This window comes from Pseudorca crassidens, chromosome 18 (genome assembly GCF_039906515.1).
Source record: "Pseudorca crassidens isolate mPseCra1 chromosome 18, mPseCra1.hap1, whole genome shotgun sequence".
Lineage (NCBI taxonomy): Eukaryota > Metazoa > Chordata > Mammalia > Artiodactyla > Delphinidae > Pseudorca > Pseudorca crassidens.
The window spans coordinates 76,063,957-77,132,428 of record NC_090313.1 but is presented as its reverse complement, the minus strand read 5'-3'; the positions used below and the strand labels follow the sequence as shown (position 1 = coordinate 77,132,428).

At 44.5% G+C, this 1,068,472-nt stretch overlaps 8 protein-coding genes and 2 long non-coding RNA genes across 36 annotated transcripts; 3 read left to right on the top strand and 7 right to left on the bottom strand.

The window, feature by feature from the left end:
• Window positions 1-60,938: 60,938 nt before the first annotated feature.
• On the bottom strand, window positions 60,939-64,636 carry LOC137211130 (uncharacterized). The gene is made up of 3 exons (XR_010936918.1): window positions 64,482-64,636; window positions 62,364-62,538; window positions 60,939-61,003 (listed from the first exon to the last, which is right to left on the bottom strand). It is a non-coding gene; the product is annotated as an uncharacterized lncRNA (long non-coding RNA).
• Window positions 64,637-115,153: 50,517 nt separating this feature from the next.
• AMER2 (APC membrane recruitment protein 2) lies at window positions 115,154-124,419 on the bottom strand. The gene has a single exon (XM_067713714.1). The coding sequence runs from the start codon at window positions 124,360-124,362 to the stop codon at window positions 122,548-122,550; it is 1,815 nt and encodes a 604-aa protein (XP_067569815.1). The 5' UTR covers window positions 124,363-124,419; the 3' UTR covers window positions 115,154-122,547.
• Window positions 124,420-187,034: 62,615 nt separating this feature from the next.
• MTMR6 (myotubularin related protein 6) lies at window positions 187,035-213,994 on the bottom strand. Of its 3 annotated transcripts, none has more exons than XM_067713711.1 (15): window positions 213,838-213,994; window positions 203,981-204,097; window positions 202,093-202,255; window positions 200,668-200,825; window positions 200,326-200,454; window positions 198,928-199,062; window positions 198,157-198,270; window positions 196,658-196,790; window positions 195,576-195,685; window positions 195,040-195,165; window positions 192,452-192,501; window positions 191,801-192,001; window positions 191,288-191,419; window positions 191,074-191,200; window positions 187,035-189,234 (listed from the first exon to the last, which is right to left on the bottom strand). In XM_067713711.1, exons 1-15 carry the CDS (start codon window positions 213,859-213,861, stop codon window positions 188,974-188,976), a joined length of 1,980 nt encoding a protein of 659 aa, XP_067569812.1. In that variant the 5' UTR covers window positions 213,862-213,994; the 3' UTR covers window positions 187,035-188,973. The 3 variants fall into 3 exon arrangements, with proteins under 3 accessions (XP_067569812.1, XP_067569813.1, XP_067569814.1); XM_067713712.1 differs by having other exon boundaries at window positions 198,220-198,270; XM_067713713.1 differs by lacking the exon at window positions 198,157-198,270.
• Window positions 213,995-228,619: 14,625 nt separating this feature from the next.
• Window positions 228,620-263,661, top strand: NUP58 (nucleoporin 58). Of its 5 annotated transcripts, none has more exons than XM_067713704.1 (15): window positions 228,620-228,912; window positions 233,014-233,153; window positions 237,600-237,749; window positions 238,375-238,512; window positions 239,970-240,080; window positions 241,770-241,794; window positions 243,106-243,171; window positions 243,490-243,664; window positions 247,035-247,114; window positions 249,119-249,237; window positions 249,665-249,747; window positions 252,908-253,109; window positions 258,486-258,584; window positions 260,175-260,270; window positions 261,505-263,661. In XM_067713704.1, exons 1-15 carry the CDS (start codon window positions 228,806-228,808, stop codon window positions 261,672-261,674), a joined length of 1,761 nt encoding a protein of 586 aa, XP_067569805.1. In that variant the 5' UTR covers window positions 228,620-228,805; the 3' UTR covers window positions 261,675-263,661. The 5 variants fall into 5 exon arrangements, with proteins under 5 accessions (XP_067569805.1, XP_067569806.1, XP_067569804.1 ...); XM_067713705.1 differs by having other exon boundaries at window positions 233,011-233,153; window positions 238,384-238,512; XM_067713703.1 differs by having other exon boundaries at window positions 233,011-233,153.
• Window positions 263,662-284,801: 21,140 nt separating this feature from the next.
• Window positions 284,802-811,714, top strand: ATP8A2 (ATPase phospholipid transporting 8A2). 2 transcript variants are annotated; one of them, XM_067713702.1, is made up of 37 exons: window positions 284,802-284,951; window positions 372,779-372,923; window positions 402,198-402,297; window positions 402,768-402,866; window positions 403,776-403,821; window positions 404,862-404,902; window positions 409,307-409,380; window positions 411,262-411,331; window positions 411,993-412,120; window positions 413,328-413,439; window positions 419,581-419,746; window positions 422,779-422,906; window positions 423,727-423,804; window positions 426,262-426,350; window positions 431,306-431,350; window positions 433,737-433,812; window positions 436,219-436,324; window positions 436,681-436,763; window positions 439,664-439,713; window positions 440,668-440,737; window positions 442,578-442,662; window positions 443,912-444,051; window positions 445,266-445,404; window positions 452,827-452,891; window positions 531,642-531,814; window positions 602,022-602,205; window positions 606,397-606,507; window positions 657,282-657,356; window positions 664,128-664,250; window positions 666,213-666,291; window positions 683,154-683,215; window positions 683,871-683,927; window positions 685,516-685,623; window positions 757,816-757,904; window positions 764,282-764,386; window positions 799,653-799,744; window positions 807,668-811,714. In XM_067713702.1, exons 1-37 carry the CDS (start codon window positions 284,924-284,926, stop codon window positions 807,763-807,765), a joined length of 3,519 nt encoding a protein of 1,172 aa, XP_067569803.1. In that variant the 5' UTR covers window positions 284,802-284,923; the 3' UTR covers window positions 807,766-811,714. The 2 variants fall into 2 exon arrangements, with proteins under 2 accessions (XP_067569803.1, XP_067569802.1); XM_067713701.1 differs by lacking the exon at window positions 284,802-284,951 and adding an exon at window positions 297,855-298,021.
• LOC137211339 (uncharacterized) lies at window positions 799,215-823,777 on the bottom strand. The gene is made up of 3 exons (XR_010937035.1): window positions 823,560-823,777; window positions 820,356-820,536; window positions 799,215-799,491 (listed from the first exon to the last, which is right to left on the bottom strand). It is a non-coding gene; the product is annotated as an uncharacterized lncRNA (long non-coding RNA).
• Window positions 823,778-829,636: 5,859 nt separating this feature from the next.
• Window positions 829,637-836,044, bottom strand: SHISA2 (shisa family member 2). The gene is made up of 2 exons (XM_067713698.1): window positions 834,770-836,044; window positions 829,637-831,831 (listed from the first exon to the last, which is right to left on the bottom strand). The coding sequence occupies exons 1-2, from the start codon at window positions 835,098-835,100 to the stop codon at window positions 831,278-831,280; spliced, it is 885 nt and encodes a 294-aa protein (XP_067569799.1). The 5' UTR covers window positions 835,101-836,044; the 3' UTR covers window positions 829,637-831,277.
• Window positions 836,045-873,817: 37,773 nt separating this feature from the next.
• Window positions 873,818-904,568, bottom strand: LOC137211082 (uncharacterized). The gene is made up of 6 exons (XM_067713196.1): window positions 904,499-904,568; window positions 903,161-903,651; window positions 891,755-891,804; window positions 888,272-888,335; window positions 885,238-885,322; window positions 873,818-877,869 (listed from the first exon to the last, which is right to left on the bottom strand). The coding sequence occupies exons 1-6, from the start codon at window positions 904,566-904,568 to the stop codon at window positions 877,850-877,852; spliced, it is 780 nt and encodes a 259-aa protein (XP_067569297.1). The 3' UTR covers window positions 873,818-877,849.
• A 13,969-nt stretch (window positions 904,569-918,537) lies between these two features.
• On the bottom strand, window positions 918,538-931,770 carry RNF6 (ring finger protein 6). Of its 16 annotated transcripts, XM_067713694.1 has the most exons (7): window positions 931,139-931,497; window positions 930,744-930,821; window positions 928,958-929,164; window positions 927,964-928,059; window positions 924,382-924,500; window positions 920,636-920,753; window positions 919,453-919,472 (listed from the first exon to the last, which is right to left on the bottom strand). In XM_067713694.1, the coding sequence occupies exons 3-7, from the start codon at window positions 929,148-929,150 to the stop codon at window positions 919,468-919,470; spliced, it is 531 nt and encodes a 176-aa protein (XP_067569795.1). In that variant the 5' UTR covers window positions 929,151-929,164; window positions 930,744-930,821; window positions 931,139-931,497; the 3' UTR covers window positions 919,453-919,467. The 16 variants fall into 16 exon arrangements, with proteins under 16 accessions (XP_067569798.1, XP_067569795.1, XP_067569794.1 ...); XM_067713697.1 differs by lacking the exon at window positions 920,636-920,753 and having other exon boundaries at window positions 918,538-919,472; window positions 931,139-931,492; XM_067713693.1 differs by lacking the exon at window positions 919,453-919,472 and having other exon boundaries at window positions 919,492-920,753; window positions 931,139-931,498.
• A 14,262-nt stretch (window positions 931,771-946,032) lies between these two features.
• On the top strand, window positions 946,033-1,068,002 carry CDK8 (cyclin dependent kinase 8). 5 transcript variants are annotated; one of them, XM_067713677.1, is made up of 14 exons: window positions 946,033-946,825; window positions 998,705-998,780; window positions 1,010,112-1,010,222; window positions 1,013,509-1,013,649; window positions 1,031,846-1,031,903; window positions 1,034,235-1,034,366; window positions 1,041,011-1,041,139; window positions 1,043,564-1,043,633; window positions 1,044,437-1,044,509; window positions 1,047,095-1,047,192; window positions 1,047,794-1,047,872; window positions 1,047,996-1,048,154; window positions 1,065,922-1,066,016; window positions 1,066,832-1,068,002. In XM_067713677.1, the coding sequence occupies exons 1-14, from the start codon at window positions 946,698-946,700 to the stop codon at window positions 1,066,893-1,066,895; spliced, it is 1,413 nt and encodes a 470-aa protein (XP_067569778.1). In that variant the 5' UTR covers window positions 946,033-946,697; the 3' UTR covers window positions 1,066,896-1,068,002. The 5 variants fall into 5 exon arrangements, with proteins under 5 accessions (XP_067569778.1, XP_067569777.1, XP_067569776.1 ...); XM_067713676.1 differs by having other exon boundaries at window positions 946,043-946,825; window positions 1,040,996-1,041,139; window positions 1,047,999-1,048,154; window positions 1,066,832-1,068,000; XM_067713675.1 differs by having other exon boundaries at window positions 946,047-946,825; window positions 1,040,996-1,041,139; window positions 1,066,832-1,067,998.
• The last annotated feature ends 470 nt before the right edge of the window (window positions 1,068,003-1,068,472 follow it).

Sequence of the window (1,068,472 nt, the reverse complement as noted above, 5' to 3'; positions counted from 1 at the left end):
GAGGGAGAGGGAGGGAGGAAGCAGGGAGGGAGAGGGAGGGACGGAGAGAGGGAAGGAGGAAAGAAAGAACATATAAAAAGATAAACAACAAGGACCTACTATATAGTACAGGGAAGTATATTCAATATCTTATAATAACCTATAATGGAAAAGATTCTATACATATATATATAGCTAAAACACTTTGCTGTACACCTGAAACATTGTAAATCAACTACAATTAGAAAGAAAGAAGGGAGGGAGGAAGCAAAACCAAAAACCCTTTCTATCGAAAATTCAGGTTGAAAACCCCTTTAAAAATCCAAGTAACCTGTATAACGTTGAAATTGCCAGGAGGTTATATTGATACAAAGAGAACGTGTCACCTTGATTATGAGAGTCAAGCTTTCCCAATTTTCCTGTGTTTCCAGCACACTGAGGGTTGAACCAAGAGAAGTGGATCTGTTGGAACCACCTGGGCTCCAGCCTAGCCCCATCCCACAACGTGCCTACAGATAACAGCACAGGTTGCTCTGTTTGCTGCTTCAGGAAGTAAAACCGCTTCCGTTGCTCTCGTCTAAACGGAGCTTTGCAGGGTCTGCGGGCACCTTACCCCACGCCGCCCTCTCTCTGCTGCCATCACCACTCTGGGGTCCCCTGCTGGAGCCACGACTACAGTGCTTTAGTTCACGTGGTGGTCTAACCTGAGCAAGTTTGTGATTGGCCAACCACAGTCTCTGATCTCGAAAAAGCTTTATAAAGGAATTATAATCAACGATTAGCCAGAGCCAGAGAGGAGAGATTTAAACTATTAAAGGATTTAAAACTGAAGTGCCTGAAGTCCTTATTTTCTCCCTTTCAATTGGCAAGATTTTCATCCATAACAAAGAAACCCTACCTGGATTCTCTTCGGGTAATTTCCCATCATCCAAGCTGAGCTTTGTTCGCCGCCTTCCCTGGACCGATGGGACGGCTGGGTCCACATCTGCGGCGTCAGCAAGTGGTGGCGATTTTCCCTCTCCAACCCCATCCTGCCCAAGGACACAGAAGCGGAGTCTGCCGGCTTCCCTGCACGGGGGTGTCATGAGTTTCCACCCCAAACTTTAATTACTACCTGTGTCCTCTTAAAAAGAGCTCGGACAGACTTTGCTTCCTATCCTGGCTCGGCCGCCTACCGGCCCGTGAGGCCTCGGAACCTCTCCACTCAAAGCCCCAGGTGCCTGGTGTGGAAGTACGGTTTGTGCAGGTAGATGCCCCGTGCCCCGTCCCAGCCGGACGAGTCGTGAGGACGGTGTTCCCCTCCGCCGCCCCTCCAGGACCAGAGCCCTGCCCTGCGCCGGCTCAGCGGCCGCAGAAGCGCCGGTCGTTTGGTCCGCCGCCCAGCATCTGCGCCGGGCCTCCGTTCGGGGAATCTCCGCCGAATGGGCTTTAGTGGAAGTTTAGGAGAGTCGTGGCTGAAGGTGCCAATCGGACCAAATGGTGCTTGGGCGGGGCCGGGGGGGGGGGGGTCTGAACGCAGCCTCCTCGCAAGCTGCCCGGCTTCTGGGGCACAGCTGGCCCCCGCCGGCCTCAGGGACCCCCCGCGCACCTTGACGCAGGAGAGCAACGCCAGGCGAGGGCAGTGGAGCCAGCACTGGGGGTGACGGGAAGGGGGCTTTCTCGGGGCAAATCCAGGAGGGCAGCATTAACAGTTGCCGGGAAACCAAGTTCAGGCAGAGAAGACACAGGATCAGAGCCAGCTTCGGTATCTCCTCCCCACAGTCCCGGTCCCGCGCAACTTACTAGAGGCAAACGAGAAATGCACAACTGATGGATCCCGCGAGGGGACAGAGCAGCGAGTTACAAGACCAGTGAAATCCAAGGCTTCCTGCTGAGAATAAACCAGAAATGTTGCCTTTGGTGAAACTGTAAGAAAAGGGAATCTAAGGAAGTCTGAGCACTTGCCGAGTTTTTAGATGCAGATTTGCAAGTTGAACTTTCAAATCTGTGTTTTCAGATCATTAGGAGTTGTGAATCAGCTTCCACATTTATGAGTTTCCACCTCCGATCCCTGCTCCCACCTGGGCCTTGCTTCCGCCAGGAAGGTCGGTGAGGGGCACTGAAGAAGCCCGGCGAGCGCGAGTGAGTAGCTGATGGAGAGCTGGCCAGGGGTCCAGTGACAGCGGGCGCAAAGGCAGAATTTAAACAATTGAGAGACTGTTTTCAGAGCCCTGGTGACATCACACACCGTGAACTTTTTATTCATCCTCTGCCCAGGACAGAGAAAGAAAGGGTCAGTAATTACAGAGGAGGCTGATGAGGGAGTGATCCGGGTTTTACACCAGGACCTGCCCTCTCCTTGTTTGTGATGGTGTAAACAATAACCTTTTTCATTGTCTCTGATAAAGGGTGCATGAGAACTGGCAGGGTGATAAGAAAATCGCCCCTATTTCCCTGCAGACGTCACTGGGCTGCCTGTCTGGGCCGTTACCTGAGACAAGGAGGATTCTCTGTCTGTGCGCTCACGTTTGCGGCCAAGGTTACAATGAAATGCACAGATTGGAAAGACCTGCCCGGCCTCTCAGTGTTATGCTCTCTGATTATAACTGGGACTTCCTAGGTCCCAGGGAGCCATGAATTAGATCAGAGGTCGGCAAACTCTGGCCTAGGGGCCAAATGCAGCCACTGCCTGCTTTTGTAAATAGAGCTGAGCTTGGACATAGCCACACCTACTGTTTACCCAAGTCTGTCTTCTCTGGCTGCGTTCCTGCAACAGTGGTAGATTGAGTAGCTGCCACTGAGACCATATGACCTGCAAAAAGCCTAAAATATTTACCGTTTACAGGAAAAGTTTGCTGACCTCTTGCCTGTTTCCCAGCAGAAAGGAGGTGCCCGGCTCAGCACATGTCCTGCTTCCCTGGAACTAAGCACATGTTTGCGTGAGACAGGACAGAAGCAGGAGGTAAACCAAGGCTTCTTCTCTTCCAAACGTAGACGCCCCCCCCTTGGAATTTCAAAGGTGACCAGATGACAGGAATTCCCACATAAACACACAGCAGAGAAAACAACGCCCACTGGCACAATCAAGGAAGGAATTGCTTCTAGAGTTGAGGGTCTGAAGGATGGGCTGCCTGTGTGACCCTTCCTGACCACATGAGAGCAGATCTTGGGTTTAAAATGCCCCAATGACCAATCTGTTGAGGATCTAGCTTAGTTGTTATTAACCTTTTTATGGGGAAAAGAGAGGGTCATTCTTCTGAAAAAGTGACATATACGTAGCCATTCACAATTTTACTCATAATTTCTGGGGGCACTTGTACCCCCAGAAGCTAATCCACGAGAATAAGAAACACTGATCAAATTTTTTTTTGCTAGTTGTGAGGAAAACAAATTTTTTAAAAAAGGGACTTCCCTGGCGGTCCAGTGGTTAAGACTCTGCACTTCCAATGCAGGGGGCACGGGTTCAATCCCTCGTCGGGGAACTAAGATCCCACAGGACGCTCCGCCAGAAAAAAAAAAAAAATTTTTTTTAAAGCACTAGTCAAAGAATCTGTTTCCAATTAGCTTAATTAGCAAGCTCTTACTTGGCAATTAATTTAAAATTAACAGCATCTACTAAGTGCCTAATAAGTGGTACAGACAACAACATTATTGGAATTGGGAGAAGAAAGATTATCGTTGTTAAGCAAGGTGAGGAGGCCTCACAGAAATAACGTGATTTGTCTGAGATCTGAAAGAACAGCTAGGTTTCAGGCAAGCAGAAAGGGGCAGGGAGGATTGGACTACAAATGTCTTCAAGGTTCAGAGAGTTCTGAGTCTTGGGTTCTTATGTGTGGGCCCCTAGCAGAGAAGCACCTAAAACACACCTAAAAGGCAGTCACCTTAAAAGTCACCAGAATTTGAGGCTTCAGAGATCTTTACAAACTGTCCCCACGTCTCACACCTTGACTATCAGCACTACTGTGACTTGTGTTTGGGCCAACAGCATATCTTGGGCAGAGGAGGCTTCATGGGTGTCTGGCTTGATACTCTGCTGTCACTTTCTTTAAATTTTTCTCTTTTTTTGGCCGTGCCACTCGGCTTGCGGGATCTTAGTTCCCTGACCAGGGATGGAACCCGTGCTTCCTGCAGTGGAAGCTCAGAGTCCTAACCACTGGACCTCCAGAGAAGTCCCTACTTTCTTAAAATTTCCAATAATTTTTTAATAAAGGGACAGCATTTTCACTTTGCAATGGGCCCCACAAATTATCTTTTTCTGTTTCTCCTTATTCTTCAACTAAGACAACATATTGTGACAGATTCAGGTTTAATGCAAAAGCAGATTTGAGGATCCAGCTGTCTTCTGTTAAGACGGACATTAAAGAGGTTTGCAAAGTTCAAAACAGTGACACTCTCCTTACTCCTTTTTTTTCTAGCTTGAAAAAATATACTTAATTCTCATAAAAATATGTTATTTATGTGGGATTATTACTGTGCTTTTTAAATAAATTAATAAGCATTTTGAAAGCATCTCAATTTTATTTTTGTTTAGTATTGTCAATATTAGTAATCTAGCCCATTATAAACAAAAACTCTTTGAAATCCTCAGTTTTTAAGAGCAAAAGGAAGTCCTGAGAACAGCAGGTTGGAGAACCCCTGGCTCGTATGAACGAGGTACACTCAGGAACTGCATCCCATTAGTCTTGTTTCTCTGGCATGTGTTTGCTCATGTCTGCTTCTTATTTCTTCTAAGTTAGGCTGTGTGTCCAGGAATTCCTGCCCCTAAGGTTCCCACCACTCCGTTCCAAGTCTCCATGGCCAAAGCTAAACCAGGTGCCTTAAGAATATCACATAGGGAGAGAGCACTTGAATTGATGGAGAAGTGACCAGCATCCCAAACCACTTTGTCAGGACCTGTTAGAATTCACTGGCTCGTAACCAACAATGAGAACTATAGTCTCTAAAGTAAGCATTTAGCATGAAATGACTGACTCCATTTCATGGAGAATTTGGTCTCCCTTGTTATACGTGATCCAGAGAAGAAAGGATAGTAACTTTTTTTTTTCCATTAAACTCTGCTACTTGGCAGTAACTTTATTAAGAGGAGCAGACTAGTAGTTTTTGTAAAGAAGGTTCCCCTGGGTCTGAATTGAGATTATTACTGTGCTTGATTTCTCACTGTTCGATTTCTCACTCTTGAGTTCCCTTCTTGCCCAAGACCACAAATCCAAGAATTTCCCAGCATCATTCCAGGAGTCTAAACAGTCTTTTAAACAGCTGCTGAGCGTTGATGGTCTCATGATTCCTTAAAGGAATTTGTCTGTGGGTGGGGGAAGCCACCGCCCACGAGTCTGTTACATGTTGAAGGCTGACTGCGGGGATGAAAGAAATAGGATGGAATTCTCAGAATCTCGGTGTCAATAAACAGCCTTCTCTTCCATAAATAAGGACTTGCTACAGCAAACCTAAAGCCTCCATCCTTCTGTTTAGGGCAAAGCCCCATTCTTGATAAATGAGGAAAGCCAACGAGTGGTTCCCATAACTGCAGTTACCCAGGCCTCCTGACCTCACTTTATCACGTCTCTCCTGTCACTCACCTCCCAAGGCTGTCATGCGGTCGAACCATAGGACTCACCTGCCGAAACAGGTGGATGGCAAGGCAGCCGGGGCAAAGGTGATTTTCCCCAGCAACACACCAAGCAATACCCTAAGTGGAGCTGCCCCTCACTTGGTATGAGACCCGGGGATGCCGGGCAGCCCCTCAGCAGCTGGAGCCGGGGACCCAGAGCCTCGGCAGCCCCTGAAACTGAGGCGAAGTCAGCTGCTTTGTGTCCATTTTCTACTAAGCCCTCCTTCATGTCAGGTCAAGTACAAAGTCAGTTTACCAGCCTGAGCGGGAACCAGGAGGGTAACAACATTGGGGCTGGGGAAGGCGCCAGAGTCTTGTGCACGCAGGTCCCATTAGCATTCTCCCTAGTGGAAAAGAGTTTCCCTCTGATTCCCAAGGGTCTGGCCCTCGATAACCCTGGTGCCCTTCTGGCCCCATCAAAAAACAAGTACGGGGCTTCCCTGGTGGCGCAGTGGTTGAGAGTCCGCCTGCCGATGCGGGGGACACGGGTTCGTGCCCCGGTCCGGGAAGATCCCACATGCCGTGGAGCGGCTGGGCCCGTGAGCCATGGCCGGTGCGCCTGCGCGTCCGGAGCCTGTGCTCCACAACGGGAGAGGCCACGACAGTGAGAGGCCCGCGTACCGCAAAAAAAAAAAATAAAAAACAAGTACGAAGCAGCACCTTTCCACGTGCCTCTCAACTCAACTGGTATTGACTTTCATTTTTATTCGATTTTGGAAACACTATTTTCTGAGCAGCTTTTGCTCGATGTGGTGGGTTCACACACCGTGCAGAGGCTGGGTGAGGGGTCCTGCTCCCAGGTGGACCAGTCAAACCCCGCACATCCCGGGTGCATCCATCCCTTACCTAACTCCGGGGGAACTGCTGTGGGCCCCCAAGAGTTAAAGGCCTTAACAAAGTTAAATTGGTGCCTCATTTAGCTAAATGAAAAATGTGAATTTCTTCCTTCTCTCCATTAAAAGTATTTTATGAAGTGCACATTTCTAACCACCCAAATTGAGCCAAAACCCTCCCTGGCCAGAACTATATCAAAAGCCCAGTGTTCCTAGTTTTGGTGACCAGAAGACAAAGACCAAGCCTCAGACCTACTGACTCAACTGAACTGTAAGGACGAGAACCAGCCAGAACTCCAGCGACCCTCCAGGGCAGGGCCACCCGATGGACCGAGTGCACTCAGGTTTCCTCCTATTTGGGGCAAACTGAGCTGTCAAGTGTCAAGTTATTCTGAAGTTATTCTGCTCATGAACTAGACGTTCCCATGTTCCCCAAAACTCTAATGTCTTACTTGTAACCCAAAGCCTCCGTGTTTTCCATCACTACAGGAATACGCCAGCAGGCTTTCCTGTGTCGGCCACCCTGTGAACAAACACATGAGGAAACCCAGGATGTCTGTCGTCGCTCCTGGGGACGCTCTGGCAGGAGCAAAAGGGGACTAACTCAGGAGGTGTCTCCCCCCTTCCTGCCGGTGCCACGTGAGTCATTGCTGAGAAGCAACGCCCTGTGCACTCAGCACACAGAGAACGACGATGGGTGAAGGGTTACCTAAAAACGGAGGAGAAGGGCCCAGAGAAGCAGCTTGCCTACAGAGAAGCTTGTACACACAGTGCTGAGAACACCCTGGAGACCCGGCATACGGTTTCCCAGGCCTGGAATTAACTGAAGCATGCCACACACAGACATAAGAGAATTTTCTAGAGTTGACTGAGGGAGAGAGCGGATCCGAGATGCTCAGCTCCCCAGGGGCAGGTCACCATCTTACTCTCTTTCGCACCCACAGTGCGTGGCGTGGTGATCCCACAGGCGCTCAGTGTACACACCTCACTATCCCCGTCTGCGGCGGGAATCTCCGCTGTTACGAATGTTAACTTTTGTCAGATGTTCCACAGCCTGAAGGTCATGTCATTTTCTTAGGTCACTGAATTTTCCTTTTTCTGATTCCAAGTTCACCAAGCTGGTCACCGACCTGTTTCCCTCACTGCCTTGCCACCTGGAAAGGCCCTGGAGAGTGGACGCGAGGATTCTGGTCACTGAAAAAAGACCACCCCCCAGGGTAAGTTAATACCCTTGAATTGGAATTCTGGCCTCTGAGGTCTGTCCACATGAATCAGTTCACTAGAGTCAGATTAGCTCCAGGTAAACTGACACGGTCCAGTTTCCGAACCAGTAAAGTCGAGGACACGATCTTGGTCTGTGCTAAACCCCTCAGGCGACCCTCGAAGCAGAGGGGAGGTCCTGCCTAAACCACAGGCCAGGCCCGGCCCTAGCACGAAGGCCAGCCACGGGAGGGCTTTGCCCACAGGCAGCGGGTCGACCGAGGCATAAATAAATCAAGAAATCATAACTAAGTAAACAAACATAAGCTTTAACACTTTGGGCTGCTTTGAATAGTAAAAGGGATTGAGAAATGGAAGAGAATGCAGCCAACTGGGTGAAAATGCAGGCTTTGGAGATCAGAAGAGCTAGGGTTGAATTGGGGGTGCTGCTTTGTGGATTTGAGCAAATTATTGAACGTTTCCAAATCTCGAGTTTCTCTGTGAAACTGACATAAAAATACCGTCTATTTCCTTAGGTTGTGAGGATTGAAAGAGATAATCTACATTATACCTTCCATTGCTGGCAACAGAATGGACAAGAGATCCTAAAAAGCCTCCTGATACAGAACAGATAAGAATGCGAGAGTCAGCGTTTTTTAAATTGTCTTTTAAAATGTGTACAGAGTGAAGTAAGTCAGAAAGAGAAAGACAAATACCGTATGCTAACACATATATATGTAATTTAAGGAAAAAAAATGTCATGAAGAACCTAGGGGTAAGACAGGAATAAAGACACAGACCTACTAGAGAATGGACTTGAGGATATGGGGAGGGTGGAGGGTAAGCTGTGACAAAGTGAGAGAGTGGCATGGACATATATACACTACCAAACGTAAGGTAGACAGCTAGTGGGAAGCAGCCGCATAGCACAGAGAGATCAGCTCGGTGCTTTGTGACCACCTAGAGGGGTGGGATAGGGAGAGTGGGAGGGAGGGAGACGCAAGAGGGAGGGGATATGGGAACATATGTATATGTATAACTGATTCACTTTGTTATAAAGCAGAAACTAACACACCATTGTAAAGCAATTATACTCCAATAAAGATGTAAAAATAAATAAATAAAATAAAATAAAATGTATGGATGAGTAGCAAGAGCATAAAGCATTCCTGAGGAATCAGGAATGAAGCTGTAAGACAGACCAAAGGAAGTGAGAGATTACTGACCATTCTTCTAGCTGGGAGGCATCTTCCAGCCCCTGAGGGCTGAGAGCTTTAATCTCAATGGAAACCTGGGTGGTGGGTGGTTAGGTGGGGGGACAACCAGAGAGACCAAGAAAGGCAAGACACATAAAAGGCTCTGCCCTTAAAGAAATAGTAATGGGGAAACATAAACACCCTACGAGCAGCAGACAAGGAAAGTGATCTGTCGTGGTCTGGCTTTCAGTGGAAGGAAAACAATCGCCAGTCGGGTTGTCGGACATAGCAAATAAAAACACAGGGTGCTGGGGATTTCCAGGGCAGTGAAACGATTTCATATGATACTATAATGGTGGATACAGAGTATTACACATTTGCCAAAATCCATAAGATGTGCAACGCCAAGAATAAACCCTACTGTAAACGATGGACTTTGGGTGACAACGATGTGTCAACGTAAGGTCATTAATCGTCATAAACGCACCGTCTGCTGGGGTATGCTGATGCTGGGGGGAGCTGTGTGTATCTCTGAGGAGGCAGGGAATGTGAGAGCCCTATACTTAGCATTCAATTTTGCTGCGAACCCAAAGCTGCTCTAAAAATAAAGTCTATATACGTGAAGAAATGCGAGGTGCCCGGTTAAATTTCCATTTTATATAAACAACATACCTTTCCTAAAAAAGTATTCATTGTTTATTGGAAAATCCAATTTAACTGAGCATCAGTATTTTCTATGGCAACCCTACTTCCTGAGAATCCACGGCTCTTAGTCAGCCCCAACACGTATCTGGGTCTCGAATTCACATTCTCTGCCAAAACACTGTAGGGCAAACGTTTACATTAAATAGATCAAAATGTTAATGTTCCTACAGTCCTGGTAAAAGAAAAAAAAATTCTTCCTCTAAAAATGCATCTTTTCCCCAGGACTCAAAGAATTCCCACAAATAGATTTACAACAAACATACCAGGAAACAAAAGAGCCACAGAAAAAAATAAATAATGAACCAGACTCACCAGGACTTTAGATGTTAGAACTGTCAGATATAAAAAATAAAATGTTTACAGGTTTAAAGAAATAAAAGAGGAAACTGAAACCATTAGCAAGGAGAGTTTTAAAAATGACCAGAAACATGAACAAACAAACCTCTGAAATAAAGAAATATAATTATTGAGATGAAAAATTCAAAGAAACTGTTAAATCACAGATCATACATGATTGAATAAAAAATCAATGATCTAGAAGCCACAGTCCGACACAGAGAAACAGACAGAAAAATATGGAGGAAAGGTAAACATACTGAAGCTTCAATGAGAACCGACAAACATTTAATTGAAATTCCATAAAGAAATAGTAAAATGAATAAAGGACAGGAAATTAGAATTTTCCAAAAGTGACAGTGGGTATCAATCCTCAGAATTAAAAAGCATAAAGAATACTAAGCAAGATCACTTAAAAACAAAACAAAACCCACTCCTAGACATATTACTGAAACACTGAAGGATGCCAAAGAAAAGATTTAAAAGCAGTCAAAGAAAAAAAGAGATAGTACCTTGGATCTAATTAGACTCTCAGCTGACTTCACCACGGCAACCATGGAAGTCAGAAGAATATGATCTGTAAACTACGGATACTAGGAGAAACATAACTGTCAATCTAGGATTCCGCACTCAGCAAAGCTATCTCTCAAGAATGATGGCAAAATATAGACATTTTCAGATACACAGACACATTCAGATAAATTGGGAGCAGTATATAAACAAGAGACTCCCTCTAAAAGGCTTTTGGAAGAATTTACTACAGGAGGAAAGAAAATGAGCCCATTTGCAAAAGGGAATGATGAGCAAAGAAAGTGCTAGTCTACCTTGTGGGGATAAAACCAAACCAAAACAAACCAAAGCTTACAAAACGATGTATTACACCACAGATCAGGTCTCACAAATTTTGAAAAACTGGTATCAAATAGACCATGTTTTCTGACCACAATATAATTAATCAATCAATTTTGAAAATAACTAAAAAACCCTTCTTATATGTTTGGAAATTATAAAAACATCTAAATAATTCATGGATCAAAGAAAAAATATAATAAGAATTAAAACAAAAATCCTTTTCTTTCCCAAAGTTTATGGTGGAAGTCAAAAGTTGATGCTTTGAAAAGATTAATAAAATTAATAAACCTCTAGGAAGATTAACCAAAAAAAAAGACAAAACCAAAAATATCAGGAATGAAGTGATATGACAGTAACATAACACAGATCTAAAAGATAAGACTAACCTATAATCATTTTTTGACCTACATATTTGAAAACACAAACAAAATGCACACATTCCTAGAAAAAATAGTAGAAAATTGACTTACAAAGAAACAATACCCAGAAGAATTAAAGAAAGTAAATCATTTGTTTTAAATCTTCCTATAGAAGAAACAGTAGTTTTGTAACCAATTTCTATACAAAGTTTTATAACCAATCTTACCAAACAGTAAAGGATCAGATAATTCTATCTCACCCAGACTCGATCAGAGAACAGAAAAAGAATCAATAACTAATACTGAAAGCAGACCTGGGAGATGGGAGAGAAACTACCTCCCTGCCCACATCAGAAACAAATAATAGTTCACATGCCCAGAACGTGAAGGGCACACAACAAACTTCTGGAAGAATATATATAGGAGACCCCGACTTTGGGATAGGAAAGGACTTCTTAACTCCCAAGAAGCGTTGATCATAAAAGGAAAAAGACTGAATACATTAAGAACTTCTGTTCCTCAAGATACTGTATAAACAGCTGAAATGTCAAGCCACTCATTGGGGAGAAGATATTTGGGACTTACATAATGGACAAAGAATTAGTATCCAAAATATATGACTAACAAGCAAGCCAGTATTTTTAAAAAGGGACAAGATCTATGATCACATATTTTCTTAAAAAGAAATGTGAATGGCTAATAATTATAAAAAAAATATGCTCAACTTCCTTAGAAGTCACAAAAAGGAAACTTCAAATCATAATGAGATACCATTTTTTATCCACCAAACTGCAGAAATTTGAAAACCAAGAATACTGAATTTCAGTTGTATCTACTACTGGTTTTAAGTATGAATTAGTACAAACACTTTGGGAAAGAGTTTAGGATTATTTTTTATAGCTGAACATCAACTCCAGTATAATCCAGTAACTCCTAAATGGGTGCCCTAAAAAACTCGTACACGGATTCTGGGAGACATGAACAGAATGTCCACAGAAGCGTGTCCATGATAGTTAAGACTGGAAATAAATCTTCATCCATAGGAGAAAAAAGATGCATATAAGCACTTTCTGGGATTAAGTACAACGAGATACTTTAGTGAAAATGTACACACAGTCTGGTTACTAAAAAGCAATGAGAAGGAGGATGTCCCTTTGCTCTGAAGAGCAGCCTTTGCAAAGGACCCAAGCATGTTTGAACCACCGCTATGTGTGTTTTACAAACAATAATGGAAGTTATTGTACTGTTCCTTTTATATAAGAACCTACACTGTACATTTTTGCTTGAGTTTAATTCCAGGGAAGCTTCTGGTTCTGCATGTGATCACCAAATGAAAAAACATACTGGCCACAGATTTTTAAAGCTACTTCAAGGACCCTAGGGAGTCGCCATTGTCTTAATAAAGATAAAGCACCTATCAATCATTTTTAAAAGAAGATCACTTTCAACTACTTTTTTTTTTTTTTTTTTTTTTTTTTTTTTGCGGTACGCGGGCCTCTCACTGTCGCGGCGTCTCCCGTTGCGGAGCACAGGCTGCGGACGCGCAGGCTCAGCGGCCATGGCTCACGGGCCCAGCCGCTCCGCGGCACGTGGGATCTTCCCGGACCGGGGCACGAACCCGCGTCCCCTGCATTGGCCGGCAGATTCTTAACCACTGCGCCACCAGGGAAGCCCCTCAACTACTTTTTTAGATTCTAAAAATGCTTCATCAGATTTATAATACTATAATTAAGAAATATGAAGATTTTCTAAGAACCTATGTGCTCAGTAGATGCTTGGTGAATAATGCCCTTGAACAGGGAATACTGGCATTTTATCTAGATCTAGCCCCGCTGACCTTTAAACACTACCGGCATGTTCTGTGGGTTTGAGACCCACCCCGATCAGAGATGACAGGGGAAGCCACAGGTAGTAGAGGACATGCTTCCACCCAGGGGTCTGCACCCGCCAGCCAAGGATTCACCTGGCCACACTTCGACATTCACGAGCGAAAAGGGACAAACAAGCCCTCCGGCATCTATGGGCGATCCCAGTGCAGCCCCAGGGACCTTTTCTGCCTGGTATCCCTGTAATCACCTTTCTGCGACCTCTGCTTCAGGCAAACCGGATTCTTCAGGGTTCTCTACACTTACCTGGTTCTGTGCTTAGACTATTTCCCCATTCCATCTGTCACACCCCAGAAGCCCCTCTCTCCTGACTGTGGCCATTACTAAATGACACCTCGTCCACACTGCCTTTTCTGGGGCCATCTCTCTGTTCTGAAACCCCGTAGTACTTTGCTTCTTTTTTACGTTCTTATAGATCACGTTCTACTTTGTAATGCAAATGTACACACACAGACATACACATTGTAAACGTTTATCAAACATTAGAATTCTTTATATACCTTTTAAAAATAAAGTGCCTTGTAACTAAGGGCTCAAAAGTATTCACTGAGACCTACTAGAGAATGGACTTGAGGACACGGGGAGGGGGAAGGGTAAGCTGGGACGAAGTGAGAGAGTGGCATGGACATATACACACTACCAAATGTAAAAGAGATAGCTAGTGGGAAGCAGCCGCATAGCACAGGGAGATCAGCTCGGTGCTTTGTGACCACCTAGAGGGGTAGGATAGGGAGGGTGTGTGAGAGGGAGGGAGACACAAGAGGGAAGAGATATGGGAACATACGTATATGTATAGCTGATTCACTTTGTTATAAAGCAGAAACTAACACACCATTGTAAAGCAATTATACTCCAATAAAGATGTTAAAAAAAAAGTATTCACTGAATTTAACTGCAGTGTCTCTTAATTATAAGCATAATTTTTTTTTTTTTTTTTTTTTTTTGGTACGCGGGCCTCTCACTGTTGTGACCTCTCCCGTTGCGGCGCACAGGCCCCGGACGCGCAGGCTCAGCGGCCATGGCTCACGGGCCCAGCCGCTCCGCGGCATGTGGCATCTTCCCGGATCGGGGCACGAACCCGCGTTCCCTGCATCGGCAGGCGGACTCCCAACCACTGCACCACCAGGGAAGCCCATATGCATAAATTTTGTTTTAATAGGAATTAAACACTATGCTACTGCTTACTACATCACATTACATTTTATAGGCCGATTATCTGGCCTAGTTTACCTGTTTTTTTAAATGAAACAAACTTTTCATTTAAAATTCAACAGCTCCCTCTGGTGGCCTCTGAGGGAAACTGGGTTTGCTGGCCGCGAGAGGTTAACAGTCAAGCCAGAGTTTCAATTTGTTTTTCGAAGTTGAATTTGAAGTGATTCTCAATCAATTTCAGTTTTGAGGTTATCAAAAAACTTCACTTTTCAGATTACCACTGATGGTAAATTTTATTTGGCAGAAAGTGTCGTTTCTAGGCCGAGAATAAACACAAGCAGTTATTTGAAACTTAGGTCAGTGGTTTCCATCTCAAATGACTGTAAACCTACTTTAAAAAATATTCGTATAGGGGCTTCCGTCCCTGGTGGCGCAGTGGTTGAGAGTCCGCCTGCCGATACAGGGGACATGGGTTCGAGCCCCGGTCCGGGAAGATCCCACATGCCGTGGAGCGGCTGGGCCCGTGAGCCACGGCCGCTGAGCCTGCGCGTCTGGAGCCTGTGCTCCGCCAACGGGAGAGGTCACAACAGTGAGAGGCCCGCGTACCGCAAAGGTTAAACAGCAAACTTTTTCAGAAAGTCACATATTCTTTTTCAGTGCGTGGGAGTGAATAAATCCGGGAATTCAGTGAGAATATATATAGCATTCTACTTTTGCTTTTTCCTAATTTGGAACAATATCAATTGCAGATAAGTTAAAAGTTCAAGCATGCTAACTGGACAAGCAAATGCTCAAGTTGGAAACGCAACAACTTAAAACAAGAAACTAAGTAACATTCTAAAATCTTCAACCCCAAGTACAGCTCCCGCTGAGGTCCAAGTCCCTCAAGTCACCCGTGTCTGTGGTAGAGGCTTCATGCCAGCAGTTCTGGCTCCTGGTGGGTCTGCGTTCTGAGGCGGGCTTCCTAGTGGGGCAGCTGGAGTCCCTCTTGCACGGTGAGGGCAGAAGTTCAATAAAGGTAGAGAGTCTGAATCCCGTGAACAAAGAGATCCAGCTGACCAGAGGACTCCAAAGAAGGGCTTCAGGGAGAAACAGGTGGCCACCCTGACCCCCCCCAGGCCTCGCGGGCTCCAGAGAGGACAGAAAAAAGGGAGGTAGCACAGGAATCTGCCATGATTGCCAATGCGGCCTCGTCTGGAAGATTAGAATCTATTTAATAGAAGCTGTTCTGTTCCCAGAATGTCCCTTTCCCCCTGGATTCCCATGGTTGCACAGAACCTCTGAACTGCCCGGGAGTCCAACAATTATTCCCAAACATCACACTTTTAGAAATATTTCTATAGTGTTTTCCCCTTACGGTTTTATTTTTAAATAAAATCTAACCTCAGAGAAGCATCTTCCTTCGTGATATTTATCCTATTTGCGAAGGCTGCACAGAGGAAAAAAAGGAAACCCCACTGTCTGATACGTGTGATAACCGTTTAGCACATGACATTAAAAATGTTTTAAAATATACATAAAAATATGGCTGAATAATAGATTTCTTTAATGGTGAGTTTACCAAAAAACAAAACAGCACAAAACATCTAGAAATGATAACTAGTTTTACTAGTTATCAAACTTGTACTGATTATACTGTTACAAAAATACTATGTTTCTCTTTCATAAAAAAAGTCATAAACCTTCAGCCTCCCTCTTCTTCTCTAGAAACACACTGACTTTCCCTCAGTACCACCCAAGCTGTGACCATATGTCCTCTGAAGTCAGGGGGTGGATGGGGGCTAAGTACTCACCTTCATCCTAAATATTGAAAACATCCTTATAAAACAGACCGAGTCCATGTTTAATAGTGTTTCATAATTTCTTTTCACCTGAGTGTACACCAAAGGCTTTTGAAGTAAGCTGTGATGATCCATTCATATAACATGCAAAACTTTGGAATCCAAATGCCATAATGTCATTTTTCCACAAACACAAATAGCTAAAATTTCAAAAAGAATGCATTACATCGGCAAAATATAGGAAAAAACTGCCTCTTTATTTCAGGTCAGCGGTAAACAGCAAATGAATGTCAACTTCAGGGAAGGCGGCCGGTGCACCAAGTAACAATCCTGTTTGAACTTCAAACGAGCCCAGCAGGTCGCCAAGCTGATGAGCTGTAACTTAGTTGTCATCAGTGGCTATTAACGGTAGACCTCTTTGGGTTTCTGACGTATAAATGTGATCTCAAGCTAAATTTTCTAAACTTTGCATGGTTGAGCTCAGTTAAAGCTTTTCACACTCTGCCATCTACTTTACTTGGAGAATAAGGAATACGAAAGGATATTTCATTCAATACCTAAATGGCCTTCCTTAGATACCTTACTTGTTAGTCCCTAGTTACCCAATAGGTAAATCACAGTTATAAATAATGCTAAGATGAAAAACATGATCTTTTGCAACATTTCCACCCATCCATCAGAAAAGACATTTTGACCTTACAACCGTGAAGTTGTAAAACTTCAAAGAGGTCATCATTTGGAAATATTTTCTCGACAGAAAATATTTTCTGTCGAGAAAATATCGCTATTACCATAAAAACCCAGAAAGTGCCCAGAAAGGTAGATCTTCCAGAACTACACCAATCCCACAGAAACTATAACCAGAAAGAGAAGACAGCATGAGGATAAATACTGTGTGAATTACAGCTTTCCTTAACAATTAAAGCAATTACTTCCTCAGTCCCAGCTACACCACACAATCGTGCTTTTAAAGGAGACTATGAAATAACAGTAATAAACTTTGGCGGAAGACACACACGATTTTGTTACAAACGAAGAAACTACGGAAACAGGTAAACAGACTTCCAAATAGTCTGACCAAAATAACTGAGAAGAAGTATCGGTCAAGAGAACACCTGAGGGGAAATTAGTTAATTTTTTAATACTTTATATGACTGTATTTTCAAACTTTTTTATCGTAAAAATTTCCAAATATACTCAAAAGTAGACTTCAAGGAAACTTTGTAAACTCCTCGCCCAGCTTCAACAACCATCTCCATTTTGTTACACCCGTTTCATTTACTTTTATTTTGCTGTATTCTTTAAAAAGTAAATCCAGTTTCTCATGCCATTTCACTGCTAAATCACTCAATATCCTCTCAAAAAGGACATTTTCTTACATAGTCACAATGCCATTAACACATTAACCAAAATCATTATTCTTTAGTTCACTCTTTTGTCCAGTGATTTATTTGCTGTAATACCCAAATTTACAAATAGATGTTGTGTGGTGGTGGGATGAACTGGGAGACTGGGATGGACTTATATACACTAATATGTATAAATAGATAACTAATAAGAACCTGCTGTATAAAAAAATTAAATTTTTTAAAAAACCAAATAGATGTTGTTCCAGAAATTTGTTTATAAGTCCATTGTTTAGATTTCAGAAACCATTGCTCACATACGCATCTTTAACTTACATGTCACCAGAAATAGTACAATTTTCCAGCTAAAAAATAGTAGAAAGTAACACTTACTGCACAGAAATGTTTTATTTCTATGGCGTGACCTGGAATAAACATCTTTGTATGCATTGCTTTGTCCGTATTTAAAATGATTTCTATCCTAAGTGAAATTCAAGAATCATGACCATCCTGAGAATCTTACTTCATGCTGCCACACTTCTTTCTGACCAGCACTGCCCACACCTTAATGTGCGTTGGAATTGCCTGGGCATCTTGTTAAAATGCAAATTCTGGTCCAGTACATCTGGGGAGGGGCTCCCGGGTGACACCTGGGCTGCCCGCTTATGGGTGATCCATGGACCCCTGGTATTGGTTGAACTGTGTCCTCCCCAAATTCACGTGTTGGCATGCATAGTAAATGGAACCTTATTTGGAAATAGGGTTGGTACAGATGTAATTAGTTAAGATGAGGTCATTGACTGGGCCCTAATCCAATCTAAATTATATCCTTATAAAAAGGTGGAATCTGACACAGACAAGCACACACAGAGGAAGCCACTGAAGACGGGGGTTATACACCAGCAGAAGCCGGGAGACAGCCCGGAGCAGGTCCCTCCCGAGAGCCTGCAGAGGGAGCGGGGCCCTGAGGACACCTTGATCGTGGACTTCCAGCCTCCAGAGCTGTGAGGAAGGCAACCGAGTCTGCTGTCAGGCCCTCTGTCCCACACTCTTCCTGGCAGCCCGAGCAGACTCACGCACTGCCCTTCCCGTGGCCAGAAGTGGAGGGGTCTCACTCCAGTGCCGCAGTCAGGGTTAGGAAAATGGTCCCAAACAGACCCTGCAATCAGACAGGCCTACCTGCCGCTACCTGCCCTGAGCAACTTCATAAACTCCTTAAGCAGCCCGAGGTTTGATCCCCTCATTTGTAAGACGGCCACGACAATCTTCGGACCCATCTCATAGGGGGTTTGCGAGGATTAAATAAAAGCATGCACGTGACCTTCCTAACTCTGCCCGCTTTTGAGAGAGTAGTTTTCAGGGCAAAACGGTAGAGAAAAACTCAGCTTGCGGGGAAGCAGGGAGAAAGTGGGTGTCGATTACGCTTTCAAAGCTTTTTTTTGGGAAAAGGAAAGTCAGAGAGAAATGAGACCTTGATGGATTCACAAGGTCAAGAAAAAAGTACTTTTTTAGGCTAAGTGGGACTGAAGATTGTCTGTAGCTATCTCGTCCCCATTTTCAGAATAGGTGGAACCCAGGACACGGTCCCCAAACTCTGTCCCAGGTGCCGGGTGGAGGTACAGGGCGAGGCGTGGCTGCCTGGGGGCTCCCCAGCCCAGAGCTGGGATGGCAGAGGGAGAAATGGAGTAGGGTGTGGACACGGTCAGCTTGAAGGAGTCAGGAAGAGGAGGGACAGCCAGGCAGCTGGATCGGTTGCCGTGGAGATCAGGGAACCCACGTCCAGGTGAGAGAGGCCTGCTCCAGGAGCGGGAAGTGGGGCCCAAGGGAAAGGGCCCAGGAACTGCACAGCCTGAAAGGGGAGTGCGCGCTCCAGCCTCACACGGATCGCGCTGAGGTTTCCCCCGTTGGCAAAGGTTTGCCACGTAACCTTGGCCGGCCTCTGCCCCGGCTCTGGGTTCAGATGTGGGGTGGGCATCGGCAGACAGGGCACAGCAGAGGCTCGGAACGTTCCTGCACGGTTTGGACCTGCCGGCCTTCCCTCTGCCGTCCCACTCAGAGCGCGTCCAGGAGGGGCAGCTGGAGGAGGGGGCACCTGCCCAGCTGCAGCCCCAGAGCTAGCTGGCTGCCAGCCTGGGGGTGAGCCCAGTCAGGCCCAGAAGAACCAACCCGGCAAGCCCAGCTGAGGCCCAGCCTGTAGGCACATGGGCTAAATGAATGCTACTGCTTTAGCCCCTGGACTTGGGTGGTTTGTTCGGTGGCGTTTTTGTGGGAACAGGAGATGGGCAGTGCCCACGGCTGCCCTGAGGCCTGCAGCCCCTCCTTGCTCGTGGGGCTGGGTTTTTAAATTTTTTTTTAACATTTGACTTTTTTTTCATCATTTTATTCATTTGGGGGGCCGCACCACGCGGCATGAGGGATCTTAGTTCCCGGACCAGGGATTGAACCTGCATCCCCTGCAGTGGAAGTGCGGAGTCTTAACTGCTGGACCGCCAGGGAAGTCCCTCATGGGGCTGGTTTTGGAGACAGTAGGGCACAGCTCGTCCGAGCAGAGGCAGGTGAGCCCTGGGAGCCACGGAGATTGGAGGGCCACGACCTTGGTCACCTTGGCCAACTCGAAGAGTCCTGACCCACCGCCAATGGGCGGCCAGTAGGTGTAAACTCTGTACCCATCGCAGTGACACTGGGGCACGCCCTAACAGGGTCCCCCAGATACTGACCAGCAGGGACCACCTGAGGCCGGCGTCCTCCTTCCCAGGGACAACCTTGGACAAGACAGATGAGAGCTTTGTCCTCGAGCTGCCTGTGCCCCCAAGTCTAAAAGTGTTTCATTTGGGAAGTGGAAGGAAGCTCCCTGCTCTGGAGGGTCCCGAGACCCCCCTGCTCGCGATGCGGGATGGAGGGTCTGGCCGTGATGCGAGGTGGAGGCAGCAGGTGACCGAATCCCGCAGCAACCTTTCATCGTAGGTCAGCTACACCCTTGGCTTCTTGGCCACGTTTGCCGGTGCCTGGGCCCCTCACCCCCTGCTGGGCCCCGTGGTGACAGGCAACGGCCAGAGGCAACGCCCGCAGGACGCCCAAGGCCCCACCCTCTCCGTGAGTCCCTCGCCAAGCTTTACTTACAGATGCGGCGTGGGCGAGGCCAGGTCCTGTACCTGTGGGTCCCTGGAGAGCGACAGCGGGAGCCCAGGTGGGAAGGACGCTTTGTGGGAAGGACACAAAGCGGGAGGCTTTGTGAAGAAGACCTGAGAGGAGGGGCTTCGGGTGTGTAAGGATGGTGGGCGGGGGCCCAGGAGGGAGTGGGCACACCTGCGGCCTCCAGGAGGAAGGCGCCTTCTGTGCCTCGCACAGCAAGAGCCTCCTCTCCCGTTCACGGGGAGCATCGCCCCTTCCCACTCAGAGTGTCGCCCACACCCTGCCTGGGAGCTGGTGACGCAGGGGAGAAGGCGTGAGGAGCCGGGCTGGCGTCAGGTGGGCCCCTGGGGCCACCTCGCAGCCCTGTGAGTGAGCTGCTCGGGGTGAGATGGGACCATAGCCCCCCACGCCCCGGGGTTCCTGCCAGCAGTCGATGAGCTGGGCCGGGCGGGGGCTCAGATCGGCAGCTCAGGGCCTTAGTGCTCGGGACCCCACAGGGGCTGTGGCGATGTCTGTTATTATCAGGAGCCGACACAGCTGCCACGAGGACGGGCCGGGCCTGGCGCTGGCCCCAGAGGGCCCCTACCCCCTCCGCTTGCTCCCTCTGGCCTTTCCCTCCTCTGTGTGTCACAGTAGGTGAAATGGGGACAGGCTGGGACAATCCTGCCACGCCCTTATCTGAAACTGTTGCTCATTAAGACCATTTACAGATTTTTTTTTTCTATCACATTTTCAATCCAAGGAAGCCTGACATTGTAAGATGCTCAAGGATGCTAGGAAGGCCTGGATGTTTCCCTGCCAATCAATTGGTGAGTCTCCTAAGATTCAAGGGTGACAGCTCACAGAGACACGGGGGTGGGGAGACAAGGCTGATATGTAACTTACCCTCCACACAGCCTCTCAGATACACTTTACTACGTCCATCATCAGCCTCCCACTTAATAATAGAATCACGGGTAGTCACTCACAAATTGTTGTATTTTCCCTGCGTTTCAACTGAAGCCCCACAGAATGCTGCAGACCTACGGCCGTTCCCGTAGCCAACTGCTCTGAACAGGGCCTTACGTGTATTGGTTCTTTTTTATGGGTACTGTGTACACAGATGTGTGTTGTGTTTTTTCATACATTTTTGAATGTCTCTTCTATCCAGAAGTGAGTCTGGGCGTGGTGACTTCGTATTGGAACAGGTGATAATTATGCGAGAAATACTGCACTGTGGTTTAGAAGGTCAACTCGCAAGGTCGAGGGAGTGGAAGTCTTTACTAAGGAGGAAGAAAATGTCAGTTATGCCGCTGTGTGCAGAGCAAGGAATCCTCTCCTCCACCGACAAAAATGCCGAGGCTGTTCCTTCTTGCGTCCTGTATGAACTTTGATGGTTTGTTGACAAATCTGAAAGAATGTGCAGCCCTTGGGAAATGCCCTTCTAAGCGCTGTGTCCTCAGAGCCTTTTCGTGACATTTAGCAGCTGTTCTTCTTCACAGTGACTACTTGAAAGACAGTTTCATGAACTCAAAGCTTTCTCGCCCCTGTGTCCCTGATCTTTGCCCCGTCCCTGCTCCAAGAGTGATCAAAACACACGAATTCGTTCCTTCACAGGCAAGAAAGCTATGTAGCTGTACCTCATCACCAACCATTCCATATTCCCCAAGCATCCTTAAACTTGTTTCCATTTTATAACTGCAAATACTCTCTCTCTCCTGCTTCAGTGTGAGCCCCTGCCCAGGACCCCGGCCCCCCCGCCAGGCACTCGGCGGGCATTCGGTTGGTCTAAGACACCAGGCAACTCTCACTCCATCCAAATGGATCCCTGACTCTTGCCTCCAAGCAGATGCATTTCTTTTAGGACCACGCTTTCATATGTCCATCCAGACTGGTTAAACATTACGAAAACGTAAGATTGAAAACAATTTTGAAATGTGAGCACCGCATACAGGCTGCCCAAGAGCAGAATTTCTTTACCATTAAATGCTGGTGTCTTCTTCCAGCGTTTAACTCCTTCCCTAGAGAGGCAGAAAGAGTAGAGCCCTCTTAAAATCCGGATGCTAAAATATTACTTACTTTGAGGAACTCTTACAGCTTTTAAAATTGAAAGCAAGTCGGCAAAGATAATTTATAGGTTAGAAAAAGGTAGTAACATAAAAGGGAATGTGGACGCATTTTTCAAATGCGTACCAATTAAGTCCTTGGGCTTATTCGAACACACAGTAGGTTGTAATAATAACAGAGACGCTAAAGGCAGGAGACGAGCTTTAGGTTTTCGCTGGGAATCGGGTGGCGGGAAGGGGCTTATAGTCCAACTGGGGCTCTCCAGGTGGGTGGCGCCTTGCTATCTGAGGGCCCTGTTGTGGCTTTCTCTCCCTGTAGAACCTCTGGCAGTTCACCTTGGATAACGTGACTGAACGTAATTTGGGATGATAAATAGGATGGAAAGCGTATTTTCAGGCCTGTGTAATGGAGTCGTCTTGGAATTGATTAAATTGATGCAATGTTCTGGCCCGTTCCAAGTCTTCCTGGTAATACCTGTACTGCCTACTGCCAGTTCTGGGAGGAGACCTCAAGGAACATTCATGAAAGGGGAGGTCCCGTTGTCTTTACTTTTTTAAAATATTATTATTATTTTTTAAATTGAAGTATAGTTAATTTACAATGTTGCATTAGTGTCAAGTGTACAGCAAAGCGATTCAGTTATACATCCATCCATATATATATATATATATATATATATATATATATATTCATTCTTTTTCAGATTCTTTTCCAATACCCGTCTTCTTTCGTGACTGTGCATCTTCTCCCCTGAGGGAAGCACCACAGTCCTGGATGGCCAATGAGTTAAGACAACAAAACCTTGAGAAGTGCACAGCCTGAAAACAGAGGAGCCATGGTACAGCTTCCATACTGCATGAACCTCACACACACGGATGCCAACCCAACCTACGCTGATCAACTCGGCAAGCAACAAGCAAGCATTATCTACCAGGTTAAACCCTTTGGAACATTGGTAGACAGGGTATCTGTCCAAAGTGCGCGTATAGGCTGCGGGTACATGGAGGCACTATTTCACTAACTCTTCATTTCGTTATGGCCAAGGAGCAGTATTTTGTGTATCTGGTTTTTTCTTTTCTTTTCTTTTCTTTTTTGTGGTACGCGGGCCTCTCGCTGTTATGGCCTCTCCCGTTGCGGAGCACAGGCTCCGGATGCGCAGGCTCAGCGGCCATGGCTCACGGGCCCAGCCACTCCGCGGCATGTGGGATCTTCCCGGACCGGGGCACGAACCCGTGTCCCCTGCATCGTCAGGCGGACTCTCAACCACTGCGCCACCCAGGAAGCCCGAGTCTGCCTTTTTAAAGAAGGAACCAATGGCCTCGGGAACCTAGATCTGCACACACAGCCCTGGCCTGAGTTCACACGGAGAATCAACAGAAGAAATAACAGTGATTTTCTTTGTTTGCCCACAGGGTCCGAAAAAGAAAAATATTTAACTGCACCGCTTCTGGGAACGTGAGAAGCAAATGTCCTGATAGGGGCAGGCCTGTGACTTTAATGCTTTACCAATAACGCATGTAATTACCTACTGGGGAGACTGGGAGGTGTGGCTTCTTAAGGATGTGGCTGAGGAATAAGGGAAGCAGAGCAGCATGGGGGGGGGGGTACCTCATCAGAGAGCACAACCCACATCTCCCTGTGGGACGGCCTCCCGGTGCCCTGAGATACCGGCTCCCTCCCTGGAGAAGCCAGACTAGACGAGGCAGTCTTCTTTCCAAGAGGCTCTCAGAGGGAATTGGGGAACTTCACTGGCCTCCTGGTAGTCAGGCTGGTCCAACAGGGAGGGGTTGAGGGACCCCAAAGTCCAGTGCAACTCCCATTTCTGTCCACATCTCAAGCCACTTAGGACAATCGTGTTTGCCCAAGTCCCAGGTGTTGTCTTACAAAACCGTCGCCAGCATCCCTGCTTCACCCAGCCAAATGCCTGAACTCTCTCTTGTCTCTGGAATACAGATCAGCAGACATTATCTGCCTCCGGAATTCATGTGCTGATGTGCCAGTCTTGCTTACGACTGTGAATAGCTCCAGAAGAGACTTTTCTTTTTCTTTCTTTTCTTTCCGTTTTTTCTTTACCCCTGTGATTGCAAGCCTAACTCCCGTCATTCAATTTATTTTCACTCAAAAAATAAATAAATTTCACCCACAAATAAAGAAAATTTTGAAAGCCTTTTGCACCACGGCCCTGGCGCGAGGGCGAGCTATTGAAGGGATGTATGGGTGAGTCCCTCACATGAATCTTAACCCTCTTCTGGTACCGCTACCTCTTGCGTCAGAGGAAGAGAATTCTAACGCTGCTTCTCTGAAGCTCACGCCTCAACCGTGCTCCTGAGCCTGTCTCTGCCATTGTCCTCTCCTGCCCCTGGCTCCTGGCTCAGCCCCCCTCTCCATCCCTGGTCCCACCATCGCTCAGGTGAGGTCAGGGTCCACGCGGATGCCTCCTGGTCTCTTGGCCCCCTCGACTCCCCAGCTCCCATGATCTTTCCCTGGGTGCCCCCATCCTCCCCAGGCACACGCGGGGTCTTGTCCTCCCGACATTCACGCCCAAGTCTGTAGAGTACACATCCCGCAGCCTCTTCAGGCATCCCCACTGCTCCCCCCAGAGGAGCTCAGGCACCAACTCCTTTACTTTCTCCAAACCATCAGTCCTCTGCTTTCTTATGCAGACAAACTGCTGTTTGAACAGCATCCGTACCCCGGCCTGCACACACACCCCCAACTCCCCCCATGCTCGCCTGGACCAGCTCAGCTCCCTGCTTTATCTGCTGCAGGGCTCTCCCTCCCAGAGTGCAGCCCAGCAGCTCAGAAAAGGTGACTCAGGATCCCCCGGCCTGCTGGTGGTCCTGCCCCATTTCTCGGGTCAACTCCTTCTCCCACTTGCTTTGTGGACCACTTCATCCTTTCTGCACTTTCCTCAAACTTCCAACCACTCCGCCCTCAACTTCCCCCTGCTCAGCAGACCTCAGCCCCTAATCCTCAGAGAAAACAGATGTCATCAGACAGAAACCCCATCAAATCCCCTCACCATCCCTATAACTATTTATACCTTCCCCAGCATCCCACTGTGGGGAGGGAGGGGCCTGCCCTCCATCCCCACAATAACCCTACACTAGTATTTCTCTCTCTGTTCTTGTGTGTTTGACTACTTCCTTGAAATGTGAACCTTTCCATCTTAACAGACTAAAATCCCCCCATTTTGAAAGGGCTCTGCCCCCTCTGAACCCCATGTGTGTCTCTAGCTTCCGCCTCCCCCCTCCACTGAACACAAACCTGCCCCTACGTCCCCCCCGGCTCCGTCCTCGGCTGGCTTCCTCCATCACCCCCAAAACAGCTCGGGCAAAGGGCGCTGTGAAACCCAATCGTCATATTTAATCCCTGAGTTACTTCCAAACAGTTGCCCTTTCTGCTGTTTCTAAAATATGTGGAAGGGCAAAGTACCTAGAATGGCTAAAACAACCTTGAAAAGAAAAAGATGGAGGGCCCACAGGACCTGAGATTTTGAGACTTAGAAAGTTACAGTTATCAAGACAGCCTGCTATTGATGGAAAGATGGAAAACTGATCATGGAACAAAATGGAGAGTCTAGAAATAGACTCATGCCTATATGGTCAATTGATTTTCAACAAAAACGCAAAAGCAACTCAGTGGGAAAAGTATAGCTTTTTCAACAAATGGTCCTGAAACAAATGGTCCAGTACATATTTTTTTTAAAACCCTTGATTCATATCTCACACTCTATACAAAAATTAATTCAAATTGGATCACTGACCTAAATGTAAAATATGAATATATAAAACTTAAGTAGATAGATAAAACGTCCATAAGAACACACAGGAGAAAAGCACTGCCACCTTGCATTGGGCAAATCTCATAGATACAACAACAACAAGCACAATTGACAAAAGAAAAAATTGATAAATTGGATTTCATCAAGATTCAGTTCTTCTCTTTGAAAGACACTGTTAAGAGAATGAAAAGATAAGCCCACTGGCTGGGAGAAAATGTTTGCAAATCACATACTTGATAAAGGACTTTTGTCTAGAATATATAAAGAACTCTCAAATGCTATAATATGAAAACAAACAGTCCAATAAAAAATGGCAAAATATTTGTATAGATACTTCACGAAAGAAGATATACAGATGGCAAATATGCACATGAAAAAACACCCCACATCCTTAGGCATTAAGGAAATGCAAATGCAAACTTCTCTAAGATACCACCACACACATGTCAGAATTGCAAGAATTGAAAAACTGGCCACACCAAGGGTTCTTTAGAAGGGCAGAGCAACCGGAACTTTCATTCATGGCTGGCGGGGGTGTAAGATGGTTGAGCGACGGCAGAAGATAGTCGGGCAGTTTCTTGAAAAGTTAAACAATCTGCCACGTGGCCCAACATTCAGGTAGGAGGTGTGACCACAGGGGAAAAGAAAGCACAGGCCCACACCCAGACTCGTGCGTGAACGCTTGTACGTGTCATAGCCCCAAACTGGACACAAGCTAAATGGCCATTCACAGGTGACCGGACCAACGAGGGACTGCCACCAGGCAACACAAAGGCACGAACCAGTGACACACACGAAGACTAGGATGAATCCCAACACGGCTGTGGGCGCAAAAAGAGTTCACGCCGTGTGATTCCTTTTATATAAAGTCCTTGAAAATGCAGTGTAATCTACAGTGATAGGAAGCAGATCCACGCACGGATCAAACTGTGCACTTTCAATTCATGTGCAATGTACTGTATGGCCATTATACCTCAGTAGACAAAAAAGCAAAGGAAAAACAAAAATGGAGACCATCTCACTCACAGTATTGTTAGTTTAAGGTAAGTAAGTACTAGGGAGGGAATGCACAACACCTACAACAGCAAACATAATCAACACTGCTGTATGCTGTATACGAGAGTTGTTAAGAGAATAAATCCTGAGCTCCCATCACAAGGAAAAAATGTTTTCTTTTTCCTTTATTTCGTATCTATACGAGATGATGGATGTTCACGGAACTTATTGTGGTCACCATGTCATGATGTCTGTAAGTTAAATCGTTATGCTGTGCACCTTAAACTTCTGTAGTGCTGTATGTCAATGACACCTCAATAAAACTGGAAGGAAAGAGTAGAAAAATAATCATTTTAAAAGCTCAGAGTTTTCTTTTAATCACAATGGATCCTTACAAGAGTGATGAGAAACCCAGAACGAGTACGGGCTATTCCATCATCCACGGCTCTCAAGAGGAATGGGGCACCAGGAACAGCAAGGACCCTCTGAGCCATGTTTTCCGACCCATAACATGAGAATAGCAACACCTACCTACCGGATTACCCAGATAGGCCCAATGTCATCAGCAAGGTCCTTATAAGGAAAAGAGGGAGGCAGGAGAGTCAGAGAAGGAGAAGTGAGGATGAAAGAAGAGGTCGGAGTGAGGTGATGGCTGGCTTTGAAGATGCAGGAAGGGGCCACCAGCCAAGGAATGCAGGCAGCACCTTGAAGCTGGAAGAAGCAAAGAAATGGATTCTCTCCAAGGGCCTCCAGAAGGAAGGAAGTGCTGCTGTAAATTCCTTTACTGGGCTAAATTCAATGTGCTGACAAGACAATATGCCTGATTCCGTGCACACCCCACTTAAAAATAACAGCATATTAACACCACTTACACGGGTCACAGCCTAGCTGGTATCAGATCTACTAAAACCATCAGTAAAAATGTAGTCGTCCATATAAAGCTGCCGCATTGGACGGCAAATGTCACTGAACCAGCCCCAGGATGCTCTGTCCCCCTGTGCGGGGCCATAAGCTGTGACCCCGCAGGTACACAGCGTCAGGCGTGGGATCCTGAGGGGCCATGCGGGCCACAGAGCTAGCTCGTTTTGCCCTCCGTGTGGCAACTCAGGTTGTTGACGTTTTTAAACCCCATCTTTTCTGGTGCTTCCAGTCTTTCCTGAAAGCACAGGTGACAGCACCATCATGGGTTGTCAGTACACGACATGAGTCAAAGTGAAACATCCCTCCTAGAAATACAACCAGATGAAGACGCCCTTGAAAACTGCACTTTGAAAATGAGCACAGACCGGTCCAGAGCAGAGACATCCAAAGTCGCCTTACATATGTGATGGACCCCTAGGCCTGGAGAACTCGAGTACAGCCAGACAAGGACCTCAGCTAACATGAACAATAAGGAACCAGCCAAAGCGTTTTGGCCAGCAAGGCGAATGTGGCAAGAATGCAAACCTGGGGGCAGGTGCACGTGTACGTGGAGGGGGACGCGTGTCTCAGTGACAGTAACCAACACCTGTGCAGGTGACAACTAATTATCACTCTAAGCACTTTTTCTGTGTCAGCTGAATCTTCCCAACAACTCCAGGAGGTGGTTCTGTCTTTAACCGTGTCCATTCGACAGAAGGGTAAACTGAGGATTGGTGGATGCAGGCGGCAGAGTCAGGAGGCCGGGCCCTTGACCATGGCCCTGCCCAGCCTCTCAGCCCCTCCCTCCTGCCCACAGGCTCACAGAGCCATCCTTCCAGTTCAGAACCAGTTCTAAACCACCTCGGTCAGCGTCAGGCAGGAGGGTGTGTAACCAGGTGGCGGGTGTCCTCCTCCGTCCTGTATGCTTGGCCAGCCTGAGGCCACACCTGAGATGGGGGGCAGTGTCTCCGAGCCGACAGATCAGGTTTCCAGCAACTGCGACGCTAGAATTTGCATCACTTGTTCTCCACCCGGACGCTGGGGGAGCTTTTGAAAACTACCAATTCAATCAGAGTCTCTGGCCAAGGAAGCTTCTAGAGAAGCTTTAAACAGGACTAACCAGTCTAACAATGGCCGGTCACGTGAATGATACCTTTGTAGACTATCCAGCCTTGGCCAAGCCAACACAGACCAAGAGAACTCTATCCAAACAACTCAGAGAATCACGGAAAATAATAAATGTTTAGCGTTGTAAACTCAATCAATCCGTCAATCAATCAGACTCTCTGAGAAACCCAAGCACTAGCATTTCTTAAAGCTCCCCGCGTGGTTCTGCAGGGATCCGGGGCTCAGGAACGTGGGCCAGCCTGAGATTACAGGGGGCCCGGCAGCTGCTGGCCAGGGTCCTCCAGAGACGCAGAAACAACAGACGACGGATAGGGATCTATTACAAGGGATTGGTCCGCACGATCACAGAGGCTGACAAGTCCACGAGCTGCAGCGTGAGTCTGGAGGCTGGAGACCCAGGAGGCCTGAAGGTCTCGTTCTAGTCCGAGTCCGAAGGCGAGAGCAGACCGCTGTCCGGCTGGAGGACAGGCAGGCAGAGGGGACAAATTCTCCTCGCTCTGCCTTGCTGTCTATTCAGGCCTTGGCGGACTGGATGAGGCCGCCACGTCGGGAAGGATCATCTGCGTTACTGAGTCCACCAACTCAAACGTTCATCTCATCCAGGAACACCCTCCCGGAAACACCCAGAAAAGTGTTTCACCAAGTACCTGGGCACCTCGTGGCCCAGACTAGTGGACACATAGAGTTCACCACCGCACAGCCCTGCCTGCATGGTGTCTTCCCTCCCTGGGTCTCAAATGTCTGCACATACAACCCTAAAGGGCTACATCATCAGTTCCGCTTCTAGGGCAGTGTCAGTCAAGATGAATGGTCTCCGTGCCTTTCCAATGACACATCCCAATAAGCAAAGAGTGTTAAAACTCTGAACATCCCTATACACATTTATTTATTAATTTATAAATAGTATTAAGGTTCTATCAGATGTGGAGATATATACATACATTCTGACACACATACATGTGTGCATATGTGTACATACGTGTACATATATGTACGTTTATATATATGTGTGTATACACACACACACACACACACACACACACACTCTGATACCGTCTACCCACCCCAAGAGGAGTACCCACCACTCCCGCTCTGGAGATGACAGGTATAGACGCTGCAAAGTCTCTTTGATGTCAGGCTTCTGTATGTTCGCTCTCTTCAGCTAGACTTACCACTGACCTTAAGCTTCTCTGTGGTACCAGCATGATGCGGGGTGCGCGGAGCACGTCGGTGACACGGTACTGAGAAGTCACCGAGGGCAGGCAGGTGACATGGACATCCCCATCACTAAAGGGGCCATCTCACCCTCGCCCCCTGTGGACGCTGTTGGAAGCACGTTGGTGCTTGCACTGAGACCTCTAGCTGTCACTGGCCTCGCTGGACGTGCTCCCAGGACCCTGCGGGCAGCGTGGCTGTGACCCCGAGACCCAGCTGGTGCGGCCTGCACTCCAGAGTCCCACGTGCCAAGAGGCCACGGAATCTGGGGCTGCAGGGCCCCTCCCCAGGCCTGCGAGGGGAGCTAGCAACCTGGTCACTTGGGATTCTTTTTCTTAAAGAGCTTCCTCCTAACCGTATTCTGTTCAGGCCTCATCATACCCGAAACCACCCCCTGCCAACACCCTGCCCTGGTCCATGGGTGGGTGTGAAAGCCTGCTATCTTTCGGTTATTTTTTCAGTACATCTCACGTTATGTATTGTCTTGTGTTTACGCATCCACCTTTTGAAAGATGAATAAGTCCTTTAAACACAGTGAGAGTAGATAAACTTTCTTCTGAATATGAAGCCCCCTACAGCTCCTGCCTCCTAAAGTCTGTCCCCTTAACAAAACTATTGTCACTGAGCCAGTATTTGGCCAATGGTGTTGAAAAGCAGGTTTCACTATTCTTAGACAAAATTCCCGTTTCACGGCACGGTTCCAAAAGCTTCCCACAGGCTGTGGTAAGGATGCCAAAGGAAAGCAAATTTTTCAGCAACAGCCAATATAGAGAAGAGGGAGGAAAAAACTCAACAACCCACCTGAGACATGAACAAAAGACATGAAGATAGTCCCAGTGAAAGACAACACAATGGCCCTGAAACACTCAGCGTTCACTCCAGAGAAATGTCAATTGCAACTGCGCTGAGACAGCGTTTTCCACCACGAGGTGAGCAAAGGAGTTTGGCGACACTGTGTTAGTGAGGGGTCGGGAAGCAGGCAGTCTCTAGGGGGGTGCAAATGGGGACAAGGTCCATGGAGGACAAGTTGGCAAGAGCCCAAAATTTGTGATGCCCATAACATTTCGTTTTAGCCAATCCATTTCAAGAAATTTGTTTACTAGATACACGCATGTGTCAAAGAGTGTAGGTTCACTGTTATTCACTGAAACATAGAAATAACCTGCTGCTCATCACTAGGGAACCGGTTTATATAATATGCTACAACCACAGAACAGAATACTACACAGCCATCAAAAAGAATGGAAAAGGGTGGAAACAACACAAATGTCCATTGACAGATGAATGGATAAACCCAGTGCGGTATATGCATACAATGGTATTCAGCCATTAAAAGGAAATGAAATCCTGATATATGCTATAACATGGATAAACCTCGAGGATATTATGCTAAGTGAAATAAGCCAGACACAAAAGGATAACATTTATATGATTCTACTCATTCTGAGATAGTTAAAATAGTCAAATTCTTAGAGAGAGAAAGTAGAATGGTGGTTACTGGGGGCTGGGGGTAGAGGGAGTTATTGTTTAATGGGTACAGAGTTTCAGCTGGGATGATGAAAAAGTTCTAGAAATAAATGGTGGTATGGTCGCACAACAATGTGAATGTATGTAATGCCACAGGACCATACACTTAAAAACGGAAAATTTCATGTTATGTATGTTTCACCACAATAGAAATAAAAGAATGAAGAAGCGTTTTATGTACTGATATGAAATATATCATTAATACATCATATATCACAATATGTCAAACATACCATAATATATCGTCTCTGAAATATATCATTAAGTAAAAATAAAGGATCCAATATACTATGTATACTATGTCAATACTTGTGTAAAAAATAGAGGGGGATAGAAGAAAACGTATTTCCTTATAAAAGCGCAGACCTTCTCTGAAGCATACGGAAAAACTGGTAATACCAGCCCCTCCCAGAGGGGCAGCTGGGTGACCTGGAAGGGTCAGTGGGGTGAAAGGCTGGAGGAGAGAGGAGATTACTTTTCAGCAGATGCTGTTTCATAACCCTCTCATTTTATAGCATGTAAATAAATTATATATTTTAAAAAATAAAAATAATTAAAAATTTTAAATTAATATAATTTTTAAAATTTTTAATAGAGTTTTTCTTGCTTTCTTAAAAGCTGTCATTTTTCCCACTATGAAAATCCATGTTTTAAATAATCAGTTTATTAAAAATAGATTTTTAGTAAACTAGTGGGGTATATCTTTACGTTCAATTAGCAATTAAACTATCAGGAACACTAAATTTTTAATATAAAACCACTTGAATAAAAATATTAACAAAAGATGTTGTTTTCTATCATGTGTCCAATTCATACATTGCTTTCAGCCCAACTACTTGGGCTAAGTCTTTCTCGCCCCTCATCATCTGTCCTCATATATCAGATACCAATGGAAATTCCAGAAGCACCTTTTCCAAAGAAATAATCAAGGATGAACTATTTGAAAGTGAAGGCCCCGCCCTCCTTCCGGTCCACGCTGGCATCCCCTGGTCCCACTGTGGCTCCACTGGTGCCCATGACCCTGCTGGCTGGCATCTTCCCTCCAGCAGCCGTGGATGCCCACTTTACTAAGCCCGTCACTCCACAACTAAAACAAAGTGCCGCTGACTAGATTACGGCAGATATCATACTCATAAAATCCTGATAATACTATCTCTTGTTGCCTTTAGAAGAGGCTACTGACTCCTAAACTTCTGATTAGAGTTCCACTAAAAAGTATAGTTTTTACAAGAAACTCTATCATCGGTCGACATTCTTTGAAAATTCTTTCACTTTTCTCATTTTTTAACAGGAAAAAAAAGTCTTAGGTCATTTTCTAAAGGAATTTTCCCTTCTTTTCCTTTTCTTTTTTAAAAAACAGGTTCTCACTGCTGATGGCATTTTGACTTTTCTTAATTATTATCCTCATATCTTAACTTATAGCTTGCAGTGTAGCTTGGAAGATTGGCCGATGTGAAATTAAAATTTGTACAGCTGTTATTTACTGCAGGGGGAAAAACTGTTTATACTTTAGATCATCAAAATACCAAGATTTCCAAGTCCAGAGTTTTTACCTCCCAATTTCTCAGCACTTAATTGCATAACCAAATTCTTACTGGTCAAATCGTGTCTTTTAGGGGGAAAAATGTCTCATTCAGTGGCCGATTGCCTAAGTTGGCTGAAGACAAACATTGTTGGAAGAATGACTTGTTTGGGCAGATTCCCAGAGCTAATAGTGATTAATATAATATTTAATGTTAGAAGTGCTTAAACTTTACTCCAGAGAATATATTCCCACAATCAGGGGAACCGCTGATTTTCACATTATTCCAGCTGTCTTTCATCCCACAAAAAACATGGGTGGGTATCTTAGAGATAATGTGGTTCCTCATTTTCAAGTGACATACATATTCAACAGCTAGACAGTAAAAATTCTTCTTTTCTTTTTTTTTTTCTGAGGTTGGACACCAGCTTTGCCACTTATTCAGTGTGTCCTCTGACAGGTGACGTAACTTCTCCATGTCTTACTTTACTAACTTCCAACATAAAAGCAACAACAGCTCCAAATACCGTAAATACATCAATGTCCGGTTCACAGCACTCATTCATGTTATTTCCCTTTCTTTAAAAAAAAAATCAATGACATGTTTTTATGCTAAGAATTAAGTGTATCCCACTACAGTTCTCAAAACTGTAACCAACAGAGTCAGAAATTTTGTTAGTTGCTCCACTCCTTAGCTTGTGAAACACTATCAAATGCTTCTACCCGGTTGTAACACAGGTGAGACGGAATTAGTTATCTCTGATGGGAAAGTAAGCAAAGTACCGAGCTAGAATTCCTTTTAATGATCTCTCTGATCCAGAGAAAAGAAATAAAGGTCCATCGCCTGGATTCTGGACAGAAATGTTTTCAAAGGGAAAACTCTATATACATCTCATGCTGATGGTATGGGTACACTCAGCTTATAAACCAAAACATGCTTATTTAACTACAGATCATAATATGCATTTCAGATCGTAATATGCATTTTTCCTAAGATTTGCCTAATTGGAAGCTTCTGAGAAATGTTTGTGTGGATTTCTCTTTTTCCTTTCAAAATAAATAAATAAATATATAATTAGAAAGGAAAAATGTTTCTAAAACACCACATTTACTACCTACCTAAATAGAGACACTACAAGGAAACCTGATATATAAGATCCCAAGATGATAAATTCTATAAACTAAGAGATCTATTTTCACTAGCCAGATTCAGTGTAGGTTCCATTTAGTTTGATCCCCTTGTTCATTTAAAGTATAAATCCAAAATACCAAAATTCCAAACTTTTCAAAATTCCCTGCTCCGTGTAAAGTGACCAAGAATTGTCCTTCACTTTGTATTTGCTGTAATTCACTGCACAAGGAGATCCTTCCATGTTTCCAATCAAAGGAAATTACAGGCATTTGATCTGGGGATGCATCCTGGGAGGCTCTCCTTGAGATGTGATGTAATAACAATAAAAACAGCTTACCTGGCCTGATGGTTTCTCAAGGCTGAGATCTCACAGCCAAGACATGGAAGCCAAGAGCATGTGGAGACAATTTTATTTTTACAAAGGCATGAAACAAAAGAATCAGTTAAGGAAAACTGAGAAATTCTCACCTCTAAACCTTTTCCTGGAGAGACGTTCCCAACCTTGTGTACAGACACCGGGAGGAAACAGCATCGCTGACTATGACAGACTCATGGGGACACCAGGAGACTCACAAATAAAAGGCAAAGGGATGGATACCTGACCGGCATTTGCGATTCTTAGCGGTGACACATCCCATTTTAGGCTGCCTTTCAGAAAGAGCAGAATTCCAGAACACAACGGGACCTCAGAAATCATCTAATCAAGTCCCTCCTCTTACAGATAACAACTCTCGGGGAATTTCGCTTTTTGCTAAAATCTGTGAATTTGTATCAGAGATGATATTTGTACCCAGGTCTCTGCACCTTCCTCTAACGCTCATTCCTCTATGCCTTGGCGGTCCAGATAAAATTCCCAGTTGCTCTGATCTTCATTTCACAAAGGCTTGCTGCTCAAACATACATTTCACTTGCTTCAAGTTCAGCATATATTTTCCTTACAAATAGGATATACAGAACTGGTCCCTGGGCCAGCCCCCAATACCTAACACAAGCACAAGAAACAGTGGTGTGCTAAAAATCACCTGCACACCTAACCCCCTACAACAGAATTGACTGCCAGCTCCACGTGCCAGGACCAATGGAATCAGAGACTCTGTTCTCCCTGCAGCAGACTCTCCAGCTCCAAATCACTGCTGCTCATCATGGGGGAGGGGGGTCTGGGCCCCAGTGGGTGAGGAGTACAGAGCTCAGGAGTGGGGAGCACAGAGCTTCCAGGGGTATAACCCCAGGGGACACGTCTGTATCCCAGAGCTGGCTTCCTAGCCGCCATGTTTATTTTCTTCCCGTGGTCTCAGGGTAAGGACCAGTTGCAGGTGCCCTATCCTATCACCATCTAGGGTTTGGACCGCTTTTTTTCTCCTCTCTGCCCTGCTGTGGCCATGCACACAGTCTCCTGTTCTTATGTTGCCTACATATCATTCTGTCCTTGAAATGAATACTCAGGCAGTCTTTTTACGGCTTTCCAAGGATTTATGAACTCTATCCATGATGAGACAGTAGAAATGGCTCTCTCTTCTGCTCCTTCAGCCCAGTCCCTCCTTTATTTCCATCAAATCCTGAGGGAGCTCCCAGGAGTATAAAGGCTTCGAATCCTGTGGCCAGATTCACCCTGGTTTAAACTCATCTGAGATAGGATTTCTTGAGCAGTCTCACTGGAAAAGCAGGAAAGGGCCAGGTTAAGGGGCTGGGGTGACGGGAACTTGAAGGAGATCCGCATCTGAGAAGCCACAGTGAGGAAAGAGGATGCATCGCACCCCAATGTTCATAGCAGCACTATTGACAACAGTCAAGACACGGAAGCAACTGAAATGTCCATCAGCAGAGGAATGGGTAAGGAAGATGTGATACAATACACAATGGAATACCACTCAGCCGTAAAAAGAATGAAATAATGCCATTTGCAGCTACATGGATGGGCCTAGAGATTATCAGACTAAGTGAAGGAAGTCAGACAAAGACAGATACCATACCATATCACTTATATGTGGAATCTAAAAAGTGATACAAATGAACTTATTTACAAAACAGAAACAGACTCACAGACTTAGAAAACAAACTTACAGTTACCAAAGGGGAAACATGGAGGGGAGGGATAAATTAGGAGTTTGGGGTTAACACATACACACTACTATATATAAAATAGATAATCAACAAGGACCTACTGTAGAGCACAGGGAACTCTACCTATATGGGACAAGAACCTGAAAGATAATATATATCTCTGAATCACTTTGCTGTACACCTGAAACTAACACAACATTATAACTCAACTAGACTCCAATATAAAATAAAAATTTTTTAAACATAAAGAAAATAAAGAAAAAAAAAAGAGGATGCAATTCTCTGGCTGCCGAGCCCACCTCGAGCAGCTGTTCGTAGTGTCTGGAGCACACCTACCAGCGTGTACACGACACAGTCCTGAATTGTGCTTTCTTATTTTCACATCTGTTTACCCTGAACTAGAGTATCAGCTGCTTGAGGAGAAAGTCCATGACATGTCTTCTCAGGCCCTGCAGCCTGAGAAGATCGTGAATGACTGATAAATGCTCCCTGAAAGCCTGGGAACTTCCAGGCCACTTCAAGGTCATGACCCTCTCCAGTAGTATAGAGGAAGGAAGGGGACTTCACTGGGCCAAACCTGGGGCAGTCACGAACAGCCATGAACAGCAGCTCCTCCTCACTCTTCATACATCAGTGTTGCCTTCTTTTCTCCTAAGTTGAGGGGAGTGCCTCTGAGGGGAGATCTTAATTAAAGGTGTTCTAGAAGCAGCCGTTGAACAGACCAACCCACCTCCTGGACCTGTGCCGGCCGATATGCACAACCGACCAGGGAGACAAGTGTCTGGCTCGAATCAGAAGGGGAAACGTACAGTTCTGCCCTTCAGGAACTTGCACTAACTTTCAAGGCTGACTTTTCAAACTTCAGGCACCAGTACCCAGCCCCTCACTGATTAAGCACACACTGCTCTGAGGAGGACACATTCCTTTTGGGCTGGGATAATGATAGCTGGCTCACACATGAACCTGTTCCTGAAAGCACCCATTGTGGAAAGCTACTGGATCTAGCCAGGACATGGAAGCAACCTAAGCGCCCATCGACAGATGACTGGATAAAGAAGATGTGGCACATATATACAATGGAATATTACTCAGCCATAAAAAGAAACGAAATTGAGTTATTTGTAGTGAGGTGGATGGACCCAGAGTCTGTCATACAGAGTGAAGTAAGTCAGAAAGAGAAAAACAAATACCGTATGTTAACACATATATACGGAACCTAAAAAAAAAAAAAGGTTCTGAAGAACCTAGGGGCAGGACAGGAATAAAGACTCAGATGTAGAGAATGGACTTGAGGACACGGGGAGGGGGAAGGGTAAGCTGGGATGAAGTGAGAGAGTGGCATGGACATATATACACTACCAAACGTAAAATAGCTAGCTAGTGGGAAGCAGCTGCATAGCACAGGGAGATCAGCTCGGGGCTTTGTGTCCACCTAGAGGGGTGGGATAGGGAGGGTGGGAGGGAGATGCAAGAGGGAGGAGAATATGGGGATGTATGGATATGTATAGCTGATTCACTGTGTTATACAGCAGAAACTAACACACCATTGTAAGATGTTAAAAAAAAAAAAAAAAAGCTGCTGGATCCCATCCAAAGAGCACATTTTGAAAGCTTTTGGTATTCCTGGAAAAAGCTTCCCCAAGTGTACGGGATACACATTCTTCCGTAAGGATATTTCAGAATAGAGTCCAGGGCCTCACGATTAGAGAAGTAAATAGGACAGCCCTCAAAAGTCACAACTCAAGCGAGTGCGGTGAAGACAGAAAAAGCAACCCACAACTCAGGATGGTGAGGGGCGGCTTCCCTGGGACTGTGATAGAAACAGATGCGTCACAATGGACAGAGTTTCCATTCAACTTACCAAAAAGAGCCAAGAAATGACATATGAAGACTCTTTTAGCAAATGACAAGCTATTCCATGCAAAAAAGTGGACACCTGCGCTCTACCATATGAAGTAATGAAGGAAATCGAGGAAACAAACAAAAGTCCTTTGAGACCCTGATGTTCGGTGAATACTGAAACCTTTATTGCAGGAAACTCTGGAACCTTCTCGGGCTACCTTGAAACCTAGGCTGGATTCCTGCCTTCACAAAGCAGGTTCTGTGGAGTCCAGACAAGGGCCAGGCACTGCCTACAAGACCTGCAGGCTTCCCTTGGTCCCTGATATCCTATGACCACAGCATTTTCATAATTTGAGTCTTTGCAATACATTCCAATTATAACCTTGTAAGTTGTTCAGTGCCTCAGAGAACACCTTCAAATTCTTCTGGCTACCTTCCACGGTCTGAAACACGACGCTGAGCATACTTTGTTAGAAATAAGCATGGAGAATGCCATTCAGATGGAAGGGTGCCCTAGCTTTTATCTTCGTGGCTCTGAGGGCTGCAAAACCTGCGCTCCCCTGTCCTTGCAGTATTGTGATTTCATTTTCAGTGCATTCATCACGCTTCCCAGGCAGCGCACGTGACTCCAATCACTCCACGGCACTAACAAAGGCAGAGAGACAGGTCATACCTAGCTGGAAACGGAGGTCATCGCCAGCTTTGCCTGCCCCCGTCAAAATGTGACAAGGTTGGAAGCTGGCCCTGCAGAGGTGAGAGTGAAAATGAAGTATAAAGCAAGCTAAATACAGAAGAGTTCAGCTCTGAATCTCTTTGTTTTCTTTTTACGTCCGGTGGAATATACTGTTGTAAAAGACTGCCACAACTCACCCAAACGTTGATCGGTGCCAGGAGAGAAAACTAATGGGAACCGTAAAGCAATTGCAATGTCTTGTCTTCTGGGTCATGGACCAAGTTCACTTTCCTTAGTCTCTATTATGGGCTGAAATGAGTTCCCTCAAAATTCATCTGCTGGAATCCTAACCCCCAGGACCTCCCAACGTAACTGTATTTGGCAGCTGGGGCCTTTAAAGAGGCAATTATGGTAAAATGAGGCCAGATGGGTGGGCCCTAATCCAATATGACAGGTGTCATAACAAGAAGGGATTAGGACAGAGACACACACGGAGGGAGGACCAAATGAGGGTACCGCAAAGAGGGGGCATCAGCCAGCCTAGGAGAGAGTTCTCGGAAGAAACCCACCCTGCTGACTTCCAGCCTCCAGAGCTGTGACACAGTAAAGGCCTGTGGTTTAAGCCTGCCAGGCTGGGACGCTTTGTTACAGAAGCCCTAGTAGACTAGCACACCCCTCCCCCGGGTCTCCCCACTACCAATTTGGAACACCGGCTCCCCCTTCTTTCTGCCCCGCTTCTTTCTTTACTTGCCTTTTAAAAGAGGTTCCCTCGCCTTCTCCCCAGACAGAGGGGGGGCCTGGGGGAGGTGAGAGGGAGAGGAGGCAGTTTGCACCCTGACCCCCCGAGTCTGTCAAGAGGCTCAGGCCCCCAGAGCTCACAGGCGTGCCTCTTGACTTTGCAAGGGTATCACTTGACTTCATCAGAAGATGTGACTCTCCCTTGCTGGGTGACTCTGACCAAGTCGCTCAACTTCTCTGAGCTTCTGTTTTCTCATACATTAAAAAAAACTGGTGGTGTGAGTCCCTTTGAAGGGGTTCAGAACAAACCTCCCCAAAATGTGCCACTTTGGCTCGTGGATTGTTTTGAGCTAAAGAGAATCAGGGCCCAAGAGACCCAGGAGGGGCTTTTTACCTCCCCCTCAGTTTCCTGAAGGAATTGAGACTGGGGCCAGACTCAGAGAGAGAGAGCTATTACCAGAGATTCCTTTTATCTGAATGACCTATCTATATGGCAGGGCAACCATCAACTCACCAAACATCTGTCTTCTTACCGTCCTGTGCATCACCCTCCTCCCCTTGGAAGCCTCAGGCCCCCATCCCATTCCTCAGCTCAGGATAGTATAGAAGCCTCAGCTGCCCGACATGCCCTTGGGTCTCATATCTTTGGGACCCACCCCTACGTACATAACTAATTTGGTTTTCTCCTGTTAATCTGTCTTATGTCAATTAAATTATTAGACCAGCCAAAAAACCCAGAGGGTAGAGGAAAAAGATTTCCTCCCCTATGCTTTCAGGGTTGTTGTGAGGTTCAATTAAGATAACACACTGGGGCTTCCCTGGTGGCGCAGTGGTTGAGAGTCCGCCTGCTGATGCAGGGGACGCGGGTTCGTGCCCCGGTCCGGGAGGATCCCACATGCCGCGGAGCGGCTGGGCCCGTGAGCCATGGCCGCTGAGCCTGCGCGTCCGGAGCCTGTGCTCCACAACGGGAGAGGCCACAACAGTGAGAGGCCCGCGTACCGCAAAAAAAAAAAAAAAAAGATAACACACTGGAAAATACTTAAATACTAGTCACCGTAAGTCTTGTTAATTCTTTTCTTACCTTCTGTGATCATCTATGGATAATTAATTGCGGTAAAAATTTCTATCTGCAAAATAGGTACTACCTGGAATTTTATAGTGAGGTATCACGGAAAAAAAATAATCAGCAGGGTTCCCCGGGTGGCGCAGTGGTTGAGAGTCCGTCTGCCGATGCAGGGGACGCGGGTTCGTGCCCCGGTCCGGGAAGATCCCACGTGCCGCGGAGCGGCTGGGCCCGTGAGCCATGGCCGCTGAGCCTGCACGTCCGGAGCCTGTGCTCCGCAACGGGAGAGGCCACAGCAGTGAGAGGCCCGCGTACCGCAAAAACAAAAAACAAACAAACAAACAAAAAATCAACAAATAATTTGAACTTCTGTGACTCTGAATATTATATATTTTAAAGGGTTATTTCTTCTACTCTATATTTTGTTGGCCTGATAAAGTTTTTTTTTTGTTTCTCCTGCCAGTTAAGATTTATGAAGAGTGTTGTAGCTGATGTTAAGAGAAAGATTCTAAAGACACGAAAGATCTGGTTCCTGCCTTCATCGATCCTGCAATCTATTCAGGAAAATAACATTTTAACTGGAAAAACACTTATGAAATTAGTTCAACGTGGTTTTCGGGGCTGTGACGGGGTGTGTGGAGCCAAATCTCACTGCAGGTCAAGCCAGGTACATACTTGAACTTTTTTTTTTTTTTTGCGGTACGCGGGCCTCTCACTGCTGTGGCTTCTCCCGTTGCGGAGCACAGGCTCCGGACGCGCAGGCTCAGCGGCCATGGCTCACAGGCCCAGCCGCTCCGCGGCACGTGGGATCTTCCCGGACCGGGGCACGAACCCGCGTCCCCTGCATCGGCAGGCGGACTCTCAACCACTGTGCCACCAGGGAAGCCCCATACCTGAACTTTTTAGGACAACTTTCCACACAGCAATTTCCAATTATCACCTGTCTACAGACAATGCCAGAAGAAGCTAACCAATCTGATTGAAAACATCTAAAATCAGGAAAGGTAATAAAAACCTGAATGCTAACGAAGTAATGTATTTTGCTTTAAAGAAATCTAATTGTGTAACAATTTGTACAACAGAACCCTTTAATACACAAGTACCGGGACTTCCCTGGTGGCACAGTGGTTAAGAATCCACCTGCCAACGCAGGGGACATGGCTTCGAGTCCTGGTCCGGGAAGATCCCACATGCCTTGGAGCAACTAAGCCCGTGAGCTACAACTACCGAGTCCGCGTGCTGCAACTACTGAAGCCCATATGCCTAGAGCCCGTGCTCCGCAACAAGAGAAGCCACCGCAATGAGAAGCCCGCACACCGCAACGAAGAGTAGCCGCCGCTCGCCGCAACTAGAGAAAGCCCACGTGCAGCAACAAAGACCCAATGCAGCCAAAAATAAATAAATAAGTAAATTAAAAAAAAAATACACAAGTACCTCCAATATTCTTAAAACACGATTTGAATAACCAAATCTTAATTTTCTCATTAACTACTTGGGAACCCCTGAAAACAAGATTACTGACGATAGCAACATTTCAGTAGGAAAACCATACATTCTTGAGAAATGCAATTCATATCTGACTTTTGAAATACCTGACTTTAAAAACAGCTCAACCAAAAAAGAAACTGCATAGTTGTTTTTTTTTTTTTTTGGTGGAAATTCACAAAATTCAAAATATGGTAATTTCGTTAGTAGGGACATAGGGTCAAATGGCTCAATGCTTCAGAAGCCATATGTCTTAGGAGCCATATTTGAATTTGGATCCTGACTGACCACTTACTGACTGTAAGTCCTGGGCCATATTACTGTACTTTTATGAGTGTCATCTTCCTCATATTTTAAATGGCTACCTTTGCCTTGAAAGGGCAAGAATAATCAGTGCACCTCTCCTGGCCAGTAGCAGCGGTCATCCTGGGTGGAATTTCTAGATGAGAAAGTATCATAGTGGATTCTGATGACTTCCCAGCCTTTGCCTCTCCCTAAACGGTGAATTTTTCTGACGCAACTTTGTGTGTCCCTCCCACCACTTACTTCTCTTCTCTGGAGTCTAGCAAGGTACACAGCACGTATCAGAACCTCAATCCGTGTCTGATGAATGAATACACAAATAAATAAATAATACGTAGATAATTTTAAAATGGAGGAAGAGGAAGAAATAAACTAGTGCGTGGAACACATCTTAAGTCCTGGTAACAGACCTGTGTCTTTGGCAATTTAAATCTGGAGAAAGAGATGAAAAACACCAAAAGATACTTTTAGCTATAGGAGGATAAAAGGAAAAAAGAGTAGGGGGAAGTACTACGGTCGCTGTCAGTCACTGCTCTGGAAAAGGTCATGCAAAGTCCTTGTCAACTTTATTCTGTACTGTAGAGCTAAAACAACCTTTAAAATAAGAAGCCAAAATTATCAGGCACATTTACATGCAAGAAAATACCCAGTGAAATAAAATGAAATTAATTCTCTCACATGCATTGTGAGAGTCGTGTCTTTCTAAGACATTTTAAGATGCGACAGTGAATTTTTAATAGTGCTGTCTGTTGCATGCGCTTTTCTTTAGCAAAGATTTTGGTTAATATGTCGGAAGGGCCAAAGGTCAATTCGTTTTCATGGATCCAAACCACGTACTCTATTTTAGTTTTTAAACATGATAATAATTAAGGAATATCCTTGAAAACGAGTAAACAGTACACGTTTTTGTTGTTGCTTTAGAAAGGAATATCTTCCTACTTTTTCACGTCTTCCATCAGACCACAATCCGAGTATTTTCAAGAGTATTATGGCATTGAGTAGGCGGTAGCCGAGAAGGCTGATTCCTTAACCAAAGGCCAGCGCTGCCAATAGGCTTAAGTTAACGGCCAGGAAACGAGCGTCAAAGAAACCCCAGACTTGGTGGCTGGTCCTCGGAGAATCTCCCGGGGACACCGCGAGCCCCTCCCCGCGCCCTTCCGTCGCCAGGCAACCCGGGCACGCCGCGGCTCGGCCCCGCCCCCGCTGCCATGGCGACGCATGCTGCGGCTAGGCCCCGCCCCCGCTGCCATGGCGACGCGGGCCGCCGGCGGGTGCTCGCGCCTCCCGGGCGCAGCGTGGCGCTTGCGCTGCACCTGTTGGGGCCGCGGCAACTTCTCAAACCTTCAGCTCACGCAGCGCTCCGCTCCCCTTCGCCTCCTCTCACCCTCGCTTCAGAAAGCGTGCCACGGACGCAGAAGTTCAGCCACCTGCTGCTGGGTGGTCCCCTCCCCAAAAGTGAGGGAGGGGTGACCAGCGGCACAGAAAACCTGCCTACCTTTCTCAGCATTCCTGCACGTTAGCGGGGCTCCCTTGAGGGACTGCCTACCCCGCGCCGAGCTCCGGTGGGCAGGAAGTCACGGGGAAGCAGGCGGGGAACTCGGCCCCGGCGGGCGCCGCCGCGAGGGCCCCTGCGCCCCCCTCATTTGCAGGGCAAAAGGCGGGACCTTCGGGCCCCTCGGGCCGGAGACGGTGAACCCGTCCGGTTGCTACCTTCCCGGCCGGAGTTCAGACTGGCTCTGAAGAGCTGTTCAGACTCCACGTTTCCCGGGCGACGAACATCCAGCAGCTCCTCTGCAGCGGCGCGCGCCTCCGCGCCCCGGGGCTGTGCTATTGTTCGCCGGCCGGTGCAGGGCGTGGTAGAGGCTGGGAGCGGCCCGGAGCCGATTCAGGCAGGGTGAATTTCTTGCAGGGTTTTCCTCTCCGGCTTCCTCCCAGCCCCTTACTGTTGCATATTCATAAGAAGGCGGGGCCGCTTGCCGTCTCTTTTGAATCCTCGGGGTTGAGGAAGCCGAGGCGAAGAAGAGGGGACGGTTCGATTTGGAAACAAACACTAAGAGGAGGACAGGGTGGGGAGGAAGTGGTAACATAAATAAGCAAACATAGGAGTCCTGTTTCACAGTTTCTTTCCCCACCTTCAGGCTTCGAGGGCGCGCGCACACACACACACACACACACACACACACACACACACACGACCTTCCTCAATTCCTGAAGTGAGCAAAGGAAACTTCAAGGAAGACCTCACTAAATCCCTTGGCCCTAATTATAGTAGTAGACTAATTGGAGAACTTGGGGGGAGGCAAGGATTTTTAACACATGATTTGACCTATGTGCTCCTCATGGCTGTTAAAAATTATATATGCAGACCTTACTAATTACAGTGATTTTATTGAATTTCATCATAATTGATTGTCTGCTTTTAATGTGGTGCAGCCCTCCACCATGCTCAAAAAAAAAGATTTTCTGATTTATAAACAATTACGTTGCTAATGGGAACCCATTTTCAGAAAATAAAACTAGCACAAGGAAAAGGACAGGCTTAGGAAACTTCACATGAGGACAGGGACAGTCGGATTGAGAAGCGCTAAAAGCCATTGGTGGGGAGTTTTTCCCCCCGAGACATGACAAGTGGTCTTCCAGAATGGCTTCTCTTTCCTCCCTGAAATGTCCATCATAGGAATCATCACTAAATTACATCATGGACTTCAGATCCAGCTGCCCCTCACAGTACAGGTTGTTCCCTGAGGAGGTGACTTACAGGGATGCAAAATTCTTCTGCTTAACACTCGACCCCCAAATGACCTGCCATGATGCTTTCACCATAGAATCTACTCCTCTGTGTTAAAGTCCTATGGAAAAATCCCTGTTAAGATGTAAATCTGTTAACCCAAAAAGGTGGCCCATGCTCCTTTCCCCTCACTATTTACAGGTGCTTAGACTCTCGGACGTTAGAAATCCACTTCTGCAGGTTCTCACTGGTGCCCATCTACTAGTGGATGGTGGGTTCTGGGGAGATAAATGATAATGAAACAGCCCAGGGCACTGCCCTGGGGGCCAGCCTTCTAGTGCCAGACAGAATTCAAGCAAACAAAAAATCAGGGAGTTATCATCGCTATAAAGTAAAATAAAGCCATTTAGAAAGGCAGGTGCTGGAAGTCCAGAGGGTATAGAGGTGCCGTGACTTCCTGGATGGAACCAACTGAGACTAAGTCCAGGTGTTCTGTCAGGGTTTCAGGTCAATTCTGTGGTCACCAGCTGTGTAACCTTAGGTATACAGGTACCCTTCTGAGTTTGTTTCCTCTTCAACCAAACAAACAAAAGGCTAGGCTATGTTTTCAGTAGTTTTTAGCGGGCAGGGAAGGTTGCCACGCTGATGGCGTGCACACACAGGGGCAGAGGGTTTGTCCATGTGGCCGGATGGTCATGGCATGGATGCTGCGGTCAGACTGCTGGGCAAATCCTTCACCTCCAAGTCAGGTTGCCCCCATTGTAAACATGGGTAATAATACCCACCTCAGAGGTTGCTGAGAATAAACGAGGGGTACAAAAATAATAGGGCTAGCCTAGCTATTGTAATAATTTCTCACCTTCCGGAGGGTGGCCCAGTGGCACATCCTTGGAAAGTGGTGGCTATCTGATTGTGAGAACTAACCTCGCTTTCTAACTTTGACCCTTATCTCTAGTCCTCTCCCTGCAGAGGGAAATAGGATGTGAGGGGACAGGCTAACGCCAACAGAGGCCCCCGCTGGCCCTCTACGTGCATTATCTCTTGGCCGCAGCCACCACTAACCACTGTACAGATTCAAAAGAGGATCCGAGAGGTCGATTTCCTCACCGACAACACACAGCACGGTTTTCCCTAGTGCTCTAGTCACTTCTGAAGACTTAATAAAATCACTGTGGGACATGGGACAAACAAGCACCCCTGCTCTAGTCTAATGTGATGCTCTGCACTCTGTGTGTGCGGTAAGTACTTGGTAACTGTCCTGTCGACCTGCCTTTCTCCTAATGTGGATTCCCGTAAATGACTTTGAAACACGTTTCCCCATCTTTTCTCAGGGCCCACTTTGACAGCGTCTGGTGAGAAACGTTTCTGGCACTGGCCGTCGATCTGTCTGTGAAAGCGTGCAGACAGTGCTTCTGGATTTCAGATCGCCCTTCCCACAAAGGATGAGTTAGAGACCAAAGAGGCCACAGAGAGAGGGTGGGGAGGCCCAGTTGTGAGGAGCTGGCCACCCTGAAACACAGTTCCATGAATCACGAGCACTGGGACCCGGGAAAGACAGAAGTTGGTGTCACAACCGGAGATGCCAACTAGACCTCAAGGAAGTAGCCGAACACAAACGACGCCTGTCACTAGCATATGCTAACACAGTGAAATGTTCGTCCACTTGTCTGGAGACCCTGAATCTTGTCATGGACCCAGTACTTTGCAGGATACTGTCATCTATGAGATTTGGCTCAATTACCACTCTTGTTAATTCTTTTCTCAGCTTCTGTGATCATCTATGGTTAACTAATTTGGATAAACATTTCTTCTGCACTTGAAATACACAGAAATGCATTGTATCCCCTCCCTGGACTCCCAAGTTAATCCACAAGTAATGTTAGGCTAATTATGTGGGAAGACCCTTATCTAAGCCCTATGCAGGCAGAAATACACAAGCTAGAATCTCCCCAAATTTCCAAATGTAATATTATTCCCATGAATTGCTCTAGTGCATTATTGGGACTTGAATTAAATGAGAGGAAATCAAAAGTGGGTAAGACAGACTCATGGCGACTGCCCTAAATTATTCTCAGCATCAAACAATCATGTCACCTTGGCATCCTAAAGTCACTTTTTATCATTTTCATTGCATACCCCGAGAAATAGGCACATAAACAAAACCGACAAGCTCTGACAGTGTTATTAACCACCAACGCCAAATTGGATCATTGTAGCACGGAATCCCCTTGTGGTTATGCTGCCCCGTACAAGCACCTGCTGCCCTCAGTGTACCAGGCAGACATGAAGGGGAGAGAAGAGAGATTGAAATTGAGGTTTCCTAGTAAATTCGCCCCAGAGTAAGCCCTTAAGAATTGTTAGTCAGATTTCTCTCAAAGCATTAATTGCGCACATGGCTCTGTTGCTATTGAAGACACAATAACAAGCTCTTACTCTCCACTTTGACTTTTGTTCACTGATTCATTCAGCAACTGTTTATCCAGTAACTATGTTTGAGGAGGATGCCAGGCACCTGGGGAGTTTTTTCAAAGAAGCAGTTGTCCATAAGGACATAAAAATGTAGTGAGGAGATAACATATATGTGTAAATCTAATTCCTGTAAATTAAATAGTTTCAGTGTGGCTTTAAAACACACGCTTTGCATTACAAGAAATTGTAACTGTGTGGTGATGAATGTTAACTAGACTTGGAATTATTTTGCAATATATACCTATATCAAATCATTATGTTGTACACCTGAAACTAATATGATGTTACATGTCAATTGTATCTCAATTAAAAACTATAAAGGGCAATTTCTGATCAAAAGAAGACACAATTTGAAGAATTCTGTAAAACACGGTTTTATAAAGCTAAGAATTCAATTATAATATGAATAACGGCTTTTTCTTGATTTGTAAGTTGGAATTTGGGGATAAAATGCATTTGTAAGTTTGAGAGGAGGCTGAGGAATAGATTTCTTCCTGAAAGATCTCCTGGATGACCCAAGGGCGGAAAGGCATTGGAGACAGCGAGGGATTGGACAAGAGCACGGCAGAGGCAGGTGGGGAGATGGCCAGGGTGGGAATGGGGACCCCCCAGAGTGAGGAGAGGTGAGGGCACCAGATTCAAAGGGGCCTCTAATCAAGGCAGAGAGGTTCTGGCTAATACGATTCAGTGACCAGCATCCCCCAAGAGGGGCTGGTGGTGTGGTCGGTGGTCTTAGGTCAGAACTCCCATCTTGGCAGCAAAACAAGCACTGCTGTTGGTTGCACAGGAATTGATGTCACAGGGCTCAGCCCGGGCAAGCGAGGGTCAGGCAGGTTCAAGGAACTTGGGGAGAGAGTAAGTCAGAGGAGATGGTTGGGGACGGCCTCCAACTGACGCAGGCTGTTTGCCCTCGGCCACAAAGGAAGGTGGCAAGGCTCTTACTGAGCTCCTTCAGCATACCCGGCACCATCACCTTTGTTCACCTCCCTGGATACACATATCCGAGTGACATGTATTATCTTTTCTGTTCCTAGCTTCCTTCAAATAATCCATCATCCATTAGCTTATTTAAACGCTTTCTGAACGGTGTCTAATTTTAGCCTGCGTACGTTCTTGGGAAGAACGAGTTACATCTACTGTACAGTCACCGTCTACACGGGCACTGTTTTTGGCTGACCTTGATAGGATGTTAGCTTGCACCAGAGCACACCCTCAGTCAGCACTGTTGGCCCCCCATCCAGCCTTCATTCATTTGCTCAATACGCACTGTTTCCGCACAAACCCTGTGCTAGGCTCTGGGCCCTGCGCAGTGGAAGCAGAGCAATGTGCTCCCACTCTCCAGGAATTCACAGACTGCTGGCAGAGAGACTGGGAAACCGACCCTACCGCTGGAAGGCAGGTGTGAACATCTGAGCCGGTACCATGAGCGCAGCGAGGAGAAATGCCTCCCTCATCAAACACGAGCCCCTGCAGGAGCTCGCCTGTCCCTGCACCCCAGGTTTTTGGTTTTGATAGTCTGTCTTTTCGGTCTTCCCCTTTTCCATGTAAATAACCTTTATCTTTTTATCCGGCTCCTTTATGGAAGTCTCTTTAGACACTTGACTTTTTAAATTTAAGGTTTATTATTTCTTTCTTGGCCTTGGACCTGAAATGGAAGAATCTTTCAATTGTGGACACGTGACAAAAAAGTTCAGATTATGCCCTCAAGTTACTTCACTCTTCATGCCAACCTAACAAACGGTTTAGTGACATGCACTGCAGAACTGATCTTATTTTCTTTCGAAATCCACTTAAATTGTAAATGTTGAGAACCCAGCACTCTAGGTCTGCTGTCACGATCTGATCGTCTGCGTGTGTGTGTATGTGTCTGTCCGTCCATCTGTTTTTTCGGTTTGCTGAGACTGAAGTCACTTAGATCCTTTCATAAATACTAAACCCCTCGCCCAGAACCTGTAAGGCAAGGATGTCATCCCTGGCAGCTAAGTGATCCTAAAAGGACACAGGTATTTTCTTTTAAGAGATTTGAGTGGAGATAAAACGTATCAGTGACAAGCCAGAGAGGAAAACCCCAGGGTCATCTCCAGCCGACTTGACATCGACTGATTTCACATTTGAAAAACGAATAACTGCTCTGAAGTCTGTGATTTCAGCTCACAGACGCTGAAGGCTCCTGGGCTGTCCTGACAGGAGAAAGCTCTGGAAGGCTTTCCCCACATGCTTTTACAGTTACCTTTAGACCCTTACTCAGCAGGCGTGCTGCTGAAGAGGATATTCCTGCTGGGCCCGTGGACACATCACCAGCTTCCTTTTGGAAACTGACAAATCGCGTTAGAAGTCTGTCACATCTTTCTATTTCATGAGCGCAGAAGGAGGCATGTTGAGTTAAGAAGTGTTTATGGCCTGAATAAAGACAAAGCAATGAAAATACAAAGTTGAATACATGGATTTATGCCATTTAACCAGAAATGTTAATGCTTTCGGTCCATTAAACTGTGCATCTCTGGCCTCACACACTTGCTGGCTCTCCTCTGGACCTCTCCCCACAGAGCAGCCCGGCTCATCTCACTTCCTTCACGTCTCCTGGCCACTGACACCCTTTCAGGAAGGAGCCTCTGATTAGCCGGTGTAAACTAACAACACACACACACACACACACACACACACACACACACACACAGGCAACAGGGAAGCCAAATCATATTTCTTTGAAGAACAAATTTGTACACGGGATGAACAAACTAATTGAATTTTTTAAAATACCACTTGTCTGTTATTTTTTTTTCTGTAAAATTCCTCTTAAGATAAGCCCCATTTGCACTTACATGGCCATAAAAATCGCAGGATAAAAAATACGCTAACCTGAACGACGTGAAAATACAAGATCACAAGACAGAAGAGACGTCTACATTTCCCTTAATGCCTTCAGTTAAACCCCTGTTAGTCCAGCTGCCTTGTTTTTCAGTCACTCATATGTCAATGTCTTATCCCTTTCTGCAGGTTTTTTGTTTTCTTTTTTGTTTTGTTTTTTTTGCAGTACGCGGGCCTCTCACTGCTGTGGCCTCTCCCGTTGCGGAGCACAGGCTCCGGACGCGCAGGCTCAGCGGCCATGGCTCACGGGCCCAGCCGCTCCGCGGCATGTGGGATCTTCCCAGACCGGGGCACAGAACCCGTATCCCCTGCATCGGCAGGCGGACTCTCAACCACTGCGCCACCAGGGAAGCCCTCCTTTCTCTTCTTTATCGCCCCAAGTTGTCTAACTTAAATGATGTCGTTTCTTTACTTATCAGAGCCCTTACTGATACAGAGCCCAATCGCAACAGCAACAAAAAAGGAAAAATACATCAAAATTAACAAACCGGAAATTGCAGGAATTATGTAAAGAACATTTCAAAATCTACAGAAGAAGACTTAAATGGAAAGACATCCATGTACTTGAACGGGAAGCCTCAACATCACAAAGACGTCAGTTCCTCCTTGGTTAATTTCTAAGTTAAATGCCAACAGGTACTTTTATTGTTGTGTTGCTATTACTGTTGTTGTTTCATTTTTTAATTAAACCAGTTTTACCATTCATGTTGGAAAACAAACAAGAATCGCTAGGGAAACTCTGAAAAAGAAGGGTAAATATTAAAACATAAAATCGTTATCACTATTTTTTTTTAAAAAACCTATGGTACCGGGCTTCCCTGGTGGGGCAGTGGTTAAGAATCCGCCTGCCAAGGCAGGGGACACGGGTTCGAGCCCTGGTCCGGGAAGATCCCACATGCCACGGAGCAACTAAGCCCGCGAGCCACAACTACTGAGCCCGCGTGCTGCAACTACTGAAGCCCGCACGCCTAGAGCCCGTGCCACGCAACAAGAGAAGCCACTGCAATGAGAAGCCTGCGCATCGCAACGAAGAGTAGCCCCGGCTCGCCGCAACTAGAGAAAGCCCGCGCGCGGCAACGAAGACCCAACGCAGACATTAATTAATTAATTAATTAATTAAATTAAAGAAACCTATCGTACTGACACGTCAATAGAGAGACCTATGTAATTAAACAAAAGCCCAGAAATATACACAAATACCTACGAAAAGTTACAATAAACATTGCATCTCAAATCAGTGGGGAAAAGAACTATTTAATAAATGGTTTGGGGACAACAGGCAGCATTCTGGAAAACAAATGCAGCTGAACATTTTAACATATATCAGGAAAAAAATCCAAATGAATCACAGATTTAAATGTAAAAATGGAGTCATAAAAGTATTAGAAATAAATGTGAGAGAATTTGCTATAACTGTGGCGTGGTAGAAGTCTTTCTAATTGTAACTTAAAACCCAGAAGTCATGACAAATATTGTTTAATACTATATTACAAAAAAAATTTTTTTTAACTAGAAGTAATGTTTAAAGAGGAAGTGGGAATAAAATAACATGTTCCCAGAGATCCATAAGAAAAAGACCAACAACCCAGTAGAAAAATGACCAGAAAAACAGTTAGCAGGAAAATAAAAACAAAAGAGTTTTACACATGAGAAAATGCTCAACTTTTCTCATGATAAAAGAAATGCAAATTAAAACAATGTTGAGAAATTACTGTCCACTTATCAGGAAGGAAAACTTAGAAACATGATAAAGGATTCCTGGTGAGCCTGTGAACAGACAGGTTCCTCTATACAAGGCTCTTAGGAGTAAACTGGTGGCGCTCTACAGAGGACTGTTGACAACGGCTATTAGAATTCCAAATGCATTTACTCTCTGATCCAGCTATGCAATCCCTGGGTATTTATTCTGCGACATATTTGCACAAGTGCAAAATTATAAACATTCCATCTCAGCATGTTGTTAATAGCAAAAAACAAAAACAAAACCCCAAAACAATGCAAATATCTAACAATGAAGAAATGATGGCATAAATTAACATGTTTCTACAGAATGCAATACTTTGCAGCCTGAACAAACACGGAGAATGCCCTCCGTGTACTGATATGGCAGGATGTTCATTGGCAATGTTAATTGAAAAAAGCAAGGTTCTCAGGAGGGCACGTAGTGCATTACTATTTGTAGGAACAAAAAAGGCGAGGAAAGTAAGAATATATAGATTTGCTTGTACGTAAACAAGAATACTCTGAATGACAGGTCCTACTGAATGGAACAGGGAACTATATTCAATATCCTGTAATAAACCATAATGGAAAAGAGTATGAGAAAGAATGTATACATATATATATATGAATCACCTTGCTGTACACCTGAAACTAACACAACATTGTAAATCAACTATACTTCAATAAACTAAATTTAAAAAAAAAGAATACTCTGAAAGGACAGGCAAGAAACTAGTCACACTGGTTATCTGAGGGACAAAGGTAGGGCTGGGTGGATGAGGAACAGAGATGGGAGGGTGGCTTGCATCATTTATCTTTTTATGTTTAGAGAGGTTGAACACTGTAACTATATCCTCTATGCAAAATTTTCAAAATGTAAAGACATATTAATCTTAAAAACAGAACCCCAGAATGATGGAGGTTAGTATGTTACCTAAGAATTACTCCTTAACTTAGAATGGGTTCTTCACACCCCCTGGGGCCCATGCTGTACCGTGAACATTTTCTGTCCTCATCCAGAGAGAACGAACAAGAGCAGGTCTGTAGCCCTTGTTTCCAGTTTGGCTAATGAGATGAGATTAGGACGTTTATTCCTCAGCTCTGACCCAGACTCAGGACTCAGAGGCAGGAGAACCGCCCTAGGTATGATCCCCTCTCCATTCTTGTCATGGGGTCCCCACGTGCACTGATTTTCGTAGCACTGTTGTACTTCTCTCTTTGAACAGCTTAATATACGCAGCTGCGATATTTTCAACCCCACCATACGATTCAACACCATTGCAAAAATGATAGGTCTTTAGTTTAGCCTGACAGCCCATGAGTGATACTTCTCCTTTTTTCCTTTTTTTTCTTTTTTTGCGTAAGAACCTACTTCATTCAGCCTTATTTGTACATAAGACTACCATAAGTTTTATCTATAAAAACATCTAGGAGGAGATGTTTTCTACAGATCGTGGGCTTTCCAGCAGAGGAGCATTCAAATCTGTCACTGGTGAAAATAATGAAATGAACAGAAAACTCCACAAAAGGGAGAAGGAAAGTGTAGGAATTAGACGTGCGAATCTATTTTTCCTTTTATTTTGGAAACCATGGTGACTGAGAGCTCTGATGAAGCCATACAATACACCAGCAACGACTCAGGAGCATGTTGGAAGGAATATATCGCTTTGATATATTCAGTTCCTTTTCCTACCAGACAAAAATTTTCCTCAGAAATCAACATTTGCCAACCATTTGTCAGGTTTTCTATAAACCAAAATACAATGGACCGACTAGTTGCCCAGCAGAAATGACCTTCTGATGCCTAGTCTAGCCTTGTTTCAAATGCCTTAGTGTCCCTGGGCATGGGATTACAATCCTCCAAACGTCTGGAAAATCTGAAAACGAAGTTAACAGATTGAATCATAGGTCTCCACTCACGTGAATAGTCCGTGAGCAGCATGTCTAGGGAATAAAAGCCAGTCTGTATTCACATCTTTGTGAATCTGCTTTCCTATCCATTTACACATTGAAATGGCTTTACTATGCAGCCTTTCTTTGAAAGAAAAGAGCATTTTGCATTTGTTAATGAGGCAGAAAATTCATCACACATCTTAATCACACCCTGCTTAGCACTTGCTTCTTCCAAGACTACATTCTTCAAATGATGTGTTCCTAAAAAGCTGTGTATAAATCTAATTTTTAAAACTTTAATTGAACTTTATATTCGTGAAGACCATTATTTAAAGAAGCTCTGTAATGGATTCTTTGTAACAAGAACAGATCCTCCTAATTGATCCTCTTGCAGGACTGGACCTTTTTAAAAGGGTTTTCTTAACAGATTTATTTCAGATTGTCAGTTACTTAGATAGCTAGCAACATTAAGTCCCAAGATCAAGGTTGTGTATTTTGGAGTATAAAACTCATACTTAACATGTGAATTCCCAGTCTGACTCCAAGAGAACACATATATATTCTATTATTAACATTATATATTTGTCATATATTTACTATACATTTATATTATATATAAAGCAGAATGCATTATATATATACAAATTAAAACATTTAAAAACTCACATAATGTGTATATTAATAAAGCAGGAAGGAAAAAGAAAATTTTTCATTTGATCTGTTTTTTCCGAGATATATTAAATTTGGGGTCTGAAAGCTATCCTCAGAAAATTACTAATTTTACTGGCCTTTCTCTACTTTTTCTGAACTATGATTTTTGTATCCCCCAATATCTTTCCAAAATGAAAATCACTTTTTTCAACCAAAATTTCAGATCTTTACATGATAGAGTTTATTTTTAATATTCATAAATGAAGAGAATACATAACTATGTAATGAAAAATAGCTATTATAAATTCAGGAACATTTTTAAAAATCGTAAGAATTAATTTTAAATTTTATGTTTTTTTAAAGATAACTAATTAAAGATAAATACACACGTAATTTTTAAAGTCTAGTTGAATAGGGAGCATGCCTTGTCCTGATAACAAAGGGAATCACTTTATTTTATTTTTTTAAAGATTTTTTTGGTGTGGACCATTTTTAAAGTCTTTATTGAATTTGTTACAATATTGCTTCTATTTTATGTTTTGGTTTTTTGGCCACGAGGCTTGTGGGATCTTAGCTTCCCGATCAGGGATCAAACCCTCACCGCCTGCACTGGAAGGCAAAGTCTTAACCACTGGACCCCCAGGGAAGTCCCAAGGTAATCACGTTAAACCACTTTTTTTCAAGACCACTTTACTGAGGTGCGATGGACACACAAAAAGCTGTACACATTCAATGTATGCAACTTGATGAGTTGGGGGATAAGTATTACATCCCTGAAACGATCACAACCAAGGCCATGACTTATCCATCACCTCCTGAAGTTTCCTTCTGCCTCCTTTATTCACTTACTTTCATTAAAAGTTTTTCTTCCTTTTGCAGTAAGAGCACTTAACATAACGTCTGCCTCGTACCAAATTAAGTGCACAGTGAGTGTTGTAACCAGGGGCTCTAGTTGTACAGAGATCTCCAAGTTACCCCTCTTGTACAAATGAAACTTTGTAACCTGTCACGGACATGTCCCCCACCCCCACCGCTGGTGCCAACGATTCTACTCTCTGGTTCCATCAGTTTGACTATTACAGGTTCCTCATAAAAGTGGGATCACGCAGTATTTGTCCTTCCCTGTCTGGCTTATTTCACTTAGTGTGATGCCCTCTGGGTCCATCCACGTTGTCTCAGATGGCAGCATTGCCTTCTTGTTTAAGGTTGAATAATGTTCCGTGTATGTGTATACCACATTTGCTTTATCCATTCATCCAGTGACGGACATTTAGTTTGCTTCTACCTCTTGGCTACTGTGAATATTGCTGCAGTGAACACAGGAATGTGGTATATCTTTGAGATCCTGACTTCAATTCCTTTGGATAAATACCCAGGAGTGGAGTTGCTGGGTCAAGTGGTAATTCTTTTCTTTTTTTTTTTTAATTAATTAATTTATTATTTATTTATTTATGGCTGCATTGGGTCTTCGTTGCTCTGCGTGGGCTTTCTCTAGTTGCAGCGAGCGGGGGCTACTCTTCGTTGTGGTGACTGGGCTTCTCATTGCGGTGGCATCTCTTGTTGCGGAGCACGGGCTCTAGGCGCGCAGGCTTCAGTAGTTGTGGTGCACGGGCTCAGTAGTTGTGGCTCACAGGCTCAGTAGTTGTGGCGCACAGGCTTAGTTGCTCTGCGGCATGTGGGATCTTCCCGGACCGGGGCACAAACCCGTGTCCCCTGCATCGGCAGGTGGACTCTCAACCACTGCGCCACCAGGGAAGCCCTCGTTCTCGTTTTTCTTTCTTTCTTTTTTTTTTTGCGGTACGCTGGCCTCTCACCGCTGTGGCCTCTCCCGTTGTGGAGCACAGGCTCCAGACCCGCAGGCTCAGCAGCCATGGCTCAAGGGCCCAGCTGCTCCGCAGCATGTGGGATCCTCCCAGACCGGGGCACGAACCCGTGTCCCCTGCATCGGCAGGCGGACTCTCAACCACTGCGCCACCAGGGAAGCCCTCTTGTTCTCGTCTTTTTGATGACAGCTATTCTGACAGGTGTGAGGTGATATTTCACTGTGGTTTTGATTTACGTTTCCCTAGTGATTAGTGATGTGGAGCATCTTTTCATATACATGTTAGCCATTTGTACATCTTCTTTGGTGAAATGTCTATTCAGGTCCTTTGCCCACTTTTTAATCATCTTATTTGGTTTTTTGCACTGATTTGTAGGAGCTGCTCATACATTTTGGATATTGACTTCTTATCAGATGTTTAACCTTTTGATTTTAGTGTTTCTAGCAGTTGGTTTTCTCTAATAATAATTATACACGGTTATTTATTGTTTTATCAGCCTTACAATGGAACTATTGATTTCCTGCTACGATAGATGAGAATGTTTTATTTACCACTTCCTACCATTCCTGCCGCTCTTCCCAGTATAAGTTATCACATCTCTAGTTACTTTATTGGTTATATTAATTAACAGAGACATTTACCTTATATTAACTAATGTTCCATCACTAATGGTGAAATGTATAAAAGGACAGCTCATATGAGCGTTTTCCTTTGAGATGAACAAAGGTTATAATGTTGCATTATATGTAATCATATATTACTTTGCAATAAGATATATATAGAGAACCACCATGTAAATACAATGTGTGCATATGTACACAAACATTTACATATAGCATATATATATATATATATCATAATGATATAAATGCTGTTTATAGATTTCAACTTTTGGATTCAATATATAGGTAAGTTATAGAGAACTTCATTATGGTTACATATACTTTATATATGGTGCAGTTATACTTAAAGGATTTTTAAAACTCATGAAATCAGAACATTTATATTGCAAAAAACATAAAAAAGGATTTGGGTTGTGTTATTTATTCACTGACAGATACTGTTTGATGTACATACCGTGTACACAGCAGTGCTTCAACCCTGAGACCTCCCCAGTTTCCAGGTTGTTAAATACCAGTCTGCTGATGGTTTTGAAAGCAGTACCTCAAGAGTTTAAATATTTTCTTCTTTTTTTTAAAAAATGGGCTTATAGTTTACATCTCTTTTAGGTTATAAGCACCCTAAACACAGAAACTGGGTTTGGCGTAGTCAGTAGTTAACAAGTGCCTATCGATTGGCTGGTATCATACTTCCTGAGGAAGGTTATATACTTAAAGCTCAAGTGCGTCAGTTCTAATATTATTTCTCAGGATAACTGAGGAAACGTTGATTTGAGCTTGCAGTGCAATTTTAGGTGACATGGGTGGCACAGGAAGAGATAGCTTCTGGTCCTTGGTCTTAAGGACCCACCCTCTACAGTTGGGAAGGCAGACAGGGAAACAAGAAGCTTCCTGGACCGTAACGGGGCACGAGCCAAGTATACGGGAGAAGGACAATAAATTCCAACAGTGAGAGCTTTGGAGGACCTGGTGAATGAGATGGCACTGAAGCCGAGCCTTTAAGGTGAGCAGGATTTTGCTAGATGCTAAAGAGGAGACTAGATGTTACAGGCTGAGGGAATGTGTCCAAAGGCAGATGGCTCTTCGCCAAACCTCACCATCCTCTCCCTTCCGTGGAGTAGAGTTATCTCTGGAAAGTAGCTGCCCTTCCCAAGGCTGTCCTTCACAGCTCCTTGTTACATCTAGAAATGGCCATGTCATTAGTTCTCTCCCAAGGGGTGATGGGCAGCTAGGAAACAGGTGTATTTCCATTCTCTCTCCCCCCATCTCCTGGAGCATTCCAATCCCCTAAGAGAAAGAGGAGTCAGAGACAGAATCTTTGGCCCCAGAGTCACTCCAAGAACAAAGCTGCTCGGCAACTAGGAACACGTTCCTTGAACTGGAGAGAAAAGAAAGCACGAAGTGAGCGATACGGGCTGCGGTCACGTCATCACAGCACGCTACATTTATCACTCAAAGGGGCAGAGACATCAAGAGACCCTTAAACCAACAAGCTTCTAATCTGTTAAAATGTTGAAAGAAAAAATACTCATCTTCTCCACTACAATCTTCCCATAAAATATGTCCTTTGGGATGTGGGAGGTGTTTGGAAACGGCATGGCCTGAAAGTTGAGGGCAAGGGGAGAAAAGGCAGCCCCGAAAGGATAATTTCATTTCTTCCCCCACGGCCGGAGGCTGCACCTGACAAACTTCAGTTTTAGTTTTTAGTTTCCCCTGGGCTGTCCGTGGCTGCTACTACCGCTGGGAAAACTGGGTCACTGAATGGTAAGCAAAACTGTCCTCTTTCCCAAGAGCTCGCTGGGGAATCCCTGCCTGGGGCATCACACCTAACGGCAAAAGGCAAAGCTACCAGGGCCTTCTGGGCAATGCAATTGATGGGAGATGGGAAGTAATTAGGCTGCTCCAAGGAGACCAAAGTCCACGGAGGGGACAGGCCTGCCTTGGGAAAGATAGGCCTGCAATTCGATCAGAAACTTACAGTCAAGTCTGATTTTATCATTAGACTTAAGTTGACACTAGCCAGTTAACATTTAACATTAGCCTTTAGAATACGTCAAGTCTAAGACATTCGAAAAGAAGAAGCTTCTAAATAAACAGGGACTCCTTTCCGAGATCACACGCCCATTCAGACATACACAGAACTGCACACAAACCTCTATAATGAGCCACTCTTCTCGGGCCCATACATGTATGTATGTTGACACAAAACACCCGGGGCTAGATGAAAATCCAGACACATTTGGGATCTACCACTGGGCTAATGGCCATTATAATAACATATCATTTTTATTGTAAATAATTTGGGAGGAGTCACGTGGTTAAGCACCTTGGATAAAAAAGTGATGAGCTACCTGTCCTGTCCCTTGGCTTTTATTTCCAACCAAAGGGAAGTGGTGACCAAATACCACCTAACAGTCAACCTAAAGGAGACAGACCCTGAGAAAAAGGCTCAGAACATACTTTGCTAAGGACCTGTCAGTGCTTCTGCTTCACCAGGATTTGCCATGAGACAGAATATTTTCAAGACTTATTGCTTAGCCTTTTAAACGTATGTACATATAAATACGATGGCTGTCACTTCAAGGAGAAGGTTACACAGCTTTTGAGACAAGCATTCTCCTGCAAAAGGCAAGAAACTGTGTATATCAGAAAGGGATTGTATCTGTTGGGTGATGAGCTCTCCTGGCCGAAGGAACGAGAAATCTGGGGCTTCGATCGAGGGCAATTCAGAAGGTCCAGCCATGACTCCCCAGAATACGCCTGCCTGAATAGACAGAGTGCTCCTAGATTAGTGCATTTAGACCAAAGAAAGATGGAGGTACTTCTACAGCATCAATACAGGTATCATGGGCTTTCTACCTCATGCAGTATTCACAGCATTTGAGGAGTGGACACAGATGTGCTTTCAAGGGGCAGGAAGTCAGTAAGCAGGAGAAACCATTAAGCAGCTTCCAATGGAATTTATTAAAAACAGAATCCGTAGGCATGGGACTTCCCTGGTGGCGCAGTGGTTAAGAATCCGCCTGCCGATGCAGGGGATACGGGTTCGAGCCCTGGTCCGGGAAGATCCCACATGCCGCGGAGCAACTGAGCCCGTGTGCCACAACTACTGAGCCTGCACTCTAGAGCCCACGTGCCACAACTGCTGAGCCCTTGTGCCACAACTACTGAAGGCCGCGCGCCTAGAGCCCGTGCTCCACAACAAGAGAAGCCACGACGATGAGAAGCCCACGCACTGCAACGAAGAGTAACCCTGCTCGCCGCAACTAGAGAAAGCCTGCGTGCAGCAACAAAGACCCAACGCGGCCAAAAATAAATAAATGAATAAATTTATTTAAAAAAAAAAAGAATCCGTAGGCACTATGCATTCTTAGAAATATACCATGATATAACTAACATGACACCAGGATACACATGAGAGCATGGTCCAGGAGGCTGCAGTGATCAGGCACTTGCATCTACGTAGGAAGCTGGGGAGAAACACACACATCCTCCAAGGAAATGTCACAGCAGTTTAAAAGGAACTATTTCCTTCTAATGCATTTTATAAAATAGCTTATGGAACAAACTTCAAAAATCAGTAATGCCACCAAAAGCCCATCTAGCCTCCCAGACTGGCATTTCCTGGTATTTACAGGTCTGCAGTTAGGGAACAGAGGCTCACCTACTATCTGTCCAAGTATTTAAAAGTTATAAATATTAAAAGTTATAACTCAACCAACAGTTAAATAAAATGGTCTATCCATTGCCTTGTCAAATAGAGCTTCATAACAGGAGAACAGAAAAGATGTGTAGAGTTATGATTTTTATATTTTGAACTCAAGTCCAAAAATCACTATTTAGGTTTTCATCAGCAAGCCATTTACAGAATTTGTGTTCTTCGACAATTATTGTCTAAGGGATTAAAAATAAAATGTAAGTGTAGTTGAAGTATGAAAATTTTAAATATATATGATGAAGAGTACATGAAGAAATTAAATTATTTTAATATACATTTTCCCAAAAAGTTAGCTTTATTATATTAAAATTGACTATTAAAATGTAAAGGCAAGATATAAGTTATAGTTAATTAAGATCAAAATTTTAATCCAAAATAAATTAAGTAAAGCTGAAAATCATGTTCCCTCCAAAATTTCATTAAATATTATCACAAAGGATAATATATATACATATATATAAAACATATACCATATTTATACAAATAAAGCTATCGCAGGTCTAGTGTTTCATGCCCATCTAGCTGCTAATGTAAAGAGTTGATAAATACTCACACGTATGTATACAGCGAAACACATATATACACATACGTGTTAATATTGTAGAATACTCCTGCATTAGGGACGGCAAGTCTAGCCTTGACCACATCTATGGGGGCTCCGGAACCTCCCAGGATCCCGAGGACAGGTGTCTGGGATGGTCACAGGTGTGAGTACCTGTCAGAGCCCCCAGCGAGGGGTAGGGTGTGCGGTTGGGAAGAGGATCTGGGGCCCCGCGTGTCCACTGGGTTCCTCCGCCCAGCGTGCACCTGTGCATTCGCAATGCGTCAGGATCGTGGCGGGGAACGAAGGATGTGCGCACCCTTGGCAAGTGATGCTCTGTTACACAAAACCCATCGCACGCTCGCTGAGAGGACGCCTTTGTTAAGTTAGGTGTCTTTTATCAAAATACTTCATCCACCCCCAACCCCTGGCCCTCGATCCCTCCTGTTAATCTGGAGCAAGGTCCATCTCCAAAGTCAGCGGCAGTGCCCCCAGCATGCATGCATTAGAATGTAAAAAGTGGATTCCCTGGGGCTTGAACCATGTCGGCGCAAGAACACGTCATACTTACGCCAGAGCTGAGCACGGGTCCGACTCAGTAGTGCGGGGTGAACTTTCACGCGTTCACGGGTGCGCAGGAGGGACGCGTAGCCTCCACTGCTCAGGTCTGCGTGGACACCGCCTAAGCCAGCTCTGGCGCCAGAACTGTAAAGCGGCCCCGTGTTTCATTTTGAATTTTCTAGTAGCTGCATTAAAAAATAAAAAGAAAGAGGTAAAATTAATTTCAATAGCTTGTTTTCTTTAAGCCAATACATCCAAGATATTGTTTTAACGTGTGCTCAATATAAAAATTATTCATGAGATGTTTTACGTTCTTTTTTTAAAAATCAAACTAAGACTTCAAAATCCGGCGGTAATTTTACACTGACAGTACATCTCGATTCAGATGTCCGTATCTCAAAAGCCCGGTAGTCACAAGCGGCTAGTGTCACATATTGGACAGCACGGCTGAGGCTTCTACTTCCCACACCCATTTTACTAGAACAAAGGAGCACAAAAATCTTTGAGCAGATAATGACGGCTGTCATTCATTAAGCATTTACTTTACCAGATACCATAATAAGCATGTTATACTAATTCTCTCATCTAGTTCACCCCCAGATACTATTTCTTTGCATATTTTAAAGATCAGGAAACAGACAAGACTTGAGTAGTGGTTCCTTGATCAAGGAAGAAGATCTCAAGTCCGAGAGCCCTCGCTCCAGAGCCATGGACGCCACCAGGATAGGACAGCCCCAGAGCTCTCTGCTGCACCCAGATTCCCCAGACGCATTCCACAGAAAGGGAATCAGGAGGCACGGAGTTCATTTCAATGTCTTTGCCCAATACTGACTCATTTGCATGAGCTCCATTTAGGATTTTCCCTCTTGGGCTGCGCCCACCAAACACAAATGCCACTGCTCGCCTCCAGTGCAGGGGCCAAGAGAAATTCCACGTGAGGGCTCATTTGTTCCTAGGGAAGACAGCCAAGCAGGTTGAGAAATTACCTCCTGTTTAAATGCAGGAATAATGAACTTGGCATAAGGACAGAGCTAGTTGTTAAGCTTGTCTTAATCAGACATCTTGGACGTGCAGCAGAATTTCTGTCAGGTCTAGGTATCATGCCAATGTTGAAAAATTGGGCAAACTTTGCAGGTTAGATCACTGTCCGGGTAGCATCCGTCAGCGCGGAGTCCTCTAGATAGGTAGTGCAAATCGACAAGGTTCACAAAGGAGAAGGATTTCAACTCTCCTGCTCCCTCAAGATATTGGGAAGTGAGGTGGGCTAGGTGTCTGTTAATAACACTGAACAAAAAACCTGTAGAGTCAGGATTTTTTTTCATGTAAAGAATGCATTTAATTCCTATAGTTTTACAATATAGTTGGAAATCAGGAAGACATGCCTCCAGCTTTGTTCTTTTTTCTCAAGATTGCTTTGGCTATTGGGGGTCTTTTGTGGTTCATACAAATTTTAGGATTGTCGGTGGGCAAAAATTTCTTAAACAGGGCACAAAAAGAAGTAGCCATGATAGAAAAGATTAATAAGTTCATCTTCATTAAAATTAAGAACTTCTGGGAGTTCCCTGGCAGTCCAGTGGTTAGGACTCGGTGCTCTCACAGCTGCGGCTTGGGTTCAACCCCTGGTCAGGGAAGTAAGATCCCACAAGCTGCACAGTGTGGCAAAAAAAAAAAAAAAAAAATTAAGAACTTCTGTTCAAATAAGACAACATTGAAAGCAAAAAGGCAAGTCACAGATGGGGAGGAGATATTTGCAGTCCATATGTCTGATGAAGTACTCATTTCAGACTCTTCAAAGAACTACAAAATAATAGTAAAACTCAATCCAATTTTATTTCATTTTTACTTGATCAAATGAGGAAAAGACTCAAACAGGAAGTTAACAAATATCCAAACAGACAGAAAGTACTAAAAAGATGTTGAACATCATGTATAGTCATCACGACAGCACAAATTAAAGCCACAGTGAGATCACTACGTCCCTACCTGAATGGCTAAAATTAAAACGACTGACAGAACCAAGTGAGAGGGTGTGAAGCAAATAAAATGTGGTTATATTGCTAGTGGAGTATTAATGGAGGCAACCACTCTGGAGAGCTGCTTGCCGTTCTACGAAAACAGATGTATGTACCATGATCCAGCATCTCCATCTGTATGCGTCTACCCAACATAAATGAGTTCCTAGATCCAAAAGACACGGGCAAGAATGTTCGTAGCAGCTTTACTCATAACACCCTGGAACGGGAAAATCCAAATGCCTATCAGAAGAAGAACGGATAAATTCAAAAATAAATAAATTAATTAAAGGGATATTAAAGAATGGAGCAGCACACAGCAGCGAGGCGAAAAGACAAACTATGATGAACGCATCCACATGGATGACGTCCACAGATATTGTGTTAAACCGAAGGAATCATAACTGAAAATGTCTATGCTCTGTTATCCATTTCTATGAAGGTCAAGGACAGGCCACAGTCAACTATGGTGAAAGAAAAGGAATAGCAGCTAAACTTTGCAGCGGTGGGAGCACTGACTAACAGAGACAAGAGAGAACTTTCTGGAACGCTGATAACTTTCTATATCTTCATCTGGGTCGTCGATGAATGAGTATATACATGTTTAAAAATTACACCTGAAACTAACACAACATTGTAAACCAACTATACTCCAATTAAAATTTTTAAAAAATACAATAAAACTAAAAATTCACCAAGATGTACGCTTAGGATGTGTGCACCATATTGTTTGTAAGTTATGCATTGACTTTTAAAAATTAAAGGAGGAGGAGAAGTGAGAGCAACACATTCCCCTCAGAACTGCGAAACCAAGCTCCTGCCCTAGCGACAGAGTGGTACTAATCTAAAACCAAGAAACCTACTTAGTAAGGGGAACATCACGCTCAGTAGCAAGCACCCCTAATTGCCTGCAAGTGTGAGAATACACTGCTAGTTAGGTTCGTAGTGTGAGATGGAAGAACGAACAGCTTTGAGTTTTGATCCCCCCCATCCTGTAAGTGATGGTTTTGCCCGTCATATCTGTTTGGCTTCTGACTCAGTTAGTTTGCTTTTGATTGAAAACATCAGAAAATCCAACTCCAACTGGCCTCCCTAAAGGAAAGCCCTAAGGTCTTCTGGGTTGTTTGACCCGTTGCACCGAGGTATCCCACCGTTCCATCTCACCTCTGTACCACCAGAGGGATGCATGGGGTGAGACAGTTGCAGGGGAGGCTACTTTCTTCCTCATCCTTGTGGGCAGAATTGCTACTGGAAGATCTCCCAGAATAGTAAGGAAGAATTTCCCCAGAACCTCCAGCAAATCACTTCTCGTGAGAAGTGAGACTTGGCCCAAGTTTTGTCCTAGTTCCATCTAAACCAAGTGCTGGCTGGAGGAGGGAAGGATCAGTGAGATTGCAAAGATGGGTTTGGTCTAAGGAGTACCAACCCTAGGACTGAGGATGAGCTGGATAGTGGGGAAAAAAATCAGGGTGCTGCTTAGAAAGAGAAAGGGGGCCTAGAAAAGGGATGTTGGGTTGACCACCAGTGATATTCAATACCGTTCCCTCAACAAGATTTTAAGCACCTAGGTATCAGGGAATGTGTTTATCCCCACAATATTGTACTGTCTGGGGACCATGAAAGACAGATGAGACAGGGGTGTGTAGGACCTCAGAGTTTCACACGTCAGAGGAATAGCAGCTGATGCCATCAGCTAATAGTCCAGAGATGTGGCTAGGGCTCCCAAGAGCACCCCAAAGTTTAGAAGAGTTTGGAAGACAACAGCTCCCACTGGACAGAGCCTTGTCCATATCAAGCCTGTAGACAATGAGCTAGAAGAGAAGTCACAGCCAATCAAGGAGAACCGCATAACCTGCAACAGACAGTCAACTAAGAAGACTGCATCTTTTTCTCTCCCTTCTCCCTGCCCTCCCAGTAAGGGATCTGGAATGGGGTAGAAGGAGAGAACAAAAGTCTAGCTTGGAGTTGGAGTAGGGGTATGAATTGAACATGAGCTTGAAGCTTAAAAATGAACAAGTCAGTGATTACATAGGTGTATACATTTTTTATAACATATTTTAATCAGGTTGTCTTTTTACTGTTGAGTTGTAAGAGTTCTTTATATATTCTGGATACAAGCCCCTTGTCAGATATGACTTGCAAATATTTCCTCCCATTCTATGGGTTTTCTTTTCATTCTTTTGATGGTGTGCTTTGAAAATACAATAGTTTTTGATTTTGATGAAGTTCAATTTATCTATTTTTTTTCTTTTGTTGCTTGTGTTTTGGGTGTCATATCTAAGCAACCAACGCCTAACTCATGGTAATGAATATTTACTCCTGAGTTTGCTTCAGGGTGTTTCAGTTCTTACATGTAAGTCTGCGATATGGTTTGAGTTAACTTTTGTATATGGTATAAGGTAAAAGTCAAATTTTATTTTAATGTGGATATCCAATTGTCCCAACACCATTTGTTGGAAAGAGTATTCTTTTCTCATTAAATGGTCTTGGCACCCTTGTAAAAAATCGATCGACAAAAATGGCAGTGTGGGAAGACAGGGAGTTAGCATCTCCCCACAACTAGGGCGCCTGCCAGCTGCTGGTGGGGGACCCTGACGCCCAAGGAGACGGGAGGAACCCCCAAGTGAACCAGTAGGACTAGGGGAACTGAGGGGGGAGGAGAAGTAGAGGCCAGTCAGGGTCAGTGCCCCTGAGGCCGGGGAGATCAGGAGAGGCAGGACGGGGGGCCCTCCCGGACGGAGGAGCAAGAGAGGAGAGGAGGGCATCTGCCCCTCCCACTCGAGCCCAGGAAGCCTGCTGGGCTCCCAGGTGAGGTCCCCTGCCCTCTGGGACCAGGGGTGGGGGGCACACCTGGGCCCCTTCTGTTCCTTGAGCCTAAGCCCCACCCCCCATGGCCCCCAGGGCCTTTTCCAGCCCCGTGGGTCCTGAGCATTGGCCCCGCCCACTGCCCAAACCTCACCCGTGCTTAGGCCCCGCCCTCCACAGCCAAGGGCTTTCCCCCCCTTTTTTTTTTTTTCTCTTTTTCCTCCTCCCCTTTTTTTAGTATTGTGGTAGTGTTGTACCTTCTGGTTGTTGATTCATGTGTATTTTTATTTTTATATTCTTTCTAAGACATCTGTTAGTTTCCTAGTCTAATTTTATTTTTTACCTTGTTATTGTTCTCTTTTTTTTTTTTTTTTTTTTGCCACCCCACGTGGCTTGTGGGATCTGGGTTCATACACCAGGGGCTGGGCCAAAGCTCCTGTGGTGTGAGTTCAATGTTGGAATCACTGGACTAACAGAGAACCTCAGACCCCAGGGAATATTCATCAGAGTGAGATCTCCAGGAGGTCCTCATCTCAGCACCAAGACCCAGCTCTACCCAACAGCCTACAAACTCCAGTGTTGGAAGCCTCAGGCCAAACAACCAGTAAGACAGGAACACAATCCCACTCATAAAAAAAAAAAAAAAAGAGACGGCAAAAAAATATGTCACAGGTGGAGGAGCAAGGTAAAAACCTATAAGACCAAATAAATGAAGAGGAAATAGGCAATCTACCTGAAAAAGAATTCAGAATAATGATAATAAAGATGATCCAGGGGGCTTCCCTGGTGGCTCAGTGGTTGAGAGTCCGCCTGCCGATGCAGGGGACGCAGGTTCCTGCCCTGGTCTGGGAAGATCCCACATGCCCACGGAGTGGCTGGGCCCGTGAGCCATGGCCACTGAGCCTGCGCGTCTGGAGCCTGTGATCCGCAACGGGATAGGCCACAACAGTGAGAGGCCCGCGTACCGCAAAAAAAAAAAAAAAAAAAAAAGATGATCCAGAATCTCAGAAATAGAATGGAGGCACGGACTGAGAAAATACAAGAAATGTTTAACAAAGATCTAGAAGAACTAAAGAACAAAGAAACAGAGATAAACAACACAATAAGTGAAATGAAAATTACACTAGAAGGAATGAATAACAGAATAAGAGAGGCAGAAGAATGAATAAGTGAGCTGGAAGACAAAATGGTGGAAGTAACTGCCAAGGAACAGAATAAAGAAAAAAGAATGAAAAGAATTGAAGACAATCTCAGAGACCTCTGGGACAACACTAAATGCACCAACATTTGAATTATAGGCGTCCCAGAGGAAGAAGAGAAAAAGAAAGGGTCTGAGAAAATATTTGAAGAGATTATAGTCAAAAACTTCCCTAACATGGGAAAGGAAATAGTCACCCAAGTCCAGGAAGCACAGAGAGTTCCATAAAGGATAAACCCTAGGAAAAACACACCAAGACACATATTAATCAAACTAACAAAAATTAAAGTCAAAGAAAAAATATTAAAAGAAGCAAGGGAAAAACAAAAAATAATATACAAAGGAATCCCCATAAGGTTATCAGCTGATTTTTCAGCAGAAACTCTAAAGGCCAGAAGGGAGTGGGAGGAAATATTGAAAGTGATGAAAGAGAAAAACCTACAACCAAGATTACTCTACCCAGCAAGGATCTCATTCAGATTCAACAGAGAAATCAAAAGCTTTTCAGACAAGCAAAAGCTAAGAGAATTCAGCACTACCAAACCAGTTTTACAAATGCTAAAGAAACTTCTCTAGGCAGGAAACACAAGAGATGAAAAAGACCCACAAAAACAAACCCAAAACAATTAAGAAAATGGTAATAGGAACATATATATCTATAATAACCTTGAATGTAAATGGATTAAATGCCCCAACCAAAAGACACAGACTGGCTGAATGGATACAAAAACAAGACCCATATATACGCCATCTACAAGAGACCCATTTCAGACCTAGGGACACATACAGACTGAAGGTGAACAGATGGAAAAAGGTATTCCATGCAAATGGAAATCAAAAGAAAGCTGGAGTAGCAATACTCATATCTGATAAAATAGACTTTAAAATAAAGACTGTTACAAGAAATAAGGAGGGACACTATATAATGATCAAAGGATCAATCCAAGAAGATATAACAATTATAAGTGTTTATGCACCCAACATGGGAGCACCTCAATGCATAAGGCAAACGCTAACAATCATGAAAGGAGAAATCGACAGTAACACAATAATTATAGGGGACTTTCACACGCCATTTACACCAATGAACAGATCATCCAAACAGAAAATAAATAAGGAAACACAAGCTTTAAATGACACAATAGACCAGACAGATTTAATTTATATTTATAGAACATTCCACACAAAAGTGGCAGAATACACTTTCTTCTTAAGTGCACATGGAACATTCTCGAGAAAAGATCACATCTTGGGTCACAAATCAAGCCTCAGAAAATTTAAGAAAATTGAAATCACATCAAGCATCTTTACTGACCATGATGCTGTGAGATTGGAAATCAATTACAGGAAAAAAACTGTAAAAAAAAGCAAATACATGGAGGCTAAACAGTGCACTACTAAATAACCAAGAGATCACTGAAGAAATCAAAGAACAAATTAAAAAATACATAGAAACAAATGACAACAAAAACACAACGACCCAAAAGGTATGGGATGCAGCAAAAGCAGTTCTAAGAGGGACGTTTATAGCAATTCAATCTCACCTCAAGAAACAAGAAACATCTCAAATAAATAATCTAACCTTACACTTAAAACAACTGAGAAAGCAGAACAAAGAAAACCCAAAGTCAGTAGAAGGAAAGAAATCATAAAGATCAGAGCAGAAATAAATGAAACAGAAACAAAGAAAACAACAGCAAAGATCAATAAAACTAAAACCTGGTTCTTTGAGAAGATAAACAAAATTGATAAACCTGTAGCCAGACTCATCAAGAAAAAATGGGAGAGGATGCAAATCAATAAAATTAGAAATGAAAAAGGAGAAATCGGGGCTTCCCTGGTGGTGCAGTGGTTGAGAGTCCACCTGCCGATGCAGGGGACGCGGGTTCGTGCCCCGGTCCAGGAAGATCCCACATGCCGCGGAGCAGCTGCACCCATGAGCCATGGCCACTGAGCCTGCACGTCCAGAGCCTGTGCTCCGCAACGGGAGAGGCCACAACAGTGAAAGGCCCACGTACTGCAAAAAAAAAAAAAAAAAAGAAAAAGGAGAAATCACAACTGACACTGCAGAAATACAAAGGATTATAAGAGACTACTACAAACAACTATATGCCAATAAAATGGACAACCATGAAGAAATGGACAAATTCTTGGAAAGGTACAATTTTCCAAGACTGAACCAGGAAGAATTAGAAAATATAAACAGACCTATCACAGGTAATGAAATTGAAACTGTAATTAAAAATCTTCCAACAAACAAAAGTCCAGGACCAGATGGCTTCACAGGCGAATTCTATCAAACATTTACAGAAGAGCTAATACCGAGCCTCCTCAAACTCTTCCAAAAAATTGCAGAGGGAGAAACACTCCCAAATTCCTTCTACAAAACCACCATCGCCCTGATACCAAAACCAGGAAAAGATATCACAAAAAAAGAAAATTATAGACCAATAATATCACTGATGAACATAGATGCAAAAATCCTGAACAAAATACTAGCAAACAGAATCCAACAACACATTAAAAGGATCATATACCATGATCAACATCAAGTGGGATTTATCCCAGGGATGCAAGGATTCTTCAATATATGCAAATCAATCAATGTGATACACCACATTAACAAATTAAGGAATAAAAACCATATGATCATCTCAATAGATGCAGAAAAAGCTTTTGACAAAATTCAACACCCATTTATGATAAAAACTCTCCAGAAAATGGGCATAGAGGGAACTACCTCAACATAATAAAGGCCATATATGACAAACCCACAGCAAGCATCACACTCAATGGTGAAAAACTGAAAGCATTTCCACTAGGATCAGGAACAAGACAAGGATGTCCACTCTCGCCACTCTTATTCAACATAGTTTTGGAATTCCTAGCCATGGCAATCAGAAAAGAAAAAGAAATAAAAGGAATACAAATTGGAAAAGAAAAAGTAAAACTGTCACTGTTTGAGGATGACATGATACTGTACATAGAAAATCCTAAAGATGCCACCTGAAAACTACTAGAACTAATCAATGAATTTGGTAAGGTTGCAGGATACAAAATTAATGCACAGAAATCTCTGGCATTCCTATACACCAACAACAAAAAATCAGAAGAAGAAATTAAGGAAACACTCCCATTTACCATTGCAACAAAAGGAATAAAACACCTCGGAATAAACCCGCCTAAGGAGGCAAAAGACTTGTACTCAGAAAACTGTAAAACAATGATGGAAGAAATCAAAGATGACATAAACAGATGGAGAAATATACCATGTTCTTGGATTGGAAGAAACAATATTGTGAAAATGGCTATACTACCAAAGCAATCTACAGATTCAATGCAATCCCCATCAAACTACCAATGGCATTCTTCACAGAATTAGAACAGAACATTTTACAATTCGTATGGAAACACAAAATACCCCAAATAGCCAAAGCAATCTTGAGAAATAAAAATGGAGTTGGAGGAATCAGGCTCCCTGACTTCAAACTATACCATAAAGCTACAGTAATCAAGACAGTATGGTACTGTCACAAAAACAGAAATATAGATCAATGGTACAGGATAGAATGCCCAGAGATACACGCATGCACATACGGGCACCTAATTTATGACAAAGGAGGCAAGAACATATAATGGAGAAAAGGCAGCCTCTTCAATAAGTGGTGCTGGGAAAACTGGATAGCTACATGTAAAAGAATGAAATTAGAGAACTCCCTAACACCATACACAAAAATACACAAAAAAATAAACTCCAAATGGATTAAAGACCTAAATGTAAGACCAGACACTATAAAACTCTTAGAGGAAAACATAGGAAAAACACTCTTTGACATAAAGCACAGCAAGATCTTTTTTGACCCACCTCTTAGAGTAACGGAAATAAAAATAAACAAATGGGACTTAAACTTAAAAGCTTTTGCACAGCAAAGGAAACCATAAACCAGATAAAAAGACAACACTCAGAATGGGAGAAAATATTTGCGAATGAAACAGCAGACAAAGGATTAACCTCCAAAATATACAAACAGCTCATGGAGCTCAATATCAAAAAAACAAACAATCCAATTAAAAAAATGGGTGAAAGACCTAAATAGATATTTCACCAAGGAAGACATACAGATGGCCAAGAGGCCCATGAAAAGATGCTCAACATCACTAATTATTAGAAAAATGCAAATCAAAACTACAATGAGGTATCACCTCATGCCGGTCAGAATGGCCATCATCAAAAAATCTAGAAACAATAAATGCTGGAAAGGGTGTGGTGAAAAGGGAACCCAACTACACTGTTGGTGGGAATGTGAACTGATACGACCACTATGGAAAACAGTATGGAGGTTCCTTAGAAAACTAAAAATACAACTACCATATGACCCAGCAATCCCACTACTGGGCATATACCCTGAGAAAACCATAGTTCAAAAAGAGACATGTACCACAGTGTTCATTGCAGCACTATTTACTATAGCCAGGACATGGAACCAACCTAAATGTCCATTGACAGATGAATGGATAAAGAAAATGTGGCACATGGGGCTTCCCTGGTGGCACAGTGGTTGAGTCTGCCTGCCGATGCAGGGGACACGGGTTCGTGGCCCGGTCCAGGAGGATCCCACATGCCGCGGAGCGGCTGGGCCCATGAGCCATGGCCGCTGAGCCTGCATGTCCGGAGCCGGTGCGCCGCAGCGGGAGAGGCCACAACAGTGAGAGGCCCACGTACTGCAAAAAAAAAAAAAAAAAAAAAAAATGTGGCATATATATACAATGGAATATTACTTAGCCATAAAAAGAAACGAAACTGAGTTATTTGTAGTGAGGTGGATGGACCTAGAGTCTGTCATACAGAGTGAAGTAAGTCAGAAAGAGAAAAATAAATACCATATGCTAATCCATATATATGGAATCTAAAAAAAAAAAAAAAAGGTACTGATGATCCTAGTTACAGGGCAGGAATAAAGACATAGACATAGAGAATGGACTTGAGGACATGGGGTGGGAGGAGGAAGCTGGGGCGAAGTGAGAGTAGCATGGACATATATACACTACCAAATGTAAATAGTTGGCTGGTGGGAAGCAGCAGCATAGCACAGGGAGATCAGCTCGGTGCTTTGCGATGACCTAGAGGGGTGGGATAGGGAGGGTGGGAGGGAGGCTCAAGAGGGAGGGGATATGGGGACATAGGTATGCATATGGCTGATTCACTTTGGTGTACAACAGAAACTAACACAGTATTGTGAAGCACTTATGCTCCAATAAAGATCTATTTAAAAAATCGTTTGACAATAGATGTTAGGGTTTACGTCTGGACTCTGGATTCAATCTCGTTGATCTATGTGTCTATCCTATGCCAGTTTTATACTGTCTTGATTACTGGGTCTTTAAAGTAAGTTTTGAAATTGGGAAGTGTGAGTTCTCCAACTTTGTTCTTCTTTTTCAAGATTATTTTGGTCATTCTGGGTCCCTTGCATTTCCATTTTAGAATCATCTTGTCAATGTCTGCCCCCCAAAAAAGGTAGCTGGGATTTTTATAGGAGTCATGTTTAATCTGTAGATCAATTCGTGGAATATTGCCATGTTGACAGTATTAAGTCATCCCATCCATTAACATGGGATGTCTTCTCTTTTATTTAGGTCTTCTTTAAATTCTTTCAGCAATGTACTGTATATTTCAGGGTACAAATCTTACACTATTTTGTAAATTTATTCTTACATATTTTATTCTTTTTATGCAACTGTAGCGAAATTGTTTTCTTAATTTCACTTGCAGATTTTTAAGAGCTCGTACACAGAAATACAATTTATTTTTGCATATTCATCTTGTATCCAACATAGGTATATACATTTGTTGAAAGTAATCGAATCTTGCATATAAGATACATGCACTTCACTTCATAAAGTTTACCTCAGTAAAAAAATATTAACATATGGTTTTAAGGCAGATAAAAAGTACTGGTTATTTTTAGAATGAGATTGTTTTAATAACTGGAAATACTAAAGTTTTATGTAATCGGATTGGCTCCTCACAGAAAGGAGGGGGTGATGTTCAACAGAGCACAGCTAAGGGCTGTTAATGGAAAAATCAAGCCGTTCAATACTGATTCTCCAAAGAGTTAAGATGACTCACTACATCAGTAACCATGGTGATAGAAGATAGCATAGGCTATTACTTGCATTACCCTGACATTTACTTTGTCAGAGGAATCTCACAATCAAAAAGGCATTTATTTCCCTTTAGAAAAATACATACCGTCTCTCTGTCAAATGTTCACTGAATTTGCCTCTGTCATAACCAGTGAGCCCCCAAGTCCCAGCATCTTTGTGCCCAGTACTCCTCTCTCTACTGCTCACATCTCGAGGCACCTTGGGGATGAGTAGAGAACCTGCTGTCCCTCCACCCATGTCACAAATGCTGAGACTCTGCCATCTGGTACTTATTGAGAGAAGTTTCAGCTGTCCATCAAGAATAAGGCTTTTTTTAACACAGCGTTGTAGATCAACTATACATCAATAAACTTTTTAAAGAAAGAGGGCTCTTTGGGGGCAGATCTTGTGGAAATATAACAACTACTCACAAGGTTTCCTAACTATTGAGATAGGCGGGTCCGTTTCTTACTGTAGGAAAATATACATTCTATTTCTTCTAGAGATCTCGTGACACTAGAAAATCTGATGAACCCTTAGTACCTATGGGACGCTTCCTGTACCTTCCAGAGTTTACAAGGAAAGCTTCAAGAACAGAACCTCCTGGAGACATTGGTCTTTGTGCTTTTGTAGCCGAAATTAAAGGAAAGCAGACCAGATGGGATAAAATGGGCTCCACAGACCATGAACACTTTCTCACTGCCAGGATGATTCATCTTCAAAGTTCTTAGGCCTCAGCAGACCTTAGTCTAAGAAAATCCTTTGCGAAACCAGCCAACGTTGATTTAAGACAATCTGTTGATCTTTAGTCTCCTAATGTGAGCTGCTATCACGTAAATAATCTGGGTATTCCTGAGATGATTACAAATAATCACCCTTCGAGTACATTCTACAAAAAAATGGCATTAACATTTGTTGAGTGACTACATTCCATGCATTGTTCTGGTGCTTTTATACATAATCCTCAGCTGAGTGAAATTCGATAATAATGAAAGAAAATATTCACTTTACCTGCCAAGTCAATTCAATAAATTTGTGTTCATTAAACAGACTACTAAAACATTGTTCATATACACCTATTCCAATATTTTTTCTTAATATTATTTTAAGCTTTCCAAAAATTACCATCAAGACATAAAACCCAATTGCAGTTCATCCTTCTCGTTCTCCCACTGAAGGACGAGAGAAGAAAATTCCGTATCTGTCATCTAAAATCTATTAGTAACTACTTTGGCTAAGCCTTGAAACTAAGATGCCGCAGATCAATTACACAGGAGTGAGCTGACATTGGCTTCCTGCCAGTGGTAATGTGCCCTGATAGGAAGCATTGCTTTTCTGAATGTAGTTATGGAAAATACAACATTCACCTTTGCAGGGATCTGAGACATGAATCTAAAAGTAAAAGCTGTATGTTCCAAACGAGAACGTAGGTTTGGGAAGTCAGTGGAAGTCCTATATTTCCTTGGTGTGGTGTCTCTTCAGCTGGCTTGTCTGGATGTGCTGAAGCAGAAAGAGTGTGCTCTCTTTCTTCTGGTAGAGCTGGGCAGAAGTCAGGGGAGGAAGTAAATCCTTAATCCTCTCACAATGCCTCCAGAAAAAGAAATACTGAAATGTTAAACCTGAAAGAGCCCTCGGAAGCCATGTCACCCACGGCCCTTATTTTTACAGACAAGGAAATGAAATGGACGCAAAGGCTGCAGGGGACTTTGGCTGAAGCTTCTGGATCCTTCGTCATCCCTGCTTTTCTGTCTGTCATTTAGAAACGAAGCCCGGAAGTTTTGCTGGTGGGACTGGAACTTGGGTCCTTTGCAATTGAGACAAAACAAATGCAGAAATGATTTTCTCATGTGTGTGTATGTTTTGGGTTGGTATGTTTTTATGTGTGTATATGTTCCTATGCATACGAATGATAACAAAATAGCACGGAACACACAGAGGGTCGCTGACAGTAAGAGTTAGCGGAGTCCGTTCCAAAGAACAACTGATCATCCCCACTGTGGCCCTCTAAGGAGTTTCAGGTACATCCAGACTAATGGGCATTGTCCCTACTGCAATTTCCATCACTCAGGACCATGTACTAAGGTAAGGTGCCCTCTGCTTCACAATGAGCTTCAGGATTTGCCAGCTACAAACAGCTGGATGGAGACCAGCTGCTTTAAAAATACCACTGAGCTAAGGTACAGACCTCCAAGGCAGCAGCCATCTGCAATCTTTTATTTTATTTATTTATTTGTTTGTTTCTTTATTTAGGCTGCATTGGCTCTTCGTTGCTGTGCGCAGGCTTTCTCTAGTTGCGGCGAGCGGGGGCTACTCTTCGTTGCGGTGCGCGGGCTTCTCATTGCGGTGGCTTCTCTTGTTGCGGAGCATGGGCTCTAGGCGTGCGGGCTTCAGTAGTTGTGGCACACGGGCTCAGTAGTTGTGGCTCATGGGCTCTAGAGCACAGGCTCAGTAGTTGTGGCACATGGGCGTAGTTGCTCCGCGGCATGTGGGATCTTCCCGGCCCGGGGCTCAAACCCATGTCCCCTGCATTGGCAGGTGGATTCTTAACCACTGCGCCACCAGGGAAGCCCCTGCAATCTTAATATAAAATGAAATTGGGCTTAAAAGAACTTTCCTGTTAGGTGAATTATGATCTATATCTGTATACCAGATATTTATGGTGGATATATATCTCTTAAATATTCTTAAAGTAGAAAAGTGTGTTCAACTATAAATATATGTATTTACATATATACATGCTTATATAGGCAAATTTCTTGAAGACACCTTGCATTTCTTTTTGAATAATAATTAGTTTATACTTCAGCCTATTTACATTAACAAGAAGAGCATATACAATCCCACATAATGATGTCTTTCTGGGAATAAAATTAACTCTTATACTGGCAATAAAACAACTAAGTTCAGTCTTTCCTTGTGTAAGAAAAAGACTGGTGTCCTTTCTGAGACGCACCAAAATACAGAAAACCCCTCTCCCCAAAAGTTTACATTTGATAGGATATTTCCAAAATTCCAGTTTTCCAGCTGTTGTAGCAAAAGCAGATTTCTAAGCAGTAGATCTCATTCACTATTGAAGCCATGAATTTCGACAGCATATGCAATATTTCCTTTCTGGAAATTGGGAAATCACAGGAAATGTGTTTTTCCCTATTTCTCACATTTTGTGATTCAGTAATATTGAGTGAAAGGCTTATCTGTTATTATTATTCTATATCTAGTGATTGTTTTCATTGGCGTTGAGTAGTCATGCAGGTTCCAAGACTATGGGCCGAGAGTGTCTCACTGCTGCCATCATCTGGACACTCCATTCTCTGCAATATTGACCAGACGGTTTTAAAACTCAAATTACCTCTGAATAATTAATCTCACTTATTGGAAAAGCCAACAGGGCTACATTTGTGGCTTCAGGGTGTTTATGGGGGAAAGGCTTGGCTTGCTGAAATATGGAAGGAAAATCACACAGGATTGATCATAGAATAGAAGGCACCATTCCTGCTCTGTCCTATAAATGACTACTGTAGCTCATGGGAGAACCCATCTTGATATAAAAGCACCTTCCTATCTTCTCCCTTCCCTACGGCCACTTAAATCAGAAATGGGATCAGAGTTCTCCAAATCATTTCCCATGCTGCCTCTGCTTCTGTTTCCAAGTACAGGAGCTGAAACAGCCCTGTGTCCGGCAGCCACAAGGGGGAATGTGCTCTTTGCCTGAAGGCTGCTTCAACTCCTGGTGACACTGATGGGGCTGGAGAACTGGTCTCCCACCTGATTCTCAGGATGTCAGGCTGCCTGATAGGGTTCTGTTGTTGAAATCATCATCATCTCCGTCTCTGTCAGCACCTTCGTCATCAGCGGTGCTTCTTCCTCCTCCCTCTGTGCAGGTTAGAGCCCACGTCGGGAGAGCTCACTAGGTAAGCGCTCTGTGCCCTACTTCAGTGGTCAGCTCTGACCGTCCCCTCCTCCACACGGCCTGCCTAACTCAGTGACAGCACAGGAGACGTTCTCAGAGGCTCAGTCCATAGTCACCAATCCACCTGGTAAAGCCTCAGCCTTTACTGAAGGCAGATCCTTCAAAGGTAAGTCCTGGATGTAAATCCCATATTAGAAGGTTGCACAAGAGAGAACTTGCCGTGGAAATAAACAGAGAACTGCTTCTTGACCAATCAAGTCATCATTTCCAAAGCTCAGAACCTCAGTGATTGAATTCCAAGGGGGTGGAAATGTGTGAGATGGGCAGTTTGCTTTCTGTCCTCACTCCATCTCCTCATACAGCCTAGTCTCAACGTCTTTCTAACCACACACACTCACGCTCACACACGCTCACACACTCACTCCTCTCTCCTCTGCCTTGAGCCGAATGCACGAGTTCTCAAAAGACACCCAAAGATTTTTAAGAGAAAACTGAAATTTTTGAAGAAGGAGAAAACCTGAAAATAAAAAATATTTATGGGGCTTCCCTGGTGGTGCAGTGGTTGAGAGTCCGCCTGCCGATGCAGGGGACACGGGTTCGTGCCCCGGTCCGGGAGGATCCCACATGCCGCGGAGCGACTGGGCCCGTGAGCCATGGCCGCTGAGCCTGCGCGTTCGGAGCCTGTGCTCCGCAGCGGGAGAGGCCACAACAGTGAGAGGCCCACGTACCGCAAAAAAAACAAACAAACAAACAAAAAAAACTATTTCTGGAAGTTCCATAGGTGGATTAGCAGGGGTAGAGACCGTAACAGGGAGAAGCCTACTACAAGTTCATCACTAAAGGGATGTTGCCTAGAAGCTTAAATTACACGTAACGGCCTGTCTCTGGGACCCCTGCCCCCCCCCCACCCCCAGGTAATGAGGATTAAGCCAAAACACCTTTGTTTAGCTCACAGGGAACATCCTGACTAGGTCCGGGTAGGAATGACCTCAGGAAGGAAGGAAGAAATAACACATCCCCTCCGGAGTCTGGCCCGAGCCAGGACTTTACTCCCTCCTCTTTTAGTATAAAAGAAGCCTGAATTCTAACTCGGGGAAGATGGTTCTTTGAGACACAAGCCCACCGTCCTCTTGGTCTGCTGGATTTCCGAATGAAGTCACTATTCCTTGTCCCAGCACCTTGTCTCTCAATTTACTGGCCTGTGTGTGGCAAGCAGCATCAGCTTGGACTCGGTAACAGGACCAGGCAGATGTGTCTTTTCCTTCTAACCAGCATCCAGTTCAGAAGGGTTACTCTGTGCTGTCACATTGTCATACACTGGGGATGAGACACTGCCCCTGACATCCGGTCACTCACCGTCTAATGAGGGCTTGCAAACTAGCAGACTCTCTCTTCATCATTTCTGCCAACAAATATTTACCAATTGATAACTGATCCTTGCCAAACATGAACTCATGCGAGGGCCGGGATCCTTGCAGCAATTTTGTTTCCAGAAAGGAAAATGCAGATGTGATGAGACATTGGAAGGAAGGATTTACAGCACAAAAATGCTAAGATAAAATCAAAAATGATGTACGGTTATAACGCTAGGTGGCTAGGAGATGGGGTGCCTGGGACGGAAACAGAGAAGCCAGCAGAGCTAGGAGGATGACAGTTCACCTGGAAACACAATGATTTAAAAAGACAGGGAGACACGGTGTAACTGACCTTTAGACACAAGGGACTGGGTTTGGGTCAAGCGGGCAGGGTCAGACTAGAGAGGGTATTTGGGAAAATCTGTACGAAGGTGAATTAAAGTGGTGGGAGATGAGATAGGAAGAGACACACCATGATTTTAACGGTGGCAAAGTCATTTCCTCCAGACACCCCTGGTCAGTGGGCAACAAGCCGGGAAAAGCATGTCAGACACCAAAGCTCGGGGCCAAACCTTCCTTCTGAGCCAGGGGACGAGTGTGAGTCTGGAGAAGGGCGTGGGTATGGAAGGCAGGGAGAGTGAGTTGAATCCTGGCAAAACTGGGGCATCTCACATCCTAACCCAGCTCAGGCTGGGGCGGGAGGGGGGAGGGGAGGGGAGGGGAGGCTGGTGGGGGCCGGATTCCAGCACCTGCTGTCCTGAGCCCCCCGCCCGAAGCGGCTTTGCTTCGTCTTCCCTTTGCAGCCCTTAACTCGTGACGGCCTCATCCGCAGCCGCAAGTCGAGGCCTTGGAGCCCCTAAGACTGAAAGCATCGCGGTGCCACATAAATGCACAAGTGCTCAGCCACACAAGACGCAGAGGCAGGTACGTGGGAATCAAAATGGCCCTTTTCTATATTTCTACTGCCCGGTCAGGCCTTTGGTGAATGCTTTGCACTTCTGGGCCTCGGTTTTGCTGGTGCCGAGTCCCATCTGCCTCCTGGAAACCCCAACATCTCTCCTCTCCTGCCTGGCGCCATCCCTCTCGTTTGCCTTGTGCATCTGCAGGTCTCGATTGGTCCAGCCCACTGCCCCAGGCTGGCTGCCGAGCTTTCTCAGTGGGTCGAGGATGTGGGAGGTGGTATCTGTTTCCATCCAGGGCCATCAGTGCTGGCTGAACGCCCTGCAGCGTCCCCAGGTGCCCTCTGCCGGGAAGAGCTGCCCCCCTCCCCCTGCCGTAGCTGGCTTGGCCTCCGGGGCCCACACAGTCTGGAGCCCGCTTGCTGGGGCTGCAGAGCCCCCCGCTCGGTGGACCGCAATGTCCTCGCCCCTCCCTCATCTCTGAAGCAGGCCCAGCACCGCCCCTGCCCGGCGGGCCTTTGTCCCTCCGCTACCTGATGCACCTTCTTGGTCTGGACTCCTCAGAAAAGTCCCATATTCTCAGTGAAATGCCCCAGAAGAGCCGCCAGTCGACAAGTTCTATGTCAGGTTGAGTCCTTTCAGGAAGACTCTGTTCCTACAAAGGCTGATGATCTCATTTCAGCAAAATTTATGAAGTGCAACTTGTCAGCGGAACTTAGAAGGCCACAGGTCTATGGGCATGTCTAGATGTACGTTTAGAAATCACAAAGCAGACAGTTTGACCCCATCTTAGCGAGGGGAAGCAACAGCAGAGCAGACAGAGCCCCACATTAGGGATTCGAACCCCAATCCTGAAATTAGGGGGCTCTGCACCTGCCGAGGGCCTTCCCATGCCTCTGCACCTTCAGCCAAAAGTACGGCGTTGGGCCAGATGTTTCCCTCAGGTTCCTTTAGGTTCTGCCACACTGGGATTTTTAAAAAATCACTCCCTTCTGCTGTGAAGTGATTAAGCAGTCCAGAACCCCCAAGTTCCTGTGGCCATCGGTATTTGAGGTGTTAGCAGTGGAAACACTGGTTCTCCCCTCTGACCGTCTTTGCAGATAACCCTGTATTTTATAGAGCTGTCAAAGCAGCAAGAGGCTTTGCTGGAACTGGGGCAGCTGCTGCTTCCCTTTGTGCCAGGTCACAATGCTCTAGGTGCCCCCGCGGCCCCTGACTTCACACAGTCAGAACTGTATTTTTGTTTATCAGCCAGAGGTGATGGAGATTCCGCAGTGGCGCGCCCTCACTTCGGAGGAAGCGTTTTTCTATTCTATCCAGGCTCTTTCCCCAGCAAACTCCCCAGGCAGATTTCGAAAGGAGACGTTGAGAGGAATAGCAGTCCTGCAATGAATCCCAGGCCCAGGTGAGGGCGTCTGCTGTAGCTCACACAGGGCCCAGTCCCCAGAACCACGGGGAGGGCGCCTCAGGCACCGATGGGCAACAACCTCTAGTCCAAGTACAGCCGAGGGCACGACCACTTGCTTCCCCTCCACGCGGTCCACCCGGTTCCCACGCAGGGCCAGCTTCGGGGCCAAACTCTGACACCAAGACTCCCTCAGAACTGGCTCATCCCCACCCACTTCTCTGGGGACACCACCCACCCTCTAGAGGCTCTCTCCCTCAGGGCCTGCAGAAGGCACACCTTTCTCTAGGTGAGAAATAAACCCCACAGGGCTAAGTTCCGCTTCTCTAAAAGTGACCTACATACTCAGGATTTTGGTACCAGTGATTCGACATCTGAATAAGATTTGAAAAGCTCATTGACAAAGCGCAACAAAATACATCACAGGTCCTGTTTAAGGTCCTGCTGTACTTCATCTATTCCTTTCTCTCCCTCTTCTTAAGATCATTTATTCACTCAACAAACATTTACTGAGCCCTTCCTTTGTGTCAGACACTGAGGTTTCAAAGACAGAGTTATTTATGCGGGAGAGACAGGTGTGCAAATAAATGACACCACGAAGGTCTGGCTGTGTCCCTGGCACCACTGGGCAGAATGGTGCCGAGGACTGCCTGCCTTTGGGTGCCCGGCTCCCGCACTGCAATTCTGGAGAGATTACTATTCCATTTTACAGAGGACAAAACTGAGGCCCAAAGAGGTGTATCCACTCAGTACACATCCTCAAGGTAGAGACGGGTAAAGTCAGGTTTGCCCTTTGGACCACATCTGACACTGCCTCTGGACGCTCTCCAGGCAGGCTGCTGAGGACCACAAGGCAGCTGGACCCCCTCCACCTGCCCAGGAATCAAAGCAGAGCAAGGAGAGGAACCCAGTGTATCTGGGCTGGAACTCAGGGGCCGTGGCTCCTGCACTAAGAAACACCACTTGGGCAACGAGTTCCTTAGAAACTCTGTCCAGTTCTTATATTATACAAAAAGCAAAGGAAACAAAGAAAACCCCCCAAGTTCTTGCAGTAAATGACCCATTCGTTCATTCGTTCAGGGATAGTCAGTTATTGAGCCCTGGTGTTGGGAAAAGAGGGATTAATAAAATGTGGCCGCGGTCACGCAGAAGATGATGCAGATCACCTGTGCGGACATGGCAGCCCGGCTTGTCCACAGGCATCGTTCTGCACCTCAAGGCGGGGCCTGGTCCACCACCACCCCAACCCGTGCCCCAGCCCTCAGGTGGCCCCAGGGCTCTGGCTAGGACCCCAGCCCTCTGACGACAATCCCTCATGCCCCCCAACCCCTGGCTCTCCAGGCCCTGGTCCCAGCATTCCTAGCAGATAAAGGAAACAGCCCCTAGAACTCAGCATCGTCACCTCCAATCTGAGGTGGCACTTAGGGGACAGGGCGGGAAGGAGGGAGGCCTCTGGAGGGACCGGCCGTCCCGCTGTTATCAACTCCCCCAGTGCAAACCAGGAGCATCACGTGGCAGACGGCGTCCCAGGGGACATCAAGGTGAGCGGGGGAGGGCATGGGATGTGTGCTCCCTGGGGGCTGGGTCATCTCTGCCCGTCTCCTGAGCTGAAAAGGTGAAGGTGATGGTCGGGTGGGAGCTGGCAGGGAAAAAGGACGGGGAAGCAAGACCAGTGGGGCTGGCGACCTGCATGGCAGCCCCTCCTCACTCCAGGCCTCAGTTCATCCCCTCTGCAGGGCCGTGGCCCCTAGACCCTCCCTCCAGTCTACAGGACCCCTTCTCCCACACCTGCCGTGTTCATTGGCGTAACTGTCACCAGCCTCTCGCTGCTGGCCGGGCACCCTCTGCTCCCCTGTTGCTCTCACCATGGCACAGCTCCAACTCTCCAGCTGGGATACAGGCCTGTCCACTCAGCATCCAGATGTGCACAGGTGTCAACTCTGATCTGTGTCTGTAGGAATGATTTCCCCGCACATTTGCACAGCCGGAAGCCTCTAGGAGTTTTCCTCTGGAAGAGGGCAGGGGCCAGGCAGACTTCAGAGTCAGACAACACATTCAGCATATTCATGAGCCTTAGACAACACAGCCTAGAGTCTCTGACCTCCCAGTGGAGTCTCAGGCTGGAAGTGACAAACCCCAGGCCAGGAAAGCAGGTCATGGGCGTCCTGTGCTCGGGACATTAGAATATGGCGCTTAAGGGGCCATGCTTGACTCATCCTGCATCTGTAACAGTCTAGTCGGTACTCAGAAGTCCTGATGTGTTAGTGAGAGCGGGAGATGACATCACTTTTAAGGTGAGACCATGTGAAAAAAGTCAAAGAGTGCAGGCTCTCAGGGAGACCATTGCCAGACCAGGGACTCACAGCCCCTCTTAGGAACATACCTGTCTTCACGGCCTGAACTCTGGGACTTGTTTTTTGCAAGAGCTGTTGGGGGATGTTTGCCACGGGCTCGGGGCTGCCATGGTTCTGTGGCTTCAGTAACAGCAGGCCACGTGGGAGAACAGCCTTGCCCACTAAACAAATCCGTGTTTCCCTGTCCATCAGAACACCTGGGGTCCTTTCACACAACTCATGGTGGCAAGCTTCTGTCTCATCTTAGCTCCAGAAAGAAACAAACTCAATCAAATGCAGGTAATTCAGTTCAAACAGAGAGAGTAAGGCTGACGGGACACCAAAATGTCACGTTTATCACAGACAAGGCCATTACTGGAGGATGGGGCTTATGGCCGTGGAAGAGTGGGCATCCTCGTGTCGGACCCCGGAATGAGGGCGCTGTGCCCACCCTGTCCAGGTAGGGCCACCCCGGGAAACCTGAAGCCTGCAGGGGCCCTGCAGGACATGTCCCACCTGGGAGCCAGCCCTGAGAGGAGAGGGGGTGGAGCTGCGTCACCCACGTCACCATCAGGACCAGAGTGGGGGCCGAGGCTCAAACTAAGGCGCTTCCTTCACCAAGAACAAGGCATCCCACGTGAGGAAAACCTTCATCCCAGCATGTGGTGTGCAGGCTTCACAAGTAAGGCAAGTCTCACCACGAAACACAGAACTTAACTTCTCGGTCCAACCAACCTCTTTCCCTTGGTGCTAAAGAAGGATGGAGGGGCAGGTTCTCAGACGTCAACTGACCAAGACGGCAGGGGCCACTCTGAACAAAGGAGTTTCTCTTTATTTTTTAATTTTATTGGAGCATAGTTGATTTACAATGTTGTGTTAATTTCTACTGTACGGCAAAGTGACTCAGTTATACATATATATATATACACATATCCTTTTTCGTATTCTCTTCCATTATGGCTCATTCCAGGATATTGAATATAGTTTCCTGTGCTCTACAGTAGGACCTTGTTTATCCATTCTGTATATACCAGTTTGCATCTGCAAATCCCAAACTCCCAATCCTTCCCTGCTCCATTCCCTGCCTTGGCAACCACGGGTCTGTTCTCTAGGTCTGTGAGTCTGTTTTGTTTCATAGGTAGGTTCATTTGTGTTGTATTTTACATTGCACATATGAGTGATATCATACGGTATTTGTCTTTTTCTTTCTGACTTACTTCACTTAGTATGATAATCTCTAGGTCCATCCATGTTGCTGCAAATGGCATTATTTCATACTTTTTATGGCTGAGTAATATCCCATTGTATATATGTACCACATCTTCTTTATCTGTTCCTCCATCTATGGACATTCAGGTTAGTTCCATGTCTTGACTATTGTGAATAGTGCTGCTATGAACATTGGGGTGCTTGTATCTTTTTGAATTAGAGTTTTGTCCAGATATATGCCCAGGAGTGGGATTGCTGGATCATCTGGTGGTTCTATTTTTAGTTTTCTGAGGAACATCCATACTGTTCCCCATAGTGGCTGCACCCGTTTACCAAACCCATTCCCTTTGGGTTTCTCTTTGGAGATACTTTTCTTTTACTCATATGCCCTACAAGCCATCATCTGAACCCTGCTCCCTAAAGAAAAAGAGAGAACTTGAATTTTGACAAGTACCTTAGAAACACCAGTGTCAAGGGATGGCGCTGGGCACCCCGGTTTAGTGAGTGATGGAAGGGTTTAGTGGGAAGCCCACCAGACCAGAAGGGCTGAGTCCTGGTCTTGGCTGTGTCTGTGTGTCTGTGTCTGTATGTGTGTGTGTGTCTGTGTCTGTGTGTGTGTATGTGTGTGTGTGTCTGTTTGTGTGTGTGTGTGTGTGTGTGTGTGTGTGTGTGTGTGTGTGGCGGGCCAGTTCCTCCACCTCTGGAGCCAGTGGTTCTCAAACTTGAATGTGTTGACATATCACCTGGAGAGTTTATTAAAAATGCAAATTCCGGAGCCCCACCCCAGAGCTTCTGACTGAGATCAGGAAGCCGATTTTTAAACAAATGCTCCCATGTGATTCCAAGGCGGATGGTCTCTGGGCCATAATTTGAGGAAAACTGAGATTGGTTTCTCATGGGTTAACTTAGAATCAGACCTTCCCTGTGTCTCTCCTGGGGCCTCAGTGGGGACGAAGGAGCCAGTCTCTGTAACATCACATGGGAAACGTGCTCCTGCACCTGCAGGATCGTTGTGTAATTAAAACCCCATTTTTCCCCACGAAACCTTTTGTATCCTCCACCAGAATGGTCTAGAATCTTCCCTGGGTGTGTAGAGCACGCTTCCCAAGGGGCTGGCTGGGGGGCAGGATCCACACCAGACCTCATTTCTGCTCTTCCCAAACTTCCCATCACACGACACCCACATCATCTGTGTTTTCCTTTCCTTTAGTTCCACCTCGAATCTACTCTCTCGTCTACACTCCCGCACGTCAGCCAGTGAACAGGCTGAAATAAATGTTTGCAGAATGGACAGGTCCACGATCAAACAAGATACTGACCAGGAGGGTCACTGATGTGATAGCTAATTCCTGAAGCTGTGTGGGGTCCGGGTGGGGATGGAGACCAACCGTAAAACGCCCCTAAGAGACCTTGACCCTGACAAAGTATCGGTGGCACTGGGGCTACCTACACTGGAACTTTGGAATACAATGTCATGTTATTGTGCTTTGAGAATTGCCATTTTCCCATTAAAAAAATACATTCAAAGAGTCTTCTTTCTGTTAATAACACTCTTTTCTGCTACTTTGTGGCTGGGATGCTGGTTAGTTAGTACCAGCACACAGAGAGGCCTTATGGTCCCACATTCCTGGATATGGGGGGGGAGTTTTAGCCTAGAGAACTGTGATATTCGCATAAATTCATGGGATATCTGCGGCTTGGGCATCTTGGGGCAAAACTGAGGTGTGACTTGTGTCCAAGTCGCTCACATGGGGTGGGGATGCTTTCACACTCTCCTCACACGTTTGCCGAACGCAGACTGCACGCGGCGGGTGTAACAGAGCCAGGAAGGTGGGCGTCCCGGGGGAGCAAGCCTACGGCATAAGGCTCCGTTGTGTTGTGTCTATTCTGGGAAAAAAATGACTCTCTTCACAGTGGCTTGAGATCGGAGGATGGCTCTGAAACTCTATTCGCACGAGATGCTCCCACGGCAGGATGTGTGGCCTGAGTCACGGGGAGCCGGGGAGGCGGATGGAGCGATGCCCCGAGCTGGGATGCTCTGTGGGTGCAGGGTCCACCTTCCCGGCTGCCGCGTAGGACAGCTGTGCAAAGGGAGGGGAAGGATGCCGCACGCGGGCTGCACCTCGGGGGCTGAAGGAGACTTGAAACTAAAAGGCCAGAGCGGACACAAAATTTTGTTGAGAAGAGGATGTGGGGGTGGCGTGTCCTCCAGTTCCTCGCGTCTCAGAGTTGCCAAAACCTGGGTGCTTGTTACACGTGCGGAATCCCAGGTCTGAGCCGGATCCATAAAACTCAAATATGCGTTTCAGCAAGAGCTCCAGGTGGCTCCTATGCACATAACAGCTCCAGCGGTGCTGGTTCAAATCTGGGAAGAAGGCACGGCCAGGGATGGAGACAAGGATGGGAGGGGAGGGACCACGCAAGCCAGCCGAGGAGATGCTGGTGGAGAGGATGCCTGGAGACTGAGGGCATCTGGAGCTGAGTCGCCTCTTCCTGCTTTTTCTGGGATCCCCCCCTGTCTGAAACCATCTGTCTCCATAACTCTGACAACAGCTAACACTTCTATGGTGCCAGACACACTTCCGGGACCTTCACGTGTATCAACTCATTTGATCCTCGTGACAGCTGTAAGGTGGTGATTACTATTACCTCCATCTCGCAGGATGAGAAAACCAAGAGGCTGAGGTGACGTGGCTCTCCATGTGCACACAGCCAGCCAGCCCCAGACCAGGATTCAAACCGACATCCCGATGCTGTAGCCTTCACCACCGTGTGCTGAGGCTGCGTAGGAGCTTAACCTGTTCATATTTGCTTTTTGTTCTCCTTGGAGTGTTTTGTTTGTTAATATTAACATCCTAAGTCTACTGCTCTGAGGGGGAAGGGGACAGGACAGGTGTGTCCTGGACCGGTTCTTCCTCCAGCCTCTTGGCCTCCCACATCTCATGGTGATGTGAGAGCTGGCCAGCCAGGGGGTCGATTCAGCCCCCCGTGTGTTTTGCTTCACCAGAGGTGTTTTAAAAGCCAGACATCTGCACACAAAAATCTCCCTGCTCACATCTGCTGCCGCAGCCCTCCACAGTCCTCCCCCCTCCCGGCTCCCTGACGTCCTACGCCTGGGAGGCCGCTTCGCGTGCTCACATCTGCTGTCTCCACCTCCACAGGGCATCTCCCCCACCCCCTAGTCTCCTCTGACCTACAAGCTCACAGAGCCGTGTCTCCTAGTCACCCATGTTCCCCTCCAAGCCCAGCGCGGGGCCCAGAGCGGGGGAGAAGCCAGATCAATGCTTCCTGCTCTGGGCACCTGCTCTGGGCATCCATGGGAGGGGCAGGGCCCCGGAGGAGTGGCCTGGAAGTGAGGGCCAAGGAATCGACGCGAGAATCCCAGACTCACAGAGGAGGCTTGCAGAAAATGACTGTAAATTATGGTGATCCAAAGACAAATCCTGACTTCAGAGCGAGCAGCTGGGAAATCCCTCTCCTCTTTGAATCACATCCCATGCATCTTCCGTGGAACCTTGCCATGGTATCTCAAGCAGCTGATTTCTTAATAAGCAAATTCATGTGCTACGGTATCGGTCTCTCTCCTTCACGCACCATCTGTCCTTTTGCGTCTCTACCAATGGATCCCTTCTGAGAAATGCAAAGGTTTTGAAGTGGGATGAATGTGCTCAAAAGTGCTCCACCGCCAAGAGGACTGTTCTGTTCCCACCCTCACCAGTGCCAGAAAAGACCTTGTTACCTGTTCTCTGCTTTTCCAAATTGTGAGCACTCATGACTCAGGCACTCAATGCTAAAATTGACTTTTCAAGGGAATGTAGTCATGATCTCTGAAAGGATAACACCAGTAAAGCTGGTTCCACTGTGATTCACTGCTAGAAAGACCAAAGTCTCCACATTTTCCACCTGTCAATTGGATTCTGGAATACAGCTATGATAGTAAAAGATTTAATACTATTGGCCGCTAGTAGCTAAGTTCAAAAAACAAATCTCCATTTAAGTAAGTGATTGTTAGAAAAGGGAACCCTCATACACTGTTGGTGGCAAGGTAAATTAGTGCAGCCACTGTGGAAAACAGTATGGAGGTTCCTCGAAAAACTAAAAATAGAACTATCATATGATCCAGCAATACCACTCCTGGGTATATATCTGGAAAAAATGAAAATGCTAATTCAAAAAGATAGATTCACCCCACTGTTCACGGCAGCATTATTTACAATTCCCAAGATACGGAAGCAACCGAAGTGTCCATAGATGAATGGATAAAGATGTGGTCTGTGTGTATGTGTGTGTATATATATATATATATATATATGGCCATTTGCAGCAACATGGATGGACTAAGTGGAATAAGTCAGAGAAAGACATATATTGTATGATATCACTTATATATGGAATCTAAAAACTACTACAAACTAGTAAATATAACAAAAAATAAGCAGACTGACACATATGGAGAAAAAACTAGTGGTTACCAGTGGGGAGAGGGAAAGGAAGGGCGATATAGGGGTAGGGGGTTAAGAGGTACAAACTATTAGGTATAAATAAATAAGCTACAAGGATGTATTATACAACACAGGGAATATAGCCAATATTCTATAATAACTATAAAAGGAATATAACTTTTAAAAATTGTGAATCACTATATTGTACACCTGTAACATATAATATTGTACGCCCACTATACTTCAATAAAATAATAAAATAAAAAAATAATAAAGCAAGTGAAGATTTGAGTTCACTTAAGAGAAATGCGTAAGGATATTAAATATTCTTGCAGCTCTTTCTTCTACTGGGAATACATCCGAAGGGGAAATCAGAGTCGGGTTACCATTTCTGGAAGGAAGAAAAATGAGCCCCCTGCTGTGGAATGTGAGATCTTTACTGAGCCTGAAACTCGAAATTCTCTCATTTCTGTCTCTCTTTGCCCTTCCCTCACCCTCTCTTAACTCCTCCCTCCCCTCCCAAACACATCCTGCTAACTAAGCCTTAAACCGTGTACTCGGCCCCATTTATGCCACTTCATGTTGTCCTTCCCCGAGTCCCCGAGCTGCAGCCGAGCTGTAACCCCTCCCTGCATCAGCCGAAGCGCTAACCACTGAGTCGCACTGTTCTGGTTCCACCAGCTCCCATCAAGGGCCTCACTTCGCTGGCCAGTTGTTTCTCGTTCCTACACTAAGTTGCCTCAAAGCATATAGAAAAGGACCTGTGGCTTGTTTTCTTAAGTGACATATGAATCCCTCTGAAAAGGATGGACATTTTCCGACAATAACCATGACAGGGCAAGACCCTACTTTTTTTTTTTTTTTTTTTTTTGGCCGATCCGCACGGGATCTCAGTTCTCCGACCTGGAATCGAACCTGCGCCCCCAGCAGTGGAAGTGCAGAAGCCTAACCACTGGACCTCCAGGGAAATCCCAAGACCCTACTTTTATTTTATATATATATTTTTTCTTGCGGTATGCGGGCCTCTCACTGTTGTGGCCTCTCCCGTTGCGGAGCACAGGCTCCGGACGCGCAGGCTCAGCGGCCATGGCTCACGGGCCCAGCCGCTCCGCGGCATGTGGGATCTTCCCGGACCGGGGCACGAACCCGTGTCCCCTGCATCGGCAGACGTACTCTCAACCACTGCGCCACCAGGGAAGCCCAAGACCCTACTTTTAATGTGTCTGACTCAGACTTGTCCTGGAACGATGCATTTTGAACTTACGAACTAATTCAATAGGAACAATGTTTTGAAATAAGTGAGTTCTTAATCACCTAATTCTGAGAAACTTGAATCCTTATCACTTATTTTAATATCCTTTAGGGATGTATTTTTTATGATTCTCGTTTCCAGCAATCATCATTATAGTCATCATCTTCACCTGTACATCACCCATCTGCACAGCACATTAGATTTTCTAAAAGGCTTTATGTGCCTAATCTCATCTCTTTAATTTTTTTTTTTTTTTTTGCGGTACGCGGGCCTCTCACTGTTGTGGCCTCTCCCGTTGCGGAGCACAGGCTCCGGACGCGCAGGCTCAGCGGCCGTGGCTCACGGGCCCAGCCGCTCCGCGGCATGTGGGATCTTCCCGGACCGGGGCACAAACCCGTGGCCCCCGCATCGGCAGGCGGACTCTCAACCACTGCGCCACCAGGGAAGACCTAAAAATATTTATTTATTTATTATTTATTTTGGCTGCGCTGGGTCTTAGTTGCAGCATGTCGGATATTTAGTTGCAGCATGTGGGCTTCTTAGTTGCGGCATGCATTGAGCGATCTAGTTCCCCGACCAGGAATCGAACCCGGGCTCCCTGTATTGGGAGAGTGGAGTCTTAACCACTGGACCACCAGGGAAGACGCTGTCTAATCTCATCTGATGCTTCCAAGGACCCTGTGAAGCCGGGCCTAGGATTTCCATTTCATGGGGAAGGGAGCCTAGATGCAGTAAGATAAAGGAATTTATACGGGACAAACGGCAAGTCGCAGCACTGAGGTTTGAAATCGAGCCTGCCTGGGTGCCTCCTTACACAGTACAGTGTTGAGACAGAGAGACAGAGAGACAGAGAGATGGATAATATCAAGAGCTCTGCACTCAGGCTTCCTGCCTGCGTGCCTCCTTACACAGTACAGTGTTGAGACAGAGAGACAGAGAGACAGAGAGATGGATAATATCAAGAGCTCTGCACTCAGGTTTCCTGGACATGAACCCTGATGCTGCCATTTACCAGCCAGGGGACCTTGGACCAGTTACTTAATCTGCGTACCTGCCTTCTCATCTGTAAAATGGAAATAATGATGTCCCCATCAAAGAGTGACCTGAAGGAGAAAACAAGTGGGCATGTGTAAAGCACACAGGACGGCATGGAAAGCGCCACAGGTTAGCCTTATATACACACGTGCTGCGTCTCACACGCTGCTCTGCTGATGAGCACTCAGCATAAAGACCAGGGTCCACACCAGGACCATATGACCCCGTGTCCGTGTCTAAATGACTAGGAAAAAAGGATACTCAGCGGGTATTCTGGATATCAGTTTTCCTCAGTTCTGTGCAAAAAAGCCACTGGGCTGAAGCAGCTGTGGTTAGGGATTCAAGTGTTGAAAAAGCTGGTAAGGGTCTCCTGTCTGTTCATGGATGCAAAGGGCATCCGTTCCTGCAGGCTCTGATCTCTGCCAAGGTCAGGAAGCTCTCAGTCTCTCCTGGCCCTTCATTAGTCAGTGGCATCGAGGAAAACAATGGCTTACATTTCCACTTCAATCTTCCCACAGAAAAGAGTTCAATCTGATAAGGCAAAATGCTACCATATTTCAAAGCTCTCATTACGTACTTCAAAGAGAGTTTAGGAGCTTTTTTCTGTATTGCTCTTCAATTATTCATAACAGCAATCTTTGAAATATTTACACTCCTTTCTCCAGTGGCCAGAGGAGAATGTTGATGGAAAGCTCTCGGCACGCCTGCAACAGACTCCATGCGATGCCGGGGGCTAGAGACAAGGCCCGGGGGGAGTGCGGGCGGGTCGGCCTCCCCCCCGCAACCTTCAAGGGCTTTTCGTTCTACAAAAGGCTTGCTCTACTTTCTGAAACTAGGGATGTTTTCCTCTTAAGATCCAGGTTTTAGCAAATGGGATTTATTTTATCTAATGTTGTTCTCAAGGAAGAACCCTTAACCAAACCCAAGCAAACGTGAAAAAGTGGGAATGTCCTCCCTCCAGCAAATGGGAAGTGGCTCGTTAGCAGACGCAGGGGATGCTGCCATCCAGACGCTGGTGCAGCTGGTAGCCATTCTGACAGATGATTCATTCCCATGGTTACTGATACCAGAAATATTACCTCTGCAATCAGCACACACAAAGATCCTTTAAAGAGAGTGTAAAAATTAGAGCGCTGTCAACAATTAGTGAACACTGCCAACGGGCACGGAGGCTGCACTTATACAATGCTGCTTTCAGGGCATCAAAAGGGGTGGGGGGCATGCACCATGGCTGCACCAGCCAATCTTGCAGAAAGCAAAAAGGACGCTCGTGTTCGGGGGGGAGCAGAAGGCCCTACCCACAAACATCTCTGTACAGATTTATCAGTCACACGGGCAAAGTGAGAAAAACGCCCGTCTGATTGGTCATCTTTGAATGGTCAACTTCATTAAACCCACAGTCAGTTTTTGTTAAGTTCTTTTTTTAAATGAATAAACTTTATATTTTAGACCAGTTTTAAGGTCACAGAAAAATTGAGCAAAAGTACAGAGAGTTCTGATACAGCCCCTGTGCCCCCTCCAGTGAACTCCCCCAGCATCAGCATCCCCCAGCAGATGGTGCACTGGTAACAACTGATGACCCTGCATGGACGCATCTTCATCACCCAGAGTCCATCGTTTACCACACGGTTCACTCTCGGTGTCGTACATTCTATGGCTCTGGGCAAATGCATAAAGACATGTATCCGCCATGACAGTATCTTACAGAGTACTTTCAATGCCTTAAGATCTCTGTGCTCCTCCGATTCATCCCTCCCTCCCCACTAAGTCCTGCCAACCACTGGCCTTCATACTGTCTCCATAGCCTTTTCCAGAATGTCATAGCATTGGAATCACACAGTAGGTAGCTTTTTCACATTGGCTTCTGTCACTTAGCAATATGCACTTAAGCTTCCTCCGTGTCTTTTCATGGCCTGATAGCTTTTTTTTTTTTTTTTTTTTTTTTTTTTTTAGTGCTGAATAATATTCCATTGTCTGGATGGACCACCGTTTAATTTATCTGTTCACCTACTGAGGGACATCTAGGTGGTTTCCGAGTTTTGGCAGTTGTGAACAAAGCTGCTATTAACATCCACATGGATGGATGTAGAGATTATTATATTAAGTGAAGTAAGTCAGAGAAAGACAAATATCATATGATATCACTTATTTGTGGAATCTAAAAACATGATGCAAATGAACTTATTTACAAAACAAAAATAGACTCACAGACATAGAAAACAAACTTATGGCCAAGTGCATAGGGGGAAGGCGGGGGAGGAATAAATTAGGAGTTTGGGATTAGCAGAGACATACTACTATATATTAAGTAGGTAAGCAACAAGGACCTACTGTATAGCACAGGGAACTATACTCAATATCTTGTAATAACCTATAATGGAAAAGAACCTGAAAAAAGAATATATATACATAAGAATTTATACATACATATATATGTATAACTGAATCACTTTGCTGCACACTCGAAACTAACACAACACTGTAAATTAACTATACCTCAAAAAAACTTAAAAATTTAAAAAGGAGAAAAGAATGAAAAAAAAATCTGCACACAATTTTTTGTGTGGACAGACGTTTTCAACTCCTTCGGGTAAGTACCAAGGAGCACGATTGCTGGATCGTACGGCAAAAGGGGATTCTTAGTTCTGTAAGAAACTGTCAGCTGTCTCCCAAAGAGGCTGCTCCATCGTGCCTGCCCACTAGCATGAATAAGAGTTCCCCACAGCTTCTGCAAAGGGCTTTGGAAAACGCAGTGTATTACAGCCGTATATTATTACAGTCAAACGCTGTTACGTCTTAGTAACAAAATAAGGATAAAGAACTTCAAGGAAAGGAAGTATGGTTGTTAAATGACAACGGTTGCATTTTCAACGGCAGTGGATTATTTTCCAAGTCTTGAAATAGGAAGTCAGATGGATTCCCATAAGAAAGCTTTGACTGAGTGGATGAGTCATTCGCTGTACATATTTTATTCTGTCTAAAGAACGTCAACACCTTGAGGCAACCCAGGCTTTCAAAAACTCTAGTCCAAACCCAGTACCTCCCAAAGCCCTACGCTGTTGTGCTGAAATGCCTACGGTAGAGCCTGGATCATGCAAAACTCTAATTCCTGTCACAATCGCTCAAGTGTTCAATGGACAGAAGTTTACTTCCTACAGCATCATTTCTCATTAAAAGTTGTTAAATCACTTTGTAGTATCAATAAGATAATAATCTAACTATAGGAACAAAGTGCTTTTGCATTTTGCAATATAATCTGCAAAGTCAGTGAAAAGGCTCTTTATTTCATGTTTATCATCTATTATTTAAAGAAAGAATAGCAGTTTATCAATACTTTATTAGCTGCTAGGATGGTCTCAAGTGGATGTGATTTGATAAATACAGACACAGATACATTCTGCACATATATACATAAAAAAGTAGATAGATATACATATAATGTTGAAACAGGAGAGAAAGGGGCAGGGCACAACCTTTAAAAGAATGACATAGCCATAGGACATGACAGAAACTGGTTTGAACCAACTAGGTCCAAGATGGTGGAAGATTTGACTTCCAGTGGACCTTGAGCCTTATCATACACTCATTGTAATATATCAGCTAAATGACACACCCATAGGTGCCATGAGAGTTCCAAGGCTGACCATCAAAGACCAAAAAGTGGGGGTGGTGGCCCAATTCTTGGAAATCTCTGCCCCTTCCCCAAAATAGTTGGAATAATCTTCCCCCTCATTAGCCTATGAAATTACCCAGACCATAAAAACTAACCATGCCTGGGCTTCCCTGGTGGCGCAGTGGTTGAGAGTCCACCTGCCGATGCAGGGGACATGGGTTCGTGCCCCGGTCCGGGAAGATCCCACATGCCGCGGAGCGGCTGGGCCCGTGAGCCATGGCCGCTGAGCCTGCGCGTCCGGAGCCTGTGCTCCGCAACGGGAGAGGCCACAGCAGTGAGAGGCCCGCGTACCGCAAAAAAAAAAAAAAAAAAAAAACAAAACTTACCATGCCATATTTCAGGGCCTCTTGCCTTCTGAGATGGCCCATGCTCTCTCTGTGGACTGTGTTTCTGTCTAAATAAATCCACTTCTTACCTATCACTTTGTCTCTCACTGAATTCTTTCTGCAATGAGACATCAAGAACCTAAGCTTCATTAAGTCTTGAGACCAGATGTGTGATTTCCATTAAAAGACCGTGGATTCAAGTCCCAATCTGAGGTGTGCGGTTTCAATGTGATCTCCACGTGAGCAAGGGTTTTTGGTTTATGTTGTCCGTTTATCCCAAGCACCTAGAAAAGCACCAGCACATCGAAGGTATAACCGCACAGTTTCCTAACATCTGCACACGCACACACACACACACGCGCACATACACACACACGCGCACATACACACGCACGCACACACATATACACACACGCACACACACATGCACGCATGCACACATACACATGCACGCACATACACACACACGCACACGCACACATACACACGCGCGCACACACACACACACACACACACAAATGAATGTGAAGGCTCCCTCCTTCTACCCCCAATTCAAAATGCTGTTGACGGGTCTTCGTGTGTCTTCTTCTGGGGAGGACCGGAGCTCTCCCTCCCTCAAGGCTGTAATGGCGCTTCACAGTTCTGGGCATCCCTCGCCTCCCCAGCGGCCAGCGAGGGCTTATCTGATTCTTGCTGTTGGCGTCTCGGATTTGATTCTGGTCCACTGGGTCCTGGCTTGGCCCTGTGGGTTACTTCTGCTTCACCTCCGCACTCGGGTCCCCAGACCCAGCTTGCAAAGGGCCCTTGCTTCTGCTTTGCTTCACTTTGATGTACTTCTTTGAAGCGCCAAACAGTAACTAAACATGACATATCTGGCTTCTGGTGTCTTCAAGCATTACAGCATCCTTTTTAGCTGTTCCTTGGTGCTAATGGTTGGTATTTGATGATATGCAACTAAGAGCTCTCAGGGAACAAAGCCAGCTGCTGGGTAACGCCCTTTGCACACCATCATATGGTCAACCAGAACGAGACTGGCCAAAAGGCTGCAGACTGGCTAAACTGCTGGGCTGGCTAACATGATAACTTCCAAACAGGCTTCACCTGAAGGCGCCGATACAGCAATCATTAAACTCTGCTTTTTTCTCTTTTAAGGAGTTACGTACATTCTGAGATTAACCAGGCCTGAGTACAATCATGTGTTTGTCTGGCCTCTGGGGCAGAGAGGCCGGGGGGCGATACAGAACAGGATGATGGGGGTGTTCGTCTCTCCAGGGGGCCTGCCCTGTCTCCCGTGAAGTTGGGCTGATAGAGCTTGGCTGGTGCAGAGCCCCTGTAAGGGCCCTCATTTCTCTGCCTCAAAAGAATATCAACGCACCTCTGCCCATGAAGACACCTGAGAACTGACAAACGCCTCGGTCCTGTCTTCCTTCTCAGTAGACAGCACCACGGAGCAGGTAAGAGCCTGGCTGGCAGCCCGTCACAGGGGGATTCCAATCCCTGCTACTTACGACCTGCATCGTTTTAGGAAAGTTGCATAAGTTCCCTAGCCTTCGGTTCCTGTCACTGTAAAACGGCAAAAGTTATCACCAACCACACAAGGCTGTGACAAGGTGGTGTCAGTGAGCATAGAGTGTGGAGGGCACAGAGACCCTGGGGGTTCTGTCCTGACTGTTCCCCCATGGTCATCGTAACACCTGGATGGACCAGCCCCGCCTGGCCGCCTCTGCGCATGCCCCGGGCCCCACTGGGCGGCATCAGACCCATCTCCCATCGCTGACCCAACTGCATGGGGCAATCACGTGAAACGTGGATTTTATTCGAGATTTTATGAGGATTCAGTAAAGAGGACTCAGCGCCCAGTGCACACCCGTTTAACACCTCAGAAGTTTCCCTCGACTGCCATCAGCCTCAAACCAGCTGGTGTGGACCTGAAACCCCACGGCTTTGGCCCAGACATCTCGCTGGGGCTCTCCGGCCCTCAGGGAAGAAAGACACAGGCAACCCCGACGTGAGAAGCGACCAGCTTCTCTGACAGCTTCTCTGGGGCTGCTGAGTCCGCACCGCAAGGTGGGCTCAGGGCTGCCCATCCAGGCCCGCGACTGCAAGGCCCTACCTGTCCTGCCCTCCTCCTGTGTGCCCCTGGGCTTTAAGGGGACAACTGCCTTTCTGCGCCGCCCTGCCCCGGGGCAGGCGCAGTTTAATGAGAACACTGGACAGGCCCAGATCAACTCCGTCAGCCACGACGTAAAGCGAACCAGAGCAAGAGGCCGGGAGCGCCTGTGAGTAATCCAGCCACAGGTGTGGTTTCTGGCAGGACACAAGGTGCCCGCCCCCCCCCTCCTTCCCTCCGGCGGGTGCAGCTTACCTCCCGCTGCACCTGCCTGCAGGTCTGGATCTGTCCAGTGGTGGCAAGTGGAGCACGCGCTTTATGTCCTCCTGAATCTTGGGTCCCCCGCTTACTAGTGGGCGGGTTCCTTAACCTCTCTGAGCCTCAGTTTCCCCATCTGTAAACCACGGATGCTATCACCTCTCAGAGAACTATGGTTGAGATCCAGCACCTGGTACAACGCACATTTCCAACAGAGAGTGACTATTTGTTCCTGATCTGGGCAGAGCTGGGTTTGGGGTTCCCATGTCCACCTGGCGGGCTTTCCCGTGGGGCTCAGCCCCGCAGGCCTGCGTGCCGCCCTCAGGGGCTGCCACCACAGCCCCGGGCCGCAGGATTTCACTCTCATCACCCTTGCTTTCCCTCGTATAATTTTGCCGAGTCCCCCACCTCCAGGGGACATTGGGCCATGTCTGGAGACATTTGGGGCTGTCACAACCGGGGGGCCTGGGGTGCTACCAGCACCTGGTGGGTGAGAGCAGGTCTGCTGCTAAGCAACAGACAACGGACAGGACAGGCCCTGCCACAAAGAACCATCAGCCCCAAACGCTTGTGAGCTGAGGTCAAAGATTCTGAAACAGACCTGTATCCAGAAGGTATGTGCTCTCAGATCAAACGGCATTTCTTACTCAGGGGGGATGGGAAGACCGTTGGAGACAACTATGTACAAAGTGCACTTGTGGACAAGTCTCTGAAAACAAAACCGAGAATTGTTATCGGGAGAATAAGATCTCAGTTGATTTTTCTTGCTTTTTTTTTTTTTTTTTTTTTTTTGTGGTACGTGGGCCTCTCACTGCTGTGGCCTCTCCCGTTGTGGAGCACAGGCTCCGGACGCACAGGCCCAGCGGCCATGGCTCACGGGCCCAGCCGCTCCACTGCATGTGGGATCCTCCCGGACCGGGGCACGAACCCGCGTCCCCTGCATCGGCAGGTGGACTGCCAACCACTGCGCCACCAGGGAAGCCCTTTTCTTGCATTTTAAGTCTTCCTGTTGGGTTGTTCGGGCAACAGATAAAGAAGAAGAAATGAATTATTCTAGAGTGTGGCACAAGATTCAGCTGGTAATTGAAACAAGATAACCAGACTCGGAGATTCAATGACCTTTCAACTCTCCCCATTCACCCGATGGGTCAATTTGTCCGCATCCCCTCCCCGCTAAGAGACACCACCATTGGGGGAGGGGTGAGAAAGTCCATCCAGATGAAAATAACTTAAGTAGAGTTTTTATATGCATTTCATTTTTACTTCATTGTTCATTAAACCAGAAAATGACAGTGGCTGCCATGACCAGTTAGGTCCGTTGGGAAAAAAATTTCTGGTTTGACTGGTTTTTCCTTTAAAACAATTTTTTTTCCCCAGAAAATGCTTTGCCCTGCCAAGTCATTCAAAACTGCCAAACTGATCTCTGTGTGAAACAGAACCGAAGCAGAACAGTAGCTCAGAGGGGGAAAAGTAAGCACTTAAAATCCCTTCCACATTACGGACAGACAGCTTCCATCATCAGAAAAGGAAAAAACAGGACCTTGATAATGAAATGAAGTGGCTGAACATCAGAAGTTGTTATTAAGTTGAGTGGAAAAACACAAAAGTTTAATCAGGGCAAGACATTGAAAAGTCCTATTCATTTGAGGCCGACGAACAGCCTAGATCCCCAACTACTATTAAAGAACTAGTTACACCCCACGTTTCTTGTTAGCTGAATGTGGGAGACATGATAACTGCTTTCAGTCACTTTCAGCAAAGTGTGCTAATTTGCATATGATTTACATACACCCTTCTGCAGGCAGATTATGTTAGTCACAAGCCTGAACTTTTTATTATTCTTTTTCTTCAAAGGGAAGGATCCACTGACTAACGGTGTGGGTTAGTTATAACAGCTTCTGTCGTTCCTGCCTCTAACCTCTGGATATTAGCAAGCTCATGAATTGTCCTTCTGATATTTTTACTAACACTGATAAAGCAAGGAAACATGACACTCCAACCTTTAATCTTGGAGACAGTTATATAGGATGGCGTTGAGCTTAGTTCCCCAGTAGAAAACACCGAAGTTAAGAAATTATAAACTATAGGGTTTCCCTGGTTGCGCAGTGGTTAGGAGTCCGCCTGCCGATGCAGGGGACACGGGTTCGAGCCCTGGTCTGGGAAGGTTCCACATGCCCCGGAGCGGCTGGACCCGTGCACCACAACTGCTGAGCCTGCGCTCTAGAGCCTGCAAGTCACAACTACTGAGCCCGCAAGCCTAGAGCCGGTGCTCCGCAACAAGAGAAGCCACCGCAATGAGAAGCCCACGCACCGCAAGAAGAGTAGCCCCCACTCGCTGCAACTAGAGAAAGCCTGCGCGCAGCAACGAAGACCCGACACAGCCAAAAATAAATAAATTTAAAAAAAAAAGAATTTGGATTTATTTCAAGTCCCATTTCTGGGATTAAAGTATCAGTATTTAAAAAAAAAGAAATTATAAACTATATTAATTTTGAAAGGGGAATTTTGTCTTGACAAAAATAAGCTTTTAGGCAGTATTCTGTAATGGGTACAGTTAATGTGATCTGCTCATTCTACCCTCTCTAGTCTTGCAGTCTTGCTGAAATAATCTGTTTATTTATTCACTGATTCATTTATGCTGCACTCCACAAATGCTTCTGGGAAGCACACACACATACAATACACGCACAGTACTTGAGGTGATAAAGTGGAGGGAAAAGACCAGGGAGAGATTAGAACACAGAATCCCTGCCATGCAGTGCTATGGAGTTCCCAGTGTGGGCTACAAATCTGGTGCCAAGCTTCTTAGCAGCCAAAGCAAAAAGCACGCTCCAATTACTATAAGGGTCACGGAAAAAAAAAAAGTTGTTCAGAAGTAGAGCGTTTCTTGATTGTGGAAACTGAAAGAACATTCTCTGCTCTGCCTCGTAATGGCAATTTCTTGAGGGATTTGGTAAATAATAGTAACATTTGTGTTTTCTGTTTCATTACTTTCTGCACTTATCTGTATTGTTTTCAGAATAGGTTAATAGAACACAATTTTGAAAAACCACTGCCCTAGAGAAACCCACATATATGCATGAGAGCGTTGCTGCATAGAAACAAAATAAATGTTCATCATTAGAAGAATGCATAAATACATTTTGATATTTCCATACATGGGAATATAATACAGCAGTTGAAATAAATTAGATCTACATTATTAACGTGGATAAATCTCAAAAATATGGACTCTTAAAAAGCAAGTTGGAATATGATACATACAGCATGATTTAATTGATCTAAAAATGTGTCTCCTTGAATAATACTAGATAGTGTCTATAGACACATATAATTAACAAAAACACATAAACTTGGGTGGGAAGGATACAGAACAACTTCAGGATAGTGATTCCCTCAAGGGAGCAGAGAGGGATGCTGGGGCAGTGACACTGAACGCCACCTGGGCATGCAGGGCCTCAGGGGACTTCCGCTGGACCTGTAGGCTCTCTTTAAACAAAGATATGAAATAAACAAGGCAAACTAATTAACAGTCTCATCTTGGTTGTGAGCGCTTGGATGTCTGTTATATTCTTCTCTGAACTTTTCTGTGTATTGAAATCTTTAATATTTAAACATAAAAAATTAAAACAATGAGAGGGAAGTTTGAGGACAGAGTTTGAAGGATCTAGACTGTCACGCCTAGGATTCTGAACTTCATCCTCTAGGCATTAAAAGTATCTGAGCAGAGGGCAGCCTTGGCAGAGCTGTGCTCTGGAAAGATTATTCTACCAGCCACAGAGTCGATGCGAAGGAAGGGGTCTGGAGGCAAAGGGACTCGCTTGGAAGGTGCCGCAAAATGCCCATTATAGGAGATAGGGTGCCGCCTACCACACTAGCTCGGGAACATGCACGTATTTGCTTACAGTACCAACAGATAAAACATTACTCTCTCGCTCTTCCTCTGACACATACCTAACTCCATCCCTATACTCTGATATCTTAGTCTCAGAGTTATTCCACGGGAATTATTGGAACCCTCACTGTCCCATTTCACCACCGGGGTCAATGTTTCTTGACTCAGCTGTAGATCTTTGAGAGAGAAGACTTAGTTATTGTAGAGAGTGAATGAGAAAAATTCAGACTGAGGGTAGGGAGGGGATCAGGAATCCAGAAACATTATTGCTGCTATTAAAAATACCCTAAGGGGAGCAACATAAAATTAAAACTGAAAGCAGAGTTTATGTGAATTACATACCAATTCACTGGTGGCCCAGCTATTTTAAGTACCGGCTTAGCTACATGTGATTAACACGAACACATCAAATCTAAGAAGGGCACATCTCATCATTCCTTGTTCCTCCTTGTTTGGGGACCATTCCAAAGCATGTTGTTACACTCTTCCCAAGCATAAATGAGGAAGCCACGGGCCACACCCGCCCTTGTCTTTGGTCTGTGTGTGCCCCAAACGAGGGCCTCCAAGGGCAGGTTGGGAATCTCTCATGAGTCAGTGCACTGTCGATGAGACAGAACACTTTACATCCTGGCTAGAAGTGTCTGCAGTGGGTCTATTTCTACCAACATTTTGGCTTTCTCCCCTCAAACTCCAAGTGCTGCTAAAAAAAAGTCTCACAACTGTGCCGATGGACTCAACTGTGTATTTGTGCTCTCTAACCTCAGGGCCGGGCGCACAATCCTTTAATTCATATTTCAGTCTCTTCTTCTGGGTCCTCACGGGTTGTTTCTGACTGTAGGTCATCTGAAGCTCCTCCCACACTCTGTTCCTGGCAGCAGGAGGCTTCCCGTTCCCTTTACTAAGAACATATGAGCCCTGTTTGTACTAAAGCAACGCCTGTAGTTCACATCGATTGTCTCCCTCCCCTCCATCAACCTCATCTTCCTCCCTCTTTGGTGATTTGGTTTGACCACGGGTCCCAGCAGTCTTTAGGGCTAGAATGTGGGACCCAGATTTGGCTTTTCCTCCCTCTGAAACCTCCCAGCGATGTGATTGGATCAGAGGCAGTCACATGTTCTGGGGGCCAGCCAATCAGAGCCATTCAAATCCCTGGCCACGGTGATGGGCTCAAGGATGAACTTAAGATCCAAAGTGGTCTAGTCCAGGCCAATGCAGGACTGAGGCAGGATCTCCAGGAGGAAACCTCTCCTTTTTCACTGTACTTGATCCCAAGGAAAGGATCAAGTTGCCAGGGACCGGTCAGTGGCACTGAGAACTGAAGCCAACATAAAGGAGGGAGGGAATGAAGCCAGTTCTGATGGCCTTGTCTGAACTGCTGGGTGCAGCCCTGCCCTGGACTTTCCACTGCATGACCAGTAGCTTTCCCTTCTGTTCAGGTCAGGCTGAGCAGGGTTTTCTGTCACTGTTGTTGGACAAGCCTGACTGATCCCGAATCCTCTCCACGCCCCAAGGCAGCCCCCGCCGTTCCTTGCCAGGCCCCACACACACACCCCATCACCCTCCTGCTTACCACAGAGAAGAGAAGCCATTAGGCACGAGGAGGGGCGGAAGGGGGGAGGGAAGGAAAGAAAGGAAAACAATTTCCCTTCTTTCTGAAAATCAATCTATCATCCTTTTTCTTTTCTTTACTTCGCGTGTTTGCTTCAAAAACATTCTATACCCCCCTGCACTTTCTCATCCTCATTCACTCCTCAGAATGCTGCAATTAGGATTCTGCTTCCACTTTCCCGAAACGGCCAAGTGCAGTGACCTAATTCCGATATCTCTCTCCTCTAGAACAGTCGATTCTGCTGATTTATCCTCCTCAGAATGGCCAGCACCCTGCCCCCAGAGATCTCACTGCTCCTTCCCAGGGCTCCTTCCTCCACCCTCCATCCCTCAAGCCAACAGGGCATAGCCTTTTGGGGATTACAAGCCTATTGAAAATTTGACAAAGGCTGTGGTTTGTTTCCCTAGAAACATGTGCTTTGCACAGTATTGGTCAAGGTTGTTAGCGGCACACTGCAGACTCTACTCCAGCTAGTTTAATCAGAAAGGACTATCCTAAGAGGATAGAGTTCCCACGAGGGTCGGGAGGGTAAAACTTCAGGAACCCTAACCCACGCACTGGAACCGCTCTGCCTCTGCCCAGGGAGAAGGCTTCCAAACAAAAAGCTACCACTGGGCTGCTGGCACAAAATTTCTACCAGCCCCGGCAGGAACGGCGCGGGCAGGGGATGCCTGCACCCCGCTCTGCTCTCAGTCTGTCCCAGATCAATCTCACGTGAGGCTCACGGGGTCGCAGGAGGCAGCCCAGTTTCTCATCAAGGTCTGTCACGGCTCATCTTACTGGCAGGATCTCAATCCCACCCAGAAGCCGAGCTTCAATGCGGAACGGGAAATGTCATTTCCATCTTCCCAGTTCTGCACTGTAGGAAGGGAGCGTTACCTCACCAAGCCCCCGGAGCCGCCGCGCATGTACACGCAACGTCCAAAGACAAGTTTGAGAACCACATTTTAAATGTTAATGTTTCCTAGTGCCCTACTCAGGAGCCTTTTTTTGGTCACAGGTGTCAGATGGCTACTGAAATCACCTTGACTACAAGAGGGGACTGATCAGCTCAGTCACAGAGCGAGCTTGGTCACACCACGGCCATGAGCCCGGGCACCAGGAGGCCTGGTCATCAAGTAGAGTTACTATCTCCTCAACTCCTCTCATCTCTGGGTCTCTCCCTCCTCCTCTGCACTTGCCTGCATTAATAAGGCCCTTTTCAGGAATTGCCAACATCTCATTTGAATTTATAGCAAAAGCCTGAAAACGGGTTTCACATCGCCAGCCTTGCCCTTCTCCATCCCATCCATCCCTGGAAAAGACCCAGACAAAGCTCTGCCTTCAGCTCTGCCTGTGGACCTGTCCCCTCACTCACTGTGGGATCCCGAGGAGATCGTTTCCCCTCCTTGGACCTCACTTTCCTCATTTGTAAGTGAGGGGGCTGGCGTTCATCATCTCCAAGGACCCCTCAGCCCAACAGTTCTGGGATTCTGGTTCTAACCATCCTGCCCCATTTAGCTCACAGGGTTGTTGTGAAAATACGAGAATGTCCTTGAACCCCCTGCCTTATTAGTTTCCAGATCTCCGGGCAGGTGGTTAATTACTATTCATTCGTCGCGTCACAACAGATAACCGCTAATATTTACCGAGCGCTTACTGTGTACCAGACGTTTGCTCAGCTGCCTACATTCGTTAGCACTTTTGTGCGCTCATATAAAAGGGAAAGTCTCCCGACGCTCACCAGTTCTCAGAAGGCGCTCTGCCTTCTGTCAGAGGCTCCGCTTTTGCTGCCCCGGAGGTGAGCAGAGGCAGGAAGACAGAGCAGGTGAAGCGAAAGCTGCCTGGAAGCGTTCCCGCGCAGCAGGACCGCGGACAAACGAGGCCCCCGGGCCCCGCTGGGGCGCAGCTTTCCGTAACCGCGTCCTCAGGGGGCAAAATTGCAGCCCCGCCTGCTAAGGCCAAGGACACGCGCTGCAAACCTCCCCAGGTGCCTTCGAGAATGTTCCTACGGCCTCCACAGGCGGGGACCACGAACCCCAGTGCAGCTCGCCCCCAAAAGGCAGGACGTGGCCCCCTTTTCACTTTTGCTCGCCTTTCTCCCCTCACAGCTGTTACTTTCAAATCAGACGGTCTCTGATGCTCCCATGTATCCACCTAGCCTCGTGACCCTCCTCCTCTGAACCTCGGCCTCAGGCTGGGCGCCCTGGAATCAGGGACCCCGGGCAGGTGGCCCCAGGAGCATCCTGTAAGGAAGAGGAGACCAAGCCTGGATATGGTTTCTGGGGGTCTCCCCGCTGCCTGACCCCACGGGGGCCCGGGCACATGCTTCACCGCGCGGTCTGTCCTGACTTCAGCCTGGGGACAGGGCTTTGTCGCGCTCCCGAGTCACGGCAGGCAGGCCCGGGACGCAGCTCCAGCCAAGCACGCTCGGAGGCTTCCTGGGCAGCAGCAGGGAGCTGTCTGTGCACACCCCTGGGCCCGGCAGGGCTCAGAGCACCTGCGACGCCTCCTCTCCTCCCCGTTTTCTCTACTTAACGACCTAGATGGCAAGGGTGGGGTCACTGGCCGCACGGATTTCTACTCAGGAAACACCTGTGTACGAGAGGCCCTGACTCGGCCTGTCTGGGGCTGGGCAACAGCGTGGTCCCTCGGAAGTCGGGGAAACCCAGGGGGAAGCCCGGGCAGGGGCGCAAAGAGAAAGAAACCCAAGTGGCCGAGAAACCTAGACAGAGATGCTGGCCTCACACCCACGGCTGATGGTGGGGAGGGTGCAAAGCCCTGCCCCTGGGCTCAGGGAGGGGTGACTTTCTGGTGAATTACACATTCCAGAGCCCCCAAGGGGCACATGGAGGGGGCTTCCCCTGAAACCACATCCTGGCTTAATTGGGTTTCCCACCATTTGAAGGATGGCATTTAAAGGCAGAGGCCCAGGCCACTCCAGCTGTCACTTATGTTAGTAACATAACACAATGGCATTGCTCTCTGATCTCCTTTAATTAAAAATGTATTAAGGGACTTCTCTGGTGGCACAGTGGTTAAGAATCCACCTGCCGATGCAGGACACACGGGTTTGAGCCCCGGCCCGGGAAGATCCCACATGCCGCGGAGCAACTGAGTCCGTGCACCACAACTCCTGAGCCTGCACTCTAGAGCCTGCGTGCCACAACTACTGAGCCCGAGAGCCACAACTACCGAAGCCTGCGCTCTAGAGCCCGTGCTCCGCAACAAGAGAAGCCACCACAATGAGAAGCCCGCGCACTGCAACAAAGAGTAGCCCCCACTTGCCGCAACTAGAGAAAGCCTGGGCACAGCAATGAAGACCCAACGCAGCCAAAAATAAATAAATGAGTAAAAAAAAGTATTAAACCTGTGTATTTGCCCATGTTCGCTATTACACGTCACACGAGAATCCACTGAGATTTATGGTGTTGGTACTGTTATTATGTAACAGCTGTCGGGGGAGGGGGGTGGAACAATATAAATGGGTTTTTCTGATGTGAGCCAGGGAGGGTAGCTGCAGACCACATCCTGAGTTTCCCTAAAATGTTAGTGAATCTCACCTGAGCCTGGGCACCTCCTGACTGAAGAAAGCCGGGCCCCAAGCTTTTCTCTTTACAACCGGCCGGAAGAGAATGACAATTGGAACACAGCACTGGGGGGCAAGGCAGAGGGGGCCTGGGAACAACCACGTGGGACTGGGTAAAAACATTACATCTTCTTCATATTATATAATTATGTCAAGAAAAATAAGATAGGACGTATCAGGGGAAATATGTAACACTGACCTTCTATAAAACTTTTCAATAAAATCTCTTCGAGAACTGGCCTGAGAAATTCCAGCTTGCTCTCCTGTACGTAGCTCATGTCTCTTGGGGTTTCAGCCTACCTGGCTCTATGTTTCTTTTCCAGCTCGTGACAGTCACCATCTAGGAGAAAACGTGTTCACACAGATGGGTAATAAAAAATTGAAAACCACTTTGCAAACCTCTCAAACATTTGTAACAGTTGAGATTAGCTTTCAACGGTCTAGGAGCTCTGCCTTTTCTTTCGTGATGGAAGTTCTTGGAAGAGGAGCGAGCGGATTTTGAACCCCGTGGGACTTTTTGACACCAGCGACTCCGCAGTGTGGAAGCTCTCCTTTGCTTGTCTCGTGAGTGTGAGAACAGCCACGCTGGGGGCAGTCACTCTGCTGAAAGTCCCCTCAGCCAGAAACAGACAGAAGCACGCAAGGTGGGTGGGCCGATGGCGGCCTGGCCTCCTGACCCCAAGCCTGGCTGTACCCTGGACTGTGGAGCCCTGCTCCCTGCCCTGTCCAGCCCAAACTCCACTCACAGCCCTACCCTTCGCCCATCAAATGGGCAGCAGATGCTGGGTCACCTTGCCTGCCCTTTCTAGCACTGCAGGGGGTCCCAGGTTTGTGGGTACCATGTGCTCAGGCCTGTGGGTACCATAGGATGATGTCAGGACCCCCATCCTCTGCCCCAGCCATACTCTAAGGACCCCCAAACCGGGGTGCTGGCGAGCCACTCCAGGCCCTGCCAGGCTGCCCAAAGGGCTGAGGAGATCAGGTCCTCCCAGTAGACCTCTGAGTAATATCCAGTTAAAGCCATAAGCAGTGAGTGGAAAAGTAAGTCTTTAAAAGCTCAGAGAAACAGCCTCCTAAAATGACTCAGATTCAAGTGTAGCTGGTCGATCAGTTAGATATATAAGCTATGAGAATGGAGTATCAATTTTTATTTCTTTCATTATAGATAATAGAATAAAAATAATTTTTAAAAAGGTTTTATTTGGGCCTGTTGGAATCAAGCCTTCCTTTTCACCGTGTCCCTGCAACACTGCAATCCGCTTCTGATGCTAGCCACGCAAAGTGAGCATCGTTTCGTGCCCCCTCTCTGCTCACCCACCAGGAGGCTACCCTGAGAAGCCTCAGTGCCCAGGGATTTGACTGGGGTTTCATTTCATAGGCATAAGTGATTCAAGCATTGGCCATGTGGTTGAACTCAATGTCCAGCCCCTTCCCCTCCCAGGAAGTCAGGAGGTCAGCTGATATCACATGGCTCAGAGCCGCACCCCTCCAGTCACACAGCCGGTCTTTCTGGGTGACCATCCTAGTCACCTCACTAGCGTAAATTCGGGTGTGGCTGAGAGACCCACCGTGAACAGCAAAGACACTCCTATAACTCAGGAAATTCCAAGGATTTCGAGGTTAATTCCCAGGAAGCAGGAACAAAGACCAAGCAAATTCTTTATTATACAACAATCCCTGACAACACTAGTTTATCAGTACAAAACTCTCAGGGCAAGCCTCCCAGAAAAAGCAGATGTTATATGGATTTTCCCCTAAACGAGAACAAATGAATTGCTGGAAAGGTAATTCTGGGCTAAAGGTCAGTAGGAAAGAAGGTTGTTAAGAGAACAAAGAGCAAAGATGGTAAGAAGAAAGATTTCGACCAAAATACATAGTCTGAAAAGAAGTGATCAAGTAAAAGATGCAAGTCCTTGGAATGGGAGCACTTAGACCACAGGGAAAAGGGTGGAACCAGCTAGGGTTTCGCCTCTTATTGCTGTTTAAAGACCTACAGGTGGAGGGTTATCACAGTCGGGAGACAAACACCCTGGAGCAAAATGCTGGGCTTGGAGCAGCCAGTGGACAGGCTCCCCACTCAGAAGAAATTCCCTGACACCCACTGACCAGGCACGTCCTGGTGAGTGTGGTCATGCATCAGGCCAAGAATGAGAAAACAAGATGTGACAGGAGGCTTCTGAAATGCAGTCCCGTGGGCAGAAGAAAGATTTAGATGCTTGTTAAGAAGCACATTACCATCTGGAAATAAGTATGAGACATACACCTATGAGAAATTGGTGTCTTCTGGGAAACACTAAGGTGCTAGCCACCGACAAAGATCTTTTTAGATTATCATTCTGCTCTTGCCTGCCAACGTGGAGGGCCTGGTAGACAGAGAAAGACAAGAAGCAAAGATGTCAAATGTGCAGGCCTTCGTTTTCTTCAAAGTGAGAAGCTTGAGAAATAACTTTACATATGTGTGAATTTTTTTCAGCGTATAATTCTGCACAAAAAGGAACAGACCATTTCCCTAAAGTTTGAGACCTTGATTGTGTGTCTGTTTGGTATCTTCTTCACTAAATATTCATTGCTTCCAAACATCTGGACATTTGGTAGCTGTAGACCCAACATTTAGAGAACTGTTTTTTTCACGTAAATCTTTATTTCCCTAAGTGAGGAGGAAGAATATGATTATTAAAACTCTTAACAAACACATCACTATTTCATCCATTCTAAGATGTGCATTTTAACAACTTACATCTCTAAAATTGGGCGCTTCTCTCAATCAGTGGTTTCTTACAATGATAACTGCCAGCACTTTTTTCTTCCTTCACGATATAGAAGAGAATGGTGTACCTATAGCATCTTAGATTGGATGAAATATGGTCAACTGCTTAAAAGAATGTTACGAGACAAAATGTTTTAAGAAACCCAGTGTCCACAACATCGCAAATCAACTATACTTCAATAAAATTTAAAAAAGAAAGAAACCCATTGTCCTAAGACCTTGAATGTTTCAAGAACATGACAGGATTTAGTGTTCGGATTCTGGATTTGTTAAGGAACCTTAAAAACTGCCTTAGGCATGTGAATCCACAGCTTTGAGATGTCACATGCTTCTCCTTAATCTCTTAATGTGGTGAATTATTTTAATAGACTTTTTTTAAGGTGAACCATATTTGCATTCCTGGAATGAGGATCGGTCTTACAGACGACTAGATTTCGGTTTTCCAACAGCTTATACAGAAATGCTAATTCCATGATGGAGAGATGTCTGTAGTTTTCCTCTCTTGCTGATGGCAGACAATGCACTGAGGGTTTCCCTCCTTCTAGGAAAGAGGTTGGGTTGGACTGAAGTTATCTGATGACTAGAAGTTTGGTGGCGCACCCATTCTGCCATCTGGTTTTATGGTGTTGCTTTGTTTGGAAAGGCAGGAAGAGGTTTACCTGCCAATTCAATGCCTCTCACAGTTTTAGGACTCCTTAGGTTATTTCTTCTCAAGTCACTTTTGGCAATTTTTTTGGGGGGGGGAATTTGTATATTTTGTCTAAATTTTAAAACCCATTGGCATAACTTCTATAGCATTCTTTATCTTTTTATCTCTGCTGCAGCTATAGTTACGTCCATCTTCTCATTCCATACCTTTCTTGTATCTTCTCTATTTCTTTCTTAATAAATATTATTAGATATTTTTCCCCCCAAAATCAATGTTTGTCTTTGTTCACCCACTTTAGAGTATTTTTGTTTTCTGTTTCACTACTTTCTGTTGTTGTCTATATTACTTCTTACTTATACTTTCTATAGATTTATTCTTTTTCTAATTTTTCTTACAGTTGATTAAAATGGGTTCTTAACTCATTAATCCCCAGCTTACTTTTTCCTAATCTAAGCATTTTAGGCTATAAAATTCCTTCTAAGTAACCTTTAGCTACATTTCAGATTTTAACATACAATGTTTTCATAATGATTACTCCTAATTGTTTTCTAATATTTATACTCATTTCTTTGATCCATAAGTTGTTGAAAGGTGTATTTTCTAAACATTTGCAAATGTATGGGGTGGCTTTAGTCATCTGTTTACTGATAATTTCTAGCATAGTTGTATCGTAGTCAGAGAAGATGTTCTGTATGGAGCTGATGTTTTTGAAACGTGTTAAGACTTAGTTCGTGCCTTAGGATGTGGTCAGTTTTCGTGTTTCATTTGTACTTGAAAAGAGTGTGGATTCTCTAACTGTTTGGTCCAGGGTTATATACGTGCTTTAAGGATTTTGTGCCTGCTCGATCTTTCAATTACCAAAAGAAGGTCTACAAAATAGCCCTTCTGCTTTGACTGTGGATTTAAAGTCTCCCATGTGGCCCCAGCTCATTCTTCCATGTTCTAGGCCTCCAGGCATCAGTAGTTACAGCTGGGGATTGCTGGCCTCCCTTCCTGGAGAGCTCAACTGTGCATTTAAAGAAATAAAAATTAATTTTGTCAGGCATTGGTAAGTATTCTGTACAAGAAAAAAATTTAACTCTATCCAACCTTCTGTTGCCAAAAACACTTAAGATCTCTAAGCTTCACTTTTTCACCGGAAAATGGAAATCAGAATAGGTTGGAGTTCCCTGGGAGATGACTCTGAGACACAGATTTGCACGGGCAGTTAACTGGGAAGTTACAGCAACCTTAGCAGCGGGGCCAGTGTTATGTCTCACCCGCACCCACCACGCCTAGCACACAGCCCAACACATTAAGTTCTAGATATTTGTTGAGCTGAACCAAAGCTGTGAATCCATTTACTGCCACACGTGATGGATATGACGTGTTGTCAGATGGACAAAGCTCGAAGAAGCATGTGACCTCGGGCCCGGGACCACGTGAACACCTGCCAGGGTCATGCCTGAGCTGCCCACGAGGACCAGAGACATCTAAGAAGTGGCTCGCTCCACCAAACAACTAACCCAAAACAGAGGCGGCTTCTGGCATGAGAATAACCACCAAGGACTCTGAATTAACTTCTAAAGGCCACCTTCACCCAGGGTGCAGGGCTAGAAAGACCTCAGAAGCTGAGAAGGAAACTAACCTCTCAAATCCTAGGACTAGAAGCCAGAAAAACATAGAAAAGCTGATCTGAAATGGGGAACCATCTCTGATGGAGCCCAAACACTCTTTGGGGCTTCTCCCCGGATTAACAAGGACAACGGGCTCTGTCGGCAGCCCTGAACCCTGGTCTTCGCCCAGGCGCCTTCTTTCTTGGGGACACCTCTCTCCCCACCCCACCACGTGTCACCCAACACCCCTGCTGGTCATGAGCACCAACATGCCCTCTGCAAGTGCAGGGCCTAGGTGGAGGGAAAGGTTCCAGGACACTTTTCCACTGCTCTGTTCTCTTGGGTTAGATTCCTGACACAGTTGCTTTCACGGGACTCTGAACTTGCAGCCTAAAGTTCTCCCTACAGTGAAAACAGCATAAAAGGTAAGGATTGTGGACACCCTGAAAATCCGCTGAGAAGCCCACACCGGAGGCTGACACCCGTCCAGCCTGTCCAGAGCGGCCACCAACCCCCTCGGTGTAGGAATAGATGGTGTGTCTCTGGCCTGGCGAGAGATGAGATGCTCTGAGTTTGAGAGCCATGTTGTATGAAAACGGTGTTATCCTTAAGCCCCAGAATCCCACATCCCAGGGCAGGGCGATGCTCACTGGGGGGGTGGGGAGCATTCAGGAACTGAGGCCAATTCAGAGCACAGGCCTTGCTCAGCCGTTGCTTGAAACGGCAGAAGAAATTGCCCTTGAGCTTAAATTATTTCCTATCTCTCAAGCCCATACAGTTACTTTTTTTTCAGATGGAATGCACCACTGATTTCTCTCCACTGTACTGAGCCCCCCGGCTCTCTGCCTGAGGTTCTGCGTGCACCAAGTCTTACAGCCCGTTGTTTGGAGTCTAGGGCAGGAAGCCGCCTTCTGACTTGACTACCATGGTGTCTGATCATTGCTCTCGAGGCTGCCAAGACCCCACATACTCAGCTGGTATCCGTGACGTCGTCCCCTCGTCTCCCCTAAGCACATGCAGGCTTTTCATTTCAGAGTAACGAGTCTCAGAGTAACACACTTCAGAGCCCTCTACTCCTCAGCACACTTCTCTCTTCACCAATCCGAGAAGTTTGATTTACCTCTACCTACATCAAAGCAAGTTCTCTGTCCAAGAGTATTTCAACTCTAACCCATGAAGTTTTAATGTTTATAAATACCCCCTTCTTAAAAAGCAAAAGGAGCTCAACTAACATATACAAAAAATACACTATGTCTTCAACTCCTATCTTTCTGAAAGTTAATCATGGTACGAATACCCTGTAAATTAAATCTCCTTATCCTCCTTGTATAGAGCAGGAAACTGTGGCTCAGAGAAGTTTGGGAAACTGCCTGGATTCACAGAGCTGGTAAGTGTCCAAACCAGAATTCAAACCCAGATTCTGTTTGGTTGCCAAACTCGGTCTCTTTTTACCAACTTCGCCACCTCAGAGGCTTCAGGAAAGTCATGGCATCCCTGGGCTTTAGTTTCCTCGTGGCCTCATGAGTGTGTTATTGTGAGGTGCCTTCTGTGTGAATTCTAGGAAAAGCGGGGAAGAGGAGGGACGACATGGGCTGGGAAAAGGGGGAGCCAGCAAAGGCGTCCAGGTTTTGTGAATCTCTTGTCTCACTATTTGTGGTTCTATGTCCGTTTACTCTACCTCTTCTCTGTACAAATCAGATCTCCCTTTGGAAGTTTATGCTAATCAGGTTCTAAAGATAAGTATGAGTTTTTTCTTGTTATTGAAGAGAAATGTAAGTAACTGCAGTGTGGACAAGCCCATTCTCGGGGAAGTGACTTCCAGACAATCTAGGCAGACTCCAATTCTTACTTTTCAAACAAGATGGCGCAATCTCATTATTCTTCACATTAGGTTTCAAAAGTACTATGGATTTGAATTATTAGACAGATGAAGTGAAAACAAGCCCCCCCAAACAAAACAAAACAGAAAACAGCTCTTCAGAAAGACTCCAATTCACTGCTCGCTGCAGTCACACACAGCAGGCGAGTCCAACTCAAGGAGAGTTATAAGGAACAGAGATTTTCTGAGTAAACGGCTGAGAAATCAGATCAGAGTCAGAACGAACAAGCTTTTCCAAAGGCACCTGCTCAAAGCAAACAGTAACTTTTCACCTGTTCACAAAGTGTGGAAAGAAATACGGGCCTCCTGTTGGTCAAACACACACACACACACACACACACACACACACCCCACACCACACACACACACACACACACACACAGTCATTATCATCATTAGTATAAATTCTAAAAATTGAAGAGGCTGGAAATAAAATTTATCCTGGAAGAATAACCACCGACAGAATTCACAATCAATGTAAAGGAGCAACAAAATTTATTGACTGAATTAAACACAACATTTCAAATGGCAGTGCTGTAGTTTCATTTTAAGATGTTTGAAAGAAGAAAAGTGCTAATTAGTCCAAGCTTCTTACATTCATTAAAAGAGTGACTATCAAAACCAGCAACATGCACGGTGATACATATGCACGAAATGGAATTATATCAACAAATATACAAAATACCCAAAATAAAATATTTACAGGTTTAAAAATATAAACATTGGTTCATCTATCCCATTAAACCACTGGAGAGGAGAAAAGAGAAAAGACCCTATTGCTATTTAGAACCCTTTTTGAAAACAAGTCTTAAAAACATAGAGTAATTTTAGGAGACAATTTTTGATGTTTGGGGGGACTTTAACATTCTATTATAAAAATAATATCTATAAACCTACTAACAACTTTCCTCCTGTGCACAAAAATAATACAGCCAAAAGTTTGTCCTCAGAGACATGCCTGACTTTCAGGAAAACTAATTCTAGAAATGGAGTTTCTCATTTGGGTTTTCTTTGTCTTTGTTTTCAAATAACCTGCAATTCCCTATATTACACTGAGATATTTCCGATAAATAACTTGGGCAAAACGTGAAGTTAGCAATGAGCCTGGTCCGTAGCTGGAGTCCATTAAAAAATGACAGGAATTTACTTTGTCTATAACATCTAAACCATTTTCCCCGATATTCTTGGTAAAAAGATCAGATCTTCCATGTTCAGTTAAATGTATCCTGGAAGCAATGAACATGCTAGATATTATTTTGTTAGAGTTTCTCCTCCTTTATTTAGAAATAACTGTGCAGTGGGGGATTTGTGGTTTGTAAGGTAGTTATTTGAGGAAGTTTATGAATTCCTCCAGGCTCCCTGGGTCCATTTCATCTTATGACATGATAACAAGTACTTCCCGTGTGTCACTTCAAGACCCTTGTATAATCTGACCAGATATTTTTAGTATTTTCTTTTTTAGTGTATTAGTCATCCAGATAGGGATCTGAGAAAGTTTATTACGCCTCTAATAACCAATGACCTAGGCTGTATTTTATTAAAAATCTATCTTCTCACATAGAGCAGAAAGTTACTCTACCCAATTACTGAATAATTTCCAAAAATAACCCCAGTTTACAATTCAACACAATGATCATCTGTGACTGAATTCTTTCACTGCTTCTCATTAAAAAAGCATTTCATCAAGCGTGGGTAGCCCGTATATGAATAAAACGCTTTTGTAGGTTTTTATTATTGACAAAGCAGTCATCAGATTATAAAATCTGTATGCAGACCTGCTAGCATGTAATAATGGGTGACTATGGCCCAAATTTTTGACTGGTCAGGTGTGGAAAAAAAAAAAAAACCCTGCTAGCTCTGAGATCTACCTTTCAGGCTTGCAGGTACAAAAGGCATCAAATAATTTTTTTAAAAAACCAAGTTCACTTTTAACTGAAATAGTTGTCACTTTAATGGTATCCACCATCATAAAAATCTGGTTTGGTTCTTGCGGTTCAGAATTTTGATCAGTTTCTTACTAAATCATACAAAAATTGAATCACATGGCTAAAAAAAAGGTTTATAATTAAAGCACAAGCAGGAGAGTTAGATTTCTGGTTCATATTCCGTCCACTGCTTGCTAAATGGGTGGCTTCGGACAAGGTATTCTACCTTTTCGTTATTTTCTTCCTCTGTAGAACAAAGCCGAGCCCCACCTTGCCTGGTTCTCGTGGACAGACTGTCAAAGAAAACAGGGCATCATCCCAGCTCGCAGTAAACACACAGCATAGGTTAGGCTAGTTCACTTAAATATAAAGTACTCAAATTCACAGTGACTGACTTATAGGTGTGCAAAAAATATTAGCTGAATGAATGAATGAATCAGAAAATCTAGGCCAGGATTCAATGGTCGGAGACAGAACATGGGATGCACTACTTTCCAAAGAGCCAGGAGCTTGTCTCTGCAGTTCAGAACTGTGTCAAGGCGAGGCGTCACGGAGCCAGCTACTATCTCAACAAACAACCCGGGACACCCAGAACCAGCTTGGGCTGGGCTTAAGGTAGACAAACAAGTGAAACGTGCTCGGCGTGACTGAAATCCTATCAGGGCAGAGGTATCATCATGACAACAGAAGAGATGTCTGTCTACACTTTTGAAGTTAATCCTCAAAAGGCAGGCTCCCTCCAAAGCAAGGCAGACTGTTTGCCTCTGGAACCCAGCAGCAGCCTCCCCCGGGATGATGTGAGTACCAGCGTCTCAGACACAAAACCAATTCTCAGCTGCGGGACAGGGGGTGGCTTTTTTCTATTGAAAGTGAGCTGGCGATGAGATTTAGCAGCTCTTAGCTCCTGTGTGACTGTAAGTCACTAAAGAGTGTCTATCCCTGTCCTAGGCGAAGAGAGAGAGGGATGGATGGATGCATGGATGGAATGAATGGGGGAGAAACAAACCAAAAGGATGAATTAAATATGCTCTGTGAGGGAGACAGTATTACCTAACCCACATGGCTGTGAGAGGGCTAGGTAAACATTTGTTAAACTCCTGGAAGGGGCTGACACGTAGTAAGTACTCAACACACGTTAATCCTTGTTGTAATTACTATTCCTACTCTTAGAGGAATTTGTGTGACTTAATCTACACCACCCTTGTTCAATCTCACCCCACCCTGCTCCACCCCACAGACTATCAGCAAAAAATACAAAATAAAAGTAGGTAAAATAAAATAAAGGTGTTTTTAATGAATATTAGGAATGTCTGATTACAGTACAGCTACTTGTAAGCTCCAAACTGAACGGGTTTTTATTAAGCATGAGATCCAGTATATGCCCTGTGAATATGTGTTGCGCTGAATTAAAGTAAGTATCAGTCATGAAATGTGCCCAGTTGCAGTTCTGGAGGCTTAGTGGCTATTTTAACCTTTTGTTTTGCAGCTTGAGAAGGAGCTGCTTTCCATAATCATGAAACAACCATTCTGAATCAGTCCTTAGAAGCATTATCTGCAGGGAGATAACATCTTTCCTTGTAAGTGGCTATTGTTACAACGGAAGAACTGTCTCATCTCCGTGGTCATCACAGTGAAAAGGCTGTAAGAAGCCATCCAGCACGGCCATCAGAGAACCTTCAGAGCAGCATGGGGTCGCGGAACGGGCGCCTGCCCCGAGGAGGGACCACATGGCCACGGCACCTGACACTGTTACAGCCTCCTCTCTTCACCAAGTGAATGCCAGCCTCTGGCTTTCCCACCTGAGAAACCAAGCTGCCATGCTAAGCCTTCGGCTCCTGAACTGCTTTATAAACGTTCGTGCGTGGAGAATTGAAAATTCCTAAATAAGAACTGTGTTGTTCATCCCTCGGTCTGCCTGGCCAGGGAGAGGGAAATGGGCTTGGGCCGGGTATTTGGGTTTCTCCTCTTATTTCATTCAGGTACTTCTAATGGGCCGTCCTCAGTGGTGGAAAATAAGAGGCAACTGTGGTTCTTTTTCCGTATGTTTAAGGGCATAAACTTCTTGGATTAATTCCTTAACAGTGATAGGGGAGCTAAGTGCGAGCGAATGTAGAAGCCAAGCACAGGGGGCCGCGTCCAGATAGTCCTAATTCAGGAGAGAAATCAGGAACGACTATAAACGGGGACTGAGTTCCACTGTACGAATGTCAAAACAGGCAAACGTCCTGAGCAGCGTCCCAGTACTGCTACCTGAGGGCACCAGGCAAACGTGATGGACACCGAGGGAGAAGACAGCATACGCTCACTAAAAGATCTCTTCATACACAGTTAACAGTAAAAGGTTGCTGAAAATCCCTCTGACAAAGACGTAAATAACGAAAACTTGGAAAGTCCAGCCAAAGGCGTCTTGGTCCCTAACGCCACCTTTTTACCTTGACAACTGTGTAGGCAAAGGGTTATATGAATATTCATGGGAGTGCCAATACCTGAACACTGCTTCTGAGATTAATGAATAAACCCTTAGACTCCTAAGTCATCACTTCCATAGATCTCACACACTTTGTATTTAAACAGGCAGATGATTTGTGGGAAATGGAGCTAAAGGAAGTCCTTAACAGTCTACATTCCATTGTTGTTATTAGGTGAAATAACACAAATCTATTTCCTCTTGCGATTACTCAAAATGCTATAGGGCTAATGGAAGCATGAAAGCATTAGTACTGAAGCACAGTGGCCCAAGTAACACTGCCCAGGTAACGCAGACACTGAAGCCAGGCTGTCTCTGCGCAGGGCTATTGAGCTGACTGACAAATTCAGGGCCAACAGTCGATGTGACTTTTTCCTATAGAATTTGGCCAACTCTGACTAAAGGGACTTAATCAACCAAGTATCTCAGAAACACAGATACACAGGAAAGGTGTCACCAGCACCACATCCAATCCTTTCCTTAAAAAATCAGTAAATATGGCCAAATTAGACAATGCATTAATATTGGGTTGGCCAAAAAGTAACATCTTACGGAAAAACCTGAACAAACTTTTTGGCCAACCCATAACAATTGGAATGTAAATCCATTAAAATCCTAGGAAACAATCTCCAGGAACATGAATGAGAGAAAGTAGCCCTTGGTACAAAAAGGCAACTACCATCCCCTGTCTGCGGTTGGAAAAGGTTAAGACACACCTCCCTGTACTGGTCTTGATTTCCCATCAAGTGATTGAGGCCATTTAATTCATTGCCTGAATCCTTCATTTGACTGGTGTGGGTGGAATTCTTAGAGATAGAGTTAAAAAAACAAAACAAACAAACAAAAAAAAACCATGGAAAATACATGGAAAAAAGAACAAAAAAGAAAATAGTTTAAATCTTGCATAAGTGGTTCACTGACAGGCAGGGGGAAAATAAAGCAAATGCTGCTGACATTTTCCTTTACTTATAAAAACAAGACACAGCACAGTGGGGTAAATGCAGAAGTAAGTCCCAAAACTGTGAGTGAAAGCAAAAATACTTTGTTCCAGTGCTTACAAAATAGATAAGTAGGTTGCCTTTACTATTACAATATCCTCATGAGTCCTTCAGGGCCTCCTACCGTCCCTATGCGATTGAACAAGTGAACAGATACAACTCTGTCATGGATTCATGCAGGGGAGACCCTCCTAACCCCTGCAAGAAGATGTACAGGAAGAAAATAAAGATCCTTTGTCTTACAGCTAGGAATAAAATGTATGTTCTTCCCATTCACCGGGGGGAAATGAATGTATCTGGAGTCTAAGTAGTACTACCAGCGTTGAATCATATTCAAATCCCTTTCTCAAGACAGAACTAATTTCTAAAACATCTCCAAGCGTACGGTGAACGCCTTTGTCTGTTAGTTGCACACAGCTGAGTGCATGAGCACGTGTGAGTGTGAGCCGCTTTATGAATTCTTGGTGGTGTATTCAGAGTGCTTCAGGCTATGTCTGCCTATCAGACCTCATCTACAGACATAAGGAAATTAAATATTAAAACACTACTTTAAAATCACATTAAGGATCTGACATGACACAATAAAAGCCAGTAATCTGAATAATAAAGAGATTTAGCCAATCTCTACCACCTCTTCTAATTGAATCACTGCATATTTAAAACGGGGAACAACCTGCTTTGTGCTACTGGCCCGGATCTGTATTCCTCTGACATCTGTTTATTTTGTTACTCCTTTCATATTATTAAAATAAGCTTTCATATACTTAACTTGCCTTTTTCTTTCCTTTATAAAACAGAAAACGAACTTAAAAAACGGGTACTACCAGTTCATTACTCAGGGAATCTCCCTGGAAAATGACAGTTAGAGAGAAGTGTGCGTGTCTCTTACGTGTGTGTATTTTCACTTGAATATGTGTAATCTTCCCGATACTGTGAATCACCTCCTAGTAGAAGCTCTGGTCTTTTGATTAAATACACTCAAATACATTTCAAAGAGGATATTCTATAATCATTAGCCCCTAAGAGCATTCTAGGAACGGCTTCAGTTTATCATTCAAACTATCGAGGCATATGGTAATGCTTTCTGAAATAAATATTTCATCTAAAATAATAGAAAACACACATATAAGTCAACCACTTTTCAAAAATAATCTTGGCACACAATGTTTATGATACATAAGCTTCCCAGTGTCATATTCTGAACATATGTGGCTCAGTCCTAAGTCTATATAGCAGACGTCAAATGACAGGAGAAACTACATTTTCTATTGTTTTTCTTTATGTGTTCCTCGTTTTGGACTCCCCATACTGAGAAACGGTTGAATCCAAAATTGTTATAACCAAGGTAAAATCTCTGAAAACCAGGGTCTGGGGTGAGAAACAGACTCTTAACCCAAGACAACGCAGAACCATTCCTTTGGGACATCAACACAATAGAGTTTTTTTTCCTGCACTGAAAGCCAGAGAACCCACATAAAACAAAAACAGAATTGCTTCCGCTTAGAGTACATAAAAGACCACCAATGGTTTGGGAACGGTTATCGTGTCTAGCTATGAAACCAGATTTTAAACTCGAGGTTAGTGACAGATTATAAAAGGTTGACAGCTGGATAATCTGTAAAATATGCATCATGTACACATGAAAAGGTTACAGTTTATAAACGCTAAAACACTCTGTCTGTTGGCGTTTAGTGCAATCTTTTCCTGATCTTGATCTCTGCACTGGGTGGAAAAAAAAAAAGGGAGGGAAACCTGCTCTGCTGAGCTTTTTTTTTTTCTCTCCAAACAAATGATCTAAATAAACCCACCAAATCCAAACTCTCCTTGATCGTCCTAGTGGTAGATAAATACCTATTTGCATACCTAGCAACTGAAAGTACCGGGGGTTTCTGCCAATCAGCGATGCTTCCGCTCATCAGGTAAATTATCTGACTCAGCTTTGTAGATGTCTTCCACACAGTGATACAGCAAAGGGTCCTTTTTTTTTTTTTTTTTCCTGGAAAGGAAAAGGAAAAGAAGGAAGGAAAGTGTCAGGAAGAGGAGGGCTCCTCTGATTCTCCCCATGGTTCCTGCAGGCCTGCTGGACACCGGCACAGCCAAACATCATGGCATGACGCTTCCTTAGATTGGGTTAAGTTCTGTTTTCTGCAAAGGCAAGTAAAGGTGACTTCTTAGCGTTCAGTGCATTAAAGAAAAAAGAAAGAAAGAAAAAAAAGATTTTTAAAAAGGTAAAAAAGAAAAAAAAAGTGCTTGAAAATAATTCTCAGGGACTTATCTGGAGGGGAAATCCCGCGTGTGGCATCCCCTGCCTGGTGTATCCTGCCCCTGCTGGCGACACAAAGACCTCCTTGGTCCAGGCTCGGAGCAGGGACGGTCCGAAAGGCCTTTCTTTGAGGGGTGCAAAACTTGCTGCAGTGGTTTCCGAGGAGAGTTGTGTTCCTCGACAAGCGGCCCCTCCACCTCGGCCTCGGAGACCTCACAACTTTTTGGCACTGTCGTGGCACGCCGCGGCCCGGAGGGTGGTCCCGGCCAAGCCCCGGCTGCTGACCCGGCGGACCAGCACCTTGGACACCGGGATTTTGGTTCTGGGTAGCTCGCTCCTGGTTGGTTGCTGGTGCACCACCGCGTGGCTGGGTGGAAGGTTCGCGAGGTGCTTGATGCTGATCGGGATCTTGGAGTCCTTCAGCAAGCTCCCCGGCGTTCGCAGGGCACAGGTGACGGTGACCGGAGACACGGGCTTTAACCGGGACGAGCAGGACGTGTCCTCGGCGGCGGCGGGCAGGGCCGCGGGGCTTCCATCGGGCTCGGCGTAGAGGTCGTAGAGCGCGTCACCGCTGTCGCTGTCCCGGGGGAGGCCCGCCTTCCTCACGCCGCCGCCCGAGCCGTCCTCCCGCGGCCCGGGGGTGGGGGAGTCCCAGTAGCCCTCGTCGCTGTTGGGGACGCCTTCCTGCGGCTCCTCGTCCGGGTGCTTGGGCTCCTCCTTCGGCTGGAGCTCCGTGGGGAGCCGGTGCAGCCTCCGGCGCTTGACCGAGGACGCGTCCTTGGCCCCCTCGGCCCGTCTGGCGTCCTTGGGGGTCTCGGGGGCCACCTGCGCTTCGGGCGCCGCCGCCGCCGCCGGGGCCGCCCCCTGCTGGGGCCCCGGGCCCTGGTCCTCGGTCTGGGAGAGCATGTCCCAGAACTCCTGCAGGTACGAGTCGTCCGCCTCGGCCGGGCTCGCCATCTCCTCCCCGCCTCCCTGGTAGGCCACCACGCCGGGGGGCTTTTGGGCGGGGCCCGGCTGGCCCGGCGCGGGGGCATGCCTGGCACAGCTGGGCCCTGCCTCGTCCTCGGGGTCTGCGATAATATCTCCGCAGCCTGTAAGAGAGTCAAAGCTTTTCAGTGAAGTCACGTCAGAGAACATCAGACAAATACGATCGGCCGATGGGTCGGAGGGTGGATCGGCCGAAGAAGGGTCGGGGGCGGCGGGCGCGCGTCCGCCTTCGGAGTCGGGCCGGGGCGCAGTCTCGGCCGGCGCGGCCCCGGGCCCCGCGGCGTCCTCGGCCGGCCGGCCCTCCCCGGCGCGCGGCTCGGGCTCGGGCTCGGGGGGCGCGCGGGGCCGCTCGGCGCGCCCGGGTCCCGCGGCGCCCTCTCCCGGGGCGCAGGCCGGCTCCGGCTCCCCCGCCGCGGGCTCACCTGCTGGCTCCGGCTCGCGCGCGGCCGCGGGCGCCTCCTCCTTGACGCACTCCAGGCTGGCGGTGAGCGAGCCCGGCCGCGCCAGGCTGCCCTGGGCCCCCGCGCGCCCGGCCGGCGCCGCATCCTTGGGCCGCCGGTCCTTCCTGCGCCAGCGCACGCCGCCCAGAAGCCCCCGCAGCCCCCGCTTTTGTCTGCCGCCGGCCTTGCCCGCGTCGGCCTGCTCCGCCCCGCCGCTCTCGGGCCGCCCGTTCTTCCGCAGGAGCGAGAAGAAGCTGTGCGACTTGGCCACCGAGCCGCCGGCCGCCGGGCCCGCGCCGCCCGGGGCCGCCCGGGGGGCCGCAGGGCCCGGCCGCGCCCCGTCCCCGCCGCCCGCGCGCGGCTCCTCGCGGCGGCCGCCCTCCAGCGCCAGAGCCTCGGCCAGCCCGTCGTGCGTCCGGCTGCGCACCAGCCCCGCGGGCCCCGCGCCCTTCCCGTCCCCTTTGTTTTTGACCCCGAAGATGCTAGGCATCGCGCCGCCCGGCTTCCTCTTCTTGAACAGTTTGAAGGCGGCTCTGTTAATCTTGCCCGACGGCGGCTCGGCGGCCGGCGGCTCGGCGGCGCGATCACAATGCAAGTCCATGTCTGCCGCGAGGGTCCCGGCCGCGGCCCGCGCCTTCCTCCGGCGGCCCCCCGCGGCCGCGCGCCCGCCGCTGACAGCCGCGCCGCGCCCGCCCGTCTCCATGGCGACGCAGCAGCCTGGCGTCAGCGCGGCCGCGCCAGCCCTCTGTCAGCCGCGCTCTAAATCAACCCGAGCCGCGCCGCCGCCGCCGCCGCGGGAGGAGCGCGCAGAAAAGACCATCTCCCCTCCCGCCGGGGCTTATATAACGCCCTAACCCACTTCGCGTCCGGCTCGGCTTTGTGCTGCAGCTCTTCTGCGGCGAGAGCGGGCGGCGGAGCCTCCTCGAGCTGATTGCAGAAATTAGAGCCGTAATCTTGCAATACAAATTCCATCCAGTCTCACCCACCTTCAGATTCCTCCTCCTGATCGCTCTTTTCAGAAGCCCAATCGTGGATCGCAAAATGCCCCCGACTGGACAAAGAAATCCAACCCAACACAAAACACTGATTTCTCTAACCACCGGCCCCGGACTTCATGACTCCTCATGACTTTCCCACGCCCTGCATGTCCGTTTTTATCATTTGGGTACCAATCCCGGCGGGCACGGAGGATGTCTGTTTACATCTGTCTTGTCCAGGGCTGAGCACAGCCTCCGGGTCGATGGGGAACCTGGATCACTGAGGTTCAGATTCTTGCTACAAAAGCATCGGCCATCAGTCAGATACCAGTCAGCAACTCTGCAATGAAAGTGCAAGTTCCCTGGGGTGGAAGTTGACTGGTCCTTTGGGACAACCTTGGCTTTTATCCCAGACTCCAGCTACTGGGGCTGAGGTCACAGAAGACACCACCCAGTCTGACCGAGCTGAGGACGGAGGGCCCGGTTTGAGGTCCACTCCACAGGTGGTCCTTGGAGTCCAGGGTCTACCCTCTCCTTTTCCATCCAGCGGGACACATGCGTTACTCCTGCCCCTGCTGCTGCAAGCCCCGTTCACCACCTCCCAGGACTGTCCTGCAGTCCTCTCCCCTGTGGGGCAAGGAGAAGCCTGGCAGTGTCCCTGAGTGCCACTTGGTCTGGCTGCTCGGTCTGGGAAAAAGGAAATCTTGTCCCAGGGAACAGCCCCATGCGGGGATCTCTGCTATGTTTTGACTTTGAAAGTGGCTGCCAATTTGGAGAAGCTGTGCCTACATATAATCTATGTTTCATATTATTTAATAATACGTAATAAATACGTAATAATAGTAGTTATTACACAGTATTTATTGTTATTCATTAAATATTACTTAATAACACGTGGTATTTACATATACACAAATATCCATCTTTCCCCTAATCATCTTGAGCTTTGTTTTTTGTGCACTACTCAGAAGCCTCAGAAACCCCAACCCCATGGACTGAACTTGGAGTGTTCATAATAATGGTCCATAATAACATATGGACCATTGCAGCTTCTGTAGCGTGGAACACGGTGTGAATTTAGGCCTTGGGGTTACTAGTTGTGTAGTTGCCCTCTTCTGTTGATTTCGATCAAAGACACTCTTTTAAAATTGAGAAATCAGAGTTTGGATTCAGGAAAGGGTTTTCTTCCCAGCTCTCTCCCACTATTTGCATGCATCTCTGCCAGGACAGACTGCAAAGCTGAGACCAGACAGACTTTTCCCAGTTCGAACTGACCACTTGCCCTGATGAGCCAGAGTCCTCATTGCCATAGGGAGAAAATAGGTATGAAGCACCATAAAGAGAAACCCATTTGTTATTTCTTCACAGCCTCTTGGGAGACATTGAAAACCTCTCAATTCTTTTACACACACCATGCAATTGCTTAGCTACGTGGGTTACTACAGAACTGTAGTAACCCTGGGGTGGAAGGCTAAATGAACTCTTTCATAAACTCTTGCAGGGTCTGAAAGAGCTGATGACTGGAATCAGAAGGAAATGAAGTGGTCTATAGAAACTCTCCCCTTCCCCATCCCTGAGCCTGAGATTTGGGAGAAGGTGGACCTGCTTTTCCACTGGAGACCTCTGATCTCACAGGACAGACCGAATGAGTCTCATTTACGTGAGAATCCTTGGGACCCCAGGAAGAAGTCTGGCCAGGACTTTGGGATGGACATCATTCCTTTAGGACACAGAACCTAACTCAAAGAGAAAGGGACAAAGCAGTCTTCAGCCTAGGGCAGGTGCCCTGGTGGTCCTGAGGGAGCCCGCATGCAGGAAGCCCGCATGCAGGAAGCCCGCATCACAGGGAGCCCGCATGCAGGAAGCATCTAAGGGCCCCGGGGAAGGTGAGCTTTAGAAGCTGTGGTGTGGGTGGGGACCTGCAGATGTCCTCCAGCCCAAGGGCCTGGTTACGGGGACCAAGAGAGAAAAGAGGGAGGCCAGCTTACAAGGACTTCACCAAAAGGACCGACAGATGGGGAGACCCTCCGGCCACTCGGGAGGGTGATGGTTAGGGTCCAATCATGCTGGTGGGTGGCAGACTGAAGTCAAGGCCATTGTCATGAATCCCTGCAAAGGCTTCTCACACCTTACATTGCTCTTCACAGGCAAGCGTGGGGACGCAAAGATTGCACAGAATGGTGACTGCTTCTCTGAAAGACAGATCGTGACCGTGAAGATCATTTACCAGAAGCACCTCTGTTTAGGTTATGCTTTCTTCTCTCATTCTTTCTCCTCCAGCTTGCCACTGCCCCAAATTTAGAGAGTGAACAGAAAATTAGAGGAGAAGGGAATAGAGGAAGCGTCTCTGGGGCTTCAGGGTAAAGCTATTCCAAAATGGCGGGATGCCTCACAAATGTACACAGCGCATGCCTTCTGCTGGAGATGTGTGCACGCTCGTCTTTTCTGCACAAGGCAGTGCGTGCCATTGGAGGAGGATAATCAAAACAAGAAAACTGGAGAAATGCATGAGGAATCACTTGCGAGCCCACCATCACCACCACCATCACCACTACCACCAGCATCATCACCACCACCACCATCATCATCACCATCACCATCACCATCAACTGCTTTCTCAGGTGTCTTCCAACCAGCCTGTCCCTTGCCTTTGTCCTAAGATTCCTGAGGGGAATTTTCCATTTCAAGGGAACCACCCAGAACATAACGTGGAGAAGGCGGGGCTCCAAGCTGCCCTTCAAGCCACGGTGTGGCTGCCAGAGGAGCTGCCCCTGCCCCTCCCCATTAAGGAGACCACGGGCTCTACTTTAAATTTGCTTCAGGTCTTTAAAGGGATAATGTTTAATCAATGAAGTCTGGAAATGATGCTTGACTTGGGACCAATACCTCCCATCCTCAGACCACTTAGCTGCTCTGGACCCCAGCCCCACTGGAAATGCCAGCTCCCCACTCCTGTCCATCTGTACTCCCACCCCCACGATTATTCTCCAGGGCAAGCGTCAGAAGCCCTGTGATGTAAGTGAAGACCTCAACTGTGCTCCAAACCAAAGTCCTTGTTATGGGGACTGTTAGGAACAGCCCCAGCTTTGCGAGCCTTGACCCTCAGCCAGCGTCTACTCTGTCCACAAATCCCAGGCCTGGCCCTGCCCTCTGAGGAATGCTGTGGGCCTCGTACAAGCTGAGACCACAAGAAGAAGTGCACAGTTGCCAGGAGAGACCCGAGTGGGTGCCCCTTGCAGGGAGCCTGGCCAGGGGTTACCGTGCCCTCCTTCCTGGGGAAGGGGTGCCGTGGACCAGGGCCGGGAGAATGGGGACTAGAAGGACCTCAGCACAGCAGGCCCCAAGCTAGATTGAAGGTCTTATGTTTTCTTTTTCATACTTTGATTCCTGACTTTCCCGAACATCAGCTTTCACTGTGGGTTAATAGCTGTTCCGGGTATATGTGTATTCAGAGGAGGAACTCATTTCTAACGAGTCGCATGCAGGTGTAAAAAGCCCAGCACGACGCGTAATTTCCCACATTAACCCGGTGCACACTGGGGCTGCTGAGGAGAGAGAGCTTGTCCCATGAGGAGCGAGAACCCACGTGGGTTCTGCAATGACTGGGAAGCTCAGTGCGTGAGGTGGTCTGGGCTCAGCAGGTCATCACTCAGAAGATGTCACTCGGCCTGGGCCCCATGGGTTTGTACCTGGATTCTGGGGCACGGGGGTGTGCAACAGGAGACCAAATAAGAGCAAAATGAGCGCTTCTCTGCAATGCCGGGGATCCGGGCGCAGGGGCCATGCAGCAGCTGGCAGTGCTGCAACTGGGCAGAGGCCATGCCTCTCTGGTGGCTTCTGGTGATGGCTGCAATCCTGGCGTCCCTCGGCTTCTAGACACGTCATCCTAAACTCTGCCTTCACCTCCATGCAATGTTGAACTTACACCTTAGTCACACCTACAAAGACCCTGCTTCCAAATAAGGTCGCATCCACAGGTGCCAGGGGTTAGGACTTCAACAGATCTTTGTGGGGACACGATTCCACCCACAACAAGCATCCTTGTCAGCATGGTGATGGTACCCCTCCCCTCCGTCCCTCAGCGTAGTCACCAGTGCCCTCGACACAGACACCCACGTTGGTGGGCTCAGACTGGGCGTGGGTGCTCCAGCAAGTGGGGGCCCTTGGCAGATTTCAAGGTCATGGGAAGCACTTCTGGAGTTGCCAGCAATGAGGGGACAGTACCACCGCCAGCCAGAGTGAACAAGAAAGAAAATGGGGGCTTCCCTGGTGGCGCAGTGGTTAAGAATCCGCCTGCCAATTCAGGGGACACGGGTTCGAGCCCTGGTCTGGGAAGATCCCACATGCCACGGAGCAACTAAGCCCGTGCACCACAAGTACTGAGCCCATAAGCCACAACTACTGAGCCCACGAGCCACAACTACTGAGCCTGCGAGCCACAACTACTGAAGCACATGCACCTAGAGCCCGTGCTCTGCAACAAGAGAAGCCACCGCAATGAGAAGCCCGTGCACCATAACAAGAGTAGCCCCTGCTCGCCGCAACTAGAGAGAGCCCGTGCACAGCAACGAAGACCCAATGCAGACAATAAATAAATAAATAAATAAATAAATAAATAAATAAATAAGAAAATGGGGGTGGCTGCGAGGACTAGGTCCTGACATCCATCTGTGAGATCCTGGGGTCTCTCGGAATTATCCAGAGGGGACGTAACTCAACGGTTCCCTTTTCTCCTGGTCTGCTACCTGGGTGGAGCTACTCAGAAAATATTCCATCCCCAAACTAACACAACATTGTTAATCAACTATACTCCAATATAAAATAAAATGTTAAAAGAAAAAAATATTCCATCCCAGATTGCAGAGTAGGGCGGTGTCTCTCCAAGCTGTCGGCACCAAGGTGGCCGCAGGGAAGCCAAAAACAGGCAGAATGAGGTCAGGTAGCAGAGGGCGTGTGGATGGACACCAGGCCCCGGTCACGGATGAATGCACATTCGGGAAGGCCAGACTCAGCCGCGGGAATCATGTCATCTTAGCAGGGACGCTAAGCAGAACCAGAACCCAAGATGTGGGCCCACAGGTGTTAACAGGAGGCCAGGCACCGGAACTCTCCAGCGTGAGCCGGAGAGGCTGCAAACAGCCACAGAAGCCCAAGCACCCGGCCGCTCGGTGTGCCTCTGTCCTCTCAAAGGAGCTCCACTCCATATCAACTTCTCCACAGGAAGCAGCACCACACACAGGGCTGGTCCAGCCCTCTCAGCAGGCAGACAGTGCGCAGGAACTGCCTGCACGGCTCAGGGAAGTCAGGGAGGCGCTCTGCCCAGGCACCGCCTCATCACGGCCACGCAGATGCCTGAGGGGTTGCTGGCTGCCTTTCTCAGCTACTTCCCTTCAGACTCAGAGATTCGAGAAGGTTGCCCTGCTTCCCTGCCCCGCCCCATGTCATAGCACCTCCCCCCCCACCCCCGCTGCTGCAATGGCCCAGGGACACACACAAGGGCGCTCACCTTCCTAAGCCCGTGGGGTGTCTCAGCCCCACTCCTTTGGGGCTGACCTGGAGGCAGTGTTAGCCATGGGCTACAAAGTTTACTTTGGACTTCAATAGGTGAGTCTTCTCTTTTTTCCTGCATCTCTGCCTACCTATGCTAGTCTAATTTCCTGGCCCTGTCCCATCCGTAACCCCCTACACACAACACACAAACACACTCGCTCTCATGTCTGTGTGTTCCAACAAGTCTGAACGTAATCCCTGATGCGTATTGTCCTGCTTTGAACCACTGGAGCTCGGATACTAACCATCTGGGACAGTACTGTCCTCCCCCATACAGCTAACGAAACATATGCACCCCATGATGGCTGGGACCCCAGCTCCTCTGTGTCTCTCTGAGCTGCAGCAAATTGCCATGGTACATCACAAATGGTCAGGCAGTTTTCTATGTAGTGTCAGTCCTTGTGGCGCCCCAGGGCCCACCTCCCAGAAGTGGACCCTGACTTTTGGGAAACGAAGGTGGTGATGAGAGTGAAGAGTGTGGTTCTTCCCCTGCAGGTGAGTAGCTCCATCACCTCAATCAGAGGCTGATGCCTCGCTTTCTGGGGCCACCATCTCCCCCTTCTGAGTCTCGTGGGCTGCTGGGTTACTTCCCTCGGTTATTCTAAGGTGTTAACTTGGAATTGTGCTGGCTTCTAAAACAAACAGATCCCCCAGTATAATGACTCAACCCAGCGGAGGACTGTTTCTTGCTCAACCCCCAGTCCGGGGTGAGTGTCCAGGTCAGTGGAGTGGGTCGCATCCACGTGATCAAGCACGCAGGGTCCCAGGCGCCACGGCCCCGTGTCTCCCCGGGGTCCTGTTGCCATCTGCATCCAGCTGACGGAAGGGAGAAGAAACCCTGGGAGAAGCTTTGGCTCAGATGTGGGGCATTTCACTTCCTTTCACGTTCTGTTGGTGACACCTAGTCATATGGCCGCATCTAGCGACAGAGAGAGTGGGAAATTCCGTCGGATCCGTGCCTGGCCGCATTCCTACGACTGGGGAAGGAGAGAAGAGATTCGAGCTGACAGCTGCCACAGATCCACCCACCCTGCAGCCACGCGGGGAAGGGAGTTCCCCCCCGGAGTTCACCTTCCTTCCCACCTCCTCTTGCACAAGCCGGCGTCTTAGATCCCAAGACCTCTGGGTCCCCAACTCCATCACCCACGTCCAGCTCTCTCATACCCTGCAGCCTTCTCCTTCAAAGAGAATATTTTCTGTTTAAGGCAATTACATTACATACATGTAATGCTTGTAATTACAAACATTACATTCCAATGTTTGAAAGAGACCGAATTAACCACCTGCCCATGGTTACTGCCACCTCCAGTACCTTAGGAAGGGCCTCCAGGTCACCTTAGCTGTGTCCATTTGCATTTAACGGAGCGTCTACCATGTGCTGGGGGCTGGCATGAAGCAAGCACGATGCCAGCCCTGGATGCTGACCAGAAGACGCGTCACTGTGACACTTAGTTCAATGTGAAACGCTACCACCTGGTCAGACTGACAGGACCTTGTTCCCTCCCAGGTGCTGGGCCGGTATGACGGGGACATGGCAGCTTACACGTTAGATTTTTCTCCTTTGGAAAAAAAAAACCAAACCCTATGTTTACCTCCACGATGGGTTAATCCCCAAACGGCAGGCTTAGCTTGTGCCCAGATGCTGGCCACCTCCTGGGCCTCCTTGCTTTGGGCTCAGCCCCTGATCCGGCTTCACGCGGCTCCCATTTGTGTTTCCTTTGCCATCCACCACTACAAGGGTACTTTTTTTTCAAAAGACAGACATCTCAGCAGATGAATTCATTCTGGGATGTTTCCCAGACACACACCAGTGAGCTCATTAGCCCAAGCTAATACCAGGAGGCTTTCTTTCCCCCCTCCCTTTTTTCTTTTTTTCTTTTTTTCCAGTTTGCAGCAAAGCACAGAATCATGTGATCTCCTCGCGGCTCTCATTCCTGTCTGTTCAGGGAGCGGGGACTAAAATCACCCTCGGGGAGGGAGGGCTGTGCATTCTAAACACGCCTGCTTCTTCGGAGTGTCTGCTTTTGTTTAGGGGAAGACAGAAGCTCACACAGGAGATTTCTAGGTCACCTACTCTCTGCTCTAATGAAAGAAAAGTCATTACAACAAGCAAAAACCGTGGCCTGGGCTTCTTGGAGTGCCTTGTCTGATTAGCCAATGATTACAGCTCAGACGAGGCAGGGATGAACCCCCAAGGTGGCACAGATGGGGCACACTCTGAAAGTACCCCCTGGGGGCCTTCAGACTGAGTGGCAAAGTGACCACCTGTCCCTGTCTCTTGGGTCAGTCTGTCCTCGTTTAGGGCGCCAGGACTGCTGCCCTTGAGGCCCATGTGTGGAGAGAGTGAACCGCCCCAGGCTCACCCAGGGCCCCTGTCCCCCTGCTTCTCTCTCCCTATCTTGTGCCCTGCCCTAGAATGACCTGGTAAGAAGTGTTCAGCTGAATTGCAAGCGACTTTGGGGTTGTTATCTCTCGGGGCCCTTGGGACCAGGGCTGGGACACTTTATCAGATCGGAACGGACAGGAAGTTTTCCCTGCCTTTTCCCATCACACTGGCCCCAGCTCACCCAGGCCTCCCTTTCTCTGTGAACTTCTGTGTGGGCAGCTCCTTTCTTGGCCTCCGTGATTCAGGAGCTACCTGGGCTATTTCTTTGTCTCAGAAGCTGGAGAGAAGTGAAGAGAGCTATGTTCTGTGTCTTTGTGCCTTTTCGGCCCTGCATTTGGGGAGGTCGGGACAGTCTGGACAAGGTCTGGGCAAGGAAACCCAGAGGTGAGGGCCTCGTGGTCCAGCTGTGACTTCACAGGCAGGAATGGGCTGCAAGCAACCCCTTCAGTAGTGAATACGCCACGTGGCTCTTCAAGGCCTTCATCTTACAGAAGTGGTGATGCCGGCCTCACGAGGAGCGGCCCAGGAACACTCGTGGCTGATGGGAAGGCATTACGGTGGATCAGATGCGTTGGCTGATCTCAAAATTGTAACGACTGAGCGGGATGAGGCCTCTTTCTTATCTCTCGACTCAAGAGCAGCGCATGGAGCACACTGGGCACCTCCTCCAGCAAGGTACAGCCCCCGCACGGCGGGACCGAGGACCTCGAGCTCCACGCCCGGCCAGCAGCTGCCTATGCGTGACTGGAAGGCTCCCAGGGGAGGTGTCTCAGCACCTCCCGAGGCAGCTCACTCTGCATCTGCATGATTCCATTGGAGGCGTTTTTAATAGAGTTGGATTATTTTGTACCTTCACAGCTCCCATCCCTCCCTCCTCGTTCTACCCCAGGCTTTACGGAACAGTGATTGTTCCAAGTGATTCTCATGCACTAAATTATTTAATCCCCACAGTCACCACGTGAGGTGGGCCCTCCCTGATTTACAGAAGAAACTGGGACAAAGAAATTAAGTGATTTGCTCCAGATCAAATAGCCAGTAAGTGGCCACGCAGCTGGCTCCAAGCCTACGTTCCCAATCACCGTCTGGTATACTTATTGCTGAACAACATTCCTCTCCAAAATGTCAGTGGCTTAAAACAAGGACCATTTGATTTGCTCGGAATCCTGTGTGTCAGATGTTTCGGCAGGGCTCAGCTGGGCAGATCTTCTGTCCCACTGGCACCAACTGAGGTCCCTCGAGGACCGAGGTGTGATGGCAGCTAGAACTGGGATGTGCAGGTGGCTTCACACACCTGGCACATGACAAGGACAGCTGACGTTCCACATGGCTGTTGCCAAATGACCAGTGTGTGCTTCTTTTCATGACAACTGGACCCCAAAAGCAAGTGTTTCAGCCTGCAAAGGCAAAAGCTGCACACCTGCCAAGACCCAGAAGTCACCTAACACATCCACCAGATTCTGTCGGTCAAAACAAGGCTCAGGGCGACCCAGCCTCAAGCAGAGGATGACCAAACTCCACTTAGTTATCAAAGGGTGGCAAGATCATAACACAAAAGAACATGTGAGATGAGAGACACTGTCTTGGCCACCTGGGGACACACCATCTACCAAAACCACACCACCACACCACCTCTCCAGAAGAGAAGTCCATGAACCTTCCAAATGACACCTCTCCAGATAGTCAAAGCTCTACCTCCCACGTCTCTCCGAGTCTCTGTTTGTGAAGTTAGCCTTCTTGCTCCTTCAAGTGTCCTTTATGAGACAGGGACTCACGCCATCCTTCTCCTCTGATGTGCTCAGCACTGAGTGTCATGGTCCAGGCGGTACCTAGGCGGGTGCAGGGCAGAAGGACCATCGTCTCCTGTGCTCAGCACTGAGTGTCATGGTCCAGGCGGTACCTAGGCGGGTGCAGGGCAGAAGGACCATCGTCTCCTGTGCTCAGCACTGAGTGTCACGGTCCAGGCGGTACCTAGGCAGGTGCAGGGCAGAAGGACCATCGTCTCCTGTGCTCAGCACTGAGTGTCATGGTCCAGGCGGTACCTAGGCGGGTGCAGGGCAGAAGGACCATCATCTCCTGTCTTGCAGCTGTGGATACTGGACCAGATGGGAATCGCTGACTGCCACACAGCCGCACGTGGCAATTCTGTCACCTGAAATCCCGTCCCCCACACTGCACTTGTGCCGTTGTTTCCAGGGACCCACGTTAAATTCCATCTTATGAAATCCAGCCTGGCTCTCTGATCCACTGAGCCTTTCTGGATCCTCATCTTGTCTGCCACTGTATTCACGCCCTTCCCAGCTTTCAGCCAAACCTACATTTGACTCACGACTTAGCTCCTCCTTCTACATCTCCTGCCACATGACCAATAACACTACTGGCCTGTTTGGAGACAAGAACAAAGCTCTGAGAACCACCACCAGAGCCTGTTTCCACATCACAACCTAGACATGGATCGGCAGCTTTGCAAATGATGGGGCGGTTGCTAGGCAGCTTTGGCTTCACTAACTTGTCCTTTCATCCAACCCACCTCTTTACGTTTTTGCATAAGAACCACCGCTGGCACTTTGCTCAAGTTCCAGAAACTTCCCGCTGTGTGCCTTCCCCAGGTGTGCCGCAACCGTGATCCTGGCAGAACGAGGAATTCAGTCAGTTTGACTTTCTCATGGAGCCCCTGTTGACTCCCAGTGATGGCAAGTTCCCCCCCTGCCCCAACCGTCCCTTTAGCATCCGACGGTGGACTCCTGCCCCCATCTCGTCCATCTACTGCCCTGTCTGGACACCACTGCACCGTCCACCCATCTGAAGCCCTCCAGAACTCCTCCTGGGCTCCAGAGCCCCCAGAGAGAACCTCAGGGATGCGCTCATGGAATTAACCACAACACTGCTTACAGTCTGATCCTCTTATGAATCTGGGTCAGCAGATGTAAAGTTAGAGCACAAGCACTGCCAACTCCTTCCAAGAAAAGTGGGTCTCTTCTCCCCTCAACGTTTATTGCACGGCAAGCACGAGAAAGGCGCAGATGCTCCCTTCAAGCTGCTTACAGTCTAGTTCAAGGTGCATGCTAGTAACAATAAGATAAAAGAGACTATAATCGCCACCTTTACAAGGCTGGAAGTGAGCCATTACAGGGTTTGTAAGACAAATTACTTCTCCTTGGGCAGAGAGAAAGCTTCTTGGAGGCATATGGATTAGATCCTAAACAGCAGCTAAGTGCTGGCGAGGATGCAGAGAGATGGCTCCGGCACCGCTGCCTGCAGGCCTATACGTTCACGGACATTCCTGAGAACAGCCAAGTGACAATGCAACAGATCTCTTTAAAGCGCTTATACCATTTGACCTAGTGCTTTCAAAGTCAGAGGAAGTCATCCAAACACAAAGTTGTTCAAGCTGCTATTTAAATGATACCACCGTTGAATGGAATACTAGGCAACCAGCAAAAGACCATGGTGGACGCAAACCTGATCTCAGCTCAGGGACCTAAGAGGGTGTCCCTTGCTGTCTCAGATAATCACGGATTAACGTGCCCCGATTTTCCTTTCCACACGTTATGAAAATGCAATGCTTTCCCGCTCGTTGTGTGGATGATCAAGAACTTCCTTCCTCCCAAATGCATTTTTTCTGTCTAAGCCCCTTGTCCAGGGCTGCCCAAACTCAGCTTCCACAGCCCCCAAGCATTTCATGGTTTGGGTGACTTTAGTGTCATTATGGGGATGTGCAGAGGGGCTTAGATGAGGCCGCTGGGTGCCAGCCCACTCTCCATTCCCTGGAGAAACGGACAAATCAGTCTCCACGCTTCTCCAGAGCTTTTTCCTCAAAAAAGGGGGCAGATTTTTCCCTAAAAGGAATTCTTGTATCAGTTGCTAATAATATACATTTCCCCCCCCCTTACGTTATTGTATGAGGAATTTCTCGTGACATGGGAAAATGCTTATGATAACATGAGCTAAGCAGGAAAAAAGCAAGATCCATCTTAACATCATGCCCAGGGTAGTCTCAACTATGCAAAACGACGTGCATCCAGGAGGGACTTTAATCAGACAGTAGTGGTGGCCATCTCTGGTCACTGGACTCTGGGTGATTTCTATTCTCCTGTATGTCCATGGCTTTATTTTCCAAGTTTTCAGAGGTAATGAAAATATTTGGAAGTACCTGAGAGAATGGTATTACCATTTGGAAAAATTAAAAAGTCAAAAAGCCAGGAAAAGCCAGTGTGGGGCAGGAAAATGCGGTTCCTTCCCACCCAGGGCGCAGACAGGCTGATGCTCCGGCCCCGCTTGCTGATAACCACCGACCCCACGTGACCTCATGTGAAAGCTTGAGGGTCCCGATGTTTTTAAAGGCAGATCTATTTATATGAGTCCTCCTCATCCTGTTGCCAGACTGTCCCCGGGCCACCTGATGCCTCGAGGACGTGGCTCCTGCCGGAATGGTGGGCCCGAGTCCCTGCAGCGCCGAAGGCGCACCTGCTAGTTCCCAGGCGCACAGAGCATCCTTTCTCCCTAGCGCTGGAGCCGCCCAATGAGGTTCTCACGCCCACGCATTCCCTTCTTTCCTCAGAGCAGCAAAGCCAGGGCATTCACCAGGGCGGCTCTGGGCTTATTACCTCTGCCAAACGTGTAGCTTCCGATTAATCGACAGCCAAGGCCGGGATGCAGACGCAGCCTTGCGCAGCTGGCAGGCGTGTTTCCAGAGGAAACGCAAGCATCCGCGAGGATACGGAAGGACCGCTACGATCTCAGTCCGAAGCGGTTTCCCTGACTTTTCGCAGGGCATACCGTGGAAGCACACACACATCTTACTGTCCTGGACGTCTCGGAGGCAGCTGTTCACAGCTCGTCTGAGGCCAGACACGGCTCGTAGGTGGTGATTCCTGAGTAAGCTTCTCTCCTCCCTTCCGACCTCCAACAGGAAGCACGAGGGGAAAGAAAATGCTTTTCCTTGTTCAGAATGTGCACATTTCTCGTAGGTGGTGTGCGCTCTTCTTTTATTTCTTTAAATCATTACGAGAGGCTGGTTCTCTGGGCAGCCCAGAAGCGATTCTTCCTGCACCTGGGAAAGTGATGCTGTTCTGTCACTCGGGGTGAACAGCACTGCCCGTTCACCTGTGCGAATCCTCCAGGGGCCCCGCTCCACACCAGCACTCCCGCCACGTCTCCTGCCAACCGCCGCTCGCCCTCAGGCAGGACCAAGGCCGAAGGAAGCCAGGCAAGAATCCCCTGTCCTTGCGGAGACCCAGGGAAATACTCCGAAAGAAAGGGGCCCCACTTAGACATGCGGCTCCCGCCCCCTCGCCCCCCGGGGGAGACGGAGGCAGCGCAGGGGCTGGCGGATCTGAGAGTCAGCGCGGAAGGAACACAAAAGAGGAAGAGGGAGGGGCTTGGAGAGAGGACCCTCTGGTAGATCGCGGACCAGGGCAGGGCCCCGACGGGCAGGGGTCTCCGCCTCCTTTCCGGTTCTTCCCACGTAAACACACTCCAGGTGTGAATCGGGTACCAGCAGCCCGTGTGGTTTGGGGAATACCTCAGCTTTCTCCATCAGCCGTCCCGTAGCAACCTCAACTCTGATGAAAAGGCAGTGCTCTGGGTCCTGGGAGATTTCTTTTTTTAAAAAAAAAAATTATTTATTTATAGCTGTGTTGGGTCTTCATTTCTGCGCGAGGGCTTTCTCTAGTTGCAGCGAGCGGGAACCACTCTTCATCACGGTGCGCGGGCCTCTCACTATCGCGGAGCACAGGCTCCAGATGCGCAGGCTCAGTAGTTGTGGCACACGGGCCTAGCCACTCCGCGGCATGTGGGATCTCCCCAGACCAGGGCTCGAACCCGTGTCCCCTGCATTGGCAGGCAGATTCTCAACCACTGCGCCACCAGGGAAGCCCCCTGGGTGCTTTCTTTCGTCAGAGAGGAGGGACAGAAAAAACCCACAGCTAAGGAGCTGGAAGGAGAGAGGGTCAGCATAGAAGCTATCCAGAGAGCTGGGTTGATATCTTTGCTCTGGAGACCTTTAACTTGATGTCGCCCTCCCACACAGCTGGCTTACAGTGTTCCTCCTGGTTTGCTTGGCTGGGTTTTCTGTCTCTACTTCGTTGGACACTATGATTCCCAAGTAATAGAATGTACTGTTGCTGAGAAAGATCTTTGACAAAATTTGCATCACAGAATTTGGTTCCATGACCTTGCTGATCTTCATTTTTCAAATCATACAATAGTTCTGCATTTTTAGGCCTCCAGAATTCTATATATTTATGTCTTCCTGGCTATCTCAAAGTCATTCAGTGCTCCTCAAACCCTAGGTTAGTGTATCTGTTGGTATTTTTGGTTGGTGACAGTGCATTGCCGTTCATGAATACTACTTCTAGGGATGATATCTTGTTTTAAAAAATTTTATATTGGATTGATTTACAGTGTTGTGTTTGTTTCAGGTGTATAGCAAAGTGATTCAGTTATACATATACATATATCTCTTCTTTCTGAGATTCTTTTCCCATATAGGTTATTACAGAATACTGAGTAGAGTTCCCTGTGCTATACAGTAGGTCCTTGTTGGTTATCTATTTTATATACGATAGTGTGTATATATTAATCCCAAACTCCTAGTTTATCCCTCCCCCAAATCTTGCCATGTTTATGTGTTATCAAGATCAAAATAAAGGTGCTCACCCAGTAAATAGTCCAATCCTGCATGCATTATGTACAAAACACACTTACTATAGACCTCAGCATCCTTCCTGAGTAGAAGGGTGAGGTGGGACCTGGGAGGAGAGAGAGAGAAGCAACCACAGCTCAGATGGTAAGTATGTGCCTGGTTCAGACCACAAAGCAGGGCCGGCTTCGTGGCATGGCCAGTGTCACAGGGCCCCCGCTGGGCTAATGGCCCACTGTCACGTCTTGAAATTGCTAATGTATTTTGAACAGGGAGCCCTGCATTTGTATCTTGTGCTGGGCCCTGCAGATTCTGGAGCCAGCCCCTGCTGCAGAGCTCAAGGTACCAGGAATAACAGAAAAGGTCATTGGGGTCGCTCCTGCAAACAGTGTTGGCAGTGGCTCTTTGGGTCAAAGTGAGCCAGGACCAGGGGGTGTGGCGCCCTGGGCTGCCCGCACAGTGGTCCTCTGAGATTAGCTTGGGGAGGGCCAGGGGCTGGCCAGACGGCCGGGCGAGCTCTCCCTTTGAGGCTGCGCCTGGCAACAGCTGCTCACCCTGCCCGGCTGAAGAATTTAGCTGCAAAAATCTAATTTGGAACTCCCTAATTAAGCTAATGAAGTCAAGCCATTTTAATCTGTTCTTGGTCCAGTCCTGTGTCTAGTCCCAGAGTAAATAGATGATGGTGACTTTGTGGCATATGTGTTTTGTTTTGTTTTTTTGATATATGAGCCAGGCAACATCTTTGTATGATTCTTTTTTAAACTTTATGAAAGGAACTGATTTTCCTTAGCCTTGAATGTTTGAGATGAGGTGAAACCATACTGCCTTTAAAATAAGTCAATCATGTTCTCATTTTTTATTTACTGACAACTGCAAACCAGTTGTGCTGAAATAGTCCCTTAGTCCCGAAAGACCCTTGTGAACCTCAGGGTTTTCTTGTTTAAGGAACATTTATGAACCATAAATGTCACTATACACAAATGTCTCCTGAAACGGGCTGAGGTTAGTGGAAGAGAGACCAAGCCCTTTTTGTCCTTTGTCCTCACAATTCTATAAATGAGGAAAATTCACTCATTAACCTTTAAACTATATAAATTATTTCCCTGAGACACATACATCTCAATAACATTGGGCAAGCCTATGAAATGCAGAGATGCTCGGTTTCATCCACCCGTCTTCCTGCCAATCATGATCGTCCTTTATGAGATATTTCCACCTTCTCTTCAAATAACTGAGATGAAGTCATTCTCTCCCCTTTGGAGTTGATTGATTCATTTTCTGTATCTTTTAAACATGAATCCAAACAGTAGGCTAGTTCCAGCATCATCTGTTTCTCTCTTTAGAGGGCTTTGTTTTCCACCCATGTAATTTAATTCCTAAACATTATTAGAAAATACAGGAACCATTTACAAAGCGCCCAGTTGGTTAACAATAATAAGAATAATGACAACAGCAGTAAGAGGTAATGTTGGCCGAGTGCCTACCCTATGCGTCAGGCACCAGGCAGAGGGCTTTGTATATATTATTACTTAATTCTCCCGATCACAAGAGGCAGGGACCCCCACTGCTGGAAATGAGGAAATCGGGGCCAGACCAGCTCTGCCCTTAGCCAGCGCCCAGCTGGCAAGCGGAGGGAGGATCTGGCCCAGGCAGTGCCAGGGCTCCAGGCATCGCTTGGGTTCTTTTCTGTAGGAAGATCTCTGTCCCCCGACTTAGCTCCAGAACAGCCAAGTGCTACCTGTGAGTTCTCCACATGCAGAGCGACGGCTGAGACAGTGTGAGCGCTCAGCGCCCTTGGTCCACACCACCAGGAAGAAAAAGCTCTCACGTCACGGTTGAGCACTCTTTGCTACGTGTGAGGCTGGCAGTTCACTCGGGGACACAAAGATCAGAAAAACACAGACCCTACCTTCAGAAATCATATGCAAATCTTCCAGATTTCCTTTAGAGAGACAGAGCCCAACCATCCTGGTTTGCCTGGAACTGAGGGGTTTCCTGAGATGTGTCTTTTAATTTTAAAATCCCTGCCAGGGCTTCCCTGGTGGCGTAGTGGTTAAAAATCCGCCTGCCAATGCAGGGGGCACGGGTTCGGTCCCTGGTCCGGAAAGATCCCACATGCCATGGAGCAACTAAGCCCGTGCACCACAACTACTGAGGCTGCGCTCTAGAGCCTGCGAGCCACAAGTACTGAGTCCACGTGCCACAACTACTGAAGTCCGCATGCCTAGAGCCCGTGCTCCGCAACAAGAGAAGCCACGGCAATGAGAAGCCCGTGCACCGCAACGAAGAGCAGCCCCCACTTGCCGCAACTAGAGAAAGCCCGTACGCAGCAACGAAGACCCAATGCAGCCAAAAAAATAAAAATCCCTGCCAGACCAGGGTGAGTTGGTCATTCCATGGGTAGAAAAGCAAGCAGCATCACTGTGTATGTTGAAAAGAAAATACATGCACCCCTGTGTGTGGACGCTCTGAACAAACACCAGCTCCTGTGCAGCCTTCTGTGTCTGCCCCACGCCCACAGAGGCCGAGGGGTCCCCGAGGTAAGCAGTGTGCTCAAGACTCACATCTCAGTACTGTGAGTCCCTAAGGACCCAAGGTGAATAGGGGCCAACCTGGGGGAAGACAGGCCCAGAGGAGGACCTTCCAAAGCCCCGAGGATGGAGAGAGGAGATGGGAGTGAGGGCGGGGCTGCCTGCAGGTGGGAGCGCCCTGGGAGGGACGGGTACCCCTCTCCCTCACTCCCCCCACCATCCCATGACTCCCCCCAACGACACTGGACCCTTTCAACAGCGGGAAGCAGGGACCACTGCTCTGGTTGACCACTCCAGGACACCCCCTCTTCTCCTGCTGTTGACCCCAGCAGGACTGTTATAAGAGTCCTGGACTACCTCCTGTGCTTTGCGGTCCCTCGCGGGCATTTGGACAAAGTTCACGAGGGCTGACGTCCTGGAGGGGCACACTGACCCCAGGACAGATGCCGCCCTGCCATCTGTCTCCAGAGAAGCCTTTGAGCTTCCATTTAGGTGGAAACCAGTATGGTAGACAGAGCCAGAGCGTTCTCATGAAGCCTTGAGAAGGAATCCTGGGGAACCAAAAATAACAGGGAAAGACAAATAGCTTTTCTTTTCTTTTCATTTTAATATTTGTTGCTGAAGAGCCCCTTGTTTATAACCTTTGGGCATGTGCTCAGTTCCCATGACAATGCCACGGCGGAGCCAAAATGTGAAATCAGACTCATTGTCAACCACAGATGTGCAGCAGGGTCTGGGCGGGGCTGCAAAAAGGAGGGATCGGCGTCAGCTGAGCACGAAACAGTGGTACATTCTGTGCTGTGGACCCCGGTAGCCACTACAGTCCAGATGCGGGCGTTTCACACAAGGTTGGAAAACCCTCAACAGAGGAGATTCTAGGGAGCGAAGAGGAGAATGCAGCTGAATTTGGGTGATGAACTGGGTCTGATTTCAGAGAGAGACAGGGTACTTCCCTGTGGTCAAGGCATTTGCTGAGCCAAGAACTAGTTCTTACTGTTGGGCAGTGGAAACATAACAGGGTCCTCTGGGAGGTAACAGATGCCCAAATCATATTAATACTTAAGCTGATTAAAGATTTATAGTAGCTCGGTTTAACCATGTCACTAGACTAACATCTTTTACTTCTATTTTTATTTTGAGGTTAAAATGGGAACCACTGTGAAAACAAGCATGGAATTAATTTCCTGTCATCTTTTAGGAGGAATGTGACATCAGTACTATTGCTTGCACTGGAGGGCTCTCTGACTCAATAAAAATCGAATGTCGGGCACTACATTAGTCCTGCAGAAGGGTGACTCTCCTGGTAAACATCTATGATATGTTCATAGATAGAAGGTACAATATTGTCATCAGGCCAGTTCTTCCCAACTTCATCTGTAGATTCAGTGCAATCTGAATCAACATCCTAGCAATTCATTTTGTGGATATTAACAAACTGATTCTAATGTTTATAGAATTAAAAGACCCAGAAGAGCCAACACAATATTAAAGGACAAGAACAAAGTCAGAGGACTGACACTCTCCAAATTTGAGACTTACTATAGAGCTATGGTAATCAAGACAATATGGTATTTGAGGGGAAAAAAGACAAACAGATCAATAGAAGAGAATACAGAATCTAGAAATATAACCACATGAATATAGTCAACTGATCTTTAACAAAGGCACAAGAGCAATACAATGAAGCAAAGATCACTTTTCAACAAACGATGCCAGAACCACCAACAACAATGAATCTAGACGCATACCTTACACCCTTCCCACAAAATAACTCAAAATGGACTGTACAATGCGAAACTATAAACTCCTAGGAGACAACATAGGAGACCGTTTAGGTGACCCTGGGTATGGCAATGACATTTTAAAGAACACCAAAGTAGCAATCCATGAAATAAATTATTAATAATCTGGACTTTACTGAAATTAAAAACTTGTACTCTGCAAAAGACAACATCAAGAGAATGAGAAGACAAGGCACAGACTGAGAAAAAAGTATTTGCAAAAGACATCTGATTAACAACCGCTATACAAGATGTACAAAGAACTCTTTAAACTCGACAACAAGGAAATGAACAACTGGATTAATAAATGGGCAAAAGACCCGAAAAGATACCTCACCAAAAAAGATGTACTGATGGCAAATAAGCATAGGAAGAGATGTCATGAGGGAAGTACATACCTTTAGAATGGCCATAACCCAACGGAGACAACACCAAATGCTGGCGAGGCTGTGGAGCAACGGGAACTCTCATTCACTGCTGGGGGGAACGCACAATGGTGCAGCCACGCTGGAAGATGGTTTGGAAGTTTCTCACAAAACTGAACATATTCTTACCATGCAATCCAGCAATCACGCTCCTTGACATTGACCCAAATGAACTGAAAATTTATATCCACACAAAAACCTACCCACATATGTTCACAACAGCTTTATTCATAATTGCCAAAACTTGGAAGCAACCAAGAAATCCTTCAACAGGTGAATGGATAAATAAACTGTAGTCCAACCAGACGGTGGAATATTATTCAGCAGTAACAAGAAATGAGCTGTCACCCATGAAAAGATGGGGAGGAACCGTAAATGAATACGACTAAGTGAAAGAAGCCAATGTGAAAAGCCTACCTACTGTATGGTTCCAACTCTACAACATTCTGCAAAAGGCAAAACCATGGAGACCATAAACAGATCAGTGGTTGCCAGGGGGTGAATGGGAAGGAAGGATTTTTTAAAGCAGTGAAACTACTCTGTATGGCACTATAATGGTGGATATATGTGATTACACATTATGCATTTGTCAAAATCCATAGAATTTACAATGCCAGGAGTGAATCCTAGCGTAAACTCTGGTCTTTGGATGACACTGGGTCGATGCAGGTTCATCGACTGTAAGAAATATGCCACTCTGGTGCAGGGTTTTGATACTGGGGAGGCTGTGCATACGTTGGGGCAGGAAGTATACGGGAAATCTCTGCACTTTCCACTCAATTCTGTCAACCTAAAACTCCTCATAAAAAAACAGTCTATTAAAAAAATATATATAGTGAGGAAAGGAAATGATTAAAAGATGTGACTATATAAAAGTTAATAATATGAAATGAAAATTATAACCTTTCAAAATAAAATAACATCCTAAACATTAAGTCACTGGCAAACATAACATTGTAACATTGTAACACTTATGCTCAGGGTTCCAAGTATAATCTCCCCCAGCTGAACTGCTTCCACTCCCACATTTGCTGGGACACAAAGCACCTCTCCCCCCCACCACCACCATCAGCTGGTCCTCGTGTCTCCATGGAGAGGGCAGCTGAGGAGAATCAGGAGGACGCAGACCGCATCTACGTCATGCTCTCCATCCTGAAGGAAGGACACCCCTCCACTCCCAGAGCCAGAGTGCCTGCCAGCTTTCCCTTCCTCCCTGGAAGGCCTTTTACAAAGGACTTCCCTTGGCTGTGGCGTCTAGAAGCTTCTGTCTGGCGAGAAACAGCCTCTGATGTGGAGAAACAGCCGATGCCCTGCCTGCCTGGGGCAAGAGGGGGAGGGTCTGTGCTGGGGTGTCTCTATTTCTGCTTTGCAAATAAGATCATCTATACCATTTTTTGCGTTTTTTTTTTTTTAAAGAGAAATGATTTCTGACATGAATGTCAAAGGATAAAAATTATGTGAGTAGGGACTTCCCTGGTGGTCCAGCGGTAAAGGATCCGCCTTCCATTGCAGGAGATGCAGGTACAATCCCTGGTCGGGCAACTAAGCCTGCGTGCCACAACTACTGAGCTCGTGCGCCCTGGAGCCCGGGCGCCACAACTAGAGAGAAGCCCACATGCCGCAGAAAAAAAATTTATGTGAGTAGAGAAAGCATAGCTTCTTTGGCATCCGTGCTCTTTTTTTTTTTTTTTCCCCAAAACAATGCACTAGAGAAACACAACTGAGAGATCAAAGATATGTCAATAGATACAGATATAAAACTAGATATAGATAAGAGGAGATTTATTACAGGAATTGGCTCCCACGGTTATGGGGGCTGAGAAGTCTCAGGATCTGCCATCTCCAAGCTGGAGGCCCAGGAAAGCAGGTGATGCAGTTTAGTCTGAGTCAAAGGCCCAAGAAGGGGAGGGGGAGGCCAGTGGTGTGAGTGCCAGTCTGAAGACCAGAAGCGCTCATGTCGAGGGCAGGGTCAACTGAAGCAGCACGGGCAGACTCCCCCTCCTTCCCCCTGCTGTTCTACTCAGGCTTCCCATGGGTTGGATGTCGCCCACCACATTGGTGAGGCTGGTCTTTTTTTTTTTTTTTTTTTTTTTTGTGGTACGCGGGCCTCTCACTGCTGTGGTCTCTCCCGTTGCGGAGCACAGGCTCCGGACGCGCAGGCTCAGCGGCCATGGCTCACGGGCCCAGCCGCTCCGCAGCATGTGGGATCTTCCCGGACCGGGGCACGAACTCGTGTCCCCTGCATCGGCAGGCGGACTCCCAACCACTGCGCCACCAGGGAAGCCCGAGGCTGGTCTTCTTGACTCCACCCGTTCAAATGCTAATCTCTTCTGGAAACACCCTACAGACACACTCGGAACTCCTCTTTTACTGGCTCTCTGGGCATCCCTTAGGCCCGTGGGGTTGGCACATAAACGTTTGTTTCTTCACCACTAAGTTGCAGGCAACTTTCTGCAACAACGCCACACGAGTGAGCTTTTGCTGCCATAGTGCGGAGTAACAAACCAGCCCAAATCGCAGGAGACACCAACCAAAAACATCTGTTTCTCATGGCCAAATGCCCTTCCTCGCGGCCTTGCTCTTTCGATCCTGTCTCCCCAGCACTCGTAACTCCACAGCATACCTGGTGGGCCTGCTTGGTAAAGCTGGGGAGCGGGGCTCATCTGCTGCCTGAAGCCCTGTGTCCCAGCAGGGCTGCAGGGCATCGGCGCCACATACTCAGCAAGAAGCTCGACATGAAGCAGTGGGTAAAATCAACCAGCTCTCTGAACGGCCAGATGCGGGGTTTCTTCCTTTTTGTCCACTGCTCCACGTAGTTCTATGTCCATTATTTCAATTCTCAGGGCGACGGTTGCATCTCAGATGCTGAGTTTGTGTGTGATTAGTGCAGTTCCTATTAGTAACAGCCCGTAGATCAGAATGCCCAACATGCTGTCTCATGGGGACCTTCCATCCTGCTGCAGAGCTGGTGTCTGTCATCCACAGGGTACACAGTCAGCCTCTGGTCAACCGTGAGAAGGCTCCTGCCTACCCAGCTGAACCCTCCATCCTCTGGGTGACTTTCCTGTCTCCAAGAAGGGCGAGTCTCTCCTCTGTGTTTCAGAGACAACAATAATTATCACGACGTCCACCATTTGAGGAGCATTCATTAGCATAAGAATGATACGCGCACTCTTACTTCATCCTCATCAGAACCCACTGGTAGGTACTGGCTATTCCCATTTTACAAATGAGAAAACCTGAGGCTAGAAATGTTCATTCAATTTCGCAGAGCTTGGCCTGAGTTAGAGCAGCTCCTGTGACTCTCATCAGCCTTGGAAAATAGAAGTCTTCTCATCAATTTTAGCATGGTCTTACTTCTCTGTAATTAAAAATGTCCAGTTCCATGTGCTATCTGAGGCTCCAAATTCATTTAAAGTGAAATGCTTCTCCATCTAGATTTGGTTTCTAAGTATCACTTTCCACTGAAAGGAACCAGGGCTCCTTGAAGAAATTACTTTGGTCAGATTTGGGGCAGGAAATGTACAAGATAAAACTGACATCCTGAGTGTGAACATAGGAAACCATCTAAGAGCCCAGAGTATTTTTAAAACGACCACAAGACCCAATCTGAAGGCTCATCAGTTCACGAAAAATTGGATAATTTGAGCGCCCAGAAGAAGGATGATGACAACCAAATATATACCAACTCATGGGTTCATAATAATATGAAAACAAACAAAATCAAACATACAAAGAACAAAAATCCCAAACCTACTGGTTACCTTTGGAGGCAGCTAGGACACCCACACATTATTCTGAAGACGGAATGTAAAGAAGACTCCTTTCCCAGCAGTTGATGGGGAAATTTCTTAATAGAAGAACCCAGATAATTAATATGCAACTAATTACATTCTTAGAAAATCACAATCTTGCAAAGAAACGGTGGAGCTTGGGAACGAGCATCAGTGGCTGTTAAAAGCCATCAGGAGGACGTGAAGACCTATCCCATGAATGCAAGGCAACAGGGAGTCTCGTTTGGTTCCTGATTTGAATAAATGAACCGAAGCACTCATTTTTGAGTCAAGGGGAAAATCTAACATGTGCTGCCTCTCAAATATTAGATATTATGGGAATACTGCTAAGTGTGGTTGGGTGTGATAATAACATTGTGGTGATTTTCTTTTTAATGTCCTTATGTATTAGAGACACATACTGAAGTGCTGATCAGTATTGTGATGCCATGTCTGGGATTTGCTTTAAAATCCTCCAAGAGAAATCACATTGGGGAAGAAGAGGTAAAACATAAAAGGCAGAATATTGATAACTGTTGATATTAGCGGATGAGTAAATGGGGGTTTATTACTCTACCCTTTCTACCTTTGTGTATATGTGAGACCCATTTCCATAATAATTAAAAGAATTTTTTATTAACAAGCCAATGCTTCTCTCTAGCCCAGTTCTATTCTAGCCTGAGGACCCGAGTGAAAGGGCTCTTCTCCCCTCCTTCCGCCCACGCCTGATGTCTGGCTGGGAGCAGGACCAGAGGGGAAACAAGGGCAGGAAGCGTTTCACCTGACAGGTGCACTTGCATCTAATGCTGGTGTCTTGTGAACCTGGCAGGTGTACGAAGCTCACTCTCCTTCCAGGTAGGGGTGGATTTTACGTAATTATTGTTTAGAGACTCTCCTTTGTTGAGTCTTTTCACCCACTGGCCCCTTAATGTGGGCAATGCCCCAGGCTGGCCCTCATCTTCCCCGCCACAGCCACAGCCCCAGTCCCACAGGGTCCATGTTTCCAGCAGTGCACCCCCTGCCCACATACACAGACCCTCTGTCATTGTCCCAGTGTTCCTGCCTGGGACCTTGTCGGATGAAGGCCCTTTTAAGATGGCTCCAGGCTGGTTCTCTTCCATGTAGGCACAGCTCATCCTAGCCCAATGTCCCAGAAGCAAGATACAGGGTATTCCTTGACTTTGGGGTCTCTTCATTCGTTTCCTTTCCAAATTCTCCCAAGAGAGACAAATAGGTCCCCTTGACTGGGATACCATCTGGGAAGGGGTGGGGACAACAGAGGATCCTGACATTTTCTGGGAGCTACTGCTGTTTCTCAGCTAGGGGTTATCAAAAAAAAAAGAACCTGTTCAACTTATGGACATAGAGAACAGACTTGTGGTTGCCAAGGGGGAGGGGTTTCAGGGAGGGAAGGATTGGGAGTTTGGGATTAGCAAATGTAAACTATTATATACAGGATGGATAAACAACAAGGTCCTACTGTATAACACAGGGAACTATATTCAATATCCTATGATAAACCATATGGGAAAAGAATATTTTAAAAAAGAATGTATATATACGTAAAACTGAATCACTTTGCTGTACAGCATAAATTAAAAGAACACTGTATGTCAACTGTACTTCAATAAAAAAATTTTTTAAATAAAAGAACCTGTTCCGTCTTCTCCTGTCATTCTTGCTTTCTGCCATGTATGCAACAAGCCTCACCAGACTACATCACCACTGTGGGCCTCTCAAGAAAGTCCCAAGGCATGTTGTGCCTGATGTATCAGTCAACCAGCTCTTGATAGCAAGTAACAGGACACCTGACTAAGAGCACATAAGCAATAGTGACCTAGTATTATATATAATAAGTATAGAGGTAGAAAATTCCACATTGATCCAGTGGTTTGATGATATCAGGGTTCTAGGTCAGCCTCTCTGCATTGTCTTGTTTTGTTTGTTTGTTTTTTCTCCTCGTGGTCCCAAGATGGCTGCCACAGTTCCAAACATCCCATCATCCACAATAATATACAAAGGCTGGAAGGAAAGGGTAAATTCACTTCAAGTACATCTGTTCTCATCAAAAAGGAAAATATTTCCCCCAATTCTCCAAGACTTTCCTTTACATCTCACTGGCCAGAACAGGGTTGCACACCCTCACTCCACTGCTGCCCAAACCCAATCACTAACGCAGGGGAATAGGATTCTCAGGATTGTCTTAGACCAGACCCATCATGATTCATCCTCTGGAGCTGGTTCCATCTCCCCTCAGTCAGCCAATCCCAGAATGGAAATGAGATTTCATTACCCAAGGAAAAAGTGGGACTGGCTGTCAGTGGACCACGGGCACCAGAGACAAATACCACCCTTCGCCCAGGGCAAATCATAGCAACGTCAGGCCTTCTTCTTCGAAATGAAACAGTCACACTCAAGCGTGGTTTGGGTGATGGGACCGGAGCTGAGTCCTCCAGCCTTAAGAGGCTTGTTTCTGCACTGTACATCCTCTGAACAGGCTGTCACAGAGCGGGCCCCATGTCAGGGGGCCACACCAGGACACGTGCCCCGGCTGCAGGGTCCTCCGTCTCACCTGGGGATTGGCTACCCCGGCCCCTCCTCTGGGCAACACTGCCAGCCCGGCTTCCTCTCCCCTCCCACGTCCCCGGCTGGGAGGCTGGGTTTGCTCAGCCAGGGAGGGGGTCATGCTAAGGACTGACATAGCCACCAAGTGTGGTTTGGGGTATGTACAGGAGAGAGAGGGAGGTGGAGGGGGGTGGGAGGATGAAGGAGGAAAGAGAAAGGGCCGTTCCCTCTGGATTCATAGGGTCGCGTTTACAGATTTTACTTCTACTTCTGTTTTCTGCTGGTTTATGATGAACACTTAAGCAGGTTAGAGCGTGGCTTATTTTATTATTTTTTTAAATTAATTAATTAATTTTTATGTTTGGCTGCGTTGGGTCTTCAATGCTGCACGCGGGTTTTCTCTAGTTGCGACGAGGGGGGCTACTCTTCGTTGCAGTGCGCAGGCTTCTCATTGCAGTGGCTTCTCTTGTTGTGGAGCACGGGCTCTAGGCGTGTGGGCTTCAGTAGTTGTGGCTCGCGGCCTCAGTAGTTGTGGCTCGCGGGCTCTAGAGCGCAGGCTCAGTAGTTGTGGCGCATGGCTTAGTTTCTCCACGGCATGTGGGATCTTCCCGGACCAGGGCTCGAATCCGTGTCCCCTGCTTTGGCAGGCGGATTCTCAACCACTGCGCCACGAGGGAAGCCCAGAGCATGGTTTAATTAGTTTGAATATCCCTGCTCTGGATTGGGGGTTAATTTAATTTTCACCACTGGAATAGACTAATCGGATTCTCCGCTTGGGGAGTTTGAATGTGAAATACAGAGACAGAGTTAGCAGAAAATAGTGGAAGCAAAGTGAAAGACAGAAGGCGTTGGGCAGTCCTGCCCTGAGAGCTGAGGTCCATTCAGACTGAGAGAGACAGGCTTCTGCTCTGTCCTCCTGAGGCCACAGGACCCAGCCTCACGTCTTCATCTCCCCACATATCCGTTAATGAGTCCTCCTTACACAAAGGAACCAGGTGGGGACCTTTTTTAGCACTAAAAAGCTCGTTAAGATCTTAATCGGTACTTACTGTTTTCTAACCTTCTTCAGTGTCTTCTCAATTTCGATCCCAAATCAGCAAGTGAAATATGTCCCAGTTCTCTGTTCGTGAACGACATTGTCGCCTGGGATTCGGCCTGGCTGGTGCGGCTTGTGTGGCCAAAAATGAAGTTCACTCCTTCGTCCCGTTAGGGAACCGGTGACCGAAACAGCCGGCCTTGGCCACAGAACGCTAACCACTTCCGCGAGTCGTCTCACCTCAGGAGGTCCGCAAAGAGAACGCAGCGCTGCAGCTGACAACTAATCGCGAGAATTCGGGCGGGGCCGCGAGGAGGAGGGAAGAGACGATTGGTCCTGCCAGCCTCCCAGAAACCCTCGCGCTGAACTCCATCTTGGCCGAGAGATGCGCGCGCCACCAGGAAGGACCGAGTCAGACCAAATATGGGCCGAGGGAGTTGATTGGCCAGAGACAATCCGTTAAGTAACCCCGTCACCGTAAACCCCGAGAATGTGAACCACGCGGAGAGCAGTTCTCCTGGGTTCCCTTACTCTCCTGCTCTCCGCCCGGGCCCCCGTTCCCAGTAAAGCCTTTTGTTTTGTCAGCACGTGTGTCTCCTCGGACAGTTCATTTCTGAGTGTTAGACAAGAGCCCGCCCTCGGGCCCTGGAAGGGGTCTCCCTTCCTGCAACAGGTCATTCGTTTGTTCAGCGTGTATTTAATCTGCCCTGGGTGTCACATTAGGGGATGTCCAGGGTGAGCAAAGTGGCATCAAAATGCCACAGGTCCATCCGGAATATTTGACGCTTTAGAGAAGAGCGTGGAAAGACTGAAACCAAAAACAAGTGAGCTCTGGAGGAAGAAAGATGACAAAAGATGCTCACTGGTTCCTGGGAAGAAGAAGCAAGGAGAGAGGGCCGCGAGGCATCCGTGTCACGGTGGCGGTGGGAGGGACGTGGGGTCAGCCAGGCGTGCACCTCAGGCCCCAGGTAGGCGGTCCTCTCCAGACAGGCAGCCCGTCCTGGGGACAACCTGGAACTGATCCCGCCAGCACCCCCAGTGCAGAAAGGCCCCTCGGACCCTGGGGCTTCCGGCGGAGACCAGCCCAGCCGCCGGCTCTGCGTGCCCTCGGGGATGGGGCGTCCGAGGACCAGGTGGCGAGAACAAGGCCTGCGCTCTGCACAGAGATGGCTGTGTGTTTGGCTTTTGAACCTGAAAAATGGTAGAGGTATTTTATAATAGCAAAGTGTTGTAAATGGCGTGTCCACTTTCTGGAGGAGTGAGGGTGTGTGTACCGGGGTTCCAGATGTGTTCCCAGGGAAGGACACGTGACTTTGGTGTCAGATGCCAGGTGTTCCTATATCGAGTGGTTGGCCAAGGCTTCCCAGTTACAGTTTGGACAATTAAGAAGGATCTGCTGCAGCTAACTGGCTGCCTGATTCAAGGCCAAGATCACAGCCTGAACGCCGGGCTCGGCTGCTTCACTGACGTGATCCTTTGAGGACGTGGCATCACTCAGAAGTCCGCTCATTCATGTGCCCGCTCAGAATCCTTCTGACCCGGACATGAGAAATGGACTCTAAGCACACTTTCAAAAAGGAGACAAGAACGATTGGAATGATTTTTCTTACTTTTTGCAACAGTTGGACATTACACTCAAAGAATCGCCTGCAATCGAAAAAAAAAAATGGTACTGAAGAACCCAGGGGCAGGACAGGAATAAAGACGCAGCTGCAGAGAATGGACCTGAGGACACCGGCAGGGGGAAGGGTAAGCTGGGACGAAGTGAGAGCATGGCATGGACATATATACACTACCAAATGTAAAATAGATAGCTAGTGGGAAGCAGCCGCATAGCACAGGGAGATCAGCTTGGTGCTTTGTGACCACCTAGAGGGGTGGGATAGGGAGGGTGGGAGGGAGACGCAAGAGGGAGGGGATATGGGGATATATGTATATGTATAGCTGATTCACTTTGTTATGAAGCAGAAGCTAACACACCATTGTAAAGCAATTATACTCCAATAAAGATGTTAAAAAAAAATAAAATGTGAAACAAAAAAGAATCTCCTGGTTCCACGTAGGTGGTCAGGGCTACGGACACAGTGGGTCCCACCATCCCTGCACGGTCCCCACCTGCCGGGCACCCTGAGGCAGGACTGGGGGGCAAAAGCTCTGCTGACCCCAGGTGGGGACCCCGTGCCCCAGCCTCCTCCTTCACAAACTGGGGATCACGGTCACCCTACTTCAGGGCCCCTGCAAGGATGCGGTGACTGAGGCTTGTTGCGTGTTCAGCCTGAGAAAAGTCTTGCAAGTGTCATTGTTGTTCGCCAGCAAACAGGGTGGGTGTGCATGTGGGCCCGCGTGTGCGTTTACTGATTTACACGCATCCTCGTTGGACAAAGGAGGAAACTGGGGCTTGGCGGGTGAGGGTAACAAACAATGTCCAGGAAGTCGGCCTGGCGGTGTCAGGTTGTCCGAGTGTGGTTGGGATGCTCTCGGCCTTTCTGTCCACCAGGCCTGTCCCCCGGCACTGCCATGACCTGAAGGAGGAGAGAACAGCCCCCTTTAGAGAGCCAGTGGGAAACGTCAGAAGCAGCTGCCCTCGGCCAGCTTCACCCACTCTTGGGAAATGGGCACCACACAGTGGAGCCAGAAGGAGGCTTAGCCCAGCTGTAAGCTGGGAAACTGGTCCCTCTGAGCTTCTGATCCTTACATCAGATGAGAACAAGACTTCTTGCTATACATCATCTATAGGGTTGTAGTGAAGACTAAAGGAGATGCTAAGCAGTACAGTTCCTGGTAAAGCTACACAGATGAAGTGTCGGGGGTTTGTTCTGGTTTTGCCCAGAGGTTGCTCTGAGCCCTGGTTCCCACAGAGCAGCCCTGGGACCCCGGTCCAAATCCCCGGCACCTCCCTGACTCTGCTTCCTCATTGGTGGCATTGGCGTGAGCACACCCCCTCCCGGCAAACCCCAGCGCTCACATCCTATGCCATGATCCCCCATTTTTCTCCCTTCCGAGGTGCTGAAAATTGCATCTGTGTGCCCCGAGCACAGGGAGGATTGGACCTCTCCAAAGCTCGCATAGCTGTTTAAATTCCATTGCAGACTTCAGCCCTTCCCCGCAGCACTGGTGCTGATGAAACAGAGCAGAGCCTGGTGTTTCCTTCCCGGGGCAGCTCTCAGCTGAACAGCCCAGGCTGGGAGTCGGCCTCCCCACTGCACGTGTGTGTCCTGTGTAGCTACACACATGGCTCTGATCTCACAAGTGCCTTTCCAGAGAGGAAATATCTGACTGAGCAAATGCTCCTGGGATAGTGATTCTGCAAGCTTTGATATAAAATAATATTTATGAAATATCCTAGGCTTTGGGTTGGAAGTGAAACATGAGGGTCATAAATGTTTCATCTCCCTCATTAGGCAAAGCGTCCTCGTGTCCCATAAAGTAGGTCTGCAGCTCCATCTGTCACATTGTTCTGTGATTATCTGGAAACCCGTAGTGAGTCCCTTTTGCAGGAGTGATGACTCAAGATGAAATTTATAACTAGGAAATGCAGAAGCCCATCTATCCTCCGATACTTACAGAAGTGCTGGGGACATGAAACAGAGGATGCTCTGGGGTTCTGCCCCAGCAGCTGCAGCCCACGATGAACCTGACTGGGGCATGTACGGCCCGTGCAGTGCCCCCCCCCCACACCCCTTCCTCTGCCCCTCTCCATCCCTGAGCTGCCTGTCCCCAGGAGCCCCGGGCACTGCAGTGAGGCGGTGGGGACGGAATTTCCCAGGATTCAGTCAATCCAGTCTGATGGGATTATTGAAGCATTACCCTCAGGGACCTGCTCATTCCCTTCGGCAAAAGGCTCAGTCCTCATATATTATCCCCTCTTCCCGCTTTCCTCCCAGATGGCTGGGCAACCTCGTCTCCCCTGTGGCCTCCAGAGACCCTCTGGTCCTGACCTCAGAGCAGCTGATGGGGCCAACCCCAGAGCAGCTGAGGACTTACAGGGCCTGTCCAGAGTGGGGGCATTGTGCCTCTATAGGGTCCTTGCTCTGATCCCTCATACCACACAGGCTTCCACCCATCGGTGAGCCCTACCAGGGGTATGAGGACATGGCCGGGTCCCAGCTTCACGCTGTAGTGGAAGGGGCCACACGGGGGACCAGCGACAGTTACAAACTGCACTGGGGACCAGGCTCCACAGAAGAGGCATCCGTTTCTTAGCAGCAGAAGAGAGAAGATTGACATCAACACTGGTGACATCTCCCTTTATCACGGGTGGTGGTGCTGACTGGGACAAGCAAAGGGTTGGGGTCCTTTTCACTCTCAGAGAAGTGAGTGATCAGTTTGCCATCAAAAGGATGCTGTAAAGCAAAGATCCTGGATGTGACCTCTCCCGTGAAGCCCTCCAGGGTTCCTGGTCAGTGGGCAGCACAAGGGGAGGGAAGCTTGACAAACTGTCACAGACCAGAGGAGGTTAGAGACATGACACCTAAATGTAATCTAGGAACCTAGACAGGATCCTGGAACAGAGAAGAGCATTGCGGGAAACTGATGAAATTTGAGTACAGAATGCAGGTTACTGGTAACGTACCACTGTTGGTTCCTGGAGCAGACCCAGCTGTAGTAAGATGTCGGCAACGGGGGAAATGGGAACGGTGTGTCTGAACTCTCTGCATCTCTGTAAACTCTGACCTAAACCTAAGGCTATCCAAATATTAGCTGCTTTCTAAAAAATTAGATGAGTCACAACTAAAACAGTATTAACCCATTTATATAAATAAGACTAACAAAGAGACGAAAAAAAAAGTCTAGGGCTCTCCTGGTGGCGCAGTGGCAGAGAGTCCGCCTGCCGATGTAGGAGACACGGGTTCGTGCCCCGGTCCGGGAAGATCCCACATGCCGCAGAGCGGCTGGGCCCGTGAGCCATGGCCGCTGAGCCTGCGCGTCCGGAGCCTATGCTCCGCAACGGGAGAGGCCACAACAGTGAGAGGTCCGCGTATCGCAAAAAAAAAAAAAAGTCTAACCTGCACAACACCTGGACCCTGTAATTTCAAAGAGCAGTTAAGACAGCACAGATGGAATCAAAAGCAGATAACGACTTCGCCAAACGTCAGTTACCTCAGATTTGGGACTAAGGATGCTGAAATGATCAGTGGCTGTACATGGAGTAATTAATTATAAAAGATTAACTAGACTATGATTCAATTTAAAATTAGAGTTTCGAGGTATGCTTCAAGATGGCAGAAGAGTAAGACGTGGAGATCACCTTCCTCCCCACAAATACATCAGAAATACATGTACACGTGCAACAGCTCCTACAGAACACCTACTGAAGGCTGGCAGAAGACCTCAGACCTCCCAAAAGGCAAGAAACTCCCCACGTACCTGGGTAGGGCTAAAGAAAAACAAGAGAAAACAGAGACAAAAGAATAGGGACGGGACCTGCACCAGTGGGAGGGAGCTGTGAAGGAGGAAAGGTTTCCACACACTAGGAGCCCCTTCACTGGTGGAGATGGGGGTGGTGGGGGGAAGCTTCGGGCCGCGGAGGAGAGCACAGCCACAGGGGTGCGGAAGGCAAAGCGGAGAGATTCCCGCACAGAGGGTCAGCACCGACCAGCACTCACCAGCCCGAGAGGCTCGTCTGCTCACCCGCTGGGGTGGGCGGGGCTGCAAGCTGAGGCTCGGGCTTCGGTCGGACCGCCGGGAGAGGCCTGGGGTTGGCGGCGTGAACACAGCCTGAAGGGGGTTAGTGCACCACGGCTAGCCGGGAGGGAGTCCGGGGAAAAGTCTGGACCTGCCGAAGAGGCAAGAGACTTTTTCTTCCCTCTTTGTTTCCTGGTGCGCGAGGAGAGGGGATTACGAGCGCTGCTTAAAGGAGCTCCAGAGACGGGCGCGAGCCGCGGCTAAAAGCGCGGACCCCAGGGACGGGCATGAGACGCTAAGGCTGCTGCTGCCGCCACCAAGAAGCCTGTGTGCGAGCACAGGTCACTATCCACATCCCCCTTCCGGGGAGCCTGTGCAGCGCGCCACTGCCAGGGTCCCGGGACCCAGGGACAACTTCCCCTGGGAGAACGCACGGCGCGCCTCAGGCTGGTGCAACGTCACGCCAGCCTCTGCCGCCGCAGGCCCGTCCCTCACGCAGTGCCCCCCCCCACCCCCCCCCCCACCCCCCCCCCCCGGCCTGAGTGAGCCAGAGCCCCCGAATCAGCGGCTCCTTTAACCCCGTCCTATCCGAGCGAAGAACAGACACCCTCCGGCGACCTACACGCAGAGGCGGGGCCAAATCCAAAGCTGAGCCCCTGGGAGCTGTGAGAACAAAGAAGAGAAAGGGAAATCTCTCCCAGCAGCCTCAGAAGCAGCGGATTAAAGCTCCACAAACAACTTGATGTACCTGCATCTGTGGAATACCTGAATAGACAACGAATCATCCCAAATTGAGGAGGTGGATATTGGGAGCTACTGTAGACTTGGGGTCTGCTTTCTGCATCTAACTTGTTTCTGGTTTTATGTTTATCTTAGTTTAGTATTTAGAGTTTATCATCATTGGTAGATTTGTTTATTGAATTGGTTGCTCTCTTCCTTTTCATATAGATATATATACTTTTTTCCTTTTTCTCTTTTTGTGAGTGTGCATGTGTATGCTTCTTTGTGTGATTTTGTCTGTATAGCTTTGCTTTTACCATTTGTCCTAGAGTTCTGTCTGCCCATTTTTTGTTTTTTTCTTTAGTATAGTTTTTAGCACTTGTTATCATTGGTGGATTTGTTTTCTGCTTTGGTTGCTCTCTTTTTTCTTTTTTTTAAATTACTTAAAAATTTTTTTATTCTAATAATTTTAAAAAATTTTAATTTGGATAACTTTTATTTTTTAAATAACTTTATTTTATTTTATTTTTTTCTTTCTTTCTTCCTTTTTTTCTCCCTTTTCTTCTGACCCATGTGGCTGACTGGGTCTCGGTGCTCCAGCCGGGTGTGAGGCCTGTGCCTCTGACATGGGAAAGCCGAGTACAGGACATTGGTCCACCATAGACCTCCCAGCTCCACGCAATATCAAATGGCAAAAGCTCTCCCAGAGCTCTCCATCTCAACACTAAGACCCAGATCCACTCAATGACCAGCAAGCCACAGTGCTGCACACCCTATGCCAAACCACTAGCAAGACAGGAACACAACACCACCCATTAGCAGAGAGGCTGCCTAAAATCATAATAAGGTCACAGACACCCCAAAACACATGACTGGATGCAGTCTTGCCTACCAGAAAGACAAGATCCAGCCTCATCCACCAGAACACAGGCACCAGTCCCCTCCACCAGGAAGCCTACACAACTCACTGAACCAACCTTAGCCACTGGGGGCAGACACCAAAAACAGTGGGAAGTATGAACCTGCAGCCTGCGAAAAGGAGACCCCAAACACAGTTAACCAAAGTGAGAAAACAGAGAAACACACAGCAGATGAAGGAGCAAGGCAAAAACCCACCAGACCTAACAAATGAAGAGGAAATAGGCAGTCTACCTGAAAAAGAACTGAGAATAATGATAGTAAAGATAATCCAAAATCTTGGAAATAGAATAGACAAAATACAGGAAATGTTTAACAAGGACCTAGAAGAACTAAACAGCAAACAAACAGTGATGAACAACACAATAAATGAAATTAAAAATTCTCTTGAAATAATCAATAGCAGAATAACTGAGGCAGAAGAACAGATAAGTGACCTGCAAGATAAAATAGTGGAAATAACTACCACAGAGCATAATAAAGAAAAAAGAAAGAAAAGAATCGAGGACTGTATCAGAGACCTCTGTGACAACATGAAACACACCAACATTCGAATTATAGGGGTCCCAGAAGAAGAAGAGAAAAAGAAAGGGACTAATAAAATATTTGAAGAGATTATAGTTGAAAACTTCCCTAATATGGGAAAGGACATAGTCAATCAAGTCCAGGAAGTGCAGAGAGTCCCATACAGGATAAATCCAAGGAGAAACAAGCCAAGACACATATTAATCAAACAATCAAAAATTAAATACAAAGAAAAATTATTAAAAGCAGCAAGAGAAAAACAACAAATAACATACAATGGAATCCCCATAAGGTTAGCAGCTGATCTTTCAGCAGAAACTCTGCAAGCCAGAAGGGAGTGGCAGGACATATTTAAAGTGATGAAAGGGAAAAACCTACAATCAAGATTACTCTACCCAGCACGGATCTCATTCAGATTCCACAGAGAAATTAAACCCTTTACAGACAAGCAAAAGCTAAGAGAATTCAGCACCACCAAACCAGCTTTACAGCAAATGCTAAAGGAACTTCTCTAGGCAGGAAACTCAAGAGAAGGAAAAGACCTACAATAACAAACCAAAAACAATTAAGAAAATGGTAATAGGAACATACATGTCGATAACTACCTTAAATGTAAATGGATTAAATGTTCCAACCAAAAGACAGAGACTGGCTGAATGGATACCAAAACAAGACCCATATATATGCTGTCTACGAGACACCCACTTCAGACCTATGGACACATACAGACTGAAAGTGAGGGGATGGAAAAAGATATTCCATGCAAATGGAAATCAAAAGAAAGCCGGAGTAGCAATTCTCATATCAGACAAAATAGACTTTAAAATAAAGACTATTACAAGAGACAAAGAAGGACACTACATAATGATCAAAGGATCAATCCAAGAAGAAGATAGGACAACTGTAAATATTTATGCACCCAACATAGGAGTACCTCAAAACATAAGGCAAATGCTAACAGCCATAAAAGGGGAAATCAACAGTACCACAATCATAGTAGGGGACTTTAACACCCAACCTTCACCAATGGACAGATCATCCAAAATGAAAATAAATAAGGAAACAGAAGCTTTAAATGATACATTAAACAAGATGGACTTAATTGATATTTATAGGACATTCCATCCAAAAACAACAGAATTCACTTTCTTCTCAAGTGGTCATGGAACATTCTCCAGGATAGATCATATCTTGGATCACAAATCAAACCTTGGTAAATTTAAGAAAACTGAAATCGTATCAAGTATCTTTTCCGACCACAACACTATGAAATTAGATGTCAATTACAGGAAAAAATCTGTAGAAAATACAAACACATGCAGGCTAAACAATACACTACTAAATAACCAAGAGATTGCTGAAGAAATCAAAGAGGAAATAAAAAAATACCTAGAAACAAATGACACTGAAAACACGACGGCCCAAAACCTATGGGATGCAGCAAAAGTAGTTCTAAGAGGGATGTTTATAGCAATACAATCCTACCTCAAGGAACAAGAAACGTCTCAAATTAAACAACCTAACTTTACACCTAAAGCAAGTAGAGAAAGAAGAACAAAAAAACCCCAAAGTTAGCAGAAGGAAAGAAATCATAAAGATCAGATCAGAGGGCTTCCCTGGTGGCACAGTGGTTGAGAGTCCGCCTGCTGATGCAGGGGACACGGGTTCGTGCCCCAGTCCGGGAGGATCCCACATGCCGCAGAGCGGCTGGGCCCGTGAGCCATGGCCGCTGAGCCTGCGCGTCCGGAGCCTGTGCTCTGCAGCGGGAGAGGCCACAACAGTGAGAGGCCAGCATACCACAAAACAAACAAACAAACAAAAAAACCAGATCAGAAATAAATGAAAAAGAAATGAAGGAAATGATAGCAAAGATCAATAAAGCTAAAGCTGGTTCTTTGAGAAGATAAACAAAATTGATAAACCATTAGCCAGACTCATCAAGAAAAAAAGGGAGAAGACTCAAATCAATAGAATTAGAAATGAAAAAGGAGAAGTAACAACTGACACTGCAGAAATACAAAGGATCATGAGAGCTTACTACAAGCAACTCTATGCCAATAAAATGGACAACCTGGAAGAAATGGACACATTCTTAGAAAAGCACAACCTTCTGAGACTGAACCAGGAAGAAATAGAAAATATAAACAGACCAATCACAAGCACTGAAATTGAAACTGTGATTAAAAATCTTCCAACAAACAAAAGCCCAGGACCAGATGGCTTCACAGGTGAATTCTATTAAACATTTAGAGAAGAGCTAACACCTGTCCTTCTCAAACTCTTCCAAAATATAGCAGAGGGAGGAACACTCCTAAACTCATTCTACGAGGCCACCATCACCGTGATACCAAAACCAGACAAAGATGTCACAAACAAAGAAAACTACAGGCCAATATCACTGATGAACATAGATGCAAAATTCTTCAACAAAATACTAGCAAACAGAATCCAACAGCACATTAAAAGGATCATACACCATGATCAAGTGGGGTTTATCCCAGGAATGCAAGTATTCTTCAATATATGCAAATCAATCAATGTGATAAACCATATTAACAAACTGAAGGAGAAAAACCATATGATCATCTCAATAGATGCAGATAAAGCTTTTGACAAAATTCAACACCCATTTATGATAAAAACTCTCCAGAAAGTGGGCACAGAGGGAACCTACCTCAACATAATAAAGGCCATATATGACAAACCCACAGCCAACATTGTTCTCAATGGTGAAAAACTGAAACCATTTCCTCTAAGATCAGGAACAAGACAAGGTTGCCCACTCTCACCACTCTTATTCAACATAGTTTTGGAAGTTTTAGCCACAGCAATCAGAGAAGAAAAAGAAATAAAATAAATCCAAATCAGAAAAGAAGTAAAACTGTCACTGTTTGCAGATGACATGATACTATACATAGAGAATCCTAAAGATGCTACCAGAAAACTACTAGAGCTAATCAATGAATTTGGTAAAGTAGCAGGATACAAAGTTAATGCACAGAAATCTGTTGCATTCCTATATCCTAATGATGAAAAATCTGAAAGAGAAATTAAGGAAACATTCCCATTTACCACTGCAACAAAAAGAATAAAATACCTAGGAATAAACCTACCTAAGGAGACAAAAGACCTGTATGCAGAAAACTATAAGACACTGATGAAAGAAATTAAAGGTGATACAAACAGACGGAGAGATATACCATGTTCTTGGACTGGAAGAATCAATGTTGTGAAAATGACTATACTACCCAAAGCAATCTACAGATTCAATGCAATCCCTATCAAACTACCAATGGCATTTTTCACAGAACTAGAACAAAAAATTTCACAATTTGTATGGAAACACAAAAGACCCCGAATAGCCAAAGCAATCTGGAGAAAGAAGAACAGAACTGGAGGAATCAGGTTCCCGTACTACAGACTATACTGTAAAGCTATAGTAATCAAGACAGTATGCTACTGGCACAAAAACTGAAGTTATAGATCAATGGAACAGGATGGAAAGCCCAGAGATAAACCCACGCACATATGGTCACCTTATTTTTGATAAAGGAGGCAAAAATATACAATGGAGACAAGACAGCCTCTTCAATAAGTGGTGCTGGGAAACTGGACAGCTACATGTAAAAGAATGAAATTAGAACACTCCCTAACATCATACACAAAAATAAATTCAAAATGTATTAAAGACCTAAATGTAAGGGCAGACACTATAAAACTCTTAGAGGAAAACATAGGCAGAACACTATGACATAAATCACAGCAAAACCCTTTTTGACCCACCTCCTACGGAAATGGAAATAAAAACAGAAATAAACAAATGGGACCTAATGAAACTTAAAAGCTTTTGCACAGCAAAGGAGACCATAAACAAGACGAAAAGACAACCCTCAGAACGGGAGAAAATATTTGCAAATGAAGCAACTGACAAAGGATTAATCTCCAAAATTTACAAGCAGCTCGTGCAGTTCAATATCAAAAAAACAAACAACCCAATCCAAAAATGGGCAGAAGACCTAAACAGACATCTCTCCAAAGAAGATATACAGATTGCCAACAAACACATGAAAGGATGCTCAACATCATTAATCATTACAGAAATGCAAATCAAAACTACAATGAGATATCTCACACCAGTCAGAATGGTCATCATCAAAAACCCTACAAACAATAAATGCTGGAGAGGGTGTGGAGAAAAGGGAAGCCTCTTGCACTGTTGGTGGGAATGTAAATTGAGACAGCCACTATGGAGAACAGTATGGAGGTTCCTTAAAAAACTAAAAATAGAACTACCATACGACCCAGCAATCCCACCACTGGGCATATACCCTGAGAAAACCATAATTCAAAAAGAGTCATGTACCACAATGTTCATTGCAGCTCTATTTACAATAGGCAGGACATGGAAGCAACCTAAGTGTCTATCGACAGTTGAATGGATAAAGAAGATGTGGCACATATACACAATGGAATATTACTCAGCCATAAAAAGAAACGAAATTGAGTTATTTGTAGTGAGGTAGAAGGACCTAGAGACTGTCATACAGAGTGAAGTAATTAAGAAAGAGAAAAACAAATACTGTACGCTAACACATATATAAGGAATCTAAAAAGAAAAAAAAAAGGTTCTGAAGAACCTATGGGCAGGACAGGAATAAAGATGCAGATGTAGAGAATGGACCTGAGGACACGGGGAGGGGGAAGGGTAAGCTGGGACGAAGTGAGAGAGTGGCATGGACATATATACACTACCAAATGTAAAATAGATAGCTAGTGGGAAGCAGCCGCATAGCACAGGGAGATCAGCTCGGGGCTTTGTGTCCACCCAGAGGGGTGGGATAGGGAGGGTGGGAGGGAGACGCAAGAGGGAGGGGATATGGGGATATATGTATATGTATAGCTGATTCACTTTGTCATAAAGCAGAAACTAACACAGCATTGTAAAGCAATTATATTCCAATAAAGATGTTAAAAATAAATTTGAGTTTCAAATCTTGCTGCCTTTTCTCCTGGGGAATCCCAGTTGAATCTATCTGTGAACTGTGAATTGAATTGGCAGTGACAACCGAGGAATTTGAATCAGAAAGTTCTCCTCCAGGAAGGGATGACCAGCCCGCACTTCTCCTCTCTTTGCTTTCGGCTACCTGATGGGACCTAACCCACCGGCAGCAGCAGCAGCGAATCCTAGGTTGTGGGAGCTGAACGGGGATTTACAGTTTTGGAGCTTGAACTCGGAAGGCGCTGGTGAAGATGACGTGGGTGATGCTGGGAGGGGCCGCATTTTCCCACGGCCGTTTCTCCGCGGAGATGGTCCTTGGATGCTCACTCGGCCTTGGCAGCGGGGTTGCCGACTTCCAGTCCCGCTGCGTCTGAGTGGCAGCTCAGTGGGAAACCCAGCTCAGCACAATGAAAGCCCTGGTCCTCAAGGCTGAGGCAGGAGTACACGCAGCTCTTTTCCCAGGCCTCCCGAGGAAGGGGGAGGGGCAAGGCCACGGGTGCTGTGAAACTGCCCTCTTTCCGGCAGGCGTCCCGCTGTTCCATTTCCCATCGCCTTCAGTAAGCAAGCATTCATACGCTAAAAGTGGTAACATCAGGGTTTTGACAGTGTGTTTGATTTTGTCTTCCTAAGAAAGGATTTGTGATGAAGACAAAGGTTCCTTTCATCCCATTCTGGGGAGGTTGGCAGGGAAGAGGTTACGTCCCCAGCGAGGGGCTGAAATTTTATTCCAAGTGAGCTGGGCAGTCATTGGGAGGTGCAGCCATTCAAGGACGGTGTGTGCTCTGGAACACAAGAGGCTTGCCTGGAACTGGGGGAAAGTTTATGAGCTCTATCTTCTCCCTCATAAATTTTCATAGCGTGGTAGAAAATTAGGGTCAAAAGAAACAATTTCCCACGGTAAGATGGAATTAGGTTTTAATTTGGGAAGGGGGTCCTGGCACTCTGGGCCATCACTGTAGCATGATTAATTAATTAATAAATATTGATTTGGTATTGTACTAGGAATAATGGTGAACAAGACTCAGCCCCTGCCCTTAAGACGCGTATAGCCTGGTGCTGGAGAGAGGCAGTAACAGGTGCTAGTTGGAAAAGATTTGCTCCAATTTCACCTGGCTTTGATAAGTTTTATTAACTCACCCCAAGTGGAAACATCTACAGAATAATACCCACATATTCCCTGGTACTGAGATCCTGCAGCTCTTTACGTGGTGAACACTCCTTCAAGCATCTTTAAAGTGTCTGTGATTTAAGAACAACTCTTTCTGTTGGCGCTAGTGAATTAACCAAGGTCCACACCCACCCACTCAGGTGCCGGGAAAGTTGGGGCACACACAGTTTGATTTGGTGAACCCCCCTGTTCATCTTTCTATGTCTTTTCCACTCTCTTGAGGATTCCAAAATCTCTCATTCTCTGTCCCCACTCCATCCTCTCAGGAAAAGAATCTGAAACTTAACCCACACCGAACTAATGAACTAATGAAGCTCAAAGTGTGCTGCAATGAGGGGCAAAGTTGTTTTCATGGTTTTGGCCTAAGTTCCCCTAAATTCCACATAGGTGGTTAATATATGTGGCATAACAGAATAAATGAACACACAAGCAAAAAATAAAATAAAACAATAAGATGTATTGGAAAGCCCAAAAAGGGAAGGGGAGTTAGGCAGACAGAACGGTAGCATTCTAGTGCTCCAAGGAAGGTCATTAAGCAATCAACAAACACACACACAAAGAAAATATATTATAACAGCAAAAAATGTAGAGATTTTCAGAATCATCCATGCCAAAGACGGTAAACAACCTGATCCCAGCACAAAAGGGGAAGCAGAGTTAGGCAGACAGAATAGTAGCACTCTCACATTCCAAGGAAGATCATTAAGCAATCAACAAACACACACAAAGAAAATATAACAGCGAAATAAGTAGCGATTTTCAGAAACAAAGATCATCCATCCCAAGAGAAGACAGTAAACTACCTGAACCCAACACGTGTACACACTACACTGCCCTTCATTCATTTTGCCAAAGCGTTACCATGGCCTGAGGCCTGCAGCAGCCACAGGCTCACAGGTGTCTGGAGCCCCTGGGTCAGAAGGTGACCCTCCTGGCAGAAACCCTTTGACAGAATTTTGTACCCAGCGTGTGTGTTGCTCTTCCCGTGGAAGCTGAGCCTCTGATCTGGATGTCGCTGCCGGGAGAGGTTAGGGCGTTTAAAGTCACCACAATCTCCCAATGCCTTTGCCACCTACCTGCACCCCCTTCTCCCGTCCGGTTCCACTCATGCGATCCATCACTTCCAGAGACCAATTAACTCTTGATTTCTTTTCCAAAAAGAAAAGCTTAAAGGTCTTAAATTATTCAACTTGCGCCAAGTGATATCGACCCCTTGAGTAATTCTCTTGTCAAGCTGCCCTTTAAACAGCACGAGAACACTGTGCTGTATTTTCATCACCCCACTCTTCACCCGCCCCTGCACACACCCCTGCTTTATCCAAGTGACTCTCACCTTTAAGATCAGTTTCAAGCAGGGCAGCTTCCTCAGCCTGTGCACTTCCCCGTGGGCAGGTGCTGTACGGTAGACTTCCCAGAGTGAGGAAGAGGGAGAACCACATTGATGGGAAATCATAATAGCTTCTTAATGAAGAAGGTTCTGGTCCCACTTCTGAATTAAGACAAGCAGTTTGGGTTCAGACCAGATAAAGAATGCAGCAGCATGCTGGTGTACAAGCAAGCTCTCAATTTTTAGATATTAGTTATCTGCATCCAGCCAGTTTGCTGATTCTTTATCAGGAAATGCTTCTTCAGTTGATTGTCTGGGGTTTCCTTAGGTAGTCAACAATATTGGCTGTGCGTTTCCCCCCCTCCTTTTAGGTAATTATATATCTTCTTTCCATTTGATATCTAAGTGCATTGCCCAGAGCGTCCAGGAAATGGTGAGTAATAATAACAGTATCAGACATCCTTGGTTTACCCACGGTTTTAATGGAAATACTTCTAGGGTTTCACAGTTAAGTCAGCTGTTGCTCAATAAAGCTACATATTCTATCCCACATTTGCACCTTCTTATCTCTAGTGTTTTAAGGCTTTTTCTTATCTCAATAGGGCAAGAGCCTTGAACTTCACAAATCTCTTCAGCATCTAATGAACTTTTCCTTTTAAGTTACCGATAGGATTTATTAATATATTAGTATCAGTGTAGTTATTCTTGTATTCCGGTAGTAAATCCTACAAGATCATAATAAATGATTCTTTAAATGTGCTGTTAAATTTAATTGGCTAGTATCTTATGTAGGATTTCACACCTATGTTAAAAGGTCAGGTTGAGGGTTTCCCTGGTGGCGCAGTGGTTGAGAGTCCGCCTGCCGATACAGGGGACACGGGTTCGTGCCCCGGTTCGGGAAGATCCTACATGCGGTGGAGCGGCTGGGCCCGTGAGCCATGGCCGCTCAGCCTGTGCGTCCGGAGCCTGTGCTCCGCAACGGGAGAGGCCACAACGGTGAGAGGCCCGCGTACCGCAAAAAAAAAAAAAAAAAAAAAAAGGTCAGGTTGATCTACAGATTTCTATTCTGAAGTTTGGGGAAAATAAATCTTTAACAGATTTTTAAAAAATTTTTAATTATTGGACTATTCAAGTTTTCTATTTTGTCCGGTTAAAAAATTTTTCTGTTTATTAGCATTTATTGTATTTTATAATCTTTTAAAACTCCTCCATACTTATTCATTCCTTCCTTCAATAAATACTGTGTTTAACTTTATAAACTCAATTCATAATAAGGACTCTGCCAGGGAGACTTGACATTTTAGGGGTTAAATCACTGTGCCTGGTGTTGATTTAGGTGCTGATGATACAGTCGTGAAAATACCCAGAGATCTTTTCTGATGGAGCTTCCATCCTAGTGAGGGAAACCATAGACGAAGTAAACAAATTGATAGCAGACAGTGACATGAAGATGACAAAGTGAGGGCATGTGATGGGGACAGGAGAACGTGGCTGCCTGGGACACAGTGCTCAGAGGAGCTGGGGTTTCGTGGGAAGCAGGCCTGTGAAGGCCAAGGGCCAGCAATGCCAAGGCTCCAAAGCCAGAACGTGCGTGGTAGGTTAAAGGACAAAAGGAAGGGCAGGAAAGGGCTTCCCTGGTGGCACAGTGGCTGGGAATCCGCCTGCCAATGCAGGGGACGCGGGTTCGAGCCCTGTTCCGGGAGGATCCCACATGCTGCGGAGCAACTGAGCCCGTGCTCCACAACTACTGAGCCCGCGTGCTGCAACTACTGAAGCCTGTGCACCCACGCGCCTGGAGCCCGAGCTCCGCAACAGGAGAGGCCACCGCAATGAGAAGCCCGCGCACCGCAACGAAGAGTAGCCCCCGCTCGCTGCAGCTAGAGAAAGCCCACGTGCAACAACGAAGACCCGAGGCAGCCAAAAGGAAATTTAAAAATTAAAAAAAAAGAAGGGCAGGAAGGAAAGGCAGGCAGGTGATGAGCAAGGAGGCCAAGAGACAGGCACAGGTGAAGTCCCTCTTGGGTATCTCTGGAAGGCTGGATGGATTGCTAAGGGCAACGGGAAGATGCTGGAGGACTTTTCGCGTGGCTGGACAGGATCCACGCACACTTTCAGAAGGGCAGTCTGGCTGTGGTAGGGGTGTTGGGGCAGAGAACCAGAGAGGCTGCAGGGAGACTAGTTCGGGGTTGAGGCGTTGCATGGGCAGGAGGTGAGGGTGTGGCCATGTCCCTCCTCTCATTTTGCTTGTTCTTTTCCTCCCCTGAGTAGATATTCTGGAAGTATGCCTGCTCGATTGCTTTCATCTAAGAAGCAGCTCTTGGCTTTCCTGATGTACTCACTCTTCTGATGTTCTGTTATCGATAATTCATTAATGGTGTTTTAGCCTCTGTGATTGCCTTCTGTCTACTTTTCTTTTGACATCCTGTTCCTTTTGCTCTCTTCTGAGTCTTAGCTCATTCGTGTTTTGCTTTCTTTAAAAACAAAAACATTTAGAGATTTCAGTGTATCCTATAAATCTGATAGATAGCAAAACCTTAGTTTCAGCAGACATTGCCAGTTAGGGCATTAACATCAGGGATCCAAAGTTCACTAGATCAAGGTCCAACATGGACAACTGTGATTCTTTTTGAACCCTCCCCCCTTTGAGTAACTCTCCACCCTACTGAAACAGAGCAGGACCCTGTGGTCCTCACCCCCCATGTCCTCAGCCTTCCTCTTGTCTGTGGAAAAACTGTAGGCAAAGAATAAGTTTAAATCAGAGAAGTGAGAAAATGCAGAAACAAAGGAAAACAGCCCAACAAGACAAAACAATAATAGTTTAGTCAGTAAGCAAAGTCAGGGACCTTTAGTTCCTCCTCAAGGAATATTCTGAGCCCTATCCTGTGAGCTGTCTTATAGATGCTGAAACCCTCACCAGATGGAAGAAGTTAACTACGTGATGACCAGACTGTAGCCATGACAGAAGCTGCCACAATTCCGAGAATTAGCCTCAAGGAAATGGGCACAAACCGACCCTGGAACTGCAGACTAACTACTTAAAACAATCAAGATGACGCTGATCAGACCACCAGTGACCAATTTCAAGATGACTGTCAGAGCCCACTGTGCTGTTTTCTGCAGGTAGCCCCTCCCTCCGTCTATAAAAGCTCTTGTCCGCTGGTTGTCAGTGGCGGGAGTCGGCCTTTGGACAGGAGTCTGCCCTCCCCACTCTGGTTGCCAGCATCCGAAACAAAGCAGACTTTCCTTTCCACCAACCTTGCCTCTTTATTGGCTTTTGAGCAGCGAGCTGCCAGACCCCACTTTGGGTTACACTATGGAACGCAGCCTGCCTAACCCATATTAAATGATAATCCCAGATGCCTTCCCAGTCCCCTGTGCCAGGACACGGGCGTTAGACTCTAAGTCAGAAGCCAGGGAAGGGAGAACCAGGGCTGCGCACACCTGCTGGGAAGTGGCAGCAAGGGCCACCTTCACACACAGGGGCCAAGGAGCTGATGAGAGCTGATGGGAAGAAAAGTTCCACAAAGGAGAGACAACCAAACACGTCCAAGGTCCCTAGAAGACCAGATAAGGGGGGCAAAGAGAATTGGCCACTGAAGGTGGCAACAGGGAGGCCACGGGAGGGGAAGCCCTTTCCGATGGTGTGAACAGGGAAGGCCGGCCATCACCTGTAGGAAGGAGGTACCACGGAAAGTCGGAGGTTTGCGGGAAGGAGGCTGTGAGAACCCCCTGGAGAGAGACCATCCTCTGCTGCGCTTGCCAACTTTTTGAGATTTTCTGAACATCTGAAAATTTTTTAGCAGCCAATCTCCATGGCATGTGTGTGTGTGTTTGTTTCAGAGAATGCAAGAATACAAGTTAGATAAATTGCATCCTAGTCTAAAGCCAGTATGAGGAGAGAGAACCGTGGGTCGCCAGGAAGGTCCCCAGGTCCCAGGGTCTACGGAGGGAAATTCAGGACTGTGATCCCTCCGGTCCTGAGCAAAGCAGAACCATCCCCTAGACATGGCCTCATCTTCCATCAGGAAATTGGACTTCATATGTTTGGAAATTGAATTTCACTGATGTGGACGCCCAATATATTTTTTCCCTCCAATATAGCTTTATAACTGCAAAAGCTAGTGGAGGCTATCTAACAAACCCCATTTTGCTTTTGCTGAATACAGCACATCTCCCTCCTGGTGAGCACGTGTTTTAGCTGTCTCCATCCGAGACCCCCGCTTCCCTCCGTGGGCCAATGCCTATCTTTTCATAAATTAATTAATTAATTTAATTTTTGGCTGCATTGGGTCTTCATTGCTGCGTGCAGGCTTTCCCTAGTTGAGGCGAGCAGTGGTTACTCTTCGTTGCGGTGCGCAGGCTTCTCATTGTGGTGGCTTCTCTTGTTGCGGAGCATGGGCTCTAGGCACGCAGGCTTCAGGAGTTGTGGCGCACAGGCTTCAGGAGTTGTGGCTCGAGGGCTCAGTAGTTGTGGCACATGGGCTCAGTAGTTGTGGCACATGGGCTCAGTAGTTGTGGTGCACGGGCTTAGTTGCTCCGTGGCATGTGGGATCTTCCTGGACCAGGGCTCGACCCCGTGTCCCCTGCATTGGCAGGCGGTTTCTTAACCACTGCGCCACCAGGGAAGCCCCACCAATGCTTATCTTTTTTTTTTTTTTTTTGCGGTACGCGGGCCTCTCACTGTTGTGGCCTCTCCCGTTGCGGAGCACAGGTTCTGGACGCGCAGGCTCAGCGGCCATGGCTCACGGGCCCAGCCGCTCCGTGGCATGTGGGATCCTCCCAGACCCGGGCACGAACCCGCGTCCCCTGCATCGGCAGGCGGACTCCCAACCACTGCGCCGCCAGGGAAGCCCACCAATGCTTATCTTTTTTTTTTTTTTTTTGCGGTACGCGGGCCTCTCACTGTTGTGGCCTCTCCCGTTGCGGAGCACAGGTTCTGGACGCGCAGGCTCAGCGGCCATGGCTCACGGGCCCAGCCGCTCCGTGGCATGTGGGATCCTCCCGGACCCGGGCACGAACCCGCGTCCCCTGCATCGGCAGGCGGACTCCCAACCACTGCGCCGCCAGGGAAGCCCACCAATGCTTATCTTTGAAGGTACTCCCATCCTATGGGCGAGCTGGAAAGAAGTCAAGAACAAAAATATTTGATGAGGCTAAAAGCAGGCTTTCCCTGTCAAAATGCTGTACTTTACCACCAAAAGTGAATCCCAGACCTTAAAATCTTCCCTTGGAGCCCACACGCCCCAGACGACACTTGTAACCTTGTCGTTGGCTTTCTGGTGACTGATTTCCGGTGACTGACCCTCCCTTTTCCAGGAGTAAGAGTCTCCTCTCACACGTACAATGTTAAGTCCCCACGGCAGACAGCTAATTTTAAACTGAATCTACAGAGTGAATGCCAGATGCTAGAATCCTCGATTAAAGGGCTTTCACCCTATTCCTATTTACAAAAGGATATTTGACTACCTGACCCACATTCATTTTCCTGTCTGTGTTAACCACGAGGTGTCTACCTAGGAAGAAATAGACACAAAGGGTCTGTGTTCCGAGGATGAACGACTGTATTTGATTTTGGACGTGCAGCTCGCCATCGAGTGGGGATGTCTGCATCGGCTGCATCGGAGCCCTGGACAGACTTCAGGATAACCCTTTAAACAGCTTATTCTCATCCTCTTCCCAAACCCACTAGGAAAACATTGTGCTGAACAACTGAACATCCTGCAGGGCAACCTTTGAGGCCATAAATAGATGATGAAAATAGATAATCCAAATAAATAAAAAATTCTTTACAGCTTTTAACAGGGCCCATCTGAACTCAAATCAAGAGGCAGAGCCAGAAGAGATGGCCTTTCACGAGCACATACATGGGCCGGGGAGGAGGAGCGTGGGTTAATTGTAGAGCCACGCAGAGCACTCGCCTTGTATCCAAAGGGTTTCTTCTCTGTAGTGACCTGTCCCTGTGGAGAGCTTCCCAAAGGCAAAGGTCCCCGGGACCTATTTTCTTAAGTGACTCTGTTGCCTTTTGCACTGTAATCCCTCTCTTTTCCAAATCTTCCCGGACTCCCGGCATCAGTCCTGCATTTGACCCATCACTGAGCGCCTACCGTGCACCAGGCCCTTGAGTCACATCACACACGACGCCCCTGTCCTCGCTCGTGACGCTGATGGTTTAAAAGGATCTCTCCAGGGACTTCCCTGGCGGTCCAGTGGTTAGGACTCCGCGCTTCCACTGCAGGGGGCACGGGTTCAATCACTGGTCGGGGAACTAAGATCCTGCAAGTCACGTGGCATGGCCAAAAAATAAAAAGAAATAAAATGAAAGGATCTCTCTGGAGCTGTGTTGCAAGTGGACCAAAGGGCGGACCCAAGTCTGCTCCTGTCCATTCTCCTCCAGGAAGTTCCCAGGCAGCTCTGCCCAAGAGCCTTTCTACTCCATGGCTAACTCCGTTCCCCTGCCCATCTTGGCTCCCATGCCACCTCCTCCAGGAAGCCCACCATAGTCACCCTGTGCAACCCACAGCCTCCCCGCCTCCTAAGCCCTGTTCGTCTTCGCAGCCTTCAGTTTCTACCATACATACACATTGCTTTCAATGGTTTTATTTATTTTTTTAAATTAATTAATTCATTTATTTTGGGCTGCGTTGGGTCTTCGTTGCTGCACACAGGCTTTCTCTAGTTCTGGCGAGCAGGGGCTACTCTTCGTTGCAGTGCGTGGGCTTCTCATTGCAGTGGCTTCTCATTGCAGAGCATGGGCTCTAGGCATGCAGGCTTCAGTAGTTGAGGCACACGGGCTTCAGTAGTTGTGGCTCGCAGGCTCTAGAGCACAGGGCTCAGTAGTTGTGGTGCACGAGCTTAGCCGCTCCGCGGCATGTGGGATCTTCCCGGACCAGTGCTCAAATCCATGTTCCCTGCATCGGCAGGCGGATTCTTAATCACTGCACCACCAGTGAAGTCCTCAACGGTCTTAGTTTATTGATGGCCTCTTCCTCCCCAGCAGCCCCCTCTGAGTCTCCTGAAGTGTCTCTTGCCCCAGCCATACCTTCTAGTTCCCTCAGTTCTTTTCAACAACGAGTGATTTTCCGCCTGTTAAATGTCAGACGCTGATGATACGAAGATGAAATAAGCCTGAGTCCTTGTCCTGAAGGAGCTGACATATTTGAGGGGGCAGGTGTGCAAACATCTCACCCCACGGTGCTACGCTCAAGATAACAGAGGTCTCTCTGAATTGCTGGGAGATCACAAGAGGACCACTCAGCCCCAACTGGGCGTGAAGGGAAGTCCTCCTGTTGATCATGAATTCAAGGATTCACTGGCCTAAGACGAAACTTGAAGGATGAGTAGAAGTTAGCCCAAAAGAAGGACTAGGTTACACTAGTAACCAATAAACTTGCCCCCAGCCGCAGGCGGGTCTCCTCAACCGCCAGCCCACGTCCAACGACTCCCCAGCACACCTGGAGTAAAATCCAAGGACCTCACCCGGGGCCGCGCCTGCCTGCCCACCTCTCCTCCCCGCGCTACCCTCCCACATGATAAAGGGTTTTTTACTTTATCCTGAGTTCTCTTTATAGGAAGACCAAGTTAAAAAATAAGACTATGATAATATGACGTTTAATGAATGAATGTCCTCTTAGTTTAAAAAAAAAAGGTGACGCAACAGTGATGGGAAGAGTGGGATGCGGGAAACAGGGGCGCCCTGCACCGCGCCTCGCCCTTCCCTCCGCCAGTGTGGGGAGAGAGCCACCCTGAGGCGATTAGACGCTAAGTGGGTGCCCTGCACTCCTCGACTGTTCATCGTTCACAAACTGCCCAGCGCAGACCTCTTTCCTGAGCCCTAGGCTCTCGGATCCAACTTCCCACTGACCATCTCTGCCTGCGTTTCCCACGGTGGCCTCTTAAATTCTTACGTGCAAAGTAGAGCCTGTGGTCTCCCCTGTACACCCCACCCTTGCAGCTTTATTTCTCAACTGAAACTGATACCACCACCAGCGTCCCCGTCAGCAGAACCCCTCCCCCTCCCCCAACCGCACTTGGATGGGCCTTTGAGACCTTTCCATTCTCCCGGCTACAACCTTCCCCACTCCTTCCCCTGTTGATGGCCTGGAGGTTAACGTTTTGAGCGGATCCTTTATCATCTTCACCTGAGCTACTGCACCGGCTTCCTCACTGGGACCTGCTGTCCCAGCCTGGATATCCCCCCACTTTCCCCCTGATAATCAGAGGCTTGACTGACACCTGTTGAGTGGGACGCGGCTTTGGGAGGTGCTCACGGGAGCCTGGAGGGAGGTGGGCGGAGCAAAGCCAGTACAAGGATGAGTTCCTGAGGTCACCTGGCTGGGCAGCCGGGCCCCTCCCACTCATCAGGCATGTGCAGGTTGCCTCTCTGACTGTCCTCCGCCCAGGAGGGACCAGGAGACGCACTGCCCCAGTGGCTCCCATCCTTCACCACTAGGGTGTGAAACCCTGCACTTTGAAGGCGCGGGGAAGGGGAGTGGAGCGAGGCACCAGGGGCATCGGACCCCCGCCCAATCGCATCCACCTGCCTTCCCAACGTCTTCCTAAAATAGAAACCTGCTCACACAGCCTCCCTTCATAAAGCCCTCCAGTTCACTGAGGCTCACAACACAGCACCACGCCCACTGGACTAGAGGATAAAGGCTGCCTGGTCGGGCCACCACTGCCCTCCCCACCTCGCCCCTCCCCCCAGACCCACCGCCCGGGCTCCGTGTCAGAGCACCTGCATCGCCTGCACTACTCGTCGTTCTTGTCCATCCTTCATGTTTGTTCATCCGTCCACCTCTTCTCCTCCACCTGGTGGATTCCACTCATCGTCTAAAACTCAACCCAACTGCCAGGTCTCCTGTAGAATCTTCCCGGCTCCTACACACGTCCCCCGCCAGGCCCACAGAGAATCAGCTAAGGCTCCGCCCACCTTGTTCCTATAACACAGTTACGAGGAATAACGCACACAACTCAAATTCCACCTGTCCACTGTCTTGATTACATGCCCGTCTCTCCCCTACCAGCTACCCTTGAGGGCAGGAACTCCTGTGTCTTATTTTTGTATTTTTAGTGCCTTAAACAGGGTTTGGCCCATAGGCCATGCACAATGTTTGTTGAATAACAGCATGAATTTGTCACTTATCATGAACCAGCCACTTTGCTAAGTAGTTGATGTGTATGTCACTTAAAGGCAGGCTGGAATCAAAAAGTTGCCCAAGTAAACTGCACCTGGGAGGCCACCACCAGTTGGGCAGGGCAGGCAAACATGGCCAGGCACATGCAAACAGCTGAAGACCCCCATCCCTCTACCGCTTGTCTTTTCCACCACAGACAGCAGCTTTCTCGCTTTGCTGTTCACGTTTTACCCTTTAAAATATAGTCCTGTGAGAGCAACTACTGTAAACTGTGTGAGTTCAAAATCCCCAGGAACTTGAAAATGCTTTAGAGAAAGAACTGGGAGGGGAAATGAAGAGAGAATAGGAAATCAGGGTAAAGCATTCGGGGCAGCAACTAAGGAAGAAAGCACCAAACACAAGCTCTCCGCAAAGAGGACGGCGCTTTGTAGCAGCTGCTGAGGAAGGGGAACATTAAACGTCTATTAACGTTGCCCGTTTTCAGAAACCACTTGGCTGGGAGCGCCTGACCTGCTTTCTGAAGCTGCGGTCCCGGCCCTTGGGCTACTAGGGCTGCCCTCAGAGCACACTTCCCAGGCCTAAGGAGGAGAGGACACCAAACTCAGTGTCTAATACCCTAGGTAGCTCTCTCCCCACACTGTCGGAGGCAAGGGCGAGGTGCGGTATAGAGCACCCCTGTTTCCTGCATCCCACTCTTCCCATCACTGTTTTGTTTTTATTTTTTGCGGGGGGGTTTCTTGTTGTTTTGTCTTGTTTTTTAACTAAGAGGAAGCTGTCAAACGGCACAGGGGCTCAGGGCCATGGTGAAACATTCCCGCTAGGATCCTATGTTCTCATTATCTGGTAACAACACTCAGATTTTAAAAGCCTAACTCATTGCCAAGCTCTGTAAGATACTAAAATATTTAACCAGTCTGCAAGAATTATGAGGAAGGGAAGGGAAAGCACATTGAGAGAAAAAGCATCATCCTAGCAAATTGGGGAAAATGACAGGCTATTTGAAAACTAAAAGTATCGTTCTTGGTACGTATCAATATTTTAACATGATTCTGTTTAATTCCCTTCCTTTTAACTCCATCTGAAACTACAAAGAAATAAACCTAAAAAGGCTGGGCTTGTATCTCCATCCACCATCCAATCAATAAAGCTCTCCTGCCCAGCTGCCTGCTACCCGGCCACGTGCCCCTGAACGGCGGATAAAAAGAGGAAGACGCCCCAACGTTTTAAAGGCTGACAGTCCGGGACCAAGTCCCCTAGGAGACGTTCTTTTTCTGTGTCCATTCCATAGGCTGTGTGTGCTCGGGTTTTTAAAATTGTTGGTCTTTAATATACTTCCATTCCTTTAATGGAAAAGTTATATAGATAAAGAATTTCTTTTCTTCCCAGTCATAAGCGCAGTCTGCATCCATGGTCTCCACTTACTCTCTCTCCTTCAACTATAAAGTCGCTGAAATCTGATTTCTGCCTCTGCCATCTGATACTGAGACTGCTCTTGCCAGATGACAATGGCACAGAGAATTTCTACTCTTTAAATTAAACGACCTCTATGTGGCATTTGACATAGTGAGTAACTTTCTGAAACTCTTCTCACTGGAGCCTCTCTTTGGTTTTCCAGAGCGTGCTCTCTCCCTCTTGCTGTTTTTCCTTCTGTCTGCTTCTCAAGGTGTCGTTCTCAGATCTATCTCATTCTAAGACCTCCCAATAAATTGTAGGCACACCCTTAGCTTAATCCTCCACTAGCAACCGGTGGCTTCCAGACTTCCCTCTCTAGTTGAGGTCTCTTCCCTTAATACCAGTCCCATGGTCCAATATTTATAAAATATCTCCACTTGGATGTCCCATTTCCAACGTAATATGCCTAAAACCAAGAGCTTTTCTCCCCCACACACCTGCTTCTCCTCTTCTTCTCCTTACCTGGGTGAGTGGTGGCGTCAACCCAGGGGCCCTACGAGAAACCTGGAAGTCACGCTGCCTCGCATCTGCGCACAGCCCAGGCCCTCAGCAAGCCCTGCCGCTCCCAGCCCTTCACCTGCTCAGCCCCACCCTCTCCACCAACCAAGTCTTACCTCAGGCCTTCATAACTGCTCTCCTGTGTGATCTCAGCAGCCTCCCTTTGACCCCCTCCAGCCCAGAGCAACCCTTCTACAATGCCAATCCGACCTCACGTCACTTGTGCCTCAAACTGCCTTTCCATCTTCGCCGACATAACATTCAACGTCACCCCTTACCAGTCTCTCATCATGCTTTTCATTTAGCTCACATTCTGAGCTACTTACAATTCCCCACAAAAGCCATGATCTCCCGTATTTCTGTGCTCTTGTTCTAAATGGATAACTTTTTTCTTGACCTGGCCACAACCTACAGGTTCACCCCAAGCCTATTCCGGTAGGCAAACAGTTCAAAAGGAAGCCTTTGACGACCCCTCCCCAAGCTGGGTTAGGATTCCTCTAGGCTGTAACGGTAATAATTTGCAGCAGCTGCAGCAGAAAATAACAAAACAACAGCTAACATTTACTGAGGGCTAATCAGTCCCGGCGGTTCTCAGATCTAAATGTGCATAAGAAGCACCTGGAAATATGTTAAATTCCAACGTTCAGATTCATCCGGTGTGGACCTGGGATCTACCTGTTTAACGATGTATTCTAAGCGGCTCTGACACAGTTGATCCAGGAACGATATTTTGAAAAACACTGAACTACTGGCTCCCCTGCAATTCACTCGAAACGTTGCTGCCTAATTGATATTCATAAAACAGCTTTTACAATTTTAAAACATCAAGTACTTGGCACCAAACACGATTATGTGCTTCACACGTACCTGTCAACTGTCTTAAACCCAGTGAGGCTGGTATTATCTATACATAAAGGAACAAAAGATTACAGAGATTAGCTGGAGCAGATTCACGCATGGGGGTGACAGGGGTCGAGCTTGGGCCTCGTTCCAGGTGACCATCTTGGGTCATTCACTACTATATGAAAGCAATAACCAAAAGCTTCAGCGGCGTCCCCATGACAGTCAGCTGCCTCAAATCCTTGGCCTGGATTTGAAGACGCTTAAGAGGCTGCCCCTATGTGATAGTTCATTTTATGTGTTAACGTGACTGGCTAAAAGATGCCCAGATAGCTGGTAAAACGTTATTTCTGGGTGTGTCTCAGGGCGCTTCCGGAAGAGATGAGCATTTGAATCCTTGGACTGAATAAAGCAGGTGACCCTCCCCAATGTGGGCGGGCACCATCCAATCCGTTGAGACCAGAATAGAACAAAAAGGTGGAGGAAGGGTGAATTCACTTTTTTTCCTTCTTTGAGCTGAGACATCCATCCTCTCCTGCCCTTGGACATCAGCTTGGGCCTTTGGACTCAGACTGGGACTTACACCCTCAGCCTACCTTTCCCCCTTTCTCAGGCCTTTGGACTTGGACCGAATTACACCACCGGCTTCCCTTGTTCTCCAGCCTGGAGATGACAGATCTTGGGGATGGATATGTCGGCCGCCATGACTGTGTGAACCACATCGGTTCTGGTTCTCCAGAGAAACAATACAGATTTTGGTACCGAGAGCGACTCTAGAGGAACAGAATTTTAAGGATAAGTTTTCTGAATTGGTTCTTAGGATTCTGGAATTTTCTCTCTAATCTGACTAGATTTAAAGATGCTAATGAGTCTATGTCCAGTAGTAAAGAGAGCACTGATGGTCCATGGGGTGAACTGTTTATAGAGATATGCCAAGTACCTGCATTGCATATGCTTAATCAACCACTTATAAGAAGCAAGGAGCTAAACGGCTGTACATGATACTTTCAAATATTTTTGGAAATCTAAGGAATGTAGTGACACTGGAGGGTTCCTCCTAATGTCCCAGGCAAAGCGGTGAGAGAAAAAGATGAGCTCCTAATTCCCAGTACACCGCGCCCTGAACGCCCTCTGATAATTCTCCCATCCACATCTCCTTTCCTCTTATATTGTAAATCTCTTCTCTAATGCCTTCTTAACTACCACAAGTACTCAGCTCTTCCTTAAATAAGATCCTAAGATCTCACAAGTATCGGGGACTTGGTAAGATGGCCCTCTACCTCGTAGGTGAGGAAACCGAGGCTCCGCGGGGAAGGGCCGTACCTGGGGGCACAGTGGCCGAGCCAGGACGAGGTCCTGGTTCTCCTGGCCTGAGGCCGGTGCCCCTTCCACACAAAACACAGCCTCGCCTCACTAACCAACAGGACAAAATGTCTTGCTCTTCCTGAGGATGAGCTTTATAGAGCGATGGGAATGTTCTACGACCGGATGGGGGGGTGGCACAACTCGATAAACTTCCTAAACATCACTGCACTGTGGACTTAAAACGGGTGAATTTCAGAGTAGGTAAACTGGGCCTCAATAAAGCTGTTAAGAACGGAAGCTTGCCCTAGAGAGTGGGGCAGAGTGGGAAGCGAGCGCGAACACACAGAAGGCCGACAGCAGTGCGCCGCAGCTACCGTGACTGTTTCCTCCTCGAGCTGGGGGTCCCCGTCCTTCCTGTCGTGTCAGCCCTCTTACTTGCCGCACTGGAAGGTAAGCTCCCTGAGGGCAGGGCGGGGACCCTCAGTGCCTTGTCCTCTCCCATCTCCCCAGCTGCCCACGGCAGGCCCTTCGAAGATTTGCCAAACGAATGAATGCGTGGGAAGCACGCAGCCTGTTTCTTACCATCCACTCGTTCCGGCACAGAGAATCTGGCTTCTCCCCCCCGGCAGGGGCTGACAGCCTGCTCAAAGTCCACAGATACGGAGGGGCTTCGGGGCGTAGCTGGGAACCTAACCACTGCTCTCCACTGCCTCCCATGAGCCCCGAACGCATGTTAGCTGGTGTCATCACCAAATCTGCAAAAAGCTGGACTATCTGCGTCCCAAGAGAGCGCCAAAGTAACCTGCATCATTTCTTCATTAAGAGAGGGATGTGGACGTTTTTTTCTAAAGCATAAGAAGGGTTTAGGAGTAACAGAAAGAGTGTGGATTTTGGACTCAGAACATGGAAGTGTGAGTCCAGACTGCTTGGCTGTGTGATGGTGGGCAGGTTCCTGCACAGAATGAGAAAAACGCCACCATCCTCGCAGGCTCACCATGAGACTTTAAGGGAACAGTGCCTGTGACGCACCCAGCACCCCACCTGGCACGCACCAGGCGCTCAAGAAGGGCCAAGCAAGACCCGGGGAGAAGGCATCAAAGGGGAGAAAGTCAGAAGACAGCACAAGTGAGAGAAGGCAGGGAGAAGGGCAGAAAGGTGGCGGAGTACATCTGTGTAAGTTTAAAACACACACACACACTTTAAGGGCGAGCATCCTGAGAGGCACGTTAGCTACATTAAATGGCTGCTTTGCGGGGACTGGAAGGAATACAAGGGTGATGAGAGGGTCACACAGAACGAGACCACGGCCTGTGTGAGCAGCCGGTGACGTGCGACCCAACTCACCACCCCACAGAGCTCTCGTTCGCGCTCACACACGGGCAAGAGAGAAGGAAAGAAAGGCCAGCCTCTCTGCCCATCGACTTCTGTCCCCAGACTCCCTGATGTTCTCTCTCCCGTCTACCAGCTGCTCACAAACTCTCCCCCCGCCCCCGCTGGCTCCCACGGGCCTAAGACCCTCCACAAATCCCCCCCGGCCCTCATCTGCCACAAACGACCCAGCCACGGCCCTCCTTCCCCTTCAGAGGCCAAGACCGCTTGCCAAGGGCTTGTTTCTTGACAGCCTGCCCGAAGTCTGCTATTTCTAAAGACCGTGTCATCGCACAAACTAAAGCTTCAGGATTTACACCTTCCTACAGGAACTCTCTTGCGGTTGGATCACTTAAGAACAGAGGGCAGGAAAGCGATCCACTTCATCTGGGAAGCTTTGGGAAAGTAAACAGAGGAACAGGACTGGACAAGCGAGACCCCACTGCTTAGGTTTCTGCTGCCCCAAACAGGTAGGCACGTGTGGCTCCTGAGCTCGTACGGTGCGGCAAGTCCAAGTTGGTATGTGCTGTAAGCGGAAAGTGTACCAGGTTGTGAAGACTGAGTACCAAAAAATATGTTAAATGTCACATTTATGACTTTTACCTCAACCACTTGTTAGAATGATAATATTGTGGATACACTGGGTTAAATAAAATATATCACCTGTTACTTTTTAAAACGTGGCTTCTTAGAAACACTAAATCCTTGGCTCGCACTATACTTGTATTAGAGAGCACTGGCCTGGACCCCTCACCACCGTCTTCAGTCACTGCTTTACCACAGGAACACCCTCTGATGGAAACGTAGGGCAATCTGGAAATCTGAATAATAGCTTCCCTGTCGCCCAATTTCACACTCATGGTGTTCAACACGTCTCCAACGCCATGTCTTTTACAGTATTCTGCCTTTGCTTTCAGGTGGCTGGAATGAGTCTAGAATTTCTCATATATTTTACGTGACCCTTTTAGCCACAATGATTTTAATTTTCACATTTTTGGTAACCACATCAAAAGAAAAATTTAAGATGAGCTGAAGGATGATGGCTCGGTTTATGAGTCTGAGAAATGCTTTTCTGTCCTCTTCCTTGCTGAAGTGTCAGGTTTTCATGGTGGTCACTCTTCTAGTTTACCAATGCATGTCAAAAGTCAACCATAAACAACAGCTGGGCCAAAGCCAAAGACATGGTAAGAAAAGAAACTACAGACCAATATCCCTTATGGACACTGATACAACAATCCTCAACAAATACTAGCAAACTAGTTCAACAGCACATTAAAAGGATCATAGACCATGACCAAGTGGGATTTATTCCCAGAAAGCAAAGATGGTTCAATGTATAGAAATCAATCAGTGTAATATACCACATTAACAGAAAGAAGGAAAAACCCACATAGTCGATCTTAATTAATGCAGAAAAATCATCTGACAAAATTCAACACCCTTTCATGATTAAAAAAAAATACCCAACCAATTAGGAAGAGAAGGAAATTTCCTTAATATGGTAAAGGCCATAAACGAAAAACCCATAGCTCATACCAAAAGATTGAAATCTTTTCTCCTAAGATCAAGAACAATATAAGGACACCTGTTTTCACCACTTCTATTCAACATAGGACTGGACGTTCTAGCCAGAGCAATCAGGCAAGAAAAAAGAAACAAAAGGTATCCAAAGTGGAAAGGAAGAAGTAAAACTATCTCTGTTCACAGATGACATGATCTTACATGTATAAAACCCTAAAGATTCCACATACAAAAATGGTTAGAGCTAATAAATGAATTCAGAAAAGTTGCAGGATACAAAATCAACACACAAAAATCCGTTGTGTTTCTATATGCTAAAAATGAAAAATCTGAAAAGGAAATTGAGAATAATTCCATTTCTAATAGCATCAAAAAGAACAAAATACTTAGGAATAAACTTAACCAAGGAGGCAAAGACTTGTACTCTGAACACTATAAAATGTTGCTGAAAGAAATTTTAAAAAACACAAATAAATGGAAATTCCTTGTTCACAGATCAAGAAGACTGAATATTAAGACGTCAACAGCATCCAAAGCAATCTATTGATTCAATGCAATGCCTATCGAAAATCCCACAGCATTTTTGCAGAAATAGAAAAGCACATCCAAAAGTTCATATGGAATTCCAATGGATCCCGAACAACCAAAACAATCTTGCAAAAGGTAAAAAGGCAACTACTGGGATACAAATCCAAATATATAATTACCAAAAGAAATGTTCTAAAGTATTTTAAAAATAAGACTACATAGTATAAAGACAAAAATTATAAAGTATAATTATACAAAGTTACACTAAATATACTCATAATAAAGACAGTAAAATATGGATGGCAGAGCTAACACCAGACACGAGTCCATGTTGATTATAAATGAATGAATTGAAATTCTGATGATAAAATACATCTGCACATTATATCATAGGGAAAGGGTTAGTCTCCCTAAAATATGAAAAAAGATCTTAAATAAAGAAAAAAACCACTACCACCTGCTGGGGAAAAAAATGAGAAGACATGGACAGGCAATACACAGAGAAAGTAAAAATGACCTTAAATATATGGAAAAAGAAAAAAAAATCGATGCCTTACCCATCAATGCCTTACCCATCAATATCTCCACCACACACACACACACACACACACACACACACACATTCACACACAAATACACACACATTTTGGAACTATTTGGGTAAAAAAGCAAGTTAAAAAATCACAATTTTGAAACACCCAATGAAATAACTGATTTAGGCAAATATCAGTGGATAGGTTGTCAGGGAATAGGATGTTCATTTTGATGCCAAAACATTACCCTGCAGAGCACCTGCTAAGTCCAAAGGGAAAAAATGTACCTTTATATCGGTGAGATCAACCAAGCGACCAAAGTCAGCATCCTAAAAGTGAACAAGCCTGACATGATACCCTCCTGAGGGATTCAATGTGAAGTACACAGCATCTTTCCTGAAATGTTAATCTGAATCTCATCTCGTGCCTACTTTACAGGAGGTATAGCAGATAGAGGAACAAGTTAAACTACACCACGAGGAAACAGCTAGACAAGCACAGAGGGCGGGGTGGTACTTCACAGCTGGTCTGGCTCAAGGAGTCAATGCCAAGGGGCAGAGGGGAGGCGACTGTTGGAGATAAAGAGAGGAAAGAGCTCTGGCCAAACACAGTGACCCGTAACCAGACACGAGTGCAAGCACAAGTAACAGGCCACCTGAGGACGGTGAGGGACTGGTCTTTAGATGAAATCAGACTTGTTCTCCTCTTAGGTGTGCCAGTGGTTTCATCATTCAGGATGGACCAGGTTACCCACAGTAACAAAGAGCCCAAACTCTCAGCGGCTCAGGACGAAGGTCTATTTCTCACTCCCACCCGTGAAGCACCGTTTCAGAAGTAAGATGCTCCCCGATCTACTGCTCTTTGTACCAGACAAATTCAGCTTTTCCTTTGAGAATGAGAGACTCCTACTGATCAGGGCAGGTGGTTGCAGGCAGTGCGCCTTGGAGTGTGATTCTCCTGCCATTTTGCAACAGAATCTCCAAGATATTTTAAAATGCAAATGCTTTATCGCTATGCTATGTAAATGCTTTTTTAACCCCAGAGTCCCAACCAACACTTGCTGAATCAGAAACTCAAAGCTAGGGCCTTAGGAGTCTACTAAGTCTTATAGCTCCTGAAGGCTGCTTTCAGTTACACATCCCACTATTTTATAAAAGTTGCTGTGCAAAGGATATTTTACTTGCTCAGGGATAACTAGAGTAGCATTAATACTGTTTATAAAAATGGCAGAAATTCGTGTTTGGTTTTTTTTTAATAAGATGGCAAGCACTACAGTATACTCTTTTAGAGATAGTCAACCATTCTAAATTACAGGCTTTTTTCTAGTACAGGTTCCTAAAGCTTATAGTGACTTAAAAAAAAAAATTTTATCGGAGTCTAGTTGATTCACAACGTTGTGTTAGCTTTTGCTGTACAGCAAAGTGAATCAGCTATACGTATACGTATATCCACTCTATTTTAGATTATTTCCCCATATAGGTAGAGTGACATTTTTAAAAAGAGGTTCTACATTTTATTTAATTAATCGAGGTACGCTAACGCCAAATGGACAACTACAGAGCAGCCAACAGAATATCTCAAACCTGGGTAATGGAAATGGACCGATGTCACTCATAGTCTGCAAATGCAGGTGACTGCAGGCACTTCTTCCAACTCGGAATGCCAACTGGAAATTGTCCAGTATTCTGAAGCTGACCTTCTGCACAAGGAAAAAAAGTCAGAAAACACTGGTTACACATCCGTAAGAATGGCCAGAATCCGGATCACTGACGACATCAAATACCGGTAAGGACGTGAAGCAGCAGGAATTCTCATTCACTGCTGGCGGGAATGCAAACAGTAAAGCCACTCTGGAAGACTGATTGGCGGTTTCTTACAAAATTGAACACACTCTTACCATACACGCCAGCAATCATGCTCCTCGGTATTCAGCCACACAAAAATCTGAACACAGACGCAGATGTTTATATAGCAGCTTTATTCATAACTGCTAAAACTTGGAAGCAACCCAAATGTCCTACGATAGGTGAATGGATAAATAAACTGTGGTCCACCCGGACAATGGAATATTATTCAGAGCTAAAACGAAATGAGCTACCAAGCCACGAAAAAACATGGAAGAACCTTAAATGTATATGACTAAGTGAGAGAATCTGTAACCAATCTGAGAGGTTACTTACTGTATGATTCCTGCTGTATGACATTCTGGAAATGGTAAAACTATGGAGACAGTAAAAAGATCGGTGGTTGCCACGGGGTTGGGGAAGGGGAAGGATGGTGGAGCATAGAGGATTTTTAAGGCAGTGAAAATACTCTGTACGATACGTAAAGGTCATTATACATTTGTCCAAACCCACAGAATATACAACACCAAGAGTGAACCCTAAGGTAAACTATGGACTTTGGGTGATTATGATGTGTCGGTGTAGGTCCATTGATTTTAACAAATGTACCATCTGGTGGGTGATGTTAATAATGGGGGAAGCTATGCGTGTGTGGGGCAGGGGTATATACGGAAATCTCTGCACCTCCCCTCCAATTTTGCTGTGAACCTAAAACTGCCCCAAAAATAATGAGCTTAAAAGATGTTAACCTGACACTACCCCCGCCCTGCTACCCCACCAAATAATTTTTTTTAAAAAAAAGAGGTCTTCCAGCCATCTTTATTTAGCCATGATTCCCCAAGCTACTTCTAGCCTAAGCAACTTGTTCAAAACACCCCCAAATAAAGTCACACTCCTCTCTGCCAGGCAACTTCCTGTGTCTGATCACATCCAGGCCTGTCTCTGGAGAGACACTGCACCTTAAACGTACAAATTCGTTGGATACCACCTTCTATCAACAAGTTGAGAAGGACACAATAAAATACTGATATGACAGCAGGAAGTGACAGGATCACACAGAAAATGTAGGGACATTATCAACTATATCTGCTGAACCTTTTAGCGCACTATGCTTCTTTTAATATGTTGGTAATTACTTCTGTATATAATAATGATTATTTATCAACATCCCCTTTTGAAAAATTAACTGCTCAAACCTTATACTGTGATGACTGGTGTCATGTGCAGGTCCATTTGCTTACATGAGGGAGAAAAAACCCCACCACAACTGGATCCCATTTGTTTTTTCCCCAAAAAAATAATAATTCAATGTAAAACATGAACATTTAATTACCTTTAAACAATGTATGTAATAACGTACATGCTATACAATCCCAAACACACTGAACACAAATGCAATCTTATAAGACGTATACACAACTACTTTTTGCCAACATATACCCTGTAGGTCACTTAGGATGTTAGCTGGTTTCTCAGCCCAGGTGTGAGCATATAAACACACATATATATATGCCTCAAACTGAAGATTAAGATAATAAACCAAAGAGGTGAATGTAAGAAGTCTGCCGTGGAAGATGCTAAAACCACAATTAGTCACTGGAACCAAGTAACAAGGCACAATAGCTTCCCTCTGTGGTCACAGGCTTAAGTTTCTCGTCCCAGTGCTTAAATATGGAAATAGACATGGCCAAATCACAAACCCTACTTTATAGTGCATTTCCGTCACTGTGTAAAAAGAAGTATTTTTCTTATTACATAATGCATTACAGAAAAGCATTGGAAAAATAAATAGGATAAGCTCATACAATAAAGCCTTTTTTTCCATTTGAAAAAGTTATTTATGTTCAAAATTAATATAACAGATGTAGGTGTAATAAAAAGAAGCATAAGGCATACTATGCAGATTTCCTAGTACCCTTCAATCATATCTTGTGCCACCCATGTTAAGTTGTCCATTTTAAAGCCAGCTGGGTGATACCGTCAACTGAAAGTCATTTTCTTTCTTTCTTTTCTATTTTTTTTTTTTTGGTGCTTTAATAATATGTACTAGTACAGAGAATAAAGTTATCAATAACGTGGCAAAATGAAACTCTTCCTAGCATTTAAGTTTTTTTGTTAAACATTAACTTTGTATTAGGCTAGCCTTAATTTTCCTTTTTTTCTTTTTTCTTCTATGTTAACAGAGAAGAAAAAAATGTTTCACAGAGAAAAATTCACGCAACCAAGCAAAATCTAAACTATCCGTATTCCCTTTTTTTGACCCCAAAATTCTTGGGTAAATTGAAAGTTTCTTCTAGGAAGAACAATTCACTGAGAGAGAAAACAGTTTAAAAATATACATATATGTACTATTCATTGTCTCTAAGAACAGTTTAGGGCTTTAGCTTCGTAAACTTCCATACTTATCAAAGGAATAAAGCCAACCACAGAACAAGAACCAACAGGATGCAGTAATCCATTCATAAGAGACAGTCAAATGTGCTTACACATATGCAAGAAATCAACAAGGTAAGTTGTAAATAATAAGTCGTCAAATGTAGCACTAAACAAATTATAAGCAGCACAAAACCGTCCGTTTCGTTAATTTTGACCACGAAAGTGGGACCAGCCAAACATGGGCTTGGCAGTGTCCTTCGACCACCGTTTTGTTTCCACAGGGGCACTGCAGCTCCTGCGGGGGCCAGGGCAGCTGCTCACAGACACAACCAACCATCTTGCTCTAGGCTCTAAAACTGAAGAGTGGTGTAATGAATAAACTGAGATTTTAAGGCTTCCTTAGAAGTATTTTTCATGGCATTTCAACAATAAACACCACTAATAGGCAAAATTTGCAAATATTCATAGTTACATAGCTACACAATTGAAAGTACATGCCATGTCAATTATTAAGTAAGGGACCACTTTGTCAAGTTTTGTTTTCTGGCAGTCAAATCATACTTATGGAAGGCTATTCCTATTTGACTGTAATTAACATGTAAATCATAGACATGTCAGTTCACTAGTGTACAGTACAAACTGCATCTGCAGTAAGCTTCTTAAAGAGCTGAAGGTCATTCATTTCTTGCTAGAAATGCAGCTAAACTGCCTTCTCTCACAAGAGCAGTTAGCATCCTGACTTCAACTATCAACCTACTGGTAAACTCTAAGATCATCACTAGGCAAATTGCTTGGGTCACGCACACAGACCATCCTCACAATAATCCACTTCTCGCACCGCAGGCAGCCAGAAAACTCTCTCTGAGCCTAACACGTCATTCTGGCCACGCCATACTCCGAGCTGACCACAGCAGGCTCCGCTTTGGAAAACTCGTCCGCGTACTCGCTGTAGCGGTTATCTGCGGGGTTGCTGCCCTCTATAGTTCGGAGAGCATCATTCACAGGCAGCAGAGTCTGCTCCTTGAGACACAAGGAGGTTTTGAGGGCAGGTGATTCAGGACGAACTGAATTTAACAATTCCTTGGTGAGAACTCCATCTGTCTGCTTATTTTTATGTTGTTTAATTTGCTAGAAACAAATCCAAATTTGAAAAAAAATTACAAACTGTACACGCTACAGGTTCAATATATGTTAGATGAAAGTACACAAAAATCGAGCTTCTGCAAATGTTCTCTTTATGTACGATGCAAAATTAAATCTCAAAAAATTAAAATCTAGTGTAGGTGAGACATGGCTGAGAATCCCAACTGTGTACAACTTTTGCGATGGAAAACATATTTGACAGAAGATCACTAGGCCTTCATATGTGAAAAGCACACACATTTCCTAGAAACTATAAAAAGTAAACACTTTATAATGAGAGAAATATATATGTGAGACAGTCACCCTGAAATCACAGCTATATAATGTAACAAACACACACTCATTTAGTTGAAGGTGTGACGGCCTGAAGAGCTTTCTTATGTGGTTTTCCTACAATGGTTTGGTAGGTGAGCACAACAGGCTATAGAATACAACGGAATTTTTTTGATTTTAAGAGATTTTAAAAGGATTCTTTGGCAGAGTTCCACACTCTCTAGATCCTTGGACTGATCTCCGGACAACCTTCTTGTACCGTCTATATCTTGGGCTCGCCTCTCCTACAGGTCACTCAGGCAGTCATGACCTCCTTATCTGAGAGGTGACCAGCAACACTCCTGTCTGAGAGGCAGACAGGATAGTCTCACTGAGTTATAACAATTGGCCAGGATTTCTTAAAACATGGACTTACTGATCCTTTTTGTTACATATAATGGTAAAGAAACGTCTTAGGGTGGAGAAGGATTTCTTAAACAAGATATATAAAAAGGCATAAAACATAAAGACTGAGCAATTTGACTATATTAAAATTCACAGTAACTATATGAAACATACCATAAAGAAAATGGAAAAGATAAGAAAAGACTGGACAAAGCCATTGGTGATACATTTAACTAAATAAGAATTAGTGTGTGGTATATAAAGAATTCTTATAAATCAGTAAGAAAAAGGCAAATACACCAACAGAAACATGGTTTGAATAGGCCATTCGCAGAAAGGGAAAAATTCAACTTCACTCGTCATGGAAATCCGAAACTGCAAATAACTGAAATGTCTAGCAGAGCTGAATTGATGGACTGTGATACAGTCACACAAGAGAATACGATACAGTAGCTACTGATAAAACAGATGAATTAAAGCTACGTGTATCAACGTGGATGAATTTCAAAACAATGTAGAGCAAAGTGAAGCGTGACAGTGTGACAGCCTTCGTATAGCTTTAAAACGTGGTTTCTTAAGCCGAGTGAAGGGCACCTGGGCATTCATGTTATTTGTCGCCCTCTACATCTTACACATAACTACTTTCTTTTTTCAATATATAATAAAAATAATATTTCAAACCATATGCAACAATACTATAAATTGTTTGTGGATATAAACATATATAGAGGAAGTATAAAAACAGGCACAGGAATGACTAACAGCAGATTCAGTGCAGCAAGTGTAGTGGGGAAGACTCAGTAGGGCTCACAGGGTCTGCAAATAGATCGATAATGTGTCTTCCCTTCAAACAGAAACATGAAAGGTCTGAATCAAACACTGTAAATCTTAAAACCTCACAAAGCCAGGTGGTGAACAGCCTGATACTTATTATATCTCTATTTCTCTATATATCATACTTCAAATAGTTCAATATATTTTAAAATTCAGAGAAAGCGATTTAAACTAACCTGTTCAAAGCACAGGAGACCTGATTTTGAAGCAACCGTGAGTACTTACAAGATTTCTATTGATACGTACACTACACTTACACTGAGAGCACCAAGTAAGGAAATAAACTAACTTAATATCCCAAATATATTACATCAGATACTTCAGAATACTTACAGATTCTAAGTCTTTAACATCTTTCTGTAACTGCTTATTTTGCTCATTCATATTCATAATTATATTAAACACAGACTGCCTAGGATGCAATGTTCGATCAAATTGGTGGTACATGTTTCTCCAAAACCTTTATGACAAAAAAAGAAAAAAAAATACTTCAATAAATTGTGTTGGAGAAAAATTGAGTATAAATACTTCAATAATGCCGGCTTACTTGAAATTGAAAGATACTGTATTTGGCTCCAAAACTGCCAGTTTCTGAGACGTGGAACTGTAGAGAGGATTGAAGTACTTCTCCTGGTCGTCCAACAGAAACGGCCACAGAGAGTACGTCTTCTCCTTTAACCTAATGGGATGAGAAAAACACGAAGATCTTCCCAGAGACGCTAACGCTCACTTTTATAAAGCAGGCAGTCATTTCCCATGTAGACTTAAGTTTTAGTTTTTACTCCTATTCACAGTCTAGCCTCACCTCTGAATTCTTCATACTTCCACTGTACATACTTTTCCGTATGTATGCTACACTTCAAAACAAACTTTAACTATTAACCCCAGAGTGTGAGGGGTACTCAGAGCATACTCAGCTTCAGAAAAACAGACAATAAAATCTTTACAGTAAGACCCAGTTCTATATCATACTGTCAAGATAGTTTAAGTTCAACTATGATTTATGTTAGACCTCAGCTAAATAGGAAAGAAGAAAGCCCATTTCAATCAACTGTCTTACTTGAGTTCTTCTCTTTCCTTCTGACAATTTCCAATAAAGTTTCCAAATTGGCATGAATGAATATGTTCATGGATCTGAAGAAGAAACGCTTCATTGAATTCGAAGGCTTGTGGAAACTGTTCAGTCAAATGCCACACACATTCCAAGAACTGAGTAAACACCGGTGAAACTTCCTTTGGGTCACCATCCAAATGGCCACACCTAACCCCCCAGAAAGTACAAGCTTTTGAAAATGCCACTGAAAGAGGTCAACTGTTCAGGTATTGTTACATTTAAATACATATCCCCCCCCCCCCCCCCCCGCCAAAAAAAATCGTAAAACATTGTTACATTGGCATTTAAAAAAAAAAAAACTGTCATGTTTTTATTGAAACAATTTACACCTATGAGTTTTTCAACCACAATTTTAACAGGTCTGTTACATTCTAACTACTACAATGCAGACAAAACGTAATAAACTGCTATGAAAATTAACAAAAGTATCAGACTTGAAAAAAATGACAGAAAAAGAATTAAATCGGGCTTCATACAAAAAAACACCACTCTCACCTCCCATCAGACATGGGAGTTCATGAAGAACAGGAACATTCAGGTACTCTAAATTAGTTCTACTAACTTTACCAAGTGCCTAAATGTATAACTGTGACTCACCTCTCCGAATATTTATGTCCAAAGGAGATCCAATCTTTTTCTATTAAAACCTTAACGAGAAAAAGTAAAATCCATTTTGTAACCACAATTCTTTTTTTGTTTAGAATGGATTAAATCCTATTATTTTAAAAACAGCATTTACACTTTTAACTTATGGTGGCAAACAAAATGAAATTTTTTAAATTACAGGCAAAAGACAGCAAGAACCTGGGTGAGAGGCTGGCTTAACAAGGAGTGAAAATGATACATAAAAAGAAATACAGTAGGTCTTGTGACTTAAATTTACTTCAGTTGCATTTATTACATTTTAAGTGAAAAGTGCATGTTATAAATCACTATTGCATTTACATTTTTTGTATGTATGATGATATATGCACAGAAAAAAGGTTAGGAAAATGAAAATCAGAAGGTTACCAGTGGTTACTGGGTGGCAAACTGGGGTGGATGTTTAAACCTTTTGGCTTACTTGTACGTTACTTCTGTAATACTTTAAAAAAAAAAAAGGATGGTAAAGAAACCAATGAAAAGTTTATATTCAAATTCAAATGTTGATATGCGACCTCCTGAGTGCACTCTTTTCTGTTACAACTCTACTGAAATAATAGGTTTCTAATTATTTTCGGTCTAATCTAAACAACATTATCTTCTTAGTATTTACTATACTTTCTAATTTCGTTATATAATCACCAAGTACATTCTCTTCAATGTCAAAATTGCCACTTTTAGCTCCTCTGACTTTGTCTTAAATCTCTCCAGAAGGCCACGGCACGTGTGGGTAAAGATGCAGATTCTGAAGTCACAGTGCACGGGCTCAGATCCCAGCTTCCCCACTTCCACACCCGGCAACCTCGGGCACATGGTCTGGGCTGTAGCCTCGGCTTCTACCGTGGGACCTTTGCCATCCTGCCACACATCCACGTGTGAAACTTAACACCGTTCTCACTCAGTCGCTTCTCTCAGCACAGTCCATCCTGGCAACTGAGCGCAGAGCCTGGAAGCAATCCGAGAAGAGGCGTCTTCTCCCCCACCCACACCCAGTCCGCGAAAAACGCTTACTCCGCTGTCTCGCCCTCCCTGGAGGGGCCCGTCGCCCACTCCTCCATCCGCGGGGCACTGCCTTAGTTCTGGCCCTCTTTTCTCTCCTAAGTCATCCTATCGGCTTCTATGCGGGTCTCCTAGCCTCCATTCCCACCGCTCTGCATTCCAGACACCATCTTTTTAAAAAGATGAGCTCTGAGCATGTTCCCGTTTCCCGCGTTTAAAGCCTGTTGCTGGGCTTCCCTGGTGGCGCAGTGGTTGAGAGTCCGCCTGCCGATGCAGGGGACACGGGTTCGTGCCCCGGTCCGGGAAGATCCCACATGCCGCGGAGCGGCTGGGCCCGTGAGCCATGGCCGCTGAGCCTGCGCGTCCGGAGCCTGTGCTCCGCGACGGGAGAGACCACAGCAGTGAGAGGCCCGCGTACCGCAAAAAAAAAAAAAAAAAAAAAAAAAAAGCCTGTTGCTGGCTCTCACCCCCCAGCAGGGGGACGTCCAGATGCCTGCCAGACTTCTCCTCCTCGGGCCCTAGCCCACCCCGTTCTTCTGTGCCAGCCTCACCCCTCACACAGCCTGCACCCGACCCATCACCCGCCGGCTGCAGTCACCTGCAGGAGCCACGCTTTAGTCCTCACCGTTCCTCTAGCCTGCGAGGCTCCCACGCGGTGGCCGGTCACTTACTGCACGCTTTCATCTGGACGCCCGGCAGACAGTGAAAGCCAAACATGGCTAAGGAAACACCCCTATCTCACTCGCCCAAGGCCAGCGGAACCTTACTTTATTAGAAGCCCTTGCATTTGACCTGTCCCAGATGCAACATGCCGGCACCACGAAAACAACGGTTCTGAAAGGGGTCTGGCTGCGTTAAACCTTCCCCTGCTTTAAGACAGCACTGTGCTTCATAATTCTAAACTAATAAAAACTGCCTACCAGCTCTTCATTTATTTTACCTGCCCTGAGTTAAAACAAATTGTGAAAACAGGAGTTAATCTGACCATGCTCGTGCATTAAAAAGCACACAAAACCCAGGAGCCGGGGCTTCGGCGCCACAAAGCAGGGAATCTGCTCAACTAGAAATCGCACCTTCAGGTTTAAAACATGCTCCCTAGAGTGTAGTTACAACTAACAAGTGAAGGTGCATTAAACAAAGTTTCCTCTAGAATATAGTTTATAAGTACTCTTATCTATGTCTTGTCTTACTGCAATATTTACATTTGTTAGATAAAAATGAGGGAGAAATACTGAATATTTCTATTGCAACATTTTACGGGGGGAAAAAAACACCTTTTAATCTAAAACTTTTTGTCAAAGAGATGGCACAAGTGGAAATTAATTTAACTCAGAGTTTCTCAACCTCAGCAGTACTGACATTTTGGGCCAGGTAATCCTCTGTTGTAGGGACCGTCCTGTGAATTATAGGTTATTAGCAGCTGGCCTCCACCAGCTGGATCCCAGGTACACCCTTTCCTTTAGTTGTAACAATCAAGATGACACCTGGAGGGGGACAAAATCACTCCTATTTGAGACCAGTGGTCTGGCCAAACAAGTCCTTACCATGAATCCTCTGATTGTCCTGTAGTAGGGATCCAATAAGAGAGAGCCCAGGGAACAGACCTGGGAAGTCCTGTCCCAGCCATCAGAGCAATGTACCAACACACTCGCATTTTCAACCATTATTGCCTGAAAAGAAAGACCACACACTTCGATTCTAGCAAAACCCATTTTAGGTAAATCAGTAAGTGCTATTTACTCAAAAGCCAAAGTGGCAGGTATTGCATTGCAAAGAAGAGCTAGGATCGCAATGATTATGTTGTCACAGCATAATCTCCAAGGAACCGGACAAAACACAAAGCGAACAAACAAAAAGCACAGACAAAAATGCCGTTTCAATGTGTTGGGGAATTCCTCTTGAAGTTCCTACATTAAGTGCTACATGATATTTTCAAGGTTCAAATTAAAGTGAACCTCGTTAAAGAGGTAAAACATAATAAAAGTTATCTGGCAGGAAAGGATACCAGCACCCAGCAGAATAAATCCATTCCTTCCCAACCAGTGAAAGCCCAGATCAAACGTGAGTGAAGAAGGGTTACTTTGGCTAAGAAGATTGCAGCGTCCATAACGGCTTTGATGTGGCGCAGCCATCCTGCGTTCTCCAGACCCGAGTAGAAATCACTGACGGAAAGCCCTTTGGTACCATTGACTGCAAGGGGAAAGACATTTCAGTTAGAAAGGAGCTTGAGTGCCCACTTCTATTCAAGAGACCCCTGGGGAGCGAGGTGGGGAAGAAGAGAAGAGGACAAAATAAACAGGCAAGACTCTTTATACATGAACACATGCTATTAAAAGCTCAATAATGGATTTAGGTACATTTTTCTGTCATTCTTCATGCTTAAAAAAAAAAATTGCTCCAATACCCTTTTTAAAAAAATTTTCAACACAAATGTGTAACTAAAAATAGTCTGAGGGGCTTCCCTGGTGGTCCAGTGGTTGAGAGACCGCCTGCCAATGCAGGGGACATGGGTTCGTGCCCGGGTCCGGGAAGATCCCACATGCCACGGAGCGGCTGGGCCCGCAAGCCATGGCTGCTGAGCCTGCGCGTCCAGAGCCTGTGCTCCGCAACGGGAGAGGCCACAGCAGTGAGGGGCCCGCATACCGCAAAAAAAAAAAAAAAAAAAAAAGTCTGAGATTCCAGTTTTTTAAGTTCCACACCAAGACTGGAAAGATAGCTTAATATTTAAATGGAACACTGTCATAAATTAATCTTCACTGTACTGACTAATCAAGACTATCTAACAATAGCAATTTTTTGTAAAACCAGTAGAATTATACTGTCTAATAAATATAGTAGCCGCTACTGAAGTACAGCTATTAAACACTTGAAATGTGGGTAGCCCACAGTAAGAGGTAAGTATAAGAGACACACTAGCCAATTTCTAGGACTTAAAGGAAAAGAAGCAAAATATATCATTACTGATTTTTTACACTGATTACATGTTAGCATGTTTTTAATATATTAGGTTAAGTATATTATTAAAATTAATTTCAACTGGTTTTTACTCTTCTGAACGTGACTACTAGAAAATTTTTAATTATATAATTTTAAATTTTATAATGTGACTAGCATTACATTTCTATGGGACAAAGCTGCCTAGAAGGTAAGCAATAATCGTACCTTCCAATAATTTCTGAAGGCTGGACCGCATGACATGAATATTTTCAATTCCAACAAACTGAAATCTAATATTAGAATAGTTGTCTTCATTTTCATAACCTTTTCCAGCTGCTCTGTTGGCCATTGCATTCAGCTAAAATTTAAAATTTTAGAGACAAATTGCTTTTATCTTTTAGTTTACCAAAACATCATGAAAACACTAAATAAACCACAATTTAGCTAGCAGAGTTTAAAGGAACTCATCAAAACTGAATATACTACCATTTTTTAATAAGTGAAAAGTGTCATATATGTTATTCATAGTACAGAAGGATCCTATAAAGTAACAAAATGATTGCTATATAAGAATCAGATAAGAAGTTCCCCACATATAATTCATGAAACTAATTCACATATGTATTTAGTCAGTTTTCCATATGTTTGTAATATTTTAAAATTTAAAAAAAAGAAAGAAATGTCTTCTGTCCAAACCCTATATGATTCAGTGTTGAGCAGAGCTGGGGAGTTTTTACAGAATGAACTTAGAAGATTGACTTCAGAACAAGCCTGGAGCACTTAATCATTCAGAAAGCCACAGGGACCCTGAAAAATCACATCTGAAACATGCACTAGATTGTTCCAGGTCCTCCATATTCAGGGTTACTGGAAGACCACACCCTATATGACACAGCATATGATGAGCTAGCCTGATACATCTCCAAGAACTGGGGCAAAAACAGCCCAGTTGCTAGGGAGAGAAGACTGCCTATAGGCCCACGGTCTTTGGTTATTAGATCAAATGCTATCAGAGGTTAAGATTAGGCATGTTTAATTCTTTCAGACTAGGATTTCATATGGTACGTCATGATAATTTGCTAAATAGGCTTATGAACTTGGATGAAACAGAACCTAAGTTGGAAGAAAATGTTGCTTTTCATGCAGTGGATTGGGGCCCAGGTTGGTAAGAAGTATAGTTAAATTGTGTCTACTGACCCACTGGTCATTCAGCACCTGTGATGGCTAAGGCAAGAGTTAGGTGTTTAAATGCTTCCACATTATTACCACTTGAGTTTAACTAGTAAAACGAACCAATCAAAGAAAGATCTATTCTCTGTGTAGGAGTCAATTATATAAGTAAGAGATATGAGGGCCTGAGAAACAAATCACCCTCAGACCTCATGTTCAGAAAGTCTTACGTTACAATCATCTTTTTATATCTAGTATTACCTAAAAATAGTTCTAAGCAATTAACCCACCCAGATTATACAAGGAAGTAAACTAAAATTTTTCTTACAAGAGGTATCACCAACACCCTTGAATTCTAAGAAAGTCTTTTTTTAAAACAAAAGAATATCAAATTATCAATTTCTAATTTTTAATACTTGTTAATTTATGCAAATTAATCTTATCTTGTTTTCTCCATTATCTTTTGTGAAATTGCATAATGATGAGAATTACTTCTAAAACAACTACCATTCCTTTCAACAAAGCTGCCTAAAACTGTGTTCTATATCGCTCACTCGCTTTTTCCCATCGCTTTCTCTTATTTTCTCATCATTCCAGATTTTTGAAGAAATTCTCACTATAATTCTGCCAATGTCCTTTTGTGTAGCCCACCAGCTCTGCATGCGATGCTATAATAAAAATTAAAAGTAATGTTAGCTATTACCATTGAGGATTTTAATTACTTTAGTTTCAGTATCTTACATGAATTGGTTGTTTAACTGTGTTTACAAAAAGAAAAAGGGATTCTAACATTTGTTCCAATGATAAAAATTTATCCTGACATTATAGATACCTAACAGAACAACTATTTCCTGTTCACTATTTATAATTCCCTAGTTCAATATTTCCTAAGTTAGCTCACTATCTATTTTCCTTATTTTCCTGAATATTCCAAATTACAGTCCATTATTTTAACAGCGTTTTGCCAATTAAAAATTCCACCAAAAAAAGTAATAAGAATTTCTAATTTTCACAACACATACTTTTCAGTATTTCTTCACAATAACATAAGGCTTACATATCATCTAGAGGTCCCAATATAAAATTCAGGTTTCCTAAATTTGTATATATATCAGAAGACATAAGAAATCACCACCTGGGTTATTGGGAAATTGGTATCCTAAGTTGGTATCCTTTAAAAGACTGATTTCCTTAGTATCATTAGCCTCGGTTAATTTACAACTAGGATTCAGATATGTTAAATATGGACGAAGTGATCAGTTCCCACTAACTGACTTAGCAGAGACAAGTGAACTGCCAGACCATACTAGACTTAAGACACGTACTCTGGGCCTGGTGTCCATGACATACATGTAGCGGTTGGCTGGGTTGGCTTTGCTGATGGCCTGAAGCAAGTGTTCATCCTCCAGGCACCGGGCACTGAATCCTGACAGTGGCTGACTACATCGACAAATGGCAGCCTAGTTTTAAAAAGAGAGGAAATAGATTATCCAAAGATGTCTAAAACACACCTCAAAGACATGCTTAAAGGAAAAAAACCCACAGTTAAAATCAAATGTGCAATCTATTTAAAAGTCAGGGAACTAAGATCCCGCATGCCTCACAGCACAGCCAAAAAAACAAAAACAAAACAAAAACAGAAAGCAAAACAAAATCAAAAAACAACAAAAAATCCTATAGCAAAAATAAAGGAGCCGGGAGATGGACTGGAGATAAGGTTGAGGGAATCTTCTAGAATGAGATAAAGAGGAGAGAATTTAGAGGGTATTAACTTCCTAGCATAGAAAGTTTATGCTAGGAAGCCCACTTGTCCACATACACACACAAAAGTACAAAGAAAATTAACATAAGAGGGGAAGCTACCAAAGAAATAGAGGGGCAATTTCCCAACTGAGTCCTGAGTTTCCACGTAGAATTTAAAACAACATGCCAAGGCCTGAAATCATTGTGAAATTTCAGGACACTGGGGGAAAAGAAAATTCTAAAACCTTCTCAAGGAAAAAAATCAGGCCACAAAAGACTGGGAGTCAGAACTGGCATCCATCCCTCAAGTTACCAGCTGTGAGGACAGGAAAATGATTCGCCCTCTCTGAACCACAGCTTCCCCATTTGAAAGGTACAGGGAATAATACCCAGAGACTACCTTATAAAGTTATATGAGGATCCCATGCGTATAAGACATTAAGTATGCAGTACCTCCTGGCCTTCTGTGGAGACCACAAAGGCAAATTGTACTGGGACGGGCAAGCCCGATTACAGAATCTCAGTGAAAAGACTCCTCCACCTATTCATACAGCAAAAATCCTTCTGATCTGAAGAGCTGACTATTAAAATGGGAGCCTGAAACACCCTTGGCTCTCTCCCTTTTCTCAATAGTTGGCTTTTCAGAACTATCTGGTTTCCCCCAAAACAAGCAGGATCAAAAGAGAAGCACAGGAAAGGAAGGAGAATCTATCTGTTCACAAATCCTGTTATTTTCAAGTCACTACTAGAGGAAGGAAGGAAAGGATGAGAGGGAGGGGAGGAAGATGACAAGTATGAAAGTTTCTGTGTTTCAGATAATTTTGTTTTAAAATTTCAAAAATGTAATCAAGCGAAAAGCCAGCATTTCTCTATCGGCAACACTGTAACAATGACCTCTAAATGTAAAAATGAGTGTTCTTTTGGACACAATCTGAAGAGGGGTTACACTCCATTTGTAAAATCAAAAGACAGCTTCCTACCTCCTTATTTTGATGATAGTAGGAAAGAACTGGGAACCTTCCCTTGCTCCGGAACTTGGAACTACCAACAATGATTGGTTTGCTTGCTATTCGGGGAACATAAAGTTCTCTGGGATAAGTTTCACAAATCTGTAAAAAATCAAATAAAATATAACCATTCTACTCATAGTTCAAAAACCAAGAGGTTAAAAATCACCTTTAAAAACCACTAAAACTTATTAAATGCAAGAACAGTACTTGGCAGTACATAGACAAGTCACTGCAATGACGGTCTCTGACCCTCCCCTCCAGTATGTTTTCTGAGCCCCTCCAACAGGTGACAGCATTTTCTGAGCCCCTTACCTTGTAGTCGCGGTTGGCGTCGGACAGCTGCCAGTTGGAATTCGGCACGCCCATCCTCTTATACTCTTCAGCGAGGTCGACGAGCTGCCAACCTCGCAGCCTTTCTGAATCATTTTGTTTGGGATTATAGGAGAATGCATAGAGATCTTCATATTTTGCTATGGTATACAAAACACATGAGTGTCAAAACGCAATTCATAGGACTTAACACACTACAAATGAAAGAAATTTTTCAGTTTTATCCCTCCATTTAAAAAAAATCTTCAAAGAGATAGCTAATACCTGAACATACTTGAACTTAATATTTTCTCAGTTCTTTGATGCAGATGATTATACCTAAAGGCACACATACTGATCTGAGATTCAATTTACACCATCGGCAAAAGCTAGTAATAAACAGTACAGACTCATACATTAAATACTCTACTGCAATATTTCCTTTTCTTAAAAGTAAAAATTTAAAGATACAAGTAGACCCTTCCCACCCACCACTTTTCCCAAATGAGATGTAAAATGGAAGCCCAGCGCTTTAATGGAAAGCTAGAGGTGGCACACAGAAGCTGAGATTGCATACACCCCAACAGGACAGCGTAGACCAAAATCGTCAAAGGCTGCTCAGAGCTCCAGAGAGCACCTGCTTCTGAACAAGGCCAAGCTCCAAAGTCACAGAACCATCCCCGCGGTAAGGGCTGCCCTGGGGACAGTGGGACCAACAGCACAGGCTTCCAGGGTTAGGAGAGCAGAGTGAGTGTGGACCTGCTCCCAGATCACTGCGACCCAGGTGTTCAGCACAAAGGAACATTCAGGAACCGGTGCGCTTTGCCTCCAGAGAGAGCTGTGGAGTCCAGCACGTCGGCGTAGGGGCGTAAGATCTCAGGGGCGTAAGCAGTGATGCAACTCCTCTCTAGGGCCATGTCGCCCTCACTGCCACCTCTGCTAAAGCAGGGGTCACCCTCTCTTCCCTCTGCTCACCCCCTCAGGCTCCACTCCCTTAGGTTAAATATACTAGTCCCACTGCTACCAGAGGAGCCTGACTGTCCTTAACTTCTCGTTCAGGAATCAATTTCCAAGTCATTGCTCTCAGTTGTGGGATACCATTTAAAAAAAAAAAAAAAAAGCTGTGTTACTGGTTTTATCAACTTTAAAGACATCCACGTAAATCTATGGTTTTTCAAGTCTGTACTACTATAAACGTTTCGCTCTTTCCTTCTTATTATCCCTTCTTTCCTTCTTATTACCCCTTCTTCTTACAATTCAGATCAGAAGTTTCTCATTATTTCTAGGCCAAACTTTTTGGAACAGAGTGCACAAGACCTTGACTTAAGAGTACTTAAAGTACAAAATAACAATAATGAGATATTTTAAAAGTATCTTAGATAATCCATCTCATTTGAGCAAGTAAGCTTTGGTCCTGAAGAACGGCACCTTGTTTTGACAGCTGTAGCAAAGAGTTGTAAATATCGTGGCAGTCTCTTTCTCTGGGAACAACGAAATGCACAGCCCGGAAGTTCTTGCACTGGATCACAAGAGGGCATCCAGAAGTCGTGAGAGCTAGTTTCTCCACCAAGGCAATATGGTGGTGCAGTATCTACAGCATGAGAAAATGTTTGACCATCATTATAAACAAGCACTAAGTACCTTACTCGCTTCCCAGAGTGCGTAAATGTTAGAAACGCCCTCTTCAAATAAAGTCTCAGAGGTTATACGCTACACACTCAAACTTAAACTTTTAAATGACCAAATGCCCAAGCCGGAAACACACCCTGATACCTCCCCATCGCTGCACGTGTTCCACACACCATCAGACCCCGAGAACGGCATCTCCTAAATACCTCTGCACCATCTCCTTCTCTCCATCTCCACTGTCACGGCCCTAGTTGCAATGTCCCCACTGTTTCCCACCTGAGTTACTGTAAAGAGCCTCCCGAATGCTCTCTCCACACCTACTCTTGACCCTCTCTAAGCCATTTTCTACAAGGCAGAGGAGTGACCATTAAAAAACAATAGTTATCATATGATCCAGCAATCCCACTCTTAGGCATATACCCAGAAAAGATGAAACCACTAATTCAAAAAGGTAACACGCACCCCAATGTTCACCGCAGCACTATTTACAATAGCCAGGTCAGGGAAGCAACCTAAATGCCCATTGACAGACGAGTGGACAAAGAAGATGTGGTACATATATACAATGGAATATTACCCAGCCATAAAAAGAATGAAGTAATGTCATTTGCAGCAACATGGACGGACCTAGAGATTATCATACTAAGCAAAGTAAGTCACAAAGAGAAAGACAAATATATCACATATCACTTATATGTAGAATCTAAAATAGGATACAAATCAACATATCTACAAAACAGAAACAGACTCACAGACAGAGAACAGACCTGTGGTTGCCAAGGGGGAGGGGGAAGGGGAGGGAAGGAGTGGGAGCTTGGGGTTAGCAGATGCAGACTATTACATACAGGATGGATAAACAGCAAGGTCCTACTGCATGGCACAGTGAACTATATTCAATATCCTGTGAGAAACCATAATGGAAAAGAATGTGAAAAAGAGTATATATGTGTGTAACTGAGTCACTTTGCTGTACAGCAGAGATTAATACAACATTGTAAATCAATAATACTTGAGGCTAGGGAAGTGGGAAATAACATGACTAGATGGCTTTTTAAATTGCTTTTCTAAAATTTTATTTATAAAAATAAAATAAAAAGCAATAAAAAAAAGCCACCTAGGGGTGGGATAGGGAGGGTGGGAGGGAGACGCAAGAGGGGGGAGATATGGGGATATATGTATACATATAGCTGATTCACTTTGTTATACAGCAGAAACTAACACACCACTGTAAAGCGATTATACTCCAATAAAGATGTTCAAAAAAAAAAAGTAAATAAATAAACAATAAAAAAGCCACCTAGTCATGTTATTTCCCGCCTCCCTAGCCTCGTATCAGGTCCCTTGCCACATCCCTAAGTTCTGGTGACAACAGCCTTCTTTTGGCTCTTCCAATGCACCAAGCTCCTTTACACAGCACTGCGGTGCTCCTACCTCTTCACCCAGGAACTTCTAGTGTTATTTCTGGCCTTTGCTTAAAATTCATCACCGAGAAAGAACGCCACTCCACAATGACATCACTGTCTTATTAAAATAGGAGGGTAGGTGTGAAAACGTGACTTTGAAAATTTTTTGGTTGAGACAAATACCCAACGATTACAATTTTTTGTGCATATTCAAAATAAGACATGAGCTAGACCATGTCCAATAATATAATTAGAGTAAACAGCACAGCAGAGGTCTTCCTTACCCAGGTTTCTTTCTGATGAGAGTCTATAAACAGCAGATGTGTGGCCGTGAGATACAGGGTTCCTGTTAACGACTTGTTGCTCGTACTGAATCGGTCGAGCAATTTCACTTGCTCAACCTGAAAAAGAGAAAGGTGTTATTTCTCATTTCAAAAGTCGCATAAATTCTTTTTCTGTTATCCCAGCATTTGAATGTACATTTTCTCCTTCTGTTCAAAAACATAAGTTTATTTAAGATTGAAAGTTAAATTGCACATATCTTGGGGAACATATAAACCACCAACAATATAAGTATTATTAATATTTACAGTGACAAATATAACCAATAGAGAAGAACTCTGTAAAAAAGGTAACATAAATATGGAAGGGAGTGGGCTTCCCTGGTGGCGCAGTGCTTAAGAATCCGCCTGCCAATGCAGGGGACATGGGTTTGAGCTCTGGTCTGAGAAGATCCCACATGCCGCGGAGCAACTAAGCTCGTGCGCTACAACTACTGAGCCTATGCTCTAGAGCCCTCAAGCCACAACTACTGAGCCCGCACGCCTAGAGCCCGTGCCCTGCAACAAGAGAAGCCACCGCAATGAGAAGCCCGCGCACCACAACGAAGAGTAGCCCCCGCTCACCGCAACTAGAGAAAGCCTGCACACAGCAATGAAGACCCAATGCAGCTAAAAATAAATAATAAATAAATTTAAAAGAAAGAAATATAAAAAAATAAAAGGCTAATCAGCTCCTCCTCCAAGATATTCAATGCCATAGTTTTTTTTTTACTTATAACAGTATCCATTCAAATAAGTTAAAATTTAAAATTAAAATATCTGGTTTTGATACAAAACTTTATCTGCATGGGTACGGCAATGAATTGAGTTTTAACACCTTCCTCTGGAAACTTAGAGACATGATCTAACAATGTATTCTAGCTCCAGTCCGAGAGCTGATTTGAGGGACAAAAACTGTCAGATCGTCACACACTGTCCTTTAAGACAACAGGAAAACGTCCTTCTTATAAACCTGAATGAAGACTGGAAATCAACATCTATTTCATTGCTCAGGACCATTTCTTCCTTAAATGAAAATGTAACTTTATTATACCACATACTTCTCATCAAAACTTAAACACTGTTAAAACAATGGGATCAACTACTGTTGCCTCGTTAACTGTATGAGGTTCGGCTGCAAGGAAAGTCCGGCCAACCAACAGCGACCCCAGAAATATTTATCTCACCTGTCTTATTTCCTGCAGCAATTAAAACAAAGTGTTAACGGCTCTAGAGAAAAGAGAACTGATGAATATATATGGAGATAAAGGTTATCACAAGGTATCAACTCTACTCAAGCAAACAACCTGTGCCAACATCACTCTGCTGCACTTCAGATACCCCCAGAGAAGAGAAAAAAGTGTACTGACGTGTAGTTTACAAAGGCGGGCCGGCATGGGGTGGCGGGCTGATTTTATTATCACTGAATTCAACAGTAAGTTTGTTTTTTACAAAAAAGTCCACATGAAGGGTTTGAATCTGTGGATTTTAAAAAGATCATAAATATTTCTTGTTGTCCTCCAATCACAAGGCTTAAATAATAATTTCTCTACAAGGCACAAAACCGTGTACACACGATTCTCTACATGCAAGACAATCACACCCTCTTCATCTGGATCTTGACCCTCTCTTGCCCACCCCCTACTTGCTACTACTACTCTTCAGGGCTCCACTCTCTATAGGCAAACTCAACCACTGTCACTGTTGTAGTCTGTACGTTAACGACTCCCAAAACCGAATGTCCAGCTCTGATCTCTCCTGAGTTCACACTGTCTGCTGCACACACAACAATAAGAGTTCCTGACGTAGTGCTGAGGTCTTATCATATGCTCAGTACTACAATAAGTGTTTAAATGAACATACATGACTTTTTTTAATGTTCACAACCCCCATGCGGTAAGTACTATTACTATCCCCATGGAAACTGAGAGGTAGGTTAGGGAAATGTGCTAGCATCAGCTGGGGAGTGGAACAGCCCAGTCTTAACCCTACATCATAGGTCTGATTCCCGCCGCTCTATTCTGCTCTACTTGGACATCTTAAGGGGCATGTTAAGCATACTGAGAACGAAACGGATTTCCCCTGACCTCTCACAAATATGTTCCTAATGCTGTATTTCTGGACTGAGTTAATGGTACTCCATCCTCATCCAGTCACCCACGCTAGAAACCTCAGATCCATCCTATGACTTCCTGACCCCTAACATTCAGTGAATCACAACGTCTACCAATTTTATGGCCTGAATATACATATATATATACATGTACACACACACACACACACACACACAATATATATATTTTTTTGGCTGTGCCGTGCAGCATGAGGAATCTTAGTTCTTAGTTCCCCAACCAGGGATCGAGCCTGCACTCCGAGTGGAAGCGAGGAGTCCTAACCACTGGACCACCAGGGACGTCCCATGGTCTAAATATGTTTAAATTCTGCTCCATCCACCATTTTTCAAGTGTTCCCACAGTATAATGAAAGTGTCTGTTCAAGGGTCCATCTCTCCCACCAAGGCTGTAACATGTCCCAGGGCAAGAACTGTCTCTTATTTGTGTCTGAATACCTAATGGCTAGCATAGCACCGGACACAGTAAATGTTTGTGGAACTAGGGCGAACTGCCACAGAGAAATTCCCCACGGGGAGAAACAGAAGGTGCCCGAAATTTACCAGTGGTCTCTCTTGCTGAAGTCATCAAGGCATTTATTAAATAGAGGTCTTTATAACATTATACTGTTCCTCACTTCTCTCTGCCACCTTTTCCCTACAAAGTAGGTGAACGGTAGACACCCATTCGGTAGCTTATGAACAAATCTAAAGTATACAAATGACTAACAGAGTGTACAGTTACAGTTCAGTTCCTGTTTTTTAAATAAAAGTGTGGACTCTCAGCCCCCTACCCCACTCCTCATTTCTTCCTCTAGGGCTGTACAATGTTCCATGCTTCTTTCTGGCTGGGTGTCTATCGAGATTGGAAATTCAGGTTGATAATACTCTTCCTAACGCTTTAAGCCTATTTCTTGATTTCTCCTAATTTCTACATCCAAAATTTTCTGAAATTCCCTTGGTTAGAGCTTTAATTTGGGTTAAACATACAAGTTTCAAAGCCTAGCTGTTCATCTGATTCATCTCCGAAACTTTACAAAAGTACAAATCCCACCTCCCACCTCCCACCACAGAATCGTCTCAGGACACGGAGACCAAGAATCTGTATTTTTAAGAAACTCACCAGATTGTTCTCGTGCACCTGATACTCCTTCTAATGTTAACTCCAAATGAATCCCTCTTGCTCTTAACTCACATTAGGCTCTGTTCCTTCTCTATCTTTGCACTCTCTCCCCAAACAGTTAAGGCTCCGGCTTGCCTCATCCTCCCACTTGTTAAAAGAGCTTCTTACAACTTTAGCCATTTAAAATATACCACTGCGTTCCGTGTGCACGCACACACCCCACACACGTCTTTGAAGAACCCGGGAAGAAGATGCACATAAATATACAGAAAGAGAGTTTGCTAATTCGCCCAAAGATACACTGGCTATCAGCTGGAGGTCAACCTGTCTGGGTTTCATTTTCTTTATCTGTAGAATAAGGACAATAATCTCAACCTCAAGGGCTGCAGAAAGGCTGGATAACACGTCAGGTACTTTACCCCAAGTCTGCTTGACAGATAGTAAGCAATAAAGTGCTCAAATAGATGTTTAACAAATTACTATTGTTAGTAAGCTGATAAGCTAAGTCGAGCCCTGACGGTCCTCTGTATTAAACTACTGCCCAGTGAAGTTCAAACAGAGAAAGGAAGGAAGAGGTACATGGACTTCAAAAGCAAATGCACTATTCTAATGTGCTCTATGGGCAGAAAAATCTATGCTTTCCTAATGTAAGTGTCAAAAGCAAAGATCAACAAAATTTTCTTGACTAATCCAGAGAAAACACAGAATTCTCAATACAGGAGGAAAAATGTAAAAGGGGAGCCATAATATTTTACCTGATGAAAAAGTAACACCTGTAAAGGTAGAGAAACTGCAGCAGGTAAAGGGACACGAGTGGAGGATTGCGGGCACGGCAGTCTGTGCTCAGATGGGGGTTTTAAGAAGATCTTTCCAATGGCAACATGGAGAGAACGCTGCGTTGGGAAGAGTCTGCTAGTGCAGTGGGCAGGCGAGAGGCTGCTGAAATAACCTAGGGGTGCCTGGGAGAGACGTGACACGGGCCTGGAGGATAAAGAAGCCCACCTGGGGGCAATAACTGATGTGAGAAGTAAAGGAGGAGAAACGGGCTTCTTGAGATGTTAGCTTGTCACTGGTGGCCATTTGCTAGGACAGAGGATCAAAGGGAATGTAAGTGTGAGGGAAAGAGAGTCTATCTCAACTATAACAATCTGAGGATTATTCATGACCTTAGTAAATGGAGGATTATACTCAGATCAAGGCCACATAACAGAAAATCATGACATTTCTCCTTCCATATGGCAACCTCTATGTGGATGTGACAGATAATAAATCTGAAATTATTCAAAAACATTTATTTACTACTTAAAGGTCTGGAGAATATAGAAGATCTTCTGAGAAACACAGATTATTCTGTTCTTGGCTGAAAATCCTAAAATAAATATTAAAAACACAGAAATCGGATCTTTTTCTTTGCTAAAACCATCAGCATACAAATTTCCAACCACAGACTTAGCCAGTTTCTCAACACCAACTGCTGCTTCTTATTTCCCCCCTTCACCGAGGAACTGAAAGTACTTTACAGATGTCGCTACAGATTTTTCCCAGTGTTTTCCTGGAAGTGTTCTCAGTCAGATATTTAGGCAGCACGTGTCTCTCTCCCCCCTCCCCTCCCCACCCTCTCTCTGTCATCACTAGCCCTGAGGAAATGCCAGCACATCACTTTATGGGCCATTTAGGGGAACTGTGGCCAACTCTGGGCCTGCAATAAAAGGTGGCCTAATGGTGTCTACGGCAAGTTCACATTTCAGCTCACTACGAAGCTGGAAATGAAAAGCACAGGGAGACACACATACACGGAATCACATTCTGAAAATGCAAGACACCCATCTGCCCCTAAGAGGGATAAGCGGGCCTCTGGGACAGAAGGGACCAATGGCCTCCCCCAAGGTTCTGTGACCACCAGCTGTATGTACCCACTCTGCAGCTACAGGCCGAGGCCAGTGAAGCAGGAAACGCCCTGTCAAGGCCTCTCTGGCTCCGCATGGTCCCTCCTGACAGCCAGGCCTCCACCTGGGACTCCTGTAATCATTATTCCACACTCAGAGCACTGACACCGTGCCAGGAATTAGCTTTCAGAAAGAAAGAGCGCCAGGAGGGATAGACTAGGAGTTCGGGATTAACGTGTACACACTACTATATATAAAACAGATAGGCAACAAGGACCTACTGTACGGCACACGACACTGTACTCAACATTTTATAATAATCTATAAGGGGAAAGGATCTGAAAAAGAATACATATATATATATATTATATACACATACGTATAACTGAATCACTGTGCTGTACACCTGAAACTAAACAACGCTGTAAATCAACCACACTCCAATTTAAATAAATAAATGAAAATAATAAAATTTTAAAAAAGAAAGGGCGTCACGTTGCCTTTGTGAAGTGGAAGGTAAGCATCAAAAGGGCAGAGGCTTTTGACCTTTTTTCTGGCCACGTATTCCCCAGCACCGACGACACAGTCTGGCTGCATAAATCACCACACGGAACAGACCAGAAACCCAGGGGCACTTTCCAGCCCCGGCCTACTCTGCTCTCCTGCAGCACTGGACGGGCTGCACTCAGGGGTCACCAGCTCTGGAAGGGCGTCCCTAACCACCTCTTTCCAGCTGTCCTCTCCCAGGCCCGGCCCAGCACCCTCCACAGGATTTTACCACCATCCACCATGGTACACATCTGACTCATTACTTTGTTGATTGCTTTGTCTTCCCCAGCTAGAAAATGAGTCTTCAACGGGCAGGGATTTTTGTGGTTGATTCAGCGCCATTTCCTCAGTACCCAGAACAGTGCCTGGCCCTGGGAAAAGGAAGGAGCAGAGGCGGGAGCAGGGGGGCAGGGGGAAGCAAAGAAGGAAACGAGAACCGGCAGGGCTGTGCCCGCCCGCCTGGGACTCTCCTCTCCCCTCTGTCCCTAACACTCCTTCCCTGGCCCCTTGATGAGTATCCCCAGGGCTCGGCCTTCACACTCTTCTCCAGTCTCCGCATGCTCTCCCGGCATAAACGCACCCTCAACGGAAGATCTCAGTGATCCCCTAAACGCCCACCACTCGCGAGCCTACATCTCCGGGGCACACCTTCTCCCTGACTCCAGACCCTCGTGGTCAGCCACCTGCTAGACACAGGGCTCGTCCATCCCTCCCTTCCCTGCCTGCTCACACCGACCCACCTCCCTCCTCTAATCTCCTGACCTGAGGCAGGGGAGTGTGGCAGCTAAGAGAACAGCACAGACCTGGCTTCAAGTTCCCAGCTCCACCTCTTCCTTGGTGGAGCCAGCTGTTTGAGCCGGGACAGGCTATTTCATTTGATCTCTGCAAGAGTCACTTTCCCCAGCTGCGTAAGGGGATAATACCAGTGGCAGTCAACGTAGCACTCTGCGTGGGGAGCACTCAGGTGCTCCTGAAAACGTGCTGGCTCTTATTTCAAAGACAAAATATCACCGGTCTCCTTGTTCTTGATCCATTCTTAGTTTTGCACACCCTCGCTCTCCATGACACGTAACATATATGTACACACACACGTACGACTGATCTCACACTCCAATGACAAAAAGGGGGAGCAAGCCAAGAGCAAACTGAGCGTTACTGTTGAAATAACTCAATTTGAGTCCCAAAGGGGTCAGATTTTCATGGGACAGTCCATGCTTTAACCAGCTCTAGGAAGCAGTCTTTCACACACGGATAGCTGAGGAAAACATCCTTCCATTCCATTCCGTGAAGTTCCACTCACATTAGAACAATACCATCGGCATCAACACATGATGTCAGCCGAAGCACCGGAGCCTGGCGGGGAAAGGAGGAAGACACACAGCTCCCTTTGTTTCTTGGCAAGACTCTCTCCTACGGCAAAGTTGGAGCTCAAAGTGAGAGGCAGCAGCTACACTGCTGATGCATATAGCCTGGAAATGCACTTTCAAAATTGCCGATTCAGACTTGACATCTTTATTGACGCTGTACAGTTATAAACCAAATGTGACCAAAACACGATGATACATCTGTTCCTGAATTTTAGAACTATAAAGCCACTTAATTAGTAGTCAACTAAAATACTTTATCTGATATATCTCTGGTTAGCAAGCAATACTTTTTAAAAGTGACTAAAATCAGCACAAAAAAACAACAGCATATAAATATGATTTACTTATGTCAAGAAGAGGTTTGGGGAAGGAAAAGCTCTTAGAATTATTATTAAGATTCCTGAATTAATATTAATACATTTGAACAAAACAGACTGAAAGCAGAGAGATGATGGAAAGGTCATTATGTAGACTATGGAGTTAGACAAACCTCTACCCCCTCATGAGCTAAGTGGGCACTCAAGCCGATGTCCTCATCTGTAAATGGAGATAATGTCCCAACTGGCAGCGTCAAGAAATTAGTGATAATTCTGTACAAATTAACATATTTGTGAACTGTAAACACTGTGAAATCATACTGTCGAGTTGGCTATACTGATATACAGTTGCTCAATAAATGGCAATCATTACTTTAAAAATACAGTGGTCTGAACAACACAGAACAAGTCACTAGTTACACAGCACTACTTACAGTCAATTCTTGATCGTGACTAAACTACACAGAGTTCAAAACAGCTAAATAAACTGAAAGAAATTCGTTTCTAGTTTTCAAATGCAATTACTTTTGCAGCAAATTAGCTGTCCAGGTGAAGGCTATGCATAATAGAAACAAAAAGTTGGCTATGTTCAAATCAATCTTTTAAGAATAAGTTATAATTTAGGAAAATATTATAGTCTACACAACAATTCTCAGAATGCATTGTGAGGGCCATGCCCGCCCTGCTCACTGCTGTGTGCCTGTGCGGTGTCTGTAAAGTGCCTGACACGTAACAGGTACCTAGTAAATATTTGTTTAGTTGCAGTCTACACACAGCCACTTAAGAGAGGAGTGGCCTAATGCTAGAAGAATAACCCAGAGTAATAAAGGAGCACAGTAGAAAATTAATCTCAATACGAAATTAGTCAGAAATCTTTTAGTCCTTACAAAACATCATAAAAAGACCTTACTAAACCACCAGCATGGGCCCACTGTGAAAGGGTAAGACTAAATCAGAAAACTAAAGAGAAGTCCATCAACTGGTCGTTACAGAGGAACATCAGGCCAAATGAAAGTCACCAGAAAGAGTCGTAAGGGAATAAGGGAGGGCTGCTATGACTATAGAAACAAAAACAAAGATATATACTCATCATAAATTTCAGGTGGAAAGACTTAAAATAAGCCAAGGGAGCCTAAAGATTTTCTAACATTCTGTTCCCTCTTACCAATCCCGAGGAATGGGATTTGTTCTGATTAAATTCAGCTCACTTTTACTGTTTTCCTATTACATGTTCTGCACTGTAGCAAGCACGATGAAAGGTGCAAAGATGGGGTTTAATTTGGCACAGAAGGAAGCCACGCGCATACAGCTCCTATCTGTGTGCACAGATAGTACAAAGACATCTGGAACCTGGGAACCAGGACCAGACCCTGATCTGATGCCTACTCTAGTCCGCTGCACCTTCTACTAGTTCGGTTATTTACTTAATCACCCTTCTATCTTCAAACTTTAAGCGGCAGCAACTTGAATTCTAGAGTTACTTTACTTTTCTGCTCTTAAAGACACAATGAGAAACTTTTTAAATGGCGTTACTTTTTAGCATCTTTAATTTTATTAGATATAGTACGTGCCATGTTAAAAAAAAGTGTAATATAAATCCATGTCCATCTTAAAAAAGTTTGTGAAACATCTGAATGACATAGATCTCACGTCTTCCCTGGAACAAATGAAGAAGACGGATGTCTGCCCTTTCCCTAAATGAGCTATAACTTGACCGATGGTTTCCGCAAAACCCGGAGAGTCAAGGTTCACAGTGGTCCTCGTCCCGATTCTGTTAGGCTCCGCGCGGGGCTTAAAAACATGCTATTCAGTTCTGATCTCGACTCGTTTCCTGCCCTCTCAAAGTGGAAGTTGAACTTCAACGTTGTCGGTAAAGTAACTTGGCAATATTTTGAGGTCACTTCCATCCGTGTTCACAGTTGTACCAGAATCATAAGAATATGTTTGTTCTCAGAGTAAATGCACACAAAACTGAAAATCACACACAAAACTGAAGCACGGGATTTAATCATCTCAGCTGGAGAGCATTTCCATCAGCCGTCCTCCGTAACTCGTCTGCCCAGCTGATTGCCACTAAAAACACCCAAGTGTGAAACGGAGCCGGAAACCCCAAAACCCCAGGGAAGTGAGGTGGAGCCCAGCGCCGGTCCCAGCTCCCCCGACGCCTGCACCGAGCATCCGTGACCCGGGACCGCAGGACCCGAGCAGGGGAGGTGCACCGGCGCCCAGGTGTGTTCCGGGCTACCAGGCCGCAGCAGCCCCGACTCCGCCCGGGAAGCCGCAGCGCTGGGGGTCGGCCGCCGGCCCCACGGAACGGACCCCAGACCCTCCGCACCCAACTCCGGACCAGAACCCCGCCTCACGCCCGCCCAGGCCGCCCCGCGTCCCCGGCCCGTCCGCCGGCCAGCCGCGTCCCGCCGCCCACGCCAGTCAAACCGCCCAGCGGCGAGCGGCCCTCCGCGCGCCCACCTTGGTCGTACGGATGTGCTCCATCCCGAAGACGCGTCCGCCGGCGGCCGCAGCACCTGCGCACCATAGAGCGGATATCCCGGGCTGCGACGCCCCTGACCCGGCAGGCACCACCTCCAGCCGGCCGCGCCCACCGCGCACGCGCAGCTCGCTCGTCGTCTCCTGGAAACACTTCCGCAAACCGGGGCCGCTAAGAGGGCGCTGCGCGGTGGGCAGAGCGGCGGCGGTGCTGAGAGAGCGGCTACGGTATCGCCTGGGGCCGCCGTGAGAACCACAGCGTCTCCTGTCGGTGGAGGCCTTCCAATCCCCGAGAGAGCGCGGTCCTCTCCTGGGAAACTGGCCAGCAATTCTCCCCCGTGGACAGGGTCGTGTGGACGTGCTGTGAGAAGAGAATTCGGTGGGTGAGGGCGAGACAGGGTGACACCAAATTTCAGTACTTCGTCTTTTGTCTGAGCTGCAGTTCTTCTCACAAGAATCTACTCGAAGGAAATAATCAGATGTATTTATTGTAGCCTTATTTGAATCCATCACAATCTCCAATATTATGGGATTGTTATGTAAAGTGTGGTATGTCCATACACTGTTGATATCAGCATACCTTAAAAATTATGTGAGTAGGGACTTCCCTGGTGGCGCACTGGTTAAGAATCCGCCTGCCAGTGCAGGGGACACGGGTTTGAGCCCTGGTGAGGGAAGATCCCACATGCCGTGGAGCAACTAAGCCTGTGCGCCACAACTACTGAGCCCGCGAGCCACAACTACTGAGCCTGCGTGCCACAACTACTGCAGCCACGTGCCTAGAGCCTGTGCTCCGCAACAAGAGAAGCCACTACAGTGAGAAGCCCGTGCACCACAACGAAGAGCAACCCCCGCTCACTGCAACTAGACAAAGCCCGCGCACAGCAACAAAGACCCAACACAGCCAAAAATTAATTATTTATTTATTTAAAAATTATGTGACTAAAAGTAAAAGCTGAACAAACTGAAAAATCAGCAACTTTATTTAGATCTATGAGAGAACTGAGGTCACAGGGCAAACCACTGACCCCCAAATTAGAGAGAGAGAGAGACAGACAGACAGACAGGCAAGTACAGAGAACAACATCTTATGGGAGCAGAAACCCACCAGCAGCAACCTCCCTGGGAACCAGTGCTGGGCAGGTCGTTTCAGCCAGCACATAGTGTCCGACTATCCAGGAGACAAGACATACTAAAAGGCAAAAACACAGTTTGAAGGGAAAGAGCAAGCCTCAAAACCAGACTCAGCTATGGCCTAGATGTTAAAATTATCAGACTGGGAATTGAAAACAATTAGGATTCATAGGCTAAGGGCTCTGATGGGTAAAGTAGACAGAATGCAAGAACACACAGGCAATGTGGGCAGAGAGATGGAGATTCTAAGAAAGAACCAAGAAGAAATGCTACAGGTTAAAAGAACTACAACAGAAATGAAGAATGCCTTCGATAGGCTTATGAGTAGAACACATGTGACGCAGGAAAGAATCTCTGAGCTTGAGGATACCTCTATAGAAGCCTCCAAATCTGAAAAAGAGAAAGGAAAAAGACTGAAAAAAACAGAACAGAATGCGCAAGGATTGTGGGACAGCTACAAAAGGTGTAACATACACGTAATGGGAATATCTAAAGGGGAGGAAAGAGAGAAAGGAACAGAAACAAATATTTGAAACAATAATGACTGGAAAGTTCCCCCCAATTAATGTCATACACCAAACCCTCAGAGAACACCAAGCAGGATAAATGCCAGAAAAACTACAATCATCCTCGAACCATGGAAAATCAAAGATTACAAACAAGAAATCCTGAAGAAGGCAGGGGCGGGAGAAACCCTTATCTATAGAGGAGCGAGGAAAAGAATCAGATCTGACTTCTCATCCGAAAGCGTGCAAGCAAGAAGAGAGGGGAGTGAAATAAAGGGTTAACAGAGGAGTCCACCAACCTAGAATTCTGTACCCTGTGAAATGCTTACATATAAGTGAAATTAATGACAACAGTGAAACAAGGGGCGGGAGGGAGAAGCTAAGATTAGTTTATTAGAAAGTACTCACACTTCAAAAACAAGTTATGCTGTAGAGGAACATTACATAACAAAAGTGTTGATGCTGAATTACTGAGTGAAAAATAACGCGGCTATAGAATGGTAGGTTCAATGTGAATGTGTTGGGTCATTTTTATTTATTTAAAACGAAATACTGGGGCTTCCCTGGGGGCGCAGTGGTTGAGAGTCCGCCTGCCGATGCAGGGGACACGGGTTCGTGCCCCGGTCCGGGAAGATCCCACATGCCGCGGAGCGGCTGGGCCCGTGAGCCATGGCCGCTGAGCTTGCGCGTCCGGAGCCTGTGCTCCGCAGCGGGAGAGGCCACAGCAGTGAGAGGCCCGTGTACCGCAAAAAAAAACAACAGCAACAACGAAATACTTAACATTTCTAGATGGTTAGGATAACAGGTGATTTTTGTAATTCCTCTGTTTCAGCCATGCTGAAGTGATTTCAGCCTGGAGTGATCTTGCCCCCAGGGGACATTTGGGACATCTAGAGACATTTTTGGTTGTCACAACTAGGAGTGTGTGTCGGGCGGTACTACTGGCATCCAGTGGGTAGAGGCTGGGTCTGCTGCTGAGCACTTTAAAATACACCAGACACACCCCGCACCCAACCACCCACCAAAGAATTATCCAGCCCAAGATCTCAGTAGTGCCGAGGCGGAGGAGCCCTGCTCTATGTTCTCCAAGTGTTCTGTCCTAAGCCGCTTCACTCTGTTGTAACTAGAAAATACTATTTTTAAAACATCATCACCATTTTTACATCATCTTTCTTACTATGTTTGGTGCTACAAAGACCTCTCTACCCTCTAGGTTTTCTTTTCTAATTAAAATTTATGTTTTATTTTGCCAGTGTTTCATTCATTTATTTTATTCAAGTCGTCTTGGTGTTGCTTTGTTTTGAGTGCAGGCTATGTTTCAGACAGATTTTCAAAGCAATGGAGATACTCACGGGGAATACATAATGAGGATAAGATTGCACGACCTAGAAAACAGCCTCGTACAGTATCACATCCAAAAGACACAAATCCGGCTAAAAAAAAAATTGAAAACTAAAGCAGGTCTTTTCCAGAAGATCTTCTGAAAAAGTAGAAAAGGGTGAATTATATTGCATAACATACATCAAGACTTCCTTGATAAAACCTCTTTTTGTATTATTTTCCCTCAGATTTTTGTCATTTTCTCCATTCCACATCCCCAAGCACGTTATCCTCACAACATTATCTCCCTCGTCCCTTATCATTTCTCACTTTGTCTCTTTTACCAATTCTCATAGAAGGGTAATAATAATCATAACTAACGCTTAAATGATTACCAGGTGGCAGAAAGAGTACTAAGTGCTTTACCTGTACTATGGGGAAAATACTATCACCTTCCTCATTTTAAAGATGAGGAAAGTGAAACACAATGAAGTTAAGTAACTTGCCCAATATCACACAGCAGATAAAGCCTAGATTCATGAGATAAAGCCAGACAGTCTGACTCTAGATTCTGTATTCTTAATACTATTCTATATCGATTTGTTTTTCAAAATCCATATAAAAGTTTCAGTTATGGTAATATGATAGGCTAGGAGATGACTCTGCTTTTTTTAAAAACTAAAATAGTATCTAAAATAGAAAATCAGGGCTTCCCTAGTGGCGCAGTGGTTAAGAATCCGCCTGCCAATGCAGGGGACACAGATTTGAGCCCTGGTCCAGGAAGATCCCACATGCCATGGAGCAACTATGCCCATGAGCCACAACTACTGAGCCCGCGTGCCACAACTACTGAAGCCCATGCACCTAGAGCCCATGCTCCACAATGAGAGAAGCCACTGCAATGAGAAGCCCGAGCACCACAATGAAGAGCAGCCCCTGCTCACCACAACTAGAGAAAGCCCACATGCAGCAATGAAGACCCAACGCAGCCATAAATAAAATAAATAAATAAATAAAATATATTAAAATAAAATAGAAAATCAAATCCTGTAAAGCACCTATAATGTAACTGAGAAGAGAGTGAGGACTCACAAGTGCAAAATATAAGGGAAAGTGTGTACCCAGAAAGGTAAGCAGGATACGGAAATTCCTGCAAGAGGGCCATTTCCAAACCAGGTGAATTTAGTTCCTGTTTTGATGTTCTCACAGGACTTAAAGTCCAGAAGTCAAAGTCTAGAGCCCACCCCATGGAGGAAGTACAATGGGGGACTCTCCCTACATAAAGCCTGGGCCAGAAGGAAACTCAACCAATCCAATGCCCAGAATACTGTGGGAAATTCACCTTGACATTAAGAAACAGGAGGGGGGCAATAATCTCCTGTCTTGCAAATATTATAACCACAAAAATGTTATTAGATGAATTTGCAACCTAGATTCATACCACATAAAAAACTTTCAGAAAAACTTCAAGTTGTGAATATAGTTTTAAAAGTTTGGGATTAGTAGTGCCTAGGAATGTTATTAAAGCAAACTCAAATCCTTTTTGGGTGGAATGCCACTCTACAATAGGTTTTAAATAATTCTTACAATTAACTTTCCAAGGAAAATTGTTAGTCACAATAAAAGATAACTAGCACACAAGGAAACAATTCTCAAGAGATAATTTGCAAGAACAGCATGAGTGGCAATAAGAGCTTTTATAACTATCAGGCTTAGTTTATAAAACAATTATGCTCAATGCTCATTATGTTTAAAGAAATGAGTCATGATGAAAATATCTGCAGTGTATGGGAAAAACAGTGTCTTAATGAGCAGACATGAAGAAGAACCAAATAGAACTTTTATAAATGAAGTGCAAAAATTGAAATGGAAAACCCACTGAATGGGTTTAACAGATTAGACACAGTAGAAGAAAGAATTAGAAAACTGGAAGTTACTTTTGGAAATTACCCAGAAAGGATTACTGAGAGACAAAAAGATTGTAAATAGGAAACAAAAGTTAAGAGAAATGGAGGATAGCATGAAAAGATCTAACATAAGTCTTGCCACAGTTTCACAAGAAGAGAAGGGAGAGAGAGAGACTGGGGCAAAGATAATATAATACCTGAAATTTTTCAGAATGCATGGAAGACACCAATCCACAGAATATGGAAGCTCAACAAATTCCAAGAGGAATAAATAAAAAGAAATCCATATCTAGACACACCGAAGTGAACTAGAATCACTATGGTGAATTTACTATGGTAACACCAAAGACAAAACTGGAGAGCTTAAAATCATCCAGACTAGAAGAGGAACAAATTACCTCCAGTCTATTAACAATTAAACTGACAGCTGACTTCTCAGCAACTGAGGAAGCCATGTAACATTGGAATAGTCTCTTCAATATGCAGAAGGAAAACAATGACAATCTAGAATTCTCTTCCCAAACTATCTTTCAAAAAATGAAAATGGAAAAAAAAAAAACCCAGACATTTTCAAACAAAAACTACAGACTGAGAGAGTTTGCCATGACCCATATTAAAGCAAATTATTCAAAAGTATACTTAAGGATAAGGAAAATGATCACAGATGGAAGATCTAAGATAAAAAAGAAATGAAGTTTTTTGGTTTTGTTTTTGTTTTTAGAAGATGTTGGGGGTAGGAGTTTATTTATTTATTTATTTTTGCCATGTTGCGTCTTCATTTCTGTGCGAGGGCTTTCTCTAGTTGTGGCAAGCGGGGGCCACTCTTCATTGCGGTGCGCGGGCCTCTCACTGTCGCGGCCTCTTGTTGCGGAGCACGGGCTCCAGACGCGCAGGCTCAGTAGTTGTGGCTCACGGGCCTAGTTGCTCTGTGGCATGTGGGATCCTCCCAGACCAGGGCTCGAACCCATGTCCTCTGCATTAGCAGGGAGATTCTCAACCACTGCACCACCAGGGAAGCCCTGAAGTTTTTTTAATGTAAAGAAATTAGTAAATGTGAACAAATATTGATGGCACAAAATTTTAATAAAGTTTTAAGAAGTTTAAAAAGAAAAGAATTCAAATATATGAGTTAGGCATGAGATAAAATAGTCTAAAATACTTGTATTCTCTTGGAAGATGGTAGGAGTGTTTGTTAATTTTAGCCTTAAAAAGTTATATTTACATATGTTTTAATTTCCAGAGTAACTGCTAAAGTATAGAAACAGCACATAAGTTCCAAGTTAGTATGAGGAGAAAATGGAATTTTAAAAAGATGTATTTGTCACAGCTTAAAAAGAATATCAATAAATACATTTAGCAAAATGTGTATAAGATCTCTATAGAGCGTGTTATAAAATTACCTGGATGGATGGACGGATGGATGGATGGAGAGATAGAGAGTTAAAAAGACAGATACATAGATAGGTAGATAGATATTACACACACACACATACACACAGACACACACACACACACACACACACACACACACAGAAAACCTAAATAAATGGAGAGATGTACTTTGTTTACAGAATAGAAAACTCAATTTTGACAGTTTTTTGGAATACTGGTCAGGTATTTTGTTGAATGCCCCTCTACTGGAATTTGTCTAAAGTTTTTCTCATAGTTAGACCAGGGTTAAGGGCTTTGTGGGAGAAGACCAGACAGATAAAATGCCATTCTTATCACATCATAACAATATCAAGTCATATTGTCAATATGATTTATCATTGTTGTTGTACACCTTGATCGCCTGGCTGAGGTAGTGTTTGTCAAGTTTCTCCACTGTAAAGTTACTATTTTCTCCCATTTCTATCCTCTCCTCTCTCAAAGGAGCTCACTCTTCAAAGTCCATACTTAAGGAGGAAGGAGTTATACTCCCCATCTTTGAGGGCTGAGTTTCTACATAAGTTGTTTGAAATTCTTCTGCACAAGAAAATTTTCTGTTCTCTCCCATTTTCTTATTTACTCCATCATTTGTTTGTATCAGTATGGGCTCATGCATATTCATTTTATACTTCAGGCTATATTCTGATAGTTCTTCGTTTATTTTCGTGCTCAAATTGTTCTCGTTTTGGCCATTAGCAGCTCTTTCACTTGGCTCCTCTGTCCCTTTGACATACCCCCATCAATACTGGGGGTTTTCTTTGTTTGTTTTTAGCACTTCCTTACTTTCTGGCGCTACAAGAAGCTCCCACCTCATTTTGCATCTTTCCCATCCCAGCCCTTAGAATTAACTATTTCTCCAAAGAGCCCTGGTTCTTTTATTGAAGAATGATATTAGAATCCAAGATCTGGGCCTTAGGTATGCCTTTTCCTACTGGAATATTAGCAAGAGTTCTTTTTTTATTTTAATTTGTTTATTTTTGGCTGCGTTGGGTCTTCATTGCTGCACACGGGCTTTCTCTAGTTGCAGCGAGCGGGGGCTACTCTTCATTGCGGTGCGTGGGCTTCTCATCGTGGTGGCTTCTCTTGTTGCAGAGCATGGGCTCTAGGCGCACTGGCTTCAGTAGTTGTGGCTCGCGGGCTCAGTAGTTGTGACACACGGGCTTAGCTGCTTCGCGGCATGTGGGATCTTCCTGGACCAGGGCTTGAACCCGTGTCCCCTACACTGGCAGGCGGATTCTTAACCACTGCACCACCAGGGAAGCCCCAAGAGTTCTTTTTGTTTATATACATTTTCTGTTTGTTTGTTTTCTTTTCCTATCACCTTGTTCTGATTTTGTGGATCTCATCTCTCTAGGTACATAAGGTATTTGTTTGTTTGACTGTTTGTTTTTGCTTCCCAAATTATCTCCATTCCCTCAAGGTTTCTTTCTAGGTTTGTTGTTTTGGCTTCTGACTTTCATGTCAGAACTCTCCTCTAATATCTGATCATCTTTGATCATCCTTTCAAGTAGTAAAATGTTCATTGAGAACAATCTTTGTTGGAGAGCTTGATAATTGGCCAGGATTGCTACAGAATGATGGGGTGGCGATGTGGCACTTTTATTGGGGATCTTGCACATCACAACTTGAAGGTCTTGTGCATGGGAATGGACACAAGGAGCCCTGGGAACAGATGTCCTGTTAGCAGCAGTAGCAGAGCCTGAGTAGAAGCCCCAGTTGGACACCACACACAGGACGCAAATGATTCAGACCATCTGCTTCTCTGTTGCTAGCTCTCCCCCTGGTGAGAACTACAACATAACAAAGAGCCCCAATTCCTCTGTCACTATGAAGGGGTGGGTTCACTCAAGGGAAATGAGTAGACACTATAAAGGAGAAGAGTTTTGTTCACTGAGACTCATTTTTATTCTTACTAATGTTCATAAAGCATAGGGTCCAATTTAAGAGGACCTGTATGTGCACCAGTGTCCCTAAATTCTAACCTTCCCTAAAAAAGTTGGATCAGTAAAAATTACCAGAGTAAGTATTTTCTGCTGTCGTTATCACGTTACTTACGCAAACAGGTCACTTAATCCAGTTACAGCACCAACGGAGGAGTCCCCGAGACTTATAAGCTAACCTGAGGGAAGGCCAGCCAGCCAAGAAGAGTTCTGTCTCTTAGGGTTAGTCAGACTGGTGAATATCAAAATACCAGCTTGATCATTGGCCATGAGAAACACACGTTAAAGCAGACAGCAGTGAGGGTCAGCGTATTCTCTTCCTATAAAGCTAAGTGGACACTTTGCAAAGCTTACTTAGCATGAATTCGGGCGAGGGAAATGACCTAAATGATACGACAGGCTGTTGTCATTCAGCCAAGATCCTGATGCAGCTGTCAACCCATCTGTAGTTGTGATGTACCAACTACAAGACAAGAGAGCAGTGTCTCTGGGCTAGGAAAGCCTCTGGGGGCAGCCCTGATGTCCCATTATTATAGGGGTATGTTACATATCCCCAATCTAGTTTCTGAACATCTCTGCGCTGAGACCCCATTTCTTTAGAAACGCCACCTGGTCTGCTAAGTTCCTATCAAGATGTAGCCTGGAAGCCATGCTATCTTTTGGAGGGAGTCTTAAAACATCTGTGCTTTGCTTAATTTTGTCTTGATATATATATTTATAATTTCCTTTATTATCCAACTTCTAGGAGACACCTAGATTTTGCCTTATATGGGCCTACAAAGACTACTTAAAATAACATACTAGTTATTGATGACTTTAATAAAATATAATTTTCTTAATTGACCTTGCATTTAAAAATGGAGGGTTTTTTGCATCAAAAATTAACAAATACACAAAAAGCAGTAAGTAAACAATCATGATGGTTTGAAATAATGAGGAATCAGTTTTCCACATTCATTTCTCCCTAATGCTTAGTGTTTATTTTTACACTTTTTTTAAAAAAAAAAACCCACTGAGTTCCCCTATAAAATACACAAGAGATGTCTGATGCTATGATTGTCATGTGAGAAAACATTTCATATTTTAAAATTAAATGTTAATGCTTTTATAATTATATTTACTGCTTACCGTCTAATGGGATATTATGAAAGCAATCACACTTCCTAATCTGGGTGTTTCTTAAATAGAAATAAATCATTAAAAGAGCAAGAATTGGCTGCATTTCTCAGCTTTTATTTTTAGGTGGATTACTGCAGAAGCTGAAGCCTATGCTCAGAATTCTTTCTGGAATCAAAGCTGTTTGAATTCAGATCTCCTATCTGCCCCTTATTAACTGTGAATCTAGTAAAATTATTTAACTTCTCCAACTCCTGGTTTTCTTTTCTGTAAATAGCAATGCTTACCTTTATCCCCTCCATCGAGTTATTTGTTTTGGTTAAGTGAAATCATGAACCCAAATCCATTAAGCATAGCAGCTGGCCTTAATAAATTCTATAAATAACAGTTGTGCGTACGTATGTATCAAGCGTTCTTAACTGAGTGCACTGCATACTGTATCCCAGTGATCATATTTGGTATTCTATAACCTGTGATTGAGGAGGCCCAGCCACGTGCATACCTCCAGGTTAGGCCACGTACAGGGCTGCTTCAGTCTCATGCTGAAGTTGAGACCTAGTATAATGTTTCCAGGTCAATGTGAACCTCACTCTCTCAGGATATGAGGGTTTGGAAGCTTGCCCCTTACTCTGTCTTGAATGTTATTTGTAATTTTTCTGCTTTTCCTAACTGTGTGACCTTCTCTCTGAATCCTTTAGATAAGGGAATCTTGGTGATTTACCCCAGGGGCATATGTGTCTGCTCTTTCTGTCCATTTGTACCCGCTCTCAACTTTGGTCTATACAGTGGCCGGTCGTGCCCTACTCTGTGTAACCACTTTACTGAACCCTGGGCTCTTCAGGGGTGAAGTGGGCAGCAACTTTCTTTTTCTCCACGGCTGCCCTCCAAGCCTGCTTTGTCAGCTATCCTTTACCCTCTCCTCAGTAGGAGCTTGAGCTCGTAGAGAAGGACCGGTCATTCTTGGGTTTTAGAAGAATCTGATTTTTAGGAGTTACAGGCTCATCCCACTTCCCCCCCCCCCCATGTGCTTGCTAGCTCCTGCCTCTGCTCCCTGGGAATCGGGTCTTACTTGGCTAGCTCCATTATAATCTGGCATCACTGATGTATGAAGGCCCCCTCTTTCTCCTTCGGGCACTCAGTCAATTAGTTAACCCTTCACATTGCCTGAAGAAGGTACCGCCCTCTCCAGTTTGTTTCTTTCTTTTTTTTTTTTTTTTTTTGGTACACGGGCCTCTCACTGTTGTGGCCTCTCCCGTTGCGGAGCACAGGCTCCGGACGCGCAGGCTCAGCGGCCATGGCTCACGGGCCCAGCCGCTCCGTGGCATGTGGGATCCTCCCGGACCGGGGCACGAACCCGCGTCCCCTGCATCGGCAGGCGGACTCTCAACCACTGCGCCACCAGGGAAGCCCTCCAGTTTGTTTCTTAATGAGCTAGCTCTTGGTTTCCGACATACTCAAGGGCCGGCTATTCCTCTTCTAGATTCGTTTGAAACTTCTCAGTATCTGTACAATATATCTGTCTTTTTATGTCTCCCCAACACGTACATACACTTGTGCTTGAACTCCGTTGAGAGGATTTCGATTGCTTGCAACCAAAAGAGGCCTAATTAAGGTATGGGAAAACAGATCAAAGGGAATTGGACAGGCCTGGGGGAAATTTTATCCATGCTACGGGAAAGTCTTAAGAATGCATTCCTGCTTCACAGAAGTGGATATTGGTCTACGAATATGTGCCAGAATATTAAATTAATATTATTAATATCAATTAATATTATCAATATTAAACAGCATTTATTGTTATATTCCAGTCCTATAGATGTTCTGGACCTTGGTTCATCTTGGATATTTCCTGTGTTTCCCAGGTAACACGTGTAAAATTCATCTTTTAGTGTGGATTCCTACTAAAGATGGTATCCTAAATTTAGAATAATAGGGACTCAACTATAATGGCTTAACACAGAAGTTGATTTTTCTCTGAAAAGAAATTGGATGGTAGGCAGACCAGGGTTGGTTCGGTGGTTCTATAACCAGTGTTCATACAGTTTTTCTGCTACATCCTCCTTAGCATATGACTTCCATTCTTAAGTTCCTCACGGCCCAATATGGCTGCTGGAGAGCCAGCCATGTGTCTTGAGTCCAGGCAGTGGGAAGAAAGAAGGAGGAGAAAGGCAAGAGGGATGTATGCCAGCTCTCTCCTCCTCTACATGAGCCAACGCTCATCTCATGTCTCCCACTTACATCTAATCAGCCACATTTACACATAAAGGAAGCTGGGATTCTGGTTAGTGTGCCACCTTGAACAAAACTGGGATTATTATTATTTTTTAAATAAATTTATTTATTTATTTACTTTTGGCTGTGTTGGGTCTTCGTTGCTGCGCTCGGGCTTTCTCTAGTTACGGCAAGCGGGGGCTACTCTTCACTGCGGTGGCTTCTCTTGTTGCGGAGCACGGGCTCTAGGCGCACAGGCTTCAGTAATTGTGGCTCGTCGGCTCTAGAGCGCAGGCTCAGTAGTTGTGGCACACGGGTCTAGTTGCTCCACAGCATGTGGGATCTTCCCGGACCAGGGCTTGAACCCACGTCCCCTGCACTGGCAGGCGGATTCTTAACCACTGCGCCACCAGGGAAGCCACCTAGAATTTTTTACAGTACTATTGCCTTTCAGATAATTCAGCTTGATTATAACATTAACAACGTCATCATACACAAGTAAATCAGCAAAGGTGGGGTTTCCTAACAGAATTTTCACAATATAAAAAATAAGGGGGCTTCCCTGGTGGCGCAGTAGTTGAGAGTCTGCCTGCCGATGCAGGGGACGCGAGTTCGTGCCCCGGTCCGGGAAGATCCCACATGCTGTGGAGCGGCTGGGCCCGTGAGCCATGGCCGCTGAGCCTGCGCGTCCGGAGCCTGTGCTCCGCAGCGGGAGAGGCCACAACAGTGAGAGGCCCGCGTACTGCAAAAAAAATAAATAAATAAGGGGAAGCAAAATGGCTTGCTATCGAATTTAGAATTCAAATCACTTGCTTCATCCTCAGAAAGAAGCAATTCACATAGAACTGATACAAGGGTTCAGGTCCCATAATGCCCAGTAAGAATATTTGGAAACATGCTTTGGAATAGGATGTTACTCTTGTCAGGAAAGGAAGGTAAAGCCAAATTCCAGTGCTCCATGGTTTTGCCTGGCTGGAAGGGGTTTTATCTTCCACAGGCATGAAGTTTACGTTATTGCCACCTTACTGTGAAGTTTTCAATTGAATAAACAAACAAGTGGGCTTACAGAAACTGCTTTCTTTGGAATTTTATTCCTGTAGAGCATATGGGTGAGAATTTCTTTTCTTTTTGCTAATAGGACAAACAGAAGAAGGCATATAAGATTACAAAGCCTCTTTGAGGTCCAGTCTTACATTTGGGGCCTCTAGAGGCATGTGGTAGATTGTAATACTGTTTATCAAATATTCCAGTTTCCATTTCTGCAGTGCGCCTCTGTGTGGGATTTTGGGGTTTCTGCAGCAATAACTTAAACTACTCTGACAGATACAAGACAGAAATGCTGTACTAAAATTTTTTAAAAATAAAGTTTAAAAAATAGTTTGTCAATTTGAGTGGCACCCCTCCAAAGTCTCATCTCTGAGCGATTTTCCCACTATTTTCTTTTATAAACTTATTTTTAGAACTGTTTTAGATTTACAGAGTTATTACAAAGAGAGGTCCTATATACCCCACACCCAGTTTCACCTATTATGAACGTCTTATATTCATCCCTACTACATATTTACATGCTCTTTCCATCCAGCTAATCTTACATGTGATGGTAATTAACATATATGCAGTTAAGTGCCAGGAATTTTGCTCTTACTAATTTTATGTTGGTATTCTTCAAAAGTTTTGGAAAGGATATGCAATGGAATTAACACATAGGTTGCCACTTTCTACCTTTTTACAAAAATCATCTGGATCTATCTTTTTTTGTTTCCAAGTCAAAAGTACCCTTTGATTTTATATCCCCAGTTCTCTTAGTGACCATCCTATACTCATCACTGATAATAGCATTCTCTAGACCACTGAAGCTCAAAAACCCCACAATATTTTTTCTCTTCCTGTTTAATCACTATGAACTTTTTCTTTATACAATAGTTCAAATATGTCCCTTTTCTTTTTTATCATTCCCACAGTGACTGCCATAATATTTGAAATGCATTTAATTTTTAAATTATACACAGAGATGGTATATTAGTCTGCTCAAGCTGCAATAATAAAATACCACAGACTGGGTGCTTAAACAACAGAAATTCATTTCTCACAGTTCAGGAAGCTAAGTTCAAGATCAAGGTATTCATGGGCTCTCTTCCTGGTTTACAGAAGGCTGCCTTTTGGATGTGTCTTCAGAGGCAGAGAAAGTGAGTTCTCCGGTGTCTCTTACTGTTAGGGAACTAATCCTATCATGAGGGTCTCACCCTCATGACCTCATCTAAACCTTACTACCTCCCAAAGGCTCCATCTCCAAATACCATCACATTGCGGGGTTAGGGTTTCAACATGTGGATTTTGGAGGGACACAGTTCAGTCCGTAGCAGTTGCCAATGCCCAAGATCAATGCAGGAGAAAGTGCTGCATTAAGGTGAGCTGTGAGACGTCAGGTTAGAAGGATCTGTGATGTGTAAGACTCTGAGCGCCACACGGGAAGTCCCACGGTTTCTGATCAAGGCAGTGTCCTGGTGGGAATTGTTTTAGGAAAGCAAATACGGTGGTTGCTTATAAGACGTATCTTATTGGAAGAAATCGCAGGTAGGAAAACCCTCTGCGAGAGTAATGTAACAACCCCTGATGGGAAAATAAGCATCTGCATTATGAAGGCAGCACCTCGAACTCACCACCGCCTGCAAGCCTTTCCTCATCCTCCCGTCAGAGGGACTCTCCTCTTTAAAGCCCCATTTTCCTTATGTCTAAGGGTTGCTCACAGAACCCTTACATCGTTCTTGCTTCTGTACTTTTCTTATCCCGTCTAGTCTGTGCATCCTCCCTGGCAGGAGGCAAGGATATAAGCAATAACTGAGATTAAGCAGCCATAATGCAAAGGTTACGTCAGCACAGATGCCAAAACAGGAAGAACCGAGAGAGACACGGTCCCATCAGGATCTCCAGACACCGCCCCCTCCCCTCCCCTCCCCTCCCCCTCCCCTCCCCTCCCCTCCCCCTCCCCTCCCCTCCCCTCCCCCTCCCCTCCCCTCCTCCCCTCCCCCTCCTCCCCTCCCCTCCCTCCCCTCCCCCTCCTCCCCTCCCCTCCCTCCCCTCCCCCTCCTCCCCTCCCCTTCCTCCCCTCCCCTTCCTCCCCCTCCCAGCGGCCCCTGCGTGGCCGCCGGCCCCGCTCACTCCCAGCGGCCCCTGCGTGACGGTCGCGCTTCCGGAGGTGCGTGCGGACAGCCGCAGTATACTTGAGCTGCGCCATCTCCACACAGTTGGGCGTTCTTCGCGTCCGCTGGGCTCCGCGTTCGCGCAGGGTCGCGGCTGGGTGGGAGCGATGCTGCCCGGCCCGCTGGGGCCTTGAGGCGGGAGCGGCGAGCCGAGCCACTAGTTTGCCAACCGCGCCGAGCCCGCAGCCATGTCCACGGGGTTCTCCTTCGGGAGCAGCACGCTGGGCTCCTCCACCGTGGCCGCCAGCGGGAGCGGCACGGGAGGCGGTTTCTCTTTCGGGACCGCGGCGTCTAGGTAACCGCGAGCGGCCTTCTTCCCGGCGGGGCTGGGGCGGGTGGCCTGGGGGTCGCGGGCGGCTGGGGCGGGGGGCGCCGGCTTCCACGCGGAGGCCCGGCCGCGCTTTCGCCGCTTCTCTGGGCCTATCCCGGCGCCCGGTGAATGTCGCAGGGATGAATGGAGCTAAGGTTGTCGGATCTAAGCTCTTTTTAGAAAAAGAGACTTAATAGGAAATTGTAAGGGGGACAAAGACAAATTTCTCCCCGATAATTGAGACGCCATTGCAGGATATACGTTTTGGGACATTAATGATTTCGTGGTTATTTTAAACGCGCTTTCAAACCTTTTGTGCCTTATGGGGCCCTATCTGTCCTCTTGGGTTTTTTGTTTCAAATACTTGTTACAGCACTTTTTGGTGGTAGTTTTGAACAGTATGTGCAAATTAGTATATCACAGGTGAGGATATTGTGCTGACTCTCATTGTCTTTTACTTAAATTGTGAAGTGTAGGCGCCATAGTCATCGTCTTTGTGCAGCCTGCTACCTCACCTCTTCAAGTGATAACAATTTGGCCAGCAGACGTCCAGAAAGAGGCAATTAAAATAAAGATCATTTTAATGATGCGAGGTTTGCTCTTTAGAGCTCAAACTTCTGAAGATAAAAATGGAGATCGTTAAATCAAATAGTGTGCCTAGAATGAGTTACGGGATAGCTCCCGGAGCTGGTAGATCAACAAAGCAAAAATCCTTCAATTTTGTCTGTATGGGAGGGGGTAGGGTGGGCAAAGACTACACGGTGAAGTCAGAAATCTGGAGTTCTCCTTAATAGCTCCTATGCTGTCAGTCTGTGCACTTAATCAGTAAGGCCTGATCATTTTAATGCTTTACTTGCCATTTGCTTCATTTCCAGGGCCACCACCCTGTTGCGGGCTCTTGTCATTCGTGGAACAAATGTTTGTTGAACGCATTCCTAGGTAGTAGGCTCCCCTTTAGGTGGTAAGATAAGTCCTGCTCTCCTGAAGCTTACATGAAAGATCGTAATACTTAATGATTCCTGCCAGCTTCTCAACCAGTAACCTTCTCCTGTTAGATGAAAACTGCTCCCATCACCTCCTACTTTGATTAGTTCTCTGGAATCCCAGTTGCTGTCTCAACTGCTTTTACATCAACTTCTTTTTTTTTTTTTAACAACGTTGTAGCCAGATTAAAAAAAAAAAAATTCCCATTGCCTCCCTTCAATGATTTTCCACTATCCTTGGAATGAAGTAAAAATAAACCTTACCATGGTCTGCAAGGCCCAGTCTGGAACCTCTTCAGACATCCTGAGCCCATCTTCTCATTTTTGTTTGCTCCAATTCAGTGATTCAGACCCAACTGTAAAAGAAAATAATAATAACATCTATAGGCATACAGATAAGTAACTGACACAGTTTCAGCGAAAGATACTACCCATACTCTTTGATATTTTCTTTTTTTTTGGCCTGATATTTTCTATTCTGTTCCGTTTCCTTATTTTAAAATGCTGGTTGTGAGCTATTAAATTGATTTTTTGCTCATCTCATGGGTCCTGATCTTAGTTTGAAAAACACAACTTGGGCTTTTTCTCAGTTCCTCAGGTGAAGGCCAAACCCCTTCCCACTTGAGGGCAGTTCCCTCTGCCTGGAATTGCCCTACCACCTCTTGTGCTGAGCTGATGCCTGCTTGTGGGACTCAGGTGCTTACATCGGAGGGAAGCCTTTTCTGACCTGTCAGTGTAGAGAGGTTTCCATCCCTTACCCTGTACCATAGCACTTATCACAGTTGTTTCAGTTCTTACATTTTTTGTTGACTTCTTTACGCTCCATCATGGTGGAGATCTTTTCATGCTAGTTTTCCAGAAGACACAGTGGAGCTCAATATGTATTTGTTGAATGCATGAATGATTGATAAATCTCTTTCTCTGGTTGGAAACTTCCTGAGGGCAGGGCCTGAGTCTCATCTGCCACTCCGAGTCCCTGTGACAGTGCCTGGCAGGGCTTTTATAAATACTTGTTGAATGACTGAGTAAATGAATTACTAGCAATAAACTAGAAAAATGTATACATGCTGTAGAAAGGCTTGGGAAATTAATAAAAGGAGAGACGGTCTAACACCTGCCCATTGGAGTACTGGTTTGGAGGCCTAACGTTCTTTTGGTAAATGCACCTAGGTTAGGTTAGCTCCCAGGTCCACGGTAGGGCAAGATTCCATTCTTCATCTGGCAGGGTCTGCTGGCTTTTCTGCATCATGTCCTTGTTGAGGAGTTGGCAGATAATATTCGTTGAGGCAATAATTGGTTAGGTCTGAGGTAGCTTTTTGTTTTTCTTTAAGTGAATATTTCTGCCACAGAAATTTCTCCTTTGCTTCTCTGGTAAAGTAAGATTTTACTTTGATATATTTTCTTTGGTAATGTTTTCAACTTTATGAACTTGTGAAACACTTCATTGTATCGTTACTTACCTTAGATTGTCAAGAAATTTTAAATACTTTAATTGTCTTAAAAATACATACTTTCACTGTATATCTTTTGTGTATTTATGGAATAGCAGTAAAAACATGGGATTACTGACTTGTTTGGGAGGAAGGGTAGCATAATAAACATTTCCTTAATTTGATTCTTCATAATTTGCCAACAAAATGTTTCTTAAAAATACGTTTTGGTTCAGTTGTACTTTAATTCTGGGTGACACCTTGCAGCCCTGCTCTGCCAGCCCCCTGTGCTTGTATACACAGAGGGGCACGTACACACGTGCTAATAGGGAAAGACACAATTTGGGTGCACCCTCTCCTTTTTCCTGCTCAGTGTTGATGACTGATTTCAGGTTCTCCTTCCTTGAAAACTCCTCCCTCTCCGTTGCCCTCACAGTGATTAACTGGCGTAGAACCTTGTACATGATATGTTTAGTTGAATTTATAAGTGCTTCTTATGATAATGGTAGCAACAGCATTTATTGAGTGAAGTTAATTTGCCCTTCGTAATCTCTAAATCTTTACAAAAAATCTTAAGTGGGTACTGTTATTCCCATTTTGCTGATGAGGAGATAGAGGCCCAGAAACATTCTGTCATACAAGTACCAGCACATTGGAGAGCTGGTACCGGAGCCTGGCCAGAGCAGTACTGCCTGCCCCTTCCATTGAAATGCCGCAGGCTTTGAAGCTTTTTTAAAAAACTGACATGCAGTTCCGCCATGGTGTTTACGTCTATGTGGAAGGCCAGGGAGAGAAGTAATAAAGATACATATGTAGCATGAACGGGATTTCCCATTATGTTGTACATGTTGTAATCTCTCTTAACCCTCCGACATAATTTTTGAAGTGTCAAATTGTCAAGATTTTTTGGCTTGTTTTCATTTGTTCTACCATTTATAGGTAGGAAATTTGAGCCTCTGCAGCTTGCTAAGAACAGTTGAAAAGCTGTAAACTTTGTTCACATCACTTGTTATTATCAGCTGCTCTTTTCTAAGCTTTCAGAACCTCTGAAGAGGGTTTCTGCTGATCTTACACAGTCTTTTTAGAGGGGAGCTTTGCTTTGCAGCTTCCTCGTGCCAGGGTATGTCTATTCTTGTCCCTCATCCCCACCCCCAGGGCTGGCGATACAGCAACAGAGAGGTGGTGGGGACAGCTTCGAGTAACGTTCCTATTTCTGGGCATGTCTTTATGTTAGCAGTCGGGGAAGAACAAATGAGCTTAGCAGTGTGAATTGTACATACATAGTTCAGAAGGAAAATGATCCGTATTTGTAGAATTTCCTATGGCTGTTTTAAAATACGCTAGCTTTCAAACAAAAACTTGTGAAAGCAGGATATATGTGATCTTGTTTATGACTCCTTGGCATCTGAAATCCTAAATGCTATAGATTCTGCTTTTCTTGAAGACTGCTGTTGCATTTTTTAAGAATAATTTTGTATGTGGATTTATTTTTATAGAGAACAGAAAAATATTTGAACGTGGTTGGTTGAAGGTGAGTTGTGATTACTTTTGTATCCTGTGGAGATGTGTGAGGTGCTTAAATGGAGAAATAACCTCGAAGAGCTAACTTGCGTTTCCCTTAAATAAGTATTGGCTCTAGTAGACTTTATTTTGTGTTTTCTATGAACAAGCAGCCCTTCTGTGGGGCTCAGTCTTGGGAGCCTCGGGAGCACGGCAGCTCCAGTGACAGCACCTGCTCCTTCTGCTGGCTTCGGAGCCGGGCTCTTTGGATCTAAGCCTGCCACTGGGTTCACTCTAGGAGGAACGAACACAGGTAAGGAGGGTTGTCAGATTCTCAGGGAGTGGGTTTGGGGTATTCATTCTTTGCAGGTTCTGTCCTGTGTCTCCTCCCTTTACAAGGATCGTCACTGGTGGTAGACCTAAAAAATGGTAAATACTGAGATGAAAAGGCAGACAGGGATGTGGGATCAAGGGTCAGAGATAGGGCCAGCCGTTAGCTGTGACTGACTTCAGTGTAAGGAAGGACAGCACACACATACATTTAAGAATTAAAGGAAATAAATCTATTTAAAAGTAATGAATTAAAGTAATTCAAGTTTATGTTAGATTATGTAATGCAGTGTTTTATCTTGGTGAAGACTGAGTCAAGTTTACAATTTGGACATTAATTAATTTAGTATATGGGACAGTCAGCTTCCTTTTTTTTTTTTTTTTTTTTCCCCCGTACGCGGGCCTCTCACTGCTGTGGCTTCTCCCGTTGCGGAGCACAGGCTCCAGACGCGCAGGCTCAGTGGCCATGGCTCACGGGCCCAGTCGCTCCGCGGCATGTGGGATCTTCCTGGACCGGGGCACGAACCCGTGTCCCCTGCATCGGCAGGCAGACTCTCAACCACTGCGCCACCAGGGAAGCCCTCCTATTTTGCTATAACATTATAATTTACATACCTAAGAGATGTTTCAGATTTTTTTATTATTAAAACAATTGTTGCACTGGGAAAAGGGCAGGAGGTAAAGGTTTCTGGTGGGCATTTCAATAATAAAAAGTTTTTTAAAAAAATACAGATATTTGGGCTTCCCTGGTGGCGCAGTGGTTGAGAATCTGCCTGCCAATGCAGGGGACACGGGTTCGAACCCTGGTCTGGGAAGATCCCACGTGCCGCGGAGCAACTAGGCCCGTGAGCCACAACTACTGAGCCTACGTGTCTGGAGCCTGTGCCCGCAACAAGAGAGGCTGCGACAGTGAAAGGCCCGTGCACTGTGATGAAGAGTGGCCCCCGCTTGCCGCAACTAGAGAAAGCCCTCGCACAGAAACGAAGACCTAACACAGCCAAAACTAAAAAAAAAAAAAAAAAAAAAAAGTATAGCATTGTCTAGAGTCTGTGCATGTACTTTATTTCTGATATTTAATTTAAAAAATACAGATATTTTGTTATTATAAGCCAGAAATATGCTTCACTGGATCCACCATTTTAAAAGTTTACTTCCTTATTTACCTCTATTCTCTGCCCTCAGAGTCTCTTGGTCTGTGTAACCACCTTTTGCATTGAGCTGCCAGCCTTGACTGCAGCACTTTCACAGCTACACAGAGACCGCGGAAGAACTGCAGGCGTAAACGTGAGACCAGCCAGTGTGCCTCTTGAGACAGTGCCGGTGTTTTGTTTGGACTAGCTTTTTTTCCTCCTTGCCGGATTTTGTTATAGGCAATAGTTGTTTGCACTTTACAACTCTTAATCCCTAATTGATCAAATTATACACAGCCTATGATACGAGAACCAGTGCTATAGAAGGAACGCTGTATTAGGCAGTGGTTGTGGTGGAAGATACTGTGATACGCGTTAGTCTTACCAGCAGTGTCATCACTCCCTGAGGGTGATTCCAAGTCTTGCCCTGTTACAGGCCAAAAGAATGCCATCTGCCACTGGTGATTAAAGTTTATTTCTCTTTTTGTCCCCAGGAATAGCAACAGCTGTAACTACAGGATTAACTCCGAGTAGGAATTTTTGAGGGAAGGTCCCAGATCTCTGGTTTTTCTACTCTTTCCTAATCTCTCACAGAGCTGGGCTATAGAAGAAACATATAAGGAACTGAATATAGATCATAGATACTGACTTTTCAAAGAACTTTTCAGTATTTGACTATTTTTAAAAAATCGATGATTATGTAATCCTTTTTTAGTTCAGAAAAAAAAATTTAATACAGAATTGGCTTTTTCTGTCAAAATTCATTTCACATTTATATTTTTCAGTCATTTAAGCCCTTTTAGTGAAAAAAGAACCAAACTTTAGGCCAGAAGTCTTGGAATTAAGCGCTGGTTGTACCTCTAAATAATTGTGAGGCCTTAGATGGTCATATCTGGCGGCTTTTAGTTATCTGTCAGATGAGGGTATTGTAATCAAAAGGTTTTGAATTCCCTTCCAGCTCAAAAATATCGTGGTTCTCTATCGTGATACGCTGCAGGGAATGTGGGTAACCAGGGTGACGGCACCTTGACCTGGATGCCAGGAAATGATGTGAAAGGACGAGAGGACAGTGAGGAACCGCAATTAAAGTGACTTAATTTAATTAAATGTAAACTTAAAATTGAAATAAAATAAAGATTGGTGAACTTTCCTCACTTAGATGCCACTTACGTGTTATCAACAGAAAGCACGTCTGTCTACCACCAAAGTTTCGGACAGGACTGGTTACAAGGGCGAGCAGTTGGATCCTGTCCTGAGATTTTAGAGCCTGTGCGTGTTTCACAGCACGTTACTCTGGCAGGGACTTCCACTTGTGGCAAGGACGATCCAGAAGCATAGTTTCTGACTTCTTTTCTCTGAGTGCCTTCAGGAGAAGCCAAAATGCAGGTCATTCATAAATTCTCCGTTTAGTAACTTAGCGTAACTACTAGTTCCTGGCTGTGGCCGGGAGTCTACACAATGCCTTGATCATTGAGTATCAGCGGAAGGTGGTGCAGGACCCTGATGAGGTCAGGGGCCGCTGGGTGCCTGAGCAAGACCTTCAGCCTGTTGTGAGGCAAAGGGAGCAGGCAGGCCGAGCGATGGGTTCTTGTGTCATCTGACATGCGCTCTAAGAGACGCATGAAAGGCACTAGGAAGGCTGAGGAGGAGGAGAGGAGTTGTTGATTGGCGGGGCAGGGAGCACCGTTCCAGGCAGGAGGGGAGAGCGCAGAGGCCAGTCGTCAGAGGATCCAGGGAAACAGGAAAGGTACTTTGCTTGTGGAGTTTAGGATTCTGAGGGTAGGCATGGTAGGAAGAGGAGATTGGCGGAGCGGGTTAGGACCACATAGGAAAGGGTTTTGGGTACCAAGCCTTTAGAATCTATTTTAAAGACTAACGTATAGACTTAGTGGGAACCTTAAGTCGGGGGAATCGCCAGCATGTTATTTTGTTCTTTTTTAAAGTAACTGAGATAATTCCAAGAGTAGATTAGAGGTTGGAGGAGACTGATCGTGGAGGTTATTGTAATAGTTCTTGAGAGAGAGATGGCCTGAACTAAGGTTTTTGAGGATGTTTGTAATCCAGGGATATCTCTGAAGTAGAATTGACAGGACTTGTACTGATAGAATACAGGGGAGCGAGGGAATGTCAAGGATGATTACGATTTCTGGCTTGAGCAACCACATTGACCCTGGGGGATTTAGGAAATTTTTTTATAGGGAGATGTGTAGGGGTCCAGAGGGACATCCAGGTAGAACTATAGCCTTTGGAGACTCAGGTAGACGTAGATTTAGACCCATGAACCTATAGTGAGATTCTGAAAGTGGGTGAGATGTTTCAGGAAGTGAGGGAGCAAGAATGGAGCCATCGGGAGGAGCATTTAAGAAGTGGACAGAGATACACAACTAGTACGTGTAAAGCAGATAGACAGCGAGGACCTGCTGTATAGCACAGGTAACTAGATTCAACATCTTGTAATAACCTATAATGGAAAAGAACCTGAAAAAGAATATATATGTGTGTGTGTGTGTGTATATATGTATAAAACTGAATCACTTTGCTGTACAGCTGAATCGCTGTAAATCAGCTATACTTCAATTTAAAAAAAGAGGCGAGGGCTTCTCCGGTGGCGCAGTGGTTAAGAATCCACCTGCCAGTGCAGGGGACACGGGTTTGAGCCCTGGTCCGGGAAGATCCCACATGCCGCAGAGCAACTAAGCCCATGCACCACAACTAATGAGCCCACGTGCCACAATTACTGAAGCCAGTGCGCCTAGAGCCCATGCTCCACAGCAAGAGAAGCCACCACAATGAGAAGACCACGCACCAGAACGATGAGTAGCCCCCGCTCGCTGCAACTAGAGAAAGCCCACGCGCAGCAACGAAGACCTAGTGCAGCCAAAAATAAGTAAATAAATTAAAAAAATAAAAAGAGGTGAACCGAGGAGGGAGATGGACAGAAGGGACTGGAGGGCACTGACAGACACGGAAGCAGAGGAGGAGGATTTCAAGCAGCAGAGAAGATGTTTTAAATAGTCTTGGAGAAGAAGGACTGTGTTCTGTTGAGTGTAAAGGAAAGGAGGGGGAAGTGCCGTTTTAGGTGTATTTAGAGGTAGGGCTGAGATTGAGTTTCAGTATTACCACATAGATTGGATTTTCATCTTTAGTGTGCACCCTGATTTGGTGAATGGTTTTTCTCTCTCATACGTATATAAGTACATATACCTTTGTTCCATCTACGAAAAGTAGACTTCTAGGCTCCTGATTGATACCTGTGTAATACACATGCAGCTATGGCAAGCTGGGATATTTTTTTACAGGCCCACCGGCCACCACCTCTGCGTCCACGGCAGGCTTCAGCTTAGGCTTCAGTAAACCCGCGGCGTCCGCCACACCGTTTGCGCTGCCCATCACGTCTGCCTCGGCTGGCGGTCTCACGCTCTCGTCCGCTCTGACGTCGACTCCTGCAGGTGAGGCGTTTCGGGGAAGGGTGGCATTTTCTGGTTGAGTTCTTATTTCACTCGGTCAGTGAATGTAGGTATCCACCTTTGGTAAAGATAACTTCAGTTTGGGAGGATTTTTATTTCAGTCATTCAGCAGCGTTGACCTACTGAATTACTGGTTTGTGAAGATCAGCCTTGAGCATTAAAGCAGCAGAGGCCCTCTTGGAAGTTGGTCTCTTTACAGAGCAAGGCAGGGGAGCGGGTGAGAGGGCACATGTGAAACTCTTGATGTCTGCGTTGTTTTCAAGGCGCACTTTGGTGACAGGGAAGGGTAGAGAGTTTGCATAAACCTTGCTTGCCTTAGGATTCATCTGGTTTTGAGTGTGGAGCTGGTGGCCTGGGTTGAAAACTCTATTACTGTCTGGAGTCACTTACCTGATACCATGCTGGTATTAACCAAAGGCCTTATTCCTGTCACTGGTTTTTGCTTTAAAGGTACTATTTCTTTCTGTTCTTAAGTATGTATAATGTTAGCTTTAGTGAGTGGTTTTTCTCAAGAGCCAGGTTTATCGTGACGTCAGTTTTTAAGAAGGTGTCTTGTGTTTTCTGTGATGCTCGCGCTCTTGGGGGCTTACGGGCTCACTGTTTATAGCGTCCACAGGATTCACTCTGAGCAGCCTGAGTGGGACGGCAGCTGCAGCCACCACTGCACCAGCAGGCCTCTCTTTAGGGGGAGCCTTGACGGGTTTGGGAGGGCCGCTTTTCCAAAGCGCAAGCACGGCAGCATCAGGTAACTGTGATATTTACTCTCCAGAAGAGTAAATATTCATGTTTAAATTTACTGTCTTTGTTTTGGTCTTTTGAGCAGATCATGTGGTCTCTTGAACCTTTATGTTTTCCTTTTAGTGTAAAAACTGAATTATAAAATAAAGTTGTTCATACATTATTGCCATATTTTAGAAATGCATTTTCTCAGCATTGACTGACTAGGTAAGGAGGCAAGAAAGAGCCTGTTTCCGGAGTCAGTAAACTATTCTATAGAGAAATTTGTCTTTTTAATAAACGGCAGTTGGATAGTCTTGAATCGTTTAGCCTCTAAATTCACTGTGGCACAACTTGACCTCATAAGCCGGGTTCTGGGAATGGCTTTCTGTTATAGATGTTAGGAAAGGGTGTTAGAGTGCTTTGAAGTCAGGACATTAAAAACAAGTATTAAATGATTTTATTATAGTCAATTTTGTAAGTGTCTTCTAATAACCAAATCATTAGTTGACTATAATGTACATTTCTTTGCAGGATAAATAAACATCTTTCCCAAAGATTCCCATGGGAGCAAACCACAAAAATAATAGAAACAAGAGTTAGAGGGTAGTTTTTGTGTCTTGTTATTAAGTTTTTAGGTCTGTTCTGAATTTTGTTAGGTTCTTTGACACAATATTCAATGCTTACTTTATGGTTATGTTAACCTAAACGTGCCACTGATTTTTTAAAAATTCATAACATTCATTCAGCTGTGTTTTTTAACACATTATCAGGATTTAAATCCAGTTTTCATTTATCCCATGCTCTTATCCAGTATATCCTGCTATTTCCTGTTTTTAAAGTAAATAGCATCTTGTCTAAAAAGAACACAATTGTGTCAGCTTGAGAATGCATGGACTTATGTGATTGACCAGTGCAGGATCTTTGAAATTTTGCTTATTTTATTTATTTACTTTATTTAATTTATTTTATTTATTTTCCCCCAGCTTTGTTGAGGTGTGATTGACAAATAAAATTGTGAGATATTTAAAGTGTACAACATAAAGATTTGACTGTGTACATTGTTTCCCCCCCATCAAGTTAATTAACACATCCGGTACTACATTATTTTAAAAGTATAGAATTCCAAAGCATGATTGGAAGACAAGATGTATTCACCTGAAAATATGCAAACTAAAACTGCTTTGATAGAGAGGGTTTAAAAACAACAAATAAAATCGAGTATCCACAAATATCCATGAACAGATATATTCTGGCCGTTTTAATAAATAAAATCACATCATTCAAACTACATATACCATTGAATCCAAGCGAGATTATTAGTCTTTGTCCAAAGCATGCTCTAGACTTGTATCTTACTATTTGTCTAAATCAAGAATGAAAATAATCTGGGATCCAACTTAAATGTATTTGAGTGCTTTGGTCAGTGGGGAAATCATCATAAAGACTGAGGAACTTCATGAGTGGCATCTGGCTTGTTTGTAGGACTTGGACCAAATGCTTTAGGTGTGTCTCTGGGAACGGCAGCAGCTGCTTCAGCTGCTGGCAACGAAGGCCTTGGAGGCATAGATTTTAGCAGCTCATCGGATAAAAAGAGTAAGTAATGTCACTCTTAATTTCACGTTCTAAGAGTCCTGTTGACGGACCTGAAATTCCTATGTCTGGAAGATTGTTAGTTAGATATTCAATAGTAAAGGTATTATTTTTAAGTTTGCATTATAGTTCACAAATTTTGTGTGTGTTGTGCATTTAAGATTTTATTTTTGTAGACAGATTTGTATGTGCATATGTCTTATGTAACTATCTTAATGCGTGTTTTAATATGCATTTTAAAAATCGGGACCGTGTACATGTTTTGTAACCTGTTCTTTCTCGTGTAATATATCACAAGTTTTAGTCAGTGTCCGTAATTCTTTACAAATATTTTAATGCTGCTTAATGTCAGTTTTATGAATGGATGTGTCATCGTGCAGTCAGCCACCATCCTGCGGTTAGTGTTTGTTTCCAGATCTTCGCTCTGGGAAACGTCACTGTATTGAGTATCCTTGTAGAGAGAGGCAACATAGTATGGTAGTTAAGTGTCGGCTCTGTAGCTGGTTTGCTGGCTGCAGATCCTGGCTTAGCTGTTCACAGGCTCTGTGGCCTTATTCAGGCTATCTCGGTGCTTTGTAAAGTAGGGGAAATAACAGTCCCTGCTTCATGGGGTTGGTTTGAGGATTGCTGTTTGTAAAACCTTAGGAGAGCCAGGCACACAGAAGATGCTGTGTGCTTTTATTATAAATTTTGTTCATATTTTGGTTATTTCCTTAGGGCAGATACCTAGAAATTGAATCATAGGCTTATAGGGAGGGACATTTTGGAGTCTCTTGGCATATATTGTGAAATTGCTTTCCAGAAAGGTTTTACCACTTTATTTACTCACCAGCCAGTATGAAAATGCCCTTCTTGCTGTGCTCTTGGCATGCCTAATATTCTTTAAAAATTTTTTTCCAACCCAAATTCATTTTGCAGTTTTTTTGTGGTTGTTGGTTGTGTGTGTGTGATCTGCTTGTTGTTTGTTTCGTGACACCTATTCTGTTTCTGATGAAAGCATGTTCGGCTGGAGCGCGTGCGTACACACTGCACTGACCGCTTGGAAGAGCTTAGAATGGCATGATGCATGAAGTTGTAAAATATTCAGTGTCCTGTATCTGTATAGGGATTTCAGAAATTGGACATGGGTTTATTGTAGGAGATACTTGTTTTAAAGAGTGAATTACTATCCTAAAAGTTGGTAAAATCCTTTTAATCTTAGAAAATTTGGATTTATTTCTCTTTGAATGAAAAATTTTAAACATAAGGTCCTGTCTCTTGTTTTTACTTAATTTTCTTTGTAGTAACTCCATAATTCAGAAAATAGCCTTAGATGTTTTAGCAACTTATTTTTTTTTCTCAGGTGGAGCAGCCTGTTAAGAGGGCCTTAAAAAGTGTCAGATAAAGCTCTCAGGAGTTAAACTCCTAGGCAAGAGGATTTTTCAGGGAAGATAGTTGAAAAAGGAAGATTCTTGCCCTTGAAAGAAATGGATGCACATCAGCTACATAACTGTTTATGTGCACATAAGCATGTCTGTAATATGCTGTGTTCAGAGTTCGTGACAAGTCGTGACATCACCTGCTGTTTAAGAGGCATTCTAAGAAATCCTTAACAATTTTTATTTATACCTTAGTTTGTGTTAACTTAAAATTTGTATTTGGAATACATTGATAAATAACCTATTTTTACACGAAGCTTCTTGAATTTTCTAGGTGATAAAACGGGAACAAGACCAGAGTAAGTTTACAGTTTGACTTTTAAAATATTTTAATTAAAGAGTTTTACTTATTAAACTATAGGCCAATGTATGGTTGGAAGTAAATGGAACCTTATAGGTATTTAGAAGAAAAATTCTTTTAAAGTTTTTGTCAAAAATAAAATAATAAGCATAGGCTCTGGAGAGATTATGGAAGGTCAGATCTTTAAGAAAATTTATAACCATTTATTTCTAGGAAATAGTTGGCTTTTCCCCTAATAATATAAATAAACACAAATATATGTATGTGTCTTTTTAACTTAGTAAATGTTGAACAACTCATGGAACTTTACTCTTGGAGCACTTTTTATTTATATATACAAATTAAAAATGTATATATACTGTTTATTTTATATATAAATTACTGTCCCAGCACCATTCACTGATGTTGAAGAGGGAGAATAGCCTCCATGTACGTCATATATACATTTGAAGATCATTATTTTCTTGCCAGTTGTATTCTCACATAATTTCTGTTACATTAAATAAAACATTTGTAAGTAAATGACGAAGCTCCCGCCTCCCAAACATCTTGTGTGTATTTGTTACGTAAAGGGGGAAGCAGCGAGAGCCTGCCGTTTGCCCAGGGTTACGTCCCCGAAGTTGTACAGATCTGCGGCTCCCACCATTACAGCCCAGTTACATTTATTCCTGTCTTCCTTAAATAGTCATCAATCCTTTAAGCTACTCCTAGGTCTTATTTTGTTGAAGAACAGATTGACGTTGTAAACTATTGTGAGCAACTCATTGTGATAAGTTTTTCAGACTTCCTTTAGTGAATGCTGTAATATTTTTGAACTGAATGAAAAGTCAGTCATGGAATTTTTGAGCTGGAGGAACTTAGATTAATATTTCATCCCGTCTGTAGTATTTTCTTATTTTGTTCTTGAACATTTAGTCAAATGCATCTACGTGTACTTATAATAGATGCCAATCTCCTTAGAAAAGAAACCTCCATGTCAGATGAATTGTTATTTTGTAGATCATGAAGTTTATTGTTCTTTATAAAGAACTTCAAAATCATCCAGGAAGACTGTAAATGGGGAATATTTGCTCTGTTTTCTTGTATCTTAACACATACTGTTGTAGAACTCAGCTGTCAGCTTTTTTTTCCTAACATCTTTATTAGAATATAATTGCTTTACAATGTTGTGTTAATTTCTGCTGTACAACACAGTGAATCAGCTATAGGTATGGAAGACCTAAAGAGACATTTCTCCAAAGAAGATATACAGATAGCCGTCAGCTTTTTATGATCCCTGGTATTAATGCGCCTGTGGCATCTTTCTTAGGGACAGTAAAGCACTGAAGGATGAGACTCTACCTTCTGTCATCTGCCAGGACGTGGACAACCTGCAGTAAGTGTGTGAGGTGTCATCAGTAGATGAATCAGACTGGAGTGCTGGGAGGTGTTTCAGGGGGACCCTCTCCTCCTCCTAAGTGTTTTAACTTGGGGAGCATTGTGGTGCTTTTAGAAATCAGGGAGAACACAGAACAATGGAATTAAATAAATAAAGGAATTAAAATTCTGTGACTGCCATTCTGTGAACTGTAGGTGAATTTTTAATAGTTGCTTCTTAAAACACTTGGACTTAAAACTCTCACCAGTCTACTTTTTTTTCTGTATAAAACCAAAGGTGTATTTTTTTAAAACTGAGTTTTATTTATTTTTTTAGGAAATTTGTGAAGGAACAAAAACAAGTCCAAGAAGAAATTAGTAGAATGTCATCAAAAGCAATGCTTAAAGTGCAGGAAGATATTAAAGCTCTGAAGCAGCTTTTGTCATTGGCTGCCAGTGGATTACAGAGGAACACTCTCAATATTGACAAATTGAAAATAGAAACTGCTCAGGTAAACTGTCATTTCATTGTAGGATTTTTGTTTGTTTGTTTTTCAAATAGCAATAGGTCTTTTTAAAATTATGAAGTTTCATACCGACATGCTATAAGAAAACCGTACAGTGCATATACTTTTAAGTTACTATACTAATAGTTACTGGGTTTTATTGAGCATTTACTATGTATGAGGCAGTATTCTAAGCAATTTAGATATATTAAACAGTGATTTTTCACAACAGCCCTATGAGGTAGGTACTGTTATTACCTCAAACAAGAAAACAGGAGAGCTTTGTTTCTAAGAGCGTAGATTCAGACCCTGGTGACCCAGCTCTAAGCTTATGCTCCAACTGCTTTGTTTCACAAGCGTGCCTACTGCCTAAATTATTATATTATACAAGAGGGAAAAACACATTTTTTTAATCTGTCAGTTGTTAAATATAAATTATATCATGCTTTATAGATATTAAGTTCCAGTGACTTGCTAGTTTCGTTAGGTCTTAGTTAATAAAAATGGTAATGAGGCTAATACCTTCTGTCACTAATGTCTACTTGCTTCTTGTCCCGGTGGTATAATATGTAACGTAAAATATCTTCTTTATATCAGTGGGGAAGAATGATGATAGATGATTTACTTGTTTTATATTTCACAGTTATACAGTATACTTGATCTGATCGTGGCAATCTAGAAATCTTTCCCTAAAGTTTTCCCTGATCTGTTAATGAACTTTATGTGATATGCCTTTTTAATGGGTTTATCAGAGTGCTATGCTCTTCATAAATTAAGTGATAATATTTTAAGTAAAAATTTTTAAGTGCTTTGTGTCTTTTTATTGAACTGTAATTGACATATAACGTTATTAGTTTTAGGTGTACAACGTAATGATTCAATGTTTGTGTATGTTGTGAAATGATGACCACAAGAAGTCTAATTAATACCCATCAGCACAAATAGTTACAATTTTTTTTCCTCTTCAGATGAGAACTTTTAAGATCTACAGTCTTAGCAACTTTCAGATGTACAGTGTAGTATTGTTACCTGTTGTCATCAGGCTGTAGGTTGTATCCCCAGGACTTACGTATTTTGTAACTGGAAGTTTGTACCTGCTTATGTGTCTTTAAGTCAACTATTGGAGAATACTTCGTGACATTTTTAATAAATGTGTTACCAAAAAAAAGCTAATCTAAACTATGATACTTAAAGAGGATTCAAAGGCTTTATTGTCTGCTTTCACGTTTCCTGGTCACTTACAAATGCTTTGGTTAAATATGAATAAAGTATTCCCCCATGTTTCCTGCCCACTTATTCTTCCCTTATCATCAAATATTTCAGATATCAGAATTTCCTAGGAGGAACAGAATGTTACTTAAGCCTTTAGACTGTGGAGAGTGCTTTGACTCTGATTAAACATTATAGGAAATTCTAAATTTCATGTGTGAAATTTTTATGAAATTATATGCACAAGGTCATTATCAAAGTAATAGAGGAGGCAAACTCAAGGGAAAAAAATGAACACAAGAATGGGAACCATTGTAACTCTCACACTGGGTGATTCCATCCACAAGCACTTGTGAGACACTTGTCACGTAACCAGACTTGTCTTTCAGAGACAAAAGGAGAAATTCCAAAGTGCTAACGTCTCGTGGGGTAAGTGAAGTGCTCAAAGACTGAGAGAGAAGAGGGTGGGAGTCGAGAGTTCCCTTGAGGGAAAATGGCTTCTGAGTTGCGTTGAGGAAAGTTTATATGAGAACTCAAAGGGGTTTGCTCTGTGGTTTCTCTTATTTCAAATACACAGGGATTCGTGCTCTACCCACAGTCTCGTGAATTGCCAGTTGAAAACAGAAACATTCTGACTCCCTTAGTGAAGGAGTTATCCATCTTATTAAATCCAAAACCTTTTGTTCAAAGAAAGCCTTTCTGGGAAATAAAAGCAATTCTGAGGTAAGGAGCAGCGTTGAGGTTGTGAAGACCAGAACCTTATGGAAGCGAAGTCTTTCACATGCCCCGTTTGGGGGACATCACTTAAGAGTTCAGATAAGTTGCGTGGTTAATGTTTTCTATGGGCAGGGCAGGTGCCATGTGGTTTATTGAAGTTATATTGCTGAATCCACAAATTCAGAGAACCTTTTTAAGTATCTGTTACGTGCAGAGCACTTCCTCTGGCATTTGGGATCAAAACGCTTACAGTATCCTAGGGAGAGTGAGCTAAAGCACTCACGTAAGTGTTCCAGGGACAAGGTGTGACGGAGTGCAGAGGGCTCAGTGGGCGCTTCCAGCCCCCCTCCGGAGCAGGATGGAGCGGTAGTGGCACACTCAGAGTTGAGCCTCCAGAGCTGCGGCGGTGGTTCCCAGGCCGCGAGGAAGGGGCAGGGTGACGGGGAAGGCACGGAGGCAGGAAGAGGGCGTGTTGGAGGACCCGCAGGCTGTTAAGCGTTACGGGAGGGGGCCCCGCCAGTGAGACCCAGGCGCGGCTCAGCGCTGGGCAGTCCAGGCTCTGGGCCCGTGTCCAGAGTCACAGGACGGAAGGCTGAGGTGGAGGGTAACACGGAGGTGGAAGGGACAGTTAGAGACCGTTAGAGACTTCACAGCTGGGCAGTAAAATGAGGGTAGGAAGTTGCTGCAGGAGACATAAAGTTAGGATAAGAGACTTCTTTTTAAGTAAGGGAAACTTAAATAGACATTGAAATAGAGGTTGCAGAAGCAATGAAATGATAGGAATGTGGAGTGTAAGTGGGTTAGACGCATTATGAGTCTTGAAAAACCATTGGCTGGAAGATAAGAGTGGCACTGCAGAGGAGTGGAAGGGAGATTAAGTGTGTGAGGCATACAAAATTGGGCCCCTCGACTCAGGTCTCAGGTCTTCCAGCTACGTGGCCTTGGGCAAATTACTTAATGTCTCTGTAACTTCGTCACCCGCTTTATAGAGTTGTTACTGAGGAGTGACCGTGATAATAGAAGGGGAGCCTGTAGCACAGGGCTTGGTACACAGTAAGGAAATACCCAGAATGTTAACGGCTGCTGTCATCAACCTCAGGCTTATTGCTACTACCTTGCTTTTTTTAAATAGTGTTTTCTATAGTTGTATTACTACAGATTTTAAAATAGTAACACCGTCTTTAACTGTGGATGAATTGACTTCACAAATCCTACAGGAATCCATGGTTTCTTAAAATAGACCATAAATTTATTATAAAGTTTGTTAAAAGTATAGTTTGTCTTGCCTGGAAGGAGGTTTTAGCACCTTGTAAAGCGGCTTCATCCATAAGTTCTCACAGCATATGAAGCTCCAGGAATGGCGTTGTTGAAGTTTCAGTCCAGAGGTAGTCGGTATTTTTAGCCTAACTTTTAATTGGCTTTTTCTTTTTCTTAACCTCTATTATATCAGGAGTTAAAAAATGCTGAAATAGCTTTAAGAACCCAGAAAACACCACCTGGACTCCAACATGAGAATACAGCTCCTGCTGAGTAAGTTAAACAAATGTTTCTCTCTTTAAAAAAGCAGAACAGTAAAAACAGTATACAGGGTAGGGATTTTTAGTTTACTTTGTAGCAAGTCTGGGCATCTTATGTGGATTTTTAAATTTAATTCTCATAATAACTCTGAGAGGGTATATCATCCCCATTTTATTGAAGGGTAAGTGAAGGCTAAGGTCTGAGCTTTTACCCACTATTATGCAGTTGCACTGCATATTACTTACAGGGTCTGTTCCACTTGATTACATTGTGCAGATAGTAGAAACTTGTATTTATACCCATAAGGACTTTCAATTAAAAAATACTTTATGATAGTCCCTTCCTTAAACAGGGCATACTAAGTATAGTTTAACTCTTTCACGTATTTCCATAACTTTTATTTGCATACATAATAAATCTTCAGGAAGAAAAATTACAAAGTGTAGATAAGTGAACCTGAAAAACCCGCCTGTACCCAGCTTGTATATTCATGTGGTTTCCATGCATGTGGTATATGTCTTGCCTGTGTTGTGCAAGAGAGTAATAGCTCATATTCTCAAATGCTTGCCATATACCGCACAGCGCGCTTGGCCCTTCACCTGCTGTATCTGCTTTCCCACAAACCCTCCACGGCTGTCACATTCCAGTCTTAGAAATGAGGAGCCTGCAGCATGAAGAGGAGAGTCCTGAGCTTCTGCGCGGTAGGGGTCTGGTTGACTCCTGGCCCCTCACCCTTTTGTTTTGTTTTTTCTTTTTATTATAATTTCAGATTTACAAAAAAAGTTTCAAGAATGAAACAAAGAATTCTCATGTCTCTTCCATCCAGATTCCCTGCATGTTAACATTTCTACTGCAGTTTCGTTCCTTGCTCTCCATATGTGTAAATACGTTTTCCCCCTGGACAGTTAGGGTTGTTTGCAGACATGATACCCATTAATGCTTGAGTACTTTAGAGTGTATTTCTTAAACATAAGGATATTCTCTTATGTAACCATAGTACAGTGATCAAAATCAGGAAATGGACAATAACAGTGATACTCCTGATATCTTATTTGGATTAGCATGGGATGAGCTCCTTCGCTGGACTTCCTCAGTATTTTATTCTGCTGTCTTGTTCTTCATGCTGCCATCAGAGATAATTTTGAGATGGGTTGAATTGTGTGATTTTCCACTGTGGAAAGCTTTCAGAGTTCCCCATTTCTCGTGGAGTCGTGTTCAGACTGTGTTTTGTGCTATTCAAGGTCCCTTTTTATCTTTCTAGCATTCTCTCATTAAATTTATTAGAATAGTGATTATAATTACGTACTCTTTCTGTAGCACACTGTAGTGTTTTCAGATTATAAATATCAGTAGTATTTCAGATTATAAACATAAGAACTGTAAGTATTTGGCTGTAAAATCTAGTTGACAATTGCACGGGTTTTTTTGAACTTTTTCTTTTGAATTTTAGACTTATAGAAAAGTTGGAAAAATGGTAGTACAAAGAATTTTTTTATATCCCTTACCTTCTTCCCTTACTGTTAACATATTATATAATCATAGTATAATTATCAAGAACAGGATTAACATTGGTACTATATTAACCAAAATACAGAACTTATTTGAATTTTACTGTCTTTTCCACTAATGCACTTTTTCTGTTCTAGGATTCTTTTCACACTGGATTTAGTTGTTATTTCTCCTTAGTCACTTCCAATCCGTAACATTTATTCAGTCTTTCCTTTTCTTTGATGACCTTGACATTTTTGAAGAGTATTAACTTATTTTGTAGATTATCCCTTAATTGGTATTTTTTCATGATTGGAGTAAGGCTGTGCATCTATTTTTCATACCTTGATAACTTACAAGTTTGGGTTTTTGTTTCAATAATACCTCTGTCACTTAAAGATACATTATGTCATCAGACTAATTCAAAGGCCCTACTTAAATAAACAGGGGCATATTTTTGTTTTAATTTTGAATATAAAGGAAACAGTGTTTTAAAACTGATCTGACTTGGTAAATGTTATTGTATAGCTACTTCAGAATCCTGGTTCAGCAGTTTGAAGTGCAGCTCCAGCAGTACAGACAACAGATTGAAGAACTGGAAAACCATCTTGCCACCCAAGCGAACAATTCACACATCACCCCTCAAGGTAATATGCTTTCCGTGGTAATTTTTTTTTTAATAGCACTGTTTTTTCAGTTAGAGAGCTTAAGCTGTTATATAGTCGATATTCTAGATTATTACTAGTAGTTGTCTTAAACTGCCATAAGACAATTTCCTTAAAAGTCCTCGATTAGATCTTTATTTCCTATAAATATAAAATGCTTTGTTATGAATTATTATGATGTAATGGCAGATGTCCTAGGGCACCCCACCCACCCACCCCGCCCCCCAGGTTACTGATGGAGGAATCCTTCTCTCAGTCTGTTCTGCTGTCTTCTCTCATCCATGGAAGTATTGGTGTAGTTTATTCATCCTATACCTTAACTGTACCAAAAATTGGACTCAAGTAATAGAAAAATGATATCGATTGTGTCGTATACATATTTGTGTGATAATATGATTTTCTCTTATAGATTTGTCAATGGCTATGCAGAAAATTTATCAAACATTTGTAGCTTTAGCTGCACAACTTCAGTCTATTCATGAAAATGTGAAGGTAAGTTCTCATTGCCTGTTCATCTATCTGGACAGCTACACCCAAGTGAAGTATTTATTTGTTCATTCACAGGACAAAAGTATCCATGCTTATTACAGAAATAGCTAAAATTATATGTAAGTGAAAAAGACTAAAACTAAAATAATCCACATCATGCCCAGACACAACCATGGATGAGATCTTTAAAAAAAAAACAAGATCCAAGTGTCCTATGCACTCTGTTATTTTAACTTTTTTCATCATTGTGAACCACATTCCACGTTCATACACACACTTCTTCACCATCATCTTTAGTAGTCAGGATTTCACTGCATGTGTGTACGTAGTCTGTGTAACCCGTTGTCTTCTGTTGGACATTGGGTTGTTTCCATCTCTTTTAGTTTATTTCTGTAGAAAGTAAACAGTCTTAGTAGCAAAATCATGTCTCACTGCTTTAATTTTGTGTGTGTTTTAAATGTTTATTGATCCCTGCATAAAAAAAGCTTGCTAACAACATTTGTCCCTTCTAAACACAGGAAACTGTATTTATTAAAATAATAAAAATAAAATAATTTGTCACTGAATATTTTGAACCTTGTGTAATATGTTCATTTTTAGAAATTATTTGGGTGAAATGTTAATATACGTACACTTTTTCCATCAAGCAGATATAATTAAAAGTCTTTCTTGGAGTTACGTATAATCGGAGAAAACCTTTAAAATTCAAAGCATCCAAGCCTGGGTCTAAATCAATCCCTAACTGTAATAGAATTCCATGGAGATTACCAGTATTTTCATTTTTATTTTCACTTGATGCATGGTAATAGAATTTTTTTTAAGTTAACCTCTTAAATCATACCATTTTTGAAGTGATAGCATACTTCAGACCTTTTGCCTTAACAGATTTAAAATTTTAAACCAAATCTTTAAAATAATTTAGTTTTAAAGGAGGAATTTTTATTAAATTCTCTTGAAACTTTGTCTGCAATAAGTGTTTAGTTTTTTAAAGTGCTAAAGGTGATTCTCTGTTGGCACTTTGAAGTCTGTGTTCTGCAGATGTTTTTTCCCATTAAGTTCTATTATGAAAGTTTTCAAATACACACAAAAGTAGAGCACTATTATAATGAATGCTCAGGTACCCACCACCCGACTTGGGCCCTTATCCAGATCCTGCTGATGTTGTTTTATCAGTTCTCCACTCATGCTTTTTTCCCCTGGAGTATTTTTTTTTAATTAATACTTTTTTTTTTTTTTTTTTGCGGTACGCGGGCCTCTCACTGTTGTGGCCTCTCCCGTTGCGGAGCGCAGGCTCCGGACGCGCAGGCTCAGCGGCCATGTCTCACAGGCGCAGCCGCTCCGCGGCATGTGGGATCTTCCCGGACCGGGGCACGAACCCGTGTCCCCTGCATCGGCAGGCGGACTCTCAACCACTGCGCCACCAGGGAAGCCCCAATACATTTTTATTTTATTAAAAAATTTTTTTCATTGAAGTACAGTTGATTTCCCTGGAGTATTTTAAAGGAGATCTGAGACATATTTGTAAATATAGATGTGTTTTCAATGGCAGTTTCTTCTCTCTGGTTTGAAAACTACCTTTTTCGGTAACAGGGCCATAATACAATGAGACAGCGATTTGCACAAAAAGCTCCAGTTCATGTTGGATAAACTTTACCTGAAATTTTGACCTACTCCTTTTTTTAATACACATCCCAAGAACCAAAGGATGTTCCATGATCAGATTTGACATTTATTTTCAGCTGCGTTTAGTAAACTGTAATTTCTAGACTTGTTCACCTCTTATAAGAGGTGTTTTTTTTTATCCTTTTGTGGTGTTATTAACAACACAGATAACCTCTTGAAACAGGCTTGAGCCACCTGGTCAGCCAGGCCTCCGCAACAAAATTAGGCGTAAATTTTATTAATTCTGTAGATAATGGCTGGTGTCAGTTTTTTGTATTTTTTTTTAAAAAACTAAATGTCTTTTTTAAGTTTCTAAGATAGGTCATTATTTCCCATTATCTGAAGTAGAACTAAAATTTATGGGCTATTGATGTCACACGCTGCATGGTATGTGCTTGTAATTGCACAGAAAGAGGGAGGATGCGTTTGGGGGAGATCTGTTCTCGTAAGCTGTGGTTTCTGATGTCACAGACCCACTTCTGAGTGTATTTCCCCAGTTTCCAGCTCTTGGCAGGCCCACTTGCACACGTTGCAGAGGTGGGAGAGCTTGGGACTGGAGCATGATACACTGACGTCCACACGGAAGGAGGCGATAGCTTTCAAATGCTGGAAATACCTGTCACAACCCAAAGCCTCATGTTTAGTAATTTCCTGTAAGAACAGGTTGGAAATATGAAAATCTTACGTCTCTTCAAAAGTAATATAAAACTGATCTAAACTAAGCTCAACCCTTAAAGTATTTAATAATTCTAAGGTGAAACAGAATCCTTCCCATTAATGGCCTTAATTAAGGCAAATGTTGTATTGGGTAATCCAGCCCACTTTATGAACTTGGTAATTTCTCTTTCTTACTCTGAAATTATAAACTCTCTGTTTTCTTTTCCCCCCAGTTTGGTTACCTAAGCTCAACATGAGTTATTCTCATTGTAAAATAAACAATGTTGAGCAAGTAAGAGCCCTCTTTATACCCTCCAAACTCTCTCTGCTTAGGTGATGTCTTATTTTAGTATGTGTCACCCATGCCTTTTATTATTTATTTATATATACCGATAAAAAAGGTATTTAACAAATACATATTTAGTGGGCTTTTTTTTTTTTTTAAAGCTCTTTGAATCTAAAAGTTATCCAAAGTTTGGCCTTTGGAGGGGAAATTTTCATGAGAAACTGGAATATTTAATATTTAAAATGGAATTTTAGGTATTACTTTGCTTGTCTAAAAGCTTAGCTAACTTATTTTAAAGGGGGCCTCCTGAAGCCAGAATATGTTAGGCAGTTGATCGTAAAGACATATGACTAAAATAGGGAACACAGTATACAAAGGTGTGATAGAACTCTCCGATCCATCACTCAGGTCCTTCTGATTTGAAGGTTAGATGAGGTGTGTAATGTTGGCAGTGTTTTTGATCTGTCTTTGCTAACTTATTTCATGGTTATGTTCATCCTTATATTATCCAAGTCAGCACAAAACTTGATTAACCTTTTCTTTTTTTCATTCCTGTAGGTGCTCAAAGAACAGTACCTTGGCTACAGGAAAATGTTCTTGGGAGATGCTGTGGATGTGTTTGAAGCCAGGCGAGCAGAAGCCAAGAAGTGGCAGAATGCTCCCAGAGTCACTACGGGACCCACCCCTTTCAGCAACATGCCAAACGCAGCAGCCGTTGCCATGGCTGCAACACTTACACAGCAGCAACAGCCTGCTACAGGTCTGAATGCATTCAAGTTATAGCTTCTTACTGTTAAAATGCAGAGAATTTATGTGCATTTTTATGAGTCTTCCTTTTGTGTTAGCACTGAAGAAATTTCTCTGAGTAGCTGTTCCAATACAGTCTAAAAATTGTGATGGACACAATTATAAACCATATACCTGATAAAAATGCAGGGTAGTCTTAGCAATAATTATACATCAATTAGATACTGAATATTGTGAATTAATGTTATTTGCTGTATTGCTATAAATGCCCTTTAGAACATGGTGTTCCACTACTGAATTACATTTAAAAGCAACAGATTCTAAAATTGTGACTGTATTGTGTATTGTTCTAAAGTCAGAGGTAAACCAGCCATAGGTTGGCATTTCTCGTACCTGATGCTGACGGGTGGTGTGCTCTCACATGCAGTGGTTACAGAATGCCCACACTCAGGATGAAGCATGTCTTTATCGACTGAAGTTGTGTTGAAGATCAATAGGTTTGTTTGATCAGAGAACAGGCCTTCTTAACCAAATTTGGAAGAAGGTACATGCTAGAATTATTTGTACCTTTTCAAAATGAACAGAACAGTGGCAAGAGCAGGAAAGAATGTTATGAGATGCTTTGGATTATACATGAAGAAGTATGAGCTGGGAGGTTGAGCAGATGAAAATAACTGGTGAGATACTGGAAAGCAGATAATTTTAGTCCATGGTTTAATTTCACTTCTTACGAGAGAAACATTTTTGTGGTCTAGTTCTGCAGTGTTTAGTTTGGTCTTGTAACTTTCAGAGATGATTACTTATCTTTTTACTCCTGCAGTCCCTATTTTGTCAGGCTTGAAGTGTGACAGAGAAAAATGTAGTCTTAATGGATACTGATTTTTTTTTTACTTGTTCATAAATTTTTGTGTAGCGCTTATTAGTTATTCTATAGCATGTGTGTTTCTGAGAGTTCCTTGTAGTCCAGTAGTAAATTATAGTACAAAAAAGTAAAAAACGTACATCTCTAGATTGCGTTCAGGCTGCCTCTACTAGGGAAGCATTCTCTGGGTTTCACTGTTGGCAGTTTAAAAAATTGTTCTTCACATTTGGAGATGACAGAATTGATGATGGATTTATGCCAAACCCTCCACGCTCCATGGCTGGACCCATGTGAATAGTGGCTGACATAAGGACTGTGTAGTAGTTCTCTAGCTGGCTGGAGTACAGGGTTGCGTTCTCCAGTTACAGAGGGAAAAGAAGTCACTGTGGAGTTGGTTCCTATCAGGTCATTATGGGATGGATAGATATCAAATCAACCCCATAATGACGGTCATCAGTTCTCATGATTATTTACCCAGCTCATCCAACCGACTACAGCACCAGTTTACTTTTTAGGGTTACTATTAATCCCAAAATAGATCAGAGAAGCAGGATTTGGTTAGGTGTTCTTTAAACATAAGGGATTTCTATTCTAATCAATAAAACTGGAGAAAAGTCAGTTAACTGCTGTGCTGTAAGGGAATTTAATTATGTTCTGCGGTGTACAGCTAAAATTGAGGCAGAACCACCTGTCGGATTTTTGTTTTATACACTTTCTTACGTAGGCAGTTTTGAGAGGTTTGTAGGTTTTCACTCTCACATTTTGGGCTTGTGGGCATCTGAAGAAATACGTTCATTCTGTATGAGTGCCTCCTATATGCTAGGCTCCAGGGACGTAAAGGTGAACAATAGAGATATGGTCTTTGCTCTCTGTGGTGGTGGAGAATGTTAGCTGAGTTTAGAGTCATCATCTTGAAGAGCCTTTTGCTCACGTGCTTCAATTTTTTGTGGACTTTCACCAGGCTTTGGGGAAACTGACTCCCTTGAACATTCCCTGCAGTTGTGAAGCCCACATAAGGGCTTTCTAATCAGGTGGCAGGAATTGTAATTTATTAACTTAAACAGTCGTACAGTGTTTTCATTCTGAGCTGTATGGATTTTTGGAACTGAGAAGCCAAACAATAGCGATCATTTTGTATCGTCTTCTTGTTTCCCACCTGTTTCTCTAAAGGTCTCGCGTGCTCCACAGCCCATCCCTTTCTGTCTCTCCCCGTCAGGATTAGCTATTTCAGTCCTGTCACCACTAGAGTGAGACGCAGCAGCTCCGTTAGATGCATGCAGCCCATTAGAAATGCCCCTCTTTATTGCATTGTGCTCTGTTCCCAGTGACTTATTCCCTCTGTCCTGTGACTGATGAAATCTTTTTAAGTGCCAGTAACAAATTGTAAAGACCATCTAGATGAATCTGGATGAGGCTTGTGTGCTGTTTTTACACAGCCCTGTTGGTGTGTGAAAGGTTTGAGTTGTCAGGGGGGGATTTGCTTCTATTTGCATATGGATTCTTGACTTTTTAATGTAAAAAAGCAGGCAGCTTCTTAGGCTGATACCTTCTGAAGGTGCTTTCTGTGTAGTCTTTCTTGGAGGTGGAAGTATGGACATAAGTGACTTCTTGAGCCTTCTTCAATGTCTTTTAATGAAAAAAAAAATATGATAGAACCTAGGCCTGTGTGATTTGTGGTTATTGCTTCTGAAGGCTGAAGAGAACTGATGCCAAACTCCACAGGCTGCTTATGTATGAAATAAGCATCACCCGTGGATTGCATGACGGCAGATCTGGAGTGCACTTGTCCACCAGTGCTTCTGAAGCCTCTTAAAAAGCTTAAGACATTTACGTTAGGCTTTTCGGTATAATTTTAACTTAGGATAGATTGTTTTAAGCTAATGTACTGGGATTAAGTTTTGCTGTTGTGTTTTGACACTTTTAAAAGTTCTTGATGTTTACATAAAAAGACTTTTCTCATATGACTTAGCTGCTGTTTTTAAGGAGAGCTGAGACATTTTGTTAGGAATTCCTACTTTCTAGCTTTTAAGTGTATGTTTGGACGTTTAAGGTGTAGTGTTAAATAGGAAACTTCTTCATTTTACTTCCTTGTGGTTTTATGATTTTGTTATATTTAATAACCAAAGGACATTCCCCATTAAATCAGTAAAATATTTGAAATTGGGGAAGACATTTTTTGTTTTTTAAGAAAAATTATTATTTTAAAAAATATGACTTAGGAATAACCATGCTAGTGACATTAGGTATCTTGAGTGATCATTGAAAATTATAAAAAAATTTTAGCACTTTAGTCCTTTTCCTGTGAATGCAGTTTTACTTTTAAGAAAGTAGAATTTATTCTGGAAAATATGAATTACAGTGCTAAACTTGATTTTGTTGTGTGTGAATATATTATTCAGTAACTTTTGTAAAATGTTACTCTACATGAAGATTTCACTTTGGGCAATCATTGGGATATGTTGCTACTAACTTGGTTTTATTTATGGAACTAAGAGCCTCTCATTGAATGACTAATGACTATTCAGATTTTAAAACAGATTTCTTGAATTGTTTACGTAACATTTGCCTGAAGGATGTAGATTCTGCTTTCTAATAGTGAAAATAATTTATATGGTGGCCAGAGTGTAATATATGCTGATACTTTGGCATGGGAGATATTTATCATGAGTTTTTACTATTAAAAATGTTATACATTTGCCTACTAGTTTTATAAATGATGTTGCCTTCAGAATTTGTGTGAAGGTACAAAACTCAAAATATCATGTACCTGTTGTGCAATGGAAAGTCTTGTCATCGTTAGAGTTCTTGATTACCTGGATCCTGAATATTAATGACTAGAGTTGCTCTTAAAAGCAGACCCGCACACAACACGAAGCATGTTACTTGAGTAACTCTTGGGACTTGTAGGGCTGAGGGCTGTGGTGTGCATTATGCTTTAGGGTCTTCCACCAGCAGTGCCTCCTGTGAACATGTGACACTTAAGTCTCTCAATGTTAAAGAAACTGGACGTGTGTTTTCTACATATTACTCTCATTAGAAATAAGAGGGTAATATGCTTAGTTTCTTTTTCCTGTAGTAACATTTTACAAAAGAGCTGCTAGGCAGGTATTTTATTCTCAAACTGATCTCAAACTGGATGTAAAAATTTAACTCTTTTTTAATTTATTTTGTAATAGTGGTATAAGAACTCTGGCTGCTGTTAGTCCTTATTCTTTATTCTTGGGTAGAAGCTATTGGGAAAGTCCAGTTTCTGTCCCAGTCTAGCAAAATGTAGTTCCTTAGTTTCTTTTTTCTTTTCTTTCCTTTTTCTTTAATGTTTTATAATTTTACACTACCTTTTTGAATATACAAACCTCATTCTTCATTGAACAACTTGAAGGCTTTGATTTCTTTAAAAAGTCTAAATATCAATCTGTATATTACTTTGGCAGTTCCCTCAACTTTGAGATGCACTGATCACTGTGCTTGAAAAAGACAAGACTGAAGATTGTACTATGAAATTTATCAAATAATTTTCATAAATTATTTATCAAATATGAGAGATTTATAGATTTTTGTATTCTGCTTAGTTAAAAAAAAAGGTAGTTAAAAAAGGGAGGCTAGTAAGTTTGATGCTATTCTTGCCAAACAAACTCAGCCAAAATCTTTAAAGTAACAAATGGGAAAAGGATGACTAATCGTTCTGCATCTGAGTACATTTTCCAAGATGTTGGAAAGAAACTTCTGAATTGAAATCTTGAATGTATTGAATCTGTCAAGGTACACAGCGGTGCCTTTGTAAATGTTCATTCTCTATCTTATTTCATCAGGTGATAAGTGGTGTAATGTAGCAGAGCTTAACAGTAGAACTCAGTTATCACTCTTTGTGAACAAGTTGGAATTGTCATGTTACTGTGTAATTGATTTGCTTTAAGATGAACAATAAATTTAATAAAATAAAACATTGTCTTGTTTTTTATCTATTTATTTATATATCATTTATATTTCCTATAAGAAATCATGCCTAGTTTTTGGTACTTACTCTTATGAAGTAACATGATGGTTTTGCATGTTAGTGTCAGTCTCTTTTGATCAATTGAGACTTGACTCTAACAGTTAAGGAGCTTATTTTAAAAAGAAAAAAAGTAAAAACGTTTACTGAATACAGCAACTAGTTTTATCAGAAAACAAGCGGAGAGATCTAAAACCATTCTAGAAGTAGAACTAAAAGAACTATAATTTACAATACATTAAAGATTTCAAATTATTTAAACTAACACTCATCTTTCCGTGTGGTAAGCCTCTTTTAATTGTCTAGTGTGAACAAGTTAATTTTTTTAAATTTATTTTTGGATAGGTAAATCAGCTGGGACAGATAAATTAGGCTGGGGGGACATCCTGAAAACTAAGTTTTAGCAAATAGAATTTGTTAAAAGTAATCACTGTTCATTTTAAAAATAATTTCATAAAGTAACTTTAATCTTGAAAGAGTAAGGCAAATTTGTTTTTTTTCCCCCCCCCATTTTTTTTTTTTTTTTTTTATACCAGGGCCACAGCCATCTCTGGGAGTTAGTTTTGGAGCGCCATTCGGCTCAGGTATTGGCACTGGCTTGCAGTCAAGTGGCCTAGGTTCTTCAAACCTTGGAGGTACACTTTAACTTTTCTCGTATTGCATTGGACTGTGATACATTTGAATTGCTACCAGCCTGTAAACACTTCTAAGAGGATCTGCTCTTTGGGAAGTTAAGGTTCTATCTGGCAAAAAGGATTCTCCAAACATAATCAGTGCTTTCTAGTATTAGATTTAGAACTTAAAAAATCATTTCATGTCTGTGAATAGTAAATATAAAAACGTATTAAAAATCAAATGGTAGGGATGTTCATATTTTCAAAGGAATATGCTAAAATATGAACTTGAAAATTACTTCGTTTTATTAAATTAACTTAAAAAAATTAGTTGGAGTCCTAACTACTGCTGGACATACATTCTACTAAGCATCTTCTCTTTCTGCAAATGAACACTTTAAATGGGGACATAATTGTATTATAAATCGAACAGCTTGACTTCTCTCCATTCCTGAGCGCTTCTGGCATATTTGCCTTTATGCATACTTGTATACATAGGCAGTTAAGTTTATCTCAGTAGATTCATAAGTTAAGTCTAACTAGTAAGGTAAGTCTTCTGCAAAAGCATGTTAAATACAAATGCATTCCCAGTTCTCTGGTGTGGATAATTGAAGGTTGATTGTATTTTGACAGGTGCATTGTCATGTAACGAATAAGATTCCCTTATTTCCATTAAAGTATATCATTATAAGAGGGAAAGCCTATAAGCTATTATGGTTATGTAATATATTACACTCTAATGGGAATTATTGGGAGTATGGCAGACAGCGTAATTCCTATGATCTGTATTCCCGTTTGTTGCCATATTTCGTAGAGTTACGGGCAATAATACTGTCAGGCTCAGTATTTTAGATAAGCTGTTGCAGAGTAGCCGAAGATGAATCGGATTCCATTTTCTGAGCACTTGAAACCAATCTTCCAGCACTTGGCAAAATCCCCTCTTGCACTCTGTATGATGAAGACACGTGCTTCGTTTAAATTGTGACTGTAGTGTTGTTGGGAGAGAAGCCTCGACGCCCCCCCTCCCACTTTCTCAGCATTGCGTTGCTGCTTCTGTGGCAGGAGCCTGCTCTTCCTGAGTAGCTGTAGAGTGACCGACCCTTGTGTAGTCACACAGGGTTCCAGTGGTAAACTTCGTAAGTGAGAATGTCTTCGCAGGAAGCAGAGTAAAATTACTGTGTGTGGTACTTTGCATTGAAACTGTTGTGCGTGCCTTGCTTATTTATGAATTTAGTGTTTTTTTTTCCTGAAATGAAATATCCTTAAGTAGATATGTGTCTATCTGTTCGACTAAAATCATACTTGAATGGTCACTGAAATTTCTAGTCCGTTTGGGAGAGAAAGTACTAATATGACCTTGTTTTTTATGGCTTTGTTCTTTAAAAATTACGGATCGGTCATAAGCTTAGTCTAAGTAGATCTAAATGTTTTATTTCAGAATTGATCTGGTTCTTCCAAAAGTCTTACGCAAAGGAGTAAAGCAGATCTCCTTAGTAAGGCCGTGGTTCTCAACACTGTTTATTAGACCACTGATAATTTGGGTATTACTTGTCAGTATCCTTTCACCTGTGTTTTTACCTGCCGTGTGTGTCTCTCTATCACCCCCACTAGGCTTTGGAGCTAGCTCTGGTTTTGGATGCAGCACCACAGGGGCCTCCACATTTGGATTTGGAACAACAAATAAACCCTCAGGAAGTCTTAGTGCAGGTTTGTGTGTTTTGGCCTGAACTTCAGGCAGATTCAAAGGTGCACATTATTTAATTTTAAAAGTATAAGTGTTGTTATTTCCGGTATCCAAAAAAGATGCCTGATTCAGTTTCTACCCACTGGATGAAGCCTGCAAGCCTAGTAATCATGCATAGCTTTCTCTGTCTCATATGCTGAAGGTCAGGTTTGTAGAACGTTTCTAACAACTTAAGTTTGATATAATAAATAACTACATCGTCTTTTTAACTAAGTAGAGATTATTTTGAACCCAAAGACCAGTTTTATGTTTAAACAGTTTTCTTCGTTATTACAAAAATGAACCCATTGCGAAAGTTTTATCATTATTCATTCAGGAGAATAGTTTCTCTTCTGAAGAGGTGTTCTTTAGTTATAAGCCCCCCTGATTTTAAGAATACCAGTCTTACAAATGATGATTAACTGGCTTCTTTGTTCATTTTTGACATAGGTATAATCTCTTGACACTTCTACTAGAAACTTCCAAATTCCATCTACTTTTGCATTTGTTTCTATATTTGTAAATAATGACTTGTTTTAACGTGCAATTCTTAGGGATAAATAGCATGCCTAAAATAATAGTACCGATTAAAGTTTTTAATTGCGGGAATTTGAAGGAAATTCCATTTAAAATTAAGTGGTGTTTAAAATCAGTAGTTCCTAGGGAGTAAGATAATAGCGTTCAGTGGTATCAGGATTATAATATGCATATATTAACATTTAGTTAGCTAGGCAGTAATAGTATTTGATCTTAATTATTGGAGGGCTCTGCTCTTCTGTGTAGTCATTGTCCTGGAAATTGTGGGTTAAGGCTTTCTTGGAGGACTTAGAATTGCAAGGGTGGGTCCAAAGGCTGTGAAAGTCTCTTCTTTACATTTTGATAAAATGTTTCTGGAGGGCTGAGGAGGAGGGTACCTTGGCATATTTAATTAACACGAAAGTGGCTGCCAATTTGAAGTTTTCTGTCGAGTTCAGTTATTTGTGTAAAGTTTCTCTCTTGCTCTGGATCACTAAACTTCTGTCTGTAATGGTGCCACTTAGTTGTCCGCTAAATTATTTTCCTGTAAAATTCCATGTTAGAAATTCAGGGCCCTAAGATATTTGCTATTTGCATAGGTTATATAGTCTTTCAGCTAGACACTTAGCTCTCATCCCCATTTTTTATGTTTGCTTTTGTGATTTAACTTCTGATATGAATATTTTCTTCCCTAAACATAAGGCTTTGGCAGCTCAAGTACATCTGGGTTTAACTTCAGCAGTCCTGGCATCACGGCGTCAGCTGGTTTGACGTTTGGGGTGTCCAATCCTGCCTCTGCAGGCTTTGGAACAGGAGGACAACTCCTTCAGCTGAAGAAGCCTCCAGCTGGAAACAAAAGAGGAAAAAGATAAACATGGGTTGATGTGTTGAGAGAATCCGTAGCAGCACCGTTCATTCTCTGAATCTATTTTTCTAAAGTTGAAGCAGGAACTAAATTGCATCCCAGGAGCTGTATAAAGTTTTGATAGTTTTTCCTTACTTCTGGAATTTGAACTCTGTTCTCGTTTGCCGTGCTAAACAACTTTTCTCTTGTGTATCTGAAACCTACTTGTGTATTTTTCATTATTTTGATTCTCAGTGTAAGAAATATTACATCGCTGATTGGTAGAACCTACTACTATTTAACCTAGTGTTTGAGCAATGTTTTTGTTGATAAGGTTTACATTATGTGAATATATGCACATTTGTTTCTTATGTAGATGGTATGAACTCTAGGGCCTATACCAGAATCACTTTGTTCCTTGATAAAAGGCCTTCTGAACTACACTGCAGGGCATCTTGTGAATATGTATGTAAAATATATACAGGATAATACACACAATTGTGTGTGCATATAGAATATATATTTACAGACCTACAACTTTTGCCTCAGACTGTTCCCCTTTTCTAAGGGTACTCCATTTTTCACCTTTTATGCTTCAAATCCTCAGTGCTTGTAGAACAAGGAGCTAAAGGCACCAAGTCATTGTAGTTATTTGCTTAAAGACTTAGTGAAATGGTTACTGGTGTAAATATTGACCAACTCAACTTCATTGTCCCCAGTCTCTCCCATTTTTGTTTCCATGTTAATCTCAGCAGCTGCTCCAGATGAGGGCTGCTGGGACTCATCAGACCGACTTCAACAACTTTATTATCCTATATATCCTCATATCTGAAATGAACCTTCAAGAGCATATTTGAACTCCAGACTGGTGTTCTGGGGGCAAAGAGCTATTAAGCCAAACTGATTCTATGCAGGTGAAGGATGCACTATTATTTTAGTGGAGACTTTTCTAGCTATTCCAATAGAGAGTTCTTATAGGGCTATCGATATTGACACCAAATGGAGTCGCTTATCAGCCTCTTTTATGTCTTAAGTAAGTGCTTAATTTGGAATAAAGAAACAGTATATTTTAAGAAAAAAAGTATTCTTTGTAGCCACAGTAAACTATCCCCCGTTTTAACAGTGAACAGAGAGCTCCAGGTAATAACATATAGAGACATGTCAGGTTTCATCTGTGTGTTATTTGTATTAGTATTAGTGACAGAGAGTGGGTGAAAAAGAGAGCCCTTGGAAAGAGAACTGCCTTAGCCATGATTTCAGACAGAAACCGTTAAGTAGACCTATTTTATCTTTCAAGTGCAGTTTTCAGTTGGGATGTGAACATGGAATTTCACTGAAAATAGTTTAATTTTTTTATATAGAAGGTTTTGTACATAATGTGCATCAAGTGAATATTTTCAGAATCATTTTCACCAAGGCACCTTTTTTTCTAAAATAGGTATATATATACATGTATATATATATATATACATGTATATATATATACACACACACACACACACATATATTTTAGTATAACGTTAGTTGGGTTTGATTATGAAAGTGTTGTCAAATCTGTTTTATTTATCTGCATATAGCGATGATTGGCTTTTGGAATTGAAATTTTTGCGCCTTGATGCATTAAAATAAGGAAAATGCTTTGTTTCTGAGCATGAAAGTTGTTTTTATTTTTGCATACTTCCCCAATACTGCAGTCACCAGATCCAGGTTTTGGGGAAGGGTAGGAAAACATGTGGTTTTGTGTTTTGAATTAATGTCAGAATTAAATACACATTACAGCAAGCTTTTTTTAAAAAGGACATTGCATTGTACTGGAAAAAGCTGGATATTTATATTTCTTGTGTTTTTTTCTTTATATATTTTACATTTTAATATGTTGACCATTGGGAATTTGTAACAGATCAATTTGTGACAGGAGTTTAAATGTGTCGTCACTGTGTCCATTGTCTCCACTTTGTCCAGAGCCTGTCATTATGTAAACAATAAAATTTACTGTGTCACTTGCTTTGAATCTTTATAGGTGTCAGTAGTTGTTATTCATATGTAATTTTCTTATTATTCCTCTTCTATTCTCTGGTTGGTTTTCAGTGTTTTGTTTTCACTGGTTTATACATCTTGCTCTTTTGAAAAAAAACAAAAGGCTGAATACAAGATAGCAAGTTCTTTGTCACTTGCTTTTGTCTTCTCAAAATTACAAAAACGTTTTAAATTATACACAAAAATATTGAGTAAAAAGTGAAAGTTGCCTTCAGCTCCTGGGCCCCAAACCCACTTTCTTCCCCACAGTGTCTGCTCTTTGTGGTTTGGTGTGTATCCTTTCAGATCCTTTTTAAAAATGCCTTTTCAGCTTGTGTACAAATGTTCATTCTTTTTCTCTCTCTCATTTTCTCACATTTATTGTCTCTTAGATTCTTTTTCTTTTTTTTTAAACAAATGGGTTAACAGTCTGTGTGTTCTGTGACTTCCTTTTTTTCCCCTTTAGTGGCGTATCTTCTCTGCGTGTCAGTCCGTGGAGATTGACTTTTTGCTTACTGTCCCGTGGCATGGACGCCCGGTGATTTGTTCCAAATGTTCCCTTTTCTTTCCAGTATTTCGCTTTCACAGAAGAGCTGCAGTGAATATCCTTGAACATGACTCTTGGTGCTTACGTTTAATGTTTCTCTGGGATCGATTGTAGAAGAGGAATTGCTGAAGAGGCATACAAGCTGTATGTTTTAATGTCAGACTGCCTTCCAAAAACGCTATATAAACAGACACTCCTGTGGTATGTGTGAGTACCCACTTCCTGTCTGCAGCCCTAGATAGTATCAGTCCTTAAAACAAGTACATGTGAGGTTGAACTTTTTAGCATGCATGTTAGCCATTTACATATTAACCTAGTTGCATGGTAATGTCCTGTGTCCGTTTTTACACCAGATCATTTAGGAGTTTCTCCTTAGGGTCTCTGTAGACAATGTGTGCTAGTATTTTTCTTATGAGACAGGTTGGACTTCTGGAGTCAGCTGGGCCCAGACCCCTGCCTCGAACCTGTGTGGTCTTGGGCAAGTTTCTTTTCTACACCCCAGCTTCAGCACCTGCCAAGTGAGGACAGTGAAGGCAGGTGGCTGTGTGAAGGTGAAGTCTACGTAAGGCACTTGGGTGCAGGACCTCTGACGCTGCAGAGGCATTTACCGTTCCCGCTCCGGTTCCCCAGCTGCTCACTATAGCTGGTTGCTTTATTTCGGTTCCTGACGGGGAAGCTGCCCTATCTTCTTTTTCTGTTTTTTTGTTCTGTTTTTGTGTTGGGTGGCTATTCTACAACCCTTATACTCTTTAGGATGTACCTATTTTGTCAAGTTCGATTTTTCTTAGGAAAAATCCTACTGGGATTTTTGATTAGGTTTACACAAATAAAATATATATCTGGGGAGAATTCACATCTTCATATGTACAGCATGGTATATGCATTTCTTAGGTCTTTTATTTCAGCAAGGTTTTACAGTGCTTGTTAGATCCCTGGTGGTTTTCCCTATCGGCATCTTAATTTTATTCCTCAGTGAGGATGTGTATCCTACAGTTAGTACAAATGCAGATTAACTGTTCTTTTGTGATAACATAGTAAGCCCAACTTAATGTACTGCTAATCTCAAATAGAGATTTTCACAACGAGGGAAGCTGAATAGTGCCTTTAGAAGTTTTGCAGTGGGATACTTTCGTGTGCGACATATTTGGGTTGCAACGGTCTATCGTGAGATAGGCAGCATCCGCTTCCTCTGTGCCTTGCCCCCGCCTCTCACTGTGGGTAAGTCTGGCTGCACTGTGCCTTTGGGAGCGCGCCACACGGTGTTGCTCAGGGGGCACGACTCGGGGGCTCGCTAACGTGGGCCCGGGGGTCTCATCTGAATCTCACGGTCGTGTCTCATTTGTTGTGTGTAGTCTGTTCGGGCAGCACACGCAGAACTCTGTATCCTTGACCTTGTTCAGTCTCAGTATGATCCTAGAAGGCAGAAATCCCGTGTGTCTAGATGGAGGAACTGAGGTGTAGGCTAAGCGGTTTCCCCAAGGCCACACAGCTCTTAAGTCCTGCAGCTGGGGATTTTCTGTGAAACAGGGATAGCAAGCTAACCTTCATGCCCATCCTTTGGAAGGCACCGAAGGTAACGTGGTTACATGATTTATACGGGGCAATTGCACACATACAGTAGACTGGTCCCTGCAGGTAAGGGAAGTACCGAGGGCCCTGGGGCCTGAGGGAGAACAGTCACCCTCTAGGGTGCAAGGAGTGTTAGGAAGACATCCCAGCTCCTGGCAGACAGGGTGGTCTGTCCACCTCAGACAGGGTAAGGGGAGCAGTTTGGGCTGTTTGAATCTTGTAAGAAGTTTAACAAGAAAGCCTTTCCAGGAAGGCTCGCCTGACCCCTGTAACTGAAACAAACACCACAGACTCAGACTGAGTGCGGCTGGATCCTTTTCTTGCCATGCGGAGATGCACCTCAGTGGCCCAAGAAAACCATGGAAATGGGCTGCAGGGGCTGAGAGACAGCAGCAGATGGAGGATAGGGTAGGGATTACCAGAAAAATTGGTCTTGGCCCAGAATATTTTTGCCTTTCTCACTCCTTCATTCAGTGCCCATTTTTCTCTTCTTCTTAATCTGTCAATTCAAACAAACAACCTACCAGGTCACAAAGGTTGCAGTGCTGAGGGTAGGCTGTAGATTTAAGTTGCAGAGAACTTGGTTTTGTCATCCTCACCCCTCTGAGTCCCCTGGTAGCAGGTCAGTTTACTTCAGTAAATACTTAGATTTGCCATGTGTGAGTCGCTGATGGGAGCTTAGAGGGTACAGATATAACTTGTTTCCCTCCCTCAGTCCTGTGAGGTAGATACTATCATTCCTTTTTTACAAATGAGAAAACAGGCACAGAAGTTAAGTAGTTACGGTCACTCAGCTAGTAAGTGGATGGGCCGGAGTTCAAACCCAGGCAGTTTTCTCAGAGTCTAGACTTTGATGCAAATAAGTATAATGCAGGCTGGGCTCTCTTATTAAGTTATGGGATAAAGATACAAAGAAAATTCTTGTGAGCACGGAATAGAGATTCTTCAGGCTTGGGGGAGTCAGAAATCTGTTGTACTAGAAAGTGGCTTTGAGCAGTGAGTATGAATATGATTTATTTTTATAAAGTATTTACAATTTGAAATTAAACATTTAATTAAAAGTAATCATAAATAAGTGTGAACAGCATAAAGGGATAAAATTAAAAACCACCAATACCCCCGTCTCCAGAGGAAGTTCCTACGTTCCTTTTCATCTTGATTCTTGTTTTTCTTCATTCTTTTTAACAGCTGCATGGCATATATGCCTGTATCCTGTTTAACTAGTTCCTTTGGTGAACACTTAGATGGTTTCTGGTTTTTTTGGCTATTAGAAATGATTCTACTAGGATAGGTGAAAATAGTATCCAATTTTATTGACATTTCTTTATGTGAGTTTGAACATTTTCATGTGGGTATTGGCCATCTTAATTATTTGTAAGAGCTCTTTGGATGCAATCACTTTCTGTAGAAATGTTTGGAAAAATTAACAATTTTAAATCTTTAGTCTTGGATTCGTGTGACTGTTTTTTAAAAAATCACATCACCCCATTTCATGTTGTTTTTAAACATTCTTAATATTTAAATTACTTGTCTTATGTATGGCAAATGTTTCACAGTTAATCTTTTCACGTCTGTTTATGGTCACTTGTTTTCGTTGTGTAGAAATTTTAATTTTCTTACGTTGCCAACATTTATTAGTCCTTTTGAAATGACTTCTGGGAATGAGTGAAAACTCGGTGGGAGGAAAAAAGAGAATAAGACCTTTTAAGTTATACAGTTTACAAAGTCATATTAATATTTCATTGACACATCATAACTGTATGAAGATGCCTTTACAAGATTCAGCTGGGTGGCTGGGGTCAGATTGTAATGGGCGTGTCTGGACCGAAAGACTTCACACCGCGAGGAAGTTTTTGAGCCCTGCAGTAACATTAAGGTTAATAACGTTAACCTTAATAATGGTACGGTAATTTCTCTTTTACAGATGAGGGAAGAAGTTAAGTAATTTGCCCAAAGTTATGCAAGTACGAAGTGATGATGCCAAGACTCAAACCCCAATATTATAGGTGTCATTCTAGTGAAATCCTCTTGCAACAGGTGATCATACGGAGAGCACTTTCAGCCCAGTGTCAGATATAATTAAAATTGCTCATATATGAGTAGAATAAAACGTCATTGACAGTCATCCCTATTTTTGATGATATGTAAATATTTAAAGATATATTTTGTATATTTTTGTATATCAATATTTTGCCCCTCTATTTGACTTTATATTATTAGTCCAGGGAATTTATTAGCCTTGAAAATAGCAGGATTTGTCTTCATTTTTTAATTCTTATCTTTTTATCAGAATCACATAACAAGGTTTAAAGAGTCAGATGTCTCTCTAAGGTTCATTACAAAAGCAGCACTCTCCGCTTCCTCTCCTTTTTGAAGGGGCTGTTTTGACCTTGTTAAGCTTTCGGCCAACTCTGTTTCCAGTCCCACCTCCACTGCTATTTGCTGAAACACTAAGGCTTCCCCACTGCAAGCTTCACGTTTAGCTTTCTTGATTTTGCTGAGTCAGTTATTCCCATTCCAGTTCCTAAAATGTCATTGCCTCTTTTCCTATTTTCATTGTCTCTGTGGTTTTAGGCCACTTTTAAAACTTTAATCTTTTTATGGTGGTAATTTTATTGGAAATTCATTTAATTTAAAATTTCAGTTTTCTTTTCTGGAAGTTGTGATTGGTCCTTTAAAAAGTATGCCTGGGTCACTTTTTGGTAATCTCTTATTCCTTATTTACACTTTCTTTTCTTTATGTATTATTCAACATACTTATTTTGTATTTGTCATTGGTAAGTCCAATACCTAAAGTCAATAGGGTCTGATTTTGTTACTTGTTTTCTCTGCTGTCTTTTGTTCCATGTGACTTGTCTTTCTCCTTGTGTTTCGTAATTTTTATTTGTGAGCTCGTCTTTGATAGGAATTTATCAATTCTTTGAGGCCGAAGATGTGCTCCTCCAGACAGGAACTTCTGTCAGGCCCCTGAGGGCATGGCCAGCCCGGGTCCACTTTAACGTAACGTCTCACTCTGAGGATGTTTTGGACCATGTATGAAGTGTGACTTGAAACCATAGTCCCTGTTGAGAGTCAGCTCTAAGCAGTGAATTCTCAGAGCAGAATTTTCTTTCACTTCAGAGAGCCAAGGCTACAAGAGGCAAGTTTTCTTTGTCAGATACTTTATCTACATATCTGTCTATCTGCCTGTCCTTTCTATCTATTATCTGTCTATCTATCTATCTCCCTCCCTATCTATCTATCTCCCTATCTATCTGTCTCCCTATCTCCCTATCTATCTATCTGTCTATCTATCTATCTATGGTAGTGCTAAGAAAGGGGTTGGCAAAATATAGCCTGTGGGTGAAAACCAGGCCACTTCCTGTGTTTATAAATAAGGCTTTACTAGGGCACAGCCGTGCCCACTTGTTTACTGACCATCTGCGACCGCTTCTGCTCATCCACAGCAGAGGTAAGTAGTTGGGACAGCGACCGCATGGCCCGTGAAGCCTAAGATAATCACTATCTCTGGCCCGCTGGAGAGAATGTCTGCAGACTCCTAGTGTAGACCTTTGACAGCCCTGTTCTGTAGGGGTTCTTTGATCTCCTTGCCTCACATCCTTACATCACTTAGGGTGTGGTCAAGCTGCTCTATTAGAGGACTCAAGGTACAGTGGCTTAGAGAAGATGGTTCCTCTTTCACACGGTGGTGCAGGGAGCTGTCTGGGGGTGACATGGCTGCTCAGGGGCCCAGACTCCCGACTGTGGTTCTGCCCCGTCTGCGTGGTGGGATGGATTTGCACTCCAGCTCCTGGAGGAAGGAAAGGGTGGAGAGGAGAGGGACACTTTTCCTCTGCAGAGTGTGATCCAGCGGTTGCACAGGTCGCTTCTGCTCATGTCAGCTGGCCAGAACCTCCTTGCAGGGCTGCAAGTGAGGCTGGGGGTGTCTTTTGGTGGGTGGTCTCACACTCCCCTAAACTCCTGTTGGCAGAGAAGAGGGAAGAAGGGTTCCTGGGCCTCGGCTTGACTCTTGAACAGCTGCTGAGACTTGGCATCAGGGGCCACTACCAGTCTCAGGTACCCCTTCCTCAAGCTTTGACTTCATTTCTGGCTTCTAAGAATTTACCTTACTTCCGTGCTAACTCAGCTGTGAGTTTAAAAGGCACGTTTAAAAATTATATCCATCACTTTCTGCTGTTTTGTATTTTTGGACATCTAATCCAAATACAGTTTTAAATAGAGGGCTTTGACTTAATTTTTATGGGCCTACCTTCTGTTGAATCTCTCTTATTCCTGATTTGGGTGTAAGCTGACCTAGATTGCATCTGAGCTCAGTAGTGATTGTAGTCTCCTTTGTCCATGATCTAGTCTATATTATTCTTTCTTCAGAATAACTTTCCTTCTCTTGGCTTTTATTTATTTTTATTTTTTTTTTCGGTATGCGGGCCTCTCACTGTTGTGGCCTCTCCCGTTGCGGAGCACAGGCTCCGGACGCGCAGGCTCAGCGGCCATGGCTCACGGGCCCAGCCGCTCCGCGGCGTGTGGGATCTTCCCGGACCGGGGCACGAACCCGCGTCCCCTGCATCGGCAGGCGGACTCTCAACCACTGCACCACCAGCGAAACCCGGCTTTTACTTTTTCACTCTGTTTCTGGTGTTGCTCTTTAGTTTTGGCTTCTGTGACTTTACGTTCAGAGGTTACAGACTAGAGTTCTGCCACTTGATCTTTCTAGTCCACAGAATGTTTGCTGATTTTTAAAAATCAGATTTTACATAAAATTCCAAATCTCTTACTTCTGAGAACTCAGTGGAAGGATCTGGCAGCAGTGCCTCAGCCTTCCTGCAGAGGGAGCTGCCCCTTCAGCTGTCACTCATCCTCCAGTTATCCCCACTCCCCATCCCTCTCTACCGCCTCCTGCACTCACATCACTCTACTTACTGAATCATCTGTTTGCCCCTGGCTTTGTCCACCCCTCCTTCCCGCTTTCATTACCCCAGGAGTCCTCCCCACACACTCCCCACTGGTGCCATGACTTGTGTAGGAGGGTGGGGGAGGTATTTTCTCCATTTCACAATAGGGAAAACGAACTCACAGGGCAGGTGTCACACACAGGCGTTAAAGTTCCAATGGTCAGTCTGTTCACAAACAAGCCTTAGGAAGGAAAATGTACTCACGTGTAGTAAATTCCTCAGTGCTGGGAAAGCATTTGATGTCAATCACTTTGAATGCAGTGAATCTGGAGCTCTGCAATTTCAGAGTTGCAGAATCTGGAGCTCTGCAGAGCAGGGCAGCTGGCAGCAGGGGCAGGAGGGGTGGTTTCCTTCCTACCCCAGGGCGAGTTATAAATGCTGCACAGGTACTCAGCGCACAGTGTATGTTTCCTAACCTGTTGTGTTATGACAGCCTTCTGTAATGAGACTTTTTTTGTGTTTTACTCTTTTGTAAGTACGTTAATAACAAGGAATGATTCTTTCCAATCATTGTTTACATCTTCTGTGTTAGCTGCACAGAAGGTTGGTCTAAAGAGCAAGGTTCTTTTAAATAATTTAGCCCAAAACAGTAATGTGCTGAGTATTTATTCCTCCTGGTCTCAAAAAGAATTCCTTCTGCTCCAAAATACTATGTTTTATTTACAGTTGGTTTAGAATGAGCGATTCTTCACTTTTTAAATCCTGTGTTTGCAGATAATAACATATTTCTGAACTATTATAAGCCAAGCAGGCTTTAATCTGTGCTGTCCAAGTGGTGGCCACTAGCCCTATGTGGCTACTGAACACATGAAATAGGGCCAGTGGGACTGGAAACCTGAATTCTAAAGTTCATTTGAATCAATTTAAAATTTTAAAACTGACGTTCAGTTCAAATACTGGGCAACGTTTAAGTGTGTCTGGAACTACTTGGCTACATGAGTCTACTTTTTCAATTTTACAAAACCTAAATGCAAACCAAGTAGTTCTAAGGTACATTTAGCATCCAGGTTGAGAAGCATTTGCGTATAAAATTCACACTGGATTTCAGAGACTTAGTGTGAAAAAAATGTAAAATATTAATATTTGTATATTGATTTCATGTCGAAAGGATAATATATTGAGTTGAAACATGATTAAAGTTAATTTCATGTATGTCTTTTACTTGTTTTAATGTGGCTAGTAGAAAATTTTAAATTACGTATGTGACTTTATATTTTTTGGACAGTGCTGGTTTAGATGATACTGACCATGGTCCTGGGACCATATATGGCTTATTATACACCAAAAAGAGAAATAAATTGCAGATTTTTAATTTGCTTCTTTTTAAAATAATCTCGATGTCAATCGTTGTAACAGCCTCCTGTGTGGTATCCCTGCTTTCATTGTCTCTGCCCTCTCCACCAGCAGAATTCCTAGTTACCTTCTCAAAATGCAAATAGGATTATGGGAAGCCAAGCTCTTTGGCGCTCTTTGTTCCAAACTCTCCAGCATAAAATGCAAGCCCCTCACAGCCTCGTCCTTACTTTCACCCGCCCCTTGGGGCACCGTCACACCAAGGGCCTCCTAGAACTGCACATCCCTTCCACCCCTCTGCTTGTGCACGAGCCGTTTCTTTGGAGTAAATGCTGGCCTTTCAGTGCCATCTTGCCTCATCCTTCCCAGCTCCTCCTGCAAAGTGAATACACACCTTTGCACTCTGCTTAGACTTTGGGCCTCAGAGGGCAGGCTTCCCACGTCATGGTTTTGTTACTTGATGGTCTGTTTGTCGCCCACGTTAGATTGAGTAATCCCAGAAGAGGAGCCCTGTCTTGTGTTTGTTTTGGTTTGGTTTTGTATCCTCAATACTTATCATCTAATTGGACTCCATAAATACCTCTGAATTAAGTAATTAGTGCAGTGCAGTGGGAAAAGGTTAGTTAACTCAGTGACCCATTGCCGACCTATCTCTGTCTAGATGTTGGAACCATGCTGCTGGGGTCTTTAGTAAAATAGAGTGACCAATACCTGTGTTCCAGGTTGATTGTGCAAATTGAAATGAGTTAACTTATGTAAGGTGTAAGCTAAGCATGTAGTAAATATTAACTACACTTCTCCTAATACAGTCTAAACTATTTTTCTTTTTCTCTCAGGCAACAAATCACGGGTTTTAACTGGATTTCGAAAACCCAGTGTTACAGAAACCAATGAACTAGGAAGAAAAATCCAGTTCTGAGCAGGCATTGAATCAGCAAATATCTACTTTGCAAGGAACTTCTGATTATCATTTTGGGAATCTCATTTAAGAACAGAACTACATGTCGTAGAGTGTTTGGTCAAGATTTTTAGAATTCAGGAAAGAAAACTTGCCCCTGTTGTTTAAGGACAATGTAATGGAATATATACGAGATCCTGGGAATGTTTAAAGTGATTGCAAGCAGCCCACTAATCCAGTGTATGGAAGGAGTAGTGGAAAATTCATAGATGGGACAGGCAAAGTTGATACAAGAGACAACTGGCCAAGTAGAGTGAATTAAATGTGTGTAACTTTATGCAACTCATTCTTTTGTAAAAAAAGAACTTCACTGAGATATGATTCACATACCGTACGTTGAATGAAGGGTGCATTCCAGTGGTTTTTTAGTGTATTCACAAAGTTGTGCAATGTCACAATCTAATACTAGAACATTTTTGCCACCCCAGAAAGAAACCCCATACACATTAGCAGTCACTCCCCATTCCCCATCGCCACCGCCCCAAGCCCTAGGGAACCATTCATCTACTTTGTGTTTCCACGTATTTGCCTATCCTATTCATACAAATGTGACTATAGCTTCTTTCACTTAGCATAATGTGCCCTAGGGTCATCCATGTTGCAGGATGCAACAGTACTTTATTCCTTTTTGTTGCTGAATAATATTCCATTGGGTGGATATAGTCTATAATCAATAAAAATGATCAAGTCTGAAGAGCAGAAGAAAGATTGAAAAAATATGAATAGAGTTTTAGGAACCTGTGGTACAAAATTTATAAATCTAACGTTTGTGTGTAAAGAGTCCCAGAAGAGGAGGAGATAAATGTTGGAGCAGAGACAACATTGAAAGAAAGAATAGCCAGAAACGTTCTAAATTTGATGAAAGACATACCTTTACAGATTCAAAAGGCTCACCAAACTTTGAGCAGAACAGATTCAAAGACAGTCTGCTAGATATAGTCAAACTACGTAAGACCAAGGATAAAATAATATTTAAAGTTACTAGAGGAAAATGACAATTTGAATAATGATGGATTTCTCCTGAGAAACCACGAGTGCCAATAGAACCACATCTTTAAAGCGCTGAAGGAAGATGTGTGTGGACGTAATGCTTACGATGACTCTGAGGCCAAGGGCCTTGGGGGAGGAGGAATTGGACCTCTGTGGTTGCAAGGTTTCTACAGTTCATTAACTCCAAATAGATTCGAATAGTTTAAGGATGTATATTATAATCCCTAGAGCAATCACCACCACCAAACACAGAAATACAAGATACAGCCAAAATGCCAAAAGATGAATTAAAATGGAGATGGAATGCTGTGTAAGCTCAAATATTGAAGAGAAGGCAGTGAAGGGAACAGATGAAAACTTCTGGGGTGAAGGAAATGTTTGTTATCTTGACTGTGGTCACGCACAGATAAAGGCATTTACCAGACCGTATCACACTGAACACTTCACGTGTATGTGGTCTACTGTACACCAGTTTTACCTCAGAAAAGTAAAAGAGAGAGAGAATGGGAAGAAATTAGGGCAGCAAGAAAAGGCAACCCTTTTGAGGAGATTCTTGAAAAGTAGGGTAAGAATTGGAGGGAAAATTAGAATCAAGAATTTTTTTCACATGCTAGAATAATGGTCTATTTGTATGTTGACTGAAAAGACCCAATGAGAAAGAAAAATTGGTATGCGAGAGAGAGAGGAGAGAATTGTTAGAGAGATGTCCTTGGATAAATGAGGGGAGAGGGGGGTCTGTCTTAAGATTGGAGACAGCAGATCACAGTCACTCAAGGGGAGCGGGGTTTATGGGCATCCGTGGAGGGAGGTGGGAAGACCAGGTGAGTGCTTGTGAAAGCTGAGTGGTGATGCGGGTGGAGGTGTGGAGGGTTGAGAGAAAGTTATGAAATAATCACCTCATGACAGCGAGAGAGTGAAGAGGTCAGATAGCCAGGCAGTACTGAGTACCCTTTAAGGTTGGCGGTCATGAAGTCAACAAGCCCAGTCAGCTCAGCGGGCATTTTTCTTCTCCACGTTCAGATGTTCAGATTTTAGTGTATGGAAGGTAGAGACTTGCACGAAAGCGGGTGTTAGGTTATAGCCAAGCAGGTGCAATGAAGGTAGAGAAGGACAAGGGGTTTGGGATTGTAGAATTGAAACTGGATAAGGAGGGAAATGAAGCGTTGAACCCAGTGAAATTAGAATCAGTGGGTTTTAGGTCCTACGGCAATGGAGGGATTATTTGATATTCAAGAGAATGTGCTGGAAAAGTAGATGATGGAGGAGGATGTGATGACTGAGGTGAGATTCGGGAGGTTTTCCAGTTACTCGTGATGACCAAGTTTAGAGCTGCGCTTGCCAACACAATAGTCACTAGCCTCGGCTAGTGGTTACGTAAATTAATTAAAAGTCACTGAAAGGGAAAATTCAGTTCTTCAGTCACACTAGACACCTTTGAAAGCCGCACGTGACAGATGAACACCATATTGCACTGCACAGGTATAGGGCATTTCCATCATCGTCGCAGCCCTCCCTACTGGACGGTGCCGGGCGTGTGCCCGTGGGAGTGGTTGCTGACAGAATGGGTGGAGAAAGGGAAGTTGAGGAACCCTGAGTCCGGGGCGCCTCATGGATCACGTGCAGGGATATGGAGTCATCCAGAATCATAGCAGGAGTAGTGTTGGAAAGAGTGGGAGGCACTCAGGAGCTGAGTCTTTGAGGAATGAGAAGGAGGGATGACCCAGGGTAGCCAGGGGTACAGCCCGATGGCCTGAACTCTGGAGCTCAGGGGTTCTTTGGAAAAGGAGAGAGACTGGCCCGGAATCAGCCATGAGGAGGAGAAGGACAGGTCGACTGTCTCCTGGCCAGGTGCAGCGAATGAGGGGAAGGCTGGAAGAGATGCAGTGCCCTGGGGGAGAGGGGTTTCCATCACAGCCAGAAGGCGAGGGGTCTTCAGAGCTGAGGCTCTAAGGGGCTTGCTGATGACTGACCCCCATTGCCGAGGACACTGAATTGAATAACTGGGGGCGGGGGGGGGGGGCGAGTGACGGGACTAGGGGTCAACGTGCAAGGTGTAATGTGTGTGAATGTGGGAGTTGAGGGGTAAGTGGGGGCCCTGGGGTAGTGCGGGTCTGGCAGGAGGGTAAAGGGCATCTCGGGCTTCGTGCTGCTGGTGTCAGGGCTGCAGCGTTGAGTGGTGGGGCTGGGAATCCAGCCTGGAGCTTGCAGAATCCCAGTGAGCCCCTCAGGACCTGTGGCCTGGGGCAAAGCTGTTCTTCCTTTGAGCACGTGGGGCTCCCTCAGGACTCTCGTACACGGGAACCTGGACCAAATCTACAGTTTTCTTCACTTAACAAATGTATTATATAATCTTTGATACATACAAGAAAAGGAAGAGCAGTTTACATGGGATAATAACAAAATAAATGCAGGTATCCTATAAGAAGTCTATAATAATAACAAGCATATGATATATAATAATAACCACTAGGATGCATAATACGTATAAATATAAAAATAATAAAAGTATAAGTTATGAGTAATAATGATAAACACTCATGAAATCACCATCTAATTTAGAAACCAGAAGATGGTCAACGTTTCTGAAGCTACCTGTGTATTCTTACCTGACCCCATCTCCCTGGCTCCCCGCAGAAGTAACCACTGTTCTAAGTTGTATTCTCCCCTTTTCCTTTGATGTTTTAAACGTAACTTTAAAATCCCATGTGCATATTTCCCTAAACATTTCCTTTTCCTTTTTTTTTTTTTTTTGATTTATTTTTATTTTTGGCTGCGTTGGGTCTTCATTGCTGCTTGTGGGCTTTCTCTATTTGCGGCGAGCGGTGGCTTCTCTTGTTGCGGAGCATGGGCTCTAGGCACGCGGGCTTCAGCAGTTGTGGCACACGGGCTTAGTTGCTCTGCGGCATGTGGGATCTTCCCGGGCCAGGGATCAAACCTGTGTCCCCTGCATTGGCAGGCGGATTCTTAACCACTGCGCCACCAGGGAAGTCCTTTGCTTGTTTTTGAGTGTTACAAAAATGCTATCTTGTATGTAGTCTGCAAATTGCTTATTTTCACTCAACATTGTATTTCCACGGTTTACCCATGCCATATCTAGGCATATCTAGGTTCATGAATTTTCACGAAGACATAACGTTCATTGTGTGAAAGTAACTGTCACGTCTCATTAGGGTGGGCACTTTAGCATTCCTACACTGTTTTCTATGACAAACCCATGAACATTGCCACGTGTGTTCCTGACACACCATGTAAGAGGGTCTCCAGGGTGGTGTTTTTCAAACTGTGGGTCACGATACATTAGTAAGTCATGAAAACAAATTTAGCAGAATGCAACCAGCATGTGTAGATTTCAACCAGATCTGACATCTTTTAGTAATCTCCCGAATGGAGAACAGAGGAGGCGGCCTGGTTAGACACATGGGGATCCACAGAAAGGCCATACTCTGGGCCAGGATATGCAGCCCGTTCTAACAGAAAGGCCTCACACACGTTACCATGGCAAAGCCGGGAAGGATCCAGAACATCAAACAGCAGGTTTCTGAAACTTGGGTCAAAGAAGATACTTAGCAAGAGAATGAATGTGTGACTTGTGCATAATTACTAAGCACTCAAACGAACAGAGGGAGCTTCCAGGAATGTGAAGAAAAATGATCAGACACAAATGGAAGTGGAGAGAGAGAGAGACACCTGGGTTCAGGGGAGCACCCGCCTGCTATGCCCCAAACAAGTGCCTTACGGGAGGCCCCCGCAGTAAGAAGTCTAAGCTGTCGGGTTAGATCCGGTGCAGGGTTGGTATAAAAGAAGGGAAGACTTCTGTATGAAAAAACAGAGCCCATCAGACTGCATCACACACAGAAAGAGCCAGCACTGTTTTTCTAAGCACGGGGGTGTTCTGGATGGGGGTGTGAAATGTATTATTTTGTGCTGAGGGTCCAAAGGCGTGAGGAGTGTTTGAGTGTGTAGACGGTCAGTGTTGTCGTGGGACTTGTGTAGATTTCCATCCCCAGCGGCAGTGTTTGTGAGCCCCTGTTCTTTCACATCCTCACTAGTATTAGGAAAGAGAGATTCCTTAATTTTTGCCAATCTAATTGGTATTCAGTGGTACCTCCTGGTGGTTTTAATTTTGTTACTAAATGACTAATAAGGTTGGAAATATTTTCGTATGTCTACGGGCCATTCATGCTTTCTTTTCAGTCAAATACCTGTGATCTATTCTGCCCATTTTTTCTATTGTGTTTTTTTTCTTATTAATCCATAAATTCTAGCTGTTCATCCTTTGTTGGTTATGTGGGTTAACAATATTTAACCACAGTTTGTGGCTTGTCTGATAATGTCTTTGGATGAGAAGTTCTTTGTTTTAAAGTAGATGAAATCATTCATCTTTTTCCTTTATGACTCATGGATTTTTGTTGTTGTTTATTTTAAAAGTCTTTCCCTACTTAGAAGTCATAAAGGTCACTCCAACTGGAATTGACTTGTATACGGTGTGAGAAACACAATCTCATTTTTTTTCACTTGGAAACTCAACACTGTTTATGTAATAATCTATTATTTCCCCGCTGCCTGGAGTGCAGCCTGTGTCATAGGTCAAGTTTCCTGTGTGTGTACATCTCTGGCTCACTATTCTGCTCTGTGGGTTTCTCTCTCCCAGCATCAATTCTACACTGACTTAACTGTTATAGAGACTAAATTATGAACCTAATTTCTATAACTTCATAATAAGTCTAGTAGGTTAAATCCTCCTACTTGGTTCTTTTGGGGGTATCTTGCTTATTCTTGGCTCTTATAAAGTTGAAAATCTACCTTTCAAGTGTCATGAAAATTCCTATTGGAAACTTGTTTTAAATTTGATCAAATCTGTGGATTAATTTGTGGATAATGACATCATATAACACTGAGTTTTCCTTCCAATGAGCATTGTATAGGGGTCTATTTTGGCGAGGTCTTTTTAATATCTTTTAATAGAGTTTTAGAACTTTTTTCCTTAATAGTACGTGCACACTATTCATTACATTTATTCACAAGCCCTTATCGCTACTGTAAGTGGTATCGAGTTTTTAAAGAAAACAATTAGCATTTCTTATTGTATAGCAATGCAATTGAATATCATGTAATGAATTTGTATTCAGCAATCTTGCTAAATCCTTATTAATTCTAACAATTTATCCGTATATGTTTTAGAAATTTCTACTTTGACAATCGTATCGTCTGCAAATAATCAGTTTTGTTTCTTCCTTTCCAATCCTTTGTTCTTATACTTGATTTTATTCTCTTACTCTCCTGGCTGGGTGTGCTGGTACAATGTTGAATGAAGTGGAAATAATAGTCAGCATCAGACTTCCCTGGTGGCACAGTGGTTAAGAATCTGCCTGCCAGTGCAGGGGACACGGGTTCAATCCCTGGTCCGGGAAAATCCCACATACCACGGAGCAACTAAGCCCGTGTGCCACAACTACTGAGCCCGCGTGCCACAACTACTGAAGCCCGTGCGCCTAGAGCCCATGCTCCGCCACAAGAGAAGCCACCACAATGAGAAGTCCGCCCACCACAGCTAGAGAAAGCCCGTGCACAGCAACAAAGACCCGACGGAGCCAAAAAAAAAAAAAAACAACAAGTCACATCCTTGTCTTTTTCCTGAGCCTAAAGGAAATGCTGTCAGTATGTCACCATTAAGGGGTTTTTTGTTTGGTTTGGTTCGGTTTGGATTCTCTTTATCTAGGTAAAGAAGTTCCCTTGTAGTCAGTTTTAAAAAGTCATGAGTAGGTGTTGGATTTCTTGCTTTTTCTGCGTCCATTGAAATGTTAATATGGTTTTCTCCTTTAATCGTTAATGTGCTAAATTGTATTAACTTATTTTCTGTTAAACTACTCTTGCATTCCTAGGATAAGCCAAACTTGGTCTTGATGTATTACCTTTTTTACAAACCACCCTCTCATCCTTCCTTTCTCTCTCTCTCCACGCCCACATTCCCCCATCCCATGCAGTTTATCCATTTTATTAGTCTTTTGAAGGACTAATTTTTTGACTTTGTGATCCTCTGATTTGTATGTTTCTTTCCTATCTCATTAATTTCTGTTCTGATTTTTAGTATCTTCTATCTTCTTTGGGTTTACTCTGTGGCTCTTTTTACTATTTTCTAAAAATGGACATTTAGCTAATTAATTTTTGGGTTCTTTTTCATTTTTTTTTCCTAACATAAACACGAGGTCTCTAACTTAGCTCTCTGTGTCAGTTTAGCATTATCCCACAAGTTTGTTTGTTTGTTTTGTTTTGTTTTTGCAGTACGCGGGCCTCTCACTGTTGCGGCCTCTCCTGTTGCGGAGCACAAGCTCCGGACGCGCAGGCTCAGTGGCCATGGCTCATGGGCCCAGCCGCTCCGCGGCATGTGGGATCTTCCCGGACGGGGGCACAAACCCGTGTCCCCTGCAACGGCAGGCGGACTCTCAACCACTGCGCCACCAGGGAAGCCCTATCCCACAAGTTTTGATAATACTTTATTTTCATTAATGTTCAGTTCTAAGTATTAATTTTCAGCACGAGTTCTTTGATTCATGAGTCATCTAGAAAGAAATCTACATTTTCAACCATATTCCTTAAAATACATATATTTATTGTTGTCATGAATTTCTAACTTAGTTGGATTGTGGTCATAGAATGTGGTCATCTGAATATTACATGTTTTGAAATTTTTGATATAGCACTTGTTCCATTTTTACAATGTGTACTTGAAGAGAACATTTATTCTCTTGACCATTGAGTGTGAGGTTTCAATGCCTATTAAAAATTAAACTTTTAACTGTGTTATTTAAATCCTCTACCTCTCTTGTTTGTTTGTTTGCTTTTGGTCCACTTGACCTATCAGTGATGAAATAGCAGTCATAGAGCATTTGCTATGTACCAGGCAACGTTCCAAAGTCTTTATATTAGTTACTAGGGAGTGATCTTAACTGTCCTGTGAGGTGAGTACTATTATTATCCTCATTTTACAGATGAGGAAACTGAAATAAATTGAGTAACATCTCCAAGGTCACACAGCTAGTAAGGACCGGGGTGAGGCATCACACGTGGCCTTCTGGCTACAGGGGGCATGCTCTGAGCTCCCACAACATTGGCGTATGTATTTTCCACTAAAGTTCTATCAGGTTTTCATTATATGTACTAAGGCTATTGTGGTAGGCAAATTGAATCTTTTCTCATTAGGCAGAACCCTTTTTACCTCTAGTAATATTACTATCATCTACTTCGTCTCTTATTAACACAATCACTCCTGCTTCCTTTTTGTTAATATCCGCAAAATGTTGCTTTTGCTTTCAGCCTTTCTGTGTGCTTATATTTTTGGCGTGTCTCTTATAAACAGCATTTAGCTGGATAATTAGTTTATTTCAATTTTTATTTTTCTTGGTATACGTGTTTAAGATTACACATTTTATCATTATGTTTAACAGTACGTCATAGATTCTGATACTTAGTGCTTTTCAATATCTTGATTCTTTAGAAATTTTGTGGTTAAAAAAATTTTCCCCTTTCACCTAAGAGTTTCTTAAAGGCAAGATTTTACATTTCCAGTGGAAGGACTTTTTAAAAATGCTTGTTTTGCTGGGACTCTTTAAAGGGAAAGAACATACACAGACATACACTCAGGCCCACTCTCTGACTTCAATCTGTTGGGTGTGCTACGTGTGGTGAAGTTTCATCAAATATCCCAATATGAAAAAAAATAACCAAACTAAAATGGATGGAAATACTGAAATTGAGATAAATATTTCTTCTCAAGTTTTTAAAAGATTTTTTTGATGTGGACCATTTTTTTAAAGTCTTTGTTGAATTTGTTACAAATTGCTTCTGTTTTATGTTTTTTGGTTTTTTGGCCACAAGGCATGTGGGATCTTAGCTCTCTGACCAGGGATCGAACCTGCACCCTCTGCATTGGAAGGCGAAGTCTTAACCACTGGACCGCCAGGGAAGTCCCTAGAGGCAAATATTTCTTGACTGCAGGAACTTCTTGACTTAGTTTCCAAACAATTTCTTTTGTATGAAGGTAAGACCATGAAAAAATAATGAGAGGCTACAGTCTTTATACTATATATATTTCTTGCAGCATGCGTTAATTTTAAACAGTGTTATTAGCTTCCTATTGTGGAGGGTGAAAGAAAGCCAGTAACCCCATCTCATTCCTCTCACTTCCCATCTTTCTATACCCAATTTTTATATTACAAGAGTCATATTTTTTGTTGATACGGTTTACATCACTTACCTTTCCAGAACGATGCTTCCACAGTTATTTAGTTGTAATTATAAAATCATTTGGACTTCACCAGTCTTTGTTGGTTTGCACTCCATTTTGATTCCTCTGTTGCTTGCTTGAATTTCATCTCTAGCATTTTTTTTTCCAGAAAGCTCTATAAGTGCTATGTTGACTAGTTCTTACATCCTAATTGCCTTATTTTCCTTTAAATTCTTTGTTATTATTGCTTCCTTATGTTTTTCCCGTTCTCAAAAATAGAGTCAAAGCTCTCCTATCCCCCTTTCCCTGCATATCTGCTTACTGAAGCATCCACCACGTTGCACCAATTTAGATCAATTTCCATTTCCACACACAACTGTCATCTTGGGATTTCCCCCCTTAATCTCCTGGGTAGAATCTATGATTTCCTAAATCCTGTCTTCCTTTTTTTTAATTTAGTCCCTTGTTTTTCTGGAACACATCCTAAAAAACTCTGGTCACTTCCTGATGAAGGATGTATAAGAGGTAAACTTTATGAGTCATTGCAAGTCTGAAAATAGCATTATTTTACCTTCATTCATCTTATGTAAAGGCTTGGTTGGTATAAATTTTAGGTTAAAAATTGTTTGCCTCAGAAATTTGAAGGCCTCATTCCTTTGTTTTCTGGCATCAAGTTAATGATGAGGAAAGTTATCTCTGCCTGTTTGAATCTCATTTCTTTGAGTAATTTGCTTATTCCTTTCTGTGAGCCTGTTGCTTCTTCCCTTTCTTTCTTGATATTCTAAAATTTCACAATATTTTGTATAGTTGTAGAGTTTTTAGTTTTTGTTTTCGTTTTTTTTTTTTTTTTAAATTCCCTGTGTTAGGCACTTGACTGGTCCTTTTAATGAGAAAACCCTTGAACACAACTCCAGAAATATCTCTTTAAATTTTTATAAAAAATATTTTCACCTATTAATTTTTTCAGTTTTCTCTTCCTGGAATCCCTATTAATGATCAGATTGATGTCCTAATTTTTTTATCCTGTTTTATTTCTCTAAATGTCTGGTTGCTGGAAGTTCTGTGCGTTGAGTAGGCAGGTGTGTCGTATGTGTGTTGGGGTCTGCGTCTGTGTCTGTGCTTGTGCACGTGTGTACAGGTATGCAAACGTGTGCATCCACACGTGTGCCTGCATACGGGAGCATGTGTGCACAGTCTGTGTGTGCACACGCTGGTGTGGACTCCTCAGGGTTCACTAACTCCCCTGCTGTCAGTTCTTTCATCCGCTGTCCCTTGAGCCCGTGTTTCTGAGCTCTGAACCTCTCCCGGGTTCTGCTAGGCAGACAGGCTCTGTCCTCGACCCTGTCCCCCTCCAAGCCCACCCAGAGGCCATGGGATCTTCCAGCCCTCAGAGCCCAGTCCCTGGAGTAAAGGATGGTGTTCAGGAATAGCCGTAGGTCTCTGTGGGAATCGTACGGAGTAAAGATCCGCATTACAGGTGGTGTCGCCCACGAGGAAGAAATGGCTAGTCCAGTAAATGGTGGGGACAACTCTGCTTGCCTTTCAGAAAACAATAAAACTGGACACCCCCGCCTCTTAGGAAAAGCAAAAGAAATTCCAGATGGGATGACGATTCAAATGTGAAAGAGGCGAACACAAAAATACTAAAATAAATGGGTCATTAAAAAAAAAAAGTATAAGCTTGAGATAAAGAATGCTTTCTTGAAATGTCATGAAATCCGGAAAGCTAAGGGCTAAGATTAGAAACAATTTGACCACCTGAACCCTTGGGGCTGGCTGTTTCTGTGGCCTGGGTGGGCGAGCCCCTCCCATCCCCGCGCTCCCTACTGCCTGTCCACGGAGGCTGGGCTGCCGACCGAAACTGGGCCACTCAGGCTCCGCCCCCAAGTGTGAATGTGGAGTTGTGGACACGGGGACTGAAAGGGGACGGTTTTCTAAGGAGACTGTCCAGTGCCTGGACCTCGGAGCGCAGGGGCTTGTCCTGCCTGAGGCTCTCCACCTCCTTCTTCTACCTTTGGTCATCGAGGCCGAATTCTCTTTCTGCTGAAGTTAGCCAGGGTCAGTGTTTATTGCTTGCACTCAAAGGACTCTAGTGAATTAGGGACCTGGATGGCGGGGTGGAGAGGGGAATCCCCTGCCCCGCTTCTCCCTCTCACTCCATAAAACATTCTAAAGCAGTTGAAAGAAAAACACCAAACTGGAAAAACATTTACAGTAAGGATAAACGATCAACCAGAGAAAAACAGACGCAGAACGTTCATGGCCAATTCACAGGAGGAAAATACCAATAAACATATGAAAGGATGTGTAATCTTTCTAATAACCAAAACTATGCAAACTCTGAAACAATCACGTATTTAGCACCTCTTATCTGCGCAGTGGCAGAGTCAGCCACAGGCTGCGTTCCCACGCTGTCGTTGTCCCTCTTAAGGAAATCTTTTCGGTGAACATCCCTCTTCCCTTAACCTGGCTGGCTGTGTGGTTCTGTCTCCCCGCTCCCTGTTCGTCGGGTACCCCTGGCCCGCGCGGCGCTCTCCGCTTTCTCTAAGGCGTCCGCCCCTCAGTGGAGAGACCTCCCGAGGGCCGGGCCGGGCCTGCGTCACGACGCGTGCAGCCGGGTTAACGCGGGTCGGCGCGTGTCCGCCCGGGGCGCTCAGATCGGCCTCCGCCTGCCGCCGCGCACACCTGGGCGGTTCTGTTTGGAGAGCTTTGCCGCGGGTCCCCTGAAACAATGGAGGGCGCTGCGAGGGATGCCCGGGGTAAGAGGGGGCGCGGTGTGGGCCGCAGGGGAGGGGAGGACAGGAGGGAAGGAACGGGCACGGGACAGGGAGGGGAGACATCGCCTAGGGCAGCCCGCCGTTAGGGGGGCGGGGGGGGAGAAGCTTACCTGCGCAGGTGAGGGGTGCGCGCGGCCACGCGCGTGTGGAGAGGCGCCAGGAGGAGGGCGAGGGAGGGCGCGGGCATCCAGAGAGTGAGGAGGGGGCCGGGGGAGGCCGAGCGGGGGCGAGGCCGCGGAAGGGCCTACGCCCCCGTGCCCTCGCTCTGCCCGCCCTCACTCGCCTGTTCTCTCGTCCCTTTACCCGGTCTGTCTTTCCTGCCTCTCCAGGCTCCGGCAGTCACATCAGCGGGGGGTTGGGGGGGGGCCGGAGAGAGCGGGGCGACTGTGTGTCCGGGGCTGTCCTGGGGCGCGGGACCACCTGTTGGGAGGCGCCCCAGCCTGAGCGGCTCTGCGCACCCGGGTGCCTGCGCTTAGCGGCAGGGTGCTCTGTTGTATCCATAAATGTGCACCCCGTTCTCCATCATCTGAGGGCGCATTGGATGGGCTTGTTTTCCGAAGTTCGGGCACAAGTGGTGCATCTTGCCACTTTTTCGGGAGGATGTAAATGGGTCTACGTCAACTGATAGCTCACCAGCAGGGCTGCGCGCCCCTGAGACTTCCGCCCTCCAGCCTGACCTTGCGCCACCTGGGTCCCCTGTCCCCTCGCGTCCCCACCCGCGCCCACCCGGAGCAGCCTGGGCGGAGCCGGCTCCCCCTTCCTCACCCTCGGGGCGCGCGGTGGCCCGAGTGCCCGGGTCACTCCGCCAAAATGCAGCCCAGAGCACTTGGTGGTTGAACAATTCAGGAAGAGCCTCGGTCCAAACATTCATCTGTCGTGGCCGCTCCTTTTAGAACTCCGAGCAAAAAAAGTAGAAAATAGTGAGGGAAAAAAATGTTTAAAATGAACGTTATATGAGCATGAATGTTTGTAAAATATTTTTAGAGGTGAAGAAGCAGATAGCAAACCAAATATTAAACGTTAACTTCTCAAAAGTTAACGAGCTTTATTTTAATGTTTCTATTTTTTCGTAACTTATGTATTGTTTTCATGAAGGTTGCTCCATTAGGGAAGGATGTTAGGAGCTTTTCCCCCGCATGTAAAATTGTGTCTTTTGAATCCCGCGTAATTTCAAGCAGCCGCTGTTCCCGTGTCTCAGCAACACTAGTAACAGAACCGGCCACACCTGTAGCTCTGACGCAGCTGAAATAAGCCCTGGGCTTAATCCCTTAAAGAAAGGGATTCTTGTGACTTGAGAAAAGAGATCATCTATCAATGGTAAGGCATAAGGTCCCTCATCCATTATAAAAACGACAATTGAAAAGATGATGAGCGAATTCAAGAACATAAACGAGCCAGACCTCCCCCTCACCCAGGGCGGGACCCGCACCCCACCCTCACCTCTTGCTTGTTTTTGTGTCCCTGGCTCCTGAGTCTGCGCTGCAAGAGCTTCTCCATGTGGCTAAGATGACAATCACGGTGTGTATAGTAGTTTACTATCATAATGCAATTAGCCATAAAGAGTGAGCAGGTCTTGCTACTCCATTTACTCTCAGGGGAAGCAAAGCACATTACATTTCTGTGCCCTTTTCTTTTTCATAAGGGTTTTTAAAAAAATTTATTTATTTTACTTATTTTTGTCTACGTTGGGTCTTCATTGCTGCGCGTGGCCTTTCATTTGTTGCGGTGAGCGGGGGCTAACTCTTCGTTGCGGTGCGCGGGCTTCTCATTGCGGTGGCTTCTCTTGTTGCGGAGCATGGGCTCTAGGCGCGCGGGCTTCCGTAGTTGTGGCATGTGGGCTCAGTAGTTGTGGCTCACGGGCTTAGTTGTTCCACGGCATGTGGGATCTTCCCAGACCAGGGCTCGAACCCGTGTCCCCCTGCATTGACAGGCGGGTTCTTAACCACTGCGCCACCAGGGAAGTCCCTTGTTGCCTATTTTTAACTTGGGTTGTTTGTCTTGTTGAAATGTTCTGTATAGTCTGTTGCCAGATATATGATTTGCAAATCTTTTCATAATGGCATTTTTTGAAGTGCAAACAATTTTATCTTGAGGAAGTCAAGTTCACTATTTCCTTTTTATGGACTGTGTTTTTGGTATCCTATCTAAGAATTCTTTACCTAATCCAAAGTCACAAAGGTTTTCTTTGTTTTCTTATAGAAGTATTATGGTTTTAGTTTTTATACTCAGCTCTGTGATCTATTATGAGTTAATTTTTTTTACAAGGTGAGATGTAAGGGTCTAAATTCACCTTGGTGTATATGGATATCCAATTTGTTCCAGCATCCTTTGTTGAAAAGTATTCTTTTAAAATGTATGAAGTGAAAAGACATTTACCTTATTCCTAGGTACTATGTAGATGTATTATAGTGTCCTCGCTGAGTTTGTAAATCAGTTGGCATGTCCTGTAGTCACATTCATACCTGGTTATGTGGCTGTACTGACCGTGTCTACGTTTAACTAAATTAACACTCGTGAAGTTAACAGTTGCTTCAAACACTGGGTGAGCATCGAGAATCACAGCAGTCACCTGTTAATTGCAAACTGGAAGCGAACTGCCGTTGTTTCTACAAGCTCTGTCTGCATGGCCCAGTTCACACCATGCTCTACCCTTGCACTCTCTCTTTTTCACTGGACACTCATGCTTCCCTTTGTGTCTCGTCTTTCTTGGAGGCAGAGAGGAGAGGAAACTCCTCTAAGTCTTCCTGAGAAGCAGCCGGGCAGGGTCAAGACTGCCTTTCAGGCTGTGACTGCTGGTGGGAGGGGGGATAGAAGCTCCTTTTCCAAGACTGTTTCCCAGTGACCTGCCTTCCTTATAGTATGGCTGACAGAGCGGTGCAGGCCGGTTCTCCTCAGCTGGTCCCTGGGCTTTGACGTCCTGGATGAGAGGTTGTCACTGCGCTCCAGGCCCCCCATCACTAGAGGAACAAACACCACGGCTGAAGGAGAGCCAGCTTCAAGATGCTTCCCATCCTTGTGCACATGTGTATACGCAGGTTACATCACAACCACACGTGCTCACGCCCCCACCTGAGTGCCTGCCTTTCTCTGGGCCTCCATACACCCCCTCTTGTCGCTCTCTGGGGTTCTTTCCATCTGAGCCCAAATGGAGCAATTCTGACTCTCAGGTCACGTGGGGACAGGGCTGTGACCACAGTCGGCAACCCAAGCACACGGGTCCCATCCTGACGGGCCAACCAGATGAAGGGCTGCCGTGCTCTCTGTTTGTGCAAAACACAGACAGTTGGATTGAATCTAAGGCAGTTTTCTCAGAATGGGGCAGAGACCATGCATATCAGAACCACCCAGAATGCTTGCAGAAAGGCAGATACCCTTGGGACTAGAATCCACGACTTACTGAATCAGGTGCGGGTGAGGATCAGCGGTTCCTAAGTTCCTGGGTTTAGTAAGAGGTGCTCTTCTGTGCAGAAGCTTTACACCCACTGGTCCAAGGTACACAGAAGGACGTGTAGAGCTGTCCACAGTTGACTGCTGTTGTGAGTACAAGTATGGCTCTAGACCCTTTATACCAAATGGACTTAATTATTTTTGTAATCATTGAATTCCAGAGTTTAAAGAGACTTACTACTCATCTAAATAAGGCCAATGGATACGTAGTGACTTGGCTGAGAAACCCATTTTTCTTTATTCCGCTGTGTCTCCTTAATAGCACATCCGTTCAAGCTGCCCAAATGGGACAACAAGCCTTTCACCGAAAGGTAGAATACAACTCAGAGAAGAATTGTGGAGCGCAAACAGGGAAAAAGAGTTACGCATTAGTTATCTTTCACATTCATCTAGACATGAAAGGTCAACTTCCTCTGGTGATAGAGAATATTCTGAGATCAATTAAAAATGCTGACTGACACAAAAGCGAGTCTGTAAACCTTGTTTTACTTGGCCTTGTAACTGAGTTTAAATTGCGAAATCAGATCTTAATAGAAATCACATATTTAAAAGCTTTTTATAAGTCTCTGAAATTTCCTCTTGATATTTGGAATTTATCTTAGGTAGAAGGCTACTGCTTGGCTACTTCAGACTCTGAGCCCTAAACTTTCTCTAAGAAAAGGAAATACTGGAGAAAGTATTCGAGGAGCTGTATCATCCTTGAAGTTAGGAAGTAGTTACCTGATTTATGGAGAATTTTGTAAGTGACGGTGAGACACTGATGGGGAATTTTTAGTAGATAGGCATTCTCTATGTCCATGGTCTTAATTACTTCCCAGTAGAGCATCACATAATGGACCTAAGAAGGTCCAAATACACATAGGATACAAGTTTAGGGAATTTTTGTTTTTGTGATGGGAACACCATGGCCAATATACCAGCTGATGCTCACAAACACATTTTATTTTTGAAGTAAAAAAGTATTCTTCGTCTAAGGACTTCCCTGGTGGCACAGTGGTTAAGAAAAAGCCACCTGCCAATGCAGGGGACACGGGTTCGAGCCCTGGTCCTGGAAGATCTCACATGCCGTGGAGCAACTAAGCCCATGCGCCACAACTACAGACCCTGCACTCTAGAGCCCACAAGCCACAACTACTGAGCCCATGTGCCACAACTACTGAGCCCACATGCTACAACTACTGAAGCCTGCGCACCTAGAGCCCATGCTCCGCAACAGGAGAGGCCACTGCAATGAGAAGCCCGCGCACCGCAGCGAAGAGTAGCCCCCGCTCACTGCAACTAGAGAAAGCCCGCATGCGGCAACAAAGCCAAATAAATTAATTAATTAATTTAAAAAAATAAGATATTGAGACACTTTAAGAAGCTTTGCTGGGGCTTCCCTCGTGGCACAGTGGTTAAGAATCCGCCTGCCAATGCAGAGGACACGGGTTCGAGCCCTGGTCCGGGAAGATCCCACATGCCGCGGAGCAACTAAGCCCGTGTGCCACAACTTCTGAGCTTGTGCTCTAGAGCCCGCGAGACACAACTACTGAAGCCCGCACACATAGAGCCCGTGCGCTGCAACAAGAGAAGCCTCTGCAATGAGAAGCCCGTACACTGCAACGAAGAGTAGCCCCTGCTAGCCGCAACTAGAGAAAGCCCGCACACAGCAACAAAGACCCAATGCAGCCAAAAATAAATAAATAAATTTATATTTAAAAAAAAGCTTTGCTGTTTTAAGTTGACACTCATTCATCTACACACAGCCTGTTCCAAGCAAATTTGATGACAAAGAGCAGAAGAGATGCAGAAATGGTACAGAGATTTGTATTAATCAGTAATATTTTGGTTGCAAGTGATACTAACGTAGCTGGTTTCAGGAGTGGCTTGGGGAAAGTTTAGTTCCCCGCCCCCGTTAATCTCCATGATCCCCCCCAAAATCTACACTGTGAGTAATGCAGCCTTTGGCACAGTTCAAGCTATGTTCCCTAGCCCTTTCCTCCCTAAATCCTTCCTGTGTAGAACTTTTGCACAATTACCTGAAGTGCATAAAAAAGGAATTTATTCAATCACATGAAGTCCAGTGAGTGGCCTGGGCTTCAGAAAAAGCTGAACCGATCAGGTCAGACAATATTATCAGAGGGACTTCCCTGGCAGTCCAGTAGTTAAGACTCTGTGCTCTCAATGCAGGGGGCCCGGGGTTTGATCCCTGGTTGGGGAGCTAAGATCCTGTAGGCTGCATGGTGCACCCTCCCCCAAAAAACCCCAATGTTATCAGAAATGCATCTTAGAAATGCTCGCTAGACAGCGTCTCTCCCAATGGTGCCAAGATGGCTGCTGGAAACCCCCAACTCATGTCCTGCTTATAACTTCCCACAGCCCCTCTGTCCTCAAGTGTCTCTCTGTAAAGCCCTCTGGCTTCCCTGCTGGGATCACCCCTTCCCCTGGAGGTAAAGCCCAGTTTCCAGGGAGACTTATTCTGGTTGGCCAGCACGCCTCTGATAAATGGAATATTTATAAATGGAATATTCCCTGCCATATCAGTAAAGAAAGGATGTCACAGTCATCAACGATTGCAGCCCTCCAGCGGGAGCCGGTGAGCCCTGAGGAAACTCAGGATGTGAAATCACAGGATACTGGCTCCAGAGAGCTGAGGTGCAGGTCAACGGCACGATGTCAGTGAGCCCAGACTCGTGCATCTTCCTGTACATAGAAAAGCGCTAAATTCCTTAACCTGAGATACCTGGTTTTCTTTAATTAACAATAATCTTTTGATGTTCCCGACTACCTGCCCTTTTGTTGCAAAACTTCTATATAACCTGGCTCCCCCCTCGCCCCCTCGGAGTGGTTTCTCAGAGTTATCTGAACGCTGTCTCCCGGGCTGCAGTCCTCATTTTGTCCCAAATAAAACTTAAGTTGCAACTTTCATGTTGTGCATTTTTTTAAGTTAGCACCACCCAGGGGTAATAACAGCTAAAGTTTTAATACCTCTCCTTTTAGATACGGATGTGTGTGTGTGTATTTATATATAATATATATGTGTATTTAAAAATAGATCACAACATATACAGTTGCATTTTCCCTTTGTTCATTTAACATTTGACATTCATTTAACTTATTATGGTTTCTCAAGCCATTAAATAGTCTTCAAAAATTTTGCTTTTAAAGAGAATCATTTTCTAAAAAGAATTGTAAATTATTTAAATGCTCATTCTTTTGCCATTGGGCTTGCTTTCCAGGTTTTTGCTATTATAAATAACATTATTATGAGTATCCCAGTACAAGCATTTAAAGTTTTCACTTCCTTTATTAGTATTTTAATTTTTTTTTTTTTTTGGTCACGTCACGCAGCTTGCGGGATCTCAGTTCCCCTACCAGGAATTGAACTCAGGCCATGGCAGTGAAAGCCTGGACTCCTAACTGCTAGGCTACCAGGGAACTCCCCTGTATCAGTATTTTATTTTATTTATTTATTTATTTTTTGCCGCAACTTAAGGCTTGTGGGATCTTAGTTACCCGAGCAGGGATCGAACCCGTGCCCCCTGCGGTGGAAGTGTGGAGTCTTAACCACTGGACCACCAGGGAAGTCCCTTTATTAGTATTTTAAAAGTTGAGGTATAGTTTACAGTGAAACATGTACATCTTACCTGTACAGTTTGATGAGTTTTGAAAAATGCATACACCCAATATCTACTCCTTTATAGAAAAAAAGAACTTTTCTATCATCCCAGGAAGTTACCCTTCCCAGTAAATTTCTACACCCTGGCCCTGAGATATATTTTTGTCTTTTCTTAAACTTCATTTAAATGGAATTGTTAAAATAAAAATTTTCACAGACATTTTATAGATCAGTTTACTAGATCAAGTAAGCTTTTATTCAACAATTCATGAATCTAGCAGCATCCAATGTAGCAGATGGAAAGAAGTCCCAAAGAGCTGTACAAGGCGAGAGATTTTTTTAAAGTTGAGATATAATTACATATTATATTAGTTTCAGGTGTACAATATAATGATTCAATATTTGTATATACTGCAAAATGACCACCACAATAAGTCTAGTTAACATCTGTCATCACACATAGTTACAAGCTTTGTTTTCTCGTGAAGAGAACTTTTAAGATCCACTCTTTTAGCAACTTTCAAATATACGTACAGTAATATTAACTATAGTCTCGGTGCTGTACGTTCCATCCCCAGGACACTTATTCTACAGCTGGAAGTTTGTACCTGGATCCCCTTCACTCATGTTTTCCACATCCTCCCCCCGTCTCTGGCCACCACCAATCTGTTCTCTGTATCTATGAGCTTGTGTCTGTTGTTGTTTTAGATTTTACATATAAGTGAGATATCATATCATACAGAGATATCATACGGTCTTTCTCTGACTTATTTCACTTAGCATAATGCCTTCAAGGTCCATCCATATTGTCACAACCAGCAAGATTTCCTTCTTTTTCATGGCTGAATAATATTTCACGTCATATATATATTATCTCTCTCTCTATATATATATATTTATATACACAGACCACATCTTCTTTATTCATTCATTTATGGATGGGCACTTAGGTTGCTTCCATACCTTGGCTGCTATAAACAACGCTGCAGTGAACACAAGGTTGCATATATCTTTTCAATTTAGTGGTTTTGTTTTCTGCTGATAAACATCCAGAAGTAGAGTTGCTGGATCGTACGGTAGCTCTATTTTTAATTTTTTGAGGAACGTCCGTACCGTTTCCATAGTGGCGGCCCCAATTTATACCCCCAGCAACGATGCACGAGGGCTCCCTTTTCTCCATAGCGTCGTCAGCACTTGTTATTTCTTGTCTTTTTGGTGACAGCCATTCTTACGTGTGTGAGGTGATCTCGTTGTGGTTTTGATTTGCATTTCTGTGATGATCAGTGATGTTGAACACCTTGCAAGGGGTGTTTATAGACCAGAGTGAGCAGGTACAAGGAAGTTATACTGGGCATTTGCTGATTGGTTAAGGCAGGGTTACTTACCTATAAGGAACAAAGGGAAGTCTTGGAGGGGTCAGGAAACTTGTGCTGAGCAGACAAGCCCTGATGGGTAGACTAGGCTTTCCTTTTCTGGGACAGCCAAGCATAGAGCATAGCAATTTAGTTAAGTTTTGGTTTGCTGATGTGGGGTTTAGCACGAGCGACTTATCTTGGGGCTAATCTGGTTACTCTAACATAACCATCCTGTATCTACTTTCTTGTGTCTTGCTTTCCTCCAGCGTCAGCCTTTTGAGATCCGTCTGTGCTGTTGTACACATTGGTAATTGTAAATTTGTTCCTTTTTACTGCTGAGTCATAGCCTATGAACATACTGCAATTTCTTTATCCATTTACCTGTAGGGTGGTTTCCAGTGTGAGGTTATTATGAATAAAACTACTATTAATATCCTCTTACAAGTCTTTTTTGTAAATAAGTGCTCACTTCTTGGGGGTAAGTACCTAGAGGTGGAATTTCTGGGTTTACGGAAGGTGGGCATTTAAGTTCTACAGGAACTGCAAGTTTTCCAGGGTGGTCACAGCAGTTTACACTCTCACCAGCAGTGTCTGAGTTCTGCTTGTTCATCATCCTCCACGATAGTTGGGGTCATTTATCTTTATTTCAACATCCTGGTGGGTGTGTGGTGGAATATTGTTTTTTTTTTTTAATTGGAGTATAGTTGAGTTACATGTTGTGTTACTTTCAGGTGTACAGCAAAATGAATCAGTTATACATATACATATATCCACTTTTTTGTAAGATTCTACTCCCATACAGGTCAATACAGAGTATCGAGTAGCGTTCCCTGCGCTATACAGCAGGTCCTTATTAGTTATCTATATAGTAGTGTGTATATGTCAATCCCAATCTCCCAATTCATCCCTCCCCGTCCCCCCCTGGCAAACCATAGGGTTGTTTTCTACATCTGTGACTCTATTTCTGTTTTGTAAATAAGTTCATTTGTACCATTGTCTTAGATTCCACACATAAGCAACATCACACGATGTCCGTTGTGAGGTGCATTTTCCTGATGATGAACAAGTTGTTCTTTTAGTGTTGCACTGTGGGAATTATTTAGACCTTCTAGATACAAGTCCTTGTCGGATGGATGCATCGTGAATGTCTTTTCCCAGTCAATGGATGGGCTATTGATGTTCTTGGTGGCGTCTTGATGAGCAGAAGGTTTATTTTTGATGATGTTCAATTTCTTAGTTTTTCCTTTTATGCTCAGGGCTTTTTACGGTCCTGCATAAGAAGTATTTTCTCCTCCATTTTCTTCTAGAAGCTCTATGTGCTTAGTTTTTTACACTGACATCTGTGATCCAGGTTGAGTTCATTGCTGTGTATGGTTAAGGGGTCAAGGCTTCTTTTTTCCCTATGGACATCAAGTTGTCACAGCAGCATTTATTGCAGACGACTTTTCCCCTCTTGAATTGCTTTAGTGCCTGTCAGAATCATTTCCCTCTATGTGCAGGCGTCTGTTTCTGGGCTCTGTGCTGTTTGGTGCTCTCTCTACTCACATGTCCCCATCACAGTGTCAGCATTAGCCTAAGACCTGAAATGAGGCAGTGTAAGTCCTTCTGTTTTGTCCTTTGGGAGCCCAGATGCCTTGTTTTCAGTGTGGAGGTCTTGCATATCTTTCATTAATTTTTCCATAAGTATTTTATGATTTTGGTACCATTATAAATAATATATATATTTTTTGCGGTACGCGGGCCTCTCACTGTTGTGGCCTCTCCCCTTGCAGAGCACGGGCTCCGGACGCGCAGGCTCAGCGGCCATGGCTCAGGGGCCCAGCCACTCCACGGCCTGTGGGATCTTCCCGGACCGGGGCACGAACCCGCGTCCCCTGCATCGGCAGGCGGACTCCCAACCACTGCGCCACCAGGGAAGCCCTATGAATAATATTTTATTAAAATTAAAATTGCTTCTTGCTCGTTCTGGTAGATTGTGCTTCCCCAAGTGGCTGCAACAGTGTTTCCAATCCTCAGGCTCCTCCAGAATCTTGCCGCTTTTCCATCAATAAATGGGGTCTCTTTCCTGTGCCCTTGGACTGAGCCAGCCTTTGTGGCTGCCTTAACAAACAGGATGTGGTGGAAGAGATGCTGCATGATTTCCAAGGCCAGGTTAGAAGGGCTGACATAGCTTTCACCTGCCTCCTCTTTCCCGGCACCACTGGATCCAGCCACCATGGTGTGAGGAAGCCTAGGCTACCCGAAGAGGCCACGTGTAGGCGTCCCAGCTGCAGCCGGCGTCACACGCTGGATGTGAATGTGAATGAGTGAATGAATGATTGAGGGGGACAGGGTCTGTGACAACTGCCCTTTTGTCATTGGAAAATAGATATTGCTGGTTCTACTAATAGATATCAATAGATATTGATAGTTCCATGTCCAGTGTGGCCCACTCTCTCTAAAAACAGTGTGTAAAAATGAGAAGAACCTGGACAAGAGTCATCAGAATGCATTCGCAGAGTGCTTTAGGCGACCACCTAAGGAGAATAAGGATTTCCACGAAATGGTCTTCCTTCCCGGACCCTTCGCCAATCCTGTCAGAGTGGCTCTTTAGTTAGTTTGTAAATAAGGACAGGAGAGAGGCCTTATGAAGAAAGCCTGAAAGGAAATTGGTCTGGGGACAGAGGGAAAGGAAAGGGATTAGGGACTGTTGGCTTCCACTGTGTCTATATTGTTTTGTTCCCTAAACTGGAGAGTAGGGACATGCGTGATAGCTATATGCTTATCTATACCTTTTTACGTGCCATATATATGCCATTCCTTTAAAAATGTCTATAGAGGGACTTCCTGGGTGGCGCAGTGTTTAAGTATCCACCTGCCAATGCAGGGGACATGGGTTCGAGCCCCTAAGCCCGTGCACCGCAACTACTGAAACTGCGCTCTAGAGCACATGAGCCACAACTACTGAGCCTACGCTCTAGAGCCCGTGTGCCGCAGCTACTGAAGCCTGCGTGCCTAGAGCCCGTGCTCCGCAACGAGAAGCCACCACAATGAAAAGCCCGCGCACCGCAACGAAGAGTAGCCCCCACTCGCCGCAACTAGAGAAAGCCCGCGCACAGTAACGAAGACGCAACGCAGCCAAAAATAAATAAATAAAATAAATAAATTTTTTTAAAATGTCTATAGACATGACAGACATAGACATATAAAAGGTAGACATACAGATGTATACATGTATGAACATTTTAAAAAGGAAATGGGGTTTTAGTTTACGGTAAAGAAGGGCTTAAGAAATGGCTTAAAGTCTTATGTATAAATTTATAAAGAGAAACTCATTGCTAGGAACTTTTAGGATCACCCTCAGCATCTGTGACGACCCACTGAGGAAACATTTTCTCCCGCCCTGAAGCTCAGCTCAACAATTTAGAACATTTCTTCTTCCTCAGCTTCCTGCTAAAGGCTCATTCCTTATCAGGAACCCATTTTGTTTTGTTTTAGGCCCAAGATAGTCAGGCAGGAATCCTACTTGAAGCTGAAATTGTCAGCCTACAGTTTTCAAAACAAGTTGTCCATCCCTTCTGCATTTTTTCTAAGAAGATGCGAGTCAGAGGCCCGCGGGAGGGGAGCTTGGGGCCTCATGGCTCTGCCTTCCCGGGCAAGAATCCTCTCTGCTGAACCCTGCTCTCCTTGTCAGCCCCTGGTGTTTAACTTGTGTTCAGTGAAGCTTCGCGGTCACATCGGTAAACGCAGGGGCCGGCTCTTCCTTAAATTGTTTTTTCGTGTGTGTTCACTCTGAGGTCAGAATTTTATCAGATATTAAAAAGATGCAGCTTTTTTTCCTTTTATTTTCTTTATGGAATGGTGCCCAGCAGGACCAAGCACAGTTTCGAAATTAACATTAAAGTAAAAACAAGCAAAAGTAGATCAAGTGACCTTGGACCAGTCACCTCACCTCTCAACGATTCTGTTTCTATGGAAGAAGGTGTGTGTGTATCGCGCGCTAAGTGATGCCCAGAATTTCTTACAGTTTCAACACGCCACTAGCTAAAGGTGTAGGGAGGCTGCAGGGCTGGGGTGAGGAGTCCAGAGACCCAGGACCTTCCTGAGTTCCAGGCCACATGTCAGGCACCTTAGAAATACCTGTTCGCAGAGGTCCCACCGTACTGGACATGGAAGGACAAACTGCGGCGGGATAAAAAGGAAAGTAGGAGCCCGAATGACTCCCACCTGCGCCCCCTGACAAGTGGCAGGCGGGGCAACCAGGTAGCAGATGGGCACAGAGAGAAACGGTCCCTGAGGGGCGCCCGGCTCCCAGGCGAGCCCCTAAAACACCGATCCCGCCTCCCGCGTGCCTTCTCCGCACCTGAAGGCGCCTCGGCCTGCGCGACGTTCCAGAGGCTTCCCCGGAGGCCGGGCCCCCCCTCCGCCCGCCCGCGCCCGGAGCCCGCAGCCCCGGCGCCGCCGCACTGGGCGCTGCAGCTGCGCGGACGACGCAGCCCCGCGCAGGAGGCCGCCCGCTCCCGGCCCGGCGCGCTCCCCATGGCCCTCGGGCCGCCGGCCCCGCGCCCAGCCCCGCGCAGCGCCCGCGGGGGACACGATGCCCAACGGCCCCGGCCGCGGCCAGACTCTTAAGATGTCCCTGCCCCGGAGGTCGTGGACCCGCACGTCCGTAGGTGAGAGCGGGGGCGCGGAGAGGGGGACGGTCCGGGCTGGGGGTGGGGAGAGGGCGGGGCGGGGTGGGGTGGGGAGGAGGATGGTCCGGGCGGGGGGTGGGGAGGGGATGGTCCGGGCGGGGGGGCGGGGCGGGGGGAGAGGGCGGGGGCGCGGTCAGGACCCAGCGCCCCGCCCCCCGCCCTCCCCCGCGCCCCCGCCCCGCCCCCGCCGGGGGCTGGGCGCCGCGACACCAGGGAGGCCTGGGACGGGGGTGGGGACACGGTCAGAGCCCGGGCGCCGGGCAGGTGCTCGTGAGGGCGGCCGCCACCCTCCCCCGCCCGCCATCGTCCCTCCGCCGCTGGTGCCCGTCCCCACCGCGGTGGGTTCGGGGCGGTTTGCGCACCACCCTCTCGCCCCTGCCGCCTCGCCGCGCGTTTTGCTGCAGAGCTGGGGGGTGGGGCGGCGGGGCACCCCAGCTTTGTGACTCCCTGGGGCCCCGGGGCCTCGCGCAGCGACGCTCCAGCCGGTGACCCTCCCCCCTCCCTGGGGACGCCCGGGCTGGGCCTCGGAGGCCGGTCTTTTCGAGCCACACGCCCGGTGCCCCCAGGGCGGCGTCCCGTCCGCTCGCATCCTTAGGCGCCGTGTTGCGTTCGTTTTGTAGCATGTTTAGGGACCCCGGCCTTGTTGAGCTGGATGTCACGTGATTGTGATACTTGATGGGCTGTCGACACCCTTAGGGAATGAGAGGTGGAAAGGGATTAGATTTCATTCCGTTTCAGGACTCTTGGCAAGTTTGTAGGTCCATCTCTGATACAAGGAAGGTACAGGGTTTGCGGTTTGGAGCTGGGGTCGCTTGGAATCGTGGGTTTTGTTTGCTCTCTTGGAGAAAATAGGCCTATAAAAATAAGTGACTTTCCTATTCCTGTAGTTGAATAATGTGAGAGGAAAACAACTTATCAGACAGTTTAGACCAGTGTTTTGTAAACCTGAGTAACGTAAGGGCGCCTTCAGAGACATTTGCGGAGAATCCCAGTGTCAGAGGCTCCCAGGGCTGACGCGCTCAGGCTAGACCTGCTGCGGGGAGCCCGGTTGGGGGGCGGGCGCCGTCCAGGTGCCAGATGGTCCCCGCGTCGGTGCCAAGGTGTACGTGAGGGCACAGCTGCCCTGTGTTAGGAGGTACAGCCCGCAGCATTTGCTCACGCTTGGGCTGTGGGGTCTCAGTGAGAGCGGAGACGCAAAGATGGCTCGAGGGGTTTTGGTCCGAGAAACTGGAAGGATGTACCCTTTACTGAGATAGGGAGAGCTGCAGGAAGAGAAGGTTCTCCTTTTGGCGGGGGTGGTGGTCAGGAATTTGTTTTTGAACGTGTGAATCAGGCCGGTGTCCAGACCAGAGAAGGACGTTCACGATGGCCCACGGACCCAGCAGGATGGGCTCTCAGGACGGGTGTGTAACCACGCCTCACACGGGCCCCGGTCTTGGAAGAGTCCCGAGTTTGTCTTCATGCTCTGCTCTTGCTATGTTGGGGGTCTTACTGATTTTTGAACAGGGGGCCTGCGTTTTCCTTTGCCACTGGGCCCTGCCGCTTACGTGATGTGTATCCACGTGGCCAGAAAGAGAGGGGTCCTTGTGCAGAGCCCTGGGCACTCCAGCATTTCAAGGTCAGGGAGATGAGGGCAACAGCAGGGGGGCTGTAAGGATGGCCAGTGAGCTCGGAGGGAACCCGAGAGGCGGTGTCCAGGAAGCCGGGGTGTCCAGCTGGGCCCAGCATTACCAAGCGCTCAGGACAGGTGAGGCTTGAGAACGGCCCATTTCTTCAGCAGTGGGGAGGGGACGACATGGGTGACCTTGAGGGGAGCTGATTGTGTGTAATCACAGGGAAGCCTATCTGTAAGAGCAGCTTCAAGAGAGACTAAGAGGACAGGTATTGGAAACAGCATGACCGGAAAACTCTTTGGGGTGAATTTTGTAACTGGGGGCGCGCGGCGGGGAGCACAGTGAAGGGTCACTGAAGGAGGATATGAGTTCTAGAAGGCTGTTTTAAGGCTAATGCTACTGTTGCACAGTTGCTGGCATGAAGGTCAAAGGCAGGGCATTACAGGGAGAAGGAAGGGCAGGGATCTGAGATCCACGGTGGGTGGCAGCAGCATCAGGGCGGAGCAGTGCGGGCAAGTCCAGAGGGGGAGGGGCAGGGGGAGGGGCTTCGCTGACGGATAGGCTGTGAGTTCAGGAAGACAGGGAGGAAGGTTTTAAGAGACGGTGGTCTGTTTGGGGTATTTACACATTGTGTGAGGAAGCGGGCGACCTGGACAGTGTGGGCTCCCAGGGGGCAGGCATTTGAACTTGGGTAAAGGGCCTGCTGGGATCAGTTTGGACGACAAAGACGGCAGATGGAAGTGGGGGAGGAGCTGTGAGGGCTGCGAGGGAGGGTCCTGAGCTCTGAGGCCTCTTCTTTCCACTCGACAGAGTGGCGAGGCCCGGACAGTAGCCCTGTACTCCTCCACGGGTATTTTTAAAAGAGCCTTTTCTGAAAACAAAACAAAAACATCCTGTTAGGATTTTGGTTAAAGTTGCATTCAATTTGTAGATTAATCTGGAGAGAAGAGACATTTTAAAAATGTTGAGCCTTCTTTTAATTTATTTATTTTTATTTTGGGCTGTGTTGGGTCTTCGTTTCTGTGCGAGGGCTTTCTCTAGTTGCGGCGAGTGGGGGCCACTCTTCATCGCAGTGCGCAGGCCTCTCACTGTCGCGGCCTCTCTTGGTGCGGAGCACAGGCTCCAGACGCGCAGGCTCAGTAGTTGTGGCTCGCGGGCCTAGTTGCTCTGCGGCATGTGGGATCTTCCGGGACCAGGAATCGAACCTGTGTCCCCTCCATTGGCAGGCGGATTCTTAACCACTACGCCACCAGGGAAGTCCCCAAAATTACATTTTCAATTGGTGTTGCCGGTGCCTAGCAAAGGTTTTGGGGTTTTATATTGACTGTGTACCCAACAACCTAGTGAACAGTCTTATGAATTTTGATAGTTACGGATTCTCTAAATTTTTCAAGTGTAGATATTCTTATTATCTGCAAATAATAATTTCATTTCTTCCTTTATAATTGTTATAACCCTTATTTTTCTTATCTGATTATATTTGCTAGTACTGACAAAAGTTTACCAGAAGTGCCCTTTCTGCTTTGCTCTTAGAACGTTAAAGGGAATGCTTGCAGAATTTCATGCTTCTAGAGTATGATATTTGCTCTGAGAAGTTGGTTGTTGTATTACACTAGGGAGGTACTCTTGTATTCCTACCCATTACTCAGTTCATTAAGGGCAGAGGCTGATTTACTGTGTACCTTGAAGATAATCATAAGGGACCAGGAAGATGCTAAAGATTCCTGGTGGCTGTAGAGGGTGTCTTCCTTTTGTCTCTGGATCCTTGTGTTCATTAAAAGTGAATCATGGGGGCTTCCCTGGTGGCGCAGTGGTTGGGAGTCCGCCTGCCGATGCAGGGGACACGGGTTCATGCCCCGGTCCGGGAAGATCCCACATGCCGCGGAGCGGCTGGGCCCGTGAGCCATGGCCGCTGAGCCTGTGCGTCCGGAGCCTGTGCTCCACAACGGGAGAGGCCACAACGGTGAGAGGCCCGCGTACCGAAAAAAAAAAAAAAAGTGAATCATGGCACACCTGTCAGAATGGCTGTAACGAAAACTGCTGACATCACCAAATCCTGGCCAGGGTGCAGAGAAACTGGATCCCTCATCCGTTATTGCTGGGCAGGTGAAGTGGTCCAGCCACTCGGGAGAGAAGGTTGGCAGTGTCTTCCAACGCTGAACCTGCAGCGACCATTTGACACAGCACTTGTACTCTTGGGCATTTATTCCAGGGAAACAGAAACTTACCTTCACACAAAAACTTGTACTTCAACATTCACAGCAGCTCTACTCCTAATCACAAGAAACTAGAGGTCCTTCAGGGGCTGGATGATCGAACAAAAACTGGTGCGTCCACAGCACGGAACACTGTCGGCAATAAACAGGAACCAGCTACAGCAGCTTGGGTGGAGCTCCAGAGAATTGTGCTGAGAGAAAAAGTCCAACCACAAAAGGTTATATACTGTCTGATCGCATTTATGTAACGTTCATGAAATGACAACAGCATAGAAACGGAGGGCAGATTAGTGCTTGCCAGGGGTGAAGGAGGATGCAGGGGTGGGAAGGATGTGAGGGCAACGCGAGGACCCTTGTGCTCATGGGGATATTCTGTGTCTTGACTTCCTGCATATCGGTATCCTGGCTGTGATGTTGTCCTGTAGTTTTGCAAGGTGGTGCTGTCGTGGGAAACTGGGTAAAGGGTACACAGAAAGTTCAGTGTCATTTCTTACAACTGCATGTGCATCTGAAATGGTCTCAAAATAGAAAGTTTAATATACAAAAGTAAAGCACAGTCATTTCTCATCAAATAAACTAGTTAACTGTTACGTTTCAGGTCTTGTAGTGTACTCCAATTGAAGACATATGAGTTATATCATTGTAATTTCATTGATAGGATGTTCCCTCAGGGCCATTAAGTTGTAGAGCACCTATTCTAGAACACCGCTGAGCCTCTGTGTTGGATGGATGTCACTCTGCCCGTCCATCTCTTCTGCCCTCTCCTGTCTTCAAAGGTGGTTTTAATTTTTAATTTTGTTTTGTTTTAAAAGGCATTCCTACGTGGGCCTAGTTTTCCCCTAACGAGCATTCCTACTGGTCTTCAAAGGTGGTTTTAAGTTGTAATTTTGTTTTGTTTTAAAAAGCGTTCCTACATGGACCTAGTTTTCCCCTAATAATCGGACCCAAGTTTCAAGGGAAGAATGAGGAGAATTGGGGCGGCTGAAAGGGCGAAGAGCTCAAATGTAAGGGCTGGAAGGGATCTCAGAGTTTATCCCCTCATTTCACAGAAGAGAAGAACAATCCAGTTGTGTGCTGTTTGCGGGTCAGCTTCTGGCAGGACCAGGTAATTTCCGGATCCAGGGTGCTTTCCACTGTTTCCAACCTCCCTAGTTCAATATCAGACCTGCATTCACAGAACAAATTCATTCATTCTATATTCTTTCTCTTCCTCAAGTGGAAATAAAGAACTGGGTCTAATTTCTTCCATTTTTTGTACTATCTATCCTGTGGGTACTCAGTAAATACAGATTTGACCGAGCTTTGTCATGGATTATTTTTGGACTTGATCTAAGGGTCTAGATTGTGTTTGGAAGATTCTTAGAGCTCGTGTATATGGGATTTAAAACATCGGGCTCTCAGGTTAGAGAGAAGTGGATTTAAATTCTGACACCGTCATTTGCTACCTGTATGACATTAAAAAGCTTCCTCTGTTTCCGTCACCGATAAGGATGAAAATAAATTTTGTAGTTCACGGGATGGTTGTGATTAGCGAGTAACGTGCATAAACGTGCGTGCGTGCATTACTCGACCCGTTGAGGGGGCTTTATGATACGGTCGAGCTCGTATCGACAACATATCTGACCTTTCTCATGCCGCCCGTCATCAGCTAAGGTCAACTCCACCACCTAGACACTCACCCTGCAAACAGCAGAATTGGCAAAAACTTCAGTTGTCACTGTTTTCCCGTCTCCATCGTATGAAGGAGGCCTTAACTAGGAGATGACTGCATAGTCATCACTGGAGAATTTGTGTTCTTTTTGTGTCATTATTGGGTGTATGTGATTATCCAGCTAGCGCTCTGATTATGGCTAGAGTCTCCGTCCTCTGATGTCTCTGAAGGTTGTCACCTTCCGTGAGAAGTAGTCCTGCCTCCAAGGTCGTTTTTTATCCTGCAGGGGTCAATAAACACCTCAGTTGACGGCTTCCGTTATCTCATCATTCATTGATTTTATTTTTACAGTGAATGTTTTATCTTAAACCCTCATCTGACCGAGGTGCCGGCTAGACAAATTAAAATGATTCTCTAAATAATTAAGATTAAGTTAAAGTTCAAGTTAAGTTAGAATTATTCTCTAAAAAGTTTTCAAACATTTATGGGAGGGTCTGTACAGAGCACCTTTAAAGATGGGTCTGTTCCTTTCCTCCCTGAATCTTGACATTGACTAAATATAACCTCTGGTCAATACCACACTGCATACAAGGTATTATTTACATCCATTTAGGTGTTAAAAGTGCTTAGAGCAAATGTTAACACCCATTAAGGAAGGCTAAAAATAAGAGTGATCTCATATCCGTGCCCTGGGAGTTTCTCCCCATTATCAAGGGGCAAACGCAGAAGCAGGACCTTGGAGAGAGCCCTCGCCTGGAAGTGAGGATGGCTGGTTGCACCTGCAGATACCCTGACAGCGCAGAGGGACACAGTCCCACGGGCACAGCTGCCTGGGTCTGCCCGCTAGCTGTGTTCCCCAGAGTGCACGTGCCGTTCATTCATCAGCAGTGGTCGTGGAGGCTCACTGTGTCAGAAGTGTGCGTGCACATGTGTGTGTGTGTGTGTGTGTGTGTGTGTGTGTGTGGTGTGTTGTTTCCGTGTGCAGGTCTCTTGCTCTCACAGTTCATCTCTTACCTTGCTCGCTGCCTCTCTGTAAGAATCGAAATCTGATGTATCATCAAATTTCACCCTAAAAAGCAATCTAATCCTGATTAACTTTGATCTCGAGGTTTTACATTTGCAAGGACGTTTTCCAGTCTCTTGTAATCTCATGCCAAATAATAAGCGAATGGCACATTTCCCACAGTTTGATGGAGCGTTTGGGAGCCCCTTTTCCCTTTTCCGTCTCTGTGTTAGCCGTCAATGGCACTGAGGATGCCAGGATTACTGCAGTATTTAAAAAATTTTTTTTACTGCAGTATTTTAAGCACGTCACCGAGACTGATCATATGGGGAACTAGGGTAAGCGAACAGCATGAGGAGTCAGCACTTCTCTGTTCTGACATTTGAAATCGCATTCCAGACCCTAAGTACAAAGACGCTTGCTTTTTCCCCAGCTTAGATGACACCTTCCTACCAGGGAGATGTTCATTCATATTCAAAGGGGGAAAGAGCTCACTGCTGGGTGATTGATTTATTCAGGTCAGGGCGCTGCAGGATCAGGCCTCTTATCAACTATTTTTAGCCTCATCAAGATTATCCTTGTTTAAGACTCTTTCCCATTTTCTTTTTATTTTCTGTATTCTAAATGCACTGAGGAAACATAACTTTGGTTTTAGAGCTACAGAATTAAAAAAAAATTTTTTATTGAAGTATAGTTGATTTACAATGTTGTGTTAAGTTTGCTGTACAGCAAAGTGATTCAGTTATACATGCATATATTCTTTTTCATATTCTTTTCCATTATGGTTTACCACAAGATATTGAATATAGTTCCCTGTGCTCTACAGTAGGACCTTGTTGTTTATCCATTCTCTCTCTATATACTAGTTTGCATCTGCTAATCCCAACCTCCCAATCCTTCCTTCCCCCACCCCTGTCCCCCTTGGCAACCACAGGTCTGTTCCTTATGTCTGTGAGTCTGTCTCTGTTTCACAGATAGGTTCATTTGTGTCATATTTTAGATTCCACATATAAGCGGTATCATATGATATTTCTCTTTCTGACTGACTTAGTATGATAATCTCTAGGTCCATCCATGTTGCTGCAAATGGCATTATTTCATTCTTTATTATGGCTGAGTATATATATATATATATATACCACATCTTCTTTATCCATTCATCTGTTGATGGACATTTAGGTTGTCCATCTTTAAACCCCCAAAGATGTAGTTACTATATATCTAGCAAACAAGCTGCGTCATCTTCTGTCCTGTGGAATCTCAGGGGACTCACTCAGCAGTGGAGTGCAGCCTGACCAAATTGCTAGAAGTGTATGATCATGCGGTTTCTGTTGTGTCCCCTGCCCTGCCTGTCCCTTCCCCAAAGTACCTGAACTGTTCATTTTTACTGGTTCAGGTAACAAATAGATGCTCTGGGTCCATTCTGCGCTCGTGTGCACGTGGACCCTTCCTGATGCTTGGGAATGCGTTACTCGGCTCTGCTTCTGAGTTAGGGTTCAGGCACTTTTTTCGGGGGAGGGGAAACACCAGCGTGGGTAGGTGACTGAGAAGGGACCTCCCGTGAAAATGAATCGGGCTGGACGGAAACACAGGGCATAAGTGAAGACTGCGAACAAAGCGCACAGTTAGGGGCTGCTGCAATATCCCAGGTGGGAAATAACGATGGCCTGAACCAGGGCAGCATCAGAGATGAAAAGGGAGGGTGACTATGGAAACATGAGCTGGAGAGCTGGACACCAGGCAGGTGAGCGGTGAGGGAGGAGCTTTCTGGTAGTGGGCAAGTAGAAAGTTGTATTTCCATCTCGCTGGTCCGATATTTGTCCTTCAGGGGGCTCAGGATATCTGCACAGAGTCAGACGTTATCAAAGCTGAAGGCATCCCTCTAGGTCTGTGCCATCCAGTGTGGAGCCGCCAGGCGCACGGGGCTGCTGGGCACAGTGAATGTGAGTCAGAAGCAAAGCTTCTGGTTTTTTTTTTTTTTTTTTTTTTTGCGGTACGCGGGCCTCTCACTGTTGTGGCCTCTCCCGTTGCGGAGCACAGGCTCCGGACGCGCAGGCTCAGCGGCCACGGCTCACGGGCCCAGCCGCTCCGCGGCACGTGGGATCTTCCCGGACCGGGGCACGAACCCGCGTCCCCCGCATCGGCAGGCGGACTCCCAACCACTGCGCCACCAGGGAAGCCCAGAAGCAAGCTTCTTATAAGCAGAAAGTACACGCTGGATTTTGAAGACTTATTACGAAAACGGAATGTAAAACGTTCATTAATAATATTTTATACGTGTTATATATTGAAATAATATTTTGGCTATGTCAGGTTTAATAAAAAATATATCATTAAAATGATTTTCCGTGTTTCTTCTTTTTAGTGTGGCTACCGGAAAATTTCAGATTGCATATGTTTAAACGTTGCATTCTATTTCTGTTGGACAGCACGATGAGAGATCATCTTGTCCAAACAGTTTTGATCGACTGTCCATGGAATTACAGACTTTCAGGAATAAAATCATCCGGCAGTCCATCACCCGCATTTCCAGGCGGGGGAAGCAAGGCTGGGACGGGTGAAGCCAGGACCCGCCGGGGCTCCAGGGATGCTGATGGAGACCACGGCCTGTGTCTCCGGGCTCTGGCTGTGTTCTTGTCAGGGTTGTTTTGTCTTCCTCTTACACTGAGTGAAAATCTCCCCTGGGCACAATCTAAGATCCACCTAGAATTAATTTGGAAAACGAACTGGGTCATAATACTGCAAAGTCCTACTGTATTTCTTTGAACCTAATGTCTCATAAAACCTAGCTGCTTGAGAGTCTTCGTCGTCAGATATTATCCGTTGATCTTTGCAGGGAGGATCTTCAGACGTTATAGACTTGCGATTTATGGTGGAACGAACTTCTGACCACGTGCTGCTCTGTCCGGGGAGAGCAGCTGGCTCTCTTCACAACCAGCGGCATCGTCTTCCCAGAGGCCAGTCACTAATTGGCGTTGAGTTGGGTTTTTTTTTTTAAGCAACACATTTTTAAAATGTTTCCCTCTTAGTGTCTATTTTCTCCGTCACGTATTACTTTCTTCAATGAGGGTCCCAGAAAAAAATGGAAGAAGTAGATAGGAAAGAAAAAAAATCCAAGTAGGTAATGTTCAAACACGATCAGGCTGTTAGTGGTACTGAGTCTTGTTGAGAAAACAGGGTAAGTTTTCTTACTGGGGGATGAAGTGAGACTTTGTAGGTTGTTCATGACTTTGAGTTTTTAGGAATTTCTTCTAAACTACACTGATGAAACTTTGGGCAGCGATCATATGTACAGTGCTGGTAACCCAGATGATGCTTGTGTTGTTATTGGTGGTCTGATAAGTTGCATCAGTGGTGTGTGGGTATTTTGCTTTAGGGATAGGATTTGACTCTTAGTCGGTAAGTCTGTATAATGAAGAGCTGTGTGGTCTGCAGTCTGTGATTTCAGTAGAGATCTGGGCTTTATGGGTGTGTCTGTGGAGTACGGCAAGATGCTCAGGGTGGGAGTGGTATTCTGTGCTTCCAAGTCCCTCATCCAGGCTCTTCTATGCAGGATGGTGTGTTGACAGGACACACCAGGATAATGCCAGCAGTGTTATACTGAGGCCAGGGAGGTGGCATCTGGGATGTGATGACGTGTGTGTTAACTCTGAAGTTAGTGCTGTAGGGTCACATGGTGACAAATATGTAGTGATGTGCATCCCTGCCCACTGTGGTCCGCTAACTCATTCCCCTCCGCCACCCCCAGCCCCTGCCAACCACTGATCTTTTTTACTGTCTCCATAGTTTTGCCTTTTCCAGAATATTCTTTTGTTGGAATAATACAGAAGGTAGCCTTTTTAGATTGGCTTCTTTTGCTTAGTGATATGCATTTAAGGTTTTTTCATGGCTTATAGCTCACTTCCTTCCTTCTTTCCTTCCTTCCTCCCCCCCTTCCCCTCACCCCGCCGCACAGCGTGACTTGCAGTATCTTAGTTCCCCTACCAGGGATCGAACCCATGCCCCCTACAGTGGAAGCGCAGAGTCTTAACCACTGGACTGCCCGGGGAGTCCCTCCTTCTTTCTTTCTTTTTTTTTTTTTCATTAAATTTATTTATTTTTGGCTGCGCTGGGTCTTCGTTGCTGCGCACGGGTTTTCTCTGGTTGTGGTGAGCGGGGGCTACTCTTCGTTGCGGTGCGCGGGCTTCTCATTGCGGTGGCTTCTCTTGTTGCGGAGCACAGGCTCTGTGCACGCGGGCTTCAGTAGTTGTGGCTCACGGGCTCTAGAGCGCAGGCTCAGTAGCTGTGGCGCACGGGCTTAGTTGCTCCACGGCACGTGGGATCTTCCCAGACCAGGGATCGAACCTGTGTTCCCTGCATTGGCAGGCGGATTCTTAACCACTGCGCCACCAGGGAAGCCTGTGGGCAGGCTTTTGTGTCTGGCTTCCTTCACGTACTGCCTTTGTGGTTCACTCCTGTCTGTGGTTTCATCCCTGTGTATCACTGACAGGTATTTTCTTGCATGGATGTACCACAATCTGTTTATCCGTTTACCTGGTTATCCTCAGTTATGTCTCAAAGGCTGTATAGATCTAGATGGAGGTGGTGGTGGGAGGGGACAGGGCAATTTGGAGGTAAAGCGGCATGAGATAGAATAGAGTGAGTTTCTGAGGTACATCCTGCCTCTGGGCAGAACGAGTAACAGAGAGGAAGACTCTTGAATGGGAGGATTAGTCTGCATTTTTATTATTGATAAATTCAGCTCAAGCATTTTCTCCCTCTTGTACTCCAACCAGCAGTAATTGTCCCCTACCCTGAACTCCTATCATTCTGTCTATTCTTTGCCCATCCATCCATTTGTCCATCGATCCATTCTTCCATCAATTATTTACATATTCTAAAGCACAGGAAAATATATTCACCATCGCTAATTATTAGAGAAATGCAATCAAAACCACAAGGAGGTATCACCTCACACCAGTCAGAATGGCCATCATTTAAAAGTCTACAAATAACAAATGCTGGAGAGGGTGTGGAGAAAAGGGGACCCTCCTCACTGTTGGTGGGAATGTAAATTGGTGCAGCCATTGTGGAAAACACTATGGAGGTTCCTCAGAAAACTAAAAATAGAATTACCATATGATCCAGCAATCCCACTCCTGGATATAAATCCAGACAAAACTATAATTCAAAAAGACACATGCACCCCTAAGCTCATAGCAGTGCTGTTTACAATAGGCAGGACATGGGAACAACCTAACTGTCCATCGACAGATGAATGGATAAAGATGTGGTACATGTATACAATGGAACACTACTCAGCCATAGAAAAGAACGAAATCATGCCATTTGCAGCAACGTGGCTGGACCTAGAGATTATCACACTAAGTGAAGTAAGTCAGAAAGAGAAAGACAAATACCATATGATATCACTTATACGTGGAATCTAAAATATGACACAAATGAAGCTACCTATGAAACAGAAACAGAATCATGGACATAGAGAACAGACTGGTGGTTGCCAGGGGGGAGGGGGTTGGGAGAGGGATGGAGTGGAAGGTTGAGGGGAGCAGATGTAAACTTTTATATATAGGTTGGATAAACAACAAGGTCCTACTGTATAGCAGAGAACTACATTCAATATCCTATGATAAACCCAAAACGAAAAGAATATATATATCAACATGAACGTATATATATGTGTAACTGAATCACTTTTCTGTACAGCAGAAATTAACACAACATTGTAAATCAACTATACTTCAATTAAAGAAACTATTTAGTTATTCTGTTTATTCATCATTCAGCAACATTTGTTGAAGACCTCCAAAGTGCCAGGCGCTGAGCTGTGATCGGGTTAAACAAACAACATCATAATCCCCGACCCCTAGAAGTTCTTAGTCTAGTGAAGGACATGGCAGGAAGGTCAGTTAACAAAACGCTATCCTAGAAGGATTTAAATTACTTAACTCTCCTTGTGGGTCCTTGAAGGCAGGAGGCTCACCTTACCTCTCTTTCAGTGCGTTGAACATCGTAGGCATTAAACAAGTGTAAAAGATAATTTAAGTTGAAGCCCTTTGGGTTAGTTCTGCTCTTTGGGAAAGAAAAGAAACCTACTTGTATCGATGTTTACGTTGTTGTCCTTGCAGGATGCCGTGCAGAAGGTGTCTTGGCCATGGTGGGCACCCTGGAGCAGCCTGTGTTAGGGGATGCAGAGCTCAGGGAGGATCACAGTGGGCAGCAGGGACCTTTTCCTCAATACCTGTTCGTGGTTGAGAATGTGCTTTGCAAAACGCCAGCAAGCAACCATCTATCATAATGTACAATATATAAGTACACGGATTTAAAAATAAAGCTATCAGATTCCGTTGCACGGAGGAGTAGCCAGCATGTCCCTGGTTCCACTTTTTTAGTGCTGAGTCCACACAACGTGAGGTGTAGTCAGGCTCAGGCCCCCATCTGGGGAACAGAAACACTGGCCGGCTGGCGCCGTGGATTCGCCGTGGAGTCTGGGGTGTGGCGCTGGGGGCTGGACAGTGGCCGCCACCGGGTAGAGTGAGGAGAGGAGGGAGATCTGTATAGATTTAGGTCCCATACAACGTGATACGTTTTACTGAAAGTGTGGGTAAGGTTAAGAGGTGACAGTCTGAGTACACGTGGGTTCTGTTACTGCCCGGCTCCACGATGGGTCTTTTATTATTTAGCGTCTCTTTGTTATGATCACGTCCTCAGCTGTCATTAATTGTTGACTTTTATTCAATTCACTGAACAACGGCCACACTGGGTTTATACAAAGATGAATCGATCAGGCACTTAGTGCCGCCCAGCTGGGAAATGAGACGGGTCCCTACCTGCTCTGAGACGCCTGTTCTTTCCGTAAAATTTGAATATGTTCTTTGCCCTTCCAGCATTAGCAGAGTCATGAGGATAAAATGAAAAGCATGCAGAAGCCCTTTAAAATGGTTCAGTATTATACAAACGAAAGGGATCCTTGTTCTTTTTACTGAAAGCGTTAAAACTGGGATCTGCAGATTACTGGCGTGATGCTGTCATAGAAGCAGCGTTTTCTCCCAGGCTTTGCCTCACCGGCGCAGGTGTTTGTGTCTCTCGGGTTATAAATCGAATCTGGGAAAAAGGCTGCAGCAGTATTATTAATAAACGCTTGCTCGGGCTGTAATAGGAGGCTTTTGTTCCCTTTAAGAGGCAGCCCAAAGCTTTTTCTCCCAAAATAACCATTTTTCGTCCTTATTCTTCTGCTTCAAGCTGTTCTTCTTTTTAGCAATGAATACACTTTAGGCCAGATTGTGAGTGACAAAGATAAGTGCTTTTTGGTTCAGGGGGTAAAGGCAGCGGGTGTGTGCGAGAGGCAGGAAATCAGCCACGAGCAGGCGTCGTGGCCGCGGGGCCTCTGCCTGTTGGGGGATGTGTCTTTCTGAGTGGGTGAAAGGGCAGGGTTGATTGAAAGTGCCCTTTACAAAGAGCTTGTCTCCCCTGTTGGTTTGCCGGGCTGGTGGCCCCTGGGTCTGCATCAAAACAAGCGGAGGGGGCTTCCCTGGTGGCGCAGTGGTTGAGAGTCCGCCTGCCGATGCAGGGGACACGGATTCGTGCCCCGGTCCGGGAGGATCCCACGTGCCGCGGAGCGACTGGGCCCGTGAGCCATGGCCGCTGAGCCTGCGCATCCGGAGCCTGTGCTCCGCAACGGGAGAGGCCACAACAGTGAGAGGCCCGCGTACCGAAAAAAAAAAACAACAAAAAAACCCCCACAAGCTGAGGACTTGTCTCCGTTTGTCTCGTTCTTTGTCTGCCTTTCAGTAGAGGGTGGCTGAGTCAGGCTGGGTGCCAATTCAAGACTAGTGGAAATAGGGTCCTCTGAACTTTAAGTTCCCCACACCCACCTAGAGGGGCTTCCTTGGTAGAATGGTTCTTGTCCCATGAAACAGCCCACCTTGGTTAGTAGTGCTGAGCTGGAGCAGACTGGGGCCGGAGAGAATATGGAAGAAACATCGCTAAGCAGAATTCAGGTTGAGCTGTATGGGTTATGGAGTCAACCTCCACCTTTGCCAGGAGCTCCCCGGGTGACCTGGAATCAGTTTTCATCTTGTCTGCATCCAGATGTTTTCCTTCCAGGCCAGCTTTCTCTAGAGCGAGGTGGGGACTTCCCTCTGTACGTGTGGCCACCATATCTTCCCAGAACCCAACGGGAACACATGGTCTTGAAATATATTTTTCTAACATATACTTATTTTTTAAGGGACTGTCGCCCACTGATTTGAGGCATTTCCTAGCTAGTTGCAGCCATGACACTTTGAAGGTTAGGTTAGAGGAGTAGAGACCTTGAAGTTGGGAGTATCCAGGAAAATCCCACATCTATGATTCTATGACCTGCGTGAAAGGTATCAGTTTGCTTTATCACAGATGATAAATCTAGAAGCACAAGGAAGGAGGGGCCACTCACCTGTGTTCTCATCCATCCATTGGGACGCTCGTTGATTACTTGCCGTGTGCAGGCCCTGATGATGTGCTGGGGGGCTGGGGGGATCTAGACGAGCCGGCAGGCTTGTTCAGAGCGATGCGTAGGTGCCACGGCAGGGGGGGAGGGGAGCCCGGGAGGGGGCACCCAGACGTGGCGGCCAGAGGAGGCTCCACGTAAGACTGAGTCGTGTGAAGGAGGGTGTGGGTGACACAAGGGTTCAGGGCACCGGAAGCAGCCTGAGCAGAGCCCTGGAAGGAGAGCCTGCGGGATGGGGGGTGCTGGGCGTGTCCAGTCTGGGGAACGGGAAAGCCCAGCCCCATTAAACAACTTGAACTTCTTCTGCAAGGTGGTGGAGGATCCTTTGAAGGACTTTAAGGTCCCACAATGGGATTTGCTCTAGAGAGTTTTGACTCTGGTTCCACTCTGGGGAAAGGCTTGGAGAGGAAAGGGATGACGTCCAGGAAACGGTTAACGGGAGAGGAATGCATGGGGGGCACATCCGGGCATGGCAGTGAGGGCGGAGGGAGAGATGCTCACGGGAGAGACTTGATGAGGTGTGGGGATGGGGGGAGACAGGAGGCCGGCCGGCCAGCCATGCAGATGTCTGGTCGGGCACCTGGGTGGCTGGGGAGCACGGCGTTAGATGGGAAACCCATGTTGGCAAAGGCTAATTTGTAAGTCGCGGTGTTACCCCTGCCTACATGGGTTCCAGGGCACAGCAGGCTCGCAGTGAACATTTACTAAATAAAGGAGAGATGGAAGGAACAGCAGTTTCCTCAGATTGCCGTGGTCAAACTACTGTGAAAGTTTAAGGTTTCCATAACAGTTGAAGTTTCCTGCCCTTGAATCCAAGTGGGCCGCCCTCTCCCACCGGTCCCTCCAGAGCAGTAAGTGACCGGAGCAGCTGTGGCTGAGTTCCTCTCTTCTCTGCTGTCAATGCCTCACCTGAGGCCTCGGCGACATCTGTCTTTGTGGGCAGCCTGGATTGTTTTCACTGTCCAGAACTCTCTGGAAGTCATACATCCTCAAGGACTGCATACTGTGAGAAATCCATGAGCTTTTCCTGTCCGTTTATAGGTGCAATCCTGGCTCTTTCTTGCTGGCCTTAATGTGTCTGGTTGCACCCTGATGGTTCAGGAATTGGTCCCTCTGTGAAGAAGCAGCGTCCTCCTTTCCGAGGGGCTTTGGGGGCCCCGATGTCCAGACCAGGCCCATGTCAGGGGCGGGCAGTAGTGCGGTGACAGAAGAGGCTCGGGCCATCCCATCATGTTCTAGGTCCAAGGTCCCCTGGGAACATGCAAACACTTCTGAAAGGATCAGGCCAGAGAGCAGTTGAGTGGGGATGAGATGTTGAGGGTGCGGGTCTGCAGGGAGCAAGAAGGATGGTCCTTCAGCCCCAACACTTGGCATTTTTCCCTGCCCTGGGCCCAGACTCCTGAGGGAGGGGAAGGCAGTTGGGTTTTATGCTCCCCTTACTCATGACCAAGAGTTAAAATCCACCAAGCAAGGAAGGCGACTTAAAAAGTCAAACTCTTCCAGCTTTCTGTGTCTTGGAAAGTGCAATCCGAATCAGCTGCGGTAATACTGAAACAGAGTCTGAATTTGACACTTGTATCCCAAATTCCCAATGACGTCAATAGAATCTCCCTTCCTCTTGAGGTCTCGGGGAATGTATGGGATTGGGAAGTAGGGATTATTTCCTCTATAGGGGGCTTGTGCCAGGGTCTCATGGGGAAGACGACAGCAGCTGTTAAGACATTTCACAGTGGGGACGTGATCGAAAGGCCTGGAAGGAAGTGGTTAAATTGAAGAGGGTATTTGTGGCTTCTGTCCCAGGACATGTGCATTTGCACCGGTGGTGGGAGCTGCTGCAGACAGAGCTCGTGTCATCACTCTAATTTTATTAACGCGGAGCTGGTGTCTCTCGTGGCCAGAGATAACGTTTCCACTGACGCCAGAGGGGCGCTCTCTCCCCTGGCATTAACAAGTGTGGTCAGGGCCCCAGCACGTCAGCCCTGCCCCTCCGGTCCCGCTGAAACAAGGTGGAGAGCACTGAAGACCCTGCGGGGAACGCCCTGTTTCCGGGGCGGGATCACGTGCGGTGACGTGTTCATCTTGCAGAGAGACATTTTCCCCAGTCTTCCGTCAGTGGATAACTACTTGGTCGCCAGGTTTGTAGTATAGCAAAGTAAAAACTCTCCAAGTATTGTATTCACGTCTTATTAATGAGTTCTATTTATGGGTTTTCTATACTAAGCCTTTACCTTCAACTCTTCTCTCCCCCCAAATATGCTTGACCTGATTTTATGAGGTGGATGGACCTAGAGTCTGTCCTACAGAGTGAAGTAAGTCAGAAAGAGAGAGACAAATACCGCATGCTAACACATAGATATGGAATTTAAGAAAAAAAATGTCATGAAGAACCTAGGGGTAAGACAGGAGTAAAGACACAGACCTACTAGAGAATGGACTTGAGGATATGGGGAGGGGGAAGGGTAAGCTGTGACAAAGCGAGAGAGTGGCATGGACATATATACACTACCAAACGTAAGGTAGATAGCTAGTGGGAAGCAGCTGCATAGCACAGGGAGATCAGCTCGGTGCTTTGTGACCGCCTGGAGGGGTGGGATAGGGAGGGTGGGAGGGAGGGAGACACAAGAGGGAAGAGATATGGGAACATATGTATATATATAACTGATTCATTTTGTTATAAAGCAGAAACTAACACACCATTGTAAAGCAGCTATACTCCAATAAAGATGTTAAAAAAATAATAATAATTAAAAAATATTCTATTTATTTATTTTTGGCTGCGTTGGGTCTGTTGCTGCACGCGGGCTTTCTCTAGTTGTGGCGGGCGGGGCTACTCTTCGTTGCAGTGCGCGGGCTTCTCATTGCTGTGGCTTCTCTTGTTGCAGAGCACGGGCCCTAGGCGTGTGGCTTCAGTAGTTGTGGCTCGCGGGCTCTAGAGCGCAGGCTCAGTAGTTGTGACTCATGGGCTTAGCTGCTCCGTGGCATGTGGGATCTTCCCTGACCAGGGCTCAAACACGTGTCCCCTGCGTTGGCAGGCAGACTCCCAATCACTGCGCCACCAGGGAAGCCCTCTTGGCCTTATTTTAAAAGACAGTTTAATTTAGGGAATCCTCATAGCTCTCTCTTGTGCTTTGGAACAGCTCTCATGGTTCCTGGAAGCTGATTTTCTGTCTAATAATTTTAATTTCTGATTATAGATGCAGAACAACACTGTGATCCTCTTGGAGTGTTGCACAAGGAACAGCTCAAATATAGACATAATGGGCTTTCTGAAGACATGGAAAGAATTATAACACTTTAATAAAGCACTATTTTGATGCTTGATTTTAGTACCTTCAATTACAGTTTGCAAATTTGTATCTCATCTTATGGAATTGTTATTTGAAAATCTTCTTTTTTAAATTTTTTCTGTTCTCTGACTGTACTGGTGTATGCTCTTTCTTTTTTTTTTTTAACATCTTTATTGGGGTATAATTGCTTTACAATGGTGTGTTAGTTTCTGCTTTATAACAAACTGAATCAGTTATATATATACATATGTCCCCATATCTCTTCCCTCTTGTGTCTCCCTCCCTCCCACCCTCCCTATCCCACCCCTCCAGGCAGTCACAAAGCACCGAGCCGATATCCCTGTGCCACGCGGCTGCTTCCCACTAGCTATCTACCTTACGTTTGTTTTGATATTCCTGTAAAGCTTACTTTTTCTGCAAACAACAATTTCTGGAAATAACACCAGCAGGCTAGACCCGCAGGCTGGCTTTCATCCTGTCTCTGCCGTGATACACTCTGTCTACTGAAGTATTGACTCAGTCTGCAGGCTCAGTACTAACGTCGATGTGTCTATTTACAGAAAAGGGATTTGCCTGGGCCTCAGTTCTTCTGGGGGAGGAAGGAGACGGTTACGACGTTTGTTTCTCAGTCTGAGCGTGATCATTACAGAGTGTGAAAAATACAAAACGAAAAGACGAGACCTCTGACATCCAGGACTCAAAATCTAAGATGAAAAATTCCAAATAGCATAGCAAATAGCGAGGTGGAAGTAAGACAGAGATGGTCAAATAGATAACCTGCGAGCGTAAATGGAGAAAGTGATTCAAGAGGATGATAATTTTGTTTTTGTTTTTTTAAATAAATTTACTTGTTTATTTTTTTATCTTTGGCTGCATTGGGTCTTCGTTGCTGCGTGCGGGCTTTCTCTAGTTGCGGCGACAGGGGGCTACTCCTCGTTGCAGTGCGCGGGCTTCTCATTGCGGTGGCTTCTCTTGTTGCAGAGCACGGGCTCTAGGCGCACGGGCTTCAGTAGTTGTGGTGCATGGGCTTCAGTAGTTGTGGCTCGCGGGCTCTAGAGCGCAGGCTCAGTAGTTGTGGCGCACGGGCTTTGTTGCTTCACGACATGTGGGATCTTCGCGGACCAGGCATCAAACTCGTGTCCCCTGCACTGGCAGGCGGATTCTTAACCACTGCACCACCAGGGAAGCCCCGATGATAAGGTTTTATTTCGGGTTCTTAGAAGGATAAATCATGACCTTCAGGAAGAGACAAAGGTTTACACCAGGGACCTTGAAACTTGGGTCTAATGTGGTTACTGCCTCTGAATCAGAGGGCAAGTGGGGAAAAACTTGGAAAATATTTTTAAAAATTAACATTCACCAAGGAAATAGGATGTACTGCCTTATCTGCAGGAAGGACTATGGGCCTTTAAGTTTGCCAACGGGGGTAGAAAAATTTTTCTGTTGCACCGACACCTAATCGTTTTACAGTGAGTAGCAAGGGCCAGAGAAGCCGCCCCTAGGGCAGCGCTTGTCCAGAATACGTGCGAAGCTTCGTGCAGCGGGGCTTCCGTGTGGCCCCTCCACAGGGCCTTGGTTCCCAGCACACACGGGGCTGTGACACTTACACGTGCAAATGAGTTTGTGCAGAGGGCACTTCTAGGGCCTTCTCCCCCTTCGAGAGCATGTTCCCTCCAGTTTCTGAGTGTTGAATTCACTTTGTCTTCAAGACCTGGCCAAAGGCTCTTTCCTCTGGGAAGCGTTTCCTGTCTCTTCTCATCAGTGTGGATTTAACTTTTCCCAAAAGCCCCAGTGCACCGTTGTCTATTTCTAGGGAGACGTTCATTCACTGTCCTGTATTGATTTACACTCCAGTCTCTCCCATTGGTTGCTGTATCTTCTTCTCCCTTCTGTTCTCAGTGTCCTGCGCAGCGCACGGCACACTGTAGGCTCTCGGGAAATATTTGCTGGAGGACTAAATTAGTTCGAAGTAAACCGGAAAGATTGGTACCCTCATAAGCAGACTGTGTCGAATCAGCCCACGGTTTTCAACTCCTCCAGTGAGCAGCGCGGGCGTGTGTTCTGCTAAGCCTGCCGTCAGGACTGGAGGGACGTTCTCTGCCACTGACCAGCCCTGCTGTGGCCTCACCCCTTGTCAACAGGCTGAGCCAACGTCTTCCCAGGAATTGCACTTTGGGAAATTCCAGGAACCGGCTATGCCCTCCTCCTGGGCCCACCACTTGTGTCCACGTTTCCCTGACTACTCCCTCCACCATCCTCTTTCCTGCTGTTCTCATCTTCCCGTGTGGGGTCCTGCGAGGTCCATCCAGCTGTTGTCAGCATCCCTGCTTCCTAGCGACTCTGTCTTCCAGGAGTTCTGGGCTCCTATCCACCCCCCCCCATTAGATACTTCCCTTATCTCTTCTCTAGAAAGCTGCCCATCGGTCAATACTGGCCAAAGACAATGGCTTATTTATAATGTTGTCAAACATATTTTTTAAAACCCCTCTTAGCAGCTTCACACCATCCATCCATTTCAAGGAGGAAGATTTCTTTTGCTAAGATGAAGGTTTTCTCCCCGCTCAGGCCGTGTCCTCGTCAGCCACAGAGAGGATGTCCGAGGGTGTTTGCACCTGGTTAATGGCTCACAAGAGGCAGCTGGGACCAGGAGGGCGCCTGGAGTCTAACATCTGTGTCCTGCTTCTCCACTTGCTAGCCTTGTGACTTTCCATAAGGCACTTAACCTTCTCAGCCTTAATTTTTTCACACATAAAGCAAGGTTAATAGTCCCTGTCTACCTTGGAAAGTCGTCATCTGTCATGTCAGCAAAAATGTTTCCACCATCGGGACTTCCCTGGTCGTGCAGTGGTTAGGAATCCACCTGCCAATGCAGGGGACACGGGTTCGAGCCTTGGTCCGGGAAGATCCCACATGCTGCGGAGCAACTAAGCCCGTGCGCCACAACTACTGAGCCTGCGCTCTACAGCAAGCGAGCCATAACTACTGAGCCCACGTGCCACAACTACCGAAGCCCGCTCACTCCAGAGCCCGTGCTCTGCAACAAGAGAAGCCACTGCAATGAGAAGCCTGCGCACCGCAATGAAGAGTAGCCCCCGCTCGCCGCAACTAGAGAAAGCCTGCGCACAGCAACAGAGACCCAACGCAGCCAAAAATAAATTTAAAAAAAATTGTTTCCACCATCGTTAGGAGAGAGGGCACAGGTGTGCCAAATTCGGCGCCTCCATCTAGCGGTGCCGAGTCGTAGCTTTGTAGTCATGACCCTGAGAAGATGCTTAGGAGGCACCGTCAAAAAGTTACCACGTGATTCTATTGTATGTAAGAAAAGGGCGTGTGTGTGTCTGTGTATACGTGTAGGAGAAAGGGGGCAGATCCCGGGAGGACGTGCAGTGTGGACGGGGAGTTGGTGTCACTTCCTTCCTGTAGATGGTGGGATTCTGGGTGACCTTTGCCTTCTCTTTCTCAGCATTTAAAACAAATTAGTAAAAAGAACTATAAAATTTCCTGACAAAACTCTTCTCCTTCTTGTACTGTATACATGAAATGCAGTTTCTGTCTGCCTGTAGATCGGTTTCTTCTTGCCTGAGACCCAAATGACCGTGTGGATTTCTCTTTAGCGAAATTGGCAGGGCGCGCTGGGAATGGTCTGACTTAAAATACGGGCCACTTTGTAAACTGAAGATTCGCTTGAGTGGGCTTGGGGTGGGACCGGGGGCACTGCACGGACAGACAGACGGCCACGCCAGGGCAGGTACAGGTCGGGTCGTGGAGCTGCGCGGAATATGTGGATGGCTGAGTCCATGCAGGGGTCCTTCAGGGCAGTCGTGTCGGGATGTAGTTAACCATGGGCCGAGTTTACCTGACCGCTCCTGCAGGCCAGTGAGTACACATAAAGCAGTAACCCAAAGTAGGAAATTGTTTACCGTAAAAAACTGTAGCTTAAGCCACAGTGTTCAGGGACTGGGAGTGGTGAAAGGGATTTATTTTTTAATCATGACTTCGTTTCCTGTGGAAACATGATTTGCCTGTGCAGAGATCACCTGCTTTCTACAGGCTGGGCTCAGTGTATTAGGTGCCAAAGTGACCCACTTAAGGAAGGCAGAGCTTAGAACTTACCGTCCACCAAGCTGCTGGCCGGGTGTCTGCTGGAGGGCTCAGGAGAGGGGCCTCAGACCCCAGCAAAAGGCAGACATGATCACCTGGGGATGCAGTGCAGTTGGTCGTGGTGGCCAGAGGCAGCAGAGGCCTAGGGACACATGGACTCACAGGGAAGCAGCAAAGCTGGCTGGCCCCCCAGCCTGTGCTGTCTTGGGCCCACAGCATCTGGGCAGGACACGCGTGGGTGTGCCCCCATGATGCCAGATGAATCCATTTGTTAGTTCAGTAAACCCAAACAGAAATTGAACCCTGTGCTAGCTTTTTTTTTTTTTTTTTAATAAATTTACCTTATTTTTATTTATTTTTGGCTGCGTTGGGTCTTCGTTGCTGCGCGCGGGCTTTCTCTAGTTGCGGCGAGCGGGGGCTACTCTTCGTTGCGGTGCGCTGGCTTCTTATTGCGGTGGCTTCTCTTGTTTTGGAGCACGGGCTCTAGGCGCACTGGCTTCAGTAGCTGTGACACACGGGCTCAGTAGTTGTGGCACACGGGCTTAGTTGCTCCGTGGCATGTGGGATCTTCCCAGACCAAGGCTCGAACCCGTGTCCCCTGCATTGGCAGGTGGATTCTTAACCACTGCGCCACCAGGGAAGCCCCCTGTGCTCGCTTTTATGTGAAGTACTGTAATAAATAAATCAAGTAGTTTGGTGGGAATATCTTTTATACTTTGCCATCAGACTTACTTTTCAAAAGATTTACAACCTGATTTGATCATCTAAGTTAACAACCGAGTCTGGTTACTATTTTGGTTCTTATTTAAGCTAAAATATAGTGTGGAGTTAAACCCACTTTTTTTTTTTTTTTTTTTTTGGCCGCACCGCATGGCATGTGGGATCTTAGTTCCCCAACCAGGGATCGAACCTGCGCCCCTTGCGGTGGAAGCGCGGAGTCTTAACCACTGGACCTGCAGGGAAGTCCAACCCACTTTTTTTTTTAAACAAAAAACTGGAGGCCAGAAGTGTTCCTTGACCAGTGATTGTGAGGCTGGCGGGGACCTCGGGAGAGGGCTTCCCACCTGGGGGACCCTCTCCTCCCATCGCTTACCCAAGGCCTGGCGGTGCTTTCAGAATAAGGCTCTTCAATTTCTCGAAGGCCTTGCTGTTGCTATCCCTCAGTAACCCTCTGCTTTCATTTGTATTTCTTTGTTTACTAACGAGGGTCATCATTTTCCCACAGGTGGGCTGAAAAATCTTTAAAAGCGGCTGGTGGGCTTCCCTGGTGGCGCAGTGGTTGAGAGTCCGCCTGCCGATGCAGGGGACATGGGTTTGTGCCCCGGTCCGGGAAGATCCCACATGCCGCGGAGCGGCTGGGCCCGTGAGCCATGGCCGCTGAGCCTGCGCGTCTGGAGCCTGTGCTCTGCAACGGGAGGGGCCACAACAGTGAGAGGCCCGCGTACAGCAAAAAAAACCCACAAAAAAAACCCCTAAGCAGCTGGCCCTCTTCTTGCCTTAGTGACTTCAGTGATGAGAGCAGGGGATTGGTCAGCGTTTGCCGTGTGGGATGACCATGACCAGAGAGCAGACCTGTTGGAGAGGAGGAAGCTGGGTGGTCACTGACCTGACTTTGACTTTCAAACTCCGACACTGAGACCCATGGACACCAAATGGCTTGTCAGGGACCAGGGCTGTGATTGGGACTCGAGACCCTTGACGCTGCGACTGTCTTCTTGAAGGACGGTATTTCTAAAGAGAAGTATCAGTCGCATTAAAGTACAGAAGTAAATGTAACACGTTTTAGGAGATGCAGCTGGCCACTGTTTACCCCAGGACAGAATCAGAAGCGTCTATTAATCAGTCCCTGGGATCATCTTACATATGTCGCTTTTCCATAAATTGAGTGCTTCCATGTAGCTAATTGGGGCTTCCTGTATGTTAATGACCCTCATTGTATATTAATTCCATGCTGCAAAGTCTCAGAACCACAAATGATGCTGAATGTCATTGCCGGATCTGCGGTTTATTACCTAATGTACATTTTGTTCTCAGAGCGTTGCCCTTGGTTGCTTTTAATTTATTTCCTCCTTGCGTGTCCTCACCACCACCCAGCTGTTATTTTATCTCTTCATTTGTTCTTTTATCAGTTCCTGGTGGCCCAGGGCACGTCAAGCAGGTACTATGTAAATAATTAACCAGGAGAGCATACATATTTGAAATTTTCAGGGAAGAAGCGAAAGAGTGTAGTACTTTTGCAGATCAAGGAGATGATAAAGATGGACGGTTTCTGGGGAACAGATGCTCTGAATTCCTGCTCCAATACTAATGTGTCTTTTCAGTCCCACTTAGAATTCAGTCTAAAGCTCATGGCGGGTACAGGTCCTCCATGGCAGGGCCCTGGGGACCTCACTGACTGTCCTGCCACCCTCCTGCTCTTGGCCTGCACGTCCGGCACGTGGCTTCCCCACCAACTTTCAAACGCACCTTTGCACGTGCTCTGGCCTCCGTCAGGATGCTCTGCCCTCACGGGGCTGACTGCTGTTTTCTGCATCTGAAATTGAACTCTGGGCTCACCCTCTATGTCCTTAGCCTTTATGTTTCTTTTGCTGAATTTATGGTAAATGCATCTGCCCCTTGACTAGATGGCAGGCTCCACGAGACAGGCATTGGGTTTTGATCACTGTTTCTGCTACAGAACACCAGTATTTGTTAAATGAATAACTGGGACCATCTGAGACCGTATTGCGATGATTAAAATTCCTATTAATGCCGAGAGCTTTGCTGCACATTAAGGCTGAAAGGGTGTCGGCCACGCGCAGATGTTAAATACTAGGGTTTGCTCTCATTGTCCCTCACTGGATTAGTTTGTGTTCCCTCCGCCCCACCTCCCCAAGCCCCAGCCCCACTTATACAAGCTTATCTATAGATTTCATATCTCTGGAAGACTCCAGGGCAGGTCCTGGTGCCAGAGTTGGAAGGTGAGCGCCCTCTGTGTTTTCCTCGTGACCTGGCATCCGGTGACAGCAAGCCGAGACAGTGTGTGTGGGTTCGGGGCAGCCCTGTGGTCCAAGCGCTTGTTACCTTGACAGAAAGCTGAGGATCTGGGGCTTCCCTGGTGGCGCAGTGGTTAAGAATCCACCTGCCAATGCAGGGGACACGGGTTCGAGCCCTGGTTGTGGAAGATCCCACATGCCGTGGAGCAACTAAGCCCGTGTGCCACAACTACTGAGCCTGCGCTCTAGAGCCCGCGAGCCACAACTACTGAAGCCTGCGTGCTGCAACTACTGAAGCCCGCACGCCTAGAGCCCATGCTCCGCAACAAGAGAAGCCACCGCAATGAGAAGCCCGCACACCGCAACGAAGAGTAGCCCCTACTCGCCACAAGTAGAGAAAGCCCGTGCACAGCAACGAAGACCCAACGCAGCCAAAAATAAAGAAATTTATTTAAAAAAAAAGAAAGTGAGGATCTGTCTTCCTCTCCCCAGTTCTCTCAAAATGAGCAGATTCTAACCTCCTCGCGGTGCATTACTGTCATTCTTTGTGTCGCATCACAAGACATACATTGCCCAGGAGAAGCTTGAATTGTCCATAATTCTTGCAGAGTGACTAACTTCAGTACCCCTTATGATTAATCCCTGAGTGGTTTCTTGTCGCTTTACTACTTTCTTTTTTTTTTTTTTTTTTTTTTTTTGCGGTACGCGGGCCTCTCACCGCCGTGGCCTCTCCCGTTGCGGAGCACAGGCTCAGGACGTGCAGGCTCAGCAGCCATGGCTCACGGGCCCAGCCGCTCCGCGGCATGTGGGATCCTCCCGGACTGGGGCACGAACCCGTGTCCCCTGCATCGGCAGGCGGACTCTCAACCACTGCGCCACCAGAGAAGCCCTACTACTTTCTTTTATGCATGCGAGATGCTAACAGCAGCCCCTCCTCTAATTGGGTTGAAAGTATTGAGACAGGCACGTGTTAAAGACCTTGAGATAAGCAGCACCCAGGGCCCTATTTTGTACCTGTGGCCTGTGTTTCTCATATGATGGGAGGTCTGGGGCTGGTCCTGCTCGGAATCGTCACCAGGCTTAAAACTTGGGCCATTTCAGGGGGGCCGTTTAGGAAACTGGGTTCCAGATGAAGCGATGTCATTTATCAGCTCTTTGTTTCTTTCCACTTGACTGAAGACCCTGTCTTTGTCCCCTGGGGCCTTCTGTCCTCAGCTGTACAGAATTCATGGCCATTTCTGGAGGCAGGTGTGATTCTGTTTTCCCCAGTTTAGGCTGAACCCAGCATTTCCTTCTGTCCTCGGCCTGATGGTATAACGGGGTCTCCGCCTTCTGCGACGACGTGTCCTGACCACACGGCAGGTTTCTCCCCCCGCTCTCCCCCACTCCCCGCAAAGACGCCTGGCCCTGTGTCCTGCCTTCTTGGTCTGGGCAAGATTTCGTCACAGTCTAGCTCTGTGATCTTGGCCAAGTTACGTTGACATTTTGTCCCACTCCATTGTTCACCTGTAAGATGACACGGTTGTATTATACCCTCTGTCAGATAATTCATTCATCCACAGATATTTATGGGCTATCGCCTTCTCGGACACTGGATAACTCGTCGTTGATTGAGTCACTTATTCATCAACTCAAATTTGTTTTGGGAAGAATTTAAGGCAGCCGGGTGCCTTAAATCTGTATTTGCTCTCACAGCATATAAAGCACTTTCACGTATATGATCCCACTTGGTTTTCATACCATTTCTGTGAGGCAGGTCATATAGATATGATGAGCTCCATGGTACCGATGGGATAGAAGCCCCTTCCAGCAACCCGGATTTGATGATTCTGTAGTCCAGGCGTTCCACTTCGCCTAGTTAGTATAATGATTCCCTTTCAGTAATTCTCAAACTTCACTGGGTGTAAATAAGGAGTTTGTTTAGCGTGGAGATTTCCCACTGACTGTTTGGGGTGGAGCCCAAGGACCTCCACCCCAACAAGGAATCGTAGCCATTCTGGTCAGGGGGCCGTTGGCTGCACTTTGAGGAACACTGCCTCTGTGCTGACGGTACCAGACACAGCGTGGATGCTTACCCAGTGCTTGTTGACGTAATCTTTGGACACCCAGTCTCAAGTCAGTATTAACCGTAGAAACAGAATTAAAACTTCTAGGTGGAGATAAACAGGTGAAAGCCCACTCGGCGGACAGAATGGGAAACCCACCTTTGTTATGGCCCCCAAGTGTCTGGAGGTACAGCTAACTCCCTGGCGCCCTCCTGACCTCCTAGACCGCAGACACCCACACTGCTAATTAACCATTATCCCCCGCCCCTGTTCACAGCCTGTCTGCCCCTCTCTTTCCTGGGATGCCCTGGTGCAGGAAACCCATGAATTCTCCCACCAAGGTCTCTCTGCCCGGAACGAATGTCTCAATGACCACAAACCCACCAACATGGAGGAAAGGGGACCTGAAGAAAAAGACCCCTTGCCCTCTGGAATAACACATCTGACGCGTGCGCAGGACCAGGGAGGCTCTGCATTGAGGAGGGTCCGCTGAGGTTTCCTGCAGACTTTGAAAGTCTCTGCGTGACGGGCAGGGCTGCAGAAGTTGACACACAGGGTCTTAGCCTGGCAGCTGTCCCACCTCCCCTGAGGGACTCTGGTCTCCTCAGGGACAGGGCTGCGCTGTCTGCCTCTTGACCTGTTAGTACACTGCGTTAAAGGATGATTTGAAAAAACAAAAAGCTAAATCCCGACTCTCTTACAGAGGAGGGGGACCCGGTAACACGTTATAATCAGTTCAAAGCATAATCCAAAGGGCTGACATATTCAGAGTCAAGGATGTTGACATGCACCGAGGCAAAGCTGGCATGCTCCTCGATGGGAGGATAACTGCGCCATCCCCTGACGGCATCTCCCTGTCTATGAGAGAGCTGTTTTGCGTCGCCTTCCATTACCTGCAGTTCACGGAGCTCAAAGGCCATGAGAGGCGAGCGTCAGATCCCCACGGAGGGCGTGGGTGCCACAATTCATAGTTTTCTGCTGAAGCACCATTTCCCCTGCTTTGGCTTTAGGTGTTAGTGTTCACAGTCTGTCTGCAGAAGGGAAGTGATCCTGAGTTGGCGGCTCTGAGATGTGTCACCTGGGCCCTTGTGTTGAGGCAGGAGCACGTCCTCTAAGGAGGGAAGGGCCTTGAAGGTAGTGGATGGGGGAGGGGGAGGAGGGCTGTAGCACAGCCATGTGTGCGGCCACGTGTGTGCACGTGTGTGCACGTGTGTGGTGGAAAAACTCCCAGGCCTTGTTGAGACACGGCACTGCCCTAAAGCCCTGGGTACCCGCTGTTACCAGTCAAGGCAGTGGCACCAGCCCCCTGACCTTAGGGACGTGAACACTCATCCTGCCGAATGGCTGGCGCCCCTCGGGGCTGTGGTCCAGCCGCGGAACTGTAGACCCTTCATCTGATCACGCAGAAGCACCGCGGTGCCTGTCGGTGAGGTCTGCGTGAGGATCAGCTCAGATATGCCTGTGGAAGCACTTTATACCTGACCACGTGCAGCCCATGTGTCGTGTGGTCCTGTCTGCGTTGTCACGTGTGTCGAAGCACTTTATACACGATCACGTGCAGCCCATGTGTCGTGTGGTCCTGTCTGCGTTGTCACGTGTGTGTGTCGAAGCACTTTATACACGATCACGTGCAGCCCATGTGTTGTGTGGTCCTGTCTGCGTTGTCACGTGGGTTATGACCTCCGTCCTCGCCGTCGATTTTGGTCCTTCCCTGTATGAGAGTGGAGGGGGCAAGGATCCGGTGTCAGATCCTTCTTCTAGCTCTTTCTTCATGCTGCGTGAACTGAACAGATCACCGAACTTCTCTGACTCCCCCGTGGTTTCATCTTTCAAACCGAGATAACAACATTCGCCTCCTGGGATCTTGTAAAGTTGAAATCAAAGGACGTGCAAATTGCCGGGCACGCAGCAGGCCTTCTCCAAAGGCAGGTTTGCTTCCGTTCCGCCTCCTGTCGCCCCAGCTCTGCTGGCTTTATCCTCATCCATCATGGGCTGCGGCTGAGGGAGGAACACGGAGCCCTACAGCGGCCAAATCACAAAACTTCCATGAAGTTTAACTAACACCCAAGGAACCTCTCGCTAGGCTGAGTTTCCAGTCATGGAGCATTGGCTATGATTCAAATCGGCGATAGTTGGTGGGAACCATCGCTAAGCTTGTTTTCTTCCATCAGCCACGATGTATGGAGTATTAGCACTGATCCTGTGCTGGCCTCTGGAGAACCGTAAGCCGTAATCACTTGCTTTAGGGATCTTATATTTAATTGGACATAAAGGCTTAACAGGGAGGAAATTCTACCAGAGTAAAATGGAGTCAAGAGCTGTGAAGAGAAGTAATGTAAATAACTGATAACAGCTGTATGGGTGGTCAGGAAAGGGCCCTGGTTCTCTACGTGCACAGCTTAGCAATCCCGATAAAGGGCCATCTTGACTAGGATTCTGCTGACAATTGCCGGGAACTGAGGCAGGTGTGTGAATAGTTCTAGAAAGGATGATCAGAGGTAACTCGCCGAGTGTGTGTGTGCATGCATTGGCCTGGAGAGTAAACCGTCTTCCCGGGGTTCTGGGTTTTTCTACTGAAGTGTTTCTATGGAAAAACCATGGCAGAAACAGCCTTCAAATGCTATCTGGGAGCAAGCATGTCCGAACTTGACTCATTTTGAGGGTGGGGAGAGGCCAAAGGGGATTCATCCTCGGGGCCATTAGAAAAGAACCACTTTAGAATGAATTGGCTGGAAGAGGGTTGGTTCACGCAGGACCCCAGCTGGGGCGAGTGGCAATCAGAGACCAGGATAAAATGGGGCGGGTGGGGGTGGGGGCTAGGGCGTGGTCCTGGCTTTGGCCGGAGCGGAGAGCAGGCTGTGGAGGAAGGTAGGTCTCTTGTTGGCATCTTAAAACCTGTTTTCGCAGAAATGTGATGTACCAAAGATTATTACATTGGATACTAGCCACGCTTTAGGTGCAGTGTTGTGAGTACAAAATAAAACTTGGGGCGATAATTGAAATGGGCTTAACATTGAATCTGTAAAGTTACATGCTTTAATATCATGGTCATGGGAATGTTGACCTTGTCTTAGGAGAGCTTGAAGTTTAAATGATGAATTTCAGTTTTAAGATTTAGCTGGGATAGCTGTAAACAGGTCTGTACAAATACCTTTTATCTTTAAATTACGTCCATGGAATGTCTCCCTGGGGTTATTTTATTTAAGTTGTGCCTTCCCTTTATTTCCAAAACTTTGCTTCAAGTTCCAGGACTGAATGTGAAATAGCTCAGATTTTCTCTGTTGTGTAAAGTATAAGACAATTCTAGAGGGACAGAGACCTCACATTCTTTAAGAAACGATCGCCGATAAAAGAAACTTTCACATATCGAGGTCTGGGGAAGTCATTCTGGCTTCACATGAGTTAACTTGAACTTGATGCTAAGTGAAGTAGCCTGTTTGTGGTCTATCAGACATATATTGTATATCTGCTGTAATTATTAAAGAAAAGGGCACATTGACCAGAAGTAAAGAATGTCTGTGTTAAAGAGAAAGATTAAATGCCCCTCTTCCTGGGATGCGAGTGCTGGTTACTCGTTTGATGATAAGCTTCCCTTTCCAGGTGCCAAGGCCGTGTTGACTCGCTGTGTACGTGCTGGTCTGTTGTTTTGAAACCTTGAGAAAATGTCTCCCTGACTTGTTTTAATGTTCTTTGTTCTGACAAGATATAAAACTGTGCTGAAAAGCTGCTTCTCCGGAGCGGTTTCTGGGAAGAGGGCTTCCGGGCTAGTTCTCAGCTGTTTAAAATAAAACCCTTTTCTGTGCTTATTACTGATTGCTTACTGATTATTTTCATTGACATCACCTTGGTGTAGAACACACAGGTGACATTTAATTTCACGTGGAACATTCCTTTAATGGGCTGGCGTTGTAGTGGTGCCCAGATGCTTGCTGGGCAGTACCTTTTGTTTTCGGGGTTCGCCCCCGCTGTGTGGGGGGCATGCGACTGCTCTTCTTACATGTGTTAACATGTTTCTCCGTAACTTACGGTCTCTCTTGTCCCTCTAAAAGAAGAGTAAACTGTATGGCCACCTGAAAATTACCCAAGTAACGATCACTTTTTACCTGCACAGAGCTGGAGGTATACAGCAGGGCAAAGAAAACAGAAGTAGGTCACCTTGTGCCGGCTCTGTTCGGTGCCGTGGAAATCTGAGAGGAAGACTGTGTGTATGTTTACTGCGGAACTCTGGGGCCTGGCAGGGATGACAAAGGCAACTGAAGTCCTTCTGAGGGTACTTGGATCTCTCTTTTTGCTCTTGGCAAATGTATCACCATTCTTCCACCTCACATGGTGTCTAGAACGGATCCTGTTCCACGCTCCTTAGTCCAGCCCTAGCAGTTATATAATGGTGACACTGAGGAATTATTGGAAAGGGATAAAAACAGGTGTAGGGCGTAAACTCTGACTTCCGGTTTCAGCAAAGACATAATTGTCATTTTCTGGCTTGGTTCCTCAATTGTCGTATGACTTAGACACAACTCTTCTGAACCAATTGTGATGTAAAGAATTCCGTAAGACGCCTCCAGAGGTTCTTTGAAAGCCTGTAGTATTTAGCTCCATCAGGCGCTCCGGCACAAGCATTGGCTCAACAGACGAAGGGATGCTTGTTTTGCTAGCACTGACTTGTTTTCATGCCTCACCTGAGGGCGCAGGTGAGGTTGGAGGGCGCCCGTGCTCGGTGAGTTGTTTGGCGTAGATCTTTCAACAAGATGATTTAAGGTCTCTGCTGCATATCACGGACTCGGAGGGGGTGGGATTCGGGGGTTAAGAAGGTGAAGTGTCCTCCTTTAAGGAGGACCCAAGCCAGGGGCAGCAGCAAGATATGCACACATCATAATAAAATAGGTATTGTGGGACTTTCCTGGTGGTGCAGTGGTTGAGAGTCCGCCTGCCGATGCGGGGGACACGGGTTCGTGCCCCGGTCCTGGAAGATCCCACATGCCGCGGAGTGGCTGGGCCCGTGAGCCATGGCCGCTGAGCCTGCGCGTCCGGAGCCTGTGCTCCTCGGCGGGAGCGGCCACAACAGTGAGAGGCCTGCGTACCGCAAAAAAAAAAAAAAAAAAAAAAGGTATTGTGCTCCGTGGGGAGTGTGGTCAACAATTAGAGGAGGGGATGTGAGGAGAAGGTGTTGGAAGGGTAAGGTTCCGGCCGGCTTTGAAGATTTCTCCAGGTGGAAACCGGTGAGGCCAGTGGGCAGGGCCCAGGAACAGCGCGAAATTGTTAGCACGTGGCGCCGTAGAGAGGTGAGTTGTCCTGGGGGCCTTGGGAGAGGCTCCTGAGTGTGGAGGGCAGTGGAGCTGGGAGGTGGGACCAGCTGTGCCCGGCTCGGGAGGGAGGCCTCCTGCATGGGGCCCGGTAGAGGAGCCCCTGATTTCCTCTCCAAGTGCTGCTTACCTGGTACCCGGTACAAGTGTGCGCTGACTGAACGTGGGATGGATGCCGTGTCTTCAGTCGCTCACCTTGCTGATTCCTCCCTCCTTTTCTCCTTGTGTCTCTTGCTCTGTACCTGATCATTCGGACAGGACAGCAGTTTTGTCCTGGCCTCGTGGCCTCTCTAATCGCATCCTCCGGCAAGGTTGGTTTTGAATATCAGACACCTGCTGATTTGGGGGAGTAAATCGGTGCTTACTTCTGCTCTCCACGTGTGGCCCCTTTTCTGCAGGGACTTCGGAGCAGGTGTCCCCCTCACAGGCACACACGTGGGCTTTAATGCTGTGATACTTAGTGTCAAGTGTATTGCAAAACAGTTGAAAGCATTCACGATTTCTTTGAAACTTAGTGATAAAATACTCAGCTAAAGTTCTTTGGTTTGGAAACAAGCTCACTTAAGCCACTCAATAACATGACTTCGTTTATGTAAGTACGACACTTCCTGAATATTTTCATGATAGATCGTGTGCCTTTCACGGATAATTGGGATTCATCTTTTGTTCTAGCTCTTAGTGGTTTTCGATACTTGCAGACACAGCACATCTCAAAAAATTAAGGAACTGCCTGAGGTACAAACCCTGAAATATGTACTCAGTGTGAAAACCTTAGCCCATGGGCGTCTTACCCTATCAGATGACTTGCGATGCACTCTGTGCCTGCTGGGTTTAGAGTATACATGTTACCTATTTGTATTTCCCCGAACTATTGCCCAAGATCATTCTGTTTTTAAAGCTAGAATCTTCCAAAAATCGCAACTAGGAACCATCTGTGGAGGACACAGCAGGAGAGCTTTCTTGTTGCAGTCAGTGGAGATGCGGTTTAAAGGAGGGTGAGAAGCTGCCCTGAGGTCAAGGTCAGGGTTGATAGTGTCGTCCCCCTCCTCCCCCACCACCCCACAGAGCTTCATGATCGAACCTGAATCAAAATAGATCTCTTTAATTTTGGCTTTTTCTATTAAATCTTTCAATGTTTTAAACTTGGGGGAAGGGGTATGGGGGATAAAATGGGACTCGCTAAAGAATTAGGCGTATGAGTGTCGTTTAACTCCTTTCTGCTGTGATGCTCTACCTCCCAGAGGCACTCTTCTTTGACATGTTGGTGAAAATTTTACTCTTCAGATTTTCTTGGAAGGCAAGTCTTCGATAAGGTGGGACGTTTGAGCTGGTACTGGTGAGTCAGGGATGCTTTGTCTGGGCCTTGCTGTCCTGAATCTCCCTTGGCATCACTGATGGAGGTTCTGCTGCTTGCTGGGACGCCGGGGCTTGAGGGTCTCCTCTTTCTCAGGACCCAGAGGAGCAGCAGACAAGTGTGGGGAGGGTGTACGGGCTAACCACTGAAGGCAGCACGCAGGAAGGATGAGACACGCAAAGGACAGGACTTCATGTAAGGGAGCTGGCCTTCCTCACTGCTTTATAGATTCAACACAGTCTCAGTCAGAATCGCAGCGGTGTGCTTTGTGGATATCCAGACTGATTCTGAAGTCTCTATGGAGGAGGCCAAAGACCTGGAAAAACCAGGTCACGATATTGAAGGAGAAGAACAAAGTTGGGGGATTGGCACTGCCTGACTTTGTAATAAGCACTTCAAGACTTATTACAAAACTACAGTCAGCAAGACAGTGTGGTATGGGCGAAAGAACAGACAAATCGATCCGTGGAACAGAGTAGAGAGCGTAGAAATAGACCCGCACAAATACAGTCAACTGACCTTTGACAAAGGAGCAAAGGCAATTCAGTGGGGAGAGGATAGTCTTTTCAACAAATGGTGCTGGAACAAGTGGGCATAACATGCAAAAAAATCTAGACACATCTTATATGAAAAATAAATCAAAATCTAGCTTAATCAAAAATAAATCTAAAACATAACTATAAAATTCCTAGAAGATAACATAGGAGAAAGATGGTGATGGTCTGGCAGTGGCCAAAAAAACAACCATGGGGAAAGAAAGTTGGACTTTCTTAATATTAAAAACATCTGTAAATGACTGTTAAGAGAATGAAAAGGCAAACCAGATGGAAAACACTTGCAAAACGCACATCCAGTAAAGGGCAAGTATTCAACATATACAGTGAACCCTTAAAATGTAATGGTAAGAAGACAGTCTGATTAAAAACCGGGCAAAAGATCTGAACAGATACCTCAGTGAAGAGAAACACATGGCAAAGAAGCATTAGGAATGATCCACATGTTATTAGGGATGAGATACCACCACACATCTGTTAGAACGGCTAAAATACAAGACACCGACAGCACCAAATGCCGACGAGGGTGTGGAGACAGGAACTCTCATCCACTGCTGGTGGGAACGCAAAACGGTACAGCCACTGTGTCGTACTACAGTACGGTAGCTCCTTACAAGATAAACATACTCTTGCCGTATGATCCAGCCATCGCACTCTTTGGTATTAACCCAAATGAGTTAAACATGTGTCCACACAAACACCTGTACCTGAATGTTTGTTTATAGCAGTTTTCTAATAGTCATCCAAACCTGAAGCAATCCAGATGCCCTTCCGTAGGTGAATGGATAAACTGTGGTCCATCCAGACAGTGGAATTTTATTCAGCTATATAGATATAAAAAAAAGAGCTATCAAGCCACCTAAAGACAGGCAGGAACCCTGAATGCATACGGCTAAGTGAAAGGAGGCGATCTGAGAAGGCTACATGCTGTATGACTCCAGCTATGCGCCATCCTGGATAAGGCGAAACTATAGCGACAGTAAAAGGATGAGTGGATCTTAGGAGCTGGAGGTGAGGGGGAGAGACGAATCGTTGGAGCACAGGATTTTCAGGGCAGTGAATCTATTCTGTATGACACCGTAATGGTGGGTACACGTCATACACACTCAGCTAAACACATAGAATGTACAACGCAAAGTGTGAACCCTACTGTAAAGGGTGGACTCCAGTTCATGTATCACTACTTGTTCATCAACTCTAACGACTATACTTCAGCCATTCAAGATGTTAAGAGAAACAGAATGTGAGCACGTAAATGGGAACTCTATACTTTCCGCTCATTTTCCTGTAAACCTAAAACGGCTCTTAAAAAAACCCCAGTGTATTAACAACATGAAAAGTAAAAAAAAAAAAAAAAAAAAAAAGCTGGCAAACCTAACTGGCCCCATGTGGGGAAACTCCTGAAGCAGCCCTTAGTCACTGAGCTCTTCCTCTTGCAGAGTTCTCTGCACTTGTTGCCACTGTTATGACACCGACCGCTGCTTCTTGGTGTTCATTTGTTCTTTGAGTGAAAGAGGACCGAGCATCAGCTGTGTGCCAGGTGTGTCGGATTCAGGGAGGAGCAACGTCTCCCTCTTGAGATCTTGGTCTGTTGTGGGAAAGAGCCATAACCGGGACTGGCACTTAAACCCCTGTGGTGCGGTCTTTAAAGATCTGAAGAGTCCTCTGGGTCCCAGTCTCTCCGGGATTTGGATTCCCCCAAATCCGGTGATGGTAGTTGCCTTCAAGGAGGGACGGAGCAGCTGAACGCTGGGCCATTTTTCATGCTACAACCATTGGTGCCCCTCGAGTGTTTCCCTTCTAGTGTACTGATTATTCAGGAAATCCATAACCATGATAGACGGCTGAGTAACAGGAGAGACCCCATGGTCCTGCCCCCACTTAGGGATGCATGTTCTGCCCGTGTGCTTGGGTGAGGCCACAGATGAGGCGGGGTACTGGTGAGTCAGGGATGCCTTGTGTCACTCGCCCAGCTGCGTCGCTGTGGAGGAGCCGTAAGGGACTCGCAGGGCGGCATTGTCATGGCCCGGGGCTGTGGGTCCAGTGTCGGTGACAGGGGACAGCCTGGGCGGGAGTCAGCAGGTGTGCGGTGGTCCTGATGGGGGTGGGGTGGGGGGTGGGCAGCAGACCCTGGAGGACAGGGCCGGCCTTTTAGAGGTGAGACCAGTAAGTCGCCTGAGAGGCAGAAAATCAGTGACGTCTGTGATGCTTTTTGTTTGAGAGCTTAGTTAAAGGGGAGATTTAATGAGGAAAGATCGTTCAGTTTGGAGCTGGTTGGAGAAGCACATGGGACCGCCGGGTGGAGACGTCTCGTGACCAGCTAGCAGTGTGGGCTCACGTCCAGGACAGAGACCTGGGACCAAGCTGAGCTTGGGAGAGGATGGGTGTTGGAGCAGGGCGGGGAGAAGTGGGTATCGGGGCTCACGCGTGGGGAATGTTGGGGGCGCTCGGGCGGAGAGAAAGGAAGGAAGCATCAGCTGTGAGGGTAACCGGGCACAGGGGTTCCTGGGAGCCCCCATGGGGTCCTTGCAGGAAGTGCGGGGTGCTCGGGAGGCCGGGAGCTGCGGTGGGGGGGAGGGGGGCTCTGCAGGAGCTTAAGCTGATCTCCGAGGCATCAGCTGGAGGCCCCTGCAGGGGGTTGAGGAATGAGTGGTCGTTACACAGGATCCCTGGGGACAGGGAGGCGGCTTGAGGGACGACCGGGGAGCTGGTGAGCTTGCTTCAGTGTGTCTTCCCTCCTAAGATGTGTTTTACAAAGTAGACATTCAGCGTGTGTGTATAGATACACATGTACGTGTATTACTGTTACCGAGTCCAAGCTCACTCCGCTCGCCCAGGCCAGTGAATCGGAGATGCAGCTTTGAGGCAAGGAATACATACGACTTAATTCGGGAAGCCAGCAGACCGAGGACGCGGCCGACTACAGTCTCCAATAACCATCCCAGGGGCTTTGGATGCCAGCTTCTTGGACAGCACAGAGAGGGGGAGGAGATGAGGAAGTAAAGTGAAAAGGCCATAAGATTTGCAAATACCCCCTGGAATGGCCAGCCTCGGGGAGGGGATGTGTTCATTTCTTCTTTCTCGCAGCCATCGCCAGGGGGACAGGGTCCGGATGTTCCCCTGAACAAAGGCACTTAGGTTTAACAGAGGGGCAGGGTTCCCCAGGGAAGGCCCTTATGTATAGACTATATCCTTTTAGGGAACAAAAGCAACAGGAAGCAGCCATTAAAGGAAAGAAACAGATCCAACATGGAGTCAGGATTGGTTCTTCCGTTACATTACATATAATACACGATACATAACACTGATCATATTAGTTATATAAATGTCTGTGTTTATATAATCTCCTATTTTGATAATAAAGCCTTTGAACGGGCCAGGAGACCTCAACACTGTTCATTTTGCATGCTTTCGCTAAACAGCCTGAAATCGATGAGTTCTAATAGTGACCTTTACTTTGGGAAGAAACCCCACGCAGTAACAACAAAATGGGCATTGATTTTTGTTTCCTCCGAGCTCTAGAAAACAATCCGAGGTTATCTGAGATTCAGTTTAGCTCTCGCCTGATTGCTTCTAATTTAATAGGGGGTGCTCCTTAGACAAGTGCTTACAGCATTTTTTAAAGTTTAACTTGTTATTGTACTGTGACCTACTTATAGAAAAGTGCAGCATTTTTATTTTTGATGATTTTAATCGCATACATTAAATGTACCCTTTTGAAGTGTACAGTTCAGTGGGTTTTCCTATATTCAGAGTCCTGCAACCATCACCACTCTTTAATTTCAGAACATTTCCATCAGCTCCAAAGTAAGCCTGCTTACCCTTAGCAGCCCCTCCCCATTTCTGCCCTCCCCCGAGCGCCCACCCACCACTAACCTGCTTTGTCTCTACAGATTTGCCTATTTGGGACATTTCTTGGAAGTCCTAGGATACGTGGCCTTTTGAGTCAGGCTGCTTTGAAGTACCATAATGTTTCCAAGGTTTATTCAGGTTACGGCTGGGATTAGAACGTGGTGCCTTTACTTACTGGTGAACAACACCCCACCGCAGGGTTGTCCCACGCGCATTGTTCATCCACGCCCACGATGGCTCTGTGATGTTTTGATTTTGTAACGTGCAGGAGGAGACCCGCAGGAGCCCGCGCTCAGGCTCGCCCTCCGCTCAGCCCACATCTCTTTGTACTTGGGGTTCCTTTGCCCTTCGACCTCTGGGGCCCTGGCGTGTCCGCACGCTGGGGTGCTCACGGCCAGGGCACAGCTTTAGGTCTTATCTGCAGTGCACCCAGGATAGGGTGTTTCTGAGGACCCTAGGACGGAGCAGAAAGCCCACACAAAGTACATCCATTGCCTTTCTTTCCTGGGGAATCTTTAGATTTGCGTGAACACGGTGAATTTTTTTTCCTAGTGTGAACATGACACTTGAGTTCAGGGGCTTTGATGGTTTCTGGCAAAATCCTAGGCCTGCATCTGGCCCTATGTTGATGAGCAGCGGCCTGAAGGAGCGTCTTGGGCAGGAGCTCCCACTGTGAGCTGGGCTCCTGGGCCCCTCGGGGTGTCCCTGTGTTACCGACCAGGGTTCTGGACCTCCTCCATCAATAGAAATTGGTCAGAGGCCAGACAAGAAATTCAGGCAAGGCTTTACTGGGGCCCCTGCTGCAGCCGGAGTTGGGGGGCAGCGAGAACACACAGCAAGGTTCCCTCGCTCGCTCCCAGAGGTGGTTCCTTGTCTGGGGTGAGGGTAGGGGTGTGTCCCAGGGTTGGGCCACAGGGACAGCTTAGGTGGTCTGCCCACGCCCCTCGGGGGCCCTGTGTGCAGCGGGCGTGCGCAGCACCTCGCTTTTGCTCCCGGCTCTTCAGCAGTGGCAGCTGGGGTGTTTTTGCTCTTTTTCTGTCTTGTCCATAACTTGCCCCAACTGGGCATGCCTCTGTTTATTTTTAGTCCCGTATAGTTTCTGTGTATTTTGTTGCTCAAGGAGACCTTTGTCCAGGTGCAGGCACTGCAGCCAGGGGTTCCAGGTCCCAGCCTGTCTCGCTTGTGTATTTTTATCACGGTTTTGGAGAAATCTGAATTTGTCTGGAGAATGACTTCCAATTCTCTTTTCCTTTTGGTTTTATCTGTGAGAGTTCAGTTGTTGGAAGGTCTGTCCTGAGGTCCTAAGCTTTGGCCCCACGTCCTGCTGGGATTGCGTGGGGATGGAATACATGTTTATTCCTCGACTTGGGTGTGTGTGGGGGGAGGGGGAGGGGGAGGGGGAGTGGTGTGGGGGGAGGAGGGGGGAGTGGTGTGGGGGGAGGAGCGGGGAGTGGTGTGGGGTCTCTCTGAATCTCAGGCGCATCCTGCAGTTCCCGTTGTCTCTGGTCTGTCTTCAGAGCGTCCCACGCGTCTATGAAAGCAAATGCACACCCCGGTTCTTGGGTTTGTGCTGAAAGGCTTAGTCCCACACACAACCGTGGTGCGTTAGAACCGTGTATTTGGCAGTCGTGTAAGGGAAGCGTGCTAGACCCCTGCTTCCTGCAGCCTTCCTTATGTCGGGTGGAGGGGGGACTTCGTCAAAGATGGCTATGACTGGAGGCCGGCACCCGAAGTTGCGTTCGGGACACTTGCCCGCGTGTCTGTCCTTTAGGACTTGGGCCGGGGCTCGCCACCGCTCGGTGCAGAGGATCGTGGGCTCTTCTCCTACCTCCCGTCTCATCCACATCAGCTGCCCCGCCAGAGTCACTGAACCGCGCTTTATTCCCCCCAGCCCCGCCCATCCTCCAGCCCCGCCCACCCCCCAGCCCTTTGTCTTGTTGAAGGCTGTCTCTCTCCGACTTTTTACTCCTGCGTCAAAATGCTCTTGTCTAGAAGGCCTGAGTACAAATGAGCTCACTGCCCTCACACACGGGTTTTTTTTTTTCCCCAACACGGAGGTGGTCTCCTGGTGCCGACACGCCCCTGCCTTGTTGATCCAGGTGTGGCTTGTGTGGCATTTTACTTCTCATCTTGTCTCAACCCTGGTTGATGGGGGGAGTTTGGGGGAAACAGCCACAGGACCCTTTTTGGATCCTAAATACCCTCTGTGGGGTGTGTTCACCTGTTGCATGCTGGGACACCTTGGAGGGCTGTGTGCTGACCTGACAGAGCCTGGTAGGAATGTGTTATGACCAGAGAGTGACAGCTTCACAAGCGGTCTGATCTGCAGGAGTTTCTGGCTATGGGAAATCCTTATACAGTCGATTAAGCCATGTGGGATATGTCTGCTGGGAGAGAGAACCAGGAAAGTTTAGTTTGCTTTTTTAAAAAATGTATTTATTTATTTCTGGCTGCATTGGGTCTTCATTGCAGTGCACGGGCTTCTCATTGCGGTGGCTTCTCTTGTTGCAGAGCACCGGCTCTAGGTGCGCGGGCTTCAGTAGTTGTGGCTCGTGGGCTCAGCTGTTGTGGCTTGCGGGCTCTAGAGTACAGGCTCAGTAGTTGTGGCGCACGGGCTTAGTTGCTCCCTGGCACGTGGGATCTTCCTGGACCAGGGCTCGAACCCGTGTTCCCTGCATTGGCAAGCGGATTCTTAACCACAGCGCCCCAAGGGAAGTCCCAGATTATTTATTTGTTTAGCTAGCTACCTGGATCTTTGCGGCGGCACGCGGGGTCTTTGCTGCGGCACGCGGCGTCTAGTTCCCTGACCAGAGATCGAATCCAGGCCCCCTGCGTTGGGAGCGCAGAATCTTATCCACTGGACCACCAGGGAAGTCCCTGAATGATGCTTGATGGTAGAAACTTAACCGTTAAACTGAACTAGAGAGTCGTGTATCTTTTAAAGTCAAATTAAAAATGGAATTTAAAGAACATACATTAAGTGAAGCTCCTGCTTTATCTGAAGTCTAAAGAATAGGTAGGGAAAGAGAGTGGGGGAGTGTGAACTCTGCTTTACAGAGAAAGAAAGACAGATTTTAAACAAGTTGAAACTCTGGAATCTTCATAATTCCCCAAAGGACATTGAACAGTCTCCAGTTTAGATATAGAATATCATATGGATAAGACAGCAGTAATATTCTTTGTCGGATTGTATGGTAGCTCTATTTTTAATTTTTTGAGGAACCTCCATGCTGTTTCCATAGTGGCTGCATCAATTTACATTCCCACCAATGGTGCGCCCGAGAGTTCCCTTTCCTCCACACCCTCTCCAGCACTTATTTCTAGTCTTTTCGCTAACAGCCATTCTGACAAGTGTGAGGTGATACCTCAGTGTGTTTTTTTTTAATTGAAGTATAGTTGTACAATATTGTAAGTTACAGGTGTACAATATAGTGATTCACAATCTTTAAAGGCGATACTCTATTTATAGATATTATAAAATATTAGCTATATTCCCTGTGTTGTGCAATATATCTTAGTAGCTTATTTTATACGTAAGTTTGTACCTCTTAATTCCCTCCCCGTGTATTGCCCCTCCCCCTTCCCTCCCCCCACTGGTAACCACTAGTTTGTTCTCTTTCTTTGTTGTTATAGCCACTAGTTTGTTGGATTTTTTAGAATCCACATATAAGTGATATCATACAGTATTTGTCTTTCTACAGACAGCAGTAATTTATTAATCCAATGTTAATAAGGCATTAAAAAATAAGATATAGGGCTTCCCTGGTGGCGCAGTGGTTGAGAGTCCGCCTGCTGATGCAGGGGACACGGGTTCGTGCCCCGGTCCGGGAAGATCCCACATGCCGCAGAGCGGCTGGGCCCATGAGCCATGGCCACTTGGCCTGCGCGTCTGGAGCCTGTGCTCCGCAATGGGAGAGGCCACAACAATGAGAGGCCCGCGTACCGCAAAAAAAAAAAAAAAAAGATACAGAAAACAACCCTTCTTATTTTTCTAATCATAAAATGTTCTCATTTTAGAAAATGAGAACAGAAAGAGGAATGAAGAAGAAAAGTCATCTCTATTCTTTTCTTTTAAGATGATGATGATTATTTTTAAAATTTTTTTATTTTTTTGTGGTACGCGGGCCTCTCACTGTTGTGGCCTCTGCTGTTACGGAGCACAGGCTCTGGACGCGCAGGCTCAGTGGCCACGGCTCACGGGCCTAGCCACTCCACGGCATGTAGGATCTTCCTGGACCGGGGCATGAACCTGTGTCCCCTGCATCAGCAGGCGGACTCTCAACCCCTGCACCACCAGGGAAGCCCCGATGATGATTATTTTTTGATGTGGACCATTTTTAAAGTCTTTATTGAATTTATCACAACATCACCCCCGTTCCATGTCTTGGCCTTTTGGCCGCAAGGCATGTGGGACCCCAGCTCCCTGCCCAGAGATCGCACCCGCTCCCCCGACACTGCCCCAGCATTGGAAAGTGAAGTCCCAACCACTGGACGGCCAGGGAAGTCCCTCATCTATATTCTTAAAGCCCAAAGAAGGTAACTACTACTAACATTTTGGTGTCTATCCTCTTAACAAGAAATAATGAGTTTTAATTCTTTGCTTTCACTGGTTTTGCTATATGTTATTTTTCAGAGTCACAATTTTGTTTTAAAATCTTAAATCTGTGAATGTCTCTAAGGCATTCTGTGATCCTTAGTGGATTGTAAAGTGAGAGAAGAGATAATTAAACCTTGAAAAGGCAGATGAGATATGAGGGAAGTTCTGGGCAGGAGATTGGTAGCCTAGAAAAGTCTAGTAAATACTTAAGGAAGAAGCCCACTTCTAAAAACCTCCTGTTTTCAGTAAGAGCTTTTAAGTGTGTTGTCAACTTTTTTTTTTTTTTTTGGTGGTACGCGGGCCTCTCACTGTTGTGGCCTCTCCCGTTGCGGAGCACAGGCTCTGTGGCCATGGCTCACGGGCCCAGCCGCTCTGCAGCATGTGGGATCTTCCCGGACCAGGGCACAAACCCGTGTCCCCTGCATTGGCAGGCGGACTCTTAACCATTGCACCACCAGGGAAGCCCCTGTTATCAACTTTTGGGGATGATTTCTTTAGAAAGAGTTTCACTTTCTACAAAAAAAAAAAAAAAGATGAATTAGAAAATACAGTCTCTCCCAGCTTTGAACCACGTTTGTTAGGAGATTCAGCCTTGTTTATGCTGAGGTTCTGTTTCTATGTGACAAATTATTTTTTACGTCACTATAGTCCTTTTGTGGAAGAATAATTTACCCCACCTATCAATATGGCATGGTATGTCACAATTGAAAACAAGCAAGAAAACAGGGGGTAAGAGAATAGGAGTGAGAAGTAAGAGAAAGTCCGAGGGCAGAGAAGTGCACTTGGCTCAGGCTCTAATCACCCAAAGGGAAAAGGAAACATGATCTGTCACAAGAATTAGCGTCTGTTAGAGGAGAAGAATTCGGCCCTGGGGACGCTGAGCTGTTTCTGAGCCTAGGATGGAATTTCTCCCGTGGGAATCCAAACAGGTGCTGTGATCCGGGACCACAGCTTTCACACCATCCCTGAAGAAAACAGAACCATGTGTTGCCTGGGATGTACCTGCCAGCAGCTCTCCTGGTGCCCGCTGTGTGCCACGGCCAGGCGGGCACAATTCTGGGACCGTTCCTGCGAGTGGTCCCCATTAGATGGGCCTGGAGCTGCGGCAGGGTCTCCCTACCAGGGAGGTGGTGTTCAGTCTTCCCTGGAGGTGGGAGATGCTTCAGGACAGAAGAAGTTACAGAGGGCCACGTTGCCGACTCTGATGTCCTGGATGTCTTTGTGGGGAACCACAGAATCGATCAGGCCATTTGGTATAAGAAAGAGTCTCTGATTTTTGCCGTCGAATTCAAGGATAACGTTTGCTGTTGCCTCTGCACATCCCTTGAGGCATGGCAGGCTTTTCCCTCCACTGTTTTTGGGTTTTAACTAGGACATATCCCCCATATGGTTTCGTTAAATATATTTAATTTGGGGACTTCTGTATATTTTCTAGATGAAAGTCAAAACCAAAAGCCATCATGCTGAGAGACCTTTGGTGTCTGTGGAGTTGGAGGATTAAAATCCAAGAGCCGTTTTATTTATTTTTAATTGAAGTATAGTTGATTTACAGTGTTGTGTTAACTTCTGTACAGCAAAGTGTTTCAGTTATACATATATACATTTTTAAAAAAAAATATTTTCCATTAAGGTTTATTACAGGATATTGAATATAGTTCCCTGTGCTATACAGTAGGATCTTGTTGTTTATTCATCCTGTATATACTAGTTTGCATCTGCTGACCCCAAACTCCCAATGCATCCCTCCGCCACCCCCTTGGCAACCACAAGTCTGTTCTCTATGTCTTTGAGTCTGTTTCTGTTTCGTAGATATGTTCATTTGTGTCGTATTTTAGATTCCATATATAAGGGATATCATATGATATTTATCTTCACTTATAATCTCTAAATCCATCCATGTTGCTGCAAATGGCATTATTTCATTCTTTATGGTTGAGTAGTAGTCCATTGTATACATGTACTACGTCTTTATCCATTCATCTGATGGACATTTAGGTTGTTTCCATGTCTTGGCTACTGTGAATAGTGTTATGAACACTGGGGCGCATGTATCTTTTTGAATTATAGGTTTGCCTGTGTATATGCCCAGGAGTGGGATTGCTGGATCATACAGTAGCTCTATTTTTAGTTTTCTGAGGAACCTCCACACTGTTCTCCACAGTGGCTGCACCAATCTACATTCCCACCAGCAGCGTAGGACGGACCCTTTTCTTTGCACGCTGTTATGAGAGGTGGTTAACCAGGGAGAATCTCCGTGGGGTGCACGTGTCACCTGTTTGCACCTTCTTTGTAAATGACCTGACCGGTGGTGCTGCCTGGGTATAACTGGATTCTGCAGGGAGATCTGGTTAGTGGGAAGGAGCTCCGGTGTGGCCAGGGCAGCCTGGGTCTCGATGTGTCTCTCCCTGTGATTTGATCACAGGCTCTACTGTGAATCCTCAGATGTGACTGGGAAATACAGCAAGCCAAGAAGACTTCTACTGATTTGGAGAGTTTGCTGTAACATAGCAGGAAATACCATTGAGTATTATTCTCCTCTCCCTTTTTTTCCCTTCCCTAATTTAGTAGGTAAAAGAGTTTTTTGTTGTTGTTTGATTTTTCATTAAAAATTGCACCCCCCCCCCCAATTCCATGTGATCCTGTACTATCCACTGTGAACTTCTCATACTCAAGGGTTGTGTTTCCTGCCGGGTGAATTAGAGCAGGACAGTTTCAGGACATAGTACGATTCTCCCAGATTATCGTGCAGATCAACCTTGAACGTTCCTAATACTCAGACACCCATGAACGGTTACTGCTGCCTCTGTCTTTACGCGTCTGTGTAGAGGACGGAGTGCCATGCCTGGGACCCACAGCTGGAGAAGATGCTGTTCTATAGGTAACAGACACATCTGCACAGCTGTTGAATATAGATGTAGCCCACACAAGGCATGGGTCATGGGGGACCCTGAGAAGAGCAGCAACTTTTTGAGCAGGTGGTGAGTCTGTAGCTAGCAATTCTTCATTCCTACGCCTTCTAGATACTGACTGTGGGTCCTATAGCTTAAAACAAAGCCAAAACAGCCTAGATGATGATTTAGGGAATTCTTTTTCTTTTTGCAAATGTTAGCCAGATATTTTTAAAGTGTATGTTGAGAGCCTTGAAATAGCTTTTGTAATCAAAATATTTAGATGAAACCTTAAAATGAATTAGATGGTATTTAGAACAGAAGTTACATGTGAAAATGAGCTAATAATATTCTGTGGTCTTGGAATAGGTTTTTCTCCCCCTCAGTGGGCGACAGGAATATTATAAGCTCAAAACTTTAAGCTCCTGATTGGTGAGAGAAGTAATTTTAAAATACTGTTGACTATCACAATCTCCTCTTTTTTTTTTTTTTTTAACTCTTTAGTTTAAATATCATGGTGAATTATTGTTAGGTATTGAATTTGCTTTTGCAACAGTGATGTAGCAGCTGCTAAGGTATAAAAATCCAAAGAACATGAGTTGAATTCTGAATTTCTGGGCAACTTCTTTTAATTGGTAAAAATTACAACTGTTAAACTGTAGCCGAGCAGACTCTAAGCTCCGTTTGTCAAGGTACGGTGCTTTCGGCAATTGAATGTTTGGGTCCCTACCGTACAATTAGAACAACGGTGTCAGGAACTTGTACAGCATTGATAGTGATTTATACCAAATCTGTGTGATTAGGATGCTGATACATTGGGTACCATGAAGTATTCCAGGAGCTCTCCTTATCCTGTCTGGTCTCCTGGCCTATCTACTCATTCAGTTTTTCTCCATCCTAACTATAACTTGGAACTCAGATTTTTGTAACCTGATACAAATTGTGATTCTTTCAGATATACTTTATATGAGTATTATTGGCTGACCGAGAAAACTGCTAGTGTAAACACGCAACACTAAAATGTCCTGCTTTGCATATATACTTTTTCAACAATTAGACTAGGTTTGTAAAAATTGAGATAATTGACCTATAACATGTTAGTTTCAGGTGTGCAACATAATGATTTGATACTTGTATGTAGCAAAATGGTCACCACAGTGAGTCGTGTTAACATGCGTCACACACAGCTAGAAATTTTTTTCTTGTTGTCTCACTGTGTGTAGCAAATGAAACCTACTGCTCTCGTAGAGACAGTACAGTGGTGGTTGCTGCAGGAGCTGGGGGGAGAGGGGAATAGGGAGTTAGTGTTTAAATGGGGCAGAGTTTCAGTTTTGCAAGAAAAAGAGTTCTGGAGGTTGGCTGCACAGCGCTGTGAATGTGCTTAACACCTCTATATGCTTAAAACATATTTATCCTAACCAGTTTTACCACAGTTAAAAACCACACATGGGATTGTGTGTGCATGTCCATCATGATTCAATTTAAAGAGTAGTTTATGGGGTCAATGCCAAAACTGTAATCCAGCCTCCCTCCCCATCGCATTCCCCATCCTCACTCATTAAAAAAATTTTTTTTGCTATTTTACATTTCTCCTTATAAAATACTGTAATTTATTTTCTTTATTGTCTCTCCCACCGACCCTCAGAATGTAAGGGCAGGCACTTCTGCCTGTTTTGTTCATTGCTGCAGCTCTCGTGCCTAGAAGGGTTCCAGGCACATAATAGGTGATCAGCCAGGATCTGTTGAGTAATAGAACATTGTAAGTAAAATAAAGTCACTTGAATGACAAATGCATTTGGGATATCTTATTTTTTAAAATCTTTTATTTTGGAGATTTAACATACAAGGCATACAAATCTAGAGTACATAGCTCAATGAATTTTTGTCCATCGATATGCCAACACCCAAATAAGAGTATTTCCATCACTCCAGAGGAAGATCCCTTTCACCCCTTCCCGGACAGTCTGCTCCCTACCAGATGCAAACACTGTTCTGACTTTTATACCTAAAGATGCGTTTGCCTTTGAACTACGTATAAATGGAATCTTACAGGATGTGTTTTTTTTTTTGGTCTGGCTTCTTTTAGCCGCCGTGGGTCTGTGGGACTCAGCCTTGGGAGTGTCCGTCCTGTGATAGATCACCATATGTTTATCCACCCCTGGATGATGGGACGTTGGGTTATTTCCATTTTTTGCTATTTTGAGTAAAATTCTTTATATTTTTGTGGACATAACTTATCTTGGATAAAATACGTAGGCGTAGAATTAACTCATGATGGGCTCGATGGATACTTGGAGAAACTGCCACGTGGGTTTTTTTAACGTGGTTGATAGGATTTGTATTCTCACCAGCGATTGTTCCACATTATGGTGAACACGAGTGTCTCATTCTTTTAAGCCACACGTGTGGGCGTTTCATGGTGTCTTTTTGTGGTTTTAATTTGCATTCTACTAGTGAGCGATGATGAGCATCTTTTCATGTGTTTACTGGCCATGGGGTATCCTCTTGTGAAATGCTGTTCAAGTCTTGTGCTCGTTTTGCTTTGACCTTTTATTGTTTTGCCTGAATTCTTTATTTTGGATGCAAGTCTTTTGTCAGATACACGTATTGCAAATATTTTTCTCCAATCTGTGACATGCCTATTTCTTTTCCCAATATCTTTCAATGAATGGAATTTATCAATATTAACGACATCAAATTTATCAAGCTTTACTTAAAGCTTTTTTTTTTTTTTTTTGGTGGTACGCGGTCCTCTCACTATTGTGGCCTCTCCCGTTGCGGAGCACAGGCTCTGGACGCGCAGGCTCCGGACGCGCAGGCTCAGCAGCCATGGCTCACGGGCCCAGCCGCTCTGCGGCATGTGGGATCCTCCCGGACCGGGGCACGAACCCGTGTCCCCTGCATCGGCAGGCGGACTCTCAACCACTGCGCCACCAGGGAAGCCCTAAAGCCTGTTTTTTGTGTTTTATTTAAGAAAACTTTGCCTATATTGGAATGATTTTGAAGCCAATAATCTAAGTAGCACAATAAAATAAGCTTGAATTAGACATTCTCATTTGAAAGGGAAAAAGAGTTCAGTTTAGACAACTGTGGAATCGAAACACCTTTCCATTAAGAATAAGGCGAAGACACAAGGCCTCTTTTCTGTGGTCTTTCACCTACACAAATAATTTCTAATCCACTTTTTAACTGAATATATTTGTGTAACATTGTGTAAGTTTAAGGTGTACAGTATGGGACTTTGATACATTATGTATTGTAATACGATTGCCAGTATAGCGATATTTATCCCATTACGTATAGTACAATAATATTATCTGTATTCATTATAATGTGTATTAGGTCTCCAGGGCTTATTTGCTACTAGTTACAAGTTTGTACCCTTAAACACCATCAGTCTTATCCACCCCTTTCCTCTGTTAACCACCATTTTATTTATTTATTTTTACAAGTTTAGCTTTTTTTAGATTCCACTTACAAGTGATATCGTGCATATCGTGCAGTGCTTGTCTTTCTCTGACATCTTGCTTAGCATAATGTGCTCAAGGTCTATCCACGTTGTTGCGAATGGGAGGATGTCTTCTCATGGCTGAGTAATATTCCCTTTTGTACGGGTACCACGTCTTTTTTATCCATTCATTCACTGATGGGCATTTGGGTTGTTTTCATATCTTAGCTACTGTGAATAATACTGTGATCAACATGGGAGTGCTGATATCTCATCAAAATCCTGTTTTTATTTCCTTTGGATAAATACCCAGAAATGGAATTGCTGGATCATATGGGAGTCCTATTTTTAACGTTTTTGAGGAAACTCCGTACTCCGTAGTGGTTGGCCCAGTTTACATTCTCACCAACAATGTATGTATAAGCGTTCCCTTTTTACCACTTCCTCGCCAGCACTTGTTACTGTTTGTCTTTTTGATGATGGCCATTCTAACAGATGTGAGGTGATAACTCACTGTGGTTTTGATATGCAGTCCCTGATCTGTGATATTGAGCATCTTTTCATGTACCTGTTAGCTGTTTTGATGTCTTTGGAGAAATTTCTGTTTAGTTCTGCCCATTTTAAAATTGGATTGTTTGAGTTTTTTAAATTGAGTTGACTGAGTTCTTTTTATATATATATATATATATATATATATATATATATATACACACACACACACACAAATGTATATACACATGTATATATGTATATATATAAATATATAATTTTATTTATTTTAAAAATCTTATTTGAGTATATTTGATTTACAGTGTATTAGTTTCAGGTGTACAGCAAAGTGATTATATATATACATATATTCATTCTTTTTCAGATTCTTTCCCATATGGGTTATTACGGAATATTGAATAGAGTTTGCTGTGCTATACTCTAGGTCCTTATTGGTTATCTGTCTTATATATAACAGTGTGTGTATGTTAATCCCAAGCTTCTAATTTATCCCTCCCCCACATTTCCCCTTTGGTAACCAGAAGTTTGTTTTCGAAATCTGTGAGTGTTTTGCAAGTAAGTTCACTTATATAATTTAAAAAATTAGATTCCACATATAAGTGATATCATATGATATTTGTCTTTCTCTGTCTGACTCATTTCACTTAGTATGATAATCTCTAGGTCCATCCGTGTTGCTGCAAATGGCATTACTTCATTCTTTTTTATGGCTGAGTAATATTCTATTGTATATATGCACCACATCATCTTTATCCATTCCTGTGTTGATGGACATTTAGGTTGCTTCCATGTCCTGGCTCTTGTAAATGGTGCTGCTGTGAATATAAGCGTGCACGTATCTTTTCGAATTATGGTTTTCTCTGGATATATTTTGATATTAACCCTTTATCTGATAAGTGGTTTGGAATTATTTTCTCCCATTCTGTAGGTTGGGTTTTCATTTTATTGTTTCTCTTGCTGTACAGAAGCTTTTGAGTTTGATATAGTCCAATTTGGTTTTTTTCCTTTTGTGCATTGGAATCCTGCCCCCCAAATATTGCCAAGACCAATGTCAAGCTTCTTCCCTGTGTTTTCTTCTAGGAGTTTTATAGTATGAGGTCTTCTGTTTAAGTCTTTAATCCATCTTGAATTAACTTTTGTGAGTAGTGTGAGATAGGGGTCCAGTTTCATCGCTCTGCACGTGTTACTCTACTTTTCCCAGCATCATTTGTTGAAGAGAATCCTTTTCCCATTGGGTATTCTTGGCTCCCTTGTTGAATATTAGTTGGCTGTCTATGCCATGATTTAATTCTGGACTCTCTATTCTGTTCCATTGTTCAGTATGCCTATTTTTTGTGCCAGTACCATACTGTGTTTATGACTATGGCTTTGTAGTGTAATTTGAAATCCAGAAGTGTGATACCTCCTAGATTTTTTTTTTTCTTAGGACTGCTTTGGCTATTTGGAGTCTTTGTGGTTTCACACAAATTTCAGGATTGTTTCTTCTATTTCTGTGAAGAAAGCCTTTAGTATTTTGATGGGGATTGTGTTGAATTTGTAGATGGCTATGGGTAGCATGGCCATTTTAACCAATTAATTCTTATACATAAAGAGTTGTCTTTCCATTTGTTTGTGTTGCCTTTGATTTCTTTCAGCAAGGTTTTACAGTTTTTGTTGTACAGATCTTCCACTGTTTGGTTAAACTTGTTACTAAGTATCTTCCTGTTTTTGCTGTTGTGAATGGGACGGTTTTATTCATTTCCTTTTCAGATGCTTCCTCATTAGTGTAAAGAGTGTAATTGATTTCTGTATGTCGATTTTTATATCCTGCCACTTTACTGAAATCATTGATTCCAACAGTTTTTTGACTGCTTCTTTGGGATTTTCTGTACATAGGACCATATCCTCAGCAAATAACAATTTTAATTCTTTTTGATTTGGATGCCTTTTTTTTCTTTGTCTTGCTTAATTGCTCTCGCTAAGGCTTCTAGTACTATATTGAATAAGAGTGGTGAGAGTGGGCATCCTTGCCTTGTTCCTGATCTTAGAGGAAATGCTTTTATATTTCCTTCCATTGAGTATAACGTTAGCTGTGGATTTGCCATATGTGGCCCTTATTATGTTGAGGTGTGTTCCTTCTGTACCAAGTCTGTTAAGGGTTTTTATCATGAAAGGATGTTGTATTTTGTCATATGCTTTATATGCGTCTGATATGATCATGTGACTTACCTTTCATTTTATTGATGTGATATATGCCATTTATCAATTTGCTTATGTTGAACCATCCTTGCATACCAGGGATAAGTCCCGCTTGGCCATGGTATATCATTCTTTTAATGTGCTTTTGAATTCAGTTTGCTAATATTTTGTTAAGAATTTTTCCATCTATATTCATCAGGAATATTGGTCTGTAGTTCACTTTTCTTGTGGTATTCTTATCTGGTTTTGGTATCCAAGTAATGCTGGCCTCATAGAATGAGTTTGGGAGTGTTTCCCTTCCTCAGTATTTTGGAGGAGTTTGAGGACGATTAATGTTAATTATTCTTTAAATGTTTGGTAGGATTCTCCAGTGAGGCCATCTGTCCTGGGGTTTTATGTGTTAGGAGTTTTCTGATTACTGGCTCAATTTCTTTACTAGTTATTGGTCTGTTCAGATTTTCTGTTTCTTCCTGATTGAGTGTTGGTAGGTTGTGTTTCTAGAAAGGTATCAGTTTCTTCTAGGTTATGTATTTTGTTGGCATATAATTGTTCATAGCAGTCTCTTATGATTCTACATTTCTGTAGTATCAGTTGTAAGGTCTCCTCTTTCATTTCTAATTTCGTTTGAATCTTCTCTCTTCTTAGTCTAGCTAAAGTTTTGCCAATTTTGCTTCTTTTCAAAGAACAGCTCTTAATTTTGTTGATACTTTCCATTGTTTTTATGGTCTCTTTCATTTATTTTCACTCTGGTACTTATTTCCTTTCTTCTGCAGACTTTGAGCTTAATTTGTTCTTTCTCAAAATCCTTCATCTGTAATGTTAGACTGTTTGAGATCTTTCTGATTTCTTAATATATGTGTTTATTTATCTAAACTTCACTCTCAGAACTGCTTTTGCTGCATCCTGCCATATATATGTTGTGTTTTCATTTTCATTTGTCTCAAGCTAATTTCTAATTTCCTTTTTGATTTCTTTTTTGACCCGATGGTTGTTTAGAAGTATGTTTAGTTTCCATATATCTGCAGATCTTTTCTTGTTGATTTCTAGTTTCATTCCATTGTGATCAAATAGTTGGTATAATTTCAATATTTTAAAATTTGCTAAGATTTGTTTTGTGTCCATCCTGAGGTCTATCCTGGAGAATGCCCCCTATGCACTTGAGAAGAATGTACATTCTGCTGCTGTTTGATGGAATGTTCACTATGTCTGTTAAGTTCATTTGCTCTAAAGTGTAGTTCAATTGCAACATTTCCTTGTTGGTTTTTCTGTCTGGATGATCTATCCATTGCTGGTAGTGGGGTATTGAAGTCCCCTACAATCACTGTATTGCTGTCTTATTTCTCCCTTAAGATCTGTATCGCTTAATGTATTTCAGTGCTTGGGTGTTAGGAGCATATATATTTAAAATTGTCACATCTTCTTGATGTACTGACCCCTTTACCATTACATAATGACCTTCATTGTCTCTTTTATCCTTTTTGGCTTGAAGTCTATTTTATCTCATACGAGTATGGCTACACCTGCCTTCTTCTGGTTTCTGTTTGCTTGGAATATCATTTTTCATCCCTTCACTTTGAGCCTATTTGTGTCTTTAGAGCTGAAATGGGTCTCCTGTAGGCAGCATATAATTGGTTTTGTTTTTTTTTTTAATCCATCCAGCCACTCTGTGCCTTTCTTCCCTCCTTTACATTTAGGATGATTATTGATATATTAGGATTTTACTGCCATTTTATCTTTTGTTTTTTGGTTATTTTGTCTTTCCATTGTTTTTTTTTTCTTCCGTTTCTGTCTACCTTTTGTAAGTTGGCAGTTTTTCAAGGTGATTTGCTCAATCTCCTCTTTCATGTTTTAAGTCTCTGCTTTAGATTTTTGCTTTGTAGTTGCCATGAGTTTTACATAAAATATCTCATAGATAAAATAGTCCTTTTCCTGCTGATAGCAGTTAATCTTCATTTGCCTGTGAAGGTTCCATCCTTTTACTCTTCCCCTTTCATATTTTTGATGAAACAAATTATCTCTTTATGCTGTGACTTCATTACCAAGTTGTAGTCGCTATAGTTATTTTTAGTGCTCTTTTCCTTTAATCTTGATGCTATAATTAAGAGTTTAATACACTATTCTAAAAAGTTAGAGTATTCTAATTCTGATTATTTTTCATCTTAATCAGAGTTTTGTGTACTCTCCTATTGTTTCAGCTTGAAGAGCCCCATTCAGCATCTCTCGTATGGCAGGTCTAGTGGTGGTGAACTCCCTCAGCTTTTGTTTGTCTGGGAAAGTCTTTATTTCTCCTTCATATTGAAGGAGAACTTTGCTGGACAGAGTATCGTTGTCTGACAGTCTTCGTTTTTCAATATTTTGAATATGTCATTCTACTCCCTCCTGGCCTGTAGATGCTCTGCTGAGAAATCTGCTGATAAACAATAGCCTAGGGCTTCCCTGGTGGCGCAGTGGTTGAGAGTCCGCCTGCCGATGCAGGGGACACGGGTTCGTGCCCCGGTCTGGGAAGATCCCACATGCCGCGGAGCGGCTGGGCCCGTGAGCCGTGGCCGCTGAGCCTGCGCGTCCGGAGCCTGTGCTCCACAACGGGAGAGGCCATAACAGTGAGAGGCCCGCGTACCGCAAAAAAAAAAAAACAAAAAAAAACCCCAAAACAATAGCCTAATAGTGGGGGTATTTGTAGGTTCTTGCCTTTTTCCCCCTGGCTGCCTTTAAAATCCTTTATCATTGACTTTTGACTTTTTTTTTTTTTTTTGCGGTACGCGAGCCTCTCACTTTTGTGGCCTCTCCCGTTGCGGAGCACAGGCTCCGGACACGCAGGCTCAGCGGCCACGGCTCACGGGCCCAGCCGCTCCGCGGCACGTGGGATCTTCCCGGACCGGGGCACGAACCCGTGTCCCCTGCATCGGCAGGCGGACTCTCAACCACTGCGCCACCAAGGAAGCCCGACTTTTGACATTTTTAATATGTCTTTTGGAGAAACTTTTTTTGCATTGAGATGATAAGGTATCCTGTTAGCTTTGTGGACTTGCGTATCCAGAACCTTCTCTAGGTTTGGGAAGTTCTTAGCTATTATTTCCTTAAATACGCTCTGCTCCTCCTGGAATACCCATTATTCTTATGTTGGCTTTTCTAATGGAGTCTGATAGTTCCTGTAGGTTTCTTCACTTAAAAAAAAAAAATCTTAGTTCTCTGTCCCGTTCTACCTGAATCATTTATGTTTTTCTGTCATCAAGCTCACATAGTCTCTCTTCTGTCTGATCTGCTCTCTTTCCAATGTATTCAAATGCATTCTTCATCTCATTTATTGAGTTCTGCTCCAGACTTTGTCAGGTTCTTGTTTAGAATTTCAGTCTCCTTGGTAAAGTACTCCTTCTGTCTGTTAATTTTATTCTTGAGCTCGTTGAACTGCCTGCCGGAGTTTTTCTGTAGCTCACTGGATTTCTTCATAACAGATATTGTGAATTCTTTATCAGTTAGATTGCAGTATTCCATGTCTTTGGGTTTAGTTGCTGGAAAATTGTCATTTTCTTTTTGTTTTACCATATTACCATGATTTTTCATGGTGTCTGATGAATAGTGCCTGTGCTGACACATTTGAAGTCATGCACACCCTCCTTATTTAGTCTATTCTTTGCGGACTTTGGTTCTAACAGTTCAGCAGGTCGCTAGTTAAGAGTCTTTTTGTTTTCCAGGAGGTGGTGTTATGGCACAAGTTTCTGGTTTCTCTTCTCTGAGCTAACTCCCCGCGAAGGTTGGGAGTGGGCACGTTAAAAACAAAAACAGAAAACAAAGGGTGGCGGCCGAGTGGGGTGAGGTGTGTACCTGGCACCTGGGTGTGCCCACACCCAGTAAGGGCGTCCTCGAGTGGCGGGGGGAATCCCAGAGGTCTGGCGGTGGTGCTCTTGCCTCCTGGGACAAACAGGAGATGCTTCCCTCCAGTTTTCTTTGTCCAGCCACCTCCCTGTCCTTTCCCTCCCCTGGTCCCTTGGTCTCTCCTGAGAGAGCAGCTGGTCCTGGCAGGTCCCCACTCACCGCCTTCACCTTGCAACATCTCTGTCAGAAAGCTTGCGCTCCTTTGCTGCCAGATGGACGACTATCTCCTCTGCCACTGCTGGCCCCGTGGCCAGTTCCCTCGCTCTGCAGTCTCCTCCAAGGTGCAGTCCACCCACTTTCAGGTGCACAGATGGGTGCATCTTGGTGTCCTGGTCTGCCGTGCAGAGGTGCTTTTTTTCCCCAGTTATGGGTGTCTGATGAGTTGTAAATCAAAGGGGAGAGAAAAAAGGAACGACTCACACCACCATGATGCTTCGCGAATTTTTTTTAAACTTTGTTTTTGCTTAATGTTAAAAGAGGATATGTTCTTTTTGCTACAGAAAGGGGGTAATAATTTGAGAGCAGATAGATGTTCGACTTGGACTTGGAACCTTTGTCCTGTCTCTCATTATACTGTTGGGCAGATTTTCTCCGGTTTGCCCCTCACGTTTCCTTTGTGAACCTTCAACTGTAAGCTTTTTTCCCCTCTTTTTTAAAAAATTGAAGTATAATTGACCTACAACATTGTTAGTTTCAGGTGCACAACGTAGCGTGTCGATTTTTGTATACATTTCAAAATGCTCACTGTGATAAATCTAGTTACTGTCTGTCACTGCACAGAGTTATTATAATATTGACCATATTCTCCATGCTGTACGTTTCACCCCTGTGGTCACTTACTTTGTAACTATAAGTTTGTACCTTTTAATCTCCCTCACCTATTTCCCTCCTCCCTCTACCCACCTCCCCTTTGGCAGCCAGATGTTTGTTCTCTGTATCTGTAACTGTTTCTGTTTTATGTTTGTTCATTTGCTTTTTTAGATTCCACATATAAATGAAATCATCCATATTCGTCTTTCTCTGCCTGACTTATTTCACTTAACATAATACCTTCTAGGTCCATCCATGTTGGCACAGATGGCAAGATTTCATTCTTTTTTATGGCTGAGTAATGTTCCATCGTGTATATATGCCACATCATTATCCGTTCATCTGTTGGTGGGCACTTGGGTTGTTTCCATGTCTTGGCAATTGTAAATAATGCTGCAGTGAACATGGGGGTGCGTGTATCTCTTCAAGTTAGTGTTTTTTGTTTTCTTTGGTGGGGGGAAAAAGTGGAATTGTTAGATCATATGGTAGCTGTATTTCCAATTTTTTTTTAAGGAATCTCTGTACTGTTCTCCACAGTAGCTGCGTCAATTCACATTCTCATCAACAGTGTACGAGGGTTCCCTTTTCTCTGCATCCTCCCTAACACTTGATACCTGTTGTCTTTTTGGTGACAGCCATTCTGACAGGTGTGATGTTATAAACTTTTATTATATCATTTTCCTAATGTGACAACCCAACAGCTAAAAGAAGGAGCAGTGTGGTCTTACATGTCAGAGTACATCATGATACTTGAAAGTAGCCCCCATTGTGCAACTTAATTAGGTGGTAAAATTTGAGGTTACTGTACATGTTCTATTAACGTTGTTTCCAAGCTTTCTCCAGTGGTGGAGCTCTTTCTTGAATGCAGTCTTGTGGGGAAGCCACCTTGCAGTTGCACCAATGCCTTTGTGGAGGCTGTATTTCTCCTTTTAGTCTATTGTCAAACGAATTACCTGCTATAGTGAAAATTTGAAGGTATGGCTAGGGGAAGCTTTTATTTTTTTAGGCCACTTTAATTTTTTTTAAACTTTATTTTTTTCAAGTTTTTTTTATGTGGACCATTTTTAAGGTCTTTACTGAGTTTGTTACAATATTGCCTCTGTTTTATGTTTTGTTTTTTTGGCCACGAGGCATGTGGGATCTTAGCTCCCCGACCAGGGGTTGAACCTGCACCCCCTGCATTGGAAGGCGAAGCCTTAACCACTGGACCACCAGAGAAGTTCCTAGGCCATTTTAATTTTACTTTTGTTATGCTCAGGTATATAAAAAGACTTAGTTCTCAGAAAAAATGCCTGTTTAAAAATTTTTTTTGTTTCTTTTTAGGCATTTAAAAAAATTCTGTACTCAAATTGTCAGATAAACCATAGCAAAGACTAAGATTTGTAATATGTATATTTTCTATTTCTTTAGTTTCTTTTCTCTCTTCCCTCTTCATTTCTCTCCTTTCCTTTGTGTTTAATTTGCTCTTTTTCTAGTTTCTGAATATAAAAGCTTAGCTCATTTATTTTAGACTGATCTTCTTCTGAAAGGACAGCTTTTAAAGCTTATTTTCTCTCTAAGCCATAGTGCAGCACAGAGCCAGTGCCAGTCTGGATTTTCTCAGTGAACATACTCTCCTGAGACGATCTCATCCACCCTTTTCATGCTGATGGTTCCTTAATCTCCAGCCAGACCTGGCTTCAGCCTCTGTGTACAAATGCCCAAATGTATACTGAGCGTTTCCCCTTGAAGCGTTCACAGCAACCGCAAACTTGAAATGTCTTAAACCCAGCAAAACCCCTCTCATCTCATTCATCCTTTCCTCCCTCTGCATTCCCTTCAACCACTGACAACCAAACACCATCCTTTCCCTTGCAGTTCATGGTGTCGCACCCACTGTTCACGTCCCGAGCTGCAGTGTCATTCCTGCCCTTGCTTTCCCCTCTCTGAGAACCGCCCTGTTGATTTACAGGGACTTAGTGTTTTCCCGGATCTGTGAAGGGCAGGGACTGTCTCATTCACCTGTGCCTTAAGTGCTGTTCTGGGTACAAAGTGGGCGCTGGTTTTATCGACTGAATTGATGTATGCTGACTTCAGTATTGATTTAAAAAAATAATTTTTAGCTGAAATGTACATCTTCACGTACCGGTATAAACTCTTACTGTGCTTATCCAGGAGAGACCATAGAAGAGAGAGGATGTAAATTCTAAAGAGGCCGCAGGAAAGGTTCTAGGGGAGGACTCCTCGGTCTCACGTAATGAGTGAGATTCACGTAGAGAATGGCAGGGTGTGGGGAGAAGCTTTCGGGCAGAGTTGAAGCAAAAGCATAAGGATGCCTGGTGGGTTACTGGGAGATGGAGTGAACTTGATGGGACAAGGTTGTGGATGTGGGCAGCCTGGGGATGGGAACCCAGTGATGACCGTTCGGTTAGGGTTAGGGTTAGCTGGCGGTGACAAGGAGCCTGGATTCTGACCTTCCACCCACTGCAGCCATTATTGTGAACTTGCACAAGTCAACCAACTTGTAAGATTCCTGCGTATGGAGTGAAGTTAATGCCAACCTCCCGGAATTACTGTAAACAAAAGAGAATGTGAATATAGAGCACACTACGTGCTCCAGTGTCCGGATGGTATTCCTGGTACTTGGGTTTCCCTTGCCTTCTCCTCGCAGCACTGCCTCCTCTGTCCCTTCCCTCCCTTGTCCGCGTGTCCCCGCCCGCCATCCTCCCCTCATGACCACGACCCACTCACGGAAGGACAAGCTTTGCCTTTTCTGAAGGCACTCTTCATAACTCCTGTGGCGCTTGTAACACAACACAGTGTGTTTTCGTGTATCTCGCTTACGTTTTACCTACACAGCCCTGACATGAATGAGGGCAGGATCTGGTTTGACTATTTTAATGTGTCGTCTTCTCAGACTGCTGCCTTGCCTCTCCCCTGCTCCAAACTCGAGCGTTACTTTATCTTTATTCAGTTTGAAATACTTCCTAATTTTCCTTTTAATTTCTTCTTTTACCCTACAGTTTAGAAGTGTGTTTAATTTTCAAATATTTCAAAAATTTCCAAAGAGCTTTTCATTATGGATTTTTAATTGTGGTCAGAGAACACGTTTTATATAATTTCAGTCCTTTTGAATGAGTTGAGACTAGTAGAGTACAACTGTGGTTTCTCTTGTTGAATGGCCCACTGTGTGTTCTTTTGTTGGGTGGAGAGTTCTTGAAGAGCCAGCTGTGTCAAGTTGCCTTATAATGATGTTCAAATTGCTACATACTTTCTTGTTTCACTGTTTTTGTTTTTTTTGCGGTACGCGGGCCTCTCACTGCTGTGGCCTCTCCCGCTGCGGAGCACAGGCTCCGGACGCGCAGGCCCAGCGGCCACGGCCCACGGGCCCAGCCGCTCCGCGGCATGTGGGATCTTCCCGGACCGGGGCACGAACCCGCGTCCCCTGCATCGGCAGGCGGACTCCCAACCACTGCGCCACCAGGGAAGCCCTTTAAGTTTTTATGGATCTATTTTAGCTCCAATGTAGTCAACACGGTCTGTCATCTCTGGCTCCTAGGAACTCTAACAATCTTCTGGCTTTGTGTGAACTCTGGAAATCTTTTCTCTGGCAGTTCCTTGGTCATTATTCTTCCCCTGATGAATTTTGCCACGCATATGTGCAAATTGGAATTTAGCCAAAGAGTCGAGGTGACCGTATGCAAATTTCTAGAGGGTCTGTTTTGCATAGTCCCACCCTCCTCAGTTCGCGCTCTGTAAATTCTCAGCATTTTGGCCTCATCACCCTGAGATGTCTGTCTCCTCAGTTTGGTGAGACTGCCAGACTTTTGTCTGGGTTCCCCCTTCATTGCACTTTTGCCCAGAAATTGTTTTCAAGTAGAAAGGTATGATCGTTGGGCTCACCTTGTTTGTTTCTCTTCTCTCAAGTTACTTTCCTACACTGCCTGTTGTTTGATATCAGAAAAAAAGTAGTTTCCTAGGGCTTCCCTGGTGGCGCAGTGGTTGAGAGTCCGCCTGCCGATGCAGGGGACACGGGCTCGTGCCCCGGTCCGCGAAGATCCCACATGCCGCGGAGCGGCTGGTCCCGTGAGCCATGGCTGCTGAGCCTGTGCGTCCGGAGCTTGTGCTCCGCAACGGGAGAGGCCCGCGTAACGCAAAAAAAAAAAAAAGTTTCCTAGATTCCAGTTTTCTAATTGTTACAGTGAAAGGACACTTATTTGGACCTCCTTGTAAACCTCACGGTCAGAGACAGATCTCAACTGGTGTATTTTAAACTGTCAGTTTGTGAGATAGGATAATCTCATTTTACTGTATATTTCCTTGGTCATTGATGTGTGCTTTTTTTTTTGGTGTTAATTAGCTCAGACTTTCTGGGCTCGCTGTGGCATGGTCTGAGGGAGCCAGCTGATTAAATATCCTCTAACTTGGGTTGTTATTACAGCCGTGGAAAGTCACCCCATACCAAAAACTCAGGTGTCATGCTGGGTTCAGTTTTCAAAATCTCAATGTAGAGTTTGCAAGGGGGAGAGAAGGGGAAGAGAGATCCTTTTCTGTAAGCAAATACATCTTCCTGAACTTGAGGAAGTCCATGAGTTTTAATTGGAGAACTTAGTGGAAGTTTGCAACCTAGCTCTAATGTTAGTCACACAAGAGACAGCTGTGACATGGGGAGAGGAAAAGTACATGAGTGCTGGCATCTCCCACCATCAAGGGCTAAAAGTACAGCAAGAGGATGTTATGTTCTACAGGTGACATAGAGCATCATCCTGATTTTTTTTTTTTTCTTCACTAAAATAATTCAATTCTGTTTCGGGGCTTTTTCTCTCTTTATAAACTTAGGACTGGTTTTTAGGTCCACTTGGTTATGATATTTTTGTGTAAATCGAATACCAATGTAGTATGCTTGAAAAATGCGCTATTAAAGATTGATATCCTATTTAAGTTTGTATTAAGTGTGTGGAAGTAATTCACTTGCTATAAAAGCATTTATAGGCACAGATGTGTTTAAGATACACTACTGTATGCTGTCGTATACATCTTATATTTTCAGAAAGATCTCAAATATTTAAAAGAGCAAAGATCTTTGTTAGCTTGATCAATAGATACTAAATTAAGAATTTAAGCTTGCTTAAAAAGGCAGCTCTGATACATTAACTGTTAATTTACCAAAACATAATAGGCAACTTTTGAATTAAAAACTTTTGCACAAAGCATCAGGGCCCCTAGGAAAGTGTTATTCAAATTTTTCCTAATGACACAATGGTAACTGATCATGAGTGGCTATCTTGTGCTTCCTTAGGGCTGTCTTTGTGTCTGGGCATGAGGACAGTGCACTCCCTCTAACTTACGTTCTCAGAGGTTGCTGTGCTTGGTCAACGTGTGTGTGTGTGTGTGTGTGTGTGTGTGTGTGTGTGTGTGTGTTTCTGTGCCCTTCCCTGGGATGAGCTGTCACTTCTGACCAGTGACTAGTGTGCCTTTACTGTAGCCATCTTTTTCCTCCCCTTGTCTCTAATCTGAGGTAGAGCTGTATCTAGTTAGTCTTATTAGAAACAGGGATAAACAAATATATGCTCACTTCTAAGGCAGGACTAAAGTTCTCTTACAAGGAAACTCTTCGGATTTTAGTGCAACTCTTTCTTCCATGAGCTTGAATTTCTCTACGGGCATTTTTATCCCCAAATTGCAGCTGGATAGGCAGTTTGCCAACGGGCTAAGTTAGAGCTGGGTGAAGTGTTAGTACTTAGCATTAGGATGTGGTGATTTTAGGTACAAATCGTCTTCCCTATTAAATTTTCCTTCAGCTGGAATCGAAATTACTTCTCCTTCTTTCGATACAAGCTGCAGGTTTAACTGAAGGGTGGGAAGGGCTGCGGGAGATACTGAGAGGTAAGAAGCAGACAGAGAGTAAGATAATTATCAATCATAACTGCTAACCCGGCGCTGTCCAGTAGGAATGTGAGCGTATTTGTACTTTAATAGTATACTTCCCTTGACTCAGTATATCCCACATGTAATCTCAACACAATCATTATAAAAATGGAGACATCTTACATTCTTTTCTTGAATACCAAGTCTTTAAAATCCGGTATGTGTTTTACACTTGTGTGTATCTCTCTTCTGACCAGCCATGTTCCAAGTGCCCAGTCGTCACGTGTGGCCAGTGGCTACCGAGGTGGACAGCACAGCGTTAGACCCTGGTTGTTGTCTGATCTGCATTGCTCTTACCATTAAAGGTTTCTACCTGCACACCCAAACTGCAGTAAAAGTAAAGTGTTGAAAGTTTACAATGTAACAAAGTCCAAGCTCCTGTTGCTCTGCTCACTGCCCAACAGGGAAACAAATCGAGGGACAGGGTGTCGGGCAAGGAAGAGCGACTTTATTTGCAAAGCTGCCAGACGGAGAGGATGGTGGACCCGGGTCCCAGAAAACCATCTTGCCTGAGTCAGAATTTAGGCTTCTTCAACTAAGTGTCCATCAACAGATGAATGGATAAAGAAGATGTGGCACATATATACAATGGAATATTACTCAGCCATAAAAAGGAACGAAACTGAGTTATTTGTAGTGAGGTGGATGGACCTAGAGTCTGTCATACAGAGTGAAGTAAGTCAGAAAGAGAAAAACAAATACCGTATGCTAACACATATATATGGAATCTAAAAAAAAAAAAGGTTCTGAAGAACCTAGGGGCAGGACAGGAATAAAGACGCAAACGTAGAGAATGGACTTGAGGACATGGGGAGGGGGAAGGGTAAGCTGTGACAAAGTGAGAGAGTGCATGGACATATATACAGTACCGAACGTAAAATAGATAGCTAGTGGGAAGCAGCCGCATAGCACAGGGAGATCAGCTCGGTGCTTTGTGACCACCTAGAGGGGTGGGATAGGGAGGGTGGGAGGGAGATGCAAGAGGGAGAAGATATGGGGATGTATGTATATGTATAGCTGATTCACTTTGTTATACAGCAGAAAGTAACACACCATTGTAAAGCAATTATACTCCAATAAAGATGTTAAAAAAAATAAAAAGCAGTCTTCTTTGATACTAAAAGGGGAGGGAGTAAAATCAAAACATTTCCTTGTTCCCATCAGCCTCTGGAGGGGATGTGTTGATTTCTCCCGCCTGCAATCATTCACAGGTGGGCCTGGTCAGGATGTTCCCTGTGAGCCAAACAAGGGTGTTTTAGCTTAATGCTCTTTAGCTGGGGAGGGGGGCAGGGGTCCCAGAGATGGGCTGTTATGTATAATTTAAGCTTATAGGCAACATCCCTTTAGTGATGAACTTGTAACAGTATACAAAGGTTCTTCCTTATTACAACAATACCTGTTATAATGCACTTGGGAGAGCTATCATGGAATAATCTTTGGGCTGCAGGCAATTCATAACTCTTACTTACCAGTACTCTAGCCAGGAAGTTTTTACCTCTTTGGGTAATTGACAGGGGTTTTTTATGGTGCAGTGCCTCACCATGATACAGATTTGGGGACAACCTTAAACACCTGGTAAATATTTTCACCACGAACCGTGACTCCACTGTAGGGAAAGAAGAGTTCGTTGGGTCCGTTAGTACAATATACCAGTAAATTGTTTTTGTGTGCAAGGAAAATATGGGACTTAATTTAGACTTCTGAGGTACAGGAGCGGTATGGTTGGAGGGAAGAGTGGACACAGGGATGCCCCTTGGAATCTGAGACTCAGAGTTGATGCTTATCAGTGCACTGAGCAGAGGGGTTCCTGGTTGGAATATTGAGTAAGTAAATACAGAGAAATTCTTGGGAGAAATGACTTTTGACAAAAAGAGGGTTGTGCATGCGTTGAGGAATTATAGTAGCTGATACTTAGATGTTTAATAAGTCTTCTTGCGGTGTTGGAACCTTTTCATTTGACAATTATCACCATATAAGTTCACAGAATTAATTTAAAAAGTTGTGCTGGGCTTCCCTGGTGGCGCAGTGGTTGAGAGTCCGCCTGCCGATGCAGGGACACGGGTTCGTGTCCCGGTCTGGGAAGATCCCGCATGCCGCGGAGCGGCTGGGCCCGTGAGCCATGGCCGCTGAGCCTGCGCGTCCGGAGCCTGTGCTCCGCAACGGGAGAGGCCACAACAGTGAGAGGCCCGCGTACCGCAAAAAAAAAAAAAAAACTTGTGCTTGTAAAATTAGAGAGTCTTTGTTAAGTCTAATACCTCGCAGGAGGGCATATCAGTGTTTGAGGTCAGGAAGATTAAGAGATTCTTCTGAGGTTTGGAGGTAGGATTATGCCTTTGGATTAGACAGGCTTGAGTTCATTGTAACATGTGGTGTAGTAGCTGCATTAACAGTGTCAGCATCAGGTGTGGGTGCCGCAGAGCGCAGCTTTGCGTCTACCGTAAGGCTGAAGTTTCAACCTCAGGGAGTGGCTGCTTGACAGCTGTGTGCACCCGTTGCGATGGGGGCGGGAGACGGAATTAGGAACTACGTTACCTAGAGTGAGGCTCTGTTGGTGACGAGCTGTGCCTTTCAGGTGGTTCCATCTTCCGTTTCCCTCAAGGAATTCTTTTTTGGGGGGTTGGCTTTATTTCTTTTCTATCTTCCTATAAAACATGATTAAGTTTATTTTTTAAAGTGCACATACTGCCTTTTTAAAAAATTTAATTAATTAATTTGGTTGCGTTGGGTCTTCGTTGCTGCACGCGGGCTTTCTCTAGTTGCGGCGAGCGTGGGCTACCCTTCGTCATGGTGCGCGGGCTTCTCATTGCGGTGGCTTCTCTTGTTGCAGAGCACGGGCTCTAGGCACGCGGGCTTCAGTGGTTGTGGCTCGCGGGCTCTGTAGTTGTGGCTTGTGGGCTCTAGAGCTCAGGCTCAGTAGTTGTGGCACACAGACTTTGTTGCTCCGCAGCATGTGGGATCTTCCCGGACCAGGGCTCGAACCCGCGTCCCCTGCATTGGCAGGTGGATTCTTAACCACTGCGCTAACAGGGAAGTCCCCATGATTGTTTAGCTCATCGGCTTTTGACTTTGAAACTTCTGCTTAATAGCATTGTTTTTCGAAACCGATTTATTCTTAGAAGGTGATGGTAAAATTCAAAACAGAAAGTAAAAGTCTTTCTTTTGAACGTTACTTAGGCCAGCTAACATGCCAGCACGCACTAAGCATGGAAATGAAACGTGCATCCCTGCCAGCGAGCGTGACTCACCCGTGTGAGAGCAGGGCAAGTGCGCTGGGCCCTTCTGTGTCGGCTGTCCCGCGTCTGTGGCTGGAACCGATTTCCTGGTGTCAGGGGTCTGCTTGACACCAGGGCAGAATGCGTGTGTATGTAGACCCTGAGCTGACGGGAGAGCTGGCTGAGGTCTGGGGCCTGCAGGTGTGTGTAGGAGGGGCCTCGCTTCCTGCTGCGGGTGGGTCTGAAAGTGGCTGCTTCCGAGGACGTCTGAGGGACGGGGACGTGTTATGCAAGTGAAGAGAGACCTAGCGGCTGCCTGTGTTGAACTGCAAAGAAACTCAACTTGTAGACACTGAACTCATTGCTGAGTTACTCTTCGCCCCAGTTTTTTCTACCAGGTGAGCGTGCTCATCCAGTGATGGTTACAGCAATGATAAGGGTTGATACAGATGAAATGCTTAGACAGGGCTCAGCAGAAGATAGTGGTGCTTTTTATCATAACGATGACCCTGTGACCTGAAAAGGTCGGCTGACCTGGTGACACCGCATTGGTGGAGGGGCTGGAGATCCAGGTTCCTCCATCTGCGTCTCCTTGGCATTGTGCTACCTTGTTAATGATTTTCCATATTTGAAACTTTCTCACGTCTCTGTCTGAGAAGAAACGTGATACACAAAATGTCGCTTCAACATGAGAGTCGGGAAGAGCCGTCGCACTGGGAGAGCATCTTGTGTACCTGAGGAGCTGGGAGTGAAGATGGATGACTTCGCCTCCGTGCTGGTTTGTTCAAATCTGCGCCTGCTTTTGGAGGTTAAGATCGTTGATGGAAGAAAAGCGTTATGTTTGCTTGTCACCACGGGTCATAGGACCCTAACAGGCTGGTCTGCACATGACACGGGATGGTGGCTGACGCACACACGCGTGTCTTTCTCTTGTATGTGGCATCTGACTTCAAGGCACTCAGACCCTCCTCCGCCCTGGGAAGGATTAGGAGAAACATCAAGGTACCTTTCAGAACGGGCAGGAATAGGCAAGCTAGGCTTTTGTTTCTGAGGAGACTTTGCAGATCAGTTTTTCTCTCCCTTTTGTCATATTTACAACAGACGTTGCAGGGGGCTTGACTCATCGTTTTCTACACTGAAGAGAGAGCTCAGGGGGTCTTTAAAGTGTTGTATGGCATCCAGAAGGATGATGTCAGGGCAGGACATTAAAAAGCTCGCCTCTGTTTTTGATCCTTAGCGGGTAGACAGGGGAGGGGTTGGGAGAGGAGAATCATCTGACAAGAGACATCTTAATTTTTCTCTCCTGGGGAAAGTTTGCCCAGTCAGAGAGCCGAGGTGTGTGGGATACATGCGGATAAAACTGAGGGGTAATAGTTTTGTTTTCTTGCATTGCCCACCTGTACATTCAAAGTGGTCTGGAGCTGATTTGAAAGCCGCTGGCTCTTCCAGCCGGCAGGTCCTGCAGGGCTGCAGGTGGATGGCTGACGCAGGCAGCCCGGAGGCAGAGGACGGTGGGCTCTGTGGTTTGCACAGAGGGAGCCCAGGTGAGGGGGAGCCAGCTGGGGACACGAATGCCCCCTGATGAAGCCAAGCCAGACCCATCATGGACTGTAGCCCCTGAGGGTGTGGATCAGAGGAGGCAGGAGGCATCCGTGTCCAAGGACTCCGGCTCTTCCCTGCCCCCCGTTTCCCCAGCGCCACCTGAAGGAAAGAAGAGGAAGAAATTCTGGGAGGCAAAGCATCTTTCCTCAAGAGGGACTTAACACCACTTACAGGAATTTTTGAAATTACCAAGTTGGATTAACTTCTAAACAAAGCCGGGTATTCCCCCCTTTTCCCCCCAATTCTCTTTTGGGTGGTACCTTAGGGTCCAACTTGTAACTCCTTGAATTCAACCTACAGCGTTTTTCTCCGTCCACGTAAGACAGGATGTGAAGTTCTGTGGCCGTGTCCACTTTGTGTGTTGGATACACTTACGGAGCACCTTCTGGGTCCCTTCAGTGGGGAGTGCAGGTGGTTAAGATGAATGTGGGCCCCGTGCTCATGGAGCTTACAGCTAATGTTGGAAGACAGAGGACGAGCAAACCAATCTCCTAAGTGCAGTGAAAGAAAGGACACGGCGCCAGGGAAGAACGCAGCAGGGCCTGCGGTAGGGATGGTTGCCAGGCAGTGCCATGGGAGGAAGTTGGCATAAACCAGGCCTAGAGGAAGAGAATTCTGGGTGGAAGGAAAAGCAGGTACCAGGGCTCTGGCGGGAACAGAGTTGAGGAGTGGGGAGAGGCTGCTATGGGGGGAGCTTCAAGACCAAGGGAGAGATGGGTCACCAAGGATGCCGGAGAGGTGGGCAGGCTGTGAGACCACGTGCAGCGAACGTGTGTGCCTTTGCCCAGTCTTGTGGGTCTTCAAACTGCTTAGAACAGGCCAACTCCAACTTCACACTGCCCCTCTCCTAGGATGAACTGTTCAGAGACCGCATTTGTGCATGTTGAATCGGCGATGGGATTTTAAAGTCTGTGTCCCTAACCTGAGCCCAGTTTTGAGGTCCCAGGAGTGATGGAGAATATCCATCCCAGCAACAGAGGGACTTGCTCCAGAAAATTCACTGGGCTTGTATTTTAAGCCTTAGCCAATCCAGCCCATATAGAAAAATCCTCTGAATTGAATATCTGAAGCATAGCTTTTCTTCTTTGTGTTTAGTTTTGTCTATTAAACGTATTTCCTTAAAAGCACATTTGTCTTCACGTAATCTACGTGATGGATTTCAACATATCTAAGGTATAAAATGGGTTTCCAGGAACAGCCCAGTTTGCATTACTGTACTTACTGGAAACTAGGCTTCAGAAGACCGTGGCTCACCTTTCACCCGCCAGCTGGAGCCGGCCAGGTTGTGAATAACGCATCACTGGCCTGTGTCTCTGCTCCCGTGGTACCATTCCTGGAAGGCTTCGTGCTTTCTCTGCACATCCAAATCACAGCCATTCTTTTTTTTTAAATTTATCTATTGTTTTTGGCTGCGTTGGGTCTTCGTTGCTGCTCTTTGGCTTTCTCCGGTTGCGGCGGGGGGCGGGGGGGGCTACTCTTTGTTGTTTCGGTGGCTTCTCTTGTTGTAGAGCACAGGCACCAGGCGCACGGGATCCAGTAGTTGTGGCACGCGGGCTCAGTAGTTATGGCTTGTGGGCTCTAGAGCACAGCCTCAGTAGCTGTGGCCCACGGGCCCAGTCGCTCCGCGGCATGTGGGATCCTCCCGGACCAGGGCTCGAACCCGTGTCCCCTGCACCGGCAGGCGGATTCTCAACCACTGTGCCACCAGGGAAGCCCCATAGCCATTCTTATAGGCTACTCTTCGTTGCAGTGCGTGGGCTTCTCATTGCGGTGGCTTCTCTTGTTGCGGAGCACGGGCTCTAGGCGCGCAGGCTTCATTAGTTGTGGCATCGGGCCCTAGAGCGCAGGCTCAGTAGTTGTGGCGCATGGGCTTAGTTGCTCCGCGACATGTGGGATCTTTAGTCTAATTTCCCCTTGAGGAGGGTGTTGGGATATAGTCAGTTTAACTGTAAAAGAACTTGGTTTAAATGAGGGGTCAGTGAAATCTGGCCTGCGGGGCTGGGGGCTGGAATGGTTTTTACATTTAAGACTTTTGTGTTTAAAAAAAAAAAAATGAGACTGAGGCCACATGTGGCCCAAAGCCTAAAATATTTACTACCTGACCCTTCGCAGAAAAAGTTTGCCAACCCTTGACTTCTGTAATTGACTGGTTTTGCGGATGAAGAAACCAAGGCTCAGGTGGCCTGAGCTCATAGGCAGCTGGTTCCAGTGGAAGGGGAATCGGGTTCAAGTGTCTGCACATCTGGCTTCTCACCCAGCTCTCCTTGGACCTAATACACTTTTGTGATTGTTAACAGTTTCCCTTTGACTCCGTCATCCTAGAATTCAGTGATGTCTGCAGGGCGATTCTAATACTAACTACCCAGAGTTAGTCAAACTTCACAGGTTAAGGACACAATTCTCTAAGTCTGTCCTCATTCAGACCCCAGCTGCAAGGTCTGGGGTCCCCGGACCACCTGCACTTCTGAGCAACTGGCTACAAATTCAGGGCTCCCACTGACCCTGTAGTTTCAGTAATAACTAGAATAACTTACAGTGCTCAGGAAAGAGTGCTATACTTACGATTATAGTTTTATCAGAAAGGGTACAAATCAGGACCAGCCCAAAGAGACAGAGCGAGGTTTGGCAGGCTCTCGGTGGGAAGCTTCCTCAGGACATGTCACCTGAGCTTTGGTGTCCATAGTTTTGTTGGAGTTTCATTACATGGGTGTTATTACTTGTCCACATGTTGAACTTTCACCAGAGAGAACTTTCTACCTGAGACACTTTCCTGCCTAACAGGGTGACCTTTGTTTTCCAAATGTTTCCTCCGCCTTCCCATGAAAGCTCTTCCTTCCTGTGTGTCCTGACCCCTCCCCCTCTCTTTAGCTCAGGATGTGTTAGAAGCTGCAATTTTCTGGCCGCCTCTTTTTTTTTAACATCTTTATTGGAGTATAGTTGCTTTACAATGGTGTGTTAGTTTCTGCTTTATAACAAAGTGAATCAGTTATACATATACATAGGTTCCCATATCTCTTCCCTCTTGCGTCTCCCTCCCTCCCACCCCCCCTTCCCACCCCTCTAGGTGGTCACAAAGCACCGAGCCGATATCTCTGTGCCATGCGGCTGCTTCCCACTAGCTGTCTGTTTTACATTTGGTAGTGTATATATGTCCATGCCACTCTCTCCCTTCGACCCAGTTTACCCTTCCCCCTCCCCATATCCTCAAGTCCATTCTCTATGTCTGTGTCTTTATCCTTGTCCTGCCCCTAGGTTCTTCAGAACCTTTTTTTTTTTAGATTCCATATATATGTGTTAGCATACGGTATTTGTTTTTCTCTTTCTGACTTACTTCACCCTGTATGACAGTCTCTAGGTCCATCCACCTCACTACAAATAACTCAGTTTCGTTTCTTTTTATGGCTGCGTAATATTCCATTGTATATATGTGCCACATCTTCTTTATCCATTCGTCTGTCAGTGGACACTTAGGGTCCCACATTTTTATGGGATTCCTGTATATAAGTCTCCAGTCCCCGTGTCTCCCTCCCGCACCCCCAGTCAGGAGGTCAGGCTGATGTCAACTGGCTCAACCCCCAACTCTGCAGTCGCCTGGTTTTTCTGGCAGGTCAGCCCCCATTCTAAGACTGTCCACGGTCCACTGTGAGTCACCTCATTGGCATAAATGCAGGTTGCTCAGAAGGGCCCATAGACACTCCTATTACTTGGGAAATTCCAAGAGGCCAGAGGCCACTCCCCCAGGAAGCCAGGGCTAAGACCAACCAAATTCTTTATTCTGAGACAATGTCCGAGGTCTGACTCTTTCCACAGAGCTGGTTAGAGGTGCTGCCCAAAGGCTTCTCACTTTCATAGGTTTCTGACTTAGGAAGACTAGAATATTTCCTTTCCAAGAACTTCTTCTGTGAGATAGTAAAACTCCTTTGCAAGTGAAAAGGGCAGAAAAATTTTCCTTCTACCCTTCGAGGTTCTTCAGCTGGTCTAATAATCAAGTTGGCAGAAGACAGCTTAACAGAAAAACAGATCATCTCCCCGGGTCCCACGTCAAAGTTTCCGGAAGGCAGACCCTTAGTGGCCCGACGTGGACCAAGTAACTGTCCCTGGTGGGAAGGATGAAGGGAATTGCAAGACACAGACCTGCCTGCCGGGCTCCCTGTCCCAAGCGAGCGGGGAGGAGAGGGGGTCAGGTTACCAGACCAGGGAGCAGTCCTTGGCTCCGGGGCTGGGCGGGGTGGGCCTCTTCAGAAGGCACACACTACATGAGCCCTTTGTGTATCCAGTTGACATGTGCTTACAGGCCGCCTCCTGTGTGCTGGGCGTTACTCAGGATGACGGGGTGGAGCCCGGAAATAGACAAAAGCCTTGCCCCCAGGTCTTGGCCGTCAGCTGTTCCGTCTGTTGCACTGTGCTCATCTGTGTCTCCTCTTTCCTTTTACCTCGGCTTCTTTCTCAGTAGATGCTTCCTGACTTGCCTCTGTCTGCTGACACCAGGTGTATGTACGTGGGGGAGTTGTAAACACACTCTGATTTGTACGGTGGTATTTTCAAAGCGTGTTAACTCAGGATTCGTCTCATGAGTCTGAATTTGAAACCTTAGTCACAAAGTGCTTTGCTATATATGGTACAGTATTTTCCTTAGGCAAGACATTTTCAACAAATTGTGTTATTTTGAAAATATTAACGTTTTTCTCCAAAGGAGGATTGGGTCAAGATGAGGCCACTGAGGCAGAAGAAAGTTATCTGAGTCTTGGGGGTGGGGTGAGGGAGACTGTATTTCTACTTAAAATAAAGTTCCAGATTTGGCCCTACTGTCGTATAGGAAGACGAGCTGGCCTGGTGCATGCCACGTACTTGGGACATATCTCACTTAGTTCTGTTATCACTAATTGTTTGTATCAATAATTTTTTCACCCTAATATTTATTATCCTACATTGAAATTCTTGTTTGGGCAAACTTGTTTCCTTTTTTTTTTTTTTTTTTTTGCGGTACGCGGGCCTCTCACTGTCGTGACCTCTCCCATTGCGGAGCACAGGCTCTGAACGCGCAGGCTCAGCGTCCATGGCTCACGGGCCCAGCCGCTCCGCGGCATGCGGGATCTTCCCGGACCGGGGCACGAACCCGTATCCCCTGCATCGGCAGGCGGACTCTCAACCACTGCGCCACCAGGGAAGCCCTGGTTAACGTTTTTGAGAGCAGGAGCCAGCTCTTTTTTGCTTGTGTTCTCGGCTGCCTCTTACAAGGGATTCTCAGTTATGACTGCCCGTTTGTGTCCCTTGAGGAGCTTTGAAAAGAAAAGCGTCAGAATTGGTCAAGGTTGGGCCCAGGAACTAGTAAATTTTGAGTGCTTTCTCGGTGATGATGTGCAGAGTTGAGAGCCACCGAGCAAAGACCACCTGGCAGTGAACCGTTTTGTCCACAGTAGGGTCACGGGTCTGAGCCCTCGGGGCAGGTCACTGCATCCCTGCCTGGAGGATTCAAATCGACCTTTTATTAGACTGAAGTAAAAGGGACTTATTCAGCCAGCGAATATGAGTGCCCGCCGTGTACCAGGCATCTTCTGGGCGCTGAGGTCACTGCATTGAACAGAACATGTCTCTGCTGCCCTGGAGCTTTTGCTCTTGGACTTGGGAAGACAGACCATAAATAAATAGTGCCAGGTAACGATGATAAAGCCGTGGAGGAGAGCGAAGTGGGATGAGGGAGCAGAGCGGAAAGCAGCACTTCGATTCAGGCTGGCTTACAAACTAGCCCCTGTCGGCCTTAAATCAGCAAATGCTTCAAAACCAGCCTACTCCGGCGGCTCCCGGGCCAGCCAGTCTCCAAGGACCTGCTGCCCTCTGCTGCCCCTGTGGATAAGCAGAGGCGGAGCAGAGGGACCCCGGAGAGCGGAGGCCGGAGGACAGGGTCTGAGGCTCGGGTCGTGTACTGAGACTTGCGCCTGCTCTGCGACCAGGGACCCGGCTGTGAGCACATCTCACGACAGCACAGCAGCTCTCAATACCCAGTTTGATATTTGGGTGTCCTCTTCTTAGGATGAGGATTATAATAGGATTCTAACCATTTTAAAAAAGATGACATACTTCCACAGCCAAAGCTGTCTCTTTCAAAATGTTTCTGAATGTGCTTTGTAGCTGTGAAGTGGCTGTTTACTGAAGTGAGATGCCCGTTTCCTAAGTGATATGCGACACCTGTTTCTTTCATAGGTGGAAAGTGCGGCAGGTATTAGGGCAGATGCAATTTAAGGAAAAGCAGAGAAGACTCTGTCATCTGTAGGGCACTTATTTTTCTGTGGGCCTTGAGGTCAGGGCCCCGCCCCCACCCCAAGGTCAAATCGCGAGGTGGGTGGCCCCGTGCAGTGAGGGACCCTGTCTTGTATTTGGAGGGGTGTGTGTGTGGAGGGGTGTGCACCTGGGCAGACATATTGGGTGTGTCATCGTTGTCCCTGCCGACCCCTCCTCAAGTGAAGGTTATGGGGAGCTTTAGCCCAAGAGAGGCTCGGCTCGGCTCTAGGACTGAAATCGCATCTTAAGGAGATAGGCTGGCTTGGGTCTTAACCACAGAAGCCCTGGATGAAGGCTCATGTCGCGCCCGCGAGCGGGGATGGGCGGGATTCTGCTCTCAGGTCGCCAGGCGCGTCGGGGGAGAAAAGCTGCTGGTTCGTTCCAGAAACCAGGGGACCAGCCCTCTGCACGGAGGGTCTGGAATTTCATTCTGGAGCACAGAGGTGTCTTCCACCGTCCTCTCTGGCGGCCGAATGCAGGGCACACCCCCTTAACGTGTCTCTCCGTTCCTCAGCGCAAGGAAGCCGGGAAAGCCTAGCTCGGGAATTCACTCCCTGGGCCTGGAGGGGGAGCTCGCCCCGGGGAGGGGAGGCTCTGGCCTCTGCTCCCTGCATCCGCTCGGCCCACGTGGCCCTACCTGCAGGGGTGCGCCCCTCGCCACCCCTGCGGGGACTGCACTCCCCGCGCCCAGGCCCGGCTGGCCGGGGAGTGGGGAGGGGAGGGAGGGCGGGGCGAGGGGAGGGAGGGCGGGGCGAGGGGCGGGAGGGCCGAGGTTCCCACCCCCGGGAGGGGCTCCTCAGCGCTGGGGACCAGCGCGGGCGGGGCGGGGCCGACAAGCTGCGCGCGTCTCCAGGGGCCGCCGAGGTACAGCTGCGGCGCGTCGCCCGGAGCATCCTTTCCAGCTGGTCCCCGCCCGCCCGCCCGTGCTGCTGCCTGTGCCGGGCGTGACTTCTTTGTGTTCTGCTTTCTGACCGCGCCTCTTCTCCGCAGGACCTGTTCGTTCTTCTTCGGGCTACAAGAAGGCAGATGATGAGATGTCCCGGGCCACGTCTGTTGGGGACCAGCTGGACGCACCAGCCCGCACCATTTACCTCAACCAACCGCATCTCAACAGATTCCGTGACAACCGGATCAGGTAGGAGGCGGCAGCCAGCCGAGAGTCGCAGGAAGCGGTTAATTCACAGCTGGGATGTGGCTCGGCTTCCTTTCCTGGGCTTTTCCACGCACCTGGCCAGCCCCCCGCCCCTCTCTGCTGTCGCCAGCCCCCTCCGCTCCCCTCCCCCTCAAGCCTGGCAGTCTACACCCGCGTTTCCAATCGGGTCATGGGAATATAGCTCGTACCTTTCTCTCCTTTGCGTTGGTTCTGTGCTCAGGCTGGCTGTGAGCCCGGAGGACGTTTTTAGGCTTCCGTCCCTGGCAAAAATGAGGTTTCTCGTCTCTTCATCCCTGAGTGCCCTTCCAAGAATTCCCCAGCCCTGTTTTAAGCCAACCGATAGCTCTCCTTAACAAGTTACCGACTGTAATGTGGAGAAGCGCTTTATACTGGAATCCCTCAGGTCACAAGGACTCGCATTCAGCTCTCAATGCCCAGGACATTTGTTAAGAGGGCTTTATTTGCTGGGAAACTTTGCCCAGAGTTAGCGGGAAGATGGATGGACGCTAACATGTAAACGTCTGCTTTTTGCGGGCCACTCTCTTGGGTACTTTAGCTGCACTGGCTTTATAAAACCTCAGAACCCCTTGAAGAAGGCAGTCTTACCTTCACACGAGGAGACTGACAGAGAAGGATGTTAAATATGGCCATTTAGCTACTAAATGGCATAGCTGGAAATAGAACCTAGCCTGCCTGACTACTAAACCCAAAGTCTTTCTGCTGTGCCAAGCTAGATCTTTTAGGCATGTGAGTTAGCATGTTTGCAAATTTCATTAAACTTTCAGGCTTAGACAGCTTTATCTCTGGGAGTGACTTCAGAGGATGTAGTTCTGTGCGTGGCTCAGAACACCATGCTCAGGTGTGGAGAAGGTAAGTGATTGGTCAGGTTACATACGGATTATTGACAAACCTGAATCCCAGGCCAGGGCTCCTTTGTTATGTGTTAAGCTTTGTTATGTGTTAAGTGTTCCTCTGCAGCCGTGGCACTTGAGCTTAGCCTGACATCTTTCTTCAGAAAGGCCCGGCTGTTGGACATTATTGTAGCTTGATAGGATTTGGGATAAAATAATGGTGCATATACTATGCAGAAGTGACGCTTTCATTTATTAAAAGAGTGTTAGATGATCCTGGATGGCTCTGTTTTGGGTTTTAAGGATGACCGTTGGGGCCTATTTAATACTTAAGCGTGTAGCTTGGAAGAATAGCTGAGACCGAATTCAAGGCTGAGTGGGCTTGGTTTAAGATACAGAGCCTCAAGCGCTAGTTCCCGCTTCACCCACTAGGATAGCTCTAATCAGAAAGACAGTAGCAGGTGCTGGCGAGGATGTGCAGAAATGGGAACCGTCCTGCATTGCTGATGGGAATGAAAAATGGTGTAGCTGCTTTGGAAAACAGTTTGTTTCTTAAAAGGTTAAATGTCAAGTTACATATGATCCAGAAATTCGAGGTGTATATACCCAAGAGAAATGAAGATGTATGTCCACACAGAAACTGGTATAGAAGTCCCTAGCAGCATTATGATGGTAGGTAAAAGTGGAAACCGTCCAAATGTCTGTCGACTGACAAGTGAGTGAATAAACTGTGGTACATCCATACAGTGGAATATCATTTGGCCACAAAAAAGAATGCACTTCTACAACATGAATGAACTTTGAACACATTATGCTAGGAGAAGCCAGTAATAGGCCTCCTGTATGATTGTATTTATATGAAATACCCAGAGGAGGCAAATCTACGGAGACATAAGATTAGTGGCTTCTAGGGCTGAGGAGTAGGTTGGGAAAAGAGGAATGACTGTAATGTACACGGGGTTTCATTGGGGTGATGGATACACAACTCTGTGAAATACACTTAAACCATCTGCAATCCGGCACTGACATTATAGTTCCATTTCCTTAGACTTTCTCGTGTGTGACCTTAAGATATTTTCAAGTAGTATTTTTGCTTAGTTCCTATTAATTTCGGTACCATTTGTGCATGCTTAAAGCCGGGAGAATGAAATAGGGGTCTTTGTTTTTTGTCCGAATTCTCTAGTTCCCATGGAAGGTGAAGCTTTTTAATAGCCTTGGTAGCGAGGCCTCACACCCTGTTCTGTAATTAAGACTCACATTGACTTTAAAATTTTTTAAATTTATTTTTTATTGGAGTGTAGTTTATGTACAATGTTGTGTTAGTTTCTGGTGTACAGCAAAGTGATTCAGTTATACACACATATATATAAATCCTTTTTCAGACTCTTTTCCATTATAGGTTATTACAAGATATTGAATATAGTTCCCTGTGCTGTACAGTAGGTCCTTGTTTTATATATAGTAGTGTATAAAACACTGCTAATTTATCCCTCCCCTCACCCCTCCCTTTTGGTAACCATAAGTTTGTTCTCTATATCTGAAGACTCACATTGACTTTTGAAACTGATTTTTATTATTAATCAAAGAGATTTCCAGCGGCTGCCTGTTATATAGTTTCATTTGTACTCTTTTGGGGGTGGGGGAGGGCTAAGTGGGAGTATACCGTGGGTCGGCTAGGAAGAAAGTAGGTAGACACAAACCATTCCATTTAAAGCCTTGTATGTGAGTGTATAGTTGAATTAGTTAAATATGTTAAATCTTACAATTCATACAGTTTGAGTTCATGGCTTATACTGTGAGCATAGGTTTCAGAGTCTACTGAATAGGCTCTAAGAAATTAAAGTATGGTGCCGGCTGTTCTAGAAAATGGTCTTCCAATACTCACTTTACCTCCACTGTATATTTAATTAGGAACTACTGATGGTAATGTGACTCGTAGTTCATTAAAGAATCGATTTTAAAGCTTCTTGGCATATAGTTTAAGGATTTTACAGAATGTTGAACAATATTGTTTCAGCACTTGAATATCGCTGAAATCGTTTTATAAAATACTGATTTTTTTAAAAAATAAGGCTTTTTGTCTTTGTCATGGCTGTTTGTTGAAAGTTGATAAAGCTACTCAAAGGAGTATTTTCATTAAAGGGAGTTGATAAAGGAGTTATTTTTCTTAATATAGTTTTTCTTGGGAGAACATTAATGGTTTTTCCCGGAAGCTGGGCCGTATGGAGTGTTGATCCCAGATAGCTTGCATCTGAACTGAGGCTTTTGAAAAGAAGGGACCACGTGGGACAGATGGGGTCACGCTGGTCCATGGAGTGGGGGTGTCTGGTGTATCCGACGCCCTGCACCTCCGTAGGCTGGCCGTCCCTGGAACCGAGCTCTCGCACTTACCTTCCCCACCCGAGGCCATCTCTGGCTTGGAAGCTCATGATGGTGGGGCAGTTGCTATGTGACTGCCTTCATGGGCAACTGGTGTTTTGACTTCACGGAAGGGGTTGGAGTTTGCCAAGGCGGGATGTGGTGGTTGTGCGTTCGGGGAGGTTGGCGAGGGGCAGCATGGTACCATTCAGGGCAGCGATGGACGGTCCGGGGTTAACGTTTGGACTGGTGTGTCCATCCAAGAAGGAAACTCCCCGCCAGGTGAGTGGGAGTGAGAAGGTCACTGCCAGGGTTAACTGGCTTTGGCAGCCCCAGGGGAATGCCAGACATGGTGACTCAAATTCCAAGCAATTCCTTGAAATTCTGGAAGGGTTCGTGCCGTGTCAATGGATGTCTCTCTAAACCTTGTTCTTGACGCTGCAGGTAACACCAGCATTTGATCTGAAGCTGTGGTATGTTGAAGTTTTCCATTATTGAAGCCAATGAATTTGGATTATCAAAATCATAGAGAAATAGAACATGATCTTCTAGGACCTTAACTGTGAAGACAGTAACTGTCTTCAATCATCCAGCAATGACTAGATGTTACAGTGTAATTATTACATCTACACATGAAAGATTGTATATATGTCGACTTGACAAGATTCCTTTTTTCTCAAGTGTACAATCACATCTCCTTTAAAATTTAACAGCTTTATTGAGAAATAACTCACATACCATATAATTCACCCGTCTAAAGGATACAGTCCAGCGGCTTTTACTGTATTCAAGGTTGTTCTGAAGTTGTGGTGCTGGTTGTACATTTTATGGCTGCCAGAGGAAACTCTGTGCCCCTTAGCTGACATCTCCCCATCCCCTCCTCCCCGGCCTGAAGCAACCACTGATCCACTTTCTATCTCTGAAGATTTTCCCGTTCTGGACAGTTCATATGAACGATACCATTTCCCTTTAAGCATTTTAAGTTAAATATTAAAAGCTTATAGAAAGCTTGCTATCTAGTGGAACCTGGTGGCGAATAATTAATTTTGTGTATGTAAATTTAAAAGTTTCAAGTTACACAATTTTTCTTCCGGAAAATACCTTGAAATGATTTCCTGGTCAAAGGAATGGGCAATATTTATGTCATCTAGATCAGGCACGTGCAGTCTTTTTATGTGACTATCGAGCGTGCCATTTAAAACAGTGAGTTTCAAGGCTGTCAAACGGTTTTCTCCAGTATTTGAAATGAGGCCTTCAAAGCAAGTTAGGAATGTTTACAGACACTCAGATGTGAATGAGTCATTCATTTCAGGTGGGAGTTAAAGATGGCGAAAATCTTCATTAAAGCAATAACTCGAGCTTTGTCAAGCTATTGCATTGCTTAAAGTTGCTTTGCCTTAAGAGAAAATTGCTTCATGTGAATAGTTTGCTGATTTTGTCAGGATAAGTTTGGAGTAGAATTTTGCCTTTATAGAGAGGAGAATTGAGCACTGGGTGGTAGGTTTAATAGCATCACGGTTTCATAATATTAGGGTGGGAGCATCACAGTTTCATAATATTAGGGTGGGGTCCTGATGCCTAAGAGGAGGTTTTTCTTTTACGGAGTGAAGAGAACAAAATCATCTTCAAAAGCAGTTTGTACCCGAATAGCGGTGGTAAATGTTTGTATATGGTACCAGATCTAAGATCATGGAGGGCTGCGAGGACGAGCGATTCTCTCTAAACGGCTAAAGCCGCAGAATTTAGGTAGGATCTGGTCATCCCACTTAAGGTGCTTACAGTTTAACAGAGAAACCATACCAAGATACCGGTAACAATCGTAACTTCCTTTTGATTCACGTACAGATCGTTGTGTTAAAAACCAAGGTTTATAGATCTCACGTGAGACAGTCATCCTTGTTAAGTTTGGCAAAGGTAAAGGTATATAAAATCCTTATCAAGAATAGTTGATGATGTTGAAAGCATTCCATTCGCCTACTTTAAAACGGCCTCAAGATTTTCTTCCATTTATGCTGTTTTTTCTTGATCTGTTTATATTTTGAATAAAACTTGTATGTTCTTAAGGCATACAACGTGATGGTTTCATACACAGAGCAAAATACTACAGTCAAGCTAATCAACATATAATCTTTTCACATAGCTAGCGTTAGCTGTTTTTAATTTCAAGGCATAGACTTGGTTAATCTCCAAACCAAGCACTCCTAGCCTATATTTCCTGAACATGAATGTCACAGCACATCAAGAATCCTTACTTTTATACGTGCCAGTAGCAAGTAAGGCCACAGAAGATGCTTGTAATTAGAACACTTATTAGGTTTGCACCACTGGACAAGGCTTCGGAGGCATTTTGCAGATAAAAGCATGCAAATCGGGGGCCTTTGGCGCCGTTTATTTCAGGTAACTGTCACGTGCTTGAGCTTTCTTGAAATGTAGTATTTTTAGAAACAGAAGCGTGTCAACCTTGGGCCGCTTTTGTATTTGATGTTTCTAAGGAAACAGCAAATGTCTAGGAGAACCGACTTGGACGGGTGATTGCTTTATCGAGTTGACCCTTGTGTGGGTAGATCTGGTGCAGATTTTGAATTTGACTAAAGAAATGTCTGTGCTATTCCCATTTATAAAAACAGGCAAAGGTGTTGGGTTTGAGTTCTAGTCAGTCACTTATTTTCCCCTCCCCTAGTCCCAGATTCTGTTGAACTCTTACTGTCTGTCTTCTGTGAACTTGAGCGCTTCTGACTCTTACTGATAAAAAGAATTAAGCATCAGGATTTGTGAAAAAACACACGTTAAAATTAACCAGAATTGGAGACGACTAGGGCGATGTGACAGCTACATGCAGTATCAGTTCTAAATCAGATCTTGGCACAGAAAAGGTACATTGGAGGAAACACTGAACTTATTTTTTAAATTGAAGTATAGTTGATTTACAATGTTGTGTTAATTTCTGCTGTCCAGCAAAGTGATTCAGTTATACACATATATACATTCTTTTTCATATTCTTTTCCATGATGGTTATTGAATATAGTTCCCTGTGCTATATACAGTAGGACCTTGTTGTTTATCCATTCTCTACGTAATAGTTTGCATCTGCTGATCCCAAACTCCCAATCCAGCCCTCCACCTCGCCCCTTGGCAACCACAAGTCTGTTCTCTATGTCTGTGAGTCTGCTTCTGTTTTGTAGATAAGTTCGTTTGTGTCTTATTTTAGATTCCACATATGAGTGATATCATATGATATTTGTCTTTCTCTTTCTGACTGACTTCACTTAGTATGATAGTGTGTACTTGCAACTGTGTTGCTGCAAATGGCATTATTTTGTTCTTTTTCATGGCTGAGTAGTATTCCATTGTATATATGTAACACTGGTGAATTTTGAACTCTGTAGTTGGGGTAGTATTGTGCCAATGTCATTAAATTAGTTTTGATCATGTTTCTAAGGTGATAGGAGATACTGACTTTGTGGGGGGCCTGGGTGAAGGTTTATGGCAACTCTCTACTATGTTTGCGACTCTTCTGTGAGCATCAACTTATCTCAAAGTAAAAATACACTGAAAACCAGAAGTATCTGGGACAGTAGGAACTAAATGCTCAACTCTCGTCTTTCTGTTGGATGCTTTGGGCGATGTTGGGTCCTTACTGGGGACAGATGTGTGTTTGAAGGGGTGGTGGTCAGGGGAGACTGGACCAGTATCTTCACATATCCACGGTGCCGATCAGATGGGAAGGCAGCATCCCCTTAGCTGGCAACAGTAGGGTCTGTTTGCAAACGTCCGATGTAGTTGTGTCGAAGTTGAAAAAGTAGAACCGTGGGCTGCAGAAAATTCTGCAGTCAGAGTTCAGTCATGTGAGCTTTTGTGTAGTTATCTAGAAAGTAGCGTCTAAGTGTTCATTCTGCTACTTCTGGCTGAGTCACTCAACAGACAGCAGAAGCTTACTCAGAAATGCTAATCAGCAGCCCTTTCAAGAGGGACAATGCCTCGTGAGAACAAAAGGGGAGGTCTGACCATTGTTGGGAGGGAGGGAGGTTTTACAAAGAAATTTCCTGAAATCCATGAGGTTGGCTTTGACCATCTAAATGCTGATCTGCCCTTTTGTCCTAAATGAACGCCAGCTCTTCACAACTCAAACTGTAGGCTTTTAGATGCCCTTACCTATGTTTTTAATTAGATGTAGTTAGGAAAGGATTTGGGGTTGAGTTTGGGATGTTGTGGTTGGTCCTTCAGAGCGATTATTCTCTGTATCTTCAGTATTTGTCCTCCGTAGGCTCCTGGAGAGGTGTGGCTGGCTGGGGCTTTCAGACCTGCCTGAGACGAGCTGACAGCTGGGGAGAGGGCCTCGCTCTGTCACACAAGCTCTACAGCCACATCAGTGGTCTCCAGATTTTTTTGATCACATGTCCCATCCGTAAAACTTTTTACCATGAACCTGGAATATGTCTATTTAACTATCTGTCTATATGTATTACTGTCATTATCTGAAGACCCAATACGTATTTACCAAGATTCTCAGTTAAGAATTACGGATGTCAATCCACATTGTTGGTAACTTTCTTGACTTTTGAATATTTTCGGCTGATTTATCAGATTTAATTAAATTATCCTAACATTTAACCTGGAAAAATGATTTTGAAGAGCTTTTATTTCCTAAAGGTGCCAGTTGTACTGTTTATTTGCTTGTCATTCGTTTATTATTTTCAAAACGCGGTTTGCTTCATTGCGTGGTTCTTTTTTTTTTTTGGCTGCTGCGTTAGGTCTTCTTTGCTGCGGGCAGGCTTTCTCTAGTTGCAGTGAGCAACGGCTACTCTTTGTTGTGGTGCGCGGGCTTCTTGTTGCGGAGCACGGGCTCTAGGTGCGCAGGCTTCAGTAGCTGTGGCTCATGGGCTCAGTAGTTGTGGCACAGGGGCTCTAGAGCACAGGCTCAGTAGTTGTGGCGCACGGGCTTAGTTGCTCCGCGGCATGTGGGATCTTCCCGGCCCAGGGCTCGAACTCGTGTCCCCTGCATTGGCAGCTGGATTCATATCCACTGCGCCACCGGGGAAGTCCATTGCATGTTTCTGAAGCCACTTGTTCTTTTTGGGAGAGTTAGTCTAGTTGACAAGTGCGCCTAGCTGGATGCAGACACTGAAACGTGCAGTAATAAGCTGAGAGAACGGCCAGGGGAGGGCACCTTTGTTACTCCCTTAGTCCCTTAAGCTGCCAGGACAAAATACCATAGCCTGGGGGTTTAAACAACAGAGATGCATTTTCTCACAGTTCTAGAGGCTGGAAGTGCAAGATGGAGGGTGCCAGCATGGTCAAGTTCTGGTGAGGACCCTCTTCCTGTCTTGTATACCACCACCTTCTCACGTGGTGAGGAGAGAGAGAGAGAGAGAGAGAGAGAGACCAAGCTGTGTGGTGTCCCTTCCTGTGAGGGCACTAATGCCATCATGAGGGCCCCACCCTCATGACCCCATCTCAACTTAATCACCTCCCAAAGGCGCCATCTCCAATACGGTCACGGGGGATGCGGGTGGGGTTAGGGCTTCGACATAGGGATTTTTAGGGGACACAGTTCAGTCCACAGCATCCCCTGACCCCCACTGTTAGGGCGCTTCTCCTTCAGCTGTGTTACAGAGGGTCTTGGGGCATTCAATAAAGGTTATTAAAGCGAACTTCTTGGAGGTACATGTACATATAAGCTCTGATACCTTTCTCCTACACCCCAGGGTGGAAGCACCTGCTCTAGATTCTTTTCCTTGGAGGAAACTTGTGTGGTCTGACCCAGTCTGACCTTGACCTTAGGCTTCAGCAGCACTGAGATACATGACAGTAAGGAGGCTGGAGCACCGTTTCCAAGCCTGCGCTGGTCTGTGCTAGGGAAGCACGTCAGCCCCCGACTGTCAAGAGTGATGCTCCGGGGCTGGGCGTGGGTCATGACTCTGGAGGGCAGGCCAGCGGCAGAGTGGGTGTGGGTGAAGCTGATGGTAGATGACCAGTGAGCTGGGTTGGAGGTGAGTAGTGGCTCACATCGGGAGGGCATCCAGGCATGGGGGAGGCACGTGCGAAGGGCAGAAGGTCTACCAGCCATGTGTGTGCCTTTCCAGAAACGATGCGGATGATACCTGAGGTGCCGAGAAAAGCCAGGCCCCTGGAGGTGAGTTAGCTGCAGAGAGGAAGACTTTTAAAGGGGCAGGTGAGAGCGTTACATTGTTTTCGGGACCCTTCTGGCTGATGCAGTTATATAAAGGAATATTCCTTAAGTTATCCAATCAAAAAATGACTCCTTTATTTCTGCTCCTGTAAAGAGTGGAGGTTTCAAAAGTATTGTCTAGCATATGAAATGTGTTACCAAGCTCTGACAATTTAAAAAGAGCTCTTTATTTGAAAACAGTAAGGCTATATAGGCTGAGTAGTGTCACACTTACTTCCCCAGTATTCCATCTCTGTTACAACTGCCTCCTGTTAATGTTTCATGTTACCTTTACAAATCATTAATCGTTCTAGGATTGACAGATCAGAATAAATTGAATTACCTCATCAATGACTATGGCAGAAGGGCAAACAGAAACGTTGACTTCTCTCAGTGTTACTGTTTTGCTGGACAGCTGCCACTAGGATTTCAGTAAAGTTTTGTTCACTATATTTCCTTAGATGTTGCAGGAGAAATAATTTTAAGGACAGGAGGGAGCGTGTGTGCACGTATATACAGAGTTATTCTCTGTATGGAGGTCTTGACATGGGTCAACCATGTTTATAAGCTCAGTATTGTCAATATTATGAAGTTGGGAAACTCCAAGGCCAAAGAAAACATCATGGGAGATTCCTTCTGATGTCTTTACCAATCTCCTTCCTCCATTCTGTGTAAATGTCTGCGTGCGCACACGCGCGTACACACACGTACACACATACACACACACGCACATACGCCCGAAATGCTCACTTAATGCTTATAATTCATTTGCCTGCCAAGGAACATCTGTCTCCATTGAGGGTTGGAGAAGTTATCTATGATATTTTTGCCCTTAAAACGGTACCTGAAAACTCCAAAACTACATTGCTCACATTAAACCCTGAGGGCATGTTGAGAAAGCTTCATGTTACTGACCATTTTTTCATGTTTCTCATTCCAAGTTCTGAGGACCATGTGTTTTGAGATTTGCGGTCCATTTGATAGTAACTTTCTTTGGATGGTTCATGGGCACAATACAGTGCTGCAAATTTTTTTTTCACAAGTCATACACTTACCTAGACAAGAAGCAATTTTTAATACAGTGCTTGTGTTTGCTACGGAATAAAATAAGTGTTTTATAGAAACCAACCCCTGATGTTTAAGGATTTGGGAATAGTGGATTGCTTTATAAGAAAGTTAGCTCAGTTAGGTTTTAAATCATAATACTTTCTATATAAATAGTTCGCAGATATTAATGTTCTTCACAGCCAAGTATGTTTTCTCACCTAGCAGCTGAAGATGAATCAATTATGCATCGCGTGTTCTTTTGAACTGTTGGGCTAAGGGACCTCATGAATTTTGATATTTTGAGATACTACAATTAGAAAAAATGAATACAGTAAGAATGGCTAGGTTTTTTGAGAAACTCATATGCTGTTTACTTTTTGAAATACATCGGGTATTTAAAAAATTAGAACGACCTAAAAATGGGTCCACATATGTCCATGGAATAATAATGTTTATAACGTGATGAATAGAGCAGTAGTTGAGTGATAGAGCTTTGTTGTAACGTCTGAGATGTGTTCTCTGCTTAGTAAGACTTTGAAGATAGTTGCTGACTGAGGGGGCAGGGTGTCGGGGAGAGATGGATTGGGAGTTTGGGGTTAGCAGATGCCAACTATTATATATAGAATGGGTAAACAACAAGGTCCTACTGTACAGCACAGAGAACTGTATTTAATATCCTACAAACCATAATAGAAAAGAATATGAAAAAGAATATATCAACATATATGTGTAACTGGATCACTTTGCTGTTCAGCAGAAGTTAACATTGTAAATCAAGTATACTTCAGTAAAATTAAAAAAAAAAGTGAATTGTCTCTAAAACCTTTTTGCCAGGTTGATGTAGCCCATAAATGATCAAATGCATTTTCGTGGAATCTTTGCGAGACAGCATCAGTGCCGATGGTCACTTCATGCTTGCACTCCACAGGCCGTATTGCGCTTCCCATCTCCTGTCGCATGGTTGGAGAGAGGATATATAGATCATTTTTTTAAAAAACCTTACATTGCATAAGAAAAATCTGTTTATTTGGTCTGGGGTGGGGCTCTGATTTCTGTTGGAAACTAGCACGTGGTGATTTTGTTGAAGGCGATCCTATTGTCACCCGTCCTGCAGTGCGTACGTCACGGGATTATTGTGAGGATTAATTAATATGCATAATTACTGAATTAATATGCAGAAAACACTGTAAACAGTGTCTGACTGCCTTATGAATTTTGATGTTCCCGTCATTTGCATTTTAGATAGTATGTTTGGCAATAACTTTCCACTAAACTTTGTATATGATCACTTGAGTTAAAAAAAAAAAAAAAAACAAAAACCACCGGGTTTGGTGTTGTGTTAGTAGAGATTAAAAAATAATGTGCAGGGCTTCCCTGGCGGCGCAGTGGTTGAGAGTCTGCCTGCCGATGCAGGGGACACGGGTTCGTGACCCCGTCCGGGAAGATCCCACATGCCGCGGAGCGGCTGGGCCCGTGAGCCATGGCCGCTGAGCCTGCGCGTCCGGAGCCTGTGCTCCGCAGCGGGAGAGGCCACAACAGTGAGAGGCCCGTGTACCGAAAAAAAAAAAAAAAAAAAGTGCACCTTGAGTAGGCTGAGTGGATGTAAGGAACAAACACAAACATTTTCGTTTTGCTTAAACCTGATTTTTAAGATTTAATTTTAGTGTTTGCCTGAGGTTATCACAGAGAATTTTAAATTGCTAAGTACTTACTGGAAAAATAGTAACAGAAAAAACTAGCAGTGTAAACTTTTTTTTGTTTTTTTGAATAGCCCGAGGAGGAAAGGCCATCAAAGTGAAGTAAAGTGGGCGAAGCAAATCTGGCCTGTAGGTCTTGGCTCTCCTGATTTCTGGCTGAATGACCTGTGCCAGTAATTTCCTGCATTTCCTCATTTGTCAGATGGGAAGCACATCTCCTTGAAGGTTTCTTGTGATCACATGAGGCTCCAAGTGTGAAAATGTCCAGAACGTGATGCACCGTGGATATCGCCTCTCCGGTCCTTCATAATATGTCATGTAGGCCTATCGCTTTTTTTCTTTCCCTTTTTAATTGTGCTAAATACACGTAACATAAAATTTACCATCCTCATTATTTTAAGTATACGGTTCAGTAGGGTCAAGTACACTCACGTCATGGTGCAGACAATCGCCAGGACTCTTCATCTTCCCAAACTAAGACTTTCTATCCCTCCAGCCTCCCCACCCACAATCCCCCTGACCCCCACTGTTCTATTTCCTGTCTCTCTGAATCTGTCTACTCCGGACGCCTCCTGTAATCTTCTTACTGCCCTTTGAAATAGTAATTCTCCACCATTGTCGGGAGTTTCAGGACTCTATCAAGCTGTCATTGTTTTTATGGTGTCTCAATCCTTTGATTCTCCTGTGCTTGATCTTACGTCTTGCTGTGTACCATGGTACAAAAAAGCCCCATTTTTCAAAATAGGTATAAAAGTTTAAAGGAAACTCAAATGACTTATTTTCTTCCCTATTTCTCCCGTCGACTTTACCCATTTTCCCCTGATGGTCCTGGGAAAGTTGGGATATTCCTGGACCAGGATGGAGAATTGAAGGCTGGGGAAGACGCTTGGTGGGATTGGGCATGGGCTTTAACCAGACCTGCCTTGTCAAGCAGGTGGTTTCTCCTGCCCCGGTTCAGGCTCTCTTTCTCCACTTGTTACGGTGACCCCCACCCCTCAACCATTTCCCTTCCAGGGGGTTATTTTTCTAGAACAGTGAAGGCTCTGGGATTCTTCATCCAGGGACCATTTCTACTTATGTTGCGTCTTCAGTAAGGTATGCAAGGCTGTGCTCATTCTACCCTTGGATTCCCGGTCCATCTCCCCCTGTTTCTTCTCATCCTGTGTTCTGACTGCAGCAAGATGCTCCCTGGGCCTTTAATCACGCGCTTTCCCTGGAGTGCTTTCTCCTTCCTTGCTAAAGCCTTTCGGTCTTTTAAGATTTGGGTCTCACATCTCTCTTTTTAAAAATATATTATTGAGGTATAGTTGATTTACAATGTGTTAATTTCTGCCGTACGGCAAAGTGACTCAGTTATACATGTATATATACTTTTCCATTATGGTTTACACAGGAGGGTCCCACATCTCTTAAGAAGAGTGCCCTTCTTGTCTCACATCTCCCACCCCCTTGGCTGTCCAGCCCACTCCCAGCCCCGCGGCACTGCACTGAATGACTTTCTTCCACAGGTGAAGGTCAGAACTGACCAGAAAATAGGAATTGGCTTCACACGTTGTTCTAAGATTTCCCTTCCTACTTAATTGCTTATTGAACAGAACCGAACCCCCAAAGCAGTTACTTAAGCCTCAGAAATTTGTGTTTCGTGTGCTTTTCATGTTTTGCTTTTATATATAAAGTACTCCTGAAAGGGGGGTGCTGAGTTACATGCTTTTAATGGCAGTTCTTCAGACTTAACAGATTTCTGTCTGTCCTCACATGCAGGTGCCTTTGGGATTTAATGTGATAGCTGGCACCCTTAGTCATTTCTATCAGCTGAAGTTTAAAATGTGTTCATTTGGCCAATTTATTTTTAGTGTCTGAGTCACTGAGTCTTAGTGTCAGTCACTGAGCTGCCGTTGGGGATGTGATGGAAAAGCAAGGCATTGGTGACTTGTTTCTTTTCCCGTTTTGCTTTAGTTTTTTGGTGGGTTTGGGTGCAGGTGATGACTTAGGGATCACACGTGTTATCCAGGCCTGGATCAGCTAGTTCCCCTCTGCTTTCCGGCTCACACCCTCAGCCTCTTAGAAAGGGAATTCCAGGAGCAGAAGACTCAGCGCAGCCTTCTGGTGTGTTCTTTCTGAGTCGTGCCGTGTGGCACTTTCACTACCACGGCACCTTCCCCTTAGGCTCACCTTGCGGTACAGACTGCACCCAGGTGAGGGGGCCAGGCTCCCACATCTGAGCCTGCACCCCTAAGGAGAGGCCGGAAGGGAGGTGTGGGCGAGGTGGAGCTGGAATCCCCAATTCACAGGAAAAAGGTGCGTAACTCACCTGAACCCCACAGTTTGTGGAGGACCAAGGAGCCACCTGCCCGAGGTGCAAACAGTAAAACCGACTAAAAATCTGTCTGCTGTGCCTTGTCCTCGTGCACCAGCATTGGTCTGCAGTGTCGGCAATAAAATAAATACACGTATGTGCTTCAAACTAGCGCATTTTTATTACTTTTAAATACATGTTATATTCGACATGGGGATTAGGAGCAGTCCCAGGTAACCCTCTGGCCCCCCGTGCACACAGACTAGATTTAATAAAAATCTTAAAATGGAAACATTTTCATAATTATTCCTTGTTTACAAATTGGAGACCAAATCAAGAAAATAAAAAGCTACCATTAGTGGTGTGATTCAGTAGTTGTCTACATTATATTTTTTTACAGATGTTTTGGTTTTGTTAAATTTCACCTACGAGTTACTTGACAATTATTGATGTAAATGTTGTAGCAGCCTATAACCAAAGGATCAAAATTCAAACTGTTATGTAAATATAAAAATGATTGAACAGATAGTTGTGCTTTTTTTTTTAACATCTTTATTGGAGTATAATTGCTTTACAGTGGTGTGTTAGTTTCTGCTTTATAACAAAGAGTTGTGCTTTTTCTTGTACTATGATTTTAGTATTTATTGGCATGATCAGATAAAACTTGATAAAGGCAGTGTTTGCTGCTTCCCGGTCAATTTTATATGTTTTAGTTTCATGATTGTTACTGAATGTAATTTTGCCACACGGAGGAGGGGACTACTAAAACGCAATCTTCTCTGGGTCTGTGACCCACCGGAGGCAAGCTGCCCCTCTACCATCGTCCTGGGTCTCAAGCTGCCCTTGACCGTGGGCTGCATCTTCTCCTGCACCTGTGCAGCTGTATCTGGCCATAGCATCCTGTCTTCCGGGCCTAGGTTTCCTCTTGTGTCAAATGAGGGGCTCAAAGTAGATCTTTCAAGCGCTGTTCTGGCTGTGAAATCCTGTGGTGACTGTATCCTGAGTCCGTGGCCTGGCTTGGGGGAACAGGTTCCGTTGACCTGTTGACCAGTTCCTGTTGCAGCTCCCACGCCTGCCGTCCTTAGCGCCTGAGGCAGGCGGGACCCGTGTCTCTCGCCCGTTGGCAGGTGTTGCAGGTGGTCTGTGAATGTGTCACGGGTTCCCTGTTGCTTCGTTCCCTACGACTAGGAGTGAGAGATTGGCTCAGGTCTCCCTCTGCATTTGGGAGGAGATAGATTCTCTGTAGGCTCCAGAGTCTTACATTACATTCTTCTATGTTCGCACCCATCCAGTTAGGAGACTAATGCTATTACCAGACTGTCACAAATTTGGGGGTCAGCTCGCTCCTGAGTTTTGCCTGACATGCTTTGTGCTGTGTCACTTAATGCACAGAATTAGCCATGCTGGTGGTGACGTGGCTGCAGTGAGTATTTTGGCCTTAGTCATTGCTTTGGCCTTAGACTTAATTTTGACGTCATAGTGCAGCCTTTGCTTTCTTTTTGTTCACGTTTGTGTTTGTTGCTCGTGAACTGGCTCTTAGTTTTTCTAAGTAACAGAATCCCCACCGAATCCCACCCTCTTCTTCTGTTCACTGGGGGCGCCTGACCTCTGTTGTCACTTGTTCCATCTCCTATTTTTGCGTTTTTTCTGGACTCCTGGGCGTGGCTACTGGCACCCGTCATAGAATCACTAACCAAATGGGAAACGGGGAGCGGAGCCATCAGTTTGGACCACACTGACCTTGCACGTCTGGGATGGGCAGGCAGGTGTGTCCAGAGGTAAATATATTGGTCCAGGGAGGGCTTGTGGTAGAGGTCAAGGCTGGAGGTGGATTTGGTGACCGTGCACACACTGGTGGCGATTTGAGATACGGAAGTGAGGGGACAAGACCCTTGGGGATGTTGAACGAGAGGGTCCTGTCTAAGGGCCACTCAGCAAAGGAGGGAGGGGACATGGTACCCGGGGAGGAGGGTACAGAAGCCAAGGATGGCCCTTTGAGGAGGGAGGTGGGTAGGGACCCTTCCGCAGAGATGAGTCGATGAAGAGAGAGAGGCTGATGAAGGGGAGAAGCTCGGGCATGATTTTATATAGAAATAGATCTTGCTAGGAAGAGTCGTGAGCATGTTTAAAGGTTGAGGGGTCAGCAGTGAAGGGCGGGAGGGAAGGCTGAGGTATTGGACCGTCGGATGGTACGAGAGCCTGGTGGAGGTGCCCGGGGTTAAAGGGCAGCCCGTGGACTTGGACGCGGACAGGAGAACCGTCCCTTCCTAAGAGGATGGGAAGGGCTGAGGCCCGAGGAGCAGCGGCAGCTAGGGAGCTGGGGGTCGAGGTGAATCAAGTCCTGTTTCCCCCACGGCAGGGGGAGGGGCTTCAGAGGGAAGGAGCCAGGCTGGTGGGGGGATGGTTAGAGGAGGGGGAGGGACCGGAGCAGCGACCTGGTGGTTTGGGGAGGGAGCTGACACCCCCCCCACCCCCCCCCCCCCGTGGCCCAGAGAACCCAGGGAGCCACATGCGGGTCACTGCGCCGCAGTGGAGGGCCCGCTGGGCTTTACTTCCTTCAGGAACACGTGTTAGTGTTTTTTTAAACCTTTGGGGAAACGAAAAACCCCAGTGAGGTAAAGAGATCAGCCTGGATTGGCCGCAGTGACTTCTGTGTGTGCTGGAGACTGTCCCGAGGGGGCTTTGTGCCTGGTGGGGGGGCTTTGACCTTCCTGGCACTGCGGAGGATTGAAACACGCATAAATGTTTTATTAGGTTTCCTGGGAGCCCAACCGCTGCCGCAGCAGAGAAGGTATGGAGGCCGCTTTGGCAGAGACAGTGAGGGAGGCGGCAGGTACAGCGAGAGGGGAGACGAGAGGGGACGCAGCCTGTGTTCTGTTTCTTTGTTTCCGCTTTTGGAGGGGCAGGGACCCTGGTACCTGTGGGTTTTTAGAAGAGCTTTGCTTCTCTGATAGTCACAGGACCTTCATCTCTGTTCAAAAAACTGAAAACAGCAGGATAAAAAGTGAATTGAAGCTTCTGACATTTTTATAACTGTTTGCAAACACAGTCACCACTATCTTCCCACTGATTCTTTCGGACGCCTTCCGTCCACGTCCATCCAGCAGCGAGTAAGCGTGATGCTCCCGTGGTTTCGTTGGTCACAGCGATGTCCTTGGGCTTCACTCGTGAGCCCCCCCTGCCCCTCCTGTCCCCTGGCGGCTCCTTGCTAGGTGGTGTCCCGGAGATGACTGTACTCTTGTCCCAGCGCCACCTCCCTCCTTGCAGGATCCCCCTTCCTGAACCGAGTTGGGTGTTTGCTCAGCTCTCCCCTTGGCTGGCATCTCCCTCCCCGACAGCTGTGTGAGCCCCGCTGTCCTGGCGTGTTGCTCTTAAGGACTATAAGGGTCAGATTTGGGTAAAAACAAAACAGGACCTGGGGAGCTGAGAATGGTGCCATCGCCACCCTCCGCTTCCTCCCTGCAGGGTGGCACCCACCCACCTCCTCTTAGCTCAGAAAAGGCCAGAGTATCTAATGACCTCAGGATTGGCCAGTGGTTAAGACGTTGACGAGAGGTTTGACTTGGTTTTAAGAAGCAACGGGATTTGCTTTTGCGAAGGTTGATGGAGGGCTCCGGGAGAAGGGGAGAGGGACCTGGAAGCGAGGATGGAGACTGGGGTCCCTTGTCTCCCACCCTATTTTTTCTTAACATCTTTATTGGAGTATAATTGCTTTGCAGTGGTGTGTTAGTTTCTGCTGTGTAACAAAGTGAATCAGCTATACATATATCCCCATATCCCCTCCCTCTTGCATCTCCCTCCCACCCTCCCTATCCCACCCCTCTAGGTGGTCACAAAGCACCGAGCTGATCTCCCTGTGCTATGCGGTTGCTTCCCACTAGCTATCTATTTTACATTTGGTAGTGTATATATGTCCATGCCACTCTCTCACTTCGTCCCAGCTTACCCTTCCCCCTCCCCGTGTCCTCAAGCCCATTCTCTACGTCTGCGTCTTTATTCCTGTCCTGCTCCTAGGTTCTTCAGAACCTTTTTTTTTTCAGATTCCATATATATGTGTTAGCATATGGTATTTGTTTTTCTCTTTCTGACTTAACTTCACTCTGTATGACAGACTCTAGGTCCATCTACCTCACTACAAATAACACCATTTCGTTTCTTTTAATGGCTGTGTAATATTCCATTGTATATATGTGCCACATCTTCTTTATCCATTCATCTGTCGATGGACACTTTTAGGTTCCTTCCATGTCCTGGCTATTGTAAATAGAGCTGCAGTGAACATTGTGGTACATGACTCTTTTTGAATTATGGTTTTCTCAGGGTATATGCCCAGTAGTGGGATTGCTGGGTCATATGGTAGTTCTATTTTTAGTTTTTCAAGGAACCTCCATAACTGTTCTCCATAGTGGCTGTATCAATTTACATTCCCACCAACAGTGCAAGTGGGTTCCCTTTCCTCCACACCCTGTCCAGCATTTATGGTTTGTAGAATTTTTGATGATGGCCATTCTGACCGGTGTGAGGTGATACCTCATTGTAGTTTTGATTTGCATTTCTCTAATGATTAGTGATGTTGAGCATCCTTTCATGTGTTTGTTGGCAATCTGTATGTCTTCTTTGGAGAAATGTCTATTTAGGTCTTCTGCCCATTTTTGGATTGGGTTGTTTGTTTTTTTGATATTGAACTGCATGAGCTGCTTGTAAATTTTGGAGATTAATCCTTTGTCAGTTGCTTCATTTGCAAATATTTTCTCCCATTCTGAGGGTTGTCTTTTCGTCTTGTTTATGGTTTCCTTTGCTGTGCAAAAGCTTTTAAGTTTCATTAGGTCCCATTTGTTTATTTTTGGGTTTATTTCCATTTCTCTAGGCGGTGGATCAGAAAGGATCTTGCTGTGATTTATGTCACAGAGTGTTCTGCCTATGTTTTCCTCTAACAGTTTTATAGTGTCTGGCCTTACATTTAGGTTTTTAATCCATTTTGAGTTTATTTTTGTGTATGGTGTTAGGGAGTGTTCTAATTTCATTCTTTTATATGTAGCTGTCCAGTTTTCCCAGCACCATTTATTGAAGAGGCTGTCTTTTCTTCATTGTATATCCTTGCCTCCTTTATCAAAGGTAAGGTGGCCATATGTGCGTCCCACCGTATTTTTATTTCTTGCCATCACTTTCCTGCTTCCTGTAGCCACGTTCTAACACAGTTTCATGTTGTGCGGACCTTGATCTGAGCTCACAGCTCAAGCTTCCTGGTTAGTGCGTTTTATACCCGCCCCCCCGCCCCGGATTTGAACCCTCTGAGCATGGGGTGAATTGAAGCTTCTGTTGGAGAACGACTGAGGACCGTGGTCTGGCTCAGACTGGATGGGGCAGTGAGGTCTACCTGGCAGAAACACTGCGGTGACGACCGGCCAGCAGAGGGCGCTGTGCTGCTGCTGGTCTGAGGTGTGCTCTGGGCTCTCCACCCGCAAGGCAAGCACAGGGGTTAAGGGAATACTTATTTGATGTGGCCAACCTAGAGCTCAACGGTCAGAGGAGAGAGAATTACTTTCCCTGCTCTCCTTCCCCTACCCCTCACCCCCGCCCACACTCATACTCACACACACAGTTGAAATGATGGTGCACTGGGTAGACGTGAATAGAGAAAAGCTTGCAGAGAAGGTGACCCCTTGGGCTGTTGGCTCAGAAGAGAAGGATGTGGTTTGATGAGAAGAAGAGAGATGTTCTAGGAATTTAGCAGAGGATGAAAGGAAGCAAGAGAACTGAATAAGAGCTAAAATGCTACAGAATAAAGTGACTTCCATTTAAGGGGGAGGAACTTTACTCTCATTTCTCCCGTGGGCTGAGTTACAGGGTGAAGACTCCAGTCCTGAAAGCCAGACTGCTCTTCTCAAAGCAACGAGTGTGTAAACACTTTGTACTCTGGGTGCCAGGCTCTGGGTGTTTGCTTCTTGTTAGACTCATGGAGGGCAGGTTAAAATTCCCTTCCTTTTGTCCGTGACCCGGGGCGCAGTTGCTGCTGGCGGAAGGAGGTGATTGAATATCAGATATGAGTGTAACTATCTCATTTTGTGGTGGGAAGCAGTATACGAGTAAACTAGGTCTTCAGCCTAATTTCATGTTCTAATAAACAGCTCCTTACGTACAACCATTCCTGAAATTAGCTAAACATCCAAGAACTGATGGCCCCTTGACAGTTACATCTGGTACTATTAATTTTTATTTAAAATATTTATTAAAATAATACATAAGGTAGTTAAAAGTTCCAATACTGTGGAAGCTTATCATGAAAATCAGTAGCTTCCAGCCCTGTCTCTCCCATTCTGATTCTGTTCCACCAACGGCAACCACTGTTTTTAATTCTTTTGGTGGTTTCCACTGTATTTCTAAGTTAGGTTTAGAAGACATCTCTCTGAATTCTTATAGATGAAGATTTAACTTACTTACTTCAGGGTGAATTAGTGAAGTCGTATATCGTGTTTGTCTCCTTTCTAGTATAACTTATTTTTCCTGTCTCATTTTTCTCCTGGAACATTTTTGTTTTTTACATATCAATTCTTATTTTTTCCATCAGAACACTGTATATTTTGCAACCTTTTGTTATGTTTTATTATTATTATTATTTGCGGTACGCGGGCCTCTCACCACCGCGGCCTCTCCCGCTGCGGAGCACAGTCTCCGGATGCGCAGGCGCAGCGGCCATGGCTCACGGGCCCAGCCGCTCCGCAGCACGTGGGATCTTCCCGGACCGGGGCACGAACCCGTGTCCCCTGCATCGGCAGGCGGACTCCCAACCGCTGCGCCACCAGGGAAGCCCTTTCTGAGTTCTTTGAGCATCTTTATGGTCGTTACCTCGAACTCTTTCTCAGGGAGATTGCTTTATCTCCACTTCCCTTAGTTCTTCTGGGGTTTCTTCTTCCTTTGTTGGGGACATATTCCTCTGTCACCTCATTTTGCCTCATTCTCTGCTTTTATTCCTATGTATTAGGTAGGTTGGTTATGCTTCCTGATCTTGCGGAAGTGGCCTTATGTGGGAGACGCCCTGTGGGTACCAGCGGGACACTCCCCTCTGGTCACCAGAGCTGTATGCTCTAGGGGTACCCTTTATGTGGGCTGCATGGGCCCTTCTGCTGTGGCGGTGCTGACTACTGTCGGTGTGCTGGTGGGTGCAGCTGGCCCCTCTTCTGGTTGGTTGCCAGGCCCTGCCGTGTGTAGAGGCTGCTCGCGGCTGGTGGGCGGGGCTGGGTCCTGGGCCCTCTGGTGGGCAGGGCAGGGCCGGGTCCCGGCACTGTTAAGCTACAGGAGGTGTTTCACAGTACTGCTTACCAGCCCCAGTGTCCTTGTGGTGGGGTGAGCCCCCAAACTGGCTGCTCTGAGTGTCCTTGTCCCCAGGTACCTCCTTTCTCTCCAGGAGGCTCTCCGAGGTCAGTCCTGCCTAATAGGTGACTGTGACGGTGAATTTATGTCAACTTGACGGATATTTAGTCAAACATTATTCTGGGTGTTTCTGTGAGGGTGATTTTGAACGTGGTTAACATTTGATTCATGGACTGAGTAAAGCAGATTTCCCTCCCCAGTGTGGGTGGGCCTCGTCCAATCAGGTGAGGGCCTGAATAGAACAAAGGGCTGAGTGAGAGGGAACTGTTCCTTCCTTACAGGCTTCGTGCTGGGACGTCGTCTGCTCCTGCCTCTGAGCTAGAGCTACACTGTCGGCCCTCCAGGGTCTGCAGCTTGCTGAGTGCAGATCTTGGGACTTGTGTGAGCCCATACATGTACATATACATCCTATTGGTTCTGGTTCTCTGGGGAACCCCAACGAATGCAGCGACCCTCTGCTCTCTTGAAAATGGACTGACCTGTCTTCTCTGGTAGGTCAGGCTGCCTGCCTCACAGCCCAGGGCCCTTCCTCAGGCCCCAGGCCCCTCTGCATGCCCCTCTTTTCCCATGGCTCATTCTCAGAAGGCATTTTAGAGGCAAGGAGACATCTTTCTTGCCAAAAGCAGAAAGGAGTCTATTTTGGGGGTGGGGGGGGTGGAGAAACTCCTTAGCTGATAATTCCGCTCCTAGATTTTAAAAACGTGGCAGTGTATTTTTACACAGTTTTCTACTATTTTAATGGTGCCTGAGTAGGCAGAAGTGTGAAATGTGTGGGTCCATTTTACAGTTGGGAGTCAGAAGCCAGGTGCCCTTGAGATTGGCCTTTATGCTGTCGAATCCCATACATAAAGACTTAGGCCCCTCGTGTCTCTGTGTTCAGTTTCTGACCAGCGCCTCCATGGGTGTGCTCACTTCCGGGAACTTCAGCAGCATCCTTAGCTTATTCGGCATTCAGGAAAGTGCACAGAACCCAACAGGAAATTTGTAATTAACATCAAACATTCGGGGCTTCCCTGTCGGCGCAGTGGTTGGGAGTCCGCCTGCCGATGCAGGGGACACGGGTTCGTGCCCCGGTCCGGGAAGATGCCACATGCCGCGGAGCGACTGGGCCCATGAGCCATGGTCGCTGAGCCTGTGTGTCCAGAGCCTGTGCTCTGCAACAGGAGAGGCCACAACAGTGAGAGGCCCGTGTACCGCAAAAAAAAAAAAAAAAAAAATTAAACATTTGGATGAAGGTTGGCAGTCATGTGAGAAACAGACAAAAATAAAATGATAAAGGAGAGACAGACTTGCTTTACGTTCAGCTCCAAGTGAGGTTTGTGTGTGTCCCACACCAGTGAGCTCTGCACCCTGACTCCACCTCTGCTGGTCGCCCATGTAGATGTCACTCATGGTTGGAGCTCCTGGGCTCTACCTGCTTGGGAGTGACCTCTTGGACAGTCACAGTGACCTCCCTTTGCGACCAGCAGCGACACCGCCTCTGTGACTGAGGGCAGAGACCTGCAGGATGGATTTGAGCGCTTCTGCTCCCGTAACTGATTTTCAGAGTCATGTCACACCTTTGACTTCCAGGGCAGCCTTAACCCTTTCCTTTTGTTAGGGCTTGTTTCTCTGGGTTTGGAAAGGATATACTGAGTTCTCAGTGAAGGGCCAAGGGTGTTGTAATTCAATAGACTGACCCATAGTGCTTTTCTTTGGTGGCAGTGGTGGGATTGGGCCTGAACTGTGACTCCTGTGCTTGTCTGCCTTTAGGCCAGGTAGTTTCATAAGAGGTATTTGCTGTATCTTTTTACTGAAGATGGGAAATCTCATGGAAAGGGATCCTTTGAGATTTGCCATGTAAAATTGAGTCAGAGTCTCAAACTCCTTTTCTTCTGATTTTGTAGCAGAAAGTTGCCAAGTTTTCTCGTAAAGCAAACGAATCAAACCTACTCTTCCACGGTGCCATGTTTAAAGATGTTAGCCGTAGGCATGTCTAATGTCTGGCCTTCGGGACTGCTTGCCTGGGAGTTTTCTTCACCGAAAGATTCGCCTGACAGCGAGCTCCGTGCTCAAAATGTTGCCTTCTCTCTGTTATCTTCTTTTCAGCCCACGTTTCTATGTGAGATAAATTGCCTTGTGTCCAAAGCTATTCATTGAATAATGTATTGAGTAAAAAAAACCAAATTAGAATTGTGATAGGAACAGGACACTCATGCTGTTTAATGGGAATTACAGGGGTGTCTAATTTCTGAACTTATGTTCAAAGGTATATTTATAAGCTGATCGATTAGGACTCAACCCATTTTTCTCATTGGATGTGTATTGTAAAGACTAGGCTGATTTTTCAGCCCGCACGGTCTATGATGAAGTGCTGTGAGTAATTACGGCACTCTCAGTACTGGTCCAGGTCCAGTGACTGCATTCTGGGAACAGGTTATGAGGCCAGGCGGTATCTAGCACATCTTTTCCAGTTGTAGACAAACTGGAAAAGTGTTGAAAATAAACACGTCCACGTTTGGAAATGAGCTTATTAGTCTGTTCTTTGTAACTGGTGAAATTTCAGTAGCTCAGTAAAATGAAGTAAAACCTTCTAGTGAGGTGGGCCTATCTTGACAATGGACGGGCCCTGGTGATCAGGGATTTTTGCGTTCAAGGTTTCCAGAATATAATTTGGGAGGGGCGACTGACTGCGTCAGGAGTCCACGGCAGGGGAGAGGACCTGTCCGCGGCGGGCTGTCTGTCGGCACGTCCTCCTGGGCGAGTCCCAGGTGTGCGGTGAGGCCCGTTGTCAACGGGAGTGGCAGGGGGTCCCCCGGGGGCTTTGTATATACTGGTCTCATGGCTCTTTCTTAGGGGTTGGTGTGTAATGTACTCTTAAGGGATAAATGAATGAAGCTGTTTATGAGGACATGAATGGCCGTCTTAGGCCGTGTCTTTTACCTTCAGTAATCCGGAACTCCTTGCTGAGCGAACATGTGAGAGCGGAAAGGTGGAAGGTCTCCTGCAGGGAGCTGGGAGAGGGAGGGTTCCCAGAACAGGGTCATGGAGCCACTGGTCAGCTCACAGAGTCAGCTTCTGTGAAGGGGTTTAAAGGGCCCCCCCGGTCTTCCAGTAAACACTGACTGCTGAGGCTACCTTGGGCACGTACGAGAAATGTATTTGTCCACGTGAGGCCAGAGAAGGAGAACACCCCAGTGTGGGTTACTGTTCACATCTGGAAGGAGCGTGTTAAGCTAGTTTGGTTGCTGGGTTTCCGGAGGCTTGTGGTCCAGAGAAGTTAGTCTTTGGGCAGCTACTGCGTTGTTAGACTTGCCTTTGGAGAACAGCCGTCAACTTGGATTTTTTCTCCGCTGGAAAATTGCACTCAGGCATCACCCCGGGTTCCGGGGCTGCCCTCCGGAGGTCAGATTCTGGAAGTGCTTTTGTTGTGACAGGAGGGAGCCCCTGACCCACGTGTCTCCAGGCCCTGTTTTCTGATGCTTGTTTCCCATACTCGCCAGCTCCTAAGAGTTTCCACGAGGAATGTGCCCACCACACACGTAGCCACGTTCCTTCCCTGCTGGGTCAGGGGCCCGGAGAGAGGTTTGCAGGTTGGCCTTGTCGGCAGACCTTGTCTTATCCTCGGAGTCCTGCAGAGACTTCCTGTCTCCTGAAGACAGAAAGGCCAGTGGGGACATGAGCTGCAGGGCCTGAGTCAGCCCCATCGCCCCGCCCCCCGGTCCCCTCCCTGCCCCTGCAGCAGGAGGACGGCGGCTGCCCTCCCTCTCAGCGTTTTTGTGCGCGCTGTTCCCTCTCTCTGCAGATTTCTTTTCTGTGCATCCACGTGGCTGGTTCCTGCTTCGTCACGTCCCTTAGGCCTTTGCTCACAGGTCACCTTCTAAGTGACACATTCCCTGATCACTGTTGAAAATAACTTCTTCCCCTGCTCCCGCCCCCCTCACCCCGCAGTGTCCTCTTCTGTGTCCTCCATCCCTGGTCTGTTTTCCTCCACGGTATTCTTCACTATCTATCCTGCCGCATATTTTATTTGGTTTTAAAGTGTCGTTTTGTCTCTAGAATGTAATTCCCTTGCGATAATGCTTTTGTGACCCTTTGATTCCCCGCAGTGCTGGGCACGGTGCCTGGTGCATAGATAAGGCTCAGTAAATACCTGTGGAAGGATGGATGGATGGATGGATGGAGGGATGGATGGATGGAGGGATGGATGGATTTTTGACAAGCCCTTGCTCATTCTTCATGTCACCTGATTTCGGGAAACACTGATCTAACAGATACTTACAGGGAAGCTGGGTGAGCCATGGGAAACAGTCCTGTTTTCTCCTGGTCATTTCTCCCCGTGCCCCAGGCCCTACAGACTCACTAAACGCCTGAGATGTGCTTGCAGCCAATGCCTGACCGGGCCATCAGGGAGGCTGACACATGCAGTTTGAGGGGGAACCTTCTGGGGTAACGAGTTCAGCTGGTGAACAAACTCTTCTGCTGGGAAGCTCTTCACTCACCCCTTTCATCCTGTAAATTTTCTTTCTCCCGGGGAATCCAGTTACATTGTATCCTGTTCAGCTGGGTGGAACTCAAATGGGTGACTCGAACACATCTACCTCCTCAGGGGTAGCTGCCGCTCAGTGTGTTCTCAGACCAGCACCTGGGAACTCGTTAGAAATGCAGAATCTCAGACCCATTCCAGACCCACTGAATCGGGATATGCGTGCGGTGGTTAATCTTATGTGTCAGTTTGGCTGGGCCAGGGTGCCTGGACATTTGGTCAAATGTTATTCTAGGTGTTTCTCTTAAGGTACCTTTTGGATGAGATTGACATTTATGGATAAATTGGTGGGCTTTGAGTAAAGCACATCGCCCACCGTAATGTGGGTGGGTCTCATCCATCAGGTGAAGGCCTGAATGAACAGAGACTGACCTCCCTGAGGAAGAAGGAATTCTGCCAGCAGATGGTCTATAGACTTAAATGGCAACATCAGATCTTCCCTTGGGTCTTCAGTTCTCCAAACCTGTCCTTTTGCTTTTTATGGAGGCTTCATTGCAGACACGTGATTGATAGAATCATTGGCTGTCGGTGATTGAAATCTCCAGCCCCTCTTTTCTCTTAGGAGGGGGTGGGACTGAAAGTTTCAACCCTCCAATCATGTGGTTGGTTCCCCTGGCATCCAGCCCCCATCCTTAGGTTACCTAGGGACTTTCCATGAGTCACCTCATTGACATAACAAAAGATACCTTTATCGCTCTCAACACAACAGAAATCCCAAAGGTTTTAGGAGCTCTGTGCCAGTAACTGGGATGAAGACCAAATATATGTTTCTTGTAATAAATCACAGTATCACAGCGCCTTCAGAAGAAGGCTAGAAATAATTCTGTCTTAAGGATGACTCTTAATCATTGTGTATTGCAAAACACCAGGCTGTGACACCAGATCTTCCCTGCAGCAGTGGCCACAAATGGTACATGGAGCTATCCCATCCCATCCCATTCCTTCCCCACCGCCCCCATCATATGGCCTCAGGCTGCTGTGTGTTTTGAGTTGTCAGTTTTTTAAAAAATAAATTTATTTTATTTATTTATCTAGGCTGCTTTGGTTCTTCGTTGCTGTGTGCGGGTTTTCTCTAGTTGCGGAGAGCAGGGGGCTACTCTTCATTGCGGTGCACGGCCTTCTCATTGCCGTGGCTTCTATGGTTGCGGAGCACAGGCTCTAGGCACGTGGGCTTCAGTAGTTGCAGCACACGGGCTCAGTAGTTGTGGTCCACGGGCTCTAGAGCGCAGGCTCAGTAGTTATGGCGCACGGGCTTAGTTGCTCCACGGCATGTGGGATCTTCCCGGACCAGGGTTCGAACCCGTGTCCCCTGCATTGGGAGGTGGATTCTTAACCACTGCACCCCCAGGGAAGCCCGAGTTGTCAGTTTTGGCATTTCATTCGGTCACTCCAGGTTTGGTCACCGTCAGGTGTTATAGAAGTACATGTGCCTCAGGTGCTCTGTCTTCTGAGCGCCTGGCTCTTCTCTTTGGTGCTTCTAATTAATGTGTATTTTAAACCCAGAAAACCTCTCAAGACTGTACTTCAGGTAAGAGGTGGCTTCAGAAGGTGAGCTCAGACTCGGCAGGTATTTTTATGGATGAGGCTTTGAGCAGCTAAAGGAGGTATGGTTCGTTTTATCCCTCAGGTCCCCAGTTTATGCCTTTCCATTATTGCACTGTTCGTTGATGATCTGCTATGTGCTAGGAACATACAAAGTAGAGGTTGTTTAAAAAAAAAAATCAGGTGAGTAAATTTTAAAGATCTTATTCAGTGATTTATGAGTTCGGCAGTATCCCATCGAGCAGATAGAGTAGCTCTGAGAGTTGTACAAAGTGGAAGACTTTTATAGGTAAAAAACAGTGGGACAAGGAAGTTACTAGCTAAGAGTCAATTGTTTGGGGCAAAGTCACATTCCTTTGGGGCGTATCAGGTTGATAACCTCCCTAGTGCTGACCAGGTGATTCCAGACTGACTGGTTAAGATTAGATTCCTGGAACAGGCTGAAGCTGCAATTAGGTCAGGCATCGAGTCTCAGTTTGATGATGTGGGCTGAGCACAGGTGACTCCATTTTGGGTCTGTTATTTGTTTTTTTAACAAAGTAAACATTCGTACTGTTCCAAGAATCTATTCTGGGGGTACATAAATATAATACAAAGCAAAGCAGAGACTATATTACGGAGGTGTAAACATCACCCTGTGACTTGGAGGAAGAAGAGCCTTCGCGAATTGGACCACACTTCATGGGAGGGCAAGATTAGTCCTGGAGACATGGCGTGGAAGGAGAGGATGTCTCACGTGGAAGTGGAGTGTGAGTGAAGGTGGCTGAATGAAGGATGTGTAGAAGGGGGGTTCATTCAGGTGTGGCTGAGCATAAAATGTCTGTGTTGAGTGTCCAGAGGGACACATTGAACTGTCAACCACATGCCCGTTACCAGGGCATGCTTGATACAGTGGACGTTCTACGTTGAATCAGCGGCTTTGTGATAAGAACTGTAGTGACTCAGCAATCCTGGGGTAACAGTTCTACCTTGGTTTGTGTGAGGTACTAGGCAGATGCTTCACCTCTCTCTCTGTTCATATATTACTGCTTTGGGAACATGTGCCTCTTTCTGTTTTGTGATCTTTGATACGTATCTTTATCTATACAGACATCGTTTATACGCTTAGTGTGTTCATAGCACAAGGCTCCTAGAAGGTGGGTACATTTCCCTGGTTACACCGTGTGTCACTAAATGAACACGTATGTATCAAAGTTTGAAAACAGAGATCGCATTAGAAGATTTTCTTAGGAAAGGTGTCTTTTTACAAGACGGAGAGGGCCAGCACAGCAATGTTCTTGTCCTGAGTTTTGAAATATTTTGTTTTTACAATCACTTGTGTAATTTTGGAAACTTTGTTTTCCTGTGTTTTAGAATTTACATCCATAACTTATAGCAGCGTTTTCCTTTGTCCTCACAGTACGGCCAAGTACAGCGTGTTGACGTTTCTACCTCGATTCTTGTACGAGCAGATCAGGAGAGCTGCCAATGCCTTCTTCCTCTTCATTGCCTTATTACAGGTGACATTTTTTAAAAAGTTACTTAAAATTCATAACCTTAATTGTATGCAAAATAAGATCTTGCTAAAAAGGTCACTTAACCGAGAAAGGGTCATCAGACTTGAATGAAATGTGCCTCCTTCATCCAATTACTGTTTGCTTGAACAAATGGGATCTTTGCATAAAGGGAGACTTCTTTAGGTATATCCTTCTTTGCTTAAGGATAATTGCAGTTACGAAAAGAGGCACTGAAAGAAGACTGTGGGATCTGACTTCTAACCCTCTTTTCTGATCCAAACACAAAACAACGTTGGGTAGAATTTTAAAAATAGGTAATGGACTTAGCTAGCTCTTAAAATAAGGTAATCGCTTTGTAACAGAAATGAATGCAACAGAACTGCAGAGGAGCGAGGAGTGTGAGCCATATTTTCTTTTTCTTGGAGAGGATTTTAATTTGCCAACTTCCCGCTTTTGGTCTCTCTATCTTACAGCAAATTCCAGATGTTTCTCCAACAGGAAGATATACCACCCTGGTGCCATTGATCATTATTTTAACAATCGCAGGCATCAAAGAGATTGTAGAAGATTTTGTAAGTTTTTGCTTTCAGATAATAAAAACATTTATTGAATGTAACTTACAACTTATTTGCTGCTTTGGATATTTTAAGACAGAAAGGTTGGTCTATAGGCTAACTAGGCTCTCAAGTTTCATGACGGTATTTTTGGGGACAGAATGTGTACACACAGTGTCTGAACTATACAGTGAAACAGAAGTAGTTCAATCTGTATTGCCTGATGTTAGGTTTATGGACCCGCTCTGATTTTTATTGCCGATGTTCCTTACATCCTCCTTGAGAGCGTGCTAGTCTGGGTAGCAAATGGAGGACTGAACTGCTGTCTAGTGTAGCAGCATTGAGGTTACTTTACAAGAATCTCCTCCCTCCTTAAACTTCAGTGCATCTCCAAATTCATTGGCTACAGCCATACTCATGCTCTTTCCTGTTTTCTCTCTGTCCTCTTTTCAGGCTCTTCCTTCTCCCCTTCCTTTCTGTCTGTCTCCCCCTCTCTCTCATACATGCATGCACATTTTTCTGGGAATAGGTAAATGAATAAATGCAGTACAAATCAAAGCAGAGGTACTTTGCCCCCAAAGTTCTTTATCAATAAAATGAGTTCAGTTGTTTGTTGTTAGTTTATCTTATAGAATAGTTCTTTTAGTTCGATCTAAAACAGTCAAGGAGTAGAAAGTTTTATGCTTCCAAGTGTTTTTTCCTTGCTGTAACCAAAATACAAGCATTTAAGCCGCATCTACATGTACGGTGTTAGTCTCTGAATTTAGCGAGTGGCGCTGGATCGCGACCATTGAACTGAACTTTAGGACGTTAGTGTAGCTGCCCGTTGGTTTCCTTGTCTTGTTTTTTGCTGGATCTTATTGTTCGCTGTTTCAGTTATTCATCTGGAACTTTTGAAACTAACACCTTTTTTTCTTTCTGTAACAGAAGCGACATAAGGCAGACAATGCAGTTAACAAAAAGAAAACGATAGGTAAGACCCCAGGCTGACTCATTTATTCCACTAGAAAACTTAAGAACAAGACTTGCAGTTAAGGAATTTTAAATAAGTAGTTAATGGTGTTGAGAGAAATTGAGGGAAATCTGGGACTTCCCTGGTGGTGCAGTGCTTAAGAATCCGCCTGCCAATGCAGGGGACCACGGGTTCGAGCCCTGGTCTGGGAAGATCCCACATGCCGCGGAGCATCTAAGCCCGTGCGCCATAACTACTGAGCCTGCACGCTAGAGCCCACGTGCCACAACTACTGAGTCCACGTGCCACAACTGCTGAAGCCCGCGTGCGTAGAGCCCGTGCTCTGCAACAAGAGAAGCCACCACGATGAGAAGCCCGCGCACCGCAACAAAGAGTAGCCCCCGCTTGCCGCAACTAGAGAAAACCTGCGCGCGGCAACGAAGACCAAAGGCAGCCAAAACTAAATAAATAAATAATTGAGGGAAATCTATAAGATACTTTAAAAATAGCAAAATGACAAACAAATCCAACAAAAGGTGAGTCCTGGTAATTAAAATCTGAACAGGATTTGTGTATTTTAGAGTTTTAGAAAAGGTTTTAATTTTCAGGAGCTAGACATATTTTATGTCCATAAAAGTCAAAGTGTTCATAGCCTTGGTTTATAATTGCCCCCGACCTCTATCTGCTTATTGTTGCATTTCTAGAACGGTAGCTCTGTGTTAATGCGGGGGGGGGGCGGTGTGTTTATGCGAGTGTGTGTGTTTTGGTGAATCTTGTAAATGCAAGGTGATTATTTTCTTCATATGGGCTAAATATGAATAGATGTAACTTATTTGCAAACATGAATATTTATGTGTATGCGTTCCTCTCTATATGGTACATAAGTACCTAGTTGGGGCTCTGTTTTGGGCAGTGATGATGTTATACATTTATGTCTAAGGATATGGTATGTTGGAATTAATCAGTGGAATTTTAAAAGGAGGCTTTTGGATTTTGGAAAGCTGATTTTATGTTGATTATCATCAGTATTAACTGATACTTGTTTTGTTTTTCTTTTGCAGTGTTAAGGAATGGTATGTGGCATACCATTATGTGGAAAGAGGTAATAACAAATTTTAAAGATATGCCAGAAAGTACTGGTTTGGAGACCTGTAATTCATTGCTAGTGTTGATTTTGGTATAAAGTTTGTGTTAAGACACAAGCCATGTCCATGTCATGTAAGTGGTGCAGTGTGGTTTTTCCCTGAGGCTTTCCTAGAACGGGTGCATGTTTCCTCTGTTGCTGCATCTTCTAGAAGCCATTCCCTGTGTCAGTTCAGAGCTGGGACATTCATTGCCCCTGATGGATATTTCTGAAATTTCAAATCATTTTCTAGTTTCTGAATCCAAGTACAGAAGCGTTTCCCCTGGTCTTCTGTTGTTCTCTTTATCTCAATGCACTCTTTTAAAGACTTTTTTTTTTTTAACTTTTGAAATTCTCACTTCTGACATTTTTGGTGGAAAGAGTTTGGGTTTATAATTAGCCCTAAATATAAGAAGTGGTAGACTGGGGGCTGGGAACCATCCTGGGTGGGTTCTGAGGCTGAAAGTTGCTGCTTTTAGCTTTACAAGAGCAAGGAGTGTTTGCCTCGCTGGAGTTATGGGGTCGGCGGGGTTTGAGAACGACGTGGTGATTTGGTTGTTACTAGTGATAAATAGAAGATTGAGAAGAAATATCCCGTGCCACCTGGGTGTTCTCTGGTTACTAAAATTAGCTTTTTCAGTGAGTCTCTGTTGTGGCTGGAACTTAATGGTCACAAGATGTTTTTGGAGGGTGACTCTCATGCCTCCAAGACTCAAAGCTGATTAACATGATTTCAGAAGAAAACTACACTTTAGAAGAGTAACATATAATAGTATCTCTTGCTAAACATTTAATAAAACGTTTTAAAACGCCTCTAGTGACCTTGGGAGTCTGCAGGATGCCCGTGATGTGGTAACCGCAGCCTTCCTTTTGGCTGTCATTTTCTTTTTACTTTGTTACAGGAGATCCATTAAGCCCCTCGGTAGTGTTTTGTGGCAACACCTTAACCTGGGTAGCCATCCGGAAGCCCTGTGTTGTAAATATTCATTGACCTCACTCTCACTGGGAAGTGTGGTGGTTCTCGGTCAGGTGCTCGGAGTTTCTTGCCTTCACAGATGGTAGCAATGCTCCTAGCGTGCCATGGGAACTTGAGAACTCCCACGGCACTTAGGAGTGGCCTCTCTCGCCGATGTTCCTGTTGCCACTCCCCTCCCCAGGAAGGCGCTCATACTGGCAGGAGTGGAGGATTATTTGAATTTGGGCTGTTGACACTACTTGAAACAGTAGAAAATGGAGTGATGATCTCAGAATTCTGGATCTAGGAGTGGATCTCAGAATTCTGGATCTAGGGGTCTGGATCAGACCCCTAAAGCTCATTACTGTTTCCTACACACATTTGGAGAGGAAAAAAAACCAACCCATCAACCAAATACCTGTTTTGTTTTGCCACCTGCATTTCTATTTCAGTTAAAAATGGATTTTGTTGTTTTAAATGGAGCTCTTAGTATGTGCCAGAGGCAGTGTTAGGCGCTGGGGATGCAGATAAGAATTAAGCACGGCCCCTGCCTTTCTTTCTCCTTTAAGCTGGATACGAACTTCAGATGTACAGAGGCTCTGAAATGTAATGTTTACCACCCTTCTCGATGCTGAGCCCGATTCCTTAGACTTACCCACACACTTTGATAAGCAAATCAAGGCACTAACAGGATGACTTTTAGCAGCATTCCTTTGTCCTGATAAAATATTAAACACAGTCACCTGTCAGGCCGTTTTCCTGGATTGTAAGATGCAGTGGTTTTTTTTTGTTTTTTTTTTTTTTTACAATCCTTGATTTCAAAGAGATGAGTAACATGGGTTAGAATAGGAAACAGAAAGCGTCGTGCCCTTCTGTTACTGAACCAAACGTAAGTCCGCTTGCCCGCCTGCAGTAGAGCCAATCTGCTGACACGGGGTCGTGGTGAAGGGAAGTGCAGTCTTTTTTTTAGATTTCTGAATAGGTATATGCATGTGCTTCATTTTATTATTATTTTTTAATCTTTATTGGAGTATAATTGCTTCACAATGCTGTGTTTCTGTTGCACACCAAAGTGAATCAGCCATATGCATACATATGTCCCTATATCCCCTCCCTCTTGAGCCTCCCTCCCACCCTCCCTATCCCACCCCTCTAGGTCATCGCAAAGCACCGAGCTGATCTCCCTGTGCTACGCTGCTGCTTCCCACTAGCCGACTATTTTACATTCGGTAGTGTATATATGTCGATGCTACTCTCACTTCGCCCCGGCTTCCCCCTCCCACCCCATGTCCTCAAGTCTATTCTCTACGTCTACATCTTTATTCCTGCCCTGCAACTAGGTTCATCAGTACTATTTTTTTTTTTTAGATTCCATATATGTGTGTTAGCATACGATATTTGTTTTTCTCTTTCTGACTTACTTCACTCTCTTTGACAGACTCTAGGTCCATCCACCTCACTACAAATAACTCAATTTCGTTCCTTTTTATGGCTGAGTAATATTCCATTAGCATTCTTCACAGAATTAGAACAAAACATTTTAAAATTCGTATAGAAACACAAAAGACCCCAAAGAGCCAAAGCAATCTTGAGAAAGAAAAATGCAGTTGGAGGAATCAGGCTCCCCAACTTCAAACTATACCACAAAGCTACAGTAATCAAGACGATATGGTACTGGCACAAAAACAGAAATATAGATCAATGGTACAGGATAGAATGCCCAGAGATAAACACACACACATATTTATGACACCTAATTTACGACAAAGGAGGCAAGAACATACAATGGAGAAAGGACAGCCTCTTCAGTAAGCGGTGCTGGGAAGTGCAGTCTTTATTGCAGGTGCCAAGCAAGGAGTCCAGGTGGCTCGTGCTCAAAACACCCAAACTCCCTAAAGGGTTTCAGCAAAGCATCTTTAAAGGCCAGGTGAGGGAGGGGCATCCCAGGGTAGGTGATCAGCTTGTGCACAGTTCTGTGATTGGTTGATGGTAGTAACAGGGTGGTGTCACAGGTTTAACATTATCGTCCTTAGGTGCCAGCAGGTCTGGGGGCTATGTGCTCATGGTCATCAAGTAGTTAATTTCTCCTATTTGGTGGGGGTTTTAACATCTGTAAAACGACCCAGGAAGTGTGTATCACATGCTGTTATCTAGGTACTTCAGCCAGGAGCTAAAGCAGAGGATATGGGGGAGAGGTTTGTCCTGGGAAGGCCCCATAGGGTCCTGCTCAGTTAGACTTTGAGTTTTGAAATTATATACCAGGAACAGCCTTGCTTGCGCTGTCAGAGAACTCCACCATCCTCACTCTCACACTCATGGTGCCCATTCGGTTACGCTCAAGGCTAACACGTAGCTGTGCCTGCTTCATGTCTGGTGCTGGCATATCCCTCCTTACTCATTGCAACAACCCTGCAAGGTCAGTGGTGGCGTTTCCCATTTTATAAGTGAGGACACTGGAGTTCAAGGAGGTGGAGAGCCTGCCTGCCAGGCTCTGTGAGTTCATGTGTGTCTGTGAAGCTCAGATCTGAGCCTGGGCCTACCTGGCTTGAAAGCACATGTCCTCTCCAGCCTGGTGTGTCTGTGAGGTTATTTAAAGGCCCTGTGGGCCCTCGGCCGTGGGCTTGTGTCCTGCAGACGAGCACCTGTTTCCGTGGCTTGGGGGCTTCTGTGATTATTTTCTGGCAATTTCTTGAGGCCACACGAATCTCTTTCATGTGGAGTATTTCCAGGGGACCTTTGAGATGCATTGTTCCTGCATGAATTTAGTATTGCCTTTTGATCAGACCACTGGGCTTCCAGCCCGATGGCTTGGTTTTGAGTCCTGGCTCTAACACTCACTGGTTTTGTGACCATGACCCAGTATTTCACTTTGTATCTCAGTTTCCCCAGATGTAAAACAGAAGAAATTTGCCTGTGTTAACTCAGTTGATCCCCACAATAACCCCATGAAATATGTGCTGATGACCTCGTTGGACAGATGGGAAAAGTGGGGCACCAGAGTTTGCATGAGTTGCTCAAGGTTTACGTGCACTAGGAACGGGTCCCACGGGGGATTTGACCCAGGCATCCAGGCAGGCTCTCGAGCTGTGCACTTAACCGCTTACCCTGCTGCCCACAGCTGTGGGGATAGATGTGCATGTATCTGTAAGCCAGTGAGAAAGTGAAACCTGATGGTTGTTTTGACTCATCTTTTTTCTCCTCCTTTTTTTTCTTCTTCGTTCGGCATCATTGCAGAAAGGCAGCATTGCCTTTTGTCTGTATTGAAATGTTCCTTTTATTCTTGTCGAGGAAAAGAATTTGAGCTTCTCTGCCTTAAACTTCACGGCACACTTACACAGTAATTTTTTTCTCCCGATGTTTAACCACTTTTATCACCATTTGCGCTTTCCTGGCTCTCATGTTTCTCGGTCCTTGTTCTTGTGTTCTAGGTAGCCGTGGGAGACATCGTGAAGGTCGTCAACGGGCAGTGTCTTCCCGCAGATGTGGTCCTGCTGTCCTCCAGGTCAGGTGGCTCGTGGCATGGTTTTGAAATCGGTGTTGAGAACAATGGAGTGTTACCTAGTGCCTGCAGAAGCCTCCAGCTACCCTCCCTGCACCCTCTGGGTCCCCACCCTCTCCCCCACGTTTTCTCCCTTTACTCCTTTGCATTTTTTTGCCTTAACCCTGAGTTTTCTTTCTCCCATTCATTTCTTTGTACTTTTTTTCTGACGTCTTTTTATATTTATCGATTCACTTTCATCTCGTGGCTGTTCTGGGCTATTCCTCGTTTGTGGGGACACATTCCAGAGCAGTGGAGTGATTTGTTCGGTAGCATCCAGGTCACAGCGTGTCTGAAACTTCAGGAGCGGCTCTGGTGGGTCCAGCCAGCAGCCTTCTCCGCAGAATCGAATGCCTCCCCTTACGGTAGTTCAGAGACCCACAGGCACTTCTCAGTGTGCACATGACTTGTAGATGGTCCGTATTTTGCCCCCTTTCTGTCTAAGCACCATTGCCATGTTTTTTAGGTAATTTTGTGCTACAGAGGTTTCATCACCAAATGGTGTAAACGATAAACAACGCAGTCCTTGACTTTTCCTTGGATGATACGTAAAAGTAGATATCAAAGAAGGAAAGCCAGAATCAGGATAAGAATAAACTTCTGTTTGAGCGCAAGATTAAATTAGACGATGCCAGGACTAAACCTCCCTGTACTGATGTGCTGCTGGGCATCAGATCTCCCACCGCATGTGTCTGAGTGCAGGCAGACTCTCTTTTATGGGATTGAATCACTTATTTTGTCAGATTTTAACGCTTAGCACAAATTTTCTGCTTGAGATAAAAGGTTTAATAAAAGGACCCCAGGTCTGTAGAGGGGGAGAGGCCCCATATACATGGGGCAGGATTCATGTTTGTCCCTATTGATTAGTAACAGAGAAACTCTCAGAAATAGTAAAACGTTGATCACTTGAGATCGTTTGGGTTATGAGTTTTGGGTGTGACCCTCAGAAAGCCAGCTTTGAATAAGGATTGCCTGAGGTAACATCCCATTTTCCAGGTTCCCTGGTGTTTGTCCCGAGTGGCCCGTTGAGCACATGACCCCATTTAATCTTCCCAACAGCCCTTGACAGCCTTACTTGGTACATGAAAAAACAAGGGCTACAGAGAGATCGTTGAACGCGCTGAGGCCACACGGCCAGGAAGGGCAGTGCCAGGAGATTGTAAGTGGCTGGTGGTCATAGAATCTTGTTAAACCCTAACTGTGCTCCCTGGACCTGAACATCCAAGTAGGAGTATAGTATCTGCCATGCTTATGTTTAAGCACGGCAGGTGCTATACTCTGTATCTATTCTTTGAGTTTTCTGTCCTTAAAATCAGGTGTTTTGATTAAAAAGTTGCCTGTGGACACAGTAAAAACTGCAGGGAAGAAAAACCCTGCCTAGCCTATGCCTTGATTTCTCAGTTCCTCTGGCCGTAATCTCCTTCAGAAGGTGTGTGTGCTGGCCTGGCCTGGCCTGGGTGGCTGTTTCGGTCAAGGGCAGGCCAGCCTCTGACTTTCAGGGTCACCTGAGCCCACTGGGCGGTCTTAGCTGGGACCTCTTGTTTCCCATCACAGGCCTGTCCCCTTCCCATGCATCCTCTGTTATTTCTGTCCACTTGGAGTCGGGCGGCCGTTTTGTGGGGCCTGTGCGGGTAGATCATTGGAGAGACAGCTCGTCTTGGCGCTGTGCTCTCCACACACCTGTCTGTCTGTCCTGTCTGTCTCATCAGTCACTCTTCCCGTGGCGGTCAGTTATGACATCACTCTGAAGGGCCGGTCAGCAGAGTTTCCATGGTTGAGGCTTTCTGAGCTGTGAATTGGTGGAGGGGACCTTACTCAACTTTTTTTTTTTTTCTCTCTCCTTAGTGAACCTCAGGCAATGTGTTATGTTGAAACAGCCAATCTCGATGGGGAGACGAACCTTAAAATACGTCAGGTAAAAAGTCACCTTTTATGACTTGCATCGTTATGGGGCCCAAATGGCGACGGTGCTCCCCTCACGTACCAGTCAGTGCTTTTTCTGGAGGAAAGAATTCCTGGAGGAATTTCTGGAGGAAGGAATTCAGTGAAGCACAGAGTCAGGACTCCACCACTGTGCTGACACATCCGTGCTAAAGTCATAATCAACACACCCAAACCCTTTACAGAAAGCACACTCCATTAGCTGTACCCTGACATGGCCATAAACACAGAATAAAGTACCCCTTTAACATAGTGTGATATCTGGCACCCTGTAACTCTTCTTTAAAGAGAAAAAAATGTCTAAGTCAGATATCTAAGATAGAAAAGAAAGATATGTGGGCAGAATCATCAAATGCAACTTGGTACAGCAGAAAATTTGGGTCAAAATGAGTTATTAATTGAAATTTAAAATTGTTATTATATATTGAATTCTTCCAAACCTTTTGTATTAGGTTGCTGTGACCGAAGCTGCCTGTGAAGTCCATCCTGAAGGGCTGGTAGCTTGAGGACCCCACCCAACGATTCCATTTTAGTTGATTCATTATTTCCTTTTGATTAACAGTAGGGATATGCTGAGTGTCGTTCGTAAACCTGGAAGATTGTGTTCAGTTTCCTCTTTGGGTTGAACGTTTCAGGGTGTGAGTCACACGGCTGACATGCAGGTGAGGGAGGTGCTGATGAAGTTGTCTGGGAGCATAGAGTGTGAAGGGCCCAATCGCCACCTCTACGATTTCACCGGAAACTTGAACTTGGATGGGAAAAGGTATCGCTTCCTCTTGTCTTAGTGGATTTTCTTTTAATTTATTTATTTATTTATTTTAATTTTTTTAAATTTATTTTTAATGTGACTAAGAATTACAGGAGCTTTGGCAAATGTCAGTCTGTTTTCTGCTTTCATAATATTTTTAAAACAGATTTCTTCATGTTTAGCTTAGATATGGGAGGCTGAGCTTTTCTTGAAACACCGTTTTAATCCATTTAAACCTTCCCTTAAATTTAAGGAAAGACCTGATTTTTGGCAAGAAAATATCCCGAGGGTCTGAAGTGAGGTTCACAGAACTGGCCTGGTCTTTCTGTGTGTATTACTCGCCAGGGAGGAGAGTAGTTGATTTTGGCTGCGTAAAATTGTCCAGAAAAGCAGAAGAGAGATGTCTGAAGCGTGTAAGAGCTGACATTGATTAGAGAAACATCTTTTTTCCCTTTGCTGTCTTCTAAGTAGTCTGTGTTTTTAGCAAGTTGAATGGAAGGACCGGTTAACCCTGCCTTCAGAACGTTCACTGCCCTGTTGTCTCTATTCTGTTGTCTTTGCCCTCTTGGCACTTATCATTTGAGTCATTTTTTGTCATTACATTGGGGCGTGCTTTCTCTCTTCTGCTTATCTTCAACCTGCATGCTCCTTACCAGTGGTCTCCACCTTTATGTTTTGAACAGACCCAAAGGGAAGGACCCGATCACGGGAACCAACCCAAAATAACTCTGACAAGTCTACGTGTGGCACCCTTCTCGGTTTCGTGTAGTACACAGGGCTGTTCTGTAGGCTCCCACCTTAAAGTTCTAAATTATCACTCAGACGTTTATTTAATCATTAAGTTAGCTTCGACAGATTTGTTATTGTAGCTTTTTTTTTTTTCTTAGAGTCTAGAAACTGACTTTCCCAAATGAATAAACTTCTGGTTATCTTAATTTCCTTTTCAGATATTGAGTTTCGTAAGAGAGTTATAAGAGACACAATTTCCTTTTAACGTTTTATAGGAGAAAAAAAAAACCCTTTTTCTGTGTTGATGAATGGATGAGATAAACCTTGGGTAGATTAAGCCAGGGGTAACCTTTATGGCCCCTGTGTCCCCGTGAAATAGTCCAAATTTGACTAAAGGAAACGGTTGATGTATTGTGGGTTTATGTCTAAGGGGAAAATTCATGCTCATTTTTTCGAAGTGTCATTAAATATAAACGTTGTTTCTTGTTTTTAGCCCTGTTGCCCTTGGGCCCGACCAGATCTTATTACGAGGTACACAGCTGAGAAACACTCAGTGGGTGTTCGGCATAGTTGTTTATACTGGACACGACACCAAACTCATGCAGGTAAAACATTTCTCTGCTGAAAAACAATGCTGATTTCAGTCGTTTTCTCTGTTTTTTTGTGGAGTCGTGGGTAGAGAATGCAGACGTTGCATTTAGGAACCTTAAGCTTTGTCTCTGAACCTAAATGTGGAAAGGAGGTGCTTTTATTTTGGTTCCTAGGTAGTTCCTCCTGAATTTCTGTTACTGTATCAAGTATTTGTTACCCCTTGCCTGAAATATCAACAGTCTTTGTTTTCTGGATTTAATGGGACAGTCAGGCCTCACCTATTTTATCTTCAAACGCGAGGGGGGATTTGTTCTAACCTCTTTATTTCTCTCTTTACTTCTCCTCCGCACCCCATTAATTCAGATTTTATAGGAAGTTGTCTTATTTAACTGAATTCTAGGCAATTGAAAATCAGTTATCTTTGAATTCATGTTTATTCTTCATATCATATACCAAAGAGAAAAAAAATACTAAAATGATTTTCTTCTTTCTCCCTATTAAGTTTTTTTTTTTTTTAACATCTTTATTGGGGTATAATTGCTTTACAATGGTGTGTTAGTTTCTGCTTTGTAACAAAGTGAATCAGTTATACATATACATATGTTCCCATATCTCTTCCCTCTTGCGTCTCCCTCCCTCCCACCCTCCCCATCCCACCCCTCCAGGCTGTCACAAAGCACCGAGCCAATATCCCTGTGCCTTGCGGCTGCTTCCCACTAGCTATCTATCTTACTACGTTTGTTAGTGTGTACATAAAAATTATTATCTGTGACCTTGTAGCCCACATTTCTTTTACGACGTATTTTTCCGGACAGCTTTGAAGTCCTGCCTAAATCAGTGCCCCTACATGTCATTTCTAATGGTCGCTGTCAACAAGGATTGGTTTTTCAGCTTGTCTGCCCTTTTGTGTGACTTCTAAAGTACAGATCTGGCAATATTTCTTGATTTAAAAGTGTTTTGTGGCCACCGTGCACCATATCTTGTGCCAGGCTGTGTGGGTACAATAGTGAAGGCACAGTCTCACCCCTGGGAACCAGGCAGACTTGGGAGTGGTGGGGATTACAGAGTGGAGAGATGATCGTGTGATGCGTGTCGTTACGGGGTGCTGGGGGTCCATATGGAAGGTCATCCAGCCCAGGTTTGCAGGTGTCAGTTGACCAGATACTAAGAAGCACATTTCAGATGTCAAGTTGAAGAAGGAAGGCCGTTGTGTTGGTTCACTCAAGTGGTGTAGGAGGAGAGAGTTAACCATTGATTAGAACCGATGGAGTGATAGAGCCCTGTGTCCACACCAGCTGGGTAACGCAGGGCAGACGGGGTGGGCGGGGGGTGGGGCAGAGAGACTCACTGGAGTTGAAGAAGATTGTTGGAGTTGCTGTATGACAGGCCTCGGTGTGCAGGGGGCTTGGCTTTGATCTTCTGGGGCGGAGGGTTTGTGGAGCGGAGAGACCCAGGGGCAGGAAGCTGAAGCGGAGCTGTTGGAGGCGTTCAGTGTTGAGGGGTGAAGGATGGAGGGACCACGGCATTTGGTGAAGATGGGACGCGGCCGGGCCGGGGTAGAGACGGATGCTGTAACCGGTGGCTCAAGTCTTTAGGGAGTGGGGGGGAGGGGAGAGCTGGTGGACTTGCTGAGGGAAGAGGCAGAAGGGCGTGTAGCCAGATGGCAGGAATTTTACAAGGGGGTTTTTAACACGGCGTTAGAGGCAGCAGGTGTCGGATGTATGACCGGACCCCGAGCATCCGTTCGGCAGTGCTGTCTTCTGAAGCACGTGAGTCTGTGCGGAGCAGCCCCTGCTGGGGGACCTCAGGGGAGGGGTGTCCTCGGGGTGGGGGGTGAGGCAGGAGCAGGAAGGAGCAGGGAGGGCCCGGGGACTGCGAGGCCGCACATGTGGTGGGATGGTTATAGAGGAAGGGGTGTGTGTGCGTGTGTGTGTGTGTGTGCGTGTGTGTTCTTTGTGTTCTGTGTGTGTGTGTGCACGTGTGTGTGTTCTTTGTGTTCTGTGTGTGTGTTCTGTGTGTGTGTTTGTGCGTGTGTGTTCTTTGTGTGTTCTGTGTGTGTGTTCTTTGTGTTCTGTGTGTGTGTTCTGTGTGTGTGTTTGTGCGTGTGTGTTCTTTGTGTGTTCTGTGTGTGTGTTCTTTGTGTTCTGTGTGTGTGTTCTGTGTGTGTACGTGCGCGCACTGACTAGGATGTGTAAAGTGTCTTGGGTCTGAGCAGCTGTGCGCAGACTTTCTCTGGGTGAAGAGCCGGGCCCCCTGCCACCTAGCGAGTGTCCTCAGACTCCCCCAGGCCAGCACCCGCCGCTGCCGCCTAACACTGGGAGCCCCGCTGACCACAGGTCACTTGTGTTTTTACAATGAAGTGACAGATCACAAGGCGCTCGCTCAGATGCGGGCAGGGCCCCAAGACTAGTTTTCAGATTGTGCATTTTACAAATGTGACCACTCCCCAAGATTCCTTGTACCCTGGAGTTTTTGTTTTCAGGGTACGATGCTGTTTCCCTAGATCGTGCGTTGGTAATACAGCTTTGCAGCTGAGGTGTAAGAGAGCAATGAAGTGACACTTAAACATAATTCCATCCTCCCCTCAGGGAGCAAGGTGTTCACTACGTTACCCCGTGACGTTTGCATCCCGTGAGTGTGCTGGGTGCCTTCCTTGCACCTACATGTGCTAAACCTCTTTGAGTGGCTTATTACATGTTGACTGCTCAAGTACAGGACAATCCAAAGCCCCGGGAACACCTGTGCTGGACTCACTGTGCCTTTAGGGCTTGAACAACACGTAAAAATAACAAGCTTTTGAAAGGAATATAATACAACACACATAGCTGGAAGCCATCCTGTTGGTGAAATAACATACGTTGTCTCTACTTGTGCTACTTGACCACGGAGAGGAAACACAATTGCTTTAGGGTTCTTCTACTTTTTTTTTTCTTTTTTTTTGCGGTACGCGGGCCTCTCACTGCCGCGGCCTCTCCCGCTGCGGAGCACAGGCTCCGGACGCGCAGGCTCAGCGGCCATGGCTCACGGGCCCAGCCGCTCCACGGCATGTGGGATCTTCCCGGACCGGGGCACGAACCCGTGTCCCCTGCATCGGCAGGCAGACTCTCAACCACTGCGCCACCAGGGAAGCCCCTACTTTTTTGTTTTTTAAACTCTCACCTCAATGCCTTCTACTCTCCTACTTCAGAGTTCCCTCATTTCATGTTGAGTGTAGTTACATGTAGAAATATTTCAATGTCTGATGTTTCTGTTGGTTGATTTAATGGGAAAGAGAGATTGTCACAGTAATTCTAGCAAACAGTGCCCCATGCATTGCTCCAAGAAATTCTCATGTATTAACTCACTGATTCCTCACAGTGGCCCTATGAGGAAGATACTATTTTTGTTTTTGTTTTCTAGATGAGTACACTGAGGCATCTCTCAGTAAGTTAGCAAAGTTACATACCCAGTAAGAGAGAGAGCTGAGATTCCAGCCCAGGCAGTCTGGCTCCCAAGTCCTTGTCTTAACTAGTACTCTGCTGACTGCTGTCTTAGAAGGGAATCAAATGTGTAAAATTCAGGCCAGATTTAAGCTTTTTCAAAATGTGACATTTTGGTCTATTTCTATTTCGAACTCCAATACTCAAAAGTAGTATTTTCTAAGGATTTTGGAGAAGAACTTTTAATCTAGTAGGAATTTGACATTACAAGCTCATCACTGCAAGGTGGAATGCTCAGGGGATGCGGGTGAGTAGCTAGAGCCTGGCTTTCCTAAGTGCATGGGCTGAAGCCTGAAGTGTTGGGTCATTGCTCTTGTATTGGATGAAACATAACTTTTCTTAATCCTATTCACTGGCCAGGATTCAACCACTGGGAAAGGTCAAAAGTCAATAAACTCATGGAGTCATAGAAGTAATGTTTATTGTAAATTTTTTTCTGCTTGTGCCTCCAACGAATGTTTATTAAAAGTAAGATTAGCTTTTAAAAGATTGGGGTAGGCGGTCTTGAAACTGGTCTTCTGGCTCTTGCCATGAGGCCAAAGGTGATGTGTCGACCCCATCGACCTTGAGATGATATTTGATTGGTAAGTTGTCCTTTACTGATGGATTTCCATTTAGATTCTAGAGGAATATTTTTTAAAGTCTTTAAAGGACAGATAATTCAGCGACTTAAAGGGAAGTGGGAAAAAGAGTATACGCAGAGGAACTGCAGCCGTGCTGTTTAGATGCTTACAGGGCTGCAAAATCACCAGCGTTGCAAGTCCCCGACTCCCCACCCCCGCGGAAAGCCACGGTCATGGTCGCAGCAGTCCTGGGTTCGGGGATAGAATTCAGATGAGTTTCAGCCGCCTTGTGGTATGAGCTACTCGATGGAATGTAGGAATGAATGGCCGCTCGTTTTCATCTCGGTTTTGTTTTCATGTTGTGACTTTATTTGTATCCTTATATTCGGAGACATTTTCATCCTAGCTCTGTTAGGGATCAGGTGGGTTGGGAAGATGAAGACAGAGTGCTAACTCAAGTCTGGCCCAAGGCACCATTTTTCATGGCCAGTCAGTGCCTTGCAAGTATTCAGATCACCTGATCTTGCGTATCAGTATTGCCTTAAAGGGACAAGGCTCATGACTTGTGGACGGAGACAGTGGACTGAAGCTCCCGCCATCTCCCCCATCCACTCCTGGCTTCTGATCTAGTCCAGGGTCTGTCCTCCTCCAGGAAGGGGTTGTTACCATCTGCTGTGTTACACGTTAGTTTCCTGTCGCTGCCACAACAAATGACACAAACGTAGCGGGTTAAAGCAACACGAAGCTCTTAGGTTCCAGTTCTGTAGGTCGGAAGTCTGCTCTGGGTCTCACCCACATCATGATGTCAGCCAGACAGCCTTCCTTTTTAGAACATTCTAGGAGGTTCTAGAGGAGACTCCATTCCTTGCCTTCTAGAGGCTCCCGGAGTCCCTTGGTTTATGACCACCTCTCCTCTATCTTCAGAGCGTCTTTGGCCATTTGTCTGTACTCATATCTCCCTCTGACCATAACTGGGGAAGGATCTCTTCCTTTTGTGCTTTTAAAGACCTGTGTGATTAAATCGGGCCCATTTGCATAATTCAGGTTAATCTCCCCAAGTCAAGGGCATTGATTTAATCACACCAGAAAAGCCCCTTTGCCATATAAAGTAACGTATTCACTGGTCCAGGTATTAGGACCTGGATGTCACTGAGGAGGGCGGTTACTCTGCCCACCACAACTGCCTTCAGGAATTTTTTTAATAAAATGACTTTAAGTGAATAACTGTCCAGGGCAAACAGTTCTATTGACTTTTCCACTGCTGAGGGGATATAGTTCCAAACCCGCTGTGCAGTGGTCCTTGAATCTGGTTTTAATGGATCTTTCTGGACTCACTCCCGACACTGGCTTGTTGTCTAGCTGGGCTGGTCTCCCCACCGGCAGTGAGAAGGCAGGCCTTGAGCATTTACAGATGGCTGGGCTGTGTTTCCACTTTCGTCGTAACTTCCTGCCCACCTTCTGTTTGTGCTTTAGGACCCCGTTCAGATTTCCACTGGCCACCAGAGCTTCCCCGGCTCTTCTTGCTCGTTTCTTGTTCATAGTTTTCCAAATGGACTCTTTATCCATCCATTTATTTTGACACCTGTTGTTCTATTTTGCATTATTGATGTGTGTGTGTTTGTGTATGTCTTCTCTCAGATCCTGAGCTACTGGGCTTCAAATAGCTCTCTGTGTGTTAATTACAGAGCTACGTCATTGCCTTGAAGATTCTGGATTTTTGTGGCGTAGAATCTTGGCCTCCCTTGAATTAGCAGCCGCCTGATTTCTCTGAAACTGGGCTTAAATGATTTGGAACCTGTATTCTAAGACCGTGAAAGTAGCTAATCTTATGCTAAAATTAAGAAGTACAGACTAATCGTAAGAAGTACAGACTGAGTCATGCAGAGTTGAAATGTGCCCTTTGAAAATGACAGTGTGTCTTCTGTGTTCTTTATTTAAAACTAGCTGTTGATTCAGGCGCATAGTACACTTCTCAATCTCATTGGTTATTTGACAAAAAGATAGTCTTTTACTTTTTCTGTGTTGAATGTGGTTAACTTACCTCCTTTGCTCCCTGCTCTTTGCCCCCAAGTGTGTTCTGTGACCCTTACTGGCTTTACATGCTCTCGTACAGAATTCCACCAAAGCGCCTCTCAAGAGATCGAATGTGGAGAAAGTAACTAATGTGCAGATCCTGGTACTCTTTGGCATCCTCCTGGTCATGGCCTTGGTGAGCTCGGTGGGAGCCCTGTACTGGAATGGGTCTCAAGGAGGAAAGAACTGGTACATCAAGAAGATGGGTAAGTGGCGAATGGACTCCTTGTTGAAGCTGACCATCCTTCCAAGTGTGATGTACGTGTGCGGGCCGTGCCCTCCTCCTCCGCCCGTTGGCTGTTGTAGACAATGCCCACCCTTCAAGAACCGAAAGATGAGTCACATGGCGCAGTGAAGGTGGACACATTTGGGGATCATTTTATATTCAGATGATTTTTTAAAGATTTTATTTATTATTTTTGGCTGCATTCGGTCTTCGTTGCTGCGTGTGGGTTTTCTCTAGTTACGGCGAGTGGGGGCTCCTCTTCGTTGCGGTGCGCGGGCTTCTCATTGCGGTGGCTTCTCTTGTTGTGGAGCACGGGCTCTAGGCGCACGGGCTTCAGTAGTTGTGGCTTGCGGGCTCAGTAGCTGTGGCTTGCGGGCTCTAGAGCGCAGGCTCAGTAGTTGTGGCGCACGGGCTTAGTTGCTTCGCGGCATGTGGGATCTTCCTGGACCAGGGCTCGAACCCATGTCCCCTGCATTGGCAGGCGGATTCTTAACCACTGTGCCACCAGGGAAGCCCTACTTTTTTAAATCTAAGAGAAAGCATAGAAAATATGTAATTATATGGTCTTTTATAAGTTCCTATATAATTACCTTTATTGCCCTCTGCTTCTTTACGTGGATTTAATTACTGTCTGGTGTCACTTCCTGTCATCCTGGAGGATTTCCTTTATTATTTCTTGTAAGGCAGACTGGATAGCAACAAATTATCCCAATTTTTATCTTAGAGTGTCTTAATTTCTCCTTTTGTCTTGTTTTTCTTTTTTTCTTTTTTCCCGCAGTACGCGGGCCTCTCACTGCCGTGGCCTCCCCCGCTGCGGAGCACAGGCTCCGGACGCGCAGGCTCAGTGGCCACGGCCCATGGGCCCAGCCGCTCCGCGGCACGCGGGATCCTCCCGGACCGGGGCACGAACCTGCGTCCCCCGCACCGGCAGGTGGACTCCCAACCACCGCGCCACCAAGGAAGCCCTCCTTTGTTGTTTTTTTTTTTTTTTTGCGATACGCGGGCCTCTCACCGTTGTGGCCTCTCCCGTCGCGGAGCACAGGCTCCGGACGCGCAGCCTCAGCGGCCATGGCTCACGGGCCCAGCCGCTCCGCGGCACGCGGGATCCTCCCGGACCGGGGCACGAACCTGCGTCCCCCGCACCGGCAGGTGGACTCCCAACCACCGCGCCACCAAGGAAGCCCTCCTTTGTTTTTGAAGGATAGTTTTGCTGATACAGAATTCTTGTAGGAATTCTTGGTTGACATTCTTTTCTTTTCAGTACTTTGAATATACCATCCTCTTTCCTTCTGACCTCCACTGTACCGATGAGGTCAGCTGTTACTCTTACTGAGTTTTCCCTTGTACGTGAGTCATTTTTTTATTGCTGCTTTCAACGTCTTCGTTGGTTTTCAGTAGTTTTGAGTTTATCCTGTTTGAAGTTTGTTGAGGTTTTTGGATATGCACATTAATAGTTTTCATCAAGCTTGTTTTTGACAATTTTGTCCAGTTTTATTGCTTTTTGTTTTGAGAGAAGATTTGCCAATCTCCTTACACAGCAATTCCAGAAGAATAAAATTTAATGACAAAAGTTTTTTGAATAATAAATTTGAATTTTAAAACTTTGGGATATTTTCTCGGGATGATTATTATTTCCATCTTTGTATATATTTTAATTAAACTGATGGAAACATCTTTTTCCCCTTTTCTAGTTACGTCATGTAGAAAACTCACACATTTTGAACTGCCCAGGAGTGTCCTTGTTGCTGCTTTACAGATGTGGGAAATGTGACTGGGACCTCAGTTGTAGCTTGGGTCAAAATCCTTGATTTTGGTTCTTAAAATCTGGATTTCAACCGTGTTGTATGTTTAGCGTCAAATGTGAAGACAGATACATTTGTTTACACGTTAGTTCCAAAATATCATGGTCTGGGTAAATAAACAGCATTGACACTATACTGGTATACAAGCTTTGTGGAAACTGTCATTTAAATTGCTCAGATAATGTCAAACTCCAGTACAGGGTGTGTGATTTACAGTGGAAGAATTAATTAATTGATTAATTAATTTATTTATTTTTGGCCCCATTCATAATGCTTTGTGCCTTGTTACCTTATTTAAAATATTTTATTTTATTTTATTTATTTTTGGCTGTGTTGGGTCTTCGTTGCCGTGCGCGGGCTTCTCATTGCGGTGGCTTCTCTTGTTGCAGAGCCTGGGCTCTAGGCGCGCAGGCTTCAATGGTTGTGATACGAGGGCTCAGTAGTTGTGGCTCGTGGGCTCTAGAGCGCAGGCTCAGTAGTTGTAGCGCACGGGCTTAGTTGCTCCATGGGATGTGGGATCTTCCCAGACCAGGGCTCGAACCCATGTCCGCTGCATTGGCAGGCGGATTCTTTTTTTTTTTTTTTTTTTGCGGTACGCGGGCCTCTCACTGTCGTGGCCTCTCCCGTTGCGGAGCACAGGCTCTGGACGCGCAGGCTCAGTGCCCATGGCTCACGGGCCCAGCCGCACCGCGGCATGTGGGATCTTCCCGGACCAGGGCACGAACCCATGTCCCCTTCATCGTCAGGCGGACTCTCAACCACTGCGCCACCAGGGAAGTCCCCTGTCCTTTTTTCTGCATCCGTTTTAGTTAGCTGCCCTCTCTCTATCTTCCAGGACTTGTCTGTAGCCTCTTCTGGGCGGCCTTCAGTGACTGGGCCTCCGCATCAAAACCCTTGTGCCTCGGTTTCCTCAGTGCCCTGTGAAGGCCTTGTTAGCCCGTGTGCCCTGCGGCACGGTCACCCCCCTACCCCGCAGCCTCCTCTGGGAAGCCAGCTCTGTGTTGGAAGGAATTGTGGCATCACGGTCTTTGTACCCACAGTTCATGCCACAGAGTAGGTGCTCAGTAACTATTTTAACTTGAATCTCTAAATGTATACTTAAGCCAATAAACTTTTCTGTGAACATCTTTCAGAAAAATTCCAGCATCGTAAAGTACAAGGAAACTGAGCAGAGACTAAGCTCTGCAGATATTCTGGTTTTCTTCCACAGACACGAGCTCAGACAATTTTGGATATAACCTGTTGACCTTCATCATCTTGTACAACAATCTGATTCCCATCAGTCTACTGGTGACCCTCGAGGTTGTGAAGTACACACAAGCCCTCTTCATAAACTGGGTGAGTGTCACACCTGGCTGGAAGCTGAGGTGCTGGGCACGTGTCAGCTGCTATTTCCTAATACCCTCCTGGAGCCTCAGTGATGGAATTCAGCTCCCAGAAAAGGAAGAACGTCGTTAATTACGATTCAGTCTGGGAGTTGAACTGCCTGGAGAATGGGCAAGGGTGTCCCTGAGCCAGTGGTATCTGTGACTAGTCACCTAATGTCTTCTTGGGCTGTGAAATGGGCAGGGCAGGGGCTCTGAGGAGAATCAGTGGAGAAATGGAGCAGAATGTGTAGCAGGTGCCTGTCTTCTGGGGAGGGGGGATGAAGTCGCTGCAGCTGTTCATGCTTTAAATTCTCCTTAGTGCTGAAGTCACGTTCTCTTAAGTGTGTCTACTTACGTGTCCCCTATCTGTCAAAATTCATGGTGACAGTAAATTTGGATTCTATTGCAAGAGTCGAGGTGGAATTTTCAAGGAACTGCCATGGCCATTAAACACCAGACCTCAGCAGCCAGTATTTGGAGACCAGACGCTTTGATGTGCGTTTTTTATTTGAGCTTCACAACAATCCTGTGAATGAGGCGTTCGCTAAACTCGGAAGTGTGAGTTAGTCTAGGTCAGGAGATGATCACCTTGAAGCCAAATCATCTAGATATAAATAAATCCCATGCTTTCCTCTGTATCTCAGTGTTTCTCTACACTAATAGACACTGTATGTTCACCCCCAGATGAAAAACTAACATTTATATTGAGTTGTATGTTTTTAGTTTCTTCTTAATGGAAATGAGGAATCGGTGGTAGATAATTTCTGAAGTGCCCCACTTCTCTCTTTCAGGACACAGATATGTATTATCTAGGAAATGACACTCCTGCCATGGCCAGGACATCAAACCTTAATGAAGAGCTTGGGCAGGTGAGAGCCTCTTTGGGGACTTTGGGAACGGTGTATGAACACGGTGGCAGACAAGTGTTGGAAGAACCACGGAGAGATTTTGCAAAAATAGTTCTCCATAAAGGTGGTTTTGATGTCTATAAGAGCTCTGTAGTACTTGGAGGTACTATTAAATACAAATGTTAATTGATTTTGACTTACTTTTTGAGGCATGGGTATATCTTATCAGCTGGAAGATTCCTGCGACAAATTTAGTGCAAAAAAATACAGTGCAACATTACTTTGGACTCTTAAAATTGTTAATCAGGGGCAAGTAAAGGGAAAATAATGGTTAAGATCCTCAGATATTGGGTAATCGTACAGAATATGTGGGGGCTGATTTGAAGGACATAAATCCATACAGTCTCTCACGTGTTCCAGGTTTTATCTCTGGAACATTTCAGGGAACCGGTTTCTTTCCCACCATCACCCTTAACCCCCTGCTGCCTTTACTGATGCATTATGTCTTCATCTTCTGTTGAAATCACTGCAAGGAATACCTCTTTTGAATGCATTGCAATTACAGATCATAATTTCATTTTATAAATCTTATGTGAACCTCCCAACAACCCCGGGAGGTGAGTGCGGTATATATATGTATCAGATGAAATTTACCTCCTGTTTGAAGCCTTCTCCAGACTTCCAGGAAAGTTAATTTATCTCTCTTCAGTGTTTCCATAACAATTTTTCCAAACATAAATGCAGTAAAGTAAGAGGTGTGGTAGTAATATATGTCCATTTCCATCCTGGGGCTTTAGAGCCCATTCGAAGGTGTGGACGTGCCTGAGACACGGTCTTTGGTCGCCTCTGTCATTTTAGCACAACGCTTAGTATAACTGTGTTCTCAGTTGCCGTTGAACTGGACCTGAAAGATTGAACGATTCAACATACTCAAGCACCCAGGATGAAATAGTTCATCCTAATTGGGAATAGGGCAAGTTTTCATGGGGGAGTTAGTTTTGAGTTGGGACTTAAAGGATAACTTAGTGTTCAGTAGACACAAGGATAGAAAATGCTAATAATTCCTTATTATAAAATGTCATTTTTAAATATTTTCATATCATCTTTAATTTTTTAAGAAAGAGGCAGAAAGAAATACTGCTTATTGGAAGGCTGATCCCACTGAGCTTTTTGTACCCCTAGACTTGCTGCATATAAAACTTATATAAAAACTTACTATTTATAGTTAAAGCATTCACTATCCACAGTGTACTGATTTCATATTTCTAGGTACTATTTGACTTCTTTAGGATCATTAATAATCTTTCTTAAAGGGCCTTGAATTGCTTTAAAAATAATTCTCAGTGTATTTGCTTATAGTGTATCAGTAAGAAAAAGTACAGTACACACTTCATGGTATTAATCCCTCTTCTACAAAGCGGGGCAATGTGGCTTCCCCAGAACAGTTCTTGGGGATCACTGGAGTCTCCCTCACATCCTGCCGCGATCATGACCCCTCTTTAGAAAATCCCTGAGAAACTGGAATCTTTCCTGGAGACAATTCTGTTGATTCCTCCCTCTCACCCATCCATGATGTAATTTCCCAGAAAGTTACACGTAGAATGATGTTACTTATCTTCTGGCCAAAACTTTTATTTCATAGACATGGAAATTGAGTCCAAGTAGGGTGAGGTGGCTTTTCCTGAGCCCACAGGGCTGGTTAGTATCCAGAGCCTGACCTGGGCTCTCTTCCTTTGTGGTCCTGAGTCCTTTCTCCCCCTCCCTCTCACAGCATCCCCCCCGGGGGACGAAACTCACACAGCACACGTACATTTGGGTTCATCTCTTTTGCAGTTAATCATGTCAAAATGGTTTGCTTATTAACCTCCACAGGAATTTCTCTTTTCACCTTTGTATATTGAGAGCTTAGTGTGTTATATGTGTAAAACTTCGTGCCTTGGAAAGTTATATAATCTGTAGCAGTTCCAAGCTGCCTTCACGTAACCTCACTGTGATCGTGATCGAGAGGCTTCGTGTTTGTTCCGTGCTGTTTCAGGATAGGTCTTCTTAGCCCGACTAGGGGATGGATTCTGAGAAAGAAATATATTGTGGTTGCTAAAGTCTGAGCTTGTTGTCTTGACATATTGGACACAAGAACGAATTCTGTATAAGGGTCACTGGGATGCCTAGTGGCAGGACTTGGTTCTTACAGATCTGAAATGGATCCAGAGCTGTTACTGAAGCCTCCTTTGTACATTTCCACACAATTGGACTCTAGAATTGGTTATTGAAATGGTTTTTAAGTGGCCTAAGCATTAAAGTATATTAATTTTTTTAATATATAATTATTACGTATAACATATAATTATAAAATATATTTTGCTCGCTTAAGGGAACTTACCTTTGAAAACTAATACAGCTTTTGAAAAGCGCAGAAGACAAGACTTCATTTGTTGGCCTCTTACGTTCTCGGTGTATGTTTCCCTTTCTCTGATTTAGGTAAAATACCTGTTTTCTGACAAAACTGGAACTCTCACATGCAATATCATGAACTTCAAGAAGTGTAGCATTGCTGGGGTAACCTATGGGTGAGTGTCTTGATCACTTCCTGAAAATTTTATTTGTATTCTTCCAACAAAATAAGTTTATCTTTAGCTGCTTCGTCAAATACCTTGACTCTCTGATACTTTGAAAGGACATTTGTAAGGGATGTAGATGTGTAATTACTGCTGACGGTGTTTAAAACTGAATGGGTCCCAATTTAGACCAGCTAAAGCATGGTTTATTCCTGCAAATACTAACCGAGTGAGAAATCTCAAGGAATCTATAAATTTATATTTCTAATCTAATTATACATTTCTTACTCATGTTTCGATCTGAACGCCATTTTTTTTTAAATTGAGGTATAATGGACATGTAAAGTTATATTAGTTTTGGGTGTACAACATAATGATTTGATATTTGTGTATATTGCAAAACGATCACCACAGTAAATCTAGTTAACTTGTCAGCATACATAATTAGAAATTCTTTTTTTCTTGTAATGGAATTTGTAAGATTTACCCTCCTGGCAATTTTCAAGTTTGCAATAGAGCATTTAAAAAAATTTTTTTAACAGTTTTTTTAAAAAAATTATAAATGTATGTAATTATTTATTTTTGGCTGCGTTGGGTCTTCGCTGCTGTGCGCAGGCTTTCTCTAGTTGCGGCGAGCGGGGGCGACTCTTCGTGGCAGTGCACGGGCTTCTCGTTGCGGGGGCTTCTCTTGTTGCAGAGCACGGGCTCTCGGCAAAGGGCCTCAGTAGTGGTGGCTCACGGGCTCAGTAGTTGTGGCTCGTGGGCTCTAGAGTGCAGGCTCAGTAGTTGTGGCACATGGGCTTAGTTGCTCCACAGCATGTGGGATCTTCTCGGACCAGGGCTCGAACCCATGACCCCTGTGTTGGCAGGTGGATTCTTAACCACTGTGCCACCAGGGAAGTCCCTGTAATAGAACATTATTAACTATAGTCACCATGCTGTATGTTACATCCTCATGCCTTATTTATTTTATATCTGGAAGTTTGTACCTTTTGACCCCCTTCACCCATTTCACCCACCCCCATCCCTGCATCTGGCAATTACCAACCTGTTTTCTTTATCTTTGAGCTTGGTTGTTGTTGTTTTTAGATTCTACGTGTAAGTGAAATCATACAGTATTTGTCTTTCTCTGTCTGACTTATTTCCTTAGCATAATGCCCTCAGGGTCCATCCATGTTGTTGAAAATGGCAAGGTTTCATTCTTTTTTATGGCTGAATAGTATTCCATTGCATATATACCATTTTCTTTATTCATTCACTCATCGATGGACACTCAGGTTGTTCCCATGTCTTGGCTATTGTAAATAATGCTGCAATGGACATGGGGGTGCATAGATATCTTTTAGAGATACTGTTTTTGTTTTTTTCAGATATATACCCAGAAGTAGAATTGGTGGGTCATATGAAAGTTCTATTTTTAATTTTTGAGGAACCGCCATACTGTTTTCCATAGTGGTTGTACCAATTTACATTCCCACCAACAGTGAACAAGGGTTCTCTTTTCTCCACATCCTTGTCAACATTTATTTCTTGTTTTTTTTTTTCTGGTAATAGCCATTCTAACAGATGTGAGGTTTTGATTTGAATTTCCCTGATGATCAGTGATGTTGAGCATCTTTTTGCATACCTGTTGGCCTGCTGTATATGTTCTTTGGAAAAATGTCTATTCAGAACTTCTGCCCATTTTTAAATTGGATTTTTTTTTTGCTATTGAGTTGTATGAGTTCTTTATGTATTTTAGATATTAACCCCTTATCAGCTTTATAATTTCTAATTTAGGATGGGAGCAAATATTTTCTCCTGTTTGGTGGGTTGCCTTTTCATTTTGTTGATGGTTTCCTGTGCTGTGCAGAAGCTTTTTAGTTTGATGTGGTCCCACTTCTTTATTTTTACTTCGCTTTTGGTGTCAGATCCAAAAACTCATCGCCAAGACCAATATCAAGGAGCTTATCACCTATGTATTCTTCTAGGAGTTTGACGGTTTCAGCTCTTACATTCAAGTCTTTTATCCATTTTGAGTTAGTTTTTGTGTATGTTGTAAGATAATAGTACAGTTTCATTCTTTTGCATGTGGTTGTCCAGTTTTCCCAACAGCATTTATTGAAGAGACTGTCCTTTCCCATTGTATATTCTTGGCTCCTTTGTCATAAATTAATTGATCATATATGCATGGGTTTGTTTCTGGGCTCGCTGTTCTATTCCATAGATCTATGTATCTGTTGTTATTCCAGTACCATACTGTTTGGACTACTATAGCTCTGTAATATAGTTTTAAATTAGGGCACGTAATGCATCCAGCTATGTTCTTATTTCTCAAGATTGTTTTGGCAAATCGGCCTCTTTTGTGGGTCTGGATAAATTTTAGGATTGTTTATTCTGTTTCTGTGGAAAGTGCCACTGGAATTTTGATAGGGATTGCATTGAGTCTGTAGATTGCTTTGGGTAGTATGGACGTTTTAGCATTATTAATTCTTACAATCCATGAGCATGGAATATCTTTCCATTTACTTGTGTCTTTTAAAACTTCTTAACGTATTACAGTTTTCAGTGTATAGATCTTTAATCTCCTTGGTTGAATTTATTCCTAGGTATTTTATTTTTTTTGATGCAGTTGTAAATGGGATTTTTTTTAAAAAATTATTTTTATTTTTGGCTGCATTGGGTCTTCGTTGCTACATGCTGGCTTTCTCTACTTGCAGAGAGAGGTGGCTACTCTTAGTTGCAGTGCGTGGGCTTCTCATTGCAGTGGCTTCTCTTGTTGAGGAGCACAGGCTCTAGGCGCACAGGCTTCAGTAGTTGTGGCTCGCAGGCTCTAGAGCGCAGGCTCAGTAGTTGTGGCACACGGGCTTAATTGCTCCGCGGCATGTGGGATCTTCCCGGACCAGGGTTCGAACCCATGTCCCTTGCATTGGCAAGCAGATCCTTAACCACTGCTCCACCAGGGAAGCCCCATAAATGGGATTTTTTTAAAAAAATTCTCTCTGTTAATTCTTTATTAATATATAGAAATGCAACAGATTTTTTGTATATTGATTTTGTATCCTGCAACTTTACTGAATTTGGTTAGTTCTAACAGATTGTTGGTGGAATCTTTTAGGATTTTCTATATATAATATGTCATCTGCAAATAGTGACAGTTTTACTTCTTCTTTCCTATTTAGATGCCTTTTACTTCTTTTTCTTGCCTAATTGCTCTGGCTAGGACTTCTAATACTATGTTGAAGAAAGAATATGAGAGTGGGCATCTTTGTCTTGTTCCTGATCTTAGAGGAAAATCTTTCAGTTTTTCACTGTTGAGTATGATGTTAACTGTGGGCTTGTCATATATGGTCTTTATTATATTGGGGTACATTCCCTCTGTACCTATTTTGTTGAGTGTTTTTTTTATCATATATGAATGTTGAATTTTATCAGATGATTTTTCTGCATCTGTTGAGGTGATTATATGATTTTATCCTTCATTTAGTTAATGTGGTGTTGTCATACTGATTTGCAGATACGAAATCAATCTTGCATCCCTGGAATAAATCCCACTTGATCATTGTGTGTGATGATCCTTTCAGTGTATTGTTGAATTTGGTTTGCTCATATCTTGCTGAGGATTTTTGTGTCTATGTTCTTCAGGGATATTGACCTGTAGTTTTCTTTTCTTGTGGTGGTCTTTCTGGTATCGGGGCAGTGCTGGCCTTGTAAAATGAATTGGAAGTGTTCCCCACTCTTCTATTTTTTGGAAGAGGTTGAAAATGGTATTAATTCTTCTTTGAATGTTTGGTAGAATTTGCTAGTGAAGGCTTCTGGTCCCAGACTTTTGTTGGGAGGTTTTTGATTACTGATTCAATCCTTTACTAGTAATCAGTATGTTCAGGTTTTCTGTTTCTTCATGATTCAGTCTTGGTAGGTTGTATATTGCTAGGAATTTGTTTCTTCTAGGCTGTCAAACTTGTTGGCATATAATTGTTCATAGTAGTCTCTTATGATCCTATTATTTCTGTGATGTCAGTTGTAATGTCTTCTCTTTCATTTCTGATTGAGTCCTCTTTTGTTCTTGGTGAGTCTAGCTAAAGGTTTCTTAACTTTTCTTTTTTATCTATAAATTTATTTATTTATTTTTGGCTGCATTGGGTCTTCGTTGCTGCACGTGGGCTTTCTCTAGTTGTGGTGAGCGGGGGCTACTCTTCGTTGCAGTGCGCAGGCTTCTCATTGCTGTGGCTTCTCCCGTTGTGGAGCTCGGACTCTAGGCCTTGTGGGCTCTAGAGTGCAGGCTCAGCAGTTGTGGCACACGGGCTTAGTTGCTCCGCGGCATGTGGGATCTTCCTGGACCAGGGCTCGAACCTGTGTCCCCTGCATTGGCAGGCGGATTCTTATCCACTGAGCCACTAGGGAAGTCCCAAGTGTTCTTAACTTTATCTTTTGAAGAACCAGCTTTTAGTTTCATAGTTTTTTTTTTTCTCTATTGACTTTTGAGTCTCTATTTCATTTATTTCTGCTTTAATCTTTATTTCCTTCCTTCTAACTTTGAGTTTCATTTGTTCTTTTCTAGTTCTTTTAGGTATAATGTTACGTTGTTTATTTGAGATTTTTTTTTGTTTCTTGAGGTAGGCATTTATTGCTATGGACTTCTCAGAACTGCTTTTGCTGCATCCTGTAAGTTTTGGTATGTTGTATTTCCATTTTCATGTGTCTCTAGGTAGTTTTTGATTACATGTTTGATTTCTTCATGGATCCATTGGTTGCTCAGTCACATGTTGTCCAGTCTACACATATTTGTGAGTCTTCCATTTTTTGGTGATTGAGTTCCAGTTTCATACCCTTGTGGTAGGAAAGATGCTTGGTATTTCAGTCTTCTTGAATTTACTAAGACTTGTTCGGGGCCTAACGTATGATCTATGCTGGAGCTTGTTCTTTGTGGGAATATCTGTATTTTTGATCACAGTTTTGTAACCATTCTGTTTCTCTCTCTCTGTCAGTCATTTTCCAGAATTGGCAAGGGAACCATCATCAGATGATTTCTGGTAAGTAGACTTTAGCAGTTCTTGACACTTTAGTGGGAAAGACTTGGGAACAATTTTATATTGGCGCTTCTGACTTGAATATTTTGAAAATAAAAGTTGCATGTGTTATTTCAAGAGAGAACCAGAATAAAATTGAAACATGAATGTGGTTTTAAAAGCCCTGTGGTACTACAAGGCTTTAACGAAAATATCCAGCTATCGGTCTGATATATCCACTCACTTTCCACTTCTTAGCATAATGTCTTCAAGGTCGTACCATACATGTTGTAGCATGTATCAGAATTTCATTTATTTTAAAGGCTGAGTAATATCCCATATATGTATATACCACATTTTGTTTATTCATCTGTTGATGGGCACTTGGGTTATTTCTGTCTTTTGGCTATTGTGAATAATGCTTCTATGAACATTGATGTACAGGTATCTGAGTTTCTGCTCTTACATATTTTGGGATTATGCCTGAAAGTGGAATTGCTGGCTCATGTGGTAATTCCATGTTTAACTGTTTGAGGAACCACCAAACTATTTTTCATAGCAGTTCTACCATTTTACATTCCTGCTGGTAATGCACAGTTTTCCCACGTCCTCATAACACTTGTTAATTTCTGTTTGTCTTTCATATATATAGTAGCCATCCCCATGGCTGTGAAGCGGTATCGCGTTTGCCTTTTTTAGATATATAATAGCCATCCCAATGGCTGTGAATTGTGGTTTTGATTTGCATTTCCTTTAAGACTAGTGGTGTTCTCTGCTAACGTTTTAAGATTTTTACACCAAGAAAGCTGATTGCTGGGGCCATGTATGTAGGGGGGACAGCCAGGACTGTTTTATTAGAGGATCTCTGATGTTAGCATCTGTGTGTCTTTCTTTTGAGCCGATCAGTCATCTTCTTGCAAGAGGACCGCTCCAGTTTCCTGCCAAGCGCTGTAAATCTGGCTGAAGGTGTTATGGGAACTGCGTGGAGGCAGAGGGCTGTTGATCATACCTTTCACTTAAAACTCCGGTTTAGGGAGGATGCTGTATCCTGTCCACCTGTGCGCTCAGTGTTTCTGGGTCCAGGGCTCCTCTGGTTTAGGCTCTCTGGAGGATAGACCTTCATTTCGTTCTGGGGGCAGAGGGTTCAGGTGCCTGGCTGCCTGGGATGAGGGAGGTTTCTCACAGACTCAGTCTTGGTCAGGTGGACTTGGAGCCTGTCCTGTTTTCCACCTTCCCTTTGTCTCACAGGTACCTCGTGCTGCCACGTCCTCAGCTTCCACCAGGGTCCTGCTGGGGTCAGCAGCTTGCATTTTAGGTGCTTCCCCTTGCAAGCTGTTGGTTTCTGTTTTCTCTGCTGCACTAAACTCTGATATCTATTCAGCATTCCGCTTGACATCAGCCCTGCTGTCATCTTGTCTTCCCTTGTCTTTGTCCTGAAGACAGGGTTTCAGGAAGAAGGGAGCGTACTCAGCCCTTCGCGTCTCGTCAGTGTGACGGCGCGGAGCCATCGCGTCACGTTTCCTTTTTTGTAATTATTTGCCCCCTTTTTCTCTTTCACATACAAGCTCTGGCCACGAATGGCTGCATAGATACATTTGCCACAATTCCTCCTGTTTTACATGCTTGGAGCAAGCACGCTGGGGAGTTCTCCCTGGTAGATGCAGGGGCCAACAGAAATGGTAAAGCCATGGCGTTCATCCTTGCATCTCTTCTCCTTGTAACTACAGATCCTCCTCCATTTACAATGGAGTTATGTCCTGACGAGCCCATCGTAAGTTGAAAAGATCAGAATTCAAAAGTGCATTTAATACCCCAAAGCTACCAAACATCACAGCTTAGGACAGCCTACGTACAGCGTGCTCAGAACACTTAACGTTAGCCCACCGTTGGGCAGTATCAGCCCATTTCATAGTAAGGCATTGAATAGCTTATGTAATTTATGGAATACTGTACTGCAAATGAAAAGCAGAGTGGCTGTCTGGGTCCAGCGTGGTTGTACGTGTATGGGTCGTTCTCCCTCGTGATGGTGGGGCTGACTGGGGCTGCGCGTGTCGCCCGGCATCACGAGAGAGCGTTGTCCCACGTGTCGCCAGCCTGGAGAAAGATGAGAATTCAAAGTTCGAAGTACGGTTTCTACTGAATGCATATCAGTTTTGCACCATCATAAAGTTGAAGAATTGTTAAGTCGAAACATCGTAAGTCAGGGACCATCTGCATTTTGTTTACAGTCGGGTTAAAGATTTACTGCCTTGAGGTTTGAAATCATAGCGAGTATTTCAAATCTTGAAAAGTTTAATACAAAGTTAGACGCTTTTTAGGTGTGGTTCTTCCTGAAGACGGACTCTTACTAGGTGTGAGTTATCTTGAAGGAACTTTTGAGCTGAGTAAGTATCTTCTGTTCTCTCTTCAGCCGGATACCTCCTCCGCCTAGTGACTCATGTGACTTTGATGACCCCAGACTCCTGAAGAACATTGAGGATCATCATGTAAGGCTGCCGTTTGCTTCTAGAACTCTATTTTATTTTTATATGTTTATTGGAGAATACTGGATTTACAATATGTTAGTTTCAGATGTACAGCAAAGTGTATCAGTTACACATATACGTAGACCCACTCTTTTTCAGATTCTTTTCCCATGTAGGTTATTACAGAGTAATGAGTTCCCTGTGCTATACAGTAGGTCCTTGTTAGTTATCTTTTTTATATATAGTAGTGTGTAGAGATTGTCATACTAAGTGAAGTAAGTCAGACAAAGAAAGACATATCATCTGCCACTCATATGTGGAATCTAATAAACGATACACATGAACTTATTTACAAAACAGAAGCAGACGCACAGATCTCGAAATCAAATTTATGGTTACCAAAGAGGAAACACGGGGCAAAGTGCTAGGAGATTGGGGTTAACATATACACGCTTCTAGGACTTTAAATAACTTGTGATGCAGTTTCATTTATGTACGTGTGTCATGTCTTGAAAGTTACCATTTTGGAGTCTGGGGAAGAGATGGGACCTCGCTTATATAGTGTTAGTGCTTTAGGGATGTGATCAATGTGTGGTGAACACTTCGCAGAACTCAAAGCCAAATTAAATACGGGGTGAAGTTATAAAGTGGCACATCACGATCAAGAGGAGTCTCACCGTCGAATCCTCTAACATTTCAGATTTCTTTTGCTTTGTAAGGTTTCTGCAATACCAGTTCTTCGTAGTTGTGAACATAAGACGTCATGTATTTTGAGAAGTAATTACGGTATCCTTTGGCTAGGATCATTTAGGAAACAAAAGTAAGATATAGCAACACGTAGCATTTACAGCATCCTACTATGTGCTAGGCATTTGAAGTCTATTTCCTTTAGCACCCGAGTCACCCCAGAGAGGTGATGGGAAGTTGCATAGAAAGATTGACTTGGCCAAGAGTCACCTGGCAAACAGATGTAGAAATGAGAGTCAGGACCTTGGTCTGTTCACTTCTTAACTGTGATGTCACATTCTGAACTATTGTAACAGACCAGGATTTATTGCCGGTTCATCTGAATTCATTTTTGTTCTAAAGGCTATTCTGAAAAACACCGACTTAGAAAAGTATTCAGTGATCAAAGCATTTCACAACCAGTTTAACCTGTATAAATTAGACCTAATATGACTCTTTTCTGAAAAACATTTTAGTTTTAAAATTAGGTAAACTCAAGCAACATGAAAACTTTATCTTTCCCAACTTTTGTGAAGAGATAGATAGACTTAAAACTTTCTCTGAATTTTCAGTGAGGAAGCCTCCTTTTCTCTATTTCAGTTAGTCCGTATTTGTTGATGCTAAAACTTTCCCAGCAGTGGTTCTGAGATGGGAGTGTGGAAGGCACCCATGCTCCCGGGCTGGGATGCAGGGCCTCAGCTCTGGTGATTCTGACAAAGTGGTCCCAGACCTCACAGAGGATGCTGCTGAAGGCCGTGCTCTGTGTCACGGTCACAGACACTGATACTGTCCTTTCCTGTATTTGATCTTAGAGGTAGACACAGCTACTAGGGTAGAGCAAACAGAGGAAGGAACAACATCTCAGAAGAACCGTCTCTGGACAAGAGTAGTTTTCATTAAGGTTGTCAAAGAAACAAGCACCCCGTGAGGCCTTGCTTTCTGAAAGAGGACTCAAGCATCCTCAAATAGTATTTAGGTTGAGGGTAGTAATGCGGGTGGGTGACTGAAATGGTCTGTTTGCGTTGGGATGGTGGAGGGGCAAGGAGAAAGTGCAGGGTGACAGACAGGCCTGCAGATGGCTCTGAGTCTAGTTTCCCGAAGTTTGTTTTCCTGCCGTAGATCACTAGGTGCTAAAGCAGCAGAGGAGGTGAGAAGAGCTAGTCCCACGGAATCCCGGTGTTGTCTTAGGAACAGCACCAAACAGTTTAGACTGCGAAACAGCAAACTGATCAAATAAGAGACCCATTCACTTAGCAGACAGTTTAAGGGCCTAGTTTACATCAGACACCTTGCCAGGTAGTAGGGGAAGAGACCGCATTCCAAGACGGGGTGTTAACAGGCTCCTCGATGAAGCAACTGGTAAACGGAAGCCCCGAGGATGCGCGAAGAGAGGGACTGGCTGACAGCAGGTGGAGGACGGCCATGGGCCAGCGGGAAGGGTCGAGCTCAGTGTGAAGAGCTGCAGACAGAGTGGCTGGTGGAGGGTTCAGGCTTGGGGGGTGGCGAGTGGCAGGAGATGGGCCGGATGGCGAGCAGGTGCTGGGTCCTGGGGCACCTGGGGTCCACGCTGGGGCTCCCGACCTCTGTTCTCACGTGAGCAGGAAGGCGTCCGGGGTTCTAAGCGGGAGGGTGCCTTGAACCTGACTCTGGTGTACGTCAGTGGTGTCCCGACAGTCGGGTGACCTCGGCTCCCGTTTGCAGCCCACAGCCCCCTGCATCCAGGAGTTCCTCACCCTCCTGGCCGTGTGCCACACCGTGGTCCCCGAGAAGGACAGAGATAACATCATCTACCAGGCCTCCTCCCCAGGTGAGGCGTCTTGACTGGGTGTGCCCTGCTGCTCCCCTCTCTGGGGACCTGGGTGTTGGGAGGTGATACGGCCCCGCAAAGCCCCCACTGTGTGCCCCTGGTCTCACGCTGGCTGCAGAGTGCCCGGGGGGGACTAGTTCCAGGTCCGTGGCTTCTCCTCTGATGGAAGTGCTCCTTTCAGGGTCCTGGTTGGGGGAGAGTAAGTGAGCGCCTTCTAGATCCTTGGTCTTTACTGCACGAAAGGCCAGACCTCTGTCGCTGGTGTGGATCTCGTTCACGTGAAAGATAACACGTGCTAAACAGAATCCTGTCATTCCCAGAGACTGGTCAATGCCTCATCAATTCTTTATTGACAGATGAAGCTGCTTTGGTGAAAGGGGCTCGAAAGCTGGGCTTCGTCTTCACAGCCAGAACGCCCTACTCTGTCATCATAGAGGCCGTAAGTGACACCCCAGGGCACCGCCGGACGCTCTTGGTCACCCGCTTTTTGGAAGACTGTATGTTAGAAATAGCACATCTACTGTACATATGAGAGCTGAGTTTTTGGTTTGTTTTTTCTCTGTGAGAATATGTCGTGTGGTTCTGTCGCCTCAGTGTTGTGTGTTGTTTTTGCGTCATCTCTCTTAAAGGCGCTGTCTGCAGTCTTTCATCCACTGATGTGGAGTAACGGGCAGTAAAGAATGCGGGAAGCCTGCCCTGGGTCCCGTAGTTGTTGGGAAAAGCTCCACAGCCTCCTGTCCTCGGGGGCGGGTCTGTGTCTGTCTCCCTGAAGCCCTCGGTCACTGGCTCTGGTCTCCTGGGCTGACAGAGGAGGGAGTTGGCACTTAAGATCTTTTTTTTTTTTTTTAATATGGGTTTTTTCCCCCTGAAATCAAGAAGTTTATTTTATGATTTTTTTGAGTTTCTCTCTCAAGGAGCCAGAGGGAGAAATCTGGGGAGAAGAGAAAGTTTGAATCGGGAATGAGGTCAAATAGGGATCCTTGGGGTGGCAGCAGGGACACGGGTGGGTAGGTGGGATGGGCGTTCTCTGTGTTGAGCAGTTGGGGGGGCCGTGCTCACTGCTGCCCGGGTGGATGAGCGTCTCCGGGCAAGTCCCCGCCTGCTCGCCCCTGTGCTGTTCCCACCCTCAATCTGGGAGGACTCGCGGGTTTTTACCGCTCTTGGCGTTCTGCATCCTTAAATCCCTGGATCTCTTGAAGGCATTTGAAGTTCGCTTCCATCTGGTGTAATAACTCGATGTTCCTGACCTGGCGGCAGTCTGCTCTTTCTTTTCCTTACGTGCAAAACCTAAAAAGTATCGTACCGTGTACAGAGCGCCCATTTCTCGGCATTTTCAGTTTCTTCTTTACAGAGTACAGAGATCAGAGGCTGTTTATTTGTGCTTGATTTCAGCCAACACAGGGAATTTAGCTTAGGGAAGCGTACAGTCGCTACAAGTTGGGACAATGTACTGACAATATAGAGCTTCCTCCGTGGAAGCTTCTCACCAGTGGTGTCGTCTTCACCTCCAGTTTGAGGAGATTTTAGCCTTCACGGCCAGGTTTCAGGTGTGTGGGTGCTGCTGTATTTCTCCGCAGTGCAGCCATGGGGATTGGGAGGGGCGATGGAGTAAATAGACCATGTGATTAGATAAGATTTATAAGTAAGAGTAACTTTAAAACTCCTATTCAACTGTGAATACTGGGGGATCCTCAACCCACAAGTCCTCGAGGTGGTTACCCGCTACTTACAAGAAGTGGCTTGGGACTTCCCTGGCGGTCCAGTGGTTAAGACTTTGCCTCCAATGCAGGGGGAGCGGGTTCCATCCCTGGTCAGGGAGCTAAGATCCCACATGCCTCATGGCCAAAAAAAACCAAAACATAAAAAAAAAAGAAGCAATATTGTAACAAATTCGATAAAGACTTAAGAAAAAATCAGATGCAAAAGTGCATACTCTAAAAAAAAAAAAAAAAAAACGAAGTGGCTTTACTTATCATCATGCGGTCTGTGGGGGCCGTGAGGGTGTTGATGTGACATCGGCGCAGAGGCAGTGGGCTCCCGGCGGTCACGGCACGGGTGCTGAGGGGGTGGCAGCGGTGACCCCCTGGACGGGGACCTGGCAAAGTTGGGCCAGGCTGAGGGGAAAGGGAACTGGGGCTTGCAGAGAGAAGGGGGTAAATGCTGACGGGGGCTGGGTTAAGTGGCCCATTCATTGTGTTTTAGGAAGCGAAGGGGCGGGGCATTGTGGAGGGGACAGCGTGACTTCCCAGTGCTTTCTGTGTCAGCCACACACGTGGGGATCTGTGTGTTCCTTCAGTTATTATTTCTCTCAGACCCAGGAGACAAGGGAAAGGGCAGATTCGATTAAAAAGTTTTCAAATTGTGCACACATAATCTGGAATCTCGTGGAGAAAAATTAAGAATTTTATTTATTTATTTATTTTTGCGGTACGCGGGCCTCTCACTGTTGTGGCCTCTCCCGTTGCGGAGCTCCGGACACGCAGGCTCAGCGGCCATGGCTCACGGGCCCAGCCGCTCCGCGGCATGTGGGATCTTCCCGGACCAGGGCACGAACCCATGTCCCCTGCGTCGGCAGGCGGACTCCCAACCACTGCGCCACCAGGGAAGCCCAATTAAGAATATTGACGTTCCAACTTTGAAGAACCCGAAGAGAAAAGGCATTTGATGAGTTGCCCTAAAATCTGGTGCAGAGTTATACGCCTTTGTTTCTAAATCCAAAATTGAAAAAGTTTTGAATTCCGCGCTTTTTCCCCTAAATTTGGGGTGTGGACATTTGGTAGGGAAGCCTAATGGAACTCCCGTGGGGCCACCTCTGTTCTTTATGGATCTCACTTGGTGGGGATAGCCGTGCATCTGGCTGCAGGAAGCCAGTGTGTCGTTGTATTACAGGGTGTAGTGCCTGGGCCCCCTGGGGATGTAGTGGCACACGGTGTGCACGTACTTCTGCGAGACGTGTAAAATTCTGGATTCGGAAGCATAACTGGCCCCCGGTCTCGGATGGACCTGTGTCGCTTGTGTCCCTTATTTGTGTGTCTTGGAAGTTACTCTGTCATCAGCTACTATGACAGCCACTCCCGCTGGAGGAAAAGGAGACGCTTCCACCAGAAGGGGGAGCTATGGTCCCACCAGACTGACGGGGAAGACAGTACTTGGCGGAAGGTGTCTGCAGGGGGATGGATGGATGGAGGGAGAGCGAGAGAGGGAGGGAACAGGAGGGGAGGGAGAGGAGGGGAGGGCTTGGGGAGAGGCATGGATAGAGAGGTTTATGATTGGGGAGCTGGTTGTTTTGAGATTTTAATACTTTGCACTTCAGGTAAAAGCCTGTTTTTCTTCCTCTAGATGGGACAGGAAGAGACATTTGGAATCCTTAATGTCCTGGAGTTTTCTAGGTATGTTTCTCTTTTGTGCACTTGAAATAAACTGTCCCTCTCTATCTATCTGTCTATCTGTCTGTCTGTCTCCATATACACACAGTAAGTCCCCTATATACAAACTTCAAGCTGCGAACTTTCGAAGACACGAACGTGCATTCGCACGTCCAGTGAGTCAGCTCATGTGTCTGTAAGATTAAAAATGTTTTCTTTATCTTTTGTTTGTTTTTTATGTATTACTTGTGTGAGAAGTATTATAAACCCATTACAGCGTGGTACTGCATAGCGGGTCGTGTCAGTCGGTACCTGGGCTACCTTTGTCGGACTTACGAACGCGCTGTCTCGGAAGGGGACTCATTCGCATGGAAGGGACTTCCTGTATATGTACAGATGGGCGAGAAATGAGTCAGTGACTGAGGGCGGGTCCCTTTGAAAGCTGAGGAAGGAGGTGCCTGGGCATGTGCTTGGGGCTGCGGCTGGGGAGGAAGCCAAGGGACCTCTGCGCTAAATCGGGAGGTCCTCGGAATTCATCATTTCTTTCCACTTCAGTCAAAAGAAGATACGATGAGATGCTTTTGAGTGGAGTGGGTTTATACTGAATCTTGCCTTTTGCTACTTACTGGGCAGGTAACTGAACATTTTTGAGCTGTGAAATAAAAGTACGTGGACACAGTATTGTCAGGAGCAAATTAGACACAGAGTAAAGCGCTCAAGTTGTCCATTTCTGTCTCTTCTTCTATCATAGAGCTGTGCTAGTGAGTTTCCACGGCAGGGAAAGGAATAGGTTTATGCCAAAGAGTAGGAGATACACAATTAAAGTCTGACTTTGAGGACAAAGGTAGGGAAGACGGAGCTTGGCCATTTGGGGGACAGCCAGATCACCTTTTGGGTTGTTTGGTGTTTAATCACAGGATGTGGTCCTAGAAAACAGACCAATGACAGTTTTCTTTCCTTTTTGTTTTTACCCTACAGCGACAGAAAAAGAATGTCTGTAATTGTGCGAACCCCTTCAGGACAGCTTCGACTCTATTGTAAAGGGGCTGTAAGTACTGGCTGAGGTCTGCACGCCAGGGACCCCTGCTGCTTCCCTGACTGCTGTTCTCAGCATCCTTGATGGTCGCCCAGGGTTGAAAGGCTCTTTCAGTCAGCCTGCCGCTGACTTAGTAGTAAAAGCCCCCTGAAGATGATGGGGGTTCAAGCCAGCGTGGCAAGGAGGTCGGTGGAAAGCTTGCTGTTCATCGGTAGTTGGTTTCAGAAACAGTAGCTGGCCATGTCCTGCAGAATCCTTAGAGTGTGAATTCTGATTCCTGTTTTCTATCCTTGTGTGGTGACTTTGGAAGATTCAGTCAGTTGTATCAACCTATGATCTTTTAAGGACTCCGATGTGTTTTTTTTTTTTTTTTTTTTTTTTTTTTGCGGTACACGGGCCTCTCACTGTTGTGGCCTCTCCTGTGGCGGAGCACAGGCTCTGGACGCGCAGGCTCAGCGGCCATGGCTCACGGGCCCAGCCGCTCCGCGGCATGTGGGATCTTCCCGGACCGGGGCACGAACCCGTGTCCGCCTGCCTCGGACTCTCAACCACTGTGCCACCCGGGAAGCCCTCTGATGTGTATTTTTTTCTGTAGCAGCTATTCTCAATATTCGTGGTTTAGTTTTTATTCACTACAGAGGCTGGCTGGTGGGTTTGAGGTAGTGTCCATTTGTGGTCTATTATTACTGCCCTCTCCGGTCATTTCCTATGTCAGGCTTTCTGTCTTGTCTGCCTCCTGGTCATCGCATCTAAATCTTCTTTAAGGAAAGATGCTACTGTTCATGAGCCTGACCTACAAAACTACATTCTGTCAAACTGTGGTCTTATGTGTTGAGGGAAAGACTTATTAAGCTCATTTTTGGAGACTGTGTCGGGAAATATGAGGCTACACTAGGATCAGTGATTCGTTGGAAATCTTACTCGTCTTTACCAATTGTGGGAAGAAGTATTTGAGGACAGTGACAGAGCTTTTTCAAAAGTGAGTAAAAACGTGTGTGAATTCTAAGGCATCCGATCTGCACTCACTAAGGTCCAGATTATATTGGATTAGATTGGGAAAGATTAGGTAATTACGTTAGATTCTGTTCTCATATGATACTCTTTCTTACCTTTTTGGTTGTTTATTTGCCATTGTGTTCTGAGAACCACAGCAGGGCCAGAAGGGGGTCAGTGTGAGGTACAGAGGAAGGGGGGCAACCACAGAGCAGAGTCAACAGGAAATGCTGCAGGGATGCATTTAATTTGTTATAGGATTTAATTCTCCACAAACCTTCCCCCCCAAACCGAACTAAATTTCTTAGATTTGGGGGGCCCCCAAACTGCCATTTATCACATGTTTGTTGCATGATCCGTAGCCTGCAATCCTCCAGCCCTGCTTGTGGGTCATGGAAATAGTCCCCAGGTGATGAGCTGTCCACACCGTGTGTTCTCAGCTGAACCAGGTTCTGTGCAGGGTGGGTCGTGCCCTCCCTGGGTGGGAGCTCGTGCAGCATCAGGAACGGAGAGTACACTTGAGCAACTTAGGGTGTGTGTTTTATGCTTCCCACTTCCGCAAAGGGTGTTAACAAAGTCTGGTGTGAGCTTTGCAAATCGAGGTGAACGTCGGCCCCGTCGTGTCCCTGATTATTCATTCTCCTGACACCCAGGGTCCTCCCCGGCGTGTTTGTGTGGATGCATACCCGCCCCCAGGTTGTTTTCCAAAGCTCATGACTGAATCCAGCCAAGAACTGTGTTTCCCCTCGCCCACCCAGGTGTGCGTTGGATCCACACCACGAAAACAGAGCTGGGCTTGCGGTGCTAGAGCGTCGGCTGACCTGAGGTTTGCCAGTCACAGCGTTTCCCTGTTTTACAGGATAACGTGATTTTTGAGAGACTTTCTAAAGATTCAAAATACATGGAGGAAACACTATGCCATCTGGAGTATTTTGCCACGGAAGGTGAGTGGAATTTGGAAACGTTATTTCTGCCCTTGGAGTTGTGCTTTCAGGGGGCAGTCGGGTGAGCCTTCGTGTTCACGTGTCATTTTTGTGCAGCACTTGGCTTGCTTCAAAGGCGGGTCATTTTCTAGTGCCAAGCCCGTCCCCACCCTCTGCACCGGTGGCAGTGACAGGAGTCGTGGCTATAGACCAACTGCTCTGTTACCTAAACGTCATCCGCTAACGCTTAACCAGAGGGACGAGGGTGAGGCAGGCCAGCCCACGATGCTACGCAGAATCGCCCTCCAGTTTTGCACTCCTTTCTCGGAAAACTCACCTTATTTCCCAGGCCCTCTCTCGTTTCCCTTATGACACTGGCTTACCCTAGACTTCAGGCAAGAATAATCCACTGAACCCGTGGAGAACAGGAAGGGAGTTCTCAGAAGGGCTTTAAACAACACTCCTGTCAGGCTCCCCTGCACGTGGATGTGATGAGAGCTTGAGTGCCGGCTGCTGCCTCGTTGCCTTCCTGAGCCTCTCTGGCCGCATGTATCCACGTCTGTGCACACACAGGCACACGCATGTACACCAGAGAACACAGTGCACACATAGGAACACATGCACACAGGGACATATGTGCCCACCAGGGAACACACGTGCACACATAGGAACACATGCACACAGGGACACACACGCACACACAAGCACGGCTGCTTGAAAGCCTGTGTGTTTCACGTGGTAGCACACTGGGCCTTTACTGCTGTCTAGAAACACACTTCCCATCTTGCCTCCTGGCTGACGGGAAGTCATTGCTTGCTTGTTTTTCTCATTCCTTTATTTTATTTATCTTTTTTAAAAATTCCCCTTTGATTTTTTCCCCCTTGTTTGTCATTTTAATGGAACTTGGGTATGGATGGATGTGAAATCAAATGTTCATTTACCCTGCTTCCCTGGAAATTCCAAAATTACTTTGAGAATCATAGAGCAATTCAATAGGTGTGATGTCTGTGCGTCCCTCCTCGTGTCCTTCTCTGCTGTGAGGAGTTCAGTCTCATGGCTTTTCCTGTTCCGTCAACATCTGTAGAAGCAGTGGTTTATATTAAAATAAGGTCGCTTTTCAGTTCATTTTGAGTGTGTGCACGTTGACTTAGAGTGACCTATAAAGGGATGGTCTCTTCCATTTTCTGCACACGTGGTGTCCCCTGGGGATAAGGCACCCTACTTGCCCGTCACTAGGGCCCTCACCGGGAGACGCGGGACTGTTTTGCAGGCTTGCGGACCCTCTGTGTGGCTTACGCCGACCTCTCTGAGAGTGATTATGCAGAGTGGCTCAAAGTCTACCAAGAAGCCAGCACCATCCTGAAGGACAGAGCTCAGCGGCTGGAAGAGTGTTACGAGATCATTGAGAAGGTAATTGCACGTGGTAGATGCGTTACATTACATGCCCAGTGACACCTAATGAGCAAAAAAGTTTTGGTGCAGAAACCTTTTGGCTATATAGTGATGTTCTCTGATCTTGTAAGTATCTTAACTCACCATTAGCTTTTCATCGTTTCTTTGCTTTAAGAAACACTCAGTTTTTATGAGCTCTCCGAAAGGTCGAGCCACCCTCTGCTAAGCGTTCACGTCTTAAGAAGTATCAGGTCAAAAACGGCATCGGCGACTTTCTGGGTTTGCCTGAGATGAGGTGTAACGACGTTAGCTGGCCCTGCTGAGTTTCCTGAGCAGTCGAAATGCCTAGGCTGGCTGGACATCGTACCTACTAAATGTTTTCACGCTTGCTGTCCTCTTTGAGCTTTGCCATTGCCGCTCCGCGCTGCCCATGTGATTTTGTTATTTCAGTTCCTCCCAAGACATGAGGTAGCTTGCCACAGATTGAATCCCTCGAATCTGGGAGCTGGATTTCAGCTTTTTCCGTTTCATGTCAGCAACCACTGGTCCATCCATCTTCCAGTTTCAGTAGCTTTGAAGTCATTGCTTGCTTGCTTTTCTCATTCCTTTATTTTATTTATCTTTTTAAAATTCCCCTTTGACTTCTTTCCCCTTGTTTGTCATTTAAATGGAACTTGGGTATGGATGGAAGTGAAATCAAATGTTCATTTACCCTGCTTCCCTGGAAATGCCAAAATTACTTTGAGAATCATAAAGCAATTCAATAGGTGCGATGTCTGTGCGTCCCCTGGCCAGAGGTGGGCACTCGGGAGGTAGTTGGCCGTTTTGGTCACTGAATAATTTTTTCTCATGTGTTAACTGTACCACAGCCCTTGACTCATGAGTGGAGTGAGAGAGAAGCCTCAGTCCTGTTAGTGTCCCCAGGATAACTCACCCATGTGCTCTGCTGCCAGGTGGTTTCCCAGGTGGTTTCCTAGCCCAAGGTGCCCGTGTACCCAGAAGTAGATGGCATGTGCTGGCCCGTGTGTGTGGAGGGGTTCTAGCCCTGTGGGTGGTTTTGAGATGCCGCACATGTGACTGTCATTAATTATCTGCAGACAAAGGTTTAATGTGGAGGAAATAAGGTAATTGTCTCAGAACACTTTGACTGCCTTTCTTTTGTCAAGAGTTTCGTCATTCATGCTGCTCTTACGTGTGTCCCCATCTTTAATGGAAGCTGTTTTTTAATTCAGAATTTGCTGCTGCTTGGGGCCACAGCCATAGAAGATCGTCTTCAGGCAGGCGTGCCAGAAACCATAGCAACTCTGTTGAAGGCAGAAATTAAAATATGGGTGTTGACGGGCGACAAACAAGAAACTGCAATTAACATAGGTAATTCATTTAAAGAATAATTTCCCAATGCTGATTTTTGTATTACGTTTTTGAACCGTCTTATAGAGGTGCCTAAGGGCTCCTCAGATGCATTGACAGAAGTGTTTTATAGAATTCTTCATTCATAAGACCGAGAAAAGTTTAAGATGCTCTTATGAGCATTATCTGTCCGTTATAAACAATAAGACTATGACACCTTCCTGAAAAGTATTAAACATACTTACAGAGGCCAGAGAATTCAAAAGTTGATGAGAGTTTGATTTTCTTACTGCTTTCTTCACAAAAATTTAGTCTCAGAGACTAAGCATGTTTTCATTAAGTTTAGATATGCATTATTATTTTATATAGCTATAGCCATTATAATGATTTTTAGCAATTCATAGGTTTTTCTGATAGGCTTGAACCTTTCCCTTCCCCATCTGGGTTGGCAACCTCTGCCTGCTAAGCATCGCAGAAATGAAAATTGAAGAAAGGGAATTTAAGCCCAGATTACTTCATGAGTGTTAAAGCAGCACGTTTTTAGTTTGAAAAGGACTTGTGAAACTACTAATTTTAAAAAAATCTAATTTTTTTAAAAAAATTATTTATTATTTTATATTTATTTTTGGTTGCGTTGGGTCTTCGTTGCTGCGCACGGGCTTTCCCTAGTTGCGGCGAGTGGGAGCTATTCTTCGTTGCGCTGCATGGGCTTCTCATTGCGGTGGCTTCTCTTGTTGCGGAGCACGGGCTCTAGGCACACGGGCTTCAGTAGTGGCGGCACACAGGCTCAGTAATTGTGGCTCATGGACTCCAGAGCCACAGGCTCAGTAGTTGTGGCGCCCGGGTTTAGTTGCTCCGCGGCGTGTGGGATCTTCCCGGACCAGGACTCGAACCCGTGTCTCCTGCATTAGCAGGCGGATTCTTAACCACTGGACCACCAGGGAAGTCCCAAAAACTCTAATTTTGATTGTTTGAATTGCTTTAAAATTATCTAGGACTTCTGTCACCCTTGTGTCACAAGCCCTGATGCATAGGTGATAAAATGAAAGGGCTACATGACTTCTCATGTGTTGATGGGAATAGAGTCCATGTCACAGCTCACTGCAGGAAGAAACATACAGAAAGAACATCTGAAGTTGAGTGACTGGTGTCCTATTCAGAGGAGTCTCCTTGGAACGCGATCAGCTGGTTCCAGTGGAGCCCTTTCCTTCAGTCTTTTCTTTTGAATCAGCCCCGACTCTCAGAGAACCTCAGTTATAGACAATGCCTACTGTCTGGGGTGGATTTCCTCTTTTTTTTTTTTTTTTTAATAGACAAAAAAAGCCACTTAATCATTTCTTACCAAGACTGTAGTCCTCTTGGACTCGCACACAAGTGAGATTAAAGTCCCCAGAGACTGACATGTGATTCACAAACAGTCTCTGAAGGATGAGATGTAGACGTCGTACCTGTTGTTTCCCAAACACATATTTTTGGAGAAAAGTGTGGTGATATTTCTGTGTAGACCTGTCACTACTACTAGATAATAAAAACCCATTGCTTACAGCCCTTTGGTGATGTCAGCAACATTTTTATAGATGAAGGATAATACGTTTGCTTTCGGTGGAATGTCTCTTTCTATATATATACATCAGCCCTTACAAGGTATTTCCCATGTAAATTTGGTCTAAAACACCTGCTATTGATCCACGGCTCCTGTTCACAGAGGGCACAGAAAGCATGAGAGCAGTGATGCTGCACCTGCCCCGTCCCTGTCCTCCTGTCCTTGTGTCACACCTGCATCTGTCAGGGTCTAGCCAAGTTTAGGTAAACACAAGTGAAAGCAGAGTTCCCAAAATCAACCCAGAAAACATGAATGGCTTATTATTCCCGAAGGAAGGTGTTTGTCGTTGCTGGAGTGAGGCTTGTCTGAACCTCACAAGGTGATTGATACCTGTCCAGTTTTTTCCATTAACAGCTATATTATTTTGTGCTTTTTTCAAAGAAGGTGTAGCAGTGTTTGTAGTTTTGGTTTCAGAAGCACTCATGTCCATTAGATATTTTAAAATTGACCTTTTAAAAAACATTCTAATCCAAGTCGGAAAAGAAGAAGTAAAACTGTCACTGTTTGCAGATGACATGATATTATACACAGAAAATTCTAAAGATCCTACCAGAAGACTACTAGAGTCCAGATCGGATGCCTTAGAATTCACACACATTTTTACCCACTTTTTAAAAAGCTCTGTCACTGTCCTCAAATACTTCTTCCCACAATTGGTAAAGACGAGTAAGATTTCCAACGAATCACTGATCCTAGTGTAGCCTCATATTTCCCGACATAGTCTCAAAAATGAGCTTAATAAGTCTTTCCCTCAACACATAAGACCACAGTTTGACAGAATGTAGATTCATGAAGCTTTCACGAAAACCCTCTCTGAAATTTGAGTTAGAAAACCCTGGAGAAGGGTACTAAATTTCATCCATTCTAAGACACCTTGTTTTCATATTTCACTGCCTCCAGAGTTGGGATGTCTTATGATTGTTGACTCTTACAGTTTTAACTGGCAACATTTCTGTTTAGAGGTGTTTGGTGCTGTTGGCTGTCTTTAGTATTTGCTGTCTCTCTCATTTATCTATCATCTGTCCATCTATCCTCCCATGCATCTACTCTCCCTCCATCCATCACTTATCCTCCCATCCATCTATCACCTAACCTCCCATCCATCCATCTATCCTCCCATCCATCCATCTATCCTTCCATCCGTCTATCCTCCCATCCATCCATCTATCCATCCATCCATCCATCCATAATCTATCACAGTTTGAGAATTTAAAGTGTAACTTTCAGTTCATACCTTGAAAATAAATACTTAGTCAAATTAGGTTCCAGGATATTTGTGTCTATTATGAGCCTACGAGTGTTAGGTAGATGCAGTCATCTTGCGTGTGGCTTTGAGGTCCTTTGGAACTGACACGATGCCAGGACCCTGCTGCGCCGTGCTTGGATTTATGCTAACTAGCTGTGTTTCCGGGAGTTGGAAGTTGTCTTTTTTAGCTTAAAAATTTGGCATCACCTAGTCTAAAGTGAAATTTCAGCTGTATAGCCTTTGTGAATCATGTAGTTGTCACTTCCTTACTATGACTGGATAAAGCATCTCTTACATAGTTAGAAAATAGATGTGAAGTTTTCAGAGTCTATAATATTTTTTCTAACGGAGATAGGATGAGTGAGAACAAAATCCTAGTGCGTGTTCCATTTTAAAGTCATCGCATTGGGAATCGCTTTCACGGTGAACCATCTGAGTTGGAATTTGGCTGCCCCTCCCCCATGTTTTGTTACCCATTACTTGATCCCTTTAAACCACTTCTATAGTCTTAGAAGTTTAATTTCTGACAGTGAGTAAATGTGGACTTGCCCACCCTATTCTTGTCCATTGGCAGGGAGGCAAGTCTGGTTTTCAGGTGGGGCTGGGGGAACACGGCCAGAGCCCCGGTAATGTTCACAGAAAAGTCAGGTGTGTGATTTCTTGATTACCTGCAGCTCTGTTGTTGCCAGATGCTCCCCTATAGGCTTGGGGTACTTATGTTCCCTTATTGGGGACTGAGTTAATTTTGAGACAAACTCGAATAAAATAGATGAGAAAATACCAGTTGTGCAGTGTACATGCTGAGCATGGCTGGTGTGAGTAATAGTTACTCATTAAATGTTAGCACAGCATTTGTCATATTACAGCCAAGTCCTTTAGGTAAGTTTAATATTCCCTTTGAGATAGGCATTATCCCCTTTTAAAGACAGAACTGAGGCACAGAGATCCCAGGTAACTTAGCCTGGGCCGCACAGGTGTGAGAGCTGAGAATCTGAGCATGTGACCATGACACGTGATAATTCAGTTCTCGGAAAGATAGGCGTCCAAAAGATCAGGGAGGGCTTCCCTGGTGGCGCAGTGGTTGAGAGTCCGCCTGCCGATGCAGGGGACGCGGGTTCGTGCCCCGGTCCGGGAAAATCCCACATGCCGCAGAGCGGCTGGGCCCGTGAGCCATGGCCGATGGGCCTGCGCGTCCGGAGGCTGTGCTCCGCAACGGGAGAGGCCACAACAGTGAGAGGCCCGCGTACCGCAAAAAAAAAAAAAAAATCAGGGAAGGCTTTGCAGATGAGATAGGTTTAGATCTTGATCCTCAAGAATCTGTTTAAGACAAATACATAAAGAATGAGAATAGCATGAATCAGGATGGCCTGGTTTGGGGGAAGATCAGAAGGTAAGGTGGAGGCAGCATGTCCCTACCCGTGATGGTGCCTTTCTGAGAAGCATCTGAGGGTCTGGAGGGAAGGGTGCCCAGGTGTGCTTCTGTGGATGAGTCCTTGATATCCTGGTTCTCACATGGGGAGGGATTCTGCTCTCAGCATCCTTGATCGAGTCTGGAGCAGATGAAGAGTTCCATTCCTGACGTCTGTCCGTGTGTTTCATACACTTACTTTCAAATATTGAGTGACCAGATTCTCCCTGAAATTATTTACAACCAACAACACACCTGTTGAGGGTTTGGAACCAAGTTGAATCCCACTGAGGGGTAATCTGATGGATCCTAGGTATATGGTTAGTAGGAATCAGTCGTTGTTAACCCTTCCAAAAGTGTCTCCGAAGCAATCTAGGTTGGGATGTCTTCGACAATATATGCTTACCTCAGAAAAAAGACGCTGATTGCGAGTTCCAAGAGAGGTTTGGTTTGGTCCTGTTTTCTAGTGTGAATGATGATTTGATTTTCTTAAAATCAAGTCCTGCTCTAAGGACCATAGATGCTGTAATATTTTAATTTCTTTGAGTGTTGATTATGCTCAGGTAGTAGAGAGACTAAACACTTTTGTGGTGTGCTGTTAACTTCAGCCGTAGGAAAAAGTGAAATCCCAGAGGTTCCCTTCTCAGTCATTTTATGGTCATCTTGTTAGATTGTGAGATTAAAGAAATAGAGCACAATTTACAAGTGTGGATTGACATTTCATAGCTGGCTGTTCTCCAAGAGCTGATCTCATTTTATCCAAAAACATTAGAAATCAAGCACACCGAACTTGGATTGACATAATTTAATTTGCCATGTTAGCTAAGTCACATTTAACTGTGTTAAACCCCCATGGTCTGTCTAGAGCAAGTGTTCTGTGTGATAATTAAGCAAAATCTTGCTTCGTTTTCCAAACTAAAAAAAAAAAGAACCTGTTTCTTCTCAGAAACCTTGAGTTTTGTGTATTTAAATTCATGAAAGTGTCAGTGGTTTTATTTGTTACCCTCTCCTTGCAACGGCTAGAAAAATACTTTGAGTTTTTCCATAATATCTTTATGCAGCTTCAGTTGTCAAGTGGCATTTTACTTAAATTGCAAAATATAAAATCAAGCGGGAAGCGATGGCTTAAACATTTCAGCTTGCTTCTGCAACCGCTGTTCATATCAAAAACTACCAGCAAATCCTCTTGTGTGAGTTATACTAAATTTGTAACAGTCTCTATTGCGTGAAGTTGCTGGAAGTTTCTGGGGCAAGGGAAGAAAAATGATGAAAGTTCCAATATCCCTGTTTGCAAATGAAAATAAAATATGGACCTCCCTTCTGCACTTAATCTAAGAATTTATAGAAAGGAAGAATATATTTGTAAGATTTTAGTGGGAAACAAAGTTCAGTTATTTCCATCGTGCTGTGCAGAATTTTCAATGGCATTCTGGGAAACTCTCATTTCTACTCATCACTGTTCAAGTCTGTATATTGTTAAAATACAGACTTGAACAAATTTGAAAATGTGTGGAAAATTGTGCTGTGTTTCCTCCCTTTAGTTTTCCCCTTAGAGGTTGAACAGGTATTTGCCCATGTGGTCCTGTGATTTTAAACTATTCAGTTGTTTTCACTTTGCAAGTGATACGTGAGGTTTTACCCAGCAAAATTATCTCATTCCCTTCACATAACTGTCGTTAACTGCCTGGAATAGATCTTCAAGGTATTGCTTTAAGAAAATGACAGTTAGATGAAAAGTCATAATTTTGTGCTTTAAAATTTGTGTTCTCAGGTGGTTTATAATAGTCCTCTCAAATGACACTCATCAGTGAAGGATACACTTCATACATTCCAAAATAAACACAAATACTTATTTTCTACCCCCCAAAAATACCCCAAGCTTTCTCTCATCTTAATTGTTGTCTGTCTTGAGTTCTGTTTTGTGCCTGTCAGTAGGGTTTCTTGAGGATGAAAAGAGGACCTTCTGGGTAGAATTGAGCACGTGAACGCAGCAGTTCTGTGACTTGTCCGCTAGTTAAATGCTTGTCTCCTTTTCTAGTTAAATATAGCATCTGTGGGAAGGGGTATTTTGGCTCTTCTGCGGAGGAGAACCCAGACTCCTGTTGCCTAAGCATTGGTTACGGCCCTTCCTTGAGATGGTCACCCGCGTCCTTGTTTTGAAGGTTGACGTTCTTTACGCTGACCACTTGTTCCCTGTTTCTGTGATCATTGGTCCATGATCGTTGTAAGGACCACTTCTCTAGGTGAAAGGACTGTTTCTTTGACTTTTCTCGATGAGATAAATTAAGATGGAGCTTGGTGAAAAGCACATGTTGATGGCAGCTCTCTTGAGGGGCACCAAGATGGTGGAGGGTGATTTGAAAGAGAGCCCAGGGCCCCGACAGACACCCCTGGACTTGGGGTTGGCTGGGGCCGCTGCCTCGTTCTCCCCAGAGTGTGGGGAGAAGGGAAAGAGTCCGGAGAGGCTCTTACCTTGGTCGTTGTGTCACCAAGCATCTCCACCTGTCACGCGTGTACTGCAAAGTCTGAGTAGGAAACAGCTTCATAGAAAATACGTTTGCCTTCCGGGAGGAAAAGTGGAAAAGTGTATCTTGCTGAAATTAACCTACAGAGATACCATTGTCTAAAAATGTAATGGGAATTGTTAAGAATTAGCATTGGGATACTCTTGACTCAGGTTTATTTCTTGCAGTGGGGGTTGCTTTGAGCTTTCGCAGGAAAAGTGACTCTCTGGGTATCATAGGCTTCCTTAGAAGCCTGCTGTGAGAATTACCTGGCTTTCTATAAAGCAAGTGAGGGACGTTGGTATCACAGTAGGCACGTGTATGCCACTTGAGGAGCACCGTTGATTCCGTTTGTCTTCCTAAAGCGTTTGCTTTTACTTTAGGGAACCCAAAGCTCATCCTAATACAAAGATAACAGGGATAAAGAAAACTGATGAGTATTTATTTCAGCCATTAGTTATGAAGACCCTTCCGAGCAGCACTGCTAGAGCTGTCTGCAAAAGTCAGAATCCGCGTAAGCTTTTCCTCCCCACACTTGCTCAATTCCTCTGTGTGAGTCCATAGGCCAAACACAGTGATAAGGAAGGTGCAGGAAGGGAGGCTGAATTCAGGGGACCTTGAACGTGGTGAGTTCCTGGTGGGGATGGTAAATTCACGTATGTTGCTCCTTCTTTTATTCTAGGCTATTCCTGCCGGTTGGTGTCACAGAACATGGCGCTTATCCTACTGAAGGAGGATTCTTTGGACGTAAGTAGCTTTTAAAAAGTTGTATTTGATATCACTGTGTTAAACCGTTTGTTTCTGCTATGACTAATAATCAGGATTTAATTTTTTTTTTTTTTTTTTACTAAAAAAGCAATTATAAAACTACTCAATGTGTTTTCTCTTTTTATTTATGAACGGATGTCATAAAGTCATTTCTTTAAACATCAAAATGGTAAGTTCTACCTCTGGTACCAGATATAGGAATTTATGTATGTTTTTAGGTGATGGCCATCATTGAAAGTCACTTTGTCTTCAGATTCAGCTACAGTTTCTGTCATATTAGAGGAAGGAGAGAAGGTTTTTGTGAGAAGCACACTCCATATATAAAAAAGTCTTTCTGGCTAGCTGCATGGTTGAAAGCATACTCTCCCAGTACTGATAAAATGGACATTAAGAATTTGCAAGGTCTGGAGAATAATATACCTCCATGTTAGAGTTATGGTTTGGAAAACGTATGATATTGATGGTTGCAGTATTTGTAAACTTATTTGCTTATCATTCTGTGATTCTAAGAATGTTCCTCACTTTGGCAAATCCTAAGTAGATGACTTTATACTCTTGATCAAGGGGTACCATGGATGTTAAGAAATACAATAAATATTCCAAACTGACATAAAAACTAGTAAGCCCAGAAAATTGCTTTGCGATAACACATTATTTTATTCACCTAGAACAGTGCAGTTAAAATGGGGTAGTTTTAATCTGGTTTGACTTCCTGTTAGGATTTCCATTAAGGGGCGATGTTCAACTCCTGGTGGTTGCTAGGAGACTTGTAGGCGTTTCTTTGTAGTACAGACACTCAAGATGATATTCACGTGTCAGGAGTTGAGGACGTTTACGTCGTAATAGGATGCACAGGCTCTTAGTTCCCCAACATCCCAGTGCCACCGGCTCACGGAGAATGGTACAGATGTGTACCCAGCCCGTCATGGCCTAAAGCTTCTGCTGAGACCCTGGTTGGGAGCTGATCTGAGAGTCCCCAGTGACCTGCTTTGGTGGTTTGACATGAAGATGGGAGCTCAACAGTGAGATTCCACCTGTGCGTCGTTTAACAAGAGCTTGTTCCTGGCAGGCACCTACGGCCACACTCGCAGTCAGCGCCACTGCTCAGAGCAGATGACAGGGTTAGTTACGCTTGTAAAGGGAGGCTCTGATGGTGAAGCGAACGAGACAGGGACCAAGGAAGTGAACCACGAATCAGAAGCACTGGGCCTGGCTTCCTTCCCTCATCTCCTGTGTACGTCTGAGGGAATTAAGGGGGTCACCTCAACGACCATCAATTACCTGGCATCCACCCCCTTCAGTTGACCTGTACGTAGGTCCAGGCTAGGACCCCAAATGCTTGTAAATGCTCAGGATTTATCCCTGTTTTGAGTGTTTCAACTGTTACCAAAATAACATCTAAGCTCTGTAATACAGAGATCAGTGGTCTTGGAAACAAGGCGGGTGATGAAGTGCACGCCAGGGGGGCACTAGATGATATGTTTAAGATACCAGTAGAAAATGTCATTTTCTTTTTTCCTCTTGTTTTTTTTTTTTTTGGTTAAAAAAAGTACTGTGAAATCACAGTATTGCTGATAGCACATGGACTGGCTCTGGCACACCCAATCCTGTTTCTGGTGTGCTAACCAGGGATGGGTCTGGGAGGAAGGGGAGGAGGGAGGCGTGGGGTCCCACAAATAAGAAGGGGTGACGCTGGGACCCTCACTCTTCCATTTGCTTGGAGCTCATTGTGAAATCTTGCCGTTTGTGTTACGGGTTAAATGGGTTTACAGACTATATTTAGCTTCGGTTAAACTGACTCTTACAAGGTGCTGACTTGAAAAGATTTCTGTTTTTTAAAAAAAAAAAGGTATTGAGATTACAGTAGTGTGAGCAGAAGCTGCAATGGTGTGGCCTTGCTGGACACGCACGCTGCTAGTTTAAGTTTTCTTCGGCTGCTTGATGAATTAAAACAGTGATCAGATCTGACAAGCTAAACAAATTTCAGTATTCTCCCTAAGGCTACTATCATTAATCATGATTCTTGCCCTAAATGTATGATGGTATCTTGAAACCTTAGCTGTTGCAAAATGAAGCTATGAATTAGTGAGACTTTAAAAACGAAGAATACCGAGTATGAGAATGAAAATCTACAATGTTATCAGCAGTTTATAAAAAACATGTAATATTCAAATCAGTTACCCTGTCAAATTTCACAGCACCTACTGCTGGCTTTTTTTTTTTGGCTGCATTGGATCTTTGTTGCTGCGCGCGGGCTTTCTCTAGTTGTGGCGAGTGGGGGCTACTCTTCATTGTGGTGTGCGGGCTTCTCTTCGCGGTGGCTTCTCTTGTTGTGGAGCATGGGCTCTAGGTGTGCGGACTTCAGTAGTTGCAGCGCGTGGTCTAGGGTTCGCAGGCTTCAGGAGTTGTGGCACACAGGCTCAGTAGTTGTGGCTCGCAGGCTCTAGAGCACAGGCTCAGTAGTTGTGGCTCCGTGGCATGTGGGATCTTCCCGGACCAGGGATCGAACCCGTGTCCCTTACATTGGCAGGTGGATTCTTAACCAGTATGCCACCAGGGAAGTCCCACTGCTGGCTACTGAATGCTAGACATCTTTTGATATTTGTTAGTAAAAGACAATAAGGGCCAAGCCATTTGAGGATCATTTGTTTTTTGTGCTGCAGTAATTAAAATGAATATGGATGGAGACATATAGAAAAATTTGCCAGCATTTTCTAAGAAACAAATGATTGAACTAACCATGAAATTTATTTGGAGGAAGGTGCAGTTGTTTTTAACATGTTAACCTATAGAATACACAAAAAACTAGTTCTGATGAGCCATTAAAAGGAAGATGAATTGGTAAGGATATACTTGAGCAAAATAGTCATTCTTTAACCCAAAGTTTTATGAAATAAGTACGTGTAATCAGTGATGGAATGAAAATGTAATCATGTAAAATTCATTAATGGCATGTATGGCAGAGACTACACTTCCCAGCATCCCTGGGTCTGGGTGTGGCCGTGAGATTTAATTCTCAGAGCCGTGCAGGGAGCCCACTGGCAAATCAGGGATGAGGTTTGTAGAATCCCCACTCCTGTATCACAAGCTGAGTATGGAAGGGTAGGTTGGGGGCTGAGAGATGTTAATTCAGTAACTGGTACAGAAACTAATTTGAAGTATAGAGGAAGTTAAAACAGGAAATTAGGTGCTTGCCAAATTATTGGATAATCCTGAAGGAGCAGACGTCAGCAAGGTAGGCTTCAAGTTCATATGTCTGTGGCTCTGTTCCCAAGGTCAGGACTCTGTTCTGCTTCCCCAGGGGACTTGAGGCAATCACAGCTGATGGTCCAGCTGCCTTGCACCTGTGAACCTGGGACTGGGTGAGAGAATGTGGAAAACTTCCCCTGTATGAAAAGGAATTCCTCTGTCTCCGCAATCTTAAGCAAGTGTATCTTGTTGCTAGAATTCATCCAGAATCCTGCTGATAAGGGATTCTGGGAAATGTGGCTTTTAGCTTTCCAGTCCCTGTGATATATATATATATATATATATATATATAAAAGAAGAGGATGAAAATAGATGCTGAGAGTCAATCAGTAAACAGTATCTAGCACTGACTCATTTATAAGCAAGAAGTGGGAATCAGGAGGACACAGAATGCTATAGGATCTCACAGATATGGTTGATGTTTCACAAGTTAGACCTTTAACATACGCTAGGTTCTTTACGGTACTTTGTAACGACATGCAGGGTGACCATGGACATCTTGTGGACCTCAGAAGTTTACTCTTTTATTTCCATTGTTTTTGTCCTCATGACAAAGAACCTGACAGTCATCAGACTTTAAAGTGATGCAGAATTGCATAATGGTTAAGGGAGCCCGCTCTGGGCTGCCTGGCCGGGATCACACCCCACCTTCTGTACGTGGAAAAGTCTTTGGCCCACAATAAATTCTTAAGTCGCAGTCACTATTTCTCTTCTATGTTCTTTATGTCTGTGAGTCCCTATATAGATATAGATAGAAATATAGAAATAGATAGATATATATACATATCTGAAACACTTTATGTTTTTCAGATTACTTTCCATTATGGGTTATAACAAGACATTGAATATAGTTCCCTGTGCTATACAGTAAATCCTAAAAGTCCAGTTTCCTAATTTGATCTTTTCTCTGACAGGTGGCTCCATGTTCAGTTACTTAAAATATGTTTAAAATACCTAAATACAGGCACATATTCATACCCACAGGCACAGTGCCATTACTTGTTGCTACAAGAGGTGATGTTTATGTGCGCTGTGCTGAGGACTTTTTTGGTGGGGCGAGAACACTTTGAAAAGGTACGTTTAGAAATGCTTATGTTAGGTGACTTTCACTGCAGCACATGTGGGTCCCATATCTTAGGCAGTGAACTAAACTGCCTCTCTAGTAACAGATGCTCACATCTGTTGAGTGCTTATTCATGAGTGCCAGGCCCTTTATGGGAACTGGCTCTCTTCATCCTCCTAGAAACTCTTGAAATAAGAAAATTTCACTGCCTTTAAGTCTCGTACTAAAAAATATATATATATATACATATATATATTTTTTGCAGTACGCAGGCCTCTCACTGCTGTGGCCTCTCCCGTTGTGGAGCACAGGCTCCGGACGCGCAGGCTCAGCGGCCATGGCTCACGGGCCCAGCCACTCCGCGGCATGTGGGATCTTCCCGGACCGGGGCACGAACCCGTGTCCCCTGCATTGGCAGGCGGACTCTCAACCACTGCGCCACCAGGGAAGCCCTCGTACTAAAATATTTGATTGAAAATTTCTCTGTTTTTCCTAGCAGCTTGATAATAAATTCCTGAGAATATTTACCTACTTGGTAAGATCACCTTATAACTATATTTGTTCTTCAACATCTTTTTGTGAAGGTAGTAACATTGTGGTATACTAGAAATGTCCCTTGAGCAATTTTTTCCTGATAATTTTAGGCATGTTCAATTAATAATTCCTTTAATCCCTTGAAAGTACTTACATTTATTTATTTATTTATATTTAAAAATTTTTATTTTATTGAAGTATAGTTGATTTACAATGTTGTTAATTTCTGCTGTACAGCAAAGTGATTCAGTTAACATATATATATTCTTTTTTTTAAACATCTTTATTGGAGTATAATTGCTTTACAATGGTTTGTTAGTTTCTGCTTTACGACAAAATGAATCAGATATATATATACATATATATATATGTATATATATATACACACACACACACACATGTTCCCATATCTCTTCCCTCTTGCGTCTCCCTGCCTCCCACCCCCCCATCCCACCCCTCCAGGCGGTCACAAAGCACCGAGCTGATCTCCCTGTGCTATGCGGCTGCTTCCCACTAGCTATCTACCTTACGTTTGGTAGTGTATATATGTCCATGCCTCTCTCTCGCTTTGTCACAGCTTACCCTTCCCCCTCCCCACATCCTCAAGTCCATTCTCTAGTAGGTCTGTGTCTTTATTCCTGTCTTACCCCTAGGTTCTTCATGACATTTTTTCCCCTTAAATTCCATATATATGTGTTAGCATATTGGTATTTGTCTCTCTCTTTCTGACTTACTTCACTCTGTATGACAGACTCTAGGTCTATCCACCTCATTACAAATAGCTCAATTTCGTTTCTTTTTATGGCTGAGTAATATTCCATTGTATATATGTGCCACATCTTCTTCATCCATTCATCTGTCAATGGACACTTACGTTGCTTCCATGTCCTGGCTATTGTAAATAGCGCTGCAGTGAACATTGTGGTACATGACTCTTTTTGAATTATGGTTTTCTCAGGGTATATGCCCAGTAGTGGGATTGCTGGGTCGTATGGTAGTTCTATTTTAGTTTTTTAAGGAATCTCCATACTGTTCTCCATAGTGGCTGTATCAGTTTACATTCTCACCAGCATTGCAAGAGGGTTCCCTTTTCTCCACACCCTCTCCAGCATTTATTGCTTGTAGACTTTTTGATGATGGCCATTCTGACCGGTGTGAGGTGATACCTCATTGTAGTTTTGATTTGCATTTCTCTAATGATTAGTGACGTTGAGCATCCTTTCATGTGTTTGTTGGCAATCTGTATATCTTCTTTGCAGAAATGTCTATTTAGGTCTTCTGCCCATTTTTGAATTGGGTTGTTTGTTTTTTTTTTGATATTGAGCTGCATGAGCTGCTTGTAAATTTTGGAGATTAATCCTTTGCCAGTTGCTTCATTTGCAAATACTTTGTCCCATTCTGTGGGTTGTCTTTTCGTCTTGTTTATGGTTTCCTTTGCTGTGCAAAAGCTTTTAAGTTTCATTAGGTCCCATTTGTTTATTTTTGTGTTTATTTCCATTTCTTTAGGAGGTGGGTCAGAAAGGATCTTGCTGTGATTTATGTCATAGAGTGTTCTGCCTATGTTTTCCTCTACGAGTTTTATAGTGTCTGGCCTTACATTTATGTCTTTAATCTGTTTTGAGTTTATTTTTGTGTATGGTTAGGGAGTGTTCTGATTTCATTCCTTCACATGTAGCTGTCCAGTTTTCCCAGCACCACTTATTGAAGAGGCTGTCTTTTCTCAATTGTATATTCTTGCCTTCTTTGTCAAAAATAAGGTGACCATATGAGCGTGGGCTTATCTCTGGGCTTTCCATCCTGTTTCATTGATCTGTATTTCTGTTTTTGTGCCAATACCATACTCTCTTGATAACTGTAGCTTTATAGTATAGTCTGAAGTCCGGGAGCCTGATTCCTCCAGCTCCATTTTTCTTTCTCAAGATTGCTTTGGCTATTTGGGGTCTTTTGTGTTTCCATACAAATTGTGAAATTTTTTGTTGTAGTTCTGTGAAAAATGCCATTGGTAGTTTGATAGGTATTGCATTGAATCTGTAGATTGCTTTGGGTAGTATATTCACTTTCAGAATGTTGATTCTTCCAATCCAAGAACATAGTATATCTGTCCATGTGTTTGTTTGATCTTTAATTTCTTTCATCACTGTCTTATGGTTTTCTCCATACAGGTCTTTTACCTCCTTAGGTAGGTTTATTCCTAGGCATTTTATTCTTTTTGTTGCAGTGGTAAATGGGAGTGTTTCCTTAATTTCTCCTTCATTGTTAGTGTATAGGAATGCAAGAGATTTCTGTGCATTAATTTTGTATCCTGCTACCTTACCAAATTCATTGATTAGCTCTAGTAGTTTTCTGGTAGCATCTTTAGGATTCTCTATGTATAGTATCATGTCCTGTGCAAACAGTGACAGTTTTACTTCTTCTTTTCTGATTTGGATTCCTTTAACTTCTTTTTCTTCTCTGATTGCTGTGGCTAAAACTTCCAAAACTATGTTGAATGATAGTGGTGAGAGTGGACAACCTTGTGTTGTTCCTCATCTTAGAGGAAATGCTTTCAGTTTTTCACCATTGAGAACGATGTTGGCTGTGGGTTTGTCATATATCGCTTTTATTATGTTGAGGTAAGTTCCCTCTATGCCTACTTTCTGGAGGGTTTTTATCATAAATAGGTGTTGAATTTTGTCGAAAGCTTTTTCTGCATCCATTGAGATGATCATATGGTTTTTCTCCTTCAGTTTGTTAATATGGTTTATCACATTGATTGATATGCGTATATTGAAGAATCCTTGCATTCCTGGGATAAGCCCCACTTGATCATGGTGTATGATCCTTTTGATGTGCTGTTGGATTCTGTTGGCTAGTATTTTGTTGGGGATTTTTGCATCTATATTCATCAGTGATATTGGCCTGTAGTTGTCTTTCTTTGTGACATCTTTCTCTGGTTTTGGTATCAGGGTGTTGGTGGCCTCATAAATGAGTTTGGGAGTGTTCCTCCCTCTGCTCTATTTTGGAAGAGTTTGAGAAGGATAGGTGTTAGCTCTTCTCTAAATGTTTGATAGAATTTGCCAGTGAAGCCATCTGGTCCTGGGCTTTTGTTTGCTGGACGATTTTAAATCACAGTTTCAATTTCAGTGCTTGTGATTGGTCTGTTTATATTTTCTCTTTCTCCTGGTTCAGTCTCGGAAAGTTGTGCTTTTCTAAGAATGTGTCCATTTCTTCCAGGTTGTCCATTTTATTGGCATAGAGTTGCTTGTGGTAATCTCTCATGATTCCTCGTATTTCTGCAGTGTCAGTTGTTGCTTCTGCTTTTTCATTTCTAATTCTATTGATTTGAGTCTTCTCCCTTTTTTTCTTGATGAGTCTGGCGAAGGTTTAGCAATTTTGCTTCTCAGGGAACCAGCTTTTAGTTTTATTGAACTTTGCTACCGTTTTCCCTCATTTCTTTTTCATTTGTTTCTGATCTGATCTTTATGATTTCTTTCCTTCTGCTAACTTTGGGGGTTTTTGGTTCTTCTTTCTCCTGTTGCTTTAGGTGTAAGATTAGGTTGTTTGAGATGTTTCTTGTTTCTTGAGGTAGGATTGTATTGCTATACACTTCCCTCTTAGAACTGCTTTTGCTGCATCCCATAGGGTTTGGGTTGTTGTGTTTTCATTGCCATTTGTTTCTAGGTATTTTTTGATTTCCTCTTTGGTTTGTTCAGCGATCACTTCGTTATTTAGTAGTGTATTGTTTAGCCTGCATGTGTTTGTACTTTTTACAGATATTATCCTGTAATTGATATCTAGTCTCATAGCATTGTGGTCGGAAAAGATACTTGATACAATTTCAATTTTCTTAAATTTACGAAGGCTTGATTTGTGACCCAAGATATGATCTATCCTGGAGAATGTTCCATGAGCACTTGAAAAGAGTATTCTGTTGTTTTTGGATGGAATATCCTATAAATATCAATTAAATCTGTCTGGTGTATTGTGTCATTTAAAGCTTGTGTTGCCTTATTTATTTTCATTTTGGATGATCTGTCCATTTGTGAAAGTGGGGTGTTAAAGTCCCCTACTATGAATGTGTTACTGTCAATTTCCTCTTTTATGGCTGTTAGCATTTGCCTTATGTATTGAGGTGCTGCTATGTTGGGTGCATAAATATTTACAGTTGTTATATCTTCTTCTTGCTTTGATCCCTTGATCATTATGTAGTGTCCTTCTTTGTCTCTTGTAATAGTTTTCTTTTAAAGTCTATTTTGTCTGATACGAGATTTGCTACTCCAGCGTTCTTTTGATTTCCATTTGCATGGAATATCTTTTTCCGTTCCCTCACTTTCAGTCTGTATGTGTCCCTAGGTCTGAAGTTGGTCTCTTGTACACAGCATATATACAGGCATTGTTTTTATATCCATTCAGCCAGTCTATGTCTTTTGGTTGGAGCATTTAATCCATTTACATTTAAGGTAATTATTGATATGTGTGTTCCTATTACCATTTTCTTAATTGTTTTGGGTTTGTTATTGTAGGTCTTTTCCTACTCTTGTGTTTCCTGCCTAGAGAAGTTCCTTTAGCATTATGTTGTAAAGCTGGTTTGGCGGTGCTGAATTCTCTTAGCTTTTGCTTGTCTGTAAAGGTTTTAATTTCTCTGTGGAATCTGAATGAGATCCTTGCTGGGTAGAGTAATCTTGGTTGTAGTTTTTTCCCTTTCATCACTTTAAATATATCCTGCCACTCCCTTCTGGCTTGCAGAGTTTCTGCTGAAAGATCAGCTGTTAACCTTATGGGGATTCCCCTGTATGTTATTTGTTGTTTTTCCCTTGCTGCTTTTAATATTTTTTCTTTGTATTTAATTTTTGATAGTTTGATTAATATGTGTCTTGGCATGTTTCTCCTTGGATTTATCCTGTATGGGACTCTTTTCACTTCCTGGACTTGATTAACTATTTCCTTTCCCATGTTAGGGAAGTTTTCAACTATAATCTCTTCAAATATTTTCTTAGTCCCTTTCTTTTTCTCTTCTTCTTCTGGGACCCCTATAATTCGAATGTTGGTGTGTTTAATGTTGTCCCAGAGGTCTCTGAGACTGTCCTCAGTTCTTTTTTCTTCTGCTCTGTGGTAGTTATTTCCACTATTTTATCTTCCAGGTCACTTATCCACTCTTCTGCCTCAGTTATTCTGCTATTGATTCCTTCTAGATAATTTTAAATTTCATTTATGGTGTTGTTCATCATTGTTTGTTTGCTCTTTAGTTCTTCTAGGTCCTTGTTAAACGCTTCTTGTAGTTTCTCCTGTTTCCAAAATTTTGGATCATCTTTACGATCATTACTCAATTCTTTTTCAGGTAGACTGCCTATTTCCTCTTCTTTTGTTTGGTCTGGTGGGTTTTTACATTGCTCCTTCATCTGCTGTGTGTTTCTCTGTCTTCTCATTTTGCTTAACTTACTGTGTTTGGGGTCTCCTTTTCACAGGCTGCAGGTTCGTAGTTCCCATTGTTTTTGGTGTCTGTCCCCAGTGACTATGGTTGGTTCAGTGGGTTGGGTAGGCTTCCTGGTGGAGGGGACTGGTGCTTGTATTCTGGTGGATGAGGCTGTATCTTCTCTTTCTGGTGGGCAGGACCATGTCCGGTGGTGTGTTTTGGGGTGTCTGTGACTTTATTATGATTTTAGGCAGCCTCTCTGCTAATGGGTGGGGTCGTGTTCCTGTCTTGCTGGTTGTTTGGCATGGGGTGTCTAGCACTGCAGCTTCCTGGTTGTTGAGTGGAGCTGGAGATCTCTGGGAGGTTTTCACCGTTTGATATTACGTGGAGCTGGGAGGCCTCTGGTGGACCAGTGTCCTGAACTCGGCTCTCCCACCTCAGAGGCACAGGCCTGACATCCGGCTGGAGCACCAAGACCCTGTCAGACACATGGCTCAGAAGAAAAGGAAGAAAGAAAGAAAGGAAGGAGGGAAGGAAGGAAGTTATTAAAATTTTAAAAAGTATTAAAAATAACAAAATTATAAAGTCGTAATAAAAGAAAGGAAGAAGAGAGCAACCAAAGCAAGAAACAAATCTACCAATGATAACAAGTGCTAAAAACTATACTAAAAAAAAAAACAAAACAAAACGGACAGGCAGAACCCTAGGACAAATAGTAAAAGCAAAGCTATACAGACAAGATCACACAAAGAAGCATATACATGCACACTCACAAAAAGACAAAATGGAAAAAAATATGTGTATCTATTTATATTAAAAAAAGCAACCAAATCAATAAACAAATCTACCAATGATGATAAACTCTAAATACTAAACTAAGATAAACATAAAACCAGAAACAAGTTAGATGCAGAAAGCAAACCCCAAGTCTGTAGTAGCTCCCAATATCCACCTCCTCAATTTGGGATGATTCGTTGTCTATTCAGGTCTTCCACAGATGCAGGTACATCATGTTGATCGTGGAGATTTAATCCGCTGCTCCTGAGGCAGCTGGGAGAGATTTCCCTTTCTCTTCTTTGTTCGCACAGCTCCCGGGGCTCAGCTTTGGATTTGGCCCCGCCTCTGCGTGTAGGTCCCCGGAGGGCGTCTGTTCTTCGCTCAGACAGGACAGGGTTAAAGGAGCAGCTGATGCGGGGCTCTGGCTCACTCAGGCCTGGGGGAGGGAGGGGCACGGAGTGCGGGGCGGGCCTGCGGCTGCAGAGGCCAGCGTGACGTTGCGCCGGCGTGACGTTGCACCAACCTGAGGCGCGCCGCGTCCTCCCGGGGAAGTCGTCCCTGCATCCCGGGACCCTGGCAGTGGCGGGCTGCACAGGCTCCCCGGAAGGGGGATGTGGATAGTGCCCTGTGCTCGCACACAGGCCCCTTGGTGGCGGCAGCAGCAGCCTTAGCGTCTCCCGCCCGTCTCTGGGTTCCGCGCTTTTAGCCGCGGCTCGCGCCCGTCTCTGGAGCTCCTTTAAGCAGCGCTCTTAATCCCCTCTCCTCGCGCACCAGGAAACAAAGAGGGAAGAAAAAGTCTCTTGCCTCTTCAGCAGGTCCAGACATTTCCCGGGACTCCCTCCTGGCTAGCCGTGGTGCACTAGCCCCCTTCAGGCTGTGTTCACGCCGCCAACCCCAGTCCTCTCCCTGCGCTCTGACCGAAGCCCGAGCCTCAGCTCGCAGCCCCGCCCGCCCCGGCGGGGGAGCAGACAAGTCTCTCGGCCTGGTGAGTGCTGGTCGGCCCTGATCCTCCGTGCGGGAATCTCCCCGCTTTGCCCTCCGCACCCCTGTTGCTGTGCTCTCCTCCGCGGCTCCGAAGCTTCCCCCCTCCGCCACCCGCAGTCTCCGCCCGCGAAGGGGCTTCCTAGTGTGTGGGAACCTTTCCTCCTTCACGGCTCCCTCCTACTGGTGCAGGTCCGTCCCTATCCTTTTGTCTCTGTTTTTTCTTTTTTTCTTTTGCCCTACCCAGGTACGTGGGGAGTTTCTTGCCTTTTGGGGGGTCTGAGGGCTCCTGCCAGCGTTCAGTAGGTGTTCTGTAGGAGTTGCTCCACGTGTAGATGTATTTCTGGTGTATCTGTGGGGAGGAAGGTGATCTCCGCGTCTTACTCCTCTGCCATCTTGAAGATCTCTCTGCATTCACATTTTTAAGTATTTTACAAAAATGATTGTACAACTCTTACAGGAAGTCTCAGTGGCATTTTAGAGAATTGGTTACCATTCACCTCATGTCCTGTGAATCCAAGTCCCCAAACTAACACATCAGTGATTAAAAACAGTCATTATAAAAATTTGTACTCTTGGAAAATTTTAAAACTCCACTTATAATTCAGGACTCAAAGAGGAAATCACACTGGAAATTAGAAAATACGTAGAACAGAATGATTGAAAAATACTTTGCATCCAAACTCATTGGATTTAAATTTCCCGGAGAGAGAACTTTGGAGCATCACTGCTTATCCTACAAAAGAGGAAATGCTTAAAATTAGTAAAAGCTATTCATCGAGTTGAAGATGTTAGCAAAAGACCAAAGATCAACAAAACTGAAAGCGGATTCTTCAGTTTTGTTCAGAAGGCAAACGAGATTAACACACACAAAGCTGGTCAAGGAAAAAATTAAGAGTGAGAAAAGAGGAATAACTGCAGCTAGAGAGAGCAGTGATTAGAACAATATGAAGAGCTCTGTGTAAGTAAATTTGAGACTTAGGTGAAATGGGTAATTACCTAGGAAATACGTAAAACTTTAGACTTGAGGAAACGGGAAACCTGAATAACCTTACATCCGTTAAAGAAATAGTATCACTACTTCTGATTTTTCCTCTCAAAAGAACGCTAGACGCCCTCGTGATGTTCATACTCTAATTTTGTCAAGAATTAAAAGAGCAGATAGTTGCAATTTTATAGAGTCTTCCAAAAAATACAGAAAACAGTCAATCCTTTTCAGTGTAGGTTGATGTTTAAAGTAACCTTCAAATCAAAAGCAGTAGGGGCAGAATGATAAAAGTTGCCGTTCAACCTCGGCTGTGAAGTTAGAGGTAACAATCTTTGATAAAAGACTGGCAAACCAAATCCAATTTTATATATATATATATATATATATATATATATATATATATAATCAGACATATGATGTAGTTGCATTTAATTCCAGGAATGTAAGCATGTGTTTTCTTTAGAAAAATGTGTTATTAATATACTTTACCTCATTAACAAATAGAAGAAAAAATACAACCATCTAATTGAATGCAGAAAAAATTTAGTAATCATTTATCTGTAACCAACAGTAGCAACAAACTTTAAATCCTGGCGTAGGCGTGGAGTTTCTTAACCTGATAAGGTGATGCTACCTAAATTCTTTGTCAAACATCATTCATGGTCAAGTGATAGACTCATTGCTTGTAAAGCAGAGAGATGGGCACCTTACCGCCAGTAGTGCCTTTTGTTACTAGATGTCCTTTTTTTGCTGTATGTCCTGGGTTGCAAGATGGTTTTTTCAAATAAACAAAACGTTAACAATTGAAGCTTCATTACTTCTCCTTTATCCACTGTTTGGAATGTTTGGGTACCTTTGCCATCCATGTGTGTGTATCCATAAGCTATGTAGAAACTGGTTTTGGACCTTTTATTTTGTATGTAAATGATATCATAGTTTATGTATCTTTGTGAAGTTTGCTGTCTTCCCCCATGTTTTTGACATTTATTCGTGATGATCCATCTAATTGTAGCTCTTTGCTGTACGGCATTTAAAACTTGGTGGTAGATATTTCAGATTGTTTTCCGCTTCTGTATTGTCACGAGTGCTGCGGAGGACGTTGTATGTGCGTGTTCCCTGAGCCTAGAAACAGGAATCCAGCTGCTTACTGTGCACACCTTCAGTACTACCAGGTAATGCCTCATTTCTCTCTCGAGTGGTTCCACCAATCTCATTTTCTCCAGGAGTGCGTACATGTTTCCATGGCTTCAAATCCCCATCCACACAGATGTTCCATCCGTAATACAACGGGCAGAGAAGGATGTCAGTTTCCTCTTCTATCTTTGCTGAAGGGTGGCGGTCACCTCTTAATGGGACTTATTTTTTATTTTTATTTTTTTGCGGTACACGGGCCTCTCACTGCTGTGGCCTCTCCCGTTGCGGAGCACAGGCTCCGGACGCGCAGGCTCAGCGGCCACGGCTCACGGGCCCAGCCGCTCCGCGGCATGTGGGATCTTCCCGGACCGGGGCACGAACCCGCGTCCCCTGCATCGGCAGGCGGACTCTCAACCACTGCGCCACCAGGGAAGCCCTTAATGGGACTTACTGATACTGCTTCCTGGCTGTCGGACAAAGTTTGCAGCGTATTCCTCTGACCTGATGTATCACAAGTTCTTCTGGGACCTGTGTGACAAACTATATTATCAGTATGTGAAACATTATTCTCTTTTTAAGGATGGTGGACTCAATACGTCCTCCATACCTTTTTGGTGGTCTTTTTTTTTCCTTTGTGGTTAAATGGTTTCTGAAGCAACCCTTTTTTCCCCCAATGCATGAGTATGAATCCTTTCCTTGTTTCCATTCTTCAGTGACCACTTAATGAAATCTAAGTTTTAAGAGCAGTATTTGATGTACAGCTTACCTTGTCAAATTCTCCAAGTCCCTAAATAGTTACCTATTTGGGGATCTAGAGAGAAAGTGATACTTCTAGGACGCATCCACTTCTGGAACATTTATTTTCTGTTTCTGAATCATGAGTTTTAGGAATCACCCTTTGTTCCTTTGAAAAAAAAATTAGCAAAATCTGATAGGTTGAATTAGGTCATAGGGGACAGATTGTCGTGGCCGACCGGCACACATGGCTCCTACTGAAGAGGTAATAATAGTAACCCTTTGACACGTGTGGCAGCTGCTACCAGAGTCTCCAACCAGGATCTGGGCTTAGACGGTGGTGCACGGGTAATTTAAGCAGAAACCTCGAGATTAAATATGTCATTGGCAATGATTTTGTAGAATAAAGCGAAAGTCTGCTGTATCTTGAGAAGGAAATTATTGCAGACATATAAATAGCTTACTGTACAGTTTAATTATAGTGTTAGTAGGAGACAAGGCTCAATTGATACGTCTCCACAAGGAGATTCACGTAGGACTGAAAATCCTGCATTTGTACGGAAATGACAAAAGCTATAATGCCAGATGGAATGTAAAAACAGTTTCGTTTCCTTGAAGTTAATTTTTTTTGACTGTAATTATATGAAGAGTTATTATTTCATGACCATACAGTTTCTTTATCATTGTCTAATAGATTAATTTGAAGGTCTTTTCCTTGTTGTTTATATGGCATTTGCAGTATTTAGATATTAGGTTTTAGATTTAGAGGTTGATTATTTTTGTATCTTTTTTTTTTTTTTTTTTTGGTCTGGCTGTGCCGTGTGACTTACAGAATCTTCATTCCCCGACCCGGGATGGAGCCTGGGCCACGGCAGTGACAGCACCGAGTCCTAACCACTGGACCGCCAGGGAATTCCCTTTGTATTTTAATTTATTTAAATTTGGGGATTTTGCGTTCCATTGAATCTGAGTTATAACCACTTTTCGGTATTTCAGTTCTTTCCATTGAGAATTGACAGTAGGAAATGATTGGAAGTGTTTGGTAGAATAAAACTAAAATCTGGTTTATCTGACAAAAACTCTTAAGTTAGGAGCTGACCTGATTCTTACTTGGTGTTACCTCGACTTTGTTGTTCATTATGGCTTTCTTTATGAATTTCTCATTTTTGTTAGAATTCCATCATGCAGTTTACTGAATTACTTCTCTTTATATTTCCCCATGGTTTTTCTTCATTACTGCAGGTTTGGAAAAATCAGAGTGGTCGGGTGAGAATATTTGAAGTAACACCCTTGCTCCTTCACTCTTCCCTCCCATGAGCTTCCCCTCACCAGTCTTACGTCTAGACTTAAAATATGCACAATGGGTAAGAACTAATAGATACAGGGAAAGAAAGGAGAGGACTTCTTACTGTTTGGCAAGATAGCAATTGGTAGTGTGATGCGTATGTGTTTAGGATTTGATACGCTAAACCCTTTCTACCCATTTAATCTACGAACTCCTCTGCCTCATGACACATTGTTTATGTTAGCTAATCTATGGGTTCCTGTGTTTTATATTTTGAATTTAAACAATGCAGAAACTGATTATTGGTCTGTAAATTACGTGCAAGTTCCCAGCATGTAAACATGTCATATTCATGAAAGCAGGGTTAGAATTCAGGGCATAGGAGCTGAAAGGCGATGTGAGCTTGGGTGACTATTTAGCTGTACTTTGAAAGGAGATTCCTTAATGCACCTAAGAGTTGAAGCTGTTGATGGCATAAGTCCCTATGTTTAATTTCACTTAGATTTCGGATTTTCATCTCTGCATACGTGGGTATAACTGGCCTTGCTCTACCACTTCTAGGACTTCAGTAATTTTTTAATGTTTAAGTAGAACAGGCAGGTTGAGAGTGACTTACCGTGGTACCTGGCCCAGGATTGGTTGGCAGCATACGTTGCACGTGTGTGGGATAACTGTGTGCACAGACCTCCGACGCGTGAGGTGCTGAGGACTCCGGTAGGGCAGCATGGGAGGGGAGGGTGTGGAAGAGATACTGGTGTAGGTGGTTCTTGTGCCGGGTGGTGGATCTGCTCCAAGCCTGCTCAGTGCCATCAGGAAGGCTCCGTCACCTGCGGGAGAGAGTGTGCCAGGCTGGGTGTCAGGACGGGAGGTGGCGTCCAGCGGCCCCCATGTGCACAGAATGCTGGCTTCGCCTTCTCTTGTCACCTTGGTGAGTACTTGAAAACCATTTATTAGGAAAGTTGTTCGTTGGAAGCTCTAGAGCAGTAAAGAATTCCCTTAATGGGAGTAAAAATTGATTTAAAAAGACCGTGTCTCTTTTTAGAAATTATAGGACTTAAGGTTCTCTTGGCAGTTGAAATTTCCTTTTTCAGCAGGACCTCTCTGCGGGACAGGGGATCTCACGCTGCTGGTGGAAAGGTGATGCCCAGAGGTAGCTAGTAGCTACCGCAAGTCTTTTTACGGAACAGCGTGCTCCTGGACTACATCCCACATCCGTTTTTATTAGGTTCTTGGATGATGGGAAAGACCTAGCTTTTTCAGGTGCTTAGACCTGAAATAGAAAGAATTCCCAATTCTCTAAATGGCACTAATGTAATTAAAACCTCGAGTTTCTGTTTTCCAGCAGTGGTAGGTAAGGGTACCCTAACTAGCCCTCCTGCTGAAAATAAGTAAGACTTTTGAATTAAAATATTTAAATATATATATATTTTTTAAAGCACTGAAGAGAAGATAGGTCAGGAATTCTCAGGTAAAGCTGGAGGAAGAGAGTGAACCCAGGAGGTGAGGGGGCACTTGTCCTGACAGCCTTGGGGCCAGAGTGAGCTGGGGTGAAGCTGGCTTCCTGTGGGCTTGGAACCTGGGTTCTTTCACCTGTCACATGCAAAGCACTCACAGAACAAGGTCTGAGAAGTTGAAGGTTGAGTTTTATACAGAGAGAAAATGATCTTGGGCAGAAGGCCTGAGTTGCACAACAGACTAAAAAGCAAAGAAAATGTTGCATATGCGGTAAAACCTAGATTAATACTGAATGTATTCAGTAATACCTGGGGGATAAAACGTGGATTTGAAATATAATATTACAATAGCCTACACGTTGCAAAGGGTGGGAAATAGATATTAAGTGTTGAAAATCCTCCTATTGTTTGGAAATAGTTTTCAAGCAGAAGTAGCTTTACAGTTGAAAGAAATCTTATGACTAAAACTTTCTTTTTTTTTTTTTCTTTTTTTTTGCGGTACGCGGGCCTCTTACTGCCGTGGCCTCTCCCGCTGCGGAGCACAGGCTCCGGACGCGCAGGCTCAGCGGCCCATGGGCCCAGCCGCTCCGCGGCATGTGGGATCCTCCCGGACCGGGGTACGAACCTGTGTCCCCTGCATCGGCAGGCGGACTCCCAACCACTGCGCCACCAGGGAAGCCCCAACTAAAACCTTTTTACTCCCTTTGTAATAGAGTAGCGGAACAAAGTGTTCAAAGTAGGCACAGTGAATCCTATTGCTTGATACCTGTCATCAGAGGGGAAAACTGGAAATCAGTGAACCAGTGGTGACATTCATTTTTACTGAAGTTCATTGACAAAGTTTTGTGTTTCTCCTGTACAGCAGTGATCAGGTATACATATATATTTCTTCGTATTCTTTTTTCATTACAGTTTATTACAAGATATTGAATATAGTTCCCTGTGCTATATAGTAGGTCCTTGTTTACTTATCTTATATATAGTAGTATATATATGTTAATCCCAGCCTCCTAATTGATCTCACCCCCACCCCTATGCTATCCCCTTTGTTAGCCATAAGCTTTCTATGTCTGTGAGTCTGTTTCTGTTTTGTAAATAAGTTCATTTTTTTTAGATTCCACATATAAGTGATAGCATATGGTATTTGTCTTTCTCCTCCTTGCTTAGTGTCAATATGATAACCTCTAGGACCATCCATGTTGCTAAAATGGCACTTTTCATGGCCAAGTAATATTCCTTTGTATGTTGTATATTCCACATCTTCTCTATCCATTCCTCTGTCGATGGACATTTAGGTTGCTTCCATGTCTTAGCTCCATTGGCGACATTTTAATTTTTTTTTTCAGTAGAACTGTGTGAAACTGTAGAGGGAAAAGAGACCTCAACAAAGAAGGCTCAAGAAATATATGATCTTTACGATGGGAAGTTCTTTTGAGGGAGGTAAGGTGAGGATTGAACAGTGTCCCTGCAGAAGGATTATTGGTGTTGCTCTCTGGCCTGTGTATTGTTGCTTCCATTGCTGTGTTAGAGGGACTGGTCCAAGCGTCTTCCCCACTGGCCTCAGCATCCCCAGGGTAGCCATCTTATCCTCATTATCCTTGAGTCTGCCCCCTTCTCCAGTACACAAGAAGGTACCTTGAGATGTGTCAAGAAACATTTACTTAAAAATCAGGAAAGAGGCTCTTAATATAACCTGTGCGTTAGTAAGTATAAAATCTACTTATGTGTGTCAGATGTCAGATTTCTTATTCCCTGGGCTGAGTGTTGGTGGAAACATTGGATGACAAATTAACCATTAGATTTGGCCTACTTTTGATTGCATCTATTTATGTTTCTATTTTTATTTTCTGCAACCTTTTCTGCTATTGGTGCTTACTTGCCATTATCTTGGGTTTTTAGAAAAAGTATGTTTAACTCCCTAAAGTGTTATCTCAGGTAGATAATGCTTCTAAATGTTGATCTTGGAAATTCTCGAGGGACTTTGCAGAGCTAAGAGATCAGTTCCTTTCTCTTAAGTATAATTTTCTTGGGCTTTATTTCATGCATTTTTATTTTTTACCAAAATGTAATTCACATATAGTAAATTCACGTAATGCCTTCTTATTCCTGTATTGTAAGACGTATGTGCACATGGAGTTTTTATGTTTAAAAGTTTTGAGACAATAAAAGAAGAACCCTTCTTCCTCTAAGTAAGCTTGTACTTTTTGTTTTAAATTGTAAACATGCGGCAAATACGCATTAATTATAAATTCATTTCAATGGGCAAAATATATTTTCTGTACGCCCTTTCTCTAGGGACCCCGGTTGGTCATTTCTGATTCTGAGTTTGTGTCAAAGTCTATATAATGGCAATGAGTCAGTGATTGAAAATAATTACTCAAATAAAAGACTGAATTGTAGAGGAAAAAATAAAGAAAAAAACCCCTTTATAATCTATGTTCTTCCCAATCAGAGGTGTTGTTGACAGATTTTCATAGTGTTTTTTTTTTGGTCACACCCAAAATCATTCTGCCTTTTTAGAGTGAGGCCACTGTTTTTTCATTCCAGCTAATGTTGCTATTTACCAAATCCAGTCTTCATACAGAAGTAGGAAATTGGGGCGGGTGGTGAGGGTGGGAATGCTTATATGACAATGGATTCCCCGAGGAACCTGAAGATCTGTTTCTTTTGAAGTGTGGAAAGGTTGGTGTCAAAATTGGAAGTTGTAGAGAACAAGTTTGCACTGAATCTAGAGCATATTTACCTCAAAGGTTGACGTCTTTAAAACCCACAGCGGACCTTGAATTTTGACCTGTGGACATGATTCAATCACACCTTGACCCTGTGTTATTTTTATAAATTAAGACGTTCAGGGAATTTATATGCCAAGTGGGAGATGTGTAAGTGGAGCTAAGCAGACTTTTGGCAACTGGCAGGTTTAGTTTCTTATGGAGAGAAATAAAGAAATGAGAATGTTCAGAATGAGCTAAGCGGCCTTGTGAGGGGTGATGGTGAGTAGAAGCCGGGAGAAGAAAGGGTATCACGAAAGAGTGGGAATGTTGATGCAAGAGAAAGACAAATACTGTATGATACCTCTCATATGTGGAATCTAAGATTCAACACAAATGAACTTATCTACGAAGCAGAAACAGATTCACAGACACAGAGAACAGACTTGTGGTTGCCAAGGCGGAGGAGGGTGGGGGAGGGATGGACTCGAAGTTTGGGATTAGCAGATGCAAACTATTATACATAGAATAGATAAACAACAAGGTCCTACTGTAGAGCACAGAGAACTATATTCAATATCCTGTGATAAACCATAATAGAAAATAACATGAAAAAGAATGTATATATGTATAGCTGAATCACTTTGCCATATAGCAGAAATTAACACAACACTGTAAATCAACTATACTTCAATAAACTTTTTCAAAAAAGAGTGGGAATGTTGAGGTGTAACATTATTACATTTGAAACCTAGAAAAGCAATGAATCTTGTCCTGCCCCACTTCTCCCCGCTCCCGTACTTTGGGAAAGAGTGTTATAATCTGAAACAAATGTTTATAGAACTTACTGTAGGGTCATTACAGACCTAACTTATCATGTAAGAGAAAAATGGATTTGCAAATATTTTCTCATTTAAAAATTAGTGTGTTAAGCCTGTTAGAAATATTCTCAATCAAATACCTTTTTTTGTTTTGTTTTGTTTTTGCGGTACGCGGGCCTCTCACTGCTGTGGCCTCTCCCGTTGCGGAGCACAGGCTCCGGACGCGCAGGCTCAGCGGCCATGGCTCACAGGCACAGCCGCTGCGTGGCATGTGGGATCCTCCCGGACCGGGGCACGAACCCGTGTCCCCTGCATCGGCAGGCGGACCCCCAACCACTGCGCCACCAGGGAAGCCAAAGAAGCATATTTTCTGATGGGAGCTGTCTTGCTTTTTCTTTTCTGTTTCTTTTCCATTTGACTAGTTGGCATATCCCTCAGTTTTCTTGGCCTTTGCTGGTCTGTACAAGCCCCTTAAGAGACTGTAAGTTAAGTCAAGGGGCCAGGGTTCCTATTATCACCTATGTATACCTGTGGTTTATGAGTACAGAAGTGAAAATGGAGAGGAATTTGGAGGAAATTAAATTATAGAAACTGCCTCGGGTTGATTGAGTTATAACCTTAACGCTCTAATTTTTTGTAACTGTAGACAAGTCCTTTACCTTTAAAAATGTCATCTCAGTTTAATTTACATTTTGCTAAGTTGTTAGGAGAGCCAGTGGACTTTGACAAATACTTGATGTTAGTCTTTCTGTATATTTTTAACGGCACCTGTATTGGAAAGTATTGCCTGAAGGTTGAAAAATGCACTTCCCAAGCGCAAATTACAGTATTTCCCCAAATTATAAGTACGAAGGGCACTTGAGTTATGTATGCAATTATGTGTTGATGACATTGGTGATTTGCTATGAGTTGGGTCAGTACAAGTTGTATGAATTACACTTGCCCTGGGGTGGTCCTGTCTACATGAGCTGCTTTTCAGAAACATAGTCAATTTACCCAAATAAAGTGATTAGTACAATTTTCCTGGTGACCGCCCCTCTAAGTTTTCACTTCTCTTTCAGCTCCTGTAAGTTTAACAACTGTCTGATTTTAAAAGAGGTCCCTTCCCTGTGCACTAGTGTGTTGCTTGTGGCGTACTTGAATTGGCCAAGATCTAGAAGGTTTTTGCATTTGAACTGTCTCTAAATGCTCAGAAAGGTTATACTTTAATGGTATAAGGAAAACTTCACAGCAACAGCGGATTGTGCGTGATCAGTTATATGTAGTCACATTTGGGGTAGAAAGAGCTTTTAGTAGGAAGGGCGGGCGATGAGAAGATAGACGTTTAGTGACGGAAAGAAAAGAGGTTGGTGTGGATCCAGACAAGCACTTGCTTCAGCTTCCGAGAATCAGACACTGTTCCTTAGGGGACACCTGAGCTGTGGTTCGTTGAGAAGAAAGAACCTTTTCCTTTTTTGTTTTTCCATTAAAAAAAAAAATTATTGAAGTATAGTTGATTTACAAGGTTGTGTTAATTTTTGCTGTACAGCAAAATGATTCCATTAAACATATATATTCTTTTTCATATTCTTTTCCATTATGGTTTATCACAGGATATTGAATATAGTTCCCTGTGCTATGCAGGAGGACCTTGTTGCTTATTCATCCTACATATACTAGTTTGCGTCGGCTAATCCCAACCTCCCAATCCATCCCTCCCCCACCCCCCCTCCCCCTTGGCAACAAGAAGTCTGTTCTCTATGTCTGTGAGCCTGTTTCTGTTTCATAGGTAAGTTCATTTGTGTTATACTTTATTTTATTATTTAAAAAATTTTATTTATTTGTTTTTATTTTTGGCTGTGTTGGGTCTTCGTTGCTGTGCGCGGGCTTTCTCTAGTTGTGGCCAGCGGAGGCTAATCTTCGTTGCAGTGCGTGGACTTCTCATTGTCGTGGCTTCTCTTGTTGCAGAGCATGGGCTCTAGGCATGCGGGCTTCAGTAGTTGTGGCACACGGGCTCAGTAGTTGTGGCTTGCAGGCTCTAGAGCGCAGGCTCAGTAGTTGTGGCGCATGGGTTTAGTTGCTCCGCGGCATGTGGGGTCTTCCCGGGCCAGGGCTTGAACCCGTGTCCCCTGCATTAGCAGGCAGATTCTTAACCACTGTGCCACCAGGGAAGCCCTGTGTCATATTTTCAATTCAATGTGTAAGTGATATCATATGGTATTTGTCTTTCTCTGTCTGACTTCCTTCACTTAGTGTGATAACCTCTGGGTCCATCCATGTTGCTGCAAATGGCATTATGTCATTCTTTTTATGGCTGAGTAGTTTTCCATTGTGTATATGTACCACATCTTCTTTATCCATTCGTATGTCGACGGACATTTAGGTTGTTTCCCTGTCTTGGCTATTGTGAATAGTGCTGCTGTGAACATAGGGGTGCATGTATCTTTTTGAATTATAGTTTTGTCTGGATATATGCCCAGGAGTGGGATTGCTGGATCATATAGTAACTCTATTTTTAGTTTTTTAAGGAACCTCCATACTGTTTTCCATAGTGGCTGCACTAATTTACGTTCCCACCGACTGCATAGGAGAGTTCTCTTTGAGAGAAACTTTTTATCACATCCCTCAAATGCAGTCCCTGAAAACATTGTTTAATGAAAAGGGTATAGAAATGCAGTAGGGCGAATGTGACTTAAAATAACGTGGCTCTTACACCCGAAGTTTCCTGCATGGTGTGAAGTAATTGTCTGAAATTACACATGCTGCTGTAGTGATTGAACTCTAGCTGCTAATTGAGCCATCAGGTTTTAAAATACACAGACCTCAGCAATTCAGAGATGCTTAAATTACACGTTCTTGTGGGAACCAGCATCCGTGGGTTTGAGCAGTGGGGAGGCGGGTCTTGGGGAAGCGGGGTGATGGGTGTCTCGTTACAGCCTTGCTGCCCTGGAGCTTGTGTGGGTTGCTGCTCCTCTCCTGAGAAGGGAGATCTGAGCCTTCATTCCATCGCATGCTTGGAAAAAGCCAAGGTCTCTTGAGTCACTGGACTCTTACTTTGAATGTTGGGTTGATCTCCAGGTAACTGGAAATTAAATGACTTATGAACCAAAGAGCACACATTGGTACATAACTCAGTTCTTTTGATTTAACTCTCCCAGGAGCTCTGTCTCCATCTCACACATGGAGGTATCAGGCTCAAAAGTGACTTATCGACGGTCACACAACTAAGTAGAATTGCTGACACTGGCTCTCCTGGTTCCAATTTTTTTTTAATCTTAGAAACTGTATCTTAGCTATTCTGAGATTTCAGATGTATTACAGTCAAAATCGAATCTACAGTGATTTTGATTTTCCAATCAAAGCTCAAGAGATGAAGATTGGATGCTCCTTAAAAGAGGTTGAATTCTTCGGTTGAATAAATTTACTGAGCACCTACTAGGTGCTGGGTGCAATTTTAGGCAACAGGGAATAAAAGGGTATAAAGGACATAGAAGGCGCCTTAAGGCACCAGAAGCAGGTCACGTGGGGCCCTTGTAGGACACAGAAGGAGGCAGGAGTATCCTAGACATTCTAGAACTTGAATTCTAGAAAATGTGGTGTGATTAACACAAAGGATCAAAGCAAAGTTGTGTGACATTCTCTTAACGAGAATGAATGGCTCCTGGGCTAGTGGGCCTTTACTGTAACGTGACTGGAGGAATTAACATTAAGGAAAAAAAAAAAGCAAAGAGAAAAAAGTTGGTATAAAAGGAAGAACGATAAGGGTCCTTAGAGGCCGATAGCATGGATGTTTGAATCAAGCAAAGGGAGGTGCCCAGGAGTGTCCGGCCACGCTTTGTGGAGGTCCTTCACAGACCTAGCCACACCGTCTGATGCCGTTAAACGTTTAAATTATAGGAGGACGTTCCCTTGTATCCTGAATCCAAGTTCACCAGGCCGCCTTCTGATAGACAAGCTTGGCTAATTGGGTCAGCTCAAGCCGTATGCTTGGCCCATTTGACAGGTAGCACTTCATTGCCAGGTAATACACTTGCATCTTGACTCCTAGAACTTTGTGAGCTTGGGTGGCATCACCAGCCCTGGTCGCGTCTGAATCCAACAGGACGGAGCGTGCGTCACTGCGCTGAAGGCTAGAGCGGCCTTGCCGGAGGAGAGGACACATTTTCCCCTGCCTTCTCCATCCCAGTCAACTGGGTCACATTGCACCTAGGGGAAAAAAAATTATGTTTTCAATTTTTGTAGCAAGAAAAGACACTTGATGTCACCTATGCCTTCGTGATAGCATTTTTACTAGTCTTAATTTAAAAGAAATTAACCTCTGTTCTTTTTGATGATGTAATTAGCTATTCTAAAAAAATAAGTTTGAGTCAAACGATGTCTGGACTTGAAGGCCACCACAGTGTGTAGCCATGTGTTCCTGCCGTGAGGACTTTCTTGGGGCCCAGGGACAGGCTCCACAGCTGACCAGGTCAACCCTGTCCTCAAGACGACCATGGGCTAGTGAGAGCGACAGACCAGTCAGGATAAACATGATAGAAGAGGTACAGGTTGGTGAGTCACAAGCCACAGCAAGGTCACCTGCGGGGGAGAGTATCACACCCAAGATCGGATGAGGGGTCAGGGTGTTTTTGATGTAATATTTACACTAAGATACGGCAGAAGAGGTAGTGTTGAGGGTGGAATCATGTCTCCCAATAAAAGCCCTAACGCCCAATCCCTCAGAGTGTGACCTTATTTGGACATGGGGCCTTGGCAGGAGTAATCAGAAGGGCCTGAATCCGGTATGACTGTGTCCTCATGAAAATGGGAAATGTGGACCCGGACACCCCAGAGAGAAAGCAGTGTCAAGACACAGTTTCACACTGGGGAGCCCTGAGGCCAGCAGAAGCATGAGGAGGGCTTAGAACAGACCCTCCTTCACAGCCGCTGGAGGAACCAACCCTGCCGACACCTTGACCTTGGACTTCTAGCCTCCAGACATGTGAGACGATGATTTCAGTTGTGTAAGCCGCCCAGTGTGTGGCACTTGGTTACAGCAGCTGGAGCTGACTGATACAGGTAGTGTTGCCCAACTGGAATTAGGAAGGGAAGAAAGGGTATTCAGACGATAGGAGTCAGGGTGAACAAAGGCAGGGAGAAGTGAAAACAGTGCAGTGTATTTGCCAGCGTGGACTACAGAGATAGAGCCTGGTAGTGGTGGCTGGGGGTAGAGAGACGCTTTTTTTCCTTGGGAAATGGTCACCACGATAAGTGCAGTTAACATCCATCACCTGACATAGTCACAATGCTTTTTCCTTGTGATGAGAACTTTTAAGAGCTACTCTTTTAGCAACTTTCAGATATACATACAGTATTATTACCTATAGTCACTGCTGTACATTCCATCCCCAGGACTTATGTATTTCGTAACTAGAGTTTATACCTTTAGGCCCCCTTTACCCATTTTGCCCACACCTCACTCCCCTCCCCACCCCACCTCTGGCCGCCAGCAATTTGTTCTCTGTATCTGTGAGGTCTTTTTGTTTAAGATTCCATGTGGTTGCAAATGGCAAGATTTCCTTTTTTATGGGTGTATAATACTCACATATATACATATGTATATATCACATTCCCTTTATTCATTTCTCCGTCAGTGGACATTTAGGTTGCTTGCATATCTCGGCTATTGTAAATAACACTGCAGTGAACATGGGAGTGCACGTATCGTTTTGAGATCGTGTTTTTGTTTTCTTCAGATAGGTGCCCAATGTGGAATTGTTGGATCATGTGGTAGTTCCAGTTTTTAATTTTTTGAGGAACCTCCATCCTGTCTTAAGTAGTGGCTGTATCAATTTACATTCCCACCAGCAGTGCACGAAGGTTCCCTTTTCTCCACACCCTCACCAGCACTTGTTATTTGTTGTCCTTTTGATGATAACCATTCTAAGAGGTGTGAGGCGATCTCTCATTGTGGTTTTGATTTGCATTTCCCTGATGATTAGTGATGTCGAGCATCTTTTCATGTACCTGATGGCCATCTGTATGTCTTCTTTGGAAAAATGTCTATTTAGGTCATCTACCATTTTTTAATTGGATTTTTTTTTTTTTTTTGCTGTTGAGTCATATGAGTTCATTATATATTTTGGATATTAACCCCTTATCAGATATGATTTGCAAATATTTTCTCTCGGTGTATTACCTTTTCATTTTGTTGATGGTTTTCTTTGCTGTGCAGAAGTTTTTTTAGTTTGACGTAGTCCCACTTCTTTTTGCTTTTGTTGCCTTTACTTTTGGTGTCAAATCCAAAAACTCATCACCAAGACTGATGTCAAGGAGCTGACCGCCTGTTTTCTTCTAGGAGTTTTATGGTTTCAGGTCTTACATGCAAATCTTTGACCCATTTTTAGTTAGTTTTTGTATATGGTATAAGATAGTGGTCCAGTTTCATTCTTTTGCTTGTGGCTGTCCAGTTTTCCCAACACCGTTTATTGAAGAGACTGTCATTTCCCCATTGTATATTCTTGGATCTTCTGTCATAAATTAATTGACCGTGGATGCATGGTTTTATTTCCGGACTCTGTTCTGTTCATTAATCTCTGTGTCTATTTTTATGTCAGTACTACATTGTTTTGATTACTATAGCTTTGTAATGAAGTTTGAAATCAGAGAGCTTTGTTTTCTAGTTTTGTTCTTCTTAAGATTGCTTTCGCTATTTAGCGTCTTTTGCGGCTCCATAGAAATTTTACGTATTTTTTCTGTACTTCTGTGAAACATACCATTGGAATTTTGATAGAGATTACATTGACTCTATAGATCACGTTCAGTAGTATGGACATTTTGACAATATAAATCCTTCAAATCCATGAGCATGGAATATCTTACCATTTATTTGTGTCTTCTTTAATTTCTTTGAGTATGTCTTGCAGTTTTCAGTGTACAGGTGTATTTCACCTCTGGTTAAATTCATTGCTAGATATCTTATTCTTTTTGATGCAGTTGTAAATGGGATTGTTTTCTTAATTTATGTTTTTGATAGTTCTTTATTAATGTATAAAAATGCAACAGATTTTTGTGTATTGATTTGTGTCCTTCAACTTGACTGAATTAGTTTGTTCTAGCAGTTTTTTGCTGGAATCTTTAGGGTTTTCTATATATAATATCACGTCACCTGCAAATAGTGGCAGTTTTACTCCTTCCTTTCTGATTTGGATGCCTTTTATTTTTTAAATTCATGCTAAATTATTTTCCTTAATCAGTCATTCAATCTTTTTTTTTTTTGCGGTACGCGGGCCTCTCACTGTGTGGCCTCTCCCGTTGGGGAGCACAGGCTGCGGACGTGCAGGCTCAGCGGCCACGGCTCACGGGCCCAGCCGCTCCGCGGCATGTGGGATCCTCCCGGACCGGGGGACGAACCCGTGTCCCCCGCATCGGCAGGCGGACTCTCAACCACTGCGCCACCAGGGAAGCCCTAGTCACTCAATCTTGTAGTAGTCTTCATAAATTGCTTCTGATCTTCTTTGGGAATATTCTTTCACTTTGAAGTAACAGCTCAAAACATAAACATCCTTACTCTGTTTCATTTGCTATTTGAAGAGCTGCCAGCTGTTTTGCATTAGGCCGGATGATATGTTTAATGTGCTGAAATTGACTGTAGCTTTTGGAGAGACTACCTTCTGGCGTGAAGGAGGTAGTATAGACTAGACGGCAGGGCCTATCAGAGTGTCCTCTTGTGTTCAAATCTCTTTTCTCCTTTCCACCCACAGGCTTTCCCCCTGGTTCATCTCTCTGTTTAGGCCACTGTGGCTTCTCTTTTCCAGTATAAAACCCCTGACCTCAACAGAAGAAATGCTGGCTTAACATACAACGTAAATTGGTCTTCTTTCTATGACAACTTGTATACTACTATTTTTATTATTTTGATATTTGAGAGAGAATTGAAGATGTGGGGAAAAAGGGGTAATGTAATATTGCAGTTCACGTGGCAGCCACAGTTTAATTTTATGGCAAAATCAACGGCCTTAGAAAGGGTGATGTATTTATAGTACTGAAAGCTCTGTGTTGGCAATTCCTTTCCAAGAAAGCCATTCCTGTTATTCTATCATAGACCTGCACACCACCCTCATTCTGTTAAAGACAACTTTTTCTTTTTTTCCTTCCCTGAACAAGCAACTGGGAGGGGAAACCATGCCTAGGATGTTCTGGTGCTTGCCTTCTAATGTTTTATTTCTAAGTGAATTGAGACCATATGGCCAAAGCTAGTGGTTCAGAGGTTTAATTCTGTGGCCTTGAAGTGTTTTAGTTTTGCTCACAATTAGTGGGAAATCATATGTTCATAGAACAACTTATAACTCACACAGACCCACCGGCGAAAACGCGCAGTCCAGTTACGGTCATGTGTCCAATAGAAGTGGCAGGTCTCCGTAGAGATGGCCAGTCAGGGGACACTAAGCCCTCTCCCTCTTTATCTGACGACGTTTATTTGGTGCGACACTGACTTCCTGGTGTCAGTTTCCTGGCCGATATGCCGCAGCCCTAATCCTCGTTTTACACGCACCCGTGTTCATCCCGCATGGATGAAGCTTAGCTCCAGGCTAACGATTTTAAGTGATGGAGCTGTGCTTTGCCCATGCAGCGAGCTGCGTTTTATGTCCTCCAGTGGATAGAAAACTCCTCCAGATATTTCCTGGAGGAAATGGCTCTGCAGGAAGTCTGCATGCAGCCCTTATGTTGACACGTGTCAAATATGCTTCTTAGTAATTGGCGTCGGTGATAATCAGACAGATGTAGTGATGACTGAGAGCTTGGGCAATCTGATTAGCTGACAAGCAGGATGTTTATGAACACGCTAGACATACCAAAGGCCACTGCATCATTTATTGAGAAGTCCTTAGAGTTCTACTTCTCATCCTTCATTTTAATTTACAAGAGCAGTGACTGCTTCGGGGACTGACTTGGAGAATTTCCTGGGGCTTAAGTCTTGTTCAGGGGCCTTTGACTGTGCTGAAGGCCACAGCCTTCGCCGTGAGGGGCCTCTCTTGTTGTAACTTAATTACAGCATTTGCGTCTTGAGTTGTTTTTTCTTTTTTCTGTTAGACTTCTATATTCCTTTGCTTATCTCGATTTAGGTAACATGTCTGTATAAGTTGTTTCTTCTGCTTTATTTTTTTAAATTCACTTTTACTGGAGTATAGTTGCTTTACAATGCTGTTAGTTTCTGCTGTACAGCAAAGTGAGTCAGTTACATGTATACATATATTCCCTCGTTTTCAGATTTCCTTCCCATTTAGGTCACCACAGAGCATTGAGTAGAGTTCCCTGTGCTATACAGTAGGTTCTCATTAGTTGTATGTTTTATACATAGTGGTGTATATATGTCAATCCCAATCTCCCAGTTCATCCCACCCCTCCTTCCCCCCTTGGTATCCATAAGTTTTTTCTCTACATCTATGTGTCTATTTCTGCAAAAAACAAACTCATCTTGAGTTGTTGACAGTGGGTTTTCAGACTGAGAGAGCTTAGTGCCATTTCCTTTTCAGTTTCTGACCCAGCAAGCGAAATACTTTCCCCAAGCATCAATCACATACTATATATGTGATTTTTTCCATGGGGAAAAACTTGTCTTCAGAACTTACAGTGGCAGTGCCCCATTCTGCAGGGATGGAGATGCTCACTTGAGTTGTCCACTACCATGGCAACCTCTAGTCACGTGTGGCCAGTGCGCCTGAGGACCTGAACTTTCTACTTTATTGAATTTATGTATAACTAACCATGTGTGGCTGGTAGCTACCATATAGGACAGTGTCGATTTAGAATATTTTTTTAAAGACCTGAGACAGTTCTACCTGCTGGTAACTGTCATGTGCTTAGGTCCCCTCCATGATACGTTTATATTTTTGGTCCTAAGTTGATGTGAGGAAGAGGCTTCTGTATTTGATATCATCTAAACTTTCTGTTTATGCAGCGTCCTTTTGTCCAGTGCTGGTTGATGATGATATCGACTCTCAAAGAAAAACCTTGCTGCTTGTATGGGAAGAGAGTAACCTGGTGGATACTGCTTCATTCACAAGCAGGGGAGGACCAAGGCTGTACCTGTCCTGTGCATGATACTTTCTCAGCTGAGGCCGATTTACCTTATAGTGGCTGTGGAACATTATTACAGTGTTTTGAAAGAGCTTTTAGAAAATGCTGCTACCGTCAACATAGGTATCATCTCTCCACTTCTTCCAGCTTTGTGTGTTGTTCACAGCTCACCTGGTTTTTGCCCTAAAGCTCCTGTCCTTCACCTCACGCTGTCTTGTACCTGGTTGGCTTCTGCAGGCCGTGGATGAGGTCACAGCACGGGATTGACTCACTGAGGGGGGGGAGGGGAGAAACGGGGTAGATGGATGGTGGAATCCTGGGCTGTATGGGGGCAGCCCTGTGGAGAGCAGCTTTCATTTAGCAGAGATTCGGAGGAAGAGTGGGCATCTATGTCTTCCGTGAGGAGGGGCCTTCTTTTTTTTGTTTTTTTCAGATTTTTTTAAAAATTATTTTTATTTTTGGCTGCGTTGGGTCTTTGTTGCTGCGCGCGGGCTTTTCTCTAGTCGCGGTGAGCAGGGGCTACTCTTCGTTGCGGTGCACGGGCTTCTCATTGCAGTGGCTTCTCTTGTTGCGGAGCACAGGCTCTAGGCACGCGGGCTTCAGTAGTTGTGGCACGTGGGCTCAGTAGCTGTGGCTCGTGGGCTTTAGAGCGCAGGCTCAGTAGTTGTGGCACACAGGCTTAGTTGCTCTGCGGCATGTGGGATCTTCCCGGACCAGGGCTCGAACCCGTGTCCCCTGCATTGGCAGGTGGATTCTTAACCACCACTGTGCCACCAGGGAAGTCCCGCGGGGCCTTCTTGAGTCTCCAGCTCAAGTGGGGAGCTGCTCTTCTCGGGGGAAGTGGGGTCCTCTGCTTAGCTTCCAGGTTGTTGTCACTTCCCCAGGGAGGAGGTTCCGGAAGACACTCTCAGAGTCGCGCGGTTTATCTGCTACTGACGGTGGTGATGCTTTTATGCTTAGGTGATCAGTTGTTTATAATTCAACCTTTTAAGTGAAAGCGCTGAGTCATGGGGGGGTATATTTAGTGTCTGAGAATGTTTGACTGATTTCCAAAGTATTGAATGAAGAAGGGGCATCCTGCAGATTGGTTTGCTCAAGGCTCTACTTATCTCCATTAGCAAAGAAAGATGAAGTTAGATTCCTCTTGAGCCTGGTGACATCCGTTACGATACCCTTCAGAGATCGACGTTGATCTGGCCGAGCGCGCTCTTTTTTACAAATAGAGTCAAGATTGAGGTTCGAATGTTCACGCCCGGTAAGTAACGCCCTCTCCTTCAGTGTGGCATGTAGAGAAGTTCATTGCTTCCTGGAGTGTTCATTGTATATTCCACGTTCATTGCTTCTAAGGGAATTCATCCTATAGTATGATTTCTAAAAATGAAGCACGGATAAAATCTATCACCAGACTCAGTGGTTTGAGTTACAGCCTTGACTTTTTTTTTTTTTTCCAGAGAACGGGGTAGGAGGGAGAGGGAGAGAGAGAACGAGAATATGAAACGCATCAGAGCGCGTGAGCGCGATCACCTCTTTGTCTTCTTACAGATCTTAGATGTAGGCATCAAAATTAATTTCTTACTTTGCCCTTTCAATGACAGCAGTAAGATGACAGTGGTCACAGTGATGATGATGATGATGATGTGATAGCCACTTGATGTCAGTTTGTCTTTGGGAAAGTTCTGCATCCCAGGAATTGAGGTGTGGGTAAATTGGATGTAATGTAGCATCAGCTAAATCAAGATCTTAGTGAAGAGTACCTTGCAAGTACCTTTTGTTGATGGAAAAAACACTTGAATATTAAAAGCGGTCAAGAAAAAACGAACGCTGTCTCTCAAAATCTACAAAACTTCACCAGAAAATGTAAGAGCTGAAAGGATTAACTCAGTCAGGCTCGACACGGACCTGCGCTGTCTCTACTTTTAGCTCCAGATGTTTCAGTAGACGGCGTCTCCAAATGAGCTGTCAGGAAAGCCGTCAGGTTTTCTCTGGGGACTGTCTCTACAGTTGGGAACTGTGCTCCTGATGGAGTAGGCATCAAATCAATTGGACTCATGAATATTAATCATTTCTAAAAGGTAAATACTAAGTCTCTAGACCTTTAAAATGGCGACATTCTGCTTCGACGACAGGAAGTGCTGTTAGGAGTTGTGTGTTCAGTTTGTCCGCCCTATAAAGTGATCATTCAGAAATAAAATTCTAACACATCATAAACTCAAGCTACATCTAAACTATAACAAAAATTCAAATTTTAATGAAGTAGTTTTTCTTAAGGCTTTTCAATTATGACTACAACGATCTCTTAAGACTCTCGTAGGAAGTTGGAACTGATGTTTTCTTTCAAATTCTCCCGTACCAAATAGTGGCATATTGAAAATAAGTCTATGTTTGGTTTGCTTTTGCTGCTGTGTCCTGTGGTAGTGCTTTTTGCATTTTGTTTTCAGTGGAAAACATTGGAAAGAAGACCTGTGCCGTGCCCTTCTTCCACTTGCCGCCTCTGCATCTATTCAAGTTGACATAGAATTACGATTTTTTTTTTTTTTTTTTTTTTTGCGGTACGAGGGCCTCTCACCGTTGTGGCTTCTCCCGTTGCGGAGCACAGGCTCCGGACGCGCAGGCTCAGCGGCCATTGGCTCACGGGCCCAGCCGCTCCGCGGCACGTGGGATCTTCCTGGACCGGGGCACGAACCCGTGTGCTCTGCATCGGCAGGCAGACTCTCAACCACTGCGCCACCAGGGAAGCCCCAGAATTACGATTTTAACTCGTTGTTCTCTGACCAGCATAGGTCTCCTGGGGAAGTTAGGACTATTAAGACTCACCTCATTGACACTTACCATCATGGTTGGCCGTTGGTTTGGAAGCTGTAAACACAAAAAAGACAATTACCCAGTCATTTGCGAACACTTTTTTTTTTTTTTAAGCAGCAAAATATGTCCAGAAGTTTCTCTGAGGAATGTTCCTTCTACTGATAATTTTTAAAAAGTACCAGGAGTGGGCTTCCCTGGTGGCACAGTGGTTGAGAGTCCGCCTGCCGATGCGGGGGACACGGGTTCGTGCCCTGGTTCGGGAAGATCCCACATGCCGCGGAGCGGCTGGGCCCGTGAGCCATGGCCGCTGAGCCTGCGCGTCCGGAGCCTGTGCTCTGCAACGGGAGAGGCCACAGCGGTGAGAGGCCCGCGTACCGCAAAAAAAAAAAAAGTACCAGGAGCAAAACTAGGAAGAAAGTGAATTTGCATTGCTGTGTGTGTGCTGTTTCTGACTAGTGTTTGTCAACTTTTACTCAACTTTACTACGTGGTAGGGGGGCTTTGCTCTGTGCTGGGGAGACAAGCCCACATCGCCACGTTCACCAAGTTCAGTTCAAGGGAGGGGGACCCACGTAACATTTTAAAAGTGCAGACTCATAAGCAGACATACAGAGGGCTGTGGAAATAAGGGGGGATGCGGGACAGAAGTGGGCTAAAATTGGGGAGGGTTATGTCTGAAAAAATGAATTGGAGAGAAAGCACAGGGGGAAAAACGTGGCGGGAGAAACTCTTCCTTAAAGGAAATTGCCGTCATGTGGGGAGTGTCCTGCTAGGTATTTGTGCTGCAGGCTGTGAGCAGGTGCGCCTTGAGAAAGAGTGATTGTGGCTGGGGGGATTTGTGGGTGCCATGTCCCGATTCTCCTGTTGGAGATTCTCTAATCACACGACTGTGCTGAGGTCTCTGAGATGTCCCCCTGCCAAGAAACCCGCTGTAATTGGTTTCATCCGGGGTTTTGCAAACTTAGTTCAGCATGGAATCCTTGTAATTCTCCGAAGAGTAACTTCTGTTCTGTGGTTTGGGGAAAGCTATCTGCTGGGGTGTGAGAAGCCTGCAAAGCTGGGCTGAGCCGGGCTGGCGGAAGCCTTGATCAGCCATGCTCGCTCCAATTTTGCATTTTGCCTTTGTGTAGAAATTGTAGTGTCTTCACAACCCCTATCACAGCCGTTCCCAACCTTTTTGGCACCAGGGACCGGTTTCGTGAAAGACCGTTTTTCCACGGACTGGGAAGGGGGGCTGGGGATGGTTCAGGAGGTGATGCGAGCGATGGGGCAGCGATGGGCAGCGATGGGCAGCGGCAGATGAAGCTTCGCTCGCTTGCCAGGTTCCTAACAGGCCATGGACCAAGACCCCTGCCCTGTTGGAAACAGAGTTGCCATTATTACCAGAGGCTCTCAGCCTTGGAGAAGAATAAAAAGAAGTGGCCAGCCTCTTCTTCTCAGGGGACTCATGGCTTAGGGGGAAGGCAGACATGCAAGCTACCTCGATACACAGATAATTGCAAATAGAGCTTTTGCAGAAGGCTCTAAGCAGGGAGGATGCTTCCCAGTGACGCCTCCTGCCCAGATTTGCACGCCTGGAGGGTGGATGGAGGGGACACAGTGGTCCCAGGGTCGTGGAATGGTGGAGGTGCAGGGCTGAGACCTTGGGGATTGGCAGGAAAGATGCAGAAGGTGAAACATGGGATTGGGGGAGTGGACTTGGGAGATGGGATAGGAATATCTTGGGATTCTGAAAGCCTCTATCTTGAGCAAATTAATATTAAATATTCTCCCTGGCCAGAGGCAGGGCTTTTTTTTTTTTTTAAAAAAAACTCCCTGCTGTGTCTCCAGCTAGATTCCTGCCTGTTACAGGGCAGAGGTCAAATCATATGAATGGACTGATTAAATTTTATAATGTGCAAAGTCCTTCTACAGAATATTACTGATGACAAGACTCAGTTCACATGAATGATGTCACAACGTTTCGATGTGCGTGTGCAGACCCCGTGATGCCGCCAGCCACCAAATTTGTAAATTCTTTCTTCTAGGTATTTCCTATTTGGAGTTTACCCAAATGTTCATAGCTCTCCAGAAGATACCATCTTCTTACTGTTTTTTTGTAAAAATATATAGTATCAAGAGTCACAAAATAGCTATGACAAACTGTGAGACATCAACAGCCATGAACTCAGCACTGACCGTTGGGGCACCTTCCAATCCCGAGGAGCTGGACTTGAAAAGGAAAGTAGGGGGAAGGTGGTGACATTTGCTTTCCCCCCTCTGTACCCTGAGGATGAGGCAGCATGGAGTGTACTTTAGGAATTGTTCTTGGCCTCAAATCCAACAAAACTGTTTTCAGGGGTGACTAGAAAGCAGTCTGTTTTGCTTACTTGTACTTTCTAGTGAATTGCTTCTAAAGACTGTGGCAGAGTTTTGAAAATAGTCGCCGTCATGTGAAGCCACTGCGCTGAGTCACTTGTGCAAGATTGAGAATGTGGGGATCCTACCCTCTGTGTGGTTCCCTGGGGTGGCAGACCTTCTCCTGGGAGAGCTCGGTCCTGCCCTTAGTCTCCGCCCCGGGCTTGTAGCTGTAGACGGTCGAATCCCTGTGTCTTGCCTTTGTCCCTGGGGCCCCCTTTTAAGGCTCTTTGCAGGTGACGCCCTGTAGGTGGTTCGATGACATACTTGTCACTGGCATGTGTTTTGATGATGCCGTGAACCTGAGGTGTTTTCAGCAGATACGTGCTCTATGCGGGTACCTTTTGGCACCCCACTGTGCTCAAGAAAAGCCTCCAAAATTGGCCCCAGTCCCGGGTTTGCAGTTGCCTGATTTACAGAGCAGCGGGTTGGGGGAATGCAAATGGGTGGAAGGTATTAACCTCTCAGTGAAACCTGAGTGTTTTACAAGTGGTATCTGGGGGCGGAAGAATCGGAGTGTCTCTTATCTTACATGGTGACGAGACAGTCTGTCACCCTGACAGTGGGCTCATATCCTTGCTTCTTCAGTGGATGTCCTGACCTCATTCAGAGAATTAGTATTGTTGCCGTCAAACACCATCGGGGGTGCACTGGGGTTGCCGGGAGAGAGTGACGTTGTGCACTTGTGACATGAAATACTCCCCAGTGCAGTGACCCCTCACGGTGGGGAGTGAGACACAGCTGGGGGTGGGGGACAGCAGCTGTCTGACATCACTAACTGGGCACAGATCCCTCAGGTCCGTAGCGTCCACGTGGTGTTCCCCAAGCTCACAACCCCAAACAGATCGCTGGAGGAAACAGTCTATGATCAGATCCTGCAACATCGTTAGTTGACTGTCCACTTCCTGTAGTTTAAATGAATCTTTGCTCAACGTGATTGTAGGGAATGTGGCGGGTACCCCACGTAATTTATATTTGTTTTAGAAATATTTGTGTCCATACAGGCTGAAAGAATTGGGAGTGCCAGCCATTTTACCAGCCAGTAGGACGTCAAGGTTTAGGTCACTTGATTTCAGCATCTGTTGATGAGCAAGCTCTTGCTTCCAAGTGCAACAGCGCTTGTTAGTTCCAAGAGTCTCTCAATAAATGGAATAGGAAATAGGAAGCAGGAAGTCACAGGCAGAGTCAGTGCCTGGGTTGAAATCCTGACTCCGTCCTGTGTAACCTGGAGCCCGTTACTTAAACATGCTGGGCCTCAGTTTCTTTATTTGTAAAATGGGGATAACACAGTACCCCGAGAAAGCTACGAGGACTAATAGGCCCACGCGTGTACAGGTATGGATTGTATCTGCCAAAGCATGAGCACCCAGATGTTAGCCTACGTTACTATGAAGCAGTCCCTAACATGTAGCCTTCACTTACAACCAGGATGCTGACTTAATTGATTCTTAGTGAATTGCGCAATTATTTTGGTTTTTCTTTCCTTAAAAGTCCCAATGGATTCTGCTTACTGAAATTCATAACCTGTATTAAAGTATTTTTTATTCATTACTTCAGAATTGAAAGTATCTAAGGAGGTTGGGAAAAAGCCAGTGTGGAAGCTACACTTGTTTTTTCTTTTGCGGTACGCGGGCCTCTCACTGTTGTGGCCTCTCCCGTTGCGGAGCACAGGCTCCGGACGCGCAGGCTCAGCAGCCACGGCTCACGGGCCCAGCCGCTCCGCGGCACGTGGGATCTTCCCGGACCGGGGCACGAACCCGTGTTCCCTGCATCGGCAGGCGGACTCTCAACCACTGAGCCACCAGGGAAGCCCTACACTTGTTTTTTAACCCCAGAAAACCACGTAAAATGAATTGAGGATCAAGCTGTGGACTTCAGGTCAGGAAACCGAAGTGGGAACACAGAGCAGGAAATGTTTGTCTCTTCCAGATGCCTCGTCTGGAGACGTGTGGGTTGTTGAGAATGACTAAGTCCTAGAAGCAGTACAGTTTGATGTGCACACTCCCCCCCATCCTAGAAACCGACTTTGTGTCTCTTTCTGTAAAGCGGGAGTAGCAAATGTTAACTGAACTCAGGTCCGTCCGGCTGCTCCCCCACTCGAGAGCCAATATCGAGAGGCAAGTGTTGGTAGAAAGGAAAGGTTTCTTTATCCAGGAGGCTGGCAACCTGGGAAGAAGGCAGACTCGTGTCCAAGGCCAACTCCCCCCCCCCGTCCCAGCCAATCAGAGGTTGAGAGCTTTTAAAGGGGAGTTTCAGGGGTGTGTAGGTGGAGGGAGGGGGCTGCCTGCAGACACGGCATTCAGCTCTGACCGTCATCTTGAAATTGGTCGCTGGTGGTCTGATCAGCGTCATCTTGATTGTTTTAAGTACAGTTCGTCTGCAGTTCCAGGGTCGGTTTGTGCCCATTTCCTTGAGGCCAGTTCTCGGAATTGTGGCAGCTTCTGTCATGGCTCCAGTCTGGTCATCACGTAGTTAACTTCTTCCATCTGGTGAGGGTTTCTGTATCTACAAGACAGCTCACAGGATAGGGCCCAGAGTATTATCTGTAGCCCTTGAGGAGGAACTGAAGGTCAAGGTCATTTGTTTAATGACTGAACTATTATTTCTTTGTTTTGTCCTGACCATTTTTCCTTTGTTTTCGTATGTTTTCATTTCTCTGATTAAATTTATTCTCTGACTAAAATTTGTCTACAGACAAGGAGCAGGGAGGGGTAGGGCTTGCCGGGCTGTGGGTGTGGGCTGTCCTGGGAAGGCCCCGTAGGGTCCTGCTCTGTTTCACAGGCTCCGATGCCTATGGGGTGGGATGGTGACATACGTGAATGTGGTGGCCAGGTGGGGACTGTCACCAAGGCAGAGCCTTCTCCTCCTAAGGGAGCAGCCACTAACCAGTGCCGACCATTTGTTTCATGTAGGAATTCAGGGCCACTGTCCCAAAACCTGATTTTTCAAAAGAAGGCAGAAATCTAGATCTTTACATAAAACCTCTTGATTTTGACATGTTGGAAATGATGTTTCAGGAGTACTGCATGGCCGAAATGAATCAGGTCTGTAGATTAGATCCAGGCTTAAAGCTCTCAGCTGACAGTCTCTGAAATGGGAAGAAAACATTTATGTTGCACGTAGCACACAAACACTGACGATAACCCGTGATGTTACTAGAATCTCTGGGTCAAATGACCCGGGTGGACTAGTTAAGGTTATTGTGGGATGCCTGGTCTTGGTTATTTGGGACACACCTGCTGTGTGAGTTAATATGTAGCCTTGTTCAGAGTTTCTCTGTAGAGCAATTGCTCCAAGTCAGACGTGACCCGGAGGTAGCAGGTGCCGTTCTGTAATATGTTTGGGATGCATGTCTTTTGCCTTTTAGTGACGTTTCCCTTGTCAGGGTTCAAGGTTTGGTTCTCCTGTTCTTTCATGTTCCACTGACCCTATCACCTTTGAAAAGATTTCAGTTTTATGGCTCGGAGTCCTGAATTCAGGGGAGGCTTGGGAACCGACAGAGGCACCTGAATGTGTGGGACCCCCTGACCTCCCACCACGGGCATGGATGTGCAGACCATCGTCTTAGTGCATCACAGCTGGTTGAACGACTGATTGGCCACTTCGGCAGACAGTTACTTGCCTTTCGTTAAAGATTCCCTAAGTTGTATTATTTGAAAAATGTTTGCAGATTTGCAAGTTGACCATATAGGCAGATACACGTGAGGAATTACCGATGTCCAAGCCACAGATGTGAGCATGTGCTCTCCTCCCCTGGCTGACACAGGGGACTGCTCTGCTTTGCCTGTTGAAGATGGTCCCTCACTTTGGTCTTTCCATCTTGTCGATAAAATTACCAAGACCCCCAATCATAGATTTGCCTCTGCTTTCCGACAGCTCCCAATCCAGTGCAAACTCACGCTTCCGTGAACCCTTCCCCAAATCACCTAACAGAACCCAGATCGGTCATAAGCCCCTCCTATACATCTGTTTCGGAACTCCCCCCTCGCCAAGTTCCCTTAGCCTGCTGGTCCCCTGATTCCCATGAGCTACTACAGTCTGTCCTGGTGACCTGTGGATGAAGGGCATTGATACCTATGGAAGAGTTGACGTTATTACATCGTTATTACTTTTGGTACTTGTGAAAAATTAAAGGCAGAAGGATATATTATAGGAGGAAAGTTTATAAAGGAAGATGAATGGTAAAAAAACCTGAATGAGTGATCCATTTCATTAAAAGCTGTTTCACAGACGGTTTCCCTGTCCAGGTTGTGGGACCTGGGGGGTGGCCCCTTCAGGATCTGGGAGAGCCCGTGAGTCTCCGGGGGCAGATCTGCAAGACGTGGTGATTCTTAGACAGGCGGAGCAGATGACCCTCGGCAACCTAGGTAGAAAAAGTTCTTTCTAAAAACTATCGATTGTGCGGTTTACGATCATAGCAGGTTTCAACCTGCTGTCCCAGTCTGGAACTTGAGACAAGTTAAGATCCACAAGCATTTAGTGGTCACGTTTCGTTTCATCAGAGTTTGCTGCCAGGTCATGCTTTGCAGGCCGGCTTTCATGCCAGGTGCCTTTCAGCGGTTGCCATGGAGAACCTCCGAGGAGGTGCTGCCTTTTCTCCAGACCAGCTTGCTGGTAGACCCGACGCCGGGGGCTTACCCTGGGCCAGCCCTCTCTGCACCGCTGAACGTAGGACGCTTTGTTGCTGATGCCTGAAGACAGAGCAGAATCTGTGAGTTGGTAGAGTTAGGGAAGCGGTTTGGTAGGCTTTTCCCAAAAGCCAGAGAAAAGCATTTTTAGCCCTTTATCAAGACAGTTTTTTTTTTTTTTTTTTTTTAATGTAAGCTAACTTTTATTTTTTCAGGTCACTTTTCTAGGAAACGTGCAAGGTCCTCTCTCAGGCACTGGCAGCTCCCTCTGTGAGGCAAACGCGAAGCTTTCCCTCGCCAGCTTTATTATGTCAGTGAATTAACAATGTTGTAAAGACGACATCAGAAGTCAACTTGGCAGTTGTGCCTTTGGGGAAAGTTTCGGAAGAGTGACCTTCCATTTTTAATAAGCATGTTATTCACATTTAGAATTAAATTACTGAGAGCCAAGATACCCTCTTGATTTTGCTATTAGCCATTTTCCCCCTTTTATTTTTAATGAACTAGAACCAGTTGAAGCCAGTTGTTGCAGGCAGGATGCAGTCAGAAAGGAGCTCAATCTTTTACTGCCAGGACCTGTATTTCAGATAATTTCAACTCTTCTAAATGTTAGACTATTAAAAGTCTTCTACACAGTATCCATTTATTTCTTTCTTAATTAAATTGGGATGGGAGAACCCATTTTGTTACTTTCTCTATTTCTATGTTTCAATGCCCTTCAGTCCTCACCCTTAAGCTTCCGTTCCCTAAAGTAAAACCCATCTTCATTGAAATCTTGTTGTGATTCTAAAATTCACGTGGAAAATAAATGGGCCAGAAAGGCCAATAGTATATTCTGAAACAGCAAATCTGGGGAGAGGGCTTAACCCATCAAATACTAGAGCCCAAGTTAACACGCTGATCCTTAAGCAGAAACCCTGAGGGCAGCTGAGAAATCGCCAGCTCACACGTTGAGTTTATTTTGATATCAAATAATTACTCCCAAGTAAGACATTAGAACTTACCGTGAATGACGTGGGCGTAGAAAAATGGTAGTTTGGAGCCACAGATTTAGATCCCATACTGTAAACCTGAAACAAAGGCTGCCCTGGGTTATCTAATGATGACAAATGGTCAAGCTGCAGAAAACATCGTAGAAAATGGACTGTGCTCAGGAATGAAGCAATAAATGAAGACACAAATCTAGAAATATTCCCTTATAACAGACCTCCTTGAGAGCAGGGCCTGTCGGGTAGTCTTTTGGTTTCTGGCACCTAACACACCTCCTTAGGAAAAGCCCACACCGTTGCTAGGGTAGTCACCTACCCTAGCTATAAACGAATGCTACAAACGAGGGGCCAGTGTCTGAACTGGTCTGTGTGGATGTGTGAGAAAACACACAAAAAATAGTTTAAATATGCTGAGGTGATGACATTGTGGAGAGTTTTTTAATAAAAACCCCTTTAGCATATTTTCAGAAAGTTGGGACAAACAGTAAACTTAACAATATGATTATATATGGCTTTTAGCTTATAGAAAGTCTTTGACCCAGCAATAGGTGTTTACCTTGTTGTCTCTTTCTCAGGTGGATGGTAGTGACAGGATTTGTTGAGTTCTCACCACATGCTGGATGCTTTAAAAATAAATGTCTTTGCTCACAGCAACTGTATGAAATGTCTTGCGTTTCTGAGTTCATGTTAACAATAAACCTGTAATGAGAGCTGATTTGTGTGTGTGTATACACATGGGTCTGAGAGAGAGTTAACTTGATACGCTCATGGAGGATTTAGATTCCTCTGCTGGATTGGGAGTTCCTTGAAGTTCAAGAATATCATGATACACGGGTTCTCTGACACAGGAATGTACGTGGCCCACCTATCAGATACTGACTATAAGACCATCTGTTCTATTCTTCCATTTCCCCAAAACGTGCTGCTGCCTAGAGCTCCCCTCGCCCCGCCACCTAATTTAGATGAATCTATAAGCTGAAAAAAATGAATGGTATTAAAGATCAGAATTATTTTTCTACTTTTCTTGATTCAGGTGATATTTGTTCATTCATTTTTTTTTGTTGGCATATTGATGGGTCTTTTGGTCCTGGTTAGGATAAACAATTTTTATTTTTATTTTTTTTTTTGCGGTACGTGGGCCTCTCACTGTTGTGGCCTCTCCCGTTGCGGAGCACAGGCTCCGGACGCGCAGGCTCAGTGGCCATGGCTCACGGGCCCAGCCGCTCCGCGGCATGTGGGATCTTCCCGGACCGGGGCATGAACCCGCATCCCCTGCATCGGCAGGCGGACTCTCAACCACTGCGCCACCAGGGAAGCCCCCAATTTTTGCTTTTGACCACAATTGTTATGTAGATCATTGAGTGGAGCCTAAGAGTTATCTTTTTCTTGTTCATTAGCTCTTGATATTTCAATTATATACTAAATCAAGTGAAAATTGCTTGAAGAAAGAAGCAGGGAAATGCCTAGGAACTTAAGCAGGATTAAATCAATTTTCATAGCTCTGGAGAAGCTGTTTTTCTTTATACCGTTTGCGTAAAGCAGAATTTAGAAGGTATGAGATGTAATATCTGAATCATGAACCATGGGCCCTACCTATGGCATCTGTTTCTAACATCCCGATGGGCACTGACATTCAATTAAGCACATTGTTTGGGAGTGAGGAGGAAATTTGTTGTTTGTATAAAGATATTTTAAAAATAAGGCATCACATTTTAAAGTAAAAAGGAAGGATTAGATGCTAATTGAAGTGATGGTGTGAGGCTGTGATTGACACGTGTGGAATCATTGATTTGAAGCAAGAACCAGTAGAAACAGTGAGGATTATGTACTTTGAGCATCTTTGTTTCCAAGACACTTGAAGCGCCACAGGGTGGCGATTAGCTGAAGAACCCCGAGGTCAGCCTGTCTGAATTTGAACGTGGCTCTCCTTCCTGGCTCTGTGACCTAGACCATGTTTCTTAAACTATCTGTGCCTAGACTTTCCCTGTTGTAAAATGGTGGTAATAATAACAGCAACCTCGTAGTATTGTGAGGATTAAAGTGAGTTAAAATAGGCACATGTTTAAAAAGAATGATAGCGTATTGTCAGCACCATATGTGTTGGCTACCATGACTTGCTGTGATTAACGTGCAAAGATTTCCTAGGACACAAAGGAAGCTCACAGCATCAGAGATGAAGTTATTTATGGGCTGCATCCTTGATAAAGTTTAGTAGGTGCCTGTGATAAACCATAATGGAAAAGAATATGAAGAAGAATGTGTGTGTGTGTGTGTGTGTGTGTGTAAAACTGCACCACTCTGCTGTACAGCAGAAATTAACACAACATTGTAAGTCAACTTCACTTCAATAAGAAAAAGTTTGGTAGGTGCCCCAGCATGGTTCCCTGGTTTTTTAGAAAGAAAGAATCTGTGGGCCTAACGTGTGGCTGATTTGAGCCTAAATGCTGACTGCCTGCCTCTGTGTGGGTTTCTGGTTCCCCGATTAACTTCGTTGCTCTCTAGCTTTGCCTATCGAATACTTCTTTCTTAATTGTATTGAACAGGAGAGCGGTCTTACTGATTTTTAGGTTCTTTGGTATAAATATAAGAATGTTCTTGAAATGGTCTGCGAAACTGACAAAAAACGGACTGGAAGTCCACAGCAAGTCACTGCAAACGGAAACGATTATTCTGGGAAGCATGAGTTCCCAACCCCTGTTCTAAAAGTGAATTCGTGATTAACCTGGGGGAAAAAAGGATCCCTTGGCAACAGACCTTACACATGAAGGTACCTACGTGCAGTTGTCTTTAGGCTGCACATGTCCCTGAAAACTGTTAGCTGAGGGATCTAAGAAGGTGCCCTTGAAAAGCTTAAACCTGCGTCTGTGCTGAAGGTTCTTTGGGGAACCGGGAATATTTGCTTGCAGCATCCTGTTATAATGAAGAAGAAAACCCTCCTATGCAGATACGGGCTCCTTTCCAAGTACTCTGTCAGTGAACAGAGGGCAACAGCCCGAATACAAAGGAAAGGGACCACCTAGAACGCACAGAGCAGGTAGATAGTGAGGAGGTGGACATTGAACCACCCGCACTGCCAGCCGTCATCCCAGTGAACGTGCTCTGGCGTCCAGGATGGCACGTGGAGGCTCCCGCAGGCCTCTGGAGGAGAGCGAGCTCAGCCAAGGTCACACACACACAGGAGGGCAGAGCCAGGGCTCCCATCATTCAGTCTGGAGTAACTCCAAACCTGCTGAAGCTCCTGAATGGGCAGGTTTAATAAAACTCGACGAATGCGTCTGCACGTTAACTCAGTGCAACTGCGACTTTTGCATCAATATTTTTAATTGAAGTACAGTTGCTGTACAATATTACATAAGTTACAGATGTATTATATAGTAATTCACAATATATTTTTCTATTATTATTATTTTTTTGCTGTACGCAGGCCTCTCACTGTTGTGGCCTCTCCCGTTGCGGAGCACAGGCTCCGGACGTGCAGGCTCAGCGGCCATGGCTCACGGGCCCAGCCGCTCTGCGGCATGTGGGATCTTCCCGGACCGGGGCACGAACCCGTGTCCCCTGCATCGGCAGGCGGACTCTCAACCACTGCGCCACCAGGAAAGCCCTAATTCACAATTTTTAAATGTTATACTCCATTTATAGTTATTACAAAATATTGGCTATATACCCCACGTTGTACAATATATCCTTGTAGCTTATTTTATACAGAATAGTTTGTACCTCTTACTGCCCTGTCCCTATATTGCCCCTCCCCCTTCCCCCGCCCCCTGGTAACCACTAGTTTGTTCTCTTTCTCTGTGAGTCTTTTTTTTTTGTTATGTTCACTAGTTTGTTGTATTTTCTAGATTCCACATGTGAGCTCATACAGTATTTATCTTTCTGTAAGTTATTTCACTGAGCATAATGCCCTCCAAGTCCATCCATGTTGTTGAAAATGGCAGAATTTCCTTTTTTTAAATGGCTGAGTGGTATTCCATTGTGTATTTATACCACATCTTCTTTATCCATTCATCTGTAGTTGATGGACACTTAGATTGCCTCTGTGAACATTGGGGTGCATGTATCATTTTGCATTAGTGTTTTTGTTTTTTCTGGATATATATTCAGGAGTGGAATTGCTGGGTCATATGGTAATTCTAGTTTTAGTTTTTCTTAGAAACCTCCATACTGTTTTCCACAGTAGCTGCACCAATTTACACTCCCATCAGGGTGTATGAGGGTTTCCTTTTCTCCACGTTCTCAGCAACATTTGTTTGTGTTCTTTTTGATAATGGTCATTCTGACAGATGTGAAGTGATATCTTGTTGTGGTTTTGACTTGCGTTTCCCTGATGATTAGCGACGTTAAACCCTTTTTCATGTGCCCATTGGCCATCCATATGTCCTCTTTGGAAAATTCAGGTCTTAACATCAAAATCCTCTTTGTCTATTCAGGTCTTCTGTCCATTTTTTCATCGGGTTGTTTGATGTTGAGTTGTATGAGCTGTTTAAATATTTTGGATATTGACCTCTTATCGGTCATACCATTTGCAAATCTTTTCTCCTATTCAGTAGGTTGTCTTTTTTTTTGTTGATGGTTTCCTTTGCTGTGCAAAGGAAAGTTTAAGTTGGTCCCATTTGTTTAATTTTGCTTTTGTTTCTCTTGCTTTAGGAAGTGGATCCAAACAAATATTGCTACAATTTGTGTCAAAAAGTGTTCTACCTATGTTTTCCTCTAGGAGTTTTATGGTTTCTGGTCTTACATTTAGGTCTTTAATCCATTTGAGTTTTGTATGTGCTGTGAGAGAATGTTTCAATTTAATTCTTTTACATGTAGCTGCCCAGTTTTCCCAGCACCACTTATTGAAGAGACTGTCTTTACTCCATTGTATATTCTTGCCTCCTTTGTCATAGATTAATTGATCATAGGTGCGTGGGTTTATTTCTTTGCTCTCTATTCTGTTCCATTGAGCTATGTGTCTGTTTTTGTGCCAGAACCATACTGTTTTGATTACTGTAGCTTTGTAGTATAGTCTGAAGTCAGGAAGCATGATTCCTCCAGCTCTGTTCTTCTTTCTCAAGATTGTTTTGGCTCCTCAGGGTCTTTTGTGTTTGCATACAAATTTTTAAATTATTTGTTTTGGTTCTGTGAAAAATGCCAATACAAATTGAAGAATAAAAACCATAGGACCATCTCAATAGATGCAGAAAAAGAAATAGATGCAGAAAAGAAAACTCTCCAGAAAGTGGGCCTAGAGGGAACATACCTCAACCTAATAAAGGCCATATATGACAAACCTACAGCTGACATCATACTCAATGGTGGAAAGATGAAAGTATTTCGTCTAAGATCAAGAACAAGACAAGGATGCCCAGCCTTGCCGCTTTCATTCAACATAGTATCGGAAGTCCTAGCCACAGCAGTCAGATTTAAAAAAAGAAAGAAAGAAAGAAAAGGAATCCAAATTGGAAAGGAAGAAGTAAAACTGTCACTATTTGCAATGATATTTGAGATTTTATTACTGCTCACCCCACCCACACCACTTTCGGGGTGGGTGGTGGGTTACATGACCCTCTGTCTCCTCTCAGCTGGTTGGACCGTGCATGTCACTATCAGGAAGTGTGTCTATAAGTTGCCAACAGAGGCACGGATGCAGATGGACTCAAAAGACGAACTATGCCAACAAGAGTGCCCCAGGGCACAAATATTCATTTATAAGACATAGTAGTTCTGAGGATCTGGTGTACAGTATGGTGACTGTGGTTAATAATATGGTATCTTATACTTGAGAGTCTCTGAGAGTAGATCTTAAGCATTCTTATGATACACACACACACACACACACACACACACAGAGTCAACTATGTGAAGAGATGGATGTTAACTGTCTTGATCTTGGCAGTCATTCCACAGTGTACGTGTATGTCAGATCATCATGGTGTACACTTTAATTATGTATAACTGTATTTGTCAATCATTCCTGAATAAAGTTGGGGAAGAAAGAATGCCACAAGACACTGTTCAAGACAGAGCAGTTGCTAGGGGTCAGTGGTTGCTGGAGCTGGAAAGTCAAAGGAAGTTCAGGTCTGTTTGGCGAGGATGGGTCCCGTGAAGCCAAAACTGGGTAGGGAGAGGGAACCAGTCAGTAAAGAAGATATAAAAAGCCCTCCAGAGAGAACCAGAGACACCGTGGAAGAAGACACATGAAAGGTTTATTTCCACATTCCCATAGCCCACCAGGTTGTGGCTTCCCCAGGCTTGGCTTTCCTTTTCTCCTGCATATCTAGTGACCTTTTTCCTTGAGGGAACACGTGACATAACTAACTTCCTTGGATGTTATCCTAACTGCAAGGAAAATGACAATTAAAAGACATCTGTTGCATGTACTCAGGAAGATCCACCCTTTGGTCTGGAATGTTACAGAATCACTAAAATCATTTCCCGTAGCATCATAGGTAAAGAAAGCCTTTGAGACTGGGAGCAACACGGGCGTGGCTTCTTCCAGGGTGCACAGGTCCGGGACAGGAACAAGAGGCCATGGTTGGCAAAGTCCTGGAGGTGGAAGTCTCCACGCACGGTGAGGTGCAGGGTAACTATTTCCTGATAACTAGTGTTCAAGTTAATGTCTAGCTTTTCAGGGTAATGTCAGTGGACCCAGAAGTCACGACAGATCATTCAGCTTTATCGAGTATTTCAGAATATGCGGGTCAGAATTGGGATGATTTATCTTTTTTACCAAGTGCAAGATGCTATGTGTAAACTTTCATTCCCTGGAACATGGCTTTCATCCGGCTTTAGCTGCACACGTGAAATATGGTCACGGTTGTGGGTCTCACGGGGAGGAATACTCATAAGTGTTTGCGCAGTCGTGCCTGTGTCAGGTGAGGGCTTCATCCAACCTTGAATTCCAGAAACTTGGATTTTAAAGTTGCACGTGGTAACCGTGTTGGCTAGGTTTTGAAATCCAGAGCTGGATTATTAAGCCTTGTATATTCATAAAATGTGTGGTAGAAATTTTAAGATTAAGAATGGTGTTTCTTTCCTTTGCCTTTTATTGGCTGGGGGGAAGGACATCACGGGATCGTAAACATAAAATGTTTACCCAGGCCAAGGCGGGTTTGCCTCCCTGTTTTCAAAAATTGACATGGTATGACATAGGCCTTAACCTTCATGGGAAGAGATTCTTTGGAACATTTAAATTGTCAAATCTTAAAAACATTAGTTTTAAAATGAATGATTTCAGGTTAAATTTCTCTGCAATATTGGGGTTTATTATCATAATTGCTTGAAGATTTTGGCTTAAAAGTGGGTATTGTGGGGATTTTCCCTCTTTTCATTGTTACACATGTTAAGCTCTGAGATTTTGACACCAAGCTGCAGTATGAGAAATGAACATGCATTTTAACTTTGCTTTCAGGAAGATTAGGGCAAAGGAGCAAAACTTCGAGATGGAATTGCAACTAGGTTATCTGGGTAGGGGCAAGGTTGAAATGATTCTGGGACTTCTGGTATCTCTGTGGAGGAATGATTTTGTTCCATCTGTTCTTACAAGGGATAAGCATTGGTTATTTTCTTTATATGACTAGCAGAAGGAAAACAAAATTAGAGCTAATTACTTTTTTTGCCAGCTTACTCTTCCATTGAAGTAAAATTCACATAACGTAAAATTAACCATTTTAAAGTGGACAGTTCAGCAGTATTTAGCACATTCAGAATGTTGTACAACTGCCACCTCTGTCTAGTCCCAAAATACTTTCATTATCCCAAAATAAAACTCTGTGCCCATTAAGCAGTTACTCCCCATCCCTTTCTCCCCACAAACCCTGGCGAGCACCCGTTGGCTTTCTGTCTGTGGATTTACTCATTCTGGTTATGTCATATAAACTGAACCATATACTAAGTGACCTTTGATGTCTGACTTCTTTTCCTTAGCATCCCATGCTGCCTTCTTTTGTGTTTGATTTTTTTCTAATTTATTTATCTATATTTTAACTTGAGATATAATTGACGTATGTCATTATACTAGCAGGTGTGCGATATAATGATGGGACATTTGTATGCATTGCAAAATGATCACCACAGTATGTCTTAGTAACATCCATTCCCATACATAGTTACAGAAAAAATTTTTTTGTGTGATGAGGACTTTTAAGATTGACGTGTATAACCTCTCTCACCGTCAACATCCCCCTCCAGAGTGACGACTGATGAGCCTACACTGACACATTATTATCACCCAAAGTCCATGGTTTACCTTAGGCTCACTCCTGGTGTACATTCTGTGAGTTTGCACAAGTGTATACTGACAGGTGTCCATCGTTACAGTATCATACGGAATACTTTCCCTGCCCTAAAAATCCTTTGTGCTCTACCTATTTATCCCTGTCTCTCCCCTACCACCTTTGGCTAACACTGATTTTTTTTTTTTTTAACTGTCTCCATTGTTTTTCCTTTTCCAGATGTCATAGAGTTGGCATCATACAGCAGGTACCCTTTTCAGATAAGCTCCTTTCACTTAGCAATATGCATTTAAGTTTCCTCTGTGTGGTTTCATGGCTGATAGCTCATTTCTTAGTGCTGAATAATAGTCCATTGTCTGGATGGACCAGTTTATTCATTCCCCTACTGAAGGGCACCTGCGTTGCTCCAAGTTTTGGTAATTGTGAATGGAGCTGTCATAAACATCCATGTGCAGGTTTTTATGTGGGCATAAGTTTTCAACTCCTCTGGGTGAATGCCAAGGGGTGAGATTGCTAGATCATGTGTAGGAGTGTGTTTAGTTGTGTAAGAAGCTTCCACGCCGCCTTCCAGCGTGGCTGCAGCGTTTGCGTTCCCACCAGCAGTGCGTGAGCGTTCCTGTTGCTCCACATCCTCATCACCATTTGCTGCTGTCAGTGTTCTGGAGCTTGGCCATTCTAACGGGTGTGGGTAACTACTTTTTGAAGGCATGTATTTCCACTTTGAGACCTGAGGAGTAATATTTTATGTAAACATGCTGTCGCTCAAGCAGCCTTTCGGAGCCTGGGAATGTCTTCCTGCCTGGGGGTGACTGAATTGGCTGTTCTGCCCAGCAGCCTCCTGCCCCGGGGTCAAGGTCCCAGCTGAGAGGATGGAGTCTGGGCTGAGATGTTCTCTTCCCTTTACTTTCTCTCTCAGCTGACCGACCCTCGGCCTCGCACCTGTGTTGTCATGGTGGCTTCCTGCACCTTGCCTCTTCATCCTTCCCTCCATGTCCAGTGTTTCTGCCCGTCTCATTTTTTTTTTTTAATTAATTTATTTATTTATGCTTGGCTGTGTTGGGTCTTCGTTGCTGCACGCGGGCTGTCTCTAGTTGTGGCGAGCGGGGGCTACTCTTCGTTGCGGTGAGCGGGCTTCTCATTGCGGTGGCTTCTCTTGTTGCGGAGCACAGGCTCTAGGCGTGTGGGCTTCAGTAGTTGTGGCACGCGGGCTCAGTAGTTGTGGCTCACGGGCTCTAGAGTGCAGGCTCAGTAGTTGTGGCGCATGGGCTTAGTTGCTCTGCAGCATGTGGGATCTTCCCGGACCAGGGCTTGAACCCGTGTCCCTTGCATTGGCAGGCGGATTCTTAACCACTGCGCCACCAGAGAAGCCCCTGGCTCCCATTTCTTTTCTTCATTCTCTAAATTCCTTTGTCAGCAGCATTTCTGGAGCTGCCTCTTCTGGTTGCCAGGCACTGGCTAATTTACTCTTCCGAGTGTGCGTGGATTTGACCCTAGCACGGGGTCAAAATCTGTACCAGTGGGTCCCGGTTCTGCCTTTTTGAGCTAATATAGTCAATCTAATTTCCCTTGCATATGATAGCTATTAAAACATTTCACGACTGCGAACATGCTTATTTAAGACCGGAAGAGCCTGGGTCACAGAGCAAGGAGGCGATTACAGAGGGTGGGAGCCACAGTGGGACAGGGCAGGCTCAGGTGGTTTGGGAGACTTTGGGGACGTGTATAATCCAAGACAATGTGGGAAGGACAAGGGCGCAGGACAAAGACAAAAACTCTGTTCACGTGGTAGTTTTCATGGTCAGTATGCCCTGAAAATAGTCTCTCCAGCTTCCGTCTTCAGAAGGAGGATATGTGTGGTGTTTTAGATCGAAAAATCACAGAATTCCCACATTAGCACCATCTTTCCACTTAGCCCCTGTCCTATTGGGAGAGGAGGACCGGCGGGGAGACAGGCACTCTTCCTGACCTCTAGCTCCTCGCGTGGCTTTGAGATCACACTGTCTGTACCTTCCTGTTGCGATCCTTGCCGGTGAATGCTGACGGCCTTCCATGCGTTTGTAAGGAATTCTACTTGATAATTCTTGTTGAACTTCAGAGATTCTGGATCGGTTACAAGGTGACCCATGATGAGACCAATTGCTGTAACTGGAAAGCAATGACTCTGATGTCTGTACACCACACAGGAAATTGGGTCTCATTACTCTAATCCTGTCGTGTATAATACGGATGTAATTATAGGAATGGAAGTAAAAAAAATAACCAATGTGATACTGAGAGTCATTACAGCCTTACCGACTAATTTACTGTAATTTCATGACATTTTACAAATTGGCATTTATCGCTCCCTGTTTACCCTGCTTTGTTCCCCTAGTAAGCTCGCTTTCTTACCTCAAACACAAATGGAATTGTGGTCTCCCATCTACCCTACCAGAAAAGCTCTTGGTAAGTGGGGAAAACGGTTTAGGCTTACAAAGAATGATTCACAACACCGGAGTTTAAAAAAAGAAAGAAAGGAAAGTGACTACTGAACTAACAGAAAAGAAATCCCGTACTTCAGAAGATGTATTTATTTGCTTGTGTAGTCCTAGTTACACTTGGTTCCACAGGGGGATGGGAGAAAAATAAAGTGATTTTAGGGCTTCCCTGGTGGCGCAGTGGTTGAGAGTCCGCCTGCCGATGCAGGGGACGCGGGTTCGTGCCCCGGTCCGGGAAGATCCCACATGCCGCGGAGCGGCTGGGTCCGTGAACCATGGCCGCTGAGGCTGCGCGTCCGGAGCCTGTGGTCCGCAATGGGAGAGGCCACAGCAGTGAGAGGCCCGCGTACAGCAAAAAAAAAAAAAAAAAAAAAACGATTTTAGGGGAAAAAAGTGAAAGACGGTACAGAACATTGGGTGGAAATTCTGTAGTCCGTTTGCTGCTTTGTCATCCTGAAGCCTGTGTTTTAAACTAGTTTTTTGTGGTGCAGCAGAAGACACCCAAGAGCTTGACTGCAATCATGGAATCCCGTTTGGTTTTGTTTCCATCATGGCCATACCCTGCCTGAAGAATGATGTCTTAGGTTAAAAGCTGTCCATCCAAGGATCTCCATTTTCTGCCCAAAGTAATATTTCTGTGCTTAGAGAAGCCACCAGATCTCTGTGATGTGAACACATTCATCCTGGTCGAGGTGCCTTTCCAGGGGTCCTGTTGAGGGTCCAGATGCATGCCCCCAAGAAACTGTATCTGTTCTGCAGGGACCTAGGGCAGGCTCTAAGCTTGTTTTTTTTGTTTTCAGCCATCTGTGGGAGGAAGCATGCAAATTTTAAGTATTTTATAAATTATGCCCCTCACATAATGTTTTTTTCAGTTCCAGTCCGTTTTAGGCCCCCAGTCAAGTCATTAGGTCCTGAGTTGGTTGAAACAAATTGGCTTTTAAATGTCTCTGATGCCTGTTGGCCCCTGTATTTCAGCATGAGGAGGTTAGAATGAGTTCCCTGCCAGGGCTGCCCTCGTGTTTCTTTCTCTCCTAGTAGGTGGTGTATTAGTCACTTTACAATCCCTGAAACACACTTAAGCTTCTTACTCCCTTTTCCTCTAAAGAGTATAAAATTCCCGTCGGACTTGGAGAGCAAAATGAGATGGAAACTTCGAAAGAAAGACTCTTCTCTGGCACATTCTCCGCACCCCGAAATCCTCAGCAGTATGTTTCTTCCCAATGCTTGGTTATCGAGAGTGAAACTTGCATCAGTTTTCATAATTACAATGTGACTGTAGTTTTAAACGGCACGGAGTTGGGAGTAGTGCTGAAGTGAGCCGTGGCTTGAAGGCTGAAACCACATCTGAATCATTTCCCACTTGCCTCCCGAATATCATTTCACTGGTGGGCTTTTGAACGTATCAGATTCGCCATTCGTGTTTCTGAGTGGTTTGAAAGCAAACTGCAGTCAGTCACCAAATGAATTCAAGGAGCCGTGGAAGGACCCTTTTATTCTTTGCCCTTTTCCGTCTCTGTTTTCATGGGAGCGTTCTGGAACCAAATGGGGTGAACCTGCTTTCTCTCACTCCCTTTGTCCCTCATTCCGATTGCTCCCTGAACGTATCTGCCTTGCTTGTTAGCGTCAGGCTTTACAAAGAAGGTGAACTGATGAAACAGACACGGTCCCCACGAGGTGGAGGGGGAGGCCTGGCGAGGTGGAATTTGGGGAATGGCAGCAACGTAGCTTACGCGTCTGTGGTGTCCTGAGGATTTGGGTCACGTGACCTGGAATGCCAGGTGGCTGTCTCCAGGGCCACTGCCCTGCAGTTGTCAATCTTGAAATGCTTAAAAACGTCTGACATTCTTCCTTTCCAGAAGGCGTGCTGTGTGTACACATCCTTGCTGTTGAAATCAAGCCTGGTGGATATACGAGTTGTAGAACAGGACAGACGGAATCACGGCAGGCCAGGTGCACAGTGGCACCTTGGGAAATGCCTCCAGTTTTTTTTTCAGATGCCAACGACTATGTGGAAGTTAGGCAGTTTACCAAGTAGTTTCTCACTTTCATATTTTGGGAAATGTGATGACACAACCTTGGCGCACGAATATCTCTTGTGCTTTTGATAGAACGTGAAGTCATTCCACCAGAAGTAGGACAGGATTATGAAAGAAAGATATCGTATGCACACACTTTAGAAGATCTGGGCATTAATTTTTGTTCTGATGAGTGTGCTTCAGAGAGTGAAGGTGTTTGGAAGAGTGTTGAAAATATTCTCCTGGGCTCTGCTGGAGTTTGTGGGTTGAATAAGCTTACCTTCAATTAGCAGGCCTGAGTTCTCCCAGTGAGTGATGGAGAGGCTCCAAAAAGAACACTGTATTTTAGTTTATTTTTTTATTTTATATTGGAATATAGTTGGTTTACAGTGTGTTAGTTTCAGGTGTACAGCAAAGTGATTCAGTTATATATAAATACACATATATACACTCTTTTTCAGATTCTTTTCCCAGAATATTGAGTAGAGTTCCCTGTGCTCTACAGTAGGTCCTTGTTGCTTATCTATTTTATATATAGTAGTGTGTGTATGTTAATCCCAAACCTCTAATTTATCCCTCCCCCCAACCTTTCCCCTTTGGTAACCCTAAGTTTGTTTTCTATGAAAAAAGGACATTTTAAATGGAAATCCCCCAGTTGGTGCTTTCTCCCTTTGATTTAGGTTACATAAATCCAATTACTATAATTATATTACTTATTTACTTGTTTGTTTACTTATTTGAAAACTTGGAGTGCCTTGGAGGGTAAGTCTTCTGACAGGTTAGAAGATACTGGTTGTCAGCTCATGGTCTGATTGGTGGTACAAATCAGAGGATTGAAATTTCAAATTAAGGACTATGTTTCTAAATTGAGAGCTCAAGCACAGAGATGTTCAGATGTCCTTAATGTCCACAGGTGTCAGGGGCAGGGAGGTGAGCTAGATTGTTTTCTCCCCTGCGTGGCTTAGATATTTCCGAATTTGCTATTCTCAGTAGCTCTTCCCTAAAGTTGAGTTATACTGGCAAAGTCCAGACCTCTGTGTGAGGAGAGGGTGGTAAAGAAACAAGTCGTTTCAGGGGGGTGAGATCTAGTCTGGCTCAGGGACCGCTTGTGAACTCTCCCTCAGGACATCCTAACCATTTCCCTGGCAGCAGTTGAGTTTGTTGATACGTGAGCATATCATAACACCCCACTACCTCTACCCAGCCTCCCCACGCTTCATCAGAAACAAATCGATTGTTTTACGTGTGCCAAAATAAGAAGGTTGAATTTTGCCAAAGTGGAGAGGAAAAACCGGGATAGCCTATTACATGATTATTTTACATTTTATATATTCTTCCTAGAAAATAATTATTTCGTATTTCACTTGACAGAACGATGAACTTATTAGTAGGGAATCAAAATCTCTTACTGGGGGCTTCCCTGGTGGCGCAGTGGTTGAGAGTCCGCCTGCTGATGCAGGGGACACGGGTTCGTGCCCCGGTCCGGGAAGATCCCACATGCCGCGGAGCGGCTGGGCCCGTGAGCCGTGGCCGCTGAGCCTGCGCATCCGGAGTCTGTGCTCCGCAGCGGGAGAGGCCACAACAGTGAGAGGCCCGCGTACCGCTAAAAAAAAAAAAAATCTCTTACTGGTAGGGTTATTCAATAGGAAATTCCATTTGACAAGTTAAGACTCCCAAACAGAAAAGTGTCTTTTATCTTCTCTAGTCTTTTTTATTTTTATTTTTTTGAAGGGATTTAGGAAACTCCCTACTCCTTTTTTTTTTTTTTCCTTCATTTTTCTTTTCCTAGTGCCTTGGTGATAGGACAGAGTGCTTTCTTCTCCTTTCTAGAGAAAGAGAAATCTGTCCACATCACCTCCAGGGCCTCCTGGCTAGCTTCTCTCGCTGGGTCCCCAGCACACTGTCTGCCTGCCTGCTGGATCAACCTCATCTTTTTAAAAACTTCTATCCTGGCATTGACTTAGTCTAGAAATCTGCTGCCCACTCCAGCTGCCACCAGCCACATACGGCTATTTAAATTAGTTAAACAGAACGGAAATATTAGCTCCTTAGTTGCGTCAGCCACATTTCAGCTGCTCACTGGCCACACGTGGACAGAACAGAAGAACATTTGTATCATCACAGAAAGTTCTATCGATGATGCTGGTCTAACACCCGTAACGGTTTCCTGTTTTTTAAGACTTTACATGTAAATACCTTAGCCTGGCTTCTGTGTGACTTGTTAGAAGGTGGTCAGGAAGCTCCACGGGCTGGAGCTCCCAGGAGACTCAGAACGGGAGAGGCGTCGCATTCCTTTTTCAAGAATGAGTGGTGCTCCAGCAGGCGGGAGGTGGTAGAAGGTGATTCTGGGGAAAAGTGTGAATGGGGAGATCAATTTAGGAAGCGTAGAGGATCTTGGTCTTGGTAAAGTCTAAGGGGAGTAACAGGCAGCAGGAAAAAGACGGCCTGGGTTCTCTGTTGGGGTTTTTATGGGAAAGCGTCTTGTCATGATTTCAGTTTGTGTTTGAATTCAACCATCTTTAATCTCCTCTGTCCTCAAAAAGAGAACTTGAAAGAGTTTATCCAACAACTGCAAATAGGATGGGAGCAAGGATGTTTGTAGATGATGCTTCAGAGGGAGGAGAGGTGGTGATGAGAGAGGTCCAGAGATGCTGGAAGGAGCCCCGTGATAACGCGAGGCACACGAGAGAGGAGCGAAGGGGGAGCAGGGCGTGGGGGACACAGAAAATACCACAGGGGGTTATGAGGCAAGGGGTGTCTTCGGAGAAAGTCAGGTTTTCATGGTGGCCCTGATGCAGGAATGTAAGATGTTTAAGATCAGTGGAAGATGGTTCCTGCCTGCTCAGGTCCCTGGGCTGAGGGAGGTGGGGAGGGGTCATGGAGGCACAGGTCGTTCGTGGTGGCAAGAACTTGGCCTTCAGCTCTGTGTGGGAGGTTGAGCTTCACCCCACTGAGCAGTCATGGCCTCTGGTGCTGAATAGATTTCCAAGCCTGGGGTGGTCATCTTACAGTCATGGAAGAGGCTGGGGAGAAAGGGACAGGTACTCCATGATGGGGCTGGCAGCAGCTGGAGGTCGTGGCCAGGAGCCTTGCTGAGTTGATGGAGTTAAAAGCCCCACTGGGGAGCTGCAGAGCTTATTGGGTTACCTAGACCCAAGGCGCCGAGCGATCACTGCTGGTTCAGCCTCGCGCCTCCCTCCAGGTGCCGGCTCCTCCCCCTCCCCCGAGAGCAGCGCCTAGGGTGGGGATGGGCCTTTTGCAGCAGAAGGGCAGGGTTGGGGGAGCCAGCGGGGCAAGGCCACTAGAGCCGCATCCGGGAGACGCCTCCCAGGTTGTGGCTGTCTGCCGGACACGTGTTCTGTGCAGAGAGCTGGAGTCGGAGGCGTCCGTTGGAACGATGATGACTGTGCAGCAGTGTGGCTGGACCTGAAGTCCAACCTGGGGTTGAGAGCTGTCTCTGCCTCTGCTCTGTGACCTTGGGCAGGTCACCTAACCTCTCAGGCCAGTTCCTCTTCCCAAGACAAGGAGAATAATTCTCACTCTCCCAACCACTGCAGGCTGGCCTGGGGATGAAAGGTGGTTGGTGTGGAAGCATTTATTTTATTGAAGCCTAGTTGATTTACAGTGTTGTTAATTTCTGCTGTATGGCAAAGTGATTCAGTTATACGCATATGTACATTTTCTCTTTGTGTTCTTTTCCATTATGGTTTATTACAGGATATTGAATATAGTTCCCTGTGCTCTACGGTAGGACCTTGTTGTTTATCCGTTCTCTATATAATAGTTTGCATCTGCTAATCCCAACCTCCCAATTCCTTCCCTCCCCCTTCCCCCTCCCCCTCGGCAACCACAGGTCTGTTCTCTGTGTCTGTGAGTCTGTTTCTGTTTGGAAGCATTTTATAAGTTGTAACACGTGACGAAAATGCAAGTTATCTATCTGTAAGTTGGGCTGCAGTTGGTAGAGATTTGAGAAGAGGTAATCAGGGGCAGATGTCTTTACAAGATTCACAATGAATTAATGAGAACATGAATCTAGGGTATGGTAATGGAAAAAAAGTAGACAATAATGGAGAGTTTTCTAGGAAGAATTTAAAAATTACGCTTGGAAACCAGTTAAGCAATTTGGGGTGGGGGAGGAGGGGTGGGTGAAAGAGAAGGAAGGGTTAGGAAAGATAACAGGATTCCAGTTTGAATGACTGAGAGTCTGGGGGTGAAATTAAGTAGAAAGTAATAGTCGTGCAGGGACAGACTGGAAATCTGGCAAGGACCTTGGCTGTGGGCTTAATGAGTTCCCGGTGCTACTGGGACCTCCTGCCGGACAACGGCAAGAGGATACCCAGCTGTAAGCACAGAGGGACGTTGAGGCTGTGGTTGGGAGCCAACCAGCAGAAGCCGTGGAATCGACTGCTGTCGCCGGGGTAGAGGTGCAGCATCAGAAGGCCGGAGACAGACTCCGGGGGGAGATGATGGGATGTGACATCCTTTGGGGTTAGGGCTTCCTGGGTGCATTGGTAGCTTCCTTTGCTGCCTGAATCCTGGCCCTTGTCACACTTAGCACCATGTGTTCACTTGTGCATATTCCTGACACACTCTTATCTGGGAGCAGGGGATTCTGTTCATCTTGGGTACCATCAAATCTTGAACATAAGTTAACTGCCTAGTAGCACACGGTAAGTATTTGCAAATCTTCTGAACGAGTGAATGAGTGCTCTGAAACTAAGGTGGGGATTGGGAGGGACCATCAGGGGAGGGCAGGGTCAAGGTCACCTTCCTGGGCCCCTTCCAGGTCGAGTGACATTCTCTGAGACCACGTGATCTTGGTAGTGTCTTTCTCCTCTGATGCTCTGTACATGAGAGCACAAACTGTTGATGGTGGATTAGGAAAAATGAAACCCAGAAGGTCAAGGGGATTAGGGCAGAGTCGGGATTCGTATTTGGAAGCGGGGTCACTGCAGATGGGATCAGTCAAGATGAGGACTTGCTGGAGGGGTGGGCCCTGTCCTCTCACGGAGAGATGCGTGTGCACCGGGAGAGTGCGGGCGCAGAGGCCGCAGTCAGCAACCCACCAGAAGGTAGGAAGTGGCCGGAAGTACCCCCCGCTTCAGGGTTCAGAGGATTCTGGCCCTGTTGACACCTCGAATTCAGACTGCCAGCCAGAGAATGATTTTCTGTTGTTTAAGCCACCTGTTTAGGGTTAGCTATGGCAGCCTGGGAAGTGATATGGCTAAAGGGACGTGGGCATGAAGGTCATGGAGGCCATGCTCCAGGTTCAGAGGACAGTGTGCAGAGATGGAGGGAAGGAACGTGCCAAGCGTGGAAAGCTCTAGATGAGGGGCGTGGTCTGCAGCCTCCACGGGTCGCGCCGTTACGAGCTCTGTACCCATTTCTCTGAAAGTAAAGTGAGGGGCTCACGTGACCATCACGAAGGTGCCTTCTCCATTCATGGTTTTACTCATCTCAGCCGGCAAGAGGTTCCCGGCACGTGGGGTTTCTTTGCAGGTTTTATAAAAGGGGCTCCGTGCATCTAAATGGGCCTGAGGTCTTCAGGTTGACAGGGTCCAGTGTGCCAGCCGCCCCCTGGTAATTGTCACTGCAGAGAATGTGATCAAACAGCCTTGGGATGTTTTCTCTAAAGAGAGGGAAACAGCTGGTTTTGAAGGTGAGCTTGGCCTCAGTGCTGACGTTTTAGAAGATTCGTCCTGTGTTGGGTGCAGCGTGAAATGTTTGTGTTCCCCTCACTTAGTGTTTCCTTTAAGTTTCCATGCTTGTGTTTCTTCCAGAGATGGACAGGTGTGTGATTCGGGGTAGCAGCGCGGCCTGTGTGCATTCCTGCCATCCTGGCCGCCGTGGGCTCTGGGCAGTGGCCCCTCTGTTGAGTCCAGTCGGGGAAGGAAGCCAACGGGGAGCCCTTCTCGCAGTTTCCAGGGCAGCTCCAGGAGCAGCGGTTTCTCCCGGTGGGAAGAGGGATGTGGTCCACTGAAACTGTGGACGGGCCTGCTTCTCCTCCACAGATCCGGCCATTTCATTCCTTCTCTTTTTACCTCCCTCCTGCCTCTTACCAAAACAAAGCAGGCGGCTCCTTGAGAATACCTCAAAATAATTTACTTGCTGAAAATGTGTGAAAACAGTGATCTAAGATGGCAAGGAAAAAGGAGACCCTCGGCGGTCTGTTCCATTCCGTGTACTTTTCGGAACAGAGGGGATGAGGGTAAAGCTTTGGGCTGACGCTGGGGCTGGGGTCTGGTTCGCCCTCTCACTGATAAAGGGCGAGCCTCTACCCAAGTGACTGTGTTTGACTGTAATCGAGGCCAAAAAGAACACTGGGGTCCTTGGCTGAAACGTGCAAGAAAAACACGTCAAACAGAAGCAAAACGACCACACGTCGTTCTCTGTGCGTGACTACATGTGCGTAACTGTAGCCTCAGGAAAGCTAATGTTTCAGGGAAGGAACTTATGATTGCTGTTCTTTGTAATTCAGACTCTATTACAGTAAGAAGCGTCATTGCAGTTTTAATGAAAATGTGGGAAGATTTGGGGAAGCGTTGCTCTCGGGCAGCCACACTGCGTTTCCAAAGTCGGCCTTCCTAGCCTTCCCTCTTCCTCGTGGTCTGTGGTTAACTGGACCCTCCCTCCACCCTCCTCTCCAAACACCTCACAGGTTTGAGAGATGGTGACCAGGATGGAGTAAAGCCCCTCCCCGCAGTCTGGCCCTGGGGCCCCATGCGCCCTCTGGATGGAGTGGCTGGGTCAGCCTGGCCTGCTCCCCGGCCGCTGTTTTCCTTAGTTGTGTTGTTGCTTTAATTGGCCACTCTTCTCTTCGTCTGTGATGAAAACTCACACGAGAGCCATTTTCCCCACCTTCTTTATTGGGGTTATTTTCTCTGCACAGGGTCCACGGCTGGCGAGGTGATCTGTGCCCGCTGCTTACTTTGTAGGCAAAGCTGTCACCTGGTGGGTTTCTGCAGGGCAACTGATAATGTTACACCTTGAGGACTGTTGAACCCGATTGGTTCTCAGATGCAGGATGTCTTTCCCCAGAGTTCTTGGGCTGCAAGCCCTGCTCTGAGGATTCACGTGTGTGGATTGGTTGACAGCAGCATTGAAGGTTTTTCCCCCGGGCTTCCCTGGCGACACAGTGGTTAAGAATCTGCCTGCCAGTGCAGGGGACACGGGTTCGAGCCCTGGTCCGGGAAGATCCCACATGCCGCGGAGCAACGAAGCCCGGGCGCCACAACTACTGGGCCTGCGCTCTAGAGCCCGCAGGCCACAACTATTGAGCCCGTGTGCCACAACTACTGAAGCCCATGTGCCTAGATCCTGTGCTCCCCAACAAGAGAAGCCACTGCAGTGAGAAGCCCACGCACCACAACGAAGAGTAGCCCCGCTCGCCGCAACTAGAGAAAGCCCGCGCACAGCAACGAAGACCCAAAGCAGCCAAAAATAAAATAAATAAAATAAAATAAAATAATAAGCTCCCCCGCCCCCTGCAGTGGATGGATGAGTTACTTGAGGGTGGTACTCTCACAGGGCCCGGAGCTCAGGCTGACTTGCTGTCCAGGCCGCTTCCTTCTGCCTGGTTTCACACATATTAATGACTTTTTTTTTTTTTTGCGGTACGCGGGCCTCTCACTGTTGTGGCCTCTCCCGTTGCGGAGCACAGGCTCCGGACGCGCAGGCTCAGCGGCCATGGCTCACGGGCCCAGCCGCTCCGCGGCATGTGGGATCCTCCCGGACCGGGGCACGAACCCGTGTCCCCTGCATCGGCAGACGGACTCGCAACCACTGCGCCACCAGGGAAGCCCAACTTTTTTTTTCAACCTAACAGTCTTGCCTTGAATTTTAATTTTTTTAATATTTATTTATTTTCTTTATTTTTGGCTGCATCGGTTCTTAGTGGTGGTTCGTGGGATCTTTTCCATACGGTGTGCAGTCTGCTCGGGTTTCTCTCTAGTTGCGGGACGTGGGCTCTGTATTATGCGGCACGCGGGCTTATTTGCCCCGTGGCACGTGGGATCTTAGTTCCCTGACCAAGATCGAGCCCGTGTCCCCTGCACTGTAAGGTGGAGTCTTTACCACTGGACCGCCAGGGCAGTCCCTTGCCTTGAGTTTTAAAGAAGACATTCTTACTGCAACTAGAGAGAGACTCTGTGGTCATTTGCCATGAAAGGTTTGAAAGCTCTAATAACAGAAGCCATAAAATAAACAAATACTAAACATTAAAGTGATCTCTAAATACTGACTTGGATAGGACAGAAATAGCAAAAGACCATAAACAGAAAGATGACTTGCTAATATTACTATGTGAGGCTATTTTAGTAATGGTGCCTAGGGTGAGACAGCCAAGGAGACCAGTGAAGAGGGAGGCTCGGTGAACACATGGCCCTCGGGTGTGAAGCTGCTTCAGCTGCCACGTCCAAGGGGAGGTTCTGGTGGGGCGTGTGGACGAGTGATTTCTGCTTCTTCTCTGCATTAGTCCTGTCTCTCTGGACTGTGGCTGGTCCTTTGGGTTGTAAGTCTTCTAGACACATGAGATTCTCAAAATGCTTGATTTGGAAGAAGAGTCCTATAGGTCTCCTGGACTGAGTGTGTATTTCTGGGTGAATATTGGTGGGTGGCACAGGCACGTTGCAATTGGCCACAGACCCCACCACTCCTTAATGTCAACCGTACTCTTATTACCTGCCTGGTGCCCTGACATCATTTATCTACATGGGTACCAGAAGTACATATTCAAATTCTTCCTCAACCAGAAGCAAATAGATAGTGGTCTCCTGGAGATCATCGTTTCCCACATATTTCTGGTGTTGGTAATTTTTCTTTTATTCTGGAGGACAGGGTGTAATCTAGCAGAGCTACATAGTGAATCTGAGCCCTTGTGAGTCCTCGGGCTTCTTCAATTTGGGAATAACTTAAACCTCTAAAAGCTGTCTTGGAGGAGTTCATTAGGCTTTGAACTACGTCCGAGATCAATTCTATTCGATTTATTTAGTTGGCCTTTGAACAACGCAGGGGTTAGGGGCGCTGACCCCCATGTAGTCGAAAATCTGTGTATTACTATCTCTGCCTCAAAAACAAAGGAATTGATAACTCACCCAGGGGCAGAGAGCTGAAACATTTGGGGTAGAATCAGGACTCAAAGCCTCGTTCTTTCGATTTCACATATTGTGATCTCTAATGGAACACAAACTTTTCCCCACGGTTAATTGAAAGATCTGTAAAATGATGAAAAGACAGGCACTATATTTTTTGGAAGACGGTCTCCAGATAAGTGGACCTACACAGTTCAAACCCCGTGTTGTTCAAGGGTCAGTTGTATTTGTATTTCTCTCTCCAGCTGTCTTCTGACAGTGGTGGAAAATGAACAGTGAAACGCTCAAAACTCGTGAGAGGAAATACAACTGGTAAAGGATAGACTAAGAAGGCTTAAGGCCAGGATTATAGATTAACCGCCTAATGAGCCCTTGCATGGGTGACATTGATCTGAAGGACTGTGTTTAGCAGTGTGGGAAGCTTGTATGTTTCACATGTACGGAGGGAACAGTCCTGGTATTGAATGATTCGTGTTTCCCCGGAGGGAACAGTCCTGGTATTGAATGATTCGTGTTTCCCCTTTTTCGATCTTCCTGGAAACATTTTTGCCGCTAGGTTTCCCTCATTCCCCAAGTGTTGCTAAATTAACACAGGCCTTGGAAACCCCTGAACAGTCCTCTCCGTTTGACATACTTCTCTTATTTGTTCTTTTGAACGCGTTGATCTCGAGACAGGCTGCAGCCTGAGCCTGGATGGTAGCGATCTGATGGATTCCTCCCTGGCTCCGGCTCTGTGGTTGCAGCCCTTCTTCTGGAAAGGCCGTATCAAGTTCGTCCACTGTTGTGAATGAAAATAATCCGTTGGTGAAAGCACAGAATTAGAAACCTCTTGGTATATTTATTTCTGTGTCTCAAGAATTCTGATTTAAAGCAGACATTATTTCAAGTAATGTGAACAGTAGGTCGTTCAGAAGTCTCGGATGAATCAATGTTTTCTTCCCTTCTCTCCAAGAAAATCTATTTAAAGCAAAGGTCAAATCTGGGCTGGATTTAGAACCTAGTAAATGTAAGTCTGGAGAACAGAGCCGCTTCTCTTTTTTTTTATTCTCTACATAGTTTCAAGCACTAGGGACGCTCTGGTCTCCCTCCTGCAAATCATCATTTCCCACATATTTCTGGTGTTGGTGAGTTTTCTTTTATTCTGGAGGACGGGGGGTAATCTAGCACAGATACCTAGTGAATTTGAGCCCCCGTGAGTCTTCGGGCTTGTTCAATTTGGGAATAACTTAAACCTTTAAAACTTGTCTTGGAGGAGTTTATTAGGCTTTGAAGTGCATCTGAGAAGGATGGATCAAGGTACCTCGTGTAATTAACAGGCTCCAAAATTGAACCGTATGTCCACCCGCCCTCCGCTCCCTTCATCCCTCTGGCCTTCTCCGCCGTCTCCATCTCCACAAAGGTCGTCCGGCTGTTGTTGAAGGTGACGGCCCCTCCCACGGCCTGGCTTTGTTACCAACCCCCCACCCCGGTATTTCTGCTCCTGAAGTCTTCATCTCCACTCTTCCTCACCCCGGCCTCACCGTGTGTGGCTCTTGGCCCAGCCCCTGGCCCAGACTCCACTCCGCACGCAGGGCTCCCTCCCCTACGCCATCCTTTCCCTCAGGAAAGATTGGAGCATATCTGCAGGTCAGCCACCTGAGCCTCGAGAGGTAGCAGTGAAAGCATCAGCGGAGAGATCCCTCCTCCCCAGGAGGGCAGATGGTGAGAGGGTCCGGCAGCAAATGGGGAGAAGGTGGGCTTGCTGAGTGCCCTGAGGGTAACACACGTCCTTGAGCTGAGCCCTGAGTCAGTTTCCTTATACGATGCAGAAACTCAGCTTTCTGGAGGGATAAATTAGGAGTTTGGGATTAACAGATTCAAACTATTAAATATAGAATGGATAAACAACAAGGTCCTACTGTAGGGCACGGGGAACTATATTCAATATCCTGTGATAAACCATAATGGAAAAGAATATGAAAAAGAATATATATGTATAACTGGATCACTTTACAGCAGAAATTAACACAATATTCTAAATCAACTATGCTTAAATTAAAAATTTTAAAAATTAAAAGAAATTCACCTTTCTTAACCCAGGATCTTTCCCCCTCGCCCCAAGCCTAGCTTCCCAGGGGGTGTCTAGGTGTTCCTCCATGGGTGCTGATGGGTGAGGACAGGTGTCAGGTTGCAGTTCCTTTGCAGAGTTGATTCTTTGCTGGGGTACCCTTTTGTCCATTGTGAATGCTGCTAAATTTTCCAGTATTAAATTTTCCTCTTTAGTTCTCTTTAAAGGTTGACAATTATAAACTAATCTCTGGGCTTTGTTTGTTTGTTTGTTTTTTAGTAGTTTTCTCTTGCTCCTTGTTTCTCTCCCGTTAGAATCTATTTCTCTTTCATTTACGTTATTATTCTTTTTTTTTCACAGCTCTCTGTAATAGTACGTTAAGGAGTGGTGGGGTCTGCGGATAATTGCAAACTGTCTGTCCCACCTACCAACATTCACACAGAAGTACATGCTCAGTCTGGTAGACCTGTGCTACTCTTCTGACCAAATCAAGCATTTCCATTCTTGTGTCCCTGGTAGAAAGCATGCTTCTTAAAGACTTGTGGGCAGGGGGGAATCTATTATATCTTTATACCCCCAATACTTTGAGTATCACCTGTACGTAACAGCGTAGTACTTGTTGAATAGAGTTTAGTAAGGTTAACAAAAATGGTTTGTGATGTGTGTGTATATATATATATATATGTATATATATATATAAAACTATTTGGTATGGTATATTGTAGTGTATATAGTATATAAGTATTTTATATATATATTTTATATATCATATATGCCATATATATAATATATAGGATGTATGTATATATTTTTCGCAGAATAGCTTTTCATCTCTTCTTTTAAGCTTTTAGTACTAAGACTTGGGACCCCCAAAATATATATATAAAGAAGGAAGCTCTCATAGGCACTTTAGAAGTCCCTAACTGCATCGAGTATGCCATCTTATTCAAAGTTTTTAATAGTAAAGTGGACGCTTTATTTTTCCCTGTAGAAATGCTAGCCATCTGGAAAGCTGTGTGTGTGTCTGTGTGTGTGTGTGTGTGTGTGTGTGTGTGTGTGTGTGTGTGTGTGTTAGAGGTGACATCTCTGCAGAAAGCCGTCTAAGGAGCTTCAGGAAGTCATTCCTCTGGATCCCTTTGGGTTTTGCATCTGGGAATTTGTATGTTCTCTCAAAATTACTAGTTTATTTGTAGAGGCTGATCCTCTGTCAGCTGGGTGGAACATAGAGCCCTGCACCCGTATTAGAAACAGCCCGGAAAGCGCTGAGAGAAGCCGGGCGGAGCCCTCGGGGGAGCGTGTCTCTGCACCAGTCGTGTCCCGTTAAAGATCAAAGAAGACGGTGCTCACCAAGGGGAGTGGGTCCAGTACAGTCTTGCAGGGCCAGGAACGTGCAGGGAATGTTTGAGGTCCATCAGCATCCCTGAACCAGGGGGCCGTGGCCGCCCTCCTCACGGTTATTCCCACTTTTAGTGGCAGGTGGGCAGAGAAACAGAGCAGCACATTCCCAGGAGCCCGTGATGCCCAGTGCCCAGTACTGAGGGGCAGTCGGTGCGGAGGGGAGGCGTCGTAGCCAGGAGAGCTCCTTCCTGCATCTCAGGCGCAGCGGCCATGCAGGACGTGGGCCCAGGGGTCCCCTGTGCTGTAGTTTTCGAGAAACTGGTGTCAGAGCTTTCGTGTGAAATTGCCCATTTTTGTTTTTTTAATTTTGGGTGAAATGGTTTTTTTGTTTTGTTTTGTTTAAAGTGGAATGAATAACCTAAAGGCAACCTATGGGTTATATTTCCTGGCCTCAAATGGACGTCGGGACCTTTTGTCCAGTTAAGCGTAAACTGTTGTGCTTTGGCCTGTAAATTGGTGTCTCCTTGACGGTGGCCACTCGTGTCCAGTTTCCGATGGACTCCTGCTTCCTGCTCTGCTTGACCTTCCTCCCTGGCATGTGCACCCGTGGATGTGCCCCCTACGTGTCCCCAGGGAGATTGGATCTGGGGGCACGGCCGTGTCTCAGTCACATCCACGCCTGCTTACTGAAGGTGTGAGTGGTGCAGGACGCTGACGCCTCCAGGCCTCTGAGAGCTTCAGTTGGAAGCCCGTGACCGCGGGCACGTGATGATGCGCGCAGGGGACCAAGCAGAGCGGAGGTGGTTCTCAGCCGACAGCGGACGATGGCTCTGCCCGGGTCAGTGTCCGGGGGGCGGCGGCTGTAGCTCAGCACCTGCGGAGCGATGTGCTTTGTTGGCTTTGCTCCCTGAGGAGTAGCAGGGAAACTGCCCAGATGGTTTCCTTTCCGTTCTCGGGGCAGCGTGGATGGAGAGGTCATGTGACCCACACAGAACGAGCTGCGGATGTTCCGTGGGAACTTTGCGGGCGCAGTGGCCGGCGTGGCTTCCGAGAAGCAGAGCCCCCCAGAGCAAAGCCGGGTGTTCCCCGCCATCCAGCCGGCCTGCCCGCCACGGTCTCGCAGGGGACAGGGGTTTCCTCTTAAACCAAATCCGCTCTGCTCTGACCCCCAGTCCCGGGCTACCCCCCCCATCCTCCCGTGCCTTTCCTGGTGATGCCCAGTTTATCCACCTGCCGAGAGGCTTAGCTCAGCCCCGTCTTGCCTCTCGGCCTCTGACTGTTCAGCGAGCACCGCGTGTGTTTTGCTTCAGCGCCTTTCCTGGTTTTGTCTCTGTCATCCCGACGAAGGCGAGACCCTCATCACGTGAAGGCCCCTCAGCTGCTTGGTGTCCTCCTCGCGTCTTGCACGCGTGTCATCCCGTGGGCATTTTACACGTAGGAGCCCGCGTCAGCTCCCTGCAGGCTCTGGGAAGGGGTCCTCCTGCTTCCCCCAGCGCAGCCCGCCAGCCTGTCCCCCGGTGCACCCCAATGCACGCCTGGGGCCCCCGCGCCTCGCAGGCCTTCAGGCCTGCGGCCTGGATGTGCGCACGCGGTGATTCTTGGCACTTGTGTGTCGTCTGTGAGGCTCTTTCTTTGTCTCTGGGCCTCTCTACCCCCAGAAGCGTATGCACATAATAGACCCTTAATGCGTGAAGGTGACACGGAGGCTTTTTGTCCTTGCTCTGTATTTCAGTGTCAACTTTATCTCCATAACCCTGAGTCCTTGCCAGTCTGCGGAGAGCCTGGTGAGGAGTGTCCCAGGCTGCCCGCCCTCGCCCCCCCTGGCTGGTCATGGGGTCTGCCTCTCGGCCAGGTGCCCAGATGAAACACGACGAGGCTTCCTCCCCGCTCCGTCATCAGTGTGGAGGTCTCCCGTGGAAACGAGACCTTTCCTACACTTTTACTGATTCATGTGGTCTTATTTATTGATTTTGAAGACGTGTGTGTCATGGAACATGCCCCTGACTTTTCCGACTGGAGGCGATCGTTTAGGAAGTGTGTAAGTGTGTGACAGTGTCCCACGCCGACATGAGATGTTTCCCTAACAGAGCAGAGGTTGGTAGGCACGTGACAGCCTGTTCTCCCCAACGACAGTGATTCCAGGAAAACTGAAGAGGACCCGTGGACAGGCTCTTTCCAGAACCGGGCCAGGGTGGGTCAGCTGTGGCTGGGGAGTATGTGGGCGGCAGCGAGGCCCAGCCCTTCGTGTCCCGTGCTTTCGCCTCCATGGACCCGAGATGGGAGCCCAAGGGCCCATTTTCTCGCGTGGCTACACCCTTCACTGCCTGTCAGCACGGCCTGCTGCTGCCACACGTGCATTTGGGGATCTTCCGTGATCTGCCTTCACTATTTCTCTTTCAGAAATGTTTTGGTTTTTTACTGTTTTTGTTGTTCACACCGGTCTAAACACAGTCTGGACACATTATAATTCCTCTAAGAGTCCAGAAGCCTTTAGAAGTAGGAAGTGCAAAGGCTGTATCATCGAAATAGTAACGTGAAAAGCTTAAATCAACCCAACGTCGGGAAATTAATACTATCATGTTTATTTTCTTACATGGCATCCATAAGGTTTATTTTTAAGGTTAGCGTATGTTTATTAAGACATTGGTCTTACCATACAGCAAATAAGTAGGTCAAGCATTGAGATGATTTTGTGGTACCTACGACGTGCTCCCTATGAGGGCGTAACAGATGTTAGCATTTGTCACTGTGGAGCAAATGTAGATCTTCAGTTTGCAATTGGTATTTTATCTTTTCTTTAACTGACGTATAGCTGATTTACCATGTTGTGTTAGTTTCAGCTGTACAGCGAAGTGAGTCAGTTACACGTACATATATATGTATATGTATATATACGTATGTATTCTTTTTCAAATTGTTTTCCCTTTATTATTATTGCGTATTGTAGTCCTCAGTATTACAGAATATTCAGTATAGTTCCCTGTGTTATACAGTGGGTCCTTGTTGGGGTATTTTATCTTTTTGTGTGAGACTAATAGCACTCTGTCTTCCTTGGCCAAAGTTTAGCTGACATACTTAATCACACAGTTCATTAAAAATACTCCAGCAACTTTTTCTGCAGTACTTTGTTTTAAAATTTCTAAACTCAGTCACCATTGTGTTTGCTTTGGGCACTTTATAATCCGTCCAAGAATCAAGGCCACTTCAGAAATAGTTAAACCAATGCCTCTATTATAGATATATAATGTAGATACGTTAAAAGTTAAAAATGTAAATCTCCAAAGGTCAGGAAATTAAGTAGTTAAGTTGAGGTTGTTATGTTGACAGTAAAATTATTCCTGGTGAGTGTGATGATTCTTTTTGGGAGGGGTGTGCCCGAGAAGCTTGGAGTGCATAAGGTACTTTAGAGATTAATGTGTTATTTGTGACTCTTTCAGAATCACTGACAGTACTTTTTTTTTTCTGTTGTATGAGTTCTTTATTTTTAATTTTATTGAAGTATAGTTGACTTACAGTGTTGTGTTAATTTCTGCTGTACAGCACAGTGACTCAGTTATACATACATACGTTCTTTCGTATTATTTTCCACTAGGGCTTATCACAGGGTATTGAATGTAGTTCCCTGTGCTCTACAGTAGGACCTTGTTGTTTATCTAGTGTGATGATTTTAAATGTGATTCATTGTGTCCCCAAAATAGACAGTGACTTCCTGAGATCCATTCTGGACAGATGTGTGAGAAGCAACTGTTCCGTGGAATTAGAGAGGGTCATTTTATACGCAGCTGAGGGATCCCTCACAAATGGGGATGTCACATTCTTCCTGCGGGAGGGTCCCACTTTGAAATCATTTCTTAAAAAGGGTTATCTCCTTTCTTAAAAACTGCAAAAAGACTCCATAGTAGAGGTTCAAATAGCAAACGCTTTTTCACGCATCTGCATTATTTTTGAGATCTTATTATACACAGCTATGCAAGAACACATTTGTTTAGTATGTAAAAGGATTCCTGGCGCTAACATCAAAATCTAGTTTTGCGGCAGAAAATAAATTAAGCATATTAGGTGTGCTATTTAATATCCTTTGAGAAGCGAAAGAAAGTACATATTTTCAGGGAGGTTTTTAACCTCGGTGACTTGAGCTCTGTCACAACTGTTAGTCAAATTTTCTTTCAATAAATAGTGGTGATTGATAGTTTTCAAACTTTCTAGGCTCTGAAGCCTAAGAGAGTAAATGGTCTCTTTCTTAAAAATGATACTTGTTGGTGAGCAGCTGCTGCCCAGCTTCTTTCACGTGCCCCACTTACTGAATCTCTCTTCTAATCTTGCCGGGGATGCCTTTCCAGGAAAATGTGGATCTTTGAGAGATGGAAGATGTAAAAAGAAAAGAAGGAACTGAAAAAATAGGGTCTCCAGCCCTAAAGAGAGATTCTTGGTGCTAGCCTCCGTACACTGTTGTTATTACCCTATATAAAAAATAGTCCCCGTGGGCTTCCCTGGTGGCGCAGTGGTTGAGAGTCCGCCTGCCGATGCAGGGGACACGGGTTCGTGCCCCGGTCCGGGAAGATCCCACGTGCCGCGGAGCGGCTGGGCCCGTGAGCCATGGCCGCTGAGCCTGCGCGTCCGGAGCCTGTGCTCCGCAACGGGAGAGGCCACAGCAGTGAGAGGCCCGCGTACCGCAAAAAAAAAAAAACAAAAAAATTCCCCGTGTATTACGTAAATTATTCCACTGTGCTTAGTTGGATGCCGTGCAATCCCAGCAAATAGAAATCCATTTAATTCACTAAAGCATTAAAAGAGATTTGACACCGTTAGTCATTTGGGAGATGCAAATTTAAACTACTAAAGCTAACACAACATAGCCATTAGAATCTAAGGCTGAAGTTAAACAGACCGTTGGCGTCAGTGTCGACGAGGAGGCGGCATAGCTAGAATGCTCAGATGGGACCGTTGAGAAGGCAACGGTGCAGCCACTTTGGAAAACAGTCTCATGGTTTCCATAAAGTTAAACATGCGTGTGCTCCGCATGTATCTGTATAGACGGTATGACGGAGTAATTTCAATTTAGGTATCTACCCAAGAAAAATAAAAACATGTTCACACAAAGACTAGGATACGAATACTTATAGCAGAATTATTTGGAATATCCTAAAACTGGAAACAGCCCCAATGTATAATAACAGGTGAGTGGACAGTTGTGGTATAGTCATACATTGGAATACTACTTGGAAATAAAAAGGAATAAGCTATTGATAAGTGCAGAAACTTTGGACAGATCTCAAAGGATTCGGCTAAGTGAATAGTTCAGACAGAAAAGACTAGCAACTGTGATTCTATTTGTGTGGCGTTCTAGAAGGGGCAAAACTATAGTAACAGAAGTGGATCAATGATGGCTGGATTCTGGCGGTGGGGGAGGTGAGGGGAGTGCTTGCAAAATGGCTCGGGGGGACATTTGGGGTGATGGAAGTCTTCTGTATTTTCATTGTAGAAGAGGTTCAAAGAAGCTGATTAACAAAAACAAAACAAAAGCAAAAAGACTTCTGTAGAGGTTATATGCTAGTGTGAATTCAGTAAATTGAGTAGGTTTACACTGAGAAGATAATTTTTTTTTTTTTAATCAGAAATGGAAACCTTCTATGGGAGGTAGAGACGGCCAGTGTAGAGAAAAGCCTGATGGGGGTGGTGATAAAAGGTGATCTGAGGGTACCAGGCAGGCACCTGGGTACCTGTAGCAAGAGTCCACATTATCTCTTTAGGATGTTTGCTTCATGCCTGTGAAGTATAATCTGATCTTCCTTGAAATGATTTGTATTATAGGAAGTCCTTGAAACATGACACATTTAATAGGTTCCTCTTATCTACAGATTCCTCTTCTCTTGAACCTGTGGTCTAGAGGATGAGCATGACCGTTAGAGGCTCACAGGCCCAAGGTTCATTCAGGAGAAGGTACTTTGCTCCTGAACTTTAAGGCTGAGTGTGATTTGGTTGAGTTGCTGCTCCTGAAACTCGAGCCATCCTGGCTTTTCAGCATCGTCAGCTCTGCGCCCGTTGGAATTTGCAGAACATCAAAGTGAGGGCTGAGGCAGCTGCTGCTACCACGGCGTCTCAGAAATTCCTCAGGACACTGCCGAGCTCGGGGAAGGAGACGATGACCTGCCTCGACAGGGTTCACCGCTGCCGGCACTGTTTAATTTTGAGGAGAGATTCCTGATATCTGCAAATTGGTAAAAATGCATCCGGATTCTAGAAATGGTTGTCTCTCCCGCTTTGTTTATTGAATCTAAAGTGATTAACAGTAGAACTGCCTTCCAGGTCCCATCTGCTTGTAGGCTGAGCGGGGTGCGCTTCAGCTGTGCTCAGGGGCCATCAGAGGAACCTCTGATCTGTGAATCAGCAGAGAGACAACCATTTCCCAAGATCACAGGGTAGCACTGTCTATGGTGTTTATAGAATCTTATTTAAAAACCCGGCAAGGCAGAGACAAGTGCTGACCTTACTGATAAGAGGCGCAGGGTTCATCGTACAACATGTCTGGGGAAGAGTGTCTGGCGTGGCTCAGAGATCAGCCTTTACTCAGAGTTGCCCACTTTTGGCTTTAAGTCATGTGTGTTTTCAATCGTGAAGGAAAACAAAATGGAAGAACATGTATGCTAAGCTGGAAATATATTTTTTCATAATAATGCCTAAAAGGCAAATTCTAATGAAGAATTTCGGGATGTTTCGTAACTTTCAGGAAATGAAGCCCCAGCCCCGGCTCCCTGTGCCCCCGCTAACAGCCAAGTCCATTGTAACTTCCGTAGTCGGTGTTTTATTAAAATCAGAGACTGCAGTATAAATTTTAGCAACTGGGCTAAGTAGGCATTAACAGGCCCTGGGATCCAGCCACACTTTGTAACGTCGTTCCTTTGGGAAAATAGAGTCTAAGTGCCCAATAACTAACTCACAAATAGACTTTTGAACCACGGTCCATTTGAGAATAAGGAACTGTTTGGGATATTAACACCTCCGATTGGCTTGCTCGAGAATTGCACAGAAGGGACCTATATTCTGCCACACATGTGTGGTGGGCCGAGCTAGTCTGGGTTTGATCAAAGATTATTGCTGAGTGGGCTTTGAAAACGTAGGAATTAAAGACCAAAGTAGAGGCTGGAGACAAGGGTAGAGTTGGAAGGATGAATCTGGAGGGAGTTTAGTGGTAGGAAAGGTTTTCAGTCTCAAAGGCACAGGTGTGATTCTGAGCAGATGAACTGCCGGGAGAACAGGATGGTTCAGGTAAGGGGGAAGGTTAGGCCTCGAGGACATTGAAGGCAAAGAGTCCAGGATACATGGAATAAGAAGAATCAAGGACCGATCGTTTTTAAGGAAGATGTAACGTAAAAATATACCAGGAAGGCTGAATAGCCCACAAGAAGGTCAGACAAACAGATGCCTCGAAGACCAGTAAATAATCTCTTAAAGATATTACAGTGAAGGCTTAGCTTAGACACATCAGTTAATTTAGGGAGTCAGCACATGTACGGCGCGCCTGCCTTGCGCTCTCGTGATCAGAGATTTTTGGCAAAAGGAGTTTCTGCCTTCATAGAATTTAAAATTTAGTATAATTCCAGCTAAACACAAAAATGAGCCACACCAGGCAAGGTATGATCCTGGTGAGGTCTACAATCTGCCCATCAGGAGAATATTAGGTTTTGATTAGTTCATTCTTTTGTGTGTGTATTTGCCACCCTGCTTGTATTGTAGGACTTATGGGGGTAGATACCATAGAGCATAGTAGGAACTTCAGTAACTACCTCTTGGTTGGTTGACGGTAATAGGTTTGACTCGTGTAATTGTTCAGTTGAACCCATTTATTAATGTACTGTACTCTTTGCCAGCGTGTGAGAAAGTGCCCGGTCAATGGAATATAAACGTGAAGTCTCTTCTATCTGTGTTGCGCGATTTAGGAATGTTTGGTGTTCTCACTGCAAGTGGACAGCTTGGCCGCCATGTTTCTACAGGGTGCAGTTCAGCACCGCCAAGGGGTCATTACCCCCATGGGCATCGCCTGCTCCTAGAGGCCTTGCCCTGACCACCTGCCACTCCCAACCCCGCCATGCATTCACAGCCTCGTCTCCCGTGTTGTGTATGCTGTCCCTGCAGTTACGATGTTAAAGTAGAAACCTTACTCCACGCAGTAAACGTGACAGCTTGTTGCTTGCGCACTGACTGTACCTACATGGTCCTTTCATCTCTATATCCGCTCGCCAGTGAGTTCCAGGAGTGACCTTTCGTCTTAGTCAGCTCGGGCTGCTGTAACAAAAGTACCATGGTCTGGGTGGCCTAAACACTGGGAATTCACTCCTCATGGCTGTGAGGCTGAAAGCCCAGGATCAAGGTGCCGGCAGATCCAGGGCCTGATGAGGGTTCTCTTCCTGGTTTGTCTTCATGCTGTGTCTTCACGTGGCTGGAGGGGGAGACTAGGGTTGAGGGGTGGAGGGAGGAAGAGGGATCGCACAGCCAGTAACAAGACTGATGCTGACACTGGGACAGCACAAGCTTTACCGAACGGCCAAAGAATGGAGAAGCGGCCAACTGGGTTGAGAAGCTGACACGTATACCCAATATATAGGAGGGTCAGAGTGAAAGGGAGGGATTTGGAAAGAGTAGCAGGAATATTCAGGGGTTATCCGGGAATAGGGATGTGTTTGGACCCGGAACTGATGTAATACTCCTTTTCAGTCGTCGTTTGGGTTTTTCTGGTTGTTGTCATGGCAACTGTCAACTGTCCTGGCACTGGTGGGTGTGTCATTTAGCAGCTAACGAGTGTACAGTGAGGCTCAAAGTCCACTGGCAGTCAAGTCTTCCGCCATCTTGGGCCTAGATGTTTCTAAGCAGTTCTTGTCAGCTTCCTCCTGAAACTTAGGTAAGAGCTATTGGTTTCCATTCCCGGGAAGGGCAGGGGTATGATTCTGGGGCAACCGCCTTGGTAACATCAGGAACATAGTTTTCTCAGCATGTTTCTCCCATCATATTCCCTTTGCTCAGGCTTCTTCTGGTGGTATCCCTCCTCATCATGCCCGAGCCTCCCACAGTGATAGGTCAACCACCAACACTTGGACCTCCCCCAGGAAGAAGAGCTGTCAGTGTCCGGTCTGTCCTCATGCACACTCCAGAAATAATCCCAAGTAGAGAAAGCACCCTTCATAATATCACTGCCTCTGCGTAGCTCCACTGGTGCTGTGTCCCCATAAAGAAGAGCCGTAGGCAGGGTCTGCGCACCTCCGGGACTTGTGCCCTCAGCCTCTTCCTCGAAGGACCCTGGGCTGGTCTGAGCCTCTGCCACGGCGCCGGCTTGCTGTCCGTGGACCAAATCTGCAAACCGGCCTGATTGCTTTGGCGAGACGTTTCCCAGGAGGGTTTCCTGTCTGCTGTGCTTGGACCCCGGCAGGCACGCCCTCCAGAGTTGCCCGGACCTGTCTGATTCCCCCGGTGACACCCCCAGGCTGCCAAGCTGGGGTTTCCCTAAGTGGGTGGAATTTTCTTCTCTACCCAAACTCTAAAGGGCAGGCTGTTTGCACAGATAAAGTAAACATAGATGTTTTGTTTGAGATTCGGGATTACGCAACTAACCAAGAGTAAGAAGTATAAAGTGTCCTTTATTTTTAGTAAAAGTCAATTTAACTTTTTTTCTTAGAGCATTATTTTATCAATTCCTCTATTATTGCATTGACAAAGCAGGCGTTGTCACTTAGGGCATTTATTCACTGTCTGAAGTGGCGGAGGTGTGTGTTTTCCTTGGTGTAGGAAGTTCTTCATGAATAAACAGTAACAGGAAGAGGAATGGGTTTTACTGGATGCTTATTATATGCCAAGTAGATTACCCCGAGTAGCTCACTTTTCATAAGAAAAGTGCTATGAAGTGAGTATTCGAAGTGAGCATCCTTAGCTCTGTTTTACACTCGAGAAAACTGCTGTTTAAAGAGGTTCTGTATTTTGCCCAAGGTCACAGAGGTGGTAAGTGGAGAGTCGGGGCCAGACCCCAGGCCGCCTAACCGTAGCACCCCAACTGTGCCTTAGGTGCAGCTTTTTAATATTGTCAGAGTCTCTTGTTTAAAGGGTAACCGAGCAGTAAGATAGTATGTTCTGCTTCTCACTTGGTGATGGTAGCTGATCCTCAGTTTAACGAGGGCTGGAAGAATCCCTGTTCATTCCACATATTTCTTTTTTTTTTTTTTTTGCGGTACGCGGGCCTCTCTCACTGCTGTGGCCTCTCCCGCTGCGGAGCACAGGCTCCGGATGCGCAGGCTCAGCGGCCGTGGCTCACGGGCCCAGCCGCTCCGCGACATGTGGGATCCTCCCAGACCAGGGCACGAACCCGTGTCCCCTGCATCGGCAGGCGGACTCTCAACCACTGCGCCACCAGGGAAGCCCCCACATATTTCTTAATTGTAATTTATGTTACCAGATGATAGATGTAAATATAACTTAATAGCCGAAGGACAGTTGTCCAGACGGAATAATTTCAGCTGACCTATATACTTCCCTGATTAACTTAAGCAGGCTTTTAATCATGAACCAAAAATTGTCTTTTATATATTATATTTGAACTTGATATCCTATTCGTAATCACAGATTCCGTTGGAAGATCAGAACGTCCTTGTTTTTAAATCTCAAAAGTGGTTCTATGCTTTAATTCCATCTGATCGTAGACATCACACCAAAGCACTTATTTAGGTTGGTAGCAATGTTTTAAAACGTATTGGCAGTTTAATTTATTGGATATTTTTTGTAACATGAAAAAATTATCAGTTCGTTTCTTACTCTGATGATACGTGGAGAGAAATGGTTTAATCTGCAGATCTCAGCAGAGAATGGAAATTCATCTTTTGTGTTATTTTTATATCCTCTAATATCTTTTGGATGCTTTAAAGGTGACCTTGTGTGAACTGAGAGATGCTTGGCATTTAAACTCCAGCAACGTTACCTTTTCCCCAAAAATGTATTTGTTTTTATGGAGTTTCCTGTTCTAGGGACACCAAGAATAATATGTGTGTAGTGTAAAGGAGGGGAGAGAAAGATAGTCATCAGAACCTAAGCAATTAAAGTTCCAATGGAGAAGAATTTGGATAGACGGCAACCAGAGTAGGTTATTGTAAATATCAAATGTAAATATCACTATGTGATATTCCCTAGCAGTCCAGTGGTTAAGACTTGGCCTTCCAATGCAGGGGGTGCAGGTTCTTTGGGGAGCTGAGGTCCTGCATGCCTTGGGGCCAAAAAAATCAAAACATAAAACAGAAGCAATATTGTAACAAATTCAATAAAGGCTTTAAAAATTGTACACATCAAAAAAAAAGCTTTAAAAAAAAAATTTCACGATGGGGATGTTTTCACCCATAGCACAGACCCAGAGGGCAGGCCGGTGTCATTTAATGTGTAAATATGCCAAGCTGAGCTCTGCATGTTTCACATTAGAATGGGCATGTTTTCATTTTAAGGAAGGTACTTCGGATTTCTGGGCCTTTCTTTCTGCTTTTTAAAAGCTTCTGTTTTTGATTTATTAAAATGTGACACGTCCGCCCCCCCCCCCCTTGTTTCAGGCCACGCGGGCAGCCATTACTCAGCACTGCGCTGACCTTGGGAGTCTTCTAGGCAAGGAGAACGACGCGGCCCTCATCATCGACGGGCACACCCTGAAGTACGCGCTGTCCTTCGAGGTCAGGAGAAGCTTCCTGGACTTGGCCCTCTCGTGCAAAGCGGTCATATGCTGCAGGTAGGCTCACGGAGGCTGCCCGAGACTCATATCCTGACTTGTCTGAGTCCTGGGTTTACGTGAAAGAACCATTCATGGGAATAAGCTTTGGGGAAAAAAAAAAAGCAAAACAATAATACACATTCAACTGTCCACTCACAGACTGCGCGCAAGGCGGTTAGTGGTTTTTGCATTTTTGTTTTGTTTATTGACTTCTGAGCAGATCAGAGTGATCAAAGCCAGGGTCTCTGGTCATATTCACAGAGGTAAAATGAAACACTCGGCCTCCAGCTCGTGGGATGTTAGAAGGGTCCCAGGGACTTGGTTCCTTGGTTCCGGAAGGATGCTCTCACCTTCCAAGTCTTGTGGGGTTTGGATGCCTCTTTCCTGAGGGACCGTCGGTGCTGCTTTTCAGTCCACAAGGAGCTTTGGCTGGGGACCGTGCTGTGACAATATTTGTTTTAAGATCTAACCAGATGCCCCTGCTGGCTTTTCTCGAAATCTGGGAAGGGTTTTTAGGGTGGGATTGTTAACAACCCATTGGCTACTGGCTATACAAGGTCCAGTTTTGATAGAGATTTGAAAGTCAGGCAAATTATAGGCAGACCTGGGAGATACGATAGGTTTGTTTCTAGACCACCACAATAAAGCGAATATTGCAATAACACAGGTCAGGAGAATTTTTTGGTTTCTCAGTGTGTGTATAAGTTATTTTTACACTATACTGTAGTCTGTTAAGTGTGCAGTAACATTGTGTCTAAAAAATGTACAAATAAATCAGAAATATCTTATTGCTAAAAACATGCTAATCGTCACCTGAGCCTTCAGCGGCGGTCATTTTTGCTGTCCAGGGTTTGAAATACTTTAAGAATTACCAAAACGTGACACAGAGTCACAGAGATACAAAGTGAACAGATGCTGCTGGAAAAAAGAGCACCAGTAGATTTGCTCGGCTCAGGGTTGCCACAAGCTTTCCATTTGTAAAAAACACAGTATCTGGTGAAGTGCAATAAAGCAAAGCACGATATAAAGAGAATAAACCAAATAAAGACGAGCAGCACCATCCCAGTTTTGCAGCAAACAACTTGAAAGGTGAGAGGGGAGCTTCCCGTTTCTGAAAGCACTGTGTTCAGGCCGCGCCTCGTGTGTGGTTGTTAAATGCTCAATGCATATTGCTGGATTCATCATTTCACTGCTGCCTGTTCTTATATTTTACGGTTATACACTTTTCCTACATTGTTTCCTTTGATACTTTCTCAGAAGCCTGTTATCAAGATGCTTTGAACTTCCTTGCTGTTTTAGTCTCTGAGGAGCGCCTCCTGTGGGTTTGAGCCTGGTCCAGTTAGAATAACCGTTGTCACATTGACAAGTGGCCTTGGCATTTCTGCCTTACCCGAAGGCCCTGGTGATGCCACGCGTCTCTGCCCAGACTGCAGGACCCTGCCCGCTGGGGATGCCCAGCCGGTCTGAGGGCAAGCCCCACTGCCCTGCCATCAGGAAGGTCTTCTCTCCCAGGTCTCCCCAGCCTTGCCCCCTCCTCCTACTGGTTTCTGTACGAGTGCACCTCCCCCCAGAGCCCTGACCGTCTGTCTTCACATAATGATATTCCGTGTCTTTTCTCTGTCCTGATCCCTTTTCGTAATTTGGAACCTGCCACCGAAGGCCAGGGGGCGCTGGAGGCTGGTGGGGCCTCCCTGCTGGAGAGAAATGTTGCTTTTGTGCGTGTGGCTGTAGGACATCTGAGGACCATGGGGGCGAGGAACAGATTCAAATGCGCTTGAAACAATGGATGAGAAGCCCATTTTGCCTGGAAGTCAGGACGCTCAGTACAGCTCTGAGGGACCTGAGACAGTGAGGGATGATCAGAGCATCTGGAAATGAAAGACCGTGCTTCCTGGTTTTATGGTGGTCCCCTCCCTTTTTAATTTATTTTTATTTTTTATTTTTTGTTTTTTTTTTTTTTTTTTTTTTTGCGGTACGCGGGCCTCTCACTGTTGTGGCCTCTCCCGTTGCAGAGCACAGGCTCCGGACGCGCGGGTTGAGCGGCCATGGCTCACGGGCCCAGCCGCTCCGCGGCATGTGGGATCCTCCCGGACCGGGGCACGAACCCGCGTCCCTGCATCGGCAGGCGGACTCTCAACCGCTGCGCCACCAGGGAAGCCCTGTTGATACTCTTTGACTATTATGAGTTATGCTGCTGTGAAGATTCATGTACGAGGTTTTGTATGGATTTCTGTGTTTATTTCTCTTGGGTACACACCCAGGAGGGAAGGTGCTGGGTCAGGAAGTTACTGTATATTTAACCTTTGGAGGAACCGTCTGACTGGCTTCCAAAGCGACTGCACCGTTTTATATTCTCACTAGCAGTGTGTGAAGGTTCCAGTTTCTCCACATGTAGGCTAACGCTTGTTATTATCCATCTTTTGATTGGGTATCCTAGTAGGTGTGAGGCGATTCCTCATTGTGGGTTTTTTTAAATTTTTTACTATTTATTTGGTTGCGCTGGGTCTTAGTTGCGGCAGGCGGGCTCTGTAGTTGCAGCTCACCAGCTCCTTAGCTGCAGCATGCACGTGGGATCTAGTTCCCTGAACAGGGATCGAACCCGGGCCCCCTGCATTGGGACTGTGGAGTCTTATCCACTGCGCCACCAGGGAAGTCTGTCATTGTGGTTTTGATAGGCACTTCCCTGATGGTTGACGATGCTGAGAATCTTTTCATATGCTTATTGGCCATTTATATATCTTGTTTGGAGAAATGTCTGTTCAAGTCCTTTGCACATTTTTTTAATGGGATTATTTGTCTCTTGTATTATTGAGTTGTAAGAGTTCTTTATATGTTCTGGATAAAGTATTTATCAGATATATAATTTACAAATGTTTTTTCTCCTTCTGTAGGCTGTCTTTTCATTTTCTCAGTGGTACTGTTTGTAGCACAAAAGATGTTAATTTTCATGAAGCGTTTTTTCTTCTGTCCCTTGTGTTTTGGTGTCGTTATCTAACAAGCCCACTTTTCTGAGCAGTTGGCACCGCGCTTTCTTTCCTGGATTCCACTGGGAAGGTTTAGATGAGGGACATACACAGGGCAAGAAGGCTAGAAAGAATGATGGGGAAGGACTTGCTCACAATTTCCCCCTTTGGGTCTACGTTGTTAAGTGGCTGGGTAGGCAGCACCTGATGTCTACGAAGTGTCACCACCCGAGGTGGTCACTGTCTCACGTAGAGCCTGAGGTCACGGTGAGAAAGTCAACGGTCCCCAGCAGTTGCCACATTAGGGAGCCGGCACCGCGCTGTGGCGGTGAGCAGAGACACACCACACCAGAAACAGCAAGAGATGCGGAAAATCTGGTAAACTGTAATTCATAGCACACGTGCTCTAACTTCATGGTTTTTCAGAGGGAAATCAGAACGAGTCCATTTGGATTCTCAGGGGAGAGCCAGGAATGCCTTCCAGGCTCTATGCGAGTACGCGCTCTGCTTGCCAGGTGCTTGATACCAAAGAAAAACATCTTTTTCCCCTTCTGACTGTGGCTGCGCTCAGAGGGCTTCGTGTGTCACATCACGCTGTACCCCTAACGGCTCCACAGGAAGGCGTTCAAACTGGACTTGGCACTGAAAGAGGAAATTTCAAATTAAATACGGTTACTGTCTACAAAATAGAAACACTAATTGAGAAAAGGAATCCAGGATGGTGCACTATTTTACCTTCAGGAGACGTTTCTTGGCTGGTCTCATACTTCAGATTAAGGAAAAGAAAAAAGAACCCACAGACTTTTTTTTAAAATTTTTTTTAAAGCACTCACTTTTCAGACATGCTTTCTATTCACTGAGAATTTAAACTTCAGTTAAATTTAATATGTGACTTCAAATATAAGGTTCACCTTTTCACACTTTTCATCTTTAAAATGCAATAGTTATAAAAGTTACCCTTTTCTCCAATAACAAAGTAGTTTATTTTTTTTTCAGAAAATAATTTTTCAGTGAAATCGTGATGCACTGTCTCCCAGCTGTATTGATTCAGAGACTGGCAAAGGTTGTGTGAAAATGGATAAATACTTTTAAACTAAAACAATACTTCAGGCAGCAGAAAGAGGGAAAGTCTAAGAATTTGTTAAAGATTTTGCTGAGATTGGAATCACACAATTTTGCTAATTACACATTGCTATTCCCGAGTATTTTACACGTGGTTAAAATCCTCAAAAAGTCATCATCTGGTCAGTGGAACAGTTACCGGTCAATGTGGACGGCAGTTTACTGTTGTCTGGCAGGGGTGTTATTTGTTGAGGTGTAAACTGGTTTGTCCAGCAAGGTCTTTATTTTAGGCTTGATATTGGCCGTTCCTGGGCATCGTAGGAGAACAGAGACAAGACTGGTCTTTGCCTTCAGTGCGAATGATGAATGTGTGTCTGTAGCCCTTGCCTCTCGTGCACGCCCCTCCTCCTTGAAATCAGACCTCCTCCAGGAAGACCTCCATCTTGCCATATGCACAGCCTCTCAATTCCTTTCTGGATTCGTCCTCAGCCTCTGATATCCAGGGCTCCCCTTGGATTCTGTTTCAGTGACACCCCCCTCTTCTCCCTAGTTATGTATTCCCCCATGGACTCTTTCACAGCACCTTGGAAATGCTGTATTTCCAAGGGTTTGCCCTTGACCCTGTTGTATTCCCACCCTGCGTCTTTCTCTGGCGCGTGCCCTCTGCTCATCCACCTTCTCCATCAGTGATCCTCAGCGCTAGTCATAATGGCCAGAAGGTGGACACAACCCGAGTGTCGATCGATGGATGAATGGGCAAGCAGAATGCGGTCTGTCCATACAGCGGACTTTTTTCCAGCCATAAGAAGGAGTGAAGCACTGATACGTGCTACAGCGTGGATGTACCTCGAAAACATAGGTAGGGAAAGAAGCCGGTCACAAAAGACCACGTATTATAGGATTCCATTCCTATGACATATTCAGAATAAGCACATGCATCCAGAGGGAATGCAGATGAGTGGTTTTCAGGGACTGGGGGAGGAGGAATTGGGAGTGACTTTTGAGTGGGTACGAGGTCTCCTTTTGGCGATGATAATGTTCTGGAACTCGATAGGGGTGATGGTTGCACAGCATCGTGAACGTACTAAATGCCACTGAACTGTTACACTTTAAGTGGTTAATTTTATGTTAACTTTACCTTAAAGATATAGGCAAATGAACACAAGAACGCATCCCTTGAATTAAAATGTTTGTTGAATGAAAAAAATGAAATGTTGGATGGAAGTTTTATTTATTTGCACAAAATTTTTGTTGAGAGACATCAAACAAAGAAGGTCGTGAGCCCCAGATCGTACCCCAGAACAATTAAAGCAGAAGTCTAGGAAGTTTACGAACTTCCAGGTGGTTCTGATGAGTAGTCAGGGTTGAGAGTAGATGACCTTCCCAGTCTGCGTGTCCAGCATGGCCTCTTCCTTGAGCTCCAGATCTGTAGATCCATCTACACCTGGGATTTTTCACACTGACGTTCTTGGGCACCTTTAGTTGGAATGTGACTGAGCGGGTCACCATCCTCTCTGGTCCCCGCACTGCCTCATCCCTGCTGGTCTCCCCACTGGTCCTCCTAGTTTACTGTCTCAGTGATACAGTACAGTGGTACTCCTCTCCGTTGCCAGAGCCTTCTCATAGCGGAACAGGCAGGATGTTATATCCAAGGGACTTTTAGAGAGACTAAACCGTATAAACAAATTACGATGTCGAGGTCTGAAACTGCAGTCTCGCGATTTGTTGATCTTTGATAAGTGTTGTCTTGGTTTCTATAAATGAGGAAATAAGAGCCTGAGACAAATTATATCATCTTGCCCCCGGGTTCAGCAGGTGATAGAGGCGTTAGCTGTGCTTCCTGGATCTGAATGAGATCAGGGCCTCTGCTCTTGAGTCATGTAATTGTCTCTGCCAGCAGAGCCATGGTCCCATGTTTATTACTGTCAAGACTCAGTGTCAGATGACAGGTTTGGCTTTTAACACATTTTTCAAAAAGTAGAATTTGTTTACACCGATTTAGCATAAAGTCTTGTGGGATTTACCATTCTCCAGGGGGATAACAGTCATGTAGAAAATGGGTAAACCGTTTTCAGTGTGTTGAAGAAGGAGTTCTCTGTTCTCTCTTCCTTGTTTTCCTTTACTTAAAACGACCGTCTTTCTTGTTTTCATTTTCCCTTTTTCTGTGCAGCTCTTTATTTCTGTCAAAATGGGGATCAATTTTGTAGGCACAGATGGGAGCTGGGGGGACACTTCGACCTCTTGAAAACATTGAGAAGTTTAAAAGGTTTGTATTGTCAGGAAAAGAGTCATGAAAGAGTCATCAGGGCTCCCCTTGTGAGGGAGCTGATAGATGGCCTCACTGCAGCCCCCTGCAAACACAGGAGATGCTCAGGGCCCCAGTGCCGCCACCCTGGCAGACGTGATTTATGGCTTTGAGTCTCTGGGCAGGAGATGGAGTGGAAGGAAAACATCACAGCAGAGATTTCCCCCTGATTGTGCAAATTAGGGACCTCAGAAGACATCGTTTATTTTCTCCAATGTGTTTAGACTTCTGTCTTTCAGGATCGATTTGAAGATAAACATGTATGTACTTACTCTGATACCGCAGGAGTAAAGACACTCCAGAGGAGAGGGCTGAGGGGAGAACAACCAATGTTTCCAGAAACTTTCGGGGCTGATTTTGCTAACTGTAGAGTGATTTATATTTCTTGTGGAGAAAAGTTAGAAAGGGCAGATAAGCAAGAAGAAAAAACACAGCATTCACAGTCCCGTAGACTAGAGATCATTACTGTTAGCAATTGGTATTTAAATGGAGATCTTTTTCAGTTAAAATGCTTTTTCTTGAAAGAGCGTTAGCCAGTTCACAATATGTAAAGTGAAAAGATGCTACACAGTTTCTACGGCAAATAGTAACATAAAATGTGTTTTAAAAAAGCTTTGTAGTGTTCTGTTATGAAAACACAATGGTTGGTTTAATTTATTCCTAGTTGTTGAATATTCAGGTTAAGAGGGGTTTTTTCACTATTTTAAGTATCACTATGAATAAGATTTTTGTAGCTCAGTCTTTGCAAGGACACATGATGATTGCTGTACAATAATAATGCATTCAAGAGTAAGCAACATAGGGACTTCCCTGGTGGCGCAGTAGTTAAGAATCCACCTGCCAATGCAGGGGACACAGGTTCGATCCCTGATCCGAGAAGATCCCACATGCCGCGGAGCAACTAAGCCCGTACGCCACAGCTACTGAGCTTGCTTTCTAGAGCCCGCGAGCCACAGCTACTGAGCCCGCGTGCATAGAGCCCGTGCTCCGCAGCAAGAGAAGCCACCGCAATGAGAAGCCCGCGCACCGCAACAAAGAGTAGCCCCCGCTTGCCGCAACTAGAGAAAGCCCGCGCGCAGCAGCGAAGACCCAACGCAGCCAAAAATATATAAATAAATTTTTTTAAAAAAGTAAGCAGCACAGAAATTTGCAAAAGTATCTGTGCCCGTTCCCTAGGAAAGCAAAGGGATGTGTCTTAGGTACAGTCAGTAGCTCACTCCCTGCCTGGTTGGGAGACACGTGCTGTCCCCTGTTTAGTCAGCAGAGCTGGACTTTGTTAGTCTCACTTGGAAAAGGGAGCAGATGAGAGACTATTTTGTGGCAGGACACATATGAGCAGACTCTAGAGAGAAACTGATGCTGCATTTTGACATGCTGACGGTCTGTCGTTCCCACGCCTGGCTCGGTCTTATACCCATTTTGTGGACTCTCTGAAGCCTCTGACGCCCTTATCCAAACCCTGTGCATCGGTCCTTCCTGGGGACTGCGCCTGTGGAAGGGAATTGCCTCTTCCCACTTGGTCTCCACTCCGGCTGGGGGTGTGATGGACGCTAAGACATCTCAGGATGCATTTGTTGTGTGGTATCTTTCAGCCTGTGAACCATCCCCAAGAATCGTATCAAAACAGAGTTCAGACACACTAATTAAAATTGTACCACCGATCATGTTTTGATTGGCCTCTATGTTGGTGGGGATCCAGTCATACAGTTGTAAAAATAAAAGTTTTCTTTGGTTTCTTTCATGGTGTGATTTCTCAGCATCCTACATGTTTAGTTAAAAGTCCGTTCCCTCCTTGGATCTTTTATTCCAGAGAGCGTTATTAACTTGTCGAGGTTGTAAGCCTATCCTCGGGCTGTTTGTATTATGGCTTAGTGTATGTTTGCCCATTTGTTGATTAAACGCAATTAAGGGAGAATTCATTTTCAGACAGGTTTTTGGGGGTGAGCTCTAAAATGAATGCTATTATTTGAATGATTGCAGCAATTTATGTGGTCCTAACTGGCCTTATTGTTAGTCTGCAAAGATGAGTGCTCAGATGTAACAGGTCTTGGGCAGCATGTTGAATGAAAACAATTTCCAGAAGCCCAACGTGTAAGAAATGTTTTTCCACCCACAGGTTTTACTAGTATTTCTCTGGAATGAAAATTAGGCGGATGAAGATTTTGTAGTGTTGAAAAAAATCGCTTGTGTTAACCATTGTAGAGACTGGCATATTTGGAGATTTCGGAGAATTAATCCAGAGTAGAAAAAGGAATCCCTTTCTAAACATTTCTAGCATAGAAAAAAATTCTTATTAAGCTTTTGTAAACCAAAGATAATTTTGGTGATGACTCATGTTTAGAAGTTAAGGACTGTTTTCATCTTAAATAACTATTTCAGGAAATAATTTATGCTTATCATTCTGCGAGATCAACTTTTGACTTTTAGGGATTTCTATTATGTTTGATTCTCTCCTCCAAGTAAAAGTTACATGTTATCACTATTTATTTTATTTTTTTAAAAGATCATTATTGGAGTATAAGTGCTTCACAATACTGTGTTAGTTTCTGTTGTACACCAAAGTGAATCAGCCACATGCATACATATGTCCCCATATCCCCTCCCTCTTGAGCCTCCCTCCCACCCTCCCTATCCCACCCCTCTAGGTCATCGCAAAGCACCGAGCTGATCTCCCTGTGCTACGCTGCTGCTTCCCACTAGCTATCTGTTTTACATTTGGCAGTGTATATATGTCGATGCTACTCTCACTTCGCCCCAGCTTCCCCCTCCCAGCCCGTATCCTCAAGTCCATTCTCTACGTCTACATCTTTATTCCTGCCCTGCCACTAGGTTCTTGAGTACCTTTTTTTTTTTTTTAAGATTCCATATGTATGCATTAGCATACAGTATTTGTTTTTCTCTTCCTGACTTACTTCACTCTGTATGACAGACTCTAGGTCCATCCACCTCACTACAAATAACTCAGTTTCGTTTCTTTTTATGGCTGAGTAATATGCCATTGTATATATGTGCCACATCTTCTTTATCCGTTCATCTGTCGATGGACACTTAGGTTGCTTCCATGTCCTGGCTATTGTAAATAGAGCTGCAGTGAACACTGTGGTACCTGTCTCTTTTTGAATTATGGTTTTCTCAGGATATATGCCCAGTAGTGGGATTGCTGGGTCGTATGGTAGTTCTATTTTTCGTTTTTTAAGGAACCTCCATACTGTTCTCCGTAGTGGTTGTATCAATTTACATTCCCACCAACATTGCAGGAGGTTCCCTTTTCACCACACCCTTTCCAGCATTTATTGTTTCTAGATTTTTTGATAATGGCTATTCTGATCGGCATGAGGTGATACCTCATTGTAGTTTTGATTTGCATTTCTCTAATAATTAGAGATGTTGAGCATCTTTTCATGTGCCTCTTGGCCGTTGTATGTCTTCCTTGGTAAAATGTCTATTTAGGTCTTCCGCCCATTTTTTAACTGGATTGTTTTTCTTTTGATATTGAGCTCCATGAGCTGTTTGTGTATTTTGGAGATTAATCCTTTGTCTGTTGTCTCCTTTGCAAATATTTTCTCCCATTCTGAGGGTTTTCTTTTTGTCTTGTGTATGGTTTCCTTTCTGTGCAAAAGCTTTGAAGTTTAATTAAGTCCCATTTGTTTAATTTTGTTTTTATTTCCACTACTCTAGGAGGTGGGTCAAAAAAGATCTTGCTGTGGTTTATGTCAAAGAGTGTTTTTCCTATGTTTTCCTCTAAGAGTTTAATAGCGTCTGGCCTTAGATTTGGGTCTTTAATCCATTTGGAGTTTATTTTTGTGTATAGTGTTAGGGAGTGCTCTAATTTCATTCTTTTACATGTAGCTGTCCAGTTTTCCCAGCACCAGTTATTGAAGAGGCTGTCTTTTCTCTATTGTATGTTCTTGCCTCCTTTGTTGTAAATTAGGTGCCCATATGTGCGTGGGTTTATCTCTGGGTTTTCTGTCCTGTACCATTGATCTATATTTCTGTTTTTGTGCCAGTACCATACTGTCTTGATTACTGTAGCTTTGTGGTATAGTTTGAAGTCAGGGAGCCTGATTCCTCCAACTCCGCTTTTCTTTCTCAAGATTGCTTTGGCTATTCGGGGTCTTTTGTGTTTCCATACGAATTGTAAAATTTTTTGTTCTAATCTGTGAAGTATGCCACTGGTAGTTGGATAGCGATTGCAATGAATCTGTAGATTGCTTTGGGTAGTAGAGTCATTTTCACAATATTGATTTTTCCAATCCAAGAACATGGAATATTTCTCCATCGGTTTATGTCATCTTTGACTTCTTTCTTCAGTGTTTTATAGTTTTCTGAGTACAAGTCTTTCACCTCCTTAGGCAGGTTTATTCCTAGGTATTTTATGCTTTTTGTTGCGATGGTAAGTGGGATTGTTTCCTTAATTTCTCTTTCGGATTTTTCGTTGTTAGTGTATAGGAATGCCAGAGATTTCTGTGCAATAATTTTTTATCCTGCAACCTTACCAGATTCATTGATTAGTTCTAGTAGTTTTCTGGTGGCATCTTTAGCATTTTCTATGTATAGTATCATGTCATCTGCAAACAGTGACAGTTTTACTTCTTCTTTTCCAGTTTTTATTCCTTTTATTTCTTTTCTTTCTCTGACTGCTGTGGTTAGGACTTCCAAAACTATGTTGAATAAGAGTGGTGAGAGTGGACATCCTTGTCTTGTTCCTAATCTTAGTGGAAATGCTTTCAGTTTTTCAACGTTGAGTATGATGTTTGCTGTGGGTTTGTCATATATGGCCTTTATTATGTTGAGGTAGGTTCCCTCTATGCCCATTTTCTGGAGAGTTTTTAATCATAAATTGCTGTTGAATTTTGTCAAAAGCCATTTCTACATCTATTGATATGATCATATGGTTTTTGCTCCCTAATTTGTTAATGTGGTGTATCACATTGATTGATTTGCATATATCGAAGAATCCTTGCATCCCACTTGATCATGGCATATGATCCTTTCAGTGTGTTGTTGGATTCTGTTTGCTAGTATTTTGTTCAGGAGTTTTGCACCTATGTTCATCAGTGATACTGGTCTGTAATTTTCTTTTTTTGTGATATCTTTTTCTGGTTTTGGTATCAGTGTGATGGTGGTTTCGTAGAATGAATTTGGGAGTGTTTCTCCCTCTGCAATTTTTTGGAAGATTTTGAGAAGAAGGATTGGTGTTAGCTCTTCTGTAAATGTTTGATAGAATTCGCCTGTGAAGCCATCTGGTCCTGGACTTTTGTTTGTTGGAAGATTTTTAATTATGGTTTCAATTTCATTACTTGTGATAGTATCGTCTGTTTGTATTTTCTAATTCTTCCCGGTTCAGTCTTGGAAAATTGTACCTTTCCAAGGATTTGTCCATTTCTTCATGGTTGTCCATTTTATTGGCATATAGTTGTTTGTAGTAGTCTCCTATAATCCTTTGTATTTCTTCAGTGTCAGTTGTGATTTCTCCTTTTTCATTTCTAATTTTATTGATTTGCATCCTCTCCCTTTTTTTCTTGATGAGTCTGGCTAAGGGTTTATCGATTTCGTTTATCTTCTCAAAGAACCAGCTTTTAGTTTTATTGAACTTTGCTTTTGTTTTCTTCGTTTCTATTTCATTTATTTCTGCTCTGATCTTTATGATTTCTTCTACTGACTTTGGATTTTCTTTGCTGTTCTTTCTCTAGTTGTTTTAAGTCTATAGGGTTAGATTGTTTATTTGAGATTTTCTTGTTTCTTGAGGTGAGATTGAATTGCTCTTAACTTCCTGCTTAGAACTGCTTTTGGTGCATCCCATAGGTTTTGGGTCATAGTGTTTTCATTGTCATTTGTTTCTATGTATTTTCTAATTTCTTCTTTGATTTCTTCAGTGATCTCTTGGTTATTTAGTAGCATACTGTTTAGCCTCCATGTATTTGTGTTTTTTATAGTTTTTTTTTTTCCTGTAATTGCTTTCCAATCTCATAGCGTTGTGGTCAGAAAAGATGCTTGATATGATTGCAATTTTCTTAAATTTTCCGAGGCTTGATTTGTGACCCAAGATGTGATCCTGGAGAATGTTCCATGAGCACTTGAGAAGACAGTGTATTCTGCCACTTTTGGGTGGAATGTTCTATAAATATCAATTAAATCTATCTGGTCTATTGTGTCATTTAAAGCTTGTATTTCCTTATTTATTTTCTCTTCGGGTTATCTGTCCGTTGGTGTAAGTGGGGTGTTAAAGTCCCCTACTATTATTGTGTTACTGTTGATTTTTCCTTCCATGGTTGTTAGCATTTGCTTTATGTATTGAGGTGCTCCTATGTTGGGGCATAAACGTTTATAATCGTTATATCTTCTTCTTGGATTGATCCTTTGATCATTATGTAGTGTCCCTCCTTATCTCTTGTAACAGCCTTTACTTTAAAATCTGTTTTATCTGATGCGAATATTGCTACTTCAGCTGTCTTTTGATTTCCATGTGCATGGAATATCGTTTTCCATCCCTTCACTTGCAGTCTGTATGTGTTCCTGGGCCTGAAGTGGGTCTCTTGTAGACAGCACATATATGGGTCTTGTTTTTGTATCCATTCAGCCAGTCTGTGTCTTTTGGTTGGGGCATTTAATCCATTTACATTCAAGGTTATTATTAATATGTATGTTCCTATTACCATTTTCTTAATTGCTTTGGGTTTGTTTTTGTGGGTCATTTTCTTCTCTTGTGTTTCCTGCCTAGAGAAGTTTCTTTAGCATTTGTTGTAAAGATGGTTTGGTGGTGCTGAATTCTTCTAGCTTTTGCTTGTCTGAAAAGCTTTTGATTTCTCCATCCAATCTGAATGAGATCCTTGCTGGATAGAGTAATCTTGGCTGTAGGTGTTTCTCTTTCATCACTTTAAGTATATCCTGCCACTGCCTTCTGGGCTGCAGAGGTTCTGCTGAAAAATCAGCTGATAACCTTATGGGGATTCCTTTGTATGTTATATTTTGTTTTTCCCTTGCTGCTTTGAATATTTTTTCTTTGAATTTAACTTTTGTTAGTTTGATTAATATGTGACTTGGTGTGTTTTTCCTAGGGTTTATCCTTTATGGAACTCTTTGTGCTTCCTGGACTTGGGTGACTATTTCCTTTCCCATGTTAGGGAAGTTTTGGACTATAATCTCTTCAAATATTTTCTCAGACCCTTTCTTTTTCTCCTCTTCTTCTGGGACCCCTATAGTTTGAATGTTGGTGCGTTTAGTGTTGTCCCAGAGGTCTCTGAGATTGTCTTCAGTTCTTTTCATTCATTTTTCTTTATTCTGCTCCTCAGCAGTTATTTCCACCATTTTGTCTTCCAGCTCACTTATTCCTTCTTCTGCCTCCGTTATTCTGTTGTTGATCCTTCTAATGTATTTTTCATTTCAGTTATTGTGTTGTTCATCTCTGTTTGTTTGTTCTTTAGTTTTTCTAGATCTTTGTTAAACGTTTCTTGTATTTTCTCAATCTGTGCCTCCATTCTGTTTCTGAGATTCTGGATCATCTTTATTATCATTACTCTGAATTCTTTTTCAGGTAGATTGCCTATTTCCTCTTCATTTATTTGGTCTTGTAGGTTTTTACCTTGCTCCTTCATCTGTGACATATTTTTTTGCCGTCTGTTTTTTTTTTATTAACGAGTGGGATTGTGTTCCTGTCTTACTGGTTGTTTGGCCTGTGGCTTCCAACACTGGAGTTTGTAGGCTGTTGGGTAGAGCTGGGTCTTGGTGCTGATATGAGGAATTCCATGAGACCTCACTCTGATGAATATTCCCTGGGGTCTGAGGTTCTCTGTCAGTCCAGTGATTCGGACACGGAGCTCCCACCGAAGGAGCTTTGGCCTGACCCCCGGTGGTTCACTTGGGGGTTCCTCCTGTCTCCTTGGGTGTCAGGGTCCACCACCAGTGGCCGGCAGGTGCCCTAGTTGTGGGGAGACACTAACTCGGTGTCTTCCCACACCACCATCTTGACTCCACCCTCCTCACTATTTATATATAACTCCTTTGGGTGAGAAATAGAAAACTAAATTAACCCGTCCACTTGGTTGCTTGTGTCGTGAGCTAGCAGGATGGTTTGGTAGGGAGATATATATAGTCCATGTGATAGAATGTGGGCAAATATTTTAGTATAGGTTGAGAATGCAGGAAAATCCTCTTTAAGTAACCCACATTAAAAGGTAGTGCTTACAGTACGATAACATGACAGAAATATCTCTTGAGGGGCGTTCAATAATAGGGTTTGAACTATAACAATATGCTGTGAAATTAGAAACATGTCTCTTAGAAAAACCATTTTTATTGGTTATGAAATCGGTGTGATCACATCACTTTTCTTCTGTAATAGAACTATCCATGTGAACAGTTCTGAAAAGTGCTTTACATGAAAAGTGCTTTACATGGTGGGGATTCTGTCTGGTTGGTGCCCTTCACACTAGTGGGTCCACACAGAAGCTCAGGTAGAAAATGGGCAGCGTGAGGAATGAGGACCTTTTCTCTTTCGGCCGTAGTCTAAGAATTATGGCGATAGAATCCCATGATCTCCATCCCTCTGCTCTGCTGCTTCCAACACACTGGGACCCACAGGAGATGCCAGAGGCGCTCAGAGACACGTAACGTGTCACGTTTTTTCCCGTGTTTCTTCCTCCCCCGCCTTTTCATGAATGGTTAATTTGTCGGTGCCTGTTATATTTGACGATACTGCTTGCCAAACGAAACAAGGTGTTGGTAGGTCAAACTGTGGTCCAGGATTCTGAAAGAGAAGCTCATAATATTTGGCATCTTTCCTACTAGAAGAACAAACCAGGGGAGGAAAAGTCAAGAACAGAGCTCAGTTAAACATGTGCAGTATGTCGTGAATGTTTGTCTCCTCGTTTCTCCCTGTGGTAGGGTTTGTACTTAAAGTGCTTTTTTCTTTTTCCCGTGCAGTCGTTCCGAACGTGTTTCATTAATGCAAGAAAGTGTCATGTTAACTTTCACTAGGAAAAACATTCCACTTCTTCTGACAGCATCGACATCTTTCTGCTTGAGAATATGCAAAGCAGCTCTTACCTTAATTGGTCCCAAAGAAAATTATGTTTTCCCTTTCCCTGTCTATACATCTGACACTTGCCCTCATTTATCACCTCCTGAATTATCGATGCCTTCCCTTTCCTGATTTGACAGCCAGGATTCCTCTTATGACTTTGAAAATCGTAAGGACTACTCCACCCTGAAGCTTTACTGTCCTCCAGTTTGAATAGGAAGGGCCGGCCTTGCAGTTGCAACTACCCGCGGACTGCAGGCTTATCTGTCTCTGATTGTTTTTTCCAACTTTATTGAGGTCTAATTGGTGTACCAAAAACAGCACATAATTAACATATATGTGCTGGTGAGTCATCTTGGTGAGTCAAGATGCATATATCCACTCTTTTTACCGCCACCATAATCTGGGTGATTAACGTATCCACCACCTCCCAGAGTCTTCTTGTGTCCCACAGGTATTTGTGTGTGTGTGTGTGTGGTACGCGGGCCTCTCACTGTTGTGGCCTCTCCCGTTGCGGAGCACAGGCTCCGGACGCGCAGGCTCGGCGGCCATGGCTCACGGGCCCAGCTGCTCCGCGGCATGTGGAATCTTCCCGGACCGGGGCACGAACCCGTGTCCCCCGCATCGGCAGGCGGACTCTCAACCACTGCGCCACCAGGGAAGCCCCCACTGGTTTTTTTGTTTTTGTTTTTGTTTGGTTCGGTTTGGTGTAGTAAGACTGCTTAGTGTGAGATGGACCCTGTTGACAAATTGTCAAGTGCACAGGACCTCATTGTGAACTGCAGGCACTGTCTCTGGAACTTAATCCTTGTGTATAAATGTAAATTTGTACCCACTGGACAAAGCTCCCCTGCCCCCCACACCCCTCCCCTGGTCACCACCATTCTGTTGTCTATTTCTGTACCTTTCACTATTTCAGACGCCTCATGTGAGAGCAATTGTGCAGTGTTTGCCCTTCTGAGACTGACTTGTTTCACCAGCCAGATGTCTTCTGGGTCCATCCTCCCATCACAAGGGTAGGACGGCTTCTCTCCTTTGAGCCCCTGTGATTCTATTTCTTACTTGTTGAACTCGAGAGAGGATGCAAGACAAGAGAAGAACGTTTTCGTCTTTTGTTTCTCAGAGTTCTTGATATTTTATTTCCATTTAGTCCCACTTAGGGTCACAAGTAAATTGTCAACAGGAGATAAGCCAGGTTGGTGAAGCAAAGTTGCCAAACTTTGGAATCCCTGGGCTTGGCTTGAGCTCTCTGACTGGTGATTTCTGAGCTCACTGTGGTCCTCTGCACAGCTTTGCTGGGTTAGCAGAGGCTGAGAGCTTCTGCTGAAAGGTCTGGTTCCTGTTGTTTCTTGTTAATCAGGTAACTGAGGTTTGTCCACGTTCCCGGGCTCAACAGTCTCCAGCGGCTGAGTCCTGATAGCTCCGCAAATGAGAGACAGACAGGCAGACAGGCAAACAGACAGCCGCTCGCCCCCCGCAACATCCCATCAAAATCTTGACATCTGGGTCATCTGAGAAGACCAGAGACAGCCTTTTTCTCTTGCAAAGCAAGTACTCATAGGGGCGTCCTTTCAGTTGGGTGCACCAGTCATTAAAGACCAAAGTAAACACACCAGCATGAAGGTAATCCTTTCGCAAATATACAAGCGCCAAGTTAAAACCGTCTGTCAATCGTTGGTGCATTTTTCCTTTTATTTGTTTCAATGAATAGATGTTGTTTGAAAATACCAGAGCCTGAGAAATTAGGAGTCCTATGTTATCACGGTATTTTGCCAATGTAGAGATAATTGAGCCTTAAGTCCTTATTTTGTCTTTATAAAATCATGATGAACATATATTATTTTTCCTGAGACAGAAGATAACAAGAGCAAGGGAATATATGCTTATTTGTACATCACCGAACAAGTGAACGTATAGGTATATGTTCAGTATTTTTTCAAACCCTAATGCTTCACATGAAAACAGGAATTTTGAATGATCAAATCTGGGAACAAATACAAGATGAATATAGAAGGCGGTGAAGCCTGTTTGAAAAATGGAAGAAAAATGTTAATGATGTTCATTTACTTTCATGACACTTGGGATATGCGTTTCTATTCCTATATAGCTGTAATTGTACATTAACCTATGTAAGTGTAAGCACAGCTACTTAAGAATAATAAATAACAAATGCATTAGGGCTGGTACCAACATTTCATAAATTAAAAAATTTTTTTTTTTTTGCGGTATGCGGGTCTCTCACGGTTGCGGCCTCTCCTGTTGCGGAGCACAGGCTCAGCGGCCATGGCTCACGGGCCCACCTGCTCCGCGGCATGTGGGATCTTCCCGGACCGGGGCACGAACCCGTGTCCCCCGCATCGGCAGGCGGACTCTCAACCACTGCGCCACCAGGGAAGCCCTTAAAATATTTTTAATCAGAGAAGTTAGAAGGCAGGGGTTTGCTGTGGTCCTATTTGTGTTTCCTGTATTTAAAAACTGCAGCCGAGTCTTTAGCGTGATTCCATCCTTGGGGGCCTTGCAGTTCCGCTTATCTACCTGAGACTGTCTCAAGCTAAAGATTTCTTTGGATTCAGTGTCATGTGTATTTAGCTAATGTTGAGGAGAAAAAGAGGGCTTTTTTTGTTTTTAACCATCTTTATTGGAGTATAATTGCTTTACAATGGTGTGTTAGTTTCTGCTTTAAGAGGGCTTTTAAACATCTTTTTTTTTTTTTTGGAATAAACTGGTTTTAGTGGGATTGCACAGGTAACCACATTGCCCCACATCACAGGGCTGCCCAGGCTCTTCGCTGTGACCCAGCTAAGCAAGTGTCTATCAATGAAAGTTGATGAATAAACACAAGCGGTACCATCTGTGCCTGCCAGGAGGACTCAGTGTGCCGGGAGGGCCAGCCCAGATATGACAAATAGGAACACAGTGTACAATGCAAGGTGCCGTGAAGTCAGATCTCGGGAGCTAAGTGGCCTTGTTGGTTCCAAGGGGAGGGCGTTGGTGGGAATACTAGTGATATTGACACTAACACTTGTTAGCACTATGTCCCGACCCTCTGTAGACAACTACCGTCTACCACTTCTGAGGACCCCTGAAACGATCCCACAGAGAGGAAGCTTGCCATCCTGATGGTACAGTTTAGAGACCTGAGCCTCAGAGAACTGAAGGCATTGCCCCCAGGTGCCCTGTAGCTCCAGCGAGCGGATCCAAGGTGGGAACCCCACGGATCCCCCTCCAGAGGCCATGCTGAAAGGCTTTAAGGATGATGGTGAGGAAGGTGAGGGTTTTTGAGCAGTTTCACAGAGCTGGCGTGTGTTTGGGGGAAGGCAGCAATGCGAAGGTCAAAATAGACTCTGCGAGGTCTGAGGCCCTTGCAGTACTTTAACTTAGTGATATTGAACTAGGGTAGTGGTAGCCTGAGCCTCTGACACAGAGTAGGGATGCAAAAAACTGTCAGATGTAGTTTATCGATTTTCTGCAAGGGACGGGGATCCAGATTCTTGGTCATTAAGGAGTTAGAATCAGTAACTCCTAGTGATGGATGGAGTGTAGTGGGGTTAGTGGGTGGAGGATGAGTTAAGACTCACTGTAGGACAGGCCACGTCAGAGGGGACACTGGAGGGAAATTAATTTCCAGCATTTCGTGATGCTGTGCACTCTCCAGCAGCTGCCGTGCATTTGGGTCTGTGCAGGTGGGTGTCCGAGCCCAGAGTCCCCCAGAGACAGCCTGTCGATCTGTCAGAAGCTAGAGAAAATGCCCCCCTGTTCCATTTACCTTGTAGCTAGCACGTGCCAGATGCCGGGTTTTGACCAGTCACGATAGGTTGTGCAGCTGCAGGGTGAAAATGAGACTCAGGGTTACACACACAGTCACCCTTAGCTTACATACAATCTAGTGGGAAACAATAATATGAATAGCCATAATATGGCTTTCGAAAACACATAAAACGACTCATGTAGATGATGAGAATTGATCGCAAATTAAATACCGTAAAGCTGCAAGTTCCAGCATCTATTATTGGAGTTTGTCTAATCGGGGGAAGTTTTCTGGAGAAGGTGAATTCCCTGTGCAGCTTGTAGAAGGTGATGGAAATTTTTAACATGGGGAGAGGCTGTCCTTCTAGACGGGCCAGGCTGGGTTTGAGAGGACAAGACTTCAGGAGGCATGTGCATCATATTAGGTGACATCGGTCTTCTAGGACACTAGGCGACATTGTCATCGTCATTCATAGAACAAGTTTGTCACCCTTTTTGACTGTGGGAGGAAGTTCACATGTTTTGTAGTCGATTTTGAGGGGCCGTTGCTTTTCTGTATTAAGTCTCTTGATGCGTGAAGTAGCACTTATAAGCAGCCCCTGAAAGCATGTGACCTCTTGTCCTGACTTGTTTTGCTTCCATCAGGTGTAGTTACCAGGCTCTTTGGCTTTGGGTTTGTGAGCCAGGCTGTTGGACCAGTTCCCCATGAGAAAAGGGTCCTTGAGCTCCTCTGGGTTTGCACAGAACCATGGGGGTCTTCACCTTCAAGGCATGGAGATCTTCACTGGTCAGTGATGCTGCCTCTAGGTTTCCAGAGCCAGGAGGACGAGCCTTGTAGGAAGTCCCTATTTCTAGCTGCAGGCTTGGAACAGGAGGAAAAGTCGAGAAAGGTGAAGGGTCCCCCATAATTCAGTCCCTCTGTCAAGGTGGCCGAGAGGCAGGGATTTGGGTGAGGTCAGACGTGCTTGCTGAATCGTAAGCCTATTCAGGGTAGGATGCACGTGCTACCTGTAGCAAGGCCAGTCCCGTGGGTTTGCTGAAACCCTTACGGACTCAAGGGGATGAGATGACAGAGATCTAAGTGGCTCCCCTCATGCTTTGCCCAAGACCAAAGACATAGTGAAAGGAAATATAAGTACTGTGGACATAATTATGTCCTCCTGAAATTCGTATGTTGAAGCCCTAGCCCCTAATATGACAGTATTCAGAAAGAGAGCCTTTAGGAGGTAATTAAGGTAAAATGAAGTCATAAAGGTGGGGCCCTGATCCAATAAGATTAGTGTCCTTGTAATAGGCACGAGAGAGCTCTCTGCCATGTATGCACACAGCGAGAAGGCACCATCTGCAAGCCAGGAAGCAGCTCTCACCAGACACCCAACTGGCCAGCCCCTTGATCTTGGACTTCCAGCTCTAGAACTGCAGAAAAAATAAATTTCTGTTGTTTAAGCCACCCAGTCTGTGGTACTTTTTTATGCCAGCCTGAGCCAACTGGTATAGTAAGCTTAGGTTTCCATACTGCCCAAACTAATTAATAAAATCCTCAGCTGGAGTTCCCTTAATCAATTCTGAGTTTGTGTATGTAAAAGGATTGGGGGGAGTTGTGAATGGTGGGTGTGGAGAACTGCATGAGTAGGAGATGATAGCCTTAAAAATATTTCCTTGCAGAATAAACCAGAGACTGCTTTGAATCGAAAATGATGCCATTCCAACAAAGGATAAGTTACTTCAGCTGATAGAAGCCAAAGTAAGGAATATCTTCATGGAACTGAAACTTTAATACTGTATTTAGTTTACTATATCGATCTTCCCTTAAAACTATCCTAAGATTAACTTGATTTATTTTGTCTTAAGTTTAGCAACTTAATCCTTAAAAATAGAGATGGCGATCACTGTACAGAATTCCCTCCTTTCCCAAAATGCTGTCTGTTTCTCTTTTACTAAATTCCCAGCTTTGTCAGTTCATTCCATTTTTCAGTTTTGATGTAAGCTTTGAGAAGCAGAAATTGCCTCTTCTGTTTCCAGCTTGAAAGGCACGTTTACAATTCTGTGTGACAAATTTCAGCGTTCTCGCCGAGTCTGTGGTCTCTGATGGGACTAAGGAGTGACTTTCATTGGCTTAGAAATTTTCACCAGTTTTATATGTATTACACTATTCAAGCATACCTCTATGTATGAAAAGGTACTGATTCAGAACAAATTTATATTAGCCCACTTTTCAAAATCCTGGAGTTAGTATGATTTTGAGTACTACAACTTTCATGTAGATATTTTATGGAAAAATAAATATCTCTTTGCCCTGAACTAAGATTCTCAGTCAAGGTTCTAGAAAAGCCCAGTCTGAATCTAGTAGTTGCTAGTGATTGATAAGTTTTTCCCGTTGATGCCTTAGTGTCTTTCCTGTGACTATTCCAGGAGATTTAGAAGTCTTCTGAAGAGTGTTTCAAATGTAGGTCACATTGTGTGTCTTGAGTTGAAAATCAATATGAAATCTGCATATGTGTTGAATGAGTTAAAGGTATGTGCTGCAAAAATGTTTCCTGCCCAACACCTCCCTGGGGCTCCCTGTGTGTTCTGGGGGCTCAGCTGTATGGGGTTGGGGGCTGGAAACAAGATCAGCACAGCGCGCATCTCCATGGTCTGGAGGAAGAGCTGGACAGTAGAAACCACGCGGCTTGAACAATTGTGAATTTACTATTCGGTCTCTTGTATTTTGGTATATAGATACCTTAGTCTTGGTCTTAGCTTCTCTCCTGCTGTAGCTGATGCAGATTTCTCTGGTTACCCTCAATGATCTGCTTTGATTAGCCCAGAGTTGGGTTAAAAGAGAAGCCATATGCCCAGCTAAGAAGCCTTCTAGCGGCTTCTCATCTCTCTGAGAATAACATGAAAACACCTCGGTGGATACGCCTTCCCCCTTGCCTACCAAGCCCTGGCCTCTTTGGCCTCCTTTGTGTTCCTGGGGCTTTCCGAGCAGGTTGCCAGCTCAGGAACATTGAGGGGTCTGTTCCCTTTGCCTGTAAAGCCCTTACTCTACAAAGCAGCATCCTCACGTGATGCAGATCTCTACTCTGATGCTGCATTCTGAGTGAGGCCGTTCTTAAACGCCTGGCTAAATTAGCACCCCTTCCTCTTTCCGTAGCTTTCTTTTGCTTGATAGCACTTGGCACTACCTGACATGCTGTAGTTTCGTTTAATGATTGATAGTCTTGTCTCCACCCAACAGAATGTAAGCTCCATTAAAGCAGGGATTTTGTCTGCGTCCTCTGTGCCTACCTGATGTCCAGCACAAGGTGAGCGCTCAGTAAATACCTGCAAATAATGAGTGGTGTGATACCCTCCCTAAACCTTTATTTTCTTGGAGGCAGTGGACACCCTTCTCAGGACAATTGCTGAAGTTATGCTGATAACATTGAGGATGTAACACTGGGAAAGAAGATGTTTGTGCTCTCAGAGTTGAGCTTCTTCTCCTTGCATTATCTTTCCAATTCAGGACACCTCCTTAGCTGCGTTTATGTCCAGGTTCTGGGCTACCTTCCTGTAGGAATTTGACACCTAGTCAGAATACAGAAGCCCAAGGGGGCAACAAAGAGCTTTTGTATCCGAATTGCCATTTGATTCTGAGGGCAGGGTGCTCATAGAATCTTTCCTTGGGCTCTAGAAATAGGAAAAAAAAAAAAAGAATTGACTGGAAATTTGAATAAATGCTTCCTTTGAAAGTCACCTACGTTATTTTTATCTTTCTCATTCTCCTGTGCCTTCTTAAGGCTGAAGTTGGCTTCATTTATAGCTAATACCACTGAAGACTCTGGTAAAATCAGTTCACTAGGCTCATGTTTATTGAGCAACTACTACGTATATGCGTTGCATTGAGGAGAGTGATGTAAGGTGAGGCTGGGGAAGCAAGTTGGGGCCCATTCCAGTTCTTGTTGGAATTTGGACTTAATCCTCAGCACAAGATGAAACCTTTGAAATATTTTAACCAAGGAATGATGTAATCAGATGTGTATTTTGTAATAACAGCTTTATAGAGACTTAATTCACTTACCGTACGGTGTACACATTTGAAGTGTATAATTCAATGGTGTTTAGTATCTTCACAGAGTTGTACAACTATCACCACAGTCCATTTTAGAACATTTGTGTCACCCCCAAAATTTTTATCACCTTTTCATCCCAGTTTACTACCCCACAGCCCTAGGCTTTCTGTCTCTATAGACTTGCCTATTGTGGGCATTCTGTATAAATGGAATTACATGATATGTGGTCTTTTATGGCTGGTTTCTTTCAGTTAACATGATACTTTGAAGGGCCGTCCGTGTTGTGGGACTTCACGTCTTTTTATTGCCAAATAATATTCCATTGTATGGATATACCATTAATTGGTGGACGTTTGGGCTGTTTCTACTTTCTGACTGTATGAGTAATGCTTCTATGAACATTCAAGTCCAAGTGTTCCTATCGATGTATGTTTTCAGTAGCCTTGAGTGTATATCTAAGAGCGGATAGCTGGGTCAAACAGTAATTCTACGTTTAACTTTTTGAGGGTCTGCTAGACTGTTTTCTAAAGTGACTGCACCATTTTACCCACGGCAATGTATGAGCTCTCCAATTTCACCCCATATTTGCCCAAAATTGTGAACTGTCTTTTTTTCATTATAGCCATCTCAGTGAGTATGAAGTAGAACCTCACTGTGGTTTTGATTTGCATTTCCCTGATGACTAATGATGTTGGACATACTTTCAGGTGCTTACTGACCGTTTGTGTACCTTCGCTGAGGAATATCTATTCAGATCCTTTGCCCACTTTAATTTTTTTTTTAACATCTTTATTGGGGTATAATCGCTTTACAATGGTGTGTTAGTTTCTGCTTTATAACAAAGTGAATCAGTTATACATATACATATGTTCCCATATCTCTTCCCTCTTGCGTCTCCCTCCCTCCCACCCTCCCTACCTTTGCCCACTTTTAAATTGGGTTGTCTTTTTATTATTGAGTTGTAACGTTATATAGTCTGGATACATGTATCTTACCAGACACATTATTCGCAAATATTCTATCCCACTCTATAGGCTTTTTCACGTTCTAGATGGCATTGTTTGCAGCACCAAGTTGCTAAATTTGGTGAAGTCCAGTCTGTCCACTTACTCTTTTGTTGCTTGTGCTTTTGGTGTCACGTCTAAGAAGCCATTGCCTGATCCGAGGTCGTGAAGAATTATTCTCGTGTTGTCTTCTAAGAGTTTTATAGTTTGGCTCTTACATTTAAGTCTTTGATCCATTTTGAGTTAGTTTTGTCTATGGCGTGAGGTGAGGGTCCCATTTCATTCTTCTGCGTGTGGCTGTCCAGCTGTCCCAGGACCATATGTTGAAGAGACTCTTCTATCTCCATTGAATGGGCTTGGCCAGATTGATATTTTTAAAAAGATCACTCTAACTGGTGGTGTGGAGAGTGGTCCAAAGGAGGGGTGAGAGGAGAGGTGAGGAGATCAATTTGACACACACTTATTTAGTTCTTGTCATGTGTTAAACATTATTCTAGACACTAGAACTATGGTGATAAACAATACGGTCAGACATTACCCTGGCCTCATGCAGGTACAGAGGACGAAGATGCAAACCTAACATGAAAAAGAATAAAAGCAAATGAGATGATTACAAACCGTGGAAGAAGAAACAGCGATGTTGCACATTATAAATGATGTGGATATTGAATCCATAAAACGCGAATTGCTTGTTTATTTTTTTCCCTTTAATTTCAAATGCGTTTCCGCACTCAGGCTGAACACACCAAGTCACACACAAGTTGGGTAGAACGGAGTCAGAAATAGTCGTATGGAAAGAAAGATGTCTTTAGTTGTCATTGCCCCATATGTGCTATTTACACCCGTGAGGGTTTTTTTTTGCAGTACACGGGCCTCTCACCATTGTGGCCTCTCCCATTGCGGAGCACAGGCCCAGCCGCTCCGCGGCATGTGGGATCTTCCCGGACCGGGGCACGAACCCGTGTCTCCTGCATCGGCAGGCAGACTCTCAACCACTGCGCCACCAGGGAAGCCCTACACCTGTGAGTTTTCATTTAATGTGTGTTTCCAATTGCTGGCAACATTACCAGAGATGGGCAGACTGAAAGAATGACCGTTCTTTCATTTCTTCATCTCATTCATTTATTCATCCATAGTAAATCAGATCTGGGTAGCTTGGATTAAGGAGGTGAAGAGAAATCAACAGATTTGAGGGAGGTCAGGATGGAAAATGGAGAGCACTCTGTAATCACGTATGAAAAGTAAGAGTGAAAGGAGCAGATTGTCAAGAACGGGATCAGGGATGCAATATTCTGAGGGTAATAATAGCTATTTAATGCTGAGAATGAGCTCTCTACTGAGCACTTTTCAGGCATCATTTCACGTGGTGTCCAAAAAAATCCTTCCAAGGTGGGTACCATCACTACCACCACCGCCAGACAAAAGCCATGGCTTAGGGAGATGAAGTCACTTGCCCTAGATCTCAAAACTGTGAACCTTAATAAATAATGGCGTCTCTCACTACTTTGATGAACTTCCTTTTACCTTGTTGAGCTCTTCTTTTCTAAACGTAGCCAAAGATTGAATGAAAGACTATATAATAGCTGTAAGTAAATCTTTAATAGAGACAATTCTGAGGGAAAGCTGACCAAAACCAATACATTTCCCATAATCTCACTGACTCTTATGTAACGTATGAGTGTCTTTCGGCGGATTTGCTGTCTTTGGGGGAGATACACCCTAATCTGAACGCTCCTCTTTGTATAATAGATCCTAGTTGTTAGAGCCTGTGCTCCGGTGAAGTCCCTTATGGTGTGGCAAGGGCCTAACGCACACAAGTTGGATCGAAGAATTGAGATCAAGCTTGCTTATCTTTGGCATTTTAATTTTCTCCCTTTTACTACATGATGTATATTTTGATGATGGTGCTTAGAAGTGCAGGCTAACAAGGAAAAGGAAACGATGTTGTGTGTTAAGGACTTGGAGATTAGATGGCAGGAGGGCCTGGGCCCTGTTCCTAAGTTATGTCACATATATCCCAATACCTTATTTCCTTGATGTTGGAAGTGGATAGGTGGGATTTGAATTTGTGTGGTGTTGCACTATTTGTTTTTTTGGGGCAGGATAGTGACATCAGGAAAGTTGGATTGAGATCACTTCTTTGTCATAATGATGAGATACTACAACTATTTCAAAACCGAGCATTTTTGTAATTCCTTGAGTTGGAGCAGATCTTGAGTTATAAAATTTATTAAGGAGCATTTTCATATCTCAGAGACTCAGGGTCAGAAAAAAGTTAACTGACTAGATATAAATAAGTAGAGTTTTTCGTTTACCCTTCACTTTTGAGCTTTGTTTCCTTTTTATTGTCCTGTTACTCTGAATCAGGGAAAAGAAAACAGGTGATTTTAGCCAAGAATAACAGTGAGAGATTAAAACACCAGTAAATTGTTTTAAATTGATTTTTTAAAAACTTGGTTAGCCGTAAAGATGTTCGAACATGGACTGTTTTATTTAGTGATGGTAAAGTGTGGGAATGTTTGTTCTGTTGTAACTGGCTTTTGGCTTCAGTTAGAACAAACTGAATGAATGGGCAGAGCTGGTGCAGAATGGCAGAGGGAGTGAAAGTAACCGGGCCCCTGTTCATGTGTAAAAAACACGCGTGGACACCCGGTGGCATTTTTCTGTGTAGTTGAGGGTTTCAGAGACTGTGCCTTGTTCTGCCCCTTTGAGTTAGAACGTGTGTGAAATGCTTGCCCATCGGTCTCCGTGGGCGCTGTCACCCCAGGTTTCCCCCGCTGAGCCCTGCCGTCCTGTGACTCCAGCTCAGCGCCAGAGAAAGACTTCATCGTTGGCCTCCAGGCTTCAATTCGGAACGCCTCCCTATTTAATTTCTTCCAAAAGGAAACAGTTGCACAGCATCCCTGCCCTGTGCTGGTTCAGCAGCTGCCCGTTCTCCTTCAGGGATGACCAAACACATTTTAATTAGCTCACGCTCAAAGGAGAGGGAAAGTCAGATGCACCGTCGCTTTGGCATGGTTGCCTTTCTCAGACCAAGGAAATGGGTTTTTTTTGCAGGGCTGCAGCCTGCCTGGATCTGTGCGGACAGTTGCTGTCGGGTTGAAGGTTGGCTCTTAACTTGGAAAAAACCAATCGGTGGGTAGGCAGAGGGCCGGACAGATAAATGATTCCCTGGGGGTGGATTTCAAGGACATCGGCTGCCTCCTGCATTTCAGGTGTAATTCTGTAGGTGTTGCTGACGACAGTCTCATGTTCCCAGCTGCTCTGTGAGCCTGCTCCAGGAGCATCCTCAGAGCCTTTCTCCTCTCTCTTCTCCCGCTTCACCATTCCCCATTAGCCGTTCTTGGTTCTCGTTGGTTATGTCTTTAACTTCTTTTCCATTCATTCATCTCTGAGCAGACGGTGCCGTGGCGTCTGCTGAGAACTTGGTGCGCCTTCTCTCTTTTTTTAAACATTGTACTGAAGTATAGCTGATTTACAATGTTACAGTGTTGTGTTAATTTCTGCTGCACAGCAAAGTGACTCAGTTATTCATGTATATATTCTTTTCCATGATGGTTTGTCACAGGATATTGGATGTAGTTCCCTGTGCTCTACAGTAGGACCTTGTTGTTTATCCATCCTGTATATAATAGTTTGCATCTGCTAACCCCAAACTCCCAGTCCCCTGGGAGTTCATCCCCTTAAGCAGAAACCCTGTGCCCGAGAGCAGCCCCGGCACCCAGCCCTTAGCGGCCACGCGTCTACCTCTGTCTCTGTAGGCTGGGCTCCTCTAGTTATTTCATGTAAATAAGACTCATAGCACGTGGCCTTTTGTGATCGGCCCCTCTCACTTAGTATTGTGTTTTCACGGTTTGTCCGTGTGACGTCACGGATCAGAATTTCCTTTGCGTGGCGGAATAATACCTCATCGTGTGGACTTACCCTGTTTTGTTTTGATCGGCTGATGGACATACGGGCTGTGTTCCACCCTCTGGCTCTGACAAACAATGCTGCTGTACGTTGACGGACAACTCTGTGTGTGGACATGTTTTCATCTCTCCTGGGTGAGTACCTAGGAGTGGAATTGCTGAGTCGATGGTAACTGTATGCTTAACTTCCTGAGGAGCTGCCGGGCTGTTTTCCCCCGCGGTCGCACCATTTTCCATTCTCACCAGCAGACTTTCTCTACATCCTTGAGTCCACAGGTGGTGAGACTGGGAAGAAATCATAAGGATTGGTTTTCTGGCTCATAGACAGTTCTTGTGCTTCTTAAGTCCTGTCCGCATCAGGACCACCCGGGATCCGTCTGACGATACCTGTGGCTGAGTGTCACCTGCTGGGGTGATGACACAGCACGCACTGAGCGCTCATCATGTACTGGGTGTTATGCAAGAAATTTTATGTGTTATTTATTTCATTTCCATGGCTACACTATTTTTCTAGAAAGAAAACTGAAGCTCAGAAGGGGTAAGTGACTTGACAAGCACTTACGGTTTCTGAGTTCTATGTTTACCCACGGTGTATAGAGACAAACACATTGAATAGGAAATGAAGGCAAAATATCTTGGACCTGTTTATTTCAAAGGCATCAGTGGTGCTTATTAGTTAAAGAATCCTTTAATGAGAATTCTCTTCCAAAGAGAAAAGTTTTCCAGTTTGGGGGAGATAGGTCGTCATGTTCTGTGGTCCACAAGCTGAGGCACACTGTGTTTGGAAGACGGGCAGGGCTGGGGGAGCCTCAGTGGGTGTGGGAATCATGGCAGGGATGGGGGTGGGAAGGGCAGGCACGACCTGGAAGCTGGATGGTAGTTTCCTGTTGCTGCTGTAACAAGTTGCCGCAAATTCAGTAGCTGAAAACAGTGCTCATTCGTTTACAGTTCTGGGGGCTCCAGGGGGAGATGCTCTTTTCTTGCTTTTCCCAGCTTCTGGTGGATGCTGAATTCTAAAGAGTCTCTTTAAATAGTAAACTCCCTTGGGCTTCCCTGGTGGCGCAGTGGTTGAGAGTCCGCCTGCTGATGCAGGGGACGCGGGTTCGTGCCCCGGTCCGGGAAGATCCCACATGCTGCGGAGCGGCTGGGCCCGTGAGCCATGGCCGCTGGGCCTGCGCGTCCAGAGCCTGTGCTCCGCGGCGGGAGAGGCTGTGGCGGTGAGAGGCCCGCGTACCACAAGAAAATAAAAATAAAAAATAATAAACTCCCTGGCTTGTGGCCCCTTCTCCCATCTTCACAGTGCACCACTGCAGTCTGCTTCTGTCATCACATTGCCTTCTCTTCTGCAGTAAAATCCTCAGTGGACATGAGTGACCACATTCAGAGCCCACACACCCAGATAATCTCAGATAATCTCTCCATCTCCAGATCCTTAATTATCTCTGCAAAGGTCCTCTTTGCCACGTAAGGTAACGTTTACAGGTGGCAGGGGTTGAGATGTGGACGTAAACTGTCATTCAGCCTAGAATGGTTGGCCTGATGGATTAAAGGAGTCCTTTTCATGAGAAGTCGGAATTTCCAGGGTCTGGAGGACGTATCCGGCAACGAGGCAGGAATGCTAGGACGCTCCTTAGGGAAGAGCAGTTAAGAATCGGCCAGAGTGGGACTTCCCTGGTGGCACAGTGGTTAAGAATCCACCTGCCAGTGCAGGGGACACGGGTTTGAGCCCTGGTCCGGGAAGATCCCACACGCCGCAGAGCAACTAAGCCTGTACGCCCCAACTACTGAGCCTGTGCTCTAGAGCCCACGAGCCACAACGGCTGAGCCCACGTGCCGCAACTACTGAAGCCTGCATGCCTAGAGCCCGTGCTCCGCAACAAGAGAAGCCACCAGAATGAGAATCCCGTGCATCCCAAGGAAGACCCAAAAAAGCCATAAATACATAAATAAATACATAAATTTATATTTTAAAAATCGGCTGGAGAGGGAGGGGGAGGGGCTTGGGTGGACACGTGTGTGCCTTTCAGCCCCCCTTTCCTTTGTGTTGATGTGCAGTGTAATCCCTGGTTCCTTTAACACGGCGTCGCCGTCCTCCTCCAGCTGGGGTGCGGTGTGGTATGGTGTGTGCATATTTGTCGTCTAGGACTGGGGTAAGCAGAGCCACACAGAAAACCCGGCCCGTCTCAGGAACATTTTTTTCTCGGCTCTCAGAGGAAAGCCTTTATGTATAAATTAACCTAACTGTGGTATGATGGAGACTGTAGAGGTCACCTGAATTTTCAAGATAAACCATGAAACCTGAAACCTATTCAAGCTTAACCCTCACGTGACAAACTTTGGTCCTCTGAGAAATATTGTTTACGGCACTGGAATATTACAGGAAAAAGTTTAGAGCTTTTGGGGTTCTGTCTGGTTTCAGGAAGACGTCAGTTTCCACAAGATGCTGTGGACCAGGGGAGTGACTTTGTCCATGGTGTTACTTTTGTTCTCACTTGTCGAGGGCAAAGCGGCCACCACGAGGTAGGGAGGTGTTTGCAGTAGTGAAAAGCAGATATGGCGGGCGTTTGGAGAGCTTGAGAACCTGTGTCCTAGAGGACTGGAAATGCTCATGGCTAAAGCCAGCCCTCACCTGGAATAAACTTCCCCAGAGGGAAGTTTCCAGATTTACACAGGGGACCAGTAGTAAAACACAAACTATAAAGAGTCCTCCAGCAGCAGAAACACGTGGGATGTTGTCCTATATAATATTTCACACTAAATGTAATTGTAGATTAACTTTTATAGAGAAAACATTTATTCAAGCCAGATATGCTTAAATCCTTTCATTTCCTCCGGTGTGACACAGCGCTGGGAATATGCCCCCTTTGTAATTTCCTACCGGTTTGCCTCAGTTAACGGGGCAGAACGTTAACTCTGCAAAGGCTGCAGATGGGGAAGGACCCAGACGGAAACCTTAAATTGGTCATACCCTCAGTCTAGCCTTGAGGCTTGTGTTCTGAGGTCCCAACGTCACAGCCCACCTGCGGTCCCTGGCACGTTTCCCAGGTGTGGCCCCCGACCCTCACAGTGGGCGTGGCGCGGCGTGGCAGGGGCACAGTGGGCGTGGCGTGGTTGGGTGTGGCCGCGGCGTGGGCATCCACGGGGCATCTTCTGCTCTCAGTCCACACGTAGTCTGTCGAACAACCGCGTACTGTGTCAGATGAGTTAAACCAAAACCCGTTTTCGTCGTCATTACCAATCATCAAAATTTGGAACAATATTTATTGTTTGTTCATTTATTTTAAGTCATCACTATTAATAATTTATTATCGTTAGGATTTAACAATATCTAAGTATCTTGTGTGAAGAAACTTATAAATGAGGAGGGCGTGGTTTCTGAACCATGCCTCCTCCGCTTCCCAGCTATGGGGCCTTCAGCAAAGAATGGACCGGAATCGTGGGTCTTCTCCTGTGCAACGTGGGGACATCCATCTCCCAGGCACATCCGTGCAAATGTGAGGTGCACAGCACGCTACCTGGCTGATGGTATTACCTGTTTAATAATGGTGGTAGAAGCAGCAGCGAGGTCTTTTTTTTTTTTTTTAAGCATCTTTATTGGAGTAGATAGAATTGATTTACAGTGGTGTGTTAGTTTCTGCTTGCAGCGAGGTCTTGCCCACTGTTTCATCTATACTGAGCTGCTCCTTTTGAGTTGAAGCCACCAGGACAGATGATCCCTAATCTATGATGGTTCGACTAACAATTTTTTGACTTTACGATGGTGGGAAAGTGGTATGTATTCAGGAGAAACCGTACTTCGAATCTCGGGTGTGGATGCTTTCCCAGGCTGGCACTCTGGGGTCTGAATCTCCCTCGTGATGCCGGGCAGTGTCGGTGAGCAAAATTCCCCTGCGATCAGGAGGGAAGCGCCCGATACACCGACTGCCGTGCTGGATGCGGACAGCCATTCTGTTTTTCACTTGCAGCGCAGTATTTGATAAATTACACGAGGTACTCAGCATTTTCGTATGAAATAGGCTTTGTGTTAGAGGAGCTGGCCCAACTGTAGGCTAACGTCAGTGTTCTGAGCATTGAAGCAGGTGCTACTAAGCTGTGATGTTCCGTAGGGTATTAAACGCATTTTCAGCTTACCGTATTTTCAACTTGGTGATGGGTTTATCAGACCATAACCCCGCCGTAAGTTCAGGAAGGTCTGTACTTAAAGGTCATCTTGCTTTTCAGGACAGCTTAGGATATTTGAGCCATGAAATGGACAGATAAAAGGTCTTTGCCTTAGAGAGAAAATGGACTTTTTAAGTGGTTGGGATTGTGTCACACTGTTGCCGGCAGACATTTGAGTTGAGCGTCTGAAATCCGAGTGGTGAAGCATCTGAGCCTCTGAAAAGGGCGCTGCTGTGTCCCCGGGCATAGCTGCGCTGAGAGTGGAACCGCCGAGATCTTACCTCCTGTCTCGTGCTGTTGGCGTGGCCGTGGGTTTTCAGGTTGAGATCCTCACTGCATCCACTTCGGGGAGTGTGGGGAGATCTGGAATTAGCATGTACGTGTGGGTGTGGAGGTGTGTGCGAGGTTCCCATTGCGTTCTCCTTGGACAATGACTGCTGGGACTGCTGACTCTGAAAATTGTTTCTCAAAGTGCAGGTATAATTTCATCTCAGCCCCTATCAGATGGGTGTCTTCCAGTTGCGCTCATATACCCTCAGGGCTCACCTTGCTTTTTTCACTCTCTCGCACAAGATTTCATTGGTTTATTGGGTCACCCTTATGTGACCGCATCCTTGCGTTGCTTCTGTTTGTCCCCCCTGTGCTCTCCCTCCTTCCTTCTGTTTTGGGACCATAAACTCAGAATATTTACTTCTGACCTTGAAATGCAGAATCAGGATGACCTGGCCCTGATTTCTGTTCCCCTCTCTCTCTTAACCCCTCCATCCTACTGAGAACCAGGCAGGGTAGGAGGTAACGAATCATGTGGTCAGACCAGGCACGTGGTGGCCACCTCCTTGTGTTGAGTCGCTGAACCCTCATGAGTACCCTCAGGGCACGCCTGGACGTTCCCTCCCGTGTCACTGGGGGTCAAGTACCCTGTAGAGTGTGTCGCACGTAGATCGTTTACGATGAGAATTTGGGGCTGAGTCCAGCTACTGTTTCGTTTATTTGGAGTCTGTTGTGACTTGTCTTTTTCTTGGTTTGATGGTATTATTATTATTATTCCCCTAGCGAGGCTTGGAGGAAGTTGTCCTGTCCTACACTTGCTTGGCCTGTCCTGTTTGATTTCTTCTCCCCTTTTTCTATTAGGCGACTTTGTTAACACTGCAGAAGCGTGCAACGGGGATGAGCTGTGATATTAACGAGGGACATACGTTGCTCCTTTGGCACTTACAACTTCACTGAGGACAGAATTGTTCAGGCTGCTGATGGCATTGGGAAGGGAAGCGTTTCCCTGTACAAGCAAATGCACAGTTTCTGCGTTTGGTAGTGTTTCCCCCTGAGTCTTGCCTCTGCTCACTGGGCCCGGAGTACGTAGCACCTCCCAGACGAATGTTGGTCTGTTCACATCTGACTTAATTCAGGAGAAAGCAAAAATCAGATGAAGACCGATTTGTCTTCAACTCCATCCAGTTGACTTTAGTTTGAGGAACAAAGGGGAAGAGAGGTTTAGAAGCTGCAGCTGTGTGTCAGGACTGCCTGGGATCACACCAGTGTCCACGGTGTACCGCTCGTGGGAAAGGGCCCATCGGGCGGCCTCTGCCGGGAGAGTTCATTGCCTCACGTGGCGTCCATGCCCTCACGCTTACGAGTAGTCTGCAGGGCTGAGTCCTCCTTATGGGTCGGACTTCTTTATTTTCTTCTATATTCTTACTTTATAGTTTTTCGTGTTTACTAGGCCTGGCGTGAATTACCATAAAAGTGGCCAAGTGTAGAACCTCTGCCCGATTTACTTACTCTGGACAAGCGCGCTACGGGGAGTGGGGTTTGAGGCGTTCTTGGAGTTTTATTGTTTAATTGTTTAAAGGAAGGAATAAGGATGAGGTGTTTTAATTGAAGCGTAATTCATTTACAGTGTTTCGGGTGTGCAGCAGGTGATTCCGTTGTACACACACACACACACATATTCTTCTTCAGATTCTTCTCCATTATAGGTGATTACAAGATATTGAATACAGTCCCCTGTGCTATCCAGTAAGACCTTGTGGATTATCTATTTTATATATAGTCGTGTGTATCTGTGAATCCCAAATTCCCAATTTATCTCTCCTCCCCCCTTTCCCTTTTGGTAGCCATAAATTTGTTTTCTACGTCTGTGCGTCTGTTTTGTAAATTTTTTGTAATTTCTGTTTTGTAAATAAGTTCATTGGTATCGTTTTTTTAGATTCCACATATAAGTGATACCATAGGATATTTGTCTTTCTCTGGCTTATTTTACTTAGTATAGTCATCTCTAGGCCCATCCATGTTGCTGCAATGGCATTATTTCATTCCTTTTCATGGCTGAGTAATATTCTATTGTGTATATATATATATATATATAGCCCATCTTTATCTATTCATCTGTCGATGGACACTTAGGTTGCTTGGCTATTGTAAATAGTGCTTGTATGAACATTGGGGCACATGTATCTTTTCAAATTAGAGTTTTCATCTTTTCTGGATATATGCCCAGGAGTGGGATTGCTGGAAAGCCATTATAATTAAAATATTGACCAGCTGAATTCTTGTACTGGTTGTTTCTCCCATTGTGTTCCCAAACTTTTTTGGCCACAGAAAGCTTTTTATTTGGAGGAACGCTGTCCAGTCTTGTACTTCCATTTTTCTGGGTAAAAGTGCTGAGTCCTAAATGTAAAACATTTAGGGTCACCAGGTGGTTCGTGGAATATGCCTATTGGTGTAATGAAATCCACAAAGAGTAGAATATAATTCTTTCTTCAGTTAAAAAAGTGGAGGGATGTACGGCAGAGTCTCACACACACACACACACACACACACACACACACACACGGAATGGGGTGCATTCGTTGACTAAAGCAAAGATGTCACTGAGAACCGGGGGAGTCTGTGGTCACCTGCACGGGTACCTACATGGTGTCCTCACTCCAGGGGCAGTGAGCGTCCACATCTGGGACTGGATTTCACTAACACTAGCTTAGGCTCTGAAAATGCACGTGGTTGATCCAAAGGTGAAACCATCAACGCTGGCAAACCAGACACATCTTCCACAGGCGAGCAGTGCCTTCTCTCTCGGAGCTCCGGTGTCCTTACGGGGTCCCCAGTGTCACCCCCTGCTGGTTTGCCCTCCCTCTTCACTGTTCCTCCTGTGCTTCTGTACCTCGGACATGCTGCTGCATCTCCCTCACGTCGGGGTAAAACCAAGTTTCTCTCTCCCCAGCCCAAAGAGCTGGGCTTTTCCAGGAGGAAAGAACCCCCTACTGCAGTCATTGGGTTTGGAGAAAGGAGGCTCTTTTCCCCCAGAGCACTGTTGGGACGTTGGACGTGCAGATGGGCCTCTGCGGGCGGTTACTACTGATGGGTTTGCAGGGATGAGCGGCACTGCATGATGGGAGAGCATCTGGACCAGGGCTCAGAAGATGTGGGTTGTGGCCACATGGACATTGTCACTCACCATCAGTCCTTGAACAAACTGTTCACACGTCAGGCCGCCCCCTTCCTGGTTGTGAAGTAAAAATAGTCTCCACGATCTCCAAGGTATTGTTTGTTGATCAGAAATTCTAGATATTTAAATTTCAATACCTAAGGTAAATAAATGAAGTGTCTCCTGAATTTATTTTGGGTATGTAGTTCGTAGCCAAGAATATTCACGCATGTCAGTGCATCATTAAGGAAGTGCTTTTTAAATTTTCTGTGGGATTATATTTGACTTGAAATGTTTTATTTTCGCGGCGTCCTGACTTGTCAAGGATCTCAGCCTGTCTGCGAGCTGAGTCGGTCCAACAAACAGCAATAACAGAATGGATGCCCCCTTTTATGAGTCAGTCAGTGAGGTCTCCGAGGGATTAAAAATTATGAAAAAAATACATAATTTGTCCCAGTAAAAGAACTAACGTAGAGCTGAAAAGAATATCTTATACTCGGTATTATTGCTGATTTGTCCCACAGGTGTGAATGAAGCCGGAAAGAGCATGAACATTTGGAAGTTATTGAAAATTTATTGGAAGCGTAGTACAAAACTCCCACCCTTCCTTTGTTCCCATCCAAACTCTAGAATTATTATAGTTGGCTGGGGTTTTTCTTATATCTCAGTGGTGTCATTTCTCACATGTGAGAAAATTGAACGGGGAGGATCTGAGAATAATAGGCTGTGAAACGACAGTTTTACACGCCTTCAGGATGCAATACGGACAGTGGGATGCGTGCATCGTGAAGTCTTCAAGCCAAATAAGGAAAGAAGCTGACTTAACAGCAGGTGTTTTGACGAACAGAGAAGTTAGTTTATAGCATAATAAAGAATGGCATGAAGGATTATATTGCCCCAAAAAACAAGACAGATTTTTGGGGGGAGGGGGAGCAATTTCTCCCTCCCCCAACTGTAAAAGCAATAGATATTTACTATAGAATTTGAAAAAAGTGCAGGAACTAGAAATCACTAATGGTACCCCGTTTTCAGACATTTACTGTTGTTTCCTTATTAACACTCTTTGCATGTGCTTGTGTGTGTGTTCACACGTGGGTCTCATTTTTCTTGGTGTACGCTGTGTCTATCATGCGTTTTCCACAAGGTCAGATCGGTCATCAGTGGTGGGAGAAGGTTGCAAGCTTAGGCCAGCAGGACTCAAAAGTTATACTCTTCCCACTAGGGAACCTTTCCCTTTCCATTCATGCTGATCCAGTAGTTATTTATTCTGTTCTTTGTACTTGGTCAACTCTCGTACTTGCTGGATCATAGTAGTGTTTCCAGAGGGTGTGCTGTCCAGTGGTTGCAAGTATGGAATCACTTAGTCTGTTTTACGCATGAGCCCACTTTAAACAAAAGTCAGTCCGTCATGATCCAACGGGGTACCTTGAGAATTTATCAGTTCCCTTTCCTTTCTTCAAATAGAACCGCCCAGATTCTCTCAAACTGTTTAAGGACCTCCTGAAAGTAAAATTGTAAGCCACACATAGTGTTTAGCACCCTTTGATGTTGGCAAATTATTCCTTCTCCCTAATTTCAATACCTTATGGCATAGCTTACCCCATTTCCTTTAGATTTTTCTTCATTGGAGATGGAGAACAGCTGGTCAGCTCTTTTGTAACGTTACCTTTTCCCAGCGTACAAACAAGATCAAGTTCCCTCTGACTTTCTCTTCATGTTAAGTTTCTTCTTTTGTCCTCTTTTACCATGACGGACTGGCTGTGGATACCTCTAATATCGTGCCCGCCGTGTGATACGTGTTCCATAAATACGTTTGATTAGATAAACTTCACTATTGGCTGTGAATTGCTGTGTAGATGAAACATCACCTTCCTTCCGAATTACCTTCTCCCCATCTTCATCCCCATTTCTGTCTTCCCGGTTCATACTACTTGGAAAGGCCCCTGTGTCCAGTTGGGAATGGGAAGTAGGCCCATTGCTAAGATAACACTTGGGAAAGCACTTGGCTCAGAATTTGATCAAGCCCTCACAAATGGCCTTTCCTTCTCCAGTTTGTGTCTGTAGGGTATGAAGTGGGTAGTAAACTGAGCCTAAAACAGTGGGAAGCATAGGTTTCTCTGTTTTCAACTCGTGTAGTACTTTGCAGTTCACAGAGCATTTTGTGTCTTAGCAGGTGTTTATTGAGCAACTATTACACACTACAGTGGAACTTCGGGGTTGCTCAAAACAGCTCTTACCCCGAGTTCACAGCCCAGCAGAGGGGACAATGCAACGAATAGTCATGACCCGTTGTGATCAGCTTTCTAGTAGCGGTGAGATCAGGGCACGATCGTGGCAGAAAGGAACACGTGATCAGTTTCATCTGCTGGTCAAGGGTGACTCAGGAAAAAGTGGTTGACTTGGGTCCTAGCCCAACACCTAGAATCCAGTTTCATTCATTTAGTTCTGTGGTTCCATCCCCCTCACAGAAGGTGGGTGTTGTATCTTCCGTCTTGGAAATCCTAGCGCAGGTTGTTGGATCTGTGGATGTGAAGGCAGAGCGAGTTTAGATGTTCAGGAAGTGTTGGGGACCGTATCTTAGGGGACGCCCGGTAAGAAAGAAGAGTTGGAGATTCTTATGCCAGAAAAATGCCGTGACAGTGGCAGAAGGGTGAGTGAGAGGAAGGCGAGGTATGGGGGAGGGGAGGAAACCAGGAGGCTTTTGCAGCGTTCCGGGGGGAGTGGATGGAGGGGCGGCAGCGGTGGAGCCGGGGGAGGGCTTAGAGAGCAGAGGTAAGGCCGACCTCACTGTCACAGGTGGATTCCTGGGTGTGGATGGACCACACTTCCATTGATTCCAAGTGCGACGTGAGGGTGATTGATGATAGGGGAGTGGTCACTTGTAGACGTTTGGAGAGTGGCCTGGGAGACACCCACGTGTCTCCCGGGACACAGTGTGCATCGAGGGTTGGCAAACCTTTTCTGTAAAGGGTCAGATAATAAGAATCCTAGGCTTCATGCAGCTGTGGACGGTCCATAACAAACGAGGGGGACTGTGTTCCAGCACAGCTGTACTTCGAGGATGGGCAGGGGGCTGGCTTTGACCACGGGCTGCAGTTTTTTGATCCCTGGTCTAGGAGATCATCCATGTCGAGATTGCCGTTGAACGTGGCAGTGGCTGAGACCTTGTGCTGTGTGGCTGTCTGACGCAGAGCCCTGGGGGACACTAACCTGCAAATAAAAGTGGGGGGAGAGGCTTTCGGTATTTGCGGGGTGGGTGTCGAAGCCAGCTGTCACAATGACAATCTGAGTGCTGAGATAACGACCTTGTGATGCCCGACAGGCAGGAGGGACGTGTAGGGGAGGCGTAAGCCAGGAAGGAGGGTCACAGGTAGCTTGAAGAGTGAATAGAAGGTGGGCAAGTGAGCACAGGGATCTTTACCCCAAGTTTAAATACAAGGAAGTGGACCCTCACAAAGGTAAATAAAATTACTGAAGCCTGGGCTTCCCTGGTGGCACATGCCGCGGAGCGGCTGGGCCCGTGAGCCATGGCCGCTGAGCCTGCGCGTCCGGAGCCTGTGCTCCTCAACGGGAGAGGCCACAACGGTGAGAGGCCCGCGTACCGCAAAAAAAAAAAATTACTCAAGCCTGAGACAAAACTCAAACTCAGGTGTTTGCGTACAGGTTTTTGTTTGTTTGTTTTACTATACCCACCGGGGCCCTGGCAAGTTCTTTTGGTTATTTTGTTAAGTCCCAAGTTAAGAGAATCCTTTTGGGCTTGACCAAGAAGGATTGGTTACCTGTTGGTCTACTGGGTGCAGGTCAAAGCCTCTCTCCTACAAGTATTGGCTTGGCCGAAAAGTTCATTCGGGTTTTCCATAACGTGTTACAGAAGAACCTGAACAGACTTTTTGGCCAACCCAGTAATCCACAACAGCCTCCATTCCTATTTCAGTAAAGTATCACGTTCATGTCCAGAGACCAGGCGGCCCTTTTTGTACCTAGGATACCGCGGGCTGAGTCCTAAGACCAGGTCCTACCCTGGGCCCAGAGCATTAAGCATGCCAGCTTGCTTAATCTTTATATCAGCCCTCTGATTTCAGAAGTGTTATTTCCATTTTACCCACGAAAACAGCCTCGTAGACTCCAGGATGCCCCCAGAGTAAGCGGTGGGCTGGAATTTAAACCCCCATGTGCCAGAGACTTCTGACAAGCAGGCAGCATGGACGGCAGATTCGGAAACACAGATGTGATGTTCCTCTTGCCTTATTTGTTTCTCTTGTTTCTGCCTCTTCCCCCTGCCCCCCACCTCCTTTTCTGACAGTTGCTCTGGTTTCATCTTTAAGCTGTGGAATTTTTCATATCCTGTGGTCTACCGCCACGGCTGGGCTGGTGTGCTTGGCCAACAGAAATGATGGAAATGGGTTGTGATGGGACGGACGTGGGCAGGGGACACCCAGGGTAGGAAGTAGAAAGGGATTCTCAGTGAAGGGTGGGAAGGGGGCTGAGCCTGGAGGGCCCCTCTAATGTGTCTGCGTACTCTAAACACATCTGTTTTCAGCTGGCTGGCTTCTGCTAACAGTTTCTCAATTTACATATGTAAGAACTACAGGCAAACATGGCTAGAACCAAGGCGCATGCCACTTGGATCCTTGCCGGCTTTTATTTGGGGCTGACAATTTTTTGGATGTAATACAAGATTTATAGTTGTTTGTTTCTTCTAATGAGGTGGCGAGATAAGGCTGCATCTGTTACAGCTGTTCAGCACAGGATATCTGAGTATTGGTTTCCAGTTTAAAAAGAAACATGACACCTGAAAACAGAAAACTTTTCAGCTCTGAAAATCGTGTAGATTATTGAGCCGATAATTGGTCTCATCATGAGTAAACTTCTCTTCCCAAGTTGGCGAGTGTGGAAGGGAGACATGAGGCATGAAAGGGTAGACTGGCATGTGAAACTGGTGAGTAAAAGTTCTGCCTTTTTTTTTTGAGCTTCTGGGGCAGGAGAGTCACATCCCGCATTTGAGGAGGGGAAGGAAATAGACTGGGGTTTCTCTCTGATGCCTGAGTGAGTGCCTCCTAGTCACAGGATGAATGCTGGGGTGCCGTTCCTCACACCACTTGCCAACACAGGTCCCAAGGCATCAGCGGTGCTGGGTGGGGGGGAGGTGTTCTCTCAACCCCTTCATTATCCTAAATTGAGCTTGTTGATCTTGTTTGCAGGAGAAATTCTTTTCTCCCTCAGTCAAACCGTATTGAAACAGAGAGAAACAGGACCAGAAAGATTTAAAGAGTGAAACCAGTGGACGTTAACTTCTTCCTCTGTAACTAGGTAAACCGAGAGGTGCAAGCAGTCATGACACAGAGAGAAGGAGGCTTTCGTTTTCTTCGGTTTATTTATTTATTTTTTTAGTACTTTCGACCCTGTTCTATTGCCAAGTAAGTTCAACTTGGCTTGGAGAAGAGCCACACAGATGGAAAATAGTGGGAAGACAGTAAATAAATGTACCATAAATGGCAGGGTTACCACTGCAGCTTGACGTTACAGGGATCTGTAGGATCTATCCCATTTTATTTAAGGAGGCATAAACTTTGTGTTAATGAGGTTGGCAGATGGTCCTGAATCGGGAGATTTCAAAAATCTGGAAGAACAGATTATAATTATACCTTAAGGATTAAAAATATAGGCAGGAAATAACAAAATGAGATACAGCTTGCAAAACGCACACTAATACAACTGGGGAAAAATAACGTAAAATGCAGGATCCAAGTGAACAGAAGAGATGTGTGCTAAATTGCCAAACAAGGGCAGTGTTTGGAAGTATCCGTTGGGCTGCGCGATACACTGCAGTGGAGTGACCGTTAGGGGCCACCTCTAGTGCTCGTCCTCAATAAAGAGCTGATTTAGTTTGCAGAACGATGACCAGCAGTGCTGGCTTCAGTTCCCATCATTTCACCGTGTTAGGAGTTAAGGAGATGGGAAGGCAGCCATTGGGAGGATACCACTAGGGAGCGTGGGAATGGAGATGAGGACTGAATGGAGACCGTGAGAGCAGGGTATGTTGGAATAGATGGACCTCAGTGAAATTCAGGAGGCAAAGTCAACAGGATGAAAATCCAGGAAGGGAGAAGGGGAAGTTGAAGATGGTGCCACTGTTACGGCAGCAGGTGAGCACCCACACGAGGGAGCTTAGGAGGCAAGCCAGACCTGGCAGGAAAGATACAGAGTCCCTATTTGTCGAGTTGCAGAGGCTAAAAGGTATATTCAGCTGTAGGGGTTTCTAGTATCCAAACAGGTGTTTAGGTCCAGCTGGGTTAGTCTGTAAAGAATGACGTGTTAGTGATTGATACGAAACATCAGTTATTATGTTGTAGAGACCTTTAGCATTTCATCCTAAAAGGGTGAAAAGTATGAGAATCTCAGACACCTTGGGCAAAGCAACGGAAGCCAATTACTTAAGCATCTTTTCTCTTTTCACGAGACTATGCTTCTTCACCTTTCTGAACTATGGGTATGGTAAATAACGCTATTTTAATCATCAGAGATTTAAAAACATGTATAGCTGCTACAAATTATATAAGAAAATAACTTTTTAAGAACACACAGGTTCTTATATTTTAGTTTTATAGGAAAGACCTTTGCCTGAAAAAAATTAGTTCAAAAATCCACTAATTCTAGCACATCATAGAAATTTTGATGAGTACTGGATGTAAGTCTAACGTTCTCGGGATACTGAGGATGTGCGAGGTTGAAATCTGATGGTTGCTTTGTTTCTTAATGTATTGGAACTTTCTCCCCCATGGTAATTAGCAGTTAATGAGCAGGATACCCAGAATAGAACTGCCCCCGCAAATAGCCGAAATACACATGCAAGCAAAATTTTAGCTCTTAAGTTTAAACCCTTAGGGAAGTTGATACTGACCTTCAACAAAAATGCAACCTTTACAGAATGAGGGCTCATTGTCATGGTATTTGTGGGGAGAGCGCTGGACCCCGAAATTGGGAGAATTGTTTTCCGGGGTTGGATCTGCCCTTTAGATGTGTGAGCTCTGAGAAGGCGCTGGCTGCTCTGCGCACGTCTGAGCCGGTTACCTGAGGGCAGGTGCCTGCCCTTCTCTCCTCCTTCCTTGTAGACTTTCCGGTGTGGATGTTCATCGATGGAGATCTCAGCAGCCTTCCTTCCAGGTCTTTCTAAGAGTCAAATTCCTAAGGGTGCGTATGAGGTATGCGAGATGAACTGCCTGTGTGAAGTGCATTGTAGCATGTCAGCAGCGACCACGGGACTAAAGCAGACAGCATGTAGGGACACGTGGGTTTCCTCCTAAGAAAGAATTAGGATAGGTCAGGGGCTGAGGAGTCGCTGAGGCTCTGTACTTTGCAGAGCGTTTCCTGCCTCTTCTCACCACCATTAGTGTCTCCCTGTTGGCATCGTCTATTTTATTTTATTTTATTTTATTTTATTTTATTTTATTTTTGCGGTACGCGGGCCTCTCACTGTTGTGCCCTCTCCCGTTGCGGAGCACAGGCTCCGGACGTGCAGGCTCAGTGGCCATGGCTCACGGGCCCAGCCGCTCCGCGGCGTGTGGGATCTTCCCGGACCAGGGGCACGAACCCGCATCCCCTGCATCGGCAGGCGGACCCTCAACCACTGCGCCACCAGGGAAGCCCTATTTTATTTTTTAATTTTATTTTATTGTTACTATTTTTAAAAATTTTTATTGCAGTGTAGTTGATTTACAATGTTGTGTTCGTTTCAGGTGTACAGCAAAGTGAATCAGCTATACATATACATATATCCATTCTTTTTAGGTTCTCTTCCCACATGGGCCATTATAGAGTACTGAGTAGAGTTCCCTGTGTCGTACAGCACGTTCTTACTGGCATCGTTTATTTTAAATTTTCAGGAGGGGGATCTGTAGTCGGCTGTGATTCCCACACATATTTGACACTCCCCCTTTTTTACTGGCAGTGAATCTTTTCGACCATTTACTCTGAGGAATGTGCCTCGGGAAGGGAAGTCATAACCAGGGATTTTACAGTAGGTAGAGGAAGCAGAGGTTTGGAAATGGCCTTGGGAGGTTTAGGAGAAGGCGGCTGCTGCCTTTTCAGTCTGAAGGATGTGGAATGTGAGCCAGTGTGGTGGGAGCGCCCAGGTGGGGGGCACCCTTGTAGCACAGGCCTTCCAGGGGGACCCAGGTTCCAATTTGGGAGGTGGAGGATTTTCCAAGAGGTGAAAAACGTAGGGGTGTTGAGTGTTGAATCGTCTTGCAAAATTCTTATGTTGAAGTCCTAACCCACCCAATTCCTCAGAATGTGACCTTAATTGGAAATAGGGTCATTCTGATGTAATTAGTTAAATTAAGGTGTAATTAGTTAAATTAAGGCGCCTTAGGATGCACCCTGATCCAGGATGACTTTATATAAAGGGGTAGTTTGGACACAGATAAGCACACGGGGAGAATAGCATGCGATGATGAACGCAGAAATTGGAGCAATGCTTCTGCAAGCCAAGGAAGGCCAAAGATCACCAGCAAACCACCAGAAGCAAGGAGAGAGCCTGGGACGGGCTCCCTCGCAGCCTCAGAAGGAACCTGCCAACCCCTCCACCTAGCCTTGCGCCCTCTTGCACTCTGAGACAATAACACTTCTGTTGTTTAAGCTGCCCAGTGTGTGGTACCTTGTTATGGCAGCCCCAGCAAACGAACACAAGGGGAGATGGTATCACGAAGGAGAAGTTCTTGCAGGATTCTTGCAGAGGGGCAGATGGTCCCCTCCCGAGAAGGAAGCACAGAGAATCAGCTTAAGGATGTGGAGGAGACGTGCCCAGCGTGGGCGGCCATTTCCAGTCACATTTTCCATCTGCAGCGGGAGATGCCGCATCAGCTTCAGGCATATGCTGGCTTGGGAGGGAAACATTAGACCAGCGTGTCTCTCGGGGTGTCAGGCAGCACACTGAAAGAGTTCTGCCCTGATTTGTTCGAAAGCTTTCAACAAGTTGATCAATTTCACCCACTTCACCTGTTGCGGAGTTTTTCTTAACTTTAGCAAGAATGCTAATTAGTTGTGAAAACCTATATTGATGAATGAGGTGAAGGCCCTTGAGGAACATGCTTCCTATCAGTTAACAGTTGATTTATTCGTTGATGGAACGTCCTTGGTAAGAGCATTTTGGGTTAGAAGGAAGGTATTTTGAAATGCTGTAGGCTGTAAGTTAATCCTGTGACTACATCTATTACTTAGGAAAGAAAAAGTATATACTGTCTTTTAGCATAGCAGCAACGTTTAAAGCCCTTCATTACCTTCTGTTGTGGATCTGGTTTAGTAGGTTTTACAGACTAACATCTTCCAATAAGTGCCTTGATCTTGTAACGGGGAAGAGACTGAAATCCCTTGACCCGAAGTATGAGTTTTCTTAGACTGTTGCCCAGTCTTTCTAGCTTCTCAGCTTGTAAACCAATGTGAGTGCAGTAGATTTGATTTGACCCTGAAACATTAGGTAGAATAGTTTTCTTTTTCTCCTTCACTTGCTTCCTCCTTCCCCCACCCTTCTTGCTCTTTCCTTCCTGCCCTGTGTGTGTGTGTGTGTGTGTGTGTGTGTGAGAGACTCTCTGTGAGGTTCATTCTACCCAAATATGCAAGGGTATGGGGTCACTACTGGGAAATGAACACTCTACGTGGTTTCCCACGTTTCATTTAGAATGCACTTTCCTTGGCCCTTTCAAGGGGACCAAGATGGGCGAAGGGGAGAACTTAATTTGTATCCATGTGGTTCCGTACTTTGAGATGATGGTATCGTTTCAGTTCCATCTGTGGTAGTAATAATTAGGAAGTAATTGCAGGCTGTTAATTAGATTGAGAATCGAGGTGGCACTGTGGATCCTAGCTCAGCTGTGTCCTTATTATGCGACCTTGGTTAGAAATCTCAAAGCCACTGTGGTGAGAGTGACCTGCCTCAAATAATGTAACAGTAAGCTCATTACAAGGCCTGCTGTGAAATTAACGGTGCGTCCGGCTGGAGAGAAATACTGGAGTTTTCTTAATCTTTTTTTTTTTTTTTTTGCTGTATGCGGGCCTCTCACTGTTGTGGCCTCTCCTGTTGCAGAGCACAGGCTCCGGACGTGCAGGCTCAGCAGCCATGGCTCACGGACCCAGCCACCCCGCGGCATGTAGGATCTTCCCAGACCGGGGCACGAACCCATGTCCCCTGCATCGGCAGGCGGACTCTCAACCACTGCGCCACCAGGGAAGCCCTTAATCTTTGCTAATTAGACACAGGTTGCATTTCAGAGGAAAGGATCTTAGATATATTTTCTGAGGATACGGCCCCATGTCCTGCAGATAAGAAAAGGGAAATTGTAAGTCAGAGAAAGACAAATACTGTGTGATATCACTTACCTATGGAGTCTGAACTCATAGAAATGGAGTTGAACAGGGTAGTTGTCAGGGTCTGGGGAGATGTTGGTCAGAGAATACAAACTCGCATTTGTAAAATGAATAAGTCCTGGGGACCTAATGCACCTAACAGCATAGTGATTATAGCTAACACTGCTGTTGATACACTTGAAGGTTGCTGAGAGCAGATCTTAAGCGTTCTCTCCACAAAAAAGAAATGGTAATTATGTGATGTGACGCAGGTGTGAGCTAAGTGAATCAGTTTTACAATATATCAGTGGACCAGATCAGCATGTTTATATGCCTTAATGTTATATATCAATTATATCTCAATAAAGCTGGGGGGGAGGGAAATTAACACCGTTTTGAGAAAACCTGTAGTGACTTTATGGTTGTACTCAGTGGTCGGGAGGAAGAAGGGAGGAGGACGCTAGGTCAGGGACCACCTGTTCTGCTTTGGCTTCGGAATTTTCAAGATTAGATGGGAGTGTGGATGGTGTATAACTCACCTCGCTCCTTGTTTCCTGAGGCTAATGGCAAGCCCTGTGCGTTACGCGGCAAGCCGACTGGTGTCAGCGGGAGTCGTGTGCCAGTGACAGGGGAGCCGGCCTAGAATTCAAAGTCAATTATACTATTAACTCACCTTTCTATAGAAAGGTATAGACAGACTATAAAAGTCTGTCTTGTTCCCAGTAACCTATACGAGGTGCTTGCATTTGATTTGGTATCATTTTCAGGACTGTCTCATGAGGACTTAGACTGTTTCATTTCCATTGATGCTCTGGACTCCATCCACCTGTGACTGGGTGTGGAGTTCTCCTGGTGACTGGGTGTGCTGGAGAGTTTACACGGAGAACACTATGAATTCAGGCGGGATAGAGTTGATCCTTAGATGGGGTAATAGGGTAATATTTAAAGAATGAAATGAGTATTGCATGAATGAAATAAGTGCTGGTATCCATTTCTAATGCTAGTAGAGCTTTTCTGGTTTATTCTTTTCGAAACCAAAATTGTTCTTAAGCAAACAAAAAACACCTGAGTTTCATCCTCTAGTTCAGCTTCCTAGGAATGCAATATTTTTTTGGTGCCTAAAATGGTATTTTAGTCAGAGAGAAATAGTATTGTAGGGATAGGTCTCCCTGGATTGGACAGAATTGCTGAGCATGGAGTGAGAACTGCGTCCCCCCTGCCCACGTCTGTGCCCTCTGATGTTTTCACCACACTCTGGGTACCTTTTGGGGCTGAGTTCTCATTCTTGTGCGGTGACACTGTAACAGTGTCATTCCGTACCCAAGAGACGGCTGCCGTTGAAATAATGCTTTTCAGGAAAGACTTTAAAATCCAGATAATGTCATTCATATTCATCATGTTTCCAGCTGAAACTGGTGTGCTCACTGACGTTCTTAATGAAGTAATGATAAAACCAATTCAAGTCCAAAAACCTAAAAAGAAACAAAACTTCAGGGGTAACAGGGAAGACTGATTCAGAGCTCTCTGGCTGTCAGTGTGCTCCGCCGCGGACATGGACTTCAGGCAGGGTAGGTGACACGGCGTGGGCATCTCCCCGGTTACGGAACTTGGGCAACGAGAAGACTGATGTTTGCACACAGGCAGGTGAAGTTCCTTAGAGTAATGCTGTCACAAGAATTTGAATCTGGACTTGGAAGGACTTTAAAACGGTCCTTTTTGTACACATAATGGTCTCTTTTTTTTTACGAAAACACTTAAGATGACTTCATATATTATAGGTGCTCAGATGTTTGTGAAATTACATTAGAGTTGGAAAGAGATGAACCCAGGTTGAGTCTGCTACATTCCCTGCTCATTCGTTGGAGATCTGAGGATCAGGTACTGAAAGGAAACTTGACCAGAACATTCTCTGCTCTAGATGGACACTCTTTATGCCTCAACAACAGTTACAATAAACAGCAAAGCATTTCCTCAGTAACTAAAACCTGACAGTCCCAGCTCAGGGTGTTGAGAGAGAATCGCATTTGAGTCTGAACTGTTTAAACAGGTCAGAGTGAAAGCCGATTTTTACCACCGGAGTGAAAATCACCGTGGAAGAATTCGTAGGTATTTCTTAATTTTATATTTTAAACACTGTGGTGTCATCTCTAGCTCTTCCATCTGGGCTTTCAAAATACGCCTGCGACGGGAGCGTCTTAGATCGGAGGCATTTATGAGTTCATTTTGGGGAATCCCAGAGTCTGTTGGGGATCATGTTCACATTCCTTCTCTTCCTCTGTAAAATGAGACCCTTCTTCCTTGTGTTTCCTGATCTCACCCAAGAGTTTTTCAATTATTTTTTTTAACAAAGGAGGATGAAAACTTTGGAAGAACAATTTTTGGTTTTCTGTATACATAGGAGAAATCAGAAATAGGAGTCAATAGAAACCCACGTCCATCTCATCTATAACCCATTTATTTTCTCCATTAGTAGTAATAAAGGATTTGAGCCTGCTAGAACCAACTTAAGTGGGAAAACATGCTTATGCGTCCATACTCTTTGGGCTCACATATCTTAACAAGAGGGACAGGATTGGGGACAGGTCAGTAAAACAGTCAGTTTTCTGCATTCCCCAATTTCTGTGGTCTTTCCACATAAGGGTTTAAGGGATTCAATTTTAATTTTTTGGCAGAAGTAGTAAAGGGCATCGTGATGTCTTTCACACACCAGGGAACCTCTGCAGAACAAACGCTGCCCTTAAGACTGCTTGGGAAGGAGCCCTTAGGGTACGTGGGATCCGTGTGAAACCGGGGGTGAGGCTCTGGCAAGGAGGGGAGCTGGCCACGCGGGATGCATCCCAGGTAGAGGGACTGCTCTGCGGATGATCTAGTGCGACCAGTGCGGAGTGTGCAGTGAGGCATGTTCTGTGGTAGAGTTTAAAGATACACGCTCCGTGTACACTGTTGCAGTTCATCTTAAAATCCTACGAGGCGTGCCCCATCATCCTCATTTTATGGATTAGGAAAGAGTAGCAGTGAGTAGCCCCAAAGACACAGCAATAAATTTAAAAATAATATTGAATTATCTAAGACATGTTCCCCGGGGATATAAAATTAGCCAATTTTGACTTTCCGGTAAGCTGACATTTTTAGCTGGCTTTATCCAGATATTTTTCCACAAGTATATAAATGACTTTTGTTTCATTACAGAAGGTTCGTTGGGTTTTTTAAAAAATTGATCCAGCTGATCACTGAGAAAATCCGAGGGTTCGTTCCTAACATATTTGCAGTTCATCGTGACTTGGGTGTCGGTTTGGTTTAAATTCCACTTTGTCGGTTCAAAGAAGAAAACATGAGGTAGAGATCCACGTGCACTCTATTTGTTATAGCTCTATGTTTTCAAAGCAGGACATGTAGCTAGTATTGCACAGTTGTAACTGGGCTAAATGGTTTGAGAAACTTTCACTCATAGTAGTACAGTTACTTTTTGAGGAAAGGAGACAATGAGATTTCCCCCCCATGCTGTTTCATGTTGAAGATTTTTCAACAAACTGGACAGCCTCCTGCCAACCCGTTTGGAAGGATCTTTGAAACTGACCTGACTTTTCTCCGCACCACACATCTGAATTTTCTTAAGCTGTTGGATCTTTTTCTCTGTTTTAAATGTTATATAAACTCTTTGGTTGGACCCTTGAGTGAACTGTTATGACATTTAAGGGGGAAAAAGTCCTATAAGCATTAATCAGTGGAAGCTATTTGTTGCTTTTTCATGCGACCCCATCCTGCTTTCATCCTGACACACACCAAGCTAGAGGCAGTGGCTGCTTGTTTAATTGTTTAGTAAAGAGCGTGGTTTGATCTCTCTCGTGCTTTCAGTCCTGGTAAATTAATCAAAAGAAGTTACTGCTGTTCTGGGCATTAGCGTGGGTTTAGATGTTTCTGCTTCAGAGCCTGTTCATCAACTAAGATGCTTTTAAGCCCCCAGAGGAGAGTAAACAGTATGGCTGTGGCTGCCTTGAGGTGACCCATGACTTGTGACCCGCTTACATTTGGGAAGGAGGCTGTTTGTATTAGCAGTTATTTCTGGTTTGGGTTATAGCATTTTCAAAATGGCTTCTCCTTTCTCTTTTAACGTTTTTAGTATTTGTGAAGAGCCAGCCCCATCGTCATTCCCGAACGTACATACCATGGGCATTTCCTTAGACCTACTGTAGAACACAGGGAACTATATTCAGTATCTTGTAATAACCTATCATGGAAAAGAATCTGAAAAAGAACATGTATATATATATATATGTATAACTGAATCACTTTGCTGTATACTTGAAACTAGCACAACATTGTACACCATACCTCAACTGAAACATAAGACATGGAGGTCAAAATACAGGAACCCAGTTTGGTTCTATGCTGAGATTTTTAGAACGTATGAAAGCTCACATAGGTAGAGTAATCAATGTTTGTCCTTAAAAGACAGTGAAGTTATAACACCATGTGAAAGAGAATTTATAGGGATAGTTTTTATTAACATCAAATTCTGGGTCTTTAGGGGTTTTTTTCCTTCCAGTGGATAAAAGTTGACACTTTTATTATCATTGGCACGTTTTGTGTTGTACTAGGCGCTGAGGATACAAAAGAAAATCATCTTTGCCTGTAAGAACTAGACGACAGACACATGAATGGTCACTTCAGGGTGATGGGGTGAGGATTCTGATTGAGCCTATGTACCGGGGGACAGCAGGAGGGTAGCAGAGGGCGGCTGGGCTAGGCTGGTGGGTAGACCGGAGGTGGAGAAGCATCGGGGCAGACCTCTCCCAAGGAGGAGGTGACCTTGCATCTGGTCATCACAATGGATAGAAGTTAGCTGAGGGGACACGGGAGACTGGGGAATTGGGGGAGGAGATTTTGTCGGGAGAAGAAGCGGGCACAGGAATGTGGGTGGGCGGGTGTGGACAGTGTGTGGTTCTGGTCGCTTATGTTCTCAGAGAAAGAGGCAGTGTCTGGAGGAAACAGCCTTATGCAGGGAACGGTCAGGAAACCTCGTTTTTTTTTGTTTGTTTGTTTTAGAAAAGGGATTTACTGTAATATAATACAGTGGTCCGAGTTCGGAGAAGGGAAGGGAAGAGTCTGTGTTCGAAATATTAATTTGCAGCCCAAATGCAGAAGAGAGTCAAACAAAAGAGAAAGTTAAACGAGGTATACGCAGGAAAACACAATTAGAGGTATAAAATGTGATGCTCTCTGCAGAGTCCATGACTGTTGCATATTTTAAACTTTTGTGGAGGTATAATCGATAGACAAAAGCTGTGTGTATGTACAATTTGATGAGCTCGAACACATGCAAACACCCATGAAACCATCACCGCTGTCAGGGTACCAGCCACACACATCACCTCTGAAGCTGGTCAGGAAGCCTTTTGAATGGCGAGCTGCTGAGCCGGGGCTTGTTTCTGGAGGGGAGAGGTGTGGTGTTTAAGACAAGGTACACTGGGTAGACTGGCATGATGAGCAGAGCAAGGCTGCAGGGTCGACAAAACCCATTGTGTTTGTTCAGATTTTCTTTAAAAATGGAAAGAACGTTAAAACAAGAAGTTCCGGTCATTTTTGAGAAGAATGAATTACTCCAGATAACTGTAATAGTGTCTCCTTAGTTTCTGATCATTTATATCTAAGTTTACTTTAAAAAATAATTAGTTGCGTGTAAAGAGCTCCTACTTGTGTCTATAAAATTTCTATTTTGAAAGAGTTCCTTGGGGAAAAAAAAATAGAAATCCCTTGGGGAATTGTGTTGCTAGTTCAGGAAAGCAAGATAGTAACAACATATCCATTTTTCAAGCCTGAGAATGTGTCGTTGTGTTGGTCCAGAGTCTAAAAGTGAAGTGAGTTTTCTGACTGCATCCCAGTGGATTAGAAAACCGACGGAGGCTCTGGGGCACTGACTACACGGTGCCCATGAGCTCGGCCAGCACCACTGTCTGCAGGGGACAGACGCACATCTTCCTGGTGAGGCTGAGCTCTCGGCGTGAATCTGATTTATTTGGTGGGGTTCCGGATTCTCCTGCAACCTTCTCTGTGGTTATTTGAAGGTGACTAAGTCAACCTCCTACACCCGTGGTTTATTTTGAAGTCAGTCTCATCCACAGACGTTTAGCGAGCCTGAGACTGTGGGTAAGAAATCGTGCCCATCGTGAAAGGGATGGAGGTACAGTGCAAAGAAACGTCCGCATCTTGTTCTCTTGCTCCTGTGCTTTGTATTTGGAAGGTGCGGATGCATCTCTGATGAATTTCCTGTAGGGTAATATAACTCAGATGGCCAGGATCTGGGCCAGAGGTGGTCATGAAGGGAGTGTGGAATTAAGGGAGACCTTAAAAAGTTGTTAATCAGCTTTTGTTTGTAAGAAAAACACGGGCGCCGTACTTGCGAGCAGCGCTCTCGGGGCTGTGCTGACACTGTGACCTGCCTACTATCCGTTTGCTTTCTTAGCAGAAGTTCCTGGAGTTGAGTTGCCTGTTTTGTTCAGAAGTTCTATCCGGTTACGTCAGCCTTGTTGGTAGTATATTAGGGTGCTGCTCGTGTACCCACACATCGTCATTATGTGCTTTTAGTCTGTTTAGTTTTTGCCAAATTCTGTTCAGAATGCTCCCTCCACCTGAAGACGTCTTGGCGGTTTGGCCACTGTCTCTGCACATCCTTTCAGGACGAGCTCGGAGAAGAGCTCCTGTAATTGTTTCCTAACCGTCCTCTTGCTGTTTGCTCACCACCCTCTGCTGGGTCCTTGGCCGAGCTGTGATGTCCTGGCCATCTTCGCTGTCCCCCCGGCTGGGGTGACATATAAACAGCTCTTATCTCTCGTACTGGAGTGTGGCATCTGGGGGACAGGGATGGGGTCTGGCTCACTGTGGGGTCTTTGGACCCTCCCGTGGAACGCTTCACCAAGCTGGGCCTGCAGCTCATTTGTCAAGAGAAGGGACAGACCAGGTTTGTGCAGTAGTGCACTGGGCACCACTGAGCAGAGACGTGCTGGCAGGACAGGTCACAGCATGTGTCAGAACGCTGTGTGAGCAAAACACGCAGGCGAAGCTGGGAGGTGACGTTACAGACAGCCCGGGGGGTGCTCATGGGAGCCCACGAGCCGGTTGACTCTCCCGGGCGTGGTCCTGTAGCTGCTCCACCCATGCCTGACCCCCACACACGTGTGAAACCGTCTCCAGGTCCTTCAGCACCAGCTCAGAGCTGAACCACGTGGATGCTGGCCAGACACTCTGCAGGGGGGAGTGGGGTGTGTGTGTGTGTGTGTGTGTGTGTGGTTTGTCGTGTCCCCTTCCCTTAATGAACACAATACTCTGCCTTTCTCGCAGACCACAGCAAGGTGCAGCTGTGGGCCTGGAGGCTCTCATTCTAATGCAATAGGTCCGTCCACAAACATCATGAGTGTGGACCACGTGCCAGGTAGTGTGGTGAACAATGGCGTTATGTTGGGGAACAGCGACCCTGGTGCCGCCTTCAAGGGGGGGATTGCAGAGCGAGAGTCGGCCTCCCCATGTCCGTGATGCCGTTTCCCAGTTTGTCTCTTAGGGACGTGTTGTCTGAGAACTCGCAGCCCCATCAGGGGCCCAGAATGATGCTCTGAAGTGAAAGGGCTTCCTGCCTGTGAAGGGTCTCTTTTTCCCCTGAGCTTGGTGAGCAGGTGTGCACGAAAAGAGGTACTGCACCTGCGTCAAAATGGACCCCCGGAATTCCGGAAGAGCCTATTTCCTTGGTTAACGTGCATCTGGAAGAAATAGAAAATGGCTATTTCCCAATTATCATTAAGGTGTGTTAAGCCAGCATTCGTATATATTTTTCTCTCCTTCATTCACTCAAGGACTTGGAAGGAAATCGCTCCCCTTGCATTTAGCACCGTGTCTGTGTGACTTCTTCCAAGAGCCATTGGGTGCCCTGCAGATACATTTGACTCAGTGGGGATCGATGGCCCCGCCTTACCCCTGCAGGACCTGGGCAGCGGGGCAGCTATCGCTACACGTCCAACTTGATTGTCCCATGCATTTATATTGGTTGACCAGTTGGCTGGATCGTTGCATGTATTTTTCTTTGTTCCACTGATGACCTGAACTTTGTAACATGCTGATTAAAAAGTCCCAAAATGTAGAAGGAAAACCAGCAAAGCGTGTCTGTGTCTCATTAAACTAACTGGGCCAGGCCTCTGCTCAGGACATCCGTGGGCAAGTCACACGGAGCAGACGTATCCCCGTGCTGAAGGCTCAGACCCATCAGACCATCATCTTCCCAGGAAGCAGTGGTCTCTGTTTGCTTCTGAGGAAAACTCCAGCATTTAAACATTTCAGACGGAGAAATGTGATTGGTTTTTTTTTGGGGGGGGGGGTTGCTTTTGCTAATATGACTTAATAGGCTATAGCTAGCTTCTTGGAAACCAAGGCATCTTTTCAATAAGGCTGAAAAATCTTTTCCTTTGTCTGAAAATTAATGCCTTCAATTTTAAAAACTCTACGTGGAGGCTTGTAGCTCAAACGAGCCCCAAGTGAGTAAAAGGTCACCCTGGAGAATTGTCTGATGTGACAGAGGCAGGAGGCCTTAGCTCTTAAAGTTGTTCGGATCAAATATAAAGAACAAATTTGAATAATAATTTAATTTCTTTCTGTAATTTTAATCATGTCAGAGATGAAGTGCTTTTCAGATTCTGTTATTTTTTACTCTAATCGCAGACTCTCTCTGATATAAGAGAATAATTGCACATTTTATTAGGTTTGTAGGTTAACCGAGAACAGTCATCTGCGGGAGGGGGTAGTTCTCTTTTTGACTTGTTCACTGGTGGTGTTTTACGTAGTTGCGCGTGTGTGACGTTTTTCCTCTATCAGTTTCTATCCATTTTCTTTAGAAAGCGTAGACTTCCACTCGCATCCCTTGCATCGCAGCGGAGTCATGGTTTGCTACTCTGTCCTGCCGCCGGAGCTGAGAGCAAGAGGAAGAACGCTTTGGGGTCGGGGTGTGCGTGGAGAGAAGCACACTTCTGTGTGAGACGTCGCTTGAGGAGGACGTGGTGCTTGTGGTAGCTGCACGTTGTCGTGTTTGTAACTTATTCTGGCGAACAGTTGGCGTTGTTTTAGGGCGTGAGGACGGAGTGGGCTAACTGCCCATTTCTAATCATTCGAGAAACGCTGATGTTATTAGAGCTCCATTTTCAGACTCAGGCCTCCGCCACTTAGCTCCCCACGTCCCCAGGGACAGAGCTACTGAGCGAGGGGTGCTGGCAGTGACAAGGTGGCTCACTCCTCACTTGCTCTCTGCCGCGTGCCTACCCTCCCCCCAACACACACCGGAGCCACTTCTGCTGCCCGAGTCCCGTGGGCAAATGAGCTGCAGCCCTTGTGGGCCAAACAGTTGGTTGGATGTGTGGACGCTTGAAAAAGGGAAGGCCTAATCTTCACCCTGCAAGAACTGGAAATCTTTTTTTTAAATAACTAACTAAATAAAATTTAATTAATTAATTTATGACTGTGTTGGGTCTCCGTTGCTGCACGTGGGCTTTCTCTAGTTGCGGCGAGCGGCGGCTACTCTTCATTGAGGTGCGCGGGCTTCTCATTGCGGTGGCTTCTCTTGTTGTGGAGCACGGGCTCTAGGTGCGGGCTACAATAGTTGTGGCGTGCAGGCTCAGTAGTTGTTGCTCGTGGGCTCTAGAGCGCAGGCTCAGTAGTTGTGGCGCACGGGCTTAGCTGCTCCACGGCATGTGGGATCTTCCTGGACCAGGGCTCGAATCCGTGTCCCCTGCGTTGGCAGGCGGATTCTTAACTACCTCACCACCAGGGAAGTCCAAGAACTAGAAATCTTGTTGGTGTTCACTTACATTCATATTCATTAGGTATGAAAATTAGCGTAAATTATTATACCATTTAATGGGTTGGTACAGAAAGAAACCCTCTACTAAATTGTACACGGAAACAATCCAACACAGGACTTTAAGGGAAGGGCTGATAAATTCAAACAAGGACACATCAGCCAAAATTTTCTTCTGACTCTCATCCCATCTCCATCCTGAAGACCCCGAGAGGCGCTGAAGCCAGGAGCTCACAGAGGACGTTCCCAGCCAGGACTGGCGCAGAGCTTGTGGGGGCATCCTCAGCGGAGAGGGGGGCTGCTGGTGCTTGGCGGTGAGTCCGAGAGTCAGGTAGACACTAAGATACGGGCTTTTTCTCCCACCTTTCAGAACGCTTATCCACGCTAGCATTTCTTCGGTCTTCATGGCTGTCTTGTGAGGCCGATGGCCGTGGTGACACCCCCAAATTACAGGCAGGACACTGAGAACCAGGGGACAGAGTAATAACACTGTTGGGTCCTCAAGGTTGGGGGTGGAGACCGTAGCCCGGCCTCATGGCTCAGCAGAACGAAGTGAGAATTCCAGACGTGTGTGTCCAGGTAGCCAAGAGGGGGACACGGTGGTGAGTGGGCAGGCCCTGGAGGTAGACAGCTGTGTCCAGTCCTGTCTCCGCCACTCGTTCGCTTTGTGACCCTGCACACGTGTTGATCTTGCTGAGCCTGGCCTCGTCACCCCTGAGATGGTCAGGATACTGGTGCCGGTTTCTCAGCGTTGCGGTGAGGGTGACACGAATCGTCAGTGTAGGGAAGGTTACTGATGAGTCAGCAGTACTTCCTAAATCACCACTTGCTGCTCCTATACTGTTGTTATGCTTTTTGTTGTTATTAGAGTCACATATTTTTGCTTTCAACTTAAAAGTATGGATTTTAGAGCGTGAGGAGCGATAGAAATCTTCACTGTTTCCCACAGAGGAAGAGAAACAGAACCAGGGAGGTCGTCCACCTGGATGCACAGAGGCCAGGACCCCATTTAGGCCCTGTCATCTGATTCCTCTCGCGTGACGTGTTCCCCGCGGAATGCAGCTTGTTCATTCATTCACACGTGCTCATTGCTGGAGCTCCCTTCCCCACGGCTTTAATCATGGGAACCCTGAAAACTTATAGGGAAGAGAACAGACTCCAGGGGATGGGGAGGTGCCTGTCCAAGGAAGGGTGGAATTTTCTTAGCAACCACAGGACCACAGAGGCTTCTGTTGACGAAAATAATCAATGAACAATCAATAATAAGAATAGAAGAGTTTTTGTTGATCCAGACTGAGGACTACAGCCCAGAAGCCAGCTTCCCAGATTTTTCTGAGAAACTTCTCTGGAGAAGCAGGGTTTTCAGCCCAGTTTTACGTCTTGTCAGAACAAAGAACGTTCAACAAGTCAGGGAGACATTTCTTCAAGGTTTCCAAAAACAGACCAGCACGTACACCGCGAGCCAGCACGGCCTTGGCACCAGGGAAGGAAGGCTTATCATCAAAGGAGTAACCAGCGCTGGCGTCCCAGGAAGAGGGGCATTTAATCTTTATGTTGAACATGGACATTCTTTACTTTCGGTCAACGTGTGCTTTTCTTTAATTATTAAAGCAGATGTGCGATGTATGTCTGATAGACCACAAGACAGGCTGTTTTAGTCAGCGTCAAATTCAGGTTACCTCCTGTAAAGCCAGAATGACTTCCCCAGACCTCAGTATGGGAGAATTTCTTTTTTTTTATTTTAAAGAAACAGCGTTATAGAAGATATAATTTCATATACCATACAGTTCACCTCTTTGAAGTGTACAATGAATGGTTTTTAGTATATTCACAGATATGCAACCATCACCACAATTTTAGAACATTTTCATCACCTCAAAAAGAAACCCCATACCCTTTATCTATCAGCCTACTAACCCACCACAGGACAAACAGGAAACTGAGAACCAGAGGACAAAGCAACATTGTTGGGTTTTTGTTACATTGCTTGAAAAAAAAAATTACGACACCGAAGGTATTGCTGCTTTAGATTCTATCTGTAGTGTATACCAATTCAGTTTAACGAGACTGTGTGTGTGTGTGTGTGTGTGTGTGTGTGTGTGTGTGTGAAAATGAAGGGGAGAGAGCAGGTGTTTGCTGTGACTTCGCTCACTGTGACACTGCTCTAGCCGCCCCCTCTGTCACATTCCCTTGATTGGGGGCCAAGTTTGGTCAATGAGTCCCATTTTGGGCTGTGAGTTGGGTGGAATCATAAGGTTCCTTCCCTGCTGTGGGCCGAGTACTCAGAGCCATCTGCGTAGAGCTGGGAGCCCCTCTCTAGGAGCACCCCCCGGTACATCTCAGGTTTCTCATCTGGAACTTTCTTCACTCCAACCCCACGCGCGCCCCCCCCCCCGATCTGGTACCAGCCCTAACCCCTCGGTCAGGTGTCTGGGGAGCTCTGCCTTGGTCCCCTTTCCGAGCTCAGCATCAGGTGCTCTGCCCTGAACGCGGCGTGGTGCCACCGGACGAGGTGGATGTAGCAGGTGCTGGTGGCATCGACCCCACTTACCAGCCTGTAAACAGCAGCCTTGATATTTAGGCAGTGGTACAAGAGGTTACAAAATGTGGTAACCCCATACACGTGTCCGTTCCTGAATTCATTTCCTCTGAAACGTACCAGGTAGAATCAAAGGCTATGATTTGGGCTTCTCTGAACAGGCAAATGAATACTCTTAATCTTGCACTTTCTTTAACCAAACTGCAAGATGATCATTATTCACTTAGTATGATAAGTGTGTCCTTGAACATGAAATGAAAACTGTTCATTATAATTAAGAAGGAGGAGAAAGAGACCTGTGTTTTTTTAAAAATTGTTTGTTTATTTATTTTTGGCTGCGTTGGGTCTTTGTTGCTGCACGAGAGCTTCTCACGGTGGTGGCTTCTCTTGTGGTGCAGCACGGTCTCTCAGCACACAGGCTTCAGTAGTTGTGGCACGCGGGCTCAGTAATTGTGGTGCACGGGCTTATTTGCTCTGTGGCATGTGGGTTCTTCCCGGACCAGGGATTGAACTTGTGTCCCCTGCATTGGCAGGTGGATTCTTAACCACTGCACCACCAGGGAAGTCCTGGGACCTATGTTTGAAGTCCCAAAAAAATCATTTAAGAAATGGGTAATTCAACAAACACTTGTTTGTTACCTGTTGTGTTTGGTGCAATGGGATTTGAAGTTGAGTAAAGCAAGTCCCTAACACCAGGTAGCTCAGAGCCCAGTCATGGAGACAGAAGTACACAGCTGACGGCGTTTCAGACCAGACTTTATCCGAAGAAGCACTATTACAATGGCCTTGATCAGTTAGAAGACCAAGTTACAGATTAAGCCTGTGGTAGACTCAGCGGGCTGCCCTTATAGTTCATTTCCTCTGGGGGTGCACGGTGTATTGGGTTTCGTGTCCTCTCTTTACACAGACCCACATGTGGATGGTCACGATGCCGGTGTGCCCACCAGCCCAGGACCTGGTGCTTGATGGCTGGCCATGTCTCTCTGCCACTGTCCAGGACTTTAGCAGATGACCAGAACCATCACGACTGATTTTCGTGTTCGGTCTGGGGAGTGGTAGAATGCTGCTGTTTCTTTCCTTTTTTTCCGCAGTCCCTTTATGCTTTAGAACAGTTTCAGGTTCAAAGCAAAACTGAAGGAAAGGGACAGAGGTTCCCCTATGCCCCTGCCCCACACATGCATGGCTTCCCCCACTATCAACATCCATCCCCCGCCAGAGCGGTACCTTTGTCACAACCAGTGACTCCACATGGACACGTCATAACCACTCAGAACCCATCGTTGACGGTAGGGTGCACCCTTGGTGTTGTATGTTCTGTGGGTTGGGACAAATGTACCTCTTGATTTTAACAGTCTTACGTGGGTGCTAATGAAACAGAAAAGCATTATCCTTTCCTGCTATTGACACCAAGCATTAGTGGCTTTTATGTAATATAGGCTTTAGCTTTGAGAAGGGTCTATGCTATTTGGAAGAAAGAGCTTTGTTTAATTTACCTCCATTCCCACCCAACAAATCCCACTTCGAAATAAAAAAAATAAAGGAATGGAAAAGAGAGAGGCATTCATCTGTGCACTAACTCCCCGGATGTCAGAACCTAGACTGGCTACCGCCATCCCCGGGGCTCTCAGGGCTCCTGGCTGTTTGGATTGGGACTGGGGTGAAGGTCGGCGGTGGACAGGCTGCCCCCTTTCTCAGAGTGCAGGTAGTTACAGCTTGGCCTGCTTGTTGGATTGGTAACCAGGTGGCCTTTGTTCCAGGCACCGGTGACAGGTGACGGGCAGGTGTAATTAAGATCATTCTCTCAAGCACCTTGCTCGTCATTCATTTTCAGCGTTGCATCAGCTCATGCCGCCCGGTCCTGATGGGGCCACAAGTTTGCTCCAGAGCAGCTTCAAAACTCAAGCCCTTCTCACCTTTCCTCTGGGCTCTGTTTCCGGTACCCACCCGCCCCGCAGCAGAGGCCAGGCGCGCTGTTTTGAAACAGTAGTGAAATTTACAATGGGGAACAGTAAATGTATGTTAACTTCAAGGAAGGCAGACACTCCTGAGAGGGTCTTGGGGGCCTTAATAAAGCATTTCAAGGAAGCGGAGTATCGAATTCATGCTTTTTGTACTAAAAACATTAAGGTATTTAAATGTGTTATTCTGATCCCTGTTGCAGCCTGGGAACAGGAGAATCCAATATCTTTTATTTAAATCCCAGCCTTCCTCGGCCGCGCCGTTCTTTTGAGCCTAGTACAGGAAGAAAGAGTCTATAACCAGTCGACGTCGGTGAATATAAAACTGTGTGTAATTCACAACATACAACCTAGTAAAGTTTTTATAAAATGCGGTTGCCCAGATCTTAATCGATTCGACACCATTTAATGGAGATGTTAGGTTTTCAGAAGCCAGCCTCCTGTCTGAGCGCCCCTTGAATTGCTCTGTTTCCCAGACACATGATAAAGTTGTCACGGACGCAAGGACGGATGATAAATTCTGAACCCCCAAGCAGGGTATCCTGATTTCAAAGGGGGCCCATTCTCAATTGCAGAGTAAGCTGATCTTCAGCAGACGAGGTGTCCTCCCTTTACCGAGAGCCCTCTGAAAGCCTGAGCTGCCCCGGCAGCGTTTACGGCCGTGGCGCAGGATCAGGTTATAAGGGTTTTTGTTCACTTAATAAGGAGGATCAAGTTCCCTCTCGACTCGCAGCGTTACATGGTCTGCACCCCTGAGGCTGGGGAGGATGGGGCTTGGGGGGGGCCGTCACCCGGCAGGTAGTCATTGAGGTCAGTGATAAATAGATTGCTTCATCTCAGTTGGTAGCATCCTTCCCTTAGAAATTCCTGTTTGTTGAGGAAATTTTTAGAGTTTGGAATCAAGATTGTAGAGGCTGTATTAGGATGACTTCAGATGACTAGAAGATCTGGTCTTAAAATTCTTCATCCTTAAACGCTGGGGGATTCAGCCTAGTGAAATTGCACGAGCGAGTTTGTTTTTCAAGGTCCAGACGGAGGAGAATCAGGACTGTGTTTTGTGCAGTGCATGTGTGTGTACCGCCCTGAGATATCAGGGACCCCTTCAAACTTTATGTGATTCTTAACTATTAAACATTGAATGAGGTAAATGAACCTTTTAAACAACGAGGATATTAGTAGTAGTAAAGGTTAATATATTGTTATAGTGGCAAATTTATATAAACGGTATTTTTTAAAAGTCTCTCAGGATCTCTTTTGCTTCCACCCTTCTTCCCCCTCCCTTCTCCTTCCCCTTGTCCCCTTCCCCCTTTCTTCTCCTCCCCCTTTTTGATAGAGCTTGAAGATGAACTCAACTGCTGCTTTTGAAAGTTGAGTTATACCTAAAGAGTCTTTTCTGGAGTGTGGAATCATTTACCCTTAATATTTTTGAAAAATGAATACTTAGACCATGTTGAAAATCATCTTTGCACTTACAGGACGCCATGGATACTTTAAGCCTTCTGCAGTTTGAATTTAATGTATGCCCACATATATGTATTAAATTCCTAAAATGACCACAGAATTGCTCCACCAGGATATAAAGCAAGATGGCAGGGCATCTGCCTGCGTCCTGCCCCACCCGGCGCAGTCAGAATCGTCCTATCGCGCCCGCAGTATGCACTCAACCTTCAGTGTGATCAAAGGGAGGCCGCCCTATGGCTGAAACTGGCAAAATACCGGAAATGTTATCAGAACTTGTACATTTCAGCCGTACCAAAATAAGTAATGCCATTGGTATATCTGGGCCCTTAGATTCATTTCTCAGCAAATCCAGTGGCGTGTTGGCGTGTATTTCCTAGGGTTAACTGAATCACATCAGCGTTCGTAGTTATTTCATGCAGATATTCATCACCAATAATGAGATACAGGCCATCATTTTATTCAATCAGCAAGTTCAGTGCTTACTCTACTAACCACTGAGTTGAATAGTTATTAACAGGGCAAAGGTACTGAGGTATTCGAGATTGCAATAGAGTGTGATTTCAGACTTAAATCCTTGTGCAAAGAGCAAATACACGGTGAGGCGCTTAAATAGCAAGACTTTGGAGGATTTGTGCCACCCGGCATCCCCAAGACCATCTGTAAAGACTGGGTGAGCCCGTGTCTGCTACGCCTTCAAAGTGCTTATGCAAGATGATACTCAGGGACTCGCTGTTGGCTTATAATAGTCAAAGCATCGTGATTGAGAGAGGCCGGGGAAAGAGAGCAGGTTTACGTGCTGGCCTTTCCCAGGAGAGCCCAATGCCAGAGAGCGTTGCCAGCCATATGTCATTAAGAGCTGTCACAAAAAGCCTGTAATAAGCCTATAATGTTTCCAAGGATGTTAGTAGAAAACAGAATCAAGACCATTTGCTTGTTTGGTCAGGAAGTTTGCAAACAGTGTCCATTCCGAGACCACAGGAAAAGTGGGGTGTTTTTATCTGCTTCTGAGGGTGGTAAGTTTAGATCTTATAGAGGCATCTGGTCATTTTGGGAATGCTTTCATTCACCATGTTTCTAGGTCTGTTACTTACGTGGAAGTTAACATATTTTTGTGTGAGTAGAACTGTAGTTTTTTCCTCTTGTTCATAGTTACGGTTAGAGATGTAATTAGTCTTAGAATCATGATTGTGGTAGTTAGTTCCCGTTGATTGAAAGCCCACCGTATGAATCGTGGATTGGCAGTGAGGCGGGGGTGAGGGACGGGCAGGATGTGAAGGAAGGCAAGGTAAATCTAAGAGACGAACAAACACATCCCACAGAATGGATGTGGCCAATGATACTGAAAATACAGAGTTCATAGAAATAAATACACCTGTTAGAAGATTTGGGGATCAGTCCTTAAAGCATTGGTGGCCCCCCCATGTGGTCTGTCATCCTTTCGGCTCTTTTATGAGGCAGCCAGTGAGGTTAGAGAAAGAATGGTAACTTAGTCCTACGGCATTTTGTAGGAAACCCCACCTTTTATATTACCAATCAGATGTGGTTTTGAAGTTTGTTTTTAACTTTTATATTGGAGTAGAGTTGATTTACGATATTCTGTTAGTTTCAGGTGTACAGCAAAGTGATTCACATACATATATCTATTCTTTTTCAGATTCTTTTCCCATTTAGGTTATTACAGAGTATTGAGCAGAGTTCCCTGTGCTCTACAGTATGTCCTTGTTGATTATATTAGTGTGTATATGTTAATACCAAACTCCTCCTTTATCCCTCCCCCCTACCTTCCCCCTTTGGTAACCATAAGTTTGTTTTCTAAGTGTGTGAGTCCGTTTCTGTTTTGCACAGAAGTTCATTTGTATCATTTTTTTTAAGATTCCACATATAAGTGACATCATACGACATTTGTCTTTCTTTGTCTGATTTCCTTCACTTAACATGATCATCTCTAGGTGTATCCAGGTTGCTGCGGATGGCATTATTTCACTCGATTCCAGATGCGGTCTTGAAATTTTAAGGATCGAGAGAAACGCCAAATGATTGGAGGGTCTTAATCTTCAGAGGAAATGCTGGGGTAGGACAGAACCCTTTACTGCTGAAGCCGCCATGGCTAGAAACCCTCATCCCCGAAAGACCCCTCGGGTGGGGTGCCACTTTCTCAAAGCCTTCAGCTCGTGGACGGCATTTTCCTCTGCACGTTTCCATCCTGCTTTTTAGAGTGTGTTCTGCACTAGCCCCCACTTGTGAGGCTGCCTCTTGGTCAGGCACTGTATTCTTTGGAAAAAACCCTGGAGTGCTCGTTGAGCTGTTGCGTCTCTCCAAGGTACCATCTCTCATGGCTTCCTCATGGATTGGGTTGGTCAAAAAGTTCGTTCAGGTTTTTCTGTAAGATGTTAACCCAACCCAATAGAATACAGCCCCTCTCTACTTGTAAGTTTTGTTGTTTTTTTTTTGTTTTCGTTTTGGTTTTGCGGTACGCGGGCCTCTCACTGTTGTGGCTTCTCCCGTTGCGGAGCACAGGCTCCGGACGCGCAGGCTCAGCGGCCATGGCTCACGGGCCCAGCCGCTCTGCGGCATGTGGGATCTTCCCGGACCGGGGCACGAACCCATGTCCCCTGCATCGGCAGGCGGACTCTCAACCACTGCGCCATCAGGGAAGCCCTACTTGTAAGTTTTTATGTTGAGGGAGCACTTCAGTCTCCTCTAGAACCCTTGAGTGATTGAGTTTAAATTTCACTTCTTTGTGCCCACAAATAAGCCAGCCCACAGGCTCCAATTGGGTTCCACCAGACACGCCCCCGTCCTCCTGCTACCTGTCTGCCCTGAGTCCCTCCCGCCTTTGCTGCTGGGCTCCGGGGCCCATCCCAAGCTGCTTTTTGGAGCTTCAGGCTATGGTGAAATGCACTGCAAACTGGGACATGTGGTTAAGTGTGACGGCCTTACACATTTTGGGTCGGAGCACAGATGTAGGACATTCCAGAAGAGGGTAACTGTCCATGAAGCCTGGACCACTGGCCCTACGTAAGTGCACCAGATATATCTAGAGAAAGAACACAGGGGTCAGAGGGACGTTAGTAAGGCAGCCATGGAAACATTTATTAAACAGGTATATGATCGTGCAGTTATTTTTAGATTTTAGACTCATATGTTAGGTGTTTGTATATTACAAACTCTATATGATATTAAATTTTTTAAACTATATGAAATTTTTAAGGTGCTACAATTTTTAAAACATTCAGGATAACCGACTGCTTATAAGAAATTAGGTGTAATGCTTTTTTCAGTGGTTTTTTTTTTTTGCCGTACATGGGCCTCTCACTGTTGTGGCCTCTCCCGTTGCAGAGCACAGGCTCCAGACGCGCAGGCTCAGCGGCCATGGCTCACGGGCCCAGCCGCTCCGCGGCATGTGGGATCTTCCTGGACCAGGGCACGAACCTGTGTCCCCTGCATCGGCAGGCGGACTCTCAACCACTGCACCACCAGGGAAGCCCATCAGTGGTTTTTTAATCAAAGAAAATCTCTTTCATGGGATAGTATCTTTAATGGAAAAACAGAAACTTTCACAAATGAAATCATATATGTTGGCTTCTGCATCATTAAAAAAAAAAAACCTAGGAAGTCTTGTATACCTTATTTTGGTTAGTATTTTTCCCTCTCACCCACATATGTGAGGCACTCGGACAGGAAGCTATTTTAAAGGAAATTCCAACCCAAATTTGTACTTAGATGGGGTTTAAAAGCAAAGAACTACCTACATATGTCAAGCTTGAAATAAAAGAGGATGAAATTCACTGTTTCTGCTAATTAATTTTGTTATTCTCTGAAAATTTTACATGACTCTTGTGCTATGGAAATATAAACTTAGCTAATTAAAACGCTGAGCGAGAGAGAACTTGCTATCCTGTCCGAAACGGCGCGGGCTGCTTCAGTGTGGTCTACGGACAGCAGCATCTGGGTCACCAGGAACTTGTCAAAGTGCACATTCCTGGGTCCCACCCCAGACTTCCCAAATCTGAATGTGTACTTTTACAAGCTTTCTAGGTGGTTCTGATGGTCCCTTAAATACTGAGACTCAGTGATCTCGGGCAGTGGTCTTCAGATGTCCATTTCAGTCATGAGGACTGTCCACGTGGAATAAAGAAGTTTGGAAGTCGAGTTAGTGGACGTGTGTAGTGCGTCTGGTTGACTGGTCAGTGTTGTGGTCCTGGTCGAAGTTCCCTTGGGTGCCCCTGGGTGGAGAGCCTTGTAACACCCCTGGTTCATCTGAGCTCAGTTTACAAATCAGTCATGGAGATCCAGCCCCTTTTTGACAAATGGGGCAACTGAGCTCTGAGAAGGGAAGGGATTTGGTTAAGCTTGATTTTGCAAATATCAAAATTTAGAAACTCTGGTGATATTGCAAATCCGAATTGAAAAACTCACTCTGAGACCAGGGCTTTTGTAGATCAAATAAATTAGTGCACGGACACTAATCTTATAAAAGTAGTTACCAAAGGTTTTACTTAACGGTTATATTTGAAATAACTTTTAAAAGTGAGTTTTAAAATTTCAGGAACATGTATCATAAAATGAGGGACTCCAGGATACTGAATATTTTTAAATCAAAAGGAAAATTTGTTTTGTATGTTAAAATCTGCTGTGTTAGCTTAAAAAAGTGGGTAGAATACCTCTCCAGGTGATTGAAGACCTTTGAGTTGATATCTTTATTCATAATGCACCCAAATAGGTTATACAAGTGACCCAGCGCCTAGCTTGGCTCAGATATGGTCTGGAATTCTTATTAGACGGGTTGAATGTATTCTGTGCTGGGACTACTTACTTCAGTGTGACTTGTGATTCCAGGTCACAAATGAAGATTTAAAAAGAGCTGTTACTGCTTCCTGGTAACTTGGTCTACTAAAATACTACTTATGGCTTCAGCGTAGTGAAGCCTATTCAGTTCTGTAAACATTAGCTGTTTGACATCTGTTTTGAACCCCTCTTGTGTGTTAGAATTATGTTTTCTCGAGACGTTACAGCTGAGGGCGTAATGAATTGTGGATGAGAATCTCATGCTTCCAAAACACTGGGATATGACTTGGTTTATTTACCCCAGTCAGGGTTTCTCTTTGCTTTTTGCTTTTTGGGAAAAGGCAGCTTTGGGACTTGCATAGATTGTACTTTAAGCCATCAGGACTTCCCTGGACCTACCTGAGATACGGATCTCAGAGAGGCAAGCGCAGTGAGCCTGTTGGACTTGCTACTGTCTCAACGTTGGTTGGCTTACTGCTAAAACCCCAAAAAGAAAAGCGACAGCTGCAACCCGGATTTTCTCAGCACCTTCCCTGGTCCACCACCTCGGCCTTTCAACCTCCCAAAACACCATATTCGCATGGCTGGGCGTCTGCCCCTGGGCTCCCTTCTCTCCAGACCACACCTGGTCACCTTGCTTGGTCACCTGGGTGGCACATAGAATCTCAAGGAGCTGCAGCCTCAGTCCAGTCCAGTGCTGTTGAAGAGTCTGTTCACGCTCCCTTGTGATGTCTCTGTGGAAGCAGAGATCAGGATGAAATGATGGCGCTGTTAGGTGCAGTTCTAGTGGGTTGACCAAAAAGTTCATTCGGTTAATGAATACGTTGTTCAGTAAAGTTGGTGAAAGTGAAAACTGTCTTTTATTTTTACTTAAAACTGAATGAACTTTTTGGCCAACCCAAGGCTTCAAGGAGTGAATAGTTGTCCTTGAAGAGTGACTGATGTCATCACGGAGAGGCACGATGAACGCAGAGATCCCCGGAGTCCCTAGTGTCTTCCTCGTTGCTTTGTAAAGCCCCTAGGCCAGACGAAAATGGAACAGTTTCTAACTCTTGGGTAGGTAAAGTCAAACAGTTGAAGAAGGATTCTGTCCTAACCACTGAGCAGACGTTTGAAACAAGAATGCACCTCAATGCAAAGAGATGATACTTAATTCCTTTCATCCTTAAGCGACCATAACCATTTCCGATGGTAAGGTGGGGGGCACCTGTAGGGCACTGTTCAGCTTCTCAAACCTTGACCTAAGCGTGGGTGCTGCCCTCCTCACTTCCTGTTCCACAGTGACCTTTCCTGGGGCATTTGCTTTGTATCCCAGCGGCCATGAACACTCAGCTTCGCAAAGCTAGATCATAAAGAGGGATGTAGAGTGAGCTAATGCTGAAACTGTGAGCTCTTTCCAGCTGGTGTTTTGTACCGCCCCACAGATGCTGTGCTTCCCTTGGACATTGGTAATTACCCCTTCGGTACCCCAGGGGCGCACACACATGGTCTGGGAATCGTGGGTCAGATGGCGTGCACTTCTCAGGTGTGTCCGTTTATTTTTTCCGATAATTGAGATTTTTGGGTGAGGTAGGAGACATTTGTTTCACACCTGCTAGGTAACATATGGCTTCACATACATACATCACAACCATCTCATGAGGTGGGCGGTTATCATTTTCCCCATTTCACTGATGAAAGACAAGAACTTGTAGAATTATTTCCCTGTTTAAATCATTAGTAGGGGGCCCAGGAGAAGGTCATGCTCAGCCATTTAAATTTGAATCCTCTGCTGTTTTCTCTGTACCACATTTGATCTCTGCTTCTATCGAGTTCAATAACGGGACGAGAAATCACATTTGTGTAGCAAATGAGAATTACCGGCTGCGTCTGCCAATGAGAAATTTACTTGGATCCAGGTAGCAGTTGCGTGCACTTGGAGGGAACAGACAGAGCTTACACGCCTGTATGTTAACATTGTTTAATTGCTTTCACATAGTCGACTGGAAGCTCAGGGATAAACAATGAAAGCTTCCAGTAATTTCCTTTCAGGCTACATTAAAGTAGGTCTGTCATCTGCTACCAGAGAGATGGTGGTCTGTTCTGTTCTGCTCTCAGCTGTCTAGAAGACCCTCCATGGAAGCTCTTTTTAAGGTCTGTAGCTTGCCTGTTAAATGACGGATGGAGGACCCGACTGAACCAACAGAAACCGGGCTTTAGGAGGAAAGAGGTGATGGGTGTCGTCATACTTCAGCCTTGTTAGTATCTGGAAGAAGAGTTACATTTGTTCTGCTCTAACCCGAAGGACACGATTAGGACTTTTAACTATGCTTATCAACAACAAAAAAGCAATAATAATTTTCAGTGGTTGCAACTTCCCCAAGGAGGCAGTAAATTCCAACCCATCATTGAAAATACCTGTGAAAATGATACAAGAGAGAGTAGGTCACATGACATGGCTCCTACAGCCCTTTCAACACTTAGATTCTGTTTTCCCAACTTGTTCGTCCTCATTTCTTTGTAACGAGCAAAGGCTTCCAGAATACCTGTCTGCGAGTTCAGCTTGCTGTCTCACCAAACACATTTCCTTCCAGGGTTGGTGAAATTGAAGTTTTCTGTTGGAAACAGGTATTCCTGTAGGTTGGAGGCCACATGAAAGATGCTACTGAGAGAGTCTTTGAGGGTCCCTTCTAGCTTGTAAGCGCAGTCCACACGTAGGTGCGGAGGTCTGTCTCCGGGAAGCTCAGAATGGTCTTTTGCTCTGTGTGTGTGTGTGAGAGAGAGAGAGACAGAGTGATTTAGGGATTTACCTGTAAATTTCACAGATCAAGTATCAGCTTACCAATTTAAAATGTAGAATAGGTCAGTCCTGATGTACTAGTGGTTTTATCATGTTGTTTTATTATCTGGTCTTATAGTCTGAACAAACACTTTCTCATAATTAACGCTGCTGTGCTTTGGACCCCGTAGATTTATATTGGCTCTTCCTCCCAGGGGGGGCTTATGGAAAATAGCCCACCTTCGTTGATTCGCTGTGCAAACAACCCTCTTAGGTACTGGCTACTTCACCTTCTCCTTTGGGGCCATGCTTGTGCGCAGTTCAGTTTTTATAGACCTGCTGCCCTGGGGACTGCCCTTCAAACGCTGCCTCTATCTCTGGGCTAGGGATGGAGGAGTCTGTCTTCTTTCCTCTCACACCAGTCCTCTTTCTGCACTTCTCAAGCCCTGCCAATTTTCGTTCCCTTCTCTGAAAGCAGGTTTTATAGAAAATTCCCTTGCCAGCCCGGGTTATGTATGACGGATGGCAAAGCCAAACTGGGGTCTGTGCTAGTTTTCTGATTTATCGGGAAGACACATCCTAAGACCTCTGTAACCAGCTTAGCTGCCTTGGTCCTTCGGGAGGGCACACGTGCCCAGGAGGAGTTTGCACGTACGGCTCCCGCTGAGCGGCGCGATTACCAACGGGCTGTGCTTTAAGTTAGTCTGAGTTGTGTATTTCATCTGTGAAGTTGGCAAATACTTGAAAGCCACAAGCTACTGTTTTCTGAAAGCTTCTTTGCACATGAGCCTAAAACGTCTGTATTGAATTTGGAAATTGTCCAGTAACTGCCCTTTTAATGCAGTGAAATGTAGATTACAGCTGTTTCCTCTGGAAAGACGCGTAGTGTCGTAACTCCTCTCTCTTCTCCTCCAGAGTGTCCCCTCTGCAGAAGTCGGAGATAGTGGATGTGGTGAAGAAGCGGGTGAAGGCCATCACCCTGGCCATCGGGGACGGTGCCAATGACGTCGGGATGATCCAGACGGCCCACGTGGGTGTGGGCATCAGTGGCAACGAGGGCATGCAGGCCACCAACAACTCGGATTACGCCATCGCACAGGTCAGTGGTGTGGTCGACCCGCCGTCCCACCTTGTCGACAGGGTCCGCTGGGCACGAAGGCCTGGCTGGCGCTTGACCTTCAGTGCAGCCCTAGACCTCTGCCCCCCCTTTGGAAGCCGCGTGGAGGAGAAACCACCAGTGTATTTGGGTTTCTCTGTTGCCTCGATCTTGTGCAGTTACGAGGCCCTGTCCTGCGGTTTGGGTTTCCTTTCCAGCTGTGGGGCAGGCTGGGCCTTCTGTCGTCCAGGTGAGATGTCATTCCTGACAGATGGGTCTCACTGATTTTATAAATAATAATCTCTTCCCCTCAACTCTGCAGCTGCTGCATGTCCTTTTCTAATGCCATCCCGTGCCCAAGGATGGCTGTGCTCGTAGCATCCGTTCTCTGCAATTCCTATCCTGATCTCTCCTCTTCCAGAAGGTGCTGGAACCCTCTCTCAGCAGCTATTTAAGGTCAGGGGGAATCAGGGATTCACTGCCGCTGCCCTCCGGGGCTGTGTCCAGGGCTCTCCAGGACCACTGCTGCCAGGTGGAGTGCCGGGAGCGTGAGCCCTGGGTTTGGGCGGCAGTTCCCCTGCGGTCAGCAGCCCATAGCCTCCGGCAGTTCGGCCACATCCAGCCCGTTCCTCTCTGGACCGTACGTTTCAGCAGAGGCTCCTGACCTCCTTAGTAGTTCCTGTCCCGGCAGCCTGAGGCTGAAAGAAATGTCCACTCCACAATCACAACCCAGAAGTGAAGGAAATATACCCAACCTCCTGACCCCTGGGGTGCATATCTAGACCGTTGATGCTGCTCGACCGTCAGGAAAATCTAGACATCGTGGAGATCACAGACTGTTTCCTCCTGTCTCTGGGTCACAGTGTGCTGGGATTCAATGCCTGCTCGTTGGCTATAGTTCCCTCGTATTTCTCCACTGTTCAGTCTTTTGAAGAATGTGTTAACCTAACCACGTGGACACAGTAATGATGGCTTTTTCCTCCTTCAAGCTGAGCTGTGGGGCTGCATCTTAAACACGGAGGAGCTTGCGTCAAGCTGGTCCTCTGCGGCTTTGGGAGCTCCACCTCCCGGAGCGGGGCTGTGCCTTAGATCCCATCTCCAACTCCCTCCCAGCTGGTGGTTGTGCAAACACTGGGAAGAACTGCAGGATCCTCATGGCTCCGAAAAGTGCATGAAATCAGCCTTGTTCCTTTGGGGTTTTTTTTTTTTTTTTCTTGCGGTACGCGGGCCTCTCGCTGTTGTGGCCTCTCCCGTTGCGGAGCACAGGCTCCGGACGCGCAGGCTCAGCGGCCACGGCTCACGGGCCCAGCCGCTCCGCGGCACGTGGGATCCTCCCGGACCGGGGCACGAACCCGCGTCCCCTGCATCGGCAGGCGGACTCTCTGCCACTGCGCCACCAGGGAGGCCCCAGCCTTGTTCCTTTGTTGATTTCAAATAAATCCTCAAGATGATTGCTGAAGTCGGTAGGAAGAATGAATTCCGATTTTACGGGTGGGGAAACTGGGGCTCCTTCACCATAGGTGACCTGCCATGGGTCTCAGGCCCCAGGGTCAGAGAACAGCGGACCTGCACGTGACCTTGGGGGACCAGCCCCGCACACCTGCCCAGTTACTTTGCCGCGTCAACTGCTCCAAGGCCTGTGGGACTCATGCTTCCCGCAGTCTGTCAGCAACTGTAGACTTTATGCACCCCAGCATTATTAAATACTTGAGTTATAGCATCATCTGGCTGGCAGGATCTTTAGAGATTTCCTAGGAGCTCCAGGCAAATATTTGTCTGTCTTTTCCTTTCAAATGTCTAGGGAAGGGAGATTCCATGACTTGCTTTATTGAAACTGTACTAATAGGATGTGGGATCTGGAGCAATTGGTCTTTTCAGATTATTAAAGGCCAGTCAAAATTAAAGGCAAATCAAAATCAAGGGAGGGCGGAGAGGGGAGCAGGACTTTGTAACTCTAGTTAGGGGTTTTCTTGCCCATCCAGCGCAAGCCAGAGGAGGGGAGCTGACGGGTGGAGCTGACGGGGGGCCCCATATGGCCGCCATCCCTCCTGCCCGCCGTCCCGTTCACGCTTAGGCAGAGATCCCGTCATTCGGGGGCTGCGTTCTCCTTGCCCTACACCCTCTCCACCCGACAGTTTGCTTCCTCCGCCTTAATTACTAGGTAGGAAATGCCGCAGTTTGCTGAATTCCTTTAGCTGAAGTTAATAAAACAATCAGTGTCTTCGGTTGAAGTTAACGCCTTGCCCTGGGTCTGTTTATTTTCATGTGGACGAATGCATTTTTGATTGGGTTTTCGAGAACGTGCCCTGGAGAGTCGTTCCAGAAGGGAAGAAGTTAGCTCAAAGACTTGTCCTTGGGAAAATGAGGAAGTCGGCAAAGCTCTGCTTCTATTTCTTCCCCACCGGCCCCTGCTTCTGTCCGCAGGAGCGGCCCTGGGACGGACGGCCGGCCCCCGTCTTGCTGCTTTGCTGTGCGTGGGCCGCCCGTGTAGTGTTGGGTCTCCAGCCCTCGGCTGCCTGCTCTCCTCGGGAGAGAGTCATTCGTGCCCCCTGCCTTCTTAATGTTTTTTGAGAGACCTCATGAAAATAGCATTTCGATTTAGGATCTGTTTTTTGTGTTTTTTTTTTCCTGAAAAGAAGTCACTGTAGCGCCAAGCCAGCACCTTCGGGATGATTCCAGCAGATGTTCTCTGTACCCATTGAAGGCTGAACTCCAGGGGGTCCAGGTCAAATGCAAACTTCCTTTTTATTTGTTTCGCTAGTTATTTTATGATTCCCCGTTCCCCTCTGGAATCCTTGATGAGCCTTTATGGAGGGTTTTATTTTTCCATATGTACCTACTCCTCCCATTTTGGGGTCTCATTCAGCTTTTCGAGCAGCACGTAGATGAGACATCTGCCTTCCCTGATCTGCAGAAACGCGCCGAGATGCGATTCACGTGGGACTGAGCCCCTCTTCTTAGCGCTAAAGCAAACTATTGCATGCCTTCCTCTTGAAAGAGTATTTTTAAAAAGATACTATATTTTCAGGAAGCCTTTCTTTTTTACAGATAGTTCAATATAATCTCAAAAGCTATCTGGAACGAATACGAAATTTACAATAGCACCAGGATTTCTAGTATCCGTGGATGTTCTCACTCCAACCTGGTTATCTCTCCTGGGAAAGTAAACAGAGTTTGAGTTTGTGGACTTCCCTACGACTCAGAACAGGAGTTAAGGTTTTAGTTCAAGGCAACCAAGGAGGGATCCAGCACCAGGCGAGGCCAATTGAATATACTGTGAATTTAAGCAGGGCTGCACCCACAGACGGTGCGTACACGCCAGAGTACGCCCAGGCTACAGCCCAGAGAAACAACCCATTTCCCTCCCTCCGGCCCCTTGTTCACACTTTTGGGGACCTTTGGGAAAGAGGACAGAAAGAGCAAAGCCAGGCTAAGGGGAGGGGAGGCTGAGGAGATATGATTGGAGTGGTGACCGCCTGCCACAAGGAGGATTCAAGTATTTTATTGGAATATTGCTGAATATTTCAGACTGTGAGAGCTAAGCTGTTACGTCACTCTGAACTTAGTAGCCGCTGCGTGTTGGTGTTTTGTTCGGATGGATGACTGCGTCGCACTCCAGCAAGAGGGGCCGTGTACTTGTCGGAGGCCACAAAAAGGGGAAGGACGTGGGTATAGAAGTGGAGGGCAGAGTGTGTGTCTGCGTCTGTGAGTCTCACTGTCTTTAACCTGCAGGCTGACAGCGGAGACAGGTAGCGCGTGTATGTGCATCCCTTCTGTTTCCAAGGATACTGGTGCACGAGTGTCCCTGTCCCTTGTTCCTGTTGTCATCATAAAACCTGTGATTCAACAGAAGCATCTGATTCCCACCGCTCTTTTCTTCCAGTGCTGATGGGCCACCTTCTTTTAATAATTAAGATCCTGAAAAAGAAGTTGCATAAATAGATTTTCACAAGAATAGCCGTTCGAAGTCCAGCTGTGCGTTTGGGGAAAAGAAAAATTCCGTAGATTTAAGAGGAGGTTTTAGTCATTCTCACCTGGCCTGAAAGCTCTGCCTTTAGAGGGAATGATGTTCTTGGGTTACCTGCAGAATCCGGTTTCCTCCACTCCCTGTCAGTCTCCTCCTCCAGAGGACGTTCTGTGATTCTCCTTCCCAAGTGATGGGCTCTCCTGGACCCTTTTTCTTTCCTTTTTCAGTTTTCCTACTTGGAGAAGCTCCTGCTGGTTCACGGCGCCTGGAGTTACAACCGGGTGACCAAGTGTATCCTGTACTGTTTCTACAAGAACGTGGTCCTCTACATCATCGAGGTGAGTAAGGCTGCTTCTTCCTTGAAGAGGACAGCCTTTAGGTAATTAGGTCATTTCAAGGAAGGATTTTGTTCAGGGATAAGTAAAAAGATACTCCCCTGATGTATCGAGACCTGTGACACACACAGCCTCTTTGAAACCGGGGACACCTTCCAGGTCCAGGTTCTCTGGATCAAAAGCCAGGAGTCCCGGGATGCCTTCTCCACACTGCACGCCCTCCTCCCTCTGCCCAGCGGACAGACGGACAGGGGAAGGCCCTCTTCTGCGTGTCCCTCCTGCTGTCACTCACACCCTCCTCCCCGAGGTGGCCAGAGCCTGGGCAGCAGCCGGCGGCTCCTTGCTTGGTGGGCACGGAGACATTCCTAGGCAACCCATCTGTTTCTATCTTGAATGAAAGGGCTTCTGGCTGGCTGTCTCATGGAATCTGCAGGTTTCCTGAGCTTTTGTTCATTGCTTCGGGGATGTTTAGATGCTGCCACTGCAGCAGGGAGGATGTGGGATTGAGTGGGAGGAAGCCAGGAACGTAATTAAAACTCTCTCAGTGAACTCACTGGGTTGTCAGCCTGTTTTTCAAGATGCTGATTCCGTTGTAAGTGAAATAAACGTGCTGTCTGGGACTAGCAGGGCAGATGGGGCCGAGGGACAAGTGGAAAAGGCATTTCATGTTTGGTCCCAGGGGCACCACCAGCCACCTCGTTCCTCCTTTTGAAGAATAGCTTTGCTATAAAGGCGTGGCCGTCATGACTAAGAGATTTCCAGACATGTTTCCTAAAGAGGAAGCAGGCAGTCACTCTATGGGACAGTAGAAGAGCCATGGTCATTGTGTGTGGTGCTAATATCTCCTTCCATTGTGGGTTATTTTGTGTCTGATTTCTCAACTCTTGGCAGAAATAATAAGCGAGGCATATATCCACTTTTTCTGATGTGGTCCCTTAAAATCCTCAACTCAGATCATTGAACAAGCGGTTTGCTCATGGAACTGTGATTAACCATTTCTTTACCAAATTGTCTGTTTCTTCCAGTTGAATATGCAGGTCAGACTTAGAGGTTCACGTCACTCACTCTCTAACTAAACTCCTACCGAGTAATTTTCCCAAGTTGCGCAGGTTGTGCACTGCACAAGCCTGCCCAGCCAAAGTGGTCAGTAGGGCTGAAACACAGGAACACCTAGAAAAAGAGATGCATTTTTCTAATCTGCACAAAGGGCAGCCCGCTTGCCTTGTCTGCTCGTCTCGTGCTGCCGTGTTCACCTCAACCCACTCCGAGTAAGAACTTTGCGATGTTACACGTAATGGACTTTGTAGTGTCTGTCTTATTCCTGTCCACATTTTGACAATTCGCTTTAGGCGCTTAAAGATGTTTGCCGCCACCCCCCATGGCATTTTTTGCGTCTGTGATAGGAGTCACTCCTGAATGTCACTTGGGGTCGTAGATAATTAGTGCTGTGGACTGAAGTGACGAGCATTGGAGTCCCCGTCCCACATAACAGCCCAACTTTCACGGGCATTTTCATCTCCTGGAGGTGCTGGCTTCAGAAGATTTCTCAATAATCTGGTTTTCCTCACAATCAGCACATTACAGATAGTCTAGACTTCTTATCAAGACATTCTCCATGAAGCCCCAACCCTTGAATTTTCCAGAGCTTCCTTGGGGGCCCTTCTTAGTCATTTACACCTACTATCTTGCCTTTTTCCTTTTTTAAAAAAAAAATCAAGGGGGCTGAGGCTGTGATGAGTACAATTTCAGTCTGTCTGAAAAATGCTGTTTGGAACACTTTCAATTCTGAAAGTGCTGGGCGAGTTCCTTACATTAATATTTCAATTGTGGCCAAGCAACAGGGATTAAATGGTCTTTTCTAAACAGCCTTTTAAACATTCTTTACAGGGTGAAAAATGAATGAATGAATGAATGAATGAATGTCTCCACTGATCCATGCCCAATTTTCTCCTTAGTATTTCTGGGCAATTTTAATTTTATTTATTATTTATTTGTTAGTTTATATTTTTGGGGGGGTGTTTCAATTTTGTTTTATTTTTTTAACATCTTTTTTGGAGTATAATTGCTTTACAATGGTGTGTTAGTTTCTGCTTTATAACAAAGTGAATCAGCTATACATACACATATATCCCCATATCTCCTTCCTCTTGTGTCTCCCTCCCACCCTCCCTATCTGACCCCTCTAGGGGGTCACAAAGCACAGAGCTGATCTCCCTGTGCTATGCGACTGCTTCCCACTAGCTATCTATTTTAGGTTTGGTAGTGTATATATGTCCATGCCACTCTCTCACTTCGTCCCAACTTACCCTTCCCCCTTCCCGTGTCCTCAAGTCCGTTCTCTACATCAGTGTCTTTATTCCTGTCCTGCCCCTAGGTTCTTCATAACCTTTTTTTTTTTTTTAGATTCCATATATATGCGTTAGCATATGGTATTTGTTTTTCTCTTTCAAACTTACTTCACGATGTATGAAAGACTCTAGGTCCATACACCTCACTACAAATAACACCATTTCGTTTTTTTTATGGCTGAGTAATATTCCATTGTATATATGTGCCACATCTTCTTTATCCATTCATCTGTCAGTGGACACTTAGGTTGCTTCCATGTCCTGGCTATTGTAAATAGAGCTGCAATGAACATTGTGGTACATGACTCATTTTGAATTATGGTTTTTTCAGGGTATATGCCCAGTAGTGGGATTGCTGGGTCGTATGGTAGTTTTATTTTTAGTTTTTTAAGGAACCTCCATACTGTTCTCCATAGTGGCTATATCAATATACATTCCCACCAACAGTGCAAGAGGGTTCCCTTTTCTCCACATCCTCTCCAGCATTGATTGATTGTAGATTTTTTGATGATGGCCATTCTGACTGGTGTGAGATGACATCTCATTGTAGTTTTGATTTGTGTTTCTCTAATGATTAATGATGTTGACCATTCTTTCATGTGTTTGCTGGCAGTCTGTATATCTTCTTTAGAGAAATGTCTATTTAAATCTTCCCCCCATTTTTGGATTGGGTTGTTTGTTTTTTGATATTGAGCTGCATGAGCTGCTTGTAAATTTTGGAGATTAATCCTTTGTCAGTTGCTTCATTTGCAAATATTTTCTCCCATTCTGAGGGTTGTCTTTTCATCTTGTTTATGGTTTCCTTTGCTGTGCAAAAGCTTTTAAGTTTCATTAGATCCCATTTATTTATTTTTGTTTTTATTTCCATTTCTCTAGGAGGTGGGTCAGAAAGGATCTTGCTGTGATTTATGTCATAGAGTGTTCTGCCTATGTTTTCCTCTAAGAGTTTTACAGTGTCTGGCCTTACATTTAGGTCTTCAATCCATTTTGAGGTTTTTTTTGTATATGGTTAGGGAGTATTCTGATTTCATTCTTTTACATGTAGCTGTCCAGTTTTCCCCGCACCACTTATTGAAGAGGCTGTCTTTTCTCCATTGTACATTCCTGCCTCCTTTATCAAAAATAAGGTGACCATATGTGCGTGGGTTTATCTCTGGGCTTTCTATCCTGTTCCATTGATCTAGATTTCTGTTTCTGTGCCACTACCATAGTCTCTTGATTACTGTAGCTTTGTAGTATAGGATCCTGATTCCTTCAGCTCCGTTTTTCGTTCTCAAGATTGCTTTGGCTATTCGGGGTCTTTTGTGTTTCCATACAAATTGTGAAATTTTTTGTTGTAGTTCTGTGAAAAATGCCAGTAGTAGTTTGATAGGGATTGCATTGAATCTGTAGATTGCTTTGGGTAGTAGAGTCATTTTCACCATGTTGATTCTTCCAATCCAAATACATGGTATATCTCTCCATCTGTTTGTATCACCTTTAATTTCTTTCATCAGTGTCTTATAGTTTTCTGCATACAGGTCTTTTGTCTCCTTAGGTAGGTTTGTTCCTAGGCATTTTATTCTTTTTGTTGCAGTGGTAAATGGGAGTGTTTCCTTAATTTCTCCTTCATCATTAGTATATAGGAATGCAAGAGATTTCTGTGCATTAATTTTGTGTCCTACTACTTCACCAAATTCATTGATTAGCTCTAGTAGTTTTCTGGTAGCATCTTTAGGATTCTCTATGTATAGTATCATGTCCTCTGCAAACAGTGACAGCTTTACTTCTTCTTTTCCGATTTGGTTTCCTTTTATTTCTTTTTCTTCTCTGATTGCTGTGGCTAAAACGTCCAAAACTATGTTGAATAATAGTGGTGAGAGTGGGCAACCTTGTCTTTTTCCTGATCTTAGTGGACATTGTTTCAGTTTTTCAACATTGAGAATGATGTTGGCTGTGGGTTTGTCATATATGGCTTTTATTATGTTGAGGTAAGTTCCCTCTATGCCTACTTTCTGGAGGGTTTTTATCATAAATGGTGTTGAATTTTGTTGAAAGCTTTTTCTGCATCTATTGAGATGATCATACGGTTTTTATCCTTCAGTTTGTTAATATGGTTATCACATTGATTGATTTGCTTATATTGAAGAATCCTTGCATTCCTGGGATAAACCCCACTTGATCATGGTGTATGATCCTTTTAATGTGCTGTTGGATTCTGTTTGCTAGTATTTTGTTGAGGATTTTTGCATCTATGTTCATCAGTGATACTGGCCTATAGTTTTCTTTCTTTGTGACATCTTTGTCTGGTTTTGGTATCAGGGCGATGGTGGCCTCGTAGAATGAGTTTGGGAGTGTTCCTCCCTCTGCTCTATTTTGGAAGAGTTTGAGAAGGATAGGTGTTAGCTCTTCTCTAAATGTTTGATAGAATTTGCCAGTGAAGCCAGCTGGTCCTCGGCTTTTGTTTGCTGGACGATTTTTAATCACAGTTTCAGTTTCAGTGCTTGTGATTGGTCTGTTTATATTTTCTCTTTCTCCTGGTTCAGTCTCGGAAAGTTGTGCTTTTCTAAGTATGTGTCCATTTCTTCCAGGTTGTCCATTTTATTGGCATAGAGTTGCTTGTAGTAATCTCTCATGATCCTTCGTATTTCTTCAGTGTCAGTTGTTATGTCTCCTTTTTCATTTCTACATCTATTGATTTGAGTCTTCTCCCTTCTTTCTTGATGAGTCTGGATAATGGTTTATCAATTTTGTTTATCTTCTCAAAGAATCAACTTTTAGTTTTATTGATGTTTGCTATTGTTTCCTTCATTTCTTTTTCATTGATTTCTGATCTGATCTTTATGATTTCTTTCCTTCTGCTAGCTTTGGGGTTTTTTTGTTCTTCTTTCTCTATTTGCTTTAGGTGCAAGGTTAGGTTGTTTATTTGAGATGTTTCCTGTTTCTTAAGGTAGGATTTTATTGCTATAAACTTCCGTCTTAGAACTGCTTTTGCTGCATCCCATAGATTTTGGGTCGTCATGTCTCCATTGTCATTTGTTTCTAGGTATTTTTTGATTTCATCTTTGATTTCTTCAGTGATCTCTTGGTTATTAAGTAGTGTATTGTTCAGCCTCCACGTGTTTGTATTTTTTACAGATATTTTTCTGTAATTGATGTCTAGTCTCATAGCATTGTGGTTGGAAAAGATACTTGATATGATTTCAGTTTTCTTAGATTTACCAAGGCTTGATTTGTGAACCAAGATATGATCTATCCTGGAGAATGTTCCAGGAGCACTTGAGAAGAAGGTGTATTCTGTTGTTTTCGGATGGAGTGTCTTATAAATATCAATTAAGTCCATCTTGTTTAATGTATCATTTAAAGCTTGTGTTTCCTTATTTATTTTCTGTTTGAATGATCTGTCCATTGGTGAAAGTGGGGTGTTGAAGTCCCGTACTATGATTGTGTTACTGTCGATCTCCCCTTTTATGGCTGTTAGCATTTGCCTTCTGTTTTGAGGTGCTCCTATGTCGGGTACATAAATATTTAGAGTTGTTATATCTTCTTCTTGGGTTGATCCCTGATTATTATGTAGTGTCCTTCTTTGTCTCTTGTAATAGTCTTTATTTTAAAGTCTATTTTGTCTGATATGAGAATTGCTACTCCAGCTTTCTTTTGATTTCCATTTGCATGGAATATCTTTTTCCATCCCCTCACTTTCAATCTGTATGTGTCCCTAGGTCTGAAGCGGGTCTCTTGTACACAGCATATATACGGGCCTTGTTTTTGTATCCATTCAGCTAGTCTGTGTCTTTTCGTTAGAGCATTTAATACATTTACATTCAAGGTTATTATCGATATGTATGTTCCTCTTACCATTTTCTTAATTTTTTGAGGTTTGTTATTGTAGGTCTTTTCCTTCTCTTGTGTTTCCTGCCTAGAAAAGTTCCATTAGCATTTGTTGTAAAGCTGGTTTGGTGGTGCTGAATTCTGTTACCTTTGCTTGTCTGTAAAGATTTAATTTCTCCGTGGAATCTGAATGAGATCCTTCCTGGGTAGAGTAATCTTGGTTGCAGTTTTTTCCCTTTCATCATGTCCTGCCACTCACTTCTGCCTTGCAGCGTTTCTGCTGCAAGATCATCTGTTAACCTTATGGGGATTCCCTTGTATGTTATTTGTTGTTTTTCTCTTGCTGCTTTTAATATTTTTTCTTTGTATTTAATTTTTGATAGTTTGATTAATGTGTTTTGGCGTGTTTCTCCTTGGATTTATCCTGTATGGGACTCTCTGCGCTTCTTGGACTTGATTAACTATTTCCTTTCTCATATTTGGGAAGTTTTCAACTATAGTCTCTTAAAATATTTTCACAGTCCCTTTCTTTTTCTCTTCTTCTTCTGGGACCCCTATAATTCGAATGTTGGTGTGTTTAATGTTGTCCCAGAGGTCTCTGAGACTGTCCTCAATTCTTTTCCTTCTTTTTTCTTCATTCTGCTCTGCAGTAGTTATTTCCACTATTTTATCTTCCAGGTCACTTATCTGTTCTTCTGCCTCAGTTATTCTCCTATTGATTCTTTCTAGAGAATTTTTAATTTCATTTGTTCTGTTGTTTATCATAGTTTGTTTGCTCTTTAGTTCTTCTAGGTTTTTGTTAAATGTTTCTTGTATTTTCTCCATTCTATTTCCAAGATTTTGGATCATCTTTACTATCATTACTCTGAATTCTTTTTCAAGTAGACTGTGTATTTCCTCTTCATTTGTTTGGTCTGGTGGGTTTTTACCTTGCTCCTTCATCTGCTGTGTGTTTCTCTGTCTTCTCATTTTGTTTAACTTACTGTATTTGGGGTCTCCTTTTTGCAGGCTGCAGGTTCGTAGTTCCCGTTGTTTTTGGTGTCTGCCCCCAGTGGTTAAGGTTGGTTCAGTGGGTTGTGTAGGCTTCCTGGTGGAGGGGACTGGTGCCTGTGTTCTGGTGGATGAGGCTGGATCTTGTCTTTCTGGTGGGCAGGACTGCGTCCGGTGGTGTGTTTTGAGGTGTCTGTGAACTTAATATGATATTAGGCAGCCTCTCTGTTAATGGGCGGTGTTGTGTTCCTGTCTTGCTAGTAGTTTGGCATAAGGTGTCCAGCACTGTAGCTTGCTGGTCGTTGAGTGGAGTTGCGTTTTAGTGTTGAGATGGAGATCTCTGGGAGAGCTTTCACCATTTGATATTGCATGGAGCTGGGAGGTCTCTGGTGGACCAATATCCTGAACTGCGCTCTCCCACCTCAGAGGCTCAGGCCTGACACCGGCTGGAGAACCAAGACCCTGTCAGCCACATGGCCAATGTCACGTGGATTGTGGAGGGTCTGGCCCTGTGATCCAGTTGTTTATAGTCTCACTCCAGCTGCTTATCCAGCAGAGCCTTCTCCCTGCTTAGCACTTTTGTGGTCGCGCTGACTTTCTGATGCGCAGCTGGTATCATGTGCAGATTCCCCAGGTCATGTATGTCTGTGATATTAACCTAAGCTTTACTGCCAAGTCACCAGAAATCTCCGAAAATAGCTAGCTTTTTACAACAGCCATTACCTCCAAGCTGCTTCTCTTCTCTCTTCGGTGGAGGCTTCCTGATCTTAATTTTAAAACCAAGAACCAGAATCCTTAGCTGAGGGCAGACAGTTCGAGCGTTCTCCCAGACGGCCTCTGCCATTGCCGAGCAACCTCTGTGGCGTCAGCGTGTGTGCTTCAGGTGGAATTCCAACACGGGAAAGTACTGCTTGTATGCTGTTTTAGTGTGTTCTGAGCTGAAAGGTCAAAGATTTTTGTAAGTTGATTTTCTCATTTGCAATGAATAGTGTTGCGTTCTAAGGGTTGTCTTGTAGTTAATTACTTATGTGAGAATAAATTAAGTATATTATGTATTTTTCTGAACTGGTTTTCTTGTACATCAAGGAGAAACCCTTTGTGATAGCCAGGACATTCTCATCTCAGAAGCCCTTTGATATTCTTAACTAGCAGTCATTTAAGAGTACAAACTTAAAATAATATGCTAGCTAAAAAAGGTATCACGTGTGCATACACACACGTATATAGTCTTAGCCATTATTATGAGGCTCAGTATATGATTTGAATTAGCAATAAAGATTGTACGGAGAAACCAGAGCCTATGATGTAATACCGTCCACGCACTTGGTGTACTAACCTATAGAACCGGAATTCTCTAGAGAGGGAATGCCTGGTGATACTCTCACTGCAATACAAGTCTCAGTCTGAAAGTCCCTCCACCCCTAAGTCCCTTATGTGTATTCTTTTCTGATTTTTCTCTCTGTGTTTATAGAGATGTTTATATATACAGACAAATCAGTGTTTTACACACACATCATCCTGTTTCGTGATACGTCCTGCAGCCCCTGTTCTACTTACAGTGCATTTCGGAATCATTTCCCATCACTACATAGAGATCTGTTGCCTGGTGCTTCACACTGTGGTGTTCTACAACCTGTTCAGCCTTTCCTGTGTTGATAAACATTCAAGTCATCTCCAGCTTCACCCACAAAAAGCCTTGTGGAATTACACCTTTCCCTCTAACCAGGCCATAAATACTCCACCAAAATGATGTTGATCTAATTAGACCATTTTCACTGCAGTGCCTTGAACATAGTCCGTGCTCAATTCATGTATTATTATCTGTACCACACGTTCCTCCTTGCTGACAGCTCTTAATGCTTGTGTGGTGTGCCATTTGAAATTTATTCAGGCCAAAGCAACCATTGGTTCAAGTGATTAAAAACTAGGAACAAAATGGTGGAATCAGTGATTTCCTAGGGGCCCTATTAATGGTAGAACTAAAAATATATTCCGTCTTTGTTTTCCGTCCTCTCTGCTACTACCTTAATTTAGTACTTTTTTTTTTTTTCTGGTACGTGGGCCTCTCACCACTGTGGCCTCTCCCGTTGTGGAGCACAGGCTCTGGACGCGCAGGCTCAGCGGCCATGGCTCACGGGCCCAGCCGCTCCACGGCATGTGGGATCCTCCCGGACCGGGGCACGAACCCGTGTCCCCTGCATCGGCAGGCGGACTCTCAACCACCGCGCCAACAGGGAAGCCCTAATTTAGTACTTTTTACCTGGATGATAGCAGAGACCACTAGCTTTGCCCATTCAAACATCTATAATGAAGCCAGGATGAACTTTCTGAAACATACATCTGACCAGCTCCAGTGCCTGGCCCAGTGTCTGGAGCATGGGTGCCCCAGCATGTCGGCAGTGAGTGAGCAAGTGAATTCCACTACTCTCTTCAAACTCCTCAAGGGTTCCTGTGTCTTTTGATAAAATCCCATCTCTCCCTCGAGCCCCTGGTGGTCTAGACCCTGATGGTCCACACTACATCTCTCTTATTTTGTTTTTAATCAGTGTTATTGAAGTATAATGAATATACAGTAAGATACACCATTTTTAGGTGTACAGTTCCGTGAATTAAAGCTGGGTTTTTATCACTAGAAACTAACTGGCAGTATTCTGTCTGCCTTCCCGCAGACGATGACAGACAAGAATGTCACAGAGAGTTCTGTGGGTGGACGGTGGTGATGGTTGCGCAACGGTGTGAACGTACTTAATGCCACTGAATTCCACACTTGGAAGTGGTTAAGATGGTAAACTCTATGTGTATTTCGCCACCATTTTTTAAAAATGCTAAAACGTTAAAAAAAGAACGTCACAAGCGCTCGGCTGTTTTGTTCACCTTGAGGGAAACAAAAACTGCGCAGCAGCTCGTTGAAGGCTTGAAAGACAAACGTTGCCTGGAGTTTTACTTTGTATTACAACCAGTTAAATGCTGAGTTTAGTGGCCGTGACCAGATGGACCGTATTTCTCAGAAGGTGAAACCTTGCTCTGAGGCTGGACCAGGTGGGGCTTTGCAGGCTGGCCACGCAGGTGGGACTCCCGTCAGCCAGCTGGAGGGGAGTGTGCCTCGTGTGTGTGCGTTCGGGCCAGGAAAAGGAATGAAATTAGCAAAGGCAAGGAGGTAGGGGTACCGGAGTGGCCAGAGGAGGGGCCTGAAAACCAGACGGGAGCTTTGTTGCTTTTGGAGACTGGGATCCCTTTTTCATTCCGGAAGAGGCAAGTTCCGTAGTCAAAGCAATTTCAGAAAATGTGTCTTTCAATACATTGGGCACATGGTAAGCGGAGACCTTTAATGTAATTTTGTAGTTTTAACCTGGGGCATGAATCATGGCCATTATGATGGTGAGAAGTTGGTGGTTCCTAATACAGGGAATAACCATGACACATAGATATCGATGTGAAAAAAAATGGGGATTTTATACCATTTAGAGTGTCTACTTATTTTTGGCAACATATATGAGAAATTTTAATGTTTTCCTGGGGTCGTTTAACTGGTATGGGATACAAGCTGGGAGATGGGATGCGTGTTAGCCTAGAGGTCCGGAAGTATTATCACTGAAATAGAGATTTAAACCGTCGCAATTTCGGGTCGTGGGATCCAAGATGAACAAGACGGAGCTCTGGCTCTTGGAGGGGACACAGGTGAGAACTCCCACCACTCAGTACCATGCTGGGCGCTGGCTTCCAGGAAGATGCTTGAGGTGAGATCGATCAGAAGGGTAGCTCTTCCCTCACAGCCGGGGAAGGTAGGGGCCTCGGGTTTCCAGGATGAAATGAGTTAAGACCTGAAGGTTGACCAGGGGCTAGAAGGGAGGGTTAGGCCTGTGTACCAAGGAGAGCCCGCACCTGCCTTTACCATCCCACCCGCTGCGTTTATTCCAGCTCTGTGAGGGGTGTCAGGAGTCATCGGCAGGGTAAACAACAGGGAAAACGTGCACTTTGCTGGGGTTTTACGTTTCAGCGGGAAAGCGGCTGCAGAACTAGTTAGACATGGGCTTAGGACCGGGCTCTCAAGGCCTAGTGGGTCGCTGCTGGTCCATAGAGCGGGGAGTTTGTCAGCAAAAGGCAAGGGGGAGGGGTGACGGGGAGGAACCGTCACAAAGCCGGAGAAGGCTTAGGTCTGGAGGGATGCCCCTACCAGATACCCAGCACTTTGAACTTTATAAAAAGAGACTCTTACTGCTTTTCACAGGTGACAATATATGCTTTCTGAATGATGTTTTCGCAGCTGCTTTACCTAAGAGGATCGTTATAAAGATCCCGTATTCTAAAAAAAAGTATTTATGCATCGATGTTATAATATGGAGTCTCTAACTCCATAAACTGTTTAAGCCTCCCTGGAATTAAAAAAAAAAGAAGTGCAAGTCCAGAAACAAAATCGATGCGAAGGACTCATGGGGCCCGCGTGAACTTGGAGAGCTCTGCCGGGTGCGTTGTTCCAGGTGCCCGCTCTTCCCCCCCACCTGGCGCTGTGGCAGAAATAAACGACTCAGACCCAGCAAGGGGTCCGGCTCCTCACATCTGCGCTAACGCTCACAGATTCCAACGTGCTCCCCTGGCTAAAGGCTCTCCTGCTTTCAGAGATGGCGCTGCACAGGCTAGTACCGGGTGCTTGTCTATTCACCAGCTCAGTGGCCCAGGCAGGACTGATGACACAGCACTCAGTAAACAGGTAATCGATTGAGCAGGTCTTCAGTAGAGGCCAGCCTCTAGGAATCTATTGGGCTTTTGGGTTTCATGGGTTTTTTAATTAATTTATTTTTTGGCTGCGTTGGGTCTTCGTTGCGGTGCGCGGGCTTCTCATTGCGGTGGCTTCTCTTGTTGCAGAGCACGGGCTCTAGGCATGCGGGCTTCAGTAGTTGTGGCACGTGGGCTTCAGTAGTTGTGGCACACGGGCTCAGTAGTTGTGGCTCGCAGGCTCAGCAGTCGTGGCTCGCGGGCTCTAGAGCACAGGCTCAGTAGTTGTGGTGCACGGGCTTAGTTGCTCCGCGGCATATGGGATCTTCCCGAGCCAGGGCTCGAACCCGTGTCCCCTGCACTGGCAGGCGGATTCTTAACCACTGCGCCACCAGGGAAGTCCCTGCACGTTGTTTTGATAATCTTTTGTGGGTCACTCGTCAATTTGAGAATTGCTTTTTCATAACACTAGCTATTAACTGGAAGCTTTACCTCCTCATTAGCCTCAGCTAATTGGTTTCCCTTTTTCCTTAGAAGGTATTTATTAGTAAGGTATGCCGCTGTCCTGTTTTACCAGGTATAATTCACATGCACAGAATTAATGCTTTTTAGTGTACAGTTCTGTGAGTCCTAACAAATGCATCACCACACTCAGATACAGAGCAGCGCCATGACTCCCCATAACCCCCAGCCCGCTTTGTATCGGCCGCTACCCTCCCACTCAGTCCCTAGCTTCCGATGCCGTAGTTTTGCCTTTCTTAGAATGTTGTAGGCATGGAACTGGACGGTGTGTGGTCTTCTTATGCTGGCTTCTCCTCTCAGCGTAATGCATTTGAGAGTCGTTGAGAGTATCAGTAGTTTATTCTTTATTGCCGAGTAGTATTCCTTTATACGAACAGGGTTTCCCATGGTTGGGGAGTTCTGGAAATCCAATCCCAGTGGGTTGAGAACCAGGGACCAGGAAGTCAGTGAACTGCAGGTAATATCATAGTTTAAGGAAGGGCTGGAGTAAAGTTTGACTAGCATGACACTGGCCGTAATAAAGCAAGATGACGGTAGTGGACAAGTGCGTCAGCCTGGTGAACGCCTTCTGCTTAAGCCCTCCTGGGGAAAAGAAAGGCCAGGAACCCACAGACTTGTCTTCCTGGAGCCACGCTTCCAACCGCTGTCTGGCTGGTGTCCATTAGCCGAGGGCAGCATCATCACGGCCACGGCTGGGGGCTCCCCCGGGGGCTTTGCCTCCAACTCAGGACACACAGATTTGGGCAAGCCTCGGGACCACTCACAGCCTCAGCGTCCTTCTCTGTAAAATGACAATAAGAAGGTACAGACTTCCAGAAGCTGGTGAGGATGAAGTGAAATCACATTAGAAAGCCTTTAGCGTGGTGTCAACCATGTAGCAAGCTCTCACATCAGCCTTTAGCATCCTTTTAAGGTATTTCATATTTGACAACCTTACAGCTCTGCTGTGGTTATGGGCGTGAAGCTCTTCTCGTCCCTGCCCCCTCCCAGAACAGGAATCTAGTTTTCTTGTCCACCCTCTGCCGGAAGCCTTCCCGGGAGGAGGTGAATCTTCCGACGCTTGGCCCTTGTTATGTAATCGTCAACTCTGCAGCTGTGTACGATCACTGTAGGGCAGAACCACCACGATTAAATCTGTCAGATGAACTGGAAGGTTGATTGCGAATAAATTAACTGTTTCCCAGTAATGTGGGCCCTTGTCCATAACTGAGAAATAATTCTTCTAACATCATCTGTGATCTGATCTTCTCCCCTGACCTAGAGCGGCATTTTCAGATATCATTAAGTAGCCTAGACCGCTTGGTGCTCACACACTCTGCTCGAGTTACATCAGCAGCGTTTAAATGAAACATTCAGACTCGTCCCTTAAAACTTCAGCCTCTCAGCAGTCCACTCTGCTGGAATTTGCTGGAAGGAATCCACCGGAGAGTGGAGATTTGCCAGTTTCTTTCCAATCCAAGCCCTCTCGTGGTGATTGAAGATTGCTCTCCAGGCTCTAATGGATCCAGATGCCTGTCTGCCTGCCTGCTTCAGAGGCCAGACTAGCACTGCCTCTAAGTGCCTACTGATTGCCTGAAAGCACACCCTCCTTTCTCCTTGTGTACGAACCGGGCGGGAGCTGTGATGTCAGCAGAGATCCTGTCAGTGCTTTCAGGTGGGTAAAGTGCTGTCTTGATCTTGGGTGGTTTCCAGCTATAACCTTGAAGTGTCCAGCAGTTCTGTCAGTTACACCTGCCTTCAGGGTGCTTTGAAATTCACTTGCTTTGGGACACTCCATCGTGAGAGCAAGCCGCGATGAGATACAGCCTGGCCACCAGTATGTGTTGGTATGAAAATGGAAAATAAGTTTTCCTGGGTTCTTGCGGCTGAGAATACTTTAAATCTATAAACCTTGGGTGTGTTTTGTATATCCTGACTTTTTTGGTGGGGGAGGAGACTTGCCAGAGAAACTTAACCCAAAAGGCAGTGCTGTACAACATTCCTGTGCTGTTTGATAGGTCATGGTAGAGGCCACCGGGGTCTGTTCATAGCATCATTAGCTGACGTAAAGCATGCATTTGACTCAGTAATTGTTTCTGGAAATGTTAAAAGCTCATGGTGAGTATTTGCAGGATCTTGTTACTTTATCCCCGAACGTATCTGAAAAGACGGATGGAAGACTCACCATAGGGAGGTTATACAGCAGCTTTGGGTTTTTCTTCCCACCGGAATCACACCAAGCAGATGGCCCTTGTTTTAACACAGGTCTCCTGGGCCCGTCTTTCTAGCAGTTCCTCCTGGAATAAGCACGGCCGCAGACTCACAAGAGCCGTGTACCTACACATGCCCTTGGGGGGTTGCTTTTCCTTCCTTTTTCTGTTTGTGTGGTCTGATAGAAATCTGTCTGTGATGGAAATGCCCTGGGATTCCTCCCCCAGGAACCCTCACCGGATGCCTCTTCCTGCGTCTCTCCTCCTTGTCGGCTACTTCCTGTAACCGTAGCCAGTGCCACGGTTACCCTGCCTCTAGCCCTAGTCTACGTAGATAGGAGTCAGGACTGAGGGTTCTGCTGCTTCTCCTTTTTTTCCTGTTTCTGTAGCATCTGTTACAATGTATAACCCCACAAGGGATATCTGCCCATATCAAAAAATGCTTCTCAGCGGCTTCTACACAGTGAACATAAATGGAAGAAAAGAACCCTACATTCTGTTTAAAACAGCTAAGCCTTTGTTGTTGCCGATTAAGTTGGTAGAAGGAATTCTAAAGAGTAAAATTAAAATGATATTGAAAATCAAGTTTCTCTGTCTACGATGAGTTATGAAAAGATTTTTCTTAAACATTAATTAAAAAGGTATAATATTTTAAATGAACTGAAATATACTAAAGCTATGAAGTCAGTGTGAATAAAAAGGAAGGTGTTCCCCACTCTTGGATAGGAAGAAATATGTACACACATACCCTGAGACATACACACATGTACATACATACATATCACACACGTGCATATGCGTACACATATATCTACGTATATCGCAAAGTGTCAGACCTCTTCTGCACCCACTTTTGTGACATAACAGTATATCCCAGGAATCTCCCCACATAATGCTAGAGGGCCTCCTCAGTCTTTTTCAATAGCAGAGTGTTCAGTTAGTTTTAAAAAAAAAAAAAAAGCAGAGTGTTCAGTTAGGTAAATAGTTAACTTAACCAGTCCCCTATTGATGGACACTTGGGTTTTTTCCAACTTCAACATTTTGCTGCAGTGCTGGATAAGTTCCCAGAAGTGGGACTTCCATGTCAAAGGGCAGATGCATTAATAATTTTGATAAATACTGGCATTTTCCCTTTTTAAAAAAAATTTCTAGCAGTTCTTTCTATTCTGGGGAGATTACCCCGTTGTCAGTGGCATGAGTTGCGATCGTTTTATTTTTCATTGTCGTAGTAAAAGATTGGAATCATCTTAAACCGTTCACTGCGGGTAGGGATCCCTGGGAAGGAGGCTCTGAAATGGCGTTAGCTTGAGGGGTGTTCGTTGAGATCAGCGTCTATCGATGGGAGGGTTGGAAGCACGAGAAAACTGACTCAGGTAAACGCGTGAAACCCTGGGTCAGACGACTGGCCGGGGCAAAGCCAGGAGGAGACCACGGACCCCTGCTCTTGGCAGAGCCGCAGCAGTACAGGCTGCTTCTTCCAAGGACGGCATCTTAGAGGAGACCACGGGCCGGGAGAAGTCATTCCTGAAGAAACGAGTTGGGAGTAAGCCAAGTAAAGCAAAGAAGGATGGCTTCCCTAGGAAGAGGGTATGCAAGTGAGTCTGGAGAATTGCAAGGAACTCTGAATGGTTGAAAGTAAGGAGTGAAAGAAACGTCCTAAAAGGCAGTGGGGGAGAAAACTGGGGTGATGTCAGGTAAGGCTTAGATGCATGTAGTTCAGGGTATTTTAAATACAGTAGCGGTGATGGGATGAGCTCTGCATTTCTGCAAGATTGTTGTGGTAGCTCTTCATCTTGTTGGCTCATAACAGAGCAACAGATCGTATTCTCCAAAGAGGGCTCCACCAACGTGTCTTACGTCCCATTATCTTCATACAAAGATCTTCTGTCACTTCGGTACTGAGCAGTGGCGGCTGTGTTTCCTTCCCCTGATTCAGGGTGGACCTTTGTAACACCCTGAAGCAGTAGATGTTTCTGAGTCCACTGCTTACTGCACGACGGGCTAATCAATTGAGAGATGAGTCGCTAAGGAACAGCTGAGGCAAGGAACAGCAACTTTATTCCCAAAGCCAGCAGACTGAGAATTCGGTGGCCTGGTATCCCAGAGAACCATCTTACTTGAGTTGGAGCTCAGGCTGCTTTTATACTAAAAGGGGAGGGGTGTGGCCAGTTGTTGCCAACTTCTTGGCCATCGGAATCCTTTGTTCTTGCAGCTGTCTGTATAGGTCAGGTCATGATGTCCCTGTAAACCTCCCACAAGACAAAGGTTATTCTCTGTTCTGCAACTTTTTATCTCTCTATGAATGATACCTTCAAAGGTCAGAGCCTTGAGAATGGACTCTCCTATATATTTCAGGCTACAGGCAACATTCTTACCTTGTAGCCAAAGCAATAGAATACAAAGGTTAAAGTAAAAGAAACAGATCCAATATGGAGTCAGATTTGTTCTTCCCTATTACGTGGACACTAGGTGACTTCCAAGGATAGGACATAAAAGGGACACCATCCTTGGAACCCAACTGTCCTATTGTAGGAAGCTCGGGGCACACGGAGAAGAAACACAGAGCTTTCTGGTCAACAGTTCTCTGAGGCCTCGGCTGCCAGCCACACACCAGTGAGTAAGCTTCAGAGGACTCCAGCCCCCAGCTGATGCCAGGGCAGCAGAGACGTGCCCCCTGCTCAGCCCGACCAGGTGCAGATCTGCGAGTGGCATTCACACCACTCTTGTTTTGAGCCACCGAGTTTTGGGAGTAACTTGTTTACTTACCGCAATCGCTGGAACAAAATAGCTGTGCTGATTTTGATCTTAATTAATGTCCCATCAGGCCAACAAGTTTCTTTATCTCTTGGTTCCTGTTCCTTTGAGCCAGTCACTTTGAGGAACGCTGTGTTATATACAAATGCTCAGTTCATTGAAAAGAAGCCTAGTTACAAGGACCTTGTTGTCACCATGAGGTTGTAATGATCCAGCAGCAGGCAAGCTGCCCAGTGCCCTGGCTACCCTGGTGTCCTTTCCAACTGGACCTGCCGTGACACTAGAACCATCAGTGCCCCGAGGACAGAAAAGTACCAGGTTTTCCTCTTGCCACACAAGTCTATGCAAAACTCATAGGACCGTGTCAAAACGCATAGGACCGTGCATGGAGAAGGACCAATTTCACTGTATGTAAATTATATCTAAAAATAAATAAAAATAAGGGGAGAAGGAGTCTACTAATTACTTCTTGATATTTGAATCAGGCCAAGTGTCATGTTTATCAGAAGGTCTTTCATTTATATGGGGCTTCTCCCCTCCCCCTCCACACACACACACACACACACACACACACATTTTCTCTCTCTCATAATCCCACACACTTCCTTATAATCATTTTTGGTGGGTAGGCCTGCGGAGGCTGATCTGTGCACCCGTGCCTGCATTTTAATGCAGCAGATAGAGCTGTGATCAGAATATTGGTTCTATACCTTATAAACCTGGGGAACATTTGACCAAACGAAACTTGGTCGCCTTCACGACAGCCGAATCCTGGGAAAGTAATGCACGCCCTTCATCTGTGCATAAGTGAAGAGCACCAGGGCGTTTTCTTCCGTGCTGTTTTCTCATCCCTGCGAGGTTACGTGGTTCAAAGGTGTTGGGGCCGCAGTTTGCTTATGTACCACTGGGCTGTCAAAGGTTTGTATGCCTCATTAATTTTGAGTTGTAAGAAAATAGTTAAAATGCTCATCTTTCTGGACGTTTCCTTAACCTTCAGATATGAATATTCTAGTAAATCATAAACCAGAACTCAAACAATGCCAACGCTTTTCCCTCCCGACTCAGTGACAGCTGAAGGAATTTCCTTAGGATGACAGATTGTCAGCACATTGACATAGATTGTTTTAGATGTATATTTTTAGGGGGAATGAATGATTTTTCAGTGAGCTTTTCTCTGAAATATAATAATAGGGAGAAGGATTGTTATTCCATGTGTCAAACGTACAGAATTATTTTCCCTTTTTGGGGGTTATGGTCAATCCAATTGGTAATTATTGACAAGTATTTTAGGAAAGAAAAAGGAAATATGGAGTTTGCCGGAAGACATTCTCACATCTACAAAAATAGACCTGTGGATAAATAGTAAAGAAGGCATCTCAATCTTATTGGCTCAAGACAGAGAAAAATTTTTTAATACTTTAGAATTGTTTCGGGTCCTTTATTGTATCTTATTACTTGGATAATGTGTGGGGAAAGGAACTGACGAAAACTTGGTAGATAGAGAGGACACTTCTTTATATTTATTTGTGAAATTGAACTAAAATCTGGAGTTGGTGGGACAGTATTTCCCTAATGTATCTGTTTTTAAGAACTGTGACCACATCGTGAGATCCCGTGTAGTTTACTAGGATAAGGGGCTAAGTTGTGTGGTTACGTATGACTCAGTTACTACCTGGAAGTTGTGGAAGTTGTTCGGGAAGCAGGTTGTGTGTTGTTTTTTTGCCCCTGAACGTTTGGGACCATCTCGTTGGCAATGGCCATCTCGTTGTTTTGTACTGCACAAAAACGTCACCTGCCTGATTCCTTTTAAACTGGTAAGATTTTACAGGAGAGATCTTTGAGGACACGGCCCAGGGAGGTGAAAACACCATAAAATGGATGAAGAAGGTAAATTTTGTGTAGAGGAGAAAGCAGTTGTAATTTTTCTCTGGAAGATAATTAACAGCTTCCGGGCACCACGAGTCCTTCAGCGGCTGCCTCCCAGCAGCGTAGGTTCCTCGGTGGGATCGTTAGTGGAGCTTTTTCAGGTGAATCCAGGAACGTCCTGTGGGAATGTGGATCTTGCCCCATAGAACTCCAGCTCCGGATGCCCCATCGACACCCAGGAGATCTCAGGTCTCCGTCACCTGCCCTGCACCACCCTGACCCTGTCCGGGCTGTCTGAGCAGGAGACTTTGTCCTACCCCTTAACGGAAAGAGGGGCCCCGGGGCACTAGTACCTCATTGGCTGCAGGAATGAGAGAGGCCTAGGGTGGTAATTTAAAATAATGATGATGATAAATCAAAGAAGAATATGAAAACAAAACTACTAAAACACACTTGCAGATAACAGGTTCCATTCACAGCTTTGCTTCTGACCCCAAAACTGTACCCCTTGGCTGGGTTGTGCCCTCGGTCTTAGCCTGTGTCAAATTCTTCTTTTTAGGGTAATGTGGATGGGAAACCTTTTGACACTTTATTTGCAGTTACTGCCCCACTATAAACCTGTATTTTAAAATATGATGACTGAGCATTTATAATGACCACGAGAAAGCTTTGTTAAGGTAAATAATGGCATTTTTTTATATCCTACAAACTCAGCTATGCAAATACACGTGCATATAAAAAAGGCTAGAAGGGTAAATATTAACATATTCCCATACTCATCTTTGAGTAAAAGCATGGATGATTTTTCTATGGGTTTTACAGACATTTTGTTCTAAAATAGTATGTTGACTTTATATGCAGAAAAATGTCATTTTAATTTGTACATGTGTGGATAGATGCTCTACGGAAGAGGGTTAGGAGAAAGACAACCAGAAGTTGTAGCTGACGTGCATATTAAAAACAAAATCACCCCCCAAATCCATAGAAACGAAGGTAGGCCATGGTGGCAAAAATTAGGCTGTTACAGGGAGAGTATCGCTTAGAGCATCTTCTGTGGTTACAATACCTTTTGCTGTCAGTAGTACATATTTATTTACTAACAGTTTTCCCCGAAAGATAAATGCTATGAAGTAGTTTTTCAACACTTGGCTGGGTTTCGTGAACTCTCTTCAAGGGTCTCTAGTGGACGTTAGGTAATTTATACCTCTACATGAGTTCAGTTCTAAATGCACCCAAATATAATAATAAAAACTTGCCACGGTGAGGGGTAAACAAAACAGCTGGGTTGTAAAACCCGTTACAGTCATTCATTTTATCTTGCGTTTTGAGTGTCAGGTCCAGTGCTCTTCAAATGTGGACATTGTACCCAAGGACTGTTTCATTCCCCTTTCAGTCAGCTGTGTTGCCTTCTGTTGAGTTCTTCTCTGTTAATTTGCTCCTTTTTGGTTTTCAAATGTGCTTGTGTATTTAAAAGTTTATATTGGTACTTAGTGGTGACTGGTTCTAATAATCAGTGGTGAGCTTTAATCCAAATAAATTGAAGGGAACGATTTCATCTTCAACTCTATAGACTGTTAATCAAGCACCTATGCGTATTTGATGGGGAAATTTGACGTATAGGTCGTCTTACTATAGCTTTTATTCAAGATCTATTTTCTACTATGTCTTTTAAGTGTTGGAGGGCCCAAACTAGTGTTATTTGATGGCTTGAGTGTTTGAGAGTAGAATATCAAAGGACGTATTAGCCGTTTCAGTGCCACTCATAATAGCGCATTTTTGAAGTGCTAAGGTTTGTTTAACATCCCATGCTGAATTCATAAAAAAAAAAAGTAATGGTCTTGATATTTAATTATAATCAAAAGAGAAGCAGTGTAGCGTTCACAGATTGATTCTGTTAAAGCGTGAACGGTCGTCCATGGGAAGGGAGTCTTGGTAAATCCGACCTATTTAGAGATACATGAGTCCTAGATGCTTACATAATTTACGCAGATCAGGTCTATATCCAATAATAAAAAATCCCTTTTTGCGTTCCACAGTTAATTTTATTTCAAACATTCTTTCCCACATGTTATTTTCCCTGTTGTGTTTTGCTGAGGCTGCGATGCCCTCAGCTCAGGGTCCTTTCTTGAGAATCTCCGATTGATGGACATTACAAATGGCCACAACGTGTTGTATAATAAGCCTCCAGATTAATATCAAACTATGTTTGTTTCATTTGTACTGCAAGAAATAGTAGTTATTCTCCTGGGAAGACACTTATCATAAAATGATGGGTGATTCACATATCTCTGAAGCTCCCTCAGGAAAGCATCTGTTATTTGCGGAAATGTCCTCAAATATGTGTTTGGGGGTGAAGCACGGGAACACAGGGGGAGGTATCCACCGTGGTGACTTAGTACACGTGACCGTCAAGCAGTTGTGTACTTTGATGTAACTCTGTCCACCTGGTCTATTGAAGCTAAACGTTTCTCCTTTTATAGATGAATTTTTTAAAAAAATTGTCCAATCCTCAATGGAGAAAGACTCTTTGAAACAATTTTAAATGCTTAGTAAGAAAATGTTATGAACTGCTGTGCACTAGAGCAGTACTTGAAGGGAAGGGGTATCAGAGACTGATTACTAGGAAGAGGCTGGAGGCTGGCTTTGGACTCGAGCTCCTATTGGGTAATCTTTCTGCATTTCGGTGTCCTAATTATAAACCAGGACTTCAATGCCCTATTGGGTAGTTGCCGCAGTTAAATGGTATTGACATATGGGCACCTGCCGCAGTCGAAACTACCAAGCGCGCTCCCATCCCAAATATGGAATCATTCTGGCAGATGGTTAGATGGGGCACGGCACAAGTTCATCACTTGAAAATTGTTTTAAACAGGTCTGCCTCCCTGGAGGGCAGACGGGGGCTGAACAGGAGCCTGGAGAGAGGAGTCCAGGTGAGACTTGCTCCTAACCGCACCTGTGTTCAGATGAACATGGAGCTTTTTCTCTGTATGTTTAAGGACTCCTCCCTAAGCAGCTCTCATAGGCAAGGATTTCAGCTGCTCTTACCGATGGCAGGTGAAGCCATTTTAGGGCGCGGCAGCAGCGTTGCTAACGAAGGACCACTCTGCTCCTAGGAGAGCAGAACAGCCACCCTTGTTCATGAAAAGAAAATTCAGACCGGGCTTCCCCGGTGGCGCAGTGGTTGAGAGTCCGCCTGCTGATGCAGGGGACACGGGTTCGTGCCCCGGTCCGGGAAGATCCCACGTGCCGCGGAGCGGCTGGGCCCGTGAGCCGTGGCCACTGGGCCTGCGCGTCCGGAGCCTGTGCTGCGCAACGGGAGAGGCCACAACAGTGAGAGGCCCGCGTACTGCAAAAAAAAAAAAAAAATCTCAAATTGGATGACAGGTCAGTCCTAAGAAGCCAAGAAAAAGATACACCAGAAATTATGATGCAACACCTTGAATCTGGTCCAGATGTCTTATAGAACCCTTTTTCCAGTGATTTTCAGAAATCTTGCATATGATTTCAGGTGCAGCTACTCATTTGGGCCTTGAAGGAGTTGTGTGGCGGCTCCCGAACACCTGAAGGCACTCTGTGGATTGTTTTCTTAAAGACTGTCCCTAGGGAGGAAACGGCTGCGCTGAGAAATGAGCTCTCACAAAGGACGTGTGTGTCTCAGGGCCGGCAGTAGGACGAGCCGTTAGAGTTGCACTGAGCTTTTCCATCTCCAGTCCTGCTTCAGCCTGCCTCCTCTCGTCTACACTTGGAGAACGTGACCTTTGTGATTCTCAGTAAACAGCAGTGAAAAGAACTGCAGCGTGTTGTTAGGATACGGCTTCAGCAGCCAAAGGGGCTCAAGGTTCTGAGATCTCCCTTTACTGAAAGCTGTCGGTTGCCAACTCTGTCCTGAGCCCGGGCAGAAGCAGCAGAATGCATCTTTGCGGGTCGAGAATGACTGAGATTTTGACCCTCAGCAAAAGTCCGCTTCCATTCAGCCCCAGAACCTGAACTCTGCGCCCTAACCTTGCTTGCTTTTCTGAGGTCTGTCTGGAGGAACACATTGGACAGTTGTCGAAATAAGCTACATCCAGTTACAGCCAGGAAAGGATCTGCCTGTGAAAGGGGATTAAAATGTGCCGGGTGGGCACTCCACTTCGTGCCGTCCTCCCCTTTGGGCTCCCATGGAATCCGCACTCCCTCTCCTGGGACGGCTGTGGAGCCCAGGGTATCTCTCTCCTTAAGGCGTTTTCCATGCCTGGTAGGCTGTCCAGACACGCTCGCCTGGAGGGGTTTAGCATTCTGGCCTGAAAAAACTCCCCTTGTCTCTCAGCTTCAAGCCACATTCTCTAAGGCTTCGGGATTGCTACATCACTCCAACCAGCGGCCAAGCACATCCCTCTTTTGGAAGCTCACGTGGGTAAACTTTACCCAGTGCTGCTCTTAAATATCTGCGTACCGTGTCCCTCTCTGTGGGTGGTGCTCTCACGAAGGTGGCCAGTAGTTTCAGGATGATCAGGGGAGGAATTCCTTCTGAATCTTACTCCTTCCTCTTCCCAGAGGACTTGGACTTGCTATTGGGTGATTTTTAAATACACTTTGAAACTTGAAGATCATTAAGTGATTGGATGTGAACGGATGTTACTTGACGATTTAAATGTTAAAAATGTGATCTGTGTGTTAACCTCCATTAATGAGAGATTCGTCATCTGGATAATAGAACATAGAAAAATTTTGTCTTGCGTTGAGACGCCTCCCATGATTGTTAAAAATAGGCGAAGATCCTTTTAGAACTTGTCTTTACAAATACACACAACGAATAATTGCAGTGGAACAAGTAATCAGGACTCAGTCAGGGAGGCTCAGTTTCTGTAGGACAGCTTCACAGAGACCTTGAAGGCCAGCAGCTCTGTTCCCTTTGTCGATCCCCTGGGAGCAGGCAAGAGCGGTGAGAGATGGGATGATGAATGCCCCGTCAATGCTTGCCGACTTGTGAAAAATAAACAAATTGAATGAAATAATGCCATTTGCAGCAACAGGGAGGGACCTAGAGATTATCATACCAAGTGAAGTAAGTCAGACAGAGAAGGACAGATACCATATGGTATCACTTATGTATGGGCTCTAAAAAATATGACACAAATGAACTTATATTACAAAACAGAAACAGACTCACAGACACAGAAAACAAACTTCTGATTACCAAAGAGGAAAGGGGTGAGAGACGGATAAACTAGGAATTTGGGATCAGCAGATACAAATTACTATACATAAAATAGATAACAAACAAGGTCCTACTTATAGCGCAAGGAAATATATTCAGTATCTTGTAATAAGCAATAATGGAAAAGAATCTGAAAAAGAGGAAAAAAATATACGTATATCTGAATCGCTTTGCTATACACCTGAAACTAACACAGTACTGTTAGTTTCATTATATTTCAATTTTAAAAATAAGTAAAAAATTAATTGACAAATTAATTTTAGATTTAGGAGATATGAATTGCATGTTTTACTTGAAAAAAAACAATAACCCCAAGTAACCTTCATTTCCTACACAAAATATAGGGAGGTGGTTTTCATTGTCCTTTTCTCAAGTTGAGTTGAAAATGGCAGATTGAGAAGCAACAGAAAACGTAACCACTGGGGTTCTGTTACCATTGTGCACTCCAGTTCTGATTTTGTTTGTAAAGTAGAAGGCTTAGACGCTAGATATTAACTTAGCAGGAGAGAAATCTGAAAATCAACTTATCTTTAGTTTCATCACGAAAGTAAACCTCCGGCCTTCCACATGGAAACTTTGTCTCCTCTAGCTGAGAGGAAGAAAAGTGAAGTTCTGTTTCCCTTTCATTCCACGCATCCCTTCCAGTGGTTACCGCCGTGCTAGGAGTGCAAGTTGTCATAACCGTATAGTATGAACTTAACGTGAAGTGATGAAATACACGTGCAGAAAAGGGAGTCGTGTTGTTCTAATGAGAACTAATTTGTGTGCTGTGGAAAGACTCAAAGGTGAGATTTCCTTTAAGAGATAATCAGATAGGAGTAAAACAACGGAAAACTGGTGGATTAAACAGAAAATCGTGAAGGATTTACACTCAGATTGCCTCGCACATTTTCTCTTTACCTTAAAAAAAGGGCAACGGAGCATTTTGTAACTTACTAGTATTGACAGGTTGTGGTATCTACGTGTGATAGAGAAAAGGGAGCTTCAGCCAGGAGAGCAGTTCCCGACTGTAGAATCAGCTTGGTGAACAAATTTACATTTATGTATTCCAAGTTAAATACGGTATTTATGTATCAGATTTGATTCATTTTTCAATTAAGTGACTTATGCAGATCTCAGCAAAATCAGATGACAGGAGTGTAACAGATTGCTAAAATGAGTTTCATAATATAATCGAAACTGAATATCAAAATTATAATTCAGTATTTGGGGAACAGTTAAATCTATAACAGGGTCATTTAATAGAGGTTCCTGGGGCTTCCCTGGTGGCGCAGTGGTTGAGAGTCCGCCTGCCGATGCAGGGGACACGGGTTCGTGCCCCGGTCCGGGAAGAGCCCACATGCCGCGGAGCGGCTGGCCCTGTGAGCCATGGCCGCTGAGCCTGTGCATCCGGAGCCTGTGCTCCGCAACGGGAGAGGCCACAACAGTGAGTGGCCCACGTACCGCAAAAAAAAAAAAAAAAAAAAAAAAGAATCTGCCTGCCGATGCAGGGAACACGGGGTTGAGCCCTGGTCTGGGAAGATCCCACATGCCATGGAGCAATTAAGCCCTTGCGACACAACTGCTGGAGCCTGCTCTCTGGAGCCCGCGAGCCACAACTACTGAAGCCCGCGCACCTGGAGCCTGTGCTCCGCAGCAAGAGAAGCCACCGCAATGAGAAGCCCGCGCACCGCAACGAAGAGTAGCCCCCACTTGCCGCAACTAGAGGAAGCCCGCACGCAGCAACGAAGACACAACGCAGCCAAAAATAAGTAAATAAATAATTTTTTTAAAAAATAGAGGTTCTTGATGTCAATTTAAGGGCTATCCCATAATATATAAATATATTTGTGTTGTTTTGGGTTTTTTTTTGCGGTACGCGGGCCTTTCACTGTTGTGGTCTCTCCCGTTGCGGAGCACAGGCTCCGGACGCGCAGGCTCAGCGGCCATGGCTCACGGGCCCAGCCGCTCCGCGGCATGTGGGATCTTCCCGGACCGGGGCACGAACCCGTGTCCCCTGCATCGGCAGGCGGACTCTCAACCACTGCGCCACCAGGGAAGCCCTATTTGTGTATTCTTAAATAGTATATTTATAAAGACTTGGCCTAGGTATAAATTTGATTTAGCTGCAGTCATTTAATAAATATCACGCAGATTATATATGCTTCCTTGCTTTCGTGCTTTTGTCTAAATCAGCATCTGAACCCAAATGTCACTTGCCTGTTCTCCATATTTTAGTATTGAAATTCTACACATCCTTTGAAAACCAGCTCCCATGTTACCTTTACCTGAAGGTTTTCCTAGGTTCTCCATGTGAAACTACAGGGGACTCATGAAACTTGTTTGTTGCTAGTTCATTGGCTTGTTACCTACTATTTGCCTTGGTTAGAATTGATCCCAGTACTGTGATTTGGGGGCTGTATTACAGACAAGGCATCTGAGAATGTCCTTGCACTTGGATGTATGTTTGTCTATGGGCAGCACCAAATCTCCAGTTTTTCTGAAACACTGTCTTCAGCACTTTTACTTAATCTGCATTTAAGAGAGCTTGCACGGAAATACCGCAAAGAGCAACAAGAACTTAGGTGTTGGAAGAGACAGCAAATGATGGTCCAGAGCAAACAGGAACAGATCCGTCTTTTGAGGAAAAAGCACATTAATAATAACATGCTGTTGAAGTGATGCCCTGCATGTATAGTGCACTATGTACTTTGACAAAACGGACGTTTTGCTTAAATTTCAAGAGCTTTTTAGTTTTTGCCAGGATACTTTTAAACGTTTGTATTAATTTATCATCATTTTCTTGGGGGCGGGGGCTGTGAAGAAGGGTCACTTTGGTGATATTAACATAGAGGGGATTCTGGGTTGGGAAGCAGTGTTAGTAAATATTACAATTTTTATTAAAAGTGCGAAGATAGAAATAAGTGCCTACTTGAATGGTGCCTACTTGAAAAGCTATAAAATGTAGAACCTACAAGGGATGAGGAAGCGAATTTTAACTCTGAAATATCATCTCCGTGTGTTTTGGAGTTTAATTTTCTGTGATATTAGCCAATTTCATATCATGAGTTTTGTAGCTTTGTAATTGTATTGATCTAACAATTCAATAGAGGAAATGGGTGTGTCTGCATTTATAGGACTAGTAGATGGGGCTAGTTTCTCTATCATTATTGTGGCCCCAAAACTGTCAAAAGCTTTCTGTAAAATTCTAAGTCTAAAAATACCTTTCAAAGTGAACTTCTTCCCTTTTTCTTTTAAGACAGGGTTTCAGTTGGGCTGGCCTTTTGCTATAAAGGGGCTGCTTAGGGAGAGAGAGTCTGAACCTGGTGCCGCCTGAATGCCCGGCTGTCACAGTCTAGCTTTGGTGACCCTTCTTAGTGTGCAGAAAAATGAATTCTGTGAACTTAAAGTCACAGCCCAGGGAGACTTCTAGGATAAGAAAAGGCAGAGGCTAGCTAAGGTTTAAGAAGCTTGTTTAGGAGAAGAATGAGGTGTTAGACAGACACAGCCACCAAATTCTTAGCATCGATTAATAGTTCGGAACCATTCAGGTCTTGAGTCCAGAATGTAGCCCTTTCCAACTCATCGTCATTAAACATTCAGTCGCCAGCTTCTGTTTTGTTACTTTTCAGCGCGTGTTTTAGGTGCTTGGCTAAGGATTTTGTTAAAATATCTTTTCTTGTTTGAATTCTCATATCCTGCAAATTCTGACTTTGCTTTAGAGATAAATACTTAAAGGTTGCTTCCTTTTTCTTATTTACCCTTATTTAAGAGTAGGGAGGTGATATATCTTATTTGATCATAAAAATCTGTAATATGTATAATTTATTCAAAAGCAAAATTTGCTTTTTAAATTTCCACATGCCTGGGATCTAAAGCTGTGCATATAGGTAGAGTTTCTACTCGTATTCCACACTGAAAACCACACTGGCGTTTCAGAAAGTAAGTACAAATTGCGCTTACAAAATGGCATGTGGCGTCTAATTTTGAAAATGTGGAAAAATTTAAGTTACTGTCTTGATGAAGCCTCCAACTGTTACAACGTTAAGTGCTTACAGTGATCTGAAGACATCCATAGATGCTAAGTGATTGCTAATATAGCTAGCTGTATTATTTGGGGGGCTGTTTAATTCACTGCAGGTATGTCTCAGTACTTAAGAGAAAGTGAAAAATATTGCAGATACTTTAACCTCAAAAACAGTGCCAATCTGCACTTCCTCTAATGTGGCATTTGCTACTTTGGAGAGCAGATCACGACCGAGCTCTGGGGATGCCGTGGGAGGCCGTCGCCCATTTGTTTGAAGACTGAGTCTATTTCAGACCCTGGAGATAACTCGTTCTTCACACACGTAGGGCAAGTTCCCCGCTTGAACTGAATCTCATAATTTACAGTAGAACAGATCATCAGAGAAAAGGGAAGGGAGGGGAAACCAAAGACACCGCAAAGAGCATGAATGAAGAGGGAGTAAGAGAGAAGGAGGAAAGAAATCTTGAACTCCAGATCTTAAGCGTTCACTTGGGGCCATGCAGAGAGAAATCAGGTTGGCTAAAAAGTGACAAGCTGATTTTAGAGGTGTTAAAATTGCAGTGATGGGTTGGGAATTGGGAAGGGATGAGTAGGTGGGGCGCAGGGGATTTTTAGGGTGGTGAAAGTATTCTGGGAAATACCGGCATGATGGATACATGACATCTTGCATTTGTCAAAACCCGTAGAACTGTGGAGGAAAAGGGTGTACCCTAGTGTACACTGTGTACTTAGCTAATAAAAACGTATCAGTATTAGCTCTTCAGTTGTATCCACACTGATACAAGATGTTAGTAGGAGGGAAAACTGTTTGGGTTTGTCCCGGTTGTGTGAGAGTTTTGTTCTTTCTGTTCACTTGTTCTGTAAGCCTAAAACTCCCCTATAAATGCTATTAATTATTCTTTTCAATTGCAGAGTGTAGCTGGTGGTTGGTGAAGGGTGAATGTTAGAAACACAGTTTGAAAGTCCTCTGATGTAAAGAGGCTTTTGGGGCTTCGGGAGTAGATGAGCTTCAAGTAGGGAGTGATGAAAGGATGACATGAAGGCTCAGCATCGCCCCCCCCCCCATATTCCCACAAAGGGGTCTGGGTCATGACAAGGAAGAGGCGAGGACCAGAGAGGAATGACAGTAAAAATTGGAGGAGAAAGGCATAAAGAAGGCTTATGTAGATTGCCTGAAGTCACATGGCTGTTTGGGGCCGAATCAGGACTAGAATGGAATTCGTCTCTCAGGTAATCTGCTGTATTTCTTCTATGACATCACTGCAGGTGCGGAGCATTTGAGCTGATCCAATGAGATGCCTGGTAGGCGACTGTAGATAGATAGCTGATATTGGAATGAGAGGTGAGAGCTAAAAGCAGAGGGTTTTTTTTTTTTTTTGAAGTATAATTTACATACCATAAAATTTTCCCTTTAAAGTATACAGTTGAAGGTGTTTGGTATATTTACCTGTGCAGCTATCACCACTTTATAATTGCAGAACACCTCTATCACTGCAAAAAGAAGCCCCACGCCCTTACCAGTCGTCCCACATCACGCCCACTGCCCTACCACCAAAACCTCTGGTGCCCTCTAATCTCCTTTCTGTCTCTGTGGATTTGCCTGTCCTGCACACTTTATGTATGTGGAATAATTTAGTATGTGATGTTTTGTGCCTGGCTTCTTTCACTTAGCATGAGGCTTTCAAGGGTTCATCCATGTTGTAGCATGTGTCAGTACTTCATTTCTTCTATGGCAAAATAATACTCCATTGTATGGATAAGACCGCATTTTGTTTATCCATCGGACAGTTGATAGATATTTGAAATGTTTTCACCTTTTGTCTGTTATGAATAATACTGCCATGAACATTCATATACAAGTTTTTATATAGACAGATGTTTTCAATTCTCTTGGTGTGTACTAGGAATGGAATTGTTGAATTGGGTATATATTGAGAGAGAGAGAGAGATAGTAACTCTATGTTTAACCTTTTGAGGAACTGCTAAATCGTTTTCCAAATTAGGTGCACCAGTTTACATTCCCACCAACAGTGTCCAAGGGTTCCAGTGTCTGCATACCCTCGCCAACACTTGTTACTATCCTCCTTTTTGGTTATGGCCACCCTAGTGGGTGTGAAGTATATCATTGTGGTTTTGATTTGCGTTTCCCTGATGACATCAAGCACCTTTTTATGTGCATATTGGTCATTTGTATATCTTCTATGGAGCAATGTCTATGCAGATCCTTTGCCCGTTTTCTTCTCTGCCAATCGGGTTGTCTTTTTATTATTGAGCTGTAAGGCTTCTTTATATTTTCTGAATACAATTCCCTTATCAGGCGTAGGATTTGTAAATATTTCCTCGCATTCTGTGAGTTGTCTTTTCACCTTGTTGATGGTATTCTTTGAAGCATAAAAGTTTCTGATTTTCACGAAGTCCCATTTTTCTTTTTTGTCCACTGTTTTTAGTGTCATATGTAATAAACCATTGCCTAATCCAAGGTCACAAAAATGTACTCCTGTGTTTTCTTCTAGATGTTCTATAGGTTTAGATTTAGGATTATTGCCCACTTTGAGTTAATTTTTGTATATAGTATAAGATAGGTGTCCACTTTCATTCTTTTGCATGTGAATATCTACTGGTACCAGCACTGTTTATTGAAAAGACTATTCTTTCCCTCACTGAATTGTCTTGGGATCCTTGTTGAAAATCAGTTGACCACAAATGAGTGGGGGTCAGGTTCTGAATTCTCAATTCTATTTTATTGATCTGTATGACAATTAACTTAGTCACATTACTTATTCCGTGTGAAAAAGAGAGGATGGAAAAATATCTGTAATCCTGTCACTGTGAATGTTTTGCCGTGTTTCCCTTGAGTGAGACTTGGACCATTTAATTCCTTTACGGTTGTTATTCTTACCTGTTTTTTCTTTTTTAAAAAAAAAAAACTCACTCTGCTTGCAGTTGCTCATTTGTTTTCCTGCACACTGCAGAAGACGGAGCGCACAAATCAGCAGGACCCCTAGGATCACTTTATACACACACACACACAGGAAGGGGAAGAGGGTCGTTAAATTTCCTTTTAATATTCTGTACTTTGTTGTTCCCTGATTCACTGAGTGCAGTACAGGGGCCCTGCACCAGCTGTGCACTTAAGTCTGTCTCTTAAGACACTTTTAGAAATATTTTCATGAGAGCTTTGAATCACAAGTTCCCTTAATTTTAGGGCAAGAAATAAGAGCATTCTGAACAACACATAAACCTTTTTTGAACCTAAGTTCAAACTGGTTTCTTGGCCAGTTTCTTGGATTTTTTTTATACCTAAAATACCTACTCAAAGCATATTTATGCTTGAAATTTTTTTAAAAAATCCTTCGGATACCTATACTTTACTACACATGATTTAACTTTTAGGTACCTCTGTGACCTTACAAACAAAGAGATCTCTTGAGAACCAAACTGGGAATCCGTATTTTCAGAGAGCTGAGAGCTTTGCAAACAGTTGAAAGAGATCTAAGAAATTCACATCTCTGGAGGAAGGATTGTGTCCTCCTTAAGAGCTAAACGTGAAAAACACATGTAATATTTTAAAATTTATTGTTCCAGTGAACATTCACATGCCGTAATTTAAATGATCCATTTTTGCCAATGACTTGGCTTGTATGTGAAATACTAGCTTAAAATGATTAGACAGGTTAAGACTGCTATTTCAAATTAAAACCTGCATTCTTTTGTCCTCTCAGACTTAATCTGTCCAAGAGAGGTGTTGATTCTTTCTTCTCAAAACCTACTCTTGGGACTTCCCTGGCGGTCCAGTGGTTAAAATTTTGCCTTCCAATGTAGGGTGTGCGGGTTTGATCCCTGGTCGGGGAGCTAGGATACCACGTGCCTCCTGGCTGAAAAACCAAAACATAAAACAGAAGCAATATTGTAACAAATTCAGTAAAGACGGTAAAAAATGGTCCACATCAAAAAAAAAAAATTAGTTTTAAAAAAACTCAGGGCTTCTCTGGTGGCGCAGTGGTTAAGAATCCGCCTGCCAATGCAGGGGACACGGGTTCAAGCCCTGGTCCGGGAAGATCCAACATGCCGCAGAGCAACTAAACCCGTGCCCCACAACTACTGAGCCTGTGCTCTAGAGAGCCCATGAGCCACAACTACTGAGCCCACGTGCCACAACTACTGAGCCCACGTGCCACAACTACTGAAGCCCGCACGCCTAGAGCCCGTGCTCTGCAACAAGAGAAGCCACTGCAATGAGAACCCAGTGTACCGCAACAAAGAGTAGCCCCTGCTCGCCGCAACCAGAGAAAGCCCATGCGCAGCAACAAAGACCCAACGCAGCCAAAAACAAACAAAACAAAACCAAAACAAAACCTCCCTTTCCCCTCCCCCTCCCCTCCCCCCTCCCCTCCCCCTCCCACCTCCCCTCATGGTCCACCCTTGTCAATCCCTCAGCCTCTTAACACCACTCTCCCAATTACTTCTTTTTTCTTAAATTTTAAAATTAATTTTGGCCGTGTTGGGTCTTTGTTGCTGTGCGTGGGCTTGTCTCTAGTTGGGGTGAGTAGGGACTACTCTTCGTCGTGGTGCATGGTGGGCTCACTGCAGTGGCTTCTCGTTGTGGAGCACAGGCTCTAGGCACGTGGGCTTCAGTAGTTGTGGCTCGCAGGCTCAGTAATTGTGGTGCAGGGGTTTAGTTGCTCTGCGGCATGTGAGATCTTCCCGGACCAGGGCTCGAACCCGTGTCCCCTGCAGTGGCAGGCGGATTCTTAACCACTGCACCACCAGGGAAGTCTCCCCAATTACTTATTAAGATCCAGTGGAATTGCCCTCTGTTCTGTTACATGAACAGACTAAACTCCCCTTCCTTTTTAACGGGGCTGATCCGTCTCCCTTTGAAAGGCTGATGTTGTCACCTCCAGCTCACAACACCCTGTTTATTTTCTTCACAGCCCTGATGCTCTGATTTGTATGTTTACTTCCCTATTTCCTGTGTCTCCCACTGGTCCATAATCACCTTGGAGATAAGGATCTTTCTTTTCCCCTAAATCTCCAGCACCTGGAGGAGAGCCCAGTCCATGGTTGGAGCTCCATTAATATGTGTCCAGCACATGATCAAACAGTAAGTAGTGAGTTATAACCAAGAGTCAAACTCCTGCAGAGTCTGCAAGAATGAGTCTCTGTGTAGAGCCATAATTAATGTATTGCCACAGAGCGGACCGTCTACACCGCCTGCTTCCTGGGGAGCCCACTTAGCCTCCACCATCCGAATGCAATAAAGTTGTTTCAGTTCTGTTCGGTTTTGTTTTTCCTTGGGCTTTGAGCCCCCAGAATTCATTGTCATGGCAGCTTTCCTTCAACTCCGTTGGTCTGTGACCTTCATTCAGTACTGACTTCCGGGGAAAGCAGTTTGTCTGAATGAGGCTCTTGTGTTGTTTCTGAATTTAGCCGTGCTTCTGATCTCAGTGCTGATGAACTGATACAAGATTCTATTTCTCTGGATAGCAAGTTAGAAATTACAGAGTGAACGAGAGCCCTGACCCTGCCGGTCCATCCTCGTGGGAGCTACCCCCCGTCTCTCATCCATCCTCGTAGGAGCTACCCCCCGTCTCTCATGCCACAGCTGAAGTGGAATCCTTGTTTTGGGTCCTTGGCAACCTTGACTGTCCTTAATAGCATTTGTCACATTCGTGGTGACAAAATTAATTGTCCAGGCTGTAGTTGTCCTACCCCAGCCTAAAAAACTCCTTGAGGCCAGAGAACACATGTCTTTTTTTTTTCAGTCACTCTATCTCTAGTAAGCATTCCTTTCCAGCTTTAAAATGCTGACATCTGTGATTCATGGGTCCGTCTTCCAGCAGCAGTGATATGTGACTTTGCTGTGATGTTAAATAAATATGCAGAAAACTCAGATACAGGGACACAAATGGCTCCACGAGAGGACTCAGGTATTAAGGAAGAGGTGGGCTGTAGGGAGAGTGAGAGCAGGCAGGAGAAGCCAGATTGAACCTTCAGTTGCGGAAGTGCAGGCAGGTCGCTTATTTCCTGGGTTGGCTCCTCGAATTTTTTTCACAGTTCTTGATGCGATTATGGTATATTAGTTTATACCCTCAAATCTTTGATGATCTTTTCCAATTTCTTGGAAATATAAAAGAATAGAATTATCACCATCTTCACATTTTATTTCATCCTTCTGTTTTCAGTTTGCCCTGTTAAGTCTTGTTAGAGTTAAGGATCTTAAGGGATGAACTTAATAGTTACACAAAATGTTTGCCTTTTGCCTCACCTAAGAGAAAACAATACCCGTAACTGTATTGAAAGACCTCTCGTCTTTGTTTTTTTCCCTCTTAATTATATAAGCTGTGCTGAGTGGGATGTAATAACATGATTTTAAGTAGATAATTAGTGTGCGGAAGGCACTTGGCAATGAAGTATGCAGCAACATCAGTGGTATAACCTTGGCAGCAGAAAAATGTAATCCAAACGTCAATACAGAGATAAAACCAACATCAGGTAGTCAGTAATTTGGGAAATAATGTTTCTGGGAAATATAGTCAATTATACTACATTTTCTAATCAAAATAAAACATGTAGTTTACTTCCAACTTAAAAGTCATAGTCCCAGGAGGCATAGGATATGTGTGTGTGTGTATATACATGTATACATTGGGAGTTTGTATATATTTACATTCCATTAAAAATGATAATCCTTCCCCCTACTTTTATTTCTCCTCTGATCATAATTCCAAAAGAAAAGCCCTTTTGGATGTTTCTCCTGGAAATTATCTTTCTATCTCCAGTGAACACGCTTGTGCTGTGTGTTGGCCTGTCTACTTCACACCTTACCTTTGACCTCCTGTTTTGGTAGGTGAGGAACTCCCTCCCATCCAGCCCTGCCCTACCTCCCCTCCTCCCAGGGTAGTTACATCTATCATTTTATTAATGCACGGATCCATGTTAACCGCTTTAAAGTGATGTAAATAACGTTTGCTCTAGAGCCAAGGAGTATGTTAGGATTATTTTTCCTTTCTTGCTTAGGTTTCAGTTTTGCCTGTAGTTTCTAAAAACCGTTCTTTTTGTCTCTTGCCCTCACTGAATTCTACATACATTTTTTTTTTTTTTTGTGCGGTACGCAGGCCTCTCACAGTTGTGGCCCCTCCCATTGCGGAGCACAGGCTCCGGACGCGCAGGCTCAGCGGCCATGGCTCACGGGCCCAGCCGCTCCGCGGCATGTGGGATCTTCCCGGACCGGGGCACGAACCCGTGTCCCTGGCATCGGCAGGCGGACTCTCAACCACTGCGCCACCAGGGAAGCCCTCTACATACTTTTAATACTCTGCAGAATACTCTCCAGGTGCTCTATCCTATCACGTGTTTCCTTGCATCTCCTGCCCACCTTTCTCTCTCTTCTGAAGCCCTGTCCTCCAGGCTCCATCCAGATCTCTTGTTCTCAGGAGCTTCCTCCTGCTACTGAAATTTGTTTCCTGGACCCCTTGTCATTTTTATTCTCAACTTCTTCACTCGTGTTCCCGATGCACACATATCAGTAGATTCTTAAGAAGTATTACATAGGTGGTGTATTTCTGAGACGTTGGATAACCAGAAATATCTATTCTGTGATTGTATTTGGTTGGTAGATTGGCTGGATATAAAATCCTAGGCTGAAATTCTTTTCCTCTCAGAATTCTATGTATTTTTTTTAACTTTCTTCTGGTTGGCTGGAGAGAAACTCAACGCAGTTCTGATTCCCAGTCCATTGTATTTAGACTCCAGAATATTTTTCTGTCTTCTCTGTATGTTTAATGTTCTGAAATTTGCAAAACCTGGGGAACGGGAGGGATCGTCTTTCTTTTATGTGCCTTTTCAACCTAGAGACTGGTTTTCTTTAGTCTGGGAAATTTTCCTGTATTATTTTTTTTTGTAATATCATCCTCCATTTTCTGCATTTTGTCTTTCTATAGCTTAGTCATATATTGAACCTTCTGGATGTATCTCCCAAGCTGCTTATATTTTCTTTACTATTACTCTGTCTTATTCTTTGCTCTTTTAGAGATTCCTCGTCTATCTGCTAGCCCCATTATTGAGGTTTTTAAAAAATATTAATCTTTTTATTTCTTTTTAATTTACAAGTGCTTTATTTCTTTCTCCCCCTACTTTTTTAAAAATAAATTATTTATTTATGGCTGCGTTGGGTCTTTGTTGCTGCACACAGGCTTTTCTGTAGTTGCAGCAAGCAGGGGCTCCTCTTCCTTGTGGTGCACAGGCTTCTCATTGCGGTGGCTTCTCTTGTTGCGGAGCACGGGCTCTAGGCGCGCAGGCTTCAGTAGTCATGGCTTGCCGGCTCTAGAGCACAGGCTCAGTAGTTGTGGTACACGGGCCCAGCCGCTCCGCGGCACGTGGGATCTTCCCGGACCAGGGCTCGAACCCGTGTCCCCTGCATCGGCAGGCGGATTCTTAACCACTGAGCCACCAGGAAGCCCCTCTCCCCCTACTTTTAGAGTAACATTCCGATCTTCGTTTACAGGTGTAATATCTTCTCATATCTCTTTGAGGATGTGAAATAAAATTTATTTGAAGTTTTCTTTTGTTCCTGTATTTTTCTCTATTTTGTCTAGGTTTTTTTTCCTGTTTTTTGAAAGTTCTTCGTAGAAGCTCCAATATGTGGTTTTAGACTTTCTTTAATTAGCTCATTTATTTCTTATTTACATATTGTAACGTTCATCAAATACTGTAAACACTGAAACACTGAATAAATTAATACATTTCAGATGACCATAAAATTAAAGTACGCTCGTAGTAATTTGGCCCTGCAGTGAAAGGTGACAGCATTTGCCATTGTTTATCACATTTATTTTCCTCTCCTGAAAGAATTTCCCAAAAAAGTTATAAAAATAACTGAGAACAAACTTCTTAGCAAATCTAAATATTGGCAAGCACTGTGCCCGTCCCTTCATATCCTGTCGTGAAAAAGGGTTTTCTATTGTGCGAGTATAAAGAACGCATCATTATTACCATGTACGTGCATACATCCTTGGATAGCAATCAGGAGGGCTTTCTGTGGAATGAATTCTTGAATTTTTCCCAGCTGTTAATAATTAACTGTGTTATAGATAAGATTCAAGTTAAATTGTATATTAGCTTATTTAGTGGAAGTCTAAGATTGACAAGTATCTGTAGCAAGAAAGGCTATTTTGAGAATTTAACTCCCCGTAAAATACATACCAGGCTGTAATTAGTGCCGTCAGTACTTGCTGTTTCTCTGTCTACATTAGTGTTCTAGGCATGTTAGCAAGACTGAAAAATATTTCTGCTGGTTGTTAGACTGTTATTCTGAAATCATAAATACATACACTTAAACTAGACGAGTTGCTATATCGATGCCTCAAAATTATTTTAAATTACGTTCTAAACGCGAATAATGCCACAATTAAACAAAAGGCGATAAAATGCTATCAGAGTAGTTTGATTGCTTTGAATTTATTGAGGAAGTATTCCTTCTGAAAATAAAAGCTGAGAAGAGGGGGAAGAAAAAGGAAAAAGTGTTCAAGGAGGTTTTGCATGTGAGGCTGTAAGTCTCGTTCACCAGCGTCACTCTCCCCTATACTGACACCTTCGTAAGGCCTGGGGCACCTCTGAGAGAGGTGACGCTTCTGTTGATATTTCCCGTTCTAATTCATTCAGAGATCCTGAGATTACACCTACTGAAGCAGCTCTCAATTTGGGACATTTGAGGAAGCTGCCACTTGTCAGGGCCCCAAACTGATCGTTAGGAACTTTCAACATCACAGCTGGGACAAAGGGCAGGGTAGGCGAGTGCCTTTACAAAGTGCGGCATGATTTCAGCTTTTGTCTCATGTGGTGTTTGCTATGATTGTACAGACAGGCTTGTTGGACTCACTTGATCTCATCTGTAACCTTTTTCCCCATAGCTCTCTACCACGACCCCCAGAGCAATGGTTCTGGACCCGGCTTTGTGCCTTGCTCTGTCCGGTCATGTATAAGTGAAGGCCTCTGGGTAGACTTCCAGAAGTGCCTGGCCCGTGAATAAATATTTACTTAGGGTTAAAATAAATGAGCTATAAACTTTAAGTACCATTTATAAAATTTAATGCACAGTGCCTCTGCTTCGCTTCTGTCTTTGGCCCTTGATCTGTAAATGTTGCTGTCACCCAGAGCCCCGTCCATGGATTTCCTCTTTCTTCCTGACACAGTGTCCCTCACTGGATGACTTCTTCTCCCGTCGATGTGATTACTATCTATTTACTAATATCACAGACATTCTCCTTATATAGCTTCTCCCCTGAGCATCAGCCCTGCACTGTGAATTTCTCCCTGGAGAGCCCCCAGGTACTGCCCATTTCACACGCCCCCAAAACAAACTCGTCTTCCGCCCTCTCACCTCCAAGCTTCACCTCTGGTTGTGGTCGTTGGTTACTAACCATTAGGGAAATGCAAACCAAAACCACAGTGAAATACCAATTCACACTCATTAAGATGGCTACTTTTTTTTTTAAAAAAAAGACACAGAAAGTAACAAGTGTTGGTGAGAAGATAGAGAAATCGGAACCTTTGTGCCTTGCTAGTGGGAAGGTAAAGTGGTGCGGCCACTGTGGAAGACAGTATGGAAATTCCTTTAAAAGTTGAACACGTAGCATTACCGTATAATCCAGCAATTCCATTCTGGTCATATGCCCCAAAGAATCAAAACCAAGGACTTGAACAGTTACTTGGACATCAGTGTTCACAGGAGCATTATTCACAGTATCCAGAAGGTGGAAGCGACCCAAGTGTCCATCGGCGATTGAATAGATAAGCAAAACGTGGTCTGTGCATACACTGAAATACTATTCAGGCTTCAAAAGGACTGAAATTCTGCTAATTGCTACCCCATGGATAAACCTTGAAAACATTATGCTAAGAGGCATAAGGCAGACACAAAAGGACAAATATTGCCTGATTCCATTCGTATGAAGTAACTGGAATAGTTAAATTCAGAGAGACGGAAAGCAGAACAGTGGTTACCAGGGACTCGTGGGAGGAACGAACGAGCAGTTGCTGGTTATGGGAACCCTTTCAGCTCGGGGCGATGAACAAGTTCTGGAGATGCGGTCATGATGATTTTACAACAGTGTCAGTGTACTTAATGCCACTGAACTGTACCCTTAAAAACGGTTCAAATGGTAAATGTTATTTACATTTTACCACAATAAAATAAGTAAAGCTATACTGAGCGAGTCTTTTCAGATATGTAGACACACAGTTTTCACATTTCTCTAGGGCAATGCATGCAGCGCTGTTCGCAACCTTGAAGAACAGCTGTCCAGTGTCCTTCAGAGTCTGAAGCCAGCCCTCTCCTCTCACTTCATTATCCTTGTTCTGGCCACCTGGAAATTCACAGCTGCTATGATTACATACAAGTCTTTCCTCTGCCTTTAATAGTCCTCTGCCCCCATGAGCTGATGATGGAATCTGACACTTCCAGACCCAGCAAGTACCTACCACCTTGGGGAAAGCTGTGGTGAGTCCTATAGACAGAATCCATTTCCAAAACAACTTTCCCATACTTCTGATTCATCCCAAACTTGTCCTCAACCACAGTGAGGTCTTTAAGGGCAAGGACGGTGTCTGCTTCACCTTTGTGACTGCTGCACGTAGCACAGCGTAATTTGAAGCAGGGTCTTAGTAAACAGTTCGATAACTGAACTTTTAAAAATACATATGATTTTTCTAATCCTTCTCTGAGAGAGTAGACAGACCTTTTCCCCCACTTTCCAGAACAAATAAATAAGGAAAAGAAATGTCACACCTCGCCCAGGTTGCAGGCATCAAGTGGCTGAAGGGGATGGAGAGACGGTATCAGAAGTCTTGCCTTCTTACATCCCTGGTCTTTGGAGCCAGGCATTAAATCTTACCATCCATACGTTAAGAGCATTCCTTTATTGGTTATAAAACACACGTTCTCAGATATTTGCCATAGGTCCTATCCATAAACGGAATGATCTTATACATATTTCTGCTACCTCTCCTGTAATAAACCCCCTGCCACTGTTCCAACACCAGGAGGTTGGAAACAACTGTGTCATTAATGGACGAGAACAGATCCTAACCAGGGATCCCAGATGAAAGCTTCATTATTTCATTACTAGCCTCCAGGGCGATTTGGTCTCCTAACACTGGAGCACGGGATTCGGGCTGAGAGTCTGAGCCTTGAACTATTAAGAAATGTAAGTAGTCCTTGACACAATTTGGAGCAATTACATTCTATTGTGCCAAGAATTCCGTATTAAAAATCGATTTAATTGTGCGTACTCCATCTGGTCGATATTATGATCTTTTATGGGAAGGAAACACGATTCTGTATTTACCTGATGGTCCGTAGGATAAGCATGTCATTTGGTAGCCCTGAAAAATTAAGGAAACATTGAAAGTGTTTACGAGATTTCCCTTTACTAACTTGTGGGACTCTTGAGCTGTAAGATTCAACGTCTTACATTGTTTGGGATTTTAATGGAAAAGAAAATGTTTCAACTGAAGCAAGAAAATTTCTACGTGCGCATCATATGCTATATTTATTTGCATGTGATATTCCTCTCTTATGCTTTTGACATTCTAATCCCTTTAAACATAACTTAGATGGTCATGTTAGTATGAATTGGTGTTTTTTTATTCAAAAAATCTGGATAATGAAAGGTGAGAGGCTTACTTTTGTCTGCTGGGTCGATTTCAACCATATTTAGCAAAGGACTGTGAGATTTCAGCTTAAAATATTGCAGGGAAATGTTTTTAAAACCAGAGTGATTGCATTTTGTTATGTGGTGTGTTTTTCAAAGGAATTTATATCTTAATCTGAAAAGGAGCCTTAGCTTCCTTCCATGGCATTAGAGGCGTAAGAATGAGATCAGTTTGTTAATAAGTGTTTTTGAACTGCTGACGTGCTTATAGTTGTGAAGTATTTTGTTCCTGTCACAATCTTAAACTGTCAACAGCATGGTTAGTTGCCTTAAATATTGATTTGATTCTGAATCGCCTTAACTTTTTTTTTTTTCAAAAGTCACTGATTTGTTAGGTAGGGTCTACTGTTACTAACTATAACAGTCTGTCAAACACCTATTTGGTAGCAGCCACAGTATCTTTGTCTCTGTGCCCTGATTTCCTCATTTGTGAAATGCAGACCATGCCTATTTGTTAGGGTTGCTAGGAGCTTTAAATGAGATACTGTACTCCATTTAGAAGGTTCTGCTCGAAGGTTCTGTGCAGAGTAGGCATTAAATACACATTAGCTTTTATCATCATCATCAAAAACAACAATGACGGTTCTGTAGTGTGTGGTTTTCTTTCCATTCGTTCATTAAAAATGGAAGTTTGGGAAAGGTGTGGGGAGGAATAAATTAGGAGTTTGGGATTAACAGTACTCTCTATAAAATAGATAATCAGCAAGGACCTACTCTATAGCACAGGGAACTCTACTCAATACTGTGTAATAACCTATATGGGAAAAATATCTAAAAAAGAATAGATACACGTATATGTATAACTGAATCACTTTGCCATACACCGGAAACTAACACAACATTGTAAATCAGCTATACTCCAATATAAAATAAAGTTTTTAAACATGAAGCTTGGGGGGGGGGGCGGGGATTAAGGAAGCTGCCCTGATCACGTAGCAATTCAGTGAATGGAATTGATATAATCTCTGGCTGCACGCATCTCACAAATGGTGGGGTATACAGGTAACAAGGCAACAGAAAGTACCGGAGAGAAATGAACACGGTGAAGTGACAGAGTAACAAGGCCTTCTCCTCTACATAATTCTTGAAAGGAGTGCTTCTTTGTTGTATGGTAGCAGTGTATAAAGGAAAAGTAACTTCCTCTCAGCTGCCTTTATTTCTGCACTAGTAGTCAGTAGCTTCCATGCTTTTCTTTGCATTCATGAAAATACGTAAACATGTGGCATTTTTGTTGTGGTTTTACAAGAAATGGATTCTGTACCCGTTACTCTAACTTTCTTTCTTGTGTTGGTTTGCCTTGAAAAAATCCTTAGAAGTTTTGTAAGTATGTGGTGTTTGCTGCTAGCATTGGGCCTGTCCAGGACTGACCCATAAAGAAAAAACTCTCCAAAGATTTCAGAGACGAACCCAGCCTGTTTATTACCACAGTCTTCATTTAACTCTGGCCACTCAATCCCATATTTATGGGGCAAAAGATACTGGAGGGGGGCTTCCCTGGTGGCGCAGTGGTTGAGAGTCCGCCTGCCGATGCAGGGGACGCGGGTTCGTGCCCGGGTCCGGGAGGATTCCACATGCCGCGGAGCGGCTGGGCCCGTGAGCCATGGCCGCTGAGCCTGTGCTCCGCAACGGGAGAGGCCACGGCAGGGAGAGGCCCGCGTACCGCAAAAAAAAAAAAAAAAAAAAAAAAAAGATACTGGAGGGGAAGTTCCTAGGCTATCTTGCTACTACTGTTATTTTTGTGCTGTTATTATTTTTTCATTTCTGATAATCCTTACCCTATAATAGCATCCTGATTTTTCTCCCTTAATTTGCTGTCTACCTACCTAACGACTTACCTAGTCATTTTGCCTTTTCTTTTGTCAATCTCATACTGTTTCTTTGGCGAACATTCCTTCATTTACATACATACAGATTTTACATTTTAAAAGACAGGATTGCTGCATTTATCCCCTAATGAAGAACTTTAAGGGGTTTCCCCCTATGCTTTTTGTTTTGTTTTGTTTCCCACTGTTAACAGTACTGCAAAACAAGATCTGTTTTTATATACAGGTGATTTTATTTATGAGACATGAACTTCTAAACATAGAATTTCTAGATGAAGTGTATGCTTCTTTTTTATCCTAATGCATACTGCCAGACCGAATTCCAAAAAGACTGTAGCCCTTTGACTTTCAAACAGATATCTTTAATCAGCTCAGACCTGACTGCATATCACTAGATCGTGATGTTGCTGCCACTTTAGTGAGAAACCGAATGGCTAATTTATTTAATTACTCTCTGTAGGGTACTTTTCCACTTCAGTCCTCTACCGTGGGTCTTGGAAGAGCCGAGTAAATTGAGGAAGAGCTCCCCCCATTCCCGGATGAAGCAATCATCCAAGTATGTGGCTGGGAGCTGAGAATCTGAGTGGCAGCAGGTCCAGCTGCCAATGTGGTACAGTGGGGGCTGGGACCCCTAGACAGGAGTCTGTGCAATTAGCCAGGACGGTTACTGCATTTTTGGCAGTGGGGCAGCAGTTAAAGCAAAAAAGAATCTTTTTCCAAGAAGGAAAAGCCATTTAATAAGTTTGGGTCAGTTCGCTCATAACAGCGCTACATTTGAGCAGGAGAAACCCCAGGAGCTTGGCAAACCATCACTACTGGCCAGTATTCCTCCCAGCTCACAAGTCTGAGGCCGTCCGGGCAGAACCTGGCTCTCTGCTTTGACTGTATCCATTTAATAGCATTCCTAGTTAACAGAGTGAAAGCAGAGGACTCTTTGCCCCCTTAATCCAGAAGAGTAAGATTTAGTGTCTGTAGAAGCCGTGGTCCGAGTAACCGCACAGCAGAGGGGGCGGGCAGTCTGTGTGTATCGCGGACCGTGTGCTTGGGCACGCAGCTTGAAACCGTGGTCCTCCAAAAATGACATTGATGTTTATGAATGGCGCAATGCTTTCTTTTTTGTAGATGAATCAACATTTGTATATGACTAACCACTGTGAAAGTCTGATTTTATAGTGTGTCAGGGAGCCATCGTGTACCTGTCCTGTGAATAAATAAAGTAAAAACTCGGTACGTTTTCATAAATATTTTAAAATACAGTGTGTTCTCCTACTTTTTCCATTTCACCTAGGGAAATCTTGCCAAAATAAAATCAAGTTTGAGTCTTTACAGTGTAAGAGAAAACCAGCTCATGGATTTTGAAATGAGAAGATGAATTCTGTTTGTTTTGTTTATTTAGGTTTTAATTTTTTCTCTCCCAAATAAATCTCTCCAATGAAATACACAGGTCTGATCACCTAATGATGGATTATTTGAATGAAGGTTGAAATTGAATTGGAAATGTTGAAAATTAGCTGCCTTATACTTTTCAAAAAGCCGCAGCACCTGCAACTGATAAAAATTAGGACAAACATATCAAAAATCTTTGAAGAAACATGTGGTCCACCCAGTGCCAACTTGGACAGGATCAGAACACTGGCTGCTCAGAGGAAATATCTCAACATTCAACTAATCAAGGGTGTTAATCTGAAGTAAAGATTGAAAATTGTGACATGGTTAGGATTGCTCAGAGCAAAGGTTAATGCTGAGAAAGAGAAGCTTGATTTCTTAGGATCTTTTCCCCTTACTGTGTATTTTCAACAACTAGAATGTCATAGTTATATGAAATTCACTCTCAGTCTTTAAACTGATTTCTCATTAATAATTTATCAAGATCTATTTCTGGTTTAGGGATCTAATTTTGTCAAGGTCTGCATTCACATGCATTGCTACCACGGCCTCTGAAGAGTAAGGCCTGTGGTTCTGTGCATGAGGCGTCAGGCCAGAGAGTAATTACTCGAAAAGAAGCGAAGATTTCTGAATCCTCACCCGCTACACACAGATTTAATCATGGCTTCCTGCAGTCTGTCCCGTGGCGTTATTTTGCTTATAACAAACACGTTACAACATTATTTCGAAGTTTTATCAGGTTGACCTAATGAACCTATTTCTTTCATCCAGGGTTTCTCAATAGTGGCACCCTTGACATCTTGGACCAAATAATTCTTTGCTGTAGGGAACTCGCCTGGGCATTGTAAGATATTTAGCAGAATCTTTGGCCTCTACCCTCTGGTTGCCAACAGCGCCCTCAAAACAGTTTCCAGACGTTGGTCAAGTGTCTCAAAGGCAAAATCAACCCTAGTTGAGAATAACTGCTCGCAACAGTTATCTAAATAAAACATGAACGTGTTTAAAAAGTTCAAAATAGTACGAGAGGTATGAGTGAGTCTCCATTACTACCACCTAGAGAACACTTCTGCTCCCTCAAGATAATGAACAGTTTCTCATGGGTCTTCCGGAAAGTCGCCATGCGTATGAGAGTGTATACACCTGCTCTGCATGATCATGACTACTCAACATATACCTTGGTATTTTTCATGTAATAATATATCAGTGAGAGTTCTGTATTACCATGTCACACACCTATATTGCTCTTTTCAATGTCTACATACTATTTCATCGCTGTGGATGAATTATATCCATTTAACTAGCTACCGATATCCGTGCAGGTTCTAATTTCTTATCCTTCCAGATAATGCCATGGTAACATCCTTGTATTTTTATGTTGAATACTATGTGATTATAGCTATAGGATATAGAGTATGTTCCTAAAAGTTGGAATTGCTGGGTCAAAGGAAAAATATATTAAACATATTTGTGGACAATGCTATATTACCATCTGGGTATAAGGGTAGCTGATTTCTCTGGTTATCAAGCTTTTAAATCTTTGCCCGTTTGTTGGGTGAAAAATGATATCCCGGGCTTCCCTGGTGGTGCAGTGGTTGGGGGTCCGCCTGCCGATGCAGGGGACGTGGGTTTGTGCCCTGGTCCGGGAGGATCCCACATGCCGCGGAGCGGCTGGGCCCGTGAGCCATGGCCGCTGGGCCTGCGCGTCCGGAGCCTGTGCTCCGCAGAGGGAGAGGCCACAGCAGTGAGAGGCCCACACACCGCAAAAAAAAAAAAATGATATCCCTTTGTGTGTGTGTTTCATAAAAAGTGAGATTTCCTACATTTATAAGTGGTTTTGTGTCCTGTGATCACACTGCCTGTATATTCTTTCCCTGTTTTCCTAACAGCTTGTTGGCATTTTCTTTCTTATTTGTAGGAACTCTTTATATAGTAAGGAAATTAGATCTTCACAGACGTTACAAATATATGTGTACTGTTTATTCATCTTCTTTCAACTTTATTAATATTTTTTGCTATAGAAATGAATTGTTTCAAATTTATTCCTCTTTTTGTTTGATTTCTGAGTTTGTCATACAGAGAGTCAGTTTCACATACAAAAAATAACTTTATTTTCCTGTTTTTTCCTAATGCTTTGAGTTAGTTTTTTATGGTTAAGTGTTCAAGCCATCTGTGATTAGTTTGAGTATATGGAGTGAGACCACAATACTCTACAGGTATAACTTTTCCTATACAGAATGGTAATTTATTATATGTTAAAGGGTATTTCAACAGAGTGAGATAAAGGTGGTTTATTAACCCAGTGCTGTTGACATAATTGCCTCACATTTGGGTACAAGATAAAGAAGCTGGTTCCATACTTGGTGCTTGCAGGGAAGCAGTGGAGGGCCACTGCAGCTCCATGAGGAAAGGCAGTGACCTCAGAATGGCAGGCGAGGGCCTTGCCCACTGTAGGGCTTTGTAAGTTAGGGTCCTGAATTCAATCTTATTCGAATAGTGTTTCTTTTTCACATTGCTCTTGTACTTAGCATATATTTGGGGGTTTATATTTTTATCCATTCAGCATTTTTAAATGTATTATTAATATAACACATATTTGGTATTACTTCTGTCATCATATTTCATGTTATGTTTTCAACTCTTGATGTTTCCTTGGTTTCTACCTTTTGCTGAAATTCTCGTCATGCTTTATTTCCCTAAGGACTTGTGAACATCCACTGCTGACTTCTGGTGTTGTCTACTGTGCCCGAGAAACATGAAGCCAAACTTGACTTTTCCCCTCGTAGGCTAATTGCTTTTTCTGCCTGAATATATTAAAAAACTGATCCTATAAAATTTTAAAACTCATTAATTCATGTATCAGGGTTTGTGTGGTTGTTGATCTTTTGGTGGCCTTTGTTTTGTTTCCTGGAGACAACAGGTGTCTTCTCTATTTATTGGCTGATTAAGGTTTTAGAATATTTCAGGAATTTTTCTTCTATTATATCTTCGAACATTTGTTTCCATGCTTTTTTTTATACCTTTTTAAAAATAAATTTATTTTATTTATTTATTTTTGGTTGCGTTGGGTCTTCGCTGCTGCGTGCGGGCTTTCTCTAGTTGCAGCGAGCGGGATCCTCTCACTGTCATGGCCTCCCCCATTGCAGAGCACTGTCTCTAGGTGCGCGAGCTCAGTAGTTGTGGCTCACGGACTCCAGAGTGCGGGCTCAGCAGCTGTGGCGCATGGGCTTAGCTGCTCTGTGGCGTGTGGGGTCCTCCCGGACCAGGGCTCGAACCCGTGTCCCCTGCATTGGCAGGCGGACTCCCAACCACTGTGCCACCAGGGAAGCCCTCTCCTTTGTGTTTTTTTTTTAAGGTACACCTTTTGGGGTTTTTGTTGTTGTTGTTATCTTTGGAAAGCAGTCAGTTTCTCTTAAATTCAGTGTTAACTTTTGTTCATTGCTCAGTTTTCTCGAGCCTGCCCTACCCTACCCTGACTGCTTTCAGCAGTGTCCATTCTGGGTTTTATTTCCATGGCCTTAATCTGTCACATCGACCTTTCCTTATCTGTTTCCTTCTTTGATATCTTACACATCTCATTTTAGCTCTTGTTTCAGTGAAAGACCACATATTCTTCAGCTCTTTTCGCCTCGTCAGGAGCATTCAAAATATTTTTCTGTGCTTTGACCTGGTTCTTTCTGTGGAGATTGTTTCATATTATTATCATTTATTTATATGTCACATTCTTCTGTTTGTATTTTTTCTTTGTTATTTTTTGATGATGTCTAGGGGAGGGGGCTTCACAGTTTTTTCAGAACGCTTTCTCATCAGTGTCTGTCTCTTCCGCACTGGTCACCTGTCACTCTGTAGTAATGACCACCTCCCTCGCCACCATTTCTTCTCCTCAGGTGAGTCGGAGACCTGCATGCCTCACAGGGAATCTCTGTGCATCACAGGTTTCCTGTTAGGTGAAGTTGCATTTCTTTCTTTTCACTTTGCCTCGATTGGTATCAGCTGAGTTGATTGCGCTCTTTGCTCAGTCCTGTGCCCTGCCATTCTCCTCAGTCACCTCTGGGGGGAAAAGGCATCTGTGTGCGCATTGCCCTTGAACTGCGGTTTGCCTGCTGTGTTGAATTGGACCAGGGACCTCAGCCATGACGCATACCTACCTCTGTATCTCACCCTCTGAATAAGTGCTGATTCAGCTCTTTCTGGGGTGGTTCCACCTCTTTGTTGGAAACCTTTTCCCTCGGAAGGTTTTGTCTTTTATTGACATCCTCCCTTGATTTGATCCTACTTCATCATATTTTTCAGCCTCTATTCTATGTCATTTGTAGTTTTAATTAAGGCTATCGCATAATTTCCTTGAAAATAACTTCTCTATTTTCAATTGTTTTCCTGCTTTCTGTTGATATTAGGGAGGGGAGGACAGTAAAAATAGTACTACTCTACCTTCAGCAAAAGGCACTACATTAACTGAATTAAGCAATAAAATAGTTGTGTTCAGTAGATATTTATCAATGTTCTCTGTATTGTTTGAATAGAAAAGTATAACACAATCTTGGGAAAATTAGATTAAGACCCTTGAAGCACTTTGTCAGTATGCTTGAATCAGGTGTGGACCTGGACTGTCATTGCACTAAAAGTTTGGTTGGAGTACTGATTGCCGAGACCTCATGTGATAGGGAGGCCGTGCAAATAAAATTGTTGTTTGGGGGATGGCTAATATTTGAAGAGGTGTGGTAACAGCATTCTGAGTGCAGAACAGAGCACAAACTTCTGATTCTTAGTTCTCCACCAGTATTTCTTCACTGAGAATAGCCAGGCCTCATGGGGACCTCTGGGGAGGTAGTTGACATGAAGAGTACATAGGAGTGAGGAAGGGTTTTTGAAGGTCAGCAAGCTTATCCTAGATTTCGGAGGGATCCCTGGTAGTCCTTTGAATGAGGGAGTGAGATGATGAAAAGCTGTGCTAAGAAAACTCTATCTGGCGGTTGAATTGAGGTATTTCGTTCGATCCCACTGGGACATGGTGAGTGAGTCCCTGTTTGTACCGCGCATCCTACTGGGTACAGTTGTGCAAATCTGGGAACAATTCCTGGCTCAGGAAACTTAGTCTGGGGGAGCCAAGAAACTGACTTAGAAAAATCTGACTTAGTAAAATGTCAGTAGCAGAGTTAATCTCAACCCAGATGATTATGGGGTGGCTGTTCTGTGTTGCCAGAGTCCTTCCACTGTAGTAATGGATTCAGTCTGTCATGCTATTACACCACTAAGGTGGATTCTGTGATTAGCATGGGGTACATTAAAGACTACCCCACATCACCGGGATCCTGCTGTATCATATAAATGCAGCTGAATTTTAAACAGCGGCGTTTTGTATCCCATATTTCTGTATTTACTTTTTTCTAAATCAGGTTTCCATTCAGCCTCCTTATGGCTCGCCCATCTTCCGCTTCACTCTCACCACCTCCATATCTTCTCCTAATTATACCTGGTAATGGTTCCTTCTCTAAGATAATTTTTTTTTCTTTTATAAATTTATTTATTTAATTTATTTATTTTTGGCTGTGTTGGGTCTTCGTTGCTGCACACGGGCTTTCTCTAGTTGCGGTGCACGGGCTTCTCATTGTGTTGGCTTCTCTTGTTGCGGAGCACAGGCTCTAGGCGCGCGGGCTTCAGTAGCTGTGGCACACGGGCTCGGTAGTTGTGGCGCACGGGCTTAGTTGCTCCGCGGCATGTGGGATCTTCCCGGACCAGGGCTCGAAGCCGTGTCCCCCTGCATTGACAGCAGATTCTTAACCACTGCACCACCAGGGAAGTCCCGATAATTTTTTTTTTTGTCGTTCATGTCCCTGGCACTTTGCTCTGCAGTTGTTTTTATGTCAGTCTTGCCTAATCAATTAGAATTATGGTCTACTTGAAGATATAATCTGTACTTAATTTATTTATACATCCCATGTTACTCCAAAAGATGATTTGAGCATGTTGCCCTTTGCTGAGGTGGTGGACATTTGATTAAGGAGGGTCAGTATTTTATGAGCTAAGAACACACATGACCAACAGAGGAGTTTCTGTGGTTTTTTATTTATTTTTATCTATTTGAAAGTCCTACAAAGATAAATCATATTTATCGAGTCAACTTTATAGGAGAAAGAACATGAAGTTGAGACCCTTCCAGTATTGAGAAAGTGTTGACACAAAACATATTAGATGTAAATTAAACATAAACTGCTTTTCTGTAAATATGTACGTGCTACCTCTTAAAGTCGGTGTACGCCTTAAATTTTCGTTAAAATATTGGTATTTGTGATACTGGGAATCTGTATTTTGTGAAAGAGCCGCGGCTGCAATCCTCTGGTGCTTTATCTCGCAGCAGCTGTGTCCAGCTGGTGGTCCACATTCCCCACCACGCCTTCGGTGAATGGAAGCATTTAGGTCCATATTGATACAAAACTTCATGAACTTTTTTCTCTTTCAGCTTTGGTTCGCCTTCGTTAATGGATTTTCTGGGCAGATTTTATTTGAACGTTGGTGCATTGGCTTGTACAACGTGGTAAGCATTCTCCACTTCTCTCTGATGGCGTGCAGAGCTAAACTGTTTGTGTCTGGGAAGTGCATCTAAGTCCCTCATCTGCCTCCGTGGCAGGCAGCACAAATACATCTTTAGGGCCTTTGTTGCTGCCCCACATCCTGCAGAAGCCCAAACTCTCCACACATGGTTTCAATCATAGCAGATCATTCTTGAATAACCCCATGAAATTATTAACCCATATATCTTGAAAATAGACCCTTGTTACCTCCTGACTAAATGCCCGGGCAACATTTCCATGTTTTTAGCTCAAGAAAAAAATTTCTGAGCTACGTCTAAACTCATTCCACTCCATGATTTTATTTCTGAATTCTTAAACCTATGCGAATATACAACGTGTAACCTGGTGTCCTTTTTGTCCTTCTTAAAAGCGTATCTGTCCTTGTGGAAGAATGTTTCCTCCCACAGTTAGTGCTAAAATAATGAATTCTGACTTCCAGCTCCCATGGTGAATGGTAATCAGCTTATTTGGTATTTTTCATGATTTTAGAGCTCTGTTTTCATTACTCGACTGTAATGAATTCGAAAGCTAGACATAAATATAAACTATAGACTAAGATGACTGTGTAGCTACTCAGTCTTTTTTTACTGGCAAGGGGTATAGCTTGGTGCTGTAGAGACCCGAGTACGCCACATTTCTGGAGTTGCACTTTCACCACTGCTTTGGACCCTAACTCTGACATTCTCTGCCCTGGGGGAGTTTATACTCTGAAGCAGCCATCATAGGTAGACATAGATGGAAGTTACCAGACATACAATGAGATAAATCGTGGTGCTGTAAGTATTTACAATTTGTATATACATTCGTGGCTGGCTATTCAAATCATCCATTCTCAGACTCCTCCCCCCCACACACACCCTTTTTTAGTAGCTGCTGTGCTAGGTGTTATGTATAACATGCTGCATACAACACGCTGCTTCAGCCCTGTAGAGCTCGATGGGTTCAGAGGGTCACACGTGTAGACTAAGATGCCGCTGAACCATGTTCAGATCTTGGGTTTAGGCAGCATTCCGAAGATGGTAAGTGTGTTACTCACTGCAAAGTACACTAGTACATTTGTTGCTAATAATTATGCCCCCAAAGACAAAACTGACAGGTGATGAGAGCAGGGCTGAATTGATGGCCGCGTATCACCTATGCTTGAAAAGCTACTCTGACCCCCTACCACATGGAAAGGGGCTCCAGGGCCTCCCCTTGGACAGATGGTTAACTTTGCAGGACTTAAAAGTGTCTTGAGTAGGTTAAAGTTATGTGACCGTTTAGGGGGAAATATACTGACTGCTCCGTAGTGATTTAGTGTTGGGAGTGGCCAACCCAGGCCCACATACGTACTTGTAACTAGAAGGCTGGGACCTAGGAGGCTATGTTTAGTGCTAAGGACTGAAATACATGTCACTGGTTACACAATAAATGGATCTTAGCCCTCTTCTCATGCTCAGGCAGGAGTGCTAGGTTCTTTCCTTAGCACCCTGCAGTCTTGGGCAGTTCAGATTCATCCAACAAACTCGTATGGAGTGGCTATTACACATCAGATGCCCATAGGCTATAGGATGATGGTGGTCAAGATATGGTCCCCAGACCACTTGCAGGAGAAGCACCAGGATTTCTCTGAAGATGCAGATTTCCCAAACATCATCCTAACTTAACGAAGAGTTTCTCAGAGGTACTGAGAAGCAAAACAAAAATTTAAATAAAACTTTCTAGCAGTGGTTACCCACATTAAAGTTTAAGACCCACGATGACCTCTGATCCCTAGGGTTGGGGATATGTTTTATCCCCTTTGTATCCTCCAGATGAGGGACGATACGGCAGCAGAGAAGTGAATTCCCAAGTGAAATGGCCCTGTGACCACGGGTCCACGGTACCAGTGTGGCAGACGGTCACCAGGGAGCGGTGGCAGAGTTGGGACAGTCAGATCCAGTGGGGTCAGAGGGTCATTGGCCTCCACAGTCAATCACTGGAAGGACCAAAGCTTTTGAGGACTTGGAAGTCTGCCCCCATAACAATTGTCTTGGTAACTTTTGTTTGAAATAAATAGAAACTTAGAGAAGAGTTGCAAGAAAGAGTACAGAGAACGGTATACCCAGACTCATCAATTATTGGCATTTTGCCTACCACATGCGTCTCTCTAAAGACACGCACACATGTGCTTACGTAGGCTCGTGTGCACATACACTCCAACACGTATATTTCTGAGCCAGCTGGGAGTCAGTTAAGACATAATGCCCATACTGTTCATCCTTTAGTGCATAGCTGGACCATTCTCTTCCATAACCACAGTATAATGATCAAAATCATACAGTGTAACATGGATACAGTACTACTGTCTAAGCCCTACTACCCCGTATTCCAATTTTGTGGTTACTCCTCTGTTTAGCCTTTGCTTCCACTCCAGGTCCCTCCGCAGTTTGTGACATCTGAGACATTGCTACTGACCCCTCTTCTGGGCTGGAGTCTCCCTTGCCATTTTCTTTTTTTTTTTTTAACATCTTTATTAGAGTAGAATTGCTTTACAATGGTGTGTTAGTTTCTGCTTTATAACAAAGTGAATCACTTATATCCGTTGCCATTTTCTGCAAGCAGTATTGCTTTTTTCCTTTTCGGTACTTAACGCTTCATGTTTGATTCCCCAAGCCAGCTAAAGTAGAAAGTCATCGTTTCTCAGTCTCATTCTCAGAGCAGATTACATAGCATTGAAACTCCTCCATCTCCCAAGGTCGTGAATCAATGCCATCCTATTAGATGCTCATTATATCCGTAGTCCAATTTCTACATCATTTTAGGTTATGAGCAGAATGAGACTAAAGAGGCTACCAGTGACAAAAGCTACCATGATCAGATGGATGTTAGCTACATGTTATCCACTTTTTAGTGAAGAGATAACTCTTTTGAGCACTGTTTCAGAAAATATCTCCTCCTTAATTTTCAAGCCAGCAGAATTTGAAGAAAACTGAGCCAGTCTTACTTATAAACATAAATATAAAAATTGTAAATAAGGTATCAGCAAATAGAATTCAACGATGAATCAAAAGAATAAAATATTTGACAAAGGATTTATTTCAGGAATACAGGAGGCTCAAAACTTTTAAATGTTTCTAAGTATCACTGTATCAGCCAAAAAAAGAAAAATGTGATCCCATCCGTAGATGGTGCAAAAGTCTTTGAGTCAATTCAGCTGCCCGTTCCAAAATAAGGACCCTAAATAATATAGGAAAGAAATAAGTCAATTAACTATAAGGCAGGCTGTTTATTAAAAAAACCAGCAGCATATTGCCGTAAATGGTAAAATGCTAAAATGATTTCATTTTAAATAAGAAATTAGTCAGGGATTCCTGCCATCACTCTATAATTCAGCATTGTTTTGGAATTTTCAGCAACTACCAAGAAAATTAAATAACTATTACAAATACTAGGAAAAAGTGAAATATTTCTGTGCTTATACAAATATATGCACCAAAAATGGCCATGTTAAATATGTTCATATATGACTGTACATCTAAAAAACCCAAAACATACCAGTAAAGAAATACTAGGATTATAAGAAAATTTGATAAGGTGGCCAGATTCATAATAAATATATAAAAACCCATAGTTGTTTTCCGTCCTGGCAATCACTAGCTTTTTTTGTTTTTTAATTCTAACAATGAGCGCTTAGAAATGCAAGGAGAATAGTAATTCCTTTCAAAATAGCAATTAGAATTATACATTTCATAGGAACAATTTTTATAGTACTTCCATGAAAAACACCCCAAATCTTACCTAAGTATATGCAACAAGATTTAACCAAATGGAAAGTCGTACTATTTCCTTGTATGGGAAGACTTAGTATCATAAAAAACTTAGTATCAACCCTTCCAAAATTAGTATATAAATTTATGTGATTCCATATAGAATCCCAGCGGATGATTGTTTCGGGGGTGGGGGGAGAAGGGAATTGCGTAAAATGATAGTAAGGTATGAATGGAATTAACAGGCATCTAAGAATAAATATGCAAAGCATGTTCAAAAAAGACCAATCAGAAAGGTAGACTTATCTGAACATCTGACTATACTATAAAGCTACCATAACCACGTCAATGTGATACTGACAGAGAACTGGACAAATAAGTCAGGGAACTTAGCGCTAAAGTTGGTGGTCCAGGGAAATGAACATTTTTTCAAAGTAAGAGTCAAAACTTAGGTTGATACTAATTTTTCAAGCTGGAGAGTATTAAATAGAATATAACAAGCATTGCTGACAGGGAAGCAGGGAGAAGATTGCTGTCCTTTCTGAAGGGAGAGATAAACAATGGGAACCTTTTCTGAAAGCAGCAAGGAGCATCCTCTAAAGTTTAAAATACATGGATTTTTTTGCCCTTACAGACCTGCTTTTGGGAACCTTTCGCATAGAAATAAAAGATAAAGGATAGATGTTACAATGTGTTCTAGGTGTTTATTACATGATGTTTGTGGCAGTGAAGAACTAGAAATAACATGAATGCCTGTCCATAGGTGATGGTTGAAAAACTATGATCCATCCACACTGTGAAATATTATGTGAGCACGAAAAAGGCTGCTTCGGGGTCAAACCCAGGGTACTTGGGGACTTCCCGTGGTGTATTGTTTAATGAGAAAAATAAGATGAAGAAAATGTGTTTGATGTCTTGCTTCTGTAAAACAAATAATGATCCCGAGCAGTGTGTGTGTAGAGGGGGAAGGGGTATGCTACAAGCTGGGTGGTGGTTAGCCTGGGGGTGTGATGGGGGAGAGGATTTGAAGTGGGAGGAAGGAGGAAGTAAGTGAAAAAAGGAAAAGAAAAAATAAAGCTGGCTGTGTAAAGAGTACGCAGATAGCTTCTTTAACCAAACAGTGAGGGCGAGTTCATATACTGAGTGTGCAGAGCTTTTGAGATGCTGTGGGGTGCTCTGCTCTAGCGTTTGTTATTGTGAGATGTGAATGCCACCGCTCTGGATCTTGTTCTCCCTGAAATCTAGAACATTGACAGCCCAGGGCTGTTTTCCTCTACGCTCCCTCCCGGGTGAAGATGGAGCTGCTGGTGAGTTTTATGGGCCACACCCCACCGCAGCTCTAGTTGCTCTATCCCAACAGACTTGGAAAAGGCTGACTCCTCTGGTCGGATGTTCAGGCTCCCGGGAACTGGCGTGCAATCAGAACTCTCGTAGAGACGCACATCCAGTTCCCACGGCCCTGAGAGCTCGCTGGGCTCGTGGGTCCAGATTTGCTTGATGCTGATGCAGAGTAGGGAGCGACCCGTGCACACACCCGAGGAGAAGGTGGTCCTCGGGTCTGCCGCACCGCCTGGGCTGGATGACGTGCTTGTACCAACCCTCTTCTTCAGCTATGTCACACGCTATAGAGGACAGGTGAAGGTAACAGTCTTAGGAAGCACCGTCCAAGGGACTTCCCTGGTGGTGCGGTGGTTAAGAATCCGCCTGCCAATGCAGGGGACATGGGTTCGAGCCCTGGTCTGGGAAGATCCCGCATGCCGCGGAGCAACGAAGCCCGTGCACCACAACTACGGAGCCTGCGCTCTGGAGCCCGTGAGCCACAACTGCTGAGCCCACGTGCCACAACTACTGAGCCTGTGCTCTAGAGCCCGCGAGCCACAACTACTGAGCCCACGTGCCACAACTACTGAGCCCATGTGCTGCAACTATTGAAGCCTGCATGTGTAGAGCCCGTGCTCCGCAACAAGTGAAGCCACTGCAATGAGAAGCCCACACACCGCAACAAAGAGTAGCCCCCGCTCGTCACAACTAGAGAAAGCCTGCGCACAGCAATGAAGACCCAACGCAGCCAAAAATAAATAAATAATTTTATTTTTTTTTAAAAAGGGAAGTACCCTCTGCCCAAGAGCTCGTCATCCTGGGAGATCATTCTGTCTCCATCCCAGCCTTGTCTTGTGCCGTGTCCCTAGCTAACCGCCGTCCTGAACGTCCTAGAGCTTCCCCACAAACGTGCTATCCGTGTTTGTGCCTCAGAGCTTTGTGACGGGTGCTCCTTTCATGGGGGTGCTTCCCTCTGCGTCCCTCCCACCAAATCCTGCAGGTCCAGTACCTTACAGGGCAGAAGCTGTTTAGTCCAAGCATCCTTCCTTGACTCCCCCTCTCCTCTCCCCCAGGAGTGATTTTGCAGAGTGCTGTGTTTTAAGTTTGTTCTATGCCTGTTGCCAGCTGCCCCGTCCCCAGCTCTGCAGCAGACGGAGTTCCTAGCAGTCAGGGACCTGCTTCCTTGCCTCTTCCTCCTTCTGCTTCTAAATCTCTCTTTCTCTTTCACAATACCTGGCCCATCATGCATTCCCCTTAAAAGTCCATCGAATGAATAAGTGGGTGAAGTACATAGTGCTTCCTGAAATGTGAGTGTGAAATCAGGATGGAAAGTTGCACCCCAGCACTCACAGGAAAACACTGCCGCGCTGCACAGAGCTCACCACGGTAGGATTCTAAGTCACAGCTCGTCTACAGAGGAGGGCACTTGTTCCTGGAACAGACTTCTTGGCTAATCAGATACTTAGGATGTCGTTTTTGCGTTCAGTATATTCATTTGGTGCTGATTAGGCAACAGTTTAAAATGGTCTTTTCGTTTGTTTGTCGGGAGGGTGTCCGGGGAGTCGTGAATCACTGAACCTCAGGTTTGGACTCAGTCGAGAGCTAAGTCATCATCGCGTAGACCTGAACCACCAGAACCGTGTGAGCGGAAGGGCCTCTGGTGATGGCGCACTGTTGTCTACGCAGATTTTCACGGCGCTGCCCCCCTTCACTCTGGGCATCTTTGAGAGGTCCTGTAGCCAGGAGAGCATGCTGAGGTTCCCGCAACTCTACAAGATCACCCAGAACGCCGAGGGCTTCAACACCAAGGTAAGCCACGCATGCACAGGGCCCCTCAGAAGGCACAGGTGCTGTGTCCTGTCCCTCAGCGCTGGTACCTGCTCAGAGGGGGCGTCTGAAGGGAGGTGAGGCCCCGGGTCTCTCCCGGTATCTGAAGCACAGTGAATTCAAGCTGCCACATCGGGAAGGAAGCGGCCGTCCCTTCCTGTTCAGTAACGCCTTCTTCTTCCCTATGTGGCCCCACGACCATGTGGCCGGCGGCCCGCACGCCCCAGGACCTGTAGGATCCAATCATCCCCCACCCCATGGAGCCCTGTCGCCTGGCACGGCCCTCCCTCCGCCACTGCCTGGTTCTCAGGGACAGGAAAATGTCCCTTTAGCCAGTGAGGAAAGTTGGCCAGAGGTGAACACAGGAATCGAGTCAGGCGTGGGTATTATTTTCAGTCTGGTGGACCAGGAAAGAGAAAACATCTAGACAGACATGGAGTAGGCAGTCCTGAGATGAGCCTGGCTTAGGTGTTACAGGGGTCCCGCCATCAGGAGCAGCTAAGGAGTCTGGTGTGTCACTGACCCGCCGGCCACAGCTAGGAGGGCAGAGGTGAGGGCCCCCGGCTGGAAGGGGAAGTAGGTACCCGGCTGGGTTGGGAGGCAAAGATGCCCACGTGCCTGCATCGCCGTGTTTCCGTCTCCAGTGTTTGTGCAGGAGGGGAGTTGGAGGCTGGAACAGAGGCTCGATGCCCAGCTCAGTTAAGACACCATGTGCCGGTTGTGTGTGATTAGCCTGCGTGGACACCAACCAAGGCTTTAGGGAGGATGCCACGGGCGTCCTCGGTAGAGAGCAGTCTCTGAAGGCTTCGTTTTGAGCCAGGTGTCGTGCTTGTCTTCCTTCAGGGCTGCCTCCTGTTTGGGAAAGTGTAACAGGCATGTCCACATCTGGAAAAAACACAAGGGGATACTGCTGGTTCTAGTGTGTTCCATGCACAAGGAGACGGGGCTGACTAATTATATCGGTCCTTGTTCACCGTGGCTCTGTCAGTGGGAAATATGGCCTGTTTATTCCACATTGTTCACATAAATCGTTACAACAGAGTTTGAATTCAAAGGCCACGTAAGGAGAGAGGTGGGGGGGGGGGACCCATTGGAAAGGGAGCCGAACTGAGGATGCTTGGAGACTGACCTGCAAGCATTTTGAAGATCTGGAGGTGGGGGGACAGGGGGCATACAGAGAGCAGGGAGAAGATAGGAAAAAAATGAGCATTTAAAATAGGAAAATCCCACTGTCTTACAATTTCTCATTATTTTCTGTTGTCCCATCACTACTTAAGATCCAACTATATATATATGACAATTCCCAGAACAATTTGTAGATTTTTAAATCAATTCAATCTGGCTTTAGTAATTCTGTCATCTCAGAGTTAAAAAGATGAATGAAATGCATTTATGAAACTATAAGTTAGAAGAAACTAAACTTCGTGTTCTTTTGTTTGACCTTTCAGGTGTTAAAGAGAATTTTTAAACGTGTATGATATTCATCTAAATCCTAAAAACTGAAAAACTGTATGGGAGGGATTTTAAGGGGTGAAACGAAAGAGTGAGCGTGCTGTGTAGGAATTTACATTTTAAATGTTTTTCATGCTTTCAGAAGTATGGCTTCAGTCTCTTAATTAACAGTTTGACCCAATACCCTTTCTCTGGATGACTGTAAAATGTGGTCTTTCTTTCCGTTCTAAAGGAAATGCATCGTCATTTATTTTTTGGATGTGGGTAGATTGTATGTTGTCCTGTTTATACGGGAATATCTCTTTAGGTCTTTGTACTAGAGTAATATCATCTGGAGATAGCCCAGTCATCTGTATGTAAAATATTGGGGTTTTTTTCGCCTTCTGGAGCTGGGCATCGCAGCCAGCATCCCTGACAATGAGGGGCTTGTTGAGCTACACAGAGTTCAAGAGTGTGGGCAGCTCCTGACTCCCCTGGTTTGTTTTCCCTTAGGTTTTCTGGGGTCACTGCATCAACGCCTTGGTCCACTCCCTCATCCTCTTCTGGTTTCCCATGAAAGCGCTGGAGCACGGTAGGTAATGGCTTCGAGATCCAAGTCTCAGCAGGTAGCTTTGCAGCCCCTCAGCGCCAGTTGTTCACAATTTTCTTCCCCAGTTCTGCAGACCCAGAGATCACAGGAACAAATTTCAAAAGAAAAACATAGGAAACATCTGATGGGCTTATTACTAGCTTGTAGGTTTCACCCATTCTGGCTCGGAGAACCCATTTTCTTTCCAGTTGCCTGGAGAGTTTAAATGCTAGGAATTCTAAACTTTATTTTTAATAACCATTTGAGTCAAGGATCTTGAAGAAAAGCACTGTCCTATAATGAAACATCGATGCCTCTTGTGCACCAATTTGAAATTTTCTGTTAAGTACTTGGGCTTTCGTTTTCCAAGCCTGACGTACCTCTATGCCAAATAACTCAAATCTCGTGAGAGTTTTATCTTATGCCCAGTTTTCCGAAAGTCTCCTTTCCTTGACGTACGCTTTTCAAGCAAACGTTTAAAGCTTGCTGGAGGACTGATTCTCCCTGTTGGTTTCAGTCTTCCCTAAGCTGAAGGAGGGGTGTATTTGTTCATACTTCTTAATACATCCACAATGTGACCTCTTAAAGAGACATACCTTTTAGTCTCAAAAAGTGAAAATGTGTCACAAGAATGCTACTTTTTACCCCTCAAATCATAATAATACCCCTGGGGAAAATCACTCCAAATGTTGACTAGACAAGGCCTTTCATTGTATAGAGAACCAACAAATAGGAAGTTTCCAAGCTTCTTTGTTTCTGTCAGTGTTTTTCTGTGTTTCAGATGGACATGATTCATCCTTACTGATGTGCTTTAACCTGTCAAATGCATGCCCAACAAGTGTGTTATATACCCTGTGACCTTTTCTCTCAGTTTCATCCGATGCCCTTTTCCTTCAAGGGTCCCTAAGTCTCTAAATCAGAAAATACAATTTTCTGCTTCCGGCCCCACCCCCAAAGGGGCATTCTAGTGGAATCGTTCTCTTTGAATGATAAAGCTTTCCTGTGGTTCATCTTCACTAATAGTAGATTTAATTTCTTTTGAAATGGTTTTGTGAGTAAGGGCTCACAAATATAAGAGTGTTGACTGTGGTTTGTTTTAGAAGCTCTGACAGTCTGGTGATAAAGCAGCCGTCATTGTATCAGGCTGGGCTGGGGATGGGAGGTAGTGTGTCTTGTGTGTCTCGTGAGCACAAGAACAGGTTTGGCAGGTGTCCTCTCGGCCAGGAGCCCAACCTTTCGTCCTTAGGAAGAGACAGGCCCCCCACCCTCTTATCTCGGCATAGACTTTGTCCCTAAACGTGCGGTGCTTGCCTTTGGACTCACAGAAGTTTGGCGCGATGGTCATTTACTCGCCTGCTTCAGAAGGAGCAAGCAGGGCCTGTTTTCAGCAAAGACGATGGTTTCTGATCCCGAGTCATGAATATGTGCTTTGAGATTGTGGTTTGTAGTTTATGTTGGGATCATTATTGTTCACCTAGATTCCATCCTGTAAATCCATTCGTTCTCCTAACATGGTCTGTATTTGAAAGGGGATAGACTCCAAACGGTTACTAATTTACCTAAGAGATATCACCAGGTGAATTTCAAGTCGGTTTCTATCACCCTTACCTGCTTCCCTCAGATTAGCAATTGGCCAAGCAGCCGAAAGAATGATTTTTTTCCCCATCTTTAAAATCATCATCACCATCATTATTTCATCATATGCCTTCAGCACAGAGGTTTTCTTTTGGTTGTGTTGTAAACAGTAACCTTTTTTTTTTTTTTTTTTGCGGTACGCGGGCCTCTCACTGCCGTGGCCTCTCCCGTTGCGGAGCACAGGCTCAGCGGCCATGGCTCACGGGCCCAGCCGCTCCGCGGCATGTGGGATCCTCCCGGACCGGGGCACGAACCCGTGTCCCCTGCATCGGCAGGCAGACTCTCAGCCACTGCGCCACCAGGGAAGCCCAACAGTAACCTTTTGAGGGAAACTGTTGAAGGTGAAATAAATAGCAAACATTAAGCGTATTTAGCAAAGAACAACCGGAGGCCGGTTGGTGTTCTTGGTCACTAGTTGATGTCCTCTAACAAGTGGAATGACTATTTTAGGATGAATTTCTAAATTCTCACTATTAATAGACAGCGAAATGATTATTGTTCCTTAGCGCTGTTCATTCATGTGATCCTTATGTCTGAGACACTGTGGTAGATTCTGAGGGTGGTGGGTAATTGAATCAATGCGGGTCTCACCCTTCAAGGAGTTTGCCGTCTGGTAAGTTAGCAGGTAGTTCTCTCGCGAGGTGGAAAATCATTCTCAAGTAAAATACAGGTAAAGTGCTCTCGGACTGTAGAGGGCTGAGAGAGACGCCTTCCAGGTGGGATGATTCATGGCTCGTTCGAGGAGATGATGTGTAGCCTTAGCCTGAAAGTCCAGGCAAAGGGAGATGTGCAGGGTTAGAGGAAGAGGCAAACGAAGGAGAGCGGTTCTAGACAGATGTGGAGAGCTTGAGAAGGTCATCCCTTCCGGGGTGGAAGGCAGGGCAAAGTGGGAGAAGGCAGGTGAAAGCCGGATTGCCGAGGGCTTGGAATGCGATGTTGAGAAATCGGGACTTGCTTTGGAGGCAGTGAACAGTCAGTAGAGTTTAGATCAAGGCAAGTATTGTGATCAGAGCAATTTGGGGAAAATGAATCCATCGTATCTCGTTAAGGTGAATGGTAGAAGGCGAGCTGGTGGCAAGAATCCTAGTTAGGTTTCCTGATCCAGGGGAGCCCAAGGAGGGTCAGACCCAGGGACTGGGAATGTGTTTAGAGAGGAGGGAGCATGTTTAGAGAAGAACTTGATCAGCAAAATTACTGCAGACCTATGACGTGCCAGGCACCGAGGGTGCGGTGGACATAAGAGCATGTCTTGGTCTCCGGGGGCTTCCATAAGGTCAGAGCTGGCCATCAGGAATCACACACATAATTGCTTCATGGCCAGTGTGCTGCGTCCTACAGGCTGCAGGACGAGCTTGTAATACCGGGACACAGCCTAGTCTAGCGGGTCAAGGAAGCATCTTCTCCAAGGAAGTGACACTTGAGTTCTTAAAAGATGAATAGGGGATGATCCAGTAGGGCCGGGAGGTATGGGTAAAGGCGGGGAGAAGAAGCATTCCTGGCTGGGACCACGAGCACACAGGGCTGGTGCTGCCGAGGAGCTGGGAGAGCCCGTGGGCAGTGGCTCCCAATGGGGTGGGGGTCGGGGGGTGGGGGTCGGGACCTTGTTCAGCCTCTGGTGAGCGTTTCCAGACACTGAGCATCCCTGGCCCTGGTCGGTGAACCCGCCCACCGTCAGTCACCCTTTTCCCCATCCTTGTGCAACTGTGAATCAGAACACGTCTGCACACATCTCCAGCATCCGCTCTGGGTCTGCAGCAGCGTCCCTAGTCGAGCATTCTGGGTGTTAGGTGACAGTCAGATCACCAAAATACACATGGGGACTTCTTTTAGTGAAGGGTTTAAGGTAGGAGAGTTACACCATGGGACTTGCCTCTGAGGAAGATAAGACAGCCGTGTGGAGAAATACATAAGGTCTGGCAAGAGCGTGGGTTTTGTGTGTTTGTTTCTTCGGGGAGGGGGGGGCAGACGGAAGTCAGAGGTGAAAATCAAGGAAGCTTGCAAGTTTGAGGAGAGCCGGGATACGGCAGCTGATCCGATCACTTACGTGCTGATTGTCCTCAATACAAATGCGCTCCTGTTACACTTTGAATCGCCCCTTAGAAGGATGCAGTCACCCTTCTCCCAAAGAAGCGTGACAGCAGTTTGAGACAAACTGGGGCACTTTCAGAGTATGGGGACCCTGATCTCACAGAACAGTGCCTTTGGGCCCCACTCCAGCGTCAAGTCCTGCTGGAAATTGTCCATCAGACACGTGCCACACTCTGAGCCCTGAGGGGCTTTGCTTGACCAGGGGCTGAGGGCTGCAGAGTAGCTTTGTTCCATTGTTTCATGCTCTGTGGACTGTGTCGTGAAGATGGTGGATTTTACCGGGCAATCCTCTCCGGTCTCCATGGAGACAGGCTTAGGTACATGCAGTGCTGGTCACTTCCCAGCATCATGGTTGGGAAGAAACGTTTCTAAGAAGGTGTGAGCCTGTTGTTCATTCCTTAGGAAGCTTCCAAGAATTTTGCCTTGCTTATTTTTGCGTGGTTTTGGATAGAATTTTCAAAGCGTTCCTTGGCTGGTGGAGTTGGTGACGATTCATTTCAAGCTTCCAAATACATTTTTCCACTCCAGCAATTCCATAAATCAGATTTCTTCCAACCATCACAACCTTACGCTCACGGCCACGGCTGGCCTGTAGCTCCCACCCTTTGATCTGAAACATGATTTTAGGTTAAAACCAGAGACATCACCTTTGCAGGGACCGAAATTCATCCAGACCTCGGTGTCAGGCCACACTCGGGCTTTCCATGGGTGTATCCAGTCTGCATATTTGAGCAACCATCCTTGAAGTGGAATGTGGTTATTGGCAAAAGGACGTAAAATCCGTTTTGATTTAAAAAAAGGAAATTTTCAGATTTTTCTTGATGAAATTTAAGAGGGAGGTGATGGGAATATACTTACCAGCAGAGAAAAATTCCCGAAAAAGAATTGTTCTTGACTCCTCACAGTGCACACTCTGGAAACCATTCCCTCCTCTTTCTAGAAGAAGAACTACCCTGTGGATACTTTGCAATACCATGTGGATAATTATTGGCCCTAATTAAGCAACAGGGTCTCTGAACATTCTTGGAGAAGGCTATTTTATACTTTTTGGTAAATGTGCTACTGTAAGACGAGGCATGTTTTATAAACAAATAATAGTGCACATGCATAAAATGAGATGTAGGGTACTTCTCTCTGCCTGTGCCATTATTGGGTCATTTAAGCTTGAATTATTTATGACCTATGCCTATTACTGTAAACTTGGTTATTTTACATCATGTCGGTTTCACGTTCAGCTGAGTTGGGGCATGACTGCCGTTGTTCCCCGAGATTGCAACTTCTTAAAATCAATGACTCATTCATTGAAAAAGAAAAGATAAGTGAGTGTGTCCTCTGTGCAGGTCAGTATTGGTAGATGGTAGTGCACATAACAGGCAAGTTCCCTGCCCTCGTGGAGCTTACACTGGACAAGGCAGGACTGAACAAAAAGAGAGGACAGTCAAGGTCAAATGGAGTGCATACCAAGGACCACTCACCTGGTTCCAGCTTTAAGGATTGCCCCCCAGAGGATGTGACAGCATAGTTGAAGGATGAACAGGAACAAGCTCGGAAAAGAGGAGGGGGGAGGGGTTTCAGGTTACGGGAAAGAGCATGGGGTGAGAGGGTGTGACTCCCAGTCAGAGAAGACCCCTGTGGCTGGAGGATTGGGGAGCAAGGGACGATAAAGGATGGAGACCAAGGAGTCAGACCATTTCCAGCCTGTCGGGACAAGCGAGCCTTTTGTAGTGTGAGTTTACTGGGAGCCACTGATGGGTTATAAGCAGAGAACCACGTATCTGATGAACTTTGGTGGGACCACACCGGCCGAGATGATTGTCGGCGTCCGGCTGGTTGGCTGTCGTGTGGTCTTGTGTCGTGACCGTGTCAGAGAAGAGGATGGATCTGAGGGCTGCTTAGGAGGTAGAACTGGAAGGATCTGACGTTGTATCCATGAGTGCTTCCCTAGTCTGCCTGGTTGTAGGAGAGTCTGCTCTTCTGTCACAAAACTTACCCGTAAAATACTATATTTTAAAGCATTTTAAAGGAAGGTACGGGAAACAAGAGCCGGTGTTTTCTTCCCGTTGCAAAGTCAGTGACCATACTGTATACCCATTGTAAGATACAAGGTAAATGAAGGCGATCCAGGGACGCGCATTCAATGCTAAGTGGGACAGAAGAGGGGAGTAGTAACTCCACGTGGCCTCTGCATCTGGGAAAGCCACTGAGAGGACAGGGTAGTATGAACAGTCACAGAATCCTGAAGCGTATACATGAAGTGAATGGGACTTGCTCTCTAAAAACGAGAAGGACAGAACACTCTAGAAGCTTCTTGGAATTATACAAATGAAACTATAGCTAGCGTAGAGATCTAAATCACTAGTTGCTAACCCGGTCACTGGAGTACATTCAAAACCCAGTTTCCAAATTCAGAATGTCTTCTTCTGTTCTGGTTACCCTTAAACACGGTGAACTAGTAACGTCAAGTCCGCCTCATGTGCCTACAGCACTGTCGTTTGGAAACACAGAATGGGGCAGAAGGGCCGTGGCTTTCATGCACTCAAATGTCTCTTACGTTTCAGTGTCTCTCTTAATAAACTCTGAGCTACATATATTGTAAACAGTTGGGTTTGATGTAATGCTGTAAGAAGCGTGAGTCAGAGTTCCCAGATTTCACCCACGTAGCTTCTATGGGGAAGTTGAATCGAGGTGTATTAAGGTGGGAATAGCTGCTACAACAAGCAGCCCCCAAATATCAGGGCCGTAGTCCGGTAAAGGCTTAGTTCTGCCTCGTGTACCGATCAAACGGAGAAGTGCATTGTACATGGGTGTGTTGACTGTATGTTCTTATTTTCTGCATTTGTGATGCCCTGATAGTTGGGCCCATGATCCTGGAGAGACTGTGCTCCCAGGGTTGGCTAATTCCTAGGGAGAGCAAACAACTGTCCCACAAGCACGCCTTTGCTTCCCAGCCACCCATTCCGCCTCCCACACCCCCAGCCATCTCTGTACCTCACTCTCTCACACCAGGCCAATATCCCCTGCCCTAAATCACCCCCGGGCCAGGTACCACATAACTAGGGATCGACCTAAAACCCAGAGACTGTTGAAATAATTCACACTATCCAATCCTGAGCTTAAACAGTGTACCTACCCTGCTTCAGTCCATTTTGTCCCGTGAAAACCCCACTAGAGGCTCTGGGCCATGCTCTCCCCTCCTGCCTCCTGACTGACCCTGGTGCTTTCCCTTGGCCCTGCCTGACACCCCATGCGTCCTGTTTCTAGGGATCCGTGAGTATAAACTCCTTCCTTCACGATCGTCACGTCCACGTCTGTGTGTCTTTCGACACCTGATTGAAACAAGCCCTAGTTATTCTCAATACAGTGGCGCTCCATCTGTGCGGGGCCCCTGAGTTCACCCTCAGCCTTCGCGTGGGGATGGGAGAGAGCAGGAGAAGGACTGCTTGCTCTCAACCTCCTCTGGCAGGAAGCGATCCATCACTTCTGCTCACGTCTGATTGGCAAGAGCTAGTCCTGGGGCCCCACCTAGGTACGAAGAGCTGCGGAATGTCGTTAGACTATGCTCCCGGGAATAAAAAAAGAGTCCGTGCCTACGAGGTGGCTGTTTGACATTGGCAGGTGATCGAGTGCACTTTCCATCATTTTTACTTCCTTTTTCAAGTCTATTTTTAGTAAACAAGAGTGAAAAAAGAGATTGAAATCTGAGTTTCATACCCTTAACTTTATCCAGCAGAAATGTCAGTAAAGAGGAGAAAATCCAGCAAAAGGCTTATATAACCAGGAACTTAACCCAGTGCTGGTTATGAATGTAATTATAATCACTAACACTTGTATAAACTCTACCTTTTAGAAACTCTTTCCAATAGCTTATACCGCTCTTTACCAAGAAAGGAAAAAGTAACGTTTCTCTTTGTGAATACATAGCGTTGGAAGCAGAAAGAATTGTTTCAGTTGTAGTACAGACAGTACAGACATTGGAGCGGGATTAAGTCTAAGCTTATTTGGAAATTAGCTACTTGAAACTTGGAAGACGTTTGCACTCTTGATATTCATCTAATAGTAGCTGGTTGGCATCATACCTCCTCTGAGCCTCTGGAGTCTGAAGAGGCCCCAAGGGTGAGACGGGGGGAATGGAGAGCCGGATTAATATGCTGGAATCAGGCCTGCTCTGAACGAGTGCTGCTGAAGCTTCTAGAAGCAAAAAGGGTGGGAGAAGGGAAACAGGAGGAACTTGGTATCTGCTCTGCAGCCAGGATTCTTGGCAGGTGTCCTGACGTGGAGGGAATGGCGCCACCTCCCCTAATTCTTCTGACGGAGTCCTATGTGAGTGAGATACCTGTGATTTTTTTTTTTTTAACATAAAGTTTTTTATTTTTTTAAATTTTTTAAATTTTTGGCTGTGTTGGGTCTTTGTTGCTGCCCGTGGGCTTTCCTCTGGTTGCCGCGAGCGGGGGCTACTCTTCGTTGCGGTGCGCGGGCTTCTCATTGCGGTGGCTTCTCTTGTTGCGGAGCACGGGCTCTAGGCGCACGGGCTTCGGTAGTTGTGGTGCGTGGGCTCAGTAGTCGTGGCTCGCGGGCTCTAGGGCGCAGGCTCAGTAGTTGTGGCGCACGGGCTTACTTGCTCCGCGGCATGTGGGATCTTCCCGGCCCGGGGCTCAAACCCCTGGCCCCCGCCTTGGAGGCGGATTCTTAACCCCTGCGCCACCAGGGAAGCCCTACCTGTGATTTGGAATCCAGGCACTCCACGGATTTTTACTGCACTAAAAACACACACATACGTTCACCCCATCTGTTTTCCTGATTATTAAACCCTGTCCTCTCTGGCTGCACAGCACTATGCTATAACTTAGTTTCATATTTTGCTTTTTGTCAGAGCCCTTTCGGAATACATTTTTGTGGTTTAGCTGGGCCATGATGTAATGTGTTTAATGAGCATTTAATTGAAATGGCATCCTTATAAGATGTCATCAGCCTAGCCCTCTGGAAGCATCTGAGGTAAGTTCCTTTATCATTCTGTTTAGAAAACGAGACATACTTTTGTTACAAACCGTGGGTTTTCCAACAGATATTTTCAGAGAGCTTTTTGCATGCAGCGTTTGGGGTCATCACTACTCACGCGAGGGTTCGTGTGGGTTTGTCCCCATTGTTCACAACAGTCTGTTTTAGTGTCTGCGTTTCTAAACCTCATTTGGCTAAACCTACATCATGTCAGTCCCTGGATCCAACCAGATTTTGCAAATAATGTAAGTCTGGACGAACAGGCTGGGTCTGAGGGTCCTGAAGCCAAGGCATTGTGTCGGCTTCTAAGAGAATGACTGGCTCCCAGGATGCGGCTTCTAGCTCTGGTATTTTGTAATAATACTTTCGATGTATAGGGTCGGCACCATCATTAGATTAGGTTTTACACCACACGTGGCCACAGCTGGTCATTCTAAATGTGACTCAGTCCTTTATCCGACAAAGCAGTTGGGAAACCTTCTCGCTCGTTCAGGTTCTTTACTCTGTGGAACTCCTTCCCTGGACTTTTGGTCCAGCAACGTTTCAGCTCTCACCTGGGTGGATGTGATCCTCCGCCTGCCAAGGCCTGGCTGATCTCACACGGTTCAGTGAAACGCCGGCGTTGCCGACGCAACAGGCAGCCGGATTCTCCTTCCCTCTGCCCTAGCTCTGCTGAGCCTTCGTGCGCTAGCGCGAGGTTTCCGTTGGGAAATGCTCAGCATCCTGCCGGTTAACAAAGTTCTGGTGAGATCACCTGTCTCCACCTGCACGTTTGGTGGATCTCTTTTACAGGGACCTTTTTTAGAACCTGGTGTGGTCTGGCCCGTGCTGGCCTCACCATTCTGGCCACTGTAGCGCTCCTATCCCACACCCCGCCCGCCCCGTGCATCTCAAGGTTCTACTCCAGCAGGGCAGGAGTCCACCTCCGTGCGTCTAGGCGGGCCGTGCGTCCTTTTGTGCCTGAACTGTCCTTTCCCCCTCTCTGCCCCCTTCCTCCCAAACATCCCACTGTACCACCCCATGCTGCTTTGTCTGCAGTAATCTTCCTATCGTTTACATAGATGGTGGATAAGTGTTGTTCTGAAGGCTGGCTTGGGGACCCAATTACTCATCTTGGCTTGGGGGTTCTTTTTCTCCTATCAAAAAAAAAAAATCACTTGAGATTTTAAATATCCAACTAAAATGAAAGCAGCTAAACCACAGGAAAGTTGTTTTCCTGAGTGGAATGGTGGAATCCTAACAGTACTGTTAAGATTAAACAAAGTGGGAAGAAGTAATTTGTCAGCAACATGCTTCAGGAATAAACTCGACAGTCCAAACGGGCTTTTCCAGCCTGGAATTATCAGCCAAGCTGTATCTTATTAATGCATTCCTCTGCCAATGATTGTTTAGGACTTCAGATCTTTTCTTCAGGAGGAGGTTATTGGCAAATCTTAACAAGGAATGATGCCCGCAGGTATTTGCCTCTAAAACAGTTGAAATATAACCTTTAAGAGAAGACTGTGTTCCGTGGGAATTTCCCCAACAGGGTGGGCAAAGCAATGACTTGTGACTTGTTTAGTGGATGCTATCTTTTCCGAGGCTCTTGACGTGTCCCAGAATCTCAAGTTAGTTTGGGAGTTTCTCCTCCAAGGAATAAATTTTTCCCAGGTGGTATTAGTTTCGATTGGGATAGGAGATGCTCTTTCCTAAGCAGAAAGCTAAAATGCAGTGTTGAGTTATCCTTCCAAAATGATGAGCTGAAATAGTAGGGTGATCCTGCTTCACTAAACGTTATCTGAGGTGCATTCCGATTGGTTCAAGTGCAGACATATTATGTAATGCCAGTAGCACTTTACTGTCATGGCAAGGTAGAAATTAATGCATTATAAAATTCTAGAAGCTGCGGTTGGAAGATGTCCCTGGGTTTCACTGTCTGTTCCTTCTGTTCATGCCGAATTGCCAGCATGGTGGTCCGTGGTCTTAAGTGTCTCCATGGAGATGTTCTCTTCACCAGTGAGCTCTCAGTCCCAGAGGTAATCACAGGGTTTACCCACTTGAAAGGCCATCGAGCGATGGCAGTCGCATCCCTTTGTACCAAGGCCTCACCCTGTTTCTCTGCTGATGGTGTGAGTTGTGAGGTCCCACCACACTCTCCCCCTCGGCCTGACCACAGAGGAGGGGGTTCCCTTCATTAGTCACTCTTTTTTTTTTTAAATAAATTTATTCATTTATTTATTTTTGTCTGCATAGGGTCCTCTTTCCACCTATTTCTCTGCTAGAAAGTTCCTCCCTGTTAGGTGTTGGTATTTCAGAAGAGTTCTTAGTCTATTTTTCCCCTTGAAGTTGTCTTCTTTTCTTCTTTGGGGTCCATTTTTCTAACTCAGTTAATGAAAACAATCTTGTATTACAAAGCTTACAGTTTCTCACTAAGCGTGTGACCTTGCATGTCATTTAGCTTCTCTTTGCTGCCCCAGTTGCCTCATCTGAAATATGCAGGCCATAATACCATTTCATAGCATTGTTAGAGCATTAAGGAAGTACTTACTCACGTAGGTAAAGTGCTTAGAACAGAGCCTGTCTTATACTTAGTAACATATGTTATCTATTTTCCATGTAGAATTAACAATGTCTAACAGTTTTTTGTTCACTATTTGTATATCCTTAAAATATGAAACACATTCTAAGCCCTCCATATTTAGACAAATGCTTTGTATATTTAATTTCTTTTAGTACATGAATCAACCAGCATTTGAAATATTACTATCAAAAGGAAATTCACAAGTTGTCAAGCCATAATTGTAAACCTTGGTTTTCAGCTTAGTCTCCTAGCCCTTCTAACTCTTTCATCTGACCAGAGTTTTCTCCAGACTCTGTCAGGGCTTCGTGTAGGTAGAACTTCAGGGCCCTCAGATCACTGCTTTTCTCAATGAAAGGGTCTTTTCTTCATTCATGAACACATAGGACGAGACTGAGGTTAGGAAATCCATCCTGAGCTAAAATGGACAGGACGGAGCTCTGAAGCTCTCAGGTTTCTACCACTGAATCCCTGATTTAGCAGCTAAGAACATGGACCTTAGAATCTTAGCATTTTCTACCTAAAAGAACCTTGGTGATAATTCAGTCATCATTGTCTGTATCTGATAGAACCACCCCCATTTTGTAGGTGTGGACGCTGAGACCCAGAACCTAAAATGTTAAAATACGAAATCATGGCAAAGCTGGAACAAGAGAGTGGGGCTGAACAAGGTCTTCTAACCCTCATTACTGGGAGCTTTTTCTACTAACCCAACTCCTTCTCTCCACCTCATTTTTCCAAATATCCTTTTGTCTCTCTTCCTAATAGCACGTGCTTCACTGCTGTCTCTTCGTCCTGTTGTAAATTTCAGACATCGATCGCCTGGTACAGAGTTTTCAAGGGCCACCCTTTTCATCAGCGTTCCCGCGTTAATATGACCTAGTGAATGATACCACGGTTCACCTCGTTACTCAGACCCCAAACCTCAAAATCTCTGTTGATTCTTCCCATTCACTCTCACCCCCACCCAGATCAAAAACAAATGCTGTCATCTCTCTGTTCAGAATACGTGCCAAAAGTTGTCACTTCCTTCTGCTTCCAACATACGCGCTGGCCTGCGGTGTCCACCAGAACTTGTGTGATGGTGGAGATGTCCTGCATCCGTGGTCTCCGGGACAGTCGCCGCAAGCCACGTGGCTACCGATTGAGCATCTGAAACGTGGTTATGTGTGACTGAGGAACTGAATGTTTTTAATAACAGCTTTATTGCTATATAATTTACATACCATACAATTCACCTGATTTGGGGGGCGGGGGTCAAAACCACAATGCTAATGATTTTATAAGGATATTACAATGCGGCCAGGGTTACCAGAGGACGACTTGAGACCCCTTCTGTGCATGTGTCTGGCCGGGACCTCCTCTCGACCACAAGAATGAGGGGGCTGCGTGGGCTGTGCAGTCTCTCATCCAGTGAGGGCTCTTCATCCTGATAGTATTATAGTTTATCTCAAAGGGTCAGCATGAAACCAGCTGCAGCAGGTCACCCCAGAGCCTATCTGTTTCCTACCTGGCGGTGGCGCGCGCTCCACGGTTTTCACGCTGCGGAGTTTCTCGCTCAGATGCTACAAAGTTTCTGTTTTAGATGCTGTTCCTCTATGAGTCATGGCCTCATTAAGTGCAGAACAAGGAAGTGGCTTTGCTTTTTGTCTAATGCCTATACATGAAGAGGCTGTCCTTGGGCCCCTCCCTGTCTTACCTGCCTCACACCCATTTAAATTGTACAGTTCTATGGTTTTTAATGTATTCACGTGGTTTTGCAGCTATCACCTTAATCAGTGTCCAAGCATTTTCATCACCCCCAAAAGAAACTCCATATCTATCAGCACCCACTCTCCGTTCCCACCCAAACACCCTCAGCTCCTGCAACCACTAATCTACTTGCTGTCTCTATAGATTTGCCTGTTGTGGACATCTCACACTGGTAGAGTCATATGATACATGGCCTTTTGTGACTGGCGTCTTTCACTTAGCGTAAGATTTTTCAAGGTTCACCCATGTCGTTGCACGTACCGGTACCTTATTCCTCTTAATGGCTCAGTAATACACCCCTGTATGTATAGTCCACGTTTCCTCCGTTGATGGACTTCTGACTGCTGTGAATGATGCCGCTATCAACATTCATGTGTGAGTTTTTGTGTGTTTCATTCGTGATTTTATCTCTCTTGGGTGTGTACCTAGAAGTGGAATTGTTGGGTCATATGGTAACTAGGCATAACGTTGTTTGTTTGCTTTTTAATTTTATTTATTTATTTACTTATTTATGGCTGCATTGGGTGTTTGTTGCTGTGCACGGGCTTTCTCTAGTTGCGGCGAGCGGGGGCTACTCTTCGTTGCGGTGTGCGGGCCTCTCATTGTGGTGTCTTCTCTTGTTGCGGAGCACGGGCTCTAGGCACGTGGGCTTCAGTAGTTGTGGCTCGCGGGCTCAGTAGTTGTGGCTCACGGGCTCTAGAGCACAGGGTCAGTAGTTGTGGTGCAGGCTTCAGTAGTTGTGGCACGTGGGCTCAGTAGTTGTGGCTCACGGGTTCTAGAGCACAGGCTCAGTAGTTGTGGTGCACAGGCTTAATTGCTTAGCAGCATGTGGGATCTTCCTGGACCAGGGATCGAACCCGTGTCCCCTGCATTGGCAGGCAGATTCTTAACCACTGTGCCACCAGGGAAGTCCCTAGGCATAACCTTTTGAGGAACTGCCTGACAGTTTTACACAATGGCTGCAGCATTTTACTTTCCCACCAGCAGTGTCTGAGGGTCCTAATTTCACCTCATCCTCTGCCACCTCTTGTTACTATCTATCTTTTTTATCATAGCCACCCTGGTAGGTGTGAAATGATATCTCGTGGTTTTTGGTTTTGAATTTCCTTGGTGTCTAATGACGTTGAGCATCCCTTCATGTACTTGGACGTCGGTACCTCTTCTTTGGAAAAGTTTCTGTACAGAGCCTTTTCCCACTCTTAAATTGTGTTGTCTTTTTACCGTTGAGCTGTAAGAGTTGTTTTTGTATTCCGGATACAGGTTCCTGATCAGATAAATATTTGCAAATATTTTCTCCATTCCGGAGGTTTGTCTTTTCACTCTCAGGATGGTGTCCTTTGAAGCACAAAAGTTTCCAATTTTGATGAAGTCTAATTGACCTACTTGTTTCTTTTGTCATGGCGCTTTTGGTGCCAAAGCTAAGAAACGATTTCCAAATCTAAGGCCATAAAGATTTAATCCTATGTTTTATCCTCGAGCTTTTTGGTTTTCGTTCTATGGTCCATTTTATGTCTACAATTCAGAGGCATTACATTCAGAATGTTTACAGCCCTCACCAATAATCTATTCCAAAATCTTTTCATCACCCTAAATCGAAACGCTGTACACTTGCTGCAGTAATGCCTCATTCCCCCCTCCTCCCCAATCCCTAGCCGGAACTGAATTTTTTTATTGTATTTTAATTAATTTAAATGTAAACAGCAGCTCGAGGCTACTGTATTGGACCCAACTCTGCATGCCACCAGTATCATCCTCCTGGATGGATTGCTCCAATCATTTCCAAACTGGAATGGCATCTGTTATTATTCTGTTCTTGGTCGTCCAGGATCTGTTCTCCCATAAAAGCTGGACTATTCCCTTAAGAACGTAACTCATACCATTTTACTCTCTGGTTTCCTGTCGTAGTTAACAGAGAAATTCAAGCTCCCCACTATGACCTACGTTAATTGGCCCCTTCTTACTGTCTGGGCGCTCTCCCCAGAGTCTGCAGCCAGACTGGCCTTTGTGATGGTCTTTGAGCTCATCGTTGCTGTCTGTATTCAGACTGTTGGCCAGTCCTCTGCCTGGAACGCTCTAGCCCAGATGTTCACTTAACTCACTCCCTTGAACTGTTGCGATCTGCTCAGATGTTACCTCCTCAAAGAGATTTTTGCGGGACTCCCTGTCTAGAGTAGCAGCCCCGTCCGTCTCTATTCCATACCTGCTACGTCTTTGTGTGTTTTTGTCTTGTCTCCCTCACTGTACTGGGAGCTCCACGGAGACAGGGATCTTGTCTCCCCACTTCCCGCTTTAAAGTAGGCTTTAAATAAATATTTGTCCTGTAAATAAAAGACTAATGTTACCCCTTTCACAGCTATCATCTCTGTTAGAATCAAAGCAATGGTCTCTGGTCTAATCTCAAGTGTTTCTTTATTGAGGCTTTTCTTTAAAAGTGTCGTCTTTATTATTAAAGCAATCTTAGGGCCAGTTACTAAAATGCAAACCCTTACAGTTTTGAATAGCTGTTTGCTAATACATCAACTTGTGGCCTTCTCCAGCTTAACGTAGCCTCTTCTTTACTTTTCTGATCATTGTTTTCCTTCCTTCCTTTTTAATGAAGTCCTGCCTGAGTTTTGATTCTCCCTTCACCATGTCTCCCCTAGGCTTTGAGATTAATCCTTTTGAAGTCAGCGGCCACCCTAGGATAACTGTCACGGTCCCCAGGAGCAATCCCTGGGTTTAGGCCAGTACCTAACGCAGCCCGTGATGTCACTTTGTGGGTTCATCTGTCCTTATCTAGCATTAGCAGAAAGGGCCTGCCCTGTGGCTGGATGCAGGGTCCCACCATTACCAGATTTTCCCTGTGACGGTACTTGATCCTTATGGTGTTTGCGAAACTAAAAGGATCTTGATTCTTTAATAAGAATCAGATTCTTCAACAAACAGTTGGGTAAATTGGTGAGCCCAAATATGTGTGTACAACAGCTACTGGGTTGGAAATTTGAACAGAAAAATCCCTATACACTTGGACTGTAGGCCACAGATGAGCATAAAAGAGAATAAAAGGGGATCGGCAGTGTCACCCAAAGAAACTATTTCTGATCTTAAAACAGGCTTTGACTCCTCAGGATACAGACCAGACTTTTCACAGCAGGCTAGCGGACCCAAACTAGACAATTCTCTTAGAGTTCTGCCTTAGTGATTGTTACGTACGCTGTAATAGTCATCGTTATGAAGAAAAAATTGGAAAGCTATAAAATTAAAACTTCGGAATCCTAGTTGTATCGTCTAGGCATCTCTCACTGGGTTGTTTGCATTCACCCGTTTATAGACTCCAGAAGTTCACGCAGAAGTTGACAGAGAACACAAGTAGTGAATACTCTTTTCAATTCTCTGAGTTCAATAATCATGAACTCATTTTGTATCATGTAGCTATCTTCTGCTGTTGGCCTGTAATTCCAATTTAGCAAAAATGAAAGACGACTAGTAAATGAACACGTGGAAAAGGTCTAATACTGGCGCCCACAAAGATAGATTCATATGTGTTTATACTGTTCCTTTTTCTAACTGACAAAAGGGAGATTTGACTCTGTATGAAAATGTAAATTTCCACACAGATCAAGGGTTTGGTTGTTCGGTTTGTTGGAAACCTGGTTTTGTTTGTTTGCTTCACTTGGCAAAAATATAAGGTGAAAAAATGCAGAGTTAGAAAAAGGAGGCATTAGAATCACAGACAATGCAATTTTCGAAATTCCCTTACATTTTGATCAATGTCTCTAGAGTTCTGTTTTTACATTCTGAATAAAATAGGTTGCAGTGCTCTGCTCTGGAGGGTAATTGTAGCCTCTTTGTTTTTCAGATACTGTGCTGGCCAACGGTCATGCCACAGACTATTTATTTGTTGGAAATATCGTTTATACGGTAAGTTTACCTGTTTATTGAATCTTTCTTAGATGGCATGTGTGGGTTTCACCTCTCCCTCTATATAAAGCCTTTGTCATTATGACTTATTTCACATCTTTAAACTATATATTAGAGATTCCTTGTCTTGCCTGGCAAAGGAAGGAAGCTACTCTTTTCTATTTCCTACTCTGTCTCCGTATTTCTGTTCGCCATCGGTGTACAGGGAGCCAAGACTAGGCAACACGTAGGGCTCAGAGTGCTTGTGAAATGCTTACCTCGTATTGGAGTGAAGATTATGCAGAGTTAAGATTCCTGGGCAGGTGATCAGCAGATGCCCCCATTCTTCAGATGACCGTTTCACATGTACTTGGGTGGGGGGGGGAGAAAAACAAAACCAACACCAAGGGAAGGCGATTTCTCCCAAATCTTCCAAGCTAAGAAAAGGGCAAAGTAACTTACTTGTGAGAAGTCAATCACTAAAATGAGGGCTTTTCTTATAAGAACCTGCCTGTAATTTTCCTAAAACTGACCCCCAGAGAATTAGCTACCAAGATAGCACTTTCAAAGTCCAGACGCCACGGAGAAACTGCCTCTGGGGAGGATTTGGGATTTCTTCTGGGAAGTGAAAGTAAGTGAGGATAACGCATTTCCCAAATTCCTCTTGCTTTCACAGTATGTCGTCGTTACTGTTTGCCTGAAAGCCGGTTTGGAGACTACAGCTTGGACAAAAGTAAGTTTTCTCTAGAATTATTTCTCTATCCACTATAGATATTTTTTATGGTGTAGTATCTTTTTAAGCCCCGGGAAAACAGTAAACAATATCTAGCTGCCTTATTTTAAATTTTGCATGTAAAAATTGTGGTTTGATCTTTATCAGGGCACAGTTGCCATCCAGAGTTCCCTGATGATTCGTTTGCTGAGCACTTAATACAGTTCTAAGCTGTTAACAGTCAGCTCATTTCCAGTGTATGTGTGCATTGTATTAAAAAAAATCACACACACAAAGAAAATACAGAAGGACAGAAAGAGGAATTTTTAATTTCCATAATTTTACCACCAAAATATAGTTACTGTTAATATTTCCTGTACAACCTTCCAGACTCTATTCTCTGTGTATATTTTTAATAAGACAACATATTACAAAACACAGAGTCTGGGCTTCCCTTTTGGCGCAGTGGTTAAGAATCTGCCTGCCAGTGCAGGGAACATAGGTTCGATCCCTAGTCCGGGAGGATCCCACATGCTGCGGAGCAACTAAGCCCATGCGCCACAACTACTGAGCCCGTGCGCCATAACTACTGAAGCCCACACGCCTAGAGCCCGTGCTCCACAACAAGAGAAGCCACCGCACCACAATGAAGAGTAGCCCCTGCTCGCCGCAACTAGAGAAAGCCTGCATGCAGGAACAAAGACCCAACGCAGCCAAAAATAAATAAATTTAAAAAAATATATATATATATATATATATATATGTACTTCTACAAGGTCATAGTTCATGATTAAAGAGTATTGAGTTTTATCAATATCCCATCCCTTATTGAATCAGTCCCCAGTTTTGGACATTTTGGTTATTTCCAACTCTTGAGGATTATGGCCAATGTTTCACATTTGTCTCTGCTGTTTAAATAGGCTTCTGATTCTGTGCTCATTAATTGGGGGTGGAGTGGGAGGTGAATGTGGAAGCAGAGAATTCGTTGAGAGACAGAGGCAATGAATCCAGGTGAGAGGGGCTAGTGGCTTAGCCTGGGACGTGAGGAGGTGGCGAGCAGTGGTCAGATTTTTTAAGCAGCTGGCAGAGGCTCCTGCTGGATTAGATCATGGAGTGTGGCTGAAAAGAAGTCAAGGATCGACCTAGCAAGAGGACAGAGAAGAAATTCGCAACTCAGTAGATGCTTAGAGTGTTATCGCTAAGGGATATATCCATTCCACATTTTTTAAAAGTTCTTTGGAAAATGAACAGTCAGAGTCTCAAAATAATAAATAAACCCGTCTTGTTAGTTTTGTCTGTCCCACGCCCTCTTGCCAGAGCAATGATACCTTATTTACTCCACTCCAAAGTGGAGTGAACGCTGGCGAGGGACAGAAAGGAGCCTGGTAGCACTGTAGGATGGGTCTACAGGATGGTCAGCTGTGGTGGAAAAAGCACTTTCCTCTTCAGGATAGTTTGGGGCCACTAGTCACTTAAACTCTCAACCAGTGTCTAGTAGAAATCTTTCCATAAAGAAAGGTGGCGTGGACCCAGGGCTGCTGCCGCGGCTGGTGCAGGTGGCTACTGGCTCAGCAGAGAACCCTGCCTGAGTGTCTGTTTTCTCCTGTAGTTCAGTCACCTGGCCGTCTGGGGAAGCATGCTCATCTGGTTGGTGTTTTTTGGCATCTACTCAACCATCTGGCCCACCATTCCCATCGCTCCAGATATGAAAGGGCAGGTCAGTGCTATTAACTGTGGGCTTTCCGTGTCTCTGGACAGGTTGGTGTTGCCAGCTTCCGTCAAAATGTATCAGGTGGGAAACAAACCAAATCAAAGCTCCTGGAAGAGGTTGTCCAGGCCACAGAAACAGCCTTGGAAATTATAACTGTTACATAAACTGTGGACTTAATGACCTACCGTGTCCCCATTTCCTTAATGAATTGCGTGTTAATTACAGGTCTCATGTGTACAGTTCACGGACTTGGAAAACAGGAGATGTTTTGGGTCATTCATAACCCCATGATTATGCTGATTGTAGTTTCGATGTTGGGTGTTATTATACTTTGATTAGGTGATAATTAGTCACCTGTGAAGGATAGCTCTAACCACTCTACAACCAGATCATTAATTAAGCAGAATATCTCACTGTTCATCTCTTAACTGGAGAGGCTGAGATTGAAGATCTTTACGCTAAAATCTAAAATCCTTTAGATTTTATTTTTTTCGTCTTTTATATTATCTTTGTCCAGTGTTTGAGATGGAGCCATCACCACTGACACCCTGGGTCTTAGGATCCCACAGGATCGGGTCTGAAGAGGACCTTGAAAGCCCTGGGTTCCAAATGCCCTCAGTTGACAAATGAAGCTGTAAATTTTGTTTTACAGGGAAATTTTTCAGGGTTTACAGAAGAATATGTGATTGGTAGTAAGGGACACAGAATGTTTATGAAGACGTTGCATTTTCTTTTTTCTTTACATTTGAACTCCTTTGGAGATCTCTGCGCTGGCGGTCCCTGGCTGGGCGTGTCCCTTTTCACAGGGCAGGCGGCCGTGGGGCGAGGGCAGCATCCCGACTCTAGTGCATTCCCCGGGTTCTCAGGACCCCAAGTCTTCCAAATGGCCAGAAGCCTACTTGCCAGGCCTGCCTGGTTCTCTCCCTGGATCCAGGCCCGGAGCGCACCCTTGGGCCCAAGGACAGCTTACTTAGGGGGGTGATGTGTGCTGGGTCCACTGGAGGATTGCTCTGGGACACCCACCCATGTTTGCATGAGGACGCTTGTACCGTGAGTCAGAACCAAGCGTGGGAAGAGAAGGACTGTGAGTTGGGGGCTTCTGCTGGTTCCTGCCCCAGGACTACATAGTTTAGGGGCAGGCCTGTGCATGGTACATCAGGCCACCATCTTTGCCTCACTTACTCTGCAGAAATGAGCCCAAACTCTGGGCCTCCCCAAGTCTAGATACGTGCCCAGCAGCTGTTCCACGTGAGGTCATGCTGGGTGGGCTGCTTGCCTTTTTTACTTGGTGAATCCACCGATGTATCCCAGGGTGTCTGGGACCTCCTCTGAGTGTGGGTGCTGAGCAGACAGATGTGTCCTACAGGGGTGGCTTGTGTGTCCCCAAATGCATCGTTGCCTTCTCTAAGGCATGAGGACAAACACAGAACACACTTTTCAATTCCTTTCCAAATACAAGCGATGGAGGAAATTACAGAGCCCTGAATGAATCAAGAAGATCGTTTTGTGGCAAAACAAGCATTTCCCAGCAAAGATACTTGGTTCACTTGAATCGGTTCTGTTTTAAAGCAAGAAAGGTATCCACAGTCACGATCACTTGGTAAGGTTTGGTGCCTAGAATACCTGCTTCATGGTCTTTCCTTTTGGTTAAGGATGGATGTGGCCCGATGAATATTTCATTTGGGGGATTTTGTGGTGCAGGACAATGAAAGGCACCGACTGCTGTGGACAGTTTCTGAAATTAGAGAAGAGTGACAGCTGATAGGCTGGAGTCAGCTGACAGGTGACTGGCGACAAAGCCCACTCCTTTGACAGCCCCTCCCAGTGCCGTCCACGGAGGGATGCTCTAGTGACCCCTCTGTGTACGCCGGCACCAGGGACTCCAGTTCAGACATTACGATGGTCACCAGCCCATCAGGAGGTTGACTTTTGAAGTATGAAGGGACCATTTACCATGTAGTCACTGACACGCCACGTTTTCAGTGTCCGGGTTGCATGCCTTGTGGTTTGAAGGCTCAGCATAAATGGTGAAATTTCCATAGCTGGGGACTTCCCGAAAAAACCGAATGAGCTATTCCTACCATCCAACAGCAAAGAAATTGTAATATTAAATCACATTTCACTTGGGTATAAAATTTTTTTTTTTAACATAAACCACGTCGTTTCAGCGTTTTGGTTGGTTGGTCTGTTTCCATGAGGCAGATGATGTCGTTTTGAAATCAGCCATCGCTGGCTGAGACCGAGGTTCTCATTAGACATGGAAGGAGATATTACTGTAATTTTCGCATTCCGGGGCGGCCGGATGAGTAATCCGCTGTCGGTGTTGAAAGAGCTCTTTCTTTTCTCTCATCTTGCTCCAGGATGGAGCTCTCAGTGGAGACAGGGTGTCAGAAAACAATGTCAAGGCCAACCGTAATGCTCCTTCACCCGGTGTCTGCCGCCATCATTCTCTGAAAAGTGGTAGGGAAGTCTTTTTTTTTTTAACACTTATGAAGAATCACTTGGGTGGAGAGTGGCTAAACAAGCCTGAAGTCTCAGACAGGCTTTCTGCTGTCTCCAGAGGGGTGATGTACTGTCATAAAGAAAGAGGGGCCGTCAGTGACAGGAGGCAGCTCCTTTGGGGGAAGTTGAAAATATGGCCGAGCCACGTACATCCCTTTCGTTCCAGGCTGGTGCTGTGGACTAAATGCCTGTGTTCCCCTCGACTTCATGTTGAAGCCCTGACCTCAGCCTCCAACATGGAGGTAGGGCCTTTGGGAGGGATTAGTGATCTGAGGAGAAGAGGCCCGAGAGCCAGTTCACTCGTTCTCTGCAGCGTGAAGATACAAGAATCTGAAAATATATGTACGTGCGCATACCTGTAACTGAATCACTTTGCTGTACACCTGAAAATAACACGGTATTGTAATGCAGCTAGGCTTCAAGTTTTAAAAAACGCTTGACAGAAACAGCAGGAAAAAAAAAAAAAAGATGCAAGAAGTTACTCGTCTGCAACCCAGAAGAGGGTCTTCACCAGAACCCAGGCAGGCTGGCACCCTGATCTCAGACATCCAGCCTCCAAAACTGGGAGAAATAAATTTCTGCTGTTGATAAAGCCACCCACTTTGTGGTATGCTGTTTCAGCAGCCCATGCTGACGACGACGGTTGGTGTATGCTTAGGAGTGATGGTATTCTGGAAAAAGGCTGCTTTTAAAAACTTAGTGTTGTTATTATTATAAGAATGTTTCTAGTGACTTTTATAAACCATTTTCTTGTCGTTCATGAAGCAGTAGGGTTTTGGCAAAGGAACGTGATTCTTTTGAGCTGTGGAATTAAACTAGTGTCTGGTGGCAAACGGCATTTCTCACTTAGGAGCTGGAGATAGACCTCACACAAAATGTTCTGTCTCTTCGTAGCATCCTAAACTGTTGAAAAGATACATCATTTCTGCCGGGGTTTCCTAAACCAATTCAATTGACCATTTCTTCGTCTTGTCCGCGATATGTGGAGTTTTTCTCATGAGGAAAAGGCAGGTCTTGCCCTGAGTGCAAAGGGAGGGAGGGCTGCAGTGTGGGGGGGTTTTCCACCATCAAAGCATCTTCATCTTCCCTGAAGCACCTCACAGTGTGGTCCATGAAAGCCAACCAGTGAGTCAGGAAGTCCCAGTGGAAATTTCTCGAATCAAAAGAGTCCTCTGGGGCTTCCCTGGTGGCACAGTGGTTAAGAATCCACCTGCCAATGCAGGGGACACGGGTTCGAGCCCTGGTCCGGGAAGATCCCACACGCCACGGAGCAACTAAGCGCGTGCACCACAACTACTGAGCCCGAGCGCTAGATCCCGTGAGCCACAACTACTGAGCCCGCGAGCCACAACTACTGAAGCCCGCATGCCTAGAGCCCGTGCTCCACAACAAGAGAAGCCACCGCAATGAGAAGCCCACGGGCAGCAACGAAGACCCAACACAGCCAAAAATAAAGATAAACAAAGTAATTAATTTAAAAAATAAAATAAAAGAGTCCTCTGTATCCTTCCTCTCCTGAGAACAGTCAGCATTTGTGGGACCTTCAGGGGGCACCCTGTTTTTCCATTTTCCTAGGCCCACAGTGAATTCACCTAAAGTGAATTAGAAACTTAGAAACTCTGGTTGTGTCTGTCCTGGGTGATGCCACAGCCCTCAGCTGGGGAGAAATATGTGATGAGGTTTTTCCGTACGGGACCGTGTGTTTTCCTTTCTGCCAGTACCATAACCATGGGTTATGTAAGCTTCTCCATGATGGGTCCCCATAGCCAAGGCCGGTGGGTGGAAAACGATCAACGTTCTTTAGCGCAGAGTTGCCTACTGAAGTCGGGTTTTGAATTAGAGAGGTAAGAAAACTTGATCTACACCTGGATCAGGAAACGGGCTTTTATTTTCTTCATGTATTTCTCAAGGCTTACTCTGGGGGTCTCTGAGGGTGTGCCTCTTATTTGACCTTTGTTTAAAAGTCAAGAGACTTGCCCCAACTAGCTTTGGAGCCTGTGGTAATCACTCAACCTGCTTTAATTTCCTTATCAGCAAAGTCAGAATACTGTTACCCGACCTAATTACCTCAGAGGACTATGGTGGAGATATAATAGGAGTACCTGTGGGAATAGTAAGACATGTCTGTTCTTCTTTATCTTGCAGTGATTAATTATTTTCTTGAGACTTTGTAAATAGGAATATTGGGACTTAAACTCCCATTTCTTTTGGCTAAAGAATTTCAACATTTTATAGGTTCTTTTTGATTTTGTTTTGTTGTTGTTGTTTGTTTTATTTTTAACATTTTACAGGTTCTTGATGTGAAGTTTCTTAGTAGGGTCCACTGACCACCTACCTCTGAATCACCTGGGCTGATTCTTAAAATGACAACCTGCTTCCCCACCAAAAAAAAAAAAAATGTACTTGAAACACACACAGACACACACACACAGTCAGAATCCCTGCACCTGGAGCCCCAGCCTCTGAATTTTGATAAGTCTTCTGACTATTCTTCCATTTAAAGTTAGAGAGCCCCTGCTCACAACACCTAAAATGTGACCCCATGACAATGTTCAAGCCAGTGCTGGGGGTTCCAGGAGAAGACAGCATCTCTAAATGTCCACCAGGGCCCTGTTCCTCTGAGCAGTGGGTCTGTGAGGGCCGGCAGGTGGTGTGGTGTCAGCTGTAAGGCCCCGGCTTTCTAAATAGAGGATTATACCCGAGGGCGTTACATCGTTCGCCATGGAAAAATACTCCTCACCCACTCCGATGCTTTTCTTTTAAAGTTCTTTTCATGGCTAGTAAAAGAGGGGGAAAACCTTTCACTTCAAAGCCTACAGACTGCTAACTCTGTCTGCAGTGCCACGCTCCAGGCTCCAGCCAGCTTCTGACATAGGGCAGCCTTTTTTTTTTTAATCCTAAATCCAGGACTGAGTTTACTTTTGAGTTTTATATACACACTTTGTATACATAGTGCAAATCCCGATGGACTAAAAGTGGGCAGGACGAGGGCTGGTTGTCACGGTGCCGCCCTTGGATCAAAGAGATTAATTACTCATCTTCCCTACGTGCTGGCTTTCTCCTGGGCTTTGCAGCTAAGCAAAATCTCAGGCCTGGGTATTTTCCATATAAATATAAAAAGAGCGTTTTTGTTTCCAGGTTGCATGTACTCTAGGAAGTAAGCCGAGAAGCAGGGGTAAGGGCCATCTCTGCTCGGAACATTCCAGAACATCTGTGTTGGCCAGAGGCCAGCCGGAGGGCCAGGAGAGGACCTGTCCTCAGATTAACTTTCATGGCGTGGAACATGGTCATTTGTCCCCAGTACCCATCCTGCTTCCCCCTTTGGTGAGGGGCCCAGTTTGTACCCCATTCCAGCTCCTGTGCAAGCACCCAACTGCTCAGGGAGCCCTTTCCACCCCTAAGTGCAGCAGGGAGCTTGATCCCAGCCCCATGCTGTCATGGGTGGTTCAAAACCCTGAAGGAGACGCGAGGAGACATTCACTGGGGGTTTCTGGCAAAGAAGCATGTTCGCTCCTGAAAGAAACCCATCAGAGACGTGACCTGTCATGCGCAGCAGGTAAAGTTGCCTGGGGTTGTCGTTCACCACAACGAGGGACACTAGCTCCAGAATCCGACTGCTGCTACGAGAGAACTGATAGAAACAGCAAAAACAGGCAAAGTCTCTTACACAGTTGTCCAGATAGCGGATGCCACCGGCCTCGAAGGCTACCCCCCGAGAGGGCCCTCCCAGGAGCGTCCTGCCAGGGCGGCCTAGCCTCAGTGAGAAGCAGGTGTCAGGAAACACTCTCCAGCCTCCTGTGGATGTGGGGATGTTTCTCTTATGTTCACAAGTATAAGGGCAACGAAGGAAATAGGTGATTTTTAAAAAACAGGCCTAAGGCTTTAATATCGCATGTTGTATTATACTCAAAGTTAGGTGCTTGTAGATTTATTTAAGGATTTGGTAACAAATTACTCGAGTGTTGCAATTATGAGTGTTTTAGATGATAACATCCCAGAAACACCTAATGTGAATATCGTAAATTCATTGGAATTATCTTTAATACAGCAATATTGGATAGAGTTGGTCCTATTTTCCTCAAAGAACGTATTTCAGGAGCATGGGGCCCGGCTAGGGTGAGAAGCGGCCAGCCTGGTAAGGTAGGAGGTCCTACCACTCGAGACTTGCCTCTTGGTTTGAAATAACTTTCTTGTGTGCGGATCGTGGCCAGATTACTGGCTGAAGTCCAGTTTGCATTTTGGTTTTCAACTTGTGCATTGTGTGTGATAATAAGACTGACTTACAAAAAGGAACATGCTGTGTTTCTGGATGACATTATTATCTGAAAAAATAGCGATATGAACAAAATTAAGAAGGTAGGGACTTCCGGGTTTCTCCGTGTCTGTACCTCTTGTCACCCACATCCAGGGTCCCTGCGTTCATACGCGTTTGCCCACATCCAGGGCCCCTGCGTTCACACGCGTTTGCCCACGTCCAGGGCCCCTGCGTTCATACGCGTTAGCCCACGTCCAGGGCCCCTGCGTTCATATGCGTTTTGCCCCCTTGAAGCCTCCCCACACTAAGCCCTAGAAAAAAATTACAACTACAACAAAAAGTTCTTCATTGATAATGAAAAGAAAAATCAGAAACATTCATATGATCAGGGCTATCCAGTGGAGTTCTCAATATAAATATAGGCCTATAGATATTTGGGCTCTGAAAATCAGAAAATTCAGGTATCTGGCAAGAGTTCCATCCGAAAATGGCTTTTGTAGTCGCTACATGTCATGCCAAGCTGTTTCTTTTTTTCTCTTCCTGATTACCAAACAAGGAAGAAAGTGTGTTCTATGAAATCGTTCGCCCCTCAGAGTGATTCCAGATTCTCCCTACAGGCAGGGATGGGACCGGCAGCCGCTGGTTCCTGGTTGCTTCCTGCAGGTCCGCAGGATCAATCAGATCTGGGTGAACGTGGCCCGACTCAAACTTCTTTCCTATTCACTGCAAATCCTAACGGTGAAAGTGGGATTTGAACTAGATTAACCTAGTGCCTAAGAAATTTATCAAGTTAAGTCTGTTGTTCGTAATAGCCATAATCGTGTTATTTCTGAACCTTAGTTTCGTCAGGTGTAAGTAGTAGATAATATCTATCTTTGGAGTTAATAAGGACATGAAAGAAAATAAGGCATGTAAGTAATAGTAGGTGATGTCTGTTGAGAAAGTACTATGTCCCAGACAAAATATATGTTCATATACGTATGTTCTGCCTGTGAAATTACGTATATAATGAGTTAAGCATTAGCTCATCTGACAATCGACGCTACAACCGTATGAGCAAACGAGGGCTTCGAAAGAAAGAACCAGTACCTCGGTCAGGCTGGGGAGAGGAGTAGCTGGGACTTCCCAAGTCCCCTAGACTACGAACCCGCACACCTTGTCATGATGGCCAGCACCTAGGGTGATGGTTGGTGCAAACCAGGGGTCAAAGAGATGTCAGTCACTCCTTCTTAAAATTTTGCTTTTATTAAATTGTATCTGAAGTGACTTGCCCTGCAGTGTAATAGAATTTTTCAAATATAAATGTAGAGTTCCTCTTTTTCAGTGCTTTACGGAAAGCCCTCATTTTCTTAGCTCTGCCTCCGACCCTCTGCACCGTTCTCTCCATTTTGGCGGTTTGTTTTATCTTGGCCTCTCGTTTCAAGGATGCTGTGCGCTAATTCGAGGCCAAGGCGGCTTTGATTGTGAGTTATTTTTCTCTGGGGTTAAAGGTCTTGTGGTGGTGTTGGTGTTTGCCATTCATTCTGATGTTAATTTTTTAAATATCTGTCAGCAAATTGAAGTACACGTTACACGCTGATTTTGTTTGTTTGGAACATTTATACGCCGTGGTCGCAGAGTATGTTTGATGTGGTTTTGAACTTTTCCTTTCTCCAAACATGTGGAATTGTGCATGGGGGGCCTGGGGTTGAGGTTCTCTGCAGGGATTTACTTCTCAGACATCTGCGGAGGGAGATGCCTCGTCTGGTGACCAGAGCTGTAGTTCGCCCCACCTCACACTCCGCCAAAAACATGCGTGTTCTTGATTTTTGTTCTATGTAAGAGATAGAGAGGTGTCCGATAAAGGCCACTAGATAAAGGATTCGTGCAGGAAACGATAACAGGGTAGGTTAGACTAAGAAGGGAGAAAATAGAATCATAGCACGCTAGGGAGCGTGTGCCCAGGTTTCCCCATTTCGTGTAAATGAGGATGCAGAGCTCTTGTCGACAGCATCCGGAGCATCAGAATAGTGGAAGGACTTAAAGGAAGTGAGAGCTTCAGGTATTGTCATTGCCTTTGGCACTGCAAGATATCAAATGTTCAGTGAGGAAATCGTATGCTTTTTGAACCGGATTAAGCAGCTGTCGTAAGTCTTTGGCATTGCTTTGGCTAAAGGCAGGAAAAGAGAAATCTAGGTTACCTGTGTCTGCAGCTATAGTGCACTTCCATTCACAAGTTTGCTTTTTGTTGTTCAATTCTTTTTGGCGACACCATGAGGCTTGCAGGATCTTAGTTCCCCGACCAGGGATCGAACCCTGGGCCCCTAGCAGTGAAAGCGCCGAGTCTTAACCACTGGACCACCAGCGAATTCATTCACAGATTTTTTAAATTATTGCAACCTATTTTTTAAAAATTTTTTAAGACATTTTATTATGGAAAATTTTAGATGTACACAAAAGTAAACACAAATCATTAGTGCAGGACAATGCGTCTCTTATAAGGAGATGGCCATTGATTTCAGAGTCTTACTTGATAGAAAGGCAGATCCGTCCTTAATCCGGCACCCCGTTCTCCTTTGTCTCCAACCTTGTTCTTTTTTAAAAATCTAATATACAGGGCTTCCCTGGTGGCGCAGTGGTTGAGAGTCCGCCTGCCGATGCAGGGGACGCGGGTTCGTGCCCCGGTCCGGGAGGATCCCACATGCCGCGGAGCGGCTGGGCCCGTGAGTCATGGCCGCTGAGCCTGCGTGTCCGGAGCCTGTGCTCCGCAGCGGGAGAGGCCGCGGCGGTGAGAGGCCCGTGTACCGCAAAAAAAAAAAAAAAATCTAATATACATTTTTTTAATTTATTTTTCCTAATTTATCCCTACCCCCCTTTGGTAACCATAAGTTTGTTTTCTATGTCTGTGAATCTATCTCTGTTTCGTAAATAAGTTCATTTGTATCCTTTTTTAGATTCCATATATAAGCGATATCATATGATATTTGTCTTTCTCTGTCTGACTTACTTCACTTAGTATAATAATCTCTAGGTCCATCCATGTTGCTGCAAATGGCATTGTTTTGTTCTTTTTTATGGCTGAGTAGTATTCCACTGTATATATGTACCACATCTTCTTTATCCATTCATCTGTCAGTGGACATTTAGGTTGCTTCCATGTCCTGGCTATTGTGAATAGTGCTGCTATGAACATGGGGTGCATGTATTTTTACAAATCATGGCTTTCTCTGGATATATGCCTAGGAGTGGGATTGCAGTAGCTCTATTTTTGTTTCTTAAGGAACCTCCATACTGTTTTCCATAGTGGCTGCACCAATTTACATTTCCACCAACAGTGTAGGAGGGTTCCCCAGTTTTGATAAAGGATAGAAACAGAAAGAAGGGCATATTTAGATGTGCACGTCCTTCCCAGGGTGCTGTGAAGGCAACCCCACCCACTCAGCCCAGCAGCAGCAACGTGGGTGCAGTGGTATCTCCTTGTCTATCACCTGCCCTACATCCAATTCCCCCTTTTCTGGTCACAGCCCCCCAGTCCCGTCCCCTTTTTCAGAACGTGCATTCAAACAGTGCTGGTTCTACCTCTGCTCTACCTCTGGGTCTGGACCGGACACCCAGGACTAGTCAACTACCAGCTTCATCTCATGGACCATGGCCGTTGATTCAGGGACAGCGTGATGACCCACCAAGGCCACTTAGAGACAATTCAAGGATTTTTTTAATAGAAACTAATAGAGGAAGGGGAAAGCTCTCTTGCCGCTGGGTTTGTTATATATCAGGGATGTCATCAGCCTGGAGCTGCAAGGGGCCACCACCAAGAGAGTGCCTGGCTGGGGATGAATCGAGCACAGAGGAAAGCTGAACTGAGAGATGATGGCATTGAGTATGTGCCTGGATCCAGCTCTGCCTGAAGCTGGAGCTGTCTCTGAACTTTCAGATACACTAAGTCAGTATACTCCCTTTTTTGCAGAAGACAGTTCAAGTTGGATTTCTGTTACTTCTGAAAAGAGTCCTAATGAATGAAGAAATCATTAAGTTACAGATACAAGAGGTAGAATCAGCTGGGTCAAGTTAAGGTAGTGAGAGCTCTCCTATCCCTTCTGGAAAATTGGTTATGTTGCAGAAAAGCAGCTGGTGAACTTTCCCTACTGTGCATCTTCCAGGTCGGAAAGTCAGGCTACCAAGGGGCTTTACCTCCTTTTGTGGCCTTCCTATGCCCCTCCCCTGCCGGCCCCCACCCCCCCAGGAAAAAGAAGACATGTTTGGGTAGAACTGATTGTTCAAAACAGAGATGGAGGGAAATAGAAGTTTTTCTAAGAGGGCCTTCTTTCTCTCTGCAGCCAAGAATTCAACATGGCTCAGAGTCACATGGTCCTGAGTAGCACTGTGCAGCAGACGTATAATGGGAGATGCATCATAATTTTGAATTTTCTAGTGGCCGCATTAAAAAAAGGAAAATGAAACAGGTTAAGTTAGTTTTATTAATGTAGTTAGCCCAACACTTCCAAAATAGTGTCACTTCAACATATACTCCACATTAAAAGAAATTACTGAGATAATTGACATCGTTGCACTATATCTTTGCAATCCAGTGTGTATATCGGATTTGCAGCGCATCCCAAGGCAGACCTGATCAATTTCAAGCGCTCAATAGCCACATCTGGACAGACAGTGGCTAATGCATTGGACAGCCCTGCTCTTCACCAGCAGATTCACTCTCCAAAGCTAAATTTAGTGCAGGCAAGATGAAGAGGTGGGAAACCCAGGCTCAGATAAGATTGGGGCTTGGGAGAAGCCTGGCCTCAGGACCTTCCCCTGCACCAGGGTGTGAGTTGCTGACTTTGATTTCCGTCACCTACAATGAAAAGGGTCTCGGCTCTTCCACAAGGCTTTCCCCTAAAGAATAAAATCTGGGCACCCCTGAGCTGTTCATCTCTGCTTATTAATTGCTTCAAGCAGAGTTTATAAAGCAAGATTTACAAAGCGTGGGTCTGACTTCAGGTAGTTTTTCCAAAGTATTGGCTAATTCCCCAGCCACATCCTCCTGAATGTGGGAGGGAAGAGGCCAGGACATGGGCCTTTGGTTTCTTTTCCGACCTGCTGCAACCAGCTGAGCAGTTGTAACATGTGCCGCCAAAAGTAAACTAGGTCTGTGTCGAACAGGTAGTTAATTTGTTCAACAGGTGGCAATTTCTAAGTAGGATTTCTTAATTCCTAAGATTGTGCGAACACTTCATCCTTTTTCTCCTTCTGGAGTTTCAGGCCCCTTCCCCCATCATTATGCTGAATCCACACCCTGTCCTTCTCCTACCTGTGTCTCCTTCCATCCAGTTCTGGTCCTGCCCAGTTAGTTTGGTGTGATGGCATTTCTTGCCTGGACTATTGCAGTAGCCTCGTGACTAGTTTCTTAGCGTGCAGTCTGTCTGGACCCATCGTTCTACTGCAGCCAAAGTATTTCAAAACGTAAGTCTGATGGAGTTGTTCCCCTGGCTTCTCGTTGCCCGCAGGGTAAAGGTCCAGGCCACTTGCCAAGCCCCTAGCCCTGTGCAGCCCTCAGCCTGCTCCTGCCCTGCCTGCACTGGCCTTCCCTCACTTCCCGGCAGGCCTTGCTTGGGCTCCCACAATGCGTTTGCACCTGCTCCCCTCACTTCCTGCATGCCCTGGTCTCTGCCTTCTACGTAGCTAGGGCTCGCCTGGTTTCCAGACCTCAGGCGAGTCATTACTTCCTACAGGTACCTTTCCTTGTGTCCCTGACAAGGTGAAACCCTCACAGTGCGTGTTCTTTTAAGACAGTTTACCTCTCCTCCTTTGCATTTACCACAATTAAAAATTTGTGTATGAGAATAATACCTTACACGTATTAGGATGGCCACTATTAAAAAAATCTCAAAAATAGCAAGTGTTGGCAAAAATGTGGAAAAACGGAACCCTTGTGCACGGCTGGTGGGCATGTAAAGTGGTGCGGACGCTGCAGAAAACAGTATGGAGGTTCCTCAAAAAATTAAACGCAGAAATACCATAGGATGGAGCAGTTCCACTTCTTATTCCCGAAAGAACTGAAAGCAGGATCTCAAAGAGCTATTTGTACACCTTTGTTCATAGCTTCATGATTCACAGTAGCCAAGAGGTCGAAACAACAAATTGTCTGTCGACAGATGATCAGATAAACAAAACGTGATCCATGCAGGCGGTGGAACGTTATGCGGGCTCTAAAAAGAAAGCAGTCTTGTCACACGCTACAGTATGGATGAATCTTGAGGACATTATGCTCAGTGAAAGAAGGCAGTCACAAAAAGACAAATGCCATATGGTTTCCCCTGTATGGGACCGAGAGTCGTCAAAATCACAGAAACAGAAAATAGAACGGTGGTCGGCAGGGGCTGGGGGGGGGAGGGGAAATGAGCCGCTCGCGTTTAACAGATACAGAGTTTCAGTTTTGCAAGATGAACACATTTTAGAGATCTGTTGCACAGCAACGTAAAGATAGCTTACACTGAACTTAAATGGTTAAGATGGTAAATTTTATGTTCTGGGTTTTTATCACAATCGTCAAAAATTTATATTTATGTGATTTCATAACTAATATCAGTTTCTTCCTCTAAATTGTAAGTTTATGAGGAAAGTAAATGCTCTTCAGTATATCCTCGGTACCTGCCTCTCCTCTTTTCTGGCACTCAGTAAATATTTAAATGAATGAATTAATAAAGTAAAATTAAACACCTCTCCTGTAGAATTGGAGAACGGAACTGGCTTGGTGTAACAGGTGCTTCAAATCTGTTTGCTGAATTGTTAACAAAAGCAGATGACAAATACTCAAACATTTGGGAATAGCCTAGCACAGGATGTGCACGTGGAAGTGATTGATTAATTCATGAGTTTAGCATTTTCTGAACTGTGCTCAAAACACCAGTAGCACGAACCATGCGTTCTTCCCACCCGAAGAAGGATTTTCAGTTAAAAAATATTTAAGAACATTTCCAGTTAAAAATCCTAGTTGAACTATTTTAGCTGCATGGGTGATATATGCGGTATACTGTCTGTTGATGTTGGTATTTGTAAAGGGTTAATAATAAGGTTTAATTACCTAATGGAAATGATTGTTTTGGAAGTGATATTATAGAAAAGACAAATGTGAGATCGAGATGGATTTTTGAGTACCTAGTTTAAGGAAGTACTAAGCTAATCATTTTCCAACAGTTTTATTAAGGGAGATAAAACTGATGAAGTTAGTGGATCACAGATAGTTTTAGCAGAGACGTAAGTTCCCTGGACTAATACATCATTGGACAGCATTTTCAGTATTATGTTGAAGGGGTTGGTATTTTTGGAGTAAAAAGTACAAGCACATAGTTGGAGAGGAGGTTTTGGTCAAGAAAATGTCAAGCTTAGGTAAAGTTTCGTTAGCAGCTGGCCTGTGATAAATCTGAGATGATTTCATGGGAGAAACAGACCTTCTCTGGGGGTTTGTGCCTTACTCAATTAGACGGGGAGGCAGTCCAGGCTCGTGACTTAAAGCAGGAGTGGATCTGACACCAAGAGCCTCGTTGGGACGTAGAATTTTAGTGTCAAGTAAAGTGATATTACAAGAAAAGAAAAAGTTTAAGATTTGAAATTTGTCCCCAGTACAGCATCTTCATGAAAGGCAAGAAAACCGGTAAGTAAAGTGATTCTGTGTCCAGTAAAACCAGAGGAAGCAGAGGTGGGAAAAAGAGAAGGACGGAGGGAAAAGTGATTGATACAGGAAGGACATGAAAAGTCTTAGTGTGATGGAGAAGGCCAGGTGGGGCAATGAAACTGGAAGGAGAGGGTTTTAAATTTTCACCGAAGGAAATTACAGGGCTGTTGAGAAATTTTCCGAGACATGGCATCAGGAAAGAATGAGGTTGACCATAAATAAAGGTCCTGTAATGTAATAAGTCAGAATTTTACCTTCTTACGATCGATGTGGGAAAATTAATTCTTAGAAACAAAAGGAAATAGCGTAGGAGTTTTATTTTTTGTTAACTTTCTGATGACCGAATCGTTTTAAATGAATTAAAAAGTGGGCCTTGTCTAGGCTATAAAGAAAAAAGGAATCCTCCTTCCACCGTTCAAAAATAATTAAATATTGCATTAGAACATTATAATGTTCTCTAATATAAACAATATAATGTTCTATAATATAAACAGTATAATGTTCTACAATATAAACTTATTGATTCTAAATGAGATTTTAACAATCTGAGACGATCACGATTTTGGAAAAGAGCTTATTATGCCGGAATAGTTTGTTTTGAACCGGAAACGTAAAATGAAGAAGCGACTTTAGATAATTAACAAAGCTGTCTACTTGGCGATTTGTTCATTTTGTTAAAAGAAAAACTGATCCTTTCTTTTTACAGTGGTTCAGTTTTAGTGGAATAATTTAATGAAGGTAGTGTTCTCTTACAAGGCGTGAACGAGAATTCTATCCAAGCCTTTTAAAACCGTCTTCTGGCGAGTAGGTCTTAGTGAGGGGTTGCCATCTACTAGATGCCATTTCAGGCCACTTTCTCTCCTAAAAACTTTTTTTTTTTTTTTTAAGAAAAGTAATTAGTCCTCAGCATCATTTATGTAACTACCAAGATTGGGAGTTGGCATTTTAGAAAGTTGCAGTTTGGGGGCAGGTGGGGCACAGAGGACCCCTCTTTATCCCCTAAGCTTCCAATAGGGTGGAATGAGCTTCCGAAACTCAAAACTGTAAGCAGTGAACATCTCATAAAGTGATGTGTTTGAAGCTGCATTGTTTGTGAATTCTCTGTCATTTTACTTTGTTTCACAGCAAGTTGTTTCTATTCATTAGTTTTATATACATCTTGCCTTCTTTCAGGCCAGTTCTTGATTTTCCCTTTGAAGTCCGGTCATGGTCGCCCCGTGTTCTTCCGTCTGACTCTGGGTCCCAGTCAGCAGTAGTTTCTGTGGGATGTCTCCTCTCACGATTCTTAGAGCAGGTGCCTTTCTGAACTTCTCTACACTGCTGTAGTGGCTTAAGTTTAAATTTTAGTTTATAGATCACAGTTTTGCCAAGGTGTCTCCTACCCAAATTCTCTGTCGCCATGAATTCTGAAGCCATTCTGTAAGCCCCTTGGTCCCTCAGACATTGCTTGCGAAGTAGCCTTGCTCATTAAGGACCCTAGAAGGACGTAATCGTAAAATCAGAAGTTAACGACGTATAGACATATAATTATCTATAACCTGTCAGTGTCCAAAGAACAAATTTCCTTTTCCTTTTGCTTCAAGGAAAGCCAGCAGCTAATCTGTGGAGGGTTGCCTCTCGGCAAACTTGCTCCGTGTGAAGTAGCTAAACGTTCCACCGGATTAAAAAGTGTAATCTCTCTGTTTTTTCAGGATACTGTCAAGTCAGGAGCAACAAAAAAAAGAAAAAGAGAAGGGAAAACATACGATTAACATTATTTCATCCTATTAATTAAAACACTGTAGTAGTTTCAACTTGAGCAACTCAGTTACTAAAACCAAGGGAAGTTGCTCCCCTATTCTTAATCCTTACAGTGAGACCTTAAGTGGGAATGAAAGGTTTGAGATGAATTTCGGCTTTGCAGCAGAATTTAGGCATCGTGAGGACCTTTCTAGAATACCTTTAGATCAATTCATGTAAATTTTCCGGAAGAATCTTTTCCATTTTTCTCTCCCAAGAGTTACTAAGTATCGTTACAAGTTCTGTGCCCCTAATGGAAGATGCAATCTCATCTACCCATGCGTGCCCCTCAAAAGCTATTCAGGATAAGTTAATCTTTTCAACAGAGCAGCCAACTTTTCCAGCAAAGGAATTTGCAGTCTTTGTGGTTTGGGGAAAAAGGTGGTTCATTTTACCAGTTTCTCGATGCAATATATTTCATGATAAATTCAATCTTTCCTCCAAAAGAAAATTCCCCAACTCTACTTTTCTGTGCAAAATTCGACTTGAAAGCCTTTCTCTATCGAAGCAGCCAAATACGGAGTTCGTGCGGATCTGGGCAAACAGTTTTGGGTCCAAGGTTAACGATATTTATTGCTGGAGGTATTACATGTATTTGTATCCAGGAAGCACAAAATCCAACACGTTGACAGTGGTTTTCAAATATATTAATTTACTTTCTTTTGTCTTAGGGGGAATGTTTTTCTCCCCGCTCCCTGTTTTAATCCTTTGCCACACTTGGTAGAATTTGGAAGGATTTTTGCCAGGGGTAATGAGCAAAGGTAGACAGTGTGTGAATTACACAGGAGATCTGCTGGTTTCATTGCAGACTTCAGAGAAAGTTCCTTGCACTCTGACTGTGACATGGCATGCAGGAAAGTCCTCCTAGGTCTGCCCAGTGCAATAAACAGACCTCCTGCATCTAACCGCATCCACGCTGAAGTTTCTTATGCGGGGTTCCTTTTGCTTTTCGTGTAAAAGTTAAGGGTCCCAGCATTCCTACTCCAGCTTCTTTAACTCCTACGCTTTGGAATCGGCATATGACTGTTGAGGGGTTGATACGCCTTGCGGTTTAATAGGACTCATTCTGTGTTATTTATGCACACACGGAGAAGGTAGAGGAGGGAAACAGATCCCCTGTGGACATGCTTCTGAGAAACCTTACGTTATATCGGATTTGTTAGACGGATCACAGGGTCCCATTTGCCTTCGGTGACTCATTGAGGACATCTCGTATTATATGCAACACAGGTGAGTTTTTCAGTAACCCCTGCAGCCCCCAGCCAGCAGCCTGAGCATCACCGGAGGGAGAGCGGTGTAAATAAACACTGGCAGCTGCAGAGGCCCCGCCTCCTGCGGGGCTCAGGCAGGAATGCAGGGGCCCGAGCCGCAAAACCTGACTGGGGATCAGTCCGATGGTCCTGCAACCGTGAGATGATGACGGAGAAGATGGTCTTACGCTTCTCGTGGGAGGGAGGCTCTCAATACAGCGTCAAGTGCCAAACCAAGTGGAACTGGAGAGACTTTGCCGGCGGAGATCAAATCTTAACAATTTGAAAAGATGAAGGTCCCTGGACTGCCCCCTCCTCTTCTTTTAAATCAGTACAGATTGGATTTCCAGGGGTTCAGATGAGTAGGACAGTGGCCTGTCCCACACAGCCTGTCGGCGTGTCCAAATAAATAGCCTGTCTCACAGCCCCTCTTACCTTACAAAACTGAGTCCCTGAGAAACAGGAAGGGGAAAAATGGAGTTGAGCAGGGTAAGAACATCCTTGGTGCCATAAACCTATCAAATGCTCACAGGGTTGGTTTTCGACACTTGATGTTCATGAACTGTTTTGGGGGCCGGGCGATCATCGTCGAGTCCTATTTGTTAAACCCCGAGTGACACGGTGGGCAGGACGCTTGCCTGCGTGTTATTGGGTTGGCCAGAAAGCTCGTTTGGGTTCTTCCGTAACATCACCATCTACGGGAACACCCGAACGAACTTTTGGCCAACCCAGCACAAGGTGGTTCTCGTGCTGTCGCATGTAGGACCTCGTTCAATGTTGTGTGTTCTAAAGAGAGATCTGTTTCCCAGCTCAAAATGGCCCTTGTCTCCACTGGACCAAGGAGCCTTCGCTTCTGGTTACTTTATCCCTTTTGCACACACGGCCTTTCCTGCCAGGGGAAAGGGATTTCCAGGGGCCCAGAAGGGCGGGAGATCAGTTCTCCAGGCTCATGCATCAGGCCCAATGTCAGTCTCTTTTACCTCCCACAGCATTGTGGCTGGTGGGCGATCGGTTAGCCAAGGGGCAGTGGTGTCTGCTCTGCCTCCTGGGGCCACCGTCTCTGGGGGGTCGTGCCCGGGGGCTCCCGCAGACCAGGGCAGGTTGAAGGGGAGGGGTCTCCCCTCCCTTCCACATCACGGCTCAGGGACTCAGCAAATGCATCTCTGTCCTTAGGGGTTAGGATGGCGGGTGCACAGTGTCAGGAAGGAAATCATTGCAGGGTTTGGTTCTCTCGCTCATCACCTCCTCCCCTACATTCAGGGACTGGTTGACTTGTGGCCAGTACAGTCCCCTGCTTCTGCCCTCAGGAGGAAGGAAGAACATTGGCTCCAGCCTGAGCTTCAGGCTGGCTTCCTCTGGGACGCGGGGATCCTGTGCCCTGATGGGCTGAGCTGGGTCCACGGCGAGCCCTCTGTGGATGTTTGCCACTTTCCCTTCCTCGCCTTTGCTGTCACTGTGGCCTGAGAAGGTCCTGCTCGCTCTGAAAAGTCAGGCGTGTGGGATGAACGGGCTGAGTCAGAGCCTCGGGGAATTGTGTCTCCCTGCGGCCATGGCTGCTGTCACCCGCTGGCCTCCCTTGAGTCTGTTGCTGGGATGAGGTCATAAATCTCAGTTAGCTCTCATTCTGGAAGATTCTCAAAGTGGACATGGTAGCGTTTCCCCGACCCTGTCCCTCTCACCTTGCATCCTTCCACCTGGATGAGGCCTGTTCCTTAAGGAGGGGAATGTCAAGGCTGACGGTCAGGTCTGGTCATCGTCCCCAGGGATGTCGCTGTGCCTTTCCAGCTCATGGTCAGAATAGAGGCAGCTGGTCTGAGAGTCACCAAGGGCCTCAGTAGACCAATCCTAACCCAGAGAATTCTTACTGCCCCCTGATTCTGACTATGCTAGTTTCTTCTTATTAATTCTATAGTCTTGTTTCCCCTAGAATTAAAAAACGTCATAACCTGATAGGAGGGGACTTTGATCAGGGTGTTTACAGAGTTGAGGCGTTTTTCCTCTTTTAAAATTGGCCTCTTACCCAGCCACAGGGATTGTTTCCGTGCTCTACTCCTTGATGGTGTGTTTATTTACCTAGACTCACAGAACTCTCTCTTGTCCTGAGTAATCCAGTATTCACTTGTAATAACCAGGATTCCTATTGAAGGAAAGGATTTCTGTTCAAGAAAAGCAAAGGGAATTGAAGGTTCAAAATTCCAGAGAGAAGGTGAATAAAACCCTACCAAAGAGCACGTGGGAAAGTCTGAATTAAGAGAGCGATCTCCAAATTAACACAACTCTGTAAATCAACTCTACCTTCAATAAAATTTTTTTAATTACATTAAATTAAAAAAAAAAAAAGCAGTCTCCCAGAGCAGCACGTTACTGGATCTCTACGGATACTCCATTGTTTTAAAGTTGCATTTGATCTGAAGGAAGTTTTTTCACTAAGACTATTCCAGTAGCTAGTTCTGAAACTGACAAGTAATGGAATATCGTCTCTTAGATTAGGTTGTGTGTTTATAGACCTGTATGAATCAACAATGTTAAGTTTTCCACATTACCTAAAAGGACCGCTGTCCCACACCCCAAAGAAGTTGGACTGTCAGGGTGATGACGGTGGATTAAACTGCTGCTGGGATGAGGTCGTAAATCTCAGTTAGCTCTCCTTCTGGGAGACCCTCAAAGCAGACGCGGTGGCTTTGGACGCTTGCTGGATTTGGTACATGTGCTTGGTGTGTTTTTTCTAACAGAAGGGCATTCTGTGCCCCTACTTTCCATCCAGGGTCTGTCGTGTGTTGCCCACCCTTTGGCCTCCCTATCTTTGGTCACGTCTGCGAGCACAGCCTGCCTTTTGTAAACAAGTCACTAAATCCACACTAGGGTGTGACGTGCCGCTGGTGCCACGCGTGGCCTTACGCGCTCCACGCGCGCTGGGTGCCGACAGCGGGGGAGGGGAGGCCCTGAGGGCTTGACCTGGTGGGCAGAGCGCCTCCCGGGCATGTGAGGGCTCCGTGCCAAGCAGCAGCCCGGAGCATCTCTGTACCATCTGGTGGCCGCTGAGCGGCGTGTAGGAAAAACGTCCCGAGAACTCAGGGCCTTCTCCGGAGGGACCGTCAGAGATTTACTGCCATGAAAGTGGAAGACGATGAGGAAAGCACGATGAGGCTTCCATTTGCCGGGTCCTTATTAGCGTTCCGTAGGCTTTACGGACGCGCCATTACTGGTTATTCATTACAGAATTTGCAAAGAGAGGGGCATCCGCTTAGGCCGTGAACAACACCCGGTCAACCAGCAGACAGAACGCTTTTCCGTGGACCAGTTGACTCTCCATAACGTCCAAGGGGTCTCTCTAAACATCCATGCTGTGGGATTACATTCGTAGAAAGTTCAAAAACTGGCCAGACTGATTTATGGTGTTAGAGGTCAGGGCAGGGGTTATGCCTGGGTGGAGGGGGAGGGAGACATGGGAGAGGCCTGAGGAGTTTTCTGCTGAGTTTCTGGGGCGTTTCATCTGAATGCTGTGTCCACAGAATTCATTTTGCAAAAATGAAAACTAATTTGCGATGTACACATGTCATCCGTGCACTTTGTCGTGTACATATTTCACTTTGATTAAAAGTTTACACTTAGGGCTTCCCTGGTGGCGCAGTGGTTGAGAGTCCGCCTGCCGATGCAGGGGACGCGGGTCCGTGCCCCGGTCCGGGAAGATCCCACATGCCGCGGAGCGGCTGGGCCCGTGAGCCATGGCCGCTGAGCCTGCGCGTCCGGAGCCTGTGCTCCGCAACGGGAGAGGCCACGACAGTGAGAAGCCCGCGTACTGCAAAAAAAAAAAAAAAAAGTTTATATTTAAAAATATGACATGAGAGCATAAGGAAAAAGTTCTTTCCTCAATCCAACTTGCATTAATAATAAATTCAGACGAGAGGAGGCTGCAAATTTAAGTACAATAGGTATTTCCTTTAGCACCGGAGGTGGGAACCTGCGGGCTATGGAGCTTCTAATTACTCTTCCTGTTAAGCTTTGGGTTGGCTTTTGAGGGTGCCAGGTTGGTTTTATGGCTTGGTTTTTCTTTTAATGATAAGCATATCAATATGTTTTTTGATCTCAGTAGAATGCTTTTGAGTAAATGCTTCTGTTGCTGCTTCTGCAGTGAATACCCTTAAACGTTCCTTTCAGTACGCTGGCTTGGAAATTACCACCATGTGGGTGATGGTCATGGGAGGGGGTGGCGTTGCCCATCGTGAGTGGGCAGAGAGACAAGAAGAGAACGGCCCCCAGGGGACACAACATTTACAAGGTGCCTTAAACGGCCTTCTGCTCACCAAAGGTAGCACACGTTAGCTAGGTACAGTGATGCCTCTAGGAAGGTGGGTTGAATAATTCAGTCCCCTTTTCTCTTTATAAAAATGAAATGGCTTTGTTGAGCATCTTTTCATGTGCCTTTTGGCCATCTGTATGTCTTCTTTGTAGAAATGTCTGTTTAGATCTGCTGCCCCCTCCCCTTTCCCCTTTGGTAACCGTAAGTTTGTTTTCTATGTCTGTGGGTCTATTTCTGTTTTGTATATAAGTTCATTTGTATCATTTTTCTTTTTAGATTCCACATACAAGCGAAATCATATCATATTTGTCTTTGGCTTACTTTGCTTAGTTTGATAATCTCTAGGTCCATCCATGTTGCTGCAAATGGCATTATTTCATTCTTTTTTAATGGCTGAGTAATATTCCATTGTATGTATGTGCCACATCTTCTTTATCCATTCATCTGTCAGTGGACACTTAGGTTGCTTCCATGTCTTGGATGTTGTAAATAGTGCTGCTATGAACACTGGGGTGCATGTTTCTTTTTGAATTAGAGTTTTCCCCAGGTATATGCCCAGGAGTGGGACTGCTGGGTCTTAGGGTAGCTCTATTTTTAGTTTTTTAAGGAACCTCCATACTGTTCTCCATAGTGGCTGCACCAGTCTACATTCCCACCAACAGTGCAGGAGGGATGAATTAGGAATTTAGGATCAACATATACACACCACTATATATAAAATAGATAACCAAGAAGGACCTACTGTGTAGCATAGGACACTGTACTCAGTATTTTGTAAAAACCTATAGGGGAAAAGGATCCGGAAAAAAATATGTTTGTATAACTGAATCACTTTGCTGTATACCTGAAACTAACACAACATTGTAAATCAACTATACTTCAATAAAAAAATAAAATAAGTGAAATGGCTTTTTACCGTGAGATCCTTTATCTGAAATTTGAGAACAATACCCCGACTGAGAGTTTAGTAGCACTACAGTTTACTTCCGTAAAGAACTTTAAAATACTTTGTGTAAATTTTCTGAAACTGGACAATAAGGAGAATTTCTTCTTTTTTTTCCTAAAGAGGGAGTGCAGAAAAAGCTAAAAAACAAAAGGAAAGCAGCCAAATACAGAGGCCACGGGAAGCTGCCACTCTAGAGGGTCGACGTGCTGAGTAGGTTCAGGCAACACAAGGGCAGGAGCTGCGTTGTTGAACCAGCTGATGTGTCAGCCTGTGTGGGTTCGGGGGGCCGTTCTCAGAGATGGAAGGTTTATTGGAATAGATGAACTTTCCCCATATGTTAAGTTTATGAAAAAATACTATTTCTGAAGCTTCCCTTTCTCTTTTTCCCCTTAAAATGGCATTTTTTTCCTCTATGACTGCACAAGGGCTGTGCCAAGAAGCAAGCTTTTTAAGCTCCGTCCATAAGGGGGACTTCTTTCTGCAAAGGAGTAATTAAGTGTTATTCGAAGACCATTTCAGACCATCATTTCTTTTACTGTCTTCTTGTTGCTGTCCTAATCTTCTTTCCCATTTCCGACAGAGACCCGTGTCTCTTTATTGCTCTTAAATTTGCTTTCTCATTTGTCAAATATATCATTGAAATGATTTTTAAAGATAATGAAAGGTTTCATGATTTCAGGAAGTTGAAATTGCCCGGGGCAGAGCACTGTATGAATAACTTTTGTTGCAATCACCGTTTCCTCTCTCTGTTTCTTGGCTGGAGGACTCTTGAAGACATGGATTCATTTCTTTTGAGAAAGTTTCTGAGATGTAGTCTGATCACAGCTCTGTTCACACTTGCTTGAGGCTCCGTGGCAGATGAAGAAAGCGCTCTTGAGGAAGGACTATTATTTTAGGCTCAGTTTGGGTTTTTTATGCAAACCTGAGCTCTTTTCCTGTTGGATATTATCAATACCGTTTCCGCCCCCTCCCTCCCTGATGCAATAGCCTCTTCTTCGCCTTCATGGTGGTTGATCTCCTGGCAGGACTTGACCCTGAGGCTTCTAGAAATTCTGTCTTTTGCTTCTGAAACGTAATTCTCGCCTATTTCTCTTAACTGTTTCTTTACCACTATTTCCTACCCCCTTAAGGAACATCCCTTAAGTATAATTGGTCTGAAGGATTCTCTTCTCATTTTATTTTATTTTTAGTTTCTCTTAGGTTACAGTATATATACCAGAGTCTTCAATAACAGCTCCCAACTATATATCTTTCAGCCAACACTTGATAGTTGCCTACAGCTGGATTTACTTTGAAAATGGAAACAGGTCTTTTTCACCTTTTGCATCTCTTTCAATACCTAACAGAATACCTGGTACGCAATAAATATCAGATGGATGACAAACGTGCCCACGTTGGTAGAAGGTTTTTAACTTCTATGTTCAATTCAACGATCTTATTCTAATGAAGTATTCCCCGAATAATGGCGTGTTGGAAGATAAAGAAGGCTGTTTCCTTTCCCTGGTACCTAGTTACACTTCTGTCCTGATGCCACGCTCACCATTGGTACCTTTTTACCTAAGGTCCCACCTATCAGACTCCCTGTAGAAGTGCCTCTTTGGGGATCAGGCTGACACCTTGCAGAATGTTCCTTTTCCTTGATTCTTGTGGGACTGACTGATTTTGAACTTAAGTCCGTGGTGCAGAAATGCTAAAACATTTGGGAACCTTTTTTTCCTAGCAGGGAGCCTTTTATGGCCAGAAGTGAATCTCCCATAGAGCTGAAGAAAGACCTATGAAATTCAGCTTTTAAAAACAAAGCTGTGTTTAAGTCCTGTGGAAACAGAAGGTATTGCTTAGCAAGGACGTGGCAGATGTAATGAAAATTTGTTGTAAAGCATTTCTCTCAGGTTAAGTCATGTTTGCCAAGTTATAACGTGGAGCGCATTCTGACGGTTCAGCAGAGCTCAGGGCTGAGGGTGTGCAGTGGCCACAGGCGGGGAGGGGAGGGAAGGGGAGCCTCACGTCTGAGAGCAGCATCGTGCTTCTCTTCCTGAGTCGAGCAAACTCCCTTGTCTTTGAGATTTACTTTTTTTTTTGCGGTACGCGGGCCGCTCACTAATGTGGCCTCTCCCGCTGCGGAGCACAGGCTCCGGACTTGCAGGCTCAGCGGCCATGGCTCACGGGCCCAGCCGCTCCACGGCACGTGGGATCTTCCCAGACCAGGGCACGAACCCGTGTCCCCTGCATCGGCAGGCGGACTCTCAACCACTGCGCCACCAGGGAAGCCCGAGATTGACTTTTGTCTAATGAAAAATGTGTTTTAATAGACACTGTACTTGGCTCTCACTGAAGAAAACCAATGGGTTTTCTTGAATGTGTATTTGCTGTTTCTTTAGGGAAAAGTTATGCCACTCAAAAATGATCACGTTAAAAAGCCCACAGAATCTGGAATGGAATAGAAATGGGGTTGCTTCTTAGATCTGAACCATTTGATCCTGCCACCACCCACCTTCGTCCCTGTGAATTAAAAAAATCTGTCTATCATGGATAAACAACAAGGTCCTCCTGTACAGCACAGGGAAATATATTCAATATCCTGTGATAAACCGTCACAGGAAAGAATATGAAAAAGAATGAATATATCTATATACATGTGCGTAAAAGTGAATCACTTTGCTGTACACCTGAGACTAACACAACATTGTAAATCAACGATACTCCAATAAAATAAATTAAAATAAAAACTCTCGACATCAGGGGACTAACTCTGGAGGGACACTGCCGTCTCTGCCTCTGCGCTCAGGTGTCTGAGCGTTTCTCCAGGAAGGACCAAAGTGTCCCACGCTGGGAAAAGGACAAAAAACAGAAAGACCAATGATGGTCTTCTTTTGTCTGACACGTTGAAAAGAAATCCCAAGGTAACGTGTCTAACAGATTGATTGGACTGGTGTTTTTTTGTCGTTTGCTTGATTTTGAGGCTTTGTGTCCTTTTAGAAAATGTGTGACCTTGAATGTCTTCTCATCTTTGTCAGGAGGTCATGTCAGTTTGGGTACTTACCATGTCGGGCCTCTCTGGACGTGGTGTGGCATCTCTTTGGTTATAAGAGATTTATTTGGGCTCAAGGAGAGGAAGTTTCCTGATGCCTGTAGAAAGTAAGTGAAGAGCCATGGAAACTTTCTTTTCACTCTCCTTAGTGACTTTTCTTGTCCCTTCCACCTGTGTTAATGCGATGCTCGGGGAAGGTCTGTGCACATAGAGTACAGGGCTATCTCCCCTTTACGGCTGGAAGCTTCTCCTGCGTCTCCTCCCCTCCTCTGCAGTGGCCTCGTCACAAGCACATGTGACTTGTATGGGGTCCCAGGCTAGGTTTTCTTTGTGTGAAGCGCAGAGGTGTTGTTTTGTGTGCTCGGTGGGTTTTTGCATGCCCATGAGGACTGGGTCGTTAAATGACTCCTGATTGAAAATATTCTTCAAACACTACCCGGGTCTGAAAGCCTTTCACGCCAGCACAATGTGTTACGAGGTGGTTAGTATCAGGCCGGGTTTTGGACTGTTCCCATCAAGCGTATTGGACATTTCAAGCAGATCATGTCTTAGTGTAGGTCTGGGGAGGGTTGTTTCTGACAAGCATGGATGCAGGCTTTCCCTGGTTCCGGTACGATTGCTGGAGCTCACAGAGCCAGGACACCCCAGAAGAGCCAGGACACCCCAGAAGGCCCAGGACACCCTGGGGTTGCCCAGCATCAGCGTCTCTGCCCCTTGCCACGTGACGTGCCACAGCCTGGTTACCCTCTCAAGCATGTCTGGCAGGTGGAGGATTTAGGATCCAATTTATTAAGGGTTTTGTGAGAAAACACAGGTGTTGGGAAACTCCTATGATAGTTACTTGGTAAATGACACTTATTTTAGGATTTTTCTCACTTCACAGTGTCAGCCTATCTGAAATAGTTTGGGAGTCTTTTCTGTCAAAAACTCTGTATGTAGTCCGTTCAGTACAAGTTAATCCATGGCTACGATGTCCCAGGTACTGTCCTAGGACCTGGGATTCAGCCAGGATGGAGGCCGGGGCCCCTTTTCTCCTTGAGCTTCTCTCCTAGTGACGTCAGGCAGCCACACATGAATAGGCATATAAGCAGGAGAAACTATTGTTATCGTTACTGTGCAGAGAATTACAACAGCAAGTGACTCCCTCCCGCCTTGGCTGGGGTCTCCATGGCCTCAGGGAGCCCAGGGAGCTCAAGCCGGAGGTGAAGGAGGGAGTAGAGGGTATGGGGCGTGGCATGTTCCTAGTCAGAGCAGCGGTTGGTGGGGCTGGAGTGCGTGCAGAGGACGTAGCGGGAAAGGGATGCAGAGGGGTGAGCAGTGGCCAGACCATGGAGGCCTTTGTAAAGGACAAAGTAAGAAACTTGAGTTTTATTCTCAGTGCGATGGAAAGGCTTTGAAGAGTTCTCAACAGGCATACTACACGATCTGTTATATACATCTTAAAAGATGAACCTGCCGCTGTGTAGGAGAGAGATGGTACCCTGGAAGGAGTGGAGGCGGGAAGGCACCCCGGGATGGCCCAGCCTCGGCCAATCAGGTTAGGCAACGATGACTTGGAGTGAGTGGTGGGTGGAGGTGAGGGAAATGTGTCCAGGATACACGGAGCTTGCACAAGGATTGGATTAGGGGCTTGGGGAAGGAGAAGAATCCCAGACACCTTCCGGGTGTTGGCTGGCCTGAGCAAGTGGGGAGATGGTGTGTGCCGCTTAGCAAGGCGGCAGACACTGGGAATGGTGTGGGTTTGCGGGGGAATCGACCCCTCTGTTCTGGCCGTGTTAGTGCCGTGGGGCTACGTGGAAGAAGCAAGAAAATCAGAGAGCATCTTCGTGGAGTTTGGGTCTAGGTGAGAGAACAGTCCTGGAAGCAAACGGCAGTATAATTAGTGCTGTGCTCAGAGGTGGGCCCCAGGGAATGACTCTCCATTGGTCTAAGGAGGAAGGGGAGAAGCTTAGGGGGCGAAGAAAGACAGGGATGGCTACTAAATGAGGCTGATGAGATTTGCTGAAGGTGCCAGGCTTCACCTGGAGGAGGAAGCATCTCTGGAGGCTTCTGCCAGCCTGGGTGGTACTGGAAGTGGGTGATACGAGCGTTGGACCAAGGGATTTCGGAAGTAGCACACGGAAGCTGAGCGTTAGTTTGAAGAGCAGGAAAGAGAGAAATGGACCGAGCCGAAGAGGCTTGGGGAATTTTGAGGGATTGGAGAACTTTCGTTAAGTAAGGAGCTCCAGCAGCATCTGTGTTCGTGTCCAAGGGGGGAAAAAAAAGTCACACGTAGTACTTGGAGTTGAGAAGTCTTCTATGCGTGCGTGTACCTTTAAAGGAATTATATTTTATACTCAGGAGATGTACATTTTTATGCAAAAATTCATCATAGCCATGAATTTGTATTCATGGCTGTTTTAGATACATATAATTTAAAGTATGATTTGTAGAAGAAACTAAGTCAACTAGATAGGATAAAATAAAAATTTTAATTACTCGTTTTCCCATTATTTTCATATACAGATCTTAGAAGCAGGAACCATCATTTCACAGGTCCCTTTCTGAGAGGCGTAAACAGCCAGGCTTTAAACTGCCGTTGATAACAAAGAAACTGCTGTGGGTGGCTGAGATTTCAAAGTCAGATTAGATTCCACTCCAGAGAGGCCTCTTCTAGCCTGTTGGCTGGGAAACTCTCTCCAAACAGGATGTGGTGTTTATTTGTAAATGATCATTGCTGGTTCTGACAATAGCTCATCCCTGGGCACTCAGAGGGACGGCTTTTAAACCCATAAAGATGGTGTGAATGAAAATGTTATATGTGCAGGCGTATAAAATACTAGGTGATCTACCAAATTGGAAGATGACTAACTAAAGATAATTCCAAATAATTTGGTTATATTGACCTAGATTGGGGACCCCTTAAGTAAGTAGCCTAGTATTTATAGCAAAAGACAACAAGGTTAAAAATTCTTGGCAAACAAATGGAACAAAAACATGGAGTTTGAAAAAGAACAATGAAAACGTTGAGCAGGAAAGGGAGATTCCTCAGCAGACCTGTGGGAACCCATCTCTCCCGCCACCATCTTGGCCTTTCAAAAGGCAAATTCAGTTCCTGCCAGAAGGCATTATCTGACTGCAGAGTGATGTGATAATGGTCTATCTGGTCTTCGTTTTTACTTACACATTGAAGCTTCAGTAATATCTCTTTACCCGCCTCCCCAAAGCCTTGAGGGAGGTTGGACATTTTTCTGCACAAGCCGATTGGGTTATTTGTCCAAATGTTGCGCATTTTTGGAATAGGAAATCCAGCTTCTATCCATAGAATCCCCATATCTGGTGGGCAAAGATGAGTCTAGATGCTACGTGTCTGTATTTACATTTTGGACCATGATTATTTCGAACAGTCGATTATATTCATTCGTTGGAAATGGCTCGGTCGCATCATAGCTGCAACGTCAACCACTGCTTTTGGGCCATGACCCCAAGTCTGTGTCCAGCCCAGACCTCGTCCTGAGCCTCAGGCCCACGCTGATTGCGTGAATTTCCAGCTTTTTCAACTGGTCACTTCCTCCTGAATGACTCTTGGTCTCTAGGCGTCTCAAAATCAACATGGCGAAATAGTAACTAACTTTTACAGCCCCTGCACACACGCACACAGACACACACGCACGCGTGCAACAGAGATGAGGGGACAAAGCAGAACAACACTTGCCTCTCCTGCTGTGAACCCCGTCTTGCTTTCACGTAACCCAAACCAGGGACCCATCCCTGGCTTCTCCCCTCCCTCGCTCCGCACATGCACGCGTCCCGAGGTGGGCAGCGTGACCCTGACCTTGCTGTCCAGTTTCCTCACCTTCATAGGGTCTGGCTGCCACTTCTGTCCTTCTTCCCTTCATCTCAGCCCTCCCTACAGCGCGCATCGGGGTCCCACCGCTCTCTCCAGCCCCGCTGCCGCCCACCTGATCTCCCTACCTCCGTCCTGGTCCCTCTAAGTCCGTTGTCAACACAGCGCCCAGAGGACGGTTTGGAGCCTGGGTCACTCCTGTCCCTCCTCTGCTCGGAAACCTCCAGCACTGCCCGCCTCACTCAGAGCAAGTCCCTGCGATGGTCCAGGAGACCACTCGTGACCGTCCTCTGCCACTGCCTGCCTTACACACTCTTCTCTGCCCCGCTGCTCTCACCATTCCACCACCTGAGGTAAGTTCCGTCCTCAGCTTGTAAACCGACTAGTCGTCCTTTGCTCAGAGGTCCCTGTCCTGGCGCTGTCGCCCTCCGGGTCATCACTCAGGTCCTCAGCCTCGCCTCCGTCCACAGCCATGGTGACGTGTGTGCGTCACCCCACCACCCTCGCTGAATTTTCATCCCCGCTGTTGCTCCCCTTCTGATATTCCGTGTAGCTTCCTTTTGTCTTTGATGTGCTTTCCCACCCGCATCAGCTCTCTGACGCTGCGACTTTTATTTATTTTATTTACTGTTGAGTTCTCAGCTGAAAACAGGAACTCAATAGATGATTTAAAAACAAATGCCGGGGGCTTCCCTGGTGGCGCAGTGGTTGAGAGTCCGCTTGCCGAGGCAGGGGACACGGGTTCATGCCCCGGTCTGGGAGGATCCCACATGCCGCGGAGCGGCTGGGCCCGTGAGCCATGGCCGCTGAGCCTGCGCGTCCGGAGCCTGTGCTCCGCGGCGGGAGGGGCCACAGCAGTGAGAGGCGCGTGTACCCTCAAAAAAATACTGTTGTGTAGATTGTACCTCAGACCTGTTGAATCAGAACCTCAGGGTTTGGGGACCAGAAGTTGATATTTTTACAGGGTCCCCAGGTGATCCAGGCCCCAGCCCAGGTGGAAAACCATCACTGCCAGAGAGCGAGATCTTAAACCGCGGGTGTCCCCCGGTGGAAACCTGCAGCAGCTCCCCGTTTTCCCCGGAGTCACTGCCCAGAGTCCTTAAGGTGACAGCCAAGACCCTGTGCAGACGGGACCCCTGGGGACCCCAAGTCAGTCCTGCTGCTTGCCTGCCTGCCACCTACAGAAACATCGTGTCTTCCCGGCGTGTCACGTGGCTTCCTGTCCAGGTGCTTTGTCTCTGCCCCAGCGCTTTCTCCCCTACTCTCTGCATGGTTCAAGTTTTGATTCAGATGTCCGTGGTTAAGTGTCATTTTCCCTTATGCCCTCTTTTCTCCACAACTAACGCAGTAATCACTGGTTACTTTTAGAGCAGCTGGTCTGGCCTATCCTTGTCTTATTCCATTACAGTTAGACTGCTGCCCGTCGGACTCTAAATGCCTAAAAGGTTATGGGAACATCCCATCGCTTTATCCTCGACATCTAGCACATTGTTAAATACAGTTCTTTAAGTAGTGCACCGAAAGAACAATTATCTTGATGATATGAGATACCTTTATTGGGTTTTCTTGAGTGTTTGGTGGTTGGATACACGTGCATACGCGCTCACACACACACATCTCTAAGGAGAAGTGTGTGTGTCCAGCGCTGACTCCTTGGTCCTGAAGGGAGAGCCCAGGTTACCCGCTGTTCCCTTACTGTCCATTGCCTGCCTTCTCCTTTTCCTAAATTTAAGCTCTGCTGTTCTCTTTTTCAGCAGATGACCTCAGGAGGTACTTCTACATGAAAAATATTTTTAAGGAAGACTTTCTAAGGGACACCTCTTGTGTATTCACTTCTAAACAAATAAGATTTTTCTCTGGCTCTCCAGATTTAACTTTTCTTCCAGTTCTCTGATCCTACCATCTATCACTTTGTAATGGACCTTGATTCTGTTTTCACCCCTATTCCTATGCCCTTCCCCTCCCCGCTCCCTCGTGTCTTCTAATATTCTGGTCTCTATTCTTATTTAAAACAGAAGAACGTTTTAAAAAAAAAAAAAAAAAAAACCTGGCTGACCCCCTTTGCTGCTTGCTCCTCTCCACTCCTGTCTACTTGGGGAGCCTGGAGCCTCTGTTGCTCAGTTCTTAAGCAGAGGTCACTGTCACCAGCTGAAGTCCGGACTCTGCAGTCCCCCAGCTGGTCGCCCTCTGCCCGCTGACCAGCTTCAGCCCCCTTGTCGGCTGCTTCCCTGCAGGACGCTGCCAGGCCCCTGTGAGCTGCACTTTCCTGGGTCCCCATCCTGCATCTTCCAGGATCTTCCCTCCTCACCCTGCGGGGCTGCTGTGCACAAACGAGAACTTACAAGAAAGCCCGTGGGCACATCCGCGTTCAGCACGTGCCGCTTCTCACTCTCCTTTCCCCTTAGTTCTTTGCTGATCGTCAAGAAATCCTCTCTCCCAGGGTGCCCGTGGTCCCCGCTCCCTCTTTATTCCATCCCAGGGGCACCTGCCAGCTGTGCCCCTCATGGGTTCTGCCCTGCCCTTAAACTTTACTGTCTGAAACTTATCTTTTCTCTTCTTCACTCCCTTTTGAAACAGACCCCCCCTTAATTTCTCTGTTGCTGTTGTTCATCCTCTGACTCGTGTCCCAGGTCTCTGATCATCTCTGTTCTCTGCCGTGATTTGCCTTCACAGCCAATCTGCCTGCATCCTGTCGAGTCTCTTCCCGCCTGAGTGTAAACTTTCGTGTCCTTTATTGCTTCCTGCGGGGCAGGAAGCTCCAGTCTCTTCTCTTGGGACACGCACAGATACACCCTTGACTTTTCTGAAAGCCCGTTTTCATTATGTCCCTCTGTCCAGAATCTGCGGTGATTCCCTTAGTCCCCTTGCACTCACCTCCCCCGTGTCCCAGGCTCCCCACAGCCCGTCCCACTGCACGCACCCCTTGGCACCCCCTGCCCAGCATCAGGGTCCCCTCCCTCCTTTCTGCTCTGCCTTTCCGTGAATTCTGCTGTGTTTCTGTATGAAATGGTCTCCATCTTTCTCTCCACCCAGACACCCTGCCCTTTCTTCCTGTTCCTGTCCTTTTGTGAATACATCCTACCCAAATCTTTGCTTTCCTGTTGCTTTTCCTACTTAATTATGGAGATGACAAAACGAGAGCCTTTGGATAGGAGATCCTGGCTTCTGTGACATGGTGGCCCCCGGCTGGACCTTGCATCTTTGTTTCTGCCTGGTGAGCACATCGGGCTTGGAGCACAGCTCCTTAATCAATACGGGTTGTCGAGCAGTTAAAACAGGGTCGAAAACATTCAAAAAACTGGTATATTGTCACATCCCAACAAATGATAACCTGGAAAGGGGACTAAATTAAAATCAACCCCCCCCCCCCGTTTTGCTCACCATTTATACTAACACTTGTTTGGAATCTTGGCCTCCTTGGTGGCTTCCTCTGCGACAGAAGTCTGAGATTTCTTTGCATCTCTTGCTTGACTCATTTATACAATAAAAGGGTCCGTTGACCCAGCCATTCAACAGTCATTTCGTGAATACATATGATAGGGACGTGCAGATCTCTAAGGCTGCTTTCAGCTGTAAATAGCAATCAATGACATTTTCTGAAGACAGTCAAATGCAAACCTTACTTGATCATCAGGCCTCTGACAGATTTTTATTATTCCCTTTTTGCCATTACAAGCTTTCCACATGCCCTCTTCCCACCCCCAATCCTCCCCCCTTTTTTTTTTTTCTCTTGTCCTACCTTTATTTCCCATCCAAGGTTTGGCCCCTGTGTCTTTGGCTATCAGATATCATACTACATTCTTAAATAAATGCAGTAGATTATAGAGTGAAAAGAGATTTTCTCAGAGTTCTGTGATGGACCAAAGTGTGACCTGGTGAAGCTGGCTGTGAGCAGAAGTGGGGTCGCACAGGTTCTTTTCAGGAGTTAAGCTGTCCTGTTGCATTGCTGTGTCATTTTAAGACTTTACTTATCTCTGTATCCTTGTTAGTTTTTTTCGGATAATGGTTCTCCGGTAACAAATCAACTCTACGGTCTAGTGTCCCCCCCCCCCCCACATCAGACTATCAAAATTGAAATAATTTATATAACTGCCATGATTTGACATAAACCTTAGAAATCTCCGTGGGAGCTGGCGTCTCCGTGCCTCCTGGCTTCCTATTGAGATACACTCTCTTTGCTCCTGCATCTGTAGAGCAGGTCTTTCATGCACCCGTGTTTATAGTTTCTTTTCTTTTTAACTGAAGTATAATTCATTTACAATGTTGTGTTGTTTCAGGTGTACAGCAGAGTGATTCAGTTATACATACATAGGTATCTATTTTTTTTCAGATTCTTTTCCCTTATAGGTTATTACAAAATATTAAGTATAGTTCCCTGTGCTATAAGTAGGTCCTTATTGTTTTTCTATCTTATATATAGTAGTGTGTATCTGTTAATTCCAAACTCCTAATTTCTCTCTCCCCACCTTTCCCTTTTGGTAAGCATGAGTTTGTTTCCTATGTCTGTGGGTCTGTTTCTGTTTTGTATATAAGTTCATTTGTATCATTTTTTAAAATATATTCCACATACAAATATCATACGATATCTGTCTTTCTCTGTCTGACTTCCTTCACTTAGTATGATAATCTTTAGGTCCATCCATGTTGCTGCAAAGGGCATTATTTCATTCTTTTTATGGCTGGGTAGTGTTCCATTGTATAAATATACCATAATTCGAAGCGATAACACGCACCCCTATGTTCATAGCAGCACTGTTTACAATAGCCAGGACATGGAAGCAACCTAAGTGTCCATCGACAGATGAGTGGATAAAGAAGACGTGGTACATATAGACAACGGATAGTTTCTATGAGTCACCAATCCTGTGTGCTCACAGCCGGGCAGCTGTATTCTGGGCACTCTGGTCTGTGGTCACAGTGACATAGGCGAGCTGAATGGAATTTCACCCATTGAGTTGTCTTATCCAGTTAGGGCTGCAGAGGAGCTGAGGATTTCCCCATTGGTCCTTAGACTGCTCTTGGATACTTTCCTGCTTGCAACTCCTTGTCTGGTGAGAAGGTAATGAAGCAGTGATTGGCCTCCCTGTTCCGAATAAACAGGGTGTCCATGAGGCCCCAGCCCCGTGGGTGTCTTGTAACAGCATTCCACAGCAGCTGTGCCATTGTAAGGCTCACTGCGCTCGACAAATTCCAGACGCCCCACGGCTGCTGCAGCACTAAATGGTGAATTCAGGCTTCACTTGGTTTAAGCCTCAAGGGGGCTGAACCAAAGCTGACATGACTGACTGTTCAGACAACAAGTTCCAAAGAGGGAAGACAGTTCAAATACCAACTGACTGCTGCTCTCCTCAGAAGCAGTTGACCTCAGAGGAGCAGCTCTCAGGCAATCGTGATCCTGGCTCCGCGGACTTGGGCAGCATTTTTGTTTCATGGCCCTTTTATAGTGGGGACAGTTGACTCAGTGATTTTGAAACATTTTAGTGTGTGATACTTAACTTTTATTTAACAAGCCAATAAAGTAGAACATATTCGTTGGAAAATAAGAGGAACAAACAGTGTTAAGGAGTATTCATAAAAGTAAATACACGTGGCGTTAAACTGAACTTATAGTGTTAAATTTTTAGATTATGTAAAGTATACCTTGAACTTTGAGGATTCTTATTTATCAGTAATATCCATGTATTAAATCTTTATTTCAACCTGATACGTTTAAGCTGGGTAGGAAAGCTTTGCAAATAGACATTGGAGTTGCTGATTGATTTATCTTGTAATTATTTATTTACTTTCCTACAAAAGGAAATCCTGAGTACACATTTATGTTACTATAATGAAATCATTCCGAGGGAATAGTTTCACAAGCTTTGTAACATGAGTTTCTAGAATAATGTAGCTGGTAACGTCAGGTAGCTATGATGCGCTATCCACGTCATATTCCGGTTTATATTAATTTTTAATCACGTTAGCCACTTTTAAGTGTACAGTTCAGTGGCATCAAGTATTCCCACTATTCACTTCCAGAATTTTTTCATCTTCCCAAACAGAAGATCTGTACCCATTAACTCCTCACTCACCCTCACCCCCAGCCCCTCTCTGTCTTTCTCTATTTGCCTAGTCTAGGTACCTCGTGTAAGTAGAATTATACAATATTTGTCCTTTGTGTCTAGCTTATTTCAGTTAGCATAACGTGTTCAAGGCCCATCTCTGTCATAGTACGCATCAGAATTTCATTCCTTTCTAAGGGCAAATAACATGATTCCATTAAATGCTTCGTAGAGGAGGAAAACAGTTTTCCTTCACCCTCTTAGAGTCCCTAGCTGGGTCTGAAAATTAAACTGAAGAAGACAGATTAGCAGGAGAAAAGCACACAGATTTATTCATATAAGTTTTATGTGACTCAGGAACCTTCATAAGGAAATGAAGACCCAAAGAAAGGGTTAAATCTGAATGTTTTTATGCTAAGTTTGGTAAAGAGTGGAAAGTTGTGGAAGGACGTGCTGAGCAAAGAGTGTGAGCTCAGGGTGGTGAACTGGGGGGGGGACTCAGCAAGGCCTGTCTGTGGGGATCCCTTCTGTGTCCACGCTCTTCACTCTGGGTGTGGGGGGTCCTCTCACGTGAAGGTCCTTAACCCGCTTCAGGGGTGCTGGGCAGGAGAAGGTCAGAGACACCTTCCTGCTTCTGCCATTTTCTCAAACTCCTTCAACTTAAACTATTCGTTCTGCCAAGGTGCCGTATTTGGGGATAGCGTGTCCTGAACCCCATGAGTACAGACCACGTTTTGTTTATCCATTATCCGTTGATGGACATGTGTGTTATTTCCACCCTTTGGCTATTGTGAATAATGCTGCCATGGATATGGCTGTGCAAGTTTGTTTGAGTGTTGGTTTCTCTTGACATGGGCCTCACTCACTCTCTTTTTCTTATGATAGTTAACGTTTCTTGTCAAAAAGTATTTCCTATCTCTTGCAAAAGTGGTCCAGGACTGGCCTTTTCGCTCTTTTCCCGTGAAACAATTCTTCCACTGGTATAAGCGTCCTGTGTGAGGGTCTAGGTTGACTGGTTCAAGGATTGTGTAAGTCTTTCACGCCTCCTTGTAGACACCTTCTCTACATGATAGCCACCCCATTCACAGCAGCTACAAATGATTAGTAAATATGGAGGGAAGACTAATTGTTGCAGGAAGGAGGACCCCTTCCAGGGCCCGAGAGCGGGCTCTTGTCTAACACTCGGAAATGAACTGTTCAAGGAGACACACGTGCTGACAAAACAAAAGGCTTTACTGGGAAGGGGCGCCCGGGCGGAGAGCAGGAGGGTAAGGGAACCCGGGAGGACTGCTCTGCCACGTGGCTCGCAGTCTTGGGGTTTATGGTGATGGGGTTAGTTTCCGGGTTGCCTCTGGCCAATCACTCTGACTCAGGGTCCTTCCTGGTGGCACGTGCACATCGCTCAGCCAAGATGGATTCCAGCAAGGAGGATTCTGGGAGGTTGGTAGAACGTGTGGACTGGCATCTCCTCTCTCCTTTTGACCTTTCCCGAATTCTTCTGGTTGGTGGCGGCTTGTTAGTTCCCTGTTCCTTACCAGGATCTCCTGTCATAAAATAACTCGTGCAAATTGTTGCTGCCTTTGCCTGGCCAGGGCAGGCAGTTTCAGTCAGTGTTTCCCCTAATATAGTCATCCCCCTTTAGAGGCAGCTGAGGTCTTTGAACGGTGTAGGTGTCAGTGTGATGTTTCACTGGTGAACAATAGATTCCACTGTTTTCCAGGAAGTTTGCCTTCCAGATATTGTCAATGTGAACCTCCCTGGAGCCTCAGCCACTGGAGTCCTTGTTTCCAGGCTGTGGTCCTCAGACCAAGTGGCCCCCAGGTCCTGAGGGTCCCTGCAGGAGGGCAGTCTTGTTCAAGCTCCTACCACACGTGTGAGCCCAGCAGTGTCAGGTGGAAAGCAGTGCCGGGAGCCAGCTGATTCGGCTGTGGCTTTCTCTCCTCTCTCTTAATTCCTATGTTTGAAAAGCACGCAACGGAGGCCATCTTCTATATTTAGCTTATGCCTTGATCTGTGTCGGGACCTGAAGAAAGTGTTTGTGTTTTCCAGTTAGGAAAACATATACTGTTCTTCTCCCAGGGTTGAATGAAGGTGGTGGTCTTTGCTCCATATCATCGAATATTAACACATTAACAGTTGAGCTTAGGACAAAGAACTGTGACCTTTCAAATGACCTGAGCTGTCTGCTGTATGTCACATTTTGCCTTTTTAGAGAAGTGCTAATTCATGTTAAGTCCGCCTGAGAGATTTGTTTAATGAGCAGATTAAATAGATGATTATCCCTCTCTTAATTTTTTTTTTTTTTTAAGGAAGGGCTTCTTGTGATGCCCCTCTTCTATTTGGCAAAGGAATACAGAAGGGTCTTTTTAAAATTACCCCTGCAGGGTCACTGGGACCCAAGCTGTTTGCTTCATTAAACCCCCCGGTGGTTTCTTTAAAGCCAGCCCCCTCCAGACAGCTCTGACACAATTGTATCTAAATTAGCATCTGAGTGACCCCTTTTCTCTCCTTTCTTTCAAGCCGCAGCTGACAGGGATTGGCAAAAGATGTTAATTGGTTGGGCCTGTCTCAGAACAATAGACTTGCCAAGTTGACAAAAGGACTAATGTTTCTTTCAATATGCACCCAGATTCACATAAGTACCTCTTTTAATTACCAGGAATTATTGTAATGCCTGGTCAATGGAATAATTGACCCTCAACAGCTAGGGCTTATGCTGGAATAAATAATGGCACAGGCTTCAGCAGAGTCACGGGTACTAGGGTGATTGGCAGGGACTCAAAAGAGATTTTCTCAGCCAGTGTCCTGTGATGTACCAAGGCAGCACAGTGGGAGTCCAGGAGAGGGGACTCATTTGGGCTTCACCATGAAGAAATGTGCTGAGAGCCATTAGAATTTATCCTTAGAATCATAAAGGAAAGAGTTAGTAGCTTGGCAGTCCGGGACCCATGTGGTCAGTGATAGGGTGTGGGTCAAAGGCTCCAGCACAGGTAGGGACATTCCAAAGCGTTTGCTTCTCCGCAGGAGAACCCAAGGTTCATGTCCAGCCTACACCTCGGTTCCCCCTTTTGTAAAAAGGGACATTTAAATTTAAGATGTCAGGTTACATGCGTCCCCCAGACCTAGTGTGACCTCATTCCTTATTATCACAAATCATTAGATAACTTATAAATAATTGTGTACAGTATTGAGGTTCTTGGAGATTTGTTTTGAAAAATTAACTACGTTGGGATGGGCTGGGCTGGGCTGGGCTGCCCTACCTAGTAAAGTCCTACTGGTCAGTTTACATTCTAGTTCTCAGCAAGGTTAGTATTTCAAACTAGCATTCCTCCCGCATCGTAATATCGATTAGGGGCTACCTGGTGTTCACATTTCAGGTGGAGCGTTTATTTAGTGATTCTAACAACCGAATCCGGGTGGGAGGTGTTTGTGAGACCACAAAAACGCTGTAGTGCATCGGATGAGGTGTGGCCCTTGAGGTGGGACAGAGCCGGGTCCCCCTCCCAATTTAGCTACATTCAGCCTGTATGCCCTCAAGCAAGGTACTAAAATGTCTGAGCTTAAGTTTCAGCCTTGAGAAAGGGGTAAAAACGCCTGCTTCCTAAAGTAATGGCAGAGATAAATGAAATGAGCTCATCTTTTATTTCATTCAACTCGGCACCAGGTAAATAGCACAGGTAGGCCATCTGTTACGCTTATCGCCCCGAAACTGCAGAGCCAGGAAGTGACGGAGATAAATTTGCACCAACTCCTGTTTGACTCTTAAACCCTGTGCTTTCCCAGTATGCCTCACTGTCAACTCAGCACTAGAGTTTCAGGGAAAATATGAACACACTTCAAAAATGTTGAAAAATAAAATAGGAAAGCTTATTTCCATCTTTTAAAACAGCAGATGAGAAAAAATGTCAATGAAACATGACTGAAAATTCATAAGTAGTATTCTGATCTTTTTGGTCAGGAAATTCTTTTCCTTTCGTAAAACTAGGATTTACTTATTTCTGGCAGGTTTCTATCGGGTGAAGGAGACATTGATTGTTCTCAAGGTCGCTCTTTGTTTCCCCCCGGGAAAAGCCACCGTTTACAAGCTAGGTTGCGGGGTGCGTGCTAATGCCTGAACTTGGTGTCAAGAATCTTTTCGGCTTCAAACGTCTCCATCAGAGTTCTTGTTTGTGTTTGTCTGGATTTTTGATCTGGTGGGAAAGTTGTCTTGAAGAATTAAGTTCTCTTAGGTTATCGTGGATAAATATAAAAAGTGACTGCCTTCGTGGCTCTCAATACCTGAGGGCTCTTCTGTCGACACCCAAATTATCTCTCTTGCCTAATTCCCTTCTATGCATCTCTTTCCATCTCACTTGCTGGTTCTTCTCTTCCTGGCCTTTGAGTGCCGTGTTTGTCAGAGTTGAGTTCAGTCCTTCGTGGGTTTCGCAGCTCTTCTTCTGGTCATCTCTTCAGTTCCCATGTTTCAACTAAATAGAAGTGCTGGCGTTGCCGATATAGATCTCCAGCCCCCCCGCCCCCCGCCTTTTCTGTGAGGACCAGACTCGCATCTGTAAGACCCTCTCACGCTTTTTACCTGTGTGTTTATATGGTCACCGCGGAGTCAACTCCTCAGAAATCAAACTCATTGACTGCCACCTGTGGGCCTGTGAGCATCAGTGTTCATCTCCAGGCTCCGACGTGGAACGTGGAACTTTTCTTATATTCTTACCTGTCTTATCTGTCTTACCTATTCTTATCTGTCTTTTTCCAGCTCCATCCTTTCCATCACCAGTATGTCCTGTAAATCCACTCTTCTCCGTGGTCTCAACTGCTACCGTGACAGTGGTGGCCGTCGTCAGCTTTCACTCAACTGGAACAATTACTCTGTATGGTCTTCGTGTCATAGCCTCCTTCGCACTGTGCCTTACTCTGTATTGCAATCCTGTCCCTGCTTAGAAACGCACTAAGGGTCACAGCGATATAAAGAGCAAATCCCAAGCTCCTTGGAAGGGCTTTCAGGATCCCCCCAGTGGAGCCCTACCACCTCCTTACCCAGCATCTTCTTTCACTGCACCCTTTGCTGGAAACTTGCTGTTTGTTTCCAGGCTCCTGGTTACGCTTGTCTCCCTGGGGAAACACCCCCCCATCCTTCTTCCTCAGCTCTTAAGACTTGGCTCACCTGTCAAGGACCAAACGCTCATCACTTGTCAGGGTTTCACCATGAGGGGTGTTACTACCTGGTTGGGTCTTCTCCCGTCTTCTGAGCAAAATTAATCTTTCTCTCCGTGCCCACCCATAGCTCTGAAGCGTTCAAACTGCTAGAAGAACATCTATTCCACTGTCTCATCATTAATTTGTTGTACCTTAGTCAGGGTCTAACCAGGAATACAGAAGCCAGGCTAATTATTTTAAACAGCGTTTTTTGTTTGTTTGTTTGTTTTGTTTTTAAGACGGGGACCATTTTTAAAGTCTCTACTGAATTCGTTACAATATTGCTTCTGTTTTTATATGTTTTGGGTTTGGGCTGCGAGGCATGTGGGATCTTAGCTCCCCCCGACCAGGAATCAACCCCGCACCCCCTGCACTGGAAGGCGAAGTCTTAACCACTGGACCGCCAGAGAAGTCCCTGATAGTGTTTTGTTTTAATTCAAATAATTGGTTGTGCAAGTAATACGAGGGCTCAGAGGGTAGCCAGAGGTGAACCACAACAGAAAATCCCCCCCCACCCCAGGCTGGAGAGTGGAGGGAAGGGGCTGGACCACTCCCCGGAGCAGCAGTCCTCGCGGGCGTGTCCAGGAAGAGCAAGGGTGCAGGGGACACAGAGCCACTCTGGAGACCTGCAGGCAGAGGGAGAAATCCTGGCTTCTCCTTGCGTCCCACCCGCTCGTCTCTTACCAGAACCTCCCACTTGGCAGGACCCAGTTGGAGCTACTGGAACCTGCAGTCTTCAGGCGTCAGCTCCATGCAGCAGAGCAGGGGCAATGCAGAAGGGACTTGAGGCAGAAGAGACCAAGCACAGGCAGAGGCTGTATCTGTCTCCCTAATATGTTTTGAGCTGTTGAAAAACCAGGACCTCAGGACTTCCCTGGTGGTGCAGTGGTTAAGGATCCGCCTGCCAATGCAGGGGACACGGGTTTGAGCCCTGGTCCGGGAAGATCCCACTTCTGGTGGGCTCCCACTGAGCCGACGTGCCACAACTACTGAGCCCACACGCCACAACTACTGAGCCCACATGCCACAACTACTGAGCCCACGTGCCACAGCTACTGAGCCCACGAGCCTAGAGCCCGTGCTCCTCAACAAGAGAAGCTACCGCAATGAGAAGCCCACGCACAGCAACGAAGAGTAGCCCCTGCTCACCGCAACTAGAGGAAGCCCGTGTGCAGCAACGAAGACCCAATGCAACCAAAACATAAGATAAATAAATAATTTTTTTTAAAAAACCAGGGACCTCATCCTACTGGCTTTTGTAACCACAACCCCTAGCCCCAAGTAGGGTTTAATAAATATTTAGTGAACTGAATTCTCAAGTTTCCTTCCAGGACTAAAATGATCCTTTCTCTACCCATGCTTTGCTTCCATTTATCATCATGTTGAAACAAAAACATGAAACATTTCCATGAAATTTCTCTTTACAAAATCATAGGGTTTTGTGTCATTATTTACTTAAGCCCAGGCTTTCATTCCATCTCGACTCTGTTCCTTTATTACCATTAAACCGATGCTATTTATCAGCTCCAGGTTTGGTTCTGAAAACATTCTCCACCAACTGTGAGTCCGATGAAAATAAAGGAAGGGGAATGGAGACGTGGGTTTCATAAATGCTGACAATGTGAGAGAAGAAGAAAAACATGATGTTGTGGGCAATTTTCACATAACTCATCCTAAATATGCCTTTGAACTGGCTTCTTCCCAGGCTGCTGCCAGGCTCCCCTGGGCCACTCAGAGCCGACCTTCCAGAGAGAACAGGCCCATCGTGGGCAGGGCACAGCAGGTATGGGGCAGAAGCTGTGTAGCCAAGCTGCCTGCCTCCCTCGCTGGTCCTGTTCCGTCAGAGGAGACATTCCAAAGAAGAAAGGTATCCCCAGGGCAGTGCCCATGGCCCTGGCATTCAGAGATCACCCTCTTGCTTATGAATCAGCCTTACCCGCCTGATGTCACCTGGCCACTGCCCGTCCTATAGACTGAGTCCGTCAGACACAGGGTTCAACTTAAAATGGGCCACGGATGAAATAGATAAACGACAAGGACGTACTGGGTAGCCCAGGGAACTATGTTCAATATCTTATAATAACCTATAGTGTAAAAGAATCTGAAAAAAAATACATGTATATACAACTGGATCACTTTGCTGTACACCTGAAACTAACAAGCACAACCTTGTAAGTCAGCGGTACCCCGATTTTTAAAAATGCACCATAGAATCTACCCTTTGAAGCATGTAGCTGAGCAAAGTTGCAGGAAATTTTAGAGAACATCCCAGCCCTTTGTTTCCATGAGGAAATCGAAGCCTGGACACGAGTGACAGTCCTGGCCGGTGTCCGGACGGCACTGCACCTGACCTAGAATTTGACTTGGGTCATCCCGAGCCCCTTGTTGTGCAAGTTCCAGGGGTGGTTTTAAACCTTCACTGTGAGTAGCATATCGCAGTGGCCTGTCCTTATTCGTGAATGCATTGGCTTCTCCTTTTCCTATCTGTCTCCTCTTATTCCTAATTATTTGAATTATTTTTTTTCTCTCTACCTCTTTTATTAGCTCATGTTGGGTCTGGACTCAGAGGTTGTATGTTCAGCACTTGCTGACCTCTAGACAACGTCCCAGGTTCGTTTCCTGGCTTTTCCAGCACCTGCGTCCTTCCCTCAAGTCACTTGCTCTCACTCCTAGGTCCTCAAGTCTCACACTCACTCTGACTCGTTAGTGCGTGCACAGATGGTACTCAGCTCCAAAGGATAGGGTCTAGGCACCCAGCCCTGGGAGCACCTCTCATGTAGATAGAGTTTCCGGGTCTTTGAGAAGCAAGGAAAATCGTCATCCAACTCGCTTCCTGGCCCGAGCAGGTCTCCTCTGCTTTGGACCTTGATTATGGATACAGCTCCTCGAAGATGACCCCAAATGTTGAGCATAGTGACATTATATTCTCCTCATTTTTCTTCCTTCCCTTTTCTTCCCTTCTCTTCCTTTCTTATTTCCCCATTTAAAGACTTTCTAAATCTGCAGAGAACCAATTTGAACTCTGCTTCTGCAGGTTAGATTAGTAGGCGTCTAATTCGAGCCAAATACTCTACCAGTTGTTTTACATTGAGTGTATCCGTTCCTTACGGTGACCCTGAAGCACCAGTTTTATCGTCTGCACTTGATGAAGAACTTGGGCAATAGAGAGACTGAGGAACTTGCCTGGCCTCACAGAGCTGTTCAGGTGCAAAGCTGGGTTCCGTCCCGTCCCGGGTCTGACTGGTTGGGACCAGCTCACGACACCGTGTAACTCACTATACGGCATTTTACCATTATACGATCAGTGGGTGGCCAGGCTAATTAGAATTCATGTAAACTATAATTTCAGGAATGATCACTAATTAATTTTGACAAATAATTTACTAGAAAGTTCTGTCTTGGTGAGGTTTAAAACTAACATGGCTTTCACTGTGCTGGTATATATTTAAAGAAAGACATGTCTTCCCCCACTGCCCCCAGTAAATATAAAAACAATTTCTCTCCATAATGGAACACATTTTTTTTTTTTGCAAAGTGACTCAGTTATACGTATATATTCTTTTTCATATTGTTTTCCATTATGGTTTATCATAGGATATTGAATATACTTCCCTGTGCTATACAGTAGGACCTTGTTGTTTATCCATTCTATATGTAATAATTTGCATCTGCTAATCCCAAACCCCCAACCCATCCCCCCAGCAACCACAAGTCTCTTCTCTGAGTCTGTTTCTGTTTCGTAGATATGTTCATTTGTGTCATATTTTAGTTTCCACATATAAGTGATATCACATGGTATTTGTCTTTCTCTTTCTGACTTCGCTTCATATGATAATCTCTAGTTGCGTCCATGTAGCTGCAAATGGCATTATTTCATTCTTTTTTTTTTTTTTTTTTTTTTGTGGTACGCGGGGCTCTCACCTCCGCGGCCTCTCCCGTTGCGGAGCACAGGCTCTGGACGCACAGGTTCAGGGGCCATGGCTCACGGGCCCAGCCACTCAGCGGCATGTGGGATCTTCCCGGACCGGGGCACGAACCTGGGTCCCCTGCATCAGCAGGCGGACTCTCAACCACTGCGCCACCAGGGAAGCCCTATTTCATTCTTTTTAATGTCTGAGTACTATTCTATTGTATGGGATGCATTACTTTTAAACGTTAATTATATCATAGCACAGGACTGCAATTGAATAAGATGCCTTATTTAACTCTAAAATTTCTTAAATATCAGAAAATACATTTTTGTGCTTTGAGTATCAGAGGCCTCAGAAGACTGTTGACCATGAAGAAAGAAGGGAGAAAATAAGAGAAGGAGGGTATTTGCAGAGGATAATTATCTGTAGAGGTACATATGTTTTTAGAGTCAGTGAATTCATCTTTTATGAAGTGGAAATCCTGGCCAAACCACATAAACAGACATGAACTGATTGCCAGATAAGGAGCGTTTTAGAAATGAGAGGGCAGTGGTGCAGCCCGTTAGGGGAGGTTTCCCAAAGCCTTCCGGTAAAAAGAAAATACTTCAAGATGCTAGAGAGGCATGAGGGATGGATAGGAGGTTATCCTGGGGAGAACATCAATTACTAAAATAGGAGGGAGGGAAATTTGTAACAGGAAATGAGGAAGCCAAAATGCTACATGTGTTCATGGGACTGTGTCAGCTTCCAACCATGTGATGTTCAAGGTTACTTTTTGGTGGTGACCACATGGTTGCAGAAAGAGCCGGCTCCCTGGTTAATAACAAGAAAAGGACCAATGTAGTATGGACCATTCCGTGGTGTGAAAATGGGGTCCATTACCTGTGGCACCAAAGGGAAACCTGGAAAGAAGAGCCCTTTTTTTGTTTGTTTGTTTGTTTTGCGTTACGCGGGCCTCTCACTGTTGCGGCCTCTCCCGTTGCGGAGCACAGGCTCCGGACGCTCAGGCTCAGCGGCCATGGCTCACGGGCCCAGCCTCTCCGCGGCATGTGGGATCTTCCCGGACCGGGGCACGAACCCGCGTCCCCTGCATCGGCAGGCGGACTCTCAACCACTGCGCCACCAGGGAAGCCCTGAGAAGAGCCCATTTTCAAGCTGAAGGGAATGAGTAGAAGTGTACATGATAAATATTACAGTGGCTTATTTTATGGAAGATTTGCTCTAATTTGTGAAAGTTTTAGGCTCCCCGCTGAAATTCATTAATCAGTACACGGGAGACTTGGATGCAGTGAAACCGATGAGAGTGTGATTTCCAGTATCACGATTGGTACCTGATTGATGCCTATCCGTCCCCACCTCCCCACACCTGTCCTGGCCATTTCATTTCATTTTGGACCCCTCCTGTACCATGGTGTTAGTTAGGGGATTACCATACTTAATATGGTGATTATTTTAAATTAATTTCCCGCGTATTCTTCATAAAAGAATTATTAAAGAAAGCAAATTGCTACCTCGGGTTTAGTACTAGAATGGAGGTTAAGCAGTAGGAAAAAGAGGTTTCAAATACTATTCCTCAGGCTCCCCTGGTGGCGCAGTGGTTGAGAGTCCGCCTGCCGATGCAGGGGACACGGGTTCGAGTCCCGGTCCGGGAAGATCCCACATGCCGCGGAGCGGCTGGGCCCGTGAGCCACGGCCGCTGAGCCTGCACGTCCGGAGCCTGTGCTCCGGCAACGGGAGAGGCCACAACAGTGAGAGGCCCGCGTACTGCAAAAAAACAAACAAAAACCCCACGAATACTATTCCTCTTAGGCAGGGCTATTGATACATGTTTTCTTAAAAGTCAGCGTGAGCACCTGTGTTGCTTGAGATCTTGTAAGTTGACGAGTTAGAGGATGGAGCCAACCAAGATGATGAATTTGCTTTTTGAACTTGAGCTAAATGCTTCCTTGAAAGTCAATGACATTCACATCGAAAAGAATGATGTATTTTTCTAGATATGAGGCCATCCATGTTTTTAATATATTCTCCAAAATTTTACATTGTGCTTTTTACTGGAAGGGTTCAAGTGAGCTCATAGTAAAGATCAAGACTTAGATGTAGAGAAAAACTACACGTGTTCATCTGGGGGAAAACACCCAACAGGTCTTGGCTAAAGCATCCAGCATTCTGACAAATGACCCGTACTCTTCTCCTTGATTCCTTACGTGTCATCTTTGAGCTAAAGGGGGGACAGAAGGGCTCGTGAATACTTCTTCAGGAGTAAACTGGGATGTGAGACTATTCACACATCAGGACTTCTGGCTCTTTCTAGATATTTTACAGGTAATATCTGATGAATGCTATCTGCATACACACACACACGTTTTAGTAAAATAGAGGCAAACTAGTCCATTTCCTGGGACTATTAATAGCATTTACTTATATCGGTAAAGGGTGGTCATTCCCACGGGCCGGCCTTCCTGCCCCCAGGACCTCCTGCTGGCTGGACAATAGACATAGCTTGAGGGCTCAGAGCCTTGGCCACAGTTACAGTGGTTTTCCTTCAATGAGCGTTTATTTCATATATAGCATTTCCAATGCTCTGTCCTCTGTGCTTATTATTCACACTTACAGTTTAAGTGACCAGGAATTAATTATTTTATAAATTTATTTATTTATTTATCTTTGGCTGCGTTGGGTCTTTGTTGCTGCGCGTGGACTTTCTCTAGTTGCGGTGAGCAGGGGCTACTCTTCCTTGCGGTGCGCCGGCTTCTCATTGCAGTGGCTTCTCTTGTGGAGCACAGGCTCTAGGCGCGTGGGCTTCAGTAGTTGTGGCTCGTGGGCTCTAGAGTGCAGGCTCAGTAGTTGTGGCTCACGGGCTTAGTTGCTCCACGGCATGTGGGATCTTCCCGGACCAGGGCTCGAACCCGTGTCCCCTGCATTGGCAGGCGGATTCTTTTTTTTTTTTTAACATCTTTCTTGGAGTATAATTGCTTTACAATGGTGTGTTAGTTTCTGCTGTATAACAAAGTGAATCAGCTATACACATACATTTATCCCCATATCCCCTCCCTCTTGCATCTTCCTCCCTCCCACCCTCCCTATCCCACCCCTGTAGGTGGTCACAAAGCACTGAGCTGATCTCCCTGTGCTATGCGGCTGCTTCCCACTAGCTATCTCTTTTACATTTGGTAGTGTATATATGTCCCTGCCACTCTCTCACTTCGTCCCAGCTTATCCTTCCCTCTCCCCATGTCCTCAAATCCATTCTCTACGTCTGCATCTTTATTCCTGTCCTGGCGGGCAGATTCTTAACCACTGTGCCACCAGGGAAGCCCCCAGGAATTAATTTTTAAATATAAAACTTTATTTGGTTATCTTTATGACTCTTTCCTTGATTATAACCTTTTTACTATATTTTGAATTTTATTTTTAAAATATTTTTCTTTCAACTACTGAAGTATCCTTGTTATCATTTGTATATGTATGTTACATATTCTATTACATATTATAAAAATAACACTACAACCACGGGCCAGGGTTAACACCTTTTAACCTTCAGGATTAGGGGGATTCTTAGCTGAGCGTACGGTCTCCTTATGAACTGTATGCAGACACTGTAGGCAAGAGGTTGTGAGTATCCGGGTTCTGGTTTTGTTCTTAGGATGTAAAAGAATTGAATGTGTTTGAGCGCTGAGGAGACTGGTCCAGGGAGAGGCTCGTTCTCTGAGCTCTGAGTTAGCAGGAGGCGCTGGGAGGGGTGGGGAGCCTCTGCTCCCCTCGGCTGCAGTCCAGAGAAACTCCGGAGTGACATTCTTAAGGAAGGTTTACCCTTACTTTTTCAACCCCCCCCCTTTTTTTCCCCGGCTGCACCGCGCTGCCTGTGGGATCTTAGTTCCCCGACCATGGATCCAGCCCGCGCCTCCTGCGGTGCAAGTGCGGAGTCCTAACCACTGGACCACCAGGGATGTCCCTCAACCCCCTTTCCTACTTCCAGTTCACCCTTACCTGCCAGCACGGGCAGCTGCCCCCATGATGTCTTTGAAACTAGTGTCACCCAAGTCTGCGACCAGCTCCTAATTCCAATTCCAAAGAATATTTTCCATCTTACAGACGTCTCTGTAGTTTGTTGGTTTGTTTAAACTCACACCTTCCCCTGCTCCTTTGAAGCCGTCTTGCCCGGGATGCTGTCCATTCTCCAGCCAGCCCTTCTCGTGCTCCATCCTGGCCCCTCGTCCTCTTCAATCGCTTTGCTGCGAAGCCTCCCTCCCCAGGGTTCCGTCTTCAGCTGCTAGCTTGTTCTTCCTGCCTCGTCTCACCTGCTCCCGTGGATGCCACTGCTGCTTATGTGCTGATGGCATCCAGGTCGAGTCTCCGAAACGTTAACTCTCTAAGTGCCGGACTCAGTGATCCAGCGTCTTCCCGACTTCCCAGCCCGGATGACACACACACATCCCGAGCCCAGCATGCGGGAGAGCGTCCTCACCTTCCCCGGCACACCCACACCTGCCGGCCCACATGGCCAGGAGCCACTGTCCTCCCTGGCACCAGGGTAGTCATCACCGAGCCTGGGGATCCTGCATCCGAAACATTGGCAGGTCTCCCTGCATGCTAGCTGCCTGGCTCAGCAGAATCGCACTGTTTCTGGCCAGGGTGGCCACAGGGGTCCCCATCCCGCAGTTTTGCAGTTGACCCCAGCATCTCAAGTTCCCAGCCCTTCCTTGGCCTTTAACAGACTTCTTTTCCCGAATGTTCCCAACATTTTCTTATTTCACTTTTCTTTACGTGCCAGGGGAAAAGCAGTGAGGATTCAGAGGGTAGAAACTCTGTCTTTCTCCTGACGTTCCAAGAAGCAGCACTGCCCTGTGTTCCCCACTCCTACACACACAATAAGAGCAACGACTAATGAATAAGATTAACAGATTTCAACAGCAAGGCTACAAGACTTTGCTTCCAACAGAATAAGCTAGCGTAAGCAAATTTCAAGGCGAACATATTGTTGAATCTTTTTTCCCCTTTAAAATATATGAGTGATGATCAGATATTAGAAAAACTGAACTGAAAGTAATTCATATCTGTTTGTTGTGTTTAATTAATTTACCTGTAAATCTCGTGCTTGCATGAAAGACTTAAAGGCCAAGATATGCTATTTTGTTGGGATAGGAGACATTGTGGCACAGTTCCATATTTTACAGTTTGAAGTGTAGTTCTTGGTGTTTATTTGATCAGATGTGTATAAAAGTGAAACATATTGTACTAGATTTCTAACCCAGAAATAAGTTAAATAACTTCTTGAGGTAGTGAATATTTTCCTTCTCTGGTTTATTTCTTCAACTTCTGAATTACAAAAACAGTGACACCCTTGTTGTGTGAAGTTTGGAGGGTGAGAATTAGCTGCAGTTTCAGAGTTTCAGAATCAAACAGGAAAATCCTGGCGGGTGGTTGCCGGGATCTTATCTGTAACATAAGGAGGTGAAACTATACCTCGGAATGGACGCGTTCTTCAACTCTAAAATAATACGAAAGAGTCTGTCATCTTAACCAGTAACATGCAATTTTGAAAAAAAATCTCTCTGGTCAGCTCACTATTGCTTGTTAAGAATTTTTATTCTAAACATTCAGAATTTTATTCCAGCATTCAGAATTTGGCTATCTGAGTGCTGCTTTCTGAGTGGGGCCCCATGCGAATGTATAGTTTAGGATGAAAGGATGATTTTACAGGAATGGTTGGTCTTATTGTTGTAACATCGTTTGAGGTATGAATAGTGGCTGGTGACAGGATGATGAGACCTTTAGATCCTGAAGTTGCAGTGAACCACAAAGAGAAGGAAATCAGTTGACGACTATCCCATTACGGAATTGCAACTCTTCCTCGAGATGACAGAAAGGAACATGTGTTTGCAGTCAGTGGGCAGGGCCGCGGGTTTCCTGCAGGCAGCTGCTCGCTCCTTGCCGGGACGGCCACCAAGTGCTCAGAGGTTATAAATAAGCAATTACTGGAACGCCTTCAGAGACCACGCAGAAGGGTGAGTGACTCCTGGCATTCTTTCTCTGGCCTGCTGTTAGAATCCGACGCCACGGCGCATACGCCTGTGTGTGTCCAGAGATCCCGCACTTCCCAAACTGAAGGGGGGGGTCGGTCTGCTACACGTTTGTTGCTCATCTGTCGCCATCAGGCAGCTGCCAGCCGGGGACATGTGCTCATTCTAATCCGTGTAGCCTCAGCCCCATAACTGGGCCCAGAGCCTCACCTGTTAGAAACCCAGGGAGCGCCTTCTTTTCTAGGGGCAGTCTTGGACTCTGTGCTTTGTCGGTCCAGATCTGAAGGTCGAGTCTCTTCTTTGTGTTGTCAACGTGAAGGGGAAAGAACAGGTGGGGTTAAACAGATCCAGACTCGGCGACCCTGTTTACAAAGTCAAGAACGACCTAGAAACACATGTCTTGGGAGGAACACGGTGTAAAAGAGAGCGCCCCTCCTCACATCAGAAAAGGTTGGCAGTTATCATATTTGGCCGAACAACGCAGTGAAGTTTTCCCATAACCAGATTCGCCGGCATCGCCCTGCCAAGAGCAGCAGCGATCGACTTGCCAGTTCATGGAATCTCCTAGAAGAGCCGTTTTTTTAAAGTCTTTTATTTCACGTTCAGTGGACGTTGACTGTTTGCCTTCCACCAGCCAGCACTCTGCTGGGCACCGCAGACAGTAGGCCTCCGCCGCCGAGGGCTGGTCTAGGCGCTGAAAAGCATGAGATGCACAGGGCATGACATCTTCTTTTGCTATTTACCGTTACCTTCTCTCAAGTTAAGAAGTTACCCTCTCAATGTTGATGCCATCCAGGCACCATTTATTTTAGAAAAATGATTGAGACTGAAATTGCACTGATTGATCATGGGACTGCTTCCAGTTATCCAGTTCAGATTCCAGCCTACCATCTACTTACATCTACCTACCATCTACTTACATTGTAGCCTTGGGATAACTTGACTGCTGGCCTCCATTTGTCTTCTGTAAAATGGGGATGATGGTAAGTCCCCTGGTACCTGGAAGTTATCAAAACAAGGGATTGGAGGTCCTGTGAGTATTAAAAATGCTGCCCACATCCAAAGAAGGAGTACGTGATGATGGCTTTGGTCTTCATCTTTCTGTAGACAGAGGGGTTGAACCATTTAATTCCTTTCTGGCATTATTTTTTCTAAGAATATCATCTAGATAGGATTGTGTGATTCTAGCATTTTCTGTGAAGTTATTCTCTGGCTGCCTAAGACATTCCAGAAAATGATAGTATAGTTACAGTGTCTGGCTTTTTAATTGGTGAGTTTGTATCATTATCAAAGGGTCCTTCTTTTCCAGATAGCTGGCATGGGTAGGGAAACGACTGTTACCCGGTCAGCAGCCCTTCAACTCACCTTCCCGTGTCTTTGCAAGAATCAAATGGGTTGGTCATGTCTATGGTTTACATCCCATCAGACACGCCCTACGCCTTCCCAGTTTCCTCCCGTGCCTCTCCCCGACCCACAGGAGAGTAACAGAAGGTTTGACAAGAGCAACTGAACTACAAACAGAAGACGACCTGTTAACATCCACGTTCATTTGCTAGGGATGCTGTAAGAAAGTACAACACACTGGGTGCCTTAAATAACAGAAATGTATTGTCTCACAGTTCTGGAGGCCGCGAGTCTGAGGTCAAGATGTTGGCAGGGTTGGTTTCTTCTGAGGCTATAAGGGAGGATCTGTGCCAGGCCTCTGTGTCCCACCTTCTGGTGGTTTGCCAGTGATTTCTGGCATTCCTTGGCTTCGAGAGGCATCACTCCAATTCCTGCCTTCATGTTCACATGGCTTTCTCCCTGTGTTCATGTCTATGTCCACACTTAACCTTTTTTTTTTTTTTTTTTTTTTGCAGTACACGGGCCTCTCACTGTTGTGGCCTCTCCCGTTGCGGAGCAACAGGCTCCAGACGCGCAGGCTCAGCGGCCATGGCTCACGGGCCCAGCCGCTGCGCGGCACGTGGGATCTTCCCAGACCGGGGCGCGAACCTGCGTCCCCTGCATCGGCAGGTGGACTCTCAACCACTGTGCCACCAGGGAAGCCCTCACCTTTTTTATAAGGATGCCAGTCATATTGGATTAAGGTCCCATTTTAATGACCTCTTCTTAACTAATTATATCTGCAATGACCCTATTTCCAAATGAGGTCACATTTTGAGATACTGAGGGTTAGGCTTCAACATGAGAATTTGAGAGGGTTGCAGTTCAACCTATAACAGTATCTTAAATTGATTTTTCATTGAGACATTTTTGGTTCATACTGTATATAATTCTCATTAAGAACTAACCAGGGGCTTCCCTGGTGGCACAGTGGTTGAGAGTCCGCCTACCGGTGCAGGGGACGCGGGTCACATGGTCACATGCCGCGGAGTGGCTGGGCCCGTGAGCCATGGCCGCTGAGCCTGCGCGTCCGGAGCCTGTGCTCCGCAACGGGAGAGGCCACGGCAGTGAGAGGCCCGCGTACCGCAAAAAAACAAAGAAAAAAAGAGCTAACCAGGTAAAAGACTGAATTGTGTTTTTGTTTTTTGCAAATGGTGTAGTACTTCTGTTTCACAGAAGCGTCTTCTCTCAGGTAGTTTTGGGGAATCACAAGGACTTTAAAATGTTTGCTGTTTTTACGGAATTCAGGTAAAAAAATTATGTGGTGGGTCTCCTTTCTGTCAGGCATTGAGCTGTGTGCTGAGCATATAAAGATGAAATGCTTGGCCATTGCCCTTAAAGACTTGGAGAAAGAAACAGCATATAGTAAACATGTTCTATGTAGTGCATGAAATATATACATGGAACAAATTACCTCAGACTACAAAAGAACAGAGTCAACTTTGGGGCAGAGTCCAGGAAACTATGGGAACTTCTTAAGTGTAATAGTGACTCCCCTCAGCCAGCTCCTGAGGGAAATGGAGCTTTTCCCCAGGATTTCAGGGGCAGGACAGCATTGCAGTAGGAGAGAAGAGGTTCCAGGACCAGAGAGATGGGAGAGAGGGCAGAGGGGGGAGGGGCAAGGGTAACAAATGCACACAGAAGGGGAAGAAGTGGGATCAGTTCAGGACGAGAAGGTAGCTTTGGACGAGAGGAGAAATGCCTTATCGTCTAAGATGAAAATGCAATTCTTGTGGGTGTGATTGTAGGTACACTGATAAGTATAAAGAAGATTTAGCTTTGACGATTTCAGGCTAGAGTTTTCAATTGTTTTAGGACATCTTCCACGGTTAAATCATCTTTCGTCAACGTCAGTATGAGTGTGTCTGTCACAGCTTCATCTTGACGTTTTGATGTGGTCCAGATTCTAAACGAGATGTAAAGATCCTCCCCGATCTAACTCCTGTCTGTGCCAGCCCTCCCTCGCTCTCTGCTCTGCTGTATTAGTTCCTGGAACATTGCAGGCTCTCTCCAGGCTCTGGAGCTTTGCCCGCCTCCTGTGTTACCTGATCAACTTGCACTCCTGCTTCAAGTTTCTGCTGAGAAATGGCTCATTCAGGAGAGTCTTTCCTGATTCTTCCCCTCTCCTTCCCTCAACTGCCATCCACTCCAGATGCCCTGTTGCCCACTCTGTCACTTTCAAGGCCCTTATCATTCACTTAACATCCTTCTTCTCCAACAGAGTGGAGGCTCTGGAGGGCGTGACCTGTGTCCCCGCTGAGCACATGGTATCTCTAGCATGTGAGACTGTGTCTGGCAGATGATGGGTGTTCATTGGAGGTTTTGCTAAATGAATGAATGAGAAACACATGAACTGATGGATCATGTCTCAAAAAATAAGCTTAAAGTTTGAAAATAAAAATCAATTATTAGCAATAACAAAGTTAAATTTTAAATTACTGCAGAGCTAACATAGTTTTATTTAGTTAACAGAAATGTTCGGAAGAATGAACTAATGAACCGAAAAATGGCTTGGTAGTAACTTTCCTTGACTCCAGAAAGCCCTGGAGGACCACAGGGACAGCAGGCAATGTGCGTTCCCAGATTCTCCTGGACTTCCCTCTTCTCTGCTGATTTTGTGTTTCCTGTCCCTCCTGCCCGCTCTCCATCCTTCCACCTTCCTTCCTTCCTTCCTGGTGTCTCTGGTTCAAAGTCTGTTCTAAGACGAGCGCATCAATGCTAGTTCAGTACTGGGCTCCCCTGCTTCACCACATGTCTGGTCCCTGTGCTTGGGAACCCCACTGTCATGGTATTTTTCACCTCCCTCCCATGCTACTCAACACACCAGAAAAAGTTAAGATTCAGTATTTTATCACTTTCACCGGACAAAATTTAACGGCTTCTTCATTTCAGAAGCGTTTGGTTTTTCTCATAAAAAATAGACCAGGTTTGATGTATGGGGGTCCCTGAATCATACTTAGTCCCAAAATGGGCAGGTAGCTGTCTGTGTCAGCGTTCTGAACTTTTGTTGTCGAAATGCCAGTTAGTGTTTCTCCACCCATGGGGCTGCGCTTGGGCCAGCAGGGCTAGAAAAGAAGTAGTCTGATGCTCACTGGAGTAAATGGGTTCACTTTGGGAAATAAATCTTAGCACCTGAAGATTTAAAAGGTCTGAGTGTCCATAAGGTCTTATCTAAGCCACTCACTGGTTATTAGTTCTTCACATTGAGATATGTAAATCCTCAGAGGTTCATGATATATCCGGGCTGAATACGTGTGAACCTTTAAAAAAGAATTGGCACATTGAGTTTTCAGCTGAAAACTCAGTTTTCTGTTCCTTCTCTGAAGTGTGTCTGCTCACAGAGCACTGCCATCCTTCCCCACGCCACTGTCCAGCTGCGTCCAAAGCCCAGATAGAACTGTGATCACCGTGTCTCTAGAACTGCGTTTGATTTTGCTTTATGTTTATTACCATTTCTCTTCTTTTGCTTCAAACGTTTTACACGGATGAAGACGGCTTTGAAAGCAGAACAGCCGCATTTGGTATCACTGCCTTCATTTTTCTTATGTTTTGGCTTCAATCACAGCGCTTTTAATATTCATGAAGTCTGAAAAAATAAACATCCTAAGACTATTTCCTCTGAATGGAAATGTTATGGTTTCAAACCCCAGAGAAAACAATTGGGAAGTTCTACAAACCCACATTTTCTCCCTGAAAGTTGGAAAGGAGCTCCAGCTTGGCAGAAGGAACAACTTCCCTGACACTTCTGGGCTTCCCAAAGCAGATGGCGAGGGGGCCTTATTAAGGAAGAGGCAAGGAGACAGAAGACGTATTTAAGGAGACTCCCTTTGGAATAATAGGTACCAGAATCCTTTCAATGATTATGTAATTGAAGAAGGTAGAAGAATTATTTATTCCGTTTACTCCTCTGTGTTCACATGGAAATTGTTGACAATATTTCTCAGTCCTCTCTCCTTTCTTTACTCTAAGCCTCCATTGATATTTACACCCCAAAATTAGCTCAACCAATCCCTTAAATATTGAAAGGGATAAAGAGGAAGAACTTCCCACAAATTTGAAAGCCAACCTATTAAGAAAAATGAAATGATTATTCTAAATAGTTAAAAGGAAATTGATATCAGAAGAGGTGTTTCAATAATAGAACATAGTCCTAGGCTTCCTGTGCTAGCGGCAAGCCTGGTGGATCACTCCTTGTGCAGACGCTCTACCATGTTGCCCAGTGGGACGTTCCCGAGGTCACCACTTCTCTCCCTCCCTCTCTCCCTCATGCTTTATCAGAGGACAGTCCCATGCCCCACACTGGTGACTGAGCCGTCACCACCTTCAGTTTTGTGTTTCTCTTTCTCAAAACTCCTCTGTGTCATGTGTTTCCACCTTATTTCTTAGGAACTGTGTGATCGCTCCGTATGCTAAGACTCTTCCCTAGGTCACCATCTGCATCCCCATGGCTGACTCAAGTGCCAGTAACAGCCTCTTGGGTTCCCACGACTTCCTGCCAAGGATGCTAAGAGGACACATATCTGGGTGGCCAGCCTCCCTGGTAGCTGGAAGTGGCCCTGTGAGCCACAGGTAGCCAGTGGGCACTAAGGAAGTGGGCCAGGGCCTTCCTGCATGACGGGAGCTGGGTGGGCTACCTCCGCTTTCCTCCTGGAAGGCAGATGGAGTGTCTCGTGCTACTGCCGCCCTCTTGGGGCCATGAGGCCACAGGCGAGAGGAAAGATGAAAGCCAACAATGAGGGTCGTGCTGCCGAAGGACGGGGAAAGCCCGGGTGCTCCAGAGCATGGAGGAGCAAACACCTTCTTCCAGAAATATTTGGGGAGAAAAAGCAAAATCGGCCACTGTTTGTTGTTTGAGCCACTGTTGGTTGAATTTTTAGTTACACACAAACACAACCTGATACTCCCTGTCCCCAAAACAAAACAAGTATAAGAACCATGCCTAATCCTGGGACCTCCTGTACGTTTTTAATTTGTCTGTCTTGATTGGCTTTCTTGCTAACATGAGCTCCGCAAGCATCTTACTTGTCCTAAGTCTCCACCCCGTAAGTTACTCTGTGCCCTCCCTCACCCCCAGGCTTGTTGAGAGAGTAGCCCACGTTACCCAACGCAAGTTCCCGTGCCCGATACACAGTGAGGCAAAAGAAACTGAGACATCGGAGTTTGGAGCAGAGAAAGGTGTATTGCAGGGCTGAGCAAGGAGAACGGGGGGCTCGTGCTCAAAAAAACCCCAAACTCCCTAAAGTGTTTCAGCAAAGCTTCTTTAAAGGCCGGGCGAGGGAGGGGTGTATCCAGCGCACCTACCAAGGGAGACCAACGAGACACCGTCTCCTCCAGAATCTCACATTATAGTGCAGGAGAGGAAACCAGTCACCATTTTTGGACCGCACAGGATGAGAGCCGAAATGGCGATGCAGCGATGGCTGGTGGCGTGACGTGACTCCCTCCCCTCCAGCAGAAAAAGAGTGGGACCAATGGTGGGCGGATGCTGTGCAGAAGGTGGATCTCAGAGAGCAACACGAGGGAGGAGGCCTGCCATCATCCCTCCTCCTGGGATGGTTCGAACGAGAAATGCCAGCCCGCTTAGGGATTCCCAGTACCTGTTTTGTCGCAGCTTCCCCCAAGCAAGAAACTTTTTCATCACTTGAGTAATCACAGCCCCTCCCCACAAAGCAAAATAAATGGAAAATTCTTCCTTTAGGTCGACTCTGAGCATCTGCTGAAACTGCCCGAGCAAAGATCAAACTGGAAGGCCAGCACTTAGCAGCCCTTGGCATCAAAGGCCACAGGTTTTCTTTCTGCCTAATTTTAACATGCTTGTGAGCCTTGGGAGGCTTAATTAAAACTGCAGGGGAGCCAAAGTCAGCACAGAGAGGAACCGTTTTGATGCCTCAGAAACGCAAGCAAACAGAATCTGGCTTATTCCATTAGATATGCTTCTAGGATTTGTCTTGGGTGTTTGCATTGCCCGAAGCCTGCTGGGGGAGTCAGTCACGGGCTTTAGAGCTGAAAGGAACCATATTTCATGCCCCCCAAATTTCACTTTTCATCCTCCCGGTTAGGTTTCCCCACTCCCAGTGCGTTATTGTGAGCCGTCGATGAACTTTTACTCTGACTTCTGTTTACTCAGCTTTCCTTCTGCTGATGCCGGATTACACGACAGGGCCAGCCCAGTTTTTCTGCCTGGTTTGGCAGTCATGATATCGGATTTCTTTCCTACTTCTCCCTGATGGCCTCTGCTTCAATAAGACACGGGGTTGCCTAAGAGACACTGTAGTCCACGGTTCAGAGCACGGGGTCTCCCAGCTGGACCACTTCTTGTCTGTGTGACCTTAGACGAGTCACCATCTCTCTATGCTTTGCTGTGTCATCTGCCAGAGGGGGGTCGGGGTAGTGGAAACTGTGCCAACATCATAGGGTTTGCTGTGTTAATTCAGTAAGGAATTCGTGTCCAGGGACTTAGCAGGACGCCTGGCTCGGGACGTGTGTTCAGTAAGCGGCAGCGGTTATCGTGATTATCCCGGGACACAGGCAGGCACACCCCCATTGCTGCAACCAGTGGAGCCAGGAAGGGCTGTGCACCTGGGTCCCCTCAAAGCTTCAGAGCTCTGAGCTCACCCAACATAAGAGGGCCTCAAGGTCGCAGGAGAGGCTCCACGCGTGGGCACACGCAGGCTGAGGCCAGTGGAGCGTGTCCACGTGACCGGCCTTCCCAGCAGGCCTCCTCAGTGACCAGGGCAGCTGCAGAAATTCAGCTGCTGGGACCAGTTGGTTGTTACGTGACGGGGCTCTCACTCTGAAGACAGCACTCAAAGAGTCAGGTTTCCAGGGGGAACTAGTGCCAGGATCACGGTCCCGGCGGTACCTACAGGCCAGCAGCCGTGTCTCCCAGGGCTGGGGTGGTCCGGCCTGAGAGCACAATGCCAGCCCCTCAGAGAGGGTCACTCCTCAGTCACTGGCTCAGAAGGGACCCACAGGCTACGGACTAACTTGATCTAATTGCTGGAAAGCCACCCAAGTGGGGAGGTTTGCCTAATGCCAGTGGAAGAATCCTTAAGAGTCTGGATGAAGGGCTTCCCTGATGGCGCAGTGGTTGAGAGTCTGCCTGCCGATGCAAGGGACGCGGGTTCGTGCCCCGGTCTGGGAGGATCCCACGTGCCACGGAGCGGCTGGGCCCATGAGCCATGGCCGCTGAGCCTGCGTGTCCGGAGCCTGTGCTCCACAGCGGGAGAGGCCCGCGTACCGCAAAAAAAAAAAAAAAAAGAGTCTGGATGAAAATACTTAGTGTCAGTTGCTAAAGATTTAGGAACAGGTGGCACCTGGTTGGTACTTGTGTGCCGGGCCTTAACTTCCTTTCCAGATGTTTATACTCCAACCAAGCCGGCAGTGTAGAACCTGTAGTGTATATGGCTGGCCTCTGTCAAAGTGGGTTCCCCTTCACTGTCTCCAGTGAACCTGTTAATAAGTGGCCACCTCTGACATCAGCTGCTGAGGACACAGGGGTGTAGAGAACACATCTCTACCATCAGGAGGCTTTCAGTCTAAGGAAGAAGATGAGGAAACAGGGCAGCATCCTTGAGCATGAAGCAGAATCACAGGGCTTCCCTGGTGGTGCAGTGATTGAGATTCCGCCTGCCAGTGCAGGGGACACGGGTTCGTGCCCCGGTCCGGGAGGATCCCATATGCCGCGGAGCGGCTGGGCCCATGAGCCATGGCTGCTGAGCCTGCGCGTCCGGAGCCTGTGCTCCACAACGGGAGAGGCCACAACAGTGAGAGGCCCGCGTACCGCAAAAAAAAAAAAGAAAGAAAGAAAGAAAGAAAGCAGAATCACAAGACACAGTGGAAAGGGGGGTGCACTCTGGGGTCTGCGGACCCGGATCAGATGGTGGTTCTTACCTCTGGCTCCAGAGGAAGATCATGTGACCTCTTTGGACCAGACTTTCCACATCTATGAAGTAGAGGCTATGGCTATCGTTGTAGGGCCATCCGTGTGTATTAACTTACGGGACGGCGAGTGGCCAGTACGGCGCCTGGCAGACAGTAGTCGTGTGGAAAATGGCAGCAATAGAACTGTCACCATTATAGAGGGATGCAGGGGAGGGAGTGTGCCATTCTGCCCGGAGAACCCACGAACTGGGTCTTGGAGGGGGAAAGAGGAGTTCTCACAGTCAGAACAGCGGCAGAGGCGGGCACTGCCGGCTGAACCAAGAACGAGATGGGCAAAGGCCAAGGAAGAACGAAACAGAACCTTGAGGATTTGAAGAGACGTAGACAGTTGAATGTGGCCAGAGAGCGTGGGGCAGGGGATGGAAAGCCAAGGGCAGGGTCTTGAATGAAAAGCCGCAAGTGGCCTCAGATACCCTTGTAGACAGTGCGATTTTGCCAACTTTTGCAAGGTACTGAAGAAGTCCAGTGCCGGGTACCGTACTAGGCTCTTTACATATGGTGCTCAGTGCCCAACAAGCAGCCCGCAAGGATAAGATGGCCCCAGTTTACAGATGCGTGCACGTGGCTTCAGGGAGCTTGTCACTTCAGCATTCAGCTCGCCATGTTGACTTTGGGGAATCAGGCAGGCTGCCCAGCTGAAGGACATGTTGTCTCTCTCGATAGTTCGTGTTCAATTGTGCTGCCTTATTTTCTCTTTCATATTTACTCGTTCCCCCTTGGATGCATTTGGAACCAAACGGTACCATAACTAAATAAAACGCGCCGTCTCCACTGATGATGAGGCTTAGAGGTGTCGGGTCACCTTCCCCAGCTGGACCGCCTACCGGATGAAGTGGGGCTGTGCTTCCCTGTCAGAGGTGTTGCACTGATGCAGAGACTCATGTTTACTTTGCGTCATATTCTCTCCAGATAAATCAAACATCCTGTTAAAAACAGCACGATAGGTATTAGGCTTGAGCCCCAAATCAGGCAATATGGGACGTTTGGTTGAGATTGAAGCTGTGGATTTCATGAAGTTCTGCGTGTCACCCAGAGAGGAGTAAGCCCCAAGCCAACCTCAGATAGAGCATCTTCAGTTAAAACGTGGAGAAGGACAGGCGCGCATCGACCCTAGGAATCGGGGTGTGTAACGCACCCAAGGACCCCGAGCTCCGTAACCCTCACGGCTGCTGTCCACTGACCCCTCGAAATGCTGGCCTCAGATGCAGCAACTTCAGTTAAAACGTGGAGAAGGACAGGCGCGCATCGACCCTAGGAATCGGGGTGTGTAACGCACCCCAGGACCCCGAGCTCCGTAACCCTCACGGCTGCTGTCCACTGACCCCTCGAAATGCTGGCCTCAGATAGAGCATCTTCAGTTAAAACGTGGAGAAGGACAGGCGCGCATCGACCCTAGGAATCGGGGTGTGTAACGCACCCAAGGACCCCGAGCTCCGTAACCCTCACGGCTGCTGTCCACTGACCCCTCGAAGTGCTGGCCTCAGATAGAGCATCTTCAGTTAAAACGTGGAGAAGGACAGGCGCGCATCGACCCTAGGAATCGGGGTGTGTAACGCACCCAAGGACCCCGAGCTCCGTAACCCTCACGGCTGCTGTCCACTGACCCCTCGAAGTGCTCACACGCATTTATTTTGAACAAGTTCTGAACAGGTGTTTCCGCTGCGCCGCCAAGGGCTTTAGCCGAGAGCCTCGCCGCGTCCGGTGTGTTCAGCTGGGATCACAGGGCTGTGCTCCGTCGGCTCAGCTGTGCGATGCTGACGGCCAGGACTTGCCAATTCCCCCGCTGGTCAGCGCTGGACACAAAACAGATGTTGGGGATTACAGGGGAGGATTCGGGGAGGCCGTGGGCCCGGTGTCTGCGGAAGTAATTCGTTGTGGGGACGTGGACAGGCCCTGCTGGACCTGCAGTGAGAAGTTCTAGGAAAAAGCCTCCGTGGGCCTGCGGATCCGGACTCCAAACACATGTTCTCCTGGTGTCCTTGAATTGAAAGAAAACTCGTAAATCATCACCTTCAAGTCCATATGAAGCGAGAAGGGAAGAAACCCTAGTCCCACAGATGTTCATTTAAACTCTAATCTGTGAATTAATTAGCGGGACCGTGACATGGAAGCATCAGAGTCGCTTCCTCTGATTGATTCCATGTGAGTCACTGGGAAACAGTTGGCAGAGCCCTGGAAGGTTGGCCGTCCCTCCCTCACCCAGCTTCCAGGAACGTTCCTCTAAGGCTGGCCTTGATTTACCCCAATGTAACACAGAGCCGTTCCTCCCTGCCCGTTTCTTGCCATCCTGAAGTTCCTTTGTCCCCCTGCTCCACCAGCGGTATTTTTATTATTGTCTAAACCCTCAGCCCGCTTCCCAAGACACTGTGAGTTAGAGGTCCAAAGCGCACAGTGCTGTAGGTGACAGTTTTAGTATCTGCCAGTAGACCACCTGTGAACCTCAGCGCTTCCTGAGCGCTGCTCTGTGGAAAGCTAACCAGAAGGCAGTTACCTGGAGTGCTCCCAGGTGATGCCGTGGGTTTAATGAACTTCAGTTTGAGCTTTCTCATACAATTCAATTGCATTGGTCAGTACATTTCAATGTGTTATTGGTTTAAAACAATAAAGTTATTTAAACAGCCACAAAGAAAGGGATGCTCTGATTAGAATCATCTCAACCAGTGAGGGTCATCGAAGAAAAATTTAGAAATAAGGCAAAGTGTTTAAATAGGGATTCTAAGAGGAACAGAACTCAGGAAACATGTTTTTTTTCAGATTTTTCTCTTCCATTGGTTTCATTGCCAACTTGTTTATAGCCTGTTAAGGATTTCAGTAGAAGGAATTACAGGCAAAGGTGTACGTTCAGCTATTCCCGCCTTAGAGTTGGTCTGAATTTTTTGTTTTTGCTTTCTCGGGGGCTACATATAAATGTTTGTGCTAGGGAGAAAGCAGGTTGTTAATATGGAGAACAAAGGAATGACGATGGCTTACTAATAAATGTTTTTAAAGAAACAAAGAGATAAAAGAAACACAAAATTATATATCATTGGCATTAAATGCCATGGTGAGTAAATAAGTAAAACTATGAGGAAAAACAAAGTGGATCCTTGAAATAATAATTGTATTATTCAAAATCTCAAATGCATTAGTAGACTTCGTTCATGCCGTCAGCTAGGAATTTCCTTTTCTAACAGAGACTCAAAGTAACCTCATTGGCTTTGTTTTTGAAATAATGGGAAAGAAGGCTAATTATCGTATTCGTTTCTCCTCTGAGAACATCTTCATTTCTCCAAAATTAATAGAAATATAAGAAGACAGTTCTAAAAAAGCACAAGAAATCCCTCAGAGCCTTCAACAATATTGAGGGGAACAAAGACATAAGAAAAGAAGGTCTAAAATGCCATATGATATCACTTATATGTGGAATCTAAAATACAACACAAATGAACTTATCTATGAAACAGAAACAGACTCACAGACACAGAGAACAGACTTATGGTTGCTGAGGGGGAGGGGAGGGAAGGAGTGGGAGGTTGGGATTAGCAGATGCAAACTATTATCTATAGAATGGATAAACAACAAGGTCCTACTGTAGAGCACAGGGAACTGTATTCAATATCCTGTGATAAACCATGATAGAAAAGAATATGAAAAAGAATATATATATATATGTATAACTGAAAAATAAAGTAAAATCTTTGTGCTGAACTCTTAAAAAAAAAAGAAGGTCTAGATGATTTTATGAAGAGCAAATGGTATCAGATGTTATTTACATGATAACCCAATTCTAACATGGGAGGATGCTGAAATGTAGTAGGCTCTCTATAGAAGAATCAGTCAAAAGCGTTCATGTGCCATTGTATCTAAGAATTTTTAAACTTGGGAAGCTGTATGGAAAAGAGGAATTGAAATATATGGGAAAGGGAAATGTAGCTGATGTGTTTCTATTAGAGCGTGATGAAAAAAAATTGGATCTGTTTTATGTAAATTTTCAACAGTGACCTGGTAAAGAAAGTCAAAAGTACATTAATTAAATTTACAGAGTCAAAAAAGGTGAGGACCCAGGAGGTTCGATGTAAAAAATACAGATGGACTGAGGGAGATGAGAGGAAATGGACAGACTTTTAAAACAGGATATTCAGCTTGGAAATATGCATGCGAGTACGATGGGGAATCCTAGCCGAAGACAGATAGCTGGTTTAAAGGAAAAGTTAATAAAATGTTGAGTCTGAAAAACTATACAGACCAAAACCAGGAAATTACACAGGTACGGATCCCGCAGTAAATGTAAATTAGCCCCATCGCACACAGGTAGTATTTCATATTCCGGGTTGTGATGTTAACTTTCACGCCTAAACGTGCGTGCACATGTGTCTTTCGTCTGAATTACGGTTGTAATTACAGGAACAAAGGTGCAACCAGGATGCGCAGTGGGTCCCCTGCTCCTTTCCCGAGTCACCCAGGAGCCTGGGAGCCCAAGGAAAGAGCGAGAAGGAGAGAAAATTTTGTTCCAAGTCAGTTGTTCACCGGAAGAGCTGGGATCATGGTTCCTTAACGATTGTGAAGCGGCCTTGTGTGTCCCGGGGTCGTGGAAGGCCGTCCACAGCACCTCTGAGTTAACATTGGTGCTTGAATTTCCAAAGCCACACGTTCCATGTCATCCCCTCTCTGCAGTCCCCCCGGGACCACTCTCCACCCTCCCCTCCTGACTTCTTACCTTTCAAGGCTCTTTCTCCTCCTGTCCCACCCGCACTGCCGTCTCAGGTCCTGGACAAGCCCCATCCGGCCCTCCTCCCTCCCCCATTTCCTCATGGTATGGCTGCACGCCTGTCCTCAGCACCCTCCCTCTCGTCATCCCTAAAATCTCCTCACCTTCAGAACACAGCTGCATCCTGGACTCCCTCCCCCTGAGATTTCACCAAGTCCCGGCTCCTTTTCCTTCTCCCCACCTCCTAGTATAGGAATCACCCGGACGCTGATCTCAAGCCTTTCCTCACCCGGTATTCCCTTTCTTTGTGATCTCATTTACCTCCACAGGTTCACCCGTCACTGTGTACAAATGACCCCCGAATAAATAGGGCTAGCCCACCTGTCTTGTGAGAAGGTGTGGGCCCCGGGGTCAGACGGCTGGGTTTGTTACCAAGTCCAAGCTTGTACTGCTCTCCGCACACAGGCCAATAAGTCAAGAGACAGGGTGTTGGAACAAGGAATAGTGACTTTCTCCAGAAAGCCAGCAGGCCAAGAAGATGCTGGACTCACGTCCCAAAGAACCATCTTCCCTGAGTCAGAATGCAGCCTTCTTTTGTACTAAAAGGGGAGGGAGTAAAGTCCTGGTTCGGCCTCCGGAGGGGATGTGTTAATTTCTTCCTTCCTGAGGTCATTCGCACGTGGGCCTGGTCAGGATGTTTCCTGGGAGCTAAACAAAGGTGTTTTGGCTTAATCCTCATTACCTGGGGGTGGGGGGGGCAGGGGACCCAGAGACGGGCCATTATGTGTAATTTAAGCTTCTAGGCAACATCCCTTTGGTAATGAACTTGTAACAGAATACAAAGGTTCTTCCCCATTTCAGGTTCAAACCCTAGACCCTTCTTGCCTGACTGACCTCATCTGTAAGCTGGGAGTGACCATATAGCACCCACCTCACAGGGTTGCGGGGAGGAGGGAGCCAGCTCATTGGGGAAAAGGGCTGAGCACACGGCAGGCACAGGTATCTGTGGCCCTTTCCTTGTTGTCATGGCCGAGCTCATCCGTCGCCCCAGGGTGGTCATTGTGAGCTGCAGGCTCTCTCCACAACCAGAACTTTCTGAAAGTTGGCCTCGTTCAGCCTCAGAACCTGTGCTTCCACCTTCCCCTTCCTTGCTGGCTCCTGCTTCTGCACTGGGCTCCATGCCCCCTGCCCATTGCCCTCTGACCAATCAAGGCTCACCTTTGTCCCCCTGGCTATTTTAGAGACCCCCCTTTTGGTGGAATTTTTCAACATGGCGACAGACTTCACACGTAGAGACAAAGGATGTGGAATTATATCCCCAGCCTAGTCCAATGTTGACATGCTCCTTGCCTCATATCTTTTCGAAAAGAAAAAAAAAAAATGTTAGCCAAGCTGCTGAGTGCCCTTAGTAGCCCTCCCCGTCTCATCCTCCTTGAGCTAGAAATACTCTCATTACTTTCATGTTACTATTTTCATGCATGTATTATGTAGGTATAAACCTGTAGAAAATATAAACAGTAGGCAATGTTGATTTTTGCAGGGTTTTGAAACTTTATATAGGTCGTATCATATACACCCTCCCCCTCGACACTGGAGTGCTTTGGTTTTTTTCGGAACTGGGTTTTGAAGTTTATCTAGAGTGATGTAAGTGTAGCTGGCTCATTTTAATGCTGTTTTTGGTTCTATAAATATGCCAAAATGTATTTCTTCTCCTATTGATAAACATTTAGGTTTTTGACTTCTGGTGGAGGTCAGTCACCAGAAATGCTGCAGCGACCGTTCCTGCACATGTCTGCTTGTGGACACGTATGAGTCTCCCCAGAGCATACGTGCAACCGGGATTGGAATGTGCCCTGGAAATCTCTCAATCTGTGGCTTTTCTTTAAACATTGTTTCTGGTGTCCCTTAGAGCAAAAGTTTTCCCTTTTAATGCGAGCTCCTCTCTTTTCCTGCAATGTTTCTACTGTTTTGTATCAAATTTTCTAAAAGCTAATGGGGGTCAGAAAGATACTCTCCCACCTTTTCTTCTACGGGTGTTAAGGTTTTGCTTTTCACCTGTCCTGTCAATGCCGGCCAGGATGCTTTGAAGACTAAGATGTTGGTTTTGCTTCATAGGTACCAACCTTAATAAGACTTGTCCTACCGAGGAATAGTGAGGACCTCAAGACCCACTCAGACCCACAGGCTGTCCCGATTCTGAGCCGTCGGTTAACGGACGTGTGCTGTGTTGTCTGTTCACTGGGCCCCAAGACGTGGGAGTCTGTGCTTCACTGAATAATGAGGCACACCTGCTCGCTGAGTCAGCACGTGGCATCGTGCCCTGGAACAAGGACATTACCATGAAAGAGCCCAGTTTTTAAATTCATCATTTAAAAATGTTACATTTTAAGCAGAATAGAAGAAGACAAGGGTCAGAAGTGTTGCAGCAGAGTTAATTTATGTTTGGAAAAGTCAGCGTAGGACTCCTGGGATAAAAATGGAAGCTGGATTATATACATCTAAAGGCTTGTAATTTATTAAAATAGAAGTTATTGAAACACTGGCAAATATAGTAAAAAGAAAAAAAATGCTAGTGAATTATGAGTAGACATTAAAGCCACTGTCTGTTAAGAACATGGATCTCAGACCACAGGACAGGCCCTGGCTCTAGACTCAGAGAGACCTGGGTTCACATCCTGACTCAGCCCCTTACCAGGTGACCTTGAATTGGCCACGTAACCCCTGAGCCTTCATTGCCTCATCTGTAAAATGGGAACAGTTAGTGTCTCTCTTGCAGGGGTTTTTGTGGGGCTTAGAAATCATGTACGCGGGAACGCCCAGGAAGAGAGGTTTAATAGAAGAGAGGAGAAGCAGAAACCAAGACCCACCTCTTACTTGTGCCTGAGGCCAGCGGTGTCGCTTAATTCAAGTAGGAAATGCTAGGGGAGGGGTTGGAAGAGGGGAGGGTTGGTTTTCGGCTACTAATACACAGGTCTATTATTTGGGAAACCCTCGTGGGGACTTTGGAGCTGTTGCAGGGTGTGCTAGTGGATTCTTATGTGCATCCTGCAACGTATCCCTGGAGACGAAGAAAAGGTACCTTAACAACACCCCCTACGTTCTGTGAGCGGGTGGAGATGAAGCCTTGAAGGGCTGTGCAGTCTCCATCTGTAGGTCTCTCCAAGGGACCGTGAGGCTGGCACGTAACGAGGGCTCCAAACCACTGGAGGAGGGAATGCAGATGGACTGTTGCTGTGAAGTTTCTAGTTTCGTGAAAGAATCGATCCATTTTAAAAGTAGAAGCATACACCTTAATTGCTCAGTTTGGTCCTCGGGATGGGTCGTTGGCCATCCTCATTTGGTTATCATAAATTCTTTATGAAGTCAAGTCTTTTCTCCCCAAGAACATTTTTTTTCTGTTTAAAAAAAAAAAAATGCAATCTGAACTTTGGTTAGAGGAGCCTTAAAAAGTAACGGCAAGAGTGAGAGAGAGAGAGAAATGCAGAAGGAATCCCTGGGGGGCCGCGGGCTGCTGCTCAATTTCAGTTGCAGTTGTCAGAGTTAAAGAAAACAGTGGAGAAAATGTCTCATCGAGGGGTCCCCGGACTGCTCTGCTCCGGAAAGGCAGCTGAGGGATGGAGCGCAGCCAGCTGGCTGGGGCTCAGATGCCGGGTGCCATGCGCCAGCCCCCGAGCGCACTCACTGCCTCGGAGTCATTTTACAGGTGGAGCTGTTTCCAGAGCATCACAGGGCCCTGTACAGATGTTTGGGGGTTGGGGGAGCCAGGTAGACTTCAAGGAAGGAAGAAGCGTGTGTTTATTTTGGAAGGTTTGGTCCAGGGCTCCTGGGTGTTTGGGGAGATGGATTGTCTGTGAGCACAGCTAACAGGGTGCTGGGTACCACAGCCCCACGAGGGAGGTGCTTCTGCTGTCCTGATCTTAACGGCGCGGCGCGGGGGAGACTGAGGAATGCAGAGGGCAGTTACCCCGTGCAAGTGTCACAGTCTAAAGCTGAGAGGCACAGTTCCGTCCCAGGTCCGTCTGAACCCAAAGTCCTCGCTCTGCTCTACCTGCTCAGATGCTGAAAATCCCCCAGAGCAGCAAGAGTTAGTAGCCCGAGGGCTTCCCTGGGGGCGCAGTGGTTGAGAGTCCGCCTGCCGATGCAGGGGACACGGGTTCGCGCCCCGGCCCGGGAAGATCCCACATGCCGCGGAGCGGCTGGGCCTGTGAGCCATGGCCGCTGAGCCTGCGCGTCCGGAGCCTGTGCTCCGCAACGGGAGAGGCCACAGCAGTGAGAGGCCCGTGTACCGCAAAACAAAAAACAAAAAAAAAGAGTTAGTAGCCCGAGGCCGCTGCCTGGGGGGCAGGAACTCTGCTCCCCAGCACGTGCTCACTGTGACTTAGGGGGAGGAGAAGCACAGCGGCCCTGTCCCCACGGAGGATCCTTCTTGTCCATGCTGTATCCGTTCTGAAAGTAGACTGAGAAGCACCCCAAGAGATCCAGTGGGTGCATTTGGCACCTAAGTGGTTAACAGTCATTGTAGCTAGAGGTGCGTTAACTGAGGATGCCCTTCTTCCAGTGGGGCTGTTAGCACATCAAAAGGGTACTTTTAAAACCTCACTCAGTAGTACAGGTGAGAGGGGAGGGGGGAGTAATTGAGTGTCATGTGTCACCTAGCCCAGCTCCGTAAGCACTTTTTTATTATTATTCTGAGAGAACAAGAGCAATCTGACTACATTTCGATACCAAAAGCTGTGGCCTTAGCAAAGATCTCAGCACCTCAAAGCTCAGTCCATCTGTGAAAATCGGGATAGTAGAAGCCTCTCTGGAGACACACCTTTAAAATGAGTTACGTCCATTATGTGTTTTAAAACAGCCCCAAGTTTTAAAAACCAGTGACAAAACAACAGTGCTTCCAAATTTCCATGGAACCTTTGTCAACTGGGGAGACGCTCCCTATTTTCAGCAGGGCAGTTCAAAGGTCATTTTCCTATTTTCCGTCAGCAATGAGAATTCTTATGGAGTTTCATAAACTATTTTAAATAGTACACATTGTTGGAACATGTTATTTTTATTTTTTTCTCGAAAAAATATTTTCCAGCTTTATTGAGATAGAAGTGACATATAATATTGTATGTTTAAGGTGTACAACATGTTGATTTGATCCACTTATATCTTGGAAAATGATTGTCATCATAGCATTAGCTAACACCTCCATCCCATCACAGTAACTATCATTTCTATAAAATCGTATTCTTAAATGACTGTATTCTTTGCAAAATACACCAGACGATGATCTAGGATGTAGCCCACAAGTGTATCTTAAACAAGGCCGCCTCCTGTCGCTGGGTCAGCCAAGGATGGATTAGAGGGGGAAGGTGGGACTTGCAGAAAGAAAGGACCTGGATAATCCAACTCCTTCCTGTGGTTCGCTTGGGCCACTGGCGTGGGGCGGGGAGGGTGATGAGTTACATTTTTTGTATGTGTAAGTAATACGTTTTCTGTATGAGAAATGGGAACTAGAGCTAGCCAAAGAGATATGAAAAGAAAACTGCAACGCACTCCCTCGATAGACCATTTTGTGCCTTTTTCCTGACATGCAAGCACACAGGGGGCACACGGGTTGGTGGTCTGCACAGTCTCAGTGGATCAAGGTCTGGACCACTGAACTGCATTTGAGGCCCCGGAATGTGTGTGGTTTTTTTTTAAGGTGAGGAAATTCCAAAACAGAACTTACGAAAACTATTATATGTATTGATGTATAGTGACATATATACAGTGCTTAACACTTAAAGATGCAGCGTAACTTTTGGGTGGGCAGCATCAGGAGATCACACCTCAGGTTTAATTCTGAGACTTGGGCCAATCCTGCGTCCTTTCCCACCCCTACCCTTGTTGCCGGGGGAGGTCCCCTTCAGACGCTCAGAACCCATCCGTTTTATTAGCAATATCGCATCACACCTCTCTATGTCAACATTATAATTCTGCATCCCTCTAATTGCTACACAGAAGTCCATTGGGTGCAGGAACTACAGTATAGTTAGTAAGCCCTCTTCTGGGACACTTATTTCTTACTTCCTTTGACGGTACGGCACTGCGTGAATACTCTTGTACTTGCTTCTTTACTCAAGTTCTTACTTGTGTCCGTAGGATGCATTCTGAGATGGGTAATTGATGGGGCAAGACGTACTCACGTATTTTTAAGGTGTTAAATTGCTCTTCCAGAAAGCTGGCAATCTTGTTTTTAGAAAAGGGAAGCAAGGGCTCCAGGGCCAGGGTTGGTGTTCAACTTTACCCCAGATCTCACTGCTTCTCCGTTTTGTTGTCATAAAGTTCCGACACCACAGACAGGGCTACACGCTGGGGTTCAGCGGCAAGACTGACGTGGTTAGATGTGGGCTGGAGCAGAACACATCGATTGCGGTAGAATCCAGTGGTGAGCACTTAGAAAAGAGAAACCAGTGAATGTGAAGGCTTCTGTCACACTTAACTTCGGTCCCTGTCCGAGTAGTTGGCCACTGCTACCAGCTCCACCCTCTGGCCTCGCTCACTCAAAACAAAGTTTAAGGACTCTGCCTTCCCAGCCCCGATTCTGTTCAGAGCAAAATCAACTCTCCCCCTCCCCCTTCCTCCCTCCCCTCCCCCTCCCTCCCCTCCCCCCTTGCCTCCTTCCCTCCCCCTGCCTTGGCCCTGAGCCCTCTTTTCAGGTCCTCACCTAACTGACAGCTGCCCCTGTAACTCTTCCTTAAGACCCTCTCCCACTTCCTCCCAAATTCTCTGTGACCCTGCACCCTGGGAACTGGGAGTCTCATCATCGGAGGCTGTGTCTCCCCCTGTCATCGCCTTCCCTCTGTCCCTGTAGCTGTTGAAATCCTGCTTCTCTTCCCATCACATCCCACACTCTGTCACTAAGAAGTCTCCCCAGCCTTCTAGCCTTCCTCTCACCCCCAGAGCATATGAGCATGACACATCCATTCCACGTGTGATGTAGGAGACACCACCCCATTTTAAGTTCCTTGAAGACAAGGACCGTAACCTGTTCACCTTCCTCCTCTGGGTGCTGAGAACCGCTCTGCCCTGCACCCAGGTGTGGTTACATCAGTGAAGGAGAGCAGTGAAGCACCAGGAACTGATGGATACGTGGGTGGTTGCAAGGCGCCTATGGAGTGAAGTTTATTTCTGTGGAGTCTGGCGGCTCCAGCATTTCTCCAGAGGAGGGGTTTAGGACAGCATATTCTGACCAGAGTGGGGGTTCGAAGCGCTTTAGAAAAGGCGACAACACTCGTCAAAATATCAGGATGGAGACAAGAGCTGATGAACATCGCGGCAAGGCGCTCACCCTGCCGGTCCCCTTCCCGTTTTTCCTGGGTGTATATTTCAGCTTTCACTAGTTTAATACGTTCTATTGCTTTTGTGTGTTGGGGCGTGTTTCACTGATTAAATTCTCTCTCTCTCTTTCTTTTTTTGAAAGAGCATTAATGCACATGTCACTTCTGTCTCTTGCAGGCAGCCATGGTCCTGAGCTCTGCGCACTTCTGGCTGGGATTATTTCTGGTTCCTACCGCGTGTCTGATGGAAGATGTGGTGTGGAAAGCGTAAGTGAAAGATGAAGTGGTACCCCAGGTCTTGTCCGATGCCCTCCAGTTAGTCCTCAGTGGGCCCCAGCGTAGGCTATTAGATGCTGTGGGACTTCTGAAGAAACACGTCTCCTGCCACCTGCCAGAAACGGATATAAAGGATTTGGGGTTGTGTCTTTTTTTTTTTTTTTTTTTTCTTTTAACCTGTGCTTCACCTTAATATGAGAATATAGTCAAAAAGGAGTCAGGCTGTGTGAAGGTCAGGAGAGATGTTGCTTGTACACGATTATAGGGGAGAATTTCTAAGTTTAGAAATTCCATCAGGTTTAAGGAACATAACTCAAAATTCATTTCTCCTTCTATCTAAAAATCAGTGCTCTGTGATCACAGATAGAACCTGGCTTTAAACCCCATGCTTTAAGGGAAATTGTATGTTTATGGAAGTCATTTCAAATCACCAAATACTGGAATCAAGTGTTCTTCATTTCTCCAAATAATTCCCAGTAGGAATCCTTCAAATATCATTCTTCTGAAGTGTCCATTTACAAGTCTATGAGAAGATTAATCACAAGGATGAAATTATAACATAGGTTCGATAGAAAATAATTCATGCTCGATTTTCGTTTATACGTTTCAAAATATATCATCTCCTAAGTATCTTATGTACAATGTAAAAAAAAAAAAAAAGCTACTGAGTTCCAAGATAATGTAAATTGTATTTCATCTGCGAGGAAAAGATGGAATACTCCAAAATGAGGTCATATCGATTTTTATTTGGGGTAGGCCTGATGATACCTCCTACAGTTGCCAACTTCCCTGAAAATTGCAACTCCTGGACTGGCTTTACTTTGGGCAAAGCATAATTATTTGGGGCCCCTGAGGTAGAGAGTTGAGACTTCATTCCAAACCTTCCAGGAAAAGACATCAGATTTCATTTCTCTCTCTCCCTTCCTCCCATACTCAGTGAGAATTGTTCTTGCCTGACAGTTAAGGATGTTTTTGGAAAAAATCTTCATCTTGGCATTATCTTGACAACCGATGATACCTAATGCAGAGAGGGAAGGGGACAGAGAGAATTTTATAGCACATGTTTTAGGTGGTTTTTTTTTTCTTCTCTTCACTAAGTTTGACAACTGTTAGTGAACATTAAATAACTCTAATTTCTTAAATGCCTTGATTTACCACTGCTTCCATGGTATCTGCTAAAACTGTGTTCTTGAAGTAGCAGGATCAGAATCCTTGGAAATGAAGTTATAATGCCCAGGAAAGATGTTTTCTTAATCTAATAAATGAACTGGAAGAAAATGTTAGTTCTAGGATTTGCTCTCGTCACATAGCCCAGTTGCGGCACAGTATAGTTACCTTTGCCAAATTTCTTCAATTTTGCAAGATTATCAAGTTAGTTTCAGGTTAATAGAACGTGGTGTTGGTTACGTCAGATCACTTTTCAGTGTACAGGGGTTGAGCACAGTGATTTGATTAGAAATCATTCTCGGCCTATTTTAATTCAACTGTTAAATTAATGTCATGAAAAACAGTTTTGGTTGAGATCGAGATAATTGCCAAGGGAGATGCCGGCAGAAGTATCTTTCTGCCATTTCAGAGAGTGTGTCTCTGCCTCTTCATCTGCTTTCTGGATCTTTTCCAATACATTCCAAGTAGCAGTTCCCAGTCGCCATGAAGCAAATTATCTATTCCCTCCAACAGGAGTTGTTTTTGGTTTTTCCTGGCACTGTAAAATTAGTGCTGTTTACATTTTAGCAAGGATACATCAAATGACACCGCTTCCAGCTCTGCCATCTGGAAAGAGTAAAAGTCATTTCCTTTCCAAGGAGCTCGCCAGCCAGGTAGGAGCAGGGTATATGGTCTCATCGCACCTGCAGTGTCTGCCCAAAGTATATGCCCAATTTATAACATACAGTTAACGTCTACACTATACTTAGCCCTCTCCTCAAAAACAGGAATTGGGCCCGTTTCTTTGGACATGTTCCCTCTGATCACGGGGCCCATGTTTTACTTCCTGTCATACTCCCAGCCTGAAATATTTCTTGTTGAGTCAAGGAAAATCAGAGGCTTCTCCCAAGAAGGAAAGCGTACTATGAGTTGCTTACCTCTGATGAGACCACGATACTCGACTGTCATTTCTCCTTCTTCAGCTTTATAAAATGTGTCCCATTTTTCCTTCTGGCACACTGAACACAAATATTCATCCTGGTTTTCCAGAAAATCGCCCATTATTTGGTGCAAATTTTGGAATGTTTCTTGACACGCGATGTGCTAGGCCGCACCTTGGACTTGAGAGAAGAGTTTGAGTTACGTGGTGGGGAGTCGGGGAGTAGCTGGACAACGTGGCTGTGGTGAGTCAGCTTGGGGCAGCATCCGGAACCTTCTGTAGATTTGCGATGGTTCTTTCATCTTACCTTGGACCGATCTTTTTTTTTTTTTTTTTTAAATATTTATTTATTCAGTTGCTCCGGGTCTTAGATGCGGCACGCGGGATCTTCATTGCCACGTGCAGGCTCTTCAGTTGCAGCATGCGGGGTCTGGTTCCCCGACCAGGGATCAGAACCCGGGTCCCCTGCGTTTGGAGCGCAGAGTCTTAACCACTGGACCGCCAGGGAAAGTCCACCTTGAACCAGTCTTAAGGCTTTTTGGTTTTGTTTTGAATTTTGGTGGCTAACTCTATTTGGAAAGAGCTTTTAAATTCCAGCCCAAGGCAGGCCTGCCCTTTCACATATATTTCTGTATGCTCTGGTTTGCTCTGTCTTCCTGCATTTTCCCTTTTCTTTGTCCAGTCTCTCTCCCATTTCAGGACCTGCATTGTTAACAGTAAAGAAAAAAAAACAGCATGAGGTAACTCGGTCATTTTTTCCATGAAGTCTATGGAGTTTCTGATGAAGATCCATTATTAGTCTATCTTAAGTCAGATTTGGACACCGTATAATACCTCCTCTGTTATCCTGTTAACCAGAATTTTCATGAGGGACCAAACTAACGCATCTTTTATTAAAATAACTGATTGATTGTATGTGATACCTGGCTAATGAATATTTTTATTACACGCATGAAGTTTAAATTGCCCAGAACTATTTTAATATCCTTTAGCTTACGTGCTTCCAAAATGTTGACCTATGACAGCATTTTTAGGTAAGCTGCCATGTACTTACGCTCATTGAGGAGAAATTCATTTATGTTGCTTTATAAAAATAATACAAAGCTCAAGGCCACGGAACTTAGGAACCCATCTCCGCTTGTCTAGCTGTATCTCTGGTACCTTACCAGTCAGCACACGATGCATTCAGCAAGTCCAGAATGACTTCATTTCCTTATTATAATCCCAGATAGGCAGTTCAATGGAAATAAAAGGTAATAAGAAATTCCTGTGTACAAGGGGGGCCTTGATTTTTTTTTTTAATACTTTCTAACTGGACTGATTTCTTTGAAGCACATTGCATTTATATTTTCATCCCCACTTAGAATTTACTATTTCCTTCTGACTTGCTTTCCTTCCGTAAGAAAAGAAAGAAAGAGTCCAGGAAAAAAGTTTCAGAAACAAGGAGATGAAGAGTGCAAGATTCTAAGCCGACTTATTTATTTCAAAAATCCCCAATAACCTGGAGATACTCCTGTTCTATCTGAAGGCTCGCTGTGGGTCACCACACTCCCTTACAGGGGCTAAGTGCCCCTACCTGAGCCTTCCGTGATCACCTGGCCTCCTGACGTGGGGTTGGGTGAGCAGTCCTGGACCCCTGGGAACCAGCTGTCCACAGGTAATGGGAGAGATCCAGTTTCCATGCCAGTGGCTAACGCTTAGAGCCTGGCCTTTGAAACCTATAAGTATTAGATTTTAGTCCATTCATACGCAGACTTTGACAGGGGAGGTCTTAGAATCATTTCTTTAAGTAAGGCCTTATTGGGTAAAGTTTCTTGAGAAAATGGTTTTATTCCATTTTATTTTTTTTTAATTAATTTATTATTTATTTTTGGCTGCGTTGGGTCTTCGTTGCTGCGTGTGGCTTTCTCTAGTTGCGGCGAGCGGGGGGCTGCTCTAAGTTGCGGTGCGCGGGCTTCTCACTGCGGTGGCCTCTCTTGTGGAGCACGGGCTGTAGGCGCATGGGCTTCCGTAGTTGTGGTGCACGGGCTCAGTTGCTCCGCGGCATGTGGGATCTTCCCGGACCAGGGCTCGAACCCGTGTCCCCTGCACTGGCAGGCGGATTCTTAACCTCTGCGCCACCGGGGAAGCCCGAGAAAATGGTTTTAAATTGCTAGCGTCACCTGTATGTACAGCAGTGCTTCATGCAGAAGGACTAACTGTGTTCTCACACTGGTTAAGCTCCCAGGCTGGCTCACGGGAACTAGCCTAGTGGAAATATTGACACTATAAAATTGGGTGGTATCCATCTTGGATATGGGTGCATTTTCATCCACTGGGAACGTGAACAACGCCCAGGAGCATCAAGATACTGAAATTATTTCCCTCTCAGGCAGTTTTGTGAATGAGTGGAAACCGGCAGCTCCAGCACAGTGGGTCAGGCTCTCTTTGCTCTTGGCCCAGGCTGGACGTTTCCAGTGTGCTCTGCGCCCTGTGGTCCAGGCTTCCTGTTCCAAGCCTACTTCTTTGTGTCACCCTTCCCCCTAGCCCCCAGCCCAGAGGAGAACACTGGGGGCTGGTCTAGGGGTTAGTGAACCCTGCTTGCTCTGTGGGCAGGAGGGTGCAGAGCAAGGGAGGATGATGGAGTGAGGACAGTCCTGAAACAGTAAGCGAGAAAGCTCATCTCTAGGACGAACCCGACATGCTCCACGGGACCCACGTATCTGGCGTGAACCCGTGGAGTGGGGCTGGCTGTTTACGCAGCTGGCTTTTATCCACACAGCCCCAGAAACCCGTGAGTTCAAAGGTAAAGTTTGGGCCCAGCGTGTTCATTCATATTGAACGGTATCAACTGTCACATTCTTTTTGACTGTCTCCTTTCCAGCAAAAAGTTAAACGTTTTCTCATTTCTTGTTTCGATGAAAATGCCGCCATCTCCGCTTTGAACTGCAGTATTTTACACCCCGGAGTCTCAGGACATTGCTTGGTGTGGCTAAGGAATTATGTGTGAAAACCTGTGTGGTTCATTTCTCTTGTTTCCTCCGGGGAAATTAATGACGGACCATATACAGAGTCTCAGCCCCGATTCTCCCTCGGAGATGAACTTGGGGTGTCAGCAGATGACCGGGCGCTGTCTTCACAGACTTCCTTTCCTTGAAGGTGGAGGCCAGACGGCAGTACGTGTTTCCGTGGAACAGCTCACGTCTCCAGAGTGTTCCATCTCACTGTCCCACGTCCTTGAAGATGCGCTCAGTTTTGTTCTGATTCTGTCTCTGAGTCCGGCTACTTGGTGGGCTCCCCACATGCATTTGTACGGAAACGAACAAGCTTTTCAGAAGAAGGAACGCTGCCCTGGGCTGCTTCGTTAGGGCCCTCTTGCTTTTTATAGTTTTTCTTTTCCCATTTCTAACCTGTGTCTCCTTAAATGCCCTTTCTTCCCCTGTATAGTTTCCAACCAGCTCCTCTCTGTTTAAGCTCAATTTTAGGAAGACCTTTGCAATCGGACACTTATTGGAACATTGTTAAGGTATTTCTTAGTTTAATCAGGAAAGGGTGCAGGTAACTCTTCCTGCGGGTCAGGAAGCGGGGCCCGTCTGCAGTTTACACGGCTGGAAAGGCCAGACCGTTTTGTTACCCCATCCCTTGTTTCACGCCGCCGAGGCCTGCAGACATGGGCCCTGATGGTAAGTCTCTGCAAGGGAAGAAAGGAGATCTGTGTCCAGATATGTGTGTTGACCCAAATTTCAGGTCAAGGGTTCGGCACGATGACTGTGAACTCTGGCATCATAATTCCCAGTCCTGCTGCAACAGTGGCTCTTTTCACCCTAAAAGGAGAGAGAAGACTGTTACCCCGCCCCTGCCCGCCCCCCCAGGCTCCTGATCTCACTGTCAGGGCACAGCCCGAGGGACCCACATGCATCCACTAGGGTGAGGATTAAAGCATCTTCTGGGTTTTTTGGTCCTGCAGTGAAAAGCTTTAGAGATTGACCCACGACTCTCCAGGTACCCCGGGCTTCTGTCTGGACGCAGGAGGCCTCAGCCAGCTCTGCAGTGACAGGCGATGCTCTTTAGGGGGGCAGCTTCTGACCCTCACGGCCCGAGTCTGTTCTGCAAGGACTTGGGGTGCTTCCCAGGTTGCGGAGGTGGAGCCCTTGCCATGCACGGGGACAGTGAATGTTCCATGTCCCCAGGCCTGGGCCCGGGTCAGCGGGCGTGAGATGTGGCCCACGAAGGGAGCAGCTCATCTTCAAGGCTGTGTAAAGTTCACGTGTCATGTCCTTCTTGTCTCTTCCTTGTGACACAGGGCCAAGCACACCTGCAAGAAAACACTTCTGGAGGAGGTGCAGGAGCTGGAAAGGAAGTCCAGAGTGATGGGAAGAGCGATGCTGCGGGACAGTAACGGAAAGAGGTGGGCAGCCCCGGGCCGATGCCCTGAGGATCCCCTCTCCTTTTTCCCGCCTTTCGTTCCCGGGTTTCCTTCCCACTTCTTGGTGTGCAGCGTGAGATGGGCTGCGTGAGGTGTAGATCTCGCCCTCTCAGGGGCAACGTGAAATCTGACTTTTGGGTCCCTGGGTCTGCCCCTGGGTGAGATGGGGGTTTATGTGGGGTCTGGACATGGGAAAACAACCCACGCGTGGAAAATAGAAATAGTAGCGCTGTGATCTCAGGGGAAGTTCTGTGTTGGCAGCATTAGCAGAGTGTTTAAAAACCAGGCCCAATTCTGACACTAAAGTGTATCTGCCCTGAAGGTTTGCTGGCTGAAGAATGCGTGTTACTCGTGTAGGTTTGGTTACAGTTCATTTCGGGTATACCCGGGGTTTGTTTTGTTTTTAATGAATTTTTTTTTTTGCTGCTGGTGCTGAGAAAGCATCACGTGACCTACTGGCTGGTCCAGGGACGCAAGGGCTCCCGACCCGCCTTCTTTCTCATAGAGCCTCAGCTTCCTCCCCCCACACCTAACTGCTGGGCACGTGAGTAGGTTTTGTTTAATCGCATATGTTAAAATGTTATCAGATTGCATTCGGTTAAAATTTACCGAAGAAAATTGACCTGGGCCCAAGGAGAATTTGCAGGGTAGTAAGGAGACTTCTACTGCCTTAGGGACATGAATGTCTGGGAAATTATGAGCACGACTTTCCTCTCCGTGCTTAGAAGGAACCCTGTAGCCAACTGCTCAAGAAACAAAAGTCTAGAGGTTGAATACTTCTGTTGTATTTATGTTCTGTTTTGTTTCTGTTCTGTTGTACATCTTTCAAAGCAGTGAAAACAAAGCATTTTGTTTGTTCTATTTTGCTTTTAGGAAAGACAATCCAAACATTTTGAGAAGTATTTGGAATATTATCTCAAATGACTAGATATTTTAGGAAAGGGGTTGAAGAGTATGGAGTTGAAGTTGTGGCTTCTGTGTGTGCTTATGACTTAATTTTACTGAGTCCATTAGTATACACTGTATGGCAGCTGTGCTTGTTGTTGTGAGTAGTTATCTATCAACGGGACAGGGTCACCGCCTGAAGCTTGAAGTCAGGACTGGGGTGGGCGGGGCCGGGCTTTAAGGGGGTCTGTGTGTAACGGTTACACGGGCCACACAGGCTAAGGGTGAGCAGGGCTCTTCTCCCCATTAGACATCGGGAAGCCTTTCTCGATGACAGGATGGGCTTTGAGGACGGGCAGATGGTAACGGACAGAAAGGATGAGGGCGTGTTTGCGGCAGACGCCTGGGCAAAGGCTTGAGTCGGACGTGTGGAGGGAAGGACCGCGTGCGTCCACAGAGCTCAGAGCCCGCGTTTGAATTCTGGTCCTGATGACCCACACGGCCTTGGGTGAGAGATTTCCTATAACGAGACTGTCCTCATCTGTTCTAGAAGAAGGTGAATGGCCGGCTGGTGGGGGGCATGTTGTGTTAGGGTTTTAATGGAACAAGGCGTGTGACGGCACGTTGACCCGTGAAGACCAGCACAACGTCGGGGGCCGGGCTTCAGTCTGGAAGAAGGGTCGTGACGCTGAAGGGTGTCGTGGACTGTCAGCCTTGAGAGAGCTTGCGGTTGATTTAAAAAAATGTAATTTTTAAAAAATATTTATTTTTTTATTGAGGTGTCGTTGATTTACAATGTGTGTTAGTTTCAGGTGTACAGCAGAGTGATTCAGTTACACCTACGTGTGTATATATATACACACACACACGTTCTTTTGCAGATTCAAAAAGAATGTAATTTCTAAATGCCCTTATCCTGTTCAAAATTCACTTCTACACGTTCAGATGGATCAGAAGACAGCTAGAGTTTAAACGTGGTCTCCTGCCTTCTGCGTTCTGGGATCTCTTCTGTGGGCGCTCTGTACACCTGCGACGGTGGGAGTCGATGGGAGTGTCTGTGAGCGGCTGGGTGCAGGAGGTCCTCGAGGGGTCACGGCCTCCTTTCTCTCTGTCCCAGGATCTGGCCTCACTTCTGTGCTCCTAGGAAGATAGTTCAGGGGCCCCAGGCCTCCCACCATCCTCAGTGCCACCTCCCCGCACGCACGTCTGCCTTCTCCCTCCTAGCGTCCCCCAGATCTCCTGGGTGGTCCATGTGCAGCCTGGGGAGGCAGCTGCTCTCTTTGGGAGAAGACTCTGCCCTCACAATTGTTCCTTCATCGCCTGCTTGGATTCCTGAGCTGCTCCGGAGCTGCTGCGGGCTGGGGGAGGGGTGGCCAGCGCAGGAGCGCGGGCAGAGATTTCCGCAGCGCTGTCCTTCCTTCCGGAGATTCAGGCACTGACTCCCTCTTTGAGAGACCCTGAGTGTTCTGTCTCTTCTCTCAGCTCCCCGTGCCCGAGTCCCCACCCCGTCAGGTGTTTGGGTTCATCCGTGCGTCTCCCTCCCACTGTCAGTCTGGCACATAGGGGAAGCTCTGTAAATATCTGTTGACTGAGCGGAAAACGCCGAAGTCCAGTGAAGAGAGGAGGGTGAGCCTGCAGCGTCCGTGCACCTGGTGCCCCGGGGCATTTGCTCCTGTTGAAAGTGGCCACAGAGGGATACAGGCCATCGCTTGGCCTCTAGTGACAGGGCCCTTCATCTCGTGGCTTGAGAGTAGAGCTCACGTGGAAGCACAGATGGGGAGGTGGTCCTATCTGTGCAGAGATGCACAGGCCTGGAGCTGGTCCTCCCAACTCCCACTGCCCCAGTACCTGGCATCCTGCCTCCCTGACCACCGCTGTTCCTCAGCTCAGCTCTGACGCCCTTCCCGAGGGCCCCTCGAGGACAGCCTGCCAAGTCTTAAAACCCCGATCCAGGTGGCTGGCAAATAGTCCGGCGTTTTCCTCAGGAACGTACTCACAAGAAATAGAACCAAAATCTTTATGCATGAATCCTAAAACCCCCTTGTGCCCAATGACCATTTTGAAATGGTAGCTGGAGATGCTTAAGTGTCCCTGTGTGCCCTTCATTCATTCAGTAAAATACTTGAACATTGTAGTGATCTTATCTAAGCCCCCAAACTTTTTCACGATTTTGATAACCCTTAAAATCTCACAAACCGGCTTCTGCCCTTTCTCATGAGTAAATCGGCTTCCAGTAACCTGTGTCATTTGGGCATAAATCAGCCTGTTCTCACGACTTAGAGAAAACAAGCTGATAATGAGAAGGGGAATTCGATATCTAGAAAATATCATCAAGTAAGAAATACCAAGGGAATGAACAAAAATGGGTCTTTTTGATTTTTAGTTTGGTTTTTCCGGGTGGAACACTTTTCTTGCTGTGGAGTGTGTGTAGCTTAGAGATGCTAGAAACTTAGTGATATTTAGATCGTTGAGAATACCTTTCCCCAAACCATCTTCCCAGTGATCTTTCCCAAGAGACAGCCCTACTGTTCCGTCTGTGGAGCAGAGTCTGTCATGCACACCATCACTTTGTACCATCTGAAAAATGAGGAGGTAAGCGGAAGAATTCCTTGTTTCAATATTTGGTAATATTTTTTCCCTCTTTACTGCTTTTTTTTTGTTTTTAATTGAAGCACAGTTGATTTACAGCGTCGTGTTAATTTCTGCTGTACAGCAAAGTGACTCAGTTATACGTATACATCCATTCTTTTTTATATTTTCCATTATGGTCTCTCTCAGGATATTGACTATAGTTCCCTGTGCTATACAGTAGGACCTTGTTGTTCATCCCTCTTTATGCCCAACGTGTAGCTCATTCTTTTTTTTTTTTTTTTTTCCTGCTGGAAGAAAATCTACCGATGCTCACTTACTTTACAAACATAATTCACACAAATGCCTAAAATGTCATGTAAATGACAAACTAATTTTTTCCCCTTAAACTTCTTTTCTTCCTTGGTGTGTGGTAGGGGGTGTCCTGGTCTTTTAGGTGTTTCATCAAAGCGAGAAAAAAGGTTGAATGTATTTGATGGAAACACCTAGTTTCCCAGTTATGCTTAGTCTGGATAAACAGCAAGGAGACCCTTGTCTTGTTCTAGACCTTCCTTCTGCTCATCATCGTTGGTGGGAGGGGAGTGGGGTGGGCCCTGCGCTGATTTTCTCCAGTTTCAAGGTCAAGAGTTCTGGTTGCTGCCCCTGCCTTGGGCCAGCAAGGCAGTGGGATTCCCTTTCGCTTAAGTGCTTTCCCCGAGTACAGCTTATGCTGAGCCCTGGGCAAAGGAAGCCGTGCGGCTGGTCCTCCCCGGGCCGTGAGCCATCACTGCATCCCCCGTGTGGTTTTCTGTCCTTTGTGAACATTGAAGCACAGGCTCCCTGCCCCCCGGCCTGAGCCAGCACTCACGGGGAAGTCTAGACGGCCACCCACCTCTCGGGAATTCCAGAGGAATCTGATCCGCTCCTCCGTCTGGGCCACGGCCCGTGTCCACCCAGCTTCCATTCCATCAAGGCTACTCCACACAGCCAGGGCGCTGTCCTCACTGACGATCCAGGCCTCCTCATGGAGTGTTACCTGCCAACAACCAGAGTCAGAGCCTGAAACACATCAGCAAGATTTTCAGACAAAGGAAAGCTTGTCCACTCCCCCCGACCAGGCTGTACTCTCCCAGGCTCTTTTGAAACCAATTACATTAAAAAGAAAACACAGGGCTTCCCTGGTGGCTCAGTGGTTAAGAATCCGCCCGCCAATGCAGGGGACACAGGTTCGAGCCCTCGTCCGGGAAGATGTCACATGCCGTGGAGCAACTAAGCCCATGCACCACAACTACTGAGCCCACGAGCCACAACTACTGAGCCTGCATGCCACAATCACTGGGGCCCACGCGCCTTGAGCCCGTGCTCCGCAACAAGAGAAGCCACCGCAATGAGACGCCCTCGCACCACAATGAAGAGTAGCCCCTGCTCGCCGCAACTAGAGAGAAGCCTGCACGCAGCAACGAAGACCCACCACAGCCAAAAATAAATAATTAAAAATAAATTAAAAAAAGAAAACACAAAAACTTCCCAATACATTTTGAGTGTGTACTCAACTAAAAAATATCCATTATGCTTTGGTCTTGGGGGCTTCCCCGGTGGCGCAGCGGTTGAGAGTCCGCCTGCCGATGCAGGGGACGCGGGTTCGTGCCCTGGTCCGGGAGGATCCCACATGCCGCGGAAAGGCTGGGCCCGAGAGCCGTGGCCGCTGAGCCTGTGCCTCCGGAGCCTGTGCTCCGCAACGGGAGAGGCCACGACAGTGAGAGGCCCGTGTACCGCAAAAAAAAAAAAAAAAAAAAAATCCATTACGCTTTGGTCTTTAAACAGAAATCCTTTGATGTTTAAAATAGTGTTGGTATCACCATATCTCCAAGTCAAAATTGGTACAACTGCTGAGTCAAAGATGAGTATAAGCAAGGCTCAAAACAGGAGATACATTTCTCCAATATAAGCCTTATGTCATTTCAGGAAGAATACTTTTTTTCTCAAAGTATAGGGTGTGAGCTCTGTCTTCCTTTTGTTTCCCTCCCACCCCTTCTCCCACTTTTTTCCTCTAAAATACCTATTAGTCATTTTATTAGCTAAAAGTTTAGGAAACTATGGCATCAGTTTAGCGAACCTCTCCAGGCCAGGTGGCAAATGTCTGCCTCCAACACCTGCTTAAGATTTATTTCACTTCCAGCTGCATTTTTTCCATCGATGTGTCATGAAGCTGAGGCCAGAGCAGAGACTGTAGAGACAGACCTGAATTGAGCTCCAAGCCCTGCCACTCACTGAGCTGTGTGACCTTGGCTGAGTTACTAACGTCTCTGAACTTTAGTTGTCTTATCCTCAATTTGATTTGAGGTTTAAATGAAATAATACATGTTAAATCTATAGCATATGTAGGCTTTCCGAAAGCGTTAACACCCCTCTGTCTCTAACTTAGAAGCAGAATCAATTCAGTTTCGCTGGCCCTTTGAACACACATGGTTTTCCCAGAGGACTTGGACAAAGGAGTCAGATCCCTGTCCTGGAGGGACCCAGACCTGAGGACAAATGCTTCCTCTCCAGACACACTGACATTGCCCCCTCGTTTCTGACTTCTCCCACTATCCTGACATCTGCCTGGGCTTCCCTTAGTACATTCATTTTTCAAGTTTTCTAAATTATTCAAATATTCAACATACATGAGAGTAGAGAGACTAGGACGACGAATTGCTGTGTACTCATTGCCCGGATTCAACACTTACCAAGATTTTGCCACAGTTGCTTCATCTAGCCCCTTTTTGCCCCTATTTTTTGGGGGGGTGGGGTGGGCCATGCTCGTAGCTTGCAGGATGACCTTAGCTCCCCGACCAGCGATTGAACCCGGGCCCCCTGCCATGGCAGCTCAGAGCCCTAATTAGCCACTGGACCACTGGGGAATTCCTCACCCCTATTTTTTCTTTGCAAATCCCAGACGTGACAGCATTTCACCCTTACATACTTCAACATGTAGCTCTAAATATCTTACATTATAACATGTCTATAACTAATACATCTTATCCTTGCTTGTGTTGTGACATAGAAACACTGTAACTCCAGGGCCTGTTATCACATCTAATAATTAACCATCGTTCCTCTGTATCGACTGATACTCAGTCCGTGAAGAGATCTTCTGGATCATCTCAGCCCTGTCTCTTTAGGGTTTCATTAGATTTGTTTTAGGATCTAGGCGAGGTCCACACGTAATGTTCTGGGCTGTGTTTCTAAGTCTTTTAATCTCTGGAAGTGCCCCCTTGCTTGTTTCTAATGCCATGGGCTTAACAGAATTAGATTTTTCTCATCATCACCGTGGGCAGCGAATGACAGTCTCCTCCTGTGCAGAGGGGGGAGCTTGGCCTTTGGGAGGTGGACTCACCTGCCCAGGTGGCCCAACTAAACAGGGGCTGGACCCCATCTCTGAAGTCCAGGCCTCTTTCCAAGAAGCCAAGATACTGACGATCACCCAGGTGTTTCCATTAACAATCTGACCTACATTAGAGTCCCCGGAAAGCGGCGGAGCCCTGGAGGCCAGGAGGGGTGCCCGCCTGGGGGCGGGAGCCCCATCAGAGGCCGCACACCGGGGCCTGCCGTTGGCCAGCCTGATGGGGTCTTGAGCAGAGCTCTGCAGGAGCCAGAGAGTCGTGGTGCTGGTGGCTTTAGGGCCCTAAATATAGAAAGAACATGGAACAGACTTGTTGAGAAAGTGATTTCCAGCCAGCATCACCTTACTGGGGATCAGCGCGTCTATAAAAGAACCTGAGTGTGTTTAATCCCGCGTGGGGAAGAACCTTGGGCAAGGCCTAAGTCCGGCAAATATTTTAGTTTAGAGACCAAGGAGCCTCCTCAGGAAAACCACCACCTGGGGAGTCAGCAACACTCCCAGGCGAGACCAGGGAAATCTCAGGACAGGTGAGGAAATGCATTCGTGGGACAAAGAGAGCGAGATGACAGGAGGGCTGGTGGGATTACCCAAGTGAGGGTTTCTGGGGACTGTCTGCATCCTGGGCACAGGAGGGGAAGGATGAGGGAATAAACTCTTAAGGAGGAGAGAGGCCTAATTAGCATTTGATTACTGAACACCTAAGCTGCCGCGTCGACTAAAAATAATCGGCTGTTATTTTACAGATGTTCTATCCTGAGGGCCTTTTGTGGTGGTTACGGCCTGGTGTTTAATAATTAAAACAACTTTTCTGAATACCATGTGTCGTTCGTTTTGAAACAAGAAAAGGATTTCTCATCCACCTTTGAGTGGTGTGTTAGCTGTTCTAGAATCTGCCCAGAGCCCGGCCACTGCCCACGGCTTGATGAACGATGACAGCCTCTTTACAGGACGCCTGGAGAGGGCCGGGAAGGAACTCTGTTTCCTTGCAGTGTAGGGAGGTGACAGGTTCAGCGTTGGTCAGTGGTTTGCTGGCAACAGTCCTCATCCTATTTCTCGGATGACTTGAATACATTTATTTTTTGGATTATGACTTAAGTTAGCTCAGTGTCAACTTTCTCTGCCAAAAGTTGGCAGATAAAGTCATTTTTACATGAAGTTAATGTCAGTAAGTAACTAGCGCTGATGGCTCACTGCGTCCCTTTTAAACTAACATGAAATATTTTAATCCTTCTTTTTTGAAAGTTGATTTTATTTAAGCTATTTGATCAACAATAGAAACAATCAGAGGTAGACTTGAAATTTTTGTTTTTGTTGTATAGGTCACATAATTTGAATAGTGGTGTTTTACATTCCAAGCAGGGATTCGTTCTTTGGGAGATTCTTAGAAGATCTCGGCTAATTGCTTTTCTTTCATCACCGGTGAGTTGTTTGTCTTCCCTGTCTTCGCTACAGCTGGGAGGGGAGCAAAACATCCCAGCTGGCCGAAAATGGGTGACCAGGAACACCTGCTTTGAAACTGAGTCACAATGAGATGACTTCCAGGACGAACCAGATCCTCTGGCCTGTTTCATTCCTCAGTTTGGGGAGGCCGAGGAAAGAAGTGTAGACTTTGCGACACCCTGAAAGTACGGGCACAGAGTGCTTTTTGGAGTGCGTGCACGAGTTACTGGTTCCCCTGGTCGTACTGGACTGTCGGAGGGAAGGAGAAGTCGAGGCGTCCTGCCACACATTTTGCATTCACGGTCGATGTCTGCTTCTGCCCGACACTTACTCGGAACACATCGCCTGGGTCCCAGGTGTGGTCGGTGGTGTCAGGTGAGGTGGCCCCCATCTCTGTAGCTGGCTGGCACTTGGAAGGCCAGTCTAGGCCCATGTGGTCACAGGTGAATAGGACATCATTGGCCTTGTGGTTGAGAAGAACTTGGAGAACATGTAAAAGTTACAGCTAGGAGATGGTCACCGTAGCGGGCATCACTGCATTTAGCGATAGATTTATTTGTGTCTCATGATAGTAAATTCTTCCCTGGGCCAGGACACAGGACACAGGAATGACTGCTAACCATGCGGCCTCGGTTTTCAGCCACTCAGGGAGCCCAGCAAAGTCTTCCTAACAAGGCAGTGGAAAAAGGGATGTTCAGGGTTTATTCTCTCTCTAGTAACTAGGATCGGTTCAGGGCGAGGTCGGTGGTGGTAACTGGGGGTTCACACTTGCCGATGAGTCACCACGTTGGCTTCATAGCAAATAGAACCAGTGATGTCTTAATTGGGGCCGCGTCGGAAGCGAGGGCGGGCCAGGCCAGGGCGCAGCTCGGAGCAAGAGAGACAGTTTCCCACTGTGCCGGGTCTCACGTGGTCCCGTGAAGGTAACAGACGCAACACGTGAACGAACAGGAGAAAATGAGGAAAGTGAGGCAGAGCTCTGTCCTGGGGCATGACTGGCCGGGCTGGAGTGGGCAGGAAAGCCTCCCAGGATGACACTTACCGAGACCCAAATAAAAACAGTACACACGGCCACCCAGATGGAGGTCTGGGGAAGGAGCCCTGCTGGCTGCAGAGAGGTCTGGTGGGAAGGCCAAGGGGGCCCGCCTGGTCTGGCCCGTGCCTCCGAGGTGCGGGCAGAGTCTTCTAGGCGGCAGCAGGGCCCACGTCACTCGGTCCCTCGGGGGTCTGTGAGCCAGCCCAGGGGACTAGGGTTTCAGCCGCCAGAGCCATGGGAAGGGTATAAGCAAGGGGAACGCAGGACCCGGTTTTCTTGAACACGTGATTACCGTGATGTTTTAAAGCCATGGAATCCCATGCCTAAACTAAAAAGTTAAGTATATCTTCTTTGGAGAAATGTCTCTAGGTCTTCTGCCCATTTTTCGATTGGGTTGTTTGTTTTTTTGATACTGAGCTGCATGAGCTGCTTGTAAATCTTGGAGATTAATCCTTTGTCAGTTGCTTCATTTGCAAATATTTTCTCCCATTCTGAGGGTTGTCTTTTCGTCTTGTTTATGGTTTCCTTTGCTGAGCAAAAGCTTTTCAGTTTCATTAGGTCCCATTTGTTTATTTTTGTTTTTATTTCCATTTCTCTAGGAGATGGGTCAAAAAGGGTCTTGCTGTGATTTATGTCATAGAGTGTTCTGCCTGTGTTTTCCTCTAAGAGTTTGATAGTGTCTGGCCTTACATTTAGGTCTTTAATCCATTTTGAGTTTATAGATTGCCAAAAAACACATGAAAGAATGCTCAACATCATTAATCATTAGAGAAATGCAAATCAAAACTACAATGAGATATCATCTCACACCGGTCAGAATGGCCATCATCAAAAAATCTACAAACAATAAATGCTGGAGAGGGTGTGGAGAAAAGGGAACCCTCTTGCACTGTTGGTGGGAATGCAAATTGATACAGCCACTATGGAGAACAGTATGGAGGTTCCTTAAAAAACTAAAAATAGAATTACCATACGACCCAGCAATCCCACTACTGGGCATATACCCTGAAAAAACCATAATTCAAAGAGTCATGTACCACAATGTTCATTGCAGCTCTACTTACAATAGCCAGGACATGGAAGCAACCTAAGTGTCCATCGACAGATGAATGGATAAAGAAGATGTGGCACATATATACAATGGAATATTACTCAGCCATAAAAAGAAACGAAACTGAGTTATTTGTAGTGAGTCTCTCATACAGAGTGAAGTAAGTCAGAAAGAGAAAAACAAATACCGTATGCTAACACATATATATGGAATCTAAGGAAAAAAAAAAAAGGTCATGAAGAACCTGGGGTAAGATGGAAATAAAGACACAGACCTACTAGAGAATGGACTTGAGGATATGGGGAGGGAGAAGGGTAAGCTGTGACGAAGTGAGAGAGTGGCATGGACATATATACACTACCAAATGTAAAATAGCTAGCTAGTGGGAAGCAGCCGCATAGCACAGGGAGATCAGCTCGGTGCTTTGTGACCGCCTGGAGGGGTGGGATAGGGAGGCTGGGAGGGAAGGAGACACAAGAGGGAAGAGATATGGGAACATATGTATATGTATAACTGATTCACTTTGTTATAAAGCAGAAAGTAACACACCATTGTAAAGCAATTATACTCCAATAAAGATGTTAAAAAAATAAAATAAAAGTTAAGCAAAATACCGAAATATAAAACGGAAGATATTTATTAGTACGAATTTATTATAAAAATTCAAATTAACACATGTATTTGTTTTAAAGTCAGTCGGTGGTGACACTCAGATGATTTTCAAAATGACAAAAATCTGAAATTAATATCCTAGGGAGGACAGATGTCTTATCTCTATATCCAATTTTTCTCTACTTTCTTTTGGGTTGTACCTAGAAAAGCCTCGATGTACAGAACTTAGTTGCCAAGTTTAAGGGTTTCACAGTTCACCTTGTAACCTCAGACAGTTTTTCTTTTTTTTCTTGATTATATTTCATATAATGATGATTCATTTGCTTAAATTAATATATAAAATAATATTAATATATATTAAACAATTACATAATTTTATAATTATTAAATAATATATAAATATAAAGAACACATAACATATAAATAATATAAATTCGCTTAAATTTCTTATCAAAAATGTACAAGTCATATAAAGAAGCAACCAACAGTTTCCGTAAGCACTAAACTCTCTGAAATACATCCTGAATAACTGATTGCTCTTGTTGCAGAATTGACTGCAGACAGGAACAGGGTCAAGCAAAGCACTCAGTTGAATAGGCTCGTTGTCACTATTATTTTACATGAATGGACACATAGAATGCTTTCTTTAAAATAGCGATATATAGTTACAACCTTTCTAGTAAGTGACCGATTTGTAAGATCAACTGTAAGAACCTTTAGGACTTCCCTGGTGGCGCAGTGGTTAAGAATCCACCTGCCAATGCAGGGCACATGGGTTCGAGTCCTGGTCCGGGAAGATCCCACATGCCGCAGAGCAACTAAGCGTGTGCACCACAACTACTGAGCCTGCGCTCTAGAGCCCGCAAGCCACAGCTACTGAAGCCCGCGTGCCTAGAGCCCGTGCTTCGCAACAAGAGAAGCCACCGCAGTGAGAAGCCCACGCACTGCAACGAAGAGTAGCCCCCGCTCGCCGCTACTAGAGGAAGCCCGCATGCAGCAGTGAAGACCCAACGCGGCCAAAAATAAAGAAATATAAATAAATAAATTTTAAAAAAGAACCTTTAATGTGAGAACTTTTGGGAAGCAAGTTAACTTGAAACATTTGTGGTTTCTGATATATTAAGATTTAATATGAGGCTTCCCTGGTGGCGCAGTGGTTGAGAATCTGCCTGCCAATGCAGGGGACACAGGTTTAAGTCCTGGTCCGGGAAGATCCCACATGCCGCGGAGCAACTAAGCCCGTGTGCCACAACTACTGAGCCTGCGCTCTAGAGCCCATGTGCCACAACTACTGAAGCCCGCGTGCCTAGAGCCCGTGCTCTGCAACAAGAGAAGCCACCGCAGTGAGAAGCCCGCGCACCGCGACAGAAAGTAGCCCCCACTCGCCAAAGCTAGAGAAAGCCTGCATGCAGCAAGGAAGACCCAGCGCAGCCAAAATTAAATAAATAAAATAATAAATAAAAATGATTTAATATGAATTATAGGAAATATTTACACGTGCTTATTTTAGTTAAATATTTTTAAAATATTTAAGGTATAGGGACTGTAATTAGACTACGGTTTGAAAAAATAGTAAACAGTAACCTTATAAGCATATATTATCCTTGTATTTCAATTCAGTCACCAAATCCAGACGCACATATTCTGCAAAAAACTTAGAGTGTTTATAAGAATATACGCTTCAGAGAAAGTAAAACACAATTATTTCAATATTACTTATACATCTAATTTAGTAATAGAAAATGAATAACTTGAAGTTTTGGTATTTAAATTAAAAAGTAAAATTTAGGCAAGAGTTTTACGTGCACTCGTTTAACTTACTGACAAATATAACTTTTCATTACTAATGAAATTTTAAAAATACAAATTCTACTATATATTTCTTTTTGCCAGTTCGTCAGAAATCGTCATGAATTTTAGGTATTCAAGGTATTTCTCGAATGATAGTTGTTTTGTTCATTAAGGCATTGGTCACTCACCCAGACCTTTTGTCTTCCTGGCTCTGTGTTACCTACTCAGAAAGCATGTGCTTTTAAAAGCACACAGGACAGGAACCTGCTGGAAGCACTTTTGTCATGTGCAACCCTGGGCTCCGGCCCAGGTGCGTTTTTCGCCATCGCAAACATGTAGGACACAGGAGACCAAGCCCTCTCTCTGCCTGTTCCATCCAGGCAGCATCTTTCGGTCTTTCTTGCAGCAGGTGAAAGATGCTAAAGCACCCGATAGCAGAGACGTCTGGCTGGGCTGTGTGCAGGCCCGGTGGCCACCATGCTGCATTCTTTGACCGACATCACAGATATTCTTTGTCCTGGAGCTTTTGAGACCCAGCGACTTCCCAAAGTAAAATCCAAGCGAGCTTCTTATTTGATAACCCAGGGAAACGCTGCAGCTGCATTTTCACTCCGTCTGGCCTCTGCTTCTTGCATCTATAAATCGTGCTGGCCAGTGGCTGAGGACCACGTTTCTGCAGTCCTTCAAGGTTTTTTGCTTCAGCTTCTTCAGTGTTGGGCAACAAAAACACCCTCTCGTCCTCAGAAACAGTTGATTTGTATCTATGCCGTTTTGTAAAGAATGTCTACGGGCAAAGTGCGCCATCTGATTCCAGATAAAGAACTGTCTTGAGCATCTTGAGGACATTCGCCTGCTCAGCCCAGCAGACGTCCTCCTTTCCTCCTTTCTTCTTTGATCCGTACAGGCGACTTTTTCTCCTTTTCCCTTTTTGTGTAATATTCTCAAAGGACGAAACCACGTCATTCCATCCGCTTTACTTCATAGCTGTGCCACTGCTGTGTTCCCTGCCTTTGTTTCTTTCTTGAACGCGGCAGCTTCTACTCTGCAGAGGTCTCATGGTTTCTGAGTTTTGTTCGTTTATAGCCCTGCTGGAGCGTGCCCAGCCTATGACGTCAGTAGACGTAGCATGTAGGCTTGGAGATGCACCTGCCGTTGATCCCTTTGGACATTCTGTGCTGCTTTCGTGTTCATGTCAGCAGCAAATACTTTCACCTACCTAACGACAGATTGATACACATATTAGGTACACACGCATACACACGTGTACTCAGCCAGCATTTCTCATCTACCTCTACCATTTACAAGAACCACAAAAGATCATCGATTTCTATTTTTTTATTGAAGAAGTATAGTTGATTTATAATATTAGTTTCAGGTGTACAACAGAGTGATTCAATATTTTTATAGACTCCTCCATTTAAAGTTATTACAAGATAATGGCTATAATTCCCTGTGCTGGACAGTATATCCTTGTTGCGTATTTATTTTATACATAGTAGTTTGTGTCTCTTAATCCCCTCCCCCCCCCCCACCGGGAGCCACTAGATTGTCTTCTGTATCTATGAGTCTGTTTCTGTTTTGCTGTATACATTCATTTGTATTATTTTTTAGATTCCACATATAAGTGATATCATACAGTATCTGTCTTTCTCTGACTCATTTCACTAAGCATAATATTCTCTAGGTCCGTGCATGTTGCTTCAGATGACACAATTTCATTCTTTTTATGGCTGAGTAGTATTTCATTGTGTGTGTGTGTGTGTGTGTGTGTGTGTGTGTACATCACATCTTCTTAATCCACTCATCTGTTGGTGGGTACTTAGGTTGCTTCCATATCTTAGCTATTGTAAATAATGCTTCTATGAACATTGGGGTGCATTTATCTTTTCTAATTAGTCTTTTCATTTCCTTTGGATATATACCCAATAGTGGGATTGCTGGGTCGTATGGTAGTTCTATTTTTAATTTTTTCAGGAACCTTCATACTGTTCTCCATAGTGGCTGCACCAAGTTACATTCCCACCGACAGTGCACAAGTGTTCCCTTTTCTCCACACCCTCACCAGCACTTGTTACTTATTGTCCTTTTGATGAATGACTGTCATCCTAACAGGGGTGAGGTGATAGCTCACTGTGGTTTTGATTTGCATTTCCCTGATGATTACAGTGTTGAGCATTTTTTCCTGTGTCTGTTGGCCATCTGCATACCTTCTTTGGAAAAATGTCTGTTCAGGTCTTCTGCCCATTTTGTAATTGGGTTCTTTGTTGTTTGATATTGAGTTGTGTGTGCTGTTTATATATTTTGGATATTCACTCCTTATCATTCATATCATTTGCAAATATATTCTCCCACTCAGTAGGTTGTCTTTTCATTTTGTCAATGGCTTCCTTTGCTGTGCAACAGAACATCTATTTTCTACCATTTATAGGAACAACAAAAGAAAATGAAGTAACAGCAGAAAAACCAACCCTAGAGTTTACAGTGAAGTTTATAATTTGTTCTCGCAAAAGTTTGGGTCAACCATCTGTGAGCAGTGCAGGACATAATACTCCCTTAATTTTTTTTCTTCTATAAACCATTACCATTTATGTGCAAACTCTTACAAACGTTTTGCACAAAACATCTGCTGAGCAAGTAGTATCCTGATGTTTTTCAAAGGCCTGTGAGTGGGCATATATCCTATTGTTCAAGATCACATTATAAAAAGGGGTTTCTCTGATGGAACCTTGGTGCGATTTCCTCCTAATCTCCAGGGCTCGGCTTGGATAAAAGTAGAGCTTCTGAGAGTTTTCCCCACAGCGTTGCTCATGTGTTTGCTCACCCGGAGACGCCTTCATGGTGATACTAATCCAGGCAAGAGCATATACTGAGTCCTTGCATTTTGCCAGAGATCATCCCGGGCAGTTGAAAAATAGCGTAATGGAATGATGGCAGATGAGTAGCCGGAGAACAGGAATACAGAGGAGAAGTGTTTTAACACAGCGATGGTGAGACTGCCAGGAGATGCAGTGCAAACTAAAATTTGTTACCAGGGGGTGAAGCGGGGCAAGGGGATTCTGGCTGCAGGGAAACGACTCAATAGATGGAACGCGTTATCCGGGCACAGTGAAAAGTTCAGTACGAAGGGCTGAGAGCCCAGCACGGTGGTGAGAAGTTAGGTTGGATCGGTAGGTAAGGGCCAAATCACGTGACCTGTGATGCGGCCACAGGGAGCCACTGAAGGCCTCGCTTACCAGAAACAGCTGTAGACTGAGATCCTGTGAGTCAGAGACTCCTGACCTTCCTTCATCCGGGTCTGTGCAGTGTGTTCATGCAGACACAAAGTTTGTATGTCCCCAGGATTCCTCCCCTAAGCAGGGCTGTCCTGGGACATGCATATTTCACCCCAGAGTGTTTGAAGGTCACCCCTCAACCCCACCCTAGAACAACTTCCAGTACACGAAGGTTTTCTTATAGTGGCCTCACACCACTTTTGAGGAGAAAAGAAAATCGTAGGTTAGTAACGGCCTTGCAGAGTAGCACGAAGCAGCCTCCCGTGCAGACTCACAGCGCTGCCCTCTGGGCTGACGGTGAACTGCCCTCCAGCCCTGGGGGGTTCATGGCACGCTCTCGTGGGGAACGTGGTCCCCTCAGGCAAGACCTAATGCGTCTATTCAGCGAGTAGAGATAATATATGCTGCTTACAGGAACGGAGAGGGTGATAAAACCCAGATTACTATTACAGATTACATCCGAAAGTGTGCTTTAAAAAATAACTGCTAGGTGTACCTCAAGGTCACAAGGTCAAGAATGAAAGGCCAAGTTCCATCTCTCTGTCACCCCTGTCCCTTCAATTCACTCTCCCTGCTCTCTCCTGAGCAGACACTCTTGGTTCCTTAAATCTGTCCTTGGGCCAGTGGTTCTTAGCTATTTTGGAACAAGAGCTCTCAATGTCAGTAGAGCTGCTTCACTTGCAGACAACAGAGGCCCCGTCAGGATGGGCAAAGTCCCTGACTCGCCTCATGTGCCGTCCTGCTGCAGGGCAGCCCTGGGTGGTAGATCCCTAGCCAGGAATGTCATCAAGGACCCGGTTTCTTTCCATCCTTTTTATACCGGCCAGGGTTCCTGGCCTTCCCCAATCGACAGAAATTGATCGGAGTCCAGACAAGAAATTCAGGCGGGGCTTTACTGGGGGCCCCTGCTGCAGCCGTGGGGGCAGGGAGCGAGAATAAGCACAGGTGCCCTTGCTCACTCCCCGAGGGAGGGGCGAACTTCTTCCTTATATGGAGAGAAGGTAGGGGTGTGTCCAGGGGTCGGGCTGGAGGCGTGGCTTAGGTGGTCTGCCCGCCCCTTTGGTGGTGTTGAGTGCAGGGGGCACGCGCAGCACCCTGCTTTTGCGCTCGGCTTTTCAGGATTGACAGTTGGGATTTTTGGTCTTTTTGTATCTTGTTGTCCTTAGTTTGCCCCAACTGCTCATGCATGCAGTTATTTTTAGTCCCATATGGTTTCTTTGTATTTTGTTGCTCAGAGAGGTGTGTCCAGGTGCAAGCATGGCAGCCAGGGGTCCCAGGTCCCAGCCTGTCTCACTTTCACTTTGCACCAACGCTTTATACTCACTCTGCCCTGAACGCTGTCGTGACCACATGTGCAACTTTGTTCTCAACCAATGGGGAACGGAGAGCTTTTTCCAGAAAACCAGTTAACAAGCTCCTCTTCTCCTTGACGGGACCATCCTGAGCCAGTCCTACATTCAGGAAAATTCTGTGGTGGACGGTGGCTAGTCCTGGACCAGCAGGATCCATCCGTGTGGGAAGCTGGGGTGTCTCTCAGTGGGGGAGGGAAGAAATGGGTGTCGGGCTAACAATGGCACGTCTCCTTCGGGCCTCTGATAATCTGATGGAAGCCGCGCCCCGTCCCCCCGCCGGTCAGCTCTGCATTAGATTTTTAGGGGATTCAACAACACCCTGAAGGCTCTTATCCTTTTTTTAAATTTTTATTTTATACTGGAGTACAGCTGATTTACAACGTTGTGTTAGTTTCAGGTGTACAACAAAGTGATCCAGTTATACGTGTACATGTATGTATTCTTTTTCAGATTCTTTTCCCATTTAGGTCATTACAGAGTATTGAGTAAAGCTCCCTGTGCTCTACAGTAGGTCCTTGTTGGTTATCTATTTTATATATAGTAGTGTGTATCTGTTAATCCCAGACTCCTCATTTATCCCTCCCCCCAACCCTTCCCCTTTGGTAACCGTAAGTTTGTTTTCTGTGTCTGTGGATCCACTTCCGTTTTGTGAATAAGTTCATTTGTGTCCGTTTTTTAGATTCCACATATAAGTGATGTGATATATATCGTATTTGTCTTTCTCTTTCTGACTTATTTCACCGAGTATGATCATCTCTAGGCCCATCCATGTTGCTGCAAATAGCGTTGTTTCATTTTGTATGGCTGAGTAATATTCCACTGTATATATATGAACCACATCTTCGTCCACTCATCTGTCGATGGGTGTTACTCCTTATCTTAGAAAAATAGCATCGCTTCCCAGAGGCAGAGATGCACATACCCTGAGATGTCAGCATTCTCCTGTGTGGTGTATTCACTCAGGAAGTACAGGGATCAAACCCTGGAGATAGATCATGGTTTTTAGTTGCTATTTCATAATCTTTATGGATGACCCAAAGAGAGTCCAGGTAATAATATATGAAGAATTAATTTCAAACTTTCAATGCATTCTTTAAAAAATTCATACTCCAAAGGGGTTTTCTTCCCATTGGGAAAGAAAAGGGAAACATGTTTCCCTCTCCCACACCCCGTGTTCAACACAGCTTTCACATGCTGTCCCCACATCACTTGCCGTGAATCTTCCCACAGACTGCTGGGTACCGAGACTACGGTAATCCAGCCAGACCTGTCAGGACAGCCGCACCTTGTGGGATCCAGGTGAATCTTTTCAGTGAGAGCTCTTCAAAATGGAAAGCGTGAGTCAGCGATGATGGAGACAATCATCTTTTTTTTTTTTTTTTTGTGGTACGCGGGCCTCTCACCGCCGCAGCCCCTCCCGCTGTGGAGCACAGGCTCCAGACGCGCAGGCCCAGCGGCCATGGCTCACGGGCCCAGCCACTCCGCGGCATGTGGGATCTTCCCGGACCGGGGCACGAACCCGTGTCCTCTGCATCGGCAGGCGGACTCTCAACCACTGCGCCACCAGGGAAGCCCAATCATCTTATTTTGAAAGCGATGGTTTGCCAGAAATCCCGGCTAGGCTTAGCACCTCTCCTAGCTGGAGGAAGACAGGGCCTCACAGGGGGTGCCCTTTGGTGCCACCTATCCGTGTGCTTATTGGTTTCCAGAAAACCCTGCTTTAAAAGTAGTGAATGTAGGCCTGGCGACATCTGTGTGGGGGCTGCCTCGACCCCGCCTGCACCGTGAAGACACTTCTTTAAAGATGAGGCCCAGAGTGGCCTTGAGGCTTTGCCTGGTCGCACCTGGGCCACCCGCCAGGTAGAGGTGGAGTCACGCCTCCTGTCGCCTGGACCCCCATCTGGACAGCCTTCAAATGGCACAAGAGAGCTGCAGGTGAAGTTCCCCTTTCCGTTTACCTTAACGCTCAACAGCCGACCCCCAAATAGGAGGCCCTGTGCCTCCTACTAGCTCCTGCCTGTGCCACATGGTTATTCTTTATCTTAGTCCCTGCAGGCGTGGCCTCAGCTGAGCACGACCGCACACGTGCTGTCTTCTCGCGGCTGAGCTGAGCCCACTGTTTACAGCCACCTTCTGCAGAGGAGGATGGGGTTCAGTGTTTTCTGGGTGATGCACACGTGTTTTAAGAGAGGCTTTAGGTATTTAGCCCAGCTGCTTGGCCACAGGAAACAAAGTTGCAAGTACCCAGAGGGGATTCTGGAAAATGCAGTGTCAGCCCCAACTCCAAAGCAGCTGCGCCGGGTTTTGGAGACCTGTCCCCCGGTAGTGAGTGAGGGGGGCCCAGCCGAGACCCGGAGCAGGTCACACGGCTCGGATGCCACCTGTGCCCCGAGCGTGGAGATGCTGGGCTCCAGCACCTGCGCAGGGCTGGGGACAGACCGGGGCTCACCCCGCGCTCACCCCGTCCCCAGTCGCTGCAGCCCTGTACTGCGTCCCACGTGGAGCACAGTCATCCGAAAGGGGGCGCAGCTCGTGGCTCTTCCTGAGTCTCCCCAGGACTTGCTGCCACTGTCCCCTCCTCCACGGGGGTACGGTGAAGGAGGACTCAAGGAGATTCTCCCACGTGCCGGCGGTGGCCCAGCTGGAGTCCGGGGGACTCAGGACCACGAGCGCATCCCCCCGTCGTGACGGCTCCTTTCCGTGCCCCACCTGGTTCCAGAACGGGCTTTAGGCACCTCAAGACCATGAATCAAGTGTTGTTGTTTAAAAGCCAATTTCTTGAGGTCCTCCAGCTCTCTCCACGGGCTGGGCTGAACAAGGAGTGGCTCGCCCGTGGCCTGAAGTCCTGTAAACACACACCTGAGGTTGACTGCAGGGCGTCCTCAGTCGTTCGTATCGGGAGGGTTCACTGCCCTTCCCACAGATCAGCAGGGAGGCAGCGGCCGTGGCCCTGCGTCCACCGCATCCTTGGCCTCCCGGGAGCCCTCCCTCCCCGGAGCACCTGCCTGCGATGCCCGAGAACAGAGGACAGGCTGCACCTCAACCCTTACTGTCTTTAATTAGCGTTCAGGCGGTTAACCGGTAGAGAAGCTCATCTTTCTTTAATTACTTCAAGAACTGAGTCGGGGGACCTCTTGGCCAGCTCTGAATTATTGTTTGTTTGGACGCTGATTTGAAATTGGTCAAGTCAGGTGTTTATTGCCCAGACCCAGACCCTGTGCATATTGGAGGGGATGCTAGGAAAAGAGCGGCAATGGTAGGGGAAAGTTATTCTACTGTAATTAATTTGCAGCTTCATGGGCCTACTAGAAAGTTTGCTACTTTCAAACAAAATAACTGTCAGGAGAGACACCAGTGGTTTCAAACTAGCTTCAAATCTTCTGAAGCTTTAATAGGCAAATTGTATTTCTCATTTAAGGGCAAGTTCACATTCAAGGAATTTAACTGATTTAAAAAATACTGTTAAGTCCTTATCCCCACGTCTTAACCTTCATATACTGGCTACTTTGTCAAGGCACGTTTAATTTTCAGTATTTTACGTGACACAGCTGCCAGCTATTCCCTCGGGAAATTAAGACTCCAGCCCAACAGGCTTCACTGTTCAAAATCCACCCTTGCTACGCGGCTTCAGCTTCCCAGGGCTTCTCTCCAGCACCCTGCACTACATCAGTCCATCCTCCAGTTGTTACCTGTAACCATCAAACACCTCAGGAATCACTGCTGCCTTTTTTTTTTTTTTTGGCGGTACGCGGGCCTCTCACTGTCGTGGCCTCTCCCGTTGCGGAGCACAGGCTCCCGACGCGCAGGCTCAGCGGCCATGGCTCACGGGCCCAGCTGCTCCGCGGCACGTGGGATCTTCCCGGACCGGGGCACGAACCCGCGTCCCCTGCATCGGCAGGCAGACTCTCAACCACTGCGCCACCAGGGAAGCCCACTGCTGCCTTTTTATAAACATTCTTTCCAGCCTCCCAAGCTCTCTTGTCTTCCCTTCATCACATTCGCAGACTGTCCTACAAAAAGGGAAAACTGAAGCATATTTTAAAAATTTAAGAGTTTATTTGAGCAAAAAGCAATTGAGTCGGGCAGCAGCGAACGGAAGTGGAGCTGGGGAGAGACTTGTACCCGGAGGAGGGGAAGCAAAGCAAGGAGACGTTGACTGGCCGTCGCTTCAAGCCCAGTCGGCCGTTCGTGATCACGTGTCCTGAGATTTCAATTCCTAAACTTAGGGAAAAGTGGGATGAAGATAAAGCAGGGAACGGTGTAGAGAGAGGAGAGGATTCTCCTGTGACCGGTGCAGGGGCTGCTCTGAGTGAACTGGGGGAGGGAGCCGCCTGGGAGGCAGAGAGAAAGCAGTGCAAAGGCCCTGGGGTGGGAAGCTATCCACCCCAGGAAAGTGTGTTCCAGGATTGGCCAGAAGGCCATGCGGCTGGAGCAGGGAGGGAGGGGAGGGCTGGTGGGAAGCTGGGTTTGAAAGGAAGCCTGGGTCCTTTAGCGTATGATTTTGAGTAGGTAAGAGGCCAGTCCAATGGGTGGAAACAGAACTTTAACAGAACTTTCTGCTCGTAAAGCTGCATCTTCCTGATTAGCATGGCGCTTCACCGCTGTGGTCCTGTTCGGGCTTGTCCTTTCCCCAGATGGCCCATCAGGAAACGCACTGAGCCCGGACCATCCCTGGCTTGTTCCATTACACCTGGGGCTTCTCAACCCACCCGCACGGCCGTTCCCCGAGGCCTCTCTGGGTCAGCCAGGTGCCCCTGCTAATTTATCTGTTCCTAACAGCCCCATGACTCTGACCTGACCTCTCCATGGGCTCTCCGACTGGGCCACGGAGCTCAGCTCCGTTCGAGAGGAGCCTCCTACCTCACTGCAAGTCCTGGGATGCGGGAATGGTTTCCATATGTGCTGGGGCTGTCATTCAAAGTCGACTTTGCCTGCTCGCTAATGAGGTCAGACGGCTCTGCGGAGGTGGCCGGCCTCTCTCTGGGGCAGTCCCAGCAGGGGCTGGAGGAAGGCCTCCCACCACTCTAACGCCGCTCTGAGACGTATCCTTCTTTACAAAGGATAACTGCAGACAAACACGAAACAGAGGCGAATGCCTAAAACTGAGAAGGATTTTTGTTTTCATTTAAACTTTTTATTTGGAGAGAATTGCAGCTTCACATGCAGTTATAAGAAATACAGAGAAATCCCATGTACTCTTTAGTTTCCCCCAATAGTAACATCTTGCAAAACTGGAGAACGGTTTCACAACCAGGAAACGGACATGGATGCAGTCAGGGTACAGAACATATCCGTCACCACAAGGTTTCTCATGTCGTCTTTTTATAGCCGCATCTACTGTCCATCCTCTGCTTAGCTCTGGGTAACTGTTAATCTGTTCTCTTATTTCTACAGTTTTGTCATTAATCTGTTCTCTATTTCTATAATGTTGTTGTTTCAAGAATGTCACGTAAATGAATCATACAGTATGTAACCTTCTGGTAGTGACCTCTGTTCACACAGCATAGTTCTCTAGAGACTGATTCGCCTTGTTACGTGTATCAGTACTTTCTTCCTCTTAGTTGTCGAGTGGTATGTTGTGTACCAAGCTTTGTTAAACCATTCACCTGTTGAAGGATATCTGGGTTTCCAGTTTGGGGCTATTATGAATAAAGCTCTTATAGGCATGTGTGTACCAGTTTTTGCATGAACGTTAAGTCTTTTCTCTGGGATACATGTTCAGGAGTGCAATTGCTGGGTTTATGGTAGTTGCATATTTCGGTATTTTTTTTCCGTTAAAAAAAATAACCACCATTTATTTAGGTCACAATTCTGTGGACTGGCAACTCGGGCTGCACGTTAGCCCAGGCTTATCTTTTATTTTTTGGAGATACAATTCAAATACATAAACTTCACCTTTTAAAGTGTAAATTCAGTGGTTTTAGTATATTCAGAAGGATGTGGTATGTTTGGTGTTTTTAAGGAACTAGTTAGTGGTCAGACCACTTTACATCTCCACCAGTAATGTCTGAGTGATCCAGCTTTCCAGATCCTTGCAGGCATCTGGTATTGTCACTATTTTTTTTTTCATGTTAACCACTGTGATAGTTCTGTAATCATAGCTCTCTGTGGTTTTAATTTGTATCACCTGATGTGATTATGTGATTTTTGTTCCTTGCTTATCTGTACTATCAACCGTTGAGAGGAATACTGACTGATTCACCTATAATTGTGACTTTATTTCTTTCAGTTTTATCAGTTTTGGCTTCACACATTTTGCAGCTCTGTTGCTTGGTGCATAGACATTTAGGATTGCTGTGTGTTCTGGGTAGACTGACCTTTTTGTTATTACATAATGTCTTTCACTGTCTGGTAATTTTTCCTTGCTCTGAAGTCTACTTTATCTGATGTTAATATAGTTACTCCTGCTTTTCTTTGGTTAATGTTCATGTGATGTATCTTTTTCCATCCTTTTATTTTCCGTCTTCCTATAGCAATATATTTGAAGTGAGTTTCTTGTAGACATATCTTGTAGCATATCACATTGCTGGGTCATGTTTTGTGATCCACTCTGTCAGGCTGTGTCTTTTAATTGGTATATTTAAAGCATTTATATTTAATGTATTATTAATATGTTGGGGCTTAGTTAACCATTTTATCTTTTGTTTTCTGTTCTGTTTTTCATTTCTCTGTTTTCTTTTTTCTTCCTTTTCGTGTGTTATGTGCACAGTTTTTAGGATTCTGTTTTTACTTATCTGTTGTGTTTTTTAGTGTGTCTCATAACATAGCTTTTTTACTGGTTGTTCTAGGCATTATATTATATATACATAAATAATCACAGTGTACTGGTGCTGTCATATTACCAATTTGAATGAAATACAGAAACCTTACCTCCTGTTATAGCTCTTAACCCATCCACATTTATAATTTTCTTAAATATTTTCTCTACATATATTTAGACCCACATCAGACAGTATGTAATTTTTGCTTTAACTAGTCAGACTTAATTTGGAGAATTCAAGAGGAAAGGGAAAGCCCATTGTATTTACCCATAGTTTCACTTACCATGTTCTTTCTTCTTTCCTGATGTTCCAAAAACTCCTTCTTTTATTATTCCCTTTTTGTTTTTAGAACTTCCTTTAGAAATTCTTATAGGGTGTTTTTTTTTTTTAAGGATTATTTATATTTATTTATTTTTGGCTGTGTTGGGTCTTCGTTTTGTGTGAGGGTTTTCTCTGGTTGCGGCAAGCGGGGGCCACTCTTCATCGCGGTGCGTGGGCCTTTCACTATCGTGGCCTCTCTTGTTGCGAGGCGCAGGCTCAGTAGTTGTGGCTCACGGGCCTAGTTGCTCCGCGGCATGTGGGATCTTCCCAGACCAGGGCTCAAACCCGTGTCCCCTGCATCGGCAGGCAGATTCTCAACCACTGCGCCACCTTCCCTATAGGGAAGCCCTATGGGGTGGTTTTGATGGTGACAGACTCTCTCTGTTCTTTCCATCTGAGAGTGTCTTGCTGTCTTCTTCATTCCTGAGAGATATTTTTCACTGAGTTGACGGTTTTCCTTCAGCCCTTGACAAATATTATGCCACTTCTGGCCTCGGTGATTTCTGATGAGAAATCCATTGTCATTCAAACTGGTTTTCCACTATAGGTAAAGGGTCATTTCTCTTTGGCTGCTTTTAAGACCTTTTCTTTGTCTTTAGTTTTCGGACGTTTAATTACAAGCTGTCTTGGCCTGGATTTATCCTAGTTAGGATTCATGTGGCTTCTTGAATCTGTAGGATTAGCTCTCTCACCAAATTTGGGAAGTTTTCACCCTTTAGTACTTGGAGTGCTTTTCCAGCCCCATCTTCTTTCTCCTCTCCTCTGGGACTCTGAAGATGTGAATGTTATATTGCCTGTTATATTCCCACAGGTCCCTGAGACTCTGCTCATTTTTCCTTCAGGCTGTTTTTTCTGTTACTCACATTGGATCATTGCTACTGTTCTGTCTTCCAGTTTACTGATTATTTCCTTTGTCCCCTCTACCCTGCCACCAAGATAGCCCATCCACTAAGCTTTCAATTTCCGTTATTGTATTTTTGAGTTCCAAAATTTACAACTGGTTCTTCTTATACCTTCTGTTTCTTTGCTGAGCCTTTCCTCTTTTTTTCCATTTGCTTTCAGCATGTTCGTAATTGCTCATGGAAGCATTTTTATCGTGGCTGTTTTTAAAGTCTTGGCCAGATTATTCCACCATATCTGTTATCTTGACATTGGCGTCTACTGATTTTTCTTTACATTCAGTTTTAGGTCTTCTTGGTTCTTGGTATAACAGCTTTCACATAGAACCTGGACATTTGGGTGTCATGTTATGTGACCCTGGATTTTACGGCAGGCTCTCTCCTGCTAGGTAGAGGTCATCCAGATCCCCTGCTCGGTCTGTGCTGATGCCTGCAGAGAGGGGGTGAGAATTCCTGCTCTTCACGTGGTCTCCACTGACACTGCAGGGGGTGGGGAGGGGTCAGAAGTATGGGTGTGGCCTTGTCACTACTGAGGAAGGCTGAAAGTCCTGATTCTCCCTTAGGCCTCTTCTGATACCGCTCCAGTGAGGAGAGGAAGGACAGAAGTCCATTCTCCCCATGCATCTCCTGACATCTCTGCTGACGCCACAGGGTACCAGAGGCCTCGTTATCAGCTGGCAGGGATGAAAGTCCCAGGTTCCTATTTGGCCTCCCTGTCACCACCTCAGTAGGGGCTCTGGAGCACCATGTAGCAGCCTTGTGAGGGTGGACATCTGGGCTCCCCACTTGGTCTCTGCTGGCTGGACCGGAGTGGAGCCACAGTTTTTTTCTGGGGTGTTTGGCTGGAGTAGAGTGATCATGGTCTGAAAGTTTTTTGTCTTACGAGGCCGCCGCTTTCCTGCTCCTTTGGCTGAAGAGAAGAGGGCTTTCTTCCTGGGCTCTTTTGGCTGTGCCCCCGGGCATTTCTGGGTTGCCAGGCTTTTCTGCTCCAAGTCTGGAATCTACGAGCCAAAAGAAAACTCGGGTTTCTCATGCTCCAAGGTTCATAGCTGGTCTTCCTTCCTATCTCCACCTTTCCAGTTCTCCATCTTCACCTTTATATTTGTTTTACATGTAGAGTCCAGGGTTGTCAGTTGTACTTAACAGGAGGAAGAGAGAAAATACATCAACTCCATCTTGGAAGCAGAAGTCTCTCCGGACAGGAATTTTTTTTTAAGTTTTTTTTTTAACCTTTTAAAAGTATATAGATTATAGTAATGCAGTTCTAATTTTCAGGAGAAGCCATTTTGCCAGTTTTACCTAAGTTGCTGTTTCAGGTGAAAGGACAGTGTAGTTGGTGGCTACTACCTTCTGTTTTTTTGGACTTTCCTCCTAACCTCACTGCTCACTGGTTTACTTACATTACCACATCGCTAGCAGGCACAGCGGAAAAGGATTACGTGTACCTATCTTTGCTTTTGGATCTTTTCAGTGTCCCCTGCCTCTTTTTGTTAAAGTCTTCCTGGGCAGTCCCATCAATCAGCGCAGTTACCTCATACACACCACCTCTGTTCTGAGCCAGGGATGGTTGTCAACAGGCAGATCCCACCTATTTCTGAGGCTGCAGATCTGCTGCTTCTCCTGTCAGAGTCACTGCCTAGTTTGGTACTACCACTCCTTGGTCTTCTTTTTGGCAAGAAATCACCCAGTCCACACTGTACGAGAATGAGATTTCTTCCAACGCCCAGAATGGTCCCCTTACCCCACTTTCCAAAGCCTTGTCTAGAAGAGAAGAAAATCACTGTGCTAAGACAGGGCTTTCTTCCCTCCAGTTCCCAGTTTTGATAGTCGGAGGAGACTTGAGGCCAGGAAGGACTACAGGAATCTACCTTTTTACTTTGGGAATGGGAATTGTATTAAATTAGTTAACCTTGAATGCTATCCTATCCTCAGCCAGACTGTCCTCCAACTGTTCTATGCAATCTGAATTCTTTTCTTAACTAAATACAACGTCCTGTCTCTGTAAAGGCCACGGAGCTGTTTTAATTCTTGCTCACAGTGTTGTCCAGAATTTGGAGGGGGCTTCCCTCCTCTCGGAGAGAATGAGGATGATGTCCCTGTTCTTTTTTGTGTGTGTGTGTGGTACACGGGCCTCTCACTGTTGTGGCCTCTCCCGTAGCGGAGCACAGGCTCCGGACGCGCAGGCTCAGCGGCCATGGCTCACGGGCACAGCCGCTCCGCAGCACGTGGGATCTTCCCGGACCGGGGCACGAACCCGTGTCCCCTGCATCGGCAGGCGGACTCTCAACCACTGTGCCACCAGGGAAGCCCTGTTCTGTCATTTTTAAAGAAGCATTTCTCTGGTAAAGAGGAATTTTCTCAGCTACTGTTGGGAAACCGCTGTCCTGAGCTCAGTGCTGGGCAGTGTGGACAGACACAGACACGCGGTGCAGGATCCACTGATGGAGTCACACAGGAATAAGATAGTGAGTCACATCCAAACCAGCCGTGCAGAGCACAAGTGCGGTTTTGTGTGTGTAACCGTGTGCCCTGTTCGCAGCCAGGCGGACACTGTGAAAACGCAGAGAAGGCGTAAGACCTGGTCCCTGTCTGAGGACGAGTCCTCCAGAGGGACACGCACAGCTGTGTTGGTGTTTCTGGGAATCTCCGCTCACAGGGACTCCTCCCCGCCTGCTCTCTGCGGTTCCTGAAGGTTCAGGGGCCCAGGGTGGCATCTCCTGTATGGCCCCCCCAATACCTCAGAGGTAACTCGGGGAGAATAATTTACTACCATCTAATAGAATAGAATTTATGAAGGGCTCCTACCTTCAGGGTAGAACACCTATCTTATTGGAATCTTAGGCTGGAAAACCTATTCTGATTTGTTTTATTCTTGCTATTTTCCCTCATTACATAACTAAGGTGAGGGTTTTTTGTTTTTTTTTTTTTTTCCTCATCCTACAGAGGCCTGGGCAGGTCTGGAATATGACTGAGCCCAAAGTTTCTCATTTCCTAATGCTCAGATTATAATGAGTAACATAAGTTACCAACTGAGGCTATGAAGCCTCATTCCCGAGGGATCTTTAAAAGTGGGTTAGAGGGGCTTCCCTGGTGGCACAGTGGTTCAGAATCTGCCTGCCAATGCAGGGGACACGGGTTCGAGCCCTGGTCCAGGAAGACCCCACATACCACGGAGCAACTAAGCCCGTGCGCCACAACTACTGAGCCTGTGCTCTAGAGCCCGAGAGCCACTACTGAGCCCACGTGCCACAACTACTGAAGCCCACGCGCCTAGAGCCCGTGCTCTGCAACGAGCAGCCACCGCAATGAGAAGCCCACGCACCGCAACGAAGAGCAGCCCCCGCTCCCCACAACTAGAGAAAGCCCACACGCAGCAACGAAGACTCAATGCAGCCAAAAATAAAATTAAATAAATAATTAAAGAAAAAAAGTGGGTTAGAATTTCAGCAGTCTGATAGCCTGGTAGGTGTCTGGCCCTACCTGAAGGAACGGGGACTTTGATTCGCTTTTATCTTGAGGAACCTGTCAGATTTATGTTTTGAAGACCATCCAGCCATCATTTAACAGTAAGTTTCTAAAAATACCTATTTGTTTTTGGCTGCTTTGTGGTGTCAGCTGTGATTCCTACCAGCTGTAACTGCTGACAAGACCAAAAAACAGATTTGTAATTATTTGCTCTATTCTCCACGTTCTGCTCTGTGCCAGTTACACGTGTGTGATTTTAGCAGGAACAGCCTCCTGACAGAAACGCGGACGTAAAAGTTTATTATTCTCGCGAGTAACGCTTGCCAGCTCTCTGCTCCTTCCTGACGCTGCTTGTTCTTTGAGACAGGAGTGCACCAACCACCTCCCTGGAGAGGCACTGGCTTCTCAGCAGAGCCTGCCTTAAGGGGCTGTGTGAGATGGGCTTTCACCACTATCACTGGTGTTTACCTGCACCTTCCATATGGGGGGACAGATCTCAGGCAGCACCCATGCCTAAGCTGGGATGGAAAAAGGTCAAAGCAAGCACTGAACTCCACCCCCACCATCGGAGAAATAAACCATGAAGATGACATCGTTACCAACCATTCAGGTGATGGGAGGGAATTTACCTCCAATTCAGGACCCATTCCTTCTCCTGGTTTTTATTTTTTTTAATTTTATTGAAGTATAGCTGATGTACAATGTTGTGTCAAATTCTGCTGAACGGCAAAGTGATTCAGTTACACATATATATACATTCTTTTTCAGTCTTTTCCATCATGGTTTATCACAGGATACTGAATGTAGTTCCCTGTGCTCGAGTAGGACCTTGTTGTTTATCCATCCTGTGTATAAGATTTACCGTTTTAAAGAGTACAGTTCAGTGGCGTTTAGTACCTTCATGATGATGTGCGATCGTCACCCCTGTCTAGTTCCAGAACATTTTCGTCTCCCTGAAAGGAAACCTCGGATGCTTTGAGCACCCCCGGGATGCCCTGCGCTCCCCGGGAACCAATGCTCGTTCTCTGTGATTTGCCTGTTCCAGACATTTCATATGAATGGAACCGTGCAAGACGCAGCCTACAGCGTTGGCTTCTTTCACTCACCGTGAGGTTCTCAAGGTTTTTCCGTGTTGTGCATGTGTCATACTGTGTTCCTTTTTGTGGCTGAATAATTTTCCATCGTATGGACAGACCACACTTTATCCATTCAGCAGTTGATGTCTGGATTGTTTTCATCTTTTGGCTTTTGTGAATAATGCTGCTCTCGATATTGGTGTACAAGTGTCTGAGTCCATTTTCAGCTCTTTTGGCTAATGTGACCTAGGAGTGGAATTGCTAGGTGAGACAGTAATTCCATGTTGAAATTAGTGAAGAACAATGGCTGCACCATTTTACAGACCCACCAGTAATGTGCTAGGGTTCCAGTTTCTCCACATCCTCTCCAGTACCTGTTATTATCTGTTCTTGTTTCACTTATAGCCATCCTAGTAGATGTTAAGTGCTATTTCTTTGTGGTTTTGACCCGCATTTCCCTAATGACTAATGATGTTGAGTATCTTTTCATGTGCTTGTGGGCCGTTGTGTTTCTTCTTCGGATAACGTATCCAGATCCTTTGCCTGTTTTTGATTTGGTTTGTCCGTCTTTATGCTGTTGAGTTGTTGGGATTATTGATATGTTCTGGACTCTAGACCCTTACCAGCTATATGGTTTGTAAATACTTTCATTTTATAGTTGTCTTTTCCCTTTTTAAAAAATTCTTATTGGAGTGTAGTTGATTTACTGCGTTGTTAGTTACAGGTGTACAGCAAAGTGAATCAGTTGTACATAAATACATATCCATTCGTTTTCAGATTCTTTTCCCATATAGGTTATTACAGAATATCGAGTAGAGTTCCCTGTGCCATACCAATAAGTCCTTGTTAGTTACCTGTTTTATATATAGTAGTGTGTATATGTCAATCCCCAGCTCCTATCACCTCCCCCCATGTTTCCCCTTGGTAACCATAAGTTTGATTTCGAGATCTGTGAGTCTGTTTCTGTTTTGTAAATAAGTTCATTTGTATCATTTTTATTAGATTCCACATATAAGTGATAGCATCAGATATTTGTCTTTCTCTGACTTACTTCACTTAGCATGGTAATCTCCAGGTCCATCCATGTTGCTGCAAATGGCATTATTTCGTTCCTCTTTTATGGCTGAGTATATTCCACTGTGTATATGTACCAATCATAATCCCTTCCTCTGTCGATGGACACTTAGGTTGCTTCCATGACTTGGCTACTGTAAACATTGCTGCAGTGAACACTGGTGTGTATGTATCTTTTCGAATTACGGTTTTCTTCAGATATATGCCCAGGAGTGGGATTGCTAGATCAAGTGGTAGTTCTATATTTAGTTTTTTAAGGAACCTCCATACTGCCCTCCATAATGGTTGTACAAATTTACATTCCTACTGGCAGTTTAGGAGGGTTCCCTTTTCTCCACACCCTCTCCAGCATGTATTGTTTCTAGATATTTTGATGAGGGCCATTCTGACCAGTGTGAGGTGAAATCTCATTGTGGTTTTGATTTGTATTTCCCTAATAATTAGCGATGTTGAGCATCTTTTCATGTGCTTTTTGGACATCTGTCTTCTTTGGAGAAATGTCTGTTTAGGTGTTCTGCCCGTTTTTCTTTTAACATCTTTATTGGAGTATAATTGCTTTACTGCCCATTTTTTGATTAGGTTGTTTGTTCACTTTCTTGATAATGTCTTGATTCACAAAGGTTTTTGATGAGGTCCGATTTAACTATTTTTTTCCTTTTGTTGCCTATGCTTTGAGTGTCATATCTAAGAAACATCGCCAAATTCAAGGTCGTAAACATTTAGCTCTTATATTTTGGGTCTTTGATCCATTTTGAGCTACTTTTTGTATGTGATTGCAGGTAAGGGGTCAAACCTCATTCTTTTGAGTGTGGAAATCCAGTTACTCCAGACCCATATGCTGAACAGACTTTCCTCTCCTTATGAATGGTCTGGGTACCCTAGCCAAAAGTCAGCTGACCATAGACGTATGACTCTTAACTACATTAGTGATTTATATGTGTATCCTGATGCCAGTACCACACTATTTTCATTACTGTAGTTTTATATTAACTCTTGAAATAAGTTAGTGTAAGTCCTATAACTGTGGTGTTCCTTTTCCAGGATTGTTTTGGCTATCTGGGGCCCCTTTGTAATTCCCTATGAATCATAGGATAAATATTTGTTTCTGCAAAAAAAAAAAAAAAAACTTGGAATCTTGCCTAATTGCTTTAGTTGGCACTTCTAGTAAATTCGTTAAGTAGAAGTGGTAAAAGCAGGCATCCTTGTCTTGATCATAGAGTTTTCAGTCGTTCACCATTGAGTATGTTGTCAGTTCTGGGTTTTTCATAAATGCTGTCATGTGGAGGAACTTCCCTTCCCGTCTTAGTTTGCTGAGTATTTTTATTATGAAAGGGTGTTGGATTTTGTCAGATGATCTTTCTGCGTTAAGTTAGATGATCATTGATATTCTTCCTTCATTCTGTTAGTGTGGTGTATTATATTAATTGCTTTTTGTATGTTGAATCACCCTTGCGTTACTGGGATAAATCCCATAATCCCATAAGGTTGTGTAATCCTTTCATTATAATGAATTCGGTTTGTAGTATTTTGTCGAGTTCTCTTGTTTATAAACCCAAATCTCATTTCCCTGTGCTAATCTGTACTCCTTTTTTTCTTCTCATTAACCAGAATTAACCAAAGTAAATAGCTGATTGTGTTTCTTCACTTTTTCCTATGTCTTTGTGAGTAGATGGCTTTCAAACCATCTATAGATAATAGAATGCTATAAATGGTAAATGTTATACCCCTTTCTAGCTTCAACTTTTCCAACACTTGCAGGACATGGTACAAGAGTACAAGTGGAGGGTGTGTCTGAGTGTGTGCAAGTTGTAATAGCCATGTACCTTGATTAACACACCTGGGTGAAGACCACAGTGCCTTGTGATGCCCAGATTCTCCGGAGACAGTGATTAACACAGGGAAAAGGTAGCTGCCCTGTGTACCCCACCCCCACCCCAGCTCTGTCCTGCGCCGGCAGGGGACCTGCACTCGCGTGTGGACAGCCCAGTCCACACGTCCCGCGCTACAACCACCCTCTGGCCACCCCCCAGGCCTCAGAGCATGGACCCTGGCTGTGTGGTCTACTTCTAGGGAGACGGAGCTAGCGAGGGGGTCAGGTTGGCCTTGGATGCCAGCTTGGGCGTTCCCGGGCAGGGACTTCTAAGGTCTCACATACTTGGGCTGGGGGCAGGTGTGGGCTCTTGGTGGACATGTCTCCTTGGCCCCATGTCCCCCTCCCCACATGGGAGGAAGGGCTGCAGGACACAGCAGGGCCAAAGGGTGGTGCTGTCGTTGGCTAAAGCTGAGCGGGTTGGTGGATGTTCTCTGCACTAGTTTCTGTGTTTGAATATTTCATTATAAAAAAGAGAGAAAAGCATACGCCGTCCCACGCGGGAATTAGAGACGTCTGCCCAGCACAGTGCCCTGTGCCCTTTGGCGAGGCTGAGGCTGTTTCCTCAGCCGCCCAGCTAGAGACCGGGATGCATGATTTCAGAGAGCCCTTCCCGTCCGTGGCTCTGTGAGGTTCTCACGAGCCCCAGCGCTAGGAGGACCTTCTGGACCTGAAACGTCAGAGGGTCCAGGAGAGGCGGGGTGGAGCGCCCAGTCTGTCCCTCAGTTCCTGGGGAGGTATGCCTTCATCTCACCAGGGTCCCAGCGGGGAGGGCCTCAGGGAGCCCCTTTCAGCTGGGCTCGGAGCTGCCTGGCAGTGCCTTCTGTGCAGGAACCGTGGCCGGTGTGGGTCACACAGGGAGGACAGCCCTGAGAGCAGCCAGCACGGGAGCTGCGGACGTCAGGCGGCCAAACGAGGACCGCGCATCTGCTCATCCCTGTGGCCCAGGGCAGTTAAGGTGGCCCCTGGAAGGAAAGATGAGAGAGAAGGGAGAGGCAGTGTGAGGGGACAGAAAAAGTGTGTGTTCTCATCAGCCATCTTCCCAAGGTGGGTAGGCTGGGGCTTGCCCTGAGCTGGTGATGAATTAAACCTTGTTCTTTCAGCCAAGATGATCAGAAACTGCTCTCTTGCAGAAACCCAAGAGCACAGTGAACTTCAGCTCATAGGACTGTTGAGAGTAGCTGGGCCCTGCTCCTCCTGCAAAGGCCCTTGGGGGAGCGTGAAGTGGACCCTGGGCTCAGGCCTGGATGGGCTGGGGGGAGGGGCTTTGGACCACAAGCAACTGCAGCTCTTCCAACTTCCGCGCCCTCAAGTTCCCAGACAGCAGACTGGGGATGTACATGTTGCCGTGGCAAAGTGCTGCACAGCAGGTGGTTGAAACAACAGAGGTGTATTTCCCCACGGTTCTGGAGGGCAGAAGTCCCAGAGCAAAGGTGTTCCAGGGCTGGTTCCTTCCGAGACCTCCCTCCTCTGCTTGCAGGTGAAGGCCGTCTTCTCCCTGTGTTCTCACATGGCCGTCCCTCAGTGTGTGTGTCTTAATCCCCTCTCCTCATAAGGACCCCAGTTAGCTTGGATTAGGGCCACCCCCATGACCTCATGTGAACGTTAAAGGCCTCGTCTCGTAATGCAGCCCCATCCTGAGACCCTGGATGGGTAGGGCTCCTGCAGGTGCAGTCTGGAGGGGTACAGTTCAGCCGTTACAGAGGGTGCCGGCCAACGCTGTACACCGCAGTCTGTTGGGGGCAAGCCCGGTGACACCCCGGCAGCAGGAAATCGGGGCCACTCCCGAGCATTTCCCAACCCCCCACCTTTGGTTGGTAGTAAAGCCCAACTGTCCTCTAGGGAGAACCTCCGTGTTGCCCCAGAGCAGCGGCAGCCTTGGAGGAGGGACCATTTCAGGAGAGGCAGGAAGCACGCCTAACCTTGTGTTTTCAAAGAAAACTGACCTTGGTTTTCATTGTGGTTCAAAATAAGCATCAGGTTCTGCAGAGGCAACTGTCTCTGGCCGGGTCCTGGGGCACCCAGGCGAGGCTCCAGGCCTGGGGGTCAGGTGGAATGGAAGCTTTCCGTTCACCGGAGCAACAGCTCACTCCTTGTCCCGGAGGCAGGGGCCCTGGTCCCCTTCCATCAGGAGGCAGGCGGGGCTCCGAGGGTCGTGTAGGGACGGGGTGCGCGCAGAGCAGGTTTTCAGAGGAGGGAGCCGCTCTCGAGGCGTCCAGGCAGCATCTGCTGTAAATAGAGGGGCAGTTGGCGAAACGGGACGTTCTCCTTGACGTGGGGCAGCCTTTTCCCGGTCTGTTTCGTGTTACGACCTGAAGCCATTCTTTCTCTGAGCACCTTCGAGAGGTGTCCGCGTGGCCGGAGACTGACCGTGTGTGATGTGCCCCCAGGACCAACGAGCGAGACCGGCTGCTCAAGAGGCTGGGCAGGAAGACGCCGCCCACCCACTTCCGGGGCAGTTCCCTCCAGCAGTCAGTGCCACGTGAGTAGCCCGCCGGCACGTGGTGCGGACCACTGCCAGGCTCTACGCCCGGAGGTGGAAATGGTGTATCTGGCCCCAGGCAGGTACACCCGGTGGGTAGGCAATTCCCCGGGATCCAGTCAAATGTCTGAATGACACGACCCGTAAACTTCAGATCTGATGTGGTTCAGCTCCTGTGGCAGCCTCCCCATCAGATTCTTTCTAAGATTGAAGTGATGCTCCTTTTACACGGTTCCCCCCCACAGTAGCCCTACGCTACTGGCATATTAATCACAACAATGGCAATCACTGGGGAAAAGTCTCTGTGGTCTTCCCAGGAAGGCTGTGCCCCACGCCGCCCCTGCAGCTGGAGGCCAGGCCCCGTTTCTGCCAAGCAGGGTCTGTGGGGATGCGTCAGAGCCCAGAGAAGCGGGGTGGGGGTGGGGGATGGGGAAACGCCAGATGGAGCTCGAGGAGGGGATGGGCTCACCTGCAACCCAGCCCCTGGGCTGCCGGGCAGGCGAGGGTGCTGCAGCCGAGTGCAGGGGCCCCTGCGCAGGCAGCCTCCCTTCCCCAGCTGAGGCCCTGGTTCCTGCCTCTGAATCCTGCCTCGTCCCCGCCTGCACTCCCATCTCTTCAACTGACGCCCCACTTCTGCTCTCCTTTCTCTCCTGAGTTGAGCCGGAAACAAGGGGTCGAAAGTGAAGCCTCACTGCACCCTTAGGACAGGTGCTGGAGGACCTCTGCCCGGCTCAGCTGAGCTCCGTCCCCCCACGGTGAACACATCTTTGCAGACTTTCTCAACAGAGGGAAGGAAAGGAACAGGTGGGACGTCATGGCCGTCGGTGACCGCCCCCGCCTGGACATCCCCATGGAAGAAGGGGCTGCAGTAGCTCCCAGCAGGGCCCACATGCCCCGCACTCTCTGAGGCTTCTCAGCCCCAAGACACCTGGCCAAGAGCCTCAGGTCGGCACACTAAGTGGCCCCGCAGAGCCCGGGCCCCGGACCCCAGCCACGGCCTCTGATCCTCGAGAGAGGTTGAGTCCAGAGGAGGCTGGGTGGCAGGGTCCCAGCCACGGGGTCCGGGGCTCCACCTCAGAGCCGGGCTGCCTGCGGTCCCGTCCCAGCTCTGCCACTTTGTGACCTTAGGTAAGTTAACCCCTCTGTCCCTACACCTGTAGAACAGGTGACGTGAGAACCCCCCTGGGGTTATTGGGAGGATTCACTGAGATTGTACACATAAAGTGCCTGGAACAGAGCCTGACAGCGTGGAGTCCAAATGTTAGGTATTACTTGTTTTTTCTGCCACAAATTGAATAACTTTAGGCCACTTACATATTTCTCTAAACGTCTGTTTTCTCCTCTGAGGAGAAAAACAGAATCATCTGCATCTTACACAGCCTGTGAGGGTTCACGGTGATGGGCACAGAGAACATGAGTACTGGTTCCCCAAACGCAGGGCTCGTGCCATGCAGCGTCCGACCGGAGAAAGAACAGACACTGAGAGCAAAGGCGGCGCGAGAGCTTTCGTGGGAGTGCCATAAAGGGTCTTAAGACGACTACAGAACGTTTTATGAACTCTCAGTATTTTGAAGGACCAAACCAAAATTCTGATCAACAAATACAAAAAACAGGCAAGCTGCTAAAATCACACCACATTTTAAAGGCACTCAGCAACTAGGAGTAGGACCCTAATGGATACCAGGGTGTTTCAGTCACGGACCACCAGAGAAGGCCATCAAGCATCGGGCGGGGCTCCTGGCCTCTGCTTGTCTCCGGCCTCAGTCTTCCCAGGAAACCGGAAGGAAAAGCCCTAGTCTTGGAGCACTTGTTCTGATGGACCACCCGCACACAGTACTAGCAACCGAGCTCACTGTTTCCTACACGGTCTAATTTCCTTACCATCCACACAGTGTTCCCAATTTCCCAAGTGCTATTAGGAGTCTTTTCCCAGACAGGAAATAGCTACTTTCATTAAGATGTTATGAGAGCTCCGATTCAAAAAAACGCTATTTCAGGGAAGTTTTATTCCAAAATAATGAAAAAAAAAAAAGACATGATTTTATGGACTTCACCAAGTGTTCTACCAGAGAAGACATGCAACAACAAACAAGAAATGCAACCTGCCCTTGCACCTACCCGAATTCTACCCCCGGATCCTGGCCATGGCTGAGCACTTAGGAAGGTCTGGTCCATTGAGTGCTTTCTCCAGGCCCCCATCATTCCTTCCTGGCTGTCAGGACTTCCTGAAGATGAATGACTGTGGGAAATGCTAAGAGCCAGGGGCTCCCTCTGAGTTTGGATGCAAATAATGGCAGTTAAACGTCCCTCAGGCAGGAGCTAGTGAAGGGATGGTGTTTCTTTGTCAGGCTGGGCAGGCGGAGGCTGGCTGGGTGATTATGGTCCCTGCTGTCCTGCTCTAACCCCCATCAGGCTTTGTTTCTAAGAGGAAAATATTTATCTGAATCACAGAGACGCCCATGCTCCCAGGACCACCCTATCAGGCCACTCTCCTTTTTTTTTTTTCCTGGATGCGCAGGCTCAGCGGCCATGGCTCACGGGCCCAGCCGCTCCGCGGCATGTGGGATCTTCCCGGACCGGGGCACGAACCCGTGTCCCCTGCATCGGCAGGCGGACTCTCAACCACTGCGCCACCAGGGAAGTCCTCTTTTCTTTCTTAAATTCAAAGTCCACTTAAGCTCAGAAGAGACTAAGAACATCCTGGTGCCCATTTTGGAAACATGATGGTGGATGCACCCAGAGGAGCTGGTGGAGAAGCCCTCTGGGCACCCTGCTGACCCTGGGAGAAGAGATTTGCTATCGAACCAGAAGCTTCCCTCTGCTGTCCCTTAGGACAGATGCCTAGAACCCTTCCCACTCCAGAGGGGCTGAGTTAGTTATCCCACTGGACGGCCCTTGTACCCATGACACAAACAGGAGCTGCGGAGAGCACTGCAGCTGGCTTCCCGCAGGTACAGGTGGATCTGAGTGGAAAACAACGAATAAATAAAGACAGGGCTGCTGCCCCTTCCGCTTGAACAGGGGTAGACAATTCCAGATGCTTTTCCCAAAAGGACAGTCGCAAACAATGTTCATGTTTACGTCTCAGCAAGTCCCCTTCGTTCCTTCCCCTGCCCCCCACCCCCTCCCCACAAAAAAACACATTAAAAGGCAGGTAGTAACTGCTCTGTTTGGGCTGACTGTCAAGATAGGCTCCTCCGTCCCTGGCCTGGAGCAGAGGCCTCCTCTCCGGGCGCCAAGCGTAGAATTAGTCCCAACCACAGGAGAGGGCTCTGTGGCCTGGGCGTCACCAGCCAAGGAACCATGCTGGCGCCCATGTGGTGGATAAGAGCTGGAAGGACCTGGGCCTGGCCCAGTCCAGCCCATTCATTTTACAGAAAAGTAAACCAAGAAGACGGAGAGCTTAAAGGGCCCCGGTTCTGTGTCCAAGTCACAGCCAAGCGAGGATTGGAATGAGCGCTTCTCACTGGCACCTCGGCCCTGGGCTCGGCTCTACCTTGAAAGCAGGGCAGGGGGATGGCCAGCTAGGGACAGAGAGCCCCGCGGTCACCTACCTCCCTGGGGAGGGAAGAGCTACACGGTGTCCCCATCTCTCGGGGTCAGGGCCCCTTCTGCAGGGAAGCGTCCCCCTGGGTGGCAGGCCCACCACCCAGCAGCATGGGGGATCCGAGGACAGCTCTGGGGCCAGCTCGGGAAACAACCGACATGCCCAGAAACATCCCCTTGAGGAAACTGGAAGGTGGACGCTGTCCAGAGCCCAGCCTTACTGCTGGAGGAGACAGGGCTATTTGCTCGATTTGCCCTGAAATGGCCCAGGGAGAGGCAGCTGGTCTGGTACATCGTGGCAGCCAAGACCCAGCACAAAGAGCATGCTGGGGCCTGGACACCAGGGCTGCAGTGCCCACAGCACGAAGAGCACGCTGGGGCCTGGACACCAGGGCTGCAGTGCCCACAGCCACACAGGTTTCAGAAGGCCTCCTCGTCCACCGTCACCTCCACCCCACAGCTCAGAGGTGAGAGGAGGCATTTCCTCTTCAGATCCCAGGAAGCCCCTGAGGCTGGGAGACCCAGCACAGCCTCCTCGCAGGAAGCAGTGGGCCGGGAGGAAGCCCAGGAGCGCCAGGGCCACCCAGGGCAGGATGAGCCGCCTGCCTGCACCGGCTGGAGGGGCTCACGCTGCCCTCGGGCTGCTGTCCCAGGGTGGGGCCTTTGGGCTGTGCGTTTGGTCTTGTTAGAAATGCAGGTGAGCAGCTCGACCGACGCCCCATGGGGGCACCTGTGTTCTCGCTCTTTCACTCCCACCTGCTCCCTGCTGCCCAGCCGTGTCCTCAGTGGCTCCCAGGCCACCTCTGCAGCTCAGCCCACACCTCCTGCCTCCCAGGGTGGCCCTCCTGAGCCCCGGGGTCCTCTCAGGCTGAAAGGCATGCTCTCAGGAAGAGCTGGCCAGCCAGCCCTGGGGGGGAGGGAGACTTGGTTTACAGTGTGATCAGAGCAGGAAGTCACTTCCTCTCCTCCATCCCACAAGGACTTTTTTAGACAGTGCTACTGTATGTCTTTATAGTCCAGAAACTTTCCTTTTTAAGCCAAATGTTTGAGTAAAGTAAGAATCCAGGATGAAGGGTAACAAGATGGCAGAGTAGGAGGACATGAGCTCACCTCTTCTTATAGAAACACCAAAATCACAACCAACTGCTGGACAACATCAGCAAAAAAACGCTGCAACCTACCAAAAAAGACACCCTACATCCAAAAGCAAAGAAGCCACCACAACGAGACAGCAGGAGGGGAGCAATCTTGATAAAAGCAAATACCATACCCGCCGGATAGGCAACCCACAAACTGGAAAATAATTATACCACAAGTTCTCCCACAGGAGTGAAAGTGCTGAACCTGAGAAAATATTTGAAGAGCAAATAGCTGAAAACTTCCCTAACATGGGAAAGGAAACAGTCACCCAAGTCCAGGAAGCACAGAGAGTCCTAGGGACAATAAACCCAAGGAGGAACATGCCAAGACACAAACTGACAAAAAGAAAGACAAAGAAAAAAAAGCAGTAAGAGAAAAGCAACAAGGGATGCAATAACGTACAAGGGAACTCTCCTCCCCTGAGGTTATAAGCCGATTTCTCAACAGAAACTCTGCAGGCCAGAAGGGAGTGGCATGATGTATCTAAAGTGATCAAAGGCAAGAAACTACGACCAAGATTACTCCACCCAGCAGGGCCCTCATTCAGATTCGATGGAGAAGTCAAAAGCTTTACAGACAAGCAAGAGCTAGGAGAGTGCAGCACCGCCAGGCCAGCTTTGCAACAAATGCTAAAGGAACTTCCCTAGGCAGCAAAGAGAAGGCCACAACTAGAAACAAGAAAATTATGAACGGAACAGCTCACCAGTAAAGGCAAACATACAGCAGAGGTAAGAAACTGTCTGCACACAAATATGATATCAAAACCAGCAGTCATGAGAAGAGCAGAGCACAAATGCAGGATACTGGAAATGCGTTTGAAATTAAAAGACCAGCGATTTAAAACAATCTTGTTTATATACAGACTGCTGTATCAAAACCTCATGGTAACTGCAAACCAAAAAGCTACAATAGATACGCACACAAAACAGGAAAAGGAATCCAAACACAACACTAAAGTTAGTCATCAAATCACAAGAGAACAAAAGAGGGAGAGAAGAAAAAAGACCTACAAAAACAAATCCAAAACAATGAACAAAATGGCAGTAAGAACATACATATCAATAATTACCTTAAAGGTAAATGGATTAAATGCTCCAACCAAAAGACACAGGCTGGGTGAATGGATACAAAAACAAGACCTGTACATATGCTGTCTACAGGAAGCCCACTTCAGACCTAGGGACACATACAGACTGAAAGCAAGGGGATGGAAAAAGACGTTCCATGCAAGTGGAAATCAAAAGAAAGCTGGAGGAGCAACACTCATGTCAGACAAAATAGACTTTAAAATAAAGACTATTACAAGAGACAAAGAAGGACACTACATAATGATCAAGGGATCTATCCAAGAAGAATATATAACAATTGTAAATATATATGCACCCAACATAAGGTCACCTCAACATGCAAGGCAAATACTAACAGCCATAAAAGGAGAAATCAACAGTAACACAGTAATAGCGCAGTAATAGTGGGGGACTTTAGCACCCCACGTTCATCAATGAACAGATCAGACAGAAAGTCAAAAAGGAAACACAGGCCTTAAATGACACATTAGACCAGATGGACTTGATATTTATAGAGCATTCCATCCAAAAGCAGCACAATACACATTATTCTCAAGTGCACATGGAACATTCTCCAGGACTGATCACATGCTGGGCCACAAAGCAAGCCTCGGTAAATTTAAGAAAACTGAAATCATATCAAGCATCTTTTCCGACCACACCACTATGAGATTAGAAATAAACTACAGGGAAAAAAACTATTAAAAACACAAACATGTGGAGGCTAAATAATATACTACTAAACAACCAATGGATCACTGAAGAAACAAAAGAGGAAATCAAAAAATACCTAGAGACAAATGAAAATGAAAGCACAATGATCCAAAACCTATGGGACACGGCAAAGGCAGTCCTAAGCGGGAAGTTTATTGCAATTACAATCTTACCTCAGGAAACAAGAAAAATCTCAAATAAACCACCTAACCTTATACCTAAAGCAACTAGAGAAAGAACAAACAAAAACCCAACGTTAGCAGAAGGAAAAAAATTATAAAGATCAGAACAGAAATAAATGAAATGGAGACAAAGGGGACACGGGTTCGTGCCCCGGTCCGGGAAGATCCCGCATGCCGTGGTGCGGCTGGGCCCGTGAGCCATGGCTGCTGAGCCTGCGCGTCCGGAGCCTTTCTTCTCCTTTAAAGGATATGACGAACTAACAGCTCCAGTAACAGCCATAAACATGCACAGACAAAAGGCATGCTGCTGCCTGTGACGTCTTTTGCTCAGAAGGTCTAATCCAGCTGCAGGACGTTTCTGTACCCCTGACCCAGAAGGGTCAGCCAACAGAGAGGGACTCCTGCAAATGTCCCTCCTGTGGGAAGGGCCAGTTAGGAGGGACAGCCCTGCCTTGGGGTGTGAATGCCAACCCCGTCTCAGAACCTCAGGACGGAGCTGCAGGAGAGCGCCGGCCCTCGGGCAGGTCATGACATCACCTTGTGCCTCAGTTTCCCCACCTGTGACACGGGAAGAACTCTCACCTATCTCATAGGGCTGTCGGGAGGAAGAACTGAGCTATGTGTGCATAATACATACAACAGTGTCTGAGACACGGAGCATTCGATAACTGTCTGCTATTGTCACCAGCATCATTACTGGAACTGACTGTAAAAACCAGTCTTTCTGTAGCCACCGGGCCAATCATTAAATTCCTCTTGACTTTATCTAGTGATCTTTTTCTTTATTTACCCAAAAGTAAACCCGCTGCAATGTATTATGGTCCAAATCCATGCGATTTCAGTGAGGCAAGCTCCCAGCACTGTGTGCACTTTGCCAGCCTTTACCGTTAGCATGTGCCTATCTACCTACCTGGCATGTTTACAGCTTCATAAATTACCTACTGGCCTGCAGCTTCGGGCAGATTGGGACATTTCCGGCGCAGAATGACTTTGCCTTTCCCCTTGACTGGTGGTGGGAAAGTGCAGCCGTGGACCAGTGACCCACTGATTATGCTTCACAGGCAGAAATGGGAGGCCAGCCCCGAGCCCTGCCCATCCCATCAGCACAGAACCACCCGGCCTCTGCCCACTCTTGGCCACCCACCCCTTCAAGGGGGTCACGGGTCTCTGGACCCCCATCCAAGGCTGCGGAGGCCAGTGTGCAGACGCTCGGCTGCAGCCCCCGAGCAGCCTCTCCTGGTCCCCTAACCAGCCCCGCTGTGCTCTTCTTCCAGATGGGTACGCCTTCTCGCAAGAGGAGCACGGGGCCGTGACCCAGGAAGAAATAGTCCGCGCCTACGACACCACCAAACAAAAATCCAGGAAGAAGTAAGACGCGGTCTCCCGGTGGAGCCTCCGAAAGAGATGGTCTGCTGCACCCAGTGTTAACACGTGCTTGTCAGAAGACACGGGTGTCAGTGGCCAGAACACCGGAAACACATCCCGTGGCCTTAGCCCACCCGTTTGTTAGTTCTCGATGCCCTCAGAAACCTGGACACGGGCCGCAGGGGAAGCCACCTTCCCCCTTCCCACTCGTCCATCCGCAGTGCTTGGCCTGACTTTTGTTTACGCTGTTCCGAAGCATTCAACTGTGCCCTGTGAGGTGTGAAATTAAAAACATTATGCTTCACCAGTATTTCAACATCAGTCCCGGCGGTTCTGGGAGAAGACAGAGTGGGTTTCACGGTGCATGAGAAACCCACCTGGTGGGGCTGCAGTGGGCACGCCGACTTCCTGTGTTGTCAACGCACAGATTCGGTCCGTGGTCAGCGTGTAAACCTCACTGGAGGCAAGCTGCCAGCTTGCTTTGATTCCCCCCTTTGTTTGTATGAAGTTGGCATAAACGTCCTGATTGCAGTGAAATCACAACATAGATATCTGGGTGGTAAACCTGAGAACGATTATTGGAACCTCAGTCACATTCCCAGCAGGGCGGGCCCGTCGGGGTCCCCATGGTCCCTGCACCCTTGCTGCCCGGGCGCCCCACACTCAGACCTGCTGCATGGCTGTTCCCACGCTTGGTGCATGGTGGCAGCGGGCACCGCCCAGACCCCCGCCCTCCCTCCTTCTCCCCAGATTCAGATATGGATGCCAGAAACCCCTTCCTCTATAACTAAAGAAACGTAGCGATTCACGTAGATTCTAAGTGTCTGTTCTATCTGCCTCTTTCTGACGACAGGGGAGCCTGCAGGTCAGGGCAATGGTGGAGCCGCTGGGGCCCTGCCCGCCTTGGTCAGGCTCTCAGAAGTCACTTCCCGGCCTCCAGACCCCTGGACCTGGGCACCTGCTTAAATTAGAACCCACGCTTGTTCTCTTGGGAGCTCAGAGCACATTTTGCCTTTTGAGTGAATTTATAGCACATCATCCCAACGAAGGCGCACACCTGTCGCTCCGGAATCTGAGCCGATGAGTAACCCAGTGGGGAGAGGGCGGGCCCCCGAGGCTGCTGAGGAAGACGACCGTTGGAGGGAGACACTTTTCCTGCAAATCTCAGTAGAAATTTCTGAAACCAAGCCCTGAAGCCCAGACAGTTGTCACGATCAGCCTCAGGTGTCCATGGACACAGGTTTTAAGTGAACAGAACTCCAAACATTTCAAGGAAACAGCCTTCCTTACACTGACAGGTTTTCCTTCCTTATCCAGCCAGTGCTAGGCGCAGGCGGCTCTCTGCACGTGAGGGGCCCCGAATCTCAGCCGAGGAAGGGGAGTGCCGAGTCCCTGACTTTGAAGCACGGAGTCCCACGTTCTGAACGGGGACCGAACCCGGAGGCCCTGGGGCGGGAAAGCGGCACCTGGAGCCCTTCCTAAACGCCCGGTCTGGAGGCACGTCCTCTGCTCGCAGCTTTGGCGGCCGGACCAGATTTGGGGATTTGACTTAACTTCACCACTTCCGGGCAGCTGCTGCTGCTTAAAACGGCACGGCCCCCCTGGGGAGGGCTGAGCTAAGTCAGGAAATGAAACAACAGGGCATCCTGCTTCCTCCCCATCATTTCGGAGCGCCCGCATCTCACCGGGCATGGAGAAAATGCTTAAAACGGCACGGCCCCCCTGGGGAGGGCTGAGCTACGTCAGGAAGTGAAACAACAGGGCATCCTGCTTCCTCCCCATCATTTCGGAGCACCCGCATCTCACCGGGCATGGAGATAATCTAGAGTATGATTTGCGTGGACCACAAAGACGAATCCCCCGCTCGTGAGGTGACGGGGACCCAGAGAGGGCTCCAGGGCGAGCAGAACGACGCAGCGAACAGGCAGGTCCAGTTGCCACTCCTTCCTCCCCAAGGTCTAAGGCAACTGAAACGCTGGAGCACCCAGCAAGCTGAGTGGCTGAAGGACCGTCATGCAGGAATCACAGCAGAATATGTGCCTGTAATTAGCACAGCGGAGCAAGGTGGGCGCAGGGCTAAAGCCCCGAGTGCAGAGGAGACACGGACGTTCTCACGGAGTCCTGTGAGGCACCCTGACGATTCAGTTTCATTTGGGACCTAAGCCTAGTTGGAAAAGGGAATTCAGACTCAGTTCTCGGTCAAACACTTGGCTCGTTCTTGAACTTAAAGCCTTCCGAATCAGATTTGTGAATTACAGTGTGCGCTTATCTGGGGCTTTTTGGTTTTTATTTTTTACATTAAAATACAGTTCAGACTTTTGAGTATTTTAAGTGTATTTTCCAGTTCCCTTGAGAAGCAGACTAAACAGTCTTTGCAGTCATGAAACATGCACACAGAAGCAAGCATTGGAGGGATGCCTTTCTATTTATTCTCCCCTGTGATTAAGCTACCTTGTAGCCAGATGACTAAATTGGGTTCTAGGAGGAACAGCTGTCACTACGTGTGATGTATGACGTTCAGCCGGGCCGACTCGGGGGCCGTGTCACTTGTCCTATCTTTAAACTGAGGTCAGAGTGTCACACACAAGCGCTCCCCCGGGGAGTAGGGTGGGCCAGACTTAAGCTGCATACTGTCAGCTCAGTGGAGATGCCACCTGGGACTTGTCACTCTGCAACACACAAAGTGACACACGGGCTGGCAGGTCGGCACCGCGGAGCCAGACCCTGGACTGGGCTGAAGTGGCAGGTTCCACTCAGGGCCAGTGGCCTAGCCCGTCTCTAGGCAGAATATTCCAGGCTTCTTGACCAGTGTTACATTCTCTCTTCTTGCCCTGTGCTTTGGAGAAAGGAGATGCCGTTTCTTTAACACTTGGAGTGATACCCTAACACGCGAGCCTGGGCTTGCAGCTCACAGCTGAGAGCTCTGCTGGCCTTTCCTTCACCTGACAAGGCTTTAGGTCTTGCTGTAGGGAGCTGGCAGTGAGAATCTGTAATCACTTGTCAAGAAACAGTGAATAACGAAAAAGTAAGTGTAAGTAACTAATATCTGAAAACGCACATGGACATACATCACGGACTTTACGGTTGGATGTTTTTTTTCTTGAAGAAAGCTCTAGTCTATAATCTCACCGTGAAAACAATGACCCTTTATCCTTTTGAACCATAAGGAAGAGAATATTCTATCATATTCCTGCCCCTGGAGATGTATGCCTTAGACCACAGGTTGAACAGAATGTTTGCAAAACTCTGCTGTGGGATAAGGTAGTCCTTGGTTTTGAACACGTGAAAGAACTACACACGGTTCAGCCAGGGTTTGAATTACTGCCCAGGGTCACTGTCCCAAAGTAATTCAAGGAGTGATTTAGGCCCAGCATTTGAAATGTAGCCTTCATCTCCTGGGATCCATAAAATCAAAAACTTGAACAGGGAAAAAAACTGTGGTTAAGCAGAGCCTGAAATAATAATATGGCAAAGAAATGAGTTACCAGGTCAAGTTAAAGGATGGCATCCCCCATGGTATTCATTAAATACTTCTTCATGCAAATGCTTAAGTTAGAAAGTGTAATAGTGATGGAGAGAGTGAAAATAAAGACCTCCTCCAAAAAAAAGGGGGGAAGCAATAGAGCGGTTGGCTTTGAGGCTGGTTCGTCACCGGCTCGAGGCAGTTCTTGGTCTCTGTCAGCCTTGGGGGAGATAATTTCGCCTCACACTAGCCATCTTTCCCTCTTGAAGAGCTAGGAGAACAGGTAGAAGATTTTCCAGTGGGTCTCAGAGGTCAGGACCCAAGTTCCTCTGTAATGACATATTAATAAGTGTTCTTCCCAAAAGGAGCAGACCTGGGATACCCGACTCGACTTGACGTGTTGGACTCTTCGTTGAGTTTTTTTTCAGCATCCCCAACTGTCCACTACCCACTTCCCTTCTCTTTTACAAGAGCTCCATTTAATGCCAGACTTCCAACTTGGGCTGTTTAAAGCACTCTTGGTTTGGTGGGTCTGAGTGAGGGGTGAAGGGAAATCCTCTCAGTGGGAAGAAAGGTCTCTGAGCCCACACAGCTCTCAGGGGCCAGAGCTAAGAAACCAATGGGACTGGAGAAGAGGGGCAAGCTCCCCCGTTTCCCCACACCAAGCATAACCCGCAGCTGTCACCCTGCAGAGCACCTCTGCTCCCCTGACCCAGGGGAGACAAGAGAGCCATTCTTCTTACACCCAGGCTGGCTCATTTTCAAGTGACAATCTCTTGCCCTAGTTGCCTTAGAGATATCTACTCCCAGGCATCAGACCAAGGAAAACAAGCTCCCAAGATTAGCCCGACGGCATTTCTCCCGACCTGGCTACGGAAAGGAGACCTGTTCGTTTTAAAAGTCGGGAACAAAGTGTCAGGTGGCTTTGATTTACAACAGCAAGAGGAAGAAGAATGTTGAAGGAATGGCGCTATCCAAATAACCCTGCCCAGGAAACCCAGGGGTCAAGAGAGCTTATCGAGAGCCTTTCACAGACCAGCTCGACAGTGTTGAGAAAGGGCCAGAAGGAGGAGGGACGCCTGAAGACCAGGATGTGAAGCCACTTCCGAGGGGACTGGAGCCGGTCGTATTCCTGAAGACAGCTGGGCGTGCAGCTCCAGGGAGATCAGTAGACACCAGGTACAGAACTGAGAAGGACAAATCTGCCCTGTCATACAGCCTCCCTCCTTCCAGCGAGATCCCTGCACCGGGGAACACTTTTTCGGCTTTTCATTAATAAACTCAATCCAAGTCCTGACAGCCTTGCTCCGCCCTCCCTCTCCCGCGGCGCTGAACTGGGAGGCGGGCTGGGCCACTGCCCCCCAGCCTCCCCCCAGGGCCTGCAGCCTCAGTGGGCGCTGCATCCTTCCTGGGCTGCTGTCTGAGCATGCCATGCTCATGGTGTCTTCCTCATGCAGGCAAAGCCACGTGCTCTCCTGTCTGCTGTCACATCTGTGCTCACATCGCTGAAATACCGTTTGCGCCAGGGAGGTTTTAATCTGTCTATGCAGAGGGAAGGGGGCAGTGGAGGCACGTTTAATTGGCTCCCAGCAGAGCGGGCGGTGGGGGGGGAGCTTTTTTATGGAGTCTGGGGGTTCTGTTCCCTCCCTCTAGAAGTGTTACCATTTTCACATCCTATTAACATCCTCTGGTTGTTAAATTACAGCAGCACAGAACAGTGGAGCTGGGTTCCCTCCTGGAGTGAATGCAGATGAAGGGCATTTTCCTGGTGTTTTTAGGGGGGTTGGAAAACGTAGTGATTCGTGGCTTTAATCAGTCCGTTGACTGGTGTATGTCTGCACAAACCTGTTTCAAATAAATCTTTTGTTAAAGTAAATGATCGGACCCCGCTTTATTTGTGAATTTCTTTCCCACTAACAAGCAGTTACTGCCATAGGGACTCCGGACTATGACACAGAGGCTTTGTCAGCAGGTACTTTGGGTCTGTACCTGCATACATACATGCTCTGCCCGCCAAGCTGACAGCCTGGAAACGCTGTGAATGTCAGGAGTGCAGGGGGATCTGAATGGCAGATGAACAGGAGCTCGGCTGCTCTGAGCCCAGAGCCCTTTCTGAGAAGGGGGCCTGAGGGCCACTCTGAGTCTGATGGATCAGGCAAAGGGAAGAACTGTGCACGGAACGGCTTCTCCCTCTGTTACTTTATTCCCTTTGGTTCATCCAGTTTCCCTGCAAACTGAGATGTGGGAAGTTCAGATTCCATTGGCCAGCATGAAGTCATGACAGTGTCATCGAAGGGGGTCAGAACATGCCACCCCCAGATAGGCCACGTTGGCATAATGATGATTTTGAGCTGAAGGCACCTGAGAAGTAGCTCTGCCCTCCCCTTTCCACCTAAACACAGGTCCTAGCATCCCCGTGAGAAAGGGGCCCTTCCTGCACCAGGAAGAGAACGGCGTTCTCACTACCAGAGACGGGCACGGACCCAGACAGACCACCTTCTGCAATAACCCTGATCTTCCACGAGCTTCCCTGCCACTGCCCCGCAGTTTGCTTCCACTTAGCCCAAGCCCCCTGGGTCACATCCCACAGTCTCTCTTTGTGTAAAAAGGTAGATAAGCTACTGGGCCTAACGGCTTTTGGGGGGGTCTTCATTTTACTTCTGCAGACTCCCACGTCCACCTAAAAATATTAAGTAAATGTTTATGTCTGACGTCAGTGAATCTCTTAGACCAGCCGCAGACCTGAGAGGGCAGAAGGAAGTTTTCCTCCCCTGAACTTATTTCAAAAGAGTGTGAAGAGACCTCTTGGATTCCCTGCAGGCACAACACGTGGCATTTAGGCAAGAGTCCACAGCCTTGGGGCTCCCTGGGGTGCACAGTTCACACCGCGGAGACCACGTGGAACCTGGGGCACCCGGGCTCAGGGGGAGCTGAGGGCCCAGAAGTTGGCCTTGGAAGCGTAGAGAAGGGGGTGTCCTCACTGGAAACCGGCCTCAGGCCCTGGCTTTGGGCAGCTCTACGCTTCCTGGGAGTGGGGGACAGGAAGGAAAGAGAGCCTGGAGACAGCTCCCTGCAGAGGCTTAAACCCAAGAAAACCTCTTAACTGCCCACTTCAAATTTATTACAATTTCCCTCAGCAGACTGGTTCTGAGACAGGCTGGGAGCCGGGCAGAGGCAGGGCCGCAGGGCCGGCACCTGGACACACCTCTCCTCCTGCAGGAAAATATAAAGAAACTCTAAGGGACTAAAAATAACTGCATGCACGTGCAGTCGGGGCAAATTATGGACAAAAAAATACAAAAAGACCAAAAAACCCAACTGTCAATTCTGAAAAGCCGAGCGCAAAAGCAGGGTACTGCGCGTGCCCCCTGCACTCAACACCACCAAAGGGGCGGGCAGACCACCTAAGCCACGCCTCCAGCCCGACCCCTGGACACACCCCTACCTTCTCTCCATATAAGGAACAAGTTCGCCCCTCCCTCGGGGAGTGAGCAAGGGCACCTGTTGCTTATTCTCACTCCCCCCCCCACACCAGCTGCAGCAGGGGCCCCCATAAAGCCCTGCCTGAATTTGTCTGGCCTCTGATCAATTTCTATCGACTGGGGAAGGCCAGGAACCCTGGCCAGTATCAAATCCTCCCAAACAGGCCTTGTCCCATTAGAACTGAACTTGGGTAGCCGTCACCACCTTGGTGGCCACATCTCCAGGCACATCAGGGACAGGAGGCCAGCCGCACTTCCAGGCAGAATTCTGCAGCTTTTCCTCTGCTCTACACAGGCCTGCGCCCCCAGCAACCCGCGCCTTTTGCTTCATCACGCAAAACAAAACGATTGAATACAATCAACAGGGAAGTGTTAAATTCCAACCTTTGCCATCTCTCGGTCGTGTCTACAAAACCCGCCTTTGCCACTGTGCTCGCCAGCATGAACCTGAACCACTGAGGCCAACGGCAGCTGAAGACAGTGTGCAGACCCTACATTTCTGCCTAAGGCAACGTCCCCTAGGACAGTTCTCTCTCCGAAAGAGACGCAGGATACTTTGGAAAATCATTCAGATTCTGCTGTGTATTTTCTAAATGTTTATGCACGATATACATAATTTGTGGGGTTGAAGTGTGGTCAGAGGAACACGGCACGTGGCAGGAGCCTGCTCCAGCCTCTAGTATCTTCTGCCTACATTCTTTTCCACGTAGGACTCTCTCAAGGGAATTTTCCAGCAATTGTTGAAAAGCCAAGCAGTTGATGTGCCTGGGACTATATAGGTGGAGGTCGGGGACTTTATCTTTTCCCAGAGGAGGAGAGAAGAAAAGCCCTCCACCTACCGAAGCCAGAAGCACCAAATACACAGTCCAGCTCCTAAACACTGAGCTCTCGCTTATTTAAGGCAGGCCACGCACATAAATAGAAGGACTTGAAATTCCTGAGGCTTGGCCTCAGAGCACCGTCTTCAGCTGCTGTCTCTCTTGGCAGTTAACGATCCTTGACCTCAGACTGCAGACTGATGGATGCTGAAAGGGTGCAGGGCTGTCCTGAGAGCCACAGCCTTGGCCGGAGCCCGGAACTGGTCCGTCCCAGTTTCTACAGGATTGCTGTTAAGAGTTGTTTACGCAGTTTAATGCTACCTGTAATCTCTCCCCTGAAGAACATGTTTTGACTTGAAATACAATTAATTGCTGAGAAGCGCCTCCTGATTCTCTTCCAGCAAAACAACTGTGCATATATTACATTTCATTTAATATAAAACCCTTCTGCTGACCTGACATCTTGCCCACGGCCAGGGTACAGGTGATTGTCCCGCCACTTCCCAAATGGCCCTGAACAGAGGGTACCAATGGCTGGTATGAGCCGAAACTGACCAGCCCTTCAGCTGCAAACAGTCACTTTTTTCCCTTCCCAGTGTTCTTAAGAGAAGCCACTGCAGGCAAATGACTTGCAAAGGCGGCTGCAGGAAAAGGCCTTGAATTTGTTTCAACATTCCGTTTAAAACTGGGTGGGGGGCGGGCGCGGGAGACCCTCCTGCATCAGTAAAAGAAAACACCTCCAAGCAAATTTATTTAATACTTTAGCTGTAAAACGTTTTATTGGAATCCCGCTTTCCAAGGTATTTGGTGACCAGCCCCAGTGGGCTCGCTGTGGCCCCATCACCACTACCTGCCCCGCGCGTGAGGGGTCCCCGGGACAGGCGCACTGGACGCTTCTGGAATCGCGGGGACACAGCGCGCGCACAGCCTGATTCTGAGGGAGGCAATGAAGGTGACACGTAGTCCACGAACACAAAAGAACAAAACCTCTTAACCTCGAGAATCTGGCAAAGCAGCTCCGACAGCGCCAGGACGGCACGCGAGGGCTGAACCCACTGGACGCTTCTGGCAACTGCGTGCGCAGGGGACACGGCTCCGGGCCCCGGCGGTCCCAGCTGGCCCAGACAGCTGGTTGAGAAGCCAGGGCCTCTCGAAGGAGGCTGCGGAGGCGCCGGCGCGCGGGGAGCGGCCCCGGCCGGCAGCACAGGGGGAGAGCCGGGACCCCGCGGTCCACGTGGGCAGCAAGGCCCGCTAATGACCTCGCGCCCGGCCGTCCAGGGGCTTCGGCCTCCGGGGCCATCACGCACCCTGCCTCGCTGCTCCTGGGAACAGGAGCCGTCTTCCCGACCCCAGAGAGAAGCTGGCGACCCAGACGAGGTCCCCACCTCTCCTCTCGGAGCTCATCTTCCGGGGGAGTGACAGACCTGGGGCGAGGGACGTAGAACCCGACACCTTGGCCCGCGGCACAGACGCTGCCCCGACAAGACCACCCAGCTCCGCGGGCTTGTAACAGCCCCATTTCCTTTCCCATGCTGTGCTGGCTGAGATGCAGGTGAGGGTCTGGTCAGGTCGCAGCGTCCTCCGGGGCACCAGCGCCTGCGGAGCTCTAGGGTCCCTCCGATAAAAGGTCTAACGCCGCCACGAGGGCTTCAGGACCCCATCACCTCCCACGGCCCACCTCCAAACACATCCCACGGGGAGCGCAGTGCTCAGTCCCAGCTGAGGGTGGCCGACCACGCCTGGGCCAGGTCCCAACGCCCCGCACATGGTTTAGTCTCGCTCAGCCAACGCTACTGTCCTCCTCTTGTCAGACAACCTCTGAAACCTTCTGTAACTGGACGTCCCCATCGGCCATACAAACAAGTGACCAGAGAGGGGACAAGAGTGTCCCTTCCCCACCCGATGGCCGTCCCTCTGTTCGCCAGGGAATCAACACCCCATCCAGACCTCTGACCGCCCAGGCCCGAGGCCCAGGCGGCTTTCCTGTGCGCCCTTCCCCTCCCCCCAACCCCCAGGCCTACGAGCCTCCGGTCCTCAGGGGCCGGTTCCCGTAGCCACCCCTGGGGCACGTCCCAGACAGCAGTGCTCGCAGCCCGTACCCACAGCCCCGGGCCCCGAGGCCCGCACGCCCTGCAGTGAGATGGATTACAGACCCGAGCCCCATCCCTCCAAGGCTACCGTGAACTCCCCCGACCCCAGAAGCCTGGCCAGTTACCGCCTCTGTGACCTCACGCAAGTCACTTAACCCCCCCCTGCACCGCAAGTTCCTTGCCAGCAGGATGGGGACCACGCTCCCTGCTGACCCACCGGCAATGGTGAACAGCGCTGCGGGCTACACCGGCACTGCGACGACTCGACTGCCCGTAGAGATGCCGAGACACTTCCACACCAGTTGATAACTAGGCACGTCCCCTGTTGGTAAAGCGTGATGGGTACCACACCATCACCACCTCTGGACCTTGCCACCATCCAGCAACTAACAGGTAATACCCACCGGGGGTGGGGCGTTCCTGACCCTACAAGGCACTTGTCCTTTATGACAAGTCCATACTACTGCCCATCAGACTGATAAATATTCTTAAAATCACATCTGGTTGTGAGACTCTCCACTCACTCAGTCCAGAAGCATGTTCCACACCCGCTATGAGCTAATGATGCTAACAGACAAAGCATCCAAAAAGCGCAGCCCAGTGGAGGGGACAGACGTGTCAGTAAACAGAACGCAGTCGAGGAGCGTTTTGGTTATCTGTTAGGGAACAAACCACTTCAGAACTCGGTGGCTCAAAATAACAACAGGTTTCTCAAAATTTAAACAGACTTACAGTACGACCCAGGAATTTCACTTCTGGGAATATATCCCAAAGCACTGAAAGCTGGGACTCAAGCCGATATTTTCACACCCAGGTTCACAGCATCATTCACAATAGCCAAAAGGTGGAAACAACACAAATGTCCAGCAACGGATTAATGGATAAACAAAATCAGCTACCCATACAACGTAATTAGTTATCCTTAAAAGGAGAGGAAATTTTGACACATGCTACAACATGGATAAGCCTCAAAGACATTACACTAAGAAATAAGCTAGATGCAAAAGGACAGACATTGTAATGACTTTATATGGTGCACCTAGAATAGGCAAATTCACACAGAAAGAAGGGCGTATCAAAATACACCTAAGGCAAAGGAAACAAAAGCAAAAATAAACAAATAGGACCTAATTAAAGGCTTTGCACAGTGAGGGAAACCAGGCACAAAATGAAAAGACAATCTACAGAATGGGAGAAAATACTGTACATAATACGACTGATAAGGGGTTAATATTCAAAATATACAAACAGCTCATACAACTCAATATCAAAAAAAACTGATAAAAAAAATCGGGTGGAAGACCTAAATAGACATTTTTCCAAAGAAGACATACAGATGACCCACAGACACACGAAAAGATGCTCAACGTCGCTAATTATTAGAGAAATGCAAGTCAAAACAACAACGAGATATCACCTCACATCAGTCAGAATGGCGATCATCAAAAAGTCTACAAATAACAAACGCTGCAGAGGATATGAAAAAAGGGAACCCTCCTACACTGTTGGTGGAGATGTAAATTGGCCTAGACACTGTGGCAAACAGTATGGAGGTTCCTCGAAAAACTAAAAACAGAGTTACCATGTGATCCAGCAATTCCACTCCTGGGTATATATTTGGGAAAAAAAATGAAAACACTAATTTGAAAAGATACATGCCCCTCAGTGTTCATGGCAGCACTATATACAGTGGCCAAGACATGAAAACAACCCAAGTGCCCATCAACAGAAGACTGGATTAACATGTGCCATTCACCCGCGGGCACACACACACACGCACACACACACAAATGGAATATTACTCAGCCATAAAAAAAGAATGAAATATTGCCATTTGCAGCAATGTAGATGTACCTAGAGAATATTATGCTTAGCGAAACAAGTCAGAAAAACACAAATACTGTATGGTATCACTCACATGTGGAATCTGAAAAATAATACAAGTGAATGTATATGCGAAACAGAAACAGACTCACAGAGAGAACCAGTGGTTCCCAGTGGGGAGGGGGGAGGGGCACAACAGGGGGAGGGGAGTAAGAGATATTTACAGACTACCATGTGTAAGCTAGATAAGCAACAAGAATATATTGTATAGCACAGGAAATTATAACCATTATCTTGTAATAACTTTTTGTTTTTTGTTTTTTGCGGTACGCGGGCCTCTCACTGTTGTGGCCTCTCCCGTTGCGGAGCACAGGCTCCGGACGCGCAGGCTCAGCGCCCATGGCTCACGGGCCCAGCCGCTCCGCGGCATGTGGGATCTTCCCGGACCGGGGCACGAACCCGCGTCCCCTGCATCGGCAGGCGGACTCTCAACCACTGCGCCACCAGGGAAGCCCTGTAATAACTTTAAATGAAATACAATCTAAAAATACTGAGTCACCAGAAACTAATATTGTAATCAATATTAGTCAATCAACTATTCTTCGATAAAAAATTATGAAATAAAATCTTCCCCCAAAAACGTGGAATAGTGGTCGTCAGGGTCGGGGTGAAAGGGGTACAGGGAGTATTAAGGGTACAGAGTGTGAGTTTGGGAAGATGAAAAACTTCCAGAGATAGATGGTGGTGAAGGTTTAAAACAATGTGAATGTACGTAATGCCACCGAACTGTACACTTAAAATGAGTTAGAATAGCAAACTGTATGTATATTTTACCACAATTTTAGAAAAAAGAAAAACAACAATCATTTCTTTTGCGCTTAAATCTGTCATTTGGGCAAAGCTCAGCGGGAATGACCCACCTCTGCTCCGCGACGCTGGGCCCTCAGCTGGGACGACTTCAATGGCGGCCGGCCGGCACCTCCATCTCTTCACCCTGTCTCTGGGCTTCCTTGGTGGCTTCTCCGCGTGGTCTCACCTTGTCACTGAACCAGGTCCATTTGCCCGCCGCGTCAGGAGCCACAACACGTGGGACGCCAACGTCTAGCAGCAAAGACACGGTTTACCCGCAAGCCAGCCAAACGCACAAACCGCAGCACAAGCCGCAGACCCGCTCACGGGAAGGCGAGGGGCGGGGGTACTTAAGGGATGAGGGACGAAGACGCAGGCGCGGGGGGCGTGGGGGCGGGGAAAGGGGATTGGGAGAAGGTGCGTCGTCGCGTTCTGCGCAGGCGTAACTAGACTGCGGGCCTCGGCGCGCCAAGCTGGAGGCCCGGGGCACGAGCTCAGGGCGGGGCTTTGGGCCCTCTCACTTCCAACAGCCTCGGAGCCTGTAACCCTCACGCACGCCCCCTTGGAGGGTCGGCGGTCCTATCCAGTCTTAACAGGCTCCACGTGAATTAGACACAGCTGACTCCAAGATCCTAGAAAACATCTTGTTTAGGCTCCGTGCCGCATGGAGGACACGCCGGTCCTTCGTAACAATTCAAACGACCTTGATTGGTGAAGGCAGGTTACAGGTGAAATGCATCTAACTAACGGTTACCCGCGGTTTCTCTCTCATCATAGCCAAAGGTCATCTGCGGCAGCTCAGGCGTCCAAGAGACAAGAAGTAGAAGCTGCGCTAAGGCCCGGGTCTGGAGACGGGCACGGCATCACTTCCCAAGATGCTGTCGATGCAGAAGCCACAAAGCCCACCCGGATACCAGGGGAGGGGACTGACACCCCCACCCCCACCCCCCCGCTTCTCCATGGAAGAAGGCGTTTCGGAGAATTTGTGTCCATTTTTACTCCAGCACAAGGTGGAAGTGAAGTGTGTACAAGGTACTGAAGTACTGTGGACACAAGATGCTTCTCTGGGGATTCAGGAGACTTTCCAGGGAAAGGAGATGATCTCCTCCAGGATGAAGTAATGGATGTGAGAACATCTTACAAACCATGAAATTGTTTCACCGATGCCTGATCAATGACAGTAAACGCTGCATTAAGACTAAGGTTTTGCAGCTGCTTCCCAGTTAGTAAGATGCAATCACAGACCTCTCACCCTCCTAAAGTCATTACGGGACTGTGGGCGGCTAACGCAGGAACACGTGTAGCGCGCACGTGAAGAGATGTGCGTGCCCTTCAGGAACCAAGTGCTCTGTATCCCACACAAGGCCACCAACGTGGCACTGTACGCCGCCGCCATATGCAGTGCACTCCAAGGGGAGTCGTAGTCATGAGTTTCCATCACGGCCAATTCATCTTCTGCTAATCGAAGTGAAACGGGGCAGGACCCTATGATCTATGCCCCCCCCCCCCGTCCTCAGCCTTTTTTTTGTCTGTGGAAAAACTTCAGCCAAAGAATAAGTTTAATCAGAGAAGTGAGAAAATGCAGAAACAAAGGAAAGTAGTCAAATAGGACAAAATAATAATAGTTTAGGCAGTAAGCAAAGTCAAGGGACCTTTACTTCCTCCTTAAAGGGCTACAGATAATATTCTGAGCCATATCCTGTGAGCTGTCTTATAGATGCTGAAACCCTCACCAGATGGAAGAAGTTAACTACATGATGACCAGATGGTAGCCATGACAGAAGCTGCCACAATTCCAAGAACTGGCTTCAAGGAAATGGGCACAAACCGACCCTGGAACTGCAGACGAACTGTACTTAAAACAATCAAGATGACGCTGATCAGACCACCAGTGACCAATTTCAAGATGACTGTCAGATCCGACTGTGCTGTTTTCTGCAGGTAGCCCCTCCCTCCGTCTATAAAAGCTCTTGTCCGCTGGTTGTCAGTGGGGGGAGTCGGCCTTTGGACAGGAGTTCATCCTCCCCCACTCCACCCCGGTTGCCGGCCTCCAAAATAAAGCAACCTTTCCTTTCCACCAGCCTGGCCTCTTTATGGGCTTTTGAGCGGCGAGCAGCCGGACCCCACTTCCGGGTATAGTAGCGAGTGTATGTGGGTTCAAATACCGTTTGTCAAGCACGGTTTTTTCTTACAACCCCACTGTGAAAAAGACAAGGTGCCGAGTCAGATGAGGTTTTGGTACTTCTCGATAAATGATGGCTGAATGAGTATTGATCCTCAGACACTCAACGAGGGGTGTTTTTGTTCCAATACACCTTTCATTAGATATAAAACTTCTTAACACTAAAACTAATAGAGAAATACTGTACTGGTTAAAAAAAGAAGAAAAATGAAAACTCTCACTAATCATAAAAGCGAGGAAAATTCCATCCCAGATCACAGCCTTCCAATTTATAATTAGGAGAAACTGTCTTGAGATGGCTCTGGCAATCGCAAACTTCAGCCAGCCTCACTTGGTTGTGTTGGACCAAATATTTGGAGTCAACCCGTGACTAAAATCTAGACAGAGCAAGAGATAACCTTCTCGCCAAGGTCCCCATAAGAAGGGTCCAAACATAAAGCAGATAGGACGAAAGTTCCTGTTCTCTCAGGCATTGTTCACTGAGCAGCTATTTGAACATTTTTGTGATCAAAGGAAAATCTGTGTGCGAGTCCACGTAACGCCTCCTTGTATCAGACAATGTATATACACATACGTAAGTGTCTGTAAATATATATGTGTGTATATACAAGTTTATAAATGGTATTGCCTTGGCCTAAAGATACCTCCTATTAAATTCCTTTTGAAGTACGTGAAATCTTTCTGTCCAATTCTTTCTTTCTACCTCTGCAATTAATAACGGCGTGTGTAGTGTATGCGGGCCCTGTACTAGGCGCTGAGGTGCTGTTCATTGATGAGGTCTTGATTTCTCTCCTCAAGGAACTCACCACCCCAGGGGACACGCACACACTGAATGTGGTCCCAGGCAGCATGACACAAGGGTACAAGCCAGTGCTATGGGGACGGAGAACAAAGAGGTTCACACCGAGCGTGGGAAAGAGGGGCAGAGGACAGCACTGTCCCCGCCCCGCCCTCCAGCCCTTCCGGCCCCGCGGCCCGATGTCTAAGGAATATGGGAAAAGACGAGAGCAGAGGAGCAAAGGAACCCAGCAGAACGCGGCCAGGTGCGGCCTTGAAGACGGTTTCAAACGTAACCCGAATCCCCGCCACCTACATCAATCAGAGTCCCTGTGAAGCAGTCCCCGGAGCCACTCGCGTTAGGAAGCTGGGTGCAGGCACGGCTGCCCCGTGGGGAGAGGGGACCCGTGTCCCACATTAAGCAGCTGGAGCTCAGAGGGGCCCCCGGAGTCGTCACGCACTGGTCCGGGGCGGGAGAGGGCTCTGAATGCCACTGTCACCGCCTCCGAAGTGCTCTTCCTTCCAAGGAGTGTGCGAGAGCTGTTCCGAAAGGGATGCCTGCGAAGACCACCCGCCCCCCGGCCCGGACAGGGGAGGCCCCCGAACTCGCCTCCGACGGAGCCTTTAGTCTCATTTCCGCATTAGGATGGGACGGACATGCTGCTTTAAATTCAATCACCGGCGACAGACACGACCGTAGCGAGTAGACTGACACGTTTGCAACACACACGTCAGAAAGGTGACGAAGATCTCAACAGCCATTGGAGCCGCGAAGCAGCGTCTCCGCGGCAGAGATGCCGGTTCCTGGCCCCCGGCCCCTCCCTCCCAACTCAGCCACGTGAGCCTGGGGGCCTGCACAGCCCCTCCCCTGGGCTTTCGGGCCAACACTGGGCCCTGCCAATAGGGGCACTGGAGGGAACCCGAAAGGCCGGGAGCAGGGGGCGAGGCCAGGCTGGCAGCTGCGGTCAGTGCCCACCATCCCGGCCGTCACCTGGCAGCAGCTGGCACCCAGCTCCAGGTTTGGGGGGCATTCCTAGAACCAGCCTCCTTGTGTCCCCCCAGGCACCAGTCCACAGGTGCCCCCTCTCTGAGCATGACAGGTCTTCAAGCTTCTAGATTCCAACACCCCAACTTCTTCCCTGCGGTTTGGCCCTGGGGTAGTAACTGCTTCGGGCAGGTAATGACACTCTCTCTCTCTCTGTCACCTCAGCGTCCCCTTTTGCGGTTCCAGGCCTCTCGCACCTGTTTAACCAATATTCACACAAATTCTCTCTGTTAAAAATAACTGGTGTGACAATGGCCATATCTACTAAGGCAAATGTACAAATGTATCTTACGACATAGCAATTCTACTCCTGGAATCCCACCCAAGGGAACTGAGTGCTTATGTTTCCCAAAAGGCATGTTTAAAAATGTCCCTAACTTCATATTTCTAACACCTGCAAACTGAAAATAACCCGAGTGTCCATCAATAGTAGAGTCAATAAAAAATTACAGTACATTCCTAGGGTTGAGTACTACACAGCAGTGAAAAAGAAAAATACAGCCCCATTCAACACTGGTCATAACATTGAGACACAAAGGAGTACATACTCTGTGATTCCATTCATACAAAGTTCCACACGAGGCAAAGCTACTCTATGGTGACAGAGCACTCTTCTTCCAAGGGCGCTATCAAGTGGATTTTTTCTCTCTCTTGATCTGGGGGATGGTTCACTGTGATGTACGTTTAAGATGCATGCGCTCTGCAGTGTGGAGGGTACAATTCAGTAAAAAATTAAAAATAAAATGTTTCAGTCCAGCTTCCGGACTGAAGCCTGACTGCTTCAAAGCGATAGCAAGTGGCAGAGTAGGAAAGCCTGGTAGGAACCGCCAAGCCTAGTAGAGACACGGGAGGAGAGAGCGCCTGGGATTTCACAAAGCAACAGTGGCACAGAAATAAGGGAGGCTCTCAGGGCACAAAGAGTGGGACCGTCTCCAGGGTCGGAGAAAGCCAGTTCCGTACAAGTCTGCTGGGCGACCCCAAGACACAAGAAATGTAGACTAACCTAGGTAAAATTCATTAGTTGTTGAAACAAAAATAAGGGAACTCTCCTAAGCTAGTTCTCTTATAAGGAGCTATGTATATATACACATATATATTTGACATATTTTGTCAATATAAATTATATATTTCTCTATATTGAGGTTAAAAATATCTGACGTTATATGTGTATCATAAAAACCTATTGGATGCCACCAGCTCTGTGCGATGCTACTTCCTATGTCCCCACACCAACCCTAGGAGGTGGGTGTTAATCCCCTTTTACAGAATTCACACCGAGGTTCCGAGCCTGGAGAGCCCTCCTCCAAGGCCACACCACCGGTGGTAGCGATGGGTTCGAACTTGGGTCCATCCATCTCCAGCAGGGTTAGACAGAACCAGTTACATCTGCGACAGGGAAAGCTGAGCACTGCAAACAAACTCCAGTTTCAAAATACCAGTCAAGGGCCGAGAGCGGAGTCATGCATGAGATAGCCTCATGTAATAATCATTCCTGTTTCCAATTTCCCTGGGCGCCTTCTGGACACATATGTGTACACACATGTGGCAGTCTTATATACATGTTACAGATGGCGATCAGTCTTCTATGGCTGTTATGTCTACTGAGTAAATAATGTCTTGTGTAACCCATGATTTTTCTAAATGGAAAGACCTGCACTTCAAGATGGTTGAAATTAAGATGCCGGTTTTATGCTTAAAATCAATCTGAAGGCTGCCATCATAAAGTTTTTACCCCTTTTTTTCCTCTCTCGTTTAAAAGTTTGGTTTTTTTTAAACACGAATTCTGTATTTCTTGTTCTTGATTTGAATCTATGTCCTTCAATTCTGGGGTATAAGTGTTGAAGACATTCAACTGTGAAAAGTGAAATGACCATCACAGCCAACGCCTTACATAAGACTTTGGAATTTTATCTCAAAGTGATTCTGTCGTGGTGCTGTGGGTTATAGTTAAGATTCAAAAATACCTAACATTTTAGACAGCAGGGACTGTTTTTCTAGGGTTTTATTTTTCCGTTTTTCACTGATAAATGATTCTACCCAGAGGAACAGAGGATAAAGGGAAGCCAATGCAGACCACTGCAGGACACGTATTTGCCCAGTGTATTGCCATGATTTGCAGGAAAGGGCGTTAACTCTGTCGTCTTTCACTTACCCCCTTCAAGGCCCTTGAATCACAATAACATCCGAGTTTTGAATTAAGAAAAAAATTTCAGAAGTCAAAGAAATTTTCTATGTAAGTATTTTGGAATGAACGGGCTGATGAAAATAGCTCCTCTCTGGCTCTTAAAAAAGAGAGAAGGCGAAGGATGGAGCTGTCCTCTGGGCTCTACCATCTGAGAACGGGAAGAAAAGGAGGATTCAGGTTGATGATGAGTGGGGTTCTCACTCGCATGCGCGATCCATTCCCTCCTTGCAGTATTCAGGCTGCTCCTCTAAAAATGCAAGGGCTCTGAAAGTGGAGCCCAAAGGGCGTGCCCTCCCCAGCGGCCAGGTTCCGACCCACTTCCGGGCTCCCAGGCCCTTCTCTGGGCAGGCAGGTCCCAGGGCGTCCGCACCCTTCCCTGGGTTGTTAAAGCTCCTGCTGCCACCCGCTCTGGGTCTGGAAGATTCCTCCACTCAAGATGATGCAGCTTCCTCGGGCGCTGTGATTCTGCTCCTGTTCAAGGGGCAGAGGACATAAGCAAAACAGGGAAGTGATCACATTTTAAAAGCTCCTATCCAAGCGCTAATCAGGCCCAACCTTGCTTAGCTCTCGAGATCAGATGAGATCGGGCGCGTTCAGGGTGGTATACAGACTTCCAGACTTAGAGAAGGAACTTAAGGTTACGGGTGTTGGTGGCAGAGGTGAGGACAGTTAGGGAGTTTGGGATTGACAGGTACACGCTGCTACATTTAAAGTGGAGATGGTTCTACAGGGACCTACTGCAGAGCACAGGGAGCTCTGCTGAATATTACGTAACAACCTAAATGAAAAAGGATACATGTATACGTATAACTAAATCACTCTGCTGTACACCTGAAAGTATCACAACATTGTTAATCAACCATACTCCAATATAAAATAAAAAGTTCAAAACAAAAATGTTATGTAAGCAAAAGACTGCTGTGCATCTGCAGGAAACACCTGGTTCACCGGGCAGCAACTCAGCAAGTCCAGCAGGGCGGGCAGGTGCCCGGGATGCTTGCTTTCTGTCCTGATGACTGACAGGGTCGGTCTGGCTTCTGGGTCCGCAAAACCCCTCTTCCCAGGTCTGCCCCCCTGACCCCAGGCACAGGCTGGGAGTAGATGGACAGTGGGATCAAACACCCAGGACTCCCGTTAGTGCCGCAGTTCTGACAGGCTAGAGGAGGGCCAGGCTAAGTTCCTGGGAAGTCACAATGTTAAAAGTCCATTAAAGAGAACCAAACCAAGCGCCTTTTAGGCGCTTAGGAAGGTCACGCAACTAAAAGCAAGCAGCCGTGCGTTAGCTTACACCACGTTCATGAACAGCTGAGGGAGTGTGGGCTGGGAAGACGTTATGCAAGCAAAAGACTGCTGCGAATCTGCAAGAAACACCGAAAAAGCCTGGGAGAGAAAAAGGGGGGACGAAGTGTGATCGCTGTTACTAGGTAGGGGCCACCCAAGGAGAGAGCGGGGTGTTCAAACCTTCTGACCCCCAACTGTAGCGCCATTTAAACTCTTCTCCCCGCGTCCAGTCCCTTCGTGAACATCTGCCCGATCTGCCTCGCCAACCCCGTTCTCACCTTCGTGGGTTCCTCAGGAAATGCTTCTGGAGGAAACTTAAATCCTAACTTGTGACAAAACACGGAGAAAATCCAAGTCACAGAATTCATGGAATAAAACAGTGCCATCTTGAAAAAAAACGAGCTCAAGGTAAATTTAATAGATGGACTATGTCCTCGGTCTCTCCTCCAGGAGGCTAATCGCAAGAGGAAGGCTGGCTTGAAGCTGAGCATCGCAGAGTAAACACGCCGGGAAAATGCATTTATTTGTCTTAATGGTCTTCTCGCCACTTCGGATGTTGATATTCTTGTTAAATTTTAACTTTCCCAGCGGCAGCAGAAGTGATAGGAGATGCCGAGTTTCCGGGCTCTTAGGTGGACACAAAGAACTGGTTCATTCTTCCTTGCAATCAAAGGGTCTGACTTTCCTACACAAGGGATACAAAGTGCCCCCGCACCCCGAACCATCATGAACCAACCGACACTGAAGGCTTCCATACAGAAGACGTGCAGCAGCAAACCACTTTCTATCTCCACGTGCTCCTTTCGTTTTTCCAACAGTTTACAATATTTCTACGGGGTGCATGTTACACCTTACAGGCTCTGATTTCCTGACAGTAAGGAAGGTATACCGAAACCACGTATTTGAACGTTCTTACTTTGTCACCTAAACGTCTCCAGTTCTGATGAAAACTGAAGAGATCTGAGGTTGCTTCTAGGGATGTTACATGTTTTGGAAAGACCAAGTAGCATTCACTAAGTGAAAAACTCATTTCTTTTATTAAAGTGCACTTTTGCTTGAATCACGATATTGAAACGAAGTTACACTTAGACAGTCTCGTAAGGAGAAGCGAGCACTCTCCATCCCTGTGTTTAGAAAGGGCTGCTGAGAACGCCGCAGGGGAGACTCTAGCACCGGGAAAGAGTGGACTAGATTGGGGACTGGTGAACCACGGCCTGATGGCCAAATCTGGCACGCTGGGTTTGCACAGCCCTAGAGCTTAGAATGGTTTTTACATTTTGAAATAGCTGGGGGAAAAAAAAATCAAAAGTAGAATATTTTGTGACATGTGAAAATTATATGAAATTCAAATTTCAGTGTCCAGCCATCAGGTTTTATTGGAACGCAGCCAGGCTCATTCATGTACCTTCTGTGGCCGCTTCTGTGCTGTAGCGGCAGAGCTGAGTCGTTTCAGACACAACGTGCAAAGGCTAAAATATTTACCCTCCGGCTCTTCACTGAAAAAAAAAGTTTGCCAATCCCAGGTTGGGTGATCTCTAAGGCCCCTTTCACCTCCAAATTCCTAAGCACTTTACTTCCTTAGATAAGCTGGACTCCTCCATCAGAGATAATGTACAGAACACACGTTAGCCTGCTAATATAATGACCCCAAAAGAACTGTTTGTTTTGCGCTGTCGGCGTTTCCCATAGAGCACATAAAATACCCACTGACTCAGAACATACTATCGACTTCACAGATATCAATCACTTTTAAAGGTAGGCTCTTGGTTCTAGAAGGCAATGTTTATGACTTTTAGCAATTTCCCCCTATTAACAGGTTTAACAGACCATCTGAAAAATTACCAAGTAGAATGAAAATGAAAAAACCCAACTCCTCTAGGAATTCATGCCATAAAACATTTATTAATAAGTAAAATGATTTTCCCCTGCCTTTGGCTATTAAAAGATTTGACGGGGTATCTTTGTTGATACCAATTGCCAACAATGGTTTTACGTTTTTCAGTCATGAGATAGACAGAGATACAGACAGGTGATAGAAAAGGTAGACAGACCATAGACAGATGGCCATAGACACAGATATAAATATGTGTAGAAGACCATACCTTACAACCGTTTAATTACAAATCTTGGTTTTGCTAGCAGTTGGAAATTAACTTCAACTTACTTCTTGTAAGGGAACAATACACAAATAAATTCACTTGAATTTCATAATTCAGAAGACTGGTAATGAATACAGTGCTTGTTGAGGACTAAAAGAGAGAGGAAAACAAGAACTAACTTTCTGGGGAAGAAAGGCAATATCTCTTTGAAAAGCTCTTCTCAACTTGATAGTCTCTCTTGCCTGAAAAACAAGACATTTTGATAACGACAGTATAAAAAGCCTACGATTTGCGAAGTAAATCGAATCTGCGGTTTAAATTTCATCCCAAGTCTCAGGTTTGGGCTGAGGAGCGATATTAAGTCTCTCTCTCTCTGCAAGCGTTTCTTTGAGCTTTTCTAGGGAAGACAAGAAAATGTTTTATCAGATCTAGGCAGAAAGGCTGACGTTCATTTATAACAACAGTAATTACCGGCACTCAGTACTATATGGACACGGAGGTCTGAACACCAAACAGAGTGAAACGCCAAACCACACCACACAGCAAAATGAAGAGTCATCTGGAGAAGCGGCAGGTGATAGTTTATGATTTCAATATGAAAACACTTTATTACTCTTCTCAGATGTCAATGTAAAGTCAGAAATTTAAAAGATACAATCGAGAAGGGGCTGAATGGTTTTATTACTACACCATCACTCTACTTCAAGATTAAAATAATCCCAGAGTTCTGAAATGTCATCAGTTAAGTAACTATACAATTTCTTTCAGCCTCTTTTTAATGTAGGAAATCACTTTGTAATAAGATCTCTACACAAGGTAAAAAAGCACAAAATAGTCCCCCAAAAAGCACAAAAATAAACAATATATATATATCTTTTTACAATGAATTAAGGTGTGTCTGGGAAATACTGAGATCAAGGACTAACCTCAGAGTCCAGATTGGTTTCCTTTTATAAGAATTGTGCTCTTCGCATCCCCCCTAAAATTCTGGATACTTATTAGAAACTGGCCCAGGTAAAAGGGAGGGAACAACTATTCTGATCTTGTACCAATACAATAAAAAATAAAAAAGAAGTAACAGTAACGAAATAATAAAAACAATCAGTTTACAAAATTCTTCTGACAGCCACACCTCAAGGGCACTTAAGGGCGCACATGTGTCACACAACCACTGGCGACCACACAGCCATCTCCAGGGGATGCTCTTCTCCATCATAAATCAATCATGCACTGGGATGAAACATGTCCAGAAACGCTCATTTGGAGAAAGATGTTTTCATACAGTTTGGGGGCAAAGCAAGCCATCCAACAGAATTGTGCCACAAACACCAGCGATACGCTGGGACTTCCACGTTGAGAATCCTTCCCAAGCCCACGGCTTCTGCCTTCCTCTGTCTGGTACCGGACCCCGGCCTCACCTTGCGTTACACAGTCACGGCTGGGTACATCTTCTGTTCGCTGTTAGTGTGAGGGAAGGGGGCCTGTATCTGCCTGTAGCCCGTCTGCAGCCCGTCCAGGAACGGCGGCACCGGGGTCATAGGCACCGAGTCGTGCTGCACCGTGTACCCCACGAAGGGGGGATGCAGGTACTGCCCCTGGTGGGGCACAATCTGGGTGGCCTGCTGACAGTTGAGCACGGAGAAGTTTGTGGGCATGTTGACGTATACATTGTTCATGGTGCCTTCGGGCAAACAACAGTTGGTCTGCGACCTGGTCGGGGGCCCCCGGGCCCCCGAGTTGGCGCTGGAGCTGGAGCTGGCGGCCGTGCTGGACTGGCGGGAAGAGGAACCTCGGGAGGTGCTGGCGCTGGGGATCATGGGGATGGTCTCCACCATGCGGGGCCCCCCCGGGGCCCGGCTCTGCTGGGGCTCCTGCTTGGGCCGCAGGCATCTGCAGCAGCAGGCGGCCACCAGGGACCCCAAGATGATGAAGGCGACAAACACCGACCCGACGATAAGGAAGGGCACATAGATGGGGACTGAAGAAAAGGAGAGAGACATACTGTGATGACTTCCTGTAAGGATGCAGTAAAAATCAGGGATGGGCAGCGGAGATGGATAAATGAACAACGCTGGTACCCAGAAGCCAGGAACCTGGGCCAGGCCCGGTGTGTGCGCTTATCGGCCGCACACAGGAAGCACCGTCCTTTATCAAGTGCTTAGGGATGGGGAGGAGGGCGCAGTAGGGCCTGCCTACTGCAGGCAGGCAGCGGGGATCAGCCCCCAAAGCAAAGCTGTTAACACTGACAGCTAGACTCACCAACTGCAACGCTCATGGAGGCAAATACCCAATTTGGCAAAAATATGAGTTTACCGGTTTAAGACTCTTCTAAAATCCCTAGAGTAACGGAACTGCCCACATTTCAGTCTACCCTAACAGTTTGTAGGGTCTGCACAGAAACGAGTTGAAATTACTTCAAAGTCTTTTCTCCCCCCAGAAAATTATTTACATTTCTCGTAAACCTCTTTGAACTTTTTTTCGCAGGTTCTTGTTTCATAGGCAGATAAATCAAAAATTTCGGGCAGACCCTAGTCACAGCCATTTCCGAAAAGAGTCTGTAAGATACAGAGGTCAAAGACGGGTTTAAAAAAAAAAAAAAAAAAAAAAAAAGCCCTCCACACACACTTAGCTGAAGGCTGGTCCCTGGAATGTGCGCCTGGCTGGGGGGAGGCTGTCCAGGCAGCAGGAGGACAAGGCTTGACATCTGTTCCAGAAAGAGCCCACAGTGAGCCGAGGCCCCAGGCAGGACCACGTGGCTGGGGCGGAGCTGTCAGGTCTGGAGTTAGGACACTGGATTCCGTGTGAAGAACCACAGGGAAAAGCCCGCAGAGCAAAAGGCAACGGGCATCCTACTTAACGAGGGAGGTTTATTCCAGAAAAGAAAACTGTCAAGATAAAAATAGACACTTTACTAAAATCAGTAGCGAACTCCAGTTTCCAATTCTTTTACTTAAAAAGATCTTTGGGGTGCCGTGGGCCTAGCACTACCGAGTTTCAGAAGCTGGACACACTGGCTGATGGGGACCGAGAATCAGGAGGGAGGGGTCTGTGGAATCCCACCCTAGATGACCAAGAACCCATGTCTTTCGACGCGTTCCTGCCCATCTCCTTGACTACTCGATTAGACGCCACGCGAGGACAGGGATTGGTCCCGCTGGTCTTGGCAAAGGGCAGTGCCAGCACGTGGTCCAGGGAGACGCTCAGCTCTCCCTCGCCTGAAGTCACACACACGCAACGCCCTCTGTCCGCTAGGGCAGCAGCCGTTCTAATCACGCTCCTTGGACAGAACCGATATTCCTGCAGTCAGTGTTTCTAGAACATAGTACCACACGGAGCCATGGAGAAATGATGCCTTGTAAGTAAACATACCTTATCAAGTATGTAACCAAAGGCTGACGATTGAAGGCTTCATTTTCTAAATTAAAGATACCAGCCTTATATGTTATCAAATAAACAAATAACAGTTAGAAAGAAAAACAAAAAAAACACCCCCAAAGCAGTCTAAGTCCATATAATGAGTTTGGGGGAGAAATCACTGTTCTCTTTCCAGGATTTTAATTGGAAGAGTAAATAACTCAGGGCAGAGAAGGCAGTGTTCCTGGAAGCCCTCGGCTCTGCTTAATTAGACATGCGCTGTCCTTCTTGAGTGCAGAATTTTTAGGAAAAAAGATTCAAAAGTGGAATTTAGAAAGCATCCCCACATACCACGGCATCTTGAGAAGTCGGCTGCCTACTGATTTGTCCACAGTCATCCCAACTTCTAGGAGGCCGGCAAAAGCCCAACTTGGCACACACAGAGAAGGCAGTCAAGCAGTGTGCCCATGGCTCGTCCCCCCAGGTTTATTCGGGAGGCCACACACCCCGCTATGCTGCGCTAAGACGACTCCTCTTCTGGAATTCCCCTCCCTTCTCCTCTTCAGAGTCAAGGCAGCAGCCGACCAGTAGGAGTAGCTAATAAAATGCGTGACTGCAAAGGGAAGGACTGAAACGAGCCGCCTCTCAGCAGCCCCAGCCAGCTCTGTGAACAGGGACCAGCGGGGCCCTGGCTCAGGCGGCTGGAACGCTGGGCTGGGGTGCGGGGGAGATAGTATTAATATAACAGTTCTCTCCTTCTCATAACGGGCGGAGACGCCCCTCCGGGCCATGTGTGCCCTTCCACCTCCACCCGGACCACATCCTCCCTCCCAAACACATTATGGGATAGGCCCTCAAGAGAAGGGTCTGGGAGACTGGTGACAAGCGGAGGCAGTAGAACCTACCCAATGCTTTCACGCATTTGTTTCTCCAACTCTAACTTGGGCAATCTGAAAAAATACAGCTAAAGAATCAAGGCCACAAAGAGCAGGGATGGCACGGCTCTGATGTCACACCTTCCGAGTCCGACGTGGTAAGGAGGCCAGGGTGGGGGAGGTGCATCTTAGGGAGGGGTAGACTCTCCCCCGGGGCCTGGTAGAGCCCATCACCCTCGGGAAGACCCAAGGAGCGGCCTTCCCTCCGAGGAGCCCTCGGGTTCCCCGGCCAGCCCTCTCGCTAGGAGGCGCCGCCGAAACATGACCCCGTCCTCGGACTTAGACCCATAGAGACAGGAGACCCGGGAGGGGGCACGGAGACCCCTGGTTAGGAGGCACGTGGGGCTGGCTGCGGCCCGCCATGCTTTGGATGTTAGGGTTATTTCCGGAAAACCCAAGCCAAGCCGCTCTTTAGCTGACAGATGGGGAAACTGAGGCCCAGGGCGCTGAACCGCTGTCCCGTTCCACACAAGGTAAAGGCTGCGCCGGGACGCAGGCATCGCCTCCCGCTCCAAGCCCCTTTCCTGAAATGGCAGGCTCCGAATTCCCTCCCCCTCTCCAGGCTGCCGGGTCCCGCCGGCGAGGCAGAGCCCTTTCCTCCCCTCTCTGCTCGCCCGGCCCGCCTACCTGCCGAACCGTCGGGGCCGTCTTTGTCCGCGCGGCCGGGCTCGCCGGCGCCCTGCTGGCGGTCGTTGTCGCAGCCGCCCTGGTCCAGGCGCGCCTCGGCGCTGGAGCAGCAGTAGCGCAGCGCGCAGCTGCCGCAGCAGATGGTGGCGTCGCCGCCGTCGAAGCGCTCGGGGCACTGGAAGCCGATGCGCCAGACGCCCTGCGCGTCCATCCAGCCGTGGCAGTACTCGCCGCTGGCCCGCGCCCCCGCCGCCAGCAGCGCGGCCAGCAGCAGCCGCAGGAGCGAAGCGGCGTCCCGGGAGGAGGCGGCCGGGCGGCGTCCGCCCCACATGGCACCACCCTGGGCGCGGGCGGCGCGTCTCCAGAGGGCGCAGGGCCGACTCCGGGAGGTGGCGGCCCGGCGCCCCGGTCCCGGCGGTGCTGAGGCCGGGACCTCTGCGCTGAGTGTCCCTTCCGCGGCGCCTTCCGCGCGGGCCCCCGCCCCCCCCGCCGCGACGTCCGGGAGCTAAGCCATGCCCTCCCTCGGCCGGCGGCCCGGCCCCAGCAGGAGCTGCCTGTAACTCGTGGGCACTCGCCGATGGAGCTCTCCGGGTGCGACTCAGAGGGCCCCCGGGGCTGCCTTTCCGCAGCCCCCGGAGGCTTCACCCGCGACAGGACCCTCCCCGTGCATCCCCGAGGGGACGCTCGCTCGGGCCGGAGGACCGCTGGGCGCGCCGCTTCGGACCCGGAGCCAGGGCGCTGCCGCACAGTTTAAGCCTCGGGGTCCTGCGCGCTAGTCGTGGCGCGTCTCCTGGCTTTATTCCCCCCTCGGGCGGCTTGAAGAGGCCAAGGCGGCGGGCAGCAGGCACAGAGCTCCGGGCAGCAAGTGCAGCGGCCGGCGGCGCTCAGCCTCCTGCGCTCCGAACTCGGTCCGCATGGCTCCGGCCGCGCCGCCCGGGCCGCCCCCTGGGTGCAGCCACCACGTTCCGCTCCGCGGGCCGGACGGTCGATCCTCCCGGCGCACGCGGGCGTCCGGATCGCGGACGAGAACCGACGCGCCCTGCCGGGGTCCCGGGAGCCAGCCGCGGCTGCTGCTGGGCGCGGGTCCAGGCAGGCGGCTCGCCCTGCTCCCCTCCTCTGCTCTCCGGCCTCGGCGCGCTCCGTCTGGCTCCCCCTCCCCCCCCCCCCCGCCGCTGCGCCCTGGGGAGGTGCGCACCGCTGGACGCCTCCCACGGAAGTTTCGGCCCCCGGGGCTGCGGAACAAGCCGATCGCAGCAGCTGCCCACCCACCCGCGCGCCCGACCCCCGACTCGCCCGCCGCGCCGCGCTCTTAAGAGGAGCTGGCGCCGCGGGCGCGCATGCGCGCTGGGGCCGCCCCGCCCTCGCCGCCCCAGGGGCCGCGAGCCCTTCACTTTCGGGCTGGAACGGCCGCGGGCCGTGGGCTGCCGGGTAGAAAGGGCGCGGGAGACAACGGCGCTCGAGCTAACACAGCAACAGCAGTAACGGCAATAGGGGCCAACTCAACTTGCTCATTGCAGGTCTTAGGCGGCATTCACAGTTCGGATTCTCACAACTTCCCAAAGAAGGATGATAACTGCGCTCCATTTACAGACGCTGAAGTTGCCACTTAGACTCACTGTCCTTCCAGTTCCCAGCCCGATGTCCAGGCCACGGCCGGTCACTGGCCTGGGGCTGCGTGGTGGGCTCGGGCTTCTACTAGGTGGGGTGGAGACTTGCCAGATTAGGCCGCTGTCCGGATGATCTGTGTCGCTTTTCTTTCTAAATTTGGGCAGAGCGATTTATTGGATTTAAGCAGAAAGGTGCCTCGGCTCCACATTTGGCCCCGATGGTGTAGACAGCTGCGTGAAGAAGCAAACAAGGCTCCGACAGACCAGCAACGCGGCTTTGAGGAGGAGAGATTAATAGCTCCTGCCTTGCGGAAGCTGAAACAACAGGTGCTGATGCTATTAAAGCCGCCGTGATTATTTTTAAAGGATCTGGTGACCCTTCCGACACGGTCTGGAAGTCAGCGACCTGACATCTAGGCCCAGCCCGACCAGAAAAAGAATCTTGCATTTTTCTGGCTTCAGTTTGTTCATCTTTAAAGTGGAGCATAAGAGGTGCTGACCACTGAGGTTCCCCCCCAAGTCCGTGTCTATGGAACACAAAGCAATTTTATTCACAGCAAAGACGCCGCTGTTCAGACATGGTCGGGCACTTGGGCGGGCCGGGTCACCGCGCGGACTGGGGCAGGTTGGCTACCCTGCCACTCGCCCCACGGAATCAAAAGGAAAAACCGACCCTACGCCCTGGAAGCAAACACCTTACTCTTTTCAGTAAACCTCTCTCCAAGCACTGCACTTGATTTCATTAGACTTTGTGGCGGGGGGAGGGGTATTTTTAGCTTCATAAAATTATGTATTTTAAATGCACCGGCCACGAACTTTTCTAAACCTAGGAAATGAACGAGATTTTAATATCGAATTATTCGTTCCACAACTACAAGCTAAGCGGTTACAGTATACCGTGTTCTGTGTTGGGTCCGGGGGGTTCTCCAAGAAGCCAGACGTCGTGGCCATTTCCTTCAAACAGAGATGAAAGTCTCTGGAAATTGGACAGAGAGACAAAGAACTGAATAAGCAAAGATAGCGCACAAGTATTATAAAGCTACGATCGGTGATGTACAGGGTCAGTTTAAGCACATAACCTGGGGGTTATGTGCTGGATCCCTGGAGGCGAGCGGGATCAGAAAAATCATCAGAGCAACAGCACTTGGACTAGAAGAAGCCAAGGGAAGACTCAGTTTTTCAGATTGAGTCTTTTTCTTAGAAAACATTGGTACTGCGAGCTAACGTGTATTGAAGGCTTACTCCACGCCAGACACTGTGCTGAGTTTTACGTGCACATTTAATCCTCACAGCAACCCTACAAAGAAGACGTAACTACTCGCCTCACTTTGCTGGTGAGGATAACTTGCCCAGTCCTTACAGACAGAAAGCCACAGTCTGCCTGAACTCCAAAGCCTGCCCACCACGCTGCTGGTCACCAGTCTCCACCACAGAAAGCCCGGAATTAACTGCTGACTCTGCACGATCACCAGATGGCGAGGCATCATTATTTTCCTACGGCACCAGAAAATGACTGGGGTGGGGTTCAGAGAGTTAATACTTTATTTTTTTTTTTTTTTTTTGCCTTTGGGAAAAAAATTAATGCAAGGGCATTGTCCATTTCTTCAGACAGTACTTATGCCATATCCTCCTTCCACTATCCATTTATCCTCTTCTCCAAAGCACCCATGATTTGTCAGTTTATTGATGAAGAAAGCACTGTTGGCCATTTTCATACTGAAATTGATTTATGACCTGGTAATGCCAGAGCTTAAACCCAAGAAGTTTTTCCCAAATGGTTCAGAACCATTAGAATGGTTAGTCCACAATCAGCAGACTTGGAAGTGCAGAGCTTTGAGCAAATTCATCCTCTTGTTTTTACTGCTGTGTTCCCTAATTCCCTAAAAGTGAAGGAGAGGCCTGTTTCGTGGTTACTCAATGTGGTGGTTGCTTGTCATCCATGCTCATAGAGACTTTATACCACTCTGTTCCTCCCTCTGACTTGATTTTACTTTTTCTTTGTGTATCTAGTACGTTGTATTGAAATTTTTTATAACATAAGTTGTCAAGTACTTACTGAGCATCTCTGTGGGAGGTGCCACTGGGTCATATTAAGGTGGCGATGTACCTTCCATAAGGAATTCCCTCACCATCCTTGACAGTCTTAAACTATTTTACTAGTCTTTTCTGAGCAACCGTAACTAGTTATCAAAACATACAGGTAGTAGTAATAATTTATTATAATCAAAACTAAATGTCAGGCAGTCTGCCTAAGTAGATTTAAACACCTATGAAGGAGTGCCCTCCTCCCTCTTAAAAAGTTGAATTCTGTAGATACTACCTGCAGAAGTATATTTTCAGTTTATTTTGCCTTTCAGTCTGTGCCTCTCTCTCTCTCTCTCTCTCTCTCTCTCTATATATATATATATATATATATGAATAAAATGCATTTTATCACCATCTACCGACTTTGACCTTCGTGTTTTTGATTGCTCGAACTGAACTTGATTCTTATTTGGTACCTCTGTTTTGCCTTTGGACGTTTTCCTCTTCAGTTTGTTAAGATGTTTCTTAGTACCTTTCACTCTGCTTGTTCACATGGGATTCCTAGCTGTGACATGGGCTGCAACCAACCCCATTTTAAAGCACTCATGTGTAGCATCAGCATATATGGTGAAAAAAACGACGTAGTCAGCTTTATCCCTGAATCAGGCTCAGTGCGGCAAGAGGCTCATGATTGCGAGAGGCACGAGGGGGAGGAAACCACTTCAGGTTGCTTGATTCACAATCACTGTGATATGTGTGTCTTTTGAGTGGAATGAGGGCAAAATCACACACACTGTTTACATCGTTATTTCTCCCTCTCGTTATTCTTTTTCCACCAAGCTCCTACACAGTAGTTGAATTTACGTAATTCGAATGTGCAAATGACATACTTTCTTGATAAAAGAGAGCAGCCGGAGGAGCTAAGTAAAACACTTATCCTTCTAAAACATAGAAAATCATTTGCTCAATATTAGTGCATTGTTAACTTTAATTGTAACAGCTAACAGAATGTTATATTTTACCTCTAGGGAAAAAAAAATACAACTGATATAAAAACAAACTTCTGATATATCTTTAAGAGTACAAGTACCAAGTCATAGGACTAAAGAAATGATTACTTATAACTCGACTAACTGGAGTTGATGCAAATCGTATGGAGGTAATCATATTTCCTTTGGCTGGCAGTTCTAAAAGCTGCAAGATCTACAGTGATTTTCTGTGTATTTCAGGAAGAGCAGAGGTTCCTACCATCTGCACACCAGTCAGCAGTCTGTTTAAGAAAAATGGCTTTCCCTGGGTTCATTCACTTCTCTCCCTCCTCTTTTATAAACAGGAGTAGTACTGAAAACTCACATTTGGGTTTACCAGAAGTTCTTTTAAGTTAAAGTGTTTGTGTTAACAAATGAGACCGCAAACCCAAACAAATATGTTAATTTACATTTCTTTTAATTTTGTCTTGTGGTTTACTTAACCTCATCTGAAAATAAAAACGGTCATAAAATTTTGAAAAAAAAAATCTGCCTTGTTGCTTTAAAAGTTTTTCATCTTTCATCCTCCTGTTTTTTCCTTGTAATTAATATACTTTCAGAAAAGTAATTTCCATACTTAAAATTCTTTTTCTTCTCATCTACTATTAACGTGAAACATCTGACATACTCTGCTCTCCCTGCCCCATCCTCACCCCTAACCCCAGAGTGTTTTGTTTTGTTTTGTTTTGTTTTTTATTTTGGGCTCTGTTGGGTCTTCGTTTCTGTGCGAGGGTTTTCTCTAGTTGCGGCGAAAGGGGGCCACTCTTCATCGCGGTGCGCGAGCCTCTCACTGTCGCGGCCTCTCGTTGCGGAGCACAGGCTCCAGACGCGCAGGCTCAGTAGTTGTGGCACACAGGCCTAGTCGCTCCGCGGCATGTGGGATCTTCCCAGACCAGGGCTCGAACCCATGTCCCCTGCATTGGCAGGCGGATTCTCAACCACTGTGCCACCAGGGAAGCCCCTAACCCCAGAGTTTTACTGAAACATTTTTATGTTGATTTTGATGTTTACTATTGGTATATTTTCTTTTTGAAAATACGGAGTTAAAAACCACCCAGGACTTCTCCCAGTAACGCCAGAGTTATCTAAAAGGGTGGCGTAAACAAAATCAACATAACGTCCAAAAGCCTGCAGCAAGTTTTCGCAAATCATACAGCTGAGGAGAGTCTAGTATCCAGAGTATATATACAACTCAACACCAAAAAGACAAACAACCCAATCAAAAAACAGGCAAAGGACTTGAATAGACATCTCTCCAAAGAAGACACACAGCAAGCATATGGAAAGATACTCAACATCATTAGTCATTAGGGAAACGCAAGTCAGAACCACAATAACACTTCATAGCTACTAAGATGGCGATGGTAATAATAATAAACAGAAAATAACAAGTGTTGGAGAGCATGTTGAGAAACTGGAACCCGCACTTTGCTAGTTGGGAATATAAAACCACTGTGCATAACAGCTTGACTGTTCCTCAAAAGTTGGACACAGAGTTACCATGTGACCCCGCAGTTGCACTCCTACGTATACATACCCAAAAGGGTTGAAAACATATGTCCAGCCTGGCTCAGCCAAAATAAAAATAAATAAATATATATTTTAAAAATAAAAGATAATTGGACAATATTTTAAAAACTGTACACAGAGCATCACTATTTATAATTGCCAAAAAGTAGAAACAACTCAATGTCCATCTACCAGTGAACAGATAAACAAAATGTGGTCTATCCATACAACTGGAATATTATTTGGCCATGAAAAGGAATGAAATACTGACACCCGCTACAACATGAATGAACCTTGAAAACGCTATGGTAAATCAAAGAGGCAAACACAAAAAGGCACATAATATATGATTCCATTTATATGAAATGTCCATAGTGACAGAAAGAAGGTCAGTGGTTGCCTGGGGCTGGGGAGGGAGGGCAGAAGGGGAAGTGATGGCTTGATGGGTACAGGCTTTCCTTTTGGGTTGAAAATGTCCTGCAACTAGAAATGGTGATAGTCGCACAACCTTGTGAATCTACTAAACCACATTAATGGTAAAATTGATCTCATGTGTATTTTACCACAATAAAGAAGAATCTAGAAAAAAAAAGATTGCAGCTGTGAAACTGGCCATCTACCTGTGATGTCACATGAAGGTCCTGAAGCAGGTTCACTAATCCAGTCTCAAAACTCTATTCTCCTCATGATGAATGGCACTGAAAGATGATCAGCTAAAAAGTTCTGTGTCACAGTCAGATACTTCTGAATGTAATTCCAAGCCTCTAAGATGAATGTTGCAAAACCTCCGTTATGGACTTAAATTATGTCCCCACCCCACCCCCAAATTCATAGGTTGAAGCCCTAACCCCCGATGTGACTGTATGTGGAGAGGCAAATACAGGAGGTGCTAGGGAGATAATCAAGGCTAAATGAGGCCATAAGGCCCTAAGCCAATAGGACTGCTGTCCTTCCAAGAAGAGGAAGGGATGCCAGGGGTGGGCACGCACAGAAGAAAGAGCAGTAAGGACACAATGAGAAGACGGCCGTCTACAAGCCAAGGAGAGAGGCCACAGGAGAGACCAAACCTGCTGGCACCTTGATCTCAAACTTCCGGCCTCCAGAACTGTGGGACATAAATTTCCGTTGTCTAAGCGCCCTAGTCTGTGGTACTTTGTTATGGCAGCCTGAGCTGACCAATACATTCTTCCTTCCCTGCTCCTTCTAACCTACTGATGGCAGGAATGCATAAGACAACTGAGGTCTTCCTAAAATGTGAGGCAGCTTGGGTCATAGCCCTATACCTGTGGACCGCAGAGGGAGGAGCTGCAGTGACTGGAGTATGTGCTAGAAACAGTTTGAGGAAACTAGATATTCATTTAGAATATGGTACTTAAGGTAAATGTATGCTGATTCAAAATGGTTGGACAATTCGACTCCTGGGCATATGTCCAGACAAAACTTTAATTCAAAAAGATACAGGTACCCCAATGCTCACTGCAGCACTATTCACAACAGCCAACAACCATAAACAACCTAACGTCCATCAACGAATGAATGGATAAAGAAGATGTGGTATACATCAATATATACAATGGAATAGTACTCAGCCATAAAAAAGAATGAAATCATGCCATTTGCAGCAACGTGGCTGGACCTGGAGATCCACATACTAAGTGAAGTAAATCAGACAGAGACAGACAAATATCATATGATATCACTTATATATGGAATCTAAAATACCACACAAATGAACATATCTATGAAAGAGAAACAGACTCACAGACATAGAGAACGGACTCGTGGTTGCCAAGGGGGTAGGGGGTGGGAGAGGGATGGATTGGGAGTTTGGGATTAGCAGATGCAAACTATTATCTATAGAATGGATAAACAACAAGGTCCTCTTGTATAGCACAGGGAACTATATTCAATATCCTGTGATAAACCATAATGGAAAAGAATATGAAAAAAAGAATGCATATATATATAACTGAATCACTTTGCCGTACAGCAGAAATCACACAACACTGTAAGTCAACTACACTTCTATTAAAAAAAAATAGGCTGGAGAATGGGGTTGGATACCCCGGATCCAGGTTCAATTTCCCCCGGAACGGTGTATTCATGTCTCTATTGATATAACTGGGATTACGATTCCTTTTGTCTTGCTGTCTAGACAATAACTCCTTGAAGGCACAGATCAAATCCCGTTCATCTTTGGGTCCCACAGTGTAGACCTGGAGCAGGCTTGGTTTATGAAGCACGTGCTATACGCCAGGCACAAAAATACTGAAGTGTTACTTTCAAGGAATTGAATTCAATAAAATGCACCTAGTTACGAAAGCCATTCTGAGTGTAGCAATTTGGAGATAAAATATCTGGTAAGACTAGGGTCCTAAACCTGGCGCTGGGGATGAAATCCTTGGCCAGCGGGTTCAGAGGGAGGGAATTTCTAGTCAGAGCCTCCCAGGGCCCCGCCCCACAGAATACTTTTGAGGCTTAAGGTGAGAGTGGTTTGCAACGAAGGGAGATGAGGAAAGGAACAAGCTGTTTCCTGGGTGTCACCTGGTGACATGGAAACGTTTGCCGTCCACAGAATCGGTGGCAGCAGGTTGCCTCCTTTGCAGTGTTGGTGGCCGTGGACATCACCAGGCCTTCCACAGGCACGAGCCAGGTCACCGAGGCTCTGGTTAGCACTGAGAGCCAGGGCTGGCCCACGATGCTGCCAGCCTCCGTGGGTACCACACAGGCGAGTCTAAGAAGCACAGGGTCACTCTGCGGGGACTCCCACACCAAAGAGGAGTTTCCGGGTGCAGCAGGGCTGGTCCCTGCAAAGCAAGACAAGGTGGAGTAATGTCTAATATTACGTCCCATGAAATGATGCTGTTTTACACAGACCTGGAATTGCATATTTTTAATGGAAATAATTCAAAAGGCACTTTGGGGTCATAGGTTCCTTGGGATTTCTGACCCTTAAGATCATTGTTTTTATATGCCTGGGTCATTGTAAAAAAAAGTCCCAATCATCCTGGGTGTTCAGATTTGGTGTAAACAGGAATTTCCTTCATCAAAGCTGCCCCACCAGTCTCCTGGTAAAAACATAAAAAGATAAAAGGACCACTGTGCTGCTTATTTGAGCAGAAACAGAATGATGGGATTCACAGTGCAGCCTCACAGCCCTCGTAATTATCCCTGTCCAAATACTTTAACTTTCTGAAACCGAGCCCTCCCCCCATTTTATGGCATCAACCTTTTTTGGGGGGTACCTTTTGGATTAGTAAGAGATTTTCTTTGGCTTTTGCAAGAAGTCAACCTCTCAGGAAACAACTGAATTAAACTTCATATTTGTTTAAAAGTCCTTGGATAGCGCCTCACATCTGCGTTTCCTCAAAACGTCTCTGTTGAAAGAATAAAGGGAGAGCGCCCTGCATTGTGCAAGTATTCAAATGAGCAGAAAAGGGTTTGATGAGTTCCATGTCCTACAAATGTTAGCGTCCCAATTACACCTTAAGACTTGTTAAGTATTTCAGACCACTTTGCAGCTTTACAGCACTGAGGACACTTCTTGCTTGATAGTGTAAGTTCTCGTATAATGTAACTGTTCTCTGGACAGTCTCCAACTTGCTAGCCTTCATTACCTAATTAGAAGAAAGGTTTTTTTTTTTTTAATGTCTTTATGTTCCAAAATATGTTTGAATAGCTCTCAGACTGAAGCTCCATCAGCTAATAAGGACCCTTGACTACTGAGCATCTGGTATGTGCCAGGCATTGCTAACTTCTTTGATTATCATTACAGTGTCTCTCCTAATAAGTTTGTTATTTAGTAAGCTAAAAAAAAAGGTTTAAATTCATCTACTCTTCTAAAATTTCCAAAGAAGTTAAAAAGGAATCTCCAGCCTACGGAGAATGTCATCCAATTAATCTTAACACAAGTAACATTAGGATTCCTTTCCCAGCCTTCACTGTCAATGAAGTGGTTTCTAATGTTACACAAATGAGATGTCCTAGCAGAAAGACGCCAATCACTGGCATTCTTAATTTCTATTGCCGATCTCCTTTCTGGCGCACAGCAGTCTGACCTTGTAAGGTATACATGTTTTCAGTTCTTTTATTTCTGCAAGTACCTTGACTAGCTTTAGAGACACGAGGTCCAGAAGAAAATATTAGAAAAACAGAAAGCAGAAAACTATAGAAAGACTTCAGGTGCTGAGGAAAAACAAAGGTGACGGAGTTTGCTTCAAAACTCCCTTTAACCACGCAAAGGATTATTTTAGGGGGGCCCTTAGTCTCCAGCACAGAGAAGGCAGACCAGAGGAAGCGGAGTCGGGTCACAGAAAGTGATATTTAAAGCACACTCTCTAACCAGTGTAGATGCAGAAGCAGTAACACAAGAGAATGAAAAGAGGGGATGAAATTCCCCAGCCCCTAAGTTCCTTAAGAACTTATTAAATAAACTCCAGCCTCGGAAGGACGAGGGGTGTCTTAGGATAGCCGTGCCTTAGACAGGGCCAGGACTAGTTAAATTCTTGAGATTCCTACTAGTATTCCTTGAATCTTACTAGGCAATGTCAAAGCGTTAGGCTTATAAGGAAAACAGCAAACGCGGTTCATCTTTGTTCTTTTGACGTCAATCAAACTTCCTGACATCCTTCAGCAAAGAAAACATTTTAAAACCAGATGAGATGGCTGCCCCTAGAGAAATGTATCCGGCATCCCATCCCTGTAATATTTTAATTAAAGTTTGGGAATAATATGCATTTTTAGCACTTTTGAGTGTTGAGGGGAAGAGAGAGTGAGAAGGTGAGCCCCTGCTCAAGGGCTACCTTGAGACCTGGTCCCTGTCCGTCCGCTGAGGTAATGAGAATCCAACTCCTGCACATTCGGAAGGCAACCAGAATGAGTTTCAGAATTAGGCAATTTACATTTATAGACCAGGTCAAGCAAATTGGACAGTTTAAGTGAGCACTGAATGAAGGGGCACATAAATATGTTGGGGCCAATAAATGGTCATATTTATAGAGTGCGGTAAAAACCCGTCTCTCACTCCACATGAAGCGGTCGTGCCAACGGGATTGAACACAGCGGTCCTGACACTGAGAGCTAAAACCACAGGAGGGGCAAACTCCACCGCTGAAATTGAACTTCCAACATCTACGGTACTACTGCAGAGGCACTTGCATATCCGATATCCTCTTGGTAGAGAACGAATATCAAGTGCTCAGAAACAAAACAAACAAAACACAAGCAAACGAACAAGCAAAAAAAACACCCGCTTCCTCCTGAACTCATCGATACGCTTCCAGAAACTGTATGGGGCAGCCAAACTCAGCCTGAGTTTTGAGAAAATATAATCCACATGTTGCTTGATAGGAAGAGAAAGACTAAGACAGACTCCAAGTAATAAAAAAAAAATGGGTAACCGCCTCCAAGCAGAGCCCTCAACTGCTGCTTTTTTCATTATGGTGGGTCCTGCTTTGGTCGTCTTGGAGGTGAAGCTACAGGTCAGGGCTGGTTTACTCTAAAGTCCGAGCGTTGGAACAGAGCTCCAGGTCTGGAGGCACAACCACCTGTGGGTTCTGGCGTGTGGAGCAGATGCTCTGACACATGCTGGAATTACAGTGGCTGAGTCATGGATGAGGAGTGAGCTCACGACGCTGGAAGGCTTTTTAAAAGACAAACAGAGAACGCCAAGAACCAGTGCCTCACCTTTCCCCACGCCTCCGTGGAGGAATTCTGCCACTCTCTGCCGCGGCTCCAGCTCACTGGAGGCGCCGAGATTCCCTGGATCATCGACACTTGGGATTCAGATCACTGACACATGTCAAATCTTCAAACTCCCCTAACGAACGCTCATGATGTATCATTTCACAATTATCTGTAGATTTCAGCCAACTCCAGTAGTTGAGTGTCTTTCCCTACAAAGTAAGCTGAGGGCAGTGTAAGTGCTGCTTTTAACCAAAGGATAAAATCAGACCATGTCTGCTCGACTCTATAAACTAGGAAAATTGGTTTTTTGTTTGCTTTTACTTTTTACTCGCAAATAATTTCAAACTTGGAGAAAGAGCTGCAGAAATAAGAACAGCTAAAGCACTCTGCTCTATACCCCTTTACCATGGTCGACGATTGTTAACATCTGGGCAATCTGTTTTATGGCCAGTGACTCACAAAAATGGATGAACCCTGTTCCTTCTGATTTGGGATGATCTGCCACACAGACATGTACACCAAAGCGCCAACATTACTAATTGTACATTGCTTGTTAGAAGAGAACCAAACCCCATTCTCTCATGCTGGTGATCGATTTACACTTTTTCCCTATTGTCAACAAATTATTAAATTTCAATCTTATGCTTGTTAAAACTCATTATTTGAGTACCGATTCCTAACAGCTTGGCTAACTTCACACATATTTTGCTACTGAACTTTGGGCTCTAAGTGCTAAATTGAAAAGTATAATTCCAGACCTTTAAAAACAGAAAAAGATACGAAAGCCATAAACTTTCCAAGATTTCCTGTCTTTGGCTCTTGAGCGCCACCTTCTGGCTAAAAGTTGAATGTGAGACGGTTAAATTGTAACCAATTGTTACAATCAATTAAGTAACATAAAGCATCCTGGGAACGAGATTTAAACAAAAAAGAGGCTCTGACTTTATACTAGTGAAAATGGACTAAATCCACAGGAAAAAAGAAAGATCAGAAAGAAGATGACTAGGAGGCTGAAATGACCCCTCTGCTTACCTGGAATGTCAATCTGGTGTTGGCCAAGGGGAAGGTGACGTGGGGGTAAACGCCGGGTACCAGTGATAGGGAGCAATCAGCAGCCCACCATGATTTTACTTTAAATCTTAAGCAACCTTCCTCCAAGTCACAACTCCTAGATCTAGGCTACTTGACGGCAAGACCCCAGTCCAATTTGCCTTTGCGTCATCCATAGACTGTACAGCTTCTTGTTGAATGAGTGAAGAATGAGAAATAAGTTTATTTGTCCTTGGTTAACATGTGCAGGCATATGCTGCTAAAGTTTGAACCTGAAATACACAAATACTAAAGTAATACATCATTACAGTACACAATAGCTAGACATCTAGTAACTAATAGCTTTAATTTATTTATTTTTTGGGTGTGTTGGGTCTTCGTTGCTGCACGTGGGCTTTCTCTAGTTGTGGCAAGCGGGGCTACTCTTCATTGCAGTGCGCGGGCTTCTCATTGCGGTGGCTCCTCTTGTTGCAGAGCACGGGCTCTAGGCGTGCAGGCTTCAGTAGTTGTGGCATGTGGGCTCAGTAGTTGTGGCACGCGGGCTTAGTTGCTCTGCAGCATGTGGGATCTTCCGAGACCAGGGCTCGAACCTGTGTCCCCTGCATTGGCAGGCGGATTCCTAACCACTGCGCCACCAGGAAGTCCCACTAATAGCTTTTCAGTAGCCAAAATCCTATATCAATAGATCTCTCTATTTAGTCACATTTTAAATTTGCTCCTAAAATCCAACCTATTTGCAGAAACACATGATCCACTTAGAATCCTACTAGTGTAGACTTGGAATGGGCTATAATAAGTATGTACTTTACATCCAAAACCAATAGTTATCCATTTGGTTTTGAAACATCATCATAAACAATTATACAGATTCCATCTATAGATTCCATACGTGTCGGGAGCCCGTTCTGGGTTTATCATATTTGCAGCACACCGTTAAAAGAGGTGAAATAATTGTCATGATGCTGTGATAGTCACAGCAGAGTAAAACATGGATATTTGGGTTCACAGAGGCAACAAGGCTTGGAGACAGCCTTCTACACAATATTCAATTTAAAACTCCAAGGGAAGGGATCTTTTTTTGCACAGACATTCCCCATCTTAACTTCCTGCCTGCTCTGACTCCAGAAGCTTTGGTGATAAGTTTCACTAGGCATCGAAATACAATGTCATAATATGACTCATCCTGACCAAAGGCTAAAATAGTAGGAAATAGCACCAGGCATCAACTGAACACCTACTGTGTGTCATACCTTGTCTACACACATTGCCTCACTTAATCTAAACCCCATTTGGCAGTAAAGTCACACCCGGAGCTCAGCCTCGGCTTTGCTGTGCAGCTGGAATCTACTGAAAATATTAGAGGCTGTTTCAAGGGTATTTCCCTGAACTTGTGTATGATCCAGGGTCATCTGCGTGCATAGGTTACCACCACATTTAATCACGTTAATGACATCAGAGATACAAACAAGGTGCGATATTTAGATTTGTTGTTAAGATTGAAAGACAGTATTTACTTGCAAATATAGATAAGCATTCTACAATGAAATCTGGGGTGAAAGCCTCTTTTGTGTGTTTAGAGGTTGGAATTCTACCAGTCAGTTGAATTATAAATCTACATTTGTTATTACAAGACTACAACGAGTGTGAAAACTGTGAAGATTAGGTAAAAGAAAGCATGTTGGCTTCAGGATACATATCCTTTGTGAGTCAGCAAACGAAATGCAAATTTAAATGATAATATGTAGCAGAAAAATAAAGATTAATAGATTGTATCATAATTCTAGACCTTGTTCAAATGTTTTGGTAAACTAGCATTCTTAACATTAAATAAAGTGGTATTTAAGAACTATATTTATTGGGCTTCCCTGGTGGCACAGTGGTTAAGAATCCGCCTGCCAGTGCAGGGGACACGGGTTTGTGCCCTGGTCCAGGAAGATCCCACATGCCGAGCAACTAAGCCCATGTGCCGCAAATACTGAGCCTGCACTCTAGAGCCCACGAGCGAAAACTACTGAGCCTGTGAGCCACAACTACTGAGCCCGCATGCTGCAACTACTGAAGCCTGCGCTCTAGAGCCCGCGAGCCACAACTACTGAGCCTGTGAGCCACAACTACTGAGCCCACGCTCTAGAGCCCAGGCTCCGTAACAAGAGAAGCCACCGCAATGAGAAGCCCGCGCACCACAATGAAGAGTAGCCCCCGCTTGCCGCAACTACAGAAAGCCCACGTGCAGCAACGAAGAGCCAACGCAGCCCAAAAAAAAAGGAACTGTATTTGTTTTTTAAAAAAATTCTACGTAAGTCATAATCCTTTTAAGAAAAAGTACTATTTGGAAATTCTTTCAATTTTGTATGGGTGCTTTAAAACCAGCGTGGCAACTCTGCCACCTAAAATTTCACAAGGAAAAACTCCCAAATTATTCTACGACAATGCCCATGTGATAAATTATCTCTGATCCAGACATAACGAAGACTAAAGTAGAATATTTATTTTAAAATGAGTTAAATACCTTGCTTCTCTACCAATCACAGGTGAAAGTGGCTTCTATCTAGTGTTGGAAATAGGTAGGTAGCTACCAGAAAGGAAATCTAGCAGCTGACGGTGGAGAAATGATTGTTTCTTCACCATCATGTCAAATTTATAACATTTGACTGATCAAACTTTAATAACAGAAGCATGTTAATGTCGTAGGTTGACTGAAAAAGCAACTCGAATTCTCTACCCCTCCATATGGTCATAGCCTTTGTGATGCAACTTTGAGGCCCTTCCCTTCGAGAGGTGGAGTCTATTTTCCCGGCGCGCTGAACCTGGACAGCTCTATGATTCACATTAGCCAACAGAATGCAGCACAAGTGACGGATGTGCCAGTTCTGAGCCTAATCTCTACAGGCCTTGCTGGCTACCATGCTTCAGTTATCACTCTTTAACCCCACCACACCCTGAGAACAAGCTCAACTGTCTGCCTGAGGATGAGGGACCACACAGAGCAGAGTCGTGATGCTGGGGCTGACACCACCCTGGACCGCCAGCCCCCAGGTCACAGAAGCCCTGTGAGAGAGCAGACAGGAACCCAGCTGAGATGCCCCGGGGCTGGCCCAGATCAGCACCACTGCCCAGAGGACCGAGAGAACAGTGAACCATAAATGCTAATTATCGTATGCCGCCCAAGTTTTGTAGTTACTGGTTACATAGCATTATCGTGGCAATAGACACCTGGTACAGTTAATGATTACTTTCTAATAGCAATACCAGGGTTATTCTTTCATCCCAGAAATCTATTTCGTGATGGCGATATTTGGCTTTGGCCTCAGTGACTTTGCCATGTGACCATTTTAGGAGTCAGCCCAAGCACGTGTGTGGTGCATCTCTATAGGGTAAGAGTTACTGTCTCCAATTTAGAATTACACGCGCACGCCCATGCACGCACACGCACGCACGCGCGCGCACACACACACCTGAGGCCCACGAGGGTTTGGAAGCTTTCTCAGGTCCAAGTCAGGTCAATCTGACTCCAGAACTTGAGTTCTAAAGACTGAGCTACATTCTCTCTCTGACAGCCTCTGGGATGAGCTCAGCGAGGATGGAGAAGTTCACTTTACAATAAGTCACCCTATGACCTGACGGAGAGCTTATTCCTGGTAGGAAATTAAGAGAGCCCCTCCGGGGCTTCCCTGGTGGCGCAGTGGTTGAGAGTCCGCCTGCCGATGCAGGGGACGCGGGTTCGTGCCCTGGTCCGGGAGGATCCCACATGCCGCGGAGCAGCTGAGCCCGTGAGCCATGGCCGCTGAGCCTGTGCTTCCAGAGCCTGTGCTCCGCAACGGGAGAGGCCACAACAAGTGAGAGGCCCGTGCACGAAAAAAAAAAAAAGAAAAAGAAAAAGAGACCCCCTCCGTTTGCTATTAAAACTAACTTGAGCTTCTGGGAAAAGGGAGTCTGGATAGAAGAAAGTGTTCTATCCCACCACACACTGGCTCAGATGCAAAATTAAAATGCCTTGAGTTCATGAAACTTACATACCAAAGATACCTTTAAAAACATGTTTAAAGAAAGGAAATTTGTTACAATGATGATTTTCTAACACAGTCCTGTTATTCTCCCGACACACTTAGTCTAAAATTAGGCAAGAGCAATTATCTGACCATATGGATCTTAGTCTAACATTGGAGGGAAGTGTTGGTGAGTGAAGCAGAGTGTTTGTAAGGGACACAAGGAAACAAACTGTTACATCACTGAAATGGCATTGATTTATATGTTTCAGGTGTACATTTTATTTCCACTTCTGTCTACCCTACAATATGCTCACCACCAAAAACTTAGTTCCCATCGGTCACCATACAGTTGACCCCCTTTACCGATGTCACCCTCCCCTCAACCCCCCTCTGGTAAAGCCACCACTCTGTTCTCTGTATCTACGTGTTTGTTTGGGGGAAACAAACTCTCTTGTGAGTAAATATTTGAGTGAAAGAAAGCAAACTGATTGGCTAGAGAAGAAGTTCCAACGATGGTCTGTTTCAGGACCAGCAAAGCCACTGGCGTAGCCTGGGAATGGGTTAGAAATGCAGATTCTCGGGCCCGACTCCAGACCAATGGAGTCAGCACTCTGGAATGAGGCCCAGCAATCCGTGTTCCAGGGAACACTTTCGCAGCTCCGATGCCTGTGGAGGGTGAGGAACAGCGGGTAAGAGGCGTCCTTCAAGGCAGACTTCGCTTCTTCATACACTTCAAGTCTGCGGCTTGTGCTCAGCAAGAGAGGAAACCGGCAGCTCTGACCTTCCCAGCTCTCTGCTCCCGGAGGCTTCTGGGGGAGGTGGGGTCCCCCGGTCCCAGCTCTCTGCTCCCGGAGGCTTCTGGAGGACTTGGGGTCCCCCTGGTCCCAGCTCTCTGCTCCCGGAGGCTTCTGGAGGACTTGGGGTCCCCCTGGTCCCAGCTCTCTGCTCCCGGAGGCTTCTGGACGACTTGGGGTCCCCCTGGTCCTAGCTCTCTGCTCCCGGAGGCTTCTGGAGGAGCTGGGGTTCCCCTGGTCTCAGCTCTCTGCTCCCGGAGGAGCTGGGGTCCCCCCGGCCCGGTTCCTGCACAGTGCAGGGAAGGGGGGGGCAGGAGTCGGCGCTGCTGGCCTCATCACGTGGCCGCAGCTCCCCCTGCTCGTTAACCCTAACCCTCTGCCGCCCTGACAAGCTCAAAGCACCTGGTATGTCACGGCAAACTATTCCCCAGCAAAGTGCTTTGCCCCAGCTGTGAAATTGATTAGTGGCCTTAAAATCCCGGAAGAGTCTCCACTGGCAGCTGTAGTTGCTATTTTAAAACTGCAGAAGAGTATGTGAGAGGGGGAGGGGATTGTATATTATGTACCGGAGAAGATGAAAAACAGAAAACAACAAACCCTTTTCTCCCTCCAAGTTAAGGAACGGCACACCCAGTAGAAGAAACATGACATAATTTTATTTCCTACGTTAGAGTTTTTTGTTGGAATAGCCTAACTTTTAGTTAATTGTTATAAAGCTACTTCCGAAATCAGTATCAAGAAATTCAACTGGTGGGGATTTAACAGATTGTGGAATTAGAAGATGGGAAGCAGCTGGTACAGATTCGAGGGAGGGTGGGCTCCTTGCTGAATGCTCGGCCAGGGCCAGCTGTCTACTTGCATTCAGGAACTCCGCCCGAAATACGGGACGGCAATCAAAAGTGCCTGATACAATAAACGTGATGGGTTCAAGTGATTACTCAGATCTGGAATTTTTTTCCCTGTGCTTTCCATAAGAATGAGTTTTAAAGGTCCAGTTAAAACGTATGGATCATTCATTGCCAGAGAACGTCAACTAAACCTGCAGAAAAGTTCAGCCGTGGACCTGGCCAGAACTCTATTTACCCAGCAAGCATTTACTGAGCATCTACTATAGGGAAGACATGTGTGAGGCGCTGGTAATGTGAGTAAACAGACACTTAGTCTACAGTATGGAGACAAGACCGTGTGATGTTAAAAACAACTGGTCGGGGGCTTCCCTGGTGGCGCAGTGGTTGAGAGTCCGCCTGCCGATGCAGGGGACATGGGTTCGTGCCCCGGTCCGGGAGGATCCCACATGCCGCGGAGCGGCTGGGCCCGTGAGCCATGGCCCCTGAGCCTGCACGTCCGGAACCTGTGCTCCGCAACGGGAGAGGCCACAGCAGTGAGAGGCCCACGTACCGCCAAAAAAAACCCAAAACAAAACAAAACAAAACAAAAAACTGGTCGAAACAGAGCTCAGAGGAGACTGGAGGAAGATCTCTAGGCTGGGTGAAGGAGGGGGACAGGGCATCTCAGGCAGGAGGGGAGCCCCTGCAAAGACACATGGGTCTGAAAATGGGCGGTAGGGAGTCCTGACCGGAGAAGCACGTGCGGAGGTGCTACAGCCCAGGGCAGGGAGGAGAGGTCCAGCAGGCAGGTGGTGGTGGGGTGTTCAACCACCTCTAGCAGAGGTGCCAAGGTTATGTCATCGTTTGATAACTCTACCGGGAGTCTGAAGATGGCCTGGACAGGTGAGCTAAAGAGGGCAGGGAGCTTGATCAGGGACCACAAGAGAAGCAAACCAACATTTGTCTCCCATTAGTTACACAACACATCCTAGTTGCTCCCACCATGATGATTATTTCCCCAACCAAAGCAGGCAGACACTTCAGAATCTCTGAAAGGGGCAGGCATAAAATTCACTGTTTTAAGACCACTGCCTACTTGGAAGATGAAGCAAACCATTTTTTCTGAAATTTCCCAATATCATACAAGAAGGGACAGGAAAATTACTTTTAATCATTGGGTATATGGGGTTAAAAATGTTGAACAGTACTGTTCCCAAAGCACGTTTTATAAATTCATCCAGGTAAGGAATATTTATTGAACACAATATAATGCCTACCATTTATTTACATTTTGTTTTGGCTACCGGTGGGTTTTTTTTCCCAGTTCCTATTTTCTAGGAAATACTTCCTACTCTATGCATATTTTTTTTCCTAAAGCCCCCTTTGAACACATCCTAACATTCTGAAGAAGAAGGATGCGGCCTGACCAGAAGAGAACGCACTTCCAGGCCTCAGCTGCTGCTTTGGGAGCCAATTATGTGAAACAAATATTCATCTGTTGGGCCAGATGTTTGATTTGCAGTTAATACACAGCCAATTAGATTTTTACCGAGTGCAGGGGGAAAAGCCAGTTCATAACAGGAAAATATGTAAACTGTGAAGAAAACAAACGCAGATCTCATAGGTGGAAAAGCTACAGATGTAACACGGGAGGTGTGTTCTTTCTTCATAAACTAGGGAAAGAGCTGACCAAACGAAAAAAGTCTCTCCTGCCCCCTGGTGTCTTTCGGTCTGCCTTGCAGTATTCTAAAATTTCTGAATCATTATTTCAGGGGAAAAGATTCCTGTGGCTTTTTCCCTAATTCAGAACAATTCCTAGAACAGCAAATGAATTTTAATTCCCCATCCTTACTTATGAGACAGTTTTTTAATTATTATAATAATTCAAGTATCTATTTAAGTACGACAAGAGGTCGGGTGTTTGCTGATGGCTGTGTAGAATTGGTAATTTTGAATATTGCTCTAACCTAGTATAGATCTAAGACAGACAGTCAAATAAGCAGCTCTCAAAACAAAGCAACAGAAAGAGGTCATTAAGGAAAGAAATCGCATTTCAGAGAAATAATCAAAATAATGTGATCAGAAGAATGAAGAGAATGGTTTATATTTGCTGTTACCACTTGTACTAGAAGCTTCAGAAATTTGATGTTTAAAAAGTTTAAATATCTACAGAACACGAACAAAATTAAAGGCCAGACAGCAGACTTTGGGAAAGTATTTTTCGTGTACGTGATTTTTGGTGGGAGGAGGGAACAGAACACAGGGCTCAAACAATCGATTTCCCTACTTGCCGCATCCAAAGCCAAATCTCCCTCTGCTCAAGCCTGAGGCCTGAGCCCCCCAGCACCACGCCAGGTGCACGCGAGATCCCGGGAAAGGTTCGTTTTGGCACAATTTGGACTGACCAAGGCAAATGACGCGGCACTAAAGAGGTCCCACACATACCAATAGCGATCACTCCGCTACATCACGAAATAACGCCATCTGCGGCAGCCTGGGCCATGTTGAGCAGCTGACTCTTCCTGCGCTGGCGTAGATTTTGCTGGGATTTACCTACCCAGCCCTCTAGCATATTCCTGCCGGTCAGTCTCCATCTACTTCCTCCACCTTTCCAGCTTCCCTACACCCAGATAAGGTCACAAGGCACTGCTTTTCAGGGAACAATTTGTGTGTCTGCTCAAAACCTTCCTAAGGCTTAACAGCTAACAAAACGATGAGATAACTCAACTGTTTTCAAAGAGAACCTACTGAAAGGCAGAAGAAAACTAATAGTGTCAAAAAAAAAAAAAAAAAAAAGGAAGAAAGAAAACTAATAGTGGCCCTTTATTGTGTAATACCCCCCCTCCGGTTGACTTAAGTTAACCCAAAGAATCAGAAGGATTTGCTTACATTGAAGCGAGAAGTTTTAAGTCCACAACTTTGATGTTTTCCTGGCCCAGGGAGAACACTTCCACAACACCAAAGCTTCTGCCCGCTTGACAGGGGGCAGGTGAAATCCGCAGCCACGCCTTCCTTTTTCCAAGAATTCAAAGAACGTGCACGATGCCCAGCAGAAGAACCTTCAGCTGTGCATAGTAAATGAACCGAGAAGCACACTCACTTTTAGGAACCGGGGACAATTTTAGTTGTATCGTCAGTGGAGGGCAGCATGCTCCCCACTGTCTAAACCCAAAAGCTTGTTTCCCTGAAGCCTTACTCCGCGCCCAGCGAAGCCCAGGGGTTCAGGGCTCCTCGCTGTGAATACCACCCAGCGGCTTCCAACAGCAGGGGCTGAGCCCTGGCCAGACTGCAGGGCCACCCCGGACAGGGAAACCCTAAGCATGTAAAACTGCTCTTTCCGAGTTGGGCATCAACCACGTGTCGGACGTGGCTGTCCTCAGGCAGCTCAGCCAGACCTGGGCGCCTAAGGAGCCGGTGAACTAACGACCGGCTTGCGGGTGTGTCCGAAGCCCCGCGCTCTCCCCGCATGGACGGTGCAAACCCGCCCAGGCTGAGGCTCTCCGAGGGCGGGGCGCCCTTGCGCGTGGGAACCCCCGCGGAGCTGGTCGGCGAACACGGACGCGTGCGGGAAGCGCCGAGTTTCCGACTCCGCGGCCTGGGGATGGGCAGCGAACCCGCGTCTCTAACGAGTCCCAAGGACGCCGCGCTGTCCGCCCCCGCGCAGAACCGCCGCGGGCTTGGGTCTCGGAGGAGGAGGAGGCCGAGGCCGGGTGGCTGGGCAACGTGCCCGGCGCCGCTTCCTCGCCTCCGAGCTCGGCGACCAACGCCTGCCCCGGCTGACCTACCCCCGGGGTCGGGGGACAAACGGCGCCCGGCGGGTGTCGGGGCGCTTTTCCCCTCTAGCGGACTCACGTGCACGTGCAGGCGGCGCACACACCTGTGCACACACCGGCGCCCATCTCCTCCTCCGGTAACCGCGAGCTGCGAGGCTGCTCACCCGAGGCTGCCCGGGGGGCGCGGAGAAGGGAAGGCCCGCCCCCGCCCCGCCCCACCGAGTCCGGCCCCTCCCCTCCCCGCCGGCCCAGCGCGACCCCACTCACCTGGCGCGGCTGGAGGAGGCCCCGGGTTGGTAAAACGAGAAGAGGGTGTCGCGAACTTGGGCGGCTTAGCAAGAGCCGGGGCAGGGTGTGGCTGGCGGGGGCGCCACCTGCCGTGAGCCTTGGGGGCGCTTTGGGAGGCCCGCTTCCTGCCCTCCGGGTGCCCTGCTACCGGGCGAGCGGGGAGGACGCGCCAGTGCGGCGTTCACCTCCGGGCCTGCACCCGGCGCGGACGACCACCCTCCCCCGGGCCGCGCCCCTCCTCTTCGTTCGACCCCGCCCCGCGCCCGGTTGGTCCTGGATTTCCGGAGCGTCCTGGGTCTCTCCAAGTCCCCCAGCCCCCTGCAGGGAAAGGAGGGCTCCCAGATGTTAAAGCTCCCAGGGACTCCAAAGGATGGCCTCCTTGTTCCGCACAAACAAGATTCTTGAGAGGTGACTTGTCCCAGGGTGTCTTAAGCAATTTCTGTTTTAGTTTTCAAAGTATGGAATGTGGCTGGTCTTTCTGGGCACGATTCATAAATGTAAAAACTTTAAGTGGATAAAAATGCCAACTTGAGGGGTTAAAAACTCGAATTCAGGGAAGACCTGATCTTGTAGGTGCCGTGAGATCATTCATTTCCTGGTTAATGTTGCATTTCATTCTACTAGGTTGGGGATCCGTAGTGGACCAAGCACCCAAAGGCGGCCTGTGGCTGGCCTGTATTGACCGGAAATGGACAGACCACCCGTTCCACCTAGTGTCCTACTAGTTGGAAAACCAACCAAACAGCGGCAACGGACAGGAAGTTTGAGCACCCAGCCTTGGGAAGCACAGGCTGGCAATAGACTGCACACAGGTCTTTAGTAAGTTCGTTTCCACCAGGAAACCTCCAAAATAGGCTTCCTGAGCAGAAATAAGGCTTCAACGGGGAGCTTTGGAAGAAGAAATTTCTCCAGATAATTTACGTAGGATGGTCCATAGTTGGGTTAGTTTTGGGTCAGGAAATCTTCTCCTCAGTGAGCCTTACTGGCTGGGGAAACGACATTTTTCAGGGAATAGGCAAGACTCTGTCAAATTAAAGTATGTATGTAATAATTTTTCCCTAACCAGACTGTAACCTGCATGATGTCAGGCAACGTGTTTTTTTTGTTTCCTGCGGTTACCCCTAGCGAAAGGTGCAGTATGCACTATCTACATAACAAATATTTACTGCAAACACATAAAAGCGTTGATGAATCGTAGAATGAGTCTGGCATTCCTGAAAGTCACTCATGTAACCCACATGTCAGCGAGGACACCCTGTCTATTCACAGTTCCTTCACACTAACTCAATTGCCTTCCACCCTCCCACCCCCATCCCCTGGTACCTGCTCAACTAGATCACGGAAAGGACCCAGGTTTTTTCCATCTCTTTATCCACCAACCTCTGAGGGCTGGCTTTGCCTCCAGGCCGGCTCCTCTCAAATTAGCGGCTTACGGTAGTCTGACCAGAGCTGATATGTTTCTACCAAGGATTGGACTCTTTCCACTTATTCATCTATAGGATGTGTTTGTCCCTATCTCTCCACTTATTTACATCACCTCTCATTTCTCCCAGCAATGTTTTACGGTGTTCAGTATTATTTTGTTAAATTTATTCCTACATGTAAATCCCTACTGTAAATAGTATTTTTATTTATGATTTTGTTGACCCTGTTGATCAGTTTGGGGAGAACTGACATCTTAACAATAATGAGCTTTCTGATCCAAAAACATGGTATATCTCTTCATTTATTACGTCTGCCTAGTTTTTTTCCATCAGTGTTTTGTAGTTTTAGTATATAGATCTTGCACATATGTTCTTTAGACCTATACTTATTTCCTGTCTTCTGATGCTATAAATGTTATCTTAAAAGAAATTTCATTTTCCAGTTGTTTGTTGGTAATATATAAAAATGCAATTGATTTTTATACGCACCTTGTAGCTTCACAATTTCTGAATTTATTTATTACTTTTTAAATAGGTGATTAAAAAACTTAACAGCTTTATTGATATAATTCATATACCATAAAATCCACCCTTAAGTGCATAATTCAATACTCTTTAGAATATTACAGAATTGTGCAACTACCACCACCGTCCAAAGGAAGAACATTTTCATCATCTTCAAGAGAAGCACTGTGGTCGTTAGCAATCACTCCACATTCCATTCAACCCCACGCCCCCAGCCCTAGGCAACCACTAATCTACTTTACATCTATAGATTTGCTTATAGATTTCCTGTGAATGGAATCATGTTGTATGTGGCCCCTTATGACTGGCTTTTTTTACTTAGCATAATGTTTTTCAGGTTCATCCATGTTGTGTGTAGTTCATTCTTAAGGCTGAATAACATTCCACTGTATGGCTATACCACATTTTGTTTATCTATTTGTGAATAACTTTTTTGAGATGTTTATTGGGCTTTTTCTCCCAGTGTTTCCTTGTTGCCTTATTTCCATTCAAACAGGTGTCAGGCTTTTTAGTTCATTTGCTCAGAAGGGTCGCTTGGCAGCACAGAAAACAGAGGTAGTTTACAAGAATTCTTCGTCTTGACCTCTAAAAACTAAGTAGAATAGGATTTGAGAAAGGGGGCTCTACCCTGGACTAGAGGAGGGATTTGAAAGACACCTCTTCGTTCCCTCAAAGTGTGCTGGGGAGACGATGTTCTCTAGGACAGGAATGTTAGACCACAGGCGTGGGCATCTCAACCTCCCCAAAGGTTCCAATGCCCCATACCTGGCACAGAACCCTCATCAAGTGGCCAAAAGAAACCGTGTGTCTTACTGGTGACCTGTGTGGGCAGATGACAGAAGGATGGAGGAGCCAGTGCTCTGCAGTGTCTGAAACCCTGGGAAGTTTGTACACACCTAAGGCAGAGCCACAAGAGTGATTGGGGTTGAATTTTCTACTAGCCCTAATGTGGGGGGTACCCAGAGGGAGATTAATGAGATATGGTAATTCTTGCACACCTGATTTTGAGGCCCAAGGTTAGTCTAGGCTACACCCATTATGTGAGTTCACTGAAATCAAGACTACAGTGCACATTCTATACACATCAAATATAACTCAAACAGGACAGGACAGGACACTCTACTTAGAAAGATGTTTTATATGGTGCCTTGTACCCTTAATCTGTCAGTTTTCAAAAGATAGTTTCTGTCTGACCCCTTTCCAATTAAGCAAGACAAGCTTATTATGCAACATAACATCCTTTACCTTTTTTCCCCAAAACAACTTGTACCAAAGTTTAAATTTTGGTAAAACATAGTGCTTTTAATTTTATACTTTACACCGAACTGACAAATTATCTCACAGCCACAGAAAAATAAATAAATGAGGTAAAACACTGAAGGTAAATTAAGAAAAAGCCAATAGCTTTCCTCCATTATTTATACCCAAGGATCGTGACTCAGTCGATACATAAATAACAAACTGGCCAGTCACAGAAAGGGGTGTTGAGGGGTACTGGCTCATTGTAGCCATCTCAGGGAAGGACCTATAAGTGCGGGACCCGGGGACCCAGATCTTACTCGGTGATGGACGTGGAAAAGGCAGGAGAAAAAGTCCTCCGGGGTTTGCTGTTGGTAGCGTCATGAGAACGGACTAGTTCTTCCTGAGAAATCACAGCATGTTCTGCTTGAGAAAATCCGTACCCACCTAAGAGAGCAAAGCACAGGGGGCTCTGTCAGACGACTAACACATCCAAGTGAACATTCCAGTGACAGGCATCAAAACTCCCACTGGACTGGGATACAGAGGCTATGTCAGCCAGGCCAGTGACGGAGGCAGGTAGTCTGGGGAGGGCTTGGTGATGGCGCAATTTGCAGACCTGGCTGCATGAGAACCACTGAAGAAGCCTTTCCTACAGCCTTCTTTCTGGGGCCACAATTGATTTGTGGGTGGCTGGACATCGGTGTGTGCCTTTTGAAGTCCTCCCAGGAATTCTGTTGTAGTGCCAGGCCCTACATGAGAAACGTGTCCTGGAGGATGCAGCCTGGCTGAGGGGCTGGGTGGCTCATGCCTGTATATGGGGCTTGTCTGAGCAGCTGAAACCGTGACCCGGGGTCCCTCGTTTCATTTTCCCACCACCATTCAAGAGGAGAGGCCCTAGAAACGTCTGAGTCTTGAAACTGAAACTTACAACTAGAACCCAGAAAGGTAGTTTATGAAGCTGAAAACATGGTGGGGGACAACAGACAATATTAAACTTGGTAGAGAATCCATAATGCTGGAAATATTCCTGTTTTTGGATATAGCATTCTTGGAATGAATCAGTGAAACAAAAAAAATCCTGTTCTCATGGAGTTTACAGTCTAGCCACGAAGACAGATAATAAATAAGAATGCAATAAAAAGTGAATCATATAGCACCCAAGAGTGTGCTATGAACAAATAAAAAAGTCAACTGGAATCGGGTGAGGGCTGTGTAGCAAGAGAGCGGTCAGGGTAGGCTTCATTGAGAAGTTGATATTTGGGCAAAGGCTTGAAGGAAGTGAAGGAGGGGGCCCCACAGATGTATGAGGGATTCGCTTTCTAGGCAGAGCTGCCAGCCAGTGCAAAGGCCCTAGGGCAGGAGTACTCCTGGTACAGTGTGAGGAGAGCACAAAGGCTGGAGTGGGATGAGGCAGGAGGGAGAAGAGTAGGAGACGACACCAGGAAAGTACGGCATCCAGATAAGTCAGTCTTCTCGGGCACTGGCAGTCTTCTACGTTGAACGTGATGGATGGCCATTGCAGGGTTTTGGGCAGAAAATCGATGTGCTTGGGCTAACATAATTTTAATGCATCACTTTGGTTGCTGTCTGAGGGGCAAGGGTAGAAGCAGGAAACTCCTTAAGAGGTTTTTGAAGCAGTGTAGACATACGACAGTGGTTCAGACCATGTGCCAGCAGTGGCGTGGGTGAGTGGGAAGTGACCAGACTGAATATAATGAGATGGCAGAGACAATGCAATGGAAAGGAAGAATTAAGAATGACTCCAAGGGACTTCCCTGGTGGTGCAGTGGTTAAGAATCCGCCTGCCAATGCAGGGGACACGGGTTCAATCCCTGGTCCGGGAAGATCCCACATGCCGTGGAGCAACAAAGCCCATGCACCACAACTACTGAGCCTGCGCTCTAGAGCCCGCAAGCCACAACTACTGAGCCTGTGTGCCACAACTACTGAAGCCCGCGCACCACAACTACTGAAGCCCGCGTGCCTAGAGCCCATACTCCGCAACAAGAGAAGCCACCGCAATGAGAAGCCCACGTACCTCAATGAAGAGTAGCCCCTGCTCGCTGCAACTAGAGAAAGCCCACACACAGCAACCAAGACCCAACACAGCCAAAAAATAAATAAAATAAATAATAATAATAAATAAATAAAACTGTACTGGATGGCCCAGCCTGTGCATTAATGCAATAAAAATAAATGAGGAAGAAGCATACCTCTCTATCCACAGACAACATGGTTGTATATAGAGAAAATCTTAATAAAGAAAAAAAATAGCTACGAGAATGATTAGTGAATTTAGCAAGTCACGAGCTATAAGGTAATTATAAAAATTGTACTTCAAAACAGTAACTTCCCTGGTGGTCCAGTGGTTAAGACTCCCTGCTTCCACTGCAGTGCACGTGGAATTCAAGAGCACGCACGTCACGCGGCAAGGCCAAATAAATAAATTTTTTTAAATTTTTAAATGTTAACGATGAACAATTGGAAAAGGAGATTTTAAAATACTGTCATTGGGACTTTCCTGGCAGTCCAGTGGTTAAGACTGAGTGCTTACACTGCAGGGGGTGCGCGTTCGATCCCTGGTCGGGGAACTAAGATCCCACATGCCACACGGCGTGGCCAAAAAATAAATTTTTAAAGAAATACCATTACTGGGCTTCCCTGGTGGCGCAGTGGTTGAGAGTCCGCCTGCCGATGCAGGGGACACGGGTTCGTGCCCTGGTTCGGGAAGATCCCACATGCTGCGGAGCGGCTGGGCCCGTGAGCCATGGCCGCTGAGCCTAAGCGTCCGGAGCCTGTGCTCTGCAACGGGAGAGGCCGCGGCAGTGAGAGGCCCACGTACCGCAAAAAAAAAAAAAAAAAAAAAAAAAAAACCAAGCCACCCAATCCAAAAATGGGCAGAAGACCTAAATAGACATTTCTCTAAAGAAGATATACAGACTGCCAACAAACACATGAAAGAATGCTCAACATCATTAATCATTAGAGAAATGCAAATCAAAACTACAATGAGATATCATCTCACACCGGTCAGAATGGCCATCATCAAAAAATCTACAAACAATAAATGCTGGAGAGGGTGTGGAGAAAAGGGAACCCTCTTGCACTGTTGCTGGGAATGTAAACTGATACAGCCACTATGGAGAACAGTATGGAGGTTCCTTAAAAAACTACAAATAGAACTACCATATGACCCAGCAATCCCACTACTGGGCATATACCCTGAGAAAACCATAATTCAAAAAGAGTCATGTACCAAAATGTTCATTGCAGCTCTATTTACAATAGGTAGGACATGGAAGCAAACTAAGTGTCTATTGACAGTTGAATGGATAAAGAAGATGTGGCACATATATAAAATGGAATATTACTCAGCCATAAAAAGGAACAAAACTGAGTTATTTGTAGTGAGGTGGATGGACCTAGAGTCTGTCAAAGAGAGTGAAGTAAGTCAGAAAGAGAAAAACAAATACCATATGCTAACACATATATATGGAATTAAAAAAAAAAAGGTCAGAAGAAACTTGGGGCAAGTCGGGAATAAAGATGCAGACCTACTAGAGGATGGACTTGAGGTTACGGGGAGGGGGAAGTGTAAGCTGGGAGAAAGTGAGAGAGAGGCATGGACATATATACACTACCAAATGTAAAATAGATAGCTAGTGGGAAGCAGCTGCATAGCACAGAGAGATCAGCTCGGTGCTTTGTGACCACCTACAGGGGTGGGAGGGAGGGAGATGCAAGAGGGAAGAGATATGGGAACATATGTATAACTGATTCACTTTGTTATAAAGCAGAAACTAACACACCATTGTAAAGCAATTATACTCTAATAAAGAGGCTAAAAAAACCAAAAAATAACCTCTCAGCATTCTAGGAAAAGAGGGGAACTTCCTCACCTTGATGAAGGGCAGCTACAAAAAAACCTACAGCTAACATTATACCATGAAAACACAACATGACAAGATACAGGCTGGGAGAAAATATTTGCAGACTTCATTTCTGACACAGGACTAATATCTAGAATATGTGGAGAACTCTCAAAAGTTAACAGTGAAAAAACGTAACAATCCAGTTAGAAATGACAAAAGATATGAAGAGACATTTCACTGAAGAAGATATGCAAAGAGCAAATAAGTACATGAAAAGATGTTCAACATCATTAGCCGCTAGCAAAATGTAATTTAAAACCGCAGTGAGATCTTACTACACATCTATCAGAATGGCTAACATAACAAATAGTAGTAACACCGAATGCTGGCAAAGATCTAGAAAAACAAGAGAACAGATAATTTGCCAGTGAGAATTTAAAATGGTAAAGTCACTGTGGAAAACAGTTTGGCAGTGTCTTTTAAGACTAAACATACACTTACCATATGACTCAGCAAATGTACTCTTGGACACTTACCCTGAATAAGTGAAAACTCGTGTTTACACATAAGCCTATATACATGTTAACAGGACTTTATTCATGATGGCTCCAACCTGGAACCAACCTACATGTCCTTCAACAGGTGAAGGACTACACAGCAATAAAAAGGGAAAATGATTGTTCGTGCAACAACTTGGATGGATCTGAAGGGAATTATACTGAGTGAAAACAATCCAGTCTCAAAAAGTTACGTACTATGTGATCGCACTTTTATAACGTTCTTGCAAGAACTCAGTTGTAGGAAAAGAGAACAGATTCGCCACTGCCAGGGGTTGGGGTGGGTGTGGACATAAAGGAATGACACAAGGCGGATCCTGTGGTGATGGGGCAGGATTCTACCTTTTATTGGAACAGGTCTGTATCTGGATTACTCTGGTGATTATGTGAGTCTATACAGGGATAAAAGTGCCTAGAGCGGCACACATGCACACATGCACACACGTGCATGTAAAGCTGATGAAATCTGAATACTCTCTGTAAGTTGTACCAGTATCAATGTCCCGGTTTTCATATTAACACCTGTATTATACACAGTGTTATCTTTGGGGGAAACTGGGTGAAGAGTTCACAAGATCTCCTGTAAATATTTTTTGTAACTTCCTGTGAATCTATAATTACTTCAAAATAAAATGTTTCAAAACATATTTCCACAACCAAATTTAAAGCTTACACAGGTATTTTTAAAGTCAGAACGGTAGTTAGAAGATTCACTCCCATATCTTGGCTATTGTAAATACTGTGCCCATCTACAAAGGAATAAAGGTGTGGTATATACATACAACGGAATATTACTCAGCCATAAAAAAGAATGAAATGATGCCATTTGAGACAACATGTATGGACCTAGAAAGTATTATGCTAAGTGAAATAAGCCAGACAGAGAAAGACAAATACTCTATGTTAACATAGATTCTATGTGGAATCTAAAAATTGAAGCAAATGAATGTATATAACAAAACAGGCATAGACAGAGAGGACAAACTAGTGGTTACCAATGAGGAGAGGGAAGTGAGGGAGGGGCAAGATAGGGGTGTAGGATTAAGAGACACAAACTACCATGTATAAAAAAATTAAGCATGCACACATGAAAATAATATAGTATTGTAAATCAACTATGCTTCAATTAAAAAAACCAATACATAAATAATAATTTTTTAAAAAGTAGCAAGAATATATTATACAGCACAAGGAAATACAGTAGTTATTTTGTAATAACTTTAAACGGAGTATAATCTGTAAAACTACTGAATCACTATGTCGTACACCTGAAACTAATATTGCAAATCAACAATACTTCAATAAAAAAAGGAAGATTCACTTCCCATATCCCATAACCCTTATGCACTACACACTAGAGAAAACATGCTTTTTCAGAAGCAATAAAGGCATGGCAAACTTTCAGAGCCCGTGAAAAATGCAGTTATGGATCTCTTCTTGGGTCCATTTTCAGGAAAACAGAGGCCCTGCTGCCGGGCGCTGTGCCTGTGTGGCTGTGAGGAGGGCAGCCCCCCGGAGGCAGCACGGCGGGCTGCAGTGTGGAAGCCACGGCCCCGCTGCCCCCAACACGGAGAGGAGGGCGGGGACGGGTTTCTTTCACGTTATTTTGTTCATGTGGAGACAATGCTAGTGACAAGTTTTCTTTTTCCACTTGCTTCAACCACCAGTGCTAAGTGCAGCCGAGACACAAAAGGAAAGAGCGTGCGTCTGCGAGAACAAGGCCCTTCCCGTCCCTTAGTGGGATGTCAGGAAGGCAACAATAGCCTTGGGACAAGATTTCCCGTGTCAGGAGGAAGACAGCTCAGAAGCCCAGAGATTTCTGGTGCCTTTAATCACCAGGAGGGTCTGGAGCCCGCAGAGATGCACTTCAGTTCCAAACAGGATTTTTTTTTTTTTTTTTTTGCGGTACGCGGGCCTCTCACTGTTGTGGCCTCTCCCGTTGCGGAGCACAGGCTCCGGACGCACAGGCCCAGTGGCCACGGCTCACGGGCCCAGCCGCTCCGCGGCATGTGGGATCTTCCCGGACCGGGGCACGAACCCGTGTCCCCCGCATCGGCAGGCGGACTGCCAACCACTGCGCCACCAGGGAAGCCCAGGATATTTTTTTTTTAAGCACAGATTATGTCAACAAGTTATCATGATATCATAACAAAAAATGTTAAGCAAAAATGTTAAATCGATTTTATGTGAGCAAAAGCTTAAAGCAGGATTATGTAACAGTATTTTAAGTGAGATAAATACAAAAAAACGTAAATTATCAAGCTCTATGTCAAAGATAAGATCTAACTCCTCAAGTAAAGAAAGCGTTATCTCCTTTCTTACCTCAATGATGTATAACACAACATTCTTGTACAAACGATACAATATGCATTTGGTCACTCGAAAATAATGCCAAGTTCCATGAACCAACAGAAGCTTCTCTAAGTAGCTAAACTAAAAGACAGAAATAATGGTCAATGGAGTTCAAAGGAACCTACCACTTACAGACAAATTCCACAAAGTGTTGTTTTCCCAGCTCAGCAGTTCCCACTCTGGAGGAGAGAAGCAGAATGAAACCTATTCCCAGACAACCTGACATGACTGTTCACTATACAGGAATTTTGTTAAAGCTTTATAAAATTAACTTTTATCATTAAAATAAATGAATAAACATCACTTTTTTGCCCAGCAAATTCTGCTTGGATTTTCACTTGTCACCTACAAGGCTTTGAATTTAATCTGATCCACATCTAGGACCTTAATCGTGAGAAGGGGGTCAGGATTATTTAATGAAGTAAGAACCTGGAAACAAGAACCTCTGTCATGGATGTTTCCGTCTGATCAAGTCTTATAGGAATCGTAAGACTTATGGGAATCACTTCCCCCATTTCCTGTAATAAGTATATAAAGAGAAAAAGTAAAATTATAAAGGAGGTAACGTGTGACCTCTGCAGCACGCCTCAGCTGCCTTACCTCATCTATGTGTTCCTTTTCCACAGCACTTTGCACCTTCAGCAAGTGAGCAGGGCTCACTGCTCACTCACTGCTTACACCCAGGATTCATGCCTAAGATGTGAGAAGCACTCAATAAACATTTGGGGGGATGAATATTTGGGAGAATTATTCCACAAAATGAGACAATTCAGTAATTGTGACCACGAAAATTAAATACCTCCAAGTGGCATAAGGTGGTACATATGGGGAAAAATAGCCTTTCAGAAAAGACTGCTTAAGAGTTTGGAGGGGTTTCCCTGGTGGCGCAGTGGTTGAGAGTCTGCCTGCCGATGCAGGGGACGCGGGTTCGTGCCCCGGTCTGGGAAGATCCCACGTGCCGCGGAGCGGCTGGGCCCGTGAGCCATGGCCGCTGAGCCTGCGCGTCCGGAGCCTGTACTCCGCAACGGGAGAGGCCACAGCAGTGAAAGGCCCGTGTACCAAAAAAAAGAATTTGGAATATGAGAGTCAGGATGGCGGGGGGAGATGCTGAGTCATGAAATGTGCGGCTACACTGAAATAAGTGAATTCAGGAAGGCGGCCAGCTTTTGTTTTTGCCTGGAGCTGTTTATTAAACCAGTCATTATAGACAACACTCCTATTGCCCCAACTTTTAGCTTTGCACTGATTTATCTGCAGGGGGGACAAAGACATTTGAAGTCAAAGTTGCATTTCCTGGGATGGTTTTAAAATATTAAGAAGTTTAGGGAGGAAGAAACAAATACTCTACTCTTTTCTGAGAAGAAAAAGATCTAGGTTGTGAGCAGAATATTACACCGATCCTCTGAGGAAGGGAGAGTCGTGCATTGCAAGAGGCAGCAAAGGAAAGACGGCTGGACCCTCTGCTCCAGCCCACCTGAGGCGGGGTGGGGGTGGGGGGGCAGATGGGGCGGAAATGGGAGAATGGCCACTACGGCCCTGGGAATGAGACTCATCCTGGGGGAGTATGAAACAGCCCACACCGTGGAGGACACCCTTCTGCCCAGCTCCGGTCAAAGGGCTGCTCTCAGGTAAAATCGAGACTGAAAAACAAACAACAAGAAAAACGGATGGAGCTCAAAGTGTTTTCATTAACCTGAAATAGCATTTTAATAAAAAGGGGTCAAAGCATGAGTCAGATCAGTCTCCCGCATTAGTGACTGGCTTGGTGAGGCGACTCAGGGCGGGTGGAAGGAAGAAAAGAAAGCCTGGAATCCTATACCATCTGCCTGATCACAGCTGCAGCTGCAATTCTAAACCCTTTTAATATTTGGTATAAGAAGAGAACTCTGGAATTGCCTTCCCGAGAGAAAATGGTGAACAGATATTCCCCGGGGGCCCAGGACACCTGATTCCGGCCAGCTGTGTGCAGCTGGGGTGTTTACTAGGTCAGTGTTTACAGCACATGTAATTGCTGAGCTCACAGGAAGCATGTATCCCAATGGCATTGAGCAGTGAAGGGAACAGGTGAGTGTGGTGCGAACACTCCTGTGTTTACAGACAGGAGTGCTTTGATGGTAATCCACTGACACTTTGCTTAACTCCCTCGTACATAGGAGCCCCGGTTTTCCCATCTATAAAACCAGGACACTTAATCCATGAGTAAAGAGAAGATTCTAGAACTGACCTGATTCAGACATCGAGACCGTATGCTTTCCATCTATGTGGCAAAGCCCTAACAATCCATGCTGTTACCACTCTAGTTTTAGGCATCCACTTACCTTTGGACAGACTACTAAATCAGCTAGCCTCTCAGGGACAGCCACCATAAGAACAGCCCCCTAGGGATGGCCTACCTAGAGGCCCAGGGTTATTCCTAGGGAGCTGCTCAAGAATTACATGTGGTTCCTGAATCCAGCAAGAATGAGAGCGTTACTGCTCATTGCTCAAATATGATTAAAAAAATTACGTCTATTAAAAGCCAATATTAAATTATTAAAACATTGTTCCAAAAATATCTTAATTGTTCATTAAAATATTCTTCAAAAGTAAAAATATTAAAATGTAGACACAGGAGGTGTTCTTGTTAACAGCAAAGGATGGTGCATAAACATGCAGGAGGTTTAAACCATAGGACCATGCACTCTTCTTAAACACCTTCCCAAAAATGCGACAGCCACTGTGGAAGACAGTTTGGCATTTTCTTACAAAACTAAACATACTTTTATACATACCATACAACCCAGCAATTGCACTGTTTGATGTTTACCCAAAGGAACTGAAAACTTCTGTCCACACAAAAACCTGCACACTGGGACTTCCCTGGTGGCACAGCGGTTAAGAATCTGCCTGCCTATGCAGGGGACATGGGTTTGATCCCCGGTCCAGGAAGATCCCACATGCCACGGAGCAACTGAGCCCATGCGCCACAACTACTGAGCCTGTGCTCTAGAGCCCACATGCCACAACTACTGAAGCCCGCGTGCCTAAAGCCCGTGCTCTGCAACAAGAGAAGCCCCCGCTCGCCACAACTAGAGAAAGCCCGCACTCAGCAACAAAGACCCAACGCAGCCAAAAAAGAAGAAACCTGCACACTGATGTTCATGGCAGCTTAATTCATAACTGACAAAACTTGTAAATAACCAAGATGTCCTTCAGCAGGTGAATGGATAAACAAACTGTGATACATCCAGACAATGGAATATTATTCAGCACTGAAAAGAAATGAGCTGTCAAGGCTTAAAAGATCTGAAGGAACTTTAAATGCATATAACCAAGTGAAAGGAGCCCATTTGAAAAGGTTACGTTCTGTGTGATTCCAGCTATATGACATTATGGAAAAGGCAAAACTACGGAAACAGTAAAAAGATCAGTGGTTTCCAAGGTTTAGGGCAAAGGGAGGCATGAATGTGTGAAGTGCCGAGGATTTTGAGGGCAGTGAAGCTACTCTATGACACTGTAATGGTGGATGTGTGTCACTGAACATTTGTCCAGACCCACAGACTGTACAGCACCAGGAGTAACTCCTAATGTAAACTATGGACCTTGGGTGATAATGACCTGTCAGTGTAGGTTCATCAGTTATAACACACGTACTGCTCTGGTGGAGGATGCTGATAATAGGGAAGGCTTTGTGTAGGGGGGCACGGGGATATATGGGAAATATCTGTACTTTCTGCTCCATTTGCTGTGAAGCTAAAACTCCTCTAAAAACACAATTTTTAAAAATGCCTGCCAAGAGGCAGTGTCTCCTTCAAAAAAAAAAAAAAAAGGAAATAGGGATATTTTAAGTCTTTACCAAGAGACGCCACAAAGCAAAGCACACAGTACAGACTGGAAAGACTGAGGATTTGGAGGTTATATTAGTAGAGCTACAGATTCTCAGTGGCAGCAGTTTTGCCAACTCCAGAGCTGGTAATGGAGAGATTTTATTTATGCAAAGTGCATAAGGACAAAACTAAAGAGAACCCCAAATGTTGTAATAGGAAAGAATCTTTGTATTCTATTACAAGTTCATCACTAAAGGGATGTTGCCTAGAAGCTTAGGGGCGTAAGGGCCCATCTCTGGGACCCCTGCCCCCCAGGTCATGAGCATTAAGCTAAAACACCTTTGTTTAGCTCACAGGAAACATCCTGAGCAGGCCCACCTGCGAATGACTGCAGGAGGGAGAAATTAACACAGCCCCTCCAGAGGCTGACTAGAACCCAGAAGTGTTTGACGTCTCTCCCTCCCCTTTCAGTATAAAAGAAGCCTGAATTCTAACCCAGGCAAGGTGGTTCTTTGGGACACAAGTCCGGCATCTTCTTGGTCTGCTGGCTTTTCAAATAAAGTTGCAATTCCTTGTCCCAACACCTTGTCTCTCCATTTATTGGCCTGTATGTGGCGAGCAGCATGAGCCTGGCCTCGGTAACAAAGTGCTGGTAGTTTCTTACAGAAAGGAGCTTAGAGGGTGGGGTACATCTCGGGGGTGGATCCGAGGTCTTCAACCCTCTCCACGCCCACCTGACCACCCACGCCACTGACCTGTGCGATGGCGTAATCCGAGTTGTTGGTGGCCTGCGTGCCCTCGTTCCCACTGATTCCCACACCCACGTGGGCCGTCTGGATCATCCGTCCCCGATGGCCAGGGTGCTGGCCTTTCCATGTTTCTTAACCATATCTGCTATCTCAGCCTTCTGGAGGGGAGATAACCTGGAAAAAAAAAAAAAAGACAAATGACCATGTTTTAGTGTTCTGTTTTGGTTCATTTTACTTCATCCTGTTCTGAAAGGCTTTACAAAGGAGTCCGCAATAATCTACCCACAGCCACATTCAAATGGCAGTTACTGGTAAATTTCCCAATTCATTAAGTAAGCTTTTTACAGATATAAGAAAGTTCCTACCTACCCCCACCAAAAACAAAAAGCAGAATAAAAAGTAAAACCAAAAAAACACAGAGTCACTGCTTTAACATCCCCAAAGAAATACACAATATTAGTTGCCCAGTTTACATGGAGTTTGCCATTTTCCCCACCACTACCTGTTGTCTCACGCTGGCCTGCTATATTAATTTACATTATCTACATACGTGAGAGGAAGACGTGGAGGGCTACTATTTCTGAAACTGTATGAAGGCATGTACCCAAAGACTGGAACACAGAGTAGCCTCTGAAAATCAAACTACTTGAAAAATACAAGGAGACATAAAAACGAGAAGGTTATCAGTCGGGAGAGTCAAGGTCATGTTGTGGAAACAACAGCAACAAACAAAAGCTAAGTGACTTAACAAAAGTTTGTTTCTTTCTCCTGTGATGTGTCCGTTGCAGATTAGGGTACGTCATTGATACCTTTTTTTTCGGAGACAAGCTACAGAAGCAAATTTTATATTCCTAAAAAATTTCAGAATAGCAGACCCTGTCTACCCATAACATATTTACAAATATGCCAAGGAAGGAGGGCAAAACTTTACCTCTTATTTATCACTCATTTATTCATTCACTCAGCAAGCTAGACACGCACTTCATCAAAAATGATAAGGGCACACAAGGGTTTTATATTCTAGTAAGAAAATGATCTCAGTTATCATTCTCTTCCCACAGAACAGCTCCTAAAAACTAATTTAAATTTAACCTTTTCAAACTTCAGGTGAGATTATTAAAAACTGAGGAGAGAGAAGGGTTTCTTGATTAGAACACACTCCAAAATTTAAGGTAGAAGCACTGTTGGTAAAAACTTTTGCTTCATAATGAAGAGAATATAATGCATTACCATCACTACATTGTAGGTATAATATGAAAAGTTTCTGAAGTAGAGGATGTTAGAGACCATTTGTAAGCCTAGTTCCCATCAAGAGATACTGGTCCTTTTACTGAAATACTTGCAATGAAAATAACTTCACCATTTAGACTGATGATCACTTTCATATTTAGACTGTGATATTTGTGAAGGGGAAAAAAACTAACTCAGTTTGATTAATCTCAAGTGTGGCTCTTCATGTCTTAATTCAAATCTTAATTCCATCCTCTCGGCAACCAAGTTCTCCCAATATCAGGGACCAGCCCAGTAAGCCTTCTCTGCCCCCTGCCACACACCCTCAAGTCCTTCAAGCACTTCTTCAAGCAGTTCTGCACCCTTTACCAAAGCTCCAAGTCAGCTCTGACCAGTTAAGGAGAGCACTGGACTATCAATTCTGATTTTGGAGCTCCCCACCCATATATGAAAATACAGCCTAAAATAATATTAGTCTTTTAACAACTATCTGTTAGTTGAGCTTCAATCAATAAAATATTTTAAGTCATGTTTCCATATGTGGGCATTAAGCCAAATCTCCTTAATCCTGGAATTGATTATACCCAATCGAGAGTCTTTACAGTCATGTCTGGAAAAGTTCATCTTGTCATTCTATTGGCTGAAACAGCACAGAAGTTCCAAAGTGTTCTATTTCACAATATCTGAAATAAGGGGGAGAAATCTACTAGGGATAGAAAAAAAAAAGTCAATATGCTATATAATGCAATAAGAAAACATAATCCTAAAACACAGTAGGAATTCAAAATAGACATTGAACAGCTAATTCCTACCCTTTTCAACTGAACAGACATTATTACTTTCCAAAAAAATCAAAGAAACTTATGACAATTATAAATCAACAAAAACCAGGATATCCCAAAAGAAGAATGTAAACTATCAAAAAATGGAAACTCTAGGGATGAAATAATATACTATATGAACTTCAGATCTGAGATGGGAAAAGAAAGAATCAACTAATCTGAAGTTAGACCAGTAAAAAAAAAAAAAAAATCTATTCCAAAGAAGAAAGGGAGGAAAACTGAAGAAAAATGCACAGTGCCACAGATCTCTCGTCAACATCGAGCATTCAATCATATATGTAATTGGAGTAAAGGTAAAGGAAAACAAAAGCAGCAGAAAAATACTTGCAGAAATAATGGTTGAAAACTTTGCAATTTGGTTAAAACACATTAATTTAGGGATACAATGAATCCAAAGTAGAATAAACACAGTGAGAACTACACTTAGTGGCAACATAGGCATACTGCAGGAACCCAATGACAAGGAGAAAATATGGAAAGCAGCAAGAGGAAGATGATACATCACATACAGGGCAACAACAGTAAGATGACCTTCTCGTCAGGAACAATGGAGCCAGAAGACAACAGAATGACAAATTCAAAGTATGGAGAGAAAAAAACAACCGAGTATTTACCCTGACGATAGATTTAAGTTAGAAATCAATAACAGAAGGAAGATAGAAAATACCTAAATGTGTGGGAATTAAACAACACACATTTAAATGGCCCATGAGTCAAAAAGGAAATTGCAAGGAAAATGAGAAGATACTGTACCTTGAACTAAATGACAACATATCAAAATGTGTCAGCTGTAGTTAAATCATTGCTTAAGAAATATTTATGTCTTGAAATGCTTTATAGTGGAAAAGCTTAAAATCAACTATAAAAGCCTCTACCTTAAAGAACTAGAAAAAGAAAAAGAAATGAAATCTAAAATAAGGTGAAAGTAGAAAATAATACAGATATGAATATGTTGTATTATATATTGGAATATTATATTATTATATATTATGATTATACATTATATGACTATATTATATACATACTAATGTTATATATATAATATATATGTACACATTATATATGCTATACATATCAGAATGCAAATAGAAACTGGACAAACCATAGAGTTGGCCCTTTGAAAAGATCAGCAAAATGGGTGAAGCCCAAGCTAGACTAATCAAGGAAAAAAAAAGAGAGGAGTAAACACAAATTATCCACATGAGGAAGGAAAGAAGGAATACCACCACAAATTACACAAAAGTAAAAAATAAAATAACCCTGTGAAGAACTTTATGCCAACCAATTTGACAGCTAGATAAACAGACAAATTCCTTGAAAGACACAAACTGCCGAAACTAACTGAAGAAGTAGAAAATATCTAAATATCTGCTGAAGAAATTGAATTATTCATCAAAATCTGTCAAAAAGAAAGTCTAGGTCCAGATTGTGTCAACAGTGAAATGTATCAGACATCTTAGGAAGAAATAACACTAATACTACAGAAAGTGTTTTAGAAAACAGAGGACAGAGGAACACTTCCCAACTCATTTTATCAGGCTGGAATTGTCCTGATACCAATGCTAGTCAAAGACATGAAAGGAAATAAAACAGCAAAGAAGTATCCTTCAGGGGCATAGACTAAAAATTCTTAATGAAATTTTAGCAGAATGTGTAGAAAAATAAAATTAAATCATAAAATTTTAAAGCCATGAAGGATGTTGGAGACGCAGCCTCTCTTCTTTTTTACTGCCCTCCACTCCTCTTTTAAGTAACAGTTTCAGCCAATTCCATACCCAGTTGTTTTCACCAGCTCAGCATACAGATCAGTCAGCAGACTTCACTTTTACGTGCATTTATGTTTACCGTTCATCTGATGCGGACACTTAAGAGTGAGGACACAGAGAAACCAAGGCACCGGATCACATAAGCCTGGATAATTGAGAGTTGGAGTCATAGTTGTGCCGGCTGGTGAGTGACCCCTGCAGAAGCTGGAAGGGAAAGAGAGTGAGGTCAGGTTGGTCATTCCGCGCTCCTCCCTGCAATGTCCTCCCCATCTGGTTGTCTGTCCGCCACAGCTCACTGCTCCTCTCAGGGCAGCCCACTCTGCAGGACGCTCTCCTTTCAGGTCCCAGTGACCACGACCTCCTCTGATCCCTTTAGACCTAGGTCTACAGCAGCGCTTTCACTGTTACCAGCATGTAAATAATCCCTCTGTTTTGCTTCTCATTTTAGGCTCCTGACAGCAAGTGTTTACTTTCAGAGCCAATGAGAGATGATGCCCCATTTCTGGGAGAGAGCGTATGCAAATCTTCCTCTGGACACAAACCTATGAGGATGCGAGGCTCGGGTCTGCCACTGCCAAATGGGAACCAGCCTGGGGATAAAGCCTGCACCAGATGAATCACACAGGAGACACTGTTTGAGCCCACATCAAACCCTAAGTGAAGCCAGATTTAGGACAAACCACCAATAGTCCACGCAAGCCAACTGCTGGAATATCCATCCTTAGCGGCAAAATCAGCTGCTGTGTTTCCCCTCTCTGCTTCTCTGGTACATCCTTTCATTGTCCCTTCCAGTTTCCACCAGCATGCGTAGGGAGTGAGAGCAGAGAAAAAGTGAGAATTCCTCAAAATACTGTTATGATGCAAAAGGAAACCCGGTTTATCAAATCTAAACGGTTGAAAGAAACCATTTTGGCGAACTGATTATTGATGAGTTCGCTTGCTTCTCTCTCTCTTTTTTTTTTTTTTGTTTGCGGTACGCGGGCCTCTCACCGCTGTGGCCTCTCCCGTTGCGGAGCACAGGCTCCGGACGCACAGGCTCAGCGGCCATGGCTCACGGGCCCAGCCGCTCCGCGGCATGTGGGATCTTCCCGGACCGGGGCGCGAACCCATGTCCCCTGCATGGGCAGGCGGACTCTCAACCACTGCGCCACCAGGGAAGCCCTGCTTGCTTCTCTTGAGGTCAGTTCTACCTGCAGAGTTTTCAGCTATGTGACCTAATAAATTCCCTTTTCGCCTAAGCTGGATTTGAATTCAGCTTTCCATCATGTCTGTCAGCTCTAACTGATAGAAGACTAGGTCACAAAGAATCCTGAAGGCTACATAAACTACAGACAGCTCAGGGGAAAGCAGAGTGAAGAACAGAAGTTGCTGAATATTTTTAGTAGATGCTGAATGACAGTGAGCACAGAAGGACATTTAAGGGAGGTGTGTGAAGCGTAGAGCGGACCGCACTGATTGACGAGCACGCCTGTGATAATATTGACGAGTCCAGTGCCCTAACACACTCTAAGAATTGGTCCATTTACTATTTTTACCGAGGAGCAAGGAACAACTATTCTGTACATAGTTTCATGATTTTCTCAGTTCCAGGCATCTTGGTTGTAGATGATTTGCTTTTTTAAAAGAACAATGTTTTTGCTTGCACTCCTATTCATAACTTCATTTTCCTCTAGGTGTCAGTGAATTGTTTTTAAATTTGCCCCTCACTGGAAATAAACGGAGGGCCTTTGTTCTACCTGAAAGACTTCTTTCATTTGGCCATTACATCGATGAACAATGTACCACTGAAAAATTATAAACTGCTTTTGAATAAATCTTAAACCTGACAATATGAATTAAATTCAGACTTTTCATTTCAGTTTGAGCAAATATTTTCCCAGGAAGGAAATTTGTCTCTACAAAAACTTATATTTCCATGTCTATATTTTCTTCACATAAATAATATTAAATATAGCAGGAAAAAACACAACAGTGAATATATTCTTACCTACAACATAATACTACTCTGCATGAGAGGGCCAAATTAAGGAAGCTCTTCTTAACTTCAAAGTGGAGGGTATGCGCCAATGTTTTACCATCAATGATTAGGGCCAGGTCATTTTGTTTACTTAACAAGGCTCCAAGATCTTGGCAGTTCTGATTAATCACTTGTTGTGTTGCCTAAAACAAAGAGGGGGAAATTACGTTATCTTTATCATTTTAAATATAAATGAAAAGACCTTTTGAGTCTAGATGATAGATTAAGGCGTATGTTTAGCTCCTTCTTCCCTGTGAAAATCTCACAGAATTGAAATTTAAAAGTAAATAAATAACATGAAAAGATGTTTGAGATCATCAGTCATCAGGTAAATGCCAATCAAAACCACAATGAGATACCACTTCACACCCACTAGCATGACTAAAGTTAAAAAGTCAGATAATAACAAGTGTTGGTGAGGATGTACAGAAATCAGAACTCTCACACACTGCTGGTCAGAACGTAAAATGGTGCAGCAACTTCGGAAAATAGTCCAGCAGTTCCTCAAACGATTAAATGTAGAATTACTGAATGGCCCAGCAATTCCGCTCATTAGCGTATATACACTCAAGAGAAATGAAAACATATGTCTGCACAAAAATTTGTATATTAATGTACAAGCAGCAGCATTACTCATAATTAACCTAGGAGTGGAAACAAGCTGATGAATGGATAAACAAAACACAGTATATCCATAGAATGAAGTATTCTTTAGCTATAAGAAAAGGTATGAAGTGCTAATGCATGGTACAACATGGATGAACCTAGAAAACATGGTAAGTTAAAGAAGCCAGTCACAAAAGACTGCCTGTTATATGACTTGGTTAATATAAAAGTCCACAGAGGGCTTCCCTGGTGGTGCAGTTGTTGAGAGTCCGCCTGCCGATGCAGGGGACAAGGGTTCGTGCCCCAGTCTGGGAAGATCCCACATGCTGCAGAGCGGCTGGGCCCGTGAGCCATGGCCGCTGAGCCTGTGCGTCCGGAGCCTGTGTTCCGCAGTGGGAGAGGCCACAACAGTGAGAGGCCCACGTACCGCAAAAAAAAAAAAAAAAAAAAAAAGTCCACAGAGGCAAATCCATAGAAACAGAAAGTAGGTGAGTGTTGTTCAGGGGTGAGGGGAAGGAGGGTGAGGGAGATGACAGCTAAAGGGTACGGAGTTTGTTTTAGAGATGATGAAAAGTTTCTAAAATTGATTCTGCGGATGGTTGCGTATATCTGTAAATGCATTTAAATCCACTGAATTATCTTAAACAGATTAATTTTATGCCATGTGAATTATATCTCAATAAAGCTGTTTTTGAAAAGGTATGTAAGTAGGAGTGAATTCTTAGTTGGAAAATATGGAAGGGTGCTAATAGCAGACGAGGAAGTTTGGGGAAATTTTGGAAAAACTTTAAAAGATGGGAACAGAATAATGGGGTCGACCTCTGTAAAACTGGGTATCAGGTGTCTAAGAGAGAAGGACTGTTATAGAGAGAAGGATTGTTGTAGAGACTCGATTTAAGATGCAGGAGTCACCTCCTGTACCTTATTTTTTTTTACCCCATCCTTTCTTTCCTTCAAAATTCACATAAACTGTTGAAAGCTCAAAATTCTACACAGATGACTCCCATGCCAGTGACAGAGTCAAAAATTCAAGTAGTGGAGTATTTCCACCAAAACATGTAATAAAAATTTAAGTGATATAGATTAACAGTAAATAAAATTCCTTCGTCAAATGCAAGTAGAATAAAAAAAAACTGAAAAATGTCAGTTATCGCCATTTATTGAAAGACTGGTGGACCTGATGAGTGTACCAAATGTTTATTGAGGTATCTGCTTTATTTCTACGACTCGCTAAAATGAATGCCATAAAGTAGTAAATCATATTTAAGAGTTTATTATTTAATTATTTTTCTGAACTATAATTTTCACTTATATTCAATGATCGATAGAGGAGATGTAAGATCTCTACTTTCCTTAACATATTAATAAATGAAATTTTAACAAAATGTGCCACTTGGGGAAAAATTTTAAAAAGCACAACAGGTATCAAGCACCAAAAGATTTAATAAAATAATCCTCAAGCCTCTTTTTCTCAAAAGGCCTTCATTACTTATTACTCAAATGCAATAATTGTGTGTGTTTCCTGAATTAAAAGGTAATTTAATAATCCTTGAATTACTGAGGCCTTTAGATAAATTTGAAGGTCTAACAACGGATGGAATTCAAAAGCATGAAATTGGATTTCACACTGTATAGGAACTATTAAGTGTAATATAACGTATACATCATATTAAACATTTCCATCTCTACTCTTTCCACACAGTTGACTGAATGTCCTGTGAATGGTCTCAAGTGACTGCAATTGTTCTTTCCCCCAAATGGAATCTGACAAAATTGAAGGCTGCCTCTACTTTAATAACTTTTCCCACGTTTCATTGATTACTGAACCCAAAACTTGGTGCTTTTCTAATTACCATATTGTTTTCAATTTTACAATTGCTTAGGAACACTAAATGCTTCAAGCTAAAACTGTCAGTTTTAATGTCTAATTTTTTTCTCTCGTCCCTAATTTATTTATCTGTCTCTCTTTTCCACTGCTTCTGCTGCCAGTACCAACAGGAGTTAAGCCAATTCTGACATAGTTCATTCTAGAATGTGATTTTGTGACTGACTTTCTGAAATTAATGACGTAAAATACAGTTTGGTCACTGGCAGCACATTATACGGGAAAATTGCTTTATATGCTTCAATTATGTAAAACAAGTACATCAGTAATTTCATAATGATTATTTAGGGATAACGAGCTTTGAAAATGATATAACTTTAAAGTTTACAGGAACTTAAAACATGAGAAAAGCTTAGAGAGACAAAGTACCAGGATCACTATTTAAACCACAATATTTAAGTGAAATAAAGCCTTCCAAAGTAGGCTACACTAAGACTAGCTTCTGGATAATTCTAATTACCTATGTAATCGAGACCAAAATGTACACAAATTTTGTAAACACAAATTTGAACATATGTCTCAGTTTCCTTTGGTGTATATAATTTGGAGAAATAAAAACTATACTTCAGATTTCATCTAATATTTAACCATGGAGGGGCTTTCTAATACATAAGAAGATGCTGCTCTATGTTATACTTTTAAAACCGTCATTAATGGGACTTCCCTGGTAGCGCAGTGGTTAAGAATCCGCCTGCCGATGCAGGGGACACGGGTTCGAGCCCTGGTCTGGGAAGATCCCACATACCGCAGAACAACTAAGCCCATGTGCCACAACTACTGAGCCTGCGCTCTAGAGCCCACGCACCACAACTAGTAAGTCCACACGCCACAACTACTGTAAGCCCGTACGCCTAGAGCCCATGCTCCGCGGTAAGAGAAGCCACCGCAATGAGAAGCCCACACACTGCCACAAAGAGTAGCCCCCGCTCGCTGCAACTAGAGAAAGCCCACATGCAACAATGAAGACCCAACGGAGCCAAAAATGAATTAATTTTTTTAAAGGCCTTATTAATAGTACAAAAGCTATATACAACCCCAAACACATGCAAACTAAATTGAGAAATAAAGAAAAATGATAGAAAAGATACCATCACTATTATATGCTATGAAGAGGTAAGACATGAATTGACTACTCCTTAAACATGATGAGATTTCTTTTCTTATATTATGTTGAATACTTTATTGAGGTATAATAGGCAGACAGTAAAATGTACAAATCTTAAACGTACAGCTCAATGAATCTTTATACACACACACACACTTGCTTCCAGTTAAGAACCATGACTGCTATACATGTAATAAAAGTGTTTACTCAGAAGAAAACTTAAAGTTCTAATAAAAAGTGATTATTTGATACATAAAAATCAAGAAACTGGGGGAAAATGGTTTAGATTAAAAATATACACTTAGTGAAATAGAATATAACATAAAAAGCAGAAAAAAAACCCATGAAAATCTAAAGTTATGTCAATCTATGAGTAAAGTATAAAAGACTATTTTTATCTTAATTTCTTTCAAACACACTGAACTGTTTAAAGCAAAAATTATACCATTGGCTTATGAGGATTTAACGTATTAAGATAAATACATTTAAATGAGTGTATAGGAAAATTATAAAAGTTCAGTAGAGGGTAAGAAATAAACCGTTACGATTCTAGGTTTCTGTAAGAATGTCACTGCCGTTCTTACACCAAAAAAGCTGAACATACTGAATATCAACTCCGCTTGCATCCGTCAGAGAACTGAGGTTACACGACTAACTGCCACCCCAGAATCTGGACAGACGTGTGGACACAGAGAATTACAGCTGAGATCTGTTTATCTGGAGCAGAAGCTGGAGCCAAGAACGAGTAGGAACACTTAAAGGGTAATTTTGAGGAATTGTTGGAGGCTGAGTGTGGACTAGTACGAAAGTGAGTGTGATCTTAGTGGGTGGCCCTCACACTTCTGTGCGCTTACCTCTGAGAACCTCACAGTGAGATTCTCATGGTGAAAAGCTAAAGCAATTCCCCTCATGGCTCAGCAGAAGGAGGGGAAAAGTAACCATTTTGAAATATGCCCAGAGCATTCTCCACTGCAAAAGCCTAGTCTCCCAGGTTAAAGACTTTACCAGAACCTTATCCCACCTGGAGGGAAAGGCATTTACCCAACCCCAGCCCCCTTGGGCCTCCCTGTCTCACCTAAGGGGAGAAAGAAAGCACTAAGAAACACTTATGAAGACACAGGGGCACAGTTTCAGTTAAAGACTGAGATTTAATCGTAAGATTACAGAACACTTCCCCTCCCACACACCCTAACACCACACCCACAGGGCTGTAAAAACACTAACAGAAAGGAAGAATGTCCTTTATGGGCTCAACAGTAGACTGGACACAGCTGAGGAAAGAGTTAACAAGCTTAAAGATATGTCAATAGAAACTTCCCAAAGTGAAATTCAGAGAGGAAAAAAAAAAAAAAAACCACAACAGAATATTCAAGAACTGTGGGACAATCTAAAAGGTCTAACATACAAGCAATTGTAATACTAGAAGGAGAAGAAATAGAGAACAGAAGGAAAAGTTTGAGTACTAATGACTGAAAATCTTCCAAAATTAACTGCAGACACAAGAGCATAGACCCAGGAAGTTCAGAAAATACCAAGCAGGATAAATGCCAAAAATCTACACCTAGGCATATCATATTCAAAGTACATAAAACCAAAAACAAAGAGGAAATCTTGCAAGAATCCAGAGCGGGGAAAAAATCCACCTTACCTGTAGACGAATAAAGATAAGAAATGATAGAATTCTCATCACAAACCTTGCAGTCAAGAAGAAAGTAAAATATTTAAAGTATTGAAAGAACAAGAAACCCCAACCTCAAATTCTATATCCAGTGAAATTAACCTTCAAAGTGGAAGAGAAATAAAAACTTTCTCAGACAAACAAAAACTGAGGAAATCCATCGCCAGCAGATCTGCCTTGTAAGAAATATTTTTTAAAGTTTTTCGTAGAGAAGAATGATGTCAGAAACTCAGACCTACATTTTTTAAAAGGAAGTGTCAGAAAAGGAATAAATGAAATCTATTTAGAATTCTTTAAAAATGAGTCTAAGAAAATGATACAGTAAAAAATATTTAACAGAACTAGCCATTTAACTTTCAAGGGCAAGGATGTTCAATACTGAATTCCAAAGTTCTTTCATTCTTTTTTTTTTTGCAGTACGCGGGCCTCTCACTGTTGCGGCCTCTCCCGTTGAGGAGCACAGGCTCCGGACGCGCAGGCTCAGCGGCCATGGCTCACGGGCCCAGCCGCTCCGCGGCATGTGGGATCTTCCCGGACCGGGGCACGAACCACGCGTCCCCTGCATCGGCAGGCGGACTCTCAACCACTGCGCCACCAGGGAAGCCCTGTACTGGTTTCTTTATACATCACCAAGCACTGCTGATACTTTCAGCTAAATCTATGTAGGCAACACACAGAGTTCTCAGACCTGCGAGAGAGGGATAACCTGGACAGGCTTCCAGGGATCAGGGAGAAGGAGAAATTGAAAACAAAATCCGAAAGCATTTCAGAGCCCGTGGGACAGAGAAGGCCTTCGCGTGGCCCTGCCGGACCTGCCCTGGCCTCCCTACTGATCCTCCTTCGTCCCCTCCCCCTTGCTCACTGTGGCGCCCTGCCAGTCCTCTTATTTCCCAACACTCGGACTTGCTTTTCCCTCTACTGGAACACTTTCTCCTGGAGAGCCCGTGGTTCTCCCTCCCTTCCTGCAGTCTCTGCCTAACTCACCCCATACAGAGAGCACCCCATCCCTCTGTTCCCTTCATCCTGCTTACTTCCTCTGCATAGCACTCATCACCCCACGACATCATCTATTACTGGCAAATTCCCACAGGGCATTAGCTCTCTCTGTTTTGTTCACTTCTGTCCTGGAAGCTGAGAACAGTGCATGGCACTGAACAGATGCTCAATAACTATTTGTTGAATGAAGGAAAGAACCAATGAGGCTTCAGTTTCCAAGTTAGTACGCCAGAAAATCACCAAAATAACAGAAAATGAATCTAAATCCCATTTTGCAAGGACTTGTTTGAAAAACATTTTTTCCTTACACCAGACTGTAGTATTTTAGGCTAACTCCTGTAAAGCATTCAAATACTTAAGGATTCCCTAGAAACGAATGCTCTGCAGAAGAGCTATAGAAGTTGTTATTCTGCTTTGAGCTCAATTGCAATATAGTTCCCATACGCTTCTACCTATTGTAACCTGCTTACAGCACAGGTATATTTTCAGATAGCAGTAAGAGGCCCAAAATGCAAACTTGCAAACTATCCATACTTTCAGACAAGACACACGTGTCTGTAGGAAGCAGCAGCTTATAAACTAAAAGGAGAAAGCGGGCTACAGCTTTCAAGGTATTATTAGCTTTACCCTTACTTGATATTATACCTTGCTTTGCAAAGCTTCTATAAACCTTTCAGTAGATGTGGTTCTTATTCAAAACTCACTCAAGGAATTTTCTTTCCTTAAGAGATGGATGATAAGTCAAAATCAGAAGGATAAGAGAATGGCAGGAAAATATCAACTATGTCAGCATTCTGAGTTATATGCACAAAATAATTAACTTCAAAATACATAACGAACTGGAAAAACCTCCCTTTTTCTCCAACTATAGGCGTCATTCCTACTACAGCTTGATAAAAGGTAATGCTTAGCAGATAGAAACAGATAATAGACTGAGGATGTTGCCTTAGGAATAAAGGAAGAGCCACAAAGTAAAAACATACATTTTACTGTTTGTGCATAAGCACAAAATACCATTGGAAGTGGGAGGAAGGGAAAATACTAGTAATGTCTTGACAGGGTTTGTTTGGGGAACCATTTATTTTTAAGCAAACAGAAGGCATACAAGGTCTCACATACCAACAAGCTCCCCCTTGCCCACCTGTGGGCCTGAGCATCAGTGACATGCATTGAGGCTACAATTTCAACAGTTGAGAACAGCATTACGAAAGGGAAATCGATTCTAAACAATTTTCACTTACCTTCTTTGGCAAAACATTCCAGATGGGCTAAAGTCTCCTCCACAAAGAGAGAATCTTCTGAAAGTCTCTCATAAATCACTGAATCCTATACAAAACACACACAAATACACACACTGTGATTAACATTTAAGCATGACAGTCTAAATTATAAATACTATTCTACAATTTTATTGTTATAGCTAATAGATGTGAAGGAGCTGAAGCAGCCCCAGTGAAGGCACAATTCCAGGAAAAAATATGCTACATACAGAGGGACAAAGACAAGGAACACAGCAGATTTCTCATTGGGACAATGCAAGTGGGAAGCCAGCGGAGCAAAGTCTTTACAGCACTGAAAGAAAAAATGGTCAGCCTGGAATTCTATACTCAGCAAAAATTGATTTCAAGATGAAGATTAGAAAAAAATGAAGATGAAATGAAGATTTTTTTTCCAACTTAGGCTGAAAAAATTTATCATCACCAGATCTACTGTATAAGATATGGTAAAGGAACCCCTTCAGATAAAAATCATTATACCAAATGTTAACATGGGTCTGAAGAGCACTGAAAATGGTATTCACATGAGTATATATACATTATTTTTCTTGTTATTTAACACTAGAACCAACTACATGATCCCTAGAAGAAACACACTTTAAAGACACAAATGGGTTAAAGGAAAGAAAAAGCTATACCATACTAATACTAATCAAAAGAAATCTGAAGGAACAAATTGGTAAATTGACCTAGATCAAAGTTACTAACTTCTGATCTTCAAAAGATACAGTTAAGGAAATGAAAAGTTAAGCCACAGACTGGAAGAAATATGGGAACATATGTATATGTATAACTGATTCACTTTGTTATAAAGCAGAAACTAACACACCATTGTAAAGCAATTATACTCCAATAAAGATGTAAATGTATATATATATTTGCAAGTAATATATCTGATAAAGGACTTGTTTCTAAAATAAGTAAGAATTCTCAAAACTCAATAAGAAAAAAAGTTACTTAAAAAAAAAGTTAACTATTTAAACACGTTTTAACAAGGAAAATAAGTGGATGGTGTGTAAAAAAGAGTTGACATGGCAGATCAGAGACTGCTATCCTTAGAAAGACCTACTTACAAAATTGGCCCTTGGCTGGCATCTAGAAATTTGGCTGGTAAACAATTCTCTAAACTGATACAAACTTTCCCTGTGTGACCCCCATGGGATTCCTCCAGACACTGCTCATGTCTTTTCTTTTGTGATCTAGCTGTATATCTTTATTACATTGCTGTAATGAATCTTAGCCATGAGCACAACTATATGCTTAGTCCCATGAATCCTTTTAGAGATTCACTAAAAGCATAGGGGTGGTCTTGGGAACCCCCATCACAGATGGCAAATAAACATATGAAAAGATGTTTGCTATCATCAGTCAGCATGGAAATGTAAATTACATTCACAATGAGGTACACACCTATTAGAACGGCAAAATTAAATAGACTAACCAGGCCAAGTGTTGGTGACAACTGCTGGTAGGAATGTAACTACAATTTGGTGGTTTCCTAAGAAGCTGAAATATGCCTACCACATGATACAGTAACTTTACTCCTAGTTATTTATCAAATAGAGATAAGACCATATGTCCATACAAAGAGTTGCAAACAAATGCTCATAGGAGCATTCTTTGTAGTAGCCCAAACTGCAAACAAAATGTCCAGCAACAAATGAACAGATGAACAAATGCTGGTATATCCATTCAATGGAATCTACTCGGCAATACAAAGAAATGAACTACTGGTACAAGCTACAACATGAATGAATTTTAAATTAATTATGAGTGAAAGAAGCCAGACAGAAAGTCATATACACTATATGACTTTGTATAAAACTTTAGTAATTGAAATGAATCTATAGTGACAGAAAGCAGATCAGCGTCAAAACTTAACAAAATGGGGCTTCCCTGGTGGTGCAGTGGTTGAGAGTCCGCCTGCGGATGCTAGGGGACGCGCGTTCGTGCCCCGGTCTGGGAAGATCCCACCTGCCGCGGAGCGGCTGGGCCCGTGAGCCATGGCCGCTGAGCCTGTGCGTCCGGAGCCTGTGCTCCGCAGCAGGAGAGGCCACGACAGTGAGAGGCCCGCGTACCGCAAAAAAAAAAACCTTAACAAAATGTACATTTTAAATATGTACCATTTATTTTATGTCAAGTTTACCTCAGTAAAGCTGGGTTTCTTAAGGTACACACGGTAGTGAACAAATACATAGGTGCTTTATAAAAAGGGATTTACAGACGTAAAGCGAATTCCTGAGACACCAAATCCAAGCACTTTGGGCTTGGAACTGGGATCAACATTCCCGCTACAAACCCTTAGCGTCAACCATCTAATCACTGGTTCTCAGAAAAACAACTGAGTGACAGCAAGTTTTCACTGACATAAAAGTTTAGTAAAATTATGGTGTGAGCCACCACAAATTTCAATGGGCTCAGCTTGGGCGGGGGGCGGGAAGCCTTCTCGGTTGCCCGAGACTTTTCAATCTTGGGTAATGCTGTTAACAACCAGTGATAACAGCGCATACAAAGTAACAACGTTTTAAAATATTGTGGGAGTTTGGGGGTTTTGTTGAGCACGAGCCACTTTTCTCCTTGCTTGGCCCTGCAATAAACCATTCTTTGCTTTTAAAAAATTAAATAATAAAATAAAACATTGTGAAGTTGTAAAAGGCTTCCTGTAAGTTGTTGGAACATAGAGGGAAGGAGTTACATGAATAATGAATCCCACTGTGTTTATATGAAATGTCCAAGAAAGACAAATCTATAGAAACAAAAAGTAGATTCGTGGCTGTTGGGAGCCGGAAGTAGGACTAGGGAGTTACTGCAAACGGGCAGGAGACATCTTGTCGGGGTGATGGAGACGTAAAATCGGATTCTGATGATTGCACAGCCCTGTAAATGTGCTAAAAACCATCGACTTGTACACTTAAAATGAGTGTTTTCATGGTGTAGAAATTAAAGCTCAATAAAACTGTTCAAAAAAACCCCCCAAAAACCGAATCCCAGAACTTACAGCCCTTTTGCAGTAGAGCCGGAGCTGTCCTGTAGGAGTTCGCACAATTACAGACATCCTCTTTCTAGTACTAAAACAATGGAGTGTATTATTAGTTTCTAGTTTCCTCAGTACATGACACTAATACCCACACAAAAATTCAAAGTCCAAAGAATTCTAATCGAGTCCTCAGCTGCTCATTGCTGAAAAGGCCAGCATGTTTCTTGCCAGCCTCTTCTTTCTTCTTTACCTGCTTCCTTTAACTAAGATTCTAATTATAAATCTCCACCTTCTTCTCCTACTGTTCTTTTCTTCCATGGAAGTTTACTGACACAAATGTATGTAATAGATTCTATTATGATATGTTATATTAATATAATTACAGATATATTATGATATTTTATATTAATATGTACTATTATAACATAGTACATGACATATATAATGTAATATACCTTTCTTATGTTTTATATGTACAAATATTACTTATAATATAATACATAAATTTTATATAAATGTAATATATATAATATAATCATGAAAATTTGACGAGGAAAGGGGAAAGCAGCCCTGGGTCTGTGTATTATTCGGTCCTCACACCATCTTTATCAACTAGGCCGTCCTGCCCCCACTTTGCTGCACAGAGATGTTAAATTCCTCCTCACCATCTCATTCGCCCACGCTTCACCCTCCTGTCATCGTTCAATTATCAGCCCAAGTCCCACCTCCCCACAAAGGCTCCCAGGCCCCTCAGAGATAAACCTCCACCACCAGTGGTACTGCTGTCTCCATCAGATACTCTTCAATATTCTTTATCACCCTGCTAACGACTGGGAATTACCTTGTTTGTTTACTAAAGCAGGGGACCCCACAAACAGGTGGTCCACCCTAGTCCTAGAACAGTATTCTAGAAAAATATTTGTAGCTGCATAGACTGCAATTCTCCCCATGAAGACGAAAATACGTTTTGTTTGCTTTTTTTACATTCTTTAACTTTTCTTTCACCTCTGGAGGCACAGATTGGTTGACAATACCAAGGACTTTGGAACCAGATAGACCTGGATTTGAACCCTGATTCTGCCACTTATTTGCTTAGCGACTTTGGGAAGGTCATTTAAATGGAGCCCCAGCTGCCGGTCCTTCAAGTGCAGTGACCACCATTGGCCTAGGAGGACTGCTCTGTGTGTGTCCAGCAGACCAGCTGGGCTTTCAGTCATTAGTTCCTCCACATTTTCAAGCTCTTCCAACAGAAAGAATTTTATTTGTCTTCAGGAATAAGATTGATCAAGAAAAGGACGTTCAAGCTTGGAAGAGAAGTAAGAGGTTCATAGAAATGATTGCCGAAGGAGAGAAGGAAGATCTCCTTCAGGGAGAAGAAAACCCTAGTGAAATCCAAACAAGCCTCAGAGAAGAGTGTTCCAATTAAAATAACAGTAATAATAAACACTCATACCAAGTGCTCTATCAGTTTTTACTATGTGCTGGGCATTGTGAATTAATCTTCACAACAATCCTGTGAGGCGGACACCATTGCTAGCCCCATTTTATAGATCAAGAAACTGTGGCACAGAGAGGTTAGGTGGCCAGGAAGGTCATGAGCTAGTAAGTAACAGAACCACAACTACGACCACAAGTGATCCTTTTCCCTCCTCTGTCCCCCAAGCTTTTTTCACCCTCTCACCCTCCTCTCCACATGCACCCATGCTTGTCATCTCCCTTCTCCCCTTCTTCCTTCTCTGGTCCGCTGGCCTCTGTCAATATAGCCACCAAGGAGCAAAATGAGCCGCTGAGACGGCAACTCTGCCAGGTCACCAAGCAGACAGTGCCAGTAAGAAAAGATGTTTCCCACCCCCCAGGAGCCCCATGGCCATGCCTGCCGAAAACACAGTCTTCATCTGTCCCCACCTCACTGCCAACAGTCTAAGCTAGAGCTCCCACCCTCCAGGGATGGTCCCGGTGACCAACCTTACAGTGGAACACTTCATCTAGAAGGGACTTTCCAACAGGGATAAAGGATTAGCAATTGTTTTAAATACTTAGAAAGCTGTTAGAACACTACTCAAAGCAAATGAATCATTTAAGTGCTACCTAACTAGGAGAGCAGGTGTTAATGACAGGAAATGACTGCTCTAGTGGTAGCAGTAGTCAAATATTAAGAAAGGAGAAAATTAGAATGAATACTGAGATGTATCTTCTTGTAACAAAGTTCTTAGAAAAATCTTTCCTAGGACTTCCTTGGCGGTCCAGTGGTTAGGACTCCACGCTTCCACTGCAGCGGGCACAGGTTCAATCCCTGGCTGGGGAGATAAGATCCTGCATGCCACCTGGCATGGCCAAAAAAAAAAAAAAAAAATCTCCTAGAGAGGGGGTAACAAAAACTTTTCTGAGGTTTAAAGGGTTTTTTTTTTTTTAATGTCATTGGGAAACAAGGCTTTAAAAATACAATTAAAAAAATCATCTGACTTAAGGAAGAACGAATGATTTACTTATTAATTTCCTTTTCTAATTTTTCAAATTTCACATTAGAAATAGTGAAATGGTCCAAGAGATATGACTTCATGAGTCTGGAGGAAAATCCAATGGAAATAAAACCATCACCAATATCCTGACAACATGCTTTGGGGAATCAGGCCACAGATGCTGGGGTGTAAGAGGAAAGAAGGATGCACATCGTTTGGGAAAAAATTAATCAAATCACTGTCTATTTTTAAAGAAACAGTTTTTGGTTTATTTGTGAAAATAATGTTCAATATCCATTTGTTAAAAAAGAGACAATAGGCCCAAAATGGAGTCGTGTGCTCAGCCCACAACCCCAAACTGAGACTCAATACCTGACCTAACTGCAATTTCAGACTCTCCCAGGAATCTAATCTTAACCAGTCAGTGTGGAATCACCTGGTCAGCACTAGTGAGGTAACCTGAGTGACAGACCTCAGGGTGAGGAAGATGACCTTGTCCCAAACAATCTACTTTATGCTCGTATTCTCTGTCCCGCCCCATCTGCCTAAAAAGTCTTCCACGTTGTACAACTCCTGAGAGGTACTTTATCTGCTCGATGGGATGCTGCCCAACTCATGAATCACTGAATAAAGCCAGTAAGATCTTTAAAATCTACTCAGTTGAATTTTGCTTTTTAAGGCAAAAATCTATTCACCAAATATTTATTGAGTATTTGCTGGATACCAGCCCCTGCAGGAGGTGACTCCAGCCCTCCTGGAACTTACAGTCTAGTTAGCGACACAGTTGTTAAGTTGTAACCCAGATTTGAAATCGCAGCTCTGACTATGACAAGTGCTAGAAAGGAGAGGTCAAGAACCTGCACCAACTACAAAAGGGAATTTTTACTAGAGAAGAGAAGACTGAGCTGAGATGAAAGGGCGCGCAGAAGCTAACTAGAATTTCAGGATTCTGTATTAAGGTTTTGATTTACATTGCCAAATCTCAGTTGAATAGTCACAGAAAGAGCCCTGGGAAATACACAAATAGAATGAAAAGGCAGCTTACCTAGAAAACTCCAGGACAATAAGAATTTCAAATGTGAATTCTTCTCCCATCTACAAGAAGATAAGACAACATAGTCTTACCTGAGGAAAAAAGTATTCATCTCACAAAATAACTCATTCTCCCAATCACAAACAAGTTTTACCCTCCAAATACATATCTTTTTCAAAATATAAATCTTCCTGCAAGTCCGATGAGATAATGGTGCCCTCCTCTGGTAAGAATATTGTTTGCAACCTAGGCAATATTAGCAAAAGTGCTTCTGACAGTGACAATTTAAGACTGAAACACCTCTTCTCTCTTCCATCTAAAATCCGAGCGATTAGAAACATTGTATGAACACTCTCATGTTGTAAGGTTACAAGCAGTAAGGGAGAAAATCAGCAGAGAGAAATGAGAACAAATAAATCTTTTAATAAAATTGCACGGATCAAATGAAATCCTTAATGCTTAGATAATTTGAAGAGGTAAACATGAAAAGAGGTAGCATGCTAAAAAATGTACCAATGAAATATGCATTCTTTTCTAAATTTTTCCAGTTACGGCCTCTTGGATTCCTGTAACCATGATCAATTTATCTCTGCATCTACCAGCTCTCAGCTTCACCACTGCAGAAGTTCAAATGTGATGTATGATATTTATATACATATCTATGTGATATAAAGATGAATTAATCAGTCCATTCTAGCAAGGACTCAACGTCCAGTGAGCATCTCTAACCATTGAATTACTACTAGGAAAAAAAACAGTGCGTTGGGGCTTCCCTGGTGGCGCAGTGGTTGAGAGTCCGCCTGCCGATGCAGGGGACACGGGTTCGTGCCCCGGTCCGGGAAGATCCCACATGCTGCGGAGCGGCTGGGCCCGTGAGCCATGGCCGCTGGGCCTGCGCGTCCGGAGCTTGTGCTCTGCAACAGGAGAGGCCACAACAGTGAGAGTCCCGCATACCGCAAAAAAAAAAAAAAAGTATTTAGAGAGCAAAGATGGTGTTCTTTCTCTTTAAACCCTCAAATTATGTGAGTTTTTAGAAAACAAGAAGTTCAGTCTATAAGAATTCTATATGTAATATTTATTTCTTTCAGAAGCCATACTCTTCTCTTTGTTGTACACTGGAGGTGAAATTCTATGGTAATACACAAAGTGAACTTCAAGTCATTAAACCTAAGAAATTCAGAAGTCCAAGTTCATTTTCCTACCACAAGAAATCTCATTAAAAGTATCTAGAAAACACTAAGTAGATAGACACTGATATACTGATATATATATATATATATGTATATGTATATCTCAGATGAAAAAGAAAACCAAACCCAAAGCCATTTTAATCATGATCACAAGTATAATACTCGTTTTAAAGACAAATGGAAATTCTGTAGGTGATCATTTCTGTCCAACAAATACTGCAAAGCAATGTGGAGTTAAACAGTTTTAAGATCTTTGTATTATTCAGAAAGAATAGACCGATACCAACTAACTATTTGTTAAATAAAGTCACCAGAAATTATAATAAAAGGCAGAAGCTTTCACATAAGCTTTCAAAAACATTTATTTGTTTTTATTTTTAGAAACAACTGATTTTGTATCATGCAACTTTGCTGGAGTTATTATTGCTTACAGGTTTTTGGTGGAGTCTTTAAGGTTTTCTATACATATCATGTCATCTGCCAAAAAAGACAGCTTTGATTCTTCCTTTCTGATTTGGATGCCTTATATTTATTTTTCTTGCCTAATTACTGTGGCTAGGACTTTCAATACTAAGCTGAATAAAAGTAGTGAGAGTAGGCATCCTTGTTTTATTTCTGATTTTAGAGGAATAACTTTCAATTTTTCATTGAGTATAATTTCAACTGTGAGCTTGTCATATACACCCTTTATTATGTTGAAATATGTTCCCTCTGTAGCCACTTTGTTGACATTTTTATCATACATGGATGTTGAATTTTGTCAAATGCTTTTTCTGCATCTGTTGAGATGATTACATGATTCTTATCCATCATTTTTTAAAAATTGTATTTATTTAATTTATTTATTTTTGGCTGCAATAGGTCTTTGTTGCTGCATGCAGGGTTTTCTCTAGTTGCAGCAAGTGGGGGCTATTCTTCATTGTGGTGTGCGGGCTTCTCATTGTGGTGGCTTCTCTAGTTGCAGAGCATGCACTCTAGGCACGTGGGCTTTAGTAGTTGTGGCATGTGGGCTCAGTAGTTGTGGCATGCAGGCTCTAGAGAGCAGGCTCAGTAGTTGTGGTGCATGGGCTTAGTTGCTCCGTGGCATGTGGGATCTTCCCGGACCAGGGCTCGAACCCGTGTCCCCTGCATTGGCAGGTGGATTCTTACCCACTGCGCCACCAGGGAAGCCCTTCCTCATTTTGTTCATGTGGTGGATCACACTGTTCGATTTGTGGATGTTGAACCAGCCTTGCACTCATAGAATAAATCATCATGATGTATGATCCTTTCAATGTATTGTTGAATTTGATTTGCCAATATTTGGTTGAGGATTTTGGCATCCAAATTTATCAGGGATATTGGCCTGTAATTTTCTTTTCTTGTGGTGTCCTTGTCTCTGCTGGTAAATGGTGAAACCAGGATTCACACTCAGGAAGTTTAACTCCAAAATTCTGCCTTTCACCATAATTTATATGTGGCCTCCAATTAATTGAAAGAAGGAAAATCATAATCTAGTAAAAAAAAATATATTGAGAACAAAAAATAGATAGAAAAAACTTAACAATTACAAGTCTTTCTCCTTTTAGATACTATACAACTGTGAGAGTTGTTGTACCTTTTTTTTTTTTTCAGCTTTACTGTAGTATAATTGACAAAAAATCGTGGCAGTTCTTAAAGGTGAATTTTAACTTGTAAAGATGCCAGTGTCATTTAAAAGGTAACCAACATCTGTCTGTTGGTAACCTGGCATCATTCCTGCCTCTTGCTATTGAATGGCAGGGTCTAGAGGCCCGAGGCTACCTTTCTCCCAATCTCTTGTCAGCAGGTTCGTTTCTACCATTGAGAGGAATTTTCAGTAAAGAGCTAGAAGTTCTACTGCTTCCCTTCTGGCAGCTGTGGGCAGATGCATGGGTTTGGCAGGTATGGAATTTTGCAGCACTTTCTGGATGCTTCCCTGTGGGTCACCTGCCTTAGGGAGGCATAATCACGGCCACCTCCCAGGCTCCAGGGTCCCTGTGGCTCCCTCAGAGATAAGTGAAACCCTGGGAGCTCCCCACAGCTTTTCCTACCTATCCCTCCAGCTCTTCCACTCTTTCGTAAGCACATAATAACCTGTATTTGGTCTGTTCTACTTGCAACCCATGATGCAATATTATTAATATCTGAACAAACTGTACTCCTGAAGCTCCACGTGTGTGTCATACTATCTATAGCCCATGGCGACATTTAGCATTTGAACTCCGCACATGCTCTCCCTGAATCCACCTTCTGTGAAGCTCCCATCACCCTGCTCAGCCCTGGAGAGGCCCTCATCTGCCCAAGCTCTTCATTAAGATTGGATGCTCTGGCCATGGCGTACACATTATTTCCCTTAAAATGCATATCTTCATCCTGCAGGAAACAAACAAAATCGCCAAGCCACACAATCAGAACTTGGCTCAAAAAATTTTCAGGAAATCTATACTGCCCCTGATCTTCCAATGTACGTGACATTTAGAAAAAATTCACAGTGGAGAGTCAAGAATACTTGGTTTTGGACCCGTATGTGCTAGTTTCTCACATAGGTTGGCAGTCGATTCAGGAGAAGCAAAGCCACGTGGAAACAAACATCGAGGTGATTAGGAAGACGTGGCTTTCAAATCCTGGCTCTGCCTCAGACACGCTGTGTGGCCTTGAGTGCGTCTCAGTTACTACATCTATCAAATGAGAGCAGTAACAGGGACCTCGCAGCACTACTCATAGAGCTACTGCAAAAATCAAATGAGAATACAAATATTTGAAAGGACTTTGTCTAATTTTGTGGTTGCTAAAATAATATCCTCTTCCAAATGATGGTAGTTCATTGACCTATTGGGAGAATCATGTTCAGGTGACATCCAGCAAGAATTTTATTTCAAAGAAAAATATTTTTAAAAACAACTAAAAGTTACAACCCCACATTCAAATTGGAATATTTGTTCAGTCACAACTTACTAAGTATTAACTTCAGTCAACACATGGTTGTCACCTAAGAAATCTTTTTCTTAATTTGAAGGAACTCTGGAATGGCTTTGTTTCTGTCATTCTTGCCAAGCTCTGTAAATCTATTGTAAGTCTAATGGAATGGAAGGTATAACAAATATAAATGTTTATGCACCCAACATAGGAGCACCTCAATACATAAGGCAAATACTAACAACCATGAAAAGGGAAATCGACAGCAACACAATAATAGTAGGGGACTTTAACACCCCACTTACACCAATGGACAGATCATCCAAACAGAAAATAAATAAGGAAACACAAGCTTTAAATGACACATTAGACCAGATAGATTTAATTGATATTTATAGAACATTCCACCCAAAAGTGGCAAAATACACTTTCTTCTCAAGTGCACATAGAACATTCTCCACGATAGATCACATCTTGGGTCACAAATCAAGCCTTGGAAAATTTAAGAAAATTGAAATCGTATCAAGCATCTTTTCTGACCACAGTGCTGTGAGACTGGAAATCAATTACAGGAAAAAAACTGTAAAAACCACAAATACATGGAGGCTAAACAGTGCGCTACTAAATAACCAAGAGGTCACTGAATAAATCAAAGAAGATATAAAAAAATACATAGAAACAAATGACAACAAAAACACGACTACCCAAAACCTATGGGACGCAGCAAAAGCAGTTCTAAGAGGGAAGTTTATAGTAATTCAATCTCACCCTGAGAAACAAGAAAAATAGCAAATAAACAATCTAACCCTACACTTAAAACAACTAGAGAAAGAAGAAGAAAACCAAAAGTCAGTAGAAGGAAAGAAATCATAAGGATCAAAGCAGAAATAAATGAAATAGAAACAAAGAAAACAATAGCAAAGATCAATAAAACTAAAAGCTGGTTCTTTGAGAAGATAAACAAAATTGATAAACCCTTAGCCAGACTCATCAAGAAAAAAAGGGAGAGGACACAAATCAATAAAATTAGAAATGAAAAAGGAGAAATCACAACTGACACTGCAGAAATACAAAGGATTATAAGAGACTACTACAAACACTTATATGCCAGTAAAATGGACAACCATGAAGAAATGGACAAATTCTTGGAAAGATACAATTTTCCAAGACTGAACCAGGAAGAATTAGAAAATATAGACAGACCTTTCACAAGTAATGAAATTGAAACTGTAATTTAAAATCTTCCAACAAACAAAAGTCCAGGACCAGATGGCTTCACAGGCAAATTCTATCAAACACTTAGAGAAGAGCTAACACAATCCTTCTCAAACTCTTCCAAAAAATTGCAGAGGGAGGAACACTCCCAAATTCATTCTACAAAGCCACCATTACTGTGACACCAAAATCAGAAAAAGATGTCACAAAAAAAGAAAATTATAGACCAATATCACTGATGAACATAAATGCAAAAATCCTGAACAAAATACTAGCAAACAGAATCCAACAACACATTAAAAGGATCATATACCATGACCAACTGGGATATATCCCAGGGATGCAAGGATTCTTCAATATACGCAAATCAATCAGTAGGATACACTACATTAACAAATTAAGGAATAAAAACCATATGATTATATCAATAAATGCAGAAAAAGATTTTGACAAAATTCAACACCCATTTATGATAGAAACTCTCCAGAAAATGGGCATAGAGGGAACCTACCTCAACATAATAAAGGCCATATATGGCAACCCCACAGCAAGCATCATACTCAGTGGTGAAAACTGAGAGCATTTCCACTAAGATAAGGAAAAAAACAAGGATCTCCACTCTCACCACTCTTATTCAACATAGTTTTGGAAGTCCTAGCCACAGCAATCAGAGAAGAAAAAGAAATAAAAGGAATACAAACTGGAAAAGAAGAAGTAAAACTGCCACTCTTTGCAGATGACATGATACTATACATAGAAAATCCTAAGGATACCACCCGAAAACTACTAGAACTAATCAATGAATTTGGTAAGGTTGCAGGATACAAAATTAATGCACAGAAATATCTGGCATTTCTGTACACCACCAACGAAAAATCAGAAACAGAAATTAAGGAAATACTCCCATTCACCATCTCAACAAAAAGAATAAAATACCTAGGAATAAACCTGCCTAAGGAGGCGAAAGGCTTGTACTCAGAAAACTATAAAACACTGATGAGAGAAATCAAAGATGACATAAACAGATGGAGAAATATACCATGTTCTTAGATTGGAAGAATCAATATGGTGAAAATGACTATACTACCCAAAGTAATCTACAGATTCAATGCAATCTCTATCAAACTATCAATGGCATTCTTCACAAAAGTAGAACAAAAAATTTTACAATTCGTATGGAAACACAAAAGACCCCAAATAGTCAAAGCAATCTTGAGAAAGAAAATTGGAGGAATCAGGCTCCCTGACTTCAAACTATACCACAAAGCTACAGTCATCAAGACAGTATGGTACTGTCACAAAAACAGAAATATAGATCAGTGGTACAGGATAGAATGCCCAGAGATAAACCCATGCACATATGGTCACCTAATTTAGGATAAAGGAGGAAAGAGCACACAATGGAGAAAAGACAGCCTCTTCAATAAGTGGTGCTGGGAAAACTGGACAGCTACATGTAAAAGAATGAAATTAGAACACTACCTAACACCATACACAAAAATAAACTCCAGGTGGAATAAAGACCTAAATGTAAGACCAGACATTATAAAACTCTTAGAGGAAAACGTAGGAAAATCACTCGTTGACATAAACCACAGCAAGATCTTTTTTGACCCATCTCCTAGAGTAATAGAAATAAACACAAAACTAAACAAATGGGACCTAATTAAACTTCAAAGCTTTTGCACAGCAAAGGAAACCATAAACAAGACAAAAAGACAACCCTCAGAATGGGAGAAGATATTTGCAAATGAAACAACAGACAAAGGATCCATCTCCAAAATATACAAACAGCTCATGGAGCTCAATATCCAAAAAACAAACAATCCAATTTAAAAATGGGCAGAAGACCTAAATAGACATTTCACAAAGGAAGACATACAGATGGCCAAGAGGCACATGAAAAGATGCTCAACATCACTAATTATTAGAGAAATGCAAATCAAAACTACAATGAGGTATCACCTCACGCCGGTCAGAACGGCTATTATCCAAAAATCTAGAAACAATAAATACTGGAAAGGGTGTGGTGAAAAGGGAACCCTCCTGCACTGTTGGTGGGAATGTTAATTGATACAACCACTATGGAAAACAGTATGGAGGTTCCTTAAAAAACTAAAAATAGGGGCATCCCTGGTGGTGCAGTGGTTGAGAGTCCGCCTGCCGATGCAGGGGACACGGGTTCATGCCCCGGTCCGGGAAGATCCCACACGCTGCGGAGCAGATGGGCCCGTGAGCCATGGCCACTGAGCCTGCGCGTCCCGAGCCTGTGCTACGCAACGGGGGAGAGGCCAGAATAGTGAGAGGCCCGCGTACCGCAAAAAAAAAAAAACTAAAACTAAAATTAGAACTCCATATGACCCAGCAATCCCACTACTGGGAATATACCCTGAGAAAACCATAATTCAAAAAGAGGCAGGTACCACAGTGTTCACTGCAGCACTATTTACAATAGCCAGGACATGGAACCAACCTAAATGTCCACTGACAGATGAATGGATAAAGAAGATGTGGTACATATATACAATGGAATATTACTCAGCCATGAGAAGAAACGAAATTGAGTTATTTGTAGTGAGGTGGATGGACCTAGAGTCTGTCATACAGAGTGAAGACAGAAAGAGAAAAACAAATACCGTACGCTAACACATATATATAAGGCATCTTAAAAAAAAATGGTACTGATGAACCTAGTTGCAGGGCAGGAATAAAGATGTAGACATAGGAAATGGTCTTGAGGACACAGGGTGGGAGGGGGAAGCTGGGGCACAGTGAGAGTAGCATCGACATATATACACTACCGAATGTAAAATAGTCGGCTAGTGGGAAGCAGCAGCGTAGCACCGGGAGATCAGCTCGGTGCTTTGCGATGACCTAGAGGGGTGGGATAGGGAGGATAGGAGGGAGACTCAAGACGGAGGGGATATGGGGACATATGTATGCATATGGCTGATTCACTTTGTTGTACTATGGAAACTAACACAGTATTGTGAAACTATTATACTCCAATAAAGATCTATTAAAAAATTATTAAGAAAAAAAAGTATGTAGTTAGAGGGACTTCCCTGGTGGTCCAGTGGCTGAGACTCCATGCTCCCAATGCAGGGGGCCCGGGTTCGATCCCTGTTCAGGGAACTAGATCCCACATGCCGCAACTAAGAGTTCACATGCTGCAAGTAAAGACCCCTGCATGCTGCAATCAAAGATCCTGCACACTGCAAATAAGATCCCACACGCAGCAACGAAGATCCTGCGTGCTGCAACTAAGACCCAGCGTGGCCAAATAAATAAATATTGGAAAAAAAAAAAAAAAAGAGTATGTACTTGGAAATAAGACATCCTGTGTCCAGATTCCAGTTCAGCCACTGATTTTGCAGATTTGGACAAGTTTTCTTAATTTTTTCTGAACATCAATCTCATCTATATAATTAGGATAACACTTATTGCTAGGGGTTGTTACAAGGATTAAATAAGATTATATACGTACAGCACTTAGTCCAGTTTCTGATACATACGTGTTTATTAAATAATATTTATTATTATATCTCATGCTATTTCCACTCTCCAGAAAGTTTAACTAAGTTGCCTAAAGTAGAGGAGCCAGAATTGGCCCGCTGGGCTCCTGACTCAATCTTGACTTCATGGGTATGTTTAGACGTAATGATTTACAAACCCAGTATGACATAAATATATCACAGTGCTAAATGTATATAACCAAGGGTTTCTTTTCTTTTGGCTTGGTCCTCCTTATAACCCCAGTCAGATTGTGAAGCTTATCCAACCCTACTAGTGCGTGGTGAGCCAAGGTGAGCAATTAATTTTAACGTTAATATTCTGAGGCCAATATTGACATTTGATAGCAGATACTGACCTCATGGCCTGGATATGGACATTGTCTTATTTGTACTGCTATCCCTGACCACTCAAACAAACAAAAACACCTGAATGTACGGGCTGGAGTCACACGACTCAGGGTCACCAAGTCAGTCTCTATACCATCAACCACAAAGCCAAGCATTCCAAGAAGGGAAAATAGTATCAAAGGGACAAAACTAGTATCAACGAATTCCTTGTTAGACAGATTCAGAGATCTATTAGTTCCCTGAATTAACCACGAGCATTAATTTCCTGCGGCTGCAGTAACAAATATCACAAGCTTGGTGGCCTAAGAGAAATGTATTCTCTCACAGTTCTGGAGGCCAAAATCCACAATCGGTTTTAGTGAACCAAAATCAAGGTATCAGGGGGTCTGTGCTCCCGCTGGAGGCTCTAAGGAAGAATCTGTTCCCTGCTTCTTCCAGCTTCTGATTACTGCCAGCATTCCTTGGCTTGCGGCCATATCTCCAGTCCATGCCTCCATCTTCACATGGCCGCCTTCTCTTTTTTCCTGTATCGAATCCCCTCTGCCTCTCTCTTATTTAAGGACACTTGTGATTGTATGTAGGGCACACCCAGGTAATCCAGGAGAACCTCCCCATCTCGAGATCCTTAAGTCAATCACATCTGCAAAGACTTTTCCAAATAAGGTAACATTCAAGGTTCCAGGCATTAGGCTGTGTATATCCTGGGGTTGGGGGGGTTGGGGGGGTCGGGGGCCTGGGGCACTTTCAGCCTATCACAATGGGCTCACACTTCCTAAAGCATAACTGTACTCCCCTAAAGGTCTTGTTTCTAACATGTAAAATAGGCCCCTCTAATGCACAAATGTGCATTCTTTACCATGATTTAACAGGAAATGCCTGAAAACCCAACCGTGACCCCTAACAAGAGTCTAATATTTGCTCCCATCGTTCTTCATGCAACAATGCCAGCTGTCTGGTGAACTGCCCTCTGGCCAACTGTTTAACATTCCCCTGAAGAGTCTTCTCACATACACCCCACTGATTACCTTCATTTCCTCTAGCACAGAAATCAGTGAAAGGAATACATTATAGGAATCCATAGCCTTCAGAAGAAGTGTTTTTGAAATGAGTAGCTTCAAAGAACAGAACAAATCTCATAAACGACTAACCTCTGGAAGTACAGCCTCTATGAGATGCCCAACCAGCCTCCTAGGGGAGATTATACCTGCACCCCTTCAGTTTCACCAGCAGTTACAGCTACAATTTCCTTTAGATGAGCGATGACCCAGTGGGTCCTAGAAAGTTTGAGTCCTGTGAGTTTTGTAGTTGCCTTCTGTTGCCCATGTGTATTTTGAGTGTGGATATCATTTACACTGAAGTAATTCAGGCAACCACACTGTGCCCTAAGACGAGGTGAAAAACACAGGAATCTCAATCCACTGCACTTTTAAGGTCCATGTAGGATTGATAGATCACAGATTCCATCCAAAGTGATTTATCTCCTAATCTAACAGAAGTACAAATAAAATAGAAGAAGAGCCTGCAGAATGCATCTAAAAACGTGCTCCTTAGTCACTAACTGTTGTGACTAAGAGCACAGAGCCTGGAGGCCAAACGCCTTGCTTCAAGGGGGAACTCTATTCAATATCCTGTGATAAACCATAAGGGAAAAGAATATAAAGAAAAGAATGTACGTATATGTATAACTGAATCACTTTGCTGTACGGCAGAAATTAACACAACACTAAATCAACTGTACTTTTTTTTTTTTTTAAATCTTAAAAAAAAAAAAAATCTCTCAGCAAGCACTGCAGCTCCCTGGCCTGTGACCTTGGGCAACCTTGGGCGGTGGAGTCACTCTTACGGATGAAGAAAAAGGGCCTTGTGAGGTTACGGTATTAAACCAGGAATGTGACCCTTTTGGGTGCCAGGCGCTCGCCTAAGCACTCAGATTTTTAAAATAATTCTCGAATAGTCATTCAATAAATATTTGGACGAGATGAACTTTCACTCAAGTCCAACGTCGACACTGAAGGCTGCGATGAAATGTCATGTGAACGAAGTGAGCCGTCTCCACAGGAAGCAAGGCCGTCCCCAGGGTCCCCAGCCCGGCTCCCACCACCAACGACCGCAGGGATCCGGCGCCCGAGCACCCAGCGCAGCGGCCGCCTGGGCGCGGGAGGCTTTCCCACGGGAGGTGACACAAGGACACAGCCTGCCGGCCGCTCGCTCTGCCCGCGCCTTTTTCCCGTCACCTTCTTCTTCAAGCGCACCGGCCACGCGGCCGACGCTGCTCCCTCACGGCCCCCGCGAGGCAGGGTCACAAAGGAGGAAACCCAGGCCGGGAACGGCCGAGCTCGGCTTCTCCTCAGAGCCCGTGCGAAGCGGCTTCCCCCGTGCGTCCAGCACGCTCCTCCATGGGTCTGCGGCCGCTGCTCCGGCAGCCTCCCCGGGCGCCCCGGCTCTTCGGGACGGGCCGCGGCCAGCGAGCAGCAGCCCCGCCGTCCTCCCCTGCGCCGCGGGTCTGCCCGGCTCTGCGCCTGCGCAGTCGGTGCGCTGGGGGCCTCGGCGGCGCGCCTCCTGCCGGCGCATGGGGTCACCGGTTGGCTGCCGGGAGCTCCGGGGAGCGAGCCAGGGAGGCCCCACGACCAGGTCGCGGAACCATCACTCAGCACCCACCGCGGTTCCGTCCCTTCACCCAGGGTGGGCCACGCCCCCGGGAGAGAAGAGCCGTCGCGGTGCCCGCCTGCGGCTGGAGGAGGCCCAGCTAGGGCTCCACAAGTTGTTGGTGATGATACACTGATCTTCTAATTAAAACAGTGTCCTCTAATTCTCTCCATCGTAATGGCACCTTTTCCCGTGTGTAATTAATAAGTGAGCTGCTATTTTCAGAAACTCTGGTAACATGCAACTCGATATGCCGTAGAGCCCGAGTAAAACAACATACCCCCAAAGAATTCCTTTGGTGACTGGAATAGGCAGAGGGATGGGAATGTTGGATTAGGATGTGGGCTTTGACATAGCAATTCTGGGAGATTGGTACCCTTGGGGAACTGTGGTTGGATTGTGCACTGCCTGCGTAATATTCCTGCCTGACACGCGTCATGGGAATGAAGTAGAGAAATACAGTGAATTGTGAAGGAAGATTCTATGGGAGGTGAGAACCTCAAAATCAGTGGAACATCTAAAGCAATTCTACTCTGGCTTTCTTCCCTCCTTTCCCTACCTTGCCTAGGCATTTGTGGGCATTTGTGTATATTTGCTGGTGAGTTTGTTATTTGGTAGACAGGGTGAGGGCTCAGGACTCTTATTTGCTTGTGATCATTGTCTCTTTACTTATATCCCTAACAGACTGCAACTTGAAAATAGGGGCAGTTTAGACAGATTCTAAAACATAATCGTTTTTGCAGAAGTAGAAATGAAAAGGTAAAATTGAATATGTTGATCAAGTAGCAAAAAATAGCTCTGGAGAAATAAATAATGGTTAAGTGAATTATTTACACAACTGGAAATTGTAAACAATTAGTGAACAATTGCAGTTTTGACTTATGTTACATGTTTCACTCCTATCTCTCTCAGAAGGTGTAGCTGACTTTGCTGGAAATTCTCATACATAGATCTGTAATATTTTCCTAGGACGATGTTATGATTGGTCTCCCCCATTTCACCCGTACATAAACGCATTTCAGAATTTGTTCAAACACTGAACTATTTAAGTCCAAAAGACATGCTGTATAATAGAAATCTGTTATGCTTTTACCCTAGAAGTTCTTAAGGCTTAAAGTGTATAAGGCTTTATTTATATATAAATGTATAAACATTTATAATATGACATAATTATATTATAAATGTATAATACAGTATAGATAGATTATATATATAATATAAAAGTCAGTAGGGAATATCCCACCATCAAAACTACAATAATATGGGACTTCCTTGGCGGCCCAGTGGTTAGGACTCCGGGCTTTCACTGCTGTGGGCCCTGGTTGGGGAACTAAGATCCCACAAGATGCACAGCGCTGCCAAAAAAAAAAAAAAAAAGAAAGAAAAAGAAAAGAAAGAAACCTAAAATAATATAATTCAGTTGCCTTCAAAGGTGAAAATTCTGTAAGCCTTGAAACATGAGAACAGATTAATTATTTTTCCGTTTATAGAGTAGTGACCATGGTGTTATAAAGATGGACACTCAGTTTTGAGACATTTATACATGCGTATGTTTCATTGTTTCCTGGTCCAATATAAGTGCATAATACGAGTACCTCTGCATTTTAAAGAATGTGCTGGCTTAAAACAATGCCTCGCTTTATATTTTCCTTGAATGAAAATAGTGTAGACCAGGAATGCTGAGTATACAAGAGGTCACAAAACGGTAACCCTGTGAAAGCCTGAGGAATTCGGGCCATGCAAAGCAAGTGTCTTTAGCTGCCCTCTACCAAGAGAGGGCAGCCCTCTTCTCACAAATTATCTGCATAGTGGGCTCCAAAGCATAGTGCAGGAAAAAAATTGTAGAACTTTTATTTATAGCTATTATTTTTATCTTAGCTTTAAAAAGGTTCTGTTTGGTTTTGTGTGCTTTATAATAATATATAAATATATATGAGCATGCAGTACACTTTTATAATTTGTAAATAAATAAATATACATATATTTGGAGTGCAAGAAAAAAAAATTTGTTAATGAAAGTAAGGTACCGTGGAAAAAGTTTAGAGGCCGTGATTCGAAACTTGTCTCCTCCGGGGCAAACTGCAAACCTTGCACGTTCCCAGAATCAAAGGTCTGTAATCACATGCTTGGAAAGTTCTTTTGTACCTTCAATACGTATTGGGGGAATATCCACTATGTCCCACCTCCTGCGAGGTTCTGGAAGTACAGTAAAAGGCAAAAGAGCCATGGTCGTCCCTTCCTGAACTTTACAGTCTACTAAACGTAAGCATTGAACAAATAAACACAAGATAACATTTTTTTTTTAATGATATACTGTTAAGTGCCAAGGAAAATAAAGTTTCGAGAGGTCAGCGAAATCCTTCCGAGGGAGTGGCATTTGATCTGAAATCTAAAGGACGAGAATGAGGTAGGCAGAGAGGAAGAGGAGGAATCTCAGTCGTGGGAAACAAGGCAAAAGTGTCAGCTGAGCGGAGATCTCTTTTCGCTGAAGAACTGTACAAGGTCCATGTGCCCGGAGCTTGCGGGGAGGGAGTGAGGCCCGCCGGGTGGGGCTGGACCGGGCCCCTGGGGACCCGGAGACCGTGGAAGCGTTTTAGACTGTACCTAAAAATGCAACGGGGGAGCCAGTCACAGGTTTTCATCAGGGGTAGAAATTCAAGATCACTTACGGAAGCTTCCATTTCCATTTTTCATGCCCTGGTTGCCTAAAGCGTGTCCGAGAGCCAGGACATAACACGCTGCAGGTCAAGATTTCAAAACAAAGTGAAAAAAAGGAAGCAAGCAATCAAGACACTTCTGGAAATTTGAACGGCCAGAGCGTGTGCAGCTTTGAACAGTTAAAACTCCCCCAGACGAGGAGGGCAGACTCTGGCTTGGAGCTGGAGCTCCGGCCGCGCCGAGGGGCGCGCCGCTGCTGACACCAGCCTGTCAGGACGCGCGCGCGCCCCCGCCCCGCCCGCACACACTCGCGCACGCACCGGGCTTGAGGTTGGGACTCCTCGGCCGCCGTCCGCGCTCGGCCGTCCCGCCTGTCGCGGCACCGCCCTCTCCCCCAACGTAGGCGGTGCGGGGGCGGTGCGGGGGCGGTGCGGGGGCGGTGCGGGGGCGGTGCGAGGGCGGTGCTGGCCCGCCTTTGCCCCCCACCCCCGCCCCAGTTGCCAGAGCGCCGGCGCGAGGCGGGGAGGGGTGTGGCCGGGACTGACCCCCCCACGCCCCGGCCTCTTGCCCGCCCACGCGCCGATCCGCGACCCTGGCGCGGGGGCTTCCCGAGGGCCTCTACTGGTCCGAGGTTCGCTGCCGGACCGTGCTCGGGCCACGAGCCGGAGGACCGCTAGTCTCGCCGCCGTGGGCGCCTCCGGCCACGGCTGCGACGTGGGGGTTCAGCCTTCGGACTGGGAACCCGCAGGAGACGCCTAGGAAGGGGAAAGGCCCGGAAAACTGAGCCGGCTCCAGAAGGGGTGACCGTTTGGTGGGCGGGCGAGGCTGATAGCCGTGGGGATGGCGGGATACGGAAGTTCTCGAGGTGTCTGGTGTATCGGTACGAATGTCCGCTCAGGTGTGCAGGAAATATCACGCCTCTTAACTTTCTGGATCTCAGTTAATTTCTGACCACTCTGAGCTACATGCAGCCCACCCTTCCCTGCCCCATCTGATGGATTGCGTAAAAAATTAAAATTACCGCATTTATTCTTGGGGTTCCCTTTCCCAGGGGTTAAGCCAAAGTCTGGAAGCAGTGACTTTGTGGGTAAACTCATGGTTAAGTAACTTACCCAAGGTCACGTTGCCAAAAGTGGCCCTCAGGATTCAAACCCAGACTACTTAGACTCCAGAGAGTCTTGGTTGAGTCATGCTAGATCCCTCTCTGAAATGTTTAGCTTGAGCCCTATTTGAAGCTGGCTTGGACCACAGTGCCCTGAAGTATAAGCACACTGGACTAGAAGTCACCAGGTGACCTAAAACAAGACTACAGTTTCCCCTGGGAGAAGTGGGGTTAATGTCCAAGGTCTACAAATGCTAGGGAGTGTAAGGTCGTTTGCAGGCCACCATCCAGCCCATACTAACGGTGACGCAGCAGCTCCAAGGTGAGGTGTCCTCATCATTGCTGATGGGAAACTAGATTCTACAAGAATAAATGGTCGGTAGACAAGGACAGATGAGAAATGCTGACGGTGCAAGGGAGGCAGTTATGACATCAGTCCCCCCCCAGCCCAGCCACCCTCCCACCCTCCCTTCAAACAGACATAGACAAGAACTTAGTCGTGCGGCACAATTAGGGAAGAGAAGCGGACTCCTTAGAGGAGCGAAATCTATGGTCAAAGCGCTACTGATCACTTTCAGAGAGTGCTGAGTACCTACTCCTGGAATTATCAGCAGTCCCACTGAGCCACAACTACTGAGCCCGCGAGCCGCAACTACGGAAGCGCGCCTAGAGCTGGCGCTCCGCAACAAGAGAAGCCACCGCAATAAGAAGCCCGTGCACCGCAACGAAGAGTAGCCCCCGCTAGCCGCAACTAGAGGAAGCGCGCGCAGCAACGAAGACCCAACGCAGCCAAAAATAAATATTAATTAATTTTTTAAAAAGAAAAAGAAAAATTCCCTCCTATCAGAAAAAAAAAGAAAAGAGAGCAGGACCTTCCAGTCACTGCTTAAGGCACCCAGAAGAGCAGACTGGGGGAACTTTTAAGTGAAATCTGCAGCTCTTCTCTCCCTCTCTGTGGGGACCTTAGTTGGGCAAGACAGAACAGATTCCCGAAGAGGGTGTTGGCTGTATGCAAACTGATTTGCAGACTCAGAGGCCTGCACTCCCCCAAGGTAAGAGGGAGTTTTTTTTAAATTTAAGATATAATCAAAACGGTTCCTATTGTAACAGATCCCTGGGTGGAAATATGCGGTCTTGCTCCATCACTCAAAAGCAAATGACAGGCTCAGTTTGGGCATAATATCAATGGCTACATTGTTTATGTATCTATATGTTCATATGAAATTTCATAACTCATGCCAAATAGGAAACGGAGGTTTTAAATTGCTTCAATTTGGACATTTTCACCTAATACCCCAATGCTTTCAGAAGGGAAATTGTTTCCATTTAAAGGCAATTTGCACCAGTCTTACAGAAATCCTGCCTCTTTTCATAGACTGGGCTCCTTTCATAGACTCCAGAGAGTAGGGATTCATCTCGCTCATCCCCTGGACTCTTGGATGATGGAACTGTAGACTGAGTTCTAGACAGGTCACATTCATCCATTCTCATCTTTAAGCTCTTTAGAGATGGGGATTTCACAGTCTGCTTAATAAATCACCGCCATGTTTAATGACCCTCACTTTGGGAATTGTTTTCCTGGTTCTAATCCAATCCCTCCTCCGACAGGTTAGCCTTATGGAGTCTCAGATCTGGCAAATAATCTTAAAGGTCATTGTATTCGTTTTCCAACAAACCTGATGGATGAAAACACATGACTTTATTTTCTTACGGTTCTGTACCTTTGGAATTCCAATGGAATTCCAAACTTCAACACATGTCACAAAAAAATCGGAGTGAGGGCAGGGCTATGTTCATTTCTGGAGGCTCCTGCTGGGGAGATCTTTACTGGCCTTTCTGACCTTTTAGAGGCTAACTGCATTACCTGTTTTGTGGCCCCCTTTCTCCTTCTTTAAAGCCAGCAACGTTGCATCTCTCTGACCCTCCTTCACATCATCCTCTGACTCTGACCTCAGCCGGGAAAGGTTTTCTGATTTGAAGGACACATGTGATTGGATTGAGCACCCCTAACCCCCTGCCAATAATCCAGGATCATCTCACCATGTTAAGGTCCTTATCTTAATCACATCTAGGAAGTCCCTTTTGCCATGTAAGGTCACAGTCACAGGTTCTAGGAATTAGGACATGGATAGCTGGAGGGGCGGGGGGATTATTTTGTCTACTCCTTTCTGCAAGAAGGAATCCCCTGACAGATGCTGCTCTGACTCTGAGTACTTCCACCGATGGGGAGAGGTCACTGCCTTATGAGGATGCCGAGGGTAATGTTCAACTCTAACTCTAATCTAGAGGTAATAATGACCAGCTCTAAATATCAGAAAATTTGTATGTTCAGTCCCAATAGTTCCCATACGTAGTTCTTTGCCTTCAGAAGCACAGAAGAAAACCCAACCCGGTATCCCCACTTACACATCTGCCACATGAAGTTCTTAAAATATTTGAACACAGCTAGAAGATTTCCCTTTTACTCATGAGTTGAACATACTGAGAACCTATTATATGTGCATGCTATTCTAGGCTTCAGAGATACAGTAATTAACCAGCCAAAGTCCCTAATCTCATAATGCATTCCTTCTGGTGAAGGAAACAGGTGGTTAATCCAACAAACAGCATTAGCACTGCCCTGAGTACCATCAAATCAAGGGTACCAAAACAGCGTTTGAAAGAATTGGATTTTTTTTAAAAAAATCATCTAAATAACAATTACAGGGCTTCCCTGGTGGCGCAGTGGTTAAGAATCCGCCTGCCAATGCAGGGGACACGGGTTCGAGCCCTGGTCCGGGACGATCCCACATGCTGCAGAGCAACTAAGGCCGTGCGCCACAACTACTGAGCCTGTGCTCTAGAGCCCATGAGCCACAACGACTGAGCCCGTATGCCACAACTACTAAAGCCCACGTGCCTAGAGCCCGTGCTCCACAACAAGAGAAGCCACCGCAATGAGAAGCCCGCGCACCGCAAGGAAGAGCAGCCCCCGCTTGCCGCAACTAGAGAAAGCCCGCGCACAGCAACGAAGACCCAATGCAGCCTAAAACAAATTTATTATTTTTAAATGAAAAACTTTATAAAAACAGTAACAATTATAGGAAGAAGTTAGAAACTTTGTACACATATTGTATATTTTAGGGTTGTTTTTGCTTTGAAGTATAATGGGTGAGCATCAAAACCTCACACCCACAGTCCTCTGAAAATCTTACTCTAGGCCTGGGGGAGAGAAAATTTGAGTGAGAGAGAAGTTTCAATTAGAGTAAACAAAGATGACTTCCTGAAAAAAGTTGATCCTTCCAAGATGAGTAGAGTTAGATAAATAAAGGCTAGAGGGGAGACAGCAGCCAGATAAGAGGAGAACTGGGGCAGATAAGCCTTTTAGTTTGGGCGTCCGGCTGTGGGTAGGGCATATTTTGGGTGTTTTACTCTAGTTTTAAATAGAGGTCTTCTCAAAGGCACTGAGAAGACTAGGAATTCAGTGGCAATGGGGTAGCACTGCTCTGGCATCTCCCCACACTATCTGTAAAGCTCCTGGAAAACAAGAGGCTACACCTCTACAGGCTACAAAACTTGGAGCTAAACAGCCTCTAGCTTCCTGTGACTGGGTTTACCTGCGTCTCCTGCAGAGCTCCAGGGGGTGGCAACCTATAAAATCAGGAGGACGCTCCGGTGGGTGAAGATCATCGAGGTGTTTGTTCTTAGTCACTTAACTTAAATTCTCCCCCTTTTCCCACGGTCTAAATTCAGCCCTGCCGTATGCATGCTGGGAGCTGGGAATAGATTGTGTAATTCGCATTCACGTTCTGTACTGCTGCTTCCAAAAGATAGATGAACTGAAATACTGTAAATAAAGCTAACTAATTTTCACTCAAATTTCTGACAGAAAATGAAAATCTGCTTTTTTCAATCCAGCTTCTAGAGGTTCTGCGGCTGTTACTGTAAAGTTGAAAGTTCATTGGTGGAGTGAATTATCTTGACTCCACCTCTCCATTGTTTGGAAATGGATACATTTTGTAATTAACATTTGAGGTCTCTCCTTCCCTTTGGCTTTCTTATTTGGATACTTTGTTGCAAAATGATCTTTGAAGTTTGTGTATTTTCTTTTAGGCGTGTTTGCCTTTAAGACTCAGAATAAGACTCAAATTCTGACTTCTTTGGCTGCAGATCAACTTCAGCCATATTTCCCAAGACCTTAATGACTGCTGGAAGTGTTTCTGGCATTCTTTTGGTTGGATACAAATTTGTATCCTTTGATGATACTTCATTCTCAGTGATTCTTATTTTTAAATTTTGTTTGGTCCCTAAGGGGGTGTGCTGAGTTGAAACTTGAAATTGTATTATAAGAGGGGGCAGGGTCTAAAATGAGAACTAAAAGGTGGTACAATGCTGTCTGTGTAAACAGTGGAATGATAATGATATCATCCTTTCAGTTCTCTATAAGGTTCTGGAGAACTCTGATGGCTCTTTTCTTTTACTACCTGTATCAACTCAGGGAACTTGGGCACGACTACTAGCAAAGATCAGTGGTTCCCATTCCCATAGGGCAAAGTGTAATCCTTCTGGGGCAGGTGACCACAACTTGCTTTATTTCCTTATTTGTACATGAGTTTGGATCATAAAAGATACAACATGATTGAGACAATTTGAGCAAACCAAGCCCTACATATTTTTTTAATAGATCTTTATTGGAGTATAATTGCTTCACAATACTGTGTTAGCTTCTGCTTTACAACAAAGTGAATCAGCCATAGGCATGCATATGTCCCCATATCCCCTCCGTCTTGAGCCTCCCTCCGACCCTCCCTATCCCACCCCTCTAGGTCATCGCAAAGCACCAAGCTGATCTCCCTGTGCTACGCTGCTGCTTCCCACTAGCTATTTCACATTTGGTAGTGTATATATGTCCATGCTACTATCACTTCGCCCCAGCTTCCCCCACAACCCCCATGTCCTCAAGTCCATTCTCTATGTCTACGTCTTTATTCCTGCCCTGCCACTAGGTTCAGCAGTACCTTTTTTTTTTTTTTTAAGATTCCATACATATGCGTTAGCACATGGTATTTGTTTTTCTCTTTCTGTCTTCACTCTGTATGAGTGAAGGTCCATCCACCTCACTACAAATAACTCAATTTCGTTTCTTTCTATGGCTGAGTAATATTCCATTGTATGTATGTGCCACATCTTTATCCATTCATCTGTCGATGGACATTTAGGTTGCTTCCATGTCCTGGCTATTGTAAATAGTGCTGCAATGAACACTGTGGTACCTGTCTCTATTTGAATTATGGTTTTCTCAGGGTATATGCCCAGTAGTGGGATTGCTGGGTCATATGGTAGATCTATTTTTCGTTTTTTAAGGAACCGCCATACTGTTTTCATAGTGGTTGTATCAATTTACATCCCAACAACAGTGCAGGAGGGTTCACTTTTCTCCACACCCTCTCCAGCATTTATTGTTTCTAGATTTTTTGATGATGGCCATTCTGACTGGTGTGAGATGATATCTCACTGTAGTTTTGATTTGCATTTCTCTAATGATTAGTGACGTTGAGCATCCTTTCATGTGCCTCTTGGCCATCTGTATGTCTTCTTTGGTGAAATGTCGATTTAGGTCTTCTCCCAATTTTATTTTATTTTATTTTATTTATTTTTTTTTTTTGCGATACGTGGGCCTCTCACTGCTGTGGCCTCTCCCGTTGCAGAGCACCGGTTCCGGATGCGCAGGCTCAGCGGCCATGGCTCACGGGCCCAGCCGCTCCGCGGCACGTGGGATCTTCCCGGACTGAACCCGTGTTCCCTGCATCGGCAGGCGGACTCTCAACCACTGCGCCACCAGGGAAGCCCTGTTTGTATATTTTGGAGATGAATCCTTTGTTGTTTCATTTGAAAATATTTTCTCCCATTCTGAGCATTGTCTTTTTGTCTTGTTTATGGTTCCTTTGCTGTGCAAAAGCTTTGAAGTTTAATTAGGTCCCATTTGTTTAGTTTTGTGTTTATTTCCATTACTCTAGGAGGTGGGTCAAAAAAGATCTTGCTGTGGTTTATGTCAAAGAGTGATTTTCCTGTTTTCCTCTAAGAGTTTTATAATGTCTGGTCTTACATTTAGATCTTTATTCCATCTGGAGTTTATTTTTATGTATGGTGTTAGGTAGTGTTCTAATTTCATTCTTTTACATGCAGCTGTCCAGTTTTCCCAGCACCACTTATTGAAGAGGATGTCTTTTCTCCATTGTATGCTCTTTCCTCCTTTGTCATAAATTAGGTGACCATATGTGCATGGGTTTATCTCTGGGCGTTCTATCCTGTACCATTGATCTATATTTCTGTTTTTGTGACAGTACCATACTGTCTTGACTACTGTAGCTTTGTGATATAGTTTGAAGTCAGGGAGCCTGATTCCTCCAACTCTGTTTTTCTTTCTCAAGATTGCTTTGGCTATTTGGGGTCTTTTGTGTTTCCATACGAATTGTAAAATTTTTTGTTCTAATTCTGTTAAGAATGCCATTGGTAGTTTGATAGGGATTGCACTGAATCTGTAGATTACTTTGGGTAGTATAGTCATTTTCACAATATTGATTCTTCCAATCTAAGAACATGGTGTATTTCTCCATCTGTTTATGTCATCTTTGATTTCTCTCATCAGTGTTTTATAGCTTTCTGAGTACAAGTCTTTAGCCTCCTAAGGCAGGTTTATTCCTAGGTATCTTATTCTTTTTGTTGCAATGGTAAGTGGGAGTGTTTCCTTAATTTCTCTTTCTGATTTTTCGTTGGTGGTGTATAGGAATGCCAGGGATTCCTGTGCATTAATTTTGTATCCTGCAACCTTACCAAATTCATTGATTAGTTCTAGTAGTTTTCATGTGGCATCTTTAGCATTTTCTATGTATAGTATCATGTCATCTGCAAACAGTGATAGTTTTACTTCTTCTTTTCCAATTTGTATTCCTTTTATTTCTTTTTCTTCTCTGATTGCTCTGGCTAGGACTTCCAAAACTATGTTGAATAAGAGTGGTGAGAGTAGACATCCTTGTCTTGTTCCTTATCTTAGTGGAAATGCTTTCAGTTTTTCACCATTGAGTATGATGTTTGCTGTAGGTTTGTCATATATGGCCTATATTATGTTGAGGTAGTTTCCCTCTATGCCCATTTTCTGGAAAGTTTTTATCATAAATGGGTGTTGATTTTGTCAAAAGCTTTTTCTGCATCAATTGAGATGATCATATGGTTTTGATTCCTTAATTTGTTAATGTGGTGTATCCCATTGATTGATTTGCATATATTGAAGAATCCTTGCATCCCTGGGATAAATCCCCTTTGGTCATGGTGTATGACCCTTTTAATGTGTTGTTGGATTCTGTTTGCTAGTATTTTGTTCAGGATTTTTGCCCCTATGTTCATCAGTGATATTGGTCAATACTTTTCTTTTTTTGTGATATCTTTTTCTGGTTTTGGTATCAGGGTGATGGTGGTTTCGTAGAATGAATTTGGGAGTGTTCCTCCCTCTGCAATGTTTTGGAAGAGTTTGAGAAGGATCGGTGTTAGCTCTTCTCTAAATGTTTGATAGAATTCGCTTGTGAAGCCATCTGGTCCTGGACTTTTGTTTGTTGCAAGATTTTTAATTACAGTTTCAATTTCATTACTTGTGATAGGTCTGTTTATATTTTCTAATTCTTCCTGGTTCAGTCTTGGAAAATTGTACCTTTCCAAGAATTTGTCCATTTCTTCGTGGTTGTCCATTTTACTGGCACATAAGTGTTTGTAGTAGTCTCTTATAATCCTTTGTATTTCTGTGGTGTCAGTTGTGATTTCTCATTTTTCATTTCTAAGTTTATTGATTTGTGTTCTCTCCCTTTTTATTCTTGATGAGTCTGGCTAAGTGTTTATCAATTTTGTTTATCTTCTCAGAGAACCAGCTTTTAGTTTTATTGATCTTTGCTATTGTTTTCTTTGTTTCTATTTCATTTATTTCTGCTTTGATCTTTAGGATTTCTTTCCTTTTACTGACTTTGGGTTTTCTTTGTTCTTCTTTCTCTAGTTGATCTCGGTGTAGGGTTAGATTGTTTATTTGAGATTTTTCTTGACCTAAATAGACATTTCTCTGAGTAATGTAAATTTTTGTGGGCTGGCCTGGAACAGAAGCCTTTTCCTCTTGCCTCAAAGTACAAACGTGTGGTATTATTTCCATGGTAAATGTTTTCTGAATTTCCAAAAGAAAATCTTACCAACAACTTTTAATGTACTGATACAAGCTATTTGTAAGCCAGCGTCTACCTACATACCCAAACTTCTATCCATTACTTATTAAATACATAGAGCGACCTGTTGTGTACCTGGCCTCATGCTAGGGGCTGAGGATGACTTCAAGAAGCTCACGGTTCTCAGGGGAAGACAGAGTGTAGCCGAAGCTCCTACATGGGGGATGACATGATTCTCGGCGCTTTTACCTTGGCCCCTTCCTCCATAAAAAATATCAAAATTATATTCTACTGCTGTGTTGGTAGAATGATAAATGTGATACAGGTTACATCATAGTTACATATACGTATATATTTTGATGATTTTAAAAGAAATTAAAACATTTTCATGGGCCCCTAAGAAGTAGTGCGGGTCCCAGACCTCGTGTCTGCTGTGCCCTGGAGACAGGACAAGAGGAGCATTTGCAGAAGCGATGCTGGAGGTGAGAGTCGAAGGATAAACAGGAGTTAACCAGAAAGGCCGTCACAGGAAGAGAAAACAGCACGGTCACAAACTTGGAAGTGCGAAGGGCAAGGTGAGGACCCCAAGAGGCACCCTAAATGGTAGAAAATGAAGTTGCGAAAGGTAGGCAGAGGCCAAAAATATAAAGATCTTATATGTTATTGTGAGAACAGTGAGGACGTAAGGGAGACAGCTGGGGACGTGGACATGGGACGCACCCAAATGAGCCTGTGGAAGGACTGCCCTGAGAGACTGCAGGGGGGTTGCCGCCACGTACGGGGTGACGTGGGACACGAGCACGGCCCTCGTTGACCTGACACAATGGGAAGGAGACGATGAGGATTCCAAAGGACGCAGGCTGCTCAACTGGATGTGAGGAAAGAGGCAGGAATCCGGGTTCTTATTTATCCCCTTCTCAGCCCTTTCTTTAGTGCTTGACTCCCCGTCAAACATACACCAACTCAAGGCAAGCAACCAACCAGCTATGGGAACAGCCACCGTCGGAGGGATTTTTCCTGATCACTCTCCCATTCATCGGATTGGACTAATTCCTCCTGGTTTTTGACCGTCTCTCCAATCCCTCCTGTTCTGACACCCTATTTAAACCCAGTTCTCCACCTCTTATCAGGCTTATCAGTGTATTGATCACAATTTTGTACTTGAACTTTGACTCTGCACTCACAGCCATGAGGCGGAGGTTCATTCTGACCCCTTGGAACCATCCTCAGCAAGCCAGTGCCACCTGACCTCCCCACAGGGGAAGGGGATCAGACGTTCCTGCCTTCATTGAACTGGTGAATGGCAGAGGCATTGAGCTCAGAAAAAGAAAGTGAGTAACACTCTGGGTGAAGATTATTTCAGTTCTGAATATACTGACCCTCAGGTTCCAAAGGGCCAGCCTAGCAGACGTTAACCAAGGCTGTCAAAATGCAGTCCTGGAGTACAGGAGAACGTTCTGAGCTAGAGATGGAGATGTGATGCAGGAGTGTGCAGAGAAGAATTCACGTAGAAGCCTCAGACGTCCTCGGAAAGCCCTGTGTGCAAGGTTGGCCCTTGGCTAGCATCCAGGAACTTGACTTGGGGGTGTCCCCACTGTTCCCTGACAGGCGTGTCTCGATGGGCCTGAACTATCTGTGCAAATCATCTGGTTTACGCTGAACACCTGCTTCCCTTCCAGGAGCTTGGAATTTTAGTACGTGCCAGGCAGAGGATGCCTACACGCCCAGCCCTCAATACATCTCGGCCACTGAGTCAGTGATGAGCTTCCGTGGGAGACAACATTTCTCCCACATTGTCACATTCGATGCTGGAGGAACTAAGTACGTCTGTGTGACTCCACGGGGACAGGAGTCTTGGAAGCTGGCCTGGCTTCCTCCAGACTTTGTCCCATGTGCCTTTTCCCTTTGCTGACTGTGCTTTGCCTTCTTCCCCTGTAATATATCTGAGCTGTAAGCACGACCGTATGCTGAGTCCTGAGTCCTAGCCAACCACTAACCTGGAAGTGGTCTCAGGAAACTCCAACACAGGGAGCTGTCAGGAGCACCAGGTAATTCAGTGCTGGGAATTAGAATGGAATTGATCCCCTCGCAATCTACATGGTTGCAGTGGACCGGCCACATGACCTGACCCCAGCTGGTCAGAGTGCAATGGTCCCGTTGCCTCATCCTGCAGACGAAAATGAAGATGGTGCCCTCCGATTGTAAGGCACACTGGTCTGAAATGCAGCAAAGGGTCAAGGGAAGATTAACGAAAGGCTCCCGGCTATGCCAGAAACAATACCTTATTTAACTAAGATTTAGAGCCATAGAAGGATACTCCTAACAAAATTCGAAAAACAAACAAACAAAAACCTAAGGTGTTACGGCCATGGCTATTCCCCCAAGCAAATCAAGGATAAGACAAGATTTCTGGCATTGGATGCAAGACCCCAAATGAAGTTGTTAAGGATCTAATTAAAGTTTTAAGGAAGCTGCACTGTCACAAAAGCCTCAGCCCCTTCCACAGAGTTATGACTGTTCAATATTGCAGCAGTTCCCGAACCAAGCACGCATATCAAACGTGCTCACCAGCACCCCTCAAACCCTCCTGCCCCTGCCTTCACTGGTGCCGCCACCAGCGCCAACAGGGAACTCCTCCCTCGGGGCCTCTCTGAAGGGGCCCCGACTCAGGACCTGAACCAGCCGTATTGGCTGACCAAACACGTCCAGCTAAGTGAGGCAGCAAAGAGATGCCATGAGACCGTTTCTGTCATTCATCCTACTAAGCTTGCTCAGCAAGGCCTGGTGTATATTCTGCACCAGCAATCGATGTGCTCAGGGACACGTCCTTCCCCCTTTCTAGTTTGATCTTGATTCCACTTCACTCTAGCAGGTAGATACAAGCTACATGGATCATTTATCCCATAAGCTGGATGGTGAGGAGTTGAAATTAAACCTGATCAAATCCAAGCTAATGAACTAGAGAAAGCCCGCGCGCAGCAACGAAGACCCAACGCAGCCAACAATAAATAAATAAATTTTAAAAAAAGCGCTTATTATCAGATCCAAGCTAACGGAAGAACGGACACCATCCAGAGAACCTGAACTCAAAATTGTGTCACTTCACACTACAGAAGCTACACATGACCTTGGACCGTCTCCCACCGGGAAGAATGTGAACATGTCTGAAGCTGCACAGAAGACAGTTGGATTATAGTCAAGTAGGAACATTTTGTGATTAAATATGTAATTGTCTTCAAATGAGACATTAATAGAGGAAAAATACGTCTGAAAGTGTTGAGTTTCCAGAAGTGTGACTGTTGTTTTTTTAAAAATGAAAAAAGAGAAAGAAAACTATAGGGGCCAACTCAAGAGTCTTCAGAGATGTAATGCTCAAAATAAAACAACAAACATACTTGCTGTAAGTATTTATGGATCCCCAGTTATCACAAGGGCAGATACATCAAGGCCTAATACACTCAGTCACTGAAAAGCACCCCCAACCTGTCTGACGACATCAAGGAAACGAGCACCACTGCCACTCAGTCATGTCCTTTGGAACATGGAACATTTGGCCCTCTCGATGAGAGATGGCTCTGGCTTCCTGGGAAATCTGTGCATCTGTGTTGAGAGATATCCCAGGTCTCTGATTGCCAGAGTCATACAAGGTTGAGGGAGAGACCCTACAGGAGTCTGCTGCCACTGCAAAGGTAACAACCACCCACTTCACATGGGCTCCTATTTCTACACCATTTCTTCCTCCTCTGGCCAGAGGTTATTCAAATGGAGACATGTAGGAAGATGAGAAGTTCACTGTAAGTTCTTGTCTGGGAGAAATATTCACGGAAAGGCCTCAGACAGCTTCTTAACTCTGACCTTAACACAGCATCTTCAGATGCCTCATTCATCTCTTTGCTGGATTCATCCTCATAGTATAGATTCTGTTTGATATCTTTCAGGAGTGGTCCTTCTCTTTTCATTCTTGGGAAAGAAAAGGTGTATTTGCACATGGAAACAAACACATGATATAACAAAGTTACAAAATTAGACAAGTATCTTTGGGAAGGAGTTAGGCTGAAAACTTCCCAAAGCATTTCAGCTTCTCCAGGATGCAGGGTAGTGGAAAGAGCACAGGCTTTGGAGGCAAATGGTCCTGTGACTGACTCTCTAACTCTGCCTCCTACCATGTTAAGTGGCAATAATATTTCAAGGAGAGCATGGGAGATTTAAACTAGGAATTCATGTTGAAGACTGAAAGAAACACAACCTAAGAGTGAAAGATAATCAAGTCGTAACAATGCTAGTGGAAATTATAAAACTCTGAGATACAAGAAAAAGAGGGTAAAAGGATGTAATACGTAGGAAGGCAGCTAGGAAGCTGACAGTTTAGAAACAGAAGTTCACAAGACAGCCACACTATATAGAACAAGCTCTAAGGACATGTCATGGAAAAGAGTCAAATGAAGAATTTTTTTTATAAATTTATTTTATTTTTGGCTGCGTTGGGTCTCCGTTACTGCACGCGGGCTTTCTCTAGCTGTGGAGAGCGGGGGCTACTCTTCGTTGCTGTGCGTGGGCTTCTCATTGCAGTGGCTTCTCTTGCTGCAGAGCACGGGCTCTAGGCGTGTGGGCTTCAGTACTTGTGGCACGTGGGCTCAGTGGTTGTGGCTCACGGGCTCTAGAGCGCAGGCTCAGTAGTTGTGGCGCACGGGCTTAGTTGCTCCGTGGCATGTGGGATCTTCCCGGACCAGGGCTCTGCAATGGCAGGCAGATTCTTAACCACTGCGCCACCAGGGAAGCCCTCAAATGAAGAATTTAAATGATTTGTTCCTTTCTTTATTGGAAGCACAAAGGGTAAAATCCTTGCTGAGTAGATGCTATAAATAGACAATGAGCCTTTGTGTTTGTCATCAGCCTTGTTTACTGGGAGATGAATGAAAATATTAAAGAAAACACTTCTTTGTTCCCAACTAGGGTACCAATCTACCAAATTCATTAGGCTTTCCTGCTGCTTTCAGGGACTTTTCCATACAGTGCACAATCCTATTTCCAGTGCCTACTCGGGAATCCCTTCACGTGCTGGTCCTCCCATGTCTTGCAAACGACTGAGGATCAACATGCTTTTTTCTCTTCTTTATCCTTACTTTGTTCATTTCCCCTTTTGTTTTCCTCTTGATTTTCCGAACTGCTCAAACCAGGGGAGGTAGAACTTCCTGAGGAGGGTTCCATATGAGCAGTAACTGCTGGATTTAGTCTCTTGTCCTATTGGGGACAAATGGTGCCACGAGAGTGAGTGTGATAGATACATGAATACGGCTCCATTTCAGGTCAATGTCTACACTGGCCGAGCTTGTAACTTGTCCGCCCTCCTCCACTCAGAGATTCTCCACCTGTGAACACATGACTCTCCCACCTCCTCACAGTGAACTAGAAACCAAATAATGTCTTTTTTTTTCCAACATTTTTATGCCCTTTTCTTTCTTTCCAGTTTCACTTCCATCAACCTAGGTTAGATAATAACTGATGATGATAATTGATAGTAAAAATTGATCATAATATTTCCTTTATTGGTTTCTTGCTTCCCATCTCTCTCCACTCCACCGCGTTCTGCACACTGCACCGCACCAATCTTCCTGAAACATGAAAAGTGATCTTACCCTTCGCCAATACGATTTATCAAGAGCCATCTAGACTCTGTAGAGCAAAAATCCCGTAAGTCTGGTATCTAAAGCCTTAAAATCAAACTCCCCAGTCCTATGTCCCATATGTGACCTACAGAAACCGTTTACTCCAAACAAAGTCACCACCTTTACTAAAACCTCTCACTCCACGGGCTAAATGCACCCCCTAACAAGTCCTGTGCATGCATCTTACTGAACGAACTACATATAATCACTAATTGGAAACAAAAACTAAACCTTGAGATATACCTAAATTTCACAGAATCGGCCTTGAGGTATTTGTTCTTGTGATTTTGTCCAAGTGGTATCACCATAGCAAACTATGTCATTTATTCATAAACAAACATCAAAGTCAGAACAGTAACTCATTGTATTGCTCGATTTCCAATTTTCTAAGAGCAAATATGTCTTTCCCATGAAGACAGGGACTTTGTCCTCTACTGAATCCTCTACACCAGTAACACTGCCTTGCATCGAGTTAGTGCGAAATAACTACTTCTTTCAGTGAATAAACCACGGTGGACCAATAAAGAACAGTTGACACATTTTAATATTTATTGGTAGAAACAGATCTTCAATGCATACTTTGTGTTTTAAAGTCTACATTCTCTTAACTTTTTTTGCTGTTGTTGTTATTGTTTCATTTGGAGTTTTTTGGTCTCCAGTTGAACTTAACATATTATCTATGCCTTTGATTCTTTATAGACCCTTGTTTTTAGATTTTAAACTAAATTTGAAAACCATGCATATTGTATATCTTACTTAATGTAATCCAAAAAATTGTTTGCACTTTCAAAAATGTCACAAAAAGGTAGAACTCAAGTTAAATAACCTCTATGTTCTAAAATGTCCACGTTCCATTTCTGAAAAAAGAAATACTTGTTCAGTGTTATATATTGCTTGCTGTCTAATAAGTCAGATTGTCAGAGACGCTTCATAAATTATGTCTATTTTTAAATATCTTAATCTACTTCCTCCCAGAGATGATCCTGTAAGTATTAAACATTGTGCCATATGCAGTAATAGCCCAACAGTTTGAAATAAGAACCAAACTGGTAGTTTTTAGACTGAATACTTTATCCTTAAAATTATATACCTATATATACACACGTGATATGCTGCATATTAAATTTAATATTTCAAGTAACTTTAATGCATTTAGCAAACATTCAGCCAAATATTCTTTCATGAAAAGATACTGTCCTTAGAATAAAAAGTTAAAGAAAGGCTTATTTAGACACCAATGTCTGGACATGGTACGAAGCCTGAAAGTCCAAGCAAAATCTGCTGGACTTCTCAGAAAAAGAATATTGATTTGTAACCTACTGAGTTGTGCAGATACAAAAGTGCTCAGCATGACAAAATTACCAAAATAAAAACATTTTAAAAGTTATTTGGTTCTAGCAATATTAACTATTCTGTACTTTAGGATAATTTAACATTTGCATTTTAAATTTTCTATAAATTTTCTCTTTTTAACAAGTTAAAAAAGCACACAAAAAAATAGTTCAAACTATAATCATCTGTTATTTTTCATCCTGGTTAGCTCATCACAAATAATTCAACAAAAGAATGCCTGAATACTCAGCTCTACTAAGATGCAACATTTGACTGGATCCAGCATGTCACCCGTTGTTTGCTGTACTGGACCCTAAGACAGGCTGCCGACAGATAGGACACGTGCAATTCTCTGAGAGCCACCGGTCGATACAGTGGATGTGAAATTCATGCATGCAAGGTAACTGCCTGAGCTTGTTTCCAGTTACGTAGTCGCTGATGCAAACGCTACAGATTTTCCCTCGTTCACTATCGATACCGCTGTGCTCATAGCTCCGGGTGGAAAGACTGTCAATCTGCTCTTTGGTTAAACCACGCATGCGGTCATCATCCTCCCCTTCGTTAAGCAAGAAGTGAGCGAGGCGAAGGATAGGTAGGGTGCCAGTTTCCACCAAGTTACTTGAATTTTGCGACCGCCTGCCACCTCTGTTTGGGGCACGAGGCGGGGTGTCAGGGCTGTCTTCTCGGGTCCACCTGCCTTGGGGGGACCCTCCCCTGTGCTGGCTGACGGCCTCACCGAGGAGACTCACTTCTGAGTGTGTCTCTGGCCGACGCTGACCACTTCTCTGGGCCTCTGACTCAGATTCGGCCTCCATTAGAGAACCCAGTTCTCCAAATCCAGTCATGATCTGCCTTAAAACTGATCGAAGAGCCACTGATGACGGTTCAGCGAGCTCGTTCTCAGAAATCCTACGAAGAGGAACAGTTATGGTACTAACGTAGGTTCGCATACCTGAGCGCTCTAAACGAGAGATGGTGCGCCGAAAGCCCCCACTACTGCTTTCGATAGTGACTGTGTTTGCTGCCAGCCCCACCCTGGATCGAGTTCTATTTGCAATACTGTCCCAGTCTCTGCTTTCTCCAGGACGAATCCTTCTCACTTGAAGGTCCAGTGTGATTGTTGGGTGTCGTCGTGCAGCAGTGGAGGACCTGCTGGACTCTTCTTCTTCTACTGTGATTCTTGACACAAGTCTTGAGTTAGAGAATGGAGTATATGCGGTACCTCTGCCTTCTCGGCCTTGCTCTAGAAAGACACGAGTTATACCTCTCCTCCTAACAGACCGCCTACTAGTTTGCTGAAAAGGTCTACTTTCCCTTTGTGAACTGTGATAAACAGTGCCACTTTGCCTCTGAATCGGTGACCGGCTTCGGCTATTGAAAGTAGACCGTAATCTTATTGGCTCTAATCTTTGGTTTGTATTCCTCACTGTGACATTAGTTCTAGCCCCATTTTCCCAAACATGGGCTGCTCCAAATCGCTGCCCCTCCCTTTGCCTGAGTTCACTACCACCTGATGGATTAGCGCGTGCAGCACCAGTTCTAGGGGTGCCAACTGCCCCCCCAATTCCATTTCTTAATCTACCCAATGCTGACAAAGATCCTTCTACTGAACTCCGCCCCCTCGATCCAAGCCTAGTTCTCGGAACGTTGGCACTACGACCACTGAGAGCCCCTGCGGCTTGGCTCCTGGTTCGCCTGGCCACAGGGCTACTTGATCTCTGTGGCCCATCTGCGGTGTGATCTTGGCTAATATCTGAAAGTGGAACGCCCACATAATCTTCGCCGTCCATTTCAAATCCTCTATTCTCGTGATTTATGTGGATTTCCAGACAAAATTGGAACTCTCCACTGTGTGGGTTTGCTCGACTCACAGCTCTCCAAGTCTGGTTCCCATTCTGTCCACTTCGAGTTGCGTTTCCCGTGCGACGAAAGGTGTTGAGCCATTCCAGCAGAGACTCTTCATTTGAACTTTCTCGAGGGACCCCTGAGTCTGGAAAGCAAACCAAATCAACTTAACATCAATTCCTAAAATCTATCTTTAGATCTTTATTGAAAGCTTGTAAGATAAACTACGTTTTTATTAAATTAAAAATATAATTAAGAACATCTGTGCATTTTAATGAATGAAAAATGGCCAAAAAGCTGAACTTTCTAAAAGAAAGGTGTATACTATAAGCATACTATAATACACACTGTATCAAAATTATAAAATTTTAAATACTATTTGTGCAAAGGTGTGAAGAAATCCTCACTCTTGCTTTCTATATGCCTGTTATTGGCAAAATATTAAGGCAAATGAAAAATATATCCAGTATCAAAACTGTACATTTAAATTGCTTTATTGGGACTTCCCTGGTGGCACAGTGGATAAGACTCCACGCTCCCAACGCAGGGGGCCTGGGTTTGATCCCTGGTCAGGGAACTAGATCCCACATGCATGCTGCAACTAAGAGTTCGCATGCCACAACTATGGAGCCCACCTGCCACAACTAAGACCCGCTGCAACTAAATAAAAATTTTAAAAATTGCGTTATTCATATGGCAGTATCAATAAAATACAGTGGCAAAACTTATGTATAATTTATCTTGAATTTTTAGAATTCTTTGGTAAAGGTAACTCAATCTTTTTTGCAATTAGGTATTTTTGGCAACCTTAAGAATTTTATCCTATTTCTCAGAAACTGCCCAAAATGTATAAGTCAAGAAATATGGCTTCATGAGTAAAATGTTAGAACCACATCATATCTTCATGTGAGGATAGGAGACTTCAGGCATGTTACTTAAGTTCTCTGGCTAAATCCTTATCTGTAAACTTGATAATAATAGTACAGATGTCAAAGGATTATCATGAGGATAAAATAAGACACTGTATATAAAATGATTAGTATAATATCTGGCACATAGGAGGCACTCAATAAATGTTAGCCATTATATATAATACAATAAAATACATTTTCTGTTCATTTAGAACATGAGCTGCATGAAGACAATGAGTTTTGCCTTATTTTACTCACTGTTAAATCCCCAACCTCTACAACAGTATTTGGGACAAATCAGACTCTCAATTAATACTGTTGAATGAATCGATTTAGAAATAAATGTGCCCTGGGACTTCCCTGGTGGCGCACTGGTTAAGAATCCACCTGCTAATGCAGGGGACACGGATCTGATCCCTGGTCCAGGAAGATCCCACATGCCGCGGAGCAGTTAAGCCTGTGCACCACAACTACTGAGCCTGCGCTCTAGAGCCCGCGAGCCACAACTACTGAGCCTGTGAGCCACAACTACTGAAGCCCGTGCACCTAGAGCCCGTGCTCCGCAACAAGAGAAGCCACCGCAATGAGAAGCCTGCGCACCACAACAAAGAGCAGCCTCCGCTCACTGCAACCAGAGAAAGCCCACACACAGCAACGAAGACCCAACGCAGCCAAAAATAAAATAAAATTTAAAATATATACACATTTAAAAAAAGAAAGAAAGAAAGAAATGTGCCCCTAATAAACTTCTTTGAGTATGATAGTGCTACTGTGGGAAGCTTTAAGTTTTCCATTTTAACCAGTGGATTATATAAAGTACAAAACTCAGTGAAAAGCATTCTAATGCACATTAACTACACAGACTTTACCAAGTTCGCTCTTCTCAAAAACAGTTGTTAAATGAGTCTGCTTTGATTTTATTTCATTACTGCAATCTCTCATAAAAAACTTTTTTAAATATTAAAGTTAAACCTGTTAATCAGCTGCTGGCATCAATAAAGACAGCAACCGCAGCCACATTCTAAAGGTATAAGCTACTGCACACATGACGAGTACATTCTCCATCAAAACATATTCAAAGGGCCAGTATTACCAGCTATACCAATATAGTACAATTTGCATATCTAAACACAAAGAAGAAAAAGGTTAACATCCACTTTCCATTTTAATTTGCAAAAAGATGTAAGTAAAGGGCAGGTAAACATGAAGTCATTCCAGATGCCACTTCTTTCTTTAATTACTAGAATATAGTGATGGCAGTGTGTGAAAGAGGTCACTCATGTCTCACAAAATCCGTCGCCCCATTCTTCCACTGGAAATGCACTGCAGTGTCCTGTGAACGACCTGGCATCTGGGTGTGGCCACGGGACTAAGTTCTCATCAATGGAACGGGAGTAGAAGTGAGGGAGCTCATTTCCGGGCAGGGGCCTGGGCCTTCTCCTGGAACCTGGAACTGCCAGCTGGAACCTAGAAGTGGCTGTGACTTAGCTTGATCATGCAAACCATACCTGGAGCAGCAGTCAGTGCCCAGTGAACCTTTCTGCAACAGTGGAGATGTTCTGTACCTGTGCCGTCCAGTACAGAAGCCACTAGCCACAGGGGACTATTAAACACTTGAATGTGGCTAATGTGCCTGAGGAACTGAATTTTCAATTTTATTAAATTTAAATAGGCCCATGTGGCCGGTAGCTACCGCACTGGACAGCACAGTTGTAGAAGCACTGTGCTGGCTGCGTGGGTCCCAGAAGGCTTTATGGATTGACGTGCGTCTGCCCTGGACTGAGCACAAAACGGAAGTAAACTTCCATCTCATCAGCCGATGCGTTTGGGGTGTTTAATAGTCTTCACCCTAACCAATACCATGATCCTGATGTAATATGTGAAACCACTACTAACGAACACCTCTGGAGAAGGAAGTAGAACTGGTAAGAGGGACCTTAAAGTTGGCTTTACTTTTAACTCTATACACTTCTGTTTAGTTTGAATTTTGTTTTTTTACAAGTAATTTGTTTTGTTTTGTTTTGTTTTGTTTTTTTGCAGTCCACGGGCCTCTCACCGCTGTGGCCTCTCCCGTCGCGGAGCACAGGCTCCGGACGTGCAGGCTCAGCGGCCATGGATCACAGGCCCAGCTGCTCCGCGGCATGTGGGATCTTCCCGGACTGGGGCACGAACCCGTGTCCCCTGCATCGGCAGACGGACTCCAAACCACTGCGCCACCAGGGAAGCCCCGATTTGTTTTTTTATAAGAATTTCTTATATTATGACTTAGTGTCTGTTCAGTAAAATGACACAACACAAAACCAATAAAACAAAGCAACAAAAATAGGTTTTCCTGACTCAGTCTTTCTGTATTGTTCTGTATAAATTTTTAGAAGGTAAGTTTAGTTATATTACTTAAAAAAAAACAGTAGTGTGTAAAGTCTAAGATTAAAAAGAACTCTGCTGGTAATTAATTGTATACTATTTCATACACATGAGCTCCCTGAAGGCAATGGGTGTGTAAGACATCTTTATATGCAACCCCTGTCCTGTATTACCTAACTATACTGCTCAGCATATAATATGTAAATACTACCTGAATGATTATCACATTTAATCTGGAAAACACTAAAAACAAACATTGTACAAGGTCCTGTAAGTTCATTTCTGCAATTACTCCAATCAAACCTGTTCCTTATGGAAAGGAATCTACAATACCTCTGGTGTTTGTCCCATTTCTCAAGTCAGGCTGAGATGCTAGCTGTTCCTTGACTCCGTCTAAACGTTGCTGTAATTCTTCTGATGTTATTTCTCCTAAAACAATGGAAAAGTGCCCACTAAAGTTAAAATCTTTAAATTACTAAGTTTTATGAAAACTCATGAAGGGTAAGACTAATTTTTAGCAATCTGTAGAAGACATTCTATTGTTTTCATGTTCTATAAATTGAAGACAACAAAAAACGTTTATTCATGCAAATACACATCATTTTCGTTGTTTCATTTATTAATGTTTTATTTAAATTAAAATAAGATTTAATTTGAATCATTAATGAAGTGCTCCTAGTTGATATACTTAGAACCTATAAGCTATAATTCTGTGGATTTTCGTCAGAGTTAAAAAGAAATTAAGAAGAGAGTACTTCTAGAGAAAATTTCAAATCTTTATTTACTTGAATTCTACCTAGTTCATTATATGGGTAATGAATGCCCTTCATTATATATGTATACAGAATGCAAATATGCAACACACAAATATATACAAGCATACAGTTTCAATTAGTTCATCTGTGAAATTAATTTGTAAAAAGTTAATGGAGCACATTGAACTTTTTGGGAGTCATTAATTCAGCTAAATAAATAAATAAATGATAAGACCTCAAATGAGTTAGAATTAGGTTTTAAATGAATAATATTTTATTTGTACAAATATTACTTAAGAGACATAGGACTTCATAAATATCTGACACTATCATGTATGTTAACCTGTTGGTTTGACACTTGTGTAACAGTGCTATATGTTCAATATTCTTACCTACTTATAAAATACAGAAGTAAGCCAGTGATTTTCTATGTTGTTATGTTACAATGCTCTTAAGGTCACAAAAACAGTACACTATATTTTGAGAGAGGGAAGATGGGGTAAAAACCCCTCCTTATTTTGAAACTTCTAATAATGCTGAAAAAGGTATTTCCTCTTTTACCCATCTCTTACCAGGGGTGCCTAAAAGATTATGGTCTCTCATTAGCCGGTAATCTTCATCATTGAGATCATTAATAAACTGATAATAGGCTTCTTCTCTGTGGAGACGCTCTTGTTGCCACCTTCTCTCGTTTTCATGATGATTCTGGTCTTGAGATGAGGTTTCTTCACCACCACCATCTGGTCTAGATCTAGACCAATTCATGCTGAGATTCCTGGCTTTCTGTTCAAACAGTATATACAAAATTCAAGGTATTAGCCGTGGACTACACATGGCTTCATATTTTAACTTAGTTTTTTCATTTTCATTTTAAAATTCTGTCCGCTACTCAAATACTTCATATGCCAAATCTTGCAGTGAAGAACTTACATATAAAATGAATAGCAGCTCCTAGGTGATAGAACACAATTGGACCTACTTCTTTGCCTAAAGCCATCCTCTAAGTCAGATTGGATTTGGTTTCACCACACATTTCTCATAGCTGAAAATCAAAGTGATTATCTCATTTTCTACGTCTTTGACTCTCCTGTTGGCCCAAAAGCCCCCACTGATGTTCCAAATATCCGGGTATTTCACATTACCATACAAATTCTAAGCTTGCATTATGCACGTTCTTTACTTCATAAGCAAAGGACTATTGGGTATCAAGAGGGTATCATTTACATTTATTTCCAGTAAGGGTATTCTTCGCCAAAAAAGTTCATAAATGTAATATTACCCCCCCTGCACTTTGCTGAGGTAAAAATAACTTAGCTGAACAGACCTGGAGTTGATTTCTCTTACAGCCAACAGGAAACAACACTCTGTGCACAGCTCTGGGGATTGTAAAAGCACGTAAGAGCTTTTGGGTTTCCCCACAGGAAACCTTGTTCCTAAGCCTGGAATGGTTAGTCCCGGAGGTCTCTGAGTGCCAGTGAAACTTCCTGACCTCGCTAGGCAAACACTGCTTTTGGATTATACTGAAATGTCATTCCTGAGAAGTTTACTTTTAAACCATAAGGAAATCAAGGGGGGAAAGTAATTGTTTCATAAATATCTTAGAATTTCTTAAACACGTCTATTTACTAAGTCGTTAAAGCTACAGTTCTCAACTGGGAATGCACATCAAACACCCTTGAGGAAATGTTTTAAACTACAGATGCCCAGAGCTCACCCCCAATCCTAGGTCAGAATTTTCCAGGGTAGGGCCCAGGTCTACCTTCGAGAGCTAATCTGGGTGTTCTGTGGCTGAAATAAACCATTCCTTGACAATTTCTGGTATGTCACTAAAGGGTATGTGTAATACAGCACACGACTTAATAAAGGCTGCAGGATCGAATGACTAGGTGACCAGGGGAGCAACTTCGGTAACTAGGACTCAGTGTTTAATAAGCAAACTACTTTAAAAACAGAGTGAAATTAGCCTACAAGTCTCAATTATTGTATGAGTTAGCAACTAACCACTCTCATGCACATTCTGACATTAAATTACATCTTCAAAGGCTTTTTTCACGGTGATCCCTATGTCATTTTTTTAAGGAAAGATCTAGTAGCACTATCCAGTCACATGCAAATTAACATTATCAAAAACTACGGATTTCTTTCCATTTTCAGAATAATTAGGACTAGACCATCATTAGCAAAGAGCATACTTGGTAGGTACAGCAGTAATAAGCTTTTTGGATTAAACAGTTTAAATATCTGAAACCTATCATAGAGTCAAGCTACTTTAATATTATTCAAAACTTTAAGAGCTTCTCCTTAAGTGGTAATTTTCTCGTGCAATTAACCACAATTAAATCCACGTGAATACCTTACTTGCCTTTCCACATACTTCTAATATATGCAATGGTATCCATCCTTCCACTGTTTGTGCTTTTTTTGACAGCTGCCCATCTGAAGCGATAAAAGAGAGTCGAATTATTCAATAAGTTGCCTCTTTGAAGGCTAGGAACGGCTAGTCGTCTCCCAACTCTACTGTAAAGTTAAAGCAAAATCTCCAGTGGATTCTGTTAGAAACTCACCTAGAAAATGAGATCCCCAAACAATTAGGTCATGGAAATCTCCCGCACGGCCCGTTTCTGCCACAACAGAAACTAGGCCTTTCTTTCCTCCACCGTCACCCCTCTTGGGATGACAACTTCTCTCTCAAGGCCTTCCTTCCCACCCCGCTCCCACTCGGGGGTTGCCAGGCTTAGGGGCCTCCAGCTTACTTCTAAACCTTCACTCGCTCGCCACCCCTGCCCTCCGTCCCGATACCGGTTCTCTTCCTGGAAGTTGCGACAGAAGCTCGCGCCGGGGTAGGGCCCCCAGTACAATAAACAAACTGGACTCGTGCCCAACCAACCTCTCCCCAACCGGTCCTGGAGTAACGCTTCGCTTAGCGACCTAGATTCCCACAAGGAAGCCAGTGACAGCGGGGCCTCGGAGCCAATCACCGGCCAGGGCAGGGCATCTAGACCGCAGGTAGCCAATCAGGAGAGGTGGGGCCCAGGGAGGGCCTGCGGTCCCCGCGTCTCCCGGAAGCCGCGGAGGGCCTGGAGCTTCCCCCGAGCTCACTACGCCGGGGACCTGGCCGTCTTCCCGCTACCTGGAGAGAAGCGTGCGGCCCCGGAGGCTGTGACCGGGCGGCGGGCGGAGCTCGCATCCGCGCCTCCGGAGGCCGCTGCGCCCTCTGCTCGTCTGCTGAAGAGAAGCCTGCTGCAGCGGGACGGTCCAGCCGGAGCGGAGGCTCTGGAGGAGGGACGGCAGGCCCCACCCGTCTCTCCCTACGGCCGGGCCGCCCCCTGCGCGACAGGAGACGCTCAGCCGCCGCCGGGCGCTAGCCTGTACGAGTGGAAACTGCGTCCGGTGGGATCCCGGATGCCGCGTGCCGCGTTCCGGGTTTCGGCGCTCGCGCCAGCGCTGATGTCACGTGGACGCCTCTCCAGCCCGAGTGCGGCGGCCCAAGGACGACTTGGGCTGGAGTGCAACCCAGCGGTCTGTTCTTGTCCCTTGACTGCCTGGGTACCACGTAGCTCACCACCCAGGCGCTTTCCCTTATTGCCAATCGGAAATTACAAACCCTAATCAATTCTCGAGTGCCTCTACTCGGGTTTCAGTGAAAAAAGTGAATTCCCGCTAGGAATGCACTTTGAACCCACAACCCCTCCCCACAGTCGTGTCTCTGGTTTTATTTCTGAGATGTGACGCTTACCAAACTCGCCTCACCACTAGTTACGCCCTTGACTGAGTCCCTGCCCAGCCTGGTATAGGCTCCCCGACTTCCCTACCCGCTAGAAGATTTAATCATTGCACCGTCCTCACGGTGCTGTGATTCTTCATTCGTTCGTTCGTTCATTCATTCATTCGTTCGTTCATTCATTCCTGCCTTAACTTTGGAGGAGCTAATCTATCCCGGCTCTCATGCTTAGCGCCTGGGTAACAAACTTTAGCATCCATGAGCTACCAGTGTAGTAGGGATAGAAGGGACAAGATTTTTTTAAAAATCAGCATATTGTTATAGATACGAAAATGGAAATACATAAACGATGCAGTCTTCAAGGCCCTTCACGATATCTCTGCTGTATACCACTACAGACTGGGTGCTTCTTGGCATTCTGGAACTACTTGAAGTTCAATTAAGCAACCCCCAACCCCACTTTTACCTAATTTCCTTTATCTCGCAGGACTCATTTCATATCTCATGGTCAAGGGATTTTTTTTCTGATACCTCTGAAGTGGCGCTCTAACCCCATCGTCCAGCCACGCGTAAAACTAGGCCCATGTCCCTAGTACGGTGGCTCTCTTAGCTTCCTCTGTATAATTATTTTAGCACTTACTCATTTAACAAATATTTACTGGGTGCCGCTAGGAATTGGGTGCTCACGCTAACAGCAGAAGATAAGACAAACCAGGCCCGTGCCCTCCTTTTGAATGGAAAAAGACAGCCACTGAACGAGTACCTACAATGATTTTCTGTTCAATTATAGTTCTCTCCCATCTAAGAGTCCAAACTCCTTCAGTTCAAACAAATGGATTTATTCATTTTTAGAGTCCCAGAGCTCAGCATGGCACCTGGCACGAAATGCCCCTCAGCCAACTGCAAGGATGAGCAGAGAAAAATGCAAACTTGTTACAAACAGGATTAATGCATGTTAGTACAATGACCTCAGGAATTCCGAGTACACGTCTGAGAAAATCACACGTGAGATATCCAAAATTCAAGCAGAAATCATTTTAAATACCTATACGAGTTGTAATGAGTGTAATACGCCATCAAGGGCAAATACTTTAAAACGTTAAACCGAAAAGACGTGTATATATCCTAAGAGTCAAAAAATACAAAGTCTCATCAAGTGATTTACCTGGTGGCAGGCTGCAGATTTCTGTGGATAGATAGTCAGATAATGTATGGAACTTTAATCCAATACCTTGCTTCAATTTTGTAGCCCAAGACAAAGTGACTATAAAAGGGTTCTACATATGATAATTGGGACAGAGAGGTGGATCATTCTGGATATCTGTATTTCCAGCTCTCATAACCTGCCAAAATCTTTGGTCTAATTAACCTCGTTTACTGGGATGCTACCTGGCCTTTTTAGTGTGTAGGCGTCTTTTAACTCCAGGACTTTTTACAGTGAAGAATAAAAAGGTATAAAAGAAAACCATAACATTAAAAGGATTTTCTGTATATTTGCTATTTTATGTACTTATAGTGTTTAAGTGATTTTGGCTTCTTAGAATGACAGCCTTAATTAAAATTTAAAATCCAAACTGAGATGTTGATTTAGACTTTTATGTTTAAATCTTTTTTTTTTTTTTTTTTTTTTTTGCCGTGCCGCCTGGCTTGCAGGATCTTAATTCCCCCACCAGCGATTGAACCCTGGCCCACGGCAGTGAAAGCCACGAGTTCTAACCACTGGACCACCAGGGAATTCCCTTAAGTTGAAATCTTAATAAGTTTGTGGACAGTATAAGAACAGCTAAGAGAATTTTAGGCTCATCATATTGTTTTCTGATTAATTTTAAGATTATTATTTAAGGATTCAGGAAGACATTAAATCCAACATTTGAAGTACTTATGGATTCAGGAGGACATTAAATCCAACATTTGAAGTACTTATGAATGAAAAAATATTACATTTATAAACAGTTTAAAATGTTTGTTTGAAGATGATTAATTAAATAAGTATTAATTAAATAAGTATGTGAATGAGATCTAAATTTAGTCAGAGTCTAATTCCAAATGACTGTTAAAGTTTACTTATTACTAGAATAATGAGAGCTGTAGACTAGATTTAAAAGCCTAAGGTTTAAGTAGGGCATTGAATTGGAATTTGATAAGTTGAATATTAACTGTTTAAAGCAAAGATTTTTTCAAAGAGTATTTTATTAATTTCCTCTTAAAATATTTTTTTAAAAGAGCTTTATTGAGCTATAATTTACATACCATAAAATTCACCCATTTAAAGTGTACAATTCAGTGATTTTTACTATATGCACAGAGTTGTGCAGTCATCACCACAGTCTAATTTTGGAATATTTTCATCACCCCTAAAAGAAATCTCACACCCATTAGCAGTCATCCCATTCCTTCCCACCCCACTCCCAGCCCCTGGTAGTCACTAAGACACTTTCTGTCTCTGTGCATTTGCTTATAGGACATTTCCTATAGATGGAATCATGCAAGAGCAGTCTTTTTTTTTTTTTTTTTGCGGTACGCGGGCCTCTCACTGTTGTGGCCTCTCCCGTTGCGGAGCACAGGCTCTGGACGCGCAGGCTCAGCGGCCATGGCTCACGGGCCCAGCCGCTCCGCGGCATGTGGGATCTTCCCGGACCGGGGCACGAACCCGTGCCCCTGCATCGGCAGGCAGACTCTCAACCACTGTGCCACCAGGGAAGCCCGAGAGCAGCCTTTTACACCTGGCTTCTTTCACTTAGCCCTGTTTTAAAGGGCCATCCATATTGCAGCCTGGGTCAGTGCTCCATTCCTAAAGAGAAACTTCTTAATAGCCTTTTTCTGCATATGAAAACCACCTCCAAGGACACCCCCTGTTATGGGTTGAATGTGCCCCTCCACTCATATTCTGAAACCCTAATCTCCCCCCCACCCCGCCCCCATCTCAGAATGTGACTTCATTTGGAGATAGGGCCTTAAGGTCTTAATTAAGTTAAAATGAGGCTATTAGGGTGAGTTCTAATCCTATCTGACCAGTGTCCTTATACGAAGAGGAAATCTGGATACGTGAAAAGATACCAGGGATGTGTGTACACAGAGGAAAGGCCATGTACAGGCACAGCAAGGAGGCAGCCATATGTAAGCTTAGGAGAGAGGCCTCAGAAGAAACGAAACCTGCTGACAGCTTGATCTTGGACTTCCAACCTCCGGAACAGTGAGAAATAAATTTCGGTTGTTTAAGCCGCTCAGTCTATGGTGTTTTGTTATGGCAGCCCTAGCAAACTAATGCACCCCTTACATCAACAGCTTAGAGTTTTACTCTATCAGAAACTCCTCCAGATAGAAGCATGTGCCCAGGGAAATGGAGCAGTAGAACTCCTAAACCTGTGTTCTAGAGAAGTCCATCATTTCCTTTCAGAGAACCTGCCAGCTGCTTGCAAGGAACCATTCTAGACCATGTGACCCCACCTCTCTGGCCATGGCTATTTGAGATAAGGTACATGTTCCAGATTTTCTGGGAATTTGGAATTCTGTCATGGAGATTTTGTCAGTTAACTGTGAGTGAAAGAACTGAAAGGTCATAGAGATGAACAGGCTAAGACCTCTCAGATGGCGGCCATGAGCATGTAAACAGTAATTAGAAAAGGAACAGAGAGCTTGCCAGTTCCCTAGGGGCTCCGTTACTTTGTCAACAAATGGGTCTGTGTGATTCTCCTATTCCTTTACATCATCCTCTGTTTGTTTGTTTTTTTTCTGCGGTACGCGGGCCTCTCGCTGCTGTGGCCTCTCCCGCTGCGGAGCACAGGCTCCGGACGCGCAGGCTCCGGACGCGCAGGCTCAGCGGCCATGGCTCACGGGCCCAGCCGCTCCGCGTCATGTGGGATCCTCCTGGACCGGGGCACGAACCCTCGTCCCCTGCATCGGCAGGCGGACTCCCAACCACTGCGCCACCAGGGAAGCCCCATTCTCTGTCTTTAATTAGGTTATTTTACTGGGGTTCTTGCAGCTAAAAATTCTTCCTCTGAATCAAACAGGATTCAAGGCAGGATGCAAAAATCACTTTACATTTTTAAAGCAGAAAGGTATTTATTACAGGGAATTAGGTACCTACAAAATCATTGCAATGGACAGAGGAGTGTGGGCTGTGGGTTAAGCCTCAGACCAACTCCCACATACGTTCAGGACCGACCTCAGAGGAGAGCTACCACCTCTCAGGTTGCCACTGGAGTCCTGGGTTCAGGAATGTCCGGCATCAGCTGCTGTAATACAGCGATCTGGAAGCCAACAGCAGAAATCCTGTTCCCAGAGCCATGGGTTATCTCTTAACACCGTCAAAGCTGGTAACCATGCTGAATCACTACTGCAGAAAATCCTCACACTCCAGAGCCTTGCTTACCAACAGCAGCCCAAAGCGGGTAGAAATACAGCTTCTCCTTCAGCTCAGTTTTCCACATCTTGTTGAACCCTTTTAACTGGCAGAACCTAATCTGCATCCAGAGCTGTGGTTGCAAGAAAGCCTGGGTAACGTCATTTTTAGTGTTCCAGGCTTTATACAAGATGGCACACCAGAAGAAGGGAAGAATGGAGGTTGAGTAAGGAGGTTGAAAGTACCCAATGTCATTCTCATCAATCTCACCTATCCAGTTCAGCCAGAGACTGTCATGGGTCAGGTTCTCTAGAAACAGAGCCTGAAACAAGGATTCTTGTTCAAGTGATTTTATGAGGGGAGTGCTCTCTGGAAAAGGCGAGTGAAGGAAGCAGGATTGGCCAGGAAGGCAAGGAAATAAGAATGAGCCTCAGCTGATCCCACACAATTCACCAGCAAGTGTTATCCAAGAAGGCCAGCTTTTTGTACCCCCATTACCCCTGGATGAGGTCTTCGATGCAGGAGGACAAGAGAAGGTGGCATCTGGAATGGTTATCCAATGCTCACAGCAGCTGGGGTACAGATGCACTAGCTTATAAGTGGGTTTGGGCAGGGCGCTGTCTTCCACCTTTGCAATGTTCAGATCGCTTGCTTTTTGCATAAAGGTACTCCATCTAAGCACAGTTTCTCCAGAATTCTTATTAGCCACAACATCTGGGAAATTTTATAAGAGGAGGGTGATGGGCCAACCTACAGTCCCGGCTGCTGCAGCTGGTCCCAAGGCCATAACTGATACTATTATACATGATGGTTTAGTTTCTAAGTTGCCCATAAAGCTTAAGTGGTAATTGATTGAAATTCATTTTTCATTTTATTTGATCCCCTACTGTGCCTGACCTGTAGGTTTATCCTTTTCTTTTTTCAGTTCCTTCTTTGGTTATCTGTGTGACCTTTTGCAAATTACTTAATCTCTGCATGCCTCAATTTCCTAATCTGTAAAATGAGTATAACCATAGTACCTACCTAATTCTGAGGATGAAATGAGTTAATGCCTTGCACGTAGAAAATATTCTATAAATATTAGCTGCTATTACTATTATATTATCATCTGTCCTAGGTTGGCTCCCTCCTACCCCCAGAAAAGCAGAACCTTAGACAAGGATTCATGTGAAAATGATTTAGGAAGTGTTCCCAGGAAACACCAGTAAGGGAGTGAGGGAGTAGAATTGGGAAAAAAGAAGCCTAAGTCAGGGTTTTAATACCAGTTCAGACCTAAATTCAGCGGGACACAGGAGACAGTGCAAGTTACCCCAGTGTGGTCCCAATCAGAGGTCATGAGAGCTGGAGTATTCATACTTGCACTCACAGTCACTAAGGTGGGGGTGAGCTTAATTCCCAGAACTTCAGTTTTGTGTGTGAAAAGGCGTTCCAGTAGCCTAAGGGTGGTAGCTCTACAAAGAGAGAAAGAAATCTGAACGGATATGGTCCGAGCATTGACTTGGCATCTGCTACACCATCAACACTCTCATCATCATCACCATCACCATCACCAACATCACCATCTCCATCTCCATCATCATTGTCACCACCACCATCACCATCATCATCACCATCTCCAACATCACCATCTCCATCTCCATGATCATCATCACCACCACCATCACCATCATCATCATCACCATCTCCATCATCATCACCATCACTGTCATCATCACCATCATCATCATCACCACCACCATCATCACCATCTCCATCATCATCACCATCACTGTCATCATCATCACCACCACCATCATCACCATCATCATCACCATCACTGTCATCATCACCATCATCATCATCACCACCACCATCATCACCATCTCCATCATCATCACCATCACTGTCATCATCATCACCACCACCATCATCACCATCATCATCATTATCGTCATCACCATCACCATCTCCCATAAATCACACAATGGTACCTAGTTGGAAAGGCATTGTGTTATGCTCTGGGGACAAAAAGAGCTATAAAATGCAGGCCCTGTTCTTCTACACCTTCGAATCCCATTAAAGAGACAGGATAAACACACAAAAAGAAGTATATGCAAAGTGCCAAATAAGTGTAAATGGTATTGCTATGGGAATGTATTGGCATTGGGTGATAAGTTAAGATCCCAGCAGTACCTGAGTTGGATCTCAAAGAGGGGATAGGGTTTAGAGAAGTAAAGAAGAAAGGGAGAGTGTGGATAGGGAAGGAGGGGAATGACGAATGTTTCAGGGAGAATCAATAAACTTGTCCTAATGTAGCGGTTCTCAACCTTGAACGCTCATTAGGATCACCAGGGAGCTTTAAAAATCCCAACACTAGGGGCTTCCCTGGTGGCGCAGTGGTTGAGAGTCCGCCTGCCGATGCAGGAAACACGGGTTCGTGCCCCGGTCCGGGAAGATCCCACATGCCGTGGAGAGGCTGGGCCCGTGAGCCATGGCCGCTGAGCCTGCACGTCCGGAGCCTGTGCTCCGCAACGGGAGAGGCCACAGCAGTGAGAGGCCCGCGTACCGCAAAAAAAAAAAAAAAAAAAAAATCCCAACACCCAGCTGTAGCCCAGGTCAATTACACCAGAATTGCTAGGGTGATTCACCAGGTGTTTCCAGTGGACACCCAAGGTTGAGAACCACTGTTTTATTTGATGGGAAGCAGCACAGGGGAAACTGGCTAGAACCCTACTAGAGATAACAGAAGAGCTCAGATTGTGGGAAACTTAGCTATGTGGAGCTGATTAATCTAATTCTAACGTTTCTATTGCAAGCTGCCTTAAGGTATTTTCATAAGTCAGGCTAAAGTAAATACAGAGGGTGGAATATTAGAGGAAGGAGTTTGAACTTTATGCTGTAGGTGATGAGAGGTCACACAGGGTCCTTGAAGATTTCTGAGCAGAGTAATGATGTAAATAAAACAGCATTTTAAAATTTAAACAGGATGTAGGGTTTCAGAGCAAGAAGGACAATACCTGATGGAACTTGACCTTGGCTGGTAAGGGGCAAAGGCTACTAAGGGTGAAAAAGTCCCAGAGGTTCTGGGCATGGAGTTGCACGGAAACAAATAACCCCAGGTATCAAGTATCAGGTGGTTGCTGAAATGACCTAAGCATGTTTATGTTCCGTAGAAAGAGACCTCTGTGGCTCACAGGAGATCCAGTTTTGCACAGAAACCAGCCAGAAAAGACTCAGCTTTTCTCGTGATTGGGTCTGAGTAACATAGTCCAGCTACCTGGAAGGTGAAACATATTGGAATGAGAGGAGAATCCAGAGTAATGTTACACCTTGAAAACCTGAACACAAACCTAAATGGTGTTCTAGAGATGACTTGCTACGCTGTTGTGTGGCAAAGTATATTTTGAACTGAAAATTAAAGTCATATGCTTATTCAAGGAGAAAAGGACAAGATTATAGTACTGAATATCAATTTAAAGAGGTAAACTTTCTTTAATACTTATAGAACGTGAGAGCAGAATTCGTCATCAACAAATGGGAGAGGTTTTCAGTTTGGGATGGTCTTACCGGTCACTGGAATGGGAATCCCTCAGCTAAGAAAAGGAGAAATCATTTTTAACCTGTTATATTACTTTTTCAGCTGTCTGTTTTATTTAGTATGTATTTGATGGAAGGATTTTGGCCTCATATACAGATATTAATGAAGCAAGGAATGAGGGTAGGTATTTATTTTTAAAATTACTTTGCAAAAAATTAAATGAAAAACTTCAAGCTAGTATTAGGATGTAAGAGGGGAAATCCTGTCTTCATTTTCCTCCTTACCCAGCTTAATGTCATGGTCTGTTATTCTAACTACTCTGCTGCCAATAATCCTCACTCCCCGCCCCTCATCTTCTTTTCATCATACCCAGCTGGCAGGGCCTTAACCCCGGATGAATCCAACATCTGTCTTTACCCGGTCTCCACCTGGGCTGTTGAGTGCTGGTGATGAAAATCTCACAACAAGGCAGATGGATATTGATACAATGCATAGCTGCACCTGCAAACGGGCCCTTGACATTGGCTAGAAAGTCCTACGATGATCTGCCAGCTATCTCTCTGATTCTGCCGAAAGATTGTTTTCAACCCACAGCCTTTTCAGATATGAAACCATTGCTTTCTCTCCTTCCACCCCGTCTGCTCATTCACAGCAGGTGAACTTTTCTTTTACCTTCGAGAGAAAACCAAAGCCATCTGCAAGGGAACTAATTGCACCACATCTACAGATTCATGTGTATCTGCGCCTGGGGAGACGGAAAGGCATGGGTGATATTCTGCATTTCCTACTAACAAGAGGTGGAGTCTACTTGCCCACGCTTTGAATCTGGGCTGGTCTTGAGTCTTGCTTTCACCAACAGAATGTGGCAGAAGTGACGTTGTGTCAGTTGTAGAGCTCAGGCTTCAAGAGACCTTACGCCTTTACCTTTGCCCTTTGAGAGCCCTCCCAGGCAATGTAAGGAAGGGGGAGATTGACTGCTGAGAGGGGAAGTGGGTTAAAAGGCTCTATAACCTGCGCCTGCCCACCTCTTTGTCCTTATGTCACACAACCTCCCCCCTCACTCATGACACTCCTATCACACAAGGCCTTCTTTCTGCTCCCTGGCTCCCAGCTCAAGGCCTTTGCACCTGCTGTCCCTCTGCTCCATCCACCTGGACCACTTTGCTCCCTCCCCTTAGCAGGTTTTGCTTCTCATCACTCAGATCTCAGCTGAAGCCTCATCTCAGAGCGTCTTTGGCCATCCACCCAATTTAAGGAATCTCCTCACGGACCCACTTTCCATTCATTGCCCTGTTTCACTTCTTCGTGGTACTTCGAGCTTTCTCCCTTCTCCTGTGAGCTCCCTACCCCCTGCTTCCTCATCCCTCCAAATGAAGGCGCTCTCATATTCTTATATGACCCTGGCTCTGTGGCCATACTTCACTGGTCCAGGATGGGCCCCTAACCTAGTTGGTCCAGAGCCCTTCCTGGGATTTTCAGAACTGGAATTGAGAAGCAGAATCCATTATTCTCTAATGACAGGCATCTTACATCAAATTCAGCAACTGTTAGTGGTCATGTGTCGAGTCATGTGGAGCAAATGACTCTGTGAGAACAAATGACACTCACATGATGAAGGGGAGAAAGGAAGTTATTTTTGAAAGTGTTTTTTTGGTTCTGACTGTTTCTGAGGTCTGAATTAAATTCTGGATGCTTATAGAGTTAGTTGAGAAACTTTTTGCATCAGGATTTTCTTTGAAAAATTATAGAAGACTAGAGCGTTGATTGATTTAACTTGCTATTTCTTGTGTCTAACATTACACTCAAATATAGATGCTTAATATGTGCTTTTCGATAATAAAGGTGATGTGTATTCTACCTGCAGGAAGGGAGAGTAGATATTTTCCGTTTAAATCACACTTTGATACTGAGTGAGAAAACGGAATTAAAAGTTGTAGAGACAGCAAGTGATCACCACTGAGAAGGCCCAGTAGGACTCTCTTACGTTCATATATCACGAAGCACCAAACCCTTCTGCATGCTGCAAAAAAGTATGTGTTCAGAGGCAGGACTGAGGAAAAATGCCAAACGGTTTAAAATGACTGTCCCCTTTTATTATTATTAAGGTCCATTTCAATCTTTATAGAAACCAAGCCAGTGAAACACATTCTAATTCTAAATAATTATGCAAACTATGTCCTGGGCACTGTGGGGAGACACAAGATAAGTTACAGACTCAGTCGTTAAGGTGTTTATTAAAGGAAAGCTATTTTTTTAAGTACATAAAATAAATGACTACAATACAAGGCAGCTGTGATGTTTCTATGTGAGTTACAAATAAAGTGCAATGGTGCCAGGGCTGGGGTAGGAGTTCACGGTAGAGAAACTTCATATTCAGTTGTAAGAACCAGGAAAGGCTGCATGACTAACTTAGGCATTTGAGCTGTATCTTGGAGGATGGGTAGGCCTGCAAAGGTCAGAGATGGTATGAGGAAGCATCCCGCCTTTGAGGATTGGACAAAGGTATACTTGGCATGAGCACGAAGCACACTGAGCAGCTAATGAAGGCCTGAGCTCGTAGGGTTGGCAGGAAAACAACAGAACGTCTGTCTACTGGCATCACTGTGCTGGGGAATTGGGAGGTTCAGGACACGGTATGGTATGTTCAGTTTCAGAAATTTTACGTTTGCGATGACAGCACATTATCCCCTGAGGCTGAACAGGAGGCAGTGGAAATGTGGGGCTGGTGTCTGAGAGGCATGTTTAGACTGGAGATGTTAAATTTAGAATGAAAAGAACCACATTTTAAGAAAAGAAGCATGAGCGTGATTTGCGCATTGTCTGGGACATGGACCAACGAGGGTCACAGACTCTACAGTGTCACTGGAGGTCATCGTGGAGCAAAGAGACATGATATCAGGATGACCGGAGGCTGAAAATCAAACTGAAACAGCAGCTCTTAGGTCCCTGATGTGTTCAATTCAGTCAAATAACAGTTAAGTCTGAACCTGATTCTTTGATCTATAGCAGGGTCCCCAACCTTTCTGGCACCAGAGACCAGTTTCATGAAAGACAAGTTTTCCACGGACGGGGGTGGGGATGGTTTCGGGATGATTCAAGTGCATTATGGTGAGCTGTGCACTTTATTTCTGTTATTATTACATTGTAATATATAATGAAATAATTATCCAACTCACCATAATGCAGAATCAGTGGGAGCCCTGAGCTTGTTTTCCTGCAACTAGATGGTCCCATCTGGGGGTGACGGGAGACAGTGACACCTAAAGTGTGTTGCTTATGTCCAGTCTACTCCGTAAGATGCAGCTTGTCACTTGCCACTCACGGATATGAGTCTGCAAGCAATTGATTTATTATGGTGTCTGTGCAGTCAAACCTCTCTGCTGATGAGAATCTGTATTCGCAGCCGCTCCCCAGCGCTAGCCTCACCGCCTCAGCTCCACCTCAGATCATCAGGCGTTCAATTCTCATAAGGAGCGCGCAACCTAGGTCCCTCGCATGCGCAGTTCACAGGAGGGTTCGCGCTCCTAAGAGAATCTAAAGCCACTGCTGATCTGACAGGAGGCGGAGCTCAGGTGGTACTGCGAGCGATGGGGAGCGGCTGTAAATACAGGTGAAGCTTCGCTCACCTGCCCTGGTTCCTAACAGGCCACGGGGTTCCAGTCCATGGCCTGGGGGTTGGGGTCCCCCGATCTACAGGAAATCCTTCCCAAAACCAGTTTCCCTCCCTCAAGTTTTTGGAATACAAGCATGTGCCCCAAGGGCTTCCCAGCTCATTGCTTTGGCTCTGCAGGCTACTTCTTATCTCCCGTAATTGAGTCTCCGGCTGCTGCCCTTTCCTTTCCTCCAAGCCTGGACACAGGCTCCACAGGTAAGACCCAGCTGGTATCTCGGGGATAACAGAAGGGAATTACCACGCAGAAAAGAAAAACCTCAAGCTGGATATTAGATAGTACTGCTCCTAACACATTAGCCAAGCTCCCCTTTAAGGGGCTCTCGTGGCTCTCTCTTCCTTTGCTCCCCATCGTGATGCTCCTTTAAGGGGCCAGCTTACCTCACACCACCGTGTGCCCCCGACCTGGAGTCCAGACCCCTAACTCACACCATAGCTGCAGAGAGCAAAGCAAGCCATTCTCTTCCCTGGTCCTAGGCTGGCGTCCTTTCCTGTCCCGGGATTACTCATAGTAAGAACACTGTTAGTTAGCTTGACTATAGTAATCATTTCACTATGTATACGTGTATCAAAACATCACGTCGTACCTCTTAAATCCATATAATTTTTATTTTTAAAGAACACTCTGTTTCTTCATGGGAAGGTCTTATCTTCATCCACAGGGTGGACAGAGTCAAAGCAGTAGTCAAAAGTACAGTTTAAGAAGCCAGAGACCTTCAGGGTTCAGGAATATCGTGTGCAGGGGCTGTGGGAGACAGGTGCAGGGGTGAGGTGGGGCAAGCCCAGTCTCATGCTTCTTACAACCTTTTCTCTAGCGTGGTGGTTTGGTTTCTCAAGATCTATGAGTAAAAACTTGGACAAAAAGACAGCACTGAAGAAATACAAAATATATATGTTTCAGGAAGTCTATTCTAAAATCATATTTAGGAAAAAGAATTGAATTCTGTAATTATGCAAAGGAGCAGTCCCGCTAGAGAATCACCCAACTGACATCACTGACTGGAAACATATAACGCCCCATTCATGAAAGCTTAATTTTCTGGTGCACTTACCCTAAGCTGAGGTCTTTTATATCTCCATTTTGCAAAGAAAGGAATTGAGGGTCCAGGGACATACTGCTAATAAATGGCCCATCAAGATTCAAACCCAGGCCCACCTAACCGGTCAGTGTGCTTAAACACTAAACAGTATTTGATGTACTAGGAAAACCAACTTTGTTTAAACCAGTGGTGAAGTCACTCTTTTCTCCAGGGAAATCTGTATAGGATCCCTTCTGAGGATTTTTCATAAAATGGTATCATGGTCATCATTTGTACATAGATATTTTGGACACAAACATCCTTACTCATTAATTCAACAAATGTTTACTGTGCACCAAAATCAAGCCATGATACTAGGTGTTATGGAAGATGCAAATATTACTTCCTATAGGAATTTATAATCGAGCAAGGGAGAGGAAATAAAAGACAAAACAGAATTTGATGAGTACCACAGGAAAAATGAAAAAAATGTGTGATGGAGGTTAAAAATGGGAGAGATTATATGTCCTTTGGGAGCTGGGGAGCTTTCGTGGAAACGATAGCGATTGGGAAAAGTAAAATAAATATAAATACAAAATTAATATAAAATCAAAAAATGAAAAACAGACGTCTAAATAAGGGGGATAAAACAACATGAGGGATTATTATCAAGATATCAGGACTCCTGCAGCTGACACCTTTCCTACCTCAAAATTATCAACGGTTTCCATGGATTTAGATCAATTGCTGTAATCATGGCTAAAAATTGCTGCGCGTATGGGCAGTGGTGCACAGGTCATACTCAAAATAACGTCCCCCCTGAAAGGATGGGGCGCACTGGGATGGTCGTCTGTCACAAGACTGGTGCTCTTCAGGAGCAGCGTAGCCACACCTCGCTGACTCACTTTTACTGATGTTTGTAATGTGTGTCAACACATTGCTATCTTTGTGCAGCCCTTATCAGACTGTGAACGACAAGAATACACCAAATAATAGTCTGTGAGTTGTTGACCAATACTTCGACTTTTTTCGATAACGATAATGCCCTTTAAACTCTGGAGTTCGGAAGTGGCGCAAAATGTGATTCTAATACAAACTAGCCTCCCTCACACTTGAATTTCTTTGGTTAAGTTTCTAGCCCAAATCAGACTCTAAAGACATCGCTGTAAAAAAAAAAAAAATTTTTTTTCCCCTAGAGATTGAAACGACTCACCTCCCCTTGGACTACGAATCCCATCATGCAACGCTGCCAAAACCCCACCGCGGGGGGTGGAGCCGTAGGGGGGCCGGCCACGGCAGCGGCGCGTGCATTCTGGGCGTTGTAGTCTGGGGCCCCAGCCGCCGCCGGGACGCCCCACGTGGTGCGTGTGGCGGCCGCTCTGGGCAGCGGCTACCGCGCTCTGTCCGCGCAGCCCTCGGGGAGCGGGTCCCGGTGGGGGAGGCCGGCCGGCCGGCACGGCGCGGGCTGCAGGGAGGGCCGAGCAGCCCGAGGCTTCGCGACGTTTTTGCGACAGCGCGGCCGTGTTCCGCGAGTCCCCTCCCTCCGCTCTCTGAGGAGGTACCGGCTGTTGTGCGGCGCTGCCTTTCTGTCTGAGTGGATGGGAGAGCGAGCGAGCGAGTGAGTGAGTGTGAACGTGTGTGAGCGCGGCGAGGCGCGAGCGCCCGAGGGGCAGTCCGCCGCGCCGTCCTGCCGCTGCCCGCCGCGGGGGCCGAGCGCGCGGCCGGAGCGCAGGGTCCGGCGCCCCGCAGCCCGCGGGGACAAGGGCAGCGACCGCGCTCCCCGCCCCCAGCCCTCGTCCCTCACCCTTCTGCGCCCGGGGACCGCGCCGTCCCCCCCGGCCGGCCCCCGCCCCACCGCCCCCCTGGATGTCCCCGGCGCCCTCGCGGGGCCTCCTCCTGCCGCCGCGGCCGGGCCGGCGTTGCGGCCGCCGGGCGTAGAGCGGGCGGGTTCCCGGGGGCCGCGGCTGCCGGAGCCTCCCCGGTCCCCACCCCCGCCCCGCGGCGCCGCGACCCCGCTCCCCGGCCTCGCAGGCCGTGACAATGGACTATGACTTTAAAGTGAAGCTGAGCAGCGAGCGGGAGCGGGTCGAGGACCTGTTTGAATACGAGGGCTGCAAAGTTGGCCGAGGCACTTATGGTCACGTCTACAAAGCCAAGCGGAAGGATGGGTGAGTGTCGGCGTCGGGCGGGCGGCGGCGCCGGGCAGGTGGGCAGCCTCCCTCCGGCCTGGGTCCGGCCGGCCGGGCTCGGGGAGGAGCTGGTGCCGAGGGGGCCGGGCCCGTAAGAGACCCGGCGAGCCGCTGCCTCTGTCTCTCCTGGCGCCGCTCGTCGGGCAAGGGAGCTGTGTACTTTTTTTTTTCAGGGGTTTCGGTACAGATTTCTTTAAAATTTCGTTATGAAACGTCAGTTTAAATGATCTTTAAGGGGGGTCGATTTATTATGGGAACCTTCTGGGGCTTTCCTCAACCGCCTCTGGACTGACATCCATCAGTCTGGAAGGGAAGCTGGGATCCTTTTCCCCCACCAGTTTGTGATTGATTTACGATCAAATTCGGATTTTATTTTGGGGAAAAAAATTAGCAAGTCAGTGTGGTTCTGAAGAGTTCCTCTTGGTGATCACCTGCCGCAGAAACGTAGTAGTTACTCTTTCGATATCATTAGCTGTGAGTTTTACCTAGAACAATGGGGGTTTGGTGCAGGGTGGGTGGTGAGGAAAAAGGCTGATGACAAATAGGGGAGTCTTGTTCAGGCCGTTCCCCCCAGATGTAGCAGCTGGCAATGAACTTTCAATAATCTCTTTGCTTCAGATATTCTTCCCGAGAAATATTAAGTCTATGACTGGTAACGCTCCCAATTTAGTTTCCGAAACGGGCAGGTGAAGTGTTCATTTTTCCTTTGTCACTAGGTGAATAGCTTGTGATATTGACAAAAGAGAAGGCATTTCTTAGTTGAGAAAATATAATTTATTAACTCCTGTTTTCCTCTTCTAAAAACGGATGTTGTCTTTATCGCCTTTGACACTGTAGGAAACTGCTGGAAAGAGAACGTCAAAGCTTGTTATATAATCTTTAGATTTTATTATAAACAAAGTAGGTTTACTTGAACATCGCTGTTAGTTTGGTTAGCTGCTGTTTAACGTTTAAGATAATTGCTTTTTTCCCCCCAAATCACACAGGAGGGTATGTTCAGAACTATATTAGCACTAAAAGAATGAAACCATTCAAAAAGCTGAAGTTACCTGGGTTGGGGGGGGAAGCCATATTTATAAATACTTTAGTATTCTAAATATTGGCGAAGGAAGGATCTACCTATTCAACATTTTTTCTTAGATTTACTGAGATATCTTTTTAAAATAACTTAAAATGGACTCTAAGAGGAAGAAGATAGTAATTCTCATTAGTTTGGAATGTGCATTTCAGTGCTTACATGCAGCAGTAAAGCAGTACTGGTATATGCAGAAGGTAGGGATTTGAAAACTTGATACTGTGGGTGCTGCATGTCTTTAAAAGTACTCTTTAGCAGAATGGATAGTCTGGTGACACTTGAGAAATCAGCTTCTGGAGATGTTGACTCTGTTGTTTAATTATATTTCTCATTGAAGTATTACTCTGTAATAACGTACATATTTAAAAAGTTATCCTTGTTAACTTCCCATACAATATTTTTTAAAGGACTTACACCATCTCCCTGTCCCCCAATATTATGTAATTTGGGGCATATTCATAAAATCCCTGATCCCATGAGATTAGACATTGTAGTGCATTTGACAAGTCTGTCATCTTTTTTATAAAATTCTGGTGATCTTAATTTCTTTCTAATCTCTCTGAGAAAAACCAGTGCTATTTTCATCAATTACCAATTTAAGCTAATAAAACATACAAATTTTATTAATTTTGAATTTACATTTTATGAAAAACTATAATATTGTTTACTAGCAAGAGGTACTTTTGACCACATTTTATATCTCATGGTCAAGTTTTAATTTAGGCTAAGAATAATTTTAGAAGATTAAATTATACAGTTTAAAATTAGCTGAATGTATAATATATGAACACTTCTTTGTCATTCATGATAACCAAAAAGTAGGTAGCATTGCATTTTGGAAAAAGTTAACTTTTTGTTTATAATTCTTTGGGCTTGTTTTCCAGTAGCCTCTAATGATTTTGTATATAGGAAGAACTGTTTTTTAAAAAATGGATGAAATGTCAAGAGAGTTTTAAAATTACTTAAAACAGTTTTTGTGCTCCAGAGGGAATGTTTTTCGGCTTCTTATAACCTCACTCTGGTAAAATGAAGCATTGTATTTATGAAGCTCTTTTGATCTTATGTCAGTGAAATGTAATTTAGTGCATTTTAGTCCTGGTAAAATAAAATTTGTGGCCGTTTAATCTTTTATAAAAAGATGATGATCAAATAATTTGTTTCTAGTATTGATTTACTTTCAAATGAAATTATATATTCTGCAACTGGAATTTCAGAGAACTCTAGGAACCCAGACAATAACACCTTCAAAGAGAATACTGAGATTTACAATAAGAGGAAATAAATCTCATTTAGCTCTATTTGGCTATTAAAATGAAGGTATCTAAATGTACCCTTTCAGTTGCCCAGTGAGCATCACAGACATGAATAATTAGTAATGGGGTTTAGACCAGAGGAGTTAGCTGCTTAAATTACTGTTCTAGGAAATGAAACAGCTTGAAAGGTCATTTCTTTGATTTTAAGTATTAATAATACTCTCCTGCTAGTATTCCACACTTTTGGTAAACTCAGCATTTTAAGGAATGTGGGGAAGGTGGAACACTTTATTTGAGGCATGATTATATACATGGAAAGGGGGCCTTTTATAGTTGTGTTATTTTCAGATTCTAATAGAGTTAAAACATAAATGCACAGTAAATCTTGGGAATAATTCACTCTCGCTGTCACCATAAATGAGATAGAGAGTGTCCTTTGTGTCTGAACACCAAAAGGGTACTCAGTGGGAAGCAGGGGGATTCATTTTCTTTCTGAGTCAATTGCATTTCCTCTTTGCAGAATTTAGGCAACCAAACTTATCTTGTTTAAAGGAATGGAAAAGTGTGAGAACCAGAAAACAGTTTGTGTTTTTAAATTCTAAATTCTCATTATTGGCACTGAACATTGTAGAATTTAAAAATTAATTTGGGGTAAGAGTTTGATTTCCAAATAAGAAAAGCAAAAAGACTTTTCTTGAATAGCATTCTTAGGCTGCTGTACTCTGTGTTCAAAAGAACAGATACTATATAATTGGGATTGTGTGTGTGTGAATGTGTGTGTGAGAGAGAGAGAGAGAGAGAGAGAGAGAGAGAAATATACAGAAAACTTTTGTTGGGGCACTTTTGTAGACAGCACAGAGATTAGTAGGCAGTGGTAATGATAATAATAGCTGAGTAAGTCTTAGGATCTGGGCAGAGCCCTTTACAGCCGTCATCTGTTGAATCCTCACAAGTACCATACAAGTCAGTTGTGTTTTTTCAGTTTTATAGTTGAGGAAACTGAAGTTTTAAAAGGTTAAGCAAATTTGTCCATGGTTACATGACTAATTAAATGTCAGAGCTGGAATTGGGGGATTACAGGCTGGTCTCTTACTCCACAGCCCAGGCTCTTAACCATTATGCTTCACATTAAGATAAATATAAACATAGACATGGGGATTTGGTGTTTTAGTGGGTCATTCAGAAAACATGAATGCCTTATCACAGGACTAGTCTTTTCAATTAACTGATACTTTTTTAGTATGTTTCTGAACAGCCCTAGTTTTTCTAGTGCTGCAAAAGTAAGTGTGTAGCTATGTGGTGTATACACACACACGTATACGTGTATGTCTCTGTGTGTGTGTGTGTGTGTGTAGGACCAGACTCTAATAGGGCATGTTAGGATGTGAAAATTCTTCATGTAGTGCAAAGAACTCTAAGTTGGGGAGACTGGAGAACTGAGTTTGAGTTCAAACTCTGCCTCTGATCACCAGTATGACCTTGGGCAAATCATTTGCCCTTGTAGACCTTTGTTTCCTTATTTCTAAAATTACGGGGTTTGAGTTGATCATTTTTAGGGCCTTCCTAGTATTATAATTTGAGGAAGTAAAAATATAAAATACTTTTGCAAGATCAGGTAAGCAACCACTAAGACAAAAATTTTACTTTAGACAGTAATACACATCCATGTTTCTTAGTCTCATGCTTTAATGTGGGTTCTCATCAACTGCCAAAAAGAAAATAAGTAGCTTCCAAAGACTTGTCAGCTCCCTTACCTAACATGCCTTGTACCACTGTGGCATTCCCTCCTGTTTACATCTTAAGGTGTGGGATTTATGTGGCTGCTCCCATCCTGTGAACCATTCATTTGGTGGCTAGCACGAGGAACGCTTCTGATTTGATCTGCACTAGAGCTTTTAAGTCAGCTTTAATTCCTTAGCTGTGATCAGAACTTGGTTGGAACCCTTTATTTCCCCTGAAGGATTTGAATAGTTTTTCTTCTGAATATTGCTGAACCCTGTATCTAGGCTCAGTTTGATTTAAGTATTTCTTTAGATGTCAGAAATGCCAAATACAACATGTAATAATCCCCATCAGTGGGGATTTTGCATGCCCAATAAGGAATATTCCTTATAACATTTAAAAAATGTGATGGAAAGGGACAAGCAGAATATTCACTATGCATTTCTTATCTACTTGCAGTTGAATTTATCTGCCTGAATACTCAGTGCATTCAGATCCACTGGGTAGGCCACTTTGAGGTTTCATGCTTAGATCCCATTTTCTTTTTTTTTCCTTTTTAAAATAATTAATTAATTTTGGGCTGCGTTGGGTCTTTGTTGCTGCGCGCGGACTTTCTCTAGTTGCAGCGAGCGGGGGCTACTCTTCATTGCGGTGCGCACACTTCTCATTGCGGTGGCTTCTCTCGTTGCGGAGCACGGGCTCTAGGCATATGGGCTTCAGTAGTTGTGGCTCACGGGCTCAGTAGTTGTGGCTCGCGGGCTCTAGAGTGCAGGCTCAGTAGTTGTGGCACACGGGCTTAGTTGCTCCGCGGCATGTGGGATCTTCCTGGACCAGGGCTCAAACCTGTGTCCCCTGCATTGGCAGGTGGATTCTTAACCACTGTGCCACCAAGGAAGTCCCAGAGCCCATTTTCTTAGTAGCAAACTGACAAATTAATTCATTTTGCATTTGCTTATTTGATTATTTTACTGTTTCTTCTAACATTGGAAGAAATCCATTCCCTCAGTCACTCAGCGAATATTTACTGGACCCTTCTATCTGCCAGGCACTGTACAAGGTATTGAGAATGCCAAGATGAATAAAATATTCCATTATTTCAGAAGACACCTACTGAGGAAACAAACGTAAATAAACTATAGCAATTTAATAAGCATTATGATAATTAATACAAGGTGCTATTGGAACACAGACATGGAAGCTCCCAACTGCTTAGGGTTTTCAGGATAAACCTCTCAGAGATGGCAGCACTTCGTTGAGTCTTGAAGGACAGGGAAGTTTTCATCAGAAAGGGCATTTCTTTTTTTAACTTAGTTTCTTTTCTTCTTTTTTTAATTTTAATTTTTTGGCCACGCCACAGGGCATGTGGGATCTTAGTTCTCCAACCAGGGATTGAACCTGTGTCCCCTGCATTGGAAGGGTGGAGTCTTAACCACTGTACTGCTAAGGAAGTCCCAGAAAGGGCATTTCAAGAGGAATAGGACAAAGGGTTTTTTTTGTGTGTGCTCTTAAACACCCCAACAAATTTTGTGGGTCTGAATTATTTCTTCCCATGCCTTTCCTCGCCGCACCTTTTCTGTTGCCGGCATCTTTGAGCTCCTGCTGCTTGTGTAGTGCTACATACATGTGCTACAGGTGTTCCGTTGTACCCACTGGACATGATGACGTCTCTGTGATTCAATATGGGGATACATTTATCAGCATGTACTGAGCACCTTAATTGTCTCTGTGGCAGTTTCCCATCACAAGAACATTGGTGAATCAGGGTACAAGCAGCCTCTGAAATCCAACTGTCTGATTTAGGAATATCTCTCATATGTAAGACTGCCATGGCAGAACAGTGGCTCTGGATAGCAGATGACTCTCCTTTGGCCTCACCTCCATGAGGAGGAGGGATCCAGAATTTTCTGTGCTGCTGAGATGGTGGTGGCCAACAGGTCGGAGGGGAATTCCTCTTGTTGGGACTCTCAGTTGTGTGAGAAGATGGTAGGGAGGTGGCTTCCGGCAACTGAATTTCAGCTAGGAAAATAGAAATAATGACAAATTATTAGAAGTTACTGTAGGTCATTTGCAAGCTTACCTACTTTTTCAAAAATTAGTTCTCTTGGCAATTGTGTTCAGAATTATGATTTACAAACATTTGAAATATGATCCATATGTAAGTTGGGACTGTATATGCCAAATCAGTGTTGATAAATATATATTCTTCCCTGTGGCTGGTGTCATCTTTTTTGTAGTGCCTTGTATTGTTGAATCCAACCCTCATTGTCTCTTTATGTTTTTATTCTTTTTCTGTTCTTAGCTGCTGCTAGAGAATGAAAATCCTACTGTCCTTACCTCTTTCAGAACAATTTGTGAATCCTTTCCTTCACAGCAGCTTAAGTAGGCCTTGGCCATCCATCTCTTTGTTATTTAGAAACTACTGTGATATTTTTTGTCTTAAAATATCTGTTGTCACCTCAAGGCAGTTCTTGAAGTTGTCACTAAAAAGTGACTTTCACCCGTTAGTTTGATCTTAATGCTTAAAGACCTTTAAGTTATCATTTTCTCAAGATTCTTCAGTATAGTGATTGTCAAAGTCACAAAACCAGTCCCTGCTGTAGTAGGCTGCTTTTACTGATAAGAGTTATGTCTTGTCCTTCAGGTGTGTTGTCACAGAAAAAATGCTGAGAATCCCCTTTTTAAAATTGAGATATATCACGTACCATAAAATTCACCCTTTTAAAGTGTGCAGTCTACTGACTTTTAGTGTATCCACAAGGCTATGCAATCATCACCACTACCTAATTCCAGAACATTTTTATCGTGTCAGAAGAAACCCCGTATCAATTGGTAGTCACTCCACATTCCCTCTCTTCCCAGCCCCTGGCAACCACTAATCTATTTTCTTTCTCTATGGATTTGCCTATTCTGAACATGTCATGTAAAATAGAAATATATAGTATGTGGCCATTTGTCTTTTACTTAGCATAGCGTTTTCAGTGTTCATTCATGTTGTGCATGTGTCAGTGTTTCATTCCTTTTTATGGTTGAAAAATATTGCTTTGTATGGATAGACCACATTTTGTTTATCCATTTATCAGTTGGTGGACATCTAGGTTGTTTCTACTTCTTGGCTATTATGAATAATGCTGCTATGAACCTTCATGCGCAAATTGTTGTGTAGATATATGTTTTTGGTTCTCTTAGGCAAATACCCAGAGTCATATGGTAACTCTATGTTTAGCTTTTTGAGAAACTGCCAAACTTTTGAAAGCAGCTGATAACCACTTTTGAGTGGCTTTACCTTGACTTTGGTTTAGAACCATGATTTGTCCTCTGTCCACAAAACCTGGACACCTTAATTCCCAGGGCACCTTATTAATCAGTAGCCCACCTTATTCCCAGGAAGTGTTCACACACTAGTCTATTGTGGCGATTCTGCAATACAGACTAATCCAGCTGCTCCTCCTCCATCAAATCAGACCGCCTTCCGAGCTTGTTCTCAGGCAGCACCTTGTGCTGGGAGCAGTTTTCCCTCAGCTGAAATTGGTTCTAACATTTAGCTTCAGAAATCTTAACTACCTTATCTTAACATACAACTCCAGTAATTCTCTCTTCACTCACCACCCCGCAAAACAGTTAGTTCTTCATAGATATATTATGTAACTACATTAGTGTATATGTGGTTAATGTTTATATGTCCTTTGGGTCTTTCTGGTGAAGGTTTATGGGTTAGATATTATGGATTTCCTCTAGGGCAGTAATTGTGTTCCCCTTACTTCCTGGCATATTGTCAAATGTCGACAGGTATTTAATACTTAATTTTTGGTGTACCTAAAATTCATATTTGAAAATTTTCCTTTTAAACTTGCTAGACTTAAAAACTTGAGCATATTTTGGAATAGAAAAGCAGCGCCTTGTGAAAATACCCTGAGAAGCAAAGTTTGATGGGCTGGTTAAATTGATACCAGGAACAGAATTGAACAAAACCAAAGGCCAAAGGCAGATGCAAGCTTTGTTAACTGACTGAACCAAATAGAAGTCCCAGGTATTTGAAAAATTGAGCCACTACAAAGAATAAAGTATTTTCTAAAGTATACCTTGTAAATGAATCAGTTTACATGGGGATCACACCTATATTTCTAACCTTAAGGAAAATATAATTAGTCTCTGAACCAGAGTTGACATTTAGTTTGTTTAAACTCTGTGGTTGTTTCATATTTGAAGTTTCCTTTTGTTATGTGAATAAAAAATTATATAGTTTAACAACTACTCAAGGTAACTCAGTTACTCCTCTCTCTAGATAAGCTCTTTAAAATCCATAACTTTATTATAGCCCATGAATTCTAACAAATAATCCTAAGGAGAGGAATTCTTCACATCATGATGCCTACTCTGGGTGTTTCTGTACACCTGAATTTTATAGCTTTTCTAGAGAACTAAGGGATTTTAAAAAAAAACCAAAAACCCAAACTTGTCAAACAGTGGTATTATGGTTTATATTAAGCAAGTCATTATTTTAGGGGAAAGAGGAGGTAGGTATTGAAAAATTATTTTTATGAGGCTTCTGTTTTAAGGAAAGCCGATAAATCGTGCAAAATTTAAGCTCGTGTAGAATAAATACATTTGTTTGGAGTTTTTTCACTTTATGAAAGAAGCCCTTTAAGTAAGGGAGCTCTCCTAGCATACTTATCCTGTGACTCAGTTTGCCAAAAATTCAGTTTATACACATTTTCCAAGAAAATGTTAAGCACAGAGTAAGGAGTATTTGTATTTGTTTTCTAGTGCTGACTTAACATTGAAGGTTCTTTTAAATGTAAAATTAAGTCATTTAAATATTTGATGTTCCATTATAGTCTCTCTTTAGCTGTAATTTTGCGGGAGGGCAAATATGTGTATTTACAGTTTATTTGGTCTCTGTTCATTGAATGTCTAATGGGCCAGGTTCTGTGCCAGGTATAGGTGATTCAGCAGTGAACAGGCCATAGTTGTAAGTCGTTAGGGAACTTAAAGACTTTGAGGGGCACAGGCAAGTAAACAGGTAATTACAATACAGTGGTATACAGCTGTGATGGAGAAAATGATTAATGAAATCTACTGTGACGTTATTTTTTTTCATTCAAGAATATTATGCGGGACTTCCCTGGCAGTCCAGTGGTTAAGACTCGCGCTTCCAATGCGAGGGGCGTGGCTTCGATCCCTGGTTGGGAAACTAAGATCCCACATGCTGCACAGCCAAAAAATAAATAAATAAATAAATAGATCCATCGGATGGAGAACGTTGATTTTTTTTAAAAAAAGCATATTATGCATCTTTCCATGTCAGTAAATATAGCTCTAAATCATCAGTTTTAATTATTGCTGGCATCACATTATACACACACACACACACACACACACACACACACACAGTAGATATGTATCCAGTTAACCAGTTCTCTAGTGATAGATGAAATATAAGTAGTCTCTAAATTTTAGCCATTGCAGTTAGGGAAGTACCTCCTAGAAAATATGACTACAGTTCTTCAACATAGTATCAAGCTCTTGCAGTGGAATTTTAGGGTCAAAGATTGTATACTTTCAACAGCTGTATTTCTGTTATAAAATAAGATTGGATTATACAATTAATAAACTCTCAGGATAAAAATTCAAACAGTGTATAAGAATATGCCGGAAGATCATTGTCAGCCCCTCTTTGTATATATGCGTATGGGAGCAGATACATGTCTGGATCGACTTTAAAATTTACTTTACTATTTCATTCATTTTGAGCAAATAATACATGAGTATGCAAAAAATGTAAATATACTGAGGAAGTGAAAACTTAAGTCTTCTCACCTCTGTCTCCTCCAGGCACTCATTTCTTCTTTCAGAGCTGTCCACTGATACGTTTCTTGTGTATGCTTTCCAGTTTGTGGACACAAACATCTTTGGACTTTATGGTATTATTTTTCATGCATAACTCTTTTATTTTTATAAAGTCACATTTATCAGTGGCTGCTGGGTTATGTGTAAGAATTAGTTAGAAAGGACTTTATGTCATCTTTAAACACAAAATGTATGATGGCGTATACATATATTTTGTTCCTTGCTTTTCTCAGTTCATATGTTTTAGAGACTGGTAACAGCACATGTAACGTAATTCTTTTCATCAGCTCGTCATTCTTTTTTATGAACATAATGTAATATACATATCCAGTTGAAGGACATTTAGGTTGCTTTCATTTTTTTTTTATGCCCTTAAGCAGTACTGCAATAAATGTCCTTTATATCAGTCTTTCCACACAACATTCTCTCAGATGGAGATAGAACTTCGCAGGTACCCAGAAAGTTCCCCACAGGGATATTTGCTGTGGATGATACCACTGGCAAGGAGCAAAGTCTTCATGAAGCAAGAGAAACTCCCTTGCTATATCCACAGGGAGTTTTATCCCTCCTGGCTTCTCTCAAAAGTTCTAGAGACTGATCATCACGCCCAAGCACAAGTTACTGGTAACGACCCAGTACATAACTGCTAGACTGCTGCAGTGCAGGTCAGTTTCCCCGGAATGTCTCTTTAACAGGCGTAGGCTTCAGGCTCTTTGGAGGTCCAATCTTATGCACCATTTATACTCCCATCAAAACTCCCAAAACAAAACTTAATCTGGAAGGAAGAAATGGAAATAAATATAATAATGACATGCTTGAGTCCTGGGGTTAAATGCATTGTAAAGTTGGAATTGTTTATTCTTTTGGAAATTTTGCCTTAGGTTTTCTTTCCCCACATAGTCCTATGTATTTTAGATTACTGGTTGGCATAAAAAAATTGAGTCTTGTGGATACTTAAGATTACAGTCATTATTAAGTTTACATGTTATTTTATGTTCCCTTTCATCAGATGATCTTTCTCTCTTGTTTCCTGTTGCTTGACCTTGGTCATCCTTTCATTTCCTGACCAGCACTGACCTTCCTATACCCAGTCTTTTCCTTTTCTCCCCTTTTTGGCTTGCTTTTTCTGTTTGATACTGATTTTGGCTTTGGCCTTGCTCCTTGTCACCAGTCTCAGTAGGATTCCCCTCTGGACTGGCCTCCTTTTCTGCTGCCAATGGAATTTCTTGACTTTGTGTATTCAGCAGAGGGAATTATTTATGTAGGTAAGCAGGCAGCTGATTATCTACTAGACAGTTCTGATGTATTTTATTAATTTGGAAGAGACTTTTAGAAAGTTTTAAGTACTGCTAAACATAACTCTTTCTTCATAGACATAATTTCTCCTCAACAGAAGTTGGAAAGTACTTACTCCTTATAGATAGATAAGAAGCTGAAAAAGTACGCAAACATTTAATCTTTTTATCTGAAAATCTATTTTAGTACACAAGAGTCCAGGGCTGCTTGAGAGTTTAAACCAGGTACCCTGTAGCCAAAAGTTACTACTGTCCTGTTTTAGCCAAGACTAGCTGACCTGCAGAGCCCCTTTAGGTTTTTGACATGTGCTAGGCTTGGACATGCAGACGTGGAAAACATAAGGAAGTCTGTCAGAGTAGCACACACTTCACATATTTCATCTGTTTCTCTTCTGGATTTTTTTTTGTGGGGGTGGGATGGGACCGTTCAGTTTCGGAAGGTGATTCAACCTGATCTTCTTTAAGTACTTGAAGTTTTCATTGCAAGCAAAAACCACTAACCAAGTATACCACTTTTTAACCTTTATTTGACTTGGATCATGTAGCGTTTGCCCTATTTCTGTTGCACTTTGTGAGAACTGGACTCACTGAGTTTAAGTATGCTTGCTGCTTTTAAATCAGAATGCAGTACAATTACATTTTTCCTGAGTGAGATTCTGTGCTATGATTACCCCGGAAATGCTTTGGAATGTAAGATAACATTTGCCACTAGGTATTCATTATTTATTTTAAAGTATTTAAAAAGTAGTTTTGATTTAGTTGCAGTGTACTAAGTAGGGAAATTAAATACCAGTTGTCTTCATGGAGGAAATATTAGTAAAACCTTTTAAGAAGTTACACATTTATACTTCATAAGGTTTTTTAATAGCTTTATTGAGATATAATTCACATACCATACAGTTTACCTGTTTTAAGTGTACAGTTCACCATCTTTTAGTGTATTTACAGAGTTGTGTGGCTGTCACCACAGTTTAATTTTAGAATATTTTTATCCCCCCTAAAAGAAATCCGGTATCCATCAGCAGTCATTCCCCTGTCCCTCCAACCCTCCAGCCTTGAGCAGCCACTAATCTGCTTTCTGCCTCTGGATTTGCCTGTTCTGAACATTTCATTTAAATGAAATCATCTAATATGTGGTCTTTAGTGATCGGCTTCTTTCATTTAATATAATGTTTTCAAGGCTTATCCATGATTTAACATGTATCACATTTTGTTTAGTCATTCATCAGTTGTTGGATATTTAGGTCATTTCCACTTTTTGGTTATTACGAATAATGCTGCTGTGAACATTGGTATACAAGTATCTGAGTCCCTGCTTTCAGTTCCTTGGATATATACCTAGGAGTGGAATTGCTGGATCATATGGGAACTGAATGCTTAACTGTTGAGTAACCACCAAACTGCTTCCTCAGTGGCTGCACCATTTTACATTCCCACTAGCAATGTACAAGTGTTCCAATTTCTCCACATCTTTGCCAACACTGATCCCGCCCCTTTTTTTTAATATAGCTGTCCTTACGGCTATCAAGTGGTATTGATTTGCATTTCCCTAATGATGAATTGTACTTATTGTATCATTCAGTATCAGTAAATACTTCTCATGTACTTATTGATCATTTGATTATCTTCTTGTAAAAACATATTTATATCCTTTGCTCATTTAAAAATTGAGTTATTGGGCTTCCCTGGTGGCGCAGTGGTTGAGAGTCCTCCTGCCGATGTAGGGGACGCGGGTTCGTGCCCCGGTCCAGGAAGATCCCACATGCCGCGGAGCGGCTGGGCCCGTGAGCCATGGCCGCTGGACCTGCGCGTCCGGAGCCTGTGCTCCACAACGGGAGAGGCCACAACAGTGAGAGGCCCACGTACCGCAAAAAAAAATTGAGTTATTTATCTTTTTCATTATTGAGTTATAGGAGTTCTTTCTATACTCTGGATACTAGACCCTTATCGGAGAGATGATTTGCAAATGGCCAATAAGCACGTGAAAAGATGCATCATCAGGGAAATGCAAATCAAAACTATGAGATATCACTTCATACCTGTTAGGATGGCTACTATTTTTTTTTTTTTTTTTTTTGTGGTACGCGGGCCTCTCACTGTTGTGGCCTCTCCCGTTGCGGAGCACAGGCTCCGGACGCGCAGGCTCAGCGGCTATGGCTCACGGGCCTAGCTGCTCCGCGGCATGTGGGATCTTCCCAGACCGGGGCACGAACCTGTGTCCCCTGTATCGGCAGGTGGACTCTTAACCACTGCGCCACCAGGGAAGCCCAGGATGGCTACTATTTAAAAAAAAAAAAAGTGTTGGCCACTTGTATATCTTCTTTGGAAAACTGTCTGTTCAGGTCCTTTACCCATTTTTTAATCTGGTGGTTTGGTTTTTTGTTTTTAGTTCTCTGTATATTCTGGATACTGATTCCTTATAAGATATACAATTTACGAATATTTTCTCCCATTCTGTAGGTTGCCTTTTACTCTGTGGATATTGTCTTTTGACACATCAATGTGAAAAATTTTCATGAAGTCCAATTTGTCTATTTTTTCTTTTATTTCCTGTGCCTTTGTTGTCATAATCCAAGAAATCATTGCTAAGTCAAGGTTGTAAAGCCTGTAGTTTGTAGTTTTAGTTCTTTAGGCCATGGATCCATTTTGAGTTAGTTAGCCAGATTTTCTCCTAGAAAGTTTGAACTAATTCATCCTCTCATTCATAATGAACAGGAGTAATGTTTGCCACTCCCTTGATCAGTGTTTTTATTATTTAATCTTTAAAATAATTTTCTTTTAATCTTTGTAAATTTGATAGGAAAGCTATGGAATCATGGTTTTATTTACATTTGTTTCATTAATATTTAAACTTACAGTTTCTTGTTTTTTCATTATTTAATTTCTTTGGTGAATTGCCTGATCATATTTTACCCATTTTCCTATAATAGTTTTCTTAAATTTTTTTTGTGAAGTACTTTGCTTCTTGGAATATTAAATTCTTTTATTCATGTTGCAAGTATTTCCAATTTTTATTTCTCTATTTATGATATTTTAATATGTAATCATCTGTCATTCTTTCTTTGCTTCTTTTTTTTCCCCATAATATTTTAATACTTTTCCACTTTTAAATACTGGTTTTAATTTTGTGATTGTAACATGGAAGATCCAACTTTATTATTTTTCTTTTAAATTTATTTAATTTATTTATTTTTGGCTGTGTTGGGTCTTCGTTACTGCACCCAGGCTTTCTCTAGTTGCGGCGAGCGGAGGCTACTCTTCATTGTGGTGTGAGGGCTTCTCACTGCAGTGGCTTCTTGTTGCAGAGCACGGGCTCTAGGCATGCGAACTTCAGTAGTTGTGGCACGTGGGCTCAATAGTTGTGGCTCACAGGCTCTAGAGCGCAGGCCCAGTAGTTGTGGTGCAAGGGCTCAGTTGCTCCGCGGCATGTGGGATCTTCCCGGAGCAGGGCTTGAACACGTTCCCCTGCATTGGCAGGCAGATTCTTTTTTTTTTTTTTTTTTTTTGCAGTTCGCGGGCCTCTCACTGTTGTGGCCTCTCCCGTTGCGGAGCACAGGCTCCGGACGCGCAGGCTCAGCGGCCATGGCTCACGGGCCCAGCCGCTCCGCGGCATGTGGGATCTTCCCGGACCGGGGCACGAACCCGTGTCCCCTGCATCGGCAGGCGGACTCTCAACCACTGCGCCACCAGGGAAGCCCGGCAAGCAGATTCTTAACCACTGCGTCACCAGGGAACCTCCCAACTTTATTATTTTTAAAAAATATCATCAGGATCATAAAGGTATTTAGAATAGTTACACTCTACACACTCCCAAGATACTTTAAAATGATTGTTTTGAGTTTGTAGATGAACAATGACAATAATCCAAATACATTGTGTGTACAACTTGGATCAAATACTGGTGAAAGTGTTTAATTGGACAAACAACTGATAAGCTTAAAGATAACCAGCACAATTTCACAAGAGAACCAGCTCAGCCCAACTAAGATTTTCTTAATAGCAGTTGACACTGATGTTGTATAGGAGTACAAATTAGTTAATGAAACTGAGCAAATGGGGGCCCCGTTCCTCCTTTCCCTTTTTTTGTATTCCTGCATCCCTCCCAGTCATCCTCTTCCTTGGTCTGGCCTCCCCTGTGGCAAACCCAAATCAAGAGTTGCTGTGATCACCCTCCACCAGAAAATCAGGAGCCCTGAATTCCAGGTGAAACACTGTGCTCTCTTGAACTGTACAGTGGACACTCAGGGACAAAACCCCTCATCACCAATATTTTTCAAGTTTCTATCACAGTACAAAAGAGTAACTGAGTAGAAGAGAGAGTAAGATGATTTATTTTTGCTTGGGGAAGAGAAGTGGGAAATAACTGTGGATGAGAAAACATCATGTATATTCAGTATGTAGGAATTAGCCATATGGAAATAATTCTAGAGGGCCTGAATGTTGTCTAAAGGGCTGGTACCTCTCCAAATTTTGATCTCTTTTAAACTCCTTTCATATTCCCCAACTCATTTCTAAATCTGGTTGGGCAGGATTAACCCTAGTGAAGTACCAGTGCAATTATCTGAAGGTAAAATGTATCTGTTTTTTTTCTTCTTTTTTTAATACAGATATTTTTACTGTAATCATTTTATTTACAGAATAATTTGCAAAAGTATATCATTAACATATAGGGCAAATGCAACTAATGTAGATTTAGACACTGCTCTGTAAACTTTCCATACCTTTGTAAAATAAAGCTATCCAATTTAGTCATGATAGTTACCAGAAATGGCAAACATAGAAACACAGTGGGTATATAAAAAAGATTCCCATCAGTGGCCATGGTGAATTAACCTTTCCTCCCCAACCCTCCCATACTCCCACCCCAATCCCACAACTGATTGTAAAATAAAATATACATTTGAGATTTAAACTTTTCTTTTTTGAACATCACAATATAAAATGTTAACTGGTGATGTAGTAAACTGATAATTTGTCTCATTTGCCTTAACTAGCGTTACCACCATATAGGCACTTTTCCTCGTAGTCAAATTATGAACAGCATTTTCTGTAATAAGGCATATTCCATGCACATCATTTAGAGAAAGGTAAATTAAAAAATAGAAAAGATTTATGGAGCATGAAATCTGCGTGCATGTAACGTAAGCATATATTTTATATGTACTCTCCTCTCTGTACAGAATAATAAATACCGCTATATCTGATGCAAGTAATTCACTTCCAGGATTGTGTATATTAAGTGATCAGACTAATCCCATCATTAAATTATCACCTTGCACTTATCATTAAGACTCCATTACCATGTAGGAAATACATACAGGACATGTTCCACGTGACATGACTTTCTGCTTTACAAAATGGGTCTGGTTTCTGTGTTTCTGTAGAGGTGAACAAGTCAGCAAAGCGTCTACAAAATGCCTCTGATTTATGTAAGCGCATTTGTGTATAAATACAATGAAGATTCTGAAGTGGGCAGTCATTTCTACTTCAGTGAGTACAGTTCCCTGCCTCTACTCCATGTTTCAAGGTTTTTCAAAGGGGCCTAAAACTAAAAATGGTTTTTTACATTTAACTTCTTACAGCAACTAAAGATCAGTTTGAATCACATGGACTTCTTTACTGCCCTGCTGAAGTTTCTGATCAAGAGGCAAACAGGAACGGTGCCCACATTTTCTATGCATAATTTGCAACGAACGTATCTTTTTTTAAAAATTATTTATTTTGTTTATTTATTATTTTTGTCTGTGTTGGGTCTTCGTTGCTGTGTGCGGGCTTTCTCTAGTTGCGGCGAGCGGGAGCTCCTCTTCATCGTGGTGTGCGGGCTTCTCATTGCAGTGGCTTCTCGTTGTGGAGCGCGGCTCTAGGCTCGCGGGCTTAGTTGCTCCGCGGCACGTGGGATCTTCCTGGACCAGGGCTCGAACCCGTGTCACCTGCATTGGCAGGTGGATTCTTAACCACTGCGCCACCAGGGAAGCCCACAACGTATCTTTTAAACTGACCCAAATTAGAATAACTAACAAACACATATGTTACTGAATACTAGAAATATTGAATCAAGTGTCAAACTCAAACAGCGAGATTTGCTGGAACATGTAATACCGTATATCCTCTCACAAATTTCAGGAAGACATGAGCTCATTTTATTCTGATCATTTTACCAAAAAGTAGTTTATACCTATAAGGTTATACAGATGTTTCTCTTTGAAGGCAGGCAGAACCAATTTAGGAAATTACCAAATTGTGTTTGTAACAAACTGAAAAAAATCTGTAGCACACAGTACACAACTAAAAATACAATAGAAATATAAAGATATCTGGAGAAAAAAACTAAAGCTCTTCACTGTTTCTCCATCAGAACCGAAGTTCTCCATGGGAGTAAGACTATAGAAAAGGTGAAATCACAGGATATCGACAGCCTTCAGTTATTAAGAGACACTTTGCATGACAATGTGAATTATGATAGAAATCAGCAGCAATGAATTCTATGATTATACAAAGCACAAAAGTCAGATTCTGGACACAGACTTGACTGTATTTATGATATTTGACTCTATGTTATTTTAATATGTAATCATCGGTCATTCTTTTATTGCTTCTGATTTTTCTTCTCTGTAGACATTTTTTCTTACATTTCCTTCTAACATTTTTAAAGTTTAAAAAAATTTTGCAGTTAAATTATTTAATCTTAAATTTATTTAGTATAAGATGTTATTAGGGTTCTAACTGTAATTTTTCTAGTCTTGTTAATACTGTTGAATAATTCTTTTACAATTGATTTGAAATGCCACCTTCACCATTACCCTAAGTTCTCTTGAATACTGGACCTTGTCTACTGGTTCATTGATCCATTCCTTTGTTACTCCCCTATTGTTTTAAGTCTTGCAGATTTATAATACCTGGTAAGACCATACCCTTTCATCACTCTTCTTTAAAAAAATGATAGTCTTTCTCTTCCTTTTATTTATTCCATAAACTTCCCTTCCATTTAAACTTTAAAATCAACAATTTAAATTCTAAAAAATATATTTTTTTACTTGGGTTTAAACTGTGTTAAATGTGTTGATTAATTACTCTCCATACTCAGCGGTATGGCTATGTTTTTTTCATTTGTTCAAATTTTATCTTAATGAATTTTGATAAAGCTTTGCAGTTTTCTTCATATAGAGCCTACATATTGTTTATTACTGTGTATTTTGTTTTATTTGGTAGTCACGCATAAGTTCATGTGTCATTTGGTCTCATGTAATATTTTTGACATACTAAAAAATGATTCTTTAGCTATTTATTATACAATTTAAAAAATATTACCCAAAAGTAAAGACAGTTCAGTGATTCCCCATTAATCTACCTTTCTACTGTTCTTACCTAGTTAAAATCTTTAATTGTATTTGTGACTGTTTCATCTTATATTTTTAAAATACTTATTTTCTCATATATTTAGTTCTGAACACTTTTAGTTCACTGTCTTGGTTTTTCTAGGTAGATATTCATAACAACTGCAAATACTGACGAATATTATTAATTCCTTTCTAGTACTTCAACTTTAGAAAATCTGATGTTATTGCATTGACTGTAACTTTTTTAAAAAATTAATTAATTAATATTTGGCTGTGTTGGGTCTTTGTAGCTGCGCGCAGGCTTTCTCTAGTTGCAGCGAGCGGGGGCTACTCTTCGTTGCGGTGCATGGGCTTCTCATTACGGTGGCTTCTCTTGTTGCGGAGCGTGGGCTCTAGGCTCGCGGGCTTCAGTAGTTGTGGCATGTGTACTCAGTAGTTGTGGCACATGGGCTTAGTTGCTCCGTGGCATGTGGGATCTTCCTGGACCAGGGCTCGAACCCGTGTCCCCTGAATTGGCAGGCGGATTCTTAACCACTGTGCCACCTGGGAAGTCCCGACTGTAACTTTTTAATAATGGTAGTGTTGCGGGTATTTTTGCCTTACTTTTGATTTTAAATGGGAATGTTTCTAGTGTTTCTCTGTTAGGTAAGAACTCTTATTTTTATTCTCATAACATTATTAGCTATGAGATGGATGTATGCAGTATACCAGCTTGAACAATTCATTTAATCTCTTTGAGCACTTTGGATTTTTTGTCTGTAAAATAAATTCATCCCACAGAGATCCTTTGCGTAGTATAATAAGACAAGACACGTAGAGAAAGTTTTCAAGCTCTCATAAGAGCTTGAAAAGTTACATGTAAGTTACATATATTTTAATGTATTTATTAAATTAATCTCACTTGTTCAGTCATTTGTGATTCCCTGTTTCTCCATTACCCAATTATGTTAATTTATATTTTTCAAGAAGAATTTGTGATGTTTATTAGTAGTTAATTTTCCTAAATATGTCTTTTTGCAGATGGTAACTTATAGTGCTTCTGCCTGCAATGTCATGGTTGTGTTTCTGAGCAATCTCTTATGAAAAATCCCTTATAAAAACAGCTGTTTCACTGGGGTAAGGGGGCTAGAGGGTTTCTGTTGAACTTGCTGTGATACAAGTATTTTTATAGTTGTAATCTAAAAGGAATACGTCTGTTGACTAAAAATGATAGGAATAAACTGAATGTTTCCTCCTTTACCATGTAATCTACTCAGAAGGTTCTTAGATTCCCCTATCATCTTTGTCCTTGACTGTGCAGTCTTGTTTGTAATACTGTTACCATTGCCAGCCGTAAAAGAATAAAAGAATGCTTGGGTAAACAAAACAATTCCACTCCAGAAGAACACCCAGACAGTCAACAATGCATCTGTATGTGGCTGTTCTTTGCATGCAACTGTTATTTTTCCTGTTTACTCTGTGCTGATTCCAGTTTGCATCCTAATAATAATGCCTTTGTGTGGTGGTTTTTTACCCCTAATTAATCAGTGATGTTATAACCATATTATGTTGTAAAAACTCATGCTATAAGAGACTTGCCTATATTTGCCAGTACAGGCTAAATAGTAAGTACTGTAAATATTTGTTGATTGCAAGTGACCAGATGACCCATTTTGTAGATTGAGATACTGTTATTGTTCTAGCTCAGTGCAGGTGTTGATGCTCTGCTCAGTAAACTGTGCTTATTGATAGGATCTAGTTGTACAAATACGTTGTTCTTGTTAAAGCACTTGAATGGCTTGAAAATTCCAGGGGGAGGGTGTCTCTAGAAAAACACATGTATGGAGGTGGGAGTTGTGCAGATGAAGCAGTAGTCCCCGCTTATCCACATGGGATATGTTCCAGTACTCCTGGTGGATGTCTGAAACCACGGATAGTAATGTAACCCTGTATTTACTATGTTTTTTCCGTATACTAACATACACAGAGTGGATACACTGGGCAAAGGGATGATTCTCATCCCTGGCAAGATGCAAGATTTCATCATGACACTCAGGACTGCACACAGTTTAAAACTTATGAATTGTTTATTTCTGGAATTTTCCATTTAATATTTTCGGACTGTGGTTGACCACGAGTAACTGAAACCGCAGAAAGTAAAACCACTGGTAAGGGGGGACTACTATATTCACTGTACCATTTAGATCATGTGTTGAAAATCAAGTAGAAAATGTAATCCTACCGTTGTACAAAATCATAGTACCTTTTTACTTTTGACGAGTGTCGTCACGTTGTAGGAAGACAAGAACTAGAATAGGTTTGGAGAAAGGCAAATAAAATGATTGGGAGAAGGGTACCATAGTATATAATCTAAAAGGATTTGGTCTTTCAGCTTGGAAGTTACAGGGTTGGATTTGACATATAGTTGGTCCTCGCTACGGTGGGGAGGGGGTTAGGGTCGTTTCTAGGACCCCTTGGATGTCGAAAATCGAGGATGCTCATCTCCTTTTTGACTTCCCTGGTGGTCCAGTGGTTAAGACTTCGCACTTCCGAGATACACCAGAAATACATCTACACGTGGAACAACTCCTACAGAACACCTACTGAATGCTGGCAGAAGACCTCAGACCTCCCAAAAGGCAAGAAACCCCCCACGTACCTGGTTAGGGCAAAAGAAAAAAAATAAACAGAGACAAAAGGATAGGGACGGGTCCTGCACCAGCGGGAGGGAGCTGTGGAGGAAAAGTGTCCACACACTAGGAAGCCCCTTCGCGGGTGGAGACTGCGGGTGGCGGAGTGGGGGAGCTTAGGAGCCGCGGAGGAGAACACAGCAACAGGGGTGCGGAGGGCAAAGCGGGGAGATTCCCGCACAGAGGATCGGTGCCGACCGGCACTCACCAGCCGAGAGGCTTGTCTGCTCACCCGCCGAGAGGCTTGTCTGCTCACCCGCCGGGGCAGGTGGGGCTGGGAGCTGAGGGGTTGGTGGCGTGAACACAGCCTGCAGGGCATTAGTGCACCGCGGCTAGCCGGGAGGGAGTCCGGGGAAAAGTCTGGACCTGCCGAAGAGGCAAGAGACTTTTTCTTCCCTCTTTATTTCCCGGTGCGCGAGGAGAGGGGATTAAGAACGCTGCTTAAAGGAGCTCCAGAGACCGGCACGAGCCGTGGCTAAAAGTGCGGACCTCAGAGACAGACATGAGACGCTAAAGCCGCTGCTGCCGCCACCAAGAAGCCTGTGTGCGAACACAGGTCACTATTCACATGCCCCTTCCGGGGAGACTGTGCAGCCCGCCACTGCCAGGGTCCCGGGACCCAGGGACAACTTCCCCTGGGAGAACGCACGGCGCGCCTCAGGCTGGTGCAACGTCACGCCGGCCTCTGCCGCCACAGGCCCGCCCCTCACGCAGTGCCCCGCCCTCCCCCGCGGCCTGAGTGAGCCAGAGCCCCCGAGTCAGCGGCTCCTTTAACCCTGTCCTGTCTGAGCAAAGAACAGACACCCTCTGGCGACCTACATGCACAGGCGGGGCCAAATCCAAAGCTGAGCCCCTGGGAGCTGTGAGAACAAAGAAGAGAAAGGGAAATCTCTCCCAGCAGCCTCAGAAGCAGCGGATTAAATCTCCACAATCAACTTGATGTACCTGCATCTGTGGAATACCTGAATAGACAACTAATCATCCCAAATTAAGGAGCCATGTGGATGAAAGGCTCTTGGTGCTGCAGCCAGGAGTTAGTGCTGTGCCTCTGAGGTGGGAGAGCCAACGTCAGGACACTGGTCCACAAGAGACCTCCCAGCTGCACATAATATCAAACGGCGAAAATCTCCCAGAGATCTCCATCTCAACACCAGCACCCAGCTTCACTCAACGACCAGCAGGCTACAGTGCTGGACATCCTATGCCAAACAACTAGCAAGACAGGAACACAACCCCACCCATTAGCAGAGAGGCTGCCCAAAATCATAATAAGTCTACAGACACCCCAAAACACACCACCAGACGTGGACCTGCCCACCAGAAAGACAAGATCCAGCCTCATCCACCAGAACACAGGCACTAGTACCCTCCACCAGGAAACCTACACAACCCACTGAACCAACCTTAGCCACTGGGGACAGACACTAAAAAAAACAGGAACTATGAACCTTTAGCCTGCAAAAAGGAGACCCCAAACACAGTAAGATAAGCAAAATGAAAAGACAGAAAAACACACAGCAGATGGAGGAGCAAGATAAAAACCCAGCAGACCTAACAAATGAAGAGGAAATAGGCAGTCTACCTGAAAAAGAATTCAGAATAATGATAGTAAAGATGATCCAAAATCTTGGAAATAGAATGGACAAAATGCAAGAAACATTTAACAGGGACTTAGAAGGACTAAAGATGAAACAAACAATGATGAACAACACAATAAATGAAATGAAAAATACTCTAGATGGGATCAATAGCAGAATAACTGAGGCAGAAGAATGGATAAGTGACCTGGAAGATAAAATAGTGGAAATAACTACTGCAGAGCAGAATAAAGAAAAAAGAATGAAAAGAACTGAGGACAGTCTCAGAGACCTCTGAGACAACATTAAACGCACCAACATTCGAATTATAGGGGTTCCAGAAGAAGAAGAGAAAAAGAAAGGGACTGAGAAAATATTTGAAGAGATTATATTTGAAAACTTCCCTAATATGGGAAAGGAAATAGTTAATCAAGTCCAGGAAGCACAGAGAGTCCCATACAGGATAAATCCAAGGAGAAATACGCCAAGACACATATTAATCAAACTGTCAAAAATGAAATACAAAGAAAGCATATTAAAAGCAGCAAGGGAAAAACAACAAATAACACACAAGGGAGTCCCCATAAGGTTAACAGCTGATCTTTCAGCAGAAACTCTGCAAGCCAGAAGGGACTGGCAGGACATATTGAAAGTGATGAAGGAGAAAAACCTGCAACCAAGACTACTCTACCCAGCAAGGATCTCATTCAGATTTGTTGGAGAAATTAAAACCTTTACAGACAAGCAAAAGCTGAGAGAGTTCAGCACCACCAAACCAGCTCTACAACAGCTGCTAAAGGAACTTCTCTAGGCAAGACACACAAAAGAAGGAAAAGACCTACAATAACGAACCCAAAACAATTAAGAAAATGGGAATGGGAACATACATATCGATAATTACCTTAAATGTAAATGGCCTAAATGCTCCCACCAAAAGACAAATGGCTGAATGGATACAAAAACAAGACGCTGTCTACAAGAGACCCACTTCAGACCTAGAGACACATACAAACTGAAAGTAAGGGGATGGAAAAAGGTATGTCATGCAAATGGAAACCAAAAGAAAGCTGGAGTAGCAATTCTCATATCAGACAAAATAGACTTTAAAATAAAGACTATTAGAAGAGACAAAGAAGGACACTACATAATGATCAAGGGCTCGATCCAAGAAGAAGATATAACAATTGTAAATATTTATGCACCCAACATAGGAGCACCTCAATACATAAGGCAAGTACTAACAGCCATAAAAGGGGAAATCGACAGTAACACATTGATAGTAGGGGACTTTAACACCCCACTTTCACCAATGGACAGATCATGCAAAATGAAAATAAATAAGGAAACACAAGCTTTAAATGACACATTAAACAAGATGGACTTAATTGATATTTATAGGACATTCCATCCAAAAACAACAGAATACACATTTTTCTCAAGTGCTCATGGAACATTCTCCAGGATAGATCATATCTTGGGTCACAAATCAAGCCTTGGTAAATTTAAGAAAATTGAAATTGTATCAAGTATCTTTTCCGACCACAACGCTATGAGACTAGATATCAATTACAGGAAAGGATCTGTAAAAAATACAAACACATGGAGGCTAAACAATACACTACTTAATAACGAAGTGATCACTGAAGAAATCAAAGAGGAAATCAAAAAATACCTAGAAACAAATGACAATGGAGACACGACAACTCAAAATCTATGGGATGCAGCAAAAGCAGTTCTAAGAGGGAAGTTTATAGCAATACAATACTACCTTAAGAAACAGGAAACATCTCGAATAAACAACGTAACCTTGCACCTAAAGCAATTAGAGAAAGAAGAACAAAAAAACCCCAAAGTTAGCAGAAGGAAAGAAATCATAAAAATCAGATCAGAAATAAATGAAAAAGAAATGAAGGAAACGATAGCAAAGATCAATAAAACTAAAAGCTGGTTCTTCGAAAGGATAAACAAAGTTGATAAACCATTAGCCAGACTCATGAAGAAAAAAAGGGAGAAAACTGAAATCAATAGAATTAGAAATGAAAAAGGAGAAGTAACAACTGACACTGCAGAAATACAAAAAATCATGAGAGATTACTACAAGCAACTCTATGCCAATAAAATGGACAACTTGGAAGAAATGGACAAATTCTTAGAAAGGCACAACCTGCCAAGACTGAATCAGGAAGAAATAGAAAATATGAACAGACCAATCACAAGCACTGAAATTGAAACTGTGATTAAAAATCTTCCAACAAGCAAAAGCCCAGGACCAGATGGCTTCACAGGCGAATTCTATCAAACATTTAGAGAAGAGCTATCACCTATCCTTCTCAAACTCTTCCAAAATATAGCAGAGGGAGGAACACTCCCCAACTCATTCTACGAGGCCACCATCACCCTGATACCAAAACCAGACAAGGTTGTCACAAAGAAAGAAAACTACAGGCCAATATCACTGATGAACATAGATGCAAAAATCCTCAACAAAATACTAGCAAACAGAATCCAACAGCACATTAAAAGGATCATACACCATGATCAAGTGGGGTTTATTCCAGGAATGCAAGGATTCTTCAATATACGCAAATCAATCAATGTGATACACCATATTAACAAATTGAAGGAGAAAAACCATATGATCATCTCAGTAGATGCAGAGAAAGCTTTTGACAAAATTCAACACCCATTTATGATAAAAACCCTCCAGAAAGTAGGCATAGGGGGAACTTTCCTCAACATAATAAAGGCCACATATGACAAACCCACAGCCAACATTGTCCTCAATGGTGAAAAACTGAAAGCATTTCCACTAAGATCAGGAACAAGACAAGGTTGCCCACTCTCACCACTCTTATTCAACATAGTTTTGGAAGTTTTAGCCACAGCACTCAGAGAAGAAAAGGAAATAAAAGGAATCCAAATCAGAAAAGAAGAAGTAAAGCTGTCACTCTTTGCAGATGACATGATACTATACTTAGAGAATCCTAAAGATGCTACCAGAAAACTATTAGAGCTAATCAATGAATTTGGTAAAGTAGCAGGATACAAAATTAATGCACAGAAATCTCTGGCATTCCTATACACTAGGGATGAAAAATCTGAAAGTGAAATCAAGAAAACACTCCCATTTACCATTGCAACAAAAAGAATAAAATATCTAGGAATAAACCTACCTAAGGAGACAAAAGACCTGTATGCAGAAAATTATAAGACACTGATGAAAGAAATTAAAGATGATACAAGTAGATGGAGAGATATACCATGTTCTTGGATTGGAAGAATCCACATTGTGAAAATGACTCTACTACCCAAAGCAATCTACAGATTCAATGCAATCCCTGTCAAACTACCACTGGCATTTTTCACAGAACTAGAGCAAAAAATTTCACAATTTGTATGGAAACACAAAAGACCCCGAATAGCCAAAGCAATCTTGAGAATGAAAAACGGAGCTGGAAGGATCAGGCTTCCTGACTTCAGACTATACTACAAAGCTACAGTAATCAAGACAGTATGGTACTGGCACAAAAACAGAAAGATAGATCAGTGGAACAGGATAGAAAGCCCAGAGATAAACCCACGCACATATGGTCACCTTATCTTTGATAAAGGAGGCAGGAATGTACAGTGGAGAAAGAACAGCCTCTTCAATAAGTGGTGCTGGGAAAACTGGACAGCTACATATAAAAGTATGAGATTAGATCACACCATACATAAAAATAAGCTCAAAATGGATTAAAGATCTAAATGTAAGGCCAGAAACTATCAAACTCTTAGAGGAAAACATAGGCAGGACACTCTATGACATAAATCACAGCAAGGTCCTTTTTGACCCACCTCCTAGAGAAATGGAAATAAAAACAAAAATAAACAAATGGGACGTAATGAAACTTAAAAACTTTTGCGCAGCAAAGGGAACCATAAACAAGACCAAAAGACAACCCTCAGAATGGGAGAAAATGTTTGCAAATGAAGCAACTGACAAAGGATTAATCTCCAAAATTTATAAGCAGCTCATGCAGCTTAATAACAATAAAACAAACAACCCAATCCAAAAATGGGCAGAAGACCTAAATAGACATTTCTCCAAAGAAGATATACAGACTGCCAACAAACACGTGAAAGAATGCTCAACATCACTAATCATTAGAGAAATGCAGATCAAAACTACAATGAGATATCATCTCACACCAGTCAGAATGGCCATCATCAAAAAATCTAGAAACAAGAAATGCTGGAGAGGGTGTGGAGAAAAGGGAACCCTCTTACACTGTTGGTGGGAATGTAAATTGATACAGCCACTGTGGAGAACAGTATGGAGGTTCCTTAAAAAACTACAAATAGAACTACCATATGACCCAGCAATCCCACCACTGGGCATATACCCTGAGAAAACCATAATTCAAAAAGAGTCATGTACCAAAATGTTCATTGCAGCTCTATTTACAATAGCCCGGAGATGGAAACAACCTAAGTGTCCATCATCGGATGAATGGATAAAGAAGATGTGGCACATATATACAATGGAATATTACTCAGCCATAAAAAGAAACGAAATTGAGCTATTTGTAATGAGGTGGATAGACCTAGAGTCTGTCATACAGAGTGAAGTAAGTCAGAAAGAGAGAGACAAATACCGTATGCTAACACATATATATGGAATTTAAGGGGAAAAAATGTCATGAAAAACCTAGGGGTGAAACAGAAATAAAGAGACAGACTTACTAGAGAATGGACTTGAGGCTATGGGGAGGGTAGAGGGTAAACTGTGACAAAGCAAGAGAGAGGCATGGACATATATACACTACCAAACGTAAGGTAGATAGCTAGTGGGAAGCAGCCGCATAGCACAGGGAGATCAGCTCGGTGCTTTGTGACTGCCTGGAGGGGTGGGATAGGGAGGGTGGGAGGGAGGGAGATGCAAGCGGGAAGAGATATGGGAACATATGTATATATATAACTGATTCATTTTGTTGTGAAGCTGAAACTAACATACCATTGTAAAGCAACTATACTCCAATAAAGATGTTAAAATGAAAAAAAAAAAAAAAAGACTTTGCACTTCCACTGCAGGGGGTGTGGGTTCGATCCCTCGTCGGGGAACTAAGATTCCATATGCTACGCAGCGTGGCCAAAAATTTTAAATAAACAAATAAATGAAGTGTAGTATTTGCACATAAACTATACATATCCTCCCATATTTTAAATTACCTGTAGATTACTTACAGTAATGAATACAATGTAAATCATATGTAAATAGTTGCCAGTGTGCAGCAAATTCAAGTTTTGATTTTTGGAACTTTCTGGAATTTTTTTTCATGAGTATTTTTCTATCCACTGTTGGTTGAATCCGCAGATGCAGGTCCTGTGGATACTGAGGGCGGACTGTAGAGAAAACTGTGACTATATAGATAGGTTGAATGTGGGCTTGTTTCTAGATCTCAGGCTTATGACGTGTTGTTTCCTTCTATCCCAATCTTGAAATATGACAGTGGGATAGAAGCTCTACAGTACTTTACTTTGCTGCTGAAAACATAATGAATTTCTAGGAAAGTTTAGATGTATTCATGAATGATAGATCTATAATTAATCACTAAATGGAATTTGGGGTTTCATCCCCAGTCTTCTGAGGTTTAAATCAAGGGGCATAAGCCTACTTTCCCATATGGGTGCTGTTTCAAATATGTGGAAGAGGAACAAAACTTTGTGACCCAAGATGTAGAACTGTGACCAGTGACTGAAAACTAAAGAAGATACACTTTGTCACTGTTAACATGAGGAGCAGTTTTGTAACAAAGTTGTCCAAACATGGAATGAAAGGTAGGGAATTCTTTCTCTTTACACATGGCTTCAGTATATCCTGAATGACAGATTGATGGAGTTGTAGAGGAAACTCAAGTATAGTCCTGTCAGCTCTGAATTTTTATAATAAAATATCCGGAACCGTAATCAGTTGGAGAACATTGGACCAAACGGGCTAAATCTAGAAAAAGTACGGTAAGGTAAGCTGAAACCTGCAGATGGTTGCTTTACCTTTAAAAGTTAATGAGCCACAAACTTGCTTTACATTTTTTAAACAATACTTAAATTTTTAAAAAAATAATGAAATGGTCATAGGAAAAGTATAAACAGTATATACGTAGTACACAGAAGGGCATGAAGTGGAAAGTAGTGGCTCTCCACTCCTCCAACCATCATGTTTACTTCTCCAGCTAGTAGTAAGGGAAAGGGAGGGTGGAGAGTCATTCCACGGTGCCTGGCCTGAACAACTGAGTCAATGATGGTGGTGCCATTAATGAAGAGATGAGGTAAGACTTGGAAGAACAAGAAGCTGTGTGGGGCAGTCTTATTAAATTGTCTTATATTGTTTGTCTGATTTAATTATGTATGTTTTGAATTTTGATTGGCCTCTAGTGACATCTTGTCTTCAAAGATGTCAAATTATTTCAAAAGGAATAGGAGCTGACTTGAAGAGGGTTTTTTGGACAAATTCGGGTTGATTTGAGCATCAAAAAGAATAATAGATTATAACGTGTTATATAAAGAATCCATGAATCCCCATTGGTAGTAAAAAACGGAGGGAGAGAGAGTTCTTTACACAAGAATGCCAATCGATAAATGTAGAAGGAATGATAGAATCAGAAAAAGCATTTTGTAACTCGAAGTGTAATACTTGATTCAGGCAAGAATCATCTATGGATACTAAAGTCATTTGGTAAAAGTTTCTTGGGAAATAGAATACTCCTTTTGTCTCAAATATCACCTCACAAATAATTTACTACTTGTAAAGGAGAAATGTCCCTTTATTTACAGAGAGATCTGACAGTCACCAGCTTAACAAAATTATCAATCTCAGCATCACAGGTAGTGGGAGAGCCCATATCGTGTATCTTCCGATGTGATGCAATAAGAAAAAAAATCACCTATGATGTATTCTCACCCAAATGTTTAACTTAAATCCATAGGTATTTATTATACAATTCCTTCAATTCTTCATTAGGTTTAAAATTTTTCAAACAATAAATTTTTTGGAAGTGTTGACCTTAAAACAGCTGTTTTGCCAGCAAAAATGGGTTTATTTGGGAATAGTAGAGAAGTGCAATTTGGGACAAGCAAGCCGTAGCAAAAATCAGGCAAATCCGACAAACAAAGGAGAGGAACGTTATAGAGAAAAAGGAGGAAGTTGGGAGGGTTTGTTTTGAATGAAAGTCCATTGGAGAAAAGTGAGAGTTCAGGGTGATGACATTTTCTTATTGGCTGAGTTGCTGGGGTAGTTGATTTGATGTAGGAGATGCAATGTACACTTTTCCTGTTGGGGCCTGTACTTGATTCTTTCCTGTTGATGAGTGTTCTTTTTTTTAACTTTTGGGTTGTTCCACATGGCATGTGGAACTTCCCTGACCAGGGATCAAACCCGTGCTCCCTGCAGTGGAAGCACAGTCTTAACCACTGGACCACCAGGGAAGTCCTGATGAGTATTCTTTTGGGGTCTGTAATTGATAGTTTTTCTCTATTTGAAGTCAAGTGGCACTGCTTAAAAGCTTCCCCTTCTGGCTTCTGACTCCATTTTAGTGAGATTTCCCTTTATTAATTTTCACAAAAGCATGACTTTTAATGACTGTATCATAATTCTGTATAGCTGTATATGACAATTGGTTAAATATAAATCTTTCAGTGAGATTATTTTTATAAGTATTTTTATAAATTATTTTATAGGGATGATTTTTATAAATGGTGGTTTTAAACTTTCAAATATTCCTTTGAAACCTATAACAAAGGTAGCGCTAAAAGTAACCTTGAATGACTATGTTACTTTATGAATATTTCACGTATTTCTCCTTGGAGATCCTGTTCTCATTAGCAGCTGAGCCCTGAGTGCCGCAGAAGACTGCATTGATAAAGCTTTGGGAACAGTGAGATGGGGGCACTAGCAACTATACAGGTCCCATGGTTCTATAAGAGTGAGTAGTTCAAAGTGGTTCCCGTAGGAACCTGGTGTTATCTGTCTATAAGTTAAGCCATTAAGCCACAGGTGGCATGTAGTGGTACCTCAGTGTGATTTTTTTTTTTTTTAACTGATAACTGGTGAAAGTGAGCACCTTTTCATATGCTTAATGGCCACTTGAATATCTTCTTTTGTGAAATCTCATTCAGATCTTTTACCTGTTTTTCTACTGGTTTGTCTACCTTTTCCTTACTGACCTGTAGGAATTCCTGATCTTTATTGAGTATTTATGTATTGCAAAAAATTTTCACAGGTTCCATTTGAGGACCTCTGATGCCAGACTGTCCTGAGAGCCTCAGAGGTTAACTTGGGTAATTTGCACCCAGGCTTCTCCCAATACCCCTTCCTTTTCCAACTCTGGAGATAACCACTGGCATTCTGTACTAGCCTTTTTGAACCTCTTTAAAGATTTAGTCTTATCCTGTCACGAGGGCTAGGATCCTAGTGAGGGTTTCCTGTCTGCCATAATGATCAGCCGGGACATTTTCTTCTACCTTTGTGTTATCTCTCTTTGTTTAATGGGCTTCTATCTTTATAATAGTTATCGTTTTAGGAAGCATTAATGTCTAAATCAAGAATCCTCATTGTTTCCAAGGCATTACAAAATTATGGACTACCCAAAAGCATACCACTCTCAATTTATATATATTAATCCTTTTATCTCTAGCTAAGCAGCTAGCTAACTGGCAAATTCTGGTGAATGCACTTACTTCTGTCATCTGGGCATATTTTGCCTGTAGCAAGGGGTCACATTCTAGGCGCTGAGATGAGATGTGTCCCAGCATATTCTGCCTCATATTTTCTTGTTTCATTCTTAATATGTGACCCATCAACAATGAAGATTAAGTCTGAATTTTCTAGAAGAGTTTCTGTTAAGTCTATTTGGGGCACAGTTTGCCAACAGAGACTAATTTCCCCTTTTTTATGGAATGGAGGAGTAGCAAGGATCAACAAACTTTTTCTGCCAGACAGTAAATGTTTTAGGCTTTGTGGGCCACATAACAGTCTCTGTTGTGTATTCTTTATTTTTTTTTAAAGAATCCTTTAACAGTATAAAAAAAACATTCTTAGCTTATGGGCAGTGTGAAAACAGGCTTTTGGGCTGAATTTGGCCCATGGACCATAGTTTGCTGACCCTTGAAGTATTACAACAATGAATGGAAATGTGTGAGGGATAAAGTAATAGGATTTTATATGAGCTTATCCTCTTGCTGAGACATACTCTGTCTTTCCAGTGAGCAATAAAGATTGTGCAGCAGGAGGACCTTGGAGTTGAAAGAAGATCCTCAAACGAAGTGGACAGAAGACTTTGACTACTGTGGCTATGCTTAGACAGATTGGGTAGTCTTTTGCCACTGGGTCAAGAGAAATTTTAGTAACCTCTTGATCTCTTATGACTCCCATGAAGTTAAGTCAGTACATTGAGGGCTTGTTCAGATCTCTCATGGATGGATTGGTAGAAAAGTTTATGATGATTAGGTAATCTCAGAGTAGAAAGTTGCTGAAGTGCTCATTTTAAATTGCAAAAGATCTGTTCATGTTTAGGTTTCCAGGGAAGAGCTGTAATCATTGAGGACTTGGTTAAATCATTAATAATCATACAATTATAGGAAAATGGGAACCCATTGCCTGCAGTAGTCAGTGAGATCTAGGAGTCTTTGTAATTGTCTCTTAGTTACATGCCTTGGAAAGTTTTGAACAATTTGTAATTTGTCAATAATAAGGGATCTACCTCCGTAGGATATATCATGTATTAGTTAGTATACTTTAATAATGTCATAACTTCTCTTTGGAAATCTTATGTCCTTTCTGAGCTAAAATAGAAAAATGTGATCAATCTTAGATCTTACCTCACCCTTTTTTTTTTTTAATATTTATTTCTTTAGGCTGCGCTGAGTCTTAGTTGCAGCACACAGGATCTTTGTTATGGCATGCGGGATCTTTAGTTGCAGCATGTGAACTCTTAGTTGCAGCATGCATGTGGGATCTAGTTCCTGACCAGGGATCGAACCTGGGCCCCCTGCATTGGGAGTGCAGAGTCCACCAGGGAAGTCCCTTACCTCACTTTTTGAACACAACGAAAGATCGGTCACATATTAGACTAGAGTAGAAGCCCATGCAAATTTAAGATCCTTGAGGTACTGGTTGAGGACTTGCTGAAAAATTGGAGGGTGCCTCTGTGAACTCTTGGGGCATAACTATCCAGATGTATTGTTGACTTTCCCAAGGCAAACAAGTGTTGACTATTTTGATCTAAAGGAACACTATAGAAAGACACAGATCTACAAGTGTGAAATATACAGCTTCAGGAGGCAGTGAAGATAATATTTTGGTTTGGTTCTGTAGGAAAGTGAGATGGGAGGGAAAATGAATTATCCTATTTGTGACCCTGAGATACTGAATAAATTTATATCCCTTTCCATTTTGTTTTTGTTCTAATCATGAAGATGGGAGTATTACAAGGATTAGTGTGAGGTATGAGTTCTTTGCAAGGTTTTCAATTGTTGGTTTTAGTCCTTTTAGCTTCTGCTTTTAGAGAGTATTGTCTAAATTTGGGTAGACGTTTGGATGAGGTAATCCAGGCCTTGATGGGTTTAGCCCTAATAAAGCTGCCAATATCAGTAGACTTTCCCCCCCACACACACAAAAAGTCAGACTCCTAACAGTGTTGAATTGGGGCTTGGTTTAAATAAGGAGACACCAGTAAATTAGCTATGACCTGATTATTGGTTAGGAAGATTTCAAGGAATGGGCCATTAGGAGAACATTTAATCTAGTAATTCCTTTTACCAATAGATTCCTCCCTGTTAAATTCCCTGGAGTGGTATCATATAGGAGAAAGAAAATGTTCCTGTTAAAAGCCTGCCAGTGAGTTGAGGGTAGTATGTGAGAATGTCTGGAGGTTATTAGAGGTGCCACCACTGAAGTTGTTTGTCAGCTCCAAGGGAGAGGTTCCGTAATAGTGGTAGGGTTTAATTAAGATTGTTACAGCACTAGAAGTAATACGGATTTTGCAAGGTTGTCCTTTAATATTTAGAGAAATTTCTCCTTGTGAGTTTAAGGATAAAATGTGACATTCTCCATCATATCCCCTTCCTTGATCACCCACTTTTTTTTTTATCCTTCACTTTCTTAACAATGGCAGAACTATTGGTTTTCCATTGTCCTTTCTAATTATAGTATCTACAAGTGTCTTTATCAAGAGACTCATTTATTAACTTGGAGGTTCTATACTCCTGCTATTCCTTTGATGGTTATTCTAGGTATTAAAAGATGCATCTTTGACTTAACCATGTGTAATATTAATTGGTGCATTTACTCTTTTCCCAAATAGTACAAGAATATTAGAGCACTTCAACCCCATTTACTCCCCCCATCCCTGACTTAATATGACAGTGTTGTATCTTTTAATTCTGTAAGTTTATACTCTACAAGATATTACCATTGTTGTATACAGTTAATATTCCTTTAGAATTACAACCATTTTTTCCATTTCTTATTCCTTCCTGCATTATTGTGCTTCCTTTTTGGATCATTTTCTTTCTACCTGAAGAATACGCCATAGTATTTTGTTTACTGTGGTACTCTTAACAAATTCTCTCTTTTAGTTTGTCTGAAAATGCCACCATTTTACTGGGTGTAGAATTCTAGATTAGCAATTTTTTGCTTTCAGTATTTTAAGATATTGTTACTCTTCTGTTTTGTGTTGATTCTGTCAAGAAATCAGCTGTTGGTCTAATGAACTGTTCCTTTGCAGGTAATGTGTCTGCATTATCATGCTTCGTTTTGGATCATTTTCTCTACCTGAAGATCACCCTTTTTACTTAGGCTGCTATGATTCATAATGCTTCGTGAATCTGTAATTTATTGTCATTAGTTTTGAAAAATTCTCAGCCATTGTCTTATTAAATATTGGTTGTACCCTCTGTCTCTCTTTTGTTCCTTTCTCCTCTCTTGATGGGATCCAATTATATGCATGCTAGCCCTTCTCATCTGTATTACTTATGTCTCTGATTTTCTCCTTCATGGTTTTCATCATTTTGTCATTCTATTCTTTATTTTGAATATTTTCTTATGATATAGCTTCCAGTTCATTAATAATCCCTTCTGCTGTACTTCTTCTGTTTTTAAGTTCGTCCATTGTATTATTAAATGCAGTCATTTTTTCAGTTTTAGAACTTTTTCTTTTCTCCTCAAAAATCTGTTGTGTTCTTTTCTTGGGCATTTGAGATTCTGTCAGAATTCTCAGTGTTTTATCATCTTGAATATTGTATGCTTAGTTAGCCCTTACGAGTCTATTTGTATTGTTTGCAGTTTCTGCTAGTTGTTTTGTCTCCTTGTGTGCTTGGTTATTTTTAACTGTGTTTTAGACATTGTGTTTGAAACTTTTCTGTCGAAATAACTTTATGCCTAGGAGGTAGTATCTTCTAACAATGAGCACCTTTATCTGGTGCCTGAAGGAGCTAGCAATCTGGGACTACATTAATCTGTTTTCAAGCTTTGATATTTGAAGCTGAGCTTCAGTCCTCGTGAGAGTCAGTATAGTTCTTGTTTCTTAGAGTACTGCTCTTTAGGGTGTCAATCAAAAGTGCATGGGCACTCCTTGACACCCTTTCCTTCTTTCTCCTTGGCTTTAGTGGTCCTTGGACTGTAAGTTTTATCTCCTTAGTCGTGCAGGGCTATCAGAGGCATCATTCAGCTCCTCAGTAGCTTCTTTGTAGAGCTAAACATATCTCTTTGGCTATCATTAAATCCTGAGTTAGCTTGTCAATTATCTACTTTTTGTACCATATAAATTATTTTTATTTTATTATAGTTTTTCTTACAGTCTCAGGCCAGTGATATTCTTTTTATTTGTTTGTTTGAATAATTGGAATCCTTTTTTTTCTTTTCAAATGAAATGTTTTGTAGAAAAGTAAGAAGCAACAAAAAGAGGATCTGTTTAGGTTGAAGCAGGGCCAAGGCCTTGATTCTTCTGTACTTCCTTCCCTTTTCCCCTTACTGCTCCTGAGTGATCTCATTAAAATCTTAAGGCTCTGTGAAAGTTTAAAAAATTTGTCTTGAAAGAAAACCTCACATCAGAAGCCTTTAAACATATTTGAGGCATATAAAGAGACATAATAAAAAACATAATGAACACTTTTATTTTTCTACTTAAGGAATAAAACATTAGAAAGTTCAAGCTCCTTGTGCGCCCTTTGTGGGAGGGAGAGTAATGCTTACCCCCACAGAAGATGTCCATGTTCTAAGCCCCGGAGCCTTTGAATATGTTCAGTTAACTGGCAGAGGGAAATTAAATTTGCAGATGGCATTAAGGTTTCTTATCAGTTGACCTTAAAATAGGAAGATTATTCTGGATTAACTGAGTGGGCCCAGTGTAATCACAAAGATCCTTAAAAGTGGAAGAGGGAAATGGAAGAGATGTGGCAGCAGAAGCCAGGTCAGAGCGGCATGGTATGAGAAGGGCTTCACCCATTGTTTCTTGCTTTGAAGATGGAGGAAGAAGCCCATGAGCAAAGGAATGTGGTGGTTGCCTCTGTAAGTTGGAAAGGGCAGGAAACTGATTCTCACCCAGGGCCTCCCAAAAAGAGTGCAGCCTGCTGGCACTCTTCATCTTAGCTCACTGAGACCCATGTTGGACTTCCAACTTACTGCTCTGTAATATAATACATTTGTGTTATTTTAAGCCAAGTTTGTAGTAACTTGTTAGAGCAGCAATAAGAAGCATAATACACCCTCCCTGATCAAATTTACATCTCTCACCCTAGAAGTAACAAACATGCTGCTGTTAAAATTGCTATGGATGCCTTTATCCCTCCATACCATATATGTGTTAAGTAGTGCTGTGAATGTGTTTAAACTTCATGTAAAGGGTATTGAATGGTACTTACCCTGTATCTGTCCAAAGAATTCTTTTCATCTTGCAAAAACTGAAACTCTGTCCCCATTAAGCACTAAGGCCCCATTCTCCCTCCCCCAGCCCCTGAAGACCACCGTTTCATTTTTTGTCTCTAGTACCTCACGTAAGTGGACTTACAGTATTTGTGAGCCATAGGTTTTTAACCTGTTCTCTCCATCATATTTCCCTCATTTCAGTTTTCCCCACATAACAGCTGGTGTGATCTTCTTAAAATGTCACTTTGATCATGTCTCTTCATTGGCTTCTCATTGCATTTTGTGATGACTCACAATCTTTCACATGCCCTCCCCGTCCTGGGTGATTGGGCTTCACCTCCATTGTCACCTCTCATCATTCCCTTCCCTGTTGGACGAGTTTCAGCCCCTCCTAAGCACCAAGTTCCTTCTTGCCTCAGGGAACCTGGTGCCTTGTGGACTGCTGATGTTAACATCTGGAATAAGATCTAGCAAATAATAAATATGCATTAAAACAGTTGAATAAGTGAAAACAAACTTTCTATCTATATTTTATTGGAAAAAAGGGGGCCACCCAGCAGAGATTTCTCATCCTGCCTTCTTTTCACCTTAGACCTTGTTAAAGAGCTACCTCACATTTTCTTTGTTCTTTACTGTGGCTTTCTGTTCTAGTTCTCCTCTTTGCCCTTTCTTCTATTACAATGCATTTGGCTTCAAATAATAGAAAATTCTATCTCAAAATGATTTTTCAGTAAGGAAGTTTCGATATCTTACAAAACCCTTAAATCAAGATTTAAGGCAGCCTCCAGCCATTCTCCAGGCGCAGCACCTCACTGTTGTCATTGAGATGCCAGGCTCCTTCCCTCTCTGTCCTGTCGCCTTCAGCATTAGCTTCATCCTGAGGCAGATCCTCTCATGCAGGTAAAATAGTTACAGGCACGTGGGGCTCCGCTTCCTAAGAGAGAGATTCTCTCTTCCAGAGGCTCTTTGATGATCAAGTCACGCCCCTGCCCCTCCTTCTCAGGGAAGCCACCCAGCAGTCTTCACATGACTCATTGGCCAGAATTGGTTCATAGCCTGCCTCTGAACTAATCATAGGCAAGGGAAGTAAAATTACTTTTGGACCATTCTGGCCCACCTGGGGGCTAGGGAGGGCTCATCTTCTTTTTTTGTTTTTTTTTAATATAGTGCACCAAACCGGTCTTGCTCCTTTTTTTTAAAAAAAAAAAGTTTTATTTAGTTGTTTTTGGCTGTGTTGGGTCTTTGGTGCTGTGCACAGGCTTTCTTTTAGTTGCGGCGAGCGGGGGCCCCTCTTCTTGGCGGTGCGCGGGCTTCTCACTGCGGTGGCTTCTCTTGTTGCGGAGCATGGGATCTAGGCGCGTGGGCTTCAGTAGCTGTGGCGCACGGGCTCTAGAGCGCAGGCTCAGTAGTTGTGGTGCACGGGCTTAGTTGTTCCGTGGCATGTGGAATCTTCCTGGACCAGGGATCAAACCTGTGTCGCCTGCATTGACAGGTGGATTCTTAACCACTGAACTAGCAGGGAATCCCCAGGGCTCATCTTCTTTTGAGGCACATAGTTACATTAAGGAACAGTAAATAAACCTGAACAAAACAGCATTCTGTAAGAAGGAATCAGGAGGAATGGATACTGGGTAAGTAACCAACAGTGTCAACTGCATATATGCTGTGCCAGACCCTGTGACAGCAAGTATTTGTCACTTTTCCTTGAAGGTGTCCCTTCTCCTTTCTAACCTCTAACCCTCTTTGTATGCTCTGGTGCTTCTGTGCTCATCTTGTTTTGATCCTTCTTACCTTTCGTAAACGTGGGCATATTACTTTCAATTTGTATGCAATTGAAGTTATCAGTATAAAGTAGACAGTTATATCTCTAAGATCTTTGTTATAATCCTCATGTTAACCACAAAGCAAAAACCTACAGTTGATACACAAAAGGTAAAGAGAAGGGAATCAACACATGCCACTGCAGAAAATCATTGATTCGTTAAGGAAGTCAGCAAGAGAGGTTGAAAGGAATATGGGAATTACCAGTAAGACAGAAAACAGTTATTAAGGTGACATTAGTGAGTCCTTATCTATCAATAATTACTCTAAATGTGAATGGGTTAAAATCTCCAATCAAAAGACATAGAGTAACTGAATAAATTAAAAAACAAGACCCAACTATATGTTGCCTATAAGAAACTCCCTTTAGTGTCAAGGGACACACATAGGCTCAAAGTGAAAGGATGGAGGGCTTCCCTGGTGGCGCAGCGGTTGAGATTCCGCCTGCCGATGCAGGGGATACGGGTTCGTGCCCCGGTCCGGGAAGATCCCACGTGCTGTGGAGCGGCTGGGCCCGTGAGCCATGGCTGCTGAGCCTGCGCATCCGGAGCCTGTGCTCCGCAACGGGAGAGGCCACAGCAGTGAGAGGCCCACGTACCACACACACACACACAAAAGTGAAAGGATGGAAAAAGATAGTCCATGCAAGTAGAAACCAAAAGAGAGCAGGAGTAGCTATACTTAAGTCAGATAAGACAGACTTTAACTCGAAACCTGTAGCAAGAGATTCTTTAAAAGCCAATGGTAAAGGGTTTATTTCACCAAGAGAATAATATAGCAATCATAAATATATACCCCCCAACATTGGAGCACCCAAATATATTAAGTATAAACTAACAGATACAAAGGGGGAAATATGATACAATATGGTAAGGGACTTCGGTAACCCACTTTCATCCAGGCAGAAATCAGTAAGGAAAGATTGGACTTGAACCATACTTTAGACCAAATGGACCTAACAGACATATATATATATATATCACATTCCATCAAACAGCAGCAGAATATACATTGTTCTCAAGCACACATGGAACATTCTCCAGGATAGATCATATGTTAAGCTATAAAACAGGTATTAGCAACTACCACAAGGGTGTGACTCCCTCTCTGAACCTGCCTGTGTGTCTATCCACACGTATTGTACTTTTTCCTCCTAATAAACACTTTACTTGCTTCACTACAAAAAAAAAAAAAAAGGTTTTAGCAAATTTAGGAAGATTGAAATCATATCACCTGACTTTTCTGACCACAGTGGTATGAAACTAGAAATCAGTAACGGGAAGAAACCTGCAGAATTCACCGAATGTGGAAATTAACACACTCTTGAATAACCAACCAATGGATCAGAGAAGAAACTGAAAAGGAGATAAGAAAATACGTTGAAACAAACACAACTGGAAATACAACATATCAAAACTTTTGGGATGTGTTAAAAACAGCTCTATGAAGGAAGTTTATAGTGATACACACCTACAATAAGAAACAAGAAAGATCTGAAATAAACAACCTCACTTTACACCTCAAGGAACTAGGAAAAGAACAAACTAAGCACAAAGTTAGCATAAAGAAGGAAATACCAAAGATCAATGCAGAAATAAATGAAATAGAGACTAGAAAGACGATAGAAAAGGTCAATGAAACTAAGCTGTTTTTTGAAAGATAAACAAAACTGACAAACCTTTAGCTAGACTAAGAAAATAAAGAGACAGGATTATTCAAATAATGTCAGAAATGAAAGACGAGATATTACAAACAGTACCACGGAAATACAAAGGATCATACGAGACTACTATGGACAATTATAAGCCAACAAATTGGATAACGTAGAAGAATGGACGAATTCTTAGAAACATACAACCTACCAAGACTGAATCATGAAGAAATAGAAAATCTGAAGAGACCAAAACGAGTAAGGAAATTGAATCGGTAATTGAAAACCTCCCAACACAGAAAAGCCCAGGACCAGATGGTTTCCTTATGGAATTCTGCTAAACATGTAAAGAAGAATTAACACCAGTTCTTCTCAAACTCTTTCAAAAAATTGAAGAGGAGAGGATCACCGTTAAATTTATTTTTTGAGGCCAACATACCCTGGTACTAAAGCCAGGTAAGGACACTACAAGAAAGAAAAACTACAGTTCAATATTTGATGAATATAGATACAAAAATTTTCAACAAAATATTTGCAAACCCAGGTCAGCATTACATTAAAAGGTTTATGCATCATGATCAAATGGAATATATCCCTGGCATGCAAAGATGCTTCATCATACGCAAATCAGTAAGTATGATACACCACGTTAATAGAATGAAAGATAAAAATCATATGATCATCTTAATAGATGCAGAAAAAGCATTAGACAAAATATAGCCTTTTTTTAATGATAAAAACTCTCAACAAAGTGGGTATAGAGGGAAAGTACCTCAAAATAATGAGTCATATATAACAAGCCCACAGCTAACATCATACTCAATGGTGAAAAGCTCCAAGCTGGTTTTTTTCCCCAAGTGGGAAATTAATTTTTCCCACTACCTTTACATTTTGGGATTAATCTAGTTCTGATAATTATGGGTACTTCCCTCCTTTCCTGTAGTCTTATTGTGCCTTTTCTCTTGGCTTCAAACCACTCAGAATGTTAATTTGTTAAATCATAGGTTTTATACACAATTAAAATTTTTTCACCTCTTTGCTCTCTTTCAGTTTTATACAATTGAAAGATTATAGATATGTGAATGCTACAAATAAAACTTGAACATTCAGGTGGTCTTTTGTTTTAAGGTATCAGACCTATTTTTTTGTTGTTCATAGAATATATGACAACAGCTTTAAATGAAAAGTTTTTGATAGCTTATATCTGCTCATTGCCAGATAAGTTGTTAGTTAGACACTGACAGGAGCAGAGTTTGTGTGTGTGTGTGTGTGTGTGTTTGTGTGTTTTAATGACAAGCAAAATAGTGTGTTAGCTCATGTAGATAGAGGAGGTGTGTTCATTCACACGTGACCCATTTGCACTGTGGTGAAGCTGCCTGAGAGTATTTTAACTGGAAGCAATTTGTAAACGAGTTGGTAGCCACACTTTCAGAACAAACTGATAGAGCCTTGTGGGGAGATATTTTCTGGAATGACTGCCTGTGTTTGAGGTCCAGGTTTGCTGCTGTCTAGCCTTGTGACTTTGGATTCTCTGTCCTTGTATGTAAGATAGGATAATGATTGTAAGTTGTTGTGAGTCATTATTAAACACAACTCTTGCTGTATAAGGGATAATCTGTCATAGCTATGTAAACTGTATAATAACCATGGTACATTTTTTCTTCATGAAACACCTGTATAATTATTCTCATGTCTATTTGAGTTAAAATAGTACTATGGCCAGTTAGTAACTTAACTATACTAAAAAATTATTTTCTTCTTCCTCTTCCTCTGTGTATACATATACACACATGTATATTGGGATGTATATCTGTATATATCTCTCTGTATATATGGGTAAGTATACATGTATATATGTATACACTATATATGTATACATGTACACACATTTACACATGTATTTTAAATGTATTTATGTACGTGCATAAATATTTATACAGAAAGCATGTATGCATCCTCTCTATACATAACTACATACATGCAAAACACATTTTATGTAAATTGTTCCAGATCATGTGAGGCATGGACTTTAACATGCGTTTATCTTAAGTGCTTAGTGTAGTACTTGGTATGTGGAAAGTGCTTGTTACGCATTGTCATCATCTCCTGGGAGTCCCACTCTTTGTCTCCCTGTCTGGAAGTCACATTTGTTGAATATACACTTGTGGAGAAATAGGCTTTCTGGTATTTGGGGAAGTTGGGGGCAGAGGTATGCTTCCCACTCCTGGGAAATGTCTCTGCTTCCTCCCCGCAGGTGACCTTGCTCCCAGAATTAGGAGAACACAGGGCTTATAAATCTACTAGTAGAGTGATTTTTTGCAGAATGGTATGAAAGTGCCAAATACAAAAGATTACTATTGATATTGCTGCAAGACTTAAGCTTCTCCAATCTGACCCGACCCCGGCCGGCAGCTAGTGCCCCCCCAGCCCTGCCCACTTGGAGATATACTGCATCTTTTCTTATTCTGTGCAGCCATCTCGTTTCTGGTGAGATGTTACATCCTTAGCTAATTACAGTGAGTCCCTGGCCAATTTTACCTTATGTGTGATTGAGGTGGGGCAGGGCTGGAAGGAAACGTGAGAAAGAGACAGGTTTCTTCTTTCCTGTGAAGCCCAGCACCTGTATCTGGGATTGTTCTTAGGCAGCCGGCTTGAGTTTATCACTCTTTAATTCCACTGCTGTTCACTTATGTATTGAAAATAGCAAAATTTATAGTTTGGGTACTTGTTATTTGATTTTTGGATTATTGACAATAGCTTCCTAATTAACATTCTTGCCTCCAATCTTTTTTTTTTTAGATTTTGAGATTAATTCTGATTGAGGTTGACAATTCTTATTCATTATGGTATTCAACAAATATAAAGTATAACTGCATGGATTTAATACACTTTATAAAAAATTGAAATATAGTTGATATACAATATTATGTTAGTTTCAGGCGTATAACATAGTGATTCAACTTTTTTTTCTTTTTTTAACACCTTTATTGGAGTATAATTGCTTTACAATGGTGTGTTAGTTTCTGCTTTATAACAAAGTGAATCAGCTATACATATACATATATTCCCATATCTCCTCCCTCTTGTGTCTCCCTCCCACCCTCCCTATTCCACCCTTCTAGGTGGTCACAAACCACCTAGCTGATCTCCCTGTGCTATGTGCTTGCCTCCAATCTTGATCCTACTAGTGTGTGCTGATGTTGTGTGATTTTTAAGTCTAATCTAATCAGATCTTAATTTTATTGTGTTTAACATTGTCAAATATCTATGTAACTCTGTTGAAATTTTCATAAATTTTACATATCTTTGGCATTTGCCAAATTTAACTCTCCTCCCACCATAATTTTTTCCCCGTAATTTTAGGAAGTTTTATTTTTGTACTTGAGTAGTGATAGTTCCATTTAACTGATTGTTTTTGCTGTTTTTTGTACATGGAATTGAGTTGAAAATACTGCTCGATACATGGCATCCTGGCATTGTCAGTCTGTACAAGGCCCTACGTTTTTCTTTATTTTTCATCCTCTCATCTCTGTCCCATTCTCTTCTTCCATTATAATAGGCTCCCATTCTTATGAATTTAAAAGGTAGATTAAGGGAAAAACATTTATAGGGTACCTTAATAGCACATCAATCTTGAGTACTTATTCACAATAATACTTGGAGTACAACACGTTAATATTTAAGAAATGTTCAGGTGTATTCACATGCCCGATGTAATGCTACTTTTAAGAAGAAAATGTTTGGGGCCAAGTAGAAATAAATTAGGCAGATATGCGAAATAGCAGGGAAGACCAGTTATTAGGGAGGAAAATATTACACATTAATTTCTGTTTTCATTGTTGCTCATTTCTTCTAGCACGAATATTAAGGAGAAAAAGAATGATTATATGACCAGTGTCAAAATATAGTTCTTGAAGTCAGGATGCCTGATTATATAACTTTACTCTTTGTAGAGTTATGTTCAGAAAAATGACACTGGGAAGGTGATCTAAGAAAGATAGGTTGGTAGTTGTCTTTGATGGAAACCCCCTACATTTAGTGATATCTGATCATGTTACTGTAATCTTGTAACTAAACAGACAGAAAGGACCAGGAGTTTCTTTCCAGTTTCCAAGGTTAGAAATACTTTTTAAGCTCTGCATAGCTTTTTTTCCAAACAAGGTAAAGATGTGTTTGAAGTATGAGAGCTAACAAATTGAGCTTAAATCCCACAAGATAATGCAGAGGAGAGAGATTCATAGCTAGGTTTACAAGAAGCTTTGTAACTTCTTGGAGTTTGGCCTCTGGAGTTGCCAAGAGACTTGAAAGTACCTCCTGTTGGGTCTATCTTGCTCACTGGTGTATCTCAGGTACTATAGCTGTGCCGAGCACAGGAATGCCCCCAAATCAAGAATTAGTAGGTCTAATAATCTTTTAAATAAGCTTATGTCATTAACCAGCAAGTTAACTTGTGGATTTCATTTGTCAGAATGATCAAAAGAGCAAAACATGTTAACTACGACAAGGAATTTTAAGCAAAGTATAGCATGGCTAGTTAGAATGTGTTCTCTAAGAGCTGACCCGATGTAAATTAAAGGGACTGGTGTTTCAATTTGCTTTAATGCATTGTGACTTCATGTAAGGTAATTGGGCATCATGAATGTTACAGGCCACCGGAATGCACCTGTAGGAAAGTTTACTTGCCTGCTGCAGCAAGGGCAAGTGCACAACCTGGGAACCAGAGCAAGTGGGGCTTCGTCGGTAGGTTTGGGCTGAATGATTCTAAGGAGAGATTGGGAAGTAGACCAGCTCTGCATTGGATACTGTTGTGAGGTGGGGTCAGTTTGGTAATTGGGTATCTGAGTATTCTGTTCAGAGGTAGGCGGAATGAAGCAGAGCTGGGGACTCATTGGTAAGAGAGCAGTAATCACTCAAAAAAGGGCCATTTTAGTCATTTTGCCATTCTGGTGTGGCCTTGGGCAAAACTTTATTTCCTGTTTGCCTTTTCTACAGAGGCCTTGCTGCTAATCTGTTAGGGATATCACAATCTGATTTTCAGTGGGGTTTATTTTCACTTTCTTAGTCCCTCTTTTTGGCCAGATTCAGCCATTGCGGATATTGTTCTGTGAAATCCAGATCTTCTCTGTGCTGGAATTCTGTTGATCAGGAGACTTCAGAGAGTCTCATCTACTGTTGGACTGCAGTCAGTTCTTTGTGACTACTTTTTGTTGTTGTGGGGTCAGTTATTGAATCATGCAAAGCAAAAATGGCTGTGCACATATAAGACTCTGGAGATCACATTTGAACTCTAGAACACTGACAAATGCTGAGAGATTACGGACAGTTTGTAGTCTACTTCTAAGCCAAGAGCCAAGGTCCCAAGTGTGGTTTTGGTGTAGACAGAAACTTTCCTAGGTTTGACATCAGAGGGGCTGTCTGTCTTATTTACTATTTTAGTTTACCATTTTATGGACTTCCCTGGTGGTGCAGTGGTTAAGAATCTGCCTGCCAATGCAGGGGACGTGGGTTCAAGCCCCGGTCTGGGAAGATCCCACATGCTGCGGAACAGCTGAGCCCGTGCACCACAACTACTGAGCCTGCGCTCTAGAGCCTTCAAGCCACACTACTGAAGCCTGCGCGTCACAACTACTGAAGCCCATGCACCTAGAGCCCGCGTGCCGAAGAGTAGCCCCTGCTCGCCACAGCTAGAGAAAGCCTGCGAGCAGCAACAAAGACCCAGTGCAGCCAAAAAGAAATAAAAAACAAAACAAAACAAAAGAAAGAGTTGCTTAGTAGTTGAGTGTAATTGCCCAAGAACTAGAGTGAGCTGAGTTGCACCCAAAAGAAAGTGGCTACAATCTCAACAGTTGGCTTGTTTGCATATTTTAGTGAAATCCTGAGCAAATTGCAGCCAGGTATGAGACTCATACAAGGAGTGACTGGGGATGCAAAGAGCAATATTATAGGTATCATTGTTAGAGATAACAAGTATCTGTTAAAAATTCAGAAATTTAAAGCAGCAGAGAGGAAGGGAAGAGCTGGCGGTGCGGGAAGGTGGGGAAAGCATGCAGATTAAAGCCTGACTGTCTTTGGTTCTGGCCATTTAGATTTTGTTCCGTAAGCCCTGGGGGTGGAAGCTCTGTCTCTCATGCTGCTTGATCCAAAGGTCTTGGGTATAAGCTTTCTCATTCTAAGACCATCTTCTGGACGATTCTTAGCAATCCTCAATTTGGGGTCTCTGGCTGGACAGTCTTCCAGTAACTTGAGGAAGTGTTGTGTTGTTGTAATTGAGAGCTATGGATCCAAGGAGTTTTACTGCAGAATATGGCAAGGTCATTTCCATGGGGGTTCAAGTACAGTCTTTCCCTAATGATGCTTCAAAAATAGCCAAACACCTAATCCGAGCGCATGTAGAGCTGATTAAGTGTCTGGCAAGGGAAGATAGTTGTTTACATCAGTGATAAGGTTGAACAGTTCTGGAAAATTATTTTGTTAACCAGAATTATTATGTCACATAATTATCATTTCTTTTCTGTGATGGAAATAATTAAGATATAGTCTCTTAGCAACTTTGAAGTTTGTAATACGGTATTGTTGTATATAATCACTGTGCTGTGCAGTAGATCTCCGGGATTAGAGCTCCAGGATTTTTTATCTTCTTATTGAAAGTTTTACTCTTAAACAACATCTCCTCAGTCCCCCAGCCCCCAGCCCCTGGTAACCACTATTCTACTTTCTGTATTTACGAGAGACTGCACATATAAGTGATATGCATGCAGTATTTGTCCTTGTCTGTCTGACTTGTCTCACCTAGCATAATGCCTTCAAGGTCTACCCATGATCCATGTTACCACAAATGGCAGGATTTCCTTCTTTCTCGTGGCTGAATAATATTGACCCTTTTTAAGTGGCCGTTACCCATCTTCACTGGAAGCTTGTAAAATCTACTGCTTGTCTCCACTTTTCTGAAATGCCTAAATATTGTCTTGATGTGCATCTGTTTTAATTCATTTGTGATAGGAACTCACTGAACCCTTCCAGGTTTACAAATCCTGTCCTTCAGTTTGGGGAGTTTCCTTGAATTACTTTGTAAGTTTTCTTCCTCTCTTTTCTCTGTTCTTTTTTTCTGAAACTCCTAATTATTTGTGTGTTGGATTTCATGGACTGGTTCTCTAGTTCCCCTATTTTTATTTCACATTTCTCTAACTTTGTTTTATTGCTCTGTTTTCTAGGCTCTCTCTTCAGTTTATCTTCTACCCAGCCAGTTCTGCTTCCAGATGGATCTTGTCCTCTCAAGTCTCTGCTTTGGAGGATTTGGCTCTGCAAATCTAATTGGTTCTCAGCTTTCTTTGCTATCAGCTTCTTATTTGGTTTTCTTGGATCCTTGTCATCAGCTACTGTTCTACTGTTTGTCCACTTACATTCTAGTTTCCAAATTTTTATGCTATCTTCTCTCTCATTTTTCATCCTTATGGGTTTATGTCTTTAAAATTTTTTCTTTGCCATAGTCTTAGTAGGGTGTTAGGAGGGGAGTGAAATTTGATATGTGTTCAGTACTCTATTTTACCAAAACACTACTCATTTTTTTTTAACCACTCCTTTATAGCCATTTTATATTTTTGACTTCCCCTCCCATCTGTTAAGGCAAGTGTTCATCATGGCTGTGCTCTCTTCTTTTTGGTCTTCTCACATGACACACTTTCTCTCAACTTTGTTTATTTATTTTTAAATGTGATGTTTTCTTGTCATACTCATTTGTTTTGTACACTCCTTGAAGTGAAGTATACATATTCTGCACCCTTTGGAGAGAGCTGGCATGAAAGTCCCCCTCCCACCCTACCTCTGTCTGTTTCTAAGGTAGGCAAACCTCAGGGCTGTCCATGTGTTTCCATGATTTTAAGCTGCTGCCGGTCTTTGCTGTTCTCTGAGCATGCCAGATCCTGTCTGTGCTTCTGTATTTTTATACATGCTTTTCCCACTCCCTGGGATGCCTCATATAACTGCTGATTTCTTTTCCCAGCCCCTCCTTCCTTTCCTGACAAACTTCTTAAGTCTTAAGAATCTCTGCTTAAGTAGACTCTTTCTGAAGCTTTCTTTCATCTTCCTTCAACCCTTCAAGGTATAGTTAGTTGATCATTCCCTCTGTTTATGGTACTATTATATAGAGCACTGTACTGCAGTTATCACTGATACAATCTGACTACTTCGACTGGATCATGACTGAACGTAGGGAACGAATCTTTTTCCTCTCCAGGGTGCCTTTTTACAAAAAAGTGTTGTGTGCATGGCTAGAGAGATAAGTGTGCTCTGTAAACCACAAAGCACTATTATGTTATGATGGTAATTATTATTAGGTGATTTTTAAGAGGCAGTTGCATTTTTGATAATCACATCTTTTCAAAGTTTTTTTGTTCTCCCATTTTACCTTTCTTTCTGATAACTTACTTTTATAAAATATAAAACATTAACTACTTGGGATGGGGGAGAGAACTGATTGCAGATTAGAATTTTTTAGCTCATTCTGAAGACATTTTCACATGGCTGTCTTTAACAAAGAGAAAGTCCAGGGGGTGTTGTCAAGGAGGTGAGTTAGTCTCTGGTTTAATTTATTTCCTTCCCCACCGTTCTCTCTCTCTTTCCTTAGAAGGCTCAAGTCTAGGAAGTTATCCTCAACAGTAGATATAACAGAACCTGTTACACTCCTGGGTTGACCATCTGGTTAAATCAGTACCATGCACATGAACTGTCTAATCTCTAACAGATTTATTCTGATCCCAATTTCATTTTATTTTTGTGTCACCCTCTTTAATGTCTCCTTTAATTCTTTCAGAAATCATTCAGACTTGGTGAACATTAAGTACAGATATTCTTAGTGTATTTTTAACATAATGTGTGCCCATGGTGCTTTACAGGAAAGTACTTGTAAATCTGATTGTCGTAAAACAAATCTTTTTTCAGAAAAATAATGTAATTGTGATTTGTTTTTACAACTAAGGATGTGGTGTAAATATGTTATAAAAGGAAAGATAAAGTTACATAAACTTTATGGATAACTTAAAATGATAAAGTATTAAACTTACTGATTTTATAAGGAGTTACTCATCTGTTCAGTCAAACCTTAACTCCGGCTCTATCACTCTGCCCTTACTTTTAGTTTTTTTTTTGCAGTACGCGGGCCTCTCACTGTTGTGGTCTCTCCCGTTGCGGAGCACAGGCTCCGGATGTGCAGGCTCAGCGGCCGTGGCTCACGGGCCCAGCCGCTCCGCAGCATGTGGGATCCTCCTGGACCGGGGCACGAACCCGTATCCCCTGCATCAGCAGGCGGACTCTCAACCACTGCGCCACCAGGGAAGCCCCCTTACTTTTAGTATTTGACCTCATTTCCAACATCAGAAAAATAATGAAAGCCATCAAAATGAGAACTCCCCTGACTTTTTGCCTCTGAACCAACTTCTTTGCACCGGTATCTATCCTTTCCTCCCTCCTTTGTCTTCCTGTTAACAGTGGAAGACACATTTCTCCTTCTCGCTCTGAATCTAATCTCTCCCCAGCATTTCAGTCTTTGCTCTTCTCGTTTTTCCCTCTCATCTCCTTTTCTCTGGGTTCTTCCTTTCAGTACTTAACATAATCAAGCCTCTTACATCTTAAAAAAAATTCTTTAACCTTGTGTATTCCTCCAGCTGCTGCCTTATTTTATCACCTTCAAAGAATTACCTACTTTTATTGTCTCAGTTAACTTATGCCCCCTTCATTCCCCAGCCTTCTGCAGTATCTGCCAGACGTCACTGCGACTATTTTTGCCTAGTCCAGTGTCCCCTGGTGACTTGATCGTTGCTAAATTCAGTGGACACTGCTCGCTCCTCACCTCACTAGACTTCTCGGCGGCTTTGGATACTGTTTACTGTTCTGCCCTTTTTGGAAAATCCTTTTCTTACCAGTCCTGCTCTTTGGTCTCGCCTCATGTACTCTCCTGGCTTGGTTGACAGTGTGCATATGCTGACATCTTCAGCTTTCTCTTGAGCTTTAGACGTGCTCATTCAGCTTGCCATCCCCACGTAGGTGTCTCACAGGTACCAGACTCAGCCTGCGCACAGTGGAGCCATCATCCTCCTGTTCCCTTGGACCTTTTCCTCCTGCTGTGTTTCCTGTTCCGGGGGATGATGTTGTGTTGGCCTGTTCCCTGGGGCAGGAGTCATTATGTCTGACCCCATCTCCTTCCTCATTCCCAGGGTTCTGTCCTTTGTGCTGCTGGTCTGCCTTCCGTCGCTCCAGTCTGTCCCCTTGGCAGCAGCCAGCATCATCTCCCACCTGAGTAGTTTGGACACTGTGGACTTGGCTGGTCTCTCGGTTTCCTGTCTTTATTTACTGCCCCCCAACATTTAAAAGGCCGCCAAAGCAGAGGAGGATTGATATTCTCCTGTTTAAAAATTGTTAACAGAGCGTCTCCTCTTGTTCTTGGAGTATAAAAAGACTTTTATGATCTGGTTCCTAACTGTATCCCCATCCTCATCTCCCGTTGTTTAATGTATGTTCTTCAAGTGCTTTTCCCTCACCTCATGTGCCCTCACACTTTGTTCCCCTCTTAACACACACACACACACACACACACACACACACACACACACACACAGAGCACAGTTTTCAAAGTGCGATCTGAGAAGCTCTTGGTGTCCTCAAAATCCTTTCAGAGGGTCGGCAAGGTCAACACTGTTTTCATAACAGTGCTATGTTATATGCCTTTCTTCATGCTGATTCTCACGAGTGTACAGTGGGTTTTTCTCAAAGGTGACGTGACACGTGATGATGCCATTGCTCTGGTGGATAATGGATATGTGCTTTCGTAGGTTGTGTTTTTTAAGAGTTCCCATTTTTCAATTCTAAGAGGGTTAATATTGATAGAACAAACAGAACCTCTTCAGGGTCCTCAGAGACATCTAAGAGAGTAAAAGGGTCCTGAGTCCAGGAAGTCTGAGGACTGCCATTTGGGCCTCAGTGAGATGGGATTTCCTCTGAGAAGGCTTTGCCTTTGTCTCCAGGCAAAAGAGTGACTTTTGGGTAGCTCTGCGGTTCGTACTTGCTCTGTCACAGCATTATCATATTGTCTTGTGGTGGGTTAGTTATCTCTCACCGCCAGTAGCCACAGAAAGCTCCATAAAGGAAGGAATTCCCTTGTATCCCCAGGACTTAGCACAGTTCTGGAGACACAGTAAGTGCTCAGTAAACATATGTCGAGTGAATCCCTTTGAAGGTATTTGGGGATATGAACTATATAACATGTTTTAAATCATAACCATTTTGTACTTTATGAATGATGCATTCATTTCTTAATTTTTTTGACACCCCAATATCCAAATGGGCTTTAAGAGACCGTGTTTTATATATGCATGCACACACGCGCGCGCGCACACACACACACACGCACACACACAGGAAGTATATACATATTAGAGCAGAAAGAACCTATTATTGGAAGTCAGGAGCTTCATTTCTGAATCTTTCTCTTCTGCAAATAACCATAGAGCCTTGGACAAGTCTTTTTATTCCTTGGAATCTAACTTTCCTCATCAAGTAATGGGATTGGAATAGATTACCTGAAGTTTCTCCCATATGAAATTATGTGATTATATGTGAAAGGTGTCGAAGTGTATGTGATTTATATTTATTTTTTATTTTATTAAAAATGCACATACATTTAGATTTATCTGTATATTAAAATAACTTTGTTTTTACAGGAAAGATGATAAAGACTATGCTTTAAAACAAATAGAAGGAACCGGGATCTCTATGTCGGCATGTAGAGAAATAGCAGTAAGTGAAGCTCTTTTTATCATCGTTACTGTCAGCTGATTTATGGGTGTCATCTATATAGGTCTCTGAATTGTATTTGTCACATACACACATTAATTGAAAGTTGAGAAATATTTTTCATATCTACTATCTATAGCAAAATATATTTGTTTTTTAAAGAGAAGTAAAGGTGGCATGTAGTTCTAGTAAAAATTTCTATGTAAATTCACGTATTTGGGGTTAAGTAAATCTCAGTTGTTTATGTAACTATATATTTTTCCAAAAAATGTCACTAAATAGTTAAGGATCCAGTTATTATTATTTCATTGAGTGCAATCAAATTGTTTATTATGTTATATGTTAATTCATATAAAATTAACATTTCTATTTTAATAAGATGAGATTAATGTCGTTACTTATGAACTTAAAATGAGATTATTTGATTTTCATTGTACCTGTCTGTTCATTTGAATAAGTAAAATTATATACCCCCCCTTTTTGGAGGCATACCATTGCCATATGGTAATTAGAATCTCAATTTGATTCTGAAGGAAAATATTCTTCATGTTAATGCATTATTAAATAATTATTCTTACATTTAAAGTGAGTATTCTCTGAGACTTTACTTCAGCTTTTACTATTGTGAAACTATGGGTCCAAACTTGTCTTTTCTGTCTTTAATCAGAATATTCTAGAATATATATTGTAATAATCTTTACTTCTATTGCTTTCAGCCCTCTGTCTACACAGATATAGGCTGTTGCGACCTGGAGGTATTAATTTAAATAATATTACTCTTTTAACAGATTCTATACCACTGGGTTTTCAACTAAGAGTCATTTATTGTGTATCATGTTGACAGGAACTAGACCAAGAAGAAGTAAACATAGAACACGTAGAGCAAGTCAGGATCCCTGGCCTTAAGCGTTTGCACACTGATGAGGAAAGGCTTATAATTCTTCTAATAATAGGAATGGTGTGCCGAGCACTGTGGTAGCAGGGAATAGAGAATGGGAAAAGGGTATATGTATCTAAACTAGAGAATCAAGGAAGGTTTCAGATTTTGGAGGACACGTAAGAATTACCTCGACGAGGGAAGAATAGGAATGAGATGGAGGGCATTCTTCACGAAAGGTATGCTGTATTGGAAATTATATTTCATTTCATTGATAAAATTCTTATACTCTTGTATCTTGAGGCAAGATATCTGTACATTAACTGTCAGTTCTGCAGTCGCTTTTAAAGAATTAAAATCTGTTGAACTATGGTCAGTGATGTTGGGCATCATGATAGGGATGACCTTTAGAGGGGCAGGGAGGAACCAGAGGGGAGACAAGAGGGTGCTATTCTGTTTCTTGGTTTTGCTTTGGGTCTGGTCATGTGGGTTTCACATGTGAAAACTCACTGAGCTGTTCATGTGCTTTCCTCTGTCTTTATTATTCTTCAGCAAAAAGTTTTAACATCAAACAAAACTCCATTCATTTCAGGAACAGACATTCTTAGCTTTTTATCTATTTTGATAACTGTAAATGCAGTTAAGCACAATAAGGAGTATGAAAGCTTATTTTTAACGTACTTGATTGTGGTTCTTCAACCTAAGGTGAGCAGAAATTTTTAATTTTGATGAAGTCTCATTTACTAGTGTTTTCCTTTTATGACTATTGTTTTCTGTGTCTGGCTGAAGAAATCTTTATCTACTCACTAATTGTGAAGATGTTTCCCTTTGTTTTCTTCTAAAGCCTTACAATTTTAGCTTTACTTCTAAGTCTATGATCTGTTCACTTCATTTCTGTTTGTAGTCTGATGTAATGTTTGAGCATCTCCTCCCCTCACCCCATGTGAATGTACAATTGTAGCATCATTTTTTGAAAAGATTCTTTCCCATTGAATTCCTTTGGCATCTTTGTAAACAATTAAATGACTGTAAGTGTTGGACTATTTCTGGGCTCTATTCTGTTCCATTGATCGCTTTGTCTATCCTCAGCCAATACCAGATAACTCTACTTTACATACAGCAAGACTTGAAGTGAAGTGGTTTAATGCCACCAGCTTTATTTTTTGTTGCAGGATTGTTTGGGCTATTTTAGGTCCTTTGCATTAGCATGTACATTGTTGAATTGGCTAGTAATTTTTATTTCTAAAAAATGCCTGCTAACATTATGGTTTGCATCAATTCAGGGAGAATTGAATCTTAATAATATTGAAACTTCTAAGCCATGAAAGTATGTGTTTCTTTCATGGCTTAGAAAGACATACTTTTCCATTTTTTAAGGTTTTTAAAAAATTTCTCCCAACGTTTATAGTTTTTTAGTGTGGAGGCTTTACACACTTGTTAAATTCATTCCTAAGGATTTTATGTTTTCTGACATTATTATACATGGGATTATTTTTAAAATTTTGTTTTCCACTTGTTTGCTTCTGTATTTGCTTCTGTATTCAGAATTGATTTTTTAAAAATATATACATTATATTTCTAAATTCACTGGTAGGTTTGGTGATGTCTTTGGGATTTTCTACATAAGTAATTGTGTCATCTATGAATAGGAATAGTCTTACTTCTTTCTCTCTTTATGCTTTTGATTTTTTTCTTTTGCATTGGCTAGAGCCTCTCAGAAGATGTTGAATGGTGGTGAGAGCAGGCATCTTACTTGTTCCCAGTCTTGGGGGAAAGTGTTTTCAGTGTTTCACCATCAAGTTAAATGCTAGCTATAAGTTTTTTATAGATACCATCAGTCAGGCTTAGGAAGTTCCCTTCTATTTTTTGTAAATGGTAATGAATTTTATCAAATGCTTTTTTTCTACATGTCCTGAAATGACTATATAGTTCTTCTCTTATTCTGTTATATTGGTAGACTACATTGATTAATTTTCTAACATTTACCCAGTTTTGCAGTTTTGCAATAATTTTGCAAAAATAACCCTATATATAAAATATATATTTTGCAAAAATAACCCTGCTTGGTTATATATCACTTGATTTGATTTACTCATGTGTTGCTGAGGAGTTTTAGGTCTTTTGAAGAACGTTAGCCTGTGATTATCGTGCTTGTAATGTTTTTGTCTTTGGTATCGAAGTTGTGCTGTCCTCACGGAACAAGTTAGGCAGCCTTTCTTCATCCTCTGCATTCTGACAGAGTTTCTGTATGGCTGCAGTTATTCTTCCTTGAATGTTGGACAGAATTCACCGACCAGTATTATTTCCCTAATAGATATAGAGCTCTTCACATTTAATATTTGGTCTTGTGTATGATAAGTCCTATTTTTTATGTAATTTGTTCATTTTGTTTGTTACTGAATTTATTGGCACAAAGTTGCTAATAATATTCTTATTATCTTTTCACAAATGTGGCTCCTATAGTGGTGTCCCTGTTTCATTGTGGACTTGTGTTCTCTGTCTATACCATTGATTTTTGCTCTTATCTTTATTATTTCTTCTACTTACTTTTAGCCTGCATTTCTTTTTTATCTTCTTCTTCTTTTTTAAAATATTTATTTATTTATTTAGACTGCACCAGGTCTTAGTGGCGGCACGTGGGATCTTCGCTGTGGCATGCTTAGCTGCGGCATGCAGACTCTTAGTTGCGGCATGCGGACTTCTTAGTTGTGGCATGCGTACTTCTCAGTTGTGGCATGGACTCTTAGTTGCGGCATGAATGTGGGATCTAGTTCCCTGGCCAGGGATCGAACCCAGGCCCCCTGCATTGGGAGCGTGGATTCTACCCGCTGGACCACCAGGGAAGTCCCTCTTTTTTATTTTCTTAAGGTGGACCGTTAGGTCATTGATTTTTAAAAACAGTTCTTTTCTAATATAAGCAATTAAAACTATAAATTTGCCTCCAAGTAGTGTTTTACTTGCATTCCACAAATTTTGTCACATTGTATTATTATTATCATTTAGTACAAAATAATTTCCATTTTCTTTGTATTTTTTTTCTTTTATTCATGGATTATTTAGAAATATATTGTTTAATTTTTAAATATGTGAGGCTTTCCAGATAATTTATTGTTGTCAACTACTAATTTTTTTCTGTTGCAGTCAGAGAAAAGAGACTATATTTTAGCAATATATACTGAAATATTTATAGATGAAATCATATGTCTGAGATTCACTTCAAAATAATTCAGGGTGGGGTGGGAGGAGCGGATATGAATATCGATAAAATGAGAGAGGCTGTGAGTGGATGAGGATACATGGGGGTGGTTCTATTTTACTATTCTATTTACTTTTGAAAATTTTTCTATAATAAAAATTCAAAAGGAAAAAGGATCCCATCTGTCTGACAAGTCTTCTCAGACCTCACATTTATTATGGAAGTCCATTGTCTGAGAAGTCTGGTTTCCCCACCAGTCACCTCCATTATTCTCTTACGATCTACACCCAGTTTGTTCCTTTCATAGCACTTATTACAAATTATAATTACAAGGAGTTTCTTTTTATTTTTTGTTAACTTATTTTCTGTTTGTGGTCCTACCTCTGCCTGACTGGAATGCATTTCTTCACCAGTGTGTGCTAGCTCTCACGCATAGTCTTTTGTTTAGTAAATAATTGTAAAAGGGAGGGAAGAAGGAAAGAACTCCGAGACTTTCTACTGAAGTGAAGAGCTTTGCATGTCTTCATCCTCACTGTATTCTAAGAGGCCTGCTCTGTATTTCCAGAGCTTCCTGTGAGTCATGATCCCTTTAGCTTAGTGGTGTTCAGAACTCTTCAGTGGGCTCTCGGTGTACCAAGGGGCTGCCTTGTAGTTCAGCTGCTGTTAAAGCTCACATCTGCTTTAACCTAGGCACCTCAGGTTTTTTAAATTTTTCTTTAATTAATTTGCAAGAATTCAATTGAAGAAAAGTTTTCACAGCTTAAAAAAAAACAAATAATTTTGGAATAATTTTACTGATGCTTTTATAGTAATTTCAACTCAACTCTCATACTTAGGGCATACATTTAGAATTTATTATTTTTGCTATATTGTAAAATTTTAATATTAGAAATCAATGTTATTTTGAGAATATTAGAGGTTTTCTTACCTATTTCTCACTCACCATGTAAGTGGTATTTATTGACAAGATAGTTTTAAATGCTATTTATTTTTTATTTGTACTTTTAGAGTTCAGATTAAGGGTGATATTGTGTGGCATTAATTAGAATGAATTAAGTTTATGACGAATGATGTTTTAAAACATTTGTATTTTTACCAGTGATCTTAGTACTCAGGAAATTATAAGATTTTATTCCCAGTAGAATTAGGAAAACTTAGGTGGTTTCTGTGATGAAACCATTGTATAAATTTATTTAAACCTTTTTCCGTTAAACATTTTTGGACATAAAATTTTCAAAAAGGCAAGAACATCTTCTACAGTGCCAAGAAGAGGCATCTGCAGCCCATGGGCTCTGTGTGGGGTGCTGAAGCCCATCAGGTATGAAAACTGCTCGCCACCCCCAGTGTCGGAGCACCCGCCTCACGGGGTTCCATGGAGCACTTAAGACCCTTTCCGGGTTACCTGAGCTCCCATTCTGGCTTTACCACTCAACTGGCTTGTAGGACCCAAAGCAGGTGATGTAATTTCCCCGTGTTGTAGTTTCCTCTTTGTAAAATGAGAATAATAGTTATCTCATAGGGTTTTAGTGTGTGAGGAGCGTAGGTCACTTCTGGGACACAGTAAACTCTGGGTGCACGTTAGTTCCTCAGTCAATGCCAGTTAGCACTGCTGCAGCCACAGCACGCGAACTGCCTGCTCACTTGAACTTGTCTGCTGCCAGAGGACTTCAGCGGAAGGTCTCAGCACATTTTATATCCCGGCACCTAGTGCAGCATCTGCCGCAGGGCCTGGCATGTGGCAGGCATTAGCTCTGCTAAATGTAGCCCAGCTTCCTGGTCTTTTGGGAGTGCTTCAGTGTAAATATTTACTTAGAGGCATTTCGCCACTGAGACTCTCAGCTCCATCTCCAATCCCGCAGAGACCCATCTCCCAGCATAGCGTGTTGTACTTACTCAGTAGTAATAGCTATTTATTGTACTAGTTTGCCAAGGCTGCCGTAACAAAATACTGCAGACTGGGTGGCTTAAACAACAGGAACTTATTTTCTTACTGTTGGAGGCTGTTGATCCAAGATCAGGGTGCCTGCAGAGTTGTTTCTTGTGAGGCCTCTCTCCTTGGTTTGCAAGTGGCCACCCTCTTGTGGCCTCTTCATGTGGTCATCTCTCTGTGCGTCTAATCTCCTTTTCTTGTAAGCGCACCATTCAGATTGGATTAGGGCTCATCCTACTGACCTGTTTGTAACTTAATTGCCTCTTTAAAGGCCTTATCTCCAAATAGAATCATTCTGAAGTTCCGGGGGTTAGGGCTTCAACACAAGAATTTTGGGAGGACAGCCCATAACACTTACCATTACTTACTACCATAGTAATAGCACTTACTATTAAAATCATTGCCCTCAAAGACTTAATATTTGACTAATCAGATTTTTTAAAAATAAAAGTGGATTGATTTTTTGATGAAAGCATTGATCTTAGCCCGCAGTTTAGAAGCCAAAGGGTGTGTTGTATGATGCCCTTTAGTTGGTGTATTTTCTTTATTCGTGAACTCAGTTATTCATGTCTTTACCAGGTATTTAATGAGCACGTACCAGGCAGTGTGCTAGAAACTAGCAGTACGGTGCTGAGCTAGACACAGTGCCTACCGTTGTCCAGTTCATAACCTAGTATATTTTTAAAATATCTGTGTCTCTGGATGATAAGAATTACTCCCCCTGGGTGTTAGATCTTGGGACGTGTTGTTGTTAGACCAAATTACTCTGTATTTTAGAAATTAATTAATTTTGAAAGCATTTGAATCCTGATTCTAGCCACTACCTAGGAATGTGACCTTGAGCAAATTATTTAATCCCCTTACACCACCATTTCCTCTTTGTAAAGTAAGAGTATAAATATTTCATAGGGTAATTCCTGATTAAGTGAGATGGCGCATGTTGTATGCTTAGCCCCATACTTGGCGCCTAGGAAGAGCTTAATAAAATGGTTGCTGCTGTTTCCTTTTTAATACAAGAGCTAAACCTCATCTTGGAGGTGAGATGGAGGTGACATTTAAGAATAGCTTTATATGTAGGTTTCTAATCATTGGAGAGAGCTTTACCAAAGCTTTGGAGTTTGTTTGTTATAATTTCTACCCTGCTGATTTCCAGAAAGGATTTGAAATAGCTGCCCAGCTGAGAAGTGTGTTCCAGTTGTGAGGTAATGGAGAAAACCCTGACCCAGAACTGACGTGCACTTAGGGCCAGGTCCACTCTTCCAGCCAGCTGGCTGAGCTTGGGCGACCCTGAAGTCCAGGCTTTCCCGTATCACATTCTTTGCCTTGTTTATTAATTAGCAAATGGTCAGTTTTAGATATTGACCGTAAGTTTCTGAGAACTTGTGTATATCTCTGGAGTTTCATAAGTTGTAAATTATATTCTAAAAGCAGAAATATATATCTTGAATTTAATCTTGCTCCTGAATAAAATAACCATCACTTTCCAGAGAGTAATCATTAATATAAATGACTTAATATATAGTCCATTCATAGTCTTTCCTTTGCTGAATTCATTTCAGAGCCCCTAATATATTGTTAACATTACATTTACCTTGATACTTGTTTTGGTGAAGAGTGTTCTTAGAAAAGGTACTGAAGTCCTAAGTTCTAAAACCTTGGCTTTCTTACATGTCTGTCATGTATTTGGAACACATTTGCAAGGCACTAAGTCAGTTCTAACTGATAGAGACAGAATATCAGGCTTCATGAGAAGTTTTTTCTTGTCATTGTTGTTGTTGTATTTGTTTTTGCATGGTGGGGTGGGAATGCTTTTTAACTTACGGATCATTAGTGCCACTTGGGTTATTAAATGGAGATAAAATAAGGAGATGAAAGATTTTAAATAGAAGAATGTCTTTCTAGGAGATGAGAAAGGTTAATAAACCCATGCAAATGTGTTCTACTTGCAAGTTTCTGTCTGTATAAGCTCTTTATTATTTCGTGAAAAGTTTACAAAATTTTATTCAACTTTCCTTTGTAATTTATAGAAAAAATAGGTACTGTATCTCACAGAGTTACAGATCTTAGTTCTTATCTGATATTTGGTGGCGATGAATTTTGTATTTTCTATTGTTGCTGTTACAGTTGTCCCTTTGCATCCATGGATTCAACCAACCATGGATAGGAAATATTGGGGGGGGGATTTCCAGAACGTTCCAAAAAGCAAAATTTGAATTTACCATGCTCCAGCAACTAATTACATAGCATTTACATTGTAATAGATATTATAAGTAATCTGAAGATGATTTAAAGTATAAGGGACTTGAGCATTGGGGGATTTTGGTACCCTCCTAGGGCAGGGTGGGGTTGAGGGGTGATCCTGGAATCAGTCCCCCTCAAATATTGAGGGACGACTGTAGATAGTTTTTTAAAATAATTACAAGCTACAGATTTGTTTTAAGTTTAATTGTTTTGTGATGTCAAAACATAGGCAACTAGTAGAATGGGAGAAAATATTTGTAAATCATATATCTGCTAAGGGATTAATATCTAGACTATGTAAAGAATTACAACTCAATAGCAACAACAAAAAACCCAATTCAAAAACAGGCAGAGAGGGTTTCTCTGGTGGCACAGTGGTTAAGAATCCACACAGTCTGAGCCCTGGTCCGGGAAGATCCCACACGCCGCATGCAACTAAGCCCATGAGCCACAACTACTGAGCCTATACTCTAGAGCCCGCATATTAGATATTAGGCAGGAGACTTGAATAGACACTTCTCCAAAGAAGATATACTTGTAAGCACATGAAAAGATGCTTATCATTAGTCATTAGGGAATTGCATATCAAAAGCACAGCAAGATACCACATCATACCTATTAGGATGTGACTATTACAAAAAGAAAATTTAAAAAGGTAAATAAAAGTTGGTGAGGGTGTGGAGAAATTGGAATTCGCATGCATTGCTGACGGGAATGTAAATGGTAGAACTGCTGTGAAAACCAGTTTGGTGGTTCCTCGAAAAGTTAAACATAGAATTATCATATGATCTAGCAATTCCACTCCTAGGTATTTACCCAGAGAATTGAAAGCAGGGCCTCGGGTACCTGTACACCAATGTTCATAGCAGCATTATTCACAGTAGCCAAAACGAGGAAACAACCAGTGTCCATTAGCTGATGAATGAATAAACAAAATGTGGTATATAAATGGAATGGAATGTATTGGGTTGGCCTAAAAGTTTGTTCAGTTTTCCCGTAAGACAGCTCTAGTAACACTGAGTTGTCTTTAACTTCATTAGAATCAATTTTGTTAGATTGTATTGTGACAGCTGTCATATTAGTGTGCATTTAAAAAAAAACATCAAAATTGGTGAGTTTTTGTGTAGCCTTTTAATATTGAAGATGGAAGAAAAAAGCAACATTTTTGGCACATTATGCTTTATCATTTCAAGAAAGGTAAAAACACAACTGAAACGAAGAAAAGATTTGTGCAGTGTATGGAGAAGGTTCTGTGACTGATTGAGCGTGTCAAAAGTGGTTTGCGAAGTTTTGTGCTGGAGGTTTCTTTCTGGACAATGCTCCACAGTCGGGTAGACCAGTTGAAGTTGATAGCGGCCAAATCGAGAACTTAATTGAGAACAATCAACGTTACATCACTTGGGAGATAGCTGACATACTCAAAATATCCAAATCAAGCGTTGAAAATCATTTGCACCAGCTTGGTTGTGTGAATCGCTTTGATGTTTGGGTTCCGCATAAGTTAAAGAGAATAAAACCTTCTTGAAGGTATTTCTGCATACGATTCTCTACTCACATGTAGTGAAAACGTTCCATTTTTAAAACGAATGGTGACGGGTGATTAAAAGTGGATACTGGGGCTTCCCTGGTGGCGCAGTGGTTGAGAGTCCGCCTGCCGATGCGGGGGACATGGGTTCGTGCCCCGGTCCGGGAAGATCCCATGTGCCGTGGAGCGGCTGGGCCCGTGAGCCACGGCCACTGAGCCTGCACGTCTGGAGCCTGTGCTCCACAACGGGAGGGGCCACAGCAGTGAGAGGCCCACGTACTGCAAAAAAAAAAAAAAAAAAAGTGGATACTGTACAGTAATGTGGAATGGAAGAGATCGTGGGGCAAGCGAAATGAACCATCACCAACCACACCAAAGGCTGGTCTTCATCCAAAGAAGGTTGTTTATATGGTGGGATTGCAAGGTAGTCCTCTATTATGAGTTCCTTCTGGAAAACCCAACGATTAATTCCAACAAGTACTGCTCCCAGTTAGACCAACTGAAAGCAGCACTTGACGAAAAGCTTCCAGAATTAGTCAACAAAATGCATGATCTTCCATCACGATAACGCAAAAACCACATGTTTCTTTGATGACCAGGCAAAAACTGTTACAGCTTAGCTGGGAAGTTCTGATTTATCCGCTGTATTCACCAGACGTTACACCTTCGGATTTCCATTTATTTCGGTCTTTACAAAATTCTCTTAATGGAAAAAATTTCCATTCCCTGGAAGACTGTAAAAGGTACCTGGAACAGTTCTTTGCTCAAAAAGATAAAAAGTTTTGGGAAGATGGAATTATGAAGTTGCCTGAAAAATGGCAGAAGTAGTGGAGCAAAACGGTGAATACGTTGTTCAGAAAGTTCTTGGTGAAATTGAAAAATGTGTCTTTAATTTATACTTGAAAGCCGAAGGAACTTTTTGGCCAACCCAATATTTGGCCGTTAAAAAGCTATGAAATTCTGATGCATGCAACAACATGGATAAACCTTAAAGACGTTATGCTAAGTGAAATAAACCAGACACAAAAGGGCAAATACTGTATGATTCTACTTATATAAGGTACCTAGAATAGGCAAATTCATAGAGACAGAAAGTAGAATAGAGGTTACCAGGGGCTGAGGGGGAGAGGAAAGTGGGGAGTTATTGTTTAATGGGTACAGAGTTTCTGTTTAGGATAATGAAACAGTTCTAAAATGGATAGTGGGGACGGTTGCACAACATTGTGAGTGTACTTATGCTTCTGAATTGAAAATGGTTAAAATGGTGATTTTTTTATGTTATGTATATATTTTACCATAATAAAAACATTAAAACAAAACAAAAAAAGAAACCAACTAAACAATAGCAACCATACAGACAGATTTACACAGTTATATCTTTTCAGTATCTTTTCTCCACTGATTTTTACTCATTTTTATGGGCATCTCAAAATTGTATGGGTACTTATTAGAATTTTAGGATTGATTGCCATTAGGTTTGTATTGCCTTTGAATTACAAATGGTATGGGGTTTTTAATGCTATTTTTATGGCAAAGATTTTTAATGAATCGCCTTTGTTTTGCAGTTACTTCGAGAGCTTAAGCATCCAAATGTCATCTCTCTTCAGAAGGTGTTTCTGTCTCATGCTGATAGGAAAGTATGGCTTCTGTTTGACTACGCTGAACATGACCTCTGGGTAAGGTGAATTGTTGGTGGACATGGAGCCATGGTTTCAGTTGGGGATTAAGAGGGACTGACTGAAAACAATTTTGGGAGCTCATCTTCGTATGAGATTTACATTTTTTTTTTTTTTTTTTTTGCGGTACGTGGGCCTCTCACTGTTGTGGCCTCTCCCTTTGCGGAGCACAGGCTCCACACGCGCAGGCACAACGGCCATGGCTCATGGGCCCAGCCGCTCCGTGGCATGTGGGATTTTCCCGGACCGGGGCACGAACCCGTGTCCCCTGCATCGGCAGGTGGACTCTCAACCACTGTGCCACCAGGGAAGCCCTCAGAAGATTATTTTTAAAATAGGATTTACAGAAGCCTTAAGTAACTATAAAATTTACTCCTTTATTAAATATAACAGCTACATTTTTTTAAAAAAACCTGAAAGGCCATCTTGGGGATAAGATTAATGATATATATAGATGAAAATCTATAATAGGATAGCCCAAATAATTTTGAAACATACAAAACTTATATCCTGATCAGTCTTGGGTGAAGAACATGTTAACACAGATTTCAGTTTAAAAAACAAAACAAGTAAACAAAACCCAGTATTACGTCAAGTTAATTCATTAGCAACTACTTCAGTACTGTGAGATATATTTTTCTGATATTTACTAAGTAATAAGGTCTTTAAATATTTCACTGTGTTTTGCATCCTATCTATATTTACTAAGTTAGCGTGACTGCATTTATTGAGCTAAATAAAAGAGAAAACATGCAAGGGATTATAGTATCCGGGCTCAATTTCAAAATCTTCAAAATAATTTATTCTTTCATTCAGCTGTAGTTCGTAAATGCAAATACAAAATTTTGAAATAAAACTAGCACAAATCCTAGTAAAACTGTTTAAAAGTAAATTCACCTTCTGAAAATAGTTAAATAGTTTTAAACTCTTCTGCCAGTTTCCAGAAGTATCCTCATTTACATAATTTTAACTTTAACAGACTTCAGAAACTGAAACTTATTTTGGTGTCATATGCTTTCAGATTTAGAAAAAAATGTTTTCATACTGTTTGTAGATTCCTGTTTTCCATGACTAAATGTGGTTTGATTCAAATTATTTTTGTAAGTTGTCTGGAAAGAACTGTTTTCAAACAGAAAATAGACACATGAAATTTTCTCTCTGTTTTATGAAACTATTGTCCAGGGTTCATACTGGTTGTAAATATTTTTTTCTTGTTGGCTTCTGTTCTTTTAAAAGAGATCTAATCAAATTAGGATTCTGTTAATAAAAATTCATTACATCAGGGTGGCCAGTATTGAATTGAACATTCATCATACTGAAATCTAACACAAAATCAAATTATATAATCCAAATTTATGAGAAAATATCCAGGCTGGTTTGTAAAGGTGATTTGTAATAAAACATAGTTGAGCATAGGAGATCGCATTGTATTCACTATGGTTTCTCACAAACTGGTATGTAATATTTAATTTTATATGTAGGTATAATTATGCTTTCACAAATTATACTGCATGTAATGTTGTGCATATAGTCACCATTGGCTTTATCATCATCTTATTAATATTTAAGCCAAATAAGTACTTTAAATGCTCATTTTAATAAAAACCAAATGGTGATTCAATTTTATTAAAACCTATTCTTTATCCATTTTATTTTCTTATTTTAATTTGGATATTGAAATGAATTAGATGGGGTAAGGCAGCAGAGGGTAAGAAAACAGTTGCAGTAAAAAGATCATTTAAAAAAATCACTTAGGTGTTGGTGAAATCTTATGGTATACATAGTGCATATTTGTTATATTGCCCTGGAATAAAAATGAAGGTAAAAAATTCTCTTACTGTAGTTTTTTGTAGTTATAAAATATTGGTTAAAAAGTAATATGTAATACCCTAATGAGAATATAACTAAAGAAGTGGTATATGGCATCAGTTGGTTATCTTACCTCCCTAAATATTTGTTCCTTTCATTCTTACTCTGGCAGGTTTTAATTTTTTTAATGTATTTTAATCTTTTTTTTTTTTAAGCTCTGAGGGCCACTGGTTCTTCTTAAGGTGAACAGACTTGATTGTCACATCATTTCTTAGGATAGGTGACAAACAGTCTAGATTATTAAGAGTTATTGTAGCTCTGTTTTGTTTGCCTTTTCTTAAATACTTTAAAAAAATTACTGAGAAGGAAGTTAACATAATGTAATGCTGCTACGAAAGCATAGATTAATCATACTACATATGTACTGACTGATACCCCTTACCTTCTGAAATAAACCTTTGCTTTTTATTTTTTCTTTGGAAGATAAAACTCCTTCACTCATTAGTCATTAGTTATTTCTTACCCATTTTCTACCTCTATATCATAAGAAAGTAGAAATGAAAAGGTTAATGTATAATATTAAATATCTCACTCCTCTTTTAATTATTTTTATTAAGTTCAAGAATACGCCTGATATTCCCTCACAAATACTGGTCAGGAGTCTGCTCTTGCGCATGTTAGACACAGGCATGTGCACAGTGGTGCACACAGCAGAGTTGGCTGCAGCTGACTTGTAGATTTTCTTGCAGTTTAAGAGAACTTTAATTAAAATGAAACCTGTCAAGAGTTTGAAACATTGTATCTTGTTTCTGTTGAGGTACATTTATTTGTAAAATGATTTTTCTGTTTATAAAGTGGTATTGTGTTTACCGGATGTCCACTAACATTATATTGATACCTAGAAACCTTTGATGGATGTTACAAGGCTGTTTTTTTTCCTCCTCTGAAGAAACTTTCATATTTCTAATTATGTCCAGTGTGAATTGGTCATTTACGTGTTATTCCTTTGTGCTTGGGTGTACTTAATTGAAATATTTTCCCATTTGCTTTCTTTATAACTCATGTATTGTAAATAGGTACCACATCTATGCTATGTCAACCAGCCAGAACTCTATCTGTTCTTTTTTTTTTTCATTTAATCACTGCAGAATAAAAAATACTCTTTTCTTGAAAATTTTCACCAGATAAACAGGGGTCAAGTAACTCTGAAAGTAATTTTTAATTATACTTTAAAAATAAAATCACATTACTTCTCTGTTGTCATCATTTATTTTCTGAGACCGTATCATATGCTTAGGAAATGACATTTTAGCTCTAGTTATTTGGAAAATTTAAGGTTATTTATGTTATCCAGCAGAACGTGAAATTATATTTTCAAATCTTTGGAAATCCCTGAGTGTTTTTCTGTTAGGAAAATATTATATATCAAACTGTCTTTCCTTTTTTAAGCTTCTGGTGATATTTTTCTTTGTTTCAGCATATAATCAAGTTTCACAGAGCGTCTAAAGCAAACAAGAAGCCAGTACAGTTACCTCGGGGAATGGTGAAGTCACTATTGTATCAGATCCTAGATGGGATTCACTACCTGCATGCTAACTGGGTGTTGCACAGGGATTTGGTAAGTTGAAATATAGTTAGGTTTAAGCCAGAAAGATGCATTTGGAGTTGGATGATTTTTTAGTTGTCTCTAGATATCAGTGCTATACAGGCCTGCAAACCTTATAGAGGAAGTGGGAATGCTAGTCTCAAAACTAGCCTAGCCTTGTGCTTTTGTGTAATGCATCCTGCTTCTTGACATACGTTAAGCTGGTGCTGAAGAGGTGAAAGAGGGCACATTTGTTTTGCTAAGCTTTCGGGGTTTTCTTCAAGTCTGTAAATAACGTATTGGCCTGCTTTACATTGAATATTATATGCCAGGCAAACTCTAGAAGTTGGTATGTTTATGAGTAACTTGAAAATAACCCTTTGGAGCCTACTGTATGCTAAGTTGTATATTAGAAGAGGAGCATTCATCTGCTTATTTTTAAACCCACTATGTTAGTAGCAGTCTCTCTGCCAACAGCCTTTAATAATCATGATTGAGTACATTATTGAGTGCCTTGTCATGTTAAGCTGCAATAAATTTTTACGAATTTAGAAACTTCAGAAACTGACTTTATTTTTATTTCACATGGCAGAATAGTTTATGCCCTTTTTTAAAAAAACCCATATAGCATTAAATTGGTGATTAAATGGTGCATTGTTCATTAAATCTTCATAGATTTAAATTATGTAAATCTCAAATTCCCCTTTTCCCCTTTCATATTGCGTAATGTAGTAACTCTAGTAAAGTGTGCCTTCATTTCAAACAATTATAAACACAATACTGGAAGTGATGACTTGGTCTCTAGTCACATGTGTACATTAGGGAAAAACCCGTCGCCAACTTGGAGGTGGAGCTGCTCTGCCCCTCACGCAGATATTCTTTCCAGGCTGCTCTGAATGCTCTCTGCATTCAGTCTCTGGCCTTCAGTCAGGTGTTTTAGTTTCTAGTTCTTTCATCTGTCTTCAGTAAATCTTGAAATAAGTTTAGTGGTAGTTAGTTTATCTCCAGTTGTCAAATCTAGAAACCATTTAGAGTAGGACCAATAACACATCAGAAATTTGGTTGAAATAACTTTTTCCCTTATGCAAAAAATTTTCCTTTATTTTTAATAGAATTAGGTTATTTTATTTATAAACAATGAATTTATAGAACATGAATGTGAAAAATCCTTTGTCGTGGGCTTCCCTGGTGGCGCAGTGGTTGAGAGTCCGCCTGCCGATGCAGGGGACACGGGTTCGTGCCCCGGTCCGGGAAGATCCCACATGCCGTGGAGCGGCTGGGCCCGTGAGCCATGGCTGCTGGGCCTGCGCGTCCGGAGCCTGTGCTCCGCAACAGGAGAGGCCACAGCAGTGAGAGGCCTGCGTACCACAAAAAAAAAAAAAAAAAAAAAATCCTTTGTCGCTCTATGAAACTGAATATAAATTTCAGCTTTTAGGGGTAGAGTGAACTTAGGGAAAAACTATTACTACTTTTGAGTTACTGACCTTTTTTATGATTCTAAAAGAATAGAATCTGGTTTTTCCCCATAGAGTTAATTATGCTACGATAACGCTACATTTTCTTTCTAATGTAAGTATTTTCTCATCACTAAAATATGTATGTTCATTAGATGAATACAAACTGATTTTTAAACCAGTATTTAATTTTTATGTTAATGTATAATATACCTGAACTACTCACATTAGTATTAACTACAGTAGTGAAAATAATTTCAAAGTCTGATTTCTTTTGTGTCTCTCTTGGGAGAGCTCTTTCTATTGATACGGCCAGAACAAGTTGTCTTTGGCACAGAGACGGTATAGAGCAGGTCATCTCAGAAGTCTCTGTTGGTGGTGTACCAGGAGACAGATGCAGTGGAGCAGTGCACTTAGGTGCAGGTGACAGAGGGATGCACTGTCTGTAGCTGATTTAAAAATAATAAACAGACGAAAAGTAGTTACTTTTGAAAAATTTATTTATTAATTATTCTTGGCTGCGTTGGTTCTTTGTTGCTGCCCACGGGCTTCCTCTAGTTGCCATGAACGGGGGCTACTCTTCGTTGCTCTGTGCGGGCTTCTCATTGCAGTGGCTTCTCTTGTTGCAGAGCACGGGCTGTAGGTGCGCGGGCTTCAGTAGTTGTGGCACGCGGGCTCAGTAGTTGTGGCTGGCGGGCTCTAGAGTGCAGGCTCAGTAGCTGTGGCGCACGGGCTTAGTTGTTCCGCGGCATGTGGGATCTTCCCAGACCAGGGCTCGAACCCGTGTCCCCTGCATTGGCAGGTGGATTCTTAACCACTGCGCCACCAGGGAGGCCCGTTACTTTTTATTGTTACCGTATGCTGGCAATTCTGAACAGTATCAGTGATAAAATATTCCTGTTCACTGAGGCAAACTGTTCCTACTCCTGTGCCCTTCTTGATATGCCACTGCTCTCTGTTTAAAAGTGTGTTCATCCAAAATATTTTGTAAAATGTAAGTGGTTGTTTTTCTGCTGCTGCCTTCTTTGGCTTTCCCATCTGAAGTGTGGTTTCCTGTACTGTCTGTGCGTGACTTCTTAGTGATCCTTCCAAACTCCTGACCCTTCTGTGCATCACAGGCACACTGCACCATCGTCTCCTTAAAACGATAACCTCTGTCCCAGGCTGGATCTTACTGTTTCAGGTACCTGCCTCTTGAATTATTCTTCAGTTCTTGAAGGAAAGATTCATTATCATAGTTTTTTAAAAAATATGTGCTCACCTTCCTGCCAGCTGAAAATTAAATTTTGGAGTTTGATATTATATAGTTTTTCAACGATAGCTACATAAGATATTCATATATGGAGTAATCAAGTATTTACTCTGAAGAACATTCTTTAGAAGCTGTATGATATGCCTTTTTTTAACCCCTTCTCAAATAGTTGTTATGATTTGCGGATGAGATATTTACTCTATGAGAATGAATATAATTACGAGTTAATTATATTCTTTGCTCCTTTCAGTCAGGTTTAGATGAAATGAGACGATACCAACCTTAATAGATCTATGTAGATATTTGTTTGTTTATTTATTGGCCGTGCCACATGGCTTTCAGGATCTTAGTTACCCAAGCAGGGATCAAACCTGTGCCCCCTGCAGTGGAAATGTGGAGTCCTAACCACTGGGACCACCAGGGAATTCCCTACATAGATTTCTAATGTTAATAATTGAAACAATTGGTTAAGTTGCTGACTTGCCACAAGAAACTTCATATTAAGGTGGATAATTGGCATAGACAGCCTAAAAACACCATTTGAAAGTAGCCCAGAATGTTACTGAAGCTTTTGCTTAATAGCATTGGCTTTATTATTAATAGAAATACTGATTTGAGATGATAGAGTTATGAAGTTCTTTGATATATATAGTTGTTATTTAATAAATAAAGATTAATTTTGTCACTACTAATGATTATGTAGTAGCAGATCAGTAACTCAGTAACTGGGATCTGTCATCCTTGGCAGGAAATAGAGATCTAATAATTCTGGAACTCTTGTTGGGCTGAAGGTGGTAATGTGTACACATGTGTGGATGTTTTAAGAAAAACGGGCTAGAAAGGAAAAACATTCAGTATTTATTTTGTGAGATAATTTATGAATCCAAAGTAAACTTTTTAGTTTTAGAGCATTAAAATATGTATGTATAAGTTGGTTTGCTTATACACTTAATCTGTTTGCTGTAAGTAGAGAGAAATAAAAACAGAGGTGTGTGTAAGTTAGCTATGTTGTTTCCTTTGACTACACCCTTCTCCTTTCTTCTTTTTTCTCCTCTCCTTGGAAATTAAAATCGTTTGACTAACAGTCTGTAGTCCTGGTTCTGGCATTACCATCTGTATTAATCAGCGTTCTCCAGAGAGACAGAATGTGTATATATTAGAGAGAGTGAGATTTCTTTTAAGCAGCTCCCTCAGGCAGTTGTGGAGGCCTGGTTAGTCAGAATCTGCTGGGTAGGCTGGCAGCTTTGACAGACCCAAGGGAAGAGGCGTAGTTGAGTCCAAACTCAGTCTGCTGGCAGAATTCCTTCTTGTTCATGGAGGTCAGTTTGTTTTATTAAGGCCTTCACCTGGTGGATGAGAGCCACCCACGTTATGGAGGGTAATCCCCTTAACTCAAAGTCCACCCATTTAAATGTTAATCTCATCCAAAACCACCTTGACAGAAACATCCAGGATACTGTTTGACGAGATACGCAGGCACCGTGGTCCAGCCAAGGTGACAGATAAAATAAGCACCCCATACAAGTCGGTTAGCCAAGACGCCCGTTAAGGTAATGTGAGAAAAGGCATTGCTGGGTCACGTCGTCCATCCACCCCACCCCACCCCCGTTATCTGCTGTTTATTTAAAATAGGAGTGTTCTGTTGGCTTAAGGAATACTAAGATTTTTTTTGCCAGATACCATAAAGAGAAACTAAGTGTGAAATATTATGAAAGCTTCAAATAAAGATATGTTTAAGTGACTCAGAATAAGGAAAGGTTTGAGATCTGTTAGCCTGATTGTATTGAGTTTGGTGATTTTTTTCTGAGCCCAGTCTAGTAAAAAACTTGAAGCACCAAAATCATATTCGATACTTTTTGTGTAGAAGCTAAGTTTGATTTGGCAGTAGTGACTGAACTCTTTCCTGTGAGAGGTAGTCCTCCTGGATTGAGTTAAAGCACACGGACAGAGTGTGAGAAGTTCTCACTAACAGTGACTCCATTGTGACCTGTGTGAGGACATCCAGCCAGTTTACTCTATCTGGCCTCTTTCAGTAGAACTGATGTTTTGTTTTTTTGTTTTTTTTGTTTTTGCGGTACGCGGGCCTCTCACCGCCGCGGCCCCTCCCGTTGCAGAGCACAGGCTCCGGACACGCAGGCTCAGCGGCCACGGCTCACGGGCCCAGCCGCTCCGCGGCACGTGGGATCCTCCCGGACCGGGACACGAACCCGTGTCCCCTGCATCGGCAAACGGACTCTCAACCACTGCGCCACCAGGGAAGCCGAGAACTGATTACTTTTTATAAAACTTTCTAAATTTAGGGATGGTTTTCTTGTGAAATCGTGAAATTTCAAACTCAGTTAATTTTTCTTTTCCTAGGAGAAATTCTGTGATAGATTAAGAATTTGAAAAACGCTTGTCAAACGTATGCATGCTGGTGTTAGTGAACTAGAGATTAAAAACACCAGTACAGGGCTTCCCTGGTGGCGCGGTGGTTGGGAGTCCGCCTGCCTTTGCGGGGGACACGGGTTCGTGCCCCGGTCTGGGAGTATCCCGCGTGCCGCGGAGCGGCTGGGCCCGTGGGCCGTGGCCGCTGGGCCTGCGCGTCCAGAGCCTGTGCTCCGTGGCGGGAGGGGCTGCGGCGGTGAGAGGCCCGCGTACGGCAAAAAAGACCGAAAAAAAACACACCAGTACAGTCTGACTCCAGTCTCCTTTTTTTCTTTTCTCTCTTTCTTTATAGTTATTTTCCAGCCAACCCCAAGGTTGCCCTGCCTTCCTGAATCCCTGCTCCCTTCATCTCCAGCATCTGAAATTCTATTCATCCTTTAAAGCTCTGCTCCTGCTACCTCATCAGTAAAGTGCACCCCTCTTCCACCTCCACTCCCCCACTCCCACCCCAGTCACACTAGCTGGGAGGGAGAATGTTTACTTCTACACCCTGTAGCAGTTACTTTGAACTACCCCTGGGGCACTTGCTAGTTTTGGTAATTGTATGTCCTCTGTTTGATGGTAGGTCCTGAGGGCAAAGACTGTGACTTTGTATATGTTTGTACCCTGCCGAGCGCTTAGCAAAATACACATTAGTGTATACAGTATTGCTTATATTTGTTGAATGAATGAACTAGCCCATTTGTAACAGAAGCAAAGTGCCCTCCAAGGTTATTCTCCATAGCTTATCTCTGATATTACCTGATGCTGGTCCATATCTGCAGACACACAGAGACTCTGCTGTGTTTCTTCCTTTTACTCCCTCTTATCTCTGCTGTGATTCAGTGCAGTGGAACAGTGCAGAAAAAGTTCTTTTCTATTTATACTACATTTTAAGTCCTTTCAGTAGCCTTCCTCTTTCCACCTAAAAGAGCTCAGCTCGCTCTTAGCAGTCAGTTCAGAGACCATTCAGCTAATGATACTGATCTGTTGACCTTTTCCATTGCACTCTTCCTCTACCCCATATTTTTGTTCCTCCCACTGAGACCTATTTCCTGGCCCTTTGTCTGTTCTGATGTTCTTCTCTTCATGTCATTTATTTTTTCCAATTTTCCTTTAATCTTAAGGGTCGAACATTTCCATCATAGTTCGTTTACATCCCTCACTTTTTTTCAAGAACGTCTTAAAGTACCTTCTGTGTGAATTATTCTTTAATTGTAGGTGAGGGGCCCATACCTCCCTTCTCCTATACATCCCAGCTGTTCTGAACTTGCAGCTCTCATGTTTCACTTTAATACTACATTTAACTGACCAGTTCATTACTAATCACAATGTAAATATTTTAATTTCTAGCTAATAGTTGTTCATTTTAAATTTTCTAGTGAACTCAATGTTGGCTGAATTTTGTGCTTTTTGTTGAAAATATTCATGCAGTGTATCAGATATACCATAGAAATGATTTACACTCAAATCAGACTTGTATTTAAGTAAGTATTAAAGACTTGGGCTTTTGACATGTTTCCTAAGGAACTTAATAGAAAGTGGAGAAGTAGTTATGATGACTGGCCTATTTACCATTAATTTTCGTTAAGTATATATCAGGTTCTCATATGGTCATTAACGTGTTCTACTTTAAAAAAAAAATCTAATGTCCAAAATTTCATTTGAATTATTACCTTAATGGATTTATCATAGTGTTAATTAACTTGGAACTACCAGACACATAGGGTTGTATTTTTGTCCTGTGGCACTAAGTGGATAATATAACATAGTGTATTATATTATATACTATAATATAGTATTAAGTGAGATATACTGTAATATAAGTTTCCACTGTGTTGTTTTCTTTTTTCATTTAAGCTGAATTACAAGGCTGTATACAAACTTTGGAGTGTTTTGGAGTATTACAACTAGCTGCTAGTTTGTCACTCCTGCCCTAAACCAATTCAAAGTAGTTTTTTTTGGGGGGGGGTATAGCTCAGTGGCAGAGCATTTGACTGCAAAATAGGCTCTTTGTTTTTTTGTGTGGTTGTTTGCCATAGTAAAATTTCCTAGAAAATAAATCTTTGTAGAGATTTCCTTTGGAGTATCCCAGTGGGGATGTGCTATCATGTGTAGTATGTGATGTGACATAGCCCAGTGGGCCATTGCATAAACGTATTTAAAAGATGCTGGAGCTATTTCAGAGCTTTAATCTGACTTATTAAAAACAAATCTGATAGTGCCGCTGCCATGCAGTTTATTTTAATTATACTGGGTAACTTGGAATCACTTGGTGGGGTTTTAGCTGTTTGGTGAAGGATGAGTTGGTTTCCTGTTCAATACAGTCAAAATCTTGGAGTGAGCCATTGACTCAAACTCAGTTTCATAGGGCCTACTTTATGAAGGCACCTAGTTATGTATTGATGGTAACGTGATGAATTATTGGGGTATTTTGGATCTGATTCTTCTTGAGTGAGATTGCCTGCTTTATTAGTTTTGCTTACTAATACTAAAGTTTGCCCACAATGATATGGTTAGTTGGTTTGTTGGGTTTTTTAGATGCATTTTCTTTCTTTTTTTTTTTCACATCTTTATTGGAGTATAATTGCTTTACAGTGTTGTGTTAGTTTCTGCTGTATAACAAAGTGAATCAGCTCTACGTATATATGTGTGTATATATATATATATATATATCCCCATATCCCCTCCCTCTTGCGTCTTCCTCCCACCCTCCCTTACCCACCCCTCTAGGTCGACACAAAGCACCGAGCTGATCTCCCTAGATGCATTTTCTTATTGACTGTTGAGCTCTGTACAATAAGTGGAAGACTCAGAAGGAAAGAGATTAAGTGACCTGATTCTGGTTACTTAAGAGAACTGTTTTCAAAGCTGGGTCACTGAATTTAGGGAATTTTTCCTCTAGATCAATGATTTTTAAATTGCAGGTTGTAAAAGCCATAAATGAGTTGGGAAATCACACAACACAACCAGCCTTTTTATTTTTTTAATGGAGTAGAGTAGAATAGAGAAAATATCAGAGTGCATCATATGTCTTGAGGGAAATTATTGTTTCATGAATCTTTTGTTTCAGTTATACATGGGTATATGTGAATGTGGTCATACAATATTAAGTGATTTTTGTTCCTGTGGGTTGTGTTCAAAAAGGTTTGAAAGCTGCTGCACTAGACTGTTTCCCAAAAGGTCCTTGATATGGTTAGGAAAAGAGAACATCAAGGAAAAAAAAGTAGTCAAATCTTTAGAAAACACTTTGTCCCAAATTATAAGTACTTTAATGTTTTATGCAAATTTCTTGACATTGATAATAAAATATTTTGAATAGCCGTAGCCCTGTAGGAAATATGTTTTTCTAAGTAGGGTTTATTTACGAGTAGGAGAATTTCAGGCAAATTTCACCTTCCTCCTTTAATACCTTTCTAAATTGTCTGCATAGTTTGCAGTTAACATATATTATTGTTATATGGAAGAAAACAGAGGAAGATTCTATTTAGTCTTTATTGAAAGTTCACACATGATGTTGAGTGTGCTTTAGTGTATTTATTTTATGGTAGAGGATGATTGCTATTAAGAAAAAAAGAGCCATGCATACACTTTTTTTTCTGCCTAAAAAAAGAGGACAGTACCTTCTTCAGGGTAAAAAAAAGAAAAAAGAAAAAAAAAGAAAGAAAAAGGCAGAAAGGACCCTGCCACTGTCCAAATGCTGAAAGAGGCAAAGCAACAAAATAATTGACCAGCTGGGAAGAAAGGAGCCTGCGTTCTTGGCCTCTGTTCTAACTGCTGTTGCCCCTTCTCTGTGCTTAGCTTCCTTGAAATGAGTGTTGGGAATATATTAAGCATGTTTCTTTACAACAGAGCTTTTTTGAAGAAAAATGCTTTGTGACTGTCAGGTTTAATCGCTGCTTATTACTTGAGATTTGCTTCATTTACTGGGAGTGAATGAAAGTAAATAAATCTCCAAGGATTTACTCTAATTTTCTTATTTGTCTAATTCTATAACTAGTAAAACATGTAAAATTGTGATCATAAAATTTAGGCTTGAAGATAAAGCATAGGTTTTATTGATAAGAATGGGTTAAGGCAAACTTAAATGAGGTTTGCATTAATTTTAGTTAACATAATGAATTGTGTTTATTCTATAGTATATTTACTTAAATGACCAATTGGGCAGTTTTCTTTCTTGGAAGTATTTGATTGTTTGTAAACAGTCTGTTTGATTTCTTGATATGTGCCATGTTTGTGTAATTTTGATATTGATGTTGAGCATACACAGTGAACTGCGTTCTATTGTTTTACATAATGAAAAAGTGGCCTACTTAATTTTGCTGTATAGCACAGCTGCAAATACTGTACCTGCTTATATGGGCAGATTACAAGTTGATTATGAAAATATTATGTTACTTAGTTTGCATATTGCTTCTAATCTACTTTCTTTAGAGTCTGAGTCTTTTCAGACACTTTATCAGCACAATGCTAGAATCTTGTAAGTCAGATTTCTCACCAATCAAGAACAGATATTCTAAATAATTTAATTGAGTCTTTAAAAAAAATGGTGTGTAAGATAATATCTTTGAGTAATCCTAAAAATTGACTAGAAGTAGAGGATTATCTGAGTTTTAAGTCACATACATTGGTATCTTTTCTCTTTTTTTAACATAAAATGGAGCCAGACCTGTCTTTTCATCTCTTTGATAGAGAGTCATCTGAAGTATTAGGACTGTCTGGCACATAATAAGTGTTCAGTAAGTGCATTTTACTTCAGTCCATCATCACATTGCCCTAGAACTATGAATAAGTACCTTAGGGGCGGGAACTTCATCCATTTCATTTACTGCTGTATCATTATTACCCAGAGTAGCACATATTAGCTGCACAATAAATATTTATTGATTGAATAACTGGATTCTTATCAATGCTACCTTCAAAACATATCTCAGATTGAACTACAGTAAGACGGTCCTATAACTGAGATTTGAATGTGGTGCAGTTGGCATTGGTCCCAGTCATCTGACCAGTGTCTTTTCTCAAATAAGAGTGACCTGTAGTGCTTGTTTTCAGGGAGAAACAGCTGTGGGAAGAGACAGCCATGAAGGGAAGAGCAAATTAGCAGAGATTCTGGAGTCCTCCTAATGTCTCTGGGTCAGTGTCTCTGGGTCAGTCCAATGAACAGGTGCCGACTAACAGGGAGATTCCAAAACCCCTCACTGCCAGGATATGGATTTGGATTTTCCAGGTGGACTTCCAGGTGTGCTCATTCGTGAATTCCTGTTCATTAACCCTACAGTAACCTGACCTCCCAGTTCATACAGTTCACACAGTTGAGTTTTTTGCAGTCCACTTACTGCCTCTTGACTTTGCTTCTTATCATTTCTGTCACTACTGTTCTAATCCATGGTACCTGGATTACTGGAAAAATGTCCAAGTGAATCTTCCCTACTTGCAGTCTTATGTTCCTATGGTCCAGTCTACATAGCAATCAGAATGATCGCTCTAAAAAGCAAATCACACCATGTCATTCCCCTACCTAAAGTTCCTCAGTAGCCTCCTGCTTGTGAGACAGGTGTACTCAAAGTCTATCCTAAATATTTATTATATCTTCTTGCTGCGAAGACTGGAGAGCTGCAAGCTGCAGCATTGTTTTATGTATCAGTAAGATAGAAAAAACATGCTGGCAACTTGACTGTCATACCATGGAGGTTGTAAGACAGAACCCAGTCACAGAAATATTAAAATTTTAAAAGGAAAGTAAAAATACATAAAGTGCATTTTTCCCTTGACATTTGGTAATGGTAAATAGCTAGGACTTAATTACTAGTGCAGTGGCAAATGATTGAGGTAACTGTTTTTCTGTCTTTAGTAAGAATTGTTAAGTTTCATCATTATGTGTGATGTTTGTTCTCGGGTTTTGGTAGATACCTTTTATCAGGTTAAAAATGTTCCCTTCTATATCCAATTAAGTTGTTTGTTTCTAAATCAAGAATTGATTTTATTAAATGCTTTTCTTCATCTTTTGAGATGGTCATATGGCTATTTCCTTTAATCTGTTAATATGGTAGCTGACATTTATAAGGTTTTATTTCAGTTTTAATGTTGAACCATCCTTGTCTTAGTGGGATCAGCCCTACTTGGTTTTGATTTTCTTTTCTCCAGTTGCTGTTGGATTCCCTTTGCCAATACTTTATTGTGTCTATATTCTCAAGTGAAGTTGGTCAGTGATCTGTTTGTACTCTTTTTTTTGTTATCATGATTACACTAGCCTCAGAAAATGATTTTAGTCTCTGGAATAGCTTGTATAATAGAGGAATTACTTATTCTTGAAAGGTTGGTAAAAGTCATCTGTAAAACTGTTTCTGGTGCATTGAAATGAGGATGGATGATTTTTGACTATCATTTAAATTTCTTTAATAGTTGTTAAATTATTCTGGTGTTCTACAAAACCCTGGATAGAATAAACATTTTAAAATAAATACAAATTACCGTAATTGACCCTGGAAAAAGTAGAAAAACTAAATGGACTGGCAACTATGGAAGACTTAAAGACATTTGTCACAGGGCTACCTCTAAAAAAATGTAACAAATGCACATTTTTCACAGTTGCTTCAACCATGAAGCAACAGTTAATCCTGCATTATATAAACTGTTCCAGAAAGAAAGTTTCCTTAATAACTTTGTAGGAAGAAAGCATAACACTGACACAGACCTAATAAAGATAGTAGGTCAGTGTCATGTATAAATATTTATGCATATATCCTATATAAAATATTAACAAATAGTATCCAGAGGAATGTTAAAAGAATACTACTGTGCTCCAAGTAAATGAAGTTCATTTCAAGAATGTGAAGATGATTCAATCTTTGGAAACCTATTAACAGAATTCATATTAATAATGCTAAGAGAATAACACTGTGGTTATCTCAATAGTTATAAATATAAAACTTTTGCAAAATTCAATGTTTGACAAAGTTTAATATTCATTTCTGATTGAAATTCTTTATAAAAATAAGGAAAGAAGAAAACTTCTAAGCATAAAAAAGTGTACATACCAAATCAACAGCTGTTATCTTTTCTGTTACCTTTTGTTATCTTCTCTGTTCTAACCTTTCTGTTACCACTATTATTTAACAATGTCCTGGAACTTTTCTGGTCTAAAAGTAACCTAAGTAACTATGATAGGGGAGGCTAAATAAAATAGGATCAATACAATAGTACTATGCATTTATTTATTATTTGTTCACTGTTGAGTGAACAAATACAGGAATCAAAAGAGCCTTTCTGGGCTTCCCTGGTGGTGCAGTGGTTGAGAGTCCGCCTGCCAATCCAGGGGACACGGGTTTGTGCCCTGGTCCGGGAAGATCCCACATGCCACAGAGCGGCTGGGCCCGTGAGCCGTGGCCGCTGAGCCTGCGCGTCCGGAGCCTGTGCACCGCAACAGGAGAGGCCACAACAGTGAGAGGCCCGCGTACCGCAAAAAAAAAAAAAAAAGCCTTTCTAGGATATTTATATAAATGTAAATAATATAGAGAAATCTGGAATTATGTCCACCAAAATACTTGTAATGACCTAACTCTGTGAGGTGAGGTTTCAGATAAATTTTACTTTCTTTGTACTTTTCTGTATTTTAATTTTCTACAAGATGTGTATTTTTATTACTTTAACTCTTAAAAAGCTATTGCTAATAATAAACAGTTTTTTAATCAATAAAAGGCATAAGTAACTAGAAGCTAGAAAGGTGATCAAAAACAATTAGGGGCATTTCATAGGGAGATGTAGAGAAATCATCTTGGAGGTATTATCCAATCATGCATGGTTACCTCGCCCCCCAGAAGTCTTCAGTTAAGAATCACTTCAGTTGTGAGTCACTATTAACAGATTATAGTGTTAGCTGTCATTATAATATATTTTGGACTTTTAATATATCAAGCATCGTATTAAGTCTTCTATGTGCATTAGTAACATTTATCTTTGCAACGCTAACTTGTCATTATTTTTATCCATATTTTATAAATGAGAAAATGGAGGTGAAGGTCATAGAACTAATAGCTGATAGCATCCTTGATTTTCTTTTAGCCTGTTCTTAACCATTTAACCATACTTCCTCATCTTCTGAAGAAGTCTATTATATTCCTCAAATGTTTAGGGGAAGAAAAAAGTTGAGAACTATTGGTCTAAAGTCTGTGTCTATTCAAATATAGAAAAATATTATAGTATCAGATAAAGTATATTTTATTTCAAAAGACTGAAACATATTTTGTAACAGCAGAATGATTAAAATAATGGATATACACCAAAGAACTTACGGTTTGTTCAATTTGGCAGCTGTACAAAAGGAAATAGAAATATATAATTGTGTACTTTGACATTCTTTAAATCAGATTTTGACAAAATTTTTTAAAGAATGAGCAAAAATTATAGAATGAAGCAATGTGATATAATAGAATTGCTTGGCATTTAGGACTATATAAAAGAACATATTTTAAAATAAACATTCACTGGGAATTCCTTGGTGGTCCAGTGGTTAGGGCTCCAAGCTTTCACTGCCGAGGGCCCAGGTTCAGTCTTTGGTTGAGGAACTAAGAATCCTACAAGCCGTGTGGCACAGTCAAAAAATAAAAAGAATAGAAAAAAAAAGAAAAATCATTTGCTAAAAATGTATGTCTAGAAAAGTTCAGTGTGTACTAGAAGATGAAGATATTCATGGTAAGTATTCACAAAGACACAAATTCTACATTAATCTCTCAACACAATAAAAAAAACAAGTAAAAGCAGAATTATATTTTTTAGCTATTAGACATCAATTGAAAATGTGCCATTTGAGATACAGATCAGTGTGTGTCGTAGTACAAAATGATTAACAGCCAAACTGAAACAAAGTCATTGAGTGTCCAGAAAGTGTGCCACCAGGTTGTGTTGTTTATAGTGTGTAAGTTTAGTTCTGAAAAAATCTTGGAGAACAGCACTTAACGGTGGTTTCTTAGGGATCCCTGTCTTCTTTTCATAGACAGATCCATTAAAAACCAGCTTTTCTTGTTGACTCAGAGTCTCCATTTTGCCTTGATAACGTTAGTGAATATGAAGACTCTGGTTTTACTCCTAGAATAACAAGTTGTTAACTTGACAGAGATGCCAGTGTTCTGCACTTCCATACCTGTGTGAGGTACCTCTGATTGGTGATGGAAGTTTCCAGACCAGCCCAATTCCTGTCTTTCTCAAGATGCAGCTCCCTGCGGTCCTTAGTCTTCTACCAGAGTTGGCCCCTTAAATGAAACCAGTTTGCCATCCCTGCTGTATGCCAGAATCATCAGTGTGCTGTTTCCCATCGTGACAGAGCCTGGAGGACAGAAAGCCTCTACAGGGATGGTTATCTCTGTAACACAGACATCTTGCTTTAGGAAATGTCAGTGAGGTTTTTTTTTTGGAGCACAAAACATAAAACAAGAAGAAAAAACATGAGACTAAAACAAGGGCATGTTCTTTTAATTACAAACAGTTTTTTTCTGGGAGAAATAAAGCAAGAGAAGGCTATCGTAGTTTCAAACAATCAAATAATTATACTTCAAACAAGTATCTCATTGATCTATTTCATTGTTCAGCAGGCAGTAAAGGGTGTTCTGTAATCATTTCTGTGCATAAGATAACTATTCTCGAAGATGTTATCATGATGTTATAGTACTTTTAAGTCATGTTGGACCTCTGCTCTCTATAGCAACAAATAGTTTAATGGAGTATGTGCCTCATCAAAATGTCACCAGCAAAGTATGTTTTTTTTAAGGTGATTATGTCTGATGGCACATGAAAGATCGCAGACTATTTACCAAAGTCATGGTTAGTACTGATTGTTTCATCAATTATCACCAGTTACTTGGATGCTTCGGCTCTAGAGCTTAAAACTGCTACCAAATTCTCCCACTGAAAAAAGAAAGAAAAGAAATTAGCTTTTTGGAGAATATAATATTGTTTCAATGTGGCATTAAGTACGAAAACAAAAATTATCCGTCAGGTCTTTTGAAGACTTCCTTAAAACTGATTAAGCAACAAAACAAATACTGACGAGTATTCATGATCTCTATGGCTTTTTTGCTAGTTTCTCTTGAGATTTCCATTAGATCACATTCACAAAAGAAATTTAGTGTGGGATGTGTCTACTAAATCAGAGTATCACGCCCTGGGGCATATGGATACCACCGTGGGAGACACCATGAGGAGGGACTCGTTTATAAACAGTTTTATTAAAACAGCACTTAAAACCATTCTCTTTTGTTTATGACTACATAGCATGCCCAAACTGAACTTAAACCCATTAATTTAAGTGCGCGTGGTGACTCTCGGCCCCAAGATCTACTTCAGATCATGCAATAGGCAGTGAGTTGTCTTGCAAAGCAAGTTTTAATTATTAGCTGGAGCTTTGGCCCCAAACCCTAATACTAGGAAAGACTTTGACAGAGAAGCTGTTCCCCACCAATGCTGAAACCCAGGCTTGGGACTTGGCCAGTCCAGTGAGTCTATAATAAAATGAAGACCAAGAGAGGGAGTTTTTCCCCCTTTGCCTAGTAGCAGGCTGACCAGTACCACCCATCCCAGGGCTTCTCAGATCTGGGTCCGGCTGCTGAATGAGTAAGAAAGCAAAAGAGAGAGAGAGAGAGCTTTTCCACTCCATCTAAAATAGAAGGAGGAAAGTGATGCCCATGTGTGCTTGTGCTTTTGCCAGATATGGAAGTAATCTTTTAGGAGCACTTAAGTGCTAGAAAAATCCATCACAGCAAGCCAGTTAATCGGCTTGTAACTGTGGAGGAGGGAGTGGGATTCGGGATGTGGTGGAGGAGTGATGGGTGGTAAAAGAGCCTTTAACGCTTAACTCTATGTGGCCTCATAGTTCGAATTGTTTATAATCAGAGCGTATTCATGTATTACTTACATCATTAGAGGGTAGGCGTGGAGAATCAGGTTTTCCCAAGTAATGCAGAGGAGAGTTCTTACGGTAGAAATAACGGGCTAGCACTGACATAGTTGTGTAAGGTCTAGTCACAGAACGCTGCAGACACACATGTGGCAGGAGAGTGGTGGAAGGCGGGGCAGGAGAGCTCAGTGGGTAAGAGCTTGTAGGTGCCTGGCATTCCATCATAAAGACTTCTACCTTATTCACAGGCGGTGAGGGGCCACGTAAAGGTGAAATACTTTAGTAATAAAGCACAGCAACAGCATTCAAAGAAGCTTTGAAAAGGTCGTCCCTGCCTCTGTTACTCTAACCTTTCTTGTTCTTCTAGTCCTTACTCAACACTTTTTTTTTTAACCCAGTTGTAATCACAGTCTATATATAATTTTCTGTTCCACTGTTTTCCTAATAATTTCCTCTGTTACTGTGGAAGATTTTAAACAAGGGAGTGATGATGTGATCAGCTTTGTCTGTTAGGAAGGTAACCCTGGCAATAGTACAGAAGACTGAATTGACGGGAGGAGAATCAAAATGGGGTTCAAGAGATGTCTAGGGAGTCGTGCCCTGATGAACCATGAGAAGAGAGTTCTAGCCCAAATATCCAGTCCCCTCCTGAGCCACACTGTGACTGAGAGCAGGCCTTTCCCTCAGCCAGACAGACGGGCTGCCTCTTCTCTTGGAGGGCACCCCCCACACACGCTGTCGGCGTTTCGCACGAGTCTCTGAGACCTGGCTTCCTCTGAAGCAGGCTGAGCTCTGCAGTGTCCCTGATGAGCAGCTTTGTTGGCAGCTCCACGTGGCTCACAGGGAGTGTTGTCAGTGCTGCGCTGCCTCTCGGTGCTTCACCAGCTATCTCAGTGGGCGGGAGCGTGTGTGTGATGATGGACATTCTGAAAACATTTTCTTGAACAGAACATTATAGTTACGGTAATACACGTCCATTTAAAGCTTGCTACATAAATTACCTTCAGAAGGGTCTATTAGGAAGGGGCACTGCACTGCTCAGAGACGGGGCACATCCTGCTACTGCCCCCCCCCCCATCTCCGTGATTGTACTTGGGGCAAGTCATGCACTCGCTCTGGTGCCTAGTTTCCTCATCTTAAAAACTAGGAATTTTCAGCCTTTGAAATGTATGTGCTACCATTTCAGCAGTGTTTTTTCACTGAGGATAAAAAAATAATTTTGGTCTTTGGTAGTTGGTAGAATAAGGTACTGTAAGTTACGTTTTATCAGTAATAGCATAGGGGCTGTCATTAAATATGGTCAGGGAAGCCTGTGAATTGGTTACCACTGTAAACAGCCTTCATTAAAATCTTTAACTTGATTCCAAGATTGCTTTGATGGATATTTGAAAGGCGTCGTGATCTGGTTTCACTTTTATTCAGCAGACTGGTAGAACTGCAGTCAGAGCAGGCCGATGGCAGGGTGGCAGCCTGAGAGACGTTTGGGGACTGCCTCTTCCTCCTTTCCCTCTCTCCTCCTTGAAGAGGGACAACCCTTCTGTGTTAGTATAGTAGACGCCACTGTGACACATTTTAGATGGCAGTTAACCTTGTTATTTCTAGAGACTTAAGAACTGTTTGAAATACTACTTTTGTAAAATCTCACTTTAAATGTTAGCTTCCTTTTTTATTTAAAAATGAAAACCTCAAAGATGTTCAGGTCATGGAAAATTCCTATTACTCTGCTAACTCATTTAGAAGAGACTTTATTAAATTGATTTCTCTATAATTTACTTGAAACATAGGTACATATTATGCGGTTTGCAAAAAAGGGTATCAGGTGGTCCCTTCCCTATAATTAACTTGCTGCTTAGTGTTAAATTATATTTGAAGATACATTTTCCCTTGAAGTTGCAGGACATTTTATGTAACTGAAAGAGTTAGAAGGAAGCACAGCATTTTAACTTTCTGCCAGCTGTTCCGCAGTAGTGAAAGCAGACTGATAACAGGGCCAAGAAAAGCCTTAGCTCTGCCTGGAGAAAAGCACTGCCATATTTGGCCTTCATGAAGTTGCATATTGCTTTGCATATATACACATAAAGTTTCTTTGGTGACTTCCTGTGTTTGATTTTAATTTTTGAGTAAATGTGGTTTTTTTAAAGGTGGATTTATGTTATATTGGCATATTGTCTATTTAAAAGAAACCACTACTGTCTACTGAAAAAAAACACTATTTTGTTTCCACAGAAACCTGCTAATATTTTAGTTATGGGTGAAGGTCCTGAGCGAGGAAGAGTAAAAATTGGTATGTTATATCTTTGATAAGTCACAGTGTAGCACTCTTTTAAAACTTTTGCAGGCAGCTTTATCACTTCTAATTTTTGCTGTAATAATATGCATTTATTCATATAGTTCCATGTGATCGAAGCCATTTCTAAAGAGTATACATTAAAAGTGAAAAATGTTTCACACTCTTGAAAGGTGTCAGACAATCTTTAGAGACTGAAGTGTTCTAATTATAAAATAAGCCATGCAAGTTTCTTAGAAATTTTGCTTTCATTAAAAATAGCCTATAGAGGTGAGTGGCTTCTATCCATGTTAGAAGCCAGCCTCACCTTTAGTCACAAGGGCATACAGTGTACTAGTAATTATACCATCGGTTCTGTTTACCTGAGCCACATTAGATGAGAACATATGCCTCTGTTAGCCTCATCTAGATTAGGAATTACAAACTAAGGATACCACTGAGGCTGAGTAGGTTCTAATGAGCCTTTGCCTGAAGGGAAAAAATTAACAAGCATTCTCTACCCCTGCATGTTTTCTAATAGCTCTGTTTTCTTATATATCAATGCAAAATTTTACTCATTCCTGGTCTGATAACCTGTAAGGATAGAACTAGATTTATTTTTCCTAACTGGTTATTTTTTCATTGTCATTTCCGAGTTGTGTTTGTCACATTTATTCAGTTTGTTTTGTGTGTGGATAGAAGAAATGTAGTCACTAAATTATATTAATTTAAGAGCAGCAAGCAGGCTTATGGGAGTATGTAACAAAGTAAATAGGGACTTCTGATTGTAAGATTTAACATGCATTAGAATTATCAGCTGATTTGTACCACCTCACCAACAAAGAAAAGCCCAGGCATTCTTAACCCTTCTTCCCTCCCCTCCCCTATAAATTCCCCAAGTCTCATTTTCTACTTCTAATTAGACTCTCGAAATACTCTTGATATAAATTTTGCAAGTGTTTTAGTAGTGCGAACATTTGACGCACCTCGAAATGCTCCTAGTCATTGACTTGCTTTGAGAACCAGGCCCTGTCAGTGCTTACCATAGTATCAAATGCCTGTTAAGTCCTTACATGTGCTTTTAAAGGATTTCATCCAATCCACCTTGGTGGTATCAAAGTCAAATGTAAGTTCAAAGCATGCAAAATCTAAAAGACGCAGCCAAACAGTATTTACAGATGTGTTCTTTACTGTAAGATTTAGGGGAATTTTATATGTTAAAAGTAATCTAGTTTGGAATTATACTTCTGTGTAACATGTATGATGTTGGCAGGTTTGGGGGCCACTAACGGCTTAAAGTATTCACATTTAAGAAGAAATATTAGTTCTTCTGTAAACCAGTATTTAGTAATCCGACTCATGGTTTTAATTCTTTGCCAAATTTCTGTGGGTTTTTTTTTATCCTCTGTAATTAAGTAGATTAGATTGGGGCCTACTTCGTTAAAAATATATATTAGGAGAGCAAAATTAAACAAATGGTGGATGAATCTTGAAATTTTCGAATAGGTGGTATGAATAGTGATTGTTCATTCAGCGTGTGTTTGGCAAAAGCAATGTATAATGACACTGTACTTGATGCTAAAAGGGGGAGAGAGATGAAAAAGAGACAGTTTTTGCCTATAAGAAGGTGGCAGTTTATTAGGAAAAATGTCCATGCCCGAATTACCACGCTATGTATTAAACCGTGTGAAATGCCATGAACTGTATCTCATTACAGCTCCAGCTCTGAGATACGAGTTTAAGACATTTGTCAAATCACTTAATTTCTTCTAACCTCAGTTTCCTCATTTGAAGAAGGAGGTGATTGAATTATATGATCTTTAAAGTCTTTTCCAGCTTAAAAAACAGGCATGATTCTTTAAACAAAAAACTCCACCCAAATAAATGGGGGGAAATAGTGGTATTATTATACTGTACAGTCAGCTTCTGATTATACCAGTGAACATGCTTATTGGTGCAAATAATGGAAAGCCTCACCCTAACTGATCTAGTTTCTTGGTGCTTGTGACCAATAAAAAGAATGGGAATGCAGCTTCACAGCCCTGTCCCAATGGTGGTAAGACAGATGGAAGGAAATCTGCCCGGAGGGGTAGGGTCACCCTTGACCTCTGGCAGCAGAGTGTGTCTGTAACCCAGTGGAAGAGTGAGTGACAATAGTTGGCAATGAATGAAGATCTCAAACTTGTTTTATATTTAGACTCTGAAAGGGGTGAGATGTTGTGTTGGTTTTGTTAGTTTTCTCCCCCCGGAATTCACATTTTTCATATCTTAATAATAATAGTAAAATTAGAGTAATCAATGAAATTTGTAAAAATCTGTGTCCTTAGCATTGCTGTTACTTCTTTACAGCTGATATGGGCTTTGCCCGATTATTTAATTCACCTTTGAAGCCTTTAGCAGATTTGGATCCAGTAGTCGTAACATTCTGGTACCGAGCCCCAGAATTACTTCTTGGAGCAAGACATTATACCAAAGCTATTGGTGAGTAGAACTAATTAAAATTCCATGACTTTTTAAAAGTGGCTTTGTTGTTGTAAAGTATACATATTTCTGTATATTTTTAAATCAAGTAATATAGAAAATTATAAAAGTAAGAGCAAAAACTAACATGAAATTCTACTCTCTAGAAATACCATCATTAGCATTAGGGGTGTACCATTCCAGACATCCCTTTCTGATAGATAAATAGATGCTAAAAAAGTTTTTAAATATATGGGACTATACTATGAATTCTAAGTAAAAAGTATTTTAATTTTACTTGAAGAGAGAAATAAATACAGTAAAATTTCTTAATCGTTGAACTTCAAACAAATGTTTTCTTTCACCAAAAGAAATACTAGCTTCTAAGAGATCCCCTTAAAATTAAGGAAAAAAGATTATGAAAATAAGTAGGCGTTTAGAACATCTTAATTCACTTTTCAATTTTTGATAGTATTGATTATCTCCCTACTTTGAAGAATTAGGAAATTAGTGCTCTTCTCCTTCTTCCCCCACCAACCTCTCACTTTCTAGTGCCATTGTCATCATCATCACCACTTTGTTGGTGTTTACAGCATTTACTTTCTGTTTGCAAACCATAATGCCCACTGTTGTTTATACTTAGGCTGCATATTCTAATGGATTTGATGTTCAACTACCACAATCCTTTTATCACAACTTTTCCATTAATGACATCTTTATTCTGCTTCATTTTATTTGGTAGAATGTTATCATCATGTAGTTTTTTCTTACGTGTTTTGCCTTTCTTTTTTCCTTTTTTATGTGCCTTTATTGCTTACTTAACTTGTTCTGTGTTCTCCAGGATGGTGTTAAACCCATTTTTATTTTTTTTGGATAACTCCACCCACAAGTCTTCTATATTTCGCTCTATTCTGGATTGGTTTTCATCCCAGTTTTTCCTTTTTTTATTCCTCTGGGTGGGATCTATTTCTTTCTGGATTTCATTATTTCATCCCTTACTTTGCTACAGCATATTCTTAAGTAACCTATCTTAGAGGTAAATTTTCTAGTTCTTGTATTTATGAAAAAAATGCCTTCATGATACTTTCCAGTTTGGTAGGGATTAAAATTATAGGTACAAAATGATTTTCCCTCAGAATTTGGTGATGTTCATCCATTGTCTTCTAGCGTCAGTGTTACTAATGGAAAGTCTCACATTGATCTTGTTCTCATTCAGTGGTGAATTACCTGGGGTTTTGTCCTTTCTGAAAACAAATAGAACTTCTCAGCCTTGTATTTCACAGTGGTGTGCTGGCCACTTGGTAGGCACATTCAGTTCGAAGTTTATGTCCCATGTCTGTGGGAAATCCCCTTGAGCTAGTCTTGATCGGCTCCTCTGTGTTTTTATTTCTCTTTCCTAAACTGAGGATAGGCAGATGTTGGATTTCTTGGATTGATCCTTTATACCACTTTTCTTCTCATGCTTTTCTGCCTTTGTCTTTTTTATTTCTAAGAACCCCTTCTTATTCTCTGATTATTTTTTTAACATATTGTATTGCTTTATGGAAAAAAAAAAGCTTCTTAAATACACTGTGAGGACAGTGATAAAGATGCTTTTGAATTGTTTGTAATTTGCTATATTTCTGGAATAATTATCTGTGTTTTCTTTGTAGTCGCTTTTTTTTACTGATATGTCTTGTTCTCTCACTTTCATGTGGCTGGTGTTCTTGAACTGTTTGTTGACCCTTGATGTCTCTTTGCATTTGAGAATCAGGTTACAAAAAGCTGCTTGGGAACTTAGTGTACATGGATCAGAGGGCTCATAGATTGGCAGGCTTTACTTCAGGGTGATCCAGCGGAGAACTGCCATTAACTGGGGAATCCTAAATGCCAGTATGCACATGTCTTTGCACTGAGGACATTCAGATTCTTTAAGGGAAGAATCTCCAACTTTTGGCCCAAGCTTTGTGTACCTGGTAGCCCCAGGGCAGTAGTGGGTGGGGAGGGATCGAGTGTTCAAAATACAGACTTTGTAGCTGATTCTCCGAGCACAGAATCTCCCCAGAGCAGTGCGGGGCAAGTCTGCTTCCCACTCAGCAGTAATACTGCGGGCTGGGGCCTTCTCCGAACTGTTTGCAGAAATGTTTTTATTTGTATCTCTGCTAGATCAAGTCTGCATATGTCCAGTCTCTTTTCATCCATATCTTAGTCAAAATACTCCCTCTTCAGAGAGAACTTCCTTGGTCACACCATCAGCCTTACCCATCACACTTCCGTCTTCCTGTCTGAAATCCCCTAAATGGGTAAGCCTTGACCAGCTGTTCACCACTGGAGGCCATTACCTGCATGGTGAGAACTGAGTACTCTGCTGAGTGAGTGAATGGGTCTTGTCCCTGATGGTCTCCTCTGGTTCTCTCTATTACTGTGGATTTGGACCTTTATTTCTTTGCTGTCATTTCAATATATACTCAAGAAGAGGAAAGGAAAAATACTTGTAATCATTCCCCCATATTAATCTTGAATCCAGCATGTCTTTTTTCACAAAATCTTTTATGTTCACTAATCTTTATACCTGCTTTGAGATCACATTTTATTGTATAGAAAAATAAAGGTAGATTAAGTTAGTCAGGTATAAGACTTTTCTGTACTATACCATTGCAACTTTTCTAAAAATCTAAAATTATTCCAAAATAAAATATTTATTTTTTTAAAAGTCAATTAGGAGGAAAAATAAAAGTTATTGAAGCTAGCCCTGTTTTTGAATGTATATTACTACCTAAGCACACATTTATTTGGTTATCTTTTTTACAAAGGTATTCTAAATGGTTAAGCATGAAAACTAATATGACACACAGACATTTTTTCCACCTAGAAAATGAATATTTAAAAGCAGTGTTACTTTTGGTAAGACATATTAAGAGGCTATACAAATAAGGAAATAATTACCTAATTTCAGCTGCTGTTAACAGAAAACTCAACACTGAATTGATTTAAATTGAGTAAAAAATAAACTATAACATAGGTTTGTGACTCTGGCTCATCATTTATTACTTTTTTCTTAAGAAATCTATATTTTATTGTGAGCATTGAGAATTGTATAAGCTGTTATTCACCAGGACAGTCTGCAGTCTAGCAGTTTTAGGTTAGGGCTGTTTGTCACAAAGCTAGACTACCAGCTGTTAGATAGATTCCTTTGTTCAAATGGCTTTATAATTTAGCAAAGAGAAGGGCTTCCTCCTTCTCATCAGCATCAAAATTTATTGGATAGCTGTTAGACTTTTTAAAACCAAAATGAACGCAGATTATGTCGTTTACCCTTAAGGGATCTCCATCCAGTTGAGACAACAGTATGACTGTGTGCATAAACTATGTTGTCATCTTTGAACAACAGAAGTAACCAAGACTAATGCTCTGACTTGTAGCCTTAGCTCTGCCACTCGGGGAGGGGGACGGTGTTTAGGCAAGGTGTTCAGTCCTTTATGGCCTCATTTTTTGAAGATGAGAATTTAGCCTAAATCATCTCTCAGATCCCCTTCAACTCTGAAAGTTCTGTGATGTTGGATAGAAACCACTGCCTTCTGAGGTAGCGAGAGCACAGAGGGAACTGACTTGAGGGCAGATGACTTGAGACCAAGGTCAGTCCCAGTCCCTCCGCATATGCCTGGCCTGGCCCAGAGCAATACTGGAAAATGCTTTCTTCTATCAAAATGTTTGCTCAAAAAAGTGATAATGTAGATATCTTACAAATTGCTTTTTTGTTTGAGAGAGAGACAGAAATCATATATAAGCCATTTTTAATATAAGTTTTAAAAAATAGAATCCAGGAGTAGAAAATGAAACGTCTTCCTTGCTTCCAGTCTCTCTCACACGGTTCGTTCCTCCAGCTCCACAGGTGGGTAGCCTGAGCATGCAGTAAAGCACTCAGCACATCCCCACCACCACCCTGAAGGCACTTGCCCAGCGTTTTGACTTCCCTGTCTGGTAGTTGTAGTAGGCTCAGCAGATAGAAGAACCTTCGTGGTTGAATTTACCTATTATTTGCTGGATGTACGTTCATTTTAGTGGTCTCATTTAGAAGGGTTAAATCTGCCAGTGGAGTTTGGTGGGTTATGTTAGACTGAAGGTGCTAAGAAGAAGCAAGAGAGCATAGGGGAAATCTGAGCACATCAGCCAGCATGTTCCCACCCTCGTGGCGAATAGATCTTAGTGCTGCGCTCATTCACTCCATTGTATGGAACTGCAAGCCGAGTCATTGAACCCAAGAGAGAAAATGATAGCTTAGTCAACACTGTGCTCCTGGGGACAAAGTTTAATTCAGTTTTGACTGTTGGGGGTTTTGTTTGATTGACCTTGTGGAGAAGGCTGAAAGAGGGGTATCAATCTTTAATTAACAGTCAACTAGGGCAGTCTTAAAAGTTTTACTAAAGTCTGAACTTCAGTGAAACCGGGAGGGTGTGAATTTACTCTTTCATTGAGATGGAGGCTAACTGTTAGTACACTTGTTGATGAAAACAAATTTAACACATCTTTCCTCCCCCCATTTGGTTCTGTGTAGCCCCCAGTTGCGGTCCACTTTGCCTGGTTAGCTCAGTAGCTACACATGAACATCACATACTTTGAGAAATAGATGGGATTTGTATGTTTTTAATTTGGAAAGTCTTTCTAGAAGGAGTTTGACAGGTAGGTGAGCAGGAAGGGACTTTCCCTTGGCACAATCTGAAAAAATAGGCAAGATAGGAGAGACTTGTTTACAAAGATTTAGAAATTTATCCGAAGTAATAGCCTGATCAGCTAACTCAAATTCGTGATTAATGTCTGGATTTGAAGAAGGGAAGGATGGTGAAATTGATAGAAGGTGAAAGATAATAGAAAAGATAGGAAGAGAGAGGTTATTTAGGGTAAAGTTAAGCAAGGTTCAGTAAAGTAATCATGGAAATCCTACTTTCCTGACTTTTTTTTTAAAGCAACATAGGATAGCTAAACTATTTACTTACCTCTCATCTTCCTTTACATGTTTTATTTTTTTGTTCGAGTTTTCATAACGAAGCTGAGTTGTTACAGCGTCTCTTGGGTGCTATGAGTAGCGTTTTACAGATGCAGACTGACCCCCCCCCGGCCCTCTTGGTGACCCCACTCAGCTTGCCTATCTTCCCTTGGATTGAGATGATCAAAGGTCAGCTTCCTATGGGATAACCATGTATAAAGAATAATCACAAAATAATTAATTTTCCCGCTTACTCTCTGGTAGTAAAACGAAAATAGCTTGGCTTTTATTTCTTGATGAGACTTTTCCATATGGTAGTGTTGACCAGACTTGGTTCTCTGATGGGGGAGAAAACTGATGGGCAGACAGTGTCATTTTTAAAATCACTTGCTGTAGTCTCATTTGTCATCTTAAAGTAAATAGATGTTTAACTTGTTACTTTGAAATGTAAGTGTGATAATTTTACATTAAATTAAATATCTATATTCCAGTTGTAGATTTTAGGAATTTTCAGTTATTTATAAATTAACATTTTTCCCACTTTCTATTTAAGTGACCATTATTAACATACCTGACTAATCGGCCTTAATAAAATAGTGATGTTACTTTGTCCTTCTGTAGTTGTGTTTACCACAGTATTGGTTAGGTCAGTGAGAAACCACTTACTGAGTGGCTGCTGTGTGCACAGCATTGTGCTGAGTGTAGGGAAGTTACCATGGTCGATTTAGGGATTTGTTGAGTAGAAATGGAGGCTTGCAGCTTCAGATTCCAGGTTGGCATGTATATCTTTCCACTGCCAATAGTTCTCTTAGTAAGAATTTAATGTGAATGAAAGTTAGCCTGTGTCTTAAAGTGAGTGAAGGAAATTTGTTGTATAAAGAGGAATCCATTTGCCTGGCTTTTAAATAATTCTTATGAATTTGTCACCTCTGTGCCTATTTAAAGGTAGTATTTTGCCCCATATTCTCTTGTCTTTATAAAACACTTAAACTTGCAAAGTCTGACTCTGCTATAGCATGGAGAAACACTTGAACAAGAAGCTCTTCCAGTATAAATACTGTTTCATTAGAATATTTGAGGCTAGGCATTGTCTTTTTCTTGTTGGAACAGTACCTTGCTAACTAGTGCTAACATGGCAGGATAATTGTTAAGCTTCACAAATTAATAAGTACATAAACTAGATAGGAATAAAAAATATTTTTTACCTCAAAAAATGGTGCTGATTGTTTTTGGCAAGTATGCACAATTTCACAGGCTGTTTGGGTTTTCTGTTTGTTTATTTTTTCGTTTCGCTTTATTTGTTTATGGTTCCCATGTTCCATCTGCAGCTTTGTATGTATTTCACAGATAAGGTAATGTTTGAAGCACTTACACTCACCAAAATTTTTAGGTAATAAATTCGATTAAACTTGGACTGAGACCACTGGGTGGGATGGAGGTTTAACAGGGAATGAAACACTGGGGTGGGTGGGGTGGGAATATGTATGTACAGACAATATTCCTTGATATTTATAATTGCTAGGAATTAACATGACTTATTAGGGGAGAAAAAGAACTAAAAAACACTCCCTGCCAACATAAAAATGCATTTTCTTTTGGAAAGAACCACTTTATTTTCCTCCTTTCTTTTTTCCTTTCCTTTTTTTTCTTTTCTTTTCCTTTTTTTTTCTTTCTTTTTGTTTTAAAGATATTTGGGCTATAGGGTGTATATTTGCAGAACTACTAACGTCAGAACCAATATTTCACTGTCGACAAGAGGACATCAAAACTAGTAATCCTTATCACCATGACCAGCTGGACAGAATATTCAATGTAATGGGATTTCCTGCAGGTACACATTATGTTTTTGTTTTTGTTTTTAAATCACTGTTGTTTGAACTTAGATATCTTCATTGGAAAGGTGTATATTTTTAGCTGATGAAAGCTACTCTTACTCAATTCTCTGTGTTGATGACTTGCATTAATCAAAGACCCATAGAAATAGCAAAATTTGTAGAGTTCACATATTAGCATAAAATATTTAGGGGTTTCTTGAATTTGCAGGGTGTATTTTTGTTTGGTTTTGGGTTTTGTTTTGTTTCGTATTTAAAATGATTGCAATATCTGTATTTAAAAGGTGCCTTTAGTTCTCACCATTGGAGATGAAATAAAATTCAGTAGTATATATTTTTGTCTGGCAATATATATAATAATGTCATTACTTGGTATTTGATTACAAATTTTGAACAGTATTTCTATTTAGGGCACTGTGCAGTACATTGTATTGAATAATAGCGTTTTTTGCTATATAACTCTTGTCAGTAAGAACATTCTTTGAAGTTAGAACAGTCAGGATGGGAGTGAAGGGCTCACATTGCACAGTGGCCATGCCTGCACTGATTGCAGCAGGGAGGGAGTTGTTGGGTGTCCCGTCACAGGCTTTAGATCTCTAGCTGCATCCCAGTCCCTTGTGCCACAAGACAGCCGTTCATCACCCACCAGAAACTCTGCCCAGAGGTCCAGAATAAAGAAAATTTGTTTAAAACCCCTACATAGTTCTGGCTAGTCAAGTACTTATTAGACGTTATTTCTTATTATGAATTTTTCTTAGGTCAGTAACTCAAAACTAATACAGAAATATCTGGGAGTTATAATTCCACATCCCTTGTAAGTGTTAATTATCAGTAAATGCAGAATAACTACCTTTCTCCAAAATTGACTGACATTTCTACAAAGATTGCTTTGTTGTGATGGGAATTTCATTTATTCACTAAATATTTATTGAGCACCTGCCATGTTTCAGGCACTGTGTTAAATATGAAATATTGTTCATATAACAGACATGACTCCTGCCCTCTTGGAGTTGACATTGAACTGCTCTAAGGAGAATGTTGAGAGAATGGGAGTAGTTTGAGTAATGGGGAGAATGGCCTTTTCTTCCCACCTCTGAATGTACCCATCATTTCAGAGGCCCCAGGGGAAAGAGCATGGCTTACAGGGGTGGAGTTGGGGGGCAGCCTCCATTGGTGATGGTTCTAAAATAGTTCTTAGTATGTGGTTCCACAGTTAGGGTAGGCTTAGCTTATAAGGAACCTAAAAGGCAGGCAGCAAAATTTAGACTTGTGCTAAAGAATGAGACTCTGTGATAAGTCCTTGAGAACTAGTGACATGGCTTATGTTCAATCTTAGATTAGTATGGCAGGGGTATGTAAAAATCAATTTAAGAAAGGTAACTCAAGTCAGGAAACCAGCTGCTTACCTGTAGCGGTACTCCAGGTATAAAGTGATTTGGTTGGAGAAGAAAGAATAAAGATATAATTTTTGACAGGAAGCATGTAATTGAGGAAAGAATAAAAGATTATCTCAGGATTTCTAGCTTGAGAAATTGAACAAGGAAGTAGTTAAGGAGAAAATGCCATTTAGGAATTTAAAGTATGTGTTTAGTTTACAATATGTGATATCTGGAGGTTAGGTAGCAAATATTTTTATAAGTCAGTTGAAAGAAAAGCAAACCTCTGAAGGTCATTTAAAAGCTGAAGTGCTGTGAAGCTACCTGGTAGAGTGCGGGCACCTGTGGGCTCGCAGTGAAGTGCCCTGAGGGTGACAGCAGGCTTCTAAAAAAGCGTGTGGTGTCTGAGTAGCTCTAATGCCAGCAAGACTGATCTAGGCATTTCCCACCTAATGTATCCAGTAGCTGGAAACTAGCCAAGGCACCAGCTGACTTGTTAATATGCTAGTTGCATCCTATTCTGTTCCATCTCAAAGAGCTGCTACTGCTTACCTTGATGACCACATAAACCAGTGTATTTAATGAGGGGAAAGTGAGGAGGGCCATAGGAAAAGAGGTACAGCTTAAAGCTACTGAGGGGGAAGATAGTACACTTTTTGTTGAGGAGATTGGGTGCTGATTTAACCAAGAAATTTGGTGGAACAAAAGTGGTTTTACAAACAGAAATAGAACTATTAAATAACAGAAATATTTGTTTATAACTTGTTCCTCTGTTGTTACAGAAATTGAGGTAACTTACAGTAAAACATGTAGAAAGTAGGCATTCAAAAAGTAAAGTTAAAAAGAGATAGATTGAACTCAGTACAAGGTATGGGGAATTGCATTTACATGTTTAAGATGTTTACTATAGCTGACCATTTATTTGAAGTCTGTGCTTTCATGGAAGTTAAAAGTATAGGACAGGTAATGAAAAGTGAAGTAACCTTTATTAAAATTCTTGAGAATAGGAACCTAGACAATATAAAATTATATCAATGTATTTCACAGATAAAGATTGGGAAGATATAAAAAAGATGCCTGAACATTCAACATTAATGAAAGATTTCAGAAGAAATACGTAAGTTGGAAAGAAAATAGACCTTTTATTGATTTTTGCTTTTCTAGAATTCTTAGTATAAGATTGAATACTCAACATGGTAGAATACTCAACACAAGATCATTCTATTAAATAATTTTACTTATTTAGTCTAATAAATACTTTTGCATTATGATAGTCTTCATTTCTTAAGATGTTTGAATGGTGATAGAAAGAAGGTGAATATCTTATATTAGCTGATTTGGATATGAGAAAAAAAGTTCATTTCTTTCCATATTTATTACTTTCTGGAAGCTGTGCATCCATGGAAAGTATCATAGCTGAAGCAGTAAGAGACTGAAATAAACAAACCTTGCTGATAGCCACCTGCCTACCCACCCAGGTTGGTTGTAAATTTAAGTACGTTTTAATGGAGAAGAAGGAATATTTCGTTTATTCTCAATGTAAGATCAAGGGGATTGGGAGAGGGATTTTATAGACCTGTGACAAATTTTTTTAAATTTGTATTTATTTTAAACTTACTAATAAGGCTGAGTTAAACTCTTGACCCATATGTTATTTAAGATAATTGTTGAGATAGCATTCATGTGAACAAAGCCAAACAGTGTGTACATTATTCATGAAATTATCTTGCATTTAATCCACAGTATCCATTCAGAAGTGACTGGTGTGAATACTGAATGGAATATAAAATTGATTGAATACCATTTTCAATATATGTTCTGTGTTGGTTATCATTAAAATAATTCTGTTTGGAAAAACTTCAGCCAATGTAAAATTAACCTCATATCTAATATAGCTATTTCATAGTATTTCTCTTTCAGGTATACCAACTGCAGCCTTATCAAGTATATGGAAAAACATAAAGTTAAACCAGATAGTAAAGCATTCCACTTGGTAAGCATTAGAGAAAAGTACTAAACAGTACTAATGCATTTTTTCCCCCCGGTAAGCCCAACTGAGGCTTTTTTGAGTCAATTTCTGTGGTTACTCAGCACTCTTAGAGTTCTTTAATAGTAATACTAATGCAGAGATCTCGTTGGTGCATATAGTAAAGATATCAAATACTTGTTTTTCTAAACCCATTAATTAGAAAAATTAATTCGAATTTCTAATTAATTAGAAAAATTAATACTAATTTTTCTAAACATTAATTCACAGGCTTAATGTTTGGTTACATTAGATTTTCTAAAGAGAGTCAGTGTACCAAGTCTGTCAAGTCATTTTTAAAATTCCATTTATTGGTTTTCATCAGTTATTTTAAAATTTCAAAGAAGAATCAAGATGAAAACAATCCCACTGTTCAGAAATAAGCTTTACAGATTACCTCTTTATAAGTTTACCTCTTATAGACTTGGCTGTTAAAGGTCCTTCAGGGACCTTTATGTGCTTTTTCTGGAAGAATATGAGAAATGTAGTATATAGATAGTATATAATGGAAAAATGATTTGACCTAGAATCTAAATGAATCTGCACTATCAAGGTAATTTGTGACATTATATTCAACTATTGTCAATTTAAACTTGTTTACAGTAAACTTTCCATTTTTACATCATAACAATTAAAAATGTTTTTCAGTTTTCAAAAAAAGTAATATAAAGGGGGAATTTGGGGAAGCGGGTTATATTTTGCTTGGCTTTAAATTCTTTTAATCCTTTATTCCCAGTATTTTTAAATGAGTTCATTAAATGGGAATTTTTTTACTTTGAAAGGATTAAGCTTTCCTTTATTACAGTACCAGGCCCCTTGGCAAATATTTCTTGTATTTCTGCTTTTTCTTCTCCTTCTCCTCTTCTGCTTCTGCATCTTCTTCAGTAATTTTTTATCATGTTGTGTATCATACATTTCATATCTAATCAGCAATTTAAAAAGCAGTGCTTAACTGACCATATTACCACACAGTGTATTATTATCCAAATCATGGCTTCTTATAATGTACTTAAAATAGTACCCAAATTGGAAGGTAAGTTAGATCCTTCAAAGTTATGGCCTTATTTATTCTAACAAAATAATGATAATAGTGGTAGAACAAAAGTCACAATTTAGGGGAATTATCTTACGTCCCCCCAATTGACTGCTACTCAGTCTAGTCTGAGGAGACTCTCGCTACCACCACCACCAAAAAGTGTAGAGAGATAGGCTTCCTTTACAGCTTACTTGCTTGTTTTTACTAGGGTGACCTATCTTGGGTGGTTCCATCTGAAAGCTCTAATACAATTCCATTAAAACTGTTGAGTATTTTAAGTAGCAAATGCATGCTTTTCCTTTCAATCTCAAAATAAATTGTGCTTCCACTGAAATATCAGCTCATTAAAATTAAAGTCTCAGCATCCCAGCATTTCATCTGCATTTAAAAATATTTTCTGTCCGTTTGTTCTCTGATTGTGTCATCTCCCACTGTCTCCACATGTCTGCTAGTTGCTTGGTTTTCAGAGTATGGTCATAGGTTAGCAGCACCAGAGATATCTGGGAGTTGTTAGGAAGTGCTCCAGGGATGACTCTGGTGTACTCTAAAGCTTGGAAAACACTGCATTAGATCAGAGATCTAAGCTAAGAGACTACTGTTTAGATCATCTCTTAAATCACATATTTACATCAAATACTCTAGTTCATAGAGCCTTCAGTAAATTATATTTCAGCCAAAAGATACTGAGTTTTCACGTTAGTGTGACATTGCTTTATGTAATAATAGTAATAATAATGGCTAACACTTATATAGTGCTTTCTTTGTGCCCAGCACTGCTATAATTGCTTTCCACATATTAACTCGTTTAATTCTGAAAATAAACTTATGATAAAAGGTACTGTTTTTAATCTCCATTTGAGAAATGGGGTTACAAAGTAGTTAAGTAACTTGTTCAGAATCTCTCAACTAATAAATTCATAGCTACACCTCTGCACTTTACGAGCTCTGTGCCAGCCACCACATTTATTCAGACCAGCGCGGCACTGTCAGGAGGACTCAGACGCCCGTGCTGTCTGGTAGGGCAGCTCCAGCCACGTGTGCTTGCTGGCATGACTGAGAAACTGATTTCTTAATTGGTTATTAATTAATTAATTTTTAATTTGGTTTAATTTGGTTATAATTCATTTAGATTTAAATCTAAATAGCCACATGTGGCTGGTGTATTATTTGTGTTATAATAAGTTTTCCCCTTAACAGAAAATACAAGAATTTTAGTCCCATTTTAAATTGGATATAGCAATTTAGGGAAAAGGTCATTGGTTTAGAGTAAGAAGACATAAGTTTAGTTACTTCTTGTAGGAGAACCAAGTGAGATAATGAGTCTTAGAATGACTAAAATGTGAATTATTACATTAAATGGAACAATTGGGAGTTTTTTTTTTGTTAGTTTGGGGGAATAAATACCCTCCAAATTCTGGTGTTATTCATCAAAAAACATATGCCTCCCAAAAATGTGCCAAAGAGTATAAAGCAAAGGGAAGTAATGCAGTGATGTGTTCATGATTTGTGGTTTCAGCTTCAGAAGTTGCTTACCATGGACCCAATAAAGCGAATTACCTCAGAGCAGGCTATGCAGGACCCCTATTTCCTAGAAGACCCACTTCCTACATCAGAGTAAGTGATCAATTTATTAACTCACTAGCACGATAGACTTTTTTGCTGCATGCTTTATTTCAGTTGTCATTGCTCTTACATGGGGACCCAAGGAAATCCTTATGAGAAGTGAAAAATGAGCTCTGATGACTGAAGTGTCGTCAGGGGTTTTACAGCTGTCACTCCTTCAGACTCCCTGAGCTGGCTCACTGCTTGCAGTTACAGTATTGTGTTCCAGTTGCAGACTCCATTCCCAAATATATTTGTGTTTCCATACTCTCATTTTAAATGCAGTTTGGAGAGTAAAATAGTGACATTCCAGCTGGAATCTATCTTTTGGTTGTGGTGATGAAAAAGGAGCCTGGGATCAAAGAAGAAAGCTGAGTCCTATCAGATGATTATTGATTACTTTTATACAATGAAAAGCCCTCCCCTGACCTGCTGTGATGTCACTGCTTAGAAGAAGAGATTCATTGTGTCACAGAGGCATGAAAGGTGCTTATATCACAAATAAGCAGGCAGAGAGTCCATCTTAAAAGATGAAAACAAAAACCACTTAAATGCAGCATTTGAAATATTGATTAGTATACCCGAAATCACTTTTCTTTTTTCTTATGATCAGCGTTTTTGCCGGTTGTCAAATCCCTTACCCCAAGCGAGAATTTTTAACAGAAGAGGAGCCTGATGACAAAGGAGACAAAGTAAGTATTAAAGTGCGCTTGGCCGCTTCTTGTTTGATTCGGTGCCACTCTGCCGTTTCCTGGCTTGGACATGTTCTGTTCTCCTCCTGAGCTGAGCTTTATTTTTGTGTTTAACCACTTGAGAAGAACCAGCAGCAGCAGCAGGGCAATAACCACACGAATGGGACCGGCCACCCAGGGAATCAAGACAGCAGTCACACCCAGGGGCCCCCGCTGAAGAAAGTGAGAGTCGTCCCTCCTACCACTACCTCAGGTGGACTGATCATGACCTCAGACTATCAGGTACTTCCCGTCTGTTTCGCATTGACCTGCCTTGTCAGTATTGCATGTGGGCTTGTGACCACTGGAAAATGCGACGTCGTTAAGAAAATACCGACCTTTACATGCCTGGGAAACACGTTGACATGAAGAGTTATTGGCATTGAAAGCACTTGGTGGTACAGTAGAGGGGGCTTAGCCAGACTTGACATGATCAGACGTAAATTACGCCATTCATTAACTCTGTGACCTTGGACAAGGCTTTAGCTTCTCATCTGTAACATGAGACGGGCGAAGCCTAACCTGCCGTTGCCGTGGGAACAGCTGTGGTGAACTTCAGCACCCAGCGTACAGTGGGCGCTCAGGAAGTGATGCCTGTCGTTTCTGAAACCACAGTGATTAAGGACTCAGGCTTCCAAATCCCAGCCCCGCCACTGACTTCTGGGCAACCTTGAGTAGGTGGTTCAGATGTTCTCAGTTTCCTCATTTGTCGGATGGATGTGGATGATGGTCAGCGTGAGGCTGTGGTCAGGATTCCATGAGCGGACGTGAGCTAAGGACAGTGGCCGGCCCGACTGACAGGCATTTAGTAGATGACACCACTCACCTATTCGTTCTTATTATCGTCGTCATCATTAGAATTCTTAGTAGCGTTCACAGTGCACAGGACACACTTCCTGAGTGCTGGTGGTGGTGCTGGTGGTGACTGTAATCATGGGAAGAGCTTGCTGAGTACTTACCATGTGCCAGCTCTTCTACTAAGTGTGAAACAGACATCATTTCCTCCAAGCGTTACAACTCTGTGAGGTCAGCATTATTGTCGTTTCAGAAAACTGAGGCTCTAGAGGTTAAACCCCTTTCCCGTGTTCACCCCACGAGCTGGAGGCAGACTCAGGACGCAGACTCAGATCTGCTGGGGGTGGCTCCGATGCCACTTGTGGATCCTCTCAAGTGACATGGTCAGGTCCTTTGCCGACAGACCCATTTTGAACATCGTGTACCACCTCCCTGCTGGTTCTAATCCTATTCTCAACTGATCTGGATTTCAGTGTGGAAGCATACTGAAAACTTGACCAGTTAGAGTTATTTCCCTACTAAAAGAGAGAAAGAGGTCTTAGTAAACTAATACGGCTCCCAGAGCCTGCGGCTCCACCTCAAGAACTAGATATGAACTCTTTGCTGTGGTTAACGGGAGGTCCGGCCCACCAAACCCTGGGAATCATCGTCTGCCCGAGTAGTAATTGTCCTCCTGTAAGCTCACAGACAGGCGTCTTGTGGGTTGATGTTTGCTCCACTACCTTTTCCTCCCCACCTGGAGGGAAAGAACGCAATCACACGAGGATTGTTTGCACGCCCAGGTGGTGCGTCCTGAGCGTGAAAATGGAGCAGGGTGGAGCATGCTGCCGTGCTTCTGTTTGTTGACGTTATTATTGTGGTGGTTTTTGTGGGTGGTTTCAAAAATAGCATTTCTGACTACAATTTCACATGTCCACTCTTTTTAAAATGTTATTTTCGCTAGGGCTGGCAGAATTTCAAATTACATGATTTATTAAACATGCTTTGAAAGAAGAAGGTATTAAATCACGGTTAATCTTTCGTAGTGTTTGTCTTGGGGAACTAACAGTATGAGAGAGAGGTGCAGGCGTGGGAATAGCAATAGGAGAGATCAAAACTAGAGGACTCTGAACGCTGCCCCTTGCACTGTTTGTAGAATTGAGAATACCACTCTTCTTACATTTTAATAATTGTAACTTTACTTTTGTATATCACTTGTAGCAGAAAGTAAGATTCATTAATGTAAAGGGCGTAAAAATATCTAATGCTGAAGAAATGATTCTGCGGTACCCTTTTTTGTCATATTCATTTTTGTTCTTTAGTCATGCGTGTGTGCTGAGAGTTTTCTATTGAAGAAACAAGCATGTAGATTAGCTTTGAATTTCTTAACGTACACATCATTGAGTTCAAGAGTAAGCATCCCAGGCAAGTTAGTTATCATTTATCAGGTAGATACAAAACAGCATAAAAGGGAGTTCCTGTTATAGAAAAAAACTGAACTGCACAGCACAGTAGTAAGACTCAGCTTAGTGTTATTTTACCAGAAATACTTCTGACCTTCATAAAGAAAAGCTGATATTAAAAGATTTGGGGGTTTTGTCATTTTAATTCTAAAGCCAATACATAGCACAAGACTTTTAAAATTCTTACTGCCGTAAAATAGAAGACATTTCAACCACACATAAGCCTTGCTGGCTCAGGATACAGCCAGCGCATAGAACACCTGAGTCACATCTGCCCTCCCTCTCCTTTTCCAGCGTTCCAATCCACATGCTGCCTATCCCAACCCTGGACCAAGCACATCACAGCCACAGAGCAGCATGGGATACTCAACTACCTCCCAGCAGCCTCCACAGTACTCTCATCAGACACACCGGTACTGAGCTGCATCGGATACTGTCCATGCACTGTCGCTGTGCTGCAGGGCTGCCTGCGGCTCTCGGCGGGAACCTGGAATGGGCCATGAGCATGTACTGTGCAGCCGCGTAGTCAAGTGTCCGGTAGCCGAGTTCCACCACTTGTCACAGGTCGGGGTGGTGGCTTCCAAGCTGTACCTTTTTGGAGTTAGACTTGAGAAGAAAGTGCTAGCACAGTTTGTGTTGTGGGTTTGCTACTTCCATAGTTTACTTGACATGGTTCAGACTGACCAATGCATTTTTTTCAGTGACAGTCTGTAGCAGTTGAAGCTGTGAAACGTGCTAGGGGCGAGCATTTGTCGTTGTATGTGGTGAATTCTTCCAGTGTAACAACATTGTCTGACCAATAGTACACACACACACAAAAGTTTAACTGGTACTTGAAACATACAGTATATGGTAACAAAGTAACCAAGACTCAAAACGAGATTATTTCGGTTCACCGTTCATTTTAGTGTCTTAACAGTGGGTTGATTCGTTTTCTACATTAATCAGTGTTTTTTGACCAAGGATACTGCTTGGAATTTTTTGAAAGTACAAGAAGCCACATAGTTTTTCCAGGAAGGTTTCAAAACTCCCAAAGATTGATTTCCAACTTATGAGTTTGTTTTTACTTTTAATCTATGACTTGACTGGTATTAAAGCTGCTATTGATAGTAATTAAATATGTTGTCATTGATATAAACCTGTTTGGTTCAGCAAACAAACTAAACTGATTGTCATAGACGGTGTTTCATTTTTCCTGTTGGTGTTGCTGACTTGTGAGCATGCTTTAAAGATGAAAAAAGCATGAATGATAACTTCCTTAAAAAGGTGCGGCATCCAATTCAGATACTTTGTCCTGATTTGAAAGCTGGTTGGTGTAGTGCTACTAAAATTTTGTTCAGTTCATTTTCTTTTTAAAAACTTGTTCGCACGTTGTTTAGGGTGCCCTTACTTCAGCAAAGGAGAAGGAGTAGGAGAGCCTTAGAATTTTTGAGGAAAAAAGAAAACCTATAACATACAATGTACTGTATCAAACTATTTTACATGAATGACACAAGTATTCTGAATTTAAAGAAATTGAACATTGTTAAAAACAAGGTGTTACGTAATAAATTTATTTTTCATAAATCAAAATATGGAGTCAATTGTATTTTTATATACACAAAGGTGTTTTATTTTAAAACGTGCCTTAACAGGTGGCCTCCAAATAAATCTCTTCAGTTGTTTTCATTAATAATATCTAGATCTTCTGCCTCCATAATGAACTAATGACTTATGGTTTAGATACGGATTCGTTTCTTTGTTACACTTAGTGCTATAATACAAGATGTGAAATAGACACCTTTCTAGTAGAAAGAAATCATAATGAGCCTTCCATTTCTAGAATAATGCCAAATTCTGTGATATGCTGAGCCTACTTTGACTCTTTTATCCCAAACAATTATTTTTACTTCCTCCTTCGACACAAAATACAGAAGATTAAGAAACTACCATACTCCTTTTCTTAAAAATTCAACTCATTCATATAAAGCTATTCTAAAACATGTTAAGAACTGAGGAATTCCGATAGTGAGTGGCCTGACCCTAACGGTAACGGTGGTCTTTAGGAGCTGAACCCGTGTTTCCGTGTTGAGTCTTCCCACCCCAGTTCTGCACACGATGCCCAGATCTGGCTACAGAGTTCCCCCGCTGTGTCACCGCCGTCAGTCTTACCTGTATTTCCCTTCCGCTCTGATTGTCTTCTGCTTTTTTCTCCCTGCCTTTAATGAAGTGCTTTTAAACTTAGTGTGTATGAGAATCATCTGGCGTTTTCTGTCTTCTCGGGGTCTGGCCCCCGAGGTTGTTTTGGTAGGGTTGGGGTGGAACATGGAATCCTCGATTTCAACAGGGTCCCCAGTTGGTTCTGATGCAGTAGTTGAGGGACACGCACGAGGAACGCTCCCAGGCTGGTCTAAAGCTTGAGCAAACAGTAGCAGTTAAGTGGCTCGGAGAGAGGGCTGCTCTGTTGACAGCCATCTTCTCCTGCGTGAATTTCAAAAAGCAAAACCCACAATAACAAGTTCCACTTGAAGTGTTGGAAACGTCTCGGGCACGGTCCTCAGATTTCTTTATTCCTTTATCAACCCCCATTCGCTGAGCAGCCCTGCCCAGTCTTGCTGGTGACCATCAAATTCACAAGTCCAGCCTCTTTCCTCCCTGAGCTGCAGACTCATATATTTAACTGCGTCTGTGACAGACGACAGACACCCACACCTGCTGTGGTTCTCTAGCCTGCTCCCTGGCTCTGCTTCTCCACGAAGCACCTCTCATCCACACCTGACTGCTTTCTGTCCCTTCCCTGTTCCATCCCAGGCCTCTCCTCTTCACACTTGCTCCCTGGCTGCCGAGTCCCAGATTCCCAGCCCAGACCTGTCTGGCACATCTGACCCATGACTCAGATTCTCTCTAGACTCAATGTACCCAAACTTGCCTCCTGCCTCGACCGTCCAGCCTGCCGTCCTACAGACTTACCCGCCTTCCCAGTTGTCCGAGCCACAGGGAGACCTTGGCTCCATACACGCGCACGCCTACGACCCCCTCCACCCCACACCCGGCTCTTCCTTCAGTGGCTCCCAGCTGCTGTCTCCTCCCCCTTCCCCGCACCTGTCTTCTTCGTCACAGCAGCCTGGGCGGTCCTCCTGCCGTTCCCCCTCTCACCCCCATCCGTGGCAGCCAGACCCCTTACTGTGCCCAACAAGGCTCTGCGTGTCCTGCCGTGTCTTTCCCACCCCGTCACCTGCTTGCTCCAGCTCCAGCGCTGTCCTCGCTGTTCCTGGAACCTGCCATGCGCTTGTGGTCTCGAGACTTCTGCACTTCCTATTCCATCCGCATCTGTCTCTCCCCAGCTTCTCAGCTTCCTCCCTCACCTCTTTCAGGTCTGCTCAGATCTTATCTTATTAGAGGCTCCTGCCTTGCACTGTGTATAAGACTGCAGTCTGTCCTCGTCTCCCCACACCAGCCAGCATCCTGCCCCCTTGGCCCGGCTTTATTTTCTACATGGCACTGACCATCACTAACGTACACTTGCCTCTTGTTTTTCCTCGCCCCGCCCCAGAAGGTAAACTCCACAAAGGCAGGTTTTTGGTTTTGTTTTTAAAATGGAAATATTATTGACATACGACACTATGTAAGTTTAAAGTGTACAGTGTGTTGATTTGATACTCATGATTCCACCTATATGACATTCTGGAAAAGGCAAAACCATGAGGTCGGAAAACAGAGCAGTGGCTGCCGGGGTGCAAGAGTGAGATAGGGATTGACTGCAAAAGGACGTGTGGGAATTTCTCTGAGTGATGCAGCCGTTCTGTATCTTGATTTTTGCTGCGCAAGTGAATGCAGAAATCCTCAGAACTGTGTAGGTGAGTCTTAGTGGCTTTAAACTCAGCCTTAATAAAAAACAAATAGGAAAAAAAAAGCCTACAAAATCCAGTGTTGGCAACTGGAATGCTCATACATTATTGGTGGGAATATAAAAAACAGCCATTTTGGGAAACAATTTGATGGTTCCTTATAAAGTTAAACGTATACTTACCATGTGACCCTGCAATCACACTCTAGGAAAGTGGAAAGGAAAGCATGTCCACACAATAGTCTGTACATGCATGTTCAAAATACCTTTATATTATAGCCCGCAAATGGATGTCTATTAACAGATGAATAGATAAATTGTGAGATATCCATGCAGTGAAATAAATTATTCAGCAATAAAAATGAAAGTTTGGTAGAATCTTGATTGTAGTGGTGGTTACACGTGCGCATATATGCGTTTTTCAAAACTCATCAAACTGTACACTTTAAATTGGTCATTTGTATGTAAATTGCACATTAAACTTGATTTAAAATTTAGTATTTGTAAAGCTTTAGCACATGCCTAGCTTTTAAGCGTGCATAAGTGTTAGCTATTATTAGTGTTTTCTCCAAATGGAAATCCGACTTTTTTCTTAAGACTTATAGTATGACCTAGTTCTAGCAGGTAAGTTAAACTTGGAGTCATTTCATGACCAGACGTTTCCTAGCCTCTCACGAATCAGCTTAGAGTGTTTCAATGAGCGAAACGGAGAGCTAGCGCATTGATAATCCCAAGGCTGGAATATTCAAAGGTCCCCCTGAATTCAGTAGTCTTCATTAAGATTTTTTTGTTTTAATTCTGCAAGGGTTTGGGGCTCCTGCTTTTCTAAAGTGTTACTAAACAATTAATACAATCTTCATCTCATGTATGAATTTGCTCATAACCTGAATGTTCTTTGAGCGAGCAAGAGAGTTGAATTCACTAGATATTTACTGAGCATTTGGTAAGTGTTTGATAGTCCGTTAGGACTTGTAGCCAAACAGAACTGAAACAAACCTCAATCGCCGTCCTCAAACACTCAAGGAACTACATTTACAGTTAATTGAGGAGTCAGGATACACACAGGAAACACAATAGTGGACGCCATGACGGGATTAAGCACTAAGCAAAGGGCTGGAACCATGACTCTCCCGTCTTGAGAGGCAGCGGCACTGTGGGAAGGGTTTGGGGTGGGGAGGATTGGTGTGGAGCATCTGAAGAACACGGGGCTTGGGGTCAGAAGACCTAGGTCTTGGCCCTGCCGCTTACTTAATGTCAGCCTTGGTCAAGTCATTCGCCTTTTCCAAGCCCCTGTCAATAATAAGAATTGTAATCGTAACAATGATGTTTTCACTGTCACAGAAACGCCAGAAGGCATTGCGTAGAGCAAACTGCATCACGCTTCAAAGTTGCATAATTAGCTTTATTATGTCGCCTGGACCCTAAAGTTACAGCGAATGCCTACCACGTGACAGGCACTACGTGAAGCCTTTTACACACAGAATTACTCCTCACGAAAGCTTTGTGAGTTAGGTAGTATTTTCCCCCATTCTGCAAATGAGAATAATGAAGTTCTGAGAGACCGTGCCCTGCTCAAACTTATTCAGCTATGTGACCAAGTCAGATTTGCTTTACCTCAGCTTCCAGGACTCAGAGAAAGGAATAAGCCTAGGAATGTCATACAGGGTGAAGTGTGCATCTGTCCAGAGCACAGAACATGTCCTGGGCAGCAGGAGCCAGAGATGAAATAAATAAGCTTGTGGGCTGCCAGCGAGGGCTGTTTTATTTTCAGATGAGGTCATTTCTTGGTGTGCTTTCCCATTTAAATTACAAAGTACAAAAAGAATTTGTATTTTACTAGTTACTGATAATGTCTGTTGAAAGCATACTCAACAATATAAGGGATTTTAAAACCTGCCTCTGGGTTCAGTAGGCCCTAAAATCTGCTTGATTAATATGCGGTAATTGCTTTTCCAGTTGAATTTCTGCACTGGCGGAAAATATGCTCTACATAGGCAAAAACAGACAACTAAAATTTTTCTCTGATGTCGTCAGAGGCTTTCACTGTGCCAAGTTACGCAGGACTCCTGTGCACGTCAGACTCCTCCGGGCCCCTTCTTCCTCCAGCTGCTATTACAGTGACTGTGTCCACATGGGCTGCAGCCATGTTCGGGCAGGTGCTTTGCCGGGGCCCGCGGCAGTGGAGCTTCTCTGATGCCTCATCCGTGCAGAATGCTCGTAGGACCCACTCTGAACTCAGGATACAAGGGGCAACTGATGCCCAGGGTGTTACCCTTGACCAATGGATTAAAAGAATCAATGGCGGACTTCCCTGGTGGCGCAGTGGTTAAGAATCCGCCTGCCAATGCAGTGGACACGGGTTCGAGCCCTGGTCCGGGAAGATCCCACATGCCACGGAGCAACTAAGGCCGTGCGCCATAACTACTGAGCCTGTGCTCTAGAGCCCGTGAGGCACAACTACTGAGCCCACGTGCCACAACTACTGAAGCCTACGTGCCTAGAGCCTGTGCTCCCCAACAAGAGAAGCCACCGCAATGAGAAGCCCGTGCACCGCAACGAAGAGTAGCCCCCGCTTGCCGCAGCTAGAGAAAGCCCGCGTGCAGCAACGAAGACCCAACGCAGCCAAAAATAAATTAATTAATTTATAAAATTAAATTGAAAAATAAAATAAAGAGTTAAAAAAATTAAAAAAAAAAAAAGAATCAATATATAGATGCTTCCTCCTTTGATCTCCCAAAGCAGAACAGTTTGGAGAGGCATTTCGTAAGGCACTTTAGAAGATCTTGACAGAACTGAGCCCCAGTCACCCACGGTGGCAGCCAACCGAATAATGCATCCTTGAATTGGTTTTCCTTCCTTGTTCTCTCCCTCACCTGACACTACTGCTCCCTGAGATCACATTCACACGTAAATCAACTGCGCACAATGCTTTGTCTTGGCTTCTGCACTGGGGTAGCATGGAATCCAGGCTAAAAAAGTGTGTTCAAAAGATGTCAGCGGTGAGGAAGCCATTGTTGGTCAAGTAGGTCGTGCTAGGCTATGCTTCGCAGTAGTATCAATTTACTAAGATTTTCCCTGTGGTGGTTTGGGATGAGCTACAGGTGGGTCATTGGATTGGATTATGAAGAAGTTGGAGCCCTTGAACAGTATGGGAAAAATATGTGTGTGTGTGTGTGTGTGTGTATACAAAGAAGATGTGTGTGTATGTGTATTTTTACATATATACACACACTCATCTTCTTTATCCATTCATTCATTGATGGACACTTCGGTTGTTTCCATACCTTGGCTATTGTGAACAATGCTGCAATAAACACGAGGATGCAACTATCTCTTTGAGATACTGATTTCATTTCCTTTAAATAGATACCCAGAAGTGGGAATACAACAGTAGTTGTATTTTTAATTTTTTGAGGAACCTCCATACTGTTTTCCATAGTGGCCGTACCAATTACTGGGCTGGCCAGAAAGTTCAGGTTTTTCCATAAGATAATGTAACAGAAAAACCCAAACAAACTTTTTGGCCAACCCACTACACTCCCACCAGCAGGTGCACAGGGGCTCCCTTTCTCCACACCCTCACCAACACTTGTTATCTCTTGTCTTTTTGATAATAGCTGTTCTAACAGGTGTGAGGTGATATCTCACTGTGGCTCTGATTTGCATGTTCCTGATGAGCAGTGATGTTGAGCACCGTTTAATATACCTGTTGGCCATTTGTATGCCATCTTTAGAAAAATGTCTCAGGTCTTCTCTCCATTTTAAAGTTGGATTCTTTGGCTTTTTGCTATTGAGTTGTGTGAGTTCTTTAAATATTTTGAATATAAAACCCTTTCCAGAGATACGATTTGCAAATATTTTCTCCTATTCTGTAGGTTGCTTTTTCATTTTATTAATGGCTTTCTTCGCTGTGCAGAAGCTTCTTAGCGTGGTGTACTGGGTTGGCCAAAATCTTATGGAGAAACCCAAATGAACTTTTTGGCCAACCTGATACTTCCCACTTTTATTTTACTTTTGTTACCTTTTCTTTTGGTTAGTGTCAAATCCAAAAAATCATTGCCACGACCAATGTCAGGGAACTTACCCTCTCTGTTTTCTTCTAGTTTTATGATTTCAGGTCTTAAATTTAAGTCTTTAATCCATTTTGAGTTGATTTTTGTGCATGGTATAAGATTGGGGTCCAGCTTCATTCTTATGCTTGTGGCTGTCCAGTTTTCCTGACACCATTTATTGAGGAGACTGTCCTTTCCCCATTTATTCTATATTCTTGGCTCCCATGTGGTAAATAAGTTGACCGTATATGCACAGGTTTATTTCTGGGTTCTCTATTCTGTTCCATTGATCTATATGTCTTTTTTTCATGCCTGTACCATATCGTTGTGATTGCTATAGCTTTGTAATATATTTTGAAATCAGGATGTGTGATATCTTTAGCTTTGCTCTTCTATCTCAAGATTGCTTTGGCAATTGGGTCTTCCACAATTCCATACAAATTTTAGGATTATTTTTTCTGTTTCTGTGAAAAATGCCTTTGGTATTTTGATAGGGATTGCATTGAATCTGTAGATTACTTAGGTAGTATGGACATTTTAACAATATTAATTCTTTCCCAAAAATGATCAAAGTGTCTTTCCATTTATTTGTGTCTCACTATCCTTCATCAAATCATATAGTTTTCAGTGTACAGATCTTTCACTTCTTGGTTAACTTTATCCCTAGGTATTTTATTCTCATTGATGCATTGTTAAGGGATCATCTTCTTAATTTCTCAACCTAGTAATTTTTTTAATTGGATGCTGGATATTTTGAGTTTTGCTTTGTTGGTTGCTAGACCTCGTTATATTTGCTCAGTGTTGAATTTTGTTTTGGCACGCTGTTAAATGAACTGGATCCTTTTGATACTTGTTTCTAAGCTTATATATCAAGTCTAGAACTGCCTTTAAGTCTAGGGCTAATTAGTCCCCGCTGCTAAAGAAATGTCCTTCTGAGAATTCTGCCAGAAGCCCCAGCTACCACTCTGACTGGTAGGACACAGACTATTCTCAGCCCTGTGTGAACTCCAGGAAGTGGTTCTCAGCCTCTGGTAGAGGCCTCTCATGCATCACTTTGACTTGAGGGGACCCTTTTGCAGATCTCCAAAGCTCGCCCTCTGTGCAGCTCTCGCTCTCCAAAACATTGCCCTTAAATTCCAGCCACCTTAGCTTCCGTGCAGTGCAACTTCCATCTGCTCAAAACACCAAGCACACTGGACTTTATTCAGATTCTTCTTTCCTGTACTGGGAACTGCTTTCAAGCAGTAAGCTCATGCAACAGTAAGACTCACTTTGTTTCTTGGGGAAACAGTACTTGTGCTGTCCATTGTCTGATGTCTGAAAACCAGTTTTGAAATATATTTTGTCCAATTTTTGAATTGTTTAAGGGGGGAGGGTACACCTGGTCCCATTACTCCATCTTGGCTGGAAGCAGGGGTCACACCCGGAAACAGTTTGTTAGGTGGGTCAAACATTAGGCAGAGTCACAAGTTTTATTAGCATCATGATATAAGTGAGTTTGAGCTTGATAAGACAGTCCGTACATTTTCCTAAAATCTGTGTACTCTGTGTCATACATGACCAAACATAAGGCAGTCTGGTATATAATGGGATCCTCTAGTTTCCCAATGAGAAGATTAAAAAAGGAAAAGCTTAGATGGATAGATAGATGATATACAGATGGATGATAGCGATTTAGACATTGATATAGATATCCTTTAAGAGATGGAGATGGAATGCTTAAATATCTGCCTTCAGTTATAAGTATGTAAAATTACACATTAGATAAACTAACATGATTTTAGAATATTGCTTTTTCCTGCTCTCACTTAACATGAAATAATTTTATTCAATCACTTATATGCGTCTTTGGCTTTAGTAATTTTGTCCTTGCTATTATCTCTTTTTGAGTTTCCTAAAACATCATTTTATATCATCAAAGTTGTATGAAGCGCGGCCCTTTTTGACTTTCAGTATATGTTGCTCTCTCTGGAAATTTTACGCAGGCCACAAGGAAATGGCTTGCCTTTCTGTGCTTGTCTTTTTTCTGTTTGTTTTCACTTAGTGATCACCACATGTAAAACACTTACTTTGTGGCTAAGCATTGTTAACAATATAAACAATTGTAATCGAGTGTCACAGCCCCAAGAATAATTACTAAATACTAAACCTGTTCAATTTTTTTGTCTCTGTTTTTCAAAATCCATTCCATCAAATGACCTCTATAATCATCCAAAACTAGTGTTTTAAGGTCATTTTAGACTCAGCTTGCAAGATAAAATATAGGGTGTCCACTTAAACTTGAATTTCAGGTAACCAATAAATACATTTTGGTGTAAGAATGCCCCACATATTGTTTGGAACATACTTATACTAAAAAAAAAAAATGTTGTGTATCTGAAATTCAGATTTAACTGGGCATACAGAGTGCCCAACTACAGATTTTTCTTTGTCAAATCCGATGATCCTATTTTAGACCAGTGCCTACCTCAATTAATCTTTCTAAGATATTGCTTATCAGATGATTCCTTCTATTTTGAGTGATAATATTGAGAGACCTCACTTTATATTTAGGCATGAGCAGTAATGTCCTCCATCATTTTCTTCCTAAGTATGTAATACCATAAGCACTCTTAAATATATTTCCAGGCATTTTCCCTTGCTGGAAGGTGGAAGTTAATTCAGAGGATAAAATATTAGAAAACTCAGTGCACCAATTTTCTGAATATGCCACCAGAACCCGTATTACTAATTCAAGCACGATGTCCTTAACACGGGTTTGGACTGGGTGAGCGTGCTCACTTTTCTTTTCATATTTTCAGCTTTATTTTCCCTGAGCCTTTCGGCACACGGACAGTTTTCAAAGGCAAATGTCATCTTTCTCACCACCATCCTGACTGCACAAAGTGTAGGTAGGTATTTCCTAAGCCACACATGCTTGCGAGGCAATTTAAATAGCAAGTCGGTAGGATCTAAGAGGAAATCTAGGATTAAAGAATCTCTTTAATCCAATTGACTGTTTTTTCTTTGTTTGTTTTACGAAAACATAAGTCTTGAGGACTGAGTTTCTTCATAAAACTAAACATGTTTTCTTCATTTATTCTTGGGCATGGTCACAATAATGCTTTCATTTTCCCCTGCTATATTATTTAGAAAGAGTAATTGAGTTTACCCCAGTACTGCGGAATCCTGGTGGGGTGTCAGATCTTTAATAACTTAACTCGTTCTGTCACTTTATTGAATTAGGAGGAAAAAATAATGTTTGCCACTTTGAATCCCATTTTAGAATCTATGAAAAACTGCTAGGTTCATCTGTGGTTCCTGAGTACCCTCGGTTAATATCTAATTGTACCCAGCTTGAATCATTTCCTGTGATTCAGAAAATCATTTTTGTTCCATCCCCAAGGATACAAATTGGAAGTAAAGTGATAAAACTTGGAAGTAACACAATAAAACATCCCTGGGAAGCATGAGAATCTTAGATTAACCACTTGGAGGGTTTAAGTTCTTGCCCAGATGTGCTGGAAATATCCTTTCCACACAGTGAAAATATTCACTGCCTTCTTTAATGCAGTGATTTTCTCTGGCTTGCTTGCTTGCTTTCTTCTTCTCCTCCTCCTCCTCCTTTTTACTTAGAAAAGCAGCTGCTGATCTTGCTGGCAGATGACACTGCTAGTTCTGAGGAAAATTCGAGAGCTCCCCACCTTGGAGGCTGATGCAAGGTGGTAGGGGCCAGAGTGCTTGGGCCAGAAACTTCTTCATGCCCTGGCTTAAAAGGCATTTCTTCCAACACATTCCTATCCCTAAAGAGCATCCCTGCTTTCCTTTCCAGCACAGTTCTTCCCCTACCAGCCAGACAACTGACATTAACCAGAGCCCTACCAGCCCTGTCACCCGCTCCCACACCGGTGACTCATTTTATGCGATCGATTTCACATTCTTAAAGAAAGAAATTTTTTTAAACTATAATTTAACAAATGGCACTTCCTCGGTGCTCTGGTGTTTCCATTCTTAAGGGCAAGTGCGCCCGGGGCCAGTGCATTCACAGCATCCTCTCTCATCCTGTAACTATCAAGCCAACTTGAAAAGATGCCCGGCGGTCTTTCCTTTACAACTTGATTTCTTTCACAGTAGTTTATACTGAATGATGACCTGTGGTCCAGAGTGAGACTGAAAATGGGCCGTCTGCTCCTTGCCCAAGGGAATGGCAAGTTCTGGAGGAAGAAATGTGGAACTGTGTTCCGACCTGTGCTGGTCTCTTGGGGAAGCACTGGGGCAAATCAGTCTGCTGCTCTGGGGCTCGGGTTTTCCTGCATGAAACAGGGAGTGTGGAGAGTAACAGGTCCAAACAGGAGGACTCCAGGGCCGCTCGTGAATCCCAAGCTGTGGCTGGCGTCTCAACAGAGTCCCAGTACCCGTGTGCATGGGCGAGCTGAGCCTCCCAGAGGGTCTGGGGCAGGAATCTCCTGAGCTCACAGCATCCTCTGTCTGCGTGGACCGCCCACCCTCTGCGAGCTTCACAGGAGCAGTACCCAGCCTGATGTGCTTCCCCGAGAACTCTGGCACCCAGGGGTGGCACCCGGCACGGCGGCAGGCAGAGAGGGGGCACTTGATGGTTAAACGTCAGTTTAACTAGTTCATCTACAAAGATGATGTTTACAGCTACAGTTTCTAGTCGACGTTTCCCCCCTCTACACCCCACTGAGCAGAACTCAGGATGGGGGGCATCAGGCAGCAGGGAGAAGGGAGCAGTAGATGCAAGGTCAAATGTCTTCACTTCTATGGTTATTTAAAATAGATTCTCATTGCTTTTTCTCTTCCTGGGGGAAGTTGCTTAAATATCAAAAATTTTGATTTTCGTTATCTACTAAAAGCATGGAACATGTCCAGGCACAGTTAAGGACTTGCCTAACACCGTCCAGAATAAATAACCAGCGACATAATTCCCCTGCTCCTGTTACCTCGCATGGCTCTGCACCACACAGGTTCTCTGGGCTTGAGCAGGGTGTGGTTGGCTTTTGTCTCCAATCCTAGAAAATGTTGTGTTCCTTTGTGTTGGGATAAAAAAAAAAGGTATTCTGGTCCCTTTGAGTCAAGAAAATTCTTTCTTGCTTTTTAAAAACAAAAATTTATCTTATTTTTTTTAATTAAAGTATAATTGATTTACAATGTTGTGTTAGTTTCGGGTATACAGCAAAGTAATTCAGTTATGCATATGTATATATATATTCTTTGTCAAGTTCTTCCCCATTTTAAGTTATTACAGATATTGAGCATAGTTCCCTGTGCTCTGCAGTAGGCTCTTGTTGTTTATCTATTTTATAATATAATTGTGTGTGTTAATCCCAAACTCCTAATTTATCCCTCCCCTGCACTCCTTTCCTCTTTGGTAACCATAAGATTGTGTTCTATGTCTGTGAGTCAGTTTCGGTTTTGTAAATACGTTTGTTTTATCATTTTTTTAGAGTCCACAAATAAGTGATATCATATGATATTGGTCTTTCTCAGTCTGACCTACTTTGCTTAGTAGGATAATCTCTAGCTCCATCCATGTTGCTGCAAATGGCATATTTCACTCTATTTTTTAGGCTGAACAATATTCCACTGTGTGTGTGTGTGTGTGTGTGTGTGTGTGTACACACACACATATATATACCACATCTTCTTTACCCATTCCTCTGTCAATGGACATTTAGGTTGCTTCCACCTCTTGGCTATTGTAAATAGTGCTGCTGTGAACATTGGGGTGCATGTATGTTTTCAAATTAGAGTGTTCATCTTTTCCGGGTGTATGCCCAGGAGTGGGATTGCTGGATCATATGGTGATTCTGTTTTTGGTTTTTTAAGGAAACTGCATACTGTTCTCCATAGTGGCTGCATTTGCATTTGGCTCCATTTACATTCCCAGCAACAGTGTAGGAGGGTTTTGCTTTTCTAATTTCACGATACCAGTACAGGCGGACCTTGTTTTATTGCACTTTGCTTTAATGTGTTTCGCAGATACTACGTTTTTTACAAACTGAAGGTCTGTGGCGACCTCGTGTTGGTCAGGTCTGTCAGAGCCGTTTTTCCAACAGCATTTGCTCCTGTCTTCCTGTCTCTGGGTCACATTTTGGCAATTCTCACAATATTTCAAACTTTTTCGTTACTGTTACGTGTTACGTCTGATTATGGTGGTCTGTGATCAGGAATCTTTGATGTTAACACTGTGACTCACTGAAGGCTCAGACGATGGTAAGCATCTTTCAGCAGTAAATTATTTTTAATTAAGGCATGTCCATTTCTTTAGACATAATGCTATTTGACTGCACACTTCATAGACCGCAGTATGGTGTACACATTAACTCACATGCACTGAGAAACCCCACATTCATGTGATTTGCTCTCCTGTGATCTTCCCTTTCTTGGTGGTTTGGAGCAGAACCCGTGCTGTCTCTGAGGTCTGGCTGTACTTGGTTTGTCTGTGCCGAACATAAAGGAGCCTGAAAGCAGCCCTGGAGGCCAGTGTCGCCTTCCCCCCTGCTTCCCTGCTTCTCTGTCCACTGTTCACCAGGTGCCGTCAGGTCCCCACTCCTGCTCCTGTCTTGGGGGTGAGGGTATCAAGGGCAGGGCACCTACTTCCTCCCCTGTGTTCTCCCTGGCTCTTGTCTCCGTAAGCCAGCACGATGCCCCACGCTCTGTGAGCACTGAATACGTTCCGTAAAGACACAGTGGGCGCTGACATTTATAAGTGCCTTGTTCATGTCAGCCACCATCTCACCATCTCATTTAATGCTCACAGCCATCCTAGGCCACAGGCCCTATTATTATTCCCATTTTCCAGATGAGGAAGCTGGTGCTTAGGAGGTTCACATTTTACCCAGGATGCACAGCTCCGGCAGAGCCAGGATTCCACTGAGGCCCAGCTGCCTCTGGAGCTGGCATCTTTACCTCCACAGTGAATCAGTGATGTCATATTGTTCCATTAAGTCAGTGGAGAGGGGGGCAGCAGTCTTGGGACAAAGCTGACCCCGAGGATGGCAGAGCAGAGACCACAAGAAGCCGGGGGGCTGGAGGTGGATCTACCACTGGAAGGCTGTCCCCTCGCTGGACTTGCAAATTCCATAACAAATAGCCTTACTCTTTTTTTTTTTTTTTTGTGGTACGCGGGCCTCTCACTGTTGTGGCCTCTCCCGTTGTGGAGCACAGGCTCCGGATGCGCAGGCTCAGTGGCCATGGCTCACGGGCCCAGCTGCTCCGCGGCATGTGGGATCTTCCCGGACCGGGGCACGAACCCGCGTCCCCTGCATCGGCAGGCGGACTCTCAACCACTGCGCCACCAGGGAAGCCCTAGCCTTACTGTTGAAGCCATGTTGAGTTGGTGTTTGGCTCTTTGTAATAGAAAGTACTCTTACTGATATACACTGGGCGAGCTGGCTCTGCGGTCCTTCATTACTGCTGCGTCTTCCACTTACTAATTATTTACAGAGGTGCTTCTTTTCCGCAGGAACATATTCATTAATGAAATGTTAGCAAATATTTATCATATGCCAATTGGAAATCAAACTACACCAATAGATGATTCAAAATGTGTTCACATGCTTTTGTTCTCGTGAATATATTTTTTTTTCCTGTTTTAACTTCTGTGTTTATTTCATGCCCCTAAGAGTTTATGAAATGTCCGGCTCTACATGGAGAAAGAGGTAACATTCATTTCTTGGTGGCGCACCACAAGCGTGCTGTCTGGGCAGAAAGCCCTTTCACACTCACTTGCAGGCTGATTGATTTCTTTGCGAGCTGCACAGTCGCAGCCTTGTGGGAAGAGTCCACCACGTTCAGACAGCAGTGACAGGTTTAGAAATGGTCTGTCTTTGTCCAAGCCGAAGTCTCTTCTGGATCCTTGATTATGTCTAAATGGTGCTCTTATCCTTACACAGAACCCACCTTCTCAGTCCACCAGGAAGCACTTGATTTGTTTCCCAGCCCCGAGGATGGGAGAAAGCAGCAGTCTAAAGGGTAATCACACAGCCAGGTGAGCTGTGGCTTGGGAGAAAATGGGTTTGAATGCTGAAAGAGTTTGGTATTATGCTAACCTATTTACTAAGGAGTCTGCTCAGCCCTGCCTGGGAAATTGGATGGGCAGGCAGGGAAGGATTCCGGACACTTCCAAATGGGGACGCTCCGGGTAGCTCTAATTGTCCTGGCTGGAGAGAGGGGGGTGAGCAGGCAGTCATGAGCCGGCAGTGCCCATGGTGCGTGTGACCTGGAGAAGACAGACCTACAGATGTGGGTGAATGAAGGTCTTCACAGCAAGCCCAGCTCTTGTGGGGGGAGCACCTTGGGCTCCAGCGCCCACAGAGGACTGATTTCCCTAGTGCTGTGGCTCAGGTTTGCTTAAGTGGCAAGGACAGCCAGCGACAGGACAACGGGACCAGGTGTTTCCTGGAGGACAGGCACCCTGATGGAATCTTGACCAGGCGAGAAGACCCTGGCCCATGGTCCTGACGTGCCTGCACCCCTCTGTGGGTTTAGGAGGGCCCTGTCCCCGCAGAGTCGGGAAGGTGAAGACTGAAGACAGACAGTGGCTGTGATGTTAGAGTCTCCTCGGGCTGCCCTTAAAACTTCATTCATTCCTTGGGGCCAGCCAGACATCGTGTTAGATTCCAAGGATGAAGGAGAATAAGTGTGTGTGTTTGTTGGGTGGGTGAGGGGAAGGTGGTCTGTGTTGCGAGTCGAATAATATTTTGCATGTGCTAAACTAGCTTCTTATTCACAGAAATGTTGTCCTAATCCGTTCCTAAAATGAGAAATTTTATAACACAAAGTCATTCCATTTGTAAACACCAGGGGCTTGAGAAACAGGCCCACGGAGGGGCTGGGAAGCCTTAGAGCATCTGGATTCAGCTTCTGAAATCATCCTCCAGATGTGCGCCAGACCCCGCCCAGCCCCTGGAGAGTGCCTGCCGCATGGCCCCCAGGCCCCCTCCCGGAGGTTTCCAAGTGAATCTCTCCCACTTGCTGTGACATGGCCTGCAACGTCCAGCGGAGGCCAGAGTCAGCCCACACCTCTGCGGATGAAAGAGTGTCGGGACTTTCTGGAGGAAGTAGACATGGCTTGTGACAATCTTTTGGAAAGAGAGGGTCCCCAAACCGGGACCAGGACAACCGCAGCCCCGCTGGAAAGGCCAGGCCTCTGGTCTCCGAGCCTCGCTCACCAGGTGTGTGCCCGGGAGCCTGCAGGACCGCTGGGCCCCCTGGTCCCTGAGGAGCCTCCAGTGCAGGCCCTTCAACACTATTTCCCAGTGAAGTTACACATGCAGACCCAGAGGAAACTGACAAGAGTGGAAGCTGCTCATCCCACAACCTTAAAATTGCATCCCATCCCCACTTCTCACACCCACCGGGCCCTAGGAATTAATCTGTTTTTTTAAGTGCAGTAATTATTTTGTGACAGGCACAATTATATGCATTGTATCTGTGCAGGCGTGACAAATCTGTTGATTTGTTAAACTGTGAACTGTTAAAATATGCCAATATTTTTGTAACTGCTTTGGCATTCTTCATTTTAAAAAATATATCAGGTGATTTAATAAAAAGTAAAAAAGGAATCGGGCCTGGCCTTTTTGAACCTCAAAGAGGTCCTGCCTGGCCTGGGTGGCAAGGTTCACCCAGGTGGAGAGAGGCCTTGCTCAGAGTGTGGTCCCTGGGCCAGTAGGTCTGCCTCGCCTAGAACTTGTTCAGAACACGGACTGCGCCTTTGCATAAGATCACCCAGTGATTCCTAACAGCCGCAGGGAGCACAGAAGATGTGTCCAGCGCTCTGTCCCCCAGCACTGGGCCCCTCGCTGTTTGGGGTGAAGGGGTGAGCCCCCTCCAAGGCAGCACAGAGCCCCCCAGGGAAGGTGAAGGTCACGGAGACCTGGGCTCCCAGATCCAGCCACTCCTCCCTCATTCACAAAAAATTATACTGTTACCACTTACTGACTTTTATTTGTCAATAAAAGCTCTATGGCAATTTGCTTTCTTTCTTGTTTTATAAGTCAAATTCCTGGAGACAGAAAGTAGAATGGTGGTTCCCAGGGCCTGGAGAGCAGCGGAGATGGGGCCTTCATGCTTAATGGGGACAGAGTTGCAGTTTTGCAAGATGGAAAGAGTTCTGGAGACGGAGCGGGTGATGGTTACACAACAAGGAAAATATCCTTAATGCCACTGAACTGTACACCTAAACATGGTTAAGATGGTAACTTTGATGTTACGTATATTTTACCGCATTAAAAGGAAGCGTTAAGGAGGTGTAGTCAGTGGGACGCAGTGGCTGGTTCCTGGACAGGAAAGAGGAAGAAGCAGCTGTCCTGCCCGGCTCCTCCGGCTGTCCTGACTCACGGTTACACCCTCCACTTTCTCTTCCCAAAGCTGAACACTCTCACGGTCACCAGCAAAGCACCTACAGAGGCTGCACCCGGGACCAACGAGGGCCCGGGACCTGAT

Bases quoted from the DNA above. Each gene is read 5' to 3' on its own strand.
- AMER2 (XM_067713714.1), bottom strand. From the start codon at position 124,362: ATGGACTTGCATTGTGATCGCGCCGCCGAGCCGCCGGCCGCCGAGCCG.
- MTMR6 (XM_067713711.1), bottom strand. From the start codon at position 213,861: ATGGAGCACATCCGTACGACCAAG. The intron at 198,271-198,927 runs GTACGTGTCTTA...TTTTTATTATAG, and splicing joins TCATGGACACCAGGCCCAGA to CATCGCATGCAGAGCTGGTG. The intron at 191,201-191,287 runs GTAAGCCGGCAT...TTTGTCATAAAG, and splicing joins ACAGTATCTTTCAATTTCAA to GTTTTGGAGAAACATGTACC.
- NUP58 (XM_067713703.1), top strand. From the start codon at position 228,806: ATGTCCACGGGGTTCTCCTTCGGGAGCAGCACGCTGGGCTCCTCCACC. The intron at 241,795-243,105 runs GTAAGTTTACAG...CATCTTTCTTAG, and splicing joins AAAACGGGAACAAGACCAGA to GGACAGTAAAGCACTGAAGG. The intron at 253,110-258,485 runs GTCTGAATGCAT...TTTTTATACCAG, and splicing joins GCAGCAACAGCCTGCTACAG to GGCCACAGCCATCTCTGGGA.
- ATP8A2 (XM_067713701.1), top strand. From the start codon at position 297,946: ATGCCCAACGGCCCCGGCCGCGGCCAGACTCTTAAGATGTCCCTGCCC. The intron at 372,924-402,197 runs GTAGGAGGCGGC...TTGTCCTCACAG, and splicing joins TTCCGTGACAACCGGATCAG to TACGGCCAAGTACAGCGTGT. The intron at 404,903-409,306 runs GTAATAACAAAT...CTTGTGTTCTAG, and splicing joins ATACCATTATGTGGAAAGAG to GTAGCCGTGGGAGACATCGT.
- SHISA2 (XM_067713698.1), bottom strand. From the start codon at position 835,100: ATGTGGGGCGGACGCCGCCCGGCCGCCTCCTCCCGGGACGCCGCTTCG. The intron at 831,832-834,769 runs GTAGGCGGGCCG...CCTTTTCTTCAG, and splicing joins CGGCCCCGACGGTTCGGCAG to TCCCCATCTATGTGCCCTTC.
- LOC137211082 (XM_067713196.1), bottom strand. From the start codon at position 904,568: ATGGGGGAGACCAATCATAACATCGTCCTAGGAAAATATTACAGATCT. The intron at 888,336-891,754 runs GTAAGCTGCCTT...TTTTAGTACTAG, and splicing joins ATTGTCCTGGAGTTTTCTAG to AAAGAGGATGTCTGTAATTG. The intron at 877,870-885,237 runs GTAAGTGAAAAT...TCTTTGTTTTAG, and splicing joins GGAATGTTTTGCCAAAGAAG to GCAACACAACAAGTGATTAA.
- RNF6 (XM_067713691.1), bottom strand. From the start codon at position 929,150: ATGAATTGGTCTAGATCTAGACCAGATGGTGGTGGTGAAGAAACCTCA. The intron at 928,060-928,957 runs GTAAGAGATGGG...CCATTGTTTTAG, and splicing joins TAATCTTTTAGGCACCCCTG to GAGAAATAACATCAGAAGAA. The intron at 924,501-927,963 runs GTATTGTAGATT...TTTGCTTTCCAG, and splicing joins AAATGGGACAAACACCAGAG to ACTCAGGGGTCCCTCGAGAA.
- CDK8 (XM_067713675.1), top strand. From the start codon at position 946,698: ATGGACTATGACTTTAAAGTGAAGCTGAGCAGCGAGCGGGAGCGGGTC. The intron at 1,010,223-1,013,508 runs GTAAGGTGAATT...TCTTTGTTTCAG, and splicing joins ACGCTGAACATGACCTCTGG to CATATAATCAAGTTTCACAG. The intron at 1,043,634-1,044,436 runs GTAAGTTGGAAA...TTTCTCTTTCAG, and splicing joins AAAGATTTCAGAAGAAATAC to GTATACCAACTGCAGCCTTA.